This window comes from Topomyia yanbarensis, chromosome 2, assembly GCF_030247195.1.
Source record: "Topomyia yanbarensis strain Yona2022 chromosome 2, ASM3024719v1, whole genome shotgun sequence".
Classification (NCBI taxonomy): Eukaryota; Metazoa; Arthropoda; class Insecta; order Diptera; family Culicidae; genus Topomyia; species Topomyia yanbarensis.
In genome coordinates this window covers 175871611-176865721 of record NC_080671.1, presented here as the reverse complement: position 1 = coordinate 176865721, position 994111 = coordinate 175871611, and the positions used below count along the sequence as shown (strand labels likewise).

The window sequence follows — 994111 nt, the reverse complement described above, 5'->3', positions numbered from 1 at the left end:
GCAAATGGTAACTAAAATGGGTATGGTAGTATAACAGTTCAATTATAATGGTGAAATATATCAGTAGTATTCCCAATATGGTGAGTATTATATGAATAGTTTGGAAATGGTTCCGAAGATTTCGAGAATGGTATTTATTTATACGGGTGTGTTGTTAGAAACTTTGGATATGTTTGATTAGTGTCCACTGGGTGCCAAACTAGTGCAGGCCTAGCCGAATGTTTCGAACAAACGCAACTGCGGTCGTTCAACAGAAGAATGGGTTCACGAAAACGCATCTCGTTCCTCTTTCAAGCTAACCTTGGAATGACAATATCTCTGACCAATGCCCCAGAGTACTTTGAGGTAGGGATGTTGAATAATGTGTTTTCTTCACTTACTGGAAACACATGGGGTAATGAGCCTAATCTGACCATGTTTTTAGTATCACCCTACCCATTTGAAGCCATCTTTGTTCAACGCATTGAGTCAAATGGTAAGGCAACAATAGGGGTACTCGATTCGAGTTTTTATTGCGCTCAAACACGAGCATTTCGCCGTTTTCAGAGCATTTGGTTTATTATCTGGGTTCTTAACAACGAAACAAAGCTGTTGATGTCAATTTGTCGTAGGCCGAATAATTAATTAATTAGTGAAACCCTTCCTAAGAGGGAAAATAACTAACACTGACTGACTAACCATTAGGGTGGAACAAAAATTAGATTCTCTCTTCTCAAATGATACCTAAAAAGTTGCTCTGAGCAACTTTTTAGGTATCATTTGAGTCCCAGAACAACTGTGCAAATTCTTACCTCGATTGGTGAAACTATATTTTTGCGCCCACTGTTTAAAGTTTACATGGGTTTTTGCATGGAAAATTAACTTATACAAAATAATTCCTCCAGGAGTCGCCCATTACTTTCTAAAAATAAACCGTTGTGTGACTTTTATAGGAAATTTAACAAAGAAACAAAGTCTCGAAAACCACAAAACGATCTGACGCTTGAGAAAAAAGTTATTAAGCGGAAACCGATTGATGCTCTGACGATTGATAAAATATTCATTTTTTCTAGCACCACTGCTGTTGGTTGTCCAATAACACGCAATTTTATTTCAATCCTCACTTAATATGTCTAAATCCTTTATCTACACTATTTGGCCACTTCGCAAGGTTTTGAGGGATAAATTGAGGCTTCTTTTATACATAATAAGCGAACGTTAAAATTTTTGTATATAATTAGACTGTCAAAAGCAGTGATGCTATGAAAAGTGAAATTTTCATCAATCTTCAGAGCATCAATTGGTTTTTGCTTAATAACTTTTTCCACAAGCATCAGATCGTTTTACAATCTTCTAGATTTTGTTTCCTTGACAAATTTCCTATAAAAATCGGATATCTATTTATTTTTGGGAGGTAACGGGCGACTCTTAGAAGAATTAATTTGCAAAAGGCAATTTCCCCATACGAAATCCCATGTAAACTTTAAAATACGGACGCAAAAATATAGTTTCATCTATCGAGCTAAAAATTTGCAGATTTATTCTGGGAGCTAAATGGGACCCAAAAAGTTACTCGGAGCCAAATTTTATTTTTTTCATATAACCATGCCCTACTCTACAAACCATACATTATGTTAGGTCTTGTGTCCTAATGCGCACAAATTTGGTCTTGTTCAAGTATTTAATTCTTAAATAGAAATAGAATTAATATTCTAACACTCTCTGTTTCACCTTTATTACCGAATAAACTTTACCCCGCCCCCTCTTCAACATATTATTTCCCTCGAAGGCACAAATCTCCGAATAATAGGGGAACGTCCTTGTCGAGCCAATATATTATGCTAGAAAGAAAAATAAAGATCGGAAATATTTCTCGATTTAATCGATGCCCTTATTTGATCAATTGAAAATTTACGGTTAGTTAATAAAATCGCATCATTATTTCAATGATATATCGTCGCTGTTGTGCTATCTTATGACAAGCGCCATTTAGCACATTTCGAGAAAAACGATTTTTAAAGTTTGAGATTGAATATCTTGAAACTTATAAATGGTAAAAACAATTCAAAGAAGACAATTAATGCTTCAATCTCTTCTGTATTAAGCTCTCAAATATCATGAAGTTCGGTTGACTATGTTGCGAGTTTTCACTTAAATGTGAGCAAAAGTCGCACTCACACGTGTCGTAGGTGTGAATTGATGGCAAAATTTGTATGGCGTGTCATAATTGTGCATGGAAAATTTTCCATAGAAAAAAAGCATCAATTATTAACTTTTATTAATATCTTCGGCTTTATTCGGCCTAGAAACAATCGATGAGATGCATTTTGAAGGAAATTGAGCAAGCAATCTAGAAAAAAAATAGTATTTTTTAATTACAGTGTTGCCAAACATGAAATATTGCCAATTTAAAAGTAAAACTGCATATTTTTCGCAATACATGTATTTTAATTTTAAAAATTATTATGCCATTGTGTTCCTCAGACATTTTTACATATAAAAACATCTAAAACTTCTACATTACTTAAGCGAATCCCAAGATACAGTGATTTAAAGCAAAAAACTGACAATTTCTCATCACTTTTTTCGCTATAACTCAGTAACCAAGCAAAATTTCAAAATTCTGAAAACGCCATTTTGTAGAGAATTTTCAGATTAGTAATGTTGCATATCTAACTCAGTTTACCCCAAAATGGCGTTTGTCATAAGATAGCACAACAGCGACGATATATGAAAAAATGTGTTTGGAATATTAAACACATTTTAACAGGTACAGTAAGATTCTGTTTTTGGCAAACTCCATTTTTGGCAACAAAAAAGTTCCGTTTTTGGCAACATTATTTTTGTTCATAGTAAATCCTTTGAAAAATGCTCAATAATCATTTTGTTGTAACAATGGATATCGCTTTTGACTTTATTTCCAAACATAGGAGTCTTATTTACTATATTTTATGGGGGCGGGCATAGCGAATAAAGTTTAACTTGTTGATTTTTTCTATTATTTCATTCCATTTCACATATTCTTATATAATTAATGTTCTTGTAACATTTATGACGTCACAAATTGAAAATAAAAGCTTTTAAGTTAAGGTTCCATTTTTGACACAGTTCCAGTTTTGGCAACTGAAAGAAATATTGTTGCCAAAAACGGAATCCTACTGTAGTTGTTTTGTTAAGATTTGTGTGATTATTGGCTGTCGTGATTAAAATTTTTGACTGCCAATAATTGCGATCGTTGCATCGAAAATTCTAAAGTAATCATTGCGGAAATGGTTTCAGTCAGGTTCCAGAATTATGGGAAGAAATGATCAAATTATCAAATTAAAATTTGGGCACTGCCAATTTTTGTATGGAGAGGAATAATTTTGTGGTGGCGAGAAGTGTGGACAAGGATTCGTAATTCCAATGTTCGATTATCAGTAGTGACTGACCGTACCTGCGTGATGAGTAAGCATAGGATATGACCTAACAGTACTTTGGTCAATGTTTAAGCGCTATTCAATGACGTATAGTGATTATATAGTGTGTGTTTTATGAGTTTCTAAAAAAGACCTAGGAATAGGCATAAGCTGGTGAACAGTGCAGACCTAGAGACAGATCAGTTCTCAAACGAATGTGACAGCAAATCGAATTGTCAACACCTGCAGCCGAACAAACAAGACGATACAGAGCCCAAATACCAAATTTTACATTATTTAAACAATTATTGCAATTGACGCCCTTCATCAGAGTCTGTGCAGTCGTTTCCGGTACATTTTCCTCAGTTTTTCCACATTTTCCTCATTTCCTTTTGGTCCTTTGCTACTACATTGGTCTTCCGAAATTCGAGTTTAGGCATGGCCCAATAGGTTTCAACCGGACGGAGCTCAAGACAGTTTGGTGGGTTCATGCCTTTGGGCACAAACTCCTCCGAATTAGCCACGTACCACTTATGTACGATTTAAAAATAAACTTTAGGCTATCTCAAAGGCGGTTAAAGCTGTTTTTAGAAGCACCTAGTTTTATAATTTCACCATCCATGATTAATTTGGTTAAGAATGATTCACTACGTTTGCTACAACTGCATTTGGCCTGCCAAATCAGATACTTCGAAACTAATTTAGACAGCGTTTTTCATTTGAAACGGTCATCCATAGCAAACTTGAAATATTCCTGTCCCGGCGACTGCTTGAAATCTGCTATGTTGTATGTCTCGTGGTATTTCGTTAGCAGCGACGTGTAGATTTTTCGGTCGATCGTTTTGATAACATTCTGATGGTGTACGTCGCAATTCAAGAAGTACTGCACCGTTTACGTTTCCAACTTGGATCCTTGGACTAAGTTTTGCGATTCACAAAGTTTATCGGTCAAATCCCGCGTTGTTCCCGCTTTTCTCCAGCTCTTGGCTTGTGGTCCACTGTCGTCTATTACTGGAACCTCTGGGGAAACCTCTGGGGGATTGAACAATGAGAGATATCCATCAGTTTTCCTAAGGAGCGATGCAACAACTCTGGATTTTGCACATAGATGAACAAAATCCATTCGCTAACAGTTTGCTAATTTTATTCAATCTAGACCGGAATCTCACTGATAACTGCAAAACTTAGCGGTTGTAAATATTCCACTCTAAAGAGAAACTTGGTGCAATTTGGTAAATTCTGGCTAAATATGAAACAAGTTACGCAAGTTTGTAAGTGTCGCAATAATTATCGAGTCTCTTTACTACGACCTTGGCTGAATCCTTATATCGAAAATTTCGAGAAAACCATTTTCAGGCCCATAATCTGCTTGTGAATTTCACATCATGGCTTTCTAACAACAGTTATTCGTATGATTCTGATTGCGCACAAATCAAAAAATTATTTTCTCTTATTCTAATATTGAGCTAAAAAAAGCTAAGTACCAAACTATAATTAATTATGATTATTCGTTATCGCGACGCACCGCTTCAACCGGCTGGAAAGCACCAACCGACTGGAAATCAACACAGGCACGAGACAAACCGGCACACGAGTGAAACCGAGTGAGCACGAGGTACTGTTTACTATTTATGTTTACTTGCCGATCAATCGTTTCGTTTATCGTACGGCACTCTGTGGTACCAGCTTGTGTTTGGCTTTGTGACGTATAAATGCAGGTTCGAAACACCCTATTCGAACCCTTGTTGCCGACGTGTTATCGTATGATTGTTGCCTACTTTAAAGATTTGCAAGCATAAAATGAACAAAAATTCTCTCGACTGCAATGGAAAATATCAGTGTGTCAGTAATAAACTGTATGAGTTAGGTTATAGGGTAATGTGAAGAATAACAAAAAGTTAATATTACTACTATTTTATGCAACAAGTTTTTCAGCACGAGTCACTGATTTATCCAACGAAACTTGTCGGGTTGGATTATACAGTGAGTTCTGAAAACTCGAGTTTTCTAACTAGTTGCATACCAATCTTTTTGAAATAATGAAATTCATCTGAGTTTTAATGAATTTCATCGGTCTAGTCCCGGCTTTAGAATATTGAAATATTGCCTAAATCGATAGTTAATTAATCTAAGAATGTACCACAACTTTTTCAGAAAAAAATCAAATCAAAGGCTCTTCGAAAATACAGTAAGGTTCCGTTTTTAGCACATTCCGTTTTTGGCATGCTCCATTTTGGCAACAAAAAAGTTCCGTTTTTTGGCAACATTGTTTATGTTCATAGTAAATCTTTAAAAAAAATGCTCAATACACATTTTGTTGTAATAATGGATATTACATTTGACTTTATTTCCAAGCAAACGAGTAATATTTACAATATTTTATGGGGCGGGCATAGCGAATAAAATTAAATTTGCTGATTGTTTTCTAACATTTCATTCCATTTCACCTATTCTTATATAATTAATGTTCTTTTAATATTTATGATGTCACAAATTGAAAATAAAAGCTTTAAAGGTAAGGTTCCATTATTGGCTCGTTTCCAGTTTTAGCACGGTTCCAGTTTTGGCAACTGAAAAAAAATCTTTGCCAAAAGCGGAATTCTACTGTATAAAGAGGGACTCCTAAGAGTACCAAACAGGTATGCGAACACGTGGACGAACGTGGAATTGCCATTCACTAGGATATTTCGACTTTTATCTACTCTTCCGTTCTTTGACAACGAATAAAAATGACCGATCGAAAAGAAATCACGGTGAATTGCTTGCTAATCTACACGAACCTTAGTTTGAAACCGTATGTATACAGCACGAATAAGTCGAAATTGTATCCCGAAAGAAAATCTTTTGTAAAACAAAAACTCATCAAATAAAAGTATCGATCTCCAGTTTTTTATGGTTCATGTGTAAAATAAACTTATGAAAATTGGATATCTTTTTGGTTTTATTAATTTGAACAAGATTATGAGCTGCTCTTTTTCCGCCAATAAGGTACTACAGTGGCGGGGCGCTTCACTGATAAAGGGTGTACGGAATAAAATAGCATCATAAGAAAAGGTTTGCCAATCCATTCAACCGATCGTTTTTAAACTTTCAGAGAACAGAATAGAACATCCTGGCTGGCATCCAAAACGGGCTAACCCACATTTTTTTCCGAAATCGACATTTTTGCATTTTTTGATAGTTCTAAGTAATCTACGTATCAAATTTTGAAAATAACTTTTAGATTTTTTGCTATTAGCAGTCAAATTTGACGATGAAGTAACTCCAGTACTAGCTGGCTAACTCCTCATTGAGTTTTACGGAAATTCAAATTTTCTCGTTCGTTTTCCGAGGTTTTAAGAAAAAGTAGTCAATCGATTCGCAATCAGTAAATTTTGTGTTATAGCTGACATATTGGTGAACTCGATTTAATACTGTTTTTAGTTGGATTGTATTGTACGTTGACGATTTGTTGGCCTTTCCAAATAAGTTGATAGGAACTTATTTTAGGAAAAGAACAGTAGAATTAAAATTCGAGATCTCAGTGATTGAATTTTAAACATCAGATATCTCTAATCAGTATGAACATCTATGCCTATTAAAATGATAATTATATTGCCATATGTTTCTTTCACCGGTCATAAAATCAATTAATGCATAGTAAAATGCACGAAATTTGAGTGAAATTGGATTATATTAACACGCAGTCAACTGAAGTTTTGTATTGGAAGCACATTTATTCCTAATGTTTTATTTGAAAATAAATAACATTTCTAATTACTTAAAAAAATTACTACTCAGTAGATTATAGGCACAGGCGGCCCCAGAATAAAATTGTTTTAAATTCAAATATTATTAGAGATGTTTATGATTCGGTGATTGATGGTGTCGTTGTTCAATACCGTCTATAGGGGGCTCTCCCGCATTCTGACTGCGTTGGTTCGTTAAATCATTTGCCGGAAGAAGCCATTATAATAAGAAATGATAGGGTGAACTTTCAAATCGATCGGATTAGTCGTTGCAGAGAAATAGCTGTCACCGTTTTTGAGCTAATTGCGCTTAAAGTTTCACGTCAATATTGTGCAATCTTAAAATGAGTTGTATCCGACTTACATAGAGTCAGTTTAAAATCGTAGTACACCTGACGCTGACGGTATTACTTACCTTCATTTTAATACACGCAACTAGTCAAGACACATACTGAATTTCTGTTTTGACTGGTACAACTGCAATTGATATTGTTGCTGCACTACAAGTAAACTTCCCCAAGCAGTCCGGTGGCCAATTCCACAGTTCAAATATTGTTGAAGTGATTTCATAGTCTTTCGAAAACATGGTACCAATCAAAACAAATACTGCTCTGTAAGGACACGATCGATTCGGAAGTTATGTGGCAAAGTCGATATGAACAATATATGAACTAGTTTTGTTAGGACAAACCATTTGAACCAATTGGCACCCTCAAGTATAGGAAATTAACATCATACGGCTGACGCACGTTTAATGCAGGCCAGGTTGTCAATATTTACCAGGATCCATCTAATGTGCTCGGCAAAGAAAGCAGCCAGGTTAGCACCTGGATCGTTCCGATACAGTTGCACGTGAGTCCAGTTGCTAACGACAGTTTTCATCACCCAAACAGTTAGTTTCAACTGACGATCTGTAGAATGCGAAAAATTTCAACATATACTAAGTGATGAGAGATGGTGTTTGATTACGAATTTCTTACAATAATATCTTCACTTCGTCTGTCACCTGCTTCATCGTGGAAAAATAAACGGTATCAATATTGTTTTGCTCAAGTTGGTTCGACCAATGTGACAGATGAAAATAATAATAATATTCTATATGAAATCCATGATTAACCGACACCTCTCATTACTGAAGTTGCGGTCGGTCATCTTTCGAATATTACTAAGGAATACAGAAGGATTCCGTTTATGGCAACAATTTTATTTTTTTTTTTTTTTGGTTGCCAAAACCGGAATCGTGCTAAAAATGGAACCTTATTTTAAAAGATAGGATATCCGATAGAAATTGTGACAAACATGCGATCATGGTAAATGCATTGTTACTTGACTATTTTTAGAATAAATGTGAAATGAAAAACTATAAAAGGCGGTTTGGGTTTTGAGAAAATTATTAAAAATTTTACGAAGCCAATCGACACCAGGTTCGCCCAGAAATCGACCGTACGACAAAATCAATAATTTTATAATCATGCAAGTTTGCAATATAGTAAAACTAAATTACGTAGAAAGAATATTGACTACATCAACGCCGTTCGTGGATGTGTCAGAAAAGTATCACTACATCGTTGCTTTGGAAGGATTAAGAAATGTTTTATATTTGAATTATATTGATACTCCATTGCGTCTAATAAACTACAGATTGCACCGCATTGCCGTAACCACCGTAGTAGCTGTAGGGATAATATCCATAATAGCTTCGGCTGTAACCTGAACATTGAATCGGTTCGACGCATGCACCGTATGAGTTGCGGATGTATCCCGATCTACAGAAGCATCCTCTCTGGCAGGATAGACCGCACCACTGGGATCCATACCGGTAGGAATCACAGGTTGTTGGACATGCCGGTCCACACGTTTGGAAAATCTCGTTGACACCGCCGCAGTATGTGTCTGAAAGCGAAGAGAAATTATTGAAGATAGTTTCCACCACTTGTGTAATGATTTGCTTACCATATGGTATTCCTTGAACAACAACAGCACAAACTACAATGAGGATTGCAAACACTGCAAATTTCATCTTTGGATTTTTAGTTGTTCTGTTTAGTAAACTACTCAGATGGTGTGTGAATGGTGAATCTCGGGAATGCGGTTTATATCTCAAAGTGATTGCGGAAGAAAACCATGACAAGATCATGCAAATGAGAAAAGAACGTGCGTTAAATAATAAACATCCAACACCAGCCAGTTTTGATCGACAGTTTTTTGTAGTTTAATGCAAACCGTATCACAGTGTAACTCGAACGCATTCCGTAGTCATATATATCTTCGTTCGAATTAGTCCGTTATTTTCGTTCTTTTTTGCGACAAAACCAATCGTTCGTGGATGATGAAGTAAATGTCTTATAACAATGATTCTCAACCTGGGGTCCGCGGACCCCTAGGGGGCCGTGAAGTTGATGCTGGGGGTCCGCTAAGAAAAATATATTTTCCGAGTGCAGATTGAAATTTCCAGTCTTGTTTCCAAACAAACTGGAATTGCCATATTGATAGCATACAAAATCGATGTTGATCCGTGGGGGTCCGCAGCAACCCAAGGTTATTTCTAATGGGCCCGTGAAAAGAAAAAGGTTGAGAAGCGCTGTCTTATAAGGTTAGGATATGCGCCAAGTTATCAAAATGCACCATTCCTTTGGGCGATGAATAAACGAGCAACAAATTCTGATACATTTCCATAGCCAATGGATTATGTTGAACAACAACCATATGTACGTTGCAACGCGTTGTTGAGGCTGAAGTCAGTATTGTCGCACTCAACGCTGCAATAGTCTTGAATAACAAATAACAGGAGTCAAAAAAGTATTGAGAGAGATTTCAAAAAGTTATCCGTTTCATTAGTTATCTTTTATTAGTGTAGAAAACACATGTAGAACCTTCAACATATTTTCGTGCTCTATTTCTCGCAGGGTTTTCATAATATGTTTCACCATGGCTTGGCTTATGGATATATCAACTTCTTTTAATTTTCCTAACAGTTATTTCTACCAACTGAATTAGAACTACAGACACTTTGCTACACTGACTTGTGAAGATTTATTATGTGCAATCAAACCAGCTAAAGAGTTGTGCTTTAGTTTTGGTGATAGAACAAGTTATAATATATTGTTGATTATCTTTCCTGTTTTGGCAGGCATTTATTGATATGAGCCAATGATATACACATCCAAAATCACTGCGCGGACAATTGGTGCCGAATCAATGGGCCAACATTGCCTTCTACGAAACCCTCACGAATACTTTTTGTTCAGATTTCGTACAACAAGATTGCCTGGCATCCTGATGGTGTCGGGGCAATTCCGGAATCGTTAGAATTAGGCAACAACTTGAGGAAGTTAATTCATCTTGCAAACCCAAGTGCTTAGTGTGGATGGGATGCTAAGAGACTAAAAACCAACCCGTCTCTCTCATCCGATATCCAGAAGAAAAAAATTTAAGTGACATCTTAGCTAGTGAAAACGTTAGAATAGGATAGAGCAAATAAAAAAAAGGAAATTAAAAAAAGTAAAAATTTCATAAAAGATAATAAATTATTCAAAACACAACGTTTGCTTGCAAGTGATTGTCACATTAAGGGCCAGCGAAAGAGGTTGAATCCACGTGTTTCGTAAAAGAATGATGAAGCGGGAAAAGAGGGATAGAAATAAGAAGAAGCCACTTCTTCTTATATCCATCCACGTAAAATAAAAACTCGATCAAAATATTTTCAACAATGCAAGTCATTTCGGTGAAAACTCAAATAGTTTTAAAATAAATTGGCTACACAGAGAATGTTAGTCAAATCAATCAATTTCCAAACAATAATACAATTTTCCCCCATTTTCACTACAAATCTATAAAAATTAAACGAGTGATGGGGAATCTCCGACACCTGGAAAAAATCGTTGTGCATCATAACTCAAAGTCTACTAGCCTAATCGTTTTCAAATTTTATACAGTTCTGCTTCACATCATCCCTCAAGTAACTACTAGAGCTTTTTAGAAAATTATTATAATTCATACCCCCACTTCATGTCCTTACTAACTATAAAAACGCTTTTAATCCACCTAACAGTGTGATGAGACATTTCTTATAACTCTTATCACTCTCTTCGGATATTATATCGTTTGAGAACATTTAGAACTTGATGCTTCGCGATGTTTTGCCTTTCTCATATAGAAAGGTTATGCAATCACTCTGAAAAACGTCAACCTAATCCCGGCCCGGAGGGCCGAGTGTCATATCCCATTCGACTCAGTTCGTCGAGATCGGAAAAAGTCTGTATGTGTGTATGTATGTGTGTGTATGTGTGTGTGTATGTATGTGCATATGTGTCAAATAATGTCACTCATTTTTCTCAGAGATGGCTGGACCGATTTGCCCAAACTTAGTCTCAAATGAAAGGTGTAACCTTCCCATCGGCTGCTATTGAATTTTGGATCGATCGGAATTCTGGTTCCGGAATTACGGGTTTCAGAGCGCGGCCACACAGAAATTTCTCATAAAAACTATAGGAAAAATTAAAAATAGAATTTTTATTTTTGATGCTAAATGTATTCAAGGTGCATAAAACGTCGAGATTTGATGCAAACACGAAAAAAATTTGACGAAGATTCACTTTTTTGGATTTTGCACATTTTTGCCTTTCTCATATAGAAAGGTTATGCAATCCCTCTGAAAAACGTCAACCTAATCCCGGATGGTTTACGGAGAGGGGTTACACTCCCCCTCTACTGTTCACTCCCCTCCTTTAAAAATCTCCTTAAATCACCCCTCAGACCACCACCTCATACCTCTCCCTTTCAACCCCATCATCTTTAAACCACTACTATATTACAAAGCATACCAATTTAAGCTGGGGAGTCGTTCGTTCATGGGACTTTCGCCCTCCTCACATACCCATCCCCGCATGACAAAATGAGTTAGCAAGCAGATAACATTGATCTAATGCTGAGTAGGCTAATGGAGTATGATATTTTTTTGTTTCAAGTGTTTCACCGTCGACACGTAGCTCATCAAGTTCGTGGCTGGCATGCCATTGTGTATAAGTGCAAAGTGTACTAAGAATGTAATGGACATTTCCACAATTATGTTGAACATGAAAAGCCTCCGTGCCATAGTTTAGAGAAATGAGAAAGGCATAATTGCACCGCTAGGTGGATTAAAACAGGTTTTGATAACACATACTACATGGGATTGTGGCAGGACACAGAGAATCGCTCAAATCAGCATAGGACAACATCAGTGCTAGAAATCTCAAACCAAATCAATGGGAAAGCGAAAAAGTGGCCCATAAAATAGACATACAAACGAATTATTGCTAATGCTCTGTTAATAAAATATCTAAATTCCTTAATCAATGCATTGTGGTGGGAAAACTGAATTTTCCTAAAGGGGTTATGTATATTGTACTGAGCCAAAGAATCGAAATCAAATTTTCAACGCGACTGAGACCTAAATATCAACGCTTTTTCTGGAAAAAAGCGATACTAGCAGTGACACCATTCAAAGAAAATCAACAGTGAATATTTCCAGACTTGGTTTTATTTCCTATTTAAGAAATATTGTGTTTTTTACATCCTAGATTGCATGATTCAGTGATCGAAACCCAAAACTTCATGAAGTATTTGAAATTATTAAATTAAAATTTGTGTTTGCTATTGAAATTGACAAAATGATAGTATCGCCCCTTTGACGATTGTTTACTTTTTCGGCCCCACCTATCAGCATTGAAGTATCACCCTTACATTTTGTTTACAATACCAATTTTACAATTGGTGGGGGTTTGGTGAAAATCGATCTTACTGTCCAAACGGCATAATTCCGAAACCGTAATTTTTGAAGTTTTAAAATTATGCAGAAATAATTTTTCAAAAAATAGTAACAGAGTTCGTGTTTTTAGCGAATTTGTTGACTTTATTGTAGTCATGAATATTAACCTGAGAAAATTCACCATAAATACTTCTTGGACGATATACCGTCAAAATTATTTTATCAAATGATGCGCTGTTTAACGTTTGTAAAACTCATCGAAGATACTAACCCTCCGAAATTGGCGGTTTCAAAATGATGTTATCTTGACCTTAAATTACTGTTTTTGAACATTTGACCTATACATATAATTGGTCATACAACAAAAATCAAATTCTCATCAAAATCGATCAGAACCTGCTAGAGTCGAATGGAAATCGTTATTTTTCATAAATTTCTCTCTACATTCGGAAAGTGTTATCCTCGATATTAATCATATTACGTTTTCGTCTCAACTCGACGCATTCCCAAAATGAAAACCTGTTTTAATCCACCTAGTGGTGCAATTGTGCTTTTCTCATTTGTCCAGACTACGATTCCATGGCTGGTTATGTTCAATACAATGGTGGAATTAAATATTACATGTTCAGTTCGATTTGCACATACGTACAATGGATCGACAGCCACGATCTTGAGATACTGACCGCCGCTGGTTTCAAGCGATGTTTCAGTATCACATAGTAAGATCCGGGAGGTTCGGGTCCTGCCGAAAATTTTCAACTTGTTAAGAAATTTTAAACTAGTTTTAATTTTAAAGTAGCAACCACTTACTGCATACTCCCTCCGGGCCGGTATGATTGACGATTTTTAGAGTGATTGGATTACCTTTCTATATGAGAAAGGCAAAAATGTCCCAAAAAAATCAATTTTTGTCAAACATTATTTTTTTCGAGTTTACATCAAATCTCGATGTTTCATGCATTATAAAGTCATTTGGCATCAAAAATACAAATTTGATTTTGAAAATTTGTCATTTCAGTTTATATGGGAATTTGCTGTGTGATTGCACTCTTCAACTCGTAACTCCGGAACCGGAAGTCCAATCAATAAAAAAAATCAATTGCAGCCGATGGGAAGGTTGTACCTTTCATTTGAGACTAACTTTGTGCAAATCGATCCAGCCATCTCTGATTAACAGAGGTCACATTTTTTTCCACATACACACATACACACACATACATACATACACACAAAGAACATTTTCCGATCTCGACGAACTGAGTCGATTGGCATATGACACTCGGCCCTCCCGGTCGGGATCAGATTGACGAATTTTAGAGTGAATGAGAAAGGCAAAAACATTTTAGCAAATGTTGAAAGTTATGCATTTTTTTGGTGAGCTGTTCTATGTTTCATAGACATTAAATCAATTTTAACTTCGCTTCCTATTAAATAAAGACCCTTATTACAGTACATCTCTACAAAAACGAGCTCAATTTGAAAAGAAATCTGAGGATTATGATTGATTACAGAACTCTGGAATTTTCTATTGGAATGTTTTCAGGCAGGATTTTGATATTGATGCAATTAGACAACTGTGAAATCAAGACCAATAGATCAGTTACATATCAGGACCCCATTCCGACAATTTATCAAAAGTCCTCATGATGTTTACAACAACAGGATATCAATGTACGGATCAGATAATTGTTATTATAATATTGAATTGAATCAGTCTGCATCAATAAATTTTCAACTTCAATCCATTTTTTTTTTGGTGTGGTGGGTGGGGGGGGGTTGTATGGTGTTAAACCCCAAAACCTTCTCTTGGCAACGCCATTGCTTGGAGTTATTTTTTTCGCTTTTCATTTTCCGATATGTTTCAGATCGATCCGATGGTCATGAGTTAGAAAAATTGCAGTCAGAAGGTTCGCACAAATGAACATTTTTGCACTGATAAGTTATCAAGTTCCTTCCAGACAACTTGGAAGTGTTCGGTGATTATTTCTAGCGGTTGTAGATAGAAAAATGAAATACAAAATTCGTTTTATCGAAATAATGTTTGGCTTATTTCAATGGATTATTACTATATTGAACAATAAATAGGCGACAAAGAGTAATCCACAAACAACAAGCCATAACTTTTAAAGTATTCAAAATAGATATTTGAAGTCTTCAGTGAAGTTATTCGCAAAAGTAAGAGCTACAAATTTGCTGAAGGCATCATTTCGATATAATCACTTCCAAGAAAATTTGTGAAAATATCTCACTCATAGGGGGATTAATCAGCAAAAGCACAATACCAAAAGAAAGGGCATATTGCCTCCATTAAATTCTCCGAAGATACTATTGACCTAAAATAAGCCGTTTTGGCGTTAAAAATAGATTACTTGTTTTTGGTCATATTTCTGGCAATGGGAAATGATAAAAATCTTTCGTCCGCATTTAATGTTAAATATCTCTTTTGATAATAGTCCGATTTCAACAATCTATAGCTTGTTCGAAAGGTATTTGTTAAAGCTATCTAAAAACATATAAATTGTTAATCTATATTGTCAACTTCGGCAAATAATTCCAAGAAACTGCAAAAAACGCCATTTTTACACATTCAAACATTCATATCTTGGAAACTAAACATCAGAATAAAAAACAAATTAATAGCGTTCATACTGTTTTTTAGTTCTTTCATTTAAAATTGGTTTGGATAAGATCGGTTCAGCCATTGCTGAGAAACACGAATGAGAATTTGTCCGTTACATACACACACACACACAGACACACACACACACACACAGACATTGTCCCAAATCGTCGAGCTGAGTCGATTGGTATATAAGACTCGGCCCTCCGGGCCTCGGAAAAAATCTTGAAAGTTTGAGCGAATTCTATACATTTCTTTTATAAGAAATGTAAAAAATGATTAAAAGTTTACCTGTTTTGTGGACCGGTTTGGGGCTCAATGTTTCCCATCTGCATGACGAAGTCCGATTGATTACTTGGTGACACATACGTTCATAAAACGTGTAGTACCCGTCGAGAAAAAATTAAAAATTTTCTCTGAAGTTTCAGATTTGTCAGGTGGAAAAGGGGTGATGAAATTGGTGCGTCGCACATCGTTGCTGTTGTGCTATCTTATAACAAATGCTATTTTGGGGTAAACTGAGTTAAATATGTCATATCACTTGTCTGAAATATTTCTACAAAATGGTATTTTCAGAATTTTGAAACGCTGCTTGGTTACTGAGATATAGCGAGAAACGTGCATATTTGGCAACACTGTAAATACATCTCACCGATTGTTTCTAGACCGAATTAAACCAAAAATATGAATAAAAGTTAAAAATTGTTAATTCTTTTTAGAAAAATTTCCATGCACAATTATACAAATCATATCATATACGTCATACAAATTTTGTCATCAATACACACCTATGACATTTGTAAGTGTGACTTTTATTTACATTATTAGCAAAAACTCTCAACATAGTCAACGGATCTTTGTAATGTTTACTTGAATTATTTCTACCATTTATAAGTTTTCTAGATATTGAATCTCAAACTTTAAAAATCATTTTTTTTAGAAATGTGATAAATGGCGCTTGTGATAAGATATCACAACAACGACGACATAAGAGTATTTGACCGAAAAAGCTGGTCGTAATTCAAATTTTCAAAAGCCATTATCAAGGGCATTATACTTAATCATAATATTCGCTAATAACTTCTGCATTAGATGGCAACGATGTAGCATGTATTTACTAAAGTTTGGCAACAAAATTAACGGTCAAAGGTTCTACTTGGAAAAAAATAAACTCAAAATCTTAGAAGAAACTGTTCAATATTATATACCGATCAGATCGGTCAACTTAGTACAGGTAAGCCATTGATTCCAAGATTATAAAAATTGTTTCAGAGTGTCCAGGAAAGCTGTTAAAATTAATCACACTTCGAAATTTAAAACCCGTAACAGACTAATGAACATTCTCCCGGATAGAATCTTTCTATATTTAGGGAGGCGAATTTGATTAGAAGCCAATACGAGTTTATTCAAAAAAGCCAATGAACGTGTCTTTTATGGTTATTAAATCCTACAATCTGCTAAACTAAACATCTTATCTTTTGAAATGCAATAGGTAAAAAATATATTTTAAATACTAGATAAGGCAATTCCTTGAGTGGCCGGAAGCCTTCTGTTGCACTTGTAGATAAATACAAACTTACAAATTACTAATAACCATGGATTTTATATACAATATTAGTTAAACATTAATTATGCATCAAACAAATATATTAATAATTTCGGCCAGGTTTTTCAATCAAAGGGGATTAGGTAGATCCCCAATTTTTGACCAGTTGGGACTTTTTGCTTAAAGTTATTATATGGAAATTTAATGACTATACTAATACTCTCTGCATCGCCAATTTTGTTTCCATGTGTCTTTTCCATCGGATTAGCCTACGCTTCCTTATGAACATGCTTCGAGTTAGTGTGAAATGAACGAATTTTATTAAAAGGAACTGTTATCAATCATCTGTTTGAATAGAAACAAACACATTTATTTTTATGACATCATAATCGAGATATGTTTTATTCTAACGATTGAACGACATTGGAATGTATCTATTTTTATATCCATTCATTCCGCGATTAGTAGATAACAGATTGCACGGCATTGCCATAACCACCGTAGTAGCTGTAGGGATAATATCCATAGTAGCTTCGGCTGTAACCTGAGCAATTGATCGGTTCGACGCATGCACCGTATGAGTTGCGAATGTATCCCGATCTACAGAAGCATCCTCTCTGGCAGGATAAACCGCACCACTGGGATCCATAGCGGTAGGAATCGCAGGTTGTCGGACATGCCGATCCACAGGATTGGAAAACCTCATTAACACCGCCGCAGTATGTGTCTGGAAACGAACAAAAAAATTTGAATCTGGTTTCGACCACTTGGGTAATGATTTGCTTACCATATGGGATTCCATGAACTACAGTAGCACAAACTGTAGCGATTAATGCAAATACTGCCAATTTCATCTTTGGATTTTGAGTTGTTCTGTTTAGTAACCTGTTCGTACGATTGATGAATGGTGAATCTCGGGAATATAATTTATATCTTGATGATAGCGGAAGAAAACCTGTACTAATTGAGAAAAGAACGTGCGTATAACTGTAAATAATTAAAAACAGCCTGTTGAGATAAACAGTTCTGTTTGATGGTTCATAGCAAGCCGTTTCGCTGCCTAGCGCAAAGGCCGTACTCCATACTACATAGTCGATTAGGACAATTGATCGAGAAGCAGGCGATGCAATGAGAAGAACGGGGTGAAGCGGCCAATTGCTCTTCTAACTAGGTTATGGAATATGTGTTTCGACTTCGTCTAATCAGAACCCGTATAAATAAATACCATTTCAGAAATCTTCGGAACCATATCCAAACTATTCATATAATAATGGTGAATACTAATGATATATTCCATCATTACAATTCGACTATTAAACTACCATACTCATTTTAGTTACCATTACCAATATCTTTCGTGGATCCTATTTTGAAGAATTGTATATTACATTGTACTTTTGCGCCGGAGGTTACTATTGCTCTGGTGGTCTTTGTTATACATATATCTGTTTACGCTACTCCAGAAACCTGTAGCTTGACATGATCAAAAATCCTCGTCTTACAATCAGAGTTAAAAATAATCGAAGCTCTTTTTTGACGGTTGAAAATGGACCTGTTGCGACTCGCGGTGAATAGAAAAAATATTCATTCAACTATCCATCTTATTCATTTAGTTGAATATCGTACAATATATTCATTTCACTAATTATCTAGGAAAATGTCTTCAAATGCCGGTAAAACACGTGAAACAACAATCATCATCGCTTACATTGTGCCAGGGCCTACTTTGATGCGTTTGATTCGTTACTGCACGGTCGCTTCGTGTAATAATCGGAGATGAATGAAAATCTGCATGGATGAATGGGCGGTTTGTTCGTTTGACGTTTTCGGCTGCGTTACTGAATATTGAAAATGAATGCGGCTGAATATGATCAATTTTCATTCAATGAATTTGAATATTTTTAACTCTGCTTACAATATTGCGGTGGTAGCTCAATTGGATAAAGCGACAGTCCACTTAGTGTCAAAGAAGTCCTCTTCGGAAGATGGCGTGTAACAAAATAAAACTTCATCAATCGATAGAATTGAAATGTGAAAAGGAAGAGCCTTTTTCGCATCAATATTTTATACTTCACTAAATCTAAAATATGCATGCTACCATAATCGGTATAGTTCTTGAATGGTGTCCAAATGTATATGGAAAAAAATATATATTTTGGTATGGTAACTGTTCTTAACGACCCGTTGTTTGTATGGGCGAGCATGGAAAAACGACACTGATTATGTTCGATATTATACCAGGCAATGGATAATCTATTGCTGAACGAACCATATTGAAAATGGTTTTAAATCGTTTGATTCAATGTTTGGCATATGGTATTCATTTATGCGGGAATCCGACACTAGTTTGGAACCGGATTAAGCTAGGGCAGGATTTACTTTAGATCCCTAGCGGAGACACTATTTGTGCCTCCGTTTTTTGGAGATAGCGCCTAATCTGGTTCTAAGTTAGAGTCAGATTCTGATGAGACGAAGTCGAAACACGAATACGGGATTTTTTTTATTTTGATTATAGAGGTTTTAACCCTAAGGTTCATTCGTCTTTGTCGGCTTGGTCTCTTTAAAAAAATCTCTAACACATAGGGTGAAGCTGGGAATCAACCCTAGGTGAGCTTCGTACAAGACCATTGATTCACTAACTACCGCTATGTCCTCCCTTTTTCTTTAATTTCTTAAACTAACGTTCCCTACTGGCATTATGTAGCCCTCCAAATGTTTTGAGGTACCAGCTTTTTAAGTTGTTAGAATAATATTGCCTATTTCGTTCTATGGATAACTGAAATTTTTATTAGTGTTGGTGATTTTCAGAAAACATCATCAATAACTTTCGATATCCTAAAATTTCTAATACCTGCACTTCAAACCAGTGTTGGGAAAATCATTATCAATAAAAGTTCATTCCAGGTTCACTCACGAATCAATCTTTCCCAGAACATTTCCAAACAAAAATCTGTGAAACCAAACATCGCATCCGAATGTATCATTCTTGAGACAAATATTCAATGATTCTTAGCATCGAAGTTCGCACACGGACTTCTGCCTCAGTGAAATTCTTGAAAGAATGTTCGCCCAAAGCAACATCGAAAAAGAGACATTTGGAAGCGAAAAACGCTTTTGGTGATGCTTTACACATCACATTGAAAATATGATTGTATATGAAACTTTCATACTCGGTCATACAAATAACGGGTTGTTAAGAACCGGCCACCATACCAGAATTTGCTTTTCTCCATATATATATTTTGACAACATACCATTCAAGCACTATTTTAATTCTTTCCCATTTTAATTCTGTCGATTGATGAAGTTTTTTTTTCACACGATGGCTTCTGAAGAAAACTTCGTTGATACTAAAGTAGCCTCACGCTTTATCCCATCGAGCTATCGCCGTAGAACGTAGTTTTTTATATCATGTTAATCTACAGGTTTTTGGAATCTTTGGAAATCCCTCGGAAATCCCTTGTTCGAAGATCGTGCAAGATGTTTTCATAAGGCGAACTTTTTTCTACATTTTCGTTGTTATATAAGCTCCCAAGCGATCTTTTCTTCTTCCGATATTTGCTTGAACCGAATAATGTTCCCAAACATCGGCACTCTTGAAGTTCACTGACGATTTTTTCCGTAGCGATATTTTATATCAGTGAACTATTTATTAGAAAATCGGCGATGAAAAGATTCTGTTGTGAACATTGATATTTTGATATTTTCCCAACACTGCTTAAAACTATAACTTTCTAAATTATTCCGAATGATTCGATGCAAAATAATGCGATGCTTTCCGCTACACACAATATCTGGTGTTTTCGAAAAACCTCCCAAACAAAATTCTTACTATTCTCGCTTGGAAAGAACGGAAAATAGTAGATGAATAATCAAATGACGTGCATTTCGGGAGACACTTGCTCAGCTATTAACATGTTTTGATCGACATGAAGAAAGGTTTCGAATTAAAGATAGCTGGACTAGGACTGGACCGCAAACGAATAGCAAATAGCAACCTCACTCCATAGGCTGTCACGCTCCGTTCTACTCAACGCGACACCTCCTTCTCGATCACTTGCAATAATCAACTATGGAGTATGGACAGACTGCGTTATGCAGCGAAACATTTTGCTATGAACCAACATGCAGAACTGTTGATCGTAACTAGCTGATTTTAATTGTTTACAGTTATACGCACGTTCTTTTCGCAATTGACAGATCTGGTACAGGTTTTCTTCCGCTATCACCAAGATATAAATTGTATTCCCGAGATTCACCATGCACAAATCGTCTGAACAGGTTACCGCACAGAACAACTCAAAATCCAAAGATGAAATTTGCAGTATTCGCAATTCTTACTACAGTTTGTTGTGCTGTTGTAGTTCATGGAATTCCATATGGTAAGCGAATTATTACCCAAATTATCGAAACTATTATCACATATTCTTCGCTTTCAGACACATACTGCGGCGGTGTCAATGAGGTTTTCCAATCCTGTGGATCCGCATGTCCGACAACATGCGATTCCTACCGGTATGGATCCCAGTGGTGCGGTCTATCTTGCCAGAGAGGATGCTTCTGCAGATCGGGATACATCCGCAACTCATACGGTGCATGCGTCGAACCAATTCAGTGTTCAGGTTACAGCCGAAGCTATTATGGATATTATCCCTACAGCTATTACGGTGGTTACGGTAACGCGGTGCAATCTGTTATTTACTAACGGCGGAATGAAATAATGTAAATAATGGATGCATTCTAAAGTCAATTAGCTTAGAGTTGAAAATATATTTTGATTATGAAGGAACGAAAGAAAAAAAAAGTTTGTTTCCATTCAAATAGATGATTGGCATTGGAGTACATGTTCCTTTAATCCAAGAACGTTGCACTGGGGTATAAATGTACCCCACACCTTCTTTGGAGTCGTGTGAAGACGAGAATTCAATATTTACCGACCTGGGACCCTAACCATTATTCAATTTAGAGTAAGAGTAGGAGAAGGTGGTATAACCAGTTTGCTTATAACCTTCGTGGAAGCAGGTGTCAAAGTTGGCGTGGAGTACATTTGTACCCCGGTGCACGGTGCCGTTAGCATTTCGTCAGGTTTCGTGCTGTCAGTGGAAATGACAATACGAGTTCATATACTGGTTGTTTTACTACGTAAGTAACAACTAGTATTATATTGTAATGATTTATTCAATTAATTGAATTTGATTTTGAAGTAGAAAAAAAACCGTTCTATTTTTTGTTGATTTTTATTGTTTTACTGTTTATTTTTTACAGTTTTTCAAAACAATGGCTCGCAAGCACAATTCATTCAGGCACAGTAACTGCTGTAACAGTAACGTTACGTGTTAACAATGTATTAATGGTCAGAAATATGTTTTTCATTTCAATTTCCACCCCATTTGGTGGTATTTTCCAAAACCCGATTTTCAAACTTTCACTCTTCCAGATAATTACACTATTTCAAAAGAATAGAAATTTCATTTTATACCGTTTCAAGACCATTCTTTCAACTTTCAGAATCATTTAATTTTTTTTGCAAAGTTATAGTAACTTTGTGAAAAGAGTCAAATCCGCGATTTTTTCACTTTTTTGTTCAATCCAATTTATGTTTCATTGATTCAATAAATTCCGTACTTTCACTTGCACAGCCGTTTTCGCAATTAAAAACGAAGAAAATGATGTATTATACATTTCTTTTGTTTGCATTTTTATTGGGGGGGGGGGGGGGGGTACGTTTGTACCCCAGTGCAACGTTCTAGGGCGAAAAACGCAAGTTCAACATTCTAGGGTTAATTATATTCGTTAATTTGACATATGTCGAGAATGAGCTTAACAAAGCAATAAGTCTTAATTGATGATAAAATTTGAATTTGTCATATCAATTCAATAGAGTACGTTTGATAGTTATTGCAGGAGCAAGGTTTTGCTTACAAGTATACCGTGTGTTCGGAGTCATATCTCCAATTCAATTGAAAATCTTGAGGCAGTTATTTCTCGGAAAACTGAATAAAATTATTTGGTACACAAACACGAACACAATCACACACACGTTAATGTGTTAAAATGTTTCATCTAATCAACCAACTACTTATTGTAGTTGTAGTTATTATGTGTAGAATAATCATTTCGAACACAGCAAGTCGTGCCCAAATCGGACTATGTTTGAGAAGATCCGCATCCAATGCTCAACCAGAAACCGCTTCATCTCAACGATAACCTTGCTGCTACTAAGTCTGACAAATCCTTCCCACGCCCCTCCTAAATTGGGCAATATTCAACACCAAGGGAATCTTCGATAGCATCGGATCGACAGAATTTAACATTCTGAGCAGAGCTTGGAAAACGAATCAGCTGAAAAAGAACGAACACTCTTCATTCGTTCTTCGCTTCACGAATATACCACCTACTGAACCATTCACCACCCAGCTGCGGTGTTGACGGCTTTAGTTCATCACCGCGGAGGCTGGTGAACCATTACTGGTCTATGTGTAGGTATATGAGCATAGCGTAATAGTACCTGTTGCTCATTCTCTCTCCCATTCGAAGAGATATCAACCGCTGTGCACCATTCGTTCTTCATAGCAAGCTGTACATAGGCACGCAGATTATCTTTGCTTGCTGGGTGCGAATGTATCTACGAACTATGATGCCGCCCAGCTGCCCCGGAGAACAGCGCTCATAACGAGAATGTGTTTGTTGTCTTTTATTATTTTTATTAGATGTAGGTACATGTTCTGTGTGCTTTTCATATGCCCTATTTTTTAGTTTTGTCTTCAACCTATTGAATCTGTCGGGGGGAGACTTGACCAAGCGCGAAATTCAACAATTATTAATAACGTGTTCCATTTGGTTATTTTTAATTTTTTTTTTTAATATTTTTATATTTGTTTCGGTCCCATCAGCTAATTTCAAAAGTTTGGAGCGAAAAATCTTTTCCTCATAGAAAATATTCCGTAATTCATGAATTTGCGTTGACCAAGTGCCAATAAGCCGAAGAAAGATTCAAAATTTTTGATATTTACTATTCTTTGGTGTCTACTGTGAATGTCAATAACGTCACAAAAAATCCTATCTCAAATGCCAATATAAATCTTAATAGTGTAGTCAACAAAGTTATCAGTAATATGGCTGATTTTCTGACACGTTAACCTGCAATGTAATCAGTACAGTTAATTCCAAAAAAGAAATGCATTAAAAAAATCAAAGCTCATGAAATACAATCGTTTTATATTTTTAACTAGTACTAAGGAACTCAATAATATGAGAAAAATTATAACAGCATGTTTTATGCCATTGTATTTTGTTCCGATATTTCAAAATTCTCTTGGTCAAGTCTCCTCACACCTTGGTCAAGTCTCCTCGCGGTGGGGAGACTTGACCAGAAAAAAACGATCACAGAAAAACTTTTATAACTTTTGAAAAAGTAAATTATCAATTCTGAAAAAAAACAATATTACGCATAATACTTTTGCATATTACATTTCAACGAGTTTTGGAAGATTGATTACGTTTTCAGATATTTACGTAGGTTCAATTGGTCAAGTCTCTCTATGTTCCTCTATTCACATTTAAAATTTGGAGAACATTGAATAGTGAAAGGTTTTATTTGAATATGTTGGATCTCCTTAAAATTTGAGGGAGATTAATGTTTGGTAATGGTTTATGACATTAGAGGTTCATGCTTCCTGTTTATTCAATTATTAAACCAAAAACAATTTGTCTTGTGGAATACAATATATTTTAAAATATTCAGGAGCCAGTCGTTCAAGTTCAACTCAGGGGGGCTTTTTAGTATTGCATAGAACTAGAAAAAAAATCGTAAAAAATTACGTGTTCTGCTCCTGACATATACATAGATTTAATTTTAATTTCACATGACGTTGAATTTCGCAAATCATGTTTGATTTAAATGTCGATGAATGCAATTTGTTAAATTGTGTCAAGTTTCTATTAACCAGTTGACAAATTTTGAATAATATTTTTGGTTGCCAGGTTGTAAAAAAAGTCGGCTAACTTAGAATGAAGGCATTGAAGTCAACTGTCAAGATTCATTTGGAGGATATTCCGAATAAAACTTTATTCGCCGAGCTCGGAATAATTGCAGCGAACTAATCTGTCCAGATCATTAAAGCATTAAAGCGGGATACTAATTTCTTCCCAAAGATTGAAAGGCATTTGTAATTTTACTATTCCTGCTCAACTTTAGACGAAGTTCAAAGTAATTTTCTGATTATTAAATATTCCACAATATGCCGTACATTTTAAACACTCCGTTAGTAGGTATTATCCAATTTAATCAGGAGTCATAAATCTTGCTCATCAAATTTGTGTTTAATATTATATTTGTTATCATTTAACCAGTCTGCACAACATTTAGGAAAAGAATGCAGTACATCATATTTGAACCATATATTGTCCTTGTTAAATGCGTTAACTTATAACCAAGCTAATAACCACTTCGTTTTGGTTCACGACTATAAAATTCCAAATATTCGTAAGTTAGAAAGAACTGAACCTATATGGTTTGGGCTGAGTCATCTGAGGAACCAACATCCAAAAAAAATGCATATCGATGTTTGAATATTCACGAATTCCCTAAATTTATAAAGCAGCGTGAACGCAAGTTCAATTTTTTTCCCCTCAAACCTGAACAGAATCAAATTAGCGGTACCTATTGCCTAATGTCCGCTCCACAAGCCATATGTTCTTAACTGACGTAGCGAAATACGCTGAAAACCGCTAATACGGCCAGTCGAATTTTATATTCGGATTCAGCATTTCACAATGAATCTGAATGATTCAACAGCTATTATGTTCGTGAACCAATTCCGTCAAATAATCAACCAAGCAACAAGGGACCACTATTCAAGAGAGAAGAAAATACTGATATACTCTCTCTCAATGATACTCACAACTGTTCATCATTATAATGATACGTGCTTATGCAAGTATGTGTGAATATATTCGTTCCTGTTTCTGTTTCCTCGTGTTGTTACTTCGGTATCCATAGCGGCAATTCATTCGGTTGGGGTGAAGGCAAGCGTTTTACTGAACTGTATTGTGATTCGTTCGGATTGAATTTGAATGAATGGTGAATGCTCTGCTTCTGAGATTTGACTCAACGACATGGATCTATGACGGGGCTTCGTCCGATGATCTTTCGCTACATCATCAACATTGGTGACTTCATCTCGCTTTCATTCGTCCATGAAAAATTTCCCGATGTTGACGTCGAGAATCGTCGAACTGTAATCGCTTGACCAGAACATTAACTACAACTTTTATATGCTTTAACGACATTCGATTAGACTGGAAGATATGAAGCATTTTAATGTTAAGAGCCATAGTCCGGTTTATATCAGAGCATTCCGTAATAACAAATGTATTTGATTAGATGCGTTTTGAATAAATTAAGTGTGGTTTATTACTCACTTGGGCAATCTATATCTATTAAATTTTCTTTTGTTTATTACTCCAAACTACAAAATTATTGGTCAGAAAAGATCTGTGTTATTTTATTACAAGCACTTTTTTCTGTTGCGTAAAACATTATCTGCTAGTTAAACTATTTTATGTTCAACTTTTTTCTACCGTATATAGAGATCCAAAACTTTTTTCCCTTAAGACTGTTGGGTTCAAGAAACCCAAGTTTTTATAAGGATATGTGCTTTCTTCGCAGTTCTAGAAGCTACTTACGTACCTTCTGATGTCCATTGCCATTCTCCTGGGATATTTACAATAGTCTAACTGCATAGAAAAGAAAACCGACGATAGTTTAAATAGATAGGTTTTATTAGTTTTCAATAACATTGCAAGACAAGAGATATACGAAAACTTCGTATTTCATCTTTAAGGGGTTACATACCTCTTTGCGAGAAAAAATTGAAAAAAGTTTGAATTTGTGTAAGGGCATAAAACAATGAGTTTATTACATCGAAGTTATAATATCTTGATAGAACATTTTTCAGTTAAAAAAAAAAACAAATATTAGTTTAGGAAAATATATTGAAAATTGGTGGAGTTGTGGCTTTTTTCCCGAAACCTTTTTTATTTAAGAGGCTTGCGGTGATCACGATGGAAGTCCAACTGATCAACTAAAATCCCAAAACTCTAAACATTCCATTAGTATAGGAGTATACCTCGTACCTTAACGATTAGTTGAATAACTAATATTTTTTCCAGCATACAGGAACGATTTCCTCAATAAATCGACGTTTTACGCTCTTCAAATAGAAGCTATTAAAAAAAAATCTTAGCTATAAAACAAAAATTAATTTAAAGAATTCATCAAGGTACGAGATTGAATAAAAACGTTGTTGTTTTTAAATAACATGAGCATGAAGGGATTAAATATGTGAATAGCTTTTTGCGACATTTGTGTGACATAACTACGAATTTCGACTAAGTCGACAGAAGTTTGTGATTGAGCCAAACTAAGTTTCTGGGACAAATGGCAAAAACAAAAGGAATCAACAGTAAGCTACCTATTGCTTTTGTTCAATGAATAACAAAAATCCACTATCACCCTGAACACTGTCTGTACTAAGTCATACACTCGGTGCCTGCTTCTCGATACCACCATCATAATCAACAATGGATTGCCTTTGTGATGCGCTGTAAAACGGCTTGCTGTGAACCATCAAACCATTGATACAAAGGGGTTGGCGTGTGGTGTTTATTGTCATACGCACGTTCTTCTCTCAATTGTCCGATCAAATACAGGTTTTCTTCCGCAATCATCAAGATATAAATTGTATTCCCGAGATTCGCCATTCACAAGTCGATTGAGCAAGTTACCAAACAGAACAACTCAAAATCCAAAGATGAAATTTGCAGTATTTGCTATTATGCTACAGTTTGTGCTACTGTAGTTCATGGAATCCCATATGGTAGGCTACTCATTTCCCAAAATGCTCATAACTGTTCTAATCCTAAACTCGTTTTTGCTTTCAGACACATACTGCGGCGGTGTTAATGAGGTTTTCCAATCCTGTGGATCGGCATGTCCGACGACCTGCGATACCTACCGCTATGGATCCCAATGGTGCGGTCTATCCTGTCAGAGAGGATGCTTCTGTAGATCGGGATACATCCGCAACTCGTACGGTGCATGTGTCGAACCGATTCAATGCTCAGGCTACAGCCGTAGCTATTATGGATATTATCCCTATAGCTACTACGGTGGTTACGGTTACGGTAACGCCGTACAATCATTTATTTACTAACGGCGGAATGAATGAATAGAAAAGTATGTGCATTACAAAGTCGTTCTGTTTAAATAGAAACATATGCAGTTGGAAAATGCTTAACATAAATGCAAATAAATTTGTTTCTATACTGGAAAATATGATGGCCAATGGAGTATATGTGTATTTTTTCGCTCGCATAGTAGAAAGAACAAGGAGAACTCTGGGAAAAATGAATAGGTACCCAAAGCAAAACAATATTTGTTAAATTATGGACACACTTCAACGAATCCTTGGCTTTCAAGTAGGGTGCCTATTTGACCCTATTAAGGGAGTGCCTCACGATTTCATTAATCCTCCGGAGGTCACGCAAATGGCTCACTGAACGAGCAGCCGCTGGTGTTCTAAGACGCTTTCGCTAGATTTTCAGAGCGACGTGCACTCAGTTTACTAGCGTGTATGACGGGGGGTTATTACTCAGCCTACTATTGATGGAATGCGTAAAATATGGGGAAATGGTTTACCATCATGGTAATTAACCTTTTAGGGATGCTAAACACAGTAAATAGGGAGCATAATTCGGGAATCTTTTAGTTCTAAGCCAACCTTTTTGGAGTGTCACCATCACTGTTTACTCTGTTTTTAGTGGCGCCTGCTTTGTTATTCCGGCTGGTTGCCAACTTATTTACGCTGATAACCTCAAACTATTTCTCATCATTTGAACTATAACCATATAACCGTATATAAAAATGATTGTGTTGGTTGAGCTACACAAACAACCTTCAGTAATTGGTGCACTCGAAATTTATTGACTAATTCTGCCGGATCTACTAAACATCCTGAGATCCAGTCTTATGCTTGGGCATCCACCACTATACCTGGAGAGAAGCTAGGGTAAATTTTATTCCAAAAACAGGTAAACAGACTTGATACTACGCAAAGCCTTTAGACCTACCAGTTTAACATCAACTCTTTTGAAACTGATGGAAAAACTTCTGGACCACTATATTCGAACGGAGCACTTATCGAATGTTTCGCTAAATAAGTTCCAGTTTGCATATCAAAAGGGCAAATCTACGGAAACAGCCCTACATACTTTAGTGACATTAATTGAGAAAACCCTCGTATTCAAGGAAATAGATTCGAAGTAATGTCTACTCGTATTGATGAAAGTTTAGACATGGCGTTTATAAGTGAAAATGAAAAGCTGTATGACCGACGGCTTGGAGAAAATGTATTCAATGATTACTGATACTACATAGAACATTTGTGCAGCTAAGTACCAATCACTCCATTCTTTTCAATTTCGTTGCATTCCCTGTGATAGAACCTTCTTTGGCGGATATCGAATCCCGCATGATAATATTGACTAATGGGAAGGTATCTCCGACGACCGACAGAGAACGATTTGAATATTTCTCCGATTACAAAAATAATGCCGATAAGTCACCTTTTCAATACATCTTTTTCAATATCCATCTAATAAAAACAGCCCTTGGACGGTCTACTTTCGGACCATATCGCGTGATCGAACTAAATACCAGTCGGGCGTGTACGAATAAGTATTTGTATGCGTACCCGCCCGGGAAGTACAGATTGATGGTGTAGTTTCCAGGAGGGGCCTTAATTGCGAAACATGGGATTGACTCCTTCCAGAACCCTTCGCTTCAGTCAGTGAAAATTCTGGTATGCAAGTAATTACGTTAAGCAACAAAAGAGGAGTAAAAGAAAAGAAATTATTTCCAATTGGCCTCATTTCGAGCCTTTCGCCGGATCTGTTCTTCCAAACTTTGTTCTTTTGAACGGTGTTCGTCTAGCTGTTCGCCATTTTATGCATGATCTATCGACGTTGCAAGCAATATGGTTATACTCATTGTAGAAACAAGGCACGGAGCGGAAAATGCGGAGAGAATAGTGAAAAGTTTTCCTTCTGTGGAGCGACTCTGCATGAACTGGTGACATATCCCATATATAAATTGTACGGGGGAACATTGAAGAATTCTTTTGAGGTCCACTCCGAGAAGAAATGCTAAAGAAGGCTACGCCACCGGCTACGACTAATTTCTACGCTTACTAAAGAGCGAGATTCTGACAATCCTATTGAGGGAATTGTGGTGAATAAAATCTTCCATTTTTCGAAATTTTCCGCGAAACCCAAAAAAACGTCTGTTCGCGAATAAATTTAATTTTCCGAAAGAAAGAAAATATTTCCAAGGCCTACTTTTACCAGTGAGCCATTTTTCCGTTCTTCCCGTTACCTTTCCACTCTCATTTTCTCTCGCATTCTCATTTCATACGTACTCTCTCATTGAAACACTCACAACCATGGCAACATTCATAGCAAGAAAAGTACCGTTTACGAATTGGCCTCTCAGAACTCTCACATCGCTTGTCAAGGCGAAGGGTTACCAGACGACTGAACGGATGAATGCACTCACCAAATACATAAACAATCTTGCGAGAGAAAGAGACGCGAAATGTGGCAATCCTATCACGCAAATAAACAAGCTTGTTGTAAATTAGGCTATGCGGAACGTGTGATATGTAAAAGTAAAACAACTCAATTTTGCGTTAGGTTTCGGTACAACTTGTATGTATTGTCTATCCCGAGATAAACTAGCGTTTCGTCGATTTGTTACCATATGTGACACAAATGAGTGCGAACGAAACAAAAATAAACATCAAACCGTTTTTTCGCCTGCACTAATGCAAAGTGAACATGTGCGTAATTCGGCGCACGGCTTGGTGGCGCATGGCTGAGACGTCACGATGTGGATTTTAGAAAAGATTCGCAATATTGCCTCTAATAAATTCAAAAGTGTCTGTTATTCTCACGTCTTTTATTTTGCACTCACTGTTTACATCACTACAGGAATGTGTAATGTGTCTATAAATTTTTGAAACAGGAGAATCATTTCCTCTCCTGAGATTCCTCGTAAACGTCTGAAAGTGTCCCTTGATGGGTGCTGTTACAAAACTGAGGTGCGTGCGTTACTCCTATTATTTTCCTAAGTTTTACACAATGAGTTTATATTATAGAAAACCTAGTTAACTTTCGACGTAGATCTTCCACAATTTTAATATTATTCGCCAGAGCCACAAAAAGGAGTGTTTTAGGGATCAACATGTGCTATTATTTCAATCGGATTAGCCTTTGTTCAGTACCAGGTATTGAAGTTTTCGCTTGTCAAATCCGAATCAAATTATTGATATTGTATCCATACCCATCGCACCTCAGCTGGTTCTAGGTGACTTCAACTTCCCATGATAACTTCACGATGATAACCGAACTATGTGAATGTATCATATGCGCGACAATTTGAATATGACCATCTTGACTACGATGGAAATGACACGAACACCAACTCCACCTGCTCGGTCTAGCGCTCTGGATTTATCATTGTACTCGACCTCACTACATTTAGTGTGCCCATTGATTCAAATAGTTATGCGTCCACCATATCCGAAACAATCGAATCAGAACAAGAAATTCCTCCGGTGGAAGCGTACAACGTTTTGACTAGCTTTATTCAGCCGAAACGAAAAATCGTACCAGATTACCAAATACAAATATTAGTTTGAGTTCTTTCACATTGTTTCATTGCGGGTAATGAGAAGGCGGACACTTAGGTATTAGAAGGAGATATTTATGAAAGATCGCGTAGCTTCAACGAATTTTTCAGTAAATCTTGTCAGATGACGCTTGAAAATTTATCAAATTTCGTAGGGCAATGAAAATTTTGGAATTCGACTGGTATCAGCAAACCTTGGTTAAAGGGGTTGGATTAAGGTCGTGAATTCCTTTCGGTGATATATCGGGTCATGTCCAATCATAGTACGTTGAATGCGCATCTTCGGAGTGTTGGAGTCAGGGGACCGGTACTTTCGGTTATCGCAACATTAAACATGTTGTCTGGTCGTGCGCCTAGTGTTCTAGCTCCAGTTATCCGATCCTGCATGTCTCTCATACACATATTTTTAAACCCCCGATAGATATCAGAATTTAGTTATCTCTTCTCTTTTGGGTGACATGCTAACAGCTACCTAGAAATCTGATCCCAAGAGTTCCCGGCGGATCCAAGGAGGCCAGTCGGCGATCCGGTTCATGATGTCCGGACAGTTATTTTCTGTTTGTCAAAAACTGCAATTTTAATATGAAATTGTTGTACATCGAGAATTTCAGACGCATGCTTTTTGTGCGCGAGACACTACGTGGTTAATTTCAAGTTGTGGTTTGTTCCAAACTTTCGAGTGGGTAATTCCCCCCTCGGTAATTTTCGAGTGAGTAGTACTACCCATACTACCCACGTATTCCGCCGGCCCTACAAATACAAATGGTTTAGGAGTGCATCACATCTTTACAACAACTAGCAACTCGGAATTAAATAATGATATTCTGGGTACCAGGCAACCAAGAAAGCGGCCGACGAATTAGCCAGACGTGGATCATCAAAGAGGTTTGTTGAACCAGAGCCGTTTCTAGACATATCTACATGTGCCATTAAACTAGGACTTTCGGCTTGGGCAAGAGACCAACTACTAAACTACTGGCGTTCCGTAGTTCCGCTCGACAAGCTAAGAAATTCATACACCCAGATACAACGAGAGCCAAAATACTAATGGATTTAAAACGAAAGACTTACGCATAATCACAGGTTATTTTTACAAGACATTGTCCTGCTACATATCATTTGAAAAAATGACAAAGTCAAGATGACATTTGTCGATTCTGTAACTACGAACCCGATAGCTCGGAACATATTCTCTGCCATTGTGCAGTATTGTTTTTTCGAAGGAAGCGATAGTTCGGAAGGCATCTTATGACGCCTCTTCAGAGTTTCAGAGGGTTGCCTAGAGTTGAAGCCCTGAGTTTCGTAAAATCACTTACAACGACAAGCTTAAACTGCTTTCCTATGCAAAATTTGGGTTGCTTGAGAAAGGTAAACTATTTCGAAGTGTCTCGTAAAACGGTTTTGAGAGATTTTTCTTAAATTGCTTGGGTTTAAAAACATACAAAGGTCTGCTTTGTGAGAACCAAATAAGCTGTTTTTCATGTTTTAGTTCTTGTAAAATGTAATATATGTATATTTTTATCTCTAATTGCGGATTGCAACACCTGGTTGTAATTTTTTTTATGATTGGTCTTTGTTCGTATATCACAAGATTATCACGAGTATTCAAGTACCAGTCCTTTATCAAAATCAATTATTTTGTAGAACTTATAGTTAAACTTCAAATGCAGATTTTCACTACAATTTTTTTCACTTCGATATAGATTTACAGATTTTTTTTTCACGAAAAGAAAACAGATTTCATTTTAGCAACCATTCCCGTCCCTGTTACTAAGACTTTCAATAAAACCCCTTATTACTTTTTTTGATTATCATAAACCAACAATAGACCACTAATTCGACGATCATCCTGTGATGCATACTGTAATCAGTAACGTATAAATTAGGTGTATGTTTCACGATTCATAGCCATAATTGACAATTTACTGCTTCCGCGCGAAACGGTTTACTGTTGTTTATTATTTCACGCACGTTCATTTCTCATTGGAGTGATCTGTTACAGTTTCTTCTTCCGTAATTATTTATATATAAAATAAATCTACCATCCACTAATCGGCACAATAGGCTACAAAACAGAACAACTCAAAATCCAAAGATGAAATTTGCAGTATTTGCCATTCTCGCTGCAGTTTGTGCCGCAGTAGTTCACGGAATTCCGTATGGTAAGTGAATTATTCCCCAGTGGTCGAAAAATATCTTCACAAACCTTTTTTCGCTTTCAGACACATACTGCGGTGGTGTCAATGAGGTCTTCCTTTCCTGTGGCTCGGCATGTCCGGCAACCTGCGATACCTACCGCTATGGATCCCAGTGGTGCGGCGCATCCTGCCAGAGAGGATGTTTCTGTAGATCGGGATACATCCGCAACTCGTACGGTGCGTGCGTCGAACCGATTCAGTGTTCAGGCTACCAACAACGCAACTATGGGTACTACATTTACCAAGGCCTCGGGAATACCGTGCAATCCGCTATTTACTAATGGCTAAGTAATTTAAGAGAAAAAATCAGCAATAATTATTTGGAAAAGGCACTGCTGATGGGTCATGCTTTCTTTTTCGATTATTTCGGCCTAATTATAAAGCTTCCCAATAATTTTCAAGTACATATCGGAAAACAAAGTTGACAAACTCGCATATCATATAAAGAGACATCCATCTCGAGTGTTGAAGTTGTAAAAAAATCAACTGCTTATTCGAAGGTAATTGGTTTATTACAACCAGGTGTGCTACTGAGTTTGATTGAATTGACAGATAGTCACATAGAGGATTTCAAAAAAAAATCGACTTAGTTAACGCTCAAATTGGGATACAAATATGCTGGCACTAACCTCATCACCATACCTATAATCGTTATAAACATCTAATCGCTTGATATAAATATAGCATGCTGCTTCTACTGGTGGATTTCGCAGCGATGATTACACAAAAGATAGTGAGATTCCGAACTGATCTTCCATCTCTTACTTGCTGTGAGTTACGGAAGAGAAACGTTCGTCGATGCGTGCTGGAAGAAATACACCGTCCGTAAACCAAACCGATGATGGCGCATAGTTTATTGTGCTCACAAACAGTATTTCCATTTTGGACTGGCGTCAGCCATAGGCATTGTTCAAGTGCCGTGGTTCTGAAGAGATGAAATCGAAACGCAAACACCTTGATTAATCGAATATCCATCTATTAGCTTGTTTTACCTTTGCGGTCATCAGTTCTATACCTACACCAATAAATATAACATTTGAAAATTATACCAACATTCTATAGTTATTACTCCGTTCAACGTTAAATTTGGTATGAATCACAATAGAATTTTTTTGTTTCATTTCGATTATAGAGGTTTTAACCTTAAGGTGATTTGCCTCTTCGGGTTAGAAAAATCCCTTATTGAAAATTTCTAACCCGAATCGATCAACCAACTACGCTACGCACACCCCCACAATAGAAATTCAACTGAATCGAAATAATTATTGCCCTTCATTTGTTCCGTTGCACCGTACATTGTTCCACATTTATATATGTATTTTATGTCAAATGATCTTTTATCTATGAAACCAAACAATAATAATGTGGAAATCATTGATAATCTAGAAATCTTAAATTTGTGCATGGTGTTTGCTAGGCATGCTAGACATTCAATGTTTCCGTGGTCGTGACTTGTACACACCTTCTTAATTTTTTTTCTAAACAAAAGTATCAGGCTCAAGTCGTTTCATTTCATTTCGCTATGTTTTCCTGTGACAGTTAGAAAATTTTTCCATTTTTATAGTCCCTAATCAGTCAAAAAATTACGTCAATATTTAAAAAGCGTTGCATAAATTTTACAATCGGTAAATTAAAAAATCCGTCAAGGGAAAATATTGCGATATGTTTACTGAATCATTAAAAAATATTGAAATCGGACCAACACTTCTATGAAAAATCTGACTCGGCAGCATTTTCAACATCAATGTAATCAATGACGTTTTATGGTTGCCAATGTTTTATTATGACCTTAAAAATTAAAATTTACATGTTAAAAAGTGTCGCATAAAATAAAAAATGGGTAGGTAACGTCAGAGACATAACCGAAATAAAGTAGAATACACTTAGGCTGTTAATCCGAATGCTGCAATTTTTGCTATCTTCTGCATTAAAAGCCAGCTAATTCGATATTTGTTATGTTGTATTGTGCCCCGCTGTTGTGGTGCATTTTACCCCTGCACAGGTGCGTTTTGCCCTGCCCATTTTTCAAAGAGCAATTTATAATCATTTTGAAAAATTGAATATTTTTCATGTCCCTGAATATTTTGCAAAGCGATTGTGATTTCAGAGTAAAATGTTGGCTAAATGATATCATTAATCCTGGAAAATTGCAGACGTTCATTTACAATTTTTCTTGTCATTATTAATGTTTGTGGCACATATTGAATATGACACAAACATTAAAGCGGCCAGGCCAACTGTGCAGCGTACAAAATAAAGATGATTTAAAATTATACGGCAATCAAATTATTCATTCAATGAATAATTTAATCAACGGATTATTTTAAACCTTGAATAAGGAAGAAACGTGGACAACCGTACACAACCGTTTCAATTTGATGGGGGTTTGATAAATCGTTGGGAGTGACTTTGCTAAGAGGGTTAATGTCACTCCTTTGGTTCCTGGGATGGGACAGAGGTATTTAGCCCGGTCATGGCTAATGAGCCAGGTTATAGCGCCTTTACTCACTCTTGATGGTCTATAGCTATGATTATAATTTCTTAGGGGTGTATTTTACCCCTAAGAAATTATAATCAGGTACCTCTACATCAGGAATCAGTAGCGTCTGGCTCAAATGGCACGTTCCCCATGTTGATCGATACCTCTACATACGCTTGCATTATATTCATTATATAAATCACTCGCGACGCGTTTGTGCATATGGAATCTTGGTATGACCTAGAAAATTTCAAACGTGCACCCGAGACACATACGTGGCAAAATTCAAATGTTGGGTTTGTTCCGTAATTTCGAGTGGGTAATTACCAACTCGATTATTTTCAAGTTGATAGTACTACCTTTACTACTTACATTACGCACCGGCCCAGATTATTGAATATTTCATTACACATACGTATAGTGGGATCAAAATGCATTCGTCTTGCTGAATATTTTTAGAAATAGGCCACTTTAAAGTATGGCATGTACAAATAAAGTAAATTAAGGGCCAAATCGGATAAAAAATAGTTTTTGGACTTACTGTAAATTGTATACTTACTCTATAGTTAAGAGCCAGCAGAAGGGCATTTGCGTGTGAAATGTCAGCATTAGAGAGTTAAGGCGAGTGGCATATACAGAATATGTTCAAACCTTCACCAAGCAGGTTTCTTAGCGTGGAGTTTTCGCAATAACCCTGCAATTGTCACGTATGATTATAACCAACAACGAATGTAGTGCGAGGCAGCGATGCCACATGTTTTTATGAAATTTCTGTAGAAGAATAATAAAAATGTCTGTAAATGTCTCTAGATGGTTGTGTAAATCCTAGTTACACTAGAATATTAATTTAAAAATAGATTGAAATTAGAATTAAATTTACAATTTTGCTAAACTCTTTTAAAAGTCTGTAGATTTCTAACTACGTCTGTAGGAGGCTATAAAAAAAACAATCTGTAAAATTCCGACATGTCTGTAAATCTGGTATCGCTGGTGCCAGGACATTACTGGAACATTTCACTAATTGAACTGCGAAATAAGTAAAATCATTTATCTGAACATAAAATAAACCGGTCTTAATGTGGATGTACAAATCCCGTCATATATGCTGCAGTTATACAATTAAACTGTGTTTATAGCAGCATATACATTAGACTGGTTCAATTTTTGCCTTCTAGATCCATCAGGCTCTACTGATTCCTTTTATGGCCCTTAGTAATTGTGCAAATTTTGGTACCGATCGGTTGTGTCTACGAACCCTCCAAAAACTTCAAAGTTTATATAGAAGTTTGTATGGAAGCTGCATCTGCCATACGTGAGCGGTGGATGGCAAGTCTAGTTTATACTTGTATAACGATGGAGCTACACAGGGTTGCTATGATTAATAATAAAATCCACTTGTTTTGAAGTTATGCTGCTTCTTTAGTTAATAACTTTTTTCAGGCGAATTTTCATAAACTTAAAATGTCCCCGAATGTGTTCAGTAGAAGAATACCTTTAGAAATAAATAGAGTTCTGATTAATTGATTGATGAGGTGATTTTTTAAGAATTTATTTTCAATGTTAACCGATTTTCCATACAAACTTCCATATAAATTTTGAAATTTTTGGAGGATCCGTAGACACAACCGATCGGTACCAAAATTTGCACAATTACTCAGAGCCATAAAAGGAATCAGTAGAGCCTGGTGGAGCTAAAAGTCAAAAATTGAACCAGTCTAATATACATATATGATATGTAAAAAGTTGTCCCAGTTTGCCCCGAGTATCAAATCAACGGCAGAAACATATTATATCAGTGTCCAATAAGCCAACATCATCTCCTTCATACAACACCAATGCTATTAAAATCGTCATCGTCAATCGTACTACCGCTTACCAAAAGAAAATTAACCAAATGATGAATTTATCTGAGCCCGCCACGCATAATTTAAAGAGCAAGAGAGCGGGGTTTTTCGCACTCAACCACTCCTTCGCACGCGCACACTTGCAATCCGCGTATTGAACTCCGAAAAAAGAGCTTTCTGCTTTTTCTGCGATGTGTGCTGATCATTGTATGCACGCCACGCCTGTACATCATTGGATGGAATGATGCCTGGTGACAGTCATTGAATATATTCCAACCGGAGTTTGAGCTGACACAAAACGTAGCAGCTACTACAAGGTCAGAAAGCAAACTGACGAATTTTCGCTTATGTGCCGTTTTTATACCTGGCGAAGTTCATTGGATAAAAAAGAGGCAGTCCTAGCAACGCTCGCTGCTTGGTTGAATTGTACGGACCAATCAGCGCAGATAATTACCACCTTTACAAAATACACATACATTTTATGGGATCAAATACAATATACATGCACATATTTCCGATCAGATAGTGCAAAAGTATAGCGATTTCAATCAGTACAACGGAAATAATTCGCATTTGAAAACTGGAAAAATATCTCAGCAGAAATTTTTGAAAAGGGACCCCTATATTGAAACGTTGGAAGTATTCTACTTCAGAATAAAAAATAAAAAAGGACAATCTATAGACACTTTGCAATATATTTCCCAAAGTACGGCTCAACTTCAGGCCTCGAGAGAAGAGGACCCCCTTAACCCATTCATGCCCATGTTGTTTGTGAACAATAACGTTTTTAAACAGATATAACATTTGATTGCGGCAAGATTTGCTCACAAATACAAGTAAGGCTAATAAATGTGACTATTACATTTCATTTGAGCAATAACAGTTACAGGGAACAGCTTTAGAACTGAAGTTATTGCAGCTAGTCTGATAGGATTCCGATGGAGCAGTGCTGCCAGGGACAGTTTACGTTGACGACGAAAAATGATTTTTTCATATATCTTTGTTATGTTGCAATAGACTGTCCTTTCCTACGTTTTCCACGCAAGTGGACTATTGTAAATATTCTCCGAGAATTGTATTGAGCATCGGAAGGTAAAAATTGAGCAGCTTCTAGCACGACGACGGCAGCACCCATCTTTATGGAAAAAGGCTTTTCGTGTTTCTTCACCCCACCGTTTTCAAGGAAAAATAAATTTGAAACCCTACATACACTAGAAAAAAGTTGGGCATGAAAAGGTTAAATAAATTCTTGTATTTTTTTCCGAGTAGAATAATAATGGCTATACATCGAAATAATACACCCAACCAATTTTTATTGGATTCTGTATGTATTTTTATCACCTGCCTTGCTGTGGTTATAGTAATCCGAGTGAAATAAATGAAATTCACAAAAATTTATCCAATGATTGAAAGCCTAACAAAAATCAAACTAATTATAAACAAGTTATGACGCAGGACATGTATTTTTTCGAATTTCTAAGTGCCACCTGAAAAAAACGCTGTGTCATTATGTCATTTTCTCATTAAACCTAAATACTCTAATTGGTGCAAACTTTCATCGAAACGTCCGCGGCTCAATCGTTCCCATCCAATCAAATTAAATGTATGTAGCAGTTAATGTAAATGGACAGATAATAATCAGCCATTATGGCAGTGTAAAATAGTTCCGATGGAAACTATTTTTATTCTAGTTTGACCCCTCCAACACAATAAGTTAACTTTCCGGTTAATTATTATCCGATAGATGTGGCGACCGGGTACATCTTTCATGAAATAGACATTCATTTGTTCCAAAAGAAAACACTAAAGATAGATAAAAAATTATTTGACGCTGATATCCAATGCTATCGATTTATCTACAGTGTGTTCGCTCGAGTTGTTGTTAGGGGCGCCGTGCTAACAACATGCTAACAAACACTCTAAAACGTTTGGTAAATATTTTCCAGGTAGAGAAAGAAATTGTGTCACTCCTTGAGTTGTTTATCGTCGTACACTGCCTGATCACCATATCAGTTGCTTTGAAAATCACGTGATTTTGAAACGGTCGAACAAAATGTTCGGGGAGCAACAAGTTTTGATTTTTTCCTAATTTAGTAAAAATTCGAAAATGTGCGAATTAGCTATTGGAAGTACAATGATTCGTAAACTTGTTTAATCAACTAAGTTGTTGCAGAGAAAATTTATCATGAAAATGAATAGTTAGAATAAATTATATACCGGAACATTAATAATGATGAAAGCCTTACGTCGCAAGAAACAAATAAAACATAAACTGTATTAATGCTCACTCGAAAACCAGGTTACCAACCGTATTAGTGGATAAAATGTTACCTTACTCGGGTGAACAAACTATTTGTACAGGAAATTTTCAAGTTGATGTTACAAGTTTGTGGTGCGAGCAAAACTCGTGAATCTACCATAAACCCTAGCTTGAAATGGACTTGAAGACAGGTTGAAGTAATTTTGGGATTTTTCCGAATGCTAAAACAAAGGCAGTGTGCAGATCTGTATTCGGTATTCCCGAAGCAGTATTCAAATGACCAAAAATAATATAGAATAGTGAGCTTATTATGGCAGCATTATTAAGGATGTCGCATTATTTCGTTGATTACTCGGCCTACAATTGTTAGACTACATATAAATTAGTAGAGGAACCCAGGGCTTCTATAGATAGGTAAATGTGAAAGAATTTATTTGCCTCAGGTCGTAATTGTTAGTTTGAAGCCTCAGCTGAATTTTGGAGCCATGAACATTAATTTGCATCACCCTATGGCAGCGTTAGTCGACGGTTTGCAAATATCTACGTTTTGCCATCCTTTTACAATGTAGGGGTAATTCGGACCTATCTAAGGGGTAATTCAGACCATAATAATTATTTTTTTTTTTTTTTGAAATTATGTTTACCTATGAAATCTTTATCAGAGATACTGATTAGGAAGCAAAAATATAAATCTGGTTAAAAAAGATGGGTAGGTAATGTCAGAGACATAACCGAAGTGAAGTAGAATACACCTAGACTGGTAATTCGAATGCTGTAATTTTTACTATCTTTTGCATGGTTGCATTAAATTCAACTATCGAGAATTTCTGTTATTTATATACATGCATTACTTACACGTACATCACTTATGCGTTTATGTAAATGAAATTTCGGTCATACCTCGAGACTTGCAATCGTCCGCCCGGGACACATGTGTGGCAAAATTCAATTGCTACGTTTGTTCCCAAGTTTCCAGTGGGTAATTATTTTTCAAGTGGATATTACTACCTTCACTACTTACATCATTGAATATTTCATTACACATATGTATAGTGGGATCAAAAGACATTCGTCTAGCTGCTTTATTTTAGAAATAGGCCACTTTAAAGTATGGCATGCAAAAATAAAATAAATTAAAGGCCAAATCGGATAACAAATAGTATTTGTACTCACTGGAAGTTAAACTCACTCCACAGTTAACCCATTCATGCCCATGTTGTTTGTGGACAACAACGTTTTTAAACAGCTATAACTTTTGATTGAGGCGAGATTTGCTCACAAAAACAAGTAAGGCTCATTAATGTGATTATTGCTTTTAATTTGAGTATTAACAGTTACAAGGATCAGCTCTAGAACTGAAGTTATTGCAATTAGTCTGATTGGATTCCAATGGAGCAGTGCTTCCAGGGACAGTTTGCGTTGACGACGGAAAATAATTTCTTCATATATCTTCGTTATGATGCAGTATTATTGAAAACTGTTAAAACTTACCAATTTAGACTGTAGTTGGCTACGTTTTCCACGCAATTGGACTATTGTAATTATTCTAGGAGAATTATGTTGAGCATTAGAAGGTAAAAATTGGCCAGCTTCTAGCACTGCCATGGAAGCACCTATCTTTATGAAAATAGGCTTTTCATGTTTCTTGACCCCACCGTTTTCAAGGAAAAATAGTTTTGAAACCCCACATGCACTAGAAAAAAGTTGGGCATGAAAGGATTAAAAGCTAGTAGAAGGGTATTTGCGCGTGCAATGTCAACATTGAGTTTTTTTTTATTTGGATTATACTACCCATGATCGCATAGTTGTCCCGTTTTCTGTGGGATTTCCTATCTTTATGAGACTGATATACGATCATGGGACGTATAGAGGTTTTAATCTTAGGGTCATTCGCCTCTTTGTCGGGTTAGAGAAATCTCTTTAGAAAAATCTTTAACCCTATGAGCGGGGTTGGGAATTGAACCCAGATGATCTGCGTACAAGGCAATCGATTTACCAACTACACTATCTCCACCCCCATGTAACATCATAGAGTTCAGGCGAATGTCCTATAAAATAATATATGGGTCATTCCACGCGAAGTGATCAAAAAGAGATGCAAACTTGAAATCGACCTTCACGGATTTGAACAAAATTTGGAGGAATTGTTCATCTAGGGCCAATAGATAAAAACCCAAATTTTTGTGACAATTGAACCACCCTCGGGTCATGGGAGCACCCCCCCCCCCCCCCCCCCCGTTTTGGCAAATTGCCAAAACCCTTGATTTTCTTTTGATCATATCTCCGGTTCTATTTACTCTAGAATCAAACCGCAAGATGGCTTTTGAAGAAAATTGTTCAAGGAGTCTATAAAAAATATTATTTTTGCCGACAGTGTTGGCAACTATGCAATTTCTTCAGTTAAATATTAAAAGTTTATTTTTCTCTCAATACGTATATTCTAATTTTGAAAATTTTAATGCCATCGCGTTCCTCAGACATTTTTACATAAAAAACACCTATCATCCCAATATAATATGAGCGCATCCTGAGATATACCGTTTTGAAGGGAAAAACTCCGATTTTCTCATATAAAAATCCATTTTTATTGGCCAAAATTGAGAAAATCTTCAAGCTGTCATAAAAATCGACCCTGATCTGCTAGAAGCAAACTAAATACGTAGTTTTTCATCATTTCTCGTCTACTTCACGAAAAATTATGTTTGAACTCAGAATAATCAAGTTGGTTTTTTAGTGTTGCGCGCTTGCGATTTTATACGGGAAATTGCGGTTTTTTTTCTTCAAAACGGTGTATCTCAGGATGCGCTAATATTATATTGGGATGATAAGTGTTTTTTATGTAAAAATGTCTGAGGAACGCGATGGCATGAAAATTTTCAAAATTAAAATATACGTATTGAGAGAAAAATTAACTTTTAATATTTAACTGAAAAATTTGCATAGTTGGCAACACTGTCGGCAAAAAATAATATTTTTTGTAGACTCCTTAAACAATTTTCTTCAAAAGCCATCTTGTGGTTTGATTCTAGAGTAAATAGAACAGGAGATATGATCAAAAGAAAATCAAGGGTTTTGGCAATTTGCCAAAACGGGGGGTGCTCCCATGACCCGAGGGGTGGTTCAATTGTCACAAAAATTTGGGTTTTTATATATTGGCGCTAGATGAACAATTCCTCTAAATTTTGTTCAAATCCGTGGAGGTCGATTACACGTGCCTTGATCACTTCGCATGGAATGACCCATATTCAAACCTTAACCAACCAGGTTTCTTCGCAATAACTCTGCAATTGTCACGTATGATAATAACCGACAACAAATGTTGTACCAGGAAATAACTTTTAACGGAGCATTTCACTTGTAAAGCAGTGAAATTCGCAAAAAAAAAGTAAAATGAAAATCCCGTTCCACGTTTCCCAGCTTGCCCCCAGAATCAAACTATCAACAGAAATTTATGTTAGTATTCAAAAAACCAACATAATCTCCTTCAAATCGTCAATCGCAGCCACATTACCGTTTGCTAGAAGAAAACTAATAAAAGAACACACTCCTTCGCAGTGCACTCTGGAGCGCGCGCCATGGTGAATTTATTTGAGAACGCCACACATAATTGAAAGAACGAGAGAGCGGGGTCTTTCTCACCCAACTACCCCACCGCCAGCGAACACTTGAAATTCGTTTATTTAGCTCCGAAAGAAAGAGTGTTCTGTTTTTTTTTTCTATGGTCAGTGATCAGTGATCAGTATGCATAAAACTGGTGCGCCTGTACATCATAAAACTGGTGCGCCTGTACATCATTGAAATGATGCCTGGCGGCAGTCATGGAATATATTGCTTCGAGCTGACGGAACGTAGCAACTACTACGAGGTCAGAAAGCAAACTGACGATTTTTCCTTGTGTGCTTCTTTTATATGTGCGTCGCAGTTCATTGGATGCAAAGAGGCGGTCCTAGCAATGTTATCTGCTTGGTTGAATTGGTAAATAAAACTACGCAACTTTCTAGTATATTCGATTAATGTATTCTGCTCCGCCTTTGAGTTACACTGATGGGATCAAGTCTCCCCCGGGATCAAGCCTCCTCAGTCTCCCCTATAAAGAACTCGCAACCCCTGGATGAGCCAGTTCAGCATACATAGATGTGATGCGAGCATACCAAGTAAATTTTCTAAATTTTAAACGCTTTGTGTTATTTAGGATGATGCTCAATCTATTTACCGAATGATTGTATTTTTCGATAGTGCGTGAAAAAAGCTTTCAGTATCCGTATAGATATTACATCTATCCACGAACAAAATTTATTTTTCAGCTTTTTAAAAAATATGCGGTTGGGGTAAGTTGGCGGTTCTGATCGCGGGGCAAGTTGGCGGTAATATTTACAGTGCAAAAATAGTCATCAAAAATTTTTATTTCTGGAATTCACTCCAAAGTAAGAAAATCTTTTTCTTGTGTATCTCACCAATGCAGGCGACATTTACTTCGGCCAATCGGTTGAAGAATTTCGAAAATTTGCTTTTAAATATAGAGTACGCGTCAAAGTCAAAATGCTGGGGTATTGAGTCTGAAATATAATAGCAAATATCGGTTAATATACAGTTTTAATGATAAGACATTCAGGACGTTCCAAAAGGACCCCTGAAGTATTTGAATCTCCATTTGATTACATATTTTTTGGCGTATCCATACATACCGCCAACTTACCCCGGGGCCGGGGCAAGTTGGCGCGTCATATGTGACTTGTCTCTAAAAATGAAACAATGCATAAAACATTTTAATAAAATTCAGAGATATTACCAACAGTCTACCCTTTCATGCCACGTGTTCTATTTTGCAAGATCTACCTACATCAAAGCGGTAAAAAATGAAAACTGAGAACACCGCCAACTAGTCCCGGTCTCCTCTACTGTCATTTTTTGTCAGCTTAACTACGACTGTAAAAGAACCAGGATATCTCATCGACAAATTGCTTTTGTAGCCTGTCAGAAGCTCGAGATCCGATTCCTCGTCATCGTTCCGTTTTTGTTAGAGGAGTGTCATACTGGAATTATTTGGCAAATGTTATACTTTTTGGACAATCTTCAGCTACTTTTAAGAGAAATTATATTGAGCACCCTAATTAATTAATTGTTTTCAAAATCTCATATATCAAAAACATGACATGTGATTACTCCCAAAACTGATTTTGTTACGCACGTTCCACAGACAAACATTGTACAGTGGAAGAAATCCGACCAAAAAGGCAATTAATTGGAAGCCGCTGAAAAAGTATGATAATATATACACCAAAATTTGCGGATTTTTTTAGAAAGAGAAATGCAATCAAATTTGTTCACCACATGTAACTGTGGCCGGAGATATGGGACTTTGAAGATGCGGAACATTACCGGTTTTCATCAAATCTGAGGCCTAATTCGGAAGCCGCAGTAAAAGTACAATGAATTATGCCCTCAAAGTTGCGGAAAACTCCAGTAATCAAAGCGCAATCAAATTTGTTCAACGCACGCACTTGTGACCGGAGGTATGGGGCTTTGAAGATGCGGAACATTACCGGTTTTCATCAAATCTGAGGCCTAATTCGGAAGCCGCAGTAAAAGTATAAAGAATTATACCCTCAAAGTTGCGTAAAACTTCAGCAGTTACGACGCAGTCAAATTTGTTCAACGCACGCACCTGAGGCCGAAGATATGGGACTTTGAAGATCCGGACATTACCTGTTTTCATCAAATCAGAGGCCTAATTCAGAATCCGCTAAAAAACAAAAGTACAAAGAATTATATCCTAGAAGTTGGGGAAAACTCTAACGACCAAAATGCAATCGAATTTGTTCACCGCATGCTCTTGTGACCGGAGATACGGGGCTTTGAAGATCCGGAACATTACCGGTTTTTCATCAATTCAGGCTCTTGCGTTTTGATTGCAGGAGCTTTTCAAAACTTTCGGTATATAGATTTTGGCCTTTTTGCTGCGGCTTCTTATTGGGAGTCTGATTTGATGAAAATCGGTAATGTTCCGGATCTTTAAAGCCCCATACCTCCGATCACAAGTGCGTGCGGTGGAAAAATTTGATTGCATTTTGATCGCATGAGTTTTTCGCAACTTTAAGAGTGTAATTCTTTGTACTTTTCCAGCAGATTCTGGATTAGGCCCATTATTTGAGGAAAACCGGTAATATTCCGGATATTCAAAGCCCCATATCTCCGGTCACAAGTACGTGCGGTGAACAAATTGATTGCATTTTGATCGCTGGAGTTTTTCGCAATTTTGAGAGTATAATAATTCTTTGTACTTTTTCAGCGGATTCTGAATTAGGCCTCAGATTTGATGAGAACCGGTAATGTTCCGGATCTTCAAAGCGCCATATCTCCGTTCATAAAAAACAAATAGAATAAACATGCGTGCGCCACGTTGTGTTGGTACACTTTGCGTCGGTAAAATTCATAGCGTTTTAGAGTGAACTCTCGTGGATCTCTGAGAGCGGATTTTGTTAATAATACCAGGAGAAACTGGAAGTACTCCGTAGCAAACTGGAAGAAAATCGTTCATGTATTCTCTTCTTCTACTAGTAAACCGGAGCAAAAAGGAGTAACTTTTTTGCTCCTGTTTACACCGGAGCAACTGGGAGCAAGAAGCGTGTACTGGAACCAACATAATGGCTGCTAAACCTGCTCAGAAATTAAGGGGGGTAAGGGTTTCGGCGTGAAAAGCACATTTTTTCGCGTATTTTTTTAGAACTTTCGTGAATCGAATTGATAAAAACTGTTGTACATTATAATTTGTCATATCAATAACATTCTGTAATTTTTCTATGCAAAAATATTCACGAACAGTTCGGTGACGAAACTTTTTGTAGAACGTCTCTGAAAAAACACGATTTGCGGTACCTGCCATTCTAAGACTACTTGACTGATTCCTTTAAAACTTTGCATACACATTCTATATAAAAATACCTAGCCCCTACGTTCAGTTTTCGAGAAAAAAATCAATGAGGGGTTTTTTTAATAATTGGAAATAAAAATCGCTATTTTTCTCGAAATATTCCAGTTTTTTATAAGTAAAAACCCAATTCATTGAAAAATTATCTCGAAAACTCAACGTAGGGATTAGGTATTTTTTACATAAAATGTGTATGCAAAGCTTGAAAGAAATCAGTTGAGTAGTTTTTGAATGGCAGTTAACACCGTAAATCGTGTTTTTCCAGAGACGTTCTACAAAAAACTTCGTCACCTAGTCGTTTGCCGATAGTTTTGCATATTATTGAAATGATGAATTATAATGTACAAAAGTTTTGATCAAAAACCATTCCTGCAATAGCAGTTTTGTATAATTTATTACATGTGTTGAATTCAGCTATATTAACTTGCAATTCTTATTTGACAGTTCTCAGTCACCCGCGTTACGTTTCAAAACGACCAATCAGGAGCGGACCAATGGATAGTTTTGTATTGTCTCTACTTCCTGTAGATTTCTGTTTGCTTTGATTTGCTGTACGCTTTAGCCGAGTTTCACGCGTTTACTTCGACCGAGACCTAAGGCTTTAAAGCAAGTCAAAATTCATTATCCATAATGAAAAGTTGAATCAATATTTTCCGACAAATCTCCTTTGATTGGGTTTATTATAGCTTTACATGAAAAATAATTCGCAAAGAGATTTTAAATGTGAACCACTTATTGTTAAACGCTCTCTCATGAGCGTTCGTTTAAAAAATAAAATTATTCGGGCAGTTCGTGAACCTGAAGAGAAGAAATTTCTTACATGAGCACCAGGACATATGACGAGTTATAGCGATTCAGAGGTAGTCAAATTTATCACGGTTATATGCGTTATTGTGCAATATTTTTATAAACTAATAAAACTCTCGACAAACATATGATTACGGCCTAAAAGCCAACTGTCAAAATCCACTTTGAATGGAAATTCCGAACAAACCGTTACACGCCAATCACAAATGTTGGTAGTAAACGAAAGAGAAAAGTTTTCTCTTTCATAAACTGTTGTGAACTGTATTCGACTAGTAACGGTTTGTCCGGAATTTCCATTCAAAGTGGATTTTGACAGTTGGCTTTTAAGCCGTAATCATATGTTTGTCGAGAACTTATCAATTTAGGCTGTCTTTGGCTACGTTTTCCATGCAATTGGACTATTGTAAATATTCTTGTAGAATTGTATTGAGCATTGGAAGGTATAAATTGAGCAGCTTCTAGCACTGCAAGGGAAGCACCTATCTTTATGAAAAAAGACTTTTCGTGTTTCTTGATCTCATTGTTTTCAAGGAAGAATAGTTTTGAAACTCTTCATGCACTAGAAAAAAGTTGGGCATGAAAGGGTTAAATCAAACGGTAATTAGCATTGACACATGACATGACACATTGTGTCATCTATTCGTATCACGAAGTAAATTTCATTGCCACAAAAAGAGACTGGGTGTTGTGTATAGCGGTAAACAGCGTCAAGAAATGGCTGGGTTTGCTTTGTTCAAAACCCGAACCTGAAAATTCCAAATTTGAAACACCCGAACCTGAAAATTTAAAATTTCAAGAACCCGACCTGAACCCGTGAATATCGTACTTGTGAGAACAGTAACTGTTCTCACAAGTACTATATTCACGGGTTTAACTTTTTGTGGCATCCCGTTGGTTCAATTGGGATTTTCGGTTGATTGACACCGGTGTAGTGGATTGCACTGGTTTTGAACTTTCTAGCAGAAGTGTCAATGGAACATACCCAGTTTTCTGCACTTCTGCTAGATAGTGCAAAAACGGTGTACAGTTTCAGTGCACTCCACAACACCGGTGTCAATCAATCGAAAACCCCAAATGAATCCTTGTTGTTGAAGGCACGAAAAAGAGAACGAAGTTATTTTGCGTCCATAATTTTGGCTGGTTTTCCACTACCTTGATTGCGAGTAGTTGCTGGGGATCTTGGGATATGGTAAACAGTCGATGACGTAACATTTTTACTTTTAAAATGTTGTACCGTATGCTTTTGCAATTCAAGCAAAACAAGTATAAACAAAACCAAAAATACTAGCAGAGGGAGGAGAAACAGGGATACCACATACACAGTCTCATTTTTCTCTGAGCTCGTTTGTTGTTGTTGTGTTCCAAAATTTTAGTTGCCACCCGTTACATTGTTTTATATGAATGTAACGTTGGTTTTTTTATTTATACGTTATATTCAATAAAAAAATTGCCCCCTCACGCAAAACAGAATTGCTACAGCTCTGTAACTGTATATGCATCACGACTATAGTGACCTTGACTAGAAAAGAGATTATCCACCAATAAGCAGAACGAAATGTCGTACCAGACCGACGACCAATACAAATGATACAAAACAAAAACAAACAAAGCTTAAGTGCACGTTATTTAGGGTCCTAATAAATTTATTTAGCACATTCGTATTTGCTGATATGATTACTATACATACAAAATGCAGCTATTCGCCAATCAATGCCGTCTGCGTAGGAATTCCACAAGGTACGACATCTGAACATTTGAATTGCGCATTTTCTCTATTTATTCTGACACACTAGTTCAGTTCGCACGTGATAAGATAAAGCCAAGGAACGCATCTGTACGGCTTTTTACAATCGGTGGGCTGCTCTCTTTACCTCTTCCGGTAGCTCTCGGTAGTCAATATCTGGCCACTCACCGTCGTCCTCATGTGGAACCGGATTGTAATTCCACTGTGCGATAAGAGGTTTACCGTCACTGTCTATCGAGAGATATTTGAACAGCTCGTTATCTAGATAGCGGGTCCGTTGGGGAAGAGCGTTGCCCGAGATGGGAATGTCCTCCGTTAGCGTCCAGATTGAAATCTTAGAGGATTTAAAATTCTACAAAGAGATATCAAAGACAATTAGCGCTCCCCATAAACACGCAGTAAAATTAATAGAACCTCGGGTAAACAGTGATGTTGCTGGCAATAATAATTTAACGTCCCATCAGAATGACACAAAGTTCCATCGGGGAAATAAGAGTCAATGCCCAAATCGTTCAGATCAAACCTTGGTGCATAGAAGGCGGCGCTATCAGCTCGTTTGCAGTAAATAGCGCAGCTCATCCAAAGTCTATGTCCATCGTACGGACCTTGTATACCCAATCCAGCAGGGTCAAGTCTACTCAAGAGCTTACTAAACTCTCTACATCGTATGCTGGCATAAACTTCGATAGGTTGCCGCTTATTCGAACAAAGCTGCTCATCGTCGCAAACGGTAACATCGAACGAACTGCCTTCACACCCGGTATCCGTGTTGACTGGTTTGGGATTGTCACAGCGTCTCGTTCGCTGCTGGAACCCCCTCGAATGCTTCAAACAACCAGAATTACAATCTCCAATGTCCCAATCACTCCAGCCTCCCTTTATCACGTTTATAGGTTTTTTCTTCTGCTTCACACAATCGCCACCAATGCACCACTGCAAGAATGAAGTAGCTTAATATTGAAAGCAGTTGTGCATGGATTGCCTAACGAAAGGCGTATTTACCTTACTATCGCCACAGTCAGTTCCCTCGAGAGCTGGTCCGGAAAAATAGAAACCGGTGCGGTGTGGTGTGCGGCACTGTAGATTTTGACAAATGCGATCCAAACTGGGTTGGGTGAAAGCGATTGCATCTTTATCGCTGGGAAAGGTGATTAAAGTTATGCAAAAAGTAGATGATTAGGATTTCTATTAATTGTTATTTGATGTCGTAGTCAGTACAAAACGATCAAGCCTCAGGATGATAGTCGTAAGTTACATTCATATATGGGTGTTTAAAATACAGTTAAGACCCGTTTTTATCAGCCTCTTGGCGAATTTTAGTCTGATAAAACAGGGACATTGATAAAATCGGGACATATATTTTTCTATCTTTTTAATAAAACGAAGTTCTTAAAATAATCTTCTTTGGTCCTTAGACCTTGCAACCCCTTCTGATTATTTACTTTAAGTTCCCCTTAAGGGGGTCTGACAGTGCAAAATTTAAAATGAAAAGATTTCTAAGATAAGAAATATATGCCCAAGAAAAGATTTACTCGAATTCAACTTGGTTCGTCTGCTAGAGCTCATCAAACTACCAACTATCAATTGTCATATGAAACTGATAAAATCGGGTCAAAAAGCTGATAAAATTGGGGGTAGAAAAATCGGGGGCTGAAAAATCGGGTCTCTACTGTAGTATCAGTCTATTAAAGTTTGTCTGGTATTTTTGAAGATAATTACAAATATGAGACTAAAAATAGTTTTTCAAAGAGCCCATAATTGTCTTATGTTCTATTCCCCATCTACGTGGCAGATTTGTAAGGATTCGGAACATTAAATCATTATAATAGTTAATACGACTACTTACACCAACAATATCTCACACTGCTTCTTTGCAGTGAATACCTGTCCGGGATACCCTTGATATTTCCAGGCATCTAATTCCTTTTTAATTTTTACAGGTGAATCAAATAGACATTCTGCCCAACTGCAACACAAAAAAGTCACAATTAATCTGGTTCGATCAAATGATTTTATCATTACGTCAACTCCCGAATCGCCGCCGCACTGCATGACGACCAGATAGTCTCTCCCTGGGTTCCCCTCGATGGTGACATCACGTAACCATCCTTAGCACACCTATTACCCGACGAGTCATGATGCATACCTAAACTGAAAGAGGTTTACCGAATTAATTTTACCTGAAATCTGTCCTAACCCCGCCATACCTATGTCCGATTTCGTGGGCGGATACAAACACCGATGTAAAACCAGCCGAAGGATACGGTTTGCCAAATACACTGGTTGTCCCAAACTCTGCTATAACGCAGGAATATTCTCCGATGCAAATCCCTCCAACGGTGGCTAACCCCATTGTCACTCCGTTGCGTCGTCCATTTTCAATGGCATGGAAATCCAATCCGGAAACATATAACCCCAGATCCCAGTGGTTTGAATCACTGTCATCGCCTTTGTTTAGGTTCATCTGGTATAAACAGAACGAATCCAGGAGCGATTCTCTTTCACCGTTAAAGTGCGGCATCCCAGGTGGTTGCCGTTTCATAATTTCCAAATATACCACAGTGATGTCCACCGGAGTTCCCAGTGAAGGATGATGGTAAAGAGCTTGAATGGCGTTTACATAAGCGAGAATAAAATCCTTCAGTCTAAGATCATCCCCGTCAAAGTGGGGAGCAAAGATCCGATAAGCGGCCTCATCGAAGAACAGTCCCAGCTCGATTGTCAATCGGCGTAGACGAGACTCCCCACCTGTCTTTGCTGGATACAGTGGTTCCAAACCTTCGACAGTGTAGTTGTTTTGGTCCAACGTGTCGCCCAGCAGATGAATATCGGAGCCTTTGGGAGATGTGAGCAGATTTTTACGAGTGAACAGATCATCGGCGAAAATCACATCCTCGAACGAAGTTCTCTTGATCAGATGCAAATTCTGCGATTCTACTAAGAAGTGTCCATATAGTGGGATGAGATTTCGCAGTCTATCGTTTAAGGGTTGGATTTCCAGGGTCTGGTTCGGAAGGAAGACGATGCCCTGCTGGAAGATTAAGATGGAAGGTTATTGATTGAGTTTATGATGCGAGTTTATTTCATTTTTTTCAATTAATGTAATTGTTTCAAGATAGTCTAAAAATTTACCTGTATTTACAAAAACTTACAAAGCTCTCAAACGATTTTTCTCAGTATTTTTTTTTCGCCAAAAGCGTGCGAAAAATTATTCTATTGAAAAGGTAAAGCGTACTGCAATGATGTCTTCTGGAATGTTTCAAGATGATCCAAGACCTTTATTTTGACGATATAGTCATAGCGATTAATTCCCCTTGAAGTGAGATATTTGTTATAATTTTTTTCAAAATATAAAAACAAGATAAACTATTTAGAAGTGTCAAAGAACTTGTTTTGCGAACATTTTTACTCAAGATCAAAAATCTCTATGTATAGTACACTCGAAGTTATTGACCGTTGTTTGTGAACGACTCCTTAAAAACTTTTATTCAACATATCTTAAATATCGTAGATAAAGTTTCAGAATGCTCAAGAAAGTTGTTCGTCTTATCAAGATACATATCTATTCAGAATATATCAACGGTCAGTCTCTTGCGACTTAGAAGTTATTGGGTAACTTTTGGTTAAATTTGTAAAAGTTTTAAAAGCAATAACTTTTGAACGGGCAAAAACGGGCAGCCAGCTCTAATTGCAATTAGAAATGCTACATCAACACTATGAAATTAAATGGAGTTCGCTTGTCTCTCGTTGTCTCCAGTAGAGTTATAGATGATTTAAAAAACTATTGTTTTTTTCTAAAAACGTCAAATATCTTCGAAAATACTCGAGATAAGAAAAATTATGCATTAATGGAAATTGTGTATTTTGACGATTGAAATAACTTCGTAGAATATATGAAACCCATGGGAATGATAATAGAAAAGATATTTGTAAAAAAATACTTCTGGTGGTCATCCGAATATAACGAGCTACAATTTCATAAGCATTTAAAGAAGAAACTACTTGTATTCAGCAAACATATATTTAAAAGCAATCTACACAACTTTTCCAAAGACGTTAGATCATTTCCTTTACTAAAAAAATAGTTGAAAAATATAGGAGGATGAATCACATATAGGAGGATGAATCACGAAAATCATAGCAGCAAATGATAAACTTTGCTATTTTTATGAGTAGTCTGAAAACACTATTGACGTAAACTTTTCCCGTTAACAACTAATCACCATTTGAAACACTTTATTTTTCAAAAAATACCAAATTTGCTTTGAAAATACACGGGATAAGCCATTGTTGTAATATAGCAAGTTTTTTATTTTGATAATTTAAAGCTTTCTACTGAACATTTAAAACTTGTCAGAATGATATTTCAGAAGTTATATTAATGAATCATCCACAAACAACCAGCAATAATGTGGAATATATTAAAGATAAAGACTCAGTATCTTCAGCAAAGTTTTTGGCAATGGCTTGTTCTACAACTTTGCTGAAGACATAATTTTAATATATGCGCTTGCAAGAAAGTTGATAAATATATCTCAAGTTTAGGGAGATTAGTCATTAAAATAGCAACACCATATGAAATGGCTAATAGTGTCGACAAATCCCTCCGAAGACGTCATTGATCCAAGTTTAACGCTTTAGGCGTAACTAATAGATCGCACGATTTTGGCGAAAAAAAACCACTGTGCAATTCGTTGAGCGAAGATGGCAGACGTTTTTCTAGCCAAAGGCTTCAAATGGATAGTGATAATAGAAACAAGGCAAAAATAAACTCATTACCAAATATGCTGTTTTAAAAAAAATTCAAGAAGTGAGAAGAGTGTGTGTGTGTGGATACAATGTATTTCCCACTGACCGGTAGTGGTTTTTTGGAAGAATCTTGTCTGCATCTATGTAATGATATTTTTGCTTTCATCGATAGATGTACACATGTTTAGCCCTGGAAATGAAAGGTGATAGCTCTACTGTACATCCAACGACCCATTTCAAGAATGCCTGTTCCTACACGTACATTCTGAGGCCGCCTTCATATACAATAAGCCTTGCGCGAATACATCCGCGTATCAATTGGATATTTGCAATATATTCGCCATTCCAGGATCAATTTTTTTTTTGGTTCTGGCGCGTATTTACAAAAAGGAAAATAAATAAATTCATGAGGTTTCTGTGAAGAATTTTCCTCCATCCGCATCATCAACTACTGCATCAACTACTTATGTCTAGACGGCGCTGTAGGTGCTAACTGGATCGAACGGACGTATTTTTTCGCGTCTTGTTTCACATACTTCAATGACAAAATTGTGACGATAAATTTCTATGTAAAATTACACTTTTCTCGCGATATTTCAATCTACTAACACGTAACTCAACAGGAACAACTACATACTAGACGATTGACTTCATTTTCATTGAATATCCCGTATATTACTGAATAGGGTGACCATACGTCCTGGTTCCCATGACATGTCCTGATTTTGCATTGACTGTCCTGGTGTCCTGGGAAATCGAGGAAAATGCTTTATTTGTCCTGGTTTTTCTCCTATAAGCCTAAAATATTTCTATTTATTGAGTCTTCGCTTTTCACTATGCTCCAGATCGCAGTTACGTAGGGTGACCATATTAGGCGAGTAAAATCCCAGGACAGTCAAAAGAGGACCCCCCTCCCCCTTCCGTTACCTCTCTCGAACGTCCATGGCGAAATACTCCCCGGTTTTCGGCAGTCATAAAAAATCTGGGTATCTGACGGGCAGAGCTCTGCCAGAATGTCATTCGTGAGATTTCAATGGCCGAGCACTTCTTCGGAAGGCGAAGGCTTCGAACCGTTGTTGGAAATTCCTCAATTGAATGCACGAGACAAAATATTTTGAGATCTTCTGTGAAGGACCGGTGAGGTGTCCCCAGTGCTGAATAAACGTCATTGCTGTAAAGAAGAAAAATCAACGATCCCAAGTAGCTTCCCTGAGCGATTCCTGGCGTAAAAGTAAACGTGGGTGTCTGTAAATCTCCAATGACAACCATTATCGATTTAATACATTTATCTGTTTACTTCACATCCTTGCTTTCACTTGAGTACTATGGCTTTAATTTTCATAACTTTCCCTACCCAGTAATCTCTAGCTAATTGAATGTCGTTAAAAAGAAAATGTGACTAACATAGTCGAAATAAAAAAAAGGAAAAAAAGGAACTGATGGGAATCCATCGGCAGCGGTGGGTAGCCGCTGTAGACACAGCCATTGCCTTACACAATGTAGCAAACCCGCTACGACTGTAAGCACAGTGACAATAGTCTAATAAAAATCTATCCCGGCATTCGAAAGGCAAACAGAGATGAACAGCAGCAATCATCATTAAGATTGATGCTAATCGTCGACAGGTTTTCATATAACAATCGATAAAGCGTAGAAATTTTGTAACAACGGTAGGTTTTGCAGCTCTAAGATCGAGAGATAATGGTTGCCATTGGAGATTGCCAGACACAGCGCAGAGAAGCTACTTGGGATCGCTGATGTTTCCGATTTAAGTCAATGTCGTGTTATTAGTGCTAAAAACTCCTCACCGGTCCTGCACAGACCATGTCAGCATGAAACGTTTGCTGACGGTGGTGTAGCAAGAACTGCCTTTGTGTAAATCCGAAAAAGTTCTTGATGATCGAATTCTGACGAAAGACCTAATGGCAGAGCTCTTCCTCCCAGACTCTCAGAACTTTTTTACTGTCGAAGCTCTGCCTGCCTGACCCCAGAACCTTTTGACTGCCGAAAACACGCGGAGAAGGCAATGTCGATTGAAAGGTAACGGGGGGAAGCAGTACCCTTTCGACTGTCCTGGTTTTTTACTCGTCGGAAATGGTCACCTTATCACTGAAAAACTTTGAAAAATATTGGACGTAAACGACAACATGTCCGAGCGATTCGCCAGTGTTAACACTTCCTCAAATTTCAAAGAGGAATCAAGTGTCCTCAAATTAGGGTTCGAGTCTCCACTAATCAAAGCATTTTCCATTTGTTTGTTGTTTTCCTTAAAGGCTCATAGTTCTTGACCTGTGTAATATTTACATGTAATTTTTTATGATTTGGGTAAATGATATTAAGTGCGGCTATAGAGAAACTGATCAAAATTGGGACTCGAAAATTGGAGTTTTATATATTCTAATGTGAGCAAACACCAGTACATTTTTATTTTAAAAAAATAAAAATGCTACGGAAAATGTCATGAATTAGATTTTGAATAAAGTATAATTATAGTTTTTTGATATTAAATCCCACTAAAAATAATGGTAATTGAGACCACCAGTTTTAGCTATTCAGCTAGAGCAGCTATTTTTAATAGCATTTTATTATGAAGAGAATCTAAATTTGGGGCAGCATCTATAGTGTTGGGAAAACATTCTAATTTGCTTTTGGCATATTTTGGTGGCATCTACTCTCGATGTATTTCATAGAAATTTGATCAATTAAACCCTTTAAATCATTTCCGAATAAGCTTTCCATACGTTTGGTATACCAGCAATTCATTTGAAACAAGCTACAACATTTAAAGAGAAATTATAATCCTAATCAAATTTATTTTAGTTTTATTCGAGATAAGCACATTTTCACTCATGATCAATACTCTTTAGACAGTAAAACTGTTAGTCTAGTTCCAATCACAGTTTAATTTAAATTTCAATCCACAAATTGTAAAAATGTTAGTTTATCTGTCACCTAATACCTGTTTGATAAAATAATTTGGAGTCTCCATAGTGCAACGTTTCGAAGGAATCATCCGCAGGGGAAAGCAGGGTTTGAACATAAATTAGTTATAGTTTTCTCATAATACAATTATTTTAAAATTTTGTCAGGCTACAAATATTTTCATTTTAAAGTGGAAAGTAATATTAAGTTTATTTGCGCGAGTAGTTCTGTTCAAAACTAAAGTGTAGCAACTATTTATAGGGAAACAGCAGACAGAAATAGTTTCGTCTTCCTAAACCTGCACATATACATCTCAGACATAAAATAACAACCAACAAACATCAAACAACATCAACAAATATAAATATTGCAAAATCAATCCAATTTTCACTAGAATTTTTGGATTCAAACATACAGATGCTCTCACTCATGCTACGAGCATAACATGGCTATGAATTATTTTAGAAATCTATTTTATTACTACTAGGTGGATTACTTGATGATTTGTGCATTCATATAACACCCCATCTAACTCACGACTGAACCCAGTGCTTAATCCAACAGGTAAACACATCAACTCTGGACAAATTTGCACTTTGATGAAGTGAACTTACACATTGTTTTGTTTTTGAAGTGAACTTAATATTAATTTTTGAGAAATAATTAATTTATTATTGAGTTATTATTATTGATTACACTAGTTTACAGCATTTCTGAACTAAATAATATAGTGGTCATTTTCCATGTAAAATCGTGTGCTGAATCCTAAAATGAGTTCCAAAAAATGTACAGTAGAACAGTCTCGAGTTACAGTGAAAAAATGAATGTTATCTTTAAAATGAAAAGTACGTTTAGTAAAATCCAAATATCTTCGGGTATACTGCAACAATATGAAATATTATTATGTTGAATTAAAGGTAATTGAATGCACTTTCGATCGCTTTTGTCTTAGTTCGACTACTGTTTCTGACGTTATTTACGAATCTATTGAACCTTTTCTTAATTTTTCGTCATTTTTTGAAGTAAAATGAGCGTGTGGTCAATATTTTCGGCAAGATAAGCAATCCTAAAAATTATATTTTCATGGGAAATTAAAGCCTGCTAATAACCAATGAAAATAAGCACTTGTTAGTTTGAATCCGAAGAAAATTGCGAAAGTTATTAATTTTTTTTGTAAAAAGGCAATTTTTGTGCTTCTGTGGGTCAACTTATTGAACCGTCTCGATTTCAATTTTTTCTAGGGCTTGTCTGATAATAAATGAGGGACTCTCTGTCAGAATTCTGTTAAACAAGTAAATTGAACAATTTTGAAAGAATTTAATGTGGGGTAATATTAATATCAACATAATAATATTTCATATCGATGCACTACAACCGAAGATATGTGGATTTTACTAAACGTACTTTTAATTTTAAAGGTAAAATTCATTTCTTCACTGTTACTCGAAAACTGCTCTACTGTAAATTTTTTGACCTCATTTTCGGATTCAGCACGCAATTTTACATCAGAAATGGTGTTCGAATATTGAAGTTCAGATTTTTATTTTTATTTTGTAAACTATTGTTATGCATAAAATATTTTCGGAATTGAATTTATTGAATCACGTAGATGTGTTTTCATATCCCCATATTGAAAATCGGTTTGGTTTTGTCCCTAGAAAGCAATACTCTTTATGAAATGATCTCATTTTCAGTTATTTAAATTTGGTAAGCGAGGAATAAAATGTTTATTTTCGTTCGTGGACGGATTTAGCAGACAAGTTTGTGGATTTAGACCATCTAAGGCTTGTTAGAAAAGTATTTTTATAATCTGTATGCCCGACTTAATAGCTTTGTTCGAACGTGATTTGCTAAAAGCATGCCGTGTTTTGCAAAATGACCCATATCTCAGAAAGTGAACAGCGTATCCAAAAACAAAAATAATTGTGTCAAATTGTCACGTTAGGTTCATTTGCAAGTAGTTTTGTTAAGATTGGTTCAGGCGTTGCCGAGATAATTACATAGCATTAGGGCACACACATACATGCATACATACATACACATACAGACATTGTCCCGATGTGTCGAACTGAGTCGATTGGTATATGAGACTCGGCCTCCCGGGCCTTGGAAACAGTTTTCAAAGTTTAAGCGAATCCTATACATTTCGTTTGCAAGAAATATAAAAATGTTTCTCGAGCACAAGTTCAGCTACGATGAATAGCAATAAGCTGATCAAGACCATTTATAAATATTTTAATGTTATATTTCTGTGCTTAGTTTTCGAACCACTATAGCTCCAACTACTAACTAGCAAGATATTTCATTAAGCATTTAGTTGCGAAGCGACCTAGATAATGATATATTGCACATTGTGTTGGTTTCCCAAGTTAAACCAAATTAGCTGGTTATGGAAAATTGCAATTCCTTGTTTATTTTAGAACAGAAGTATACTTGGCATCAATTCAATGCCAGATTCGAATGAGATGATGTCAAAATCCAAGCATGACTTCGATGTTGTCATTTTAGTATACATGTTCAAATATCGTCTAACAAGTGAGCATATTAATATAAAATAATACCGCAAAGCAGTCTTCGCATGAACATCGACAAGTTTGCACCCGTGTACAAAAACTTCGTGCACGCGTTCAACCTCAAACATCCCAATCACTACACCATGGATGCGCATTTGCGGCGTATTGGGCTTGCGGAGAGTAGTCTGTGCGCTTGTGACGAGGACTATCACGACATCGAACACGTTGTCTGGGTATGCGCCGGGTATTGTGACGCCAGGTCTCAGTTAAAGGAATCCCTTCGGGCCCGAGGTAGACCACCCAATGTACCAGTCCGAGATATGCTGGCAACTCGTGATTTCCACTATATGTCCCTTATTTATACCTTCATAAAAACGATAAATATCCCAATTTAGCCCCTCTCTTTTATTTCTCGTTTTTAGAGTTTCCTCCTGCCTTGTGGAACCGATCAGCTCCAGAGTGCCACTATGTAACCGCCGTCGCCCTTACCACTACGCCTGCATAGAAGGAAACTGAAGCGAGAGCGACTCGAGGTCCGATGACTTTTGAAGGATTCCCCGCGGGTCCGAAGAATACCATCCGCCAATCCGGTACTCGACGACTTACTAGACTGAGGCGCAAATTTATTTCGCTGATCCCCCTCCCCCCCCCCCCTTCGAACGAAAGTTGCAAGTTTTGCTCTTCTTTCCCTGTCTCTCCCCTGTCCTTGATACAACTGCTGCTACACTGATGCGGAAATAAGCCACCCTCTGAATATCTTGACCAAGCATAAGTTTTAGTTAAAAAATTCAAATTAGTATTCTGTATTCCTAGTTTTAAGATAGCTATAATTTTTACTCTTTATTGAAACTCTTGTCCTCCATTTTGTAAATAGAATTGAATCCATAGTTTTAAAATTTCTGTGAAACTTCTCATAAATATTTGTTCCCCCTTTTGTGTACTAAACTATATTGTTAGTCTTAAGATAACCGTAAAATATTTCGTAAAATACTATTACTCCCTCTCTTGTATATCAAAGTGGATCCCTTGTTTTAAATTTTTTCATAAAAAAATCTTTTGGCCCTCTCTTGTTTATTGAATCTTATTTCTAGTCTTAAGATAGCTGTAAACTTTTTTTTTTCCTTTGTAAAAAAAATATTTCAACATTGTAACCTCCTAGTTTTAAGATATCCAAAATGTAAAAACATAAGCATTTGGCACCGCCAAGCTAACGCATTTGTGCCTATTAAATAAACGAAATGAATAAAAAAAAAACCTCAAACATGCTTTGCCTTTGTGTACAGATTTTCATCGAACACCGGACCCAAGTGAACGATGTGCAAACTTAGGTTTAAACACCGTGTACGTACACCGTGTGCGTACACAAGAAACGCATGCACAAAACAGAATGCATCAACGCTAGTGATAATGAGTGAGAGAAAGAGAAAACTAGTGTCAAGATCCTGTGTGTATGAACACCGCGTACGTACATGGGGTGCGGATGTGCAGACGAACACGTGCACGTGTTTTGGTACGCATTAGCGCGATCGAGTTTGCACACGAAATGTGGGTATAAGATGAGTACAGAACTAGAGCGAACATGGTGTTCGATGTTCATTTGGGAAGACTGCCGCAAAGTGTGATCAAAGTATTGGTGCGTACTACGAAAAATATCTCCTCGTTTTGATCTGTTTTTGCCAGCATTTATTCTTGTAATCACGGGTAATAATCTCTTTAGTCGCATTAAAAGCAGCCCTAAAAGCAATAATAAAACCAGATCGGGGCATATCTCAATTACAAACGTCGTGGCATAAACAGTGTACTGTTCCTGTATGCAACAAATTACCTACGAAGTTTGTCGGAACAGATGGACAAATTGAGCTATGCAATTGTTGTACCAAGACTTGTTTTTTTGCTTTGAGTTGTAGTAGTCTTATCTGTTATATATTTAGTATTGGAAACACTCACATAATTTCGCAGATCACAGCTTGTGATAGCAGCAGACGACTCGTGATCCACATGCAGATAGTGGCAATCATTCGTCGACCGATGGACGTACTCTTTCGTGGTGCCATTTTCACATCGCGTAACAAATTTCGTATTGGTCGTGACTAAGTTTGTTCGTGCCCTCAAATCCAACGTCACAACAGTATCCTGAAACGGAACTCTCAACACTTGATTCTCACTGGGACGCTCAGTACTAGGCGTTGGTTCACTTCGAGGTGAGAATAGCTCAAACTGTGGAAGTTGCTGACGATGTTCGCTACCAAAGTAGAAACTAAGCTCACGTTCATTCATCAAATGGGGTAGTTCTTCAAACTTCAACGGGTTTGCACTTTGCAGCAGCTGACCTAACAGCAGAACTGATACCAACAAGCACCTGAGCACAGGCATTTCTTGCCTTTTAAATCACATTTTACAATTGGAATTACCATTAAATTCTTATTTCAAGCACGTTTTGAAAGCGTAAAGATCGTAACATCGTCGTCAGAACTTAAACCGAAACTGTCACGGAATGGGGGAATAACCCACAGTTATATACTTTCACCGGACCCACAACCAGTCCTCCAATGTTTACCGTCATGCATCTCAAAATGCGGCGTGGGCTCCCTCTCAAACCCTAAAGAATCGGCCACGGAATGCGCATGCTGATATCGAGCTTTTTTTTCGAGTGAGACGCACTGCACCGAAATGAGTGTGGCAATATTTATTTTACGATTGTTTCTACAAGTGACTTTCAGGTTATCTGGGATGCGGGTCCGTGAATTTGATACCTAACCGGCCGGCAAACCAGATGAGACACGCTTTGCGGTAGGCCGTCGATGTGGCGAGACGAGAACTTTGCAGTTTACGCCCAAACGAGGTACTAATGGATCCGGCAGAATGCTAACAAGTAGCAGTCAGCGGTCCGTTTGACCCCAAATTAATTATCATTAATGATGATGCTGATTGCTAACGACGTCATGAGCTGCTGTTGCGGGTTATGGTATCGAGTTTTAAATAGTAGGTCGATCACAGGTTTCAGCAGGGCTGCAGTAAGACCATTATTAAACTAAGGGTCCCTTATAATTGAGTAGACTTAAGCTTAAACTGGCACAGAAAGCTCGAAAAGAGGCCACGAAAAAAGGTTTTTCTTTGGCGAAATCTTCATGAAAATCAATCAATAGTTTTTTAACAATGTCCCGAGTAGATCGATTGATTCTCTTGACGATTGTGTAAAAGGCAAAAAAACTGTTTTTTTTTCGTTTTAAAAGATGGCCAATTTTTGAGGCTATTTCAGTTGTACCTTGAAATTTATTCATTTGGGATCAAAACCATCGATTTTATGCCACGGATCAAACATTCATACCTTTATAGTGCTTAGTCTAGTCTAATGAAGAAGAATCTCGAAAATAGAGAAAAAAAAAAGTTAAATAAACAAATAAAACTATTCACATACAATCTTCAACAATAATATTAAACTCAGGACTCTCTAGTCACAATGGAAATGATATTTTTATCAATGAAAAATATATTTTTTTAACTTAATAACTTTTAATTGAATCTTTGGTTGAACCATCGTAGAACGTTGTTATATTCGACGCCGTGCTGCATGTTGTTCTTCACAATGAAGTTTTTGCATGAGCTAAACTGCTAATCGTTATCAGCACTCAGTTTCGGACAGGGTGTAACTGTAAGTACGTCGCTTCCTTGAAATTATGCCATATTTTTACATGCAGTAACTGTTCAACCTCGTGGACTGTCATTTTTGAGTTTTCTCAAAGTCAATCGAAATTGTATTTTTCCATAGTACGCCACCATTTCACAGCGCAGCCGACCGCGGATCCTAAACTGTTTGTGCAAAATATAAGCAACAAATCGATAGGTAGTTTTGCTTTGCTTGCTTTATTGATAGTTAGAGCTATTTTTAGCTTCTATAGATGGTTGACTGGCGCTGGTTGTTGACTTGGAGGTATTGAACATATGTTACTATGTTTTAATTGCCGCAAGGTTCTACTGTATCGATTTTGTTGGCTATTTTCGGCAAATTTGAGACTAAGAGAAACGAAAGCAATGAAATTGAAAGACGGATAGGTATTCTAGAGCGAATCAGTTATAAACTTAAAACGGAAAACTAGAACTAGGCAGGCTCATATGGGCATGATCGAAAGGAAATGTGAAGAATTCATTACCTTCTGCAGAGTAGGAGTCGGGCGTTGCACCTAAGTCTACCGCATGGTCTATGGTAGAACATAACTCATCATCATGTTTTACCGCCGACGCCGACGTGCAACGCGGGTGCAACGCCCAACTCCTACTCTGCAGAAGGCAAAGAATTCTTCACATTTCCTTTCGATCATGCCCATATGAGCCTGCCTAGTTCTAGTTTTCCGTTCTAAGTTTATAACTGATTCGCTCTAGAATACCTATCCGTCTTTCAATTTCATTGCTTTCGTTTCTCTTAGTCTCAAATTTGCCGAAAATAGCCAACAAAATCGATACAGCGGTATTGAACATAGCTAGGTATTGCATTTCAATGATTGGCGTTCAAAACGGGCTAACCCATATTTTTTCACTTTTTGCATTTTTAATAGTAATTTACGTGTTATTTGAAAAATCTGAAAAATTATTTTTAGTTTTTTGTTTACGTTGTGTCTTATGGAAACTCGAAATTGCTCGTTCTTTTACCGAGGTTTTAAAAATAGTAGGCTATCAATTCGCCACCTAGAAGCGTTTGGTTGCATCTTATAACGGGTGTTCAATAAAAAATGAGAATGATGTCAATAGTAAAGAGCGTAATTTTTTTTTCTTCTCCAAGAGAATTGCTCTCTGGACTCTCTAGAAATCGGTGAAATGTTTCTTTTCGCGCGGGTGCTATCAGTTCAATCGAAGATGGCGTCGAAACAGTAAACACTTCGCGAGCTTGCCCACTTTCGAGACCAAAACTTGCCCATGTGTACAGTTTACCGGATCCTGGCGTCCCTGAACGTGGAGTGGAAGACCGGTGGAGGCCGTCCATCAAAGATAATTGCATTGCGTTGCGTTGTGACGATGATTTTGGCCGATTGCACACTGACTTCATCATGTATGACTGCTGATTATCTAATAAGAGTTGCTTAGGAAGTGGTTAGTAGGAATTCATACCAATCCGACCCATAATTAAATCTCAACACATGATAGCCATCATTGCCGGCCGCCCCCATCTCCATCGTTCACGGGGAAGGATAAGGTAGACGGGAAGTGTTGATGCTCCACCTACTTAACGGAAGGACGACGATTCCTCAGACTCTTCCATAGGTGTCGCGGAATTGGTGGTTTGGAAGGATATAAGGTCTAGGATTCGCTCCAAGCAAGCGATGCGACCTGTAAAGAATATTTTATTATATAGTTGTTTAGTTAGTCTTCGAGTACACGATCACTTGAAAAAGAAAAGATCTTGTGTAGTTTTTTATTCTTTTTAAACTCTGTGCAGCCGGCTACCGAGAGTATCCTATGTATTCTAAACAAAAACAATTTGAACTCCACACAGCCGACCGTGGAAGTATTGCCTAGAAAAGCTAATTTTAGACAGAATTCGCTATACTTCTTCTCTACGGTATATTTATTTGGTTGAAAACTACCGAGTGATAACACGTTATATAGACAAAGAGTTATGATAGCGCAAGATGATATAAATCAAGGTATGTCTTTCCTATTTTACGTATCGGATGATTAGTAAAATACACGTATACAAGCGATAATAACGACCATCTAAAAGAAATACAAAGAATTGTTAACCTGATACACGGGCTGATTAGCAATAACGAAACTTGAAAGATTCATAAAAACAGAGGTGGCGAATTTTCAGTACGTATTGACCCGCGATCATCGATACTAGTTTTGTTGCGGCTGATTTCCGATCAGAAACTCATTTTTACGGTAGTGTTTCCTTGATTAGATCTGTTCGCACCCTCTCATTCTGCTACTATCGGCAGAAGGCTGATAGCACCCAGTCGTCGCCGGTCTAAGGACCAAATGTCATCAATAGACTTAGACTCGCGTGGAGGCATGAGATAGGAGACTTGTGAGAAGTAAAGAGATTAAAAAACAAAGAAACGACATGCGCCGTCCTGAATCCGACCTCAGCTATAAGCTTCTACAGTTGAATTGAAACTTCAAACGGAACATTGCGTCTCCATAGTCTTCACTAAAGGGATTGACCCTTTAGTGAAGACTATGTTATCTCACCGTTTGACGACTTGACGGCCGTCCGACAAAGATAATGACGAAAAAGAAGAAAGAAGTGTTGAAAAAGCTGTTCGACAACAAAGACGGAACGAGTGACGCCGGTCGAAAATATCACTGCTCACATACTTTGATTCACCGAGCCCTCAAGATAGAGGACATCATCCGTCGGAAGAAAACTCGGTCCCCTGAGTACACGGACGAGCAGATAACGATCGTGAAGAACTACCGCGGGACGCCGTTCGTGTTGGACGACGAAAGCTACTTTCCGCTCTCAAAGAGCCACATTCCATGATATGACAGCTACTATTCCAGCGACAAAACGGCCACACCCCCGAAATTATATTAATTAAAATATTGATTTAAGCATAAATTTGAAAAAATATGCTGCAAATCGCCATATCGGACATAGAGACTTCATAGTATTGGAAGTACGTCTTCTAGCCAGACAAGGCGTCTCCCATTACTCCAAGAAGACGCTAGAGTAACTTGAGCAGAAAAAGATACCGTACGTGCCGAAAGAAAGTAACCCGACCAACTTGCCCCAGTGCCGTCCCATTGAGAATTTTTTCGGCTACTTCAGTGCACTAGTGTAAATAATCGGCGGGCCAAGGATACGAAGCAGTTGGCCACCAGGATCCGAAATTGTATCCGGAAGACGGACGTCAGTGCCGTTCAGCGCTCTTCTGAGAGCATCGCGACTAAGTTGCGTCGTACGGCTGACCAGGGCCCCTTCTCCAATATTCATTGACGTTTTTATGAAGAATATACATTATGTTTTTAATAAAAAGTACTGAATTCGTTGAATTTTTTGTTTGTTTTTTAACTACATGCATGGATGCCAACGGTACCGGTAAACTACATTTTTTTCGGTATATTTACATTTGCACAAACCGTACAGCCCGCTACAGCGTCGCATCACTACAGCTCTTGTCAGAACGGTAGCCAAACCGAGTGCATTTTCCTGTACAGCAGTAGAATACATTATTGTTTTGCTGCTGTACTCTGACTGCTCGGTGAGAGTGTGGCGTAGTAAAGTTTGTTCTCTCGCTTTGTACACTTTTCTCTGCATAGTCAAAGGGAGAGGCCCGCACACGAAAGCGTTGATGCCGGTCGTGGCGTAAACGAACCGCATTCATTGTCGTCATTTATGATTAAAAATGTTGTATAGATTAAAAGTATTAAAAAGTGTAAAATAAGGAAAAAGAAGCTTGACCCGCTCGCGTCTGGTGGCTGTACTGGGGGCAGTATTTTTTTGTCATGTTACTGCTTTGCTTACAGACTTCCGTACAGCGCTGGGCGTCCTGCACTAGCGCACGACAATAGCGTCGAAAGAGAAATGAAAATGCAGGCAGAAAAATTACAGCCGCAGAAAAGGTAGGCATTTTGCATCCTTGACTACATGACTAAAAAAAATTCTCATTTTTTAATGAACGCATGTTATATTGGTCAACTCGATATAAAAACCTATTGTAGTTCGATTGCGCTGTAAGCTTACGTTTCGGCCCAAACAGTCGTTCCTGAAGGTGAATCTCTATCTAAAATAAATAGATTTTTGCGCAAATGCATACTGTTGAGCGTGCCATGTCCCTATATTGAAGTCATTTAGGCCATTACAAATCTTTTTTAAAAATTATGTCCAAGTACAAATTTTTTTCTGAAGGGGGGGGGCAAACAAAAAATAAATATTTATTTTAATAAACATAATTTTTTTTCTTTTTACATTTTCTTTCGATTGTTCTCGTGGACGTTTCCACAGGGTGATTTCGTATAGCGGGGTTGAGCTATTTGTTTTACTAGAAAAATTCAAGCAAACATTACTGAATCAATCAAAAGTTCACATGGGAAAGGGATGCTAAAGTTTTCGTTTTAAATAATTTTCCGAACAGTGCAATTTCTAAATTCCCAATAAAAGCTTGAAAGTTCTCTAAGAACTTAATGTAAACATTTAAGAGTACATTAAGGTATTAACTTTTGGTTGCTTGAATAGTTTTCGTTCCGTTGTGGCGGCACATGGACCGACTGTACACACAAGGCATGAAAATCGGTCAAAGGTGAACCTGCTTGATAACAATGTACAGAAACAGGATTGCAACATTTCACTTATGGACTTTTGGAAAACATTCTGGAATGAATCCAAAGGTCAAGTGTGCGTCAATGGAATTATTCATCTCAGATATGGTTTTCTCTGATATTTTTTTCTATTGCGTATTTCGTATACAGTAGCCTGGTGAACGTACATCCTGTGCATACTATACTTTTTCGAACTCTAGTGGAAACATCAGCTTTGGTTTATTGCTTGTGCTTGAATACTTGTAGATTTGTTTGTTTGGTGCATGATAGTAATTCGACTAGGTTCCGTGTACATCTTCGAAATCTTCGCATTTTTCTCCATCTTGTTGCGCAGTAGGTAGCCACATCAGAGAAATTCATTTGATAGTCGTACGGATTTATGAAATGTATAGCAATCATCAGTTCATTTTTTGCCTTTTTCATATAAGGAAGACTGTGCAATCACTCTGAAACTTGACTTTTTAAGCTACACCCGGAGTGTCGAGTGTCGTATACCACTAGATTCAGTTCGTCTATACTATAGTTGTTTTATAGTATGGTTAAATAGCTTCAAAACTGCATTGGCCCTAGGTGGGACTCTCTTTTGTGCCTAACCACTACTAACAGTCCTCACTTTTCTTCCTTCCTTTTGTTCCACGAGACTGCATCGAAGCGTTATATCGTGGGGAGGCTGATTCAGTCTTAAGACAAAATGATACATTAGAGCGGTTTAGCTCCGAACACATATCCGGCTAATCGCAGTGATGAACTTCCGTTAGCCATTTGGCTCCCGTTTCTGTGAACCATTTAGTTCCTGTTTTCGCGAGACATCTGAATTCCTAGTCGGACGTTCTCCCGATACCGATGCCTGTTGCGCGAGTCATTTAGCTCCCAGTTTTGTTGCAATCTACTCGCATAGTCCATAAATCCTACTCAAAGGGCCAACCAGTACTTGGCGAGGACGGTTCGGCGATACCGGATGGAGCGTAGCTTCTGGTTCGCTGCTTCTGGTTCGTTGAAAACTCGACGACCCACCGCTGATGCTTCACTCGACCTACTCGATCTTGTCCCTGACGGTGAAACTAGTCTGCTCACATGATTCGGTCCAGCGATTTCCGCTGGTTAGTGGTGCCCAGTACACTGGCGCCTCAAGCAAAGCTGTGGTTGCTCTCACAGTCTTCCCCTTAACATAATCGTCGTGACTTTAAAGGTTCAAGTCGATGATATATTTTCCGACCGCGCTGTCTTTCGGCTGCTAGTCATCACCAACTCTGTTTTATGATGGGCAATCGTCTCCGTGTCGAGTGTCTCCTCTTCTAGCGATTGTCCGATTACTTGGAACACCACATCATCCGTGAAGCCGAAAATCGTTACATCTCTGGGAAGGTTCAGCTTCAATACTCCATCGTACACTGCGTTCCACAGCGTCGAGTTGAGGAACGTCAGTTGTAGTTGTGATTCCCCCTTGTCTGTCTCGTAGATCAGTGTTCGGTACTGAAAGTAGCTCTGTAATATCCTGCATGTTACTCATGCTGTACAGCGAATGGGCGATTGCTTCCCAGCTAGTACTATTGAAGCATTCTTCACGCCTAAGGGAACCACCACGCAAAAGCGATATCCTTATCTCTGCTGTCTCCACAGCTCCCACAACCGTTTGGATGGATTTCACTGTAGACCTGCCTATAAGGAAGCCGAATTACATGAGATGCCGTTCTCACGGTCCGCGTACTTCGTTAGCTTGTTCAGGATTACTCCTTCTCTCTAACATTACCATAGGACATATTGACTTCGCTGAAAGATTTCCATGTTGTCCCAGCATCGGAAGCAACATCAGCTTTTGTCGCTTCCAATTGTCGGATCATTTTGAACATATCCGGGCTCTCATGTATCGCTTCACTTTTATGGTTTTCGCCATCGCGATAAGCTGTTTGTTGGTAAATCGATCTTCATCTTTGTGATCATCTTCCTCACTGTACGGCGAAAATAGATTCATGTTGTGGGGAAAACCTTTCAATGGTGACCTCCATCTTTTCCGGGCACCTTTCAGGTGGTACAGCTGAGCCTTTTATCTTTGTTATGCCAACTTTGTAGGTCACTCCTAAAGAAATTCACGTTGGCTTTGTGGCAAGGCTTTCTTGTTCAGCTTGACTGCTTTGTTGAGAGCGGTTCTTGCAGCTCGCTTCCCTCGAGCTTTCTGACTTCTTTTTCATTTTAAATATATTTGACACGGCTCAACTGCCCATGATCGCAAATCAGTCCCATAAAGATAGGAAATCCCTTAGAAAACGGGACAAATATGCGATCATGGGCAGTCAATGCGTTAGCACAACTGAGCCGTGGAGCGCACCTTGGGGGTCATTTGGTCCGTCGTCTCTCGCGTTTTCGTTTACGTCCATGTCATCATCGGTACTGCATTCATCTTGCTCATCGTCGGATGTTCTTATTTGTTGTTTGTGCTTACCCGATCAGAAACACATAACAGAAATATTTCAAAACTATATCTCGCATTGCTACTTGTTATAAATTTCTGTTATTTTAACTACTAACGAGACCTAATTTATAACACAATAGGTTACAACAATTGTGTTCTGTTATAATCCTGTTATTTCATTCTGATCGGGTTTGGGTCGCTATTGTCAAACCTTCTTCATCGGTATTAGATTCCTTATTGGTGGTGTTGGTTGTTGGTTTGGAAACATTTGCTGTAATTGTTGTTACTTCGATGTTGGTAATAGCAGTTGTTTTGGTGGTACTGGGGCCGATCGTTGTTGAGCTGGTGTTTGTGAATGTCCGGTCTGTAGTCGTTGGATTACCAACTGGTTGTGGTTTATCATATGATGATTGTATACCGGTTTTGGTCGTACCAGGTGGAATTTCATTAGCAGTCTCTGCGCAAGATTTCCCGTGGTGTAGCGGATGATCACAATATTGACAGGTAGGAATCTGTCCTGGGTGCGTGACTAGTGCTCGTTGAGAATATTCAACACCATGAGGTGATTTGCATGTGAAAGTCAAGTAAGAGGGAATAGGCATTCTCACCACACGAACGCCGTTGCGGAGTCTTGGGAAGAAGTTCCTCCAACTATCTTCCTTAACACTATTAACCTCTCCGTATTTTGACAGGATTTGTTTGATAGCGAAGGAACTAGTACGTGGTGCCAGGTCATGTCAACATCTATATACGTTGGGATACTGTATAAAATGTCATTACATTCGATGACGTGTTTCATGTTGTTCTGGGAAGCGAATGATTCTGCTTGACTAATATTTTTTAACATATTCAGTACCGCATGACTTAAATGGTGGAATTGCACCGCATAAAGTACCGCAAGCTACGTTGAACTTCAAGTTCACCTTCAACATTTGTTCCCCTTCATGAATTGATGGTATTACCGGATATTTCGTGTAGTCAACAGCAACACAGTTTGCCCGCATCGTGATATACTTTTGCTTGGCATTGTCACTCATTGTTTGTTCACGTATCACACACTAGGCAGAAGGAATCAATTTTTGCCAAGCGTCGCGCGGGTAAATTTGATTACTTGCCCTGCTATTGCAGCGGAGCGATTTCTAGCTTCTGAACTGAGCGAGATGAGAAACCGAAGTGATCTCCGACTTCTTCTCCAAGCTCGGAGGCAACTTATACGTAGATCGATAATCGTCGTATTGCACCCGGCGACCGTTTCTCAGTTTCCCATCCCTTGGTATGGTCGCATTACACGCCTTTGATAGTAATGCCGTGAACTCGTTCGCAGTTAGGTTGAAGAGCATACCCTCAAATTCAAGTTCTTCGACGGACACGTACCTGTGAAAAACCGCTGTTTTCCATCTTCTCTCGTTTATATATCTCCTACATATTCATATTCATGTGTAGTTCATAGTCCTGTTATCAATGCTATACCAAATCGCTTGGTGGTCGCTGTAGATATATCCTCGCACATTTTTCAGTCCATCTTTCCGGTTACTCCAAGGCTACAAAAATTGACATCGATAATGGATTCCCGGTTCTTCCTGCGGTAAGTGCCGATGATACCATTATTTGCAAGATCTATATTTAGCTTTGATAGAACATTCTTGATCGCTGATGGCCAGACAAAGTTCTTTTGATTCCAGCGTCTATCTCGAAAATTTCGCATGTTTCTGGTTCTTGGAATATTTCAGAATTAGTGTCTCTTCGGCTTCTTGGAAAACGGCTTATTCGATTTTCACAAGCTTAGCCTTAAATGGAAGGTTTGGTAGCAGATTTTGATCTGATCAAGTTCATAAGAATCGCACATATGGCTTCGGAAATACGGTATGAATACTACGATCCCATATGAAATCTTTAAATGTCAAAAACCTTTCGGTAAAGCTCATGTATATTGAATATTGAACCACATATAAATCTCCAGGAGTCTGATTTGAATTCAGATTGTTTCCTTATCGACATTATTTTCGAATGCAACGATCGATTATGTCTCTATCGACTGTTGCATTTAAAATGGAATCGATTCAGAAGTCGGTCTGTATTAGCCTTTCCATGAGATGTTTGTTTGATAATACACAGATGGGTTCTTCTTTCCGCGACCAGCAAACGTTTCATTTGATGTTGGACTGGATCGATGATCTCATTTAAACTTCACATTTACCCGAGAATGGTCAAAATAAAAATTATCATGGGATGGTAATTTCTAAAACTACCATAATTCAGTTACGAATAGCAAAACTCTATGGAAGCTATTGTGGTTCTATAAAACGTGACAATTTTTTGAATTTTGGTTATTTTAAAAAAAATTATTTGCCCCCTGATTTTTTTCAGCGATTTTGAAGGGGGGGGGTGACATAATTTTTAAAAAATATTTGTAATGGCCTTATTATCTCTTATTTTAAAGTAATAGTGTCTTCAGAAAAGGTGCTGTTTTGCATCTAGCGCTTTATTTGATTACATTAAACTAGTTCGGAATCTGTCGCTAGGGCGGTGCTGTTATCAATTTTGTAATGAAGCAAGATATGAATATAGTGTCTTTGAAAAAGTTGTAGGTCTTATAATTATAAATATATTTCCTGAAGATGTAAATTTTGCAGATCGTATATGTTTTGAGATATAGTGCTTTCTTAAAAATATTATATTTATGCCTATTTTTCCCCATATTTTAATCTAATTGTGTATCATTATTCAGTAAAGAGGAATTCCACGAAGATCCGTCCGAAAATCATTAAAATCGTGACCGACCATCTTAGATTCCGATGAAACTTTGCACGTTTCACCGTCATGGAAGACTAAATATTTTCCACAGGTAATAAGATTATTTTGACTCAAGAGCAACTTTTCAAAAGGGCGTAAACGATTCTACATGTATGATTTTCAAAAATTGTTTGTTCGATTACTATATTTTATACAGCAAAACTTTCTAAGAACGAGTTACAGGGAATGAATACTTCTGTCTGAAAAAATATACACTGAAAAAAATGTTGTGCCATTTTTCAAAAAAACAAAAATTTGTGATAAAAATTTAAATTGCGAAGAAACCCATTTTTTTAATTTTTTATATTTTGTTACCTAAAACCTAAAGAGAAAATAAACATTTTGCATGATGGAGAAAAAATCGGTAAAATTTTTTTTCTAACGATGACTTCGTACATGTTTTTAAATTTCATACCAATTGACATATAAAATTGTAATTTTATTACAGAATATAATTCTAAGCACCATATAAAATCAAAATGCATTTAGTAAAAATCTTCCAAAATGCGATAGATTTCGAGATATTTGAACTTTTGCTCCTTCAAAAACAATTAATTCGTGTAATTATGTTCTTCTTAAAAGTTATTCGCGTTACCCCATCATAAAATGTCAAAAATTGAATGTTTCTCGTTTTAAAGACGTAAAAGCAACAACCAAAATATGATTCAACTATATAGTTTAATCATCAGACCCTATGGTTGAAATATATTTTGGTTGCTTTCATGTAACTTTCAAATGGTTTACAATATCGCCTTCATGTCAAAAAGAAAGTTGCAAGAAAGTTTATGGGCCTTTTGAAAAATCTATTATTTTTGAAGGAGAAATGCGACTAACTTATGAAAAGGTCGTAATAAAACAAAATAATTGTGTTGTTAAAACAAAAGTTAAAATATCTCGAGAACTGCTACATTTTAGAAAATTTTTGTTAAGAGCATTTCAATTTAGAATGGCGTTTAGAATCATATTCAAAAAGAAAATTGTATTTTTGACTGCAAATAGTAAGAATTATAAAAATATGTCAAAAGTTGTTGTTAGGAAAACTTTTTTATTGAAAGCTTCTCCATGATCCAAATACACTAAAAAAGTTTCTTTTACGTCTTTAAAACGATTAACATTAATTTTTTTACATTTTATGATGGGGTAACGCGAATAACTTTTAAAAAGAGCATAATTACACGAATTAATTGTTTTGAAGGAGCAAAATTTCAAATATCTCGAAAACTATCGCATTTTGGAAGATTTTTGTGAAATGCATTTTGATTTTAAATGGTGCTTAAAATTATATTCTGTAATAAAATTATAATTTTGTATGTCAATTGGTATGAAATTTAAAAACATGTACGAAGTTATTGTTAGAAAAACTTTTTCACCGATTTTTTCTCCATCGTGCAATCACAATCAAAATGTTTCTTTTCTCTTTAGGTTTTGGTAACAAAATATAAAAAAATTAAAAAAATGGGTTTTTTCGCCATTTAAATTTTTATCATAAATTTTTGCTTTTTTGAAAAATAACACAACATTTTTTTCAGTGTATATTTTTGACAGTCAGAAGTATTCATTCCCTGTAACTTGTTCTCAGAGAGTTTTGCTGTATAAAATACAGTAATCGAGCAAAAAAAATTGAAATTCATACACGTAGAAACGTTTACGCCCTTTTGAAAAATTGCTCTTGTATCAAAATATTCCAATTACCAGAGAATATCATGGAGATTCATACAGTGAACACACTTGCAAAGTTTCGTTCGAATCGACGATGGTCATATTTTGCGTTCGGCCGGTTTCTCATGGAATCCCTCTAAAGTCTTCATTAAGGTTAATGGCCAGTTCGCAAGACCGTTGCCACCAGAGTTAAAAAAATCGAAGCTCTTTTTTGACGGCTGAAAATAACCCTGACGCGACTCGCGGTGAATAGAAAAAAAAAATTCAATCAAATATACATTCTTATTCATTCAGTTGAATATCGTACAATATATTCATTTCACTAATTATCTAGGAAAATGTTTTCAAATGCCGGTAAAGCATATGAAACAACAATCATCATCGCTTACAATGTGCCAGGGCCTACTTTGATGCGTTTGATTCGTTGCTGCACGGTCGCTTCGTGTAATAATCGGAGACGAATGAAAATCTGCATGGATGAATGGGCGGTTTGTTCGTTTGACGTTTTCAGCTGCGTCACTGAATATTGAAAATGAATGCGGCTGAATAAGATCAATTTTCATTCAATGAATTTGAATATTTTTAACTCTGGTTGCCACCATCCAAATATAATGGACCAATATTATAAACCTGTCACACTCAACCCCGTGTTTTAGGTTGTAATGCAAAATTAATCTTTTAGCCTGAGCCCAATTGTTAAGTTTTCGTTGTTATATTCAGTAACTGACACCAGAGCTTAAAATTCTCATACCTATTCAATGAACGACGAAATTCAGAGAATTCATTTTCGTCCTTTCCCTGCCTCTTTCGTCGCTAACTGCATGAAAAAATAAAACAATAAAGGCGATGTCCCCTCCTCTCTCGATTCTATGAAAACGAGTAGCAGCAGCAGCGACTTTCGTTTTCCTATGAGAATCCGAAGTTGCAATTTCGTTTTGATGCATGGTCAGTAATTTGCGACTCTCATTCATTAAATGAAATTAATGCAATGTGCATCTAATAATGCAACTAGAACAAAGTTAAAATGAGAAATATGCACACCGATCAGGCTTCCGTATTACAATACCATCATTAGCTCGCAAATCTACAGAATCGAGCATCGACAAATAAATATCATTGCTAGTGTATGTTCGTTTCCCCAGCAGTAAGTTCAATATCGAATGTACCAATATCATTCTGAATCTCAAAGCGAAAACGAGCGTGTGGAGCGAATAATGAAAACGCTCTGCTACATGCTTGCTTTGTCCTAGCCTGTTGTCTCATTTTCGATTTCGCAAAGTGCTAGTGGTATGGAAAGAAGCTTCGTTCTTTCGTCATTTTCGCCTGATTTTGGCAAATGAAAAAAACATTTTCCGACTCTGACTGACACCAACTTGCTGCAAGTTATACAATATAAACAAACTAACACTAAATTGACACTAGTTAGACACTAATTTCAAACAGTTCACACAACGTGCCCGAATACCTTCGAAACAACTCGCTGGTACCGAGTGATGTCTCGATTAGCCAAGTTCAGAATCCAATTTTTTCCCTTTGGCAAAAGGTTGCATACTCGCAGGCATTTGGCTCTCATGCCAAAGGACAGTTCGTTTCCCTATACTCGACTCAGACTTTCTATGATTGACTAACTCACTCGGTACCAGCCAGTTACTTTAGGCGTTCAAACGTTCTTGAGGGAACACAAATTGGTTTTGGTTTTTTTGGAGCTAGCGTCAATCCAGCGCTAGCTTAGTCCTGTCACTAAATTAGTGTCACATTCTGATCAGACGTAGTCGACGCGCATATTCCATAACTAATTTCTTTCAAACACGTTGGGTGAACTGTTTGGATTTAGTGTCTAACTGGCAGCATTAAGCGCTAATTTGAATATATAGTCTAACTGGTTGCAAGTTAGTGGCAGTTACTGACGAGCGGAACACGAAACGGTAAAATTCTCCTTTTCAGATGGGGTCAATGCATATTGATCATTGTCTAGACTTAGGAATCTTTTTTCTTCGCACTTCACAATATTCAAAATATTTAAAAAAAATTTCTTCGACTATGGAATGTAAGAAATTGAACGGTAATGACCGTTATTGTTTGAATGAGCACGAAGACACCATTCAGAGCCATCCAGGAAAAGATACTGATCCAATTAAAGCAAACTTTCATGCCACCCAACGATCATATACTCATCGTCCTGATGAGACGTGACTGATCTGTACACATCCTCACTCCAGACATGACTTTTTTTGTTGTCTTGAAGCAGCACCGGGATATACAAAGATTCTTTGTGCAGTAGCACTGAGAAACGCACCGGTAAAGCAACAAACTGTTGCCCACAAGTCGCAGCTATAATTAGCATAATAAAACAAAAGCCGATACCCATCATTCCATCAGCATTTCTGCCCACGATAAGTTACCACATTAAGTTTCAAAGTCGCCTTCAAATGCATATTGCGCCGCTAGTCTTCGCGAAAGTGAAGAACTTTTTTTATTAATTTCAACAAGATATGTGATCTTGTTTTCTCCCAGTCTTTTTCTGTTTGTTTTTGTTTGCCGGCATGCCGCATCTTGATGAGTTATGGTTTTAGCCAACGCTAACTGGTTCGCTGTTCGGTGCATCTTCAATTCGTCGGAATGACTAACATAAGCGATGCAGCGCCTGCTTTATTAACATGCGGATCTTGGCCGTTTGTCAGCGACACTTTACTTCATTCAACAAACAAATACGTTTCAGGGCATTGCATTGTGAACGAGCATAGTAGGCCTGAGAGGTAATTTATTTTAATGAGAGATGATTAAAAAAAGTTAAGTTTTGTTGAACGAATGATTTTTCGAGGATTTCGTTTATTCGGGAGACGATATGAATAACGTCAGCATGAAGGTCAAGTCTCTACTGGAATGTTGCCACAAGATGGAAGACATAAAATGCCAAATCAGTAACCATTCATTATTCCATCATTCATCCCATAAACATCCACGATTATTGAGCATTCCAAATATACAACCCATAATAAAACATACACATAAAAGCCATAAAATTGGCTACACCAGTTTAGATTCACGCCAGAAAATGCACCAAAATTTAATTTCAAATTCGATGCGGAATTCCATCGTTCCTTAGTGTCGGTTCCCCGAACCTTTGCCGCCATATCCGTAGCACCGCGTGCTCTCATCGTCCGTAAAAGAGCAAAACGAAAACCAGCGTGTCAACTCTGCATCCGCGGTTGTGAAGTAAGTCATCACAAGCGGTAGATTGGATAGAATTAAAACTAAATGGGAAAGCAAAAGCCATACGCGTGAAAGCATATCTCAAGAATGAAGCATAGTTGAAATTCATCTTATATTTATCGTCCTGGGATGCGTCTTTTTAAGATCTAAATTGATGATGTCACTATTTTGGGAATCAACATTCGTTACGATTCTTTTTGTAAAACGATGCGCTTAGGTCCAAAGTTATTCGTGTATTCAATCAACTATAGAAAAGCCACGCAATGGAAGCAATTTCAAATTTTCTTCGGAATACTATTAAATCATATCTAGATAGATATGAATCTATCATTATCGGCTTTTCTGCCGAAATTCTGACTGATTTTTTCTCACTTTGACTACGTGAACAATTTGCCAAATGTACTTATATATTTCTCTATACACATAATCGCCGAAGGTATCCGTGTATTTTTTCAATCTAGTAATCTATCAACAACTAGAAAATAATTACTAGAGACTCCGATGTAAGGAATGATCAGTTACACTGAATCAGTACAAATCTTCAGATACGGTGGCGCTTGGGGTTATAAATGTAAATTGGTATATATTATTCATTTATTTCTTTTTATTAATTGTATTCACTTCAGTGATTTCTAGCATTTTATTTATTTTCTTTATTTTATTCAATTCATACTCTTCACTCGTTTTGTTTATTTTATAATTTTTTATTCTTTTTTAAGTTTTTTTGTTTATGTTATTTCATTTTTATAGCTCATTTAATTCATTTTATTCATTCAAAGATTTTTATTATTTTATTAATTTTTCGGTTTTATTCACTACATTCTCGTAACTCATTTTGTTGATTCTATTCGTGTTATTCAATTAATTCGTTCAGTTTATTTTTTCTCATTTTTTGGAATTTACTCAGCTCATTCGTTTAATTTCATTTATTGGTTCGATTTGTTTAATTCATTCGTTTTATTGGCAATTTTATGTATGATGTTAATTTCATTATTTTTTTTTTCATTTCGATTATAGCACTTTACTTATTGTATTCATTTTATTCATGTTATTCATTTGGCTTGTTTTATTTATTTCCATAGTTGCATTTTTTATTCGTGTTATTTATTTTATGAATTTCATTTAAAATTTTCATTTTACTTATTTTACGCAACTGATTTTTTCTCTCTTTTTGCATTTTATTCCCTATATTTCCGTTATTCATTTGATTCCTTTTGTAATTTTATTTATTTTTCAATATTTCAAAATACATTGTTGTTATTGATACTTTACAATCTAATCATTTCGTTGTTTATTCGTTCAGGATGTTTATCCCATCCCTAGTTCGGTGCACACTAATCACAAATTTCACCGACTAATTAATAAGTAAACATATAATAACGCGAGCAAACATATATGAAATAACTCATGTTTCTGCTAGAAGGATTAGATCGATTTTTATCTCATAAAATCTTAAAGAGATAATTAATCTTTGATTAACCCACCTCCTTCCTTCTGAATCCATTTTTTTTTTAGAAAATATGTAACGCATATTTAATTGCAGAATCCTGTCAGGACTCTTTTACGGTACTCGAATACGTGTATTATGTTATCAATTTACTAGAGTTCATAGTATACACGTTGCTGCACGATTTGAGCATGAGTATGTGCATGAAGACCATACAATTCGTAGTTGCTACTCCGTGATTGACCAAAATAAGCCAAATTGCAATGTGCACATTTCGATGGTTCTATACTTACAATCATCGGGGAGGGAAATATTCCGTGTGTAACAAACGTTAATATGGAGACCGTGTATACCTCTGTACCTCCACGTTTGCCACGGAAAGGAGTTTTTGTTAGTGGGATGGGGTAAAGAGTTACACAAACCTGGATTCACCTTGATAAGTGATACGATCTATGCAGCTCTGAGAAGTGTTACCATGTATTTATTGCTCGGGACAGCCGGCTGCCGAGAATTTTTGATAGATTTATCGTTTGTTGAATTAATTAGGAAATTCTCGGTTTGTAAAAAAACAACTTCAACTACGCACATTCGACGGTAGTGAGTGTTGTTTATATTTAATTGAATCAAACAGTATGAACTTTATCTTGATAAAAAAACAACATTCCAAGAACAATACGATATAATGAAAAGCGATTACCTTTATTGTCTCGAAACATTTAACGAAATACATTTGCCAATACCTATGTAATAAATGCTCATACATATTTCAACAGTCATCATTCCACTCAGGCAAGGCCATGCGTATTCCCCACGCATGTTACATTCCCAGTGGATTGGTTCCTTAGTTGGTCAAATAATCACTAAACAAACAAAGAAATTAGTTTGCTCACTCTAAAGAAATGTTAGCACGATTGGAATCAGCTGGCGGATTCGTATTTCCTTACAATGCCATCTAATCAAAGAACACATAAAATTACATACAACAAAATACGTGTAATTCTGAATATAATAAAATCAATACTACTTCGTTATTTGCAATAAAATTAGGTCGGAAAACATTAGTTCCATAACCAAGGTGGTTTATTTTCAACGATAGCACTGTTGATGTCTCACCTTATAAAAATAGGTGATAAGGGACGCGGACAAAAATAGCTGACCTCTGCCTACACGTTGATACATAATTTGATTAAAACTAAGCAATTTTTGGGTAAAAATTTAACTTACAGATTGTTTTAAAAAATGCGCCTATCTCAAAATTTGAAGGATCTACAAAGTGCGTATCTTCAGAATATATATTTATAATTGCACGAACTACAGCTGCATACAACTTTGTAGAAGAATCTTCTATTTACCATCATTGAAAATTTGGCAGCAACACTACCATAGCGACTGAATTACGAATTAATTTGATACAATCATATAAAGTTCTTTGTGCTATGCAGCTACTTTGCCAAATAAATCATTACTAACACGAAGGATTAGGAAAGGACGATCGAATTGTGAGTTATCCCCGTTTGGATGCCAGGTACCCCAAGCTTACCACACCTAATTACGAATAGCTCGTTTGGCGAAAAATTGTCTATATAACGAGCTTTTTTTTCGGGACAACGTGAATCTGCTAATAAAAAAATGTGCTTGAGTCAATGAAAATTTAAATCTTGAACAGCGTTTTTCTCCGCTTGCTGTTTTCAATATGGGACTCTTATGTTTTTATGGGCAGTACACATCTGTTGTTATTATGATTAATTTACCCAATAGTGAGGTTTGCCAACTTTCTTGCAAGTTAATATACTAAAATGATGTCTTGAGCATATTTTGACCAATAACTTTGTTGAAGACGAAAAATCATACTCAACGTGCAACCTAAAAAGACTAAAATTATAGTATGATCAATAACGTAGATGGCCATGCCCATGCAGGTCAATTTTGTGATGAGAAGGAATGTTAGTTCAACACTTCCACAAGCGTCGCAGGATAGGATTGGTATTAGTAACTAGGTAGGGAAATGAATCAAAGTAACTAGGTAGGGAAAGGAATCAGGATATATCTTGGTAGATATTGTGATTTAGCTAAGTACTCACGCGCTTTGCTTTTTTCATTTTTGATCAAAATTTTCAAGAGCGCGACCTCCTGTAGAATTATTATTCCGCGGGACGGTACATAACAGGACAAAGCCGAATATAACAGAGGTAATGATATGATCTTAGCAATATGTACGGAAGTCGCTCGCGATCAATTTCCGATATATCGAAACGAGCAATTTGAACTCCGAACAGCCGGCCATTGGGCATATTGCTTCTTATTAACACTTCAATGATTATTTCCACAGTTTGCAGTACAAAGCAAGCGTACAAAAAGTATGAAAGATACACCAAATGAATATGAAAATTCACTGCGAAATGTTAATGACAAGTTGGCATCTACACTCTCCCTATCAGCCACGTCTCCATAATTGGGTTAAATGCCAAATTGCAAACGACATGACTAATAAATATAGTAAACACAACGACAAGCGCTTTTGATCTATCGGCGGTCCAGAAGAAGAATGGATAGGACCAGGAGTGCAATTTTACGAAGTTTTAGCTTCCGATAGCCCTACATTTTCTAGCAGATTCAAATTCTGGAGTGTTCAACTGTTTACCAGTTAGTTATTTTTGCTAGATCTACAATGACCGTTTATAAACCAAACCTTCGATATAACTTTTTTTAAATTACCTTCGCAAGCTTGGGAGGTTAATGTATGAAAATGAACGACTTTCTATTGGCTTGGTTTAAGCACAGTAGGGGAGACTGAGGAGACTTGATCCCCTTTTTTATTTTTCAATCCTACTCCGAGGAATGATACAAAAACTATGTATTTTTTGTAGTTTTATATTGTTTCTAGGGTTGACTGATAATCATAAAAAAATTACATGGAAATATTATAATGGACATGAGCTATGAGCATTTTTGGAAAACAACAAAAAACTGGAAAATTCTTTGATTAGTGGAGACTCGATCCCTAATTTGGGGACACTTGATTATTTTTTGAAAACGTGTTTAAAAGAGCATGTAGGGTAATAAGCCTATTTTTACCCTTTTTCTATTATCATCCTACCCATCTGAAGCCTTTGGTTAGAGCAGCGTCTGCCATCTTTGCTCAACGCATTGGCTCAAATGGTGTTGCGATAATTGGGGTACTCGATTAGAGTTTTTTCTGCGCTCAAACAGAAGATTTTCACCATTCTCAAGACAATTTTGTTATTATATTGGCTCTTAATAACAGGCGAATGACCTTAAGGCTAAAACCTCTTAAATCGAAATAAAAAAAGGTTCCTAATAATAAAGCAAAGAAGCTGAAATAATAAAATTAATAATGAAATAATGTGGTACCCTCCCTAATAGGACAAAAATAGGTACCTAACCCCATTCAATGTTATAAATGTACCATGATTAAATTGTTGTGATTACATATTACAAATCTCTGGGCAATTATTTGAAAGCTGTCGTTTTTATGGTTGAGGAACGTCAAATGTGGGATGCATGGTTGCTACGTATACTGCAGTAAACAATTACAGTTAAGTTTCTGTACGATGAAGCGTTCATTTTTGACAGTATTTTTTTGTTATTTTATGGCAACAATGACTTCAATTGTTCTGGTGTGAATTTGGTTATTTTCAGTGGTGTGTATGAAGCATGGCGAAGGGGATCAAATCTCCACGAATTTGAAGGGATCAAGTGAACCCATAGCACCTATTTCTGCAAACTTTATTACAAATATAGTTGAACAAAAAAATCAGCTCAATCATAACGTATTCATATAATTGACATTCTCCTGTAATTCTGTATGCAAAAGTATAGTATGTAGTGGGTGACTTTATCAATTGTATAAAAGTTTGAAAATTTAGAAAATAAATCTTCTTCAGTTCTTCTGAGATTTTTTTCTTTGAATCGGTAAAAATTCGGTTACACGTGTCCAATTTATTTTTTTGTGTTAAAGAAACTTATGTTTAGATAAAGCTGCGCAACTTTCTAGTATATTCGATTAATGTATTCTGATCCGCCTTTGAGTTACAATGATGGGATCAAGTCTCCCCGGGGATCAAGTCTCCTCAGTCTCCCCTAGTGTCATCCGAATACTCATCAGTAATATCCAGGTCCGTCATTTGGTGCTATCTTTTAGTGATTAATCTTACTTTAGAAGTAAAAGCTCGTTATATTTCGATGACCTTTAAAAAGTTGTTTAATTTTAAATATATTTTCAAGTATCATTCTTATTAGTTTCAAACAATAGATGAAGTTGTTCCAATCGTCAAAATACATAACTTTCATTAACACATTTTCTTAGCTTGAAAGGTAACTATACTAAGGACAATTAGGAAGAAGTGAAATTTAGAACTGGCTTCTCATTTTTGCTCGTTTACTAGTTATTGCTAATAAATCTTTCGCATCAAAAACTACACAACTTCCAAACCACAAGCGATAGACCGATAATCGATGTTGGCAAGACGAACAACTTCCTACATACTTAATCTATAATATTCAAGGAAATTAGTCAAGGTGTTTACGTTTCGATTTCGTCTCAGCACTTGACCAATACACCGGGCTAACACTAGTTCAAAATTGAAAACAATTTTTGTGATCCCACTAAACGGCTTCTATCTTACGATATCCCGTAAGTGAAAAGGTTCTGTTTTCTAATCAGACACATACACTTAGAAAAAATTAAAATTGCATTTGACGTAAACAACATAGCGATGTATTTTACTATCTAATAATGGAATTTTACATGTTTTGACATGTGAAATAAAATATTGTGTCTGTTTTTATGTAGAACTCAGTTGAATGGAGGTGGAGAATTGTGAATAAAGTACATTTTTACATTTTCTTGAATGTAAATTCAAGTGAATTGTGACACTCTTTTTATGTGCATCCAGTGGCTTAGCCAGGGGGGGGGGGTTGGTGGTTAAACCCCCCCCCCCCAAACCAAAATTAATTGGATTGAAAAAAAAATTGATGCTGACGAATTTAATTTAATATTCCACAAAATATTTTTGGAAAAATATTCTCTGATCACTACATTGAGAACTGTGTTTAAAGCGTCATGAGAACTTTTGGAAAATTATGGGAAGGGGATCTTATAACTTATCTCTTAGCCAAAATCCCATAGTTGTCAAATTACTTCAATGTAAAATAAAATAACTGTCTGAATTATTTTGAGCTCATTTTTGAAAAGATGCTTCAAAATATGGATTAGAGACAATTTTTCGAATGGGAATCTAAATTTGAATAGGTTGATTGCATATAAAACATAAGCTTGTTTAGCGAAAACTTACATACATTTCAACATTTGCTGAAAATGTATTTTTTTAGATTGTGTAGAGTTTAGACAACAATTCAATATGGTTAACAACATGAATAACATTTCAGCAACTAGTTGAAAGCTGATGTAATTTTGTCTCTAGTAGGTCAAGATCGGTTTTATGAGCATTGGATTTTTGTTGTATTATTAACTATATGAATAGCCTCTTAGCAGGATGCAATGAATGGCGTACTAAAATTTTGTGTGCTACGTACTAGTACTGCAAGTTGTGAGGTTGACTAATGAAGAAAAGTAAAATTAATGCTCGATAAATTTTTAACGGTCACGATCACATTCATTCGAAACTGCCAAATTTCGATGTTAAGTAACATTGAAGAATTTCAAAACGTAAAACTGTTCATCTGCTGATAGAATAATTTTGACGGTTAATCCTCCTAGAAGTAATTATAGACAAGAATTAGTCTTCAACCAAATTTGAGTCGAGACTTAATGTCTCCAGCAAAGTTTTCGAAAGTGCTATTTCAAACAACTTTGTCAAGGACATAAATATCCCACATATTCAGAGTATCGAAATATAGTAGTAGAAAACCTTTACAACAAGCTATTCTGAAATTACTGTATTTGATAAATCTCTTCTGCAGTAATTAAATAATAAATTCACATTGCGTTCAAGGTGCCTTTGAAGCTTACAAAAAAAATAAGGGAACTGAATATAAAACAAATAATTCCCAGATATTAAAAGGACTCAAAAACACAAAGAGTGATTCCATTTTCAGGAGCTAGCATCAATTCGGCGCAAGCTTAGTCCGCCCATCAAGTTAGTGTTGGATTCTGATGAGATGAAGTCGAAACGCAAGTTTCAGTTCCATCCATCCATAATTTAGTTATAGGTTTTGTGTTCTCAACTCGCAATGATTGTTTCAAACAATTTTATCCGTAGCGCAGAAAAAAATAGTTTTCACCTAAATTTTTCTTCACTAAGAAGAAATATAGCAGGCCCAGTCCATTTAAATCTCTATATGTTGAATTCATGTAGCCTTCATATTTTCAACAAAATTGTTTGAAATGACATTATCAAAAACTTTGCTGAAGGCACCATGTCTCTTAGTATTTTTGAAAAATTAATTCACCATAATTACCTCTATGAGAGTTAATCACTAAAATTTCTATATCAAAGCAGGCGCTGTTTTATGTTGATAACTTCCCGAAGTTGTCAAACCTTCAAAGTCAAGGATTATTATATTAGGTGATCTTGAACGTTGAAAATTTTTTAGATCATTTATCCCACTTTAAAAGATCGCAATTTTTGACTTCATTGACATATTATACAAGAAAATAATCTATAGAGGTTTGAAAACTGTTCCATGTTGATCCTTATTGTTTGTAGACTGGAATGACATCTGTTAGACTACTTATGTTTTTGAGTTTTCAATAATTTATCAAACTCATATTAAATTTTAGCATTTTTTCAAAAAAATTGCGATTTTCATCAAAACCCCCTCCAAACCAAATTTCTGGCTACGCCACTGTGTGCATCTTGCGAGATGTTAATATTTTTGCTGAAATCGAATTTATTTTTCGGCTGGGAAGCGATTAATCAGCAGAATGCTACATTACTTCCTAAGGAGAAAGTTGGTTTAAAACCAAATATTTAAGACCGAAACTTAAGAAGTTATGTTAAAGGGGTTTTTAGAGGTTAGGTCTAAAGCTTTTATTCGAAACGACATATCTCTTTGTTTACTTTCTCTTTCGATTGTTACGGTGTCAAAATAGCGCTTTTCGCTTATTTTACAGTATAGATCGAAAGACAGTGCTTTTAACTAGCATATTATGAAAAGAGTTGAGGGATAAATGTTAAAGCGACCGAATTATTAACAGAAGAGAAAGCAAACAATGAGAGTCATAATGTCTTTTTGAAAAAAAACATCAAGATTTACGAACTTATAACTTATAGCTTCGGGATTATTAAGAATGGAGAATTTTGGCCTGAAGTAAAAATGTTCGCAAAAATAAGCTAAAAAATGTTGCAATATCTCACTTATAAGGGGATTAATCACTTCAACTATATCCGCAAAACGAAGATCTTAGATCATCCTGAAACATCTTAGAAGAAACTATTGACGTTCACATTACCGTTTTCGCGTGAATAATTTTCCGCAGATTTTGGGCAAAAAATCCATAAAACGGTTGACTAAAAATAAGATTCATAGGTCAAACATTGAGGAATATACCGTAAATAGCATTTTGAATGTATAACAAATGTATTGCACGATTTTTTTTTTGTTTGGCTATCCGGAATACATTTTTTCTGAGCACTACGAACAATCGAATATGGCCCGTATAACCACGCAAACTATTACTTAAACAATAAAAAGGAGTTCACAAACTACTAAAACTTGCCCAAAGGCATAATAATGCTAAATTATTTAGTTGTAGTTAAAACTCAAAATTCCCGCTAAATTTTCATTCTCGGGGTACTGGGCCCTGGCGTCACTAAAAGCGAACTATTCTTTAATTAGAACTCTCATTATGGAAGAGCCACGGAGTCGGTTCTTACTAATAACTCAGAACCGAAACATACCGGACTTATTATTATTGTTTTTGATTTAGCGAATCGAATACAACACCAGCTAATAGCATTGAGACGAATTTCCAATAGGAAAACGAAGCCTTAGTACAACACCCCGATGAACTTCGCCGCCAATTCCTAGTGTACAATTATTGGGCCAGTACAACGATTCAACCGATTCTTCCAATAGCGAGGACGAATATACAAAGACTGGTTTATGAGACAGTGATACGCTTGAAATCCGAATTCCATCTGTTATCTCCAAGTTTACCGTTGAACGCACGTCCCGGTCTCTGTTCGACGATACGACGTAGAGATTCTTCCGCAATCGCTTCAATATATAAACGTTTTGCGAGATGTACCCTTCATCAAACGAGCAGGTCGAGCAACCAATCCAAACACCAAAACACTCCTACGAAATGAAACTGGCCGTAGCTGCAGTTCTTGTCACAATTTGTGTCGCTCTAGCCCATGGAGTCCCATACGGTAATCTAACCTAGCCTTCTAAACCTGCAACAAAATAATTGATCCCATTTTTCTCGTAGATACCTACTGCAGCGGAATAAATGAGGTCTTTAGCACTTGCGGGTCGGCTTGCCCAACAACCTGCGCTACCTACCGCTACGGATCCCAGTGGTGTGGTCTCTCCTGCCAGAGAGGCTGTTTCTGCCGATCCGGTTACATTCGCAACTCGCTGGGCGCATGTATTCAACCAATTCAATGTTCTGGATATTACGGACGATCATATTATGGATATGGATACTACCCATTCAACTATTACGGCTATAACAATGCCATACAATCCGTAATCTACTGAGAACGAGTGTTTTTTTTTGAGTAACTGAATATTGGGATTAGGTTAATCATTTACACCAAAAAAAAACAAAAATCATTCAAGCAATATGACACCAAAAAATAAATTCTGTAATCAATTGATGCCATGATATAAATATAAATTCTATTTGGGATTTTCAATTCTGACCTTAAATTAATAAAAAAAATTAAGCTGCTCTCACAAAATTGTATTCTTTCAAATTTAAACAAACACCATATTAATATACCGATGCGATGCTGATACGCATAACTTTTACTCGGGAATGCATTGCACTTTTTCGTCAGCAGCGCCTGATGTTAGCTTATAATCTGTTCGGCTCGTGATTTCAGTTTCAGTTTTAGTCGAGATGTGATCGGATGCGCTTGCAGTTTGGCGCGGTTGTGCGTATATTACCTGATTTACCTTCTTCGCTTCTGACTAATCGCAAGTTGTCTTGTTTTTTTTAAAAATAAATCCAAAGTGCTCTCGAATTGTTATTGTTTGGGTTTCCGAAGTACGACGCACCATCTGTGCCTTGTCCATCATCGGAATCCGTCTGCCAGCATCGCGACTGTGACGGTGGCGGAAGAAATTTATAGCGTCGCGACGCGACGCTCATAGCGTAGCACATGGCCAGTCTGTTTTTAGTAGGTAGTTAGTAACTGGATCTCAAGTCGCAAGCAGACATTCTGTCACTACACCCGTTTAGCACGCTCAGACTGTACGTCGTTTTGGGAAGAAAGAAACCGATACCAGTTTAGTGTAGTGGAATTTGTGCCGGACCCGAATTACTCCACGAACAATTAGCTAAGTAGTGAGTCAAGAAGTGTGAGAAGTGGCTCGCCGTAACGATTTTACAATTTGTTTTGGTTATTCTTATGGTGCGGACCATTGCCCGGGCGTGCGCGGAACAAAGCATCACGAGCCGGGTGCGAGTGCCGTGAATTTCGTAAGCGCAAATTTGAACTTTTCGGCAGATTTGCATCGCATTTGCACTTCTAGTAGGAGGGCCATCATCTCATCTGGTTAGGCGAGGAGTGCTTCTTTTTCTCCATTCACGGCTATGGCTGGAGAGGATTACGGCATCGTGGGCGAACACGTTGGAGGGCCACCGAACGGCGAGCTGTCCGATGTGTACGAGGTGCTAAGCAATGCGGTCGACCGAGTGGGAGAGGAATTCAGCCTAAATGATCAGCTGTTGGAGAGTTGGCCGGAAGGATTGGCACTGTACGTGTATATCGGTTTTGTCGTAGGCGGCGGAATTTTACTTAATTTGATACTGATCAAAGGAATTCTGCAGGCTAAATACAGTGGTAACTATATAAGACGTTTTAAAGACGTTCACTGCCCTTGATCCCATAACAGTATAATTTTATAATATACCTTATTTTATGCAAAGTTCGGAACGAATATCCTTCGCATACACTAATTCATCTTCCATGTAGCATGATACCGATTAACTCCTTGCCGTGAAAGTTCTAAATGTTGCTTTCTTTGCAGTGGCGTAGTAAGGGGGGGGTTAGGGTTTAACCCGTCACCTCTCAAATCAAAATTAATCGGATTGGAAAAAAATTATTGATGCTAATGCTAATTTAATAAAATATTTTTGGAAGAAAATTGTCTGATCACTACATTGATAACCTATTATTTTAGCATCATGAAGACTTTTGGAAAATTGAGGGAAGAGGATCTTGTAATTTATTTCTTAGCTGAGATCCCATAGTTGTCAAATTACGTCCAAATAAAATAAATGCCTGAATTAATATGAGTTCCTTTTTGAAGATATGTTCCAAAATATGGATAATGGACAATTTTTCAAATGGGAAGCTAGGTTTGAATAGGTTGATTGTCTATAAAACATAAACATGGTTACCGAAAACATGCACACATTTCAACATTGCTGAAAATACATTTTTTTTGATTGCGTAAAGTTGAGACAAAAACTCAACATGATTATTAACAAGCATAACATTTCGGAAACTAGACGGAAGATGATGAAAAATGACGTTTACAGTAGCAGGTCAGGATCGATTTTTATGAGCATTTAATTGTTGTTGTGCTATCGATTATTATTTGAGAGCTGAATTGAATGGCGTAATAAAATTGTGTGTACTTGATACTAGCATTCGTTGTCAAGTTGTGAGCTTGAATAGTGAAAAAAGTAAAATAAATAGTCGAAAACTTTTTCACGATCGTGCCACATTCATTCGAAGCTGTCAAACTGTGAAATTTTGATGTTAAATATCATTAAAGAATTTTACAACATAAAACAACAACGTCTTTTGATAAAATAATTTTGGCGAGTAATCCTCCTAGAAGTAATTATAGAGAATTGAATTTTCAAGCGACTTTAGCTCGAGACTTAGAATCTTCCGCAAAGTTTTCGAAAATGCTATTTCAAACAACTTTGTTGGAGACATCAGGAATCAGAATATATTGGCTCAAATTGGCACGTTCCCCGTACATAGTCGGGGATTTGTGCCTTGCCGTGTGTTTTCATCATTTCCTGAGTGGAAGGAAAGGACAAGGAGGTGTGGGGAAGTAGAATTGGAAGGGTGGGAAAAAACAGCACAAAACAAAAATAAACAACAGGTAAGTTAAACTCACAAGTAGTTCAACTTGCCTGCGAAAAAGCCATAAGCTCTTTACCACATTGGATAAGAAACATTAGTATATCTCTGAATTTCAGTCGTCCAAACATGGTTTCGTCTATATAAGGACGGCTGAAGACTCGAAATCGCAATTGCGCTACCGCTGGACAGTTGCATATCAGATGATATAAAGTTCCGTAGTCGGATTCACAAAGATCACATGAAAAAGACTCAGCGCGCTGAATAGTTGCCATGTGATAATTGAGTTTGCAGTGGCCGGTTAAAGCCCTGGTCAGCATGCCGCAGTGGAGCTTCGAAAAATCTAGGAGATTTTTCGAAATCACTGGGCACGGTTGTTCTAGAAACGCCTTTGTTTGGCGACATGTTTGTAGATTTCTCCAATAATTGCGGTGCTCGGACAAAGCCCATATTTTTTCCCTTATCCAACTTGTCGAAATTGGCAGCGCGGGCTCAGGACCAACGAAGTTAATCGCTGAACCTTCCCTGGCCAATTCGTCAGCCCATTCATTTCCAGTAATACCAGAATGTCCGGGCACCCAGACAAGGTAGATAGTATTGACAATGCTTAGTTCTTCGATTTGGGTTCGGCACGCGATCACTAGCTTGGACCGGGATTTATCTGAGCTAAGGGCCTTGATTGCAGCCTGACTATCGAAGCAGAAGTTTATAACTCTGCCGGACAAACTCAGTTGAAGGTACCCCGCACATAATCGCAAAGATGTCTGCTTGGAATACAGTACAGTATCTATCTAGTGAGTGAGATTGTTCCAATCTCATTTCACGACAGTAGACACCAGCACCAGCACGTCCCTCCATCAGAGAACCGTCAGTGTAACAGACCACTTGCGTTTGTTGTTGTCTTTCCATAAAGCCAGACAACCACTCCTCTGGAGAAGGAATCTTCACATGGAATGTCCTGTAAGGAAAACTACATGTGAGTGTAATATCGCTGGGAGCAAGAATATCTTCACCCCATGTAACCATTTGTGACCACAATCGTGTATGACTGGTAGTAAGATCAACATGATTACTGTTCCAAAGCCCAGTAACCTGCAGTCTGTATGCACATGATAGTGCTTCTTGTTTGAGGTGTTTGTGTAATGGTTTGATATTTAGAAGTGCCTCAAGAGCAGCAGTCGGAGTCGTGGTGAAAGCACCAATCAACGCCATGAGCGCCATTCTTTGCAGATGGTTTATCTTTGACTGGACTGTCACCACCTCTCCCCTCTGCCACCACACAAGGCATCCGTATGACAGTATTGGACGTACAATTGTCGTGTAAATCCAATAGATGTATTTAGGTTTAAGACCCCAGGTATTTCCAAAAGTTCGTCTGCAGTGCCCGAAGGCCATGCAACTGCCCACTTGACCGTTTCAGTGGAAACCAATGTGCGTGCTAACGCCCACGAGTCCGAATCACCAGAATGAGATCTGTGAACATTGTTCAACTCCGGATCGATACAACCTGGAAAGTGTGTGTTTAAGAGACAATTAAGAACATCTTTTTCGTCCGTCACATAAACACCATCTCTGGTTTTTAAGGAGTTCATCTGAAAATCATTCGATTTGGAGAAAATTTTATTTAATCTGCTAGCCTCGTTCAGACTAGAGACATTAGTGCATAGGCTTTGCCAGCCAGCCCGTTCTGCAGATCTAAGACATTGCTTATATGCACTACGAGCTGACCTGAAAGCCCTGGAGTCATCACGCTGACGCCGGTTCCAAGCTCTTCTCATAACTTTCTTCATTCTTTCAAGCTCAGCCCTCCACCAAGGGGTTCCCCTAGTCGATTTAACAGTACGAAGTGGACAAGCTTCTTCGTAGGATGCTAATATGAATGAGTTTGTCGTATCCACGACGTCATCTAAGTCGTCTAGTTGACTAATTGTTGGAAAATATCCATGAAATTTAGTCGCCAAGTTTTTTAAAAAGAGATCGCAGTTTGTAGATTTAGGATTACGATCGAAAAATATATATTTATGATCAGATAGAGACGGTTCAGTTTCATTTGGAACCTGCCAATTTCCCAGCTCATGCAAAATTCTATCAGAACAAATTGTTACGTCTAACACCTCCTCCCTCCCAGATCTCGCAAAAGTTGGTGGGTTTCCCACATTCAGAATATGGAGATTTGTACTACTTATGTACTCCATCAGTTCAGAGCCTCTCAGATTGATGTCTGAGCTGCCCCAAATGATGTGATGAGCATGCGCATCACTGCCGATAATGAGCGGAAGCCCATTTCTGCTACAATATGATACAACGCTTTTGAAATCATCAGAAGGAGATGATTCGTTATGCGGTAGGTATGCTGAACAATATATATATATATATATATATATATATATATATATATATATATATATATATATATATATATATATATATATATATATATATATATATATATATATATATATATATATATATATATATATATATATATATATATATATATATATATATATATATATATATATATATATATATATATATATATATATATATATATATATATATATATATATATATATATATATATATATATATATATATATATATATATATATATATATATATATATATATATATATATATATATATATATATATATATATTTTGTCTACGTTTCCGACAGTCAGTGTAACTGTGACAACACAGATATCGCGAGTTGTGAGCTCCGATATGAGACACGCGTCAATAGCCTTATTTGCAAGAATGCAAGCACGAAGCATTTCACGTGGGTTAGTCATGCCTGTCTTGTTGTAAGCAATGAAGGCAGTGTTAAGTAACTTTCCAAAATAGAAGTTTCCTTTATGGAAATACGGTTCTTGAACCAATGCTATGGAAGCTTTACCTTCCTGCATGAGTCGAGATAAATTCATAGTTGCTGTACGTTTATGTTGGAGATTGACTTGTGCTATTCTAACCATTGTTGATTAGAGAACTGTACATTTCACCTCCAACACAAATTGCACAACAACTAGAGGACACCAAGCGAGTTGGGATGTTCACGCATTTAGCGAGCCATATCAGGTTTAAATGGGACATGATCATTTGATTCCCATGATTTGCGAAGAAAATAATGGTCCACTGTGTCAGAGATTCGCATAACACAGTAAGGGCAAAACCCAAAATGCTCCGTGCGCGACTGGCATATTTTAGACCCTCCAGTCATTAAGTCCTCGGCACGGAACTACACCTTGACTTAGGGTCTCCTACTTTCAGTCGCCTCCTACGATATGGGAGCAGGACTCCAATGGCTCAATTCTAGGCCGGATACCACACGGCCTCTGGGCAGGTTCATCTGTACACATCGAAATTTGATAATCGAAACTCAACAAAACTTCACCGAACTACCATCAGCCGAGAGTCTCAGCAAACCCCCAGCCAACATAAATTCGGCAAAATTAAGTGGATCATCGGTGAAAAAAATCGGTGTGTAGAGTGAACGTTCCGCTGCGTAATGCAGCATACTGGGGAGTTCGCCCAACTCTTCCCAGGCTCCATTCGCCATTGAGAATATTTTAAACCCCCTCAACAATTTTACCCATAGCACGGGTCGCATGACATTATGGAATTGGGGTTCCCTGTTTGGTAGATTTTTACCACTGAAACAGGTAGTCCGTAGTGTAATTCTTAGCCGGTTGAAACAACCACTACCGACACTACACGGCTTATCTAGGCTGTTCGGTGAAAGAGGCTGACATTGAAGAACAGCTTCCATATTTAGATGGGCGAACAGCCGCAGAAGGAAGGAAGGATAACGGGAGGAGAGGGATTTGGGGCTAAGCGCTTATTTAAAGGCGGCGCTGGTTCGCCTTGTCAGGGCTGCTTTAGGGCATGTGGTATTTAGGCCTAGAACGTATAGGGCCCACTATCTCGTCCTACCACACCCGCAGTCAGCCCCCGCTGCTGGTTCGGGTCGCGAATCACAACTAGTTGCTATCGCGATTAAGCATTATCCACCACCTATGACCCGCCCGGTTGCTTGCAGCTCAGCTTCCCATATAGCGTTCCTCCTCCACCACGGGGCCCGAGATAAAATAATTTTGGCGAGTAATCCTCCTAGAAGTAATTATAGAGAATTGAATTTTCAAGCAACTTTAGCTCGAGACTTAGAATTTTCCGCAAAGTTTTCGAAAATGCTATTTCAAACAACTTTGTTGAAGACATAATAAATAATTTATATATTCAAAGTATCGCAAAAATAGTAGACTATATGTAAAAGAAAACCTTTTAAACAAGTTATTCTGTTATTACTGTAGTAGATCAGTGGCGTAGTAAGAAAATTTTTCGGGGGGGGATATGAATTTTTTTTATATATTTGAAAAAATGTTCAAAAATATTCTGAGCAGGAGAAAAAAATGTTCAAAAACCAACAACTCAGGGAACGGGTTTGGGTAGTCAAGGTAGGAAAGCTAGCTGTTGGTATAGAATAAATGCTCTTCCTCTACGAGGACAATCTGGGCGACAAACTTCAGACTGTCTAATTTACTGAGCCCTTCAGTTCCCTTGTGCCATTCAGTACCACTTCCTCGTTGAGCTTCCGACTGGTTCGCGAACTACTCGGTCTAGTTTTCGACGCTAGATCTAGCCTACTCCGACGAAAAGTTCCCCGGCGAGAGAAGTTCGAGCCAACCAGCCAGGTGCTGCGGTCAGTTCGGCGATTCCGGTAGAGTACGGCATCCGGTTTGCTGGATCCCCGGCGCGACTGGTGGTGTATCGTCGCGGTCCACGCAGTCTCGTTCCCGGCGGTGAATGTGACTGTAAGCTGACGGAGAGGTCCCAGACGAAAGAAGTTCTCCCGATACCGATTCTTATTTGGTTTCAGTACCACAACTTCTTGATCCCTTTGACTCCGTAACCGGTGCCATTTAGCACCGCAACTCCTTTAAGCCATTTAACGGAGAGTTCCCTGGCGAAAAAAGTTTTCCCAATATCGATTCTTCTTTGGTTTTCGCTATTTTTCTATCGGAACAACCGGTGGAGTGCCGTGGTCGGTCGGGCGAATCCGCATGGAGCGTGACGTCCGGTTCGCTGGCGTTTCGACGACTCATACTCGCTGCTCTGTTGCAGTCTGTTCGACTAGTCCTCGGCGGTGGATCTAGCTTATACCTGCGGAGAGTTCCCTGGCGATGATTGCTCTCCCGAAACCGTTGTTCGATGTCCATTCCGCTGTAAGACGGTGTCGATCTACATCAGCGGTTCTCAACCTTTTTCTTACCACGGACCCCTTAGATATCACACTGGGTTGCTGTGGACCCCCACAGATAAACATAAATTTTGCATGCTATCAATATGTTATTTTCAATTTGTTAGGAAACAAGATTTGAAATTCAATATGCACTCGGAAAATATATTTATCTTCGCGGACTCCCAGCAATGACTTCGCGGCCCCCTAGGGGCCCGCGGACCCCAGGTTGAGAATCACTGATCTACATCATCGCTTGTAATTCTGTAGGCTACATTATCCGGGTTGATGTCCGGTCCTCCCGTTTTAAGTAGCTCCCTGCACGTCCCTTCAAACCTCGGACATTCAAAGACTCTGCTCGGACATTCAAAGACTTCAAACCTCGGACATTCAAAGACGCTCCGGTGTCTCCTCGACGTTCTCACACTCCCGGCACAGTGTTGACGTTGCGTACCCACACCGATGAAGATACTCCTTAAGCATCTGTGGCTCGGTAGGAGCTGTTTCAGGTGGAAGGTTATCTCTCCGTGCTTTCTATTGACCCACGTCGACAGGATTGGATGAGCCGGTTGGTCCACTTTCCTTTCTCCGTATTATCCCATTCCTGCTGCTACGTCACCATCGAATCGATTCTCATCATCTTCCTCACGTTTCTGACGTTTCATCGATTGTAGCACTTGATATCCTCCGTCAGGGTAATGCAGATGGGAATCATCTCGGCGTCAAGGCATACTGCCTCCGGTACGCAATCGCAACTCGTACGACCAGCAGTCGAAGAGTCCTGTTCAGTTTTTCGCGGTTTCACTTGGTTTTCAGCGCCGCACCCCAAGCAGGAGCCCCATATCGCAGTATCGATGACGAAACACTAGATAAAGACCCGACATTTCGCATGTGTAATCAACGTGGTTGTTTAAGCTCAATCAGTCGTCGATTATCACTCCAAATTGCTGCAGTGCACGCTTCGATGCATTCACATGCTCTTCGATGGTGATCTGTATCCGCTGAACCGCTTTGCAGTAGCTGTCCAACAACAAATCCGTCTTGTAGTGAGCTATTTGCAGCCTGACCCGTTCATCCAGCTCTCGATCGCATCTATTGTCTCCGTCACCGACACCTCCATTTCTTCAAGTGTCTCACCGTTATTGACACATCGTCCACGAAACCAACGATTTTCACTTTCCTGGGCAGCCGCAGTGTTAAGACCCCACACTAATAGAATATATTCGTAAATCGCTAGGAATTAATTTCGTACAAACAACTTTCATAAAATATACGAATTTTTCGTACATATGATGAACCGTTCGTAGTTCCATCGAAACTCTTTTATTTTGTATTACGAGTTTTTCGTGAAAACTACGAAATGACTTTCGTTGGCTTATTATGAAACTGCTTCATTCAGCAAACGAGTCGTTCGCTGTTATATACGAATATCTTTATAATATTTACGAGCATCATTCATCAAACAGTCCACGTCAAAAGAGCAATATGGAGCCATTGTTGATATTCGTCAGATAATTGTTGTTGTCTGACTATTTAGTAGTCGTATCCGTGTCCGCCGGTTGCAGGAAGATTCCTTGAACCTCTTTCGCTTCCAGTTGATTCAGAATCTGGAGCAGTACAGAATCGATTGAGCCGTCGCGAACTGCTCGTTGATTTTGTATGAACAATTTTGAGTTTTTCTCTGCCGGAGCAATATCGGTGCTGTCAAACATCGATCCTAAAAGATCGAATGCGACCAACGAAATCGTTTGTAATATACATAAACGTTTATTAAAATAAACGAAACATTTCGTTTCTTTCACGAAAAATAATGTCGATAACTTTCGTGCAATGTAAACTAAATAAGTAAAATTTACGAAAACTTTCGTTCATCAAGCGGCCATTTCTTCGTACCACAATAAAATCGATTTGGCAACATCGATTTTTTTAAATAAAACAACGATTTTGTCAAACATCGATCCCAAAAGAACAATAAGAGGCTAATAAATACGAAAACTTCTAAGATAAACGAAAAAATTTCGTGCGACCAACGAAATCGTTCGTAATATACACAAACGTTTATTAAAATAAAAAAACATTTCATTTCATTCACGAAAAATAATGTCGTTATCAACGATAACATTCGTGCAGTGTACATACATTAAATGTGTAAAATTTACGAAAGCTTTCGTTCACCATACGGCCATTCTTATTCATAAAATAAACGAAACTTACTATTTACAGGGCACGAAAATACTTCGTTGCAGAAAACGACGCATGAATTCGTGCATTACATGATTCATTATATTCACGAATTTATATTATCAGTGCATCCCATTCCAAAGTGTTGGACAGAGAATGGAGCCCTGAGTAACGCCCGCTGCGACTCGCATCGCCTTCTGCCCTTTTGTTCGTCTGGTATAGCAGTGCTCTACTCTGGAAGTAGTTCTTCAGGATTCCACATTCTTTTATGCCACGCTGCGCATTGGTCTATTCGAGGCTGAATGGCCCGGTGACTTCCGCCATGGTTGGTATTCCATCCGGACCGGGGGTTTTCTTGATTTTAGTCACATCGACGTGTCTTTGAGCTCGTCGTTAGTCACTTGCCACTCGACTGTGTTACCTCCTTCTTCTTCGCCGTACGGTGTCGGTGACCAGGTATTTGTATCGTGATTCGGGAAGAGACCCTCAACGATTATCTTTAGCTTACCCGGGCATGTTTCAACTGGTGTCGACGAACCCTCGTCTTCATCATGACGACTCAGTACGCGTCCCCCAGGGATTGACGTTTATTTCTCAGCACAGATACTTATGGCAATTGGCTTGCTAAGCTTGATCTCCCGTTTTAAAGAGTCCCTACCTTCTAGATGCGCTCCGATCTTGCGCTCTGAGCCCGCCTTCTGGCTCTAAGACAAGCAGCGTGTAGCGTATTGAGTTACTCATTTAACCAGTAAGCTGCACGCCGTCTACTGCATGGCCCTAGTTTTCGTGACATTGTAACGTCACAAGCCGTCGCAATCCTTCTTGTTAGCCGTCAGCCGTATCAACGTACTTGATTCCGTTGTTCGCCGAAGTAACTCAACAAAGAGGTTTTCGTTAAAGGCGTTCGTCTTCCACTTTAGCTTGCCGCCCGTCTTTCTTCGTGCTGCAGCAGGGTTCCATTGGCCGATGCGGTAGCGAATCGCCTGGGGGTCTCTATGGGGATACTTCTCTCACACTCTCCAGTCCATGTTCGCCGTCAGTCAAGGACTACAGAATGTGGCGAAATTTCTCTCGGTACCGATATCCGTTTCGTGAACCATTAAGCTCCTAGATCCTCGCTTCGCCGCGATCTACTCGTTATAGTCCTCGGCGGTTGAGCTAGCCTCCACAACGTGCCGAAAGGAAGGTATCGAGTCTGCAGCCAATTTTCACTACAAGGAAATATTTTCACAAGATAACTTTTGCAAATGAAACTTTGAGAATTTCATTTAAAATATTAGGCATTTTTTTGTTCAACATATTCAATTTTCTCATATTTCTCCAAAAAATTTGGGGGGGGGGGGTTTCGTCCCCAAACCCCCCCCCCCCCGCTACTACGCCACTGTAGTAGATAAATCTCTTCTACGGTTTGTAAACAATAAAATTCACATTGCATTCAAAATATGAGTCTCTGAAGCAAAAGTTATATTGATGAGAACTGGCTTAAAAAATTTACTAAATCCCGTTTAATATCTCGACATGCTGCCTTCATCTAGCCTTGTTTAAAATAATATTATCAACAACTTTACTGAAGGCACCAAGTTACATACTATTTTTGAAGAGTTAATTCTCCATAATTACTTATAGAAGAGTGTGTATATCAACAGATGCGCTGTTTTATGTCTGAAAACTTATTTAAAGTTGTCAAATCTTAAAAGTTGAATATTTAAAAATTATGTAATCTTGGCTGTTGAGAAAGTTTTCGAAAATTTGTCCCACTTTAAAAGTTTACATTCTTTGACTTCATTGACATATTATACAAAAAAATAATCTATAGAGGTTTAAAAACTGTTCCTTGTTAGTTCTCCTTGTTATAAAATCGTATCTGTTAGTCTACTCATGTTTTTGAATTTTCAATAATTGATCAAACTCTTATTAAATTTTAGAATTTTCAAAAAATCAACAATTTTCAGAAGTTGTATACAATTTTACATATTCTTAGCTAACTGTTACTAATAAAAGTTGGGTATTTTCGGAATGGGGTAAACGAGTTAATGATGGAAATCGATATCTGCAGTCATTTTGAAATACAAGATGGCGACTTCCGGTTTTGAAAAATTCTTTATAACCTCAACAATATGGGCATTTTTTTAATCGCATTGACGAGTGCATGACAGGAATCGATGACTTGAGACATTTTGTAATCAACTTCCGGTTTCGAAAAATTCTCTATAACCTCAACAATATGGGTAATTTGGAAGGGAATGACGAGTGCAGGACGTAAATCGACGTCTTGGTCCATTTTGTAATCCAAGATGGCGACTTCCAGTTTCGAATAACTGGGGTGGGTATTTTTGGAATGGGGTTGACGAATGCATGACGGGAATCGATGTCTTGAGTCATTTTGTAGTCCAAGATGATGACTTCCGGTTTAGAAAATTTTTCTAAAACCTTAACATTATGGGTATTTTTGGGACGGGCTTGTTTAGTACATAACGAAAATCGATATCTGAAGCTATTTTGAAACGCAAAATAGTGAATTCCGGTTCAAATTTCCATATTGTTAGTGTTATGAGAATACTGTTCAACCAGAAGTCGCCATCTTAGATTTCAAAAGGTTCCAATTGTCCATCATCATTTACTTGTTAAGCCCGTCCCAAAAATAAATACCCATATTGTTGAGGTTATCGAGAATATTGCTCAATCAACGAATTTTAATAAGAATGTGGCAAATATTTTTTACGAACTAAATCCCAAATAACGAACACTTTTTCACGAACTAATTCAATTTACGAACCCCCGATTTGGTTCGTTAATGGAGGTTATAGTGTATTGGTATTTTCTACACCGTATATCACAGGCGACTGGCGTGATTACGCATATTAATCGATTCGAGTTATTTTGAATGTACGCTTTAAAAGCAATTTTGGACCTATTTAACTCTAAAAGCCATGCATACAGCGTGACATTTAAAAGCAACGCTTCTACAGCACTACGGAATTAAAAACTTACAAGTTCTTCAGTTTTTTTTTCAATTGCGTAAAATATCAATTAGATGATTAGGGTAGTTTTCACCGTAGTGTTTTTAGTGAACATTAGACTGAATTTTTAAAAACTTAATCGGCCCACCCATTAGTCGATTCCTATTCCCACTAGAAGTGCGTTTGAAGCAAATCGGACAAGTCTAGCTACCGGACTAACATGCCTGAAGTTTGTGTGGGTTTTTTTGACAATTTACATGGAGAAAACTAACTAGCTCGGATTTTCACCGCCAGGAAAATCGAGTTACGGATAATCGAATCTGACCTGTAGTTCAATTGAACGGACAGGGTAGTCGAAGACAGTCTAAATTTAAAAAAAATTATCAGTTTCCATAAATATTATAAGAGAACAACAATGTCAAATATTTATTTATAGCCGGTAACAAAAATTCTCCCTGACAACACTACTCTAGCGGAATCCAATCAGAATAATTGCAGTTTTTGTGAGCAAATGTTGTCTTTTCAAAACAGTTAAAGCTGTTTGAAAACGTTGTTATTTATAAACAACGTAGGCCTGAGGGGGTTAAATACAGGAATTATAAACGATTTCGAATGAAGACGTTCATAAGCAGTCGTATGAGCTCGATGATGTTTTACATGATTAAACATTGCATTTTGATTTATTTTTTATTCTACTGCAATTCAGTACAATAGTCCAGCGACTAATACCTCTTAACATTATAACATACATGCAAATAAGTGTGACTTTTTTACATTCCAGGTGCCTTATACTTCGTTCTTCAAATAGCTGTACTGGACATCTGCAGCCTTCTACTCAGCATCTGGGAACTTTTCTATATCGCCCATCAGCAGTGGATCTTCGAATCGGAACACTGCACATTTTACATCGGCTTCGAATCGTTCACGAACATTGCAATCGTGTATTTCATCATTGGACTCAATTTTCATTCGATCTCAACGTATAACCTCGCCCAGCAGATTTCGACAATCGATGAGCAGCTGGCGTGTCCTTATCAGGATAGTGAGAGCAATTCCGACTACATGACCACCGAGGAGAACAATTACGAAGTAGCAACGGAGAATATTATCCAGAAACGATCACTCACAATCGATTACCGACATCGAAAGACCAACGTTTCCGTTATGTGGCCAGTTCTGCTGATTTGGTTCATCGCTATGTCCGAATCGCTGCCACTGTTTCTATTCTCCGATGTGGTTTCAACTGATGAAGATGTCAAGTTCTGCACGGTTCTAATCAACGATCGCACCAATCACTACATTATTCAGTGGCTTGTGATCCTAATACGTATTGCAGTGCCAACGATCGCGCTAGCGGTAACCATCGCAATGACCGTGTTTAAGTTCTACCAGGGACGAAGATTTTTGCAGCCCAGTGCAATTGACGAGAATGTAGCGTTCATACTGAAGGTGGCCATCTTCCTGTCCATAACCTATGCCATTTTCTCCATGCAGAGATTGTATGGATCACTACTGTTCGAAGTGCTCTCGAAACCAATACTCAGGCATAAGTATCCAGCATTCGACAAACGCTCGGGACTGATTTTTACATTTTTACACTACTTTTTGTCGTTCTTGCGGCCACTAGTCGTAATAATATTGTGTAAGTTAAAGCATAATCATGTAGATATCAGTTTTATATACAAAGGAAAGCAGAAGATTCCAGACTTATCGTAAGATGCAATAAAAGAACATTTTCATAAACAATACTTTCATTTGAAAAATTGTGCATTATAGTGTAACGAAAGACTAAAGATGCCTGTGTTTTATTTTTAATGTAATAATTTGTAAGTCACTATCAGCCCATGACCGCATATCAGTCTCATTTGCGTTTTCTTGAAGCTAAGAAAATGAGCATTAAATTTGTATTAAATTTTCACTATTTTTTCAACATGAAGACCTTCAAGTAGAAATCTTATCGTTACAACTTCCTATTTACATTAAAAATGCCACGTTAATGTATATTTTGAGAATTAACCTTAATGGGACTGGTATGCGATCATTTGCCATCTTATTCGTAAATATAACCGCAAATGGGTCCCATCGCTTATAGCGTTCTAGTCCAAATATTATCTTGCTTCATGACAAGTGCTTTTATGTACATTTTTTGTGTTTTCGAAATGTCAGACTTGGAACTAATTGCTTCGTATGCAGGCAACCAATTTTCAGCCATGGAATAACATGATGCCGTTAATTTGCCTATATTTATACAGATAGCATGCCCGGAAGAGGCTCCACTTGATAAAGCTGGAACTTCCTGGACACTGCGCGATTGAATGTCACCTAGGAGTTTTCAAACCGAAGTTATAACCTGATTGGAGAATTGTTGATTACGGAGTATATCATTAGATTTGCATTGCCAGTCCATGTGCCGTTACGATGGTCTGTTTCTGACCTAAACATTACCCACTCCTCTTTTTGCACAAGGGTGAAACAGAGATGCCTTTAGGAACTGTTGCTGGTAAAGGTTTTACACATTATTTTTGCCATTTGCCTAGAAAATCGGCAGCGTTCAGTCATACATCAAGTGAAAATAGCTGGTTTTTGCATTACTATCCACTGATACGTCATTCGATTTCGTATATCTTTTCTCCTTATAAAAGTTCTCATTTTACGTGGGGCTAAGGGGCGTAGGTTTTCAGGCTAAATCTTGAAAACTCCGACTCCGACTTCCCATTAAAAATCATACACATTGAACTTAGTCGGACCATATCAATCGAAAGACTCCAACTGTGACAAATATCTCGAAAGCTTGCCAAGATAAGTTCGAAATTGTAATATTTTGCTAAAAATTGCAAATGGCAATGCTGGGGACAAGTATTTTAAGAACTACCAGACCTACATGCCCGCTCACAAAGTTAAGATCGACGGTGTGGTTACCGATGAGAGTTTTTCATGTGGGGATCTACTGAAGCACGGGATTGGCTGTTTTAAGGACCCCTTATTACAGTAAGCGAAGATTTTGAATGGCAGTTGCAAAGGATGGGCCAACATTGTATTTTCCGTCAAATTCGTATCGGGTGGCCTTTGCTTTCCTTTTTTTATGTGTTGTTCGACATGGTTCGTCTTTCTGTTCGGTTATCTGTACCGTGCGCCATGTATTGCACTAAATACAAGAAAATTGGCCATTGTGGCAATAAGGCCCGGTATGGCAAATGCGTAGAATCGATAGGATGACTCTTGCATTAGCACATGCTGCAAAGTGTGCCCATTGTGGAGAGAATCCACATCATTTATCATTCTGTCTCGCGTGCAAACATCCCGGAAAAATACACGCACTTACAGACATTGACCCAATTGGAGTCGATTGGTATATAAGGCTAGACTCACCGAGCCTCGGAAGAACATCTTGAAAGTTTGAGCGAAGTCTGTACCACCATACGTCAGATTGGGAATTTTTCTAACTTGAACAAAGAAACGAAAGACCCTAATGTTAAAGCCTCTATAATCAAAATGAAAATTAGCAAATGCTGCAAAGTGTGCCAACTGTGGAGAGAGTCCACATCATCTATCACTCTGTTTCGCGTACAAACAGACCGGATAAATACACGCACTTACAGACAATGACCCAATCGGAATCGATTGGTATATAAAACTAGACTCACCGAGCCTCGGAAAAAAAACATCTTGATAGTTTGAGCGAAGTCTATACATTTCTTTTATAAAAATTGTAAGAAAATCATTTAGATTTCAGATCGGAGAACACTTGACTCTATCTGGCAGATGAGTCACCCAACAATAAATATATCCATCACTAACCAATCTGGCAGTCCTGATGTTGGGCGTGATGTATCACCCCATCAGTCCGCCAGCGTTAATTAATCGATTGGGATCGAATTGACATCAGGTTTATTCAAGAGTAAAGCCATGCCAAGTAATTCTCGAAAATTTTGCAAAATAACCAATTTTCATGAAGTATAATTTTTTGTATAGTTGACGTTGCTTCTGGTATAAATATTTTTGTTCCTTTTTTTAAGACCAAAAAGTATCAAATAGTATGACAAATTACACGAAAAAGTTTCACCTTCAATATTCGAGAAACAAACGTATTTGTGCCGGTTTTTGTAACTTTAGAAAATAATTGTTCCTAAAAAGCCAAACAGTCGAACCGGGCTAAGTGACCGGGAATTAATTTCGAGAAAAACGCGATTAAAGTATGAATATCAGCATTCTTTATGTTACTATAATTCGAGTCGTATGTGGCAGAAAAATTCTTTATCCAATGCTAACATTATCTCACTTTAGATTTTGCTACCTAGTCCGCTCTAAGTGAACACCGACCATATCATACTACTTGTATTGATAATAGAAAATATAGAAGCCGTCAACCATATCATACGTGTCTTGATAATAGAAAATATATAATGTCGTCACTGATTCGCTATATCTTGCAAAATTTAGCATTTAACTGGATACGATTTATTATAACAGACTCTTTACTCAGGCATGTCAACAGAACACGTGCTTCCACTGCCACGTGTACCCAAACATTATTTCCGCGCGCACTTCTATGAGAACCACTTCTCAGTAACTCACTCCTTACAGCGATATTTCCCATAGCTACATGGCTTCGCTTCAATGTAAAGCCTACCTTGATGGTATTGCTGCGGCAAACGCACACCCACATCTACACACAATGAGCGCCGAATCAGCTGTCAAATAAACGGTGGGGAAAAGCAGTGTTTTTGCCATTCCGTCAGTGCGTATTCCGTTTCACCATGAACAATTTTTGCGAATGTTTCCTGCAACCGCTGTGTTTTAGGGAAAAGTAAGTAGTTTTCCTACGACATTGATATTTTTAGTGATGATCGTTATAGTTGGTGCTAACTACATACAACCCAGTGCGCTTGGTCGATGAGAATCTGTGAAAATGAACGAGTGTTCGGGATGAAAAAGTGTTATTTTTTTTAGTGTTCTAGTGGTGAAGTGATTTGAGTTAATACAATTCCTATAAATTAGTCTATTAGAGCTCCTGCTTAATAAAATGCTAAGATTAGTTGATGAAGTTTGGTAGAACAAATTCTAAAACAAGTGCTTGTTGCCGGTCTGGAATGGACAGAAGAGTTCCAGACGCTTTTCAAGGTTAGTCAAATTTTATTTCTGCAAAAGCCCTCCAAATGTCAAGCTTCTTCGGAATTCTACGTAAGTGATAAGATCTCGCACATGGTTTAATACTAAAAACCACTATCTACATAGCATAATTCGCATATCGTCGGCAATTAATTTTAGATGTTGCTTTCATGTAAACATTCGAAATGTGTTTATTTTCCGATGAGCTCTCACGTTTTGCTGTCAGGAACTCACAATGTTTTGTTTTGTTAAGGTTCGGTTACACCGAGAATAAAAGCCTGGCAAGTGTCATGTTTTTCATCGCTCACTACACAGTTGCTCAATATTTGCGATTGAAAGATTCGTTTATTACGACGTCATTACAACACTTTGTACTAATTTTCCAGTACATATCGAAAACCGACGGTTTTTACTACAATATTATGCAAAGAGTAGAGTAGTAAATGTTGAAATGGCCGAGTAATGAACAGAAGAGAAAGACCTCAAAGAGAATCTCTCATTGTTACTTACGTCCATTTGAAAAAGTACTCGAGAATTGATTAATATTTTCTTCAATACCCGCTGATACATTAAAATTGAAGCATATAGTAAAATCTTCATATCATATCTGAATCCTAAATGCTTCTTTTGCCAAAGTATTTGTTATTTTTTGTCGCACCAATACAATGGGCTGGGACACAATACAACTCTGGCGGTTTTATATAAGTCAAGCGGAGGTGAAGCTGGACGCATTTTAACTATACGTGTATTCATAAAGTTTTTATTCTCTACGGGGTTCGTTGAATACACTTGAGTCAGTTTGTAAGCTTAATCTAATTTAGTTTTTATTTCTCGCCAAAAAATAAAAATCAACAGTTGTTGTTTGAAATCGTTTGATGTGTATTCGTAAGGACACCCATTGTCGATGTCGCGTGAAAAAATATATCCAAATTAAAGATCACTATTATGTCTTGATTAACGGAAATTTAAAACACCTGTCATCGCTTTATCATTTTTCAAAAAAAAAGGTTTGGGAAGTGGAATTAGCAGCATGACAAAAGTATTTACTGATCTCGAAAAGAAAGATTTAACTACATTGTACATTCGGACCTTTGTTCTTTGTGTCTGAAGTGTGAAAGAAGTGATTCATTTCCTCATGATTGAAATTAAAATAGTATGTAACTGAAAATGTCAATCTATTTCACTGCTGGTTTTGCAAAGATAGCAGTGATTTTTAATCAAACTAACATTCTGAATAATAGCAGTGTATCGCTAAAGCAAAAATTAACTTTTTTTTTCAATTACGCAATCTACGATTACAATAATAGAGTTGAAACCGTTGTTTTCAAATGTTGAACGTTAATTGGGCTAATTCGATTCCCACCTACAAAGATTTTTTGAAGGCGAATGATCCCACAATTAATGCTTTCACAAATCTAAATCTATTCCTGTTTTATTGCCCAGCAAATTAATTTTCTTGTTCAACAATTTACACGAAGCCTAAGCCTAGTAAAATTAAACATTTGTATTCTGATTAAAAGTTCGACAGTCTTTAGTAAAGACAGCCATGGTACTGATAATGTCATCACTACCAAACGTTGAAGGAACAGCCAAGCAAAGATGCAATAATGAGGGGCGGTGAAGTTTTATGTAACTATAAAGTCCAGCTAACCAAAATGGTTACCGTCCCTATTCCTCTATTCAGCAGCGTTCACCTTTAATCGAGTAACCGTTCGTTGCTCAATATATTTTCAGCAGGGAACACGTTTGCCTGTACCCTTCCCGTTTGTTTTGTTTCTTTTGCTTACCAACACACTAATCGTCACTCAGTTGAATTAACTGCGCCGCATAAAGTGGGTATTAAATAATAAAGTTTCAACAATGCAACTATAATTAGTTTGTATTTCTTGTAAAATCTGAAAATTTCAAAATGTTCTACTAATGAATGAAAATCAAACAGATATTGCTATGTAATCGTAAAAAGCCGGTTCGCAAATCTTTGTTTACATCGTAGAGCACATGGCCTTATTCTGCGAGGCACTCAATTTCCCCTACGGCGGAAAACGTGTTTGCGCGGTAACTCTCACACTACAGATTATTTTGCTTTATTTGATCATCTACACACGTGCAGACTTCATCGGTGGAACTCAATTTTGAATAACCCACTCTGCATGCTGTGCGATACTTTCCTATTCGTCAAGTTTTATGATTCGACGTTGAACCTGTGAAAATCTGGACTGAATCCTAGACAAGTACTGTAATTTGTAAGTGTTTAACAGATAGATTTAATTAATTAATCATAAAACATAAATTAAATATAAAACTCATAGCAGAAAAAAATCACCATTTTCAATGCTATTGATATAAGTTTTATTGTTGTTTCTTTTCATTTTATATAAGATTACGTATAATAATATTTAGAAGCATGTTTTTTATTCAAATAGAATATTAGTAATACTACATTTACTTACACTAGACCTGCACCAAAAATGATTTTTCGGAACACCGCTCAATCGAAAGGTTATTGGGGCCATACGTCATATACCAAGTATGAGCTTAGGCGTTTGCTTCTGGTTTGCTCATAAGATTTTTTTAGTTTGTCTAAAAATATATGAAAAATCGGCAATGCAGACAAATAGTTGAGTAAAAATCCCAGAATCATATTGCGCATCCCAAAATCCATAGATATATAGTTTTCGCACATGCCATAAATAGGATATTTTCAAAAATTTTGTTGACCTGATTATTCTATTCCAATAATCAATTAAGGCTCTCTGCAGATTTTCAGCCGAAATGCTAATAATGTGACAGCAGTTTGGTCTTACCAAACCGTAATTCGGGTGGCGTCGTGAAAACTATCGACTAAAAGTTGACAATAGCTTGAAACAACATCTGATAATGTTCCGAATGTGAAATCCTTGTAACATAAAAATGAAAAATATCAGCATGACAGTTTCCGAGATGCGTATATTGTTTTGTGCCGAGAACATTTTTAATATAAATTCAAGCAATAGTACGATTCTATAAATTTGTTTTCATTGAAATGTAATATTTTGAATGTTATATTGTTGTTCTAGGTGATTTTTTTTTGTTTTCACTTGTGTATCTAAATTGAGCGCAATAAAATCCTCCGTTTTATCAGTTCAGCGTAATTTCAGAAAATCTGTTTGAGTAATTTTCAGCCTACGTTCGCTTTTTTAACCGTTCTGCAAAGAAGAAAAATAGACCTTTCAAACGGTATGCTATGTTATGCTGTTTTGTATGAAATATTGTGCGATTTTGGACAATATTATGAAAATACTCATTTTTGCGATCTTTATGATAAATATGTAAATTTCTTCCCTCTCGCAGTTTGATGGTATTGACGGTATTGTAAACATCATCAAGCCACAATAGTTTCAATAGAATTGTCCAAATATAAGGACCTTGCCTCTTTTTATTAGTTTCTATTTTCAGCAAGTTTCACTACTAGAGATTGATTAGTTCTCATGTTAATAATAAACCAATCTTTACGACTACTCAGGATATAATTTATATAAGAAGCCCGCTGTTGATTACAATTAGTGGTGTATCGAGGAGGCCGGGAGAACTAATGTGAGCGTATTTTCTGTTCTATAATTTTTATCCCAACCAGCTCCCAACGAACAATCAACCAATAAATAATTAGAAAATTAAGAAAGTGTATGCTGTGTGGTGGTTAGCTATTTAAGTATTAGTAGTGTTTGAAGTACTAATGTACATTTGTCATGTGATGATCGTAATTTTAGCTGTACCTTGTACCTATCTAATCTATTACATCTATCATTGAGTACATTTACTTACACTAGACCTGCACCAAAAATGATTTTTCGGAACACCGCTCAATCGAAAGGTTATTGGGGCCATACGTCATATACCAAGTATGAGCTTAGGCGTTTGCTTCTGGTTTGCTCATAAGATTTTTTTAGTTTGTCTAAAAATATATGAAAAATCGGCAATGCAGACAAATAGTTGAGTAAAAATCCCAGAATCATATTGCGCATCCCAAAATCCATAGATATATAGTTTTCGCACATGCCATAAATAGGATATTTTCAAAAATTTTGTTGACCTGATTATTCTATTCCAATAATCAATTAAGGCTCTCTGCAGATTTTCAGCCGAAATGCTAATAATGTGACAGCAGTTTGGTCTTACCAAACCGTAATTCGGGTGGCGTCGTGAAAACTATCGACTAAAAGTTGACAATAGCTTGAAACAACATCTGATAATGTTCCGAATGTGAAATCCTTGTAACATAAAAATGAAAAATATCAGCATGACAGTTTCCGAGATGCGTATATTGTTTTGTGCCGAGAACATTTTTAATATAAATTCAAGCAATAGTACGATTCTATAAATTTGTTTTCATTGAAATGTAATATTTTGAATGTTATATTGTTGTTCTAGGTGATTTTTTTTTGTTTTCACTTGTGTATCTAAATTGAGCGCAATAAAATCCTCCGTTTTATCAGTTCAGCGTAATTTCAGAAAATCGGTTTGAGTAATTTTCAGCCTACGTTCGCTTTTTTAACCGTTCTGCAAAGAAGAAAAATAGACCTTTCAAACGGTATGCTATGTTATGCTGTTTTGTATGAAATATTGTGCGATTTTGGACAATATTATGAAAATACTCATTTTTGCGATCTTTATGATAAATATGTAAATTTCTTCCCTCTCGCAGTTTGATGGTATTGACGGTATTGTAAACATCATCAAGCCACAATAGTTTCAATAGAATTGTCCAAATATAAGGACCTTGCCTCTTTTTATTAGTTTCTATTTTCAGCAAGTTTCACTACTAGAGATTGATTAGTTCTCATGTTAATAATAAACCAATCTTTACGACTACTCAGGATATAATTTATATAAGAAGCCCGCTGTTGATTACAATTAGTGGTGTATCGAGGAGGCCGGGAGAACTAATGTGAGCGTATTTTCTGTTCTATAATTTTTATCCCAACCAGCTCCCAACGAACAATCAACCAATAAATAATTAGAAAATTAAGAAAGTGTATGCTGTGTGGTGGTTAGCTATTTAAGTATTAGTAGTGTTTGAAGTACTAATGTACATTTGTCATGTGATGATCGTAATTTTAGCTGTACCTTGTACCTATCTAATCTATTACATCTATCATTTATTGCTTTTTATCTCTTCTTTTCGAGTCCTATATTGCCATTCTACACGCGCCTTCAGCTGGACCAGTCAAAAAATAACGCCCATATCCACCAGATAACACGTTTCATGGCGACATGACCGGGAACTCTAAGTGATACGAGGAAACTCACTCTCTCCTATCATCTGAACTGCACACTAAAAATTTAGCATCAGATTCATGACCCCCACGCAATCATTCAAGAACACACGCGAATATGTGAATCTATATACGAGAAGTCACACACGCTAGCACATACGAAAAACATTAACATACAAACGCTTGAGCTCTTCGCGACCACCCACGCCCGCTATCTCGCAAACATGACTACACCTCGGTGATAAAGTGAAAGTCTTAACACTCATACATTCTTAAACGCGGCCTGAAGCGGGAACCAACAAAAATGTCCGCGAGTACGCTATCACGAATCGGTCGCGTCCGGAAGTCCATCCTCGATCCTAGAAGCTTTAGCCCAAAACCTGCAGCTGAACCAATCAAGAAAATACGCCCATACCTATTAGACAACACATGATCATGGTGACCTGATCGGGAACCACGACGGTGATCATCCAAGCAACCTACGCTCGTGCACTCGCAAACATGATAACACTTCGGTGATATGGTTTACGTCTCAGCACTAATAAACTTACAAACGCAATGTCAAGCGTCAAGCTACAAACTCCTGCGCTCACAAAATCCTGAATCCATTGGACCAATTAAAAAAATAAGACTACACAACACATTTCATGGCGACATGACCGAGACTCCAGTGACATGGGGTAACTCACACCCTGTCAGAATGTGAACCATACACCGAAAACTAAATATCAGAACGTTGGTCCGCGTGACCATATCCAAGAACATACGCGAATATGTGAATGGTCATAGGGTTACAAAATCGAATTTATACACGCGAGCACTCGCGACAAACACGTCAACATACAAAAGCTTAAGCCCTCGCGAAAATCTACGCCCGCAATCGTGCAAACTTGATAATACTCCTGTAATAAGGTGAACGTTATAGTAGTTACGAAGTTGCAATCGTGGACTCAAACGCGAACTAGCAAACGTCCGTGTTGGTGCGATCTTGAATCGGTCACGTCAGGAAATCATTACCCTCCGTCCTAGCAACTTAGGTCCATACATTCAGTTTGACCAACCAAAAATGAAACGCTCATATCCACTAGACAACACGTTCCATGGCGACATGACTGGGAACTCTAGTGATATGGAAGAACAAACTGTTCTAGAATCTAAACCGCACACCAAAAATTAAGTATCAGATTCACGATCCGCGCGCGATCATTCCAGAACACATATGCAAAAAGCACACGGTTATAAAATAGAATTTATACATGCGTAGTTACATACACGTTAACACACGCGACATGCAAATGCGCACGCAATCGAGCATGTTAACGTACAAACGCTCGAGACCTTTGAGATAAAACACGCGATCGCGAAGTCCCAACGCCTGCACATATCCGAACCGTACAATGAATATCACATTCAGAATGACGGCCCGCTTCAATTGGCCTTAAGCAGTGTTTTAGTGGGCGACATTGCCTGTCTCGTCTGCAACTGTAGTGAGTGATTCGGTCGGGGGGGGGGGGGGGCTTCCGAGAACCTAGCTCTACAACTCCAGCAGAACAACTCTAGAATTCCCAATTTCAAGAATAATTCTGTTCTGTTATTTTTTCCGATTATTTAACACTGACACACTGAACATAAACTGTATAACTTTATTATGAACTAAGCCATGTGACTTTATTCTTTTAGCGAAGTATAATATATATAGCTAATAAAAGTATTGTTTTTCTAAGATCACTGCAGTTCAGATCTTGACAAAAGATGCAAACAACTAAGCAACGTTTTTATATAAGTCCAACCACCTGTTATTCCGAATAGAAAGGTACAATGACAAAACCATGATTTTCACTGTGACACAGTAATTTAACTATAATTTACAGTAAATTCTAGTGTAATGCTGCAATACAAAAACAAACTTTAACGTTTCTATAGTAAATTTCAATGTAAAATCGACTTTTACAGAAAAAAGAGGATGGTTATGTATCTTATCATTAAAAAAATCATTTTTTCTCCATACATTTTTTTCTCGAGAACATTAAAATTTAATGTAAATTTACTGTATCAGTTATTTGCTGAACAGTAAAATTGATTGTTACATGAAATTATATTTTTTTATTTGATTTATTTTTGTTTATTTGATAGGCACAAATGCGTTAGCTTGACGGTGCCAAATTCTTTTGTTTTTACATTTTGGATATCTTAAAACTAGGAGGTTACAATGTTGAATTTTTTTATAAAAGAACAAAATTTTACAACTATCTTAAGACTAAAAATAAGATTCTATATACAAGAGAGGTGACAAAAGATTTTTTTATGAAAAATTTTAAAGCAAGGAATTGAAGTAATAGTTTTTTACGAAATATTCTACAGTTATCTTAAAACTAACAATATAGTTTGGTACACAAAAGGGGGAACAAATATTTATGAGAAATTTCAAAGATGTTTTGAAACTAGGGATACAATTCTATTTACAAGATGGGGGACAATAGTTTTAACACAGAGTAAAAATTACAACTATCTTAAAACTAGGAAAACGGAATACAAATTTTATTTTTTATCGAAAACTTATGCTTGGTCAAAATATTCAGAGGGGGACATATTTCCAAAATCGGTTTGGAAACAGTTGTATCAAGGACAGGGTAGAGAAGACGTAGATGGTGACCGGGAGAGAAGAGTAAAACTTGCAACTTTCGGGCAAACGGGAGATCAACGAAACAAATTAGTGTCTCAGTGTAGTAGGTCGGATTGGCGGATGGTATTCTTCGGACCCGCGGGGAATCCTTCAAAAGCCATCGGGACGACGGCGGTTACACAGTGGGACTCTGGAGCTGATCGGTTAAACAAGGCAGGAAGAAACTTCTAAAAACGAGAAATAAAATAGAGGGGCTAAATATGAAATTATATTGTAAATATTCTGAGAGAACTCTGCGTCGAACAGTGTTGTTTGTAGGGTAAATGTGATTGTAAAATTCGTCTGTAGAAGAATCAGCAAGTTTTTGGAGTATTGTGAGAAACACTTTCGGGAACTTTCTTATGTATTGGTTACTTTTCTCTAAAGAATGGTTTAAGTCTGTTTTACAGAATATACTGTTTTATATTTTCTCTTGTCGTTTTCTTTATGTGCACCTTAAAATTGGTTTTGTATCATTGGGCTACGAGTACCAGGTGATCGATTGATTTTGTTATCGTTCTTATACAAGGAGACCCTAATCCAGACGCCATCACTCTCGGTGGATGGTGCCCGGTTACGTGGAATAAATTTATCCGATTGTTGAACGATATCGATACAAACAACGTTCCTGATATGATGGCACTGGATGAAGAAAATTTTCGTGAGGTCCATTCAACCAACGATAAAGCAAACACCAAGGAAGATAATAACTACCCCCAAAATGTTTCATCTCAGATAAATGGGATTTCGGCGTGCTCTCATAAAACATCGAACGCAGAACTAAACATAATGGCAAAACTTATACAATGGTGACTTAATTTTGAATCGTTTAGATTCGAATGAAATAATCGAATAACCTTGCCTTGCCTAACTTATCCTGATAACTTTAGACGTTGAATACGTTGCCAAAAATCTGTTTTTCTTTCTCCGCGGTCTCTTACTATAAGTCTTAAGAAATATTATCGAATACCAAAATTGATACTACTTTATCTCTTGCCATATCGAATTTCCAAACATTCAAGAAGAGATCTTCAGAGCGTTATTCGATCTACAGAAGTAACCAACTTTGTTGTCCAGAAGTGGAACGTAAAATTTAAAATATCTGGAAAAATACTGCAAAACTCATAAAATCTTGCAAATTGTCTGGCTTAACCGGATGTCTGTTCGGTTGGGAAAAATCTGGATGATTCTAGATAAATCTGGAACATTGGCATCGCTGCATCGGGGAGAAAAGGTTTGTCCGGAATCTCCGCTCAAAGTGAATTTCTACAGTTGGCTTCTATGAGCTAATTATATGTTTGTACAGATTTATTTTTATTTATGTTGAGAATTGGATATTTCTGATAAAAATGAGTGTTATATAGATGTTTAAGAAACGGTGAACTGATACTTTATGCTGAGAAAGGTTATAGATAATATAGCTTCAATTAAAAGTTGTTCAAAGAATAACGCCGCACTGCTCTACCTAATTAGATCGAAATAGGCTTATTACCCTACACGTAGGTAGACAAATACATGCATAATCGATTTTTTAACCCAACTGTGGTGCGTTTTAATGAAAACCATCCATAATTACTTACGAAAAACAAGATCAAGATAATTCAAATCTCTAAGTGAACATTTTTTTGCATTGCTCAGTTCTATAGATTTGTCAATTATTTTCACGACGTGCTCATACAAGATATGATCTGCGCCGGCTACAACCCTGAACCACATTAAAAATAGGAAGAAAGTGAGAGAAACAAAAACAAAACAACGAAAATGTTCTACGCGACCATCATTGCACTGGCAATATGCACCCATTTTCGCTCATTCCCACACAGGATCAGTGTAGTGTATGTGTGCAAAATACCACGCCAATATTACCGTCTGCTAGTGCATCACTGTATGCCCGTTGGAAAGAACAAAGAAGAATCATTTCATGTATCGTAGTATGCCATGCAATCGATGGGGTTTCACACGTTAGTGGCGAGCGTTCCTCTAATCGGCACTCGTGGTATTGGTGTGACACTGCAAATTTCTGCTGGATTCGCTCAAACGACGACCGCACGCGGGTGAGACCAAGAATGAAAGTGTACAACAAGCGACACGTACCCGGTACCAGTCACCATCGTCGCCAGCGCCGTTGCCTCAAACCCGGATAGCAGCGATGCGTATATCCCATCTTGCATTCGCGGATGTAGAATCAATGAAGTGTTCCGCCTGTATGTGTGTGCCCAGCGGTTGACGTCGATCGAACCGGAAACTACTACACCAATGCGTAGTGTGCAACACGTTGAGCAGACTGGCGAGCCGTGCCGCACCCGGAAATTGGAAAATTTGCCGGCTCAGGAAAACGCACCTTTGGCTTTAACATCATCAGGTTATGCCTGTAGTGTGTTTGTTCTTCTAGCAGGCGAATGAAATGATACGATATAATACTATACAAATATTCGCAATTATGTTAAAATGTTCTGGCTTTCCGAATTATTTTTATAGACCGAAATTCGACACTTCCCATAGTGTTTCGTTGCTCGCAAAATTTATGACGATTCATTTGCAATTACGTTAAATTCCTCACCTTTACGAGAGTTCAGTTAAGTATCACTTCTTTGGTAATATGTATGTACTCAATCAACCCTCCAACGACTCGCTCGAGCAGTTGCGGTTCGCGGCTGTATACCGCATCGGTACCACTACCCGGTTCTTACAGGCAGCGACAATTTATGGTCTTTGTCGTCGCACGCCAAAGTTTGCCTTAGCAGCTGTATTTGACGTAAGCAAAAAAAAAACGAAAGTACATTCTACGCCCCCGCACCCCAAACAACGACTACGGTGCGACTGAAGACTGAAAGCTAAGCGAGACATTCAAACGGGGTACATTTTACGGTAATGTCGTAATAGCAACCAGTCATACCTTTTGATACGACACAATATTCATACACACACCTCAATTTTCGCCGTGGGTACTTTCTTAATTGTGTTTTTGTTAGCTTGCTGATTCTGTGATTTATGTTTACATTTTATTCGTCATCATTTCCGTCCCTTGGGTTTATCTTTTAACGAATGTTTTAAAGTCTACGTATGTTTGGGACAATTCTGTGACAGAAGTTTATTTGTGCTCGATATTCGGCAAAATATTAGTTTAACCCTTGCATGCCCAACTTTTTTCGAATGCATGTAAGGTTTCAATACTATTTTCCTTGAAAACAGTGGGATCGCGAAAAGCTTGTTTTCAGAAAGATAAGTGCTTTTCTGGCAGTGCTAGAAGCTGCACAATTTTTACCTTCCAATGCCCAATACAATTCTTCTAGAATATTTGCAATAGTCCAATTGCGTTGAAAACGTAGCCAAACACAGTCTAAATTGATTAGCTTTATCAGTTTTCAATGATATTGCAACATAACGAAGATATATGAAAAATTCATTTCCCGTCGTCAACGTAAATTGTCCCTGGCAGCACTGCTCCATCAAAATCCAATGAGACTGATTGCAATCCCTTCAGTTGTAGAGCTGATCCTAAAATGAAAAGAAATAGTCACATTTATTAACCTTACTTTGTGTTTTTGTGACCAAATCTTGCCTCAAACGAAAGTTATAGCTGTTTAAAAACGTTGTTCTCCACAAACAATATGGGTATGAAGGGGTTAATGTTACACGCCAATTTATTTCAATGAATTGAAAGGCGTTTGATGAGGGAAGACCATGTTGAAAATAATGTCTATTAATGTTTATATTTACTTTCAATGGTTTCAAAGTAAATCAATACAATATGAAATACTTGTTAGTATCAAACATATTTGACGTTAATTAACAGATTTAGAAGATCAAATGTTCTACAGCTCTAATGGTGGTGTTGGTGGACACTAGACCTCTCCACACTTTGAAAAACTTTTGAAATATACATCGGTCTGCTCATATTTTTGTTCTAGGTGTGAACTTAAGAACTTTCACCAAAAATGGCTTAATTTGGACATGATTTAGAGGTGTCTCCAATCAAAAATCGTGTTTTTGCTATGTTTCCGTAGGAAGATCACTTACACTCTGATTTAATAGGCCCTACGTGCCCACATATCATCAAAGGTTGATCCTTAGACATATCTTAACATGTTTTAACAGGTGAACATAGCTCTAATCGCAATAGAAAATTTGTTAACTGGATTTTTATATAGAAAAGAATACCGAAACCAAGAAAAAATACTACTAATTTTCCTAGGTTTTGATATACTTTTTTATATAAAAATCCAGTTAACAAATTTTCTATTGTGATTAGAGCTATGTTCACCTGTTAAAACATGTTAAGATATGTCTAAGGATCAAACTTTGATGATATGTGGGCATGTAGGGCCTATTAAATCAGAGTGTAAGTGATCTTCCTACGGAAACATAGCAAAAACACGATTTTTGATTGGAGACGCCTCTAAATCATGTCCAAATTAAGCCATTTTTGGTGAAAGTTCTTAAATTCACACCTAGAACAAAAATTTGAACTGACCGATGTATATTTCAAAACTTTTTCAAAATGTGGAGAGGTCTAGTGGACACGACTCGCAGTGAAGGTCATTTTATCTCGATTTATCGGTCGACTTCGCCATTGTGCACAGACTAATCAATAAAAGAAATATAAAAATAGAAGCGTAGTGTTAGTGTAATAATAATTGTAGTTTTTAATGCTAGTGTACAACTGTTATGTGCTAGTCATATGTCTATCTGTGTATGTGTTTGTCTGAGTATTTTTTAGACAGCTGGGTTGGGGAATGTATGCAGAACTGGCGTATATGATGCAATTCTGGCGTATACATACAAATTCGATTCAATTTATTCGAGAAGATCGGATTGGATAAATTAAGGCACTAAAATTTACGCACACTCTAGTACACTCGATAAACACGTTAACATACAAACGCTCGATTCCTTCGCGATTATCCGCACACAGGACACCCCGGTGACTAAGTGAATGTTTTAGCACTTATAAATTTACAATCATGAATCGATTACTCCCGAAAGTCCCCACTCTCGGCCGTAGCAGCCTAGGCCCATGCCTTTAATTGGCCCAATAAAAATGACTCATATCTACAAGCCAATTCGTTCCTAAGGACACACTCGTATGAAATACGAATGGACACACGGTTATAAAATCGAATTTATGCACGCGAAGTTACATACATGCTAACACAGGCGACATACATACACCCACGCGATAGAACACGTTAACGTACAATCGCTCGAGTCCCTCGCGATGATACACACGATCGGGAAGTCCCTATGTAAGCACATATCTGAACCATACAATGCATATCACATTCAGAATTACGTCCCGCTGCAATTAGCCTTAAGCAGTGTTTTAGTGGTAACTCTGAAAAAAAACTTGGCAGGGAAATAGAACTTTTCCGGAAGGTCTAACAACGAGGATCATTGTTTCGAAAGACTCTGAAAAAAGATTTCAAAAAATAATAGTTCATGTTAGAAAATTGAAGAAAAGAATGGAAATAAAAAAACGATCTTTTCGAATCTCGGTGGGCCTGCAACGGCTTTTCGGTTCCGGGATCATTTGGTTTATACAGTTTGCTGCAACGACGATGTCAAATGAAGAAGCTACTGCTATCTATTTTAATCTTTTTTCCACAATTCGTATAATTTGTTGATGATTTTTCTGACACGTGAGCTCAATTTATAAATACCACAAACTGAACACTCACTTCGAACACGTCTCATTTAGAAATATTCTTGGATTGTACTATTGTTGTAGGAAACTTTGTTTTTTAACTGATAATTTCTTTCATAACATTCCTTGCTTTGAGTGCTATAATCGTAACTACGAGCGAGTGATGTAGTAGTACAGTGAAGACTCGATTTTATCAGCCCCGCTTTTGTCAGCATCATATGGAAATTGATAGTTAGTAGTTTGATGGGCTCTAGCAGACAAACCAAGTTGAATTCGAGTAAATCCTTTTTGAGCATATTTTTCTTATCTGAGAAATCCGAAATATGATTTTTTTTTTAATTTTGCGCTGTCAGATCCCCTTAAGTGAAATTTAAACTAAAAAATCCGAAAGGGCTATGAGGCAATATTTAGGGACTAAGGAAGAATATTATAAGAGCTTCTGTTTGTTAACTCACCGGAAGTCGCGCAAATGACCCACTGAACGAGCAGCCGCTAAGGCGCTTTTGCTAAATTTTCAGAGCAGCGTGCACTCAGTGCACTAGCGCGACTTCCAGAAGGTTAAAAAGAAAGAAAAATATATGTCCCGAATTTGTCAATGCCCCCGTTTTATCAGCCTAAAATTCACCAAGGGGCTGAGGAATTCCACGAAGATCCGTCCGAAAATCTCTAAACCATCTTAGATTCCGATAAAACTTTACAGGTTTAACCGGCACGGAAGACTAAACATTTTCCACAGTCAATAAGATTATTTTGACTCAAGCTCAATTTTTTAAAAGGGCGTAGACGTTTCTACGTGCAATAATTTCAAAAAAAATTTGTTCGATTACACTACTTTACATAGTAAAACTATCTGAGAAAGAGTTACAGGGAATGAACAGTTCAGCACGAAAAAAATATACACTGAAAAACAATTTGTGTCATTTTTCACAAAAACAAAAATTCATGATAAAATTTCAAATTGCAAAAAAAAACCATTTTTTCCAATTTTTTATATTTTGTCAACAAAAACCTAAAAAGAAAAGAAACATGTTGAATGTGATTTCATGATGGAGAAATTATCACCAAATTTTTTTTCTAACAATAGCTTTATACATGTTTTTAAATTTTATACTAATTGACATACAAAACTGTAATTTTATTACAAAATATAATACTAAATATCATTTTAAATCAAAATGCATTTAACAAATATCTTGCAAAATGCGATACTTTTCGAGATATTTGGAATTTTGCTCCAACAAGAACAATTAATTCATGTAATTAAGTTCTTTTTAAAAGTTATTCGCGTTACCCCATCATAAATTGTCAAAAGTTTAATGTTTATCGTTTTACAGACATAAAAGAAGCTTTTTCAGTGTATTTGGATGAAGGCTTTAAAAAAAATTTCCCTAACAACAACTTTTGACCAATTTTCATAATTCATACTATTTGCAGTCAAAAGAATTTTATTTTTGAATATGATTCCAAACGCTATTTTAAATCGAAATTCTTATAACGAAAATTTTCTGAAATGTAGTAGTTCTCGAGATATCTTAAATTTTTTTTAACAACCCAATTATTTTGTTATATTACGGCCTTTTCAGAAGTTATTCGCGTTTCTCCATCAACAGCAATTAGTTTTTCGTAAGGCCCATAACATTTCCTGTAACTTTCCCATTGACATCAAGGCGATATTGTAAACAATTTGAAAGCTATCGCATTTTGGAAGATATTTGTTAACTGCATTTTGATTGAAAATGATACTTAGAATTATATTCTGTAATAAAATTACAGTTTTGTGAGTCAATTAGTATGAAATTTAAAAACATGTATAAAGTTATTGTTAGAAATTTTTTTTTTTGATAATTTCTCCATCATGAAATTACATTCAAAATATTTCTTTTCTCCTTAGGTTTTTGTTGACAAAATATAAAAAAATTGGAAAAATGGTTTTTTTTGCTATTTGAATTTTTATCATAAATTTTGTTTTTGTGAAAAATAACACATTTTTTCAGTGCATATTTTTTCGCGCAGAATTCATTCCTTGTAACTCGTTCTCAGATAGTTTTACTGTATGAAATAGTGTAATCGAACAAAACAAATTGAAATTATTGCACGTAGAAACGTCTACGCCCTTTTGAAAAATTGCCCTTGCATTAGAATACTGCAATTACAGTAAGATTCCGTTTTTGGCACGTTCCGTTTTTGGCATGCTCCATTTTTGGCAACAAAAAAGTTCCATTTTTGGCAACAAATGGGTTCCATTTTTGGCAACATTGTTTTTGTTCATAGTAAATCTTTAAAAAAATTGTCAATACACATTTTGTTGTAATAATGGATATCACTTTTGGCTTTATTTCCAAACATAGCAGTCATATTTACTATACTTTATGGAGGCGGGCATAGCGAATAAAATTAAAATGGCTGTTTTTTTGTATTATTTCATTCCATTTCACATATTCTTATATAATTAATGTTCATGTAACATTTATGAAGTCACAAATTGAAAGTAAAAGCTTTCAAGGTATGGTTCCATTTTTGGCATAGTTCCAGTTTTGGCAACTGAAAAAAAATATTGTTGCCAAAAACGGAATCCTACTGTACCAGAGAAAATCATGGAGATTCATAAACCGAACACAAATGTAAAATTTCGTTCGAAACGACGATGGTCATATTTTGCGATCTGCCGGCTTCTCATGGAATCCCTCGGCTGATAAAAACGGGTTTCCACTGTACTATATATTATCTTCTCAATGAAGCCAACAAAAGCAACTTGCTTGCGTTAAAACCTGTTAAAACAAACCCAAAATACAGGTAACAAATATATACCTGAACAAAAACTATCTGCTAGTCGTACTATGTCTTTTGTCTTAGTAAGTAGCTCGACAAAGGTCGTTGAATTCAACGCTTATTTTTTTTTTAAATTCGTGTGTTTGTGTTAGATAAGTTCTACGCAATTTCTACAACACTCAATGTTGCTATTGATGACGGCAATGATTTGTCGGAAGCCAGCTGGGAGCAGCTCTCTTGATGGACTTCAGCCGTCGCATCGTGCTCGTTTGCCAAGGAGGGCCGATTTGTTGATGATAAACTATCTTCGGGACGTGCCTGTCAATAACATAGCTCAAAACGTTGGAAAGTGTTTGAACTGCCGTATCAACATCTTCGGGGTCCAGAATATTTAGCCAATCGAGAGTGCAGAAGAGGTCTGCGATACTGCGATGATCAGCTTTGCGGAAGTCGTATGAGACGGGGACCGGAGGAATATTGTAATCGTGCGCCAGGGTGCGATCGATCGTGGCGATCAATGGTGGGTGATGTGCTACTTGTTTCACTAGAGGAGAGGGAGCCATCACTACTGATGTAGCAGAAACCTGATCGTTGACAAAACAATGATCAAGGTTGCGGTTATTCTCGTTGGCAATAGGACTAATTTGTAGTAACGTGGCTGAGCTGTGGCTGTCAAGAAGCCTCACCGCCCCTGAGTGTAGAACGGAGTGATCGGAATCCGGGTAAAGAAATCCATTGCGGGAAGATCTCCCCGAAATGCTGGGAAGATTGAAATCTCCTAGTACGTTTCTCTCATCAACCGATTTAGCGTCTTCGAGGATGGTAAAAACTGAGCTGCAGTGCGCGTCAACATATTCGATGTCACGGACACACAAGTACAACTTACGGTTAAATAGTCACGATTTCGTGAACTAAGCGAAATCATAAAATATTGTTCTTGTATTCGTGAACTCAAAAAAAAGATCACGATAAGGCGAAGAGAATTTACGAATATCATGATAAACATGCTGATATCATGAACATTAGTCACATTACTGTTCTTGTCAAATTTGAAAGTAAGCTCTCAAATAATATATCACCATAACATGAACAGAACAGAAAACACGATCCTGAAATCATGAACACAAATCATACAACTCGTGACAAAAATATCTAAAATTGTGAATAAGATAATCATGAACATGAATCACTCTACTCATGACTAAAATAGCACGATAACGTGAATAGAAATTACGGAAATCGTGACTAAGATCCTGAAATCATGAACTTTAATCCCGCTAGTCTGACAGAAAAATCCGATAGTGAACTCATGAATAAAATAGTACGGTGACGTGATGAGAAATCACAAGAATCGCGAATAAGCTCTTGAAATCATGAACAACATTTGACTGTCGGATGAAGAATCACAACAAAAAATAAACATGTCCAAGGAACAACAACAGTAATGCAACCAAGTATTCTAAGGTAGTGCTATGTATATATTCGGGGCGAACTAATTTTTTAAAACATAAATAGTTTCATGAATACGAGATTTATTATTCATAATTTCAGGAACTTGGTTACGGTTTTCGTAAATCGTTCAGTTCACGAAATCGTGACCATTTTTCATGAATTTATGAACAGATTTTTTCCGTGTACATTATGCATTGGTCAAAAGCAAAAAAATCGTATTTAGCAGTAGTTTGGCTTTCACAACAGAAAATCAATTCACATAAAACGTCTCCAATCTCGGTCTGAAACTTTCAAAGAGTTAATTCCATCGGAAATGAAATTGCACAAGTGTCTGAAATTGCGCATATATGCAAAAAAGTTCACAGCCTTTTCTTTTGCTTCCACATTTCAATGCGGAATGAACACCGAAGCTTTTATCCTCGCAACATCCTAGAATCGCAGCAGTTGCAGAATAGAAATTGGTAGATTTCCACCACAGCAAGACCTTGCGTGCTCGAAGGCGCCAGATTATAAACTCTCGGAATGGGGAGTCGAAGCACGAAAACCGTAAAATAAAAACGTGCAAAAGAAGCATTCTGTTTGGCGGCATTTTTTGCTCCTTCTTTTTTGTTCCCAATGCTGCAGTCCTCCACCGTCAACCATGGCCATGCAACGGTTGTCCTTGGGTTACCATGAACCAGCTTCGGAGCGTTGTCATGTTTCGCTTAGTTGAGCGTGGGAACAACAGCGCCACCGTGTCGCGGATCAGCAATTGTTAGAATGAATTCGAACTTTAAAACTTGTACTGTCATTGTAAAAGGGATGAAAATTTTCAAAAGCGAGTAATTACACTAATTTGTCATATAGGAGTAAGACGACAAGTATTCCACTAAAATCAACAAATTTAAATCGTATGAAAGTTATAGTTGCTCATCCTATCAACTAAATATCTTCGCTCGAGCACTGATTCCTTTTTGCCTGCCCCTATCTGATTCTTTTTGCATATAACAACGCCAGCAGGCAGGGTGAACATCCATGCAAATGAAAACGCTTGGGTCCAAGGTAAGGTCTGAAAACACTTCCCGCAAGGCAAAAACCACGAACGAACTCAAACAGCTTGGACAGACAGCGGTGTGAACTCTTCCTCAGAGCCCGTCCTGTGAAGCGGTGGAGCTACTGTCTGGTCCTTGCAGAATTCATGAAAAAATGAAATTAGAAAATCCTAAATCCAACTTAAATTATGACCACTTCGAGCAACAAATTAAGAATGTCAGATCTGTCACAAAGGATACAAACTCCAATTAAGACCTGTCAGTTAGAAGCGAGGCAGAGGCTATCGGCCACCATCTAGCGCTATACAGAAATGTGAACTAACTGTTCGGGATATTTATTTGCTGATGGTACGTGGTGCATTATTTATCACAATTTTCGAGCTGAGTTTAGAGTTTTCCAAATAAATCCTTGTTATATAGAACCTGAATTAAACTTAACTTCCGATTTGTGGTACGGTAACTCCTGATAATCAATTAACTCCGGAAGTATTTGGAAAACGCACAACCCTAAAAACTCTTCCGAATTGGAAAGTCCCCTTTCCATAAACATTACCCATTCCGACCGAATGCTGACCAACTAACCATCAACAGCAATTAAACTGTCCTTTTGTTGCCCAAGAAGAGCTCAAGATAGCTAACCACGGCACGTTCCGAAACAGTAATCCGGAAATGAAAACATAGTGCCACAATTTAGCAACCCCCCACCCAATCCCCGTAGTAACAGCGCCCGCCTTTTTCCCTCCGACGGATTATACATAATAAAACAGAGCTCTCAGCTCGACAGAATTTAATACCCTTTGCAAGTGCAGCGTAATCCAACCGAACTGCCTGGGTGCACATTTGGCGGTTCAGTACACCGATTCGCCTACATCGTGATAAAATTTGCAGCAAGAAGGCAGCTAGTAAGTGAACCAACCGTTACCACTCCATCAACCATTGTCGCCGCCCGTCGTTTGGCTCGAAAAACTTTTTCCCGGAATTTCAATCTGCCTTCTTCTCGCCTGGGTCCGATTTTACGAGGTGAAGAATTGTGACCGGGTTGACTGCAGAGGGAGTGACAACCGGCAGGGCAGGCAGGCAGCATTCTTTTCGTGCCGACTTTTGCCGCAGCGGCCCTCGGAGGCATTCTGACGGGTGGTTCGTCGCAGAAGATCGAGTTGCTCCTGAGTCAGAGACTCTGGTGCGGTAAATGTGAGAGACAGAGAGAGAGAGAGAGAGAGAGAGAGAGAGTCAGAGTGCCAGATGGCTAGTGGAAGATAATTGGAAACAATCATTCTGTCCACAGGCTTTGGGGTCTGTCCGTTCTCGACTTGTTCGGTTCTCGGCTGATTCTTTAGAGTGTCTGGTCACGACAGTATTCATCCCCTGCTTACATTTCGCTGGGATGCTGGTCCGAGGCGAAAAGTCATTCAAGTTCAAACTGCATTTTTTCGCCAGTCTAACTAGAAACGAAGGATCTTGGAATTGGAAATCCGCATGACTCGAGCGATATGCACTGTGCAGTAAAAACTCAAAGTTTTTCGTGTTTTGTGCATTAATCTTTCAAACACTGGGACTTTTTGCATACATTTTGGCACGACCAATTTATTGTCAATATAAAAATTATTATATATAAGGGGAATAGATGCACTATTAAAAGCATACAAAGTGCTAGGGATACCGAAGATCAATCCGAAAAGAGGACCTGGAATATATTGGCAACCTCGTATTTTCTTGCTTTTCTCATATAAAGAAAGGCTATGCAATTACTGTAAAAATCGACTTTTTAACCGAGGCCCGGAGCGCCGAGTGTCATATACCATTCAATTCAGTTCGTCGAGATCGGAAAATGTTTGTGTGTATGTATGTGTATGGTGTGTGTGTGTGTTTTTTACTTGGTGGTAAAGCTTTTACGCCGACCCAGCACACGTTCAGTAGTTAGACCATACTATCGATTTCGTCCATCGTGTGCCACAGTGAGAAGAGTGTGAACAGAGAAGATAACTCTGAACCCTACTCCTCTAAACTCCACCAAGGAGTTCGACATTTGTCTGAACCCCTGGATTCCATTTGGAATGATTACTTCGGGGGGAAGCATGCTAATGCATATCACTTGATTCCGGGTCAAGCTGGTCGTGCTAGATTTCGCTGGTCTTATAACCGCCATCCCGAGCAAACGAAAAGCCCATAATACCCCCATGGTCATGGGGTTTGACATGGGTGTTTGAAATGGCTTCAAACCATGAAAATACCATCGTCATGGTCCGGTAGATCCCATATAAAATACCATATGTTGGTGTATTTATGGGTTATTGAGACCATTTTATGGTATCTTGATGGTTGTGAATTTTGTCACGGACCATATTTAAGGTCTTTTCAAGGAGCTATGTGATGTTTGAACCCATGAGTATTTGCTCGGGATATCAGTCCTGCACGGCATGATAGTCTACATGTCTTCCTCTCTACATTGAAAAGTTGGATTCCGTAGTCGATCCAGAGATTCTGGTTGGAGGGTGGTTTCCGGTTCACTGGTGCCCGACGACCCTATACTCGTGGTTTGTCGCGTTCGGTGCTACTCGGCGTAGTCCCCGACGGTGGAGCTAGCCTACCTCGGCGGAGAGTTCCCCGACGAATGAATGTCTCCCGCAACCGTTGACGGACACGTTTTTCTTCCTTCGATGCAATCCGCCAGAATGCCGAGGTCAGTCCAGCGATTCCGGGTGGAGGATTGCGTTCGGTTCACTGGTGCCCCAACGATTCGCTACGGACTACTCGGAATAGTCGCCGCCGGTAGACCTTTTCTACTCCGACGAAGAGTTCCCCGGCAGTGGAATATATTCCGAATCCGATGCTACCCGGGCAGATGCCGAGGTCGGTCGTGCGATTCTGTGTAGACGGTGATTTCCAGTTCACAGGCGCCCCGACGACCATTTGCCGGTGCTACTTCCCGATCTACTCGAACTAGTTACCCGACGTTGAAATTTCTCTCGAAACCGTTATCTGGATGCTGGTAGGTTAGGTGCCGAGGTCAGTCCTGCGATTCCGGGGGGAGGTTGACTTCGGTTCTCAGGTGCCCCGACGACCTACCGTCGACGATGCGTGCGCTCAGTCTAGTCCCCGGCGGTGGATCTAGCCTACTCCGGTCGCGCCCGATGGTCTACTTTATCTCTCTTCCTCAGACTGACTTGTCAAGTGCCATGGTTGGTCCGGCGATTTCCAGTTGGAGTGTAACCTGAGGCCGTGCACTGCTACGTTGCTGGTTTGTTGCTCCTCTCGCTAGCTTCGTTGCAACTCTGACATGATCTGAACGACTGTTCTGTTCACTGCGTCCCATTTTTCTTTGCCGCATACATTTATTCGACAATATTGGTCATGTTAACGTCCTCGCCGACAATGGTTCTAAGTTCGTTTCGCTCGTGCTCGAATCGCGAGCATTCGAGGACCACGTGCTCTGCGTTTCCTCTGCATCTACGCACGCGATGCAGAACGGCGAACTCGCGTGGCCGAACCTGTTCAGACACTTTTTGAGACAGCCATGACCAGACAAGAACTGCGTCATGTGGAAGATCACCTCATCGTGCACATCGACAGGCGTGGAATTAGTCGATGGGTCCATCTACCATTTGCAGCGTCATCCCACTGATGCTGCCGCTTGATTAAGGAGTCAGCTGGGGCTCGTTTGCGAATTCCTCTCGTGCCTCGATTCTTACAACACTCGCTATCTTCTTCGAGTAGAAGGTTTATGTGGAATCGTTCCAGTTTCGGTACGCGCTAGACACCCTCATGGCCATCGGTCTAAACGTACAGTTCAGCCGAGATGTGCTCCTCTTCATCTGCAGTGCCGTCACCCAAGCAGGCCTTGCGTATCTGAGAACCGATGTGGAGACACTCGCCAGTAGTTGTTTTTTACTGCTGCTGATCGACGAATTGTTGGGCATGCGTGCGTGGTCGATTTGGCTATTGAAGCTTAGCCGGTCGTATATCATCACTCCCAGTTGTCTAACTTCCAGCTTTGAGTTGATGATACACTCTCCGACCGAAATTCTTGCCTGCTACACTGCTTTTCGGTTGCTTATCAAAACCATCTCGATTTTGTGGTGAGCTAACGTCAGCTTCGTCTCGCGAATCCAGTCTTCCACAACATCTATCGCCTCCGTTGTGAGTACTTCTACTTTCTCTAGTGATTCGCCGATCACTAGGAGCACCACGTCGTCCGCAAAACCGACAAACTGCACGCCCATGGGGAGGCTCAGCTTCAGCACTCCGTCGTACACAGCATTCCAAAGAGTTGGGCCGAATATGGAACCCTGTGAAACGCCCGCTGTTACGGTTATACTTCTTTCTCTGGCGTCAGTTTCGTAGATCAGTTGCCGGTTCTGGAAGTAGCTCCTCAGAATCCTAGAGAGGTAGTCGGGAACTCTCAGTTTGTGCAGCGAATCGGCGATTGCGGCCCAACTAGCGCTGTTGATGGTGTTTTTACGTCCAGTGTAACCACTCCCCAGTAGAAGACTCTTTTGCTTCTGCGCAGCCTCCATAGTTTCCACGACCGTTCGTATGGCATCCACGGTGGATCTACCTTTCCGAAAACCTGGGCTTGCCTGGCTTCGGCAACAGCACTAGCTTTTGTCACTTCCTTATGTTGGGAAAGTCACCATCGTCGATGCACTTTTGCAACGCGGTCCTAAAAATATCCGGGTTCGATAGAATTGCTGTTTTCAGAGCCACGTTGGGGATACCATCTGGTTCCGGGATCATCTTTGTTCTCAAGGCTTTTGCCACCACCATCAGCTCCTCGTTGGTTGCCCGAGCTTCTTCTTCGTAGTAATCCTGCGTTCCGTACGGCGTGAGCGACCAGGCCATCGGTTCATGCTGTGGACATAGCGCTTCTACGATGACTCTCATCCTCTCCGGGCACCTATCCGGTGGTACTGCAGGTCCTCTTATCTTCGCCATGGCAATTTTATAGGCGTCGCCCCACGGATTTGAATTGGAGTTTTGTGGTAAAGCTCTTCTAGGCAGGCTTTCTTACTGAGCTTGATTTCCTTGTTAAGTGCGGCTCTTGCCGCCTTGTACGCTGGTCTTAGAGCATCTCTTTTCGCAACGTTTCGGGCTCTCTGCATCTTGCTCCGGGCTCGGTGGCAGCATGCACGTAGGTTGGCAATCACTGAATTCCACCTGAAACCTGGGCGGCGACTGTAGCTTGGTTTAGCTTCTCTTGGCATGGTTGCATCGCACGCTCTTGCTAATGCCGTTGTCACTTCGTCTGCACTGAAGTCAATGTGATTTCACTCCCTTGTCGAACTTCGTTGTTTTCCACCTCCGCTCGTTTGATTGGATCACACGCGCTTCCGACTGTCTATTGGTTCCTATAGTGGTTCGCTTGGTAATCGCTGTGGGTGTACCCTTCGCACACTCTCCAATTTAAACTTCCAACCAGCCTGGGGGTGCAGAAGGGAACGTCATTAACTGAATGTCGTCCTTCGCGGCGGTAGATGCTGGTTATATCATCATTTGCAACTTCTACGTTCAGCTTTGCAAAGGCCTCGAGTAGACTACTCGCCCTTGAGTTGGTGAAGCGGCTGCCACATTCTACTGCCCAAGCGTTGAAATCATCGGTTATACCGACAGGTCTCCGATCGATAAGCTGCTCTGTCAGCTTATCGAGCATTTCTGTGAATCGAACGGTCGTCCACCGCGGAGGTGCGTAGCAGCTGCAGATGAACACTCCATTGATTTTGGCGATTACGGAGCCTTTATCCGCACGATAAACCACTTCATGAAATGGATATCTCCCCGTCGTCCAAATCGCCGCTGATTTTGCGTTATCAGCCATCCAATTTCCACCGCTGGCCAGGATACGGCAAGGCTCCGAAATGCTAGCTATATCGCATTTAGACTCCGCTACAGATTGCCGCAGCAAGTGTTGTGCTGTGTCGCAGTGGTTGAGGGTGATTTGTGTTACCTCCACTGTGACTTCGTTGCAGTCGCCTGTTTGAATGCCGGACATTGTGGGCCTCCTGTAATGTGGTTGTCACCTTCTTCGGTTACGCAGATCAGACATCCGCAGTCTTTTGCCATGTGGTTTCTCGCCAGGTGGCCGAACTCTTGACACTTGAAGCACACTTGAGAGACACTCAATGGACATACCAACCAGCCAAGGGTGTGTGTATGTGTGTGTGTGTGTCATTTAAACTCACACTATTTTCTCAGCGATGGCTGAACTGATTTTCACAACCTTAGTTTCATCTGAAAGGTATGATGCTCCCAACAGCTGCTGTTGAATTATTAGTTGATCCGACTTCCGGTTCCGGAGTTGAAATCGCGGTCACACAGTAAATTCCCATATAAACTGATACAACCATGATGTCCAAATGATGTAAAACATATTAAAGTGGGTACAACATTACTCTAGTTTGCGGGTCTGGATCACTAATGATCAATCAAAGTAGCTTTTACCACATTGGCCACCTATGACGGTTCATGCTGCCTCTGGGGAACTCACCAAGTTCCTGAGCTAATATCACACCTATTTCCCAGCGAATTTTTAACCGAGTTTTACAAACTTGGTTGTTACGGCACAGCATCATTTATCAACCATCCCCTCAGCTTGTCATCATTCGCCATCATCGATCGATCTGGACAGGCATCTGTGAGCAGAATCTCACTAAGGATGGGGAGATAAACTTATGGGACGTGAGACTCGACAACGTGCATCGTCTGTGTTGCCAGTTGTGCCGAGAATAATTTTGGCTTATAGAAATAGATTTTATGTGTTGAACTAAAAATATCGAAATAGTCGTAGTCTAGCCACCGCTCTAGGCGGATGGTCTTAAACCCTTCTTGGGCTTAGTAGGAATTTACCCATCTAGGGTTTAGCTGAATGTTTTACCCGTCACTGAGCTTAATGTGAATAAATATATCGATCGTCGAAATAAGTGTTCCCTGGAGTGGTTCCCGAAATTTATTGCCAATGAAACTAGTCGGTCTCTACGCCCGATTAAAACCGTACCTGGAGAACACAACGTAGGGCAGGTACCTGACGAAACATTGGTTTCACAACAAAGATATAGTATCCCCCATCCATCCAGATTTCATTCCGTCACCAAATTACTTCCATTCGCATGGTTTAGATCCCTGATTTCCAATCAAACATTATTTGACGATTCCACATCGGTGATGACTGTAGAGCGAGTAAGGGCGCTATAACCCTGGTTCATTAGCCAGTACAGGGCTAAATACTTCTGTCCCATCCCAAGAGCCTTGGACCAAAGGAGTGACATTAACCCTCTTAGCAAAGTCACTCCCAACGATTTATCAAACGCCCATCAAATTGAAACGGTTGTGTGCGGTTGTCCACGTTTCTTCCTTATTCAAGGTTCAAAATAATCCGTTGATTAAATTATTCATTGAATGAATAATTGGTTGCCGTATTATTTTGAATCATCTTTATTTTGTACGCCGCACAATTGGCCTGGCCGCTTTAATGCTTGTGTCATATTCAATATGTGCCATAAACATTAATAATGACAAGAAAAATTGTGGACGAACGTCTACAATTTTCCAGGATCCCTACATGTATTGGCTGTGTATGTGTAGACTAGACTAGACTAGACATCGGTTCTTCGGTGATGACTGAACCGATTTACTTAAACCAAGTCTCAAATAGAAGGCAAAATATGCAGATTGGTATAGCGTCGACCCCCCCCCCCCTCTTGCCCTTACACTTCCATCCTTCATCAACTTCCCACTCCCCTTGGACCACCCTCACACCGGCATTCCCTTCAGTCATTCTCCACTCTCACTCTGCTAACTCTCCACTTCCAAACCTATTCCACAGACTTCCCATGAACATCGACAATTTTGTACCTGTGTACAAAATTTCGTGCACGCGTTCAACCTCAAACATATTTCGTCTCGATGTACAGGTTCGCCTCGAACATCGAACTCAAACGAACGGTATACAAACACTAGTTCAAACATCCGTGTACGTACACCGGGTGCGTACACGAGAACGATTTGCACAAGGCAAAAAGAGTCAACGCTAGTGATGATGATAGTGAGAAAGAGAAAACTAGTATCTCGAACCTACGTGTACGCTCACCGTGTACGTACATGGGGTTTGGTTGTGCAGGTGAACATGTGCACGTGTTTAGGTACGAAATAGCGTGTTTGAGTTCGTACACGAAGTGTGGGTTTAATATTAGCAAAGAGCCAGAGCGAACATCGTGTGCGATGTGCATATGGGAAGACTGCTATTCCACCAACATTTTAAAATATAATTACTTGAAGATAACATTGAGCTTATGCTGATTAAGCTAATTAAATATTATATTTTTTTGTTTAATGTGAGTCAACGTCTACTTTCGTTGTAGTCGTGGGATACGTGCTAAGTATAATAAAAATTTAATAGACATTTCCCCAATTTTATGAAGAAAACCGGCTAATGAATCAAAGTTTGGATTAATGAGAAAGGCACAATCGCACCACTAGGTGGATTAAAACAGGTTTTTAATTTAATTCGTTTATTTGATGAGGCACTTTTGCGTTAGCTTGAAGGTACATATTTCATCGTATTACATTTGAAATTTCTTAAAGGGAAGGAAATATTTTTTTTAAAATGAAATTAATTTTTTACAGTTTTTTAATGGATTTCGATATACAAGTGAAAGCATTATATTTTATTTTATTAAGTCTTCTAGTCAATTCGAGCTATTTCTATGAGTAGTAACATAATTTGCAATTTTTTAGCAAGAAAGAATATTGAAGCAATTCATTACAGGCCAGATTCGATTATGTATGGTGCAGAAAAATTTCACTACGGATAATCGAATCAAAACAAATGTTTTTTTTCATGAAATATATTTGTTATATGATGAAAAACAGTATCTAAGGTACAAGCATCATTGTTTGAATTATGGACTTTTTGGGTCAAACCATTTTAATAAGTGAAACGAATATCGATCACTTTATATTCTAAAAAGTGCAAGTAAGACATGATATAGTCAAGACGCACGTGCTTGACAAAGTCTACTGAGAAACCCACTCAATTATGTAAAATTCAAAAAAAGCAAGTGAACTTAAACTTTTGACCGGTAGTGTATGTTTGGTCTAATAGACGCACAAAACTAAATTCTCTGCATGAAACTTCAGTCAACGTCGATTAATTCAGATACAAATAACTACTGAATTTGAGATACAACAACAAAACTTTAGGAATCTCTAAGAGAAGCAACACGCTATATTACACTGAGAAGCCCAAAAATTTGTTTCAAAGCCATCCATCACAGGTACAATAATTGTCGCCTGCTGAACGGTCTGCTGTGCGTCGCCCTACTTTGTCCAATAAAAGACCAGATTTTAAAACAAGGGTTTCTTAGGGGGATAAATTTTGCACACGTTACAAGTAACAAAAACCTGTTTTAATCCACCTAGTGGTGCAATTGTGCCTTTCTCATTCATCCAAACTATGATTTAATACCTGGTAACGTTTAATATAATATTATGGAAATGTCTATTACATTATTCTTAAACTTGATAAGCATATATAAGTGCGCGATTGTCACGAACCTGGTAAGCAACATGTTGACACTGACACACTTGACACAAACGAAAATATAATATTTATATGGCTTAATCAGCGTGAGTTCAATGTTATCTTCATGGTGGAGAAGGCAAGGGATATAATTACTGGGAAGGGGAGCATGCGTCGGGGATCATCTAACTAGAGAGGGTGGGGGTGAAAGAGGGTGGTGAGGGTTGAGAGGTAGGAGGTGGAGGGGTAGATGGAGGGGTAGATGGAGAGGTAGATGGAGGGTTCAACACCGAACTATAATATGACCTACCATTTGAGACTAGGTTAGTGAAAATTGGTTCAGTCATCACCGAAGCGGCTTTAGATCTGGAATATGTCCGGAACCCGGGGCTTCGGAATTATCCATGGTGGACAATATATTCCAATAATCTTTGACTCGCCATCAGTGATCTAGGCCTGTGAATCGAAGTAATTTGAAATTCATTACAATAGATTTTGAAGCTATGAGGTATTACGATTGTACCGGTTTATATGAGAAATTCCTATATGACCGCAATAACCGACCTGTAACTCCGGAACCAAAATTTAGAACTGAATGAAATTCGGTGTGACATTAGCTCGGGAGCTTGGCGAGTTCCCAGGGGGCATCAAGATCCGTCATAGAAAAACAACTTTGATTGGTCACTAGTGATCTAGACCCGCCAATCCAAGTAATGTTGAACGTATTTGAATATGTATTGCATCATTCGGACATCATAGGGTTACCAGTTTATGTGGGAATATGCTGTGTGACCACACTCTTCAACCCGTAGCTCCGGAACCGGAAGTCCGATCAACTAAATATTCAATAATGTCTTATGGCTTAGTTCGTCCAGATTGAAAAATGTCTGTGTGTATATGTGTATGTGGGAAAAAATGTCACCTCTGTTTCTCAGAGATGGCTGTACCGCTTAGCACAAACTCGCAAATAAAAGGTACAACCTTCCCATCGGCTATTGATTTTTTTAATTAATTGGACTTCCGGTTGCGGAGTTACGGGTTGACGAGTGCCACCACGCAGCAAATTCCCATATAAACTGAACTGAAAAATACTCAAAGGGAAGTAAAGGAAAATTTCTAAATCGAATTTGTATTTTTGATACCAAATGTCTTTAAAATGCATGAAACGTCCCGATATAATGTAATCTCGAAAATTTTTTTTGACGAGAATTGACTTTTTTGGATAATTCAGTTTCTAAATTGAGATAAACCCCTGTATTTATGCATAGGTGCATATAACCTAACTAAAATTAAGTCATATGTTTTGTGTTTCGAATTCTCCTCGTCAGTAGCTAACAGCTGACTGGGCCGATAGCTAGACACTAGATCCAAAAAATGACACATAACTTATGCGTACAGTAAACGACTGATCGAGACTGACGTACCGGTTTGTGTAAAAGTTCTTATTTTTCAAAACATATAAATTTAACTTAACTTTATAATTTTTTTGCAAAATGTCACATTTCTCTTCAGTTTTTATTTTTTCTACAGAAGTAATTTCTAGTAACTTTTTCTCAGAGTTTTTCTGTATAAAATACGGCAAGAGAACTTTTGTTTTGAAGTTAGGAATTCCACGAAGATCCGTCCGAAAATCTTTAAAATCGTGACCGACCATCTTAGATTCCAATGAAACTTTACGCGTTTCACCGTCATGCAAGACTAAATATTTTCCACAAGTAATAAGATTATTTTGACTCAAGAGCAACTTTTCAAAAGGGCGTAAACGTTTCTACGTGCAGGAATTTCAAATTGTTTTTGTTCAATTACTGTATTTTATACAGCAAAACTATCTGAGAACGAGTTACAGGGAATGAATACTTCTGTCTAAAAAAAATATACACTGAAAAAAATGTTGTCATTTTTCAAAAAAAAAAATTATAAAAATTTAAATTGCGAAAAAACCCATTTTTTAAATTTTTTTATATTTTGTTACCAAAAACCTAAAGAGAAGAGAAACATTTTGAATGTGATTGCATGATGGAGAAAAAATCGGTAAAAAAGTTTTCCTAACAATAACTTCGTACATGTTTTTAAATTTCATACTAATAGACATACAAAATTGTAATTCTATTACAGAATATAATTCTAAGCACCATTTAAAATCAAAATGCATTTAACAAAAATCTTCCAAAATGCGATAGTTTTCGAGATATTTGAAATTTTGCTCCTTCAAAAACAATTAATTCGTGTAATTATACTCTTTTTAAAAGTTATTCGCGTTACCCCATCAAAAATGTCAAAAATTTAATGTTTATCGTTTTAAAGACGTAAAAGCAACTTTTTTAGTTTATTTGGATCCTGGAGAAGCTTTCAATAAAAAAGTTTTCCTAATAACAACTTTTGACATTTTTTTATAATGCTTACTATTTGCAGTCAAAAATACAATTTTCTTTTTGAATATGATTCTAAACGCCATTTTAAATCGAAATGCTCTTAACAAAAGTTTTCTAAAATGTAGTAGTTCTCGAGATATTTTAACTTTTGTTTTAACAACACAATTATTTTGTTTTATTATGACCTTTTCATAAGTTAGTCGCGTTTCTGCATCAACAATAATAGGTTTTTCAAAAGGCCCGTAAACTTTCCTGCAACGTTCTCTTTGACATCAAGGCGATATTGTGAAACATTTTAAAGTTACATGAAAACAACCAAAATATGATTCAGCTATATAGTTTAATCAACAGACCCTATGGTTGAAATATATTTTGGTTGCTTTCATGTAACTTTCAAATGGTTTACAATATCGCCTTGATGTCAAAGAGAAAGTTGCATGAAAGTTTACGGGGCTTTTGAAAAAACCTATTATTGTTGATGGAGAAACGCCACTAACTTATGAAAAGGTCGTAATAAAACAAAATAATTGTGTTGTTAAAACAAAAGTTAAAATATCTCAAGAACTACTACATTTTAGAAAATTTTTGCTAAGAGCATTTCGATTTAAAATGGCGTTTAGAATCATATTCAAAAAGAAAATTGTATTTTTGACTGCAAATAGTAAGAATTATAAAAAAATGTCAAAAGTTGTTTGTCCGGAAAACTTTTTTATTGAAAGCTTCTCCATGATCCAAATACACTAAAAAGGTTACTTTTACGTCTTTAAAACGATAAACATTAAATTTTTGACATTTTTTTGATGAGGTAACGCGAATAACTTTTAAAAAGAGCATAATTACACGAATTAATTGTTTTTGAAGTAGCAAAATTTCAAATATCTCGAAAACTATTGCAGAAGATTTTTGTTAAATGCATTTTGATTTTAAATGGTGCTTAGAATTATATTCTGTAATAAAATTACAATTTTGTATGTCAATTAGTATGAAATTTAAAAACATGTACGAAGTTATTGTTAGAAAAACTTTTTTACCGATTTTTTCACCATCATGCAATCACAATCAAAATGTTTCTTTTCTCTTTAGGTTTTTGGTAACAAAATATAAAAAATTTAAAAAATGGGTTTTTTCGCAATTTAAATTTTTATCATAAATTTTTGTTTTTTTGAAAAATGACACAAAAATTTTTTTCAGTGTATATTTTTTTCGGACAGAAGTATTCATTCCCTGTAACTTGTTCTCAGATAGTTTTGCTGTATAAAATACAGTAATCGAACAAAAAAAATTTGAAATTCCTGCACGTAGAAACGTTTACGCCCTTTTGAAAAATTACTCTTGTATCAAAATATTCCAATTGCCAGAGAATATCATGGAGATTTATACAGCGAACACACCTGCAAAGTTTCGTTCGAATCGACGATGGTCATATTTTGCGGTCGGCCGGTTCCTCATGGAATCCCTCAAATGCAAAAAACTTCTACTCCCTTTCGAGAATATTTACTAGTGTTAAAATATTTTGATTGTCACAGGAAATCATGGAAGTTAATAAACCGTTCATAAACTGCAAAGTTTTGTTCGATTCGGCGATGATCATATTTTATAGTCGGCCACTTTCTCATGCAATTCCTCCAAAACAGCTTATGGTCGACTACGTGACAGGAACACCTCAGTACCCCTTTCCTGGAACCGCCAGTGTATGGAAACACATCAAAGATGGATATCTTTCTCGCTTATTAAAAGATGATGCATAAAATGAATTATCGAGTATATTAGATTAATGTACACATATTGTAATAAAAACCGCCACCCATGGCGCGGTTCAGCACTCCGGGAGTGACTTGCACCTAAAAGTTGTTCAATAAACTTCATAATCTTTTTAACGATGCCATAAATTGGCGCCTTGCCGGAACAAATCCATCGCTCTTTGGCACGGCAATTGCTCGCACTGTGCAATTATCATAAATTTTTCCAGTTCTCCAAATGCCCGAAACATTCTAGTGCACAGCATCATTTTGACAGAATCATTCAGCATCAACCGCAAGCTCCCATTCCGATCCTTCCCCAACAAGCGTGCAGGAAAATTCATTTCCGCCCTATAATCCCCCGTGCTCCCTCCACGACTACACATCCATTTTCCAAACTGGCCAATTTATTCTCCTAGGCAACCGACGCTTCCCGCTTCCATCACGCAACTAAGCTACCCATTGCCCTCTCACGGTGTGCCGTGGGCGGGTGTCAAGGCGGTGGAAATCTCTCGCACAAAACAACAAATGAAAATGCTCCCCAGTTGTGTTTACCTTGCCAACGCCGTCGTCGTCGTCATCGTCGTTGTCGTTTCGGCTGATGGCTTCCAATAGAGGTACAATTTTGTTGTTGCACCCTCCAATTTCGAGTGGGTTTTTTTGCGCTTCTTCTTGCTCTGATAGGATTCTCGGTCACACATTGTTTGACCCCGCTCACTAGGATTCCCAGCGTTCTTCGTTTGCAGCGCTTGACTGGAAAATATAGCGAAATAACAGGGCTGATAAGCAGCCCGGGAGGAGAATAGCGATATGAAGGCAGGAACAAAAAGATTCGTTCGTTTTTTTCATTGCTTGGAAAATCCTACTGGATCAGCTTCTTTTTTTCTTCGGTGTGGAAATGCGAATGGAAAATTCCATCCATTATTGCAAATTCAATCTATCACCGGCGGAGGGACACGTGGTTTTCTTTCATCCTGATGCAATTACGGAGTATGGGTTCTTATTCTGGGCTTGATTTCTTCTTGTATGGGTATGGCTTTAATTCTTCGTGCTTCATTGTATTTCCAGTCGTGAAAATATAACCAAAAGGTCCAAACAGACAGTGCCTATCGAAAGCGTTTCATGATTATTGGACTGACATCCAATCGTTCTAAAAGAATGTAACTGATGGTCAGATTTTCTATTCAGGCCTGACGTTTCATTATGAGATGTGCCAGCAGTTAAAAAATTGTTACTAGATATTTCATATTTTTGGGGGCATTATTAAATCACTGAATCCTAATGTACATATTTGCAACCATTTCTCGACGACATATTTAAAAGGGGGTATGTATTATTTCATTGGAAAACTATTTCGGTATGAGACGCTAGTTTTCATTATTTTAAATTTCATCCTTTTGCACTTTTTTGTAGCTTTTACGCTTACTTTGGTCAATATCAATAACGTCTAGTAATATTGAAACACATTACAATCAAAAGATAGTTGCGTAAATATGTGAACTAAAAACATAAAAAAATATTTCTGAAATCCAACGAATTTAAAAATAAATAAAAATAAAATAAATCCCACTCTGCTTCACGATGTAGTTTACAACACTGCCAAGGTCTATTAGCTGACTTAATCTAGTTTGGGTAAATTCCTAGAGATTGAGGGTGCTTTTGACAAGATGTGCTTCCAGTGTATTGTGAAAGTGATAGGTGATTATGAAGTGCCTGCATGTTTCTCGGGTTGGATCAACGCAATGCTTAGTAACCGCATTCTTTGTTCGTTTTAAAAACAGGAAAAAATACGAAAGTGGAGTATCTTTAAGTATTAAGAGCTCTGGAACAGTGGTGTCGACAAATTATGTTATCTGTTAATCAAAAAACGACAATTGTACGTCCATGTGGATGCATTGTGTGGAGACAGATAAGGGAAGTGGTTACTATCCAGACAAAGCTCAAACATGCTATGACTGGTGCATTCACAATAACTCCGACTGCGGCTATTGAGGTGCTTGGAATTACTAAACCTCTGCTATACATCTTCAACAAGAAGCATTATAGAAGCATTTAACTACCTGTTCATTTAACCCACAATTCCTCTACATCTAGATACACTTCCTGGTTTTAAATCAGTTAATCATAACAAAAGATTTGTTTATACACTGTAATTGATTTTCAACTCTGGGCATACACATTGACTAATAGCATGTAATACTGAAAACCATTAGCCACTAGAATCTTCAAATAGTTGATAATTCAACCATAATTGATCACATTTGTAATCTTGCGCACGTGACCAGTTCGACATGGTTTCGAATTCGATGAATGCAGTGTTTCTATTGCGTTATCCTTACTATGTTATCCTTGCTTGTACAGTCGGGGGAAAAAAGGACGAAAAAGGCACGCCCGTAACAGCAATGGGATCTGAATTCGTGCGGAACAAACGCAGCTGCGGTATGCAATGACTGGCAGTCAGGCGGGCAGGCTGACGATGCGTGGAGTGTGCCCGTGGAAAAGAATATTATTTATGGTAGGTTATTAGAATGTTGCATTAAATTTTCCGCCATACTTGCTCTTGTTATGAATTTTATCATTAATGGATTTATTCGGGGTTTGCGACGGGTGCGTTTAGAAGAAGGGAAGGCGATGTCAGAAGCGATTTTTGGGGCAACATTCTTGGAGACGGTAGTCAGAGCAAAAAAAAAAACCAGAAACCCTGCGTTCTTTCGTTTTTTCTCTGATTATACCGTCCCTGGAAAAGTTTTCACTAAATTTATTTTGATTTACCTTGTGAGATAATTGAGCTTTCCACGTGAGCGAGTGTAATAAATTTGAGAAAGTTGAATTTGAAATTTGAATAACTTCACCTTCTAGTTAACTTTTCGTCGGCTGATTTTCCGATTCTGTCGTTCATTATATACAGGGTTTATACATTTGTACGTTTAATTCTCCGTCTGTGACTCCATAACGCATCACCAAAATGTAAAATTTATCATTTATATTAAAAGTTAATAGTGGCACTAAATGATGTGACTGACACACATTTTTTTTTGCACACTGTACATAACCTCAAAAGTAGGAATAAACTCTGCTTTTCTGGAAAATAACCTTAAATATTTCAAAATCCTGACGTGATGGGCAAATTCTGACCCCTGATTCGAATTCTATGCAGCAAATTAATTGACCCTTAGCTTTCCATCAAATGGCATGGTCCCTGTAATTTTGACTTGCATACTTAGAAAAAATAAAAATTACATTTTATGTAAATAACATTGCGACATATTTTGCTGTCTAATAACACGGTGCTACAAAATAAAAATAATTGAATGTACTTTTAAAGTGATGTAGCAAAGGTTGTGAGTCTGGTCAAATACAACACAAAACCACGTTTGATCAATTGAAAATACCCTCAAAGTCTTGATTTATAGCAAAAAAACGATTTTTCGGAACTGACAGCGCTAAAACAAATTGTGTGCGGTAATTTTTCAACCGATTTTAAATTTCTGAGTATTTTGAAAAGAAGAAGAAATGACTTTTACAACGATATGCTATGTTATGTTCTTTTGTTAAAAGTACTGTGCGATCTTACAATCTTAAAACTGCCATTACTTTGCTATTTTTTCATTAAAAGTATGAAAATTGCTCAACCTTTTTTCCTCTCGTAGGTTGACGGGTTTGACGGTACTGCAAACATCTTCAAGCATATTTGAGCAGACAACTGCTTTGAGATGGTTATTGCATTACGCCTCGATAGTGGTGCCCCGAGGAGACCGAGAGGGCTTATGGGCCTTTTTTATGTTTTGTGTTATTTCATACTCTGCACCAGCCCAAACCAACAGTCAGCTAAGGGCCTGTGCGCACTGGCGTGGCCGATTGGCGAGTCGCCGTGGATTGACTTTCTCTGTGAGCTGTGTTTGCAGACATTGTTCAACAGCTTAACGGCTGTCTTTTTGAACACGGCTCGCAGTGGGAGTCATTGTGTGTCGATTTATCGGTCGACCTCGACCAATGTGCACAGGCGCATTAAAAAAAATAACAGTTGAACCCTATTAGTTGTGTTGTGTTGTAATAATTGTAGTTTTTAGTACTATTGTAAAATTGTTATGTGCTAGTCGTATGTCTATCTGTGTATGTGTTCGTCTGAGTATTTGTGACATTTGGGTCAGGGAATGGATGCAGAACTGGCTTATATGATAGAATAGTGGGTAATCCTTCTTTGGATCACTTTTTATCGGTGTTCAATTCGTGCATTCGATGCGACTCATTCGGATTGGATAAATGAAGGTACGATTAATTTACCGACGCACATCAATCATCCATTCCCGGTCAGCATAGCATGAGAAACTTTTAACGGAATGCAATTGTCGTTAATAGTAAATATATATATCATTTTCTGGCATTTAGACGATTCCAAGTAGTTTTATTGCATGTTACATGTGTGTTGTTCAAATAATACTCAATAATAATACTAACTCTTCTCTTTATTTCATTTTGTTTTATTTATTTTCGGTCTCATGCATCACATTCCTATGATGACCTCTCCGAGTTCATTCATCAAAAAAGGGTAACATTGCTGCCAACAATGACTATTCGCTACCATCAGACGTCGCCAGGTTTTAGAAGAATTGAGATGTACTCTCATACTCAATTGAATCAGATAAGTAGGAACGACCAAAAACTGCAAGTAGCATATTACACATGTCTTATTTTGACACATTAAATATTATTTGTATTAACTTATTATTTACAGGTAACACACATATCTCAACACACAACACTTCCCATACACACGTAAACATTCAAATTCGCAAAGATACAATGATGACTGGGCCAAGTGCATTCACTCGTACGATCTATCATTTCGATGATCGCCTCGATTCTACCAAACCAGTGCACAATTAAGCTGATTTAAGCTAGTCTCGTCTGGTGACTGCGTGTAACGTGGAAGCCCCAGACACGACAGGACGAGACGGACAGATGACGGACAGGACTTGACGGGGCCTAGTTCAGAGTTTTAGGCATTCTTCAATGCACGGCTAGCGACATAAAAAAAAGAAAGGATCTGCTATGTGTGGTGGTTGGCTATTCAAGTATTGGTAGAGTTTGAAGTACTAATGTATGTCTTTCATGTGATGATCATAAATTCAGCTGTATCTTGTACCTATCTAATCTATTACGTCTCTCATATATTGTCCTTTATTTCTTCTTTTTGAGTCCTATACTGCCATTCTACACCCGCCTTCAGCTGGGTCAGCAAAGATGGTGATAGTGAACGTCTTAACACTCACACATTCTCAAACGCGGTCTCAAGCGGGAACCTACAAAAATGCCCTTGCGAATCAATCACGTCCGGAAGTCCATTCTTGATCCTAGAAGCCTAAGTCCATGCCTTCAGCTGGACCAATTAAGAAAATACGCCCATACCTATTAGACAACACGTCTCATGGCGACAAGACCGGGAACCCTATCGATATAAACGATCCCACTCTCTGTCAGAATTCTAACCGCGCACCGAAAATTTAATATTAGACTCACGGTTCGCGCGACCATTCAAGAACACACGTTACAAAATCACGTCAGCGCACAAACGTTAGAGCCCCTCGCGATTTTCCAAGCAACCTACGCCCACGAACTCGCAAACATGATTACACCCCTGTGATAAGATGAAAATCTCAGCACTCATAAATTTAGCAACACGATCTCAAGCGTCAACCTACAAACTCCCGCGTTCGCGCCATCATGAATCGGGATCGTCCGGAAGACTCTATCCTCGGTACCAACAATCTAGGTCCTTGTTAATTAATAAAAAATATAATAAAATTGAAAAATAACTCCCATATCCACTAGACAAAACGTTCCATGGCGACATGACCGGAAACTCTAGTGATGTGGGGTAACTCTCTCCCTGTCAGAATGTGATCCGTACACCGAAAGCTAAAGATCAGAATGACGGTCCGCGAATATATGAATGGCCGCAGGGTTTCAAAATCGAATCGCGAAGTCACATACACACGCGACAAACACGTCAACATACGAACGCTTTAGCCCTTCGCGATCATCTACGCACACCTATGCCCGCGATCGCGTAAACTTGATAACACTCCGGCAATTGTGTGAACGTTTTAGTACTTACGAAGTTACAGACGCGGTCTCAAACGGTCACGTCCGGAAATCTTTAGCCTTCATTCTAGCAATTTAGGCCCATACATTTAGTTGGACCAATCAAAAAAATAAAGCTCATATCCACTAGACCACATGTTCTACGGCGACATGACTAGGAACTCTAATGATATGGAAGAACCCACTATCTTCTGGAATCTGAACCGTACAGAAAAAATTAAGTATTAGATTCACGGTCCGCGCGCGATCATTCATACAAATGTTCGAGCCCTTCGCGATGATACACGCGATCGCGAGTCCCTACGCCCGCCCATACCTGAACCGTACAATGAATATCACATTCAGAATCACGGCCCACTACAATTGACCTAAAGTAGTGTTTTAGTGGGCGACATTGCCTGTCTCGTCTGCAAATTGTAGTATGTGATTCTGACGGGGAGCCCTTCCGAGAACAGCTCCAGTAGGACTTCTCTCGAATAAAAATAACAATGTTTACAATAATATGGTAAAAATTTTGTTAAGCGAAAATCGTATTTTTGGCTTCAAAGCGCTACCAAAAATTCAAGAATCGAGAAAAAATAAAAAGTTCCCGTCATAACCTGAAAAAATATTGTGCATAAGAACTGTGCGAGATTTCGAAACGATTGGTCTAGTAGATTTTTAATTATGATGTACACCGCAAAATAAGTTTTCGAATGGGAGCCTCCGGAGATTCACTGTAACATAATAAATTTTCACTATTTTGCAAAGAAATTCTGAGAAAATATTGTTCAATTGTGGTATTATTATATGGACATTGGATGGATATACTAACACTCTCTGTATCACCACAACTTTCCAAAAAAATGTGCCATTTTTACCGAATTAACCTTACGCCCACCTCTCTCCATAATCCTACTAAAGAGGCGGGAATAGTGCAGTTTGTAAATCGATTACCTCGTACGCAGTTCACCTGGGTTCGATTCCCAACCCCGCACATAGAATTTGAGATCTTTTTTTCTAACTCGCAAATGACCTTAAGATCAAAACCACTAAAAATTTTAAAAAAAATCTAAGGCTAGTTAGAATGATATTTTGCGGCGATTTGGAAGACGTAAAATGTCTAGTAGATGGGGTGTATGGAGAAATATGATGTTCTCGAAAACATCTAAATGAGTTCGAATCAGAAAACACAGACCCTCGAGCATCTGATTATGCAAATGAAAATTCATTTGAACAGGATTTAAAAGTTAGGTCGGAAATTAGATGCGGTCTTGATGATGGAGGAGAAGTATTGAACACATCAGTTGTAGAGAAAACTACTACAGTGAAGACCCGATTTCATCAGCCCCCGAATTTGTCTGCCGCCGATTTTATCAGCTTTTCGACCCGATTTTGTCAGCCTCATATGAACATTGATAGTTGGTAGTTTGATGAGCTCTAGCAGACGAACCAAGTTGAATTCGAGTAAATATTTTTTTGAGTATATTTTTTTCATCTTAGAGATCCGAAATATCCAAAAATAAAAATTTGAATTTTTTAAGAGAATTTTAAACTAAATAATTTGAAAGAGTTATGAGGCTATATCTAGGTACTAAAGAAGAATATTTCAAGAGCTTCGGTTTATTAAAAAGAAAGAAAAATATATATCCCGATTTTGTCAATGTCCCCGTTTTATCAGCCTAAAATTCACCAAGAAGCTGATAAAAACGGGTTTTCACTGTATGCCTGTGAAATATAGGCTTGCTCATTTTGTGTCCTAGTTTTATCTAGGCGTAGATGCTAGAAAGTTTTTGCTAAGTACCTTTCGAGATAAAGGACTGGACCTTTCGAAGAGTCGTCACGGTTATGTGAATTTGTGAATGTGAAAATTGCGACCAAGCTCCTGAAATTATGAACATCGTTTAACTGTCGGCTAAAAGATAGAATATTATTTATACAAACCCGTGTATCCCCAAATGATGAACAAGAATCATAACAAAAACAACATATTCAGTGAACAACCATAGTAACTTAACCAAACATTCGATTCGAACTAGTTTTTTTAGAAACACAAATAGTTTCATGAATCGGGTGTTTATTATTCATCATTGCAGTAACTTGGTCATGATCCCAGTAAATAGCTTAGTTCACACAATCGTGATTTTTTTATTGATCGGTTTTTTTTAGTAATTCCTCCAGCATGAGTTCAACCCGAAGGGACCAGTAAGTGCACTAGTGTACAAGACATAGAAAGCCCACGCGATAAAAATAATGCGCACACTATCGTACTAAGTTTCGAGCTTTTTACAAACCCGGTTCTCATATTTAATCATATAAACGGCCCGGTGATTATATCAACGTGGTAGTACTTACGAATTTATAAATGCGATATCATGTGCAAACAACCAAACGCCCACTTTCGCGCGAACATGAACCACACTCGTTCGGAAGCTCCCACGTACGGATATATATATATATATATATATATATATATATATATATATATATATATATATATATATATATATATATATATATATATATATATATATATATATATATATATATATATATATATATATATATATATATATATATATATATATATATATATATATATATATATATATATATATATATATATATATATATATATATATATATATATATATATATATATATTTATATATATATATATATATATATATATATATATATATATATATATATATATATATATATATATATATATACACGGTCTCAAATTCTATCACACTATCGTCCGTGAATCGGTCACATGCGGAAGCCTCTTCATTTGGTTCTAGCAGACCAGGTCCATGCCTTCCATCGTCCGAAAAATAAAACAAACTCATGCATTAGAAGTCTAAGGGGGACATGGCCGAATACTCTAGTGATATGTGGAAACTTTTAGATTTGAACCTTACACTCAAAACCCTGGTTCGTTCGATCATTCGAAAATCCACACAAATATGCAAGCGGTTATACGGTTATACAATCGCATTTATACACGCGAAGTAGCGTATAAAATAGCCCACGCGAAGTTTAGTATTAGCTTCATACAAAGGCCCACGCGCTTAAAGATAGTAACATACAAACACACGAATCCTTCGCGAAAATACATGCACACTTACGCCAGCAATCTCGTAAACATGAAAACTGCATGCTGGTTGAACGAATGTTTCAGCACTTATAAATGTATTAACACGTTTTGCACGCTCATTCTCACGGGATCATGAAGTCTTCATGCCCCCACTGCTGAATAGTACACTCAATAGCATAATCAAAATCACGACCCACTACAATTGTAGGCGACATTTCCCGTCCAGTTTGCAATTGTAATGAGTGATTCTAACCGGGAGCATAAAATTGAAACCTTAATTTAACAGCTGAATGTAATTCTTTGGTTTTTTAGAAAGGGGATACGACGCGTTTCATTTTTTTTTGTCATCCTCAAAACAAAAATCATTATAATGGTAAAATCGTAATTAAAGTAACAAATAAAAGTTAAAAATTAGTGTTTTGCAAATCTTGATGCTCCTATTTTTGGAATTATTTTTGTATTGGTGAAAATACAGATATTTTCAAGAAGCTCACCACTTTTGGGCGAAATGAGCGTACAGGGCTATTCGGACCCCCGATTCCATCAACCACCATCCAGCGGCTTGCGGCTACGCACACGATTGCACACACCAGACCAAAAAAACACGATGCGCTAAACTATAGCTGTGACTAACCAGATTATGTTTTTGTAGCGCAATTTATTTATAAGGAGTTTGGCTAATAAATATTTCATAGATAAACATAATTTCATTATAAAAAATACGGTCTGAATTGACCCGTATGGAGGTCCAAATTACCCCTACATTGTAAAAGGATGGAAGAAAGTAGAGTTTTGCAAATCGTCACCTAGCGCTGCTATGGAGTTGTGCAAATAAACTTTTATGACACCAGCTGAGGTTTCAAACTAACATTTAGGACCTTTGACCGGTAATTTTTTCCACATCTATCCACCTAAAAGGGCGATTTGCTTATGTAGGTCCGAATAGCTCCGGGTTGCTTTAAATAAAATATTTTGACATTAAAAATGTCTTACTCCACTATCTGGGGCTGGGTGTCATTCTAAAATCTAAACTATCTCCCATGTAACGAAACTATGTAAGGTTTGCACGCTTATAACTCCAATATTACTAGATGGATTTTAATCATTCATACACCAACCGATTCAGAAACACCTAACTTAAATATTGGTAATAATTTAATATCTTCCCAATAAAAGTAGACTTTTGGAAATTGGTAAAATTAAAAAGTTCACGAAAAACGGGAAAATTACCATTCGTGAGGCAGATTTCTCAGACACAGCCGTCATTACAGGGCACCTTAGTCGCTCAATCGAACACGAAAAGTCATAAATAGGAGCGACGCATGTCCGTTTAAATCAGTTGTTGCTCATATCCCATACGAGCAACATCGTCTCCGGGCGATGCAATAAGCGCTATCGATTTTCGGCAACTTTGGCATTTGCACACACTCGCACCTAAGTGACTAAACCATATACGGTTAGTTTATAAATAGAGGTGACGCGTATCCGTTTGAATCAGTTTTTGTTCTTATGTCGAACGGGTAAGATCATGGCTGCAGCGTTTGGGCACAACAATAAGCGGTAGACGCTATGCATTTTCAGCAGCGGTGGCCGTGTGCGGATTTTTCGGGTACCAGCACGGTGCACAGTGGCGGGTCTTCAAACGAAAGTCGGACAAAACCTCAAATGTTACCTAATTTTGCTGAAAATCACAATTTAAGCTTATTTTGAGGTGCTGAGCTCATTTTTGATATCAAAAGTCGTAAAATATAAAATGCATTTTTCCATACAGTGTCATTGAACCTTTCTTATAGCTATGATCCCGTTTTCACGATAGATTTTCCGTTCCTGTTCACCAATGTCAGCAATATCATAAAAAATGAAGAACACTACTTTAAATCCATTGTATAACGTGTTGGTTTGCTGTAGATTGTCTAACTATTTTACACAAAACACCATGCGCCTCCATATCAGCAACAAAGCTTCAAAATCTCCTTAAAACTTTTTGCGCACCTAGGCGCAGATCGAGACCATGATATTCGAAAAGTAGAGGTTATTTCCCATAGAATGTATACTATGTGACCGTTCCGAAATGATTCCGAAATTTGTACAGAATACATTAGCGAAAAAAGTATTTTTGATCTGACCACCTGAAACATATTTAAACTAAAAAGTCGTAGTTCCATGCAAATTTACCAAATGTATTTTATTCACTAACCAAGTTCTTTCATTTCTCTACACAATGAAACTAATTGTGCTAAAATCGGACCAAAATCAAAAGAGCAATATGCATTTAATGTTAACAGAGCAATGGTGGTTTCAGAAATGAAAATCATTAAAAAGTCCGGACTTTGTTACGTTTAAACTCATGTTAAAAATCGTGTTCTTATCCAATGATCATAAAATTTTGAATATACATCATTCATTACTTGAGAAATTTAGCAAAAATATAAAATATCAATATTTCAAAAATAAATTTTTGAGGTTTTGGCCAGCCTCCAGCCACTGTGCGGTGTCACAGAATGATTTGAAAAGTGGGTGGGCGGGGTGGTTTGGATTTAATTCAATACGGTGTGTGCTGCTTAAGAGTGTTGCGTTTGAAAAAAATATATTTATTTTTATGCATGCGTGTGCGTTGTAACTTGTTAATTCTAGTTTACGGCGCTTTGTAGCTGCGTAGGGTAAAGAGCCTATTAGTTTTCATGTTTCATATTTCGGTTATATGTTTTTTATCAGTAAGGCATCTGACAACGTGCTTCTGTAGTTATTGCACTGTTTAGCAGCGTAGTATTTTATATAGGAGAGTACACTCAGGTTTTTACACGGATTTTGAATTTAATGCGGGTTTCATTACCGCGTTTTTTTTAAATTCACGCGGTTATAATTTACACGGCCCGTATCCCCTGCGTGAAAAATCTGAGTGTAATTGCATCGGAAACGATCACATTCCCAGCAGAACTTTTTGTTTTCTAATTTCCAACACTTTTGTTTCGTACTGCACACAACGGAAAATTTTAAAACAGAACTTACCGTCCCAGCAGCAGTTTAAGCGGATGTTCTTTTTCGATTCAAATTCAAACCATGTCTTAAGCGTTACTGGACTTAAAATTGTTTTTGCAGTTTATCCAGTCAGAATATCTGTTCTACCCTATGTATTTAAAACACAGTTCTAATTGCGTTTTAAAGTATACAACAAATAGAACGGTTGAGTATACTAATTTAAATTTTAAAATAAATCTGTTTTAAATTATGAAACAAACCGCTGTACTGAAAATATAATTATGTCAGTCCTATTACCTCATAAAACACCTATATAACATAAAACGCTGCAAAATTGGTTTAATAATACAATGTTTACACTACAGAGTTATAACACGTTCTAATAATTAACAACAAGAAAAATGTCACAAAGATAGCATAAAAACCCGTTTTAACTGGTAGTGCGAACGTTGCATAACAATGTAATTTATCAAATAATTTCATTTTTTTCCACCACTAATCGATCAAGAAATACTTAAACTTAAGATTGTTTACTTATTGAAAATTATGGAAAATTTAAATGAAAAATGAAATTTCATATTTCATGGAGAATCTGTATTAGAGTGACAGGAAAAAAATGACCCATATTGGCTTACCCCTGAGTCGATTCCTAGTCCTATCAGGAGTACTTGTTCCAAATTTGAAGCGAATCGGACAAGGCTAGCTACCGGACCAACGTGCCTGAAGTTTGTATGAGCTTTTTCGACAATTTACATGGAGAAAATCCATTAAGTCGCATTTTTGCCGCTAGATGACATTGTATGCATCGTATCATCACTGTAAGTGAAAATAAGAAAGATAATTTAATTGTCTACAACTTTGTCGGAGACTGCTAGTCAATCCGGCTTTTCTAAAAGAAGTTATTAAATTTTTAACGAAGTGATGTCTGAGTCAGTTTTCTATCGGGCCTAGCAGTGCATGGTTGTGTATCAGTACTCGATTCCCACGAACTAAACATTTTTGTGAAATAATCGTTAAATTTAGCTTAATAGAATATTCAGAAGAGTTGTAGTAAATAATACGAGTCATGTTTTGGTTAGAAAAATTTAGTTCCACATTGTACCGCATAGAGGGCGCCAACACTAACTTTTCAACGGAAAGAGATAGATATTAGGTGTCTTCTACAAAGTTGTAGAGCAGGCATTTTTTTAATAATTCTTCCGAACATTTCGATATTCTATCTCTCTTTTATGAAAAGTTAGTGTTGGCGCCCTCTATGCGGTCACAGTTGGAACTAAAAATTTTCAACCAAAACATGACTCGTATTATTTACTACAATTATTGTGTACATACTAATGACGGTTATTTCACAAAAATGTATATTTCGTGGGAATTGAGTATTGATACACAACCAAGCACAACTAGGCCCCATAGAAAACTGACTCAGACATCACTTCGTTAAAAGTTAAATAACTTCTTTTAACAAAGCCGGACTGACAAGCAGTCTTCGACAAAGTTGTAGACAATTAAATTATCTTTCGTATTTTCACTTACAGTGATAATACGATGCATACAGTGCCATCTAGCGGCAAAAATGCGAATTAGTGGGTTTTCTCCATGTAAATTGTCGAAAAATCCCATACAAACTTCAGGAGCGTTGGTCCGGTAGCTAGACTTGTCCGATTTGCTCCAAATTTGGTGCAAGTACTCCTGGTGGCACTAGTAATCGAATCAGGGGTGGGCCGATTGAGTTTTCAAAAATTCATTATTTTTCTGGGCAGTCTAATCTGTATATTTCCGTTGGCGGGCGTGGGCTTCCTCATCACAGCTCTCAATATGGAACTTTTCTTTTGAATATATTTTCTGGACAGACCAGCCTATTTTTACTAGATAGATCAGCCAAATAATGCCAATCACCTAGTGAGATACTTGATTAATTAATAGATTACCGTTAAAAGACCTTCAATAAATTATGTTTTGATGGGGAGGGTATATAGCAACTTGTAACATATGAAAACAGGCGAGTGAACAAGAACGTGAGTCGATATGTGTGATAGATAAAATTCATTTGCACGCTCTTGAAAAAAGCTACATTTTTAATGTCACCGTGGTCGTGTCCTGTACACAACCCTTTAATTTTTTTTCGAGAAATACCCTATTTTTCGGTAAATTTCTTGTTCAAGGAGAAGTACAAGACATAGAATTCCAGTGTCTTAGACAATTTTTTTTAATTTGAATTTGAAAAGCATTTTTTCTGATTTTAATAAAGTTAAATTTAAATAAATATCGCACTCGTCATTTTTTGCCTTACATGTAGTCGAAAATGAATTATCTTTTGTTTGCCCCAATGAGTGATGTTGATATTCCAATGAAACTTTTTTGCGAAGAAATGCTCCTAACTTTTCAACGATTAGATATGTGGTGCCATGAAACAAATTATTAGTCTTAAAACAATCTCAAAGTTGTCTGAAGACTACTCCAGTTTTAAATCAATACCGCCAAAGTTATTTGAATAAAGCAGTTTATCTATGAAACACCAAAAACGCCCTAACCTTTGATTTTAAATTTGTTGTGAAATGTAAAGTATGACAGACAGAGCTTAAATGTCTTCAGCAAACTTTTCTAGAACTTGTCGTTCTACAACTTCATTGAAGGTCGTGTGGCTCTATCTAGAATGATTAAAAAGTTAAATTTTTGATCTTGATAAAATTAGAACCACCCTAACTGTTATTTTAACAGGAAGAAGGGGCTCACAATCTATGAAAACTTTTCCAAAGACATGATACGGCTAAGTGGTTTAGTTTTAGTAAAACTCAAAATTCCTGCTAATTTGCCTTCTGAACCACTGTGCATTAGCTATATCGAACAATTACAGTATTAGTATAACAATCCCACTGACCTGATTTACGAATATTTTATCTTGTTTTTTTTCTGTTTTTCAATGTGATTGTTAAAGCTAATTACAAAATCAATCTCTATCAAATTTTCTTCTCTGTAGGGTATTTCTCTATTGTAAACGATGATTGAATTGCCAACAGAATTGCTTCTATCCTTCTTGCTATCACCGGTTCGCTTCGCAAAATCGCTCCCAATTTATCCCGATTCTGATGAGTCAGTTCGTCGTCGTTCGGCAGAAAACAACAAACAAACAAACAAAAAAGAACTCGAGCAGCTCCCCACAGGAAATAGCGATCACGCCTAAAAATCCGAGTTCCCATGGCCATTATATTTTATTAGCATTTTTTGCGCTTCATTGTCTTTCGGCAGCCAGCCGCGGCATGTCCACCCGACTTTGTGCAGTTTGTTGTTTTTTTTCAACATTATTTTCCATTCTCTCTCCCCAACACGGCCGGCCGACCGACCGACCGACCGACTGGCTGGACCAACGTGGACGACCGCGACGACGGTTCAGTCTCTTCCTCTGTGTTCTTGTTATTGTTCCGCCGGCCAGCCGTGTCCAGTTTCATCAGATTCAGACCCAGACAACGACGACGTAAAGTTCTTCGACCGCGCCGTCAAGATTAATGGAAGCAAACGAACAGCAGCGCTTTCGAGACCCCCCATCCCTTGCTGCTTTCAGCGTTAGCGTGCAGGATAAAGGCTTTCATCATCCCGGGGATTTAGCCAGTGCAGTGCAGTCTGTTGCTCTTTTTCCTCCCGCGCGCCGAAAAAGATAAAAGAAAGAAGAACTGCACAAGCACAAACAGAAACAGATGAAGATCATTATTTTTTTGTTTTTTTTTTCTGTTCGTGTCGGCTTTCGTCGCAGGAACATCCTCGGTCGCGCCTAGCGCAGTGTGCAAAGCGCATTTCGCCGGCCGTTGATGTCGTGCACTAACCCCGAAGGTCTTCGCCAGAATACCGATCGCCTCGGCCTATGGGAGTCTGGCCATGTTGTTTGGGTCGTTCTTGTAGCGAGTTGTTTTTGCCTGCGCTTGCAGCAGACAACAGTGCAACGGCAAATGCGACTGCAACTGCGACTGCTGCAGCAAAACCGGTTTACCCGGAGCAGTTTCGTTCCATTCAAAAACATGTGCTCAGGGTGATGATCCCGCGATGGCCGTTCTGGTAAGCGGCTCTCTCGCAGGGCTCGTCGTAGCGCTGAGAAGTGAATTGCGATTCTTTATCCTTGATTGTACGATTCTTTGGGTTTTTAAAATCAAGGGCACGTACTGTTTTGGAGCGAAAAAATCCTGTAATCCCGAAATGTTGTTATAATTTTGAATCAGAAACAATATTTATCACTAAATCAATCCATATGTTAGTGATAAACTGTCCTATTTAGGGAGCATAGGAGGCATTTTTATTTTGTTTTCTGACTCATTTTTAGGAAAAAATTCAGAAGATGGTGGGTCAATTTTTGCCTCCAAAAATTCTCTTTAATCGCATAAAAATACAGGTTACAGGTCCTACAGTATTTTTCAAGTTTGAACCTAGTGTAAGTCTCATCAAATGCAACCCAAAACAATGTTTGAAAAATGTTATATATGTACCCTCATAAACTTCACTTATACCCAAAAATGAAATTTTTGATGCCTAAATCGGCTGCAAAATGTCAGGGTTATTCAATTTTTAGAAACTTTCTCGCATAAACTCCTAATGGAGTTTCCCCATCAGTGACTCTTACATACATGGCTTTTTAGGATTTTTTCGAACACGATAACAACAATGAGTTGTGTTCCACTCGTCAGTAACTGACACCAACTTGCTGCCAGTTAGTGGATATATCGTCTAACTGGCAGCAAGTTGGTGTCAGTTACTGACGAGTGGAACCCGAAACATTCAAATCCAATTTATCTAAGTTAGGTGCTGTTCCCTCATGCGCAAAATGGTTAATCCATTTTTCGGCAAAATAAATGTTACATTCCAAAAATTGATATATGGCGGATCATATACCAGCAGAAAAGTTTTTCCTCTTATGTTTACGAAACATTAAATCCCAACTTTTCTAAGTTAGGTCTTGTGCCCTTATGCGCAAATTTGTTAATCCAATTTTTCCCCTTTGGGAAAAGATAAATTACACAATATTATAGAAGAACTCATAATTAAAACTTCGAACAAATCGCGAAGTTTGTAGCAACATGGAAATGTGATAAATTTAAATAAAGACAAAAAGAACATTCAATGGAGGTTCAATTTAAAGAGAGAGAAATAAAATGGAATGAGTGGAAAAACTAGTAAGTGGAAAAACTAGTAAATAGATAAAGTGGAACAAAACAAGAAAGCTACACAATGACATTTAAAATAATGGAAAAAGATTAATAATAGGCAAATAGTCAAAAACCTACTAATATCATAAATAGAAAAAAATCCAAAACAAAGAAACAACATAAAATGGACAAACTTAAGCCAATGGAAAAAAATTATGGTACGTAAACAGTTTGAAGAAATAGTAAAATAAAACAGATTTCGTGATTGAAACAATTCAATTAGACGAAAGAAATGAAAAAGAAAATTAAACAAGCATTGAAGAAATGGAAAACTATTGCAAAAAGTGTAAAAGTAAATAAAACTTAAAATATCATGGCTATGGAAAACACTAAAAATGGCAAAAGAAAGAAAAATTAATGTAAAAAAATTACAAACAAGACTACAATTAATAAATATATAAATGAACGAAATAGATCCACTGAGATAGACGTAAAAATAACAATTATACAAAATACTTCAAATATAAAAATTAGTACCAAATTTAAAAATTGAAAACATGAAAACAAGAAAATGAGAAAATGATAAAAATGTTTCAAAATAGAAGAATTTTTTTTATTTCGTTTATTTGATAGGCACAAATGCGTTAGCTTGGCGGTGCCAAATGCTTATGTTTTTACATTTTGGATATCTTAAAACTAGGAGGTTACAATGTTGAAATATTTTTTTTACAAAGGAAAAAAAAGTTTACAGCTATCTTAAGACTAGAAATAAGATTCAATATACAAGAGAGGGCCAAAATAAATATAAAAAAAAATAAAAAATAAAAAAAAGAAGAAATGATAAAGTATAAGAATGGAATAAAGGAAAGATAAAAAAATTGACCTAACTTATAGAAATAAAAATTAAATAGGAACAATTTTTTTTATTTTGATAATAGAGGTTTTAGCCTTAGGGTAATTCACCTCTTTTCTGGTTAGAGAAATCTCTTTTGAAAAAATCTAGCCCTATGTGCGGGGTGGGGAATCGAACCCAGGTGAGCTGCGTACAAGGCAATCGATTTACCAACTACTCTATACCCGTCCCCCAAATGGGAACACTTGGACGGAATATATTGAAAAAAAATAGAAAACAGGAGAAGTGGAAGTAGCCCAAATACAGAAGTAGTTATATCATAGATAACATGTAAAATCAAAATGGTTTAAAAGGGGTAAAAAAATAAAATCCTAGAAAAAATGGATAAACAGGAATATTATCACAAAGAAAAGCAAGAGAAAATTTAAAAAATAAATTAATCTATATAAAGTAAAAGTGGAGCAAATTTTATAAGATGCAGGTGATATAACATACAATTAAAGAAAAATGGGAGAATATTAAAAAAATCTATACAAAAGAAAAGCATAAATTTCAAAACCAGATGGAGGATAGAAAATTTCACAATGCGAAAAAAATTAAAACAGGAGAATTAAAAAAAAATAAGCAGCTGAGAGAAACCCAAAATAAAAAATTTGGAAAAGTGCATCCGCCTATACAAAAATAAGTTTATTGGAAGAAGTGAAAAAATACAATGAAATAAGAGAAAATAAAATTTTGTTTAATAAATTACAAAAAATTGATGAAATAAATTCAGCAAACAAATACAAATGGAACGAATAAAACAAAAGATATAATGCAACAATGGAAAAAACATGAACGAATTAAAAAAATGGGACAAATACAACAAATGGGACAAAGAAGCAAAAATGGTGAAAATTGATATAGTAAAATATGGAGCAAAATATACAAAATAAGTAAAATAAGATTAAATGAAGAAAATAGAAAAAATAAAAAAAACCATCCATAGAAAAGAAACAAAAAAAGCAAATATGAAACAAGTGAAAAAAATTTAAAAAATCATTTAAATTGAGAAAGTTAAACGAAAACTTTGCAACAAAAACTTTCGGGTTCTCGTATTTAAATAAAGAATTTTAAGTCAATACGAAAAATCACTATGAATCGATTTCTTCTTGGATTTTCATGTTCTTTCTTGATTTGTGGAGTTGTTCAGAATACGTTTCACAAATCCTATTTTACTAGTTAAGCATTCTAAAAGAAGGTTGCTGAGTTTTCTTCTTCTTTCTAATAAATTATTCTGTGATTCATTTAGCATCCATAATGGATTGAAATAAGATGAAATGGAAGTCGCATATCGTCCTGAAAATACAAAACTCATGATGAAAAAATACGTCCCCCTTCCTTCTCGACGGCTCCGATGACCAGTGTTGCATGATACATTGTTTTGTGGACAACCTTGTACTGTACCACAAGCAAATAGTACTTGCAACAAGCAACGACTGCGATTAGTTGTATAAGCATATGTTTCTACACGTGCGCTTTTTGGTTGCTAAATCAACTCAATTCGTTGCCATACAACGAATTATGTTGCCGAGACTGCTATTCAACATCCGGTGCTTCTTGAACATCTATTTCTACTTCAGAACAAACAACGTTCGAACTGCCTCGTTCTCTATCAGTTAGCATGTGTTTTGTCTTGTCAAAGTTTATTATCAGTCCGACTCTCGCAATCTCCCCTTTAAAAAGTCCAAATTCCTCTTCGACTGCTTTGCGATCGACGCCAGTGATGTAGATGTTGTCCGCGAAGTCAAGAACCATTTTTGATTTTGTGATGATACTTTAGCTACTTTGCACAACAGATCTTTCTATCGCACGTTGCACACACTACTTTGAATAATAGTGGGGCTATTTTGACATTTAATACTGAATCGTACAGCGCCAAGCGAATCAGCTTAATCAGTTTGCCACGTTCATGCATTATCTGCCAAAGTTCTTCCGTTTAACTGAATCGTGCGCCGCCTCGAAATCCATAAACAGGATGTGAGTCCGCATGTTTGTATTGTCGGAATTTAGTCAAGCTTTGTCGTAGGAAAAACATCTGGTCCGTCGTTGATCGTACTTATCGAAACAGATGTGTAAATAGTGCATTCGAGTCAATCCAGCCTGTCCGAAGGCACTTTTTCTTCCACCCAGATCGTACCGTTTACGCAGTGAATTACCTGCTACAGCCGATCACTCCCGACTTTTATATGTTCGGGCGTAATTCTGTCCTTCCTAGCGGCCTCGTATTTGTTTCAGCTCTCGAATAGTTAGTCTTTTGCGCTTTGTTTAGCATTAGTAGCAAAAGTGGCGATATTCGCCACTTTTGACGCCGATATTCGTTTGCGAGAATTCAGCTACTGTCGCAGGAGACTGACAGCACCCAGTAGACACCCGTTTAAGCACCAAATATCATCAATAGACTCACGTGGAGACATGAAATAGGAGCCTTGTGCGCACTATGTAATCTCCCACTTTCTTTAAATTAATAAAATTCCACCATTTTTATCTTTATCATATAGAAAGCTTATTAAAATCACTCTGAAAGTCGTCAACCTAATCCTGGCCCGGATGGCCTAGTGTCATATCTCATTCGACTCAGTTTGTCGAGATAGGAAAAAGTCTGTCCTGTACTGGCACTGTGTGGGACTCACGACTCACGTTCGTGTCTAACCACTAAAAACACCCCTTATTATTACCACCCCATCCATCGTTCATACTTCCCCTCACCCAACCCAAGAAAATGCATACCTATGTCGAAAACTCGCAAAAAGACTTCACTGTATCAGTCACTCGTGTGGTTTTTTCTACTATGCTGTGCTAGAAGTGGAATAATCGTCTCTGATATCATATAGATTGTGAAATGAAATCCTTTGTTTCAACAGACCTTGCTACCGATTTTTGCTGAGAGGACAATTGCAATGCTAGTGCGACTTTCAAATACAATAAAGAGATGAATGGGCCGAGTTGGCTACCTTGTGGAGCGCTTGATGAATCAGATAAAACGGCTGAAACACCGAAGCCGTCAAAACGAAGCATTTTAACCAATGCGATAGCTGGCTCCAACTATAAATCATAGTGTCACTATAAGCACAATCATTTGCTGCAGGTCAATGCCTCCGTTACTGACAAAAATCATTCAATAATCACTTGATTACAATCGTGTACATCAATAATCACCATGTGGATTGTTCCAGGAAGCCAAAAAGTATTACACGTGTACTAAAGAATAAAAATATCTCACGCTGCTGTATCCAATGACTACCATTCAAACAACTCATTGAACTTTTTTAATTTGCTAAACCATGTTCCCTATTGACAAGCTGATAAGAGAACTCGGCACACCGATGTCGAGGTTCGCACGTCGCACTCTCTTGATGCATGCTTTTGATGTAAGGATGTCTGATATTGTCGTTCTTGTCAGCTGATGAATTATTCGATAAGTTCATCTAACTTCGCTCCCCCAACACAACGGACCCCAGCGATTATAGCTACGCATCGAAGCGTCCATATCCGATTTACGGTACCCGATAAGAACCGCGCTCGCTTTTTTACTTCTATACTAAATAATCAACTTACCAACTCACACTTTCCCCAGGCGGATGGCGTCGGTGCTTGTGCTGGCAATTGACAGCCCGACTCAGCAATGAACTGTGACAAACACGCGACATTTGAATGAAACTTGGACCTCCCACCCGAGGCGAAGCCCAACTGTTTTCTTCGTTCGCACAATGCCAGCAGTTAGGAGGAAACTCGGTCGCTCACTCGAAATTGGCAGAGAGCGGAAACTCGACTCAATCGTCATAATTTATGCAAAGTTAACAGACGCTGGAGGGGGCGTGGATCCAGTGGACAGGAAAATGTTTTTAAATTTACGTACAAAGTCCTGATTCATTTTCGTAAATTTATTGAATCGCTTGAGTCGTGTCACGGAAACAGGCTCACCGGTATGCGTTTGTTAACGAGAGAAGTTTCAAGAACGACAAATTAGGGAAATATACTGTTTGTTCTACTAAGTTATGGAAAGCTTCGATTATTTTTGCAAAACAGTATTAGTGACCAGTATTGGAACAATAGACAAATTAGAATTTCGCATAATTCGCACATTTATCGTAATCAGGACACTTTTTTTTCTAATATGTCAAATGATCCTAAGTAGCAATGTTACTCCATCTTTGTATAGTTTCTCTTTCTATTATTCTTATTTTCAATATTGTTTCAATAGAGATCGAAAGACTCTAATTAGTTAAGAGGAGTTAAGGATCAAACGTAAAAGCGACCGACCAATTAGAACCTTTTAACAAATTTGTTGTTAGTGATGAAACACATCAAGGGCCCTATTCTCACAATCACGCCACCTAGTGACTAGAGTAAATTTTGTTCTAGTCACTAGGTGACGTGACTGTGAGAATAGGGCCCCAAGTATTACACCCGTTCAAGTCATCTTGGTTCGTTGAAAGTTTATGTGTTTGTGTTGTTTCCATTCCACCTTCACAAAGTACGTTGCACTTTTCGGTGTAATAGCAACAAAAACTAAATCCTTTCTCTTTATCCATCATCCATCTAGTCAATACTACATTAAAAGCATTGTGAATCCAACGCTGCGGCAGAGAATGTATTTTCAATGTTTCATATAAATTTCGTTCTGAAGTTGAAGTTGATTTAGTCACATTCTATCCAACTTCTTTCTGCTTTGGGCAGCAGACGCAGGAAAAAAACCCCGTCTTGCAGCAAGGACCAGACGACGGATGGCGACATTTCCTAGGAGTTTTGCCTCGTCTTCGACGCTGATCAGCTTCGCTGCACCACCTCACTTAGTTCACTTCCACCTGCGCCAATCCAATCACCCAGCAGTGTGAAATATAATATCTGGGCAATCGCGCAAAAGGTTATTAATCTTTTCGCCTTGGAACTCGGCGGCATCGGTCGGCTTTTTTATTATTTCCTCCTGTCGTGTTTTGCTGTCGAGAAAATTTCCCAATCTAGACATGCCAAAACGAGGATTCAGTCAGTCCTCGTTGCGATGGCTATTACGCCGCACCGTGTTGCGTTGTTGTAAGCGAGGGAAGAAAAGGGAAACAAAAGTTTTGTTTTTCTGATTAGTCTGTTTTTGCGTGTTGGCTATGCTATGCCATCTTGCAAGACAAACTTTACCCTGCACGTACTGCGAGCGCGCAGGCTAATTCCGAATTCACCGTGGCTGCCGGTGATCGTTTTCGATTTGTTGTTTTTTCCAGTTAGTTTATTTCAAGTCCCTGTTCCTGGAAAAATTGAGCAAGTGTTTGCTAATTAGGTTTCGTGACAGGATGAAAGGAGCCGGAATATTTGAGTTAGAATGTTACGCAAATTTGAGTCGTTTTCACAGTGGTGGTTAGGTACGATGCTGGGCTCATTAGCCAATCATCAACAAGTTCGAGCCTTGTTCAGGCAAAATCCTTAGTATCAGTTGGATCGATTTGTTAACTCATTGATTGTCCTCTTTGTCCGCCAATACTCTGGTGGGAAATCTTTTGGCATGTTACCAATATTTTTTTGCTCGCGCTGAGTTTTCACGACATCTTTCAGGTTTTGGACCCACTTGAAGAGGCTACTTGGTATTTAATTATCCAAATATCATCAAAAACCAACACACTCCAAGAACGTTGATACTCGTGTTGATAGAGTTGCACTGATCTGAGGGTACAGACGTTGTTCTCACCGTTGTTAGTTGCCGTATTTCCGAGTTCCAATCACATGAGATAGAATGGTATTACTAATCGTGTGATTGTCCTGTTAGCTGAGAATACACTACTGAGTTTATTAAGGAGACCACCCTAATTATCACCTAAGAAAATAGCACCTTTTCTCGATTTTTTTATATGATGATGAGACATTTCTGAAATATTCTACATGAATTTGATTACCTTTTCGAAACATATAAAATAGCTATCGAAGGAAACGATCCCTACAAGGAGGAGCTATTTAGTAGTTCACTACTTCAAAAGTTCACTCTAGCCACGAAAGCTATTTTAATACATATAAAAGGATAGGTAATATTAAAAGTATTTAATAGCCATTCCATGATATCATCCGTATTATCTGTCCAGCCAGGTAGGAGCACTTGGGGGTTTTGATATCCCAGAGAGCGCTCCAAATTCCTACTAGTTCCTAAGATTTCCGTAACCAGAAGCTACTTCCGTTTTGTAACAGCGCTTCGTTGAGTTATCATGGGACACCGTGAAGCCTTAAGAGAGGATATGATCCTCTTTCGCAACCGTATGGGTACATTAGAAGTTGTTAGTTCCCCCTTATCACTACAGTCCCCGGTCATGTCGCCATGATCTAACTGAAGGCATGAGGCTAGGCTGCTAGGACCGAGGGTAAAGACTTCCGGACGTGACCGATTCATGATCGCGCGAGCGGAGGGTTAATGGTTGAGACTGCGTTTGTGAATTTATAAGTACTAAATCATCAACTTAATTACCGAGGTATTTTAATATTGTCGAGATCGCGGGCGTAAGTATATATGAATGAGTGCAATTGCATGTTCGCGTTTATGACTAGTTTTGTGTTGTCGTAAAGGCCTCGAGCGTTTGTACGCTTGGAATGGGAGAATACACAATTAATTGTGTTTAAATTTGCTAGTATGAATCTAATGTAAGATGTGGTAATAAACATAACATGCCGAATATAGAGTCAAAGATGCAATTAATTCCTTACTTTTCACACCCTTCTTCCTTACTGTATTGTATTGTATTGTCTTCGATTTAAAAAAGTTACATCGCACAGACTTAGACTAAACACTAACTTAATCCTATTTTTAATTTAAACGATTCTCTACTAATATTAAAATCAAACAAATGATAGACACTATTGAACAGTTGACAGCAAACATCCAAAGGATTGTTCCGGCCGTACTGCGTGCGATGTGTTGAGCGTCGGAAAAAATCAATTCTCCGGAAAGATCTTCCCGGAACGTTGAGGTCGAGTTTTGCTAGAAGCGCAGGGGAGTCTATGTTGTCCGTCAGAAGGTCGATAATGAAAAATCGTTGCAGAAAGATCCGTCTGTTTCGCAGTGTAGGGAGATTGATGAGGATACAGCGATCTTCATATGGAGGAAGCTGGAAATGGTTTTGCCAGGGTAACCGACGAAGTGCAAACCTGATAAAGTTCTTCTGTACCCGTTCGATACGATCAATGTTTATGGTGCGATATGGAGCCCAAATAGTAACGCCATATTCTAGAATACTGCGTACCAGTGTAATGTATAGTGTTTTTAGACAATACACATCATTGAAATCACGAGTGTTGCGTTTGGTGAGTCCAAGTACAGCGTAGGCTTTAGCTATAACGGAAGAGTAATGTGCGGTAAAGCGTAGCTTACAGTCGAGAATGACACCAAGGTCCTTGACGGATACAACTCGTTCTACGGGGGCAGAACACATTGAGTATTCGAACTTAATTGGAGTATGTACACGTGTAAGAGTGATTGTACTGCATTTTTAATATTCACATTCATTCCGTTTTAGTTGCTCCAGTCAATGATCCTATCGACGTCCATTTGCAATTCACAACAGTCTACCATAGTTGTTATGACACGGTAAATTTTCAGATCATCGGCATACATGACTTTAGAAGACGATAATTCACTGCAGAGGTCGTTCACAAAGAGTGCAAATAGAAGAGGTCCGAGATGATTCCCTTGAGGAACGCCCGATGAAATGTGGAAAGGATCCGAGAGTGTAGTTCCAAGTCGCTCCGAAGCGCTACGGTTCGCAAGATACGAGGAGATCCAATTAGTCAGCCAGTCCGGCAGTCCAGTCTGTCTTAGCTTTTCCACAGCAAGCTGATGAGGAACACGGTCGAAAGCTTTCGAGAAGTCGATGTACACCGCATCGATCTGCTGTCGTTTTTCCAATTTACCAATTAGCGACGATACGTAGCTCATCAGACTTGTAGTTGTCGAGCGCTTTTTTACAAAACCATGCTGGTCCAAAGTGATGATGTGTTTTAACGCGGGGTAGATAACATCTAACAACATACTCTCGAAGATTTTAGGGAGGCAGCTTAAGATTGAAATTCCTCTATAATTGTCGACATCATGTACGTTGCCTGTTTTGTGGATTGGAGTTATCAAAGCTTCCTTCCACTTCGTGGGGAAAACATTTTCAGCAAGAGAGCGATTGAATAATAGAGATGCTGGTAGCGCCAAAGATGAAGAGCAATTCTTGATGAACGATGGTTGTAGCCCGTCGGACCCCGGGCCCTTGGAACTGTCAATCCCCCGAAGATTAATATGTACCTGATGTTCGGTGAATGACGTTGCAGGCAAATTCAGAGTGAACATTGGCAAACTAGTCAAGTACGATTCAGACAAAGGTGGTGAGTTATTACTTAGCACGTTTTGAAAGAATGACGAGAATAGATTTGCTGACTCCACTGGTGACGTCGATGTCCTGTCTCGATAGTTGACGCATTCCTGAATTCCACTGGAGCACGTTTTGTTCCGCGGTAAGACCAAAACTGTTTTGGATTGTCCTTTATGTTGCATTCAATTCGGGAAACATATGAGCGAAAGTATGCTGCATTCACGAGCTTGAATTGGCGTTCTTATTCCCGCACGGACGTTTTCGAGCCTTCCTGAGACGATTTCGTAACTCAGCATTCCACCCCTTTTCGTCACGTTTCGATCGGGTAGTCCACGGTGGCGAATCTAGCCTACCGTGAGTTCCCAGGCGGTAGATTGCTCCCGATACCGATGTACCTTTCTGTGAGCCATTTAGCTCCCCGCTCCGTCTACTCGGTCTAGTCCCCGGCGGTGGACCTAGCCTACTCACCGGGCCAGCCAGTAGGTGCTGAGGTCCGTACAGCGATTCCGGGTGAAGCGTAGCTTCCGGTTCATTGGCGCCCCAACGACCCTTTGCTAGCTATTCGACACGGTCTACTCGGTCTAATCCCCGGCGGTGAACTTAGCTTACTCACGAGCTACCCGGTAGGTTGTCGAGGTCGATCCAGCGATTCTGGTGAAGGCTGACGTCCGGCTCACCGGTGCCCCGACGACCTAAGCCCGGTGCTCGGTGATGAACCTAGTGTACACCATCGGAGAGTTCCCCGGTGGCGGAATTTCTCCCGAAACTCGATTTGTGGTTTCCCGGCGACGTTCTAGCCAAAGGCGCTACTTTGTTGGTCCCTTCGCCACTTCATCTGCAGCTCGGAGAGTATACTCGTAACCACTCTGTTGACAGCGTCCCAGATAAGCTCGTCGCGGCACATCTCTTCGACGATATTGTCCACTGTCACACCAGGCATACTCCTACGAACTTCTTCGAACCTAGGGCATTCAAATAACACGTATTCCGGTGTCTCTAGCACGGCCACACACTCCGGGCAAAGTGGCGACAAAGCCCGCGACGAAGACATCCGCCAGGAGACGCCTCGTGCTGCCTCTTGCTCCTCCGTGATTCGGCGTGATCCTTGCCAATGCGTTAGTTGTCCTCGCAGCCTTCTCACATACATAGTCGACATTGCTGCTGTAATTTAACCGATCATCGACCATCACACCCAGGTGCTTCAGCGCACGCGTCGATGGGATGGATTTTCCCCCGACGCTGATCTCGACATGCTGGATTTTTTTTACAGTTGCGGACCAGCACTACCTCGGTCTTGTCTTGAGTAAGCTGCAACTTGACGTCAGCCATCCAGGTTTCCACGATGTCTATTGTCTCTGCCGTCAACATCTTCACCTCCTCAAGTGTCTCGCCGGTTATCGTCAGAACAACATCATCTGCAAAGCCGACGATCTCAACTCTCTTGGGCAGTTCCAGTTTTAACACACCGTTGTACATTATATTCTAGAGATTTCCTGAGGTACTCCCGCCATGACCTCAATCGACCTCTTCTCCATGTTCGTTTCGTAGACCAGTGCTCGGTTCTGAAAGTAACTTTTCAGAACCTTACATAGATAGTCCAGCACCCGCATTCTGTGCAGTGCTACGGCGATAGCCCCTTAGCTAGCACTGTTGAACGCGTTCTTCACGTCTATCGTTACCACGGCGCAGTAGCGATTACCCCTTCTCTTTCGCTTCAAAGCTTTCTCCGCGTTCGCGATAACTGTGCGGATGGCGTCCACCGTCGATATCCCTTTCCGGAACCCGAACTGCCTCTGCGATAGTCCAGTCTTACTTTCAGCGTAGGTCGTCAGCCTGTTGAGGAAGACTCTTTCCAGGAACTTACCAAGATTATCCAGCAAGCATATAGCCCGATACGATGCTGGATCTCCTGGTGGTTTCCCTGGTTTTGGCAACAACATTAGCTTCTGGATCTTCCTTCTATCCGGGAAATAGCCAGGATCGTAGGACTATCCTGAACATGTCCGGAAACGCCAAGATCGCAGTCTTCAATGCCACGCTGGGGATACCATCCGGTACGGGAGCTTTCTTCGCTTTCAGCCCTTTTGCCACAATAAGGAGCTCGTTGTTGGAAACTCGATTGACGCCAGCATTTCCACCATCCGCATCAACGTATGGTGTAGGCGGCCGTGCGGTTGGGTCGTTCTTCGGGAAAAGACCCTCCCCGATAATTTTCAGTTTGTCGGCGCACATTACGACTGGCGTCATTGGACCCTTGATCTTGGCCATAACGACACGGTAAGCATTGTCCCAGGGGTTGGCGTCTACTTCTCTGCACAGCTCCTTGTAGCAGATGGACCTGCTTAGCACTATCTCGCTTTTAAAAGCGGCTCTGGCCACCCGGAATGTTACCTTACACTCTTCTGTGACTGCCTCAGATCTTGCTCTCTGAACGCATCTTCTGGTTTTTAGGCAGGCAGCCGGGAGGATGCTGAGCCTCTCGCTCCATCAGTACGCCGGACGCCGCCATTTTCTTCGGCATTTTTACCTCACATACCGTCGCTACTGTTTCCGAAAGCTCATCGGCACTCGGAATTGGAATGACGCTGACAGCACGAAGTGCTTCCACAAAAAGGTCCTTATTGAAGTACTTTATTTTCCACTTTCGCTCGCCAGTCCTCACTCTCGGTGTTACTGTACAATTTCGCTGACCAATAGTGTAGTGGACCGCTTGGTGGTCACTATGTGTGTACTGCTCACTAACTCGCCAATTCAAGTTATCCATCAGCGAAGGGCTGCAGAATGTTATGTCGTTGATGGATGATGTCGTCTTTACAGAATGTGGTAGCGGAACCTTCATTGCACAGTCTCACATCCAGCTTCGCCAAGGCTTCCAACAATCTGTAACCTCTTAGGTTGGTCAGCCTGCTACCCCACTCTACGGCCCAAGCGTTGAAGTCTCCTCCTATAACAACCGGCGTTCGTCCGACTAACGAGTCGGTTAGTGCGTCCACCATCCGATTGTACTGCTCTGATGTCGATCTCTGGGGAGCATAGCAGCTACAGAAAAATACGCAGCTCTTGGACAGGGAAACCGCCCATTACTTATATTGCAGTCATCTCTGCACTATCCACCAAATAAACTCACTCACTTTTCTCAAATGAACGGTATAACGCTCCCATAAGCTGCTATTGAATTTTTAGTTGATCCGACTTCCGGTTTCGGAGTTTTTGTTTGTCTCATATAGAAAGGATATGCAATCACTCTGAAAATCATCAATCTAATCCCGGCCAATTTTTTTTTTGCGGCTGTCATAAGGTTTCTGGATATTAACAGGGGCCTAGCTAGCGGTGTGCATCCCCCTCCCCTCTCCTCCTCACTGGTCACATCCCCCTTTAAATTCCCCTTATTGGGGGTCCTCAGAGCACCACTCTATCTATCACTCATACCCCCTCTCTTAACCCCATCATCTTTATACCACTGTTATATCACAAGGCATCCCAAATTAAGCTAAGGAGTGGTTCGTTCGTTGATTTTTCACCCTCCTCACACACCCACCCTCGCATGATAAAATTAATTAGCAGGAAGACAACATTGAACTCATGCTGATTAGGCTAATAAGTATGATATTTTTTGTTTCAAGTGTTTCACTGTTTACACATAGCATATCAAGTTCGTGACTGGCGAGCCATTGTGTGTTGGTGCAAAGTGTACTAAGGGACCATCACTAAATGACGTAGCAAAAATTTTTAAAAAAAATTAAAAAAACGATGTTAGTTAGATGAAACGGATAGGATTGTCGTGACATCAGGTCAACCCCTATTCCCCTTTAAAAAAGCTGACGCCCTACCCCCCTGTCGTCTCAATTAAAACGAACATAAGCCATGAAATCATAGTTTGGAGAAATGAGAAAGGCACAATTGCACCATTAGGTGGATTAAAACAGGTGTTTTACAATGGAATCATGTTTTTGTATGAATAATTAATAAGAGAAACTCCTTAAGAAGCAAAAATATTGCGTTACAAAAGCTTTACCTGGCTAGTCAGTCGATTGACGTATAATGTATTTTCTTTGCTATGGCGTGTGCAATGGTGTGCGCAGCCACAAGCCGCTGAATGGTTGTTGATGGAATAGGGGGTCCGACGCTCATTTCGCACAAAAGTTGTGAGAGTCTTGAAAATATCTGTGTTCACCCAATGCTTGATAATTTTTTTGAAGAAGTAAAATGACTTAGACATGTGCACTATTCTGCAAAATATTCATTAAGGTTTCATCTATAAAATAAAAATTTTCGAGTGTAAGGTGTCAAAAATGGCGTCCAAACGGCATCTCCAGCAAAAGGTGTTTTGAAAATCTTGAAGATTACATTCCTTAGATGCGCGCCAACCTAATAAAAAAATGAAAAAATTCGATATATAAACAAAAGGGCGGCCACTTGAAAATAAAGTATCGTTTTTCGCAATGATTTTTTCACTTTGGCCTGAAAAATATCGTTAATGTAATGCGACCAACGAAGCCTAGAAAAAATTTCCTATTATTCTATTATATAAGCAAGGGCTGCATCCATTCCCTATCCCTACTGTCACAAATATTCTGACTAACACATACACAAATAGAAATATGACTGACACATCAAAATTGTACACTAGTACTAAAAATTACAAAAAAACACAAAACATTAATCGAATTGGTCGGCGTTATGTCAAAGCGCATTAAGTGACATTGTATTGTTTTCGAGAAAAACGAATTTAAAGTTTAAATCGCAGAATCCTTTACGTTATAATTTGAAGTGAATTTTTGCCATAGCTCTTGCTTTTTGTAACATTTCAAATCCGGTAAATGTGGAATATTACTAAAGTATAATGTCATTTTTAAGAATTTCGCGACTTAATCCGGTCTGGCATAACATCGACCAAGTGTGATTCCTTTGTGTTAACGATACCAAAAATGTAATACTTGTAATACTTGGAAACTGCTTTCAAACTATAAGATGTTTGTCTTATGTATAGTATGTTAGTAATTTATTCAGGCCCGAACTGTTTCAAAAACCCCGGTAGCCTTGTAACGAAGAAACGAATGAAAAAAAAACTTTCGGGTGCCTTCCTGGATGTCGGCTTCTCTATTCACGCGTCCGTTAGAACAAAAACTCTATGGCAAGTTTCAATTTCGATCGTATGTTTGCGTATCACTAGCGTCGGTCACAGATGCGCCTACTACAGACTGGTTGATTCCCAAAACTTCCCAAACCGTAATACCCATTAATTACACCCTTGAGCGATTTTCGATTAGCAGCACACCATAATTCATCATCCAGAAAATCATATGCCACCACAACACACAACCAACAACGGTTGCAGAAACTCCTCGTACACATGGAAATGAATCTATGGAATTTAAAAATTAAATATCCCATTTGCCATATGCTTCCGCTGGCTGTTTAAAAGTACCGTTCCGGACCAAAACGGCTAATAACTTATTGCAACGAAAGCCGAACGGTATTTTCGTTCCTTTTATTTGTACTAATATCCTGACGTGTCTACTTTCTCCCCTTCGCTATCCTGACACAACGGTGAGACCAACGGCAACTGTCGAATAACGTATGAGCCGGGGTGTATGTTTGTGTTCAAGGAGAGGAAAACCGGCCGATATACAAAATCACCAGCTGTTTTGCGTTTTTGCTGTAGATTTTGGGGAAATGGGAAAGTATGAAAAATTCCCAATATTCTCCATTTTATAGGCTTCAGTTCCTACTGTGGCGTGGAGTAAGTTGCTATTTATGCGCTCGATAGAGACCCGTTACCACAAGCTTGCAATTCGAAATCATTTGATTATTTTAGGAAAAGGGAGTATCCACAACCGCCAACTCGAAGCGTGTTACAAGCGCGGGTTGTAGGCCCTTTTCGTGTTGTATTGTTTATGTTCACTAAGGGGAGAAATTGTGTGCACCCTTCGTTCGATGGAAGTTCGTGTATACCTTCTGCTGCGCGCTGCTAGATAGTTTTCAATACAATCAATACAGGGGGAACTTCCACTGCCGAAAACCTAGCTATTACTTCCGCATCAATGCATAATGTATGTACCTACTCCGTCTACAGCACCCGGGCCAGGATTAATAATCCTCCAGGGCTTCCCCTACTGTGGGTTTCTGTGGCGACGGCGGAGGTTAGAGTTCAGGGCTAACTTAGTTGGTGTGAGTGGTTGGGAGGGACTGTCAGGTTTGGATTTCCACTAAGTAACATGGGTAATGATTTCAGCTGTAGACTTAACAGCGCTGCACTTTGAACTGGGTCGAACCGATATTAATAAAGCACAATTTAAAACCCATTCAGTCTGGCGGACGTTTGTTCCACATTACCCTCAATCAATGAAGATTTAGAGCGGTTGTAAAACCGCTACCCACAAAACGCGACTTGCACAACACGGTGACCTCGGGGAGTGGGGGGACGTAAGACGCTATGGCGTTAAACCTTTTTACTACGCTGTCTTGCTAGTCAGACAAAGTGCGGTGTAACTGATACTGATCCCAGTGAAGCGGGTGGAAAGGGTGGGTGTGCTTTGGAGCAGGTTTGTGAGGAGGGGGGGGGGCAAACATGCCAGCAGAGGCACTGAACAACATGGAACATGTGATAAATTTTATTTTCACTTATGAATCAACCCGCCAGACGGACTGTTTTCAGCGTGTGGTTGGTTAAATAATGATAGTAAACAAGCGATTAAAAGAATTGCAAATTCCAAAAATTTTAAATTGAAATGTCCGTTATTGCTTTTGATTTACGAATCAGCCAACATTGAACTTGAACGTCTTGATAAATTTCGATCGGTTGAGTCATTTCTGGAATGAAAAGTCATGCCCTACCATTTTTATAATAAAATTCTGGATAATCGATGTTTGACACAAAGCAACCTCTTGTGAAACATCCAATTGCGCCTACTACATAACAGGTAAATTGCCATTTACAATGCTACGCGTTAAAAAATTCCGTTGATTAAAAGAGAAGTTTAGCCTTTTTCCGTTCCAACAATATGGTTCTACGAAGTAATACCCACAATACGACACGTATTATGAAGGTTTTTTGTGAAACGTTCATTAAAAAATCGGGGGGTTCTAGAATATGATATTGCTACTAGATTCGATTTTCGCCACCAATACCATTTTCTGAACCCTACAACTGGGGAATATCGATTGAAAATAAAACGTTTACTTTTTGATATCCACATGTGATAAAGTGACCCGGTTTTAGCCAAACTTCTCCAAATATTTCGTAAATCGTCAAGAAAGACAGTGTTGGTGGAACGAACACCATCTTTCTTGACTTAAGATCTAGATCTTAATGAAAACCCACCAAATTTTGGCTCCAGTATTATTTTTTAAACCTACGTCCAAAACCTTTAATTTTTCGATTTTCGTGTTTTTCAGCACACCCTAATGTAGACGCTTATTCTCAGTTACTCATTGCAACGAAAATCACATTTACTCAAAAATTAGTATAATTTGATAGAGGCTCGATATGATCAAAGCGGGTTATCTTCATCCGACATTGGAACTACATAATCGCGTACGTCTACTCATTTTTGAATAGGTGCGTTTTTGTGAAAAAATAAGTGAGTCAAAATCTCCCAGGTGTGCAAACCATTTTTCGGCGGTCCAGCTATTGCTATAAAAATTGAGTTGGTTTTTTTCGGTTTCGAATTCATCAGTAACTAGCACCAACTTGAGGCGACGTTAAACTTAATATTAACGCGCACGGTTCACTAAACCGCCGTGAAGCGGATGCGTGACGATCAAAAACGCGAATAACTTTGATCTTGTCACAAATTTTCATGTTGTTCTTTTGCGTATTTATTAAATTCGATTTTTAAGTAACCGGTATTACAATTTGTTAATAAAAATTATCATTACTTTCAACTGTTTAAAAATGGGCAGGATCTACGTTTCCAATCGCGAAAATTCAAATAAAATCCAAATTCATGTAACTTAAAAGTCAAATGCCAGAACTTTGAAATTAATTAGAATTTCGAAAAACTAAGTTTAAGTTGTACTTTTTATTAATCGTTGTGTAAAATTTACAGAAAAAATCCGATCGACGAAAATTGATTGCCCACTTGGGATATTTTGACTCAGTGGATTTGGCTAACTTCTGACAAAAACAGCACTTACTCAAAAATGAGTGATAACAGGCGAGGATGTGAGAATGATAGTAATGTCGAATAAAGGTAGCCTACTTTCATCAGTCATCGTATTGAACTACACGTAAAACCGATTCATCGCATTTTCAGTCTGGTTGATACTTGAGCGAACCGACTTTTTGTAGTAATCAATAATCTAGCGCTGTTGTTATTATGCTGTTAGCCTCAGTCGATCCTTTCAGCTTCGGCACAAAACTTTATGGTGTTGCTGACGTTTCCTTCGGCGTTATCTTTCTTACTTCCTTTATCGCCTTGAAATCGTTATTGTTCTCGAAAGAAGTCTCTCAGGCTTGAATTGAATTGCATTTCGGTTGAATTTTTGCTGCTTGATAAGCGTGGCTACTCATTCCAGTTGGTCTGGGCTCAATCCCAGCCGAGGTCGTTGAGATTTTTCTGAGGTGAACAAATCTGTGGTCTCGTCTTCCTTCGGAAGGGAAGTAAAGCCGTTAGTACCCGGTTCATGAGTTGATGGATCGATATCTAGTCCCGATAGTGGAGTAACCTCTCTGGCGTCGGTAAAGAAGAAGTTGATTCCTACTTATTTACTTACTAACAAATATCCTCCTCACGTGATACTTGTGAAGTGCGCAGTAGTATATACGGCCTCTAGCAAAAGCAAGTATCGGACTGTTCCATTCTTTCCCTTTACTTCCACGTTCTACGTTCGGGCCTGGCCGGCACCGGTATTGATCAATAAAACACTTTAGAATTACCAGGAGTTACACATTGAAAGATGTTTCGCTACTCCCAAGCATAATTATCTACTGATTCCCTGGGCAACTTCAGCTAGTCCAGATCGATAACGGAGTAGCAGCCAGGAGTGGTCGCAAAAGCTCAAGCTCAGAATCCGACACTAACTTAGTGACCGGACTAAGCTAGCGCCGGGTTAACTCCTTAGCTCTGTTACTAAGTTAATGTCAGATTCTGATGAGACGAAATCGAAACGCTAATTCCATAACTAATTTAGCATGTATTTTTGACGTGAACTAGTTTCGTTGTAAAACAAATAGCTTCATAAAGTCATGATTTCAGAAGCTTGGCCACGAGTCACAAAACCGTGATTTTTTAATGCATTTTTCGTATGGTTATCTAGATAATTACTATCATCAAAAGTGCTTCAACTGCGGAAAAATACCAACAAACTCTTACCAAAGCTACAGTGGTTGAGGTGGAACTGATAAAAATGGTGCTTAAGGATCATATACTATTTCATCATGTAGATATTATGGTACCGTAAACCGGGGTGACTTTGATTACTCGAAACTTTTTTCGTAGATTGCTTATTAAACCAGAATAGTCTACCGAATCATTTCAATTAGAAATGATTTTTACTCTAAACCTATAAAATACTGATTTGTTATACTTTTTGAGTATATTTTTCGGTTTTTGGGTACAAAAACTACAAAAATCCGAAATTTGTCTTTACCTGATTTTTACGAAGCTTCGTAAAGTGTCTATTTTTTATAAAACAAATAAATCTCAGATTTGAGCAAGAGTAATAAATTATAAGCGAGTTTTTATTTTCCTTTAGATTGGGATATGCTAAATTTAGTTTCAAGAGTTTGTTTATTTTTTATACATTTTTTGTGAAACTAGTTGGCAATTATTTCAAATTATTTTAAGCTAAAATTCGCAACATTTTTTTATTGTTCAATATCCCAACGTGTTAAAATGGATGAAACTTTTTGTACATTGATAAAACACTGAAACAAAACAATTTTAGCCGTTTTAAAGGATTTCTGAATCTTTTATTCTAGTTGGACACAAATTATACGAATTTTGGTTACTCGAATTATAGAGTACTTTGAAATCTTTGTATAATACCAATTAATATCTATTTAACAATGAGTATCTTACCGGAATTAGTTTAACCAAGCATTTGAATGAAAAACATTGACATCAATAACTTAATGTGGCTGAACATGTAGGTTATCAAAGTCACCCCGGAACACGAAAACGGACGTCAAATTGAAATCATTTTTGAAAAAATAGCTGTAAGCGGACAATTTTAGGTAAAACCATCCAATCTTGTTCTCCATGCATCAGTACATGGATTAAGAATATTAAACTTGAAAAAAATGTGTTGCATCTAAAAATATGTAATCATTACTTCGAAAAGTGATCAATGTCACCCCGGTTTACGGTACTAATAACGTTCATAAGTTACTGAAAGCTTCTTTTTGAAGAACAACATAGACATTAGTGACAAGAAAAAAAGACCCCTATCGGCCCACCCCCGAGTCGATTCCTAGTTCCACCAGGAGTACTTGCTCCAAATTTGAAACAAATCGGACATATCTAGCCACCGGACCAACGTGTCTGAAGTTTGTATGGGATTTTTCGACAATTTATATGAATAAAATCCACTAGCTCGCATTTTCTCCGTTAGGTGGCACTGTATGCATCGTATTATCGCTGTAAGTGAAAATAAGAAAGAAAACTTAATTGTTTAAAACTTTCTCGAAGACTGCTAGTCCATCCTGTTTTGTTAAAAAAGTTATTAAACTTTAAACGGAGTGATGTCTGAGTCAGTTTTGCATGGGGCGTAGCAGTGCATGGTTGTGTATCAGTACTCGATTCCCATGAACAAAACATTTTTGTGAGATAATGGTGAGGTTTAGCTCAATAGCATGTTCAGAAGAATTATAGTTGAAAATACGAGTCATGATTTGGTTAAAACATTTTAGTTCCACATGTCACCGCATAGAGGGCGCCAACACTAACTTTTCAAAGGAGAGAGATATAAATTAGGTGTCTTCCACTAAGTTGTAGAATGGGCATTTTGCAATAATTCTTCCGAACATCTCGATATCCTCTCGCTCTTCTATAAAAAGTTAGCGTTTGCGCCCTCTTTCAAGCCACTAGTGTAACTAAAATTTTCTAACCAAAACATAACTCGTATTATGTACTACAATTCTTCTGAACATACTATTGAGCTAAATCTAACCATTATTTCACAAAAATCTGTAGTTCGTGAGAATCGAGTACTGATACACAACCATGCACTGCCACAGGCCCCATGCAAAACTAACTCAGACATCACTTCGTTTAAAGTTTAATAACTTCTTTTGACAAAGCCGGATTGACTAGCAGTCTTCGACAAAGTTGTAGACAATTAAATTTTCTTTCTTATTTTTACTTACAGCGATAATACGATGCATACAGTGCCACCTAGCGGTGAAAATGCGAGCTAGTAGATTTTCTCCATGTAAATTTTCGAAAAATCACTCGCAAACTTCAGGAACGTCGGTCGGGTAGCTAGACTTGTCCGATTTGCTTCGAATTTCGAGCAAGTGCTGCTGGTGGGACTAGGGATCGACTCAGAGGTGGGTCGATTGAGTTTTCAAAAATTGGCTATTTTTCTGGGCTGTCTAATGAACACACCTTCGAATGTGGGATTTTGAGTGAAAAACCTACGCCTTCTTATCTGTATGTTGAATACAAATCACCTAGGGAAGGTGTAACCTAGAATAAAAAAAAGCTGTTCACATACCTGCGATATTCATCCGATAGAAATTAGTTCTGGTTGTTTTTTTAAACTTTGGATATTGTAAAAACATAAATGAAGCACGGCAAAGTCAAGCTAACTCATTGAATCGTGACAATTAAAGTAGTCTTTTTGAAATTGTTATCTGCATTGAGGTTATCGTTTTTACTGTATCCTGGTGTTGATTGGAAGTCACATTTGACATATTGTTTTATGATGTTGTTCACCCACATTTTTCATGGGGCTCTAATTACGCAACGCACAGGCTATTTACAGTCACTGGCGGATCCTATGAGGGGCATGAGGAGGCACGTGCCCCCTTTTCAGGCAGAAGCAGTTTTGAAGAAGGGATTTGCATTTCCTTCTGACGTTTGTAGATTGGTTTGAGCAGTTAATTACTCTCTTTATCTGCAGTTTTCGCTTCATTGTTATCCAGGATTTCTCTATTAGATGGAACTAGTAAAAATTTGGCGGACTCGGCTCTTTTGGGATAAGCTAACTTAATTGTCGTTGTACCATTGTACGCCTTCCTTGCTATTATGGCAGCTAGCTAGATATGGCTAGAACGTAACTGAACGGTTATTGGACCTAATGATGGGAAACATCTGTTTATTGAGGCATTTTTTTAAATGCTTCCGAGTTTATAGTTTTATCCGGCACAAAAAGCTGGTTTTCTTGCCACAGGAATTTCTTGACAAATCATAATTTTTTCGTGAACATATTCACGAAAACAACCGAGAACGTTACCGTGAGTAGGAGCCTTATAAAATTGGAGGCCAGAGATCTACTTGAAATGTTCATCGACGATCAAGTCACATCCATCGAATTTCATAAGTACGTGGTCGTATAGCCTACGAGCCCGTGTTCTGAACGCCACTTGTTATTTGAGACTGTGTTGTTTACTTGCTCGATAACCTGTGTACAGCACAGCATTCTGCTTTTTCGTCAAATCATAATCCTAGGTACTGGGACCAGCCTTGATTTCCTGAATGACCTTCGACTGCAGTTCACAGCAAACGGTTCCACTTCGACTCTTGGATTACACTTAGCGGACAGTTGTGCGAATTTCCTCGTACTCGAACAAGCCTTTTTCCAGCTCATGAATTGACGCTGATGCCTTTTTGAGTAATTATGCATTATTTTTCTTTTCTCCTCCCGCGTGAAAAATATCTGGGAGCTATGTGACGAACTACTGTATAATAAATAGACCGAGCGGAACTGTTTACGAACAACAAACAACAAGTGTTCATGTTCGACCACTGGAAGAGCTGCTTTTCCATTTCTGAATGACTTAATTTCGAAATTATCAATTGTCCTAGATGACTTCCTTGATTGAAACCTATAGACATTTCATCTAAGATTGAGTCAACCCTATACCGTAAAATAGCGGATTTGAACCAACTGGCCTACGACTGAGAAACAAAGTATGCTGTCGTATATCAGCAGGCTGACCTTCAATGTCAACATCTACTTGGATATGTGCTAGTTTTCCTCTTAATTCTTCTTATGGTGTTTTTTTCTGAAAATACCGACTCCAATAGGAAAGCTGAGGACAAAGGTAATATAGTAGTTTTCGAAATAGTGCTGCCTCGACCCAACACCACGGTCATTGACTTCACATTTGTTTCTATACGACTGGATCTTCGTTAGTTGGAGTATTTTTTGACTGTGAAAATGGAGCTTAGGCTTATGGAAGTCAGCTATCTGCAGTATCATGGCCTACGCAATGCAGGACTGATATTCCAAAGGTTATAACAAGCCGTAAAAATAATTTTGCAGGAACCTAAAATACGCGGTAGAAACCGACAGAGTTGCAAGTAAAATTCTCGTTTATATGGAAAATGACAATATGGAGGTAAGGCTACATGACCTATCATCACGTGTTCCTCGTGAGCCAATTGAAAAATACATCCCGCAATTCTGAGAAGTAGATCCTGTTACTCCTCATACTAAGAGAAACTTCTTCCCGGGAATGCCTTTTGATGAGGATGTCGGTCAAAAAACCTATTTCCCCCATATGCTCTATACTTTATTATAGAACTCAAACCTCGCGGAACTACTATTAAACAAACTACGATAGGCACCATGAAGAGCAGCATCCTAATTATGAAGAGAGTACAGCACGACCGATTGCCCACTCATCTAAGGCACATAAATTTAAAACACAGGCTTTAATTATCTTGGCCTTGATGGCTACAGCGTCATCTCGCTAATGCTGGGCTTATCGTAGAGCTCCATTTTTGTCGGTTTTGGGTGGCTTCCTTCCAGTTCCACCAGAAGTTCATGGATATCAGGTCCTCCACTGCGTATAGCCAACGTGTTCGTGGCCTCTCACGAAGTCGGCGTCCGCTTCCTGGCTCCCTGCTAAATATTGCTTTTGCAATTATTTCTTCAGACATTCGCACGACAAGACCAGCACGTTGCAGTCTGCCGTATTTTATCTGTTTAACAATTTCCGCAGTTTTGTATTCTTGGTACGATTCATGATTCATGCGTCTGTGCCACACTCCATTTTCACCTATCCCGCCGAGCATTGTACGCAGTACTTTACGCTCGAAGACTCCGAATGCTCTCCTATCTGCCTCCATCAACGTCCAAGCTTTCTGACTATAAAGAGCGACAGTGGCTTGTATAAGGTGAATTTTGTTGACATTTGCAGGTTGCGGGACCTAAACTGGTTACGTAGACCATAAAAGGCCATGTTGGCAGCTGCAATACGCCTTTTTACCTCACGGGAATCATTGTCGCAAGTCACAAGTGTACTAAGATACACAAATTCTTCGACTACTTCAAACACGTCACCATCAAGCACTACCTCGGAACCAACACTATCCTCGCTGTCTCCCTCTTAAAAGGCACGAAGGCCTCTTCCACTGCTCTACGGTCGATTCCAATTACATCAATATCGTCCGCAAAACCAAGGAGCATATGCGACCTTGTGATGATAGTTCCGTTCCTTTGCACACCAGCTCTCCGGATAGCTCCTTCAAGAGCAATATTGAACAGCAAATTTGAAAGTGCATCGACTTGCATCAGTCCATCTAAGGTCACAAATGTGGTTGAGATCCCATCTGCAATCCGAATACTTGATTTTGAACCATCCAACGTCGCACGTATCAGTCTAATCAGTTTCGTCGGAAAACCATGTTCTGACATAATCTGCCAAAGCTCATTTCTTTTCACTGAGTCGTACGCCGCCTAAAATCAATGAACAGATGGTGGGTCTGCAAGCTGTACTCCCGGAATTTTTCAAGGATCACACGGCAGGCTGAACATCTGATTCGGCGTTGATCGGTTCTCACGAAAACCAGCCTGGTATTCGCCGACGAAGAACTCCTCAAGCGGTCTCAGTCTGCTTAAACAGGATACGCGACAGTATTTTGTACGCCGAGTTAGGGAGAGATAATCCCCTGTAATAAGCGCACTTCAGTCTGTGTCCTTTCTTGTAGATGGGGCAAATGAGTCCATCCAGCCAAATTGCAGGGAACATAGGCTTTAATAGCATTACCTAAACCACCTAAACCATTACGAATTGTGGCAAATGTTCAGTTCATAACTTTAACTGCAAATACAGCATCAAGCACCCCCATTTCAACAGCCAGCGTTTTTTTGAGTAGACGACTAAACAAGTATTTTCGTATCACAAAAGAAGTAATCGAAAGCTGCGTGCTCGAGATTCGACGGACATAATATTTATTTTTTTACTTTTACTTTTAGTTACATATTGTAAATATTGTAAACATTTGCGGCTCCTGCCATGCCAAATAAACGAATTATAAAAAAAATGATTGCATTCAAGGACGGTGCGATTTGTCTCATTATTCGCCACTGCCTAAATACATATTGTAAATAGTGTGTGACCATGTTAGGAATTGAGTTTCTAAATACGACGCTTCTAAATTTTCAAACTTTTTAAATCGTTTATAAAATATATGTTGTTCACTGTACACGTCAAATAAAAATGGTGCAGAATTGGGATGCTCTCTATCCACTGGAATAAAAGTTACAGCTAGTTGTAAATGTTACCATTATTTCGTGCTTGCCCTTTATTGAATACTAGCTAATACCCATCGCGCGTTGCTGCGATATTCAACGAAATAGAAGGAAAACACAATTTGTTCCAAATCGCCATCTGGCAAGCAGATAATCCCCAACCAATATCACACAAACACACCCCATAACAAATACCTACTGTGTATAAATTTTTACGGTAATCGGTTAAGCCGTTTGGGAGTCTATAAATCATATACATACAAACTTTGACTTTTATATATATAGATTGCTAAAGTGTACAAACGCAATCTAGTTGTACTTGGTAGAATAGCAAACTCCTGCATTAGGCACTTTAACGAAACCTATTCGCTCTACGACTTTAATAGCTCCAAAAACGTGTTTAAAAATAGATTAAGAAACTTAGAATAAAAAAATGGCTGTGTGGCGCTTCACGCCAAAGACAAATGAATAAATAAATAAATACACAGCATTTTATAATTGCTAAATTATCACGTTCTTCAGCAAACTCCGGAAACAATCTACTTTTTCTTTTCCGTTACATCCAATACCGAGCACCGAGATCCATTCCCACTGCCCCCATCATATGCCGTTGCAGAAAACCATATCCTTGACTTCTAAAAACCGATTCTCCAAGGACACCGTTAAACCGTTTCTGGTGTAATTAAATGAAAAAAACGCACCAAACCAGCAGCCTGACGCTGGGTAATAGCCGGCACGATGGTCAGGTACAGTTGAGATTCTAAAGGCAATGGCAAAATACCCACTATAATACTTCTGGTATTTGTTGCCCTAGCAACTGGAACCGGCATTCTCCCCCCGCTTACTGCCGCTTCATCGTCGTCATTCTGTGAAACCGACAAAACGACGACAACGTCGACTACGCGCAGCGCTGCGTTCTGATGAAAACAGTACACAGATATTCAAACGCACATGTTGTCTTCTGCACTTCCCCAACTCATAGCGGCGCGAATTCGGTGGTGCTGCCGGCCGCCCTCACCCGATCTCATTCCAAGTCACGGGCAGCGTTGCGTTGGCACTTGACTTGGCCAGTTACTGTAGAAATTAATGCGATTATTATTCGCCAATTTAGAGCCGCAGTCGTCGGTCGTTGTCTTGTGTTTTTCATTCATTCTGATGTGCGCAAAGAAGGCTCACACAGAAACACGATGATGATGACGACGACTACGAGGTTTGGATGCGATTTGTGGCTAGGCGATGCAATGAAGAGGTTGATGGTGGCGCCTTACCGTGTCAAAACCCAGAACGTGCGACGCAATCGTTCGATTTAATTTAATACGAGATATCTTTTTCTTAAACATTTGTTCTTCCCGGAAATTGTTCGAAATAATCGAATTTGACATTTGAACAAGTGTATTGGTGTCTGTGTTTAAATGATATCAGTCTGTAAAAATCATCTGCATCAATCTCACTATATGAGGATTTCAAAATAGTGTATAGGGGAGCCCGAGGTTAGTTGGCGTTTGGGGTATGTTCGGGAGTCCCCTTCTCTCCGTTTTCATTAGCCACATAACGCTGTATCTCGTTGTGTACCTCAAGTAATGTGAAATACATTTTCCAATGCGTTTATGTTGCACAACATTTTGTTTTGTAAAAGTTGTGGGAGATATTGTATTTTCAAGCATACTAAGTAAATTTTCCTAATTTTGATTGTGCATGAAAGGAGCTTTCGGTATTTGTATAGACAAACAAAAGTTGTTTTTAAATACTTTTTAAATAAAGTTGCAAATTTTTTTCTTTAAATTTTCATATTTTCAATGTTTGTGACATATGAAAATGAAATGGATGATTTTCGCATTCACGCAGTAAAGACCACCTTTCATTCTTAAAGGAATTTCACCAAAAAAAAATTTAAAGTCGAAATACCAGTACTTCTATATAGTAGCGCAAATATTCCAATACATTGAAATAAAAACATATTGTATATCATCAATAAGAACGACGCCATATTTAACAAAAAAAATTGCTCTGTACATTACATCTAATCAGGAGTCCGGTCTCTACCGGTACAGAACTATTGAACATTAGAAAAACTGCAAAAAATATATGATTGGTAGCACACAGCAGAAATGATTTTTAAAAATAGGGGGTTTTACGGACAAAGTATCCCAAAACTCTAACTTCCGCATTTTTCAAGACACAGATGTATTCTCATTCAAAAACTAAGATTGCTCCCTTTAAAAATGTATGAAGTGTAATTTTCTAAAGACTAGTTTGAAAGGTCTAGCATTTAATGTATTTTCAATTGAAGTGAACGGGAGTCAAACTATGTGGTATTCGGCAAAAGAAGCTTCAAAAAAGCTACAAAATAGTCTTAACTGAAAAGTATTAGGACTTAATTTGGTAGAAAATTATAGTAAATTTGAATGGGAATACGCGAAAAAAGTTATGTAGCATACTTTTTGAGAAAGAGCCCAATAAAATGGACTGCAGAAAAATTCACATTGAATTTACACAGCAATCAAAGAAGATAGAAATAAGATGTTAATGAACGAATGATAGAATAATCATCCTAATTTGGACCCCTCCTTATTTTCGACGCTTTCATACATTTAAATCCTTTACTGCCAATTACTCATAATTCGTTTGGTTTGATGAAGATAATTGTATTCTGTGGGTTGTGTTTAAGTCCCAGCATAAGCATCTCTAATTCCTTTTAATTAGTCAAAATTCACAGTTGAAAAATCGATATCGAAAACGATTCATAATTTCACGATTTCCAATAGAAATCGGGAGAAGTGATGCATTTTTAAATTGGATTTAAGAGTACAAATTTATTATTTTTAAATGATCTAATAATTTTGTCTCTTGCATTTTATGTTTGAAATGGTTAGTTTGTGAGGTTTTACTTAGAAGTATAAAATAACTAGTCCAAAATATGTCGTAAAAATAATAGCGTCAAAATATTTCGGACACAGCTAGATTTTCTTTCGTAATAGTAGTCTGTTTATCAATTTAGAATAATCAAAATTATCACATTATCATTTTTTTTGCGGTGCGGTTGCGGTAAAACCGCGCGGTAAAAGCTATTTCCCGCACCGCATCTGCGGGAAAAAGTGTCTCACCGCACCGCAGATTTTGCGGTGCGGGTGCGGTAAATACCGCACGGTCGCGGTAATTACCGCAACCGCGACGAGCCCTATTCCCAACAGAGATATTGCCCATTTAGGCCATCGCAAATCTTTTTTAAAAATTATGTCACCCCCCCCCCCCCTTCAAAATCGCTGAAAAAAATCAGGGGGCAAATAAATTTTTAAAATAACCAATATTCAAAAAAATTTCACGTTTTATAGAACAACAATAACTTCCATAGAGTTTTGCTTTTCGTAACTGAAAACTATTATGGTAATTTTAGAAATTACCATCCCATGATAATTTTTATTTTGACCATTCTCGGGTAAATGTGAAGTTTAAATGAGATCATCGATCCAGTCCAACATCAAATGAAACGTTTGCTGGTCGCGGAAGGAAGGACCCATCTGTGTATTATCAAACAAACATCTCATGGAAAGGCTAATACAGACCGACTTCTGAATCGATTCCATTTTAAACGCAACAGTCGATAGAGACATAATCGATCGTTGCATTCGAAAATAATTTCGATAAAGAAACAATCTGAATTCAAATCAGACTCCTGGAGATTTATATGTGGTTCAATATTCAATATACATGAGCTTTACCGAAAGGTTTTTGACATTTAAAGATTTCATATGGGATCGTAGTATTCATACCGTATTTCCGCAGCCATATGTGCGATTCTTATGAACTTGATCAGATCAAAATCTGCTACCAAACCTTCCATTTAAGGCTAAGCTTGTGACAATCGAATAAGCCGTTTTCCAAGAAGCCGAAGAGACATTAATTCTGAAATATTCCAAGAACCAGAAACATGCGAAATTTTCGAGATAGACGCTGGAATCAAAAGAACTTTGTCTGGCCATCAGCGATCAAGAATGCTCTAGCAAAGCTAAATATAGATCTTACAAATAGTGGTATCATCGGCACTTACCGCAGGAAGAACCGGGAATCCATTATCGATGTCAATTTTTGTAGCTTTGGAGTAACCGGAAATATGGACTGAAAAGTGTGCGAGGATATATCCACAGCGCCCACCAAGCGATTTGGTACAGCGTTGATAACAGGACTATGAACTACACATGAATATGAATATGTAGGAGATATATAAACGAGGGAAGATGGAAAACAGCGATTTTTCACAGGAACGTGTCCGTCGAAGAACTTGAATTTGAGGGTATCCTCTTCAACCTAAATGCGAACGAGTTCACGGCACTACTAACAAAGGCGTGTAATGCGACCATACCAAGGGATGGGAAACTGAGAAACGGTCGCCGAGTGCAATACGACGATTATCGATCTACGTATAAGTTGCCTCCGAGCTTGGAGAAGAAGTCGGAGATCACTTCGGTTTCTCATCTCGCTCAGTTCAGAAGCTAGAAATCGCTCCGCTGCAATAGCAGGGCAAGTAATCAAATTTACCCGCGCGACGTTTGGCAAAAATTGATTCCTTCTGCCTAGTGTGTGATACGTGAACAAATGACAATGCCAAGCAAAAGTATATCACGATGCGGGCAAACTGTGTTGCTGTTGACTACACGAAATATCCGGTAATACCATCAATTCATGAAGGGGAGCAAATGTTGAAGGTGAACTTGAAGTTCAACGTAGCTGGCGGTATTTTATGCGGTGCAATTCCACCATTTGCGTCATGCGGTATTGAATATGTTAAAAAATATTAGTCAAGCAGAATCATTCGCTTCCCAGAACAACATGAAACACGTCATCGAATGTAATGACATTTTATACAGTATCCCAACGTATATAGATGTTGACAGTATTGAAATAAAGATACCTGACCTGGCACCACGTAATAGTTCCTTCGCTATCAAACAAATCCTGTCAAAATACGGAGAGGTGAATAGTGTTAAGGAAGATAGTTGGAGGAACTTCTTCCCAAGACTCCGCAACGGAGTTCGTGTAGTGAGAATGCGTCCGACAAAACCTATTCCCTCTTACTTGACTTTCACATGCAAATCACCTCATGGTGTTGAATATTCTCAACGAACACTAGTCACGCACCCAGGACAGATTCCTACCTGTCAATATTGTGATCATTCGCTACACCACGGGAAACCTTGCGCAGAGAATGCTAAAGAAATTCCACCTGATACGACCAAAGCCGGTATACAATCCTCGTATGTTAAACCACAACCAGTTGGTAAACCAACGACTGCAGACCGGGCATTCACAAGCACCAGCTCAACAACGATCAGCCCCAGTACCACTAAACCAACTGCCATTACCAACATCGAAGTAACAACGATTACAGCAAATGTTTCCAAACCAACAACCAACACCATCAATAAGGAATTTAATACCGATGAAGAAGGATTTACAATAGCGACCCGTAAGCACAAACAACAAATAAGAACATCCGACGATGAGCAAGATGAATGCAGTACCGATGATGACATGGACGTAAACGAAAACGCGAGAGAAGACGGACCAAATGACCCCCAAGGTGCACTCCACGGCTCAGTTGTGCTAACGCATTGAGCCGTGTTAAATATATTTAAAATTAAAAAAAGAAAGCTCAAGGGAAGCGAGCTGCAAGAACCGCTCAACAAAGCAGTCAAGCTGTACAAGAAAGCCTTGCCACGAAGCCAACGCGAATTTCCTTAGGAGAGACCTACAAAGTTGGCATAACAAAGATAAAAGGCACAGCTGCACCACATGAAAGGTGCCCGGAAACGATGGAGGTCACTATCGAAAGGTTTTCCCCACAACATGAATCTATTTTCGCCGTACAGTGAGGAGGATGATCACAAAGATGAAGATCGATTTACCAACAAACAGCTTATCGAGATGGCGAAAGTCATAAAAGTGAAGTGATACATGAGAGCCCGGATATGTTCAAAACGATCCGATAATTGGAAGCGACAAAAGCTGATGTTGCTTCTGATGCCGGGACAACATGGAGATCTTTCAGCGTAGTCAATATATCCCTTGGTAATGTTAGAGAGAAGGAGTAATCCTGAACAAGCTAACGAAGTACGCGGACCGTGAGAACGGCACCTCATGTAATTCGGCTTCCTTATAGGCAGGTCTACAGTGAAATCCATTCAAACGGTTGTGTGAGCTTTGGAGACAGCAGAGATAAGGATATCGTTTTTGCGTGGTGGTTCCCTTAGATGTGAAGAATGCTTCAATAGTACTAGCTGGGAAGCAATCGCCCATTCGCTGTACAGCATGAGTAACTCTCCAGGATATTATAGAGCTACTTTCAGTACCGAACACTGATCTACGAGACAGACAATGGAGAATCACAACTACAACTGACGTTCCTCGACTCGACGCTGTGGAACGCAGTGTACGATAGAGTATTGAAGCTGAACCTTCCCAGAGATACAACGATTTTCGGCTTCATGGATGATGTGGTATTCTAAGTAATCGGACAATCGCTAGAAGAGGAGACACTCGACACGGAGACGATTGCCCATCATAAAACAGATGTGGGGATGACTAGCAGCCGAAAGACAGCGCGGTCGGAAAATGTATCATCGATTTGAACTTTTAAAGTTACGATGATTATGTTAAGGGGAAGGCTGTGAGAGCAACCACAGCTTTGCTTGAGACGCCAGTGTACTGGGCACCACGAACCAGCTGGAATCGCCGGACCGAAGCATGTGAGCAGACTAGTTTCACTGTCAGGGACAAGATCGAGTAGGTCGAGTGAAGCACCAGCGGTGGGTCGTCGAGTTTTCAACGAACCGGAAGCAGCGAACCAGAAGCTACGCTCCATCCGGTATCGCCGAACCGTCCTCGCCAAGTACTGGTTGGCCCTTTGAGTAGGATTTATGGAGGGATTCATTCCAGAATGTTTTCCAAAAGTCCATAAGTGAAATGTTGCAATCCTGTTTCTGTACATTGTTATCAAGCAGGTTCACCTTTGACCGATTTTCATGCCTTGTGTGTACAATCGGTCCATGTGCCGCCACAACGGAACGAAAACTATTCAAGCAACCAAAAGTTAATACCTTAAAGTACTCTTAAATGTTTACATTAAGTTCTTAGAGAACTTTCAAGCTTTTATTGGGAATTTAAAAATTGCACTGTTGGGAAAATTTTTTAAAACGAAAACTTTAGCATCCCTTTCCTATGTGAACTTTTGATTGATTCAGTAATGTTTGCTTGAATTTTTCTAGTAAAACAAATAGCTCAACCCCGCTATACGAAATCACCCTGCGGAAACGTCCACGAGAACAATCGAAAGAAAATGCAAAAAGAAAAAAAAATGTGTTTATTAAAATAAATATTTATTTTTTGTTTGCCCCCCCCCCCTTCAGAAAAAAATTTGTACTTGGACATAATTTTAAAAAAAGATTTGTAATGGCCTTATTTAACGCCTTTTATTTTGCACGATCTGTCTAAATCAAAGTACAAAATGAAAACTGAAAACACCTCCAACTAGCCCCAGCCTCTCCTACACAAATGGTTTCGTTGTGTAAAGCTTAACAATCTGAAAACTGCATTTGTGATAATTGAGCCGCAAAATATAGAAAATTTGACTCGGAAACATCGACCCATCGTAGTCCGCGCTGCATTCAACTGTCGCCATCCCAATGGTACTTGTACTCGTTACCTACCGCAGTAGCCCGGGGCTTATTTCGCCAATGATAGCGACGGCTTCGGGCGACCATTGCATTGGAGTGGAGTGGAACCAATTTACCAAATGGTGTACTCAAAGTGTAATGCGACAACAAGTACATACTAAATACAAGCGAAACAGTTTCACGCATACCCATCAGATACCTTCCCCTCTCCCTTCGTCCCGTCGATGGCCATTACCTCACACTAACCTCACCGAGCATCGCAGCGCAGTTCAATGTTCAGTGTCAAGCACTCGTGTTAATGGTCCCACGCAAGGGATCATGTGCTGTCCTTGGATTTTTTTTATTTATAAACATTCAAACGCTTCATCATTGGGGCCGGTACATATATGCGTGCAATTTTTATTAATGTGATCATTTTATTCAAAAGGGCGCCTTCCTTCTGTTTATGGCCGGAGGAGCGAACAGGTAAAATGATGAACAGGTTTACGATGCAAGTGGGTAAGTACTTTTAGGCGTCGGAACGGGAAATTGCATGCGGACTGTAACTCTTTGTAGTCCAACATATTCCGGAGGGAGAGAACCGATAGCTCTATGCAACTTGTACATCGCGTAAATGGAAAATGGAGGTTCGACTTTTCCAAAGCTTTGTGTTCAACGGAATTGTTTCGACTGAAATGTTGTTATCAAACTTGAGCTGGTTAATGGTTAATTCTCTACTGCCGAACTTTTGTTTTGCTTAAAAAGAGCTACTGTAGATTGTTTTTGTAATGAGAAAACCGCAAAATATATACGCTATTTATTAAAGTCACGGATTTTTGATAGATTTCACAAAAATGGCCAACACTGCCATTTGACGGGTTAATTTTTTGCCAATAATGTCAATTTCCGCATCGTTCACATCAATTTTTTTCACCATCTGGCAAAACAGAAACATTTTTTTTATTTTTTCAGAAAAATTAAAAGAGTTAGTTTTTAACTCAATCACCCTGCCAAATAGTTTTTTTGTCGCCTTACTAAAATTTTCAACTTTTTATTGTTGATAACATATAATTGTGTTTTGAATATTCTACAGCGAATGGCCAATAGGCGGGGTTGGTCTGCAGAGGGTTAAATTAAATAGTTTATTTTATAACGTTGCATATATTCATGCTTGGTGGTATGATCCTAACAGGGTTTGCTCTTATTATTTCCCCCACCATCGTATTTAAGAACTTGAATTAATGAGAAAAGAATCTGCATTATACTCATAGGTACAGTGATATTTATTCATATTCGAATAACGATATGAGGAATGATTAAAAGCACTTCAAAAATAAAAAATAAGTTTGCGAAACATTTTATATACGTAGCAAGATACTAGTAGACAGCATAAAGAAGGTACAATCATCGTCTTTCTAACACAAATGGTTACTTTTCAGATGAAGACATAATTCAATATATAGACGAATTTCGTGTCAACTCGCGTCAAATGTTGGCAGCACTCTCTCAGATTGTAATGAAACTTTCAGTACATGAGAACTTTGTCACAAAAAGCCACTTTACTTACTTGCTTTTCCAAAAATGATCTAGACTGTCTTTTGAAAAGGGTCAAACTTTTTTACCAATTTTTTTTGAAATGGCTGTACTCTAAAAATGGCAAATCCTACAAAAAATGTTGCAGGAGCTATTTTCAGAAAAAATAGTCAAATTTTTGAATAAAAATATTGAAAAAATTCTTCATCGACTCCTACACTGAACAAAATTGTTTTTAAAAATTCACAGTCAATTTACAAAAAACTCCATCTTTTATTTGGATGAAATTTTGTTCCAAGATATGTAATTACGTTCCCTACCTACCGTTAAAATTCAAGTTATGCACTTTCAAGGAAAAAAAAATTAAAAAAAACTTTTCCTTGTCCAAACTGATTTTTTTCAGTGTATTTTTATCGAAAACTAAACCAATTTGGTTTATATTCATAACAAACTTGAAAGAAAAGACAGAAAGATTGGAGGATTGGTAGACTGGAATACTGGAAGATTGGAAGACTGGAAGATTGGAAGACTGAAAGACTGAAAAGACTGAAAAGACTGGAAGACTGAAAAGACTGGAAGACTGAAAAGACTGAAAAGACTGGAAGACTGGAAGATTGGAAGACTGGAAAACTGGAAGACTGGAAAAATGGAAGACTAAAAAGACTGGAAGATTGGAAGACTGGAAAACTGGAAGACTGAAAAGACTGGAAGACTGAAAAGACTGGAAGATTGTAAGACTGGAAGAGTGGTAGACTGGAAGACAGCCAAAATAAAAATTCTGGTTTTATAGCACACTACAAGTGCATTCTATGTTTTAAGAGGGACTCCAAGAGTGTCATGAAACTTCAATTGTTACTAGGGTGGAAGACTGGAAAAACTGAAAGACTGGAGGACTTTAAAACTGGAAGACTGGCAAAAAGGAAGACTGGAACTTTTCTAAAATTTATTTTATGTCTGATGGAGCAGCAGCACAATACACAAACAAGACAAACCTCGCAAGCTTGTGTAGATTCCAGTCAAAGTATGAATTGAGCGCAGAATGGCATTTTCTGCAACATCCCATGGAAAAGGACCCTGTGATTGGTGGCACTCTCAAGCGAATGGCAAAAAGAGCCAATCGTGCTCGCGAGTATGGAAACACCATAACGATTCCCCGAGAGTTATATAGCTGGGCAGTTTCACAAACTGATAAAAATAAATAAATTTGTTTAATGGCATAAACTTTTTTCAATGGGAATCTTGATTAATAATAATATACTTAGTTGCTAAATTAGACGATACCTTCTCACAAACCGTTTTTTTTTTTGGATTTTGAGATGATTTTGACTTTCTGCTCGGGATCATCGAATATTTTTAATTAATTATAAAGTCATCTTAAGCCGTCCCTTAAGTTTCTGAAAGCAAAAAAAAAATAAGACAACGACTAGTGGTCGTTTCTCGACTTCACTTTGCTTATTTTGATCACGTGCACATTTTTAACGACACCGCAAAGGAAATCGACGGCACGAAATGCGAGGAAAAGGTTTTTCGCTTATCACGATTTGGCTGGTTATCTGTTTTCATTCACTTGCGTCGGTATAAAAACGTAAAAATGCTGCATCCTTTGCTTTTCCACTTCTCATGTACACCAAAAATAATATTGGTCAATTCATACACTTCTAATTAATCTACTTGCATCTTTTTTCTTTATTCGGCATGTTATGTTTCGTTGTATTACTGTACAGGGTGTTTGGTTCATGGTTAAGAACCTCTCGAGGGGTGATTGACTGTCATATTTGGAGAAGAAAATTGTTCTACACGTACCATCAAATCTCAACCGTTACAGAGTTATTGAACGTTTTGTGTAAAAAACTTATTTGTCTTAAAATACCTCTAACTCAATAAGTATACTTTGTATTTTAAATCTTTCAGTTCCATTTGAAAGATGAGAAATTTTCCTATTGAATGGTGTTCTCATATCTCTCAGTTAACTAGTTTTAATTACCTTTTAGTTGTAAAATAGTGAAAAGTCAATGTTTTTGAGGAGGTTTTCGTTAATTTTCTTAACATAATGAATTATGATTTTAGTAATATCTATTATCCAAAAGTTGGGTCTTATGACGATTCATAATTTGTTCTTCAGCAACATATTGCTATATCTTCTCATTTCTTTATAATTTCATTACTAAACTTTTCCTGTAATAGAATTGCAAGTTCTTAAAAGACTCTAATGTAAAAAATATGCTTTTTAACTTAATTCCCAAGGTTTCATTGAAAAGCTGAGAAAATTTTCTATTGAAGTATGTACAAATATCTCTTAGTTAAGGGTACTAAATGACTTACTAGCAAAATAGCTCACAATTAGCGTTTTTCGAGGAGCTTTGTAATTATTCTAATTAATAATCAACAAAATTTATCGCTACTATTGTTCATTTGGTGCCCCTTAACATTCTTTATAACTTGTTATTTGACACTGTTTCCATATCTCTTTTCATATTTATTAGTTAACACAGCATGACCTCACCACAAATGTAGTGGGTTCGAAATCGTTGTTTTTGCATATGAAACGATGTGATGAAAATGATTTTGCGTCGAAACAAAAAGAGATAATTAAATGGAGTCAAAGAATTTGTAGAACTTGCTGAGATACATTATTTCCATGATAATAATGGTGATATTTATTATTTACTATTTTAAGAAAATTAACGAAAATACTAATAATAACACTAACTTTTAACTAATGTACTTCTAAAAGAATGCTAAATTCACTTAACTAAAAGGTATTAATACATTTTTCTGTGTAAAATTTTCATGGTTCTCGAATGAGAAGAAATAAAAGTACAATAAGTGCCATACTTTTTAAATAGAGCTAGTATTAATGAAAATGAGATAAAAATATCCAAGTTCAATAACCCAAACACATGAAAACAAGAAAAGATAAGTGTATCGTGTCAAAGAACGAATTATGCAGCTCTTCAAGAATAACAATCTGAATTATTAAAAAGATGATGTTAACTATCAAGGTTTTCGAGAAATGAACGAAAAATCGACCAAAATTGTTAAATTTTAAATAAATTACTTTGAAAAGGTTACTTAAACTTATTAGCTGATACATGTGAGGGCATCACCCAATGGAAAATTTTCTCACCTTTCCAATGGACCTAAAAGATTTGAAATACAAAGTATACTTTTTGAGTTAGGGGTATTTTAAGACAAATAAGTTTTTAACACAAAAAGTTCAATAACTTTGTAACGGTTGAGATTTGATGGTATGTGTGGAACGATTTTTTTTTTCTCCAAATATGACAGTCAACTACCTCTTGAGAGGTTCTTAACCATGAACCAAACACCCTGTATATTAAATTGGATTCATACTAACACTCGCTAACACAATCAATTGCTTATTCTCTCATATACACTCATAATCTCTCTTATTCCAAACGTACAAACGCTCGTGGCATCTGCGATAACACAAACCTGGTCACATACGCGAATATGCAATTGCAATTATCCACACATACTTTCGCCTGCGATCTCTTCAACATCAAACACCCCGGTAATTAAGTGAACGTTTTAACCCTTTGCGACGCACTGGGACGTATACGTCCCACCTACTTATCCTAAGTTTTTATTGGATTTCTAGTTCGCGTTGACATATAAATACGAATTCTTTCTTTTAATCAAATCTTTGGGATGTAAGGAGTACAACTAGCACAAAAAATTATGTGACTTTGTTAATTACTTATTAGCTATAAAGAATAAAAACTCAAAAATCTCGTTTTTAACAAAAAATTCGGCTGTGTCTGAACTACAAGTCCTAGAGAATTAAAATGTTCTTTGCAAGTATCTCAAACATTGAACTAAATAATTGATTTTTTTTGCAGATTTTTTCGAATTTTTTTTATCAAAATATGCAAAAAAGAGTTTATATTATGTTGGTCTATAAAAGATTTTGAGAGATAGGGATAATTTCTCAACTAGCATAAAAATTGATTATGTTGTTTTGAGGTCGCTGATTACAATTCTGTTAACAGAATTTGATAATTTCAAAATGACGGCTACAAAATGGCAATTATTTTTTACAAAATTGAAAATTTTGTTGCATCAAACTCGATTCACGGGGGTTTTTGGGTCGCTCAGTCGCCATATTGGATCAGAATCAGCGGCCCCTAAAACCGCCTTGTAAAACGTTTTAGGGTTATATAAAAAACTATGAAATTTAGCCAAGCACAGTCGCCATATTGGATCCGCCATTTTGAATTTTACATTTTCGGCGTCAGAATCAGAATCAGCGACCTCGAAAAACTCCATGTAGACTTTATAGGCCAATATAGAAAATGAAATTTAGTCAAGCACAGTCGCCATATACGATCACAGTCGCCATTTTGAATTTTACATTTTCGACGTCAGAATCAGAATCAGCGACCCTGAAAATCTATAAAAGCTAAAAATAACAGTATTAATAATGAAAAAAAATCGAGTCTCAAAGGGTTAGGGGGCGTCTGGAGTAAAGTGCTCAAACCGAGAGTTATTTTTTATGATTTTGGAGGCAAGGCAACAATCGATCTTATGTGTAATGTTAAGAAAGATTTATTTATACACTCATTGTGTACGAAAAAAATAATAATTTCAGTCACGCAGAGCCACGCATGCGAGCGTTCCAAGAGTAGACGTCCAGCCTATTCCACATCGAGGAGCGACGCGGCGAACACATGAAATTCGATAAGATTTGTAAAGCTTAGACTTAAATCTACTCGATGAACCGAAAAAACCGAAAAATGTTCGAGTTTCGGAAAATGGCTTCATGAAAACTGAAAAATATTATAATTTACTAAGAAATTCGCTCACTTTTCTTCAAAATAATAGCGAGAAAAAAAATTATTCGATTTTCTGAGTTTCATCGACAGACATGCATTCTCATAAAAATCCAGTAAATTTGTTGATTAGTTTTTAAGTTATCGTGTTCGCCAATTTGTAAAACGCGGTTTCGAGAAAAACGCTATCAAAGGGTGTCCCACATAAAATTGCATCACGGAAAAAATGACCCATTGTATATTTTCTCTTGAAAATTTGGGTAGAAGTAGTTTGGAGCGTGTTATTTACACTGCATTGGTTGCCGGTAGATTGAAATCTGCGTAATTTGCAGCAAATACGCGCGAGGAATGCATGGCTGTTTAAAACAAAAGAAGTTCAGCGTGGCCATCGAGATTACGTGAGACTATTCCAGCGGTTAAATACTAACAATTAATCGGATAAAAAAGAAGTCGATTTTTTTTTGCCCACTACTAAACTTATAAACATGGTCTCAATCGCGTCCCTTCAAAAAAAATGTGTTCGCGCGATCATGCATCGATCACGTCCGGAAGACCCTTTCCTAGTAGTATAGGTCTTCAGTTTAACCAATCAAAATCTGATCCTCATATTCACTAAACAACGCGTCTCATAGCGACATGGCAGAGAACCCTAGTGATATGGAGAATCTCACTCTATTTTAGCATTCAGCACGGTAATATACAAACGCTTAAAACTCTTGCAATTATCCACGCCCGAGGTCTCGCAAAATGGAAGCATCCCGATTATTAACTGAGCAGTGAGCGTTTAGATTTAATAAACTTATAAATGCCGTCTGAAGCCGGAACCTACAAATACCACTGTTTGTGCGATAAAGGGTGTCTCACATCTAATTGCATCACGGAATAAACGCTTTATAAAGTTACCTAGTAGACCAATCCTTTTCAAACTTTTAGACAATAAAATACAACTCGTTTGTAAACTTTTCGCATATCTATTTCATTCAAACGTAACCGTCCCAAGTAGCACTTGTAACAAACCAGCTGAATAATCGTTGCCATGTACCTTTATGTAACGAATTATGTTGCTGAAACTGCTAGTCAACAACCGGTGTTGCTCAGGGTACGCTTGCACCTTACGTTTAACTCCACTTGTTAGGTCCTGTACAACATCTGGTTGCAGCTTTTTCTGTGGAAACCTACCTTTTCGTAGGGCCCTCGTGCTTCAACAGAGGAAACATACGCTTCTATAGACACTCTTTGAAGTAGATCTCCCCGTTTACAGTCCTAGTAGTCACGAACGGCGCACTTCGCTTGCCACATGAACAGATTGCTTACCAAATCATTTATTTATTGGCAAACTGTGAAAGTTTCTGCTTCCTTACTTCCTCCGGAACATCAAGCTTGCAATGGGCGTTTGAGAACAATAGCATCGGAAGCTACCGGAAGTCCGCCGGTAGTCTCATCATCATCATCATGAGACAATGAGGCTTCGTCAGCATCTGGGTGTACAGTTTTTGGACCTGTGTGACTTTCCCACCGTAGTATGCCATTCGCCACGATTTGGAACCTTCTGCGCTTTGTACGTATGCAGTCTGTCCCGTTCCTTGGCCCTCTGAACGAAAGACTTGGACAATTCAACTTTTTGGCCACATCCACTTAACCGCTTTCACTGTACACTTGTGATCCTGATCACTAGTAGAACATCAATTCTGACCGCATGTCTCCTTCCGTTCGATACTCAGAGTTTGGTAGTATCATTTAATCACACGACTCACCGTTGACTGCACGATTCTGAGTTGTTTTCCGATGTCCTGATGAGTGAGTTGAGAATTGTCCAGGTGCTTGAGAAAAATCAATTCGCGTGGCTGAATTTTCGGGTGACATATTTTTTCCAATTTTCGAAAAAACTGACAGCGATAAAATACAGTGTAAATAATACACCCTAAACTACTTCTACTTAAATTTTCAAGTGAAAATACCCAACGGATTATTTTCTACAGCGTTTTTCCGTGATGCAATTTGATGTGGGACACCCTTTAAGGCATCAGTCACGTCCGGAACTCTCTACCTTCGGTCTTGGCGGCCTAGGTTCATCCCTTCAGTTGGACCAAAAAAAAAATTACGCTCATAGTCACTAGACAACACGTACCATAACGACATGGCAGGGAACTCTAGCTATATGGGGAAACTGGCACTCTTCTAGCATCTGTACCATACACTAAAAATTAAACATCAGATTCACAATCCGTGTGCGGACATTCAAAAATACACGCGAATATGCGAATATAAAATCGAATTTATGCACGCAAAGTCACATACTTATGTCTAAAAAATCGTCCCTACACCTGCCCAAAACTACCCCTTTCATCAGGTCAAGGTCGAAAGAGGACGTTCAATGAAGCAATAATGTCAAACCATAATGATATAATTAGTAGTACTTAATTATCAGAAAGTCACTGTGATTAACAGCACCGAAAGAACATATTTTTGGGTTAATGATTGACTGCTTTTAGTGATTGTTGAGCATTCGTCCGGATTTTATTTGGATTAGCTCCACGATCGCGAAATGATTTGATTTGTGGTCTGCTTGGTAGGTTCCACAGAACGAAGTCGCGATAGTTTGATGCCACGTTCTTTTTGCGGAACCAAATGGCTGAAAAAGTAACACAAATTCCCTACCAACGCTGTTAGCACGTGCTGTGCTCTCAAGATATTCGAAAGCTAAGGATGGAAGATTGAGGTGTTAGTTTAAATAGATTCCGTTTGTGAATTTAATAAACGATTATTACAGCTTTGATGCCGCAGTAAAGCAGGACTACCAAATGGGGTCGGGCATAGCGTAGTTGGTAAATCGATTTCCTTGTACGCAGCTCACCTGGGTTCGAATCCCAACTCCGCACATAGGGCTAGAGATTTTTCTAACCCGAAGAGGCGAATGACCTTAAAGTTAAAACCTTTACAATCCTTTACATCAAATCGGTGTATCTTGTAATTAGAACGACCAAATTAATCGGGAAATAAACTTGAAACAAGCTGGATAATCGTAAGCAATTTTACTCGCTCTGCGCCCAGGGCATTACACAATTGTACTGCGCAACGACAAACTGTCCGGTTCAGTGCATACGAAGCAACCTAATTTCTACGCCCCAATATCACAAATTCGCGCAGTACACACAACACAAGGCAGACCGTGGCATAATTGTACCGTAATTGAAAAGGCACAAAGTATGCACTTTTTAATGCAGTTCGTATTTGTTATTATTTTCTCCCCCCATTTGCTTGTGGGAGCTTTCGGTGCTGTGCGCTGTTTCGTGATTGCAACGACGAACTTGGCCTGGACACCTACCTTACCTCGCGTGGACCAGCGTAACGGTTGAGCCGCCGTAGGGTGGTTACTAAGACAACCATCGTTGAATTCTAATTGAAAGTATTTCATAAAGAGCAGAAATTACCGAGCTATTTAGGAAGGTTTTCAAAAATAGTAAAACAAAAGTTAGTGTCGAATTCTGATAAGACTAAGTCGAAACGTAAATTTAATTTGATTGTAACTTATCTTTCGAATCCTTAGGCCTGAATTATTATCGGGCGACCACCCCACCAAAATGTCCGTTGTTGGTTTGGGTTTGGTTTGAAGTTTGTTTTCAATTTTTTGTTTGCATCAATCCGTCTCGGTAACACGATTCCCGCTGCTAGTGGCATTCACGTTGGGGGTTTGGGTTTGCTCGGAGTTAATATTTTGTTTATATTCTCTCTCTCTCTCTTGCTCTATTACTGCATTGGTAGTTGCAGTTGTAAATGCAATTCTTTCTTAGCATTTTTTTGCTCTTTTTTTCTGTGCCGTCAGGCAGACGTGTGTTCCTCTTTCCCATAGTGTTCTGTGCAATTTTTTCGCTGAGGCAGCTCCAGCGATGATGATTCCGACTGTTCATTCAGTTCCGAATGCACTCTGTGCCCTAATTCCACTTTCATTGCTCTGTGAAAGTTGGATTTTTTGCTGGTTCTACATGGTTGGTTCTGTTGAATCCCTTTTTGTTCATTGTGGTTAACATGCGATTTTGACGGGGAAACTCAACCTAACGCATCGACACTGAAATTGTTGACAGTCCCAAAAGTATCGTTTACACCTGCGGGTTGTTAAGAGAAAGCCTAAACCTCCTTACCACACTTAATTCAAAACTTTAGTATGTCCCTAAGTTTCAGTTAAGCTTAAGAACGCATTTAGGTTTTTGGTTTTGTTTTTTTTTGCAAAATTTGTGGATTTCGCCAATAGTTGCAGTGCTCAGATGAAGCTAATGACATTTTCCTTTTTCTTTATCCAACGCTTCGAAATTTACAAGTTATCATGAACAACGTAATGCCGTACGTAATTAAGTAATGCCGGAATGTTCAGGCAGCTAGACGACGTCGATAGTCTCTCAATCAGAGAGCTAAAAGGCGCAAATACACTGAGTGCACGCAACTCTGAAAATTAAGCGATAGTCTCTTTGAGCACCAGCGGGTGCTCGTTCAGTGAGCTATTCATGCGACTTCAGGAGAGACAAAGATTTCAACAGTGTATAATTTTTGAATTAGTGCTTGCGGACAAACGTATTTATCACCGTTTTAAAGGAATAGTTTCTTTGAGAATAATGTATGATATAATTAGTGTTTTTACCCATAATTAAGTTACATGGGCTCAAAATTCAGGGAAAAATGAATACAAAATCTGCCACAACTCTTTTCAAACAAGCCACAGTGATTTAGTCTTGTCGTTGTGTAATTTGTTACAATAGAAAATATTTCTGAGCAGTATAATCGCGAGAAATCAAAAACAAAAATGGAAGACGTAGAAATTTTATTTTAAGGAGTTCCTCATAGAAAACGTCTCATAAGTCGATAACTATAAGTGACAGAGAAAAGATATTTTCAGCAAAATTTATGACAATGCTACTGTCTACAACTTTCTCGAAGATACTCTTGCACTATCTCTTTCCGTTTAATAGTTAAATTTTGTATAGGTTACTATGATCAAATTCTCGATAAAAGAATATCGCCAAAAGATACTAGATATATATTGAGATTTTTTATTGCATTTTGATTTTTTATTCTCGATTTTTCATATATATATATTATGATAGAATCTTGAAAACTCTTGTGAGCACAGTAGTGTTGTCGAAATAGGTTCATAATTGTAACATGGTCTAGGAAACAAATTACCATTAAAATTCCCGGTGTTCTGAAAAAAGGTCAAAAATTATTTCCGGTTAAATAGGTAGTTTTGAAAGTTCATGGATACGACAAACCCACACACAGTAACAGCATACGAAGAAATTTGTTCACTTCGAGTTGTGCGTGAATCTAGAAGAATCAAACTTCATAGCTCAGAATGCAGGAAGGCTTGGAATTTCCGAAACAGCGACGAGAATGACACTTTAGTCTTTGAGAAGGGTAATCGGACCTTGAATTTCAAATGGGCTACTGTGCGCTGTCACCAGAATGTAGCGTAGGCCGCCGGTGGCCACTGGTTTTATATGACGGGAGCAGGGTGGATTTTCCTTACAGACGTAAACTATTTCGTTTTCTTTCGCACAAATATCGCACAGATTTTCGAATACTTGATATGTCTTTACTTATCCGACTGACCTAACGCGGCCGCGCGAGGGCTATCACAAACAACTGACTTCTTACGACTCACTTATCCGATACGCGCACGCCTTCTATCCGTGCGGTCACTAACTGACTTAATACGACTCGCGCACGCCTGCTATCCGTGCGGTCACTAACTGACTTTTGACGACTCACTTCAACGACTTCTTCGCCGGCGCGCCTGTTGCGCGTGCGAACCCCAATTAACTTTTCACGACTGACCTCTGCTAATCTGACGCAAAAGACTTTTATCTTTTCGTCTGTGTAGACTTCTCTCTGAGAGAGTCTCAGACCTAAACAAAACATTCTTTCCACGCTCGCGAGAGTAAAGACCCCGGTGGATGAATCAGTAGTTCACTATGACTCATACTCGGAAGCCTTTACTTTCTATAATAGCGTCACCGTCTGCTGCTGGCAGCAACAAACTGTGTTTAATTAAACAAAGTGTTTATTCTTTTCCGTAAGCGTATGGCTTGGAAAGCGCGAGTGCATCAAAATATCAGCTTAGCTTAAGGCTGTAGCTGGTGATGTAACCCAGGAAATTAGCTTCCATGGTGCACCACTTGGAGAAATTTTCCAGGGTTGATGCTGGCCGAAAACTATGGGCGCTGCAGCTACATTCAACAGTTGCTGCTTACATATCTCCTCCTTTTAAACGACTACCATACCAATGAGTCCCTAATGTTTTGTAGTACTCAAAATCCATCATCTTAAATTTCAAAGTGGCGCCAACCAATGATTTTCGTTCGGAAATCATCATCTTGGATTTTATAACGGCCTCAATCATCAATTTCCGTTATCTACTGACCAACCTCTTGCAAACGACAGTTATATTGATTGGGGTTTTCACTGTTATGCAGTAACCGGAAACCCGTTATCGCCTGTCAGGAAACGACATATTAATTTTTTTACCGCTAAAATAGGAGATTGTAATAAATATACAATTTTTCATCTAACAGGAAAGTTGCTTGTAAAATTGAAATAAAAGTGGTTAAAGGGGAATTAATGAGATGTCATCAAAAACGCCTCAACATTTTTAAATTTAAAAGTTTGGTTCTTTGTGAAAAGTTCCGTGGTATTCTAAAACTTTGCAGAAGGAACAAATTCTTCTTTCTAATTCTATCTAATAATTTTTCAAGCGAATTTTGTTAAAGCATTGCGGTTTTTGTATAATGGCCTTAAGCAGTGTTTTAGTGTGTATCAATTCCCGTCTTGTATGCAATTGTAGTGAGTGATTTTGACGGGAAGCCTCCTTAATCAGTGAAGACAAATCTCATCACATTGAACGTTCATTAACGCATTTTTAACGATCGGAGTCACCCTTTTCTAACACCTTCAAAAAATCTTCGATCATATAGGTTCCTTAGTAACCGCGATGTTGTTGAAAAATATAACAGCGAAAAAATCCTGTTCGTTGCACAGATTCGATAATTTGACACTATTCATGATGTAACTGATTCGTTTCGTCTTAAAGACTACTATGATTCACTCAATGCTGAACCCTGTAGCAGATGAAAATTGAATCAAAAAAAATCTCAGCATCATCAGTCTCGACTGAGACATTCAGACAGCAGGATGAAATCATTTCGATATTCCCAGAAAAACAAAATATTGAAGATAGTAGAAGAAGTAAGGAACGGTAAAAGTTGTAAATTCCGCTGTATTGCTGCTGACGATGAGGACCGGAACGTCCAAACGGTTTTCAACGCAGGAAACTTTAAAGGCCACGTAGTTACGCATCATGCCGAAGTCGCAAGGCAGCTTGGTTTGGAGTACAGTTCAGAGAAGAAACAAACTGAAGTAACCTCAATATTAAATAGTTAACTTGAAAATTGACTCAGCCTCTAGACGCTCTCGCTCGGTTTTCGGAGTAAACGTACAGTTCATGGATGAAGAAGATCATGTTCAAATTCGTCATCTCGGTTAGTAGTGTTGAGAATTCGGAACATGTGTTCTAGATTTCACAAGTTTATCGTAAACATATTTAAGTAATTTGAATGTAAATTCAATGTGATATATATCTTAATATTTAGCTGTGCAAGAAATGATTCAACGGCAGACCAAGGAAAATTTTAAAATTGTTATGGAAGAGATAATGTTGGTCTATGGGTTATCTTCCAATCAGTTGTTAACAATAGCTCATGATAATGGCGCAAATATGTGTGCGGCCGTGAAACTGCTAAAACTAACGATGGAGAGTAACTCAAAATATACAAGCGAACCTTTGAGCTCAATGCTACCGCAGGAATCGGATATTTTGAAGTCAGCTATCGATGGATCGCGTAAAGCGGAAAAGGAAAGTCATGATGAGCGGACGCTGAGTGATGAAGACGAAGGCTTAGATCCAAGATTTAATTTCGCTGGATCAGGCAGAATAAATGCTGCAGACAAAATCGAAGCTCGGGTTTGGTTTTCTACGTACTGTTTTAATGAAATATACTAATCTGAACGGTTTCAGAATTTTTTGTTGGCCCTAAACAAAAGACTTGATGATATTGCTGGTGTGGAAAATGAACAAATAGATAGTATTCACGAAATTGACCAGTCAAACAACTTTGTTGAAAACTATATATCTGATTTCTTCAATGAACAACACGCGACCATCGTTCAAAACCAATCGCAAGCGGACTCGTTATTGATCGACTTAATAAAGCTGGAATCTCGTGAAAAAATAGCTATCTGTGCAACAGTACCTTTTTCCAATTCTCGTGAAGCAGCGGGCCTTGAAGAAAACTCTAAATTATCGTCCTATAAACCATCATCTATCGAACCCACACTTACCAATACAGGTCATCTGAATATATCACCGTTTGATATAGTTCAATATTGGAACAAACGAAAATACACCAGTCCCCGATTGTTTCGATTAGCCAGAATTGTACTATCAGCGCCGTCAACTCAGGTAACCGTTAAACGACTTTTCAGTCAACTGAAATATGTACTCTCAGACTCCCGGATGCAGCTCAACGAAGTATCCATAAAAGATATAATGGTTTTGAAAATGAATGGAGATTTACTACCAAAAGTAGTAGATATTCTACTAACGGAATATAATGATATATAATTCAATATAATCATCTATGGAAATAAATAGTATTCAATAAACAAAAACTCACATACACTTTTGATTTTGCAGCTGTTATGTACTCAGCGGACAGCCTTTGACCTCAACCAATGAAACCAACATTCGAAATTAGTATGATAGGACCTTAATAATGTGCAATTGTCATATAATTTGATTTTATTGCTTTTACATTTATCTTATGACAAATGCGTACATATGTAACGTGATTGACAAAAGTCTAGAGTGTATCTGTAACAAACGATATATTGAGAGCGAAATTCCAAATTCGCAAATAGCTCAGGAGGCTTGAAAATTATTTAATAAGGCATTGACAACAGTCTATCTACGAACCTCGCACAAAGCGGAAGCAAAAATTCACTGCGCTTTGGGTACCAGTAAAGCAAGCAAGTTCTATATCCATTGCACAAACAGTATTATATCGTTGCCCCAGTCCGCGCAGTGAAATGAATCTGCCAAAGCAAACAAACTTATACATTAGAGTGACAGAAAAAAATGACCCCCATCGGCCCACCCCTGAGTCGATTCCTAGTCCCACCAGGAGTGTCTGCTCCAAATTTGAGCCAAATCGAACAAATCTAGCTACCGGACCAACGTGATTGAAGTTTGTATGGGATTTTTCGACAATTTACATGGAGAAAACCCACTTACGAACATTTTCACCGCTAGGGGGAACTGTATACATCAGATTATCACCAAAAGTGAAACTTAAGAAGATAATTCTATTATCTACAACTTTGTTGAAGACTCAAAGCGATCCGACTCGAACAAGAAAAGTTATTAAACTTATAACGAAGTGATGTCTGAGTCAGTTTTGCATGGGGCCTAGCAGTGCATGGTAGTGTATCAGTACTAGGTTCTAACAAACTAAACATTTTTATGGAATAATGGTTAGATGTTAGTGTTCGGAAGAATTGTAGTACATAATACGAGTTATGTTTTGGTTAGAAAACTTTAGTTCCAGCTGTGACCGCATAGATGGCGCCAACACTAACTTTTCAACGGAGAGAGATAGAAATTAGGTGTCTTCTACAAAGTTGTAGAACAAGGTTTTTTCAGTAATTTTGCCAAACATCTCGATATTCTATCTCTCTCCGTTGAAAAGTTAGTGTAGGCGCCATCTATGCGGTCACAGGTGGAACTAAAATTTTCTAACCAAAACATAACTCGTGTTATGTACTGCAATTCTTCCGAACATACTATTCAGCTAAATCTAACCATTATTCCACAAAAATGTTTAGTTTGTTAGAACCTAGTACTGATATACTACCACGTACTGCTAGGCCCCATGCAAAACTGACTCAGACATCACTTCACTAAAAGTTTAATAACTTCTTTCAACAAAGCCGGATTGACTAGCAGTCTTCGACAAAGTTGTAAACCATTAAATTATCTTTCTTATTTTCACTTACAGTGATAATACGATGCATACAGTGCCACCTAGCGGTGAATATGCGAGCTAGTGGGTTTTCTCCATATAAATCGTCGAAAAATCCCATACAAACTTCAGGTACCTTGGTCCGGTAGCTAGACTTGTCCGATTTGCTTCAAATTTGGAGCAAGTACTCCTGGTGGGACTAGGAATCGACTCAGGGGTGGGCCGAGTGACTTTTCAAAAATTCATTATTTTTCTGGGCACTCTATTATACATACTACACGATCGACTTTAATAAAACTCGTTTTAGACCCACAGTTCAGGAGGTGGGACAACTAGTTAAAGTTAAAATTGAGCTCAACCTTGCGGAAGTAATGTACATTCAGCTACACCATGTTAAAAACTGTGTTTTGGTTACGTTTAGAAGTTTAGTACAGGCAGATAACTTCATTGCAAAAAATAACGTGCAACACGAGGTCGAATTTTATAACACATATGGAAAATGACATGGTGGACGTTCGAAGCCATGATCTGGCACCCCGCACTAAGAAAGATTACATCAAACGAATTATTTCGCAATGCTGAGAAGTAGAATCTATTAGGAATGACACTTGGAGAAATTTTTACATCAGTATTCCCACTAGCGTTCGTATCGTGAGGGTGCGAGTGACTAAACCAATACCTTCTTACATGACTGTCGAAAGCAAATCAACGCAGGATGGCATAGCCCAGTGATTCTCAACCGGGGGTCCGTGGACCCCTAGGAGGCCGCGAAGACGTTGCTGGGGGTCCGCGAAGAAAAATATATTTTCTGAGCGCATTTTGAAATTTCAGGTCTTGCTTCCTAGCAAACTGAGAATAACATATTGATAGCATACAAAATCGATATTTATCAGTGGGGGTCCGCGGCAACCAGGGGTAATTTCTAAGGGGTTCGTGGTAGGAACAAGGTTGAGAACCACTGGCATAGCCTATAAGCAAAGATGATAAAGTACGGATATCTTGTACACTGTCAAATTTCACGAACAAATTTTCGACAACATCATTTTTGTGATTCCAACACCATCCTTCGAGTTCTCTTTGAACCAGCAGAAAGCACTTGTACAATATTTTTTAACGTGCAATTGCGCGAGCATGTCAGACGCTGATTCTTTTCGTACCGGAATGAGAGTGAGTAGAATGGCAAATAAAATGATACAATAAACAGGAGAACGATGAAATCCATGTATACTTGATCTGTCTCCTTGTTTTGTCTTAGGGGTAAACGGTCGAACTCGTCCAAAGTCCAAGATGATAGGTAACGGAAATTGATGGTTATAGTCATTTTAAAATCAAAGATGAGGGCAACATGGTTACCATTTAAATCCAAGATGGCGACCTTCGGTTACCAAGAAACAGTGAAAATAGCTATCAATATGGGTAACGTTTGAAAGGAGATAGTAAGAAATTGCCGGAAATTGACGATTGAAGTATTTTGTATTTTGAAATCTAAGATGGCGATTTCCGGTAACCATAGAACATTGAAAACAACTATCGATATGGGTATCATTTAAATGGAAGTAATCATGAAATACTGGAATTTGATGATTTAGGCCATTTTGAAAACTAAGATAGCGGTTTCCGGTTACCACCAAAGTGAAAACCATTATAAGTATCACTTGTGAAAGGCTGGTCAGTAGATGGCGGAAACTGATGATTGAGGATATTTTGCAATGTAAGATGGCGACTTTTTGTTACCACAAATTATTAAATTCACCATCAATAGGGGTATGATTTAAGAGATAGAAGTAAGGAGACGACGGAAATTTATGATTGCAGCATTTTTTAAAAATAAGATGACATTTTTCGCATATAACTTCGAAAGCTATATAAAACAATGGAGTTTTTTGAAAAGGGGAAGAAAGCAGATGATGAAAACCGATGTTTACAGTCATATTGAATGTCAATATGTCGACATCCACTTATCATCCGTGAATGTGAATAGATCTCGGCAACTATTTTTATGTAGCCGCTCTGATTACGTTTAAATGAGTACATACTAGACTGCCCAGAAAAATAATGATTTTTTGAAAACTCAATCGGCCCACCCCTGAGTCGATTCCTAGTCCCACCAAGAGTACTTGCTCCAAATTTGAAGCAAATCGGACAAGTCTAGCTACCGGACCAACGTGCCTGAAGTTTACATGGGATTTTTCGACAATTTATATGGAGAAAACTTACTACCTCGCATTTTTGCCACTAGGTGGCACTGTATGCATCGAATTATCACTATAAGTGAAAATAAGAAAGATAATTCAATTCTCTACAACTTTGTTGAAAACTGCTACTCAAACCGCCCTTGTTAAAAGAAGTTATTAACCTTTTAGTGAAGTGACGTCTGAGTCAGTTTTGCATAGGGCCTAGCTGGGCTTGGTTGTGTATCAGTACGCGAATTCCACGAACTATACCTTTTTGTGAAATAATCGTTAGATTTAGCTGGATAGTATGTTCAGAAGAATTGTAGTACATGATACAAGTTATGGTTTGGTTAAAAAAAATTGGTTCCACATGTGACCGCATAGAGAGCGCTAACACTAACTTTTTATAGAAGAGAGATAGAATATTGAGATGTTCGGAAGAATTACTGCAAATTTCCTGCTCTACAACTTTGTAGAAGACACCTAATTTCTATCTCTATCAGTTGAAAAGTTAGTGTTAGCGCCCTCTAGGCGGTAATAGGTGGAACTAAAATTTTCTAACCAAACCATTACTCGTATTATTTGCTATAATTCTTCTGAACATGCTATTGAGCTAAACCTACTAATTTTTTCACAAAAATGTTTAGTTCGTGGTAATCAAGTACTGATACACAACCATACACTGCTAGGCCCCATGCAAAACTGACTCAGACATCACTTCACTACAAGGCTAATAGCTTCTTTTAACAAGGGCGGATTGAGTAGCAGTCTTCGACAAAGTTGTAGAGAATCAAATTATCTTTCTTATTTTCACTTATAGTGATAATACGATGCATACTGTGCCACCTAGCGGCAAAAATGCGAGCTATTGGGTTTTTTTATATAAATTGTCGAAAAATGGTCCGGTAGCTAGACTTGTCAGATTTGCTTCAAATTTGGAGCAAGCACTGCTGGTAGGACTAGGAATCGACTCAGGGGTGGGCCGATAGGTGTTATTTTTTTCTTGTCACTCTAGTACATACATATGTAGTTGTAGATTGATAACATTCACTTCATCCAGCAGCTACACAAAATATGTGGTAATAAATAATATAACTTGCACTGAATAAATGCTTAGTAAATGATCAGGAGTCAGATGCCAGTATCTTCTGATTTATTCTCGAGAAATAATGGCAAACTATGATATTCACAAGGCATACTACCCGTATGCTGGGATGCATCTTCAGGATAGCCAAAAATTTTACTGATATATTGTCTTAAATCGCTGTACTGCTCTCTGTCGCGGTAAATTTTGGAGTATTGCTGTGAAGTTTGGAGCCCAAACTATAATAACGAAGTTGAGAGAATTGAGTCCGTGCAACGACGCTTTTTACGTTTTGCGCTGCGTAGACTGCCGTGGAGAGAGTCTGTTCGGCTACCCAGTTACGAAAGCCGGTGCCAGCTGATTCATTTGGAACCCCTGCTTGTTAGAAGGAATACGTCAAGGGCTTTATTCGTTGCAGATGCTTTGCGAGGTCATCTGGATTGCCCAGTCATTTTGGAACAGCTTAACATAAATGTCGCACCTCAGAAAAGCGCGTAACAACCTTATGCGCCGACTGCCATTTCGGCGCACTAATCATAGTATGCATGCAGCCATTACTGGCCTACATAGGATCTTCAACCGGGTCGCTTCAGTCTTCAACTATAATATATCTCGCCAAACTCTGCGTCTTCGATTTTCCAGAACCTTCAATGAACCCGCTAACTTCGACTGATTCCTCAATTATCTGTTGTTTTATTGTTTTTGCCTTTCTCATATAGAAAGGTTATGCAATCACTCTGAAAAACGTCAACCTAATCCCGGCCCGGAGGGCCGGGTGTCATATCCCATTCGACTCAGTTCGTCGAGATCGGAAAAAGTCTGTATGTGTGTGTGTATGTATGTATGTGTGTGTGTATGTGTGTGTGTATGTGTGTGTGTATGTGTGTGTGTATGTGTGTGTATGTGTGTGTGTGTATGTATGTGCGTATGTGTCAAATAATGTCACTCATTTTTCTAAGAGATGGCTGGACCGATTTGCCCAAACTTAGTCTCAAATGAAAGGTGCAACCTTCCCATCGGCTGCTATTGAATTTTGGATCGATCGGAATTCTGGTTCCGGAATTACGGGTTTCAGAGTACGGCCACACAAAAATTTCTCATATAAACTATAGGAAAAATTAAAAATAGAATTTTTATTTTTGATGCTAAATGTGTTCAAGGTGCATGAAACGTCGAGATTTGATGCAAACTCGAAAAAAAAATTTGACTACGATTCACTTTTTTGGATTTTGGCACATTTTTGCCTTTCTCATATAGAAAGGTTATGCAATCACTCTGAAAAACGTCAACCTAATCCCGGCCCGGAGGGCCGGGTGTCATATCCCATTCGACTCAGTTCGTCGAGATCGGAAAAAGTCTGTATGTGTGTGTGTATGTATGTATGTGTGTGTGTATGTGTGTGTATGTGTGTGTATGTATGTGCGTATGTGTCAAATAATGTCACTCATTTTTCTCAGAGATGGCTGGACCGATTTGCCCAAACTTAGTCTCAAATGAAAGGTGCAACCTTCCCATCGGCTGCTATTGAATTTTGGATCGATCGGAATTCTGGTTCCGGAATTACGGGTTTCAGAGTACGGCCACACAGAAATTTCTCATATAAACTATAGGAAAAATTAAAAATAGAATTTTTATTTTTGATGCTAAATGTGTTCAAGGTGCATGAAACGTCGAGATTTGATACAAACTCGAAAAAAAAATTTGACTACGATTCACTTTTTTGGATTTTGGCACATTTTTGCCTTTCTCATATAGAAAGGTTATGCAATCACTCTGAAAAACGTCAACCTAATCCCGGCCCGGAGGGCCGGGTGTCATATCCCATTCGACTCAGTTCGTCGAGATCGGAAAAAGTCTGTATGTGTGTGTGTATGTATGTATGTGTGTGTGTATGTGTGTGTATGTGTGTGTATGTATGTGCGTATGTGTCAAATAATGTCACTCATTTTTCTCAGAGATGGCTGGACCGATTTGCCCAAACTTAGTCTCAAATGAAAGGTGCAACCTTCCCATCGGCTGCTATTGAATTTTGGATCGATCGGAATTCTGGTTCCGGAATTACGGGTTTCAGAGTACGGCCACACAGAAATTTCTCATATAAACTATAGGAAAAATTAAAAATAGAATTTTTATTTTTGATGCTAAATGTGTTCAAGGTGCATGAAACGTCGAGATTTGATGCAAACTCGAAAAAAAAATTTGACTACGTTCACTTTTTTGGATTTTGGCACATTTTTGCCTTTCTCATATAGAAAGGTTATGCAATCACTCTGAAAAACGCCAACCTAATCCCGGCCAAATTTTTTTTTCGACTCGTTTAGGGTTTCTGGATTTTAACAGAGGCGTAGTTGATGGTTTACGGAGAGGGGTTACACCCCCCCCTCTACTGTTCGCGCCCCTCCTTTAAAAATCTCCTTAAATCACCCCTCAGACCACCACCCCATTCAGCCCTCATACCCCTCCCTTTCAACCCCGTCATCTTTAAACCACCACTGTATCACAAAGCATACCAATTTAAGCTGGGGAGTCGTTCGTTCATGGGACTTTCGCCCTCTTCACATACCCAGCCCCGCATGACAAAATAAGTTAGCAAGCAGATAACATTGATCTAATGATGATTAGGCTAATGGAGTATGACATTTTTTTGTTTCAAGTGTTTCACCGTCGACACGTAGCTCATCAAGTTCGTGGCTGGCATGCCATTGTGTATAAGTGCAAAGTGTACTAAAAATGTAATGAACATTTCCACAATTATGTTGAACATAAAAAGCCTCCGTGCCATAGTTTAGAGAAATGAGAAAGGCACAATTGCACCGCTAGGTGGATTAAAACAGGTTTTTTTTGAGTTCATTGCTTTTATTATTAAAAACTTTTTGTTATTCGACTGTTAGTAATAAGTTTGAAATTAAGACACCGTTGGGACTTTACCTGTTGGTGTAAATAAGACAAATATACATACAAATACTACCCTCCATATGACATTTATATTGATGATTTTTTCACAGTTTTGAGGTAACCGAAAACTGCCATCTTGGTTTTAAAAATGACGTTAATCATCAATTTCCGTCACCTACTCCATCACTTATCACTTGTCATATGACACCCATATTGGTGATAGTTTTCATCGTTTTGTAGTAACCGGAAGCCTCCATCTTGGTTTTCGAAATGACGCAAAAGCCATCTTGGTTCTCAAAATGGATTCAATCATCATTCTTCCTACTGCCTACCACCATATCCATATGATACCCATATTGATGATGGTTTTCACTGATTTATAGTTATCACAAAACGCCATCTTCATTTTCAAAATGGCGCCAATAAAAAAATTAGACCACATTATAAACCACATCAAAAATTTCCTTTACCCTATATGTATTTATTATCTTGGTTAGAGTTGTTTTCATGTCAGTGAGTGTTCATTCATATTCTTTTGAGCGTGTTTTTTATTTTGATTATAGAGATTCGCCTCTTTTCGGGTTCGAAACATATCTTAGAAAAATCTCTAACCCTATGTTCGGAGGTTGGGACCGAACCCAGGTGAGCTGCGTACAAGGCAGTGTAATGCCAACTACGCTATGCCCGTCCCCTTGAGTGTGGTTCATTGGCATGGTTCACTTCCATAAGCTGCGACCGAGCCAATGTGAGGTTGGTTCTCAATAGAAACTGAACAGGTAAAAATGTCAAATGACCAGAAGCTGTTGATCAACTGATATAGTGGTGGTATTCTTACAGTGAATGAGTCGTAGTTTCACTATCAACTTATATTTTCGTTTGAAATTCAAATTGAAAGGCAGACTGAATGACCGCCAAGCTGCGACGAATAAGGCAACTAATGCCTCACCGTCAAGGAAAAGGATCTCAACACGCAGCAGCAAGCTTCGTCAGCAAGATCCGGTAGACAGACACTCTTTTTTTCATACGTTTATTTGACACGGCATTTGCAAAAGCTTTTTACGCCAGTTTCTGTTTTTACATAGCACGTTACAAAAATTCTTAAGACTAATTTTAATTATACTAGTAATTTGTCTAAAACTAACACTGAAATCACTTTATTGTTTGCTTTTTCCTTACATTGTTGTATTTCATAATGATCTAGTATTTTCGGGTGTATTTATTTCCTTTTTTTCTGTTATTGTCTAAACTTAAAAACTGAATATTCTAGGACACTTTGATTGGTGAATGATTAGCCTTGGATGAGAGTATGAGGAGATGAATTTAATTAAATTTTGACAGACGCTGTTTTTAGAAAATGATAGATAAGTTCCATATATAGAGGATCGCGGTACGCCAGGATGTCTCTAACATCCGGTCGGTAACAGGAACATGCATTGGTCTTCCTCGGACTTGTAAAGAATCTACTAATTGTGATCTGACTTCACGATATTCAGTGCAAGACCAAACAATATGCTCAATGTCGTGGTAACCCTTTCCATAAGCACAATGATTACCCTCAGCGAGCCCAATACGACGGAGATGCGCATCTAAAGTATAATGATTAGACATGAGCCTAGACATGACACGGATGAAGTCCCGACTTTCAGGCAATCCTTTGAACCATGTCTTCGTTGATACTTTAGGGATAATTGAGTTTAGCCATCGTTCCATATCTCCATTGTCCCAAGATGTTTGCCAACTAGCAAGTGTCCTCTGTCGAGAAGCGCTATAAAATTCATTGTAAGCGATGGTTCTTTCATATATTTCACCATCTAGTGCACCAATCTTGGCTAAATTATCAGCTTTCTCATTGCCCGCAATAGAGCAATGGGCGGGGAGCCACACTAGGGTAAATTTATAACATTTTCTTGTTAGATTACTCAGAGATTCTCGTATCTTCCCCAAAAAGAATGGATCGTGATTATCAATCCTCTTTGAGCGTTGAACTGCAATTGTGCTGAGACTATCAGTGAGGATAAAGTAATGGTTCGGGGGTAAAGTATTAATTATTTGCAAACTATAGTGAACAGCTGCTAGTTCCGCTATATAAACAGAGGCGGGTTCTGCAAGTTTGAGAGAAATTGAAAAATTAGTGTTGAAAATACCGAAACCAGTGGCCTCACTGATTCGTGACCCATCAGTGTAAAACATTTTAAGGCAGTCTATGTGTTGATATTTACTTGTGAATATTTTAGGGATCTCCCGCGAGCGTAACAGACACTCTTATTTTTTTTTATTTTAGTTCTGATCCACGGCTCAGTTATGGTAACGCATCGAGCCGTGTCAAAAAAATCTAAAGAAAAAAGCATCGGCAAAAAGTATTCCCAATACTAAAACAAATAATCTTTCACAACATCAATCGTTCGTTGAATTTGTTTTATGGTGCTACATTAAGTCTCAGGCCTACACCGACAGACTACAAGCAACTGATGACCTGCGACTCCAGTTGTTCCTAAAAATTTTCCTAAATTGATAAAAATTGGGTTTTTTAAAACTCCGTAGCGGTAAATATTTATCTGAAATTGTTTTAACACAATAAAGTGTGTATCACACGCTACCCAACCAATTAAAACATAAAACGGTAAAAGCACTCTTTACCATGCTTCCTATTTGCAATTATAGCTCCAATTTATATCTCGCAACGTTGCTAGAATACAACTATCAATCATCTCGACAAAAGAAACAAACTAGCGTCAGTGTCATCCTAGCATTGCCAGTGACACATGTTCTTTCCACGTGATTTCCTAGCTGACAAGAAACTGGACCTCCAGCGCTAGCCATTTTCCGGTCGTTAAAGTCAAAAGATCGGTACTCGCCTTGTGACCATCATTAGGCTGCTCTTCGCTGCACAGAGGAGTTACAAGTGTAAATTCTTGGCCAAAACACAAAGTTGAAAAATAAAATAGTAATGGTTGTTTATTTCGATCAATGGATGTGGGATATTTGAAGGGGTTTTTGGTCTGTTTCATAAGCTATGCAGAAACATTGATTTCTAGAGATCGATACTATAAATATACTATAATAAATCTAGAGATCGATACTATAAATAATAAAATATTATTACAGAAGTAGTTTCCATGACCATTCGTCTAACCTCAGTATAAAATTAGATTCTGTGCTTCCAATTAATCTCGTCAGTAACTAGCACTAACTTGGGGTTAGATATGTGATCAATCCAAACTGGCACCAAAATTGGTACTAGATAGGCACTGAATCTCAACCGTCACGCAACTTGCATGAACACGGTAAGCGACTGGCTGATTCCGAGTGATGTCTAACAAGTACAGAAGTTGTAGTTTGTTCACGAGAAAGCGAAAGCGAATGCTTGTTTTTTTTTTTAGTTTGGCAACCAAACGCTCTGATCCATGCAATTTGCTTCCTGCACTAGTAGGTGAATAGATGCCAAACTGGCCCAAAAATTAGTTATTGTCTATTTTTGTTTCTATCACGATATAAAAATTAGATGAATTAATAATTTTGACCAAGATTCCACTTCTGTGTACGCTGTGTGGCTGGGCAGTGGATGATAACAAACTGAAACGTGAAAGGATCTCCATGACCGTTGAAATCTTCTAGCGTTTCGTATCCCGACTTCATTGTATAATACCCCCAGGAAATCGTAACTATCGGTACCAATCCTACTACCAGTATTCATTTTTCATTTCTGCTGATGCTCCAGAACGCGCTGTTTGCGAGGCGAGATACCGCGACGACGAAGACACGCGGCAAAGGTATTAATCCTTATTTATTGCTTCCGATGAATCGGAGGCGGCTTCGGTGGGCGCCCAAAATACACATCACAGCACAAAAGGATTTAGCCGGAAAACGGCCCAGAATCAATAACGACGGAGAAGCAACACATAAATTTCCCACACAAGTATTATCACTGACAGCAGCGGTGCTGTGATAGTTGTTTTGGACCTTAGTAACATGGGAAGAGGAGCGGGAGGGGTTGTTTTGGGAGTAAGCCTTTTCCATCCAAGCGATATAAGTCATGCTTGATTTGCTACCGTTTCGTCGACCTTTTCGCAATGGCTGAATAGACATGAATTTTGTTCGGGTGTTTGTATAGTAAAAGAATTTAAATCGTCTTCTTTCTGACACCATATTTCAACTAGCTTTTCTGCTTGCCGAGCATCGTGCCAACATTTCTGCAACCGCGTACAATATCAAATGCATCCAGGATTTTTTCAAGCATTATGTCCTTCCATTCGTCGATTCACAATAATTGGCCGTAGGACCTGAGGGGTCATTGATTGCCAACCAAGTTCCACGCCTATTTACCCAGCAGACACTTGGTGCCACAGTCTGAAGAGATGTAACCGAATCATGCTCGTTTTGCCGAAGTACCACTCGTGCAGATCTTCTCCGTCGTCGTTGTTGTCGTCGCATTCAGGCCAAAAGCTCACGGGGCCGAACAGCACAACCAAGAAGAACATCTCGTTGAAGCACATTTTATTATACTTATACCCTATTGTTAAATTCCTTCACTGGCACCGTTCGCTCCGCAACCAATCGGCGGCGCTGGAAACCCGCTGGTTCCAAGTTCTAGGAACTACACACAGCCAGCTGCGGTAGCCCAGGAGAGGTGGCTCAGCTATAATTCCGTCGTCGCTCCACCGTCACCGGTTGGGCCCTGCCCTCAACATGCTGGTCGAGAGGGGAGAAGCAAAGGAAGTAGCTGAATTATTGGATCGTGTTTCACCCGCGTGTAGTGCAAAGGCGAGGAAAACCTTTCAATTCAATACCCGATGCATCCCGGAGAATTGCCTCGTAATGGGATTGAGACCCGCAGCCTTAGCAACAACAGCTGATGAGAGGGCTCAAACCAAACCAGCAGCGGTTTGATGACGGTGACGATGATGAAAGCGCAGAAAAAACGAACAAACCGGTTCGTTGAGAAAGGAAGCAAGGTGGAAAGTAAAATAAGGCCTACCTCTTACATAATCGGTCTTCAATTACGCTGACCTTGGTATTGAAATGGTTAGATAATGAGATGATGGTGGTAAACAAGTCTAGGTGGAGCGAGATGCATTTGTGGGAGAAAGTTGCCTGTATGTGAAACAAACGTTTTTCACATGTTCGTTCTGTTCCATGTACCAATCGACGCAGCTCGATGAATTCTATAAAAAGGTTGGTGTTATGTCCAATGTTGTGAAATACGTGTATCTGTTATAGTGAAATTGAAAGGTGTGACAAAATTTTTTTTAACCGAATCCTTTCTGTCATCTATCATGGTTTTAGGTAGGTCCTTAATTCATCTTAGCCTCCTTATTCATTTATCCATTTGAAAACATGAGTTAAAGCAACGTCGGATATCTCTATTTGAAGCAGTAGATCGCATCGTAGAATGAGAAGACGGGAACCTAATTAGAATTGTTTTTTTTCTTTTCAACCATGAGTTGTTTTGCATTTTCCATGCAGGTTTGTTACTTCTCCTTAAAGCAGATACGACTCTTTTCGACTGTAGAAATTGCAAGAACGGGAAAAGATTTCGGCAGCGCAGTCATTTAAAAATTTTGCGTCTATTCTAACTTATCTTCGCCAACGTTTCGATCCGTTGTTGAGATCTTCTTCAGGGTCTTATTTATTGTGGGAAAAAAAACTGTTGTAGTACATGTATTACACAAATAAACATAAAAACATAACATTCGAAAAGTTCTACTCAGTCGATAATATTCAAGGATTTTTATGACCGTGTCCACTGGAAAACAGACAGAAAATGAATGACCGGAACGGTGAGGATGAAGATACGGAGAAAATTCACCTTTTTTTGGAAACACTGAGAAAATATATGTCCTCAAGCAAGAATCGAACCTGCGATCTCCAGTCTCTAATTAGGTGCGTTAACCACTCCGCCATCGAGGAACTGTGATGATGTTTCGTGATCACCGCCGCAGCCTCAAATACCTCCCAATCGACCCATCGACCCCCGATGTCTCCTACAAGCAGGTCGTCACCTCTCCCTCTCATTGATCGAGCCAAATCTCTCTCGTTACCTATTTTTAGGTCCAGTGGACTGCGCTCAAGGCTTGAGATATTTATTACCAATGAATGCCAGAATGTGTGCGTAGGCGCTGTTTAGGTTGGCGGTGTTTGTACCGCGGTTCACAGTTCGGGGAGTAGAAGTGAAATATTCAAACCGATTAAAACGCACTTCTTTGTTTGCGGGTCGAGAGGTCAATGAAATAGTTTGGCGTTCTGGTTAATTATATAAGTGATAATACACCCAAGTTTTTTCCACGCGGTTTTTTTTTGCGTGGAAAAAACTTGGGTTCTAAGTCCTTTTGAATGCAAAAGACTTAAAAGATTTTCGGAAAGGTGGAAGAGACGGTCTGGAAGATTCCTTATGGCCCGCACCCCAACAATATGGGTATTTTCGGAATGGTCTTCAAGACCATTCAAGGTTCCAGAAATTGATTTTGAAGCCATTTTGAAATCAATGATGGCGACTTCCGGTTTAGCGAAATTCGCTATAACCCAATCAATATGGGTATTTTCGGAATGGTCTTGAAGAGTAGGTACCAGAAATATATGTTTGGCGCCATTTTGAAATCCAAGGTGGCAACTTCCGGTTTAGCGAAGTTCCCAATCAATCAATATGGGTATTTTCGGAATTGTCTTGAGGAATAGTAGACAAAGATCGATTTTTGACGCCATTTTGAATTCCAAGATGGCAACTTCTTTCTTTCTCTTTCTTCTCTCTTCCATTCTCACCGCACTTTCCTGGATGAACACATAAAAATATTTTGTATTTTGCTGGTTTATGATTAGATCTTATATTTGAGGGTGATTTAGATAATTGCCCAAATTTTTCATGCGGGAATTTTGGTAAACCGGAAGTCGCCATCTAGAATTTTAAAATGACGCCAACCGTTTGTCTGCTACTCGTCAAAACCATTCCGAAAATACTCATGTTGATTGAGTTGTAGAGAATCTCGCTAAGCCGGAAGTCACCATTTGGGATTTGAAAATGGCGCCAAAACTCAATTTTCATGGAAAATCTGGCGGGGAAGGTGCAGATTTATTTATTTCTGGCACCTACTCGTCAAGACAATTCCAAAAATACCCGTATTGATTGGGTTACAGCGAATTTCGCTTAACCGGAAGTCGCCATCTTGGATTTCAAAATGGCGTCAAAAATCAATTTCTGGCATCTACTCTTCAAGACCATTCCGAAAATACCCGTATTGATTGGGTTACAGCGAATTTCGCTAAACCGGAAGTCGCCATCTTGGATTTCAAAATGGCGTCAAAAATCAATTTCTGGCATCTACTCTTCAAGACCATTTCGAAAATATCCATATTGATTGAGTTATAGCGAATTTTGCTAAATCGGAAGTCGCCATCTTTGATTTCAAAATGGCGTCAAAATTAATTTCTGGCTCCTACTCTTCAATACAATTCCGAAAATACCCATATTGTTGGGGTGTGGGCCATAAGGAGTCTTCCAGACCCGTCTCTTCCATCTTTCCGAAAATCTTATAAGTCTTTTGCATTCAAAATGACAGGATTTTTTTGCAAATACCGTGTTAATTGCGAAATCCGCGCAAAAAAAACTTCCGAAAATATTCTAAGTCTTTTGCTGAGCTTTTTTTACGCGGATTTTCGAATCAACGCGTTTTTTTACGCGGATTTTCCAATTACGCGGTTTTTTTTACGCGGATTTTCCAATTAACGCGTTTTTTACGCGGATTTTCTAATTAACGCAGGTATTTTTCACGCGGTTTTTTTACGAGGTACGTATCCCCCGCGTAAAAAAACCTGGGTGTATAGTTAACAAATTTCTGTATTTTTCTAATATCTTAACGATTTTATTTTATAAGAAAGATAGCACAATACATACCTAGAAATTCAACTTTCTTCATATATGAAACTTTCATAACGTGTTTATGGTGTATTTTTCCTGTTTGCTAGTCGTACTCTCTGACAAAGAAAAATCGCAACAACAAACGAAATTAATTTGCTTTCCTTTTTTGTATCCAGTTCTCAGGAATTTGTTATAGCAATTATCATTCAGTCTAGCTTTCCACCTTGATCCTAACAGAAGCTGAAAACTGCTTTGCCGCTAACAATTAAATCTACCCACTTATCGCCATAACTACTTTGTAGAAATAAAATATCGTTACTTCTACCTACTGTACCGACCGTGAACAGAAATGGGTGGCGGTTCGAAGAAAATTTATAAATGCCTCTTAAGACCAGCTATTCGGGAAGTGGAACAGTTAATAAAAATATAAAAAGAGCTTGAGAGATGGCAGTAGTTTACACTCTGCAATTTCACCATGTTAGACATACCGTACTAATGATTCAGATTGATGAGTCAGGACCAATACCGAAGCAGAATATACATGGATCAGATTTATAATCCAATTTTACGTCTATTCGGTTTATTTTTGCATTGCTTAGCGAAAAAAAATTGACGTATTTTATGTTTAGGCAGAATACTTTTTATGCTTTTTTGAACGTTTGCAGTTTATAAAATTGAACACTTCAATCACTGGTAACTCGGAAACTATTCGATGCATGGAAACAAATATTAAATAATAAAATTTACGTTTTTGGCAAGTTTTGGACACATTTCTATTTATTTATTCTTGTGTTTACGACTGTCGAAGTTTTACGGGTAAGGTTGTTCGGTATGCAGTCTTCAATGTAATCTGGATAGATTTGCAATTTCACTCCTACATTGTTGAGTATTTTTGACATTCAATCCCTGAGGAAGACAAAATCACATTGTCGAAACGTAGTAGAGTGAGTGCAAATCTGGCCAAATTTCTTTAAAGACTGCATACCGAACAACCTTATATCTTTTGTTATTTATCTTATGTAATCTGCAATTATTATAAACATTTTGATTTTTTATTAAGTTCGACCAAATTATTTTTTCTTCAAATTTTAAGAGAAAATGTTCCCTCCCCTAGGTTGATGGTTTTGACGGTATTGTAAATACAATCAAGCATAATTCGTGCATCAGTTCTAAACAACCTCTTATAGACAGTTTCTCGAAGATAGTTATTGCATTATGCTACGATAATGGTGTGACGAGGAGACCTTGAGGGCTGATTTTATATTTTGTGTCATTTCATACTTTGCACCAGCCCTAACTAATGATCTACATTAATATTCGGCTGAAGGTGCCTCGGGGGTGGCCGTCTCTGGGAACGAGGAACGTTTTCTTAGGTGCCATTAGCACAGTCAATGTATTCGGGACATCTTTAAAGTACTACTGATTTATTTTCATGAGAGTAATCTCAACGGTGTGGCGAAATGCTGTTTTCTCCTTCCAGTCCTGAGAAGTTGTGCTTTCTCAGTCAAACCTTAAAGCAATGTAAAAGTAGATGCCTGTTAGTGATAGTGTTTGTAGAAATAATTGTAGTTTTCCTAGTACTAATGCGTAATTGTTATGTGCTAGTCGTGTGTTTATCTGTGAATGTGAGATGCGAGTTGGTGCGGGCGGTACGTTTCATTTGGTCCGCTCCATTGCCGATACGTCTGATTATTTTGTGACAGCTGAGTTAGGGAATGGAATGTGATGGAATTCAGCATGTTATATTTCTTTTTCTCAAACACACTTACAATCTCTCTCATTCCACACATTCAAACGCTCGTGTCAATCACGATAATACAATCCTGGTCCCAAACGCCATCATGTAATTGCGATCATTAACACATACTTACGCCCGCTGATTCGTCAATATTTAAACATCCCGGTAATTACGTGAAAGTTTTAGCACTTGTAAATTTACAAATGACATCCGTGTTCGTGTAATCATGAATCGGTCCGAAAGTCACTACTCTCGGTTCTAGCAGCCTATTAGATTAATACCTTCAGTTGGATTATTCAAGAAAAAAAATGTCGCTCATATTCACTAGACAACACGTGCCACGACGACATGACCGGGAACGGTAGTGATATGGAGGGATTCACTATGTTCTAGCATCTGAATCGTGAACTAAAAATTATGTATCAGATTCACGGTTATCAAGCATGGACCTACAAAGGGCCGTGTTCGTGCGATCATTGATCGATTACGTCGGGAAGTTGCGGAACTCTATCATAGCAGCCTGGGTCCATGTATACAGTTGGACCCATAAAATCGATATTCATATCCAACCGACAACATTTCATAGCGACATGACGGGTAACCTGGTGATATGGTGGTACTAACTCTTTGCTAATATCTGAACCGTACACTGAAAATTGAGTATCAGGTTTACTGTCTGTGCGATTATTCATGAACGCGCTAGAATTTGCGAATGACCACATGGTTTTATCATCTAATTAAAAAAATATTCCCCTTGAAAAAGGTCAAAACCACTAGTCGAAACGTCGGGCAGTATACAACAGCCGTTCTTATTTCTAGAAAGCCGAAAATCCATTTCTACATTCCATAAACCATAACATTACTCAAGAGGTCCATTATGACAATGCCTTCAAAATCATAAAACAAAATAACTTTCGGTTTGAGCACTTTAGGCCAAACGCGGGGGTTAATACACGCGAAGTTATATATACACTGTTATACGCGACATTCAAACGCACACGCGATCGAACACGTTAACATACAAACACTCGAGCCTTCGCGATCATCCACGCACACTCACGTCCGCGATCACCCTACGCCCGCGATCTCACAAACATGAAAATACCCAGGAGATTGAGTGAACATTTTAGCACGTATAAATTGACAAACACGAACGCAAGCGCGAACCTCGAAATGCTCATGTGCGCGCAATCATGAGTCGGTCACGTCTTAAAGTCCCTACCCCCGATCCTAGCAGTCTAGGTCCATACCACCAATTGGACCAATAAAAATACTAAGCTCATATCCACTTGACAACATTCCATGGCGATATAACCGGGAGACCGGGAAATGATATGGAGAAACTTACTCTCTTCTAGTATCTGAACCGTACACAAAAAATTAAGTATCAGATTCACGGTCAGCGAAATTATTCAAAAACACACTCGAATATGAGAATAGCTACACGGTTAGAAAATCTAATACATACACGCTAGAACACGCTACATAATAATGCCCACGCGATCGAACTCGTTAACATACAAATGCTCGAGTCGGTTGCAATAATACACGCGATAGTAAAGTCCCGAAGTCCGCACATCTGAACCGTACACTCGATATCACAATCAGAATCACGGCCTGCTGCAATTAGCTTTAAGCAGTGTATTAGTGGGTGACATTTTCCGTCTTGTCTGCAATTGTAGTGAGTGATTCGGACAGGGAGCCTTTTCGAGAACCTACAGCTCTACAGCTCCAGTAGGACCACTCTAAGAAAACAGAAACAAAAATATTCAGAATTATGTGAGAAAGATTCTGTAAAATTTTATTAGTGGATCTCAAAATCCTTCGCGAGATATTGCAATGAATGCAATAAATCAAGGAAACTACGCTAAACGGCCTATTACAATGGAAATATTCAGTCGGCAATTTTTACGCGAGCTTTCAATTTTTTTGTCAACAAAAAATTAAAAAAAATGGTTTGGTTCAACTTTAAAAAAATATTTCTAGCGATTGCAGAATACATCAATAAATAAGCTTAATTTAAAAAAAAATATCACGAAAACCTTTCCGGTGAACACATGCGAAAAATAGCATTCATTAAAGGGTGTACTGAATCAAATAGAATCACATGAAAAGGTTCGTCAATATTCTTCCAATCAACTTTTAGGGAATAAATTAAAACATTATTAAATTTATTCCATTTTCGTTTTATTAAATTTCATTGTTATACCTAAATGCACGTACCATCCTAATATTACTGCTCATATGATCATACGGTGACAACGTTTGGACCAACTTGTTTCTGTGGGAATATCAATATTTACCTCATTCCTACCTCCGATTTTACTTTCTTGGGATACTTTCGGAGTGCTTCATGATGGCCTAGTACTTCTCAATTGGTCGCCATTCCGGTACGTTCAGAGGATTAAGACCCTTAGCCTTGTGCCGCTCTAGTACCTCGATAAAGGTAGTAATGCCACGAGGCTAAATCCGACCTTAAAAGTGGAGGCCATCCCAGATTAGAAGCTCATAACTAAAATCTATCAAGCTATATCTCCTGTTGATACTTGTTATAATTTCTGTTATTTTAACTAGTAACAAGACAAAATTTAAAACACTGAAACAAAAATTTCATTCTGTTATAGTTTTGTAATTCATTCTGATCGGGTTGTGAGACCCCAGAAATAAAAGTAGACACTCTTGAAAGCATTTTTTCAAGTACTTTTGCCCATTGATCGTTCCGGTTGTCACGAACGGGGTACTCCGCTTTCCACACGAGCAAACTGCTTGCCAAATCATGTATTTTTGACAAACTTAGATATCTTCTGGAAAAGTGAAAAAAGGAGCTCAGGAAGCTGCCGAAAATCTGCTTTCACTTAAGTTATTCATGACAAGACAATGCGGTTTAATTACCAGCTGAGTGTAGAGTTTCGGCGCGCATGATTTTCCCACTGTATTCTGCTGTTCATCGCGATTCGGAGTCTTTTAAACTTAGACGTCTATAGTCAAGCTTCTTTTGCATTTTACACAAAAACCAGTAAACAAGGAAATTCTGCTTGTTTACTGGTTTTTGTTGTGGTTTGTGAGTTCTGAAAGAGTCATTTTGTAGTTATTTCCAGATCAGCTATCATGGCATATCTAACTTAGTTAGTCCCAAACTGGCGTTTATCCTAAGATGGCACCACAGTGACAGCTTCCCGTTCTTTTTTCATTGTTTACAACTATATGCACTCGTGTTCGTTTAATGTGTAATACTGAACCAAACTTTATCTATCTTTTCAGGTTGGTGCCCACCAGTGATAAGCTTATCGACCTCATCGGCTGCTTTCTTCCAGTATTAGGGTATTTGTCCTCTCCTATTCGGTTTATATTTGATGATACCCCAATACATTTCGATTAACTGGAATTTCGGACAATTTGGGGGGTTCTTGCTGTAGTCGAAACTCGCCAAAGCTGGCAAAAACTTGACTGAGTCCCAGTCAAACGAACGTCAATGTTATTCTGATTTTCATCACAAGCAACAATATGAACGAATAGTGAATTTTACACGTTTTCCAGGTAATCGTTGATGTATAACTGACCGTTCATATTGACGGTTTTAATGAAAATCAGAGTCCTCCGAATACATCTGCAGATTTCTTGCCAGATCATCAGTTTGACGACAAAATTGTCCTCAAAAACAAATTTATGTATCTTGTGAACAACCCGCTATTCATGGCAATATAAAGCGGCTCTCCGGAAAGCAGATTAAAGTTCAATTGAAAAGTGTAGAACGTGAAAAAACTTGGTGTTTTATTACCTTGCGTTCTTTTACTTCCGTTCTCTAGCATATTGTTATGTTTTACCAATAACAAATATATTAATGAAAGAGATTGTGAAATTTGTACAGAAGTTGATCACTTTTACATTATTTGTCCCCAAAAATTGTAAACCGTAGCAGATCTGTTTATGATTGTGTTTCAATTGCAGACCCTCTACCAAAGTTGACATACACCGACTTTTTAATTGGGCGATGCACATTACAGTGACAAGAAAAAAAAATTACCAGCTCACCGCTAAGTCGATTCCTAGTTTAAAAGGAAGCCGTTATTTATTGCGACACTTTAGGTTGATTGGTAAATCAACTGGAGTGAACAAAACAAAACAAAAGGAAATTTATCTAAAATTTGCGAATTTATTAATCATTCGTAGTCCCTTTTATTTTTAATTTAGTTATGAAATTTGCGTTTCGACTTCGTCTCATCAGAATTCGACATTAACTTAGTGACAGGACCAAGCTAGCCCCAGATTAATTTTACCTATTTTATGTAGCCTGTTTGGGAAATTTTAACTCTATATCAACGACTGTATGTAAATTCTATAAACAGCATATTGCTCTAGTACAGGATACATTGAGAATCTCATTGAGAAGGGCTCAACATAATCATATACGCAATCCAATGTCTCAATGTACATAACATAAATTTTCTCAGCTACTATTCCCTTTGTTGATTATTTCTCAATGGATAATTCAATTCCACCCAATTAACCATTCTCTAGTCGAGCTTATTCTGCTCGTTTTGTTCATCAAAGCAGCATTATATCCGGCCCATTTGCAGCGCGCCGAGGATCAGCGAAGCAGGCGCTTGACACGAACATTGTTGGCAGTCATAACATACCGGAAGCGCCTTCCCACATGGTTATTGCAAACGCGACCCAGATGAGTCACGCAATGAAAGGATCTACCGGCCTTCCAACCGTTGGTCCTCCAAATGCTATTTTATTCCTGTCCCAGTCACTGACTAACCGTACAGTCCAAAAACCGATTCATTCGTCCGAACAGGTAGCAAGAAAAGCATTGAAACATTGGCCGAGTTAAGAATATCAACAACCCACTGCTGTGACGTCTAGTAATGTGACATAACTAAGGTAAGATTATTGCACAGGAAGTCGGAAATGGAACCTTAATTAGGAAGTGGAAATGAACGGTACACTGCTGATTTGGACTGAAGCAACGGCTGTCGAAAATTGACTAGTCAAATGACTTCTGATTAGGACAACCATTTTTCTGCACCGTATTGTGCAAAGGTGCGTAACCAAAAGGGCGGGAAAAAACCAAAACTCCAAACACTGATTTTCGACCAAAAACCACGTGAGATCAATAAAAAGGACTGAAATGGGAATTTCTTATTAGGCAAAGCACTCGTTTGGTGTTACATGATTAGCATATCACAAACGACTGCAGAAGATACTCTACTCCAATATCTACACGTCGCACCCCAGTCAGCTAATGGCGAACACCGGAAGGAAAACATTTCGACATTATACATATAGGCTAAAGCTACTACCACTTACCGACCGACCGCAGCAGGAAGGAGGCAAGCAACGTTCTTGAAATTTACAACATAATGATACCGAGGTGTTGTGCGATAATGGTAGGTACAAAGTGGCAGGTCGAAGCAGATCTCTCCACACGCACTTTGCCATGCTTTGGCGCTTCGCAAGGAGACAGAATATGTGTATGTAGGTACGTGAATCCTTTTGCCAGCATCCCTGTCAGCAGTACAGTCAACCGGTCGGGAGGAAAGTGCCACTTGCATGCACTACTCATCTCGGGAATGGTTGTCGCCTGCTTGCATCATTTCCACTATCTTTGAGTAGATGTCGAGCGGGCAAAAAAAACACACATTCAAATGGTTTCATGGGACATGAATGATGAAAGCGAAAAAGACGACTCTGCTTCAATCCATGACCGTATTTTTTTGTATGAATGGGTCCGGTGTTGCTGGTGAAATAGGCAAATGTACGAGAACCGACCTGGCAAAGAAGAAAAACGATGTGATAAATATTCTTGTTTATGGCGAAATATAAATTGGAAAGAAAAACCCGCATAACGGAGAGTGTCCTCGATGGGACGGATCGAGTCCTGGGAGTTTCCGGGTCGATGGCACAGTGAGAACGACCCGCAGAAGTTTGGTGAGAAAAGGAGGTTACGAGATTGTGGATGGTATCTATCTTTAAGATACCCACATGTAGCATATGTTATTTAATAAATAGTTTAAAAGCTTCAGCAAGATTAAATCGATGTCGGGTGTGAGATGAATTTCCTTTCTCGTACTCCTCTATTAGAAATAATATGATTTATAAAAGTATCTAGTCCTGTACATCAATCGAACTGCTAAAGTATCTAAGACGTTGTATATATTGAAGCAGACACTTTTGTAGTACATACTTTTAATCGAATCAGAGATTCAGATTGATTATCTCAGAAATATGAAAATTGATCATGATTATTAATATTTATTGCATATATTTTGTTTATCATGCTTCATCTTATACACATTGAAACACACATTTTGGTTTATATTTGTAGAAGATTGCTCAGCCGAAATTGAGATAGGTTGGATAATGTGGCCGCTGTTACGTCAGCTCGTCGCTGTTGTGCTATCTTATGACAAACGCCATTTTGGAGTAAATTGAGTTAGATATGCACATTACTTGTCTAAAAAATCTCTACAAAGTGGCGTTTACAGAATTTTGACATTCTGCTTGGTTACTGAGATATAGCGAGAAACGCGCTGAGAAATTTTTAATTTTTTGCTTCAAATGACTGTGTCTGAGGATTGGCTTAATTATCTTGATGTATAAGATGTTTTACATTTCTTACAAAAGAAATGTATAGGATTCGCTCAAACTTTGACAACTTTTTTCGAGGCCCGGAGGGCCGAGTCTCATATACCAATCGACTCAGCTCGACAAATTGAGACAATGTCTGTATGTGTGTGTGTGTATGTGTGTATGTATGTATGTACAAAATGTCATGTAATTATCTCAGCAATGGCTGAACCGATCTTAATGAAATTAGTTTCAAATGAAAGGCCTAACGTTGCCATTTGACACTATTATTTTTGATTTTCGATATGTTGTTTACTTTCTGAGATATGGGCGATTTTGTCAAAACACAGCATGTTTTTTGCGAATAACTTTCGAACAATACAATATTGTCCCACAAACTGCACATAAATAGAAAGCTTGTAAAAATACCTTGCTAACAAGCTATAGATTGTCTGAATCCGTGCACGAGTGGCGGAGATATTAAACATTTTGTATTTTTAGTCCTCGCTTGCCAATTTCCACTAATTAAAAATGAGATTGTTTCATACAGAGTATTGCTTTACTGGTGTTTTAGGGGCAAAACTAAACCGATTTTGAATATAGGGGTATGAAAACACATCTACGTGATTCAAGGAATTCGATGTTGAGAACATTTTGTGAATTACCTTTATAATAAATGAACTATTTCTCAAAAATCAATATATAAGTTCACTTCAAAGACAAAATAATGTGTTGGTAAAGAAACAGGGAGTTCTAGTATTTATTCCTTGGATTAGGAATTGCGTTCAATCATGAGGTAAATGTTGGATGGTATATCAATACACAGATTAACAAGTAATTCACCTAGTAGTGAGATAAAAGATTTCTAATATAATTATACTTGTGGCGTCACCGAAAGCAACTGTATGTTTGAAGCCCAAAAATTTAGCGAAAATTTGCAAGATTTAGGTAATACTGGTTATGGCGCAAAAATTACTACTTACATTATTTATGATAAGAATGTAAAAATCAATATATCATAATAATATACCTATAAAAATAATGTCACTGCATTAACCATCATTTGCCACTCCTCACACGCCCCCCCCCATCTCTCTCTCTCTCTCTCTCTCTCTCTCTCTCTCTCTCTTTCTCTTTCTCTCTCTGTGTCTCTTCTATCGCATCTATCTAGCTATTTCTGTATGCATTTCTAAGTTGTGCGATCAGATCTTCTGCCAATCTGAAATATTTATTAATTGTAATTGCGAAGGTTTGAGAAAACAAAACTATTTTTTGTCTGCTGCTACATCAACTCAACTTTAATTCAATTGTATTCAAAGCTTGTATCTACACTATAATTATGGTAATTCATGGCTATATCAGAAAAATATTGGGCTTAACTGGGTAATATGAAAGTTTGACGATGAAAATTTTCAAAAGAGACATTCCACGTGCGATATTTAAACTATTCGTATCTCTATTGAATTTTGAATGACAGATATGCTCAAAGACTGAAAGCTGAAGCCAGCAAGATTTCGAAGACAAAATACATGAGAGGAAGAGGTTCTAGAGACGACAATGTGAACCTCCCACCCGAGTTCGGATTGACGGTGACGAAATCGAGATGGTCGACGAATTCATGTATTTGGGCTCACTGGTAACCGACGACAATGATAACAGCAGAGAAATTCAGAGACGGATCATAGCGGGAAATCGTGCCTACTTTGGACTCCAGAGGACGCTCCGGTCGAACAAAATTCGCCGCCGCACGAAGTTGATTATCTTCAAGACGCTGATTAGATCGGTGGACCTCTACGGCCACGAGACCTGGACTATGCTCGTGGAGGACCAACGCGCTCTTGGAGTTTTCGAACGAAAGGTGTTGCGTACCATCTATGGTGGCGTGCAGATGGAAGACGGAACGTTGCGCAGGCGAATGAACCAGGAGTTGTATCAGCTGCACATTCGTTGTATTGGTACGAACTTTCATGAAAAATAACGGATCAAAAACCAAATATCCACAAATTAGATCCAGGAAAAGAAGTCCCCAAAGCACCCTCTCTCGATGGGGGATGCAACTACAATGTGTCTTCTAACTTATCGTCGTCCATATTTGGATATACTGAGTAGTTTGAACCATTTCTTTTTCAGAAGATGGGATTTTCGAAAACAGTTCAAAACTTTCTGATGCAATGGTTTTCAAATTCGTACAATCCGGTTTATTCATTTTCTATATTCAAAAATGTTTTTGGCTTCAAATATATGATCATTTCATTTTAATTAATTATTTCATTCCGCATCTTTTTATTCGTTTTGTTCATCTGCGTTCATTTTACTTATTTTATTCGTTTCATTCTTTGGATTCACTCTGATCAGTTTATTCTTTTTGTGCATTTTGCTCATATCATTCATTGTTTTCATTGTATGCATTTTATTAATTTTTTCCAGTTTATTCATTTTGATCAGTTTCTTCATTTTAATAATCTGACTACTTTTTCAGTTTTAATCATTTCATCCAAATAATTTATTTGATTTAATTTATTTCTTTATATTAATTTATAACCTTTTACTGTTGTTCAATTTTTCATTTTAATCAATGCATTTAATTCTGCTCATTTTCTTCTTTTTATTCATTTTATCACTCCAGCTCATTTTGTTTATTTGATTCGTTTGTTTTATTTATGCATTTCATTTATTTTTTACTTTATTCATTTTGTTCATCCATTCTTTATATTTATTTGATCCATTTCATTAATTTGATTCATTGTATTCACTGGATGAATTAAATCAATTTGATTCATTTAATTCATTTGATTCATTTAATTAATTTGATTCATGTGATTCATTTGATTCATATGATTCATTTGATTTATTTGATTCATTTGATTCATTTGATTGATTTGATTCATTTGATTGATTTGATTCATTTGATTAATTTGATTCATTTGATTAATTTAATTTATTTGATTTATTTGATTCATTTGATTCATTTGAATCATTTGAATCATTTGATTCATTTGATTCATTTGATTTATCTGATTCATTTTATTCATATATTTAATTTTATGCATTTCATTCGTTTTATTTCATTCAATTTGTTAGTATTAGTCAATTTCTTCAATTAATCTTATAACTATTTCTAAATATAATCTTAATTTTTATGTAATAACCTAATCTAATTTGATTCGTGTATATTATAATTTTAATTTCCATTAATTTTTCTACTCATTTTATGAATTTAAAAATCTATTGTTTCATTTTTAATGTAGAATACATTTAAGCTTTCAATATAGGGGTCCCGTTTCAAAATATTGGCTGCGGCGCCGCGTCAGATTTTGAACGTTAATAACTTTTATCATACTTAACAGAATGATTTGGTTTTTAGGTCAATTTGTTGAAAATATGTTCCTCTATGCTGTATTGAAATTTGAAGTATGTATAACATGCACTAATAACAAAAAATTGTGTTTTGAAAAATCTTTCGAAAGCGACTCGGAAAAGTGAAAATTTTCAGCCCATCCCGCACAGAGCCGTCAATATGGTGGACCAACCGAACAATTAAATAATGAAAAGTTTATATATAGGTCCACTACATGTTTGTTCCTATGATTATTCGTATTGGGTTGCTTGACGAGAGCAGTTGCTGGGGGAAAGACGGCATATTCCTTTGGTTAGGCCATTAGAAGCCGGACGGAAAGGAAAGGCTCAGGCACGGCAACGAGAACGAGCGAGAAAGCGATAGTAGTGCATATTAGCGCGATTATATAAATATCTGTCGGTCGGTTTTTCTCATCATTCGTATTCGTTCAAGTACTAGCAAGCAGCCAGTCCACCGAAGGAAAGCAGATGGCAATGACGACGGTCCGAAAAAGTGCCCCAGCTACTGGTGACCCATCACAACCAACTACCGATCAGGAACTGTCGCCTTGCAAGAATTTCGCCCCAACTAAAGGGCAACAGAGCAACTAATCTGTAGGCTATCGTTCCAGCGTCTGGTTCGTGAGATTGTACAGGACTGCAAAGTCGAGCTTCGCTTACAAAGCTCAGTCGTAATGATACCCCGAGAAGCCAACGATGCCTACTTAGTCGGTTTTTTCGAGGCTGCAAAATAGTACGCCAAGCGCATAACTTTCAGGCCAAATACATTAAACTGGCTCACCGTGTCCGCGGGGAGTGCGTCTGAATTATGCTCCCGCAATAAAACAATAAACGGTTCTTTACAGGACCAATTAATTGTGTTCTAATAAGAGTTAAACTGAAATTTACATTTTATGGTGTATAACAATTTTCAGAAAGCTATATAAGAAATACGATGTGTGGAAAGAAAGAAAGAGAATTTAAATTATCCTCTCTCGCTCGTTTTCGTGCACTGCTTTTCCATTCCTTTCTGCTGCTAATACCATCATAACTAAAACGAATATGCGTGTTCCCCCACCATACCATGGCCAGTATCAGCGCTAACAAATAAGACAAAAGAATTTAAATTTGTGAAAATCTTTTCCTTCCTTCTTTTCAAATCTGCAACATTATTTGAAAATATTGTTGGAATGTTGTTATTGAAAAACTGAACATGCAAGTTTGCTAGCACTGGCCACTAGATTGAAGGCGATGGAAAAACAGAATATTGAGTTCTACAAGATGACGACACGAATGAACTCATGATGAATGAAGTTCATGTTTGACAATTCTCGGTGGTTTGTTTACTTTGTCAGTTGCGTGAGTTCGAGTGCAGCGGGTGCTCATCTGTTGCATTTGCACTCACGTAACTCCCATGTACACAAACCACCGACAGTTGTCAAACGAAGTTCATCCAGCTCATTTTGTAGGGTTATGTCGGTTGGTGTAAAACCTAATTCGTTTTGGTTATGCTAGTATTGGTAGCCGAACAGAAAGGAAAGGCACAGGAATGGCACGAAAACGAGCGAGAGAGCGATAGTACTGCTTTCTCGTGTGTTCATATATGAATATTGGTCGGTCGGTTTTTCTCATCATTCGTATTCGTTCAAGCACTAGCAAGCAGCCAGTCCACCGGAGGAGAGCAGTTGGCAATGATGACGGTTCGAAAAAGTGCCCCAGCTACTGGTGGCCCATCGCAACCAACTACCGATCAGGAACTGTCGCCATGCCAGTATTTCGCCCCAACTAAAAGGCAACGGAGCAACTAATCCGCTGGCTAACATTCCAGCGTCTGGTTCGTAAGGTAACTTCAAAGTCGAGGTACGCTTACAAAACTCAGCCGTAATGAAGCCAGTGATGCCTACTTGGTCGTTTTGCTTGAGGATACAAAATAGTGCGCCAAGTACGTAACTTTCTCGCAAAAGAAATCAAACTGGCTCACAATGTCCGCTGGGAGTGGGCGTAAATTACAATAAAAGCAACGGTTCTTTTCAGGACCAATCAATTGTGTTCTAGTGAGAGTTAAACTGAAACTTTCATTATAAGATATGTAACAAATTTTCAACAAACAACATAATACGTTGTGTGGAAAGAAGTAGCTTGCACACGGAACAAAAATTTAAATTATCCTCTCGCTCGTTTCGTGCACTGCACAGCATTTTCCATTCCTTTCTGCTGCTATTATCAGTATAACCAAAACGAATGTGCGGGTTCCCTCACCATCCCTCTAGTAATCAGTGTTGCTTCAATTGCATGTGTTTAAGAGAAACGTTGAAGTCGCATGCTTCTATTCGAGCTTTTTGGCAGCCTCCGTGAACTAACTGCATTAAATGATTTTTTTTTGTGCAGCTCCGTGCTAGTAGCAAACAAAATGGCCCTACCAGCGTCTGATTCGTGAGATTGTGCAGTATTTCAAAGTCGAGCTAAGCTTATAAAGTTCAGCCGTAATGGTACCCGAAGAAGCCAGTCTTGTCGTTTTGTTCGAGGCTACAAAACAGTTCGCCAGGCACGTAACTATCATGCCAAATATATCCAACGATCCAGCGCATCACCATCAACACCAACGCCGAAACCAAAGGTTCTTCCCAGAACCGCTATTATTACCATAGAGAATTATTTGGAAATTTCCCATTCAAACGTGATTCTTTTGAATATTATTAGATTTAAATTAACGTCTCGAATTGAAGTCACGACGCTCCGGTTATGTCACAGACATTACTCACCCATCTTTTTTTATTGGGACCACGACTAATGGTTTAATATAGACACCCCATTTCAATATTTCGGAAGGAACAGAAGGTCGAGTTTGGAAAGTTTGTAATTTTCATTGTACTTAACCAAATTACACAATGTTCGCACTAATGATTCAGAAATATGACCAGGAATCTTCTATTAGATTAGTAAGTATGTATAATTTACATGAAAAAAGAAAAATTGATTTTTAGGAATCAATTATTATCTGTTCTGCCATCTCCCTCACCAAGGCCAACAACGCCAACAAAAACGGTGCTTTTCAGGACCACCATCATTTTTGTAAAGAATAATTTGAAATATTCCTCGCCCAAATCACTTTTTGTCCGAACATTCCAATGAGTATCAACATATTTGAAGAACGTGTTCCTCATGTATTCTACATCTCTCCAGTTATGTCGCAGACATTACCCAACCATCTATTTTTGCTTTACTTTTTTATTTTGGTCGTTTTGTTTATTTCTATAATTTATTCAGTTTATTCGAGATTTTATTCGTGCAAGACTAGAAACTGTTTTCATCCCACCTCTAGTTGGGTGCCTACTTCTCGTGAGTTCTGCTAACTAATCCAATAGTGAAATGTGTAAGAAATGTCTCATCTCACTGCTAGGTGGATTAAATCGGTTTTTATATGTAAAACTATCTGACAAACACAATGGCATAATCATTTTCAAAACAAAAATTCTCGAATTGTGAGAAAAATGCAATTTTATTTTTAAACTAGAAATATAGCATATTTGGCAACACTGTAACCAAAAATAACTATTTTTTCTAGATTCCCTGACTCATTTCCTTCAAAATGCATCTCACCGTTTGTTTATAGACCAAATGAAGCCAAAGATATGAATAAAAGTTAATAATTGATGATTTTTTTTCTATGGGAAATTTTTCATGCACGAATATGACACGCCATACAAATTTTGTCATCAATACACACCTATGACACGTGTGAGTGCGACTTTTGTTTACATTCATAGTAAAAACTCACAACATAGTCAACCGATCTTCGAAATATTTGAGATATTAATACAGAATAGATAAAAGCATCAATTGTCTTCTTTGAATTGTTTATTTCATTTATAACATTCAAGATATTCAATCTCAAGCTTTAAAAATCGTTTTTCTCGAAATGTGCAAAATGGCGCTTGTCATAAGATAGCACAACAGCGACGAGCTAGGTTTGTCAACGTCCCTTATCACATATTTTTATAGTGATTCATCTATAGGGGTATCTTTGAAAATGAACCCTTTTGGTTATGCACCTATTTTTCTCAGATCTTACAAATAATAAAGCAGTCTTCATTTTGTTATATTCAGAATTGCACATATGTTGTCGCATGTAATTTTAAATGTTCTTTGATTTTAACGCATTGGAAGCAAACTCGTATCCAGTTGAAGCCAATCGAGCTGACATTTCTTTGCAAACTAATTTCTTTGTTTGTTTAGTGTTCATTTGACTAACTAAGAATCTAATCCACTACGCATTTAATTCGCGCTGGAAATACGCATGGTCTTGTCTGAGTGAACGATGACCTTTGAATTATGTATGAGGGTTGAGAATTGACAGTTAGCCAGAAGAATCGAAAACCAGTTACCAATTTGCGGCTGTCATATCAGCACAAAGACATATGTTTTATTGTCATGTTCATTGGATTATTTTTAGTCCATTAAATAATCAGTCAATTATATTAATCGTTCTGATTGTATTGAGTGCTTTCATATGCTTTGGAGTAGTACATGCACTAGATTATTGTCATGTGAACCATATTTCTTCATGAGTACAAAATGTTATAGCTTGATTATTGACACAAAAGGTGACCGGTTAGTTTCTATTCGTTCTTATTGTCTCCAATCTTGTTCTAGTAATTAGCTTATAACACCCCACACATGTTATCAGTTATATATTCAACATACAAAATTACTCGTTTTAGGTATTTTCGTGGTGCTCATTTTATACCGTTTAAAATGCGCCTCAGATAGCATAACAACGCGTTCGAATAATTGGAACATAAGAATCAATCAACGGTGGAGAAAGATACCAATGCATAATTGTCATTTCATATCTTACACGGGAAAAAATCCGTTTCTAAATTCATGAACAAAATATTACAATTTCGTGACCTGAACAATTCACGAAATTCGTAACCAAGTTCCTGAAATTGTGAATAATGAACCTCGTTTTCATGAAACTATTTGTGTTCCCAAAAAACTAGTTCGCCCTGAATATATACATGGCTTTACATTCGAATGTTTAGTTGGGTTACTGTTGCTCGCTGGACATGTTTAGTTTTTGTTATTATTCTTGTTCATAATTTGGGAATACACAGCCGACAATCCATGATTTCACGAGTTTTTGCGCGGATTTTGTGATTACTCGTCACGTTACCGTGCTAAATTTTGTAATTTCTATTCACGTTATCGTCATATTTTAGTCACGAGTAGAGTGATTGATGTTCATGATCTCAGGATCTTAGTTGCGATTTTTGATATTTTTATCACGAGTAATGAGATATATGTTCATGATTTCAGGAACTTTGTCGTCATTTTCGTAATTTCTATTCACGTTATGATATTCTAGTCAGGAGTATAAATTTATATTTATTTATGTTCTTGATTTCAGGACCTTAGTCACAATTTTTGACATTTTTGTCACGAGTTGTGTGATTTATGTTTTTCGTAATTTCTGTTCGCGTTATCTTGATATTTTATTCCAGAGTTCACTTTGCAATTTGTGGAGTAATGTGACTCATGTTTATGATATCCGAAGTTTTATTCTGTGAACTATATCACGAACACGATTTTTGGTGCTCATTGCAGTTTTCGTTTTTCTGTCAAGACATCACACTGACCCTTATCAAATGAATAACGTTTTTCGAGGTTTTAATAGTTTCCCTATATCTACTGCTCGTCTCTATTACTGGTCGCTAGCTGCTGGACATTTCTTGTAAAAGTGCATAGAACAAAAATGAATCCACGAATAATACCCCAAATTTTGTGAAAAAGTTCACGTGAAAATTTCATTACCAAGATGTATAAAATTGAAAATGATTATGAATATTTTCTAAACATTACAAGCACACAAAATAGACCTTAAATAATGTGCTATGAATAATGAACTAGTTCACAAATCCATGAAAAATGTTTCATGAATTTGTGAACTACATTTTTGACGAGTACGAATGACTATGGTACTAGGAATCATGAACCAGTTCACGAGTACATGAATAATATTTTTAATATTTTATGATTTCGTGAGCTATTTCACGATTACGAATGGTATGTCGTGGCTATTATACTAGGTATCATGAACCAGTTCACGAATGCATGAATAATATTTAATGATTTTATGAACTATTTCACGAACACGGATATTGGATCGTGAATAATATATTGATAATCATGACCCAGTTCAAGAATACATAATGAAAAATATTTGATGATTTTGTGAACTATTTCGCAAGCGTGATTAGCAAGTCGTGACTAGTTCAGGTATACATGAATAATATTTTATAATTTTGGGATTTATTTCACGGGCACTCATCGTCGTGACAATTATACTAGGAATCATGATCGAGTTAACGAATATATGAATATTTCATGATTTTTTTAACTAATGCACGAAAACGGATCGTAACTACTATATTAGGAATCATGAATAAATATCCTCGCGATTATATGAATTCATGAATAAAATTCCGAGTTTTGTGAAATAGCTCACGAAAAAATATTCGGAATATTTCGATTTTGTAAGCTAAAGTTCCTAAATCTATGAATATCATCATGAGTCAACCTTTGGTTTTATGGATAATGTTCATGAAGCTGTGAACTAGTTCACGTACCGAAAATAGATTTGGTAATCGACTGAAACCGTGACTGAAGTTCCCAAAATAAAAAAAATATCTTCGCTAATAATACCTATTTTCGTAACGTAAAAACGTGATAGCTCCAGAATTCATGGCACTTTATTCACGATTTTGAGATTATGTATAATAATGCAAATATTTTTACACGATAAATAATGCTAGTATCACGAAATCTTCAATTACATAAGTATTTCGAAAAATGTCGCGAGACACTAGAAGTAATCGCTTTTCATTGTATTCTTTTTGGAATGTCACTTTTTCGTCGGAATGAAGAAGCAAGAACTAGAAAAATCGTTCACCTTCATTTTGGTTCAAATAAACATAAGCAGTACACCCGACTGTCGGCTGTCCGCAGCTGAAGTTGGTTTTTTATATACCAAGCACTTCCAAATTAATTCAACAAGTGATAAATCTATCAAATTGTCGGCAGCCGGCTGCCCAGAGCAATAAACACATGATGACACTTCTGATAGTTGCATAGATCGTATCACTTATCAAGGTGTATCCGGATGTGTGTAACTCTTGATCCCATCCTACTAACAAAACACTCCTTCCCGTGGCAAACGTGGAGATGCAGAGGTACGCACGGTCTCCATAACAACGTTTGCTATAGTTACATTCCTTTATTTCCCCGATGGCTGTAAGGACGTGGCCGATGCCGTTATTGGTTTTAAAAAGTATAGAACCCTCGAAACGTGCACATTGAGAATGGATAGGTACTCCCAGGCCCCATTCGTTGGTTATCTCTACAATTTCGCTTGTTCTGGTCAATCACGGATTAGCAGCTACGAATCATGGGAAATATAGGCACTTTTGTAAACTATTGCTGCTCAAAGTTATTGCACATTATTTATAGCCGTGAATTCGATTGATAACTGTACACCCAGTAAGTGCCCCCATTTTTACTGTATTATCCCCTGATTCGTCTTTTAATTTTTATACCTATCGTATTCCGTACCTTCCCACGTTATGCCGGACTCTGCCCCCCTGACTCTTTTGAAAAAGCCCCACATGATAGTGAAACGAATTTCAAATAAGAATAGTCATCAAATACTCCGATTCCGCGTTTGACTTCTGACGGGAGGTAATTCGACCGTGGATTCGGTTGATTTTAAATTTTGTTCAATTCGACCGAGTTTTCAAGAAGTGAAATGCCTTCTGAAGACGAAAATGCAGCTTATGCTGAAGTCGCCTATCTCCAGTATCATCATATCCGCAATACAGTATTACTATCATTCAATGCCCAAGCCGAACGTTTTGTTTTGACAAACAACAGGCGGTTGAAAGTGACAACGTAGGAATTAAGATTCCCGAGTATATAGAAAATGGCTATATAGAGGTAAGGCTATGCGATCTATCACCGCGTACACCTCCTGAGCTAATTGTAAGTGGAATGTGTTACCCCTGATACTTGAACACATTTCTTCTCGGGTATTCCAAATAGTATTTTTGTGGCGAGGATGCGGGTTCAGGGACCTATTCCCTCCTGCCTGACATAAAACTTCAAACTCGCCCAACTACTATGGGGCGCAAGTCATGCAAGTATTGTAATCAGACATCACACCATGGACAAGCTTGCGCAGAATCTGCAGAGAAGATTGCGTTTCTATCGATTGCAGAGTTTTCAATACAAATGTCTAAACCACAATCGATGGCCAAATTCGTGACAGCTGTTCCTTAATGACAACCGCCAAAGGAAGCATCCATTACTCCAAAATTTAACAACGATGACTTTGATGTGAACGACAGGAGAGAATTAAGTGACACCCCTGACGAAGTAGGTGAGCAGACAAATGTTTCCCCGCCGCGAAAGAAGGTCTCCGCGCGCAATTAAAAGGTATGTGGTCGAGATCCAACGAACAATCAATAATATTTGTTTTTACCTATAAGTTTACATGTTGTAAACATATCAATGATCCGCGGCTCCGTTAAGCTACCGTCCAAATAAACAACTTGAATAAAAAAAGTAAATGACATTGCTGGAGACAAAAGCCTTGCGAAAGCGTACCGTGTATATGTACCCGCCCACAAAGTAGAGATAAATGGCGTTACCACCTTTATGAGTTTGACATGCAAGGATCTGCTGGAGCACGGAGTGGCTGTTTCAAAGAGCCCTTGCTCTGGTCAGTAAAGGTATTGTATAACTTTCATGATAAGTCCTACCCAACATGGTTCAAAACAACCAGAAACAACACCGGCTTATCGTTTTCCTCCATGCTGTGCTCGCTGTTGGTTTCGTATAGTTTTTTCGCGATTTACTGGATTAGACTGTTTGTTGGGTTGGGTTGGGTGCGGGTTACGACCGTGCATCTGTTTTTTTTTGTTGCTTGCTTCGTGGTTAACGGTTTTGGCTGTTGATTTGGAGGTAGTAGGTGCAGCACAATGATCGGAAACACTGTGTTTAGGTTGTATTCGTCCAATATTTGTTTGTATCTAATAAGCAGTCACGATTGTTGGTGACTTAGTTGACACTAAGTTGAAGTTGACGGATCTTCGGTTGTCTGTGGTATTTGTGCAGAATTTCTCAAGGTATGTCTTCTTGTTTCAGAGCTGTTATTTCAAGGACTGCCTTTCGTAGTCACATAGCGTGATTTAAGAATTAATAACGCAATCAATTTGGTCATAATTCTTATAAAAGGGAATCTTGATAACAGTGTAATAGATCAACAAAGTGTTGAATTTGGTTATGCATAATAAAGCTTTCCAACATGTATAAACTGTTTATCGGTATCAGTACAGTATTACTTCGGTGGTTTTACTGTATGACAACGATTTCCGTAAGTTCAAAACTTTACATAAGATACATAAACAGCCACGTTCAGCCTCTTTCCGAGCTGTGAAATCAAATATAATTGAAAATTCAAGCCGAAATTTGAAAACACTTTTAAAGTAGTTGGTAGATAAACTGTTTTGCTGGAAGTTTATCCATTATCTAATAACAATTAAAATATTTCGAGGATAATTTATTATCCTCGAAAATTTTTATGAAATATTTGAGGATAATTTAAAAAATGAAAATTACTTAAGAAATCTTCCAACTTCATCTCATCAGACTTAGACAACTTAGAGCCGGACTAAGCTGGCACCGGATTGATACTGGCTTCAATAAACTGGTACAATATTTGTGCTCTTAGTCAAGCGCGATATCCCGCGTGATGTGATTATAGTCAATTTTATAATCAAGGAGAAATGTAGTATTTTTAAAAAATGTTATTGTTTATAACTTTGGTTTTTAACATATCCCTCAGCTCCAAAATTAGTAGCCCCTGAAAAAGAAACTTAATGCGAAAAACGAGTAATGTGGAACATTGTCTACGTGATACAAAACTTATCTACTATAGTTATTCCATTTAGTCGTTTTTGAAAGGCACCCGCTTACCGCAGTTATCCTTACGATCGATCTAGTTTAACATTTACCCAATCGTCGCTGGAAAATTACGTAAAAATTAACCCGCTCAAACCTGCTCCGGGCGAGGTTGAACAGCCAAAGTGTGATTCTCTTTTCAACTGCAGCACGAAACTCGTGCCGCTAGCGAAAACCCCCCATCACTGTAGCGGAGAAGGTTCCTCCTTCTAACAGTCTGCGAGCTCGTGCCGAAAAGCAAAGTCTGTGGATATCATCAGCAACGGGACACCGAGAAGTTACTTTGGAAGAAGAGAGCTTGCTGTTTTTTTGCAGTCCAAGTTCCTGACCGAAACAGCGGTGCCACGGACTAGAACGATTGCTGTGAACCTACTTATTATCAAGCTGGCAACACTGTACATTTCAAGCGAGCTTAGCTTCCTTTTACCGTGTCTGACCTGCACGTTATCATCCTCCCCAGTCGGAGGTTGTAACCTGGGCCGAAGCCAACAAGGAATATCATCTGAGAAAAAATAAATACCATCATGGTGCACTTTTGCGACACTCTTCAACACATTGCGGCGTTGAGTGTAGGTGCTGGAACATAATCGCTACACACACCCACTCGGCACTGTCTTGTTTCAAGTGTCAAATGGCAGTGAAGACTGCCGTGGCGCGCACTTGGCCAGCTACTACCCCGTTCTTGGTGGGAGTCTTGCTGGAAAGTACAACCATCTACGTGCAACTGTAAGTATACTGGCTGCTGCCCGGGGAAGCAGAACGGTTCCTACTTGGTTTTGTCAGTAAGGTAACGTTGGTCTTCAACTTCCTTTGCAGTATGCCTCTATGTATGTACTGCGAAATGTAACGCAGTTGGTTCGGACGGAGTGCCTTCTGGCTGGCATAAGAACTTACTCCAAATGACTATAGTTGTAGATAAGTTACAACTTTAAACTGAAGATGGAAATTGCGCCATTATTTTGATTATGATTTGATGATACATATTAGCTGATTCTTTGTCGGGCTCCATAAAGTGACCCTTACTTTTTACTACCGCTCCAGACAGCTCACAAGAAGTTAGGTTGCTATTTAAATCATGGATAATCGGTTTTTAAAATTAGATGGAAATTTCTACCCAGTTTAGCGACCATGTGGAATATATGATTACAATGCACTTGAATCCAACCTACTTTCAGCCGCTTGAATTGCGCGTGACATTGCGTAACAGGGCCGGTCAAAGATGCGTTTATTGTTTTCGTGTTGATTGGTCCCAAACCCAAAAAAGACGGTCTAAAGAATTTTCTGGCTTTCGATGACGTTTTCGTCCTTGGCTGTCTTCAAAAAGGTTTCAAAAACTTAGTTACAATTCTAAATAAGCTAGCACCTTAGTTCCTTTTAGGGAAGTACTTCCGTTTTCAGATTTTTTTTAAATTTCACTAAAATAATGTGTTGTCTTCTGTTGCAACCGCGTATATCAGTTAATTTGAAGCAACGTTGATGGTGATTCTATTTGTGTATATGTGTGTCTGAGCGATTTTTATTTGTGTAATGGTAGGTATACATTTAAACCAGATTTTGAATGCGATGGATTTCAATAACTAAAATAGGTTTATTTCAGGTTCCTAACTTTTCTGAGCCAAATAATGCGTTGTTATCAATTTTAGTATATAAAAGTAAAATAAATAAAACCGAATTTTGTGTTTGAACTTCGTCCCATTAATAGCCGCTAGTTTACCACTAAAACCAAAATCTCTTCACGAGGAGACATCAGCCTTTACGCAAGTCTTGTTACTTTTTGAATAAGATGCGACACAAAATCTGACTATATTGAAGTTAACCATTGTATCCTTCATGTCCAAATTAGTCACATCCAATTTTTTTGTTTCGAAATTGAGTATATAATATTTCAGTGCTGTAAAAGCTCTTTACAGAATTATTTCAAAATCGAGAAACTTTGTGAACCAACCGGTTTTCGGCATTCACACAAGACATGCGACTATATAAATTTGATGCTAGTTTGGATTTATCGCCGAACTGGCCCCAAGTTGGTGCCAGTTATTGATGAGATGAGTTCGAAGCTCGAAAAATATACTTGATCTAAGTTAGTATTATTTTATTGCAATGATCTGCATGTAATATAATTGTTTTACAATGCATCAATTCGAAAACATTGATCGTGCCAGCGATTAGCCATACGTTGTGTTTGGTTGAAGGACAAGGAAATGCGGATCAAACATACTATTCCAAATCAGTTTGCAGCAGAATGTTCTCAGAATACAACACGTAAATACATTTTACAAACTCGCCGGTTTATTCTACAAAATATGATTACGACGAACCACCCGCTCAAGGCGGAGAGTTGACTAGCACTGGGGATTTTCATTTTATACTTTAAGAAACATTTACATTTAATCCCTAATATAATAATGGTAAATTTATAGCACATACACGCATACTTTGTGTTCGCATATGATAAAGACGGTAGAACTGAAAACACAGTAATAGGTAAGGCGCGTCCGTGAACGGTGTGATACAGCAAACATTTTAACGTATATCATGCAGAAGCATATTAATTGTGTTGAAAAAAGAATAGAAATTAAAATCCCATTTTAAATACAAAATCTCAGATTATGGACCAACTACAAACACAAAAGTAAATTTTGGGCCATAGCTACAAACAATCGACATGTTTTCTATTCCGTCTATCATACACGACTGATGCAGCAATAAGATGTTAGGCGTATAGTTATGGATTATCTACTATTAAATACCGCTGTCGAAAAGAATCTGATTACATCAAAACTATATCATTTTAACTTTCATAAAAAGCAATCGAAACCTTTTGTATCTTGTTTCCCCAAAAGCAAATATTCATATTGTATCGCGAATATGATTTTCGTTCTTAATTCAAAGCGATCAGCAATGTGTGGAGAAACTACCAAAAGAAGTCGGTTTTGAATTTACACGCATTCTTTGCCGACGGATGAGGTAGTTTTCACATTCTCCGCAACTGGTAACTGATAACTACGAAAACCGATTAGCGCTTTCGGCAAACATGCTTACCACTACATAGCAAGGAATGTGTTGCACACTATCAATTGATGAAAAATATTTATTAGTTGAACAACAACAATTTTGTATAATTTATATTGCTACATAAAGAAACGTTAGGATCGAAAATGAGTGAGACTCAAGCTGGATGGTCGAATTTTACAGCTCTTGAATTCAATCGCTACTGTGATGATTCTAGAAGGAAGACGTGATCACGAATGTTTCATCGTAGTAATCCCAACTACCTCGGCTACCCAATACCCACTGGGAAGAGAAGTGGTCACGCTTACTACTGAACCAGCAGCGGCGTCGTCGAAATACGGAACAATAGATAAAGTTTCAGCTGTTACTATCAGGCTTCGCGTAGGCAAACATGGCTGAGCTCGCAAACCGAATCGTCGCACCCAAAGTTACGGTCCAAGTAGATTTTTTAAGAAAACGATTAGTTTACGTTTTCCAAAAGTGAAATTTTTCTAAAATATTCTCTGAAAATTCCAAACAAATCGGACTATTTTTTAAGGAGATGCAAACATTGAACGGTGCCGATTTTAATCTGCAAGTTATCGTATACAAAACGCATATAAACGTTTTTCTCGAAACCATGTCTTTAGTACTATGAACATCTCAAGAACCATTCGAGCTCTCCCAATCCATTTTGTTTAAAAGTTTATTAAATTATTTAGTCTTTGGCCCATCCCTTTAGCAAAATTTAAATATTAAAAATTTTTATGCATACGAGAAAACACAATTTCGATTTTCTCATATTAGACCAGCCGTCAACAAAATGGAACAGTTACTAAAAGTGAGATGAACAGTTGTTGGAGCTTGATCTCAACCATGCATACAGTTGCATCACGTCCGTGAAAGCATACTGGTTTCGTTGAGAAGTTTAGTCCGGCGTACCAAAATTCATTTTGAAGTATGGAGTACTTGTGATTGATATGTAGCGTTAGTGTGATTGATATGTAGCTGACCAAACCTATCTCTTCCTATTTGTCTTTTATAGCCAACATTAACATTAACTATAAACAAATAACACTAGACCCCTGCTCTGTTCAGATTCCTACATGTCAGTGCTAAAACCAGGCGGCACATTACGAAAAGCCGGAGCCATGATGAAAAATCAACCTAGTCCAATCAAGACCAGCAAACAGCCTTCGAAATACGCTGCTGAAACACAATCAAAAAGCCCCCGAATAACTGATGCCTTTTGTATCTCGAAACCTACTGCCAGCACCTACTGAGCAGAAACAACGATTGCACCCTGTGCCTCCAAAGCAACAACCAGCAACACCAATAAAGAACCAAACGTCGACTCGTATGAACAAGAGGCAAACCCGTTCCATTCATCTGAGAACTTCCGGTAAAACTGTTGAAGCATTAATTGCAGGTCGGGTTATAAGTTAACTAAATTCTGAAACGTTGGTTTCTGTACTGAATGTTCATATTTCGCTTCGATATTTTTTTTTTCAAATCTCTTAAAAACTTAACTCTAATTACATTGGAAAATTCTTAAACGTGTGTTTTTTTTACATTTTAACGACATTCAATTAGCTAGAGATTACTGGGTAGGGAGCCATTGCCTTACACAATGTAGCAAACCCGCTACGACTGTAAGCACAGTGACAATAGTCTAATAAAAATCTATCCCGGCATTCGAAAGGCAAACAGAGATGAACAGCAGCAATCATCATTAAGATTGGTGCTAATCGTCAACAGGTTTTTAGTGGTGATCTTGCGTGGCTTAATTTTTGTTGGTTGTCACGGTAAAGATGGACACGTCTATCATTACCAGGACACATGTTAGTGAACTCGGGTGATTCGTAGTTATACTGCCTAAGCTCGACCCTCATTAACAGAAGACAAAGATTAAGCCCGTACGATATTAAGCCTGTTCTAATGACCCTGCCACTTCTAGTTTTCCGATCTGTTTACTTCACATCCTTGCTCTCCCTTGAGTACTATGGCTCTAACTTTCATAACTAATTGCTAATTGAATGACGTTAAAATGTAAACAAAATTGAAAAACATAGTCGAAATAAAAAAGGAAAAAACTTAAACATGTGTGTAGTTTAAAACGGACAGTTTACACACTTAGTTTTAACCCTCTGGTACTCGCACCGAATTTTGTAACACGCGTATGCGTTCTATTTTGTACAACAGACAATCTTTTTTCGATTTTTCTAGAATACCTCGTGATTCTTATCATTTAGAATACCGCTCTTCTGCAAACTTGAACAGCAGATTGATGGATGAATGAATATGCCGGAATTCTGCCGCAAGGCGGTGCTAGTGAGCGTTCAATTTTGTCTACGTAACATATGACTAGTTTCAGATATTTAGCATATTGGTGTCTTCGGCAAAGTTGTTCAGAAGAGAAAAACCTTCAAAATTGCCAATAGTCTGGCTTTCTAACACTAGGCTGCGCTGATGGCATTTTTTGACCTACTATATTTCAAGTTCCTGGTTTGTTTATAGGACGGTGTCTTAGGCCATTTTTCTCATGAGATCAAAATCAAAAAGAGGTGATATAGGTACGCGATTATAGATTATGCCACTAGACGGCGTTAGCGAGCATGCCATTATTATATCTCTAAAGTTTCTGAATGTTTAAAAAGCTATGTGTCTTGCGCATGAGATTAAAACTTACGAGGTGATTTGTCGAATAGTTCGGAATAGTATCATTAGATGGCGCCACTGTCAATGCATTTTTTCGTATCTCGAAGTTCTGATTTCAAGCTGTTCGGTATCATGGGCAAAGCCTGTCAGAGGGTTTAATTCTACGAAGCGGTTTATCGAATAATTCAGGATTCTGCCACTATATGGCGCTAGTGAACATATTTTTTGTTCGACCTACTCTATATAAAGTTCCTGATTTTTTAGCAGGTCGGTGTCTTCGACAAACCTGCTTATGAGATCTAAACTTACGAAGTGGCACTCCGTATAAATTCTGCCACTAGGCAATACGAGTAACCATGTACATTTATGATTTATGAATCGGAGACTATTTAACGTTTTAAGATTCTTTTTATATTTCTTAGTAACCAAAAGCAGGGACAAGAATAACATGTAAAATTGTTTTATTCTGTTCAACAGTCATGGTTAATGTTGTTTTACACAGCTTATGCAGTCAGTGGTATAATTCATGTGTGAGCTATACGATTTTTGAATTGAAATTATATTGTAATTGATTTTTTTCTTTCAATATAACAATCGAGAGTTGAAAAGTAGATCTTCTTCACATATTCTGGGGCAAAACCAGTCAGATTGTACATTTCATTGGGACTAGCGAAAATATAAGATACATATAAAAATTTAAAAAAATAATTAAGCAATTGGACAGCTTTTGCCATTCAAGTTCAATGAAATCAATTTAGGATTTGTAGACTTAAATTTGAAATAAAGATTAGAAAAATAAAACTAAAAGATTACAAATTTTAAAAAATGATCTGAAAAATAACAAAATCGAAAATCGGAAACATTGTAATTGAAATAAAACCAAAAATTAGTAAAAAGCAATTAGCAAATTCAAACACTAAAAATAAACCGAAGCTTGGTAATTTTAAAATATCGAAGGATTCAAATCATATAAAATAATTAGATAGAAATCTGAAAAACTAAGTGCACTATATGAAAAAATTAATAAATAAAAAAAAATGGAATCAAAGTTTTTGAGTGTTTATATTGAAGATCTTACCTTTAATTGGATATCAATATCGTTTTTTACTTTTTACGACATACAATTAGCTAGATATTACTAAGTAGGGAAAGTCTTCTGCTGGCAGGAGTCGAGCTTAGGCAGCATAACTACGAATCACTCAAGTCTACCAACATGCCTCCTGATAAAGACATACTTGTCCCACTATACCGTCAGAACCGACAAAAGAGAAGTCACGTAGGATCACCATCATCGTGCACATAGTAGCATATCCGCTACCATTGCAAGAGCAATGGCAATAGCCTAATAAAAGTCTGCTCCAGCATTTGAAAGACATACAGAGATAACAGCAGCATTTTCATTAATGTTGTTAATCAGGTTTTCACGGTAAAGAGGAACAAGTCTGCCTTTATCAGGAGGCATGTTGGTAGACTTGAGTGATTCATAGTTATGCTGCCTAAGCTCGACTCCTGCCAGCAGAAGACAAAAAATTCGTCTGTATGATTTCAAACCTGTTTCTAATGACCCTGCCACTTCTAGTTTTCCGATCTGTATATTTCACATCCTTGCTCTCACTTGAGTACTATGGCTCTAACATTTTCATTACTTTCCCTACATAGTAATCTCTAGCTAATTGAATGTCGTTAAAAAGTAAAAATGGTAAAAGTGGTTCTCTTTCAATTCGGGTCATCAACTGAAAAAATATGCCGATTTTGCGCCTTCATTTCTCCCCAACACATTTTATGGGAATAAAAAAAATGTAACAGGAGTAGGAGGAACTAGGCCCATTCGGACCTAGTAAGAGTTTTTGGCAGCCGATTTACAAAAACATTATTTTTCCAGAAAAGCCTGACCGATTGCGCACATGTTTTTTCTCAGATGGCTTTTAGCTATCTCTTATCAGAGTGAGTATCAATCCTGGTACAATTCGGACTTCCCATGGTCCAATTCGGACCACACTTTTATTTCGCAATAGAAGTAATAAAAAGTCATTCCAGTATGTTTCAATATATTTCATAAACTTTTATGAAACTTTCGATTCAAGCTATACTAAAAAAATTAATCGGAGTTCGAGTCTGGTTCGAAGTAACTTATTTGTTGTCCTCGTATGCGGTTACTAAATGGCGTTGGCATGGTGATACATGAGATTCCATCTGAGCCGATTCCATTTTCCTCCCTTCTTCTGAAGTCGATCTGGCCTTTTTGGTTGATGCGTCACCGCATCTTTGTCTCTTTTTCGGCCATGGCAGTAACGAAGTCATCATTGGTCAAAATAACTGATTTCAGCAGTTTCCTACCACGACGCTTGCTACTTTTCCGCGACGGTGCTCTTGGAATCGGCCAAATGTCTGACAACGTGCCATCTAAATGCGAAGGTTCAACTTTCGGCAGTCAATGTTGTTCTGGTCTGTCTGTGACTAAAGGTAGCTGTTATTCGGCATCTTGAAATACATCAGCATCCAGTGACCAAATTCCGCACTTCGTGAATTCACTTTTAATATTTCACTCTGTAGCTCAAAGACATAATGATAATTTGAGGAAGTTCGAAAATTGCCATCGGTCGACCGGGATACATTAACATCCAATTCGAACAATGCGCGTTAACAGCACATTTGAATGGACTGAATACAGAGACATTCAATAGCTGAAATCGATGGCTGCAGTGTGAAGGGAACTACAGAACAAATTTGCCGTTAGCTTGGCGCAATTCGCGCGTGGCCAATGATCGATGCGATTCACAATTATCAAGCAATAGGAGCGCTGGCGAATCTTCTGAAGCTCGAGTAATTTTTTTTAAGTGTGTCTGTAATTGAACAAATATTTCAGGATTCATCCACTCAACAATTTCTTCACATTTCTTTCCGCTCATGCTACCTAGTTCTAGCTTTCCATTCTAAATTGATAACTAATTCGCTTTACAACATTCATCCATCTTTCAGTTTGACAAACATTGTGATTATCTAGTGAAAAAGAGGGTCCGAATTGAAGCATTACAAAAGGTCCGAATTGGGTCAATGGCATTTTTACTCTTCTCTCATCTAACACAGTTAAAGGCTCTATCAAAAACAAAATATCAGATGAATGATATTATCGAAAAGTTTCAGAAACACAATAGTTTCATGGAATCCATTTAATTTTGACGAAAATAAGATCTTAGCTACAGAGCAGATAAACGTTACGTTAGAGCGCTCCAATACAACATGTTCCTCTGGTTCACAAACTCGATTATTGGTAAACGTAAAATTTCTTGTGTTACATCAGAACTAAATGTTACCTATGAAAATGATACATACGCCATTTATAGTATTACCATAGCTGATAAACAGCTGAGGGTCCTAATTAGCTAGCGGCTCGATTTAGTCCACTTAGCGCTATTTATGATAAAGTCTTCAAAATAAAAAAGTTTAAGCACTTAGCATGAAAATTTTCGTTTAGAATTACGCGCAAAGATTCAGTATGATTATGACCGTTTATTAGATAATCATCCATTAAGGGGGCAGTCGTAAAGCTACGTCATTACATGTTTAGATGTTTGTGACAAAATGCAACGACGGGGCTGGTGAAAGTCACTTATAAAATGTTTCGTCATTTATGGATGTAGCTCTAGTAATCGCCAAATGTGTGCCGTCAGTTCATTTTCGATATATGCTCTTTGAATTTTATCAGGTTGTTATGCAATGGCTTATCTACTTGAAATTCGATCTAAAATGAAAAATATTTCGCGAATATTTTGCTTTCCGTGATTCAAATAGTGTCCCATAATAAATACTAGGTAAATTGCTATTGTAGAATTGCACCAGATGCATTCGGATATGTAAAAGGCTCAACATTATACTCTCGTATCAAAAGCTATAGACGAATTTCGTGCCAACTCGAACAAATGTTGGCAGCACCCTCTCAGATTTTAATGAAACTTTCTCTACATGAAGACTTTGTCACTGTCTATTAAAAAGGGCCAAACTTGTTTTCCCGCTTTTTTCAAATGGCTATAGTCTAAAAATGACAAATCCTACAAAAAAAAGTTGTAGGAGTGGTTTTCACAAAATATTCAAATTTTCAAATAAAAATATTGAAAAAATTCTTCATTGACTCCTACACTGAAAAAAATCGATTTTAAAAATTTAAATTCGATTTACAAAAAAAAACCATTTTTGATTTGGATGAAATTTTGTTCCAAGGTAGATAATTATGTTCCCTACCTGCCGTCAAAAATTCATGTTGATCATCTAAAAACCCAAAACTCAAAAAAAATATTAGTATATGAGTATTGCTCACACATTAACTATTAGTTGAATAAATAATAATTTTTTCCTGCATTCGAGAACGTTTTTATTAAAAAATCGCTGTTTAAGGCTCAAAAAATTGAAACAAAAATTTATAAATAAAAAAGGAATCAATTACGATCAATTGAAAAAAATTAAGAAAATTGATTGAGTAGTTTTTCGGCAATCGTGATCACGGAAAAAACGTTTTTAGTAAAACGACATTTCGAGAAAATCGAGTTTAAAATTTAAAATTACCACTGCACTTGGTAGACGAAGCGCGCTTGGAAGCGCTGTAACTTTCGATTTATCTATTGGATCTTTATAAAAATTTGGGAAACCATTCGAAAGGAGTTGTACTTTCAGATAAAGTAATTGAAAAATTCGATTTTTGGCACCGCCAAGCTAACGCATTTATGCCTATCAAATAAACGAAATGAATAAAAAAAAAAGAAAAATTCGATTTCATGAAAAATTAAAAAGTAGTTAACCCCTTAATAAAAATATGCTTTGTTGCTAAATTAGACAATATCTTCTCACAAACTGAGTTTTATTGGATTCTGAGATGATTATGACTTTCATTCAGTTTTAGATAAGAATTCACTGAAGAAAAAAAATCAGTTTGGACAAGGAAAAGTTTTTTTCAAATAACTTTTTTTCCTCAAAAGTGGCCAACGTGAATTTTTAACGGTAGGTATATGGAACATAATTATCTGTCTTGGAACAAAATTTCATCCGAATCGAAAATGGGGTTTTTTGTAAATCGACTTTAAATTTTTAAAATCGATTTTTTTCAGTGTAGGAGTTAATGAAGAATTTTTTCAATATTTTTATTCGAAAATTTGACTAATTTTTTGAAAACCACTCCTACAACATTTTTTTCTAGGATTTGTCATTTTTAGACTATAACCATTTGAAAAATATTGGGACAGGAAGTTTGGCCCTTTTCAAAAGACAGTCTAGATCATTTTTGGAAAAAAAATATGCAAAGTGGCTTTTTGTGACAAAGTATTCATTAGAATCATTAGAATCTAAGGAGGTGCTGCCAACTCTGAATACGATTTGGCGCAAAATTCGCCTATAATGTCTATAGTTTGCTATAATTACAATTATATACCTACACAGTCACAGTAAACCAATCCCTTGAAATTGTGTTATTGAAGAATAAATTTATGAGTAGAAAAAAACCAAAAAATCCGCACTAAGCACCATAACAATACTTGATGGTAATCAGGTCTTCTTGAAAATCCAAAATCGCCTTTTATGTCCCGCTGAAACTCGCAATGAATTTCAAATAGTTCATCAAAATCTTCTCGTAGAGTGACACGCCCTCAAGTAGCCTGGGCGAACGCATTCGCATCCATCAGTTTACCGAAAAAAAACTCAATCTTTCAAAGCAAGGAAAGATAACACTAAATTGATCGTGAAAGCAGCGTTTCTTTTTTTATTCTCCCAAGACTCTGGTGCCGGGTAAACCGTGTCGTTGCGGTTACACAACCGCACCGGAGAAGCAGCGGATCGGCTGCTGATGCCAAACGACAAACCGCAGATAGCCTTCCGTTTTTTACGAGTCCGGAGCGCAGAATTTTGCGATTTTACGATTTCGGAACAACGTGCCCTTGGATATCGCCCCATCATAGCCAGGCCAGGATGCTGCGGTTTACGACTCCTGGCTGTTGTGGTTTTCCCCGGCGATGCAAGGATGGATATTCGTGTGAATCTTTCGCGGGGCATGGTGGAGGGTTTGGTGGTTGTGGTGGTGGTGTCGAGGGTTCGAAGAAAGGAAATTGCGTTAAATTGGATTACCGATTTTTGACTCCACCCGAACGTTAAATCACGGGAAATGTGACTTTAAGATTGTTTCGGTGGAGTGTCAGTGCTTTCCCTTGCCTCGCAAATCAAGCTTGGGATATTGATCTGTTTTACCGTGTACAGAGCAAAGTGCACGACACAATGGAGCTAAACGATGTAATTCGTTATGGGATATACACGTATATAATGGCAGATGAGTTTTACGACTGGCGGATGAAATAAAATTTATTTACTGGAAAATCTGATAGAACAAAAGACATTACAGGAAGTGCAAAGCATAACAATGTTAAGCATTCCCACATTTTATGTGATGTACTGAAGGTGTAATGTACTGATAAACTGAGTTTATCATTAGTAATCTTAGATCATCCTAAAAAGCATCGAATGAAAGATTATTGTATTCGAATGTGTAGTTGATTTCAAAAATGAACTTTTTTTTAAATATTCTCAAAAATCGATTATTCGAAAGAAGAACGCCAAAATTAAGCAACTCATTGGCGTTCGCCTTCCATTCCGAGCAAATATATCATCACGACGTAACGATTGACAATTATCCCACCAACTATACCAAATCATGAGCAGTTTCAATCAAATTTCTTAACATTTATTGTTCTTTCTAACAACACAACATCGACTTCCACCATGAAAGCAGAAACTTTTTCTGTCGTCAGTTAGCTTTCTTGCTGATTTCTTCACTTTGCATGCTGTTGCCAAGAGCATTGCCAGGCAGATATTGTTTTCGAATTCGTATCCCAAGCGTGAAATTCGGAGGAGACAGTGAAATGGCTTCTTCGAAAATTGATCAATTTACAGAACCATAAGCCAACCAACACTCGGCATTCCGCTTTCGACCGTCCCTATCCGGTTTGCAGACGGAACGCAGTGCCGAAGAAAGCAAGTGCTTCGCTTTGACGTACACTTTTTTTTCCTACCACCGCACAAACCCCGGAGACATCCTGTCAAGAAACCTTGAAACGGACGGAAAAATTGGCCCCCTGTCTACGACATTAGCATCAGGTGCGCCTCCGTAACCATCCCGCCACAGACGCGCTCTCATCGTATCTTGGCACTGTTTTGTATTTGGCTTTTTAATCATACTCAAACACACAATTATAAAGGCAGGCGAAACCATTTTATTTCTGTGAAAAACAAGCATTTCGAGGTAACTTATTCCCTGGCCCCGGCTTCCCGACGGTATTGTACTACGGTTGCCTTTGATTTCCTACGGACCGGCCGCTCTGCCACACAATCGTAAATCATATTCTGTCTCTGGCAGAGGGGGATGGCGCTTTTCACGTCTGTGTGTTAAAAATGCTCATGCTGAACGACAACGACGACGACGAACGAGCAGCAAGCATAACGGGGCAACATAAACGAATGCCGGGGAAGCCCTGCCCGGCATCTCGACGGTAACATACATACACACATACAACATAAACCCGGACGGAGTTTGAAAACGCATATGCCGAAGGGACCGGCACCATGCATTTTATCGCAGCATAGCTCAAATGAAAGAGAGAGGAACAGATTCTACCTACAGACGGGGCAGATGTGCAGCAGCAGAGTGGCGTTCAATTTCCCTGTCTAACCGAAGTTTCCCTCGCAATTGAAGGTTACACAAAGTTCTATGCGCTACCGTGCATGAATCCGTAATAAGGGGAAAGTTTCATGTTGCCAGAGCGGAACTCGACGCTTCTCCGACCAGACTGACTACTAGTGACTGCTGTTGCAGTAGAGGACACCACACAGCACAGACGGAAGGAGCAGCGGGGCAGCCTTGGTTGGATCTAGAGTACAAGTTAGTCTGCTCGGCTCGGTTGCGGACCGGGAGACGATATGTAATTAATGTTCATTGCGGAATAAAAGAGAGTGATGGGTTCGGTTCCTATTTTTCCCCCCGGGCATCGCAAGCGAAGAGTGATAATGAAAAAATATATCAAGATTTGGGTTATTAAGAATGTAATCGGTGGCATGGAGTGGGTGTGGAGTTGGCCGTAGTTAATTGCTCGTTCGTTTGTTTGAGAAAAGTGCAGCTGAATTACACAAAGGGGCTAGTCGAACAAACTAAATCGGAACACACCGCGGAAAAATTCGATCAAAGTAACACTGATTGACAGAAAAAAAATCGTCATTGTGCTGGGCCCACTGCCGAGTGAGTGGCTATTTATGGTGCACATTGAATGCAAAGTTCGATAGCGTAATTAGATTCTTTATGCAAGGTCTCGTTTTCAAGTTATGCACTTCTGAAGTGAAAGAATGTTCGAGAACAGTTTTCTATGATCATGATCCCACAATTTCAACATCAACTTTAGAAATGTAATATTTTCTAAGAAGTTTTACAGCATAAAACAGCATATCTTCTGATAAAATTATTTAGGTTCTTAATCTTTGTATCAGTAATTATGAAGCCTAGTGAGTCATCCCGATCAGAATGAAGTAACAGGATTATAACAGAATGCGATTTTCGTAATATATTGTGTTATAAATAAGGTCTCGTTAGTAGTTTAAATAACAGAAATTTATAACAAGTAACAAAGCAAGATACAGTTTTGAAATCTTTTTGTTATGTGTTTCTGATCGGGATGGGGCATCAGCAGTAAATTTGTTAAGGATGCTATTACAAACATATTCTTTTGAGGTACGAATGCTCTATAATCTTGAGGTATGTCGAGTTATATCAAGAGATATGTCGAGTTATTTTTTTTTGTTGGAAACGAGCCATGTCGAGTTTTATCAAGGTATGCCGATTAGTGAAAAAAACCCTTTAATACAAGTTTACATTGTTGTTGTTTATGATAACAATTTAATTAATTTGGCATTCTGCCAAGTTGTATAGAGCCATGAGATTCACCCCAGTTAACCAGGTGTCGTATAACGATGACCAACAAAAATAGTATAAACATACATTTTTTATCGGAATCGTATAATGGTACACCGTATGTATACGCATTATACAAAATTTATCTTGAAAAGTGCGTTGTGATGACTCCATTACAAATCTCGTATATGAGTGCAAACTAAGTCATATAATGTATAAAAAGTATCGTTATTAGTTATTAGTTATCGTTATTGCAGTACTATGACAAAATTACGACTACACAAATGTGTGTCGGTAATAGCCAACTTAATCCATGCATTGTACGCCGAAAATTGTAAAGCAAAGGGTGGTGGAGCTAATTTCAAATGAAATGTTGGCTTGATACCGACTTCAAGTCAATCTCCAAAATAAAATACCAGTTCTGTTACGTTTTAAACAAAAAAAATCGGTGCTTTGTAAAAAAGGGGATCTCAGTTATATGTTGATATTGCCTTCAATTCGTTCCCGTACCAGCTAGGTTGCATCATACCATAAATAGGATCTTAGAACTATTGAAAAATGGACAAACTTTTGGGTAATAGTTATAAAATTATAAGTTGTTTAGAAACAGCTAAGGTGTATCCTAAATTTTAAAAACTTAATATGATTCTCTTAGTTATTTCTATGATTTTGATTTAGTTATTTGATAAATTTTGCAAACAATTTTATTATTTTATCTATTGACGAAAAATGCTAATCACAACTCGCATAGACAAACTCGTATATCAGAGTGGTTTAATAATAAGCGTTTTTCCAAGAGTCAATAAGTTTGGCCCGAACTGACCACACCTATCAAATGATCTATGGGATATGTTGCAGGCAGATAAGCTGGTGCGTCTGGGTTCGAGACCGAGTGAACCCATTTGTGTGAAGAAAATGCTAGAAACGTAATTCTCGTTCCTAAAAAAACATGCGGTCGAAAGCTGTTTCTCATTCATAACTTTTATTTTTTATTAATATTCTCCAACACCTAATATAATCGTATATAGTACTGTTCTGTGTCGTAAAAGTGCATAAAAGGAGTCTGTTTCTTGCCACATGGAATCAGACTAAGTACCGATCACAGTCGCATTTGTGCACAGTTTATATCGTATATTGCAACCCAATTTTATCTCTATGTAGATATATTGCCTCCACTTTTGTCCATATATAGCATATTTGCGCATTGTATACAATTTAGTTGTACTGAATATTTACGTGTATAATTTCGATATAACTACAAAATTGTTTGCTGGAACAATTAATCTCTAGGGTTTATCATCAAAGTGTTATTTTAAGGAAAAGGACATTGAAGAAAATATCGCAAACAATGTTTGATATCTCTAGATGCTGCATACATACAACCTTCATGTCTTCAACAATGTTCTTTGTAGTAGCATTCTCAACAACTTTGCTAAAGATGCCAATTTTCTAACTAATTTGATTTAAAGGTTAAATCTTCCATGAGATCCCCAAATAATTTAATCCGCAGATGTGCTGACTTATGTTGTACAACTTATCGAGGATACTATACCTCCAACATTGCGGATGCTGATCCAATCTATGATTCCTCGACATGTTATTTTAAATATAAATTAATTAGTGTCTTGAGTTGTTATTACACCTACCATCTGCCGCTGCATCTATGAAATTTGTAATATCCTACTACTGTTATTTTAGTCATTTTGAAATGTGTCAATATGGACAGGAGCGAATATATGATTTTAATTCAATTAAGTTAATAACTCGATTAAGGTGTTACACCACTTTAGACCTCGGAAAAATAGGCATATTTCGGGATTTTTTCTTGACGCTACACGGATTTTTTTTTACCCAATATCGTGAATAAAGTGCCATGAATTCTGCAAACAATCACATTTTTACGTTTCAAAAACAGGACCATGGACAAAAAAAATGTTTTTATGAATATGTTCAATTTCCATTTAGTAACGCCCGCATAACGCTTTTATTAGTGAAAATATTTGTTTTCATTTTGTGAACTTCAGTCACGGTTTCCGCCATGTCATTACTAATTCGATATACTGTACGTGTACTAGTTCACAATTTTATGAACATTATTCATAAAACCAAAGGTTAACTCATAATGCTGTTCGTAGATTTAGGCACATTAGTTCACAAAATCAAAACTTTCTGGATCTTTTCTCGTGGACTAGTTCACAAAACTCAATTTATTTATTTAATTACTTAATTCATGAATTCATTGAATCGTCGTGGACTAATACATGATTCCTAATATAATAGTTACGATCCAATATCCGTGCTCGTGCATTCGTTCACAAAATCATGAAATATTATTTATGTATTCGTGAACTCGTTCATGATTCTTAGTATAATAGTTACAACTGACCATGAGTGCCCGTGAAATAAATCACAAAATTATAAAATATTATTCATGTATACGTGAACTGGTTCATGAGTCCTACTATAATATTCACGGATTGCCATTCATGCTCGTGTAATAGTTCACAAAAACATCAAATATTACTGATGTATTCATGAACGGGTTATGATTCCTAATATATTATTCCCGATCCAATATCTGTGTTCGTGAAATAGTTCACAAAATCATGAAATATTTTTCATGCATTCGTGAGCTTGTTCGTGATACTTAGTATGATAGTCACGACTTACCATTCGTAATCGTGAAATAACTCACTAAATCATGAAATATTATTCATGCATTCGTGATCTGCTTCATGATTCCTAGTACAATAGTTACGTCTGACCATGTGTGCTCGTCAAATAGTTCACAAATTCATGAAATACTGTTAATGAGTTCGTGAACTAGTTCATGATTCTTAGAACATGATTTACGATCTATTTTGTGTGCTTGTAATATTTAGAATATTTAGAATATATTCCTAATCATTTTCAATTGCATGTAACATGCTAAGGTGAACTTTTTCATGAAATGTCCAGCGACTAGTAATAGGTACGAGCAGTAGATATAAGAAAACTATTAAAACCTCGAACATTGTTATTCATTTGATAAGATTCAGTGTGATGTCTTGATAGAAAACGAAAGCTGCGTTGAGCACCATAAATCGTGTTCGTGATATAGTTCACAGATTAAAACTGCTGATATCATGCATATAAATCACAATACTCCACGTGTCAAATTTGAAAGTGAGCTCAAGAATAAAGTATAACGATAACGCGAACAGAAATTACGAAAATCGTGACTAAGACCCAGAAATCATGAACATAAATCGCACAACTCTTGAAAAAATGCCAAAAATCGTGACTAAAATCTTGAAATCAAGAACTCTCTACTCGTGACTAAAATATCACGACAACGTGAATAAAAATTAGGAAAATCATCACAAAGTTCCTGAAATCATGAAAATAAATCACATTACTCGTGATAAAAATATCAAAAATCTGAGATCCTGAGATTGTGAACATGAATCACTCTACTCATGACTAAAGTATGACGATAGCGTGAATAGAAATTACGAAATTCGCGACAATGATTCTGAAATCATGAACATAAATCCCGCCATTCTGACAGAAAAATCCGATAGTAAACTCATGAATAAAATAGCACGGTAACGTGATGAGAAATCACAAAAATCCTGAAATCGTGACCATCGTTCGACTGTCGACTGTGTATTCTCAAATTATGAACAAGAATCATAACAAAACTAAACATGTCCAAGGAACAATAGTAACCCAACCAAACATTCGAATGTAACGCCATGTATATATTCGGGACGAACTAGTGTTTTGGAAATACAGAGAGTTTCACGAAAACGAGATTTAATATTCACAATTTCAGAAACTTGGTCACGATTTTCGTAAACCTTTCAGTTCATGAAATCGTGACCTTCAGTTCATGAATTTATGAAAGGTTTTTTCCGTGTATAAGGAGGTGAATTGGGATCTGGTAAAATGGGATTTATAACAAAAAAAATAATGTTCAAGCAATTTTCTCACACGATGGCGTCTGTGTTACGTGTTCCTGTAGGCGCGTTTTGCCTTTCTCGATAGAAAGGTATTGCAATTGCTCTGAAAACCGACTTTTTAACGGAGGCCCGGAGGGCCGAGTGACATATACCATTCGATTCAGTTCGTCGAGTTCGGCAAATGTCTGTGTGTATGTATGTGTGTATGTATGTATGTGTGTGTATGTGCGTATGTGTGTGTGTATGTGACCAAAAATGTCACTCATTTTTCTCAGAGATGGCTGAACCGATTTTGACAAACTTAGTCTCAGTGCAACGGTGCAAGGTGCAACGTTCCCATAGGCTGCTATTGAATGTCTAATGGATCCGACTTCCGGTTCCGGAATTACAGGGTGATGAGTACGAACACGCAGAAAATGTCGATTTTAATAAATTCTGCAATGAATGTATAAAGGTTAAAAACTTTCCAAAATATGACCACAACTGCTTCGATTTGTAGTATTAGGTCACTAACATCCATTCAAAGTCTATTTGGCCACATTGGCCACCATAATCGGTTCCGGAAGCCCCAGCGGAAGTATCTAAATTCAGAATAACAGTCACATCGGTTTCTCGGAGATGGCTAGACCGATTCGACTAAACTTGACCTCAAATGAAAGGTATTGCGTCCCCGTAAATGGCTATTTAATTTCATCCCGATCCGATTTCCGGTTCCGGAGTTACAGGCTGTGGCGTGCGATCACATAGCAAATTGTGATTCAATCCGATACTCCGATGAAAGCAAAAAAGGTAAAAATTTCGCTAAAATGTCTCTCAAACAACTTAAATTTGCTGTTCTAGGTCACCGACGGCCAACCAAACTTTCGTTGACTACATTGACCACCATAGACGGTTCCGGAAGTAGCCGGGAAAAGCGGCCATCTTTCAAAATTTACGAACTCACATCAGTTTTCCGGAAATGGTTGGGCCGATTTTCACAAACTTAGTCATAAATGATAGCTATATTATCCCCACAGATGTCTGTAAAATTTCGCACTGATCGCTTGTATGGTTCCGGAAATATAGACTAAATCGTCCGGTCACATATGAAATTCCCATATAAGCCGGAACTCATTTTTTTTTTCAAAGGACCCCATAAAATTTCAGAAATCGAATTCGTATTTTTGATGCCAAACATCTTTAAAATGCATGAAACGTCGAGATTTTATGTTATCTCGAAAATTTTTTTTTATAAAAATCGACTTTTTGGGACTTTGCCGATTTTGCACCTTTTTTCAGTTCAATATTACCGTGGCTGTTTTTTCTTTTTCAAAATTTTAGAACTCGAATAATGATTTATTTTCCTATATATAGTTGTCATGTGATGTATAATAATAAAATGTAATATATGCATTTAAAAGCTTTTAATGAATATAAACAACGCACACATTCTCGTGATTTATGATTGAGAAAGGCACAATTGCACCGCTAGGTGGATTAAAATAGGTTTTTTTGGAAAGGGTCCAGCCCGAAAATCTATCTCCCGCAATTTTTGACCTAGAGCTAAAAACTGAAATTTTTCCGATTTCTCATCACAATAGAAAACGACGTACGTAATTTTGATTTTTCGCGAAATGACACTCTTTATAGAAAAAAATTGCTGAAAATGTCATAAAAATCGACACAATTTTGTTGATTAAAAAAATTGCCTTTAAAAAATAAAATCCTTCGTGCGTCGCACAGTGGCCGGAGGCTGGCCAAAACCTCAAAAATTTATTTTTGAAATATTGATATTTTATATTTTTCCTAAATTTCTCATGTATTGAATGATGTATATTCAAAATTTTATGATCATTGGATAACAACACGATTTTTAACACGAGTTTAAACGTACCAAAGTCCGGATTTTTTAATGATTTTCATTTCCGAAACCACCATTGCTCTGTTTACTTCAAATGCATGTTGCTCTTTTGATTTTGGTCCGATTTTAGCATAACTAGTTTCATTGTGTAGAGGAACGAAAGAACTTGGTTAGTCAGTAAAATTCATTTGGTGAATTTGCTTGGAACTATGACTTTTTAGTTCAAATATGTTTAAGGTGGTCCGATCAAAAATACTTTGTTCACTAATGTATTCTGTACAAATTTCGGAATCAGTTCGGAACGGTCTCATAGTATACATTCTATGTGAAATTACCTCTACTTTTCGAATATCATGGTCTCGTTCTGCGCCTAGGTGCGCAAAAAGTTTTAAGCAGATTTTGAAGCTTTGTTGCTGATATGGAGACGCATGGTGTTTTGTGTAAAATAGTTAGACAATCTACAGTAAACCAACACGTTCAACAATGGTTTTTAAGTAGTGTTCTTCATTTTTTATGATATTGTTGACATTGGTGAACAGTAACGGAAAATCTATCATGAAAACGGGATCATAGTTATAAGAAAGGTTCAATGACACTATATGGAAAAAATCATTTAATATTTTACGACTTTTGACATCAAAAATGAGCTCAGCACCTCAAAATTAGCTTAAATTGTGATTTTCAGCCAAATTAGGTAACATTTGAGGTTTTGTCCGACTTTTGTTTGAAGAGCCGCCACTGTGCGTCGTCGGAGAAATCTATTTTAAATATGCTGTGAATATTACAAAACTATCAAAAATCATTTGTGCGAGTTATGTTTCCGGCCAACTCAAAAAAAGAATTTTTCAAGAAAAATGCGGTTAAAGTTTTCTGCACGCGTGGAGTATACGTAAGAGGCGTTGCGGCAGAAATGAAAATTAAAACATTTATCAATTAATGTCGCCTTCGACTTTGCGGTACTTCATTTTCAAGTCCCTAAAGTACACTTTTTAAAATTATTTCCTAATTTCCTTCTAGTAACTAGGGGACGTGACTTTGAGAATTGGGCCCGAATAATATTGTTGAAATCGGCCCAGTCATTTTTTAGGAAAATTACCAAGATTATTTGACACATTCACACACACACATAGAGGTACACATATTCATACAAATATTATCCTATCTCGACGAACTGGGTCGAGTAATCTATATGAGAAAGGCAAAAAAGGTTCAGAGAATTTCATGGATGATCGCGCTTATGAACTCATAACTCCGGAGCCTGAATATCGAAATCCTAATAAAACCCGACCACTGTTATTGAGGATACGATACCTTTCATTTGAGAGTAAATTTTCGAAAATCGAGTTAGCTGTCCCAGAGAAATAAATGTGTAGAATATAATAAATACATGGACTTTGTCACTTCCTCGAAGCTTCCGGTTCCATCGTAGGTGGTCAAAAAAGTTTGTGGTGCGCGTCAGTGAAGTAAAATCGTAAATCGTTATCTCTCCTGGTGGCAGTAACAAACAAGGCTGAATAGTAGCATGCGACTAAAATCACAATTCATTGTGTTCAAGATTTGCGTCTCGATGCATGAAATTAGCGAACGAACATCGGTTGGGCGTTTTAAAATCCAATTGTTCGTTATGTATGTTACTTTCCAACCATCGGAAATGAAAATAATGACCTTTGCTAGTAGTACGTAATGACACAAATGAATTGAATTGAAATCCATCAACCGTGCACAGCTCACAAATATTTTCTTCTCGATATTGTACACAGAGTTAAAAATATTCAAATTCATTGAAGGAAAATAAATTATATTTATCCGCATTAATTTTCAATATTCAATGACGCACCTGGAAACGTCAAACGAACAAACTGCCCATTCATCCATGCTGATTTTCAATCGTCTCCGATTATTACACGAAGCGACCGTGCAGCAAAGAATCAAAGTGGGCCCTGGCACGATGTAAGCGATGATTGTTGTTTCATATGCTTTACCGGCATTTGAAAACATTTTCCTAGATAATTAGTGAAAAGAATATATTGTACGATATTCAACTGAATGAATAACATGGATATTTGAATGAATATTTTTCTATTCACCGCGAGTCGCAACAGGTTCATTTTCAGCCGTCAAAAAAGAGCTTCGATCATTTTCAACTCTGATTGTACAGCCCATTGTGGAGATACTCGTTCGCTCCAAACTGCTCAATATGGACGATAATAGAAACAAATCTGTAGCGGATCTATATCGAAATTTTTTCATCATTTTAATGTTCGGTTGGTGCTCCATATTGATGCCTCTGATGGAAATTGGTTAGAAACTCACCTTTTCCGAGTAGTTTTCGAGATTTTGATCGAATCACTGTTTCTTATTTATTAATGCATGTCATACATACTCCAAAATTTAATGCAACATTGCTGAACATATTTTTGACAAAATGGCGAAGAAATTCATTACTTCAATGCAGTATAACAACAGTTATAAACGTATCAACGCTTGCTCGCCTGAAAGGTAGGGAAAGGTAAATCGTTAGTCACTACAAAAATGTTCTGATAGTATAGCGGACTCACTTACATACTCTTTAAAAAAATCAGAAAATTGGAAGCGTTCGGTAATATTCCCGGTATACAAGAAAAGAATTACCAAGGAATCACTTCACTGGGGGAGTTGAGTCTCAAGTATTCCAATCGCTGTTTTAAGGTTGTCGGTGGTATCTCGTTGGTGCTGGGGAGATAATATTTTACCCCAGCTCTCACCTATTCTACACTACAGACGCTTTATACACAGACTTGCGGAGACAAAAAAAAGTAAAACTAGCAACCATGAATATAAACTCTAGCACCACGGAAAATCCCATAAGTTTTGCATGAGCTCCCACACTTCCCCTTTCAAAACCATCATGCTCATTTGGCTGCACTTTTTGACACTTCGCTAGTCTGTGTATAAAGTGTCTGTATTCTACACCTATCCTGCACCAGACATCGCACCTAATTATTCACCACCAAGGAAGAGGATCTCAACACGCAGCAGTACGATGCGTCAACAAGACCCGACGGACAGGCTGTAACGTTATTTTTTTTCTATTTTTATATATTGTAAAAACACGAAAGATCCACGGCTCAGTTGGGCTAACGCATTGAGCCGTGTCAAATGTATTAGTGGAAAAAACATGTTACTTTAAAAATTAATTGATTTCACTTTCCCGTGAAATCTATTCGTGTTTGAAACTTTAAACAAATTTAAAGTAAAAAATGGTGACCCCCAGTACAGATTTGATGTCAATTTTAATACTTTTTGAATGCAGTTTATATTTCATGCGAAATGTTGTGACAGCTTTAGAAAATCTTTAGGGCAGTTTTCTGCAAGTGATTTACTGCAAAACACTTTTCCACTACAAAATCAAATGTAAGGGCAAACTGCATAGTTCATAGCGGAAGCTTTCAGCTTCTTCAACCCTGACCGATCGAAACAGAACACGCTTCGTTGCCAGCGCATCCTCACAACATAGCGTAACTAGATCGAATGATACGTCAACACGCAACGATCGGGCGCTGTGTGCAGTCGCTGTCTGTTTTCCCACAACTATGCTGCAGACTGCAGTTTACGGTCATGACGTTCTGATGTTGATGTTGATGTTGATGATGATGATGACGATGGTACAAAACGAAACAATTATGTAATTACGTACACTATCACCCATTCGCTTTGAGTCCGCAGCGGGTACGAACCCTGTTTGTGTTGTTGTTTTTATGTTCGTTCCCTTTCGTTTATTATTTTCTTGAAGGAAAATGAAGAAAAAAACATCAAGAGGAATTTTGATTTAAAGCGTTTCGATGCTCCCCTTTGCAACAGCTACAATGCATACATGGGCGGCAATGTCGGTTAGTAAAAACTACACCACCTCGCGAGACAGAGACCAAAAACACCGGAGAACGTTCTCGGCTTTTATTTATAAGTTTAGAGTTTGTTTGGATTACTACTGCATGATTGCTAACAGATGACTTTCGGTATTGGTTCATTCATTCATTGACCTCTTGGGGTTTGGGACTTTAGAGCATTTGCCGGGAACGGTGGGGTTGCAGTTAGGGGAGGGGAAATTACCAAGTGATTGCAGATGTCAGCAGAAACGATTTAGTGCAGTTTAGTTTCTCATAATCGAGGAATATTCCTTTGTTCTGTGTTCTTCTGTTGAAAGCACTTCCAATAATATTTTCGGGAATGTAGGATATTTTTGTTTTTGGTTAAACTGTACAGATAGTCTTATGAATCATTTAATACTGATCATCGTATTTCGAGTCATTTTGTAGGGTTTTTACATATGATATAGTTCCAACTCATTCATGTTTCCACGTGTTCCGTAAAATAAATTGAGAGTTGATAATGAAGCTGCAGCCATTGTCCCGAGACGTCAGCTTTTTATCTCATGATCACGATATCTGCACAACCCATGCATCGATTGATCTGTTTTTGGAGATCCTTCTTATGATGACTAATTCGTTTACACACATAAATCAGGGATTTATCCAAAAGGATGGCTTTTAACTTTGTAGTAAGAAATTACTCCTGAATGACTCAGATCGATCGGCCGCTATTTAAGCTATGGTCATTCGCCTCTTTTTTCAGGTAACAACAATATTATGTAAAAATCTCCAACCCTATGTGCAGGGTTGGGGATCAATCCCAGATAAACTGCGTACAAGGCAATCGATCTTTTGTGGCATTATTGCAGAATTCACCTTGACCCCTCCTTGAAGCACCAGGTCATGATGAAGTTCAAGGTTAAATGTTTCTCAAAACCCATTGCTACCAGATCATTGAGAAGATCGTTCACTACTAACGACCAGAGCAGGGATGATGACACACCTCCCTGGAGATTGCTTTAATAGCTGTTATAGTTACTTTGCTTCTTCTAGAGTGGCTGCGATCTCTCGACTTGAGAACATTTCAAAACTCGAGTCCATTGTTGGATTTTCAAAATTTCCATTCTTTTTTATTTCCACGGCCTTTTGAATTGACATGTAAGACGTATCAACCGCAGAAGATAAAAAAGCTGGAGTAGTCCATTGTGATTGACTCTAAACAGTGGCGTAGTAAGAAAATTTTTCGGGGGGGGGATATGAAATTTTTTGTATATATATGAAAAAATGTTCAAAAACATTCTGAGCAGGAAAAAAATGTTCAAAACCAACAACTCAGGGAACGGATTTGGGTAGTCAAGGTAGGAAAGCTGTTGGTATAGAATTAATGCTCTTCCCCTACGAAGACAATCTGGGCGGCAAACTTCAGACTGTCTAATTTACTGAGCCCTTCAGTTACCTTGTGCCATTCAGTACCACTTCCTCGTTGAGCTTCCGACTGGTTCGCGAACTACTCGGTCTAGTCCCCGACGATAGATCTAGCCTACTCCGACGAAAAGTTCCCCGGCGAGAGAAGTTCGAAAGCAAGCCAACGAGCCAGGTGCTGCAAGCAGTTCGGCGATTCCGGTAGAGTAGGGCATCCGGTTTGCTGGAGCCCCGGCGCGGCTGGTGGTGTATCGTCGCGATCTACGCGGTCTGGTTCCCGGCGGTGAATCTGACTACGCTGACGGAGAGGTCCCAGACGAAAGAAGTTCTCCCGATACCGATTCTTATTTGGTTTCAGTACTACAACTTCTTGAGCCCTTTGGCTCCGTGGCCGGTGCCATTTAGCACCCCAACTCCTTTAAGCCCTTTAGTTCTCTTCTTGGGCCATTTAGCACTACTTCCTTGATGATTCATTCAGCTCCTCAACTTGTTCGCGAACAACTCGGTCTATTCGATGGACGATGGACCTGACCTACTCCGACAGAGAATTCCTCGGCGCGAGAAGTTCTCCCGAGATCGAGCTAATCAGCTAGGTGCCAAGGTCAGTTCGGCGATTCTGGTGAAGCAGGGTGTCCGGTGCACTCGTGCGCCGATGACCCGTGACTAGTGGTGCCTCGTCGCTGTCTACTCAGTCTAGTCCCCAGCGGTGAATCAAGCTTACGCTACCGGAGAGTTCCCTGGCGAAAAAAGGTCTCCCAATAGCGATTCTTCTTTGGTTTTCGCTATTTTCTATCGGAACAACCGGTGGGGTGCCGTGGTCGGTCTGACGAATCCGCATGGAGCGTGACGTCCGGTTCGCTGGCGTTTCGACGACTCATACTCGCTGCTCTGTTGCAGTCTACTCGACTAGTCCTCGGAGGTTCGATGTCCATTCCGTTGTAAGACGGTCATGATCTACATCAGCGGTTCTCAACCTTTTTCGTACCAATGACTCTTTAGATATCATACTGGGTTGCTGCGGACCCCTATAGTTAAACATCAATTTTGTATGCTATCAATATGTTATTTTCAATTTGTTAGGAAACATGACTTGAAATTTGAATATGCACTCGGAAAATATATTTTTCTTCGCGGACTCCCAGCAATGACTTCGTGGCCCCCTAGGGGTCCGCGGACCCCTGGTTGAGAATCACTGATCTACATCATATCTCTGTTTACTGCGTTCCACGTCTTTACGTTGCTTGTCATTCTGTAGGCTACATTATCCGGGTTGATGATGGTGAGGACCGTTTTAAGTAGCTCCCTGCACATCACTCCAAACCTCGGACATTCAAAGACTCTCCTCGAACATTCAAAGACTTCAAACCTCGGACATTCAAAGACGCTCCGGTGTCTCCTCGACGATCTCACACTCCAAGCACAGTGTTGACGTTGCGTACCCACACCGATGAAGATACTCCTTAAGCAGCCGTGGCTCGGTAGGAGCTGTGTCAGGTGGAAGGTCATCTCTCCGTGCTTTCTATTGACCCACGCCGATAGGTTTGGATGAGCCGGTAGGTCCACTTTTCTTTCTCCGTATTGTACCATTCCCATTTGTCCCACCATCGAATGGATTCTCATCATCTTTCTCACGTTTCTGGCGTTTCATTGTTTGTAGCACTTGATATCCTCCGTCAGGGTAATGCAGATGGGGATCATCTCGGCGACAAAGCATACTGCCTCCGGTACGCAATCGCAACTCGTACGACCAGCAATCGAAGCATCCTGTTCAACTTTTCGCGGTTTCATTGTCTCCGTCACCGACACCTCCATTTCTTCAAGTGTCTCACCGTTAGTGACACATCGTCCACGAAACCAACGATTTTCACTTTCCTAGGAAGCCGCAGTGTTAAGACTCCATCGTACATCCCATTCCAAAGTGTTGGACAGAGAATGGAGCCCTGAGGAACGCCCGCTGTGACTCGCATTGCATATTGCCCGTTTGTTCGTCTGGTACAGCAGTGTTCTACTCTGGTAGTAGCTCTTCAGAATCTGGCTCATTCTTTTATGTCACGCTGCAGCATTGGTCTATTCGAGGCTGGATGGCCCGGTGACTTCCCTGACTTTAGCAGCAACATCAGTTTCTGCACCTTCCTCATTTCGGGGATTACCATCATCTAAAGACTTCAGCAATAGCATCCTGAATATGTCCGGATATGTCAGGATCGCAGCTTTCAGCGCCACGGTTGGTATTTCATCCGGACAGAGGGTTTTCTCTGATTTTAGTCACATCGACGCTTCTTTGAGCTCGTCGTTAGTCACTTACCACTCGGCTGTGTTACCTCCTTCTTCTTCGCCGTACGGTGTCGGTGACCAGGTAGTTGAATCGTGATTCGGGAAGAGACCCTCAACGATTATCTTTAGCTTACCCGGGTATATTTCAGCTGGTGTCGACGGACCCTCGTCTTCGTCATGACGACTCAGTACGCGTCCCCCAGGGATTGGCGTTTATTTCTCAGCACAGCTACTTATGGCAATTGGCTTGCTAAGCTTGATCTCCCGTTTTAAAGAGTCCCTACATTCTCGAAACGTCGCTTGCGCTATTCTCTCACTCTCCGTTCTTACGATCTGAGCCTGCCTTCTGGATCTATGACAAGAAGCGTGTACGCCGTCTACTGCATGGCCCTAGTTTTCGTGACATTGTATCGTCACAAGCCGTCACAATCCTTCTTGTTAGATCAGCCGCATCAACGTACTTGATTACGTTGTTCGCCGAAGTAACTAGGTTTTCGTTAAAGTCTTTCATCTTCCACTTTAGCTTGCGGCCCGTCCTTCTTCATGCTGCAGCAGGGTTCCATTGGCTGATGCGGTAGCGAATCGCCTGGTGGTCTCTATGGGGATACTTCTCTCACACTCTCCAGTCCATGTTCGCCGTCAGTCAAGGACTACAGAATGTGGGGAAATTTTTCTCGGTACCGATATCCGTTTCGTGAACCAATAAGCTCCCAGCTCCTCGCTTCGCCGCGATCTACTTGTTATAGTCCTCGGCGGTTGAGCTAGCCTCCACACCGTGCCGTCAGGTAGGTGTCGAGTCTGCAGCCAATTTTCACTACAAGGAAATATTTTCACAAGATAACTTTAGCAAATGAAACTTTGAGAATTTTATTTAAAATTTTAGGCATATTTTTGTTTAACATATTGAATTTTTGCAAAATTCTCCAAAATATTTCGGGGGGGGGGGGGGGGGGTTTCGTCCCCAAAACCCCCCCCGCTACTACGCCACTGACTCTAAACAAACTGACGTTAGACCTACGTTTCGTAAGGCGAGCATCATTAGGAAAAACAATATGAGTGAGCGAGCGTCATTGGGCAAAACAACATGCAAATTTTCGTCGAGCAAATCAAAAATGCCCGTTTATAGGGACGATGACACAGTCAAAGACCGACTGCACGACATGGTGCCATGTACTACCGATCACATCATTGCAAACCTCATGTCATAATATGGACAGATGCAGATACATATGGTACTTCGAGAAACTTCTCAGGTATTTGCGAAGGAGTTCTGGTGGTGAGAATGCGGCTGGTACATCTTAGTTGTTCCTATCTGACCATGTATGGAGGAGAGTAGGGAAAGAATTCCCACTATTTTTAATTGTAATTGTAGACCGGGGCTAGTTTCGGTGTTTTCAGTTTTCATATTTCACCGCTTCGGTTTAAGTAGATCTTGCAAAATAGAACACGTTGCATAAAGGACAGACTGTTGAATTTTATCAAAGTGTTTGTTGCGTTGTCTTTATTTTTATAGATAAAAATGTGTGACGGGAAAAACCCGCCAACTTACCCCGCGTGCGTCACCGCCAACTTACCCCAACCGCATATTTCATAAACAACTATTTAAAAAATAACTTTTGTTTAATATAATATCTAATGTAATATCTATACGGATACTAAAAGCTCCTTTCACAAACTATCGAAAAATATAATCATTTAGGGAATAGATTGAAAATCACCTTACACAACAAAAAGTGCTTAAAATTAAGAAAATTTACTTTGTATGCTCCAAAGCCCAATATCGCCCACAACTTTTACAAAACAAAATGTTTTGCAACAAAAACACATTGGATAATGAGTTTCACATGACTTGAGGTACACAACGAGAGGTAGCTCTATATGACTAATAGAAACGGAGAAAAATGGATTCCGCCAACTTACCCCAACCTCCAACTAGCCCCGGGCTCCCCTATGCATGGATAAAAAAACAATCAATGCTTTATTACATGTCATAATCAAAGATGAGAAGTAATGTGTCATCATGATTATTTGAATTTTAAGGGTGCGCAAGTAAGACAGTACATTTGGCATGATGTGCGTTAGGTATAATGGATGATTGGCATAATGTGCGTTAAACATAATGGACGGTGAGCATAATTTTAAAAAAAATTGAAATTAGACTCGTTTTTTGGGGCAAGACACATCTACGCTTTGTTATGCCATCCCCTCGTATAGCTTTAATGAGAGACTGCGAAAAAAAAAATACATTGAATGTTATTTAACCCTTATAAGCCTAGAATTATTTCCTTTTTTTCTATGTTATTGCAAAGAGAAAGCTAGATGCTTTATTTATCTCTATCTTCATTTAAGTGAACCGTTTTTGTTCAAACATATATCAAGCCTACATTATTGTAATACGCGGAAAATTGTATTACCGAGACAATTGCAACATACTTCTGAGAAATGATGCACAATAATAATCGAGCACTACTTTAGAAACCTATGAGAACTTGCATTGTTTGGACTAGTCTTTATCGGTAGAGGAAACGGTTGTAACGTTCGCGACCGTACCTTGTTAGTTTCACCAACTCGTCACAGTATACGAAAATGACTTGAGTACACCAGGAATAAGGAATATAATCATTGTACTGAACAATATGGGAACAAATTGTCCTAGCAAAATGAAAAACACCCAGCGAAATATTCATTTCTCACAAGTGTAGATTTTTTTTAATATTTTTTCCGTGGATGAGCTGAATGCAGTCTTAGTTTTAGTGAACAGTTTTGATTCAAGCCCATTATAAGCTTATTACCAATACCCGGACTTAATCAATACGTGCCCGGTTTGCAAAAAACTGACACACTGCGGAAAATTCTATTCTGAAACCACTAAGAAAACATGCAACAACTACAATAAAAAGCATCGTGCAGCCCTCAACATATTCTGCTAAGCCGCAAATTCCTACTCTGCCAATAATTATGACTGCATCTAGTACCTCAAAACCGACAGCCAACACTGCCAGAGAAAAAAAAACAACGACACATGCTGGTAAATACACGATCGTGACAAAACAACGGTAGCAAAAAAACAAAATATCAAACGACATAGACGTTACGACAAAAACAGAAGAGACAGACCGGCATATCACGCGCCTGTTTTCAGCAGGTCTATTGTAACGTTTTTAGTTAGTACTTACGTTAAATAGTGTTATAGTTTCAGAAATCAGCCAAAATCTTCTTCACGGTATTAATATTAAAAGTTCTGTTTTCTCTAAGGAATTATTTTAAAAACGACAATAAAGATTTGCTGTAAATGTTAAATTTTATTTGAATTCCCCTGCTTATCTATTATAATGTTTTCACCCATCAAAAAACATCAGAATATTCGAATTTATAAATAAAAGCATTATTTTGAAGAGAATGTATTGTGGATATAATTTGTTATTTGCGTTGAGTATCTACACTGACTACACTCTCTCACTCGAGAAAACGGGCAGATTATGGAACGCCATAAGTGTTGGAGAAACAGGAAAGAGAGACCGGTTCATTCATTTTGGATCGACAGTTGACACATCGGAGGCATGGTCGACAGCATCCTCGTCAAGTAGTGTTTCGATGGCAAACCTCGGGTCCTTGTCTACCATGGTAGCAGAAATCGAGAGTGAATACTATAGTGGTGGTGCACCAATCGACGAGAAGTGATTTAAAGTGTCGTAGGTAGACCTATTTGTCTACCGCAGAAGCAACACGATGCAGAAGGTCATCAGGTCGTTAAACACCTGACTTCGAGTAGAGTTCTGGCGGTGTTGGCGTTTACCACAACAGAAACAGCAGATAACAGGTAGATTTTTCATACTTTGGTGCAATAGTTTTTCTTACCAGATAACGAGATGAAAGAACATATAACTGACCCTGCCGTCAGCTTTCTTCTATAAATGTAAATCATATTAGATTTAAAAAGCACCCGCATTGTTCAACTGGACGTTGCATTGTATTTATAAAGCATTAATTGAAGGCGCTAAATATTATTAAAATTTAAAAGACAGATTTCGTCATAGTTAATGAAGATAAAATTCGCATTATCGTTGGTAGTCTTCAACAAGTCGACGCAATTGCTCTCTGCGAGCTATTTACCCGAGAATAAGTTGGGGTTGGTAAAAATACTTGATTGCAAAGAATTGCATTCATACGAAGGAGGTAAGAAAGTTTGCTGACCGTTTGATTCGTTTCGATTGACTTCGTTGGGTCTGCGTGGGCTTATGACTAGGTCATTATCGATGACATTCGTCGCCCTGTTCGTCTTTTTGCCACATTCGTCTTTTGGCACCAGTTATGAATTTACTTAATTGCAAACAGCTTGGCCACATAGCCTCTTACTGTTTCTATAATGCACGATGTGGCAAATTTGACGTACTATATGATTATAGATTCCTTGAAAAAGGTGAAATAAATCACCGAAACCGTCAGATATCGAAACAATATTACGTTTTTACTGTTTATAGACTGCTTAATCGAAACTAGTAACTAAAAAAAATTCAATTCAACTTGGTGAATTTATTTTTTTAGTTGACCTTACAAAAAGACGGTTGTTGAATTTATTCAACAAATTTCCTAAGCAGTATATTGCTCCGGATGACTGAAGACAGGTGAAAGTTATCGCCATTCAAAAATCTGGAAAACCTGCCTACGATCATAACTCGTATCGTCCGATTGAAATACTATCCTGCTTTAGAAAATTGTTGGAGAAAATTATCCTACGACGTCTCGACAATTGGTTTGAGACGAACGGCTTGCTATCAGAGGGAAAAGGGAACGAACGATTGTCTGGTAATACTTTCGTCAGAAATCCAACTCGCTTACACAAAAGAAGAACAGATGACATATGTGTTCTTAGACACAGACTCGGAAATTTTTTATTAATGTGGGTTTTCACCAATATTGAATATTTATTTGTTCTATTTTTCGACAGACATGACGATTTAGCTACATTCAATTTAAGTTACACGGGCCTTCCACAAGGCTCTTGTTGAAACCCCCTTCTCTACCTTTTTACGCAAATGATATCGATAACTGTATTGTCAGCCCAAGTACTCTAAGGCAACTTGCAGATGATATCATAATGTCTATTGCAAGACCTAAAGCTATAAACTTATGAAGACCATTGCAAGATAGCTTGGATAATTTATCAATTTGGGCTTTGAAGCTGTGCATCGATTTCTCTAATGAGAAAATAGACCAGGTTTTTTCAAGAATGCGTTATCCCAACTCAGCTTCAGCTAGAGCAGGTTGACAAAATGATGGCACAATCCTTGAATTTGGTTCGATTGCAAAGGCACATTGGGAGGCCACATTAGGTATCTGATAACGAAGTGCTAACAAAAAGTTAATTTTCTTCGAACAATTACTTAATTTGGTGGGGTGCTCGTCCAAGTGACTTGATACGATTGTATCTAACAGCGATACTTTCAGTAATGGAATATAGGTGCTTCTGTTTCCGTTTGGCTGCAAACACTCACATTATTACATTGGAACGAATACAGTACCGTTGTTTACGAATCGCCTTAGGTTGCCTGCAGTACACCCACACGATGAGTCTTGAAGTACTTGCGGGAGGTCTTCCTTAATAACACCGGTTCTGGGGTCTTTCTTCTCGTTTAATTATTCGATGGGAAGTCATGAATACACTGGAAAACTTGTCGAACTTTATTCCCAAACCAGATTCATCAAGGTGTCTTTCAATCACATGTCACAAGACTCAACGAGTCTAGTTATGGTCCCACATGCGCCGATATTCTCGATTCCACTTTATTTTTCGACTCGTGGAATCCCGGATCATGTGATGTTAAGGCTCATGTCTAATTATTATACTTTAGAAGCGTATTGAACTCGTAGAGGGTAATTATTGTGCTTGCGGAAAGGGTTTGCCAAGACATCGAACATGTTGTTTGGTCGTGCACTGCATGTCGTTAAACCAGATCCCAATTAGTAGATTCTTTGCAAGTCAGTGTACGACTAGTCCATGTTGCGTTTCGAGACATCCTTGCTTAGCGCGATCCTGTGTACATGGAATTAATCTATAATATTTAAAAACAGTGTATCAAAAATTTTGTATCTCTCATGCTCTCACCATAGGCTAATCATTAACCAATACTATTTTCCTACAATTTCAGTGTTCTATTAAATGAATAACATAACAGAATATTAATAAATATATACAAAAATAAAAGATCACTATGAAATAAAAGAACCTAAGAAAAAGTGAAGATTGAAAAGATGATAATTGTTGTAGTGTTAGTTTTAGACAAATTACTATTTTGATACTAGATTTTTTTGTAGAATACTGTGGAAAAACTGGTATAGATACAAATGTAATATATTGGTAAAATTGACCATTGAATGTTCAAATTAGATACACTGCAAAAGCTTTATCACTTCGAAAAAGTCCCTATGCAAAATTTAAGTTCCGCTAGACTTCATTAAGAGGTCCCACCCAGAGTTACAAATTTTCAAATTTATTGAATGAAAATTGATCATATTCAACCGCATTCATTTTCAATATTCAGTTACACATCTGAAAACGGCAAACGAACAAACTTTTCATGGTTTGATATGCGCAATTTTGTTCATCAAAATGAATTGCAGTTTGATAAATTAAGCTTTATAATTTTTAAAATATGTATATGCCATAACATATACAGTCTACAATTTTTTTATTTCGATTATAGAGGTTTTAACCTTAAGGTCATTCGACTCTTCGGGTTAAAAAAATCTCTAATGAAAAATTTCTAACCCTATGTGCGGGATCGGGACATAAATTTCGAACCTGTGTTCTGCGCCTGAACTTTTTTTTCCAAACCGTTTATTTGTGTCTCTACAATTCCCAGTATGCTTGCTTTTACAAAAACAAGGCAATTTACTATGATATCAGTTTACCCAGATTCCAACTACTTGAATTTATGTTCAAGACAACGAATGAAAGAAAAGATCCCTGGCTCGTGAAAGAATTTCCGTGAATTCTGATTAATTTTTACGTAACGAAAACAGGAACCTGAACAAAAACCATTTGTTTTATAATAGTGTTCAATTTTCCTTCCGAAACGCTTTAGTAAAGCTTTTACTTATGGAGATTATTGCTTTTTTGTGAACTTCATTAACAATTTCCGCTATGTCATTATCAAATCGTTTTTCTGTCCGTGATCTAGTTCATAACTTTATAATTGTTACTCATAAACAAAATATTAACTCGTGATTTTATCCATAAATATTTGAACGTTGTTTACGGTCCGATTGAACGACGATGGCGACGACGTGAAGTGATTCATGATTTATTACATCTTAATTTCGATTTGGTTTCTGTGGTTTTCAATTAGATCTTTAAACATAAATAGTCTTTGGGTTTTCTCATGAACTATCTCATGAAACTTGGAGTATTATTCATGGAATCTTTCATGCTTTGTGAACTAATTCACGATTCGTGATAATATTTAGTTCATGAAATATGTAATTTTATGCATTGACCTAATATTTTTACGTGAACATGTTCGCGAAAGTCAGACTACCCTAAAACAGGGTATCTTTGATCACCGGGGTAAGTTTGATCAAATGAGACTTTTTTCATTAACGCGAGATAAGATGACTCCCTCTAACAAAATCATCGAAACAAAATAAAAACCATATTCTAAACATGTTCAGCATCCACTGGCAATGATTATTTTGTCATTTAATGTACCTTTTATGAACATAAATTCAAATTGAAAATGATACAACTTTCACGCATTTCAATCTGTTCAAACAATTCCTTGTATATTAATGAAATCAATCAACTTCAATTGAATTAATCACTTTTTTCGACACAGTAAATATTTTTGTCCAATAATTTATTTGAAAAATCTGAGATTTTTACTGCTAATTATTTAATTTCGACTATTTTCCCGATAAAGTTCGATAAAAGTCGGCCGTATCCTTCCAGGCAATTTTGTTTTCTTACGAAACGACACTATATCGGACCATAAAATCGCCTGCAGGTTTGTCATTTACACAACATTTGGAGCGTTATTTCTTATTTCGATACGCATATTTTGCTGATCAAAGTTACCCCGAATACATCGAATGAAAATTTACAACAAATTTATTTTATTTTTATTTTAAAACGAAATAAATTACCAAACAATTTGGACGTTTTCAATCTATGGGTACCAGTACTTGTTTTAAAAATGCAAACAGTTACGTCTACCTGATTTGAAGAAAGCTGTTCGAAAAATTGTAGAAAATAATCAATGTTCCCCCGTTTTACGGTATTATTATTCCTGGATTTGTGAAACGCATTTTTGCCTACTTTTAAATAAATTCACAAATTCCTAATAATTTTCATTTTCATGCAACTCTGCACATGGTCTGGATATTTTAATTTTATATTTCACAAAATTTAAAATATAATTCATGGATATATTTTTGTTCCGTGAACTGTTTCATTCAATTTGACGTAGTTGTTTGTGTCCAGCTGCTAGCGACCAGTCATAGATATGAGAAGAATATATATGAAAATTGTCTGTACTATTAGAAACACCGTTATTCATCTAATATGGTTGAGTGAATTGTCCGGATAAAAAACCAAAACTGCACTGAGTACCATTCATTGCACCATCCCTGTTCGTAAAATAGTTCACAAAACCATAAGGTGACTAAAAAATTATGTATAAAAAGGAAATCGTTAAGGTACGAGAAAAAATAATTACGAGCTATTTAAAAAAAATGAAGAATGTCGGTTGAGTAGTTTTTCGTCAATACTTTTCACGGAAAAACAATTTTTGGAATGACAGCATTTCGAGATAATCGAGTTCAAAATTTCATGTTACCACTGCTCTTAGTGGACGCTGTATCTGACACTGATTTATTGCTCGGATCTTTATGAAAATTTTAGAAAATATTCTCACGGAGTTATACTTTAGAAAAAGGTATGTAACCCCTCAATAAAAAGAAAAAAATAAAGTATGTAAATTCTTAGGCTTATGATCTTTAAAAGAATTTCGAAAAAAATAATCAAAAGATAAGCAAACAACAAACATTTTTTTCCGGATTATGTTATTTTAATCAATCATTTGAGAACTGCTTCTCAACATAGATGCCGCATATTCCACAATTAAGAAGCTATAAAAGTCCAAACAAAAAATCACTAAGAAACCTCGAGTTGCAATCTGAGACTCAAAATAATATTTTTTATCAAACCAATTTTATAAAATCATAACCCAAATTATTTTGAAAATTGAGTTTTAAGTGACATCATTGTGCAGCAAATAATTAACAGAACTGCAGCACGTCACGCTGGATGCTCACCTATTGCATTTTCTTATGTTATGGGAATATATCAACAATACATCCAACCTAAAGATGGAATTATTAAAGCACTAAAACGTTAATATGGTATGATTTATTTGTTATTTTTAGTGGAGATTGCAAAGATCTGGATTAACAGCTCTATATTGTGTACAGTTATATACTGAAATCTGCAAAATAATGAAGATTATGTAATACATTCTGCATTCCACCACCACCCTATGTCTGTCTGCCCAAAATTGCAATTTCATTGCCTCTTAGAGTATTTTCAAGCACCTTCATACATAATACCAGAAAAAAAACGAATCCACGCAACCCACTCATTCGAACGACGCTTCATCGTCCGGCACCAGCATCCGATGTCAATGACTTCCGGGTGTCATACTCCGAATACAAAAAAACCCGACCGCTCAACGTCCAGACAGGAAGCGACCACGAAAGCTGACAACCCCGCTCGTCCCTCCCTCCCGCTTTCTGTCTGGAGGAAGCGAAAACGCGTCAGCCCGAAAACCTCCCGCAGGACCACTAACGTTTGTCCATATTTATTACAGCTGTCTTCTGAATGGAATCAGAAATTAAATCAACCAGTAACCGGCAACCAGCAGCGGCGGCTGTCTGGTCTCATCCCTTTTGTTTTTTCCAGCAGCCACCCCCAACCACCCCGGTGCAAAATTTTAATCGATTTTCCTGTGCATTTTAAAAAATCTCCTCCCGAAAATTTCCACATTTGCACAGTCCCTAACAATTACCATTCGAGCAGCCCGGTTGCAGACAGCCCCCGGTGCAAGCGCGCAAAACTTTGTCCCCCTATCTGCAGTCGTCCCATTCCTTCGCCAGTCTGGAATATGCCGGCGAACGAACAAACTGTGAACTTGTGGATGCAGCCCAGACAGACCCCGCATGGAAAATACCAACCCGACAGCAGCGGCGGAGGTAGAAGGCTCATCGTAGTAGCAGTGGCGGCCTAACCAGAACCAGGACCCGGAACTGAACGACGAACGCGCAGACAGGCGAGACAGCCGTCAGCCGTTCCGGGTGGGACCTGGCTGAATTGGGTGGTTTGCTTGCCTGCCTGCAAGTCTGGCCGGGTTAGTCGGGATGGTTTGAGTCAGCTGTCTGGGATGGATTTTTGGACCGTCAGGGCACACACAAAAACCTTGGATATTGTGCAGCGATACGATACGCCCGAGAAAGGGGAGCAAAACTATCCAAGGGACACAGCGGCGACCGAGAACCTGACTTGGATATCAAATTGACTATATTTTGAAGCAACTTAGAGCTGTCAGAGTGGGTCCCCGGGTGGGAAGTGGCATTTGGTGTGTCTGTGTGTTGGTTGTATCCGAACCGAAAATGCAATGCGGCACAGTGGGAAATAGAAACTGACAATTAGTTTTCTTTGATGATGTTTGGCCAATCAATTCGTTTTTGGGGATAGCAAATGCTTTCCAGTATGAATATACCTATATCCGTTGAACGAGTATCACTAATAGAGGATTCTAATTTAGACATTCTTCAACTAATTTAGTATCGAACTGTAAAAAAGCTATAAAAAAGAAACAAGAACTGTTTGTTGTTCGACTGTGGTGAATGCTGGGACAGGCGTCACCATCAAATGCGACATACAGACATTTTCCTTGGAAAAGGCCACCAAAAATGGCCGAAACGTGGAATAATTCAAAACCACGTCGTTTGATTTACGTACACAATACACTCAGGTTTTTTTCACGCGGTTTTTTTAGCGGTTTTTTTTAAGCAGATTTTGAAATTTACGCGGTTTTCATTTACGCAGCTTTTGAATTTTACCTGGTTTTCATTTACGCGATTTTTGAAATTTACGCGGTTTCCATTTACGCAGATTTTGAAATTTTCGCGGTTTTCATTTACGTGGTTTTTCAAAATTTACGCGGTTTTCATTTACGCGGATTTTTTTTTAATTTACGCGGTATCCATTAACGAGGTTCCCACTAACGCGGATTCTTAAATTTACACGGTCTTCATTTACGCGGATTTTGAAATATACGCGGTTTTCATTGACGCGGCCTGTATCCCCCGCGTAAAAAAACCTGAGTCTACTTAGAACTTCAACTATAAAACGGAACTAAGAATATTTGTACCAAATTTGTACTAAATGTTATTTATTTTAATTTTTAATTACTCTTTATGGTAATTATAAATGAACCACATTTTGTTATTGGTCTTATACAATACCTAGAAAGCCAAATATAGACCTAGAAATTGGTTTTATTACAAAATTAGCCTTTAGTAAAGTGCACATTATACGATAGTCGATTTGAATCGAATTATTTTCATATTACAAGAATTATATATTATATGTTCAATTAATGTAGATATCCGTTTCTTTCTTGAGAACATTTTATTTGTTGCACATGGTATGCGTTTCACGTTATGATCTTTTACACTTTCGAAATGTATTAAATTGAATATTTATCAATCATTGGAAACCTGTAAACTTTTCAATGCGTGTACAAATTATTCAAAGAATAAAAGTTGCATTTTCGTATCAGTTCACTTGATTTTTTACATTTCATGTACAATGTAATTATTGTAATTTTTTTAATCCGGAAATTTTTACTATTCTCAAAAATGATGGGTTATGCCACTATGAAAACCGACTTTATAACCGAGGTCCGGAGCTGTCTCGTGCACCATTCGATGCGTTGTGTTCGTCTATTGCGGAAAATATCTTTGTATGTGCTTTTTATAGTAAGGTTTATAAAGCCTTAAAAGTCTCACATGTAGTGTGTTGGCACTGTGTGGGACTCACTTTCGTGTCTAACTATTAAAAAACAGTCCTTGGTATTTTTCGCCCTTCTCCCCCACGGAATTACATCAAAGTATTACTTCGTGAGGGCTTGTTGTACTTTCGTCGTACCTCTTTCTTTTGTTCACAAGTTTTACGCAGCTCACTTGATCCATGAAATAACGGAACCATTTAGCTCCCGACGGATCTGTTACTTTCCGCCATTCTCTCCATCTATTACTCCATTTGCAGGCGTACTTGAGCCATTTAGGAACAAAACCACTCAGATATTCTCCAGCGGCAAAAAATCAACAACCGTTTAGCTCCGGTTTCCTGGAGCCATTTAGTCTCCGGCAGTAAATTTCCCCTGGTTCGACTGAGAGTTTGCCGGCGGGGGAATTTCTCCCAAGACCGTTACACGTTTCCTTGAGCCGTTTAGCCCCGAGATCTTCTTGGATATTTCCCGGCGTTGAAATCACACTACTCCGACTGAGAGTTTCCCGGCGACGGAATTACTCTCGATCCGTTTCGTCAGCCAGTTAGCTTCCAGCTTTGTTACGATAAACTCGGTTAGTTCCGGCCGGGAATCTACTTGACTGTGAATTCCCAGGCGGTAGATTTCTTACGGTATCAATGTTCGTTTTCGTGAGCCATACTCCCCGATCCGTCGCCATCTACTTGATCTAGTTGCCGGTGGTGGACCTAACATACTTAATAGACAAGCCGGTAAGTGCCAATATCTGTCCAACAATTCAGGCTAGAGTGCCGCTGGCTGTTCGATGCGACCTACTCGCTCTAGGCGCAGGTGATGGTTCTAGCCTACTCACGAGCCACCCGCTAGAGTGGCGAGGTCGATTTGGCGAGTTTAGGTAGAGCGTCCGGTACACCAGCGCCTCAATGACCCCCAACCGGTACATCGACGTCTCTAGTCCCCGGTAGTGCATCTAGCTTACTCCATGGCGACCGGTAAGGTGAATTTATTCGAACTGTCAGATCTGGCCATTAATTCGTTGCTCTTTTCTCTATTTTTCTATCTGCAGTTCTGCAGCTAGGATCTGCGCGATGATTCTACTCACAGTATTCCAAGTCATTCCTTCTTTAATCATCTTATGTACGACATTAATTATGCTAAGAGACGGTATCTCTCTGCACCACTTGGGGTCGGCAACTCAATTCATCGGAACCCTGCTATTACTCCAGCGCATTCGTCCTTGTCCCTTTCTCAGCGGGCAAACCGGTACAATGCCAAAATTGGTCCAGTGGTTCCGAGTGGAGCGTGGCTTCAGGTGCACTAGCGCCACGATGATCTGATATTACTACATCGTTACACGCCACGTATCTAATCCCCAGCAATGGACTTAGATTACACCGACGGAAAGTTCCTCTGCGGTGGAAATTCCCACAAAATCGATTCTTCTGCTGTTCTCCGATATCCACCACAGGCCAATCTGTAGGGTGCCAAGGTCGGTCTGACGATTCCGGTGGAACCTAAAGTCTGAATTGTTGGTGCTGCGACGATCTGTACCAAGCGCTACGTCTCGTACTATTCGACTGGTTCCCGATGGTGGACCAAGTGTACTCCGACAGAGAATTTCCCGGCGACGGAATTTCTCACGAACCCGATTTATTGTTTGACGGTGATTTTCTAGCCGGCGGCGCTACTTTGTTGATCCTCTTGCGCCCCTTCCTTTGAAGCTGGGAGAGTATACGCGTCACTACTTTTTTGACAACGTCTCAGGTATGCTCCTAATGGCACCTCTCTCCGACGATATTATCGACTGATACTGATCTTCAAACCTAGAGCATTCGAAGACCACGTCCTCCGAAGTCGATTGAACATTCACAAACTTCGGGCAAAGGGGTGAAGAAGCATGTCCACACAGATGAAGGTACTTCCGGAAGCATCCGTTCTCGGGCAAAAACTGCGTTAAATAGTAGTTCATCTCTCTATCTTCCTATGCCCCACGCCGGCACATTTGGGATGAGTTGGAGGCCCACATTCTTTTCTCCGCGTAGTCCCACTCCTTCTGCTACTGAGCAGCCTAGTCCGCTCTAACCAGTATCCTTACATTTCATGTAATCCTCCGTTGGTAGCATTCCGCGAACTCAATCAGAGGTACGCAGATGGGGATCATCCCGGCAATTTCGCATACCGCCTCCGACGATATCGTTCTGTACGCGCTCGTGACACGAACAGCCATTAGCGTGCTTGTCAGCTTCATCCGGCTCTGCTTTAAATTCAGCGCAGCTGCCCAGGCCGGAATGCCGGTATTGAGAATGAGACCCGCCAGGAGACGTCTCGTGCTACATCTTGCTCCTCCGATCCTCGGCATGGTCCTTGCAAATGTGTTAGTTGTCATAGCTGTTGTAATTTAACCGATCGTTGACTACCACACTCAGGTGCTTCAGTGCACGCATCGATGGAATTGAGTGTTCGCGGTTTACGGTTGCTGACCAGCACTACCTCCGTCTTGTGGTAAGCCAGTTGCAACTAAACATCAGCCAACCCAGGCTTCCGCGAGTCCTATCATCTCAGCCGCCAACATCTCCGAGTGGAGAAGGAAGTCCTCTAGTGTCTCGCCGGTTATCATCAGGACAACATCATCTGCAAAGCCGACGATCTCCCCTCCCGTACGCTGTTCTCGCGTTAACCGTCCGGCAGTCGCGCTAGTGCACTAAGTGCACGCTATTCTGAAAATCTAGCGAAATCGTCTTAGGCCACCGGCGCCTGCTCGTTCAGTAGGCCATTCGCGCGACTTCCGGAGGGTTAACATTCCGTTGTACATTATGTTCCTGAGCGTGGGACCGGGTATGGATCCCTAAGTACTCCCAACCTGTCTAAATTCGATGTCTGTCCTTTATTCGTCTCGTAGACCAGTAATCGGTAGTAAAATATCTTTATAGAACCTTGCACAGATGGTCCGGAATACTGTGCGGCACTACAACGTTAACCAGCCAGTTGAAGGTTCTTCACAGTTTACCACGGTGAAGTAGCGATTACCCCTACTTTTGCGATTCGATGCCCTCTCTGTGTTCGCGATGACTGTGTGGATGTTATACTTCGTAGAAATCTCTTCCCGGGATCCGAACTACCTCAGTGATAGTACGTTCTCACTTTCCGCGTAGTTCGTCAGTCTGTCGCGGATGATCTATTCCAGTAGTTTACCAAGAGCATCCAATGGACATATAGGCCGATACGATACTGGATCTCCTGGTGGCTTCCCTGGGTCTGGTAGCAGCACCAGCTTCTGGATATTTCATCTATATGGGAACTCGCCTGCTTCCAGGCATTTCTGTAGCGCAATCCTGAACATCTCCGAAAACGCCAGGATCGTGGTCTTCAGTGCCCTGTTGGGAAATACCGTCCGGACCGAGAGCTTTCTTCACTTTGAGTTCTTTTGCTCGTCGTTGAAAGCCGGATTGTCATCTACATTTCCACCGTCGCCTACTCCGGAGTACGGTGTAGGCGGTCATGCGGTTTGGTCATGCTTCGGGAATAGACCTTCCACGATAGTGTCCTCAGTTTGTCAGCGCACATTTCAGCAGGCGTCGTTGGACCCTTGATATCAGCTAACACGACACTGTAAGCATTGCACCAGGGGTTAGCGTCTACTTCTGCACAGCTGCTTGTACTAGGTGAACTATCTCACATTTAAAAGTGATCCTGGCCACCCGGAATGTTACAGTGCACTATTCTCTGACTGCCTCAGATCTTGCACTCCGAACGTGTCTTCTGACCTTCAAGCAGGCAGCACGGAGGATGCTGAGCCTTTTGTTCCACCAATACGCCGGACGCCTGTAGTTCTTCGGCATTGTTACGTCACTGTTTCCGACAGTCCATCGACATTCGGAATTGGAGCAATGCTGTTTGCATAAAGTGCTTCCACGAAAAAAGTACTTGTCGAAGTTCTTTATTTTCCACATCCGCTCGGCAGTCCTCACTCTGTACGGCTCATGCGTTGAAGTCTGCTCCTATAACAAGCGACGCTCGTCCGACTGATGAGCAGTGCGGCCTCTTTTGCAAGCAGTCAGATCCTTAAATTTGCTCCAAATTTCTCATGTCAATATGGTGCTGATTTACGATTCTTTGTATTATCATAGATTTGCTCAATATTCTTTACATGCAGAAGAACGAAGATCGATGCTATTTTATACTTGGGCTACGAGCGAAGAGAATAGTAGTTTTATCAATGCGCGGCCAACATAAGCATGAAAGCATTGCTATGTCTAACGTCGAAGTTAACTCACATTTCTGCGGGGATGGGCTGGCTTTTGGTTTGGGGGTGCTGGACGCAGTTTTTGTAGTGATGCGTTCAACTTGACCTCTTCCGCGCCAGGTGTACCGTCTGTTTATAGTGCTGGCATGTGTCCTCGATGGGTGCATAGCGCTGTTTGTGTAATTTTGGTTCGGATTGGTTTGATCCGCCAAACGTTAAAGAATTCAATGATCCGATAAGATATATCGTGTTTTCTTAGCCACGTTTGCAACTAGAAGATTATATTACCTCGAAATGGGTCACAACAGTATTCCACATTTGTGTGGGAATGTTATGTTTTCGAACAGTTTAATTGAAATAGGCGAATACCAGTCAAATCAGTATTCGGAAAAAAATATTCAATTTGAATATTATTCGGAATTCTCGTTTATTCCTACTCTAATGCATCAACCGTTTACGGTTCGATTGGTTTCGGAATCTAATCGAGCAAAGCATGCATGTAGAATTCTGAAAAAGTTAAGAAAATTTCGTAGATCCCACGAATTAGATCTGTAGATCCGTAGAAATCACAAACTCGTAGATCTACGGGATTGCCACCGTAGGGTTTGCCACCGTCAGATTCTGATGAGACGAAGTCGAAATGCAAATTCCATAACTAACTCATCAGATCCTATGCCGAACTATAATTATTTTTTGGTGCAAACACACTTGAATCTGCTAGGAAACTTGGCAGGAGAAAGATTTGCTTAAAATCGGTTTTCGCATATAATTCATCGTCGATCAAAACACATCCATTGACCTTCATCAGCACCTAGTAGTACAGCATACGTGCTCAGATTTTGACCACTGTTCATTGTTTGGTTGGATTGTTTATTTTTCTAAGTAACATATGTAGAATTTTCGGACACGGATTCGCCAACAGTTCAGCGGGTAGTATTCAGTTTAAACACCAAATGATAATCTGATTCGGAAAAACAATTTCTAAATGGCTGTAGTTTGTTCGGAAAGTGCAGTTGATGATAAATCATTCCACTCCGACGCTTCAATTGTACTTTGCGGAGAGGCAGTTTATTTCTACTTTTTAATCACTCGAATTCTCTAAAAATAAACCAATACTTTCTTCTCTTAATCACTGGAGACTGGACGGAATACTTTCATTGCTCGCAAGCAAGGGACCTTGCATGCTTTGTTTGCCTTATTCACAACAGCTTTCTTCTTTGAAGCATTCGGCTGGCACAGAAAATGAAGCAAAGCATCTTGGCATAGCGACTGAAACCGAATGGAAGCTTCAACAACAAATTAAGAAGAATCGGTTTCTTTTCTGTACCTTTTCTTCTCATGGCTCTTTTCGAATGGATCGTTGTTTGTGTCGGATTTTCATCAAACAACTCTTTTTTAATACCATTTCCCCACAGTGCAATAAAGACTTGGCTAATCATTTGTCGGACATTCGATAATCATAGGGTGTTCACTAGGAGTTTGATATCACTATCAGGGCCTAAAATTTTCATATACATTCAATGAAGCTATATTTGGACTTTTAGTTCGGAAAAAATGTAAAATAAAGGCCTATATACTTTTTATCCGACGTTTCGACGACATATATTGCACCTTTTACAAGGAATTAAATTTGTTGCCGCGTTATCCTCAATCACACCTTTGTTTTAGGTAATATCTTCATACTTGGTCGTTGCCGTTTTGCCAATGGATATCGCTGGTAGCGGGTTTTTATTGATCCGAAAACGTCCGATCACGAAATCTGTTTTGTATTTGCTGTTGGAAACGACGGATGAAAAATATAGAGAGTGTTGCTAGACACTTTCTCCAGACTGAAAGCCGAAATGTAACCTCAAAAGTCTACCAACAGTCAGAAATCTTCCAAAAGAAAGAAAAAAAATCAATAAATGATGAATCAGAAATTTGTAGTAAACACATACAAAACAAAAAAAGTCATAGTATCCTCCTCTCCTGATTCTACGTAAACGAGTAGCAGAAGTAGCGACTTTCGTTTTCCTATTACAATCCATATATGCAATCTAGTTTCAATTCACACTCAAGAATTATTGATTCTCATTTTTTCACGAAATGAAATCAAAGCAATGAGCATTATACAATACAACTAAAAGACAGTAAACACGGGAAATATGCATACCTATCATGCTTCAGCCTTCCAATCCTATCGCTAGCCCATAAATCCAGAAAAATCGAACAGCGACAAATACATATCATTAGTAGTGTATATTCGTTTCCCCGGTACAAAGTTCAATATCGTAGGTACCAATATAATCAATATTCTCAACCTCGAAGGAAATAATGAAGATACTCTCATTTGATTTTACCCACATGCTTTTTAGGCCGTTGTTTCATTTTCGGTTTCACAAAGTCCTGGTTGTATAAAAAATAGCGTCGGTCTTTAGTGATGTTCGTCTGATTTTGGCAAAATGAAAAGGACATCGATTGTGATCACTAGTACACTCAGGGTTTTTTTACGCGGGGGATACAGGCCACGTAAATGAAAACCGCGTGAATTTCAAAAACCGCATAAATGAAAACCGCATAAATGTAAAAATCCGCGTAAAGGAAGACCGCGTAAATTTGAGAATCCGCGTTGATGGAAATTTCGTTAATACCGCGTAAATTAAAAAATACGCGTAAATTCAAAAATCCGCGTGAAAAAATCCGCGTAATGGAAACCGCGTAAATTCAAAAATCCGCGTGAAAAAAGCAGCGTAAAAAACCGCGCAAAAACGGCGTAGAAACCTGAGTGTATCTTACTACAGACAAACTCTGCCTAGAGACCGTGTGATATGCGGCCAAGAATTGATCAACTGGATTTCAGCTCCTATATCGTAAGAAGCTACTAAAACTGAATCCTTTTCTTAACTTTTGTATCTTTTAGACTATCTAATTTTGTGAAATAAAGAAGTAAATTATTTTTTACATTCCTTCCTATCTATTCGTAAAAAACCTGTTTGCTTCTATTTTTAGTAGTTAGAACAATAATAAACGACACGTGCGTGAAATTGCTAGTATGTCTGGCATACAAAGTAATGTTTCACCTGTAGGTAATTTATATTTTGGGCCACTCAAAATTATTTCATATTCTTGAGAAAACTTTTAAGCTGTAGCCTCAGTTGGTTTACCATTTTTAATTTTATTTTTCGAAACTATTTACTAATAATAACATTTGAATATTGCTAGACACTCCTAAAATGTTGAATTACGCAGAAATTCCAGCACAATGTTTGATCGAATACCTATCCCTACTCTTAATCTTTCTCCTCCTGTGTCGCTTGGATAGTGCGTAATACTATCACTGAGTATTAACAATAATTCTCTTAATTATTTTTATCTGCAGTAATGTATTGGGCAAACTGGTTTCATTCAGTTGAAACCTTCACCTCCAAAAGCAGGCTGCTACCAGCATGGAAACAATACAATCTGGACACAGCTAACAATACTATCTTCCCAGTATACCAGTAATGTTGTGTAGATTTGGAGTAAAAGCTCGGTCATTCAAACGATGTTATAGACAGGTTTTAAAAGGATCTACATTTTAAAATATAAAATCAGAAAAAAATGGCATAAAAAGATTTCAGTGTAAACAGTAACATCGTTTCTGGGAGATGTTTTGAAAACCCATAGTTTACTTCAAAACTCTTGGGCCCCTCCCGATATTTTTTGCTGGCTACGTGCTTGGAGATAGCTTATTTAGTTCAAAAGTTATGAGCATTTTTGGCAAAAAAACACATTTTTCCAAATGTTGGTATCGCAAAATGGAACAAGTGAAATTGATTTCTTTTTTTGCATTCGAAGGAACACAATCTGTAGTATGTTTTAGAGAAAAACACTGATGTGGCGATTCAAGCATTTTGTTCTTTTGAATTATATTTTATTTAAAAAAATTACCTTATCTTTGAATAAGTTCTAAACAATCGACATTTGGACATAACCCTTCACCCATAGTCCAACGCATTTCAATGTTGGAAGAGGAAACGTTCCGTTTATGCTGGCTGAAATTGTTCGGTGGTTCTTCCTACATACATATAAACTGATGCAGTTGCATCGCCTTCACCGGATAAACCCATACGGAATAATCGTAGTATACACGAGAGTAGCGAGCCCCCTTCACCAGATTCATAGCTAACAAAATTTTCCAACATCCTCTTTAAGGAAGGCACAGCTGGAGTGGTCAACCTACAGTCATGACTCACGTAATTTGGTCGGGCCGTCAGCTCTGTTGTACTCCTCACTTCAGTCCGGTCCTGACTGTGTGGTACATGCGACAAGAGAGCTGGTAGCATGAAACGATACGATGAGCTCTCAATTGGAACGGGACGACACCCCCCCCCCCCCCCAACCGGCCGATTGCCGAAAAAAGGCCGAATGCGAAATATATCTGACGGCACAGGATCGAGAACGGTGCTAGGTTGCTGTCGGTCGAACTGTAATCGATTCGGGTGTGTTTGTGTTTGTGCCTGTGGATGCACGTGTGCGTACATGGGGGGAGAGAGCGAAATAGTGCAGTCGACTTCAGATAACAAAGGTGCCAATGAACTTTGGAAATTTGCTCTGGTCGCCGTTCTCCGCCCCCAATAACCGCAGAATCCATTTTGCAACTGAAGCCCCCGACACCGGAGAGTGGAGGATACTGATGAGGCGAGCATGGGAGGTCACGTGGTTCTTTACCGTTGCTGACAGAAGTGTCTCCGTCAGCAAGCAGAGTTTAGGGGACAGTTTGAGTGTTTTGCGTGCATAGACTTCCGGAGTAAGCGATTGTTGTTGGGGATAGTCAGGAAGTCCGATATTGGCAAAATGATACGGGTTATCATTATCTTTATGGACTTGTTGGACTTTTAGGAGCGCAGTTAAGTTCTCCTAAAATGAGCTTGATGGGGTTTGTAATTGAATATTCATGGGCTTGATTGTGTTCAGCTAGCAAGAAAAAGGCTCGTTAAGTTTTCCTTTGAGGCAATTATTGGACACGTATGATGTGTTAAAACGAACGATAATTTCATCCCCAGCAAAGGATGCTTCATCATCTACACTCGTATATTAAAATTACACAGACGCGTCGGGCGGCACCTTCCATTAACCTAATGTGTTGCTGCTATGCCCTGGTCCGACGGTAAGACAGCAACTTCCAAGTGAAACATTCTTCTCCTAAAACTTTCCCATCCTCCTGTGCTGTGCGACGGCACCGAAGAATAAGAGACGCAAACAATTTTCACTTGTAATTGGATTTCTCCCCATTGCTTTTCCGAAAGCACTGAAAAATTAATAAACAGCATAAAAATCTTCTGCCGCTCAACTACACCCCCGTACCGCATTCCTATTGAATTCATTTGAAGCATGGTCTGCACTTCCCCGGCCACCACTTTACGGGCGACGGCGACGGTGGGCGCCCGGATTTGTTGATGACAAGGAAAGTGAAAATTTTCATCTCTTCAACTCTTGAGCCGTCAGGTTTTCCATCAAGGAGTAGTACCTACCCTATTCATCACACTTATTGTCGGTCAGGTGCTGGCTGGTGCCAATCGCTTTTTGCGTATTGTTCTTGAATAAGAAAGATTTTTAGATATTGATATCGATTGTCAAATTTAAGATAAATACTACTCCTACGCACAAAACTATACGCGCATTTTTCTAACGACTTGGAAACTGGTTTGGCACTAGTAAGCACACATACGACACCCCCTTTCAATTCCTTCGTCACATACACACACACTCAAGGGTTACGATTACTGGGATATTCTTTCCCGTTCACTGTTGCTTCATTTTACTCCAGATAGGTCCGACGGCTGCGAGCTATTATGCTGCGGCTGCGAGAGAATATATTGTTTTATATTAGTGTTGTACAAGTAGTTTCAGTTTTAGTCGGTTCGGTAGCATCCCGCAGCTTTGCACTTGACTGCTGACAGATGAAGGGATAATTAGTTTTAGTTGTTTTGTTAGGTATGTCAGTAGCAGTTGGAAAATGGAAAATTTCAAACTATTGTTCAGCAGCATCAGTAATCGAAGCTCTAACCTAGCTGTCAGTTCGGTGCTGTATTGGCAAATGCAGTAATGGATTAGTTCCTTCACATACAGAGAGTTAATTCTTGTGTATTTGACAAATTGATCCTGGTCATTGGTTCTCTATATTGTTCATTGAAGCGGGCGTTGGTTTGGCACTGTCAAATTATAACCAACAATTTATTTGGATTTAATTAACCTGCTCAACAATTTTTGTTTTGCAAATTATATTTCAAAAACTATTATTGTCTTGGTCCCTTTAAGATTTTGTGGCGTTTTGAAATATTTTCTACCTAAGTATGTATAACTATTAGACCGGCAACAATTTTGACTTTTTTCGGAACTACTAATTCAAATGGTAATTGGATGCACAAATCATATGCAAAGTATGAGCTTTTTCTGATAACTCTAGTTCACCCACCAGAGATTAGAGGTTTCTATGATAATATATATGGAAACTAGAAAATAAAAACTTAAAATTAAATAAAAAATTCGACAGTCACTCTGTATACCTCAAAAATTTTGGCCGCATAGCTTATTTTATAACGAACAGCTTTGTTGAAGATTGCATATTGATTGGAAGATCCCCGACAAAGTTATTTAACTTCGAAGACCAACCGATTTTTTTAAATTGCCTATTCAAAGCATGTGCGAGAAAGAGAGGCAACACATAACTTTATATCTTTATCTTTTTACTGCTAAATAGGATCAATTTGCAGTCTTCGGCAATGTTGATCCTTACACCTTTATCTATATATCTGCAGATTATGGAATGCACAAGATGATACTGGCATTTTTTTAATGATTTTTTGTTTCTTTTCCTTATTTTTAAAACATTTTACCAAACAAACTTGAAAACTCGTCTATTAACTATGGATAATGTAAAGTGTTACCTATTACATCTCTCTGCTCATGCCAGCTACATCAAATGTGTACTAATGATATTTTATTGTTGATAAACCTCCTAAAGGATTGACGTTTCAGAAAAATTGGAAAAAAAGTTTTTTGTTTTACATAGATAGATGGCAGATTTTGTTAATAGAATTATGAACAATATTCATAGTCCAACTATACGACGCGAACTGATTCATAATTTATCACATATTGATCGTGATCTGGTTTTCGTGGTTGTGAATTAGTTCACAAAACTAATCTGTATATTTTCTCGTCTCTTTTTCTCGAAACTTGAAATATTATTTATAAATCATTTCAATCTTAGTGAACCCTCTCTTAATAGTGAGGACTGACCACTCGTGTCCATGAATTAGTTTATAAAATCATAAAATATTCATTAACTAGTTCATGATTTCTAGTACTTGATTCACGATTACGTGCTTGTGATATTTTGTAGATATCCCTAATCATTTTCAATTTCATCAACACGTGAACTATTTCACAAAATTTGGAATATTATTCATGGAAACATTTTTGTTCCATGCTCATTTTCATTGAATGCTATATACAACGAAGATCCGTTTTATCAGCTTCTTTGTTTATTCTAGGCTTACAAAGCAAAAATAAATTGATTTTAGGCTGTAAAATTGGTAGCATTTATTTTTCCTTCCTTTTAATGAACACAACCAAATACGAACTTTTTAGGTTCTATACATTAGGAGAAAGGGAAATGTTGGGATGGCAACCCTGTGACCCAACAACCCCAGCTCATCATCTAACGTAGCTGTCACATCGATTGATGCCACCCGGGTCAAGTGGAATCACAACTTAGATTGTCCCGCGCCAAGTCAGTCGAGAGGTTCCATCGTCTTATTTTTTACATTGTATATCATAAGAATAAAGTTTTAATCAATATTGTTGCATGTTGTACATTTTTACACGCTATTGCAAGAAAGTGGCGACGAGGATTTTGTCGATTTCACGAAAGGTAGCGTTCGTTTCGTTTTGTTCGTCGACGGCGTAAAGGTTAGATACCATGACTACACGTGGTACAGCAGATCACGCCGGAGAATCGCCCCGTTTCCAGCAAGTACTGAGCGAGATTCTCACTCAGAAACACAGACTCATCAGTCAGGTATCTCAGCAGGATCAAATATTCACTCAACAACAATTGCGCCTAGTGTCTCCAAGCCAACAACCGGCACCACCAGAAAAGAAGCTAACATAGAAGAGGACGGATGCGTTTGTCCTTGCGCTCGCATTACTTTTTGACGCTCTATTGCTTTCTTCGAAAATACTTTGAATTGGCTTCTCAACGTTTTGTAGTGTATTCCGTCGATTCAAGCAATAAAACTCGTCTTTTAACTTGTACACAATGTAGACATCTTCTTTAAGAACGTTTGTTTTAACAAATGTCAACAATCAAATAAAGTTTTCATTTTTACGCTTTCATCATATAACAATTTAATAAGGTATTACAAATTACAAATAAGGTATTACAAAGAAATTACTATTACTATTTTTTTGCTACTGGACGTGTTCGCTCATCTTCTGGGTAAAAGCGCGGGCCCCGGGCCCCAGGGCAATTGCCCTGGCTGACCCCCCCCCCCTCTCATCGGGCCTGATTGTAACAATATTTAATTAACAAGGGACTGGAAGGTGTGAAATATTATGCAGTATTAAAAGCCATAGTACTCAAGAAAGAGCAAGGAGTTGACGGAAGAAAGTTTAGGAAAGCGTCGAAAAGGGTCATAACTATAAGCAAGCTTAGAGTTTCCCAACGACTTAATCCTTTGTCTTCTACCGCAGGAGTCAGGATATTTTGGCATTTTAAATGCTAATCACCTGAGTTTGAACTGTAGAACACCAATCAATTCACAGCTAATGGCTGCTTTTACAAAATCATTTTTATCGTAATTTATGGTAATCGCATCATCTATGGAATCGATACGAATATTTCTTAGCATATCGTGCAAAAATCTGTTTAGTCCATTTAGTACAACGGCAATAATTGACGTTACAAAACATCTCGGTAACTTCAGCTGCCAAACATTTACAAACAGTAGAAATTTTTGTCGAGAAATAAATATTTAGGAGTTGTACACGGTTGGTGAATGAATCAGTTTGTGTCGTTACCTGCTATCCATTCATTTTCATTTTTGAAGGTTAGAAAATAGCATACACAACGAAGAACCGGATTTTCAAACACCCGACCGAAACCAGTTCGTGGTTTGTTACCGCTAATTTCAGCCGCATATCTTGATTTTAGTCGGTTTCTATTAGTCAACCTTGTTTAATGGCCGGACACAACAACGGGAGAGAAGGATTCACCCGGCTCCGTGGACTGACTGTAATAATTAATTTCTACATTACGCCGTGCTAGTAACGAGGACTAGTTGGAACAAAAATCTTCCACCCAAAGAACATTTTCTTTGGAAAACAAATTAGACCTAATCAGTGCTATCAAACCATCACAGAAGCACCGATTTTAAATCTTCTGACTGAAACTCATTCCTGATTGATTTCCGTGAATTGCATGCGCATGGGCCACAAATCTTGAACAGTTTTCGTTCGAAGCTCCATCTCTTTCACGATGAAAGTAAACTGATTTCATTCGTTGGCCAGCCCATTCGACTAAACAGAACCGAGTACAAGTGCGAGTGTGGCATCACTCGTGTGTTACATTCGTCTTGGCTGCACCACACATAAGCTCGCTATGTCTAGATGCGATAAAGGAGGAAAGTTGAAGAGGAAACCGAAATCTCGCTCGCTTTGTGTCGGTCTCCAGTTTCCTGTCGGCTAAATGCAGCGTCTGCTGAGAAAGGGCTACTACGTCGATAGCACCCGTCTAGTCGGTTAAAGTTTTCAATGCGGTCGGAGTATATATTGGATGCGTGGCGGCAGAATTGAAAATTTAAACATTTAGCAATGATTGTCGTCTGTGGTTGTTTGATATATCATTTTCAAGACACTAAAGCATATTTAGAAGCAATAAAACATCTAGATAACGAATTCATAGACGGCATTTTCTTAAAAGTTTGTAAAGCGATCAAGAAATCTCGAGTTTCTATAAGACACAAAGGTGGGGTTAATCCCTTTTCAAACTTAGTAAATAACGGGGTTATCTTCAAGGCCAACGTTGCATAATAGCAACAAAAAATTATTTTCTCAAATGACATTACAAATCAATTACTTTGAAAAATGAAAAATTTCAAAAATCAATTTCGTAGAAATATGCGACGCCATCCATTCATTTATTTCAATTTATGTTATTACAAAGTCGTGTTTCTCCCGCGAACTAATTCTCAATTTTAAGAAACAGTTTCCATAAATCGCTGTGTAACATGAAGCTATTCATGATTTATTACTATTTGTTCACAATGTGAACAAACAAATCCAAATTTTCGAGATTTGCCCTTAAACTTTTTCGCAACATTCGGAATATTTTTGAAGGAGCTATTACAACCTCGTGAACCTGTTTCATGTTTATGAAAAAACATGAAACCATAAATGTGTACGTTGGAAATGTGATATAGTTCATATAGTGTGCAATTTTTTGCAAGGTCCTAATATTTTAATGTGAACTATTTCACAAAACAACTTAGAATATTATTCATGTTGGCTTCGTGAACCGGTTCTCAATTTATAGTATATTATTCAGGATTCATCTTGCATACTTTTGAATAAGTTTACAAATGTGAACAATATTTCTAATGATTTTTACTAACGACCTAGTCAGGCACGAGCAGCAATTATCAGAAAGCTATTAAGTACTCGTACATCATTATTCGTTTGATGAAGTCCATTGTGATGTCCGGAAAGGAAATAAAAACTGGGTTTAGCTAAAAATACATTACTGATTCACAATGCATGTTATGGAAATAGTCCACAAAACAAGATAACGCCAATTATATGAAGTGTTAGGAATTTAAGAATAAAACTAAACAAACAAATGTGTCAATATAGATGTTAAGCTTATGAATAAAATACTACGATAGCGCACAAAATTCTAAAATAGTGATTAAGCTCTTGAAATCATGAATATGACTCACATTATTCCACATGGAAAATCTGAGAGTGAACTCGTGGATGAAATATCACAATAACGCGAAAAGAAAGTCTACGTAAATCTTTTTCATTCTTTTTTTGATTCGATTTTTAAGGTTTATCCTTAGGGCCATTTGCCTCTTTTTCAGGTTTAATATAACTTTCTCTTAAGAAAGTTGTCCACCCCTATGTGCTGGGTATCAATCGAACCCAGGTGCGCTGCGTACAAAGTAATCGATTTACCAACTACGCTATGCCTGTCCCTTACGAAAGTCTTGACAGGAACAATCTGAAATAATAAAAAAAAATCTGTTGATAATCGATTCTTTTTTTTTTATTTCGATTATAGAGGTTTTAACCTTTGGGTTAGAAAAGTCTCTTATGAAAAATGTCTTAACCCTATATGTGGAGTCGGGACTCGAATCCAGGTACGCTGCGTAAAAGGCAATCGATTTACCAACTACGCTACGCCCACCCCTATAATCGATTCTTTTATTCGATATAGTTTCTTCAACTCAATGTAACCAGTGTATGTTATAAATCAGAATTACTTAAATAAATAAATATATTTTGGGGAAAAATCACAATAACCCAACTTCCAGAGTAACGGCTTGTATTTTTGGCGTCAACTAGTTTTGTGTAAACACAAAGAGTTTCATGATTACTAGGTTTATTATTATTGTTTTCAAGAGCTTGGAGACAATTTTCGTAAACGATCCACTTTACGAGATCGTGACTTGATGTCATTTGCAAATTCACTACATTTATTCAATTTTTGAATGATAATTAGCACACATCATGCTATACTAAAGTATTCTATTGATGGACGAACGTTGTCTGTATATAGTGGTTTTATTGTATGGGAATCATGGAAAAATGGCCGAGCAATATAATCTATTAATTATTGTATTATAATGATCTACGAACGTCATTTTGGAATCCCGACTAAACTTTAATAATTTAGTAATTTTGAAATCGACGCCGAAAGTTTTATAATGTAATTACAAACAATTGAGAAAAGATTAATAAGTTTAAGATGTTCAACAACGAGCTCTGAATTTCAAATGGAATTAAAGGAACGGTAATACATATTTTCCTTTTTAAGTTATAGATATTTCAAGTCATTACAGAAAGTTAGAGAAAAATTTAAACAACTCTGTAGAGGTTGAGATTTAATGGTATGTATAAAACGATTTTTAACCCAGAACCTCTATTATCGCTCGAGAGATTCTCACTTAACCATAAACCAAATATTCTGTATATTTAATTATTTGTAGATATTTGTATTTGTCAGACCTGAAATTGCAGCACCTTAATGGCGATTAAATTTTGGACATGAACTTCCACTACTTACAATAATTTAGCTGAGATGAAAACCTTCTACAAGAAACGATTCGCACAGAACTCAAACTGTAATTTCTGTTCTCGCAGCATATCTCAACGCCAGTGCAATTACATCAAGAATGAGAACAAGAAAGGTACAAATATCGCAAGATGTATTATTAGGCGCATTTAAAACTGGACTTGTACGCGAAAAGGTATTTTGGTAATAAAAGTGCACTTTTACGTCAGATCGTCTTGACACCTGAGGCGCTCTTATTCTTTGCTCTATAGGAAATTAGTTCTCCTCAGGCACAACATCAGAATTGAACGTAAACACGTTTCATTACTTTCAATCACGCTTATTATGTGCGCTATAAAATATCTCTGCTATTATTTTTCCCTACAAAAGCCTTGATTAATGTACGCTGTTTACTCAAGCAAATGATTGATCGAAATATTTTCAACAGGCTTTGGCCAACAACATATAACTTCTGCTTTTAAGATGAAAGTATCATGACAACTTAGAAAACTTTCAGTGAGTAAGTACAAAATCAGCCGACTTATAAAACACAAAACTTATGCTAGCAACTCTTATGCCTGGATTCCCAAAATTTATGTGATAAAACTTCCTGCTCTTCTTTGGCTCTAGAACGCGTTCCCCGAACCCCATTATTTCATCCGCTCTCCCCTTTCCATTCCAATTAAGTCCATTAAAGGACTAGTTGTTTGCTGGTTCAGTCGAAAAGTCTCTGACGGGTCCTAGCCGGAATCCACCCACAAGACATATTTGCTCTTTTCAAACTACACTAAGTATCAGGCGCACCGTTTCTCGAGACAGCCGTCTGACTGGCAGCAGTAATTTCGCCAGTTATGAAACTTTTCCGCTACACCGACACCGGCTTCGCAAGTTTGTCAATTAATAAACTTTCAGTTGTAACCGTACCATAGACCAGTTCAAACAGCAAAGGTGCTGCGGCCTGCGGGAGAGTTTTCCATCATGAGTAGTAGTTTTTGAGCATGTGGATATAACAGTAGATTGGCAGAGGGTGGTGGGATGAGGCGGCGGGAGGGGGAAATATGGAAAAAAATTTAGTGCTGCGCTGAATAGGATAACTATTCCAGGGATAAAGAACAAAAAATGAAACGGAACAACATAATGCAAACAATAGCAACAGCGGCTTGAAGAGCACAGGGTTGGGCGAATGTTTGGGCCATGATGGGTAACGTTTAGTGCATTTCAAAAATTAAAATTGTATTAAGCATCGGAAAATAAAAAATTGAGCAGCGCGTCGCAGAACTTCTTTTATCTTTTCTGTGCACGAGTATTTTCGGAATTGCTTTCAGACCCGCTCATTTCGGTTTGAATAAAACGACATTTTCGAAATCATCTTACGTCTGCGCTATACGTACGATTTTGATGCGTTAAGCACAACAAATATAATTAAAGCTGCTTCCTAATTGTGTTAAAGGTTTGTTTTAACACAATTAGGAAGCAGCTTTAATTATATTTGTTAAATTAAACAGATACTACAGCTTACATAAAGTAAACTCTCTTTCAATCTTGTTGGTAATTATGGAAAAATGTCATGAGCCAATTCAAAAAATTTAAAATATAAAATGTACTCTCTCCCATGTGTCGGAAGCAAATGATGTTGAGCTGATCCATATTTTTAGTATCTATTTATTTTGGTGGGTTCATCAATGATACCTTTAACAAATTTTACGTAAATTAGAAGATATCCGAATTCAGAAGTGACTTCCTTTCAATTCGTGAACATTATCGCGGAAGTTTTCTTTAGTAAATTAAAACACTGAAATATATATTTTTCATTGTCCATAAGTCCACGAATTCCGAAATAAATATATTTGTTGTCAAATATGGTGGAAAATCTAGAAATTTAATTTGCCAAATACACTCAGGTTTTTTTACGCGGGGGATACAGGCCGCGTAAATGAAAACCGCGTAAATTTCAAAAATACCGCGCAAAAAAAACCGCGTAAAAAAACTTGAGTATATATGATTTGCTTAATTTGGGTAATATTGTCAAGTCCAAACGGTTTGCATGATTTCAAAGTACAGGGAATGTTATTAATTATTATAATTAATACCATGCCAAAAAATAGTTGTTTTTCCGTGCAGGAGGGCTTAACTTAAAAATTAGTTTTTATCGTTTCGGATTCTCATCATCAGTAACTAGCACCATCTTAGTGACAATGACATGATAAATCTAAACCCCCCGCTACAGTCGAGCCCTTGCAGCCAGCGTTCAGCAGTCGTCCCGGTCCTGTATGTGTGGGTGGAGAAGGGGTCTTCCAAGCCGCCTTTCTCGGCAAGTATTATACAAATTGTAACGATACAACGGTTGAACCGATTCACGCTTCTAGTTCGTCGTCCGACTCTCGCCGTAAGCTACACAGAAAAAAAAGATTTTGTAATTTTAAGTTTATTTTTATGCACATATTTGGAGCATGAATAAAAATGTAAAATTAAGTTCCACCAAAAATCTTCACGACTTGTCGTGCTTTCTTCAACGAATTTAATTATAATTCTACACGTGGATTGAAAATTACAGTTTCTTCAATCGGAAAACCAATGCACTTCAATGTATTTTTTACTCGCTTATTGCTGTAAAATGAATTACATGTAATATTAGACGAATGAAACTGTAAAATTTTATGCTTTTTGATGCTCCAATTGAGTGCATTGATTTTAACGTAATTTTCAATCAAAGTTTTGATTCAATCTTTGTATGTTTACATTCGTATTGATTTACATGTCGTTTAAATTTCATTATTTTTTGTGTGTACTACTGTCCCGTTCCTGCTCTCCACATCGCGTCATCGGGGTTCAACGCATACTGGGACGCACCGCAGTTGGCACTATGGAAGTCCTGTGTGTGGGATGGGTGAAAGGGTATTCCAACCCGCCACAAATGGCAAGTATACATCTGATCCGAACACTTCAAGCGCTGATGTATTCTTCGCTTCCAGTAATTTGCCTTTTGCTCTAACATCTTGTGACCAGATGTCAACCATTTCTCTCGCCGATGATGATCGTCACATTCTGGAGCACGATGCAGTTGATTCGCTCTCTGCACTCGAACCTGATCCGTCATCCAATAACATCGAGATTTACTACCAGAATGTTGGTGGCTTAAATTCATCAACGGACAGCTATTTGCTCGCGACCACGGGCTGCTGTTATGACGTCATCGCCTTAACCGAGACGTGGCTCGACAACCGTACTCTGTCTCGCCAGGTGTTTGGTTCAACATTTGATGTCTTCCGCTGTGATCGCAATGCCCTCAACAGCCACAAGACATCAGGTGGTGGTGTACTCATCGCCGTTCGCCATAGTGTAAAAGCCCGAGTGATCAGCGATGAGCGGTGGGCGAGCTCCGAGCAAGTGTGGATATCAGTGAAATTTGCCGATCGCAATCTCTTCCTGTGTGTCGTGTATTTTCCACCTGACCGAATTCGTGATTACAGCCTGATCGATGTGCATCTTTCCTCCGTTTCTTTCATCACCTCGATCACCGCCCCGTCTGATGATATTGTTATACTGGGCGACTTCAACTTACCTGGCTTGACCTGGTGCCAGGCAAGTAATGGATTTCTACGATTGGATATCGAAAAGTCTGTGCTTATCAACAATGCCAGTTCTATCTTGGACAACTGCAGTAGCGCAACCCTTCGGCAAATTAATAATATCATCAACGAGAATGGACGTACATTGGACCTCTGCTTTGTAAGTGCCCGGAACTACGCTCCGTACTGCTGCGCCGCTCCGACACTCCCCACTACATCTTGTACTCGCTGGTAACCAAGGAGTGAATTTTGAAGACGTCTCAAGCTCTATCGTCTACGCTGACTACGACAGCATCGTTAGCACGCGCTTGGATATAAACTGGGACGAAAATCTTAACAATGATGACGCGAACGAAGCAGCGATGACGTTTTCTAATATTCTTAACCACCTAATCGACCGTCATGTGCCAAAACGAACAGTCAGCACAAATCAACACCCTCCCTGGCAATCAACAGTGCTTAGACGATTAAAAACTGCCAAACGAGCCGCATTTAAAAAATTCTCGAAGTATAAGACACTTGGATTACGAAACCACTACTTTCAACTCAACCACGAATACAAACAGCAAAGCAGACGTGCCTTTTTAGATACCAGCGCAACGTCGAACATCAACTGTTAATCCAAGCCCAAGTCGTTTTGGAAATATGTGAACGAGCAGCGAAAAGAATCCGGGCTACCATCTTGTATGTCATTAAATGGAGTTTTAGGCACCGACACTAAAGAAATTTGCCAATTGTTCTCCGACAAAATTTTCAAGCGTTTTTTTCCGACGAGAGCCTTTCCCCACAACAAGTCGCTGCCGCTTCAAATCTAACTCCTTCTCTAGGACGAACCATCAACCGAATTTGTGTCGATAATGCTGCCATTCTTGCAGCAAATGCCAAGCTGAAAGCATCTAGTTCCCCGGGCCCAGATGGCGTTCCCTCGATTTTTGTCACACCTTGAACCACGTCGGCGAGTCTTTGTGCTATCACTCAATACTGGAACATTCCCTTCCTGCTGGAAAGCAGCGCACATGTTTCCACTTCATAAAAAAGGAAACAAATCGAACATTAACAATTATCGGGGAATTTCGTGTTTAAGTGCAGTATCAAAACTATTTCGAGCTGGTTGTCTTAGACCCTCTTTTCTTTCACTGCAAACACTACATTACAGTCGACCAACACGATTTTATGCCTAAACGATCGACAACGACCAACCTGCTCTCGTTCACAACATATGTACTCGATGGATTCGCTGGCGGATTGCAAACCGATGCTATTTACATGGGTTTATCTGCGGCCTTCGACAAAATTAATCATGATATCGCAATAGCGAAGCTGGACAAACTCGGCATTCATGGACAACTACTGCGCTGGTTTCGTTCCTACCTCGATGGAAGGCAACTCCAAATCAGCATTAAGGACTGTCTATCTACACTATTCTTCGCTACATCCGGCATCCCACAAGGAAGCCATCTCGGTCCAGTGATATTCCTCCTCTACTTTAATGACGTCAACATCAAATTACAAGGACCCCGCCTTTCTTTTGCCGACGACATGAAAATGTTTCGACAATTACGGGATAAAACCGATGCCGAGCTTCTTCAGAGTGAATTGGAGAGTTTTAGTACGTGGTGTGATCTGAACAGAATGGTTTTAAACCCAAGAAAATGCTCAATTGTTACGTTCACGCGGAAACGCCATCCGATTCAGTTTAACTACCATCTCTTCGACTCGAGTATTCCAATACACTCTTACGTGAAGGATCTCGGAGTCATCATGGATTCGGCACTAACGTTCAAACCACATACATCATCCATTGTGGATAAGGCATCAAGCCAGCTTGGGTTCATCTTCCGAATAGCGAAAAATTTTAAGGATGTATATTGTTTAAAATATCTCTATTGCGCGCTGGTTCGCTCAACTCTGGAATATTGTTCTGCTGTTTGGAACCCTTACTATCAGAACGGCGTCGACAGAATCGAGGCCGTCCAACGCCGGTTCATACGCTTTGCACTCCGACATCTTCCTTGGCAAAATAGATTTCAGCTGGCAAGCTACGAAAACCGTTGTCAGCTAATACAGCTCGATACTCTACGCATCCGGAGGGACTGCTCTCGAGCCCTGTTCCTCTCGGACTTACTGTCTGCCAGGGTGGATTACCCTACAATCCTCGGACGCTTCGATCTTCAAGCTCGCGTTCGAGCTCTGCGCAATAACTCTCTTCTGTGAGTCCCGTTCAGGAGACCCGACTATGGGCACCAGAGCGCTGTTACCGGACTCCAGCGTGTGTTTAACAGTGTGGCGACGGCTTTTGACTTCAACCTGAAAAGGAATTCGATAAAAACTAAAATAATATGTATTCTGAAATGTAATTAGTTTAAGTAACCACCATTAGGGCCAAGGGGTCTGTTGGTGATGGTACAACAAATAAACAAATAAACTAACACCAACATTAGCATTAGTTTGACGCTCAATCCTAAATCTAAAAAGTCATACGTCGTGCAGAAACTAAGCAACTGGCATGTTCCGAGTGCTGTCTTGGATGTCAATTCTTTCTTGCTGAGAAATGTTCTCCACGTTCAACATGGTGCATTTTACAATGATTGATTGATTGAATAATGAAGATATGTGCACGACAGAATGGTAATATTTTATATGAATGACAAAATACCCTAGAACTCCAACTTCTCGTATTATTAGATTTTTTCATATTCAGAACTATAAAAATCACTCTGTGATATTCGTAACTTCGGCAACATAAAAAAATCATAGCAAATTTATGATACGTAAAAGAATCTGAATATTTGAGCAAAGCAAAGCCTAGGTAGTACATTTCGTAACGGCGCTTGACCTTCTGTTTCGTTTTAATTGACAATTTTATAAAATTGAGTTTTCGTAATGCCACAGAACTTGTAATAGTGACAAGACGCCAAATCAAGAAAATAGGAGTAGAACCGTTTCTCCGCATCAAAAAAATCGCCTGCCGCATAAGAAGATTTGGAGCGAATTTCAACATTCTGTTCGTTTGAATACTCTCTAGATATTTTTCTACTGATCCCGATGTAGCGTCTGCTACGCATTGTAAACGTCTAGAATAGCTTACATTTTCTAGCTCCATCAGGGATTGTCATATTCGGTTAGCATCTTGAATATGAATTGTATCTGGAGTAAATTGTAACTTATAAGAACTTTTCAAAATTTGATTCAATTTCTAGTTTCAATTTTAGTTTATAAAATAATTTTTTAGAACTCTCCCGAAACAAAATCCAAGCAAGAGACCTAAATGCGTTAAATGATATATGGAACTGAGCAAGAATATAGACTCTATACTATCATATCTGCCGTGCTGACATCCCTGCAATTATTAAAAGATTTCCAAACGGCACTGCACTGCAAAGCGAGCTGAAAATAGAGAAACAACGGGCGTACCACACATACTTAAACATATAACATAACAGAAACAATAACGAACAGAAACATCAACAAACCCCGGCCGCAGAGGCGGCAGCGGCAACAACAGTGCAGTGCTAAAAAGGTACAAATAGGCAACATAGCAACATTTTCATCGACTCCTATATGTTTATCTTTGGGTCTACTGATGTACCTACTTCTTTCGGTGCAAGGTTGCGTGAGTGTTTTATTTCAGTCGAACGATGCGTTCGGGAGTGCGTTACTATGGGCACGGGTTGTTTTCTCAAGTCTCATATTCTCGCTCCTACGTTTCGGGGTCACTTCGTCTGCTGGAATCATATGGTCGGTGTTAGGTCAGACCGGACTAAGTGACAGTGCATTGATTTCGAGAAAAACGCGTTCAAAGTTTGAATCGTAGCATACTCTACATTATAATTGGAAAATAATTTTTACCATAATTCTTGTTTATTATTTCATATTTCAAATCTGGAAAAAGTGGAATGTAGATGAAGAAATTCTTTATCCAGTGCTATCAGTAACTCATTTTTTGATGTTTTGCGACTTGTTCCGGTCTGACTTAACACCGACAATCATCAACGCTGTTCCGAAAACGCATTCTGCACCGAGTTGTCCGTAGTGTCCGGATTGCAAATGTACTAATGTGTATAGCGATCTTATAAACAATTGTTGCTATTTCGAATGCATTCAACTTTCGAGATGTGATCGTTCTGTTTAAAAGTTCTCTTCTAGATTGTGTGGGACAGAGAGAGTTTATATTTTTGATTACCTCTCATAGTGTCATCTATTACGGCAGTGGACCTCTAAGGCACCTCGAGAAAACAATATTTAAAGTTGTTTTGAAAATAGTCGTGGTAATAATTACCTCCTGCAATTCCTGAGTTCTTGACTTGACAATTCGCTCGGAAGTGCAACATCGCATAAAGCATGCTATTCAAAAAAAACCTCTATTGCGATAATGACTTGTTTTCATCTAGATATCGTTCAAAGTTATTCTGACTTTTTTCAATTTATAGACAAATTTCTAAACTCAAACTTGCACTTCAAACATTGTTTCGGTCTAAACATGAACTCTGTATTTCATCGCCCCTGCGAAGAGTAAAACTTTCCACCGCCGCAACTTGCCAATGTCATCATGCATGATTTATGCTTTTCCTTCGGAAAACGAAATCGACTAGAACAACTTCTCCCGGAATGAAAGTGTAGTTTCACGCTCAGTACCCCCCCCCCCCCCGTCCCCATCGTTGATTGTCTGCGGAAAGTTTTGTATGTTTTGTTGCATTTTATTACTACCGCTTTATACCATTTTCTACCGATTCCCACTTCGTTCAGGAGCAATCAATCACTTCATCATCCGGTTGTGTGTTCCATTCGGCCCGATCCCGTCCGGTCGTTGGTCGTCCTCTAGTAGCGTCGTCGCCTTGCGGTTGTTTGTGGGGCGCATACGAAAGTATGGTATCCGGGTCCAGCAGCAGACTTACTCGAGCATTCCTTGCATGTCTCTTTCCGTGAGCACACTGCAACACAAAAACGATCCGTTCGGGTTGCCAACAAAAACATATGCCAACCATTTGGTTTGATTGCAAAGAACAGGCACCGAGTTCGGTGTATATATGTATATGTGGGTGTATGTGTGTATGCCGTTGCAACCATGATCAACAATTTAAAAGTAGTGGTAGAATATATGGCTATTAACAACAAACAGTGTCGGGGCCGGTATCCTGGATGAAAGAACAGACTAGTGTAGGACAACAACCCCTTATTTATGCTGCCGGTCGTCCCCCGATGTCGGCACAAGTGTTTTGTTTTTTGTGTCCCATGTGTTTATCCTGTTCGATCGCGTTTGGAATAATCTAGACATGTCGGTTTCAAAGCGCAGTCGAAATTAATGGGGTACCAGCGTCCCTGTTTCGTATGCGTAGTCGTGGCAAGGGTTCTTTGTTGAAAATTAAAGTTAGTTTTGGAGAACAAAGGTGATTGATTACGAAAATCTCCAATCTGTGAATGTTCCGCTAGATATTTTTCAAACTTTGTTGAATCTCTCCCTAAACAGAAAATTGACGAAACCATTTGTCCAGGAGAGGAATAGGTATTTGATTTGATAAATTGGGTTGAAAGTTTCGAATTCATCTCATCAGCTTATAGCAGTCTTAATGAAGCACAGGCCAGAGGTTCTACTGCTCTGTCTCAACTAAAGCTTGTACTATGTCCTAACTCTCTGAATTTAGTGGAACATTGTTGCAAAATGTACCACGACTAACATATTTTATTTCCTCCCAACTAGGGTTGCCACCCCTCTGGGTTTGACCCAGAGACTCCTGCTTTTGGAGACGATCTCCGGACCTTCGGGTTTTACAACAATTTCTCCGGGTATAGTAAGACGAGGAATAATTTTAACTTAATTTATTTGCTGCAAACGAGTTCTTCCGGTGTTTATGTTGGCAGCTCCTGCAGGGCTCCTTAACTCTTGACTTGACCAGGGACCTTAACTCTTTTTTTGTTGCAACCTTCCTAGTGACTTTGATGACGAATAGCCGAATTTTTCTTGACTGCGAAAAAATCCAAAAGACTCCGCAGTGTGCTCCAAGACGTTTGCGCTTTCCTGCCCGCTTCACTCTTTTTCTACTCTTAGCTGTGGCAGAGGGTAATCCTTCTGCTTATCCTCCACAGTGAGAGTGGCCGGTGCTTTTGGATTTTTTGTTGTTAACCGTGGTAATGGAATCCTACACTAATCTAAATCGACAAAACCGTTCACAAACGCGAAAAATTTACAGCTTTACGAGAGAAGCTCAGAACTTTGTTGTGCATTATGCTTTGCCAAAAACTTTAAACGGTGAATGTGAGTCAATTTTAATAATTGGAACCTCGACAAATTACAAAAAGAATGCAAGAGTTTATACTTGCCTCAATTAAACTCGCCAGGTAGGTCTGATATCATCGTATACTCGAACTTCTATAAAAGCCTAACCCAGGTCAGTAAAAATCTCCGGGTGGAAGCCTCGCAGGAGGTAGCAACCCTACCTTTACCTACCCTACCATTCTACAATCCAGAACTTGAGGTTCTACAGTCTCAACTAAGGCATGATCAATGTTAAAATTTTGTATTTTTCTAAGCCTGTTTGTTCGAGACGGCACAAGGTTCTTATATTTTTTGTAAACTTTAATGTCGATTTCCCACATTAGAATTTATGATTCTATTCTATTCTAGTCTAACTCTTACACAACCAGTATTAAAAAGCATCCTGGAAAACACTGCAGTTATTCTGTAGTGCCTTTCTTGTCAACATTAATATTTGAAACATATAATAAGTCGCAAATATTAAAACGGCCAAACCTACTGTGCAGAGTTGGGTTTGAAGATGTTTCAATATTATACGGCAGTTGAATTAATCATTTAATGAACAATTCAACCAACGAATCGTTTTGAAACTTGAATGAGGAAGAAATGAGGACAACCGTACCGACCGTTTCAGTTTATAGGGGGTTATAATAAAACGTAGGGAGTGACTTTGCTAAAAAAGTTGATGTCACTCCTTTGGTCCTTTTGGATGGGACAGAGATATTTACACCTTGCCCTGGCCCACTAAGCCTAGATTCAAGCGCCTTTACTCGCTCTTCTCCATACTAATACTGACTTCGGTTTTTGATCCGAGTCGTTATGTCGATTTCCCACATTAGAATTTATGATGCAATAAATCGAGTTTATACTCTCAATGACCACCTATAGTACCTTTGCCTACCTAAACTATAGTTCTGGAAACTTCAGTAAAATTGTTGAGAATAGATTCGAGCAGCTTAGTTGAAGGCATTCAAGCTTAAATTAGTTTAGCGGGATGCGTTACTCCTCCATAAAACTATCCTCCATAAGCACTATAGCTTATTGTCGAAGGTACCAATTATGTTCAATCTCAAAGCGAAAACGAATATGCGAGGAAAATAATGAAAATACTTTTTTAAATTTACACGCATACTTTGTCTCATCTTCGTGTTTTCAATGTTGTCTTGGTATGGAGAGTTGCATCTTTTTTCGTAATTGCGCCCGATTTTGGAAATAACATGAAAATGACATCAAAAGAATCTGACTCTTATACTGTTATTTTTATTATTGAATTTTTTGACACGACTCAATACGTTAGCACAACTGAGCCATGGGTCTTTTAAATTTTTACAATAAGTAAAAATAAAAAATACTAAGAATGTCTGTCTGCCAGATATTGTTGACGCAGTTTGCTGCTGCGTGTTGAGATCCTTTTCCTTGGTGGTGAAGCATTAGTTGCCTTATCCGTCGCAGCTCGGTCTGCCCGGGATATGTGATCAGCGTTGTTTGCTTACAAGTCCTTCGGTGATTTGCATTCGATAGTCACGTGAGACCTGATTTAGTCACTCACATCCTTACAATACGAACGCCGTTGGAAATACCGGTGAAAAAAAAATCTCCAGTGTCATTCGCACTTCTGCGTATTGCGACATAATTTGATTAATATATTTTTTCTTAGTACGGATACGACCGTTCCCCATGTCATTTTCCATATGCACGCGAATTTTCATTTTGATGTTATTAAGTTTGACCTCGTGTTGCATGTTGTTCTTTACAATGAAAGATTTCTGCCTATGCTAAACTTCTAAACGTAATCAAAACGCAATTTTTGACGTGGTGCAGCTGAATGTACGTAACTTCTGCGAGATTAAGTTCCATTTTAACTTTAACTAGTGATTCCACCTCCTTAACTGTGGGTCTAAGACGAGTTTTCTTTAAGTAGACCGAAATTGTGTTACTCCGTACCACGGGCACTTTTCTTTCCATTGTTAGACCCATTTCACTGAGTAGCCGGAGGCAACGATGTGCTGTTTGTGCACTGGATATAGAACAAAGCACTACTTTGTTGCACTGGTGCCAATAGCGTAGCGATGTTTACTACTGGTTTTAATGTCCCTGTATGTCAGCTTCATTGCACTTTAAATTCTGCAGACCTCGAATACGTTATATGCTATGTAATTGTTGTTAACAATCATCGGGGAAGATTTATAAAATTTATTTATTTCATTCTGACTTTGAATCATGAAATTAAATTGGTGGAGTTAGGCCCCATAGTTGCAAAAACAGAACAAGTTACCAAAATAATAGGAAGTGAAGAAACAGAAATAACAGAACGAGAAAAGAAAAGAACGAGAGGTATAACTAAAAACGTATAAAGAAAAACAAAAATAGCGAATTGAAGAAAACGAAGAAAAAAGCAATAGCAGACAATACTTAAATCGCTGAAACTTAAATACGAAATACAGTTAGGAAAATAGAAGTATCAAAATGATAAGAAAAGAACAAAGAACGGGAAAGAGAAGTATAAACAAACGGAAGGTAAGAACAGAAAGATTAGAAAAACAACAGAATTAACGCAAAGAACAGTATGAATACAAATAACCGAAATGACTGAAATAACAAAAGGACAGGAATAAAAGAAATATCATAGCGATCAGACCTATCGGAATGCTAAAAATGAGTAATATGAGCAACAAAAGCAGAAAACACACATAAAACAAAGAGAGAAAAACATCAGTAGGTAGAAAAACGAACAGAAAGCATGGAAAGAACAAAAATAACAGAAATTACAGGAAGAACAGACCGAGCAGAAAACGCCAAAAGAACAGAAAGATCGAGAAAAATATAAAAATGAAAATTGAACTAAGATAACTGCAATGAAAAAATTGAATGAACAGTAATCACAGAAAAATCGTAAAGGTTTTACTAAACAGAATGCATAAATAGAAACCAGTAATGGCAGGAAATACGAACCAAACTAAAAGAGAAAAAACTGCATAAATCTCAGTAGAAACAGAAATAACAGAATATAATAATAATGTACTAGGAATAGGAAAATGGAAAGAGCGACAAATATGGAAAACTGAAACAATGCAAAAGAAGAAAGAACAGAATGTATGGAAAGAGCAAAAAGAACAGGGTGAATTGGAACAGAAGAATCGAATGCACAGAAAACCAGAAGAACAAAATAAATAGAAGACACAGAAATAAGTGAAAGAACAGAAAAAATGAAGGAACAGAAAGTATATAACTAATAAAAAGACAGCAAGATTTTTTTGGCCTCGAAAAACATGCAAAACAAACAAAAACATAAAAGCAGACATATCAAAACGAACCGAAAGATCAGAAAGAATTGAAAAAAATATAGAAAAAAACAGCAATAACAGAAAGAACAGAAGATCAGAAAGAATAGAAAAAATAGAAGAACGGAAAAACAGAAGAATATAAAAACTTAAAGAAAGGACAGAGCAGCTAGAACGAAAAGTTCTGTAAGAACATACAGGACGTATGACGATTTTTTGCAGTAAGTTTTATTGAGCAATTACACGGTACTACAGTGATTTTGTACTTTTCAAATGACGTAGTAGGTAGGTTGTAGATTTCCTCAAATGTAACACAAAATAACGTACGAAAAATGTTGTATGCCCTCAAAATCTTGATTTACATGAAAAAAACTTCTATCACAAGAGGAATTCCACGGAGATCCATCCGAAAATAATTAAAATCCTGACCGACCATCTAAGACTCCTATGAAACTTTACACATTTCATCGGCATGGAAGACTAAACATTTTTCACAATCAGTAAGATTATTTTGAATCAAGAGCAATTTTTTAAAAGGGCGTAAACATTTCGACGTGCATTAATTTCAAAAATTTCTGTTCGATTACTGTATTTTATACAGCAAAACTTTCTGAGAACGAGTTTCATAGAATAAATATTTATGTGCGAAAAAAATATACACTGAAAAAAATGTGTCATTTTTCACAAAAACCAAAATTTGTGTTAAAAATTTAAATTGTAAAAACCCATTTCTTCCAATTTTTTATATTTTGTCAATAAAAACCTCAAGAGAAAAGAAACATTCTGAATGTGATTGTATGATGGAGAACTTATCGGTAAAAAAGTTTTTCTAACAATAACTTTATACATGTTTTTAAATTTCATACTAATTGACATACAAAACTGTAATTTTATTACAGAATATAATTCTAAGTCTCGTTTTAAATCAAAACGTTAAAGTCTTCCAAAATGTGATAGTTTTCGAGATATTTGGAATTTTTTTCCAATAAAAACAATTCATGTGATTATGCCCTTTTTAAAAGTTATTCGCGTTACCCAATTATAAAATGTCAAAAATCTAATGTTTATCGTTTTAAAGACGTAACTGAAACTTTTTCAGTGCATCTGGACCATGGAGAAGCATTCAATTAAAAAAAATTCCTAACAACAACTTTTGACATATTTTTATAATTCATAATATTTGCAGTCAAAAATACAATTTTCTGAAATACAGTCGTTCTCGAGTTATTTCAAATTTTGTTTTAACAACATAATTCTTATGTTTTCTTACGACCTTTTCAGAAATTATTCGCGTTTCTCCATCAACAATAATAAGTTGTTCAAAAGGCCCATAACATTTCCTGTAACTTTCTTTTCGACATCAAGGTGATATTGTAAACAATTTGAAAGCTATACGAAAACAAACAAAACACTATTCAACTATAAGGTCTTATGATTAAACTAAATAGTTCGATCATAGTTTGGTTGTTTTCGTATAGCTTTAAAATGGTTTACAATATCATCTTGATTTTTGTTAATACATTTTGATTTAAAATAAAGCTAAGAATTATATTCTGTAATAAAATTGCGGTTTTGTATGTCAATAGTATGAAACTTAAAAACATGTATAAAGTTTTTATTAGAAATACTTTTTTACCGATAAATTCTCCACCATACGATCACATTCAAAATACTCCTTTTCTCTATAGGTTTTTGTTTCTAAAATATAAAAAATTAGAAAAAAAGGGTTTTTTTGCAATTTAAATTTTTAACACAAATTTTTGTTTTTGTGAAAAATGACACAAGATTTTTTTTCAGTATATATTTTTTTCGTACATAAATTTTCATTCTCAGAAACTCGTTCTCAGAAAGTATTCTTGTACACGAAAAATTCATCCATTTTATAAGTGAAACACCTTCCTAATTGAAAATTTATCGAAAACTCGACATAGGGGTTTTGTATTTTATACACAGAATGTGTGTGCAAAGTTTGAAATAAATCAGTTAAGTAGTTTTTGAATGGCACTTAACACCGCCAGCGCTGTTTTTTCTAGAAACTTTCTACAAAAAACTTCGTCACCGAGTGGATTGTCGATATTTTTGCAAAATAATACAGAGTGTTATTGAAATGATACATTTTAACGTACAAAAGTTTTGATCAATTCTCTTCACCCAAATTTCTAAAAAAATCACAACAATTGTTTTTTTTTATTCTGAAAAATATGAATGGGAAAAATCGATTCTCCGAGATGTGATTTTTTAAATCCCCTGATAATTAAGTCTTATCTGTATTTCTTATTTTAAAAAGGTAAAATATAAAATAGGGATAAAAAATAACTGAATTAATAACAAAATAATTGTTTTCTTGTATTTCTACCAAAACACCTCCGCGTATTTTTGTTCGGATGTGGACCCAAATTGAAAATAAGTAGCTTCATCAAAATTCCACGCTGTAACACAACTTTCTAATGCTCTCCATTGCATACATTTTGAAGAGGCAACCAAACACATAAACGGTACCCTCGTTGTTATTTTGTGTTACAATTTAACTAAAAAATAAATTTCAAACAAAAAATCCCCTCGCGAACCTTTTATCTCTACTTCCAGTTGACTGGGTGCTGAACGATCGGTCCGATGCCATTGGTGACAGACCACCCATCCCGAGGACACTCGACCGTGCTTTTGATACCGGTTCGTTCGAGTTTCTATTTATTTACACAGTCTGCCGCTTTTTGTTATTTATTCGTTATTATCCCATCCAAGCCGCGCGCCGACATCAGCAACGCGTTCGGTCGGTGCTGTTCCTGTGAGTCTGCGAACGACACGACGACGACGACAGGATAACTATATGCCACCCCGAAACAAGGTTTGCGACTGGATGGTGTTGATAAGATTGGTCGCAGCACTCACCAGTCGGTCTTGTTCTGGTTTCCATGCCAAATCGGGGACAGGAATAACTCGCTTCGTATTTCCGGAGCAAAATTTTGGTAGATCATATTTATGTATAATTTTTATGACAGAAACTCTAAGGAGTCTTGAATGATTTAAATCCCATAGTTGAAGACGTCACATCAGTTGTAATTTTAATAAAAACAGAGTTCGCAGTGTGGGTCCGATTTTATTTTGTCAATTTGAGTGCAACTATTGAGAATTAGCTACTTTGGACCAGAATTTCCGAGAGACTGCTTCGAGGGAAGAATCACGTTTCTTATAATGAACGATGGGATCATCAGATATGCTTATAGTTGATAATACGTCTAAGGTCTGAACAAGTGTGCAATGAGAACTTTGTTTGAGGTTTTAACCTTTGGGACATTTGCCTCTTTTCGGATTAGGAAAATCACTCGATGATTCAGATAATATTATTTGAATTCAGATTCAGATAGTATTATTTAAATCGTTTAAATTCCTTTAATTAGGTTTTGAAGCCTAATCAATCAATTTGGCCAACCGCACCATCAATACCTTCTATTACATTACTCAACCTTATCTGGTAATCATCTTGAATTTTCATAATGACAGAATCAAAGTTTACTCTGTAGGAATTACTTGTTTGTCGGCATCTCGTAGTAATCCTTTCGAGGGAAAAACGCAATTCTGGCTACAAAAACAAAGGAACCTAAGAATATGGATAAAACGCATTTATTTCAACGCCAGCTATACCCTGACGAACCGGGGACGACCGCCGCATTTAGCCACTTTTGAGGGTGTACGTGAGTACTTCTTACCCTCTCTATTCAACAGAGAGTTGCTCATCTCTGTTCAACATCTTGTCGGTCCCAACACAGTTCGTATTTTATATAGTTTTGTGAAGCAAAAGCACTTGGCCCTATATTAAAATGAGGAGGCTCGAAATTCAGACTAAGAAGTGGAAAGGATCGTCTTTCGAATTCCGGGATGTCTGTCTTCTTTCTCATTGCATCCGAATCCATCCACTAGAAGGAGGTAGATTGCGCTTTGTGTTTCTATCTCAAGGATAATACGTAACCGGTTGAACGATTGAAGACTACCAAGCTAGACAATTGATTTCATACACGTATTTTCGCAATTTGCGACAATGTTTGGAATTTATTTGTGATACCTAAATACCAGGTGAAAATTGTCAGTTCTATTGGAATGGCTTGGCCACTATTTCTTTTTTGCCACATGCAAATCGATATCTTATCCTTTTTTAAATAAGTCTGCCTATATACTAATTAGCATGTGTACAAAGTGAACATAATTGGCCGTTTAAATTTTTGTCAGTGCAGATGGTTTCAAAGTTGGGTGGATTCAAACTTTTGTGAAGCACTGTACCGGTGCTTTCGTCCCCGTTTATTGAATCATCTTTTTTGTTGTTCAGTAACTCTGTCACACACACAAGTTTTTTTCGTCGTTTGAATCCGTCTGGCTGGCTGCTGCTTCGTTTACTATACGAAGCTATAATGTTTCATCGCGGGAAGCCATTAAAACGACGGATATCTGGGATTCCGAGAGCGACTTCAAATGGGCAATATTTTGTCGATGCGCGCAGGGGCTGATGAATGCTTTTTTAAGTAGAATACATCCAACGTTTCAATTTAGGGATTCCGTTAAAACAAATCTGCCGAAATAGTACCCGAGTTCTTAAACGCGACTAACTATCCTTGTATTTCACGTAATAACTAAATTTTTGCATCATCTGATAGGAAATATTCACCACAATTTTGTAGTTAATTCCGAGAATGTACCATAAATAACGAAAATGTGGGTGGGTGGTGCTAGAGACATACCAGGAGTGAAGTAGAACACGCTTTAGATTATAAGTTCGAAAGCAGTAATTTGGACTATTTGCTGAAAAAAGAATATTAAAATTAGCATGTACGTATGTATGTCTACGAACATTTGATTTTAATCTCTTCTTACCCATGATGTTTATAAACTACAACGTTTTTAAACAGCTGTAACAATTGCTTTACACGAGATTCGTTTACAAAAAGAAGAAAGCCTGGCAATTGAGGCTATCGCCTTTGATTTTAGCACTCGCAGCTATTAGTATTAGCAGTACAACTAAAGTTTTAGTAATTAGACTGCTTGGATTCCATTGAAGCAGTATTGCCATGGACAATTTTAGTTAAATGTGAAAATAAAGTTTTAATAAAACTTCGTTATCTTGCAATATTATTGTATACTGATAAAGCTTATCAATTTAGACCAGGAGAAACATCTTGAGCATTGGAATGTAAAATTTGAGCAATTTGTAGTACTGCGAGAGAAGCACATATGAATGGCTGGCGTTCAAAAGGCGCTAACCCACAATTCACACGTCCTTTCTTTATCTTTCGTTTTAGAGTTATGGTGTTTTTGGCACCATAACTCAAGTGTGAAGTTAAAGTTGTACTTCTCGGAAAGAGGCTGAATGCGCCTGATGAAAAGTAGTAATTCGTATGCACAAAATTCCTGGAAATCGATTGGAGATAGATAGACAGCACGAATCGTGTATACCCGTTTTGCCCCAAATCATCACGTTATGTATGTGTGAGGTTATACCTTTCTCATCATTTCAGAAACAGGCTGAAAATTACTACTTTTCAACAGCTGCATCCAGCCTCTTTTGGTACAACTAGGTTTAACTTCACACTTGAGTTATGAGTAGAACTAAGGGTAAAACGGGTACACATGGATGTAATGCACCTCAGAGCAAATAAAGAGAAGAATAAAAAACGCTCTTTACACTTTTCATTGGAACCACTGCTCCTCTCTTTCACAATAAACCTCTTCACTCCGATGTGTGTTGCACCCATACGTGCAATCTACTCCATGGCTGCACACCTCAAATAAAGAGACTCTTTAGTGTGAATGTTGGTCCCACGCGCACAGAAGCAGAGAAGGCAACCAAAAAACATTTTAAAAGCGTTCTTCCGATCAAAGTTTATCTGAATTGTAGTTTGATTCGCCTTCCTATCTGCTTGCCAGTTGAGGGAGACACACAAAAGTGGATCTTCAAAAGGACTCTTTGGACGAAACTGTGCAGCTCTTTGTGCACAGATCTTTCTCTTTTTCGTTTTCAAGTTTCTCTTTGTGCGGTCGTTCTGCACGTCGCAGTGTTTTTGTGTTGCTCTATTTTTCATCAGTGTATTTCGCTCTGTGTGGCACATTGTGTGAGCAAATAACAAACCTGGTGCGGGCATTCTAGCTACCTTCAATTGATTCCCTGATTACTTTTTATCAGCCGCTTTCAGTCTTTTTCTGAAATGTTGATAAATACGTTTCGTGAGGTCATTCCGAGTATGTTCAATCGATTCCCTGAACTGTTTTACGTAAGAAAGACTGTGAGCCACTTGCAACCTCTTGATGAGTGAGGTATAACTTCACACATACATTATGTGAAGAATTGGGGTAAAACGAATAAACTCGTTTCGAGCGGACATTCTAACTATCTTCTGTCGGTTCCCCGGAAGTTTTTAATATGAATTGCTACTTTTCATCAACCGCGTTCAGCCTCATTCGGAGAAGCACAGCTATGTTTAACTTCACGCTTGAGTAATGGGAAGGATTGGGGTAAAACGAATATATTCGTTTCGTGCGGTTATTCTAACTATATTCAATCGCTTCCCCGGAATTTTGTACATAAGAATTACTACTTTCATCAGCCGCATGCAGCCTGTTTCCGAGAAGTACAGCCAGCTTTAACTTCACTCTCTGGACTATTTAGGGTAAGGTGGGGCAAATCCGACCGTTGGGTAAACCCGTTACCGAAAATCAGAAGCACTACACGAACTAATATCAATGATGTCGTGTAGAATATCGAAAATAATCATAATGGTGGCATGACAGCATTTTATTAGTCTACATTGAGATGCCCAAACGACAAAAAGTGTGTGTTTACAACTTTTGATTTGGCTTTTGTGCTTCATTGACTACAGGATATTTCTGATTGTTAAAGTGATTGCATAAAAAATGTAAGCGGATTTAAATTCTTTGATTAAAGTCCTACAAAGTGCATAGATGAATTTAGTTCAACCTTTTTCATAATTTTTTTTAATTGCATTGTAATGTAAAATGACGCGGAGGGGGAAAACCCGACCTCTAAATATTGGGGTAAATCTGACCGCTTTTTTGTTATGAAAATTTTTATTTATCAAATTGAAATATATTTATATTGTTATTATTTATTATTTTTATGCAAAATGGTTCATAATTACAAACGAAAGACACAAAAACGTGATGATTATAGTATTCGTCGAGCAATTGCTCAGATTCAAATGGGAATATCATTACGTGCTACTGCTCGTGATTTTAGCATTCCAAGATTGACATTAAACTCCATTTTTTCATGTTACAATTCAATAACACAACATTCATTGATTTATCATTGAAATCACCATAAATTTGGGTAATATCTGCACTTAATCAACCTAAAACATATAGGGTCGGGTTTACCCCACCATTTTTTAAAACAGCAAAAATGAACATTTTCGTAAAACGCTTGTATCTCAAAATATTCCAAAGATCCGAATAAAATTCTATTTATAAAAAGTTGTCCAGGAGTCTAACCTTTAATATGGTATATAAAACGACTTTATCCGATGTAAAATGGGTATTTTACAGCTAAAACCATTTACTAGGTCGGATTTGCCCCACCTTACCCTAACATAAAAATACTTTTGATCAGCCGCTTTCAGCCTCTTTCTGAAATGTTGAGTATGGTATATCTCCACATTTGTATTATGTGAATAATTGGAGTAAAACGGATACAAACGTTTCATGCGGTCATTCTAACTACGTTAATCCGATTCTCCGGAATTACTACTTTTCATCAGCCACCTTCAGCCTCTTTTCGAGAAGCATAACCAGGTTTAACTTCCCACGTGAGATATGGGAAGAGTTGGGGTAAAACGGGTACACACTCTTCGTGCGGCCATTCTAACTATCTTTAATTAATTCTCCAGAATTTTTTCATAAGAAATACTAATTTTGATCAACCGCATTCAGCCTCTTTCTGAACTGTAGAGCTTAGTCTAACTTTATACTTGATTTATAGGAGGAATTAGGGTAAAACGGATACACATGTTTCGGCGGTCATTCTAACTATATTCAAACGATAACCTGGAATTTTATTCATAAGAATTACCATTTTTGATCAGCCGCATATAGCCTTTTACCGAAATATAAAGCAAGGATTATCTTCAAATTGTCGTTTTGCGGAGAATTGCAGTAAAATGGCTGTATACGTTTCGTGTGATTATTCTAATTATCTTCAATCGATTCTCTGAACTTTTTTACATAAGAAATACTAATATTGGTTAGCCGTATTCAACTTTCTTCCGAGTTATATATTCAGTTTTGAACATAAACTCAAACGAAAGGGGGATTTGAGCAAAACGGTCATGCTACCGTTCCGTGCGGTAGTTTTTCAGACCTTTTTACATAAGAAAAACCTTTCTCGGTAAACGTTATCGAGCCATTTTTTCCCACTGTGCAATGCATTATTTATTCGAAAAACACCCAAAATCTGCAAAGCGGAAGTAAAGAACTATTTTCAGATATTATGTATAAAACAAATTTGACCGCCATTATAAGGGCATTGCAAAAAACACTCATATTTAAAATCTCGAAGAACCGCCCCCTTTTCCAAATTTCACATCATTTGGCCAATTTTAGATTCCCGCCCTTCTCGTTTAAGTTTTTGACATCGGTACTATGGGAAAATAGGAGAAAAAAATTTAATTCTTTTGAAGTAACACTTGGAAAATTTCATTTTATACCTGTAACACTTGGAAAATTTCATTTTACACCTCTTAACATATCAATGAAAATATTTTTGTTGCTCGAAAAAGGTCATTAATACCAAATTTTATCATTTTCTCGTGCATACAGGGTGTTTGTTCACGGTTAAGAACCGCGGAGTCATAGACTATTAATTTGGAGAAAAAAATCGTTCTACAGCCGCCATCAAATCATTACCCTTACAGAGTTACCTTTTATGTAAAAAAAAACCTGTTTTAATCCACCTAGCGGTGCAATTGTGCCTTTTTTATTTCTATAAACTATGGCTCGGTGGCTGATTATGTTCAACATAATTTTGGAAATATCCATTACATTCATAGTACACTTTGCACTTATACACAATGGCTTGCCAGCCACGAACTTGGTGAGCTACGTGTCGGCGGTAAAACACTTGAAATAAAAAAATATTATACTTAATTAGCCTAATCAACATTAGTTCAATGTTATCGCTTGCTAACTCATTTTGTCATGCGGGGGTAGGTGTGTGAAGAGTGCGAAATCCCACGAATGAACGGGGTGTCGGATTTGGTATGCTTTATGATATAGTGGTGGTTTAAAGATGATAGGGTTTAGAGGGAGGCGTATGAGGGCTGGATGGGGTGGTGGTCTGAGGGGATTTTAGAGGGAGGGGAGTGAACAGTAGAGGGGGGAGTAACTCCTCTCCGTACACCCTCAACTACGCCCCTGTTAAAATCCAGAAACCTTATGCCAGTCAAAAAAAAATTGGTCCTCTGGGCCGGGATAAGGTTGCCGGTTTTCAGAGTAGGTAATTGCATAACCTTTCTATATGAGGAAGGCAAAAGCTTATTTGTTTTAAAATACCTTAAACTCAAAAATTATATTTTGTAATTTAAATCTTTCAGTTCCATTGGCAATATGAGAAAATTTCCTATCGAATAGTGTTCTCATGTCATTCAGTTAATGATATTTAGTTACCTTTTAGTTGTAATGCAGTTAAAAGTTAGTGTGTGTTAGGATGCATGAATGCGGTTTTCCTTGGAAAGCTTTTAATCCTTCATCGTTCAAATCGCCTTTTTCGTAGTTCTATTCGAGGGTTCCTTCCTGTTGTATCAAAGATAAGTTCTTTCAGACTGCATAGGTGCATATGGGCCTATTTTAAAAATTGTTGTTTTTGCTGTGCAGACTTAAAGTTAAGATATCTAATGCTAGGTCTACCAATAGGGCACATATTACGACCAGAAAAGTTGTTTGTTTGCAAATTTATAAGCAAAAAATGAGGGATCAAGTATATCCGCTCTCCCCTACCGCTATAAATCACTCAATCGATCGTTTGACAATATTTTTCCTAATTTAAAATTTATTTCATTTTCTCTTTTCAGGTAACTCTACAGTATACATCATGAAAAGAATTAAGGATGAAGGTCATGGAGAAATTATACTATGTTGAGAAGAGCCCGTATTTCATGTGGTAATTAGTGATTAGGCTAGGAATTTCTGCGTCGTGACGAGCTGTGCCAAATCAATTGTACAGAATTGTTTACCAACAAAAAAGAACAAACGAATGTTGCTTTGCAGTTGAAGGCTGTCTGCGTGCTTTCGACATTTACGGTGACCCAGGGGTTTAAACTTCCTTCGATTCCGACCAATATCCAATTTGTTTGCCACGATATCCGGCCAAGTATCTTAATAACATCATACTCCTCCAATGAGCCTACCAACAGCGCATCGAAATCGATCCTCGCCAGACATGTTTTTTACTGCTCGAATGTACGCGTCAACTAAACCGCCCACAGCGTCGCGCCCATCCCTGATGAGGCCCTTTCCTGACGTAATGTGCCATCCATTTATACAACGTGAGGACAATTCAATCCGTGTGGGCCTCAACTCCACGTCCGTCGTCGGCTTCACAGAACAATGTGAACGCAGAGCCAGGCAAAACCGAACAACCCTCATCTTGTCCTGAATGAAAATTAATACCTCGTGTCAAAGAGAAGAGAGGCCGTCCTACGCGCGGGAGCATCGGTCGGGGTCCCAGCAGCCAGGCGGTGCTCTACAGGTCATAACAACTGGCGGTCGCTGCTTATGACAGGCCCGCCAATTGGATGCCGGCTGGGTAACACTAGAAGGGGGCCACCATTATTGCGCGCCATAAACCACCACTACCAGCATAATCGCTTGGCTGGTGATGAACGCTCAACTCACCTGCCCGGGATGATCACCGCTGCGTCATCGTCGCGGCGAGAAGGTTGAACATAGTTGTACGCGGGGAGGTAGCTCGTAATTAATGTTAATAATAACTCAGTAATTGAGATGTATTGTTTTGGTTGAAATTTTATATTATACTTCACTCCGCCGGAGATGAGTTTGGCCGGCATGACGAGCGCATCGCGAGCACAATCGAGAACTTGAACTTTTTTTGAATATTTGATGCTCAGTACGCAACTTTTTCGGACTTGAAAATCTCGGTAAATCGGTGAAGCACGTCCAAAGTGGAAGGAGATAATGAAGTAATGAGAAGAGATTTATTGGTATGTTAATTTTCAACGGCGCTTCCGGTGTGTGTTTGTGTGTCTCTGTATCTCTCCCTCTGGTTAGCCGCGGGCAACGATGGAATGAGACGCTGGTCTAGCAGAAGAATACTATTCTTTTTGTAGTGACTTCTTCATGTAAACCTCTTCTGGTCGGCCGGTGTTCGGTCTGGTGATGATGAACCTCGTGAATGGTTAGAACGAGCTTTGAATTGGAAATGACGAACCGCTTTGGTTATGGCATCATCTTCTCTCCAGGAGGTGTGTGGAACCACTTCACGCATGTGTATATTCTCATAAAAAAAAGGCCAGTGTTACTGACCTATGACGATCGAGGATGTGAAGGCAGCCAAAAAAAAATAGTTAAATGTGTTCTTTTATGGTCGATTTGGAAATGGTGCGTTTTAGTGTACATATTATTTAGATATTGGATAGATAGATAGATCTGAATGGAAGCAGGTTTTGTGATGTGCGAAAGGAGCTGTATCACTCTCAGACGGATGTGGTGCTGAGAATGGAAAATTCCATAAATATTCATAGGATCATATGCAAGGTTCAGCGGTTGTGGATCGGAGCGGGGTTGTGTGGCTTTCGACACCGATTTGTGTGGAGTTTGATAGTGGGTAGACCATTCTTTCATTTCTCGCAGGATAGCAAATTTCGCAAGGTGTAAATGGGGTATGAATCTCTTCATAAGGTTTCAGGACAAAGAGAGGGTTTTTTCAATAATCGTATTTCTAGTAATACGATCTAATAATATGCTTCAATATCTGAATGTTCCAACGATTCTCATGACCATCATTACCGTGGCCGAATAATGTGAGTACTTCGAATTATATATTTTAGATTTCCAGGTTACTCGACCTTAGGTCGTTAGTCGACGTCCACTACCAGGTTCTCTGTTGAGCATAACTTTAGCTTGTCTCTCTTTCGGCGTGTATCAACCATCGAATGTCAACAACGTATTTAGAGATGACAGAACTTTTAGGAATTGCAGAAGCCGTGTGATTTATTCGTCTTAAAAATAGTCATGTTGTAGAGCTCCTAGAGCTAGCCGCATCGAGGGTAGAAGTTCTATAATATTACAGAGTATTTGGCACCCTGTCGATGCTTTAGGAAGAATCAATGTAAAAGTCGTCTAGATTCTAGTGATTAAAATTGTGGTAGAAGAAAAGGTATCGCAGCCATTGTAAGAGGATCAGTAATTTGAAAGATGGGAAAATCCAGCGCACGATATAAGCAAATAGTGCTGGGTTTTTTGGTGTCCCTGAAAATGCAGAGAACCTCTTGTTGGATCTCAATTGCCCAAAACTAAGAGCAACTAGCTTCAGCTCTTAGATTAAATTAATTTTATTTGATGTGCTTGGAGCACTCGACGAGGGGAAAATAAAGGTTGCTACGATCAAAAATTGATCAACTTCAATTTGGCACATTTTTTCATTGTGTATTAAAAAACCTACCTACCTTAAACATGTATGTGTGTAGCATACCGTTTGATTTTGTCATGTGTTCTTCAGTTGTGAAAATGGTATCCAAGCAAGAGGAGCAACGGAGTAAAATTTTGCTCGCGTATCACAACAATCCCAACTACTCGAACGCCAAGTTGGCAAAATTGTTGAATGTGGCCAAATCAACTGTCATCAACGTAATAAAAGTAGCAAACCAATGCAATTCGCACTATGCTATATTTCTCCTTAGTGGAGAAAGTTCAGGTAAAAACTATTTTTTCCCAACTGAGAAGAAAATAATTAAAAACCCTATTTGCGCGTGAAAAGCACAAACCCTATAACTGAATTAGCTATTGAATTTATGTTTCGACTTCGTCTTATCATTTTCACTACTCATCATCTATAATCGTGTATCGAGTGTCATCTATAATCGTGTATCGAGTTAAAACCCGAATCGGACTGTCGGCTTACAAGAAAGTGGTGACTACAAATCGTGACGATAAATGTTGAAGAAGTTTGATTGCGTAGTAGGCAGATTTTAAACATCTTCTTAAACATACATCGGCTGAACGAAGAAAGGTGGCAGAGATATTTGAATGTGCTTAATTCAGTCGATGTTTGCAAAGAACTATCGTGTGTGGCAAGCTATCTGCTCTTGTGGCTTGACGAGCGACATTTACATCGCAATCGGGATTATTAACCAGGAAATTAATGTGCACGAATGCCTGGAAGAACGTCTGTTGTTTTCCTCAAGTAACACAATTGTTCGGTTCTGTTTTTGCCATGACAAAAAGGCCCAAGGACATCAACCCTCGCAACACGACAGAGCTCCGCCCAATAACAAATATTGGGCAATCGTCAAGCTGTACCTCAACGCGACATACAGGTGTCAGTGAGATACATTTCAAGTCAAACTAGCATTGTGCGGCGAAGAAAAGGACCAAGAAAACTTTGCAAAACTTGATGGAAGGAGTCAAACGAAAGGACCAGCAATTCACAATTGCTGAAAAGGAAGCTTGAGTTATTTTTTTTATTCTTGCAAAAGGAAAAGTATAACCGAGTAATACACATTCTGGTTTGACCAATTTTTGAACCTAACACTCTTTAGCTAGCTTGTAGCTAGATTTGGTGATATTACAATGAAACAGATGTGAGGTATCATTGAATTGTTAGCAACATTCATCAACAAGATTGTTTTGATTATAAACGGTACGATATTAGAAATCCACAAAAGAGGACGGTTCCTTAGAGCGAGAGGATATGCAAATACATTAATCGGTGCAAGAATAACAGGGCAGTCAAAACTGCTACACAACATGTCTAACACAGACACTCTTTGCAAGAATGAGCTGCGAAACTTTAGCGTCCGTAACTCAAGCAGCATTCATGTATCGTTATAAGGCGGTAGTCGGGCAGGGTCATTCCACGACAAATTACTTCGAGCATATCGCACGAAACATCTTTGTACGCAGCCCATTCGGTATATTTATACGGTGTGCCGTGGAGTTCATACTTGCACAGCACACTCAGAAATGCTTCGGACCTATCCGTAATATGGAGATTGTACTGCGTAGAAATCGCGAATGTCGGCTGTATCTCGTATCAGGAAGTCCAGTTATGCGAACGCCTTCGTCGAAAAGCTAAGCCTTCCATCCAACAGCACTCCCAAGTCATGAAAAGAGTTCACGCTTTCGATGTCCCAGCTTTGAAGCAAGCATTCATAATGGCTTAGAGTAGCTGATCGCCTGAAACTTATCATCATACATTTATCGATATATACTTGCATTCGATTCACGGATACCAACCATTGTTCAATATTAAATACGTCATATTGAAGTGTAGCAGAATCTAATCCAGAAGCAATGGAATGAAAAATCTTTAGGCTTAGAGTAGTATTCCAGATTTGACACGAGTGCAGAGGTCATTAATGAATAAAGCGACAATAAACGGCTCTTGGTGACTTCCTTGAGAAACTTTGGTTGGCATATCATGAAAGCTAGTAAGTGTTGAACCCATTCTAACGAAACCACATTGGCTAGTCAAATAGGATTGCAACCACCCGGTTAACCACACGGAGAAAATCCCAGTCTTTCAGGCGTACAAAATTGTGAGATACTTTATCGAATACTTTTAAAAAGCAACCCAAACTTGTGAATTGAAATTATAGCCGCTTCTTTCCATGCACTTGGGAAGACATTTTCAGGGATTCGCAAAGACAGCTAGCTTGCGCATCCTTTTAAGAATATAGGAGACAAGCTATACGGGCCTGGTTCTTTCAATGGGTAGACACTGGGTCAAACTTTCAACACGTTGGCTTCACTCATATTCAAGCAAAAGAGACTGATATTGTACGAAGCTTATGTTTTCATTAACTCTTATAACGGAGGAACAGCTAGGTTGTTGAATACCCCGCGAAAACACGTTTTTTTCCTGTTAACAAACTTCCAGAGCGTCAAGGAGTTGTTCCAGGGGATACTTTGAACTAATATGCTCGCGGAATGCACTATTTCAGGCAGTTTTTGCCTTTCTCAATAGAAAGGTATTGCAATTGCTCTGAAAACCGAATATAGAGGTCGGTGACTAGACCGAATCAACCAAACTTAGTCTCAAATGAAAGATGTTGCGTCCCCATAAATGGCTATTAAATTTTATCCCGAACCGACTTCCGGTTCCGGAGTTACGGTTTGTGGCGTGCGGTCACATAGCAAATTGTGATTCAAACCGATACTCCGATGAAAGCAAAAAAGGTAAAAATTTCGCTAAAATGTCTCTCAAACAACTTAAATTTGCAGTTCTATGTCAACGAAGGCCAAACAAACTTTCGTTGACTACATTGACCACCATAGACGGTTCCGGAAGTGCCCGGGAAAAGCGGCCATCTTTCAAAACTAGCAAACTCATATCAGTTTCTCGGAAATGGTTGGGCCGATTTTCACAAACTTAATCCCAAATGATAGCTATATTATCCCCACAGATGTCTAAAAAATTTCATAGGGATCGCTTACATGGTTCCGGAAATATAGACTGGACCGTCTGGTCACATATGAAATTCCCATATAAGCCGCAACTCAAAAAAAATTCAAAAGGGGGACCCCATGAAATTTCAGAAATCGAATTCGTATTTTTGATGCCAAACATCTTTTAAATTCATGAAACGTCGAGATTTGATGTTACCACGAAAAAATTTTTTTTCATAAAAATCGACTTTTTGGGACTGCCGATTTCGCACCTTTTTTGAGTTCAATATTACCATGGCTGTTTTTTTTTCTTTTACAAAATTCAGAACTCGAATAATGATTTCTTTTCTTGTATATAGTTGTCATGTCATGTATAATAATAAAATGTAATATATGCATCTGAAAGCTTTTAATGAATATAAACAACGCAAACATTCTCGTGTTCATGATTGAGAAAGGCACAATTGCACCGCTAGGTGGATTATTTTTTTATTGATATTCGATTAGGCGAAGAGCAGTCTAGTTCTTCCTCTTGATGGAATAATAGCTTATGTTGCTTTCGTAGAATGTTGCATTAACGACAAAGCTATTAATTCAACCACGTATACTTGTTTTTTTTATTGAATCGTTTCTTAGGAACTGTTTGACGCAGTACACAGTTAAGTAGTACACCACAACTGAATGATCCAGATCGTTTCCGTTTAACAGATCACACCAGTCAACAGCAGGAAAGAACTTCATCGAAACTGTTGAAGTGATTGAAGTTAAAATTGAGGGCGAAAATTTGATTCGACAAAACAGTGCTCTATTTCAACTTGCGTATTCAACAACACCACGAAGGGTTTATGGTGAGCGTAATCCTTGAATATAGAGGTCGGAGGCCTAACAAGTTCGACTAAATCTGCGTAGTTTACGTATTCCGGATCCAGCATCCATCCATTTGCTTTAGTGAGAGAGTTGATTTAACACAGACTAGCAGCGACTATTGTTTCCGTGATAGTAATCTCCTGTTCAGATATAGCAATCCGATTGAGATAAGATATATCATTCACAATTTTTACTGAATGCAATGTAGTATATACACATGAAAAAAATCACCCCATGCTTCAGAAGGTGTTCGCCATTCAGACCCAGCTTGGTGACCACACCGTCGATTTCAACTGACTGGGCCGGCATGTAAATGCGATAGTAGTGCGTGAAATGCTTACACTGTACTATTCGAAGGTATTCACAACAGTCAACTTACCTGCTAATTAATTTACGAAGACGAAATAAAAAATAAATAAATAAATGTTAGTTAGACATAAGAGTCCAAAAATGATAAAAATGGTGTCATCATAGCATATCAATTCGTACATGATAATTGCGTAGGGGACGCGCATAAGTAGAAAATTGTATTGAAACAAGAGAATTGTATGTATTTAAATCGTTTTTTGTAAGGAGTATTTTCAACTTTAGCGTGTGACAGATTTACACTTCATCTAATCAGCATGTGGCAGTTTCACTTGGCCACCAAATAGATACTTGTCTTCACAAGTATACAACTGATCATTACAGTTCTGGTTAATCGATTTGCCCAAACTTAGTCTCAAATGAAAGGTGCAACGTTCCCATCGGCTGCTATTGAATTTTGGTAGATTTTCGAAGTATTCGATTTTAAATGGCCTTTGGGATTCGTGCGTCAGGTCACCCACCATTCGGTAATGGGAAAATATACTTTTGCATATAAAATATTTAAAATAATCCATAAAGAATTGTAAAACGATCCATAAAAAAGTTGCCCATGTTTCTTAAAACAAAACTGAAAATCCACAAAACAGTGTGAAGGATCCATAAAAAAGGGTGATTTGATCCATAGATTATGTAAAATTGAACCATACAATGGTCGCAAAAGAGCACTAAAATATTTCTAAAAGAGCCATCAAAATCAACCAATACCCCATAAAAATATTGGAAATGTTCCATAAAATGATACATTTTGCGCCATAAATTAACTGAAATTGATCCATAGAATATTAACAACGTACATTAAAACACGTCGATATGTTCCATAATATCGACAAAAATGTTCCACGGTTTTACAAAATGGAGCAATAAAATGTCAGAAAAAGTTCCATAAATTTTATGAAAATGTTTGCTAAATAATTTTTCTTGGTCCATAGAAGATGTAAAACTGAACATTAGAAATGATTCATATATCGAACGCTAAATTATGGTTCATGGATATTTACAAAACGATCCATAAGAAAAGAAAATGTAAAACGATGTGAACTTCAACAAGCCAAAACAACATGTTCAATAGAAACATAACTAAATAGTTTCAAACCGATATTATGCAATTATATCGAGGTATAGATAACACATATTGATATTGATTCGTTTTTATATACAAGCTGCAATTGTCCAATATAAAATGTTTTACTTGCTGAACAGCTCATGAAATAAAGAATAGAAAATTTATTATTTTTCATTCAACGAATATACATCATACAAATAATCCTGCATCTCCAATGATTTCCTCGTATATTGTTCGGCACAATTATTGTTTTCTTGATAGCAACAATACATATTAACGATAAATCTACAAAAACTGGTGCCGCTGACGAGAATCAAACAAATTATTGCCGTGATATAACATCCGTAGCTCAATTCTTAGACTGTCCAAAAGACTACCTGTCCCCATAGGCTCCATATATAACGGTTATTATTATGGTAATAAAAATTTCTTGCAGTGTCTCGTTAAAGTTATACGAGGAGATGACACAGCACAGCGCAACGCCCATCGTTAAAATTCCTGCAATTAAAAAAGTTGATCGAATATTTTTAAATTTGGTAAATTATGTCTAATTTCCATTAGGCCAGTCATTCATTAAGCTTAACTTAACGTAGTGTCATCGGCTCTGAAAATCGCATTTAAATTCGTATTACATGCTAGTGTACGATACCTGTAAAACTTCTCGTTCTTTCAACCAAGAGGAAATTTTTTAAATAAAACTTATGATATGGCAAGAAATTCGCAACTACGGGTGAAAACTACAGGTTAAAAATTAAATTTGAAAGTATACCTGGCTTGGAAGTTTTTGCACATTTAGCGATTAATAAAATTTGCACTTGATATATCATGGTTCTATATACACTGATAATATAAATTCGTAAATATTATGAAATTGAACCTGAAATACACGAATTCATTCGTCGTTTTCTGCAACGAAGTATTTTCGTGCATTGAAATAGTAGGTTTCGTTCATTTCATAAACAAGAATGGCCGCTTGGTGAACGAAAGTTTTCGTAAATTTTACATATTTGGTATACACTTCACGAATGTTATTGTTGATAACGACATGATTTTTCGTGAATGAAACGAAATGTTTTGTTTATTTTAATAAACGTTTGTGTATATCACGAACGATTTCGTTTGTCTCACGAATTCGTTTCGTTCGTCTTAGAAAAGTTTTCGTATTTATTAGCATATTTTTTTCATTCGATCTTTTAGGATCGATATTTGACAACACCGATTTTTTTTATTTAAAAAACCGATCTGGCAAAATCGATTTTATTGTGGTATGAAGAAATGGTCGCTTTATGAACGAAAGTTTTCGTAATATTTACTTATTTAGTGTACATTACACGATTGTTGTCGTTGATAACGACATCATTTGGGTAAATGAAACGAAATGATTCGTTTATTTTAATAAATGTTTGCGTATAATACGGACGATTTTGTTGGTTGCACGAATTCATTTCGTTTATCTTAGAAAAGTTTTCGCATTTATTACTATATTTTTTCAATCGTTCTTTTAGGATCACAACAATGATCCATGACAACAACGATTTTTTTTAACTGGCGAAATCGAATTTATTTCAACCTTCTCACCTCTATTGAGGTCTAGAAAGATTGTGGTGTGATGTAATGGCCACTTGATGTACGAAAGTTTTCGTAAATTTTACATATTTAGTGTACATTGCACGAATGTTATTGTTGAAAACGGCAATATTTTTCCGGAATGAAACGAAATGTTTCGTTTATTTTAATAAACGGTTGTGTATATTACGAACGATTTTGTTGGTCGCACGAATTCATTTCGTTCATCTTAGAAAAGTTTTCGTATTTAATGCCATATTATTTTTACATTGCTCCAGCAGAGAAAAACTCAAACTTCATCATACAAAACTAACGAGCCGTTCGGGATGGCTCAACTGGACCCGTACTGCTCCGGATTATGGATCAACTGGAAGCGAAAGAGGTTCAGGAAATCTTCCTGAAACCGGAGGACACGGATACGGTTACTAAATAGTCAGACCGAGATCGTCGTGATGATTAACAATTATTGACCCATATTCTACCTCTCTTTTGACGTTGACGGTTTGACGAATGATGCTCGTAAATATTACGAAGACTTTCGTATATAGCAATGAACAATTCGTTTGCCTAATTAAGCCATTTCGTAATAAGCCAACGAAAGTCGTTCCGTGGTTTTCACGAAAAACTCGTAAGAAAAAATAAAAGTGTTTCAATTGACCTACGAATGATTCATCATATGTACGAAAATATTCGTATATTTTATGAAAATTGTCTGTATGAATCTAATTCGTAGCGCTTTACGAATATATTCTATCAGTGTATGGTTATTCTAAAGTTGAATTAAGCGAAAAAAATCAGTCTTAACAGGACTAATTGTGACATTCCACTAAGTCGCTCAAAAAGTTTCGAATTTTGAGAGAAATTATAGGTTCTATATTATTCCTGTCAAAAATATTGAACTTCGTATATTTATCTAGTGATAATCTCACCACGAAGAAACCCTGACGCTAACACGACAAAATATGTTTGCCGGCCAAACACTGAACATATGATTACGGCCTGAAAAGCACATACATAACATAAACATAGCATAACCCTAATATAAGTCACATATGTGTGATTCCCGAATAGAGAAATGTCCAACGACAGCAACTGAGATGTTTCAGTACCCTTTTGGGGTGATTCGGGGCTCGTAAAAAAGCTACCCTTGTTGTGTTCGGTCACAAACTTGGCCCAGGAAAAGTGCAAATGTGCGTTACACAGTGAAAGCATCCGAAAATATGCTTGCTTCAGAAGAGAAAATCGATCGAAAAGATTTTTGACATAAATAAGATATTGAATCGGTCCCAGAACAAGATGAAAAAAAAAGAAAATGTTTCCCTTCTGTATCTATTTAAGGTCAACGTAATGGTTTAGAGCTCTATTCAGTTGCAGGAATGTGATTTTTTCAAACAGCTTCGCAGCGTCTATTGTCGACCCACAAGAAACCAGGAGTTAGCTGAAAAGACTAATGAAGTTTTCATCTTGTGTTAACTGGCGGAACCGTTATTTCGGCTTTACTTAGATCAACGTAGCAAATAAATTCTGTCCTGAAGCTTCAAGACTACAAATGCATTAAACTTCAAAAGTTTTTTTTCTTCTCCCAATTCCCTAGCCGTATCTTGCCATTATCGAATGGAAATGGCTTTTCCACAACAGCGGACACATCCCCTTTCGACAATATTGGCGGAAAATCCTGTCACAATTCACCGCTGCCGGCGCACACATTCCCCGAACCCGAGGGGGGAGGGGAGAGAAATTAGAAGATCGAACGACATTTCGGGTAGGAAAAGTTTCCTGACAGCAAGAAAATTGAAAAGTGCAGAAGCGTTAGGCTTCAGCATTTGGCTGCTCGGGGGTTGACGACGATGACGACGACGACGACGACGAGTACACGGAAGAGTTTGGCTGTCACTATCGCCTGGCAGCACCGGTGAATGACTGTGCGGTAGTACTTTAAGGGGGAATAAATGTTGTCTCATTTTTCAAAATTTATCCTTCCGTTCACAATCAGTGAAAAATGGGAAAAGTTTAGACGAACAGGAATGCTTCGAGAATCAATTGTATGCCTTCCGATATTAGGTATGCTAATTAATGGATGATTGCGGGGTTGAAAAGAGATGATTTTGTGGCTGTTTGTCTAGTTTGGGCACCCCTTTGTTCGAGAGATTGTATTGATATTCACCGAATTTGACGACACTTTCAGCATTTGTTTGTGCACATGGGAGTGATTTTGGCAAAATATTAGCTTCCCATTTGAATGGAAAGTGCAGTGTAACGCTTATTAATAATCGTAATTTGAAAGCTGAGTACTACAACTAGATGAAATTCAAATTCGTTTAGTAACGTATGCGGAATGAAATTTGGACAACGCTTCCAGCATTAAAATAAAAATGCAACACTGCGTAAGGCACCATACTAAATGTCATACTCTAGGCACACTTATTTTAAACATCCAGGGTTAATTACGACCAGCTAGGAGATCTTATGTGAACAAAATGGCAGCGAACGCCCAATCTGGCACATAGCTATTATGCCAAAAAAAAGTTTTGGCCCATTGGAGGATTATGGCATACCTTTGGTACAAAAGGCTCCAAATGTACCACAACTGCGTCCAAATGAGGATTTCTGGGATAATTTGAAGCAGTTAGTATATGCCAATAATTTTTTACCTAAAACTAACAAACATGATAATCAAAATTAAGAAAGAAATCAAGAACATTGCCAACATCAATTTTTTCGACTCCTTTGCCAACAGTTCCTGCAAACTGTCGTAAAGCTTCTCGAATAGGCTCAAATTTTTTCTACATTAAGTTAATAAGCTGATAAATGTTTTCATATAGAGAGAACATTTGGTAAAGGATTTTCTACAAAAAAATTGCCATTTGAAGTTTGTCCAAATTCTATTCCGCATACGTTAATCCTGAATGGGATTTCGAGATTGTTCGAAATAAGTATTTCACATGGAAAATACGAAATTTTTAAGAAACAAATTTAAACCTAATCGTTTATCATGTACCCCCAAATCGGGTTAGAGTTTGTATGGAAACTAAATCATTACAATATATAAATAATGAATTTTCGGAAGCTCAATCGGCCCACCCCTGAGTCGATTGTTAGTTCCACCAGGAGTACCTGCACCAAATTTGAAGAAAATCAGACAAGTTTAGCTACCGGACCAGCGTGCTTGATGTTTGTGTGGGATTTTTCGACAATTTACATGAAGAGAACCCACTAGCTCGTCGCATTTTAACCGCTAGTTGGCACTATATGCAAGGTATTTTGACGGTAAGTAAAAATAAGAAAGATATTTTTAATTTCTTACAGCTTTGTTGAAGACTGCTAGTCAATCCGAATTTGTTAATAGAAGTTTTTCAACTTTCAACGAAGTGATGTCTGAGTCAGTTTTGCATGAGGCCTAGTAGTGCATCTTTAGTTCAGTGTAATTTATTATTTATTGTAGCATTGAAATCGACGAGAGTCATTACTTAAAATAGTTAACATTCAAGCTCGTTTTTCTAACGAATATACATCAAAAAGATTTGTGTACATCTCATATATCAATTACTCGCGGCTCATAACAAATTGTGACATATGAAGCTCTTACACAAACTTCTTTCACCCGGATGATCCACCTTTTCACCACTGCGCCAAACCACGAACGTAAGAAATTTGTTTTCCCCCCGAAAGGCTTCACCCTTCGACGCCCAACGCCGGCATCCATCGGTTCGATGGAAATCACCTTTGTATTCGTGCTGGCAGTGTTTACTATCGTATCAACTCTCATCCATAAATATGTCAGCCCGTGACGGGGCCCTGTTGCTGCTGTTCCGTAACACTGATCCTGTTTGAAGGCTCACTCTCGACTTCCGCAGCTTCCCGACAGGCAGCATTTAGGCGATCCCGCATAAATCCACCTTCAACCCCTTTTGCGTTTCGCTGTAATCCCGGAGGCTGCGTGTATCATGGCGGGCGATGGTACACCTTGCCATCCATCCCCTACCCTGCTTTTTCGGTGAACGAAAGTTCAGCCGATTCGTTTCGTTTTATTCCTGATAGCTCAAGTGCTTCTTCCCTCAAGGCGAACGGTGCTTAGCGCACCCAAGTTCACTGAACTCTCCCCCAATACTCCAGTTTCCTCGCACAGCAACCCCATCCATCTCTCATCGGGATGGTGATTCCGATGCTGCCGCCGGCAGGCAGGCAAAAACCATCCCAAACAACACAGAAGAGGAACTTAATACACCACACACACACACCGTCGTCGTCGTCGTTGTCGTCATCTGAGAACCGGGCGAACATGCGGACAGGCAGTCAGTGCGCATTTTTGCTATCGCCCATGCCTACCCGCAAGTCCAAGTCTTCTTTGTCTGGCTTGCTGGCTGGGGTACGAAAATGGGGCTGTTGCTCCTGTTGCCTGCCTGGTTTGCAGCTTTAGCGTTTCAATTTTCCCCCCTTCCCCCTAGAACGCCAGCACGGAACGGGTCGGTCCACCATGCCATCAGCCAACAAAATCTTCCTTCCGTCGGCCGAATTGTGTTGTGTTGTTGCTTTCTGCCTACACCGTTGTAGTGGGATCTCCTACTGAATGTGGGAATGAATGGTGGGATGAGGAACCATTCGAGAGTAAAGTAGAACCGAAGGCCGGTATATCCTCCGGGGTTGTGGTTCTTTTTCTCCCTATAATCGGACAGGGCGAATCAGCACGGTAGAGAGAAGGATCGTTTTGGGCTGAGGGTAAATGCTGTGTTCTGACTCTGTCCGTCAGAACCTAGATCTGGGTTGCCAGCAAATCTAAGAGGTGCAACGTTAAACTTCTTGCGAAGGTTATAATGACGCGATTTTTTTTTATTTGTTTTCGAAATTATTTGATAACTATTTGTTTACAAAATTAAGACCTCTTCGTAATCCTCTCACACTAAATTTTTGATTACCTCTTCATCATACGACATATTACAACCAATCAATATTTGTAAGAAGTGTTGTTTATTGGAATAACTTCCTCTTTTCAATCAAAATTTCATAACTATGATCAAAGCAAAGTACTGTATCGACTGTATCGATTTTGTTGGCTATTTTCGGCAAATTTGAGACTAAGAGAAACGAAAGCAATGAAATTGAAAGACGGATAGGTATTCTAGAGCGAATCAGTTATAAACTTAGAACGGAAAACTAGAGCTAGGCAGGCTTATATGGGCATGATCGAAAGAAAATGTGAAGAATTCTTTGCCTTCTGCAGAGTAGGAGTTGGGCGTTGCACCCAAGTCTACCGCATGGTCTATGGTAGAACATAACTCATCATCATAAGTTTATAACTGATTCGCTCTAGAATACCTATCCGTCTTTCAATTTCATTGTTTTCGTTTCTCTTAGTCTCAAATTTGCCGAAAATAGCCAACAAAATCGATACAGTAGAACCTTGCGGCAATTAAAACATAGCAACATCAAAGCAAAGTGTAACATTTAAAAAGACAGGTGCCTTAGGTTTATAGGAAATTAGTTTACTAAAGTAATGAGTGATGCGCCACATTATAATATTAGGATACTCTTGAGAATACGATTACGAGAAGATGATTGGCTTCTCTGCGTACGGTTATTTTGATAATGTGCTTAGATGACAGTTTTTCCAGTTCTATTGTAATTTAGATGCAATTCAATCGCAAATCTGAATTGAACTATTATTTCAATACAGTATGAATGCTGGCGTATAGGTTAAATTATTACTTTGTAATTTAACTTTATAATATATTTCGAGAACTCGGGACCAGGGCCGTCGAGAGCCGTAGCGGGCCCCAGGGCTAGTATTACTGACAGGTCTTTCTTAACTTACTTATTTGAATCTTGATTAGAGGAATTGTATACAGCCAACTGTTCAAATCAAACTATGTTATTGTTGCTAAAATTGCTTAGGGGTTTTTCAATTTGCGGATACGCGGGTACCCACTCGGCCAGTTAGAAATGTACACATTCGTTAAAACGTTATTAAAGGTACACGGAGCTAATTCATGTATTCGTACCTCGATTGTGTCATCACCAAAGATACTGACTTCTTGTTGCCACATTCAACGATATATTTCGTTTGGCGCAACCAACGCTTATACTTGGTTAATAGTCTGAAAAAATTGTCAGTACGCTATGTCTAACATGGTGAAATTGTAGGGTGTACATTGATCATCTTTAGCTCCCTTTGTAAATTTGATATTTTTTCCACTTCTCCAACAAGTGGGACATTTCGAAAAGTAAACAGGAATACCGTTTGACAGACACTTTCTACTTTGATCGTCACTCATTTTTGTTCACGTTCAATACATTACGTTGGAGCACGATATTTTGCTTCTGCGGTTTAGACAAAGCGATACACGGGTAGATTTATCTGTTGGTATCGGTGCAGCAGTTTTTAGCTTTTGTTATACGCAAGATGAGAAGGTAGCAGATACAGCTCGTCATTTTCGTTTAAAAATATAAACTCAAAAAGATTCTGTATTTATATATTTTTGTCGAGAAAATTTTCTAATCATAGCTTTTATAGTAGTCGAGGATTTGTTTCTCTCTCGTAACCTATCTTAACACAATGTTTTTGGCGAAAAAATATTTTAACGTGCTATAAAAATACAAATATGCAATGAATATTTATTTCAATTACCGGTTAATTAAGGTCAGTCTGCCTTCTCATCTCGCTCAGAGTCGAAGTTAAAAATCGTTCCGCTATAGATACTAATACCCTGCAATTGCATCATATCAAACATCAACCAAGTACAATCATTCGTTCCGCGAAACAACACGCTAATAAATGCGGCAACGATAACTACAGCATCCCCGGATATATAGACAACGTCTCTAGACAGGTGCGCTTACATGATTTATTTCCACTGACTCCTCACAAGGTGATAAAAAATATATGTGAAGATCCGGAGATTTAACTATCAGGAACATTTTCCCGGGTGTTCTTAACTCATTTCCTGTGGTGAGAATGTTGTGAACAAACAAATTTCTGTTTGCATAACTATTTTATGAGGATGAACCGAAAATGTAACGTCTCATCAGACAACACTGGTTATGCACGCATGGCAGATTCCTATGCGCAAATTCTGCAAAAAGACAGCACCACGGAAAATATTGTACAGATGTAGCTTAGAAAAATCCGCCTACTACGATCGTAAACCGTAGATCGTTATCTTATGGTAAACCACAAAAAGCTTCAAAACCAAGATTTACGGGTCTGACAGGAACAAATATTCACTCAATGAAAATCGCGCTCAGTGTCACCAAATCAACAAGCGGTACCATCAACAAAGAAGCGAACGCAGAAGATGACGGATACGGATGCGCTTGCAATCCTGTTTGCGCTGTATTGCGCGTATTCAGTCGATTCAAACAATAAATACTCGGTTTTTTTGATTTAGTACGCAAAGTAGACAACTCCCTCGAGAACGTTTGTTTTAACAAAAGTCAAATATTAAATAAAATTCTGGTATCCACAATAGGAGTTTGAATTCTCAAGTTATTAAATTATAATGTCTTTAATTTTTTTCCGCTTTCATCATATAGTTTGCTGTGTTTTCGACTGTTTATGTTTTATTTCTTTAGGTTAGGAATCGGCGTTTCAGTCTGTTTAATAAAGAACTCCTGTATGTTCTCTTCTTCCGACGTTTCGGTCCTTATTGGACCTTTCGATTTCTTGAGAAAGGTCCAATAAGGACCGAAACGTCGGAAGAAGAGAACATACAGGAGTTCTTTATTAAACAACAGACTGAAACGCCGATTCCTAACCTAAAGAAATTTCATCATATAACTATTTAATAAAGTGAATAATTACAAAGAAATTACAATCACTATTTTTATTGCTTTTTTGTGATTACCGGACGTTTTCGCCCATCTTCCGGGTAAAACCGCGGGTCCCCAAACGCAATCCGGGCCCCGGGGCAATTGCCCGGCTGAACCCCCTCCTCTCATCGGGCCTGCTCGGGACAGGTATTCGTTTAACGTTATCTAAATTATGCAAAGAAAGCCAAAACACGTCGAAACACAAACGCAAATACTAAACTAAAATCTTAACACAATAATCACTGAAAATGTAAACAAGTAATTGATTCTCATTTTGATTCAAATACAATGAACGCATAAAGAAATTCTGATCCAAGTTTTTTTATTGTGATCAAAGATATATAAATTTGACATTTCTTTGTTGATAAAATAACTTCGACTTTAAGTCTACTGAGTAGGATTACTGTGCTTTAATTAATTTCAGCACTTGCATTCTCACCACCCATTTGAACACATTGGTAGAGCTAAGTCTGCTATCTCCGTTCGATATTTTGACTAAAATGGATACAAATTTCGTTTAGCTCGAACACATTTTTTTACATTTTCCATACTAGTTTGCTTATGACACCACATTTTAGCAACGAAGCTAAGCTAAGACTTAAACATTTACACTACATATTTCAAAGTGGTAGTTCGAAATAATCGGATATCAAATATGTAGTTAAAGTGTGTTAAGGGGTTATATCTACTAAGGATCAAAAACGCGCGATTTTTTATTTCATCATTCTTATATTTTTTGTGATACTATTTTACACATATTGTACATGGTTAAATGTATTTGTAGTAATTTTTATGCTGCAAAGACTTACAAACTGACAGTGATATAGCTGTTGCCATGGATCACCTTATTTTAAACCGCATGCGCGGTGACCATGTTAAATCCTGAACGGCTTGTCTACAATGGAAAACTAATATGTTTACGTTAGTACATGTCTAAACGTTTTTATACCGTTGCTTGAGGATACAGAGTGACTTGGCCAAAAATGAGCAATGATGGAGTAGGACAGGTTTACCACATATTCACCATTGGAACTTCGATTGCCACGCAAGAAAAAAAATGCATCGTACTTGATGTGGTTAAGGTTGTTGTCGTAATTGAAGCTCCGCCATTTATAGATTTCTTGAATATTTCAGGTAGTCAGGTCTGCATTTCTTCGCTCTAGCACTGTTGTATATCAATAGATGCCAAACTTCGTTGACAGATGTGCGAACATTGCTACGACCAAAATTTGTAAATAATTATTTGATGTCGATTGTAACCGCTGTTCATTTGAACTACCGTCATCGAGGGTTACTTTACGTCGAAATTAGAGAACAATGTTTGAGCTTGTCGTTATAATGTTACGTTGCTTTATGATGAAAGTAAAATATTGAACCAAAGAATGTTTTAATTTTGTTAAAAAAATGTTAACTACTCTCAAAGATTCTCTTAATTTGGCCCAAAGTAGCCTCGTGGCGTTTATCACCCACTCAATTTTTAATATTTTGCTATGAAAATTTAGTAAAATGTTGTTCAAATATTCCATAATTATACGGAAATTGTCAAATTCTCATATTCATTCGATTTTACTCAAAAATCATACACGCCTTTTTAGCAACGTATCTCATGTGGATATGGCTTGCGCGATAAATAAATTTATTGGTATTGAGGCACAAATTCCCGACTATGTACGGGGAACGTGCCATTTGAGCCAATATATTCTGATTCCTGATTCTGTACATGCAAAAAAATTGTTCCCAAAATCGTGAATAATGCGCCATGAATTCTGGAACAACCACGTTTTTACGTTACGAAAACAGGACCATGAACGAAAATCATGGCTTTTGTAATTATGTTCAATTTCCCTTCAGGAACGCCCACGTGACACTTTTATTAGTGGAAATGTTTGTTTTTGCTTTGTGAACTTGTCATGTCATTAACAAATCGATTTTCCGTACGTGAACTAATACACAACTTTATGAACATTATTCATAAAATCAAATCCTGAATTCATGACAATAAATACTCTGTCAGAAAAATCAGATAGCAAACTTATGAATAAAATATCACGGTAACTTGAGGAATCACAAAAATCGCGAAAAAGCTCCTGCAATCATAAACATCATTTAACTGTCGTCTGTGTATTCCCGAATTGTGAACTATGATCCCAACAGTAACCCTACCAAACATTCAAATGTAACGCTATGTATATAATCGACGCGAACTTTTTTTTTGGAACACAATTAGTTTCATGAATACGAGGTTTATTATTCATGATTTCAGGAACTTGGTCATGGTTTTCGTAAATCCTTCAGTTCACGAAATCGTGATCTTGTTTTCATGACTTTATGAACGGTTATTTTTCGTGTATCATCACATCATTCGCAGCACGACGCACAGTGGCACGACAAGTGACAAAACCCCAAAAATAAATGTCTTGTAATTCTTTTGTAAATATTTATTTCATTTTTCACTCAGTTTGAATAAAGGTATTCCAAAATTTTACTATAATCGGACGAAAAATGAATTTTTAACAAGTCGTTGAAGATTTCTGTTCAATTCAATTCATTAGAATTGTTGGTACCTTAGAATTTCAAATGGCGATATTTCAAGAACTACACAACCGATTGGAGCAATTTTAAGTTTATTGGAAAGAAGAATGAATATGCTAAACTAAAACATAAACGACGCCGTTACTAATACAGCTGATCCACGGTAACAGTCGAAATGACTGTCGTCAACGATGTTCTCTACCGTGCCCTATACCTATTGTACCCCCATACCTACTTGACCCCATTTTACTCTACTAAAATTCTGACTTTTTTTTTGAAGATTTGTTTTTAAAATCTAAAACTGATATACGATGCTGTTCTCATTTGTAACATGCTTCGAAATATGTTTCAAATTCATTTCGATTTTCCAGAACACTCAGACTCACTAAATTAATTTACTAATTTAGTGCGAAACATTAAAAAGGCTAAAATATGCGAGAAATGAAGTATGGTGAGTCCTATTTTTGTCGCTTCTTATGACACGGAAGCAGTAGAAACTAATTTACTAATATAAAACAACAATGTGTCAAAACCAGAAAATGCAGAAGATACAAGAAATTAAGACTGGTTTTGTCGCCTCGCAAAAATCAAGCTATAATAATATTATCAAAAGTATATGCAATAATATTATCAAAAGTATATCAATACAATAAAAAATACAATAAACATAATTTAATGAACTAAAAGCAAACCGAAGAACAAGACAATAAAACATTCATTCTTCGTGCCGATATGACAGAAGAAAATTGGTAACTGGATTTCGATCCTTCTCGCGAACTATTAACTCTTAACCCTCATACATGATAGAAGTCATCATTTTACTCAGACAAGACCATGCGTATTTCCCATGCACGTTAATGCCATATGGATTAGTTATCTAGTTGGTCAAATAAGCACTAAATAAACATGGAAATTAATTTGCTCAGCCCAATTAAATGACGGCTCGATTGGCATCATCCGACGGGTACATATTCTCTTACAATGCCATCAAATTAAAGAACATTTAAGATTACATACTACAAAATATGTGCAATTTTGAAAATAATAAAATGATGACTACTACTTGTTTGTGATAAAATAAAAATGGAAAAAATAGTTACGCCACCAAGATGGCTCATTTGTAAAGATAACATTGTCGATGAATCACCTAATAAAAATAGTGAGAAAGGACGCGGACGAAAATAACTGACAACCACCGTTTATTTCCACATAGCAAAATCGACAGCATAGCTTAAAACTGATATATTAGAATAGTGCTCTCTATTTACTGATTTTCATATTTTCAAGGTGAAATTAAAAATGTACTAAAACAAAATGACTACCCAATTTATAACGCAAGCATCAATGACATTGACTTTTTTCTACAGGCACAAGGTATTGATATGAAATACATGATAGACTGGCTTTAGAGATATTGCCCCAAATCCAAAATTTGAACCCGCAACCCTTGGGAATCCTGCCCAATACACAAACACTTATGCTATCCCAAGGCTATGATGACGTCCCAGGAAGAACACTTGATTATCGCATTGGCGACAGTGATCGTACCCTACTCCTAAGCGAGATCTCGCACAACCGCAGCTGGCACCCAATACATTTGGTCTATTTAGTTTCCCCGCAATTTTATGAACAATTTCACATGAAATTTTTGCGTATGAAAATGATATTTTCGATGAAACGCTGAACACATTAAATCACAAAATCCATATCTTCGCTATTCCCTGCGTGGTCCTCTAGCATTGATTCTCAACCCGGGGTCCACGGATCCCTAGGGGCCGTGAAGACGTTGATGGGGGTCCGCGAAGAAAAATATATTTTCCGAGTGCATATTGAAATTTCAAGTCTTGTATCCTAACAAACTGAAAATAACATATTGATAGCATACAATATCGATGCGTATCCGTGGGGGTCCGCAGAAACCCAGGGTGATTTCCAAGGGGTTCGTGGTACGAAAAAGGTTGAGAACCGCTGCACTAGGTTATACATGTATAAAGATACCCTTAAAATTTGCAAGCAGTCAAAGAGGCTATGTAGCGACTATACGTACGCCCGGTTTGAACCTCAAAAAACTCAACGTCATTATCAAATATTAACAGAAATATTTTTTTATTATTTAAAATTGATTAAGAAAACTTGATTGATTTGCCTATATCCCAGAACAGAATATCTCAAAACTGTCCATTTTCATAGCCCGTATGATTATATTACCCCTCAAGGCTTACCGGCAACACTGGCCGAAAGAGCCATCCCTGTGACGCTTTGATCCCGCTGATGCATTGAGACGTGGGAAATGGAAGGAAGCAGTCTGCTCTCAGAACCAAAACAACCAAATCGGGGGAGAATCCGTGACATGCGTCGTCGCGAAATTGTAAATAGCAAAATTCTAACAGATGAATCAAACAAACCGTGATCAGCTCCTCCGCCCCGCGTTACAGCCTCTTTACACTCGGCATTTAATTCACTTTACTGGGGGTTAGGTTTTCTGAACGTACGCAGAAAATTTATCGTAAACATTCGGTTGCTCAACCGAGCTTGAGCTTGAGATGTACCTGGCTGCACAGGAGAATGGCATTCGCTGAAAAAGCAGGAAACATTGCTAATGCATAAATATTTAAATTCAAATCTTATAGGCTAGCACGTTCTAGAGATGTACCAGCGTAAAGGAAAAAATCTGACTAAGTTGGAAAAGGATGCAAAGATTGGCGAAAACGTGCACCGAATTTCAATACGAGATCCAAATATTAAGAGGGAACACGGTTAAAATGCGCCATTGGGATTATGTGGCAGTAGCTTTATTAGCTGTACTGTAGGTTTCAAAGAAAGAACGAAAAGGTCAAAAAGCAACATTACCTTTTTATTTATAGCATAATTTCTTTGTCGCACTTCAAACCGTACCACGCTACTTTTATTATTAGAAAATTCGCCCTCTTTCTAAATACTGCTAATAACACCGAATGCTTCTAAGTCTGGTAAGTAATAAATTATTATTACATTTCCCTCGAGATTGAGGCTAACTTCGGAAGAAACCTCTGCAGGACACCGTTGAATATTGATTAGGGTAAAGTTTTCCATTGGTTCAGGTGACCGTATTTGGGTGTATCATGTTTGTGCTTTTGTAGGTCTTTGTGAAAAAGAACTCCACCCGAAACAAAGTCATTTGAATACTAACGAACTTATTTCCGATATTACATGCTTCTTATCGAAAGTAGGTAAAGCTCCAATCATTGGACATCAAAGGGATTGGCCATCTCAATCTGCAAGATGCTCCACTTGAGAAATGAAAAAAATATTTTTTTTAAACTGCCTATCAGTTTGACAGTGCCTTTCTAATAAGTCCGTATCAACCTCTTTATCAATCTTATCGCTAACTAGTATTGTTATGACAATAGTCTCAGAACGTTTCGAAAATAGTTATTTCAAATTGAAAGTTAATTTCAAAATCTTTGCTACGGAATTAATGCGTGCCTTTTCAAAACAATTCTATTAATAATCTTCAGTCGACAAAAGAATAAAAGCAAGGAAAGGAAGTGAACAGAGCCAAAAACCAGCAAATCAGCAAAAGGACACTTGACTTTTCCGGCTCCTTTTATCTTTATTAGTGGGTAATCATCGCTTCAGAAAGACGCTCATTGAGGAAGGAAACGTAACGCAGAGAGAAAGCACGCAAATGAGGTATAAGATCTCTGGTCGGCCAGGCAAAATGAAAAATTTACCGAACTTGAGATGAAAAATCCTTGAGGTAATAATCAAGTGAGACATTTCGGATTTTTCCTACTTCCCCCGCTGCGCTGTCCAGTTCTACTGGCGGAAATGGAATTTTTTTCTCTATCGTCTATCGTTTCGCTAACGAAACCGACACCCGATTTGTGATTTGATTACAAACGCGCCCTAATTAATAGCCGTTGCAATTATTTTTAATTTCCATGGGGCTTCATCAAATTATGATAAAGCAGCAGGCAGGCGGAACCAACGAGGTGCAGGAAAAAGTGCCTGATCCCAGGGTTTAATGTGTACATGGTGGAAAACTGCCGGGAAGGCATAAATTCAAATACTTTTATGCTGGGGGAGGCAGAAGGGATTATCCTTGCTTTGTTGCTTCAAGGAAAAAAATGAGTGGAAAGAAAAGGGAAATTATTTTTCTTTTGCTTTTCCTGATGGTGGGTTGGAGGTAAGTTTCCTTCCTATTTTCATGCTTTATTATAAATGGGTAGCAACCAGTAAGTTCAAGGAAGGGAACTGAGAAAGAAAGCGAATGCACGGGTGCAGGTGGAAAACCTAAACTTTGCTCTTCAAGGCAGCCTAAGATCTTCTGGATTATGGTAATCTTCGAAATGGAAAATATATTTACCTATTTAGGAGTTATGGAAACCGTTTCCACAGTTTCGTTCTATTCAGAAAAAAACAAGCAAAGTGATGTTATCATAAAGTCTATAAGAACCAGTTTTTCAAAAGTGTGTCACTGCTCGTATAGATGTTTTCCTATAATCCAATTTTTTGCAATGATTCAAAGTTCTGGGGGTATATTAAATTGTTCAAACGTAGTTTTGTTATGTATTTGTATTATGATGATTATTTCCTTTTTTTTTTTTTTTTATTAACGACATTTTACACCGAAAGGGTGCATTCATGTCGGGAAAAAAATTAGTTCTACATTTATTTTTTTTTGTTACATTACATCAATCATAGAAAGTAATAAATTCACTTATCTGGTTTCCTTGCTATTGTCGTTCGGTTTCCCAGTCATCTCTGCTCTTTCTATTTCTTCCTCTGCATCTTACGTCATTCTGTATACGGTTTCGATTCTCTTCACACACTTTTTGTTAATTATTTGTACTGCAACGTTTGACCTTTCTTCTTTATTTCTTCTGTATTGTTCTTTAGCTCTAGATCACTGTGTACTTCTTGTTCTTCTATTTTCTTCTTTACACGTTTGTTTAGGCCCTTTTTTCTTTCTCCGCAGCTTCGATTTCTGCTCAGCTTACTTCAGAATTGCCTTTTTCAGTATCTGCATCTTTGTGATCTTCTTTTATCAGCCTTCTACGTTTTCATTCACTTTTCACAATCTTCCATACAAATCGGCTTCTTTCAGGAACCCAATCAGTTGCTTTTCGTCATCTTCATCGTTGCATAATGCCGCACACAGGCTTGTTGGATGGATATTGTATTTGTTTCTTAGTGCCTCGAACTTTCTGCATTGAAGAATAAGATGACGAACGTCCACTACCGTTCCACAGCATTCACACACCGGCGGCGATGATTTCTCCAGTAGGAATTCGTGCGTTAGTCTCGTGTGACCGATTCGTAGTCGTGTGAGTACTCGCTGATCAGTTGGGCTCTTCTGGTCAAGCCACTTTTTAGTGTCAGGTTTAATTTCCCGTAGTTTTACCTCTCTAAGTTGCCCCCATTGATCTTCCCATTGCTGTCGAGTGACTTTGGTTATTGCTTTTATGGCATCCCTCTTTGGGATGGTGATATTGAGTGGAGGGTTGCTTCTAGCTTCACCGGCAAGCCGATCTGCTCTTTCGTTACCGTGGATGCCGGCGTGGCCTGGAATCCAGCAGAAGTAGATCGCGTGATTTCCTAACAGGCTTTCAATGTCTTGTATCCACGGGTGTTGCGATTTTCCGCTCTCTATGGCCGAGAGACAGCTTGCCGAGTCAGACAGAATAATCAATTCGTTTGAGGGTTGCGATTCAATATTGAGTGCCGATTTAATCGCGTACGCCTCTGCTGAAAAAACACTACAGTGCGACGGGAGCCCTATCGATAGCTGATGATTTTTGCTGAATACTCCTGCTCCAACAGTATTGTCACACTTAGACCCATCAGTGTAAATAACCGTGGAACGATGGAACCGATTGGCCAGTAGCTCCTGTACGATAGGTTGTACTACTGCCGGGGGGTCCCCTGCTTTGACCTGTCGTTTAACATCCCACACAACTCGTGGTTTGGGTGCATGCCATATACGATTAGCGAGACGTACCCGCACAGCGATGTTTGGGAGTTGCATTCCAGTCGCTTCCATAAGTCGAGTGGATGCTCTTTGCACAACTGGGAGATCAATATTCCTGTGGTCTTTCTCCAGAATACGAATCGCAGATCGAACTACAGCTTGGAGAGTCAAAAGGTGGAAAGGTAAAGTACCTGCTTCTGCCATAATCGCTGAAATCGGACTGGTTACGAATGCGCCTGAGGCGAATCTAACCATCCGGTTATATACAGGTGCGAGTGTTTGTAAGACCGCATCGTTTGCTCTACTAATAAGTACAATACCGTAGAGAAGACGCGATATAATGATTGCAGAACCGATGCGTAGCATCGAGGTTCGCTGTCCGCGTGGAATCTTAGCACCGATCATTTTCATGATTCGCAGTCTCGCATCACAGGTAGATTTTACCAGCTTTAAATGTTGCTTGAATGTCAGCGTACGATCAAGGGTGACACCAACGATCTTCAGCAGTCTCGTTTTCGGTATTGCTACCTGGTCAATACGGATAGTGTTACTGGGCTCCCGGCGGGCGTTGGGGCTGCCGTAGAAAATGCGGGATTTTTCTGCTGAAATTTTGAAGCCAACGCTTTTCGCCCACTTATCGACTGCTTTAACTGCGGCTTGTAAAGCACGGTATAGAGGTTGTTCTTTATCCCTTCGTACTACAAGTAGAATATCGTCCGCGTATAGAAGTACAGTTACGTTTTGCGGAATTACTTTAAAAATTGGCTGCACTGCCACAAGAAACAGCGTTACCGAAAGCACTGACCCTTGAGGGACGCCGTTTTCTAACGACTTTTCTCGAGACAGGTGTCCTCCCACATTTACTCGGAATGTTCTGTTGGCAAGGAAACTGTTCAGTATGTTGAACATCCGCTCACCGATCTTCCATTTTCGGAGGCTGCGTAAGATACCGAATCTCCATGTGGTGTCATATGCTTTCGAAAGGTCAAGTGACCCTATCAAGCAGTGTTCATCGTTGTTGGGCAACGACCGATCCAGTTCCGCCAGGTACGTATCGATGCCATGACCAGCTCTAAAAGCATGTTGCCTTCTGTCGAGTCGTCCGTTTAATTCTAGCTCGGCGATCAGTCTTCTATTCACAATACGCTCGAACACTTTCGCTATGCAGTTGGTTAGTGTGATGGGTCGGAACGCAGCAGGACCGGACTCGGAGGATTTCGGTTTCGGGACTGGAATTATAATCCCGCTTTGCCAACTGGCTGGAAAAACGCCACTGCGCCAGATTCTGTTAAACAGTTCTAGTAACGCAGTTTTAACGGATAGGGGCAGTTTTCGAAGCATGGGATATCCTACCGAGTCTGGTCCCGTGGAGACACTACGTCCTTTGTCAAGTGCCCATATCAGTTCGTTTAGGGTGAAATCGAAATTATAAGCGTCGTCAGTATCCGGTAGAGTTTTCACGCCTTTTCGTTCGGCTCTTTCCTTCGCCGTTTGAAACCGTGGAGGATAGCTAGATGTAGCTGATATCTCACTGTAGTGCTGAGCTAATTCTTCTGCTACTTCTTCCGCTTTGTCAGTGTAACCGTCGGATCGTTTAATGACAGCTGTACTGTGTTGCCGTTTACCCCGCAGAGTATTTACCGTTCGCCACATTTCTGCCGTAGTGCTGCTTGGAGAGATTTTTCCAACGAATTCTTCCCACGATCGACGTTTGGCATTCTTAATTGCCTTCTTGGCTGCTGCCTTCACTTCCTGAATTTTTTTCAGTATATCGGATGTGTTTAAGCCCGCCGCTTTACTACGCTTGAGTGCTCTAAGGAGTTTTCGCCGCTGCTTAACCACCGTTTCCACTTCTTGGCACCACCATGGTACTGATTTAAAACCGACTCGGCCGGATGTTTGGGGTATGCTGTCTTTTGCTGCTGACAAGAGTCGATCCACGAATTCATCTACATCAATTTCATCACCTGGTTTGATGCTGGCAGCAGTCAATTGTTCGTATGCTGTCCAATCTGCTTGATCGAAAAGCCACCTTCTTCGCTTAGTTGTAACCTGTGAGTATTCAGGTAACGTTACGGTGATCGGGAAATGGTCACTGTTGTGGGTGTCTGGGAGTGTTCGCCAAATTAATTTGGGTGATATCATCTCAGAACATATTGAAAGATCTATGGCTGAAGTGGTTCCGGTTGTTGGGTCGATCCGAGTGTGTGATCTGTCGTTCAAAATAATCAAGTGCTTAGTCAGTGTTTTCTCGGCTATGAAGCGACCCAGTTTATTCGATGTTGTGGAGCCCCAAGCGAGATGGTGCGCATTGAAATCACCAAGTAGCAACAGTGGCGTCGGTAAACATTCAAGCAAGTTGTCCAAATCAGCTTGGCATTGTTGGGTACTTGGTGGTATGTATAACGACACTACAGTCATTGGGGTTGGAAGATGGACCCGAACTGCAATTGCTTGTAAATTGCATTTTATATCGATACGCTCGAAGGGTACCCCTTCTCGAATTGCAAGGCCCACTCCTTGCTGCCAATAGCGACAGCTGCCGGATTTAAGAAGCATAGAGTAGTTTGTGCCAATAAAATCTGAAGGGATTACTCGATTGTCTGCTTTAGTTTCTTGCAGAGCTATCACACATGGTTCGTATTGGCTAATCAGCAATTTCAGTTCATTGATGTTGGCGCGTAAACCACGAATGTTCCATTGCAATGCAAAACACTTAGTGGTTTCATAGAGGCTTGTTGAGGATGATGATGATGATCTACTCGTTCCAGCGGAAAAATCGACCGGATTCCGGGAGGAAATAGGAGGTGCAAGACACTCTTGACTGGTCCCACTCTCATCCCCCCGGCACTCCACTCCCGTCCAGGGGAGGGGGGAGGTTACTTCATGCTCTCCCTCCCCACGCCGATTGTGGGACACTGGTCTAGTTCTGAGGCGGGTGGCGGTTACAGGTTGTTGGTTTCGTGGAGATAACGGTGAAGAAGCAATGACTGCTACTTTTTCTTGACGATTCTGTTGTTGTTGATGGGCTTGACCGGCGGAAGGCCAGGAGGAGAATTGCGAGAGCTGTATATCCGAAAGGTAGGGACCGCTCTCTTCCCCCCGGACAGACCCTTCCTGACAAGGAAGTGGGGAAGCTACTTTCATCTCTTCTTCCCCAAGCCGGTTACATGACATGTAGACGGTGTTTTGATGGTGTGTATTTGACGACGACGGTAGCTGTGCGACGATGTGGGTATTGTGATCCAATGGTTGTTGTAGGCGATACGTGTCTGGCCACGTATGTACGTTTGTAGGTAGTGTGTGTGTTGTGTTGCGATATGATTCCATGGTAGGTAGGTAGGTGGTGATTGGTAGGCTTTGTCGGCTGTAATCGACCGCAGAGGGGGATTCACTGTCAACGGGTTGGGGTATGACGTCCCGGGCAGATCCTCTCACCTGCTGCGCTCCCTCTTCTGGGAGTGGAAGGGGTACTACACTTTCCCTCCCTCCAAATCGATCGTCGTTGTAGTCCGTTTCGCTGGTTTGGTTGGTATCGTTGGTCGGTGGTCGTTTGTATATACTAAGGTCGTCGAACAGGTTGATTGGAAAGGGTTTCATCGATCTCAATATCTTCGTCGGTATTAACAACCTCCGCATCGGAGTATTCTGAATCCTCGGTGGTAGTTTTCTTCGGCGGGGGGCTTCGTCGTTCCGGCGAGACTTCAGGCTTCTTATTTCCCAAAATGATTTGCCGTTTCGTTTTTTTAGTCATTTCTCCGTGTTTTGGTTCGGTTACCGCTGGTGATCTATTCCGAAGTTGCATACTAGATCCAGTTATTTGGGCTGCGTTTCGTGATTCTCTATTCGTTTGGGGTTTTGGCTGTGACTGTTCGTTATGTGCTCTCACTTTTTGGATGAATGCTGCCATTTTTTCTATTTGTTCATCCTTTTTCTTTGCTGCGTCTAGTAGTTGGTTGATTTGCACGTCTTTTTCTTTCATCTTTTTCTCCAGTTCGGCAAGTTTCTGCCGATCGATGTTTGATTGAGCTGTTATCGTCGCATAACTACCTCTAGTTTCACCGAACCGTTTACGCGCTTCCGGGTATGTAATATTGTGATCAACCTTAATTCGTATAACCTCCATCTCTTGCTTATATACTGGACAATCACGGCTATTCGGCTGATGTGACCCTTCGCAGTTTATGCAGTAAGCGGCCTCGCTGCACTTATCGGTTTGGTGTTCGGCGGAGCATTTAACGCAGCGCTGGGGACCGGGGCAACGGGTACGAGGATGACCAAAACTAAAACAACCAAAACAGAGCAAAGGATTTGGATAATACGGACGGGTGGCAGTGCGGAGAAGGCCGATTTTGACGTGAGTAGGATACGTGCATTTGTTGAATGTTAAAATCAGGGCCGGTGTGTTGACACGGTTGTCATTCTCTTTGCGAGTAATCCGTTGGACATGAGTAACACCTTGGCTAGTTAGGCCATTCAGGATGTCTTTCTCCTCAAGGTGTATCAAATCGAAGCACGAAATAACGCAGCGGCTGATGTTCAAATTGGGATGTGGTTGTACGACGACCTCAGTAGCATCGATGAGGGCCGACATTTTCAACAATTTTTCTACTTGAGAAGGGTTGCGGACTCTGAGAGTATACCGTGTACCTTGAGCTTCCGTGGTTGCACCTTCGATTGGTCCACCGGCAACCCTTTCAACCGACGTTCCGATAATGAACGGGTTCTTGGGTAATGGCGCGTCATCCTTACCAATCAGCTGTAGGTATGTTAATTCGCCGAACTGATTCGTTGGATCCATAAATTGCGGTAGTCTTCTTCCTGGCGATCTTCCAAGATCGCCGCTGCTGGCGGCCGCCATAGCCACCCTACACTACCTCTTCTATCGCTCTAACACCACGTGGGACAGTGAATTTGAATACACAGTACAATAACAACGGTCACCCGTTGTTTACCCCAGGGTTAACAATAGATGAAAAATTCCTACCTTTTTCTCCTTGAACGCCGTATCCGAATAATTTTATAACGCTCTATAGACGATCACCACACACTAAACAACCTTCTAAAAATCGATTTGCGGAAACTTTGAAATTTTCGAAAAAAAACTTTTGGCCGGGATGAAAGTTGTATTTAGGTACTATCGAGTATCGCTTGCCACTCGGGTCCCACTAAGCGAACACACAACACTCCTAGCGTCGCCGTACTGAATGGGCCACATACAGCAGAAAGTTGTCACAGCGAAATTGCACTACGTTAATGCGGGGAAACCACTTTTTTCGGCTCTAATTCGCCGATTTTGATAGAGTTTTCACTATCACCACTTTCCAGCACTAGTCAACTAACGATCGATTAGCTTTGATAAACAAAAAGACCGCGAAAACCACCAAAATAGCTGTTGTTTTTATTCGATGCGCGCGCGACTGTCGCTGATGCTACAGTGTCCCGAACTCGAATGATGATTATTTCTTCTGCTAATATTATTATTATTATTATTATTAATAATAATTTTAATATGAATAATAATATTAATAATGGTGAGACTAATAATATCTAGGAAAAATAATTAAAGACAAGTACAAATCTCACGTCGATAATGAGGAATTCCACGAAGATCCGTCCAAAAATCTTTAAAATCGTGACCGACCATCTTAGATTCCGATGAAACTTTACACATTTCACCGGCATGGAAGACTAAACATTTTCCACAGGTAATAAGATTATTTTGACTCAAGAGCAACTTTTCAAAAGGGCGTAAACGTTTCTACGTGTGTGAATTTCAAAGTTTTTCTGTTCGATTATTGTATTTTATACAACAAAACTATCTGAGAACGAGTTACAGGGAATGAATACTTCTGTCCGAAAAAAATATACACTGCAAAAAATGTTGTCATTTTTCTACAAAATAAAAATTTATATTAAAAAATTAAATTGCGAAAAAACCCATTTTTTTAAAAATTTTATATTTTGTCTACAAAAACCTAAAGAGAAAAGAAACATTTTGAATGTGATTGCGTGATGGAGAACTTATCGGTAAAAAAGTTTTTCTAACAATAACTTCATACATGTTTTTAAATTTCATACTAATTGACATACAAAATTGTAATTTTATTACAGAATATAATTCTAAGCATCATTTAAAATAAAAATGCATTTAACAAAAATCTTCCAAAATGATATAGTTTTCAAGATATTTGGAATTTTGCTCCATCAAAATCAATTAATTCATGTAATTATGCTCTTTTTAAAAGTTATTCGCGTTACCCCATCATAAAATGTCATAAATCTAATGTTTATCGTTTTAAAGACGTAAAAGAAACTTTTTTAGTGTATTTGGAGCATGGAGAAGCTTTCAATAAAAAAGTTTTCTTAACAACTTAACAACTTAACTATTTGCAGTCAAGAATAGAATTTTCTTTTTGAATATGATTCTAAACACCTTTTTAAATTGAAATGCTCATAACAAAAATTTTCTGAAATGTAGTATTTCTCGAGATATTTTAACTTTTGTTTTAACAACACAATTATTTTGTTTTATTGCGACCTTTTCATAAGTTATTCGCGTTTCTCCATCAACAATAATAGGTTTTTCAAAAGGCCCTTAAACTTTCCTACAACTTTTCCTTTGACATCAAGACGGTATTGTAAATCATTTGAAAGTTATATGAAAGCAACCAAAATATGATTCAACTATATAGTTTAATCATCAGACCCTATGGTTGAATAATATTTTGGTTGCTTTCATGTAACTTTCAAATGGTTTACAATATCGCCTTGATGTCAAAGGAAAAGTTGCAAGAAAGTTTATAAGCCTTTTGAAAAACCTATTATTGTTGATGGAGAAACGCGAATAACTTATGGAAAGGTCGTAATAAAGCAAAATAATTGTGTTGTTAAAACCAAAGTTAAAATATCTCGAGAACAACTACATTTCAGAAAATTTTTGTTATGACCATTTCGATTTAAAATGGCGTTTAGAATCATATTCAAAAAGAAAATTGTATATTTGACTGCAAATAGTATGAATTACAAAAATATGTCAAAAGTAGTTGTTAAGAAAACTTTTTTATTGAAAGCTTATCCATGCTCCAAATATACCAGAAAAGTTGCTTTTAGGTCTTTAAAACAATAAATTTTAGATTTATGACATTTCATGATGGGGTAACGCGAATAACTTTTAAAAAGAGCATAATTACACGAATTAATTGTTTTGGATGGAGCAGAATTCCAAATATCTCGAAAACTATCACATTTTGGAAGATTTTTGTTAAATGCATTTTTATTTTAATTGATGCTTAGAATTATATTCTGTAATAAAATTACAGTTTTGTATGTCAATTAGTATAAAATTTAAAAACATGTATGAAGTTATTGTTAGAAAAACTTTTTTACCGGTAAGTTCTCCATCATACAATCACATTCAAAATGTTTCTTTTCTTTTTAGGTTTTTGTTGACAAAATATGAAAAATTTGAAAAAATGGGTTTTTTCGCAATTTAAATTTTTAACATAAATTTTTGTGTTTTTGAAAAATGACACAACATTATTTTCAGTGTATATTTTTTTCGGATAGGGATATTTATTCCCAGTAACTCGTTCTCAGATAGTTTTGCTGTATAAAATACAGTAATCGAACAAAAAATTTTGAAATTCATATCCGTAGAAACGTTTACGCCCTTTTGAAAAATTGCTCTTGTATCAAAATATTCCAATTACCAGAGAATATCATGGAGATTCATACACCGAACACACCTGCAAAGTTTCTTTCGAATCAACGATGGTCATATTTTGCGGTCGTCCGGTTTCTCATGGAATCCCTCTAATGTCTTTTAAAAATTGTGGTATATTGTTTTGCTTGAAAAATAATTTTACAATTTGTAGGAAAATTTTAATAGAGAAATTCTGTGGCAAAGCGGAGACCCTCTGAACTCAAGACTAACGGCTGAAGAAATCCATTAACGTTTACCAAAAAATCATCTTTGAAACCACTTGGGTGCATTTGAATCAAGCTTTAGAATAAATTGTTGAGATATAATAAAAGTTTATCAAAAACACCCTGGAAAAAATAATTGGTACATACCTACATACATACCTAGCGAAACGAAAAGAAACACTTTGTGTATTTTCAGCTAGTGTTTTCGTGCATATAAATGAATTTAACGAGGGTAGACAAAAACTTATTTCGCAAATTTTCGGAGCAAACCGAAACACAACGAAATTTTTTACACGGGTCCATCCAAATAGATTTTATGAAATAAAAAAATTTATCGGAAATATGACAAATTATTTTTTACTAAGGGCTGGTACGAAATCGTTGAGGGTTGCAGATTCATCGTGAGTTTTTCAGATCCGAAAAGTCTCGGTTTCGTTTATTTTTTATCAATTGCTAATAACAACAATGACTATGTTTCAATTGTTAAATTTTTAACACAAATTTTTGTTACTTTGAAAAATGACACAACATTTTTTTCAGTGGATATTTTTTTCGTACAGAAATATTCATCCCGTGTAACTCGTTCTCAGAAAGTTTTGGTGTTTAAATTATAGTAATCGAACAAAAAAAGGAAATCAATGCGCGTCAACGCCCTTTTGAAAAATTGCTCTTGTATCAAAATATAGCAAATGACAGAAAAAATCATGAAAATTCATAGACCGAACACAACTTCAAAGTTTCGTTCGAATCTACGATGGTCATATTTTATTACCCGATCAGAAACACATTATTATTACCCGATCAGAAACACATATCAAAAACATTTCAAAACTGTATCTCGTTTTGTTACTAGTTATAATTTTCTGTTATTTTAACTACTAACGAGACCAAATCTATAACACAATATGTTACGAAAATTGTATTCTGTTATAATCTTGTTATTCCATTCTGATCGAGTAGGGGGAGGGGGGTCATTTTGTGTGTTTATGTATAGTAATGCACTTTAGGATTTTTTGAAGGGATATTATTGGAACAATTAATTATTAACTAAGCGGAACATGTTACAGACATATTAAAACTAGAAATAACTAGAGGGGGTGGTTCAATTTTTTATTAAGATTAGGGGAGGGGTGGACTAATTAGGGTTATTTTTAAGTAGTGATACTGTTGGGCATTTCTTTACGAGTTTATATATTGATCAACTAAGACTAGAAGACAAGGGCACAAAATTTTTGGGAAGATATTCAAAGGGTAGGAGGGGGTGGTGGCTGAAGTCCTACATCTGTGTGTCAGAGACAGGGTAGAAAGGGTGGACAAAGCTGACAGGGGGGGATACTAACTTTCAGTTTCCGGCATCGGGGATCAACGCTAAGGATTACCGATTCGGACGGATGCATCATGTCGACGGGCGGTCTTCCTCGAGTCGGCAGGGGTTCCTCCAGACGATTTTGCAGTACGGCTCAAATGCGGATCGGCAAAACACTACGTTGCAAGTATGATGCTGTGCTGTAGGTCTCGTGTTTGTTGGGCCATTCGACAGAGATGTTTTGTATCGTTTTGGAGTCGCTTCAAACCATGGTTGGGGTGCGGTAGGTGGAAGAGGGCACTTCTGAGAGTGATAAGAAAATAATAGGGGCAGTTAAATCTGGATATGGATGGTTTTTAGGAAGGTGTATACGAGGGACATATAGAGGAGTTCGCGGCTTGTCAGTACATCTCGAACCGGGACATTGGGTGATCTTCCTCGGTCCCGAATGGAATCCAATAGTTAAGATCTGGCAGAACAGTACTTGGCGCATGCCCAGACACTCTGTTCAATATCGTGGTAACCGTTGTCACAGTCACCGCTATTTGCAAGCCCAATACGTCGTCCAGCGTGTAGTGATTGGACATGAACCGAGACATCACACGAATGAAATCCCGACCGACATCCATCCCCTTGAACCAAGGTTTCGTCCGATACCTTAGGGATTATCGAAAGTAGACACCTTCCTAGTTCCCAACCAGAACGCATGACACTATGCAAAAAAATAAATGCCAGGCGTTTTGGTTCACGAGTTAAAAAACTGTTTTGGTTTCCGCATTATCATCAGCAAACCAGAGCTTCTGTGCTTGTCTTTCCGAGACATCACTCGGAATATGCTAGTTGCTTAGTTCATGCAAGACGTATGACTTTTTGAATTAAGGATTTAGCGTTTAACTATTGCCAGTTTTGGTGCTAGTTTAGATTTCTCATCTAACTAGCCCAAAGACTGGTGCTAAACGCTAAAAACTATTTTTTTTTTGGTTTCCCTGGATTTTGGATGGCGATGACCTTCACCTGCCTCCAGTCGTGAGGGACAATATTACCCTCAAGAAACTTATTAAATAAATCCAACAAGCGTCTCTTGGCAGAGTCTGGCAGATTCTATAACAAATTAAATTTGATTCTGTTTGACCCTGGGGCATCATTTTTGCATGATAAGAGAGCAAGTGAGAACTCCACCATCGAAAACGGTGTTTCGTTCGCGTTATCGTGGGGGACACGGCGCGATAGATCGTCTGTGTCTGGGCGGAATCCGGACAATCAGGAATCAGAATCAGAAGGAATCAGAACACTCTCCTTAGTACTGTTTCGGTTTCGTAAGCGCCGAGCCATGCCCCAAAGAGTTCTCATCGATGTTTCTCTCGTTAGTCCGTCGACGAACCGGCGCCAGTAGCTACATTTTTTGGCTTTCATCAAACTCTTCATGAATAAAAATTCTTGGAATTGCCTCAGAAGACTGCATCTCACAGTTATGGAACCAGTTGGTAACTTGACCGAGAAACGGACATTCTGCAGCAGGTTGGGGATATGAGTGACTGTTTCGAGGTCAAATTGTAATATAGTCCCTTAAAGATTAGTAACAGACTTCTAGGGCAATTTCAAAAATATTAATACCTACATTGCTACGATTTTATTAAAATTTGCAAATCATATCCCAATACTGAAATAAACCTGTCGAAATCCGGGTTACCAGGAACCGGACGCATTCATCTCGTTCACTTTCACTGATTCTGAAAGTGGATGAGAATCCAAAACATTCAAAATTGTTGAAATCGGTTTAAAAATGCCGTAAAGCTTTTCAACTGACGGGTACCAAGGTACCTTCGTCGGCTTCTTTGAGGCGTTTTTTTTCTTTTGTTAGACACGTAACGGGTAAGTAGGCTAGCAATTAATTTAAAACTCTCAGTTACTAAATGTCAGCGCTGCCTTGCCGCCAGCCAAACAATCCAGCGACTGTAGCCAATAATAAATATCATTTATTTCCGTCACAGCTTTCCCCATTCTTTATCAAATTCACACAAAACCATCTCGAATGAAATTGTAAATCTAATTAATCTATCAACAGAATCTGTTCTCAAAAGTATGACAAGTAAGCGTACCTAATAAACAACTTTTTCGTACATATCTCCCATTCTCATTTCACACAACCCCACACGGCTGAACAACGAAAATGTTTCTACTCCTACCTTCGGAATATAATTTCCGCGAAAAAGGAAACCTAATCCCTTTTAGAAATTTTACAAAATTCTTTCAACAACTTTACTATAAGGCCGGAGGCAGACACACAACGACTGAGATAAATATAAATTCCTTCTGTGCCCAGTTATGAAGAGTGGAGTAACAAGTCGCAAACATTTCTAAGTAGCTAACTTCCCGGTTATTATTTTTATGTCACAAATCTGTCCTCTTCAACTTCCACCAAAAAGGAGCCTGGGAGGACGGTCGGCGGGAGGCTAGTCACGAAAAATCCTTCATCCATTCCATCGAGTCGCGCTGCGAAAAGATATGTAGTAAGCGCCATACATTTTCTGCAAAATTTTTGTTTGGATTGGCCTCAACAAAACTTGAAAACATCTGCGGAACTCGTACTCCTATCTGTAATAGCAACGCACATAAGCTGACAGCCGTATCAAGTCGGCAGAGCAAACAGACGCGGCCACGCGAGATAAAGAGAACGTGTTTTATTTCGTATTTTGAAAAGCTGCGCCCCATTTTCATACATTTATGTATTTATTTTTTTCCCTTTTTGGCTTGTGCCCAAGTATCATCCCTCTGTAGTCAAAACGGTCGGCGTAGTTGTGGCGTCTGTTCCCTTCCGTCCTCCTTCTCTCTCCCCTGGATCAGGATACAGATCATCACCATCGACGGAGGGAAACTAAGTGCTCTCCGCCGCCGCCGCTGCAGCCACCCTCCTCGTCGCCTCACTACTCTAAAACTGAACCAACTCCCTTTCAAAGCAATTACAATAAACATAATTTTCACCCTTCGCACCATTTCGTCAGCCACAACGCGTCGTGGTCCATCTGCTGCATTTTTGTCGCGCGTGAAACAGCATCATTAGGATTTCCTCCCTCTCTGGATGGTTTCGTCGTCGGTGGCTAGGGTGGTGCGAGAGTGGTTCTGATTAAATGCGCACTGGACGGGGTTGTAAAATGAAAAGAAACTCCTTGTAATAGATCGAAATTTTCAATGTGTGTCTCGCCAGTTAAGGACAGAGGTGACTTGAAACTTTAAGCTTGATTATCTCGAAATGGTGTTTTTTCAAAAGTATCATTGCTAAAAAAAACTGTCCAACCGAGCTTCTTCATTTTTTTTCGACTATTCGTAATGAAGGCTGTGAATATTCAAAGGGGTTAGTAAGGAATTTTCGATGAAAAAACCAACATAATAAACCTATCAGAGAGATGAGATATTTCTTACACATATCACTATTGGGTCATTAAATAGTTTTCAAAACTCGTGAGAAATAAGCACTCCATTTGGGGTTGGAATGTACACAATTTCGAATCCTACACGAATAAAACCTCGGATAAAATGAATAAATTATAACAAAAACAATGAAGCAAATTAAATTAAAAAAATATTGCGCATGTTTGCTGTATTAATATAAAAGTTGTTAAATTCATAAAATTTGTCCCTCATGACTGGAGGCAAGCGAGGATTATCACTACCCAAAAACCAGGAACACCAGCCTCCGACCACAACTCATACCGACCAATTGCATGCAAATGACTTTCTGTCAGATACCCAATTTGGCTTCTGCAAAGGCAACAGAAATTCAAAAGGCTTAAGCTAACAAAGAGCAGATGGCATCAGTATTATTGCATATTAAGGGGAATTTTGAGTCAGTTTCTATCAACATTCTTTATGAGAAATTGCACCAGCATCGTCGTTCACCAATTTTAAACAACTTTTTGCTAAACTTGTTGTCTGAAAAACGTATGGGTCATTCCACGCGAAGTGATCAAGGCACGTGTAATCCACCTTCACGGATTTGAACCAATATTGGAGAAATTGTTCATCTAGGGCCAATATATGAAAACCCAAATTTTTGTGTCAATTAACCCCCCCCCCCCCTCGGGTCATAGGAGCACCCCTCGTTTTGACAAATTGCCAAAACCCTTTATTTTCTTTTGATCATATCTCCGGTTCTATTTACTCTAGAATTAAACCGCACGATGGCTTTTGAAGAAAATTATTCAAGGAGTCTAGAAAAAATATTTATTTTTGGCGGCAGTGCTGCCAACTATGCGATTTTTTCAGTTAGATATTAAGTTTAATTTATCTCTCAAAACATATATTTAAATTTGGAAAATTCTAATCCCATCGTGTTCCTCAGACATTTTTACATGAAAAACACTTATAATCTCAATATAATTTGAGCGGATTCTGAGATACACATTTTTGAAGGGAAAAATCGCAATTTCCGATATAAAACCGCAAACGCACAACAATGAAAAACCAACTTTGGTATTCTGAGTTCACACATAATTTTTCGTGAAGTAGACGAAAAATGACGAAAAACTACGTATTTGGCATGCTTCTAGCAGATCAGGGTTGATTTTTAATGACCGTATGAAGATTTTCTCAAATTTAGCCAATAAAAATCGACTTTTATATGAGAAAATGCGAGTTTTTCCCTTCAAAACGGTGTATATCAGGATGCGTTCAAATTATATTGAGATTATAAGTGTTCTTTATGTAAAAATGTCTGAGGAACACGATAGCATTAGAATTTTCAAAATTAAAATATATGTATTGAGAGAAAAATTAATTTTTATTATTTAACTGAAAAAATCGCATAGTTGGCAGCACTGCCGTCAAAAATTAATATTTTTTCTAGACTCCTTGAATAATTCTCTTCAAAAGCCATCTTGCGGTTTGATTCTAAATTAAAAGAAACGAAGATATGATCAAACAAAAACAAGGGTTTTGGCAATTTGTCAAAACGGGGGGTGCTCCCATGACCCGAGGGGTGGTTCAATTGACACAAAAATTTGGGTTGGGTCGACTTCTAAGGACCACTGCAAGATGCCTTGGACAATTTGTCTGCTTGGGCTCTCCAGATGTGTATCGAGTTCTCCACGGAGAAAACTGAGTTGGTCGTAGAAAATACGACGACATTATTATAATTCACGTAGGAGCGTGAATTATAATAATGGATCAAACTATTGCTCAGGTTTCATCTTTCAAATATCTCGGGGCCTGGTTCGATTCTGAATGTACCTGAGAATGACACACTAGGTATCTGAAACAGAAGTGCTAACAGAGGATCAACTTCCTCCATACAATAACCGGAACATGGTGGGGCGCCCACCCAGGAGACCTGATCAGGCTGTATCAATCAACAATACTGTGGGTGGAGTACTGTTTCCACTCCGCTGCGAACAAACATTTTATCAAACTGCAGCGAATCCAATATTGTTGTTTGCGTATTGCTTTGGGCTGCATGAACTCGACTCATACGACCCTGCCACTTCTAGTTTTCCGATCTGTTTATTTCACATCCTTGCTCTCACTTGAGTACTATGGCTCTAATTTTCATAACTTTCCCTACCCAGTAATCTCTAGCTAATTAAATGTCGTTAAAATGTAAAAAAAAATAAAAAAATTGAAAACTAATTTTATACCATTTATGGTTTTATTCCATAAATGGCAGTATGCCAAATCCGACCAAACTGCACGGTACAGACGTCTTGATTTAGGAAAAACAGTAGGCATTAGCCAGACACTTACTCTGGTTAATTTCCCGGTTGAAGGCCACTAGTACAGATAGCCTGCGAAACCAGATGTTTCTTAGCGAAATTCGACAGTTCAATATACTTGAAAAAGCTTGCCACCTTTCCGCTTCCCCGTACCGTATAAAACACCTGCATAGAAAGTGGTTTGAAGTCTGTCTTAACTTAGGTTTTCGTCGCCCATCACCATGAAATCGAACTTCGTCTGCATCGTCATATATAGTTTGTAACCCGTTAGCACTGGGTGGAAATATACCCTTTTTTGTATACACTCCCTAGGGTATGTTTGTTTACGTAAATCCGAAATTTCGGTAGAAGCACCTTGGCCGCCCTGAAAAGAAGGGTCCGCCGGGCAAACAAGAACCCGAGTAGTGGGCAAACCCAGACTTACATGCTTCCGGGATCGTGATTGGCCGTATTGTCTGTTGTCGCGATTTAGGGACACTACTTTCTTATATCTGATAGTCCGACGCGTTTTTCATCTACATGCACGATTGTAGACAACACTCCAACCTTGTTTGAGACATTTCGTCCTGGAAGAGATGGCTGTTCCACTTGAAGTCCATGGCCAATTTTTATCGTCGGTGTGGCTTTCTATTTTCCCTCGAACCATGCTACCTGGTAGACGAATGACAGAAGCTTTTTATTGCGTCGATGATGTTCATTTAACCACTTTTTACGGTCTCACTATTTCGGCGTGTGAGTAGTTGGGATTCTCGCGATGCGCAAGCAAAATTTTGATGCATTTCTTCTCTTGTTTGGACGCAGTGTTGATGACTGAATAAATCAAAATCATAATATTGCCAACACCATTCGATCAAAAAACCAGTTTGAGTGTGCTGAGGCCGCATGTCGTTTTTCGGAAAGTAGATGGAAAATGGTGAAAAAGTAGTGTTTTCTGTTTGTGTCTAGCACACCAGGATAGGTTTCTATGCGTATTTTAATTTTTTTGTATAATTTATTATAAAAAACCAGTGCCACTCTGCGGGTTTAAAAATAAAGAAAAATAATTAAAATTAAGTTTAGGAAATGGTTATTTATTATATAAAATTAAGGTGCTGAATTAAATGGCGTAATTCGATTTTGTATACAAGGTATTGTTTTCAAGTTATGTACTTTTATAGTCAAGTAAAATTAAATAAATGTTAAAAACAGATTTTTTTGCTCGAGATGACAAAATTTCGAAACCTTGGAGGTATGTGCCTTCGAATAAACAATTTATAACATAGTACAGTGCATCGTTTGAAAAAATAACTTCAAAGATTTATCACCTTAGAAGTAAAGTTGTGAAAAATGATATTTGTTTATTTTAATGTTCTAACAAATTTGGCAGAAGGATATACAATTATCACCATTATCATAAATAGGAATGTTAGAACAACTTGTTCTAAAGGATTTTATCGTGATGATATAACCTAATATATCGTGATGATTTGAATACCACCGTCATTCATGTTAAAGTTGTTGAAATTCTCAACAAATTTATTGAAGACACCAAATCTTGGCATATATTTTTGAAAAAGTAATTTACTAAGGCAAACTGGGTGAAATACTCCTATGGAAAATTGAGCAGAAGTAAGTCGGATAAATTTAAACATAAGTCGGATAAATTTCAACCAAAGAGGGAAAGAACGGGGATTGCTTCTCTAATCTTTCGGCCATCACATCATATGATCTGGTGTTCTTAGTATGTGTAACCAACATAAAGATGTGACTCAAGTTGCTGAGAGCGCACTAAAATTCTGTCAATCCCATTTTTCATTGGATTGTCTTCTCTAAATATTATCACAAAAGGGCCGTTCATAAATGATGTCGCGTGTAGACCGTTGGAAAAGAGCGTGACGTAACACATATGACCGAGAAAAAACTAATAATCAATTGAGTCGTACTAGTAAAGGGGGATAATAAAACCAACAACTATTTGAAAAAAAAGGTTAGGGGGCAAGTGTATTTTGGAGTATTTTTTTTCTTTCATGCGATACATGGTTTATGAATGACCCCAAACAAACAATATTCCATAACGAATATCACGTAACATCGATAATGGAGCAGTGGGATTAAGGCCAAGTTCCCTCTGGGTCATGCAAAACTGAGAAGCAACATCAATTTAGGCACAGAGAACAGACGTCCATCTGAAGCATAAAAGGTCAGTACAAAAATTACGGCGCAAACAAAGGTAATTATGATGTCCCCGCAATCATGGGCGCTTAATTCGTGAGTTGGACTAAATTGGCAGTGGACCATACTGTTGATGTCCAAGTGACCGTCATAATTATATTGGGATATACCAGTTCGGTGGCCATAGTGTTCGAGCGGATATTAGTTCAAATGGCAAAACAAGTATTTTAATCTTGCTTGTACGAACATGGATGTCTGTTCTCTGCGATTTAGTTGTACCGTATTAAAATTTTGAATCGAATAAGCAGGTAGTATAGCAAAGGGGAGATGCAGCCACGACACCGTATATTGCTTCTATCAGATGTCCAATGGAACTACCTATATAAGTCCAACAGGCAGTGATATCAGACTCAGAGGAATGACAACACTGAGGGAGACACGATGTCAATTAGTTCTTTCTTTTTTCCCTTTTTTCTTTTCATTCTTCAATAAACAGGAAATATTGATACGAGTTGAATGTGACATAAGACGAAGATAGGAATTAAGGTAGAAAACTGGAAAATTGGTACGTTTTCTAATATATGTATAAACTTATAAATACAAATCAAAGTAATACAATAAATACACGTCGATTTCTTCCTATAGGGAATCTGTAATGTTACAGTCAAATTGATACAAACATTACATTAAGGCGGGGCTGGTTGATGGAACGATGACCTCGGAACATGTCTGGCGCTGTATATGAAATGAGTCATCGGAAAGTCAATTGAGTTAACATCTACCTAAATTCGTGAACCAAGTCATTTGCATGAATATTTTTAAATACATGCAATCATATGTTTGTCTGTAAATCATTACCAGCTAGCAGGAGATAGGAGATGGTTAACAGCACACACACACATGCCGTGTAAATTGCTACATCCAAGTGTGCAAATCCGTTTTAATGATGAAGCGACCAACGACAATATCAATTATATAATATGTATCCCACTTCCTACCTTTTCCCGTACTAATATAATAGGGGAGCAAGCCGCTCCTAAATACGACTTTCCCTTCAATAAACTTTAGTACTCTTTCTTGATTTGAAGGTACTTTTGCCAACGTGTGTTTCGAACCCATTTTGATAGCAGCACGAGGTCATAGAGTACCTTCATATAACACGAACTGGATAGACGCATTGCTTAGCAACCGAAATCTGTGCTCATCGTTGAGATAAGTAGAGATACGGAAAGTGAGGGTCTGCGGATGTCTTGAATGTGGTCATCACTTCTATGGAACCTATGGATGGCTTATTTAGGAAACTGAATCAGTTAGGGTTTCCGACGTATGGATTCGCCGATCATTATAATATAATGATCATCGATATTTGCATTAACACACTTTTTGATTTAATGCAACAAGCCTTATGAGCAATGGTGTTGAACTATCAGGCTTTTCACGAAACGAAAGATTACAACCGGAGCTCTTCCGTTTCCGTTGTTTGACTCTGAATTTTTATCGCAGATCAAGTTCTGTCCGTTAAGCTAATTCTTGACTCAAAACTTAATCGGACAGCTCAAATCGATTTCGATCTGCTTGCATGGCCTTCGAACAAGGTAGACGGACCTTCGGCGAATCTTGCGGTCTTAAATCCAAGTACATTCAGTGGATCTACACAACAATTGTTAGATCAATACTGGCATACGTGTTCCTTGTATTATGGCAGAAAGAAGAAGTCATGTCAGTCCAAACAAAGTTAACCCTTCTTCAGAGGATGGTCATGATGGCGATGACTGGTGTGTGCTTGATGTCTCAGTAAAGTGAAATTTGTTTGCTGATTTTCAGTGAAATATTTTCCGAGTATCAGCTAGAAATCGTCACTTTTACTGAGATTTCAGCCAAAAAAACTGTTTGCTGAGACCTCAGATGTTGAGATCTCAGATGTTGAGATCTCAGATGTTGAGATTTCGGCATATTCAAAAATTTTTCTGTAATGTCACAGATACTTATCACAATTTCTGATCACAGATTCTTTTTACAGATGGCAGATTTTTGGCATTTTGATGAAAATTTCACAGATTTTTTTCTGTTTTAGTTATCACAGATGGTAAAAAGTCAGTTTTGACAGAAACACAGATTTTAATGTGGCATCCCTAGTGAGAATCTCTCCTCACGAAGATGGATCGAAACGTGAAGAATGCGTAGTTTGTTGGGCTGACGGTTCTTTGTTGGAGGGCCGAGCCTGTGCTGGAGTCTATTGTCGTGCAATGAGATGAAACCAATCTCATTCGCTTGGTAGATACTGTACCGAATCCCAAGCAGAAATCTTCGTGATTTTGTGTGGCGTACAATAGGCACTTCTACAGGCAATTTGTGGTAGAAGAAATTATTTTTGCTCAGACTTTCAGGTTACACTGAAAGCACTTTGTTCGGTAGATTGGAGATTGAAATTAGCAATCGCATGTCTCAAATAGAAGAACTTAGTTTTTAAATGCTATCTTCTATGGGTACCTGGTCATTGCAGTATTACTGGAAATGAATGGGCGGAGGAATCGGTTACAGCAGGCGCTGCGATTGATTTCGTTGGTCCAGAACTAGTTCAACCACTATCGATAAGTTGGATAAAGCACAAAATTCGCTCTTGAGCTGCATCTCAACATGCCAACCTTTGGCGTAGCTTGCAAACTTGCGTTCAAGCAAAAAAATTTCTACTGGATGTGAGTCCGACAATGTCAAATGCTGCATTTTTCCAAGCACAATTGCAGTATTCTAGTCAGGGCACTGATTGGATATTGCTAACTCAATTATCACATGGCTACTATTGAACGTGTTGAGTGTTATTCGTGTGATCTTTGTGAATCCAATTACGGAACCTCATATCATTTGATATGTAACTGCCCTGCAGTAAATGAATATTCACGTTCAAAAAGGTATATGACTATTTAAGCACCACCCTACCACAGTTTCTACTAGTGAATGGTCCTTGTTGCCACGCAGCTACGGAGATCTATTCGATTGTTAAGTTGCCCTGCCCTAACCCTACAGCCGTTGCTGTACAACAACAATGTGGCTCGTGCTTAATTTTGTCGCTTTATATCACTCCTCTCCTCTGCATTCAGATTCTTCTTCTAGGCCCGCCCTCCGTGCCACCGAGTGTAGCATCCTGCCAGTTGTTACCCTGTACCAAATGCTGACGGCTTCCTCCCAAGCCTTTATAACTCATTTCTCCCAACTGGTTTGTGCGTCCTTGGCGTTGCCATCACCACGTGCAGTTCAGGATATTCAACTGCAATGTGATACTAAAGAGATCAGCTGCCAAACTTCAATTGCAGTATGCAAATTAGTTTGCACAATGTGCAGCTTGGTTGCTACTTCAACATTATACCAATAGACCCCTCCAAATTGCGCAAAGTACTGTAAAATCCATGTTCAAACAATGTCACTTCTAATTGCAAAATATTGGGTGATCATCCCTTATTTTGTAGTAGTGAATTCAATTCACCCATACAGAAGTGTAACGACTCCCTTTCTGAAAGGGACTTTGTTCGTTTAGTCCTCTAGCGAACGTTGGAACTCGCCATCAGCAGTTGAATCCAAACCAGTTTTCATTTCAGATTAGGCGAAAAAGGAACACGCGGTTGTCAAGTCGTAAAATCCTCCCTCGGTTCATGTTGGGTTTTTTCTATCCTTACTGCTGCTTCTTTCTCTCGACATGCTGTTACTAATATTCGAATTCGAACAGATATTTGTTGGAAGCGCAGTGAAATTCATATTAGAAACAGAACTAATCGAAGCGAGAAAAAAGTTTCTCTGCCTCAGACTATTCGCGGAAAACCGAGCGAACTGCTATGAATGAATGAATCAAGGGCTGGCTAGCTAATAGAGCTGGCAAATATCTGTATGCCAATCGAAGCTGTCGCCTTTAATTAAATGAGTGGAATTAAATTTTACGATTTTCCAATTTTTATAGATACGTTGTTGGAACGTTTCCCGCTGATGGACTTTCGTTTTTTTGCTCTTCATATTAGGGATCATTCATAAATTACCTACAACTACATCACCTCCCTTTCGATGTCAGAAATTGTCCCCTGGTTAGTATGTATTTTTTCTTCAGTCACAATCTTTTGTCATGTTTTAGTTTAACATCTCTCTCATATGTCTTCAACTTTCCCAACTATACATGGCCCTCTTCCCCTACCATAAATGCGTGACATAATTTTTGAATGTTCCCTTCTCTGCGCCTTCGGCACATGCCCAAGGTTTGGTGTGTATTTTATGGCTTAGAAGAACTCTGATGTTAGCCCCAACTCGGTATGTTGAAGGCATCACTGTTGTAAAAAGCTTAAGTGAAGATAAATAATGCGTTAGTTTAGTATGTTTGAGTCTAAAAATGAGTATAATTTAGTATCACTTCTTAAAGATGTGCCCACACTCATATCCGACCCTCCTCTTCCTCCTGCTAGTTGATATTTCACTTCCGCGGTTTGGGGGCAATAATTGATGGGAAATTCTGCAGACGGACGCTGAAAAGTTTTGCTCCTCGACAGTCGATTTGCAAATTCTCGCCGTCTATGCGGTATACTGGGATGCGATGCTATGCGGATGGAATGCTTCTGATGGAGACTAATGAAGATGAATCCGAAACTTTTATCTTGTCGCAAATCGTGGCAGCTTGAATGGGATCACATCGGGGATATAAAATTTAATTGCTTGCGAGGACAATTTTGCTCGGTAGTAACGTTTTATTGCATTGGAAGTTGCTGGAGGGCATCAACAATCTGCTGTTTGGTCAATGGTAATAGCCATATTTATTGTATTGCTTTACTACTGGTTTGAACGAATCTCGGTACGTTGAATATAGACTTGAGCGTTTAGCCAGGAGACTTGTTGATTACATTTAAGAAAGGGGAAGAATTTTAGAAGCGCCGGATTATCTGTAGAACTGTGCATGGGTATTCAATTTCTAGTACGATTGAAGAGGGATAGTCGACACAAAACGCATATATTCACCTTTAAAAGCATGTAAGGTCTACAATGAAATATAGTGAATGTTGACGTCGGTGGCTAAACATGCCGGATACACCATACACTGGGGTAGACTCCTCCCGACTCCTACCCGCAAAATGTAAAATGCTCTTCACATTTCCTTTCGATCATGGTCATATGAGCCTTTCTTGCTCTAGTTTTCTGTTCTAAGTTTATAACTCATTCGCCTTAGAATACCTCTGCGTCTTTAAATATTCGTATCTTTCTCTTAGTTTTTAACTTGGCGGAAATAGCCAACAAAAATGTACACAGTATAACTCTGCGGAAATTAAAACATAGTAACAAACATAATTAAGTTCACGCTGCAAACTACATTGGTTTTTGAAGATCAGTGACTGCCAAATTCTAAAAAACTTATGTCAAGGATTCCTATGTCCCTATTGCGAGTTATCAAGCTTTACGTTTCACACCATCTCTCAGATTTTTCTATGTTTATTTATTCTGGTTTTAACCTGACCGATCATTCACTCATCCCTCCGATTTTTTTACTGCTGATGTGTACACTTTATTTAATATCGAGCTCTAATTTGCTCCAATATCTGTATCCAATATTTTTCAATTAGGTGGAACTCTGGCGAGATTGGAAGGATTTTGTCCTTGAACACGAGTTCCACGTTTTTGGAGGAATACCATTCTTGAGCCATTGTCCCTTAATAGCATGAAGCTAGCTCTGGCGCGAAACAACTCTGTTTTTTTCAAGCAATATGCGTTTTTACAAACTTCCTTCCACATCTTCAATATCTTGTCACGAAAATTTCGCTTTTCAGCCCACATGTGCAAATCACCTGCCAATCAATTATTTTTTCGGAAATTTTGACAACTTTTTCTGCTAAAACATATCTTCAATGTTTCCTTTTTCGACAGCCGCGTAAAAAATCTTGACCTTGCTTGAAATCCGCCTTGACGGGGATCATTCACACTGTTCTATGGATTTTCAGTCTTATTTTGTGGAACATGGACAACTTTTTTATGGATCGTTTTACAATTCTTTATGGATTATTTTAAATATTTTATATGCAAAAGTATATTTTCTCCTATGCTTTATCTCTCCCTAAGGAGAACATTTGAGTGAAAATTGAACCACGTTTGCACGAAAAGGGCTGAAAACCTACAACTATAATAGTTATAAAGATGCGTTTCGAGTTCGTCTAATCAGAATCCGACACTAACTTAGTGACAGGACTAAGCTAACGTCGGATAGATGCAGGCCCTAAATACCGAGATACTTAAGAGTGATGCACCGCAAGACAAGAAATTTTTGTTAAAGGTTATGAGACCGGTAAAAACGAAACATGCTTCGGCTTGGCAAGACAATGCAATATGCACTGTGCTATATCTGCATATTGCATTGGCTTGTTGGGTTGTTTGCCGAGGAACAAAAATAGTGTCCCCGTTTTTTCAACTAGCGTCCATCCGGCATTAGCTTAGTCCTGTCACTAAATAAGTGTCGGATTTAAAAAATACACATATTGTACATTCATATTGAACAAAACACTCATAAAAGTTTTGAATCTTGCTGCCCAAGTTCAGAACAAAGCGATGAACGTGCAAATTGAGCCAATAAATTTTGATTGTCATAATTCCCTGTGCGAGCTCTAGTATGAGCCGGGGCATGAATCCTTACGAAAAGTTTCTTAGTCTTACACAAGTTTAGTAAATATTTGGGAACACGCATTTTAAGAGGTTTCTTGGGCGCGTCTCGCATTCGTCCTGAAAACATCTGGTCACTACGCTAAGACATGCAAAATTATGGCATATTTACAATCGTTGAAAGAAAACTTTGCTTGCAGAATGCTAATAAGAATGCTTTCCAAATAGAAAACTAGACTTCGGCCTATTAGCAAAGGTCTACGCAACGCTTCATATGTACGCTAAATAACACAATTTGCCGTTATCGTGTTCTATCGTCCGTCGAGGGGTTGCAACTGTCAACCGGTCACACAAGTCCCTCATCGCAACATATATTTTGCATCAAGGACTAAAATAGTGTAGAAACATACCTGCCTTGTCTGAACGAGTAGAAGAAGCTAACATAAGTTTCCATCTCTTACCTGTTTTTTTATAGGTTACTGGAGGCTGCGCTGCACGGGCTAATAAACACACCCATACAGAGCCGTGGTGGACTGGAATCTTCTGTCAAACGACCAGCCGTCTTTTGGCCATGATAAAGTGTCAGCTAGTGTACTTTAGTGGCAAATGTATTTATTTTGATGCGCGGGTTACAAGAAAAACGTGTCATTTTGAGTTTAACTGAATACAGTCGGCCTTTTCGAAAAAGTTAGTTATTAGGTGAGGTTTTGAAAAAAAAAATGTTGAATAGTGCGCGAGGAAAATCATAAAAGTGTTTGATTGGGTGCTGTGAATGTTATCTTTTATTGATGACGGGTAAGATCCTGTTATTGTTTACTTTAGTGAAGCAAGTAGTTAGAAGAACGATATCACTGGTCGATGTGTACAAATATTTATGAAACATGGCTCAAGAAATGCTGGAAAAAATCTTGATGGTCAAATTGGAGTCAACGGAGGAGTTCCCACGACGGTTTCTGACGATTTTCGAGGTTAGTGGTATTATTATTTGGTTTATATATTTTTATTATAACAGCACCATCCAAACGATAAGCTTCACGTGACAGTGGTAAATAGAAAGTATATGAAGACAACACGAAACGAACTGTCATATGCCTATCTGATATGTAGACTAGCAGACGTATTCTTTGGTTTCTACCAAAACTTAGGGAGAAATATAGCCTAGTAGTAGGAATTGTTTGTTATTAATAAAGTTTTATTAAATATATGCAATCTCCGAAAAGGTATATGACGTAAACCTGGCGTAGGGCTGATAATTAGTTGATTTTAGAAAATTTTAAGAGTTCAACAAAGCTTAAAAATCAAATTTATTTTAAGTAAGAATTAGCTCTTATTTCTAGCACACACTATTTTACGATGTATATTGGATCTGAAAGGCAAAATTTAAACATTCATTAGAAAAATAATCAATACCGACTTAAAGGAAATCGATTTTCTTCCTGTTTCCTTCAGTGTTTGGCACAATTTGCTTAAAAAGGTACTCGACTTTCATAAACTTTGTGAACTGTCAACCAATATGACAGTTCACGCACAAAACAACAAACAAACTTTTTCGACAAAAAATTATTTGAGAATGTAATTAAAAATTCAATATCTTGTGTATGAGATAACTAGAATAGCGAAAATTCTAAACTACTACATATTTGATATGAAGATTTTTTTTTCATTAGGTCCAATTTGCAAATGACAGCCATTTTTTTCGCTTCCTCTTTCGATTATTACTGCAAAATCACAAAACTTTTCGAACATTTATCAGTATGTTTCGAAAGACCAAGGTTTTTACTAGCTTATTACGCAAACAGTTGAAAGGAAATCAGAAAGGTGACTGAGTAATTCGCGGAAATGAAAGTAAACAAAGAGAGGCTCTCTTTTGTAGATTGGACCTAGTGAAAAAAGTCTTCAGATCAACTATGTTTATACCTAATCAGAAGATCAGACTCGAGCGGGCATAGTGTAATTTGTACATCGAATGCCATGTACGCAGCTCGCCTGGGTTCGAATCGCAACCCGGCACACAGGAATAGAGATTTTTATAGGAAAATTCCTAACCTGAATGAGATGCGAATGACCTTAAGGTAAAAGAATCTATAATCGAAACAAAAACATGGTCAGACTTGCAAGGGTTAAAAAATTAAATGGTTCGATTAGAAGTTATGAGGTTGTCTTCAAATTTCGCCAATATGAAATCGATGTTTTTGATTTATTGAATTTCCAACCTTCGAAAGTGCTGGATTACTATCGGTAGTAATCAGGAATCGTCCAGCACCCAGTCCTCATAAACATCATCCCCGGTTTGCAGGCCCTTATCAATAAGGAAGACCCCTATTGGTGTTGGCCAATATTATTTTAAAAGTGCCATTTGGGTTTACTTTATCCAATTGAACCTTCGCTTCAATGGATCAATGTTCCTCATAAAGATTCTCGAAAGAATCAGAAGTGTGATTTCTCGCCCCGTGTTTGTGTTCTGTGGCAGAGCAAAGCTCGCTTGGGCTTTCCTTCACAGCGAGAGTGGCTGGTGCTTTTAGATTCTTTGTGAATATACGAGGAAGCGAAGTACTACACCCAACTAAATCAACAAAACTGTTCACAAATGCGAAAAAATACAAAATAAATTTGAAAGGAACAGAAAAGTTGAGTACTTTACTAAAACATTACACTCTACGGTGACTATGAAGAAAATAAGATATTTTTTCTCCTAGTGCTACGAGCTCCATAAGAAATAAAACAGAGCATATTTATTTATTTTTAAGCTGTTATACAATAAAAAGCGCTCCAAAATTCTGTCGAGTGCTCAGTAAAATTCTTCTGGTCAAAGTACCCTACCTCAATTTAAGAGCTCAATTGATCAAATGATTCATCAGAAACTCTTGATATACTAAAAGAAATCGAAATAAATCCAAAAATTCAAACTTTAACCCTTAAATGCATACTGTTGCCAATTGGCAACATACCGAATTTTGTGATATGAAGCCTCAACGAGAGGTATATATCGTATCTAACCTGAAAAACGAGTACCAAGGAAAAATGAAATTCATGCATTTAAGGTTTAAAATACATGGTTCATTGTTACAAAATCCATGAAAAATCATATTCAGATACGAGATGATACCGAAAAGGAATCGTGCACAAATGACGTGACGTTTTCAGCGATTTTCGACCCCTCCCTTGCTCTTCGTAGCATTTTGTCACAAAATTCTAACCTCATCCTTGTAAAAAGCGTAGCAACTACCAATTCTCCCTTGCAAAGCGGCAAGGGATGAAAAAATACATTTCACAATCTTTCAAATACGGCCTTTTATCAGCATTTTCGTTATAACAGCAAATTTCGTACATAAAAAGCCCATTTCATGACGAATATAGTGTTAATAGTTTTGTTTTAAATTTGATATGTCATGGTGCATGAAGAGAAGATCTCTCAGTTCACAATTCTGCAGCTGCCAAAGATTCTAAGAAGCATTCAACTTAATTACTAAATTTTGTTTGATTGAATCAGAATTAACTCAGCTACCAAACTAAATCAACTAGTTAGCAAGATTAGCAAACTAATGTAGCAAGTTAAATCCGCTTACGAAATCTTTTCGTTTTGGAGGAGCATGAGATTTTGAACATCGCTTCCTGAACGTAACGATTTTTTTTTTATTTTTGAACTATTTACTAGAAATCAATTAATTTTCCTGTAAAATAAACCAACAGACCAACACAAATAACGAAATAATTCATGTTTTTATAGGATTATGAATGTTTTCGAAAACAGCATAGCGTAAAATCCAACCACAACCCTTATTTGAAATTTGACCCATGGTTAGTAATTTTTTCAATTTTTTTATTTCTACATGGATTTTTTTATTTTGTTAAAATTTCATTGATCTATTTTTCAAGTTGTGGATTTTATTTGTATTTCTACAACTTTAAGATGCTGCCTTTTTTATCTATTTCCATGCTTTTATTTTATCCATCTTTTCGCGTTCTTTATTTTTGCTTTTCTTTATATCTATCATAACGACTTACTTTAATTTATAGTTTTTTCTCTGCTATTTAATTGCATTCGCAATTTTTCGAGGAATTTCAACTTTCTTTATTTTATTTTTCTTATTGTTTCGTATTTTAATAACCTGCTTTTTGCCTTTCTCATATAGAAAGGTTATGCAATCACTCTGAAAAACGTCAACCTAATCCCGGACCGGAGGGCCAAATGTCATATCCCATTCGACTCAGTTCGTCGAGATCGGAAAAAGTCTGTATGTGTGTGTGTATGTATGTATGTGTGTATGTGTGTGTATGTGTGTGTATGTATGTGCGTATGTGTCAAATAATGTCACTCATTTTTCTCAGAGATGGCTGGACCGATTTGCCCAAACTTAGTCTCAAATGAAAGGTGCAACCTTCCCATCGGCTGCTATTGAATTTTGGATCGATCGGAATTCTGGTTCCGGAATTACGGGTTTCAGAGTGCGGCCACACAGAAATTTCTCATATAAACTATAGGAAAAATTAAAAATAGAATTTTTATTTTTGATGCTAAATGTGTTCAAGGTGCATGAAACGTCGTGATTTGATGCAAACTCGAAAAAAAAATTTGACTACGATTTACTTTTTTGGATTTTGGCACATTTTTGCCTTTCTCATATAGAAAGGTTATGCAATCACTCTGAAAAACGTCAACCTAATCCCGGTCAAATTTTGGATTGATGGTAGTTGATGGTTTACGGAGAGGGGTTACACCCCCCCTCTACTGTTCGCGCCCCTCCTTTAAAAATCTCCTTAAATCACCCCTCAGACCACCACCCCATCCAGCCCTCATACCCCTCCCTTTCAACCCCATCATCTTTAAACCACCACTATATCAAAAAGCATACCAATTTAAGCTGGGGAGTCGTTCGTTCATGGGACTTTCGCCCTCTTCACATACCCACCCCCGCATGACAAAATGAGTTAGCAAGCAGATAACATTGATCTAATGCTGATTAGGCTAATGGAGCATGATATTTTTTTGTTTCAAGTGTTTCACCGTCGACACGTAGCTCATCAAGTTCGTGGCTGGCATGCCATTGTGTATAAGTGCAAAGTGTACTAAGAATGTAATGGATATTTCCACGATTATGTTGAACATAAAAAGCCTCCGTGCCATAGTTTAGAGAAATGAGAAAGGCACAATTGCACCGCTAGGTGGATTAAATCAGGTTTTTATTTGTTTCTTTTGTCATTCCATCTCATTTTTAATATTTGTCTATTTACTACATTTATTCTTATCATAGCCCTTTTTTATTTCCTTTTTTTCATATTTTTGCATTTCTACAAGCAATTTTACTTATTTAAATTCATTTCGATTAGTCTTACTGTTTAATTATTTACCTTTCTCATTTTCTAGTTTTTAGCTTTCCGTTTTTCGTAGTTTTATTTTTGTTTTCATTTTTAAGCTTGTTCCTTAAGCTTTATTTCGTTATTGTCATTTCTTCATTGTTTCCATTTAACCTATCTTGAACGTAGTTTTTCTGTTGACCATTTTTCTTACGTTTACTTTGAATTTTTTAAATTTTTGTTTGATTTTTCTAAAAATCATTTGATCAATCTTTTTTGACACTATGCGCACTTTATCTTTATTTTAATTTAGTTCGTTGTTAAAATTCACTTCACATTTCATTTCTTAATTTTTTTCTATTCTTCTATTCTTTAAAATATTTTAAATTATTTTTCTTCTTGTTAATTTCTAAATTTTGTGTGATTCCATGTTGGCCTTTTGCTACTATTTTTTGTTTTCCATTTTGTCCGTTTGCTCCGTTTTTGTTCAATACTTCCAATATCCAAAATTTCTTTATTTTTTCGTTTTGCCTTTCTCATATAAAGAAAGGCTATGCAATCACTGTAAAAATCGACTTTTTAACCGAGGCCCGGAGGGCCGAGTGTCATACACCATTCGATTCAGTTCGTCGAGATCGGCAAATGTCTGTGTGTGTATGTATGTGTGTGTATGTGTGTGTATGTGTGTGTGTCATTTAAACTCACACAATTTTCTCAGAGATGACTGAACCGATTTCCGCAAACTTAGTTTCATCTGAAAGGTATAACGCTCCCATAAGCTGCTATTGAATTTTTAGTTGATCCGACTTCCGGTTCCGGAGTTATGTGTTGAAGAGTGCGGTCACACAGCAAATTCCCATATAAACTGGTACCACCATGATGTTCAAATGATGTAAAACATATTAAAATTGATGTAACATTACTCTAGTTTGCGGGTCTGGATCACTAATGATCAATCAAAGCAGCTTTGACCACATTGGCCACCAATGACGGTTCATGACGCCCCCGGGGAACCCGCCAAGTTCCTAAGCTAATATCACACCCATTCCCCAGCGAATTCTCTACCGATTTTTACAAACTTGATTTCAAATGAAAGATACAGTAATGCCATTGACTGCTGCTGAATTTCATTCTGTTCTGACTCTTGCTTCCGGAGTTACAGGGGTGTTAGTAAGGATACACTGGAATTTCCCATATAAATCGGTACAATCGTAATACCTCAGAGGCTAAAAACTATTGAAATGGTCACCAAATTACTTCTAATCGCAGATCTAGATCACTGATTGCCAATCAAACATTCTTTGAATATATTGTCCACTATCGACGATTCCGGAAGTCCGGAATTCCGGGCATATTCCACAATTAAAGTCACATCGGTTCTTCGGTGATGACTGAACCGATTTTCTCAAACCAAGTCTCAAATGGAAGGCAAAATATGCAGTTGAGTATTACGTCACCGCCCCTCCTACTCCCGCCTTGCCCTTACACCTCCCTCCTTCATCACTCCCCTCCCCTTGGACCACCCTCACGCCCGCATTTCCTTCATCCACCCCGTATACCGAAATAAGATGAAGGATTTCTGACGCATCCTCCACTCTCACTCTACTAACCCCCCATTCCCTCCACTTTCAAACCCATTCCACCAACATTTCAAAATATAATTACATGAAGATAACATTGAACTCATGCTGATTAAGGTAATTAAATACTATTCTTTTGCCTTTCTCATATAGAATTGCATAACCTGCAATTGCTCCAAAAACCGACTTTCTAACCGAGGCCCGGAGGGCCGAGTCTCATATAACATTTGACTCAGTTCGCCGAGATCGCAAAATATCTGTGTGTATGTATGTATGTATGTATGTATGTATGTATGTATGTATGTATGTATGTATGTATGTATGTATGTATGTATGTATGTATGTATGTATGTATGTATGTATGTATGTATGTATGTATGTATGTATGTATGTATGTATGTATGTATGTATGTATGTATGTATGTATGTGTGTGTATGTGCGTCTGTGTGTGTATGTGACCAAAAATGTCACTCATTTTTCTCAGAGATGGCTGAACCGATTTTGACAAACTTAGTCTCAAATGAAAGATACAACGTTCCCATAGGCTGCTATTGAATTTCTGATGGATCCGACTTCCGGTTCCGGAATTACAGGGTGGTGAGCACGATCACGCAGAAAATGTCGATTTTATTAAATTCTGCAATGAATGTATAAAGGTGAAAAATTTTCCAAAATATGACCACAACTGCTTCGATTTGTAGTATTAGGTCACTAACATCCATTCAAAGTCTTTTTGGCCCCATTGGCCACCATCATCGGTTCTGGAAGCCCCGGCGGAAGTATCCAAATTCAGAATAACAGTCACATCGGTTTCCCGGAGATGGCTAGACCGATTCAACCAAACTTAGTCTCAAATGAAAGGTGTTGCGCCTTCGTAAATGGTTATTTAATTTCATCCCGATCTGACTTCCGGTTCCGGAGTTACAGGTTGTGGCGTGCGATCACATAGCAAATTGCGATTCAAACCGATACTCCGATGAAAGCAAAAAAGGTAAAAATTTCGCTAAAATGTCTCTCAAACAACTTAAATTTGCTGTTCTAGGTCATCGACGGCCAACCAAACTTTCGTTGACTACATTGACCACCATAGACGGTTCCGGAAGTGCCCGGGAAAAGCGGCCTTTCAAAATTGACGTACTCACATCAGTTTCCCGGAAATGGTTGGGCCGATTTTCACAAACACTGTCCCAAATGATAGCTATAGTATCCCCACAGATGTCTATAAAATTTCGTACGGATCGCTTGGATGCGTCCGGAAATATAGACTAATCCATCCGGTCACATATGAAATTCCCATATAAGCCGGAACTAAATTTTTTTTCAAAGGGGGGACCCCATGAAATTTCAGAAATCAAATTCGTTTTTGATGCCAAACATCTTTAAAATGCATGAAACGTCGAGATTTTATGTTATCTCGAAAAATTTTTTTTTATGAAAATCAACTTTTTGGGACTGCCGATTTTGCACCTTTTTTCAATTTAATATTAATGTAGCTGTTTTTTCTTTTACAAAATTTTAGAACTCGAATAGTGATTTTTTCTTGTATATTTGTCATGTCATGTATAATAATAAAATGTGATATATTCATTTGAAAGCTTTTAATGAATATAAACAACGCAAACATTCACGTGTTCATGATTGAGAAAGGCACAATTGCACCGCTAGGTGGATTAAAATAGGTTTTTTCATCATTCCATTTTTCATCAATTTTCCAGTTTTTTTCAAATTTTTCCGGTTCGTCCATTTTTTTTTAAATTTCTCTTATTTTTGTTTTTTTTATATAATTTTATGCATTCTTAACGTTTTATTTACTTTTTCAATTGCTTTTAATATGTCTTGTTTTTAATGTTGAATAAATTTTGTTAATGTCGATTTATCGAGCTTTTCAGTTTTATGTATAAAAATATATTAATGTTTGTATTCTTTTTAGTAGTATTTCTCAAATATTTCCTGCTTTCCTACCGATTTTTCATTATTTTCATCATTTGTTCAATAATGCTCGACTTCTGTAATCCTTGCAATCTGTTTTTCAAGTTTTCTGTTTTATCAATTTTTTTAGGTTCTGCTTTGGTTTTTCTCGATTTTACATTTTTTGACAATTGACATTAATTTGATTATGTTTTCTTCTTCATAACCTCCTGTTTTATTGGTTTAATCGAAATAAAATGACAACCTCACTCAGACATAGAAAAAAAATGTGCCCACCTGTAAGGTCTTCGAACAAACCATTACTCGCTACGCAAATCAGCTGATAGAGAACTTATTTTGCTCTGTGCTTTCTTAAATTGGCCAATAATTCCAATAATAACAATTAGTTTATTCGGTATCCTATATCAATATCTAAATTTAATCATCATTGAACGTTTTCAATGATAAACCTGGCAACACTGTTCGGAAACCCAACATAGTAAACGCGAAGGAAAAGTAAAGAAGCAGATTGTTACGTCTTAACTCTTGCCTTAAATACATACCTGCAATCTTCAAAAAGATTTGAGGGGTGAGTGACTGAGTGATTTCGTTTGTATTGATGTATTTATGAATGAGCACCAAAAAGTTACGACGTCAGTGCAATTGTAATTCTGGCATGACGTTTTTATTTTGTTTAAGTACAGATCCAGAAATATTACAATTGAAATTGTGGAACAATCTCTGTAACCAGACCATTACTCGAGAAAATCTCAATGTCTTCTTTCGGTAATTTCTCCGATGGACAACGGCTTTAATATTTAATATTTTGAATATTTTGAATCATCACCAACCAGTTAGCTATTTCTGGTTTATATAAGACTCCTTCCTCTGGTTAGCATAAATCCTGCAAAGCCAATTTTTCCGAATTCCGATTTTTACACCCCCAATCCAGATTATATTTTCACCAGTACATCAGTCCTCTTTCTAGTATCCAGTTGAGCTCGGAAATCTAGTACCAGTTTCATCAGCCGCATATTTCCTAACAAAACAAAATTAAAGTCTCACTATAATCCATTAATCACCACTTCAATCTCTGCTTTCGAGCGAAAGTCTCGCTGTCTGTTTCGGTCAAGCCTGTAGATGAAAAGCGAAACCCAAGGAAAATAAATAATCTTACAGCATCCGATGAAAAAACAACAATCATCTTTTCGGAGCAATACAACAGAGATCTATTCAGGCCCGAGCGAAACAATTATATCCTTCTGCTTGATGTCATCGATAGGGACACGCCGATAAGCTTAATAACAGCACAAGAAACGAATTCGCCATCAGCTTTTACCAGTAACGAGCAGGGACTCGCTGAGGAATTGTGTTTTCTTCCATGAACCACAGTACCAAGAGTCTGTGCCATGGGGAGGGGCGAGAGTTGTTTCGCCTCTAGCGGCAGTGATGAACCCTTTCACGACCAAGTGAAATGCTTTAATCGAATTTTTGGCTGAAGAAACCCAATCAAAACTAACCGAAATAATTTCGTTATTACAATGAAGAGTTCTGACACGACACCGCCTGCGAAAACAAAAGGACGGAACGAAACACGACCCCTGTTGATTGTTTGGCGGGACTGCAAAAGGGTCAGGGATAACGGAAAATCGAAAAATCTTTGAGAGGGCGATGATCTCCCCATCCCCCCCCCCTCCGTATTGGATGGATAGAGCACACCAACTTATCGCCCGTTTGCGATTAGCAGTGAGTCAAAGTTAATGAACGGAAACGGCCAGCCCGAGCGAATATATTGGGTACCAAGGTTCCGGTAGATGGAGGCGCTAAACAAACGTACCGGGTTCGTATCGTTTACGCGCCAGTACGTACTGCTAACTTAGGATCGTTCCGAGCGCTGTGGAAGTTGAAGCTTTAACTCAAAGGCCGTAGCAGGCTGATGAGGGTTTTATCGGATAAGCGTTGGTAGTAGCGGGGATTTTGGGGGATATTTTCGAATGAACAGATAAGCTATTAATCAATTAATGCCTTGCTTGTAGATACTATCTAGGAGTGATTGTGATAGGGGTTAAATGTTATTAGGGAATCTGTTCGCTGTGCATTAATACTGGATTAATACTCGTTGGAAAGTTTTAAAGAGTTAAACTTTTGATAGGGTAATCCAATTTTTATTGCTGAAATACGGAACTGTACACCATAAAACCGCACTTCATACCTAGCGATGTATGCAAATTCGTCAACCTGCAAGGATTGAACCAATTTGTGCATCAGAGAACAATACCTATCAGAGATAGAGTTTGAATTTTGTATTTCAAACTTATTTCGTCAGTAACTAGCTCCTACTAGGGACTAGTTATAAGATAAATTTAAGCCACCATCATCATTGGCACTACATGCGTGACATCTTAAAGCAACTGGCAAATTTCGAGTGTTGTTTCGGGAAGAAAACACAAAAGCTCTAATTTGCTGTCAGAAAAGCAAAAACGAGCTCTTGTTTTAAGGCTTGGAAATTAGCTAGTTATTCTTTAAATGCACAATTTTGGCGCTAGTTTGATTATATCGTGTAATTATACCCAATTTGTTGCTAGTTACTGACTAGATGAACACAAAATCCAACTTTATCTAAAATCTTTTGGCAAGACAAGTGTATTAATATCGTTTGCATGGATAACTTTTGGATTATTTCGTCAACTTGCGAAATACTTTTTTTTTCAATTCCACAATGACCAATTTCATACTACGTCATATTTCCAACCAACATTTGAATTCCTTGTAAAATTTTTTCTTACATTCTTTAGCTAAAAATAATAGACACGTATTTTTTTTTTGTTTTGGCTAAATATGATATTGTTTTTGAACTTTTGGAACTTTTGATAACTCGGAAACTATTAGAATGGAAAAAACCTAATAAAAATAGCATTTTTGCATGAGCCTATCGAAAAATTGAAGTGTTAATTTTTTTAAGCTAAAGAATGCAAGAACATTTTTTGAAAGGAATTAAAATTTGGGTTGTAAATCTGTCGTGGAATGACCCATATGTAAAAATGTTCAATGCGGATTATTTTTGTGAGTGAAAAGCTCAGTACTCTTATATTTCTAAGAGTCAATTATTAGAACAAAAAAATCATTTCATTGTACATGATCATATTGTTATATAAATCGTTAATAATTTTTTATTGATCACTTTATGTAGTTTTAACTATACAAACCAGATGAAAATATTGTAGTTGGACCCTTCAACAAATACTATTTCTTCTATTTCGAAAAGGCTCCTGATTACTTTAGACACTGCGAACAATTCACTGTTTTATTTTCCATAGAGAAATGTGGAAAAATCGAAAGAATCAATTATTTAAACAAGAAAGTTCGATTACCACTTCAGCTATCGATTAACTTTATTCATTCACCAACTAAGTTTAAATCACACCCACAATATTGTTGGTCGCAACTACCTCTGGTAAAACATTACCATATCCGTAAGAACCGATCGGAACTGGTCCATAGTTGTAACCGTAGGGTTGCAGATAATTCCTAGGCCCCGTACACTGGATCGGTTCAACCCAAGCACCTATAGCATTCCGAACGTAGCCTGACCGACAGAAGCATCCCCGTTGACAGGAAACGCCACACCACCGGGATTCTTGATACCGGTAGGAATCGCAAGTGGCCGGACAAGCTGACCCACAGGTCTGGAAGATCTCATTCACGCCGCTACAGACGGTGTCTACAATGGAATGTTGTTTCAGAATATGATGTAATATGATCGGAAAGAAAATGTGCTTACCATATGGAACACCATGCACGAAAGCAGCGCACATCGCAACAATAACTGTTACTACTGTCAGTTTCATTTTGTTAAGTGGTTTCGATGGCTGTTGCTGGATCAGCTGCAATGGATAAATGTTTGATCTTAGCAATGTTTTATATAGTCGAAAGATGGAGGAAGTAACTTTGCACGAACTGACGTGTGTGGGACGAGAAACGTGCGTGAAGCGGTAAACTCGTGATAACCGAGAGAATTGTTCCTTAACTTGTGAAACTATCAACCAACTTAATTAGATCGAACGTGCATTGTTGGCTGTTTTAATAGCACATGCCAAATAAGTCAGTAGTTATATCTGCGTACTGCTGGGGTTTTTTTGAATGAATTTCCCAATTCTTTGATAATGAACAGCGTTATTTGCGAATAGCTCTACAATTGTGTTCCGTATAATTTTTAATTGTTGGAGTACCAAGTAGAACTTGTTCCGGGTTGAATATAAAAACACTGGCTAAGGTTCAATAGTAGAATTTTGCATATGTCGTTTCACAAACCCTATTAAGGACAGGTAGTTTTTTGTTAGAGACGAGCCACTGCCACTGATATTTAAATCTCTTGTGATAACAGGTAGTTGTTTTCTTTGGGAACATCCTACGCCGGGTCTACGGTTTATTAAACGTAAATTAAACTGGAGCCAAGAAACAGACGACCCCCAGCTTACTTTCTTTTATTCTTTTTTCTAGTATACGAGTAATCGAATCTTTTACCCCGGAAAATCTAAGCCCCGAATAATCGAGTTTGACCTGTACTGCAGAAGACACACCTTATTAAAAAGTTGGTCTTAAAATTATTGCACAAAAAGCTATAAACAACCAATACATACCGCTTACTCGTTACTAATATAGATAATAAATGAAAACCGACTGAAAATACAAATCACACCTTGAAATTCTGAAAAATCTACTAAGGCCAAAATAGGTGCATTTGCATTTACCTTAATTTTGCTATTATTTTTTTATTATATTTACCCTGAACATTTTATTTTCAATTCCGCGAATGAAGTTGAAATTCATAAAATAACACAAAAAAAGTTTGATTTGATTATCGGGGTCATTCGGTTACCCGGGGTGAGATTTTTTTGAAATCCCCAGATAATCCAGCCCGACCTGTAGTTCAATGTCGCTGTGGAATTTTATTGTGAACTCATTGAACATTGCTCGTAATCCGTCAAATAAATGGTGTTGGGGATTCTCAGAATCAAATGAAAAACATGTAGCTTTCTTGAAGTGGAAATGTTTTTTAGGTTTTAATGAAAAATGTAAAGAAATCATCCAAAAACGTAGCAGTATCAAAAATATAAAGCATTATCTGAGCGTAGACCATACAAAATCAGAAATATGGAACAATTGGAAATTTTTAAAATTAACATGAATGCAACTAAAACCTTCAATTGTATGCAGCTCATCTGGTTTAAACGAATTATCCTAAGGTTAAAACCTCTCTAATCGAAACAAAAAAATGTTTAAATGAAGAAACTGATTATTTTTTAACTATTTAATAAAATTATAAGAAACGTAGAAAAAAGTGAGATAGTAAAAACGTATAAAATTAGAGAAATGACTATGAAGTACAAAAAACAAAGTATGAAACATAAAAAATGATCTATTTAAAAAATTAAACTGGAATGCGAGGGGAAAATGCAAAAATAGGAGACTAAATGTGATGAAATTCTGATGCAACAAATTGCATAAAAAGATAATAAAATAGACAAATGGAATAATGGAAAAAAGTATAGTTAGAAAAAAAAGAAACAAGGAAAAGGAAAAATAGTAACAAAAATGTTAGAGGATTGAAAAATATGGGAGAAAGCTAAATGGTTAAAAACATAAACACTTATGAAATACAAAATAAAATAAGTTCATAGACGAAGAAAAAATTAACAAATTAATTTAAAAACCAAAATGGAACATTAAAATATAATGGCTAGCGTGTTTCATACATCCTTGTCCTGACGGACGAAGCTATGTTGCCTGCGTTTGAGATATACTTCCCCAAGAGTCCTGTGGTGGCGTATGCGTGTAAGGTGCGAAAATTTTTTAGCGTTCGACTTTAGGGGTGCATATCTGTCTGTTGGCGTGAATGCTCACTAATTGCGTAATAGTGTGATCGCGAAGGGCTCGAGCGTTTGTATGTTAAAGTGTTTGTCGCTTGCGCTAGCGTGTGTGTAATTTCGCGTGTACAATTTTGATATTATAATCGTGTGACCATTCACATACTCGCATGTATGCTTTAATTTTTAGTGTATGGTCCAACTGAAGGTATGAGTCTTTTTTTGCTGCTATAACTGAGGGTAGGCTTCCGAAGGTGACCGATTCATGATCGCGCGAGCGGTGGGTTTGCTTGTATGTGTGTAGATGATTGCAATTGCATGTTCGCGTTTGTGACCAGGTTTGTGTTATCGCGAAGGCAACGAGGGTTTGCACGTTTGAAATGGAAGAGATTGCGAGTGTATATGAGAGAATAAGCAATTAATTGTGTCAGTACGAATCTAATTTAGGATATTGTAATAAAATGGTGCATAACATGCCGAATAAAGAAATAAGCTGCAAAGAGATTAACTAGAAGTGTATAAATTGACCGATATTAGTTTTGGTATACATCAGTAGTGGAAAATCAAACTAATAGAACTACAGCAAAAACAGGATTTCATCATGCTATGCTGCATCTTGAAAAAAACTGAAATTAAATCAATTTTAAACATTTTTTTTACAATTTTTTTTTTGTTCATTCGGAGAAATTGGGCTGCTAAAGAAACATAACACTCCAATATTTCGTCAGTTAGTTATATGTGATATATACTCGTCCAATTTCTTGTGATTCGGAAAGTACAATCAATTCAAAAATATTCACAAAAATGGTTAAAAGTTTTGAAGAAAATTCATTATTTTTGCCTTTCTCATATAGAAAGGATATGCAATCACTCTGAAAACCGACTTTTTAAGCGAGGCCCGGAGGGCCGAGTGTCATATACTATTCGACTCAGTTCGTCGAAATTGACAAATGTCTGTATGTGTGTATGTGTGTGTGTGTTTTCAAAACTCACTCACTTTTCTCAGAGATGGCTGAACCGAATCGCTCAAACTTGATTTCAAATGAAAGGTATAACGCTCCCATAAGCTGCCATTGAATTTTTTGTCGATCGGACTTCCGGTTCCGGAGTTACGGGTTGAAGAGTGCGGTCACGCAGCAAATTCCCATATAAAATGGTAACACCATGATGTCCAAATGGTGTAATACATAATAAAAAGGGTGCAACATAACTCGGATTTGCGGGTCTAGATCACTAATGATCATTCTAAGCAGCTTTGACCACATTGGCCACCTATGACGGTTCTTGATGCCCCCGGGTACTTTCCAAGTTCGTAAGCTAATGTCACACCTTTTTGTCAGGGAATTCTTGACCGATTGTTATAAACTTGGTTGCAAATGAAAGATACAATGCTCCCATGGACTGTTATTGAGTTTCTTTCATATCTGACATTTGGTTCCGGAGTTACAAGTTGTTTATTGCGACCACATAGGAATTTCCCATATAAACCGGTACAATCGTAATACTTCAAAGGTTAAAAATCCATTTCTATTTGCAAGTCTAGATCACATCATTCCTATTTGCAAGTCTAGATCACTGATGGCAAATCATAGATTCTTTGAATATAATGTCCACTATCGACAGTTCCGGAATTTTCGGGTTGTGGACGTATTCCAGAATTAGTCACATCGATTACTCGGTGATTACTGAACCGATTTTCATAAACCATATCTCAAGTAGAGGGTATAATATACGGTTCGGTGTTGCATACTCCATCAGCCCCCTCTCAACTTCCCCTCACACCATCACTTTCTACATTACCCCCCTCCCTCCCCTTTGACCTATATTCTCTTCATTCGCCATATACATTTTTAGAGAACTTCGTCCCGTACCATATATTATAAGTAAATTTGGAGTCGCTCAGCTCAAATTTGATATCGAAATGATCGGATCAATTCAATTTAGATGATAGAATCTATCGACATTCTTACTATGACTTTCAGCTATCAACTCGGTATCGTTTGGTGGTTTTAATCGACAATTTTATTAATTATGTGTTTAGGCTAGCCTCAATTCGGTTGATTTCTTAGCTGTATTTTCGATTTTGGTATAACACTTTTTTACAATTTAACGACATTAAATTAGCTAGAGATTACCGGGTAGAGAAAGTTATTAAAATTTAGAGACCTAGTACTCAAGTGAGAGCAAGGATGTGAAGTATACAGATCGGAAAACTAGAAGTATCTTTAGAAAAAGCGCCTCTTTTATAATCTAGCCAAATATTAAAAGATGCCTTTCTACTACTTATGCGCAAATTAATAAGTATTGATACCTTGTTAGCTTAGTGTCGACTATCAGAGATAGTACTTCATCAACATTTAACTTCGCAAATTCTGTAGCATAAGCACTCAAGTTAACTAGCAGAATTTTCATAATAACTTGAATCAACTTAAGACAATTCTGATACAGTGAAGATCCGATTTTAACAGCCCTTTGGTGAATTTTAGGCTGTTAAGTTGGGGATATTGACAAAATCGGGACATATACAGTAGGGTGGAACAAAAATTAGATTCCAGCTCCGAGCAACTGTTTAGGTACCATTTGGGTCCTAAAACAACTGTGCAAATTCTTCGGATCGGTGAAACTATATTTTTGCGCACACTGTTTAACGTTTACATGGGATTTTGTATGGGAAAATTAACGTTTACAAAATAATTCCTCTAGGAGTCGCCCATTATTTCCTAAAAATAAATCGTTATGTGGCTTTTATAGGAAATTTAACAAGGAAACAAAGTCTCGAAAACCACGAAGCGATTTGATGCTTGAGAAAAGAGTTATTAAGCAGAAACCGATTGATGCTCTGACGATTGATAAAATATTCATTTTTTCTAGCACCACTGCTATTGGTTGTCCAATTATACGAAATTTTGTTTTAATCCTCTCTTAATGTGTCTTTGCAAGGTTGTGAGGGTTAAATTGAGGCTTCTTTTTGTACATAATAAGAGAAAGTTAAAATGTTGTATATAATTAGACCGTCAGAAGCAGTGATGCTACGAAAAGTGAAATTTTCATCAATCTTCAGGGCATCAATCGGTTTTTGCTTAATAACTTTTTCCACAAGCATCAGATCGTTTTGCAGTCTTCTAGTCTTTATTTCCTTGACAAATCTATATCTATCTATCTATATATATATATATAAAAGTCAATGTTTGTATGTATATGATTTATAGACTCCCAAACGGCTTAACCGATTTCCGTAAAAATTTGTACATAGTAGGCGTTTGTTATGGAACGTGTTTGTGTGCTATTGGTTGGGGATTATCTGCCCGCCAGATGGCGCTTCGGAACAAATTGTGTTTTTCTCATATTTCGTTGAAAGTCGCAGCAACGCGCGATGTGCATTAGCTAGTTTCCTATAAAAATCAGACATCTATTTATTTTTAGGAAATAACGTGCGACTCTTGGAAGAATTAATTTGCAAAAGCCGTTTTCCCCATACGAAATCCCATGTAAACTTTAAACCGTGGGCGCAAAAATATAGTTTCACCGATCGAGCTAAAAATTTTCAGAGTTTTTCTGGTAGCTAAATGGGACCCAAAAAGTTACTCGGAGCCAAATTTTATTTTTTTCATAAAACCATGTCCCACTCTATTATACAGGTCGGACTCGATTATCGGGGGATTTAAAAAAAATCTCACCCCGGATAATCGAATCAAACTTTTTTTGTGTTATTTTATGAATTTTGGCTTCATTCAAGAAGAAATTGGAAATAAAATGGTCAGGTTAAATTTTCCTGTTACGGTAAATGTAAGTGGCCCTATTTTAACCCTAGTTGATTTTGCAAAATTTCAATGTGTGATTTGTATTTCCAGTTGGATTTCATTTATTATTTATTTTGGCAACGAATTAACGGCACGTATCAGTTGTTTATAGCTATTTGTGCAAAAATTCTAAGGTAAGCTTTTTAATAAGGTGTGTGTGTGTCTTGCAATACAGGTCAAACTCGATTTTCCGGTAAAATGATTCGATATGAAGTAAGTAAGTAAGCTGGGGGTCGTCTGTTTCTTGACTCCAGTTTAATTTAAGTGTTGGTGTCACATATCACAGCTAACGTTTCTTTCATCCCTCATTCTAGTTAGAAGAGTGCGCGTTGTGCCTCCACAAAGAGATTCTTGTCGTTGTCCGTGAAGAAGATAGTAGAAGGCTGTCTGAATTAGAAAGTTTTATCAGTTTTTAATATTATTGCCAGGCTACGAAAATATTCCAAAGTTTTCACCATTAACAGAAACTATCCCTGGCAGCACTCCTTGAGCGGAACCCAATCAGATTAACTGTAATAACTTCTGTTCTACTGATAGTATTTATAACTGTTAGTGCTCAAAATTTGAAAGTTTAATGAAGGATATTAGTCCCATAAGCCTTACTTGTCGTTGTAAACAAATGTTGTGTAAACCAAAAATTATAGTTGTTTAGAAACAAGGTTGTTTATATACAGCATGGGCATGAAAGGGTTAAAGATTCCATTGGAATTCTGAGCAGGGATCAGTTGTTAAAGGGGATAATAGGAGAAGAGCAATATTGTGTCAAAGTTCACTTCAACTCAGAGCAACATATTCATCAGAATTTTACACCGGATTTTATTGAAAATAGGGACAAGATTCTATCAGCATCTTGAATAAATCATAATCTTCAACAGAATTCTATCTTGAAAAGGATTCCACCAGACCTCTGAGAAGCTTTTCTCTAATATCCTGCATCAAAATTCAGAGAAAAAAATCGTAGAAGTGCGGATAAGGATTCAATCGATTTTCTGAAATAGATCACATTGGAATTCTAAGAAAACATCGATCAGAGTCCTTGAAAGTATCCAAACTGGATCCTGAGAATCATGTGCTCATAATTCCAAGCTAGTGCCAGAAACCGACCGATCAAAGTAGGTATAATTACATATTATGTGTCAGTAAGGCCTGCAGTAACCGATATGTGTAAAACGAGGCCTGTTTGGGGAACTATCAAAGTTCGTATGATAATGTCACACCTATTTCTCAGCAAATTCTTGACTGATTTTTACAAACTTGATTTCAAATGATAAATACAATACCTACACCACTCATTGACTGCTATTGAATTTCATTCAGATCTGACTTTTGATTCCGGAGTTACTACGGTTACATAGGAATTTAAACCGAAACAAGGTACCGGGAATATTCTAGAATTAAAGTCACATCGAATTCGGTGATGACTGAATCCATTTTCCCCAACTAGGCCTCTCTCACATCCTCTTTTACAGTTATAATCCCTTTCCCCTCCCAGTGCATTCCAAAATATGTTAACACGAAGACAACATTTAATTCATGCTGATTAATCCACTTAAATATTTTATTTTTTGTTCCCAGAACGTCATCGTCAACTTGTTGCTTATCAGGTTCGAGGCAGTCGTGCCCTTGTAAATATGTGCAAAGCGTAATAAGAATGTAATAGACATTTTCACAAATATTTTGAATATAACTTGCTATTGGATAAATGAGAAAGGCACAATTACACCATTAGGTGGATTAAAACAGGTTTTTTTTGATTTCTAGTCAATTTAAGCTAATGTAACGATGTAGTATCCTGCAGTGATTCCTAACTCCTGCAATCAATTCTCAGACCTATTTACATAAAATGCATACATTCGACTTAATTTAAGTAAAGCATGAAAATTAATGGATATTATTGTTGTAAATATTTCTCTGTTGTCACTTCGAGCAAACCCGACAGCTTTCCTGTCGCAGGTACAAAAAAAATCGAAGTTTTTTTTTAATTGATGGAAATACACCCGCTGCGAGTGGTGCTGAGTGAATCCAATATTAATTCAATTGTCCGAGTGACGCATTCTACTGTAATTTAAATCATTTTCACTGAATAACTAAAAGGATGTTTTGACATGTTGATAAATACTGAGTACAGTTTTTATTATCTCCTTTATTGTGCTACATAATTTCTTTAATTCGTTTAATTCGTTGTTATACATTCGTTTGGTGCGCAAAAATCGAGAACGGATAAAAATATGCATTGAAAAGTGGCGAGATCGTTTGAATCGTTTTGAAATCGTCAGCAACCAATGATGTTTTATTGGTTGCTGACGATTTCAAATGAAAAGTGAATTTGATCGATTTGTATTGAATGACTATAAATATTTGTAGCACGATTTACTTTCAAAATTAAGTCGAAATATTCGAAGTGAAACAAAAATCTGCGTAAATTTGTTATCGGCGTTGTCCAACCATTTGACCGACAAACTTCTCCTAATCCTTCCGTGCATACGGGGCATTTCGAAAGGTCATCCCATGCGGTTCATTCTTTCATAAAACTTGGCAAGTATGGTAATCCTGGTTATACCCTTTCATAATTGTATGAATTTTTAATTCAACAACTTACTGCGCCCGGTAGGATTACCATCACAGTAGCCCCTCTAGAGCTAAAACAAATGATAGCGAATCTCGACTTAGTTGTTGTGAAACATTTATACCTTGTTTATTACTCGAACAAAGTGCGTAATAAAAAAATGCCAACGAGAAATGGAAAATCCCTGCTGACTTCCTGATCATACAATATGTAACCGAACTTTGCCAATGATCCATGCCAGGCTTCGATTGTGGTTACATCTCTACCTACGATGTCGACCAAGTTCCACCGTTAACCAGTAGTGCCCCGAAAAACCGGAAATCCCATCATACACGGAAAAGATCCACGAATTCACACTCCAATAGAAATGATGCAGCTGTGCTTCCACTGATGGCGGCCGCCTAGGCGAACGAACAGGACACCCTGCCGATTTCTGATACCGGGATGATAAAAACCGAAAAAACCAGTTTCAGGCAGTCAGTAATTGAAACACCGGTACAACGGCCGATTCCCTCCCCTTGCAGCGCAACAACAGTTACGAAGGTCGCCCGTTTTCACGACTAGCAGCACCCCTTTTTGTGCGTGCCTGTGGAAATACTATAGGGGAGAAACGCAGCATGTGTAGAATTCCAAATGCAAAAAAAACTTTCATTAATTTACAGTTTTTTTTACTGCCTGGCACTGTGGAAAAGTGTACGAGGCATATTCGGCTATCGCACAGACGCACTCGGAGGTAGTCCTATAAATTCCCGTCAATCCCAGGTTGGGGGATGGAAATTAATTAATTCCAAAAAGAATCGCTGCCAGCCCGGTCGGTACACAAACTGCTGTCCATTGTTCGTCACTAGAACTGCCAAAGTTGTTCCGTCTGGATTCATCGGCTATCGCAGTATACGCACACATCTACATCAATGCGTTCGGTTTCCGTCCTGCCCATAATGTCCTGAGGCTGTCGGTGGTGGTACCGTGTTATGGCCTAACCCAGACGAATGATGTTGACGTTACGGTACAGAATCACGCCGGCGGTGATCGATTTAGAACTGTTTGAGCAGCTCATCTCCTTTTATTCCCATCAGCTAGCAGGCGGTTGTTAGATGAGCTGGAGGCCGGTCGTGTTTGAGTGATTCGTTTGCTCCAAACAAAGCAGGGGCATCGGCTGCAATTCAGAGCTGCAACGAGATGAAGCAAAAAAAACAAAGCCTACAGGTGCTACATTCCACAGTGGAGTTTGACCTTCTATTTCGACAGCATTATTAAAAGAACGATGTGCCAATTCTTGGATTAGGATGATCACGTGATTTTTTGGAATGTCTAAAAACTGTAGAATCCTATTTAATCATCTTGGCTCGTAAGGATCACTTCTAAAGTATGAAAAGTTTTTTGAACGTATCCACTTAATTATCATAAAAATTAAGCTCTTGTATCATCCATCAGCATTTTAGAAGACAACATTGTTATAGACTTTGAAGAGCGGCACTCGCACCAAATTATTGCTTCGCTCAAACACGAGTATTTTTAATTTTCACCCTTTTTCTTTTTATATATTTTATTTTGTATTTGATTATATTGTTTAGTTTGCATTATATTTCTATTTAAATCACGTGAATAAAGGAGCTAAACAAATGTTAAAAACTAACTTATAAACTATGAAGAGAGATAATTGTTGCAATTGGTAATTGCAACGATTTATCCCTCTCGCAGGTTGATGGGATTGACGGTATTGTAAACATCATCAAGCCACAATATATTCAATAGAGTTATCTAAATATAAGGACCTTCGCTCTTTTTAGTTTTTATTTGCACCAAGTTCTACTACTAGAGGTTAATTAGTTCTCATGTTAATAATCCACCAAACATTATGACTACTGAGGATTTGATTTATATAAGAAGCCCGCTTCAAGATGTTGATTACAATACGCCCCGATAGTGGTGTGTCGAGGAGGCCGGGAGGGCTGATATGAGCCTTTTGTCTGTTCTATACCTTTCCTCTATTCACCAGCTCATAACCAACAATCAACCAGTAACAAATAGATAATTGAGAAAGGATGTGCTATGTGTGGTGATTGGCTATTCAAGTATTAGTAGTGTTTGAAGTACTAATGTATGTCTCATGTGATGATCATAACTTCAGCTGTATCTTGTACCTATCTAATCTACTACGTCTTTCATATATTGTCTTTTATTTCTTCTTTTCGAGTCCTATACTGCCATTCTACACCCGCCTTCAGCTGAATCAACAACGATGGTGATAGTGAACGTCTTAACACTCACACATTCTCAAACGCGGTCTCAGCGGGAACCTACAAAAATGCCATCGTGCACGCGATTACGAATCGGTCACGTCCGAAAGTCTATCCTTGATCCTAGAAGCCTAGGTCCATGCCTTCAGCTGGACCAATTAAGAAAATACGCTCATATCTATTAGACAACACGTCTCATGGCGACATGACCGGGAACCCTATCGATATAAACGATCCCACTTTCTGCCAGAATTCAAACCGCGCACTGAAAATTTAATATCAGACTCACGGTTCGCGCAACCATTCAAGAACACACGTTACAAAATCACGTCAGCGCACAAACGTTAGAGCCCCTCGCGATTTTCCAAGCAGCCTACGAACTCGCAAACATGATTACTCCCCGGTGATAAGGTGAAAATCTCAGCACTCATAAACTTACCAACACGATCTCAAGTGTCAACCTACAAACTCCCGCGCTCGCGCCATCATGAATCGGGATCGTCCGGAAGTATCTATCCTCGGTACAAACAATCTAGATCCTTGTTAATTATTAAAAAAATAATAAAATTGAAAAATAACTACCATATCCACTAGACAAAACGTTCCATGGCGACATGACCGGAAACTCTAGTGATATGGGGTAACTCTCTCCCTGTCAGAATGTGATCCGTACACCGAAAACTAAAGATCAGAATGACGGTCCGCGAATATATAAATCGCCGCAGGGTTTCAAAATCGAATTTATACACGCGAAGTCACATACACGCGAGCACACGGGACAAACACGTCAACATACGAACGCTTAAGCCCTTCGCGATCATCTACGCACACCTATGCCCGCGATCGCGTAAACTTGATAACACTGCGGCAATTGTGTGAACGTTTTAGTACTTACGAAGTTACAAACGCGATCTCAAACGCCAACCCGCAAATGCGCGATCATGAATCGGTCACGTCTGGAAATCTTTAACCTTTATTCTAGCAATTTAGGTCCATACATTCAGTTGGACCAATCAAAAAAAAAAATAAAGCTCATATCCACTATACCACGCGTTCAACGACGACATGATTGGGATCTCTAATGATATGGATCGCGCGCGATCATTCTAGAACACACGCGAATATGCAAAAGGCACACGGTTATGAAATAGAATTTATGCACGCGAAGTTACACGTTAGCACACGCGACATACAAACGCACACGCGATCGAGCACATTAACGTACAAATATTCGAGCCCTTCGCGATGATACTCGCGATTCCGAGTCCCTACGCCCGCACATGCCTGAACCGTACAAAGAATATCACATTCAGAATCACGGCCCGCTACAATTGGCCTATTGCAGTGTTTTATTGGGCGACATTGCCTGTCTCGTCTGCAAATTGTAGTATGTGATTCTGACGGGGAGCCCTTCCGAGAACCTAGCTCTACAGCTCCAGTAGGACAACTCTCGAAAAAAAAAAAAAAAAAAAAAAATTGGTGATTGCAACGATTTATGCTGGAAACTGCTAATGATAGTGTTTGTCACAATTTCTAATAATTCTATGTTCGAGAGTCAATGCAATTCGTTTGTGCTAAACCAGGGAGGAAGCTTAAAAATTTTGTTCTGAATCCTTTGGAGCGTTTTCTTCCTCCCTCCCCAAGGTTTAGGGGTTTGACGGTATTGCAAACATCTTGAAGCATATTGCGTACATAGATTTGCTTTGAGATGGTTATTGCATTACGCCTCGATAGTGGTGCATCGAGGAGACCGAGAGGGCTATGCGCCTTTTTTATGTTATATGTTTTTTCATACTCTGCACCTGCGCATACAAACGCTAAACCACTGGTCTATGCGCGGTGGCGTGGCCGACTGGCGGATCGACGTAGATTGACTTTTGCTGTGTATCGTGTTTGCAAATATTGTTCTATTGGTGGTATTCGTGGACAATGCTCACAGTGGGAGTCGTTGTGTGCCCATTTATCGGTCGACTTCGTCATCGTGCATATACTAATTAAATTAATTTAATAATTAAATTAATTTAATAAAGTAGAATATGTAGAAACCTATTAGTTATAGCTTTGTGATAATCGTAGTTTTTCGTTCTAGTGTACAACTGTTATGTGCTAGTCGTATGTCTATCTATGTATGTATTCGTCTGAGTATTTGTGACAGTTGGGCCAGGAAATCGATGCAGAACTGACGTATATGATAGAATAGTGGCTAATACTTCTGGTGATCAATCTGAGCATTTGGTTCTATTCATTCGGGAAAGTCGGGTTGGATAAATTAGGGTACAATGAATTTACCGACGCACGTGAGTCATCCATTCCCGGCCAGCATAGCATGATGAAAGTCTAACAGCATGCAATTGTCGTTAATGATAAATATACAACATTTGCTGCATTTGGACGAGTTGGATTGCATGTTACATGTGTTTTTCTATACTGCTTCATTAGTCTGTATCTTTTGTACATCTTGCTTGCAGTTTGCTTTTCCATCATTTATGTATACCAAAATAGTATTGTTTAATTTATACACTTCTAATCAAGCTCTTTGCATCTTTTTTTTCTTTATTCGGCATTAGAGTGTTCGATTTGGCTCAAATTTGGAGCAGACACTCCTGGTGGGACTAGCAATCGACTCAGGGGTGGGCCGATGGGGGTCATTTTTTTCTGTCACTCTATTCGGCATCTTATGATTCCTTTTATTAGTATATCTCTACTATACGCTATCGATACTCATGTAGGTACAAACGTTCGTGGCCTTCGCGATAACACAAACCTGTCCGTAAACACGACCATGCAATTGCAATAATCCACACATACTTACGCCCTCGATTTCGCCTACATGAAAAACCCGGTAATTAAGTAAACGTAGCATCTTTAAACTTCTAAACGCGGTCTCAAACATTAACCCATCATTCGCGCGATCATGAAACGGTCACGTCCGGAAGTCTTACCTCGGTCCTTGCAGTCTGGACTAACGTCTTCAGTTGAACCAATCAAAAAAGTGACGCTCATATTCACTAAACAACACGTTCCATGGTAACATGACTGGAACTCTAATGACATGGGGAAACGGACTACCATCTGTACCATACACTAAAAATTAAGCATCAGATTCACGGTCCGCGCGGTCAAACAAGAATACACGCTACATCATCATAAAATCGAAATTATACACGAGAAGTCATATACACGTGAAAAAAAGGTTAATATACAAATGCTTGAGCCCTTTCGCGACCATCCACGGCACCTACACCCGCGATCTCGTAAACATGATAACATCCCGATGATAAAGTGAATGTCTCAGCTCCTATAAATTTTCAAACGCGGTCTCAAGCATGAACCTAAAAACTCCCGCGGTCACACGATCATGAATCGGTCGCTTCCGGATGTTTCTATCCTTGATATCAGCAGACTAGGTACATGCCTTCAATTGGTTCAATTAAAAAAGAAAGCTCTCATATCCACTGGACACCACGTTACATGGCGACATGACCGAGGACTCTAGTGCTATGGCGTAACCTACTCCCTGTCAGAATGTGAATTGTACACCGAAAACTAACTATCAGAATGAAGGTCCGCGTGACCATCCAAGTACCCACGCGTATATAGGAATGGCCACAAGGTTACAAAGTCCAGTCTTGTACACGCGAAGTCACATGAACGCAAGCACACGTGACAAACGCATTAACGTTCGAACGCATAAGCCCTTCGCGATTAACAACGCACACCTACCTTCGCGATCGCGCAAACTTAATAACACCCCGGTAATAAGGAGAACGTTTTAGCACTCACGAAGTTTCAAACGCTGTCTCAAACATGAACCTACAAACGTCCGTTTTCGCGCGCTCATGAATCGGTCACGTCCGGAAACCATTACTCTCTGTGCTAATAACTTAGGTCCATACATTCAGTAGGATCAATTAAAAAAATAAAGCATCCACTAGACAACACGTTCCACGGCAACATCACTGAGCACTCTAGTGATATAGAACATCTCACACTCTTTTAGCATCTTAGCAGTACACCAAAAAATAAAGTATTAGATTCACTGTCAGCGCGCGATTATCCAAGAGCACACGTGAATAACCGAGAGGCACACGGTTATAAAATAGAATTCATACACGCGAAGTTACATACACGTTAGCACACGCACACGCGATCGAACATGTTAACGTACAAATGCTCAAGCTCTTCGCGATTATACACGCGATCGCGAGTCCCAACGCCCTCACATACCTGAACCGTACAAAGAATATCACATTCAGAATCACGGCCCGCTACAATTGGCCTAATGCAGTGTTTTAGTGGGCGACATTGCCTGTCTCGTCTGCAAATTGTAGTATGTGATTCTGACGGGGAGCCCTTCCGAGAACCTAGCTCTACAGCTCCAGTAGGACAACTCTCGAAAAAAAAGAATACTTTTGAGCGTTTTCTTCCTAGTAGCACAACAACTTGTCCAAATTAGCACTGCATATAGCATTGCCGGTCTAAATATTTGTTTATAAATTAATAGTTCAGCCTAGAATTTCTGTTTATAAAAGGGTAAAAACATTTATGTTTGTTGCATTCCACTTGGATTCCTTCAATGTGTCCCTTAAAAGTGAGCTTTTGATAGTAAATCAAACCCAAGTATTTACCTTAAATTTAATAACATGTTTATTTAATAATAAAAAGAGGTTTAAAGGTACAATAAAAAATAAAGTTTAAAAAAGAATCTCTCGGCTTATGCGGAAACACCATCAATTGTGTTTTTGCCGTATTATTGCAAATTTTCAGTAATCATTGAAAATATTCAAGCTTTGTTGCAGTGAACTGCAGATAATTTTAAGGCGTCTACCTGTGGCAGAGATGTTAGTATCTACACAGAAAAGTAACTTTCTCTGGCTGTGGGTAGATTGGGAAAATTTGAGGTAAAAATATTGTATAGGATTGGAGCGTTGCTTGACCCTTAAGGGACGCTTGCTTTAACGGGTAGCTAATTGGATTTACAATTCTGATAATATATCTGTAGGGTGCGGTTAGTAAGATAATTTTTAATTATCTTTATTATGTAAATTGGAAAACTGAAATCCCACATTTTGGCAATTAATCCTGTGTGCCAAACACTGTCGAAAGCTTTTTCGATGTCTAGAAGAGCACCTCCAGTTGAATAGCCCTCTGGGATATTTGCCTTTGGCATGTTAGTTACTCTAACAATGTCATAAGTAGTTGTATGTCCAATACGAAATCCAAACTGCTCGGGAAAAAATAATGCTCTAAATTCTCTAAATAATTTTACTAGTTCAAGAGAGTAAACTAATTGGTCAATAGCTAGATGCATTTGCTCGATTTTTATCTGGCTTCAGAATAGTAATATCCTTGGCATTTTTCCATCTTTTAGAAAATTACGCTAATTCAAATGGTTGCAAATGGTGAGTTAACATCAAAAAGGAGCATCCAATATAGCTTCCGCTTCCACTGGTCGAAAGATGACAAATGACCGCCAGCTGAAAGTTGCGTGCTTGGATGGTAGCTCAGTTTGGGCACTGTTGTCCCTCTGGCATCAGCGAAGTGAGGAGGTGCGTATCCGAGCGTCTGTTCACCAGGAGGTACGGCTCAAACAGCGTCTGACTGGCATCCAGTGGCTAAATAAGAAACGCTGCATCGTGCTAGCTACTCCTAAGGTGGCAACCCTACCAGCACGATGTAAGATAAGGTAGTCTCCCGAAATAGCCAAAATACCACGAAACGCAAGGGTAGAGCAAAAATAACGAGCTGGATTCACGCAAACGACCCAGCAACGAATAAAGGACAACGATTGGAAACTCGGATCTTGGAACGTAAGAACTTTGAATGAACCCGCACGCGCATGGCTCCTGGTTCACGAACTGCGTAATGTTGGCGTGCACTTGGCAGCAATACAGGAAGTACGATGGTCGAAAACTGAAAAACGCGAATTCAGAACAGTGGACCCATTGCGAACACTTCATTCAGGTACCACATCTATTAAAGCGGTGTTAAAAGAGTAGAAAATGATGTTGGTTTCATAGTGATCGGGAAGCAGATGAAACGAGTTATTCGGTGGAAGCCGACCGAACATGTGTGTTAAGAATTAAGGGCAAGTTCTTCAACTACGGCCTGATCAGTATTTATGCGCCAACTAACGACAAGCCCGATGATATGAAGGACGCATTCTATGAGATCTTAGATAAAGCCTACGGAGATTACCCAAGATAAGATGTTAAAATAGTAATCGGAGATGCTAACGCGCAGGTTAAAAGAGAGCAGTTCTTTCATCCAATTATTGCTATGAAGAGTCTTCATTATGCTACCAATGGTAATGGACTGCGGCTTGTTACTTTCGCTGCTGCTAGGGGGGTTGGCAATCAGTAGTACCTATTTTGCACGGAGGGATACCGGACAGCACACCTGGAGACATCCAAGTGGCAGTACTTTTACCCAAATAGACCACGTACTGGTAGATGAACGGCAGTTCTCTAACGCAATTGATGTGAGGACTCGGATCATTATCTCGTAGTAGCAAAGATTCGTGCATGATTATCCAGCGTCACTTGTCCTAGAAACAACAGAACGAGTATTGCCAGAAGCTGGATGAGCGGATAGATGAAACCAACGTAACTGGCAACGTCAACAACATGGTGGAGGCTGTCCACGAAGTTGTGACTATAAAGGCACGAGAAGTGATAGGTACAGCTCAGCGGTGCCAACGAAGCGGTTGGTTCGATGAAGAGTGACGGACGAGAAGAGTGCGGCCAGAAGCCGGATGCCGGTGGCTGGTACACGCCTCAACAGAGAGCGGTACGTGGAAGCGTGAAGTGACGATAAACGAATCCACCGCGAAAAGAAGAGGCAGCACGAAGAAAGTATGATTGCTGAAGCGCAAGAAAGCATCAATCGGAATTATGTGCAAGGAGCATTTAGAGATTTTGTTGAATGGTGGAAGTGAAAGTGTATCTAGGAACAGGTTAAGCATTGAAAATGACGGACAAGCTGTAGATCCACCAACACTAGAGGTTAAGAACGCTATACGTGAGCTGAAAACCGGTAAAGCTGCTGGGAAGGACGAGATCCCGGTTGAACTTCTAAAACACGGTAGCGAGCAACTGCACCAAATAATTCACCGCATTATTCTAAGAATACGGGCGGATGGACTCATTTGTCCCATATACAAGAAAGGGCACAGACTGGAGTGCGCAAATTACGCTCTCCTGAACTCTGCGTACAAAATACTGTTGCGCATCCTGTTTTGCAAACTGAAACCGCTTACCAGGTTGGTTTTCGTGAAAGCCAATCAACCACGGATCAGATGTTCAGCCTGCGGATGATCCTCGACAAATTGCGGGAGTACAACTTGCAGACCCAACTTCTGTTCATTGATTTTAAAGCGGCGTACGACTCAGTGAAAAGAAAAGAGCTGTGGCAGATGATGACAAAACGTAGTTTTCGACGAAACGAAACCGAACTGATACACGCGGCGTTGGATGGTTCAAAATCAAGTATTTGGATTGCAGATGAGATCTCAACCTCATTTTTAACCTTAGAATCAAGGCTGTTCAATAATGCTCTTGAATGAGCTATCGAAGAATTCGTCTATCTTGGTACACTTGTGACTTGCAACAACGATGTTTCCCGTGAGGTAAAAAGGCTTATTGCAGCTGTCGACTGGGCATTTTTCGGTCTACGTAACCAGCTTAGGTCCCACGACCTGCAAGCGTTAACAAAATTCGCTTTATACAAGACACTGATCCTCCCTGTCGCTCTTTACGGCCACGAAGCGTGGACAGATAGGAGAGCTTTCGGATTCTTCCAACGTAAAGTACTGCGGACAATACTCGACAGGATAAGCGAAAATGGAGTGTGGCGCAGACGCATGAATCATGAGTTGTACCAAGTGTGCATAACTGCGTTGTTGAACAGATAAAATACGGCAGACTGCAATGGGCTGATCATGTGGTACGAATGTCGGTAGAAAGAATTACGAAAACAATATTTCGTAGCGATCCAGGAAGAGGACTCCGATTTCGTAAGCAACCTCGAACACCTTGGCTATATGCAGTGGAAGAGGACCTATGATCCCTGAACTTGCGAGGGAACTGGAAGTACGCCCCCCAAGACCGACAAAGATGGAGCTCTACGATACGCCCGGCATTGGCGAGATGGCGCTATAGCCAACAAGGTACGAAGTAGGTACGCTAATTCAAAACATTTGTGAATATTTTGACCAAGGTGATTTCAGGAAGGTTTTTAAGAAGAATGTTAAAAAAATCATCAAATTCTGAGCTTTCATATTTATTAATTTTTTCATGATGGATTTAATACCATATTGTTTCAACAATCTCATCTAGAGATAATACTCAATTTGAAACATTTTTGTATTTTTGTAAGACTTCTTTTTCAATAGGACACATAACGTCGAGATTAAAATTATGGACACTCTCAAACTGCTGAGCAATTTTTCGAGCTTTTCACTCGTTTGTAACAAATATGTTGTCACCTTCCTTTAAAGCTAGAATTGGTTTCTGAAGTTTCTTAAGAACCTTAGAGAGTTGCCAGAAAGGTTTAGAATATGGCTTGATTTGTTCTACCTCTTTCGCGAAGTTTTCATTTTATAAAAACGTGAATCTATACTTAATGTCTTTTTGTAAGCCCTGATAAATAAATTTCATAGCAGGATCACGAGAATGTTGATATTGACGTCTTCGAACATTCTTCAAGCGAATCAGTAGTTGGAGATTGTCGTCAATAATAGAAGTAGTAAATTATATCTGTGTTGTTGGTACTGATATATTTCTAGCATTAACCATAAAATCATTTGAATTTTGTAATGCCGTCCTGAACAAATTTTCATGGGCTCAAATACCATACAACCCCTTAAAAAGATCTTAAATATGGTCCGTTATAAATTTTACAAAATACCATAAAATGATCTCAATAACCCATAGATACACCAAAATATGGTTTTTGCATGAGATCTACCGGACCATGGCGATGGTATTTTCATGTGTTGATCCCGTTACAAACACTCTCAAAATACCATACAATGGGGGTTATTTTGAACCATGGGCATGGGGGTATTATTAGCTTATCGTTTGCTCGGGGTATCAATGTCAGCTTTATTTTGCAAATCCTGATCATGATTAAAATTATTCTCGGTATAAGTTTTGTACCTCTCCCAATTCGCTTTGTGATGATTAAACACTGAGCTAATGGGATTGAAAACAGCTTCTTGAGAAAGTGAAAAGGTGATCAGAATCAAAGTCAGCATGTGTAATCAATTCGCTTCAAATGTGACTTTGATCTGTCAAAACCAAATAAATTGTTGATAGATTCCTTACAGATAAATAGCACGTACGTCCATTTGGACACAAAATTGAATAATTACTAACAGAGCAATCATTAAGAAGTAGTTTACCGTTGGAATTACTTTGAGCATTATTCCAGGATCGGTGTGTAGCGTTTAAATCACCGAACTTAAAGAACTTCGACCGATTTCCAGTAAGTTTTTGTAAGTCTCCTTTCAAGAAATCAATTTGCTCACCAGTGCATTGAAAAGGCAAATACGTTGCAGCAATAAAAATGATACCAAGATCGGTTTCAGCTTCGATACCCAAACTCTCGATCACCAACACCAAGGTGGGTGGTGTTAAGAGACGGCAAGACGCGATGTTTGATTCTGCGATTAACCGCTATTGCGATTCCTCCACCGGATCCAACAATTCGATCAAATTGATGAATAACAAAATTAGGGTTACTTTTCAATTTAATATTCGGTTTTAAAAATGTTTCGATCATAATGGCTATGTACCCTCAAGAAGTTGAAAATTTGTGCTCGCACAAATGAGGATTCCAATTTAATAAATTTAAATGATTTTTTAAAGCCATAATTTAACTTTAAATTCAATACAATTTTGTTGGAAAATTTCCACCCAGAAAATCTTCAAACATGGAGGTAGAATTTGGCATTGCAGTCATCAATTGAAACATTGATTGCTACAAGAAATTCATTTTTTCTTCCGTAATGCTACCTAGAGCGGTTGGAGCAAAAGAAGTGTTGTGTGAAAACAAATTTGGAGACGTTGTAGTCATTGTTCTTATAGCCGTATTACCTGCCACTGAAGTATAAGATGACGCACCATTGTAGGATGATGTGCCGGAGATAGAAGATCTTTGTATAGGTAGAGAAGTTGTAATTCTATTTTGAAGCAGATTAACACGTTTAAACTGGTTTTCTCGTAGTTTACCTGATGAAATAGGTATTTTTATTGTTGCTTCTATTGCTTTGAATGAGAATTTATAATTTTTTCTCGAATAGTTCATGTCCAGAAATTAGATTTATGGATTTCGCTACTATTAGCGAATTTGAAACTTTCTGTGGTTTCTTTCACCGGACAAGCGTCCTTTGTGTGCGAATTATCACTACAGATCGCAGATTTGGAATCCAAATGATATTTTTTCTGTGGTGCTCAAAGCCTGGCATCTATGACACTGGGTCAGATTTTGAAAAACGTGCCTTTTCTGGTACTTTCAAATTATTAACCTAGTTACGACTAAAATGAATTAAATAAAGCTCTTGGATAATTCTAGAGCGCTGTGGCGCATTGGAGCCGTTAGCTTTTCTTTTCATAAGAATGACTTGTGGGGAAGAAAGACGCAGTAAATTTTTCAACTCGTTGGATATTTTGTTCAAACTTGGACCTTGCGGCAATCCTTTCAAGACAGCCTTGGATAGTCTGTCTAGAAAACATAGGAATAAAATTTATATAACTTTTCCGTAAGGGACCTTTCATAAATTACGTAACGCAAAAATTGCCCAAAATTGACTCCTCCATCCCTCCATGTCACAAGTTTCTCTATCCCCCTTTCCCTATTACGCAACAAATTCTGCAAAAACAATTTTTTTCTTCAGTAAAAACATGTTACGAAACATTTTAGCTTACTTCTCAACCCCTCCCTCCCTAAAAGTGTTACGTAATTTATGAATGGATCCTAAGATACAGGAGAAGAAATTTGTAGCCAATCAAGACATCCGCTGTAACTCGAAATTCTCGACAAACATATGATAACGGCTTAAAAGCAAACTGTCAAAATTCTCTTTGAATGGATATTCCAGGCAAACAGTTACACGCCAATCACAGATGTTGGTAGTAAACAAAAGAGAAAAATTTTCTCTTTCATTAACTGCTGTGAACTTGTTCGACCAGTAACGGTTTGTCCGGAACTTCCTTTCAAAGATAATTTTGACACTTGGATTTTAAGCCGTAATCATATGTTTGTCGGGAATTGTACTCTTCGGACAAACTGAAAAGAGGCTTTCACGTCCGAAAGCTGTGAAATCGGATATCATCACTGTTAACGGCGAAGGAGACTGTCGTTTCTTCACATTGGCATTACGCACAATACGAGGAAATTTACAAATACAATTTATTGGATTTTCGGGATGGAAGTTACCCTTTTTAATTTTCTTTTTAATGTTTGGCACAAGACCTTTCTGAAAGGTCCCGGAAATATTAGAAGAATTAAATATTTCTTTAGGCTAAATTATTCTTGAAAAACGTTTTAGTCTTAATAAAGACTGATTGAGTAGAAGAAGTAGGTAGTCTCCAGAAAGACTTCTTGTCGAAAAATATAGGTAGTCTTAAGAAAGACTGTTACTGTTGAAAAACTGTAGGTAAACCAGCAGCTATCAATATTTTTGTGACCGGATCGAACGAAGGTTCAAGTCGAACTGGCACCCTTCTTCTTTCTTGGGAACATATCGAAGTTATTTATATTCATCGAAACGCATTGTATTTATTGTAGACTCAGTTATGAATAAAATCGTTTCGCACCCTGACCAATAAGTGATTGTCTACCCTGTTTGTATAATTTAACTCCCACGAGTAATTACGCAAAGAAGCCCACTCAACCGAGTAAAACAAACTACAGGTTTTTAGTTTCCAGTATGTTTTATACATGTCGTGTCGCTATCTGAAGGATATTTAAAAGGAACGCCCTTCTAACGGAGAGCTAGCAGTAACGGTAACCTTCGCGTGATAATTTTCCAACAACCTACAGACACACACACATGAACTGAAGCATTAACTAGTGAAGAAGTGCCATATTCAGTGTATAGGCCACTCGCCTGCGCCCAAGCTAAAGCCAAAATTTAGTGGCTATGGTAATTAAACAGACCAGAAAGCTTGAAAACAAATTCGAACGGTCGGTCGTTCAATATGTGCATGAAATTAATATTTCCATGTATATCACGTAGGGGAGAGAGGGTAACGGTGGATCAGCAGGAACTATGAAACAATCGCAATAAAATCATAATGCATGAACATAATCGTCTCATTCCCTCATATTTCATGGTTTCTAATTCTTTACACGTGTTACTATATTTTGGAAGATTTCTCATAACTCTATCTCTTTTAATGGATATTTGTTTGTTTTATAACAGTCAGAGTAAATTTGCCATAAAAATCATTATTTCATTTTTATGAGTTACCGTTCACCAGAAAAATGTTTATTCTACTGCTATTTGTAGCAAATTTTATGCTCAACATTTGCGGCGAACAAAGTTTTTTGGTAACTTGTCATGGTTCTGTGCAATTTGACAATCTTCATAAATAGACCCATTGGGTAGCTGTGAAACGATGATATATGGGGAACAGTGAAAATTTCTTGTCTTTGTGATCTATATTAAAATGTGAATGGGTTCAGATTTTCCACGATAAATACATGTCATTAAATGGAAAGTTTGTCAATTTGGGCAAGTTTTGTAGAAATTATCGCCTCTTTCAGGATTGCATCTTATATGCATATATGGTGGTCCGATATTACGCGATGATATAGTGATATCTTGCGGAAACAAACAATTTGCGTCTCAAAATAACTTTAATAGGAAGCGTTAGGATCTTTATTTGTCAAAACAATAGAATGAAATTCGCAAGTAGAATATTTCACTGTAGACGACGTCGTGTTTCATAGTTCCTACCCATGGGGCTCACTGGTACATTTTACCACCGACTGTTGATTACCCAAAAAAAGTTATTTCCCATGAATTTTACCAGCTGGAAAAAATATATGCATTAGTTAACAACAGAGTGAAACTATGTATCACTTTTAGCTACACAAATAACATGTATTATCATCAAAATGAAATCGTATAAAAAATGTGTTTCATTGTTACCCCCTCTCCCCTACAACAAAGTCATTAGCGAGCACGGTCGCCCCGCAGCAGCAATGTATGCTTTCAGACAAATACAGCTGGAGAGGACCGACAACGGCAACGTCGACGGAGCATTTGCAGTTCAAGTTCCACCCTCTGCAATAATATCGCACCGCCGCCGCTCGCCAAGCCACAATTAATCACCTCCGTTCCCCGCCCGAATCCCTCGTTCACCATCCATAGGTTCAAAGCACAAAACGCATGCCGCAGCGCGTTGATCGTCGTTTGATTGTGTGGCACACACACAGACGGCAAATATATCCTTGTTAAGCCGCACAGACAGCCTGAAAGCACCCTCCTTCCTCAATAGAAAATTTTCAATAATTCTCAATCGCATATGCCATTCTTTCCACCATCACCAACCAGCAACGTTTCCCAATCGGACTCAGGGGTTCGTTTCGTATTCACCCTATCATCCTATCACGCACTCTGGAACGCATTTTCATATTTTTTCCTCGGTGCGATGTTTCTTTCGTTAGTGTTACTCACTCACCCACCCTACGCCGGTTACAGTTGTTGTTGTTCTTGTTTAGTTATCAATGGAATCGCAAACGAATTCTATTTTGACGAACTGTACATGTTCTATATTATTGCCTTAATTAGATTTTTACAGAATCCATCGAGATTCAAAATTTCTGCGAAAAGCTCAAGGGGTTTTGTAATACTAACGCTCGTATTCTTTGATTATTATTTTCAACCACTTGTAACGCATTCCTCCTTTTCCAGAAAATGAACGGCTTTAGTTCGACGTCGTGATTTACGAACAACCCCTAACCACTTGAACCTCTTTCAATTCAGCACCGTGCGGGACCAACGCAACAACCGGGAGCTATGCAGGAGAGACCATTACAACTGGTTTTTGCTGTGCGCTTACAGCCGCTTCCGAAACCTCAGCAGCCATTATTCCAAGTATTCAATTCGACTTCATCCAAGTCTTGAATGTTTTCCTCTGGCCCTTCTGACCGTAGGTACTTGGCTTTCGTCGGCGGTACTATCCTCCCTGTGCCTTGGCTGATGGTTGCCTGCGTCGGTGTTTTGTTTCTCTCGCCCACACGAGGCCTTGCTTTGACTATTCGAAGAAAACATGATTAGACCTTTTTCCTGCGTTAGCTCGAAATGATTTACTGTAGTTTTATCCTTTTATAACGGTATGTTACGGCCGGTAGTCCTGTTGCTTTTTTTTACGGTTTTCGTCTTTGTTCCGTGGAGAATGTTTATACGTTAGGTGTGTTTGTGTCGTCCACTGGTTGGGGGTAAAAATCGCTCGACTGCAAAGACAGCTTAGTAAATAGCCGAAAAGTAATCTTCTGAAGAGGCATTGTTTATTTTTACGGGTATTTGGATTTTTCCAAATTGTAAAAAAGTTCTTTGATTATATTTCGGGTGCTCCTTTCAGAATGAAACAACGAAAATCGCATCATTGAAAAGTAAACAACCTAGAAACTTTACAGAATTGTATTGTGAAAAATCGCATCAAACACTGGGTAGGGTGATGAGCCTATTTCACTAGTTACTACATGACACACAATTGATGAAATGCGAATAAATTGGCGTCAATATCTTTGCGTGATGAATTTTTCACGCGAAAACGGTAACTTGTACAACAATTATGTTTCATTGGATGCGTATTTGAGAGTTTTCAGCCTATAGACGATATACTATAAAGTAGAAAACTAGAAAACTGAAAAACTAGAAAACTAGACAACTAGAAAACTAGTTAGAAAACAAGAAAACCAGAAAACTAAAAAGCTAGAAAACCAGAAAGCTAGAAAACTAGAAAACCGAGAAATTGACGAGTTGAACAAAATAAAACATAAAATCAGAAAAATGAAATAATTGAACGAACAATTGATTAAAAAATCAAGAAAACGAGATAATGAGAAAACAAGAAAGCGAGAAAATTTAACAAGAAAATGGGAAAATGAGGGAACGGAAAATTCAGAGAGCGATGAAACGAGAGAAAGGAAAAACGAAAGAACTAAGGAAGACAGTAACGAAATAAATACGAAAAGCCTGTAATGCACAGTGGTCCAGAATGCAAATTTAGCAGGAATTTTGAGATTTTATTAAAACTATACAACTTAACCTTATTAAGTCTTTGGAGACGTTTTTGTAGTTTGTGAGCCCCTTCTTTTTGTTAAAACAACAGTCAGGGTGGTTCTCATTTTATCGAGATCAAAAAAATAACTTTTTAATCATTCTAGTTAGAGTCAAACGACCTTCAGCGAAGTTGTAGAACGACAAATTTTGGAAAGGTTTGCTGAAAACATGTAAGTTCTATCTGTCATACTTTTTATTTTACAGAAAATATAAAATCGAAAATTGGGGTGTTTCATAATGATTCTTAGAAAAACTGTTTTATTCAAATAACTTTTGCGGTATTGATTTAAAACTAAAGAAGTCATCGGACAACTTTAAAATTGCTTTAAGGCGAATAATTTGTTTCATGACACCACACATCCAACTATTTTCGTTGAAAAGCTATGAGTACATTTTCACTAAAAATATTACTCATTGGGGCTAACAAAAGATAACTCTTCTTCAGCCATAAAAAAGGTCATGATTGAATTTATAATTGATCACAAAATGGGGAACAGGATGTTTTTTAAAATTTCATAAAATTGATTTAAAAAAATTTGTTTTTGATATATTAAGTGCTTATATCTTTTGAGTACCGTAAACCGGGGTGACTTTGATCACTCGAAACTTTTTTCGTAGATCGCTTATTAAACCAGAATAGTCTACCGAATCATTTTAATTTGAAATGATTTTTACTCTAAACTTATAAAATACTGATTTGTTATACTTTTTGAGTATATTGTTCGGTTTTTTAGAACATAAACAAAAAAAAAACCGAAATTTGACTTTACCTTATTTTACGAAACTTCATAAAGTGTCTATTTTTTATAAAACAAATAAATCTCAGATTTGAGCAAGAGTAATAAATTACAAGCGAGTTTTTATTTTCCTTTACATTGGCATGTGCCAAATTAAATTTTAAGAGTTTGTTTATTTTAAATACATTTTTTGTCAAACTAGTTGGCAATTATTTCAAATTATTTTAAGCTAAAATTCGCAACATTTTTTTATTGTTCAATATTCCAGCGTGTTAAAATGGATGAAACTTTTTTTGATAAAGCACTGAAATAATTTTTTATTGGCAGTTTTAAATGTTTTCAGAATCTTTTATGCTAGTTGGACACAAATTATACGAATTTTGGTTACTCGAATTTTGCAGTACATTGAAATTAGATTGGAAAAAATGAAAACCGAAAAAGTTATATTAAAAATTTGGTTTTTCATGAATTGACCCTTTGTAATATGTTTAAATTATTTTCACGGTGGACGTTATATTGTATATAAATATAGTTTCGTTTTCATGATAAAATATTGTACTTTACAATACTTTTCTATTATTTTGAATAGTGGATAGAGTTGTTCCAAATTTTTTGAAATCGAATATTAACTTTTTAATGGTTCGAGATAGAGTTTCGCTGTCTTCCAGAAAATTGAAGAAAATAAAATTTGAAAAAACTTTGTCGAAGACACTGAAGCTCTATGTCGCGTACTTTTTATTTTATAAGAAATTTATTAAAAAATTTATAGTGTTTCTTAAAAAATGGTTTTGTTTGTATAACTTTTGCAGTTTTGATTTTTCAATAATATCACTTTAGAAAAAGTTTCAGATATTTTCAAGGAGAATAATTTGTCTTAATATACCGAACCTTTAGCTTCTCTCGTTAGTAAGTTATACATACTTTTTACTAAAATTAACTTATTTGAGTAAATATTGCAAGATATAAAAGAAATACCGTATTTGGCATTTTTGGTGATTTATGCTACAAAGCATATTATTTCACTGACAGCAACGGTATTTAATTTAATCGAAAATAATGCTATTTGAAAATGTTATATTTTTTATATAAAACTTCTTATAACTTTAAAACGAAAAAAGTTTAGTAGTTGATGTTTTAAAGCAAATTATGCGCCTTAAAATAATCTTCAAGTTGTCCAAAGGGTACTTGAGTATAAAATAAAACTACAAAAGTTATAGAAATAAAACCGTTTTTTAAAGGAACACTCTAAGCATACATTTGAATTTCTCGTGCAATGGAAAGTATAAAAGCTAGAGCTTGCATGTCTACAGCAAATTTATCTAAAATGTGCTACTCTACAACTTCATCGAAGACAGTAAAGCTCTATCTCGAACCGTTTAAAAGTTCAATTTTAAATATTGCATCTGTTTAAACAAAAAGGACCTTGTAAAGTACAACAACTTTGCCAAACATATTGTAAGGCTAAGTCAATTAATTTTAGCAAAAAGTTAAAAATCCTGATAGATTGAAATTCTGGACTGTGTAATGGAAACACCCGAAAATATGGAAACCGATAAATGAGAAAAAAGAGTGCAGGAGAAAAAAGAGAACAATAAAATTGGATATCAAAAAATAGTGTAAGCAAAATAAACGAGAATATTAAAAAGCAAGCAAACAAGAAAAGATTCAAACGAAATAACGAGAAAAAAAAATACGGTAAAACGAAAAGTTGAAAATAATGAGAAAATCTAAAAAACTAATATACTAAAAAAGAAATAACGGGAACATAGGGATAATGAGTAAGCAGGGCCAGGTGGAAATAGATAAACGAGAAAGCGAGAAAATTAGAAAATGAGATCGAGAAAGTCTGACACAAAGAAAGCGAATAAAAGGGACAACAAGAAACGACAAAAGTTGAGAACAAGAAAACTGGAATCGAGAAAACAAAAAAAACAAAACAAGAAACCAAAAGAGAAAATTGAAAAACGAAAAACCGAGAAAGCGAAAAAAAAAGAAGAACAAGGAAAACAAGATAATGAGTAAACGGGGATGAATACATGGACACAAAATCGGAAAAAGCAAAAGCCAGTAAACAAAAGTTAATTGAATTAAGCGAAAATCTAATAAATTGTTAAACTAAACTATTAAAGAATTGAAATAGTTAAAGGAAAAAATAATTCAACATTGGAAAATTTTAAAAAGGACAAATCCAATATCGAAAAAATTGGAAGAAAAGAGTGAAACTTCAAAATTTAAAAACAAAACAGCTATTGCACAATTGTAAATTAATAAATCCAACAATTGGAATAACGAAAAATTTGAGCAAATTATATATTACAGAATTGAAAAATCAAGAAAATTGAGATTGAAATTTAGAACTCATTGGATTATGAAATGAAAAATTAAAATTGACATGTGATAGAAATAAAGCTTAGCATAGCCTAGTTAGGTAGCCTGCTCTAGCTGCACTTCGTGATTAACCGAATGAGTGAAAATGCACAATGAATCACAAAAACGATGCTTGGGAGGAGCTAATTATTCTCACTACGCATATTTCACTTACCCAATATTTTCAAAAAATGGTCTATAACGACACCGGCCACGTCCAATGCTGTTCTATCGGGGAAGGAAAGGAATGGTAGTTCGTCATTTGTTGTTACTAGAGAGCGAAACTAACTCTGTATCCCCACGAGCATCACGGAAAAGGGACTGTGTTAGTAGGAATGGGAAAAGATCAGAAGGTATGTCTTGGTAGGTAATATGATCCTAGTAATATGTATGAAAGTCGTTTACGATCAATTTTCGAGAATTTTAAACCCTAGTGCTATATTTCACCCTAGTGAGAAATTTTGGTTTTACCAAATTTTCCTCCTTAGGGTGAAATATAGCAATTTTAAACGAACAATGTGAACTGCGGACATCCCGTCATTGGGAGTGTTGCTTCTTATTTACACTTCAATGATCAGTTTTAGTTAAGCTTTAGCTTGAACTTTTCGTTAAATAACGAGAAAATTTATTGAAACATTCAATCGACATGTTTTTTAAATATTTTTTACAGAAGAAAAATTAGCAAAGAAAAAAATGGTCCCGAAAAAAATTATCGAGGATAGTAATCAACCGAAGCTATATATGTGAATATGAAATAATTTTGAGCGGCCCAAAATGAAAATTTAATGTACCGAAAGCTACACTCTATGTGACGGATACAGCAACAGTACCACGTGCGCGTCATTTGTCCGCCTTCCCTGTCAGCATACGACCCACAGATCTTCCTTAATGCAGCTCCCGCTCGAAGCGAAACTGAGTCAGGTTCCAATCACAACTGCTGTCAAAATGTATGAACTGACAGCGGTTAGGAGAAGAACCAGACCTAGCCCCGGGTCCAAGCAAAAACGGCCTGAGTTTGCTCGTACCCCGGTTGGCACCGCGCGGTGGTAGGGGATAGGAGTACTGTATCAGATGTGGATGACGTCATAGTTTAGCTTCATGCTACACAATAATACAGCTTTGCCAACCTGACATGGTATAGAATTCAAAAATTGAAAATATACCACAAACCACACAATTGACAAACTGAAAAATTTAAAATTGATTTATTGAATAATTGCAATATTGACAAATTTGAAAAATTGAGCAATTGAAATGTTGTAAAATAGAAAAATTGTGAAATTAAAATCGAAAAGTTGGAAATAAGAAAAATTTCTAAATTTAAAAGTTCAAGCATAGAATCGAAAAAAAAATTCAACATTGAAACTACAACCTCGAAAAATTGGAATAATAAAATAAATTGAAAAATCAAAAACAGTCAATTTAAATTTAAAAGATCATGTCTCGATTTAAAAATCGTATGACTAAAATATATAAAAATTGCAACATTATGAAAACTAAAATATTTTAGGGCGAAAAAACTGAAAAATTGGAAAGAGAAAAAATTAAAAAAGAGTGACGATAAAAATTGAAAAATCAAACGGTTGGAAAAAATAGACAAATTGAAAAATTGAGAAACTGCAATCTTTAAGAATTTGATTATTAAAAAAATATTTTATTGAAAAAACAGAAAAAAATCGAAAATTAAAAATCGATAAAAGAACTGAAATTGATATATTACAAATTTAAGATTTATGAAATTATAAATCTAAATAACTCTGAAATTTAAGAAAAATTAAATTGTCGATGTAAAGAATTGAGAAACTGAGGCATTGTATAATTGATTTAATAAACAAAATAGAAAATTAAAATACGAAAAGACGAAAAAAAGAAAATTAAAATTTCTGAAATTTAGAGATTAAAAAGTTTTAAATCATAAAAATGAAAATTTGTGAATAGAAGACAATGAGAAACTGAAATTAAACCGAATCAAATTAAAAATATGAACAGAAAAATAAAATAATTAAAAATTTAAAATAAAATATCAACAAAATTGAAAAATGAAAATATTTTAAAATTTCAAATGGAGAGATTACAAAATCGACTAAATCAACAAAAATGAAACCGAAAAATTTTAAAAATGAATTGAATATTTTAAATTGTAAAATGGAGCTACTAACGTGCACAACAGTGGTTCTGGTCAGTATGTAGTACCAACTTGGGACGACGTATTTAATATATAAAACTTGAAATTGAAAAATGAAGGAACTGTAAATGGGGAAAATTGAAAAATTAAATTGAAGGAACTGTAAACGTGCTATATTTTGGTAAAAAAAAATTTTCTCCATTAAGGAGAAAATTGTTTAAAACCAGGTTTGCAAGTGTAAAACACAAAACCTATAATTAAATTACGTATGGAATTAGCCTTTTGACTTCGTCTCATCAGAATCCGACACTAACTTAGCGATAGGACTAAGCCAGCGCAGGATTGAATAATTAAACAACTGAAAACGGAAGAATTTAAAACTCTTATATTAAAATTGATGAATTTCAAATTAAAAATTGAAAAGTTGGAGAAAACTAAAACATAAGAACTTTAAAAGTTGAAGCTAAAAATTGGAAAATCATTCAACATTGAAACTATTAACTTTCGAAATCGGAATTTCAAAAAATTTATTAAGTGAAGCGTTCAAAACTCAAAATCAGAAAATTTGACAAAAAATGGGAAAAGTTTGAATTTTGCAATATTCTCATGACTCAATTTAAAAATCGAAAATCTAAAATATATGAAAATTGAAACATAATGAAAAATCTAATTTAAATTACAAAGTTGACCAATTTAAAAAATAGAAACGATTAAAAATTTAAAAATCGAAAGATTGACGAAATAGACGGATCGAAAAAAACTGGAAAAGGTATTATAAAACTAAAAGCCTGGCAAATTTTAAAATTGGCAATGTGCAAAATTGAAAAGCTAGATTTGATTAATAAAAAAAAACAAAATGCTAGAAGAAGCAAAACAGTGAAAAATTAAAAACTTCAATATGTAGTCAAAAATAAAAAAAATGTGAAAAGGAGAAGTTGAGAAACCTAGAAATTTTCGAATGGAACAAAATAAAAACAGATAATTTAAAAAAAATTAAATTAAAAATGAACAAAATCGTAATATTAAAATAGTTGAAAATTGCAATTCGAGGAATTGGAAAACTGGCGAAATCAACAAAAAGGAAACGGCAAAATTTAAAATTTTATATGCTGTAAAATAGGCCAACTTGTGCCTAACATGCACAGCACATAACTTACATTAAGCTAGATTTTTGTGTTTCGCATTCATCTCGTCAGTATGCAGCACCAAATTGGGACATTGTATCTAATCTAATATCCTACTAGTATTGATAAATCGAAATATTCAGGGATTAAGCAATTGAGAAATTAAAGATAATAGAATTAGAAATTTGCAAAAAATAAGAATTTTAAAAATTTAAATATTGCAAAATTGAGAAAATGCAAAACTTACGAACTAAACCAAAAAGAAATTTAGAAAATTAGAAAATCGAAACTTGATTAACCATCCCATTAAAATGTAGGGATGAAAAATTAAGAATTTTAAAAATATTAAACGTAAAAAATCAAATAATATTGAAAATTGAATAATTACAGAATTGCAAAATTAATAGAAATAAGTAGTTGAAATAGAAAATTTTTAAAATCTAATTTGAAGACAAAGATTCAGATTCACAAAATCAAGAAAATTTAATAGGATTGAAAATATGAACAATTAAAAAAGATCGATTTAATAATTAAATTTACCAATAAAACATTTAAAGTTCGAGAAATTGAAGTTTCAATAGTAAAATTGGTCGGTGTTAAGTCAGACCGGACTAAGTCGCAAAACATCAAAAAATTAGATAATGGTAGCACTGGATAAAGAATATCGTCAGCTACATTCGACTTTTGCCAGATTTGAAATATGTAACAATAAACAAAAATTTCCGCAAAAATTAATTTCCAATCATAATGTAGAGGATGCTGCGGCTCAAACTTTAAACTCGTTTTTCTCGAAATCAATATTTTATCACTTAGTCCGGTCTGACCTAACACCGATCAATTGTAGTGTACCTTTCAATTCCAAAATGTTTTCTTTTTTTTTTTTTAATTTTGTCAAGATTGAAAAATTGAAGAATAAATAATCCAAATAATAACAATCTAAAAAAATAGAAAAATAAACAGCAAATAAAATATTCAAAACTAACAATTCGCAGGAGATATCGTTGTATTGAAGATTAAAAGTCAGTTAAAAGAACCTACTTTGTAAGAACCGGATATTTTTTCCAGTTTTCACACTGAAGGTTTTTTAACGACTCTTACACCGAAGAGCCTGTCTGATTTTTACACTTCAGGTTTATATCCGATTTTTACGTTCTTATATCGTCGCTGTTGTGCTATCTTAGGGACCATTCATAAATTACGTAACGCAAAAATTGCCCAGAATTGACTCTCCCCTCCCCCCATGTAACAAATTGTCACAAATTTCTTTATCCCCCCTCCCCTATTACGTAACAAATTCCTTGAAAAAATTTTTTTCTTCGGTGAAAACATGTTACGTAACGATCTAGCTTACTCCCCCTCCCCCTATGTCACAATATGTAACAACTTGTCGAACCCCCTCCCCCCCCCCCCTAAAAGCGTTACGTAATTTATGAATGGTCCCTTATGACAAGCGCCATTTAGCACATTTCGAGAAAAACGATTTTTAAAGTTTGAGATTGAATATCTTGAAACTTATAAATGGTATAAACAATCCAAAGAAGACAATTGATGCTTCTATCTATTCTGCATTAATCTCTCAAATATTACGAAGATCGGTTGACTATGTTGCGAGTTTTTACTATGAATGTAAACAAAAGTCGCACTCACACGTGTCATAGGCGTGTATTGATGGCAAAATTTGTATGACGTGTCATAATCGTGCATGGAAAATTTTCCATAGAAAAAAATCATCACTTTTTAACTTTTATTCATATCTTTGGGTTTATATGGTCTATAAACATTCGGTGAAATGCATTTTAAAGAAAATGAGTTAGGGAATCTAGAAAAAAAATGTTATTCTTGATTACAGTGTTGCCAAATATCTTTTATTTCCAGTTCAAAACTAAAACTGTGTTTTTCTAACAACTCGTATGCAAATGTTTATGCCATTGTGTTCCTCAGACATTTTCACACATAAAACCGTCTAAAACCTCAATATAACTTGAACCAATCCATAGATATAGTGATTTGAAGCAAAAAACTCGCAATTTCTCATCATGTTTCTAGCTATATCTAAGTAACCAAGTAGAATTTATAAATTCTGAAGACGCCACTTTGTAGAGATTTTTCAAACAAATAATGTGGCATATCTAACTCAGTTTACCCCAAAATGGCGTTTGTCATAAGATAGCACAACAGCGACGATATATTTAAATTGGGTTTTACAAAGCATGTTTTGTTCTGCTGACATTTATTTTGGGTTGCTCATATGAAGAATTAAAACATTTAAAAGAAATTGAACAATCGTAAAATTGAAAAGTTCGAAATATTGAATCTCTAAAAAACGAGGAATTGAAAAATCGTGGAATAGGGACATAAAAAATTTGAAGTATTGAAAAATGAAAGTATTGTAAAATTTAATTGATGATGAATAAATTGAAACGTCGATTGTTTTTTAGTATTGGAAAACAGGATAACTGGAACTATTTATTCTTTTAAAATTTAACTGAGAAAGTATCGTAAAGCAACCATATCTTTGAAAACGAAAAGTGCAGCTTTTCGCTACTCCTCACTGAATCTTCATGAACATCAATCGTCGTATTTGAAATATTGATGCATTACTACAGTATTAAGATTTTACCAGCTGCGTAAATAAACCTCTTCTTTCGTTTTCAAAGATGGTGGCTTTACGATACTTTCTCAGTTGAACCTTAATCCTTGTGTGTTGGGGAATACATCGTGCCGTTGAACTAACGGATGCACAAATTGTCATAAACTTTTGGTTGAATTTATAAGTAAAAATGCCATTTCCATTTATAGAACAAACAGAAATAAATAAATAAAATTTACGAGACCAGAAAAAGAATCAAGTAGCTGGTTAATCTATTTCATTTTACAAGCTTATTGAACGGTGGTTCAAAAAAATTGGTTCGGAAAACAATTGTAGTATAAATATTTTAAATGTATTACCTACATAGTATCGGACCTCAATATTTAAAGAATTGATTCTTCATTTGAAAGAGCAAACACACATTCCAAATACTAAAGAAAAGGCTTAATATGTTATCTAGGAATGGTCAACAATACTGCGAATGATGAAAACACAAATCTATCTTAAATTTCAATTGAAAATTCACAATACCCGACCGTGAACAATTTTCAACATGACCTGATTGAAAGCAAAGCCCTAAAAATAACAACCAACCGAAGACAAAGAGCTTTCCAAGGAAGGACCCTTCCGAGCGGCCGTTAATTCCCTTGCTGATGTATAGATCTGATCTGATCCAATCGATCAGTAAAGGTCCATTCCGACAATAACAAACGGGCAGATGAAGGAAAATGGCAAGAACAAAATTGACCATCAGAGAGAAAAAAAAAGTTACTTTGCTGTTCTGGTTGTCCGGTTCAACGTTCAGCAGCAACCAACCTGCCGCCGTGGTTTCGAGTGAGCTTTATAGAATATCCACCTATACCTATACGCGGTGGGTACTACTATGCGTATACCTGTAAAGGGGAAAAACCAGACCGGCAAATCGTCCGTCCAGCCTCGTGCTGCGGCAACCACACCAAGAGATGATGATTACACTTGAAGCGCGTTCTGGAAACGCGACTGCCCATGCCGGCTGAAACTGAAATCAACGATCTGTTGGGAATTCGCTGAGGCGCAAAAAGCAGAGGAGGTGAATGGACGTGAATCGTTTCGTCGGGGAACAAAAAAAAGGTCGAAACTATACGTAAATGGAGAGTGGTCTATTAACGAAATTTGGTTCGGTTAAATACTAAACGAAACAAACAAAAAAAATGAAATTACCGGGGCTGGTGGGGGGATCCATGGAATTACTAGGAGCAGGCTCGTGTATCGTGAGAGGGAGAGATAGAGTGAGGAGAGTACGCAGTGGACGCGAGTGCGCGAAAGGTGTTTGAACCCTATTTGCATTAAGCTCTGGAATTAATGGGTTCCAATTCTGCTGACGGTCCAGCCATGTGCCGTGTTTTTGGTGTGGTAATTGGATGTTTCTATCATAGATCCTGCTATGAAACAAAACATCGCTTCCGGTGAGATGAGTCGAATCCTCTTAATTATACTGCTAAAGTTGACCTTATCCTGGGCACTTTATCTAAAATTGGATAGCAATCCTACTGCCTGTTGTAGTTTGCGCTCCATTTTCAGCGAACCACGGCTTTTTAGTGTAAAATCTGTACATCTATGATATCTGGACTTGAACAGATGACAATTTGGTCGCTGAAAACGTATCTATACCTTTCTCGAACTAAGTCAATGATTTCCAACCACCAGTTTCGTTTGCTAAATCTTGTCTTTGCTACTTAGAGTACTGTCCGTGTGTGCTCCGTGAACTAAATTTCTAGCATGATCCTTCCACTGGTTAAATTTCATCGCGCATCATAAATTTTAATTTCTACAAAAAGCTTACTACAACATAGGGATTCTCTAGTAGTGAATTGTCTAAAATTGATCAATTATGATTAGGCCGCTCTCCGGCACTGTTAGAAGTATTTTAAACTGTACCCAAAATTCGGAATGAACCTTTCTGAGCTTTATATTGAAATTCATAAGTTCAATATTCAGTCTTAGTTCCCGGAGAGTACCAGAAACTTGTCTCAGGATCTAAGACTAATATTTAAGCAATCTGTGATTTTAAATCGAAGCTATTTTCACTAGTATCTCGAATTTAAATCAAAAGTGACTTCGTTAGATTAGATAAATCTGGAGAAAATTTAGAATGGGACGTAAGTAACAATGAGAGATTCTCTTTGTTTACTTTCTCTTTCGATTATTACGACGGTCATTCTCATTATCCACAATCGAGTTCCTGGGCTTTTTCCATAAGAAATATTCAGACTGTTCCGGAAATGAATAGGCAGGTTTAACTGCCTACTTGAGTTATGGAAACAATTGAGGTAAAGCGGATTCACATGTTTCGTGCGGTCATTCCAACTATCTGCAATCGATTCCTTGGACCTTTTTACATAACTTACATACATCCTTGATTTTTTAACTTAAGAAACACTAACTTTGGTCTACCAAATAAGTTATAGAATTTGCGTTTCGACTACGTCTCATCAAAATCCGACACTAACTTAGTGACAGGACTAAGTTTAGCGTGATGTCCCGCAAGAAAAGGAGCTCATTTTAAACTGATGAGAACTAATGTAAACGAAATGTTTGGTTTGACTTAGCTTGCGGGACATCACACTTGACTCGGGGTTTTCTCAGGAACACAAATTGCGCCTCCGTTTTTTGGAGCTAGCGTCAATCCGGTGCTAGCTTTGTCCTGTCACTAAGTTAGTGACGGATTCTGAAGAAACGAAGTCGAAACGCAAATTCCGTACCTAATTTAGTTATAGGTTTAGTGCTCTTAACACGCAAAGATTGTTTAAACAATTTTCTCCTTAAAGCACAAGAAATAGTTTGGTCTACCGCTTTCAGTTTTCTTCTAACATCTATAGCCGGTGTAGAGGATAAACACAAACAAAAAGGAGAGTTGGGGCAAAACGAACAAGATAGCGTTTCTTACGGTCATTTGGAATACTTGCAATCAATTCTTCAGGCACTTTTACATAAGGAGCATTCATTTTGGATAACCGCAAAGCTGTTGAGTTAAGTTGCGTTTTTAATATTTTTTGTCCACTGTGCAACGATTCATGGCCACCGGATTCAATTAATGTTTTAATGATCTCACACGAAACATTGGTTAACGGATCTATGCTATTGTGCTATCCGACATTTTAGACTCAACACAGGATCTTCCGCCGATGGAAAAGTACATGTTTTAGTTTGATTTGATTTTCGATACCGCGATAAAATAAATTAGCCGATTTGTGAACCAGGCACGTAGACCCAAACATATTCTCTCAACCTGTTGTGGGACAAAGAGTATTCAGACGTATTCGCGGAGAAGGCCTTTGCTTATAAGGTCATCAGGGAGGACGGAACACCCGTAAGATATGCAAGAAACGTGAATGGAGCGTTTGATAAAAGCAAAAATAGTGATTACTGACACCGGTTCGTTGACGGATTAACAAGAAAAACATCGATGTGTACTCTGAGGCATGACTAGACGAATGCGAAACCGAAACAGTACTAAAGAAAGTGTGCAATATCCAAACTGTTGTATATTTGATTTCGCAAAGAATGCTTGTCCGTAGTAAAAACCGTAGCAAGTGATTCCGAGGAAAAAATACACTGTCCTGGCTGGGGCTCAAACCTAGCATCTTCAGCGACTCCTACACTAACGGATTACTCTATGAAAAAGTACAGTTTATTATCGGCGGTATATAAACGGACGCAGCTCGGTACCACAGTGGTCGGAAACCCCAAAACGTGAGCTTGGTTCACTAGAGGCCAAACCATCGAATATATTCGCAGGGTGTCTTTGCAGGAATTGTTCGTATCAATATTCCCCACAACCTGATAAAACTTAAAATTAGACATGACTTACTATGATTGAACTAGAAATGTTAACTGACGAGATAGAAAGTTGGTGTCTTCGACAAAGTTTTAGAAATGCAAATAATGAAGAATTATTCTGAAAGACTTGAACTTCTAGGACTAAAGGTTATCGATTTATGAAGCGTTTTCTATGGCACCCACCTAAATTTAATTTTTTTTTTTAAATATAACTTTTTCCACTGTGACTTTTCGTGCAAACGATGTTCCAGACAATTATTGCGGTAGTAAAACCACATAATATTGTTGAAGATTTTAGGTGAAAATACTCATTCGTTTCAATGTTATCGAAGATTTTTAATTTTTTACGCTAACTTCATCTACGTATAAGGGAAAAAGGTGCGAACCAAAACGGACGAGTGGAAACTATTTTCAATATACAAACTGTGCATATTAAAGGTAAGATGGTTCGATGCGTGACACTTTGGAGCCCTATGGAAAAGGTAAGTCGACTTTTTCATGATTTTTTAACTTTTCCATATAAAAATCAACATAAAAAAAAATATTTCGGATTTTTTTCGTTAAATTTAGTAATTAATGGTTTTGTAAGCATTAAATTCATTATGACATATATGAGTATATATCGTTTTGGGATCTCCAATGCTATTAAGGAGGGCGAAAGTTATTTTGTTTCATGATTTTTAAAGCAATGCAACAATGGATCTTTTGTGTAATGTTAAGATCTATTTTTCCGTTCATTGTGCACGAAAAAAAATATTTTCAGTCACGCAGAGCCGCACATACGAACGTTCCAAGAATAGACGTCCAACCATTTCCACGTCGAAGAGCGCCACGGCGAACATGACAACTCTTGATAAAATTGCCTGTCACAGGAAATTCAATAAGATTTGTTAAGCTTATACTTGTTACTCGATGAACCAAAACATATAGAAAAAAGTTCGAGTTTCGGAAAATGGCTTCATGAAAACCGAAAAATCCCATATTTTACTGTAAAATGCGCTCACTTCCCATCAAAATAATAGGGAGAATTCCGAATATGTAAAAAAGTTTATTGCACTTTTTCAAGCACAATTGTAGAATTCTAGTCAGGACCTTGACTTGTTATCACATGGCTATTGTTTAGCATACTGAGCATTATGCCTGCGATTATTGTAAATCATACAATCTGATATATCAGATATACGTGTAAATAGCTACCCTTCAGCTTATTTTAGACAGTGCGAATGATTCATCGTTCAGTTCCCATAGATGAAGAAACGTAGAAAAGTCGAATGCATCTACATGGAAAAAAATGTTCCCAAAATCGTAAATAAAGTGCCATGAACTCTGGAACAATTACGTTTTTACGCTACGAAAACAGAACTAGGAACAAAAATCATGTGTATTATAATAATGTTCCATTTTCGCTCAGCAATGCCTGCACAACGCTTTTATTAGTAGTTTTGTGAACTTCAGTCACGGTTTCCGCCGTGTTATTACTAAAGCGATTCTCTGTACGTGAACTAGTTTACAACTTTGTGAACTTTATTCATTAAACCAAAGGCCGACTCGTAATTTGATTCATAATTTGATTCTCCGACTATACAACGTGATCTGATTCATGATTTATTACATCTTGCTTATGATCTGGTTTTCGTAGTTTTGAATCGGTTAACCAAATCAAAACAGGATATTTTCTCATGACCTATTTCACGAAACTCGGCATTTTATACATTAATCTTTTCAATCCTCGTGAAATATTTCGTGATTGCCAGTATATTAGTCATAATATCCGTACTCGTGAAATAGTCCACAAAATCATGAAAAATATTCATGAATACGTGAACTGTTTCATGAGTCACAACTCACCATTCGTTCTAGTTAAATAGTTTACAAAATCATAGAATATTATTCATGTGTTCATGAACTGGTTCATGATTCCTAGTATGTTCGTCACAACTCACCATTCGTGCTCGTGAAATAGTTCGCAATATCATGAACCATTATTCATAGATACTAGGGTGGCAGCTATTTTCTCAATGTTGGAATTTTGTCAAGCGCTGACCAAAAGATGAATTCTAATATATCTAGTATAAAATTAGGGCAAAATTTGAACGAATTTAAACCAAATTATCACGTGCCCTAAATCGATCGAAGTTTTATATGGGAAATACGTGTATTTTTCCATACATTTTATATGAAAATTCATATTTTTTTCAAAGTAATCGAACAATTTTGGAACTTGGTGCAGTTCGAGCACATAATGAAAAGTTCTAAAAAATTGTATGAGCATAAAAAAAAATAAAAACATTTTTTTTTCGCGGAAAAACTTGGAACCTGATCATTTATATAATATAACATTTTCAAAAACTTTCTTTATATAATCCTAAAACTATTCTTTCGAAACTTTACATTATGTGTTCGAGCTTCACGAAGTTTCAAAATTTTTCGTATGCTCTGAAATATTTCATATAAAATCTATGAAAAAATGCATATATTTCCTATATAAAACCTCAATGTGTTAATATGGTTTCGGTGAATTTTGCCCAAAACTTTTCATTCAAGAATTCATTTTTTGATCGGCGATGGACAAAATTGAAAAATAACTGACGCCCTAATGGATACGTGAACTGGTTCATGATTTACAGTACCCTGTCCATGACCGTGAAGCAGTTCACAAAATAAAAATATTCATGTATTCGCGAACTGGTTCATGATTCCTAGTACAATAGTCACGACTCACCATTTGTGCTCGTGAAAAATCATCAATTCTTATTCAGTATCTCGTCAGCGAGCCAGAGATTCTTCGTTTGGCTACCCGAACCACATTCGGGACCAGACAGTTGTTTTAAGCATTCACATAAGTTGTATGACCTGTTTGGATTTTGTGGCTAACTGGTGCAAATTTGTTGTCTGCTTGGATTTCACGTCTAACTTACAGCAAGTTGGGGTCAGAATACGAAACACATGAAAAAACTTCTGATATCAGGAACATGAGTTTCATTATTCCACCTATCAAAAGCAAGCTCAAAAATAAAATATCACGATAACGGTACCAATTACGAAAATCGTGACAAAGATCCTGAAATCATGAACATCGTTTAACCGTCGGTTCTTTTAGTTGATATAGGTTATAAAAACCACTGTATCACCAAATATTGAACAAGAATTACTACAAACACTAAACATGCCCAACGAACAATCACAGTAACCCAAAAAAAACATTCGAAAGTAACGCCATATATATTTTCAGAGCGAACTAGTTTTTTGGAAACACACCAAGAAACACACATTGTTTCATGAATACGAGATTTATTATTCATAATTTCAGAAATTTGGCCTCAGTTTTCGTAAATTGTTCAATTCACGAAAACGTCATTTTTTATGAATTTTTGGACGGATTTTTCCCATGTTTAATTTAAACAAGAAAGTTCGATTACCACTTCAGCTATCGATTAACTTTATTCATTCACCTACTAAGTTTAAATCACACCCACAACATTGTTGGTCGCAACTACCTCTGGTAAAACATTACCATATCCGTAAGAACCGAATGGGGCTGGTCCATAGTTGTAGCCGTACGGTTGCAGATAATTCCTCGGCCCCGTACACTGGATCGGTTCAACGCAAGCACCAATAGCATTCCGAACGTAGCCTGACCGACAGAAGCATCCCCGTTGACAGGAAACGCCGCACCAGCGGGATCCCTGATACCGGTAGGAATCGCAAGTGGCCGGACAAGCTGACCCACAGGTCTGGAAGATCTCGTTCACTCCGCTACAGACGGTGTCTACAATGGAATGTTGCTTTAGAATATAATGTTTATTGGGAAAGAAAATGTGCTTACCATATGGAACACCATGTACGAAAGCAGCGCACATTGCGACGACAATTGTTACTACTGTCAACTTCATTTTGTTCACTTATTTCGATGGTTGTTGCTGGATCAGCTGCAATGGATAAATGCTAGATCGTTGCAATGTTTTATATAGTCAAAAGATGGAGGAAGCAACATTGCACGAACTTACATGGGTGAGACGAGAAACGTGCATGCAGAAGTAAATTCGTGATAACCGAGAGATAATTGTTCCTCAGCTCGTGAAGCCTAACACCATCAACTTAATTGGATCGAACGTGCATTGCTGGCTGTTTTTAATAGCACACGCCAATTATGTCCGTTATATTTGCGTACTGCTAGGCTTCCGTGAACTAATTTCCCATTCTATGGGTTTTGATAATGAAAAGTGGTATCTGTAAAAGGCAGCTCAATGATGTTTGACCGTTAAAATACAAGCGAGAATTTATTCTGCATTGGAAATGAATACTGTGTCATGGGTTCTGAAATGCGTTTTTCCTTGCTTCACATAAAAACGTTTAAGACCAGGTAGTTTTTGTAAGAGACAATCTCTGGGAATTCTTCCCCTAAACCAAAATTAGTTGGATTGAAAAAAAAAATCAAATTAATTGATGCTGACTAATTTAATTAAATATTACATAATGATCATTTGGGAAGTGTATTTTCTGATCACTACATTGAGAACCTGTAGTTTTAGACATCATGGATGGGGACTTTTGCCAAATTGTGGACATTAGATCTTGTAACTGATCTCTTAGCCGAGGTTCCATAGTTGCCATGAGCTCTTTTTTGAAGAGATCTTCCGAAACATGGATTAGGGACATTATTTCGAATGGGAAGCGAAGATTGATTAAGCTGATTGCCTATAAACAAAAACTTGCTGGTCGAAAAATTGCATGTATTTCAATATTTGCTAGATTGTTTTTTTTTAGAATGCGTAGAGTTGAGACAAATCTCAATGTTATTAACAACGACAATATTTTGGAAAGCAGAAAATGAAGAAAATTGACGTTTTCCGATAGTCTCTAGCAGGTCAGGATCGGGTTTTTATGAGCATTCGATTTTTGTTGTATTATCATTTATATAATTAGCCTAGGCTAATTATATAAATGATAATGCCTAGCTCTAGGCAGGAAATTGAAAATAATAAGGATTTCAAAATATTTCAAGTTAGTGAATTAATGATGTATGTTTCAGTTATGAACTGAATGGTGTAATAACCTTTTGTATAAGAAGACTCGTTCTGGAGCTGCGAGATTTTATAGCTAAGAAAAGTAAAATGAACGCGCGAAAACATTTTTTTCGATCTTGATCACATTATTTCGAAACTGTCAACTTTGGATGTTTAGTATCTTTGAAGAATACTACAACGTAAAGCAGCACCTCTTCTAATAAAATAATTTTGGTGGGTAATCCTCCTAGAAGTAATATATAAAGTATTCATTCTTCAAACAAATTTAGTTCAAGATTTAAAGGTGAGTAAAGCCAAGTGATCCTCGAATTTTTCGCAAAATCACCGATCTTCATGAGGTATATTTTATTGAATAGAGATTATGGTGAATAGCTTTTGGTATAAATATTTCGTTAAACACCTATTATTTTTTAAGATATTAACCCTTAAACTTTATTGCATGATAAAATTGTAAATTTTATATCTCAAAAACCACTGAAAACAATTCAATGATTTTTTGCACACTTATGGAATGATATTGGCACTATATCATACAAATGTTTTTGCTGTATAATTATGTGAATAACGGTACTCTGCATCTATTTAAAAATTTCAATTATATTTTTTCTTGTGTTCTTCACGCTAAAAAATTTCAAAATGTATGTCAAATTATGCGGCAATCTTTCACCTTCAATAATCTGTATTGATCATTTTTGCTCCTATCGAGAGTTATGGAGGATTTTGTAACAATGCGCTCTCTCAACGCACGGCCCACTTTGATGCAGCCCGCGAGAACTTACATATTGGCAACGCCGCACGTTGCAACGTCTTAATGCGCATCACTTTGAAGGAGCGTATCTCATGTGAAAAATTGGCATCTATGAGATTAAAGCAAAAAGCCAAGCTTTTCTTTATGGATTATTGAAGGTGAATGTTTTATGCAGGAGTTATTTAACTTTCTGTCACTCAATACCTCGGACAAGCGCGCTTGGATATTGGCAGCCGATGAGCAAAGTTGAGCAGTGGGCATGTTTTAACCTGCGTTGACATATTTTTTTGCAAAATGACATACTTCACCACATTTGATTGTCAGTTCATTTGTCTGAGAGGTAGCATGGTTTATTGCGAATCTTTTCTTAAATCCACATTACAACTCAGCCATGCGCCATCGGGACTTGCGGTACATTACGCGCCCATTTAATTTGCATCAGTGCGAGTGAAAAAACGTTTTGACGTTTGTTTTTGTTTCGATCGCACTCGAGTGTTTCCCATATAGCAAGAACTCGACAAAATGCTAGATTATCTCAAAATAGACAAACTTTGCGCAAAAAAGCATTCGATTGTTTGATGTTATAAATATGGGTCGATCACACGAATGATTTATTCCGTTAAAAAAATCATAAATGTGTTGTGATAAATTTAAAAATTATATTGTTCAACACATGTGTGGCATATGTCTTTATGGGTGCAAAAAATACTACGAAAATAAATATGCCCATGAACAAAACACAATTTTCGTTAAATTTTCAATTTTTCATCCTATGTTTATAGTAGTGGGTTCCTCAATTACGCGTTTAGAATATAGGAAATTTTTTCATCTTATAGTGTTTGCCAAAGTAATGAAAAAGGAATATTCGTTGACTCAACAGGTTCATGCGGAAAACTGTAACGATGATTTATAAATAAAGATCGTTGATGATTAACTGAAATTCGATAAAATAAATAATATCTAACCAGAACTTGGAGAACCACAAATTAACAGAATTAACAGAAGCAATAGCGATAAAAGAAAACCTGAACATCGATGCGATTGAACAAGTAAAGATTCTAAGTACACTTTTTTCAAAAGACACATCGTTGTTTAAAAGTAATATTACTCGGTGAAAATAAAAACGTGAAATAAAATGCTGTTGTCATAAGATTTTTCATTTTCCTATATTAATGTTGTAGACTAAAAAATGAATTTGGATATAACGTAGATGTACTTTGACTAACAAAAGTGTTTTTGATGATGTTAATTGTTAGAAACGTTAAATTATATTAATAAAATATATTAAGCAACTATAATTTTTGTTGTTTACTTCGGTCAAACATTTTTAAAGCATCTCAAAATATCTGGAAAAAAGTCATCTTCGATAATCCGTATAGAAAAGATTACCCTTTTGCACTAATCAAGAGATGTGGTTTCTTTTTGTCATGCGATGCGCACTTCCAACGCGATGCGCATTCCGACGTTGCGACGTGCGACGTTGCCAATATGTACGTTCTCGCGGGCTGCATCAAAGTGGGCCGTGCGTTGAAAGAGCGCACTGTTATAAAATCCTCCATAACTCTCGATAGGAACAAAAATGAAAAATGATCAATACAGATTATTGAAGGTGAAACATTTTGAAAAATTTTAGCGTGAAGGACACAAGAAAAAATGCAATTGAAATATTTAAATAGATGCAGAGTACCGTTATTCACAAAATTATGCAGTAAAAATATTTTCATGAGATAGTGCAAATATCATTCCATAAGTGTGCAAAAATTCATTAAATTACCTTTTGTAGTTTTTGAGATATAAAATTTACAATTTTATCATGCAATAAAGTTTAAGGGTTAATATCTTAAAGAATAAAAGGTGTTTTAACGAAATATTTATACCAAAAGCTATTCACCATAATCCCTATCCAATAAAATATACCTCATGAAGATCGGTGATTTTGCGAAAAATTCGAGGATCACTTGACATGGCTTTACTCAGGTGTCAGCCATGTTTTCGAAAATGCTATTTCAAAAAACTCTATTGAATGAGGCGGGAAAAGTATATTGGTAAGTCGACAGGATCTGCGTACACCTGGGTTCGATTCCCAACCCCCGCACATAAGGTTAGAATTTTTTCTAACCTGAAAAAAGAACCGAAAGACCCTAAGAATCCTAAGGCATCTATATCAAAATGAAAAAAATAACATCCCATAACTAATTTTATTGAAGACATGAATTCTCCGTGTATTCAGAATATAGAAAGTTATTCGACTATATATGAGAGAAAACCATGTTTCTTTCATGTATAGTAAGCCCCACACTAAAACATTTACGTAACAGTTGGATATGTTCAATATATTCAAACTTCCAGGATGAAAAATAACATTGGCATGCATTTTGGTTAAGCAAAATTTTACGATAAATCATATTATGCGTCGAAAAATAACAGAAAATGATCTCACCAACATCCGGCTCTTAATCAATTAATCGATGACATTTCGGCGAACATCTTCTCTATCATCGATCAACCAAAGAGATGGTTCAGTCAGCCAAATTCAGATGCCGCTGCAGACACTAAGCCGAAAGAACGGATAAACTTTGTAGTAGCTACTTGAATCCCGCGCGTACTACTCGAAATTCTTTAGTAGGTATAAATTGCGATACAATCTCTATGCAGAATTTCACTAGTCTCGCGATAATTTCACAACCCAACACGTAATTCAACAGAACAAAAGATCTGGTGTGGTGTTAATTCTTATTTATATCACACTTTGTCACTGTAAAATTAAAAAAAAAAGATGGACGAACATGGACACGTCCAGGCGATCCAGCAGTGCTGCCATTTTTCAGGTAAACAAAGACTTTAAATTGTAGTTAAATTATGAAAAATAAATGTAGATTTCTATGGTTTTATTAAAAAGATCCTGAGTGATACACATTGAAACCAAAAAAAACGACGTTTAAGATTCAAAGACGTTAAACAAGTCCCCTATTTGAGAACAAATAAGTTTTTTGATAGAACAATTATGTCAATATTGCAGAATCATTCCACGTAAAATATGCAACACAAATTTTAACTTCTAAATTTTCTATTGCTTTATTAAGCCAAAAAAATGACACGATTTTTTTTTGGTTAAATATGATACTTTTCAAGTTATTAGTTTTTGAACTTTTGAAGTTTATAAAATTCAACATTTCTTGAGCGTTTTTTCGAAAATCTTATTAACAGAAGAGAAAGTAAACAAAGAGAGTCACTCATTGTAGATATGTCGTTTTGAATAAAAGCTCTATATTTTTCAATCACTTCAAAATAATTTATTTGTTATATAACTTATGAAATCTGCAATTATTAGAAACAAATCGCTTTTTTAAGTTGGACCAATTTTTTCACTTATTATTATTTTATATTTGAAATATCTCATAAAATACTTTGTATTCCTCTCTGAAATTAGTTAAAAAAATGAAAATTAAAGTGTTGATGTTGTTTAGAAGCCATTTAATATAATGCGTCATTTTTAAAATTATAAGACTTTAGATTTTTTCGACGTTGCACATAAGACTCTTTTCAGCAAATGCAACTCTACTATGATTGTTTCTTCAAGATTTTCAAGAAAATGAGTATCCAATTACGAATAACTTGGCGCTAAACTTCAGTTTATATGGATCAACCAAAAGCTGGACGTGGTTTGAATCATTACATAACACGTTTCCTCATAATAAATGAGATTTTCCACAAGAAATGAATTACACTATAAAAAGCGGGTTTTCGCAATATCCACGGTTTTTTGACACGATTTACATAATTAATTATTCTAAATCCTTTTGGAGGTAAAAAACTTAAGAATTCGTGAACATTTTTTTGCCTGGATTTTGCATTTAATACGGTTTTACTATTTTTCTAAGTCCGCGGAGAAGGCGAATCTTGAAAATACCTTTTACCGGCACATTTTCAGTAGCGGTATATTTGGAACGGGCTTGTCAAATAGACGCCAAAATTGATGTCTGAGTCCATTTTGAAAACCACGATGGCGACTTCCGGTTTGCTGGAATTCTCTAAAACCCAATCGATATGGGCAGTTTTGGAACGGGCTTGACAAGTAAACGCTAGATGTCGATTTCTCACGCCATGTTGAAAACAAAGATGGCGTCTTCCGGTTAAGCGGAACACTCTAAAACCCAATCAATGTGAGTATTTTTGGAATGATTTTCACGAATAGGTGCTAGAGATTAAATCCAAAATGGCGACTTGCGATTCTTAATAACTCAATCAAACTGGATGTTATTGGAATGGTCTTGACAGGTAGGTGTTAGAGATCGATGTTCGGCACCGTTTGGAAATTCAAAATGGCGACTTCCGGTTTAGTGAAATTCGAAATAACCCAATCAATATGTGTATTATTGGAATGGTCGTTGTAAGTAAGTGCCAGAGACCGATGTTTGGCGCCGTTTTGAAATTCGGCTTTTGATGTTAATATGAGAAGTCTGTTGACGTAATGCCCACAGATGTAATGTATATGAATATATTCTTATGTTCGTGTTCGTACTACAAAATTTATCCACAACTATTGGTTTCGGATTTCCATATTTGATATTTGTATAGAAAAGCAGGGTAATGTTTTAGGTTAAACGAAAAAATCCTCACAATCTTGACGAAAATCAGTCAATGTATTCGGGGCGTTGATAGAGTACTACTGAATGATTTTTTGTAGATTTTGCCAACAGTGTGGAAAGAACTACTTTTTTCGTTCTCAAAGATGATCGCTTTTCGAGGCTTTCTCAGTTGAACCTTAAAGATGTAGAAGTAGAGTATGAAAAATTGAAAATATAGCGCATTGCGCACATAATAAGTCCGACTGAAAGTGCGGAAACGCCAATAGAACTGCGCTTTTACATTGAATCGTCTTGGTGTCTATTACGCACTTATGTATTATCCAACGATGAATAAGTGCGCCTCATACATGAAAACGATTCAATGTAAAAGCGCACTTTTATAAGAAAAATCGCACTTTCATGGAGTCCAGTTTTAAATGCCACGAATAATAATGAAGTTTTTGTGGATTGGGTCTCGTTACTGACAACGAAATTGTCTACAGTGATACTGGTCATAATTTTCATCTAAAATCATAAACATTTTTTTACTCGAGAGTTTTTTTGTCGTAGATAGACCACGACCTTCGCGAAATTCTGGCAATAACTGTAATGATTTAGCATTTGGTTTAACTGTAATGATTTAGCACGTAAGCCGGGTTTGATATTGATCTCTTTTAGATATAATCATTACATATTTTTAGACGCAATACATTTTCCACATTTGTTATTTTGAAACTATGTACTAATTTACGAAGAACAAGATTGGATCGTCTTATCTGGAATTCCCCACTTACTACTAAAAACTTTCCTTCAGTTGAAAGTCCATGTCCTCATTCTGGGGTTACTTTAAAAACTTCTTCTAACACTTACATTAAGTTCTTGACATCAATGTTTGTCATTCAAATGTTTTTTAAACTAATTCTGAAATGATGCTCATTGTTAAATTAATGTCAATCTGCATTTTTCGTAGTGTTTCAATATACTGTAAAATTTGAGCCGCTAAAATTCGTAGAATTCGATTCTAATTAAAAAAATGAATCTAAAAACATTTTTAACTGTTTAATTCGTTTTATTTCAGTGATTTATCAATTAACAAAGAGTTTCATCCATTTAACACGTTGAAATTTTGTGGGATTAATTCAGACCCCCTCGATTTCTCAGAAAATCGAAAGACTTTCTGACTGTCGTACACCGTGGAAACGCTATTCTAAACCATTCACGTTAACAGCTGAATCTAATTATTTGTTTTTTTTTGTAAGGAGATACGACGTGTTTCATTTCTTTGCCATTCTCCAAACAAAAATCACAATAATGGTCAAACCGTGATTAAAGCAACAAATAAAAGTGAAAAAATGACAGATGGGTGTTTTGGTGTTTTGGAAAGCTTAGGGCTCCTATTCTATGTATATGGACTCTATCTTTTTGTTTTGGTGAAAACACAAATATTTTCGAGACGCTCACCACTTTTGTGCGAAATGAGCGTACGGGACTATTCGGGCCGCCAATTCCATCAATCACCGTTCAGTGGCTTGCGACTACGCAGGCGATTGCATACGCCACAGCAAAGAGAATATCTTGAGCGTTTTTTCAAAACGTCATATCTGCAATGAGTTACTCTCTTTGTTTACTTTCTCTTCTGTTCATAATTCGGTCACTTTAACATTTATCCCTCAACTCTTTGCATAATATGCTAGTAAAAACCACCGTCTTTCGATCTGTACTGTAAAATAAGTGAAAAGTGTTATAGTGACGCCGTAAAAATCGAAAGAGAAAGTATAAACAGAGAGTAACTCTTTGCAGATATGACGTTTTGAAAAAACGCTCAAGATATATGATACGCTAATAGATAACTGTGACTAACCAGATTAAGTTTTTGTAACGCAATTTTTTTTTTTGTTTCTTAAAGAGTTTCTCTAATAATTATTTCATAGGTTTACATAATTCCATTGTAAAAAAAACTAAAAAAAGAGGGTTTGAATTACCACATAGAGAAGTCCGAAACCCCTACATTGTAAAACGATGGATAAACGTAGAGTTTTGCAAATCGCTACCTAGCGCCGCCATGGAGTGGTATTCTATGATACCAAAATGTAGCTCAGGTTTCAAACTAACAATTAGGACCGTTAAACGATAATTTCACAATTATCCACCTAACAGGGCGATTTGCTTAGGTAGGTCCGAATAGCCCCGGGTTCCACTATATATAAGAAAAAACGATTATGAAATTAAGCTTGACATAATTCGATAATTCGAAATAGTTGCGAACTAGTCTCACAAAAAATAGTTTTTAAAATTAGTAAGCTCTTAAAAATGAATTTGGCACATCCGACGCTATAGAAAAACTCGCTTGTAATTTATTACTTTTACTAAAATATGATTTATTTGTATTATAAAAAATAGACGCGCCTTCATAAAATAAGGTAAAGCTAAATGTCGTTTGTTTTGTAGCTTTTGGCCAGAAAATCAAAAAAAAAATTAAAAAGGTATAAGAAAACAGCATTTGATTAGTTTGGAGTAAAACTCATTCCAATTATAACTGATTCGATAAGCTATTCTGGTTGAATAAGCAATCTACCAAAAAAGTTTCAAGTGATCAAAGTCATCCCGGTTTACGGTACCTAAATGCAGGGTGTTTCAATGAAAAAACGCATAAGAAAAGTAAATTTTTCGAAAGTATTTCACTCATTTGTTTTTAGAAATTAAAAGGTCTGAATGGTAAAATTTCAACCCGTGAACACTACAATTGTACGACTTTTTATAGTTGCTTGTCATTTTGATCAATATAAGGAATATGTACTGTAAGGGGTCATGCATAAATGACGTAGCATTTTAGGGGGTAGGGGGGGTACACCAAATTTGTGGCGAAGTGTGACGAGGGGGAGGGTAGGGTCAGAAGTTGTGCGACGTAGCATTAAGTTTAAATTTTTTGGCGGGCATCAAAACCCATTAATTAGAGAAAACAATTTAATGTTCCTCCATTCCTAAGTTGATTTTCACACGGTTTTTCATTTGTAAATTTTACTGTTCGCGGAATGGCAGGCTCGCAAAGAAAAGGATAGATTTAAATTTCCACATTAGTTAGCGAATATTGCTAACTAGTAGACTTATTTTGGCAGCTGAATTAAATTTTCTTTCGGATTCAATCAAAGAAAATTTAGTAATTTAGTTGAGCTTATGCTTCCTAAAATCGTTGGCAGCTGCAGGATTGCGAACTTTTCTTCATGCTTTATGACATGTAAAATTCTAAACAAAACTATCCACACTATATTTGTCATGAAATGGGCTTCTTTTGTAGGCAATTTGCTGTTATAATGAAAATGTTGATAAAAGTCGTCAAACATTTTGTAAGGACATATATTTAAAAGAATTGAAAAACATATGTAATTTTTTCATCTCCCGGTCACGTTGCGTGGGGGGGGGGGGTTAGAGATATGCTACGTCATTTACAAGGGGGAGGTTAGAATTTTGTGACCAAATGCTACGAGGGGGGAGGGAGGGGTCGAAAATCGCCAGAAAAAAGCTACGTCATTTGTGTACGGCCCCTAATCTGGTTTTCGATAGCCACGTAATAATCACATGCTGTGCCGAAAATAACTTTGTTTGTTAATCTTTGTCACTAAGGACCATTTGGATAAGCACTCTTTATTTATAATTGGTCTTCTAATAAAACAATAGACGAAAGACCACAAATAATGAAGACCGTGCCTACGAAATGTTTCTTAGTAAAACACAAAATGTGACACCCCGCCGTTGTGCACTTTTGTTTGCTTCGCACCGCAACGCAATGCACCTAGGTACAGGCTTCAGTTGAATTCGCTAACTGCAGCAGCAACAGCAGCAGTAGACCGCCGGCAGCATCGAATGCAACAACAAAAACAACAGCATCGTAGACTGTTGATCACCATCCGTGCTCGGCAAGCGCAGCCTGGACGCGGTAGTGTATAGTCAATGACGGTGATTCCGGGCGCGGTGCTGGCGAGAATGCAGAGAACCCCAACCAACCCAATCCAAGAAGAAAGGAAGTTCGGATCGGTGTAGACTATTGGTGTGGAGAGGGGGAGATGGTGTAGATTGTGGGGGACGTGGTTGAGAGGGTGGATGAGGTGAGTGTGTCTCCCTCGTGCGCTCGATACATTCTTTGTTTAGTCATGGGGAAAAAGCAAAGCAGAACGCGCGTAGTGTTTTTGAACTTTGGGGCTCCCGGTGCTGTGGTGTTTGTGTCTAGAATATTCGTACGCACTCACTCCACAGTATCAAGCTAAGACAGATTCAAACACACACACAGGCGTAGATGTGTTGCTGCGTGTTTTGGTTATGGCGCTCTCTCGTGGCTAGACGCGAGATCCCGGTTCTCCCTCTCACTAGGGGGTGCTTTTGCTTGGGTTGGGTTGCGGTGTAAACAAAAAAACGGAGGCGCGCACATGTGCACTTACTGCTGGCAATTACGAGTGTGTTTGTACTTATCTCACTGAGTGCCAATGGCACTCATATGATGATTATTACGATGACGGTCGGCTTTTATTACCCGTCTGGTAGATACTCTTGTTTACCCTCGCTTGGTTTGATGCTAGCATAACTTATACTAGCGAGCCGTCTGTGTGAATGAGAACTGTGGGTACGCGAGGGAGAGTGAGTTCAGAATTTGAGTGAATAAACAGGTACAGTACCTTACCCATACGACACCCCATGCTTCTTTCTGCTTGCTTGGGACGCGGCTGTGTGTGTTAGTGTGGATGTAGCTGGCGTGGTAAAGCAGCTTTTGTCGGTTTCCAGCACATTTTATGCTCAACGGCTGCTAGTCGTACTGCAGACTCGACGAGAGTAACAGTGAGTTTCGTGCTTGGCACCAAATATTAGCAAAATATAGTCAGTTTTTCTCCTTGTTGCAAGGCTCACTCATAGAGGAGTAGAGAGAGTCCTACCGCAAGTCAGCCAGAAAGAGAGACGTTAGTCATCGACAAACAGTTTTTTTGCAGCTTAGTGTCTAATAAAGCACTCCAATCCGTCAAACACGGTGCGAAATTAGCATTGAAAACGTGCTTTCGAAACGTGGTCTTTGTCGCGTCTTCGCGTAATCGAACCATATGTTTGGCGTGTTTTTGCAATAATCATCGTCCAGTTTGAAGGAATTATCATAAAATATGGCCTGGAGACAACCTTGAGTCTTTAGCTGGAAGCTGCGCTCTCCATCCCGGGCTCTGAGCGTTGTGTTTGGCACACGGTCGATGGAAAAATTCTACGTCCGACTGCCTGAAAGGAAAGCTGAACAGGCATAGATAGATATACAACACAAACAATTGCTCGGAAGTGTACGTGTGTGAAACGATAGCGTGTAATACGGTTCAGAAGAAACGAACGAACGAACAACGCACAATTTTTATACGTCGCTGGAACAAAGATCTACCCGATTCCTTGTCCTTGCATCGCATTCCTCACATCTCTGGTTCGTTCAAGTGATTATCATTTTTTCGTTACATCCTTTCCTTCTTCCTTGGGCCATACATATCCAGACCAATCCATCATTACCTCCCTGTGTTTCAAGTTGCATTTTTTATGGTTTTTCTTTGCGCTCACATGCACACATCCTGACGTTCTCCGGTTCCATTTCAATACGGGTTTCCCTGTTCCTGTGCGATCGGATCGTTTTTTGTCCGTTTTACATTTCGTTCCTTTAAAGTTAATCGCACACAACGGAAAACGGTGGAACCTCGGCGATTCTAGTCACTCGACAGAAGCTTTAGATCAAGAAGCCGAGACGCGCGTAGTTAATAACCGTCAAAACATTACATAAAACCAACGACGCCGCGGTTTGGTAAACTGAACAAAAAAAAAACGAACATAACGACGAAACGCAGTGCAATTGAAAGTAATAAAAATATGTTGGAAGCATAAACATACAAGTAAAAGTAAAAATAGCTACGCGCGAATGGGAATAAGAAGGGGGGAATGCTCCGGGTGTGTTTGTGTGCGCAACCGAGAACGATCACGCTAGGATGTGATGAATGAAGAAGCAGAAGCGTAGAAAGGGGGAAAACGCGCATATTTTTCAGAAGAAAAAGAAGTTGCTCGAGTCGTGTTCTCTCGGCTGGGACTCCACCGACCACGGCGAAGAAGCCCAGAAGTCCCGAGATGTTCTCGAGTTTCATTGCTACCTACTGAAGGGAAATTTTATGTGTCTGTTATTAAAGTGCGTCTTCCATGTTTTTCTCCTCTTTTAGATCAGTGAAACGAAACAAATGCTTAAGCCGTTTAAAGTTGTTGAAATTTTGTAGAGATGCTAACTAGTGAAAGCAAAAGGTGAAAATAAATCGAGCCCAAGTGTGTGGTTTGCCAAGCAATGAGAATCGGAAAAAGTAAAGTGTTGAACTAGCCAGCGATAGTAAAAAGTGTTAGAAGAAAACAAAAAAAACTGCTTATCAAAACCCCCTCGCAAAAATCGATTCATTGATGCGTGCACAGTAAAATGGCCTCATCTCCTACGCCATCGCTAGAATCGTTACCCGGTGCATCAAACTCGATTGGATCGTACGGTGAGCCTACTGACTACCTATCGGACTCGCCTCTGACCACCCTAAGCGGTTCGGCAACAGGATCATCGCCCCCGGCCAGTGATAGCGCCATCTGTGACGACTACGTAACCGCGTCCAGTCTCGAATCGGCCCAGTCCAACAGTTCTGAATCGTTGTTTCCCCGGTGCACCGGCTGCAAAAGCAAACAGTCGGATGCTGTAGCCAAGTGTATCGATTGTGTAAATTTCCTGTGTTCCAACTGTGTCACTGCTCATCAATTTATGCACTGTTTTGACGGACATTCCGTGTTTCGTTTTGGAAATTCGTCATCCAGTACCGGTTCCACGACCGGCACAACGACAACAATCGCAAACGGTGGTGTTTTAGGTGGCCTAGAGGGAAGCCTGCTGGCCAACAACATACTGAATAGTAGTAAAATAATGAACGGATTCGAGCCATCCCCACATCGATTGACCTCGCTGAATCTGACGATCAAAGACGACACCAGCAGTCTGGTGAAGTCCATCATGAACAATGTGATAACACCGCCAACGTCCAACGGAACCGGTGGTGGAATCAACCTACCCATTACCACCGTCAACCAGCTCAACAGTCAGCTATCGGCCCTGAACGTAAACGGTATCGAAATGAACGGCCCAAACAAGCCAAACTACTTCTGCAAACGCCACACCAACGAACTGCTCAAGTTCTTCTGCCGAACCTGCAGCGTTCCCGTCTGCAAGGACTGCATGCTTATGGAACATCCGAATGGGGTGCACGAATGTGAACACAACCCGGATTCGACCCCAAAACAGATTGAAAATCTTTTGCACACCGTCAGCGAGGTTCGCGCCAAGGCGACGGAACTGCGGGCACTGATCAAAAACGTTGAACACAGTAGCCAGCGCATCCAGGGGCAATACCACAAGGCACAGAACGAAATAACCGAAACCCATCAGTTCTACCGCTCGATGCTAGACGAGCGCAGGGCCGAACTGTTGAAGGAACTGGAGAGTTTCTATAACACCAAGAACATGTCCCAATCGGTGCTACTAACCAAGAGTCAGGATCAGGTCGACAAAGTACTGCAGAGTTGCGAGTTTGTCGAACGCCTTAGTAAATGTGCCGGCCTAGCGGAGACAATCATGTTGCGAAAGTTTATGGAAAACAAGCTCCTGCTCTTCCCGAGTATTACGCAAGACCTGCAATCATCCTACGAACTAGACTTTGTATCGAACTATCAGGCAATCCAAGTTGGCGTACGGAACACATTCGGCTACATCCGATCGACCTCTGATATGACCTCCACGACAAAGCAACCCCCGATCGCCCGGCCTACATCGACAAACGCGAATTGCGGCTCGAACGGAGTTATCGGATCCAATCTTATCATGACCAACGGCAACAGTCCGTCCAGCAGTACCGGCAGTTTGAATATGATCCAGCACCAGAACCAGATGATGGTAAATGGAGGCAACAATGGGCATCTAATCGATCGGCAATACTCCAACGGTAATGGCAACAGCGGAAACGGTATGAGCATGTCCACGTCACCCTCGCAAACCAACGGCGTCGGAGGAGGAGGTGGTGGTGGCGGTGGTTTATCATCGTTCGATTCCAACATAATTTCGAAGCGCTTCAATAGCGCCAACAGTTTGGGACCATTCGTTGGAGAAGTGCAACCCCTGCAACCGTTAAACCCGTACGAAAAGTGGAGCAACGGGGGGACCGATATCTTCAACAACATCAACGACCAGTACACCATTCCGCTGAATCACATCCCACAGGAGTCGATGATTGATCTCAGCTCGAAACTGATGAATACGTCAATTTTCCCACCGAAGTCGCAGATCAAGCGACAGAAAATGATCTATCACTGCAAGTTTGGCGAATTTGGTGTGATGGAGGGGCAGTTCACGGAACCCAGTGGTGTGGCCGTCAATGCACAAAACGATATCATTGTGGCCGATACCAACAATCATCGGATTCAGATCTTCGACAAGGAAGGTCGTTTCAAGTTCCAATTTGGTGAGTGTGGCAAAAGAGACGGCCAACTGTTGTACCCGAATCGCGTAGCGGTAGTGAGGACTTCCGGGGATATTATTGTCACCGAACGATCGCCCACACACCAGATTCAGATCTACAACCAGTACGGCCAGTTTGTGCGAAAGTTTGGCGCAAATATTCTGCAGCATCCCCGCGGCGTTACGGTTGATAGCAAGGGCCGTATCGTGGTGGTAGAGTGCAAGGTGATGCGAGTGATTATCTTCGACCAGTCTGGCAATGTGCTGCAAAAGTTTGGCTGCAGTAAGCACCTGGAATTCCCGAACGGTGTAGTGGTGAATGACAAGCAGGAAATTTTCATTAGCGACAACCGGGCGCACTGCGTTAAAGTGTTCAATTATGAGGGCCAGTTCCTGCGGCAGATTGGCGGCGAAGGTATCACCAACTACCCAATCGGAGTCGGAATCAATGCGAGTGGCGAGATCCTTATTGCAGACAATCACAACAATTTCAACCTGACCATTTTCACCCAGGACGGCCAGCTAGTGTCGGCCTTGGAGAGCAAGGTCAAACATGCCCAGTGCTTTGACGTGGCGCTGATGGACGATGGCAGTGTAGTGCTGGCGAGCAAGGATTACAGATTGTACATCTACCGGTACGTTCAAGTACCGCCGATTGGATTGTAAAGGGAGGAGAATCTGCGCGCCGAACAGGCGTGCGGATCGAGTGAATCCGGCGGAAGAGGCACTACTTTTTCGAGACACAGAAAAAACGCAATATGCATGAAACGAACTGATTCAACATAGACGGGTGAGGGGGAAAAGTGTGTGTGTGCTCCTCGCCAAAATTATTGAACGACTGTGAGTGAAGTTTCGTCCCGAGATAAACAAGAAGAAAAAAAAAGAACATTAAGAACCAACTCTAGTCCTCGCCATCTCCGCCGCCGTTTCCAGAGGAGGCCGTTCGTCTTCTGTTCTACAACAACTATTCTACTATTACTGTGCGTGTACATGCGTTCGTTAGTTCGTTCGTGTGTGTGTGCTCGTATGCATGCGGTTTCGGATCAGCCCGGAACGCAATTCAACAGCGAAAGGAAAATCTCCATCTGAAACACAGGTAAGTCCGCGTCCCAAACAACACTCTATAATCGACATAAAAAATAGGTTTTATCGGATCCAACCCTCTTAAAAGCTACCCCGCTGCTGGTGGTGATTCTCTTTCATCAATTTGAGTTTCTTCTTGCCGTTGGTCTTCTTTCTGTGTGTGTCGCCGGTTGCCGGGACCATCGTCGTCGTCGTCGTCGTCGTCATCATCACCATCATCATCGTCGGCCGTCTATTTTTGTACCTTTTGTAAAGTCTGCAATATTCATCTATCCATCCTGCCACAGGCAGGGGTTTGTTCGAGAGTGTTCAATATGCCCGCTGGCTGCTACTCACTCACTCATCTGCCTGGGGTACCCTTATCCCATCCGGACCGGTTCGGTGGTACTTACCTACTAGAAGTGGCAGCTGAAACGAAATGTGCGGAAAATGTCCTGATCAGCAGGCACCCGCCACTACTACGAGTATCCTTCCCGAGCGCTAGTAATTGGTTGCTTGTTGGCCACCCATTCTGTTGGTAGTGTAGGTAGGTAAGCTAGATCCTCCTCGCCCCCACCACCATCTATCTGTGGGGGGTAAAAAATATCCTCGGTGAGTGAGAGGTAAGGGTAATTGTTATACTAGTAACGACTAACGATTAAGGGCGAGAACTAATTTGAGCTGAAAGGTACAGTCGTTGGATTTGACTGCGCTTTCCGGGAAATTGATTCGATTACGGCTGGCGTTGCTGGGATACGCCGGGATAGGTTTGGTGGGACGTTATTGAATTGCGCTCGCTCTAGCCTCTAGGTGATCCAGCTCCCCTAATGGGGCTTTGAAGGGAATCCGTCAGAAACACACGAATCCTTTGAACTGCCACTCCGGTAATGGTCCACTCACTGCATCGGTCGAGAATTGGGCGACCGGTAAAATGTTAATTCTGGTGTTGGCTAAAGGGGCACACCGATTTAGGGAGGGATTGCTATTTTGTATGCTTTTAACTTGAACAGTCGAGTTAGTGCTGGAGAATTGTGGGCGAAAACGGGTGTACGGGGTTTGCTGCTTTAGACGTGTAGATCAGAAAGATAAAATGATTTTCGGAACCTTTCAAAAACGACGAACAATAATGATAAAAATAAGGATTTTACAGCCTTTGAATGATTTTTTCATTCGCTGTTCAAAGTAATTTTACTGTTTTGATGTGTTTACCTTCGATTCCAGAACAAACGATAGGGTACAGCTTGATGCGCGGGTTGGATTAGTAGTCGTAGTAGGGTAAAGCGCTATTTTTTCTCCTTAAGGGTATTTATAAATTGGTGAAATGCTCGTGTTTTAACGCATCGAAAACTCGCATCGAACAAAGATGACAGATACTGCTCTAACCAACGGCTTCAAATGGGTAGGGTGATAACCGAAATAGACCGAAAACAGGCTCATTACCCTTTTAACAATGGCACGTTGGTATCTGATTCTCATAGGTAACGTGCGTTGATTAGCTTTACGATTATTCGTTTGCAACAATTATAAATGATGGGATTGGACGGGAATAGAAATATCCAGGACTATTATACCATTTTAATTCGGTTTGTTGAGACGCGCTATGAGAGATCATGTCACCCTTGGTTGTTTGTTGTTTTCTGGACACTGAAATTTTACATTGGAGATATTTAACCTGAATTGCGAATTACTGGATAGAAACAACTCGTTTGGCTGTGAGTAGTTCTCGTACGTTTTAAAAACGCTTCCGCTACATCGCTGAATCAGCTAATACTATTGTACATCCTAGGACAGAATAAAACAATGCAGTCTTAGAAGGAAAAGGAAATACATAAAACAAGGATTTAGTTTATTCGAGGCAGGCTTAGTGTAGTTAGTTAATCGGTTGCTTTGTGCGCTGCACACCTGGGTTTGATTCCCAACTTTGCACATAGGGTTAGAGATTTTTTAACCTGAAAAAGAGACAAATGACACTAAGTTTAAACCTCTATAGTCGAAATAAAAATGAAGGTTAACGTCGAATTTTTGAATGAAGACGAATCGCTTAGCTGTGAGTAGTTTAAGTACGTACGTTTTGAAAATATGCTGTCCCTACAGCGCTGAACAAGCCAATATTGCTGTATACGACAAGATCTAGAAAGCAAATGCATAGTTTTATTTCTGACTGCTAATATTTTATTTATATGTAGTAACTTAAGAGATTCTAAATCAATCGTCTCGAACTATTCCGAAGACAAAATGCTACGACAGAGTCACAACAAAAATGCAACATCATTTGTGTACGCTTCCTATTTTTAATTGAAAGTTGGGATAATTTTCTTAGCATCATAAAATTTTGAGGTTAGTCTGTTAAAAGCAATAGCTCATTTTTATAAGAAATGCTACAGCAAGATTCTTTCGAATATCTCGAATAGAAAAAAAGACCTTCAGCTATATCTTGCATTGACGATACCGTGAACGATGATATATGGCAGCTAGAATTATGGTTTGTCGCAAACATTTTACGGTATTCTTCTGGTTATTTATAATTAAATCTTTTAGGATTTCCGGAGCTGTGCCTGATACATGTAGGTGTTGATCCTATTAACACCTATTAACACCAACCCACCATCAATTGTGGGCTAATCTGGGATATGATATTCCACAGAAACAGTTTTGTGAAATCAGTTGCTCAGAATTGATTGCTAGATCTTTTCGTAGTTTGAATTGAAATAATTCTTTGTTGATCTCTAATTGAGCCCGAATCACAATCAAATATGCACTGTTATCAGGATTTCAAAATACAGAAATTCATGAATGCTTGCATCTAGAAATCAGGGAATTAGGTAGAGACAAGTTTCACAGGATGGTGGAACCCAAAATGCCCCCCCCCCCTTGGTTTCGTGCTAACCATCCCATTGACATTAAAAATCCACTCCAGTCTGAGCTCAAAAATATGCTTACTGGCGTGGGAAACCAGAGCTTAACATCCTGTATCCCTTAGACCAGAGTTAGGGAACGAGGGATTAAAACAAATAAACTCCTGAAATAAACAACAAAAAGGTAATGAATCCGCGAATTTAGAAAAAAAGAATCGTGGTAGATAAAATGTATAATTTATGAATTTTGGGACCTAGAGAAATTGTCGATTGTCACGGTAAAGATGGACTTGTCTGCCTATACCAGGAAACATGCTAGTGAACTCGGGTGATTCGTAGTTATGCTGCCTAAGCTGCCTAAGCTCGACCTTCATTAGCAGAAGACAAAAATTAAGCCCATACGATATTAAGCCCGTTTCTAATGATCCTGTCAATTCTAGTTTTCCGATCCGTTTACTTCACAATCCTTGCTCTCACTTGAAACTATGGCTCTAATTTTCATAACATTCCCTACCCAGTAATTTCTAGCTAATTGAATGTCGTTAAAATATAAAAAGGAAAAATGTGACTAACATAGTCGAAATAAAAAAAGAAAAAAAGAAATTACATATTTGTGCACAAACTTCATCCTACATACACTAATAAATTCAGCGATCGAAGTATCAAACTTTTTAGGAAGCATGGAAAACGGATTAGGCGTGTCTAAATTGGCCAAAATTCACAGACTAAAGATCCAAAAATCCAACTCAACGTTGCAAAAATATAAGGACACAAATATTTACCTATCGAAAAATCCAAATCTTCCAAAAAGACAAAAAAAAAATGCTAGAAATAATAGATTCAAAGATTTAAATATTTAGAGATCCAAATACTAAAAGATACAAAAATTCGAACTCATTAATTAAAAATTTCGATGATCTTAATAAACCGATGATCCAAAGATTCTTTGATCCAATATATCGTACGAACCGAATGGAACAGAAAAAACAGAGTACTCAGAGTCCAGTATGCAAGAAGTATAGAAGGAAACGGGTCAAAGAGTGTAGGAATTAAATACCACAAGTTCAGTGAGCTAACCGTTTGAAGGTAGCCAGGGTTCCAGGATCTTGAATTGTGAAAATTTGGTAATTCGGGGAATCAATAATCTAAAAATCCTGGAATACATTAGTTTGAAAAATTGGAAGTTAAGTCTTTAAAATCCAGAATATCTGTGACAAAAGATATCTACAATTCATGATTCTTGGGCTGAATACTGCAATCATCTGGGTTCGTGATGCAACGATACTATTGATTCGTAAATAAAGAAATACAACAATTCAGAGACATCGTGTAGCGATTAGCTATATAAAGAGTTTTGGTACTTGGGAATTTAATACTTCCAACAGTGAATTAGCACTCGGAATCCATGTGGATTTTGAAACTCGAGAATATCAGGAAATAATCAGAAATTCCGCAGTTTAATATGCAGTAATATGGAAAGCTCGGAACAAATGGAATTACAATTCAAAGCGTCAGAAACCTAATACTTTAAATATAAAGTTTTTTTTTTTAAATTTAATAATCGTAGGACAGATTAGATCCCGAGTATCCAATATGGAATACACTTCAGAGTAAATCATGCAAAATTATAAACTATTACCCGATCCAAATAGGACGAACAATCCAAAGGAATCAAATCAAAGCTATTTAGAAATCAGAGAAAACAGAGTACTCCGAGTCCAGTATGCAAAGAGTATGGAAATTAACGGGTCAAAGATCTTGGGAATTAAATACCATAAGTTCAGTGAACTAGGCGTTTAAAGGCAGTTCCTGGATCTTGAAATGTGAATATGTTCTAATTCAGGAATTCAATAATCGACAAATTTGGAAATCCTAGAATACATGAACTCAGAAAATTGGAAAATCTTCAAAATCCAAAAATATTCGATAAAAGATATCCACAATTCCTGATTTTTGAGCTTATTGCTGCAATCACTAATAATTGGAGAAGATTCTAACAAATCCGTAAATCAAGGAATGCAATAATTCAGAGCTATCGGCTACCAGATATCAATAGATTTGGAACCGGGAAATTCAATACTCCCTTGTGTCGTGAATTTTGAATATCAGGAAATAATCAGAAATTTCGTAGTTCAGTACACAGTGATACGGACAAATGGAATTGCAAATAAACGACCTAATACTTTAAATATGTAATGTTCCATGTAAATCATCGCTCTTGTCTCCACGTATCTACTTCTCTCATATATGAATTCCAGTCAATGACAAATACATTCAAAAAATGAGAGGAAAATGAAGGATATGAGTTGAGACTCCTTTCGCGGGGAAGCTGTGAAGTAAATTTCAAAATAACAAGTCTTGAGCGTTTTTTTCAAAACGTCATATCTGCAATGAGTTACTCTCTTTGTTTACTTTCTCTTCTGTTAATAATTCGGCCACTTTAGCATTTATCCCTCAGCTCTTTGCATAATATGGTAGTTAAAACCACCGTCTTTCGATCTGTACTGTAAAATAAGTGAAAAGTGTTATAGTGACGCCGTAAAAATCGAAAGAGAAAGTAAACAAAGAGAGTAACTCATTGCAGATATGACGTTTTGAAAAAACGCTCAAGAAGTATCCTTATCTAATATGATCCAATATTTGAGATAGATTTGCTTTTGGTCCTGTTTGTCACTGAGCGATAGCAATCACAGATGCTCAAAAAGGTGACAGCTTGTATTAAATGATGGTTCTCCCCGGCGGTTTGTTTTTATAGAGGTTTTAACATGGTAATTCGCCTCCTTTTTCTATTTTGCGTTTTTTATATATTTATTATATGGGATACTTGCTGCTCTCTTTTTTGATCGGTATGTTTGACTACATATCTAACGGTTCAGAGATGGAGACGATGGTGTAAACGCCATTCAAGTTCAAGTCAGGAAAGATTTTTAGAGGTCAATAGAGGATCGGATAGAGGATAATTGACCTGTACACAAACAATCGCTGCCTAAATCTGTCGAAAGAGAAAGTAAAGTTGACGAACCAAATCTTTGCCTATTTGCTTAAATTTCAAGAAAATATCTAGCCTGCAGATAAACAAGTAATCGCGGATTGAAGAAAAGAAAAAAAAATATTGTTACAGCTACGCAAGATTTTCTGATATTTTAATTGTCTTGAAATATCTTTATCTTGAAATTCATTAATTCTGGTATTCATAACTCAAAACACAATTTATTCTGAACACATTTATGTAAACAAGCACAAGAATCAAAAGATCAATGAATTTTAGAGCTTTCAAAACCAAAAGTTTAGACACCAAGAATCTGACTTAGAGATGCTGATTCGATGAATTTCAAAGAATAACTCAGTTATTTTGAATCCAAGAATCTTTTTGCCTAGGAATATATGACTGAATAGATTGAAGAACGCAAATACGGAAGAATTCTATCAAGTTTTCAACACTTCAGGAAACACTGACTGAAAATGAGATTTTTGCTCAAATTACAAGAAAATAACAAGCCTGTAGATAATTAAGTAATCGTGGAATGCAAAGAATAAAAAAAATCTAGTGTTTCAGTTATGCAAGATTTTACAATGTTCAGTTATCTTGAGATAAGTATATATCTGGAAAGTCTTTAATTCTGATATTCATTAATCAAAACACATAATTTACTCTGAACAAATTTATGTGAGCAAACCCAAGAATCCAAATATAAATGATATCAGAACTTCAAAAACCAAAAATTCACGCACCAAGATGCTGTGTTAGGGATCTTGAATTTATTAACCTGAAAACATAACTCGGTTATTTAGAATCGTAGAATTGAGAATTTCAAGAATCTTCATATCCTGGAACAGATGAAAAGAAGAGATGAATAGATTGAAAAACACATATACAGAAGAATGCTAGGTTTCAAAATCAAAATCTCAATAATCCAGGACAGAATGACTGAAAATGAGAGAAAGAAAATGCTCATCAATGTCAGTTTTTGTATTCGTTTGCTATAATGGGCGAGAGAGAGCCGATTCCAAAATTCCCTTAAAAGCTCTGTATAACGAGAGACAAACTGTGATATAAATATCTTCTTGCCGTGTGCAGCGGAAGCAAGAATTAGATGAGTTGAGAGATATAATTGAGGGAGTGATTTGCGATCCTTGCTTAGAGAACGAATTAGAACGGAGATACAAGACAAGAGATCCGCAGCCTAGGAGTTATTACTAGGATTCGATATAAAATTCGTAGACATGAGAGCTTGAGCTTGTGCGAGCACCCCTGGCTGCTACTCCGTTATCGATCGGGACTAGCTGAAGTTGCACAGGGAATCAGTAGATAATTATGCTTGGGATTAGCGAAACATCTTTCAATGTGCAACTCCTGGTAATCCTAAAGTGTTTCTGATCAATACCGGCGCCGGCCAGGCCCGAACGTAGATCGCGGAAGGAAAGGGAAGGAATGGTTAGTCCGATACTTGTTTTTGATAGAGGCCGTATATACTACTGCGCACTCCACAAGTATCACGGGAGGAGGATATTTTTGTTAGTAGAGTATAGAAGTTGGATATACTTCTTCTTTACCGACGCCAGAGAGGTGATTCCACCTACCTGGACTAGATATCGATCCACCAATTTCATGGACCGGGGACCAACGGCTTTACTTCCCTTCCGAAGGAAGACGTGACCACAGATTTTTTCACCTCACAAAAATCTCAACGACCTCGGCTGGAATTGAACCCAGGCTAACTGGAATGAGTGCTGGTCACGCTTACCACTCAACCACCGGCGTCGTCGAAAAAAAAATCCTAGACATGAGACACATAATAAAAATTGAGAATTGATTCTTTTGACATCTGCACGTCAAATCTGAAACAAAAACGGATGTTTCACAAATCAAATCTTTTAAAATTACTATTGGGTCAATAAGCTTTAGGCTGTTCTTGGTTTTTTCCGATGCAGCTGACGTTGAAGATACGTAATCTATTTTTTTTTCATTTGTCTGTTAAATGACAAATATAAATTTTTGAAATAAATTTAATATAATCACACCTTCCATTTAAATAGCTGTAGTAAAAGAAGAACTTCTTTATCATCAGCCTCTATTGAAATTGTCGAAACGAACCAAAGGTAATTGCACTTTATGGAATAACGTTTCCTCGCGAATGTGACAACTGGTTATTTGGTTGGGTTTAGAACCGTTCTGAAATTGAACAGGTCCGAGTTGCATTCCTTGCGGGATGCCGGATGTGGCGGGAAATGCAGAGAATAAACAGTCCTTAATATTGATTTGAAACTGACTCTAATCAAACTAGAGATGAAGAATTGCTCCATGCATGACGAATCGGTTGCTTGGCTGTGGCTTTATCGTGGTTGATGGTGCTTATGTTTATAGTATGGTGCTTATGTTTATAGTATTTTTAAATTAATACTGACCCGAGAATCAATGATCCAAAGATAAAAAGTTCTAAAGTCTTCATCTACCTTAACTAAACAATTAACCATCAGAAGTTCCAAATATTCAAAGAACCAAATTTCAAAAGACTCAAAAATGAAATGATCTAGAAAATCCAACCATCGATTTGACAGAATCGAAATAAGCAAAAATCCACACTTCTCAAAATTCAAAAACCCAGTCCAACGTTACAGATATGTAAGACATGAAAGAAAACTTAAAAATTCCTAGAGATCCCAATAACTGTTGTGACGACATTTAATTAGCAAGAGGCTGGAAGGTGTGAAGTATGGGAAGAGTCATGGTGCTCAAGGAAGAGTAAGGAATTGAAGGAAGTTTAGAAAGACGTGGAATGGGGTCATATGAGCAAGCTTAGAGTTTCCTGACGACTTAACCCCTTGTCTTCTAACGCAGGAGTCAGGATATTTTGGAATCACCTGATTCTGCAGCTTGTCCGGAGAAGCGTAAAATCCCTTAGTAGCTTATGCTGCCGAAACCGACCAATGCTGTGGTATTGAAATCCAGAGATTCAAAGATTCAATCCAAATATCCAAAAATTCAATGCTATGATAACAATAATCCGTAAACACCGAAGGGGATGAAAGATTTTAAACCATTGTGATCCAAAGATCCACACATTCAAAAATCCGTTTCCAATGCATCCAAAAATCTGAAAGATTTGCGAACCCAAAAATGCAATTTTAGATCTATTGATCTGATGAAGGCATTCTAATGATTTAAATCCGAAAGATTCACAAATCTAAAGATCCCAATATGCATAATTTCGAATTTCCACTAAGCCAAAGAAACAAAAATTGTATTAAATAAAACAAAGATCTGACAGATCCAAAGATGAACAGATCTAAATTCTGATTCAAGTGAATGATCCAAAGATTCGAATGATACAAAAATTTGAAAGATGCGAATGGACCAAATAAAAAAACCAAATGATTCGAATTAGATTAAATTAAATTAAAAGGTATATGCAAGGATCCAAAATCAAAATCCGCTAGTCAGAAGATCTGAGCTACTTGAATGGACCATAAAATGCAATGATCTAAATATCCACAAACTTAAAAAGAAGATACAAAAGTTCACAAATTCAAAAATTCAAAGATCTAAAAAGATACAAAGATTCAAAAAAGCCGTCATCCAAAAGATGCGAAGATCCACAGATCTAAAATCTGCAAGAAAAAAATCAATTTCATGATTCAAAGATCATTTCCTAAACATTCCGAAATTTGAAGAGAGCATTTTGAACCCGGACCAAGTGCTTTAATATCAACCCACGAAAAAGTGCCTTTAGACCACTTGAGGTAACACCAAATTTTCTTATTTTTCTAGGAACAAAAACTTACATATTATTACAGGGGTGCGTTTCGACTTCGAAATATAGCATGGTAAAAAATTACAGCAAAACTACCACAAATTTTTAACTAGCTTGCCAGTTTAACCAGCGTAAATGCATTCTTGGATCCTGGAGAATTTATTTTCAATTTTGTCATCTTATTTCTTATTTAAGGAATCATTTAATCTGTTTGAGAGTACTCTTCCGTCCGTTAAAGTTGAAAAGTGCGCAGAAATTCAAATCTCTACAAACACAAAGAAAAAGTTAACAAAGAGAGGCTCTTATTTGCACATAGGACTTTTTAAATTAGTTTGCTAGCAAACTTGATTTCCAAAGAAGGCTTGGATATTTCTAACTTATCTTTGCCGAAGATGTTAAAATTCTGGGATGTAACCGTAATTTTGTCTGGATAGAATATATCTCTGGCAAAGTCTTTAGTGATAGTAGTTGTGCGGCTTATTTCGAGATTTGCATTTCCACAAAATTTTGTTCAAATTTAAGACAATTCAGACAATTGGCTAGAATTTTTTCTACGCTTACTTTAAATCGTTCTTAAAACACTTTCCAAACCTGACAAAAACAAAACAAATGAGTACCGGAAAAAAATCTCGTCCACCCGACAACAGTCCAGACTCAGTCCGACTTGGCCGAAGTCGGCAACCGTGTGTGTATGTGTGTGTGGCGCGCCTCAGCTGTCGACAGCTGATGGCGTATTTCAAGCTGCGGCACGTTCCGAACACTGTGATTGTGCCTGCAGCACAGCCTACTACAGCTTGTATACTGAATTCAATTCGCATCGAGTCCGGAAATTTTTTTTTCTGCTGCTTTCCGTGTCGACGCCGCCACCCCGCTGTGGCCGGCCTCAGCCTCAGATCATTGCGTTCTGTTTTCTTGGAATTCGCGCGGAAATTTGGGCACCTGCCAAATCACCAAGCAGGCGATTTTTAGCCAAATCAGGAACAATAACAGGGCCGCTGCCGGCCGTCTGCATCGACGTGCTCATCTGGTGGTTAGTTGAGAAGCACGAACTATACTTTGTTGGGCCAAGTCTGGTAGATCTAGGTGAAACTTTACTTGTTTGGAAAAAACTGTAATAGTTTAATTGCTTTTTTCATTACCGATTCGTACTAGAATCCACGGGTAATGCCTCGTGCGTGCTGAGTTTTAGACTGCCCCCCCCCTTAATAAAAAAAATTAAAAACGAACTTTAATCCATACAGTGCAACGATTCCACATATTGTTTGGATGATACCCTGATCAGGTCGTTAGGCTTTTAAATCATACGATGTTTATTAGGGCCTCCTTTTACAGTCAATTTGTTTCCTGCAAAAATGACGTAAATTATGAGCTTTATATGTTTTGTCAGCGCCTTGCGAAATTTAGATTGTGACATTTATTACTAACGACTTTTCACGCTTTCCATGAGTCCCATCAGTTTTAGTTCCAATTTCAGCAATTTTCAAGGCTATACTTGGCGCCCTAAAATTACGACGCGAATTTTAATTTTCCACGTAGCAAATTTAATTAACACTTACACAACCGGCAGTCCCCAACCCAACCCCAGCAGCCATCGCTTCCCCGGCCACAACGCAACAGACTGGTTCCGTCCGATTGACGGAATGCTGCTACTGGCGGGCGACGACGACGACGGTTGAACTTGGCTGCTATGCGCTATAAAGACTTTTCAGTTTCCAGCTTCAGCTGTAATTGCACTGGGAAGAAGGAGGAGCGAGCGAATGTTTAGCACAATGCTTCTACCGCCCGAAGCCGGATCCTAAACTTTTTGCCCGGAAAAGGGTTTCATTTATTAACTGGATAAAAGTTGGTTGTGGCCTCAGAACGCGTTGGTTTTGTGCCACCTCTGCAGGTAGAACTCTGTGAGGGTAATGAATTTTGAAAGTTATAAAAAGTGTTGTAAGGAACTTATCGAGGCTTGGTTGGCGGCTGGCTGGGAAAAGTGCGGGACGCGAGCATCGTTAAAGTGGTTTGCGGATTGGTTTGGTGGCACTGGGAAAGAGACTGCAAGTGCAAAATTGACTGTGTGATTCAAGGATTTTAATTCTTTAACTTGTGCTGAGTAGACAATTTGTTGTTTCAATTCATAGCTCAAAGTCAACTAGTTTTTAGTAAAACTTTGTGTTTTGTTCAACGTCAACTAATTTGTCGTTGCTAAATTCCGAGTGATGTTTAATAATACTTGACACAAAATCGCATTTGCATTCTCAGGCAAGCCGCTGAAGAGTTTGGCAGCCAAAATCCACGACGGCACACAAATGGTCACTGCTCAGCCAAACGATTCCATCAATCTGGCCAAACCTCACACGGAACACGTCACACACAGGAAGCGAAAGAAGATACGAGCAACGCATATATTTAGCGACGATTGCGACAGAATGTCATCAATTACGTGACCGCTTCTTTCCCATTCCCGATTTACGGTCCCCCCCCCCACCGCTCCTTCACAAGCAGCAGCCACCAACCAGGCACATTTTCAAAGCCGACACACCGACTCGTCGACAAGAAGCTCCAGATGATGATAATTCATGACCGTGCATTGCCGCCGACCCGAGCATTACTTACTCAATTTGCCAGGATGGAGCGGAGGCCCTCGGTTCTTAAAAAAAGTAGAGACCGTAATTAGAATCTGGGCTACTACTAAGTACGGAACCGTCATTGGCCCGGGCTCGGTCCAGTACCGCAGAACTGACAAAGATTGATTAATGTGGCTCGCTCTCTTTATGTAGCTACTGCTGCCGTTGTTGTTGATTCTACTTGTCCCGTTAGCTGGGCTGTTCAAATAAAAATCTAAATGTCAAATTAAATCGATTTGCCCTCCCCTTGGTCGTTTCCCGCTCGGAAGTGGTGTCCGCGAGGGACACTAATGACCGAATCTGAAATTGTTGATGAAATTTTTCCGTTGACACTAATTTCATTCACTGTGTGTAAAAGGGACAATAACCCCAGAAGGGCTAGAACACTTTCTTGTTTGGTCTAGTTGTTTTTTTGTTTCGGCAAGACCCGTGCATTGGCGTTAGGGAAAATATGACTGAAGCACGATAGCGGACAGATAAGTGCTACTTTTTTCCCTCGATTCGACTGTCGGTCGACTTGCCAGAGCAGCGGTAGTGTAAATATTGACAAAATATCTACGTTGACAGTGGTGCTTGGTTGACGCATTTTAACGCTCCAACGCCCCAGGTGTTTTTGGTGGTACCGGTCGATGGATAACGAATGGCCCCGAGGTACCAGTAACGCGATCGTCAATTGAGCTGTTAGGCCGCGGCCACCAGAGCAGGTGCACGTTGCTTTGTCCCATTAGACAGTCAGGGGGTCGATTGTACCGCTTACCGTGACGCTTCCAAGCGGTTGGTAGCTTCTAATGTGTACAACTATGACGACGTTGGGACAGATGGTTTTCAAGCTAATGGATTTTCTGGTCGAAGAGGTGACAAAGGCATCTACTTACGAGTGGCGCATTGGCTGAATGAGACGCCGTGTCGCGTCACATGTGACTGTTTTTTTTTTGCTCATACAATCATTGAACATCTGACGAGATTGTTTGTCGCTTCGTTGACTGGTGAATGTCAGCGATAATTTGCTGGCGAGTGAGGACTTCATTATCTGTTGCTTTGAGTGCTTCGATGACCTGATTGGAGGCCGTGTACAGTTGGGCTAAGCTGTAGGTCAAAAGATGTCAGTAGGCTACCTAGGTGTGGCGGTAATTGTGGTTGTGAAAATGTCGCTTGTTATTGTATTTTATTGCTACGAAATGTTAAGCTAAAATAATTTTAGCGGAAGCATTTGAAAAATCTTGATGGGATTTGAAAAAGGTCGTGGAAATGTTTTTTTTTAGTTAAGTTTATGCAAATAATAGCCCTTATGATGAAAGTTAGGCATATTTTGTCACTCCTACAAATTGCTTGCCGAATTAGATATTTTTTGCAAAATTTTAACATTTGCTATTTGCGAACTTGTTCTGGAGCTTAGAAAAGAAGAAGTTAGAGAAGAGTTAAAGCAATACTTTGTTCTTCGAAACAGACGTAAGTCCGCCTTGATGTCCATAATAACACAAAATTTTACAGAAAGCCTTTCAGTATAAGGCTCCCTTGTGCGTGTTTTAGAAACGGCATTTTACTTGTCGTTTCGATTCGGTGGCTTTTGGACTGTAGATGCAATGTAATGCAGGGCATTTTAAAATGTTCTGAATAAAACAGAAGTGATCATCATTTTTGGCACAACTTGAATCGATAAGTTCGTCAAACCTTAGTTTAAAGGTTTAACGAAGATTTAGTTCGGATTCCATTTTGTGCAATAATGATTTAAAAAAATAAAATTTTCTAAGTAGAGTACGGCGTCAAGAGTGGGGTCAAGTAGGTAAGTTTTCTTTGGCGAGCTCGCGCGATGGTATTTTTGCACTGATTTTACCAAACAAGCACTCGTTGGCAAGGTTATACATCTAGCAACGTTTTGGCAATAATGGTTTTATGCCTGGCTAAATATTTTTCCATCCAATAAGGCGAAGGTACTTTTCTTTCGATGTTTTTAAAGTCTTGGGGCGCGATAGGTCATATTCGAGGTTAAATTAAACAATGTACATGCCTACAAAATCACCGGCTCAACTTTTATATGAAGAGTATTAATACTGCAGATTATTTAAAAATTAAATTGAATTCATTCAGGTAAGAAAATGAAATCATGAAACAGCGAAAGGAAATGCTGAAAAAAATATGTTGTGTCGACAGCTGCGTCGTCGTCAGAGTGTGGAATTGAAGTTGTTCATTGCGGCTCATTCCGGCGGCGCTAATTAACAAGCTGTGAGACGATCAGCAGTGACCTATAGTGCCCTCGAACGGCTGTCATATCGTGCCCCCAAGCGTATATTACAATTTAATGTCCGTTTTTTTTGAAAAACAAAAATATCTAAAAACCAATACAAAACTCGTGTTCAGCATTATTTTCTACGTAAGAAAAAACTCACTTAACATTTTTTACATTGATTAAATGTACGGTACAGAGGACGAAAGACAACGCGTTTTCACCGAACAACACGCGAAAACATAAATAACGCCGTAACTAACAGCTGATTTACAGTAACAGTCGTCAACGATGTTCTTTGCCGTGTATCTAATTCACACAAGATGAGCGACCTCTGCAATGACATAGCAAAGATAATGCACTATACGTATTGTACCCTTATATCTATTTGATCCCAGTCTACTCTACTCTTACGATGGAAATCAAGCAATCGATAGCAGAAGCTTAACGAAAAAAGTTGTTTGTTAAGTCTCACGACCTCGTCCGATTTTTTAGAGAACAATCAAACGACATCTATCGGGGCACGCCGGAAGATTCCATGAGACGTATTTTGATGCGTAGAAATACTTCTATTTTTTTTTCGAAATTGAAGTCATACCACATAGTTTGAGATACTGACAACGTAAGGACATCAGTCGAAAACCGTGTCGAGTAGCTGGATACAACGCTTCATAGAGTGCGCCATCACATAGATCTTTAGACCATCAGCATAAACGATCTTGTATCTCAAGGCCGGTGAATTTGTCACGTCATGGAAAAATGTGACAAACAGTAGTGGGTCTAAATTGTTTCCCTGTGGCACACCGGATGGGCTAGGAAAAACGTGACAGATGCTTGCATCAATTTTAATATATATTATGGCACCAAGCTATTTGAAATTCGCAGTCGATAGTTTGCTGAGGTTACAATTTTCTTGAAAAACAGTGATCTCTTATGCCGGATTTGTTCTTTGAAAATTGGTGGCTTCCCAAGTAGCATTTGTAGTTTTATAGCCCACTACAAGTGCAATCTAAGTTTTAAGAAATGCTTCAAGGGTATCACAAAACCTTAATTGTTACTAGGGTTGGTAGTTGGGCAAACTTTCAAAATTCTGAAGTAAACGTTGGCCATGGGGAAATATATTAACAAATTCTTAGATGTCTGAAAATAGTTTTCGGCATAGAATTAATTCTGCGACGAGAGGGAACTCTATCTTAATTTTACATGTCATCTACTGTCATTGTTACGTATATTGAAAATTAAGTCCAGAATTAGGCTTAATATGCGAAATCGAATCTCAAATAAAAACATACAGATGCCTAGTTTACAAAAAAATCCTGGATTGATCCTTTGTGATCACTAGCAACATAATCCGAAAATCTCGATTTTTTCTAGTTTTAAACAATTCAAAAAATAGGTACAGAACACAAAATTTTGATTTTCGTTGGTACCTTCCTGTAAAATTATTGAGTAAAAGAAAAATTTGATTTCATTAGTAAAGTGTCATTTATCCCGGTTGTCGGCCACTTTGTTACCCGATTATGGACCGCCCTTGAAAATCGTTACATATGACGTTTATCTCACCGAATATGGTCATATTTGTTGCATTTAATCCAAAATTAACAAAAACAAGTTTATCACATGTAACGCATGTAAGCTGCCTCTGCATTTAATAAGGACTGTATCGAAAATTAGTTACAAACATATTTCTTCGATTCATAAAACAAATTTAACATTGAGAATTAGGAATATTTTTGTTATACATTTTAAATTTTATACTTTAATATGAGTAACAGTTTCAAGCAGAAAAAAAATTTAACAAATTGATCCCTTTCATGAAGTGATGCCATCGCATTTTTGGACGCAGCATTTCAATATTTTTTTTAAAGACAGCGCCGGTGGTTGAATGGTAAGCGTGACCGCCACTCATTCCAGTTGGTCTGAGTTCAATCCCAGCCAAGGTCGTTAAGATTTTTCTGAGGTGAAATAATCTGTGGTCACGTCTTCCTTCGGAAGGGAGGCAAAGCCGTTGGTCCCCGGTATATGAGTTGATGGATCGATATCTAGTTCAGATAGATGAATAATATCTCTGGCGTCGGTAAAGAAGAAGAACAATCTAACTTCTATATTTACTAACAATTATCCTCCTCCCGTCATATTTTTGGAGTGCGCAGTAGTATATACGGCCTCTAGCAAAAGCAATTATCGGACTAAAATTTCTTCCCTTTCCTTCCGCGATCTACGTTCGGGCCTAGCCGGCACCGGTATTGATCAATAAACCCTTTGGGATTACCAGGAGTTGCACATTGAAAGATGTTTCGCTACTCTCAGACATAATTATCTACTGATTCTCTGTGCAACTTCAGCTAGTCCAGATCGATGACATAGTAGCAGCCAGGGGTGGTTGCACAAGGTCAAGCAGCATTCCATTATTTTTTTTAACTCTGTCACGATCTTAGCTAATTTACCTTCCTTCTCGAAGATACGCTTCACAATAGCCCACCCAGTATCGTTCAATAGGACGAAGCTGTGGACAATTTGACGGATTGATATCTGTCTCATAAAACTATTTTTTATTCTCATGTTGCAATTTTATAGTGGTTTTTGTATAATGTGCTGATGCCAAATTAGGTCAAACAATAGTGGAATATTGTGCTTCTTTTATGGCGTTTGCCAGCAACACAAGAACTTGTTGTACTAAGTTTTCTACCTGGATCAACTTCTTGATGTCAGTAACATCCTCACCAATAACCTTCGTATAAGTTTACGGCTCTGGAATCGTCCTGAAATCCTCATTCACCTAAGTTTCACCATGCACATTTAGTATTTCAATCTTAACTGTCCACTGTATGTTGAAGGAGAACAACGTAATTTAACATAAACGTAAGCGAGCACTAAAAGATACAGCGAAGCAACTTGAACATATACCAATTTGCTGCCATACACGTCACTGTAAACACTTCGCGAATGGAAAATTCATCATTTTGAATGATGAAATGTACTATACATCATTAATTGAGTGGAAACACTGACAACATTGAACCAACACCGGACGATGTTAAAAATGCCGGCAAAATGAAATTCAAGCCGAAGATGTTGGTGTGGACAGCCATTTCTGAGAACGGTGTTTCGGCACAGATATCAGAAAATGCTTGACGAAGTCTAAGGAACTCAACGGAAAAAATCACAAATGTTATTTGTCTTTTATTTGAATCAAAGTTTGTGTAATTTCTTTTCCAATTAAGATTCAAATCATTTAATTTTTGTTCAAGAAACTATGCTTTTTGTGCAACATATGCATATATAGAAACATTTTGCCTTCGAAATTTTCATTTGAATATGTTGTTACTCTCATTCAAATCGTTTACTGAAAGAGTTTTCTTTCGCTTTTTTTCTGAAAATAGCTAGGTTATAGTGGCGTTTATTATACTTTCATGCCGAAATGTGGATTTTTGGCTTCGATTTCGCTGATAAAATCGACTTTTGCAGCTTAATAAAATTCGTAGTATCTGGAACAATCGAATTGATCTCAATTAGAAATTAAAGTAAGTATTTAAAAATTTGACTGTTTGATTTTGTGGAATCACGTAATCAGAACTCAAGATATAATCTGCTACTTAGGAACAATATCTAAACTCGTAATTTACTTGGAAATTTCAGGGCTGTTTTTTCGCTCCTGAGATATTTTTAAGAATTCATTGAGTCTGCATTTTTGAATCTAATTTCAAGTTCCGATATTGCTAACATACCCGTGCATTAGGTTATCAATACTTTGTATTTCCCTTCGATGGTCCTCACGGGTAATGAAGCCGTGTGGTTTCCTCCTGGTCCTTTCTTCAAAATCATCCAGTGCAGTACTCTGGGTCACTCTTTCGAGTTTGAACCGCTCATATGGTAGTCGGCCTTTGCCAGTATTGCTCTTCTTCCTCCCATTCTTCTTCTGGGCAGCCGATGGATCAAGAGCCCTTGTCGTTGTATTTATTATATTTATTACGCATATTAAACATGTCGTTTGCAATTCGGCATTTAACCCAATTATGGAACGTGTCTGAAAGGGAGAGTGGAGATGTCAACTTGTCATTAACATTCCGCAGCGAATTTTCATATTCATTTGGGATATCTTATATATTGTTTGTACGCTTGCTTTGTACTGCAAACTTTGGAAATAATCATTTAAGTGTTGATAAGAAGCAATACTGCCAATGGCCGGCTGTTCGGAGTTCAAATTACACGTTTCGAATTATCGAAAATTGATCAAATTGCTAAGATCATATCATTACCTCTATTATATTCCACGCGGCTTTATCCTGTTATGTAATGCCCCGCGGAATAATATTTTTTAAAATGACTTCGGCATTCATATTTCTACTATCAACTAAGCTAAGGTTGATGGTCGTCACGGGTAATGAAAACATAAATCTAGATTCCTACCAAACATACGTATTCTTATATCCAAAATTTAAATTGGTATCAACACACTGTCCAGAGTTCAAGTTAATTCTGTCGAAATTTACTCTCGATAAACAATTATCGAGAGTCTAATTATTTTACATATAACAGTATATATTTATTCGAATCAATCAGTAAACTGTTTTGACTTAAGTAAACACAAAACTTCTAGGACACAAAATTATATTCTCAGTCGCATCGTTTGCTTGATATTAATCCTGATTTAAAACTTACCCACTATCTAATCTGTGGTACGTAAGGAAGTGTCATTGAGTCGGGGCCTTCCGTTAAGTACGTACCACCTCTTTTCTAATATCCCAAGTTACGGTAAAGAAGTCCGTGGCCTGTAATGGTTGCTATCGGGCCAAGTTCTCGTTTGGACGGGGACAATTTTTATTCACAAATATTGTTCCTGAGCGTTATCAGTCTGCAATCTACGAAGTATACTGAGCTTACTCAATGCAACGCATTTCGAAACTTGTATAATTTACTTAGAAGTACGTTCATGCGAAATTGGGTGTGTTTTTCTCAAAAAATCTTTTCTTTAATATCTGCCAATGGATGTTCATTGATGGTGGGTTATGGTTTTCTCGCACCAATGTAAGCTTTACGATGTAATGTAGAGACTTGATCTTATTCTGGAAATGTTGATTTTCTTTAACGGTTTGTGAATCCTCGGCACCAGGGTACCCCTATTTTCGACCAAACCGATTTGTCTGCATGATAAAATTATTACCCTCTAAACTAATGCTCTAAATTCTTCAACTCGAATGTTCTTATGGGCCAATCAGGGAAGATCTACAAAGGTTGGAGCTCAAAGTTTACTTAGAAAAAAAAAGGATTTGAAAAGAAAGGGTTTTTTAAAAGACTAGTGTAATTTAAACTAAAATAGAAAAGATAATCCCACTTTGTATTTAATAATAAAATCTAATATTAACTTCACTTTCAAAACAAATACTAGTATTTCGACTACGAGTTGTAGTCTTCTTCAGAGTTTTCCTACTAGTCTAAAGGACATCTATCTTGAGTGTGACATTGCACTAAGACGTATCTACCTGTGCGGCATATGGCAACATAGCCTGTGACTGTGTGACCTTTTCTTTTCACTGAGCTCAGAAGTTCCGCAGGAAAGTCATCTTGAACCATTTCTATTTCTGCTTTATCTTAAAGATTCCAACTTTTCATTGAAATGCTTTAAGTGTGATTTCGTCAATATTCATTGCCTAAAAGCACTATATTGTGCCCGATTAGATTCGTCGCCAGTATTAGTTCAGAAGCGTTCCACAATTCTCTATCCTGCTAATAACAATCCCGGTGTTAGTTTATAAGCGTTAAAATTGATGAGGAGGTTTTATGCTTGCTAGAGAACGAGATCGTTTGAATCTCAGCTCTAGCTGGCTTTTTCCTGTACCGAAGGGATAAAGAAACTTGTTTGTAATTGTGCCAGCAACCAACAATACACAGAGAAATATTCTTTTCCAAATTTTGATTTTCAACTCTATGTGATCAGAATGGGGTTTCAATGGCTTCGTTCGCAATTTCTTCTATAACTCTTACGTTTATATTTTTACAAAATCTTGTATTGAAAATTAAAATATATCCATTCCTTCTCGAAGGTCTTAAAATCGGAACGTCTTGAAAAGAATCAGGGTCAGTTGTCCGTTATGGCTTCCCGGTTCACCAAGGAGATCCTATAGAAAGAAAGTGCAACTCGCAGTGCATAAGTCTTTCCGTATGTTGTTAGTCTGAGTGAGTTTGTCATATCCTCGATCTCATCCAGGTCATTGGAAGGAGCAGTTGTTAAAAAGTACCCGTAATATTATGTTTCGCCAGATACCTGCCCTACGTTGTGTTCTCTAGGTTCGGTTTTAATCGGGCGTAGAGGCCGACTAGTTTTATTGACAATAAATTTAAGGAATCACTCCTGGGAAACAAAACACTTATTTCGACGATCAATACATTTATTCACATTAAGCCCTGGTAACGGGTAAAACATTCAACTAAGCCCTAGACGGGTGACTCTCTACTAAGCCCAAGAAGGGCTGAAGACCAACCGCCTAGAGCGGTGGTTAGACTACGATATGTAACGATATGTAACGATATTTGTTGAAGCGTTCAACTGATCAAGATGTATTTGTGCAACATTTTGTCGAAGTAAAGAGTTGCTTCTATCACCTCTTCTTTCTACGATTTTATCAGTGTGATTGCCTGCGTTGAATATAGACATATTTCTTGAGCGTTTTTTCAAAACGTCATATCTGCAATGAGTTACTCTCTTTGTTTACTTTCTCTTCTGTTAATAATTCGGTCACTTTAACATTTATCCCTCAACTCTTTGCATAATATGCTAGTTAAAACCACTGTCTTTCGATCTGTACTATAAAATAAGTGAAAAGTGTTATAGTGACACCGTAAAAATCGAAAGAGAAAGTAAACAAAGAGAGTAACTCATTGCAGATATTACGTTTTGAAAAAACGTTCAAGATTTTTGCTTGTTTGATGTTTAATCAATTTCAGAATCTTCCTATCTATGTTGTTTCAAGTGATTGAATAGATATTTGCATCACTATCGATTATGGTAGAGAGCAGTAAAAGAAGTAACAAACTTGTGTCGCACTCAACTGTATTCCTACTGCACTGTTAACCTTAAATTGAGCATTTTTTTCAAACCAGAAGTCTTACAAACTGGATTTATGAAAATCTGTCGCCAACGTTGCCGTTGAGAACAGTAAAGGAAGTAAATTGCTCGATCTTTTCGAAAATTATAATACGAGAAATGCAAGAAAGTTACTGGAAAAACTATTGACGCAAACTTCTTTTTGACAAAACTAAATATTTTGTGTTGTTCTTACATCTAGTTATTCATTAACATTGAGATATATGTGTTGAAAGTCGCTATTTTGAGTCCATTGGTGCAAATCCCTTGCTATATCATTAGTTTCTTTGCGAATAAATCTATAAAAACAAATCCGTTACCAGATGAAAAAAATATTTCCAGATTTATATTCCATTTTGATGTACTCGAATAATGTTATGTCATAAAGTCGTATCTCGCAGAAAAACTGCCTTCTTCTTTGTTGATTCTCTTCGGAGAATTATTTCTCGTTTTGGGTTAATATCTGTGACAGCAAATAGTCCAGCAAATCCTTCCGGTGCTATCAAATATTAAATATTAAGTAAAAATTTTCCTTCCAGCGGATTCCATCTCTCAGAGCCACCTCACATTTAAAAAAAAATCGCCAACACCAACCGGTTCCTACCAACCTCCCCAAGTCTTGCTCGATTTAACGTCCAAATTTCAGCGGCAGATGGTGCAAAGCATTTAACTCCGGGGTCGTCCGTCGCCATGTCTGTGACTTTTAATTTATGTCCCGCTACGTACCCAATCTTCGTTCGATGCTATCAAACGGGTTTTTTCCTTTTCTTTTTCCGCCCGTTCTGGTTGTCACTCCGCCAAAATTCTAATTCCCTTTCGAAAATAGAGATGACTAAGTCGATCGAAAAAAGTGACGTGGTGAATCATGCATCCATTCAGCCGGTAGCTAGCCGCCGTGAGCAGCAAACGACAGGGGTACAGAAAGCAGGATCCGATGAAACCTAACCTAACCTCATTTCGCTAGAATTTTATTAATTCCAGAAACATCACATTTTAAATTCAATTCTAGATCTCCAGCGAAGCAAGCGAGCGGCCATCGCACACACAGGCCAGGAGAGACAAAGAAAGACCGAGAAAGAGAATGAGTGAGATGGAGAGTGGTCCAGAAATGGCCAAGAACCAAGACGATGAACCCGAGAATGTATCTACAGCGCGCGAGAGAGAGAGAGAGAGAGAGAGAGAGAGAGAGAGAGAAACCGGAAGAACGAGAAATGCGGCCGCTCTTGTCAACGACGGACGACGGTTTATTTGTTGGGCCTGCCGGCAAGCTGCAAACGGCGCGGGGTTCGACAGTGGGTTGCGCATATGTAGAATACTGTGTGTGTGACACGCTTTCGCCGCGAAGAGCAGTAAGAAAAAAAGTAGAAGCGAGAGAAAGAAAAAATGTGTGTTATCAATCTGGAAGCCAGCTGTTTACTACGGGCTGTTTTGGCGGCGGGTGATGTCAAGTTCGTTGGCGGAAGTGCATGCGGGGAGCCATCGGTAGCAGAGAAGCGAACCAGAATCAGCGTGGAGCACACATACACAGAGAGAGATAGAGAGAGAAACAGCAACCATAAGACGTCGGGCCGGCCGCCGCGCGGAATGAAGTCAAGTAAGAACTTTTTAGCACTCTCTGATAAGAGTTTGACGATGGGAAAACATTGCATTTCTCGCGTCAAACGAGAAACTAAACAAAAAACAAAACTACGAGAGATTATGACAATGTAGTAGAGGAAGGAAAAAAACACACACTGCTTTTTATACATATTAAAAACTACTTTATTCGAGGTGATGAGAAGATCGGGAAGCTTGAACAGATAGCTATTTGAATGCTGTTTGTTGGGTTCCTCCGATGCAGAGCAGCATGATTATCCCTTTTTATTAAATTAATGACTTATTATTAGCTATTGATTAATGCAAATCGATTCGACTTTCTTACGACTGAACAATTGTTATTGCAAGTGGATATAAAACATAGTACGAAAGATTGATTATTAAGTGTAGGCACTCTTTGGACAGCCCCTGAATATATCCTAGTCAGGACCGTCCGGTTGTATATGTTTATACATACTTATTTACTACGATACCGAACAAGGAAAGGAACTGCAGCGTGTTTTATTATCAGGGTATATGTTCTTTCCCAACCTAAGATACACACACACATTCATTCATTAAGGTTACAAGCGAATGGGATATATATACATACACACTCGAACGCGTTAGTTAAGTTAACGACTGTTTGATTTTTTGTGAGACTAGTGTTTTTGTTCAAATCAGTTCTCAGTGCTTCTTTTTTAAATGCGCTAACTCATAAGACTCGGGAAATGTTCACTGTCAACCGTGCCAACGAATCTCCACTGCCTTCACTAAAACACAGACACACCCACAATTTAACAATGGTTCGATGAGGTGCGTTATAAATGAAAATTACCACCACAGACGGGGGACAATTTCCATTGGTAACGAACCTCACAGATGAAAGCAAAAAAAAACTGGCAACCCTGGCAGTTGTTGCGGCACCGGTCATTCCTGGCACGATTCACAACCGACATTTTTCAACTTGAATATATTTAATAAACAGAGAAAAAAAACTTGAATCTATCTAAGTCGTCGCCGCCGATGGGCAGTGGTTTCTGCCCGCGAACGCGAAAGTAATCATGTTTCTATTACTTTACGTTGAAGTATATCTCTAGCTCGATAAGGGTAACGCGTAAGAAGCAAACGAAGAAAATGAAAAATAATCTATTACTTAATCGGTGGAAATTTCCGAAATTGGAGCAAAGATTGGTAGGTCCGCAAAAAGCAACTGAAATTAGGCATTTAATATATATATACATATATTTAAAAGAAAATATTTAGATAAATTGTTGAACTGTTTTGTAGCGTTTTACGATAACCCAAAATTTAACTGCTATGAGGATGAACAAAAAGGCAAACAGACAAGTAAACAATAGGCACACGGAGCGTACATGCGCAGGGCGACAAACGATGCGTCAAAATGTAACATAAATTAACACCCAAAAACCCCTAAGGTCCCCGTTTCGGATCCTCGAATGATTTAAAAACAACATCCCGGCCCCCATCCGTTCACATGTCATTTTTCAAGCTTCAAACACTTTTCTACTTAGGAGCTCAATGCTATGTTAGTTAGTTAGTTAGGTAGTTTTTTATTCAATTCAATTATCAGTAATTTATTCTAATCATTGCTTTTTTCGTTTCGTTTTTTTTATATGTGTGTGTGCGTTTTTCCTATGTATTTATTTCGTTTAGCTGTGTTAGCTTTCGCCTCCACGGAACAGAAAAAAAATTGGCATCGGAACAGAATTAAATACACAAAACGAACGTGAGGAAATCAGCGGTCGTTACGGCAGTTACACTCCTCAGAAGAAAACAGTTTTCCAAACTATCGCAAACTATCTTATCTGTGTTCATAAACTTAACAAACAAACAAACAAAAAAAGCAAAGAAGAGCTTGTCTGCGAGTGCCGATCCGCTGCCAGGCCGCGCAGATCTAAAAGGGACTGAGTGAAAAACGAGAACGAAAGGAGTTTGTTTTCATTAATTTTACAGTGCAGTATTACTGATTTTTTGTTTTGTTTTTTGCTCGTTTACACACGTTTACGTAAGGCCAAGGAGCGATCCTTAAATTGTATTGTAAAGCTATTATTTTTTTTTATTCAATTGGTTTTTACCCTTATATACATTGTCGTAGTTGCGTGCTCTAACTGTTTATCCGCCTAAAGGAAACAAAACACTATCTGTAGAAAGTATCTCGTTAATGTGTAAGACTCCCGGACAACTATGTCATATTTGTGTGTGTGTTTTTTTTTGCTAACTACTCACTTTTACCTTAGCGGATAGTCGTCTCTTTTTAGTTATCTCATTTTTTAATTGTATTTTTATATATAAACTATTATTATTTTTGATATATTATTATTGCATTTAGAAAACGACACATTTTTAAATTAATATTATACACCTTTGTTGGTTATGTTGATTTTTGTTTTGTTAAATTATTACACGTAAGTTTTTGAGTTTAACGAGTTTTGACAAAACCTATACTTGTAGTAGAGTAGCTCTGCGAGGACACTCGAAATGCAGAAAATGTATATTTTTTAAAGCAACGAAATTTGAGCAATCTGTACCCTGTAAGATCACTTTTTGAAAATGAGGAGGAAAATTATGTAGGCAAGCATTTAAGCAGAGTGTGTTGTAACGCGTTCGTTTTTCTCCCATTTTGTAGCAAGCAAAAACAACTTAAAGACACTGAGAAACAAACAAACAAACAAACAAATGAAAAGAGAACAGGACCAGAGAACAAAAGAAATCGTTGTGAATCGCTCGAACTTGTTTTTGCTGTAAAATCGAACTGCCAAACACAGTTGGGAAGGGATCACAAAGAGTTCTTTTTGACACACATAACAATTGTTTTAATTTTTATAGAAATAAACTAGAAAGTTACTTACTTTTTTGATTATTTTTAAATTATATGATATACGATGATTTATTAACAAAACGATTGAAAAAAACACAAAAATAAAAGAATGAGTTGTTTAGATAAATTTAAACAATCTTTTTTAATTGAACAAAAATACAAAAGCTGGTTTTATTTTAACACCAAGGCAAACATCCACAGCTTACTAACTCAAATTTCCTTACTCTAAAAAATATTTAAAAAAAACGCTACTAACACAAACTTACTAACACTCAAAAGCTCAAATCTGGAGAAAATTAAGAATGGGACGTAAGTAACAATGAGAAACTCTCTTAGGGATATTTCTCTTCTGTTCATTACTCCGTCGTCTCAACATTTACTGCTCAACTCTTTGTATAATATTCTAGTAAAAACTACAGATACTTTATATAACAGACTTGCGGAGAGAAAAACAGTAAAACTAGCAACCATGAATGTAAACTGGCATCACGGAAGCTCCCATAAGCTTTGCATGGGCTTCCTCTTGCACTTCCCCTCTCAAAATCCTAATGCTCGTTTGGCTGCACTTTTTGACACATCGCTAGTCGGTGTATAAAGTGTCTGTAGTAAAAACCGTTGGCTTTCGATATGTACTGGAAAATTAGTGCAAAGTGTTATAGTGGCGTCGTAATAATCGAAAGAGAAAGTAAACAAAGAGAGGCTCTCAATGTTACTTACGTCCTATTCTAAATTTTCACCAGAAGTGATGATTCCGGAAAAGATTGCCATCTTTCTCGGCATCATCGATCCCGTACCCCTTCTATTGTGTACATTCGCATCTCGGTACTAACCTAAAGTAAGGACAGCCGTGTCCGATAATCACTTCCCCCACTCTGTTCGATCATCGTCTTATTCCGCTTGCTGCTGCTGATGCTGTCGCTGTGTTCGTACGTTCGAATTTCGCTCAGCTGTCACAATAGTGTGCGCGATTGGCTTTACCTTTATCGGCGTGGACTGCTGTTTGTTACCGGTTGTCAGTTGGTCGACTGTGTTGAAAATCATTGAATAAACATGAAGCAGATGCTATACCAAATTTGTCGTTGTTGTTGAAGGTCACCACCGCTTGGACGGGTCCGGGTGTTGCTTCGTGTTGATTCTATTGTATTGGCTATAACTGACCATTCCTGTGATATATTATCGTCTCACGGTCACCATCGGAGGAACGTCGCCCGCGATTTCGTTAGCAGTCTGAAATTGGCTTGCCGAGTCGGCCGGAGTCAAATTTCGTATTCATTTGGTCAAGAACTGACTCAAATGACGGAGAAAAGTTGGTCACTCTCAAACTGAATCAGCTGATTTTTTTTGCCTCCGCCGCTTGAAGTGTGAACCGTCATTTAAAGTGCAAATCTTGGATGTTTTATACTTGAGTAGCCGCCGGTTGATTACGAGTTGCCGGCTGGGAACTGAAGGCGCAATTTCGACGTTTACATTCTGGTACATATGGTAAGAAGCAAAGCGAGGGGGGCGAGAAAGAGAAGAGGTAAGTGAGAAAAATCAAATTTCAATCGTTATGCAGTTTTGAAGTGAGAGTTGGGCCACACGGCAAGACACGCGCGTGGGGGAAAGAACATCGAGGCACCCCTCGTTAAGTGTTTCATTTCGCGGAAACCACGCGCACTTTTGCTGAACCAAACAACATCGGTGCTAGCAGTGTAAGCACTGCTTGACGTTTATCGTGACAGCCGAGCTAGTACGATGGTGGGTAATGTTAATCCTGCCTCGTAGCCCGTCGTTTGTACCTAGTATAGTACTGTCTAGGAATGGAATGGTATCGCAATCGCATCGTGCACTTTCGGATTTGGAGTATAGATGTGCAGTGGCCGGGCGTGTGCTACTGTCGGTACTACCGAGTGAACGTGCGATCTGCTAAGAATAATCCAAGCTCTCCAGAAAAGGGGTAGGTGGGAACCGCGAAGTTGGGATGGGGCTAAGAGGTTTCACAAATAGTGCCAAGATTTGCTCCGGATTTGAGGGAAGCGCGTGATCAAGGCGTGCTTACTGTGAGTGTGTCTGGAATGATGCGTGCTTTGCTCACAGTTTAGTGCTTCCACAGCGTACTTAGTGTTTTGCAACTGAAGGAAAGTGGCTTCGGTGACAGGGACGTAACCAGGCTACTTTTAATATCAATATGCGTTTTTAGCTCATCTAAGTACGAGATAATTTAATAATTTGTTGTGAGAAACTCCGAGAATTTGTAAGAGTTTTAAATAATTCCAAGAAACAAACTTCAAACAATTATCAACATCCTCTTCCGAGACTGTTGACTTTCAATCGAGTGAATCCCCGTTACCGCCCTTCCCCACAAGCCCGTGTACATGCAAATCACCAAACAGCACACTAAGTATTTGCGAGACAGCACTTCCTCGCGGTTCTGGGAAGTTTCAGCGACGCACAACAGCGGAAATATAAACGTCAGTTGCTTGTTTTAATTAGTTGTGAGTAGCCTGAATTAGTAGGGCGAACCGAACGCGCTCCGTTTCTGCTGCGGGATGTCTTTCGTCGTCTTGTGCTTGCTGGTTCCATGCGTTGACTTATCCGCACCCCGCACAGTGTGTGAAGTGCGATTGCGGTGCGCTGCTACGACGAACGTATCAGCGATTAAAAATGGGACGGCTGCTTCCTCGTTGCGTTTTGTTCGGTGGGGGTAAAGTCGAGCAATAATTAAAGTGAGAATTATTGCATCAACATTGCGTCGAGACGGGAGGGAATTGGTTCGATCACCTTCTAATAAAATGGTTGTGCCTGTAACCAAAATATCGGTATAAAATCAAACATTTGCCATAGAATCAGTGTTGCTAGTTTTCGTGGATCCATAAAAAATCTGCAAAAAATGATTTGAAAATTTCTTTGTTCTGTTATCTTTCCTACGTTGTTCTTAGTACAAATTTCGAAACAAAATCTAGGATGTCAGTAATGTTTGGAGCGTATTATTATTATTTAGTCGGTTTGCCACTGAGATGCACAATTCGTCAGACGTGGACAACAGGATAAGAGAAGGAATAACGTCGCTAAATGTATTACCGTGAAGACCCTATTTTATCGGGCTCCGATTTTATTAGCCTCCTATGGAAATATGTTTAATGGACTCTAGCAGACGAATCAAGTAAAAGTCGAATAAATTCATTCTTGACCATATTTTTCTAATCGTAAAAATCCAAAAAATGCAAAAATTAAAAAATGCATTTTTTTTAAATTTTACATTCTGCTGAAAAGAGATTTGTACTAAATAATCAGAAGGGTTATGGGACAATGTCTAGGGACTAAGAAAGATTGTTGAATAGTTAGGTTTGTTCTAGAAACGCCTTTGTTTGGCGACACGTTTATAGATTTCTCCAATAGTTACGGTGCTCGAACAAAGCGCAGGACCGTATTGTTCCCTTTTCCCACTTTGTTGAAATTGGCAGCACGGGCTCAGGGCCAACGAAGTCAATCGCTAAACCTGCCCTGGCCAATTCGTCAGCCTATTCATTTCCTGTAATACCGGAATCTCCGGGCACCCAGACAAGATAGATAGTGTTGACAATGCTTAGTTCTTCGATTTAGGTTCCGCACGCGGTCATTAGCTTGGACCGTGATTCGTCTGAGCTAAGGGCCTTGATTGCAGCCTGACTATCGGAACAGAAGTTTATAACTTTGCCGGACAAACTCAGTTGAAGGGCCGATTTTACCCCACACATAATAGCAAAGATTTCTGCTTGGAATACAGTACAGTATCCACCTAGTGAGTGAGATTGTTCCAATCTCATTTCACGACAGTAGAAACCAGCACTAGCACGCCCCTTCATCAGAGAACCGTCAGTGTAGCAGATCACTTGCGTTTGTTCTTGTTCTTACATATAACCAGACAACCACTCCTCTCGGGAGGGAACCTTCTCACATGGAAGGTCCTGTAAGGAAAACTACATGTGAGTGTAATATCGCTGGGAGCGATCTTCAACATGGTTACTGTTCCAAAGCCCAGTAACCTGCAGTCTGTATGCACATGATAGTGCTTCTTGTTTAAGATGTATGTGTAATGGTTTGATATTTAGAAGTGCCTAAAGAGTTGTGGTGAAAGCACCAGTCATAATCATGAACGTTATTCATCGCAGATGGTTTAGCTTTGACTGGACTGTCATCACCTCTCTCCACTGCCACCACACAAGGCATCCGTATGACAGTATTGGACGTACAATTGTCGCGTAAATCTAATAGATGTATTTAGGTTTGAGACCTCAGGTCTTTCCAAAAGTTCGTCTGCACTGCACGAAGGCTTTCTTGACTCTGAACTCAATGTAAGCAGGCCAATTCAGTTTGGAATCCAATATAACTCCAACGTATTCGACTTGATCTGCACACAGTAGCTCGGAATCAAAGAACTGCAAGGGAAGAACCCCGATTGTTATTCGCTTCTTCCTGAAAAGAATCGTTGTAGTTTTGCTTGGGTTAACTGATAATTTTACCTGTCGACACTACTGTTCGACTGCTCCTAATGCTTGTTGCATTAAGTCAAAGATTGTTACGATGCAAAATCCAGGAATTAGCATTTGGTAATCGTCAGCAAACCCGTTAGGTTGGAAATCCAAGCTCATTGAGTTTCTTCAACAAACCGTCGGCAACCAAGTTCCATAACAAAGGTGACAGAACGCCACCCTGAGGACAACCGCAAATACTTAACTTCCGTATCTCAGCCTGTCGCAGTGACGAGCAAAGAATGCGGTTACTGAGCATTGCGTTTATCCAGCCCGAGATACATGCAGATATCCCATGACCGCGCGTCGCTTCCAGAATAGACTGGAAGGACACATTGTCAAAAACACCTTCAATATCTAGGAATACACCCAAGCTAGATTGATTGAGCGAGGTAAAATCACAGCTTCATGCATTCATTGCCCAACTGATAAACACTATATTGACAGGCAGCTCGTATTTCTCGAATCCGAATTCAACAATCTTTGTACTATACTGTATATCCGTTTAAATTAGGGGTTACTTCATTTGTACGTTTAGAGATTTTAAAAATTTATTAAACAAAAAACGCCAAAACCTACCGAACAACTTTTGATGGGGTGAGCAATAATTTTTATGATAAAAATGATAAATTTTTAATATCTGGGCATAACTGGAGTGTTATGATGGTAACTAGGTCGCAGCTGATGTCTTCTGGATTGATGATAAGTCCGTCGCCTTCAAACACAACAAATATTCAGTTCTAGATGCGCGGGAGGAAATCCATTTTTTCGATGTTTTTTGGAGATCACTGATCATCAAAACTACGATCAGTAAGGAACAAATAATCAAATTCTTTCTTCGAATTGTTGTGTGATAACTCTAGTAGAAGTTAGAGGTCAGAAAAACCACGAAAAAATCTTTCGTTCGTCGCCTTCAAACATCTAGCATGAACTGATTCCGTTGACGTCTTCGGAGGAATTTGTGGACATTGCCTCTTTCATATTTTGATGCGATTATAATCATTAATCTTACTAAAAGTGAGATATATTTACCAACTTTCTAGAAAGTAAAACATCCGTGAATGATATGGCAGTACGGAAGATGAACCGCATATTTCGTGATGTCTGGCTAATAACAGATAAGGCGTGTAGCTTGAAAGTGAGCTTAGAACCTAACATCACTCCTAGATCCTGCACGAAACGTTCTCGCAGAAATTAGCAGTCCTGATTGATTAAAATCGAATTTCAAAAGATTCTCCTTTCTCGAGGAAAAGATGATACCAGAACAATTTGCGGGATATAGAATCATTCACTTATCGATACACCACTCTTGATATGGTATCTTGAGGTCATCTGCGTACGACAAGCGTGGTTCTCTGAGTCTGTAATTCACATTGTTGAAATAAAGTAGAAAAATGAGTGGTCCAAGATGGCTTCCTTGAGGGGTACCGGATGCAAGCATTTCAAACTGTTCGTTGCCTATATTCACGCTGCGTTGTCAGCCTACAAAATATGACTGAAATCAACGGATCCATTGAATCCATGTTTTGCTAATTTAGATCTTCACAAATCAGAAGGATGGCGATTTCGTGATTGATTCTGTCAAAAGCGACTGACAGATCGGTCTAGATAGTATCGATTTGCATGCCATCCTCGAGATGAAAGAAATGAATGACAAAGTCGTCATAGTCGATCGGTTAGGCATGAATCCATGTTGACTAAACCTGGTTTGAAAATCTCGGTCCTTCCGCGACACATTTTAAAAATTCTTTAAATATCGATGGTTACTTTATTTACAGTAGTCAATTCGAAATTAATATAAATTATTTTGATAGGACAGTGCAAACATTGTCTAATTCCGTTCAGCACAATTGAAGTTACTGTAAATTTTCCCTCCTATTTCTTCCGAAATCTTGAATCTGGGACCCTAAAATTTTGAAAAGGGACCCTTAAATTGAAGGATGTATCATAGTCACGACAAAAAATACTGCAACTTACACATCTTTGCTGTAAATTATGGAAAAACTGCGCTGTTCATATTTGAACGGCTCTCTCCAAGAGCACAATTTTTGGTCAAAATGCATGGGAAAACTCACAGTTTACAAAATCGCCGCTTGGGGTCGCGCGTAGGCACCAAAACACGAACCTAGAAAGGACGTTTAAGAGATATACTAAAAAAGTTTGTCGAAGATTGCAAGATAAAACGGACAGGCATTGAATAGTTGTTAACGTTAACGCCAAAATTTTCCATTCTTCATCTCATGAGCTGTTTCTCAATGCAAATATTTTGTTCATGGACGCTTGAAACATGCATGCGGATTATCCATACCTAAATGTAAATGAAATTGATTTGAAACAAGGTTGTTTAGGTTTTTTAGATATGCTTCCATTGTGACTCTACCCTTTTCAGCCTGTTGCTTGGGCTTAAATGATAGCACGAAAAATCCCCTTTTTCGTGCTATCATTTAAGCCGAAGCAACAGGCTGAAAAGGGTACAGTCTATATCAAACCCGTGGTCTGCTTCTTTTATTTAAGCAAAGCCTTCTGCAAATTTATACAGCAGAATCAATCTGTTGGTTAAGTTTGGCCAGCTTCCAGCGTAATTCTACAAGATTGAAAAAGTATAAGTATTCAGGCTCTAACCACCCGACGCTAGCATCGTCGAGAAATAGGTTTCCTTAAATACCTAACGTCGAGTATACCAATCGTCCATTAGGTCTGACAACCACTATGCCTAACGTCCATTATGCGTAATATCCTTATGCCTAACATCAATTACGCCTAACGTACGTATGTCTAATGAGGTACAACATGGACGGAAAGCGATGGTTGGAGTCATTTTTAAATCCAAGATGGCGGCTTCCGATTATTACAAAACGGTAGAAACTAATTTCAATATGGGGTTCATTTGATAGGTGTTGGTCAGTAGAAGTCGAAAATTGATGATTGGAGCCCTTTTGAATCAAATATGGTGGCTTCCGGTTAGCATGAAACACCAAAATTCACATCAATATGGGGCTTAGTGTGAAGGTGAAAGTGGATCACGTGGAAAGGACTGGATGAGTTACGTCAATACTATGTTTAACTTGATGAGTTTTAAGAATATTTTAAAAGCCGCTTTGAAGACAAGTAAATTGGTCTATTTACTAGGTTAACGCCTGATTAATCCAATTACATCCACAAATTGCTTGCCAGATAGATTTTTTTGGAAATTTCGAAAATATTGATGTGGAAAACAACAATTTTTATTGATGTCATGAGACATTCCAAACCCTAAACTGGATAAAATGGCGGAAGTGGGTCTGTATAGTAATTGCGTAGGAAGTTTGCTGGTATGAGTTTTAGTGACCCAATTTTGACTCCCGTTCTAGGACGCGCCTTTTGAAAAACAATTCAGAATGATCTGATGATTTTCAGCGAAACAAATTGATGAATTTATCTCGTCGGCAATATTTCGAATCGATAAGTTTTGTTCCGGATCTTGTAGGAAAAATAAAAGGAAAGGTTGAAATTTGTAATTCGGTTAGGGCCGTGAATAGTATTTCAAAACTTGGAATAAAGTTTACAATGTTTGAATCTATAACCATTCCGCTCACGTTGCTCAAAACTTACTCAAGACTTCCCCCTTTCTTGAGTGTCTAAAGCTGAAAATTTCATATCCTTCTTGACCAAACAGTCTTAAATTATTCGAATATCATTTGAGGACATAAAATATATTCCGGCGACTTTTCGAGGAATTATAGAGTACGTGACTAGTTCACGAAACTGAGAAAACATTTTTGTCTATTCTATTCGGATGACATGACAACGAAAGGAGCTGATTCAAAAGTTCCTTGCTTGCGTTTCACCTTTTCTTATTACATATTTCAGTCATCCATTCAAGATACACACATTTTCCTCCGCACGCATCATTTCATTCACAAAGATACACCCGGATATGATTGAACCACAGTCAGGGTACACGTAGTACTGACTACTGGTCGGAGACATTGACATTTGAGCGGAATTTTCAATTGGGTTTTTCACGCGGAAAATTGTTTCAACTTCTACTGTAACTTCTACAACAGGGACATTTCGACTTTATATGACATATGACAATATATGACAAAACTTTTCAAATAGTTCTATGTGCAGATGAGAGCCTCTCTTTGTTTATTTTCTCTTTCGATCCTATCATAAACCTTTAAAATAATGTTCCGGTACTTATCGAAAGACTATGATCGCTATTAGCATGTTAAGGGTTGAGGAACAAGCGGAAAGGTGATCGATTTATTTATGGACGAAAAAGTAAACGAAAAAGGTTTTTTTTTCATTAGGTCCAATTTGCAAATGAGAGCCCTCTTTTTCACTTTATCTTTCGATTATTACTGAAAAGCCATAAAACTTTTAAACATTTATTAGCATGTTTCGAAAGACCGAGGTTTTTGCTAGTTTATTACGCAAACAGTTAACCCATTCATGTCCATGTTTTTTGTGGATAACAACGTTTTTAAACAGCTATAATTTTTGCTTGAGGCAATATTTGTTCACAACTACAAGTAAGGTTAGTAAATGTGACTAATGCCTTTTATTCGAAAACTAACAGTTACAAGGATCGGCTGTAGAACTGTAGTTATTGCAGTTAGTCTGATTAGATTCCAATGGAGCGGTGCTGCCAGGGACAGTTTACGTTGACGTTGCAATATTATTGAAAACTGATAAAACTTATCAATTTTGAGTGTCTTTGGCTACGTTTTCGACGCAATTGGACTAGGAGAATTGTATTGAGCATTGGAAGGTAAAAATTGAGCAACTTCTAGCACTGCAAGGGAAGCACCTATCTTTATGAAAAATGGCTTTTCGTGTTTCTTGACCCCACCGTCTTCAAGGAAAAATAGTTTTGAAATCCTTCATGCACTAGAAAAAAGTTGAGCATGAAAGTGTTAAAGGGAAATCAGAAAGGTGACCGAGTAATTCGCGGAAGAGAAAATAAACAATGCCGATTGAACCTATTGAAAAAAATCCATTTTTGTTTACTTTTTCATCCATAAATAACTCGATCACCTTTCCGTTCTTTTGTTCATTGTACCATTTGAGCAAAATTAGCGAGGAATATGACAATTCAAGATAAATTCACCGTCTTCAATCAAATCTTATTGGAATGAGTTTCATATAACCTATAAGAATTAGGTCCAACGAGATTGGAGTATCCGGCAAACTCGGATTTGGAAGTTATCGAAAATTCGATCTACGACCGACAGGTATGAACTACAGCCGTCCTCACTGTTCCGCTTTATTTCGAACGTCGAATCTCTCGTCCCTATCTCTATACTCTATACCGCGCGGGATAGATAGAAAGGTACTGTCCGATTCCCAGGAATTTCAATTTGTCTTCAGCTCGTGTTCTCGGTGCTCGCTTGATTGAGCATTCCGCAGACGGGGATGCCTGCGCCGTATCAAACCCCCAGGGCCATACGTCAAATTTGACCTGTCCCGATTACGGTCTAGAAGTGTAAAAGTTTATTGTGAATGCTTGCTTTGTTATTTATCAGATGGGGGGTGGGTCATTCGGTTGGTTTGAGTGGGGAGAGTATGGGGGAAAATTCTATTATCTGCCTTCGGCAATGACTCTTTCTTACAGATGCGGAGGTGGAAAGATGTTGTCCTTTGATGCAAAGAACCTTCAGACCACTAGTATTTACATTTCTAGTTTGTTTGATGGGATGTATCAGGCTAAAGTCAGCTGAAAGAATTGGAAGGGAGGAGAAGAGTGAAAATCGTCCAATGCGGCAACACTTTTTTTGATTTCAATACTGGATTTTTGGCAACCACGTCGGCAGCTTTTTGAATCAAATAGATTAACTAATTCTAAAACCTTTTGTTATGCGGCTTTATTCTCACAGTCACGTCTCCTAATGACTAGAAGTAAATTTCCTTCTAGTCACTTAGTGACGTGACTTTGAGAATAGGGCCCATGATAAATACACCCTAAGATGTACCTTTTAACCTCAATTTCACAAAATATGAACGAAGTTTTAAGTTTCTCCACGATTGACTGTAAAATACTTCCCCTCCTTCGAATCAAGAATCAATAATGTTTATTTACTTTGCTAAATTGGCATGTAAATATTTTTAGCTTCACGTTATTCGCGACTCTTTCTTTTCTTCCTGATGATTAGAAATTTCGACTAAATTCTTGTAACTAAACGCGCCGACTATCTGGATCAAAGCTTGAGATCTCGACAGTTTCATGAGCTATTACACCTCTGTGTCATTCGAATCTGACACGAGAACTGTCAGTGTCTTTTCAATCAAGCAAAGGTCTTATCAAACATTGCTTGCTTATGGGTTAAATTTTAAAAGTGTGGGTAGATTTTGAGCCATATTAAGATGTTCATTTCCAAAATTTTATTTAAAAAAATCGGTATTCTTTGTGCAAAACTAACCTCTTACACGGAAAAATAAAATTATCTATCCTATTGATGGATTCTTTCAACTTAAATTTGGGTAATATTGAGCTGTGCTTTCCACTCAACCTCATTGCTGTTGTGATAAGCAACACGAGAGATTTGTTTCAGTCGAGATCTTTTGTTCAATAATGTGTACCCAAAATTGAGTAAATTTAACTCATATTGCAGCATACCTAACTCGAGGTTGAGTATAAAAAACCTAACAATTAGTTGTGATAGTAACCGTGGTTAAATGAAAACTAACCTCAACGCGGTTCCCCTTGTTTGATGATAGACCAAATTTGAGTCAAAAGCTATGAATATAGGTAGTTGTTCATTACCGTGTTAAGCCAGCTCTGGATCAGTGGTCCCATGTAAGATATAATAGTGCAGTCGAAACATTTTATTTAGCCGGAATAAGCTGCCGAACATTGAACATTTTATTATCTTTATTTGTGATAACAGTTGTCAAACAGTAGCTGCACGTTAATATCGCAAAGACATAAAATATGGGTAAAATTCTACCGTCCGCACCCTACAGTGGATTGCAAATTTGTCACTATCTCTCTCTCTCTCTCTCTCCATGAATATCCGGATCGAGTAAGAAAACCAGAAGGTCATTAAAATATAACAGTCGTGTCTTGCCAGTTCAGCACAAACTCCCACCAACACCACTCGCTCATCCGGAAATCCTTTCGATACGAGTCATTCGGGGGGAGAAGGAGGCGCAGGAGAGGTGGAGAGGAGATTGTCCTATTCGTCAGACAGAACCGCACAAAGGAAAGTTAACATTCGGGGCACATATTTTTAACATACCCGTCTCACAGTTTTTGTTGCGCCTTTTCTCCCGATGGTGGTTTGGGGACGCTTTGGCAGGGGCAAATAAAAGGGTTGATTCTAATGACACCCGTGTCGTTTCGGGGTACCAGTCGTCGTTGTCGTCCTCAGTCTGGTTCAAACCGGAAAGGGTGTATATTAAATTACAGCTACGGAGTCGTGCGCGTGTTCACAATTCAGGGGTAGTCTCAAACCCCACACACAACACCTAATGCGACAGATTCCGGCGTCGATAAACGAGTGTTAGTTAATCGGCTCCAACGGGACAAATGCGATAGCCGAGGGGGGAGGTGCTGGGCTAAGTAAACAAATAGTCTGGAAATTTGATGAAAACGTTGCTGGCGCTGGAACAAAGAACATTATCACCAGTCAGGGGGGACGATTTGACACCCGGCACCGCCAACTACGATTGAGCGTTTTGAGCGAGTTAGTACCGATGCTGATGCGATGTATTATGGCAACTTTCTGTCAGTTGGCAGGGCTGTCAACGGCGGCGTTAGTTAGAGCATGCTTCCTTTGTTTTCTTTTTTGGTTTACGTATTTTGTATAATTTGTTTTGGTTTTAGCCGTACCCCAAACTTTATCCGTATCATCCACAGGGTTTCCAACAGTTTGCGTGCCAAGATTTATGTTACATTTGCCCACGGAGCAGCGCGATTCGACGTCAACCAACAGAAATAGCACTCAAAACAATACACGATCGGACAAAAAAATGTTTAGCTAAATTGTTACTAGAAATTCAAAATTAGCTTCTAATTGGCAACTAAACGAAAATCATTGGAAAAACAAAGTCAAGATAGATTATTTTTCATCCGCTAGGTTGTGCACGGGAGACCAGATAACAGAAGGGTGAAAAAGGGTTTGCATTCGGCAGATCCCACGCCGTAAGTATTAGATTTATGTAGATATCGAAATATCAGCGAAATCTAAAACAAACCGGGCGTGAATGCGAGAGGAAGGTATGGAAAATAACTAACACAAGACTGTCGTCCTTTCATCTGTTTAGAGTTTTACCAAAACTATATTGATACCTATAGTAATGTAATGTGTTAAGCGTAATCAATACTCGTCTTTGAAGTTTTTCCTTAAAGTTTTCTAACGTAACCTAAGAAAATTGACGAAAAAAAATCCCTGCGGAAAAGTAGCAGTAATCTAAATCGAAAATATCTAAGTTATCGCTTAGTTCACTTCCAAAAAAACAACAACAGATAAAAACTAAATTACAAAACAAATCAACAGCGGTATTGGTTTTGCACAAAAGTGTTAAACGAAACAAAAAAAAGCAGAAAACGATAGCGGAACAAAAAAAACTCTATTTTTCTACGAACTTTATATTTCTTATGCGAACTATTTAAATCAACCAAACCGAACAACTGAAACAAAAAAAGGGAAAACGAAAATCGAAACTAGCAGAACACACAAGTAACACACAATAACGTCTTCTTTCTTGCATTTTTCTATTAAAACTGCAGATTTTTAGGCTATAAGAGTGACAACTAAGGGAACTAAACATTTTTAGAGTGTAAAACTTGTAAATACGTTTTCGGTTTTTTCGTCTCGACCGAGGCAAGGAAAATCGATGACCGGTGAGAGAGAGAGGATGGTTTTAGAAATCTCTCACCAGAGGACGCCAGAAGAAATAAATAATGAAAACGGTTTTCGATGTAGGTGTGCCGACCGAATGAAGCAAGCATATGTATTTGTGTAAGAAATAATAACGCTTTTTTGTTTCGTGTTTCAAGTACGTACACAGTAGAATGCAGCGATTTTTGTCAATTTTGGGCTAGGATACTTACATAGAAAGCGAGAACGGGGTTTGGTTAATGTTGAAAAACCCTCTCTGTGGTGAACATAGTTTAAGGTTCAAGTTACCTTTTTTAAGCATGTGTTAGAATTGAACGCTTGGTAGTGTGGGTAGGAAAATTTGTGTTCAGCTTTGCCACCGGATTATCCATTTAAACCTTTTTAAAACTCTAAAAGAAGAATATCAGTCGATTTATTAGATCATCATGATTCAATTCATGCAAAATACCTGCTGGAAAAACCATCGGCTTAGCTAAACGGTGCTTTTGAAAAAGTGGCTGTGGTTTTTTCATTGCGCAGTTGTGGTGCGTACCCCAGCTCGGTGTGGTAGTGTGATAAAAAATCACAGCCACTTTTTCAAAAGCACCATCCAGCTAAGCCGACGGTTTTTCCAGCAGATATTTTGCATGAATTGAATCGTGATGATCTAATAAATCGACTGATATTCTTCTTTTAGAGTTTTGAAAAGGTTTAAATGGATAAACTGGTGGCAAAGCTGAACACAATTTTTCTTACGCATACTACTAAGCCTTGAGGTAACTTGAGCCTTAAATCGAATCATGCTCATTCATTCATCAATCCATACAATACTAAAGCATCATAAGCCAAATTATCCCCTTTCAAGGTCACATTCATTCATTCATTAAATCATATTCAGTCACATACATTAAATTCATCTTGTTGGAATGGAAGAATAATAAAAACGAAACAAATTGTGATTCCATCTAGGGGAGAGCTCATACGTTGGACATATACGCGTATGTCAAGTGGGAGGCTGAAAGCAGATACTCACGAACAGTTGAAGATTGCCACCCATCACTCATCGTCATTATTAGCGATATCAGTTTGCAACATTTTTGTTTTGATCTGCAACTTTCGAAACTATTTGGACCGTTGATTTGTGTTTTTTTTTCGTAACCACGGCAACAACACTCCGGAAGATGTACCATGGTTACCAACTAAGATTCGTTTTTGCATCTTTTTCGTCATCTTTCTGACCGTACATCGACAACTCTATCAAACATGACAGACAAACGTAACGTAGAGGAGATGAGCAGCTTCATCATACGGTACGAGGTTAACCCCTTGAGGAATGACTCGTCGGTTTCGTGTGTAATCAACCGCACACGCACACTCACACACACAGTGCGACACAGTCCCGTTAAGACCGTTTTTGCATACCCACCATGGAAGGCGCTTGGCTTTTGGCAGACTGACCGACCTTCGCGATGGATTCATCATTGGGGCATGACTGGTCACAATCGGTTTTCTTCCTCTACGGTTGACCGAGTGTTGGTTTGAGAAAACTTTGCGAACAAGGACAATTTTTGTTTCATATTTGCAACGCGGTAATAATGGACTGGGAAACAAAGTTTGATCTAGGGTTACCAGAAGGTCTGAGTGCAAGATAAAGACGCGTTGTATCTCGTCCAATACAAGTTGAAGTTTTATAGTATTTTCAGCTATTTAACAAATTTTACTCACCTTTGAGTAAAGGAACTTTTGGTTTCAATGAGTCACTGAGAGTATGCATGAAAGTCACTTGATTGGCAAAATAAGAACTGGAAGGAAACGACCAATTAATGTGTCGCTTGAAAATGTTCCTACTCTCCGAATAAACTTGATCTGAAAGTGGTCTGAAACTAAAATGAAAGGCAATTCTAAATAAAAAAAATAAACGCTTTTCCAAATCGTCCAAATTAAGAATATTTCCTTTAGGATTAATACAGTTGGTAACCCTATTTAATTGGTTCTTAGAATCGAGGAGAGTTTTATGCTTTTTGCATACTTTAAACGCCTGTAACCAAATCGAAACCACAAAAGTGTTTAGCTGTCAAATTATACTAAACGGCTTGTCCGGAATTTCCATTCAGTGGCAGTTTTGACAGTTTGTTTTTACGCCTTACTCATATGTTTGCCTAGAAACCAGCGAGAGCATGTCATTTTGCGAAAGGGACGCCACTCGATTTGTTCGGCTTCAAATACCACCGTAACCGGATATGAATATCATTGAAAGTTTGCTTTAATGTGCGTGTATCTCGGTTGCTGTGTGGAGTGGTGTGCGTGTAATATTTGGAAAATAGCACACTTCAATGATGGCGCAGTAATACTGTAGGTGGGAATCGCTTGAAGCTTGATTTGCTTGAAATTAACGCTTCGATTTTGACTGGGTAATATTGACGTTTTGATTTTAATCCATCCGTTGAAAAAAATGCATTTACAGATACGGAACCGTTTTATCTATTTTTTCCCATGTTCGAGTCAAAAATTTTTCCCATGTTCCAGTCAAAAAGTATAAAAATTTGAATCAAAAGTCGTTAAAACACTAGCGCCGCCATACCAGCATATACGAGCTACAGGTTTGTCTGCTTCGACAGTGTCAGCTGTCAATTTATTATTGTATACACTTTTTTACAAGAGAAACTGGAAACTGTAAACCAAACAAAATCTGGTCAGCGCGCACGCCCCCTAGTGCAGAGTTTTTTTTTGTTTAGACAATATCAGAATTGAATCTCTCTGATATCTACGATTGCCCACAATATCATCAATATCGAATATATAGATGCCAGGTAGACATTTCAGCGATCGTGTGTGTCACTGATACTGACCGTAATACAAATCTAATTTGATAAACTTTAATGCGTTAGCTTCTCTGAGCCTGTGGTCTAATATAATCATGAATTATTAAGTGACGGCTTCTGGGTACGATTTTTCGTGATGTTCCGTCTGATGACAGAAGTGGAACGTAGGGATCTGGCCATGACATGTGCATAAGGTAGTCTGAGAACTGATAACGTCTCCTAGATGGAAATGTATGTTCATTTTTTTTCTAGTACAGAATTTCGTGTATGATGGAACTGGATAAAGTTGATTTCCGTAATCGGCAATCTCGCTTTGCTGTAAATACTAATTTCTACCACCTGTCAAGCTTAATCCAGATAATCATTTCAGCAGGCTTGTGTATCACGGACCTGACTGTAATCCAAACCTAATTTGACAAACTTTAATGCGTTAGTTTCATTGAGCCGGTGGTCTGATATAATCATAAATTGTTAAATGACGGCTTATGTGTACGATTGATTATCCATGGTGTTCCGTCTGATGACCAGTGTCGCCACTATTTTTCGAAGAATATCTGTCAGTTCATCTAAAAATGTCACTTGACAGCATCCTCAAAGTCATCGAAATTTGTCAAACATTTTGGTCTTCATAGAACGTGTATTAATCGAAAACGACCCAGATTTTCACAATTTGTGTGCAACAACTTCTATAATTTAAAAATCTGATAGAATAAAAGATTTGATTTTTTGCTGGGAGCTCAAAAAACTTTATTACTCCAGATAAATCTAGCATAATGGTAACCTCGGTGGGGTGTAACGTAAAATTCAAAATATCTGGAAAAATCTGGAAATCTGGCTTGAACCTGTCAGTTCAGTTGGGAAAGATCTGGAAGATTCCAGATAAATCTGGAACATTGGCAACGCTGCTGATGACAGAAGTGGCATGTAGGGATCTGGCCATGATATGTACTTAAGGTGGTCTGTGAACTGATAAAGTCTCCTATTTGGCATTGTAGGTTCATTTGAATTTCGTGTATGATGGTGCTGTATAAAGTTGCCTTTCGTAAGCATATGCTTGACTTTCGTCTTCAATAAATGTTGCAGCTTGCGACGAGGGTTGTGGTACCGGTAATACCGGTACCGAAAATCCCGGGAATACCGACCCATTTTTGGTACCGTAATACCGGTACTGAACAAAAGCCAGTACCGGTATTTTCGGTACCATACAATTTTTTTTATGAAAAATATGTGGACTCTCTAGGGAGACCTGTCTCAAAATATCGGTCGGCAAGATGACTTTCAATTATATTAATTACCTTCTAGATAAATCGTTGAGCTAACTCCTTTGTGGGGGAATGAGGTGGGGCCATCATCATAATAATTCTAAAAGTTAAACATAACTAGCTCGCGTTGTACTGAACGGTATGCTTAAATTCCTGCACTATTTTGTCGAAATTAAATTTTAACAATCTTGTACTAAATTTCAAAATACTCACATATAGCGTAAGAGACGTGAAAATTTGCTATATTTTTTTTTATTAGCGACATTCTGATTGGTTTCCATTATTCGTTAGGTGGCGCGTTATAAGACTATGGTCTAAGTCATATCTGTATTTGGTTTGTTCTTAAACCTTTATCTATAAAAGAATTAACAGCGATTTAGTAGCTAACAATTTTAGAGTTGGTGAACTGCTTAAAATTGGGTGATTTGTAATTATTGGTGATCGAAAAATTCTGCAAAACTCCATATTTTACAGGAAAGCAAGGAGCGTTGGTATGCATTAGAGAATAGTAGGCAAACGACATAAAGGTCGAAACCAATTTTCAGAAAAGCAAGAGAGTAAATGCGATTATCCTGCTCGGATTTACTGGCATTCTCGCTTTGATTTACTGTTGTTAATAGGGTTTCTTACATTTACCATCTCTTGAAGTCGACGAAAGTCGCACCGCTTAGCAGTTATTGATTTCAAAGTGGCCTAGATTTCGAAATAAAAGGTGCCGCATACAAAACATATCTTCTGCTGAAATGAGTCATGCAAGTCAATTAAAAGCAATAAACATGTTTTTTTGATCAGCACAAATCAATCATCTGAAAGTAAGGTCATCAGTTTTAGCATTCAATTTCACTTTGAAGCTTTTTCGAATTTTTAAAAAAAATATTCGAGTACCGGTACTTTACCGGTACTACCGGTACTGAGGGCTTCAGTACCGTAGTACCGGTTCTCGCCAAAAAGGGTCGGTACTGCGAACCCTACTTGCGACAATATTTTGAATCAATTGTATTAAACCGAAAAGTTATTTTCACTGTTCTGCAGAGCCTCACTAATATCATTGGAGCAACAGAAAGTACCAGTTCGTTATCTCTTTCCCTGGTCTGGCGATTCAGAGGGTAACGCATTGGTCTCATAAGTCACTTGTCTCATATGTTCGAGCCTCAACAAGAAAGGGTTCTTAGTTATCAATAAAATCCTAGCACTAGCCTTGCAAAAGTCTCGGTTGTAAAGTTTGCGGAAACAGAACGTTAAAATCCGCAAATGAATGCAGTTCCAAGGGTCTGTTTTCTTAGCTTATCGCTCATAACCGATCGAGGTGACTAACCTTTGTGAAATGCTTATAGCACTGGTATTGGTAATGATAAAAAACAGATGGGTGCGCATTGTTGTCATTACATTTCAAAAACTCGTACGAATGGATGCTGTTTTGTAGAAGTATATATTTCAAATGGCGCAATTGCGGCAGAGACTCTTTTTGCACGCACTAAATTTCTGTTTAATTTTGCTCCAATAAACCTACTAGCAAATCGTCCTTCTCTAGAAACGAAATTTTTATCACTTGTTTGTTGACTTGAATTGATTATCTCATACTTATTATCCATTCGAACATTTTCCGAATTATGATCTCTGTTTTACAGGTCAAAATAGATTTGTATAAATACTTCCACCAAAATTAATAGAGTATGTAATATATGGCATGTGAGGAAGTTTTGCGCGACGAAGCTCTTCGTTGTTTTCAGCTTGACAATTATCACGTTTCTAAATATAAATAATAAAAAAAAATTTCTAACCATTCTAATCCCTAGAAAGTCACACCGGAACGAGACCTTCGAAAGCGCTTCATGTTTACCATTTAAGAGCATGTAAACCGTCCACGTCGGTTAATAAGATAATGGCTGTCGAAATGGTGCTTACTTAATGTAATGCTACCGACTCAGCAACGCTTTCATCAGTTCAACGGGGCCAGGAATAATTCCGTAATTTTGTATTTTTTTTTTGGAAAATCACGTGATCATTATTGTTGAAATAAATTGGAAAGCTCAATGAACTCAAAGTTTATAAAGAAGGTTACGCAAAGGGTGAGCTCTAAATAAGTTTCTCTGTCTTCAGGAACATGGTCACCAAAAAAGAAAAAAAATTCTTTAGTTTTTAAGTTTTTTTTTATACTCTGGGCAGCCGGCTACTGAGAGTTCTAAACAATGGCTCCAAACAGCCGGCATTGGCAGTATTGCCCAGACAAGCTAATCTTTATTGCAACAGTATTTAGATAGCTTTCGTTGTTTCTTCTAGGCGATATATTTATTGGGTTGAAAGCCACCGTGTGAAAACACGGAATGGGTTGACTTATATCGACTTTTCGCTTTTCGTATCTCTTTCTCTCAGTTACGACACTTATACTAACACCTTTGGATAATAAACAGCACCTTTCTTGACCTTCTGCCAGTCACCATTAATCCAAAGTACTAATAATGCTACAAAATTTCTTGTGTTTCAGCTATGACAGCATTTTCAGTAAAAGAGAACCTCGACGTATGATAGAGTAAGTTCATCCCTTGTACGCAAACGCTAGACATAGACCAAAACACAACACACTTATATACCAACGACTCCTACTCTCACACCAAAGCACCGAAGGCGGAAGTTCATTGGGTTTAATATAATATTTAAACCAATAAAAAAACAGTCTTGACGAAAGTTTGTCTATGCTTCCAGCAATCACCAAACAAACAGACTAACTGTGTACTGTCGTTTTAACACTTTCTACACACACAAGTAATTGACGATCTTGTTTAACAGTTTTATCAACCGCTCATACCTAAGGCCGCATCTACACATTGCTAATGTTTTCCTACTGCAATGTTCTCACAAGCACACATGCATCACTGTTCACCGCCATCGTCACTAGTATCTCTCATGGTAATCATCAAAACCGCCGATCGTTCATTAGCTCATACATCTGATAGCAACGCTCATTCCATCGATTAAAATCCCATCAATTAAATTGTTATTGGAAAAATCTTGTTATACATTAAACCAACAAAACAATGTTAGTATTACAGAAGAAAATCAAATTACATAGAAAACACGACGAGAGTAAATATCAAATTCAAGAGCAGCTCTCATATACACTCTTTCTCGCGCTCTCCGTTGTTATTTGAGAGAGAGAGTACAATGTGCATATGTGTAATGATGGGGAACAATCGTGCGGGCGGGAACTGTTGAACGTGTGTTCGTTACGTAGCTACGTGCAGTAGAGTAGGCCATGATTGACCGCAAGGAAGAACCAGTTATTAATCAAACAACAAATACCAAATCATATAATTGTTAAGCAGTGAAAACGAAACAAAACAAAAAAGATAAAATCAATCAACAATATTATACAACAAGAACAAACAATGATTAAGGCAAAACTTCCATCCATGACGACGGTGTGTATGCGTAGTCTAGTCAAAGGCTGCGAGGTTTTTCTTGTTTACCCGTTGAAAGTGTAACCAGACGCACTCACACTTACACATCAAAGACAGATTATATATTTAAGAGAGTAAAAATTGTAGAAAACATAACAAAACGAGCAGCATTCCATGATCTCCTATGTGTAGACTGGTAGAGTCTCCGATAGATGGCCAGGTCCGGGCCAATTAGCGGTGTTATTGCGAAGATTTGTTTTTTTTTTATACTAGTTGCTTTTTTCGTCGAACCACTGAATGGGTGTGCTAAGTTGGATGGCTACATAAATATATTGGCCTATTTTTGTATGCGTGAAATCATTCGATTAGACTAGCTTTTAGCAGCACAGTATTTGCATGAGTATTAAAGTTTTACACTAACAACACACACACCCACTAATTCGAGCAAGGGGCGAACAGGGGAGAAATGTAACAAGCCAAATGTGAGAGGAAAGTCAGCTTCCCTGGGGATTCGATTTTAGACTTTTCCGATTTACTAAACCACAACTGTGAATGATAGCGCTGACAACATATTTAGGGAATTTAAGCCGTAGTTTAAAACTCAACACAAACCGAACAGAAAATCACTTATAATAACTAAAATTAACTGACACAATGGATATACTCAGAAACATATTTCGCCGAATTTTTACTAGAAACTTTTATCTCATATTTATACACACATTTAACGAAAGGATAGCCAAACACAGACATAGCAATCATACACCAAGTACTATTGGCGAACGGGTGCGGAACATGCCGCGCTGGTTGACAAGTGTTTAACTGTTTTGTATTTTTTTGTTGTTGTAATAAAAACAAAGAAAAACCAATTAACCTATAATCACGGTAGGATATTGTCCGTCAGTGTGTAAAAATGTTTCGATTCAATGTAGTTCAAGCAATTTAGTTAAGAAGAAAGCAAGCCTAGGCAGCATTTTCGCATCTTTTTCCCTGCCCTGCTATTGTTGTTCACCGGTAAGCCTGAGGAAGTGTGCACGCCAGTTCGAAACGTTGCTTGATTCTTACCTAAATATTTAGTAACACACAAACACACCTAGACACACAGCACCAAGGTAAGCACACTTCCGCACGGGCAGCTGCTCGGTTGTTTCCTCTCTTTCCAAAGCAGGCAGCTTTCTCTTTCCCTGCGACGTGCTTTTTGGGTATGTATTGTAATGAGCTTAAACAGATGTAAACCTTACTAGAAATATATGAGACCAATTTGCAGATACTACTAATTAGAGACAGTAAGTAAAATGCCGATTCTTGCATTCGAGTAGTGCGTTTCTATTATGCGAGACTAACCTTCGGTAGAATCAAGTCCACCTAATTATCGCTGCTGAACACATAAGAGCAAACGGGGATATATCGCGTGGGAAGAGTGCAGTACCAAAATGGATGGATCTTTGGAAAAAAAATAAACAAAAAAGAAATAGTCTCCAAAGAGAAAAGCCGGCTACAAGCTGGCTCACGACACTGTATCCCATATGTTGGATCGCTTCGATGATTAACTTTCAACGGCTTTTAACATATTTATAACGTAAAATTCCGCAAGAAGTAAATATTTAGAACTCGAACGCTTTCGAACGAAAAAGTGCTACAAAACCACACTTAACCACGCGCCTCCATTTCATTCGATCATCATCAGACCATCGAAAATCACGACTTTAATAGCACACATACACACTTGCATACGCACAGTTTAACCATCAACAGTCGCACAAACACGCATTCGGTTCTTGTTTTCTATTTCTGCCATCATTGGAGAAAATCTGCACTTTCTGTCTTCAATTTGGCTCATTCCGCATGAATCTCTCCCCGAGGAAGTGTAGAGCTTGCACGGTCTGAGGAGCTCGCTACAGTCATTCTCTCTGTCTCTCTCTCCCTTTCTATGGTGGCTCAATCTGTATCTACTTATTCGCAGTCGATTTGCTAGAATAAACATTTCATGTCCAGCTGAACGTAGGACCCATCGTGGCGGCGCAGTAAGAACACATCACATCACATTATCAACAGTGATGCCGATTTTTTAATTTTATTTATAAAGTTCGTTTTCAATGGTCACTTTGATAAATGTGATAATATTTGTTTCCAAGCTTTAGTCTGTTATAACAGAACAAAAAGTTAACTCTCTAGATGAAATTAAAGCTAAATAAAAAATATATAGTCGGAGGTTAGATTCTTCTGAGGCACAAAATAGTGGTTGATTAGTGTTCGCAGTGTCAAAGTTTCCCTTAACAGGGAAATATTTCTCTCTGAAACTCGCAACAGATATTGTCTGTTGTTTAATTAAGAATATCGCGGTATTGCTAATAGACTCGCAAGTTTAATCGTTGGAATAAATAGAATATTTGAATTGTTGCTCAAAAATATTGTAAATTAGGTTAATGACAGTTGCAGTTTATTAAGCCAGTGTTCCTAGTTACTACAACAAAACAACTTTCTAGTAGTTACTGAAACTTAAGTTTTATAAATGAAGACTTCGACTGTTACGGTGCCAAAATTATTTTGTAACTTTTACATTTATTTAACAATCAAAGGTTATGTGTTTCGGCTATGCAGTCTGCGGTTTACAAAAACACTATTTTGTCTTTATGGATAAAGACAAAATAGTGTTTTTGTAAACCGTAACCTTATAGTTATTGCAGTCGACCCCCATCCAAAAAAAAATTAACAATCAAAGCACGTAGGAGGCTATAAACTCAACCATTACCTCTACATTTACTCATTGCAGGATCGTTATTACATGGTTTTATCGAGGATAAATTCGGCTCCGACAGCATAAGTCATTATATTGATTTTACGCTTGTCCGGACATGCCGCAGACTCATGTGATTCGCATTTAATGCCAAAAGATCCTGACTCCTCCGTTGCAGAAGACAAAGAGTTAAGTAGCCGGGAAACTCTAAGCTTGTTCATTGACCCTGCTCCACGCTTTTCTAAACTTCCTTACTTCAAATCCTTGCTCTTCCTTGAGTACTATGGCTCTTAATATTTGAAAAATACTTCACCTTCCAGTCCCTTGCTAATTATATGTCGTTTCATTATAAAAAATAGAGATATTTGATAATAATTATTTTATTACATTTTGCCGATCGCTTTTGCTATGATGCTCTTTTACATATGTGGTCTTGGCAACACCGTTTGTAGATGGCACATTTTACTATGACGTTTTGACAGGCGGGCTTGTAGATGTGATGTGTTTCCTACACACCAAAAAATAATGAAATTTAAACGTTTACCTTCGTATTGATTTACATGTCTTTTAAATTTCATTATTTTTTGGTGTGTAGGAAACACATCATATCTACAAGCCCGCCTGTCAAAACGTCATAGTAAAATGTGCCATCTACAAACGGTGTTGCCACGACCACATATGTAAAAGAGCATCATAGCAAAAGCGATCGGCAAAATGTAATAAAATAATTATTATCAAATATCTCTATTTTTTTATAATGAAAAGACATATAATTAGCAAGGGACTGGAAGGTGAAGTATTTTTCAAATATTAAGGGCCATAGTACTCAAGGAATACAACGATAGAATCAAAAATTTGATTGAAAATTACGTTAAAATCAATTGGAGCATCAAACAGCATACAATTGTACACTTTCATTCGTGTAATATTACATGTCATTCATTTTACAGCAGTATTCGAGTAAAAATACATTGAAGTGCATAGGTTTTCCGTTTGAAGAAAAAAAATTATAATAAAATTCGTTGAAGAAAGCACGACAAGTCGTGTTTATTTGTGGTGAAACTTAATTTTAAATTTATATTCATGCTCCAAATATGTGCATGAAAATTAACTGAAAATTACAAAATATTTTTTTCTGTGTATGTTGTATTGCAATCGAGAGTGTAGATATGAGGTTTGGTATTTGAAAAAGTTGCTAACTACAGTCGACTTGGCAAAACATCACAATGCAAAACATCACATCTACAAAACGTTAGCAAAACTTTGGTACACAATATGTGACATTTTGACTTAAGATTAAATTAACACTTAAAGAGTTATTATCTTTTTATATTATTTGTAGATGATAAAGAGCCAATTCTTTGCTTGTGTTTGGCACAATAAACTCAGTTTGTTTACATTTGTTAGATATGACGTTTTGAATGAACGTTCCATTATTTATCAAAAGACTGACAAAACCGTTCAAAGAAATCTTAAGTTTTATCTAATTTAATGCCAGTCAATCTTAGCCCCGGAAACAAGTTCACTTCTAACCAACATATCTCGCAACACTGTCCACACCACAACTGCCACTCAGCCAAACTGGAGTATTTCTCCTGCATGTGATTTCGGTTTGCAAAGTGAAACACACTTTGATACATTCGCTGAGTTCTGTTTGGATAGCACCACCAGAAGAGCGCGAGGTTCGCGGGGAAGTAGTCACTGCGTGGTCAAATTCGAATCTCTTCTGCACTCATATATAGAAAAACGATAAATTATTTCTGCTCACGCATAATGAACAGTGCTGACAACAAACACCACGTCAAATCCATCACGAGCACACGCGTCCACGAGCTCGCCAACGGAGCGTCGCCGCCGCCGCCGTCGTCGTCGTCTGCTGTTGGTTTGTTGGATATGGATAGATATTTACCGCTCGTTTCACACCCCAATAACCACCGGCAAACAACCCCCCCCCTCTCTGTACAGGAGGGCAACGTTCTGTATTCTAATCGGGTGAGAGTGTGACTTCCGGTTGACGTGGGCGCATTGCGGTCTATCGGGACTGGACTGCATGGCGAACATGGAACCGATCATTACTGCACGCTGCATTGGGTTGGTATTCACCGAGCGTCGCTGCAGTTGAATGATTGGTTTGTTTGAACTACGCAACATCAAACAAACATCCGAGAGCGGCGGTGGGTTTCTGCTTCCGCGGTGAATCTTCTTTTGATTTACTACTAAAAGCCGCGCCATTTCATAACTTCCCACAGGTCAAGATCTTCCCACGCCTCTTATCAAACGACCCCAAAAAAGGGAATCCTTTCCCTTTCGACCCAGTAATGGCTACAGCCGTCGTCGCGCTGCTCGTGTGCGTCCCGTGATGCCAAGGCGCGTGTTGTTGCACACTCGGCGCGGACCGGTTTCACACCACAGCCTATGCCTGCCGTGCTGTTCAGGTCTTGAGCGCAACGGCGCGATCCAACGACATCGTTATGTAAGATTTGCACGCCGCGTCTGGTGGAGACCTGGCCGACTTCGCGGCGGAATAAGTGTGTCATGATAGCGACCGCAGCCAACACGCCGCCTGCCAGTGCCGTCTCGCAGTACTAGACCCAAACCAAAGTAACAGCCAACCCTACCCAGCCCAGCCCAGTCTGGTTAGACTACATTTCTTCGGCACGGTGTGGCTTATAAATGTAGCTTATTTTCTCTTGCTACTTTCTTCGTCAGCTTCAGTCCGCCGCCCGCGGTATAGACCTCATTTTGCGTGTCTGTTTTGAGTGCTTTCTTCGCAACAACATTAAATCCCCCCCACCTCCCTCTCCTCCCATCCAGCTCGACTGACCAGCTGCCGCGGTGTGCCGCCAAGCCACGGTTGCCGGCTATTACAACATTTTGCCTCCCAAAACAGTGAAAGTAAAATTTTCTAACATCTTTTATAATCCACGATGTTACCACGCTGCCGGAGTTCTGTTAAACGTTCTTCGCTTCATTTTGCTTCCTCTCTTCGAGTGCCCCACACCGGGCTGCTCTCACGTAACTCACAGAAACTCTCGCTCACTCTCCCAGACACTCTCTGCTGGGAGCTGTTTTTTTCTTCTTCTGCGGAGCAAAACTTTAAACAGCCGCCCGCGCAATGGCCGCCATGTGTGATGCGCTGATGCAACGGCGGCGCCCTTGTGGCAACTTCGTCTCTCCCGTGGCACTCCTCCGCAACGACGGGGACAGTCGCAAAAGGTGCAAATTAAGCAAAACAAGACATTGTATAACCGTTTCGATGAAATCCAGCCATGGTTGGAAAAAAAACATACCAACACACAAGACTGACTGGGGCGTGACGAGTGATAGAGTTCTTGCTGCAGCTGCCCGCGATTTCCGCGTCGACAGTCGCTTGTCGGTGCAGGACTTGGTCGCGGTTGTCCGTTGAGCGTAATGATATCCGGGGGTAGGAAAGTCGTCGTACGGGGGTCGGGAATGAGATAGGAGGGGTTTGAGTCATGTTTTTTTTCGGGGGAGCACTGCACAAATATTGATTTCGTCAGAGGCTTCGTGTTTTGGCTCGTGCAATGTGCAGCTGCAGCTGCGGTTGCCTGCTGCAACTGCAGCCCGCACGTAGTCTGACGAAATAGTGACTCCAGCGGGGGCCAGGGTTGTAGTTGTTGTTTCTCGAGAATTTGCATCAATAGCAAGGCATACGGACGAACCCACAACTGCAACTCTGTCTTCCAGTACCGGTACTGTTTTATTTCGCACACCCGTGGGCAGCAGGCAGAATGTGCCTTGATTTTGACTGCCACTGCTTCGCGACTGTTGCAAGAAGCTGAAAAAGCGTGCACATTTTTGCTCAATGCCCTTTCGCACCGCCAACTTGATGTCTCCTGGCTGGCTTAATTTGTCTGTCTGTCTGCCTGTCTGGCGAACGAATTTTGACGTAATGTACTCTGCATCCAACCGGCATTGCAGACGGTGTGAAGTCACGGAACTAACCTACGGGATTGTATGTCAAACTGTTAGGACTACACATTCCGCCGCACCACAGCTGAAACTTTGATCTTTATCGAATAGGTCAATTAATATGCAAATTGCACTAATTTTGAAAGTATTTCATCATACCACAAAAGAACAGCTACCAGTGTGTGGCACAAAATATCGCGACCTTCAAAAATTAAGCACAATGTCAGCTAGTCAAACAGTCAAACCGTTGCAGATATGCATTGTGTCAAATCGGTTTGAATAAATAAATTTACATAAATTTCCCTTCCCTCCTGCGGGGAGATGAGACCATCAAGCACCCACAATTTTTAACACTCTTGATTTCATCCGAAACCTTGTCAACAAGCAACAGCTGAGCCGTTGCCGGGCGGTGGACACACCATCGGCACTGTTTGTCTTAACTGTCGCGTTCGCGCACCAACATCTCCAAACGTTCGATCAACCGTTCATTAGTGGCCGGCATGTGTGACCACGCGTTCAGCAGATGGAGCCCAAATTATCTCTAGAAACATTTTTTGCCCGCTCCACAAAAGATCAATTGGTGTCCCCTTCCCTCATTTCGCTGACGGTGTCGACAAGGGGAGGTCCATCGAACTTGAAATTCCAGTTTCAGAGGTTTTTTTTATTGTTGTTTCTTGCCTTACCGCGCCCTCCCACCCGTCACGGTTTTCGCTTTTTTACTGCGTCGAAACCAGAACCTAACAATGACCGCACTGGTGCCGATGACCAAGCCGTAGGTTGACTAGACTTTTAAATTGATCACACACACACCTCGCGAAGAGCTGATGTCCGCAGTCGAGCACAAGAACCCGAGCTGCATTCTGCAGCGTCATCTCACGTTCCTTGAAATACCACAGATTATTGACCGCTTAGCTCATGCCGATCCGTGGGAACCTTACATCCCACCGTGTATGTGAACAAGAGAGCGAAGATCCTCTCCCCATTAGGGGGTACGCAGTTGATAGGTTCCTGGAAGGTCTGCTTCCCTCTGACAAGAAGCTGACCGAGGTCAATGGTATTTACACGAGGCGCTCCCCGGCCCCATCACGTACCGGTTCTGGTCACGTAGCTCCCGTCGTGCTACAGAAGATCAGCACAAAGCAGAGGAAAGAGAATTGCGCGACAGAACTTGCTCAAACGAGATCCACCACCGCGGAAGTCGCTGACCTGCATCACGTCAACGATCTCTAGCATGAATAGCTCACACACGGCTTGGAACCTGTTCTCCATCGGTGAGCAGACAAGAGCGCGCGTGAGTCGCGCGGAGACGGAAGGGCAATCCAAACCAAACACTGCATTCTACCGTCCGTGGGGTAGAACGAGATAGAACCAAGACAAAAAATCCCGCCTGTGTATAGAAAAGAAGCTAGTGAACGTGGTAAATATAAATAATTTACCTTCGCGTTCGTACGCGTCCTGATCGCCTGCCGTCCTAGACCGCAAAGATACCGACAAACCGATTCAGTGTGTTGTTGTTCCTCCAGCGCGTGATCCTCTTCCGTATCTTCCTCCAGCACGTCAATTCTACCCGACCCTCCCCATCCGCCCGTCCATCCATTTCATAGGCCAAAAATAAAAAAAAATACCATAAGTCGATCTACTCCACACTTACTAGTTCGCTCATGGGGTTGATGATGATGATGATGATGACGATGGTTGTATGCGGTCCGGTGCTGCTCTGCGCTTTATATGGGTAACGACTTTTCGCTTTTTCTTCCTGTGTGTCTCGCTACACCGCTCCATTCCGGGGAACCGTCGCACCACCAAACGCGCGACCGGCAGCCACGCCGCGAGTTCTCGACGCTCCGCGCTATTCATCACCGAGACACGATTGCGGTAAAGGTAGAAGATTTTCGCCCGAGATATACACCTATATTCTCATTCTGACCGAACTACCGTCTTCTTCTCTATGCATTATCTCTTCCCCGTTCTTCCTCTGCACGCCCCATCCCCCACCAACGTGTGGGTACGGGTTGGATGTCGCATCCCGGCTATGTGAGCGTGTGAGGTTTTGTACGTGTTGCTTCGTCGCGTTTTGCTTTCTCACTCGTGATCTGTGGGTATAGGTATAGGATATTCTGGAGAAGAACCTGACTGGTTGCTTGGATGGTTCACTGGCGCACAGTGCGTTCGAAGATGTGAAGCGAGTGGGCAAATTTGATGAGTGGAATGTACGCTATTTATTTGCTGATAAGTAGTTATGTTTTCGATTTTTTTAAAGTTAAACAAAGTTTTATAAAATGAGGGATTTAACAGGACACATTCGAAGCATAGCTGTACAATTTTTCTGTTTAAGCGTTGTCGATGCTGTTTGTAATCTCAAGCGGTATATGCAAACTATATAGTAAATGAGGCAAATTTATCTTCGTATTGGTGTCATGAGTATTTGATACACAAAAATTTATTCATGAAAAAAATATTTTGCTATATCGTACCACCATTTGTGAACGCTTCTAATTTGGTCGAGACAAAACTTGACGGCCCATTTAAAAAAAAAAAATCAGTCGTTCTCTCCCTTTACTTTTAAGTAAAGGTATAAGCGCAGCTTAAACTTTTCTTGTAACGGAAAGGATTTTTGCATTGATTTTCACTTATTTCCGCGTCTAACTTGATGATAATTCGCTCCTAATAGCACCTGATGTGTGTAGGTTACTAGAGTTGTCTGACGAAGATTCGACCGAGAGCTAAGAGTAACGATAGAAGGGATAGTTTGAGCTTTCAGAACCAGAAATATAGTTATTCCTGATAGCATTAAGAGCGGATTACTGCAAAAATTGTCCATGGATGAAGGCAGATCTGGAAACCGTATCTCATATGCGTTTTCTTGAACATAACATATAAGAGGAACACGGTTTTGTTTGAAAAGTTTTAATATTTTCTGGAAACAAACGTTTGCCGCAAACCTGAAAGTTTCTAGTGCAAATTTTCTCGTGAGATTAATCTATAGATATCTAAATTTAGTGACTGATCAGAGTTTCGAGTTATCCAAATTAATTTGTATTCTACAGATTTATTATAGATTTCTAAAACAGGATTTTTAAAGATTTAAAAAAAATCAAATAAATTTTTTTGTCGGGCCAATGTCGGCCAGAAAAGCTATCGTGTGGTCTCAAAAGTAGAGGTAGACGATTTTGGGGGCATTTTTCAAGCTCATTAACCGTTCCGGTTATTACGAACTGTGCTCTGCTTTACACACGAACAAATTGCTTGCCGAATCATGCATTTTTTAGCAAACTTAGACATCGTCTGCTTTCCAGCTTTTTCAGGGATGTCGACCTTACGACGATTTGTTTAGAAAAGAAAGCCGGAAATCTGCTTTCACAAAAGTTTCGTCATTCATGACGAGATGATACTGTTTCATCAACAGTTGAGTGTAGAGCTTCTTCGCACGTGATTACCCCATAGTATTCTGTCGTTTATCGTGATCTGGCGATTTGACCAGATCGAACGAACGATTCGAGGTACTCCCGGATTTCACTCATTTTCTGCGGAAAAATCTTCAATCCTTGTTATTCTAGCAGTATCCCTGCTCGTCATCTATAGTCTTCAGGGCTCTTTAAATTCCATGTTAATAAAAAAATAAAAAAGCACTGACACAACGATATTCGACAGTGACCGAAATATCAAAGGTTCGCTCTAATAAGCCCTTCTTAGTAACCAGTTAAAACAAAAACAAATGACATTACTGGCGATAACTCTTTTCCAAAAGGCATAGTGCGTTTACGTACCTACAAAAGAAGTTGAGAGCGAGGGCGTGGTCACCGAGAAGAGTTCGTTTTACGCGAATCTGATGAAGCACGGGGTTCCCGAACAAATACTCATGGGTTCAAATACCACATAGCCCCTTGAAAAGACCTTAAATATGGTCCGTGCCAAAATTCACAACCATCAATACACCATAAAATGGTCTCAATAACCCATAAATATACCAACATATGGTATTTTATATGGGATCTACCGGACCATAGTGATGGTGTTTTCATGGGTTGAACCCATTTCAAACACCCATGTCAAACCCCATGAGCATGGGGGTATTATGGGCTTTTCGTTTGCTCGGGTTGGCTGTATTAAGGACCCCATATTTTAGCCAGTAAAGACTGTAAACGAATATATTCAATACCATTCACAGCTTCCCTGGGTCTGTTTTACCTAACTATCTCTCCGTTGGCAATGTTCATCTCTCTGTTTGCCGTTTTGTGCCACGGGTTCTAACCGGATTACTGACAAATAAGTGGACCACACAGCCTCAGTCACTAAGTGTTGGTGCCCTGTATGCGGTGAAAGTTGGAGTGAGAATCATAGAAAATCAAGTAAAAATGTGTTAATAAAATTAAACTTTTGAACGTCCTAAATCTATTGTATTTTACAAGAATCGTTCTCTATATTTAAGGCAATCGAACGTAGAACAGCGACATTCTGAATATGCACGTGAGCAGTTGTAAGTAGATGCAAGTAGCTGTTTGCCCACTACTCGGGTTCTGATTGCCCGGCGAACCCTTCTGTTCAGGGCGGCCTAGGTGGTTCTACAGAATTTCGGATATTCGTTTCGCAACAAAAAAAAGGTAAACAAACGAAATAAATTAACAAGAAAAAGTGAACGATCATAAGGAACAATGGGGAGCATTATGTTACATAAACAATACACTCTACGGAGTTTATACGCAAAAAAGGGTATATTTCCATCCAGTGCTAAATTGTTGCCCTGACGGGTTACCCTGTATAATATTCCTTATGCGAAGAAACTGGGAAAAATGGCTTCTCAATAAACATTTCACTTCGCTAACAGAAGGCCGAAGCTGGCATCACTGAAAACCAAAGGATATTGTGTCTCTTACAAAGTAATCCATTTTCGATGATTTTTTGTCTATTCTGAGCGTTGGGCGCGCTCGATCTAGGTGCCTCTGGCCCCAGCTCAGTATGTCCATTCGTAAAGACAGTATTTCCTTGGATGGAGGAATCTTCTCCGATAGCGAGTAAGGAAGCAGCAGTGGACGATACGGTGTGCTCAGAGTTCGACATTGAACTAATGTCACCTAAAATTTAAACAGAAAATACAGTAATAGCAATTTGAAAGTGATGAAATTTGATTCCGTACACTCTTTATGTGCGCGAGATGCAAATTACAAGTTTGTTCAAATTTTCGAGTGAGTAATTACTCACTCAAATTTTTTCTGTGGGTAGTATTACCAATACTACCCACGACCCGGAATGGAAATGGGTTGACTGGTTATTATTTATTAACCGGTACACTCAGCAATGTCTGAGAATAGGAGAATATTCTTAATTTGATTTTTTAATAGTTGGACAGATTCTATAGTACAGTATAAACGCATTAAAGTGGAACAGTGGTTAACGAAAAGGCTTCTGGGCTTCCGCAATACTTTTTTCTGAGGTTTGGCTTAAATTTAAATCGATTTTCATCGTTGTTCAGTAATCTTTGAGTATATCTCAAATCTTGGTTTACCGATTTTGCCAATCGTGCGTTAAAATTGATGGTTCAAAAGTTTCCTTTATTTATCTAATAGATACACTTTTGAAGATCAATAGCGTAGGATAAGCATATCCTTATTTAAGAATTTTGGGGGGTATCCAACTGGGAAAATAGATCGAAATGGCGAGTGAAGCGAAAGCAATTATGTGAAAAAATTCCCCCAGAGGCACGATTCGAAGCTGTAACCTTTTGAGACTCCAGCCCACGATCTACACAGTTTTTAAGCCTGAGTTTGACACTGAATTCAAATTAGTGGAAATTCGCCTTGTTCAAACGATTTATTAAAAATGTTTTCGACAAGATGAAAATTATCCAATGAACGAAATGTATCCAACTACCGAGGTATCACGTCCTTATGTGCCTGCTCGAAAGGGTTAGAAATCATAATGAAACAGCTCGTCTTTGGGTATTGAACGGAATATTGATCAAATTATTCCAAATCATGCCAGCTCGTAGCACACAAAATAATTAACCTATCTGTTGATTAATTTAGAAAGAGCACAGGCACAGGGCACAAATATGCCAATATTCACGGAAAACGTGCGACTCGAGAAGTGGCTCTTAAACACTTTTTCGATCCAGACAAGAGTAATTATTTTCGTAAAAATTGAATGGTCGAATTATCGAACTAGTCCCAATACTATTCTACTATTCTTCCTACAAAATGTTATAATCTAGAATATACTCATCAATCCTTTCAATATAAGGATACCATGTCAAAACTCCCCAGTGAATATGATGCGCCTTCTAAGGCCAGTTCTAAAGCACTTAGTTAGATAAACAGCAGACGGGTGCGTAGGCATTTCGTAGATCATGGTTTTATCAATTAGTAGACTATTCGTCTACTTGAGTACTTTCTGGAGACTGGCAATGTTCTAGGATACTGGGTTTCAAGTGGGGGTGAATTCGCTTGTATGGACTTGTATTAAATTATAGCCGTTCAGGAGGTTACTAGGACTTTGAAGATTGAAAATTTTCCAAACAAATAATAAATAATAAATCATCTGACAAATAGTTAAAATCACTTTGAAGAACCCTTCCCGATTGAACAGTTCTGTGGGTTACGTACACTTCCCGTTAAATTCTACTCTGCAGCGGGATGTTGAACGGAATAAGTTTGTTTACAAAATTCTATTTAGCTCTTTTGAAAAATTAGTATTGATATATTCTTTTATACGAGCCTTTTGGCTATTTGGAGGAATCCTAAATTGAGGATTTTTAAACCCTTTAATACGTTTTTTGTTTCTATTTCGCTTGTCATGACAAATAAGGGTATTTCGATCATTTCTTCCATTTTTTCGACACAGTTTTAGTGAAGTTTTAGCGGAATTAAAAGGATTAGAAATTCTTTATCAAAATTTACGCATTTCAAACGAATTCGAAAAACTTGTTTCTGCATGAAATTTCAGGTAAAAATCTTTTTTTTTTACAAACTTTTCAATTTGTCCAATTGCACTAGAAACTATCCCGCTGTGCCAAATTCAAGCACAAGGGGGGCCGAGCAACCATAAGCAACATATTGCAAGCGCGAGCGAGGTGAACGAATTTTCATTGCCTTCTACCTTTTGCAGTACACCATATTCCGGATCCCCCGTTTCTTCTATATTAGCCATCATATTTCTCTCTTTCTCTATGGCAACAACTCAAAATTCCCTAACCACTAAAACCTAGCGAGAAATTTAAGATTAAACGAAGAAAGCAAACGGCCGGAATAACATCACCGTGGTCTGGTCTGAGCGAATATGATGACCGTTTTCGAACGTTCGGGCACCAGCATTTGCACTCGGCTTGGCTCTTGCTGACAGGAAGCAGGTTCTGAAGTACACAACCACACATACACACACACACAACACCGAAGAACGTGGAGAAAACTAATTTGTTCTAGATTTCTTCCTCTTGGCGAAGACGCGCGTTGGTGGTTAGTTCGGTTCCCCTCGCCGCTTCATGTTTTGGACCACGATGACGCAGAGAAGAATATTTATTAGCTAGCACAAGATTAAATGCAATTGGAGCGGATCAAGAAGGGGGTTAATTTGTGTGAGAACGGAAGATTAATGGTGCCTAGCACCGGACGATTCCATTGAACCCCTGGAAGGTGACTGGTTTAATTGGGTCATTCTGTGCGGCGGAACACAAACCTCAGCCCCCCCCCCCCAAACAGAACCCTCCAGACCGGAGCTGCTCAAATTTCGATAAATCATTCGTCGTGTCTGGTCGCCGGTCGCCAGTTTCTGTGGTTTATTCCGTGGAGTGATCGTCGTTGATCATCGCCGGAGGTCCCCGGAACATGTTTTTCGATGTTTGCCCTAGTCTCGAAAGCGTTTGAAAAAAAATATATGTGTCAACCTTTGTCCAATCTTTTTCTCTGTTGATTCTGGGATTTGAAGGAAGACAAAGTGAGAATCGGAAAGAACCTAAATAAACACATCTCCGGACCGGTTCGGAAAACAAGAAGTAATCACCGATGCTATGAAAGGTATTTCTTCTATGCTGGTACGACGAGCATTTGAATAATTTATTTACAAGGGATCATTTTTTGTGGAACGAATACTTTCAGAATGGTGCGAAACGAAATCCATCAAAAACAAAACATTAAAACTGGCAGTGAAAGAAGAAGTCTTGGCACTTGGCAGCTAACTAGAATGCTAAAGATAAAGAAAGTGAATAATTCCCTCAAGTGGAGTGCCGCAGTCGCAGCCATAATATGTATGTATGTATACACTTTCTCTCGTTCTGGGAGGTAGCAAGCTTAGATGGCCCGGCGCAAACTCTTCTGGTGTTTTTTTTTGTTGCGTCGAAGCAGTCTGTGAAACTTTACGACCTCCGGTAATATCTCCGGTGAGGCGAGTCGACGGCGAGAATGCGTACCTACGCCTAATACACCTACTCAGACGCTCAATTATCCAAAAAATCAACTTCTTTGTGATGAGCCTCTGCAGAACGCAACGAGCGACTGAGCGAAGTGCGATTGAAGTCGTTTTCAGCCTTTTTATTGCTTCATTTTTATAGTTTGCCTTTTTCCCAGAAAAGCTAACCTTCGCGCTCAGCTCTTGGCATTCTACCTGGGCGCTGGCTGGCTGGTTGGCCGGCTGGCATTGCGGGCATAGAACCCGCGGGAAATAGTTTCTATTGTCAGGGCTTCGTCTCTCGAGTCGGGGATGGGCTCAGATAGGAGAAGAATGTTACAGTTGGAAGCTATCGGTTGGATGGAATCTCTGTGGATTGGGATGACTGTCGTAAAACTTTCGGTGTTCTCAAAAAAAGCACCGATTCTAGCACACAATGGGAAGTTATGGTGGAGTCATAAAATTTTCACTTTTTGTCGGTGATATTGTTGATTGGTCCCGATGGTGGTGTAAGGCTTTAGCGGTCACGCAGAAAATTGTTTCTCGGATCGAATTGGGATTCGAAGTTCAGGGTGATGTTGATAGAAGAAGGAACGCTTAGGAAGAACTGTTTCGACGTGTTTTTTACTCAAAAATCCTCAAGAGATAGAGTTTAAGAACAAAAAAAAGTTGGAAAACAACAATCAGACCGGAAGCTCGACGAGGAACCTACAAGAACGCTCGGTCAAATAGGCAAGTCGTGACTTTTGTTTTGCTCGAAGCCGGGAGTGGGAAATGTCACTTGACACTATCGAATAACCATTTTTAGAACGAAATTGGAGCCTGGCTAAAGAAATGTAGCTACACCGCTTTAGTGGTGTATTCATGTAAAAATGATCATCACATCCGACCAATAAACACAACAATTTGGTATTTAGTGGAAATGGTTTTAAGTTGCTCAAAATAATTATTGATTATTTGATCCTGGAAATATTACTATAAAACGAGATTTAGTCAGTTTAAAAAAACTATTAATAACTTTTTAACTTGCGGATAATATTATATCAGAACCAGCGCGAAATCGCATATTGAACCGTACTCCATGTCCATGTAAGATGTTTAAAGAGCGTCCGAGCGGCAGGAAACGAGGCACTGGACGACTATTAATCCAATTCAATCGTCAATCAAACATTTCGATTCAAGTTTCAATTTATTTTCAATAACAATGAAACTGTTGGTACACCACGTATACAAAGTTAGCCAACCAACAAAAAAAACCTTGTTTGGAAAGCGAACTGCGGATGTAGCAAAATATTCGCATTTTCGTCTATCAACGGACAAATCCACATGGAAGCGTCCAAAAGTAACTTATTGAGGTCTTACGAAGACTCGACACTTTTTGGCCGGATTTGGCATGTTTCACCCTGCCCGGTCACTCTTAGACTAGCACAGAACCAATAATGTTGTTTTTGTACTAAACTTCGCCGTACCAAAAAAAATTAAGCCATCATGAAGATAAACGTTCGAGAAACCCCAAAAAGAAGTTTAAAAATGCTCTTATGCAAGTGTCTCGACGTATCTACGCTAGCTTTACCTCAGATTTTATTAAATAGGTAATGACAAATGTGCGTGCATTTTGAGGATATGTGAATAACCTCGGCCATTTGATAGCGTAAATATTTTTATAAATATTCGTGTATTATGGTGTGTTCTTAAAGTATGCTACGCACAAGCAGAATATTTTTGTGTTGCTGAAATAAAAAAATCAATTTTAAAATTCAGTTTTTCCCTGCTAAATTCAAAACTTTAGTTTATGGACAAATGGTGAAAGCTAAGGGATATTAAAGCGCACTCGGCTTCTCGTTTATTTCGACTGTTGTACATTACTGGCATTGAAACGAATGATACCGATCATATTGATAGATTCGAGTAATTTTTTTGGTTTGTTTGAAAATAATTTTAAACAAACTTTTCCAAACTCAGGTTTTTTACGCGTTTTTGCGCGGTTTTTTACGATGTTTTTTTACGCGGATTACGCGTAAAAACCGCGCTAATTGGAAAATCCGCGTAAAGAAACGGCGTTAATTCGAAAATCCGCGTAAATAACCTCTCAGTAAAAGAAGAATATTTTTGGAAGTTTTTTTGCACGGAGTCCTTTTGAAAGATTTTCAAAAAGATGGTAGTCTCGTGTCTGGTAACCCGGAAGTCGCCATCTAGAATTTCAAAATGACGTCAAACATCGACCTTTGTCTCTTACACGCCAAGACTATTCCGAAAATACCCATATTGATTGAGTTGTAGAGTATTTCTTTAAGCCGGAAGTCGCCATCTTGGATTTCAAAATGGCGTCGAAAATCAATTTCTTGTACCTACTCGTCAAGACTATTCCGAAAATACCCATATTTACTGGGTTATAGCAAATTTTACTTAACCGGAGGTCGCCATCTTGGATTTCAAAATAGAGTAAACAATCAATTTCTGGCACTTAGTCGTCAAGACCATTCCGAAAATACCCATATTGAATGAGTTATAGCGAATTTCTCTAAACCGAATTTCAAAATGGCGTCAAAAATCAATTTCTGACATCTGCTCGTCAAGACCATTCCGAAAACTCCCATATCGTTGAGATGCGGACCACAAGGAATCTTCCAGACCCGTCTCTTTCATCGTTCCGAAAAACTTCTAAGTCTTTTGCACTCAAAAGGACTTAGAATATTTTTGCGAAATCCGTGCAAAAAAAACTTCAAAAAAAGTCTTTTGCTGAGGGCTTTTTACGGAGATTTTCGAATTAACGCGGTTTTTTACACGAATTTTCCAATTACCGCGTTTTTTCGCGGTACGTATCCCCCGCTTAAAAAACCTGGGTATATTTCAAAATCGGCCATCTATAAGCTAAATGGAATATTGATCGAAAGAAAAAATGTCCAATTTTTTAAAATCCAAAGTCGACTATGTTTAGTTTCATCATATCAGGAGCATCCAGAATCTATCATATCAAACAGAACACTAAACGATACAATGTAAGATTGATGTCCCGGTAGCACGGTGGTAGATGTTCAAGGAAAACACGGGACAAATCGAAATCAAAGAACCTATAACAATGGTTGAAAAGTTTTCACATGTTTGCCATTGGTTCGTTGAACCCATAATTTGTTTTAGTAATGGAAAAAAAACTGGGCTCGGGGAGTTCTGCGTCTAATATTTATCCAAGAGTAAGTCAGTATTGGAGGTGGAGATGCTGCGCCAAGCACTGAGCAATTTGCGAATATATCTGAGCATCCTTTTGGTTACGCATTTTAAATTAATATTTAAATTCATCAGCCTAGGGATGCTTTAAACACTTCTCAGAGAGACTAACTTCATTGATGTAAATTAGAAATAGGAGAGTTCCAAGGTGACTTCCTTGTGGTACACCAAAGCTAAGGGTAATAGTTTCAGAGATAGTGTCTCTTTTTTGCACTAATATTTTGCAACTAATCAGATACGACAGATCGCAAACAAATCGGTATAGATTGCATCTATTGGATATCTTTTCTCCATAATTTGAATCGCAATTGACCTGCAGGTCGCCCTAATTGACACTTCCGAGAAATTTGTCCAGAGTGAAAAATCTGCCCCACTAAAGTTGTAAGAAATGGGTTCTGTAGCTTCGTGAAAGGTGAAAGGCTGACTCAGTCGATAGCTGATAACCAATGGTGGATGGTGGATACAGTTTTAGACCAGTAGACAGCAGTGAAATGGTCGCCGAGTAACTAAGTGGCTGAGGATTCGATAGTTGATTCGTCAGAATAAGGAAAATAATGGTTAGAGAAATAGCGTTACCATTTAACCCTCCGGAATTGGCACATATGGCCCACTGGCTGAGCAGCCGCTGATGCTCTTAGACGATTTCGCTAGCTTTTCAGAAAAGCGTGCACTCAGTGCACTAGCGCGACTGTCGGAAAAATTCCACCACTAAAGTTAGAGACCTCTAAAACTAACAGGTTGGCGTTTGCTTGCGTTCGAGAAACTATCAAGAACAATGAGTATGTGTTCATGTTCACTTGATACCGTGGAACATTTTGTAGGTTACGCCAAGGTACCTTTCAACGGTATGGTTCGTCAAAATTCTTAGCTATTTTTGGGATAAATCCTAATTCGTTGATTGCTTTAGAAATGATTTGAGCTCGAAAGAGATGGACTGGACAGTTTGTGAGTCAGTAACCAAACTTCGCAAACACTAACATCTTACTCGTGCCCGTTTATCGTTTCATCGTCATGACCTCGCATTTAATAATGCTTATGGTCAGCTTGTTACGTAGAAATCCACAAGTAAGCGTATTAACAAAAATTAGCTACAAACTGTCAGCGTGTCCAATTTTGCGTCCATCACTAAACACAAGCGCAACTTCGTTCAAAAATAACGAAAATATCAACGGTCCCAAATTGCTCCCTTGTTGTACTACGAACGGATTCGACACACATGAATTCAGCTTTACCGTCTGTGTAGATTTCGTCCATTTAAGTCTTAACTTCAATGGGTTTGACGTACATTGATGTGAAGCGGAGTAGATTGGTTATAACTGGTGCTATTTAATTACAAGAGATATGGTGTTTCATCCCGTCGCGCATTTTTTGTATTATCTCAAATATTATCGAAAGGTTCGTGATGCTTTGTAGTTTTTCAAATTTTGACAATCAGCAAATGTTCAAATTTGAAAATATTTCAGGATTCTTATATCTAGAGATCTATAATTTCAACAATCGACACATCTATACATTCATAAAATGGCCAAATCGAATGTTTTAAATAAAAAATAAAAAATCTGCAATTTTAAAAATTCCAAATGCGAAAAGATTTAAAGATAAAACTCCCGCAATTTAAAAAAAACTCAAGAATCCAAGGTTCCAAAAATTCACAAATTTAAAAATGAGATCCAATAACTCAAAGATCCCAAAGATCTAATTATCCGGGAGATTTAATTGTCAAAAGATCTAAAAATCCAGAGAACCAAAGATTCTAGGATTTAAAATTTAAGGAAAGACACGAGGAACCCAAAGCATCCGAGACCGAAATATTAACAGAATAAATCGATGATGTCAAGATGCTAAAATTCACACATCCAATTGTCCCAAGATCCGAACGAATAAAGAGATCCGAAAGCCGAAGGATGTAATGCCAGACAATTCATTGGTTAAATATTTAAAAACCCTTGTAGTGGAAGCTAATTACATCTGGTTAAAACCCAATTGGACCATAACGGGATTTAAAATAGGTTGAAGTCCGTTGGTTCAGCTACTGCCTTTTGTAGACTTTCAAGTTGATAGCCGTATACTTCATAAAAATGCTCTTTTGGTCACAAGAACAGATACCATGCCAAATTATAATTTTTTTCGTCAACTTATTGACAAAAACAAACTCAAATTCGGTTGTTCGGGCATTTTATTTTGTAGCCTTCCAAAGCAATAGTCACATCCGTCAGAATCACGCTAGTTCCTGGCCACGGGAACAAATCCCTTGCCAAATCATTACTTTTTCGTGAACTTATCCACGAAAACGAAATTGAATCTGCCTGGAACCGTTCCGTGAGCAGGAGCTTTGTAGAATTTGAGCCCCGGATTAGTTTAAAACCGACTTTTGCAAGACACATCCACCGAGTTTCATTGGCACCTGATTGTACTGCTTACGGACTCGTGTTCTGGCCAGCGTACGTTGTTTCAGGCTTCGGTTGAGTTGTTCACTTGTTCGGTACAGCTTCAGTGTTTTCGCCAAATCATAATTCGAGCAATGGGTTAATGCTTATAGTCTGTATTAATAAAATTATATTTTTACTGAGCCTCTTCACGGAGAACTTTATTCAGACTTTAGGTACCGTATTTTTCTATCTGTCTCCTTGTTTGCTGTCAATTTAATGGATTGAACGTATTCGATCTATCCACTAATTGAATACATATAAAATTTCAAAATCGATAACAGTCTTTCGAGCAAAAATATCAGTTTTGTTTGAGTGAAATATTTCGATAGTTGGAGATTTATTTCAAAAGCTACAGTTATTTGTACACGCTCAGATTATAGCTAAATCACACCTTAATAAGTCATCTCAGTTATCAGAAAGTGCAGATTGCCTGATTCATCATCACTGTAATTCGTTCCCTCATACAGACACACATACTCGAAATCACTCACTTGCATCTAGAAAAACGCATCAAACTTCTGTACAATTCACCGCATCCAAACAACTGAATATCTACCGAGAACCAAAAAAAAATAATACCAACATTAGAAAAAACAGAAGCAGAGATCCGACGTAACATCTGATTGTCAATTATATACTTATACATAAAATAGTGACTGTGTTAAATGGTTGCACTATGATGTTAGTAGTTTAAATAACTACCAAAACTACTGTAATGTGCAGCTTCACACTTTCAGCCAACAGAAGAAACGAAATAAACACAAGTTATAACAATACATATCTCGCATCACTGACACACTGACAGACGGACAAACATGCACAGTGTCACACTTGTTAAAGCATTTTACATTCTAGTTGTTATTAGTGAGCGGCACATCGTGTTCTCCAGGAAGAAAAAAAAATGCACTAAACGAAACAGTAAACAAACGAAAAACGAGCTGTTTGTTGATTCGGTGAAAAATTTGAGAACCATCTGAAACTATTTAGGGAAATTAACAAATAGATGAAAAAAAACACACACACACCCACACAATTGTTGCCTGCCCTGTAACCAAACTCCAAACAACTGTCAGCCTCTAGAGATTATCCGATCAGATCAAACACAAACACACATGAAAATGCCAACGAAGAGCGGTAACCAGAAGTGGAGTGTATTAATAAAAAAAAATGTTTGCATGTTTGCGAAGTGAAGCGGCACGATAACCGACTGTAGCAAACGCACTGGAACAGTCTAAACCCACCGGAAAGTTTTGTTATCGGAACGGTAAGATGGCGAGTGAGTGAGAGCAGTACTTAGTATAGTGATGATGGAAGAGATTCGAATACAATTAACTTCTGCTGACAGTAAAGTAATGTCGGTCAACCTTGAGACAAATCCCTCTCCCGGCTTAAGGTTGAACAGAGAAGGGGCAAAAATCGAAAACGAAAAAAGCAGTTTTTTTCTACACCGTGTGTTAGATCTTCATAAAAATTAATCAGCAGTACTGTAACAACATTCTACATAAGCTGATTGATTTTTATGAAGATCTAACAAACGGTGTGGAAAAGAACTGCTTTTTTCGTTTTCGATTTTTGCCCATTCTCTGTGCAACCTTAAATGGTTTGTTCCACTCGAATCGGAACCGGACTTGGAACGGGGATAACTGGGAGGGGTCAATCTTTCGATGCTTCCTGTGGAGATACTTTCCAAACAAACTTTGCTCTACTTATTCACCAGAATGTGCGTTTGTGTGTGTGCTGAGATAAGCACTCCTGATGTGGGTCCAAATCTGGGGGATTATGATTAGACCCAAGCCCTTTTGAGAGTACGTGTGCGGTAATATTTTAATGCCACATCTACTTTGCATGTTTAAAAAGGCTTTCGGAACTGTTTTCCGATAATCAAACACTCCGTCACACTTTGATCGAATGCGCCAGTTAGCTGAGAAGGACCTATTTCTCCAAATTTCAAACCAAACGAGCAACGCGAAAAAGCAAACAAACCAACAGCTTGCACCAACCAACCAGGGGCATGTTAAATTTTAATTATAATAATACATTTTAATCAAATTTTCATTCGTGGATAAACAAACTTAACAAATCCCTCCGAAAACCAAAATAGCGCCATCCAATCCGGTCCCGCACCTGCAGTTTATGCTCCATCATCAGTATCGTCACGCCACGCTCATAAAAGGCTCCATCCAATCTGACTAGCGGCGACCAGCGACGGCAGCGCCTTCGAGCTAGACTACACGCATAGTAGCGTCCGCATCCGCGCGGTTGCTTTGATTGAAATGCAAAATCTTCCTCGCAGCTGTCCCATCCTCCTCCTTTCCACTTAGTGGTGATTCAACAGAAAAGTTTGCTTTGTCCAGCACTTGTGATTTTTTTTCCTCGCGCTTCACCTAAGGAGTACGAGAGAGAAAGATGGTTTTGAACAACTTTCAGAAAGTGACAAAAAACAAATTTATACCGTAGGGCAACCACGAACTGGCATAGGCATATCGTGTCTTTTTAGCGTCTGCTGAAAACGTTTTTCTTCTTCTAATGAACGCGCCGCCTTCAGGTTAGACAATGGGACGGACGATGGGTGCAACGGAAATGAGGAATGTTTCTAAGAAACGACGCGGGTTCATCGCGTTGTTTTTGTTTTGCTTCTCATGTTTCTGTTTTTCTGAGTTGTAAATTTGGTTTTCGTTCAAGCGTCAAAAAGCGACGCTTGTTTTTCTTTTGCTCGTTGAAGCAAACGGAAGATTTAGGTAGCTTTTGATACTTAGGGAACAAGAGGATGACATGTCGTCATATTGGCGTAGTAAACATAAAAAAAGTTTCCTTGTAACAAAATTAACGAAATTTGTCTAAATACAAACGAGGAGCACTTTGGTTTGCATCAAAATAGAGAAAGTGTGCATTGTTTTCTATTTTTTACTGCTACTGCTGTTTGTTGATGACATTTAAAGCAATTTTGACGTTCGTTGTCAAACTGACCCCCATTGATCGGTGGAAAAACGATGTTGCCTATTGTCAAACTCTGTATGTAGAGATGAGGCCGCCAGTTGCCTGTTTGGCAATGATCCAGAACCGTAACGTCCCCACTTGTGGGCATCGTTTTTGGATGATCCGATCGAAGCAAGGTTCGTGTAAAAAAAACTTTTTGGGGATTCTTTGATTTTTAACCAATTTCAGAGCCACGGTGTACCGAATAAATTTTTAAAATTCTAAAAAAAATGAAAAACAAACATTCGTCGCCATAATCTTTTACTTGTAATTAACAAGGCGAATTACTGACAATCAGAAGACGGAGATTTTTAAATCTAATAAAACAGAAATAACTGCTAAATCCCGTTCTTATGGAAATGATCACAGAAAATTTTTAAAATTAGAATAGTAAAAGTTAGTCGGACGGGAAAAGTGTACTGTAGACAAAATACCCGTTTGACAATGCTGTTGATATTGCGTGTCCTCTTCCCATTCGTTAGGATCGGAGTCTGTTGTCGAAATTTAGGGGAGATGCCAGATTTTTTTGGTCGCATTTGAAAAAAACGCGAGTCTTTCCGGGTGTGCTGATGAGGGTGGTTTTGGGGTAGGGGCAATGATTTGAGGAATGCCATTCAGTATAATAGGTGTGTTTTGTTCTGCCCGAAATAAGTAGATAAAGGTGCTGTCTTTGTTGGGAAATAAATGCTAAGTGGTTATTTTTCACTTCCCTCGCCGCTGTAGAGATTCATTTCTGCGAATACGCCCTTCAATGTCTTATTAGAAAAGAAAGATCCATTAGGATGCTTCATTTGGGTAATGCTTATGGCCTGGAAGGTTTTTTTTTCGAAACAAATAGGATGGCTTCAAAAATGAGTAATCATCCAAGATTAATTGCTTTTTTAAATTTGTCTACTGTAAAGCGAGTCAAAACAAACGTTGGAACTGGAATTTAATACATCATTGCAAAGAGGTAATGTTGCTGAACATTTCAAGCAGTAAAAAATTGTCAGTTTCCCAAAACAATCTCGTTTGGCAGGCAATATGTGGTTGCGGAAGCAAGTAGCCTCATCGCTAACTAATAGAATATATATTTCCGTAAATCTGAGCTTCATTTGCATTATCAGTAACTGCTTCACATCTCGAATATTTGATGTAAAACAGAGAAACTCACTTCTTACATCTTACCTCTCATTCCAAATATTCCATTCATTTGAGTAATTCGAGGAGATGTTCTGTTCGCTTCATACAGCTCAATACGAATGCTTTTAGAAACAAACCTGTAGCGGACGCATACTTACAAGTTTTCATAATTCAAGCGTTCGGGTGGTGCATCATTTTGATGGCTCTGGCCGAGATGGACTGGAAATTTTAAATTTTTCTCTTTGCCGTTCTCGAAAGTTTTTTTTTTTCAAAACACTTACGTTATTAGTGCATGTCAAATTTAACACAACATTGCTGGACATATTTTCGACAATATGGCGAAGAAATGGATTAATTATCTTTCACTTCTCGCCTATAATTTCCAACCATTCACATTTTCTCTCATCTACCCTGTTTCATTTTTAATACTCTCTTATGACTTTTCACCTTTAATAATCCAGATCTCATTCCTAATCACTCGCGTGTTTTCTCTCATCATCAATTTACTTTGTTAAAGTTATTTGAATATATTTTAATTGTTCGTTTACGTAATACACAAAACATTATCTCACTTCTCATTTCTCATCTCAATTGTACCTTTTAACTCTTTAAAACTCACTCGTTCTTGTAATTCTCACTTCGCGTATCGTATTAATAAAAGATGAACACGGCATCATGGAAATACAGTAAATACACTATTAAATCTCAAATATTTAACGGATAAAAAAATTGTTGGATAATGTTCTACATGTAAATAGTACAGTTTACACATGTTGGATCAATTATTGAATGTTACTTGGCTCAATTTTTGACACATTCGCTTCACGCCTCTCATAAGATCAAGTACCGTCATATCTGGACCTTATTTATCTACGTTCCAAACAATCCACTTACACCCTTTACTTACTTCTTGTCCTTCTGAGTTCGCGCTTCATCCTGACCGAAAAGGTTTTGATTGGGATTCATGTCCTTGGGGCATCGATCAAGCCCCACAGCAGCACGCTCTCAGAATAATGACACGAAGCTACATGAATATCCAAAATACCAATATTTTATTTATTGGGCAGCTCCAAACATGGACAAATACGCATTTGGAACCATTCAGATTTGTAAATTCAATAATTGATAGTGCCTGTAAGGTAGGAAATTTCACAGACCTCTTTCCACAGGTACAGATTGCCTGCCAAATAAGACAATTCGATGCGATTATCGACATTGCGGCGAATGACCGGTAAGGTTGAAGCCGCTTTAAATAAGTCCAATCAATCATTCAACGGATATTGTGATGTCATGTCAACCGATGCTTCGAGATTTTGAGCACTCTTTGGGCGGTCTAATTCTGGATCTTTTTTCAAAGCACAATATTTCGCAACATGGTAGTGTCCTATAATTTTTACTTCACGCTACTCCAATGAGTTCATTTTCAAATTGACCAAATATAAAAAATCCACTTCAAAAAGAACCTGTACAAAATTTATGTTCGCTGCGAAAAAAAAGTTACAGACGGCGTTCCAATAATTTCGTGTACGCCCTTTAGTCACATTTTAGTTCTCGCCACTCACTTCTCATCTTTATCTTTTTAACCTTACCTTTTTATTACTGTGGGCTCATCAAGTGTCTCATGTGTAGCTTGTCATCGTTCACCTTTTCTTCCGTTAGTATGTTTCATTTTTCAAGCTTCGTACCTCTGACACCTCACCGATCATTTCTCAGATCTCGCCTCGCTCCTCGCACCACCCATTTTTAATACATTTCATAAGTACGGCTATTTACGACTGAAAATGCCAGCAATTCATCTATCACCCCTCACAGCATATTTCTAGTACCTCATCTTTCACATCTCATGTTTCGTCTAAATTCAAATATATAAAACATCATAACTCACTTCTTACCTCATAGACCTCACATCAATAATCGCGTCTTAGTTCCCATAATTCACTTCTCAACTTTCACGCCTCTTCCCTTCCCTTCTCCCTTTTATTATATTTTTTACTTTTCAAAAGTTATTTGAGTTCAAAGTAGTGCTGTTAGTGACTCAAAATACAAGAAAATTTAAAAATTTTCATAGATAATACAGTTTGTTATTTGTAGTTTTCTACTACTTATGCTCAAAAGAATATATATTAATATTGCCACTTTTTTCGTCAACAATTTACTTGCTCTTGCACAGTGACACCTCTCCATATAAAGTTGCGTCAAAATTTTTCAAATTGGTTTATTGGGTTGCGTTGCGTTGCGTAAGCACGGTATACTTCGTAGATTGCAGACTGATGACTCTCATTTCTAGCCAAACTACTTGAGGAGCATTGTTTGGGAATAACAATTGATCCAGTCCAAGCGAGAATTTCGCCTGAGAGCCACCATTGCGGGCCACGACCATCTTTACCGTAACTTGGGATGAGAAAGGAAGTTTTGATGTGGTACTTACTTAACGGAAGGCCCCGACTCAATGACACTCCCATAAGTACCACGGATTAGGTAGTGGCTGGGTTGTTAGTCAGGATTCGCTTCAAGCAAGCGATGCGACTGAGACTATATTTTCGTGCATGTTTGAAGAGTTTATTGACTGTAGGATACGTAAATCTTCTAGGCGTTTAAACTCTGGCTAATCGTTTATTGAGATTGTTTCATCGAAAACAACTTGAACTCCGGACAGCCGGCTGTCGGGAGTGTCGTCGACAATGTAAAATGGACCGTAAACAATGAGTTTAAAAGTGACATGGTGGAACATTCAAAAATTATGTCACGCAAAGATTACCCAATACTAACTAAATCTTTGTCATTTTACCACGTTATTTTTCCCCTTGGTCTAATATGAATCAAATTATTTTAGTTTTTCCTTTATTTTGTAGTAGCACAGCTACTAGCAAAAGTGTTCATGTTCTATGGAATTCAAAATTTTAAAAATTGGTTTATTTGACTAAAACAACTTTTTCAACTGATTTGAGGGTCTTTGAATCTATTTCGTTCTCATTTATACCGTTTAATCACATCTTAGTTCTTATCAGTCGCAGCTCATTTTTTATCGCCACTCATTATTTCCTATTATTCACTTGTCATCTCATAACTTTTCAACCTTAACTTCACATTACTTTGGAACCATCACTCACTTATCATCTGTAACTTTTCAACCCAAACATCTCATTATATTGGACTCATAACTCACTTTTCATCATTCATCTCTTCTTCTGTTTATTATATCTCATTTCTCAGTATAATCTCTCACTGTGCACCTTTCAGAGCTTAGCGCTCATTTCCCATGTCTCACCTGTCTCCTGCAACCTCTCATTTTTGTACTTTCCAAAACTATTTGAGTACAAAGTAGGGTTGTTTAAGACTCCAAATACTTGCAAATTCAAAATTGTTTACCATTACTTAGGTACAAAAGAATATATATTAATATTGCAACTTTCTTCGCCATCAATTTCCTCGCTGGACAGTGGCACCATAAAAAATTGTGAGAAATTTATAAACAATTGTTTATTTGGTTAAAAATTGAGTTTTTAACTAATTTGAGGGCTTCTGAATCAATTTCAGCTGTCAGTTTTCGGTTTGTTTTAGTTCTTTTCATTCACATCTCATTTCTCATCTCTAATTATTAGTTACGAATATTCGCTTCTCATCTGTAAATTTTCAATCTTAACTTCTCGTTACTGTGGAAGCATCACTTACTTTTCTACCCTAACTTCTCATAATATTGGACTCATCACTCACTTAAAATCATTCATGTCTTCTTCTGTTTATTATACCTTATTTTTTAAGTGTAATCTCTCACTTTGCAACTTTCATAGCTCACCGTTCATTTCTCATGTATCATCTGTATTCTCTAACCTCATTTTTTACCTTCCGAAAGTAATTTATGACATCAAATTCTAGCAATTCACCTAATATCTCACATCTTTCTTCCCGCACCTCATCTTTCATCTTGAATTTATTACTGATCATCTTTCACTTCTTATTTCTCATCTCAATTCTAATATCTAACTCAACATCACTAAAATATCTCGTAAATCTCACATCTCGCATCTGATCGCTTTTCATTCAATAGTCGAATCCTAGTTACCATCATTCACTTTTCACTCTGATCATGACTAAAAATGCTATCAAACTGTTCAATAATAATGAAGTTTGTTAGTAGCGGTTTACCACTACTTAGGTTCAAAAAATATATTAATAGACACGGGTGTGTTAGCTTGGTGGTGCCAATTTCGTTTTTTTACATTTTAAATATCTTATAACTAGTAGATTACTATTTTGTATTTCATTTTAGAATTTGACACTTTTTTCTCCGAAAATTCCTTCGTTGCTGCACAGTGGCAACAAAGGTGTGACAAAAGTATAAAATTTGTAATTTATTTGCATAAATTTTAGCAAATTTTTGGGTCTCTGAATCCATTTCAGCAATCAGTTCATTTTTTTCGGATTTTTTTTAACGTAAACCAATTTGAAAGCGGGTTAATATGCACGTCAATAATAGTAGTGAAACAAATCTGATAGCAGAAATCAATTCCAAAATTTCTAAAAATCATAAATACTTCAACAATATGTTCAGGTAACTAATTTGTCAGTAGATTTATGAGCTGCAGAGCGTCTCCATTCAAATATTTTCAAAAACATGGATATAAAATCTTTAGCTCAAAAATGCGCAACATAATGTCTATATATCATGAAACTACAGAGTCTGGTTCATAATATAATGGTCTTTGCACAAAAAGCTTGATTTTTTTTGTTGGAGACGAACCACTGCGATTAGTATTTAGATCTATTGTGGTAACCTCAAAAAAGCTTGAATATATTTTTTAACAAAATCATTCTTCTTATTAATGAATGTATTAGAAAGTTGTGTGAATTGAATTGAAAAAAAATCTTCGACGTACCTTGTTTAAATAAGACGGTGTAAATTGATTCTTCTAGATCGGGACTACAAAGACCGACTTCACCTTGCTGCTGTTACCGCTGGCTGCTACGACAGCGATCATTTCTTTAGCTAGGTAGAGGAGCTTGACTCGTTTGTTGGAACTAGCCAAGCGACGATGGTAATCAATCACTGAATCCCCGTAAAGAATCTCGGAAGACATCGGACTGAACCACTCTCTTTGGGTGTTAGCTGTGGAGAAGAGCAGGGCTAACTCGGTTTATCTTCCACAGCGAGATCGGATAGGTGCTTCGGGATCCCTTCCGGTAATCGGGGCAACCGAAAGTTCTATTAAAAGTAAGCTTCCCACAAGCGGTGATCCAACAAATCACACAAATCTTTCGGCATTGCTTTTTTTTTAAATATTCGCTCATTCTCGGAAAAAATTCTACTTCTCGACCTGTCAATGGATTCGCTTTGATACTTTTTTTTCGCCTTACGGTTAAATATATTCAATTTCCGATTTTTAGTCATGAATAGTAAATTTTTGACATCGATATTCGTAAAAAAATTGTAAATTTTTACTTAATATAGTTACCGGAAGCTCTCAGAGAACTTTAGAAATTTCTATAAGAGATTTGGAGAAAACTCAAAAGGTTAAATTTAGAGGCTCGACTGATGCAATTTATTCCACTATTCTATTTAAGATGAGTGGGTCTAAATCTAAGGAAAATGTTTTGTGTTTTCAGATAAAGAAACCTTTAACAAATGTACGGAATGTTTTAAAACGAGAAATTTCTGTACTTCAAAGATGTTGTCGACGTATTCGACTTCAATGATTATTCAAGAAACTGCTTCTTTGAAAACACTCTTGTTATCCTAAAGATTTTTCTTTGCACATCTTTAATCCTTTTGTCATGGTATTGCTTAACACAATTTACAATGCGTTTGGTTAAAATCAAAAACTTATCATGACTTTCAAAAAACCACTCAAAAGCTCCGACTGCACAAAGTACCAATCCCCTTCATATTTTCGAAAATTATGCGGGCGCTTGGTTCCTCGAAAAGTGATCAGTTCAATGTTCGAATCGTGCACCAAGCGTCTTCATCATTTCCACAGCAAAGCAGGCGCTTGGTACTTTTCGATTGTTTCTGAAACAAGGTACGGTCCATTTAGCAGCCTACTGTTGACGAATTAAACAATAGATATACCGGAATAGCTCCACTCCCGAAAAAACAGCATCTCCGTCAAAAAAAAAAAAATACGACCTTCGTCTCTCCTTCCCAGGAAAGGAAATTGAAAAACCATTCCGTGCGACCGGGGACAGGTGATGCTTATAGCGCCCGCAACAATAGGAGATCCGCCCGGAACTGTGCTCTCAACTCAACCCGAACCCCCGCTGGTCAGCGAAAGTACACTTCCGCTTCATTGTCTGTTGATTCGTTTTCCACCGGCTGCCCGCTGGGTAGGCGAAAAATGAGATTTCAGTTTGGGGTGTTTGAGTTTTCGCGTCTATTTATTCGTCGTTTGCTAGCAATTCTATAGTTGCTATCAGCAGCAGCAGCAGCAGCAGCAGCGATACAGACAAAGTGTGTGCATTCCCACTCAAATCCCTCTCATTCGTCTCCGCGGAACGTTCAGCTGTGTGCGTGTGCATTATTTATAGAGCTTTTTTTCGGAATTTGATCGCTTGGAATTAATGAGCCACGTGTATTTCGCTTCCTTCGTGATGGTAATGGCTTCCGCGAGAGAAAAAAAGGTAGGGCGTTGTCAGTTTGAGCAATTCGTTTCTGGGTAATTTGTGAAATGCTGCACGAAGCAATTTCCGGCATGGGATAAAGTTAATTTTGCTGTATTTCACGAATTGGAAATATGGTGACTTTACTTTTCGTTCGTGCAATGATTTTTTTGGTACTGCCACGAATCGGGTTTTCAATCAGACAACCAAAATGTTTGTTCTTTTTCATGAATTTGTGAGGAAATTATTTTACGGAATAAGATTGAAAACTTCTCGTACCTTTTTGATTTTAGCCTTGGCGGTTGATTTTTAAGTACAAATCTAGCTCTTTGGATTTAATCGATTTTTATTGATTTGAACAGGTAGAAGAAGTGCTGTAATTGTAATTGCATGCATCGGTGCACAGCATTCCGCAGATAACTTGTGATAATCTGGCTTTCCTAGGTACATAGCGTTGTTTGAAGATAAAAAAGAGCTAATGGGAAAAGGTGCATTGAATACATATTCATTCAATAAGGGCGAATGATCATAATACAATACGTATTCATTCATCGTAGACCAGAGCTCTTCGTAGTCCATGAGTTTTTTGGGTTGTCTATCGGTTATAGTTTGTTCTTGTGAAATGTTTTTCAAGAAAGTATCATTTGACCCGACCGAATCAAATGCTGTGTGTCAGAGAAATTGGATATGGTCAACAAGTCACTAATGGATGGGAGACATTCTCGAGCAATCATGAATAATTTTCAAAATTCTTCGTAATTTACTCGTTTCAGAGCCTCCAGATGGTTCAAAAAGCCATGCTTTTGCTTGATATGAAACTGAGTAAAAATGTATGAACTAACAGCGATTGGGGTTAGAAGCTAACTCAATTTCGAAACCTAGCATAAACGGCATCAATTTCCGTTGAAAATCAATTTATTTAAATTACCTGTTATAAATATAACCTTACATTACACCGGTTATGTCCTTGTCCCGCTCCCTTTTTTCGCTTCAAACTTTCAAGAAGTTGGCGAACTATTTTAATTTGGAAAAATTTGTTCCCTCGGCGAATAAGAGCTTGTGTAAAGCCTCTACTCATGCCAGCATCGTTCTTCCACCGATCATTTTCTAACCAAAAACAACGTAGTAAACCACCCCCGCCTTCCTACCGCCCCAACCGAGCAAACCATTTGCCGGGATATTTCGCCTAATCTCTCCATAAATATAAATCCATTAATCGGTTCTTTATTAGACGAAGCCGATGATACTTTTTTTCGTAATCTTTTTCGCTTTCTCTCTCTCCGCAAGCAGCAACGGGAAACACATTCGCGGGAAAAAGGAAAGCCCGCCATTTCCCACCACGCGCGGCGCAACAGTCGAAATTCCAATAAAAATAAATATCAATCGGCGTGTAAATATGGGTCCATTCATAAATTACGTAACGCAAAAATTGCCCAAAATTGACTCCCCCCTCCCCCCTTGTAACAAATTGTCACAAATTTCTCCACCCCCCCCCTCCTCTATTACGTAACAAATTCCCAGAAAAATTTTTTTTTTCTTCGGTGAAAACATGTTACGTAACGACCTAGCTAACTCCCCCTCCCCCCTATGTCACAACATGTCACAACTTGTTATACCCCCTCCCCCCCTAAGAACGTTACGTAATTTATGAATGGTCCCTATGACGCACGGACGGAGATATTGTTTGCCTTCGCTCACAGTTCCTTGCCGAATCTGGAACGTTCGTGTCGTTCGGAACTCTTCCTCGGAATCGGATTGTTTTGCTATCGTAAATTCGTGCTGCTCTCGCGTGCGCTCGACCTTCTTACTACCCAGCTGGGAGCTCCGTTCTACTGGCGTTCCCGGACAGGGTTGCCACATTCACATATTTGTTGTTTGTTATATCACAGATGCTTTCAACCATTTTTGGACACAGATTACACATATGATTTTCTATATTTTCAAAGGTTTTTGTTTTCATTGAAAACACCACAGGTTGTAGAAATTTTTTTAGACTGAAACACAGATTTCAAAATGGCAGCACTGGTTCCGTTGGTACAAGATGCGAGTAAATGACGGGCCCGAATAATGGTGAAGGTGGTTGTCGCGTGCGACCGATGATAAGCTATCGGTACTGTGTGTTTGTGTGTACTCGTACGTGTTTCTAAAGTCAGAAGAATATCCATTAGAGGAAATGCTTTGAAATTACTTGTTGAAAGTTATATTTATTGATGATGAAGAATAAAAGAAGCGGCATAATTCACATCTGTGAGGGAACAATTTTTTGTCGGACAAAAGGAAAATCAGAAAAAAAACTTTGTGGAAGATTTTCAACTAGTAGTACGGCTCTAATTTAATTGTGATTGCTTGTATAATATTACACTTATCGATGATCAGTGGAGAGGTTGTAGAAGGAAAGGGAAGCCGCGGTGGAACGAGAAAAATAAACAATGATGTAAGTGTTTGTTCCGAACCTAGTCTTTCTCCAACTTTATGGAAAACCGTTGTTATCAACTATTGTACTATTAATTATTATACACTAATAAAATAGCTATGTAGGTAACAATAATGACATACATACATACATGCATACTTACATACATACAACATACGGAAAAGGAGGCCATGTTTTGAACACATTCGGGGTGTAGTAGAAAAATAATGCCATACTATCTTGATAGCTGTTAAGTAACTTAGAAACTTTGTGTAAAACGGTGTTGGTTTCGAAAACAAACACCTTAGCTCCAGTGTTTCATTTCGGTTTGTTGATCACCAGTTATCCGTTGTGAATTGTTCTTGCGTGTTACGACACCATGTTACTTAAATATCGCTGATATCTCGTTCGGTGACGCTACATGGTTTTGAGCTGCAAACTAGTCCATTTCCAACCTGGAGAAAACAACAAGAACCCTTTTCTTCCAAAAAATACTTTTAAACTCTTTTTGGCGATATGTTTAAACTTATTTTACCACTATTACTACCAACCGACGTGACACAAGACAAGCAACTGGTAAACAATTGTCAATTATCAAACAGACTCACACCCACACGCAGACGAAACAAAGGACGGAACAAGTAGATTGTAAACCGATAATAAAATCCAGCTACTCGCTAATTATTAAAAAAAAAACAATTTACTCGATAATAACTAAGCAAACTTGACATGATAAGTGTAAGTGATTGAAAAGAGTCTATATATTTGTACATCGTAGTATTAGGGTTGCCATTCGAAGGAAGAAGGGAAGAAATAAGAAACAAGTGAAATCGTTTCTGAACGATTGCATCGTTTTAGGGCATTAAACTTTAAAATTTCGCTCTTGCCTAAACTAAACGAACTTTCCCGCTAGTCATATCTTCTCGTACGAAAAGCGTAAACAAAACTGGGAAGAAGCAATGGAAGGAAGCAAAATGTTGAACATTTAAAATAAAATAAACACAGCAAATCATGAAACTGTTAAATGAGAAAACAAGGACTCGATAAAGAAAATCGTAACAATCAACTTAAAAAAAAATACCTTAAACATTGTTGTAATAGAACCAAAAGCCGATAGAAGCTAGTCGTGCTATTCCTTTCTTTTCGTGGGGAAGCAATCATAGTCGCATCCTACCCTAGAGCAGCCAACACAATAGATAGCACACTCACACCACAATGATGTACGCTCGTGAGTACTGTCTGTGAGAACCTTTCCTGTAAACCAACGACAAACCGAAACAAGCAAGAAAAGGTAGTTGCGGTAAAAGTTTCACCAACAGAAAAAAAAACTTCAACTCCACGGTAAATATCAGCTAATCTTTACGTAATATTATACACACATACATATATACATATTGCGGGGGTGTATTTGTTCTGTTATGAAGTAAAGGAACGGCGATCTAGCTCACGGGGAAGCGTGTGTTTGTGATTGAATAACAGTCAGTCAGTCAGTCAGTCGCTGGATGGATAGCTTTTACCCTGGGTCTGGGTAAGGCACTAAGCTGCACAGTGGGTCGCAGATGCAATTCTGGGCGATAGAATTGATAGCTCCTAAAAATGGATGGTGTTTTCGGTGAAGTGTTTTACAGATATTCGAATCTTGTCTGGTTTTCATCACCAAAAAGTGATTTACACCAAAAGTTTGTTCGGGGTTTTGTTCCTGATAACCTGCTTTTTAACCGTGGGCTCGAGTAACTCGGATCGGCTTTCTCCAAATTTCTGATCGTCAGCTCTGGATCGAGTTTTTGAGGATCCTAAAATTCTCCGGTTTTAGCCCAGAAAAAAAGGAAATCATTCCAACATCTGCCTGATTTTTGTCACATATTGGACGTTTCATTTAACATTTTACCGATATTGATCTGACATTGTATATTACCCAATAGTCCAGCATGTAAATTTAGCAGGTACTTCAACCTAGTAATAAAAGTAAGAACATCATGTTGGCCATGGTTTAACGGTTCAATATTGAGCTTCCACAAAGCTCATCTGAAGGAATTACGTTGCCGATGCTCTGTTAAACTTTCTGTTATGTTTGAACTTAAAATACCAAAGTTAATGTGTTTCTTTAAAAGACGGTTTTATTTATATATCAATCGTCGGACAACTTTTCGATTATTTAAATACCCTTATGCCAAATCTCTTGTTTAGTTTACATATTTTGAAATCAAAGAGTGTCGAAAATAATATACACACTCAATTTTTTTGACCGAATTTCAACTTCGTTTGTATCTTTTGTCGATATCTGAACTGATCTCAGATTTCAGCAAGGATTTTTTGTCGTAGCTACAACTTACATTTTAATAAGGGGCCCCAAAATTTCGGAGAAACAGGACGGTTAGTTTTTTTTAATATTAGTAACATTCATTGTACTGAACGGATTTACACAATGTTTGCTCTAATCAGTTAGAAAAATGTTCACCAATTTTGTATTAAATTTCGAAGTATGTATCACTTCCATACACGACGCCGAAGCTAATTTTCAAACAATATTTCGGAAGTGACATGGAAAACCGAAATTTATCAGTATATCGTAGGCGGAATCGTCAATATGGAATATCTAAGAGACCATTGGATATTGGGCGGCTATATCAGGCCCGCATATATTTTTGAGCTTCATTCATCGATCGCTAGTCGAATGAGCAGCATGTTGATGCGCGGTTATATGGTGTGGTAAGAAAAAGGCACTCGGGATTTTCGTCGTCTATAAAGTTGCGCATGTTATTTTTGTGCGTCATTCGAATTTTGATAGACGAACGAGTGAGACGCACTTTAATACGCGGTCAGTCAGTAAGAAGTAGACAGTCTTGGTTTTTATTCGCCCGTAATGTGTTTTTTTTTGTTAATCAGCCTAATTCTGCTTTATAATGGATTGATTTTTCGAACGAATGTAATTTGTAATCTCAATAAGTACAGTAAAATTGATCCCTATGCAGAACAAGGCTGATTATTTGTGGGATGCGCTATATTATGATGATCAGAACCCAGTTCGGTGTTTCACGAGGAATTCGAAAATAAAAAATAAAAATAATGTTTAAATATTGCATACTTTTAGAAACTCGTGCTCATTACTGGAAATTAAAAAAAAATCTCATGTTATCCAAACGCGAAAGTGAACTCTAGGAAAAAATTGGAATGATACCAAAGAAACCAATAATCATTATAACAGTCTTATATCTGCCTTAAATATGCATATAGGGAAATCTGCTGGTGATTTGGAGTCCTACATGTTAATTTAATGCTGATATAATGTCAAAAAGGCGAAATATTGTGCTATCACAGTACAAATAGTTACAGCCCGCGTACTGCATTTATAACGGTACTAATGTAGAACTGCCAAAATTGAAAGCCTGTGATCGGTACTGCCCATGCTAATTGACAGCTTCTACTGGCCTTTATTTTTCGCAATGATTTTGTAACGTTTTTTTCATATTTCCTTTTCTGTGTGATAAACAAAACACAATAACGCTAACGAAAACAACCGAGTTATTATTATCCACACGAAATTTGGACCGATACGCTCCTTTTGACTATATTGGATATGTTCAAATCCAATTAAATGTGTCGAACATAATTCTGAAGCGGAAAAGCAGACTTCCCATGAATATGTACAATTTTGTACCTGTGTACAAAATTTCGTGCACGCGTTCAACATCAAACATGCTTCGTCTCGATGTACAAGTTTGCCTCGAACATCGAACTCAAGAGAACGATGTGCAAACTCTAGTTCAAACATCCGTGTACGTACACCGGGTGCGTACACGAGAACGACTCGCACATGGCAAAAAGAGTCAGCGCTAGTGACGATGAGAGTGAGAAAGAGAAAACTGGTGCCACGAACCGATGTGTACGCACATCGTGTACGTACATGGGGTTCAGTTGTGCAGGCGAACATGTGCACGTGTTTAGGTACGAAATAGCATGTTTGAGTTCGTACACGAAGTGTGGGTTTAATATGAGCACAGAACCAGAGCGAACATTGTGTACGATGTGCATATGGGAAGACGGCGGAAAAGTGTGACGGAAATATATCCACAGCATATTGGCTTTATATATGCTCTTTAATAGCACAAAATGCAAATTTAAAGCATACCTGCTTTAATGTGTCATTGTACGCGTAATACCGCTATATGCGCGTAGATTGCATTATAAATGCTCAAATAGGGCTTTCATGCCTTGTTAATGCTAATTTAAAACCATTAGTATGCAGGGCCTTATGGCTTGTGGTTATTTGGGTGCCGCTTTTGTTTAAATCATCCGAAACCATGCTTCTCGATTTAATGTAAAGTGATTTCTATTTTTGTTAAGTTGGTAGTCTTTGAAATTTTTTTAAAGATGGTCCTAAAAAATTGTTTAAAAAGATTTAAGGCAAAATAATTTTATTTCGGCTAAGTAATGAATTGGTGCCTAAGTTTACTTTGTGCGCCTTGTATTAGAATGAGCTTGAGCTTGAGCTTGAACTTGTGCGACCACCCCTTGCTGCTACTCCGTTATCGACTTGCACTAGCTGAATTTGTACAGGGAATCAGTAGATAATTATGCTCCTGGTAATCCTATAGTGTTTATTAATCAATACCGTCGCCGGCCAGTCCCGAACGTAGATCGCGGAGGGAAAGGGAAGGAATGTTAGTCCGATACTTGTTTTTGCTAGAGGTCCTATATACTACTGCGCACTCCACAAGTATCACTGAAGGAGGATATTTGTAAGTAAGTATAGAAGTTGGATTTTACTTCTTCTTTACCGACGCCAGAGAGGAGGTGACTCCACTATCTGAACTACATATCGATCCATCAACTCATGGACCGGGGACCAACAGCTTTACTTTCTTTCCGAAGGAAAACGTGACCACAGATTTTTTCTCCTCAGAAAAAAATGTCAACGACCTCAGCAGGAATTGAACAAAGGCCAACTGGAATGAGTGGCGGTCACGCTTACCACTCAACCACCGGCGCCGTCATTTCTGGGCCTTGTATTGGAATGACAACAAAAACAACCCCCATCGACCTACTACTGAATCGGTCCCTAGAAGTGTCTGCTAGGAATTTAGACCCATTCGGATAAGTCTAGCTACCGAATCAACGCACTAGAAGTTTCCATGGAATTTCTCGACTATTTAGAAGGAGAAAACGAAGTTGAGCTCATGTTCACCGCTAGGTGGCACTCTACAGCATGTAACCACAGTATGTGGAATCAGGAATCAGTAGTGACTGGCTTGAATGGCACGCTCCCCTTATTGATCGGAGATTCGTGCCTTGCCGTGATTTGTCTGTTCATCATTTTCCTATTGGAATGGAGTGGTGAAGTAATAAGGTTAGGTTCTTCACTTTCAAGGTAACAAAAGACAGTGCTCGATGAGCGGTTTTATCATAACCCACGGGGACATATTGAGATAACAAAACGACAACAGCCCTCATGAGGAATTGTAATTTAATCTTATGCGTAATACCGTCAGAGCTGAGAGTTACATCTAACACCTATTCTCTGTCAGATCGTGAAAATGCTGGGCAACTTCCTACATTAAGTATATACATTTTTGTGCTTAAGTATTCCATCAATTCGGAGCCTCTCTAATTGCTATCTGAGCTGCCCCAAGTTATGTGGTAAGCATTTGCGTCACTGTCTATTATGAGTGAAAATTCATTTTTGCCACAGTATGATACAACCCTTTTGAAATCATTAGAAAATAATAATAACGAATAATAGACGTATTTCCTGTGTATGTTATCAACAGTCATATTGACTGTGACAGCACAAATATCGCGAGTTGTGACGTCGGATGTAAGACGTACATCAATATTAGCTTTCACAAATATACATGCACGAGGCATTTCACGTGGATGTATCATGTCGTTTTTGTTGAAAGCTAGGAAAGACAAAAAATCCGGTTAAAAAGCGCTTTCTTCATGGGCGTGATATTTAATGAAGGATTGCTGCAATATTGTCAAGCATTGCTGATATAAACATCTGCATTGACCGCTTTAGTTTTGTTCGGACGTATCAGATGCACTGAAACACTCTTCTCATAATTGATGTATGGGAAATTCACTGATGTATGGGAAAAACTCGGATTTCGATTTTCTGATATCATCTGGTGTTTCTTCAGTGCTATTAATGTTATTGCCATCTTTTGCTTTTAATTTACGATTCATTATTCAAAATGATGAATTTTTCATTCGCAAAGTGTTTACGGTGAAGTGTACGGCAACAAATTGGTACTTTATTGTATACTATACGTTTCGTAATATACTTTGCTGCTCGCTTGCATTTATGATAAATTACGTTGTTTTATCCCTAAAAACACTAGGCAGCGGCCCATTGACATGTTAATTGTCCAACCTGGTCTTTGGTAGTCGACAGCCCATTTTCCTTTGCTCTAGTACGTAGCTTTGGTGGGCAACCGCATTTTTTTGACTGCCAGATTTTCCTTAAAAAGTTCTGGTGACCTGTATTTAACTAACAACACTCAGACTTCATCTCGCTTTTGCTTCCTGTGTAATCTACCTTACACACACGCACTACTTGGTGTTTGATTCCTTCAAGCGCTGTCACAGCCAATCCGTTTTAGAGTAAATGTGCTTATTATGGTGGTTGAGCCTATTGTGAGCCTATCTCGTATCTTTTGGTTTCGAGACAAGCTTATGACATAATAGCAATCTCAATTTAGCCAAAAATGTGTGTAATGATAAGATGAGATTCTTTTGTTGATTAGTTATGAGCAGCCGAATTGGACGAAATAAAATAAAAATAAAATTTCCACAACAGACCAACATTCTTAGAATCATTGGGCAGTGAAACTTCACTTTAGTTAACGATGTCTACGAAGAAAGTTCATTTGGGTTGTCCGTCGAAAAGTTCCATGGGTGAAGTCTCTATGAGTGAAAGTTAAGAACTTACTCATGCTGTTAAAAGTAGGTTAAGACATTTCTCAAACACTTTACCGACGACATCAACCTTCCACGACGTTAACTCAGTGAGCTATTAATTTGTATCTGTACCCCAGTATGCACTGGTACCGAAAGCCAGCCGCCACGTGTTCGTGCCTCAACCAGAACGGAAGTCTACCAAAACAGAAGGTCCATTGGTCCTTAAGGGATGTTGTTCCAGGGCTTTACACCACGTAGGAAGTTTGAGAAACTAAACTGTTTTTAAAACCATTTCTTACACATTTTTCGGTTTTTCGAATCCTTCCAAAAAAAATTCAATTTACGAGTATAATTTAAATTATTTCCGACAGCAGAGGACCAACCAGCAGAAAAGTTGGCATTCCGTTTATTTATGCTACTTTCATGCTTCACCTGCTGTAGCAATCAATCTCTCCCCCGGAATGTGACTGGAAAGAAAAGTTAAATGAGCGAACACAAAAAGCCACACATGAAAAGTATCAAATTCAACAAAAAAAAAGAAACTGCAGAAAAAATGGAATCAACTGAAACAATAAACTCAAACCACTGTTACTAAACTTTTTACACAATCATAGGCGTTTACCGTTTTTTCGTAATGAGTAGAAAAAATTAAACAAAAAAACAGAATAAAATTATTCTAAACTAGTAGGCGTATAAGCGTATGAAGTGAACTATGGGAATCAATTATTTTTTAAATGGTCAAAAAAAGGAAACCAAAATGTTAATCACTTTTTATACTGTTGACTACTTTTCCAAACTTTTTTGTAGGGAAGATTAGTAGCGAGAAGAACATTTAAACCATACTAAAGCAAACAGAGAAGAATACTCCAAGGAATCAGCACACATACACACATAAACAAGTTAGCGAGAAGATGAATAAAAAAAAAGAAACACGGGAGATTTTGTCCGATGAAATGTGTCTATTAGCATCACTGTCCAACCGAAAGATAAATAGAAATAAAAACATCAAATTTTGAGCGCTTTTTGGGTTTCAGAACGGTTATTAAGTTTTTTGTGCGAGACCGGTGCGCACGAAGCACACCCGAATGTAAATAGCGAATATATTGAAGTAAACCAAACAAATAAAAAAACAAGCAGTAAACTTAATCACACAGTAGAGCAAGGAAGTTGTATTTGCCCGCCACAACCCACAATTAACACGAATTTTAGCCTATTTCCAGCATTGGAACACTTTTATTATTATTGTAATGATAATTATTATTATTGAAATTATTCTTGTAATAAAATAATGCAGAAAATGTCAAAAAATATTCTTGTATCGCTTTTTCGATGATGTCGTATTAAGGTGAGGTATAAATATAATTGACTATACACAACTTTAGTGAATGTTAGCGATTAAACAATTGGTGAAACTAATCATTGAACGACGGCAAATCATGTGGAAAGGTCTCAAGGGGAAGGTGAAAAGGAAACAGGAAAAATTGTGACAGTTATCAACTAAAGCCAGAATAAAATTATTCGAATCTTATCAAACATATTTAAACGTAATGGATCAGAACTAGGATTTCGATCAATTGTGTGTGTTTTCAAAAAACTAATAGAAAAAGTCATAAAAAATAATAAAACTATTAAAAAAATACTTAAAAACAATGTTTACGATTATTGCTATTATTAAAACTAAACCAAAAAAAAGAAATGAAACGGAAATGAACCGTTATTATTACTGTGAGAAAAAACTATAGCAGTTTTTCCCACCATGCACAAGACAAAAGAAACGGAGTTGAATAACAGTTTCCCTCGAAAATCGCATATCGCATCCATGTTTGCAAACACTTATTGAGTTTGGTACCATGTTGAACATTGAAATAAAATTAAAATAAATCTAGCATTTATCTAGCATGCCAACCTAAACGAAAAACTAAACAATTACATTTAACATATTTTTCAAATTCCTAAATTAAATTTGTGTGATTGTTGTAGTGTTGTTTATTACCAGACTGACGTAAAAACATTCAAATTTAAATCGAACAGCGTTTGAGTTTGTTAAATTCAATAAATCGTTAGTACAGTTTTTTTTGTTTGTGCTTTCTTTTGTTTACCTCGAAAAGCGAAGGTTTCAAATTCCTCTGCAGCCGAATGTTCACTAAGTTAACAACCATTAATACCACGCTTAGCTATTAATTAATCAATTTACTAAAGCAAGAACGCAGAACAAAAAAAACATAAAACAAACCTAACAAACAAGAAAACAGGAATTGGTAGATTTGTTGACATGCGTTTTGTAATTTTTCAGTCGAAAAGTTTTCACCCACACAAAAGCCACGAAACAGACGGAAACGCAAATCACAGCCAACCACGATTGCATTCCGGTTTTCCCACTTAGTATTTGTGTGCTGTTGGTTTGCTTTCCCTGCGCAGCAATCAAAACTCACCAAACATCCACACAGGCACACATACACAACCCAGACACAGACCCACAGACGGACCTGGTCCGGCACTACTCACATTCTCTCATTCCTGTGAAACACGGATAGGCCGTGAATGTTTGTAGCAATGCTCGGGATAGTCTGAGCATTCGAGCGTGATGAAAAGTAAGGAAGAAGAAGAAAAAAACATCGTTAAACATTTTTGTATTTGTGTTAGTGTTACCGAGCATCAAACGGTGAAGCAAAATGAAAATATTAAAAAATAACTAATAACAGCAAACATGAGAGGAACATTAACATTGTGGTGAAAACAAAAGATTGATAAACTAAGCGAACATTGAAGAGTGAAACACGAGTACGGTGAAAGTAATCAAGCAAACTTGTGGACACAACGCGCCCTCCTCCGTTACGATTATTTGTTATATTTTTACGATGAAAAGAGAAGCAGAGAGAAAATATTTTAAAATATACAATAAAATTAAATGATGAAAAAAAAACAAGAATGTGACTGATGTTTAAGTATAGATGAGAAGAAGATGAAAAAAAAATACACAAAAAGGGAAATTTTACACACAACCAAGAAAGCAAGAACTGTGGTGGAAATTCAAATCGTTAACACAACTGTCTAAGAAAAAAAACAAACACGACATTCTCAATATTTTTATGAACTTTTTTACCATTACCATTTTTAAACGTCTAATTTTTTTTCTGTTTGCTCGCCATTATCTGTAACTTTGTTCGATTGTTTTTCGCTACTTTAGGGTACTATTTAAAATTATTTTTAACAAAGCAAAACAAAAACTATTTATTACCTTATCCAACTACCGCAATCGGGCGATATTTCTTCACCTTTCAAACTCGGACGCGAAGAAGGAAAACTTTCAATTCCAGCTAGTCATAGCCTAAAATCGTTTGTTGGAGAGATTTTAGGTTGGTTAATATATTAACGGTAATATTAAGTAAAAGAAAATGATGCACTTATTTAATTACATGTCACTGGAAGGGGAATGAGTAAAAAGAAGAATAAAAAAAAACAGAAAACCTATTGTTATGTTACACTAAAAATTGCCCCCGCTGAAAATTTGTTGTTTCATCCGCAACGCGGGAGTGGTAAGCATTTTAACGCAGCGAACAGGAGTCTCCCAACTGCTCTGAGTGGGCCAACAATCGAGTTTAATTTAGTTGTGCAAAGTGTTTTCGATTGGAAGTTTGGTCTTTTGTAACAGAGCCAACTGGGGATGAAACAAAACTCTGATATTCCCAAAAAACAACTTTTTTTTGTGTTTACAATTTAAAAATTATTTTACTGTATTTTTACGAAATAGAAATAAATAAAACATTGGATTCCTAAATATATGGTCTGGCGTTGTTGTTTTTCTTTTTTGTATGTCCGAAAGCCTGTTGACTTTTAAGCTGTCCTCAGGACACACGCCACAAAAATATTCACTATGGAATTGGTTTTAGCTACTCACACGCTATGTTGCTGCGTTAGAATAACTGGGAACAATAACAATTGTGAATATTGTTTGTGGCGTGTGTCCTATTGTCTCGTCTGCAGACAGCTTAAACGATATTTGCGAAGCTAACGTTTGGATGGTGCTCAATATTATCGTTTCAATTATTTTGTCTAACTGTTTTGTTTCGTCCGTTTTCCAGGTTAGTGTAAACTGTTTGATGATTTCTCTTAATAGCCAAGGTGAGTATTTTTTGCAAAAAGATTCGCTGTGAAGGGTTTCGACAAATCAACGATTTAGGTAAGTCATGGATTTGCGTTTTGGCTCTGTTCCATCAGTGTTTGGCGGACTGATTTGGACAGTCAAATTTGCCGGTAGATACGAAAAATGGAACACTACTTATGTTCAGCTGGTCGCGGACAGTCTTCTCATTGTTCTCAGTGTTCGCTCTGGTTCTGTGCTCATATTAAACCCACACTTCGTGTACGAACTCAAACAAGCTATTTCGTACCTAAACACGTGCACATGTTCGCCTGCACAACTGAACCCTATGTACGTACACGGTGTGCGTACACATCGGTTCGTGGCACCAGTTTTCTCTTTCTCACTCTTATCGTCACTAGCGCTGACTCTTTTTGCCATATGCGAATCGTTCTCGTGTACGCACCCGGTGTACGTACACGGATGTTTGAACTAGAGTTTGCACATCGTTCACTTGAGCTCGATGTTCGAGACGAACTTGTGCATCGAGACGAAGCATGTTTGAAGTTGAACGCGTGCACGAAATTTTGTACACAGGTACAAAATTGTACATGTTTATGGGAAGTCTGGTCGCGGACGATATCACTCAATGGCTGAAGTTCTTATTGCTGATAAGTACAAAGCGGAACATTTTTTTTCCTTAAGGTGTAATATAGAAAAACCAATAATTGTGCGAATGAACAACACACAGCAATCAATGAATGAACTAGACACAGGTTTGTAAATTAATTTTTAATGCACTCCAAAATTTATCCAATGCATTAGCTCATAAGCTTTGGATGTTTTTTACTCTACGCTTTTTTGCAACGCTTTTTTATATCTCCTTATCGATATGATGAACACATATTAAAATATTCTTTGGAACTTACTTCAAATGATTTGTGGTTATTATTTGAATCTTAATTGAGTTTGGTTTTTACATATTATGAATGTTTTACGAAAATTACCTTTAGTAAATCTTGAGTAGAGGTACCATGCCTCGCCATTTACGGCAAGTGTGCTCCTTTTGTTGCCTAGGCTATATTTGACACGATAATTGAATATGATTTAGAAGTTTACCTGCTTTAAGTGGTGAAAAAGAAACCGATTTTCACGATATTTTTGAAGGAAAAGATAGGACCTAGCTTTTTGAAAATTGAAGTGTATTTGTACACACATTTGAAAAGCTCAAAAAATATTCCTTGAATTTTTTTTCCAAAATAACGGAGTTATTCAATAAAGCAACTCGCTTATAGAGCTTCTATCCCGGGAATTTGTTTCCCGGAAATCTCGGGATTTTTGTATTTCCAGGAATTGCCGATTCCAGGGAATTTATGTTTCTTGTTCCCGGGATACGTGGAGGAAAAGGTGTTCGATTTTTTTTCATGAAACTTAAGACAGAAGATATTCGAATATTTTGATCGGTAAGCGTTAGGGTAAGGTAATAGTTGCAAATATTTTCTTTAAGCTCGGTTAAATGTAAATTGTTCATTTTTTTGGTCCACTAAAGTCCCAATCACCACCAAACAAAATCCACATTTTCTTGTTAAAATGGGTTCAATTTCTTTATTGTAGCATTTGCGATGCGCACGATATGCTCGCGACCTATTGATCTATTTTTTGCGAAGTTCACCTTTATTTCTACAACAAAGTCATCATCAAAGTATTTTGAAAACTACAAAAAGTTACGGAAATTGCGTTGATTTCACTAAAAAAATAGAAAAATTCAAATCTAACCTGAAATCTCTGAATAGTCTTGGTATAGTCCGGAAAACAAAGCGATCAGTGGAGTGGTATTAACAACGAGTACAGTTTCGGAGCAATGGAGCTACTGTCATTATTTGAACATTACGGGTGCTGACCCCGTGCGTTGACGGTGTCGATGGCTTCCTCCCTGGATGGCCAAATGGAGATCGAATCGACTCCTAAGGCTCTCCCCCGACCCAAACAATATCCAGAGCTCTCGACCGGTCCCTTTGTGGTCTTCTTTCGGCCCAAAACAAAATCGCTGAATCTATTACAGATTTCAAAAGACCTGACGGAACGGTTCTCGGCTGTGATCGAAATAAAAAAGGTCCGCTCAGACAGGCTGAGGGTCGTGCTGACTAACTCAAAGCAGGCAAACGATATTGCTTGCTGCGAGCACTTTACGAAGGACTATCACGTGTATATTCCAGCTGTGAAAGTACAGTCTGAAGGTGTTGTCACCGATGACAGTTTGACATGCGAGGATCTGCTGCAGTACGGGGTTGGCCGTTTCAGAGACCGCTTACTTCAGCCAGTGAAAATACTCGAGTGCAAGCGTTTGCACTCAGTAGTAGTCGCGGGGGATGGTTCAAAAACGTACCCCCAATCAAACTCTTATCGGTTGACCTTCGCTGGTACCGCTTTGCCAAATTACGTCCTCTTGCACAAGGTTCGTCTGCCTGTGCGTCTGTTTGTGCCGCGGGTCATGAATTGCACAAAGTGTAAACAATTGGGTCACACAGCCACCCATTGTAGCAATAAGGCCCGCTGTGGAAAATGCGGGGAGAATCATCTAGATGATTCGTGCAGTAAGAATGCTGAGAAGTGTCCTTACTGTGCAGAGAATCTGCATGATATCTCGGCATGTCCCGCGTACAAACTACGCGGGGATAAACTAAAACGTTCCCTTGCTGGACGATCCGAACGTTCTTTCGCAGAAATGCTAAAGAAAGCTACACCACCAACCTCAACAAACATCTATGCTCACTTGCCTCCTATCGAGGGCGAGGCTGATGACCCACAAGAGGGAACATCTACTAGGGCGCCTAGAAGTTATAGGAAGAGGAGGAACATTTCCTCTCCTAAAGTTCGTTGTAAAGGCCAGAAGGTATCCCTTGACGGGACACAGAAAGTCACATCTATTGGAAGTGTTGCAACCAAACCGAAGCAATTAGCTCCTGGTCTCGGAGGAATAAACTCAGAGAAGGAGTTCCCAGCACTTCCCGGAACATCAAAAATCCCAAGTGTTCCTCTGTTTCAGTTCGAGAATAATCGCGGCACTGGAATTATCAAACTCTCGGACATTGTGGACTGGATAATAAAAACATTCAATATAACTGATCCTATTAAAAGTCTTATGTTAGCTTTTCTCCCTACAGTAAGAACATTTTTGAAGCAGTTGACTGCTAAATGGCCCCTCCTTTCAGCGATTGTATCCTTCGATGGCTAACTCATCGAACGAGGTCACGGATTTTATCACTGTACTACAGTGGAATTGCAGAAGTATCATCCCGAAAATCGATTCCTTCAAAATTTTAATAAATAATTTGAGTTGCGATGCATTTGCATTATGTGAAACTTGGTTAACTTCCGACATAGATCTCAACTTCCACGACTTTAATATTATTCGCCTGGATCGAGACACCCCCTATGGAGGAGTGCTTTTGGGGATCAAAAAGCGCTATTCCTTCTACAGAATTAACCTTCCCTCGATAACAGGTATTGAAGTTGTCGCTTGTCAAGTAACAACCAAAGGCAAAGATCTTTGCATAGCTTCCATATATATTCCCCCCAACACCGCGATTGGGCATCGCCGGCTACATGACATCATAGAATCCCTGCCTGCACCGCGACTAGTTTTAGGCGACTTTAACTCTCACGGTACGGAATGGGGTTGCCTTTATGATGATAACCGTTCCTCTTTAATTCACAATATTTGCGACAACTTCAACATGACAATTCTAAACACGGGTGAAATGACACGGATTCCTCCCCCACCAGCGCGCCCAAGCGCATTAGATTTATCCCTTTGCTCGACCTCGCTAAAGTTAGAATGCGCGTGGCAGGTAATCCCTGATCCCCACGGTAGCGACCATCCGCCGATCGTAGTCTCAATCAATAACGGCTCAAGGCCATTGGAAACAATCAATATTTCGTATGACCTCACACGAAATATCGATTGGAAGAGCTATGCTGCCGCGATATCCGACAACATCGAATCTACTCAAGAACTTCCTCCGCAGGAAGAGTACAGCTTTTTGGCTGGCTTGATTCTCGACAGCGCGAATCAAGCTCAGACTAAGCCAGTACCCGGCGCGAACATACAAAAACGTTTTCCCAATCCCTGGTGGGATAAAGAGTGCTCAGACGTGTACGCAGAGAAGGCCGCCGCGTTTAGGACCTTCCGGAACGACGGGTTACCCGCTAGTTTTCGACAGTACGCGACGTTAGACAAGCGAATGAAGAGTTTGATGAAAGCCAAAAAACGCGGTTATTGGCGCCGGTTCGTCGACGGATTAACGAGAGAAACATCGATGAGCACTCTTTGGGGAACAGCCCGACGTATGCGAAATCGAAACAGTACTAATGAGAGCGTGGAATATTCAAACCGTTGGATATTCGATTTCGCCAAGAAGGTTTGTCCGGATTCCGCCCCGGCACAGAAGATCTACCGCGCCGCGTCCCGTCACGATAACGCGAACGAAACACCTTTTTCGATGGTGGAGTTCTCACTTGCTCTCTTGTCGTGTAACAATAAAGCTCCAGGGCCAGACAGAATCAAATTCAACTTGTTGAAGAATCTGCCAGACTCTGCCAAGAGACGCTTGTTGAACTTATTTAATAAGTTTCTTGAGGCTAACATTGTCCCACACGATTGGAGGCAAGTGAAGGTCATCGCGATCCAAAAACCAGGAAAACCAGCCTCCGACCACAATTCGTATCGACCGATCGCAATGCTATCTTGTATCCGAAAGTTGTTCGAGAAAATGATCCTATCCCGCCTCGACAATTGGGTCGAAGCAAATGGCTTACTGTCAGATACACAATTTGGCTTTCGCAAAGGCAAAGGGACGAACGATTGTCTTGCGTTGCTCTCAACCGAAATTCAAATGGCCTATGCTAGTAAAGAGCAGATGGCATCAGTGTTCCTAGATATAAAGGGGGCTTTTGATTCAGTTTCTATCAACATTCTTTCAGAGAAGCTGCACCAGCATGGTCTTTCAGCGACTTTAAACAACTTTTTACTAAACTTGTTGTCGGAAAAGCACATGCATTTTTCGCATGGTGACTTATCGACATCACGATTTAGCTACATGGGCCTTCCCCAGGGCTCATGTCTAAGCCCCCTGTTATACAATTTCTACGTCAACGACATTGATGAATGTCTTGACAATTCCTGCACGTTAAGGCAACTTGCAGACGATGGCGTGGTGTCTGTTACGGGACCCAAAGCTGTCGATCTACAAGGACCATTACAGAATACCTTGGACAATTTGTCTGCATGGGCTATTAAGCTGGGTATCGAATTCTCCACGGAGAAAACTGAGCTAGTTGTATTTTCTAGGAAGCGTGAACCAGCACAACTACAGCTTCTATTAATGGGTCAAACTATAGCTCAGGTCTTCACAGTAAAATATCTAGGGGTCTGGTTCGACTCGAAAGGTACTTGGGGATGCCATATTCGGTATCTGAAACAGAAATGCCAGCAAAGGATCAACTTTCTTTGTACAATAACCGGAACGTGGTGGGGTGCCCACCCAGGAGACCTAATTAGGTTGTATCAAACAACGATACTGTCGGTACTGGAATACGGATGCTTCTGCTTTCGATCCGCCGCGAACATACATTTCATCAAACTCGAAAGAATTCAGTATCGTTGTTTGCGTATCGCCTTAGGGTGCATGCAGTCGACCCATACGATGAGTCTCGAAGTCCTGTCGGGCGTTCTCCCGCTGAAAAATCGATTTTGGGAACTCTCATATCGATTGCTCATTCGATGCGATATCTTGAACCCGTTGGTGATTGAAAATTTCGAAAGGCTTGTTGAGCTCAATTCTCAGACCCGTTTTATGTCCCTGTACTTTGACTACATGGCGCAAAATATTAATCCTTCTTCTTACAATCCCAACCGTGTGCATTTCATAAATACTTCTGAATCTACTGTTTTCTTCGACACATCCATGAAAGATGAGATTATTGGAATTCCGGACCATATACGCCCACAAGTGGTTCCAAATATTTTTTATAATAAATTCCAAGAAGTCGACTGTTCTAAGATATTTTATACTGACGGATCAAACCTCGAAGGGTCCACTGGCTTCGGTATTTTCAATCAAAAGTTCACCGCCTCCTACAAACTCAGTGACCCTGCTTCAGTTTACGCCGCAGAACTAGCTGCTATTCAGTATACCCTTGGAGTCATTGACACATTACCCGCAGACCATTACTTCATCGTCTCGGATAGTCTGAGTTCTATTGACGCTATTCGCTCGATGAAACATGGAAAGCATTCCTCGTATTTTTTGGGGAAAATACGGGAGCTACTGAGTGCTTTATCTGACAAATCTTTCCAGATTACCTTGGTGTGGGTCCCTTCTCATTGCTCCATTCCGGGCAATGAGAAGGCGGACTCCTTAGCTAAGGTGGGTGCCATTGAAGGTGACGTTTTTGAAAGACCAATTTGCTTCCACGAATTTTTCAGTATTACTCATCAGAGAACTCTCGAAAGTTGGCAAACCTCGTGGAGCAATGGGGAGCTAGGAAGGTGGCTACATTCGATAGTCCCTAAGGTATCGACGAGACCTTGGTTCAAGGGGATGGATGTGGGTCGTGACTTCATTCGTGTGATGTCCCGACTCATGGCGAACCATTACACGCTGGATGCACATCTCCGACGTATTGGGCTCGTGGAGAGTGGTATCTGCGCTTGTGGCGACGGTTATCACGATATAGAGCACATAGTCTGGGCGTGCACCGAGTACAGTTCCGCCAGGTCTCGGCTTATGGACACCCTCCGGGCCCGAGGAAGACCACCCAACGTCCCGGTTCGAGATGTGTTGGCAAGCCGCGATGTCCTCTATATGTCCCTTATATACACCTTCATAAAAACCATCAATATCCAACTTTAACTGCCCCTTTTTCCTTATCATTCTCAGAAACGCTCTCTTCCACCTGTACCATACACCCACGATGGTTTGATGCGACTCCAAGGCGACACAAAACATCCCTGTCGAATGAGCCAACAAACACGGGACCTAAAGCACGAACATCACACGCACAATTCGAAATGTAGCCGATCAACATCTGAGCCGCACTACGAAATCGTCTGGAGAAACCCCTGCCATCTCGAGAACGACCACCCGGCGTCCCAGTACATGATTCTTCCTGATGAAGACCACCCTGATTCTGTAATCCATCCGTTGATCTCCCGAAATTTGAAACTGAAACAATGTTCTCCCCCTGCCATGTTTGTCCACCCTACTTCCCCTGACTCTTATACACAGAAGTAACACCCCTTCCCCAATCCCCCCCCCAAATATCTTCATGAAGCATTTAGCTCTTCTTGCCTTTTCTAGTTTTAACTATTATATTATATGATCTCGTTTAAAATGCCCAACTCTACTACCACGTAAAATAACTCTAATTAATGTCTCCGAATCTTTACAAAATTTAATCACGCCCTCTAATTATTTCTACTTTTAAGATAGTCGTAAAAATTTTCCCCCTTAGTTAAACATTATTTGCTCCAATAATCTCATTGCTAAAAATGTCAAACCATATTGCCATAAAAACTAAATGACCCCTCTAATCTTACGAAAATTATACTACCCCCTTGTGTATATGTATAGCTATAAATTAGCCTTAGTTTAATTTCAAAAATCAATATGTAAGCCCCTAGTTTTAAGTAATTTAAAATGTGAAACAAAACAAAATTGGCACCTTTAAGCTAACGCAAACCTGCCTTATCAAATAAACGAATTGAAAAAAAAAATCCCTTTCAGGAGAATTAACACAACAGTAGAAAAATCTGCAATACGCTGAATTAATAATTCAATTTATCTGCTAAATATGTGTAAGCTTTCGCTCAATTTTTTACAAGAACATTCGATGTTAATAGTTTCATTAGTACATGTGTTATATTCAGAGATGTATACATTTTAAGCTCGGGAGATGGAAGATGGTAGCTCTACCGTTCAATAGTATTTTTGGATGGTCTTAATCCTTTATAAGGCCCAGAGTTAATGTTGATTGAATCTTTCGTGAAATTTTGTCTACTTTCTGAATCTGTGATAAGTTTTGATATTGGCGTTCATTTGATAAAGTTATAAAACATTTGTCTAATGAAGATTCGTTAAATCGTTGTAACGCTACGAAAGAATGTGTCATGAGATGCTTATACGAAATTGACACGAAAGACATTTATAATACCTGTTGTTGTTTAGACAGTTTTGTCACTTTTATATACATTTTTCTTACGAATTTCGCTATACGTTTAGCCTGAATATGGTAGTGTGGAATTCTTACTACTGTGATTCGCAGTAACCCTACCGATTAATCCGAAATCTCTTGTTTTTCCAAATCCCAATCCTTCCGGGTCACTGTTTTTGTTTTCACTGTTACTTCAACAAGTATTATACTCATGCTCTCTATATCTTGTTAATCGTTCGTGTTTTTTTACATTACTGGTGTTTCTTGTTTGCTGCCTAACTTTCGTAGTATAACTGAACTGCTCAGGTCTGCTACAAATATCATCACCTGTCGAGACATCTCTTTACAACCACACCTGTAGGGTTCTTGGAGCTACTCGTTCCTATATAAATCTGCTAGCTGTTAATGAGAGTTTTCCGGCAACAGAATTTCTCCCGATAACGATGCCCGTTTTCGTGAACCATTTATCGCACAACCACTCCGATGGAGATGGAGGATTCGTAGTGTTCCTCCTCAGCTACTGTTGCCAACTCGCTGACGAGCTTTGCTGTACGTCTGTGGACCCCTTAGGGGTGGTGAAGTAGTTACTTTTCCGCGTGCACACTGGAACTTTAAGCAGTTTTCTTTCGCAACAGACCGTGGGGTCCAGACTGATTTGAAGCTGGTCCGTTGGACGAAAAAGGTTGAAAACCGCTGATATAAATAATTACTTGACGGGACTTGTACGTTGTAGATTCGCCCTTAGCATATACATCCTTGAACGAACAGTGAATAATCGTTGATGAAATAGTATTAGAACTGACTTCTCGGAAGAAAATTCGTTCACAAATTCACGAAAAAATTCATGATTTCGTAAATTGAACCAAATCGTGACCAAGTTCCTGGAATTATGAATGATAAACCTTGTATTCAAGGAGCTATTTGTAAACGATGTTCATAATTTGGGAAGTTTAGTCACGATTTTCGTGATTTATATTCACGTTGTCGTGATGTTTTTGTCACAAGTAAAGATTTATGTTCATGATTTCATGATCTTAGTCGTAATTTATACGCATGTTATCGTGACGATCTATTCATGAGCTTACTTTCGCATTTAAAACGTGGGATACTGTGGCTCATGTACATGACATTAGCAGTTTTATCGTGATATTCGCAATTTTTCTTAGTCCTATCGTGATTTTTTTTAATACTTTCGCATTTTTATTCGAAATAACGTGACAATTACAACTGGATCATAAAAGTGTGACTGATTCGCGGTATCTTGTTTTGCGAACTAAATCGCGAACACGATCTGTGGCATAATAACGTAGTTTTGGTGATCCAAGTCATCGTTTTTTGTTCAGACATCCCACTGAACCTTATTAAACTACTGCGCGTTCCTATTACTGATCGCAAGCAGCTGGATATAGGGTAAAGTGTCTATTTTCACCATACTAAGGAGGGTGCCTCACTGATTCATTAATTACTCGGCCTACAAACAATGGAAAGCTTCGTTGTTAAGACCCAAGATAGTAACCAAAATGCGTTGAAAACAGTGAAAACCTCGTGTTTGAGCACAACGAAAATTCGAATCCAGTACCCCATATTGTTGCGCTACTATTTGACTTAATGCGTTGAACATAGATGGCAGACGCTGTTCTAACCAATAGCTTCAAATGGGTGATAATAGAAACATGGCGATAATAGGCTCATCACCTTAACGATATGATATTTCAAGAAAAAGCGCATGGAACAAGAATGATTCCTCGAATAATATTCCAAATTTTGATGACTAGGGGGAAATGGGCCAATTTGTGGTGCGTGCATTATCAACAACTAATTAAATCAAGTTCATTATCGTGATTTTAGACCACTAATATCATTTAATATCTTGTTTTGGGCGAGACTATGAACTGTTTTTGTTTAATCTGTGTGTGAATAATAGAATATAGGATGGTCCAATGCGGACCTTTTGCCGTATTTACGATCTGATACACGATCGCGAAAACCCGTTTGAGAGGAAAGTGTGCTTTCAGGAAAACATAAGTTTTCGCTAATCGGTTGACAGATTTCAACGTTATAGCTCATAACTTATTTGTTAGGTAATTTGTCCCAGCTCTTACTTTTATTGTGTATTTACTACAAAGTTTTATATATCAAAGAGAACTTTTCATTTCACATTTCGAAATTTAGTGAAAATCAAATAAGAATAACTTAGACCAAAATAGGAATTCATTTCTATTGCAAAAAATCGATAAGAAAGGGATGATCCGAATCGGAACAGGGTTGGGGTAATTCGAACCTTTCATGTACTTTCGCGCAGAACCGTTTATACACAATACGGTAACAGATCGGAAAAAGTCTGACTTTTGGACTAGTAACTAGGAACCATGAACTAGTTCACGAAGACATACATGAATAATGTTTTATGATTTTATGAACTATTTCACGGCATGCACAGTCTGTCGTGACGATTGTACTAGAAATCATGAGCCCGTTCACATATCCATGAATAATATTTTATAATTTTTATGAACTATTTCACGAGCAATTCTGTGGTGAGTTGTGACTAATATAGTGGGAAACTTGAAACGATTCACGAATACATTAATGTTTTATGACGTTGTAAACTATTTCACGAGCACAACTGGTGAGGCGCTAGGAATCATGAATCAGTATACATGAATATTTTTTTTACATTTTAACGACATTCAATTAGCTAGAGATTACTGGGTAGGGAAAGTTATGAAAATTAGAGCCATAGTACTCAAGTGAGAGCAAGGATGTGAAGTAAACAGATCGGAAAACTAGAAGTGGCAGGGTCATTAGAACAGGCTTAATATCGTACGGGTTTAATGTTTGTCTTCTGATAATGATGGTCGAGCTTAGGCAGCATAACTACGAATCACCCGAGTTCACTAGCATGTGTCCGGGTATAGACAGACATGTCCATCTTTACATAATAATATTTTAGGTTTATGTGAACTATTTGACGAGCACGGACATTGAATCATGACTAATATATTAGGATTCATGAATTAGTTACAAAGATTGAAAGGATTCATGGATAATATTCCGAGTTTCGTGAAGTTCCGTTCACGAGAAAATATCCAAAATGTTTTGATTTTGTAAGCTAATTTACAACCACAAAACCAGGTCATGATCAAGATGCAATAAACCATGAATCAGTTCACGTACTACAATCGCACTTGGGCCGGAGTCTCAAAGGTTGCGGGTTCGAGTCTCGCCTCTGGGTGGTGAATTTTTTTCACATGATTGCTTAGCTTCACTCACCATTTCCGATCGTTTTTCCCCGTTGGATACCACCAGCCCTAAATAAGGTATTGGCACTTAAGCCAAAAGACCAAAAAAAATGAATTATTAGCACTATTTGGTTTTATGAATAATATTCAGGACGTTGTTTAGTTCACGAACAAAAAATTGATTTGGCAATAATATAGCCTGAACTATGACTGAAGTTCACAAAACAAAACAAAAATATCTCTACTAGTAAAAGTGTTATGCAGGCGTTACATAAGGGAAATTAAACAAAATTCTGCAACACATTATTTTTGTTCATTTGTTTATTTTCGTAACGTAAAAACGCGATTGTTCCAGAATTCATGATACTTTATTCACGATTTTGGGAACATTTTTTCCGTGTACTGTTCGAACACTGCAACTATGAATATAAATAAACCTACATTTAAATATCTTGGGAGATTAGCAACGGGAAACTGAATCAGATATTTTCAGGTTCCTGAACGGTAGTGAAACAAAATGTTTTGCTCATTGATACAATCAAGTAGGAAGTTACTTATTTTTCCAAAGGAATTTTGCCACAAATAGATTTTTTTTTTTGGAAAATAGTTCTAGTTTCGGCTGGACATATTTTTTTGATAAGGGAAACTTTGCCTTTGCGACCACTATTCATATTATCTTTTGTGGCTGCCCCCTGTTTGCTCTACATGTTACAAAGTGCCCGAATCCAATGTAGTTGGAAGCGAGTTGTTTGTTCGCCCACATGTGTCGTCCCAAACGGGTACACAGAACAAAATATTTTGTAATTTTAAGTTTATTTTCATGCACATATTTGGAGCATGAATATAAATGTAAAATTAAGTTCCACCAAAAATCCACACGACTTTTCGTGCTTGCTTCAACGAATTTTATTATAATTCTACACTGCCCTTGTATGCAAAAGTGACGTAAGAGCCACTTTGGTCAAATTTCATTTTTTCATATTTCTGAATTCTCCACAAAAATCCACGTCTTTCAGTGTAATTGTCTTAAAAAAATTATGCAAAATGGCCTTTTAAAACGAGAAAAACAAAGTGACGTAGACGCTATTTTTTACCAAAGTGACGTACCGGTGCAATATAGTATTGAAGGTATATTTAACAAGGCAAAACAATTTATTCTTAAGCTGTTGTATCATAAGTAATGTTGGGAGCTAGATAAGCACCATTTTGTGATGTAAATGGCTAGGGTGGTGTTATATTTATGCTAGGGTGGTAATCAAATTAGTTCTTTTAGCACGATAAATTTTTTTAACTATTTATATTTTATAAAGAAGTCCCCTGTGCAAGTTCGAATGTTTCTTTAAAGCAGCAAACTTAGTCTTTTTCAACATGTATTTTTCATACCACAATAATGTACGAATGTATCTTGGTGAAAACTTTTGTTCAAAACCTTGGCCGCTGTTGTTCTATATTGCATCATTGTAGTGCGTAATTGGTACCCAACCAATTAATTTCAAAACCAATTCCAACCAAAACACCTGCAAATAAAATGGAATTTATTCAAGTCTCATAAACCGTGAGTTGAACTGTTCACGTATCCGGCTCCAAATTTATACGAAAATTTCATGGGCGAGGCAATGTTAAGCCAGTTTCATTAATTTTTCAAAGTATAGCTTGAAAACTGGTATTAATATAACATGAACATTAATAAATTGTATATATAAAGGCTCTAAACTAATTTTGAAACCATCTAAAAGACTTTGTGGATTCAAAATGAGTAACCCAAAACCTGTGAAACGTTTGTACCTGAATACACCTGTTATTCGACACGCTTGATCCACTAAATGCAATCAACTCCAGAATAACCGTGTACTAGGAAGACTTCAAATGTGCTTGAATAGTTTATAGACAACCTATATGATGTATTTTGATGTGCCGTGTAACAGGAATATTCACTAAAAATTACCAAAGAAGCGGGAAACCGGAATTACCGGGATCAGTCGTATCCAAATGTCTTCAAATATGATTGTATTTTTCACAGATCACAGAATTTGATGTGCCGCATGACAGAAATAATTACTAGAATTGTTTGGTCCGAACTTCCATATTCCAGAATTGTTAATAAAGTGTCCCTATTTGGCATTGAATTTGCATTGTCCATAAATTATAGAGTTGATATTATTTGATATGTCGCATGACAGAAATGTTTAACAAAAACGTTTCATCCCGGATGACTTTACATGTGATAGCATTGTTCGTAGAAAACCGAGCTGGTGCACCTTGATGTGCCGCGTGACAGGAATATTCATCACTTAAAAATGTGTCCGTTGAAAAGGAATCCGGAATCACCAAATGGGTTGTAAAGTTTCTCCATGTTTCCGGATGACTTCACATGTCTGCAGATCATCGTTAATGTGCCGCATGGCAGGTATCTTCAAGTATAAATGTTTCACAAACATGGGTAGCGCCATGAGCCGCTTCCACGTTGCCTGAAAAAGGCATACATGATACCAAAATGAAGCCATAGTGTTCAAATGTAGAATAAAATGTACAATACCTTTTTTAATAATGCCCGACTTGCAGCTAAACTTTGGAAAATTAATGAAAATGTACTGAATGGCCCTCGGGCATAACCCACGGAACATCCGTATAGATCCAAAAGCGACCATCTGACTGGAAACTTGAAGGAAGTAATAATCATTTGCAGATAATTCAGTTGGAACGGTTGATAATATACGACACGTTTTACCCGGTACTTTTGGTTTGTATACGTACGTCAGAATTGCATAAAAACAATGAAATTAAATCGCTATTTTTTTTTTGCAAAAGTAACGTTAGCTAAAATTTACAAGGTTTTTGCCAAAAATTGAAAATTTAAGCAATTGGCTATTATCTACGATGGACTGTACACATTTTGTACAGAACAGATAGTTGAAACATTATTCGTGCTTTTGAAAACATCACGAAACACAAAAATTGGATTCCTGAAAAATATTTCTATTGGCGCTAACGTCAGAATTGCATAAAAGGGCAGTACACGTGTATTGAAAATTACAGTTTCTTCAAACGAAAAACCAATGCACTTCAATGTATTTTTTACACGCTTATTGCTGTAAAATGAATGACATGTAATATTACACGAATGAAAGTGTAAAATTGTATGCTTTTTGATGCTCCAATTGAGTGCATTGATTTTGACGTAATTTTCAATCAAAGTTTTGATTCAACCTTTGTATGTTTACATTCGTAATGATTTACATGTCATTTAAATTTCATTTTTTTTGTGTGTTGTACATTATTAATGTAGCTGGAGATCCGTTTGAGACAGGTATGCTATACCTCGTTTGGCGTAATAAGATACCTTTCGAAGTATCGCTCGCTTCGAAGAAACAGCACTGAACTATGGCAGAGAATATGGTCCGAGATCTCAGGCTCGTAGATACAGAATCGACGAATGTCATCTTGAATTTTGCCATTTTTTTAGAAGATACTTAGCGGGACAATGTCCCGTAAATAAACTTATGATTATAGGTAAATCTTTTCGTTTTAGATGGATTAGTTTTTTGGATCTCGAATTTCTTAGCTTGTCGAGCACCTACTACGTTACGCTAGTCGTTTAGTAGTTGGTTTCTTTCCTAAGTCGAAAGATCTAGTTTGATAGCACAGATAGATATGCCTAGAAATGGTTCTGGTTCAATAAAAATGTTTGATGAACCACGCCTGGTTATTTCGTCGGCAACTTCGTTACCACCGATTCCTTGATGGCCTGGTACCTATAATATAGTTACTTTATTCCGCGTTGCCAGTTTTTGTAAAGATGTGATGCACTCCTAAACCAGTTTGGACTCACATTTCGACGAGCTTAATGCCAACAGTGCTGCTTGGCTGTCTGAGAAGATAGCGATTTTTGCATGCTTGTAGTTTCGTTTCCTACAAACTACCGAGCAAGTGTATATTGCATATACCTCTGCCTGGAAAACTGTTGGCTACTTTCCCATTGATATCGCTTCTTTAATTCTTTATCCCTTTATCCTATCCCTTCTTTATCGTAGACTCCCGGGTCAGTCAGCTCACCCATTTTAGAACCATCCGTATAAAATGATATTGTACCTTGAGGTAATACAGGACCCCTACATCCCATATCTGACGATCCACTATGTGGACCTCATATGAAATATCGAAGATCGGCTTAGCCTTCATTTCATCTTAAACTGTAGTCAAGACAGGGTTTAGTTTGAGTTCCTTTGTTACACTCAGGTAACCATTCATTAAAAGTGGTATGATACAGAGAAGATTAGCAAGGCCCTTGCGCAAGGATGGCACGCAAAATCGTGAAGCGTTGCACATTTTTAAGATTTTAGTAGGCGGTGATCAGCTATTTTCCTCCGCCTCCCTTATCACCTTGGTTATGCAACTATTTTTTCCGATCTTATTTCAATACAAATAATTAAAATTTGTGGAACTCTTTATCCCGTCCTATTAACCAAAACTTTTGCCACGACAAGGAGTATACACGGTCTCCATAACAACATTTGTTACACTAATATTCCTTTCCCCGATGACGGCAAAGTGTAGAACTCTTGAAACGTGCACATTAAGGATGATTGTTGATCCCCTGTGCAATTTCGCTTGTTCGGATGAATCACAGAGTCGCAACTACGAATTGTACGGTCATCATGCTCATACAAATAGAATTTCTTTGGGAAAGTAACATGAGATTTGAACATCTATCATGTCCAGTAAAACTTTAGCATTCTGCCTGTTTGTTTGGTTCTCTTCTATGAGAGTCTATAATATTACTAAAAACAATTTTAAATTTTTAACATACTTTAAAGTCAAAATTTGATCCCAAAAATACGAAATTACCAGAAAACCTCGTGAAAAGTAACGATTTGACAAATTTCTTCAATTTTTTTAGATGCTATCCTTATGAAAATTGGAAATCTTTGTGGTTTGTTTATACAAGAATTATGAGCTGCACTTTTCCCGCCAAAAAGGTGTTAGAGTAGAGCTTACACTTCCCGGCCGTTTTCAGTTTTCCGGGATTCGGGAAATAAATAAGCCATTTTCCGGGATCCTGGGAATACAAAAGAAACATAAAAAATCGTTATTTTTTTGGAAAACATAAAAATTTATTGAGAAGCTTCTAAACCCAATTGATTACATGTACTGCTTTGCTGAAATGAATTGTCTGTAGATGTCGGTTTGGTTCATAACAAATCGTCGAGTCATTGAAAAACATGTAGTCAGTTTATGTCAGTTCCTTTTAGATATTTCATGGATATACAAATGCAGAACGCCGCTGCTTAAGATTTCGGGGGAGAGCATTTCGATGGCATTTAGTCAATCAAATGCCAAGAACCTTTTTTGTTCATCTTATATATTAGATACACTATTTCAGTTGCTCCAGGTTAGTATACGTTTAATTTAAATCAAGTGGAAAATGGGAAATATTAAGTCCGCATCTATCAGAGTAGTATCAGAACCTTTTCCAATTAAGATTGAGTCCAAATCCGTCGCACAGCGAGTATCCGGATTGAATGATCTTAACCCTTTATAAGGCAGTGGCAACTATATTGCCACATTTTCGTTTCGTTCAAAACGCAGGAATATGAAGTGAGAAGTGTTACAATCTTATGAAATCTACTTGTTAGGAGTCTGGCAACTCTCGGGATATCGTAGTCTGAAGAATTTGCACCACCAATGATCTCCGCCGGAGTGGTGGACAGATAAATGGCTCGCGAAAATAGGCATCGGTATCGGGAGAAATACCGCCGCCTAGGAACTCTCAGCAGCAGCTAGCAGATAAATAGGAACGTGTAGCGCCTAGAAGGATAAGAAACCTTGTGAAGGTGGTTGATAAGAGATGTAAATCATGATTGACACATCCCGATCGGTTTGTGTATATTCAGCGGTAACGGTTAGATATACCTCGAAGGTTAATAAGCAAATAAGAAAAAGCAGCAATGAAAAAAAAACATGAACGAAGTACACAAAATAAAAAGAGCAAGAGCAGAAGTCCTACTTAAGTAGTGCCTAACTATTGCCCAATATGGATGGAATTAGCAAGATACAAGAGGTTTACGTTTAGTTGGTAGGCTTAACTACTACAAATCAATCCGACAGTACCACGAGCTAGCAGGCAGCGGTGCCTATTGAAGCTTTCTTCTCGATAACAGACATTTACTCAATTTGTTGAGCTGAGTCGATCGATGCACAATATTTGGCCCTCCAATCCTCGGCAAAAATCTTCAAAGTTTGAGGGTTTCTATGCCTTTCTTTTATAAGAAACGTAAAAAAATCAAAGCCGCTCCCTTTGAGAATTTTCTGCGCTATGGCCTGATTCAACTATGTACTTGTAGCTTTTGAAAGGTTCACACTACTATCTTCTAAGTATCAGAGTGTATGATATAAAAAATTACACTTTTTTTAGAAAAGGCTTTTAACCCTCAAAAAGGCAACCGGGTCTCAGAGGCCCGGCACGTTACAATTTTTTAGTTACAAAAAAATGTGTATGCAGTATAAGCTTGGGCATGGAAATTTTGATAAGTAGCTTTGAAATCTATAACAAAAATAAAGAATTGTGAAATTTTCATCTATGGAGTGATGCGCAGCTATGTTTGAATTTTTTACATGCACAAAAAGGCAAGCCGGGCCTGGCAGGCCCGGTGTGCCTGCAATATTTACTAGGAATACCACGGGTTTTATACATTAATATTTATCTGAAAAAAACCTTTTGATGAGTTCATCTTCATATTAGCAGGAATTTTTTTCATGTTTTGATTGATTTTATCTTTTTACCTTTTCTTATAAGAAAAAAATCTTGAAAGTTTCAGCGAATTTTAAACATTTCTTTTATAAGAAATGTAAAAATAGCATACGATAATGACGTGTGTCATATTTTTTTGGGTAAATACTTTTATTTCACCCACTGTGGTCTACTTGACAATTATTTTGATACAACATAACCTAACTCTGTCGTTATTGTCTATTTTTGTTGTCTATTCTTTGTGTTATAGTTGTCGTAATTAATCAAATTGTAGGATCTAAAAGCAACAAAAATTGAAATGGCTATAAGACAATATGCCCATGTTTTCAATCGTCTCAAAGAATCTGAAATAATGGAAGAAATTTTAGCAAATTCAACAGCAGACGATTCCGAAACTGATTTACAAAGCGAGGAAGAAGATGTGAATGATATTGCTTCCGACGATGAATCTGATGCAGAAAAATATGAATATGTACTCCGGTTATGCATCAGAAGAAATTAATAGCAACCCAGAAACATTTATTGGTCGTGTTCAAACGAAATGGAGCTCAGAACCAATCGACAGTCGACGTGATCTTCCGAGTACTCACCTTTTGGAAAAAAAATTTGACCTTTTTATATTCATCACCTTATACGCTGAAATCGGGATTTGCTGCGTGTTCGTACTCATCATCCTGTAATTCCGGAACCGGAAGTCGGATCAATTAGAAATTCAGCAGCAGCCAATGGGAATGCTGTACCTTTCATTTGAAACCAAGTTCGTAAAAATCGGTAAAGAATTTACTGAGAAATAGGTATGACATTATGTTAGGAACTTGGTAGGTTCCCCCGGGGCATCATGAACCGCCATAGCTGGCCAATGTAGTCGAAGTGCCTTCGGTGGGTCATTAATGATCTAGACATGCAAAGCCAAGTAATGTTGCACATATTTTAATATATATTGCATCAGTTGGACATCATGGTGGTATCAGTTTCTATGGAAATTTGCTGTGTGATTGTACTCTTCAACACGTAAGTCCAGAACCGAAAGTCGGATCAATAAAAAAAATCAATAGCGACCGATGGGAAGGCTGCACCTTTCATTTGAGACTAAATTTGTACAAATCGGTCCAGCCACCTCAGAGAAAAATCGGTGAGATTGTTTGCCACATACATGCATCCATACATACATACACACACACATACAGACATTTTACGAATTCGACGAACTGAGTCGAATGGTATAAGAGATTTGGCCCTGAGGGTCTCGGTTAAAAAGTCGAAATTTCGACCGATTGCGTAACCTTTCTATATGAGAACGGCAAAAAGGAGCTTGAATTTAGACGGGCCTGAGAGGCCCGGCTTGCCCTTTAATGTAAGGATTTTAGCTTGCCTTCACAAGGGTTAAGTACTCTGGTCCATTTTTATGAAATTTGTCTAATTAGCAGAAAAGTAGATTACCAATGTTTATTGCTTTATTGAAAATGAAATGTTTACCATTCTAAATACTAATTGCGTACCTCCTCAAATAATATCAATTCGTTGAGTGGAACTTGCAAAGCATTCTCAAATTTGATTACAGTTTCAGAAACGAAGCTGCATTTCAGCTATGAATCAGATCTCCATCTTTCTAACCATATTGCATAAAAAACCATTGGGATCAGACCCACCACAGTTTGTGTCCTTGTAGTGCTATTACCTCACTGTTGGTTTGCTGAGAAAACCTCCACCAAAGTGTGACCTTGTCTGGGGATGCCGTCAGCAAATTAGTACCGATCGATTTAGTTTCGCATAGTCTGCGGCCTTCCGTCAGTGTGCATGTATATCAACAGACACGGCGAAAAAAAAATTCTTTTTCACGGAGGTCGTTTGTCTGTCTAGTCTGTTGGTTGCTGAGACAGATCCCATCGGCAACGGCCAAACGAAATGCAGACAGGAACAAAAAACAAATTCATTCCCATCGGACGCGACCGGCAGTCGATTGCAGCCATGGGAAGGCGCACGCGGGATCAAGTCAGATCAAAGAACCTTCTGTGGAAGCGATTATGTGCACTTCTGCGAATCGTGAAATTGGACACATGTGCTCTAAAGGTTTAGCGCTGTGCTGGATCGCGATTCGCGAGGAATATAGTCTAATGGGAGGTGTTGGCTGTGAATTGTTATTGTGGAATTTTCCACTAATTGGCAGTTGCAAGTTTGGGGGAGTTTATTATTAAATACAAAAAAAGTCGGGTTTAATCTCGTGGATTTTTTATTATGGTTCTGGACTATCAGATTTCCACTACGCTGGAATTATACCATCGGTGAATAATCTATATCTAAATTCAAAAATGAGCAATATATAATTGGCGTGTAGTTCTTTACAACCATGTGTACCGTAGCCGCACATAATGCCGCGCAGTACCATGTTCCGCCCATTTTCACATTGAAATTCAGACCAGACTTCTTTCTTTTCATTTGTGGGTAAGTATTCAACCCATTATCCTAGTTTACGATGTACATCCTACGTTGTAAAGAGAAATGAAACAGAAAAGGCGGTGCACGGAATTACGAACATTATTCCTTTGGTGCGCGAAATATGGTGCTTTCACGGTATGTAGGACCAAACTTTTGACTTGATGAAGAATGGGGGTAGTTTTTTTTTTTTGCAAAAAAGGCTTTGCAATTCAACATCCTAAGTGAACTGTTCGAGTAGAATTCGATTCGAACGAACGTTTGAAAGAACGCAAACAAAATGTCGTATCGGTCCTGAGCTACTATGTAAGATATATGCATTAGTGGTTGTGATTTATGTTGGCGCTGACAACAAAGCTTTCAGAGGATGTGTCAGAAGTTTGATAATATATTTCACTTCTCCCCCGAAATGCAGCAAACATGGAATGAAATCTGTCTGGCCCTGTCCGTTAAATATCGTTTTTTGTTGACTCAATCTTTTCGAAGGAATGTGTTTGACTCAGAATGCATCCAACTTTTCAATATAGATGCACAGTTTTAAAATATCGGCTCCGCTAGTAGTGTAGGATTTTGACGTTTGTAACAGTCCACTCAGTAGTACGAAGTGAAATGGCAATCAATAATGTAAGTATACAAATGCGAGGTATGACACAGTAAAGTGACTTTAGTGCATATAAAGTGCATAAAGATCATCTAAGTCTGCTGTTCCTTTAAAAAGAACAGCAATTTGCTTGCAGTTGATATTATTTCATTGGAGGTTTTTGTATATAGTTTTCCGCCTGTGCCATGATTCCATGGGCCTTGCGATCCGTGGGTTGAGATGGCCTAAAATAGTCTCAATGGTTAACGGAGTCTGGGAAAAGCCGGTCTTCATTGCTTACAACAAGACAGGCATGACTAACCCACGTGAAATGCCTCGTGCATGCATCCCTGCAAATAAGGCTAGTGACACGTGTCTGATCCCGGAGCTCATAACTCGAGATATCCGTGCAGTTAACAAGTTAAACTTTCTTTAAGTTAGGCGTTGTGTCCTGGTGCACAAATTACAGTTTGACAGTTTTTTTAGTACGAATACGAATTATGTTCTGCAAATTATCTTATCACACCGCAAGATGCATTGGATGCGTTTTTTGCATATAGAATAGTTTAATATTCTTCAAATCAACCGGATGAAATCCGCGAAACTTAAAACGTGGGAAGTACTGAAACATAGTAAAACACTGTTGTTTTGGTGCAAACACGAACATAAACTTTACAAGAAAATAACGATACTAAATCGCTTTCTCAAAGCGCCAGAAATAAATTTTAATCTATTTCTTTTCCGTAGCAACGTATCTTGCTAACAAAGAAATCCTTTGTCTTGTTTCGCAGAAAAAATCCCCCTCAATATATTCAATATGCGTGGCTTGCCTTCAATTCCGTCCGGTTGGCTACCTCTGAGTCCCCTTTCCGGCCAATGATTGTTGAACTTTTTTCCTTCATTGCAGCCTCGCCGCCAAATGTCATTCGGCATTGCGGTCCATCCTCAATCGAAAGCATCGAACCGAAGCGAACGGGGTAACGGTAAAAAACAAAGACGGAAAGCCATTGGGATTCTGGGAAAATCCTTTCCATCGGATGAAAAAAGCCGATAGAGAAACAAAATTAATGCTAAACCTCATTTTCGTTTCGGCCGATGAATCCAATTTGCAATTCAAAATTCCAGGAAAATTCCGTCCGTAAATCCGGACCGAGCCAGTAATTCCAAAATCCTTGACTGACACGCTTTCCCAGCGGAGGTCCGCCATATTTAGGAAGCTTTATTTCCCCATTCCGGGGCTCCGATTTCTGGGACAACGCGCAATACGATTGACGATGACGGCATACGCACATCAAGGTTAAATTGCCTACCCGGATAAACAGACAATTTTGAAACACCAAATTCGTTCCCATTCGACTACGCGTAATAGGTAACCGATGCCGTCAATGTCACGCCACCATCCAGAGCCACCACCCAACCAACGCATTCGGTGGGTGGGCATTGTGTGTCATCTAGCGCTTGTCAGCTGCGTGGGTTCGCAATTACCTTGGTTGGTGAAATTGGGTGCCTAAATGAAAGTGGATTGGAGTTATTAAAAACGCGTTCAGTTTTCCTGGGCGCCTTTTGTTTCGTTTTCACGGGATGTCTGCGGCTGGATTTCAGATTGATGGGCGGACATAACGTTGTATATTAAGGTGTTTTGGCTAGTAAGTGTAAGCAGCTCACCTAGGTTCGATCCCCTACTCCCTATAGAATATGAAAATAGAGACTAATAACCATTTCCTATCCGTCGATAGTGTCTTCGTGCTTAGAAGTCTTCAGCAAAGTTTAATGAAACAGGATTACGCATCTTAACGGATTAGCACCCTACTTTTTCTTGGGAAGTAACTTCCATTTTTGGAAATACTATTTAAACCTTTCTCTAAATTTGCAATAAATAGTTCATATAGAAATGAAGAGAGTGGGTTACCCATAGGAGCACCCTTGGTTTTTTTATAGAAGACACCCCGGAATGTGAAATAATTTTCTTCCTTGCAAGGGCGAGTAAGCTTAATATAAGATCTTACTATGCTTTTCCACATACTATTGCTATTTTGTTGAAGTAATCAATCCTCCGACTGATTAATTGAATCTTTACATCTTTACAGGGACACTTGGGAATAAGGCGGTTACGTCAAAGGAGACCACAATCTCTTCATTTTTGATTTCACATGAGTTCTGAAGTTTGAAAGTGAATTCTTGGGTATTACTGACGGACGGACAGGAATTTTTTTTTGGCATGTTTTGAAATTTCTGTACTAGCCATTTTGTGATCTTTCAGGTTGGGACATTTTATGATGAAATAATTTCTCTGATTTCGTTGCCGGGTTTATCGTTTTTTTGGAGTCCTTTTATGCGGGGCAAGACGGGGTTTGAAACTTCGAGGCGAGTTGGATTCTCCCTCAGGATAGGTTTGCATTCCTGTAAGTATTTTTTTCACCCGTTTGATCATATCTTGGGGTTCGTTCTCTGTGCCCTGCATGGGCTAGATGCAATTGCGTTGCCTAATGACCCATTCAGCCTAATGACCCATTCGGCCTAATGGCCCATTCGGCCTAATGATCTGTTCTGCCTAACGACCTATTCGGCTTAATGACCCGTTCGGCCTAATGACTCACTCAACCTAATGACCTATTCGGCCTAATGTCCAATTCGGCCAATTCGAATGAACGGTTTTCGGCACCATTCCAACATGTAGTCATTAGAAGCATTAGCCTCCTAAAGGTTGTCATCCAACATCTATCCATTCAACATTGACTATATCCTCTGACAGCTGCATCAAGTCCCGAAGCAATTGAGCGAAAGATTTTCAGATCATCATCGTAGAGCAGTTTTCCAGACTTGATGCTGGTGCAGAGATCGTTGATGAATAATATAAAAATAAGTGGCCCTAGGTGACTTCCTTGAGGAACACCGGTTGGCGTTTCAAATACGCTTGAGCATGTCGTGCCGATTCTAACAAAAGCGGATCGTTCAGAAAAGTAAGATTGTATCCATCTGGTTACCCACGGAGGAAATCCTAGTCCCTGCAGTTTCATAACCGCAATATTGTGCGGCACCTTGTCGAATGTTTTAGCGAAATCGAAATATATTGCATCAACTTGCTGGCGCTTCTCGACGGCTGGAATTAGAAAACTTGCTTACGTCATCAAGTTCGAAGCGGTCGAGCGTTTCTTTACAAATCCGTGCTGACGTTCACTAATTATGTGTGAAGATGCAGCGCACATCGCATTGTAAACAAACTTTTCCAGAACTTTGGCTGTTACCTGCGCAATGTCGAGCAACACAAACCCCTGGGAAAACGGGTCAACAACCAACATGAACTCAACCATGAGCCAAATTGACATTTGGAGGATTATGAAGGGAAGTAAAAAGAGCTTGAAAATCAGGCTTGCAACTACGTAGCGATATATAAAACTAACCTAAAATTAATGCTAAATGGAATTAACCTATCATAAAAACAATCATTACCGTGAACTAATCGAGAGCGTAAAGGTAACTAAATTGGAATCTGAATTGAAATCTTAAACCTACTTAAATTTACTTAAATGTACTTAAATCTGCTTAAATCTATGATTTTGTTAGCATCCGCAGTTTCCTGGACGAAGAATAGGTGTAGGCCAGATAACCGATAAAATTGGCAAGCAGACCGAGATTCACTAAACGTAAGTTAGCGCAGGGTCTTACTAAAGAACAATGAATTAAGATGGCCGTCCAATTTCAGGAACATTTTATTCAATAAATCTGAATACGAAGCCGGAAATATCTCGGTTTATCATTTGTTGGATCACCAACATTGGCCATACAATTCAGAAGCGAGATTTCTCTATAATTTTCAATATTATGAATATTTCCAGCCTTATGGATTGGAACTATAGCAACTTTTTTCACACACAATCCGGACCTGGCCCTTTCAACGGGTCAACGCTGGACAAAGCTGTCAAAACATCGGCATCGTTTACGTTAGGGCGAGGGAGGCTGAAGTTCTAGGTTGGCAATGTTTCAAGGTAGTCTTGCGGTGGGTAGACAGGAGGGCTGGTATATACATCTCGGAAGTGATCTGCAAAAAGATCCACCAACTCAGCTGCGGACTGTGAACCGTCTCGAACATTTTAGGGTATACCCCCGGAGCGTCATCTGATATTTTTCAACTTCCAGAATGTCGAGGGATTATTTCGCATGTTGCATTGGACTTTGTTGAAGTACTCACCGAATACAGTGTTCCGGGCTGTTTCATATTGCAGCTGAATTTGTCGAATAATAGCTTTGTTGTCTTCGGTCCTGTGACGAAAGAATCGCTTACATTGCTTCCGGAGTACGTTGCGCAACCGACCACGCTCAGCATTCCACCACGGATACTTATAAGCTGCTTTTTAGTGGTACGTGTTTTAGGAACATTGCACCAAAGAATTCCATATATGATCGGTGTTAAGTCAGACCGGACTAAGTGACAAAATATTGATCTCGAGAAAAACGAGTTTAAAGTTTGAATCGCAGCATCCTTTACATTATGATTGGAAATTAATTTTTGCCATAATTCTTGTTTATTGTTAAATATTTCAAATCTGGCCAAAGTCGAATGTAACTGACGAAATTCTTTATCCAGTTTTATCATTATCTCATTTTTTGATGTTTTGCGACTTAGTCCGGTCTGACTTAATACCGACCATATGGCCTCGTAGAACGCCGAAACTGCCTGATCTAAATCGTTTCCATCCAGCATATCACGCCAATTGACTGCTCCAAGTTGTATCAGAATCGTCGCCGTCGTTACAACACACGTCAAATCTTAAAACGAAGGGCTTATGGTGAGGGTCTACCTTAAGTGTAGATGTTGGAGGCTCGATCAGTTCGAACACGTCCGTGTCGTTGACGAAGGCTAGATCGAGTGTCCATCCGTCCACATTGCTAAGAGAGCAGATTTGATATAAACCATTAGAGATTCTGTGATGGCCGTTTCTTGCTCAGATGTAGCATTATCGGGAATGTAGCACTTAAGACCGTCATCGAAGGACCACCGGAGATGAGGAAGGTTGTCATCACCAACAATAAGTACATTGTCGGGGTGGGCTTAGCGTAGTTGGTAAATTGATTGCCTTGTACACAGCGCACCTGGGTTCGAGTTCCGACCACACACACAGGATTAACAATTTTTACTTACTTTTTCTAACCCGAAGAGGCGAATGACCTTAAGGTTAAAACCTCTATAATCGAAATAAAAAAAGTACATTGTCTTGCCTGCTGGCTTTATTAAGAATGCTCTCAACCACGGAGGGGTGATTGTTAAGTCAGGATCACTGTTCGTCCTCAGATAAATGCAGTAAATAAATAACGACCGACCTGGCAGGAAAACGCGTACGACAACCTGTTCCAAACATTCACATCTAGACATTTTTAGTTCAGTCGCAGCAACATTTTTCTTTATCGCAATAAGAACACCACCTCTGCGGCGTAACTGACTGGTACAAAAATTACGATCGCAACGATAAATAACGTAGTTCGTCGTGAGCTGGGAATTTCACATATCATCGCGTCGCCAGGTTTCGGTGTGAACAATAATGTCGTAATCGCAGGAGGGCAAGCAAGACGGTCTGAGCTTTTGTTCTCATTCCACGTACGTTTTAATAATAGACGGACAGGAAATCAGCAGAGGTCAAGATTGTGGTATGAATGGATCGATGAGAATCAGAGCTTACTTGAATGTTAGCGGCGTCTCAGCAGTGATAAGAAGTGACATTGGGGTGTGCGGGGATCTCAAAAAAATTTGACCGGCCCGTTCTGTATCCTCAAAGCTTTAGACCCACAACCACCCAATCAAAGCTTTCGACAGTAAAACAGCGGGCTTCTAGCACGTGATCTTTACGACCAGGTATTGGCGAAACTCAACGGATGTGTTTCGATCGACGCTTAAATTCTTGCGAAAGCTGATTTCAAACGCATCCCGGGGTTCAAACTCTACAAGGATTCTGCTCGCGGTAAGATGTTGCCTGCCAGACAGATTCGATTTTGTTCCCTCGAATAAGTTTGCGAAAAAATAATGATTTGGCAAGTGACCTGTTCCTGTGACAAAAAAACTAGCGTTTTTTATGACGGATAAGGCAATGAATTCGGAAAGATTCAAAATGATGTCTCGGATATAACCCTTTAATAAGTCCCATCTAGTATCCGTCAATATACGCTTGGGGTGGACGATTTACTTCAATTGCACCGGTAACGGAGAAGCTGGCGAATACGTAAACTTTCACGGTGTAGGCTGTAGCCTGCAGAATGATAATGATCTTCACAAAGCGATGAAATCTTGCTTCACGCTGGATAGCATGGGAGTCATCAAACCAAACAAGCTGCTTCGCTCTCTCAGGACGATCAACGGACTAAGTCATTGTTAGAATCCCTAACCCGTCCTCTGCTTGACCACTTTGAATCCGGTCTGAAGATACGATCACGTTCGACTTCCGGACAGTGAAGCGATGGCTTTCAACCGATGGAAATGTCTCGAAAACTATTTGAGCAAGGATCCAGTACTAGCCGAGGATTCTGAACAGAAGATTTCAGAACATGTGAAGAAGGGTTACGTGAGAAAACTGACTTCGGAAGAACTTCAAGAAAAGCTTGCGTGTATTTGGTACCTACTTATATACTTATTGGGGTGAATCCCAATAAGCCGAACAAGTTTCGGCTAGTGTGGGACACAGTTGCCACCGTCCATGGTGTTTCTTTAACCCTCCAGAAGTCGCGCAAATGGCCCACTGAACGAGCAGCCGCTGGTGCGCTAAGACGATTTCGCTAGGTTTTCAGAGCAGCGTGCAGCCAGTGCACTAGCGCGTCTTCCGGAAGGTTAAACTCAGTCCTCCTGAAAGGTCCAGATCAGCTAACATTCCTGTTGTTGACGCTGATCCGTTTCCGTAGGTTCCGAGTGGCAATATGTGGGGACATCAGGGAAATGTTTCACAAGTGCGGATGAGAGACGAAAACCAACATTGCCAGCGCTTCTGGAAAGGTACCAACGAGTCGAAGTCAAGTATTTACGTAGTTCGGGTGATGATCTTCGGTGCCTGCTATTCACTGAGCACTGCACAACACGTCAAAAACCTGAACGCAAGACGATTCGAGCAGGGCCACAAAGAGGCGGTGGATGCAATCATCAAGCAACACTATGTTGATGATGTGCTCGTTAGCACTGATACAGAGGAAAACGCAGTGAAGCTTGCACAGGAAGTCCAAAAGATTCTTGAGCAAACTGGGTTTGAAATTCGAAACCGGATATCGAACTTCGCTACGGTTATGGCAAACTTGAAACAGACAACATTTGAAGAGAAAAACCTAAACATCGATGACGAAGATACTACAGAAAAGATGCTCGGAATTTGTCGCTGACAGACCGATTCACTTTCAAAACATCCTCCTGTTACGTTTCTAAACTGCTCTCCGGTGGTCGCGGCCAACCAAACGCAAAGTTTTCCATTGATGATAGTGTACGATTAATTCGTTCTGATTACGCACCTGTTGATGTTTTTGAAGGTTCTTCTGCAAGAAATATGGAGATTCTCGGTGGGCTGGAAAAATAAAAAAAATAAATAAAATAATAAAATAACGCTCATATTCACTAGACAAAACGTTCCACGGCGACATGACCGGGAACTCTAGTGATATGGGGAAACGGACTCTCTTCTACCAGCTGTACCATAAACTAAAAATTAAGCATCAGATTTACGGTCCGCGGTCCGAGCATTCAAGAATACACGCCACACAATTATAAAATCGAAATCATATACGAGAAGTACTCGTGACAAACACGTTATCATACAAATGCTTGATCTCTTCGCGACCATCCACGGCACCTACACTCACGATCTCGCAAACATAACAACATTCGCGCTTGCAAATTTTCAAACGCGGTCTCAAGCATGAACCTAAAAACTCCCGCGCTCGCACGATCATGAAACGGTCACTTCCGGAGGTTTATATCCTTGGTATCAGCAAACTAGCTTCATGCCTTCAATTGACCAATTAAATAAAGAAAGTTCTCAGATCATTACCCTCCGTCCTAGCAACTTAGGTCCATACATTCAGTTGGACCAATTCAGAAATAAAGCTCATATCCCCAATCAAATAGACCATGTCATTGTAGACGGCCGACACTTCACACTATCCAGCGCTTCTCAGCAGAAGGTATAACGGTCAAGTACCGCCAGAAGCTTTGATGAGCGGCTAAGGGGAATCAACGTAGACGACAACCTCAACAATCTGTGGGAGTCAATCCACAGAGCGGTGAGCACAGCAGCGCGAGAAGTTATAGGTACTGCTCAGAGACGACCTAGAAACGGTTGGTCCGATGAGGAGTGCCAGAGAGTGACGGATGAGAAAAATGCTGCCAGAAGTCGGATGTTAGTGTCTGGTACCCGGCAGTACAGAAAGCGGTACAAGGAAGCCAGAGGAGCCGAAAAAAGAATTCACCGCAGAAAGGAAAAGCAGTATGAGGAGAACGTCATTCGTGAGGCGCAAAACAGTATGGAACAAAATGATATGCGGAAATTTTATGAAACTGTCAATGGCGTACGGAGAAAAACAGCCCCGTTTTCCGTCATGTGCAATGACCGTGAAGGTAACGTGCTGACAGATAAAACTATGGTAGCAGTCAGGTGGAGAGAGCACTTCGAGACATTGTTGAATGGAGAGAATGTTAGCGCGTCAACGAACAGAATAAGGATAAGTGACGATGCACAAGCTGTGGAGCCTCCGACGCTAGAAGAGGTAAAAAAGGTAATTAAAGAGCTGAAAAACTGTAAGGCTGCTGGAAAGGACGAGCTCCTGGCCGAACTTTTCAAACACGGTAGTGAGTAGCTGCACGAAATACTTCACCGTACTCTTTTGAAGGTATGGAAAGAAGAACTACCTCCTTCGTCGGCGAATACCAAGGTGGTTTTCGTGAAGGCCGATCAACAACGGATCAAATGTTTACCCTGCGTCAAATCCTAGATAAATTCCGGAAATACAACATGCAGACACACCATCTGTTTATTGTTTTCAAAGCGGCGTACGATTCAGTGAAAAGAAACGAGTTATGGCAGATAATGGTAGAACATGGTTTTCCGACGAAACTGATTAGGCTGATTCATGCAACGCTGGATGGATCGAAATCAAGTGTTCGGTTTACGGATGAGATTTCGACGTCCTTCGTAACCTTAGACGGATTGAAGCAGGGTGATGCGCTGTCAAACTTGCTGTTCAACTTTGCTCTTGAAGGTGCCATTAGGAGAGCAGGCGTGCAAATGAATGGTACCATCGTCACTCGGTCGCATATGCTCCTAGGATTTGCGGACGATATTGATATCATTGGAATCGACCACCGAGCCGTGGAAGAGGCATTCGTGCCTTTTAAAAGGGAGACAACAAGAATTGGTCTCACAATCAACACCAGCAAGACGAAGTACATGATAGCTGGAAGAATACGTGGGTCCAATAGTGATGTTGGTGGTGAAGTGGTGTTAGGTGGTGATACATTTGAAGTAGTGGAAGAAGTTGTGTACCTTGGAACTCTAGTGACGTGCGATAATGATGTTACCCGCGAGGTGAAAAGGCGTCTTGCAGCTGCAAATAGGGCTTTTTACGGACTTCGTAGCCAGCTTAAGTCCCGTAACTTGCAGACGAAGATTAAATTCGCGTTGTACAAGACATTGATAGTTCCGGTTGCCTTGTACGGCCATGAAACGTGGACGTTAAAGGAAGTTGATCGTAGAGCATTCGGTGTTTTCGAACGTTAGGTGCTGCGAACAATACTCGGCGGTAAAGAAGAAAATAGCATCTGGCGGCGTCGCATGAATCACTAGTTATACCAAGTATATAAAAGAGTGGATATTGTCAAGCTAATAAAAAACGGCAGGCTGCGGTGGGCTGGTCATGTGACACGAATGCCGGAAGAACGACAGGCGAAGATAATATTCAGTGGAGAACCGGGAAGAGGCCGACGACTCCGTGGCAGGCCGCGTACACGATGGCTGTTTGCAGTGGAAGACGACCTAAAAGCACTCAATGTCCAGAGTGACTGGAAGAGATTGGCCCAGGACCGTGTCCAGTGGAGGAGAATTCTTCACTCGGCATAAATTCAACGAAGCGAATTGTTGCCAATCAAGTATCAAATATCAAATAAGTATCCCCTAGACAACACCTTCCATGGCTACATGACCGGGGGCTCTAGTGATATGAAAGATCTCACTTTCTTCTAGCATCTGAGCCGTACACAAAAAATTAAGTATTAGATTCACGGTCCGCGCGCGATCATCCAAGAGCACACGCGAATATGTGAAAGGCACACGGTCATAAAATAGAATTTATACACGCGAGGTTACATATACGTTAGCACACGCGACATACAAACGCATAAGCAGTTTAACACGTTAACGTACAAATGCTCGAGCCCTTCGCGAGGATACACGCGCTCGAGAAGTCTTTACCCCCAGCACATATCTGAACCGTACAATGAATATCACATTCAGAATCACGGTCTACTGCAATTGGCCTCAAGCAGTGTTTTAGTGGGCGAAATTACCTGTCTCGTTTACAATTGCAGTGAGTGATTCTGACGGACGGCGAGAGCGTCCGAGAACTTAGCTCTACTGCTCCAGTAGGGCAACTCTCGAAAAAAAAGTTTCAACAATACGAAAGTGAAAATTACGACACACATTAAATCAATCAAATCTCAATAGTTACTAGTTTCTGCCTCATTTTCCCGATATTTAGTAACTGATTGTAAAACGATCAATATCCAATTGATTTCGCACCACCGCTCATTGCGGCTTGCAACTTTCTCGCATTTTTGCACAGACCCTCGACATGAGGCTAGAACCATCGTTTCAAAAAGTTTCCTACGCCTAACAGCTGCGTTCGAACAAAAAAACAATGCCAACCAACATGCGATGATCAGGAAATCTATAAACAAAATATTACTCCAAAGTGCCAATCAGCAAACCATCCGCTATTGCACCGGTTCGATTTCGATATTATAATTTTCTAGGTTACCATAACTAATTTAGTGTTTCGAAACTACTCGGAGAAAAAAAAAGAACAACCGCGTGCCTCGTGTGCGGCCAAAGTAGTAGTAGTGCTGCTCGTGCTTCCACGAAATCGCCGACCATGCACGCCTTGTTTTGGTTCGATTCGGTTCGCCCGCTAATAAAACTGCTCGCGTTTGCCATTCTCCCGGCTGCTCAGCTGTCTGATGAAGCAATTTTCAGCTCGGTTAGTAAAGCATTAGTTTATTACCGCTCTCGATTAAGTTGTAGGTGCCTCTGCCTCTGATGCCAATACTAAATACCTGCCGATCCGATGCCGGTTGGTTGCCATTTGGATGTGATGATCATTTCCACCGCGCCATGCCACGCCGCCCCGCACCGGCATGCATTGACTGGAGTTAGGATGAGAAACGCGAGGACTTGTTTACCAAATGGTCTGGCGGGGAAGGGGTGGGGGCCGGATTTGTTAGAGAGTCAGCGGTATCCATTCGCTTTTCGCGTGCTGAACTGGTGCTTGATGGTAAACTGATGAGACAGCTCACGGGCAGGTAAGCGGTGTGAAACAACCGGTAGAACTTCTAAACTTTATATTGGCTCCATTCGGGCGAGAAATGAGCGCTGATTGCGATGGTGGAAAAGTTTGCTGCAGCGGTTATCATCCGATGTCATTTGCATGTTTTCTAAGATCGAAAAGCATTATAGTTCACAGATAGGTGGGCAGAGATATTATGATACTGGGAATATTTAGGATGAAGGAAACATGAACTAACGGCGAAAAAAGCTATACGAAATAGAAGGTACCGTGTTTGCTCCGGAACTACAACTGGAATTCTTCGGAAAATAGTTGTTTGAACAATTTTTTTTGCCGGTGTTTAGAGAAATCAGGCACATTAAGGTAACTTTCGTAAACTTTACTAATGATTACCAAACTAGAACTCGACCTGGGCAGCTAAAAGTAGTATTTGGAGAAAATAGAATTGCATACACACTTAATTTTTTCTGCCGAATCTCAGCTTTTTTCGCAAATTTGCCAAAATCTCAACAGCTGAAATCTCAGCAAACAATTTGTTGGCTGAGATCTCAATAAAAGTGACGTTTCAAAGCTGATATTAGAGAAATATTTCACCGAAAATCAGCTAACAAATTTCACTTTACTGAGATATCAGTTTCTAAATTTGCTGACTACACGGCTGTTGAGTGATTGCCGAGCCGAAATGAGTGTGTAACTAGTGCGACGATCATATTGATACTGTATCTTCTTGGTCGGAACCACCATACTGAATAAACAAAACAAGAACCAAGCTGCACAAACTAAAAAAACCTATTTAATTTACCTAGAAGTGAGATGAGACATTTCTTAAATCACAACTTTGTTCTTTCACTATATTTTAAAAATTTATGCGAAAAATGTAAGGGAAAGTATTTGGTTGTCGGCACTGCTCGGTCGTCGGCACCCCGACGTAATTTTTGACAGAAATGTCATTCTGACAAATATTATTTTTGTGTTACATTAGAACGTTCCTTTTTTGTGCCAATTGCCGAAGCAAACCAACTCCTATGTTCTATTCTGCAAACAAAATATTGTTTGAAGAAGTCAAAATCTACTCAAAAGTTTTTTATCATTAGCTTAGTGTTATAAAAAGCATGCGCATTGAATATTAACGATGAGAATTCATTTGATTTTGTGATTCAACATTGAACGCTCAGGGCCGGCGGAACACTTTTTTCTCGAGTGGGTAGTAAAATTTGGAGTGATTTATATCCGTACTGACGAAAGTTCAGACATGACGTGTGTAAGTGAAAATATGAAAATTCCCTTATAATAGCTTTTGGCCATTTGGCCCTTTGTTAAGTAGTGGTGCAAAACCGAAGCAAGTATCTCCTGGCCTCAGAAATCTGAATTCAATAATTCAAAATAATTCGAAATGCGATGCAATTTCATTATTCGTAGCATGACTTACTTCAGAAATATACCGCAACTTTCACAATTTTAATATAATTCGCCTGGGTCGAGAAGACTCTTATGGGGATTTTGCAATAGGATTAACCTTCCCTCGACACCAGGTATTGAAACTGTCGCTCGCAAAAATAGAATTAAAGGAAAAGACCAAAAATTCCCTCTAGAGCCTCAGTTGGCGACCGACGGCTTTGAAATATTAAGGATCTTCTCGAAGCACCGAGACTAGTTTTAAGGAGATTGTAACTCCCGCGGTATGGCATGGGATTGTCTTCATGCCGATAATTGATCTACCTCACTCCACGAACTTTGTGACAACTTTAATATGACCATTTTGAGCAAGAATGAAATGACACGGATTCCTGCTCTGCAAGCTGGCCCGAGTGCTTTAGACTTGTCCCTCTGTTCTACAGCGTTGCGGTTTGATTGCATGTGGAAGCTATTCCCTGATCCCCACGGCAGCCACCGTCTGCCAGTGGCAATTTCTATTGCTAACTGCTCAAGGCCACCGAACACAACCGATGTTTTGTATGCCTTCATATGAAATATTGATTGGAAGAGCTACGCCTCCGGCAGAATAGAGTCCACACAAGAGCTTCCTCCGGAGGAAGAGTACGTGATCCTGGCTGGCTTGATTCTCGACACCACGATTCAAGCGTAGACTAAACATGTGTTGGACACGAACTCTCGCGGACAACCCATGGTGAGACAGAAAGTGCTCAGACGTATACGCGGAGAAGGTCGCCATATATAAGACCTTCCGAGACGACGGGTTACCTAGCTATCGACAGTACGTGAAGTTAGAAACACGAATGAAAAGTTTAATGAAAGCTAATTAACGGAGTTACTGGTTCCGGTTCGTTGACGGACTAACTTGAGAAACATCGGTTAGCACTCATTGGGGCACGGTACGGCACGGCGTATGCGAAACAGAAACAGTACTAACGGAAGCGTGGAAAATTCCAGCCGTCGCGAACGATACATCTCTCTCATTGGTGAAATTCTTACTTGCTCTCTTGTCATGTAACAATAAAGTCCCAGGGCCAGATAGCATCAATTTCAACTTGTTGAAGAATCTGCCAGGAAACACTTGTTGAATCTATTTAATAAGTTCCTTGAGTGTAACATAGTCCCTCACGACTGAAGGCAGGCGAAGGTCATCGCCAATCTAAAACCAGGAAAACCAGCCTCCGACCACAACTTGTACCGACCGATTGCAATGCTGTCCTGTATCCGAAAGTTGTTCGAGAAAATGGTCTTATCTCGCCTCGACAATTGGGTTGAAGCAAATGGCTTACTGTCAGATACAGAATTTGGTTTCCACAAAGGCAAAGGGACGAACGATTACTTTGCGTTGCTCTCAACAGAAATTCAAATGGCTTATGCTAGCAAAGAGTAGATGGTATCAGTTTTCCTAGATAAAAAGGGAGCTTTTGATTCAGTTTCTATCAAAATTCTTTCTGAGAAGCTGCACCAGCATGGTCTTTCACCGACTCTAAACAACTTTTTGCTAAACTTGTTGTTTGAAAAACATATGCCTTTTTCGCATGGTAATTTGTCGACATCACAAATTAGCTACATGGGTCTTTCCCCGGGTTCATGTCTAAGCCCCCCGCTAAGGTAGCTCGCAGATGACGGTGTCGTCTCAGTTACAGGTCCCAAAGCCGTCGATTTGCAAGTACAATTGCAAGATACGTTGGACGGTTTGTCTGCCTTGTGCCTTCCAGCTGGGTATTGAGTTCTCTACTGAGAAAACTGACCTAGTCGTATTATCAAGGAAGCGTGAACTACTGCTTCAATTAATTGGTCAAACTATTGCTCAAGTTCCAACTTGCAAATATCCCGGGGTCTGGTTCGACTCTGAAGGAACCTGGGGATGTCACATTAGGTATCTGGTCCAGAAGTGCCAACAAATGATCAACTTTTTCCGTACATGGTGTATGGCTGACGGCTCAGCGAAAATGTGTTTGTTGATTACTGATACTACATTGAACATTTGTACAGCTAAGTATCCAAATATTCCATTCTTTTAAATTTAGTTACATTAATTTTCCATTATTCCGATTGAACCTTCTTTTGCGTGGGTACTGAAGCCCGCATGATAGAGTTGCCTAATGGGAAGGTACAGGGTTGTTACGGTCGCGCGATATTCGCGGATTTCGCGATTCTCTCGGATTTGGCGCGTTTTATGTTCTCAATTTGACGCATCGCGCGGATTTGGCGCGAATTCAATTTTCGACAGTGTTTTATTTTAACAGAATCTTTAACGATTGGAGTGAATCACTGGGATCACTAAACTCTCAAAGAAACGAGTTATGGTTATAAAAATTAATACGGGACTCCGTTATGCCGCTTTGTAACTATTTAGAGTGATCCAGTTATGATTATTGAAATTAAAATTATTTTGAAAATGTTGAAACATCAATTGCAATATATTGATGCATCCAATGTTCTGCGTTTTCTTCTCATTTGGATTCTATATAAAGCTCTGCACATGTTGAATCGATCCACCGTTTTTTGACCGGCGAAGTGATCAGTTAAAAACGTTTTTAACAGCAATCCGTTCACAAAGTTTTTATCTTGAAATTCTGTGTAATTTGGTGTTTTCTCGAATTACTACGCGACGGCAAAAGGAGCGAATTGATTCTGCCCAACATGGTCGCGTACGAGAATCGCAAGGAATTAAACAAATAACATTTTTTTTTGGGCTTTGGCGTAAGTGCCATTATTTAAGATATTTTTGTTAGTATCCAACGTGGAAAACGGACCGAAATGGCGAGTTAAACGAAAGCAATTGTGTAAAAAAAAAAATTACCCCCGAAGCAGGATTCGCACCCACAACCCTAGGGACTACAGCCTAATGTATAAACCGACAAATGCACTATCCTGGGCTATGATGACGTCCCAGAAAAAAACACATGTTTATCGTATTGGCGATAGTAATCGTATCTTGCTTCTAAGGCGATATCTCACACAACCTGCTTAATTGCTTACGCTTAACTCACCATTTCGATCTGTTTTCGCAAATGATTTGAAAATATCAAAAACAACCGTCTGTGCAGCTCTGAAACAAGTAACGTATGTTTCCTAGAAGGTGTAATCAAGGTGTCGAACGTGGTGCTGTACAGTTCGAAATGTGCGCATTCGAAAGGATTTCACAACCGAATCGTATAACAGTACGGCTAAAATGCGAGCCCGAAAGCCGTATGATCAGGCGCTCACCAAATCAAAAAGATACATCTTTGTGGCCGTCGAAACGTGGCCAATTGGATTTCTAACAGCTTCCGAGACAGAAGTTTTTTGTTGCCACGGTTTGCAATGATGTTATCAAGAAATATACATTTGTTTATGCTGATAACTATGCTGGTAAGTTGATGATCTGGCAGGGAACCTGCAGCTGTGGCCAGAAAGCTTCAATTTTCATTTCTTTATTTTTTTTTTTTGGCAAATGCAACTGAAACTAATCATTCATCGTTATTTCTTGTTGTATTTTTTGTTGATAACCTTCTTCTGTCCTGGCCTAGGCCTGCTGATTCCTCCAATTCATCATCTGACCAATATCGCTAGAAATTGTGCTCTTAATCTTCAAATCCCGCTTCATTATCGCTCAAGACTTCGCTATTAGACGGAGCTGGAGGAAATTTAGTGGCTCTGCTCTTTTGGGATGAACTGGACTCTACTGTAGTGTTATTGTAGCACATCCTTGTTGTAACGACAGCTGACTAAGTCTGTCCAAAACGCAACGTTCCATTATGGGCCTTAATGAATAATAACAATCGTTTGTTGAGGGACTTCCTTTACTTCCGAATACGTAGTGTTATCCGCCACGAAAATATTAGTTTTCTTGCCACAGGAACAGTTCTCTTGCAATATCAACGATAAATATGAGCCATTGAATTTGTGGAAATCGGCTTTTGCATAAGTTTCATCATCACTCAAAACACATCCATCGAGTTCCATCAGTACCTGATCGAACGGCATACGGAGCTGAATTCAGGCCACCGTTTGTTGCTCGAGGATTTGGATGAGTTGTTCACTTGCTCAAAAAATATTTGTAACCTTCTCGAAGACTGATTCGCCGCAGAGTACAACGATTAGATTTTTTAGCCAAATTATATCCGAATGACGTTCAACTGTATTTGCTTTGCACATACTTTTAAAAAAATTCAACATTTCATTAAGATCGAAACACCAACATGAGTTAGAGCTATTCACATCCTATAAACAACTACACGGAAGTTGGTTAAGGTTGAAAACGTGGTCTAAGTGTATGGATTCCTGCGCAATTAAAGCAGCTGTAGTCAACTGCGTTCACAAAAACCATGCATTTATTAAAAAGAATGCAATAATTACTAGTAACTTTTGGGGAATCTGATCCAAGTTTTTCATATTCTTTTGTCGTGATTACGACTTACCTTTCAAAATAGTGGCCTCTTTTAAAAGTTTCGAAAGAAATAAGAGGGGAAGTTTTTGAACGTTAGTAACTTTCATTTTACTGAACGGAATTACATTTTATGTGCACTATTCAGTTCGAAAAATAGTTACTAATTCTGCTTGATTTTTTTAACAATAGAAAACGCAAAACCTTTCGAAAATGACGGGGAAACCTCGAAATTTTAAAGTCTATTTCAGGCAGAGCTGTCAATACAGTGCGTCTAAGAGATCTAATCGAATATTGGGAAGTTATGTTAGTTTCGCATGCATTTTTGTACTAAGTGCTTAGTTCATCGTTCGCCAGTCAAATGTAAAGCATATGGATACACGATCAGATGGTGCGGACAGAAGAAAACAATCAGAATTTTCAATAGCGACAGAATTTTGTCGAAAATTTTAGGTTATAATTGCTCAAAATAACTCCGCAAGCTAGGAATATTTTAAGGCACTTTTTATTTCGCTTATTAAAAAAATATACACAGTACATGAACATGAGAAAATTCGTTGAATTTTCAAATAAAAACTATTGAATGTTTTGAAAATGTATAGGTAACATTTATTTGGTTTGAGAACCGCTCTAAATCTCGCGCGGATTTGGCGCGTTTTTATTCTGTCATATTTCGTAATAACGCTGAAGGTATCTCCGACGACCGACATACTTTCAGGCTTATTGGAGATCGATTTGAATACCGATGGTAAAAATAATGCCAATAAGTCCAAACTGTTTCCTTTCAGTACAAACGGCCCGTGGATGGTCTACTTCTGGACAAAAGATAAGCCATTTAACTTCATCCATATACACAACGTTCGGGTGTGTACGAAGTATTTTGTCTACGTACCCGCCCGGAAAGTAGAAATTGATGGTGTAGTCTAGTAGAAAGGCCTTAATTGTGTAATATAGGTTTGACTCCTTCCAGAACCCTTCAGAAATTATGCGGGGAAAAACTGAAGCATTCTGTTGAGGAACGCTCCAAGAAGAAATGCTAAAGAAGGCTACGCCACAGGCCACGACCAATTTCTGGGTTCCCTTGTTCACTGAAGAACGAGCTTCCGACAATCTCATTGAGAGAACATCTTCTAATGTGCCTATACATTTTCAAAAGAAGAGAATCTTTTCCTTTCCTATGCTTCCTTGTTAATGCCTGAGAGTGTCCCTTGATGGGTGCTATTTCAAAACTGATTCGAGTGCGTCATTGTTATTATATTCCTAGCTTTAACACAATACATTTGCATTATGTAAAACATGATTGATTTCCGACGTATATCTTCCACAATTTTAACTTTATTTATTTATTTAACATAATTATATCCATCGGACTTCGTAGTCTAAGTGGACAGATAGGGTTATAAATAGTTATAAATAACAATACATGTGATAAACTAAAATAAAACATTATCACATTAAATAAAAACATCAAAGCAAAGCAGAGCGACTAATCTTATTGACGAAGCGATTGGACAACTCATTTAACTCAAGAAATTCTTCCACTGCGTTGAATATCCGAATGCATGTAGTAATCGGTTCGTTGGATCCAAACAAGGTACGACAAAATCTTTGCTGAAGCAGTGTTGTATTTTGTAATGTTCTATTTGAAATCCGAAAATTTACTTTCGAATGAAGCTCTGGAGCATCCATCTCACCGTTGATCAGTTTTGCGATTATCAGCGATTGCTGTATTTTTCGCTGGCGTTGCAACGTATCGGTTCCCAGCAGTTGACACCTATCCAGATACGGTGGCAAGTTAACTGGATCATGCCACGGTAGATTTCTTAGTGCCATGCGCACAAAACGTTTCTGCACACGTTCGATTCTAATACACAACGTTTCGAGAATAGAGCGGACGAGTGAACAGTACAGTGCTTTCAGACAATGCGGATCGTTGAAGTCTTCAGCAATCTTGGAAATAAATCCCAACTGACGTGTTGCTTTTGAAATAATCGGCGAGCGTTGCAAATCGAACGTCAGTTTCGTGTCCAATTGCTCTCCTAAATCACACACCTACTAAACTTTTGTCAGAATTGTACCGTTAATCCTATAGTCGAACTGCAGCGGGCATAAAATACGATGGGAGGTAATCACTTGACATTTTGCCACGTTGATAAAAAAAGCTTATTTCTGCCACACCAATCCACGAAAAGTTGCAGTAAACCTTGTAGGCGCCAACAATCTTCTACAGAACGAACAACAAGGTACAGCTTCAAGTCGTCAGCATAAAGTAGATTGCAGCCGACTCCCAGCAGCAATGCAATGTCGTTGAAAAATAGTACGAACAGCAGAGGTCCCAAGTTACTCCCTTGTGGAACACCAGACTTGTTGGAAAATTGTGACGATATGCCGTTATCTAATCTTACTCGTAGAATTGTTCCGGAAAGATATGAATCTAACCAAGTCACAAATTGAGAAAAAAGGTAGAGACGAGACAGTTTGCACAAAAGTAATCTATGATCAATTTTATCGAATGCTGCTCTCAGATCAGTGTAGATGGCGTCCATCTGGGCTTTTCCCAGACTTGGGCGTGAAACTCAACAAATTTGGTGTCCACTGATGGAAAACCATCTGGCCCTGGCGCAAACGAGCGTTTTAGTTTCTACGATGCCTGTTTAACCAATTAATGACGAAAGTTCCCAAATCAATCATATCGCTGGAAACATCGGAAGCAGAAATTATTCGTCAGGGCCGAGAAAACACTATGTAGGAGCGTTTGGGGATCCAAACGTGCTATTATTTCAATCGGATCAGCCTTTGTTCGGTACCAGGCATTGAAGCTGGTTCTAAGAGACTTCAACTCCTACCAGTGCGGCCAAGCGCGTTAGATTTATCATTGTACATGACCTCGCTTCAACTAGTGTACCAGTTGATTGAAAGAGCTACGCGTGTACTATTCCCGAAACAATCGAACCAAAACAATAAATTTCACCAGTGGAAACGTGCAACTTTTTGATTGGCTTGATTCTCTACACTGCAATTAAAGGTCAGACGAAATGAGTGCCCGGCGCGACCAACCGTGGAAGGTCTCTCACTCGTGGTGGGCAAAGGGTGCACAAAATTGTACGCGCAAAAGTCCTATAAGGACTTTCTGAACATCGGATCGCCCGATTTTTTCCGAATATACACGACGTTAGAAACGCAAATGAAAAACTTGATGAAAGCTGAAAAACGCGGTTATTGGCACCGATTCGTTGAAATATTTACGGGGGAAATAATATTTCGTTTCGTGGCTACGTTGTGTACTCGATTCAACCTTTGATCGGAATACACGGCAACAAGAACCCTTTTTCGGCCACAACAGTATTCCTTGTAGATCAATATTCAAAAGATAGATGTTTCGCGATGAAATAATAATGATGATAATAGTCACGGTAACGTTCGTCGGACGATAAGAGCTATGCCTAGCTTCTATGCTAATTATTATGACAGTAGCGGTGAGGGTGACCATAAAAGCTTTGCAGCACATTCTCCCCACAAAACTTATGGTTTCTATCGTTACAGTTCCAAGGAGGCTCTCCGTTTGATGGAGCATGGAAAGCACTCCTTGTTCTTCCTTTGGAAAATATGGGAGTTCCTGAGTGCCTTATCTTAAAAATCGTACCAGATTACCAGATACAAATATAAGTTTGAGTTCTTTCGCATTGCTCCATTCCGCGTAATAAGAAAGGCGAGAAATATATTAGAAGTAGTGGTAGTGAAAACGCGGACACTTAGGCATTAGAAGGTGATATTTATAAAAGATCGCGTAGCTTCAACGATTTTTCAGTATTTCTTGTCAGAGGACTTAAGCTAAGGAATCCCAAAGGTATCAAAAAACCTTGGTTTAAAAAATGGATGAAGGTCATGACTACCTTCGGGTGATATCTCCAATCATGTCCAATCATTGTACGTTGCATGCGCATCTCCGGCGTATTGAGGCCGTGTAGAGCGGTCTCTGCGCCTGTAGTGACGGTTATCGCAACATTAAACGTGTTGTCTGGTTGTGCGCCTCTTGTTATCTCCGTTAAACGAATGCCTTCGGCCTCGTTCCAGTTCGAGATTTGCTGACTAACCGCGATCTACCCTATATGCCCCACATATACATATTTTTGAATACGATAAATATCCAAGTTTAGTTATCCCCTCTCTTTTGGTTGACATGCTAACAGCTACCTGGAAGTCTGATCCCCAGAGTTCCCAGCGGATCCAAGGAAACCATTCGGCGATCCGGTTCATGATGTCTTGACCTGACCTCCCCTTTCATTGTTGTCCGTCTTCTTCTCACTTTTTCTTGTGCGGTCATCATGAAATATACGCTTGGGGGCACTATAGCTGTTTGGGGGCACGATAGGTCACTACTGATAGTCTCACAGCTAAGCAACCACGTGAGCCGGAATGAACAACATCAATTCCACACTCTGGCGACGACGAGGACACCGAAGAAGTCATTCGCAAGTACAAAGCTAGACACAGCTGCCGAAAAAACGTGTTTTTTCAAACATTTCCTTTCGCGGTTTCATGATGTTTCACCTTATTTGCCACTTCTCATTTTCTTACCTGAATTTAATTTTTAAATAATCTGAAGTATTAATATTCTTAAAAACAAAGTTGAACCGGTGATTTTCCAGGCGTGTACATTGTTTAATTTATCGTACCCCCAGATTTTAAATGTAAATTGATTCACATTACACATATTCCTTTATAAAAACAAAAAAAATACTCATCAGCGTCTGAAAAAAGAAAAACCTGTTTTAATCCACCTAGAGGTGCAATTGTGCCTTTCTCATTTCTCCAAACTATGATTTAATAGCTGGTTCGTACAATATAACTTTATGGAAATGTCTTTCATTCTTATTACACTTGGTAAGTATATATAAGAGCACCTTTTTGCATTCATCGCGGTATCGGTTTGAATCGGAGTTTTCTATGTGATCGACCTCCACAACCCGTAACTCCGGTGCTGGAAGTCGGATGGAGATGGAATTTAATATCAGTTTCTGGGGACGCAACACCTTTCATTTGAGACTAAGTTGAGCAAATCTAGCCATTTTCGAGAAACCAATATAACCGTTATTCTGACTTTGGATGCTTCCGGATCCGTCGATGGTGGCCAGTGTGGCCAAAGAGACTTTGAATGACTGTTGGGGACCTAGATCTACAAATTCAACAGTTGTGTTTACATTTTGGAAAAAAATCACCTTTTTACATTCATCGCAGAATTCGTTAGAATCGGGATTTGCTGCGTGATCGTACGTATCACCCTGTAATTCAGGAACCAGAACTCGGATCCACACAAACTTCAACAGCAGCTGATGGACCTTTCATTGAAAATTAAGTTTGTCAAAATCGGTTCAGAAAATTCCGAGAAATCAACAAATTTTGTTTTGTAACCATACTCTTCAACTCGTAATTCGGAACAAGATGTCGGTTGAAAATGAAATTCAATAGCAACCTATGGGAATATTATACCTTTCATTTGAATCTTAGTTTGTAAAAATCGGTTCAGCCATCTCCGAGTAACCGATGTGGACATTTTGTTAACAAATCCGCACATACACACACATACATACACACATACACATACACACATACATACACACATACATACACACAGATATTTTGCGATCTCGGCGAACTGAGTCGAATGTTATATTAGACTCGGCCCTCCGGGCCTCGGTTAGAAAGTCGGTTTTTGGAGCAATTGCATAACCTTTCTATATAAGAAAGGCAAAAGAATAATATTTAATTAGCTTAATAAGCATGAGTTCAATGTTATCTTCATGTGATTATAATTTGCAAAGGTTGGTGGAATGCGTTTGAACGTGTAGGGAATGGGGGTTTAGTAGAGTGGGTGTGGAGGATGCGTCAGAAATCCTTCATCTTATTTCGGTATACGGGTTGGATGAAGGAAATCTGGGCGTGAGGGTGATCCAAGAAGAGGGGAGTGATGAAGGAGGGAGGTGTAAGGGCAAGGTGGGGAGGGGGGGGGGGAAGGGGCAGCTACGAAATACTCAACTGCATATTTTGCCTTCCATTTGAGACTTGGTTTGAGAAAATCGGTTCAGTCATCACCGATGAACCGATGTGACTTTAATTGTGTAATATGCCCGGAATTCCGGACTTCCGGAATCGTCGATAGTGGACAATATATTCAAAGAATGTTTGATTGGCAATCAGTGATCTAGATCTACGATTAGAAGTAATTTGGTGACCATTTCAATAGTTTTTAGCCTCTGAGGTATTACGATTGTACCGATTTATATGGGAAATTCCAGTGTATCCTTACTAACACCCCTGTAACTCCGGAAGCAAGAGTCAGAACCGAATGAAATTCAGCAGCAGTCAATGGCATTACTGTATCTTTCATTTGAAATCAAGTTTGTAAAAATCGGTAGAGAATTCGTTGGGGAATGGGTGTGATATTAGTTTAGGAACTTGGCGGGTTCCCCGAGGGCGTCATGAACCGTCATAGGTGGCCAATGTGGTCAAAGCTGCTTTGATTGATCATTAGTGATCCAGACCCGCAAACTAGAGTAATGTTACATCAATTTTAATATGTTTTACATCATTTGAACATCATGGTGGTACCAGTTTATATGGGAATTTGCTGTGTGACCGCACTCTTCAACCCGTAACTCCGGAACCGGAAGTCGGATCAACTAAAAATTCAATAGCAGCTTATGGGAGCGTTATACCTTTCAGATGAAACTAAGTTTGCGAAAATCGGTTCAGCCATCTCTGAGAAAATTGTGTGAGTTTAAATGACACACACACATACACACACACATACACACACACATACATACACACACACACAGACATTTGCCGATCTCGACGAACTGAATCGAATGGTGTATGATACTCGGCCCTCCGGGCCTCGGTTAAAAAGTCGATTTTTACAGTGATTGCATAGCCTTTCTTTATATGAGAAAGGCAAAAACGTGCTCCTGTATAAACGACAACATAAAAACATTTGAAATTACGTCGGTACATTGCCAACCTAATACCCCACCAAAATCACTATAGATGTCGCTACTGCGTATAGCAGACTTTTCATTAAAGACACTCGGCCAATCCGCCCCTTCGGCCAACCAGCCCCGATCTCCCCTGAATATGAAATAACAAAATAAACAAAAAATAAAATTAGTGGCACTCAATTTAAAATAGAAAGCTCTATATGAGAAATTGAATGTAGAAAAAGAAGTCTACTGAATCGTATTCTGACGGTTCTTATAATCATAACCGCAATCGAACCGAACACTAAATGACGTTTCTGCCTCTCAACTCACCTAGCACCTAGCAACGAAGTACTCCTGACTTCTGAGTGGTCAAGAGCCTTACTACGTATTTTTTACGACCAACGAAGAAAAGTCATTCCATTCCATAAGTATGAGCATATTTAAGTACACCATGATTTAATGCGTTTCAGCGGCGTGATCACGGTTATAATGAACCGTGAGATTGCGCAAAGTTGGTCCTTCCCCGAATCACATTGTTCCATCAATGCTCATGCCTAAACTCGCACCAACATACTGTACCTGCAGTACGGTCCAAATGGTGACGGTGACGGGAAAGGTACTTCTCAAGTTCAGCATAAATTATGCTTCTCGGAATGGTAATAAACGAAACGCATCGGAACGGACCCAGGAATTGGTTCGGTGGGTTATAATTTAAATTCTTGCAGGATTTTACGTTATTATTTTTTTGCATTTCGTTTTTTTATTCTGTCTCTCGGTTTTTGATGCCCTACGCTCAATAGGATGCAAAATTTAAATTACACTCGAATGCAGTATTCACCCTGTGCCCAACTGTTCAAGAGTAATTTTCGCACGAGCACACATGCACACAAGTACATTATGGCGGCTTTTGTGGTCGTAGAACAATTTGTAATTTAAAATTCGATATTTAATAACCGATGGGCGAATGATGTGGTGAGTACGGAAATTATTGGATTTTGCCGTGATGGTAGCGAATTGCGCAAAAGGGAACTGAAATGGAAAAAGGGAAGAATCAAATTGCACTCAGTCGGATGAATAATATTTTCATGCTGGATCCAAGTTCAATTGTGTTTGGATTTTGTTTTAAAAATTGTGTAAAGAAAAGCTCTCTTGAAATAATGTTGCGCGCTGTTTTATTTTAATAGCACTCTTCCATACACAACACGCGATGATTTGTATAAAAATTCAGCTGTTTATTTCCGACCATAAGTTTTCTAATAATTTGGTGTTTTTATATATTTTGTAATATTGATATATTTGAAGTGTAGCTAATTTGTCTAAAACTTTTTATATAATAAGAATATTTTAAATAGTAAAAATACTCCGGCATTTTTTGGCTCCGATAGTAATAGCACAGTTCCCTTTCGCTTTAACTAAATAATATATATTGAATGGATTGCCATAAATCTCCGTTCGGGTAACCGGACCTACAAAAAGTTGATCGTGTCTTGCATAACAAATACCGCTCGGACTCGCATGCTTAATTCTATCCGAAAATCAGCCAAACTTGAACCCACCTTGAATGCATAATTCACTGAGATACTCGAACGACCCTGAAAAATATCTGCTGATCTTCGGAGCTTAAGACTCACCTGTCTCATGCAGGCATCTGCGCTTTGCGTCATAAACAGATTTATAACCTTCTTAATCGGTTTTGTTTTTTTTTTTTTACCGGCAGCATAAGGTAGGCGACCCGTTTATTTAACGCATTAGCTTGACTTTTGCGTAAGATAAAGAATTTAGCTTACGTAATTTCAACCATCAATCATTATGTGAATTATTGATGTGGGTTAGCGTTAACGTTATAGAAGTCTGCGAATCTTGCAGCTTTGTTAGGAAATGTTTTTAAAGTTTAAACGAAGTGATGTCTGAGTTAATTTTGCTTGAGGCCAATATGCAATTTTCTTATATCCAATTGTGATAATTTGTACCGTACAGCGTCATCTAACAATAAAAGTGCGATTTAGTGGTTTTGTCGAACATTAAAAAAAATCCCCTTACCACTTCAAGCACGCAATCGTACGGTCACTCTCGAAGCTATCAAATAAATAAATAAATAAATGAATAAATAAATAAATAAATAAATAAATAAATAAATAAATAAATAAATAAATAAATAAATAAATAAATAAATAAATAAATAAATAAATAAATAAATAAATAAATAAATAAATAAATAAATAAATAAATAAATGAATAAATAAATAAATAAATAAATAAATAAATAAATAAATAAATAAATAAATAAATAAATAAATAAATAAATAAATAAATAAATAAATAAATAAATAAATAAATAAATAAATAAATGTACAACGACAAAGAATAGTGCTAATCCGCGTTCAAGGTTCTCTTGCGCATTCATGGCTTCTTTTTTCTTCTTTTGCGTGTGTGTTAAACGTTAGTCGATTAGCAGAGCAGTAGCAGTGTTTTGTTTCGTAAATTGCCTAGATACCGTCACCCAAGATAAGTACCGCTATTATTTCATCCTTCCCATTCTTGGTTCCCCTACTAACTTGAACTGGGCAATGGGCCTGTGCAAAAATGCCTTTCCTTGACAATGGTTCGCCTCAAGGAGAGATGAAAGTCAAAACAGAATCGATTCTCTGGCTATCCATGCTCGGCCACTGGGCCTTACGTGATCTTCTTTCGGACCAAAGACAAAAAGTGTTCGACTTTACTGAAGATTTCTCGAGTTCTGATAAAGCGGTATTCGGCCGTGACAGAAATATCGAAAATTCGCACAGACAAGCTTCGGGTGGTGGTAAATAGTGTGAATCAGGCAAACGATATTGCTAGCTACGGGCCATTTACGAAGGAGTACAGAGTATATATACCAGCTAACAGGGTTGAAGTCTGCGAGGTAGTCTCCGATTCGAGTCTGCATTGCGAGGACTTGCTGACATGCGGGGTTGGCTGTTTTAAAGACCTCATGCTTCGGCCAGTGATCATACTGGAGTGTAAACGTTTGCATTCAGCATCAGTCGCAGCTGACGGCAAAAGGAAGTATGTCAACTCAGACTCCTATCGGGTGACCTTCGCCGGATCTGCCCTTCCTAACTAACTCCTCCTATTTAATAAGGTTCAAGCACTCTACTATCTAATCACAAACAATTGGGACACGTAGCCTCCCTTTGTAGCAATAAAATTCATTCTGAGAAGTGCGGTGGGAATCATGTGGATGATTCCTGTGGAAGGGATGTCGAGAAGTGTCTACTGTGGGGGAAATCCACATGATCTCCCGATATGTCCCGCGTACAAACAGCGCGAGGAGAATCTCAAGCGTTCCCTTCAGGGACACTCTAAGCGATCTTTTGCAGAAATAAGAAGGACCGTATGAACATCTATACTAACTTACCTACTGACGAAGGCAACTGTGATGAAAACCCAGGAGACAACATCTTCTGCAGTCTCTAGAAGCCTTTAAAAATGAGAAACATTTCCTCTCCCAAGCTTCGTTGTAAAAGTCAGAAGGTGGAAGTACTGGTGTAAAACCGAAGCAAGTCGCTCCCGGTCTCAGAAGCCTGAGTTCAGAAAAGGAGTTCCCAGCACTTCCAGTGACATCAGAAACACCAAGTGTTCCCATACCTCAGCCAGAGAAAGGAAACAGCGCTAGCTTAATAAAGTTATCTGACATTGTGGACCGTATTTTTATAGCATTGAATATTGCTGACCCTCTTAAAAACATCTTGATAAACTTTTTCCTGACAGTAAAAACTTTTTTCTGCAGTTCACTGCGCCTCCTTTCAGCGATTGTATTCTTCGATGGCTAATTCATCGAACGAGGTCACGGATCTGATCAGTGTTCTATAGTGGGATTGTGGAACCATTATCCCCAAAATCGATTCGTTAAAAATGTTAATAAATTATCTGAAAAGCGATGCATTTGCTTTGTTCTAAACATGGCTTAATTTTTTATATTATTCGCTTGGATCGAGAGGACTTTTACGGAGGACTATTTTGCATTGCTTCCACCTACATCCACTCTAGAGCTTCAGTTAGCGACCGACGGCTTTGTGAAATTGCGAAACTGCTCCCCGCACCGAGGCTAGTTTTAGGTGATTTGAACTCCCACTGTACGTCATGGGGTTGCCTTCATGACGATAATCGATCTACCTCACTACATGAGCTTTGCGACTACTTCGATGTGACCATTATGAGCGCGGCTGAAATGACTCGGAACTCTTCCTCTCCAGCGCGTCCGAGCTTCTTAGACCTGTTCCTTTTGCTTGACTAAACACGTACATGACGGGTTAACGAGAAAAACTTCGATGAGCACTCTTTGGAGCACTACCCGGCGCTTACGAAACCGAAACAGTACTAACGAGAGCGTGGAATATTGCAACCGTTGGATATTCGATTTTGCAAAGAATGTTTGTCCGGATTTTGCCCCGACACAGAAGATGTACCACGCAGCGTTCTATCACGATAACGCGAACGAAACACCGTTTTCGATGGTGGAGTTCTCACTTGCTCTCCTATCATGTAATAATAAAGAGGAATTCCACGAAGATCCGTCCGAAAATCTTTAAAATCGTGACCGACCATCTTAGATTCCAATGATACTTTACACGTTTCTCCGTCATGCAAGACTAAATTTTTTCCATAGGTAATAAGATTATTTTGACTCAAGAGCAACTTTTCAAAAGGGCGTAAATGTTTCTACGTGTATGAATTTCAAATTTTTTTTGTTCGATTACTGTATTTTATACAGCAAAACTATCTGAGAACGAGTTACAGGGAATTAATACTTCTGTCTGAAAAAATATACACTGAAAAAAATGTAACTTTCAAATGGTTTACAATATCGCCTTGATGTCAAAGAGAAAGTTGCACGAAAGTTTACGGGCCTTTCGAAAAACCTATTATTGTTGATGGAGAAACGCGACTAACTTATGAAAAGGTCGTAATAAAACAAAATCATTGTGTTGTTAAAACAAAAGTTAAAATATCTCGAGAACTACTACATTTTAGAAAAAAATTTTTAAGAGCATTTCGATTTAAAATGGCATTTAGAATCATATTCAAAAAGAAAATTGTATTTTTGACTGCAAATAGTAAGAAATATAAAAAAATGTCAAAAGTTTTTGTTAGGAAAACTTTTTTTATTGAAAGCTTCTCCATGATCCAAATACACTAAAAAGGTTGCTTTTACGTCTTTAAAACGATAAACATTAAATTTTTGACATTTTTTGATGGGGTAACGCGAATAACTTTTAAAAAGAGCATAATTATACGAATTAATTGTTTTTGAAGTAGCAAAATTTCAAATATCTCGAAAACTATCGCATTTTGGAAGATTTTTGTTAAACGCATTTTGATTTTAAATGATGCTTAGAATTATATTCTGTAATAAAATTACAATTTTGTATGTCAATTAGTATGAAATTTAAAAACATGTACGAAGTTATTGTTAGAAAAACTTTTTTACCGATTTTTTCTCCATCATGCAATCACAATCAAAATATTTCTTTTCTCTTTAGGTTTTTGGTATCAAAATATAAAAAAATTAAAAAAATGGGTTTTTTTCGCAATTTAAACTTTTATCAAAAATTTTTGTTTTTTTGAAAAATGACAACATTTTTTTCAGTGTATATTTTTTTCGGACAGAAATATTCATTCCTTGTAACTTGTTCTCAGATAGTTTTGCTGTATAAAATACTGTAATCGAACAAAAAAAAATTGAAATTCATACACGTAGAAACGTTTACGCTCTTTTGAAAAAATACTCGAATCGACGATGGTCATATTTTGCGGTCGGCCGGTTTCTCATGGAATCCCTCTAAAGCCCCAGGGCCATACAGAACCCAACTGAGCCTGTTAAAGAATCTGTCAGACTCTGTCAAGAGACGCTTGTTGAATTTATATATTAAGCTTCTTGAGGGTAACATTGTCTCTCATAACTGGAGGCAAGTGAAGGTCATCGCCATCCAAGAACCAGGAAAGCCATTCTCCGACCACAACTCGTATCGACCGATTTCAATGCTGTCCAATATCCAAAAGTCGAGAAAATGACCTTGTTTCGCCTCGAAGATTGGGTCGAAGCAAATGGCTTAGTGTCAAATACAAATTTGGTTTCCGCAAAGGTTCGTTGTTTTGCGTTGCTCTCAACAGAAATTCAAATGGCTTATACTAGCAAAGAGTAGATGACATCAGTTTTCTTGTATGTTAGGGGGTCTTTTGATTCAGTTTCCATCAAAATTCTTTCTGAGAAGCTCCACCGACTCTAAACAACTTTCTGTTACACTTGTTGTCTGAAAACGCATGCATTTTTCGCATGGTGATTTATCGACTTCAAGAATTAGCTATATGGGCCTTTCCCAGGGCCCCCGGCTCCACCACTTCTCGTCATTAACATCAACGAATGTCTTGTCAATTCCTGCATGCTAGGGCAGCTTGTAGATGACGGTGCGGTCTCTATTACAGGTTTTCGATTGGCAAGGACCATTGCAAGATAGCTTGGAGAATTTGTCTGATTGGGCGCGCCAGATGGATGTCGAATTTTGAAAGAACCGTGAACCAGCGCAACCACAGTTTCAATTAATGGATCAAACTATTGCTCGAGTTTCAACTTTCAAATATCTCGGGATCTGGTTCGACTCTAAAGGTACCTGAGGATGTTACATTAGGTATATGAAACAGAGGATCAGCTTTCTACGTACAATAACTGGAACATGATGGGGTGCCCACCCAGGAGACCTGATCAGGATGTACAAAACAACGATATTATTGATGATGTAGTACGGTAGTTTCGGTTTCCTCTTCGCTGTGAACATATATTGGATCAAACTGGAGCTAATCCAATGTTGTTGTTTGGTCCAAACTCCCGAACTCTCCTCCTGGATCCGCCGCTGATTTCAAGTGTTTCAGCGTCGACACATAGCAACTCAAGTTCGAAGCTGTCGATTCATTGTACGTATGTGTAAATCGCACTGAATATGTAATAGACATTTCCACCACTATATTAAACATACCCATACATAGCCATGGAATCGTAGTTTGGATAAATGAGAAAGGCACAATTGCACCACCAGGTGGATTAAAACGGGTTTTTGGGAAAAAAATTGGGAGCTCCTGCGTGCTTTGTGTGTAAGATCGTACAAGGTTACTTTAGTTTGGGTTCCCTCGCTTTGCTTCATTCTGGGTAATGAAGAAGCGCGGACGCTTTAGAAGGTGACATCTACGAAAGACCAATCTACTTCAATATCTCTCATCAGATGACGCTAGAAAGTTGGCAAACTGTATGGAGCAATGGTGTACTGGGGAGGTGGCTATATTCGATAATCCCTAAGGTATCGATGAAACCTTGGTTCAAGGGGATGGATGTGAGTCAGGAATTTAATTCGCTTGATGTCTCGGCTCATGTCCAATCACTACACGCTGGACGCTCATCTCCGACGTATTGGGCTCGCTGAATACTGTTTCGCCAGATCTCAACTATTGGATTTTCTTTCGGGCCGTGGAAGATAGCCTAGTGTTCCATTTGGACCTTCTTATCATTCTGCCTATACCGTACACCCATGATCGTTTGATGCGACTCCAAGGCGACACAAAACATCTCTGTCGAATGAGCCAACAAACACCACACACGTAACTCGGTGTGTTGCCGATCCGCATCTGAGCCGTACTACAAAATCGTCGGCTCGACCACAGTGCTTGATTCTTCCTTTGGTTCAAATTTATCGTTTCGTTCTTTTCTCATGTTGTTTTGTTGTTCTATTGTAGATGAAATAGGGTGCATCTAGCCAACACCATTTCCAGTTCAGCTGTTTTCGAAAATCATTTTGAGTGCCACATTTTAAATCAAACCCATTTTGCCAGGAATCCGAATGTGCTCCGGGACCTATCTATCTCGGATCAATATCGTTCTGAATGGTTTTGAACCATAAAAATGAAGACAAGCTCTATTTTTCTAGTGTTTGAAGTACAGCAGAACTTTATGAGACAGCTTGCCCCGCGAAGCAGAATGAGTGTCAAGCAAGACGGATTTGGTTTTTCATGTTCACGTTGGTAGAAGAAAAAAAACTAAATTTCAACGAATTCTCAAGTAGTCTCGTCCCGCATGAATCGTAACGAATCATCCTGAAATGAATGAGAATAAATCAAATCACTGTCGACACATTCAAGAACCGACCACTAACGCTGCAGCACAACAAAACTGATGCTCCGATCCTATCTGTTAGCTTACGCTTTGATTCCAATAGTACACACTGTCTCCCGATCGTCACTTACAACGAGTGACACACTGGAATGTGTCATACCATTCCCGTTATATCAAATTACAATTAAACTAACAATCCAAACAATGCCAACGTGTTCGTGATTACGAACATCATCCATCGTCCCTGTTCGCATCGTTTCGTTTTGTTAGGGGCTGTAAAAAATTAAACGACGAGGGTTCAGAACAATTTGCTCGACATTCCGTCCTCGGCTCAGGCAGCCCATGGGATGGTTAGGGCATCGAACCGAACTTTACGACCATTAAGTCATTCTTCTTTTGCTGTTCTGTACAGAATACCATCCGACCGCTGCCGGCAACCACCAACAGTAAGGGGGGTTCCCCCTCCCGTAAAGGGCTGATTCAGATGAGTTCACTTTTTTTCTACACTCCTGCATCACAACTCGTTCAGGTTGAAGGATGATAAGCCGGTGACTGTAGAACCGAGTGTTAGGTGCGAATAACGCTCCGTGCAGGTTAAGTGCTGCACAGATTGATGTGTTTTCGTGCTTAAACAGTATTCCTTCGAGCAATTAACATTCGTGAGCTGTTTGCTGCCTGATTGGTAATAAATACGTTGGCACTAAAATATAAATAAAATGTGGAATTTTGGAGCGAAGTATTCCGCCTTAAATTATCAACAGTACGTAAAATTCTAATATGGCGGAAATAATTCTGGCGATTAAACCGATCTTTAAGCCGTTTGAAGCATAATTTGCCACAGTTGATCGAGCATAGCATACTTTTGCCTGTTGTTCATTATGCCAAAGTTGCAGAAATTTTGAAAACTCTTTTCTAAACTGGAGTTGAAATAATTGGTTTTCCTTCTGGTGACTGACCCAACAATAAACGTTAGCATCAAACCATGCTCACATGCTAGCGTAACATTCTTCAAGTTAGTCGTAACGGTTGACATTAATAAGGATAAACTGTTGGCTTTACTTTATTTAAATTTCAACAAAGCACACAGTTCTGCCGTACGCATGAGAAACCTGCCTGCGTGTTCCGGTGGTTGATAAATGCAGGGAAGCATAACAGCAGAAGAATAAAAGCAAATTTAAAGCCGACAGCCGCCGGTCAAACCAACTGAACTGAATCCGATTGCGAACAAGAAGTAATGGTGTAAAGCATTTTGTAGTCAGTCACCAATCTATTGCTGCGGGGTAGGGATGCCTGGTTTCAAGTTTTACATTTATTTGCGACCCATGGTCTCGGCAATATTGAGTCATATCGTTTGAGCTCCAATCAGGAAACATTTTGTAGGTTTGTGTTTTGGAATTTAATTTAATATCATAAATTCACAATAATAAAAAAAAATATAAACAAACATCAAGTTTTGGAACCAATGAAAACAAAAAAGGTGGGACAAAACCTATTTGAGGCCCTAGATGTCATTTTAGAGCCAGTATTTCTTCGTAGGATATGTTCACAATATTATTCTGCAACTTTTTAAGTGGAATATTTTTTGGTTAGACTAAAGTAGAGTATCATCGCGCACGCGATCCCGAAGCGGTTACGTCCGGAAGTCTATCATCGATCCTAGAAGCCTAGGTAATGTCGCCATGAGACGTGTTGTAATTATGCCTTCAGCCGGACCAATTCAGAAAATACGTTCATACTTATTAGACAGCACGTCTCATGGCGACATTACCGGACATTACCAGTGCTGCAAAATTTCAAAATCAGTCATCTATTTCTGCTTGTATTTACCGAAACCAACATTCAGATTCACCGCCTCCCTCATTCATTAACTTTCCAACTGACTGAAATTTCATGCAGAATCGACCAACCAAAGCATTCATTTGTTATTATGTGGACGGTTTGAAGGCTTCTACATTTCTGAGCATAAGTGGACCGCGTAATCCATATCTGGTGCATTTTTGCTCAATAAACCCTCTCAGAGCTAGCATAGAAACAAAATTCTATTCTGAAACCGAAGATTTCCGAACCTGAATGCGCTGCGTGGGGAGTTTGAATGATGAAAACAAACCAAACATTTCATTCATTGCAGCGGGCATGAATTGAATTTCGTTTCCTTTCAAGTTCACGCAGGGATGTCAATTTTTTTAAGATCTGCAGGGAACACTATCCATATAAGGGAACCCACTCTCTGCTAGAATCTGAACCGTACACCGAAAATTTAATATCAGACTCACTGTTCGCGCGACCATTTGAGAACACACGCAAATATGTTACAAAATCACGCCAGCGTACAAACGTTAGAGCCCCTTGCGATTATCCAAGCAACCTACGCTCACGATCACGCAAACATGAACATAACAGAACTCATAAACTTACAAACGCGATCTCAAGCGTCAACCTACAAACTCCTGCGCTCGCGCGATGATGAATCACGCACATCCGGAAGTCTATATCATCGGTACCAACAGACTAGGTCCAGGTAATAAGAAAAGGAACACAAAAAAATAAAATTGAAAGATTAAGAAAAATTAACTCACTTATCCACTATACGACACGTTCCATGGCGACATGACCGGGAACTCTAGTGATATGGGGTAACTCACTCCCTGTCAGACTGTGATGCGTACACCAAAAACTAAATATCAGAATGACGGTCCGCATGGTCATCCAAAAGAAAACGCAAATATGTGAATGGCCACAGGATTACAAAGTCGAATTTATGCAAAGTCACATACACACGAGCATACGCGACAAACACGCAAACATACGAAGGCCTAAGCCCTTCGCGATCATCTACGCACACCTACGCTCGCGATCGCGCAAACTTTATAACACTCCGGTAACAATGTGAATATTTTAGTAGGGGAACATGGGGAGACTTGACCAGGTTTTCAGCTAAAACTGCATAAATCTCTAAAAAAGCCTTCAATCCCCCAAAAATCATTCAGATATAATGGGCAAAGTTATTGCGCGTCTTCATGATTTTTTGCAGAATTTTTAATATAATTTTTGAAAAGTTACAAAAGTTTTTCTGTGATCGTTTTTTTCTGGTCAAGTCTCCCCATTGCGGGGAGACTTGACCAAGGCGTAGGGAGACTTGACCAAGAGAATTTTGAAAAATCATAACAAAAAATAATGACATAAAACATACTGTAATTTTTTCCCTATTGTCGAGATCCTTAGGTAGCAGTAAAAAATATAAAAGAGTTGCATTTGATAAATTTTGATTTTTTTAAATGCATTTCTTTTTAAGGATTAACTGTACTGCTTGCATTGCATGTTCACACGTCACGAAATCAGTCCTACTATTGCTAACTTTGCTTACAAATTTTAAAATATAAAGACTTATGTTTGGGGTGGGATTTTTTTATGGCGTGATTAACATTAACAGTAGATACCAAAGCATAACAAATATTAGGAATTTTGTATCTTTCTTCAGCTGATCGCCACTTGGTCAAGTCTCCCCATAAAATCTTGGTCAAGTCTCCCCAACTTTAGTTATTGCGTTCAATTTCATGCGAATTCTAGTAATAACCAATTCTAATGTTCCAGTTTATGTAAAATCATTTCACTGCTTCACAAGGATTAAGATGGTATATTAGTCCTTTAATAGTAATTAGCAGTCGAGTAGATATGTCCATACAAAGTTTGATAAAAAATTACATCATTTAATGCAAATTTTTTAATCACGTAATATTTTCTGCAAGGAAAGGATTTTTTACTCCAAGCTTTCAAAATTACCTTAAGGGATCGAAACAAGTATAAAAATATTTTTGAAAAAAAATTAAGAATCGAATAGAAGACGCCATAGTCGAAAACAGAATTTTGCGCTGTGTTAAGTCTCCCCATGTTCCCCTACTTACGAAGTTACAAACACGGTCTCAAACGCGAACCCGCAAACGCGCTATCATGAATCGGTCACGTCCGGAAATCTTCACCCTTCATTCTAGCAACTTAGGTCCAAACATTCATTTATACCATTAAAACAATAAAGCTCATATCCACTAAAAACATGTTCCATGGTGACATGACTGGAAGCTCTAGTGATATGGAAGAACCCACTTTGTTCTAGAATCTGAACCATTCACGAAAAATTAAGTATCAGATTCACGGTCCGCGCGCGATAATTCTAGAACACACGCGAATATTCGAAAAATACACGGTTTTAATATAGAATTAATACACTCGAAGTTACATACACGTTAGCACACGCGACATACGCGATCGAACACGTTAACGTACAAATGCTCGAGCCCTTCGCGATGATACACGCGATGGCGAAGTCCCTACGCCCGCACATACCTGAACCGTACAAAAAATATCACATTCAGAATCACGGCCCGCAACAATTGGCCTAAAGCAATAGTGTTTTAGTGGGCGCTATTTCCTGTCTCGTCTGCAATTGTAGTATGTAATCCTGACGTCATGACGGGAAGCCTTTCCGAGAACCTAGCTCTACAGCTCCAGTAGGACAACTCTAAAAAAAAGAATTCTCCACTAAGAAGAGATATAGCATAGAATTTTTTTTAAATTTTTGATAGTAGAGCTTTTCAACTTAGGTTTATTCGCCTTCTTAGTCGGGTTAGAAAAATCTCTTTAGAAAAATCTCTAACCATAAGTGCGGGGTTGAGGATCCATCCCAAGTTTACTGCGTACAAGGCAATCGATTTACCAACTACGCTATCTCCGTTCCCATATAGCATATTACCTAATTGTAGCTTTTCGTACCTCTAACAGAAAGTTGCTTTAAAATGTTGGCTGCAGTACGCCTCGATAGTGGTGCATCGAGGAGGCAGAAAGTGCTTATTGGGCAGTTTTATGTTGCATGCTTGTTCTTACTCTCACCTGCCCAAATCAAAGTTTAGCCGCCATTAGCAATTAAGTGTTAGGAATACTAATGTTCTTTTTTCATCTGCCGCAATTTTTTGTTTTCTCACCCTTAATTTTTATTATTTTTTACCGTTCTGCTCATGATTGTTACAATGTCTAGTGTCTTCCTCCAATGTATTGTAGTAAATTAATCGTACGTTCATTTAACCTTTACTGAATAAACATCTAATTAATGTGCTGTTTCTTTCTCGGCGACGCACAGAGGAGTAACTAGAACAAATTCCTGGCCAATAACCAAAATATTCTTTTTTTGATTTTCTATTTCGTGATATTTTTTTTTACATACCTAAAAGCCTGCTGATTAACGTGTCAAAATTAGGAGTATGTCAAAAATTGTTAAAGATTTTTTGCATGGATGTAAAATGGTGATATTTTAAGGTTTTTTTAATAATTTTGATTATATATCCAGCAATATCGCTTTCTGTAATGATGACTGTATTAAGCAAGACAATATTATTGCAAACGTAATTGAACACAACCATTTGTATAACTTCAGCCTAAAACTAACTGAAAGTATTATGTGTTACTGTGCATTGCACTAACTTTAAAAAATACGTTTTTTAAACATTTTATTCCAAACTTATATGATAAAGAAGTTACAATATACTGCGAGATCCGGCAAAGTTGCTGAAGCGGTATTACAAAACCAGATTCCAGCTTTTCGAAAAACATAAGAACTCTTCCGATCTTGTCCGATCCACAAATTCCAAGCGATTTGAAAATATTGAAATTTTTAGTAATTTGAGGTACACCGAAATGCTGTAGGGCCAAATACTATGTTTTTCAAAATGTATCTCTATGAAAATATGCTCAAGCGTCCTTTTCTTCCCCCTTTTCCACTGATCAACTGTTTGTGCAACTGGAAAAACGAATGTATTCACAAAGCTCACCTGGACATTACTAGTATTCGAAAGGATTTAGAAAATTGACCTTTGCGCTGGTAGGTGGATAGATGCCAAATTATTCCAAAAACTTGTTATTGTCTATTTTTGTTTATATTAAGGCATAATAAAAGCAATAGCAACAACAAATAATTTTGGCCAGGATTTGACCTCAGTTACTCCTCTGTGCGACGCTCAAAAACACACGATAATATAGAATCAATCACACAGTTATAAAACACATTAGTACACGCGAAATCACAAATGCGCTCTCGCGTTATCATCTTGTCCAGGAGCTACCATTCGAAACTGCAGAACTTGTATACATTAGACAACAAGACTTAGGGCGCAATAGTGGTAGACCCCAGTGGGATGTGGACGCTCACTTCATTTCTTCACTTGGGCAGCGCACACAAGATTCAGTATCGGAATGACTGCCAGCGCGAACATTGAAAAGCCGACGCTAAAATGCAAACGGCTACACAGTTATATAAACAAATTCAAACGCGTGAAAATATACGCACGCTTGCGTACGTGACATAAAAATATTCACGAGGTCAAACACGTCAACATAGACACACTTGTGCCCTTCGCGATAATACAATTCTGGTTATGCATGCGCACACGCACACCTACATCCGCGATCTCGCATGCACCTACGAATATATAAACGCGTTCTCCATTATACAATATTACAATTATAATAACGCTAGTGATATGGAGAAAATCACTCCCTTTCAGATCTGAACCGCCCACTCAAAACCGCGGTTCCGCGAACATTCGAAGACCCACATGAATATGCATGCGGTTACACCATTATGCAAACGAATTTGTGCACACGAAGTTACATGTACGCAAAACACACACGCCTTAGCGATCAAACCCCTTAACATACAACCGCTTGAGCTCTACGCGATAATTCATTCCCGATTACAAAGGCGAACATGAAATTTTGATCATCCACGCAAACCTGCCAACCTACGTGATTAAGGAAACGTTTTAACACCTGCATACCTATAAAGGCGGCCTAAAATGCGATTATACAAATACGTGTTCTACGCCATCATGACCATTCTAAAAAAAAATAATGACGTCTATGTACACTGGACAATAACTTTCAAGGCGACATGACCGAGAACTCTATTGATATCTACTTTAGCATCTGAACCGCGCACTTAAAATTAAACATCACACTAGCGGTTCGCGCGTATGCGGCTTGATGACTCCTTCTGATAACTAACTAGATATCGGGTTCAATTCCTGATCAATCTAGGATGTTCTCGGAAAGGAATATCCCTTGATTGCCTTGGGTTAATGGTAGGAAGCTTTCAATAAAGTTGTCTGATATGGATGATATAACTTGGTCGGTCGCCACTAGGCTCGTCACTTCTCACCTTAGTAGGTGGTAGTACAGATGTCTTGGTCAGGCAGGAGGAGTCTTACCGAGCATTATCGCAAATGGAAGCTATTAGGTTCAATTCCCGATTCCATCAAGTACTTCGAAATTTTCTTGATGGACTCTGGTTGTTTGCAGAATATTCGAAATGCATCTGGTTACGTTCTTTTGAAGGAAAGGCTATGTCTGCAAATAAAAGCAGTCCGTTTTTTTTGTTAACTGGTCTTGTCATGAGTTAAAATATTAATTATCTTCTAGATAAATCGTTCAGCTTACACCTTTGTGGGGGTATAAGGTGGCATCATCATCATACAAACACTAAAGCGCCTACGTGAGTATGCTAATGACCACACGGGTGTACAATAGTATTTACACACGCTAAGTTTCATATAAGATAGCACACGCAATATACAAACGACCTTGCTTTCAAACACCGTAACATACAAACGCTCGAACGCTTCGTGAACATCGACGCACACCTATGCCCGCGATATTGCAAACATGAAAACGTCCCGGTGATTAGTTACTAATTTTGACATTTATGAATTTACAAATGCTGTCTCAAACGCAAACGTGTAAACGCTCGTTTCCACGCGATGATGAAATCTTCACGCCCTCACATCTGAACCATGCCCTCAATAGCACAATCATAATCACGGCTCGCTGCAATTTGTCCTAAGCAGTGTTTTGGTGGGTGACATTACCCGTCTCGTCTACAATTTGGATGTCTGTTATCTGTTGATATAAAAGACGAGGAGGTTTTATGCCTGCTGGAGAGAGAGTTAAAACAAAATTCAGCTCCAGCGGGCTTTTTCCTGCTCCCAACTAATTAAATAAATAAATAAATAAATAAATAAATAAATAAATAAATAAATAAATAAATAAATAAATAAATAAATAAATAAATAAATAAATAAATAAATAAATAAATAAATAAATAAATAAATAAATAAATAAATAAATAAATAAATAAATAAATAAATAAATAAATAAATAAATAAATAAATAAACAAATAAATAAATAAATAAATAAATTGTAGTGAGTGATTCTGTCAAGGCACCCTTCCGAGAACCAAGCTCTACAGCTCTAGTTAATCCACTCTGGAAATAAAAAAGAAAGTGGAAAATGATATTTAAAAAAAATGGTGGTATTCAACATATTGATTTCAAAGAGTAACAAATGTCTTTTTATGATTATGAATGTACCTGTTCCACAATTAACATGGTTTCACGCCTGGACGCATCCTACATAACAGGGTGAATGGAATGTCGCGCTCAAAGCGATATTATTTAAATCACCCTATCCGCCAGTTTTCATATAACAATTTATCAAATGAATAAATATGGAATCAACAGTAGGTTTGGCGGCTTTGTCGATCCTAGCTCTGAGATCGAGAGATAATGGTTGTCATTGGAGATTGCCTGGAATAGCGCAGGGAAGCTACTTGGGATAGTTGATGTTCCTGCTTTACGTCAATGACGTGTATTTAATGCTGAAAACTCTTCGCCGGTCCTGGGTTTCTAATCGCCTGATGTGGTTATTCTACGTTGACTGTTAAACTGCCATTACGTTAAATGGCTACCTGATGAGAAAAAGAGGTTTCGTCCCTATTAAAAAACTGTCCTGATTTTTATACATATTACTCATATAATAGAAGATCTCCGACTCAGTACAGTTCACGAGCCGCTTCAATAAAACATGCTATATAAAATGAAAAAAAATCATTAAAATAACGCAAGTGACGAAGATAGTTGCAGATATGATAACGTACCGATTGAACCAACTAGTACTGAAGAATCGGCAACGAGTGTTGTCCAGAAACAGAAAGTCGACAAGCGAGAAATTAATTCTTTTTTTCTTGACAAACCGAACATCCCCATTTCGTTGGGGTCCACGGCACACCACGTCCCATGTAGGAAGAGGCTCTCAGTAGAACGTAATATCCATAAAAAACGGTGATAAAAATGTGAGTATATGTTTAAATTAATTATGTTGAACAAGGCGGTAACAGAAAACAGCAGGCGAAACGACAACAGAAATAACAAAGAGCAAAGCAACAATAACAACTGAAAAAAAAATAATCGCAGCCGAATAGAAAGACACAGAAGCATAGAGAAAGAGCGAGAGGAAAAGCAACATGAAATAATAATAATAAAATTATCCAACTCTTCTCCGAAAGGAAGTCATTCGAGGTCACTGTCAGTTCAAGGTTAGTGAAGTTAGTGAATAGTAGTCTCTGTTATTGGCCCGGGCACTCGGTCCGCTCTGGATACGGAGTTGTTTTACAGGTTACCGTTGATGCGCGCGCTCGCATCGCAGCCGAGTTCCGAGTTCCGTACACAAGCACAGCGGCGAACGTCATCGATGATGCCGCTGGCGGCCAGACGAGATTTGCGCAACTTGCACGGTATGATAAGCCATCGCTGCATTGTGACTTCTTCCTCTCTACTGTCTCACTCTTTGTCTGCAGTTATTCTGTGCACCGTCCATTCAGTTAATAGTGTTGCTGCCGAATACCATTGAAATCGGCCGGTGAGTGGCAGCACCACTCACCAAATCGCTCAAACACGTTGTACCTACAACAGCAGCAGCGAGCGAATCGGTCGCTATTGCAATCCGTCATTGAAGCCGCACGGCTCTTGAGCACGACTATTCAACTTTTGTTTTGACAGGCGCGCTATCGTTTACGGTGCACTCAGGGTGATCAAAGTGCTCGATCACTACCGGTCGCAGAACGACACCAGCCGAGGAGAGCGAGACGGAGGAAGAGCGATGATCGGTCATTGAAGCTGATGTAAAGTTCAAGTTCGAGGTGGAATTTGCGCTCGATTTCGGTGTTTAACAAATCGATCGTAGGATGGATGCACTTCAAAACGATATTTCCTACGAAGGGATTATTGTTTTGTTAGTCTTTATTTAGGGTTTTAAGCCTCAAAGTTCATTCAACTACGTCCAATTTATTGTTTAGATGCTATGAAAGAGAATTTGAATTTGATCGATCGTGTGAGACAAAACCAAACCGTACTTCACGGTATTTGTCGTGATGATTCGGCATTCACTGCATTCAAAGTCATAAACCGTGCTGTCGACCCATGTACTCGCAATTCACTGATGAAGGGCCTTTTACATTTGCAGCATCAAAGTTCTCTACGTGACAGCGAAAAACGATGAAATGTGAAAAAAACATCATCAAAACAGTGTAAACGCCAGTTAGCTAGAAAACACATAAATTTTCTGATGATTTATTCCAGTTCGTAAAAGTAACGTTGTCCGCCATTGATGCCACTGAATGTTGCTACTGCAGGACTGTACTACCATAATAACTGCTAAAATTTATGTACTTAGAGTGACTGTTTATTTCTCGGCACCTTCTTTATTTTCACGAGGAAGTTTTGTGCTACTCATAGCAGGAAAAAAAGGAAGCACTCCAATGTGCGCGATTGCCTTTTTGTTTTTCCACTCCCGACGGAATTCTTCTGTCGAAGGTTGCCATCATTACAACTTTTTCAGATTCTTGTCAAATGACCTCGCGTTTCCCTCAACGCGATTCCACGTAATGGAGTCAGCATGTGTTTTGGACCGGTTGACATCAGCGACCACAGGTTTGGAATACTAGTCCCCGCTTGTGCTGAACGGGCTGGAACTTTTCCCAACTGCGGATAGATCTACGGAAGCTGAAACTGTGAGTGGCACAAACCAGCTGCAATAAAAGTGGCGCAAATGCGGATGACTCATTCCAGAAATGAACCGGCGAACGTGGCTAGATGCTTGAATGTATGTATATATCTAGCTGCTGCATAACTCTTCGGCACTTTATACTGCACATGCAATTTTGCAAACAAAAATGTGACATTGTCGGTATTTCTTTCTTGGTCGGCGGCAGTAACGAATAAACCCAAGCTAGGCGAAATCATTCACCTCAGCCAGGAAAATCCTCACGTTGGCGCATGAGATGAATACTGCCAGTCTCGCGTAAGTTTGCTAGTTAGTTTAGAATGCTGCAATGAGTTTACTGAGGGGGTCAACGGCTAGGGGAGGCTCGAAAAGTGCTATCACTTTTGAAGGCGTGATGAGGTTATTTTATCTTTTTTCACGACCGGCTTTGCAATAATGTACTTGTGTGTACAAATTATCAATTATCTAAATAAGATTTTGAGATATATAGTGGCTATTCGGACCCACCTAAGCAAATCGTCCTTTTAGGTGGATAGATGTGAAAGAATTTATCGCTCAATGGTCCTAATTGTTAGTTTGAAACCTCAGCTACATTTTGGTGTCATAAAAGTTCATTTGGACCACTTCATGGCAGCGCTAGGTGACGATTTTCAAAACCATGCGTTGTTTCATCCTTTTACAATGTTGGGGTAAATCGGACCTCTCTACGGGGCAATTCAGACCGCCAATTCCTTTTTTTAAAATGGAATTGTTTACCTATGAAATGTTGTTACCGTTTACGGGATCGCGGTTGCTCTCAGCCCCCGAGGATGGAAGATGCAGTTCCTGAAGGGAACCCGCCTAAGCCCCAACGCCTGGTATGGACGTTCCTGGGTGGGCACGAAAGACCTCTTTTTGGTCCTCGGGTCCCAGGGTCGTATATTGTTGTGGGAGGGTTTTCGGATCTGGTCGAAGGGTGTGAATTGAATTTAATTTTTTTCTAGATTTATTCACTTACTCTATTAAATTGTTCAGATTCCAAATTTGTGGCGGCGGGCGGATGGGCAGGGTAGAGCGTGGTGGTGCACTGGCGGTAATATCTGGTGATGGCGATAGGGCAGATCATCTCTGGCGTCAATCTTTCTGCTGCGGCGGGCCCTCGAGCCACGCGGTCGTCCTTGGCGTTTAGCGGGAGGAGCGAATAAGGACACAAGGTCGATGAAACCCGCGACGACGGCCTGCTATCTCTTTTACGGTTAACCTTATCAGCACTAGCACTGATCAGGGCGAGACAGGCAAACTCTTCGCTGGTCCTTGATAATTAGCCGGCGACGTCAGTCAGGCCGGCGACCAGGGCTAAACTAGCCGGTTTCATCACTTCTGGTTAACAATAATAACTTGAACTTTTTAGGTTTTGATCCACTCGCTTCCGTGGTCGAAACCCAAGAGAACGGCTTCCCGCCGTGCAGCTACTACGAACCTTCTCATTCCATTTTCCTTCTGTTCCTTCTTGTACTAACCCATCCCTATGCAGCCAACCACCCTCGTAGCTGACTCCTGCCAGATTTCCCAAATTCCGCCCACTGGAGTTGTACTCACAAGGCTGATAGGGTTTGGTTTTATTTTTTATATAATATTATTTACATCGGTATTAAACCTTCCACCAGATTAAACAAAATTGCATCTAAACTCAGAAATATTTATATTTAGACATATTTGTTATTTGTAGCCGAGCGGCATACCCCTTCGAACTTCTTCGAACCTAGGGCATTCAAATAACATGTGTTCCGGTGTCTCCTGCACGTCCACACATTCCGGGCAGAGGGGTGACGAAGCATGTCCTAACCGATGCTAGTACTTCCGGAAGCATCTGTGCCCGGACAAAAACATCGTCAAATGAAAGTTCACCTCTCCATGTTACCTATGCACCCAAGCCGACACATTTGGGATGAGTTGGTGGGTCCACCTTCCTTTCTCGGCGTTGTCCCACTCCTGGTGCCATTTAGCCAACGAGTCCACTCGGCATAGTCTCCTAGTGCATTTCTCCGCTGGTAGCATTCCATGTCCTCAACCAGAGTGATGCAGATGGAGGTCGTCTCGGCGATAACGCATACTGCCTCCGACGATATTGTTCTGTAAGCATTCGTGACTCGTACGGACATCAGCCGGAATGTCCTGTTCAGCTTTTCACGGTTCCGCTTGGTTTTCAGCGCAGCACCCCAGGCAGGAAACCCATATCGGAATATCGATGACGAAACAGTAGATAGCAGACGTCTCCTGCTGCTTCTCGGGCCGCCAACGTTTGGCATGATTGTCGCTATTGCGTTCGCTGCCTTCGCTGACTTTTCACAGGCGTAATCAGCGTGGTTGTTGCAGCTCAACCGGTTGTCGATTGTCACTCCCAATTGCTTCAGCACCCGCTTCGACGCAATCACTTGTCCTCCGACGTCGATCTGCAACATCTCCGTCTTGTGGTGAGCTATTTGCAGCTTGACATCGTTCATCCAGCTCTCAATCGCGTCTATTGTTTCCATCATCGACACCTCCACTTCTTCGAGTGTCTCACCCATCACCATCCGCGAAACCCCCGATTTTCACTTTCCTGGGAAGTTGCACCGTTAAGACCCCATCGTACATCCCGTTCCAAAGAGTTGAACCGAGAATGGAGCCCTGAGGAACGCCCGCTGTGACTCGCATTGACTTCTGCCCTTCGCTCGTCTCGTACATCTGCACTCTGCTCTGGAAGTAGCTCTTCAGAATTTGGCATAGATAGTTGGGAACCCTCATTCTGTGCAGCGCTAAAGCTATGGCTTCCCAGCTGGCACTGTTGAATGCTTTCTTCACATCTGAAGTGACCACAGCGCAGTATCGATCTCCTCTTCACTTCTGTTTAGATGCCTTCTCAGCACTCTCGAAGCACTGTCCGAATCGCATCCACTGTCAATGCTCCTTTGCGGAATTCGAAATGCATCTTGGACAGTGCACGCTCACCTTCCGTGAATTTCGTCAACCTGTTAAGGATGGTCCTTTCCAGGAGTTTTCCCAGTGTATCCAGCCCAAATATGGGCCTGTACGAGGCCGGATTGCCAGTAGGTTTCCCTGTCTTTAGCAGCAACACCAGCTTCTGGAGCTTCTACATTTCGGGGATGTTGGCTTCATTGAACATGTCCGGATATGCCAGGATCGCAGCTTTCAGCACCATGTTTGGTATTCCATCCGGACCGGGGGCTTTCTTTGACTTCAGGCGCTTCGATGCTTCTGCGAGCTCTTCGTTAGTCACTTGTCGATCGTCCGTGTTTGTTCCTTCTTCTTCACCGTACGGTGTCGGTGGTCATGTAGTTTGATCGTGTTTCGGGGAAAGACCCTCGATGATTATCTTCAGCTTGCTCGGGTACATTTCAGCTGGCGTCGTCGGACCCTTCATTTTCGCCACCACGACTCGGTATGCGTCGCCCCAGGGATTGGCGTCCACTTCTCGGCACAGATCCTTATGACAATCTGACTTGCTGAGTCTTATGTCACGCTTTAAAGCGGTCCTAGCTTCCCGAAACGCTGGCTTGCTTTCTTCTCTATCTGGTTCCAATATTGCTCTTTCAGCCTACCTTCTGGCTCTGAGACAAGCAGCGCGTAGCGTACTAAGCGTCTCGTTTCACGAGTAAGCCGGACGCCGGTTATTGCGTGGTTCCAGATTTCTCAGCATTATGGCGTCACAAGCCGCCACAATTCTTCTTGTTAGGTCAGCCGCATTCACGTTCTCGGTCCCGCCGTTCGGCCAAAGTGACTCAACAAAGAGGTCTTTGTTGAAGGCTTCCGTCTCCCACTTTCGCCCACCGGTCATCCTTCTCCGTACTGCAGAAGGGTTCCGTTGACGATACGGTAGCGAATCGCCTGGTGGACACTATGCGTATACGTTTCGCATACTCTCCAATCCATGTTCGCCGTCTGTGAAGGACTACAGAATGTGACGTCGGATCTTCCCACAGAAACCGCAGCTGGTTTCAAGTGTTTCAGCGTCAACACATCGTCGCTGTTGTTCTATCTTATGACAAGCGCCATTCAGCACATTTTGAGAAAAACGATTTTTAAAGTTTAAAGTTGAATATCTTGAAACTTATAAATGGTAGAAACAAATAAAGGAGGACAATTGATGCTTCTATCTATTCTGTATTATTCTCTCAAATATTACGAAGATCGCTTGATTATGTTGCGAGTTTTTATTATAAATGTAAACAAATGTCGCATTCACACATGTCATAGGTGTGTATTGATGAGAAAATTTGTATGACGTGTCATAATCGTGCATGGAAAACTTTCCATAGAAAAAAATCGTCAATTATTAACTTTTATTTATATCTTTGGCTTCATCTGGTCTATAAACAATCGTCGAAATGCATTTGTAGGAAAATGAGTCGGGGATTCTAGAAAAAATAGTTATTTTTGGTTGCAGTGTTGCCAAATATGCTATATTTCCAGTTTAAAACTAAAACTGTATTTTTCTCGCAATTCGTGTATTTTTATTTTGAAAATGACTATGCCATTGTGTTCCTCAGATAGTTTTACACATAAAACCACCTTATACATCAAGATAATTTGAACCAATCCTCAGACACAGTCATTTGAAGCAGAAAGATAAAATTTTCTCAGAACGTTTCTCACGATACCTGAGTAATCAAGCAGAATGTCAAAATTCTGAAAACGTCACTTTGTAGAGATTTTTTAAACAAGTGATGTGGCATATCTAACTCAGTTTACCCCAAAACGGCGTTTGTCATAAGATATCACAACAGCGACGACATGGCATCTCAAGTTCGTGGCTTTAAATCCATTGTATGTATGTGTAAATCATACTGACTATGTAGGGTAAGGTGGGGCAAATCCGACCTAGTAAATGGTTTTGGCTGTAAAATGCTCATTTTACATCGGATCAAGTCGTTTTATATACCATATTAAAGGTTTGACTCCTGGGCAACTTTCTATATATAGCATTTAATTTAGGTCTTGGGAATATCTTGTGATACAAGCGTTTTACAAAAATGTTCATTTTTGTTGTTTTCAAAAATGGTGGGGTAAACCCGATCCCCTATGTTTTTGGTTGATTTAGTGCAGATATTATCCAAATTTTATGGTTTTTCAATGATAAATCAATGAATGCTGTGTTATTGAATTGTAACATGAAGAAAATGGAGTTCAATGTCAATCTTGGAATGCTAAAATCACGAGCAGTAGCACGTAATGATATTCTCATTTGCATCGGAGCAATTGCTCGACGAATAATATAGTCATCACGTTTTTGTGTTTTTCGTTTGTAATTATGAACCATTTAGCATCAAAATAATAAATAATATCGATAAAAATATATTTTAATTTGAAAAATAAACATTTTCTTAGCAAAAAAGCGGTCGGATTTACCCCAATATTTAGTGGTCGGATTTGCCCCACCGCGTCATTTTTCATTACGATGCAATTAAAAAAAAGATGAAAAAGGTTGAACTAAATTTTTCTATGCACTTTGTAGGACTTTATTCAAATAATTTAAATCCACTTACATTTATTATGCAATCACTTTTACAATCAGAAATATCCTGTAGTCAATGATGTACAAAAGTCAAATCAAAAGTTGTAAAAACACACTTTTTGTCGTTTGAGCATCTCAATATAGACTAATGAAATGCTGTCATACCACAATTATGATTATTTTCGATGCTCTACACGACAACATTGATATTAGTTCGCGTAGTGCTTCTGATTTTCGATAACAGAGGGGGGTCGGGTTTACCCAACGGTCGGATTTGCCCCACCTTACCCTAATATACATTTCCACTACTATATTGAACATAACCAGCCATGGAATCGTAGTTTGGGCTAATGAGAAAGGCACAATTGCACCACTAGGTGGAATAAAACAGGTTTTTCCCTTTGATTAATTTATTCTGGTCCAGGTCACTTATGGATGACCGCAACCATAACTGATATACTAGAATCTCCCGAATGCACCATCCAATGCACAGTGGTTCAGAATGCAAATTTAGCAGGAATTTTTAAGATTTTACTAAAACTAAACAACTTAACTTTATTAAGTCTTTGGAGAAGTTTTCGTAGTTTATGAGTTCCATCTTTTTGTTAAAACAAAAGTTAGGGTGGTTCTAATATTACCAAGATCAAAAAATTAACTTTTTAATCATTCTAGCTAGAGCCAAACGATATTCAGCGAAATTGTAGAACGACAAATTTTGGAAAAGCTTGCTGAAACATGTAAGCTCTATCTGTCATACTTTTTGTTTTACAAAAAATTTAAAGTCGGAGCTTAGGGTGTTTCTTCGAAATACAGTTTTATCCCAATAACTTTTGCTGTATTCATTTAAAACTGAAGTAGTCTTCAGACAACTTTAAGATTGTTTCAAGGCGAATAATTTGTTTCATGGCACCATATATCTAGCTATTTCCGTTGAAAAGTTATGAGCACTTTTTCGCCAAAAATGGGGTTGTTTGAAATAACAATATCACTCATTTGGGGCAAATAAAAGATAATTCTTTTTCAACTATAAATAAGGTCATGATTAGAGTTATAATTGTGCAAAAAATGGCTAACACGATATTTTTTAAAATTTCATAAAATTGTTTTAAAAAAATCTATTTTTGAAATATTAAGTTCTTATATCTTCTGAACAATAAAAGATAGAGTTTTGATGTATTAGAAGAAAATGTTCGTCTTCAAAAACTCTGAAAAACATCTGAAGGATAGGTTGAAAAAAATGAAAACTGAAAAAGTTGTATTAAAAATGTGGTTTTTCATGAATTGACTCTTTGTAATATGTTTAAATTATTTTCACGGTGAATAATATAAAAAATGCAGTTTCGGTTTCATGATAAAATATTGCACTTTACAATACTTTTTAATTACTTTAAATAGTGGGTAGGGTGGTTCTAATTTTTTTAAAAATCAGAAAATTAACTTTTTAATAGTTCGAGATAGAGTTTCGCTGTCTTCCAGAAAACTGAAGAAAATGAAATTTTAAAAAACTTTGTCAAAGACACTGAAACTCTATGTCGTGTACTTTTCATTTTACAAGAAATTTTACCAAAAAAATTTAGGGTGTTTCTTAAAAAATGGTTTTCTTTGTATAACTTTTGCAGTTTTGATTTTTTATTAAGATCACTTTAGAAATACTTTCAGGTATTTTGAAGGAGAACAATTTGTCTTAATATATTGAATCTCAAGCTTCGCTCTTTAGAAAGTTATATATATATATATATATATATATATATATATATATATATATATATATATATATATATATATATATATATATATATATATATATATATATATATATATATATATATATATATATATATATATATATATATATATATATATATATATATATATATATATATATATATATATATATATATATATATATATATATATATATATATATATATATATATATATATATATATATATATATACTTTACACTAAAAATTAACTATTTTTTGAGTAAATATTGCAAGATATAAAAAAAATATTTGCCATTTTTTTGTGATCCATACTACAAAGCATGCTATTTCATATGAAAGCAACAGTATTTAATGTTCAATGAATCGAGGATAATTCTTTTTGAAAAAGTTATATTTTTTATATAAAAGTTCTTATAACTTTAAAACGAAAAAAATAAGTAGTTGGTGTTTTAAAGCAAATTATGCGCCCTAAAATAATCTTTAAGTTGTCCAAAAGGTACTTTAGCGTAAAATAAAACATCAAACGTTATAGAAATAAAACAGGAACACCCTAAAGCTTACATTTGAATTTCTCGTGCAATGGAAAATATAGAGCTTGAGCTAGAGCTTGCATGTCTTCTGCAAATTTGCCTAAAATATGTTGGTCTACAAATTCATCGAAGACAGTAAAGCTCTATCTCAAACCATTCAAAAGTTCTATTTTAAATATTGCTACATTTATAACCACCCTAGCATCGGTTTAAACAAAAAGAAGGGCCAACAACTTTGTCAAACATGTTGTAAGGCTAAGTCATTTGATTTTAGCAAAAAGTTAAAATTCCTGCTAAATTCGCATTCTGGACCACTGTGCAATGTCTTTTCCGTCAGTAGCGCCCTGTTGTTTGTTTGTTTGTTTGTTTGTTTATTTATTAAGGCTTTAACCTCGAGAGTTATTCGCCTTTTTGAAAATAATGTACATTTCAAAAATTACAAATTCAAAATTTCATTCAAAATAGATAACAAAATATATATAAAAAATTGAACATTATTTTTGTCGACTATCCTGGGCGCACTGCTTTCCGCCTCTTGTGTTGACTTTCTTTCTTGGTGGTATCCATATCATCATCGCTGGAATGGTTGTCGCTGTCAGATTTTTGGTGCATTTTGTGTTTTCGAGTGACTTTGATATAGCCGTCTTCTTTCTTGTTTATTTCATCCCTGCGTACGGTAAGTATTGGCTTTGGGATGCCGTGGAATATTGTTTGTTCGGCATTCATTTGTTGGCTTGCTGTCTGTTGTGTATAGGCAAATGTTGAAGACTGTTTGGTAGTGGTGGTTGTAGATGAGTTTTCTTTACTTGTTTTGGCGCATGGCTTACCGTAGTGTGCAGTCTGATTACAGAACTGGCACGTGGGCGTCTGCCCAAGGTATGTACATAGGGTTCTTTGTATGTAGTTAACACCTTGAGATGATCTGCCCTCGAAAGTCAAGGAAGACGGTATAGGTTGGTACAACCGCATTCGCACAACTCGAACACCGTTGAGAATGCCAGAGAAAAAGTTTCTCCAAGTGTCGTTAGAGACAGATTCCACTTTTCCATACTTCGACATGAATCTTTTAATATAATCCGTGCTAGTACGAGGTGCCAGAACATAGAGGCGTATTTCCGTTAGATCAAGGTCCATATTCACGGGGATCTTGGTTTTGACGTTTTCATATTCGACGTCATGTTGCATGTTGTTCTTTGCTACGAAGCTTTCTGCATCGGCTAAGGAGTTGAACGTTATTAGTACTACATTCCTGGTGTGGTGAAGCTGGACGTGTGAAATCTCTGTAACATCAAGTTCCATTTTCACCTTGACCAACTGTTCCACCTCGCGCACTGAAGGTCTAAGTCGGGTTTGCGAAAAATCAATCGCGATTGTGTTCTCCCATAATGGGCGAAATTTATTTTGTTGCTCACTCATTTCACTCGCAGTTAGGTGCAACGGAACTTTCCTGTGTCTATATGTTACGCGAACACGTTAGAGCGGTGCAGCGCGGGTAGTATTTTTGTTTGTGTGCTGTTCGCAAGCGGGTCGCTTTTTGGCTTCTGATCTGTACGAGATGAGGAAGCAGACTGGAGTAGTGCCCTGTTGTTTCTCTTTGTAACTTACTTTTTGCACGTAAATTGAAAGAAAACAGACACAACCAGGAATTTATAAGCTGCTTGGAAGAAAATCTGGCAGTCGGCAGACATCATCCAGATTCCGGCAGCTGTTAAAATTTTCAAAATGACGCTGCATGCTCCCAGCAATGCCTAAGTGATGATCGCTACCGCTTCGGCTCTGGACACTTGACAGTGACTAAACTTCTGTGTCAAACATGTTATTTACCCCAACCTACATGTCTACCGGTTTTGATAAAGTGAATTTGGAGGCAACGATCATTTTTGTAGTTATTTCGATCCTACAGGATAGATCGAGAGATGGAGATTGCTAGGCATCACCATTTGCTTCTACGTCAAGCATACTCCAAAGTAACTGGGATCGCTTATGTTACTGTTGATTTTTTTTTATTTCAACTATGGAGGTTTTAACCTTAACGTCATTCGTCTCTTCGGGTTAAAAAAATGTCTTATGAGAAATTTCTAACCCTATGTGCGGGGTCGGGACTTGAACTCAGGTGCGCTGCGTACAAGGAAATCGATTTACCAACTACGCTACGCCCGCCCTGTGTTACTGTTGTACTTCAATGAGATATATCTAGTGCCGAAGACTACACTGCCCATGATCGCATATTTGTCCCGTTTTCTATGGGATTCCCTATCTTTATGGGACTGATTTACGATCATGGGCAGTACACCACTATCAGATGCGAATGACCTCAAGATAATTCGTCTAATTCGTTCAGCCGAAGATTGTAGACTTCTTCAAAATCAGCTTCCAGTTTTTGTTGATTTGTCTAGCAAGAATCGTATGTGTGTAAATCCGAAGAAATGCTCGGTGATCTCCTTCTCATAAAAGAAATACCCGGTTTCTTTTAACTAACTGCAGAAATTGAGTGCGATTTTTTTTTCTTTGTCGAAAACCTGGAAAGAGTCTGCCAGGCACGTTCGAGCGGGAGGTACAGTCGAGTTTACATCGGCGGGGATGGGGGTTCCCTTGTGAATGTCCCGGGTTTGCACCATTCATTTTCCATCATTCAAGAATATCTGTCGTTTTCCAAAATTAAGCTACGCTAACAGTTTAGTTTGTCACTAATATGTGGATTTATTTGGTGATAAATATTATGAGATACGAAATACTGTAATTAGCAAACGTTACGTACTAAATCTATCCAAATCCAATGCATAATTTATTAAAATCATAATCAGTTTAATCAGTTGATCGGTTATTATCAAGTTTTCATTTCATTGAACTGCATGGCGCTCTTAATTAAGGCAACTACCTTTATAAATTAATGGCTTAAATCCGAAAATAGCTATCAATTGTGAGGCCCCCTTTAATTTCAAGGTTCCTGGTCCTAACATGACGTGCCCGCGCATAGTGATGGCACCATCAATACAACATCGCCAGTGTTTATTTGAATGGAACTATGTAGGGGAAACCGAGGTTATTTGAAATAGAGGACAATGCCCATTGCCAACAAAACCATACAGGTAGGGATTTTGCAACAATACTTTTGTTAAACATATAAGAAAGATGGAAAACAAAAGTATTTTGGCCAGATCTCTAATGGCTTAGTTTCACTAGCAATGGGCCTTCTTTGAACTCTCCTCTGTTTCAACTCTCTTCGGTTTCCCCTACACACACAAAAATCGACAATCCATGCAAAACACAACCAAGAACAAGGCAAAACATTCCACGGGCAAAATTTGGTGCACCGCTTAATGACCAGCGCGCCCATCCACTCGAAACCTGCACGATAACTGCTGCAGCTAGCATGAATGGATGATGGGCGTCCTTCAGCGGTAATTAGTATTATGTTTGTGTGCCTTACGAGGAATGAAACGCGATCCCAGCAGCTACAGCAAGCTTGCCCCGTCGCTCCACGCCGCTTTTCCAGCACAAGTTCGATGATTGCCGATGACGACAGAACTTGAACAGAACGGATTGGCCCGTTATGTTCAGTAAAGGCAGTCCTCGACAAAAGTTTAATTTTGGAATGCTCCGTTTACTTGTCTATGTACGGTCGGGTTTGGATTTGTTGCCGTCGAAAGGCCGCCCGACGACGAGGTGACTTTTGTGTTTGTGTCGAACAAATGTCAAGCACAGCTGATTCCGATCCGAGACGACTGTCGGTGGCAAGTGTATTGAGTTAGTGCTGGGCTATGATTCACCCGCGTGCGCTTTGGACAATTTTAGTGAGTAATGCCATGGTGAATGGGGAAAACTGAATAGAGGAAATAGATAGTAACCAGGCAGAACGCGGTGACTTGTCGGGAGAACGTGCCATTTGAAAACGATTCCTTATTCCTGGTTGGATACTTTGCGTCACTTTTCGTGTAGCTCGTGTTATTCACAACCACTCTATTAATAAATTTATAATTTACTATTAAATTTAATGGCTGTAGATGTATTAAAACCCCAGCACAATAACAGCAGGTTAAATTCGACGAAGGTCTTGACAGCAAGTCAACAACGCATTAAAGTTGGCTGGGTAGTACAACTGTTGTCTGTGAAGTGCATTCACCACCCATCTACTGCGACAACATAATTATCGCGACACTGAAACGGGTGAAATCTCCGTCCAAGTAACCAAGCCCATATGTCTAAAAAGTAACGGCATCATCATCGTCGTCGAAATGACAGACAACTCGTTAAAAATGGTTGATGTTAACTAATACTAAATAAGCGACAAAGTGGTACCATACCCTTCAAATCTATTGCTTAGAATGTGCGCCGCTCGATTTGCAATTAGAAAGTTCCCACTGCAATATAGGTAACCCGCGAGTGATGCTGAAATTTCACACTTGATCAAACAAAGGCGGTTTCCCTTGCGGACTGCCATAGTTTCGTTGCAGAATTGCTTTATTATAGGTTAGTGTGCGCACTATATTAGCACATGGTTTTAGGTCGTTTATTTGGCGTCTCGTGTCTCGATGACCAGCTGCTGCTGCTGCTGCTTTTTCGCTAACGAGTCGCCGCCGCGTGCGGTTTGACTAGCACTCGGAGAGCCAATTGGTGACCGACCACCACCGCTACCACCACCACTACCATCACCACTAATGTTGGGTTTGGTTTCGTTTGGCTGTCGAAATCTATGATTCGATTTTTTGTTGTTGTTGCGTCTACCGGTTTATTTATTCGAGCGGCTGTTGCCGGACACCAGGTGATTGCATCGGAACTCTAGGGGAGCTTGTTTTGCTAGTAGAATTCAATTTACCTGTCCATTCGAACGTTTGATTCGGTTAGAAGTCGTGTTTGTTTCCTATGTGCTTATGCTTGGTGTTCGATTGCATGTGGGTTGAGAATTGTAAATTGAATGTTAAAATAGTGCACAACGCAGTCATTTTTATATCGTGTGGATAAAGCTACAGCGCGATATTATGTGGTTAAATGACAAAGTAGCAAAGATATACCTATATAGTATTAATCTTTTCGTTTGTTTCCATTTATTTTATTTTCATTATTTTCGTAGAGCCCAATGGAGTAAAAATTATAAAAATTTCAATGAAAACAATCTTTTAAAACAGCACAACATCAACAGGCATAATTTAACCCTAATAACATTACAATGCATTTAGCACTAAATATTCAATCCATACACATTTAGAATCGCCCGTTACGCTAACAATACCGACTTCCTAATTTTTCGAATGGATTTTTTTTAATTATTCAGAATAAGTAAAAGTCAATAGGTACTTTTTTGTTTGACGTTTATAGTTGCGTCACTGAATATTGAAAATGAATGCGGTTGAATATGATCAATTCTCATCAGAGTTAAAAATATTCAAATTCATTGAATAAAAAATTGATCATATTCAGCCACATTCATTTTCAATATTCAGTGACGCAGCTGAAAACGTCAAACGAACAAATCGCCCATTCATCCATGCACATTTTCATTCGTCTCCGATTATTACACGAAGCGACCGTGCAGCAACGAATCAAACGCATCCAAGTAGGCCCTGGCACAATGTATGCGATGTTGATTGTTGTTTCATATGCTTTACCGGTATTTGAAAACATTTGCCTTGATAATTAGTGAAATGAATATATTGTACGATATTCAACTGAATGAATAACATGGATATTTGAATGAATATTTTTTCTATTCACCGTGAGTCGCATCAGGTTCATTTTCAGCCGTCAAAATAGAGCTTCGATTATTTGTAACTCTGATTCTCACTCAATTAATTTGAATATTTGAAACTCTACGTGGGAGACATAGTTTTACCTGATTACACGTTACTCACCAACCCGACTAGAAATATACACAATCATGATTTTTACAGGAATTGGTTAATAATTTTACAATATGTTACAGTACAGTCTAACGTTATGATACAAAATAAAAGCAATAAACTCTAAAATGTTAAAGTTTACTAAACTGCGGTTGGCCAAAAATGGTTTCTCTGGAATTTCTTCTTAAGGTGGAATTTGACAGTTATCTTTTATGCCTAATTGTTGAGAGTCCAATATAAGCCAAATGAATTTGCTCGAAAGCTGGATTTTAGCGGCTATTTTTGCAGGGTCTAAAAGCAGGCGTTTGAATACAGGGGATATGCGAATGGTGTATGCGATTTCGCACTGTATGGGGTGTAGAACCTTGAAAAAGGTCCCAAACGGACCGAAACGTCTGATGAAGACAAAATAGTTTGCTTTTGCTTAAAAATTAACTGCAATGCAAAGCCATACACCTAACCTGATGAAAACAAAATAGAAAATAATTCTCTTATTCATCATCCTTATTATAATTACGAGTATTGTGACCCTCCGTGTGATAGAAGTCAAACCAAGACAATCATTACAATCGCTTTCACTTGTAGGTGTCTTCAAAGATTGATGGTGCAGTACACACCAACACGATTGACTACGAAATGATAGCAACTACTCCACCGAATGAATACTTTAAGGAAACGTCTATCTAGCGATGATTTTTTTTACTCGATTAACGCAAATAATCTCTAAAAGAATCTAAAAATCAATAATCGATTTCAAGCTTTCGGTATAATCGAATAAATTCATTAGCTGATATTATTTATTCGACAACATAATTCATGAAGGGTATGTGCTAAATATGAAAATCGCAGAACAAAAATGAAAATCGCTTCAAAGTATCAAAATAGATTCAGCGACTTTTTTTTGGTTGACAAACTAAGATTTACTACCTAATCGATTATCTAGGTCGATTAAGCAAATATATTGAGCAAGCTATCGAATATTACTCGATTAACGGATAATCGATTATTTGCAAAAAGTCAGACATCCAAGCAGACATCACATCACGTCAATTATGACAGTCTTGAAGCACAATGGATTACGAGAGTGTGTGTAAAGCGAATGACAACTGTCATACACGGAACAATACCTAACAATACCTGGATTAGAGAAGTCGTTTGCTAGTTTAGAGTGACACTGACGGATACTCATTGCTCCTTATTTAAGAGCTGTCGTCACTCCTCTTACATACACACTATTCTTCAACATACTTGAAAACTGATTTGATGTTTGCGAAGGCGTCAGATATTTTTTCGGCAGGTAAAAATGCGAGAGCCTTTTTTTATGTATTAAAATTGTTTTCATTTTTGTTGAAAATTTGCAACAAACAATTTTGTTGAATATATTTCCATCAGTTCATGCTTAAATGAAAAAAACATCCATTATGCCATGAACCAGGGAACTCTACGGCAAACGCATTGATAAGAGCCTTCCCACATCTGTTAAAATCACTTCTGGATGCAGTTCAACGTCGATCTCATCAACAATTTCGATGAGCTTAGACAATACTGCTCTACAGAGAGATTCTGATTTACTTGTCATCAGAGCAAACACCAAAGGGAACGCTGCATCGTGGGAAGGCGCAGTGCTCCCCTCGATAGTAACAAGCAGACGAAATAAACTAGTCGAATGTATTGTAGACCATTCTCCCTGCACTCATAACGCATAGGCATTCTCCTTGTTTGCGCACATTCAGCAAATGCGGGGTGCTAATTGGTTATGCCAAATAACTCTTATGCCAAATGGAATTATGCCAAAAGGCATTATACTAAATGGCATTATGCCAAATGGCATTATGCCAAATGACCATTATTCCAAATGGCATTATTCCAAATGGTATTATTCCAAATGACCATTATGCTAAATAACCTTTATGCCAAATGACTATTATGCCAAATTGCCATTATGCTAAATGGTCATTATGCCAAATAGCATTATGCCAAAGGGCATTATGCCAAATGGTATTATGCCAAATGAGATAGAGCCTTTTTGAAGGTGAATAGTTTTCCGCGTAATTAGACAATTTTTAGAGTTTTTTAACCTGAAAGGGCAAAAACGTTTTAATTTTAAAAATATTCAAACGTCAAAATTAAATTTCTGAACTGTCCCCATTTGTTATTTATCTACAAAATTATGGATGAAAATGAGCTGATCTATGACAAAAACTTACACGCATACTACTCCAATTTGCATAGCGGCTACCAATGCATAAACTTGATACATTATTGAAAGAAACGGAATAATTTATTCTTTTAGTTATGAATTCATATTTTCTGTGTACAGTAAAATTCCGTTTTTGGCATGCTACCTTTTTGGCACACTCCGATTTTGGCAACAAATGAGTTCCGTTTTTGGCAACATTTTTGTTGGTCATAACAAGTCTTTTAGAAATGTGCAAAAGATATTTTTTTGTATCAATTTATATCACATTTGACTTCATTTCCAAACATGGGAGTCATATTAACCCTCAAAGGTGCAAATCAATTTTTTTTATATTGTGAAAATTGTCTCATAGCTTCAATACATTACTGTGATAATTTTGAGATGCATTTCGCAATGTTGTTTTGAAACAGTGTTATGTATTTAAGGGTTACCTATATTTTACACTATACGTGTTTTATTTAATCATTACAATAAGTGTAAAGATGCATTATTTATGTTGGGGAATGTGTTCGGTTGTCGGAACTCTTTTGTTTTTGGCTCACAACATTACTCCAATTAAACAATATATGAGAATAAGCCTACCAATAGAAAGCTAGAAGCCTTAGCTAATAACTTATTGAAGAATTTAAGTTCATTTGTCAACTTAAAAAAAGTTATTAACAATTTAGTAAAATGATAACTGTTTACCATTTTGAAAAATGTGGTCGGTTGTCGGCACCCTAAAAAAAATTACTAAAAATGGAAAAATATGAATGATGATCATCACGATTCAAAGGGAAAAGGAAATTCATTCAGTTCAATACCCATCAAAGGCATTATGGACATCATTCTTCATCAGAACCACAATATGTGTATGTGAAAAACTAGTGCGAATATTACGCACTGCTAATGCACTGACGGATCGCATTCACTACTATTGAGTTAGTTTCAGGCACTTCAGTTTTTTACTAAAGCTTCAGACAGATCAGATAGAAGTCAGTCAAAACGGGAGGGGGACTACAGGGTAACCCCGAGCCCCCCACCAAATTATCTGGTCGTGACAATCTGGTATATACGGTGCTACCCAGCGGTGAAAACACCACCAGGTGGACTTTCTTCATGTAAATGTAAAACGCTAAACCGGAAGTCGCCTTCCTGGTTTTCAGAATAATTCCAAAGATCGATCTCTGGTATCTATTTGTAAAGCCCGTTCCAAAATACTCATATTGATTAGGTTATTGAGAGCATTTGCCACAAAAAATTGGGTGCCGACAACCGACCATGTTTGGATGCCGACAACCGATTTTAGTAACCTTTTTGAAAACTGATCAAAAGAAAACTTGTGGCGAACATTTCGGAGCCATTTAACGTTGAATCACAAAATAGAATAAATTCACATCGTGAATATTCAATGCGCATACTTTTTCGATCGATTTACTTCTTTCTGTAACACTAAGCAAATCATCAAAAAAAACTTTTGAGTAGAGTTTCACTTGTTCAAAAAATATATTGGTTGTAGAAAAGAACATTCGAGTCTGCTTCAGCAATCGACACAAAAAGATCGCGCTAATATATAACACAAATAATATTTATCAGAATGTCCATATCTGGTTTCTGTCAAAAGCTACATAGGGGTGCCGACAACCGACCAGTGCCGGCAACCGACGACTTTCCCCTATAATATGGACAAGTTGCAAGTGATTTTTCCAACACAAATGGTTTTCTTCAAACCTAAATATCTTTAAGCATTGCAGTTCGATTTTCAATCTATCAATTCCATTTGAAAGATCAACAATGGGTTAGTTATGGAGAAGCAATAAATTTATTAATTTTTTAAAAGAGCTGTGTTTTTTAAACAAAATTGTTCAATAATTCTCAGAAAGAAGACATAACAGCCCCAGGAGCAAATTCACTACCATTCAGTGAATTGTTCAAGTTTTGACGTTCAGTGGGCCGAAGAAAAGCGATTCGAATTAAATGCTATTTTACATATTCGTAATGAGGGGAATTGCACTCGAGAAGTGCGCGAAGATTGTAAGAATTCTACAGGACAGCACAGTGGGCAGAATGCTACTTTCGACGCTCTAATGCTCTAGCGCCCTGGGTATGTATCCTGAAGGATTTTTGTCTTCGGAAAAGTATCTTGGATGAAAATGAGCATTTATTTTGCCAACTTACTGATAAACGTTTCTTGCAAAGAATAAGCACAGCCTTATGACAGAACTACAATTCGGAAAATTGCAGAAAGGACTAGACACAGCAGTGATTTAAATAAGATTACTTTATAAATTACTTGATAAATTTATTCTCAGTTCGAAATATTATATTTGAATTCGAAAACAAGAAAATATTTGCATATATTTTAGTTTACTCAAAAAATCTCTAGCGAAGTAGGAACTATTAAACTTGAATTATATTTTTTTCCTCATTTCATTTGTCTGCAAAAGGCCCACATTGCCCCACTTTTTTCTCTTCGTGGTTATAAAGTTAAAGGTTTTTACTAGTCACAAACAAAATTCCAGCTGCCGCTTCGTAAGTTATTACAAATTTTGTGGAACATATTTTTTTAATATTTTTTATGAAAACAACCTTGAAATGTCATGATAACATTAATCACTCTTTTAAGCATTTTTATTATTGTATATTTTCGAAGATTTAAGAATAAAACATTTATTTCTAGATGCATTTTTCATAAACAAATGTTAAAATTCATTTTCTCGAGTATTTTTTTAAATGTCATGTAGCGCCATCTACATAGGTTATAAAGTATAAATGTCTTCAGTACATGTGTTCTAAATATCAAAACAAACAACTTTGCCGAAGAAAGTTTTTTGATAGTTCTATCAAAAGATAGAACTGATCTAGATCAGCTTCTACTTATCTAGTTTAAAACCAAAGTTGTCAAAATAATGATCATTTCCATCTAAGATGCTTTGCTAAAGACATTAATCCTCCGGGATATATACCCAGAGCGGTAGAGGTTTTGAGCGTCGAAAGCTTGCCCCACTGTACGACGTCTGAATTTGATAAAATCATGAATAAAATTTAATTTGCTTATTTTTTCTTTCATCTCATTTCATTTCACATATTATTAAAAATCCTTGAAACATTTTTGAAGTCGTAAATTGAAAATCCAAACTTTAAAAATAATGTTCCATTTTTGGCACGGTTTCGGTTTTGGCAGCTGAAAAAAAAATAAAATTGTTGCCAAAAAAGGAATCCTACTGTACCTTGGAAGTTTCATCAATTACTTAGAAAGAGCGTTTGTTTTTCTCAGACCTCATACTAGTCTTATCCGTTTAAAACCATTAGTTAGTAGCACAGAGTGGAATCCTTACCAATGCGATAAATAAGGGATCGTCCATCTTGTTTCCTACTTCATACAAACGAATTCAATAATTTGTGCAATTTCACGGAAAAACACATCATAAGTGCACTCAATTTCGAGTACCTATAACTTTTTTAAATGTCTGAGGACGAGCATATTTTATGGTCAATAACCTGTGAACGTAAATCGAAATTTGGATAGCTAGGTACTAACAATAACTACGATCTAATCGAGATGTACGAACCGCCAGACCAAGTCAACGCAACACTTGACTCGAGGAAGGAAGCAATCGAATATTTGCAAAGTTCAACTCCCGCGCGACCTTTTCATACACGGTCTGGTAGGTCACTCCAATCCACAACGACGAAATAAGTCTAGCACGCAGGCCAAATTTCGATCAAGCGACAAACCCCCTCTCACGAAGCGATACTAGGCTGTGTATGTGTCACTGTAGGCATACGTTAGTGAACCGCTTATTATTTATTACTTCGCCCAGTGTTCGCGCAGCGGCCCTGACTCGGGTCAAACGTTCAACTGCCCCAAAAAGCCGACTATTTGTCGCGAAGGCCCGAGGCCAGGTGTTGTGTTTACGCCAACGTCTAAGCGGCTGTCTAAAAGTGTTAGGTATATAACGCAGTTTGCTATTTTTGTCAACTGGCCTCGGGGAGTGCTTCTAGCTTTGATAGCTTCGTATCTGCAATCGAATTGACAAATTATACAGGCAGCGTTTGTGTGTTTCCTAATTTAACACGTGTTTCTTTTCTCTCATTTGTTATCTTTTCATGAACCCCTGCGGGACCAAAGAGCGAACCGAGGCGCTGCTCCATCGAAGACTTTGCCGTTCACTTTCTTGGACTAATTAGAACGCAAACAGAAGAGTGAGTATTGAACAGAAGTGACACCCTCCTGCAGAGCATACAAACATTAAATTAAAATCTTAACGATCCCCTCGACACGCCGCTGCTCGGAACAATCGTTGACCGCTTTTACACTTCTAACAAAGAGGGACCCTCCATAAATTTACACACTTTCGCGATTAGCCTCCCCATCTGGCTGGTATTTAGCTACCAACGACTCATGAATCCGGCTAACGAACCGACTGCTGAACTCGCACCAGAACAAGACAAGCGGAAAGCGAGGATGGGCGGACATGAGGAAGAGAAAAAAAAACATAGTTCAAGGCCGCCGTAAAGCAGGTGGCGAAATGCTTTGCGCGATGTACAACTATCATACCGGCTTGCCGTGTTTTTGCTGGGTTGCTACTTTGTTGTCTCCACCAATATGTGTTACCATGTGGAGTATAGTTAGCTACCGCAATGGTCTCACGCTACACCATCACGATCACTTTTGCGCGCATACATATATGGTGATTTTTGTTTAAATGTGCTTTGGCCAATTGGTAGTATCCACAGTTAGTCTTCTCTATGCCTGCTTGCATGAAGAAGACAAGGGTAGCAATTTGCAGGGTTTGGAAGATTGCTGACGCTGTCTTGATTTTGACCGATATATGTACTGCAAATCCTTGACATTAGTTGTGAATAATGATCTTCAAAGAGAATTCATTGCAATTAAATAGATACACGAAAAAATGTTTCCAAAAAAAATAATAAATTGCAATGAATTCTGGAAAAACCGAAACTAGAATCATGAACAAAAATCAAGTGTTCAATGGGCCTGCATAACATTTTCTGCAATGTCATTACCAAATCGTTTTTCTCTCCGTGAACTTGTCGATAAAAAAAATAAAATCATTCGTAAACCAATTGTTTCCTTGTGAATTTATTAATGGATTTTGGAACATTGTATGCTATACGACTAGCCGATGTGGACTGTTTCATGCTTCATTACATTTTGATCAGGATCTGGGTGATTGTGAATTAGATCACAAAATCAATGGGATCTTGATAATTTTTAAGTATAGGTCTTCTACTAAATTCAGAATATTGTTTGTGGATCTATTCCTGCCTAGTGAATAGATTTCTGGTTCATGAAATATTTGGCAACGTTTCACCATTCATGAACGTGAAATATTTCTTATTCCATGAAATATTCCACTTTTATGCATAGTATATGCAATAGACTGGTTCAATTTTTGACTTTTAGCTCCACCGTGCTCTACTGCTTCCTTTTATAGCCCTTAGTAATTGTGAAAATTTTGGCACCGATCGGTTGTGTCTACGGACCCTCCAAAAATTTCAAAGTTTATATGGAAGTTTGTAAGGAAAATCGGTTAACATTGAAAATAAATTCTTAAAAAATCACCTCATCAATCAATTAATCAGAACACTATATATTTCTAAAGGTATTCTTCTACTGAACACATTCAGGGAACATTGCAAGTTTATGAAAATTCGTTGAGAAAAGTTATTAACTAAAGAAGCAGTATGACTTCAAAACAAGTGGATTTTATTATTAATCATAGCAACCCTGTTTGAAAAGTTGTATCTGGGTGGCAAGTCTACTTTACACTTGTATAACGATGTAGCTAACAGGGTTGCTATGGTTTCTAATAAAATCCACTTGTTTTGAAGTCATACTGCTTCTTTAGTTAATAACTTTTCTCAACGAATTTTCATAAACTTGCAATGTTCCCTGAATGTGTTCAGTAGAAGAATACCTTTAGAAATATATAGTGTTCTGATTAATTGATTGATAAGGTGATTTTTTAAGAATTTATTTTCAATGTTAACCGATTTTTCATACAAACTTCCATATAAACTTTGACATTTTTGGTGGGTCCGTAGACACAACCAATCGGTACAAAAATTTGCACAATTACTAAGGACCATAAAGGAAACAGTAGAGCCTGGTGGAGCTAAAAGTCAAAAATTGAGCCAGCCTAATATGCAATTTTGTACATAGTTCTTATTTTTTCACGTGAACAATTGCACAACAATCAGATTCAATTTTGATCAGTAAACCGGTTCTTGATTCGTAATATATTATATTCGCGCTTGTGAAATAGTTACATTGACAGGCGAAATATTTCATGGATGAATTCATGCCGTCTCAGAATAATATTCATGGATGAATTCATGCATAGATTCCACGTATATTACCAAATCAAAAATAAGTTTCCGCTTTTATAATCTAGTCAATAAAATATACAATTATATGCATGGTATCAGAATCAGAACTCAGAATATTACTCATGGATCCATGTTTGGTTCGTCGACTGGTTCTTTCTCGTGAATAAGTTTACAAATTTAGAGGATATCCTAATATTTTTCACATTCGTAGAACTCTGCCCATAATCATGATTTCTTCACGTAGATTTTTTAAAAAAATTTGGAATTTTATTTGTGGATTCATCTCTGTTCCGTGAACTGCTTTATTGTCGTAGTGCCCAACTACTGGCGCCCAGTCATAGCTTCAAGCAGCAGATATCAGATAACTAGTAGGCCTCAAACATTGTTATTCATTCGTTTAGGTTCTAAGTAATTTTCGGAATGAAAGGGGAAACTGCACTGAGCGGCACAACATGTCTTTGTAAAATAGTTCACAAAACCCTAAGATATAGCTGATCCACTTACACGATCTAGTTCATATTATTACGATAAATTACGATATTTCTTAGGCATAAATACGTCAGGCATAAGTACGTTAGGCATAATGGACGATTGACATAATGTTCGTTAAGGGGGGGGGGGGAGGGATAATTCGGACCCCCTCGATTTCTCAGAACACGGTAAGACTTTCTGACTGTCGTACATATTCGTGGAACCACTATTCTAAAACATTAATTTTGACAGCTGAATCTAATTCTTTGGTTTTTTTAAAAGAGATACAATATGTTCTACAGCGAAGACCCGTTTTATCAGCCCCCCTTGTTCATGTTAGGTTGACAAAATGGGGACAATGACAAAACTTATTTGATTATGTCTTTTTAATAAACCGAAGCTCTAAAAATATTCTTCTTCAATCCCTAGACATAGCTTCGTAATACTGGTTTGTCGATAAAATCGGGCCAAAAAACTGATAAAATCAGGGGCTGATAAAAACGGGTTTTCAATGTATTCCTTTGCCATTCTCTAAACAAAAATCATTATGATGGTAAAACCGTAATTAAACCAACAAAAGTAAAAAAAAACAGGTAAGTGTGTTGGAAAGCTTGAGATTCCTATTTTAATTAATGATTTCAGTTTGGTCGAAAACAGATATTTTCACGACGCTCACCACTTTTGTGCGAAATGAGCGTACGGGGCTATTCGGATCCCCTATTCCATCAACCACCGTTCAGCGGCTTGCGGCTAGGCACACGATTGCACAGGGCACAGCACAAAAAATACATGATGTGCCAATCGAGAGCTGTGACAAAGTTAAGTTTTTGTAACACAATTGTTTTTTACTTCTTAAGGAGTTTCTCCTATAAATATTTCATAGATAAACATAATTACATTGTAAAAAAAAACAAAAAAATGACGGTCTGAATTGCCCCGCAGGGAGGTTCGAATTACTCCTAAATTGTAAAAAGATGGAAAAATGTAGAGTTATCCAAATCGTCGACCAGTGCTACCAGGGATTGGTGCAAATGTGCTTTTATGGCACCAAAATATAGTTGAGGTTTCAAACTAACAATTAGGGACTTTTGGCAGATAAATTCTTTCACATCTATCCAACTAAAAGGGCTATTTGCTTCTGTAGGTCAGAATTTCCCCGGATTTTCTTAAAAATATTATCAACGCTTTCTTTATTGTAGGGATTTCAATCTCATGTTAGTTTTTTTTGGGTTAGAAAAAAAACTACGCTTTGCTGTATATAATTGCATACCTCGTATAACTATAGCGAGAGACTGCGAAATGAAGAACACTATGCAAAATATTTATTCCTGACAAGTGTAGACTTTTTTCTATTTTTTTCATGGATGGGTTCTTCAGTTCTGGTTCAAGCATATACCAAGCCTAGTAGATGTATTACCAATACAATTGTACCCTAATATTAAAAAATGAAGCAAAATAGTGAACAAAAATTAAGTTTTGGAACCTATGGAAACTTGCGGTGTTTTGGGAAGTATTAGCATTAGGGCACGAATGTTACGTTTGTGACGATACCTTTGTTGTTTCGGTAACTCGTCATAGTACACGAACCAACTTTCACTCTTATCATTGAACTAATCATTGAACTGAATAATATGGTAGATATAAATATAGAAGCAGAAAATGCATCATTCTTTCTTTCATGAGCTGTTGTTCAAGGTATAAATTTTCATCTCGGATAACTGCACCATGCATTATTGTAAGAACTGATCTAAGTTATATGTTTCGATAAACTGACAGAAATAAAAATACACTGTATACAATACACTCTAAACTACTTCTACCCAAATTTTCAAGAAAAGATGCCTAATGGGTAATTTTCTACAGTGTTTTTTTTCCGTGATGCAATTTGATGTGGGACGCTCTTTAATAGCATTTTTCTCGAAACTGCGTTTTTCAAAATGGTGAACACGTTAACTCAAAAACAAATCAACGAATTGACTTGATTTTTTTATGAGAATGCACAATATGTGTAGCCTGTCGATGAACCACAGAAAACTGAATAAACAAATTTTTCTCCCTATTATTTTGAAGAAAAGGGCGTGAATTTTACAGTAAAATATAAGAATTTTCGAGTTTCATGAAGTCATTTTCCGAAACTCCAACTTCTCTTCTGCTATTGTTTGTGGTTCATCGACTAACTACAAGTCTATGCTTGACAAAACTGAATTTCCCGTATCAGATAATTTGGAGCACATTACACCAGACGCCCCCCTTAATCCACATGTTACATTCGTTAAGAATAAATTATCACGATAACGCACAAAATCGAGATTAAGATCTTAAAATTTCTACGCATCAAAAATCCGAGAGTGTACTTATGAATATTCCTATTATTAATTTAATTCATACTATTCATAGTTCATTCTATTATTTTATTATTATTATACGCTTAGTTCTTTGTTGCATTTTATTGTCTCATTAATTTAATTAATTTCAATAATTTATTTTGTTTTGTTTATTTCATTCATTGCATCATATTTACTCAATGTTTGCGTAAAGTTTATTTTTTCTCTATTTTTTTCTTTTAATATTTTTTCATCATATACATAATTTGCTTTCAATTTTATTGATCTAGTTATTTTAATATTCTAATATTGCTAAATTATTTTTAATTGTCGCTTTTTACTACATCAATTTTCTTTATTTGATTTGTTTTATTTAGTTTAATAATAATAAAATTTTTTAAACTATTTTTTTTTACTTTATTATTTTATTTTTCGATGCGTATATATAATGGAGTTAAATTTCGTTTGCCACACGGTGTTGTCTACACCAGATTTTGTTTGCTTTTGGACCTGATGTTGTCTGCCCATTAAGTTCCACTAAATTTGGGGTTCATGATCGGAAAGTTCTTGAATTCATGAAAAATTCACGATTTCGCGAACGGAACGATTTTCTAAAATCGTTTCCAAGTTCCTGAAATTACCGAAGATTTGAAATAAATACATTATGAATAATTAATCTCGTATGCACGAAACGATTTGTGTTTTCAAAAAACTAGTTAGGGCCAAAAATATACATGGCGTTACATTCCAATGTTTCGTTGGGTTATTGAGGTAGTTTCCTAGGCATGTTCAGTTTTTGTTGTGATTCTTGCTCATAATTTGGGAATAAACTAATTTGTTTAAACCTTATCAACTTAAAGAACCGACAGTTACGACAGTTACAGATGGTCATGATTTCAAGAGCTTTGTTGCGATTTTCGTGATTTCTCATCTCGTTACTGTGATATTTTATTCATTTAATATTTAATAAAGAGTTTAATGTCGAATTATTCTTGTAGGCCTTAGTCACGTTTTGCGTAATTTATATTCATGTTTTTGTGATACTTTATTCTTGAGCTCAATTTCGAATTTGATGCGTTAAAGAATTTGACTCTTGTCCATGAGTCGTGAATGCTATTTTTAATCAATATTTTTCTTGGAGTAACCTGTTAATATGAATTAGATAAGAAAAATGTGACTGATTCGTTGTATTTTGTTTATTGAACTATATCACGAATACGATTTGTTGCTCTATAACGTATTTTTGGTGCCAAGCGCACTTTTCGTTTTCTACCCGGACATCATATTGAACCTTACCAAATGAATAACGTTGCTCGAGGTTCTACTAGCTTTCTTGTATTTGCTGCTCTCACCATTTACTAGTCGCTAGCAGCTGGATATAGCTATAGATATTCCCTGAAAAAATCAAACTTTGTGAATTGTTGCACGTGAAAATTACGTGACCATGTGCAGAGTTGAATGAAATTGAAAATAATTATGGATATCTTCTAAATATCACAAGCACTCAAAATGGATCTTGAATCATGTATTAGGATTCATGCAATTCACGAATCCATGAATAATATCTTATGATTTTGTGCACTATTTCACCAGCACTAATGGTCAGCCATGAATGGTGAGTTGTGACTAATTCGCTAGAAATCATGAATCAATTCACATAAACATGACTAAGATATTATACCTTTGTGAACTATTTCTCGAACACGGATATTGAAACGTGACTAATATATTAGGAATCATGAACTAGTTTACGATGATTGAAATGATTCATGAATCGTATTCCTATTTTCGTCGAATAGCTAACAAGAAAACGTTTTGATTCCACGAGTCAATTTTTAGTTTTATGAATAGTGTTCATAAAGTTACGAATTAGTTCCCGTTCAGAAAATCGATCTTGTAATGACATGGCAGAAATCGTGTCTGAAGTTCACGAAGCAAAAACAAATATCTCCACTAGTGAAAGCGTTATGTAGGCGTTACTGAAAAGAAATTGAATATTTTAATGATTTTTCAAAATTCATGACATTTTATTCTCGATTTTGGGATCAAATTTTCTCCATGTGAAGTAAGTAAGCCCGATTTATTGAAATTGACTTACTCATACACTGTTACTTTGGTTTCGCAGGTTTGTGATCAAATCAGTGGCTTCTTTCGATGAAATAGCCATCGAAGGATACAGTCGCTGCAGTCAGCTTCATCAAGAATGTTTTTACTGCGGAGAGAAAGCGTATCAGGATGCTTTTAAGAGGGTCAGAATGATTCAAAGTTGTGAAAATTCCTCCATAATATCAGAGAATTTTTTGAATCCGGCACTGGTTTCTATCTCTGGCTAAGCTCAGGTTTCTAAGACCAGAAGCTGCCTGCATCGGTTTTGCACCAGTACGTCCTCGAGCTGTTATTTTTGAAGGACTTTGAAGAGACACATTTTGGCCTTTACAACGAAGCTGTTTCTTATTTTTCTATTGCTGCTAGACGCAGCAGAAGTTGTTTCTTCCAGGGGTTCATCAAAGTCGCCTTGGTCAGTTGACAAGTTAGTATAGATTTTCGTAAAGACCGGTGGCGTAGCTATCTTGTGGATTTCCAGTAGAGTAGTAGATACACTTTTCAACATCCCTTCTACAGGAGTCATACTCATGATTACCACCGCATTTCAATAGATCCGCGCATTTCTAACTTGAATAGGAAACGACCCCATCTATTTCGACCTAGTTAGCCGATACATATACTCTGTGCTCTTCCGTAAAAGGCTCGTAGCCAGCAATATCATTTGCCTACTTTAAACTATTTACAACCACCGAAAGCTTATCAGGGCGAATTTTCGACGTTTCTGTCACGGTTGAGTATCGTTCCGTTAGAACTCGTGAAATCTTAAATAGATTTAAAAATCCTTTGTCTTTGGTCTGGAAAAAGATCACGAAGGGCCCAGTTGAGTCGGGAAATCGATGTTATTTCAACATTCGTATTACCTTGATGCGAATCATTGTCAGGGGAAGTCTTTTTTACTCGGACCTATTGGCAAGTGCAGGGTAGTAGGAGAGATAAGAAAGGGACTTGTAATATAATAGCGATACTTAAATTGTGTGATAGTATCCAGGTTTAAGAAACGAAACACTGATACGGCTCTGCTGGACGAATAAAGGTTAACGTGCATACACAGAACAAAAAAAAATGTCAATACCTCGAAGAGGTGGAGAACCCACAAGATTTCCTTGAAGTCGGGTAAGGTAGCTTTGAGCTATACTTCATAGCGTTGTACCGTACGAACTGGGAAGAACGTCTTAGCGGTCCGGGAGACACCGTTCGAATTAATGTGTGTTAATATTAAATTAACATGGTCGATAGACATTTCATCAACACTGGAACACATTCATGAGAAATTTCTCCTGAAATCCGGGTTCCTAGAATACACAAGAAAAATAAAAAAATGAAGAATACTTGTTCATTAGTTTTTCCGACCACAGCCAACATTGAATCTGTCTGTATTTCTGTCGGTAAAATATCCCCCAGAAATGTAGGCGTAAAAAGGCCAACGCTACTACATTCCAGTAAGTAATCAAATGAATTCATTTCTGTATGCTGTAGTGCCCCTTTAAAGCTGTGAATCGTGGCTATGTTTAAATTTGCATTCTATTTAAGATGTTTCTGATGTAACCAACCCTACAAGTTCGGAATGGTCATCCAAACAACGAATGAAATTTTCCGACAACAAAGTAAACCCCTCCCGGATGGAAATGGCATACCACCGGAACAAAATAACTGAAGCATTTGTCGTACAGAGCGATGTGTACTCACACCGCCGCCGCTGTACACACCAACCAGAAGTCAGACTGGCAGTAATGTTTTGAATCCCGGCCCCGTTCCCCCATCCACCTTCCATCTGCTTGGATCGGATTGGCCCCGTATATTGTGTATAGGTTTTGGTACGATACAATACATATACCTAGCTACGTACGAACCTGCCAACCGGCATTTGAACCTGGTAAAGGGCACCAATGATCAGACGAACTATCGTACCAAAAGAGGAGAACAAAGAACTTACTCTTTTATGCCCCAAAGTCAATGTCCTGTAACGTGGTCTGTGTATTCTGCTCTAGGGATGACGATTACATGTTGATCGGTTTGGATCGACAGTGGACTGTATTAAATGGCTAAAAATATTTTTTAACAAGCCAAACTAACTAGTGGAAGAGCCGGAGAAAATCATAAAATTTTATATCGTTCTTGGAAATCATGTAAACTCAGTCTTTTTCTTTTTATACTTTAGACTAATTTTAATTATGACATACGTGCTCCTGTCTAAATTATGTCTAGTAATTATTAAGCCGTTGATTCGCGTTTTATTTTAATAATCAAATCACAGCACGACAAGCTTGATCATCCTGAAAAACTGACCATCCCTAACATCGAAATAAACTCACTATAGGGATGATGTTACCGTCAGCTCGCAGGCAGACTCAATGTTTCGGTACCGATATGCGAAACTTTCGCACGGACCAACAACGCAACAACGTCTAACTGCTGGCAGCAACGACCAGTCAGTGGTTGAGTCGGAACGGATGAAGCAAGGAGAGGACTCTGGCCAAGGCAAGGTGGAAAATATACTTTCCAGCTTTTATCGCTGATGATAGTTGTTTTGTTGCTTGTTTCACTGTGTTGTATTTTCTTCTTCAGAACTTCCTTTCCTTGCGGCCTGATGATCGCGGTGCCACCGACCGACCGGCCAACCGACCAACGTTCCTCAGTAGGGAAACACGGGGTGGTGCTGGTGGGTGATACATGGCGAATCAGTGCGGTTTGTTGTTGTGAATGTGAAGAATTGCGAGCCTTGTGCGATTATTCTAGTTCAAGATCATCCGGAGCGGGTCAAAAAACTTTTAACCTTTCCACTGGTTCGCACCACGAGAGCGTTTCACGATTGATCGTGTCTTTCTACGTCGGCTATACAGATAGATAAATCGATAGACAGATCGATCGATGAATGCGTGCTTTTGCAGGTTGTAGGCTTGATTCAATTCTCTCCGGTCGAATCGGATCTGTTCGATGCGGATCTCTTTTTCCTCCCTACTTCGTAGGCTCCGTGCTGTGATGGATCTAATCAAAATAAGGTGATTAATGGATTGAAGTTGAAGACGGGCAGGTATTCGAAACGAGAATTTAATTTCTAAATTAGCTAGCAGGAAGATACAATCTTGGGAATCTATTAATAGACCAAATTGTTCTGACGTTTGAGCAGTAATCGAAATAAAGTAATGTTGTAATCATGCAGGTTTGGTTTCCTGAAAACCGTCTTAGTCAAGGGAGCGTTCTTTTTACTGAGATCCTTAAACCATCACGAATTGTTGGCATGAATTCTGGACACATTAATGGTTTGATAGTTACTACTTAAATTAATGTTCGACATTTTTTTTATTTATAAATTTACAATTTATTTGTGGTTTTCATACACAGTAAAAATTACCGTGTCGTCCTCTCCGAAGGTTTGTCGAAGACCGATGATACCGATCCGGGTATATATATATAGTGAGGACACACAACTTATCCCTGCCGGGCTACAGACAGCTGCTATCTCTTCAAGCCTCTTTTTGAATAGTTAATTACTGAACCCTCTAAATCAAAATGTATGTCTAGAACCTTCCTCGAACATAGAATTCCTTATGAGTGTTTACGGTGTTCAATTTTTCTTCCTTTATTCATTTTCTTGGCCCGGTTTAATACTTTGGCTCAACGGAAGTGCGGGTCTTCCATATACAATTTACAAGTCGCGAAAATGAAAATATAAAAAATGAATGTTAGAAGGTGCCCCGATATAATGTATACACAATTGTGCATGAAGATCTTTTTTGCGGTGGGGAAACATTTGCTTCTTCAAATGCTGTAGCTTGGGGATAATTCACTTTACCCTCGTTGTCGTTTTTGCCGTTGTTAATGCTTTCTTTTTGTTCGCGTCGTCAATAGTATTGGTTGTCGCTTTTGCGATGTTCAGTATTGTTTGAAAATGTGACGCGTAATATTTTTGTTCTTACAACATGTTCTATACATGTGTACAATGGTAGTTCCAGTGCATTCTCATCATAAAAACAGCGTCAAGGATTCCTGGAATGTAATGTATCCATTTATTTTTAGTAAACTTTCTTCGCATTGCAATATGAATTTTTTGATGCCACATCACAAGCATGACATGCTAGGTCGTGTTTTCTTACTTCGATGTTTACCATCGTCAATATACATGGGTTTCCTAATTCTAACGATTTCACCTTCAGTCACATGTTGCAGGTTCTTAGATTTAGATTGTCATTTAGATAAAGATAAACGTTTGCATTCGGTTAATTTGTTTGCTACTGCTGGATTTCAGTGACACCTGACTGTCTATCTGAAACTCTTATTCGTTACATCCCTCATCCTACAAGGAAGCCATCTCGGTTCATTTATATTCCTCCTCTACTTTAATGACATCAATATCAAATTACAAGGACGCTGCTTTTCTTTCGCCGACGACATGATTTTTTTGGACAAATACGGAATAAAACCGATACCGAGTTTCTTCAGAATAAACTGGAGAGCTATAGTACGTGAGGTGATCGAATAAATCCGAATAAATTCTCAATCGTTTCGTTCACGGGGAAAAGCCATCCAACTCAGTTTAACTACCGTTTATTCGACTCGAGCATTCCAAGACACTCTTACGTCAAATATCTAGGAGTCATCATGGATTCGACACTAACGTTCAAACCACGTGGATAAAGCATCAAGACAGCTTGGGTTCGTATTTCGAACAGTAAAAAACTTCAGGAAAGTAAACTGTCATAAATCGGTTTTTTCCGCGTTGGTCCGTTCAGCGTTAGAATACAGTCCTGTTTTTTGGAATTCGTACTACCAGTACGGGATTGACTGAATCGAGGCTGTCCATTGGACAGTGTCCAAAGCCGGTTTATAAGCTTTACCCTTCGACATCTTCCATGGCGAAACAGATTCCAACTGCCGAGCTACGAAAACCGTTGCTTCTTAAGCACATCAAGGTGAGCTGCGTACAAGATAATCAATTTACCAGTTACGCTGTGCTCGCCTTCATATGCATTAAATTTCGCAAAAGTCAAATGAAGTTCTGGCCAGAAATGGCAAGCTGTCTTATAGCCAAGAGACAGTGGTACAACGACAATAAGCAGGATTTCGTATTTTAGAATATAAATCAACCTGACTCTGCAGTATCGTTCTCAACAATTTTGCTGAAGACACTAAGTTTCAAAATAATTCTTTTTGAAGAGTAGATTTTCCACTAATTCTTTTAGGGGGAACAAGAACCATAATAATATTTCTAAAGGATGTGCTGTAGCATGGTAAAAACATTTCTAGAAGACACTGAACTTCCAAAGTTGACGGTCTTGAAATTATGTAGGCCTTACAAAACTGCCTTTAAGCATTTATTCCAGTATTCTTGACTTTAAAAGTGTATAACTTGGGAACGCGATCTTGTATACAAACTCTTATTACGCCATTCAATTCAGCACTTAAATGTACAGCAAAAATGGCAGGATTTTTTTTTTTCAAATTTTGCTTAATTTTCAATTTCACTGGACGACTATTTTTATAAGCGATAATACAAACAATCTTCAATAACATTGTTGGAAAATAGAGAAAAAAAACATCTTTAAAGTGCAAAGTGGAATTTATGTTTATTGAAACCAAAGTTGTATTAGTTCTTTCTTTAACCCTCCGGAAGTCGCGCATATGGCCCACTGAACGAACAGCCGCTGGAGCCCTAAAATGATTCCGCTAGATTTCCAGAGCAGCGTGGTTAAAACTAACGGGTTTTAGTGCTAAATTACCCCCCTTTACCCATTTATTTCAATTTGTTCAACGCGTATTGGGGTTATTAAATATTGATATGATTTTCCGTTTTTCACAATGCGGAACGGTTATCCAATCAGTGCACATTGTGGAAAGTGTCTAGTACCTCCAAATTAATAACCAGCATCACCACCACGGCGCTAGCAATAAACAAAATATCAGGTCGTGCTTCAGTGATGGTGACATGTCCATGGACATGGACGATTAGGTGGACTTTCTCTTTCTTTTGGATAAAAATAAGCCAAAGCTTCCCTCCCCTAGGCTGATTGGATTGACGGTATTGCAAACATATTTAAGCAATATTACATGTCACAGTTTGAATAACTTAGTGCATCAATTAAGAACAATGAAAAATAGTTCATTCCTTGATAGTGTCAACGACGAAAATAACTTGTCATATTCTATTGAACGCAATTGATAGTGCTGCATCAGAAGAAAGAAAGCCGTTGTCCGTGAGTGGGTCAAAAACCGTCCGGGCAGCTTGTGATTCGTTTTTTAATGAACTCAAGGCCATAGTCAAGGTAAAAGGTTGTCATATCGAGCAAAAGTGAATTATTTTTGAGTTTTTTATCATTTTCACACATTCTGCATTTTAAAGCAAAAAAATGACCTTTTCAATTGGTAACACTTCGAGTGCAGATGGGTCCTACGGAGTTACATAAACGCGACACATACGCTCACATGTTCAAACCCCCGTTAACATACAAAAGCTCGAGCCCTACGCAATAGTAAAACCTAGGTCACAAACTCGAACATGCAATTGCAATCACCTACGCCAAACTGCGCCCGCGATCTAAAAAGGCCGTTGAGATCAAGCAAACTTTTTAATACCTACAAGTTATAAACGCGGTTTCAATTATACAAACGCGCGTTTTCACGTGATCATGAATCGGTTACGTCTGAAAGTCCCTACCCTCGGTCTTAGTAGAATAGGTACAGGTGTCCAGTTGGCCCAATATTATAATAAATAACAGAATAAAACAAATGACGCTGATATACACTATACAAGTGTTTTTCAACTAAGAGTAAATTCACCCCCTGGGGTAAATTAGATTAATACAAGATGGTGAATAATATTAGGATAAAAATTTTAAATTTACCAGGCATAATTCACCATCTGCAGTAGCCTAATTCGTCCCTAGAGTAAATTTACCCCCGGTTCCATAGCGACATGACCGGGTACTCTAATTATATGGGGTAACTTAGTATCTGAACTGTTCACTGAAAATTTGGTATCAGATTCACGGTCCGTATGATCGTTCTGGAACACGCGCGAATATACGATTGTCCGCACGGTTATAAAATCCAATTTGATACTTGATACTTGATGGGCAACAATTCGCTTTGTTGAATCTACGCCGAGTGAAGAATTCTCCTCCACTGGACCCGGTCCTGGACAAATCTCTTCCAGTCACCCTGGACATTGAGCGCTTTTAGGTCCTCTTCCACTGCAAACAGCCATCGTGTACGCGGCCTGCTACAGAGCCGGTTCTCTACTGAATATTATCTTCGCTTGTCGTTCTTCCGGCATTCGTGTCACATGACCAGCCCACCGCAGCCGCCAGATACCACTTTCTTCTTTACCGCCGAGTATTGCTCACAGCAGCTTACGTTCGAAGACACCGAACGCTCTACGATCAACTTCCTTTAACGTCCACGTTTCATGGCCGTACAAGGCAACCGGAACTATCAAAATCTTGTACAACGCGATTTTTGTCTTCGTCTGCAAACTACGGAACTTCAGCTGGCTACGAAGTCCGTAAAAAGCTCTATTTGCAACTGCAAGACGCCTTTTCACCTCGCGGATAACATCCTTACCGCACGTCACTAGAGTTCCAAGGTACACAAATTCTTCCATTACTTCAAATTTATCACCACCTAACACCACTTCACCACCAACATCAGTATTGGACCCACGTATTCTTCCAGCTATCATGTACTTCGTCTTGCTGGTGTTGATTGTGAGACCATTTCTTGCTGTCTCCCTTTTAATAGGCACGAATGCCTCTTCTACGGCTCGGCGGTCGATTCCAAAGATATCAATATCGTCCTAGGATCATATGCGATCGAGTAACGATGGTACCGTTCCTTTGCACGCCTGCACTCCTGATGGCACCTTCAAGAGCAATGTTGAACAGCAAGTTTGACAGCGCATCACCCTGCTTCAATCCGTCTAAGGTTACGAAGGACGTCGAAATCTCATCCGCAACCCGAAAACTTGATTTCGATCCATCCAGCGTTGCACGAATCAGCCTAATCAGTTTTGTCGGAAAACCATGTTCTACCATTATCTGCCATAGCTCGTTTCTTTTCACTGAATCGTACGCCGCTTTGAAATCAATAAACAGATGGTGTGTCTGCAAGTTATATTCCCGGAATTTATCTAGGATCTGTCGCAGGGTAAACATTTGATCCATTGATCCACCTTGGTATTCGCCGAAGACTCCTCCAACGGCCGCAATCTGTTGAACAGAATACGTGACATAATTTTGTACGCCGAATTGAGGAGTGATATTCCTCGATAATTGGCGCACTCTAATCTGTGTCCCTTTTTGTATAAGGGACAAATGAGGCCCTCTAGCCAGACAGCAGGTAGTTCTTCTTCTTCCCATACCTTCAAAAGAGTACGGTGAAGTATTTCGTGCAGCTGCTCACTACCGTGTTTGAAAAGTTCGGCCGGGAGCTCGTCCTTTCCAGCAGCTTTACCGTTTTTCAGCTCTTTGATTGCCTTTTTCACCTCTTCTAGCGTCGGAGGCTCCACAGCTTGTCCATCGTCACTTATCCTTATTCTGTTCGTTGACGCGCTAACATTCTCTCCATTCAACAATGACTCGAAGTGCTCTCTCCACCTGGCTGCTACCATAGTTTTATCTGTGAGCAAGTTACCTTCACGGTCATTGCACACGGGTACCAGACACTAACATCCGGCTTCAGGCACCATTTTTCTCATCCGTCACTCTCTGGCACTCCTCATCGAACGAACCGTTTCTGGGTCGTCTCTGAGCAGTACCTATTCTCGCGCTGCTGTGCTCACCGCTCCGTGGATTGACTCCCACAGATTGTTGAGGTTGTCGTCTACGTTGATTCCCCTTATCCGCTCATAAAGCTTCTGGCGGTACTCGTCCGTCATACCTTCTGCTGAGAAGCGCTGTATATTGAAACGCAACGGTCGCTGAGTTCTTGAGTTCGCTACGGTTGATAACCGTACTCGAATCTTACTGACAACGAGATAGTGATCAGAGTCGATGTTTGATCCTCTGAAGGTCCTCACATCTATAACATCCGAGAAGTGTCGGCCGTCTACCAGGACATGGTCTATTTTATTGCATGTTTCGCCATGCGGGTGCATCCAGGTGTGCTTACGGATGTCTTTGCGTGCAAAGTAAGTGCTACTGATGGCCATCCCTCTAGCTGCAGCGAAGGTCACTAGTCTCAGGTCGTTATCATTGGTTACAGAGTGAAGGCTCTCCTTACTAATGATTGAACGGAAAAAGTCCCCTCTACCGACCTGAGCGTTGACGTCCCCGATAACAATTTTCACGTCATGCTTTGGGCACTTTCCGTAGGTTTTGTCGAGACACTCGTAAAACGCGTCCTTCACGTCATCGGGTTTATCGTTTGATAGATGTTGATCAAGCTGTAGTTAAAGAATTTTCCCCGCACCCTCAATACTCAGATTCGCTCGCTAACTGGTTTCCACCTTATAACACGCTTCATCTGCTTGCCGATCACTATGAAACCGACTCCATGTTCTGCCTTTTCGCCGCCGCTATAGTAGATGTTGTATTTGGAGGAATTGTTGGCGATGGAATCCACCACCCTGAATACACGTTCTCCAGTTCTATGCCACCGCACCTCCTGAATCGCTGCCACGCTCACAGCAACCGTCTGCAGTTCGCGAGCCAAAATACTCACTCGTCCGGGTTCATTCAAAGTCCTGACATTCCATGTTCCGAGTTTCCAATCATTGTCCTTATTTCGTAGCCGGGTTTTCTTCTTCACTTTTCGTGGTAAGTGGGAGGGTTCGGTAGGCTACCTTACCGGGGTCGCGCTACCTACATCGCGCTGGTGGGGCTGCCACCTTAGGTATAGCTGACGCGATACAGCATTTCATACTCAGCCGCTGGATGCCAGAACAGACGCTGTTTGAGCCGCACCTCCTTGGTGAACAGACGCTCGGGACGTACCTCCTCAATCTAGCTGAAGTCAGAAGGACAACAGTGTCCAGGCTGCACTACCAGCTAAGCACACAACTCTTAGCTGGCGGTCGTTGTAATCCTATGACCCGGGGAAGCATGAGGTAGGGACTTGTGAGAACCAGAGCTATGTTGGACGCACCTTTCACGTTGTCAACTCACCGTTTTACAGCCTCGAATCGAATTTACACGCGAAATTTCCTAAGCGCTAGCACACGCGTCATACAAACGCTCACGCGATGGAACGTTAAAATACAAACGCTTGATCTTGTCGCGATAGTGGTAATGGTGAACATGCAAACGCGATCATCCACGCACAACGACGCCAACGATTTAGTAAATACAAAAACGCCCCAATGATTTCGTGAACACTGTGTCCATGATCGCATGTTTGTCCCATTTTCTATGTGATTTTCTATTTTCATGGGACTGATTTGCGATCATAGGCAGTATATCACTTAGAACCTGATGAATGCGGTCCCAAGCGCGAACTAATAAACACTCATTCCACGCAACCGTTAGGGACTTTACACCCACATCTGAACCGTACACCCAATATCACAATCATAATCACGGCCTGTTGCAATTGGCCTTAAGTAGTGTTTTAGTGGGTGACATTTCCCGGCTCGTCTGCAATTGTACGTGATTCTGATGAGGAAACCTTCCGCCGACGGGAAGCTCCAGTTGGACCACTCTGAAAAAAATGAGAATGCACAAGAACTTCCGGTGTTTTTTGTTTAATGCAAGTATCATACAATACTTCACCAAAATCAGTATCTGGGTGAAGTTCAAAATGGCGGCTTCTTAATGGCTATTTTCGCCTGATTCTGCGTGCGAAACATTGTCCGAAAACTATGAGCCTGCAGTCTTTTATACTAAACTGACATCAACAATCATTACTTCCTTGACCTGATTCAAAGTCTGTACTAAAAGGTTATCGTACTCAATAAAATTACAAAATCACAAATTACAAATTAATAGTAATAAACTTCTGTTCTGCTTCTACTTAAAATCAATTATTTATTTATGAGTATTGTTTCGACTGAAAAATAGAATTTTTGTGAGCATTTTCGGTTTTGTCAGTCAATTTAGCTTGAGCAAACTAATTGTTTTTAAAACTGCCTGACGTTTCGGTTGTTTTGGTGGCCTTTTTCAAGAGAAATTTCATCGTGACAAAAACGACACGATTAAATGCCCCTTGAAAAGTCGCCAAAAACGACCGAAACGTTGAGAAGTTTTTAAAACAATTGGTTTGCTCAAGCTAAATTGGCTGACAATGCTGTAAAATTATTTATCGTGGTTCAAGTGAAAAAAGGTGAAAAAACTTTTTTTATTCAAATGTTTGTTATGTAATCAATTAATCGTCAAAATTTGTTCCAATAAACTATAAGCCGTACAAAATTGCATTACCTTTTAGAAATGTTAATGAGTCTTGATTTCAACACTGATAATATAAATTCGTAAATATATTGAAATCGATCATGCAATGCACGAATTCATTCGTCGTTTTCTGCAACGAAGTATTTTCGTGCATTGTAAATAGTAGGTTTCGTTCAATTCATGAACAAGAATGGCCGTATGGTGAACGAAAGCTTTCGTAAATTTTACACATTTAATATACACTGTACGAATGTTATCGTTGGTAACAACATTATTTTTCGTGAATGAAATGAAATGTTTTGTTTATTTTAATACACGTTTGTGTATATTACGAACCATTTCGTTGGTTGCACCAATTCATTTTGTTTATTTTAGAAATGTTTTCAGTCGATCTTTTGGGATCGATGTTTGACAACATCGATTTTTTTTAATTTCAAAAAATCGATGTGGCCAAATCGATTTTATTTTAGTACGAAGTAATGGCCGCTTGATGAACGAAAGTTTTTGTAAATTTTACTTATTTAGTTTGCATTGCACGAATGTTATCGTTGACAACGACATCATTTTTCGTGAATGAAACGAAATGTTTCGTTTATTTTAATAAACTTTTATGTATATTACGAGCGATTTCATTGCTCACATGAATTTATTTCGTTCACCTTTTTCGTTTTCGTATTTATTAGCATATTATTTTTTCAATCGATATTTTAAAATCGATGTTTGACAACAACGATTTTTCAACTAACTAAAAGGATCGATCTAGCAAAATCGATTTTATTTCAACCTGCTCACCTCTATTAAGGACTAGAAAGATTGTGGTGTGAAGTAATGGTCGCTTGATGAACGAAAGTTTCCGTAAATTTTACATATTTGCTATACATTGCAGGAATGTTATCGTTGATAACGACATTATTTTTCTTGAATGAAACGAAATGATTCGTTTATTTCAATATATGATGAACGATTTCGATGGTTCGCTGGCCGCACGAATTCATTTCGCTTATTTGAGAAAATTTTTCGTATTTATTAGCCTCTTATTGCTTTCAGTCGATCTTTTGGGATCGATGTTTGACAACATCAACTTTTTTTTTAATTTAAGGAAATCGATGTGGCCAAATCGATTTTATTGAGATACGAAGAAATGGCCGCTTGATGAACGAAAGTTTTAGTAAATTTTACTTATTTAGTGTACATTGCACGAATATTATCGTCGATAACAACCTTGTTTTTGGTGAATGAAATGAAACGATTCGTTTATTTTAGTAAATGTTTGAGTATATTACGAACGACTTCGATGGTCGCACGAATTCATTTCGTTTATCTAAGAAAAGTTTTCGTATTTAATAGCATATTATTTTGACATTGCGCCGGCAGAGAAAAACTCAAACTTATTCTTACAAAACCAACGAGCAGTTCGCGATGGCTCAACTGAATCCGTACTGCTCCGGTTTCTGGATCAACTGGAAGCGAAAGAGGTTCAGAAAATCTTCCTGAAACCGGCAGACACGGATACGGCTACTAAATAGTCAGACCGAGACCGTCGTGATGATCAACAATTCTTGAGCGTTTTTTCAAAACGTCATATCTGCAATGAGTTACTCTCTTTGTTTACTTTCTCTTCTGTTAATAATTCGGTCACTTTAACATTTATCCCTCAGCTCTTTGCATAATATGCTAGCTAAAACCACCTGCTTTCGATCTGTACTGTAAAATAAGTGAAAAGTGTTATAGTGACGCCGTAAAAATCGAAAGAGAAAGTATAAACAGAGAGTAACTCATTGCAGATATGACGTTTTGAAAAAACGCTCAAGAATTATCTGACGTATAGCAACAATGACTCCATATTCTACCTCTATTGAAGCTCTTTTGACCTTGGCGGTTTGAAAAATGGTGCTCGTAAATATTATAAATATATTCGTATATAGACGCGAACAATTCGTTTGCCGAACGAAGCTGTTTCGTAATAAGCCAACGAAAGTCGTTTCGTGGTTTTCACGAAAAACTCGTAATAAAAAATAAAAGTGTTTCAATAGAACTACGAACGATTCATATATATTATGAAAACTTTCTGTACGAAACTAATTCCTAGCGATTTACGAATATATTCCATCAGTGAAGTCAAGAGGCTACAGGGTCGTAGCTTTCAGCCCATGTTTCGTACGCAGTAGCCGATGGAAATCTTCATTTTGATTTTCACGAAGTCTTGGATAATAAACGAACTTAACCATCAAAACTGGAAGTTCTTATGCTACCAAAAATTAACAAACTTTAGCTTATTTTCATTCAACAAAAAGTGAACTTCTCCTTAAAAAGGAAATGGAACTAAATTAATCAAACCGCACAGTAGAAAACTGTGTACACTAGATCCAACGAGCACAATCTACTTTTTCACCTTTTTCCCCCGGTACCCCTGTCTGGAGCCGCTAGTTGATCCACTGAAAGATCTTTTGCCTGAATAGGAGAGGCACTCCCGTGCCACTCACGGAAGCATGGAGTGCACATTTCTAACAGTCGTTATGTGAAAATAGAGTAAAATTGACGGAGCTACCGCATTTTTGCCTCCTAAAGCAGGGCATCCCCTTAAGATCCTTAATAACCAGCATTATTCTCAGTATGGAACATAGGACAACGGTGGTACTACCCAATACCATAAATTTGCTTCATTTTTAGACAATCACACTGCTGTCAGTTTCTCACGCTTTGTTCGTGATTTCCTACCGATCCCGAGGATTAGCAGCCGGTGCCGAGTGCTCCCAATCGACGACGCATGGTCATTTTTGTCGGAAGCTGTTTGCGGTTTTCGATTTGGCATACTCTACAACCGGCAGCCGGATTGGCGGCGGCGGTGGCGGTGTGGAAAAAGGATTAAAACCAGTCAGCCTTTCCGCTACGTGACGGGAGAGTGACGGCAACCCTGTCTGTCGCGGTAGCATTGTACTGGGACGGGAGACGCTTTTTTGCACAATGCACTTTCGGACCCTCGCCAAATCTAGATTCATTAAAATTGTATCTACTTCGAGCAGAGAGAAAATAAGAAACAAAGAAACGGCAACAGCAGGAAACCGCAAAAGTGAACAAAATCGGGTGAAATTATTTATGTTGCTCTTTCTTTCGGCTTATTCCAGTCAGAAAATGATTTAGCCACAAAAACTTTGGTCAACTTTGAAGTCAGTTGAGATCTGACACCGGATGGTGATGGTAAAGTTTGTGTCTCAGTCTCATGCACAACGGAGAGAACGGAAGTAGCAGAAGTTCACGTTTTCGCACATGCACATGCTGACCGTATTATGCACTGCCAGGCATCCACCGCTTGTTGGATTCCGGTGTGCAATTGACATAATAGCACAGGTTGGTGTCACGTTATCGACATGTTATAACTGTTCCGACACACGGGAGGGATGGGGGTGCACTCTGTTGTGCACGTGTTCGACAGATTGCAAACAAGTTTATGCTGCACTCGGCTTGTTGATTAATTTAATGCAGCGTGAAACATGATGCAGCATGAGTGGAAAGTTTGAATGATAGAACACTATGGTTAGCCTAAAAATTCTTTTGAAATTATATTAATCCAGGTTATAATTTCATCATGAAAATGTTAAATGAACATAGAAGCAAAACTATCAATCAAACCATGTATGTGAACTTACTAAATCCTGAGGCAAAAGAAAATCAAGTATAATAGTCTTTTGTAATTTTTAATTTCTTTTTCGACCGACTTCGCAATCGACTCTTGCGCTATAGTTTTTGATTTGTCCAACACTATTCTGATTAAATATCGTTTACATTTGACAAATTTGTTTGAAATAAGTCAAAATTTCTTTCTCTCACCATACTGTAATTACTTGAAAGCCCAAACTAAAACACTGTAATAGTTCCTACTAATTGACTTTCGAACATATGATGGCTGGTTTATGTGGCCAACGCCTTATCTGAAAGGTTTAAGTTATTTCACGTTCGGCAATATTGCTATACTCTCTTCATTCTCCAATTTAACTGCAAAGGATTTCTTGTTCATCAATCAATATGGCTCCAGCATATCACAATTCGACTGACTTTTATCTTAATTGCAGAAATTCATATCCCCTACCAAAGTAGTCAACCGAATCAGCTCATGACTAATCGGATGGATTACACAATCAAGAATTTTGGTCACGTCGATAGACAGACAGCAAACAAAGAGTCCCCCTCATCGAACGAACGAAAAACCATGCGTCAACTGGCGAAGGTCATAAATTCAATTTTCCAAGCACATCCACCACGCACCCGGCAGCGGACTTCTCAAATATCTCAAAGCGCCAATCCGACATCAAACGATGGGTCCACTATTCCACCAACAAAGACACAATCAAACTGGGCACCGCCAGGCACGAAGCGAACTATAAATGACAAACTTTAATCTGCCAAATGGCGAAATCCCGTGCCGATTTCCTTTCTCCGTTCGCTTCGGTAGATTATATTTCACTTTCCTCGTCAGCCACTGACACACATTTCTCTCGTCCATCGAATCGGAGCCCGCCAGATGGAATTAGAACTAGATTTGCTGAAGTGGTTGCGGACGGAATCTAATTACCACCGTGCGTCGTCGGTACTCGATTGACCGACAAAAAGTGTGGTCTGCTCGCGGTGTACATGGGAGCACTAAATATAACAATAATTTGTAATTAGGAATTCATGGAAAGGAAATGGCACATTCAGCATGAGTTTTTGCGTTGCCAATTGCGACGAATTGTACGTCAGACAAAGTATTTCTAGACAGGTTAATTAAGAGTTTGGGGGTTAGAGTATTTATAACTACAGGAATCGATAAATTTGGCATTGTTCGTTTATATGAAAGAAATCTGTTGGTGGTGCGTGAGAGGTCGGAGACTATGTCTCTCCCGGAAAAAGAATGTTCCCGAATTCGTGAATAACTTGATAATAATTCTAGGACAGTCAGGGATGTGCGTCGCATCCCGGAACACGAATATATTTCACAATTTTCATATTATACTCGATGTGTTCGTGAATTTTTCTTCATGTAGCTTGAAGCTCTAGTCATGCTATATTTCTTTTAAAGAAACATGTTCATGTTTCTTTAATGTTAATGTCACAACACTAACCATTATTTACCATTCCCTCATTTTCCCCTTGTGCCCATGGCAACTGTCACCACTCACATCTTCCTGTTTTTTCTCTATCCATTTCTAAATTGTGTCATAAAATCTTCAACTAATCTGAAATATTTGTTAATGCCCAACCTAATTTGAGGTTTGCGATGTCATTGTGTAGGTTTAGGAAGACAAAACTAATTTTATCTGCTGTTTCCCTACGAATAGTTTTTTTTCCATTTTAGTATAGAGCAGAGTTACTCGCGTAAATGGGCTTAATATAATTTTTTTTGGGAAAGAAAATATTTGTAGTACTGGCAAAATTTGAAAATATTTGTCTTATGAGAAAACTTATATATATATATATATATATATATATATATATATATATATATATATATATATATATATATATATATTATATATATATATATATATATATATATATATATATATATATATATATATATATATATATATATATATATATATATATATATATATATATATATATATATATATATATATATATATATATATATATATATATATATATATATATATATATATATATATATATATATATATATATATATATATATATATATATATATATATATATATATATATATATATATATATATATATATATATATATATATATATATATATATATATATATATATATATATATATATATATATATATATATATATATATATATATATATATATATATATATATATATATATATATATATATATATATATATATATATATATATATATATATATATATATATATATATATATATATATATATATATATATATATATATATATATATATATATATATATATATATATATATATATATATATATATATATATGTACTATAATTCAGAAAATCCTTGGATGTCTCAAGCTGGGTAATAGGGATGTTTGAAGATGAAAATTTTGAAAACATGCATTCCACTTGCATTTTTAAAACTTTTCGCATCTCTAATAAATTTGGAATGAAACATATGTTTGAATCTATCATGAAACTAAAAATACCTGTGGTGAGATGATATTGTTGAAAAAGCATATCCATTGTTTCGGAAGAATTTTTATAACCAAAATTTACATAAATTGATTGCGAGAAAAAAGTCGCCCAAAGACCCCCTGAGCTCTCCATGGGGGAAGCTAGTATAATGCTGCTTCTAACTTATAGCGCGGGTTTCAATTAGGGTTGTTAGTACCGACCCTTTTTGGCGAGAACCGGTAATGCGGTACTGAAACGCTCAGTACCGGTGGTAGGGGATCCCGGGGCTAGTTGCCGGTTGGGGTAAATTGGCGGAATCCTCTTTTCTCCGTTAACTCTTTTTAACTGCTATAAGCAGTTTTTGTCAACTTCAAAAGATGGTAAGAAACCTTATTATCAACAGTAAATCAAAGCGAGAATAGCAGTAAATCCGAGCAGGATGCTCACATTTTCTCTCGGCATTATCGCTTTGCTGTAAATTGGTGTCGACCTTTATTCGGTATGCCTGCTATTCTCTAATGCATACCAAGGCTTCTCACTTTCCTGTAAACTATGCAGTTTTACTGACTTTTCCTAAAACTCAAAATTTCAAACTGCTGGATTCGAAACAGTAACTCTTTATTTTACAAAGGCTACAGTTTGCTCAACGCATTACCAGAATAAGGCGTGCAAGATATTTGTGAAGCAGAGACCTTTGGATTTATAAAATAGAAGGAAGGTCATACACGGAAGTGAAGTAAGATAGAAGAAATCTCTCATGAGTGAAAAATATTATCGAAAGATATCTACTCGTAAACCTTCCACACTACAAAAGATGTGTATGGGTGTGAGGTGGGCCATCCCAGGATGTCTAGGAACACTTTCGATGGCCACTTGGTTTTCGAAGAATTTGAATATTTATTCTGTTAGTTTGAACCATTCCTTTGTCATGGTATTGGTCTACATGGGACTCATAAACCCATATATCCCGAACTAGGGTTCCGAACGAAACGATTCGCAAGCCATAGAGACGACTGGAAAGAGACTGCATTCTAATCAACTGAATGCATGGCTTTTGTGTTTTCAACAATAATATATCCACCAACATATTTAGCCTACACACTTTACACTGTTGTCTATTTACTTCAACGCAAATTAATACTATTTACAGATATTACTTTACAGGAATCGCATTCTTGCCGTCGCTTTCTGTTTAAGGGACTTAAAAGCACATGTAATCTTATCTCAGTTTACTATTTTCAATTACACGTTAGAATACTGGACCTCAAAATTCTACGCTTTACAGAAATCGATCTTAAACGACGCCGTCAGGAAATGAAAATCGAAAACGAAAAGTTGAAAAAAAATCGAAACACTAGAAAGCACTGCATTGTATATTAATTAGCGATTTTCCACAAAATTGGATTTTCACAAATATTTCAGTACTTTCTGGAACAATGGTTCTCAAATTCGTACAATTCGTTTTATTCTTTCACTTACAATATTTCAATCTTTATACTAATTTCTCACTGTTCATTCATTTCATGAATTTTATTCGTATCGTTTATTTTATTCATTTCAAATATTGGACTGATTTTCAATATACCTATGATTATTTCATGTTAACCATTTTTTTCATTCATTTTGTTCATTTTAGCTCATTTTATCTTTTTTATTTCTTTCGTTATTTGGATTCAATCTGATCGGTTTATTCATTTGATATATTTTGGTCGTACCATTCATTTAACTTGTTTTATTCACTTCTTTCATGTTATGCATTTCATTCATTTTTTTCCAGTTCATAAATTTTATTTGCTTTCTTCATTTTAAGAATCTGATTATTTTTTCAATCATTTATTTTATTCATTTCATCCAGAATATTACAATTTAATTTATGCTTTTCATTTTCTAGCTTTTTAAAATCGTTTTATTTTTCATTCTATTCATTTTATTATGTTTATTTCTTTTTCTTCTTTTCATTCATTTGATTTTTTTCAATTTGTTTATTTTTTCATTCTATTTGTTTTATTGATTTTATTAACTTCTGCATGTCCATGTTATTTATAAACAACGTTTTCAAACAACTATAACTTTGGGGTTGGGCAGGATTTCTTCACAAAAACAAGTAAGGTTAATTACTGTGAATATTACATTACATTTGAACACTACACAAGAATCATCCGTAGAATTAAAGCTATTGCAAATGTTCTGATTGAATACCACTGGAGCAGTGCTGCCAGAGACATTTTCAGTTATCGGTTAAAAATTATATTTTGATATATTTTCGTTGTCTTAAGTTATTTTTGAAAACTGATAAATCTTATCAATTCAGTCTGTCTTCGACTACCTTTACCTTTGAACTATTGAAAACTTTGCAGGAGATGTGCACTGAGAATTGCAAAGTTTTGAGCAGCTTCTAGTACTGCTAGAGAAGTTTCTGTTTTGATCAAAACAGGTTTTTCGTATTTCTTAACTCGAAACACTTTTGAGGGAAAAAGTTAATTTTGACCATATTATTCATTTTGTTTATTATATAAATTTTATTATTCTAATTTATTTTTTGGTTTTATTCTTATTTCTTTTATTTTATTAATTTTGTAATGTTTCGTTATTTTTTCATAGGAGAACCCGGGGCTATTCGGACCTACCTAAGCAAATGGCTCTTTTAGGTGGATATAAATGAAAGAATTTATCGGTCAAAGGTCCTAATTGTTAGTTTCACACCTCAGTTGCATTTTGCAGCTATAAAAATTCATTTGCATCACTCCATGGCAACGCTAGACGACGACTTGCGAAATTCTACGTTTTTCGTTCTGGAATTATGTTTACCTATGAAATATTTATGAGAGAAAAAAATAAGTTGCGTCACAAAAACTTAATCTGGTTAGTCACAGCTCTCGATTGGCGCATCATGTATTTTCCTTTGCTGTGGCGTGTGGAATCGTGTGGCCTGCGCAAGCCGCTGAACGGTGGTTGATGGAATAGGGGGTCCGAATAGCACCGTACGCTCATTTCGCACAAAAGTGGTGAGTACCTTGACAATATCTGCGTTTCACCTAAACAAAAATCATTTCATAAAATAGGAGCCACAAGCTTTCCAAAACACTTACCTATTATTTTGTTCTGTTGCTTTAATCACGGTTTAACCATTATAATGATTTTTGTTTTGAGGATGGCAAAAAAAATTAAACACGTTGTATCTCCTTTCTGAAACAAACTGAAGAATTAGGTTCAGCTGTCAAAATTAATATTTAAGAATTGCGGTTCCACGAATATGTACGAAAGAAAGTTTTGCGATTTCCGGGGAAATCCGAGCCCAAATTTTTTATGGCATTAAAAATCTTTTGTAAGTGGGCTTCGTGATGAGAAAAACTAAAGTAATGTTGATAATTCTTGTAAGTAATGGATTTTTCATTAAAGCCTTAAAATAGATAGGCCGCCTAGAGGCAGTGTTTGGCACCAGAGCGAATAAAACACAAAAACTTTTTTTTCTTCTAGTTACTTCGACATAAGCGAATATAGATGGTTGCTTATATTTTGGACTCCATCAGAACGCAAATTACCTAAACTATAAGGAGTATTTCTCTAATTAAACAACTATTCTTGATTTCTAATATATCGTAGGGGAGTCCAGGGTCTGCTGGTGATGTAAATTCATTTATCATGTTTTATCTTTTTAATTTAAGAAGAGCGTGTTAACGGAGAATGCGTTGCATAAAAGAGCAGACTGTTGGCTTCATCTCAGAATTTTTAATATGTGACGCAGAAATCTCGCCAAATTACGACTATGCGCACAATGATGCCAGCTGGCCACTTTTGATGATAAAGTATGGATCACGTGAGATGTCTTTTCAATAAAACTGCAAATCAGTCGATAATTGTTTTTTAGCTTAAATGATCCGGCATTTTAAATTCGTCGCACACTTCGTATTCAAAAGCGAATTTTCGAAATTCTTTAGAAGAAATTCCGAAGTAGGGGAACATGGGGAGACTTGACCAGGTTTTCAGCTAAAACTGCATAAATCTCTAAAAAAGCCTTCAATCCCCCAAAAATCATTCAGATATAATGTGCAAAGTTATTGCGCGTCTTCATGATTTTTTGCAGAATTTTTAATTTAATTTTTGAAAAGTTACAAAAGTTTTTCTGTGATCGTTTTTTCTGGTCAAGTCTCCCCATTGCGGGGAGACTGACCAGAAAAAACCAGTCTTGACCAAGGCGTGGGGAAACTTGACCAAGAGAATTTTGAAAAATCATAACAAAAAATACTAACATAAAACATACTGTAATTATTTTTTCCCTATTGTCGAGATCCTTAGGTAGCAGTAAAAAATATAAAAGAGTTGCATTTGATAAATTTTGAAAAATAATAAAATAATCGACTTTTTTTTTAACGCCTTATTGTTAGTATTGAACCTCTATAAAGGTCTCCCGAAATCTCGGTGGCCACACTCAGGGCCGTCGAGAGCCGCGTCGGGCCCCAAGGCTTGTATTATTGCCTGGCCCTTTTAAACCTAAGCCCTCTAGTTCAGTGTGTAAGTCCGTGGTTTCTATTAGTCTCCGGTTGACTCATATTGCCACGTCCGCAGATAGCGTGCCAAACATGTGAATTTCGATAGCTTCTTATTCCGTGGTATCCAAATCGGGTAAAATTGCCATAGCTACGAGTTTTTTAATTTGTGGGTACTCAGGAATCAGTAGCATCTAGCTCAAATGGTACGTTCCCCATGTTGATCGGAGATTTGTGCCTTGCCATGAATCGTCTTTACATGATTTCCCTGATGGGAAGGATTGGGGAAGTGGTAAGGTTAGGAGTAAGAAATATAGAGCCGTGTTCTTTTAAAAAAAACTTCCCTTCTTTATCGTACAGCAAAAGATAAAATTAACTTTCAATAATGTACCCACCCTTCCTCTCTTCTTTCGTTTGATATGCCGACTGTTTAAATTGACGATTTAGTGCCTATATAAATGGGATTGGATCCGCAGTCGAAAACCTCGTCTCAATTTGGTATACGCGTTTGATCACTGATCTGTGAGAAGATTTGCATGTATACTTGGTTTAATCCAAACTCTACCTAAATGTTTGGTCTATTGTGGATTATATTTGCAGTTGCATTTTTTCGAAAAATCGAGCAGAATTTGCATTTTGATTTTAAGTTGATTGCATCATCATTTATTAAATAAAGGCATACGAGTTTAGGTAACTATTGGAACGCATACGTATATTTGAACGGCGCCGGTGGTTGAGTGGTAAGCGTGACCGTAGTTGTAGTTGGCCTGGGTTCAATCCCAGCCAAGGTCGCTGAGATTTTTTCTGAGGTGAAAAAATCTGTGGTCACGCCTTCCTTCAGAAGGGAAGTAATTCCGCTGGTCTCCGGTCCATGAGTTGATGGATCGATATCTATTCCAGATAGTGGAGTCACTTCTCTGGCGTCGATAACGAAGAAGTAGAATACAACTTTTTCACGATTGCGGGTGATTCTAGGAGATTGAAACGTCCGTTTAGCAGTTTATACTGTAGATAGCTTTTAAGCTGGAATTTATTATTAATTCATTAGTTTACATATATAGAATTCACAATTTAATTCAACTCACGTTCAGTTTTATCTCCTACCGAAACCACAATGGAACACGATCCGAAAGCTACCAGCGGTAACAAATTCTGTGGCGATGAATCACAGTGACCAGTCTTTCCATCGATCGAGGCTGTATTTAGGGATTAACTGGGATGCACTTGAAGAGAATCTAGGTATGTCTCGAAAGAAGTTCGCTTCGCTCTTTTCTCCATGTTCTACCGTTCCTTTTTTTCTTCTTCATTTGTTTTGATTTTAACGATGACAGCAGCGGCAGTCGGGGTTCAATCTGAACTGCACTACCGTTCACAGTGTTGACAGATTGGCAGTTTTCAACACAACTTCTATACTTACTAACAAATATCCTCCTCCCGTGATACTTGCGAAGTGCGCAGTAGTATATACGGTCTCTAGAAAAAGCAAGTATCGGACTAATATCCCTTCCCTTTCCTTTCGTGATCTACGTTCGGGCATGGCCGGCGCCGGTATTAATCAATAAACACATTGGAATTTCCAAGAGTTGCACATTGAAAGATGTTTCGCTACTCTCAGCCCTGTGCAACTTCAGCTAGTCCAGATCGAGAACGGAGTAGCAGCCAGGGGTGGTCGCACAAGCTCAAGCTATTGGAACGCATACGTATATTTGTTATTGTTCGATGTCTCAAAGCATTATAAACAGATTCTATATTAGCACTTAGAGCATGTTCAGAAGTGTTTTAGTTCTAGATTCATAATTTTGACAGTTCTATTATATAAAACTGAAAATTTTAAAACTAGAACATGCTGTCTTCAGCAGCAGTTATAGCGGATGTTCTATTCAATTTAAAATTCATGTCTTGCCATGCCTTCAGCATCACTGCATTCAAATTGATTTTTTCCCAGTCTATCGGGTCTAAGTGTCTATGCTGAAAAGTTTGCATGTATTTAAAACATAATTCTAAACGTGTTTTAAAATCAGCCTCAAATAGAACGGCGTCGTAAAACAGTTTTAAATTTTGAAACAAAACTTTTCGAAATTAAAATTAAAACTAAAATTAAAAATTAAATAAAAACAAAACGCTCTGCTGGGGATGTGAATGTTTCAGTTCCAGTTCTACTTTGAAACTCCTATACAAAATAAAACGCTCCTGAACATACCCTTAAAGTTTTCTATATAAGTTTCGTAGTATTTATTTCAAAAGATTTTTAGCACGATGTCTGTGTTCAGTGTGTCGAAATAGTACTAGATTTAATGCTTTACATTTTAGATGCATTGAAGCATTATAAATATTTCTATACGGCTAGTTAGCAATGGAAATGCTAACTTATAGCTTATCTAGAGCTTTGAACTAGAGCTTATGGTTACTTAGGTGACGACACAAAACAAACGGATCAACCGAAAATGGGACATTTCATCAGACAATACTGGTAATGCAACTATGGTAGATTCCTATGCGCGAATTCTACAAAAAGACACTGCACAACGGAAAACTTTGTGCAAAAGCAACTTAGAAAAGCCCAGCTACTATAACCGTAAACAGCACACCGTTACCTTATGCCAGACCACAAACGGCTACAAAATCAATATCTACGGATCTGACAGGAACAAATATTCACTCAGCAACAATCACACCCAGTGTCTCTAAGCCAACAACCGGCACCATCAGCAAAGAAGCGAACGTAGAAGAGGACGTATGCGTTTGTCCGTGCCCTCGCATTTCTGTATGACGCTTTTTTCGAAAATACTTTGAATTGGTTTCTCAATATTTTGTAGTGTATTCCGTCGATTCAAGCAATACAACTCGTTTTATAAACTTGTACACAACGTAGACAACTCCCTGGAGAACGTTTGTTTTAACAAATGTCAACTATCAAATCAAGTTTTCATTTTCTACGATTTCATCATATAACAATTTAATAAGGCGAATGATTACAAATAAATTACTATTGCTATTTTTATTGCTCTTCTATGAATATTGGACGTGTTCGCCTATCTTCCGGGTGAAAACGTGGGCCCCCAAATACGACCCGGGCCCCAAGGCAATTGCCCTGGCTGCCTCCCCCTCTCATCGGGCCTGGCCACACTGCACTCTTTTGTTTTAAACAGCCATGCATTCCTTTTCGAAAAACTGACAGCGTTAAAAATACAGTGTAAACAATACACTCCAAACTACTTCAACCCAAATTTTCAAGAGAAAATACCCAATGGATCATTTTCTACAGCGTTTTTTCTATGATGCAATTTGATAAATAGCGGTTTTCCCGAAACAGCCTTTTTAATTTTTTGAAATTGGCGAACACGATAACTTAACAACTAATCAAAGAATTGACTTGATTTTTATGAGGATGCACAATATGTGTAACCTGTCGATGAACCACAGCAAACTGAATAAAAAAATTCTCCCTATTATTTTGAATGAAAAAGAGCGAATTTTACAGTAAAATATGAGATTTTTCGGTTTTCATGAAGCCATTTTCCAAAAAAAGTCTAAGCTTTAGAAAACTTATTAAATTTCCCATATCAGACAATTTTGTCGAGAGTTATCGTGTTCGCCGCGGCGCACAGAGGAGTAACTAGAACAAATTCTTGGCCAATAACCAAAATATTTTTTTTTTTTTTTATTTTTAAATTAGTTATATTTTTTTCACATACCTAAAAGCATACTGCATAATGTGGCAAAATAAAGAGTATGTCAAAAATTGCTAAAGAATTTTTGCATGGATGCAAAATAGTGATATTTTAAGGGGTTTTTAATCATTTTTTGTTATGTATACAGCAAAATCGCTTTCATATGATGATGACTGTGTTAAATAAGACAATATTATAACAAACGTAGTTGAACATAACTATTTGTATAACCTCAGCTTAAAAATAACTGAAAAAACAGTGTTGCTGTATATTGGACCAGCTTTAAAAAAACCTTTTTTTAACATTTTATTCCAAATTTGAATGTGAAAAAAGTTACATGATACGGCACGATCCGGCAATGTTGCTGAAACAACATTACAAAACAAGATTCTGGCTATCTAAAAAACATTAAATCTCTTCCGATCTTGTCCGATCCACAAATTCCAAGCGATTTGAAAATATTGATATTTATACTAATTTGAGGTACGCCGACATACTGTAGGGCCAAATACTATGTTTGGCAAAATGTATCTCTATGAATATGTGCACAGGCATCCCTTTTCTTCTTGCTTTTCCACTGACCAACTACTCATGCAACGGGAAAAAACAAATGTATTCACAAGGATCACCTCAAAAATACTAGTATTCGGAAGGATATAGAAAATTGACCCCTGCACTGGTAGGTGGATAGATGCCAAATTCTCCCAAAAACTAGTTATTGTCTATTTTTAGTTCATATTAAGGTAAAATAACAGCAATAGCCGCAATAAATAGTTTCGGCCAGGATTCGACCCCAGTTGCTCCTCTGTGCGGCGCTCCTTGACTTGGAAATGGTTGGACGTCTATTCTTGGAACGCTCGTATGTGTGGTTCTGTGTGACTGAAAATATTTTTTTTCGTACATAATGAATGTATAAATAAATCTTAACTATACACAAAAGATCCTTTGTTGACTTGCCTTCAAAATCGTAAAACAAAATAATTTTCGGTTTGAGCACTTTACCATAACCGCCAAAATTATTTTATATGAAGATGTGCTGCTTTACGTTGTAATATCGTTCAAAGATCCAAAGTAGACAGTTTCGAAATAATGTGATCGTGACCAAAAATAAATATTTTCGCGGATTAATTTTACTTTTCTTCGCTTTCCGAAGCGAATTGTCTCGCCTTTTTTACCCGTTTTGATTTATCCACTATACTTTTCTCTCAATCTCCGGTTCGGCACTAAACGACTTTTCGGAAGCACCTTGTATTTCTTAGAATAGTGCTCAAATCTTGTATTCATATTTGTTGAAAAAGAAGGCATCGATCAAAACAACAGAAATCGATCTCCTCCTTTAACATAACATTAGTGGGCCGGTTATGTAACAGACCGTTCCCTACTCTGATCCGAGTTTACCACAGTTGATGCCAACAACTTTCAGTTATGATGCTGCTTCCTCGAAGCTATATTTACCAATCATTTACAGAACAACAAAACCAGCTGCTGGTGGTGTGTTTATTCACTCCATTCTCCAGCTGTTCCGAAACGCTCATCCAGTGGAACAGGCAAACAGGCCCAATCATCAATCCAACTGAGACGACAGCTTGGATTCGCATTGGCGGCGACACGCACGCCGAAACTCGGAACACTGTAGGAACAAATCAGATATCCTGTGTCACAAGACAAAGAAGAATCCCACGGATTGCAGACAGCCGATACCGCACTAATCCATAATCACCGACGACAAGACGAGCAAAACATTATCATTTCGGGCAATAAAAAATCGAAACCAACGCCAAACATTCAAGGATAACAAACAACCGAACGTCTAATGGAAGGTGCGTAGGCTTAACGGATCCTTCGAGAAGGCGGAAGACTATTTTTGGCAACCGTTACCACAGATTGATTGTATGTCGTTTGGAGTTCCTTTTTCGGTTCTCACCGCCTCCACATTGACACCGCGTTCCGTTCTAGGTCTTCGAATTTAGTTACGTAATCATGGACTGGCGCATGAATTCAGATCCTATACCCGGGGGCTGGCCGGTATAACGGGGGTGCTAATGGGACGGAGTTTATTTTTTTCTTATCTGTCGCTGTTTATCGCGTTGGAGAAGAGCTGTGCATAAATGGTAACTGTTTTTTATCATATCTCTTTTTTGGGTGTTCTTGCGGTTGAGATAAATTAGAACCATAAAATGGTTTTAGTGCGGCATATCGGCCCAAAGTGCGTCTGTTTCGGCAGTAAAATTAGCATAAATATGAGCTTTCGAAGCTATAAAATAACGTTTATAATGGATGACACAATTAAAGGATTTTTTTTTTCGGTTTGCATTACACTGAACAGTCAACAGAAGATTTATTCGCGTAAACTTATGCTTTATTAAGATGTTTTACATTACGAATAAAAAGTTACTGCTTTTCTTCTTAATTAACACTTTGTTATATTGAACTGCAGTCAACTGGTGTCATATTCATACTCAGCGAAGATTTTATTCTGAACACTGACATATTGGTATTGTATCGGTTAATTCCAAGAAGACGCAACTTATGACGTTGCTTATGTCAGATGTGAGCTGTTTTATTGTAGAGCTTTAGGAATTTTTATGTTGAAAACTGTATTTAGTCTACATTCGATAATTCAATTTTGGTATGTATTTCTTTGTCCTGTCCGAACAACCAACTACACCCGTTCCGCATGGTCTCAATCACCACTTATCAGAATAATGCAATAAGTATGGTACAAAGAAGACATCATATATAAGTTACGTCCTAATTGACCATAACAACACCAAAGTAGGGTTTTAATTTGGTGATAGTGTTTATCGGGTTTAATCCCGTTTCAAACTCCCACCCATGGATGAAACTTTGAAGCAGGAACATAACTAGTAAGGAGCTGTCATGGTATACCTTTGCTCGGTTATCCTACTGCGTGACATGTATTTACGAGAATTCTAACATTATAGAAGGCTCATCAACTTTTCACTACCGTCTCCGTTGGCGTTTCCTTCTCCGATTCCAACCGTTCTGTGCGGTGCTTCAAACTGGGGTAGGCAAACTCTGTCAATTTGTCGAAAGTCGGAAAAGCTTCCCACCACCGCTTATGACTCACCGTACTGTCGCATCCATCCCATCCACGTATTTAGAACGAAGAACGTAAATGTGCAGTCCTGATGTCTATCAAAATCACAACAAAGTTCCACCCAACCAACGGTCGTCAGGTTGATTGAAACTTCTGTAATGGCAAGAGGAGAATTTCCCCATCTCTATCCGCCAGAGGCCCCGAGGGGATACAAAGCAAACCGAGCCCATACATTATACCTACGTGACTCATTTGCGGAAACAGCTGAAAAGGTAAGAAGGGGAACGGCTGAGACGGAACCGCTTTGCCTCATTTATTTGTTTGTCATATTGTTGATGGTAGGTTTTTTTCCAACTTGGAGATCGCTGACTCTTGTATGCTTGTTCTATCAATAAGGGGTAGACCTCTTCCGTTGCTTGAGTTCGACTGGAAGACCAAGTTTTTTTTTGTATAAGTTCTATCAAGTTTGGCATGGGTTCTTTAATCGATTATGTCGTAGCTCGAGTGTGTAGTTTTTATTAGCTTTTTACTTGTTTTTCACGTACCTTTATCATAATTATTTATAAGGTAAAAGAATTCCTTTTTCAGCAAAAAAAATCATATAAAAATGAATCTGGTATTGTGGAGCATGAAAAATGTACAACGAGCTGTCAGGTTTGATTTGCTTTTTCACAACATCAATGATCCCGTTTCAATCATTATTTTTCAATTAGTTTTTTCCGTTGGATATTACCATAACCTTAGAGTTGTTCACAACTCCTCGTATCAACTACAGAAGGTTGAGAATCTTTTCTTTCGAAACTGTACCCGACATGAATTGGACTGAAAAAGTTAAATACTAAACAAAACCGAACAATTTAAAGTTGAAAACTCTTACCCAAAATTTTCAAATTTGTTTAACCAGAGCTTTTTAATTATCATGTATGTGCTGAGAACCAAAAATATTGACGCACTAGTGTATTACTGCAAGGAAGTTACATATTAGATGATATGAGGCTACGTAATCGGATTCACAAAGATCGCACGAGTAATACTCAGCACGTTATATAGCAGCAATAAGAAAATTTAGTTTCCAATTTCCAATCTCTGCCTGGGCTAGAATATGTACTGCAATAGTGCTGAAGAAAATGCAATAAACTCTTCGACGGATTCACATCCGTCAGAGGAATATTTCTGTTTGAGCACAAGTTTGTAAGCAACGCCGAAACTTATGTTTTATCCATATTTCCCGGAGACTTATACAGAGCAAAACATTCAAGCGCTAGGTGCTGATTCCTTGAGCCATTTAACTCATGATTCCATGAGTCATTCTGCTCCTGGCCTTATTACGATCTTCTTAGATTGTCCCCAACGGTGAACTCACCCTGCTCCGACGAATTTCCCTCGACACCGATGCCCGCTTTCTTGAGCCATTTAGCTCCCAGTTTTATCGAGATCAACTCGGATATTATTCTACTCCGACCAGTGGCGGATCCAGGGGGAGGGTCCTGGGGGTCCGGACCCCCTCCGAAATTTTTTTACTAGTTGAGAAATTTTAAATAAGTTTAAATTTTATATTAGTTTCACACCCAAAATCATTCCTAACCAAATTTGACCAATAAACCTGATATTCATTACATGAGCTTATTACGAATTACGAAATGTACAATGTTCATTTTAAAATCGAAATTTCGGACCCCTCCCGAAATATTTTTCTAGATCAGCCCCTGACTCCGACTGAGAGTTCTCCGACAACGGGATTTCTCTCGGTACCGGTGGTTGTTTCGTGAGCCAATTTTCTCCCACTTCCGCCACGCTTCTGTCGGGTAATCTACGACAGCGAATCGATCCTACCGTGAATTCCCCGGCGGTCGATTGCTCCCTATACTGATGTACGTTTCTGTGAGCCTGTGAGCTTCCCGCTTCGTCTACTCGGCCTAGTCCCCGGCGGTGGACCTAGCCTACTCAACAGGCCAACCAGTAGATGCTGAGATCCATTCAGTGATTCCGGGTGAAGCGCACTTTCGGTTCACTGGCGCCACAACGACCCACTGCTAGCTATTCGACACGGTCTACTCGGTCTAGTCCCCGGCGATGGACCTAGCCTACCCACAAGCTATCCGGTACAGTGTCGAGATCGGTCCGGCGATTCCGGTGAAGCCTGACGTCCGGTTGGCTGGCGCCCCGACGACCCAAACCCGGTGCTGCGTCGCATACTACTCCATTTATCCCCGGCGATGGATCCAGTCTACACTGTCGAAGAGTTCCTCGGCGGCAGATTTTCTCCCGAAATCTGATTTGTGGTTCCACGGTGGCGTTTTAGCCAATGATGCTATTTTGTTGATCCCTCCGCCGCCACCACTCTGTTGACAGCGTCCCAGATTTGCTCGTCGCGGCACATCTCTTCGACGATATTGTCCACTGTAATATCAGGCATACTTCTACGAACTTCTTCGAACCTAGGGCATTCAAATACCACGTGTTCCGGTGCCTCTTGCAAGTTCACGCACTCCGGACAAAGGGTCACAGGGTTTGGACGCGTGTCCAAACCGATGCAGGTACTTCCGGAAGCATCCATGCTCGGACAAAAACTGCGTCAAATGGAAGTTCACCTCTCCATGCTTCCTATGTACCCAAACAGACACAGTTGGGATGAGTCGGTGGGTCCACCTTCCTCTCTCCGCGTTGTCCCACTCTTGTTGCCACTTTGCCTAAGAGTCTGCTCGGACCAGTCTCCTTTATTACATGCATTTCTCCTCTGGTAGTATTCTACGTCCTCAGACAGAGTGATGCAGATGTGCGTCATCCCGGCTATTACGCACACCACCTCCGACGATATCATTCTGTACGCACTCGCGACACGAACAGCCATTTGGCGAAACGTGCTTGTCAACTTCGTCCGGTTCCGCTTATAATTCAGTGCAGCAGCCCAGCCCGGTACGCCATACTTCAGTATTGAGGATGAGACACACACCAGGAGACGTATCGTGCTGCACCTTGCTTCTCCGTGATTCGGCATGATCCTTGTCAATATATTAGTTGTCCTCGCAGCCTTCTCACATACATAGTCGACATGACTGTTGTAATTTAACCGATCGTCAACCATCACATCCAGGTGCTTCAGCGCACGCATCGATGGAATGGATTGTCCCCCGACGCTGATCTCGACACACTGGATTTTTTACGGTTTCTGACCAGAGCTGCCTCGGTCTTGTGGTGTGTCAGCTGCAACTTGACGTTAGCCATCCAGGTTTCCACGATGCCTGTTGTCTCTGCCGTCGACATCTCCACCTTCTCGAGGGTCTCGCCTGTTATCTTCAGGACAACATCATCTACAAAGCCGACGATCTCCACTCCCCTGGGCAGTTCCAGTGTTAACACTCAGTTGTACATTATACTCCATAGCGATGGGCCGAGTATGGAGCCCTGAGGTACTCTCGCCGTGACCCTTATCAACCTCTGTTCGTTTCGAAGACCCATGTTCGTTTCGAAGACCAGTACTCGGTTCTGGAAGTAACTTTTCAGATAGTCCTGAACCCGCATTCTGTGCAGCGCTACGGCGATCGACCCCCCCCCCCCCCACGCTAGCACTGTTGAACGCGTTCTTCACGTTTATCGTTACCACGGTGCAGTAGCGATTACGCCTTCTCTTTTGCTTCAATGTTTTCTTCGCACTCGCGATGATTGTGCGGATGGCGTCCACCGTCGATATCTCTTTTACGGAACCTGAATTGCCTCACTTTCAGCGTAGGTCGTTAGGATGCTGAGGATGACCCTTCCCAGGAGCTTACCAAGAGTATTCAGCAAGCATATAGGCCGATACGATGGTTTTGGCAGCAACACCAGCTTCTGGATCTACCATCTATCCGGGAAACAGCCATCGTCCAGGTGTTTCTGCAGGACTATCCTGAGTATAGCCGGAAACGCCAGGATCACATTTTTCAGTGCCACGTTGGGGATACAATCCGGTCCGGGAGCATTCTTCGCTTTCAGCCGTTTTACCACTATAAGGAGCTCTTCGTTGGAGACTCCATTGTCACCAGCATTTCCACCGTCTGCATCTACGTACGGTTGGGTCGTGCTTCAGGAAAAGGCTCTCCACGATAATTTTCAGTTTTTCGGCGCACATTTCGACTGGTGTCATTGGACCCTTTATTCTGGACATAACTACACGGTAAACATTGTCCCAGCGGTTAGCGCCTACTTCTCTGCACAGCTCCTTGTAGCAGATGGACTTGCTTAGCACTATCTAGCGTATAAAAGCGGCTCTGGCCTCCCGGAATGTTACCATACACTCTTCTCTGACTGTCTCAGCCCTTGCTCTCTGAACGCGTCTTCTGGCTTTTAAGCAGCCAGCCCGGAGGATGCTTAGCCTTTCGTTCCACCAGTGCGCTGTAGTTCCTAGGCTCCATTTTCCTCGGCATTGCTACATCACATGCTCTTGCTAATGTTTACGACAGCTCATCGACACTCGGAATTGGAGCACAAAGCGCTTTCAAAAAAGGTCCTTGTCGAAATTTTTTATTTTCCACTTCCGCTCGTCAGTCTTCACTCTCGGTATAAAATTTCGCCGACTAATAGTGTAGTGGATCGCTTGGTGGTCACTATGAGTATACTGCTCACTAACTCACCAATTCATGTTATCCCTCAGCGACGCGCTGCAGAATATTAAGTCGATGACGAATTCCCGGGCATCTTTACGGAATGTGCTAGCGAAACCTTCGTTGCACAGCTTTACGTCCAGCTTCGCCAGTGTTTCCAAAAGGCTGTAACCTCTTACGTTGGTCGGCCTGCTACCCTGGAATGTTGCCTTACACTCTTCTCTGACTGTCTCAGATCTTGCTCTCTGAACGCGTTTTCTGGCTTTTAGGTAGGCAGCCTGGATGATGCTTAGCCTTTCATCCCACCAGTACGCCGGGCACCGGTACTTTCTCGGCTCCATTTTTCTCGGCATTGTTACATCACACGCTCCAGCTACTGTTTCCGACAGCACCTCTGCACTCGGAATTGGAGTGACGCTGTCAGCACGAAGTGCTTCCACAAAAAGGTCCTTGTCGAAGTCCGCTCGCCAGTCCTTATTCTCGGTGTTACCGTACAATTTCGCCGACCAATGGTGTAGTGGATCGCTTGGTGGTCACTATGAGTATACTGCTCACTCACTCGCCAATTCATGTTATCCCTCAGCGACGCGCTGCAGAATGTAACGTCGATGATGGATTCCCGGCCTCTAGGGGATGTGCCAGCGGAGCCTTCGTTGCACAGCTTTACGTCCAGCTTCGCCAGTGCTTTCAATAGGCTGTAATCTCTTATGTTGGTCAGCCACTCCACGGCTCAAGCGTTAAAATCTCCTCCTATAACAATGGACGTTCGCCCGACTAACGAGACAGTTAATGCGTCCAGCATCCGGTTGTACTGCTCTGGTGTTCACCGTGGAGGAGCATAACAGCTACACACGAATACACCGTTGATCTTGGCGATCACGAAGCCACCTTTTGAACAGGGAAACCGCCTATCACTTGGATTGCCGCCATCCCAGTGGATCGTGTAACTAAGCATTAGTACCAAATTCTGAGCATCTAACTGAAGGAGAAATTCGCTCAGAATGTATGTTCTGTTAATGATCGGGATCATAAATGTCTACTGAACGCGTTTAAGCGGAATCCCAATGCTTCGGTCAGGGATATGGCCAAAATTTTAAATCTCATTCATTCAGAGAACCAACGGCCGGGAGGCACTGCATACGTACAAGGTGCAGAAGCGTCCAATTCGTGAGGTACGGTGGGAAAGTCACGAACCCGGAAACGGTACACCCAGATGCTGACGAAGCCTCATTGTCTAATCATGGATGATGAGACTTACGTCATGGCGGACTTCCGGGGCTACTGTGCTTCACCACTCAACACAAATTTGATGCGCCGCAGGAAGTAAGGAAGCAGAAACTGTCAAAGTTTGCCAATAAATATATGATTTGGCAAACGATCTGATCATGTGGCAAACGGAGTGCACCGTTCGTGACTACCGGGACTGTAAAAAGGAAGATCTATTTCAAGGGGTGTCTACAGAGGCGTATGTTTCCTCTGTAGAAGCAACACGAGGGCCCATCGATTTTCTGGCTGGATCTAGCTTCGTGCCACTATTCAAATGTTATCCAACGCGGTCACTTTCCTACCCAAGGATATGAATCCCTCCCACGCACCGGAACTAAGGCTCATCGAAAAATGCTGGCCAATTATGAAGCAGGTACTATGGAAGCATCCCAAGGACGTCAAAACTGAGGAAAACTTGTAGGGAAAGTGGGTTTTCGTACAGAAGACGCTGCAGTCAGATGTTGTACAGAACCTAGTGAGTGGAGTTAAGCGTAAGGTGCGAGCATACGGTTATGGCATGTAATAAATTTGCCGAAAGCGTACTAATGGGTTATATTTTATTGCCTAAAAGTTTGCAAAGGATCGGTCTATTTCCACAGTCATTTTCACTCAAGACCATTTATTTTTAAAGGGAGTAGAAGTTTCTGCATGCAGAATCTTCAAAAAATAGTACAGTATTTTATACAGCAAATACTAACAGAGAGAACTTTCTAAAAGTTGTTAGCGTTTCTTCATCATAAACTGTCAATGACCACATGTTTATCGTTTTAGAAACGTAAAAAAAATTAAGTGTGTTTGAATCATGGAGAAGATTTCAATAAAAAAGTTCTAACAACAAATTCTAACATATCTTCAAAATTCATACTGTTTGCTCTTAAAAATAAAATTTTCTTATTGAGTATGATTTTAAATGCCGTTTCAAATCAAAATGCCCACAACAAAAAAAAATCAAAAATGTTCTACTTTTCGAGATGTTTGGAATTTTGTTTTAACAAAACAATTTTCATAAGTTATTCGCGTTTTTCCATCAAGATCAAATGGACTTTTATTTTATATCTATATTTTTCGAAATCCTAATAAAATCATATATAGTACTCTTCGGAGTAAACAAAATATGTTTGCTTCTTGCCACATGGAATTAGACTTACTACCGACTAAAATCGCATGTATGTACAGAATGTATCGTATATTGAAATTGTATTATGTACGACTTAGTTTTACTGTATATTTACATGCATAACTCTGTTGAAATTTCGTTATTAGTACAAAATTGTTTACTGGGAAGCTCTTTTCGTAAAAAATCCCATTTCGTAGATTTAAGATTACGATATGTAACGATATCTAGGGAGACTTTAATGAAAAAATAAGTAATTTATTTCCCAGGAAGCCTGACAGCATGCACAAACAGGCGCCTTCTTTCGTGTGTGTTATTTTCAACAAACAATCAGCAATGCACGTTCCACCCAATTGAATTGGTAGTTTAGTTTCGGGTTTCGTCAGTGAGCCAAGGAACAATTCTCTCGGTTATCACGAGTTTACTGTTTCATGCACGTTTCTCGTCCCACACATATCAGTTTGTGCAAAGTTTGCTTCCTCCATCTGTCAACTATATAAAACATTGCAAAGATCTAATAGTTATCCATTGCAAGTGATCAAGCAACAACCATCGAAATCACTGAACGAAATGAAGTTGACAGTAGTAACAGTTCTCGTCGCAATGTGCGCTGCTTCCGTGCATGGTGTTCCATATGGTAAGTACATTTTCTTTCCGATCATATTACGTCATACTCTAACGCAAAATTCAATTGTAGATACCGTCTGTAGTGGCGCGAATGAGATCTTCCAGACATGCGGGTCAGCTTGTCCGGCTACTTGCGAATCTTACCGGTATCAGGAATCACGCTGGTGTGGCGTTTCCTGTCAACGGGGATGCTTCTGTCGGTCAGGCTACGTTCGGAATGCTGTAGGTGCTTGTGTTGAACCGATCCAGTGTACGGGGCCGAGGAACTATCTGCAACCCTATGCCTACAATTATGGACCAGTCCCAATCGGTTCTTATGGATATAGTAATGTTTTACCGGCAGTAGCTGCGACCAACAATATTGTGGGTGTGTATTAAATTCAGTAGGCGAATAAATATGGTTAACCGAAATGTGAATTTTTTTCTTGTTCAAACTATTGATGGATTCGCATTTTTCGCATTTATCCATTCATCTGGGATCCTGAAGCCGTGTAAGAGAAACACGATTTTTAAAGTTTGAACTTCAATATTTTGAAACAAAGAAATGGCTGAAAGAATTCAGAAAGGACAATTGATGCTTCTACTTATTCGGTATTTATCTCTCAATAATTGAGGAGATCCGTTGACATGTTGAGAGTTTATGCTAAAAAAGCAATCAAAAGTCGCTCACACGCGTATCAAAAATGTGTATTGATAAAAGATTAGGTATGGCGTATCATATTCGTGTATGGAAAATTTTCCATACAAATAATGCACTTTAAAGGAAATTAGTCAAATAGTGTCAAATAGTGATTGTTACAGTATTGCCAAATATGCAATATTTCCAACTTAAAACTAAAATTATGCTGTTCTCGCAATAGACGAACTAAATCGTGTTCAGAGTTGTACCCTCTCAGATTGTAATGAAATTTTCTGTACATGAAGACTTTGTCACAAAAAGCCACTTTGCATATTTTGTTTTTTCTAAAAATGATCTGGAGTGTCTTTTGGAAAGGGTCAATTTTTTTTACCAATTTTTTTCTAATGGATATTGTCTAACAATGACAAATCCTATAAAAAATGTTGTAGGAGTGATTTTCACAAAATTAATCAAATTTTTGAATAAAAATATTGAAAAAATTCTGCGTCGACTCCTACACTGAAAAAAATAGATTTTAAAAATTTAATGTCGATTTGCAAAAAACCTATCTTTGATTTGGAAGAAATTTTGTCCAAGATAGGTAATTATGTTCCCTACCTACCGTCAAAAATTTAAGTTGGGCACTTTCAAGGAAAAAAAAAAATTGAAAAAAATTTTTCCTTGTCCAAACTGAATTTTTTTTCAGTGAATTTTTTTCGCAAACTAAACCAATAAAAGTCGTAATCTTCTCAGAATCCAATTTCCCAACTGCTAGTTGCCTGATACATGCAAAAAGTATCAGTAACGAATTTTTCATAATAAACTTGAATGAAGGCAAAGATAAGCTATTTAATATCATGCGCGATTTAACTAAATACCATTTGATCGTGTACGAAGAAGTATCTTGTCTATGTACCCGCCCGAGAAGTAGAGATTGATGGTGTTGGTCTTGCTCATTATTAATCTAATCGTATAGCGTTGTTTAACATATTTCTTTACTTCTTGAAAAATACTGTTTGAATTTCACTAAATGGACTGAATACTGTAAATGAATTTCGGTAAGTTTCTGCAACTAAATAAGCATTGGATAGGTGCTAAGAAATCTCAAAATGTTTATTTAGAGATTTTTTATTTAAAAATTTGAATTTTCTTTTACGGTTTTTTATCTAAGTGATGCTTATATCATTGTAATTAGTATTTTAGGATCTAGTGGAGAAATGTTCTGACTAACTACACAACTATATAAAAACATGCAAGCTTTTGATAAAAAAGTATAAAGATAACTTTTTGAAAAAAGCACCATCTCGAATTGAGGTATTACAACCTACAAAGTTTGCATTTTCCGAAGATATGTTTAAAACGATAAGACCAATAACTTTCTCAAAGACATATTTTTACCTGGTTTTATTGAAAATTTGATAACAGTGCAGCCCTAGCGACTGAATTCCGAACTAGTTTGATGTAATCAACCAAAGCTCTAGGTGTTATACCGCAGCTTTTCTGAAGACACCGTAACTCTGTAATGAAAGATGCCACTTTTTTCATTTTCTTACCACTGTGTGCCATTTTTTACTTGATCCCATATTTCTCGGACAATGTAGCTACATAATCCATTCACTAGAATTTTCGGAAAAATACTAATCGCTCGATAATATACATTCGTACAAGAAAGATATTCCAGATAGAAAATATCCATAAATGACGTATTAGATGACGTTTCGGTCCGTACGACTGTGTGGACCGAAACGTCAACGAACAGCACAAACCAACTAAAATCTGTTTTATATCGAGTTTACGAACGACTTCTAGATGGGGAATTGATTGATTGATTACTTGTTCTTAAAACCTCGGAAATCGTATGATACATCCTTGTTTCCATAATACACAACGAAGAGGGGGGGGGGTCTTTCTATGGTCTACTTTTATTACTAATAGCAAAACATCTAAAAATTATTTTCAAATTTCTCAAATGACAGTACACGTGAATTACCTAGAACTATTAAAAAATGCAAAAAAAACAATTTCGAGGGTTGAAGGTTAGCCCCTTTTGGAACGCAGGCATTTAATTATTTATCGCGTACAAACTTAAAGCCAATTCTTTTAAATCCCTGCGAAAAGACTTGCAAGCGCCGATTGATAAATTTGAGAAGGATACGCGGCTGATTGGCTTTAAACCTTAAGACTCTTAAGTTTTAATATTTATAATTTGTTTATATCTTAGTGAAATTAGTATTAAAAAGATATCACAAAAAGATTGTAGATATTAATTAAGAAGCGCTAGATTGCAGTAGAGGAATTCCATGAGATACCGGCAGATCGCAAAATATGACCATCGTCGATTCGAACGAAACTTTACATTTGTGTTCGGTTTATGAATCTCCATGATTTTCTCTGGCAATTGCAGTATTCTAATACAAGGGCAATTTTTCAAAAAAGCGTAGACGTTTCTACGTGCAATAATTTCAATTTTTTTTGTTTGATTGCACTATTTTATACAGTAAAACTATCTGAGAACGAGTTACAAGGAATGAATACTTCTGCACGAAAAAAATATATACTGAAAAAAATGTGATGTCATTTTTCACAATAACAAAAATTTATGATGAAAATTCAAATTGAAAAAAACCATTTTTTCTAATTTTTTATGCTGTGTCAACACAAACCTAAGGAGAAAAGAAATATTTTGAATGTAATTTCATGATGGAGAAATTATCAGAAAAAAGTTTTTCTGACAATAACTTTATACATGTTTTTAAATTTCATACTAATTTATATACAAAACTGTAATTTTATTACAGAATATAATTCTAAGTATCATTTTAAATCAAAATGCGTTTAACAAATATCTTCCAAAATGCGATATTTTTCGAGATATTTGGAATTTCGCTCCAACAAGAACAATTAATTCATGTAATTATTTCCTTTTTAAAAGTTATTTGTGTTACCTCATCATAAATTGTCAAAAGTCTCATGTTTATCGTTTTACAGACATAAAAGAAACGTGTTCAGTGTATTTGGATCATGGAGAAGCTTCAAATAAAAAAGTTTTCCTAATAGCAACTTTTGACAAATATTCATAATTCATACTATTTGCAGTCAAAAGTAGAATTTTATTTTTGAATATGATTCTGAACGCCATTTTAAATCAAAATTCTTATATCAAAATTTTTCTGAAATGTAGTAGTTCTCGAGATATTTTAAATTTTGTTTCATCAACCCAATTATTTTGTTTTATTACCACCTTTTCAGAAGTTATTCGCGTTTCTCCATCAACAGCAATTAGTTTTTCGTGAGTCCCATAACATTTCCTATAACTTTCCCATTGACATCAAGGCGATATTGTAAACCATTTGAAAGCTACATGAAAACAACCAAAATATAATTCAACTATATAGTTTAATCATCAGATCCTATGGTTGAATAATACTTTGATTGTTTTTATATAGCTTTCAAATGGTTTACAATATCGCCTTGGTGTCAATGGGAAAGTTATAGGAAATGTTATGGGCCTTACGAAAAACTAGTTGCTTTTGATGGATAAACGCGAATAACTTCTGAAAAGGTCGTAATAAAACAAAATAGTTGGGTTGTTAAAACAAAATTTAAAATATCTCGAAAACTACTACATTTCAGAAAATTTTTGTTATAAGAATTTTGATTTAAAATGGCGTATGGAATCATATTTAAAAATAAAATTCTTCTTTTGACTGCAAATAGTATGAATCATGAAAATTTGTCAAAAGTTGCTTTTAGGAAAACTTTTTTATTTAAAGCTTCTCCATGATCCAAATACACTGAAAAAGCTTCTTTTATGTCTGTAAAACGATAAACATGAGACTTTTGACAATTTATGATGGGGTAACGCGAATAACTTTTGAAAAGGACTTAATTACAGGAATTAATTGTTCTTGCTGGAGCAAAATTTGCAAGATATTTGTTGAATGCATTTTGATTTAAAATGATATTTAGAATTATATTCTGTAATAAAATTACAGTTTTGTATGTCAATTAGTATGAAATTTAAAAACATGTATAAAGTTATTGTTAGAAAAACTTTTTTGGTGATAATTTCTCCATCATGAAATCACATTCAAAATGTTTCTTTTCTCTTTAGGTTTTGTTGACAAAATATAAAAAATTAGAAAAAATGTTTTTTTTGCGATTTGAAATTTTATCATGAATTTTTGTTTTTGTGAAAAAAGCCACAATTTTTTTTTTCAGTGTATATTTTTTTCTTGCAGAAGTATTCATTCCCTGTAACTCGTTCTCAGATAGTTTTACTGTATAAAATAGTGCAATCGAACAAAAAAAAAGTTTGAAATTTTTGCACGTAGAAACGTCTACGCCCTTTTAAAAAATTGCGCTTGAGTCAAAGTAATCCTATTGGCTGTGGAAAATGTTTAGCCTTCCATGCCGGTTAAACCTGTAAAGATTTATCGGAATCTAAGATGGTCGGTCACGATTTTAGAGATTTTCGGACGGATCTTCGTGGAATTCCTCAGTAGTTACCCGACCAGGTGGAAAAAGCTGTCCAATAACCCGAGCGTACTATTTTCTGGCATCATTTTTTGTTTGGTATTTTATCTCTTATGTAGAACTTATCAAGTTTGTAGTAAGTTGTGGTATAAAATACCTTAATTTTATATTAGGGAGCTTTTTTTCTGTTGCTTGGGTGACGACTGATATTAACAGCTCCGGCACATGATTTCAGTGTCTCAAATAAATTGATAAATGCGAAGAATTTGAATGGATCAATAATTTGAACAAGAAAACTAGAAGTACATATTCACATAAGATTTCGATTTACTTTATTCGTTCGCCTACTGATTTCAATACACACCCACGATATTGTTGCTCGCAACTACTTCGGGTAAAACATTACCATATCCGTAAGAACCGATTGGAATTGGTCCATAATTATAGGCGTAAGGTTGCAGATAGTTTCTCGGTCCCAAGCACTGGATCGGTTCAACACAAGCACCTACAGCATTCCGAACGTAGCCTGACCGACAGAAGCATCCCCGTTGACAGGAAACGCCACACCAGCGGGATTCCTGATACCGGTAGGAATCGCAAGTCGCCGGACAAGCTGACCCACAGGTCTGGAAAATCTCGTTCACGCCGCTACAAACGGTATCTGAAATTGTATGTTGCTTTAGAATATGATGTTTAATTGTAATGAGAATGTGCTTACCATATGGAACACCATGCACAAAAACAGCGCATATTGCGACGAGAACTGTTAATACTGCCAACTTCATTTCGCTCACTTGTTTCGATGGTTGTTGCTAGATCAGTTGCAATGGATAGCTGTTAGATCTTAGCTATGTTTTATATAGTTAACAAATGGAGGAAGCAAACTTTGCACGAATGTATGAGACGCGAAACGTGCGTGAAGAAGTAAACTCGTGATAAGCAATAGAATTGTTCCTTAGTATATTGACGAAATCCGAAACCACCAATTCATTTGGGTGGAACGTGCATTGTTGATTTTTTGTCGACAAACGCCACAGAAGACGGTTGTGTGTGCGTGTTGCTACTTTTCCTGGAACGAAGGTAGTTAGTAAATTCCAGATTTTTATGCTCAAATAGAAAAAAAAGGTTGGTTTTAGATACTGATGAATAACAGTGTGGGGGGAAGCATTTTTAGTGAAAAGATACCCTAGACTCTCAGAAAAATGGATTTGATCAAACAGAAAACATCCCAATTCTATTGACAAACCAAATATCTATTATTATACTACCTGGCGTATTGACAATACCCACACTGTCTTACTGTTTCAATAGTCGGTGACACAATTTCCAAGAGTTTTCTTTTCGTTCGAGTTAATAAAATGTCAACTGATTGAAAGGATGTTATGTCAACAAAGGCATCAAAGCCGTCATCTTTTGCGTGGTTGTATTCCCGGGCGCACGTGTGTTTCCAAGAGTTATTCAAATTTTTCCTCTCACCCCTTCCGTACCCGTAGGATTCAAAACCTTCCGACGACAAACAGCGCCTTGTACTGCAGCAGTGAAGAAAACACACAAAAAAAACGAATCCCGTAGCGCTTCCTGATTCCCCGATGGTGGGGTGCGTGGGGGAAGCGTAGCGAATTATTTACCTTAATGATGGAAGAACGGCATTCTATTTATTACATAATTAAGATGAAGCTAACCGTAACCGCAACATAACCACATTTTTCAGTCTAACAAATCCATTAGCAGCGCTCCTTGGTAAGTGAACACCACAATCAGGATCCTGTTTTATTTTTAAAACAATAACTGGATAATCAGGTACATCCGATGGAATATGTGTTGCAAGATGTGAGATGTTGCAAAAATCGAAATTTTGTCAATCAAGCTGTCCGTACTGTAGAATTCCTGGTACTAGATTCACGGTGCGTTTCACTACCAGAGAAATTTCTGAGTGCTTATCAAGAATGATTCAATTAGAAATAAACAGGCTGATAAATATAATTGATTCTGAAGTAATCAGTTAACCTTGTAAAATCAATAGGATATTACTTTTTATTGAGAACGTTTATTTAACGGGTGTTCAATAAAAAAAAATATGAAGTTTTTCAGTTACTTAGATAAAAAACTAAAAAAAAATCAGCGAATTCGATATTTTTAATTAAAAACATAATGGTTATTCTTCAAAAAACGTCAATGAATATTGGAGAAGGGGCGCTGGGCAGCCGTACGACGCAACTTAGTCGCGATGATATCACAAGAGCACTGGACGGCACTGACGTCCATCTTCCGGATACAATTCCGCATCTTGGTGGTCAACTGCTTCGTCTCCCAGACCCGCCAATTATTTTTGTACACTAGGGCACTCAGGTAGCCGAAAAAATCCTCAATGGGACGGCACTGGGGCAAGTTGGTCGGGTTCCTTTCTTTCGGCACGTACGGTATCTTTTTCTGCTCAAGATATTCCAGCGTCTTCTTGGCGTAATGGGAAAACGCTTATCCGACCAGAAGACGTACTTCCCATCCGCATGATGCTCCTTTAAGAACGGCAGAAGAATTTTCTCAAAACTCTCCTCCCGGTACACTTGTTGATTGATGGACAGACCTCTCGGCTTGAACCACGGCTTTTGAATTCCTCTGTCCGATTTGGTAATGCACAGCATAACGTTTTTATTCGCTTCCTTCTTCTTCGTCATTATCTTCGCCGGACGGCCACTATCGGTCTTCCGCTCCACGTTTTGAGATGTCAAGATCCAGTAAACTGCACTCACGGGCACGTTTTCGTCCCGAAAGTGGTCTACCGTAAACTTTTTTCCCACGATTACTATGCGTTTCGTAAAACCATACATCACGCCCGTGGAGTGCTTGCTATTTGGACGTCATCTTCGATTGAACTGACAGCACACGAGCGAAAAGATACATGCCACCCATTTTTAGGGAGTCAAAAGAGCTATTCTCTTGGAGAGAAAAAAATTTACGCACTTTACTTTACGCACAGAAAGATATTGAAATCATTCTCATTTTTTATTTGACACCCGTTAGTACATAATTTGAAACATTCTTTATTACGGCGGAGTTTACCATGTAACCAAATTTTCTTCAAGCTAGCACGTTATAATAATATCTGTCTTTAAAAACCTGCTTTAATCCACCTAGTGCACAGGGTTTTTGCCAAAATAGTGCGATCTATTATTTACGGCTTAATCGTTAAATTTGGGTCAATGACTATTTCGGAACCGAACCCCACCGAACAAGGCACCCCAATTCCATAGCATCATGCGACCTGTGCTATGGTTAAATTTATTGGGGGGGTTTAAAATATTGTCAATAGCGAACGGAGCTTTTACCGGCTGTGGTCCACTAGGAGGTTGATAACAGTCTATTATCATTATCCGGACAAAACCAGCCTAGAGGCCGTGTGGCATCCGGCGGGTTGAAGTATCTCAACCAAGAATTGATCCACTGGGTTCCTGTTCCCATGTCGAAAGAGGCGACTGAAAACAGGAGTGCTCAAGTCAAGGTGTTTCTCCGTGCCGAGGACTGAATGGCTGGCAGAACTAAAATATGCCAGTCGCGCACGGAGTGTCGTGGATCTTACCCTTGCTGTGTTACGCGAATCTCTGACACAGTGGATATTTGTTTCTTCGCAAATCGTGGGATTCAAATGATAGTCATGTCCCTAGTACCCATTTCGGGGTTCGCTCTAGGCGATTATAAGCCAACGTGTTTAGTATCTTCTAGTTGCTGTACAAAAACTGCTGAAGATGAAATGTGCAATGCTGTAATCAACTATGGTTAGAGTAGCACAAATTAATCTTCAGCATAAACGTACAGCAACTATGAATCTATCCCGCCTTGTGCAGGAAGGAAAAGCTTCCATAGCTTTGGTTTAAGAACCGTATTTCCATAAAGGAAACTTCTATGTTGGAAAGCTACTTTACCCCGTCTTCGTAGCTTTCATCAAAAATGGCATAACAAATCCACGTGAAATGCCTCGTACATGTATACTTGCGAATAATGCTATTGACGCATGTCTTATATCCGACCTCACAACTCGCGATATTTGTGCTGTCATGGTAAATATGACTGTTGAAAACATAAACAAGAAATACGTCTACTGTTCGGCATATTTGCCGCATAATGAACTATCACCTTCTGATGATTTCAAAAGAGTTGTATCATACTGTGGCAGAAATGAGTTTTCTCTTATAATCGGTAGTGATGCAAATACCCACCACATAATTTGTTGCATCTCAGATATCAATTTGAGAGGCACCGTATTAATAGAATACTTAAGTAGCACAAATCTGCACATACTTAATGCAGGAAACCGCCCGACAGTTGCACGAGCTAGCAGAAAAGAGGTGTTAGATGTAACTCTCTGCTCTGACGGTATTACGCATGAGTTGGCAAACTGGCTCGTACGAAACGAGTTAGAACCGTGTCGTTATCTGATCATAAGTACATCGTCTTTGATCATTTAAACGTCTCGCTACATATCGTAATCCCAGATCTACGAACTGAGACCTCTACGAGGAGGGCTTGGCGACTAGGTTTCATGGCTATCATCGGTCAGTTGAATCTCCAAGTGACTTGGATGTGGTCGTGGATAAAACAAGCTCACTCATAGTAGCAGCATACCAAGAGTCTCGTCTGCTTCGAGTTATACGTGCTTCTAGAGAAACACCTTGGTGGAATACCGGACTTGTTCGACTCAAAAAGTTATGTAGAAGAGCTTGGAATCGCAGATGCAGGGACGGGTCGGAGGCATTTAGGTTGGCTTGCAAAGCATACAGAAATGCCCTTCGATCCTCTGAGTGAAGTGGTTGGAAAAGCTTCTGCACAAATGTCTCAAGTCTCAACGTAGTTAAGTTATCTTCGAAAACGGAAGACTTTCATGTCAGTTCGATTGGTGAATACTTTTCTGACGAATATGTAGGACTAAACTGTCTTTTTAATACACATTTTCCAGACTGTACGGAGCTATCACTGACAACTGTCCCTGAGTTCGTTTCAGGTAGTTTTGATTCTTGGGCATTTGCTCGTAGAATTGTGACAACCGAATCGATCAAATGGACGATTGAAAGTTTTGCTCCGTGTAAGTGTCCGGGAAAGGATGGAATCATTCCAGTTTTACTACCAAAAGGATATGAACACTTCAAGCATATTTTGAAAAAGATTCTTACTTGTAGTCTTGCAACAGGATACATTCCATTAGCTTGGCGGGAAATAACTGTCAAATTCATTCTTCATTGCTTATGAGGAGGCAAAGAGCTTTGGGCCGATCAGTCTGACCTCCTCCTTTTCAAATCAGTGGAACGTTTAATCGACCACTACATTCGAGATGTTAGCTTGGGCGAGCAGCCGCTGCATGCAATACAACATGCATATCAGCGGGGGAAGTCTACTATCACCCTGTTACACAATGTTTTCTATGACATTGAAAAAACTTTTTCACAAAAGCAATCAAGTTTAGATATTGATATTGAAGGTGCTTTTGATAACGTGTCTTTCGAATCTATTTTGGAAGCAGCACGAGGTCATGGAGTACCTTCAGATATCACGAACTGGATACACGCAATGCTTAGCAACCGACATCTGTGCTCATCGTTAAGCCAAGTAGAGATAAGGAAACTGAGTGGTGGTGTGCTGTCACCACTTCTATGGAATCTTGTCGCCGATGGCTTGTTGAGGAAACTTAATGAGCTTGGGCTTCCGACGTATGGTTTCGCCGATGATTACCATATAATGGTCACCGGTATTTGCGTTAACACACTTTTTGGTTTGATGCAACAAGCCTTATATGTTGTTGAGCAATGGTCTCTTCATGTTGGGCTATCAGTTAATCCAAATAAAGCATCAATGGTGCTTTTCACGCAACGAAGGATTACATCCGGAGCTCGTCTATTGCAGTTCTTTGACACTAAAGTATTATCGCAGATCAAGCTAACTGCGTTTGGGTAATTCTTAACTCAAAACTTAATTGGACAGCTCACATCGATTTCAGGATCAAGAAAGCTTGCATGGCCTTCGGCCAATGTAGACAAGCTTTCGGCAAATCTTGCGGAGTCAAACCCAAGTACATTCAGTGGATCTACACAACAATTGTTAGACCAATACTGGCATACGGGTGCCTTGTTTGGTGGCAGAAGGGAAAGTCATGACAGTCCAATCAAAGTTTAACTATCTTCAAGGGATGGTCTTGATGGCGATGACTGATGCGTTCTCGACAACACCTACTGCTGCTCTAGAGGCACTCTTGAACATAATACCACTACATGTGTTTTTGAAACAAGACACATTTTCTCGTGCATGCCGTCTTAAGGTTACTGGGCTCTGGAACAGTAACCCAATAGATCGTGCAACTAGACACACAAGACTGTGGCCCCAAATGGTTACTTGGGATGAGTATACACATGCTCATAGTGACCTTACACTCACATAGTGTTGTCCTTTTAAAACATTCAATGTGAGAATTCCTCTTCGCGAGGAATGGCTGTCTGGCTGGATGGAGCGACAACTTGAATAATACGTAGTTTGTTATACTGATGGTTCTTTATTGGATGGCCGAGCGTGAGCTGGTGTCTATTGTCATGAAATGAGATTAAACCAATCTCATTCGCTTGGTAGATACTGTACCGTATTCCAAGCAGAAATCTTTGCGATTCTGTATGGCGTACAATCAGCACTTTAAAGGGAATTTGCGGTAAAAGAATCTGTTTTTGCTCTGACAGTCAGGCTGCCCTGAAAGTACTTAGTTCGGCAGATTCGAGATCGACATTAGTAATCGCATATCGAACTCAAATCGAAGAAGTGTTTCAAATGCTATCTACCTTCTATGAATACTCGAACATTCCGGTATTACTGGATATGAATGGGCGGACGAATTGGCTAGAGCTGGTGCTGCGACTGACTTTGTTTGTCCAGAACCAGTTCTACCACTGTCGATTGGATTGGATAAAGCATCCATGCCAACCATTGGCGTAGCTGGCCAACTTGCGTTCAAACAACGACTTTTTTGCCAGATGTGAGTCCGAAAATGTCAAAGAATTTGTTGCATTTTTCCAAGCACAATTGCAGTATCCTAGTCAGGGCACTGACTGGACATTGCAAACTCAATTATCACACGGCTACTATTCAGCGCGCTGAGTATTATTCATGTGATCTTTGTGAATCCGATTACTGAAATCATATCATTTGATATGCAATTGGCCTACAGTAATGCATTTACGTATCCGGATTTTTGGTTCTCCATAAATAGATGAACCTATGTACAGAAAGCTGAAACTGAAGGATATGCTATTGTTCCTAACCCAGTGTGGTAAAGAGCTATAGTTTTAGCCGTATTTGAATGACAATATCTCTTCGGGGGTGTTATCGTTCTGTTTTCTTAATATCCCCTCTAGGGTGTTGATATATCCGCTTACCGATTAAATAAAAATTCTAAATCCCTCCGGGGGTTGGAAGTTTTATTACTGCTATTGTAGCACCTGCAGATCGTTCAGCAGCCCTCTGGGGGTGCAAAATGCTCTGTTTTAATTGTTCTGTGTCGTTATTTTCCTTGCTCCTAACCTTACCACTTCCCCAATCCTTTTCATCAGGAAATGATGAAAAGACGATTCTTGGAAAGGCACAAATTTTCGATCAACATGGGGAACGTGCCATTTGAGCCAGACGCTACTGATTCCTGATTCTGAACTTTTATATATTCTAATCAAAATAATCATCATTCGTTCTCTACTAGAAAAAGATGACAAAGCTTTGTAATGGCGCCATAATATTCAAAAGAGAAAGTAAATAAAGTCTCTCATTGTTAGTTACTCGAATAATGAACAAAAAAAATCATCATTCCCAGTCAATACGAACATATTAGCCGCGTCCTTAAATCCACCAGCAACTCATCGGTATTTTGATGACTTTTTGTTGCGGGAGAGTAAAGCGACGCGCTGTGACACCAGTGCGCAACATAAACAGAGCTTGTTTATGTTGCGCGAGAGACAACGAGAGCTCATCAACTAACCGTACGGTTCGGCTTGATGCTTTGGTCAACAAACAAATCATGCTCTCTCTTCGAGCGGCAAAGAGAATTTATATTTCCTCCTACCCGGGTTGCCACATTCACAGATTTTCCTAAAATATCACAGTTTTATTTAATCCCTTTTGGACACAGATTCTTTTCCACTAATGACAGAATTTTTAACATTTTCGCAAGATTTCAATAGATTATTCTAAAAGCCCTGATATTTCAACGGATTGCATGGAGACACTGCAGATTTTTTGTTATTTGAAACTTCACTCTTTTTTCATCTGGAAAATAGATTTCAAAGTGGCATCCCTGCCCTCTACATACAGCTGTCAATCCGAACGAGAGCACTTCTCGCTCGTTCCTATGATGTTCGTATTCGTTCATAAGATATGTGACTGAAGAAAAACAAAGATTGTCGGTCCGCAATTTAGTTTTTACCCGCTGTTCCAGGAAGTATCCGGCGCATCATAAGTTGGAAAATCACAAACCTACACAAACGCAAAGGTATGTGGAGTTTCAGGAAATTCATGACTTAATTATTTTTTTTAATTTTTCAGAGCTCACGCATGTACAAGCATTTTCGATTCATCTTGCTGGCGGTCCTCGTCTCAACATGCCATGTTACCTGCACAGCAGAAAGAAGCAGGCCCTGATTAGGTTACTAGGTGTAATAGTTCGTTCAGTCGATATCACAGCCTTCATCTATTTAAATCTTGTGACGGCCACTGGATGCCTACGGTGCACGATATATTATAGGCCAGAATATTTAGCTGATGAATGCTTTCTGCCTGGAGTGGAGCGAAAATATTGGGCGGCAGGTTAAGGATCCTGAGTAGGGTCCATTATGAACGATGTGATACTACCATTAAAACAAAAGAAAAAATATGAGGTGATTCATAATAAATAATTTATAAAGCGACATTTCAAGCATGATTTTTGAAAACAGCGAAACTCGCACTTCACCCAAACAGAGAAAACGGCGATGACATTTTCGAAGTTTTATTTTAAATGTTATTTAAAAACCATACCGATTTTTACACCAATTATTCATCCAAAATGCTCACCAAAGACGCCTTTCCATTAAATGGAACGAACATTCGCGATCAAGACATTTAAAAGAGCGGATTGAAGAAAAATTAAAGTTACGATGTTATTTGTATCACGCTCACAGTTTCGTCGTTTTACTTTCGTTGGTTTGGTATCTTTGTTGCACTTACGTTATTTCAGTTTCGTTAATTGTGGTGACTAATCTTAACATTTTTTTAATCAATTCTATAACTGAACTGTTCCGCCGAGGCAGTATGCCAATGAGGACAACCAACATTTGTAGTTTGTCACTTTTGAGCAGTGTGTTGAAGACAAATAAAGGTTACGTTATTCTGAGCATCACTCTTACACTTTCGACATTTTTCAATTAGTCGATTTTAGTGTCTCATTTTTGCTCGCATTGTCACAAGTATTTAGATTTGATCTACTGTAGGATAGATTTAGATAATCAAAAATAAAAATGTGCTGAAAGTGCATTAGTGGTGCTTAGAATAACATTACTTGCATTCTTTTTCTCTAAAATATTGGCTAGAATTAAGGAACTGCGTGCTCTTGTTCCCCTTATAGAAACATTACCTATATTGACCATTTTAGTAGAAAGATTGCAGTTTATTTTAATGATTTAGTTACAAAAACCAATTAAATTAAAATAACGTAAGTGTTACAGCAGTACCAAACCTAACGTAACTAACATGACGAAACTGTATTTATGCACTGTTGACGTGTCAGTTGTTTGTTCGTCATTATTTCGATTGCGCATTTTTCAGCTGCATTACCGAATAATGAAACGAATGTTTGTCAGCATGTACATTAAGATGCGTAGAATGCGGGGGAGTGAAAATCTCAGTTTGTTTACATTTGTTAGTTACGGTGTTTTCAAAAATCATGCTTGATTTCTCTTATTTGTCCTACATCAACTTTTTCTTGACCTGATGTACAGTGTAAACGATTTTTGTATGCAATAAAATTACAAAATAATTGACAATTTTAGCGCAATAACAAAATAATAGTTTTACATGGGTTTTAGTCAAAAATTCTAATGCTTAGAGTGTGAAGCTCCCAGATTCCAATGGTCCCCGCATTTTGTTAGCCTAACGGCATTTCATTCCTGTGGTGGTGGATGACAGCGAAGGGTCTGTATAGCCAGTTGAACTATTTTCTCTGTCAATATTCAACTAGACCCAGTTTGATGCAGTATCCCATGGTTGCAAATACATCACAGTAAACAATTCATAAATATAAAACCTTCCTAGTTACTTAGAAGAACCTTCACCCACGAGAACCAGACCGACGAATAAAATGGATTAGTTCTCAAATACCAGCAATTTTAATTAGCAAGTCTAAAACACATTGAAACGAGTAGATAGGGGGCCATACGCTAATTACGTAAGGGCATATGGGGGAACGGGGAGTTTCAAAATATCTTACAAATTCTTATCTGAGGGGGAGGGAGGGTTTATCCTTTCTTACGTAATATCATAAAGCAAGTTTAAAAAAATAAATCCATGAGGAAAATATTCTTTTTAAAAGGCAAGGGAACTATTTTCATTTGTACCATATAATCCTTGTATATCAATCAATATGAGTAATTTTTTGGCTCTTGGTTGTACATTTTCTGTTCGAGAACTGGAGTCACAATATGCCCTACAAGTTAAGAAGTGTTGATACCCTTCGTGTTGTTAGACCGACTTTGTTCTTTTCAAACATTCGATTCAAATCCGCAAGGTATCTGGAAAATGTTCTAACATGCGATTGTCAAAGATCTTGAATGTAGAATATTTCCAGAGCGTGAACTGTATTTTAATTCAAGAAAATTCGAAGATGGTTAACTCGGAGCTATGCGTACGATAAGCGTCACAGCTGGAACTCAGAATAAATTCATGCCAGAAGAGGTTATAAACTCCTTTAAATTCTACATCACAAGAAAATAGACTCAAAGGAAGTGGAATATAGCAAAGCAGATCATGTGGACCAAATTGGAGTTACTGAATATCTGACAACAGTTATTCTTTCTACTGGGCGAGATTGGCATGCAATTAAAATACTGCAGATGATTACAGCTAAATTTTTTCATGAGTTTTCTTGTAATAATTCTATACATATCGTTTTCGCTATCTTATTATTTGATGAATTAACAATTCGATTTTTTAATTACGATAATCATGATAAGATCTTATGTAGGGGGAGGGGGAGTTCACCAAAATCTTACGAACTCTTATCTGGGGGAGGGGGAGGTTGAAAAGTTCTAAAAAAGCCTTACGTAATTAGTGTACGGCCCCTAAAATGTGTAAGTAGGATATTTTAGTTGTCAGATTTGATCCGAGAGTCAAGGTTGAGGGGATAATCAGTGCTACATACATCATCAAACATAATTACAGATAAGTTTTTATCATACAAATAATCATTTAATTGTAGTAGTGTTGGTTCGTATTTGTAGTAATAGAAGTAGTATTTGAAGTAAGCTAATGATTAATTGGCATATACTTATCGTAGGTTTAGCTGTAGCAAAAGTTTTTCTTATATGAAAGGTTATACAGATAGTCTCCGAAATTATGTACTTTAACCAGGCCCGCTGAGAAAGCGGAGGGGGGGGGGGGGGGGGGGGGGTTGAGTGTGGGATCGGTGGCATCCATATGGCGATGTAAAGGCTTTGACAGAAGTCAAAATATGGGGACCTATTCCCACAGTCATGCCACCTAGTCACTAGAAGAAAATGCCCTTGTCACTACTGGGTTACGTGACTGTGAGAATAGGGCTCATCATGGGGGTAACTGCTTATAGGCATATGCCGCTATGCTGTTACAATGGGTTGTTTTGTTATTTACAAAGACAGATGGTGGTTTAAAAAAATGGCCTAACAGAGGGCTGGTTTATTCAGTTTATGTTAACGCTGTTAAGTAAGTTGCACTACACTGATGGACCGAGCTCAATACCGTGTTTCCAAGTATTTATATTTATTCTAAGTGTACAAAAAGTTGAAATTAAAATTCGATTTAAACCTTCAGGTAGTTCGATTAGCTGTAGATTTTCTGATATAAAGAAAGGCTATGCAATCACTCTGGAAATCGACTTCCTAACCGAGGCCGTCAGTACTGAATCCCATATACTATTCGACTCAGTTCGTCGAGATCGGGATGTCTGTGTGGATGTATTTGTGTATAAGTGTATGTAGAGATAGCTGGGCCGATTTTAACAAATTTATGCTCAAAGGAAAAGTGTAATATAGGCTGCTGTTGAATTTTGTTTAGATCGGAATTTTAGTTCTGGTTTTAATACTCACCGAGAAAGCCATGGGCGACGCAGTGGAAGTGAGAACCTTGTGCCTGGAGACAACTATCCAACGAAAGGACCTGGATGAAGTATCCTCGGAAGAAGAGCTAAGAGAAGGCATGAAAGAACAGTGCACTATGGTCCCAAAGCTGTATTTAGGAAGACAAAACTGTTTGCGCCCAAACCGTTGATTTTAGATATATAGTGTCTTCGGAGAACTTTCTTAGAACTTTGTTGCCGATTTTTTTATATTAGTTAAATTAGGGTGGTCCTTGTGGTTTGGGTGTTCCAAGTATCAACTTTTTAGATGTGTTAAATTCAGCTACATAATGTTCTACAAAGTTATAAATTAATCAAATTGAAGCAACTTTTCTGAAGAAACTGTATGGCTATCTGTAATGGTTCATGCGTTATAATCTTTGCAATATTTAAGGTAGGGTGGCCCTTGAAAAATTGGTTTTTTAATAATAAATTTTTATGTGTTTATTTCTCGTAAATACTTTGTTCTAGAGATTTTTAGAACATTTAGAATTGCACATTTTTGCCGAAGCAATAAAGTATCTATCTCTTATGTTTGGATAGTTACAGGAGAAAAATGAAAAGCGAAATAAATAACTCCAAGTAGCGGTATAGCCAAGGAAGCTTTGCAGTTCAACCACCCCCCCCCCCCCCCCCCCTTACCCAAAAAATTAATTGGATCGAAGTTAAAAATTCATTTATGCAGACTGGTTTAATTCAATATTACAATGATAATTACCCGATCAGCACATTGATAACCTGCTGTTTTAAACATCATGAAGACCTTAGAAAAATTGTGGGAATGCGATCCTGATCTGTAATTGATCTATTGGTCTTGATCTTACAGTTGTCTAATAACATCAATATCAAATACCTGCCTAAAAACATTCCAATAGAAACTCATTCCAGAGTTCTGAAATCAATCATAATCGTCATATTTCCTATCATATTGAGTTCAGTTTTGAAGAGATGTATTGTAATATGGATTAGGGTCTTTTTAAATAGGAAGCGAAATTGGAATTGATTTAATGTCTATGAAACATAGACTGCTCAGCGAAAAATTGCAAAACTTTCAATATTAGCAAAATATTCAATATAGCAAAATCTTACAGAGAGTGGTCGCCATTGAAAGACAAGAGACATCTGTCCGACCAAAGGAAGTATCAATAACTAATATTTTTATATATTATAACTGTTCGAATGGAATAGAGGGAGAATATTCTTCTGTTTTAATTAGATGTGGCAGGTTCCAGATGGGGTTTCGCTAGAATGATTTCACCCATTTAGTCGGCTTTATTTTGACTATCCCAATAAGATTATTGGATCCGTAGTTTTAGGTTGGTGGCTGCGGTATATTCTCAGTTTTGTAAGTCGGTAGAACTCTGTAAATATTGCGCTTCCGTTTTTTAAGGCTTATTTATGCTTCAAATGAGTAATATATCTAAAATTTCTGGACTCGTGGAATTCTGAAGTTCTTTTCTAAAATCCCAAATAGGGAATTACTAGATATCTGCTTAAACCCACGGAAGCCAAATTTTGCCTGATTTCTCTAAAATATACAAATTAGCTAAATTCTGAATCATGGGATGCTTAAATTTCTAATATATTATTCTCATATTAGATTATACTTTTCGTTTCGTTTTGTAATATAACTATGAATCACGTTCAATTTAATTCTTAATTTTTTTGGTCGGCTTGAGACAATACTGATAAATAAATGCAAAAAACATAGTTTCCGTGTATTTTAATTATTAGTATGACGTAATTATAATATAATTGAACACAACAAATATACCCAGTCGTTTGTATCAAATCAAAAACGAACCCAATCATCTAAACACCGTGTCGGTCTTACCCCAACAGCGCACATTTTTGTTAAATACTCGATTTACAGTATTGAAATACTCAAAATTATCTTCAATATACATAAATAACGATATGGAGAGTAGAATAGAATGTGCGACAAAAAAACTGGTCATTTTTAAAGCTAAAAATGTATCAACTAAAAATAATATTCAAAAGCGCATCAACTTTGCTTTCGCTTGTTTTATTTATTTTGTTGACGTTTAATGAACCCATATGGCTTCAATGTGTATCGAAATGCCTAAAATAATCGTACTAATAATATCCTGTCATTATTGTATGGTTTAAAATTTGACAACTGGGAAAAGTCGTGGGGTGTCGGGCTTACCCCCAGTTCCCCTACATCAACCCTAATATGCAATAACCGTATTTAATAAAAACTAGTCTTTTCACTGTTTTAGTTTGAAATGAGTTTGAATTTTAAACTACTTTAAAATTGAAACTAATTTAAAATTACTTATCAAGTTAAAAAATTTCGGTGGAGTCAGGACCTCTAAGTTGCGCTAAAACACGAGAATTCCACTGCTTTCAGGGAATTTGTGTTATTATCTTGGTTCTTAACAACGAATCAAAGCTATTGATGCCAATTTGTACGCATTCCATTGATTGGTCGATTAATTAATGAATTAGTGAGGCACCCTCCTTAGTGAAAAATGGGTACATCACCCTAGTTTGGACAAATGGCAAACTGAACTCGTAGGGGTTTTGCAACTTTCTCACTGATTTTAACGTCGTATAATTGCCTCCAAGGCAAGGCCGTTGCAACGATGGCCTGATTCTAACCGAAATATGTTTTTATGAAAATTCTCGTACACGAATGTCCTTTGTCTTTATAATTATGAAGTTTAGAGGGAAATATGGTTCGATGCAATAAACTTATCATGAGACAAAGCGCCACAAGGGAGAATGGCAATGTTTAAAACATTAAAAAAGCGGATATATTCTTGCAAGACTAAATATTATTCAGTACGGGGACCAAATAATTAGCACACAATTTGATTTTGGAATCATATTCATTCATATAAGGAATCGCTTACGCACGAATTAAAAATTGGCTGCTCTCTTTAAATGCAAGTAATGCATGACATGAGCCGCTACCCCCTGTCGTCCCGCATCATCGCAAAATACAGAACTCCCCCTCCCCCATAAAATGCTACGTCATTTATGGATGGACCCCTATTCGAACTAATGCTAAATATAACGATCTTATTTTTTCTGTAATGATTTGTTGATACTCTATCGACCCAGCGTATGATATTTCAGACGTTAGTTTTTCTCGCAACAAAACATTTCAAACTGTGACCACTATTATTTTGTTTTTCCCACACTTATTTGGACATAATATGAGGGCTCCAAATAAATCAAGGATGTGCAATATAATCACTGCGATTACGGTACAGAAAAAAAACTAATGCAAATAAATTTTAGGTTTATTAAAACACAGCATTCGACTGACATAAAATTCTTCTGGTGACATAACTCGCAAAACCACCAATCGATCTTCCGTTTTCAACTTTTCCGATGTAGAGCTCACTAAAAGTCATACATTAGTTGCAACGCCATCTATCATGCATACTTCTTTCGGTATCTAGGAGACGGAATAACTGTTGGTCGACCGATAAAGTCCGAACTTGCCTCATCCGTTAGAGTTGTTTGGCTGGTGCTTTAGCTTGCAATATACTGCAAATTCGTCTGGCGTGCAGAATTGTTCCGGAATGAAACGAATGTCTTACCACAGGATCAATGAACAGTAACCAGTGTCTACCAAGCCAATCACACAATGGTCTGTAATTTTGAAATAATTTGGGAAGTTTGGCTACGACTACGAGTCATAATATTACTTACCTTCGACACCGTTGCAGTACTCGCTAAGCTCACGTTTCGTTTGATTATATTGTTCCTTGCAACTTTTACCATGCTTAAACCGACAGGATATCCGTAACGATCCGTTGTTGGATGTGCCAGATACCGTTGGCTTTCTGTCATCCGATATCTTGGCTGACTTACTTTTATCCTGACACAGTACATTCAGCCGGTCTGGTTTAGGATGTATAATTTATCGGAAGCAATATACAGGTGACGTGTACCTTCTAGCTGAATTTGAAGTATTGGTATTTATAGCCAGTACTAGGAGCCGAACTGGTGGAACAGTGCAGAAACAACCGACCGTTTGTTTCTTGATTCTGTTTGATGAAGTGTATTTTTCATAGTGCTGGTAATTGTTATCATATCGGGAAAGCCTGTGGAAAATAAAGATATCTTGGATTGAGAAGATTTAATCACGATTTTATTTGCTTACCCGTAGCTTTAGGAGGAATTAACGCCACGACGAAAACGCAGATCTGCAGATGTATGACAGCCCGAGCTGCCAGGTCTGTTTGCGAAACAGTTCGCAGTGGTAGTAGAAAAGATCTGAATTTATTTTTAAGTACGTTGTTTGTGCGGAATATCATACGATATATAATATTAGAGAAGTTATCTAAATTGACGTTCGCCACTATTTTATTGTACATCGGTGCGACATTGGTTATTACGATTATGTTTGCTGTATCAAAAAAATGATTGAAAACATCTGTGAAACCAGAAAAGAACCCGTGCAGGTGGCAGCCCGGGTAGGGGGAAATTTCAATTCTCTTTGCCGCTCAAAGGTGAGAGGATATGAGTGTCGCTGCTCTCCAACATGAAATGTTGCATCTGATTTTTTGTATCACAACAGAGCGAAAGTATTTTCTTACGCTCAAAAAAATAACTCGGCGGCCATGTTTAACTCAACAATTTGGTCATCGATGACCAATTGTTGAGCAATGTTGAATTTCGAAACACGCCTATTGTAAACTGTCGACTGGTGCCGTGAGACCTTCGTTCCTTGCTCACGTGAGATAATAAGAGCAAACATATTAATAATTAACATTAGCCGCGTCCTTAAATCCACCAGCAACTCATCGGTATTTTGATGACTTTTTGTTGCGGGAGAGTAAAGCGACGCCCTGTGACACCAGTGTGCAACATAAACAAAGCTTGATTATGTTGCGCGAGAGAGAGATCATCACATCAGACAGCTCAACAATCCATCGTACGGTGAGGGCCGATGATTTGGTCAACAAACGGCATCGAGAGGAAAGAGACTTTTAAAGTACACATACCAATGCACCAGTTATTTGGCATGCGCTAGTATTGAATTGCTGGTGAATAAGTTTCACTTCTGCGTGTCAGTCGAGTGAGCAGTTTAGAAACTGATTGGACTTGCGCTTGTCGTTTTTTCCTATTTTCGGCCTGGGCAACTTATGCGCATCTTATGTACATTTTAGTTAATAAATTGCTTATCCTAAGCACTAGTAGCGCACTCTGAAAATAAAACAATAAACAAAGAACAAGTTCACTATCTCGCTTTTCAATGCAATCAGAATACTCTTCCTTTATGGACTATTCTTTAAATGCATTTTTTTAGCTTCCTACAGTTAATTATATAGCTATTTGAGTGCTTTTCGTGTTGGGTCTACTAAAAAGGTCTATATGTACTCGTCTCAATGCTTCAGGCATTAATTGAGATGAAACCAAAACTGTTATTAGCATTTATAATTTAAGTTTGATTCGGTGGTAAGTAGTTTCTTCAAAATTGTTCGCGCTTTTGAAGATTCAAAATTTGAAAATCTCATCTTCAGTTCGGTGTTTTCCGCACAGCTGAACGGTCAGTTAATTTTTTCAATTGATAGTTCAGCAACGTGGCTTCAATTTACTGATTTTCAGTAATATATTTTCCGAGTTTCAGCAAAACAAACGTCACTTGTCTTGGTTAGCTCGGCTGCATAAAACTTGGTAAAAAGTTGCGGAAAAAGTAAGACTCGGTAGAACAAAATTAGTGGTGTAGCTTCCAATCTGCTTATTTCGTTGACGTTGGAAAATGCCTGTATATTTTTATGAAAATATAAGGTAATGAGCAGATTTTCTCCTTGTTTCTATTATCACCCTACCTGTTAGATCAGAAAAGCACCTAAGCCTAAACAAACAGTATATTTACTGTTGGAAAATAATTCAAACAATAATACGTTCAATGTTGCTGATGTATACCAATCACTTAAGGGACCATATATGTTTTTCTACGTTTTCTGACCCGTCTTAAAAAAATCATCGAACACGAGAATGTAAAATATATTGAGGTCTCTTGCGTAGTTAAAACACACTTTAGTGTTTAAATACAATATTTAGCGACATGCAAAAACTACTTTACTGCCCCTCTTCGGTACCTTAAATTTTTTTAGGCAAAACAGATAAAAAAGCGCAATAGTTGCAATGCTATTTTGAAAATACTTTCGAGAGTCCACAGAGTTCCAGAACAAAGAATAAGCCAGCGGTCACTGCTTGATGAATGTAAAATTCACAAATTTTACATTAAATGCGGTGTTGTTTTTGTCGAAAGGAATTTTTTAACTTTAATTGGAACTAATTGGAATTTGAATTCGAGTTTGTGTAAAATTGGTCAATTCATATTCTAGAACTTATATGGACCTTAATAACAGTCACCAGTATATATTAATATCAGTAAATCTACTAAAAATGCTTCCGAAAAAAAACTCTGAGTTTTAGTACTGGATTCATGAAGTTTCAATCTTATTTTAGTTGTGATTTTATACAAGCTTTAAAAATTATTATAAAGGTTTTGAATCAGTTTTATCGATTGACCACATTATCTTTGTACAGTATTATTGAGGCCACACATGATCAACTTCGGCACCGATTCGTGTTGGCCAACCGAATCAAAGACATTATTTACCAAACTCTGAATTTCTAACAAACAATTTGGTTTCAAAAACATTTAAATATGGCTTTAAATAATTTTGAATTATTTGTTACAAAAATGTTACACCTAACGAATGGCTAACATTTTTCTCGTTGTTTCACTTCATATAGTTTCGTAGTAGGTAGGGGAAACTGGTCGGTTGCCGTCACTGGTCGGTTGTCGACAATTGATTCGTAGGTTCTGTACTACAACCAAAATATTTGTTGAACAAGTGAAAACCTGCTTAAAAGTTTTTTGATCATTTGCTGAGTATTATAGAAAGAAGCAGATCGATCGAAAAAGTATGCCCATAGAATATTTACGAAGTGAATTAATTTTATATTGTGGTTCAAAAATTGAATGCCACTGAAACGTTCGCCACAATTGTTTTTATTTATTTTACCCCATTTTTGTGGCAAATGCTTAATTCTCTCTAACCTAATCAATATGGGTATTTTCGGAACAGGCTTTACGAGTAGATACCAGAGATCGATTTTGGACGCAATTCTGAAAACCAAGATGGCAACTTCTGGTGAACCGTTTTTGATAATTTACATGGGAAAAGCCCATGGGTCGTGTTTTCAACGCTGGGTAGCACTTTATACTCCAAATTGTCACGACCAGAGAGTCAAGAAGCCATTCATTAACCACGTAGACCAAAATTTGAGAATTTGATTGCATTGCTTGAAAATATCCCATCACGGTATTACACTTAAATGAGAGCAACAGGAGCACGTCTTACCTGTGAGGCGATCGTAAGCAAAAAGATGGCCGGTCGAGGTTGCTGCGAGCCCTTTGGCTCGTCTTTGCTAACGCTGGTGTGCGTATACGAGCAATGCATTAATGACCCAAAAAATCGTGTTGCTCAAGGCATTTAGCTAAATACAATGCGATCGTCCTGATCTGCCATGCCAAGCTTTGTAGCAGTAATATTTTATGCTGGCGGCCATTTTGTTTTAGTCTTACGATTGAGTATATGCAATTATGCGATGTTATTATGTTAGAACAAAAGTTTTGTGATTTAAATATAATGTGGTTGTCCCGAACCGTCATGCCTAGTTTTCATTGCGGCAAGGTATTTTTGCTGATATTTATGCGCGAGCTTTTTTATTCAATTGCGATGTGGCGTACTGTAAGGGGCCGTTTATTTACCACGTGGACAAAAAACCCCTCTTTTCTGACCCCCTCGTGGACAAGTGTGGACGATTCATAAACCCCTACCCCTCCCTACGGTGTCCATGTGGACTTTCAAAAAAATGGGTAGTTTCATAAAAATGGGATTTAGAAAATTTTCCCATGTGGAAGACTAATATGAAGCAAACCTTATGAAAATCGTTCAAATCTCAACGACTTATGATATTTTATATTTACATTTCAAAGATTCATCACAAATAACCTTTGAATTCTTGAATTGGTTCGTTGGTTTCAACCTCTAGCAATGAAATTCAAAATTGATGTGATTAGACCATGTTACAGATGATTGCATCAAGTGATTTAGGGTAGACGAGCCCTTATTCATCTCATTAAACAGGATATCACACCATTTCGTTGATAACTCGACTTAGAGTTAGTGGATTGCGCTTAAATAGGTATCATCATCTTTGCTTCATTCCTAAGAAGCAGTACAGTTTAAAAAAAATTCCTGGGAAATGTAAAATACTCGCGTTTGAACGAAGCGAAAAATCGAGCACAACGTACCCTTATTCATCCTACCATTTGCGCTAATGCGTTGAATAGAGATAGCAGATACTGCTCTAACTAATGTGTTCAAATGGGTGAGATGAATAGAGGTGCTAAGATGAATTAGGGAGCAGTTACCCTAGATAAAAAATTCTGATTCTTTTTCGTGCGAGTTCTTATGATTTTTTCGATGATAGTCTTCATACATGTTTTCAATTTTCACACGTGATGCACACGCATATACTATGCTGTTATAAGCACTTGGACTATTTAAAAATCTTGAAAAAATTTGAATATAACCGCTCACACCAATGACAATACAAATTTGTTTCATTTTTATATAAAAGACAAAAATATGACGACGTGAACATTACCCATACCCCCACCCCCATCCCAATGGACAAGCATGGACTTTCTCGTGACCTCTACCCTTTCCTAAATTGTCCACGTGGTATATGGATGGCCCTTAAGGCGATTTTTGCGAAATATAATATATGCATGCGGCTGCTGAGTTTTTTCTTTGCAGGCTACAAAGCAGCCATTTTTCATGACAGGCGACCAAGCAGCAATTTTGCTAGTATGAAAAGGCACGTGGTTTACACGCTTTCACAATTCTTTTTTCTTTCGAGTCGCCATATTGTTTTTAGGAAGCCTTTCAGTTTACACGCTTTCACTCTTTCCTTACTTGATTTAACCGCGTGGGGGATTCTAACTGGATTCTTTTTACAATAACCGGCAGGATCGCCAATGTAAGAATTTGATTTTGCCAATGCTCAATCTACTATTAAATTTATTCTATATCATTTTCACATCAATTTGAAAACACGCTTGTTTGGAATTATTATTTTTTTCATTTGTGATCATTTATCATTATTCCCGAAAATGTGGTGGGGGAGCGGAGTTACCCTTTAGACTCCCCCTCCTTCCCTCTGGCTACGTGCCAGCGTGGACTTAAGTCTGATTTGTCCTAATCTTTAGTTAAAATATAGGTTGCCTGAAACTCACTCAATTGCAATGAATTGCGATCCGCCAGTGCAAAAGTAGTACGTAATACTCGCACCAGTTTTTCACATAGGTACATATATTGTGCATCTAATGAAGAATGATGTTCAAAATGCCTTTGATGGTAGTTGAAATGAATAAATTTCCTTTTTTTAATGCAAAAGACTTAGATGTTTTTTTGAAAAAAAAAAATTCTGTCCTTTGAAATGCAAAGAACTTAGAAGAATTTTGGCAGTTTATTTTTTGCGTGGATTTCGAAATTAACACGGTTTTTTTTAAAAAAATATTTTGAGTCCTTTTGAATGCAAAAGACTTAGAAGATTTTCAGAATGCTGGAAGACGCGGGTCTGGAAGATTCCTTATGGCCCGCACCTCAACAATATGGATATTTTCGGAATGGTCTTGAAGTAGGTACCAGAAATTGATTTTGACGCCATTTTTAAATCTAAGATAGCGACTTCCGGTTTAGCGAAATTCGCTATAACCCAATCAGTGTGGGATGTACAAATAGCTTTAATTAAGCAGTTGAATTTACTTGCATTTTAGCAATGTGTTTAATTTGAATCAATTAAAACCCCCAACTCACATTACATACATCTCTTTCTTCTCTCATTTCCATTCTCACCGCACTCTTCAAGATGCACACACAAAAATATTTTACATTTCGCTGGTTTATGATTAGATCTTATATTCGAGGATGTTTTGGATGATCGCCCAGATTTTCCATTCAGGAATTTCGGTTAACCGGAAGTCGCCATCTAGAATTTCAAAATGACGTCAAACATCGACATTTGTCTCCTGCTCGTCGAAAACCATTCCGAAAATATTCATATTGGTTAAGTTGTAGAGAATCTCGCTAAGCCGGAAATCACCATCTTGGATTTCAAAATGGCTTCCACAATCAATTTTTCATGGACAACCTTGGGCTGAAGATGCTGATTTATTTATTTATTTATTCCTGGCACCTGCTCGTTAACACCATTCCGAAAATACCTATATTGATTGGCGATTCTACGTTGAAACCGCTCGCAGATAGCGCTGGAAGGAAAGTGTTGCTGATTTTATTCTGTTCTGTCATAATGCATATATTTTTTGTAAACATTGGTAAAAAATGACTTTTAAACGCCAAATTACCGATCAATTTGTTGATAATTGTTTATGAAAATGGAGGAAAATCATCATTTTATCAGATGATGAGTAAACATCTTGCGAAAAGAGTGTAAAACATAGTGGTTTCTAATATTATTCGCAGAGCTATATGCGCGCTGTTTCGAAATGTAATTTGTTGAGCACCGTAGCCGCCGCAACAGCATTTCCCGTTCGTCCTAAGTTAAGCTAAACCTTCATGAGATGGTGTAAATTCATGAAACTCTCCAGATCACGCGAGGAAAGAATATATCCGGCTAATAGGAAAGTGTCAGCTTTGTATCATGCACAGCCGATCCTTCTCTCCGATAGTCTTCACTGAATCTCCTACGTAGTTCAAAATATATAGGAGTTTGACATTGGTGCTGATTGGTTCTCGGTTTCGAGTTGGAACTTTATTTATGGAACGATTTTTTATAACCACAATAATACCCCGATTACATTTCGAAGAAATGTATGAGTCAAATAGTTGCAAATGGCTGTACTTTCAGAATAATTGCAAATAAAACTAAATTTCTTACTCGTTTCATTCATATTTTAGCAGTGGTTAGCTTTTTCCGAGAAGATAATGAAGATTTTGTTGTAAGCTACGACTCACTTACGGGTGAAAAAAAGCAAACTGTATCACTTTGCCAGTTCATGAGCTGAATCATAGGTGTCGCATAACTAATTTTGGTTTTGCCGCAAATCGTCAATTCTACGTTGAAACCGCTCACAGATTGGCGATTCTACGTTGAAACCGCTCACAGATAGCGCTGGAAGCAAAGTGTTGCTGATTTGATTCTGTTCTGTCATAGTGCATATATTTTCTGTAAACATTGGGAAAAAAATAACTTTTAAACACCAAATCACCGATCAATTTGTCTATAATTGTTTATGAAAATGATGGAAAACCACATTTTATAAGATGATGAGAAAACATCTTGCGAAAAGCGTGTAAAACATAGTGGTTTCTAATATTATTCGCAGAGCTATATGTGTGCTGTTCCGAAATGCAATTAGTTGAGCACAGTACCTGCCGCACATCATTTACCGTTCCTCTTAAGTTAAGATAAACCTTCATGAGATGGTGTAAATTCATGAAACTCTCCAGATCACGCGAGGAAAGAATATATCCGGCTAATAGGAAAGTGTCAGCTTTGTATCATACACAGCCGATCCTTCTCTCTGATAGACATCAATGAATCTCCTACGTAGTCCAAAATATGAAGGAGTTTGACATTGGTACTGATTGGGTGTCGGTTTCGAGATGGAACTTCATTTATGGACCGATTTTTTTTAACCACATTAATACCCCGATAACAAATCGAAGAAGTGTATGAACCAAATGGTTGCAAATGGCTGTAATTTCAGAATAATCGCAAATAAAACTAAATTTCTTACTCGTTTCATTCATATTTTGGCAGTGGTAAGCTTTTTCCGAGAAGAAAATGAAGTTTGTGTTGTAAGCTACGACTCACTTGCGGGTGAAAAAAAGCAAACTGTATCACTTTGCCAGTTCATGAGCTGAATCATAGGTGTCGCATGACTAATTTTGGTTTTGCCGCAAATCGCCAATTGGGTTACAACGAATTTCGCTAAACCGGAAGTTGCCATCTTGGATTTCAAAATAGCGTCAAATATCAATTTCTGGCACCTACTCTTCAAGACCATTCCGAAAATACACATATTGTTGAGGTGCGGGACATAAGGAGTCCAGACCCGTCTCTTCCATCTTTCCGAAAATATTCTAAGTCTGTTCCCGGATAGAATTTTACAATAGCATTTACCCTACAAACAATCATAAAATAATAAATATTATAGTTATTACTGTTTCAACATTGTTCGATACCAAGTTCTCACAGTAGATTTACAATAAAATTTCATGTAACAATAAATTTCACTGTTCAGCAAAAAACTGATACAGTGCATTCACATTAAATTTTACTGTTTTCGAGAAAAAAATGTATGGAGAAAAACTGATTTTTTTAATGTTAAGATACATAACCACCCCCCTTTTTCACTGTAAAAGTCTATTTTACATTGAAATTTACTATAAAAACGTTAAAGTTTATTGTTTTTGTATTTTAGCATAACACTAAAACTTACTGTAAATTATTGTAAAAATACTGTACTGTCACAGTGAAAATCAAGGTTTTGTTACTGTACATTTCTATTCGGGTTGCATTCAAAAGGACTAGGCATATTTTTTTGCAAAAAACGAGATAATTGCGAAATCCGCGCAAAAAAACTGCCAAAATTCTTCTAAGTTCTTTGGATTTAAAAGAACTCAGCATTTTTGTAGGAAAAAGTCTAAGTCTTTTGCATTCAAAAGGACTTATTTTTGCAAAAACCGTATTAATTGCGAAATCCGTGCAAAAAAAAACTTTTAAAAATATTCTAAGTCTAAATATATTCTAAAAATATTCTAATATTCTAAGAATTAACGCGGCTTTTTACGCGGATTTTCCAATTAACGCGGTACGTATCCCCGCGTAAAAAACCTGAGTGTAATACATTTTCATTATACATGACATGACAACTATATACAAGAAATCAATATTCGAGTTCTAAAATTTTGTAAAAGAAAAGACCGATCAAATCGATAACTTGAACCAGTAATCAGCGGTTTGAGTTTAGTCGTCTTGATCAGCTGGTAGGAGAAACAGGATAATGTTCGCATAATGTATAGGAAGGATGCCCATATGATCTAAACACCAAAAATGGTTTGGTTAAAATCTCGATGTTTCATGCATTTTAAAGATATTTGTCATCCCAAATTCAAATTCTTAGATTTTTTTAGTTCCTTCTATGGGAATTTCATGCGACCGGACGATTAACAGTTTATATTTCCGGAACCATACAACGGATCCGTACGAAATTTTGTAGCAGGAAAACATACCTTTAATTTGAGGCATTTGTGATAATCGGCTAAACCATCACCGAGAAACTGATAATAGCAAAAATAACCCGAGAATAGTGAAAAACTGTATTTGAGCGCAATGAAAACTTGAATGCCCTATTTATCATACAACTGCACGCATCAATTAGCAACCATCCTACCAGATGCGAGCCCAAGAGCATACTGACGACAAAACTTCGTTGACGGTGGTACACGCATTCTTGAAAGAAGCTTATACAACAGGTAAAAGAAGCGAAAGAGATAGCATGCTGGGTGCCGACCACATGTTGTGAGAATGGGAATTTATTTCGGCCGACTGCATGCCCCCACCATCATTTCAAGAACGAATGAGAAGCGCGATTGACAGATCTGTATGCGTACCGCGCAGTGCTACCAAAAGTACAGATGTTTCTATAAAGCTGCAGATTTTTTGAATTGTATAGGTACAGATTAAAATGATGTCTAAGGAAACTACAGCATGGTACATATTTTTGGAGATAAAATAGTAAAACAATAGTTTTATTTGACATTTCTAATACCTAGTAATATTGAGAAAGTGTATATAGGACATATAAATTTACGGAAACTGTTTTTCTTTGGTGTGTAATACAAATATATTTTGTAATTTGACTACTCCAAACAAATGATTTGCTGGCGAATGAACTTATTATTGAAACCTTAACAATAGAACAAATGATTTTTGCACTAAGAACTCAGTGTTTTTTTATTTATTATTGACGGAAAAATAAAGCGAGATTGGAAAGGTTGATGTATAAAACACCCAAATTAACCAAATATTATTCAACTAGCAAAACGTTTGCATTAACTTATTGCTGTAAATTTCGGTACAAATTTTCTGAAAAAGTAGTGCGATTTTTTTTATTCCCGGTAAATAATATAAAATGTGGCATCACTGGTACCAGCTTATTTTAGTTTCTCTTTGCCGCTCAGCAGCGAGAGGGGCATGGGTGTCGCAGCTCTCCAACGTGCAATGTTGCATCCGAAGTTTTGTATCACAACAGAGCAAAACTTTCTCTTTTGCTCACCGAAAAAAATCGCGGCGGCCATGTTTAACTCAACAATTTGGTCATCGATGACCAATTGTTGAGCAATGTTGAATTTCGAAACACGCCTATTCATTTCAACGCCATTATTGACGAAGCGCCCGAACCTCGCTCCCAAAGAATCGGCTCGGGTGGCGATGGCATTGATGACATTGATGATTACGACGATGGCATCAGAGCGGGCGCAATTAAATTAATGGCACAATTATCCTATGATGAATTCAGCTAATTGACTGGAATGCCAGATACGAATGGCAGCAACACATCTCTTACTTGGTCCTTTTGGTAGTATGGTTGCCAGATGACTTCCTCGAGGTACTGATTTGTACTTCGTTTGTCGAACTTGATTAGTTAGATATATATGGTAAAATCATCATCCATAATTAGATTATCTATTGAATTCGGTGAGCGACTTAGAACTGCTCGTTGGGCAAAACCACTGAAAGCCGTTAACCGTCCCAGCCAATATTGTCGTCCGCCCTGTGGCGATTTGATCAATCAACAAAGCAGTTTGAGATAAAAATAATGGAAGGAAAAACAAAGTATTACCATCTTTCCAGTCCCAAAGCCCCAGGACCACCGTTGTGTGTGTGTGCTCTGCTCACAATGGAATACCATTTGCCGCGGGCAAAAGAAAATAGATTCCGTCACGTGAGGCCCACCCCCAAAAGCCACGAACTCACCGAGAAGAGACAGCCGTCAGGAAAGGACAGTCTGTTATTCGAAAACACCATGACAACATCCTGCCTGTTACTCCTCGTGCACTCCAACAGTTAGACAGTTACGGCGTCACCCACCATTCGAAGCCATTTCCAATGAGAATGAAAATGCGCTCACCCGCCTCCAGGAGAGTACCATCAAACACAAATAATAATGAAGGATAAAATTTATGGCATATTATCACTTGAGCAAACGAACGGGTGGATCCTGCCGCTTCCATTGCCATCTGGGGAACCTCCCGCAATTCAAGCGAGTTATGATTCCGGGGAAAATATTCTTTGTTTCCGCGCTACTTACTGCTGATGCCACGTTCTGCTTGGACGATTAAAATTAGTGCCTATCGTGGTGGGGCTGGGCGGTATGGTGCGGTGCGTTGCGATGCGATACGAGCCTTAAGCTGCGAGACAAAGTTTGGCACAGTTGTTGCTTTTTTTCGGAACGAAAGTTGTATCCGAAAATAGCTTTCTTTGTTTTCGTTTACGTACGCATAGTTTGGAGTTTTTGGTAATTTACGGCACACGGCACCTCCACTGTTCTAGCGATATGCATCAGCTATAAATTCTCAGCAGCCCCGGTAAAAGTAGAGTGGGCTATAAAATCGTAAACAATTAGCTACAAGCTTACATCTAGTACAATTTGGTTTCTAGGTTAGAGCCTTATGTTCAAATTATATCGAGGATGAACACGGTTTAGAAAATGTTGATTAGACATACTTTGGGCAATATTTGGGACCATTCAATATTTGTAATTGCTATTTGTCTTAAACGTCGTACATTTTTTGAAATTTATTATGAAATTGGTGAATATTTTTCCAGGTGATTGGCGCAATCACTTCAAACGTTTACGACTAAAAGAGCCTCCTCAATTTGCCAATGATTTTCTTAAATTTACCAACTTTATTTTTATGTGTAATATACATACATATTTTAAAGATGAGGATAAGACTGCCCAGAGAAATAATTAATGTTGAATACTTAATCAGCCCACACCTGAGTCGAATCCTTGTTCCACCAGGAGAAGTGCTCCAAATTTGAAAAAAAAAATCAGATTATATATCCGACTATATATCTGAAACCCGACACTGTTGTATGCCTAAGCTATCAACTTCTACTAACTTAGTATCCTACACATCATTCGTCATCAGTTCATTGCAAGCAAGACTTCAAGTAGATGCCATATACACTAGGGTGTCCCAAAATGACATCATGTTAAAAAACTTATCGGGCTCACTTCTTAAATGAAAGGTTAGGGTGTTAGCATCACTTTTTTCTTCGGAGTGAATTTGCTAAAACGCTTCCTACTGGTGGCGAATTTTGATTTTTTGAAAAATGAGCTGATTTTGGATAAAATTTCAAATTTATGCTAGTTGAAGTGGTCCTGAACTGTCTTAAATTATTTTTCAGCATTTTTTTCTGGAGATGCAAATGGAGAAGTTTGGTTAGTTGGTTTGTACAAATTTTGAATTATAAGAGCGGCAGAGCCATTAAAACTTAGTATTTTGGTGTTTTTCAGTTTTTTTCTTCAAAACGGGGTATCTACAAAATTTTAAAAGTATAGAAAACACTTTATATTGTTGGGCCGAATGCAGGGGCGTAATTTTGCAGAAGAAAGTTTATAGCTACGGCTAATAGGGTATGAGATATTTAAGTTTTTGTTAGATAATCTTTAACATTTTTAGCAATTCATCAAAAATAATGCTGTTCCAAATAGTAAATCTGTTCAAATGTGTTTTGACCACACATTGTTTTTCGGAAAATAGAAGGAAAAATGACGTTTTCTGTACGTCTTTAATATGTCAGGACGAGGTTTAATGAGCAATTGATGATTTTTTTGTAACTTAAATTATAAAAATAATGATAACTTTGCTAATGACGCCAAGTCTCTAATTATTTTTTGAAGAGTTAATTCTCCATAATTACTTCTAGGAGGCATCTTCAACAAAATAATTGTGTCAGAAGATGCGCTGTATTCTGTTCTAAAACTTTTTCGAGGATATTTGCCCCAAATTTGACTATTTCGGAATTATGTGATCTAAACAGTAAATATCAGTTTTTCAACACTCACCTCACTCTTCTGCATTTTTCTTTTAAAGTTCCTAACATGGAAATAAGACCTTATTTACAAAATGTGAATACGCCAATCAATTCAGCCTTCAAAAATACGCCATAATTTGCCATTAACTCAACATATTTGTTTAATTTTAGTGATTTTCAAACCCGCTAGGTGGCTATTAGTATACAAAATAATTTAAAAAAAATCATCAAATGCTAATAAAAACCGATTCTGATGTAATAGAGACAAGCGAAAAACGCCATTTTTCATCATTTTCCTTCTATTTTCCGAAAAATATTATGCGAACTAAGCACACTTAAGTTGTTTTATTCTGTAGAACAGTGTTATTTTTGATGAATATCATAAAATGTCAAAAGGTTATTTAACAAAAACTTAAATAACTGATACCCCATTGGCCGTAGCTATATACTTTCTTCTGCAAAATTAGGCCCCTGTATTCGGCTCAACTGTATAAAGTGTTTTCTATACTCTTAAAATTTTGTAGATATCCAGTTTTGAAGAAAAACTACTGAAAAACATCAAAAATTTCACTTTTTACTTAGTTTTAATGGTTCTACCGCTTTTACAATTCAAAATTTGTACAAACTAACTATCCAAACTTCTCCATTAGGATCATCAGAAAGTAAAAAAATGCTGAAACAAAGGAGCGCTTCAAGATGCATGCATTTGAAATTTTACGCAAAATCGGCCCATTTTTCAAAAAATCAAAATTCGCCACCAGTAGGGAGCATTTTAGCAAATTCACTCCGAAGAAGAAAGTGCTCCAAATACCGTAACCTTTCATTTAAGAAGTAAGCCCGATGACTTTTTTAACATGATGTCATTTTGGGACACCCTAATATACACTGATATCTCCGCAGCTTTCGACAAAATCAATCACCAGATAACAATTTCCAAGCTGGACAGACATAACTTTGACGGCTCTTTTCTTAAATGGTTCCACTCGTACTTGTGTGGACGTGAATTGATTGTAAACATTGGTGACAACACGACCTCCCCATTTGCTGCGAGCTCTGGAGTTCCACAGGGCAGTCATCTAGGCCCATTCATATTTTTACTCTACCTGAATGACTTAAACCTTTCGATTAAGTGCATGAAACTATCGTTTGCTGATGACTTTAAACTATTCCATATCATAACAACACCCACCGATACCGAATTCTTACAGTCTCAGTTGAATATCTCGGTGCAAGGATAACAGGATGCAGTGGAATCCTTCTAAATGCTCCTTCACCCGGAAACACTCTACAATCAAGTTCGACTATAATATTTCACAGATTGTCCTTAAACTGGAATTGTCCGTCAAGGATCTGGGAGTTCTGCAGAACTCTAATCTGAATTTTTAGGAACACATAGATCACACTATTTCCAAAGCATCTAAGCTCTTAGGATGTCTTTTTCGAGTCGCTAAGAACTTTTAAACCAGCGGTCGTCAAACGGTGGGATAACAAAATTCTCACAAGTTGCCTATCTCGTGCCTCCACGCGAGTCTAAGTCTATTGATGACATTTGGTCCTTAGACCGGCGACGACTGGGTGCTATCAGCCTTCTGCCGATAGTAGCAGAATGAGAGGGTGCGAACAGATCTAGTCGAGAAAACATTGCCGTAAAAATGAATAGTTGATTGGAAATTAGCCCCAATACGAATAATCTGACTAGTATCTATGATCACGGGTCAATACGTATTGAAAACTCGCCGCGTCTGTTTTTATGAACCTAATTTCAAGCTCCGTTATTGCTAACACGCCCGTGCATCAGGTTAACAATCCTTTATATTTCCCTTCAGTGTTCGTTATTATCGGTCGTGTACTTGTATTCCACAAACAATCTGATATGGAAAATAAGAAATACTTTCCTTGATTTATAACATCTCGCGCTATTTGTGGCTGTATAATGTGTTACCACCCGGTAGTTTTCAAGCCAATAAATATATCGTAGAAAAGAATTCTGTCCAAATACTGTTGCAATAAATAGTGATCCGGCCCATTACGCAGATAAGATTAGCTTTTCTAGGCAATACTCTCGGTAGCCGGCTGCCCAGAGTTTAAAAAGAACCAAAAACTAAACAAGATCTCTTTTTCGAGTGATCGTGCACTCGAAGACTAACTAAACAACTACCTAATAAAATATGCTTTACAGGTCGCATCGCTTGCTTGGAGCGAATCCTAGACCTGATACCCTTCCAAACTACCAACTCCGCGACACCTATGGAAGAGTCTGATGAATCGTCGTCCTTCCGTTAAGTAGGTGGAGCATCAACACTTCCTGTCTACCTTATCCTTTATCCTTCCCCGTGAACGATGGAGATGGGGGCGGCCGGTAATGATGGCTATCATGCTGTTGAGGTTTTAATGTGGGTCGGATTGGTATGAATTCCTACATACCATTTCCTAAGCAACTCTTATTAGATAATCAGCAGTCAAACATGATGAAGTCAGTGTGCAATCCGCCAAAATCATCGTCACAATGCAACGCAACACAACACTAAGAACTTTTAAACCAGGTTCACCAGTACGTTTAAACCTGGCTGAAGCGCTAAGCGAGTGTGAAATCGGCCCTAAGTAGCAAAAACAACAAAAAAGCATTGTGTTACATTACAAAACACAATTTGACTAGAACATATTTCGGTATCAATTTAAATTCGAAGAGTGCTTTTCCATCAAAAGTAACGAAAACACCAATTACCATCAGAGTTAACAGGCCGTGCCGCCCGCCGTAAGACCTGAAAACAGAAGGATAATATATCCCCTCTTGACTCGCTAGTTCATAAAAGCAAATGAGTCAACAAATTCGCCAACAATTTCTTTCGGACAAGTTCATCACCGACCGCCCGCCCTAGAGAGGAAGTGTTCATCACAGCAAGTAGAAATCAAGATCATCAAACACCACCGCTGAGGCAAAGTTGGTTGGTGAGAAATTTTTTTTCTCCGCGAAAAAAGCTCTGACCTCTCAATAGTTCAGTTTGCTCATTACATCGCTCGCTGCTAGGCACTCATTTAGTTGTTGTTTTTGCTGTTGTTGTTGTTCTTGCTATTGGTGTTCTCTGCCGTTCGTCCCCTCCGATCACGTCCAACCAATTTTCCCTTATACGGTACGGGTTCTAGTTCAACCACCCCGACAAAGAACGCAAACACCCTCGGCCGCGGTCATGCTGACCAGGTTTTGCCAGCACGCTCATTGCTTACCGCCGAAGCGTAGAAGTTCTGCTAGAGTAGTTCCTAGTAGGGTCAGGCAAGCGATTTATGCCGTGCTGTACTATCGATAAATTTCATGGCCGATTGATTTTTTTTTCAGATGCATTGAATTTGGCAATGGAAGCACTATTTCTTAATCGATGTTGATGAGTTCGAGAAAACGAGGAAATTTTCCCGAGTCATCATTAGATATTTTCGCCTGCCTAGTAACAATTGGCTACCGGACCCCTGTTTCGACGCTTTTGTTCCCTTTTTCGTGCGAATGCTTGAGTGGATCAACTGTTGCCAAGAGGATGGAAACCTCCGGGCCGGAATAGATCACTGACTATTTAAATTTGCTGTTCAAATGTGTGGCGGCATTTGAAGATTGAACAAACATGTATGTACAGTGAATGTAGGCGCCATATTAAATACAGCCGCGGCCGGTCAATGGCATTTCACTGGACCTTGGTTCGCGGATAGTGTCGAATCAAAATAGTGATGCAATACACTGTGACGTTGCAAACATTGTAGTAGTTGTTGGTTCGGTTATGCAGGTTAAGTTTTGAATCAGCGTTAGTACCAGTAGTAATTCGAATAGGGGAACATGGGGAGACTTGACTAAGCGCAAAATTCTATTTTCGGCTATGGCGTCTTCTATTCGATTCTTAATTTTTTTTTTCAAAAATATTTTTATACTTGTTTCGATCCCTTAAGGTAATTTTGAAAGTTTGGAGTAAAAAATCCTTTCCTTGCAGAAAATATTACGTGATTAATAAATTTGCATTAAATGATGTCATTTTTTATCAAACTTTGTATGGACATATCTACTCGACTACTAATTACTATTAAAGGACTAATATACCATCTTAATCCTTGTGAAGCAGTGAAATGATTTTACATAAACTGGAACATTGAAATAGTTATTACTAGAATACGCATGAAATTGAACGCAATAACTAATGTTGGGGAGACTTGACCAAAATTTTATGGGGAGACGTGGCGATCAGCTGAAGAAAATTTCTAATATTTATTATGCTTTGGTACCTACTGTTAATGTCAATCAAGCCATAAAAAAATTCCACCCCAAACATAAGTCTTTATATTTTAAAATTTGTAAGCAAAGTTAGCAATAGTAGGACTGATTTCGTGACGTGTGAACATGCAATGCAAGCAGTACAGTTAATCCTGAAAAAGAAATGCATTTAAAAAAAATCAAAATTTATCAAATGCAACTCTTTTATATTTTTTACTGTTACCTAAGGATCTCGACATTAGGTAAAAAATAATTACAGTATGTTTTATGTCATTATTTTTTGTTATTATTTTTCAAAATTCTCTTGGTCAAGTCTCCCCACGCCTTGGTCAAGTCTCCCCGCAATGGGGACATGACCAGAAAAAACGATCACAGAAAAACATTTGTAACTTTTCAAAAATTAAATTAAAAATTCTGCAAAAAATCATGAAGACGCGCAATAACTTTGCGCATTATATCTGGATGATTTTTGGGGGATTGAAGGCTTTTTTAGAGATTTATGCAGTTTTAGCTGAAAACCTGATAAAGTCTCCTATTTACCTTTTAAACTATTGTTGTGAATCATGATGGGTCGTTATTACCTTCTACGAATTTTACGTTCGCTACAGTACCATGTTTTTTTAGAAACTCCTCACCGTTCCGGGCTAAATCTTATACTCATAAATTAAGTTTGTTAGACATAATAAAATTCTAGTTAGACGTAATAAAATTCCAAACAGTTCACACGACACCTGTGAAGGTCTAAGCAAACTGACTTGTCCCGAGGGATGTCCCGGGAAGTGCTAATTTGTGTACTAGTTTAGATACATACTAGACATCCAGTTGATGCTAGTTACTGACGAGATGAATTCGAAACACAAAAAAAATCAATTTTCCCACTTTTGGAAATTGATATTGCTTATACCGGTACTAGTAGTCGACTCCACTGGTATTCATTTTGAGGGCAACAAACATAATCGTTCATTCGAAATCATGGAATCAGTAAATATCACTTTCTAAATTGGAAATCTCTCGAAATTCATCTTCATTCATTCATTCAAGCCGCAGAATGTCCATTATCTTCAATATGCCGGGAGAGTGTTTGAGCAGATTATACAAGGAGTTATATTTTCTTTGTTTTATATTTTGAGAAACTATTATTTCAAGGCAGAATCACAGAGTTATTCAAATTGAATTGCTTTAAGATTTGATTTATGACAGTCACGCAAAAGTTTTTAAACAATGATCCTGGAATATTTTTGGTCTGCAGAATTAAGCTACTCAGTGAAATGTTCAGAGCCCAACTACATCTGTGTGCCAATACTATCAATAGTCCGAGCATTCATGGAATTCTCTTGAATCGTTTTCACCAGTCTTCTGATCTCTGCATTTAGTCCTCTGATTGAAACAATTTATTTTATTTTCTGCCGTCTTTGTGAAACGAATTGACTCAAATGGTGGTGCGATAATTGGGGCGTTCAATTCCGTTGCGCTCAAACGGAAGTATTTCTCCGTTCTCAGGCTTTTCTTTCAGAGTTTTTTTTTCATGATTTGACTATAAAGATATTTTTTGCGAAAAATTTATACTTGTATTACAAGAATGTTCATGCCTCAAAAGCAGTTTATATGTCCAGAGACGAATTCAATGACCAATTGCTTTTCCGAGAATTTGATGATAGTTTGAACCATTTCTTTTCCATGGTACTGGTTTTTATATTCCGAATGCCGAACAAAACAAGTCGCAAGTTATATTATAAATTCTTTACATTTTATTTATTTTTCCTGTTCAAAGTTTATATTCGATTTCTAAATTTTTAGTCATTCATTTTAATTATTTCATCCAATTTATGAATTTGACATAAATTTATTTATACTATTATTTTTAAGCCTTTTCAATATTATATAATTTTTCATTTTAATCATTTAGTTCATTTTATTCCGTTTATTTTCTTTCTTTTTATTCATTATATCAATTCTAATCATTTTGTTTGTTTTATTTGTTCTATTAATTTTGTTCATTTCAACCATTTAATTTATTTCATTAATTTTATTTTACGGATGTTCGGCTTTTTCGGTCTAGAATATAAGAACGGCTGTTTTTTACTGCCCAACGTTGCGGCCACGGTTTTGGCCTTTTTCAAGGGTAATATAGTCTATATTACCCTTGAAAAAGGCCAAAACCGTGGCCGAAACGTTGGGCAGTACAAAACAGCCGTTCTTATATTCTAGACCGAAAAAGCCGAACATCCGTAAAACCATCTTTCGGTCGCTTTTCTTACTCATTAATTTTATTTATTTTATTCGTTTCATTCGATTTAATCATCTCGTTAATTTTTTAATTTTATTTATTTTATTCAATGCATCCATTTCATTCATTTTATTCTTTATGTTCATTAAATTTATTTTATTAGCTTCATGATTTTTTTGATTTTATTAATTTTATTCATTTGATTCAGTACATTTTTTTTCCAGTCGATACATTTTATTCAATTTCTTCAACTTATCAATCTTCCAACGGGGAAAACCGATCGGAAATGGTGAGTGAAGCTAAGCAATCATGTGAAAAAAATTCCCCCCAGAGGCGAGATTCGAACTCGCATAAATAGATCAAATGTGTTGAAATGATCAGCTGCCGTTGTGTGTTGATTCTCGCTTTGCAGGTAGGGTACGATCACCGTCGCCAGTGAGATAACCATATGTTCTTTCTGGGATGTCACCATACCCAGGGATAGCATAAGGGTTAGTGCATTGGGCCGGAGTCTCAAAGGTTGCGAGTTCGAATCTCGCCTCTGGGGGGAATTTTTTTTCACATGATTGCTTAGCTTCACTCACCATTTCCGATCGGTTTTCCCCGTTGGATACCACCAGTCTTAAATAAGGTATTGGCAGTCAAAGTCAAAAAACCAAAAATTGAATTATTAGTTTAATAATCTTATTCATTCTGTTCAGGCATTAATTATTGTCTAATTTTTCATTTAATGAGTTGAAATAATTTGGTTTATTTAACCTATTAGGTTGATTTTAATTAATTATTAATTAAGAATGAGATTCAGGTATCAAAATTAATGACTAAAACTAAGCTGACTTCACTAACTTTAACAATGAGTGTGTAAGTTGTCATGAAACAGTTCCAGAAGCATTTAATGACATATCTCAATAGGTTGCAAATATTTAGTCAATGACTTCATAATCTAAGAAACCACTCTTTCCACTTGGCTCCTTTCTTTTGTTTACAATTGAAAGCCTCGTAGATTATACTATCAATGTTCTTCGAAAGTTGCGCATGTATTCCTGTCCTTATTCTAGCTATAAATAATTGCCCTAACTAATATCAGTAATAAACATGCGTCTCCAGTGGCTGTTTTTTATATTTTGATTGCTTATCGCAAGTTTAAGACTCATTTAAAAGACAAAAAAGAATGATTGAGGGAATTCGCGGGCTTCGTTGTTGTTATAGCATTAGCAGTTTAATAAAAGTTCATAACAAACAATATTCTTAACGATTTTACGATATATTTTATTCAAATAGATAATTTTGCTGAAGTAATGTATGCCATAAAACGAAAAGAAAATGATGGAGTCAAATTTATTTTATGTCAAATTAACCTAAAATCTGATATCTACACTAATACGAGAAAAGATTAGAAGTAGGGGAACATGGGGAGACTTGACCAGGTATTCAGCTAAAACTACATAAATCTCTAAAAAGGCCTTCAATCCCTCAAAAGTCATTGAGATATGATGTGCTAAGTTATTGTGCGTCTCCATGATTTTTTGCAAAATTTTTAATTTAATTTTTGAAAAGTTACAAAAGTTTTTCTGAGATCAGTTTTTTTGTCAAGTCTCCCCACTGCGGAGAACGGCGTGGGGAGACTTGACCAAGAGAATTTTGAAAAATCATCACAAAAAATAATAACATAAAACATGCTGTAATTTTTTTTCCATACTGTCGAGATCTTTAGGTAGCAGTAAAAAATATAGAAGGGTTGCATTTGATAAATTTCGATTTTTTAATGCAATTCTTTTTAAGGATTAACCGTACTGCTTGCATTGCATGTTTACACATGACGAAATCAGTCCTACTATTGCTAACTTTGTTTACTAATACTAAAATATAAAGACTTATGTTTGAGGTGGGATTTTTTTATGGCGTGATAAACATTAACAGTAGAAAGCAAAGCATAATAAATATCAGGAATTTTGTATCTTTCTTCAGCTTATTGCCACTTGGTCAAGTCTCCCCATAAAATCTTGGTCAAGTCTTCCTAACATTAGTTATTGCGTTCAATGTCATTCAAATTCTAGTAATAACTATTCCAATGTTCCAATTTATGTAAAATCATTTCACTGTTTCACAAAGAGTAAGATGGAATATTAGTACATTAATAATAATTAGTAGTCGAGTAGATATGTACATACAAAGTTTGAAAATGACATAATTTAATACAAATTTATTAATCATGTAATATTGTCTGTAATGAAAAGATTCGTCATTCCAAACTTTTAAAATTACCTTAAGGGATCGAAGCAAGTATGGAAATATTTTTGAAAAAAATTTAAGAATCGAATAGAAGACACAATAGCCAAAAATAGGATTTTGCGCTTGGCCAAGTCTCCCCATGTTCCCCTACTAAAGCAATAAGATAAAACGCATTGAATTTCATTTTCTATCCTTGTCTCCAGTACAGTTATTGAAGACTTGATAAAAAACTATTCTTTTTTAAGAAACCTGCAATATTTTTGAAAATGTAAGATAAGAAGATTTATGTTTTAATGAAAGTTGTTTATTATGGGATGGTTAGCGTATTTGATAAATCGACTGCCTTGTACGCAGCTCAGCTGGGTTCGATTCCCAACCCCGCACATAGGGTTTGAAATTTTTCCAAAGAAATGTTTCTGTCCCGAAAAAAGAGGCGAATGACCCCAAGGTTGGAACCTCAATCGAATCGAAATTAAAAAATGTTTCTGATTATTGGAAGAACTTCATAGAATGTACGAAATTTGTAGGAATCATCTTTGGAAAAATATTTAGAAGTTATATTTTTAGGGGTCATTTAAATATAACGAGCTCTAACTTCTGAAGTATTTAACGAAGATACTTGGCGTATTCAGCAATCTCCACAACTTTGCTGAACACGTCAGCTCAAATTCTCTCCCAAAAAAATTTTAATTGAAAAATCTAGAGAAAATTTTCAATAGGACGTAAGTAACAATGAGATCTTTGGGGTCTTTCTTTTCTGTTAATTACTCGGCCATTTCAACATTTACTACTCTACTCTTTGCATAATATTCTAGTAAAAACCGTCGGCTTTCGATATGTACTGGAAAATTAGTGCAAAGTGTTGTAATGACGTCGTAATAAACGAAAGAGAAAGTAAACAAAGAGAGGCTCTCAATGTTACTTACGTCCTATTGAAAATTTTCTCTAGAAATCTCACTTCTAGGTGGATTAATCACCAAAATCATAGTAGTAAAAGATACACCGTGCTATTTCCGAATAGTATTCCGAAAACGCTATTGTCGTAGTTTCACTATTTGTATATCATTATTTTTCAAAAATTGTCGAATTACTTCGAAAATACACGAGGTAAGCCCATGTTGTAATATAGAAAGCAGTCTTCCCAAATGAAGATCGTGCACAGTGTTCGCTCTGGTTCTACTAAAACACGTTCATCCGCACAACCGAACTCCATGTACGTACACGGTGTGCGTACACACAGGTTCGTGGCACCAGTTTTCTCATTCTTGCTTTCATCATCACTAGTGTTGACCCTTTTTGCCTGGTGCGAATCGTTCTCGTGTACGCACCCGGTGTACTTACACGGATCGCAGGGAAAAATATTTTGTAATTTTAAGTTTATTTTCATGCACATATTTGGAGCATGAATATAAATGTAAAATTAAGTTCCACCACAAATACACACGACTTGTCGTGCTTTCTTCAACGAATTTCATTGGAATTTTACACGCGAATTGAAAATTACACTTTCTTTAAACGGAAAACCAAGGCACTTCAATGTATTTTTACTCGAAAACTGCTGTAAAATGAATTACATGTAATATTACACGAATGAAAGTGTAAAATTGTATGCTGTTTGATGCTCCAAATGATTTTAACGTAATTTTCAATCAAATTTTTGATTCAATCGTTGAATGTTTACATTCGTATTGATTTACATGTCGTTTAAATTGCATTATTTTTTGGTGTGATGTTTGAATTAGAGTTTGAACATCGTTCGCTTGGGTTTGATGTTCGAGGAGAACCTGTACATCGAGACAAAGCATGTTTATGGTTGAACGCGGGCACGAAATTTTGTACACGGGTACAAGCTGTCGATTTTGATAATATAAAGCATTCTACGGAACATATCGCACTTGTCAGGATGATAAATAAAGTTATTTTTTTTTTCCATACGTTTATTTGACACGGCATTTGCAAAAGCTTTTTACGCCAGTTTCTTTTTTTTACATAGCACGTTACAAAAATCCTTAAGACTAATTTTAACTATACTAGTACTTTGTCTAAAACTAACACTGAAATCACTTTATTGTTTGCTTTTTTCCTTACATTGTTGTATTTCATAATGATCTAGTATTTTCGGGTGTATTTATTTACTTTTTTTTCTGTTATTGTCTAAATTTAAAAACTAAATATTCTAGGACACTTTAATTGGTGAATGATTAACCTTGGATGAGAGTATGAGGAGATGAATTTAATTAAATTTTGACAGACGCTGTTTTTAGAAAATGATAGATAAGTTCCATGTATAGAGGATCGCGATACGCCAGGATGTCTCTAACAGGAACATGGATTGGTCTTCCTCGGACTTGTAAAGAATCTACTAATTGTGATCTGGCTTCACGATATTCAGTGCAGGACCAAACAACATGCTCAATGTCGTGGTAACCTTCTCCACAAGCACAATGATTACCCTCAGCGAGCCCAATACGACGGAGATGCGCATCTAAAGTATAATGATTGGACATGAGCCTAGACATCACACGGATGAAGTCCCGACTTACATCCAATCCTTTGAACCATGCCTTCGTTGATACTTTAGGGATAATTGAGTGTAGCCATCGTCCCATATCTCCATTGTCCCAAGATGTTTGCCAACTAGCAAGTGTCCTCTGTCGAGAAGCGCTATAAAATTCATTGTAAGCGATGGGTCTTTCATATATTTCACCATCTAGTGCACCAATCTTGGCTAAATTATCAGCTTTCTCATTGCCCGCAATAGAGCAATGGGCGGGGAGCCACACTAGGGTAAATTTATAACATTTTCTTGTCAGGTTACTCAGAGATTCTCGTATCTTCCCCAAAAAGAATGGATCGTGATTATCAATCCTCTTTGAGCGTAGAGCTGCAATTGTGCTGAGACTATCAGTGAGGATAAAGTAATGGTTCGGGGGTAAAGTATTAATTATTTGAAAACTATAGTGAACTGCTGCTAGTTCCGCTATATAAACAGAGGCGGGTTCTGCAAGTTTGAGAGAAATTGAAAAATTATTGTTGAAAATACCGAAACCAGTGGCCTCACTGATTCGTGACCCATCAGTGTAAAACATTTTAAGGCAGTCTATGTGTTGATATTTACTTGTGAATATTTTAGGGATCTCCCGCGAGCGTAGATGATCCGGAATTCCACGAATCTCTGCTTGCATGGACGTGTCGAAGAATAAAGTGGATTCAGGAGTATCTAGTATATTGACGTATGTGGGAACATACCTAGCAGGCGTTATTTCTTGTGACATGTGATTGAAATACACTGTCATGAATCTGGTTTGGGGTTGAAGCTCGACAAGTCTTTCAAAATTTTCAATTACCAGTGGGTTCATAACCTCACATCGGATAAGTAAACGAGAAGAGAGATCCCAGAATCGGTCTTTTAAAGGAAGAACTCCCGCTAGTACTTCAAGACTTATCGTATGGGTCGACTGCATGCAACCTAAGGCAATTCGTAAACAGCGATACTGTATCCGTTCCAGTTTAATAATGTGAGTGTTCGCAGCTGAACGGAAACAGATGCACCCATATTCCATTACTGAAAGTATTGTTGTTTGATACAATCTTATCATGTCACTTGGATGAGAACCCCACCATGATCCAGTTATTGTTCGCAGAAAATTTATCCTTTGTTGGCATTTCGTTATTAGATACCTAATGTGGCCTCCCCATGTGCCTTTAGAATCGAACCAAATTCCAAGGTATTTAAAAGTCAGGACTTGGGCTATCGTTCTACCAACCAACTGAAGCTGAAGCTGAGCTGGATCACGCTTCCTTGAAAAAACAACCAACTCTGTTTTCTCCGTAGAGAAATCGATGCCTAACTTCAAAGCCCAACTTGATAAATTATCCAAACTATCTTGCAGTGGTTGTTGTAAATTTAAGGCTTTTGGTCCTGTAACAGAAACCACCCCATCATCTGCAAGTTGTCTTAGAGTGCATGGGCTGACAATACAATTATCAATATCATTCACGTAAAAATTGTAGAGAAGGGGGCTTAAACAAGAACCTTGTGGGAGGCCCATGTAACTTATTCTGAGTGTCGCCAAATCGCCATATGAAAAATGCATGTGCTTTTCTGACAATAAATTGTATAAATAATTATTTAATATTGGAGAAAGACCACATTGATGTAGCTTCTCCGAGAGAACATCAATGGAGACTGAGTCGAATGCTCCTTTTATGTCTAAGAACACAGACGCCATTTGTTCTTTTTTTGCGTATGCAAGTTGGATTTCTGACGAAAGTAGCGCCAGACAATCATTCGTTCCCTTTCCCCTCCGAAAACCAAACTGGGTATCTGATAGCAAGCCGTTCGCCTCAACCCAATTGTCGAGACGTCGTAGGATAATTTTTTCCAACAATTTCCTGATGCAGGATAGCATTGCAATCGGTCGATACGAGTTATGATCGGAGGCTGGTTTTCCCGGTTTTGGAATAGCGATAACTCTCACTTGTCTCCAGTCGTGCGGGACAATGTTCTGCTCAAGAAGCTTATTGAATAAATTCAACAAGCGTCTTTTTGCTAGGTCAGGCAGATTCTTCACCAAGTTGAATTTAATTCTGTCTAGTCCCGGAGCATTATTGTTGCATGAGAGGAGTGCAATTGAGAATTCCATCATTGTCAAAGGCGAATCTATGAAATCGTTACTTGTGGGAGCATCGCGAGTGATTTTCTGCGCAGGAGCAGAATCTGGACAAATTTTCTTGGCAAAATTAAATATCCAACGATTCGAAAAATCTTCGCTTTCATTAGTCACGTTTCGATTCCTCATTCTTCTGGCTGTGTTCCAAAGAGTACTCATTGATGTTTCTCTTGACAAGCCATCAACGAAGCGTCTCCAATAACTAGACTTTTTGGCACGACGTATACTGTCAAATTTGTTTTGCAAAATGAAATAATTTTCAAAGTTCTCACGTATACCCCCTTTCTGTTTCATAATTTCTTTGTAGGCAACTTGTTTAGCTTCATATGCATCAGCGCACTCTTTGTCCCACCAAGGATTAGGGGGGCGTCTATTTATTGTCATTCCAGGATTGCATTTCGTTTGGGCTTGTTCTGCTGCTTCAATAATTAAACCCGCTAAGAATTCATATTCTTCGGTAGCGGGTAGCTCTTCTGTCGAAGCAAGAGAAGTGGAAATTAATGTTTCGTATGTTTTCCAATCAATATTTCGTGTTAAGTCATAAGGAACATTGATTGAATTCGTAAGGCCTAATTCACTGTTAATTGAAACAACGATTGGCAAATGATCGCTACCGTGAGGATCAGGTACAACCTTCCACGTGCAATCTAACCGAAGTGATGTCGAGCACAGAGATAGATCTAATGCACTTGGACGTGCAGGAGGTCTGGGGATGCGGGTTGTTTCGCCAGTATTTAAAACTGTCATATTAAATTCGTCACAAACATTGTATATCAAAGAGGATCGATTATCATTGTAGAGGGAACCCCACAATACTCCGTGCGAGTTGAAGTCTCCCAGTATCAGACGCGGAGCAGCCATGGATTCCACTACCTCAAAAATTTGATGTTGTCCAATTTGAACTTTGGGAGGTATATATATAGAAGCGATAGACATGTCTTTGCCTTTAATGTTCGTTTGGACAGCTACAGCCTCAATGCCCGCAAACAAGGGGATGTTAATTCTATAGAAAGAATAGCACTTTTTAATTCCTAGAAGCACTCCTCCATACGGGGTGTCTCGGTCTAGGCGAATAATGTTGAAATCATTTAAGTTGAAATTAATGTTTGAGGTAAGCCATGTTTCACATAGAGCAAAAGCATCGCATTTTAAATTATGCAGTAAAATTTTTAAGGAATCAATTTTAGGTATGATACTTCTGCAATTCCACTGTAAAACAGTGATGGAATCTTTCATTGGAGGAGGTGAATTACCCATTGAAAGATACAATCGCTGCAAGGATGGGCCATTGAGCAATCAGCTGCTCTAAAAATGTTCTAATTGTTGGGAGGAAAGCTGAAAGTATACTTTTTAGTGGTTCAGAAATATTGAATGCTTTAAAAATCCAATCAACAATTTCAGAAAATTTCAATAATCCTACCTCCGGCTGAGGCTCAGAGGAAGTCGAAATTTTATTATTTCCAGTAATGGTGTTCTGTTTGGATTGTACGTTCCCAAAACCGGGTGGAATTGATTTCGGTTTTGATTCGGAATTGGTGGAGAAATTTTAAGGCCCTTTCTTGGCAGCTTGGGAAAAGAAGACTGTTTTCTTTTTCTGGAATTTCCGGGTAAAACAAATGATGTACCTTCGCACGCTCCGTCAGAGTCAGACTGTTCCGAAAATAGAGATGTGTAAGTGTTTTCTAAGAAAATGGGTTTAGGGGTAGCATTTTTCAACATTTCTGCATAGGAGCGCTTAGACCTCTCCTTCAAGGATCGTTTAATTTTATCCTCACGCAATTTATAAATGGGGCATGCAGGGAGCTCATGTGAGTTTTCTCCGCACATTAAACATTTTTCTGAATTTTCATTGCATGTATCCTCTTGATGAGAACCCCCACATTTACCACACCGTGCCTTATTGGAACAGTAAGTGGCTGTGTGGCCAAGCTGTTTGCAATTAAGGCAATTCATTACACGAGGAATAAAAAGGCGAACAGGGAGACGAATCTTATCGATAATGACATAGTTGGGCAGCGCAGACCCAGCGAAAGTCACTCGAAATGAGTCAGACAGTCGATAAACTTTTTTATCTCCTTCGTGTGATACTGAATGCAATTGCTTGCATTCAAGTATTTTTACGTCTTTAAGTATGGTGTCTTTGAAACGACCAACCCCATGCTTAATTATGTCATCAACAGTCAAACTCGATTCTGTGATGACCCCATCAATTTCAATTTCCTTTGAAGGAATATACGCTCTATACTCACGCGTAAAAAGCTCGCAAGAAGCAATTGCATTGGCTTGTTTGAGACTACCAACGACAATGCGTATTTTATCTTTATTGACTTTGACGATCTCTTTTACATCCGAGAATCGCGAAGTCAAATCTTTAGAAATTTGAATAATATTTAGCGCCTTTACTTTACGCCTAATAAATACAATCCATGGTCCCGTTGACGACTCTGGGTAAATTTTAATTCTAGTCGGATTTACATTTTCAGCAGAAGGCTTAGGGGGAGAGTCTGTTACTCGTTCTCCCATCTCTTCATCCATTTTACCTAGCAAGAAAAACTATCACAAAAAGGAATGAAAAATATACCTGTTATACCTGTAGAACACACCTCATGTGTTACGTTGTAAACTCGGTGCCCGTTGTTTGACAATGTGACACTTGCTGTCCTTCTTCGTCGCGTTGCTTCTTCAGTAGAGAAATAGGCCTACCTGCAACACTTCAAAACTCTCTCCGGTTAAGCTGCTCGTCGGTATCACCACCACAAGCGCGCTCTCTCCGTTTCCACCGCCGCGGTAAACAAATGTGGCTACCTGTGGCTTGCTGCGAAAATCCCACTGTCGATGCGGCACTTTTCGGTGCCACTTGTTTTCCTTATTCGTCGTACCACTTCTGCGGTAGACGAATAGAGCAAATGGGTCTACCTGTGACGCTTCCCCTCTCGTCGATTAGAATTGCCCGACGACACCAATACAATATATTTTTTCTGTGTGTACAGGCACGATCACTGTCGATTTCTGCCACCGCGGTAGGCAAATTCGTCTACCCGCGGTTTGCTGTCAAAACACCGAGGATGCCGTTGACCACGCCTCCGACGTATCAACTGTCGACTCACACTTAACAAACTGGTCTCTCTCTCTCCCACAAAAACGCATACAGCGTCTCGCACTCCGTCACTCTCTCGAGAACAAAACCTTCCACCTGGAGGCACAACCGTCTCGGCCGGTTGCAAAAACTGTTATGATAAATAAAGTTATGTTGAAGTACTGGCATTTAAGGTTCACAAACAACTGGCAATAATGCTAAAGATAAAGACTTTGTGTCTTCATCGAAGTTGTTGACAATAGCATGCTCCACAACTTTGTCGAAGACATAATCTTTATATATGGACTTGCCAGAAAGTTCATAAATATATCTCACTTTTGGGGAGATTAATCATTAAAATCACAGTAGTTGTAGTGTTCACCAATTCTTATGAAGGCGTTATTGACCTAAATTTAACGATTTAGGTGTAATTATTAGATCCCAAATTTTTGCAAAAAAAAATACACTGCTGTGGTTTTAAGCTCGGAAAAATGCGGTTTGGTAAAAGTAGATTACATTTTTTTTCTTTTTTTATTTCGAGCCATAGTACTCAAGTGAGAGCTAGGATGTGAAATATACAGATTGGAAAATTAGCTGTGGCTGGGTCATTAGAAACAGGCTTAAAATCTTATGGACTAATCTTCTTATGGCAGAAATCGAGCTTAGGCCAGTAAACATGATTATATGTCTTTCAAGGTATTTGAAAAACCTCAAGTATTTGGTGACCAATGCTGTGTGTACACGACGATTGGATCGAAGGGAACATTCCCCGTATGTGGATTTGTGGTTCACGTCAACGGAAACGTGATGTGTTTTCTATTTCGACCCTTTTACATGACTGATATTGAAATGAATTGTACCGTTCATATTAATAGGGTCGAGTAATTTCGATGATTCGTTATGAAAACGTTCTAAAATTTGTTTACGTAACATTTGAGGTATTGAACATTTGTACTTTTGAATGGTGAAAATGCTAGTTATTGTTATTATTCCAATTTATTTTCCACCGGTCTCTTGCCGCACTGAGTGCCTATCATCAACAGCAGAGAGGCAAAATATCAATTTGTTGAATATGGGGGTTATTTTTATTACTTAAAATGTACATGTTCTTACTAAATGTTATAATATATAACAAAAATCTACTTCACTAACAAAGAGATAATATTTCAAAGAACCGTTAATGTTAGTCCCGCAGCAAAAAATGCGAAAATCAAAAATGAATATAACTCAAGGCGACTTACGCAATTGGGTTCAAAATAATATCGATTGATTTCAGATGCTGCAATGTTCAATATTGCCATTTTGTAAACGAAGGGGAATTTTGATTGAAAGAAAAAAATGTGACTTTTTCCAAAGCTTCAAATAGAATCTTTCCAGTTTTATTATATCAGGAACAGCAAGAAGATGAGAACAACACTGAACGAAACAATGCAACTCTTGGTCTAAGGTCTGTAATACATACGTTTCATGTTTGGATCGTAAAGAAAACATATATTTACAACTTGAATCTTTTTGGCATACTGTGACATAGTTTTAATAAATTGTCATAGTGTAATGTCAGGTCAGTTACAGTGGTGTCGACAAATGAATCCTCGACGTTGTGTAGCGTGTATATTTCTAAAAAAGGACATTTATTAGCTTTGGACACTAAAGAAGGACACTCAAATACAAACGAAAACTGTCGAAATTATTTTTTCTAAGCTTTAACAGCTACGTGTCGATTAAAATGTTTGATATTTTAGTGATAGTCTTCGAGAATAGGCTTGTTTGCCCATCTATTAACGATGTTCGAAAGTTACTGACATAAAATAGCCTCAGGGTGTGAAGTGTTCCTGAAATTATTAGCAGCAGTGCGATTCGTTTTAAGTTACACGTTATGGAGTTTGCATTCACAAATAATGAACGTTTAACCCGCCTTACTCCACTATTCCTGCTTCTTGATGGAGGCACTCTTCATCCTCAAACAACGTATTACATCTATGATAGTCAGATCACACCATGCTTCACCACTATCGGTCAGATCGGTCAAAAGTGTTAATAATGTTTTTAGGATCTACTTAAATCATCCTTTGTTTTTCAACAGTGACATTTACACCGACAGCTATAGTGATGGAAATCTGACTTCGTTATTTTCTCCATCTATTTTAATTCCCACAGGGTGGCATTGAGTAGAAATGGTTCCGTGATGCTGGAGCTCATCCTACTCTACAGTAGTTTATACTTGTTCAGTGGTAGGGGCCCTTTAGCTCAGTAGTGCCCAGGGGCCCCGAGTGGTCTGAAGACGGGCCTAGTTTAGGCAGCATTACTACGAATCGCTCAAGTCCACCAACATGTCTCCCGGAAAAAAACAAACTTGTCGTCTTTACCAAGTGAACCGACAGATACTTGCCGGACGAGAGCAAAGATTCTTATCATCGAGCCTCCAATATATGATGACTGACGCTTAGCATCGATTTTTACCTTGATACCACATAAATACTTTATATGTGTATTTGTTTATTATTATTAATTCTAGCCACAAACTAATATCTGCTAACCTAGTTTGAAGCAATCTTTCAAAAAAACTAACAAATTCAATTTTACCTTTGCGCTCATTAATCCATTCATGATCTGTTTCATGAATCAATTGAACGTAGTGTGTTGTCATGTTTGTGAACTCGATCGAATGAAAAAATACGATAACATATTTCTTCTCCGTAGTACTGTTTTCGTTATCCTAGGATCATTATATGACACCTTTGACAGCCGGTCAGTTAGTTGACTGTGGCGCACACACCTTTAACATAAATAAATTCGAAGGAACAAAGTCAATACGATACGAGCTTACACATTAACCCTTCAATGTCCAACTTTTTTCTTGCGCCACATACATTGAGTTTTCCGGCTAGAAATACACTCAAGTTTTTTTTTTACGCGGTTTTTTTTTGCGCGGTATTTTTTTACGCGGTTTTTTTTACGCGGATTTTGAAATTTACGCGGTTTTCATTTACGCGGATTTTGAAATTTACGCGGTTTTCATTTACGCGGATTTTGAAATTTACGCGGTTTTCATTTACGCGGTTTTTGAAATTTACGCGGTTTTCATTTACGCGGATTTTGGAATTTACGCGGTATCCATCAATGATGTTCCCTTTATCGCGGATTCTTAAATTTAAGTGGTCTTCATTTACGCGGATTTTGAAATTTACGCGGTTTTCATTTACGCGGATTTTGAAATTTACGCGGTTTTCATTTACGCGGATTTTGAAATTTACGCGGTTTTCATTTACGCGGATTTTGAAATTTACGCGGTTTTCATTTACGCGGATTTTGAAATTTACGCGGTTTTCATTTACGCGGTTTTCATTTACGCGGTTTTCATTTACGCGGCTCGTATCCCCCGCGTAAAAAAAAACCTGAGTGTACATCGATTTTTTGTTACATCAACATTTTAGATTGATCGTTGAAACAGTTCTTGAGATATCGTAGTCACCAAAATATCACTTTTAATTATACAATTCCGAAACAATCTAGTTTACCGATCGATGCAGTGTTCCCAAATATCGAACGTTGGACGTGGCCGCCAAGAGCAAAAGAGCTAGCAAGCTATGATTAGTTGGTACTTACTTGCAGCGCTCCGAAAAACGAGATGATTTGAGGAAATATACTTAAATCTATGTATTTTTGGGATATGCCTTAAGTTTACTCCGAAAAATTAACCTATATAACCCCTTAAGAACAAACTGGATCAAAACAACATAATCAAGAGCCTGTTAATCCAATTCAGCTTATCTAACCTTATTCAGCAGAAACATATCTACTAAATCACTGTTCGCTGTGTACGACCCTACCGCTTGCACGCAATACAACTTGCATGCAAGCCTTGTTTTGCATTTAGTGGCTAGAGAAAATGAAACTCTCTTGTTTAAATATGGATAATTTCTGTCCACTAATTCTTTATAGAACAGGTTGGAAATTAACGGGTTAATACGAGGTCCAGCCCAGGGTATCTTAATCGGAGAATGCTTGTTCAAAAGCACAAATCGTAACATTTCCTCGTTTTGCAGTAACTCACGCGCCATTTATGACACCAAGGCTGCCGGCGAGGCATTTCGCTGGCTGGGCTAGCTGCCAGCCATCAATTAGCAATTTGCTAAACGCCCGTTCCATTTTGTTGCCACGAAAAAAGAGAACCAGATGCAAAAAGTTTGCCTTTTGCACCGACAGCTAAACGAGTAATAAAATGCAACAGTCACTGCACAACTGCTCTGGTAATTTGTATAACTCTTCCTTCTAACGGCGGTGGATGGTGGCGCGCCTGCTTTGTAATTGATAGGCGGGGTGTCGGGGTGAGCTGAGGTAGTTTGTGGACTCGAAGGAGAGCTAAGCTTAAAGCTTTTATAACGTCGCCCCGTACTATACCTTTAGATGTATATATGTAAGCGCGAGCGTATTTATGAGTAAAACTAATGCTATTTATATTTCACGGAACGAAAGTAAAAATTGAAAGGCGCTGAGACTCTAAACAGGGCTGCTGATGCAGATAGCACGGACCAACTAATCTACGAGAATCGCTCTACTGGGAACACGATGCGATTTATTTTTATCGCGCCATTAGTTTGCATTAGCAGTCAACCAAACTATTATCAGGCGGTGCTTTCGGATACTGCTCCGCGACGGTGGCTGACCTACATTTGTGGCAAAATAAAGGACTGCTCGGGTGTCTGTCCTTGAGCGAACAAACCTTTTGCTTGGCCGATCGAACGACGAACAGTAAATGATTTGTAGCATTCTGTTAAGATTGCATGATAAGAGTTGTCTTGGTATCTAACTAAACTGTCTACTATCGCAAACCAGTCATAGCCAATGTCGTAAATTATTAATAACTTGTGGCGGATCTCAACATTGTCATTATAGCCAGAATGGTTCATCTTAAAACTATTTCGGAAAGTTTCTGGGGTACTTAAATTCAACCAACCCCACCACCGAAATCAAATGATAAGCTACTTGGCTCTCCTTTAGAAAATAATGACCATTTTGGGCGCTCACACATTCGTGGCAATTCCATTCAAAGACTATTCGTAACACTGGTATTGGATAAAATTCGCTGCTTAGACCAGAGAAATGGCTTTGCACCTCTGAATCAGCTAGCGAACAAGTTCGCTTGGCTATCAAGAACACCCAAAACACGAAGGATCCAGGACAGTCTTCTCAGGCTGATTCTTTGCAGTATATTCAAGTCTCCCCAATGGCTATTGATTTTCGTTTGTTTTCAGATAACATAGCCATATTAGTAATAGCGAGAGTTCAGGAACAAAATGTCTGGATATCTTTGTCGAATATACGAACAATTGAAAAATCTACCTCGCGGCTAACATAATTATCGCATGTTGCAAGTGTTTCGAGATATATGAACCCGTCCACAATTTCGCACTGCAACCCACCTATTTCTACGACAAAACTAATATTTTTCCAACAGCCTCGTTCACTATCAGCCACCATGTACTTAGTCTTGTCAGCGTTTCCAGCCAGTCTAATCGTCGCAGTCTTCGCTTTAAAAGACACAAACGTCATTTCCACTACTCTGCGATCAACTTCAATGATGTCGATTCGACCACGAAGCCAGAAAGCACATGAGATCTCGTGAGGATAGCTCCGTTTCTGTGTCCACCTTATCTTCAGATCGTACCATCGAGCGCTACTTTAAACGAATTGGAAAGTGTCTTATTCTACTTCAATCCGTCTTCGATATGGTTGGTGTTAAGACAGACCGGACTAAGTTGCAAAACATCAAAAAATGCGATAATGATTGCACTGGATAAAGAATTTTTTCATCTACATTCGACTTTTTACAGATTTGAAATAAGTAACAATAAAAAAGCATTATGGCAAAAATTAGTTTCCAACTATAACGTAAAGGATGCTGCGATTCAAAACTCAATATATTGTCACTTAACCCTGTCTGACTTAACACCGATCATATTACATTAGCTATTAGTTAAAGATTCGTCACCCAAGTAGCAATTGCAACTTGTTGATAGTTTTAAATGTTACACAACTGCTACACAATATTTGTTATTGGTCGATATATTTGAAAAGAATTTCCACGGGTTTTTAAACTTACTTGTGTACTTGCAATTTCAATGTAATCGCGAGGGAATAATTGTTGTTTGATGCCGCTAAGAGGATCATATAGTTTTCCTCATACTAGGGCCGTTCTCGTTCATGCTATCATCCTCCTTGTTGACTGTCTTTCTATTCACTGTGCTGCTTGTTGATTAAAAAATACTAGATGCATTCGTTGCTGATTGAGTAAAGGAAAAACGTTCTCAGTGATACACTTTTTCTTTAGCAGTAGATGTTCAGATAATATGTGAAGTGGACAGTACAATTTTGCCTAAGCATCAACCCCTTCATTCCTTCGAGCTCAAATGAAAGGTCACAGTTCTTAGTCTTACTTGTTTTTGTGAGAAAATCTTGCATGAAGCAATTTAATGAAATATATAACCGAAATATTGTCACACTCTAACCCTCTACGCACTATGACATATCGGGCCCTATTCTCACAGTCACGTCACTTGGTGACTAGAAGGAAATTTTCTTCTAGTCACTAGGTGACGTGACTGTGAGAATAGGGCACATCATGTTGCCAAAAATTTACGACGCGATAATGTGTTTATTAGGATACATAAGGCTACATCCGTAAATGGCATAGAATTTTTAGAGTGATTTTCAACACCCTCTCCCCTATCGTAGCATTTCGTCTCAAACCTCTGAACACCCCCTAATAATGACGCAGCTTCAAGACAACCCCCCTAAAGGTGAGCTGTACTGTTCGAAAATTAGCAAAGGATTTTTCAGTGTCACTAGGGTTAGTTCAAAGGCTTAAAAAATAAAAATTCGAAACGACACATGAACCAATCAGTAAAGAAACAAAATAATTTACACTTTGTATTTGGGATTATTTATAAGGAAACGCTTTAGAAAATTGAAAGTTGCCTTCTGACCTGCAATTAATGCTTTGTACCGGCAGTTCTCAATACACTTCGGGTAGACCTGTCGTAACATCACGCCAATAAAAATAATAACTTCCGTAGATTTTTTGACTTTTTAAATTCCAAAATCAGTTTTTGCGTACAAAAGTGCCGGTGTCTCAACCACAGCTGCAGATATTCAGCCAGATACTATACATTTGTAGATATCTAAATTTGAGTAGTCTTCCGTAATTTGCTCCAAATCGTCATCCTGTGAATTTCTATGATCATGACATGTTTAGCATACAAATATGAAATCATTTGAACTGGAGAATCTTACAGTCAGTTGATAATGTTGCAGTTTTGCTTTTAATCGGTTTATTTGGCACAGCTCCATGAGTTAGCTTGATTCCCAAGTAGCAATTGCAACTTGTTCAAATGTTGCACAACTGATACACAATATTTTTTATTGTTGGATATATTTGAAAAGAATTTCCACGGGTTTTTAAACTGATTGCGCAACTCTGTAACTATAGAGCTGGCCAATAGTGTTAAGTATGCAAACATCAATAACAGTTGTGAAACTAATCAGAAACTTTGGTAACTTGCACAAATAGTCTAACAAGTTGCAAATGCCTCTTTGTTTGCCACTCCACCCTAAAACAGAACTATCCAACTACCCAATGCTCGACAAATGGCACAGCTATTGTTTTCATTATTTTGCTGCAATTAAGAACATGTTGCACAACATACAAACAAAGTGAGCTTTTTCCATAACATAGTTGTTACCAAGAGAGTTACAAATACTATACAGTAACAAAGCGTGCTACTTGGGCATACCGCCTTATCACGGTTGCAATGCTTTGTCGTGGGGTTCCTATCTTAGATATATCTGCTTCGCTTTTAGTTGATGGTTTTTAATTATTTACACATCAGCCGATTCAGAAATGCCTGACTCGAATATTGGTTATAATTGAATATCTTTGCAATAAACTTCTATTAACTCGCTATACTAGATACCAAATAGACTAAAATTCTCGCAGAAATATGAATTCACCACGAATGCGAACCCTAGGGGTCAGCTGGGGTAAATATTGGGTCTTAAATATGTAAAAAGAAATCTCGTTTTCGAAGTTGTTTGGGCCATTTTTTTATTATCCGATACGGAAAAGAAATGTTCCCAAAATCGTGAATAAAATGCCATGAATTCTGAAACAATCACACTTTTACGCTCCGAAAACAGAACTATGGACGAAAATCATGTGTTTTAATTACTTTCAATTTGCCTTCAGTATCGCCTGTGTAAGGTTTTTATTAGAAGAGAAATTTGTTTTTGTTTTGTGAACATCAGTCATGGTTTCCGCCATGTCATTACGAAATTGATTTTTCCTACGTGACCTAGTTCACAACCTTAAGACCATTTTTCATAAAACCCTTGCGATTTTATTTATAGATTTAGGAACATTATTCAGAGTCCAATTTCACCACGTGAGCTGATTCATGATTTATTACATCTTGAACATGATCTGATTTTTTTGATTATGAATTATTTCACAAAATCAACTCGAAATATTATTCATAAATCCTTTCAATCATCGTGAGATAGTTCATAATTCTTAATATTTGATTCACGATTGAATATCAGTTCATTTGCAATACTTCACAAAATCATAAAATATTATTCATGCATACGCTATATTAGTTACAACTCACCATTTCTACTCGTGAAATAGTTCACAAAATCGTGAAATATTTTTCATGTATTCGTGAACCAGCTCTTTTTACTAGTAAAATAGTCACCGACTGGTCGTGAATTAGTACACACAATCAGAACATATTATTCATGTACACCTGAACTGATTCATGATTCCTAGCGAATTAGTCACGACTGACCATCCGTGCTCGTGAAATAGTTCACAAAACATAAATTATTGTTTATGTATTTGTGAACTGGTTCATAATTCTTAATACATGATTCACGATCACCTAGAAAGCTACACATGATCATGAAAATTATACGTGAACTATTTTACAAAATTTGGATTCTGTTTTTTATGAAATATCATATAGTCTTGTCCAGCTGCTAGCGACTAGTGATAGGTGCGAGCAGCATATCTAAATGAAACTAGTATTCGTGATATAGTTTACAAAAGAGAATACCGCGAATCAGTCGCACTTTTACGAATCAGTTCATCTTGTCACGTTACTCCGAGTAAAAATTCCGATGGTAATTAAAAAATAGCATATCACCGTAAAGTAAAGTGGAATTACGAATACCATGACAAAACTGTTAAAATCTTGAACATGAATCACATCACTCAACGTGATAAATTCGCAAGTGAGCTTAATAATAAAATATCACGATAACGTGAATATAACTTACGAAAATCGCGACTAACATCGGAAATAATGAACCTAAACCATACCACTCGTGAATAAAATATCAAAAATTGTGACTATGATGTTGAAATTATGAACACGAATCACTCTTTGTAATCATAATATCACGATAACGTGAATAGACATTACGAAAATTTTGACTAAGACCCTGAAATCATGACCATAAATCACATTTCTCTATTAGAAACATGTGATACGAAATCAGCTGTCACGATAACGTGAATATAAAATACGAGAATCTTGAGTAAGCACCGGAAATCGTAGTCGTAATCGCGTTACTCTTTCAGAAAAATCCGATAGTAGTTCCTGAACATCTGTCGGTTCTTTTAATCGATATACTTTAGATAAACTACTCCCTAAATTATGAACAAGAATCATAACAAAACCTAAACATGTCCAGGGCACAACCATAACATAACCCAACCAAACATTGAAATGTAACGCCATCCCTATTTTTGGCGTAAACCAATTTTTTTAAATGCGTGTTTTATGATTCATAATTAAGCGATTTTCGACAATCTTGATTTTATTCCATGAATTTATTAACGGTTTTTTCTTGACAGTTAAAACGGAAAACTGTTTCGTTGAGGAACGTATGTCTGCTCTATTTTTGAAGTTTTTGAAGTAACACCCCAATACTCCAATTACTGTTGGAATAGTTCGTTCAAAAGTTGCTACTGCAATGGTTCGCATTTTGTAAACGTGACGTTCCGCGTTCGGTGGCAAAAACCAGATGGATCAGACCGTTGCTAACATAACAGCTGTGCAAACATAATCAAGTGCACACGGATTATATTGTTATATACTATGGACAATCTAAATTTCTTTTTGAAGTTCTGTGACTACAAAACTCCAAAAACATTGGATTAGGCTTGTGATACCTGCGTTGTGAATTGTCGCGGTTTACGTTTAGCATCTTCCTTCAGATTTCGTACTGCTGTTGTGTCTAATTTGCTTTGAGTTGTTTCTCATTTCTAACTATTTCCTTGGTTTTCTTGTGATCTCTCTATGACCATCGGTGATTCGAACAAAACTTTGCAGTTGTATTTGGTTTAGGACTGCCTATGATTTCCTATGGCAATTAGAACATTTCAACACAAGAGCAATTTTTCGGAAGGATGTAGAAGTTTTTGCATTAATTTCTTTCGAAAAAATATGTTTGATTACCGCATTTTCTACAGCAAAACGATCTGAGCAAGATTTATATGAATAATGAATATAAATAATTCTGCACGGAAGAATATGCACTGAATTTTTTTTTTTGATATTTTCACAAAAACAAAAGTTTATCAAATACGGCAATCAAACTTTTTTTTTTTTTTGAAAATTCTGCATGCTAAAACTACTATGCTCTTTTACAAAATTCCTTTGAGTCAAAATGCTCTCATCGACTGTGGAAAATGTTTAGTCTTCCGCACCGATGAACCCTGTAAAGTTTCATCGGAATCGAACATGGTCGGTCACGATTTCAAAGATTTTCGAACGGATCTTCGTGGAATTCCTCAATAGTGCGCAATTCCGTCGAGTTTGGAGAGCTTTCGTCACCGTAGGTACGACTTGCTATGCCGGAGCCAATTCCTCATAGTGACTGGAAAATTGATCTGGTCCAAACAGAACGGAACAGCTATGCACATACGCAAATCGCCTGCTGAACTAAGTACTTTTTTCATAACCTTGGACAACTTTGGCTGCCTAAACCTATTTTGAACCTTTCCTTTTTCAGTGGCCGCGTAAAACTCTTGGCGTTGAAGATTTTTTTCATAAAATGTACCATTTCCTGTGTGGTCGTGTATTTTCATGAGAAAAATTTCACAGAAGTCAACATATTATTCCTGGATCCATGTTTGATTCGTGAACTGGTTTTTGTTTGCACTTTGACCATCCAAGTTTACGGTATTTCGCATAAAAACTCCGATAGGAAGCTCAAGAATAACATATTACTAAAATTACTAAAATCATTATAAAGCTTTTGATATTATGAACAAGAATCACTAATATAACGATATAGCGCGTGCCAAATTCCAAAATAAACTCAAGTATGAAATATTACGATAACGCTAAAAGAAATTACGAAAGCCGTGATAGGACTTATGAAATTATGAACAATCGTCAAAACTTTTAGGGGGAACTCTTGTATAAAATATGACAATAATGCAAAGAAAAATTACGAATTTCGAGATAACGCTTCTGAAGTCACGAACATCGTTAATTTTTCGGCTTTTTAGTCGATATAGGTAATTATCTGCTGCTTCACCCCGCCTTTGTCGCTACTGTGAAAATCTCTTTATAGCATTTCCACAAATTGTACAAATACCTTACTTGCTGAAATCATTAGAAAGTTAGAAAAACAAAAAAAAACTATTTTGTGTAAGGTTGCTAAAAATAATATTCTTTTTATTTTTCGCCTAGAAAAAAATATTGGTAAGTTGCGAATCAGTTGTATTCCATCGTGCCACACTAGTTTTTTTGTGCGATAGTTACCCCTAAATTATTAAATTAGGGTCAATTACGTCTTCGGAGAAATTTGTGGACCTTAAAAACCCTTTCATTTTATTGATTATTTTCCCTAAATGTAAGATATATTTATCAACTTACTTGCAACTACATATACTAAGATTTTGTTTTCAACAAAATTGTAGAGCACTCTTTTGCCAACAACTTTGCTGAAGAAACAAAGTCTTCGTTTTTAACCAATCGATTCAGCTCGGCAAATTGAGACAATGTCTGTGTGTGTATGTATGTACAAAATGTCATGTAATTATCTCAGCAATGGCTGAACCGATCTTAACGAAACTAGTTTCAAATGAAAGACCTAACGTTACCATTTGACACTATTATTTTTATTTTTCGATATGTTGTTTACTTTCTGAGATATGGGTGATCTTGTCAAAAGATGTGTTTTAAGCGAATAACTTTCAAACAAAGCGATCACATCGCACAATTTAGATAGAAGTATGAAGCTTATGAAAATACCTTTCTAACAAGCTATAGACTGTCAAAATCCGTTCACGAACAGCGGAGATATTAAACATTTTGTATTTTTATTCCTCCCTTACTAATTTTCACTAATTAAAAAGGAGACCTTTTCATACAGAGTATTGCTTTACTGGTGTTTTAGGAGCAAAACTAAACCGATTTTGAATATCGGGGTATGAAAACACATCTACGCGATTCAAGGAATTCGATATTGGAAAAAATGTGAATTACCTCTATAATAAATAAACTATTTCTCAAAAATTAATATGTAAGTTCATTTCAACGATAAAATAATGTGTTCATAGTGAAATAATTTCTAGAGTTCATGTATTTATCCCTTGGATTAGGCGTTGCATTTCAATTGTGAGGTAAATGTTGATGGTATATTAATACACAGATCATCAAGTAATTCACCTAGTAGTGAGATAAAAGATTTCTCATATAATTATACTCTATAAGGTCACGGCACTAAACACTCACTCTCTCTCTCTCTTCCTTCCTTCGTGTTCCTGGTAACTGTCACGACTCAGATATTTCTTACTGTTTCTTAATCCATTTCTAAGTTTTGTGATAAGATCTTCTGATAACCTGAAACATTTATTAATGTCCATTCATGTGTACGAGGTAATTGTGGAGGTTTGAGAAGACAATACTATTCTGTATTATAGATTTTTACTCTGTAAATAGATTTTTGCGTTTTATTTTATGAAAAAAGCTTAATATTACATCCTACTTGGTAAGTAAATTATTTTATAGTCCTGAGAAAATTTGCAAAATGTTTGTATTATGAGAAAACTATAACTATTTTCAAATGTTCACACCCTCAAGATGAAAGGTGTATCCCTCCGAAACGTTGAACTATGGGTTGGCAGGCGACCAAAATTCGAAAACTACATCAACTCCAATTTAATTCAGTTCTATTCAGAGCTTTTATATACACTATAATTAAGGAAATTCATGGCTCTCTAGAAAAATATTTAATTTAATAAGTCTCCTAAAGACCCCATTCTCGATGCGGGATACAAGTACAATGTTTCTTCTAACTTATCGTTGTACATTTTTGCTCTATACTAAGTAAAATTCAATTCATGTTTCAATGGCAGTCACAATTAGTAGAGAGGCGTTGGATGTGCTGTGTACTGAAACGTTTGGTCTACATTTTTGTCATTCACATTACTGTGTAACAACAAATGAACACGAAGAAACGTATTTATTCGCAGAAAATTAAGACTTGTAATGTCAAGCATGCCTATCCATCTAGAGCAGTTTTATATCAAGTGACACTTTCAATGGCTCTTGCGTTTCTAACAAATTAAATACTTATCCTGAAAATTTGAACCATTTCTTTTTCGTAGTATTGGTTTGTATAGGACTCATTTATCCATATTTCCTGAACGAGAATTCCGAACAAAACAATATACACGCTATAAGGATGACTGGAAAGAGAGTATATTATTAGCTACTGAATGCACGGATTTTGTGCTATCGACATAGCCTAGAAACTTCACACTATTTACATCAATGTAAATGAAAATTTTGAAAATTCTGCCCGTCGCATTCACGAATCGCATTCTTTCTCTGTCGCTCTCTGTTTAAGGGGTTTGAAAGCATATGTGACCTTGTCTTACTTTACTATTTTCAATTGCGCATATTTACGTATTCTGTAGAAAAATCTTTTTTTTTGGGAATATGTAACCAAAATGACAACTTTGAATTCCAGAACAAATTGAACGTTCCAGGTTCCTGATAACTAATTAAGGTTCTTCAATAAAGTGGAAATACCAGATAATCGCAAACGACGCCGCCAAGAAAAGAACAACGAAAACAAAAAGGTTAAAACAAAAAAGAATGAAAACTTTAGAAAGTTGATTGCATATTAATTAGCCATTTTTCAGATGATGGGATTATCAAAAACAATTTATAACTTTCTGATACAATAGTTCTCAAATTTATACAATCCGGTTTATTCATTTACTTAATTCAAAAATGGTTTTTAATTTCATTCTAAATAGTCAATTTTTTCAGTTTCTTCATTTCATGGATTTTATTCGTCTTGATTATTCTATTCATTTTTAATATTTGACTAGCTTTAAGTATATGATTTTTGCATTTTAATTATTTATTTCATTCAGCATTCTTTTTATTCATTTTGTTCATTTGGGTTCATTTAATCTATTTTATTCATTTCATTCTTTGGATTCACTCTGATCAGTTAATTTTTTTATAAATTTTAGTCATATCATTCGCCTTATTTTTCATTTTAATCAATTCATTTTCTTCTTTTTATTTATTTAATCAATTCTATTCGTTTCGTTTATTTGATTCGTTTGTTTTATTTATTCTTTTTATTCAATTCATTTACTCTTTAATTAGTTTTATTCTTTTCATTCATTACAATCATTTTATTCATTTTGTACATCTCATTCATTGTTTTCACTGGATTCATTAAATTCGTTCTATCCATTTGATTTGTTTCATAGGATTCATTTGATTCAATTGATTCATTTGATTCATTTTGTTCATTTCTTTAATTTTAATATTTCATAATCAGTCATTCCACTTGTTTATTTTATTCAATGTGTTAGTTTGAGTCAGTTTAATTTATTCAATTAATTCTATAACTATTTTTATATAATGACTAATTTTTCAGTTAATGATCTAATCCAATTTGATTTATGTATTTTATTAATTTGATTCTTACAAATCATTGTACTCATTTTATGAATTTGAAAACATGTTGTTTTGCATTTTTTGCCTTATTTTTTTATTTGGTTCGTTTTATTAATTTTCTATATTCTATTCAGTTTATTTGAGGTTTTATTCGTTCAGGACCAGAAACTGCAAACTAATAAAAGAGTTCTGCAAATTGATGAATGATCCAACAGTGACATGCGTAAGAAATGTCTCATCTCACTGCTAGGTGGATTAAGTTGCTTTTTTTGAAAAACTTTAGTATTTAAAAATCATCTATAACTCTACTGGCGACAACGAGAGACAAATGAAATCCATTAAGTTTTAAAGGATTGGTGTAGCACTTCTAATTGCAACTAGAGCTGGCCGCCGGTTTTTTTTTTCGTTCAAAATTATTACTTTTGAAACTTGTGATAATTTTATCAAAAATTAACCAAAAACTTCAAAGTTGCAAGACCAATGATCGCTTCAGAAAGGATACGTGTCTTCACAAGACGAATAACTTTCATGAACAAGCTGAAACTTAATCTACGATATTTAAGAAGTTATGTTGAAAATGTTGTTTTAATGGGGTTATTCACAAATAACGGTATATAACTTTGAGTGTACTATGAATAGAATGTTTTGGTCTTCAGTAAAGATGTTCGCAAAACCAGGTTCTTTAACATTTCTGAAGACTTCATACTTCATTATTTTGATATTTGTTCATTTTCATACTATAAAAAATGTAACAAATATCTCGCTTCAAGAGAGATTAATCACTATAACTATACCACCAAAATGAAGGTCTTAGATCATCATAAAGCATCCTGGAAGACATCACGCTGTGTGCTTTGCCGTTTTCGCATGAATAATTTTTCGCACGTTTTTAGAGAAAAAACTACAGTCGTGCCTATGAAATGTTGTTGTTAACTTATTTGTTATTGGTCATAAAAATGTAATATGTTAAATGAAGAGGATGACCATTTAAATTTTTTAAGCAAAACAAAAATTTTGTAGCAGAGAGGTAATGCAAAGCAGTATATCCTAAAATTTTTGAACTAGTGAACTAATTTTGTGAAAACACAAACAGTTTCATGAATACGAGGTTTATTATTAGTGATTGCAGCTTGGTCACGAAGTTCATCAACCAATTCGTGATTTTTTTTCACAAAATCATGAACAAGTTTTTTGCATGTTATTTCAATTGAATCGAGTAGTTGCAGGCGGGGTAAAAATTCTGCCTTAATTTGGATACTGTATCTGTGAATGTATAGTGGTGGAAAGGGATGTCTCAACCTAACATACGCTCAACTACTCACTCTTCAATTCTTCGACCCTCTATCAAGTGTTGATGTCGACGAAATATTAACATTAAATGGATTTTCACACTGTACTATCAGGTTTTTACTAAAACCGGGTTATAAATTATAATTATCTAACTTTATAGATTTGCGAGCATCTTCACGTGTGTCAGCTTAAGTTGACACATTGTCAACAAACTCGCATTTATAATCTTAGAATTATTGGTTTAATTAACATGTCTGCGTGATATCATGCTGCCGTATCTACCGTCTCCTCCAGCATCGCTTAGTTAGAGGCATAAAGAAATTACGAGCCATTACAGAGCTTTACCTAATACCCGAGTACCGAGCGAAGCAAAAGCCTAGGCAGACGTACATGAACGCTGCGGTCGGTAGGCTAGGCTGTTGGGTGTCACCACCACACGATCAGCACTTCATTGACGCTCCGCTCCTAATGAATACTTAACCAGTAAAACCTACTGAACCGCGAGACCGAAGCAGAACGATTATCAATGTAGCAAAATGAAAGAAAAAGTACCCGATGGTTGGCAAGCAAACAAGCAGCCAATGATTAAATAATAACTGCACTGAATTATTTCCAGCCTATTATTGTTATTACGCCCTAACCGCCGCATTACCTGAACTGTTTTTCGTCGGACTTTACGCGCTCATTGGATTTTCTCACCCGCCCACCTTCGACTACGATTATCATAACTAGCAAGCCAATAAAATCAACATTAGCTTCATGGCGATGGTGGTCAACATATTTTTCATTTGTTTATGCATTACCGCACTCACGATTCGCCACCACCATCGGGGTCCATCGATAGTGATAGTGATAGCGAGGATTTGATTTCCAGCGAGCACTTTTTTTTTGCTTGCTTGATCGCAAACAAACAGCTGCTGACCGACCGACACAGCAGCGAGCGAACAGACCACCACACTACATCGACCGCAATCCCGCAGCAGCGCCGCCGCTTCTCATCGGCTAATCGTCGCTTGAAGAAAAAGAGGAAAAGTGTGAAAAAATGTTGCAGCTAATCGAAGGAATTGGGTTAGCAAGTTATAAAATGGAATGCACCGGCCGCGATGGTGTTATGCCTTAAATGCACTTTTTTCTATTTAATTGCATTCGTGTGTTGTTTCTAATTAAATAACGACACAAGGTTGTTTGGCAAATAGAGAAAGAAAGCTCCAGGCGCTGCCAGAACAAATTTTCGCCATGTAAATGTTCACCATTAGCACATGTAAAGCTTTTCTCTGACCTCGCATTTTTCGGTTGAGCTGCTTGCATGGTTGTTACGGTAATAGTTGCTGTCAGAAATTAATTCCAACTATTTGCAGAGTAACATCGCGTGTTTTGTTGGGAGAATGACTGTTAAGCAAATTGGAAAATATCCGTAGATTCTCCTGGCCGTTTTAACTAAGTAGAACTTATAATTATGTAACAGATACTCGACCAAAAAATATTTTCTAATAAAATCTGATATTTCCAAAATCATGTGCGCTATTTTCATAAACCTTTTTTTTGCTTTTATTTCAGCTTCACAAAATGTGTTCCCTCAATGTGTGATACCCCGAAGAAAGTTCTCCCGGTTGCGACCAGCAGTGGTAGGAAGCCGTCAATCACATCCACAGCCGATTCCGCCGGCACGTACAATGCTCCCGTATCGGTATCAACTTCGAACAAGACGACGGCAATCGATCGACAAACAACGGCTGCTCCATCACTACTGACGTCGTCCAGCTGGCAGAAAGAAGATACGAGTGGGATCGATGAACAACAACTGGATGCGTCCGGAAGTCGATCGCAATCGGGCCGATCGATTTCACGTGATTTGTTTGCCGGTTCAAGCACCGCGGAGGAGGATAAGGACTTTCATGTGGGGTTTCGGAAAATTGACGGCGATCAGAAATCTTGCTCTGCGATTGGGGAATCACCGGCATCGACGGCGGGGGAAGTTGCATCAAGGCGAAGGGCCGACCTATTTCCAGCGGCATCAATTGTTTCAGCCGAACGAATTGATGCCATTCACCATCACCGGCACAGTTATGAAAGGAGTGAAAATGAAAGTAAGTAGAAACGCTTTTTGCGCCAGTGGCATCTGCCGCGGCGTCGGGAAAAGGTATAACTGATTGCATTGAAACGGAGTGTGATTTACCATTCAATAGATCGGAGAAAAGCTCGGTAAATCATAGTCCGTAGCATTGGCACAATTACATAACGATTTATCGGTCAGCAGGTTGCAATAGAGTAGCCAGTTTTTGTGCTTAACAGTTTTACTGGTCAGTATTGACAATTTTCACTGTAAAGATTCAATTCAACATAAAAGTTGTTTTGATTCTAGTTTTTGTATATTATGAGCTTTTCTGAAAACCGAAAAAGATTAACAAAATAATAACTTTGATGATCCGAACTTTGGATATATTCTTGAGGAGTAGTCACGCTAGGTTGAAAGTAACACAGTGGATGGGGTCGACTAAATGGTCAGAAACACGATATAAAAAATCTACGATGACGGTAGTAGAACAGCGCAGATTTTCTAAAAATCGAAATTACATAATTGTTTACGTTTATGCTATCAAACTAAAGGGCTTATATATGAGTAGTTAAGCCAAAAAACTAGCCATAATCCAAAAGCTTAAATTTGAGTAAACCTCGAGTATCATACCATTTTTGTTTTCATTGTTACTTATGGTATCAAGTGTCACTAGATTTCGAAAATATTGGAGATGTTTACAAATACAGGCCAGATCCAATTATCCGATGTGCCCAGGAAAATTTCACTTGGGATAATCGAATCAAAAATATTTTATTTTGTGGGATACATATGGTGATTAATATACTAGGAATCATGAATCAGTTCATGAATACATGCATATTGAATCATTTCTAATATGAAACAAAAAAAATCGTTTTAAACCACTGCGATGGGATATTGTTTTGAACATAATACTCGGGGATAATCGCGTCGACTAACAATCGTGCCACTATATAAAAGTTAAAAGCTAGTACTTTAAGTATGTTATGATGTTGTTTGCTCCTTAACGAGTTATTTAAGGTGGAAATATCGTAAAATTTGAAATATATTTTTAAATTCATCAGATAAGAAGAAACTATGTTCGGCAAAAACATGTGTTTCGATACCGCAAACAACTTTGTAAAAGATTCCAAGAAGATAGGAGAATGTCTAAAAAAAGTTATCATGAAAAAACTAATTTTAAGGAGTCTTCCATATAATATGTTCCATAACATGTAAACTATTAAAGCTAGATATATGGTGTCTTCAGCAATTTCTTTTGTAGTATTATTTGCTACAACTTTGCCGAAGATACAAAGTCTCTATCTTAATTAGTTCGGAAAATAAATTTCGTATATCACTTATAGGTGAATTAATCACGGGACGGTATACTCCTGTAGATGCGCAATCATAAGAACAACAACTTCTCCAAACAAACTATACTTCTAAAGTCAACGGTTTAGACGCTATTAATTTTGAGCACGAAAACGACGTTTTAAAACACTGTGCGCTCGCACCTTTCGCTTAACTCCATTCATTAGGTCCTGTACAACATCTAGCTGCATCTTCTTCTGTATGAAAACCCACTTTTTCTTCATGTCTTCCTCAGATTTGACCTCCTCGGAACCCCGTTGGCTTCTGTAGACACTCCTTAACCCTCCGGAAGTCGCGCTTATGGCCCACTGAACGAGCAGCCGCTGGTGCACTAAGACGATTTCGCTAGGTTTTCAGAGCAGCGTGCACTCAGTGCACTAGCACGACTGTCGGAAGGTTAAGGTAGATCCTCCCGGTTACAGCCCCGGTAGTAACGAACGGTGCACTCCGTTTGCCACATACACAGATCGCTTGCTAAATCATGTACTTATTGTCAAACTTTAAAAGTTTCTGCTTCTTTACTTCCTCCGAAACATCACCGTATTTTATCGTTCGTCACGATTTGGAGCCTTGTACACTTTGTACGTACACAGTGACTCCCGGTCCTTGGTTCTCTAAACTAATGACTTGGACAGATTCAACTTTTTGGCTATATCCCTAACCAAATCATTTGGATTCCGCTTAAACGCTTTCACATCCATTCTGACCTCATTTCTCCTTTCGTTCGATGCGCACAGTTTGGTAGTAACGTTTAATCACACGGCTTACCGTTGACTGTAAGATTCCGTTGTTGTTTTTCGATGTCCCGATAAGAGCGTTGAGGATTTTCCAGGTGCTTGTGCAAGATCTAATCGCTGCGTAGCTTTTTGGGTGACGCCATTTTTTCCAATTCTCGAAAAACTGACAGCGATAAAAATACAATGTATGCAATACAATCTTAACTACTTCTACCCAAATTTTCAAGAGAAAATACCCAACGGGTTATTTTCTACAATGTTTTTTTCCGTTAGGAAATTTGATGAGGGACATCCTTAATTGTTCCACTAACAAAGAATCCAAAAAGTGCATAATAAAATATAATAACGTAGCGCTTATTTCTGAAATACATTATGCTAGACTATGGGACAGGAAAAATTGGTTGGCATAGAAAGAGGTGTGTGCGATTTCAATAATTGCGGTAGTAATATCAATCCTGTATCACTGCCATCGCTTCCAAACACTTATTACATAGCGAACGCATGCACTTCCGATTTTGATGTAGCCAGAAATTTCCTGATAGCTCGCGACGTGCATTTTTGTAAACAAGAGGAATAATAAACAACATTTCCATAGATCGTGATGGAACTGAATTTTCTGATTTCTCCGTATAACAGTCCCACTTAACATTTTTTTCGTAGAAAGCCAACGTAATTGATTTTTTTCTAATGAAAAACTGAACTGTAAAATTTCGCATATGCTTTTCGAATGCCAGACAATTTTTAACAAATTTCAAGAACCAAACCCTAATGGTATTATTTTTCCCGTTTCTTCCAGAACTTACAACGCCAATCATCACCGACGCACTTCTTAGCCCGATCCCAATCGCTCGAATCAGCACTCCGACGGTGGCAGGCAAAATTGATTCCACCAACAGTAGCACGCCCCTCAGAAGCCACGGCGCCAAACATCTCATACATCAGCTGAACACCAGCACCCCAATCATCAACTCCGGCAACCGTTCCGGCAAAGGATCACGCAACTCCTGGAATCTGGATTGCTCAACTCCGAACAATCAGTCGGCGCCAGGTAACGGTTCTCGCAATGACTCACGTCGCAGTCACGATCGGTCCTTTGGCAACTACAACCAGCATAATAACAGTGCCGCCAGTCGTCAGACCAGTTCACCTTGTCTGGGTGACTTCATTACCCACTCCTCGCTGAAATCTAAGCCGCGAAAGGGGGCAACGTCCAGCAGTGCGAATAACAGTAAAGATAGCAGCAGCAAATCAAACTCGCTCTTCATGGAGAATGAGTTCCCGGGTCTGAAAGCCTCCATGCAGCCATCGACCCCCGGAAGCGAGCAGCACCGAGGCAAAAAACGTGTAACTCCAATCACGGTAAGCAAGACACTCACCAGTAGGCTGGGTGGATCTAGTTTTGAGCTGGACAATTCGGTGAGTCCTGCCGAGGGAAAGTCTAAACAACGAGTCACGCCAACAACAATACTCAGCAGATCCACCACCTCTAACAAGCACGACTTTACCAGCTCATCGTTTAAATCGGATAATAATTTAATTAATCTGACGGAGGACAGCCTGGAATTGGATCTCTCTCAGAAGGATGAACGAGGTCTGCTACGAAATTATAAAGACATCATCAAAAGCAGCTTCGAAGCCGCTGATGAACAAAATCCTGATACGAACAGAATGCTTCAGACAGCCCTACGAAACTCAATCATCACACCACGGAAGCTGTCTGAAGGTGGGGCTACTGCTCAACCGGTTCGAATCGAGTTGGATCGGGTCACACTGCCAGCCTTAATTGACCGCATGGTGGATGTTTACACTGTGCTAATCGACCTCAACCTCACCCCAAATGTCCTGTCAGAGATTGCGTATTTAATCAACTTAATTAACACCGAATTTGATCCACTCGAAGGTTCGCCTCCGCTTGAAACTGCCGATGAAAGTGATCCCCCCAAAGCGATCGCACAAGCTGGGAGTGTGTTGAAAAATCTCAACAATTGCATCTACTTTGCTATGGGTGCGCTTAATCGTCAAAAAAATCTCCTAGCGCTTCTCGACAGCACAAGTCTTAAGGTGCTTATTGAAAACGAGCGCATCGCAGTGCACAACCAATCGCTGAATAGTTTCTTAAGAGATGTTTACACTCAGAAGCTGCAGCTCGATTGCAGTGGTCAAAAGCTCCTGGATGGATCGATGAACATAATCAACAGTGGCAGCGGGATCAATGTATTCTATCAGCAGGAAGCGGACACCAGAGAGCATTTTCCCTCTGATCGGGAGTTTGGTGCCTTCAAGAAGCAGCGGGATGCTTTCTGCACAATATATAGGTGAGTTCTGATAAGTAATCTTTGTATTGGAATAATTATCTTGAGAACTTTATTTTGACACATTAGCATAGTTTAGTCCAACCACCTGCTAGAATTCCCAATAAATTAATCATTTATGCCTATTTAGTTCGCGCTATTTTTCCACCTGATTAATCGCGCCTCGTTTCAACTCATCAGCTCCGTAGGTCTACTTAAATTCCCATGTTGTAACAGCAATTTAATATTAATCAATCAACCGGCACTAGGGCCATTCAAAAATCAACCGTCTCGAGCTTGGTGGGTGTGAATCACGACGCGAAGCACATTCGTTGGTACCAGCTGTTGCCGTCTTCCTTTACGTCGTCGCGCTAAGGCGATTTCAATATTCAACATGTTTGAAGTATGCCCATTCAACCGATTATAATCCGTTAAACAATCTATCGGGCTATCGTCCTTCGGTTTTCTTGAAGACACATATTCGGCGCTAACACGAGACCAGCAGCAGTACAGTATTGAATGGGTAGAGGAAGGTAATAAATTATTTCGAAAGCATTAATAAAGCCGTACTACTTAACAGTTTGGGTCTCTATTCTATTGAAATTGGGCTGGAGGCGTGTGATAATGGATATGCTTGAACGTGTTAAGTTAGAGCGTTATATTGTGGATTAGTAGATTCGTATTTTTGTCTTGAGGTTTCAACACCTAGTAAGTCTTGTGATGCACAAAAATAAATAGAACTGAAACAAATAGGTGATTTTTAAATTAAATAAAATAGATTTTGAAAACAATTTTTGTTATTGATCAGGCATTGTAATTCTCTCTTACTCACGCGAGAAGAAGCTTATCCGATGTCCAACTTTTCCGAGATAAGATGAGTCGCAAAATTCTCCGTCTCCACAAATAGCGTGAGAATAATTTTCCGGATAAAATTTATTTTATTTTTTTCTTCTCACCGGAGAAGGTGATAATATTTTAATTTCGTGGAAATCAATAAAAGCGTCAAAATATACACTTAATTTCAAAGAAAAGCCGCAAAGAAATACGATAGACTTGGTTTTTTTTTTTTCATGTTTTGGAGTAGCGACAGCAAGGCAGCGAGCGCAAAAAGGATACCGTGATAAACTCATTCTCCGGCGGGTTTATTTATCCGGAGAAATAACACGTTGTATTTATCCAGAGAAGTTGAGTGAGTGTTCGTGTGAGAATGTGAGTTTTTATTATCTCAGTAGCAAGTAATACCCACGCATTTACTCATATGAGCGATAAATGCAATGCCTGTTTTTGATAGATTAACGTGAAGAGCGTGTTCATGAAGCCTTTTCGAATGGTTCTCTGTATCTAGACAAGGCTCTTGGATGATTACAACACCGACGGTCTAGTCAAATTAAATAGTAATAGTAATAGTAATACTTTACATAGGTTTTTCTTCCATTTAATACCACTATGTTTGTTTATAGTTAAATGCACTTGTATTTCACCATTTAACAGATGCCAGTATTTCGATTACTACTTGTAATCTTCTTTAGTGTTTGTATCAATATATAGTAATAATCACCTGCTGGACTTCTGCTTTGCCCGCCAGAAGTTTCGAATGCATTATGTGCGGTGTCCAAGCCGTTTGAATTAATTGTTCTTGATTTCATCACCCATAATTACTCTAACTATAGGGGAGATTGAGGAGACTTGATCCCGTTTTTATTTTTCAATCCAACTCCTTGAAATGACAAAAAAACTAAGTATTTTTGTCGTCTTTTATAGTTTCTAGGGATGACTGCTAATTATAAAAAATGCATGAGAGCTATGAGCATTTCTGGAAAACAACAAAAAAATTAGATTAGTGGAGACTCGATCCCTAATTTGGGGACACTTGATTCCTCTTTTAAAACGTGTTTAAAAGAGCATGTAGGGTAATAAGCCTATTTTTGCCATGTTTCTATTATCACCCTTTGGTTAGAGCAGCGTCTGCCATATTTGCTCAAAGCATTGGCTAAAATGGTATTGTGATAATTGGGGTACTCAATTAGAGTTTTTGCTGCGCTTGAACAGAAGAATATCACCATTCTCAAGACATTTTTCTTATTATATTGGCTCTTAATAACAAAACAAAAAAGCTGAAATAATAACATTAATAAATAATTAAATAATGTGGCACCCTCCCTAATAGGGTAAAATAGGTACCTTACCCTATTCAATGTTATAAATGGATTGCGGTATTGATTAGATTGTTGTGGTTAGATATTGTTATTTTTGTTACTATATGTTACGTATCTCTCACCTGATTTTTTTACGAATTCCCCAAATCTCCGTGCAATTATTCGAAAGCTGTCTGTTGTTATGGTTGAGAAGCGTGAAATGTGGGATGCATGTTGCTACGTGTACTCTAGTAAACAATTACAGTTAAGTTTCTGGATGATTAAGCGTTCATTTTTAACAAATTTTTGTTTTCTTGTGGCAACAATGACTTCAATTCTTCTGGTTATGTTCAGCGGTGTATATGAGCAACGGTGAAGGGGATCAAATCTCCACGAATTTAAAGGGATCAAGTGAACCCATAGCATCCATTTCAGCAAACTTTAATAAAAATATAGTTGAACAAAAAAATCTGTTCAATCAAAACGTATTCATATAATTGACATTCTTCTGTAATTTTGTATGCAAAAGTAGTGTAGTGGGTGATTTTATCAATTGTATAAAAGTTTGAAAATTTAGAAAATAAATCTTCTTCAGAGATTTTTTGTGTTACATCGGTAAAAATTTGGTTACACATGTCCAATTTCTTTTTTTGGTATTAAAGAAATTTATTCTTTAATAGAACTACCGTCGTGCGAGGCTTCTTTGCGCACTTTTTATCAATTTTCCAATTTTGACGAATTATAACTCCTTCAATACTCGATGGATTTGTATCATATTAGCATAGATTTATCGTCATATGTATTATTTATGCCAAATATGAGCAGAATTGGTTCACACATAAAAAAGTTTTTGATATAGCGTTCAAAAATATTTTTTGTGGACTAGCTGGGGGCTATTTTGCACACTTCTTGAATTCGATATAAAATAAAAATTAACCAGTTTTATATACTTTCATTGAAATATCATTAATTTTTACTGATATCAGAGGCTTTTTCAACAATAAAGTATCACGCATTTTTCGCTTTTTCTAAAATAAGAGATTCATTTCAATTTAACATTTAGGGTAAGGTGGGGCAAATCCGACCTAGTAAATAGTTTTGGCTGTAAAATGCTCATTTTACATCGGATCAAGTCGTTTTATATACCAAATTAAAGGTGGATCTTCGGAATATCTTGAGATACAAGCGTTTTACAAAAATGTTCATTTTTGCTGTTTTCAAAAATGGTGGGGTAAACCCGACCCCCTATGTTTTTGGTTGATTTAGTGCAGATATTAGTCAAATTTTATGGTTTTTCAATGATAAATCAATGAATGTTGTGTTATTGAATTGTAACATGAAGAAAATGGAGTTCAAAATCAATCTTGGAATGCTAAAATCACTAGCAGTAGCACGTAATGATATTCCCATTTGCATCGGAGCAATTGCTCGACGAATACTATAATCATCACGTTTTTGTGTCTTTCGTTTGTAATTATGAACCATTTTGCATAAAAATAATAAATAATAACAATAAAAATATATTTTAATATAATAAATAAAAAATTTCTTAGGAAAAAACCGGTCGGATTTACCCCAATATTTAGAGGTCAGATTTGCCCCACCGCGTCATTTTTCATTACGATGCAATTAAAAAATATATGAAAAAGGTTGAACTAAATTCATTTATGCACTTTGTAGGACTTAAATCAAAGAATTTAAATCCACTTACATTTATTATGCAATCACTTTAACAATCAGAAATATCCTGTAGTCAATGATGCACAAAAGTCAAATCAAAAGTTGTAAAAACACACTTTTTGTCGTATGAGCATCTCAATGTAGACTAATAAAATGCTGTCATACCACCATTATGATTATTTTCGATGCTCTACACGACAACATTGATATTAGTTCGCGTAGTGCTTCTGATTTTCGGTAGCAGAGGGGGGTCGGGTTTACCCAACGGTCGGATTTGCCCCACCTTACCCTACAACGTTACTTGTCAGAAAAACTTGAATGGGTTGAGACTGCATATTGTTTTTAGTGTAGAATAAAGGAAAATTATGAAAAAGGTCAATATCAGTTTATTTCTAGTATGTCAGAATAGGTTTTTAAGAGCATTTAAAGATTTTTTGAATTATCAATTATAAAAATAGCCAGGTGGGATTGAAAATTTCGCAAAATAAAAAAGTGAAATAAGGGGCTCTTTATGACGTATATTTGAGTGCTAAATTGATGGCGTAATTAGTACACAAGGCCATTTTCTCAAGGTTTGCACTTTTTATGTCAAGAATTCTTCAAAGAAATTATACAACATAATACAGAGCATCTCTTGAAAAAACAATTTTGGTAATTAATTCTCTTGGACAGGATTACGGAGAATAAACTCAAAACATTATTTAGTAGTTTGGTATCTTCGGAAAAGTCGTTGATAATGATATTAAAACAACTTTTTTAAAGACACAAAAATCTTCATATGCTCATAAAAACCGATCCTTACATACTAGAAACAAACGGAAAACGCCATTTTTCATCTTTTTTCTTCTTTTTTTCCGAAAACAGTATGGGGACTCAGTACACTTAAGATTTTCTATTTTGTTGAGCAGTCTTATTTTACGAGCCTCCAATCACTTTTATCGACCCTTGAAGTGTTTTGTTTGTTTTGGTAAACTGTTTTAAGAAATATGACAAAAGGCATATGGAACATGTTTAAAAGACATGGCTCTACAAATGTCAAAGGTATAATAAAACTGATAAAAGCGCGTCTGTTAGTAAATATTGAAAAACTATATTGTGCAAAGATGCCCCACATATCCAAAGTAGTACCGCACGACGATACGCAACTTTCTAGTATATTCGATTAATGTATTCTGATCCGACTTTGAGTTACGATGATTGAGTCTCCCCAGGGATCAAGTCTCCTCAGTCTCCCATATATCTGAATCTCACAACGGATGTTTCCCTAATCGATCTACTTTCAAAAGCTGAGTACCATACACACATTTTTCATTATACGATCACCATAAACACGTCAGCAAGTCAATGCTATCTACATCGACGTCTTCCCAGCATTCCACGAAATTAAATTGCCAAAGTTGGTAAACTCGGATTCAACGGCTCTTTCCTGGATCGTTTTGAGAAGTTCCAGCATTTTAGAATTTTTAAAAAATAAATTTTTTTATGGGTCTGAAAAGTGATATACCAAAACACCGCAGGCGACAATTACTGCTAAATGTTCAAATTTGCAATTCTGCTGCAACGCCCGAGTATATCCCGAGTGCATTGAAAACTTTAACTGCGTTTTTCTCGAAACCACATTTTTTAACTGTCCGGAAACGAAACTCGAACAAATGATTTTTGATTGTTTTGAAATTTTTACAGTACATTCAAAATTGATTTCTACAGAGACGTATGTAGGATTTTATTTTTTATTGGTTAATTTTTTTAATGAACAATTTTTTGTCAATATTTATGACATTCACTGTTTTTTTACTAAAATGAGCGCCATTTAGCGAAAACTACATTTTGGTTTCATGTCGATAGCTAGTCGATTTATCAATAAATCTAGAGTGCCTCAATAATTATCGACTTACTCAAACTCAAGAACGCCGTATATATAGATCATGATAAAATCGAAGTGCTTCTACACGATCTAGCATCGTGCATCCATGGCGATAAACGGAGAAGCGAAGGATACTTGGGAAACTTTTTCTCCGGAATTAAAAACAGCGTTCGTGTTGTGAAAATGTAGCTAATCCGACCTATCTTTTCCTAACTGACTTTGGATAGCAAAGAAACTTAAATCTATACCTAAACTCAAACAATGATGCGCACCTACCCATCTCAGACCTCATATGCGTCAATTATGTAATCAGTCGGCAAACTAATGAAAACCATACATCGAAGACACAAAGATAAAGCAACAAAGATAAAGACACAAAGATATCAAGCTTAACGACCAACCAATAACAGCAAAGTAATAACGATTGCGTCTAGTGCCTCCAAAGCAACAGCCACCACCGCCATCAAAAGCCGAAGAGAACTGATACATCTGTCAGAACAAGAAACAAACATGAACATCCGGCCGTGAACGGCAAGATTGCATCAGTGATGACGACATGCACATTAACGATAATGCATGAGATGACAAATTAACTAAATCTCAAGTTACAATGCACGACACTGATATTATTTCATCGCCTGGTTAGAAAAAGGATTTGTTGTCTCAGGATTTTGTGATCCAGACGATCTGAATCGTCGGACTTCCGATGTTTACTGAACCGTCTGAAAATTGGATTGGGGTTTCTGGACATAGTCGGGGGTACCTTGTGAATTTTCGTTTTTCCTTTCATGGTTAAAAATGTACAAGTTTTTATGATTATGTTTTGATTTTACTATTTCATGCATTGTATATTTATAAATACGAATTCACTTGGTACACATAAAATCCAATACTTCTTTGTGCTTTATATGTTCACAATTTCGTTGGAAGCCACTACGGCAGGTAGAACGTTGCTGTATCCGTATGGACCATATCCATAGTAGTTGTTCGGAATTAGTCCATTGTTATAAGCGTACGGGTACAGGTAGTTCCTCGGCCTTGCACAATTGATCGGTTCAACACATGCACCAAGAGCATTTCGAACGTAGCCTGACCGACAGAAGCATCCCCGTTGACAGGAGACGCCACACCAACGGGATTCACGGTACCAATAGGAATTGCAAGTAGCTGGACAAGCTGATCCACAGGTTTGAAAGATCTCATTCACTCCACTGCAGACTGTATCTGTAATAGAATGATGTTTTAGTTTTCGACGTACGTAGATATATATGCTCTCACCATATGGTACTCCATACACAAAGGCAGTACACACTGTGACGAAAACCGCTACCACTAATAGCTTCATTTTGGTTTGTACTGTTGAGAGTTCAATTGATCAGCTGCAATGAATGAATGTAACATCTTTGAGATAGAATATTTATAGTCATAATCGAGGAAAAGCTCTTCTTGCAGAAAAAAAACGTGCGTGCAACAGTAAACTTGTGATAAGAGACCAACTCGCATAGTGCATTGTAACCGAATACACCGGCATAATTGGTAAGAAAAACTGTTTTCGGTTTCAATGCACTATGCAAGTTTGTCTGCTATCACAAGTTTACTGTTGCACGCACGTTTTTTTTCCTGCAAGAAGAGTTCTTCCTCGATTATATGACTATAAATATTCTATCTCGAAGATGTTACATTCATTCATTGCAGCTGATCAATTGAACTTCCAACAGTACAAACCAAAATGAAGCTATTAGTGGTAGCGGTTTTCGTCACAGTGTGTACTGCCTTTGTGTATGGAGTACCATATGGTGAGAGCATATATATCTACGTACGTCGAAAACTAAAACATCATTCTATTACAGATACAGTCTGCAGTGGAGTGAATGAGATCTTTCAAACCTGTGGATCAGCTTGTCCAGCTACTTGCAATTCCTATTGGTACCGTGAATCCCGTTGGTGTGGCGTCTCCTGTCAACGGGGATGCTTCTGTCGGTCAGGCTACATTCGAAATGCTCTTGGTGCATGTGTTGAACCGATCAATTGTGCAAGGCCGAGGAACTACCTGTACCCGTACGCTTATAACAATGGACTAATTCCGAACAACTACTATGGATATGGTCCATACAGCAACGTTCTACCTGCCGTAGTGGCTTCCAACGAAATTGTGAGCATTTAAAGAACAAAAATGAATTTGCTTCTATCTGCACAAAGTGAATGCGTTTTAGCTAGTTCTCTGTGATAAGAATGTAATGGTACGTTTGATTAAATTATTTTTACAATTGACTCAGCTGGACGAATTGGGATATCGTCTTTGTGTGTAAATGTTTTTGCATATATCGAAGAGTTTATGACATATATAATTCAAACAATAAATTGTGCGAGGTGTAGAAATATATTGCTGACAAGTTATAGATCATGAAAGACCGTACATGTACATGTAGTGGAGTATAGAAATTATTAAATTTTAATTCTTTTCATTCTCCACTTATCACTCCTCAATTGCCTCTAATCAAATTTTGTTGTTGATATTTTAATGGGAAAAATTAATCGAATTCAAATTTGTTGGTAAGAAATACATTTGTGTACTGCAAGAGATCTGTATTGAGTGTTACTTAAAGTGCTGGCAGTTTTCCAACGTTTACTGGTTGTAGTTCATAACCAGTAGACTGACTCGTGATTGTATGAAAAAAATAAAAATTACCGTAATTAGCCAGCACAGCTCTTTTTCAATTCCTTTTGTGGTCCAAAAAACTACAGTTACTCTTCAGATTCGCGCATTATGTTTAAAAAAATGCACCTTTTGCATCTCCCCTCAAACAGATCGTTATTTCATATAAATTGAAAAAAATCAATAGTCCAGAATGTGGTTAACGCAAACATTTTATAAAGAAAATTGTTATCACGATTTTCAGATAAATTTTAGATAGGGACAAATTAATTGCAGATGTTTTTTGTTTCCTTCAACACTGCATATTCACCATCAGTACCTACGTTTCAATCTTAAATATCTCAGAACATGTTCATCGTAATGTTTAGGGAAGTCAAAAAACCAATTTAATTCACCTTGCTTGAGTTCTGATTAGCAAAAAGCATCGTATTAATCTTATAATGGCCCAAAGTTTGTTTGGGATCAATCTGCGAAAGGAAAATGTTATATGAATAATAAAATAACCTTCCAAGTAATGTTTAAGAAAGAACCTAAAACACTTACAGGCTAATAACGCTCTTGCACAGCTTTAATGCTTCTAGTGACACTGAAACTTCTTTCTGATTAGGATTCGAACAAATGACGACTTATTTATGCGTATTGGATCATTGATCAATGGTAATTGATTCAGCAAATGCAAAACAAGCTTTATGATACAAGATATCAGAATGGTTCAATTTCTGAATAAAAGACTTCCCAACTACGAATCGCACTGAATTTTTTTTCGAAGACACCAAGCCTCTGTGATGAACATGTCCTGATATATTTAGAATCGAAACGTAAATGTTGGCGGTACATTTGCAGTGCTGCCAGAAAGTTTTCGGAAAAGTTGTTAACCACATTCCGGACATTCTTTTTATAGTTTGGATTTTTCAATTTGAGTGAAACAGTGATCTGAATGTGCGGAGATGCAACAGGGTAGTGTTCCCCATACTAATTTGAACGTAATGTGCAAATTCGGGAAGCAACCAATCGCCTCCAAAAACTACACAGTCATTTGAGACCACAGAAAGAACTCAAAAACTGCTGTGCTGGAGAATGACATATAATAAGGCAATATAATATGCATATTTTAATAATTGTAATGTTTTGTACCGAGAGTAGTTTTATTAGATTGGCTTAAATGGCATGTTTCCCGTATGTAGTCGGAGATTTGTGTCTTGTCGTGTCTTCTCAGCGTTTTTTAAGAGGTAGTAAAGGAGAAGGAGGAAATAGAATTTGTAATATAGGAAAAATAAGAGCACAAAATCAAACAGCAGCTACATACACAAGCAGTTCAAAACGCCTACGAGTAAGCCTAAAGCTTTTTACTTCATTGGATAAGGAACTTTAGTATGTGTCTGAGTTTCCGTCGTCAAAACACGGTGTCAAGTTCACAAAGATCGCATGAAAATGACTCAGCGCGATGAATAGTTGCCATGTGATAATTGAGTTTGCAGTGGCCGGTTAAAACCCTGGTCAGCATGCCGCAGTGGAGCTTTGAAAAATGTAGGAGATTTTTCGGAATCACTGGGCACGGTTGTTCTCGAAACGCCTGTATTTGGCGACGCGTTTGAAGATTTCCTTAATTATTGATATGCTCGAACGAAGTTATGGACCGTATTTTTTTCTCTTATTCAACCTGTCGAAATTGGCAGGGCGGGCTCAGGACCTACGAAGTCAGTTGCTGCATCTGCCATGGCCAATTCGTCAGCTCATTCATTTTCAGTAATAGTGGAATGTTCGGGCATCCAGACAAGGTTGATAGTGTTGACGATGCTTAGTTCCTCAATTTGGCGATCAGATTATTCGATTATTCCAATCTCATTTCACGACAGTAGACACCAGCACCACCACGTCCCTCCATCAGAGAACCGTCAGTGTAACAGACCACTTCATTTGTTATTGTCGCTCCATATAGCCGAACAACCACTCCTCTCGAGAGGGAAACTTTACATGGAATGTGATGTAAGGAAAACTTTATGTGAGTGTAATATCGCTGGGAGCAAGAATATCTTCATCATTTGTAACCAGTTGTGACCACAATCGTGTATGACTGGTAGCAAGCTTTTAGGGCAGCAGTCGGAGTTGTGGTGAAAGCACCAGTCTACGCCACGATCGATATTATTTGCAGATGGTTTAGATTTGACTGGATCGTTATGGAAAGCTTAATCTTTTTCAAGACATGTTTGAGAATATTAAATCCCTTTTGGAACAGCATGGGAAAGATTCTATCTTTTCCAGGGGATTTGTATGGAGCAAAGCTGTTAACTACCCATTTAACCGATTCAGGGGTAACCAATGTGCGTGCTAACGCCAAAGAGTCCGAATCATCAGAATGACATCTCGTCGCTGTTGTGCTATCTTATGACAAGCGCCATTTAGCATATTTCGAGAAAAACGTTTTTAAAAGTTTGAGATTGAATATCTTGTAACTTATAAATGGTAGAACCAATTCAGAGAAGACAATTGATGCTTCTATCTATTCTGTATTAATCTCCCAAATATTACGAAGATCGGTGAACTGCATTGCGAGCTTTTACTAAAAATGTAAACAAAAGTTGCACTCACACGTGTCATAGGTGTGTATTGATGACAAAATTTGTATGGCGTGTCATAATCGTGCATGAAAAATTTTCCATAGAGAAAAAGCATCAATTATAAACTTTTATTCATATCTTTGGTTTAATTTGGTCTATAAACAATCGGTTAGATGCATTTTGAAGGAAATGAATCAGGAAATCTAGAAAAAATAGTAACTTTTGGTTGCAGTGTTGCCAAATATGCTATATTTCCTGTTTAAAACTTAAACTGTGTTTTTCTCGCCACTCGTGTATTTTTCTTTTGAAAATTTTTATGCCATTGTGTTCCTCAGACATTTTTACGTATAAAAACATCTAAAACTTGAATATAACTTGAGCAAATCTGAAGATATAGTGATTTAAAGCAAAAAACTAATAATTTCTCATCATGTTTTTCGCTATATCTTAGAAACCAAGTAAAATTTCAAAATTCTGAAAATGCCACTTTGTAGAGATTTTTCAGACAAGTAATGGCATATCTAACTCAGTTTGCCCCAAAATGGCGTTTGTCATAAGATAGCACAACAGCGACGATCTCTGAACACTGTTAAGCTCCAGATCGATACATCCTGGAAAGTGTGCGTCGAAGAGGCAATTAATAACATCTTTTTCGTTCGTCACATAAACACCATTTCTGGTTTTTAAAGAGTTCATTGGAAAATCTTTCGATTTCGAGAGAATTTTATTTAACCTGCTAGCCTCGTTCAGAATAGATATTAATGCATAGGTTTTGCCAGCCAGCCCGCTCTGCAGATCTAAGACATTTCTTATATGCACTACAAGCTGACCTGAAAGCCCTGGAGTCATCACGCTGACGCTGGTTCCAAGCTCTTCTCCTATCCTTCTTCATATTTTCAAGCTCAGCCCTCTACCAAGGGGTTCCCCTAGTCGATTTAACAGTTCGAAGTGGACGAGCTTCTTCGTAGGATGCTGCTACGAATAAGTTTGTCGTTTCCACGACGTTATCCAAGTAGCTAGTTGACTAATTGTTCGAAAGTATCCATGAAAATTTAGTGGCCAAGTTTTCCTAAAAGAGGTTCCAGTTTGTATATTTAGGTTTATGATATGTTACCACTCAAAAATATGTATACTTATTATCGGATAGAAATGTTTCAGTTTCATTTGGAACCTGCTAATTTCCCAGCTCATACGAAATTCTTTCAGAGCAAAGCGTTATGTCTAATACCTCCTCTCCCAGACTTCTTAAAAGTTGGTCGGTTTCCCACATTCTGAATATGGTAATCTGTACTACTTGTGCATTTCATGAGTTTAGAGCCTCTCAGATTAATGTCTGGGTTACCTGGGTACTCCTAACGACATTTTTATGTAAGAATTGAGGTCTGATGACAAAAAAAAACGAAGTACCTAAGATGAATATTTTCCACAGATATTGCGGTTAATGGAATTCATAATTGCTTTTAGAGTGAGTGATCCGGTGTCAGATCATGTAGCTGTACCTCTGTTTTGTCGTTTACTATATACACGATTTTTTTTCCTATGCTGTCACTTACAACCACGTGTTTTAGGTTGATCTAAAAAACAAAACTTGGTATAGCGTGGTACAATGGTATGGTATCAGTACTGAGTAGCACAGGTGATGAAACTGGATAAAGTCGACTTACGTAAATCTAAGTTCCATATTCACCTTCAGAATGAATTACACTTCATAAAGATTCGGTCGTATAGCACATAATTTGAAATCAACGACTACGGTATTGGATCGAAGCAGCATCAACTACACCCATAACGGCAAGTATAAAGACAATGATTCCTTTGTTTGAGAAACACTAGATCGGGAGACTACTGCTTGTCGTTCGAGATAGAGGTACCTACGTACCTCTATCTCGGGCAGAATTAGAAAGTAGACTGAACGACGACAGCCGCCTTGGGCTCTGGAAGTGGATATGAAATGAAGTTGGTTTTTCCATACTAGTTTTCTATGCAAGGTTAGATAGTGATAATCAATTAATCCAAATTTTGCAGTTTTTTTTCGGTTATAGAGGTTTTAACCATGAGGCCATTCGCCTGGGTTCGAGTCCCGACCCCTTTGTGCGGGGTCGGGACTCGAACCCAGGTGCGCTGCATACAAGGCAATCGATTTACCAACTACGCTACGCCCACAGTTGTTTGGATTCCCAATCGGAACCAATATGTCCTGGCTTAATGTGGTCAAGTTTACGTTCTTCGATATATCAATAACTTGGTCAGGCAGCCCGATCGTAATGTACAAATACCCAGGTAAGGCAAAAATCTCCAAATTACATAGGAATCGTACTTTTTGAGCCTTTTTGATCTGATTCATATTTCTTGGCCCCAGGCCCGTGCGCAAGCCCCGGTTTTTGGAAATTCAACTTCCCCATGGGTGTTTGGAATTACTTTTAAACAATTCTTAACTTCTAGATCTGGAAAAAATGGTCAGTGCTAAGTCAGACCGGACTAAGTCGCAAAACATCAAAAAAATATGAGATAATGATAGCACTGGTTGAAGAATTTCGTCAACTACATTTGACTTTTGCCAGATTTGAAATATGTATCATTAAACAAGAATTATTGCAAACATTAATTTCCAATCATAATGTAAAGGATGCTGCGATTCAAATTTTAAACTCGTTTTTCTCGAAATCAATATTTTATCACTTAGTCCGGTCTGACTTAACACCGACCAAATATGCTTCGAGCCGTTTTGACACATGAAACGTCATTTCAGTTCGATCACTCTAGAAACAAGTCGTTGAAGAAACCTTGTGAGGGTGGCTGAAACGGGATGTAAGTAAAGTTGGTCGGCATCTTTGGATCAGTTCACGTTTCAATAAGTTTAGATATTAACAACTGTTGTGATTTGACCAGTTACACATCAAAAGTTGGCCAGCAAACTATCAAGGCAAGGAAGAAAAACCACGAACGAACAAAACGAAGTCGGAGAAAATCGAGATATCGTTGTTTGGAGAAATTTCACCGCCGATGATCTCTCCGCCGCCGAAGTGGTTTAAAAGCTGAATGGCTCACGAAAATGGGTATCGGTATCGGAAAGAAATACAGCCACCAAGGAACTCTCAGAACCAGTTAGCAGATGAATTGAAACGAGTAGCGCCAAGGAGAATAAGAAATCCTGCATAGGTTATTGTAAAAACATGTAAATCATTGTAAATCGTCAAAGTTTGAGAGTTTCTATACTTTTCTTTTGAAAAACACGTTAAATCACTTCATGGTTTTTAACATATCTCGGAGAGCCCAGACATATTAAAAACCGTATAACTCGTTCATTTAGGAAAACATTTTATTTGACACTTATTTAATTTCACAATTTTACTTATTTTGAGAAAGGGTACTTGAAGATAAAATCAGGTAGTCTTGAAACACAGTTATAGTTAAATGTATTCTAGGTAACCGTTTGAATCAATTGTCATGTCCAAATGGAACAGACAACTAAGTCGATATACAATTTATTTGGCGGTATTGCTGTCTATGAGGTCGTTTCTGATTTTTTATTCATCGGGTTAATTAATTTGCTAATGTCTCACTGTACTAACTCAATCCCCGACTAAGCAGCAATTTACGAAAGTATTCCGGAAGTAAATGCAATGATAAAGCGTCGTCATAAAAAGACTGTGCAGCTATCCCTGTTTTATTGTAGCTCTTTTATGTGATTCCGCAGGGTTTTATTTGGCACGTGTGTAGAATTTTGTAGCACCACGGTATTATATGTACCTAACTGATTATGTTTTTTTTTATTTCTTGGCTATCACGAATCATGACAGGACGTGGGACCTGAAGCATCTAAATCCAACGTGGAACTTTCTGGCGGAGCTCGGTACAAAGGTTCGCTCGTTACTGGCCATCATGGACCATCCAATCAATATGACGCACCTGGCGAAGCTCTTTACTGCACAGTTGGTACAGTCCTGCAACTTTGATGTGAGTATATGGTCTGCTAAGAAGCTTACAGATACACGTGGATTTTCATGCACGAGTTCCTTTCATTATCGACTTAATTCGCCTTCAAAGCGTTTGTGTAATCAGTTTTTCTCTTTTTGTGCACTTACGGTAAAGTAGCATTAATGAGTCTTGCTACGGGTGTCAATTGGCTACATTGTGGCATCTGAAAGAGAGTGGAGTTATGCTGGCAAATAATTTAATTATTACTCATTAGCCTTGAAGAAATGTTTATTCAATAGACAGAATATTTTTTCGGTCGAGACAAGTAATCTCTTCAAGCAGCACACAACACTGTGCTTGCAATCACATCCTTACTATGATTCGGATTTAGATACTTTAATATCCTCTTAGATTTACTTTGCCAGAGGCAAGCTTATTACAGCTGCAAAGATCCCTGTTATGCTCCAATAGCTTCATTAAAATATCCTATGTCTCTCTCTCTCTTTCTCTCCACCGCTAGCAGTATAACACAATCTGCACATGGCACAACCGACGAAATTGATTACACTCCCGCGGTAAATACTAATCGCCTTTTAATCATGAACCGTTTCGTCCCATCCGTTTCCTGTGTTAGCACCCAGCATCCGAACTGGCGATGGCCTTGCCGAACGTGGACCCGGCCAAGCTGGTGAAACTTCGACAGCGCCTGGTTGCCCCCAGTCAGTTCTCCACCCAGTACCTGTTTCCGGGCAGTCAGGCATTTTTCCGCGATTTCATCATCGCCAGCGAGACCAATCAAATATTCATCGAACAGCTGAAGGCCGTACTGATCCACGAGTTGCTGGAGCTGAACGGTTCCTCGTACGAGGTGCTGAACGTTTCCATCTCCGAAAATCAGCACGACAGCGAGTATGTGGTGAGTACCGATTCTGCTTGTTACTGACGTTGCATAATTTATGTGATTATCCTGACCGGAGTGAGCGGAACATCCTGGTTTTGGGGAAATTGCAACTGTTGCCCTCACCAACTATAAAATGTGAAGTTCATTTTTCCATGCAACACGAATAAATAACCGTTGAACATGGGCATTTGATTTATCCATCGCATAAACCTACTTCTATTGTGAAAAATAATATTGTTGGTCATAAAAACTCGTTTCGATGCTTTCATATATGGCCTGTTCATGTTCCCATCAGTATCCTGTTCCGACCTACACAATTGTTACCACGCCGACACGGCGAATCATTCGGGTGTTTTCATGTTTTAATACAGCAACATCCGCCCGCAGGTTGGGAGATATTTGCACATGGAAATAAATTTCGTTGTTTACGCTTCGAGCTATTTACCATTTCCGCTTCATTAGCTTCGACTTTGTTGACTGTAATCTCGCAGTTTCGGAATTGAGGCTCAATTGGCACAAAATCACATTTATTGCAATTGAAAGCTGCGTTATGAGGAGAATATTGTGATGGAGGATCAACTTTCCAAGGCTAAGAGTATAATGTACACGCAGCGATACTGGGTGGGTGCAAACAATGAATAACACGGTGCTACAGTGATTTTGTACTTTGCAGGAGACCTAGTATAGGTTGTAGATCTCATCAAATTCAACACAAAACAATGTATGAAAAATGTTGTATACCCTCAAAATCTTGATTTATAGCAAAAAAAACTATTACTCGAAACTTTCGGCACTAAACAATTTTTACGCGGTCATTTTTCAATCGATTTAAATGTTACTGAGAGAAGAAGAAATTATCTTTCCAACGAGATGCTGTTATGTTCTTTTATCAAAAGTATTCTGCGGATTTGGGACAACAATATGAAAGTCACCATTATTTTGCTATTTTTTTTATTAATAATATGAAAATTGCTCAACATTTTTATTAGGAAACAACTTTGTTTTAATAAAAATTTAAGAAGAACATTTAATTCCGCATCCAATGACTTATTTATGATAAAAATCGGTTGAAAATGGCTGAGCTATTAGTTTTTTTCCACATTAGAAACCTTCTTCTTTCCAAAACACTCAAAAAATATAAAATAGTTTGAAAAATGATAGCGAACAAAAATTTTAGTGCCGAAAGTTCCGAAAAAAACGATTTTTTTCTATAAATCACGATTTTGTGGGTATATTAAATTTATCAAACATGGTTTTGTGTTGTATTTGACAACCTTTACTATATCACTTTAAAAGTACATTCAATTATTTTTATTTTGTAGCACCGTATAATAGATAGGATTCGGGGAGTGTGCCCAGTTGTTGGCCAACAGCCATTTTTTAGGCGTTTACCTATTTTCGTGATTAATTTTTTTTCTGTCAAATCATCAAAATAGGATGAGAAAAAATGAATAGTCTATGTGTTGGATGCTTAGTGTATCGTATAAGAATAATTTAGATGTGATGTAATTGCCAAAGCATCATCATTCCCAGTTGTGGACCGCTTTTTGTACCCGGTTGTGGACCACCTTCAAAAATAATTACATGTGGTATTTGTAGCGCTGAAAATAATTAGGGTAAGGTGGGGCAACTCCGACCGTTGGGTAAACCCGACCCCCCTCTGTTATCGGAAATCGAAAGCACTGCGCGAATTAATATCATTGTTGTTGTGTAGAGCATCGAAAACAATCATAATGGTGGTATTTTATTAGTATTTTATTAGTCTACCTTGAGATGCTCAAACGACAATAAGTGTGTTTTTACAACATTTGTTTTGATTTTGATTGCAGCGTAATGAAAATGACGTGGCGGGGCAAATCCGTCCCCTAAATAGTGGGGTAAATCCGACCGCTTTTTTGCCAGGAAAATGTTTATTTATCAAATTGAAATATATTTTTATCATTATTATTTATTATTTATTTGCACAATGGTTTATAATTACAAACGAAGGACACAAAAACGTGACGACTATAGTATTCGTCGAGTAAATGCTCCGATGCAAATGGGAATATCTTTACGTGCTACTGCTTCTGCACGAATAGTACAATTATAGAATAGTTGTTGTAAACATTTATAGAAAATAATTTTTAAAAAAAATCAAAAATTATTAGAGAGAACCATTGATTATAAGTAATCAAATTAATGAAATGAGTTGAATGATTAATACACATCAAATTAATGAAATTAATAAACAAATCAGTTCAGTTCATCGAGTCAAAAATTAGATAATATAACAAGTTATAAAATTTATATAATAAATTAAATTAATTCATACTAAAATTGGATGAAATGAATAAAAAGGAATGACTGAACAGAATTATTGAAATTAATAAAACAAAGGAACCGAATAAAATGAATGAACTAGAAAAAATTAATAGAGGAAAGGGGCCCAAAGCAGACCGCTGGCCAATTCGGACCCCCAGCTGTTTCTCAGCTATGGTAATATTATGAAAAGCGTGTATGTCGTTTTCGTGGCTATCATGTAGCTCTGTTTTATCTCACAAAATTTTGCGGTTCTCAGTTTTCGTGTGCGTGCGAAACCAAGTGCATTAACGTTGTTTTTATCTGCCGGATAATACCTTTTATTTAATATCTTGTTTTGGACGAGATTATCAACTGTTTTCGTTTAATCGGTGTGTGAATAATAGAATATGGGTTGGTCCAATTTGGAGCTTTTGCGGTATATACGATCTGATACGTCGCGAAAAACCCTTTCAGAGGAAAGTGTGCTGTCGAGCTTTTAGGAAAACATAAGTTTTCGCAAATCGGTTGACAGATTTCGACGTTATAGCTCATTACCTTTTTTAGGTAATTTGGACCCAGCTCGTACTTTTTATTGTATACACCCAGGTTTTTTACGCGGTTTTTTTACGAGGTTTTTTTTACGCCGATTTTCCAATCAACGCGATTTTTTTCAAAAAAATTCTAAGTCCTTTTAAATGCAAAGAACTTAGAAGAATTTTGACAGTTTTTATTTTGCATGGATTTCGCAATTAACACGGTTTTTGCAAAAAATATTTTAAGTCCTTTTGAATGCAAAAGACTTAGAAGATTTTCGGAAATATGGAAAAGACGGGTCTGGAAGATTCCTTATGACCCGCACCTCAACAATATGGGTATTTTCAGAATGGACTTGAAGAGTAGGTGCCATAAATTGATTTTTAACGCCATTTTGAAATCAAAGATGGCGACTTCCGGTTTAGTGAAATTCGCTATAATCCAATCAATATGGGTATTTTCGGAATGATCTTGAAAAGTAGGTACCAGAAATTGATTTTTGAAATTTATGTTTGACGCCATTTTGAAATCTAAGATGGCGACATCCGGTTTAGCGGAAATTCCCTACAACCCATGCAATATGGGTATTGTCGGAATGGTCTTGAAGAGTAGGTCCCAGAAATTTATGTTTGGCGCCATTTTGAAATCCAAGGTGGCGACTTCCGGTTTAGCGAAATTCGCTATAACCCAATCAATATGGGTATTTTCGGAATGGTCTAGACGAGTAGTAGACAAAGATCGATGCTTGACGCCATTTTCAATTCCAAGATGGCAACTTCCGGGTTAGCCACATTCACTATAACCCAGTCAATATGAGTATTCATGGAATGATCTTAACGAGTAGGTTCCAAAAATTGATTTTTGACGCGATTTTTAAATCCAAGATGGCGATTTCAGATTTCGCGAAATTCGCTATAACCCAATCAATATTGGTATTTTTGGAAGATGAAGTTGTAGTACAAATAGTTTTAATTAAACAGTTGAATTTACTTAAATTTAAGCAATATGTTTAATTTGAATAAATTAAAACCCCCAACTCACACCACATCCGTCTCTTTCTTCTCTCTCTTCCATTCTCACCGCACTTTCCTGGATGAACACATAAAAATATTTTGCATTTTGCTGGTTTATGATTAGATCTGATATTTGAGGGTGATTTAGAAATTTTTCATGCGAGAATTTTGGTAAACCGGAAGTCGCCATCTAGAATTTCAAAATGACGGCAAACATCGACGTTTGTCTGCTACTCGTCAAAACCATTCCGAAAATACTCATGTTGATTGAGTTGTAGAGAATCTCGCTAAGCTGGAAGTCGCCATTTGTGATTTGAAGATGGCGTCACAAATCAATTTTCATGGAAAACCTTGCGGGGAAGGTGCAGATTTATTTATTTCTGACACCTACTCGTCAAGACCATTCCGAAAATACCCATATTGATTGGGTTACAGCGAATTTCGCTAAACCGGAAGTCGCCATCTTCGATTTCAAAATGGCGTTAAAAATCAATTTTTGGAACCTACTCTTTAAGACCATTCCAAATATACCCATATTGATTGGGTTATAGCGAATTTCGCTAAACCGGAGGTCGCCATCTTTGATTAAAAAATGACGCCAAAAATCAATTTTTGGCACCTACTCCTCAAGACCATTCCAAAAATATCCATATTGATTGAGTTATAGCGAATTTCGCTAAACCGGAAGTCGCCATCTTCGATTTCAAAATGGCGTTAAAAATCAATTTCTGGAACCTACTCTTCAAGACCATTTCAAATATACCCATATTGATTGGGTTATAGCGAATTTCGCTAAACCGGAGGTCGCCATCTTTGATTAAAAAATTATGTCAAAAATCAATTTCTGGCACCTACTCCTCAAGACCATATCCATATTGATTGAGTTGTAGCGAATTTCGCTTAAACGGAAGTCGCCATCTTTGATTTCAAAATGGCGTCAAAGATCAATTTCTGGCACCTACTCCTCAAGAACATTCCGAAAATACCCATATTGATTGGGTTATAGCGAATTTCCCTAAACCGGAAGTCGCCATCTTTGATTTCAAAATTATGTCAAAAATCAATTTCTGGCACCTACTCCTCAAGACCATTCCGAAAATACCCATAAGGGCCATAAGGCCATAAGGAGTCTTCCAGACCCGTCTCTTCCATCTTTCCGAAAATCATGTAAGTCTTTGGCATTCAAAAGGACTTAGAATATTTTTTGCAAAAACCGTGTTAATTGCGAAATCCGCGCACTCTTTTGCTGAGAATTTTTTTACGCGGATTTTCGAATTAAGACGGTTTTTTTAAGCGGATTTCCCAATTACCGCGGTTTTTTACGTGGATTTTCCAATCAACGCGGTTTTTTTAATCGGATTTTCCAATTAACGCGGTTTTTCTTTACGCGGTACGTATCCCCCACGTAAAAAAACCTGGGTGCATTTACTACAAAAGTTTATATATCAAAGCGAACTTTCATTTTCACAATTCGAAATTTAGTGAAAATCAAAAGGAATAACTTAGGCCGAAGTAGGATTTCATTTCTATTGCACTAGAAGATGCGTTGTATTCTGTCGTAAAACTTTTTCGAAAATACAAAGCTTTAAAAATTGACTATCTAAAACGTAAGGATCGGTTTTTCAACATTCACCCCACCCCTCTGAATTTTTCTTCACTCTAAGGTACCTAACATGGGAATGAGACTTTATATATAAAATCTCAAATTAATCTATTCGGCATACAAATATACGGCATAACTTGCCACTAACTCGACCTATTTGTTTAATTTTCATGATTTTCAACCCCACTAGGTGGTTATTATACTAAATAATTTTTAAAACGTCAAATGCTCGTAAAAACCGATTCTAATGTACTAGAGACAAGAAGAAAACGCCATTTTTCATCATTTTCCTCCTATTTTACGAAAAACAAAATGCGGACTAAGCACACTGAAATTGCTTTATTTTGTAGAACAGTGTTATTTTTTATGAATAGCATAAAATGTCAAAAGGTTATCTAGCAAAAACTTAAATAACTTATACCCCACTAGCCGTAACTATACATTTTTTTCATCAAAAATACGCCCCTATATTTGGCTCAACTATTTGAAGTGTTTCCTATGCTTTTAAAATTTTGTAGATACCCAGTTTTGAATAAAACTAATGAAAAACACAAAAAATTATACTTTTTACTAAGTTTTAAAGGCTCTGTCGCTCTTATAATCCATAATTTGTACAACCTAACTAATCAAACTTCTCCACCAAATCTCCAGAAAAATAAAAAAATGCTGAAAAAAAATCTAAGACAGCATTTCAACAACCATGAATTTGAAATTTTACCCAAAATCGGCCCATTTTTCGAAAATTCAAAATTCGCCACCAGTAGAGAACGTTTTAGCAAATTCACTCCGAAGAAGAAAGTGGTCCTGATAACCTAACCTTTCATTTAAGAAGTGAGCCCGATGACTTTTTTAACATGATGTCATTTTGGGACACCCTAGTGCATACCAATACAAGTAATATGCATTTTCGATAATATCATCACAAAACAGGTAATCTTAGTTTTCATATGATATATTTAAACATATTGTTCATTCCAAATCAAAAAGCGAGACGAAAAGTTTATATTACCCAGTTAAATCGAATATCCCTGAGATACCCAAGGATTTCCTTAATTATAGTATATATAAACACTCAGTCTAGAATTGAATTAAATTGGAGTTCATGTGGTTTTGAATTTTTGGTCAAGTGTCTGCCCATAGTGCAACGTTTCGATGAGATATTCCTTTATCTTCAAAGGAAGCAGGGTTTGAGCATTAATTAGTTATAGTTTTCTCATAATTCAAACATTTTGCAAATTTTCGCAGCATCACAAATATTTTCTTTTCCAAACAGGATGCAATTAAATTTGTTTCCGTGAGAAACTCTGTTGTACACTAAAATGCAAAAGTTATTTGTATGGAAACAGCGAACAAAAAATGGTTTTGTCTTCCGAATCCTTGAACATTAACTTTGTTGGTGTTGATTCTAGTATAAGTTCAAATTTCTTCTCAGCTTCGGCGCATGGTTTTCCATCTGGCTACATAACTGGCACGTAGGAATTTGTCCATAGTAGGGGCCCAGCGTTATTTGCTTATAGCTAAAAGTAATGTTGGCTTAAAAGACAGTTAGGAACAGATAGGTTTGGTCAGCCACATACCAATCACACAAACGCCGTTGTGAACGCCAGTGAAAAGGTTTCTCCAATTAGCGCTCGTAAAGGGTGACATTTCTCCATATTCCAATATGAATTTTTAATGTGGTCAGACTTGGTGTGCGGTGCTAGAAGATGTGAAGGTACAGGGAGCTAAATTTTAACGTTTCCATGTTCAACTTAGTGTTACATGTTTTTCGCAATGAAGTTTTCTACCCGGGCTAAACTTTTCAACGTTACCAGTACCAGATTACGGACGTGGTGTAGCTGTGTGTATGTTTGAGATTAAGCTCCAGTTACTATTTCACCTCGGTTGTAGTGACTGTTCCACCCCGTCGACTGTTGTTCGAACATGAGTAAATCGAAATAGTGTATTCCCGTATTCAAAGACGTGATAATTTAATAAGCTTTTAAACAACAAATTAAAAGGAAATTGAACGGTTCTTAAGATATTCGTGGTTACAAAGACATGGTTTCGATAATAATGCATGTATAGTTTGAAATCGTGAAAGGTTGAAATCGTGTACAAAACTTTACATGCATTTATCTCGAAACCATTCGTTTGAAATTTTCAAGGAAATTTTTTTTAAAATTTCACATTTAGAAAATATAGAATATTCTATTTTTTTCTAAATTTTTTCTTGGACCTTCACTCAGGGTTCGACGATTCAGCTTACGCCCCTTCCTATTGGCCGCTTTGGAGATTGATAACAACAGCTGAAACTTTGTCCATCGGTCTATTTTCGACGACGCCGGTGGTTCAGTGATAGACCCAGATGCATTCCCGAGCAGAGTCTGATATCAAATTGAGAACTAAACTTGATGTTGTGATGAAGTAGGGAATGATTGCTCAGGTTGTTATCATTTTGGTCGTTTTAACGGTTAAAAGATCAAAATCGAAAGCAGAAAAATTGCACTATGACATCAAACAGAAAACTATTTCTGCTATCAGTGAAAGCAAATTGAAATCTAATTGAGATGGTGAAATATTTCATTGATAACAAAATAAGTAATCAATTTGATGTTTGTCAAAGAAATAGAAACAAACATATTTTTTCTAAAAATGTAAGCACATCAAAATGAGATCAAAATATGATTTCATATCTGAAAAAGATTAAACTGATATCAAAATAAGATCTCAATTTGATGCTTGATTTCAAAATATGTTGTATATTTGCTGTAATTTTGATGTTGGACTTTGCTCGGGTTGCCATTCAATCCTTCGTTGATTTCCCTTTCCTTTCCTTCGGGAGGGAAGTGAAGTCGTTGGTCCCGGTCCATGCATTGGTGGACAGATATCTATGGTCCAGATGGTCACCTCTTTGGCGTCGTTGATAGGTACTCAGTGCAAACAGAGGCCTACGGAAAATAAAATAGAAAAAGATAAGTTTTGATATCGAAACCTCTACCAAAAGTTTAACAGATAATAAAGGCCTTACAAAACTGGAAGAATTTGAGCTGTTAGCACCCCCTAATAGAAGAGGCTGCGCACGCCTATGATTGCATTCATGTGTATTTAATCGCATTTCAACTACAGTTTACTCTCTCATGTCGATATTGAAAAGACCATCGAGGTAAGCAGAGATCGAACTGAAAAACTTTCTTGGTCAAAGTTTCTAAAACTAGATACTCTGGCCAGAACGTATGCTCTGACACCTTTTGTAATGATTTAGCAAATATGTCTGCTTTGTGATGATAAGGACGTATTATAAAACGATCTCTCCCTCATAAGCTTGCATCAATTTACCGCCCTACTTTAACATATATTCGAATTCGGAAGACAATCCATCACACGTATCTTATACCTGCCTTCTCGTCTGCGTCAGCTGGAGTTTCCATACTCATAAAACTTTCTCGACTGGTAAGCTCCCAGTTACTGACTCTCAGATAGACAACTTGATACTTCCGCAAACAATGATAATCTCTAATGGTAGTATGCTTACCCCGTGGATATGCGAAACCCCCGCTTGTTCGCATGGTTCGTCGGTTATACAATATCCATTCTTCTCCCCCCTTTTCGCTTCGTCGGAGAATTCTAATGGCGGTCGGACGCATATGTGTCTATCCTGCTTTATTGATCATTTGTCATATTTATGTACGTATTAAACTAATGTCCCCCCCTTTTTGCAATCGCTCCATCCACTCACCACGGATTCAATTCCATTCGACTGTGGCAAAATGGGATTAAATTTGCTCATCAAAGGTAACCCAATCTCCTTTGTCACCACCAGCAGCACCAGCGCCGGGTCCGGGTCCGGCTCCTGCTGTGGGTCAGTGGTCGGAGGCAGTACGCGAACAAGTTTCCATCAAGAAGCACACCTTTCTATTGCTGTCGGTGTCAACAAGGATCGGACGTTTATTGCTTACCACCAGGGCGATCTCACACAACCCACAGAACCGTTTGGCCAGTCCAAACCGAGCTCGTTCCACCTCACAGTCAGATGTCCTGATGACATGACAGTTCAGAGGCGGTAACAGCGACCAACAGCTAAGCTTTTCATCTTTATGACATAACCCGAGTGGAAAGAGATAACATCAGTATGATAAATTTTGGTACCAAGAATGGAACATCTCAAAGTAAATACCTAAATCAATGACACAGACGTGTACTTAGAATACGTAGTCGGTAAGTTTCAAAAGCTGTTATAACACATAAATAATTATAAATATTTTGGAATTTTTTAGCAACAAAATGTACTGTATGAGTATTTAAGAATATTAAGAGCTATTTTATTATTATTGAATACTTTTCATACAGTAAATTTTATTTTTTTGAAAAATTACAAATTTCATGCTAGAAAACATAAAATGCTATTGTAGGTATTTGGTATTTGCCCATTACAACTAAGAATCTAAGAATTGCTAAAATAATGTATCATACTTGTATTAAGCGTGTATTAGAGAAACAAGCAATTAATACTAAGTTTGGTTATTTCTTTCTGCTCGGTGACATATACCATTCTAATAGTTTGGAAGCTATCGTTATCGAAATGATTGAAAAATATTTAAAAATGGTCCACCGAAGAAATTTAGAGCGGTTAAACTTAAACTTTTTGATCATTCTAGCTAGAGCCAAACGACCTTCAGCGAATTTGTAGAACAACAAATTTTGGAAAAGATTGCTATTTTACTTTTAATTTTACAGAAAATTTAAAATCGACAGTTAGGGTGTTTCTTAGTGTTTCTTAGAAAAACTGTTTTATTCAAACAACTTTTGCGGTATTGATTTAAAACCGAAGTAGTCTTCGGTCAATTTTAGGATTGTTTTAACGCGACTAATTTGTTTCATGGTACTTATCATCTAACTATTTTCGTTGAAAAGTTATGAGCACTTTTTCGCCAAAAATGTTTTTTTTTGTATAGCAATATTACTCATTTGGGCAAACAAAAGATAACTCTTTTTCAACCATTAAAAAAGATCATTATTAGATTTATAATGAAGCAAAAAATGGCGAACACGATGTTTTTTTAATTTCATAAAATTGATTTAAAGGTCTATTTTTTATATATTAAGTGCTTATATATTTTGAATGATAGAAGCTAGAGTTTTGGTGTGTTAGCAGAAAATGTTCATCTTCAAAAACTATGAAAAACATCTGAAAGATACTATGCTATATTTCACCCTAAGGAGGGAAATTTGCTAAACACTAAAATTTCTCACCAGGGTGAAAATTTATTGGTAAAACCAGTCTTTGCACGTGAGAGCACAAATCATTATTTCTTACACAGTTGCGTTTCGGCTTCGCCTCATCAGAAACCGACACTAACTTTTTGTCGGAATAGATTAGCGCCGGCTTGACGCAAATCCCTTAAAACTAAAACACACTTTGTGTTTCAATCGAACGACTGATCAAACGTGATGTCCCGTCCGAGCAGAAGTTCTGTTTATGCCGAAAGATAGGTTGAAAAATATTGAATACTGAAAAAGTTATATTAAAAATTTAGTTTTTCATGAATTGACCCTTTGTAATTTGTTTAAATTACTTTCACGGTGAAAAATATAAAAAAAATAGTTTCGTTTTCATGTTTTATATTGCACTTCACAATACTTTTCAATTGTTTTGAATATTGGGTAGGGTGGTTCTAAATTTTTAGAAATCCGAAACTTAACTTTTTAATGGTTTGGGATAGAGTTTCGCAGACACCGAAACTCTATGTCGTGTATTTTTCATTTTTCAAAAATTTTACTAAAAAAATAGGGTGTTTCTGAAAAAATGGTTTGTTTTGTATAACTTTTGCAGTTATGATTTTCCATTAAGATCACTTTAGAAATACTTTCAGATATTTTGAAGGAGAACAATTTATCTTAATATACCGAACTTCTAGTTTCTCTCGTTAGATAGTTATATATACTTTTTACTAAAAATAAACTATTTTTTGAGTAAATATTGCAATATATAAAAAATATCGTGCTTGCCATTTTTTGGTGATTCATAATACAAAGCATGCTATTTCATATGACAGCAACGGTATTTAATGTTAAGTGCCCTAATCGAAGATAATGCTATTTGAAAAAGTTATATTTTTCATATAAAAGTTCTCATAACTTTGAAACGAAAATAGTTTAGTAGTTGGTGTTTTAAAGCTAATTATTCGCCCTAAAATAATTTTCAAGTTGTCCAAAGGGTGCTTCAATGTAAAATAAAAACTACAAAGAGTATAAAAATAAAAGAGTTTTTTAAAGGAACACCCTAAAGCATACATTTGAAGTTCATGTGCAATGGAAAGTATAAAATTTATTTATTTATTTATTCGTCAATCAAATTGTAGCCTACATTATACAAATATTAATTGCTTATATACTATCCTGTATACTATTTCTATGTACTATGATGCCGTAAAGAGTTGAAAAAACTGTTTTAAACTTGTTCAGGGGCATGGTAAGGTCAATACTTTCACAATGCTCGTTATACACAGCCATCATCTTGTTTAGTGGTCCGAATTTAGCATAGTCTGTACGGTGATAACCTATTGCGAACAAATTTCTATTGCATAATTGACGAGTAGGAGCATATAAATTTACTTTTGGCAATATGTAAGATGAGTCAATACGCTGCATGACGATATCGTTTAGAAGCGAGATCATAGCATAGTCCCGACGTTCTCTCAATGTTTGAATATCTAACAACATACAAGGTGCTTCATAAGATGGAAGAGGGAATACTGTCCATCTTAATTTGCGTAGTACATATAATAGAAACTGTTTTTGGATTGACTCAATTCTCACTTCGTGTTTTTTTTATGAATGGTGACCAAACAATACTACAATATTCTAAAATAGACCGAACATATGCTACATAAAGAGTTTTAATTGTGTAAGGATCTTGAAAGTGATATCCGAAGCGTTTTATAAAATTAAGCATATTACTAGCTCTATGAACAATTGTGTTGTAACGTTCCACAAATTTTAATTTTTTATCTAAGATAACTCCTAAATCTCTTATTTTTTCGCATTTCTGAACGATTTGATTACCTAATGTAATTGACACGGAAGCCGTGATTTGTTTTCTGCTAAAAGTCATGAGATTACATTTTTTAACATTTAATTCCAGTAAACATTTACAACACCATGTATAAAAGATTTGTGTTTCATTGTGAAAAACTTTATAGTCATTATTATTTCTAATTTCTAAAAATAGCTTCATATCATCCGCATTTATGAGAATTTTAATGTTTTTTTTAAATAAGAGAGATGTCGTTGACATATAAAATGAAAAGAAGAGGTCCTAAGTGTGAACCTTGAGGATCCCCCGAAGTAACTTTAATTATGTCAGATTTCATCTCATAGAATTTTACTATTTGCTGCCGATCTGTTACATACGACTTAATCCAATTGAGGAGTCTCATCTCGATTCCCAATTTTTCAAGTTTAAATTTTAACATGGGAATGTCCAGCTTATCGAAAGCTTTGCTGAAGTCAGTGTAAAGAGCTTCTATATGATTTCCTTTATCCATGGCATTTAACGAGTAATCAACAAATTCTAAAAGGTTTGTACTAGTTGAACGGCCTTTAAAAATCCCATGTTGTAAATTTGTTATTTTATGTTTGACTTGGTTGAAAATGGTTTTATTTATGATGGATTCGAAAAGTTTGAGAAAGCAACACAGCATGGCAATTCCACGATAATTGCGAATATCATTTTTTCCAATCTTTTGGGAAAATACCAGATTCTAGTGACTTATTGAACAGCCAGAATAAAGGTGACGTCAGCTCAGTTGCTAAATTCTTTATGAAAGCAGGTGGAATTCCGTCAGGTCCTGAGCCTTTAGTGGCATCTAGATCATTGAGACCAGACAAGATATCTTGAACATTAATGTGACTGACACCAACATCCCTTGAATAATCAGGAAAATAAGAAAAATATTCAAAGTCACGATCATTGTCTGAATAGTTAGAAGAAGTTTCTTGCAAAAATGTTGCGAAGAGATTACAAATATCTTTTGAAGTTTCACCCTCTTTCCCATCTAAAGACATTTTAGATGGGAGAAGCTAGAGCTTGCATGTCCTCTGCAAATTTGTCTAAAATGTGCTGCTCTACAACTTCATCCAAGACAGTGAAGCTCTATCTCGAACCGTTAAAAAGTTTAGTTTTAAAATTTCCAAACATTAGAACCAGCCTAGTATCTTAGTTTAAACCAAAAGAAAGGCCTTGCAAAGTACAATAACTTTGCCAAACATATTGTAAGGCTAAGTCATTTAATTTTAGCAAAAAGTTGAAATTCTTGCTAAATTCACATTCTGGACCACTGTGCATTGCTCAACAATACATTATGCTTGTTGCTTCAAATCAAAAAGTATGTTAATGCAAATACCGATGATCATTATATGATAATCATCGGCGAAACCATATGTCGGAAACCCACCCCCCTAGTTTCCTCAAAAAGCCATCGGCTACAAGGATCCATATAATTGGTGACAGCACACCACTTTGAGGTCATCCGACAATGGTGGCAGTACATGCATATTGCACATTTTAGCGTTCCAATTTAGTTCTGAGTTTGCCACGATCCGTATGTGCAGAACTATTTCAAATATTGTACCAGGCTCGTTCTGAGACAATCAGTGTCATAGAAACTGAAACAAAATATTGCAGTCCAGGTTTTAGGTGTACAAAAATGAGCCCCATTGGGTCACCTCAGAGTCGATTTCTAGCCCCACCAGGAGTGTCTGTTCCAAAAAACAACCAATGTGCTGTAAGGCACCATGCAAAACTAGCACATCCCTTCATTAAAACTTTAATAACTTCTCTCAAGGAATTTGAATTGATTTGCTGTCTTCGACAAAGTTATAGACAATAAAATTCTTTTTCTTATTTTCACTTGCAGTGATAAACTGATGCATGCAGTACCACTAAGCAGTTGTTCTATCTTACGACAAGCGCCAATTTTTAAGGAAAAGGATTTTTTCCCGATTGTGATTGAATATGGTTAAAACAAAAAAATTATCTTCTTGAAATATCTGTGAATTCGCTTCATTCACATAGTGACCCGAAGCAGGACGCACCGTTGCCTAGCAAAACTAAAAATACGAACGATAATTTCCGCCTAATATCTCGTTATTGCGCCACAAATATGTTAAAAACTGCGCTAAAGCATACCCTTATTTTAATTGGGGAATCAATATAATTAGTTTACAATAAAAGCTCTCGTTAACCTTTACAGTACCAAGCTAAAAATTTTCTTAAAATTTTGTTTAAATTTTGCTCTCATTTCGTCAATTTTTGACCGAATTGGATGGAACTGGCTTTAAAAGATCTGGAGTTTAGTCCAGTTTCTATATACCGAGTAGTGTTCAAATCCGTGGACCGGTTCCGGAACTAATCCGAATTCCCTTGGGGTATATCCGGCATTCCAGTGGGGTGACGGATGAGTTTTGAAGAAACATCCCATAAATTTAAGTAATTGTATTTTGAAATGTGCTACATATGACTATTTCCCATTGATCCTTCACAATAGACATGCATTGGACCAATCTTGGCCACCGGAGAACTGTTCCGGGAGAACCTAAGAAAATGTATATATTTTTCTATCATTCCAGCGATTTGGGTTCATAGCTTTATACGAAATGCGAAGTTCTTCCAATCATACGGTTCTACAGCTCCCTCAAGGCCATTCCGGCACCGGTTCCGTACGGATGGACATTTGACGCCATTTTTAAAACCAAGATGGCAGCTTCCGGTTACCACAAAATAGTGAAAACCACCATCAATATGGGTGTTATTTGAAAGAGAACGGCCAGCAAAAGCCGGAAATTGATAATTGACGCCATTTTGAAAAGCAAAATGGGGATTTCCGGTTACCACAAAACAGTGAAAAGCATCATCAATATGGGTGTCATTCGAATGGGAGTGGTCAATAGAAGACAGAAATTGATTTTTGACGCCATTTTCAAAACCAAGATGGCGGTTTCCGGTTATCACAGTGCAGTGCAAACCGCCACCAATAATGGCGTCATTGTAAAGCGCTAGCGATCATCAAAAGCCGGAAATTGGTTTTTGACGCCAATTCGAAAACCAAAATGGCGGGTTCATGTTCCTAAGAAACAGTGAAAACCGTCATCAATATGGGTGTCATTTGAAAGGAGTGTGTCAGCAGGAGACGGAAATTGATGACTGACGCCATTTTGAAAACCAAGATGGCGGCTGCCGGTTTCCAATAAGCAGTGAAAACTACCATCAATATATGTGTTATTTGAAAGGGATTGGTGAGAAGAAGTACGAAATTGATTGTTTATGCAGTTTTGAAAACCAAGTTTGCGGTATCCTGTTACTGCAAAACAGTGAAAACTATCATCAGTATAGGTATCAGAAAGGGGTAGTCATAAAGTGATTTTTGACGCCAGCTTCCGGTTACTACAAACAACAGTGAAAACCATAAGTATGGGTGTCATTTGAAAGGGGTGGTCAGTAGATGTAGTGGTGGCGGTGGTACTACCACCTTTGTAACAGGAACACTCTCCATAGCACTGAGCAATCTTTACACGCCAAGCATGACGTGTTCAAGCATTACTCTCTGACCATACTCAGCATGCTACTGTACGAAGGGCCAAAAAGGAATTGCGTGGTCAGAAAGTGACCTCTCTTACATGTACATGTTCCAATAACAAGACCATATAAGCCAATTACAATGCAAGCCATTGTTATAAAAAGTAGCCTCAATAGGTGGGGAGAAAATCCTGCGCAATGTTCACGAAATGTTAGCAACAAGAATCTGGCTACTCCACTCTTCCTGCTCAAATCGTTTCAATCAGGTGGCTTGATGGACCCTCTCAATTCCCATGTATTCTATGTAAGGGTCATTCCACGCGCAGTGATCAAGGCACGTGTAATCGACCTTCACGGATTTGAATCAAATTTGGAGGAATTGCTCATCTAGGGCCAATATATAAAAACCCAAATTTTTGTGTCTATTCAATCACCCCTCGGGCAATGGGAGCACCCCCCCCCCCACCCGTTTTGGCAAATTGTCAAAACCCTTGATTTCTTTTTGAACATATTTCCGGTTCTATTTACTCTAGAACCAAACCGTAAGATGGGTTTTGAAGAAAATTGTTCAAGGAGTTTAGAAAATATATTAGTTATTGGCGGCAGTGCTGCCAACTATCCGATTTTTTCAACCAAATAGCAAATCAGCGATATTTTGAAGCAAAAAAACGCTATTTCCCATATAAAATCGCAGGCGCACAACAATAAAAAAACTAACTTGAGTATTCTAAGTTCACACATAATTTATCGTGAAGTAGACGAGAAATTATGAGAAATTTATATGAGAAAATTCGAGTTCTTCCCTTCAAAACAGTGCATCTCAGGATGCGCTTAAATTATATTGAGATTATAAGTGTTTTTTATATAAAAATATCTACAGAAACCCGATGGCATTAGAATCTTCAAAATTAAAATATTTGTAATAAGAAAAAAAAATCTTTTAATATTTAACTGAAAAAAATCGCATAGTTGGCATCACTGCCGCGAAAAGTTAAGCTCCTTGAGCAATTTTCTTCTAAAACCATTTTTCGAATGGATTCTATAGTAAATAGAACCGGTGATATTTGTAGAAGACACCTAATTTCTATCTCTCTCCGTTGAAAAGTTAGTGTTGGCGCAATCTATGCGGTCACAGGTGGCACTAAAATTTTCTAACCATGACATAACTCGTATTATGTATTGCAATTCTTCCGAACATACTATTCAGCTAAATCTAACCATTATTCTACAAAAATGTTTAGTTTGTTAGAACCTAGTACCGATACACTACCACGCACTGCTAGGCCCCATGCAAAACTGACTCAGACACCACTTCGCTAAAAGTTTAATAACTTCTTTTAACAAAGCCGAATTGACTAGCAGTCTTCGACAAAGTTGTACACAATTGAATTATATTTCTTATTTTCACTTACAGTGATAATTCGATGCATACTGTGCCACCTAGCGGTGAAAATGCGGGCTAGTGGGTTTTCTTCATATAAATTGTCGAAAAATCCCATACAAACTTCAGGCACGTTGGTCCGGTAGCTAGACTTGTCCGATTTGTTTCAAATGTAGAGCAAGTACTCCTGGTGGGACTAGGAATCGACTCAGGGGTAGGCCGATAGGGGTCACGTCCTTACAATCGTCGAACGGTTTTGTGTAATCAGATAGGTGTACTAATTTTTGTTTTAAGTTTGTAACAAGAAACAAAGGGGTTGGATAGGCAACCGCTCTCCTCTTGCTGCAATAAGTGTGCTGGATATGCTACACATAGCTATGCGGCGGCACGTTTTTTTTTTTGGTGTTGGTGTTTGTTTTTTCGTGTCGTGGAGAAGGCGGCCATCGAGGTTTTTAGATAGTGACGGACCACGGCATCGAACAGACGCCCCGAGTTTTTTTGTTTTTGCGGGACAGTTTCCAGCCACAATAACCAGTACGGTGAAGTGCACGTGTGCGACGGTGACAATCCCGTTCGAAAAGTGCCGACCCGTGGTTCGGGTACTCAAGTGTTTTGGTGTCGGGTCGCCGGAAAAGGAAACTAAGCGCCAAGGAGCAACTCGCTTCCCCGGCTAAGTATAAAGGACCCAGAAGACGCCTTTCCGCTCTCGCTGTGAAGGATCAGCCGAACGAGCCTAGCTCTCCTTCACAGCTAAGCTTCAAGGAGATCGAAGCAAGGTGGCCAAAGGTGCTCCCTGGGAAGTACACTGCGGTGACTTCTGGGATCTCTCGCGGGGAGCGAGTAGATCCGGCGATAATTCGCCATCGTCGTTAGGGAGGTCCCAACAAAGGAGCCAAGCTCACCTCTCTAGCTAAAAGTCAAGGACCGCTGCCGGCGCAGCTAACGACACCAGCAGGAGAACGCGGCCGTTGTGTTCCCGGCCGGTCGGAAGAAACCGCCCGCCTTCCCGCCATCGTCAGAAGCAGCTGATCAACTTCATCGACAGAGTGCAGCAAAGAGGAGATTTGGTGGAATAAAAGTCGGTAAATCTATTAGTTTATTTACCTTTTTTGTTGTGAAACGAAAATCCGTAATTCTGTAGAAACACCTAGGCCGCCCTGAAAAGAAGGGTACGCCGGGCAAACAAGAACCCGAGTAGTGGAAAACCCTTACTTACAAAGTAAAGAAAAAAAGTAGGCAACCGCGGCATCCCAGTCGCCGTCGTTCCCCCAGCACATTATTCGGCAGCGGCTCACGAGTCAAAACTTCTTGATATCATCCACTGCTTTAATTGAGGCCAGCCATCACTCCATAAACGATGAAGTCATCGAAGAAGCCCCACACACCTGCACGTATACCACACTATGAAGCCGACACCGACACCAACCACGAACGCGTGAATCAACAAATACATCTCCAATGCAACGCACGATCACGATCCGCAGTATTGAACGAGGAAAAATACACATGTCCAAATCGAAAATTATTATTATAATAATATTGCCGATTGATAGCCCATGTGAACATCGGCAAGAATGAACTAATCTTGTTGAGATCTGCGTTCAACATATTGACAACAATATGATTTAATTCGGTTATTCTCGCATAGTAATGACTACGAAGCGGGAGCAAGTTTTAAAAGTTTCGCTGAACTATATTGAAAATTAGTCTAAATCTGTACCTTTTGAGTCACGAAGAAACTTAGTTGTCTGTCACAACAGCACATACTTATTGTTGGTGTGAAATAGTTGTTGAAATGAAAATTGCTACTTGGGTGACCGTTCATTTCTAAATAAAACCCATACCGATGATGATTTTGCCTATTTTGTGGTACCACCATCTTGCTTTCCAAAATGGCGTCAATCAATATCCGTATCTGCCGACCATTCACTCGCAAATGACTTCCATCTTGATGACAATCTTCACTGTTTTGTGGAAACCGGAAGCCGCCATCTTGGTTTTCAAAATGGCGTCAATCATCAATTCCCGTCTTCTACTGATCACCCCGTTTCAAATGCCACCCATACTGACAATGGTTTTCATTGTTTCCTTGGAACAGGAAACCACCATCTTGGATTTCAAAATGGCGTAAACAATCTATTTTCGTCTTTTGCTGACCACCCGCTTTACAATGACACCATTATTGACGGTGGTTTTCACTGCCTTGGGGAGCCGCTATCTTTGCTTAGAAAATGGCGAAAAAATCAATTTCTGTCTTCTATTGACTCCCCCCTTTTGAATGACACTCATATTGACAATACTTTTGACTGTTGTGGTAACCGGAAACCGCCATCTTGGTTTTGAAAATGGCGTCAATTATAAATTTCGTCCTTCAAATAAAACCCATATTGATGGTTGTTTTCACTGTTTTGTGGTAACCGGAAGCTACCATCTTGGTTTTCAAGTGACCATCTCTTTTCTAATGACACCCCTATTGATGACGGTTTTCACTGTTTCTTTGGAACATGAACCCGCCATTTTGGTTTTCGAATTGGCGTCAAAAATCATTTTACGGCTTTTGTTGATCGCTAGCGCTTTACAATGACGCCATTATTGGTGGCGGTTTGCACTGCACTGTGATAACCGGAAACCGCCATCTTGGTTTTGAAAATGGCGTCAAAAATCAATTTCTGTCTTCTATTGACCACTCCCTTTCGAATGACACCCATATTGATGATGCTTTTCACTGTTTTGTGGTAACCGGAAATCCCCATTTTGCTTTTCAAAATGGTGTCAATTATCAATTTCCGGCTTTTGCTGGCCGTTCTCTTTCAAATAACACCCATATTGATGGTGGTTTTCACTATTTTGTGGTAACCGGAAGCTGCCATCTTGGTTTTAAAAATGGCGTCAAATGTCCATCCGTACGGAACCGGTGCCGGAATGGCCTTGAGGGAGCTGTAGAACCGTATGATTGGAAGAACTTCGCATTTCGTATAAAGCTATGAACCCAAATCGCTGGAATGATAGAAAAATATATACATTTTCTTAGGTTCTCCCGGAACAGTTCTCCGGTGGCCAAGATTGGTCCAATGCATGTCTATTGTGAAGGATCAATGGGAAATAGTCATATGTAGCACATTTCAAAATACAATTACTTAAATTTATGGGATCTTTCTTCAAAACTCGTCCGTCACCCCACTGGGATGCCGGATATAGCCCAAGGGAATTCGGATTAGTTCCGGAACCGGTCCACGGATTTGAACACTACTCGGTATATAGAAACTGGACTAAATTCCAGATCTTTTAAAACCAGTTCCATCCAATTCGGTCAAAAATTGACGAAATGAGAGCAAAATTTAAACAAAATTTTAAGAAATTTTTTAGCTTGGTACTGTAAAGGTTAAACGATAGGATAGGCCTAGTGTTTTAATACGTGAGTCAGAAATACGACGGTTCCATCTTTTGCCAAGTTTCTTCAGATACATTACCACAGTCAAAACAATCTTTCTGTTCGCAGCACACAGGAAAGAATCAGCAGTACGGCCAAACTAAAACATAAACTTGAAAATATATTGTAATGCCATTTCAGATACAAATAAGTAATCATTTATTTCAAGTTATTCAACTGACTGTTGATTGTAGAGATTTTATCTTCATATGTATATACAATTCGGCTCCGGACAACGCAATATTTGATGTGAAACTAGTCATTAGCGGTTGTTAGCTTTCGTATGATTATTTCCCGCGGGTGCAACCCTGGCAGCTCTTCTTATAAAAGCTGATAAGGTTCTTTCAAGTGTGTGATATTTATGTTTGTTTTGATCGTTGATTTGTTTGAAAAAGTAATGATTCATTTTACAAATAATTCAACGGCTTCCATGATCTGGTTACCTAGTTAGAAATTTTTCGTCGCAATATAAGGCGTTTGCGTTTTACCCCATTTTTTAATGCGACATGCCAAGGAGGCGATAATGGGACTGTTGCAGTGAGATAGATTCACAGAATAGAACCTTTATTTTCATTTATGCCTAAAATTAAGACATTTTTGCTATATAAGTATTATATAGATATTTAGAAAACACAATACTTTATTCTGAGAATGGTACTAGATTATATAGTTTCATTAAAAGCTATTCAAAAAATAGTGCGGCTCACCACTATTTGAACCATGATTTTTTCAGGCGATTTGTTGGATATTTTGACATAACAGTGAAGCCAGACAGGTATACGTAAACAAGAAAAATATGATGTCAAATAAATAATCATGCTGCCAAATGATTTGTTTACACTGTGTTTCAAAAATCTAGATGAAGTTCAAACACTTCAATCGTCATCCGTTTTCAACAACCGTTCTGCCACGCCATATTTCCATTAATAAGACACCCCAGCGACAAATTTCACAGTCACCGGTGCCTACTAGATCAACCCAACCGAATAGTCTAGCAAAAGGGGCGAATTGGTTTCTACTTGGCACATACGCATAGTAGGCACGACTGAACAGGATGCTATAATTTATATCAATTGAAATAAATCAGCAAACGGTCTGCTGGCCCCAAAACGCACCTTCTTAGTAACAACACCACGCAGTGCATAGGCACAGTGCAACATTTTCGATGGTCACGTGTGTCGCGGACAAGGCTCGAACCCATCATTGAAGCGATGGTATTCTCGCTCCCTCTCTGTGTATCTGCTGGCATGGCGTAATGTCTCTTCCGGATGGTTTGTGAAAATGTACGTGTGCATATGTGTATGTGTGTCTGTGTGTCTATATTTCCTGTACCATTCATTCCATCGAGGAAGGTCCTTCTTGAGGGTCTCCCCTATACCGGATAGGCGGAGAGGAAGGTTACAGCCAGCACACGATCGATAAGAGTTGAGCGCACTAAAGCAATTGACACTGGTGCTGTGTGTGGCTCGGCTCGGCTCACCCTGTTATGCTTAACGTTTTGCACAAGGGGGAGAAAATGATAATCAAAAGCGACCCCTGCCACTGTTGCCTGTCTCTAGGAAATCCTTCGTATTTATGCTTGTTTTGCTCTAGTTGATGGATGGTGGCAGAGGTGGGAAGGAGTGATGGAAGAAATAAATATGCAAGTTCAATGAACTTTCGGAGGGGGAGTGTTTTTTTTTGGGGGAACTGTGAATTTGGAAAACAGCAAAGACAAATCATTTTTGAAAACATTTCTGCTAGATTCATAACACTTATATTGCTAAAGCAATATGTTGAAGCGATTGTAATGGTTACTTATCACGGAAGTGTATTCGACATTGATGGTTTGCCTTTTCCGTACTTTGAGCAACCGGTACCGGCTTTCGTTGAGGGGAAGTATTACTTTTCAGAACATGTGCATATTCGAGTTTCACTTTTTCAATTTTAAAATTGATAGTTTGTTGTTTTGATGTTGTATTTCATAGCTTAAAGAATATGCTATGGAAAAGGGCATCCATGGTAAATTACCGGTAAATTAATTTATCAGCTGACTTCTATTGCAATAGATTCTCTAATTCAAATCGTATTTTAGATAACTTATACTTATTTCATTACACGTATCAACGGTTTAAAAAAAACCCGTTTTAATCCACCTAGTGGTGCAATTGTGCCTTTCTCATTTATCCAAACTACGATTCCATGGCTGGTTATGTTTAATAGAATGGTGGAAATGTCTATTACATATTCAGTGCGATTTACACCTACGTACAATGAATCGACAGCTACGAACTTGAGTTGCTACGTGTCGACGCTGAAACACTTGAAATCAGCGGCGGATCCAGGATTTTCACTGGTTTTCAGACCCACTAGAAAAATTTATTCTTAAGGAACTAGAAAATTTTATACGGATAGGGAGGTACATGATGAGGGAAGGGCGGTTTAGGGAAAGGTGGTTAGTGATGTGGGGGAGAAGGGATGCTCCTCACCGCATCCCCCTAATTACGCCCTGTTAAAATACAGAAAACCTATACAAGTAAAAAAAATAATTTGACGATGTTTAGAGTGATTGCATACCCTTTCTATAGGAGAAAGGTAAAAATGTGAATTTGCTGTGTGTCTGCCCTCTTCAACCCGTAACTCCGGAACCGGAAGTTGGAATTTAATGAAATTCAATTGCAGCCTATAGGAACGTTGCACCTTTTATTTGAGACTAAGTTTGATGAAATCGGTTCAGCCATCTCCGAGCAACCGATGTGCATATTTTTGGTCACATACATACATACATTCATACATACGTACATACATACATACATACATACATACATACAAACATACATACATACATACATACATACATACATACATACATACATACATACATACATACATACATACATACATACATGCATACATACATACATACATACATACATACATACATATATACACACATACATACGCACACACACACATACATTTGCCGAATTCGACGAACTGAGTCGAATGGTATATGACAGACGGCCCTCCGGGCCGGGAGATGTTTAGAGTGATTGCATAACCTTTCTATAGGAGAAAGGCAAAAAGAGTGAGAATTTACAGCAAAGTTCACACAATTAAATCTAATTTTCTACCACTTATTCAAAATTGGACTACAGTAGGATTCCGTTTTTGGCAACAATTTTTTTTTCAGTTGCCAAAACAGGAACCGTGCCAAAAATGGAACCTTACTTTAAAAGCTTTTATTTTCAATTTGTTGCATCATAAATGTTACAACAACAGTAATTATATAAGAATATGTGATATGAAATGAAATGATAGAAGAAAATCAGAAAATATAATTTTATTTGCTATGCCTGCCCCCATAAAATGTAGTAAATATGACTCCCATGTCTGGAAAAAAAGGTAAAAGTGATAATTCTTACAACTAAATGTGTATGAGCATTTTGTAAAAGATTTACTATGTACAACAACAATGTTGCCAAAAACGGAATCCATTTGTTGCCAAAAACGGAACTTTTTTGTTGCCAAAAATGGAGCATGCCAAAAACGGAACGTGCCAAAAACGGAATCTTACTGTATCACACAGTAAAACCGCATAAAGTTGCCACATCTAGACTTTTGTTTGATCAAAGACGATGTACTTGTGATCATATAATGACAGTTCTAGCTCGTTGGGTACGAGCCAGTTTGCCAACTCATGCGTAATACCGTCAGAGCAAAGAGTTGCATCTAGCACTTCTTCTCTGTCGATCGTGCACATGTTGGGTTATTTCCTGCATTTTGTGCTCTTTAAATAGTTCATCAATTCGGTACCTGTCAAAGTGATATCCGAACTGCCTCAGATTATGTGGCATTCATTTCCTTCACTGCCGGTTATGAGTGGAAACCCATTTCTACCACACTATGATAAAACACTTTTGAACTCATTATGAATGATTGAGCGTTGAATATGCTAAACAATACACGTATTTTCTGTTTATGTTATCAACAGTCATATTGACTGTGACAAAACAAATATCACGAGTTGTGAGCTCGATTAGACAACTGGCGTCGATAGCACTATTCACAAGCTTACATGCACGAGGCATTTCACGTGGATCGATGTTGTAGTCTGCAGTGCTTTATCAGCCTTCTGATGTTAGTATGTTTGTATACTCTAAACAATTCTTGATTTACGCATCTGTATGAGCGTTAAGAGATTCGGTGAAGGTAGTTGCCTAACGTTTTTTAGCATTTTATGAAAAATTACTTGAAACATTTTTTGAAGGAACATTTTAGTTTATCCTAGAAGATCAAGCAGATTTTTCTCTCTCAGTAAGGTTACATTCTTACTACAAAGATCATCCACATGATTCTCGTAACACTTTTCACTAGGATTCATAGTACCGACCCTTTTTGGCAAGTACCACTTCTACGGTACTGAAGCTCTTGGTACCGGTAGTGCAGGTAAACAACCGGTACTGGAAATTTTTTGTCAAAACAAACTAAATAATACCAGAGCGAAAAAATGTTATAAAATATACTTTTATAGGCAAGGGGCATACACAAATGGCATAGCTTTTTTTTGGGATGTTACAGAACTCCCCCTCCTCCTTATAGCAATTCGACACAAATTTCAAATATCTCCCTTGGAAACGATGTATCTTCTGCCAAGACCCCCCCACCCCTATCGACAGAAAAAATTATCTACCTTTTTGTATGATTCTCTTAAATACACTTCATAAGAAATTTTTAGGTATGGTTTTCATCTACATTTATATTCGTGTTGCAAAATTATGTATTCAAACCGTTCTTTTGAGGGCCAAAACATTCTGTTAACAAATTTCTGATATTTTTTTAATTTCGTGGTATTTAAAGTTTTTTCACATTTACTGTTATTTATACTGTCTTTTCCCGGCGGAGGATACGTGTTGAAAAAATCAATTTATACTACTTTGTTGCTTAACCATTGTACACATAGTACAGTATCATTCCTCTGACTGCGCAGTGAAATCAGAAAACTGCAGAAGTGGAACGTGCCCCTACTGCGAAAATTACCATTGCGACTGATTTTAAACAAAATCGAATTAGCCCAGGATGGTAGATGGAACAGTTCCAAAAGGTGATAAGGGCGTCAGAAGTTTATCCGAGGCTGGAAGCGCGCACTAACTTGCAATTATTAGAAGCAACTTTTTCCCATGTATTTCCAGCATTCATATTATGAGAATCCTGATGACAAAACATATTTCTTCTTACATAACTTTAGATGCAAACCACATATAATCAAACAAAGCTGATTACAAGCTCAGGTCAGATCCCAATGTGCCTTATTTGGATCGAGGTTAGGTTTTAAATCGGGGTTCGTTTTTTTATACATTAATTATACCGTTACTTTTACTCTTGCGTGGTGATCTATCAAGATGACTGAGTCTCATTAACAATACGTGATTATTTGGCCTAGCGCGGTGGCTATTGACTTTCGGACCGATTCTTCGTGATGCGGAACATCTGCTGAAGGTGAAAATACAGATTCGGTTAACGGAAGTCATCTTCATCCAGCTCGAGCATGTCAGGCAGGTGGTGTTGATAACCTTCAATTTGCCCAGGCGAAAAGATTCATTTTTCGGAACAACTTAAAATACGGGCTTGTTTGTGCCAACGCTAAAATCAAGACCCTATATACAAGGATAACGGAAACATCGAAGTTAAATTACATGATCTGGCTCCACTTAATTGTAAGGTGGCAATCATTAAATTAATTTCGTATTTCGGAATAGTGGAATCTATTTCGGAGGGTACATGGAGAAACTACACCACATGTTTTTTTAAATGATGCTGTTGTGGTGAAAATGCGGGTAGACTAACCTATTCCTTCCTACCTTACCCTGTAGTACAAAACAGAACGGGATGGCACCATTACAAAGCGAACTCTTTGTACATATCAAGGACAAATTAATGCGTGCCAGTTCTGTGAACAAACGGCACATTACGGACAACCCTGCACAGAAACTTCACCTGCAGAAAGAAATGGCTCCAATATCTTTAAATTTGTGGTTGTTTCAGGGAGTAATGACAATTGCAAAAGCTGCGTTAAGCACTTCAAATTCAACAACTAATATTACCTGTGTGACGCTTCCACCAAAGATGGAGAGTTCACACTCATTACCCGCAAGAGAAAGATGCCAGAAAGAACAACTGATCACAAGTTTCAAGGCAGTAATCAAGATGACGATACGGACGTAAACGACAACGAGAAAGACATGGATGACCCCGAAGTTGGCAGGAAGACGAAGATTTTCCCGCCGCGAAAAAAGATTTTCACTCGCAATGAAAAAGTTTACGTCTTGTAAATATATAAAAGAACCATGGCGCCTCTATGCTAAGGCATTGAGCGGTGTTGAATAAAGGGAAAATTGTTAATAGTTAAAATATCTAGTTGCGTCCAACAGCTGTTATAAAAACTGTACTGTAAAAGACCACATAGGGATCGGTCAAATGTCCTGGATATTGTGTTGGCATCTCAAACGGAATGTGATGAAAGAGCTAGTACGATTGCAGTACCGCAAAATCGAATGCGACACGTAATGCCTCAAATTAGTCGACTGCAAAGAGTTTCGAATCGAGACACTCTACTTGAATAGCACCATGTCACCTCAGCCTAAACAGAGTTGAATCTTTGTGAACCCTTATAAGTGGTAAGCGTTGCTTCTGAAATTACTCCTTCTTGTATATCTTAGGAAAGCACGAGATTAGTTGGTAGTGTTTTCTATTTCCAAGAACTTCAAATCAGTATGAAATAGTACGAGTATCCACCACTCAGATGACTGCAGCGAAAACCCGATTTTTTCAGCCCCTTGGTGAATTTTAGACCAATAAAACGGTTACTTTGACAAAGTCGGGCCATTTTTTATGGTCATTAGGTTGGTAAACGACGTGCAGCTAGCGGTTGCTTTCTTCAGGCCACAGTACAAGCGGCCAGTTAATTGGATTGCTAAAATGAAACCATTGTTAACCGAACCGACAGACATCAGGTCGCCCTAAGCGGGGCTTTAACATTATCAATTATAACATTATATTTGCTAAGCCTGAAACGCGAATTTTCGTAAGCAGCAATAACGTTGACATCTTGAACCGGAATGCCCTGATTCTGACTGAAGTCAATGAAGACATCTGCGGAACATCGATCACTCACCCCCATTATTTTCAACTTAGGTTTACCGGATGTCGGTATTACAGCATTATACTGTTCGCTCAAACTGCTTAAAATTAAAATTAAGTTTGCACCTTTTCACAACAAGCTACTAGGTTCACAATCCAGAAAGCAAACAATCAGATTCCGGAGTCGCGGGCAATGCGACAATCGACAAGGACGGGATTCCAAAGAAATAAATTTCCGGTATGGAAGCTCTCCCCCATTTTAAAGATATCTTCAAAGGATTTCATTAACGTAACAAACCCATTCTGTTGATACGGTATGCAGTATGCCCCATAATCAATCCCCCAAAAGCGAGATATCTTTAAAAACTATTCGTTGAAAAGCAATTAAATACAAATCTGGATCCCTGATAGAACATTTCCAAACTTATTTCAGATGAGAAAGATGCATCTGAGCTTTTGTTTGGTTAGACGATACTATATTTTGTGATATTTTTCTACAAAGCACTGTGCATCGTTCCAACCAACAATTATAGTGTCAACGAAAAACTTGCAATTAAGCATCTTCTCCCTAGATAGTGCTATTTTCTTTCAAGATGTTTTGCCCCGACCTTGCATTTTACCTCGTCTATCCCTACTAGCCCTAAGACGAGCATCTAACTTCATTTTACGGCCTGCGTTATGATGTCCCGAAAGAAAATTATTGTGTACCATATACCACGATGATCCCTTCAACATCGACTTTGAGACAGTAAACTGGACGAAAATTTACATATTTGAAAACTAAAGTCTAAATCTGGGCTGCGTAAAGGGTTTATCACTACTGTACACATCCAACATATCCTTTTATCCGTTAATTTCTGGAGGTTATGTTAGCACAACATTGCTAGTCTAATTTCATTTGAACTATCATTGCCCTATAACAAACCCAACATAATTTAATTTAATAATATTTAACCCCAATAAAATCCAGAAGATAATTGAATACATAGGATCCAAATTCAGTCAAAAAAGCATAGAAACAATTGCGAGCAGCAACAAAAGCTTCAACCATTTATCCCACAATTTCAATGTCCTTCCAAATGGGCTGATTCAATTAGCAAAAGTTTTGAATTCAAGAAAATCTAATTCTAAAACTCAGTGAATGAAAAAGGTGCAAAAAGGGGTGCAAAGGGACGATACAGAGCAAGTATCGTTTCAGCCTGTGGTTTTCAAATATATTCGGCTGTTTATTAGCTAGCATTTTGTTTGAGCAAGAACACAATTTAAAACGACTAAGCCAGAAATGAGCACACTGATGCTGACGTTCATGAAACGGAAATGACGCAGTAAGGGTGTGTACCGCGTGTTTCCTATTCAACCGATGAAAGACGAATCTCGATCGGTTGATCTTAGGTACCTTCTCCAGAATCTAACGAAACTTTGAGGGTGTGAAGATTATGTCCCTTTGTTTTTTTTTGCGAAAATGGATCTAGATTGTTATTTGAAGACGGCTGATAATATCCCCACTTTTTTTAAATTTAATGAAAAATCCAACAGTAATGTGACTTTTAATCAAAAATGTAAAAAATAAAATAACTACTTACATCGACAATGCGAAAAAAATATTTTGCACCTAGAATTTGTTTTTATTTAATTATTTACTCTCTCTCTCCCTCAAAAAAAATCACCCATTTTTTAAACTATTTCTTTCCAGCGAATAAGCATTTCTTAACCTCTTAGCTTTTATTGCAAATCAAGTAATTTTCTGAAAATAAATTATATTTAGCCATTGCCAAATGACGTCTACTTTGGCAAAGATAAACATGCAGAATTAAGACAGTCTTCACGCCCACAAAATTTCATTGGATTCTAGGGGGAGATGTTCCAATCCAATAAACGAGTTGGCGTAAAATCCGTCGAATACAAATAGTAGGTGAGGTGCGCAAAGGGTGAACCTATTCTCGAAACTAAAACGCAGTTTTGTGGTTATCCGTGGCAACAAACTTTCAGCGGAAGCCGCAGATAATAACCGTGCTAAGGGAAATCGCAGTCTTTTGAAGTTATGAAGAGGAGTTGTGTTTGAGTTTGTCTCGCTGGGGCGGGTTTATTGAATGAATCTTGTGAGTCAAATCGAGAGTATTTCAGTAGATTCGTTGTCAAGCTAATAAACTGCTTTCGTTTACGCAATGATTTTGAGCTGATAGTAGATGTTACTAAGGGTTCAATGTTTAGTTTATAAAAATTTCCCATTTTATAGAATTATCATCTTGGTGATTAATCACACTAAAGATGAAAACCATTTTTTGATATACTCATTATGCATTATGCATTATGCACACAAAAAATACTACATTAGAGCTTCCATCCCTAGAATTTATTTCCCGGGATTCCGGAATTTTTGGATTTCCCAGGACTCCCGGTTCCCGAGAAATTGTTTTTCTCATTCCCGAGATTCGGGAATCCCGAGAAAAATATTGTTAATTTATTTCAAAAGGCTTAGGATCTGTAAAAGAAATTTTATAAGAAATATCTTGACCGGCTAACATTTAGTTCGGAATGATGCTGATTCTACTGTGACGGAAATGGATTCCCTATTTCACGTTTGCTCATTTGATCGGAAATAACTGCGCACTACCCTGAAGTAGCTCGATCATTTCATTCAAGATTTCCAAAGAAGGTGATTTGCATTATATTGATCACATTCCATTGAAATATTGCATTATATTGATCACATTCCATTGAAAATTCCAATTTTGGGCAGTAACTCTAGCAGTTGCATTTAGTATATCGTCCCAATTGTAATCATAATTACCAAAATTTAGGTTATAGGTACATATATCCGAGAAAAATTATCAAAAGGTGTTGATTAGAGTGCCCAGAAAAATTATGAATTTTTGAAAACTCAATCGGCCCACCCATGAGTCGATTTTTAGTCCCACCAGGAGTACTTGCCCCAAATTTGAAGCAAATCGGACAAGTCTAGCTACCGGACCAACGTGCCTGAAGTTTGAATGGAATTTTTCGACAATTTGCATGGAGAAAACACACTCACTCGCATTTTCGCCGCTAGGTAGCATTATATGCATCGTATTATCACTGTAAGTGAAAATAAGAAAGATAATTTAATTGCCTACAACTTTCTCGAAGACTGCTAGTCAATCTGGCTTTGATAAAAGAAGTTATTAAACTTTGAACGAAGTGATGTCTGAGTCAGTTTTGCATGGGGTCTATCAGTGCATGGTTGTGTATCGGTACTCAATTTCCACGAATTAATCATTTTTTGTGAAATAATGGTTAGGTGTAGCTGAATAGTATGTTCACAAGAATTGTAGTACATAATACGAGTTATGTTTTGGATAGAAAATTTTAGTTCCACCTGTAACCGCATAGATGGCACCTACACTAACTTTTCATAGGAGTGAGATAGAATTTTGAGATGTTCGGATGAATTATTTAAAAATGCTTGCTCTACAACTTTGTGGAAGACACCTAATCTCTTTCTCTTTTCGTTGAAAAGTTAGTGTTGGCGCCCTCTATGCGGTAACATGTGGAACTAAAATTTTCTAACCAAAACATGACTCGTACTACTTATTATAAATCTTCCGAATATACTATTGACCTTACCTCCTAACTATGATTTCACAAAAATGTTTAGTTCGTGCGAATCAAGTACTGATCCACAATCATACACTGCTAGGCCCCATGCAAAACTGACTCAGACATCACTTCGTTCAAAGTTTAATAACTTCTTTTACCAAAGCCGGATTGACTAGCAGTATTCGACAAAGTTGAAGGCTATTAAATTATCTTTTTTATTTACACTTACAGTGATAATACGATGCATATAGTGCCACCTAGCGGCGAAAATGCGAGTTAGTGGTTTTCTCCATGTAAATTGTCGAAAATTCCCATACAAACTTCAGGCACGTTGGTCCGGTAGCTAGACTTGTCCGATTTACTTCAAATTTGGAGCAAGTACTCTTGGTGGGACTAGGAATCGACTCAGGTATGCGCCGATAGGGGTATTTTTTTCCTGTCACTCTAGTGTTGATGTTGTGTAAACTAAGTGACGAGCTATCAAATGATTCAATGATGTGTAGTTCATCAAACCGACATCTCCTGATACGCATAAGAGTCCCACCTGCTATGAATTTCCTATACATATGAGACTATTATGCTTATCACGGCAGTGTACGCAATCAAACGGGTTTGAAAACTTTTCAATTTATTCTTTTGTTTCAAGAACATTATTTACTTTTTTCTTTTCCTCTGTATTTATTATTTATTTCCCGAATCCCGGGAAGCTGAAAACCGTCGGGAAATGGAAGCTCTATACTACATGCAACAAAGTTTTAGAGCCTTTAATAAGAATATGATCTATCGGTTTTTTCATAATTCGTTTATTCAGGCTCATTGTGGTAATTTAAAGGGATAGTGAGGTTCATTCGATGAAAAACACGCATTTTTTCAAAAATTTGTTTGTGTTCCATATTTTTTCAAGCTGGACTAATTTTTTGTTTTAAATATTTTAAATTATATTGAGAAGATTGTGTAAAAATTTCAAAATCAAATTTCAATTATAAAAGGCCTAATACTGGGCGTTTATTGTAATACCTCGCAAAGTATTTTGATATCTACTCAGAATTTTTACACAATCTTTTTAGCATGGTTTTTAATATTTAAAGAAAAAGTAAGCAAAAAATTGGTTCAACTTTAAAATATTTAATTTGTTTGTAACAAACAAAACTTTGTTCGAAATTTTTTCCGGTAAGGTCATGCAAAAACCCAACGGCATGTTGCGTTTGCAGTTGTTATTATCACTGGCGGCCCCAGGCAGTATGGTTCGAGATCGTGCCATCCATATTAAGCTCGAAGGTGTTTTAGTAAAACAGTTTGTATTTCATTTTAATAATGTTTTCATGATTTCTTGGTTAGTAAGTAATCTTCTTGGCATCCTAATACACTCTATATACCGTGTCATTTCTACACATTACTCATTACATCTAGTTTATTTGTAAGAAGAACTGATGACTTCTTAAGCGATTGTTTTCTCTCAGGGAGCAATTTTATCATCTAGTTATTTTTTCTATATTTTAGTTTTGTCCATCGTGTCTATCATAAAATCAATCAAGATGTAAACCAAAAATTTTCTGTGCTAAATTTGAATGAAATTCGACTACATTATCAAGTGTTCCAGTGCAATTACAGTTTTATATGAGAAATACATGCATTTTTTCGAAAGTTTAATTTCAAAATTCATATTTTTTTTCAAACTTTTTGACAAATATTGAAACTTGAATGCTCGAGTTTAAACTAAATGTTTTCATACGTATTTTTTTCGTATACGTATTTATTTCCTATAAAAAAATTTACATTTTAACCTTACGTCATATGCTTTTTTTATGTACACTCAGGTTTTTTTACGCGGGGATACAGGCCGCGCAAATGAAAACCGCGTAAATTTCAAAATCCGCGTAAATGAAGACCACTTAAATTTAAGAATCCGCTTTAAAGGGAACCTCGTTGATGGATACCACGTAAATTCCAAAATCCGCGTAAATGAAAACCGCGTAAGTTTCAAAAACCGCGTAAATGAAAACCGCGTACATTTCAAAATCCGCGTAAATGAAAACCGCGTAATTTTCAAAATCCGTGTAAATGAAAACCGCGTAAATTTCAAAATCCGCGTAAAAAACAGCGTAAAAAAATACCGCGCAAAAAACCGCGTAAAAAACTTTAGTGTATATTAAATTGTGATAAATCCACCTAAAAGTGTGAGAGAAAAATTATGTCTGTTGAATTTCGAGACAGAGTCATAATGCAATGGCAAAGTGAGTGGCTGGCATTCAAAAGGGGCTAACCCATATTTTGCATTTTTGCAGTATATAGAAAGATATCCGAATTTCCAAATTAGCATTGTTTTTATTGTAAAAATACTCGTTTTATTAGTAGTTAATTGACTCATGTTGTCTAGAAAAAATAAGATCATGTATTACATATACTACTTTTCAATTCACGAGCATTTTCGTAATTCGAGGTGTAACCCCGGGGGTACCTAGCGCCCGAAAGGGACTAACCCACATTTCACACTTCCTTTCATTATCTTTCGTTTTAGAGGGACGGTGTCTTTGGCAAAGTTGTTGTGTGACATCTCGTGCTTTATTTGAATATTTCATATTAGTTCGGAATTCAGTCACTAAGACGGCGCTATTATCAACTTTTTAATGGAACGAGATAGAAAGATGGTGTCTAAGACAAAGTTATATTTCAGGCAGTGGGGTAGCCAAGGGAGTTTTCGGGGTTAAACCCCCCCCCCCAAACCAAAATTATTTGGATTGAAAAAAAAACTTGATGCTGACTAACTTAATTTAATTGTAAAATAATAATTTTGGAAGTATATTGTCTGATCACTACATTGAGAACCTATTTTGGGCATTGTGAGGACTTTTGGAAAATTGTGGGAATTGGATCTTGTAACTGATATCTTAGTAGAGGTCCCACAGTTCTCAAATTGTCATGAGCTCTTTTTTGAAGAGACGTTTTAAAATATGGATTAGGGAAAATGCTTCGAATGGGAAGGAAAGTTCGATTAAGTTGATTGTCTATAAACATAAACACACACAACGAAAAACTGCATATATTTCAAATTTATTTTTTCGAGAATGCGTAGAGTTGAGACAAAAACTCAATGTGACTAACAACGACAATAATATTTTGAAAAGTAGAAGGAAAATGATGAAAAATGACGTTTTCCGTTTGTCTCCAGCAGGATCGGTTTTTATGAGCATTTGAGGCAATAAAATTTTGTAAACAAGAACTCGTTTTGGAGTTGTGATCTTTAATAGTGAAGAAAAGTAAAATTAATGCTCGAAAACATTTTTACGACCACATTATTTCGAAACTGTCAACTTTGAATGTTTAGTATCATTGAAGAATATTACAACAGCACCTCTTCTAATAAAATAATTTTGGCGGTTAATCCTCCTAGAAATAATTATAAAGTATTTATTCTTCAAACAAATTTAGTTCAATTTTATCTCAGCAAAGTTTTTGAAAGTTGCAATTTCAAACAACTTTGTTGGGTGGGATGGAGTAAGCGTAGTTGGTAAGTTGAATGCCATGTACGCAGCTCACCTGGGTTCCATTCCTAATCCCGCACATAAGGTTAAAAAAAATTCTAACCTGAAAAAAGAACCGAAAAATCCTGAGGTTAAAGCCTCTATAATCAAAATGAAAAGAAACTTTGTTGAAGACATGCCATAAATAATTTTGTTGGAGACATGAATACTTCGTGATTCAGAGTATCGAAATATTTTAGGCTACATGTGAAAGAAAACCTTTAAAACAAGTTATTCTGTTATTACTTTAATTGATAAATCTCTTCTGCTGTGCAAAAACAATAAAAGGTAGTCTCTGAAGCTTACAATAAAAAGTTTTATTGGAGAGAACTGGATTTAAGAAAATTTTTAAAATATCGTTTTATATCTCGAAATATTTCATTTATGAAGTCTTCATATTCCCAACAAAGTTGTTTAAAATGACATTATCAGAAACTTTGCTGAAGACAATTCTCTTGCTATTTTTAAGTTTTGAATTACTTCTCCATAATTATTTCTAGGCGATTTATTCATCAACATTATTATATCTAATCCCGTTAAGACAGATGTCTTCCGTTTAATTCCACTATAGAAATAATAATAAAAAAATTTGCTTTTCACTATAAATAAGATACTAGTATTTCAACCATCACTATATCAGACTGATATTGAACACTGGAGAAGACTATAAGTAATAGCTGAAATACTAGTATCTTATTTATAGTGAAAAGCAACAGTTTTGCATTATTATTTCTATAGTGGAATTAAACGGAAGACATCTGTCTTAACAGGATTAGTTATGACATTCCACTAAGTCGCTCAAAATGCTTTGAATTTTGTAAGAAATTATAGATTATTATAGCAAAAGATGCGATTTTTATGTTGGAAAGCTTCTTCGAGGTTATTAAACCTTCAAAGTTGATAGTTTCGAAATTACCTGTTCTTGACCGTTAGAAAAGTTTTTGAACATTTATTTCACTTTGAAAGTGCACTTTATATTTGCATTCTTTGACTTCGTTGACACATTATAAAAAAAATTATACCTGTTAGACTAATTTTGCTTCTGAACTTTCACTAATTTATCAAAATTAAATGCAAGTAAGCGAAATTTCTGGCTATGCCACTGATGTCATGTAATTATAAATATATCTTCTGAAGATTCCAACTTTGTAGGTCCTACAAGTTTTGAAATATGGTACATTTTTGAAAACATAAGTTAATGTTTTTACTAAAACCTTCTCTATCTCGAAACATACAGGACCTACAAAGTTTGCATCTTCAGAAGATATGTTTAAAATAATAGGACCTACAACTGAAAGACACCACATTTATATCTAGCTTTATTAAAACGTTTTATAACAGCGCCGCCCTAGCGACTGAATTCCGAACTACAATGATTCAACCAAATAAAGCGCTACGTACAATTCAGCAACTTTTTCGAAAACACCATAAATCTATAACGAAAGATAGTAATTGATTCCACGTTTGTAACTTTCCGACCTCAATGTACCCCTTTTCTCTTAATCCCTTATTGTTCGGCCAACTTTCAATGTAGAGACTGAAATTTTCGAAAAAATTCGCTCAATATAATACAGAGCTATAGGCTTAATCAGTGGGGTTGATTATTTCTTCGGAAGTAAAGAATTCAGATCTTGTGTTGGAATTCTACTTTTTCCTACCTTTACAATCATCTCTACTGTCCAGCAGTCCCGTAATGATAGGAAATCCGACAGAAAAGGCACCGTGTCGTAACGTCCGAAGGGTGGTGCACAAAGTTGCTTCATATCATACGAAAATTACATTGTATCTTATGCCATGTCATATTCTTACTTGGCAATAAGTTCATTAAAGTTCAAACAGAAGATATCAAGAAACGTCCTCCATTGTCACGTTCATCAAGCTATCATGACAGCATTCAGAAAAAATGAACATCGTACACTCATTTGCAAGTAAATTACAATGCCGACAATGATGTAGAACCCTAATTCGTTATGCCCAAACTTTGAATTCCTCCAACAAGGGGGGTAATATGTAAAAAAATTGTCGTACCAGCAGTCAACCAATGCTCCACGACGGTACTAAATTTGTTACTTATCAGTGGAAGGGAGGAGAATGACTTATTCCACCAAATTTCTCATAACATTCGATAACGATAACGATATGCGGAAAAACTTGATACGAGATATTTTATGTGTCACTTATTTGTCGGTCGACAAAACACACTCCTACCCGTGTTTTCCTGATTGTAACACCACCGGGGCTGGAATTGAAGTGGATGGAGATGGAAATGACACACTATCATGAACTTTGTCGATCGGTTTTGCGCACAGTTGGACAGCGTTTCTTATCTGCTGTTCTACGATTCGTGCACGAGTGGTTTGCGTGCAGCAGTGGCAGATATCTGCACTAGAAGAGCCATACCCGACCCCGTATCGATGCGGGAATGACTATGCCGACGATTGGTTGCTGCCGGGTGGCAATGGCTCCCCGCACAAACCACATGTCGACAAACTAATCACAGTGCTGATACTTGGTACAAACATTCTGGTCGTGACAGTGGATGGCTTTTTTTTTTCTTCGTTTCCTTTTTCCATCCTGCTCGGTGCTGAACTGGGCCAACTGGCAGACTGGGCTACCGAGGAAAACTGCCACATGCAACGCAACGGAAAGGGGGTCAAAGTCTTCGGCTACGGGCACAAAATGACGAAGGAGTTCCTAGCATGTGAGCGGAAATTTCCTGCGTCATCGGTGAAATGGAGCGAGGGGCTGCGTCAGATCAAAAAACGACAGCATTACGATTCGAGTGGTGGGGTGGGTCGGCAGATGACGAAGCGCACTTTTCCTATCACTAACTTGCCAACACACCGTATCGATGCCTAATCAATTTTCGATGCAATGCAGTGAGGTGACTGAGCCACTCTGCAGTTACGGTTCCTACTGACAAGCAATTTATTTCCATTGAATATTGATGTGAATCTTTGTGGGACCCTGAGGTGGAATTGCTCTATTTAATTCTGTCAGCATTTAATGGAAGAGAACTTTGCGAAATTGGGCAGCTGCATCGTTCAACAACGAGTGCCTATGACTACACAGATAAGCGAGTGAAATTGAATCGGGGGAGTTTTGTTCAATTTATTCAGAGGAAAAAACAAGGTACTATTTATATCCCGTTATGGTCCTTCTATTCCGATTTCACATTAATTCTCTATATACAGGATACTTGCAGGAACAGTACAACGATGCTACGATATTAGGTATATATTGGTTAGAATTCGAACATATAGCCAGCATGAATCGCTTCGATGGATACGCATGGCTGTTAACATCTTCAATAGTCCTTATAAACAACCATCCTTCATCGTTTCAGCAAATCGCGGACTAGTTTGAGCTACTCTTCATTTGTTTAGGACTTCTACCGTAACGAATGGTTTGCAACTGGGGTTATCCCCGCAAAGTACACACCCGCCGGTCCTCGAGGCACTGACTAGCGGATATGTTTGTTTCCCTTGTGGAATGAGCTAATCTAGTAACAATCGCAGTTGGTACATCGAAATTCGCACGGAACGAAGCGCAAACAATGCACTACTTCCTCATGTCAATTTAATTAAAATATAGCGAATCCATGTTTCGCCATTGATGATGGGTCGTAATTTTGTGTATGTGTGCGTGTTAAATGGCTTAAAGCTTGATGGTACATCGTGTAATTGGAAATTCAGATGTACCGGGACGAGTGAATATCTGCAAGGATTAATGTAATAAAGTTCGAACGTGTTAGTTTGATACGAGTTAAGGATTTCTCGTGCAAGTTTGGTTTTTCTTTTTTTATTCCTTTATGGCCAAAGATGGAGTTTTCTGCACGTACATTCCGTAACAAACGGACTAGCTATTTCGTTCAAAGGAAACCAGCAACGCGGAACCAATGAAATCATCAAAATGGTATATTTTTTGTTTGGGATGCACCTAGCTCGGAAACTTGCCAAGTATTTAGTGTGAATACTACGTCCGAGTGTACTATTGTAGCAGTTTTTAAAAATACGCATTTAGAGCAGTACTTTGCATATAAAGAGCTTTCGAGAAATTTTCTTGTTGAACGTTGGTTTTTATTGCAGAATAGAGTTAATGAATTTCTCTTACCAGTCTCCGCACAATGTATTCCAGAGTGCCAGCTTATTGGAACTGACACGTATTTTTCTGACCTGGGTAGGTAGGCAGCGTTATCTGTTTATGAATCTTACCACCAATTTTGCCTTTGATTGTCACAATAACCTTTACCAGCATCATTCTCATCACACGAAGTTTGTTGAAAATACCTGGAAAGACGTTTTTCCAAGTATTATTCGTAACAGATATTAGTTCTCCGTATTTTGATATGTTGTATGTAATGACAGGCTCGCTAGTAAAATTATTAAACGTTTACTGATGTCATTTTTTTATTCAATTCTTTTATTTGATAAGGCACGTTTGCGTTAGCCTAAAGGTGCCATTTTTTCTTTGGTTTCCATTATGAATTTCTTAAAACTAAGGTGTTACACATTTCAATATAATTTTGTTTTTATATGATGAAACTAAAGAAATTTTGCAGCAAACTTATACGTGTACAAGAGAGGATTTTTAGAAGGGATATTATTGGAACAATTAATTATTAACTAAGCGTAACATTTTACAGACATATTAAAACTATAAATAACTAGAGGGGGTGGTTCAATTTTTATTAAGAATAGGAAGGATTAATTAGGACTATTTTTAAGTAGTGGTACTGGTCTTAACGAGATTATGTATTGATCAACTAGAAGACAAGGAGCACATAAATTTTGATAAAATATTCAAGGGATAGGTGGGGGGCGAGGTCCTTCATCTGTGTATCAGAGACAGGATAGAGAGAGGGTGGACAAAACTGACAGAGGGGGAGGGGGGAGATATTAACTTTTAAATTCCGGCATCGGAATCAACGGAAAAGATAACAGATTCGGACGGATGCACCATGTATTAGGACGCCGGGAGGTCTTTCTCGAGCCGGCTGGAGTTCCTCCAGACGATTTCGTTGCGCGTGTGATGTTGTGCTGTAGATTGTTGGGTTATTGTTTTGTGTCGTCTTGAAGTCGCATCAAACCATCGTTGGGGGACGATAGGCAGAAGAGGGCACTTCTGAGAATGATAAGAAAATAATAGGAGTAGTTATATCTGAATATTGATGGTTTCAGGAAAGTGTATACGAGGGACATATAGAGAAGATTGCGGCTTGTCAGTACATCTCGAACCGGGACATTGAGTGATCTTCCACGAGCCCTAAGAGAATCCAATAGTTGTGATCTGGCAGAACATCGGCGCATGCCCGGACAATATGTTCAATATCGTGATAACCGCTGCCACAGGCGCAGATACCGCTATTTGCTAGCCCAATACGTCGGAGATGAGCGTCCAGCGTGTAGTGATTGGACATGAGCCGAGAATCACACGAATGAAATCCCGACCCACATCCATCCCCTACTGAAAAATTCGCTAAAGCAAATTAGTCTTTCTTATATGTCACCTTCTAAAGCGCCCGCCTTAGCTAAAGTGTCCGCTTCTTCATTACCTGGAATGGAGCGATGCGAGGGAACCCAAACTAAGGTAATCTTGTACGATCTTACAGACAAAGCACGCGGACGCTCCCAGATTTTCCCCAGAAAATGCGGAATGCGGTTTCTTGGTTTCATTGAACGGAGAGTTTCGACAATAGAGTAATGATCGGTGGTCAAAGTATCAATGATCCCAAGGGTGTACTGAATAGCAACAAGCTCTGCGAGGTAAACTAAAGCAGGATCATTGAGTTTGAATGAGGCGGTGAGGTTTTGATTGAATATACCGAAGCCAGTGGAGCCATTGTGGCTTGACCCGTCGGTGTAAAACATCTTGCTGCAGTCGACTTCTCGAAATTTACTATGAAAGATGCTTGGAATCACTTGCGGACGTATGTGATCCGGGATTCCACAAATCTCGTCCTTCATGGATGTGTCGAAGAATACAGTTGAGTAAGAAGCTTGAGGGAGATTGACACGGTTGGGATAATATGAAGAAGGATTGATATTTGGTACCATGCAATCGAAGTCTTGTACTATAAATATAAATCGGGTTTAAGATTTGAGCTCGACAAGCCTAGTTACTAGCGGATTGAGGATATCGCATCGGATGAGAGGAATTCCACGAAGATCCGTCCGAAAATCTTTAAAATCATGACCGACCATCTTAGATTCCAATGAAACTCCAAATACACGTTTCACCGTCATACAAGACTAAATATTTTCCACAGGTAATAAGATTATTTTGATTCAAGAGCAACTTTTCAAAAGAGCGTAAACGTTTCTACGTGCATGAAATTCAAAATTTTGTTGTTCGATTACTGTATTTTATACAGCAAAACTATCTGAGAACGAGTTACAGGGAATGAATACTTCTGTCTGAAAAAAATATACACTGAAAAAAATGTTGTGTCATTTTTCAAAAAAACAAAAATTTATGATAAAAATTTAAATTGCGAAAAAACCCATTTTTTTAAATTTTTTATATTTTGTTACCAAAAACCTAAAGAGAAAAGAAACATTTCGAATGCGATTGCATGATGGAGAAAAAATCGGTAAAAAAGTTTTCCTAACAATAACTTTGCCCATGTTTTTAAATTTCATACTAAATGACATACAAAATTGTAATTCTATTACAGAATATAATTCTAAGCACCATTTAAAATCAAAATGCATTTAACAAAAATCTTCCAAAATGCGATAGTTTTCGAGATATTTGAAATTTTGCTCCTTCAAAAACAATTAATTCGTGTAATTATGCTCTTTTTAAAAGTTATTCGCGTTACCCCATCAAAAAATGTCAAAAATTTAATGTTTATCATTTTAAAGACGTAAAAGAAACTTTTTAGTGTATTTGGATCCTGGAGAAGCTTTCAATAAAAAAGTTTTCCTAACAACAACTTTTGACATTTTTTATAATTCTTACTATTTGCAGTCAAAAATACAATTTTCTTTTTGAATATGATTCTAAACGCCATTTTAAATCGAAATGCTCTTAACAAAAAATTTCTAAAATGTAGTAGTTCTCGAGATATTTTAACTTTTGTTTTAACACAATTATTTTGTTTTATTACGACCTTTTCATAAGTTAGTCGCGTTTCTCCATCAACAATAATAGGTTTTTAAAAGGCCCGTAAACATTCCTGCAACTTTCTCTTTGACATCAAGGCGATATTGTGAAACGTTTTAAAGTTACATGAAAACAACCAACATATGATTCAGCTATATAGTTTAATCAACAGACCCTATGGTTGAAATATATTTTGGTTGCTTTCATGTAACTTTCAAATGGTTTACAATATCGCCTTGATGCCAAAAAGAAAGTTGCACGAAAGTTTACGGGCCTTTTGAAAAACCTATTATTGTTGATGGAGAAACGCGACTAACTTATGAAAAGGTCGTAATAAAACAAAATAATTGTGTTGTTAAAACAAAAGTTAAAATATCTCGAGAACTACTACATTTTAGAAAATTTTTGTTAAGAGCATTTCGATTTTAAATGGCGTTTAGAATCATATTCAAGAAAAAAATTGTATTTTTGACTGCAAATAGTAAGAATTATAAAAAATGTCAAAAGTTGTTGTGAGGAAAACTTTTTTATTGAAAGCTTCTCTATGATCCAAATACACTAAAAAGGTTGCTTTTACGTCTTTAAAACGATAAACATTAAATTTTTGACATTTTTTGATGGGGTAACGCGAATAACTTTTAAAAAGAGCATAATTACACAATTAACTGCTTTTGAAAAAAATTTCAAATTTCAAATATCTCTAAAACTATCGCATTTTGGAAGATTTTTGTTAAATGCATTTTGATTTTAAATGGTGCTTAGAATTATATTCTGTATAGAATTACAATTTTGTATGTCAATTAGTATGAAATTTAAAAACATGTACGAAGTTATTGTTAGAAAAACTTTTTTACCGATTTTTTCTCCATCATGCAATGACAATCAAAATGTTTCTTTTCTCTTTAGGTTTTTGGTAACAAAATATAAAAAATTTAAAAAAATGGTTTTTTTTGCAATTTCTATTTTTTCATCAATTTTTGTTTTTTTTGAAAAATGACAACATTTTTTACAGTGTATATTTTTTTCGGACAGAAGTATTTATTCCCTGTAACTTGTTCTCAGATAGTTTTGCTGTATAAAATACAGTAATCGAACAAAAAAAAATTGAAATTCATTCACGTAGAAACGTTTACGCCCTTTTGAAAAATTACTCTTGTATCAAAATATTCCAATTGCCAGGGAATATTATGGAGATACATACAGCGAACACACCTGCAAAGTTTCGTTCGAATCGACGATGGTCATTTTTTGCGGTCGGCCGGTTTTTCATGGAATCCCTCATGAGCAATCGATATGAGAGTTCCCAAAGTAGATTTTTCAGCGGAAGGACACCGCCAGCACTTCTAGACTCATCGTATGTGTCGAGTGAATGCAACCCAAGACTACGAAAACAACAATATTGGATTCGCTCTAGTTTGATGAAATGTATGGTCACAGCAGAGCGGAAACAGAAACTCCTGTACTTCATCACCGACAATATCATTGTTTGGTACAACCTGATCAGGTCTCCTAGGTTACCCCACCATGTTCCAGTTATTGTACGGAGAAAGTTGATCCTTTGTTGGCACTTCTGTTTCAGGTTCCTAATGTGACATCCCCAGGTTCCTTTAGAGTCGAACCAGACCTCGAGATATTTGAAAGTTGTAACCTGAGCAATAGTTTTGCCCATTAATTGAACCTGTAGTTGTAGTTGTTCACGCTTCCTTAAAAATAAGGCTAGCTCAGTTTTTTCCGTGGAGAACCGGATACCCAGCTGGAGGGCCCAAGCAGACAAATTGTCCAAGGTATCTTGCAATTGCCCTTGCAGATATACGGCTTTGGAACCTGTAATGGAGACCACACCGTCATCTGCAAGCTGCCTTAGCGTGCAGGAATTCGCCAATGTTATTCGCGTAAAAGTTGAAGAGACGGAGGCTTAGACATGAGCCCTGGGGAAGACCCATGTAGCTAATTCGTGATGTCGATAAATCGCCATGCGAAAAATGTACGTGCTTTAAAGACAGCGAGTTTAGAAAAAAGTTGTTTAGAGTCGGCGAAAGACCATGCTGGTGCAGCTTCTCAGAAATAAATTTGATAGAAACTGAATCAAAGCCCCCTTTATATCTAGGAAAACTGATGTCATCTGCTCTTTGCTCGCATACGCCATTTGAATTTCTGTTGAGAGCAACGCAAGACAATCGTTCGCCCCTTTGCCTTTTCGGAAAACAAATTGTGTATCTGATAGTAAGCCTTTGCTTCAACCCAAATGTGATGGCGGAACAAGATCATTTTCCCGAAAAACTTTCAGATACAGGATAGCATTGAAATCGGCCGATACGAGTTGTGGTTGGAGGCTGGTTTTCCTAGTTTTTGAATGGCGATGACCTTCACTTGCTCCCAGTCATGCGAGAAAATATTACCCTCAAGAAACTCATTAAATAAATTCAACAAGCGTCTCTTGGCAGAGTCTGGCAGATTCTTTAACAAGTTAAATTTGATTCTGTCTGGCCCAGGAGGATTTATTGTTACATCTCAAGAAAGCAAGTGGGAACTCCACCATCGAAAACGGTGTTTCGTTCGCGTTATCGTGAGCGGACGCGGCGCAGTAGATCTTCTGTGCCGGGGCGGAATCCGGACAAACCTTCTTGGCAAAAACGAATAACGGTTTGAATATTCCACGCTCTCGTTAGAACTGTTTCGGTTTCGTAAGCGCCGGGCCATGCCTCATCGATGTTTCTCTCGATAGCCCGTCGACGAATCGGCGCCAGTAGCTTTTCATGCGCGTTTGCGCTATCGCGTACTGTCGGCAGCTGGCTGGCAGCCGTCTGCTCGGAAGGTCTTATACGCGGCGGCCTTCTCCGTGTACACGTCTGAGCACTCTTTGTCCCACCATGGGTTGGGAGGACGCCCTCGTGAGTTCGCGTCGGGTATGCATTTTGTCTGAGCTTGAATCACGGTATCGAGAATCAAGCCAGCCAGGAACCCGTACTCTTCCTCCGGAGGAAGCTTTTGAGTGTACTCGATTTTGTCGGATATCGCGGACGCGTAGTTCTTCCAATCAATATTTCGTGTGAGGTCATACGAAACATTGATTATATTCGGTGGCTCTGAACCGTTAGCAATATTAATTACGATTGGCAGATGGTCACTGCCGTGGGGATCAGTGACTAACTTCTACATGCAATCTAACCGCAGCGATGTCGAGCAGAGGGACAGGTCTAAGGCGCTCGGACGCGCTGGAGGGGCAGGAATCCGTGTCATTTCATCCGTATTCAAAATGGTCATATTGAAGTTGTCGCAAAGCTCATGGAGTAGGGTAGATCGATACGAAGTTTGTTCATAGAAAACAGTATTGTCATAAAATGTTCCTTTCGGATTTGACACAGTTATGAAATTACTTACCTTTCTCTCAGATTTTCTTTCAAATCAAAATTTTATATAGGCTCAGATAGCCATAAAATGAATTTTAAGCTTCGAGTTATTCATACGAATGAAATCCCCCGTGGTACCATAAAACAGTCATCCTTTGTATAGTGCTAGTTAACCTTTTATAGCATTGGCCGTATGCAAACACGCTAATGGTTTTCCCCTTAACAAAAGATTCTTGATGATTTCTCGATTCCCCTCCCAGCGGATTCTGCAAACTTTGGAACCGTTTATTTTGAATAAATTCTCTATTAGCTCTCGCTCGTTTAGATTGGCGATTACGCTTAATGAAACGCACCGAGGCGAAAGCTAAACTAGGACGTACTTCGCTTCCTGATGAATTTAATTTTAATTTTATGCAAATACAGCATAGTTTCCGTGCGCTAGTGTGTCTGCCTTGCCTTGGCTTCCCCCTTTTCACCGAACATAAAATATTCATTACGATACAAAATGGTGCTGCTTGTGAAACCTATTTGGCAATGGAGCCAACCAGCCAGGGGCGACCGGAAAAAGGAAAACGCTGACGCATTAAGTATTCAGGACTTTTGTAAATTTTATGAAGCATTTTTATCAAACTTGTTTTGTTCCTGCACGGCCGAAAGAGTTTTGGTTTTTCGTTTGTTTTTCCGACAACTGAATGTTTAGTTACCACACACACAAGGTGTAAGAGAAATGTTTTGGTTGGTTTTCTTTCTCCACACAAGAGTTTCTTTGCCTCACTTCAGGGCAACAACGGTTCTCCGAGGGACGATTTTATTGTTCTCTGTTAGATCAGATCCTTGGGGTAACGCAAGCCATTCATAATTTCGTTATTCTTAGTTTGTGTTCGACGTTGCTTGTCCGGGTGGAATATAAATTGGCCTTTGCGCTATTTGAGATAGTATTTTTTTACGAATCATCCCGAAATAACGATGATCAGAGCTGCACCACGGTATAACACATTTGTGGTTCTATTCGAACACACATGTACCAATCTTTATCTTTTACGCCCACAGTACAGCGTTTCCAATGGTAATTGATGATAAAAAGAACAACCCCGCAGCTATTCTCACTTCGGTTTCTTTTATGTTTTAGTTTTCTTAGCCATTTAAGTTTGCAACCCTCCTTTGAAGTTACCCATCACTCGGTTTGAGGGACGATTTCCCGAGCCAGCAGTAGCTAAGCTCGTTTCTAGCCCGACACAGTGATGCCTTTTTGCTGCTGCAGTGATATCCTGCCATTCTATGATACATAATTAATTCCAATCGAGCCTAGTGGACTCCCCCTCCTGCGTACCCCGGTCGGCTGAGCACCCGTTTTTTAGTGCCCGCATGCACGATTTTTAATCGGATCAAAAGCGAGGGGGATTTTCGGTTGCGTGTGCAGTCAGGCTGGCAGCTTGGCAGGAGATGAAAATTTGTGCTACGTTGCCTTTCATTCCTGACCGAATGATGCTGAGCCTATGGGCTGGCCTTGTGCGATACTTTTTTTTATTATTAAATGGCAGTAGGATTGCGCCTGACGATGTGTCCGTGTTTGATTTGCGAAATGAAAATGATTGGCCTCGAGCTTTTTTTCTACTTCAAAGTGCTGATCCGGGGACCATTTTTTATGTATCTAGCAGAATAATGTAATCTGCGCTTTAATGAGTGTTTTTTGTGCAAATAATATAGGCGTTATTTATAGAGGCAAATGTTTATCTACTTCTATCAGTCTCAATGTGCACACCATCCTACCAATTTGCTGCATCATTCTTCCCACGGGCAGTTTGATTTTATATCTTGAATACTTTAGAGAACAGCTACAATATACTTTAAAGTGTAAAAACACTATACTTCAGAAAATGTGCATCCATCGTTTTTCGCTTCTTCCGAAGCACCACTGCAACAATTTTGTGGCGACGAAAACTTAGTATTGTTAGACAAAAAAATGTAATCAATCCAATTCGCTTCCTTCAAATATCGAATTCACTACATCTGCTCCGTTTACAGAGCACTCCAAAAGTAGGTATGCTAGTTTCGAAAGGTTTCCGATTCAATTCTTGAAACGTGCTCGATAGCCACCGCTTCTGATTCAGCGAAATTTGCGAAAAGCTTAGCGTTAATACCAAAGAGCAAATTAAACTCCATCCAAAATGTTCCCAGTCAAGCAGAGCGTCTCAACAACCCGTCACACGCTTCGGTGAGTCTACCATCGCATCGTCGAGCCACTCGAACTAGACCGTTAACATAATCGACTGTCAAAGCAGGAAGTGCTTCATTCGGTTATGTTTCCTTTCGATTAGGTATATTTTTAGCCAAAAAGCAAGCAACAAATGAGAAAGGGGGTGTCCTCCCTCTCTAAACACGCACACATACACACACACTGACTTATAGAAATGCCCCCACACAATCTGTCGTAGAACGATCAGAACGCAACCGAACAAAGGCATATCTACGCGTTCTGGCTCTTATTGTTGTTTACCGTCGTTTTGCGCCAGCTTTTCCACCCTTACGAAATTAAATGCAGACGGAGTCCTCTATCTTTTTCAAATCAACTGGATGTGGTTCTAGGCAAAGCCATGACGTAGACGGTGGGTTGTTTGGAAGATTTATGTGTGCAATTGTGGATAACTTACCTTTGTCCTTTTGTTTGTTTTTTCATTCGTTTTTTGCCTTTTTTCTTTTCTCCTTTTGTCCAATTTTTAGGTAGCTTTCGAGGGGTTATTTTATAGACTTCTTCCAAAATTTGGCGAACCTATTCCAATTCGTATACCAATTAATTGGTATACTTAAGGGTTTATATGTTGCAGATATCGAAAATACTGAAATTTTCAGTATTTTTCCTACACAATATTACAAAAGCTTATTAAACAATTTTTCCTAATAAGTTTGTGAAAATTATAAACTATTTGAAATTTTTTTAATATGTAGTTTAATTTTTTATTTAATCGTGATTTTTTAATAAATAGTGACCATCGCTTCACAACGTAGTCTATTTCTCATGGCTTGCGGTGAGCACGATCTCTCGAATTGCTGAACTGAAAATTATGGAATAGAAATTATTTTTTAGTATTCTTTACACATTTAACTCACTGCGCAGATAGCTCTGAATTAGACCCGCTGGTGCCCTAAGACGATTTCGCTAGATTTTCAGAGCACTGTGCACCCAGTGCATTAACGCAAGTGACGGAAGGTTATCGAAAAGATTCGTGAAAATGAAAATTCCAGTAATGATGATGATTTTCCCAAACGGTTCGTTTTCAAGAGGTTTTTATTTGTTCTTTGGCATTAGGGTTAGCGATAATAATTTAAATCAAGGATACTACTGGGAAGTCACCTTTAGAAAAAGTCGATGTCGAAGTAAAATTTGGAACTATGCACGCATGCACTTCAGAGATAGCGTGATATCAGGAGCTGCGATTTCATTTCAACGCTTTTTTGTGAAAAGGGCGAAACTTACAAATGTAAACATATGGCTTTTTTCATACATGCGAATGAGGGCTTTGAAACGCAACAAATTAACCTAAAAATTTTGATTCTACGATATTGCTTTCTTAAGCTACAGCCAAAAAGTACAACGGGCGAAACTGTATTTTTGTTTGTTTATTTAAAGTTTCGCCCTCCACACTCCATGCAAACAAACAGGGCGATACTTTTTTTGCTAGCAGTTTAGAGGCGAAACTGTTATTTTTGTATTTTTTTAGGATTATCAAGCATGTACCAGCTGTAAATAGTAACAATGATCGCTATTGAAAAAAACCCGGACGAAATCGGTGGTGTAAAACGGTAGTTATTGTAAAAAAACGTAAGGGCGATACTTCATTGCTGATAGGTGTTACCGAAAAATCGCCAAAGGGGCGATACTATCATTTTGTCAATTTCAATAGCAAAAACAAATTTTAATTTAATAATTTCAAATACTTTATGAAGTTTTGGGTTTCGATCACTGAATCATGCAATCTAGGATGTAAAAAACACAATAGTTCTTAAATAGGAAATAAAACCAAGTCTGGAAATATTCACTGTTGATTTTCTTTGAATGGTATCACTGCTAGTATCGCTTTTTTCAAGAAAAAGCGTTGATTTCTTAGTTCTCAGTCGCGTTGGAAATTTGAGTAAAGTATAAACTTCAAATCGATTCAAAAAAAAATTTCGATTTTTTTGGCTCAGTACAATATATAACCCCTTCAGGAAAATTCAGTTTTCCCACCACAATTTAGATATTTTATTGACAGAGCATTAGCAATAATTCGTTTGTATGTCTATTTTATTGGCCATTTTTTCCCATTGATTTGGTTTGAGATTTCTAGCACTGATGTTGTCCTATGCTGATTTGATCGATTCTCTGAGTCCTGCCACTATCCCATGTATTATGTGTTATCAAAAACATCGCGAAGCATCAAGTTCTAAATGTTCTCAAACGATATAACATCCGAAGAGAGTGATAAGAGTTATAAGAAATGTCTCATCACACTGTTAGGTGGATTAAAAGCGTTTTTTATAATGAAACTAAAGAAATTGTACAGCTAACTTATACATATTCAAGAGGGGATAATATAATATTCGCAAGATTAGGAGGGTGGGGGGGGGTCAATTTGTGTTTTTTGTATAGTAACGCACTTTAGGATTTTTGGAAGGTAGATTATTAGAACAATTAGGGAGTGGTTAAATTTTATTAAGATTAGGGGGATTAATTAGGGCTATTTTTAAGTAGTGGTACTGTTGGGTATTTCCTAATGAGATTATATATTGATAAACTAAAACTAGAAGACAGACGGGCACATAAGTTTTGGAAAGATATTCAAGGGGGAGGAGGGGGGGGGGTTCTGTCCTACAGCTGTGTTTCAAAGACAGGGTAGACAGGGGGAGATATTAACTTTCAGTTTCCGGCATCGGGAATTAACGGTAAGGATTACAGATTCGGACGGATGCATCAAGTATTGGGACGCCGGACAGTTTTTCTCGAGACGGCAGAGATTCCTCCAGACGATTTCGTAGTACGGCTTAGATACGGATCGCCAACACACCGCGTTGCGCGTGTGATGTTGTGCTGTAGGTCTAGTGTTTGTTGGGTCATTAGACAGAGATGTTTTGTGTCGTCTTGCAGTCGCATAAGACCATCGTTGGGGTACGGTAAGCGGGAAAGGGGACTTCTGAGAATGATAAGAAAATTAATAGTGGCAGTTAAATCTGAATGTTGATGGTTATTAGGAAGGTGTATACGAGGGACATATAGAAGATATCGCGGCTTGACAGTACATCTCGAACCGGGACATTGGGTGATCTTTTTCGGGCCCGAAGTTAATCTGGCAGAACAGTATTCGGCGCATGCCCAGACAATATGTTCAATATCGTGATAACCGTTGCCACGGGTGCAGATTAGACTGCCCTAGAAAATAATGAATTTTTGAAAACTCAATCGGCCCACCCCTGAGTCGATTCCTAGTCCCACCAGGAGCACTTGCTCAAAATTTGAAGCAAATCGAACAAGTCTAGCTACCGGACCATCGTGTCCGAAGTTTGTATGGGATTTTTCGACAATTTACATGGAGAAAACCCACTAGCGCGCCATTTTCGCCGCTGGGTGGCACTGTATGCATCGCATTATCACTGTAAGTGAAAACAAGGAAGATAATTTAATTGTCTCCAACTTTGTCGAAGACTGCTAGTAAATTCGACTTTGCTAAAAGAAGTTATTAAACTTTTAACGAAGTGATGTCTGAGTCAGTTGTGCATGGGGCCTAGCAGTGCATGGTTGTATATCGGTACTCGATTCCCTCCAACTATTAATTTTTGTGAGTTAATGGTTAGATTTAGCTGAATAGTATGTTCAGAAGAATTGTAGTACATAATACGAGTCATATTTTGGTTAAAAAAAATTAGTTCCACCTGTTACCGCCTAGAGGGCGCCAACACTAACTTGTCAACGAAGAGAGATAGAATATCGAGTCGTTCGGAAGAATTACTAAAAAATGTCTGTTCTACAACTTTGTAGAAGACATCTAATTCCTATCTCTCTCCGTTGAAAAGTTAGTGTTGGCGCCCTCTATGCAGTAACAGGTGGAACTAAAATTTTCTAACCAAAACATAACTCGTGTCACATACTACAATTCTTCTAAACATACTATTCAGCTAAATCTAACCATTAACTCACAAAAATTAATAGTTGGTGGGAATCGAGTACCGATGCACAACTATGCACTGCTAGGCCCCATGCAAAACTGACTCAGACATCACTTCGTTAAAAGTTTGATAACTTTTTTTAACAAAGCTGGATTGACTAGCACTCTTCGACAAAGTTGGAGACAATTAAATTATCTTTCTTATTTTCACTTACAGTGATAATGCGATGCATACAGTGCCACCTAGCGGCGAAAATGAGCGCTAGTTGGTTTTCTCCATGTAAATTGTCGAAAAATCCCATACAAACTTCGAGCACGTTGGTCCGGTAGCAAGACTTGTCCGATTTGCTTCAAATTTGGAGCAAGTACTACTGGTGGGACTAGGAATCGACTCAGGGGTGTGCCGATAGGGGTCATTTTTTTCTTGTCACTCTAGTGCAGATATCGCTATTTGCGAGCTCAATACGTGGGAGATGAGCGTCCAGCATGTAGTGATTGGACATGAGCCGAGACATCACACGAATGAAATCCCGACCCACATCCAGTCCCCTTGAACCAAGGTTTCGTCGGTACCTTAGGAATTATCGAATGTAGTCACCTTCCTAGTTCCCCATTGCTTCATGAAGTTTGCCAACTTTTGAGAGTTCTCTGATGAGTAATACTGAAAAATACGTTGAAGCTAATTGGACTTTCATATATGTCATCTTCTAAAGCGCCCACCTTTGCTAAAGAGTCCGCTTCTTCATTACATGGAATGGGGCAATGTGAGGGAACCCAAACTAAGGTAATCTTGTTCGATCTTACAGACAAAGCACGCAGGCGCCGCCAGATTTTTCCCAGAAAATATGGAATGTGCTTTCTAGGTTTCATTGAACGGAGAGCTTCGATTGAGCTCAGGCTATCCTGAGGATCATTGAGGTTTTGATTGAATATACCGAAGCCATTGGAACCGTTGAGAAATATTAGTTTGTCATTGATATGTATAGTAGAGTGGGGTCAAGTAGATTAGTTTTTTGGCGAACCCGTTTGATGATATTTTTACACTGATTTTAACAAACAAGCACTCGTTGGAAAGGTTATACATCTGGCAACGTTTTAACAATAATGGTTTTATGCCCGGTTAAATATTTTTCAAGCTGAACCCAATAAGGTGATGGTACTTTTTCGATGTTTTCGATAGATCTCTATGTTCGCGGTTAAATAAAACAATGTACACGCCTTCAAAATCAGCGGTTTAACTTGTATTAGAAGAGTATGAGTACTGCATATTGTTTAAAATTAATATCATTAATAATAAATACAATCCATTGACGCCATTCATGTATGAAAATTAGGAAGTGGCAAATGATGCGAAAATCTTGAAACCGGTGAAGGAAATATTGAAAAAACTTGTTTTTTTCAGCAGTTTTGTCTGGCTTTGTACTTGCGAACGACTTATTCGGTGTCTTCGTCGTCGCCAGAGTGTGGAATTGAAGTTGTGAATTTCGGCACACTCACGGCTTGGCTGTGTGGAACTCTTACTTTGGTTGGTAGTCGGTTGGTCGTGTGTGAGGTGAAATCCCCAAATTGCTGGTATTTCTGGACGTGTTTTGAGTGTTTTATCGCTGGAAAAGTGTACCAAGGGATCGTCGGATAGTCGGAGATTATGGAGTGCGCCGGAGTAAATAGATTCCTGGAGTGTGACGGTCCGAAAAAGTGCTTCTCGGAGGTTTTCCTTTCCCGCAGAAGCATCGTCAGGATCGACAACAAGCGGGGCGTACGAATACATCTCCGTGCTCACCGCTCAGTACTATTCTTCGAACGCTGCTGCTGCGAACGAGAGTGTTTGGAGAGCAAAGCTATCACGAAAGTGAGACGGACAAACCCGCTGTAAAGTGCGTAGGCACGCTACATGAAGAGCTTCATCGACGCAGACGGCATGTTTTTTCGGCCTGCCTCTCGCTATGGAATTTATGCGTTGAGTGTTTTCCGTCTGTTCACTCGTTGAGTGCTGGCTGGGAGTGTATTCTTGGGTGTGCATGGGAATCGTGGCGGAGTGCGAGGGACGGGAGTGAGTGATGAGCGAGCTCTATATGTTTTTGTTTCTCGGTGCACACTTCGAAACAGAAATATGGGGAGTTTGCATGTTTTCTATTTCCGTCTCTTTTATTCTACTGTGATTTTTATGCACTCTCGTGAGTGTACTTCTGGTGAGTATTCGGCGAGTGTATAGACCGACTATGTCCAATACGTGCAGCTTTTGGCGCGGCGGACGAGGGACGGATGGAGGGATATGCTGCCGAAGACAAGATGTAGTTCTCTGTGTGTTATTGGTAACATAGAAAAACTGGTATATTTTTCTATAAACATACTCTAATTTATATATCAATTATATTCAATTAAATACACTAAATACGTGTCGTTTTCTTACCTCATGTAACGAATCGAAAGTCTTATTGTAATGTTATAATCCATTTGATACAAACATTACATTAAGGCGGGGCTGGTTAATGGAACGATTACCTCGGAACACGGTTTGCCCTGTATACGAAATGGGTAATCGGGAAATTAATTGAGCTAGCACGTACCGAAATCCTGGAATCAAGTTATTTGCAGGTATGTACATATAAATACATGAAAATAACTTTTTTCTGTAAACCGCTGCCGGACAGTGGGATGATTAACACACACATTTTTTGCCTTAGCTGTGCGACGATTACGTTTGCCCTTCGGAGCGTTTTTTTGGATTCCTTTTCCTTCTCTTTTTCGATTATGTTTTTTATTATCTACTGCAACAACTCCTTAAAGTATTAAATTGTTAACTCACATGAAATATCATACGCGCTTTTATTGATGACGAGCACTTTCCTTTCACAAGAGCACGTAATGTTTCGAACAGAATCTTGAATTGTTTAGAGGCTAATCGAATACTGATGCCATATTGAACGTGTGCAATTGCGTTCTTTATGTCCCTTTCACTTAAGAAGAAAAAATACACTAAATACTATAATTTCTCAAGTGGCAGTAGCAAAATTTCAGTTTATAAATTTTTCAAACGAAAGAATTTTAGTATTTGAGTCTCGTTTATTGAAAAATACTTTTTCTAGACAATGTAAAAAAAAACTAATGTTTCTGAATTTTACCGACAATTAATCTATTTTTATTTACTTCTTGAGGAATTTTATGTTCAACAAGGTAAATTAATTAAAAATAGATCAAGAATTATAGTATTTAATGTTTTTCCCCTTATATTTTTCAACAGGGCCAATGTCAAAAACTTCAATCAAAATGGGTAGGGGTCAAAAATCGTCCAAATAATGCGAGATTTACCGTCTAAAATTACTTTGACATTTGACACAGTAAGAAGGGTAGAGAGAAGGAGGGAAGGCCTAAACAATTTTTTTTTGTACGCCCTAATGTACATCTACATGGTAGTCAACGAAAAAGTAAAGTCATCTGAGCAAGAGAAATGATAAAGTATTCGAGTTATATTTTTCATTTTAATATAATACGGCAATTCGCTTCTGATTGAAGAGTATATAGACGAATTTCGCGCCAACTAGAAAAAATGTTGGCAGCAACCTCTCAGATTTTAATGAAAATTTCAGTACATGAGGACTTTGTCACAAAAAGCCACTTCGCATACTTTGTTTTTCCAAAAATGATCTAGACTCTCTTTTGAAAAGGGTCAAAATTATTTTTATCAATTTTTTTTTTAAATGGCTAAAGTCTAAAAATGACAAATTTTACAAAAAAAAATGTTGTAGGAGATTCACAAAATTAGTCGAATTTTTTAATAAAAATATTGAAAAAAATCCTCATCGACTCATACACTAAAAAAAATTTAAAGTCGATTTACGAAAAAATCCCATCTTTGTTTTAGGTGAAATAAAACTCAGTTTGTGAGAAGATATAAGATATAGAAGAAGATATTCAAAAATTTCACTAATTTTGTGAAAATCACTCCTACAATATTTTGTTGTAGGATTTGTCATTTTTAGACTACAGTCATTAGAGAAAAAATGGTGAAAAAAGTTAGACCCTTTTCAAAACACAGCCTAGATTATTTTTGGAAAAATAAAGTATGTAAAGTGGCTTTTTGTGATGAAGTGTTCATGTACAGAAAGTTTCATTAACATTTGAGAGGGTGCTGTCAAATCTGAATACGATTTGGCGCAAAATTCATCTATACATGCTCTTGATTGGTGCACCTTATGTGGCTTGTGAAAATGATTGCATTTTTAATGTCACTGTGGTCCTGTCTTTCACACAAGCCCCTATTTTTCATTTTGAAATTTTTTGGTGGTAGACTACGCCCTATAGTGGGACCAATCCAAAAAAGGTGGGACAAAACCTATTTGAGGCCTTAGATGTCATTTTAATGCCAACATTTCGTCGTAGGATATGTTTACAATACTTAACATATGTTTTTCTATCATTAAATTCCACTATGTTTTCATAACATAGTGAAATTAAAAATATATAAAGTACGTACATTTCGCTAAGACCTCCGTTCGCGTATATAATCACTCAAAAAAATAATGAAATTTAATCGACATGTAAATCAATACGAATGTAAACATACATTGATTGAATACGAAATTTGATAGAAAATTACGTTAAAATCAATTGGAGCATCAAACAGCATACAATTTTACACTTTCATTCGTGTAATATTACTTGTCATTCATTTTACGACAGTATTCGAGTAAAAACACATTGAAGTGCATTGGTTTTCCGTTTAAAGAAACTGTAATTTTCAATCCACGTGTAAAATTATAATAAAATTCGTTGAAGAAAGCACGACAAGTCGTGTGTATTTGTGATGGAACTTAATTTTACATTTATATTCATGCTCCAAATACGTACATGAAAATAAACTTAAAATTACAAAATATTTTTTTCTGTGATGTTCACAATATTATTCTGCAACTTTTTAAACACAATATTTTTGGGTAGACTAAACTAGACTACTCGAGCATAAAATTTTCGTGAATTTTTTTCAAGGGTGGATGTCTTCGGCAAATTTGTAGGATATTATGTTTTAAATAACTTTGTCTCATTTTTGATGCGAAATTGTTGTTTTTTGTAAATTTGACCCAAAAATCAGTTTTTCGACTTTTCCATACCAACAACCTTAATTGATTAATTTAATATGTTCTACAAACTACAAATATTGACTTCACGTTATCAGTTTCTTCAACAAAAAGTTATATTTTTTTAATACCTGCAAGTTTGTGTAACATATTAAATTAATCAATTAGGCACGCAAAAGTCGAAAAATTGATTTTCGGGCCACATTTACAAAAAACAACAGTCTCACCTCAAAAAAGAGGTCTGATGTCTGTGGTACCTTAGGCAAAGTTATTAAAAACATAATATTCTACAACTTTGTCGGAGACATCAACCCTCTAAAAAAATTAAATAAAGCGATTTTTGCTCGGGTATTCTACTTTAGTCTAACCAAAAAGTATTCTATTTAAAAAGCTGTAGAAGCATATTGCGAACATATCCAACGAAGAAATGCTGGCTCCAAAATGGCATCTAAGGCCTCAAATAGGTTTTGTCCTACCTTTTTTGGATTGGTCCCACTGTGCCTGTCTACGTACCTGAATTCATTTGGCCGATTAGTCTCGAATTCGGAGCCTACTCTTCGGAGAAAACAGGAAATCGAAACTAGGCGACGTCGAATGAGTTTCCAAAATTTACTTTCTACTTGGCCGTCTACGGTCCAAATTGTGTTACAATACTTATATGGACTGAGACTTTTTCGGGCGGGATGTCAACTTATGAAGCTATAAAACCTACACTAGCTGAAAAATGCTTCCTGAAATGCTCGATTTGTTCCATGTTACCAATATTTCCTGAAGTTAGTCGCGTCATCCTGTCGAACACAGCAATTTGTAGCCAAACAAATGGGGGGTATAAAAACTCCTCCATTAAAATGACAAATTGACTCACCGAGTCTCACTTGTTGCGGCAGCAAGGGGCCTGGCGAGTAAACGCACACAAGCAAAGGCAATGTTGTGGCGGTGAGTGCGGCTTTTTCGCATTCGTATAAGTTGTCCTCCCGCATGCGGTGGCGGGACGGTGGCATTTCCACAACCACTCAATTTTCTCGCATCCTTCGTCAGCCATGCAGCCAGCCAGTTAGGCTGGCTGTGCTATCACCAATACTACCAGCGAGTGGGAAACACGCCATTTCTACGGTAAAAGCTGCCGATGGGTGGTGGATGGGTGGTTTATTGTGAAAGACGCCAGGTGTAAGATTTCAGTGGAAAACAACTACCCCACCCGGAAGAGAGAACGACTGCGAGTAAATTATAATCGATTTCATTTCCCAAGTCGTTCAGCTTCTGACTCCTGGAATCATCTCGAACAAAGAAGACGAGACCGAATTTTGTTTTCAATTTCATTTTATATCCTTTGGTAAGCACCGAGCGCCGAGCGGAATGGGAAGTGTTATGATTCTGCTGTTTTTCCTGGGCCATCGTTTTGCGATGTTCGGTTTCGTGTTGCATGCTGGGGCAGACCGTCGGGAGATATTTTATGGCGCCATTGCACGCAATCCTTACTCTTGAGCTCAATTCTATTTCATTTCCTTGTCCTTCGTTTTTTTTTCTTCTCTTCCCACCTTCGATACAACAGGTTCGGCCGGAATCGACGACAACAATGCGTGTCCTGGCGAAATTTATCGGCTACATCATCTCAAGGCCATTTAACTTCGATAGCTACAGGAACACGACGGTGGAGAATCGCCAAATCGAGCTTCGTAATGCGGTAAGTTACTCTTTTTATGTTTACCTGTTGGAAAATGGGACAAAGTTAATGCCATTAAACATTAAGCTAGTAACAGTAAACCTATTTCATATGATGGAAGGGGGAACTCGGAATGTTCCGCAGTGCTGACGTTTGTGCTGGCAATGGATTTTATGTACGTTCATGAAATATGACGTTGTTCTGAGCTCTCAGTTACAGTATATCAGTTACACGTAGGTGGATCAAAATTCTATTATGTTTTCAAATATAAAACATAAGTATACAACGAGTACAGTCCGACTTGATGACAATACGTGCAGATAACTTTCTCCTTGTCTCAATATGTACAGTGTACATTGTTCATCTCTCGCTTCGTGTTTATTCTCGTGTCGAGCGTTCCGTGCTTTTCGTCAAGGACATATTTTTGAATTAAATGTCTCCGCTGAATTCCTATATCAATATTTTATCAGATGTGCAGGATGATTGAAGGCGAGTTTTACTTATTCAAAGGGTTGGAGTAGAGATTATTTTTATTGGTTCCTGTTTTGATACCAATCGTTATTGAGTTGATATTGGTCTCACGCCAACTAAAAATATCAAATTGAAAGACTGTCCTCTTGACGATTGTGTTCGACAAGAAATTGGACTAATCATTCAATATAACTTTTTTAATTGCAACCGGGAAGAAGTTTTTTAAGGACCAAACTCTCAACCAACAAATATTATTTTACGAATAAATTTAATTTACAAGCTTCGTAGACTCGCAGAAATTTTTCAAGGGGAAGGTTCTGATTTTTCGTTCTTTTTAAAAGTAAGAAAATTTTGCGAGCTCTAGAAGATCGAGTCTTGTATACCAATCGACGAAGCTCAACAGATTGGGTAAATATTTGTTATCGAGAAGGAATCATCAACAGACACCGCTGTCTGCTGGCTCGTGGTAGTTTCGAATTAGTTTGTAGTAGTTAAGGTTACCGACTAAACCTAAACCTCTTATGTCTCGCTATCCTCATGCATCTGGAGCAACCGTCAGGTGTTACTTCAGCAGAGATTTTTCTCTTACTATTGTTCTGTGTTAATCGATCATGTTTTTATTCACAGCTGCTTTTCCTTGCTTGCTGTCCAACCTTTGCATAATATTGTAACAGGTCAGGTCTGCTGCAAATATCGACACCTGTTGACACAAGAACCGATCCGGAGGTGTTGACCATAAGAATTTATATCTCGAGTAGGAACGAGTAGCGCCAAGAAAGATGAGAAACACTGAGAAAGTGGTAGTCTCAGAGTTTCTCATCCTTCTTGGCGCTACTCGTTCGTAATTATCTGCCCTGGTGCTGAGAGTTTCTCGGCGGCGGTATTTCACTCTATATCTTTGTCCATTTTTGGGTATGATGCATCAGATAAAATGTAAATGTGCTATAGAAAAAATCTATGTTGTTTACGTTCGACGACTGCCAACCGTGTTTGGTTTCTTTCGGTCGAAAGGTCAAATAAATTGATTTTCCTAAGAAACTCTGTCGAGTTTATTACGCGTTTCCTTGAGCCCTCTGGAATCGTACCTGGTACATTCTAGCGTTATATCTAAGCCAACAAAAACACGCAGGACCTATCAGTTGCCCGATCGTAATTATGCCGTGACCAAGATGATTATTATCAGCCTTGTGGTATCCGGTGGTGGCTGAAATCTCTCGCAGTATTTTAGCAAAGAATGGACTCCCTGGGTTTCTGTTCTCCAACTCTTAAGAGGCAACTAACAACAGCTGTGCTGTCGAATGATGAGATAACATCGTACTCACAAATTTCCTATCTCGTGCCTTCACGAGAGTCTATCGATGACATTTGGTCGTTAGACCGGCATCGGCCATGTGCTATCAGCCTTCTGCCGTAGCATGGGAATGAGAGGGTGCCAACAGGCGGGCCTCAAAACTCGAATCGTAAAATTTATGCCCCAATCCAAAGTGTGATGCGACCTGTGCCGAGGAATGAATGGCGGGGGAGGCATAAACACTTCGAACCCCAACCTTAAGTAAAACTAGGACTGAGATCCAAATATTGACAAATACTTGGAACCTGTGGGGCACAAGGGCGCACCCGACAGTATTTTTGCCTTTACCCTGTCAAGCAGGGCTCTGACAGGGTTGACTTTCTTTCCCTAGCTATTCGTGGAACAAAACGGAAAACAACAAGAACACTGTTAACATGAATTTGGAGGAGATTGCAGCAATGGAGGTGGAAGAGGAGAAGGATTGCGTGGAAAGCAAACTTGGAGCGCTGCTGAATAGCGGTTCATTGGAGGAGGATGTGTCCTGCACTTCGTCCACTCTTAACTCAGAAAAAGACGAGGTTCGGACAGTGACCAGGCAGGACACAAACCAGTCCGGCGGAGCAACCAGTGGGTCGGAGGGCTCAGAGAAAAAAAACGAGAGTAACAGGAAGAACTGGTCACTTCAGCGGAGCGGCGAAGAAACGCTATGGGTGGCTGCTGAGAAACGGCTACAAACCCGCTGAAGCGCTGGACTTGGCAAAAATCCCAATAGGGAAGGCACCATCCAAGCGACAGCGTTCGACGGACATGGAGTCGCCGAACAATAATGGGTGCAGGAAGGAACCACAACCGAAAAAGATCAAGGGGCAGGATCCCAGACAGACACTAAAAACTGAGCAGCGCCCAAACTTCAACAAAATGGCCAAGTCGCACTCGATAGCCATAATTCCGGTGGGGTACCCTGCGAATACCCTCAGCCATGAACAGCTGAATGCTACTCGATGCGCGCTGATCAATAGCGTCATGGAGCAGAGCTCAAACAATCCGAGACCCCAGTTTAGGAAGTGCACCTACAAACAAGGGTATCGCGAAATCGCCTTTGTAGACAAAGATAGAACTAAGTGGCTGCAGTATGCAGGGCCGGCGGAAAGCGTGGGTAGTATGGGTAGTACTACCCACTCGAAAATAACCAAGTGGGTAATTACCCACTCGAAATTTTGAACCATTTCGAAAAAATTAGATGTGCAACGCATGTATCCCGCACTACACACATTTGAAAAGATCGATGTACCACAGTTCCATTTGCATAAACGAACGAGATTTAATGTGAATGTAATGTAAGCGTGTCCATTGCGCAATGGGGAAAATTCCTTACTAATGGACCCCTCACCCTATGCTTTCTACCCACTCGGGCGTAAAGTGTTTCGCCGCCCCTGGCAGTATGCCACAGCTGCGATCAAGCCATGGGAAGGCGCTTCATTGGAAGCCGATGAAGCGTCGTAGATTCCAATACAAGCGCTTTACATCGGGTATTGCACATAATGCTGGAGGGTCGTAAAGAGAACTACGGTCCTCAAATCTACCGCTCCTGTTGGCGGTAGATGAGGCTTCAGTGAAACCAACACAACCAGTTGAACTACGTATTCAGAAAGGCTAGAATGCGCCTGTTGCAGGGGGGCCCGGCCTTCGCCGAACGTGGAAGTTCTAGTAAAAGCTACTGTGGATGACCCAACATGGAGCACCTCACGAAGGACTTCTGGTCAGTGCATCGGCGGCAGCCCGTCTCACTAGCAACACACAAAAGTACCCTACCGTACTTGCGGCTCACGAACTTAAACTCAAGGAGAGGATCGAAAACCTCCTGTAGGCGAAGGTGCGCAAACGGCAAGCGCCGATGCAATCACTGGACCAGAAAAGGCCAATGGAACGTAGAACAGCACACAGCTTGTGACTAGCCGTCGGTACAAAAAAGAGAAGCATTGGCCCCAAAAATCGAAGGCAAAGAAACACCGAAAAAATGAGCAGCATTCGCTGCATTCAAGTGAACTTCCACCATGCAAAAGGTGCCATATTTAAGCGTTCTTGACCGGAGATTCACCAAAGAGCGACTAGGCATCGCTCTTCTACAGAAGCCATGGGCAATTAAGCACAAAATATTTGGCTTATATTCCTCTACTTACAAGATAGCCAATTCCAAGAGTTTTGATAAACAGAGCAGTTAAGTAAGCTCTAGCCAATTACAGGATTCATTCAACGAGACGATGTTGCAATAACAGTGGAGCCCCCGACGGCTATGGGAAAGTGTAAATTGTGATCGCAGCTGCCTACTTCCCTTGCGATGCGGATACAGCACCACCTTCTGAAATCGATGCCCTCATAAAGTATTGCAGAAGCATAAACAAGCCTTTTATCATTGGATATGATGCCAATGCACATTACACAATATGGGTAGCAAGGATATAAATACCAGAGGTGAGCACCTACTAGAATACCTGTCGTCAAATAATTTTAATGTATGTAACAAGGGAGTTGTACCTATATTTATTACCGTAGTTAGAAGCGAAGTACTGGACCTCCGTTATCGATCGGGACTAGCTGAAGTTGCACAGGGAATCAGTAGATAATTATGCTTGGGAGTAGCGAAACATCTTTCAATGTGCAACTCCTGGTAATCCTAAAGTGTTTATTGATCAATACCGGCGCCAAATGGCCTACACACTCAATTTCGTTCGGCAATTTCCCAATAGCCATGTAGTCAGCAAATTTAGAAACTGATATCTCAGTGAGATTTGTTTGCTGTTTTTTGTAAAATATTTTCCGAGTTTCAGCTATGAAATGTCACTTTTATTGATATCTCAATTGTTTACTGAGATCTCAGCTGTTGAGATTTCGGCAAAAGATGCGAAAAAAACTGAGATTCGGCAGAAAAAATTAAATGTGTAGAGCAATTGAAAAAAGGCGATGGCTCTCTCCCAATTGGCAACAGTGAAACATTGGATGTTCTAATGAACACCCACTTTCCTGGGTCGGTTGCGAAAGACGAGAATTCGACAGATCAGAATTGTGATAGACTCCGTCCCACAGTGGTCGGAAACGCCAAAAACGTGAACTTAATTCACTAGAGGCCAAACCATCGAATATATTCACAGGTTGTCTTTGGAGGAATTGTTCGTATGAATATTCCCCACAATCTGATAACAAGTGAAATTAGGCATGGCTTACTATGATCGAACTAAAAAAATAACTTTTTATCCTGACGAGGTAGAAAGTTGGTGTCAAAGTTTTAGAAAAAAATTCGTAAAATTTAGTAATTAATGGTATGACATCCTTTTGTAAGCATTAAATTCATTATGACATGTCTAACTGGGTATATATCAGTTTAGGATCTCCAATGATATTAAAAACTTCACATTTTTGCTTCCACGCTTATAAAATCTGAAATATTCAGATATATGTGAAAATAATGCTTGTAATTGAATATCAAACCAAGAATTTCAAAAATTGTGGCAAAAAAACTTAAAAAATTTTTTTTTGCTGATTTTTGTATGGAAAAGGTCAAAAAACAAGATAAAGTAAACTTACCCTATTCATAGGGTTCTAGAGTGCCACGCACCAAACCTTTTTACCTTCATTGTGCATAGTTGAGACAGTGAAAAAAGTGCCTGTTCGTGCATTTTGGTTTGCACCTTTCTTTCTTATACATAGTTGAAGTCGGTGTGAAAAAATGTAAAAGTCTTCAATAATTTTTAAACGAATGAGTATTTTTACATGCAGTTTCGGCAATATTATGTAGTTTTGATACCTACACATTTGTCTAGAACATAGTTTGCACGAAAAGTCGCAATGAAAAGAGTTATATTTAAAAAAACTAGATTTAAGGGGGTTGCCTTAGAAAACGCCTTATAAATCGATAACCTTTAGTTCTACAAGCTCAAGTTCTTCAACATAATTCTTCACTAGGAGCATTTCTAAAACTTTGTCCAAGACACCAACTTTCTACCTCGTCAGGATAAAAAGTTAATTCTTTTAGTTCGATCATAGTAAGCCATGCCTAATTTCAATTGTTATCAGATTGTGGGGAATATTCATACGAACAATTCCTCCAAAGACACCCCGTGAATATATTCGATGGTTTGGCCTCTAGTGAATTAAGTTCACGTTTTTGGCGTTTCCGACCACTGTGCGTCCTAACTAGGATTCGTAGTACCGACCCATTTTAAAGAGAACTGGTATTGCGGTACTGAAGCACTGAGTACCGGTAGTACCGATAAAATACCGGTACTGTAATATTTTTTCGAAAAGTCCGAGAAACGCGTTTAAGTGAAATTGAATACTCAAACTAATAGTGCTATTTTCAGATCATGGTGTTTTTCTGATCAAAAAAGCATGTTTATTGTTTGTAATTGCGTCGGAATGATATGTCTGATTTCAGTAGAAGATATTTTTTATACGGCGCCATCTTTTATTTCGAGAATTAGGCCCCTTTGAAATCAATAACTGCTAAGCTGTGCCATTTTGGATTTCAAAAGATAGTAAATGCAGAAAATCATATTATCAACAGAAAATCAAAGCTAGAACGACAGTAAAACCAAGCGGGTTGTTTGCATCTCCTCTCGACATTATCGCTTTGCTGTAAATTGGCTTAAACCTTAACGCAGCTCCTTATTTTCCTGTACACTTGAGTTTTGCTGACACCTTTCCATTCCGATCACCAAAAAAATATAAATCGCTCCAGTCGAAGCAGGTCACCAACTCTAACATTTTTAGTTACTAAATCGGTGTTCGTTCTTTTATAGATAAATATTTGTGCAAATATAGGTGTCACTTAGACCAGACTTATTACGCGTCACATAGTGAATAGTGGAAATCAATCAGAATATCGCTAATAAACAAAATTAATACTATTTTTACGTCACTTACGCTACAAGTGGATGCTTTAAAATTGAATAAAAGATCGTTGAAATTTTATTTCGACCGAATAGCGCAGGAATCGAAATATACCGTTCAGTGCAACAGAAGTTAGTAATGTTTAACTTCTAGAATTTTTATGATGATGGCCCCACCTTATTCCCGCACAAAGGCGTAAGCTGAATAATTTATTTGGAAGATAATCATTATAATTAAAAGCCATCTTGCAGACTGATGTTTTGTAATGGGTTCCTATAGGTTAGCACATATTTTTCATAATAATGTTTATATGGTACCGAAAATACTGATTCTGGTATTTTTCAGTACCGGTATTACGATATCAACAATGGGACGGTATTCACGGGATTTCCGGATCCGTTATTACCGGTACCACAACCCTAATCTTAACAGGAATTATGAGGCATCACAGAAACTGCCCTGTCGGATTTTCACACCATCTCTAATTAAATGGGTTATCAACACCTTCGAACCCTACAAATCCCTCTGCCCTGATAACATTCTTCCAATAATTCTACAAAAATCGGCAAATATAATTCTTCCGGATCTACTAAACATCCTGAGATCCAGTCTTAAGCTTGAGCACACACCTATGAGCTGGAGAGAAGTTAGGGTAATATTTATTCCAAAAATAGGTAAAAAATACTTGACACTATCCAAGGTCTTTAGACCTATTAATTTGACATCAACACTTCTGAAACTGATGGAAAAACTGCTGGACCACTATATTCGAACGTCGCTAGTGGTGGACGATCTTCTCAATGATCTAACTGAAATGGGTTCGAAATTATTGGATATGCAGATGACATTGTCCTAATTGTGAGGGGAAAACATAAATCTGTGCTAAGTGATCGGATTCAATTAGCCTTGAAATTCATTATGACATGGTGTTTCAAAGAGGGACTCGACGTGGACTCTGCAAAAACGGCAATTGTACCGTTTTTGAATAGAAAAAAACTAATGTTGGTTTCGCCAACTCTCAGTGAAACTACAATCAACTACGCAGAAGAAACGAAACATCTAGGTGTTAACCAAGACAAAAAACTGAATTGAAACTCGCACTTGACATGCGCCGTCAATAAAGCAACAACAGCACTGTGGGTGTGCAGTAAACTCTTCGGGAAAACTTGGGGTCTCAAACCGAGTTTGGCTTACCGATCCTACACAACCATCGCCAGATCACGATTAACATATTCCTCTATCTTATGACGCCTCACGAGATATTGCATACCTGTCCCAAAAGGTTCCTCATCAACATTAATAATGTACTACCCGGTTGGGGCTACACATGTGGGCAAACAAACAACTCGCTTCCAACTACATTGGATTCGGGCAATTTGTAACATGCAGACATGGGAAACCACAAAGGATAACCTGAATAGTGCTCCCAGTGGCAAAGTTTTCCCTAACAAAAAAACTGATAGTAAGTTGGTGTCAGTTACTGACGAGTAGAACACGAATAATTAAAATCCAACTTTTCAAAGTAATGCCTTATGCGCAAATTGGTTAATCTATTTGTTTTCCTTTAGGAAAAACAAAGCTTGCATATTTTTAGTTTTTTAGTCAATCAATACTTGCAAAAGAAAAGGAATTTCTTTTCATATTTCTAGGTTTGCATTGAAGTGCTTAAAATTACCTTTAATTTGATGTCAATATAATGAAAATCGATCAAGCAATCCGGGACGCCAACTGAAAAAAATGGCAACTTTGCGCATTAATATCCCACAAATGAACGAATATATTTTAACGATAAAAACTACAAGGGACAGCCCTATGGGGTTGCACGAATTGTAGACGTAGGACTATACTACTTAATGTAAAATATTTATTGTTTTAGTACATTTAGAGTAATAATAGCTCAAATATATTTCTTACGTATAGTTTAAGCACAACCAATCAACATCGAATGTTCAACATTGAACCAAACTTTCTTGGTATCAGGTAATTTCATTTGTAGTAGGTGGTCAAACCCGATTAAACTTATTTGGGAAGATCTAAAGAAAGAAGACAGAAAACCGTGACCGAACTAATATCTGAAACTATATATTTACAGCACAAGATCAGATTTTAAGAACTTTTCGATTGTGTGTGGTAAAAAACCCAGTGTGGTGAAGAAAAATCAAATTTTAGACAATATAATCACATTTCATGTACCTATACAAATGTAGCGAATGAGGTGGTCTTAATCATATATCGAAACTATAAATATACAAGAATCGAAATAATATCTCAGCTACACTGGGTGTGAAAACACACAGCGCATTGGTCTGCTCCTCCTTCCGCTCAACAGGCAACTGAGCTTGTCCGGCCAAATCCGTTCTTTATATAGTCGATGATGACGCCATTCATAGAAGCGTAGCGCGCTAGGTACACAAATCTATCGTGCCGGACTTGGGAAGCGCTATCTTCTGTGTTTAAATGCGCGATAAATTTGACTAGGTTGCACATTATTTAAATTTTTAATGACATGATATACAAAATCTTTGGGTTTATCTATTGGAATCTATTCTTAGAAGTATTGCTGAAAATTTATCGTGAGATGGCTGAATTATATGCGTTTAAAATTTTCGTTACATACCATTTTTGTAGAATTTTCAAAGTGCACCCACGTATCGAAAACAAAGACGTAGTCCTGCGTCTAAAACAAAATTTTACATATTTATAATAGTCTTCAAAATAAAAAAAAGTTTAACATTGAAAGTTTTTTTTGCACCACGCTCAAAGATTCAGTATGATTTTGACCGGTTATATAGTAATTCCCCCTTAACGCAAAATTAAAATACGTGACGCAGATTAAGGGTTGACATAATTTTGTTACAACCCGCTGATCGGGCACCGTTCGAGAAGTTTTACTGTGAAAGTTGTGTAAACTTTTAACCTAGTGATTTGAGAAAATCATTTTAGTCGTACCCTTCCTACTAAATTCTGGATCGTAATCCATTCTGCTGACAGGTCGTTTGGGTTTAGAATGCCATTTATTAAAAGGGAACAGCTAAACGATAATTCCAGCAGATGCCTGTTATTGACCGCAAGTCCGTACACCATAGATCTTGTAACATTTCCAGTTTAATTAACTTTCGGAAAAGTTGCAACAATTTCTCCAACACTGGCTCTTAATCCACCCCTTTTCTCTTCGTTAAATAAACCTTTATTACGTATACGAACAGACATTCCCGCTCTCCCGCACCGCATTCCTTGTGCTCAAATTGAATTCTTTGTCCTGCTGGAAGCTACCGAAATACCCCGGAAAAAAGGAAAATGGCTCAGCGACTGGTTGACCAGTTGATACAAAAAAGTACTCCGTTACATCTAGGAGCCACCGCACACCCGATTGAAGTTACGAATCCCGAAGAACTTCCAGCCAGACGAGATAGTCTGATGCAGCAGCATAGAGAAGGCTCTCCCCCTGACAACTGGCATGTACAAAACTTACCCACAGTAACGTATACAGACTTCCGTGTTTCCCGTCGATTCTCACCGTCTGTTCGCTCCTACCAACCTGGGCGGAAAACGATTTTCGGTATGAGATTGTCAGCTTGTCTGCACCGCGTCAGACGTCTACACATACACACACACGTGGAAAAAGGAAGTGTCGGGGGTAAATAATAATAATGCAATTTTCTCATCCCAGCTTCCAACCACGCAGAGTTTTGCAACTCGCACAAATCGTCGTTCGCCGCCAGCAGGAGGGAGCGGAAAATCGAGCTTACCCACACTAGGATATCCTCGTGAGTTCCAGTGTCATTCGATGATGGTTCTCATCGCGGATTTCCGGTTCGGTCAATCTTGATTTGCAATTTGATAGCATTGTTTCTAGTTAAATACAGATTGAGCTGCAGAATTTTTACGATAATTTTTCTACCCACCCATCAGGAATTTACTGATGGAGTGACCCAACCATGATGCGACAGTCCGGAAAATATAGATACCGATCATCGAAAGCGAAATTCAACGCACATGGCAACAGATTTGAAGTACGCTCACAAACACAGACAACCTGTATAGAACCGGAAGCACAAACACCAACAATAACCACGCTGATTGTGCCGGAGATCGACGAGAGATCCTGGTGAACACAAAGAGCTTTTGAGTGGAGGCGTCGCGTTTTCTCTCGCTCACCCGGGTTTTCTCCAACCTTGAAAGAGGGAAAACGCTTCCATTGTACACGCTTGTTGCGCATAATCGAAATTCAATATTGATGTGGAAACTTTCCCAACCCTGGCTCGATCCCCTCGCAACCACACTTCTTGGTCCGGCTCTTTCTCGTTGCTAGCAATTAGACAGGGAAAACAGGCAGAAATCATTGGAGCTCAGCGACGGTTCTTTGTGTTCAGATTCCGGTTTTGCCGGGCTCTGGATCGAGCTCTCGTGCTCTTTGTCGTCTGAGACGATTTCTGTTGCTTTTTTGATCTTCCGGGTACGGGTACGTAGTTTTGTGTGGCAGGAGGACTGCATGGTTTGCTTAGTGACAATGTAGTACCTCCAGGTGGGATTGTGTGAGTGCGGTCGGTACCTGAGCTCCGGGTAGAGCAAGTGAGCATTAGTATACTGTCAACATTGATTGTCTGTTTGAGACGTATCGTGATGGGGTGGTTGTTTTTTCTGGGAAAAAATGGGATTAGGAATTACCGAGCAAATATTAGATGTACTTTACAATTAGTTGCAACTTTCTTTGAAATTAGAATTAGGGGAACCTTAATGGAAGGGGATATAAAATGTAACACGTCCATAATCACATTTTTATAGCATCACAATGCTAAACCCAATATTATGCACATTAACCTTTGACTCTTCATTGCAATAATCATTTTAAATATAGTTGAATGTAGATTGTAGTTATCTGAATATAGAGGTTTACATTATAGAGGATTATAGAGGTTTCTTGGCGAAGGGAAAAAACTGACCTAACTTTAAAAAATATCTTCTCAAGATGGTATATTTATGTCTCAAACAACTGAACACTTTAAATGAAAACCAAATACAGTGTGTTTTTAAATCAAATTGATGGTATATGTTTTATTATATTCATTTCAAATGGTTGCAAACCTTTGTCCCGAGTCCGATTCAACGTCGAATCTGTGTACTTTTTCTGTGCTATTATATGATTTAGATGGAGGATAAAGTTAATTTGGTAAAAAAACACTAAAAATGTTATAACGATACAGAAAATTTTAGTATGTTCATTCAATTCCCATATAATATTGCAATAATTAAGCAATATATTTTTTAAATTTCCATTGTAAAGTACTAAACATAGAACGAAAGACAGTGAATCTCCGGACGCACCTTGAAAAAAAAAACACTTTTAATCCACCTTACAGTGTGATGAGACATTTCTTATAACTCTTATCACTCTCTTCGGATATTATAACGTTTGAGAACATTTAGAACATGATGCTTCGCGATGTTTTTGATAACACATACTAAATGGGATAGTGGCAGGACTCAGAGAATCGCTCAAATCAGCATAGGACAACATCAGTGCTAGAAATCTCGAACCAAATCAATGGGAAAGCGAAAAAATAGCCCATAAAATAGACATACCAACGCATTATTGTTAATGCTCTGTTAATAAAATATCTAAATTGTGGTGGGAACCTGAATTTTCCTAACTGATAAAATCGGGGTTTCAATGTATTATAATAGATATTCAGCATTCGAAGAAGTTTCTTGTGAACGAGTGTAGAACGACTTTGTTTCTACTTACTTGAAGTCAGCGGCGTAACCAGAAATTCAGTTTGGTGGGGGTTTGGTGAAAATCGATCATGCTGTCCAAACGGCATAATTCCGAAACCGTAATTTTTTAAGTTTTAAAATTATGCAGAATTAATTTTTCAGTAAATAGTAACAGAGTTCGTGTCTTCAGCGAATTTGTTGAGATTTTATTGTGGTCATGAATATTAACCTGAGAAAATTCACCATAAATACTTCTTGAACGATATACCGTCAAAATTATTTTATCAAATGATGCGCTGTTTAACGTTTGTAAAACTCATCGAAGATACTAAACCTCCGAAATTGGCGGTTTCAAAATGATGCTATCTTGACCTTAAATTACCTTACATACAACAAAAATCAAATGCTCATCAAAATCGATCAGAACTTGCTAAAGTCGAATGGAAATCGTCATTTTTCATAAATTTCTCTCTACATTCGGAAAGTGTTATCCTCGTTATTAATCATATTACGTTTTCGTTTCAACTCGACGCATTCCCAAAATAAAAACCTGTTTTAATCCACCTAGTGGTGCAATTGTGCTTGTCTCATTTGTCCAGACTACGATTCCATGGCTGGTTATGTTCAATACAATGGTGGAAATGAATATTACATGTTCAGTACGATTTGCACATACATACAACGGATCGACAGTCACGATCTTGAGATACTATGTGATACTGAAACATCACTTGAAACCAGCGGCGGATCATGGAGAAAGATCCGGGAGGTCCAGGTCCTGCCGAAAATTTTCAACTTGTTAAGAAATTTTAAATTAGTTTTAATTTTAAAGCAGCAACCTCTCACTGCATGCTCCCTCCGGGTCGGTATGATTGACGATTTTTAGAGTGATTGCATAACCTTTCTATATGAGAAAGGCAAAAATGTACCAAAGTCCAAAAAAGTCAATTTTTGTCAAACATCTCAATGTTTCATGCATTTTAAAGTCATTTGGCATCAAAAATACAAATTTGATTTTGAAAATTTTTCATTTCAGTTTATATGGGAATTTCCTGTATGATTGCACTCTTCAACTCGTAACTCCGGAACCGGAAGTCCAATCAATAAAAATTTCAATAGCAGCCGATGGGAAGGTTGTACCTTTCATTTGAGATTAACTTTGTGCAAATCGGTCCAGCCATCTCTGAGAAACCGTGGTCACATTTTTTCCACATACACACAGACATTTTCCGATCTCAACGAACTCAGTCGATTGGCATATGACACTCGGCCCTCCGGGTCGGGATTAGATTGACGAATTTTAGAGTGAATGAGAAAGGCAAAAACATTTTTAGCAAATGTTGAAAGTTATGCATTTTTTTTTGGTGTGCAGTTCTATGTTTCATAGAGATTAAATCAATTTTAACTTCGCTTCCTATTAAATAAAGACCCTTATTACAGTACATCTCTACAAAAACGAGCTCAATTTGAAAATAAATCTGAGGATTATGATTGATTACAAAACCCTGGAATTTTCTATTGGAATGTTTTCAGGCAGGAATTTGATATTGATGCTATTAGACATCTGTGAAATCAAGACAAATAGATCAGTTACATATCAGGACCCCATTCCGACAATTTATCAAAAGTCCTCATGATGTTTACAACAACAGGTTATCAATCTACGGATCAGATAATTGTTATTGTAATATTGAATTAAATCAGTCTGCATCAATAAATTTTCAACTTCAATCCAATATTTTTTTTGGGTGGGGGTTGTATGGTGTTAAACCCCAAATCCTTCTCTTGGCTACGCCGTTGCATGGAGTTATTTATTTCGCTTTTCATTTTCCGATATGTTTCAGATCGATCCGATGGTCATAAGTTAGAAAAATTGCAGTCAGAAGACTACACTGATAAGCTATCAAGTTCCTTCCAGACAACTTGGAAGTGTTCGGTGATTATTTCTAGCGGTTGTAGATAGAAAAATGAAATACAAAATTCGTTTTATCGAAATGATGTTTGGCTTATTTCAATGGATTATTACTATATTGAACAATTATTAGGCGACAAAGAGTAATCCACAAACAACAAGCCATAACTTTTAAAGTATTCAAAATAGATATTTGAAGTCTCCAGTAAAGTTATTCGCAAAAGTAAGAGCTACAAATTTGCTGAAGGCATCATTTCGATATAATCACTTCCACGAAAATTTGTGAAAATATCTCAATCATAGGGGGATTAACCAGCAAAAGCACAATACCAAAAGAAAGGGCATATTGCCTCCATTAAATTCTCCGAAGATACTATTGACCTAAAATAAGCCGTTCTGGCGTTAATAATAGATTACATGTTTTTGGTCATATTTTTGGCAATGGGAAATGATAAAAATCTTTTGTCCGCATTTAATTATAAATATCTCTTTTGATAAAAGTCCGACTTCGACAATCTATAGCTTGTTCGAAAGGTATTCGTTAAAGCTGTCTAAAACATATAAATTGTTAATCTATATTGTCAATTTCGGCAGATAAATAAAAAAAAACTGCAAAAAACGCCTTTTTTACGCATTCAAACATTCATATCTTGGAAACTAAACATCAGAATCAAAAACAAATTAATAGCGTTCTTACTGTTTTTTAGTTCTTTCATTTAAATTTGGTTTGGATAAGATTGGCTCAGCCATTGCTGAGAAACACGAATGAGAATTTGTCCGTTACATACACACGTACACAGACACACACACAGACATTGTTCCAAATCGTCGAGCTGAGTCGATTGGTATATAAGACTCGGCCCTCCGGGCCTCGGAAAAAGTCTTGAAAGTTTGAGCGAATTCCATACATTTCTTTTATAAGAAATATAAAACTTGTTTTAGTGTGTACATCATACATCAAAATCTACTGGACCAGTCGGTTTCAAATTTATCCACATAATTCCTCAATAGACCGGCAAAAATTTTGACCTTTTTTGGAACACCGCTAAATCAACTGGTAGCTGGCTCCACAAACCATATGCAAAATATGAGCTTATTTCGATAAATTCTCAAAATTCAATAAAATATCCCATAGTAACTACGCATACCTAAAATTTTAAGGTAACTTAGTTTATTCTTCAGCAATTGTTGAAGGTTGCTTATTGATCACTGGACAAAGCTATTCCATTTTAAAGGTCAACAGAGTTTTTGAAAATCTTCTATACTAAGCATGTGCGAGAAAGAGAGGCAACACGTAAATTTATATGAAAATATCCTTTTACTTTAAAATTGTAATTTGCAGTCTTCGGCAATGTTGATTCTTACATCCAAAACTATGTATCTGTAGAATTTGGGATGCACAGGATCATTCTGGGATTTTTTACTCAACTTTTTGTCTGTATTGCCAATTTTTCATATATTTTAACATACAAACTGCAAAATTATTGGGAGTAAACCAGAAACAAACGCTCCGACTCATATTTGGTATTCGAAATATGAACCCAATCGCGTTTCGATGGAGCGGTGTTCCAACAAAAGGTCAATTATGTTACAGGTCTACTCCCCATGTAACGATGGTAGCTTTTTCTTTTTTTCGATTTTTTAAATTTTGAAACTTGTTAATAACCAAGAATAGAACCACTGGGAACCTGCTCCAATGTCGTAAGAGGCGACTAACAATATGTTAGGAGTTCCTAGCTCAAGATATTGATCCGTACCGAAGACTTAACCTGGACGGACCTCAAAGTTTTGCATCATAACCTTTATCCATTCTATATTGAATGAATCATTGACATATAGTCACCTTTTTCTGATACGCTATTCCCGATTGTGTACAAACGTTTTAGGTTTCTTCTGGCGGTTGTACAATAGCCGTAAAGTATGACGTCTAATTCTACACTAAGTAACAGCATATATTAATTTGCCGCCACTTCCATGCCAAGGTATAACTTTCAAAGCTTTGGTTTGAAATCCGTAATTAAAAAGCAAACTTTCAAGTAGGAAATGATGATGAAGCTTTCGAATTACACAAAAAGTTTTTTGTGTATCATACGATCTGTAGATGTGTCAAAATGAGCCAGTTTTTTGTTAAATCTGGAACCGTCTACCGACAAGTCTAGATTGACGAATACCTCCAAAAGTGACTTCTTGAGGTCTCATGATGGTCTGACACTAGTTTTGTACTACTTCTGCTTTCCTAAACAGTGGTAAACACACACACTCCTGGTCCTTTCTTCAAAATCATCCAGTGCAGTTCTCCCCGTCACTTTTTCGAGTTTGAACCGCTCATATGGTAGTCGGTCTTTGCCAGTATTGCTCTTCTCCCATCCATTCTTCTTCTGGGCCGCCGATGGATCAAAAGCCCTTGTCGTTGCGCTTATTATATTTTTTACTCATAATAAACTTTTCGTTTGCAATTTGGCATTTAACCCAATTATGGAAACGTGTCTGATAGGCAGAGTGGCAGAATTTCTTCATTCATTTGGGATATCTTTTATACTTTTTGTAAACTTGCTTTGAACTGCAAATTTTGGAAATGATCATTGAAGTGTTAATAAGAAGCAATACTCCCAGCTCTTTGGAGTTCAAATTACTCGTTTCGAATTATCGGAAATTGATCACGAGCGACTTTTGTACGCATTGCTATGATCATAGATAGATACCTCTTTTATATTCCACACGGATTTATTCTTTTATGTAACGCGCCGCGGAAGAATGATTATTAAAATGCCTAATCGAACGGCATTCATATTGCAACTGGAGGTCGCACTCCTGAAAACTTTGATCTTAAATGAAAAGACAAAGCGCGTGAGTACTTAGCTAAATCACAATATCTACCAAGTTATATCCTGATTCATTTCGCTGCCTACGAAAGACCAATCCTATTCTGCGACACTTGTAGATGATGCAGAGAATTCCTCGGTCATAATATTCACAAGTGTTGGACTAACATTCCTTCCCATCCCAAAATTGACCTGCATGGGTGTGTCCATCTACGTTATTAACCATACTATAATCTTAGTCTCTTTAGGCTGCACGTTGAGTGTACTACTACCAAGTATCATACAATTTTCAATATGCAGTTTCAACAGGCTTTGATCATTCGCGGGAAACTCACGGGCGGTCAACTAAGCTAAGCTTTTCAAATTTTAAAACTTGTTGATATCAATACTAATAATAGTAATAATATTATTTTTGTAAAAAGCTACCTGGGGAATGACTCATACAGACTAACACTCTCTGTATCGCAAAAAGATTTTTTTAAACGATAATCATGGGCCACGGTGTGTATAATAGAACAATAAAAATAAACACCGCTGAATTGTTCATTATTGGATGAAACAAACTTTTACCTTTAATTTAAAACTAATTCGAAAATAATCCACCGAGGGATCCAGAACAATTTCTTTTAAGTTCAAATCTAAATATCATGAATTATGATACATACTATATTAGACTGTCCCAAAAAATGGGTGTTCGAAAAGTCATGGTGCCCAACCCTATAATGAAAAATAAGCATATTTTAAGCACTTTAGTAGAACAAATCAAGTTTCTAAAAAATTATCTAGGGATTCCGCAAATGCGATTTATGAAAAATAACCATTTTTGAGTAAAATAGTCGCATATAAGCGGTTTTGACAATTTTTTCAAAGTCCGATTACCTTTTAAATATTTTTTTATTTTTCTGTTAACCTTGGAGAATAAATCCCATTTAAAATTTTTTTACAAAAATATATCAATGATAGAACAAAGCGATGAATGATCAATGATTAAATAATATTTTTAGTCAATTTCGAGGAAAGTCCACACAAAATAAATATCAATATTTTTTTCATTGAACCAGAGGCATGTATTGTAAAGTACTATTCATTACAAAAGTTTTGTATTTATATATTATATATTTATGTTGTTAAATTCCGTCGGGGTGCTGAAATATAGCATTTTTAGTAAATGTGTTCAAACCATGAAACTTTGCCACATTTTTTTTAATTTATCAATATCTTAATCGTAACTTGACCAGTGTGGGCATTTTGGTGTAAAATAAAAAGGATTTCGCTCTATCTTACAAAATTTGTCTGTATGTGGAATTTACCTAAGGTAGTTATTGAAACATTTATGGAATTGTGCATGATCTACAACTTTTTAGAATAAGAAGTGATAAATTTTATGATGCTATAACCTGCATATCATTCACGATTGATTGAAATTATTTATTAATGTTAATGTATGATAAGTCTTGTAATACAACATTCAAATCGAAACCATTTTATATGTTGTCGAATACATATGGCATGATTGAAGCTTTAGAAAAGTTATTTTGGCCCTTTCTTTTTTGGCGATAGTTAGCCACCCTCATTGAATTGAAAAAATACTAATATGCGATGCTTATTTTTTGTAATAAGGTCATTTTATATGCACACCGTAGTACATTTTTTCCTGCTTACTCAGATATTTTTTGAATTTTTTTATGCTCTCTTAAAAAAGCACTCTAGCCCAACTGGAGTGCCAAACGGTACATCAGGGTCGACGTCAGTAACATCCTGATTATATCATACTGGCTGTGGCAAACGTCAACGGACAGTATACGAATTGGATGGCGACTTTGGGCTGACAAACGTGCTGTTATACTCCCTGAGACCGAGACACCGACTTGATATGGCGAGTAAACTAACAGCACGGCTGCCTCCGCCCAGACAAAGTCTCGGAAGGTCTGGTCGGAGATGGTGATTGTGTGCCAGGAAATTGAAATTATTGGAAATTATTGAAATCACGACGGAAGAGCTGAGAGGTGCACTGAAGCAACAGTGTAATCTGAGCGAGGTGCACATAACGATCCGGTTAATGAAGGGATAGGGAGGAACTCAGACAGCGATGATTCGTTTACCGGTAACCGCTGCGGACAAAGCCGCCCCACGAGTGATAAACGAGCGCGGAGAAATGCTTCAAGTGTTTGGCCTTTGGACATTTGGCAGGGGCTTGCAAAGGTGCGGATAGATCCGAGATATGCTGGAAATGCCAGGAGATGAGCCATCTTGCGAGAGACTGCACGCAGACACCGAAGCACATGCTTTGCACTACAGCGGAGATGGAGACGACCATCAGACGGGTGGCTTTAAACGCCCTGCCTACAAGAGGGCTACTGAAGGCCAACGGTAATGGAGATAACCCAGATAAATCTGAATCACCGCACAGCAACTGTTGTGGTAGTCTACGGCAGAAACTATGTGCTTTAATTGCAGAGCCGTATCAAATCCCCCTGATAACGGTAACTGCGTAGCGGATAGATCGGGAACGACTGTGATACAAATTATGGGCAGATTCCCCATTCAAGAGATGGTAGAACGCTCATGCGAATGCTTCGTTGTCGCCAAAATTAACGGCGTCTTTGTTTGCAGCTCTTACGCTCCTCAAATGTGTACAGTGGAGCAATTCAGCCTAATGCTGAAGCAGTTAACCGAGCAGTTGATCGGTCGAAAGCCGGTAGTCATTGGTGGTGATTTCAATGCCTGGACTGTGGAGTGGGGCAGTAGAGTAACCAACACAAGAAGGTGTATCCTGCAGGGAGCTCATCGGATGGAATACCAAACGTGATGCTGGAAGCTGTGATCCTAGCATATTTGGACATGTTCATAATGGTGCTGCAGAAGTGTTTAAATGAAGACAACTTTTCCAAAATATGGCCTATATGGTTGCTGCCGAAGCCAGGGAAGCCACCGAGCGATCCGGCTTCGTATAGGACCACATGTCTACTGAATACACTCGGAAAACTCCTGGAAAAAAATATTCTTAACAGGTTGACGAAATGCACTGATAGTGAGCGCGGACTGTCAAAGATGCAGTTCGAATTTCGCAAAGAAGTATCGACAGTGGAGGAAATTCGATCAGTGCTCGAGAGAAGACATCTAAAGCGAAGCGAAGAGGAGATCAATACTGCGCTGTAGTCACGTGCGATGTGAAGATGTGCATTTAACAGCCCAAGTAACAATTGAAGCTATACAGCACGCTACAAGTCTTATCTAAGTTTTATCAGTGGCTATAAAACTACCATAAAACCTCAATTGTTACCAGGGAGCGCCAGCTGAGAAGCCATCGCCGCAGCGTTGTGCAGAATCAGGGTTCCCGACTATTTATGCCAGATCCTGAAGAGCTACTTCCAGAGCAGACGAACTGTATTTAATTCAGCAGCATTTCCGAAGCTTCCTTCGAAAGTGGTCAAAAATGGCTAATGGGGAATTAGTTAACTGGACCTGCAAGTCCAAGCAATTTAGAACCTATTTCAACTAATTTTGCATTATTTAAATATTCTAGTAATATCGCTTCATATGGTAATATCATGTGTGACCGTATTCTTTAATCCGCAAATCCGGAACCAAAACTTCGATTCCAAAACAACCTATGACGATATTACATATTATTCGACACATGTTTATGTGACATATACACAAACACACGTGCACAGAAACTGTTATGGTCGTCGACAAGTGAATATAAGTGGTTATAATCCTACCACGAGCCAATATGTTGTGGTTTCTTTTGAAGATAATAAAACATATGCGCACACAAGCGCATATACATACACAAAACACACACACATTTTTTTAATTCGTCAAACTGAGTCGTTTGGTATTTGAGACACAGTTCCCAAGTTGTCAGAAAAAATAAAGAAAATTTAAATGGTTTCTTTAAGAAAAAGAAACTAAAAATAAAAAGTAATAAATCACAAATGAACCAGATAGTGCAAGCAAGGCGAATATCCGAACGTTATTTATAACTTGGTTTATCTCCTGTTCTGCTAGTCATCTATCAAACAGATATCAAAACGGGTAAATTTTCCGCTCGGAAGCCCCACTTAAATACTTTTCTAGCGTCTTGCCTTGCAATCCTTGAGTTGGTGCAAGCAGACAAGAACCCCCAGCCTTGAGTACACCTACACAATGCCGACGGTGGGGTCGCTTTCATCAGTGGCAATGATAAATTACGCAGTGCACAAGAGGAAACCCAACAAAGCAAGAGCATTTCCGCTCGAAAAGACCAAAAGTTGGCAACGGAATGGCCTGCAGCCTGCTGGTGCTGCTGCTGCATAGCAATTGGCGGAGATGGAAAGGGAAGCGAGAAAAAAAGCATCAACCGAGCCTGCGTGAATTCAATCAAGGAGCAAAATAGAAAAAGCAAACGACGAACGGTTCAAAGGCGGCCCACCTACATCTGTTGATTTGCTCTGTCTTTCTTTTCCGTGCCCGATAAGAAGGAAATAACAAAATTATAATGTAATATAATTTTTATAGTATATATTATAACTCAGGTCCTACTACCAAACTACCAAAAGTTTCCAGTGGTTTTAAGTCACCGCAAGTTATAAGCTGAAGTCCAAACGTTTAATCCAACTTATCAAAGTAGTGTCATTTTCGTTTTTGACAGTGCACTACACCGGTGTAGTCGGTGCTACATTCAATCAAACATCAGTGTGGCATCAGGTATAAACGAAAAATCTATAAATGAGCACCAGCACAAACGGTTTTATCCAATAGTGTCCTTACGGAGAGACATAACAAAGTATCCAACTTTCAAACTTTACTATCTACAGATGACATAGTTTTGATTGTATTTTGTTATCATCCTCTGATCGGGTATTTTCAGGACTTGACTCTGAAATTCCACCTGAACCAGATTGGCTGAAGGCAATATATTTATGTCACTCACAATCAGTAGTAGGGAAAACTTTTTTCCCCAGATGGTTTCAATTCCTGGAGGAGCACAGTGGATACATAAATAGAAATAAGAAAGGTGGTAAGCTTTTGCTAGATTTAGATAGAGTCTTAAGCAATTCCGCTCGCTCACTACGATTTTCATAGAACCTATGAACTTTGACATTTATTGGTCTTGATTCTTCATCTTGACCCAACGGATTATCTATTTGCTTGGCTTTCATTACTTATTTTGTCGAATTGATTACAGCAGTATCTGAACGTATCTGTCGCTATTTAAAGGAAAACAAATCATTTAGAGGGATCTAAAAGATCATTTACCATAACAATGGCCGGTTGTGCGTTAATGGCTCAATACCTATAACTTAGTATTCCATGGGTTGCGTTTTGATACCGTCTCATCAGTATCTGGCACTTACTTAACAACAGGTAGACACTAAATGCTACTTAGGGCCGACATACTTAAGGATCACAACTGTGAACCCTACGATCTTGGAGATAACTTTCTTACTAATGGCTGTTGATTTTAAGGTATTTGGCACAGTTGTCATTATTATTCAAAGATAATTCAAAGAGTGTTTTAATCCAGAAACCTGGAGTTACAGCCGAAGCGAGAATTGCGTAGAAATATTGAAATGGAATTTTGTAAAGAATCTTCTATAGATAAATGTACATTTTCCATATTTATTTGCATCTGTTACAACTAAAAAATAAAAAGTTTTCTAACAACAACTGTTAACATATTTTTATAATTCATACTATTTGCAGTCAAAAATACAATTTTCTTTTTGAATATGATTCTTAATGCCATTTGAAATAAAAATGCTTTTAACAAATATTTTCTGAAATGTAGTTGTTCTCGAGATATTTAAACTGGTTTCTTGTTTTTTATTAGAATTATGGGTGTACTAAACAAAACATAGAATTTGGGCACAATCTGTTCATTAGTTTTTTAGACATCGTGACAAGTGCAAAATGTATGTGTTCATTACACAAAGTATCGAACGACTTCCTCTGATTCATAGAAGTTCTGCAATACCAATTACTTTCTGTGAAATGTAAATCTTTTGTATCACACAAGCATAACCCCTTAAGTTCGTCTAATTGAGAAGAAATAGTTTCCTCAGCTCTAGGCAACCGTTACTATCTGTGCAGAAGCCTCCGATGAGTATGCCGGTGCTCACCCATTTCCATGCGTTCACACGAAGGAGAGTGGTTGTGAGTGATAAGGTTTCACAGTACAATCCTGATTGTTTTTTTTTTAGAGTTTTCTGTGCTGGTGAAAAGGTATTCGATGCCCTGCCATTCGTTGCGGAGCCTGTTGCGGTAGATACTGGCATCACGAAGAATGAAAAATGAATGATTTAACAGTAGGTGAACAATAACGCCACCCACCAGATCGGCTCGGACTCAGTACGCCACAGCGCTTGGTTAGAGAATTAGCGAACGAGCAGCCAAGCGGAAGAAGCTTCTCGCCGCACAGTTTTATATGTATACATACAGGTATATGACAGCAGACGGTACGTGATTTCATCTTCATCATCATGAACACCGTCCCATCAGGGGTATGGAAAAAAGTAATCTCCTAACGATATCCAAGCAGCAGATTTTTCCGGACCCTGTAGCAAATGCACAGTGGATCTGCCCAGGCAAAATTATGGCTATTGTTGTTCGCTGCGCTAACCGGAAATTCTGGAAGCGAAAATTGGCTCATGTCGCTAACGATTACGATGCTTTCAGCATATGTCATTCTGTTCGCTGTGTAACAACCACCTTGCTTCAATGTTACTTCTTATGCTGGTTATTTTTACTACAATGATTATATCGATTACAGTTTATTCAAATTGCTCTTAAAAACGTGGTGATTTGGGAAGACTTGGTACTAGGCGCAGTCATAACGTGTTCATATACTTGACATTCTTCTGGAATGTTGTCTGTAAAGTATAGTATGTAGTGGGTAATTTTATCAATTCTATAAAAGCTTGAAAATTGTAACAATAAACCTTATTCAGTTCTTCTGAGATTTTTTTAATCGAAGAAAATTTGGTTAGACTTTATCTGTTCCTTTTTTTCTATGAAAGAAATTTATGTTTAGATAAAACTACGAAACTTTTTAGCATGTTTAGTTTTGTGATCAACCTTTGAGTTACGATGATGCGATCAAGTCTTTCCCGGGAATCAAGTCTTTCCAGGGGATCAAATCTCCTCAGTCTCCCATTTAGATACATGATTCAGAAATACCCGGGACCCGTTCCATAATCGATAGGTTCATACACTATCCCAATAACAAATACTATGTCTGCATCCAGCACACGGAGAAGAATCTTACATAAAACTCGACTCGTGACAAAACAATGTTTAATGTGAAACTAGTCATTACTATTCATTAGCCTTCGCATGACGATTTCCTGCAACCGCAATTTTTGAAACAATACTTGCCTCGCCATCTCACCCCATGCCTCTTGCTGGAACCACCAGTAAATTCTCTCGTGTTTTACAATATAAGACGAGAATATTGCAAGTGCCAGCGAGCATTTTTTAACTAAAACATGTAAACAAATAAAATATATGTAAAAGTCGCAAAGTTTCATTTGTTTATTAATGCTTTTACAATTTTTTCTCAATGTCTCTTCGAAAAGATTATAGTTCTGGCACCCACTGGAGGAAAAACGGATTTTGTTCGATAAAGTTTGTAATTTTTTTTCTCAATTTTTCTCAAAAAATTTGCCTTGATGTCATTAGGTTTGCTTCATTTCTTTTCGAGATAATTTTTTGATCAAAATTGCCATTAAACAGTAATAGATGAATTATTTTTTACAATGCAATAAAATTTTCGAGAACCATTGAAACAAAAACCTTCTGTACTACAGAACAAATATAAACTTGCCCAATGTGCGAACCGGGCCCAAGGATGATACGACCAGACGCGCACAGCACAGTGAAAATCGCGTTGAATGGATCGTCGAGCGAGCTTGACAATTTGTTTTCCAGAGAGCGACGTTTTCTTCTAAGCCAAGCATAAGATGACGATAGTAATTTTCATACCTGACAGTCCTGTCGCAGGATAAGCTGATATTGGTTGCTTCATTGCAATCTTTCATGTGCTTCTTTTTTTTCTGAGCCGGTGTATTCGCACCTTCGCCCAACGGGATTCTGTGTCGGTAGGCTTTTACTCTGACGAAGACTGAGATTTGTCTCCATGCGGCATTACTTTGTCGGGTGATGATTCATCATTAATAGTGAAATGTGTTGAATTTATACTTACTTATGCAGTGCTTGTACTCAACGGAATGGCAGGAATTGATGGTAGCCAATTGAAAAACTGATGGAAGCATTATTGGATATGTAATGGATCTCATTATTTCTTTCGATAGAATTAAGTGCTTGGGTATTTTTAGATTCACGTATAAAAGCTTGAAATAACTTAGTAAATCCTTACTCGTTGAATAGGTTCCGATTATTAAACACTGTTACTGTATTTTTTTTCCCAGTACGTCCTCCGAAACCAAACAAATTTTACAGTTTTATTTCGTTTTACCTGAAACGAAACAATTTGTGATAAAAAGATAAAAAATTTCCTTCCTTTTATATAGCAACTCTCAGGCTTCCGCGGGGTTTGCGAGTACGGAAACGATACTACTACACTAATTTTGATTGATCTAGGCTGCTTCTAGTGAACTGCTTCCATACTTGCTATTAGGTAAATATAATATTCCGACCACCATTAGTACATTACAAATTTTGTGTATTGCATGAGCCTCTGTATGTCATTGGATTCTCTAATTTTCATACATTGTCCTACCATTTCAGCAACGCATGAGAAAATTGCAATTTAATGCAAATATCCTTTCCTCCTGGGAAAGCCTTCCGAACAGTGTACTGAAGGCTGTGTTAAGCTTTCCGTTCAATACACCGTGCTAAATTCGAGACGATGTATGCTCACTCTCCAGATCCACATCCTTATCCATTGCAAACGAAAACCCTTGCAATTCAAACAGCCTATTGCTGTAGTGCATTTAGTATCGGCTCGCTTTTTGAATTCAGCAGCAGGTTGCCGTCACTGTCGCAGACAGAAATTTGAATTTGATGTAAAATTATTGAGTACCTACTGTCACTCTGTCTGGCGAGAATGGAATGTCTGACGATGACAATTTGTTCGAGTTCGAGTTGTGGTCGAGCCTGGGAGCTGCTTAGAATTGTTGCGCCGTAAAGTAAGGGATGGTCAATTTGTGCAAATCAAAATTATTTTAGATTTTACATTTGAAAACAGAAGTAAATCGCATTGTGTTTATTAAACTATGAAATTATTTTTTACAAAAATAAGTAAGGGTTGTCGTATAGGTTGGAACGCTGTATAGGTTGGGACAGCTCGATATTTTCGTTTTAGCACATACTAGACTCGGTCGTAGCTCACTTTTTATGCCAAGTTGTAGTTATAGTTCATTCTTGTCACAGCTGCATTGAGCAGTGTCGAGCGAAAAATCATTTGTTGTGCTGATTTTTGGCCCATCTTAAATTGAATCTTTTTCATCGAAATTGCAACGTAAATAATTTTAAAGTGTTAAGAAGTAACTGAAATGTTATTACCGATCAGGGATTTGCGTTTGCTTCATTGGATTTTTTTTCTTCGAAAAATAGATTGGGACAAGCGTATCGTATAGGTTGAGACACCATGCACTTACTTGCGTACAAGATTGCGTACAAATTTTACATGTAAAAACTGTGAGTCAGATTAACTTTGTTAAATGTATTTACTTCCATTCTTTCAGTTACTTATTCTAAAATACCAATTAATAAATAAATATAAACCAAAAAATAAATATAATTTCTTCAAATTAAAATTGCCTTTAATTATTTAAATTGTTTGAAGGTCCCAACCTATACGACACAATTTTTTTTACCTTTGCCTTCATGCAGAAAATTGATCCTGAGTCTTATTTAAAATTGCAAGTAAATCTTCCATTCGCAAACATTAAGCCACATAATATATCTACAAAATGGTGCACTACAAGCTAAAAATATTGTCATGGAAACAAGATATCAGCTTCTAAACAAACCGGTCCCAACCTTGACTACATTCCCTTACTGCTAGTACTGTACTGGGAATGCTAGAAAAGATTTCTCTTCTAACTTTATACAAGTAGTGAGCACAAAAATCTTATCTAATCATTATCTAATGGCGTCCTTGTCCATGTAATAAAGGTTATTTTCTTATTATTTTTGTACACACAAACAATCGAAAACAGCAACTGTATAATGTTTAATGTAATTAATGTTTTAAAATAATTTTATTCAAAGTCAACCGCGACTACGTTTTTTGAAAAAGCCATTTCATCATTTTTGGCCATTTTTTGAGAACGACCGAAGAAATTTTGTGAATAACGCACTCAATGGTGACCTCTAGTCACTCAGTTGTTTGCTGGTTGTCGGTGTAGATGATAGACTTGACGAAACACCATTACACAATTCCAAAGACGTCAAATCGCAAAAACGAGACAGCCAACCGACAGTGTCTCGATATTTCTCGGCAGTGATGTTGACGTTGTCTTCAGTATCATTCATTAAGATAACTGAGCCTCATGCGCGTACAAACCAACACTGTAACTATTTTAGCATGCAATTTGTTAGTTTTTTACATACCCTCATTAAAAAAACGCTGAATCCCTCTGAATAAAGACTCGCCATCTATATCGTGTGTGTGCTCGATTGGAATGACACTAACAGATAACTGGAAAACAATTGATAGAGAAAGCGATTCTTTATCCAGAGCGATTCAGCATCGTCAACACTCATTTAATCAATAATGGGCCTTGTCTGAAAAGATAATGCTTTGGCAGCAACCTGCGAAAAGTTTGCGAATCATCGATCATTTTCAATTGCGATCATTTTTGATTCGAAATTTCAAAGTTTGGAAACGTTGTTCATGCGTATATTTATGTGTGGTAAAATGGCAAAGAAAACTGAGTAACTAACAAAAATAAATATAAATATAATAAAATCTAACGTCAATTCAGTTGCCAGAAAATCTCACTTGAAAAAAAAAAACGTTTAAAACACCCTTTACATGTTACGATTCCATACAATCTTGAGAACTTTCCTTTGGTATGTTTCCAAGAGGCCAAGCAACGATCCGGATCGAAAAAGTACAATGTTCAGAGCTTCCCAAATGGGGACAAACACCAACAGAGTGTTGCCAAAACGCGCGCCCGAAAACTTTAACTTTATACGACGCTGCTAACGAAATATCAGTGCTGCGTCATTGATGATCAGACCTACATCGAAGCGGATTTTGGGCAGCAATATTTCAGGGGTGAGGACAAGTTTGCTTTGGATGACCATTCAAAATAGAAGAATCTGTCAAAATTCGCTTCGAAGTACCTGATTTGACATGCCATATGCACTTGTGGCAAAAGTGAACCGTTCGTGACTAATGGTGCCTCTAATGGGTTCGTCATCAATATATAGAAACTTGAACTGAAATAACGGAAATATTGTCGAGTTGGAACGTTCAGATGAAAAGCTCACCGTAGGGATTAGGTATTTTTAACATAGAAGGGCATGCAAAGTTTGAAAGAAATCGGTTAGATAGTTTTTGAAAGGCAGGTAACACCACGAATCATGTTTTTTTTTCCAGAGACGTTGTACAAAGAGCTCCGTAACCGAGTAGTTTTATCGAAATTTTTGCGCAGAAAAATTACAGTATGTTAATGAATTGATACACTAAAACGTACAAAAGTTTTGATAAATTTGCTTCACGCAAAGTCTTAAAAAAAATCGCAAAAAAGTGTTTTTTTCGCGCTGAAACCTTTAGCATTCCTCCCCCCCCCCCCCTCAAACTGAAAGATAAGCAATGCAGCTACCATTGATCTAAATGGTAAGTAAGTAATCTCTGACATATCAACTCGACTTAATTTGATTTAGTCTCTATCTTTACTTCTATTAATATAATTCATTGCAGAGGGATACAGTATGTTTCGTTCCATCGTTACTATTATGCATAGGAAATTGTGCAAATGTTTTAAAATAATTCATCTGAACATTCTAACTCGACAATATTTCAGTTCAAATTTCTATATATTGAAGACGAACCCGCCCCCGCCTCTCACTGCGCCCTATTTCTCAACTACCTACGCCCATGAAATTGAGCTGAGGTTTTTGAATAATTCATCCAAAAGTACCAATGTGGTAACTCTAAAATATATGATGTTATATTGGTATATTAGATGAAATATCATTGGCTCACCCGCAGTGTTGGCAAAAAAAGATTTTTAGCATTTATTTCGATGTATCAAACTTTGAACAGCTATAACTTGTTATAGAGACATTCTAACATGATACATCCTTTGGCAAAGTTGTTCAACACTTCTATCTAATTGTTGGCATACTGCAGGAATAATTGCAGTCTATAGAATTGAAAATGCAAAAAATTCGGTTTTCCCATACTAATTTCCATATAAATTTCTAACGCAATGCGCTACGCCGGGTCAAAACCAATCGACCAAAAAAGTGCTGTGCTCGGTTGCTGTGGTTACGTTTTTCCATATAACAATGTCTCACCCTAATGGGCATGTAGCGCGAATATCGGAAAAGTGAAAGCCTAAAATTATGTTCAAGAAAGAATCTGGAAGAGGATGTCAATTTTTCGACCGGCATACAAGGCTGAAAATTCTCGGTCTAAGGTAGCACAATCTGCATAACTGAAATACATTCGATGATGATACAGTGCACCCAGATTTTTCGACTATAACTATAATAATGGTATGGATCTTTGGCCTTCAATACTTCAGTAATTGACGGTCCACCGGAACGGCGCGTTAGATTTTTTGATGGTTACTGACCAGCACTTACTCCGTCTTGTGGTGAACCAGCTGCAAATGTGCAGCACTACGGCGATCGCCACTCAACTTGTGCTGTTGAACTGTCTCTGCGATAGCCCGTACTCATTTTCTACGTAGTTCGCCAGTCTGTTAAGGATAACGCTTTCCAAAAATTTACCAAGGGTATTCAGCATATATACCGATAATGATATAGGCCGATACGCTGCAGTCTCCTGGTTACTTCCCTGGTTTTGGCAGCAGAGCCACCACCTGAACATGTCCGGAAACTACAGGATCGCAGTCTTCAGTGCTACGTTGAGGATACCGTCCGGACCGGGAGTTTTGTTCATCTTAAGTACTTTTTCCACTGTATGGAACCGGGGTCTTTGGAGAACTGATTGTCACCAACATTTCCACCGTCTGCATCGACGTACAGTGTAGGCGGCCATGTGGTTAGGTTGTGCTTCGGTAAGAGACACTCTACGATAGTCTTCAATTTGTCAGGGTATCTTTCTGTTGGCCTCGTTGGACTCTTGATCTTGGCCAACACGACACGGTAAGTGCTATCCCAGAAGTTGGCTTGTACTTCCCTGCAAGCTCCTTATAGCCGGTGGACTTACGGAACAGTATCTCACATTACTCACCTTATGCTCTTCTGGAACTGCCCCTGATTTTTCTATGTGAACGCGTCTTCTAGCTTTTAGGCAGGCAGCACGGAGGCTTTCGTTCTACCAATACGCCGGACGGTGGCAGTTCCTGGGTTCTAATTATATCGGCATTGTTACGTTAAATTCCCTCGCTAGTGCTTCCGACAGTTTATCGTCATTCGGAATTGGAGCGGTGCTGTCTGCACGAAGTTCTTCGGCGCTTGTCTAAGTCCTCTGCCGTACAGTACAGTTCTACCAATTAATAGTACACCGAGCAAATTCTCGAGGGTGCGGACACCATTGAAGCCCTTAGAAAACCATGAATATGGTCCAGTACCGTCTTTACGCATGGGCACACTGAGCCTGGGTCAGGGGCCCCCGGGATATTAGAGGCCCCGCGATGATAGGCGCCTAAAATCATGGTGGCTGTTGGCAGGAGGCTGCATGAAAACTTGAAAAGAGCAGCCCAATCTTTATTTGTTTCGAAAAATATTTTGATGAGTATTCTTGGATGAATATACCGATCACAAGTTGAAAGACAAATTACGGCGACAGGCACTTCAACAACGAAAGCATTGTTATTGCCTATTTGCAGCAAGAAACGCCAAGCTTTGAAAATGAATCATCCTGATTCTAAATCATCTGAAGCGGACTCTCCAAGGCAATATTAATTGATTTCAAGCCTTCTGTTAGCGAAGCGGTATGTTTATTTAAAAACAAAATGTGGCTTTTCCGAAGCCACATTATGTCCAGTTTCATCACATCAGGAACGTGGTATTGCTCTTATTCAATATGTTATGAACTTTTATAAGCTCCTTAATTTAAAAATAAGGATTTGTTTTGAAATTTATTCGTTTAAAGGCATATTTGTGTTGTGATCGTAATTTATAAGCTCCTTAATTTAAAAATAAGGATTTGTTTTGAAATTTATTCGTTTAAAGGCATATTTGTGTTGTGATCGTAATTGAGGAGGTATATTTTTAAAAATTGAATGTTATTGGTATATTGTTACTTGGTTTTCGGCGATTGTTATTGTTTAATGTCAGCCCTATTGTCGTGCTTGGTCAATTGGAACAGACAAACGAATCCTCGGCACATGCGCTTTTCTCCCAGCTTTCTTTTACTCTCATTACATTTTCAATTCCTTTTTAACTACATCTGATTTTTAGCGGCAGCTTCGTAATTACCCAGTATCTTTCTATTGACTGAAGTTCCGGGCAGTTTGACGTGTTGCAGTCTTTGAGCACAAAATTTGTCTTGATGACTTTATACAATTCTAAAATTGATTTTGCTTAACGGCACGATGTCAAATCAGGCAAAAAACAAAAACCACAGTCTTGTCTAAAAGAGATACTCGATGTTTTGGATGGTACACTTTGTGATAAGTTCCCTTCCCTGGTTCATAATCTCGATTGTGACATAAATCTAACTTCGTTTTAAATTTATCTCTGACGGTAAATATCAGGTACTCTCGAAACCGTGGCATTCTTAGAAACGATTCGGGGCAGTAATCGTTTCTAAGTTTGCAATGGGATAATTTCGAATTCTTGCGATATGCGAGCTGAATTTCCTTACGTTTGCTTAGCTATATATATTTTCTGGCTATGTTAATAGATAGACAGAAATCTCTTGAAGTAAAATACGATATACTGATTTCATCTCTATGATGTGACGCTTATCCTATTTCATCGAATGTAACTCTTAATCTGTTGACGGCTGCAACTATAGGGGCCCCTTCGCTCAATAGTGCCCAGGGGCCTTCAATGGTCTTAAGACGGCCCTGATATGGCCCGAGCCAAGTTTCACAACCATCAAAACACTATAAAATGGTCTCAATAACCCATGGATACTCCAAAATATTATTTTTTTATTGATCACATTAAAAAACTATCAAAACACGATGCCGTGGGAGTGAAATTAGATGATGACTATGGGGGTATTATGGGCTCGCGATAGTGGATCACCTGGTGGTCGTTATGTGTGTACTAATGAGCAATTCATGTTATCCATTAGTGACGAACTGCAGAATGTAATCTCTTTCTGGCCAGCCTGCAACCTCTCTCCACGGCCCAAGCTTTAAATACTCCTCCTATAACAACCAGAGTTCTTACGGCTAACGAGTCGGTTGCGTTCAGTATCCGATTGTACTTACTTGGTGTCCACCTTGGGGAGCACAACAGCTACATACGAATAAACCGTTGATCTTGGCGATCACGAACCCTCCGTGTGTGTCACCACCTCTGGGACAGATAAACCGCCCATCACTTGGATTTCCACCTTCCCTGCACTATCCGAACCTTTTCCTTTCTGTAAGCTATTTAGATCTCCACTTTGTCGCAATCTACTTGGATAGTCCCTGGAGGTGAACTCACCTTACTCTGACTGAGAGTTCCTCGGCGGCGGAAGTTCTCCCGATACCAACACCCGTTTCATTGAGTGGTGGTGGGATTTCTTTCGGTACCGCTGTCCGTTTAGTGAGCCAATTAGCCCCAGCGGTGCAATCTATAAAATATTCTTAGAAGAAAACTTCTTCCAAAAGAACTTAGAGAATTCTATTTGAAACATTAGGCACATTTTTGACGAACAAATAAAATTTTTCAATGCATAAAATATTTCGAAGGGTGTTTTGAGGACAAACTGCTCCCCTGAAACAGCTCATCAATTTTTGGGCGTAGTCCTCTCACATTCCGATACTTTTAAGATAGATTTTAAGATGTCCCTGCAAGTAGCCTCATGACGGTTGAACGGTGAATGATCGAGTGACAGTGGTGTAAGCAAACGCCAGTCATTGGGGTGAGTTTCCAACGGTGGCAGCATCTGTATGTCCTACTTCGAAAGCACCTGAGCAAACGGATACAGGAGCATCATGTTCTTCGAATTGGCCTGAATTGTTTAGAGCGTTGTTATCTGAACGGGAAAAAGGTCGCTGTCGTGCCGTCAAGTGTAGTGGTAGACAGATGGGTGTCGGTGATGGAATCGACCTAATTTCGTCTGTTGACAAACAGCAAATATAGATCTAATTCAGGGAGCGCAATATCTCGAATAACTTCGGGAGGACATATGCCCTCTTTGGAATTATCTTACCGGAAAAGGTAGCCACCATAACATCCAAGTTCCGTGGCAAGCAGATGGGCGGGATCGAGTTGATTACGTCCGTTGGTAACATCCACGGCTTCGCCGTAATGTGTCAGTTACTATGTACTGTAGTCGTGTCTGCCGAGCTTGATGCAGAGGGCACTGAAAACTCCATGAAGCATGATCGGTTTGCGTTTGATCTTCGGGAGTTCTCGCAATAAAACATATATAAAACCAATTCGCATTTGGATTTTTATTTAGGATATTTAGGATATTCATATCCCATTTCAAAATATCGACCAAGCTGGCATTATAAATAACGCTTTTTTATAACTCCCACCATAGTGAAGGGAAACTATTTGGTTGAAAATAACTACAACGATCTGATATTGAATTTCGAAGCATTTAGGGGAACATGGGGAGACTTGACCAAGCGCAAAATTCTATTTTTGGCTATGGTGTCCTCTATTCGATTCTTAAAAATTTTTCAAATTTTTTTTATAAAATTATAAAAATCCTTTCCTTACAGAAAATATTACGTGATTAATAAATTTGCATTAAATGATGTAATTTTTTATCAAACTTTGTATGGAAATATCTACTCGACTACTAATTACTGTTAATGTACTAATATACCATCTTAATCCTTATGAAGCAGTGAAATGATTTTCCATAAATTGGAACATTTGAATAGTTATTACCAGAATTTGCATGACATTAAACACAATAACTAATATTGGGGAGACTTGACCAAGTGGCAATTAGCTGAAGATAGATACACAATTCCTGATATTTGTTATGCTTTGGTATCTACTGTTAATGTTAATTACGCCATAAAAAATCCCACATCAAGCATAAGTATATATTTTAGTATAAGTAAACAAAGTTCGCAATAGTAGGACTGATTTCGTGACGTGTGAACATGCAATGCAAGCAGTTCAGTTAATCCCTAAAAAGAAATGCATTGAAAAATCGAAATTTATAAAATGCAACTCTTTTATATTTTTTAAAAATAATAACAGTATGTTTTATATCATTATTTTTTGTTATGATTTTTCAAAATTCTCTTGGTTAAGTCTCCCCACGCCTTGGTCAAGTTTCCCCGCAGTGGGGAGACTTGACCAAAAAAACGATCACAGAAAAACTTTTGTAACTTCTAGAATTAAATTAAAACTTCTACAAAAAATTATGAAGATGCGCAATAACTTTGCACATTATATCACAATGACTTTTGAGGGATTCTAAACTAGTTTGTGGCGTCACGTTTGTTTTCGATTTACTATTTAATCTTTATCTATAAAAGAACGTACACCGATTTGGTACATAAATATTTTAGATTTGGAATTTGCTGACGAGTAAAAAAGTCAGTAGCCACTGGTGTACACAAGAGAAGCGAATGATGTATTGCAAATTAATGAATCAGACAAAGCGTACTGTTGCGTGAGGCTGCTATGCAGTAGATTGCGCTGAATTGTGCTCGGGACCAATTTTGCAAACTGAGAATATCTTGTAATGTTGAAAATACTACGGATTCCAAGAAAGTAGCGCCACTAAAAGATAATTTAATCTAAAAGCGCTCCAAACCCCCGGAATTAATTAGGGTAAACGTGAGAAACTGTTTTCAAGTAAGTGATGCAATAAACATGCTTTGTTTGTCGCATTCGGAATGTTTTCTCTCTGAATGTCAGCGCAAATGTAACAACTGATGCCAAAACCGAATTTAGCCATGTTCAGAAACCGATTAAGAAAATTCGTTCAGGTCATAGTGACAACTGCAATAGCTGCATCCAGCACCTCAAAATCAACAACAAGAAACAAGGCAGCATCAGTGGTGCGAAATTTTACATTCAGTTGCCTATTTCTGATTAATTTGCTGAAACCATTCAGTTTCAACTCTTCTTTCATTAATTCACTTCCAAACTGACTGAAATTTTATGCAGAATCGAATGGTTGAGTGCAGAGGAAATATAAATTCATTCACCAACCAAAGCATTTATTTGTTATTATGTGGACAGTTTGAAGGCAGAAGTTCTTTTACATTTTCGAGCATAACTGATTTGCGTAATCTATATCTGGTGCACTTTTGCTTTATAATCCCTCTCAGAGCTAGCATAGAAACAAGATTCAGCTGGCTCCTGAATCCGAACATATGCGAACATGAATGTGTTGTACCGAAAAAGTGAAGGACGAGGGAAACAAACCAAACATTCATTTGGGATATCTTATTCATCGCGGCGGGCATGAATTGAATTTTGTTTCTCTTTCAAGCTCAAGAAGGGATGTCAATTCTTCTAAGCTCTGATTCTGGGCAGCATTAACGATGGTAGCATTAACGTGCGTCAAGGGAGCATGAACGATGGCGATATAGACTGTATGGCAACGCCGCAAAAAGGGTTTCCAATTGCAATGGCAAGTCGGACGCAAGTCATTCTAATAGCCAGCCACAAATATTCCTTTATTAATTTTAATTTTTCCATCTATTACATGTTTAAAATACTGACGGCTCTGTTAAGCTAAAGCATTGAATCGTGTCAAATAAACAATTTTCATAAAAAATAGTTTAATTGAAACGGTTGCATCCGTATAGTTTCTTTAATCGATATTGAAATAAGAAGTCATATATGCTAGGGCCCATCAGTACTTCAAACCCCGGGGCCCGGCGCGGCTCTCGACGGCCCTGCGTAGAGCAGTGAAATTCGCATACAAAATAAGTAAAATGAAAATCCCGTTTCACATTTCCCAGTTTGCCCCCAGTATCAAACCATCAACAGAAACTTATATCAGTATTCAACAAACCAACATAATCTTCGTCAAATCGTCAATCGCAGCCATACTACCGATTGCTAGAAGAAAACTAATAAAAGAGCACACTCCTTCGCAGTGCACTCTGGAACGCGCGCCGTGGTGAAGTTATTTGAGAACGCCACACATAAATATATAATTGAAAGAGCAAGAGGGCGCGGTCTCTAGCACCCTACCATCACATCGCCCATTTCTGTGTGCAAAATCTGCTTTCATTAAAAAAAACATTCGAGTGCCGGTATTTACCGGTACTAAAAATAGTGAGAGTTTCATAACCGCTATATCGGTTCTCACTAACTAGGAACCCTACTTGCACTGATAATTATCAAACATTATAATCGGATAGCGGTGAATATGCGAGCCAGTAAATTTTCTCCATGTTAGTTGTGGAAAAATCCCATACAAACTTCAAGCACGTTGGTCCGGTAGCTAGACTTGTATATATTGGTTCGAATTTGAAACAAATACTTCTTGGGTTCAAAAATTCGTTAGCATCGATCTAAACAGCTTTAATGCACATACAAAATCAGATATTTGCTGAACTCAATGAGCTGAGCCCAATGGTAAAAGAGAAAATCTAATGTCTACGAGAACAAATTGGAACCGCTACGCAACAAGTTCAGCAAATATTTTGCGATATATTTGCACAGTCTCGAAATGAACCCTAACTAGATGTTGAAACCTGACCAACTCTATAACCAGTTCAGAAATCGTAATTCTCATTCAGCTTCAAGTACCTTTCCAGTCATGGTAGGAAGCTGCTTAGGTACTTTATTTCTGCGCTCCTTGTTGCTAGTGCCTGTAACGGCGACGGTCTCGTCGCCGTCGTCGTCGTCTGGATTATAATAAATCTGTTTTTGATTCAAATTACGGAAATGGAAGGCTTTTGCTGCCGTAGCAGACGGGACCAGGCCAAATGTACGAATGCATTATAAATAGGGGTCGACTCACGGAGACAAACGACATCCTGACGCTTGTGATTTCGCTTTGTTGAACAGTTTTTGACGAAGCACTTGACGAATGGGAGCTTTCCTCCGCGTTAGAATTGAAGGAAAGGGAAAGGTGTTTTGATTTTTTTTCTTGGGTTATTTTGGATAGCTGCTGTTTTCTCGTGCAGCACTTGTGAATCGAACAGTGGAGTGTTGATGGTGTGAAAGCCGTATAAATTTTTTCCATTTCTGTTTGATCTTAAATCCTCGATTTTGTAACACATTCACTATTAAGAGAACATTCGTTACATAAAGGGGGAGTTTTGCACCCACAAGATATAAGGGGTCATCCGTAAATGACGTAGCATTTTTCGAGTGATTTTTAACACCCCCATCCCCAATCGTAGCATTTTGTCGCAAACCACTAAATACCCCCCCCCCCTCCTGGTAATTACGTAGCTTGACGGTAAGCGTAAAAAACGATGTTACCTAGATGAAACGTGCAAGGTTGTCGTGACATCAGGTCAACCCCTATTCCCTTTAAAAAAGCTACGTAGCATGACATGACCCAGGGGGTTGTCACACATAATCACAAAATACAAAAGGAGGAGGGAGGCCCATATATTGCTACGTGAGCGTTTCTCTAAAATTTCTCTAAACTCTTATTTAGAATCAAACTTTCTAACGGTTGGGAATACGCATTTGCCACTATTTCGCACAACAGAAAACTTCGCTTAAAAGTGTATTTATTTTAAACCAAGCTTTAGTGCCATACTATAACAGTTTGTTACCGCACACAAACCGAAAAAAGTGTCATCTCGTCTGCAACCAGTTTTTTTTTATTATAGCATCTGATACGTATTCTGAATAACGAGCATTGCGTGAGCCTTTACGGAAATGGTAGACACGTTCACGTACCTACACAAATTCCGCGCGGCGAAAATTCCTCACGCTAAATGGCCTGTCGCGTCATCACCGCTGTCAAGGCAGTTGGCAACCAGCCGGGGGATGTGATGAAATTTATCGATTTTGCCTGGTACGATTTTTTTTCTGTTCTGAGAGAAAGGATATTTTACAGTTCTTTATTGCTCTGTGTTTACCTTCGTCGATATATTCAGTATGTATGAGGAAACTGTGGGTGGCAGGTCGATTCGATATCACACAAAGCTTCTGTGGATCCAGCACTAGCACAGATTTCAGGGAGATATGGGATCGTTTTTCGTTCGATTGAGAATCGTTCCAATCAGAAACCTTACTCAATCGAATGAGTCACCCTGAGGCTCAAAGTTCAGGTTACAAACGGTTATGGAAAATGTCATGTCCCATTTGAAGCTGTATAGCCACGGAACAGGAATAATTTCTCAGACAACAAAGGACACTAGAAGGCATTTCTGCCGGACAAGATTTCGTTATTTGTCAAGCTACCATTATTTGCAGAAAATGGAATAGAATAATCTTTTGTTTGAGTGACATGGATCTTGAACAACTGCTTGCTATGAATAAACAACAAGTGGTTTAGTGAGGTCAAAGCTTGTGTGGAGCCAGTCTAAATTTCATGATAAATGACCGCTTGGTAAATGGCACCTAACATACGCTGCAGACATGTTAAGTTGAAACTCTCTTGCAGATAACTTCATTATCAAGGAATCTGAAGATAGGACATTTTAGGATAGTTGAACTTGTGTTATCAAAAATGTGTTTACTCAAGTATTTTGTTTTAAAACTATGCAAATTTTGAATCGGTGCGCTTCTTTTTGTCCAAGACAGTGTTCCTACCCGATCGGAATGCAATAGCAAAATTATAACAGAAATCAAATGTCGTGGTAAGTTGTGTTATTGTTTGCAAAACATTTTTTCTGCTTTTTGTCGCAGAAACCTTATCGGTGGACCAGATCGCCACGGCTATCAGTAGTATACCTCAACTTGAACGCTAAAGCTAAAATCATCGTCCTCTCCCAGCCCGGACGGTATTCCGTCCGCGCTTTTGAAAAATGTATTTCCGACCTGCCGAACCACTTCGTCGATTATTCCAGTTGTCGCTTGCCACAGCAACCTTTCCATCGTTGTGTAAATTAGCTTTTGTGTTTCCAGTTCATACGAAAGGGGACAAGAAGAAAGCAGAAAATTATTACGGAATTTCTGCACTATGCGTTGTATTGATACTTTTCTAATTAGTTGTGATGGAGCATGATGATGCATGCCTAACCGATCGAATACAACGAATTTATTGTCGTTCACTTTTTTCATCTCTAAGGGGTTTAAGGATGTCTTGCAAACCGATGTTATCCACACCGATTTGTCCGCCGCTTTTGACAGAATCAATCAAGATATCGCCGTCGCCAAATTAGCTAAACTTGGATTCAGTGGATCACTTCTCCGTTGAGTTCAGTCATATCTGGTAGGCCGTCAACTGGCATCCCACAGGGAAGCCATCTCGGACCACTCATCATTCACTATTTTACTTCAATGATGTGAATTACAGACTCAGTAGACCACGCTTCCCGTACGCCGATGACGTCATAGTATTCAACCGCATTAAGACTTTAGCAGACGCTCACATTCTGCAGAAACAATTCGATGTCTTTAGCGAGTGCTGTATCGACTGCTTATTCCGCGAGAATGTTGCGTGAAGCATCTTGGAGTGATGTTAGATTCCAAACTCTCTTTCAAGCAACACGTCTCATATGTAATTGGCCGAAATCTGGGGTTCATCTTCCAAGCTGCCAAATCATTCACGGATATATACTGCCTAAACAGTCTGTAATGTTCCCTAGTCTAGTCATTTCTCGGCTATTGTTTGACGATTTGGATCCCGCACTATATGAACGGATGTGACCGAATTGAAAGTATCGAACGCAAGTTTATACGATTCGCTCTGAGACAGCTATCCTGACGGGATCGTTTTCGACTACAAGAGCCGCTGTCAACTATTTAATTCAACTCGACACCCTCCAGCATCGCAGAGACAAAGTAAAAGCTTTAGTTGTCGCCAATCTGTTGTCGGCGCTCATCGATATTCCAGCCTTGATCCCACTATTTTTTAAAGAAAATGTGGCAGTTCAAATAAAAATGTCTGGCAAAATCTATCACTTGACAGCGACCTCAAAGTCACCGGAATTTGGCATACACTTTGGTCTTCATAGAACATTGATCGATTTTTGTTTGGGAAAATATGACCAAGATTTCCAAAATTTCTGTGCAACAACTTCTATAATTTAAAAATCTGGTAGAATGAGATGTATGTCTTTTTGACTCTAGCTGTGCCAGGTAAATCTTGCATGATGGCATTCCCTCTAGGGTGTAACGTAGAATTCAGAATATCTGTAAAAATCTGGCAAAATTTAAAAAATCTGGCAAAATGTCTGGCCAGATTCCCGATAAACCTGGAACATTGGCAACGCTGCTTGATCCAACGAGTAAACATCCAAGCTAGAACTAGGGCGTTGCGCAGCAATAATCTTTTGAGCGTACCTCCTCGGCGATTCAACCACACAGCGAATGCGTCCATCACAAGATCACAACGAACTTTTAAACATGTGACACACCTATTCGAATTAATGTGATGTGGCTTTTGAATTTTTGAATTTTTTTTTCAAGAAATTTTTAGATTAAGACATCATTATTGGGGCCAATTACAGCCTGTTAGTGATTTACGTTTATAAATAAAAAAAAAATAAATAAATAAATAAATAAATAAATAAATAAATAAATAAATAAATAAATAAATAAATAAATAAATAAATAAATAAATAAATAAATAAATAAATAAATAAATAAATAAATAAATAAATAAATAAATAAATAAATAAATAAATAAATAAATAAATAAATAAATAAATAAATAAATAAATAAATAAATAAATAAATAAATAAATAAATAAATAAATAAATAAATAAATAAACAAATAAATAAATAAATAAAATAGAATCAGATAATCCAGATAAACTCTATTCAAAATGTTTAACGAGAAACTTCTGTACAATATCCTTCTTTGTTGTTTCGATTATAATCCTTCAATTTCAAGTATGATTAGAATTTGAATCATATTAAAAAAAAATCAAAGCCACTTTAATATGAAACAAATCATTTTGAAACAGTCTAAAGTCACTGGGAATTGAAATGATACAATTCTGAATAGTTGAAATTCACTTCAGAAAGATCAGTCAAGTTTAAAAAATAAGCGTCCTGCGAAGATAGAGCTCTGAATAAAGATAATTATTAGTCTTTGGAAAAAAAATCTACAGACGTAAACTCATTGGCCACGGAGGGCTAGGGGAGGCTATAGGCCCCCCTAATATTCTGGATTTTTTTTTAAATTTTTAATAAGTATGATTACAATATTGAAGATATACGAGAAACATGAGAAACTTGCTGCAAATCTCGTTTAAGCAAGCCATGTAAACCTAGAATGCCTCGATAAAATCAACAGTTGGAATAAGTTCGTTTAAATCTGGAATCTCTATCGATAACAAGAAAAGGTTGCTGAAAGGAAGCGGAAACTGCAGCGAAATTTGGTTACCGACTTAAAAATATAAGACTGATAAATTTTATTTTTTGCGTTGACTAAAAATTATAAACTTTTTATAACAAATGATTAATGCAGTCGGTAAAGGCATATATTGCGATTTCAGGAGGTATTACATGCAAAGTGACAACCAAAGACACTTCTAAAACATAGCACAATATAATCTTAGAAAAACTTTTGGGAATATGTAGATGTTATTTGTTTGGATAACCACTTATTCCACTTTTACATTTATTCCTTTTAACATAATTCATTTAGCTAGAGATTACTAAGCAGGGAAAGTTATAAAAAAACTTAGTTATAAGAGGATTTGGAATATACAAAAAAGTTGCGCAATTTGCGCAATTCTTGGTAACTCTGCCTAAGCTCGACTCCTACCAGCAGAAGGTAAAAGATTAATACGGAAGATTTTATGCCTGTTCCTAATAACCCTATCACTTCTAGTTTTCCGATCTGTATATTTTAATCCTCGCTCTCACTTGAGTACTACGGCTCTAAATTTTCATAACTTTCCCTATTAAATAATCTCTAGCTAATTGAATGTCGCTGTGACAATTTGTTACATGGGAAAGGGGCAGTGAACTTTGGGCAATTTTTACGTTACGTAATTTATGAATTGTCCCTTTTGTTGTATTTATATTTGAGCGTGATCTACTGAGAAAGCAATAAATCATTATGATATCTGCTGCCCTAACTATTGGGTTATTTTCACCTGGCATATTAACCATATATTGAAGCTGAAAGCTTCATTTATTGGAAAAAATGGATTGTGAAAGTTTTGAAAGATTCCGATGAATACTTTAGAAAACTTATAAAAATATATTAATACACATAGATTAATAGTGAATACCAAAGGTTCATAAGGGACCATTAATAAATTACGTAACGCGAAAATTGCCAAATATTGACACCCCCTACCCCCCCCCCCCCCGTATAACAAATTGTCATAAATTTCTCTATCTCCCCCTCCCCTATTACGTAACAAATTCCTCGAAAAAAAATTTTTTGTTCAGTTACGGTACATGTTACGTAACGATCTAGCCTACTCCTACTCCCCCGTATGTCACAACTTGTCACAACTTCTCGTACCCCCTCCTCCTCCTAAACGCGTTACGTAATTTATGGATGGTCCCTAAGGCTGTCAGTTCAGCAGCACATAAGTATTGGATAACATACGAAGAACCAGTGAAACGACTGCTTCAATATGGAGTTTCAACGAGCAACAGATTAGCAAAATCAGACTAGGAGTTTATCGCTCGTAGTAGTTACATGTTGGAACAGTGTAGTGCACTGAAAGCCGCTGAAAAAGACGATCATGGTAGGCGCGAATAAGGCTTGAGAATGATGGAGTAGTATGTTACAGGCAGCGTAAAATGAATCAGGAGCTGAAAAAAGGCACGAATTTACCACGTGATCGTGATGATGGATGAAAAACTGCATTCGGAATGGTTGGACAACCTCATATGGTTTATCACAGACTTGATAATTACCGAGACATAACAACCCTAAATAGACAGAATATTTTGTCAGTGAATACCACAACATGTTGCGAGAAAACAAACGACGCACTTTGCCTTATGGCAATACTACTTGTCGGCTGGTAATCAGATTGATAGATAAATTGAAGGATGGAGATACATTGGAAAATACAATACGATACACGATACGATGCGATTGTTTGTTAATTCCTTGTCAAGTTAGCTTTTGTGCGTACAGTAGCAAAATTATTGTGTTAGTGTTAGTTGTAGAAATAAGCTGTGTAATGTATCCTTTGGATGTTTGTAATCTGTTGGTACAAAACATAAGGAGGTTTTATGCCTCCTGGAGAAAGGCTTTGAATGAAACCTAGCACGAGGGCTCCCTGCTCCAAATAATAAAACATAATCACATGCTGCTAGGCTAGAAGAAACGAAAATGGAAAATGGCCCAGAAGCATGAACAATGAGCTGTACGGATTATACACGCATGCTTACGTCGGAAGGATTTTGAGCATGTAGTGCGCGGGAGAGAGATTCCCTAGAGTGATCAGTAGATAACTGTCAAGATGTCTTTCACTTTTGGGGAAAGCGCTGCTGGTGGTATGTAATCAAAGAAAATATGTGTGTGTTGAGCGTGACTGAAAAGTGGCTTCCTGGAAATCTCTAATGCATTCGACCATGGCTCGCATCAAATTTCCAGATCATGCGCCAGTTATACGTAGTACTGGTTTACGCAAAATCCTATTTTAATCCACCTAGTGGTGCGATAGTGCCTTTCTCATTTATCCAAACTATGATTCATTAGCTGGTTTTGTTCAATATAATTGTTGAAATGTCTACTACACTCTTAATTCCCCTAGCACGGATCCCATGACTACCACGAAAGTAGACGCTGAGTTACTTTAAACAAAAAAGTACAATATTGAATTAGTTTAATCAGTATGAGTTCAATGTTATCTTCATGTGATTATATTTTGAAATGTTGCTGGAATGGGTTTGGGAGTGGAGGGGGTGGGGGGTTAGTTGAGTGGGAGTGGAGGATGCGTCAGAAATCCTTCATGCGGGTGTGATGGTGGTCCAAAATGGGGGAGAGTGATGAAGGAGAGAGATGTAAGGGCAAGCGGAGGGAGAGGTAGCGACGCAATACTCAACTGCATATTTTGTCTTCCATTTGAGACTTGGTTTGAGAAAATCGCAGTCATCACCGAACAACCGATGTGACTTTAATTGTGGAATATGCCCGGAATCCAGAACTTCCGGAATCGCCGATAGTGGACAATGTATTCAAATAATTTTTGATTGGCAATCAGTGATCTAGACGTGCAAATCGAAGTAATTTGATGACCATTTCAACAGTTTTTAGCCTCTGAGGTATTACGATTGTACCGATTTATAAAATTTCGATTGTACCGATTTATAGAAATTTCAGTGTAACCTTACTAACCAACCTGTAACTCCGGAACCAAGAATCAGAACTGAATGAGATTCAGCACCAGTCAATGGGATTACTGTATCTTTGATTTGAAATTTGTAAAAATCGGTCAAGAATTCGCTGTAAAATAGGTGTGTTATTAGCTTAGGAACTTGGCGAGTTCCCCGGGGGCATCATGAACCGCCATAGGTGGCCAATGTGGTCCAAACTGCTTTTATTGATCATAAGTGATCCAGACCCGCAAACTAGAGTAATGTTGCCCCCATTTTAATATGTATTACATCATTTGGACATCGGGTTGTACCAGTTTATATGGGAATTTGCTATGTGACCGCACTCTTCAACCCGTAACGTAGCAGCTAATGAGAGCGTTATACCTACCAGATTAAACTAAGACTGTGAAAATTGGTTTAGCCATCTCTGAGAAAATTGTGTGAGTTTAAGTGATACACACACGCATACATGCACACAGACACAGACATTTTCCGATCTCGACGAACTGAATCGAATGGTATATGACTCTCGGCCCTCCGGGCCTCTGTTAAAAAGTCGATTTTTACAGTGATTGCATAGCCTTTCTTTATGTGAGAAAGGCAAAAATTGATTTCTTTTCATAACTATGTTTACTGAATGTTGTTAAATTTTTTCCTAAAAAAGGCGATTTTTTGTTTTCTACTTGATTCTCGGCACTGCTCAAAAGTTAAAAACGGAGTTGTTCAGAAGTTTTCGTTTAACTATTTCACCAGTCGAGCACTCAAATCCAATATGGCGACTGTGCTTGGCTAAATTTCATTTTTTTATATTGGCCGAAAACGTCTTACAAGGGGGTTTTCGGGGTCGATGATTTTGATTCAAATTCTGTTATCAGAATCGTAATCAGCGACCTCGAAAATTTTGATATTTTTTTCGAAAAAACTGACTTACGAAAAATTCTGCAAAAAAATATTTAGTTCAATGTTTGAGATACTTGCAAAAAAGATTTTAGATCTCTGGGACATTTAGTCCAGCCACAGCCGATTTATTGTACAAAAAATCCCCAAGATTTGATTAAAAGAAAGAATTCGTATTTATATGTCAACGTTTACTAGAAATCCTATAAAAACTTGGGAGAAGTAGGTGGGACGTATTCGTCCGACTGCGTCGCAAAGAGTTAAAGTACTTTTTGGGTTCGTTGAAATCATGTGCAGACGAAATATTTTATATTGCTTAAGCTTTAAAATGCCGCAAAAATTTACTTTCCCAAGCATTCTGAAAACTTCCAAACGAACTCTACAAATAAACGTTATCTCTGTTACGTTACATCTTCAAAAGGGAAAACACGAACCGAACTTATCTATTTCAAAGGATCACATTGTCTAATTACAAATAAAATGAAATTCCATCCCAGCTAATGTTGAAATTTCCACTTCCCAAACCCTAGTAAAATCCCTGCCGGAGCTAGCGACTTTCCCTCATCCACTCTTATTATTGCAGTTTGAATCAATTCCCTCTTTTGTCCCTTCCCCTTCCTGGCGGACGAGTTTGCAAACAATTTTGCTGCTATCATCCGACTGCGTCTCCAAATTCACATCATCACCAACCAGACCCTCTTATATTGCAGCAACCATTCTTGCTGCTGATCCCGACACTTATTTCCCTCGTTGCTATTTGTTGATGTTTCATTTTCCACCATCTCCTAAGCAAACACCGTCCGCCGTCGCCCTTGGTCGTGTGCCATCCGTCAAAAACCTGGCCACCAGACGATTGAGGTTGATTGATGTGCCGAGCAGAAGAGGAAGGAATTTAATTTCTCAACTCTTGTCTATCTTGTCCGCTCACTGATCCCTTTTCTATTTTTTTTAATTCTATTGCAGCTTCTACCCCTATTTGACGTGAAATCGATTCTGCTAAAAGCCATAGCGGAACGGAAACTTATCATCACCGTGCCTTGGTTGGTTCAATATTTGGCCATGCTGGATGGAATCAGCCTTCGACTGAGCTACTATAAGGAACTATTCGACATTCTATATGAGCTGTACCTGAGGACGACGGCATATGAAAGTTACACCGAGAGAAGGCTGCTCGTGACGCCCACATCCAAGTTCATTTTACGAGCGTGTTTGGGGTGGTTGTTTGAACATCCGAACATCCCAGAGGAGTACTACAGCTACCGACAAAAGAGAAGATCTTTGCTTTCCATCGACGAGGGACTACACAATTACAAAAAGTTAACAATGCTTGTGGATAATGGATTCTCCGAAGAACTCGAAACCAGTAGTCCATTGGTTTTAACAAAAATAAATGAACGCTTCCAGGGGACTTTGAACTGTGAGATAAAGCCACTGAGAAAGGGAATTAGCGAAAGTATTTCACTGAAAATAGATTCGATGGTTCCCAAAAATGAGACCGTCCCCCTGAATCCTCTGCTCGAAAGCATCCTTAATGCATCCTGTCCATTCCTCGCAGACTTCCGCGTCTCGATGATGCCCTCGAAAATGGAGAAAACTGTTTCTCGTTCCGGACGGTATCGCCACATCACGACCAAATACTCCGGAGCTACCACTATCGGTAGCAATCAGAAGCCAACCAATGACCAGCACAAACTGCTGGAAGCTTTCCTGCGATCCCAAAGCCTGTCGGTTCGTCGCACCATGGAATTTGTCATCGAACGGACTTCATCCGCGGCGATTAAAGATTTTCAAATGACGCATCTTTTGCCCCGCAGAAAGCACACATCCGAGCAAATTGCCGCGCTACAGGCGGAATCATTGTCCCAAGCCACCAAGGAGATTTATAAACTATGCTCAGCCGCGTTAGCCGCAATCAATGCCAGCTGGGACACGAACATGCCCCCGATGTTGGCCCGCCGGATTCAGGTCAGCTTCTAAAGATTTACGCATTTCGCCGTGATTTGATAGGTTTTGATTTTCTCTTTCTCTTTTTGACGCTATTTTGTAGGAAGCGTTTGACGCATTGCTCCCAAGTGAGACCCTGGAGCCGGTGAAACAAACGTGCATTAATCTTGCGCTGGAACGGTGCCTTGTCAAAATCAACGAATGGCGCCAAACGCACATGTTTGAGATAGGTGAGTGTGGAGCTTTCGGGTGAAATCTTCCGAAAATATGTATAAAAATATCAAAATGTTAAACCATCTAACTAATATTAAAGATGTGTATGCGTTCAGAAAGTATTTTTTGAGCTTCTGTAAGTATGGAAATAAGGGAGAGTATAGCCATTGAGAGGAGTTGAAAAGCACTGTTTTCAAAAAGAAAATAGTCCACGAAATGCGACCTTTCATGACACACACGCAGAGAAATGTATATTGAATTCCAAAATAATCCGCTTTGAATTCAAAAATATATTTTTTTAAACCAGGGCCTAATAGCATTTTTTTTAGATTCAAAAATATTTAATTTTAACTTTAAAAAAAATGTTTGTTGTTTCTACTAGTAAACTTTTATAGGACTACGCGTAGATTTAAAAATATTTTTATTTAAATCTATAATTTTGTTTTGTTGAAACAACGATTTTATTTTGTTATTTGAAATATGCTCTTCTTTTTAAAATAATGAAAAAATCTATTTAATCCAAAAAACATTTTTCTTTTGTTTTTAAAACAGGTTTAGTTAAGCTAGAAAAGGCTGCTGTATCAGCTCCTCCACTTCCTTACGTTCTATTAATTTTAGAGTATCAACAGTGTATCCGTTTTCTGGAATATCAACAAATATTATCCGTATATTACACTATTAACAATTAGTTTACTCACCTATGAAAGCACTCACTACCACATCGCTCAAATCAAATGATTTTAATATTTTAAAAATGTCTAAGTCATCAAATAGTAGCGTCTCGAACTCGAAATCTGCACTCTCGACTTCCTCCGATGCGTCCATTTTTTCATTTGCGTGATGTAACAAAATGGCGGAGATCGAACCATACGCGGTTAGCATTTTCAAGAAACATTTTTAAATCTAAAACCAGTATTTTTGATTCAAATGGTATTATTTTAGAATCAATATTTTTTTTTTGGGTTCAACTAAATACTTGAATTTGAATCAAAGTTTCAATATATTTAATTCGAATATTCCCTTTTTCTTTGACAGATTTTAGAATCAAAATGCAGTATTTTTGTTACTAATGTCAATATTTTAGAACCAACACTGTCTGGCATTTGAAACAAAAATATATATTTTTGTTTCAAAAAAAAATTTGGATTTGATTCGAAGTCGCAAAATATTTGATTCGAATATACCTTATTTCTCTGCGTGCATGGGAGAAACAGAGAATTTTTTAATTTAACCTATCATATTTTTAATGAAAAAAATCTATTCGTGACGTACTTAGGAATGTGAGGTAAATAAATTGTGATAATTTGTGTCAAGGAAGGAGTGGAGGAGTTGAACAATTTTGGTGTGTCGGAATTTATGAACTGTTTAGATTTGCACACTGTTTAACTTTGCGCGGAAAGTCTCGTGCAATCCTGTCACAACATCTTAAATTAATGTACTATCAATTTTTTCCTGTTATTAGGAATTTAGCAACATACATAATATATTTTTTTTTATATGAGCCTTTATTTCATAATGATAATTTTGAATCTCTCAATTCAAGCTTTAATTATTCGACAGTAAACGATTCCCAGTACATAGAAATGCTAAGTTCACAAATAAATTGTTGTGCGAGAATAGAAACGGAATTCCCTTTCTACTCCCCTATTGCTTTATATGCCGGCTGCAGAGACAACTTGTTTGATGTTTGACTTATTTTGCCCTTGCCCAGTATGTGCATACATAGAGACGGCACTAAGAGCATTCACAAACGGGGAACACCTTGGCATACTTACCGAGACAGTTTGGGGATTTCTTCTCTTTCTAAACACCCCCGAAATAACAAGAGATGCTCCCTCTTGTGAGCCATCAGAATCAAACATGACAAAACAACGGGCCCTATTCTCACAGTCACGTCACTTAGTGACTAGAAGGAATTTTCCTTCTAGTCACTAAGTGACGTGACTGTGAGAATTGGGCCCAACAGCGAAAGTGATGTTTGGACAGGGTACCCGGGCAAAGTCGAACATCAAAATTACAACAAGTAGAAATCATATTTTGATAATAGCATCAAATTGAAATCTTATTTTGCTATCAGTTTTAGATTTTTTAAATATGATATCAAATTTTGATCCCCTTTTGCTATCCTTGTTTGTTAGAAGAATTTTCTATGTTTATATTTCTTTGGTGAAACATCAAATTGAATACATAGTTTGTTATCAAATTTTTTTTCAACATCTCAATGAGCTTTCAATTTACTCTCACTAATAGCAGAACTAGTTTTCTGTTTGGTGTCACAGGACAATGTTGTTGCTCTCCATTTTGATCTTTTAACCGTTAAAACGACCAAAACGACAACAACCTGAGTAATCATTTGCCGAACATCAAAACATCAAGTTTAGTTTTCAATTTGTTGTCAGACTCTGCTCGGGTAGGTGGCGAGGCCATAGTTCTTTGGAAGAGGAAGAGGAAAATTACTGAAGAAGTTACTTGTAGGTTTGATTTTTGCGTGAAATTTAGATTTGCTTGTCTTTTTAAGAAAATTTGCCTCCCCTAGATAGAGAGGTTTAAGGTTCAACTGAGAAAGCCTGGAAAAGCGGCCATCTTGGAAAACGAAAAAAGGAGTTATTTCTCACACTGTTGGAAAAATCTTCATGAAAATCAATCAGTAATACTCTATCAATGCTCCGAATACATTGACTCATTTTCATGAAGATTTTGCCAACGGTGTGAGAAAAAAACTGCTTTTTTGTTTTCCAAGATGGCTGATTGTCGAGGCGTTCTCAGTAGAACCTTAACGGTATTGCAAACATCATCAAGCATATTTCGTGCATCAGTGCTAAAGAACCCTTGACAGACAATTGCTTTAAGATGGTTATTGCATTACGCCTCGATAGTGGTACATCGAGGACACCGAGGGGGCTTATAGGGCTTTTTGCCTGTTTTGTGATTTGTCATACTTTGTACCAGCCCAAACTAACAATCAATCATTAGCCCGTGCGCGCTGGCGTGACCGACTGGCGTTTCAACGGCCAATTAATTGAAGAAATGTAAAGGTAGAAGTCTATTAGTTAGTTTTTGGTACTAGTGTACAATTGTGATGTGCTAGCCGTATGTCTGTCCTACTGGAGTGCCAATCGGCACATTAGGATCAACATCGGTAACATTCTGATACTGCACGGAAAGATAGAAATCAGCTCCAGTGCTAAATCCTATTTCTGTTTTCAAATTAGTTGAATTTAACAGCAAATTCCTAAAAATAACTAGCGATTTAGTTAAAATTTAGATTTTCTTTTCTAATTAAGTTTTTGTTTTTAACAGAAGGTTTTAGTTAAATAAAATCCTGGGCAAATCCAGCAAAACAAACACCAAAACACATACAAAACCAACAGACAACTCACCTTCGACAAAAGTCCATACAGGACTTCTATGTCCTAATAGGCAGTACAGGATCATGAAAACAGAAACCTTCCGCGTTCGTTGAGCGTTGACGGAAAACACAAATAACTGTACCGTATATTTCATAATAGGCCAAACCGATACTAAAAATCGACGGAGAAGTCATTGCTATTTCTATTTCGCTCAAAACAACAATAATGATTCCTCAAACATACAAACACGAAAGATAAAAACGATAAGAAACCATAACCAGTAACATTGGGAAAATCCTCCGGAACTTTCCAATACTGCGGCAAACGACTTGGGATTGTATACCACATTGAATATATTGAATACAGTCATAGTACTACTTACTGGTTATTTCGGTGGTACGGCATCCTACCCATAAACAACTTACAGTATGTTGCGGAATCATCCTTACATCAACTCTTGCTCATAGTAAATTATCTGGAGCACCGCGTGCAGGTCTTCATTCGCCGGCTAGTCCTCAGAAAAACCACGATATTCTTCGGTGTAGGTGAAAGGTAATTTTCGAACAACCAATTCATCTCTTTTCACGATTCTAGTAATCAATTCCTGGCCAACCGCAATTGACCTAGCAGCTGGTATTGAATTTGGCATCCATCCTTCAACTGGAATATGGTTAACAGGTGGATTTCCCGAAGGCACTGTTCCTCTGCCACCTTCACATGACGCACTGAGGCGGTGTAAACGTTGATAGGAACATGTGTGTTTCCACTTGTCAATAAATCGCGATGAGTATAGATAAAAAACTTTAAAATTTTACAATTTTCAACTTGTAATTGAAAAAATGTCAGGAACGAAAAAAAATCTGCACCCGACGCGTACGCTTACTGCGATCGGAATCGAATTGTTGTCAATAAGTAGTGCACAGATAAAATGAGAAGTTAATGTTGCATGAAATTGTCCACGAAAAGTTTAGTATTTTGGTTGAAAATGGTGGTAAGTTTTTTTTTTTATCTTATATTCTAGCCTGGTGGTGTAAAATTGTGGCAATGTATGTATTGTCAAGAAAGAAGACTTAATGTCAGTGGAACAATTATAGTATCATCGCATAATGTATTTATTTAACATGTTTGGTTTTAAGCTTTTTTAAGAAGCTTTTTTTACGGAATTGTTAAGACGAGTGGGTGTCAGCGGTTGATGTTTTTCACCATTTTATTATCCAAGATGGCGCCTTCCGGTTCGGCAAAATCAATCAAGACGAATATTTTTGGAATGGTCGTTACGGATAGGTGGTCGATGTTTAGCGCCATTTTGAAATCAAAGATGGCGACTTCCGATTTAACGAAATTCGCTGTAGCTCATTCAATATGGGTATTTTCGGAAATTTTTCGACGAGTGGGTGTCAGAGGTCGATGTTAAGCACCATTTTGAAATCCAAGATGGCGACTACCGGTTAATCAAAATTTTCTGCAACACAATCAATATATTTCTAACAAGAAAGTGTTTTAAGCCAAGGTTAGGAACCAAGGAAAATTTGTCGCAAATATTCATCCAGCCTATTCGAAAACAACTATACTGAATGAGTTTCAGAATTTTGTTTAGCCGGAAGTTGCCATCTTGGATTTACATTTTTTGCATCCATCATAGACCTCTGGACCTAAACGTCAAGACAATTTTTTTTTTCATTGTTAATGCTGTTATTTTTAGCTTTATGTCGTCGCTGTTGTGCTATCTTATGACAAGCGCCATTTAGCACATTTCGAGAAAAACGATTTTTAAAGTTTGAGATTGAATATCTTGTAACTTATAAATGGTAAAACCAATTAAGAGAAGACAATTGATGCTTCTATCTATTCTGTATTAATCCCCCAAATATTACGAGGATCGGTAAACTGCATTGCGAGTTTTTACTAAAAATGTAAACAAAAGTCGCACTCACACGTGTCATAGGTGTGTATTGATGACAAAATTTGTATGGCGTGTCATAATCGTGCATGGAAAATTTTCCATAGAGAAAAAGCACCAATTATAAACTTTTATTCATATCTTTGGTTTAATTTGGTCTATAAACAATCGGTTGGAGGCATTTTGAAGGAAATGAGTTAGGGAATCTAGAAAAAAATAGTAGCTTTTGGTTGCAGTGTTGCCAAATATGCTATATTTTCAGTTTAAAACTTAAACTGTGTTTTTCTCGCAACTCGTCTATTTTTCTTTTGAAAATTTTTATGCCATTGTGTTCCTCAGACATTTTTACGTATAAAAACATCTAAAACTTAAATATAACTTGAGCAAATCTGAAAATATAGTGATTTGAAGCAAAAAACTAATAATTTCTCATCATGTTTTTCGCTATATCTTAGTAACCAAGTAGAATTTCAAAATTCTAAAAATGCTACTTTGTAGAGATTTTTCAGATAAGTAATGTGGCATATCTAACTCAGTTTGCCCCAAAATGGCGTTTGTCATAAGATAGCACAACAGCGACGATGTAGGTTTTCAGGGTCGCTGATTCTGATTCTGACGTCAAAAATGTAAAATTCAAAATGCGTAAGTATAACGACTATGCGACCGAAAAAACCGTGAATCGAGTTTTATACTGACGGTAACGAAATTTGCCAATTTCGTAAAAATGGTTGCCATTTTGTAGGCGTCATTTAGAATTTTCGAATTCTGGCATCAGAATCGTGACCCCAAAAACTCGTAAATCGAGTTTTATGCGCATTGTAATAAAATTCGCAAATTTTGTAAAAAAATGGCTGTCATTGTGTAGCCACCATTTTGAATTTTCAAAATTTTGTTATCAGAATCGTAATCAGCGACCTAAGACCTCAAAACCACATAATCTATTTTTATACTAGTTGAGCGGTTATCCCTGTCTTTCAGAATTTTGAAGTAGAATACTTCTAACGTTTCAATATAGGGGTCCCGTTTCAAAATTTTCTGCCAGAATTTTACCAGATTTTTAAACGTGAATATCTGCCTTTGTACTGAATGAAATAAGATTATTACGCTATCTGATTGGAAATATATACAACAATTTCGTATCCAATTCGGTAGTATGTACAATTACTAAAAATAGCGGAAATGATGGATTATATGAAATTAGTAATTATCTGATCCATGATTGGTTGGTACAATTCGCTCAAAAAACAAGCGTTGCTGGAACTGCCTCTTTTTCATCGAATGAACTGCGACGCGTATAAAAAGAGAACACGAGAAAAATTCGTTAGTTTGTGTTCTGACGTTGTAAGCGTAGCAGCTGCTGCATTTCATGTCAGCTCACATTCTTCGATGGTAGGTGATAGATATTATGACTGCCGCCAGGCGCTGATCATGAAATGACGTGACAATTTTTGTATTTCAATATAACGCTATTGAAAAACAAGCAAAAATGAACAGATCTCGAAAACGTGAAAACTTCCATACATCAGTTAATCTATCCCCGGCAGAGCCGTCAATAAGGAGCAGCTGTTTGAATCAGTTGTTGCTCTTTTGCCAGACAAGTAACATCGTGCCTATAGCGTCTCGTACGACAGATTTGAGCACCCATCACACTACGCTTCTATGAATGACGTCATCCTCGACTATTTAAAGAATATCATTCCTTGTGCGACTTCATTCTCCCTTCGAACGTCGGGCCGTAAAGAACAGCAGTAGCAGTCATGCATGTTGACAATGCGCTGCGATGAGTGCTGCATTTGATCACTGCCAGTGTTGCCACAATTAAATCTGTACCGGGAGTTGAAAAATCTTTTCTATCTGTACTCTTCTATAGAAAAATCTGTACCGGATTCTGTACCCAAATAATAACAAGGTTGTTTTAAAAAAATCATTTTTCTTATACATATTTTTCATTCGGGGAAATCAAACCAGACATTCTGACTCGGTTGTTTTATTTGACCTGGAATTCCGCAAGAAACCAGTTAGAATTCCGTGTGAGTTTGACTGGGTAATATCAATATCAGCTCCAGCTCAAATTCTCGCTGACACTTTGTTTGTAACCAATGGTGGCCAACAGAGTAGCGGCAAGAAGCTGAGATGGGGCTGGTAATATCAATAGGATACGAGAAACCTGCTTGGAATTCAAATGGAGTAGGCCAGAGTAAATGTATGCACTCCGAGAAGATTCGCTAGGCTTTCACTTAGACATCATCCCTTTGATTTGCTGGAAGCAGGTTTCTCGCCTATCGCATTCTAATGTCAGCTTCAGTTCAAGCTCAATCAGTACCAGCTCCACTTCAAATTCTTACCATCACTGCTGCCTAACAGAACGTTTACCTGCTGTTTACTGGGATGCATCGCAGGGTTAATTTATTTTACCTTGCTGTCATGTAAAAAAAATCTGTACCAATCTGTACTTTTTCACAAAAATCTGTAATCTGTAACGTACAGAATCTGCACCAAAAATGCTTCAAAAATCTGTACCTTTCTAGATAAATCTGCACTTGTGGCATCACTTATGGGAAGGTTTGGTGAGAAAACCGCGCTCTCTTGTTCTTTAAATTATATGTGGCGTCAGGTGCTTGTACAAATAAATTCACCACGGCACGCGTTCCAGTGTGCACCGTGATGAATTTATCTGTGTGTTTGTTTCCTTTGGCAAGCCGTAATGCGTAATGGTTGTTTCGTTGTGTAAAGGAGATGGTGTTGGCTTATTAGATACTGATAATATGATTTTCTGTTGATGATTTGATACGAGTTACGTCGGAAAGTTTATTTACGAGTTTATAGAGCATTTTTACACTACCAGGAGAAATTTAAAATACTCGGTCCTCGAAGCAAACTGAGAAAAAGTTTTACGTATCATCATGTTATAAACTCAATTACAAAACGGTCCGTTTTTGGAACATGCTTGACAAGTAGATGTTGAAAATGGACAATTGGAACAGTTTTGAAATCCAAGATGGCGACTTCCGGTTGAGCAATATCCTCGATAATTCTAACAATATGGGTATTTTGGAACGGGCTTGACAAGTAGATGATGAAAATTGACAATTGGAACCTTTTCGAAATCCAAGATGGCAACTTCCGGTTGAGCAGTTTCTCGATAACCCTAACAATATGGGAATTTTTGGAATTGGCTTGCCAAGTAGATACTGAAAATGGATAATTGTAAGCTTTTCCAAGTCCAACATGACTGTTACGATGCCAGAATGCAGCCAATTTAGCAGTTCATTTACAAACGGAACCTTGACGACAATATCGAAGACAATCGAGGAATATGATGATCACAACAGAAAGCCGAATAATCGTTCAAGGGAGATAACGCAGTGAAGGTATCAGATGACGAAGCAGTTTTTCCCAAAATTATATATCGCCAGATTTCTAAAACATAAATAAAAATATACCCTATTTCGCTAAAAGTAATGTTTAGGACAATGTCTAAGTTTATAAATATTCTAAATTAACATTATCCTAAAATAGTAAGTAGCAACAAGATTAATTTGATCCTATATATACTAAACATGCGTGAATTTCTAACTTAGGCTAAACTAAGCTAAACTAAACGGATAAACGCTTAGAGTAAGCAGAAAGGATTTGTCACTAAAAATCCATTTGGAGAGGTAAATTATCATCGAACAGCCGAGAAATCATTACAATTTGTATGTATTACAGTAGGTACCAGTTGAGGTTAGGTTGAGCTCTACTAAGAGGGTTGTATGAGATCGATTCTCATTTCATCTAAAGCCATATCACTATAATTTGTAAGTTGAACTTACCGTGAACTTGTACATCTATACCAAAATAAATCAAATTTCAGCTACAGCTGATCATCACACTACAACAGTATTTGTGATCTGCTACGAGAAACAGTGGGCCACACGTTACTTGAAGTAACAATGACGATTGCCGGTTGAGCAATATTCTTGATAACGAACAATATGGGTTCTATTTCTATTATGCTCTCGTCAACCCCATCCCAAAAATACAGCTATTGTTGAGGTTGAGTGAATTTATCTAAACCGGAAGGTGCCATCTTGGATGCCAAAATGGCTCAATACATCGATTTCCGTCACGTACTAGTCAACCCCATTCCGAAAATACCCATATTGTTGGGGTTATAGAGAATTTATCTAAACCGGAAGTCGCCATCTTGGATTCCAAAATGGCTCAAGGCATAGATTTCCGTCATGCACTCGTCAACCCCATTTTGAAAATACCCAACTTATATTAGTAACAATTAACTAAGAATACATAAGTATATAACTTCGTGCTGTAATGTTCGAACTCAAACTTTTCAAAAAGAGTTCGTTATTTCGAAGTTAGTTCGTGAAAAAAAGTTACGTAAATCGAATATTACGTATAAAATAGTTCGTAAATGGAGGTTTCAGTGTACTATAAGCGAAAGGGAACCAGGGGAATACAAAAAATAAAGAGAGCTGACTTGATGGCCTAATTGCAGTATGATTAGGACTCTTCTCCACCTGGTAAATAGGAGGCGTGGTGAAGTAACCTTCTATCTGACGCAGTTCCTGTCTGGTCAAGGTTGTTTTAAACATTACATGGACCGGCTGCGCAGCTAGAAACGAACACTATGTTAACAACACCGACAAGTAGTTTCACATCCGTTCAAAATCCAGCGAGGGTGGCTGTGAGGGGATGCGAGTCAAGTTTCGGCACAATGCTGGGGTCGACCGGTTACGCAGCGAGGGTTAGATAGCGTACTGATTCAACGTACACAGTGAAGCCAAACGACTCCGCGTATGCAGAGGGGCCAACGGGCTCAAGGACAGCTGGGAGCCAATGACAGTAACACTAATTCGGTTGGCAACACCAGCTAGAAGCTTCATGTCGGTTAAAAAATTCCGCCGAGGGTGGCTGGGAAGGGAAGCGAGTTAGGTTTTCGGTATCTCTGAATCTGTTCACGTTTCGACGGGTTCCAACGTTGGGGACGGCTGTCGTCGGGGGACCGGTATCGTTGTACGCAGGTAGAAAACAAGAACAAAAAAGAAAAAATAAAGAAAAAAGTATAACAAAAAATAAAAGGAAAAATATATTTTAAAAAACTTAACAAAATAAATAAAACACTTACACAACGAAAAGGCGACGAAAGATAATCTATTTGCCAACAACTTTGTCGAAGACTGTTAGTCAATCCGGTTTGGTTCAATGAAGTTATTAAACTTTTAACGATTGCTGAGTCAGTTTTGCATGGGGCCTAGCTAGAAGAGAGATAGAATATTGAGATGTACGGAAGAGTTACTGGAAAATGCCTGTTCTACAACTTAGTAGAAGACACCTAATTTCCAGCTCTCTCCGTTGAAAAGTTAGTATTGGTGCCCTCTATGAGGTAAAATGTTGTGCTAAAATGTTCTAACAAAAATATGACTCGTATTATTTACTATAATTTTTGTGAACATGCTATTGAGCTAAACCTAATCATTATTTCACAAAAATGATTAATTCGCGGGAATCGAGTGACTCAGGTATCTCTTCGCTAAAAGTTTAATAACTTTTTTGAACAAAGCCAGATTGACTAGCTGTTTACGACAAAGTTGTAGACGACTAATTTTCTTACTTATTTTCAGTTACAGTAATCAGACGATGCATGCAGTGCCACCTAGCGGCGAAACTGCTAGTGGGTTTTCTCCATGTAAATTGTTGAAGAATCCGATACAAACTTCAGACACGTTGGTCCGGTAGCTAGACTTGTCCGATTTGTTTCAAATTTGAAGCAAGTATTCCTGGTGGGACTATGAATCGACTCAGGGGCTGGGCGATAGGGGTCATTTTTTGTCACTGTAGTGATCACAGAATGATTTTATAGGAAGCGAGAATTTTGGAAAAAAAAAATTCAAAAGTGATTTATCACATTGATTGCGCTTTGATTTATTTTCCTAGCATTTAGCGCCGGACAAATTAATTAAATTCCTCGTCTGCAACCTACCTTCAAATAATTAAGGCCAACATCCTATTAATTGTTTAGGCGAAATAGGGTAATAAGCCTATTTTCACAACGTCCGCCATCTTTGTTCAATTCCTTGTGTTAAATGGTAGGGCAACAATAGGGGCACTCGCATCGAGTTTTGCGCTCAAACACGATAACCCGAGCAAATTTTCATGGATTCAGACACCATACAAGCTCTTAAAAAGATCATACACATGGTCCGTGCCAAGTTTCACAACCATGAAAACACTATAAGATGGTCCCAATAACTTATAAATACACCAAAATATGGTTTTTGTGTGGGATCTACCGGACCATGGTGATGGTGTTTTCGTGGGTTGATTCCATTTAAAACACTATGAAAACACCATGCAGTGGGGTTGAAATTAGACCATGACCATGCGGGTATTATGGGCTTATCGTTTGTTCGAGAACCGTTTTCATGGCGTTTGTGTTATCTTGGTTCTTAACAACGAAGCAACGCTGTTGATGCCAATTGGTACACATTTCGCATGAATCTGTGAGGCAGGGAGAAAATAGACACTTAACCCTACATCGTATTCAACATCCTTTGTTGTGTAATTATCGAACTAACAAATTTCGTGCTTCCGTCAAATACTCGTCCACAGACCTATTTTGCAAGGACATCCCAGGAGAAGCGGCGAAAGCGACAAAGGACGCATCCGACAAACAGAATCTTCCCCTAGCGAGCCTTACGGTAAATCTGGACCAGATACAGCACACGGTGGTGTACGATCAACTTCAGACCATGATTTATACGGCGGCTTCACTTCCGGACGAGCTGAATTCTATCGAATTGGGACGTTTCATTGCGCTGACACTGCGCTATTTGGACGAGCAGGATGGGACGCCTGCGATGAACAGAACACTCGCATACATGATGCTGCAATTAGCACTGCTAATCGGTGAGTGTTCGAACAGGCGCAGCTCAAATCGAATTTAACTTTTCGTTTATTTACAGTGATCAACCGTTGTGATTTAATTGTACCTGACATAGTGCAAAGTCTGCTGGCAGTTTGGAAGCACAGGAAATTAAGCGAATTTTGCACTATTCCTAATGCGTCCGAGGACGATGGCGAAGAGGATGAAATCGAAAAGCTTATAATCAATAATACTCTGGAGGACGGTGGTAGACCAATTGTAGACGAAGATGACATCCGGCGGATCAGATTAAGAAAGCAGCAGTCGGGTTAGTATTTTGGCAAACTTTTGAACAGCATCGAAATACGATTCATTCACCTGAATCGGAAATCAGATTTGAAGCTAACAATTTAATCCTCTGCAAATTTTCGTAAACTTTCGTTGATTTAATCTCATCAGCAGTGTTCCGCAACAAATTGATTTATCTTACTTGTTTCTATTTACTTTTCGCTCCACCATTTGGGCATCTGTGTTACGTGAACTGGCTTCCGGATGCTCTTCGTTCCGGTTGCAGAAAGCAACTACATCTTCTCGACGCTGGTCAGTAACCGTTGCATCCGGATGATGGCGCACCGTGGCACAGACCAAGTGTTTGCTTGTTTTGCTAGTTTCATCAACAGTCTGGTAGAATGTAATCTGATCAGCATCCGGCGGTTGAACGAACAGTTCGTGAAGATATTTAACGAGGACTGGCAACAGGTATGTGGTTACTTTTTTCATTTGAACGAGGTATGAGCGTTTGATGATGTAGTTAGCTAGATTTAATAAAAAGCTGGGTTTTTTCACGCATCACTTATGGAGTCAAGTGGTTCATCGTTATTATTTTTGCTACCTTAAAGCACCAGGCGCCCCCACAGAACGATTCGATTTAATAATTTAATAATTGCAATCGAAATAAAAAAAATCCTAGCAGATGCAAAGCCAAAAATCGCAACTGTACGACCTCATCTTTGGTTAATAAGTAAAATTTGTTCCTAATATGAACGGGAAGCAAACAAACAATCACCGTCATTTGTGATCGACACATGTGCCGAAACTACGAAACGCATGCAATTTGATTTGATGCAACTGCAGATCCACGTTTGTATTGACCAACGAACCAATGCGCAAATCTGTTGATGCCTTTTCTAATTCCGTTGAATTATAGCTTGACTGACAGGGCAACTAGAGCGAAATTGCTTGAATGGCAGAGCTTCGAGCTTGGTTTGAGATTTAGCTTGACTGGCACTGAAAATGTACATCCGAATGTGTGTAACTGCGTGTCTGTTGTCGCGGATGTTACGACTAATTTATGCTAATTATGCTCTGCTTGCATTGAACCTATTTTCAGCACACGCTGGAGCACATCTCTCGCCTAATGGATGCCGTCCTGAAAGGGGCTGCCAGATCCGCCGGTGGTCAAACCTCGGCAGAGGGATTTGCTGGTGGGTGCGAGGATAATACGACAACCGGGCGGAAAGCCAACATAGACGAAGCACACTCACAACTTTTTCTGGAGATGCTGTCGGATTTGGCAAGAGAAATTGAGGATTTTTGATACTTAGTTATGTCAGCGGTGAAGGATGACGCATGGCTGTTGAACGATGGATTAAGGTGGCATAAGATCTTTGTAAGATGTTTTCAGATTTTTTGATATTGACTTTTTAACACTTTTTTATATAATTTTGTTTCATTTTCTTGTGAAATATCTGTGTTCTGGTAGTATACCTTAAATTTTATCATTTTGAGACGAATGTTATCTCATTTATATTTTTGACTTTGCTCTTTAATAAAATTATTACCTATTGATTGCAGTTTGAGCAATTCAATAATTAGGTTATTTTTGTAGTTGATATATAACATTGTTGCAGTAGTATTATCACTTCCATATTATTTAACTGCTCAGAATATGTAGGTCACGTTTTGGATTATTGCCAATGACGTATGTATACATACCGTTTGCGGAAAGTTTCAAATTTATAGTAATTCTTCATGGGCCTAGGTTTACTAGCATATCAACCTATTTGCACAACAGGGGGTTATTCCGAACAGTCGCTTTAGGTGAGGTGACACTTTTTCTCTCAGCAAACGAAAAGCCCATAATATCCAAATGATCATGGGGTTTGACATGGGTGTTTGAAATGGGTTCAACCCATGAAAACACCATCCCCATGGTCCGGTAGATCCCATATAAAATTCCATATGTTGGTGTATTTATGGGTTGTTGAGACCATTTTATGGTGTCTTGATGGTTGTGAATTTTGACACGGACCATGTTCAAGGTCTTTTCAAGGGGCTATGTGGTGTTTGAACCCATGAGTATTTGCTCGGGATGGAAAAAATGAACATATATATTGTCCGCTTAAATTTTGATTAACTGGTATTCGTCGTATTTGTTACTTTTCAAGTAATTGCATATTACAACTACTCGTAGGAGTGTTGCTAATTAAAAAAAAAAATAATACGGAAAAGTTGACCAATAAGTTTGTGTTTGTAAAAACTACTGGCAGCATTATCAAAAGGCGGCATGAATTTTTGAAAAGTATAAAGTTAAATAAGCTGATTGTGTATTACGACGGTTTTTTTCAAACGAATGCGTTTCGATCGAATCCAACTCGTTTCGATATATTGAGAATACACACATTCGTTCGAAAAGCGATCCGTTGTAATGCAGAATAAGCTTAATAATGATGTTATGACTAATCTACTCTACCAAGAAGTTCTTTTTCGGATGACAGGTTTCATAGGTACTGTTTCATTGGACACAGAAACTCGGAAATAGATTTTTCTGCGTTCTTACGTATATTTAAATCTTATTTCATTCCCAGTTCCATGTACACTAGGTTGATATGTAACAACTACACATTAAAATGTATCATTCAACACCGAATCTGCCATTTTTTCAATTGATGTAACTAATGTGGTCGTTAGCCTGACATCCCGGATAATTCCTTCGATGATAATTTGATCTCATCCGGCCCAAATTCTATTTGGTAGAGTGAATGAACGAGGGGGGCCATTGAATGTGTGCAATATTTTGCTGCTTGAGAAATCTATTGATTGGGGATCTGTTATTTCGTAGGGAAAACACCGTCTGGTCTGCTATGGTGAACGACAGATTTTTTTTTGGTGAGACCGAAAACCGTTTATCTAGAACCGTATACTAATGTCCTGTTTTTCATCAATTGTGAATAAAGAACCGCTCTAATCTAGGTCGTGATCTGTGATTGTGGGCGATTGCTAATTCAAAGCAATTAGTTTTGATCATACGGATTGCTATCTTATGATTCTTGAATGAGATTTGAGCCCAAATCGGCTGCGTACCAGGCAATACCATCTACGTTAACAGTTTGTATGTTTTCCTAAAATCTGATGTTCATTTTTTTCTGGTTGATATATTAGTATGCCAGAATACTATTTAAATTTAGATCAACATTTGGGGTTATTATTTTAGCCATTTATTATACGTTGGCGCATCGCTTAACTTTTCCCACTTGAAAACAGGAATTTAGTAGAAATATAGCAATTATTTTTATTAGATAAGATAAATGTTCCTAAATAATAATTTATTTCTGGGATGGCCCACCTCACACCCATACACATCTAAATGTGTAAATGTTCCTAAATCATAATTTATGCTGATAATGATGTGATACTATTATCTATTATAGTAGGTTTAGCAACCATAATCCTTATACAATGGACAGTGGTTCAGAACGTCAATTTATGGAGAAAATGTATTTTCAGCAAAAACTTTTGATTCAAATTTTTCATCTTCAGAAACAAATTTGTATACGATTCGAAATTTATTTTATAGTTCCATTTCAGCAAACACCGATAAGTTTCAATACATTTTCCATGTGTGCCTGCAAACTTAAACATTTTATATAAAATGATGGCTGCTAAGCTGTTTTCTTGGGTGAATGGAGAACAGTGAGTCTAGTCATGTAAGCTATTCAAGCTACACTCAATGGAACTATCCAAGTCAGTTTTGGATCACATACATTTGGAGCAACATCAGATGTTACTTCAAGCTGTCCTAAACCCCTTTTTGGCAGTTTTCATTCCGTTGTCTGACGCATTCTTGTTGGTCACATCATTAGCGTTTCTGCACTAGAATCGTCAGACAGCCTTTATTGATTATAATGGAAGGGAATATGTATAAAGTGATATATAATGTCTTTTTCACTCCAGTAAAGCTCCTTGAGCGTCTCATATACGAGTTCCGAAGAACTCGAGGAAGAGTTGAGGAGCGGTAAGCGAGTTTTACAAAAGGGACTGTGACACTTACTACCACTGAAGTGAAATCTGTAATTAGCGCTAATACATATAGAATTTTAGGAACTGTACGAAATGACGCTGGGCCTGTGGCGTTCGACTGGCATGGTCTAGGTCTATTCTCATTGGCTCGGAAGTCTTCTTGGCTAGTTTTGGTATATAGATGTGTGCTCCTGCTTTTGGGTAGATCAATTCACTTGGGTAGGGGGCACGAGGATCCTACTAGTTGTCAACTCTTTTGACCTTTGGAATGAAGCTAGTTCATGAAAGGACTGCAGGACTGGCAACTAAGAGATAGATTAGTATTCAGAAGTTGTTTTTATGGTTCTTTAACTCGCTCAAGTACAGCAGCTTCTTGAAATGCTGAGTTACCTTTTCGGGTCGGTGTGATCTGTTCGCACCGAACCGAACAACGAGTTATTGAGAATCCTTCTGCGTTCATTTTGTTAGTTAAATCTCGAATTAACCATATGAAATGATGTGTTTTATTGTTAAAATTTATAAAATCAAGAGCTAATAACGAACTAAGACTATCAGAACATCTATAATAAGATTGGGGAATTAATTTTTGAATAACTGAACATATAAAATATAGAGCTGTTAATTCTGCAATGAAAATTGAACATGGAGAACGCAAGCGAAAAAAATATTGATACGTGAATTATAAATTCCAAATCCCGATTTTTCATCAATCCTTGAACCATCAGTAAAATATTGACGAATTTCGCGCCAACTCGAACAAATGTTGGCAGCACCCTCTCAGATTTTAATGAAACTTTCCGTACATGAACACTTTGTCAGAAAAAGCCACTTTGCATATTTTGTTTTTCCAAAAATGATCTAGACTGTCTTTTGAAAAGGGCCAAACATTTTTTCCCAATTTTTTTCAAATGGCTGTAGTCTAAAAATGACAAATCCTACAAAAAATGTTGTAGGAGTGATTTTCTCAAAATTAATCAATTTTTTGAATAAAAATATTTAAAAATTCTTCATCGACTCCTACACTGAAAAAAATCGATTTTGAAAATTTAAAGTCGATTTACAAAAAAAAACTATTTTTGATTTGGATGAAATTTTGTTCCAAAATAGATAATTATGTTCCCTACCTACCGTCAAAATTTCAAGTTGGGCACTTTTAAAGAAAAAAAGTTATTTGAAAAAATCTTTTCTTTGTCCTAACTGATTTTTTTTTCAGTGTATTTTTATCGAAAACTAAACCAACGAAAGTCATAATCATCTCAGAATCCATTTTACTAACTGCTAGTTGCCTGATACATGCAAAAAGTATCAGTAACGAGTTTGGTATATATTCATAACAAAGTTGAATGAAGATTGGAAGACTGGAAGACTTCAGTTCATTTGTTCATTTCAAAAATGATAAATTTTATGAAACAATTGACAAACTTTTCTATGTCTGATAGAGCAGCAGCACAATGCAAAAATAAGAAAAACTTCGCAAGCTTGTGTAGATTCCAGTCAAAGTATGAATTAAGTGCAGAATGGCATTTTTTGCAACACTCCATGGAAAAGGACCCTGTGATGCTATTGGTGACACTCTCAAGCGAATGGCAAAAGGAGCCAGTCTTGCTCGCGACTGTGAAAATACCACAACAACTCCCCGAAAGTTATATAACTGGGCAATTGAACAAACTGATAAAAATATCAAAAATTAAATTTCTGCTGCATATCCACTGATCACTAGAACAAAATGTCAAATGAAGAACTCGAAAAACTGTATAATTCAGAAGATAAACCAAACATATTTTCCTTGCATAGAAATAATACAAAATAGCATGCATGAAGATTTAAGACAAATGATATATATAAATATAAATAAATGATTATGTAAAATTCAAAACATAATGTTGTGGTGGTTATTTCTTTCCCTGATCCTTCCTCAGAATTAAACAAGAAAATAATGAAGTAATAATGGAATATTTGTTGAATGACATAAACATACATACCTTTTTGGGACAAAAATGTCAAGAAAGTTTGAATTTACGTAAAAGCATAAATCAATGATTTCATTACATCACACTTATAGTATTTTGGTAGTACATTTTTCAGTGAAATAAACAAGCATAAGTAAAATATACTGATATTTGACGGAGTTATGGCTTTTTCCCCGAAACCTATTGTTATTTAAGAGGTTTGCGGTGATCACGATTGAAGACCAACAGATTATCTAAAATCCCAAAACTCAAAAAATTTCATTAGTATATGAGAATTCCTCATACCTTAACGATTAGTTGAATAAATAATAGTTTTTTCCTGCATTCGACAACGTTTTTAGTAAAAAAATCGCTGTTTTAAGCTCTAAAAATTGCACTAAAATTCTTATTCATGAAACAAAAATTTATGCATAAAAAGGAATTGTTAAGGTACGACAAAAATTAATTACGATCAATTGAAAAAAAATTAAGAAAATCGATTGAGTAGATTTTCGGTAATCGTGATCACGGAAAAACCATTTTTAGTAAAACGACATTTCGAGATAAACGAGTTTAAAATTTCGAATTACCACTGCTCTTGGTAGACGAAGCGCGCTTGGAAGCGCTGTAACTTTCGATATATTTCTCGGATCTCTATAAAAATTTGAGAAAACTTTCTTAAAGAGTTGTACTTTCAGATAAAGTAATAAAATAAATTTCGATTTCATGAAAAATGAAAAGGTATGTATCCCCTAATAAAAGTACACTTAGTTGCTAAATTAGACAATATCTTCTAACAAACTGAGTTTTATTGGATTCTGAGATGATTATGACTTTCATTGGTTTAGTGTTCGATAAAAATACACTGAAGAAAAAAAATCAGTTTGGACAAGAAAAAGTTTTTTTCAAATAACTTTTTTTCCTTAAAAGTGTACTACCCATGATCGCATAGTTGTCCCGTTTTCTATGGGATTTCCTATCTTTATGGGACTGATATGCGATCATGGGCAGTGTACAACTTGAAATTTTGACGGTAGGTAGGGAACAAAATTACCTATCTTGGAAGAAAATTTCATCCAAATCAAAAATGGTTTATTTTTTGTAAATCGACTTTAATTTTTTAAAATCGATTTTTTTCAGTGTAGGAGGCGATGAAGAATTTTTTCCATATTTTTATTCAAAAATTTGACTAATTTTGTGAAAATCTCTTCTACAACATTTTTTTGCAGGATTTGTCATTTTTAGACTACAGCCATTTGAAAAAAATTGGGAAAAAATGTTTGGCCCTTTTCAAAAGACAGTCTAGATCATTTTTGGAAAAACAAATTGCATACATTTTTGTGGCTTTTTGTGACGAAGTCTTCATGTGCAGAAAGTTTTATTAAAATCTGAGAGGGTGCTGCCAACTCCGAATACGATTTGGCGCGAAATTCGTCATTTGCCTCATTAATATTTACAACTTTCTGTTTGAAAAATGTTTGAGCAAATTGAGAATGATGAATAGAAAGAATATTGTTAAGTTGTGTTAGTAAAGCTGTGTCAATTAATGGTTTTGTGCAATGAACATTGATATCAAATGAATAATATAAATAGGAAGGTGATTCGACTATTTCTTCTGTAATATACGATATGTAAGGCATTAAAATTCTACTAGAGGGATTGATTTCAAATAATGAATCAAGAATAGAAACTAGGGGATGGTTAGTAGATAAACATTGAGTTAAAAACCTGCAATTTAGTTCATGAAATCCAAGTTTAAGAGGAAGAACAGAAGAAATAACTTCAAAAATGTCCAAAAACGTAGCTGCCATGTCTTCTTTTTTATTGAAACAAAGTTGAATTTGGGATGCTAAAAGGGCAGTACAATCCATAGTAGTTCTTCCTTTTCTAAAACCATACTGTGAGTCTGATAAAATATCATACTTAGTTTCGTTTCGGCTTTGCCTCGTCAGAAACCGACACTAACTTATTGTCGGAATAGATTAGCGCCGGCTTGACGCAAATCCCTTAAAACTAAAACACACTTTGTGTTTCAATCGAACGACTGATCAAACGTGATGTCCCGTTCGAGCAGAAGTTCTGTTTATGCCGATGAGACACAGTGAAGCCGAAACTTGTCTTGGCTTAGCAGGCCTATGCGAAAGCACTATGCTATATTTCACCCTAAGGAGGAAAATTTGGTAAAAACCAAAATTTCTCACTAGGGTGAAAATTTGTTGGTAAAACCAGTCTTTGTACAAGCCGGCGCTAATCTATTCCGACAATGAATTAGTGTCGGTTTCTGATGAGGCGAAGCCGAAACGCAACTAAGTATGAAATAAGGATTTGTGCCCTCCTGTACAAACACTGGTTTTACCAACAAATTTTCACACTAGTGAGAAATTTTGCTTTTTACCCAATTTTCCTCCTTAGGGTGAAATATAGCATAGTGATAAAATTTGTTCTCGTTCTGCCCATATTTCAAGACGATTTAGAATAATTCTTTCTACTAATTTACGTATACAAGAAACGACTTATACCCAATTGAATTGAACCCAATCAATATTTTTAGTTAAATTAAACATGATGTGTTCAACAGTGATTCAAATTAGATGTATATTGATAATTTAATATTATTGGTAAATGATCGCTACCATTCAAATCATCAATAGTTTCCCAAGAACAGTATAAATGCATGGTCCGGGAACATAAAGAAATATCTACTGAAGAATTTCTAGCTGGGGGATCAGCTATTCTGGTTGGATAACCATTATTTAAAACTGATAAATGTAATTCATCAATAATATCTAAAATAATAAGACCTCTACCATCTTCCCTGTCAGATCCCCAAGAAATACTATGAGCATTAATGACCCCTAGTATGAAATATGGTTCTGGAACATTAGAAAGTAGATTTTTGTATTCAGAAGACGAAAAGCTGTTGTTTGGAGGAATATAAATTGATAGAATAGAAAATTTGGAATTATTTATTTTAACTGTTATTCCAACGCATTCAATTGAATTAGATAAAATGAGTTCAAGAGAACAATATTCAATATTATGACGAATAGTAATCATAACACCACCAAAAGCTTAATTTTTATCTTTTCTTATAATATTAAAAGAAGGAATACGGAAAAATTTTGTATGATTTAACCAAGTTTCACAAATACAGAAAATATATACATTATTATTACAAATTAATGATCAATTTTTGGAATAATGCTTATAAAATTCCATTGAAGAAATTTCAAATAGTTATTTTGTTGTAAAACCATTACAAATTTGAAAATAATTGAACAATGAGAGGCAAAAATGAGGATAGTTTATTAAAAAGAGTAGAAATCAAAGGAACGACATAAACTAATTTTTTTTTCCAAAAATCATTACATCCCAATAATTCAATAAGCTTCATTAAAATGTTATGTAATATAGATTTTGATTCATCGGGATCTAAATGCTTATTTTCAGAATCATTTTATGAAAACCTGGAATGTCACTAGATAATGTAGGTTTAAGTGGAGGGAATTCTTTAGGATTGAAAATAGCTGAATTAGAAGGGTAGTTATTTCATTTTGGTTCTCGTCGAACATTACTTCTTCTTCGTTTAATTGGAGAACGATAACTACAGTGGGGTTGAGGATCAGAAGTATAATTATCATCATTATTAGAAAGTAAACTGAAAGAATTTTCAGTAGGAAAAATAGATAAGAAGATTTAAGTAATGCAGCGTATGAAACTTTGCTTTTGGTTAATGTTCTTTAGTATAATTTAGATTTACAATTAATATATGCAGGATATTCATTCAACTGAGTATGAACAACTTTGCATAAAATACAGTTTTCATCAGATGAATCACAAGAAGAAGTAACATGGTTATCACCACATTTTCCACATTTAATTTTATTTGAACAAAATTTCTCAGTGTGACCGAATAGTTGGCAATGATCACAGTGCATTACTTTAGGTGTGAAAATACGAACCCGAAGTATTACATTATTTACATATAAAAAATCTGGAAGAGCAGATCCGGAAAATAGTACACGGATAGCATTAGAAGTAATGAATTTAGATATATTATTTTCAATGACTTTTCTGTACAGGCGTTCACTGTGTAAAACCTGAACAGACGAAATGCTTTTATTTTTAAATACTCCTGATCCATGATTGAGTATATCATGAGAATTAATAGATTCGTCAAATATAACTCCATCAATTTCAACAAGATCAGAAGGAATATAAACTCTGTAAATATCAGAAAAGAGTTTAGAAGATACTAAAAAATTCGCCTCAATACAATCAGAAAATGTAATTCTTAATTTATTCAAAGATTTTTTTTGATTTATTTTCCCCATTCACGCCCATACACGCCTCGCACAAAAAATTTCGTACGCTTAAATAAAAACAACAAATTTTAAGCTATTTCACATATTTCTTCGGATTTTCTAATAGACAACACTTCTTTTATACCTGTGGGAACGTTTTGTCACATAATGGAATTATTAGAACGAATTCCAACAATAAAATCTAATTAAATGTGTTGCTTACTTTTCAGCCGCCATTTGCCCCTACTATACACTGTTCAAAAATGTAAATAAAATTACAAAAAATGGCAGCAGTCTTTTTTAACAATGAAATATGAAGTGTAAAGATCCCGTTAGTGCAATAATAAAGCAGTTGGATGCCAAAATTCTACAGTAAATACTCGTTAAACGATGGATAGTTCTGCGTATGAAATTTCATACGCTAGGATATAATGGGTTAAAATATACTACAAAGGTGGTAATTTTCGGTAGTATGGGGCGCTGAGTTTGCGCCATTTTGATAAAATCACATTATTTTCATTCTGCGTCTCGCGGGGTTCTTTTCGAAGTTTATTTAATTAAAAAAAAAGTTTCCTTCAAAAGTATCGAACAATGTTATAGACGACACCCTTACCTTTCTGTGGATAATATTGAAGGTACTTGAATGATTTTATTAATGGTTTTAAGAGGAATCATTTTGGTCCATTTATTTCCTTTATTGCAGAACAGGTCCATGATCCGGAATTGCAGGATCTAATTGCCAGATGGGTTCTGTCACTATTATTCTATAATATAGTACATAATCTGTACTAGAGAGCACGGTTTCCAAGTCTAGTATTGGACGATGTTTTTTCGGTGGTGAAATAGACCGGTCACAAATTTGCATTGCAGTAGAAGTCTGTCTTGCAGCCTCAAAGCGTTTAATCAGGTCGACAAGTGTTTCGAACATATGTCAGTATGATCCGCCGACGTTCCCAATAACATTGGAGTCATGAAACATCACCCACTGTCAACTTCCAGCACAATTATTATACGACCTTATTCGTCGGACTGACGAAAGAAAATTGTTTTTCAACATTTGTAAAATACCAGAGTCCCGATGTTTCGCACAGGAAACACTTAGCTCAGATGATTGTCGGTTATATGCACACAATATAAATACAAGCAAGTTTATTAAAATTAAAAAGTATAAGAGGTATAAATTTGAAATCATTGGGCACAAATCAGTGTGTTTATCATGTAGAATAGATAATCTAGTTGTTACAACAGGGATCTAGTGTTCTAAGCTCATAATTCCTAAACGAAAGTAATAGTAACAGTAATAGTACTGTCAGAATAGGAACCAAGCGTTCAAATGACGAATTACTACATTTTTCGTTTAGGAATTATGTGCTTAGAACATTAGATCCACAAACATTTAGTAAAAATCATAGCAAGCGGGGTCAAATTTACTATGAATGTACGTTGTGATGGAAATGCTGCAGCTATCAATTTAACTACTTTTATAGTAAAAAGGAATACCATACAGGGGAAAAAGTACTACACACATGGTAAAAAAATCAGAATGCGCATATGTTTTGATATGGTAAAAATGGCTATTTACAGCGTTGCAGTATTATCAGCTGAAAATTGTGGGCACATTGTAATTAATTTAACCCTCTGAAATAGTAATTTGAACCGCAACATTCTTTTGTGTGTACGCAGCACGAGTTTTTTTGTTAAAAAAGTCACTTCCTTTGCCAAGGTTACTGCAATGAATCCTCGGTAAAGTTGTTGATAATGATATTAAAAAATACACAAAAATCTTCAAATGCTCATGAAAGCCGATCCTAACGTACTAGAAACTAACGGGAAACGCCATTTTTAATCACACAAAAATTTACAAATACTCATAAAACAATTTGGACGTTTTCAATCTATGAGTACTACTATGCAAACAGTTACACCTACCCGAATTAAGGAAAGTTATTCGAAAAACTGTAAAATAATTGATCAATGTTCCCCCGTTTTACGGTAATATAGATATCTAGTTTAAGAATACCGATTTGATATATGTCGAACTTTTGGGAGTCCTGGTAAAGTGGCAATAGTCGCAAATAGTAATTAAATCTATGATCAATGCTGTAATCAGTATGAATCAACACATTTTTGTTTCAAACATTTGTCATAAATTGTATATGCGGAATTCAATATCCTCAAACGTTGAACGAACCCAATGTAGAGAACTTTTTCACGCAAACGGTACTGCTTCTACGATATGACTAAATCGGCACGTTCGAATGAATTCAAAGCTTCTGGTTTTCGGCCGCACCACAGAACTGCAGGTACCTAATCATATTCTCACTGGTGCACGTACGTTTTAATGTCGCAATTGGAAACCTCTTCCTCACTATTTCGACTCTATATATACAATTCGATAGATTTAACATTTATCCAGTGTAGCTGATCAACTGAAGCACTAACAGTACAATCCATAATGAAGCTGACTGTAGTAGCAGTTTTTCTCGCTGTGTATGCTGCATACGTGCAGGGGGTTCCATATGGTGACAACATTTCTCTTCGATTATATCATACATTGAAATCTAATGCATGTAATTTAATTACAGATACAGTCTGCAGTGGAGTGAATGAAATCTTCCAAACCTGTGGGTCGGCATGTCCAGCGACTTGCGATTCCTACCAGTACCACGAGTCCCAATGGTGTGGCCGATCGTGTCAACGGGGATGCTTCTGCCGGCCGGGCTACGTTCGAAATGCTATAGGGGCGTGCATTGAACCGATTAATTGTGCAAATTCGGTGCCTTACCTGCCTCCCTATGCCTACAACTATGGACAATTGCCGTACAGTTCTTATGGATATGGCAACATTATACCAGCCGTTGCTGCACCCAGTAATATTGTGGCTATTTAGTAAACTCATCAAATGAATTAAAAACAAAAATCTCATATGAGCTATCGTATAGTTAATTGTTAGTTCATCAGTCTTCTGTAGGTTCCATCTTCCTTAAATGATTTGCTGAGCAATTTTTGGAAACAACTATCAATATTGGCGGAGTGGATTTGTCCACGAATATCGTTGAATGTTTCGTATGGCCTTGGGTGTCACACTAAGTAACACATTTGGCCTGTGTTAAGCCAAAGAGGACCAAGCGCCATTTTGAGATATATTCTCTAAAAACGCTATTGCATCTGATGTAGTTCTAGAAACACCCACATTTATTTATTTCTGGGAACTCAAATAGCAAATGAAAGGATATAAGTGTTCATAAAATTTCTATGTTAATGGTAAGTTATTCAAAAATGAATTTTGGCATGAAAAACATCAGAAAAAATGATGGCGCTCAGTTCGGTTTGGCTTAACGCAGGCCATTTATGCCAGAATCACGTCGTACGACTTGCGGACAACTTCGTGGACATTTGTCCTTTCTTTTCTCGGCCCAAAGCTTGTCTTATGGTGCGCCGGAACACTTCTATCTCTTTGCTACATTTTCGTGCGAGACAAGTTGCGAATACACTGCCACTTTGTCATGATACAACTATATCGATTTTGTTGGCTATTTTCGGCAAATTTGAGACTAAGAGAAACGAAAGCAATGAATTCCTTTCGATCATGCCCATATGAGCCTGCCTAGTTCTAGTTTTTCGTTCTAAGTTTATAACTGATTCGCTCTAGAATACCTATCCGTCTTTCAATTTCATTGCTTTCGTTTCTCTTAGTCTCAAATTTACCGAAAATAGACAACAAAATCGATACAGTAGAACCTTGCGGCAATTAAAACATAGTAACACATGATACAACTGTCATACTAAGAAACTATGTTTTTATACACAGCTTACAATGGTATAACTAGCTTACATGCATGCAAAGAAAAACAAGGTATGACATAGTAACGTATACTTGTATGGTGGTGCAAACAATTGCACGCATTCGGTACTTGTGAACACGCTAAACGAGATCCAATTCACAATGTCCCGTAAGGCAACCTACAAGGGGCGGTGAGCAACTCAGCAGATACGGATGCTGACATTAGGATACAAGATGCGAGAAACATATTTTCAACTAATCAAATGGAGCAGAAAATCCACGCTGAACCGCTCGACTTTCCCTCTGACTCCTTTGCTTTGCGGCAAGCAGGTTTCTCGCATATCTCATCCCCAGGCATTGTAATTCACTCTAACTAACGCGAGAAGGAACGTTTCCCGCTGTCCAACTTTTCCAGAATAAGATGAGTCGAAAGAATTTTTATCATCACAAATTGCCTGAAAGTAGTTAATCCGATAAATTTTAACTGTTTTTCTGTTTTTCACCAGATAATATGATAATATTTTATTTTTGTGAAAATTAACAAATGTATCAAGATATACGCTCTATTACGAAGAAAACCGAGGCGAAATAGGATAGACTTGTTTTGTCAGATTTTTGATGAGAGCCATCACGGCAGAGAACACAAAAGGAATACGGTGTTAAATTTGTTAGCTCATTCTCATAGAGATTTATTTATTCGTAGAAGTTGTGGCAGTGCTCATAACTTTTTATGTGAAAATGTGAGTTTTTATTGTCGAAGTGGCCAAGAGTGATAAATGTAATGCCTGCTTATCCTATTTAATGTCAGTTTTAGCTCCAGCTCAGATTCTCGCCATCACATTGTTGGCAGCATAAGATAAGAAGTTCTGTTTGCTGATGAGACATATAGAAATTAAGCCTTGTTTCCAAAATGTCTTATCAGTAAACAGAACTTCTTCTTTTACGGGGCATCGCAAGTAAGAAATTGTTTGGTGTTTTAGAAGTAGTTTTTTTTTTTTTCAATTTAAGACTAGCTTGAGTCTGGTTCATTAATCAAATTCCAGATTCTTAGAAGACAAAATTGAAATGCAAAATTCTTGTGCCCTTCACGCATAATGTCAGGAATTAGAATATAGTAGCATCAAATAGAATATGATTTCGTTCTACACAGTTTCGTAACCGCTTGTTGTCACTTTAGGTTTATTATTTTAAATTTAGTTCATTAAGACTCTAAGTGTCAGCTGAACTTCACTTATTCAAATACAAATAGCAAATGTGAAAGAACGTCACCCTGAGGACAGCAGCAAATACTCAACATCCTTATCCTCAGTGACGAACAAAGAATGCATTGCGTTAATCCAATTCGAGATACATGCTGATACTCCATGACCACGCGTCGCTTCATGAACAAACTGGAACAACACATTGTCAAAAGAACCCTCAATATCTAGAAATACACCCAAACAATTTCCCATACTGATATGCATGTTGCATTTTGTGTAGTGGATATTCAACTAAGCAAACGTTCCTGATGTGATTGTCGATTATTCGTTCCAAAGCTTTAAGAAGAAAAGAACTTAAGCTGATAGGCCTAAAAGTCAGGAGTAGCTTAATCACCTTCCTTTGGGAATAAATCTAACAGTTGTTTATGACATGATACATATCGATATATTTTTGGAAGTAATGGGCGACTCTTGGAAGAACCGATTTCCCCATACGAAATCCCTCGTAAACTTTAAACCGTGGGCGCAAAACTATAGTTTCACCAATCGAGCTTAGAATTAACCCAGTTGTTTTGGGGCCCAAATGGAACTCAGAAAGTTGCTCGGAGGAATTTTTTTTTCTTCGTTTAACCGTGTCCCACTCTAGTAGTCATATGGCATTACTATGACTTTCAAGAACGGATATGGATTAGCGTCGCAACATAAAAAACACAATAGATCTAAATACTGGTCGCAGTGGTTCGTCTCCAACAAAAAAAAACATAAGAAACAAATCAAAACAAACTGCTCTAACGTAACGCAACCTTTTCGCCTACCTAAATCTCCAACAAACCCAGGACTCTCATCATGCGCAAATCAAGTCGGTACCATGTATGTTCGAAATTAGTAACGTGTGTGTCAATAGAGTCATTACTGTACGTACCTACAAATCGCCTAAAACACACCAGCCTGCCTGTCTACAAACAAGAAGAGTCGTTCAGAGAGCAAGATCTGATGCAGTCAGAGAATAGTGTAAGATGACATTCCAGGCGGCCAGGGCCGCTTTCAAACGCGAGATAGAGCTAAGCAAGTCCACTTGCTACGAGTGCAGAGCAGTAGACGCTAACCCTCGGGGCAATGCTTACCGTGTAGTTATAGCCAGGATCAAGGGTCCAATGATGCCAGTCGAAAAGTGCACCGACAAACTGAAAATTATCGCATGGCCGCATACACCGTATGTTGATGCAGACGATGGAAATGCAGGTGACAATCGAATTTCCTTCTTATAGTGGCAAAAGGGCTAAAAGCGAAGAAAGCTCCCGGATCGGATGATATCCTAAACGTGGCACTAAAGACTACGTTCCTGGCGGACATGTTCAGGATAGTCCTACAGAAATGCCTCAACGATGGCTACTTCCCGGATAGATGGAAGATCCAGAAGCTAGTATTGCTGCCAAAACCACCAGGAGATCCAGCATCGTATCGGCCTATATGCCTGCTGGATACTCTCGGTAAGCGCCTGGAAAGGATCATCCTTAACAGGCTAACGACCTACGCTGGAAGTGAGAACGGACTATCGCAGAGGCAGTTCGGGTTCCGGAAAAGGGTAACGACGGTGGGCGCCATCAGCGCAGTCATCACGAACGCGGAGAAAGCATTGAAGCAAAAGAGAAGAGGTAATCGCTACTGCGCCGTGGTAGCAATTAACTTGAATAACGCGTTCAACAGTGCTGGTTGGGGAGCGATCACCGCAGCGCAGCACAGAATTCGGGTTCCGGACTATCTGTGCAAGGTTCTGAAGTTACTTCCAGAACCGAGTACTGGCTTACGAAACGAACATGGGACAGAGGTTGATTAGGGTCACGGCAGGAGTACCTCAGAGCTCCATACTCGGTCCAACGTTCTAGAATATAATGTACAACTGAGTGTTAACACTGGAACTGCCCAGGTGAGTTGAGATCGTCGGCTTTGCCGATGATGTTGTCCTGTCTGACGATAACCGGCGAGACCCTTAAGGAGGTGGAGATGTTGACGGCAGAGACAATAGGCATCGTGAAAACCTGGATGGCTAACGTCAAGTTGCAGTAGGCTCACCACAAAACCGAGGTAGTGCTGGTCAGCAACCGTGAAAAAATCCAGCGTGTCGAGCGTCGGGGGACAATCCATCTCATCGATGCGTGCGCTCAAGCACCTGGGTGTGACAATCGGTTAAATTACAATAGCCATGTTGATTATGTATGTGAGAAGGCTGCGAGGGCAACTAACGCGTTGGCAAGGATCATGCCGAATCACGGAGGGGCAAGAAGCAGCATGAGACGTCTGCTGGCGAGTGTCTCATCCCCAATATTGAGGTACGGCGTACCGGCCTGGACTGCTGCGCTGAACTCAAAGCGGAACCGGACGAACGTTTCACCTAATGGCTGTTGATGTCGCGAGTGCATACAGAACGATATCCTCGGATGCGGTATGCGTAATTACCGGGATGATTCCCATCTGCATCACCCGGATTGAGGACGTGGAATGCTACCAGCGGAGAAATGCATGTAATGCAACGAGACTGGTCCGAGAGGGCAAGAATGGGATAACGCAGAGAAAGGAAGGTGGACCCACCGACTCATCCCAAATGTGTCTGCTTGGGTACATGGCAAGCATGGAGAGGTATACTTCCATTTGACGCAGTTTTTGTCCGGGCATGAATGCTTCCGGAAGTGCCTGCATCGGTTTGGACACGCTACGTCACCCCTTTGCCCGGAACGTATGAACGTGCAAGTGACATCGTGGTATTTGAATGTCCTAGGTTCGAAAAAGTTTGTAGGGGTATGCCTGGTGTGACAGTGGACAATATCGTCGAAGAGATGTGCCAGAGGAACTGGCTATGGAACCAACAAAGTAGCGCCATTGGCTAGAGCGCTGCCGGGAAACCACAAATCGGGCTTCGGGAGAAATTCCGCCGCCAGGGAACACTCCGATGGAGTACGCTAGGTCCATCGTCGGGGACCAATTGAGTAGTACGCGACGTAGCACCGGGTTTGTGTCGTTGGGACGCCAGCGAACCGGACGTCAGGCTGCACCGGAATCGTCGGTCCGACTTCGACACCCTACCGGGCAGCTCGTGAGTAGTCTAGATCCACCAGCGGGGATTAGACCGAGTAGACGGCGTCGAATAGCTAACAATGGGTAGTTGGAGCGCCAGTGAACCGGAAGCTATGCTTTACCCGGAATCTTTGGATGGACCTCAGCATCTACTGGCTGGCCCGTTGAGAAGGCTAGGTCCACCGCCGAGGACTAGACCGAGTAGACGGAGCGGGGAGCTAAATAGCTCACAGAAATGTACATCGCTATCGGAAGCAATCTATCGTCGAGGAACTCACGGTAGGGTAGATTCGCCGCCATGGACTACTCGACAGAAACATGTCAAAAAGGGGAGCTAATTGGCTCACGGAACAAAAATTGGTAACGAAATAAATTCTGTTGTCGGGGAACTCTCAGTTGGAGTAGGATAATATCTGTCGGAGTAGAGTGAGTTCACCTTTGGCCGGGAGCTGAATGACTCACGGAAACATGAGCTAAATGGCTCAAGGAATCAACACCTAAACGGCTCACGGGGACGAGAGCTACAGAAGAAAGAGGTGCGACGAAAGCACTACGATCCCCACGAAGTAATACCTTGACGTAGTTCCGTGGTGAAGAAATGGCGTGAAATGTAAGGATTGTTTTTAGTAGTTAGGCACGAACGTGAGTCGTGAGTCACACACAGTGCCAATGCACTACAGACAAAGCTTTTGAAGCGTTTAAAACCTTACTATAAAAAACACCGTCAACTAATGCGCACACACAAATAAATTAATTTATCCCAATTCGCAAACGCTTAAGCATTGGCATGATGTTGCTCGTTCCGAATGCAAACATCTACTGTACTTAAACAGACACGCTGAATCTCTATTTATAATCTCGCGGTATTTTATTGAGTGGCTAGGTGCTCCCTATTGACGGCTCTGGAATAAACTGACTCATGTATGAGACTTTTCACGTTTTCCGGTATCTATTCATATTTATGGGGTTTTCATTAGTAAAGAGTAGAGTAGGGTCAAGTAGGTCAGTTTTTTGGCGAGTACTGATTTTGACAAATAAGCATTCGTTGGAAAGGTTATACATCTGGTAACGTTTTGGCAATAATGATTGTCCTGGCATGCCTGGCACTTTCACATTTTTCAAGCAAAATCTAATAAAGCGAAGATACTTTTTCCGATATTTTTAAAATTTGGGGTTACTATATTCAAGGTTAAATAAAACCATGCCTAGAAAACTTCAACGGTTCAATTTTTATTTGAAGAATATGAATACTGCAGATTATTTTATATTAAATCACAAATAATACCTACAATCCATTGACGTCAATCAGGTAAGAAAATGGCAAATGATGTAAAAATCATGAAACCGCGGAAGGAAATGTTGAAAATGTTTTTTCAGTAGCTGTAACTAGTTTTGTGCTTGCGAATAACTTCTTCTGTGTCCTGGTCGTTACCAGAGTGTGGAATTGAAATTGTGCATTCGGGTTCACGTGGTTGCTTAGCTGTGCGACGATCACGTTTGCGATTCGGAGCTTTTTTGGTTTCCTTTTCCTTCGCTTTTTCGATCATGTTTTTTCGATTATCAACAACACCTTAAATTATTTCAACAACACCTTAAATTATTATATTGTTAACCCACGCAAAATATCTGAGGTGCTTTCATCGATGACGAGAACTTTCCCTTCACACGAGCATATAATGTTTTGAACGGAACCTTGAAAGTCTAAGGCTGATCGAATACTGGCGCCATCTTAAACAGATGCACTTGTATTCTTTATGCCCTCTTCACTTCGTTTTGGAGTTTTTTCGCAAGAAATGTCGCACAATTTTCTTATCAACATATTTCTAATTTACATTATAACAATGACCTACAGTGTCCTAAAACGGCTGACCTATCGTGCCCCTAAGCCTATGTTTCATGTTGATGTCCATATTTTTTTTCAATAGCAAAAATATCGAAAAACCAACTCAAAACTCGTAAGAAACAATTATAGGCATTTTAATAATTATTCTTCCGCGGGGCGTTTTATAAAAGGACAAAGTCGCGTGGAATATAATAGAGGTATCTATTCATCTACAGACAATACAATCTTAGTAATATGTACGAAAGTCGCTCACAATAAATTTCCGAGAATTCGAAACGAGCACTTTGAACTTCGAACAGGCGACCATCGGGAGTATTGCTTCTTATTGACACTTCAATGATCATTTCCAAAGTTTTTAGGACAAAGCAAACGTACAGAAAGTATAAAAGATATCCCAAATTAATGTGAAGAAATTCACTGCGAAATGCTAATGACAAGTTGGCATCTCCACTTTCCTAATCAGACACGTTTCCATAATTGAGTTAAATGCCAAATTGCAAACGACATGTTTAATATGCGCAATAAATATAATAAACACAACGACAAGGGCCTTTTTTTATTCATTTTGTTTATTTGATAGGCACAAATGCGTTAGCTTGGCGGTGCTAAATTCTTTTGTTTTTACATTTTGGATATCTTAAAACTAGGAGGTTACAATGTTGAAATATTTTTTTTACAAAAGAAAACGGTTTTAATCCACCTAACAGTGTGATGAGACATTTCTTATAACTTTTATCACTCTCTTCGGATATTATATCGTTTGAGAACATTAAGAACATGATGCTTCGCGATGTTTTTGATAACACATACTACATGGGATAGTGGCAGGACTCAGAGAATCGCTCAAATCAGCATAGGACAACATCAGTGCTAGAAATCTCAAACCAAATCAATGGGAAAGCGAAAAAATGGCCCATAAAATAGACATACCAACGAATTATTGTTAATGCTCTGTTAATAAAATATCTAAATTGTGGTGGGAAAACTGAATTTTCCTAAAGGGGTTATAAATTGTACTGAGCCAAAAAATTCGAATTTTTTTTTTGAATCGATTTGAAGTTTATACTTTACTCAAATTTCCAACGCGACTGAGCACTAAGAAAATTGAAATCGCAGCTCCTGATATTTTTCTAAAGGTGACTTCCCAGTAGTATCCTTGATTTGAATTATTATCGCTAATTCTAATGCCAAAGAACAAATAAAAACCTCTCGAAAACGAACCGTTTGGGAAAATCATCATCATTACTGGAATTTTCATTTTCACGAATCTTTTCGATAACCTTCCGTCACTTGCCTTAATACACTGGGTGCACAGTGCTCTGAAAATCTAGCGAAATCATCTTAGGGCACCAGAGCACCAATTCAGAGCCATCTGCGCGGCGAGTTAAATCTGTAAAGAATTCTAAAAATTAATTGCTATTCCATAATTTTCAGTTCAGCAATTAGAGAGATCGTGATATTGTGTAGGAAAAAAGCTGAAAATTTCAGTATTTTCTCTATCTGCAACATATAAACCCTTAAGTATACCAATTAATTGGTATACGAATTGGAATAGATTCGCCAATTTTTGGAAGAAGTCTACAAAATAACCCCTTGAAAGCTACCTAAAAATAATTGCATCGAAGCAATAAAAAAATCCCCGAAAATGAAATGTACCTATTAATGTGAAACACAGTGAATAATAATACAATAAAGACCCATTTTTATCAATCTCATGGTGTATTTTAGGCTGACAAAATGGGGACATTGACTAAATCGGGCAATTTTTTTTCTTTATAATAAACTGAAGCTGTTAAAATATTCTTCCCGTCCCTTGATGTAGTCTGATAACTATTAGACAACTGTGAAATCAAGACCAATAGATCAGTTACATATCAGGACCCCATTCCGACAATTTATCAAAAGTCCTCATGATGTTTACAACAACAGGCTATCCATCTACGGATCAGATAATTGTTATTGTAATATTGAATTAAATCAGTCTGCATCAATAAATTTTCAACTCCAATATTTTTTTTGAGTGTGGTGCGGGGGGGGGGGGTTGTATGGTGTTAAACCCCAAAACCTTCTCTTGGCTAAGCCGTTGCTTGGAGCTATTTATTTCGCTTTTCATTTTCCGATATGTTTCAGATCGATCCGATGGTCATAAGTAAGAAAAATTGTAGTCAGAAGGTTCGCACAAATGAACATTTTTGCACTGATAAGTTATCAAGTTCTTTCCAGACAACTTGGAAGTGTTCGGTGATTATTTCTAGCGGTTGTAGATAGAAAAATGATATACAAAATTCGTTTTATCGTAATAATGTTTGGCTTATTTCAATGGATTATGACTATATTGAATAGGGTATTGCAAAAAAAAGTTTTTTTTTGAATTCTCAAAGACCCTCCTCTCATATTGTGACAAATGTCAAAGTAAGCTCAGATGCCAAATTTCACATCATTTGGACAATTCTAGACCCCCGCCCACTTCGCTTGAAATATTTTAAATGGATACTATGGGAAAAATGGAGGAAAAATATATTAAATGCTATAACTTTTGAAATGGCACTCAGAAAATTACAAATCATACCTTTTTTAAAGGGAATAATCTTATTATTAGAATGGAGATATTTTTGTTTCTCGAAAAATACGGGAAAATGGGGTACTCGGCCATTTTATCCGCAAAATCCACTATTTTCAATAATTTTTCTGCTCCGTGATGCAACTCATACATATTTTGCAGTTTTTCTAATGTGATAAAATCTCAGAAATCGAACAGTACCTTTTTGACATTTGTCCGAATACGAGAAGTTGGGGTTATAGGGCCTTTTGTCATTCATATTAAATTTTATCATTTTCTGTTGTATATATCTCTATTATTCTTCACTCAATTTTAATGAACTGTACCTTGTTGAACGTGGAAACATCTTAGGAAAAAAATAAAAATAGATTCGTTACCGGTAAAATTCATAAACATCAAATTTTCTGACATTTAGTCTCGATTTCACATTTTCATCATTATATCGCTCATATCAACTCCATTTAGCAATAAATTATTATTTAATTTACTACTTTTAGTGTGAAATATTCTTAGGAATCACATGAAAATAGTTTCATTTCTGGGAAAATAGGGAAAGTTGAGGTATTAGGACAAAAAATGAAAAAATGTGATTTGTAGAGTTAATGTCAAAATTTTTTGTGTTTCTGAATTTTATCGGTAGCGAATCTATTTTTTATTCATTTCTAAGATTTTTTTACATTCAACAAGATACATTTTATGAAAATTGATAGAAGAATGCTAGAGATATATGAACGAGAAAATGATCAAATTTAATATGAATGACAAAAGGCCCTATAACTCCGACTTCTCGTATTCGAACAAAGGTCAAAAAGGCTCCGTTCGATCCCTAAGATTTTTTCACATTAGAAAAACTGCAAAATATGTATGAGTTGCATCACGGAGCAGAAAAATTATTGAAAATAGTGGATTTTGCGGATAAAATGGCCGAGTACCCCACTTTCCCGTATTTTCGAGAAACAAAAATATCTCCATTCTAATAATAAGGTTATTTCCTTTAAAAAAAGGTATGATTTGTATTTTTCTGAGTGATATTTCAAAAGTTATAGCATTTTATATATTTTTCCTCCATTTTTTCCCATAGTATCAATTTCAAAAATTTCAAGCGAGGTGGGCGGGGGTCTAGAATTGTGCGAATGATGTGAAAATTGGCATCTGAGCTTACTTTGACATTTGTCACAATGAGAGGGGGGGGGGGCCTTTGAGAATTCCAAAAAAGATGGGTGGGTAATGTCTGCGACATAACCGGAGAGATGTAGAATACATAAGGAACACGTTCTTCAAATATGTTGATACTCATTAGGATTTTCGGACAAAAGCTGATTTGGGCGAGGAATATTTCAAATTATTCTTTACAAAAATGATGGTGGTCCTGAAAAGGACCGGTTTTGTTGGCGTTGTTGGCCTTGGTGAGGGAGATGGCTAACGATGAAATTAATTGTTAGCATGAGGAAGTCGCGTAGTACTGGCCAATGGAAGAACAGATAATAATTGATTCCTGAAAATCAATTTTTCTTTATTCATGTAAATTATACATACTTACAAATCTAATAGAAGATTCCTGATCATATTTCTGAATCATTAGTGCGAACATTGTGTAATTTGGTTAAGTACAATGAAAGTTACAAACTTTCCAAACTCGACCTTCTGTTCATTCAGAAATATTGAAAAGGGGTGTCGTGGTCACAATAAAAAAAGATGGGTGGGTAATGTCTGTCACATAACCGGAGCGTCGTGATTTCAATTCGAGACGTTAATTTAAATCTAATAATATTCAACAGAATCACGTTAGAATGGGAAATTTTCAAATAATTCTCTATGGTAATAATGGTGGTTCTGAAAAGAACCTTTGGTATCGGCGTTGGTGTTGATGGTGATGCGCTGGATCGTTGGATATTTTTGGCATGATAGTTACGTGCCTGGCGAACTGTTTTGTAGCCTCGAACAAAACGACAAGACTGGCTTCTTCGGGTACCATTACGGCTGAACTTTATAAGCTTAGCTCGACTTTGAAATCCTGCACAATCTCACGAATCAGACACTGGTAGGGCCATTTTGTTTGCTACTAGCACGGAGCTGCACAAAAAATCATTTAATGCAGTTAGTTCACGGGGGCTGCCAAAAAGCTTGAATAGAAGCATGCGACTTCAACGTTTCTCTTAAACACATGCAACAACACATTCGTTTTGGTAATACGGATAATAACAGTAGAAAGGAATGGAAAAGCAGTGCACGAAACGAGCGAGAGGATAATTTAAATTTTTGTTCCTTGTGCAAGCTACTTCTTTCCACCCAACGTATTATGTTGCTTGTTGAAAATTTGCTACACACCTTAAAATAAAAGTTTCAGTTTAATTCTCACTAGAACACAATTGATTGGTCCTGAAAAGAACCGTTGCTTTTATTGTAATTTACGCCCACTCCCACAAACCGACCAAGTAGGCATCACTGGCTTCATTACGGCTGAGTTTTGTAAGCGTAGCTCGACTTTGAAGTAATACACAACCTTACGAACCAGACGCTGGAATGTTAGCCAGCGGATTAGTTGCTCCGTTGCCCTTTAGTTGGGGCGAAATACTAGCATGGCGACAGTTCCTGATCGGTAGTTGGTTGCGATGGGCCACCAGTAGCTGGGGCACTTTTGCGGACCGTCATCATCGCCAACTGCTTTCCTCCGGTGGACTGGCTGCTTGCTAGTGCTTGAACGAATACGAATGATGAGAAAAACCGACCGACCAATATTCATATATGAAAACACGAGAAAGCACTACTATCGCTCTCCCGCTCGTTTTCGTGCCATTCCTGTGCCTTTCCTTTCCGTTCGGCTACCAATACTAGCATAACCAAAACGAATATTCTGTCGTTCCATCGCCTTCAATCTAGTGGCCAGTGCTAGCAAACTTGCATGTTCAGTTTTTCAATAACAACATTCCAACAATATTTTCAAAGAATGTTGCAGATTTGAAAAGAAGGAAGGAGAAGATTTTCACAAATTTAAATTCTTTTGTTTTATTTGTTAGCGCTGATAAAGGCTATTTAGTTTGCTACTAGCAAGGAGCTGCACAAACAAATCGATTTATGCAGTTAATCAACGGAGGCTGCCAAAAAGTTCGAATAAAAGCATGCGACTAGTGTACTTTGCATGTTCTATATTTTATCAATACTAGAGAGGATCAATAAAATAATTCAAATTGTTATAGCGATATGCAATTGTGGCAACACTGGCCATGAGATGGTGGGGGAACACGCACATTCGTTTTAGTTATGATGGTAGTAGCAGCAGAAAGGAATGGAAAAGCAGTGCACGAAAATGAGCGAGAGAAGATAATTTAAATTCTCTTTCTTTCTTTCCACACATCGTATTTCTTATATTGCTTTCTGAAAATTATTTGTTATACACCATAAAATGTAAATTTCAGTTTAACTCTTATTAGAACACAATTAATTGGTCCTGTAAAGAACCGTTTATTGTTTTATTGCGGGAGCATAATTCAGACGCACTCCCCGCGGACACGGTGAGCTAGAAAGCACTATTTTGCATTCTCGAACAAACCGACCAAGTAGGCATCGTTGGCTTCTCGGGGCATCATTACGACTGAGCTTTGTAAGCGTAGCTCGACTTTGCAGTCCTGCACAATCTCACGACCCAGACGCTGGAACGATAGCCTATTCTGTTGCCCTTTAGTTGGGGCGAAATTCTTGCAGGGCGACAGTTCCGATGAGTCACCAGTAGCTGGGGCACTTTTTCCGTCCGTCGCTATTGTCAACTGCTTTCCTTCGGTGGACTGGCTGCTTGCTAGTGCTTGAACGAATACGAATGATGAGAAAAACCGAACGACCAATATTCATATACGAGAAAGCACTACTATCGCTCTCTCGCTCGTTTTCGTGCCATTCCTGCGCCTTTCCTTTCCGTTCGGCTACCAATACTAGCATAACCAAAACGAATATTCTGTCTTTCCATCGCCTTCAATCTAGTGGCCAGTGCTAGCAAACTTGCATGTTCAGTTTTTCAATAACAACATTCAAACAATATTTTCAAAGAATGTTGCAGATTTGAAAAGAAGGAAGGAAAAGATTTTCATAAATTTAAATTCTTTTGTTTTATTTGTTAGCGCTGATAAAGGCTATTTAGTTTGCTACTAGCAAGGAGCTGCACAAACAAATCGATTTATGCAGTTAATCAACGGAGGCTGCCAAAAAGTTCGAATAAAAGCATGCGACTAGTGTACTTTGCACGTTCTATATTTTATCAATACTAGAGAGGATCAATAAAATAATTCAAATTGTAATAGCGACATGCAATTGTGGCAACACTGGTCATGAGATGGTGGGGGAACACGCACATTCGTTTTAGTTATGATGGTAGTAGCAGCAGAAAGGAATGGAAAAGCAGTGCACGAAAACGAGCGAGAGGATAATTTAAATTCTCTTTCTTTCTTTCCACACATCGTATTTCTTATATTGCTTTCTGAAAATTACTTGTTATACACCATAAAATGTAAATTTCAGTTTAACTCTTATTAGAACACAATTAATTGGTCCTGTAAAGAACCGTTTATTGTTTTATTGCGGGAGCATAATTCAGACGCACTCCCCGCGGACACGGTGAGCTAGAAAGCACTATTTTGCATTCTCGAACAAACCGACCAAGTAGGCATCGTTGGCTTCTCGGGGCATCATTACGACTGAGCTTTGTAAGCGTAGCTCGACTTTGCAGTCCTGCACAATCTCACGACCCAGACGCTGGAACGATAGCCTACTCTGTTGCCCTTTAGTTGGGGCGAAATTCTTGCAGGGCGACAGTTCCTGATCGGGTTGCGATGAGTCACCAGTAGCTGGGGCACTTTTTCCGCCGTCGTCATCGCCGACTGCTTTTCTTCGGTGGACTGGCTGCTTGCTAGTGCTTGAACGAATACGAATGATGAGAAAAACCGACCGAAAGATATTTATATAATCGCGCTAATATGCACTACTATCGCTTTCTCGCTCGTTCTCGTGCCGTGCATGAGCCTTTCCTTTCCGTCCGGCTTCTAATGGCCTAACCAAAGGAATATGCCGTCTTTCCCCCACCAAGTGCTCTCGTCAAGCAACCCAATGCGAATAACCATACGAACAAACATGTAATGGACCTATATATATAAACTTTTCATTATTTTATTGTTCGGTTGGTCTACCATAACGACGGCTCTGTGCGGGATGGGCTGAAAATTTTCACTTTTCCGAGTCGTTTTCGAAAGATTTTTCAAAACGCATTTTTTTTGTTATTAGTACATGTTATACATACTTCAAATTTTAATACAGCATAGAGGAACATATTTGCAACAAATTGGCCTAAAAATCAAATCATTCTGTTAAGTATGATAAAAGTTATTAACGTTCAAAATCTGACGCGGCGCCGCAGCCGATATTTTGAAACGGGACCCCTATATTGAAACCTTAAATGTATTCTACATTAAAAAAAAAAACTTTTTTTTGCAATGCCCTAATATTGAACAATAAGTAGGCGACAAAGAGTAATCCACAAACAACAAGCCATAACTTTTAAAGTATTCAAAATAGATATTTGAAGTCTTCAGTAAAGTTATTCGCAAAAGTAAGAGCTACAAATTTGCTGAAGGCATCATTTCGATATAATCACTTCCAAGAAAATTTGTCAGCAAAAGCACAATACCAAAAGAAAGGGCATATTTCCTCCATTAAATTCTCCGAAGATACTATTGACCTAAAATAAGCCGTTTTGGCGTTAATAATAGATTACATGTTTTTGGTCATATTTTTGGCAATGGGAAATGATAAAAATCTTTTGTCCGCATTTAATTGTAAATATCTCTTTTGATAAAAGTCCGACTTCGACAATCTATAGCTTGTTCGAAAGGTATTCGTTAAAGCTGTCTAAAAACATATAAATTGTTAATCTATATTGTCAATTCCGGCAGATAGTTAAAAAAACTGCAAAAAACGCCATTTTTACGCATTCAAGCATTCATATCTTGGAAACTAAACATCAGAATCAAAAACAAATTAATAGCGTTCATACTGTTTTTTAGTTCTTTCATTTAAAATTGGTTTGGATAAGATCGGTTCAGCCATTGCTGAGAAACACGAATGAGAATTTGTCCGTTACATACACACACACAGACACACACACACACACACACACACACACACACACACACACACACACAGAGACATTGTCCCAAATCGTCGAGCTGAGTCGATTGGTATATAAGACTCGGCCCTCCGGGCCTCGGAAAAAATCTTGAAAGTTTGAGCGAATTCTATACATTTCTTTTATAAGAAATGTAAAAAAAAAGTTTACAGCTATCTTAAGACTAGAAATAAGATTCTATATACAAGAGAGGGCCAAAAGATTTTTTTTGTGAAAAAATTAAAACAAGGGATTAAGTTTGATATACAAGAGGGGTAGTAATAGTATTCTTCGAAATATTTTACAGTTATCTTAAAACTAACAATATAGTTTAGTACACAAAAGGGGGAACAAATATTTATGAGAAATTTCTCAGACTAGGGATACAATTCTATTTACAAGATGGAGGACAAGAGTTTCAATAAAGAGTAAAAATTACAGCTATCTTAAAACTAGGAATACAGAATACAAATTTGATTTTTTTAACGAATACTTGTACTTGGTCAAGATATTCAGAGGGGGCTTATTTCCACATCAGTGAAGCAGCAGTTGTATCAAGGGCAGGGAGAGAAGGCGTATATGGTGACAGGGAAAGAAGAGTAAAACTTGCAACTTTCGCGCAAATGGGAGATCAGCGAAACAAATTAGCGCCTTAATCTAGTAAATCGTCGAGTACCAGATTGGCGGATGGTATGCTTCGGACCCGCGGGGAATCCTCAAAAGTTATCGAACCTCGAGTCGCTCTCTCTCTCTTCAATTTCCTTCTATGCAGGCGTAGTGGTAAGGGTGACGGCGGTTACATAGTGGCACTCTGGAGCTGATCGGTTCCACAAAGCAAGAGGAAATTTCTAAAAACAAGAAATAAAAGAGAGGGGCTAAATTGGGATATTTATCGTTTTTATGAAAGTATAAATAAGGGACATATAGGGAAGATCGCGATTTGCCAGCATATCTCGAACTGGAGCATTGGGTGTTCTACCTCGGGCCCGAAGGGAATCCTTTAACTGAGACCTGACGTCCAAATACCCGGCGCATACCCAGACAACGTGCTCGAATAGCCCTCGTCACAAGCGCACAGACACTCTCCGCAAGCCCAATACGCCGCAAATGCGCATCCAATGTGTAGTGGTTGGACATAAGTCGGGACATTACACGTACGAAATCTCGACCCACATCCATCCCCCTGAACCAAGGCTTCGTTGATACCTTTGGGATAATCGAATGTAGCCATCGTCCAAGTTCCCCTACTCCACGAGGTTTGCCAACTATTGAGCGTCCTCTGACGACAAATACTAAAAAATTCGTTGAAGCAGATTGGTATTTCGTATATGTCACTATTTAATGCGCCCACCTTTGCTAATGAGTCTGCCTTTTCATTGCCTGGGATAGAGCAATGAGAGGGGACCCAAACAAAGGTAATCAGATAAGATTTTTCAGATAATGTACACAAGGACTCCCGTATCTTCCCCAGGAAATATGGGAATTGCTTTTTGGGCTTCATCGCACGAAGAGCTGAGGCTGTCCGAAATGATGAAGTTGTGATCTGTGGGCAATGTGTCGATGATCCCTAGGGTATACTGAATAGCAGCTAATTCTGCGACGTAAACTGAAGCAGGATCATTGAGTTTGAATGAAGCGGTGATAGTATTATTGAAGATACCGAAGCCAGTGGACCCATCGAGATTTGATCCGTCAGTGTAAAACATTTTGTCGCAGTCGACTTCTCGGAATTTATTATAAAATGTATTGGGGATCACTTGCGGGCGTATATGATCCGGGATTCACGAATCTCTTCCTTCATGGATGTGTCGAAGAATGCAGTAGAATCAGAAGTATCTAGGAAACGAACACGGTTGGGAGTATACGAAGAAGGATTAATGTTCTGTGCCATGTAGTCGAAGTACAAGGCCATAAATCGGGTTTGAGAATTAAGCTCGACGAGCCTCTCGAAGTTTTCAATCACCAACGGGTTCAGAATGTCGCATCGGATGAGCAATCGATATGAGAGTTCCCAAAATCGATTTTTTAGCGGAAGAACGCCCGCCAGCACTTCGAGACTCATCGTATGGGTCGAGTGCATGCAACCCAAGGCAATGCGCAAGCAACGATACTGGATTCTCTCAAGTTTGATGAAGTGTATGTTCGCAGCGGAGCGGAAACAGAAACACCCGTACTCCATCACCGACAATGTCGTTGTTTGGTATAACCTGATCAGGTTTCTTGGGTGGGCACCCCATCATGTTCCAGTTATTGTCCGGAGAAAATTGATCCTTTGTTGGCATTTCTGTTTCAGATATCTAATGTGACTTTCCCAGGTACCTTTAGAGTCAAACCAGACCCCGAGATATTTAAATGTGAAGACCTGATTGATCGTTACAGCCATTAATAGAAGCTGGAGTTGCGCCGGATCACACTTCCTAGAAAAAACAACCAACTCAGTTTTCTCCGTGGAGAACTCGATACCCAACTGAAGAGCCCAAGCAGACAAATTGTCCAAAGTATTTTGTAATGGTCCTTGCAAGTCGGCAGCTTTGGGCCCTGTAACAGAGACCACCCCGTCGTCTGCAAGTTGCCTTAGCGTGCATGAATTGGCAAGACAATCGTCAATGTCATTCACGTAAAAATTGTAGAGTAGGGGACTTAGACATGAGCCCTGGGGAAGACCCATGTAGCTAAATTGTGATGTTGTTAAATCGACATGCGAAAAGTGCATGTGCTTTTCAGACAACAGGTTTAGCAAAAAGTTATTTAAAATTGGTGAAAGACCATGCTGGTGCAGCTTCTCTGACAGAATATTGATAGAAACTGAATCAAAAGCCCCCTTAATATCCAAGAAGACTGATGCCATCTGCTCTTTGTTAGCATAGGCCATTTGGATTTCTGTAGAAAGCAACGCAAGGCAATCGTTCGTCCCTTTGCCTTTGCGGAAGCCAAATTGTGTATCTGACAGTAAGCCATTTGCTTCAACCCAATTTTCGAGGCGAAACAAAATCATTTTCTCGAACAACTTCCGAATACAGGACAGCATTGCAATCGGCCGATACGAGTTGTGGTCGGAGGCTGGTTTTCCTGGTTTTTGGATGGCGATGACCTTCACTTGCCTCCATTCATAAGGGACAATGTTACCCTCAAGAAACTTGTTAAATAAATTCAACAAGCGCCTTTTTGCAGTGTCAGGCAGATTCTTCAGCAAGTTGAATTTGATTCTGTCTAACCCTGGGGCGTTATTGTTGCACGATAAGAGAGCAAGTGAGAACTCCACCATCGAAAACGGTGTTTCGTTCGCGGTATCGTGAGGAGACGCGGCGCGGCACGTTTTCTGTACCGGGACAGAGTCCGGACAGATCTTTTTGGCGAAAGCGAATATCCAACGGTTTGAATAATCCACGTTCTCGTTGGTACTGTTTCCGTTACGCATACGTCGAGCCGTACCCCAAAGAGTGCTCATCGCTGTTTCTCTCGTTAACCCGTCGACGAACCGGCGCCAATAACTGCGTTTTTTGGCTTGCATTAGACTCTTCAATCGCCTTTCTAACGACGCGTATTGTTGATAGCTAGCGGGTAACCTGCCTTCCCGGAAGGCCTTATATGCAGTAGACTTCCCCGCGCACAGCTCTGAGTACTCTTTGTCCCACCACGGGCTGGGAGACCGTCCATGGGTATTCGCGCTGGGTACTGGTTTAGTCTGAGCTTGATTCGCACTGTCGAGAATCAAGCCAGCCAAAAACCTGTACTCTTCCTCCGGAGGAAGCTCATGAGTAGATTCGATTTTAACGGATATCGCGGTCGCGTAACTCTTCCAATCAATGTTCCGTGTGAGGTCATACGAGACATTGATTGTTTCCGATGGTCTTGAACCGTTAGCAATTGAAATTACGATAGGCAAATGATCGCTACCGTGGGGATCAAAGATCACCTTCCACCTGCAATCTAACTGTAGCGATGTCGAGCAAATCGATAAATCCAACGCGCTTGCGCGTGCTGGTGGTGTAGGAATCCGCGTCATTTCTCCCGTGTTTAAGATGGTCATGTTGAAATTATCGCAAAGATCTTGGATTAATGTTGATCTATTATCATCATGAAGACAGCCCCATACCGTACCGTGCGAGTTAAAGTCTCCCAGAACTAGCCGCGGTGCCGGTAAGGATTCCGTGATATTACAAAGCGTTCGGTGCCCTACCGAGGCTCTAGGAGGAATGTAGATGGAACCAATGCAAAGGTCTTTACCTTTGATTTGAACTTGACAAGCGACAATTTCAATGCCTGGTGTCGAAGGGAGGTTAATTCGGTTGAAAGAATAGCACTTTTTGATCCCCTAAGGGTTTTCTCGATCCAGACGGATTATATTAAAGTCGTGGAAGTTGAGATTTATATCGAAAGTTAACCAAGTTTCACATAATGCGAAAGCATCACATTTGAAACTGTTTAGTAAAAATTTGAAGGAATCGATTTTCGGGAGGATACTTCTGCAATTCCACTATAGGACAGTGATCGAATCAGTGACCTCGTTCGATGACTTAGCCATCGAAGGATACGATCGCTGCAAGGAGGGACCATTTAGAAGTCAACTGTTTCAAAAATGTTTGCACCATATGGAGAAAATGTATCAGAATGCTTTTAAGAGGATCAGTAACATTGAAAGCTGTGAAAATTAAGTCCACTATGTCAGAAAATTTCATTAGTCCGCTACTGGACTGAGCATCTGTTTGAAAAAAGTGGACACTTGGGGCTTTTGGTGTCCCTGGAAGTGGTGGATACTCCTTGTTAGAATTAAAATTTCCAAGTCCTGGAGCAAATTGCTTCGACGACGACGTGCATCACTTCCGTTGGGTTTATTGATTGTAGTTGGCGCACTCTGAGTGGTCGACACCTTGGCACCCTTACGAGGCAATCTAGGGAATTTAGTATGACATCCAGCCTCAGAAATGTCTTACACATATTCAATGTCAAAAACTATAGCTTCAATATAATAAAATTATTGCAACATGCCATGCAACATTTCCAAACTTTCCTGAATATCTCGACACACAAAGGTATGTAACCGCTCAAAGAACCGAGTCTGCGAAAGCACTTGTCATTTCTAAATGTGCAGTAAGACCCAATATTTTGGTCGGCCGTTTTTATGTCGTCTATGAGAAAGACAATATATAGTTCAATAATAACAATCTTGATAAAAACGACGAGATGATATAACTTATGTAAGTTGAAATTACCGCTGTTCAGTTGTGTTATTTTTGGAATATCAGCTCTCCCGCAGAAACAGGATGATATCGCCTGAGAAGAGTCTACCTCCCTGTACCATCAATCCAAAACAAACATAAATTAGAATATTACTTGCATCTTGCTTATCAAATTGAAAATAAAAATCCCCAATTGATGTCCTCACAATGAGCCGGGATCGCCAATCGATAAGGACCGGGGCATCACGAAACTGATTAGTATGTCATGACACTTATTCAAAGCGAGAAAATTAGAAAACAGAAAAATTTCTAATAAACAAATGCATCAAAACATCAACTTGTAACGTATCTGTAGCTCATTCGGACTCCACATTAATCTGAAATGAGATGACACAGAACAGAATCAATTACCATACCCCACATGATTGCAATTCGCGGGCTATCAGTTCGACAGACGCACAATACCTACCCAAGCTGATAGCGTCACGCCACATAACAGCAAGATGATGATGCTCTGTGGAGATAATTGACCCTCCAGAACGTAGCATATATTCCTTGTTCCCTCCGGTTTTGTAGCAACATAGCTATATAGTGATGAGATGAAGTACAGTGAAGGCCGAAAGAGCATCGATCGTGGCCTCTATCCCAGGCAATCGCGCCGTGCAATCAAACATATCGGTTCAGTTTGATTCGACGCTTACTTCGATGCGCATTGTTCTTAGTGTACGGGAGGAACGACCGGTCGATAAGAGAAGACGAGAGGTGCGTCTTCGAAGCGGGCAGTCAGTGAATTACCACTGCTGACCGGAACGCGGTATTCGGGGGCGGTGAAGGTGTGCCGCTGGTCAACTTTGTTATTTATTGGCTCGCTTACGGTGCGAGTCGTTTCATACCTTCCCATCTGGCCAAGCTGATAATAGGTCAAAGAACAATTAAAAACAGTACTAGCGAAAAAGCTTTGGTGTACAGTATCCAGCGACCTTCGCGACAAGTGTGGTGTTTCAGGTGCATTCGGTTGCCGTCTGGTAGTGCAATATGAATTTTGTTTGGTGTCTAGTCAGCATTTGGTTGCTCGCCAGCCCTAAGGTCTGGTCGTATATAGTAGAACCCGGTCCAGTTGTGAAGGCTACGAAAGGTAGGTAATTATTTTTTGCAGCCATTTAAAAATAATTAACTCGCCGGGAATAAATATATGTTCATAAAAGTGCGTTAAACTGCATTTGTCTTCTACTATGGAATAGGTGGTTCAAAAACCACATAATTCAAATCTAATCGTGTTTAAAATCTAAATAATTTAGTAAACCTCCAGAATCAATTCGTCTCAAAACCTAATCGCACTTTTCGTCAACAGAGCTTGTCACGCTAAGAAACAAAATAGAAGTAGCCGACGGGTTTACCTAATGTAAAGTATTTCAATTTACCTCCATTTCCGCAATCGCGTAGCATGTGTAATCCAGTTTGTAATAAACCTGACGACTTTTTACCCAAATGTTAATGCTCTGAAAATATGATCATTATCGTTATTTCAATCGTGTTTGATAGTTTACAAACACAAACATACGTAATGTAGTATTTGAAGTAGAATACCGGTTCTAGCAAACGTATCGTATCAAAACGTATGATCTGACAGCAGTTTGGGTGGAAATCTGACTCAGTTACGTAGCTACTTGAAAACCCTCAAACGAAGTTTCGAGCTACTTTAGAGCATGAAATGGGCTCAAATTACTTGTGTACTTACAATTTCAATGTTATCGCGAGGAAATAATTGTTGCTTGATGCCGCTAAGAGAATAGTTTTCATATAGTTTTCCTCATATTAGGACCGTTCTCGTTCATGCTATCATCCTCCTTGTTGACTGTCTTTCTATTCACCGTGCTGCTTGTTGATTAAAAAATAGACGCATTCGTTGCTGATTGAGTAAGGGAAAAACGTTCTCAGTGATACACTTTTTCTTTAGCAGTAGATGTTCAGATAATATGTGAAGTGGACAGTACAATTTTGCCTAAGCATCAACCCCTTCATTCCCCACTTTTTTCTAGCACATAAAGGATTTTAATACTATTTTTCATGAAACTATTGGAGCCAACAAACACGGAAAACTTATTTTGATCAGGTTTGGCGATTATATTGCAGTGCTAGAAGTTGCTCAACTTTTACCTTCCTGTGCTCGATGCAATTCTCCTAGTTATCTTATAATAGTACAATCGCTTGGAAAAGGTAGTCCAATTGATAAATTTAAACAATTTTGAATAATAGTTTAGGATAACGAAAACATATCAAAGTTTCATTTTTCATCGATAACTTATACTGCTACTGGCAGCACTGCTTTATAGGAATCCAATCACACTAATTGCAATACCTTCAGTTCTACAATTTATAACTGTTCGAGCTCAAATGAAAGGTCACAGTTCTTAGTCTTACTTGTTTTTGTGAGAAAATCTTGCATGAGGCAATTTAATGAAATATATAACCGAAATATTGTCACACTCTAACCCTCTACGCACTATGACATATCATGTTGCCAAAAATTTACGACGCGATAATGTGTTTATTAGGATACATAAGGCTACATCCGTAAATGGCATAGAATTTTTAGAGTGATTTTCAACACCCCCTTCCCTATCGTAGCATTTCGTCTCAAACCTCTGAACACCCCCTAATAATGACGCAGCTTCAAGACAACCCCCCTAAAGCTGAGCTGTACTGTTCGAAAATTAGCAAAGGATTTTTCAGTGTCCCTAGGGTTAGTTCAAAGGCTTAAAAAATAAAAAATCGAAACGACACATGAACCAATCAGTAAAGAAACAAAATAATTTACACTTTGTATTTGGGATTATTTATAAGGAAACGCTTTAGAAAATTGAAAGTTGCCTTCTGACCTGCAATTAATGCTTTACCAGTTGTACCGGCAGTTCTCAGTACACTTCGGGTAGACCTGTCGTAACATCACGCCAATAAACTTTCGTAGATTTTTTGACTTTTTTTTAATTCGTTTATTTGACACGGCTCATAGCGGTAGCTTAACGGAGCCGTGAATCTTTTATACGTTTACAATACATGTAAAAATAAAAATACAAACAAGAATTAATTAATTGGATCTCGTGCGTGCAACTTTTTATTGCGAGTGGAGACCTTCTTTCGCGAGGTCTGTTGGCAAACAACGTCAGGGGGGTCATTTAATTCTCTCTTGTTTTTCACGTCCCGGTCGAAGCTGGCTTGGTGTCCGGGATCAGATGTTCTCCCTTGCTTCTTGCACTTATTGTTGATCAGTGTAAATCCGTCGTCATTGTTACTGCATTCGTTGCCGATGTTGCTTACAGTTGCTTTTGGGGTGCTGGATGATTCATTTGCGGTTGCCATTATGGTCTGAACAGCTGCCACAAATTTGGCCACCGTTTGTGGCAGCTTATACGACATTCCTAGTGCCGACTTTGAAGACATGGTACCAAGAAAAACGCGTGTAAAGTTTTGTGTGCGATTTGCTTGCAGATAAAACCCGGTTCCATTTAAAGTTGTTTGTCTTTATAAACAATAACCCGATTTGCCTGAAATTTTCGGAGAATATTTTCAGAATATGCTACTTTTAGAAAATGAAGAATAATCGATGTTTTTGCCTATAGAATGGTTATGCAATCACTCTGAACATCGTTCGGAGGGCCGTCTGTCATATACCATTCGACTCAGTTCGTCGAATTCGGCAAATGTCTGTGTGTGTGCATATGTATGTGTGTGTATGTTTGTATGTATGTATGTATGTGACCAAAAATATGCACATCGGTTACTCGGAGATGGCAGAACCGATTTCATCAAACTTAGTCTCAAATGAAAGGTACAACATTCCCATAGGCTGCTATTGAATTTCATTGAATTCCGAGTTCCGGCTCCAGAGTTACGGGTTTAAGAGTACAGGCACACACCAAATTCACATTTTTGCCTTTCTCCTATAGAAAGGTTATGCAATCACTCTGAGCATCGTTAACTTAATCCCGGCTTACTAATTTTTTTTTTTGGCTTACATATGTTTTCTGTATTTTAACAGGGTCGTAGCAATTACAAATTAAATACGCCAAGGTGCAATACAAATGCATCTTCAGTTTTTGGCTCACCAAGTAGGCTAATTTTACCACCCAATGCATCCGTTTCCTCTTGACAGTGCACAATTGTTAAAAATAATTAAAACTGGCAACGATATCTAATCCAAGCAAATTGTTTGTTTTCATTTTTATTTTTGACGTAGCATTAGAATTTTACAGAAAAAATGTATTTTTCATGATTTGTGCAGTGAATTTAAAAATTAAACTTAATTTCTCAAGCTTGAATAATCCCGCCATGTAGTCAAGACATAATAGACTACCCAGCAAGGACAGGAACTGTCCATTTTTACCAAACCTTTAACCTGGCTGGTATACAAATAAAGATTTTGACATCACTCATTTTCAATCTGGATTTCTTCGTGAACCGGTAAAATACATGGCATTTTGGAAACTGTAATATTGGTAATTGTTCCGAATCGCAGCATTTTCGAAAACGGTTGTTTTTCATTGTTTTAAATTACTTATTTTAAGAAACACCAATGACGACAAACAAGGGGTAGCTCCACACCAAGGGGAACTAAAAAAAAAAAGATGTTCCATCTAACTTATGCTGTATTATGCCCCAGAAAGTGCTTTTTGTGTGCTATCTAAACCTAACCCCTATAAGCTCCGTACTGGTGATGGTACCCAAAATATTAATTCTTGGTCCGAAGATTTGGACGAAATCAAAACACAATCGAAATTAAATGTCAAAAACTTTCAAACATAACAGCAAAGCAAAATCTGTGTAGCTAGTTTGCCACTATTTCCTCAAAGTATGCTGTCACTTTTACAGTGTACCTTTATCGCTGTACCTGGGTTATAAAATGTGTCCTCGAAAAATTATCAGAGCATTCCGTATTAACATATTTGTATTTGGTCGTAGTTAGGGGGATACGGTGAGGTCCCCCACATCACTTACCACCCTTCCCTGAACCGCCCTTCCCTCATCAAGTACCCCTCTACGCGAATAAAATCTTCTAATTCCTCTGGAATAAATTTTCCTAGTGGGTCTGAAAAACCAGGGCAAAATTTGGTTTGAAATGATTTTGAGTTGAGAAACTAATTTAAAATTTCTTAAAAAGTAGAAATTTTTTGGCGGGGTCCAAATCCCCGAACCCTCCTACTGGATTCGCCGCTGGTGTTTCAAGTGTTTCAGCGTCGACATATAGCGACTCAAGTTCGTAGCTGTCGATTCATTGTACGTATGTGTAAATCGCATTGAATATTTAACAGACATTTCCACCATTATATTAAACATAACCAGCTATGGAATCGTAGTTTGGATAAATGCGAAAGGCACAATTGCACCACTAGGTGGATTAAAATGGGTTTTTTTATTTTGACTTGGTCCTATACTTTGGGTTTGACGATTCTACTTTGCGGTTTTGAATAAGTAGAGGAGAGTGGGGTCAAGAAGGTCAGTTTTCTTTGGCGAGCTTGTGCGGTGGTATTATTGCACTGATTTTGACAAACAAGCACTCGTTGGAAAGGTTATATATCTGGCAACGTTTTAGCAATAATTGTTTTATGCCTGGGTAAATATTATCCAAGCTAAACCCATTAAGGCGAATAAAATAATTAAGGTTTTTGTAATCTGGGGGTACGACAGGTCAGTATATTTGAGGTCAAATTAAACAATGTACGCCTCTAGAAAATCACTGGTTCAACTTTTATTAGAAGAGTATTAATACTGTAGATTATTTTAAAATTAAATTGCTGTAACTCAGCTACGAAAATGAGAAGTGGCAAATGATGCGAAAAATCGTGAAAGGAATTATTGAAAAAGCAAGAAGCAGCTGCCGCTAGCTTTGTACTTGCGAATGACTTCTTCGGTGTTCTTGTCGTCGCCAGAGTGTGGAATTGAAGTTGTTCATTCCGGCTCACGTAGTTGCTTAGCTATGAGACGATCAGTAGTGACCTATAGTGCCCCCAAGCGTACGTTTCATATTGATGTCCGCATTATCGAAAAACCAACGAAAGAAAAAACCCACTTGTCATTTTTGTAAATTGATTATATGTACTGCACTGAGGACAAAAGACAATGCGTTTTCGCAACAACACGCGAAAACATAAACGACGCCGTAACTAATAAAGCTGCTCCAGGGTAACAGTCGAAACGACAGTCGTCAACGATGTTCTCTACCGTGTATCTAATACACACAAGATGAGCGACTTCTGCGATAACATAGCAAAGATCATGCCCTATACCTATTGTACCCCCATACATATTTGGTCAGATTCTGCTCTATTATTAAAATGTTATTATTACAGATTATACAACGAGAGAGAAAATGATTTTTTCAATACATAATTAAAATTCCTTAACACCCCAAAAAAAAGCTACGTAGCATAACATGGTCCTCTACCTCCCCTGTCGTCTCAAATCGTTACAAAATACCAAACTCCCCCTCCCCATACAATGCTACGTCATTTATGGATGGACCCTAATAAACGCGTGGTCATACATTAATCCAGTGGCGTAGCCAGAAATTTGGTTTGGAGGGGGTTTTTGATAATGGCATTTCAAACAATTTTGTTGAAAATATGAAGGCTACATGAATTCAACATATTGGGATTTAAATGGACTGGGCCTGCTATATTTCTTCTTAGTGAAGATACTCTGAATATGTGGGATATTTATGTCTTTGGCAAAGTTGTTTAAAATAGCACTTTCGAAAACTTTGCTGGAGACATTAAGTCTCGACCCAAATTTGGTTGAAGAGTAATTCTTGTCTATAATTACTTCTAGGAGGATTAACCGTCAAAATTATTCTATCAGCAGGTGAACAGTTTTACGTTTTGAAATTCTTCAATGTTACTTAACATCGAAATTTGGCTGTTTCGAATGAATGTGATCGTGACCGTTAAAAATTTATCGAGCATTAATTTTACTTTTCTTCATCAGTCAACCTCACAACTTGCAGTACTAGTACGTAGCACACAAAATTTTAGTACGCTATTTATTGCATCCTGCTAAGATGCTATTCATATAGTTGATAATACAACAAAAATCCAATGCTCATAAAACCGATCCTGACCTGCTAGAGACAAAATTACATCAGCTTTCAACAAGTTTCTGAAATGTTATTCTCGTTGTTAACCATATTGAATTGTCTAAACTCTACACAATCTAAAAAATTCATTTTCAGCAAATGTTGAAATGTATGTAAGTTTTCGGTAAACAAGCTTATGTTTTATATGCAATCAACCTATTCAAATTTAGATTCCCATTCGAAAAATTGTCTCTAATCCATATTTTGAAGCATCTTTCCAAAAAATGAGCTCATAATAATTCAGACAGTTATTTTATTTTACATTGAAGTAATTTGACAACTATGGGATTTTGGCTAAGAGATAAGTTACAAGATCCCCTTCCCACAATTTTCCAAAAGTTCTGATGACGCTTTAAACACAGTTCTCAATGTAGTGATCAGAGAATATTTTTCCAAAAATATTTTGTGGAATATTAAATTAAATTCGTCAGCATCAATTTTTTTTTTCAATCCAATTAATTTTGGTTTGGGGGGGTTTTTTTAAGTCTGCCCGTTCAGACTACTTTACGGCGCGGGTTAGTTGGTGATTTTGATGGATGAGAAGATTGAGTTATGTTAGAGCAGTTCCAGTTTTGATTTGCTTACAAAAAGTTGTGAAGCTAATCCGAAGCGGTAGTCAAAAAAAGTAATGTCATCAGAAAAAAAAAAAATTTATATAGGAGTTTCAAAGTGCAAATGTTTCAGTATCATTACACTGCTATTTTCTTTATTGCCTCATTTTAAACACGGTCAGAACTTTGTTTTGAATAGAGTATTCAACACATACACTCAGGTTCGCTCGACTGGAGAAAATAATTTCGAGTCATGTAACGACCTAAGAACATGTTCAAGAGTGGTTCAGTTACATTAAAAAATGAGTTATATCGCGAAATCGCGCTCGGAAGAACATAACTTGCTATTTGTTGTTTGTAAACAATTTCTATTACATTTTGAGCATATCAGTGTGTGAGGTGGTCCAATTTTTGAAGACGAGCTCAAGCATTTCAAGTCGTATCTATCTAATTACTCGAATAATGTTGGCTTCCAATAGTTGCAGGCCTATCCACATAGGCTTTGACTTCACATAGCCCCATAGAAAAAAGTCTATAGGTGTGATATCGCTCGATCTAGGCGGCCAACTGACAGGTCCATGGGGAGAAATTAAACGTTTCTCCCGCAATCATTTCAATGTTTCATTACTTATGTGGCACGTAGCGCTGTCTTATTCGAACCAAATCAAGACTACTGGCTTCCTACCCAGTAAGCAGACGCTACTGATATGAAAAGAACATTTCGTAGTATGTGTAGGAAAAAATATGTTCGGTTTTGTCACTGGTTTACTTTTTTTAGAGTTGTGGAGCTGTAGAGCTATCTCGGAAGGGGTCCCAATCAGAAGAACTGACTACAATTGCTTACGAGACAGGAAATATCCCCCTCTCAACACTAACACATTGGTTGAAAATTAGTAAGTGCTGAACGGTCTAATTTATCACCGGAAGGTTATCCTGTTTGGAAGATCGCAAGCGTAGGTATACGGGCATGATCGCGAAGGGCCTCCAAAGATCATCTGGTATTTTGTTAATCCTGGCACTCCGAGTTTAAAAGAGTTCCGAACCAGGGCTCATCGCCAAGTCCAGGGTACCTCAAGAGAGAACTTGGCCCTAAAGCCACTTTGTACACGAAACGCTATCTATTCATATTATATCATGTCGTCAAATGTCCGATTCTCAATCAGAAAGGATCCGTAGTGTTAATAAGATCGTAACGCCAGATATGTAACATACTGTATACTAGGAATCGTTACGTACTGACTACTCTCTTTCAAATGATACCCATAGTCTCACTGTTTTGTGGTAACCGGAAGTCCCTATCTTGGAAAATGGCGGTAATCATGAACTTTCTGATGTCTACCCGATCAGAATGAAATAACAAGATTATAACAGAACACAATTTTTGTAACACATTGTGTTATAAATTAGGTCTCGTTAGTAGTTAAAATTACAGAAATTTATAACAAGTAACAATGCGAGATATAGTTCTGAAATATTTTTGTTATGTGTTTCTGATCGGGTAATGACCACCCCCTTTCAAATGACTTCGACATTGTTGTGGATTCTCAATATTTTATGGTAACCGGAAGTTGCTATGTTAGATTTCCAAATAGCGCCAATCATCAACTTCCGATATCTATTGACAACCCTCTTTCAAATGACATGATGATGGTTCTCACTATTTTGTGGTAACCGGAAGTCGCCATCTTGAACTCATCATTTCCCTATGTCTCTGTCCACCCGCTTTCAAATGACATCTACACGGTGTTCCTAAAACCGTTATTAACAAAAAAAATGACCATAAATTTGCCATACGGTATTCGAAAGATACGGTATCCAAGCATCTTCTCAGTGAATTTCAAAATGATCCATCGAGGGATTCAAGAGAAATTGCAATTTGAAGTTTTATGATACGTTTCATAAGGCTACCAGCAAACACCCACGGGTTTGGTCCTATCTCTACAAGCAAAAATTTTTTTGTCTGCTTATTTGGTACATGGCATTCGAAATATATAGTAATCAAGTATATCCCCGGCAAGTTTGAAAATATTTCATTGACGGAATCGAAATTTATAACGGTTTGGATGTGGTATGCGGTCATAGATGGGTTTTTTACCAGACTTCAAGCGTGAATCCATGTTTGTCCATTGACTATTTAGATCGTTTATACGTGTCGCGGTTTTTAAAGGAAAACCTTACCATTTAATTACATAAATATAATGTACAAAAGGTGTTATTTATATGGTGCACTGAAAAAATATGAAAATAGCGTTGTCTACCAAACGTTAAATATAATGCGAAAACTAAAAAAATGAATAAAAGTTGGAATGTTTACTTCAAATGGCCTTATCTCAATGGTTTGTTGACCGATTCTAATTATTTTTTTTTATTATTGAACAGGTAAACGTTTCATTGTTAATTTACATTAAGAAGAATATAAAACAGAGTCATCTACATCAATAAATAGGCGATATAGTTGATCTCAACTATATGTATTATCACTATTTAGTGAATATTTTTGTTTTAAAATAGCGGCCTATCCATTTTTATATACTAGTTGATTGAAATTGCTGTATAAACATCTGAATGTCAAATACTCGTGATAAGTTCAATTTGACAATAAAACTGACAATAGTTAGGGATATGAGCAGATGAACTTGTACTAATAACATCGCCTTTGATTAGTTTTAACATCTGTCAACCCAACCAGCGATTGTACCAAATTTCCAACAAAAACCGTATCATAACATAAATTTATCTGAATCAGCAAATACCTTCGTATTTTTTAAATTTATGGTTTTATTTTTCCATCATTTGTAGTTTGCGTTCGTTGCATTCAACTAATGTATAGGTCATCGTTTTGAATACAAAGATATTCACTAAATAGTGATAATACATATAATTGAGGATAATTATGTTGTCTATTGTTTGAAGCAGGCAACTCTATTTTATATTCTTCTTAATGAAAATTAACGATGAAACGTCTACTTGTTCAATAATGAAAAAATAATTAGAATCGGTCAACAAACCATTGAAATATGGCCTTTTGAAGTAAACATTCCGACTTTTATCCATTTTTTTTAATTTACACATTATATTTAACGTTTGGTAGACAACCCTATTTTCATATTTTTTCAGTGTGCCATATAAATAACACCTTTTGTACATTATATTTATGTAATTAAATGGTCAGGTTTTCCTTTAAAAACCTCGGCACGTATAAACGATCTAAATAGTCAATGGACAAACATGGATTCACGCTTGAAGTCTGGTAAAAAACCCATCTATGACCGCATACCACATCCAAACCGTTATAAATTTCGATTCCGTCAATGAAATATTTTCAAACTTGCAGGAGATATACTTGATTACTATATCTTTCGAATGCCATGTACCAAATAAGCAGGCAAAAAAAAAATTGTTTGTGGAGATAGGACCAAACCCGTGGGTGTTTGCTGGTAGCCTTATGAAACGTATCATAAAACTTCAAATTGCAATTTCTCTCGAATCCCTCAATGGATCATTTTGAAATTCACTGAGAAGATGCTTGGATACTGTATCTTTCGAATGCAGTATGACAAATTTATGGTCATTTTTTTGTTAATAACGGCTTTAGGAACATCCACTCTTGCTCTCAGCCTCCCAAGTATAACCAATATCTTTCAATTGACCACAAGACCATAAGTCAGCTCTAGAACTGAAGTTATAACAATTAGTCTGATTGAATTCCGATGGAGCAGTGCTGCCAGGGACAGTTTACGTTGTCGACGAAAAATGAAATTTTCATATATCTTCGATATTTCGAAATATTATTAAAAACCGGTAAAACCTATTAAATTGGACTGTCTTCGACAACGTTTTCCACGCAATTGGCCTATTGTAAATTGAGCTGCTTCTAAAACTGCGAGGGAAACACTTATCTTTATGATAAAAAGTTTTTCGTGTTACGTGACCTCACCATTTTCTACAAAAAATGGTTTTGGAACCCTATATGCACTAGAAAAAAAGTTGATCATGATAGGGTTAAGTATGGTGTCTTTGCAATAACCATCCCCATACTTACTTAAGTCTTGAACAATTAAACTCGATTCTGTGATAACCCTATCAATTGTAATGCCCCTCGAAGGTATGTACGCTCTATATTCACGCGAAAAAGCTCGCAGAAAACAATTGCATCGGGTCGGGTTGTCATTAACTTACACGATGTCTTTTACTTCTGAGAATCGCGAAGTCCAAGGTTTGGAAAATTGAATAATATTTAGCGCCTTCAATTTACGTCTACAATCCTGTATAAGTATCGGATTACATTTAAATCTTAGGTTTTAAATTTATAGTAGAAGGCTGGGGGGAGGGTACGATGGACGTTCCTCTATCTCGTTATACATCTAACAAAAAAATCTATTCCACTACTTATAATGTATGTACCTGTTATCTGTTATCTCTTTTGTGATGAACGCCAACATCGCCACCTCGTGTGTGTTTTTGAGAACTGTGTATCCGTTGTTCAATAATATGACAATTTTCGGTGTCACCTGCTTCCTCATTGCGTTGCTTCTACGATAGAAAAATAGGTGTACCTGCAGTACTTGCAATTTCTTCTCTTCGTTTAGTGCTGCCTATAGGCGCTTTAGTATGGTGGTATAAGCTCTCAGTTTCCGCCACCGCGGTAGACAAATGTGTCTACCCGCGATTTACCGTCGAAACACCATTTGTGTAGGATGCTGTCGGCCACGCCTCCGACATCGAAACTGTTGAGTCATAAAGAAGGAGACAGTTTATTTTCTGCCAGAAAGCGTATAATGTCGGGTATTCGATTTGAAAGCTTACGCATAAAATTTCTAGAAAAAAAATATAACAAATACACATTAAATGTAAAATTTCAAAAAAATATTTTGAACTTTTTGCATTGACAACTATTATGTTCCAACTGAGCTCATGCTGATTTTTTTTTAAACTTATTATGTTTCTTGTTCCTCCAATCCTACATGAAAACAAAAATGCTGTAAAGTTCGATTATGTCGTATTCAACTATGTTATCCATTAGTTTTCTTGTAAGACTATCCAGTTATGCTTAATAACAACTTCCTATCCTCTCTTTCAACACAGGTGAAATTTGGCCTAAGCCCAAAACTCAGGAAACATTCCAACGGTATTATGCAATCAAACGCCCTACGTTCCATTTCCAGGTTTGAAGCTTTTTTCTCTTTCGAGCGGATACATTCTCACTTAATATCTATTACAGACTGCCAACTTAACCTGTGATATCCTAGATAAAGCCATTGAGCGCTACCAAACATTGATCTTCGATGTAGGTAAGGATGTCCGGAGAACAGCTTTCAGTGCATCGTCGATTAACAAAAGGTCCCCAAAAAAATCCTTCCGCTCGGATAGGAACTTCAGTGTAAGTAGAACGCAGTTCACTGTTACTTAAACTTTTCTAATGAATCACCTTTCTGGGATTGGCCAACAGGGTTATCTGGAAGAAGTGAAAATTGATTTAAAGGCACCATGTGAAACGTTGCCACATCTGCGCATGGATGAATCATGTGAGTATACATCTAAAGTCTATTGATCGCACTGTAACTGGCGTTGCATTTTAGATGAAATCTTAATCAACGTTGCCCAAGCCAGTATTGAATCGTACTCCATCTGGGGTATTCTGAGGGGTCTTGAGTCATTCTCGCAGATGGTTGTGCTGTCAGATGATGGAAGCGTGGTAAGTGGACATAAGTAGACCCTGAGTGTCAAGACCTTTCATACTTCAAAGACTTGTATGTATTTTCCAGCTTCGCATCAATGCTACCACCATAACGGACCGTCCACGTTTTCCACATCGCGGTCTTCTGGTCGACACATCGCGACATTTTATTTCGGTGTGTACCCTGGTGAAAATCCTGGACGGCATGGCATACAACAAACTAAACGTATTCCACTGGCATATTGTTGATGATCACAGTTTCCCTTATCAAAGCCGAGTCTATCCGGAACTGAGCGCCAAAGGTGCCTACCATCCATCTATGGTTTACACTCCAGAGGACGTGCAGAAGGTTATCGAAGAAGCACGCTTGCGTGGAATTCGTGTTATGACCGAGTATGATACACCAGGACATACCCGTTCGTGGGGTGTTTCTCATCCTGAACTACTCACCAAGTGCCACGACCAGTACGAGGGAAAATTAGGCCCGATGGATCCTACGAAAGAGTCAACTTATACATTTTTGTTCAATCTGTTCCAAGAGGTGATCAGCGTGTTTCCTGATCAGTATGTTCATCTCGGAGGCGATGAGGTAGGGTTTGAGTGTTGGGCTAGTAATCCGGATATCATAGAGTACATGAAACAGAACAGATTGTATTCGTTTGAAATGCTGGAGGAGAAGTTTATTCAAAGAGTGGTGGATCAGATTGACGCTCTGAATAGAAGTTCGCTTGTGTGGCAAGAGGTATACGTCAACGGAGTGCGGCTTCCCGATGGAACTGTAGTGCATGTATGGACCGGTAACCGACAAGATCTCCTCCATAGAGTAATATAATATTGGTTTCATTTAGGTTTGCAAGTAATTAGATTTTATTTGCAGATAACTCTCGAAGGACTGCCAGCGTTATTATCATCATGCTGGTATTTGGATCATTTGTCCACTGGGGGAGACTGGCGAAAGTTCTACAACTGCGATCCGCATGATTTTGTCGGAACTCAGACACAAAAGGATCTTGTTTTGGGTGGAGAAGCTTGCATGTGGGCAGAAGTTGTCAACGATCATAACATTTTGCAGCGCATATTCCCTCGGGTGTCCGCGACTGCAGAAAAACTGTGGTCACAGGAGGACGTCAATGATGCCGATGAGGCTGCTCGTCGGTTGGAGGAGCATGCATGTCGTTTGAATCAGCGAAACATTCCGGCTCAGCCCCCGAACGGACCTGGTGTTTGCTTGTGATGCGCTTGAGGCTACTATAAAAAATACAACTACAATTAGTTAAAATTTACGCATTTTTTCATGAAATTCTTAGAAATGCAACGCATTTTATAATATCACAAAGAAAAGTTAGAAGAATTTATAATTTGATCCTTGAAGTAAAGTGACCAGACGTCCCGGACTAGTCGGAGTCCCAGATTTCAAGTGGTGGCGTCGCACGCGTGTTCTAGGACAGCTACCAGCGCATCCCCGCTTAGACTGTCGGTGTTGGCCTCCAGTCCCACGGTAAATCCTTCGCTGTCGAAGTGATTGGACTTCCACCCGCGTACCTGGCAGAGATCACCCGCCCTCGAATGCTGCACACCATAGTTGATCCTAAAGCGAATTGCTAGGTGGTCACTATGGGTGTAGTCCTCGCCTACCCTCCAGTCCATGTCTGGAATTGCTATTTCTACAGCGGCTACCTCATTCCACTGCCCAAATGTTGAAATCTCCCGCTATGACGAACGGCTTTCGACCCACTAGGTCGGACGAGAGTCGGTCGATCATCTGGTTGAACTGTTCTATAGGCCACCTTGGTGGGGCATAGCAGCTACAATAGAACACACCATTGATCTTGGAAATCGCGATACCCTCTGCAGAGGAGTGTACTACCTCTTGGACCGGGAATCGTCGCGTTGTGCAAATTGCTGCCATCATAGACCCGTCCGCCACCCAATTGCCGTTATCGGCAGGGGCGTTGTACGGGTCGGATAGGAGGGCGACATCTGTCCTCGACTTCGAGACCGACTGCCACAGCAGCTGCTGGGCAGATGCACAGTGGTTAAGATTCAGCTGTGTTACTTGCACGGCTTTTTCTTACTGGCCTCACTGAAGGGACACGAAGGTCATGGTTACGGTCTTGCTTCTTACTGGCGCAGATAAGGCATTTTGGTACCCAATCGCATTTCTGCGCCTTATGTCCCTCCTCACCACACCGACGACACAACTTACTTCTGTCTGGACCCTTGCAGTCGTAGGACTTTTGGCCGGAAATTTAGTTTTTGTGATTTGTTTCTCGCATCAATAAAAATATTGTATATGCAATTTCATATCAATTTTAGTGGTTTTGAAATAGGTTATATAAGAAAAAAGCGAAAAAATGCTAATTTTCAATAAAATTGCCTTTGGTTCACTTCAAACTATTCTCGGGTCCATTAATATTTCTTGGATCGGCTTCAAATTTTTAAGGTGTTTCAGTTAGGTTGAAAGGAAACTTTTTCATCCCGCCGCTCATTTAGAAAATTGTGATGTTGCAAAAATGGCCACTCTATCACTTATTCGTAGTCGCAAAACAGAGATTTTGCTGCAAAAAAACTATTTTAATAATCTTCATTGCTGTATCGATTTCAAAGTATTGACTACAAAAAAAACAGTTGATGCTGTGCACTTTAAAAAGCTCTTAACATACCTCGATGTTTTTTTATTTGCGATCAGGTTTTTACTTCATTCACCCCTCGTGCGACGTTTGGTGTAGTTGCGTTCGTACACATGGCTTAAGGATCGCAAAAAACTGAAATTTAATTCCATCTAAAAATTGGTGATAAAGTATTGACCTACATCGTACTTCACGTTATGCACAGTCGAAGTCTAGCCTGGTTTGCGAAATGAAGTGCACAATTTCAATGCTTTGTCTCCTATTTTGTGGAATTTATGGTATGTAACGAAGTATAATACAAGACATACAATTCTATAAATAAGTTTATGTGATTGTTTGTTATTGTTAATTGGATTTCAATAGGTCAATCAACGAAGCAGAAAATAAAAGACATGATTTTTCAGAACTACAACTCATCGGTGCCCCCTGAATCGGCCCAACAGCATCCAGTTAAGCTGGCATTGGAATTTCTTATAAAAAGTTTCGTAGTGGTAAATATTTAATGGAACACGTAATTGTAAATTTACATTTGTGAACACCAAAGAAATCTCGGATCTAGTCTGTGAAATCATAGCAAAATTTGGTTACTTGGAAGGAAACTATCGCACATGAATATGTTCAAGCGTGGGAAGTAGTTGCATAGCTTCTAAACTTGGTCCTCACTCAAAGTAACCCTGGAAATACTGAGTAACTGCACATAAGGCAATATTTTTGGTCAGTTCTAGACACACTTCGCCGTCTCGTAGTATCATTATCATTTCTTCTATTTCATTATTTTATTTAACATTTGTTTGGACATTTCATTTGATGGAGATTTTCATAAATTAAAGAAATACCTGCGAATACTAAGAAGTACACTTCTAACTGCTAAAACGCAATGTTTTTACAGGAGGACGGATACTACGCATCTAATTACGAGACGTTAAAAACGAAAGGATTATTTCAAATGGTGAGTATGGTGCTGTTGCGTTGATAAATATCAATTACAAAGCTGTGTCTAATAATTAGACGTGGACTGACGAGCGTCTGAAATGGAATCCTTCAGAATTTTCATCAGAGCGCAGTGTGATACTTGACAAGAGTGAACTTTGGCATCCATCGTTTGGCTTGGACACCACGTGAGTTGAAGCTGAAATGAAATAATCATAATTCATATTTACATAATTTTTTACACCTGGTCAGTGAACGTTAACTGGTTACTCTAATTGATTTGACAGTTTTGACATTAAAAATGTCTTACTCCACTATCTGGGGCTAGGTGTCATTCTAAAATCTAAACTACCTCCCATGTAACGAAACTATGTAAGGTTTGCACGCTTATAACTCCGATATTACTAGATGGATTTTAATCATTCATACACCAACCGATTCAGAAACACCTAACTTAAATATTGGTAGTAATTTAATATCTCCCCAATAAAAGTAGACTTTTGGAAATTGGTAAAATTAAAAAGTTCACGAAAAACGGGAAAATTACCATTCGTGAGGCAGATTTCTCAAACACAGCCGTCAAGAGAGGGTAGCTTAGTTGCTCAATGAAACACGAAAAGTCATAAATAGAAGCAACGCATGTCCGTTTAAATCAGTTGTTGCTCTTATCCCATATGAGCAACATCGTCTCCGGGCGATGCAATAAGCGCTATCGATTTTCGGTAACGTTGGCATTTGCACACACTCGCACCTAAGTGACTAAACCATATACGGTTAGTTTATAAATAGAGGTGACGCGTACCCAGCGTTGCCAATGTTCCAGATTTATCTGGAATCTTCCAGATTTTTCCCAACTGAACAGACATTTTACCAGATTTTTTAAATTTTGCCAGATATTTCCAGATATTCTGAATTCTACGTTACAACCCAGCGGGGATACCATTATGCCAGATTTTTTTAAAGCTTCTAGCACAAAGTCAAATCTCTTATTCTATCAGATTTTTTAAACTATAGAAGTAGTATCACACAAATTTTGGAAATCTGGGTCTTTTTCGATAAATTCACTTCTATGGAGATCAAAATGTATACCAAATTTCGATGACTTTGAGGTCACTGTCAAGTGACAGATTTTGCCAGACATTTTTAGTTGAACTGCCAGATTTTCTTCGAAAAACAGTGGCAACCCTGCGCGTACCCGTTTGAATCAGTTTTTGTTCTTATGTCGAATGGGTAAGATCATGACTGCAGCGTCTAGGCACTACACTAAGCGGTAGACGCTATGCATTTTCGGCAGCGGTGGCCGTGTGCGGATTTTTCGGGTACCAGCACGGTGTCACAGAATGATTTGCAAAGTGGGTGGGTGGGGTGGTTTGGATTTAATTTAATACGGTGTGTGCTGCGTAAGAGTGTTGCGTTTGGAAAAAATATATTTATTTTTATGCATGCGTGTGCGTTGTAACTTGTTAATCCATGTTTACGGCGCTTTGTAGCTGCGTAGGGTAAAGAGCCTATTGGTTTTCATGTTTCATATTTCGGTTATATGTTTTTTATCAGTAAGGCATCTGACAACGTGCTTCTGTAGTTATTGCACTGTTCAGCAGCGTAGTATTTTATATAGGAGAGTACACTCAGGTTTTTTACGCGGATTTTGAAATTTACGCGGTTTTCATTAACGCGTTTTTTTTTTAAATTTACGCGGTTTTCATTTACACGGCCTGTATCCCCTGCGTGAAAAATCTGAGTGTAATTGCTTCGGAAACAATCACATTCCCAGCAGAACTTTTTGTTTTCTAATTTCAAACACTTGTTTCGTACTGCACACAACGGAAAATTTTAAAACAGAACTTACCGTCCCAGCAGCAGTTGAAGCGGGTGTTCTTTTTCAATTCAAATTCAAGCCATGTCTTAAGCGTTACTGGACTTAAAATTGTTTTCCCAGTTTATCCATTCAGAATATCTGTCCTACCCTATGTATTTAAAACACAGTTCCAATTGCGTTTTAAAGTATACAACAAATAGAACGGTTGGATATACTAATTTAAATTTTAAAATAAATCTGTTTTAAATTACGAAACAAACCGCTGTACTGAAGATATAATTATGCATGATGCAGAATTGGTTTAATAATACAATGTTTACACTACAGAGTTATAACACGTTTTAATAATTAGCAACAAGAAAAATGTCACCAAGATAGCATAAAAACCCGTTTTAACTGGTAGTGCGAACGTTGCATAACAATGTAATTTATCAAATAATTTCATTTTTTCCACCACTAATCGATCAAGAAATACTTAAACTTAAGATTGTTTACATAAGTTCATTAGTACATTATTGAAAATTTAATAGGAAAATGAAATTTCATATTTCATGGAGAATCTGTATATTTCCGTTGGCGGGCGTGGGCTTCCTCATCACAGCTCTCAATATGGAACTTTTCTTTTGAATATATTTTCTGGACAGACCAGCCTATGTTAACTAGATGGATTAGCCAAATAATGCCAATCACCTAGTGAGATACTTGATTAATTAATAGATTACCGTTAAAAGACCTTCAATAAATTATGTTTTGATGGGGAGTGTATATAGCAAATTGTAACATATGAAAACAGGCGAGTGAACAAGAACGTGAGTCGATATGTGTGATAGATAAAATTCATTTGCACGCTCTTGAAAAAAGCTACATTTTTAATGTCATCGTGGTCGTGTCCTGTACACAACCCTTTAATTTTTTTTTTCATCCAAAATACTAAAATACCAACAAAATAATTCAAAAAAACGTGTATAAGACACGAACAAGGCGACATTAAAGGAGGGGTAAGGCTTTCAGCGTGAAAAAATTAAAGGGTTGTGTACAGGACACGACCACGGTGACATTAAAAATATAGCTTTTTTATCTATCACACATATCGACACACGTTCTTGTTTACTCGCCTGTTTTCATATGTCACAATTTGCTATATACCCTCCCCATTAAAACATAATTTATTGAAGGTCTTTTAACGGTAATCTATTAATTAATCAAGTATCTCACTAGGTGATTGGCATTATTTGGCTGATCCATCTAGTAAAAATAGGCTGGTCTGTCCAGAAAATATATTCAAAAGAAAAGTTCCATATTGAGAGCTGTGATGAGGAAACCCACGCCCGCCAACGGAAATATACAGATTCTCCATAAAATATGAAATTTCATCTTCCATTTAAATTTTCAATAATGTACTAATGAACTTAAGTAAACAATCTTAAGTGTAAGTATTTCTTGATCGATTAGTGGTGGAAAAATGAAATTATTTGATAAATTACATTGTTATGCAACGTTCGCACTACCAGTTAAAACGGGTTTTTATGCTATCTTGGTGACATTTTTCTTGTTGCTAATTATTAAAACGTGTTATAACTCTGTAGTGTAACCATTGTATTATTAAACCAATTCTGCAGCGTTTTATGTTATATAGGTGTTTTATGTGGTAATAGGACTGACATAATTATATCTTCAGTACAGCGGTTTGTTTCATAATTTAAAACAGATTTATTTTAAAATTTAAATTAGTATACCCAACCGTATTTGTTGTATACCTTAAAACGCATTAGAACTGTGTTTTAAATACATAGGGTAGGACAGATATTCTGACTGGGAAAACAATTTAAGTCCAGTAACGCTTAAGACATGGCTTGAATTTGAATCGAAAAAGAACACCCGCTTCAACTGCTGCTGGGACGGTAAGTTCTGTTTTAAAATTTTCCGTTGTGTGCAGTACGAAACAAAAGTGTTTGAAATTAGAAAACAAAAAGTTCTGCTGGGAATGTGATTGTTTCCGAAGCAATTACACTCAGATTTTTCACGCAGGGGATACAGGCCGTGTAAATGAAAACCGCGTAAATTTAAAAAACGCGTTAATGAAAACCGCGTAAATTTCAAAATCCGCGTAAAAAACCTGAGTGTACTCTCCTATATAAAATACTACGCTGCTGAACAGTGCAATAACTACAGAAGCACGTTGTCAGATGCCTTACTGATAAAAAACATATAACCGAAATATGAAACATGAAAACCAATTGGCTCTTTACCCTACGCAGCTACAAAGCGCCGTAAACATGGATTAACAAGTTACAACGCACACGCATGCATAAAAATAAATATATTTTTTTCAATCGCAACACTCTTAAGCAGCACACACCGTATTGAATTAAATCCAAACCACCCCGCCCACCCACTTTGCAAATCATTCTGTAACACCATGCTGGTACCCGACAAATCCGCACACGGCCACCGCTGCCGAAAATGCATAGCGTCTACCGCTTATTGTAGTGCCCAGACGCTGCAGCCATGATCTTACCCGTTCGACATAAGAACAAAAACTGATTCAAACGGGTACGCGTCACCTCTATTTATAAACTAACCGTATATGGTTTAGTCACTTAGGTGCGAGTGTGTGCAAATGCCAACGTTACCGAAAACCGATAGCGCTTATTGCATCGCCCGGAGACGACGTTGCTCGTGTGGGATAAGAGCAACAACTGATTTAAACGGACATGCGTTGCTTCTATTTATGACTTTTCGTGTTTCATTGAGCAACAAAGTTCCCCCTTTTTTTGACGGCTGTGTCTGAGAAATCTGCCTCGCGAATGGTATTTTTCCCGTTTTTTGTGAACTTTTTAATTTTACCAATTTCCAAAAGTCTACTTTTATTGGGGAGATATTAAATTATTACCAATATTTAAGTTAGGTGTTTCTGAATCGGTTGGTGTATGAATGATTAAAATCCATCTAGTAATATCGGAGTTATAAGCGTGCAAACCTTACATAGTTTCGTTACATGGGAGATAGTTTAGATTTTAGAATGACACCTAGCCCCAGATAGTGGAGTAAGACATTTTTAATGTAAAAAAAAACGCTTTTGTTGCGAATTTTTTTGAACTTTGCATGAAGCGAATTGACAAAACTTTTGTACATTATAGTGTATCATTTCAATAACATGCTATAATTTTTCTATGCAAAAATATCGACAAACGACTCGGTGACGAAGCTCGTTTCTGGAAAAACATGATTTGCGGTGTTATCTGCCAGTCGTTTGTCGATATTTTCTGAATCTAAAATTTTATTCTGAATCCTTTGAAGCATTTTCTTCCTAGTAGCACAACAACTTGCCCAGATTGGAACTGCATATAGCAGTGCCGGTCTAAATATTTCTAGAATTTCTATTTATAAGAGGGTATAAACATTTTATATATTTGTTGCATTTTGTTTGGATTCCTTCAATGTGATCCTTAAAAGTGAGTTTTTTATCGTAAATCAAACCCAAGTATTTAACTTGATCTGTCCATGTTAAATTCAAACCATTAAATTTAATAATATGGTTATTATTTGGTTTAAGAGAAGAAGCTCTTGGCTTATGCGGAAACACAATCAATTGTGTTTTGGCCGCATTAGTGAAAATTTTCCATTTTTTCAGGTAGTCATTGAAAATATTCAAGCTTCGTTGCAGTCGACTGCAGATAATACGAAGACTTCTCCCAGTGGCTGAGATGCTAGTATCGTCACAGAAAGGTGACTTTTTACAACCTGTAGGTAGCAGGGTTACCAAAAATATAGAATAATCTGTATTTATACAGATGTTTCAGCCATTTTCAGACCAAGAATCTGTATGCACAGATATACAGATTTTTGCGTGTATGTACAGATATACAGATTTTTGAAAAATGATGTTACAAAAACTATTTTTAGAAATATTTTTTTTTCAGTTTCACTAATAATTCCTCTCTGTCTCTCTCAGCTTAGCCCTCTATATTATTTTTTTTTCCTTTTTTATTAACGACTTATAGTGAGTCAATCTTTTTCCTTTTTGTTATATTGTAACGACATATAATTTGTCGGCTCCGACAGCATAAGTCATTAAATTGACTTTACGCTTGTCCGGACATGCCGCAGACTCAGGTGATTCGCATTTAATGCCAAAAGATCCTGACTCCTGCGTTGCAGAAGACAAAGAGTTAAATAGCCGGGAAACTCTAAGCTTGTTCATTGACCCTACTCCACGCTTTTCTAAACTTTCTTACCATAAACCGGGGTGACTTTGATCATCGGGGTAACTTTGATCACTCGAAACTTTTTTCGTAGATCGCTTATTAAACTAGAATAGTCTTCCGAATCATTTTAGTTTGAAATGATTTTCACTCTAAAATTATGAAATACTGGTTTGTTATACTTTTTGAGTATTTTGTTCGGTTTTTGGGTACAAAAACTACAAAAAACCGAAATTTGACTTTACCTTATTTTTACGAAGCTTCATAAAGTGTCTATTTTTTATAAAGCAAATAAATCTCAGATTTGAGCAAGAGTAATAAATTACAAGCGAGATTTTATTTTCCTTTAAAGTGGGATGTATCAAGTGAATCTTTTAAGAGTTTGTTTATTTTAAATACAATTTTTTTGTGAAACTAGTTGGCAATTATTTCAATTTTTTTTAAGCTTAAACTCGCAACATTTTTTTATTGTTCAATATTCAAACGTGTTAAAATGGATGAAACATTTTGTACATTGATAAAGCAATGAAATAAAACAATTTTAGCAGTTTTAAAGGTCTTCCGAATCTTTTATTCTAGTTGGACACAAATTATACGAATTTTGGTTACTCGAATTTTACAGTACATTGAATACTTTGTATAATACCAATTAACATGTATTTAACAATGAGTATCTTCCCAGAATTAGTTTAAACAAACATTTGAATGAAAAACATTGACATCAATAACTTAATGTGGGTGAACATGCAGGTTATCAAAGTCACCCCGGAATACAAAAACGGACATCAACTTGAAATCATTTTTGGAAAAATAGCTGTAAGCGTACAATTTTATGTAAAACCATCCAATCTTGTTCTCCTTACATCAGTACATGGTTTGAAAATATTAAACTTGAAAAAAATGTGTTGCATCTAAAAATATGCAATGATTTCTTCGAAAAGTGATCAATGTCACCCCGGTTTACGGTACTTCAAATCCTCGCTCTCCCTTGAGTACTATGGCTCTTAATATTTGAAAAATACTTCACCTTCCAATCCCTTGCTAATTATATGTCGTTACAATATAACCTCTATATTAAATAATTCATTTTTGAGAGTGGTCACTCACTCTGAAAGGTAAAGGTTTGTAATACACTCAGGTTAGCACCCAGAAAACGGTTGGCTGAAGTTTGCTTCCAAAAACATTAATTGTATTGCTCTGTGACTTTGTTATATCACATTTTTTTGTCCGCAAATCATTAAGTGAAGAAAATTATTTTTCCATTGTGCAAATTCGATAAAGTTAAAGTTTCTGGATGTAAAATATCAGAACGATTTGTAGTGTTTCTTTATGAAAATGTAAACAGGTCCTTGCTTGACTGATTTAAACCACAGGAATTAATATTTTCGATAGATAATCCAGCAAAAGATTAAACTACTCAACTGATTCGATACAGATATAAACACAGATTTTTCGAGGAGCAAATACAGATGAAAAGATTTTTTAGGACAAAAATACAGATTTAATTTTGGCAACCCTGGTAGGTAGATTTGGAAGATCAGAGGTAAAAATATTGTATAGTATTGGTGCGACGCTTGATCCTTGAGGGACGCCTGCTTTAACGGGTAGCTTGTTAGATTTACAATTCTGATAAGAAACCTGTAGGGTACGGTTAGTAAGATAATTTTTAATTATCTTTATTATGTAAATTGGAAAATTGAAATCCCACATTTTGGCAATTAAACCTTTGTGCCAAACACTGTCGAAAGCTTTTTCGATGTCTAGAAGAGCAACTCCAGAGGAATAGACCTCTGAGATATTTGCCTTTATCATGTTAGTTACTCTCACAAGTTGATGAGTAGTTGAATGTCCAATACGAAATCCAAACTGCTCAGGAACAAAAATAGAATTCTCATTGATATGTGACACCATTCTAGTTAGGATGATTTTTTCAAATAATTTACTAATAGAAGAGAGTAGATTAATTGGTCGATAGCTAGATGCTTCTGCTGAGTTTTTATCTGGCTTCAAAATAGGAATAACCTTGGCATTTTTCTATCTTTCACGTAAGTATGCTAATTCAAAACATTTGTTGAATATTTTGACCAAGTATCTCATGGTGATTTCGGGAAGGTTTTTAAGAAGAATGTTGAAAATTCCATCATAACCTGGAGCTTTCATATTTTTTCACTTTTTCATGATGGATTTGATTTCATCATAGTTTGTTTCAACAATATCGTCTAGAGACAATACTTGATTTGAAACGTTTTCATATTTTTGTAAGACTTCGGTTTCAATAGGACTCACAACGTTGAGATTAAAATTATGGACGCTTTCAAACTACTGAGCAAGTTTTCAGCTTTTTCTTCGTTTGTAAGAAGTATGTGGTCACCTTCCTTTAAAGCTGGAATTGGTTTCTGAGGTTTCTTAAGAACCTTGGAAAGTTTCCAGAAAGGTTTATTTATTTATTTATTTATTTATTTATTTCAAGTCGTCAATCAGATGTAGACCGGTTTCTTACAATAATTATTAAACTAACTTAACACTAGTTAAAATTTTGGTTTACTTTAAACTGCTGCTTAAGTTTTGTTTTCGACATAGTGAAGTCAATGCTTTCGCAATGTTTGTTGTAAATATTCATCATTTGGTTTAAAGGGCCAAACTTGGCATAATTAGTGCGATGGCGAATTGTACAAAAGATGCTGCGGTTACGTAGTTGTCGAGAAGGAGCATAAAAATTTAGTTTCGATAAAAGTTCGATTGAATCAATACGATGTGATACAATGTCGTTTACAAATGATACCATAGAAAATTCACGACGATCTTTCAAGGTTTGAATGTCAATTAGCATGCACCGTGCTTCATAAGATGGCAAATGTAGTCCAGTCCAACCTAGTTTACGAAGAGCGAACATCAAAAACTGCTTTTGTACTGATTCTATCCGGTTTGCATGCGTTGCTGAAAAAGGCGACCAAACTATACTACAATATTCTAGTGTTGAACGCACATAGGCTACATATAATGTTTTTATTGTGTAGGGATCTTGGAAATTATAGCTGAAGCGTTTAATAAAACCTAGTGTGCTGTTTGCTTTGTTAATTATTGTGTTATAATGATCTATGAATGTTATTTTGGAATCTATAATAACTCCTAGGTCTCTTATTCTGTCACACTTTTCTACTTGTTGATTTCCCAATAAGATTCTATTGTTCTGTATATTATTCTTTCTACTCAATGTTATGGAATTACATTTTTTTACATTCAGTTTCAGCAGGCTTTTATTACACCATGTATAAAATATATTTACTTCGTTTTGAAATGTCTGAAAGTCTTCACCATTTCTTATTTCTAGAAATAGTTTCATATCATCAGCATATATAAGAACTTTTACATTTTTTAGAATGAAGGAAATGTCGTTAACAAATAAAATAAAGAATAGCGGGCCCAAATGAGACCCTTGAGGGACTCCTGATGTAACTTGAATTGGGATTGATTTTATCCCTTTAAATCTAACAGCTTGTTCACGATTTGTAAGATATGATTGTACCCATGTAAGAAGTCCTGGCTCAAACCCCATTTTTTCTAATTTAAAAAGTAGCATGGGTATGTCGATGCGATCAAATGCTTTGCTAAAATCTGTATAAAGAGCTTCAACGTAGTTTCCGTTATCCATTGCTGTTAATGTGTAGTTAATGAATTCGAGTAGATTTGTACTTGTAGAACGCCCTTTGAAAAAACCATGTTGCACATGGGTAATTCTGTTCTTGATTTGGTGGAATAAATTTTCATTAACAATCGCCTCGAAAATCTTGGGAATGCACGAGATGATAGCTATTCCACGATAGTTACGCACATCGGATTTTTTACCATTTTTAAAAATTGGAACTAGGAAAGAGCTTTTCCATGTTTTAGGAAAACAACCTGATTCTAGAGACATGTTAAAAAGCCAAAATAAAGGAGCGGTTAGTTCTATTGACAAAGTTTTTAAAAACACCGGTGGAACGCCATCAGGTCCAGGGCTTTTAGAGCTATCCAAGTTTTTTAAGGCATCCATGATTGTATGTACTTTTATCTGTTTAATGTTAATATCTCTTGAAAGTTCTGGGAGGAATGAAAAGTATTCACGCTCTCGATCCTTCTCTGAAAATGTAGTGTAAACTTCCTGGAAGAATGTTGCAAAAAGATTGCAGATTTCCTCTGAGTTATCGCCTACCTTTCCATCAAGATGCATTTCTGTTGGGAAATAATCCGATTTTATTTTAGTTTTTACGTAATTAAAGAAGTTTTTTGGGCAAGTTTTTATATTGCGTTCTGTTCTTGCATTGTACTCTTCAAACGCGATATCAATGGCAAGGTTCAATTGATCGCATAGATTTAAATAGTTTGTTAAGTTATCTTCGCTGTTGTATTTTTTGTAGATTTTGTGTGCTTTCTGCTTACGATTTTTTAAATTTTTGATTTCTCTATTAAACCAGATGGGATGTTTTGAGTTATAGTGACGCCTTCTTCTTTTCAATGGTATATCTTCGTGAATGACTTCAAATAATATTTTGTAGAATATGTCTACGGCAGCTTCAACATTTTCTTCATTTCTTAAAATCATTTGCCAGTTTATTGCATTAATTTTTTGCCTCAAGCTTTCATAGTTAGCGGACTCGTAATCAAATACCTCCTCAAATTCACTATCACCAGGTCTGTCGTTAACATGCAAGAATATAGAAAACTCAATGGCTGTATGATAAGCTTCATTCTTCCATAAGGGAGTAAGTGATTCCGTTACACAGAAGTCTTCGTCTATATTCGTCATTAATAAATCTAAATAGCAATGTCGCTGATTTCTTATGTGATTTATTTGATTAAGTCCTAAACTGGCAGATTTATCGCAAATGAACTGCAAAGTTTCATTTTCCCCTACAACAGGAAGTAGGATGCTCTCATTATCAGCATCTGGTATGAAATCAATACCGCGTTGATTGAAATCGCCATATATGTGAACTTTTACGTGCGGGGAAAGACTATTAATAATGCATTCAGCAGCATGATAAAACTTTTCGTAAGTCGTTTTTCGAGCAAAATTTGGAGGAAAATACACCGAAGCGAAAACGTGAGTTTCGTCTTTAACATGTACTTTCACCCACACATGCTCGAATTCTTTTGATTTTATAGTTTTGATAACTTCTGCATTTAGTTTTGCTGAAATCGCAATCAAAGCGCCCCCTCCTGACTTCTTACCAGATACATGACAATCACGGTCATCCCTAAATACATTGTAATTGCTCCCGAAAACTTCTTCACTTCTCACTGTTTCGTCCCAACTAGTCTCAGTTGCTAAAATTACGGAATAATGACAACCTAATATTTTGTTTTGAATCACATTCATCTTAGCTGCACTTTTCATGCGGTTAAAGTTTTGGCAATAGACCAAGATTTCTGTTCTTGACTGAGATTCTCTTGGAGAAGTGTTAGTTGAATGGGAATTAATTAGACCTAGCTCTACCTCTTCTAAATCTTGAATCGCAATATGATTTGTGAATTCATTATTATCTTGCTCTAATGAGCGCGTCGATAGCGGCAAAAACACTGACAGGCGCCAATTCCGGAGGGGTACATAGGTGTGGCAGCAGCTGTTCGATGTGAGGTGCTAGGTTGGTCGGTAGGGCACGGGTTTAAAACATCGCCTCTCTGGAATGCAATGGTAGGTCTGAACGAAGTTGAAGGTGGCCTCGAAAAACGTTTCTTTGCCTCAGCCAGTAGCTCTCTATCCAACGGAAGATTGTCGATGTCGCGGCGTTTGTTATCGTGGTACGCAAATCTGCTGTGGTTGTAATTACATCCGTTATTTTTGTCGAAAATTGTGTGGTGTTTGTAACCGTGATTCTTGCGACGCTTAGTATTATTATTACTGTTACGGGTGGTGTCAAGTGCATTAGCGGGCCTCTGTTTATTCCGTTTCTTCTTTATTCTTGCTTTCTCCGCCGCTTTTTGTTGATTGAGACGACGCAATTTACGTGCGTCGTATTCGGACCAATCAGCCTTCCATACCTTAGAGTTGCCAAGGAAACGCCAGCCTGAGTTACTGGCTGCCTCGACGGACATCTCAGCCTCTAAACTAGGGGAGGAATCTGTTGCGGGTGAAGCAGCAGTCTTTTGTTCCAGTGAGTTTACTGCACTAGAAATTTGCTTTAACTCATCGATAATATCATCCGTGAATATTGGGTTTACATAACTCATATTCTGAGCCGAACAGTTGTTAGCCATGTCAGTTATCACGCTGCTGACCTTTTCAATTTCTGAACAAATTTGTTTCAACTCGCGTGTCATATCGGTGGTCAGTTCATTGACATAGGCTGCGATGTTGTTTTTCGTAGCTTTCATCGATATGTCGAATAATGATGTTAAGTGATTTTTTGTGGCAACGACATCAGTTTTGCCAGTTTTGTTGGAAGCAGCCAGCTCATTCCACAACTCCGAGGTTTTGGCTATGTGTGCAACCGCGTTATTATGATTAGCTGCAGTTGTTTTAATTTCGCCTTTCAACTCGTTTAAGAGCATTTCGATACATTCAAATCCATCACGGACATTGAAGTTGCTAAACGTGGATGTGAGTTTGTGATTCGACTCCATAACTAGCTTGTTGAGGTTGATGGCTTCTTGTTGTTGTCTGTACAGTTTATCGAAATTTAACTCCATCACGAGACGCTTCTGGCACTCGTAGCATATTGGCAGCATGTATGTTAGTATTCTTTGCTCATGATTCCTCTGAGCACCAACGCATGCAGCGTGGAATTTTTTCCCGCATGATCCATTGCAGTACCACACATGTTTGTCGTCACTCACTGTACAATTATTAATCGCGCACGGCATGTTTTACTTACGCAGCAATGATAAATGAAAACAATACAAATTAAAACACGCACGGTTAAACTTTAAACGGCGCAAATGGAAACGCGACCGAACTGTAACGACGACTTGAATGTTTAGAATTTGGCTTGATTTGTTCAACCTCTTTCGCGAAATTTTCATTTCTTAAGAGTGTGAATCTATGCTTAATTTCTTTTTGTAGATCCTGATAGATACATTTCATAGCAGGATCACGAGAACGTTGATATTGACGTCTTCGAACATTCTTCAAGCGAATCAGAAGTTGAAGATCGTCGTCAATAATAAGAGTATTAATTTTTTTCTTTGTTGTTGGTACTGATAAATTTCAAGCATCAACTATAAAATTACTTAAATTTTGTAATGCCGTATCAATGTCAGCTTTATTTTGTAAATCAAGGTCGTGATTAAAATTATTCTCAATATAAGTTTTGTACCTTTCCCAATTCGCTTTGTGATAATTGAACACTGAGCTAATGGGATTGGAAACAGCTTCTTGAGAAAGTGAAAAAGTTACTGGAAGATGATCAGAATCAAAGTCAGCATGTGTAATCAATTCGCTACAAATGTGACTTTGATCTGTCAAAACCAAATCAATTGTTGATGGATTCCTTACAGACGAATAGCACCATTCGGGAACAAAATTGAATAATAATCAGCAGATCAATCATTAAAAAGTAGTTTTCCGTTGGAATTGCTTTGAGCATTATTCCAGGCTCGGTGTTTGGCGTTAAAATGGCCGATTATTAAGAATTTCGACCGATTTCTTGTAAGTTTTTGTAAGTCTCCTTTCAAGAAATTAATTTGTTCGCCAGTGCACTGAAAAGGCAAATAGGCTGCAGCAATAAAAATGATACCAAGATCAGTTTCAACTTCGATATCCACACTCTCGATCACCTTTGTGTCAAGAGACGGCGTAACGGAATGTTTGATCCTGCGATTAACCGCTATTGCGATTCCTCCGCACATTCCAACAATTCGATCAAATCGATGAATAACAAAATTAGAGTTACTCTTCAATTTAATATTTGGTTTTAAAAAAGTTTCGGTCACAACGGCTATATGCACATTATGTATCCTCAAGAAGTTGAAAAATTCATCTTCGCACGTTTTAATGAACGAACATTCCAACTTAATAAATTTAAATGATTATTTAAAGTCATTGTTATACTTTAATTTCATTACAATTTTGTTAGCAAATTCCCACCCCGCTTGAAAAGCTTCAAACATGGAGGTATAATTTAACATGGTAATCATAATAGGTAGCATTGACTCTTGCAGGTATTTTAATTTTTCTTCTGTTACGCTACCTAGATCCATTGGACTAAAGGAAGCGTTGGGTGCGAACGAGTTTGTGGGCGTGGCATTTGTGGCCGTTATTTTGGCATTGTTACCTGCCACTGAAGCATAAGATGACAAACCATTGTAGGATGGTGTGACGGAGGTGTCTAGAACGAGAATTTATAATTTTTTCTCGAACAGGACAACCCCAGAAATTCAATTTATGATTTTCGCTACAACAACTTTTTGTGGTTTTTTTCACCGGACACTAAAGTATCTTTAGTGTGCGATTTAACACCACAGATCATACATTTGAAATCCAAATGACAATTTTTATATATCTGCAGATTTTGGGATGCACAAGACGACACTGGCATTTTGTACTGAATTTATTGTTTCTATTGTCTATTTTTCATGTATTTTCACATACAAATATCAAAAATCTTGTGGGTAAACTAGAGTTGTAGGAATAAGCTCAAATTTGATAAATGATATGTGAAGCCGTTTGATCTGGCAGTGTTTCGAAAAAAAAATCAAAATTGTTGCTGTTCTACTGGTCATGTATGCGAACTTAAAGGGTTGTTCGGAAGATTGTTCGGACGTCTAGAAGTTCTTTGAAGCAGTATCACTTCAGTGCAGCAGCTCAAGGCTGAAATAATTTCATTTTATTAACCCTCCGGAAGTCGCGCATAGAGCCCACTGAACGAGCAGCAGCTGATGCTCTAAGACGATTTCGCTAGTTTTACAGAGCAGCGTGCACTCAGTGCACTAGCGCGACTGCCGGAAGGTTAATCATATGGTTCAGTTAGAAACAATTATGGACTCACATTATGTCTTCTCCTATCGAATTATCCGAACCAATCAACTTATGGCAGAACAGGATGTATCGGTAAGTATTTCACGTTAGGTTAAGTTATACAGGTAAGTATTCGTTTGACGGTTTTACAGGTAAGTATGCGTTTAGGTAAGTACTTGATTTCATAGGTGTATTAATATTGTCCTACCTTCTGTCTACGAGCAAAATTCACTTGCGAATATGTTCGCATCAATTCAATTTGAAGCGATGACCGAGTTCTTGACGGTCAGATGTGCGCTCTCTGGTTTGCCGTCGCAGGCACCGTTCATGTGAACCTGAATCGGGAATATTTAAGTACCGTATAATTTTAAATCCTGACCTAGCTTAGTTGAGTTAAAATTCTCACCAGCTCTATCAATCCTGTGGACGTAGTTCCCACAAAAAACTATTAAATTTCGTAGTCTTAGCGAGCGATCGGCGTTTTCATCTGACGTTTATTGATAGTCTGCTCCAGGGGGGTACCCACCTGTCCCATTTATGGTGATTGCTGCAGTGGTGCCAGAACAGGGTTATATAGAAAGTTGATGGGAAAAAGTGAGCTAAGTACGTAATTTATATTGCGCCTCAGAGCAAATAAAGAGAAGAAAAAAACGCTCATTGCATTTTTCATGCGAACCACCACTCTTCTCTTTTACAATAGACCTCTTCACTCCGTTTGTGTTGCTCCCATGTGTGCATTCTACTCGCTGGCTCCACGCACGCATGGAAGCAGTAAAGGCAACCAAAGCATATTAAAAATTAAATTAGTTAGCGCCGTAGTTCGTTAACTAAGTTAGTATCGGATTCTGATGAAACGAAGTCGAAACGCAAATTCCATGATTAATTTAGTTATAGGTTTTGTGCTCTTCACGCGCAAAGATGGTTTTAAACAATTTTCTCCTTAATGGAGAAAAATAGTTTTTACCAAATTGTTCTTACTAAGGACAAATATAGCATAGTATATTAAAAACCTGTTTTAATCCACCTAGTAGTGCAATTGTGCCTTTCTCATTTGTCCAAACTACGATTCCATGGCTCATAATGTTCAATACAATGGTGGAAATTTATATTATATATTCAGAACAATTTGCACATAGTACATACAATGGATCTACAGCCACGATTTTGAGATACTATGTGTCGACACTGAAACCAGCGGCGAATCAAGGAGGAAGATCCGTTAAGAAATTTTAAACTAGTTATATATGTGGTCGCACTCTTAAACCCGTAACTCCTGAAGTCCAATCAACAAAAATTCAGCCGATGGGAAGGTTATACCTTTCATTAGAGACTAAGTTTGTGCAAATCGGTCTACCCATCTCTGAGAAACAGAGGTGATATTTTTTCCCCATACACACAGACATTTTCCGATCTCGACGAACTGAGTCGAATGGTATATGACATTCGGCCCTCCGGGCCGGGATTAGCTTGACGATTTTTAGAGCGATTGCATAACCTTTCTATATGAGAAAGGAAAAACGTTATTCTGTTCAAACTTCATCTGAATTATAGTTTTATTCGTCTTCTTTCCTGTTTGCCAATGAGAGGAGGCATAACGAAAGGGCTCTTTGTGCGGAATTGTGCATCTCTTGGTGCACAGATCTTTCTCTCAGACCCATCCAACGAGGGTTTAGAATAATTACCTTTAAAAATTTCGTAACAGGAAACAACCCTGCGAGACGTTTGAAACATAAAATGTCATTTGAATTCAGACACTCTAGAAGCCGTTGAAGAAATCAAGGAAGAAATATTGCGAGGAAAGGAAAGTAAGTCAAATTGGTCGGCATCTTCGGATCGGTTCCTGTTTCGTCAAGTTTCGATATGAGCAATAGTTGTGAGTAGACTAATTTAGTTACACAACAAAGGCTGGTCAGCGAGCTAGCCACAAGAGATAAGGAAAAACACGAACGAACAACACGAAGTCGAAGAAAATCGGGATGTCGTTGCCAGGAGAAATTTCACTACCGATGATACCTCCGTCGGAGTGATTGACAGCTAATTGGCTCACGAAAACGGGCATCGACATCGAAAGAAATCCCTATAGATTTCATCGTCGATGAAAACACATCCATCGAGTCCTCATCGTACAGCTTTTTTGCCAAATCTTAATCCAAGGTATTGGGATCCAGTTTGATTTTCCGAATGACCTTCAAGCGAAGTTGGCGAGAATGGCTGGTAATAGTGAGAGTTTCTTTGTACTTGTTAATAACTCAAGACACAGCGAATTGAGTAAGTATTACTGTGCTTTGAAAAGCAACTCCCGTTCACTCATTCTATTTGAAGAATCAGTTCTCCTGAGCCTTTCGCGAGCGCATTGCCCATCTCTACGATAATGATTAGAGCAAAGTAAATTAAACTCAAGATGAAGAAGGCGACCAGACAAGTGTTTCAACGCCGCGAAAGAAGCTATAGAAAGTAGTGTGTACGACATCCGACGAATACTCAATAACATTTGGTTTTATTTTTAGTTACATTTTGTAAATATTTAAAAGACCATTGGCTCCGTTAGAACAGCGCAATGTGCCGTATCGAAAAAACGAATTATGTAAAATAGTGATTTCATTCAAGGATGGTGTTTGATACACGATTTGCCAATCCCTAAATATGAACCGTGTTAAGAAATGAGTTTCCAAAATTCGACGCTTCTAAATGTTATATTCAATATTATATTTTCAAAATCGTCTATTTGAAATATTTTGTCCTTTGCCAGCTTGCTGGAGCCGCCTATGCCCACTATGTGGTATGCAAAGCTTTTTCATAGGTTATTTATTTTGGCCTTTATCCAGATTCGATGACCTTAGTGTTACATGCACCGGTACTAGTTGCATTGTACGCAGCGATGGAATGGTGTCTTGTATTCCCCACTGCACTTTCCCAGCTACTTGCATTGACAATGCGCAGCGATGGCCGTACGGAATATTGACCTGTACATTGCTCCTGGGAAGGTGGAACCACATCGATACGGACGTGTCGATAGCTAGCTTCGACACTGCGGTAATCACGGATCTCGAAAAGTTCAACAAATACTGGCGGATGCTTTCCATCTCCAGCGAGTTGACCGAGATAAGGAGCCAACTACACGGTAAAAAATTTCCTCTAATTCGGGTGTCGTTTTTAGTGGAGAGAATTTCTTCATTTTACGCAATTGCAATCGTAGTGCCAGCTATATGTGAGTTTTTGCATCAATCTGTTTCTATGTATGTAGTATTTGTTACATTTAAAATTAATACTTTCAGCAATGCTGACGTGTAATTTGCTACCGTTGTGGCTACCGATCAATAGTAGCATGCGCTATATGATTCTTCTGGTCATTCTCCACGCGCACTTTTCTTTTATACAGCAGTTGTCTTGGCGGTTACCGAAAAATGGTGAACAAACTCCTTTGCTGTGTAAGTTAGATTTTTTTTAAAGAAACAACTAAAATTAAGAAACAAAAAACATTTTTATTAACAATCTCATTCTTCACAGTGAATTACTTCCGCGATTCTATAATTATGACAACCTTCCTGATAGTCTTTATAACCATAACTAAACGGTTATCAATGAAGCAGTGCCCTGTTCCTCGGTGGATCGATTTAGTTGTAAACACTATTGGCTCACAACCTCTACTGGCAGCAATTCTCCCTTCACCACTTGATGCGTCAACTTGTATGTCAATGAAGGTAAGTATTATAATGAACTAGCTAATACCCATCGCGCGTTGCTGAGACTTTCAACGAAATAGGAGGATAGCAGATAATCCCCAACCAATAGCACATAAACACGCTCAATACAGTGATGCCACAAGTACAGATTTATCTAGAAAGGTACAGATTTTCGAAGTATTTTTGCTACAGATTCTATACGGTACAGATTACAGATTTTTGTAAAAAAGTACAGATTGGTACAGATTTTTTTACATGACTTTAGAATGCGAGAGGCGAGAAACCTGGTTCCATCAAATCAAAGGGTTGATGTCTAAGTGAAAGCCGAGCGAATCTTTTCGGAGTGCATACATTTACTCTGAGATGCTTCAATTGAATTCCTGCAAGCAGATTTATCGCATCCTATTGATATTACCAGCCCCATCTCAACTTCTCGCTGCCACTGATTTCCCCGAATAAAAAATATCTTTAAGAAAAAAAAATTCAAGCAACCTTGTCATTGTTTGGGTACAGAATCCGGTACAGATTTTTCTATAGAAGAGTACAGATAGAAATGATTTTTCAACTCCCGGTACAGATTTAATTGTGGCAACACTGGCTCCATAACAAATGGCTACTATGTATAAATTTTTACGGCAATCGGTTAGGCCGTTTGGGAGTCCATAAATCATATTAATGCAAACATTGACTTTTATATATATAGAAGATAGAAGATAGATGTTTCTGCGTTACCCAAAATACAATAAATTAAAAAACATTCTTGCTACTCAAAAAAATACATATCATATTACATAACTATTTAAATTTTCACAAGCCATATGCAGAAACCGTCGCAGATGATGCCAACTTGGTTCACAGTGACAGACCGGATGCAATGGTTATTGCGTCCATTTACCAATGGCAACGGATTGCTTTGATACTGGAACGTATCTGCTTTATCACAACCACTGTCGTCTACGCGGTAATGCTGTTTTGTTTCATCCCACTTGGAAATGAAAGACCGGAACACGTCGTCGCACCTGTTCAACAAATTTGGAAGCAGTAATTTTATAATATTTATACCATATATTTGTATAAATTGTTTATGCATTAATACCAATACATTATAATTATTCGAAACGGAAATAAATGAAACGAAAGGGTGATGTACCATTTTAGTTCTAATTAGTTAAACATATTTTGATATAGATTTAAAAAAGGGAAATGTTATCTTCTCTGGCGCCTATCAAAGTAATATCATATTTCGGAGGAGGTTACCACAGTTAGTAGGTCGAGCATATTCGAATATTGTCTGCCTCAGATCGTTTCAACACCAGTACTGTTTTGTATTTGGTGAAGGAAGTACCATCCTGCAATCCACTACAGCAAATATGAAAGCAGTTTTAATAGTTGTGCTGCTTTATCAGATAAATCGCATAGGTAAGTAGTTGTATTCTTGCCGAACCGAAATTTTTTGTAAAAAAAAGTTCATTAAAGTGTCGATGAACTGTGATGTGGAACCAAAGAATACTGAAGCTGTGCTAAGGAAAAAACTTCTCTGTAATAAATATGACAAATCGGAACGCCCGGTGAAAAGTCACACCGATGCTGTCATCGTTAACCTGCATATGGTTTTGCAAAATTTCAACTTTGTAAGTAAATAAATATTAGCAGAAAGCCGTTATTACACATTCCCGTCCTCCGATCACAGGTCGATAGTCTTCAAAAATTGTATATAAATGTTTGGCTGTTGCTCACATGGAAGGATGAATTTCTGAATTGGAATCCAATGGAGTACGCCGAAATAAAGGAACTTGTGATTGATTCCGAGGATATTTGGTTACCTGATATGATGCCATATTCGGCGTAAGATCAAATTTGATAATAATCTGACCAACTTACATTTCTCCGTTTTCTTGAGTAGGTATTACAGTAATAATTTGGATGCATCCTGTACCACCCCAAAGTGTCTTCTAGCCAGCAGTGGACTGGTGAAATGCGTTCCAGCCTGCGAATACCACAGCCTGTGCCGTTCGGATTATTCCAATTGGCCGTTCGATCGACAGAACTGTACGCTACGATTCGGAATGTGGGCGGAACATTCGAACGAGGTGGATTTCATAGCGAATGGAACGTCTCTTGGCTCGGAAGACACCAACAGTCACAACGAATGGAATATCGTATCCACTGCAGTACAGAAACATGAATCACCACTGGCGGATAGCAGCAACACTTATCCATCGGTGATTTTCAACTACATCTTGGAGCGGCATTCCGGATCGCACTGTGCGATCATACTGACACCAGCGTTCAGTGAGTAGTACTTTGTTGGTTTTATTGTAGTTTTGGTGGTACACTTTTAAATTCGTTCGAAATCTTTGAAACGTAATGGCTACAATAATATAACAGCTACATGAGAAACTTAAGTTTGTATCTAGTGCTTACAATAATTCCTAGAAGTTTTTTTTTCACAAATGCTGATTTGCTGTGTTACACAACAGATAAGGCTTTTCTTGAAAGATTTTACCAAAAAATTAAATATTTCTCACAGATATTGACGTAGGGTATTTTGAGGAGAGATGCCGCACATTTCTAAAAATCGATCCTGCATCAAATTAAACGATTCAATAATTGATTAAATCACTTTTATCAATTGCAACAAGTTTCTAAAATACTGTGAAATGGTTTTTGTCATGAAAAAAAAAATCAAATTTCCACGAACATTTCACAAAAAAGGTCATTGCGGGAGAGATGCCGCATGTGCGGGTGAGACGCCGCACCATGGTCATAAACTGAAAAATGGTGAACAAAAGTATTTTAGCTCTTGTTGATGTTTTTGTGATTAAGTATCTTAAGCTGAGTTTCATGAACTTTGATTACACCTATAAACCGGCTAGCACCTTCACGTTCCTTAAGGGGGTACTACCATTTCTAGGAACATACTTTTATTCAACATTTTAAAAATATTTTGCTTTCGTAACCGTGTCTAACGGTTGTAGAAACTTAATTAAGAGAACTATTTATCTATATGTATATATCTATGTGTTATTAACGGTTCCATAAAAGCAGTGTTTGGCTGTTTCTCCCAACAATGAATTTTTATCACTTAGGTTTGTTCTTGAAAGATTCATTTTGAAAAAGCATCTATTCTTTGAAATTTTCGTTTTTATCCCAATATTGAAATCACTACAAATCAATGCGTTCACGAAAATTAGTGCCTGAAACTTTGAAGAATAAACCGAAGTAACTAATACTTAGCATAGCATAGCAAAAACGACCGCAATCGTCATGGTGGCTGATACAGTGAAATCTTTTTATACGACAGTATAGTTTACTGCACACCTGGCCATGTCCTTACGATCGCAAAAGGGAAGGAAATGTTAGTTGAATACCTACTTAAGAAGATACGGGGAACCCACGCAAACTCCATAGGTATTACGGTTGTTCGATTTTGTTAGTAGGGAAGGAAAATGGGATGTAGGTTTGGAGTGATTTTATATATTCAACAAAATGGATAATTATAATTATTATAAATCGGATTGATCTCACCAGATTTATTTGAGTGATGGCACCACCGACAGACTACTTTCTCCAAACATGCCTCTTAGCTGGGTCACCACAGCACTTCGTCGCTGTTGTGCTATCTTATGACAAGCGCCATTTAGCTCATTTCGAGAAAAACGATTTTTAAAGTTTGAGATTGAATATCTTGAAAATTATAAATGGTATAAACAATTCAATGAAGACAATTGATGCTTCTATCTATTCCTTATAAATCTCTCAAATATTATGAGGATCGATTGACTATGTTGCGAGTTTTGACTATAAATGTAAACAAAAGTCGCACTCACACGTGTCATAGGTGTGTATAGATGACAAAATTTGTATGGCGTGTCATAACCGTGCATGGAAAATTTTCCATAGAAAAAAATCATCAATTATTAACTTTTATTCATATGTTTGATTTAGTTTGGCCTATAAACAATCGGTGAGATGCAGTTTAAAGGAAATGAGTCAGAGAATCTAGCAAAAATAGTTATTTTTGGGTACAGTGTTGCCAAATATGCTATATTTCCAGTTTAAAACTAAAACTGCATTTTTCTCACATTTCGTGTAATTTTGTTTTGAAAATTATTATGCCATTGTGTTCTTTAGAGAGTTTTACACATAAAAACATCTTATATATCAAGACACCTTGAGGTAATCCTTAGACACAGTCATTTGAAGCAAAAAATTCAAAATTTCTCATCATGTTTTTTGCTATATCTCAGTAACCAAGCAGAATATCAAAATTCTGAAAACGCCACATTGTAGAGATTTTTTAGACACGTGATGTGGCATATCTAACTCAGTTTACCCCAAAATGGCGTTTGTCATAAGATAGCACAACATCGACGACTTGAGATGTAGTTGACGAAGAAGGCATCGGTGAGGAGCCGGGTGACGATTCTGACAGCACATCAGCAACAAACCGATACCGATGCTGACGTTTTCACTAAACTGACTGATTTTCACTATTTTGCACACACGCACAAGAAAGCTTCACAGTTTTGAAGAACTTATTTCTTTAGTACAAAAAGTCTAAACTTGCAGTATCATGAACTGTTTGTCAATTGGTGAAAAAACGCGACACATTAGGAATTTGCATCTAACTTTGCTCAAAGCGTACTTCGATCCCCGAAGTAACTAATACTTCGATACATATTGCGCGTTTAAGTATATCGATAAATAGACTCATAATCCTATAAGTTACTGTGTTAGGCCCGTTAGTTTGTGGATATACCTTATTAAGAAGCTATACATGAGGCAAATCTCGACAAACATATGATTACGGCCTAAAAACCAACTGTCAAAATCCACTTTGAATGGAAATTCCGGACAAACCGTTACACGCCAATCACAGATGTTGGTAATAAATGAAAGAGAAAAGTTTTCTGTTTCATAAACTGTTGTGAACTGTGTTCGACTAGTAACGGTTTGTCTGGAATTTTCATTCAAAGTGGATTTTGACAGTTGGCTTTTAGGCCGTAATCATATGTTTGTCGAGAAATGATCATTTAATGACATTCCGAGGTGAAAAAAATACATTTTAGATACGCATCCTCCTCCATCGAGTGCGGCATCTCACTCGCAATTTTGATGCGGCATCTCTCCCAATTGTAGGGAAGAGATGCCGCACGACGACATGTTCCTCTGAAATTATGGATGACCGTGCTCATGATCAGAATGCCTTCTAAAAGGTCCCAGCTATTCAATCGATACATGATTTACCAAAAAAGTCTAACAATTAAAAAAACGAAATTTTATTGTGGTGCTGAAAATTTGTTGGCACTCTGTGATGCAACTGGACGCACATAACCATCAATAAAAATTTTGTGAGTTGAAAAAAAGATTACACCTCCAGTGTTGTAATTCTTCGAAAGACAAACTCACAATATCATGTTACCGTATAAAAGTAACCCTATATACGAGATATAGAGAGTGCGGCATTTCTCCCGAAATTGCCCTATGTTTGTTCTATCTAAAAAATATCATCAAACGGGGTAACTTGCAACACTTCAACATGTTTCTGAACAACGCTAATAACAATGTTTACAATTTAGCACTATGGCTGTCAAATATTAGCATATCGTCGCCGTTGTGCCAACGTTTGTGCTATCTTATGACAAGCGCCAATTCGAGAAAAACGATTTTTAAAGTTTGAGATTGAATATCTAGAAACTAATAAATGGTAGAAACAATTCATAAAAGACAATTGATGTTTCTATCTCTTCTATATGAATCTCTCAAATGTTAGGAAGATCGGTTGACTATGTTGCGAGTTTTTACTATAAATGCAAACAAAAGTCGCATTCACACGTGTCATAGATTATTATTATTATTATTATGTATTGAAGACAAAATTTGTATGGCGTGTCATAATCGTGCATGGAAAATTTTCCATACAAAAAAAATCATCAATTATTATCTTTTATTCATATCTTTGGCTTTATTTGGTCTATAAACAATCGGTGAGATGCATTTTGAAGGAAATGGGTCAGGGAATCTAGAAAAAAAATTTAATTTTTGGTTCCAGTGTTGCCAAATATGCTATATTTCTAGTTTAATACTTAAACTGCATTTTTCTCACCATTCGTGTATTTTTGTTTGGAAAATCATTATGCCATTGTGTTTCTAAGATAGTTTTACACATAAAAACATTTTATTTATCAAGATAACTTAGGCCAATCCCCAGATACAGTCATTTGAAGCAAAAAAATTAAAAATTTCTCAGCACGTTTCTCACTATTTCTCAGTAACCAAGCAAAATGTCAAAATTCTGGAAACGTCACTTTGTGGACACTTTTTAGACAAGTCATGTAGCATATCTAACTCAGTTTACACCAAAATGACGTTTGTCATAAGATATCACAACAGCGACGATATGTAATAAGATAATCATGCACTACCAATCACTATTTTCGGTTTCTTTAGCGCGACAGAGATATCTTCTTTATTTCGAAATTTTTCAATAGAAAAAAAGGCTGAAATGTCGTGCTTTGCTCCACTTCAACGTTAAGAGCATATCATTTGTATCTCTTATGTATAAAATAGCAAACGTTAGGGGAAACTGAGGAGACTTGATCCCTTTTTTGCCTTTCTCCTATAGAAAGGTTATGCAATCACTCTGAACATCGTCAACCTAATCCTGGCCCGGAGGGCCGTCTGTTATATACCATTCCACTCAGTTCGTCGAATTCGGCAAAAGTATGTGTGTGCGTATGTTTTTTTTTACAATGGAGAAGACCTTTACGTCCTAGCCCAGTACACGTGCTATTGGTAGGGTCCAATCTACCACACGGGGTGCACTGGGGGCGTGTCGGGCTCGAATGGTGACGCTGCCATTAATACCGACTAAACTCCATTAGGCTCCGCCATCGTTCCTCCCAGGAACTACCTCTCGGTATTACTTCTGGGGGGATGGCTGTACATAATACGTCTGTTCCAGTACCAGGAGAAACTGGAAGTACTCCGGAGAAAATCGTTCCTGTACTCTCTTCTTCTCTTTTTTCTTCTTCTGGTAGCAAACCGGAGTAAAAAGGAGCAAAGATTTTTTGCTCCTGTTTACTCCGGAGTGACTTCCGTGTACTGGAACAAACCTAATGTACTCATTCACTCTCACTCACGCTTTCATACGTCCTGTATGAGGCTTACTTGGGTGCTCTCTCTATCGCACTTTGATTCACTCTCAAACACTCCCACATGAGGCTGACTTTTGTGCTCACCTTTTTCGTTCCTTGCGAGGCTGACTTTTGTGCTCGCCCCACCCATACCATGTGAGGCTGACTTGGGTGCTCACCTTTCTCATTCCTTGCTAGGCTTACTTTTGTGCTAGCCTCTACCATACCATGTGAGGCTGACTTTTGTGCTCACCCTTAACATGCCGTGTGAGACTGACTTGGATGCTCACCCTTTCACTCCTCTGCCACGCCATGAGGCATCGATAGCTAAGTCCCAACATACTACGCTACGACCCTCCCGTCTTGGCATGAGGCAGTCCACTTATACGCCTATACACTCACTCTTCTGTCTTGCTTCGGGGTGGCTGGGTTCACCCCTTACGCGGTTGCCAGTCGCTGCGCCAAACCTGCCTCGGCATGAACAGACCATTCACTCCCTTTTTTGCGCTTGGCCTTTTTCGCTCCAGCTAACCAATCACTAGTTAGCCGTTCCCGTCGTCTGTTGCTCGGTTCGCCAGATTACCTGTAGCCTACTGGCAATCTGGATGGTAGCAACCGAGACTGCGTTCCACTTCTCCACCGATTGACACATCCGCTGAATAAGGGTATCAGGGGTTGTGTCCCAGCCACAGACGTCAAGCATTGCTCTTCTTTCGACGTCGAACCGATGACATACGAACAGTATGTGTTCGGCAGTTTCGTCTACACCTGGGCAGTCCGGGCAGACTGAGACCTCCGCGTGCCCGAACCTGTGGAGGTACTGTCGGAAACAGCCATGGCCTGACAGGAATTGTGTCAGGTGGAAGTGAACTTTCCCATGGGGTCTTCTCACCCAGCTCGATATGCTAGGTATCAGCCGGTGGGTCCACCTACCTTTCGAGGAGTTGTCCCACTCACGCTGCCATCTGGCGACCGAGATCACCCTGGTGCGCTCGCTGGCTCCCCTATTTCCACGTAGCTCGAAGCACTCCTCATCTTCCCGAATGACCAGCCCGACTGGCATCATGCTCGCTATCACGCAGGATGCATCGTGTGATACCGTGCGGTAGACAGATATTACTCTGAGGCACATCACTTCAGACTTCGCTGTGAAGTGATCGCGACTTCTCCCACATGGATAACTGCATGTTGTGCCGACTTGCGGTTGTTGACGATAACTACCTCCGTCTTATGATGAGCGAGCTCCAGGCCTCTCGCGCTCATCCATTCCTCCACCGTGCTGATCGCGTGTTCTGCGGTTAGTTCTACCTCAGGAATTGACTCCCCGTAGACCTCCAAGGCTACGTCGTCAGCAAAGCCGACGATCTTGACCCCAGGAGGGAACTTCAGTCTCAGAACCCCGTCATACATGAGGTTCCATAACACCGGGCCTAGGATCGAGCCCTGCGGGACTGCGGCGGTAATCGGAACCCTTTTCTGACCGGCATCGGTCTCGTATAGCAGTACGCGGTTTTGGAAGTAACTTTCCAGGATCCGGTACAGACCCACCGGTAGGCTAAGCCGGTGTAACGAGAGCGCGGTGGCATCCCAGCTTGCGCTGTTGAATGCGTTCTTCACGTCAAGTGTCACTAACGCACAGTATCGAATACCTCGCCTTTTCCATTGGATCGCTAACTCGGCAGTATTTATCACTGAGTTGAGAGCGTCCACTGTGGACTTACCCTTCCGAAAGCCAAACTGGTTACTTCACAGACCGTCCGTACCTTCCGCATACGGGATTAGCCTGTTGAGGATGATCCTCTCAAGCAGTTTGCCAGTCGTGTCGATCAGACAGATTGGTTTGTACGCCGATGGGTCGCCTGGCGGCTTCCCGGGCTTCGGCAACAGCACCAATTTCTGCCTTTTCCATCTATCAGGGAAACGGCACTCGTCAAGGCATCTCTGCATAGCTAACCTGAACATGTTCGGGTTCGCTATGATCGCTGCCTTGAGAGTGTTGTTTGGAACTCCATCCGGCCCTGGAGCTTTGTTCATTGCTAGGGATTTAGTCACTGCGAGTAGTTCTTCATTCGTCACTAGAGCCACCATTTCGGGCCAAGGGCCAATTTCGCAGCTTGAAACACTTCACGGCGGTTCTCTCTTGCATCCTCGGTTCGAGCTCTTTGCATGTGTGTGCGTATGTATGTGTGTGTATGTATGTATGTATGTATGTGACCAAAAATATGCACATCGGTTACGCGGAGATGGCTGAACCAATTTCATCAAACTTAGTCTCAAATGAAAGGTACAACGTTCCCATAGGCTGCTATTGAATTTCATTAGATTCCGAGTTCCGGTTCCGGATTTACGGATTTAAGAGTGCGAACACACAGCAAATTCACATTTTTGCCTTTCTCTTATAGAAAGGTTATGCAATCACTCTGAACATCGTCGACTTAATCCCGGCCATTTTTGTTTTTGAGTTTCATAGGTTTTCTGTATTTTAACAGGGTCGTAGTTAGGAGGATATCCCTATCCTTCCCTAAACCGCCCTACCCTCATCAAGTACCCCTATACGCGAATTTTTTTTTCTAATTTCTGTAGAATAAATTTTCTTAGTGGGTCTGAAAAACCAGTAAAAAATTTGGTTTGAAATGATTTTGAGTTGAGAAATTAATTTAAAATTTCTTAACAAGTTGAAAATTTTTGGAGAAGTCCAAACCCCCGAACCCTCCTTCTGGATCCGCCGCTGGTTTCAAGTGTTTCAGCGTCGACACATAGCAATTCAAGTTCGTAGCTGTCGATTCATTGTACGTATGTGTAAATCGCACTGGATATCTAATAGACATTTCCACCATTATATTAAACATAACCAGCCATGGAATCGTAGTTTGGATAAATGAGAAATGCACAATTGTACCAAAAGGTGGATTAAAACGGGGTTTTCAGAATCGAAATGCTGGTACGGCCCCACACAGATACAAGGTAGTTAAACAATGAGTGGATGTGCGCATAATAAAATTTTAGAAGTACATGTTGGGGAACAAAAGAGCATACTTTACGCATAGCCCAACATAACGATGCAACTTTTCTCTATAGATTTTATATGCTCAATCCAGGAAACTGTGGGGTCTAAATGAAGTCCTAAATATTTGAAGCAGTTAGTTTCCTGAATTACAGACTGTCCCATTCTTGGTTCTGGATACATGCCTATAGCTCTTCTAGATGAACGAAACAACATATATTTTGTTTTTGATAGGTTCAAGGAAAAAAGGTTTTCGTTGAAATACGTCGTTGGTGTTTTTAAATCCGATTCAATGTCGCGCACAATATCCAGGCAGTTATTGTTCTGCGGGTAGAACAACTCTGTGTCATCAGCGAAAAGACGAGGAGTTCCTTTAAACCCGAGTCTACCTAGGTCATTGATATATAATAAAAATAACAGTGGCTCAATATTACTGCCTTTAGGCACTCCTATTTCAATCAAGAAATTTCGTTCATGTGCTCGACAACTAGTTCATGATTGTATAATTTTCACGAGTGACCATTCGTGCTCGTGAAATAGTTCAGAAATTCATAAAATAATATTCATGGATTTGTGAACTGGTTCATGACTCGTAGTACATGATACACGATCTATCTTGAGTGTTTGTGATATTGAGAAGACATCCGTAATCATTTTCTATTTCATGCAACTCTGCATATGGTCTTGAAATTTTCACGTGAACTATTTCACAAAATTTGGGATTTGTCGTAAATTGTCATATATTTTTGAACAGCCTATAGCGACTAGTAAGAGGTGCGAGCAGCAGATATAAGGAAACTATTAGGACCTTGAACATCATGATTCCTTCGATAAAGTTCAAAGTGATGTCTCAGCAGAAAACGAAAACTGCGCTGAGCATCCAAAATATATTATAGAGCCACAAATCTTGTTCGAAATAAGATTTACGGTTTTATAAAACAAATCATATTGTCACGTTACTCCGAGTAAAAAAACCGATAATAATTAAACATGAACAGTAGTTACATTACTGCTCGCAACAAATTAGAACGTGAGCTCAATAATAAAATATCACGATAACGTGCATATAAATTACGAAAAACGTGACTAAGATCCTGAAATCATGCACATAAATTACACTACTCGTAATGTGTGACTAAAATATCACGATAACGTGAAAAGAACTTACGGAAATCTTGACTGATATCTTAAAATCATGAACATAAGTCACAATACTCTGCCAGAAAAATTCACCACGCAATTACAAATATTGTGACTAAAACCCTGAAATCATGAACATAAATCGTGCTACTCTGCCTGAAAATCCGATATTAAGCTCATGAATAAAATATCACAGTAACGTGATGAGAAATAATAAAAATCTTGACTAAGCTCCTGAAATCATGACCATCGTTTTAGTTGATATACTACAGTCGCCCCGGTGTGCATTCCAGACGACGGAATCAAGGAGTGCCGGTCAGCCTTCCGTGTCTAAAATCGTCACCCATCCACTTATACTATCAAAATGTGGGTGGCATGAATTCCTGTGCAAATACCTATCGCCTAGCTACCTCGGACTGCTGTTACGACATTATCGCATTGACAGAAACATGGCTAAATGAGCAGACCCTTTCCAGCCAGGTGATTTGCTCTGACTACGAGGTTCTCAGATGTGACCGGAATCCTCTCAACAGCCACAAATCCTCCGGAGGCGGTGTTTTGCTCGCTGTGCGTCGTGGATTAAAAGTTCAACATATAACAAATGATGCTTGGAGCAGCATCGAACAAGTATGGGCAGCGATAAAATTGGGAAATCGAACATTATATATATGTGTGGTTTATTTCCCTCCCGATAAAATTCGCGACTCTGCACTAGTTGATTCTCATTCTGAATCATTGACTTCTGTTGTTGCGATGGCGCAACCCACTGACGAAATCATGATCCTCGGCGATTTCAACCTTTCTACAATAAAGTGGCGTTCCATTCATAACGGATTTCTACAACCCGACCCAGACGAATCAGTTTTTCATCCTGGCAGCATTACTCTTCTGGATGGCTATAGCACGGCTACACTTCTGCAGATTAACAGCACAACGAACGAGAACGACCGGATTTTAGATCTATGCTTCGTTAATGCCAGAGATCAATCGCCGCATATTTCCACCGCCCTCGCCCCGCTAGTAAAGTATGTTCGCCACCATCCGCCTCTTCATCTTACACTCCAGGACGTACCGCCTATGAAGTTTTCGAGCCACGCGCCCACCGTGTGTTACAATTATAAGCGGGCCGACTATAGCAGCATTTTGAATATTTTACAAAGTATTAACTGGGATTCTGTGCTAAGTAAGGATGATGTGAACTCCGCCGCTGAAACGTTCTGCCATATAATGAGCTACCTTATCGATCGTCATGTCCCAAAGTGTAATCAACGAAGTGATCAATCCCCCTGGCAGACAGCCGAGCTACGTCAGCTAAAAACTGCGAAAAGAGCAGCATTACGAAAGTTTACCAAACGCCGTACCTTGTCACTGAGAGCTTATTATGTAAGGCTCAATAACGATTTTAAAAAACTGAACAGTTTTTGTTTTTCAAACTATCAACGAAAAATGCAACGTAAGCTTAAGTCGGATCCTAAATCGTTTTGGAGATACGTCAATGACCAGCGGAAAGAAACCGGCTTGCCTTCTGCAATGTTTTTGAATGGCGAAGCTGGTCATGATTCACAAGCCATATGCAAATTGTTCGCCTCTAAATTTGCGAGTGTGTTCGTCAGTGAGACATTGTCCTCGCAGCAGATTGACGTTGCAGCTAGCGGCGTGGCCCAACTCGAACGGTCAGTGAATGAGATTCGTGTAGAGCACTCGGATATTGTATCAGCAGCATCCAAGCTTAAAGCATCGTCATCTCCCGGGCCAGATGGTGTCCCTGCTGTATTTTTGAAAAAGTGTATATCTGGTTTGGTGGAACCACTCTGTCAACTATTCAAAATGTCACTGACAACCGCGATTTTTCCTCAATTGTGGAAAGCAGCTTTCATCTTTCCTGTCCACAAAAAAGGTGATAAGAGGAACATTGACAATTATAGAGGAATTTCTGCGCTCTGTGCCATTTCCAAGCTCTTTGAGTTAGTCGTGGTGGAGTCAGTGTTTTTTCACTGTAAGGAATATATTTCTAAAGACCAACATGGATTCATGCCGAATCGATCGACGTCGACGAATCTACTATCTCTAACCTCTTTTGTGTCCGAAGGGTTCGATGCGAGTCAACAAACTGATGTTATATATACTGACTTATCTGCAGCTTTTGACAAAATCAATCACGATATCGCAATCGCTAAATTGGAAAAACTTGGCTTCAGTGGATCACTCCTGCGATGGTTCCAATCCTATCTCGTTGGCCGTCAACTCAGTGTGAACATAGGTGATGCATACTCCAAACTATTCTCCGCAACGTCTGGAATTCCGCAAGGAAGTCATCTCGGACCTTTGATATTCACTCTCTATTTCAACGATGTAAACTATCAGCTGAAAGGGCCACGGTTGTCGTATGCAGATGACCTGAGAATTAAGAGCCGAACGGACGCACTTTATTTGCAGCAGCAATTTGACACTTTCAGCAGATGGTGTGAAAACAACCGAATGAATCTGAATCCGGCGAAATGTTCTGTGATATCGTTCTCCAGAAAAAAGGATCCCATTGAGTTTGAATATAACTTGTCTGGAGCTCTTGTTTCCCGGGTGAGCTGCGTTAAGGATCTCGGAGTGCTGTTAGATTCGAAACTTACATTTAAGAATCACATTTCGTATGTTGTTGGTAAAGCATCGCGAAGCCTGGGCTTCATCTTCCGTACGGCTAAATCCTTCACAGACATTTATTGTCTCAAAAGCCTCTACTGCTCTTTAGTGCGCTCCACGCTGGAGTATTGTTCGTCAGTCTGGAACCCGAATTACATGAACAGCAGCGATCGAATTGAAGGCGTTCAACGAAAATTTATACGGTATGCTCTTCGACGCCTGCCTTGGCGCGATCCTTTTCGTCTACCAAGCTACGAGAGTCGGTGTCAACTCATCCAGCTCGATACCCTTCAGCGCCGTAGAGAAACTGCAAGAGCCTTATTCATCTCTGATCTTCTGTCAGGACGCATCGATTCTCCAGATTTATTAGAGCGAGTCAACATCCAAGCAAGGTCCAGAACGTTACGCGGAAACGTTCTTCTGAGAGTGCCGTTTCGACGAACTATTCAAACAGCTAATGCCGCTATCACGGGACTACAACGCCTCTTCAATCGTGTGTCGCACCTGTTCGACTTTCATTTGTCTCGGATAACTTTAAGAAAGCGATTCCTGCAGTTTTTTAAATGTAATTAATTTAAGTTTCCATCATTGGGGCCGAGTGCGGCCTGTTGATGCGTGCGATAAATAAATAAATAAATAAATCCTAGCGCTACAAATCAGTGTATCTCCAAAGTATGAACAACAACAATCATAACAAAAAATAAACATGGCCAGGGAACATCCAAAGTAAAGCGATAAAAAATTGCAATGTAACGCCATGTACATTTTCGTGCGATCTATTTTGTTTTAAACACACATAGTTTCATGAATACGAGGATTATTATCCATAATTTCAGGAACTTGGTCACGATTTTCATAAATCGCTCAGTTCACGAAATCGTGATATTTTGTTCATGAATTTATGATCGGATTTTTCCGTGTATGGAAGCTTCCCATAGTGCAGTGGTCGGACGATTGAATTGTGTAAAATTGTGCATTGCAGTCTATTGCTCATGAACACAGTTCTCGCACGACTAACAAAAAAAATCTTCGCCTTTTCGTCGTTAGACATATTTGATAATGAGCAGTTCAATGAATCTTAATCCACTGAAATATATTTTATCGCTATTTACAGTAATGGTGGCAATCAACATAATATCCTTGTGGCTAAACTGCTGCTCCCTGGAAAGATTGGTTATGCTTGGATCCAACGTCATCATTCACTTTCTATTCATCGAAAACCTGTACTGGCAGGTTCCGTTCAACGGATCAACTACCCCATCGTTTCGTAAGTGTACTTTTTTCATCTTTCCAGCATCTGGGTACAACAAAGTCACCTGATTGTTTACTGGACACAGCTTATCTAGTTCGCTGTTCCTGAGTCAACATCATCTTATTACTTACCCATCTGAATATCTTCCTACAGTGACCTTCTTCCGGGATTCATTGGTGATCACTGCTTCTCTCCTAGTATTGACAGTATTTATCAAACACATTTACCTGAGTGATTCGGAAGCACCGGTAGCTGTGAGTGGAATCATTAACACCCTAACAGGGAACCAACTGGGACAGAAACTGTTTGGAACAAATCTCGATCAAGATAACGCAAGAATTGGAGCATTTAACGAGAGTACAGCAGGAGAAAACTCTGCCGATACTGTTATTCTAGTTGGCGAAAACCTTCCGGAACCGAAAAAGACCGCCGGCAAAAGCGGAACCTACAAATCACTTGCTCTTATGATAGATAGGATTCTTTACATTGGTATTACTGTAACATATGTTCTATTTTTAGTATCTCTGATTCCGAAAAGATCGTAGAATATTTTAATTAAAAATTCATAAATCATAATATTTTACAATAAAATTTTTCACAAAGCTTGAACTCGTTGAGTGCTTAAACCCATTGGCGTATTATAAGGGTCGTTCGTGTCATCTTGTGTAATTGTCAAATATTCATCATCTCCCTAATTTTAACAATATATTATAGCTAAATGAACATCAAGTAAAACATTAATATGGCAATAAAACAAATTCTTCTTCCAAATTGGAATGCACTATACTAAATTTAGCACCGAACACATTAATATCCGAACGGAAACGACTAGTTTCATCCCCCTACCCCATCTATAGCCACTTATGAATGAGAGTTCCGTATGTGATGCAATAATCTTCCCATACCCAACCAGCAGAAAATGGGAATTTTCTTACTTTATTGGTTTTATTATCTCACTCAATTGAGCTGTGGCTCATACCCTTTCTCCCTTCCTGTACGAGACGTTTTCAGGCTAGAAATAACATCACGAGCATAAACACGTAGGCAGTTGCAATTCCGCAAAACGCGACACGATCAAATGGTTGCACAAACACGCTCCACTTAACGTTTGCCAGATCGACTTCCTCGTCGGAGTCGACTTGTTCAAGGGTATCATTCGACGTCGCCGCCACCGTCGTCGTCGTCGTTGGCAGTGGTTCCACCTCGGTTACGTGGTTGTTAAGGTGTGTTTCTACGTTCTCAGTGGTTGGTTTTATCGTAGGATTGCCCAAACTAATGTAGTCCAATTGTAGAAATGGATGGAGGGTTGCGTTCCGGGACAGCGCCCGGTATATAGTTTGTAGTAAGTGGGGAGCATCATTGCTCTCGCGTTTCGACATTTTCTCCGAATAGACTAGCAAGGCCACTAATAATACAGTTATGAGAGATGTTCCTACCAGTATGTTGGCCAATTTAAGGGCCGACTCCATTTTAGTACTTGAGTACCAGAACAAAATTGAGGTATATATCAGGTGTAGGGCTAGTGAGGCGAACGTCAACACGGCTCGACAAGAAGAATCAATTCTTAACCAAGTGATTATCAGGTTCAAAGCCATTAACACTGTAAATTATTTTAAATTAGTAACATTCACGTGTTTTGAAAAAAATTAATTTACCTATAATCAGCATAAGAAAAATTACCAAATGTGATCCAACCATTCGCTCGACAACTATGTCCATCCTGAACTCCGGTTTCACCGTATTATTCACAACGGCCATCTGAAAGGACGTTATCTTATAGGGATGCACACCGAACACAGAATAAGATAACCGCCGCTGAAAATGGAACAGCGAAAGCTGATTGATATCAAATTCCGGAGTGTAAATCCTTAGTGGGCAGCTCTTGGTTTCGAAAGCCCAATTGTGTGAGTTGTCCAGACAATCAACCTCGAAGGTACACTGCATAGTGCAGATCACTTCCCCGTTAAAGCTCAGGTGGCATTTGACTTGGAAACAATGGTTACTGTTCTGAACTTGCGATCTGTAAATAGCGCATAATCTATTAATTACTTGATACAAAATATCAGGTTCTTACTTAAGCAAAGACTTCGCTGCTACTGTTGGCGTCCAAACATCTTGTTCCGATATTGGTATTGTATTGATATTACCATGTTCTTTTTTATACCAGTGAAGATAGAAATCGAACCATTGCTGTTCAGTTGGAAAATAATTGTTTGCAAGCAATAACATGTATTATCATAATATATTTCAAACTAACCATAGATAGCTCCACAGTTAACTCAAGCTTCACATTCGAATTGTGTACCTGAAACGAGGTATTAGTATTAGTTATATGAGTAAGCACTCAGTAGTTTATGTTATTAAAAGCGAAAATGCAACAAGCGATGAAACTAGAGGTGGATAATGTCAGAAATATAATTGCAAAAGTGATTGAAATTAGTTTCATTTTCACTTTCAAAAGATCACTTCACTAAATCTCGAGTACTTTTTCAAATGGACGTAAGTAACAATGAGAGATTCTCTTTGAGGTCTTTCTCTTCTGTTCATTACTCGGCCATTTCAACATTTACTACTCTACTCTTTGCATAATATTGTAGTAAAAACCGTCGGCTTTCGATATGTACTGGAAAATTAGTACAAAGTGTTGTAATGACGTCGTAATAAACGAAAGAGAAAGTAAACAAAGAGAGGCTCTCAATGTTACTTACGTCCATTTGAAAAAGTACTCGAGAAATCTCGGTCGTATTGAACGTCCGCGGCGTTGGGGCGGAGCAGTGCTTTTTCGTCAACTTCACTGGTGATGGCAAAAATAATTCAATGTTTCCTTTGTTCTTGAGAAAATGCACACTAGATCCAGAGGCTGTTCGTTGTCGTTCACTTGGATCAATTGAGGGTCTGATTCCGGCAGAAGTAGAAAGTAGAATGGTTTCGTTAAATTTGGTTTGTAATAACCAGCACAATGGTACCGTAAAACGGGAGAACATTGATCAATTTTCCTACATTTTTTTCGAATAACGTTCTTGAAATCAGCTAGATGTAACTGTTAACATTTTAAAACAAGTACTGATACTCATAGATTGAAAACGTCCGAATTGTTTGGTAATTTATTTCGTTTGATTATAAAAATAAAATAAATTTGTTGTACATTTTCATTCGTTGTTTTCGGGGTAACTTTGATCGGCAAAATATGTGTATCGAAATAAGAAATAACGTTCCAAATGTTGTGTAAATTGCATATATGCAGGCGATTTTATGGCCCGATATTGTGTCGTCTCGTAAGAAAACAAAATTGCCTGGAAGGATACGGCCGACTTTTACTGCACTTTTTCAGGAAAACAGTCGAAATAAAATAGTTAGCATTAAAAATCATTTAAATAAATTATTGGACAAAAATATTTACTGTTTCTAAAAAAGTGATCAGTTCAGTTGAAGTTGGTTGATTTCATTAATATACAAGGAATTGTTTGAACAAATTGAAACTATGCATGAAAGTTGTATCATTTTCAATTTGAAATTGTGTTCATAAAAGGTACATTAAATGACAAAATAATCGTTGCCGGTAGATGCTGAACATGTTTAGAATATGGTTTGTATTTTGTTTCGATGATTTTGTTAGAGGGAATCATCTTATCGTACGTTATTGAAAAAAGTCTCATTTGATCAAACTTACCCCGGTGATCAAAGATACCCCGTTTTGCGGTAATGAAGTTCCAAAAATGGATAGGGGAACCCGGGACTTACGCAAATCGCCCTTTTAGGTGGATAGATGTGAAAAATGTACCAGACAAAGATTCTAATTGTTAGTTTGAAACATCAGCTACATTTTGGTGCCATAAAAGGTTCATTTGCAGCACTCAATGGTAGCGCTAGGCGACGAATTGCAAACCTCCACGTTTTTACATCCTACGGGGCAATTCAGACCGTCATTTTTCTTTAATTTTTTTACAATGGAATTATGTTTACGTATAAAATATTTATAAAAGACACTCCTTAAAAAGCAAAAAGAAAATAAATTGCTTTACAAAAACTTAATCTGGCAAGCCACAGCTGTCTATTGGCGGCCCATGTATTTTCTTTTCTGTGGCGTGTGCAATGGTGTGCACAGCCGCAAGCCGCCGAACAGTGGTTGACGGAAGGGGGGTATGCTTATTTGGCACAAAAGTGGTGAGCATCTCTAAAATATCTGTGTTTTCACCCAAACAAAAATCATTCCATAAAATAGGAGCCGCAAGCTTTTCAAAACACTTACCTTTTATTTTTTTCACTTTAATTTGTATCACAATTTTTCCATTATAATAATTTTTATTTTGAGAATGGCACAAAAACGAAACACGTTGTAGGGGAATTGTGGGAAAAACCGACACTGTGGGTAAAACCGACACCCCACAACTTTTCCTAGAAATCAAATTTTTATTCATTTCATAATGATACAATATTATTAGTACGTTTATTTAGAGCATTTGAAGAAAAATTGGATTTACGTTAGTGCGCCGAATGTCATAAAAATTAACAAAACATTCGACAGCAGCGTTCATACTCGTCTGGATGTAATATTTCGTTGGTAGATTTTAAGGTTTTAACCGAACGAAAGCTTTTCAAATCACCCCATTCTTCAGTACCTATTATTATCGGCCTGTCCTATGATCAACTAGGTGCATTGAAGACGAGTTTGAAAAATTCAATATTTTTAATTGCTTTTATAAAAAAATGTGCGCTGTTGGGGTAAAACCGACACCCTATGGTTAGGGTAAAACCGACACCCTGTTAAGATGGTTGTGTATAGTTGCGATTCATTTCAAAATACTGGGGATCTTTGTGACACTTCAATTAGCCTATTAGAACACTATAGTATTAGCAGAAACACACAGAAATACTTTTATTGTGTTTATTTCTTGTAAGTCTCTTTAAAAATAAAAAATTGGAATTTTTGCTTATCTGATTCTAACGAAACTTTTGCTATTTCTGCAAAAAGCTCATCAAACCGAATTTCTAGTGTTCTCTTGGTTTGTCATAGACGAATTTTATCACAATGAGACAATGATATTATGTATACTCCAATAGATCGTTGATGATCAGAGTCCGAAAAATCAAATCTGAAAAAGATAGTTTTACTAAGAAGTGTGTGTGTCACTTATAAGTGAATGAATCCAATTAGCAGAACGTAGAACGCTTGAAAATCTTCTCTTATGAAATAAAATGACACTGGAGGTTGCAATGATGTGCGCAAGGATTATTTGGAAATACTCATATCAATAAATAATCCTATAGCATAAAATACTCTTATTTATAGTACTACGCTTTCGAACTTTCTTCCCCTCACTACATGATGAAGCAATAAAAAGCACATATTTGCATCATACATACTTACACTTTATTAATCAAGCATATATCTCATGTTTAATAAAGATAAAGATTTTAATAAAGTGGAGAGAAAATAAATTAAAGGGGGTGTCGATCTTACCCCTATGGGGTGTCGGTTTTACCCGCAGTGCTTACAAAAAGTCACTTTGTTTTCCAAGTTTTACAACCAATATTTTTTAATGAAATTAATTTTTTGAAGCGCTGAAAAAATTAAGTCTTGTTAAGAATTTTCTGAAGAAGAATTCTGCATAAAAATTATAATTTTATTGGTTTTGTGGCAACTTAGAAAAAGTGTTAAGCTTAAGGTGTCGGTTTTAACCATAATTCCCCTATCTTCTTTCTAAAAAGAACAAAGAATCAAATTCAGCTCTCAAAATTAATGTTTCAGAATAGCAGTTCCACGATTATGTACGATAATCAGATAGTCTGTATTTTCTGAGAAATCGAGGGGGTCTGAATTACCCCCACTGTCTTAATAACCCCGGGTCTCCCTATTTGTTTGCTATTTTTCTATTTTAATCAAAACAAGCTTTTTCTGGTCTTAAAGTACCTACTATTTCCCTAAAAATCATAAACTTCATGTTGATATACATCGACATGCATCACAATTGTTTATATTTTAATGATAGATTCTTTATTTACCCAAAAAATAGTCATCTCAGTAAGCTTTTGCAACTTTTAATTCTCACTATTAATAGTTTATAAACATAATTTAGTGACGAACATGACATTACACAATTTAAAACCAAAAACCCGATTTAATCCACCTAGCGGTAAGATGCAACATTGCTTACACATATCACTATTGAATCATTAATTGTAGAACTCATGCGAAGTAGGTGCCCAACTAGAGGTGGGATGTGCACAGTTTCGAGTCCTGAACGAATAAAACCTCGAATAAGCAGAAGAAATTATAAAAAAAATATAATATTTTAAATTAAAGTATAATACATCAAATAAAATGAGTAGAATGAGTAACACAAATAAGATAATAAAATATGTGAATAATTAGTTCAGGTCATTAAATGAAAAATTATTAATGTTAAAAAAGTTGCAAAATTAATAAAATAAATTAAACTGATTTAAACCAATAAAAGCGACGAATTGAATTAAAGGAATGACAGAACAGAAGTAATGAAATAATAAAATGAAGAATCTGAATAAAATGAATACAATAAAAAAATGAATGAAGTGAACAAGATAAATAAATGAAATAAGTAAAACAAATATAACTAATAAATGATTTGATAAAATAAACAAATAAATAGAATTGATAAAATGAATAAAGTGAGTAAAATGAATTAAATGATTAAAATGAAAAATTAAACGAGATGAAAACTAATAGAATAAATTAAATTGTGTCAAATTAACAACTTATTTGAAATTAATGAAATGAACGACTGCAAAAAATTGACCATTGTTAAAATGAAGAAACTAAATAAAATTCATGAACTGAAAAAAATAAAATGCATGACATGAATAAACCGATCTGAATGAATCCATATAATGAAACGATTAAAATAGCTGAAATGAGCTTAAATGAACAAAATGAATAAAATGAATGCTAATTGAAATAAACAATTAAAATGGAATGACTACACATATAAAATTAGTCAAATATTCAATATGAATAAAATAAACATAACGAATAAAATCCACGAAATGAATAAACTGAAAAAATGAGTATATAGACTAAAATAAAAAAAATATTTCAATAAAATAAATGAATGCAACGATTTATACGAATTTGAGAACCATTGTTTCAGAAAGTTCTGAAATGCATGTGAATTTTTGTTTTCAACTTTTCGTTTTCGTTCATCTTTTCTTGTCGTCGTCGTTTAAGATTCCACTTTATTGGTGGAGCTTAATTAGTTACAAAGAAATTGGAACGCTAAATTTGTTTTGGGATTCAAAAACGATTTTCATTTTGCGTCGAATGGCCAACGTACTATAGGAAGGTTTTATACAAACAGGTGACCAAAAAATTTTGACCATAATACTGACTTGTTTAGCCAGCTTATTTAAAAAATAGTAATGCGAGCGACCCAATTGACCGATTTAAACAAGCTAACCAGTAATGAAATTGACGTAAGATAATGCTTGTTCGTGATTTTTGCCAACCTGAAAAGTTATTTGCATATGTTTTAAACTATTGCTTATAACAAAATGAAATTAAAGGTGTTCTGGACCACTTTTTGGTCGAAAAAACCACGTATACTTTTTTTAGCACCCAACAACATGCCGCCGAAAAAAAACCTACCATTTGGAACAAAGTTGTTCCACGGTGAATGTCGCCTCGTACGGATTTCTAACAACAGGTTAAAGGAGTTAACGGCTTGTGTACTCGCAACCCTGCACGGACCTGACGTCCATTATGCCGAACATATTTATGCTAATGGGGTACATCCCTAAGTCGTCGCTATTGTGCTATCTTATGACAAACGCCATTTACTGAGTATTTAGATCTCTACAATGTGTCGTTTTCAGAATTTTTAATTTCTACTGTGTTACTAAAATATAGCGGAACACGATTATGGCAAGTGCCAATTTCTCGAGTGATCAAGTTGCGCTATATTGTGACCAATAAGCTTATAGTAAGCCAACAGATGTCTCTGATGACACACGTAATTCCTATGCAGATCTACCATCATTAGCTAGATTCTTGTCTTGGGAGTGAAACTTTTCCTACCATAGTTTTTTTCTGCGAAATGTCAGTTTATGTTTTCAAGAATATTGAACAAATTTTCTTTTCATATTTCCACTAGTTTTGGAAAGTATGCTGAAATTTGATGATGAATTATGCAAGAAGAATATTTTTTTCGTCTAGTCACCTGTCAACGATAACATTTTTTGATATATATTGTCTCTAAATTGTTAATGAAACCAACTTTTATTTATTGTTTTTCCCGAAAAAAGGAGGAAAATTGTGCAAACTTTGTGTTCCAATACCATCATATTGTAACCTGATATTGATGCTACCGCATGGAAAAGTATAATATTTGACATAGTGATTTATAACGCATAATATTACGAATCACTTTTGATTCTTTTAATAAGAAATCCTCTGTGCACATTTGTGACACGTCACACATATTTTATCATGAATACACACTTATGACACGTATGCGAGCGACTTTGGTTTAATTTTAAGCAAAAACTGTCAATATAGTCAACCGATCCTCGCATAAATCGAGAGAGTACTACAGAAAAGATAGAAGCATCCTGCGAACAGCTTCTAACATTTATAAATTTAAAGAAAAATCGTTTTTCTCGAAAAGTGCTAAATGGCGCTTGTCATAAGATAACACAACAGCGACGATATATCATCAAATATTTTGCACGCAACAAATATTTACCGCGCTTCCATTCATTATCGTTTGATAATGCGACAAAATCTGTAACAGATCTGTTGGTTCATGCGAGGTCGTGGGTACGCAAGTTGTTTCAGCCTTCAATCCGTTGTTCAAAATCCGTGCGTGGCGATGTTCATTATGAAATAACTTAATTACAAATGGGCAAAAATCGAAAACGAAAAAAGCAGTTTTTTTCCACACCGTTTGTTAGATCTTCATAAAAATCAATCAGCTTATGTAGAATGTTGTTACTGCACTGCTGATTGATTTTTATGAAGATCTAACACACGGTGTGGAAAAAACTGCTTTTTTCGTTTACGATTTTTGCCCCTTCTCTGTTCAACCTTAATGAAGTTACGGTTGAGATATTGATCATAATAGTTGTAGGCCGCCCGACCGAATTTTCACAATATTTTTTCATGAAAATTGTTGTAATAAACAGTACTTTAAAATAAATATCTTTAGTCTTGCCGAACCTGATGATTTTTTAGAAAATTATTCTGTTCTACAAAAGTGCTTCATATATGCATATCTTTCATTCTAGGGTTGAGCACCGATTTTTTTTGACAACCTAATGCACACGGCTCCTGACTAATACAACAAAACAACAGAAGTTGAATAACATTAAACTGACACAAATTAGATGCGCAGAACTTTCACTTTGATGGGACAAAGTTCATTCATGGATGAGGAGGACCTGTAAAAACATTGTTACTATGCAGCTAACTAGATAATCACATAAGAAGTTTTGCCGACTTGATAAGGCAGTTTTGACTAACAACCATTTAGGAAGACGATCCTTTCAGATCCCCAGATTAATTATTTCTTCATCGAATATACACAGAGTGCGAAATACATCGATGAAAAATTGAGCAAATTAATGTCCGAGCGATTTTAATTTCCATTTAATTTCGAAGTATGTATGATATTTATAATTAAAATGCGAAAACTAATTCTCAGATGATCTCGCACACAGAAAACCGAAATTTCCCACCTTATTTTGAACAAAATCATCAATATAGAGCACTAACAGACATTTTAATTAGAAGTTGACTATGTCTATATATGTATGTGAAATTTGTCATATATAGGTGATTTAATACGAACGGCGCATTTTCTCGAAACACTTTGTCAAATCAGTTGATGCTAGGTCTTTGAAGGCAACGGACGGAGCATTTTTCCGGATGACTGAACAGGCAGATCGGTTAACCGAGTAAACGATTTATTAGGGAATTCAACCCATCCAGTAATTCCGATTGTTGAAAACCCCGACAACACGTTTCGTGTAAATTCCTGTCACCAATTTTGAGCTGTAAATTCATAAAATCACTTAATGCCAGGTGTTTGAATGCATCGGACAGATCATATATGTGTACAGTAGATTTCATATCAAGACCAATATGCCGAGGAAACAATTTTTAGGAGCTGTGACCTGGTTGGTGGATTCTTGTTATTAGAGTTGAAGCATCAGTCCAAATACCGTCACATACAATCTTTTTGCACAAGCGAGTATATCAAAGATGCTTTTATGATCTGCTGTTGTTAAAAGTGTTAAAAGTTTTTACACATTCGTTTTGCTATTTGTTATCGGTTTTGCCGTTTGGTATCGGTAGCATCCAACCATACCTTATGAAAAGACAGATGACCACATTTTTAATGTACTATCGCCTCGTTCATCTTCCAATTTCTTATATCGCCCGTAATTTCTGTCGCCCCAACTGTTCACTTTGTGTCGAGCTCTAGGACCGTGCATAAATGAATTCACCTGAAGAGACCCATTCCAAAGAACTGACACATAAATATTCAGCGCGATATCCCGAAAGTAAGTCCAGATAACCTCAGCGTTATAATATCCGATCTAAAGCAAGCAAATGACATTACTGACAATACTAGCTCGATTTTTTAATTTCGATCTTTTTTACGACTTTTCCGGTGTTAACCTCAGGGCCGGATTAAGTACGTCCGCCCCGTGTCATTCTTTATGATTTTACTATACATTGTAGTTGATTATTAAATACCGATTATCAACACAGAGACCTACAATATAACGCGAAGGGTCTTTTGCACATAAATGTACAACTGTGTCCATTCTGCTGTTACCCACGCCAACTAAACGTTCGCATCATTTTAGATTCACTCCCACTACATAGGTAGTTCTACGAAAATTAGTTCTACTGGAAAACCCCACTTACCATTTCAACACTCATAACATCCGCCCCAATATACATTGCAACCCGATCCTGCTGGTTTTTCACCGGCCGTTGCTTAGCGTTATATCCGGTTCCACAAAGTAACGCATTCTTTAGAACCAACTCCGTGTTATTTCCGTTGTATCCATCTTCACACACGAACTGTTTCGTCGTACCTTTGAAGAATTCACTTTCGTTATCATAATTCTATATACTCACTAGATATTAATATATTTTTCTTTACCACCGACACCACTAACAATGACTGGATAACAGATCAACAGCAGAATGACCGCGCAAACAGCAGAGACTAACAACCGCCCACCGTTCGACATCTTCGTCGACAGGATCAACAACTAGCTGAGCCCCTTCGTTCGCTAGCCAAGACGGGAGCGGACTGATTACGGTATGATTTAAATGCACCACCGTTTGTTATCAGATGCGAATGGACCTAAATTGATTTGCAGTCCGCCTACATCGTATTCAGTACCTACATACTGCAGTCGAGTTGCATCAATGAACCGTGTTTAGTGGTGTTTGTGTGTGTGAAATTATCTATTTCACGAAGAGTTGCAAAATTTGTACCGCATCTCAAATGTGTCGTCATGAAACTTGCATTCTCGTGATGGTCGTAGACTCCACCGTACATACCAAACAGCAGCTTCAATCGTACAAATGTGAAATTTGCTACGAACTACTGAATGAGATAATCAATTGAATAGATCAACCAAGCCGGCGAGATTATTACTGTGAGGGTGTACTTTTACTATCTCACCACAATCATGGTCACTGTTGTTTATGCGGGAACCTGCTATTTTCCTACGATATGCTGTTCAACACGTGTAAACGAATTAAGTCAGTTTAAGCTCGTTCGCTTGAAGCTATTCGGACTAATGTATGCTCCGACGGCGACGACGTGTAGAATTTATGGAAAAGTCAACTGCTGTTTGTAATAGTTACTTTCGAGCATCAAAACCGGAAGCGTTGCAAGAAAGAATTGGATCTTTCAGTAAACTTCGAAAATGGTGACCGATTAGTATAAATTTAATAGTTGCTGCTGTGTTTCGATAATTAATCGTTTAAAAACTATCTTGCAATTGAAGTTCGACTAGATTTTAAAACGTCATCGTCGTACGTTCGAATCCTATCCACGGAAGATACTCAATGTCAATAGTACAATAATTGTCTGTACGCTATGGATCGGCTGTGAAGTTCGTTCAAAACTAAAGGCGAAAATTGTGGTTTAACGGCTTGGCTTGCTAAATTTGAAAACATTGGAATTAATTATATTCCATATTAGCGCACAGCAAATCATCGCGTGTCACAGTCAAATCAAGAATAAAACATGAGAGTACATCATCAATCTTCGCAACATAAACTCTGAAGTCAGTGTCAAATGAGAGCTGCCATCTTTTGTTTACCAATGTACGCACGTTTTCTTCTCAGCTAGACGATGTACTGCAAGATGTCTTCCGCAAATTTTTCAATATGCTAGTCTGGCTCACGCAGTTCCATATGGTAATTCGATCCTCACAGGCTGTCTAGAAATCACTTGAAATAATTACCTGAATTTGCTTGTAGTCACTCATTGCAGCGGCGTGAATGAGGTCTTCCTTACTTGTGGATCAGCTTGTCCGACTACCTGTAATTCCTATCGGTACGGATCTTCTCAATGGTGTGGTCTTTCTTGCCAGAGAGGATGTTTCTGCCGTTCGGGATACATTCGTAATTCGCTAGGAGCTTGCGTCGAACCGATTCATTGTGCGGGATACTACGGGCGCTCGTATGGATACTATCCCTTCAGTTATTATGGATATAACAACGCTCTGCGTTCGGTGATTTACTAAGCATAATTTGTTGCTAGTGTCAGGTACTTAAAATCAATGGTGCTAGTTTCAAATACAAAACAATTGATCAGATTATGATGAGAGAAAAACGCAATTCATGCATAATAAAAGAAATGTAGAAAATCGTATCTTATGAGTTTTCTTTCAATTCCAACTATTCTACCTTACCTACAGAACAATGATAGAGCGTTGCGTTGCATTTTTACGGTGGTCGTCACTCGAAAAAGAAAAGATCATGTCTAGTTTTTGAGCTATTTAAACTCTGTGTAGCCTGCTACCGAGAGTATTTAGACAGATTTCGTTATTTCAACTCTACGATGTAGGGTAACAGTGGCCTAATTCATCTTAGCACCTGTATTCATCCTACCCATTTGAACACAGTAGGTATTCATCTCATTGGTCAGGACTTCACACTATTTTGATTTTAACTCGGCTTACAGTGATTTGATTGCGCTAAAATAGGTATCGACTTTTTGTTCCGCTCAAACGCAAGTATTTTACATTTTTCAGAACCGATACTTGTGCATCTTATAATATGTAAAGTTGCAAGATTGTGTAGATCAAAAAACCATTTCCTATGTTCCATGTCGAAATTTTTGTTAGGAGACGCGTATATGAGAAATAACAGCAAGGTTTAATTTGGTCAGCGCTTCAAACATTTAAATTCATTTAAAAATATTGGTTGCAAAACTTGGACTACAAAGTGACTATTTCCAGGCACCCCAAAGGGGTAAGATCGATTATTATACATGTGACAAGGTGTCTCCGGTAGAACAATATGTATACTATTTATACACTAATTGAAGGCTTAGATACTCCTCTTTCATCTGAGACTAAATTTAAAATGTTCTATCGGGGGATCTAGACCAATTTTTTTAACATTTTGATGATTATGTTTAAAGATTGCCTTTTGATGAATAGCTCTTAGATTATATCTCACTTTTATAGGGATGAATCTTTAGACATTCAGTATCAGAAGGAGGGATTTGTTACAATAATAAATACCTCCGAAGAACCAAAGACGACATTTAGCTAATTTCGATTAATTCACATTTTAAATTTGAATAATATTTTTACTCGGTATATTTTTTGTCTCTGGTAGAACAATATTACCACAAACAAATCAATATCACTGATGTGCTCACTATCCGGAAACTTGCTTCTCTTTTAAACAAGACAAGTTTTAAATTGTTCTTCCAGAGGGTCTAGAACTTTATTTTAGAAAAATAAATATCTATGTTTATATAATATGGATACTATTACTCATTTGTACGTCGATCTGGGAACTAACTTTTTTTAAAGATTCATGAATAATTGGAATCAGAAAACAAAATTTAGTGTATGAGGTATTTGAATTGTATTCGATGAAATCAATTACATAGTTATGCATGCATGTATGTGTGTAATTTAGAGAACTTTCTTCATAAACAAGCATCCCTTTAATCAAGCAGCCATTTTTATGTATATTGACTTCAATGATTACAGTGTTTGTTAGTACAAATGTTATAAGAACATTGGTACAAGATCTGCTTCCTGCTTTTTAATATCTGCTTCCTACTTCAATGGTAAGTGAGATAAAACTATCTTTGTGAATAACCTTCCGAAATTGGTTGAAATTTTGAATTTGAATACTTTCTCTTTGAATTTGCGATCAACACTAAAATTTTATTATATTTTACCTTGAAAATACTACTATACAAAAACTACAATTTTTCGCATCTATTGAGTTGTAAAAAGACTTAAACAGATGAGTTTTTCGGTCAACATAGGGTTATAAACCTGTTGTAATAACTTTGTAGAAATTCTTCAAATCCGCCAAACAAATTTTTTTTGTTTATATTTTATGTTATTAGAGTTTTTTGCTCGGGATTCTTTACCAACCCTTTTCTTATTTTAATTTCCATCATTTTCGGATTTCTCAGACCATGTTACAATTAATTGATGTGTTTAAATCCTTTGTTTCGTCGATTAATCAAATCGAAATACTTGATAAAGTATACTTTAAAATTTCAACTTTCTCATATTTCCTATACTAGAATTTCTACTTTGAACAAATACGCAATCCCTAAAAACAGATAAAACCTTGCTGCTTTCAAACATTTTCTCGCTGACTACAAAACAATGATGAATTGTTTGCGGAAAATATAATTTTCTACTAAAATCTAGACCATTGACCTTATGTGTTTCTAAAGGGAGAGTCTTTCGATCGTGTTTAAACTCGTAACCTTCAACAGAAACTAAAAATGAAAACAAATCTAATTAAGATAAAATTATGCTAGATCTATAAAACAATGAATGAGTTTTAGATGTAACATCAGTTACATAGGAACGCCGAGCAAAATATATTTCGAAGAAAAAAAATTAAAGGGTTGTGTACAATACACGACCGCAGTTACATTGAAAATGCAGCATTATTAACCCTTAAAGGCGCAAAAAAAAACTATCGGGTTGGTAGATTATTTTGTAGAATATCTGTATATATTAGATTCACTGGTAAAGGTACAGAATTACCAAGCTCAAACTTAATACAAGTTAATAAAAGGAATTATCTAATTGAATTCATTTTCCATCATGTATTCGTCCTAATAAAGACGGTTTGCTAATAACTATATTTTGGGATACGAAACGAGAATCCCATGGAACGATTTGAGCCTTGCCTACACAGCTGATACGCACGGCATAAACCAGAAATTCGCCATCTCGTTTCTTTTACGCCATCGTCGTTTGAAGCTGCGAACAAAATCCTTCCAGCGCACAGACAAACGTTCCCCTTCCGTAGCTCGCGATCAAATGAAAGATCTAACAGCTATCCTACAACCAACAATAGCGATAATCCAACTAGTTCTGCCAGCAGAGCAGGCATTGCAATGAAGGAATGCGGTGCAAAATCATTACTTTTATATCAAGCGATGAATTGTGTAGGACGGTTATGAATGTCGAGATGAGGTCCGTGTTAGGGAAAGTCTTGCGCAAATTTGTGAAATTTGATTTAATAACAATTTTTTACTGGCAATTTTCTAAATCGATTGGTGTTCGAATCATGAAAATCCATAAATAATTACCAAAACGTAAGCGAAAACTCTTTCTGTTTTCTTACATTTTCTCAATGTTTTTTGCAATAATACGGATTTTTCAATAGTGTACAGTTGAAATACAAGTTCATAGTTGCAACCAATTTTTAAGTTGGACTTCTCTGAATCTATTAGTATTTAAATGACGCAAATCCACCAACAATTAACAGCGCTACAGATGTTTAAAATTATGCCAAATTTTCGCGACGCAGTTCGAAATCAGATTTTAGTTTTACACCTAGACCCAGCCCCATATAGTAGAGTAAAGCATTTTCAATGCAAATACATTGAAGGTTTGTTTTGTGAATTTCAAGATACCTAATTACCAACACGAAACTGGCTAAATGGTATCTTCGAAGGTTTTGCATTAACATTACAAGCACGCTCCTCTGTCAGTGTGTGTTCAAGCTTCCTAAAAGGAAGATAACTGTTTTGAGCCATAAATTGAAAAATCATCTAAAAACCTTCCAAATCCCACTGGTCGGCAGTGGTACTATGAAAAAAAAACAGTTTTCTGCATTTGGTCTGGTTTCCCCATGTAATTAACTTGATTTCGGAATGTACAAGGTGTTAGCTCTGCCGCTTCTCCATTAATTCATTGCAGAATGACAGAAGAATCAGGAATCAGAATATATTGGCTTAAGTGGCACGTTTACATTTGCACAAGCCGTACAGCCCGCTACAGCGACGATTCACTGCTGCTCCTGCCAGAACGGTAGCCGAACTGAGTACACTTTCCGTACAGCAGTAAAATACATTTTTGTTTTGCTTCTGTACTCCGACTGCTCAGTGAGAGTGTGGCGCAGTAAAGTTTGCTCACTCGCTTTGCTCATTCAAAGAGAGAGGACCGCACAGGAAAGTGTTGATACCGGTAATGGCGTAAATGAACCGCATTCATTGTCGTTGTTCGTGGTTAAAAATATCAAATAGATCAAAAATATTAAAAAGTGTAAAATAAGGAAAGAGAAGCTGTACCACTCGCCTCTGGTGGCTGTGCTAGAGGCAGGATTTGTTTATCATGTTACTGCTTTGCACATAGGCTACTGTATAGCGATGGGCGTCCTGCAGTAGCGAACGGCAGCAGCGTCGTAGAAAAAGGTCGTAGAATGTAGGCAAAAATATTACAGCCGTAGAAAAGGTAGGCATTTTGCATCCTTGCGCTCCACTATAATACGAGTATCAAATTTATGCAAGTATTATTGTTAAACTTTCGAATCCTTGCCACGAATAAATGCGCATAGAATTGACGCGTATTTAGTGTATCATGAAATTTTAATTAATTGCTTTCAAGATTTACCTTTTTACCCTCATACCTTATAATGGTAGTCATTTACCTTTGAGTGGATTATATATAAGGAAAAGAAACGACCTTACCGAATTTCAGTAGCTGCGATGGACATTCATCTAAACTATGAGTAGCGTAATTTACATTTGACATTTATTCTTTTGAAATTTGGTCTACCTTTTTAAGAATCCGTCGATCTTGAATTTACTACTACGCCGAAACCTGCCAAGTTCCTCTTGATAAGAACGAGATCGAAGCAAACTCACAGCCTTTTTCCGGACAAGCACCAGTTAACCACTCGCAATAATCAACGGAATACGTCCGGGTGCTTAGGCACCAGCGTCAAACACTATTCTTTGGCCAATCACATCATCGCATTCACTTCCGTGCGCGATCCTTTCATACACGAGGTAATATTAGGAAAAAAAATTTCGAAATCAGCGCAACCGGTTTGCAAAATTTGGATGGGAGCTGAAAATTTTCACATCTCACGCGTAGGACTCTTCAAAACATTGACCACAAACTGCCTCCAAATTCTATCCACTCAATTACTTGGTATTCCTCGGCTTTTGAATTGGTTTCCTTCAATTTTCCAAAATGTTAGCAGTTAGCAAGAACTGAATTTTGCAGGTAAAAAAACGCGACATGATGAGATAACGTGTCCAGTTTCATCCAAGCTTCGAGAAAATATGATAAACAAAAATTCCAATTTTCATTTCAAAAGGGACTGCTATTGCCATAGTGTGATAAGAGAGAAATTAAAGCTTTTTGTAATGAATCGGAATTATACACAACTATCTAAGCAGCGTGTCGGTCTTACCCCAACCAAAGGGTATCGGTTTTACCCCAAAAGCGCCATATTTTCAAAAAAAAAAAACAACAACAAATATTGAATAACTCGTTTTCAATGCACCCAGGAAAGGTCGATAATAGTGAGAGGCTAAAAATAATTAGTCAAACAAAAGCAAATAGTAAATAATTTCAAGACGAAATGGCGGGTAGCCAGTTATGAGAAGGAAAAAATTTCTGGAAGTTAATCTATCTTTCAAGCAATACGAAAAGTACCATGGATGGATGTATCGATTCGTGTAGATTTCATTGCAGAACTATCCATATAATTAAGATGATCATATATTGTATCTTAAAATATAAATGCAACAACGAGAAAAGCAAAATATTACTCTAGGGGGGATTGATTCGAACAAGTTTTGAATATGAGAATCATGATTTCTTATGGGAAGCTTAGTCACGATTTTCGAAACGGTTCATTTTGCGAAATCGTAATTTTTATTAGAGTTTATCAACAGATGTTTCTCCGTGTGCAATCAATATTTTGTTGGGCCGAATGATCTTAATTTTCGCGATGTTTGGGCACTGATGTGGCGCCACAGAGGATAAGTCTCCGGTTTTATAAGTTATTCGTCGTGTGGTTGAGCCCCCAGGAAAAATTGCAAAGCGCTCATTCTGCCCTAACAAGACACTTCTTAAAAATTAAGGGATTATCACAATTTTACTTTCTACTATTTAAATGCATTCTGGATGAGGTAAGTGTTAAGGCTAAGATATGCTGATCTGATTGTGACGGTTTGTGACGCGAATAATCTATTAGACACACAAATCCACACTGCGATGAATCCTGCGAAGAACAGTAGTATAATATTAAAATAGAAGACTGACAATTGTCAATTAATTGAACATATTTAAAATACAATACATTAAAGTAAAGGGTTAAATAAAAACACTTTCATTTACTCCACAGTACAGCTATGGAGGCGTGAATTTATTGCTAACTTTAATAATAACTAATATCTGGTCCACATCAAATCAACTAAATGTACGATCAAAACAAACAGCGGCTGTCGTGTGTTTACTTCTGAACGCACGTGCTATTCTTAGTAAGGAGAAATACATACGACAGGAGTTCTTCCGCCATCTCTTGACTATTTAAACCATCCATAAGATGTCCCATGCATCATTCGAGTGGTGAAGCAGCCAAACAGACTAACTCTAATATCAAAAATGAAACTAGCAGTAGTTGCAGCTGTTATCACCGTTTTTGCTGGTCTGGCTAACGGAATTCCGTATGGTAAGACGATCCTTAAAAGTTGTTTAAAAGTACTAGAAATAATAAACTGAGTTTGGTTCTAGCCACGCAGTGCAGCGGCGTGAATGAGGTATTCCTCACTTGTGGATCGGCTTGCCCAACAACCTGCAATTCCTATCGGTACGGCTCTCAATGGTGTGGTCTTTCTTGTCAGCGAGGATGTTTCTGTCGTTCGGGATACATCCGTAACTCGATAGGAGTGTGCGTTCAACCGATTCAGTGTTCGGGATACTACGGGCGTCCATATGGATATGGTCCCTTCAGCTACTACGGATATGACAACGTCCTGCGATCGGCATATTTCTGAGTAAGACAGCTAGCTCATTTTTAAACATTCTGTATGTAGCTTATGAATAAGCTCCAAGTATATAGAAGGAAATATCTTTAACAATCAAAGGTGTTTTAAAAAAGCAATAAAAAAGAATGTTATTCGGATAAAGTAACTGCGTTCTTAGTTTTGTATAAATAAATATGAAAAACTCTAGTTTCCACCAGAATTGTTTTCGTAGTGAGGGGCGATACACTAATTACGTAAGTACATGGGGAGCACATGGGGAGAGGGGGAGTTTCAAAATATCTTACAAATTCTTATCTGAGGGGAAGGAAGCGTTGGTCCTTTCTTACGTAATATCATAAAATAAGTATGAAAAATGAAATCAATAAGCAAAATATTCTCATCATAATAAAAGGGAACTGTTTCCTATTTGTGTCATGAACATTTTCTATATCAAACGAAATTAGCGCATATTGTATATCATGATCAAGGAAGGGCGAACCTCGAATTGAAGTGTTTTGCAGCGGCAGGATATGATTGTTAACCCGCTACTGCCCAAATTTTTGTTTCACTCCAAAAAACTTAAGTAGTGTGTTTTTATGATGAGAAAACCGGAAAACATATTGCCAAAAGGCGGGTTTGGGCAGCTGAGCGAAAAATATTAAAAACATATTTTTCTTGATAAAAGTTCAATATGGATTTTTCCTGAGATGAATATCGAGGAAACATGCCTAGTTTGTGTGCATACTCACACCTATGGCTGTCCGATACCTCAGTATCCGATTTCCAGTATACTTTCCAGGTAATCCTATTGGATCGAGGTAGACATAGTCAGGGGCGGCGAAACATTTTACGCCCGAGTGGGTAGAAAGCATAGAATGAGGGGTCCTTTAGTAATGATTTTTCCCTTTTCGCAATGCATACTCTTACATTGTGGGTAATTACCCACTCGGTTATTTTCTAGTGGGTAATACTACCCATACTACCCACGCTTTCCGCCGGCCCTGGACATAGTGTTTGAAACGACAGATATTCTCACGTCGAAATGGAAAGATAATGATCAGTCAAAAATATTAATCAACAATTGTTGGTTCGATTAACCAGATTCTAGAATTCCCGCTATCAGTCTTAGTGTGTCCTCATAAAAACGTAAATAACTGCAAATGTACCTGCATTGTCTATTGATCATCGCGCTGATTTAGTTCGCAATTGCGCTACTGCTGGGTAGTTGCATATCAGATGATATGAGGTTCCTTAGTCGGACTCACAAAGATCACATGAAAAAGACTCAGCGCGCTGAATAGTTGCCATGTGATAAATGAGTTGCAGTGGCCGGTTAAAACCCTAGTCAGCGTACCGCAGCGCAGCTTTGAAAACTGTAGGAGATTTTTCGAAATCACTGGGCATGGTTGTTCTAGAAACGCCTTTGTTTGGCGACACGTTTGTAAATTTCTCCAATAATTGCGGTGCTCGGACGAAGCCCAGGACCGTATTTTTTCCCTTATCAAACTTGTCCAAATTGGCAGGGCGGGCTCAGGACCAACGAAGTCAATCGCTGAACCTGCCCTGGCCAATTCGTCAGCCCATTTATTTCCAGTAATACCGGAATGTCCGGACACCCAGACAAGATAGATAGTGTTGACAATGCATAGTTCTTCGTTTTGGGTTCGTCACGCGATCACTAGCTTGGACCGTGATTTGTCGGAGCTAAGGGCCTTGATTGCAGCCTGACTATCGGAACAGAAGCTTATAACTTTGCCGAACAAACTCAGTTATACCCCACACATAATCGCAAAGATTTCTACTTGGAATACAGTACAGTATCTACTTAGTAAGTGAGATTCTTCCAATTTCATTTCACGACGGTACACACCAGCACCAGCACGTTCCTCCATCAGAGAACCGTCAATGTAACAGACCACTTGCATTTGTTGTTGTCTTTCCATATAGCCAGACAACCACTCCTCTCGAGAGAGAATATTTACATGGAATGACCTGTAAGGAAAACTACATGTGAGTGAAATATCGCTGGGTATAAGAATTTCTTCATCCCATGTAACCATTTGTGACCACAACTGTATATGACGGGTAGCAAGATCAGCATGGTTACTGTTCCAAAGCCCAGTAATCCGCAGTCTGTATGAACATGATAGTGCTTCTTGCTTGAGATGTGTATGTGTAATGGTTTGATATTTAGTAGTGACTCAAGAGCAGCAGTCGGAGTTGTGGTGAAAACATAGTAAAGGCCCCGAACGCCATTCTTTGCAAATGGTTTAGCTTTGACTGGACCGTCATCACCTCTTCCCTCTGCCACTACACAAGGCATCCGCATGACAGTATTGGACGTACAATTGTCGTGTAGATCCAAAATATGTAATTAGGTTTGAGACCCCAGTTTTAACCAAAAGTTCGTCTGCACTGTCCGAAGGCCATACGCGCTTTCTTGACTCTAAACTTAATATGAGCAGAGGGCAGAGCAGATTCAGTTTGGAATCCAAGATAACTCCAACGTATTTGACTTGATCTGCACACAGTAGGTCACAATCAAAGAACTGAAAGGGACGAATCCCGGCCGTTATTCGTTTCTTCATGAAAAGAACCATTGATGTTTTGTTTGGATTAACTGATAATTTAACTTGACGAAACGACTGTTCGACAGCTCTTAGTGCTTGTTGCATTAAGCCAAAGATTGTTCCGATGCAAAGTCCAGTAAAAAGGACTTGGTAATCGTTTGCAAACCTATAGGTTAGAAATCCAAATTCGGTTACTTAGCATTGCGTTTATCCAACCCGAGATACATGCAGATACCCATGACCGTGCGTCGCTTCCGGAATAGACTGGAAGGACACATTGTCAAAAGCACCCTCAATATATAAGCACACACCCTAGCTAGATTGCTTGAGAGAAGGCCTTTTCAATGTTATAAAGCATTTGAAGCGGGGTGATCGTGGATTTCCCACGCTGACAGGTACGTTAAATTTTGTGCATCGGATATTCAAACTAAACTAACGTTCCTGATGTGATTATCGGTAATCCATTCCAACGCTTATAGAAGAAAAGAACAAAACAGAACCTAAAACTCTTGGATTTTGGGAATAAATTTAACAGTTTTTTCTAGCCATGATTTCGGAATATATCTGGTAGCAACACTGGAAAGCATGGTCTTATTCAAGACATGTTTGAGAATATCATATTCTTTTTGCAGCAGCGCGGGAAAGATTCCATCTTTTCTAGGCGATTTGTATGGAGCAAAGCTGTCAACTGCCCACTTGACCGATTCAGTGGTAACCAATGTGCGTGCTAACGCCCACGAGTCAGAACCACTAGAATCAGATCTGTGAACATTGTTCAGCTCAGGATCGATGCAGCCTGTGAGTCGTAGAGACAATTAAGAACATCTTTTTCGTCCATCACATAGTCACCATCTCTGGTTTTAAAGGAGTTCATCTTAAAATCTTTCGATCTTGACAGAATGTTATTTATTTTTTTCCACAGCAGGCCTTATTGCTACAATGGGTGGCTGTGTGACCCAATTGTTTACACTTCGTGTAATTCATGACCCGCGGTACAAATAGACGGACAGACAGACGAATCTTGTGCAAGAGGATGTAGTTCGGCAAAGCGGTACCAGCGAAGGGCACCCGATAAAATTTTGATTGGGGGTACGTTTTTGAACCATCCACAGCAACTACTACTGAGTGCAAACGCTTGCACTCAAGTATTTTCACTGGCTGAAGTAAGCGGTCTCTAAAACGGCCAACCCCGTACTGCAGCAGATCCTCGCACGTCAAACTCTCATCGGTGACGACGACTCCTTCAGACTGTACCTTTACAGTTGGAATATGCACGTTATAATCCCACGTAAAGTGCTCACAGTAAGCAATATCGTTTGCCTGCTTTGAATTGGCTAGCAACACCCTTATCTTGCCCGAGCGGACCTTAGATATTTTGGTCACAGCCGAGAACCGTTCTGTCAGGTCTTTAGAAATCTGAAGAAGATTAAGCGATTTAGTCTTGGGCCGAAAGAAAACCACAAATGGACCAGTTGCGAGTTCTGTGTAGCATTTGGGACGGGGGGAGTCGTAGGAGTTGAACCCGATTCAACCTCCATTTGACCTTCCGGAGAGGGAACCATCGGAAACGTCAACGAACGGAGTCGGCGCCCGCGCAGACGGAAGAAAGCAATAAATGTGTTACGAAAGATAAAAACCACTTACCTTTAAACTGGTGTCCAGAGACGAACCGATCCATCTTATACAGCTGACTATTGTTTAATCCTCACACGCCAACAAAAGACTGAGGACCGAACCGAACTGGCAAGATAACCTTGAACGCGGATTAGCACTATTCTTTGTCGCTATACACTGGACGGACTGAAAAAAAGCACTTGTGTCTCGACGGAGAGCTCGAAAACGAATGATGTTTTAATATTTCTCGGAATGCTGTGAAGATTACGCATAGTTGGCCTTTGTCGTTCGTAACGGAGAGCACACTGTCCGGTACAATCACCGGTTTATCACATTGCCTGCGAACCTATCTGGGCGTTCATGTCGCCGTAAATCAGCTGAACATCCCACCTTTAGCAGCAGTTATAAAAATATCCTAGCTCCGCTTAAATGCATCTTTCTCGTGCGCTGGTCTCGCTTTGTGTGGGCAGTGAACGCTGATGATACGGTAGTTGAAGAAATGGGCTATTGCTTCTCACTACACGCATTCTCTTGTTGTTAATTGATCAAGCGTGGGCAAATCTTGTTAAGCACCATAAAGTTCAGCTTGTTCGTTGTGCCGCCGATCTGGTAGAATGTGGCTGCTCGAAGCCCACTTTTTCACACCTTCCGTCCCACCAAGCAAAGTTCCTGCAAAACTACAACCCCGAAGAGTTGCGAGTTCTTCGTGCGGATTTCGGTCGATCCGCTGGAAGAGACTTACTGTTCCAAATTTCCAATAGCACTTTTTTTCGTCGCATAACTTGATTGTTCCGTTCCGCAAGCAAAGCAACGGCTTGGTAGACCTGCACAAACTTCCTATCTGGTCGGAGGCTTCTCGCTACAGAATACGACGATAGCCCACAGATTAATCGTAACGCGTCCAATAAAAAAAACAGGCCGACAGGGTACCCGTGTACCCGCAAATTTAAAAGTCCATAACTATGGTAACTTTTAACCGATTTAGAACACTTTTGGAAGTCTAAAATCTGCGAAATTGAACCTGACGGATGCATCTGGTTCATGCTAATCCAAATTTCCGGAGGCATATTCTTGTACTGCAACAATTTATGAATTCTAATTAAATTCTATAGGTATCAAAATTCTTAGAATTGTCTCAGCAGGTTATTTTTTATCGTTATTGGATCACGATGACGACTTGACTTCGAAACGGCCACTCGCAGCCTTGCGGGTACCTGCTCCGGAAAGAGCGTAGCTGGGCCAAACGAGTAAATGTTACCATGACCTTGAGACGCAGTTGTCAGAGTTAATATCAAGAATTTTGACACCCATATTGTCAAGATTCCATTTAAATTCACAAATAATGTCCCAGTATTGGAACATACCTCCCGAAATATGTGTTAACGTGAACCAGAAGCATATCTATAGATTCTGAGAGTGGTTGAGTTCCTGAACAAGGATGCAAAATTTGATTGTGTAGAGAAGAGTGTACAAAAGCGAGAGAAGAAACTTTACTGCACCACACTCTCACGGAGCAGCCGAAATACAGCAGCAAAACAAAAGTGTACTCGGTTTGGCTACCGTTGAGGCAGGAGCAGTAGTGATGCGTCGCTGTAGCGGGCTGTACGGCTTGTGCAAATGTAAATGTACCGGAAAATTTATAGTTTACCGGTACCGTTCGCATCCCTGTTCCTGAATTCAAAACAGCCTAATGTGTCCAGATCTAATAAAAAATGTCATAGTTATGAGTATTTCTGTTTTGGGGTTGCCCGGGTACCCTTCCTCAAGCTCCCGATTACTGTATCAGTTACACTCCCCCAAAAGCTATGCTTGATGATATTCTAAGACGTCACTAAGTAGCAATTTACAGTTTGTTAAAGAGTGTTGGATTTTCATAGAATAAAATCTGCCAAGGAGCACCCTGTCGGACACATAACGGTAAAGTGCGATCGTGTGAAAAGAGTTGTAGCCTCACTTTGCGCACCGTGATGCGCAACTCTGGTGCAAGGCTACTTGGTCAAGTTTGAATGCGTTTCATTCTGTTTATTCCAAAATGATAAAAAAGACAGAAGAAATTTCTTCCTTTTAATTTCATCCGTGCTTTTATCCCATATATTCATTTTTTATTTCGATTATAGAGGTTTTGACCTTAGGTTCATATGTTCATTTCATTATCAAAAATTAAAAAAAAAAAAAACAAATAAATCAATTTTAGGAGCAATTTCTGTTTTATTGAGAAAATGGCTGAAAAACATTTCATTCGGCATGATTATAAATTGTTTATGAAAAATCTGCCAAAAAATGAAACCGGTAATCAGGTAATGTTTCGAGCAAATCTAGTTTTTTTTTAAAGTAGTTTTCATAATAAGAATGGAGTGAAAAAATTAGATAAATTTCAGAGTAATCCTTCTTGTTGTTAACTATTTTGTAACGGTTTTCATACACGAAAAAATGCATAGATGAGATAGTTTGGTTAGTCAAACACATAGGAGAGCGGCAAATTTAACTTTTTGCCCCGAGCGGCAAAAAGCCTAGCGCCGCCGCTGCACCCGATTGCGCCCTTCTTATTAATCCAAACAATGATTCATTAGCTGGTTATGTTCAATATAATTGTGGAATGTGGTCAAAGTTACTTTGATTGATCATTAGTGATATAGACCCGCATATCCAAGTAAAGTTGCACCCATTTTAATATGTATTACATCATTCGGACATCATGAAAGCGCCAGTTAATATGGAAATTTGCTGTGTTACCGGATCTTCAATCAGTAACTCCGGCACCGGAAATCGGATAAACTAAAAATTTAATAGCTGCTTATAGTAGCGTTATAGCTTTCATTTCAAATTAAGTTTGTGTAAGTCGGTTTAGCGATCTTTGGAAAACTTGTGTGAGTTTAAATATATACACTAGACTGCCCAGAAAAATAATGATTTTTTGAAAACTCAATCGGCCAACTCATGAGTCGATTCGTAGTCCCACCAGGAGTACTTGCTACAAATTTGAAGCAAATCGGACAAGTCTAGCTACCGGACCGACGTGCCTGAAGTTTGTATGGGATTTTTCGACAATTTACATGGCGAAAATACACTAGCTCGCATTTTCGTCGCATTCACCTGTGACCGCATAGAGGGCGCTAACACTAACGTTTTATGGAAGAGAGATAGAATATTGAGATGTACGGAAGAATTAGTGCTAATTGCTTTTTCTACAACTTTGTAGAAGACACCTAATTTCTATCTCTACCCGTTGAAAAGTTAGTGTTAGCGCCCTCTATACGGTAACAGGTCGAACTAAAATTTTCTAACCAAAACATTACTCGTATTATTTGCTATAATTCTTCTGAACATGCAATTGAGCTAAACCTAACCACTATTTCACAAAAATGTTTAGTTCGTGATAATCGAGTATTGATACACAACCATACACTTCTAGGCCCTATGCAAAACTGACTTAGACATCACATCACTAAAAGGTCAATAACTTCTTTTATCAAGGACAGATTGAGTAGCAGTCTTCGACAAAGTTGTAGAGAATAAAATTATCTTTATTTTCACTTATAGTGATAATACGATGTATACAGTGCCACCTAGCGGCAAAAATGCAAGCTAGTGGGTTTTCTCCATATAAATAGTCGAAAAATCCCATACAAACTTCAGACACGTTGGTCCGGTAGCTAGAATTGTCCGATTTACTTCAAATTTGAAGCAAGTACTCCTGGTGCGACTAGGAATCGACTCAGTGGTGGGCCGATAGGGGTCATTTTTTCTTGTCACTCTAAAATACACACAAAGCTATTGACGAATTTCAAGTTGGGCACTTTCAAGGAAAAAAGTTATTTGAAAAAAACTTCTCCTTGTCCAAACTGATTTTTTTCAGTGTATTTTTATCAAAAACTAAACCAATGAAAGTCATAATCATCTCAGAATCCAATTAAAACTCAGTTTGTGAGAAGACATTGTCTAATTTAGCAACTAAATATATTTTTATTAATCAAGAATCCCATTGAAAATAGTTTATGTCATTAAACAAATATTCCATTATTACTTCTTTATTTTCTTGGTTAGTTCTGACGGAGGATCAGGGAAAGAAATAACCACCACAACATTATAAATTGAATTTTACATATTTTTTAAATTTATTTTTATATATTACATTTGTCTTAAAACTAAAACTATCTTCATGCTGTTTTGTATTATGTCTACACAAAGAAAATATTTTTGGTTCATCTTTTGAATTAGAATACCTTTTCGCCTCTACTGTGCCACCAGGAATAGGCACAAAGCGGTGGAATTTCTTAGTACCAGATATTGTTTTGGCGTTAGTATACAGTTCTTGGAGTTCTTCGAACATTTTGTTGTACTGTTCAGTGGATACGTAGCAGAAATTTGTGATATTTTTTATCAGTTTGTTCAGTTTGCCCAGTTATATAACTCTCGGAGAGTTGTTATGGGATTTCCGTAGTCGCGAGCAAGACTGGCTCTTTTTGCCATTCGCTTGAGAGTACCACTAATAGCATCATAGGGTCCTTTTCAATGGAATGTTGTAAAAAATGCCATTCTGCGCTTATTTCATACTTTGACTGGAATCTACACTAGCTTGCGAAGTTTTTCTTATTTTTGTATTGTGCTGCTGCTCTATCAGACATAAAATAAATTTTAGAAAAGTTTGTCAATTGTTTCATAAAATTTATCATTTTTGAGATGAACAACTAAACTGCAGTCTTCCAGTCTTTGCATGTAACAGGCAAATAGCAGTTGGGAAATTGGATTCTGAGATGATTATGACTTTCATTGGTTTTCGATAAAAATATTTAGTTTAGAGAAAGAAAAGTTTTTTTCAAATGACGTTTTTCATTGAAAGTGCCCAACTTGAATTTTTAACGGTAGGTAGAGAACATAATCTTTTAACGGTAGGTAGAGGACATGACCAATCTTGGAAGAAAATTTCATCCAAATCAAAGATGATTTTTTTTGTAAATCTACTTCAATTTTTTTAAATCGATATTTTTCAGTGTAGGAGTCGATGAAGAATTTTTTCAATATTTTTATTAAAAATTTGACTAATTTTGTGAAAATCACTCCTACAACATTTTTTGTAAGATTTGTCATTTTTAGACTATAGCCATTTGACAAAAATGGTAAACAAAGTTTAACTCTTTTCAAAATACAGTCTGGATCATTTTTGGAAAAACAAAGTATGCAAAGTGGCTTTTTGTGACAAAGTTCTCATGTACAGAAAATTTCATTAAAATCTGAGAGAATGCTGCCAATATTTGAGTTGGCGTGAAATTCGTCATTCCGATCTCAACAAACTGAAACTAATAGTATGTGAATCTCGGCTCTCCGGGCCACGTATATCGATTTTGAGTGATTGCATAGCCTTTCAAAGTGAATCATGCTACGGACCGCCACACCGCGAAAGCAAATAAATATTTAAACCATAAACAATAGTTTTGTTTCATACTCATTACAAAAATACGTTAAAAATTTAACTTAGATTTGGTGAGAATTCGCTTTGTTACATGTTTATACCGGGCTGAGAATTCCATTATTTTATTCAATAAAAATTCTGAATAATTTCATTTTCAATATGCTTGACAGGTACACAAGATTTTTTACCTAATTTCAGTAAATTATCCATAAGCCACTATATTCATGAGTCTATCGTAGTTTTCCTCAGTAATATGCCGATCCCAGAACATTGCCATAACCGTAGTAGCTGGAGGAATAGTAGCCGGAAGAATAGTAACCGTAGGGATTTCCATAGTATCCCGAACACCGAATCGGTTCAACACATACTCCTATCGAATTACGGATGTATCCCGAACGGCAGAAACATCCTCGCTGGCAAGAAAGACCACACCATTGAGATCCGTACCGATAGGAATTGCAGGTTGTTGGGCAAGCCGATCCACAAGTGAGGAATACCTCATTCACACCGCTGCACTGCGTGGCTAGAAGCAAACTCAGTTTATTATTTCTAGTACTTTTAAACAACTTTTGAGGATCGTCTTACCATATGGAATTCCGTTAGCCAGACCAGCAAAAACGGCGATAACAGCTGCAATTACTGCCAGTTTCATTTTTGATATTAGAGTTAGTCTGTTTGGCTGCTTCACCACTCGATAGATGCATGGTACATCTTATGGCCGGTTTATATATTGAAGAGATTGCGGAAGAACTCCTACGGTCTGGCTGCTGACTGAGAAGAACACGTGCGTATAGAAGTAAACACGAGGTTGCCGTTGTTTGGTGTGATAGAGCATTTTGTTGATTTGGTATACGCAGATACAGTGACCGTTCAATATAATTAAATATACGATCCTTGTAAATATTGATTGCTGCATCCTGACAGTAAATCAAGAGTGCGGGGTAGGTTCTGTCAGGACTTCTGAATAAATTCTGTTTCTATTGGGATTCCCTTTTGCCGATGCACAGCCCCTTTGTTCTGCCTCGGGAATTTGGCGGGATTTACGCGTCCCATGTTTATATCTGTGAAACTAATTGAATTCTTCAGACTTTTGGAAATATGAGCCTTTTTATGTAACGTGTTTAATTTTGGACGATCTTCCGCAAACGGATATAAACTAGTAATAGATTCCAACACAATCCATTGAACCAAACCGTTGCTGATACCAGATAACTTATCGTTCCACAAAACAAGCCAGACGCCCCCTACAGAGTGCAAGCTGGGTCAAATAGTATCAGTTTGTGGAATGCAAAACAGTTGAAATCGAGCAGTGAACAGTGACTCGTTCTGTATTGTGTTTTTAAAAATGCATAAATTCTGTGTAGCAGTGATCTTTGTAATTGTAGTAAATCTGGGAGGTATTAATGAAATTCTACAGCCTTTTTATTATTGACAAACAACTAATTCGTAACTATTTAGAATGTATAAACTGTGATAGAGACTCGACCCACGAGGAAATTCGATTGAAGAAACAATTGTTGTGCGGATCCTACAACTCAGATCTGCGCCCAGTAAAGGATTTTAAATTCTCAATCAACGTTTCGATCACTCCGGTTTTGATGAGCTATGATTTCGTGAGTCGGATTGTTACAGGCATACTGGATTGATGATTTATTTGTACACGTTTTCTTCCATGTATTTAGAACGATAGTGAAGATACACTCGACACCAATACGTTGTTGATCATGGTAAGTATGTTGGAAAATTTCATAATGAGTAGTTGTTTTTTAAATGAAAGAGGGAATCTTTGACTTCAAAGCGTCCTGCAAATTCAATTTTTTAAATATTTTCATCTTGGGTATTCGTGAAAAAGATTCTCATGCGTTTGACTGTATTCCATAAATACAAACAATGAATGCACTTTTTACACAGTGATAATAATCGCAAACCAAACGTTTGCATCACAACGAATTGCGTTTCTATTAAAAAAAATTAAAATAACTTTCATTTATGCAAAATTTGGCAGAATATGGGGAAAAATAGATCAAACCAATATGTGCATATTGGAAGAACGCTTAACTTAGATAACGTTTGTGTTTCGAATTCATCTCATAAGTAACTAGCACCAATTTACGGTCCATTACATCATACTAAGTATTAGTTACTGATGAGATTAATTCAAAACGCAAAATTCTAATTTTCTCTAAGTTTGATGTTGCACCCTTTTTCCACGAACTAATTTAATCATTTTTTTCCTTACGGGAGTAAATTTTACTTAATGGCAAGGGTTTGATTCTCAAGCCAAAAACAAAAGATCGTTTCAGCTTTCTCATCAGAGCATTTGTGTTTGCTTTCCGAAACATCACACAGGACCAGCGAAATTGTGTGACTGTTTCGACCTAGTATCTAAATGGTCCCAATTTGATGCCAGTTTGGGTTTATCGTCAAATTAGTTCCAAATTTATGCTAATTACTGATGATCTGAATTCTAAAAACGGACCTTAATTTTATCAGTCATTTACGGTTAGATAAAATATATATTAGAATGTAAAAATCCGTTAGAGCCGGTTAGAAAAACCTACAGTAAAAAAACCGGAAAAATATAGCAGGTTCTTACAGAATAGTTTTTTTTATCTTGAATGTAACAACATACGATTTTTTTTCTTTTTGAGAGGTTTTATCCTGTAAAGATTCACCCTCGCCAACTTTTTCTGTGTAGAACTTTTTTCTTATTCTGAAGCACCTCCCTATGGTTTTTACACTCGAAGTTCATTTCCGCTTTTTACAATCGGGCTCTACGCACCATGTTCTGTTCTTTCGGCTTTTACTTACTGTCGCTCAATTATAAATATTCTGGTTGCAATGGATAACTGGAAAATCCAACCAGAGACCATCGTATTTTCTCTGGCTCTAAACAATGGAAACACTTCGGAAGTAGTGCGTTGTATTCGTACAATGATGCGCCATACAGCCAGTACCGTCTTTACGCATGGGCACACTGGGCCCAGGCCAGGGGCCCCGGGATTTTGGGAGTCGCGCGATGAGGACAGGCGCATAAAATCATACTGACTATCTGCACTACTGGCGCCATGAAAATATCAAAAGAAGAGAGAGCCGCACAATATTTATTCGTTTCAACAAATATATTGATGAGTATTCTTGGATTAATAAACCGATCACAAGTAGAATATTGCTAACAATTTCGGTTAAACCAGAATGATATCAAACGCTTTATTCCTTATCCTTATCCAGCAAGAAACGCGAGGCTTGAAAAAGAATCATCCTGATTCTAAATCTTTTGAAATGGATTCACCGACACAGTGTTGATTGGTTCGCGTAAAGAAATGTTTATTGTAAAACAAAATATGGCTTTCCTCAGGCCACTTTATATCCAGTTTCATCATATCAGGAACGTAACTCTGGTCCAATATATTAAGAATAACTCTTTTGAAAGCCTTGTAGTTTTAAAATTGTGATTGATAAATTCGTTTAAAGACATCTTCCTGTTGAAATTGTAACCAACGCTTAATGTTAACAGTTGAGTTTTATTGGCATATTGTTACTTGATTTTAGTAGATTGTCATAATGTTATATCAGCCCTGTTATAATGTATGGTCAATCGAAACAGACAAACGAATCCTCGGTACATGCACTTATGATTTCAGTTAGCTTAGTAAAGCGCGTTAAATTAGTGGTATTGGTGTAGTTTATATCGTGTGTACTAGATATTAGATATTTTTTTGGTTTTACACGAAATTATTGCACTACGTAGAAACCGTAGCCCAAAATTAATTCATTAACCAAATTAGGAAAAAGATTCAGTTTGTGATTGTAAGCGTCGGAAGTCTCTTCCTTGAAGATTATTTAGACTACCGCGTGTTTTAAATTGTCGTATAAGTTTTTAAAATATAAAGCAGGAAATGTTCGTGTTTGTTTGATGTGTTTACTGTGAACCGACCTTCCACCAGACTCACAGTTGATAGACTTTTGGAAACCATACTACCATCAGCATGCAGCCACTATAACTTGTTAAACCCACCACCAGATGTCATAGACGGAAAGGGGGTAGCGGTAGGCGGGTGGCGATCAACCTGATTGGGTAGCTCGCTGCGCGTTATGTACCATCGACGGGAGCAATGAACTTGGCCAAAGTAGAATTTGCATCAACTAATCGGGCATTTCCTTGCTACCCGCGAAACTCCAAGATAAGCGTGCCGACCCTGAGGTCTTTGTTTCAGGGAGTCTCAGCAGTGCTCACGGCTGGGGCTGGCCAACACTTGCATGATATTTAAAAAAAATGTAATATTTAAAAACATTTTTGAATGGTACTCATAAACATTTACACAGTAGCATTTGTAACTTCTTTCACAACTGTGTTCTACTTTCATTAAATATTCATTTCATTTTTAACGAAATTGGATTTTTCGCTGCTGCTTCGTATTTGATCAGTATCTTTCGACAGTTTGGCGTATTGTAGTCTTTGGGCATAAAATTTATTTGGATGCCCTAGCTCATAATTCCGGTTGTGACATAAATCTGACCTCGTTTTCCGCAACTGCAGATTGCTTGCCAGCCAAAAAAAAAATCCTGACCTATTTCGAATTGCTCTTTGTTTGTATTTTTCAACGATATTAAATCTATTTCTGACGGTAAATATCAGGCACCCTTAGAACTGTGGCATTCACTGCCTCGAGTTGTTTGTTGCGGTTGCGATTAGTTAGAATTCATACGATGTGTGAGCTGAATTTTCTAAAGTTTGCTTGGCTAAATTTCCTGGTTGTGTTAATTTACAGAAAGAAAACTCACCAAATTTCTCAAATTTACAAAGATGTGAGAAATACTTGTGGTGCAATGTTTTCCAGGATAGTATTAAGAGTAGGAAATTCTAAAAATCTGAAGATAGTATGAACCAACGAAGATCAAAATCGATAAATATGAATTGTTCCCGTGTTTTGTTCATATTTAATGTAACAAAAAGTCTTATACTTCAGAGATAGATTTTTAAATTAGTAATGTTCGCCCATCTATCAATGAAGATTGGCATCTATTGACATATATAACAATATATAATAGATGTTTGCAATATTCACGCAGTTTGGTATAGCCGATCGCATTGTGTTGAAAACTAGCCTTAAAATAGCCGCATCAAGGATGCAAAATGCCTACCTATTCCACGGCTGTAATTTTTCTGCCTACATTCTCATTTCTCTCTCGATGCTGCTGTCATTCGCTAGTGCAGGACGCCCAGCGCTGTACGGCTGCCTGTGTGTAAAGCAGTAACATGACAGAAAACTACTGTCCCCAGTACAGCCACCAGACGCGAGCGGTACAGCTTCTCTTTCCTTATTTTACATTTTTTAATATTTTCAATCTTTTTAATATTTTTATTCAAAAATGACTACAATGAATGCGGCTCATTTACGCCACGGCCGGCATCAACGCTTTCGTGTGCGGGACTCTCCCTTTGACTATGCAGAGAAAAATGTACAAAGCGAGAGAACAAACTTTACTACGCCACACTCTCACCGAGCAGTCGGAGTACAGCAGCAAAACAAAAATGTATTCTACTGCTGTGCGGGAAAATGTACTCGATTTGGCTACTGTTCTGGCAAGAGCTGTAGTGATGCGTCGCTGTAGCGGGCTGTACGGCTTGTGCAAATGTAAATATATCGAAAAAAATGTAGTTTATCGGTACCGTTGGCATCCCTGAGCCGCATCATGAAGAACGAAGTATTCTGTTCAACCATAGCTGCCTCTTCGTTCAGCAGTGCCCAGGAGTCCCGAGTGGTCTTAAGACGGCCATGTATACAGCGCATTACTTCCGACGTCATGGATTAGCACTAAACAAGAGAAAAAACGATTGTCGCTGGTTGTATTTTCCAGGTTTTAACTGTATGACAATATAGCCAAGGAAAGGAAAACAAATCAAAATTAAAAATAAGTCACGCTCGTTGCTATTTATGGTATGATGTACCAAATAGGGTTTTAAAAAATTTTGGAAAAAAATCATCATTTTTCCCGGTCTTTTCGCAAGTTTTCTATATTTCAGTAATTGAACATATTTGTTGATATTTTACCATTCTTTCTTAATTTTTAAAAACAGTTGTACGGCATATCTTCATGTGTTGTCAAGAAATGCGCGGATGCATTAATTTTACCGTTGACAACTCTATTCAACAATTCCTTTAGGCAGTGTTGTTCTCCTTCTAGCTCGAAAAGGTCACTTATTTTTCCTGCAAACAAAAAAGGAAATGTTGAGAATTACATCGTTGTGTGCCTGCCCCCAAAGTTTTTGAGATCATAATAAACGATGTGCTCTCTGCATCCTGCCAAAGCTACATTTCTCCTTCAGGATCAGGATTAACATAGATTCATCCTAAAAAGATCAACCTCCACGAATCTCGCTCAGTTCGTTTCATTCTGCTTGTGTAACATGGCCGCTGGTGCTCAGATAGACACTGTCACGGTGTCTTTTTTTAACAACTTTATGCAAAAAAATTCAGCATCTCTGAAACTTCAGGATATGAAAGAATGCTCTTTCCCCTTTCATTTGAAACCAAAATCAAAATAATCCGTCGGGGGGCCTAGTGCAACTTTTTTTTTGAAGTTTTTTTCGTGAAAACGTAGATTTTACAATGGAACTAGTTCATATTTCTGCCCATAGATGGTGCTGTAGACATTCGAACAACACTAAATATGAGAATCTGATAGATTATTTAATTGTCTACAACTTTGTTACCAACTAAAAACCGATTTGAAATTTTTCGGAAAAGTTGTGAAAGACCTAGTGGTTTGTCAATTCACAAGTACTTTTTTTATTTGCCAAATAGTTGTGCTTGGAAAGTCTCATCGTTCAGCTGAAAGCTATATTTTCCAGATACAGGGCACCATTAATATTTTTGAGATGAAAAGTATTAGATAAGTGTTGACAAAACTAGCATGATATTAATATTCTTGTTCATGATGGTAAGTGATTCCTCCCGCAGAAACAGGTTTTGCTATGATGTATGCCTTCTTTTTCATTTTTTCGATTGTTCTCAGGGATGACTGATAACTATTTTTACATGAATCTCCTACTCTGTTGGCATCTTCGCATAAAATTCACTTGTCCTGAACTTCAACCTTTATATTCGAACAAACTCAATGAAACTTTTAACGTAACATTGCAATATTTCGCGGATTTCATTGCAACGCATGGTTAAAAACGCTGATTATCCGTTTTCAAAATTAACTCAATGTGACAAACAGTGAACAAAAAACTTTGAGTCTTTAGATCAAGATAATTTTTTTTATATATTCGAGGACTCTATGTATATAAGGTTTTTGTTGTACTCATATCATATTTTGTTTTCAAAAGTAATACATTTCGCATAATCTAGGATCAATTTAGTAACTATATCTCGCTTAATTGATAGGAAATGGCCGTAAAATCCAACTGCCACAATATGCTATGCGGAGAAAATTTGAATAAATCGTTTCACGCTAACCACTAATTTGGACAATTACTGCTGTGGTTTGCGTTAATTTAGAAACGGTGTGTCCCAACATTTCGTCTTGATCGGAATTATAATAGCTGACTTAAGCGATCATAACCTAAATTATACGACGTATGGTCCTTTCTAAAACATAAATGTAAGCAAACCCTTGTAACCAATCAATACCTTCCGATGAATGGTAGTTCCTTCGAAACTATCGGGAAAGATTACAAACCAAAAGCACAAATAGTTTTCTGACTCTATCAAACATCCTAATTTTCAGAAGGCCAATTCGAATTGTCAACGTAATGAATCCCGTCTAATATTTTTATGCCACTAAGCTCAATTCTTTTATGGTAATGTAATAAGTGCGAGAAAACATATTTCCAAACCACTAGGCCTCGTGTGAAACTATCTTAGATATAACTTTGTTAAAATCTTAAGCAACTTTTCCGGATAATTTCAGATCAATTTTTAGTGGTCAACAAACTTGTAGACAATTAGGTTTTCTGTCAAATTCTTACTTTTAGTGTTGTTCGAATGTATAAAGTACCATCTAGGGACAGAAATATGAACTAGCTCCAGTAGTAAAACCTATATTGTTACGAAAAAACTTCAAAAAAAAAAGTTGCTCTAGACCCCCCGACGGATTATTTTGATCTTAGTTTCAAATGAAAGGGGAAAGCCCATTCTGTCATATTCCGAAGTTTCAGAGATGCTGAATTTTTTTGCATAAAATTGTTCTAATAAATACACCGTGCTGTATATACCGACTTGAAATCAGCATTTGACAGAGTTTTTTTTTCGATTATAGAGGTTTTAACCTTAAGGTCATTCGCCTCTTCGGGCTAGAAAAATCTCTTATGAAAAATTTCTAACCCTATGTGCGGGGTCGGGAATCGTACTTGCGCTGCGTACAAGGCAATCGATTTACTAACTACGCTACGCCCACCCCCGGTTTGACAGAGTTGTTCACGGTTGGAACGGCTGAAATTAATAAGAGTGTCTTATGATCTGATTCAATGGCTCGAATCATAGATGTAAGATCGTACGCTTGTAGTAAAAATTAGATGTGTGTTATCTGCCCAATTTTCAAACCACTCGGGTGTTCCTCAAGAAAGTAATTTGGGCCCACTCTTATTCACACTCTTTATCAATGATCTAGCTACAGTATTATCACCGCGATGTCGTATATTCTACGCTGATGACGTTAAATTGTACATGATCGTCAAGTACATTGGGGATTGCTTAGCTTTACAACAGCTCTTGGACACTTTCAGTGACGGGTGCTCCTTAAACTCGCTTACAATTAGTATTCACAAGTGCAGTGTAATATTGTATCATCGCAAGCAAAAGCCTATCCCACACGACTACTGTTTTCGAGATCAGAATCGTGTACTACAAGTATGTGACATTGAGTCATTTTGGATTCAGCACTCACTTACCGACCTCATTTCGACTATATTATTAACTAGGAAAACCGCCAGATGTGTTTAAAATTTCTAATGAATTTAATGACCCTCTCTGCCTCCGCTCATTGTACTGTGCATTGGTACGGTCGATATTGGAATCTAACTCCGTAGTATGGTGTCCGTATCAGGCAACATAGATAGCAAGAATTCAAAGAAAATTCGATGGTTATTCACAAAGACGCCTTCCGTGGCAGGACCCCATTAATCTTCCGACATACGAAGACCGCTGTAGATTATTAGGTTTACACACGCTTGAAACGAGAAGAAGAGTTTCGCAAGCTGTTTTTGTCGCTAAGATTCTTCTGGGAGAGTTGGATAGGCCGGAATTGTTGGGTCAACTCCACATCTATGCACCGGAACGTGTGCTCCGTAAACGAAGCTTTTTGCTGTTGGAACAGCAACTCCCTGTATGGTGGTCATGATCCGATTCGCTTCATGTCTGCCCCATTCAACGAAGTGTTTGTGGATTTCGATTTCACCGTGTCATCTATCCTTCAAGAACCGACTATTAAGCAGTTTCTGACTTGCCATCCCAAATCCCCAGATATATAGTTTTGGGCGCAAGAATCAACATTGCCAAAGACTGTAAATTAATCGGATCTTGTAGTGAAAAGGTATTCTCATATAATGTTATGTGTTGCATTCAATGTCTAAATTTTAAAACTGGGAGCTATTTTAACACGAAGTGTAAAGCGGAAAAATGCGCAGTATTCTGATAGGTCGATAGCAATTTTTTTTACATGATTCGAATCATGAATATCATAAGAATTCTATTTTGTCTAGCAATGGACTGACGAGTTCCTCAAATGGGACCCAAAGACCTTCAGCAACATTACCAGTATCGTGATCAGCACCGACGAGCTATGGACACCTGATCTGCAACTTTTTTCATCGTAAGTTTGCATACAATTGTGCGGAAGGATTTATTTTTCACTTGTGTTAACCATCCTACAGCTACTATAAACCGGACGCGAAGACCAGCTGTACTAACCCACGCTGCCTTGTGAAATCCGACGGGCTGGTTATCTGTGTTCCGTCATGTGATTTCAATGCCCGTTGCAATTCTGACTACTCAAATTGGCCCCTGGATTCGCAGCGATGTCACATGTACTACGGCGCCTGGATGGAATCATCGTCGGAAGTGGACTTCCACTCTAGCGTTAGCTGGCTCGGTTCGTCCCAAACCAACGCTCACATCCAGTGGCGGGTAGTATCTGCGAAAGTTTCCAGAGAGCCGTTAAAGTCAAAAGATAACCAAACCTATCCGGTGCTGATATACGACTACGTTATCGAGCGGCACTCTAGCTTCCATCTGGCTGCGTTATTGACGCCCATTCTTCGTGAGTATCATGTTTCGATTGGTATCGGAATCGACGGGTTATATTTGTTTTTCATTTCAGTGTTGATAGCTCTGAACCTCTTCCTAACATGGCTCAGTACAGACTCTGTTGAAAGAAAACTGCTGCTGGCTGTGTCTATTTTCTGTCATTTCAAGTTCATGACGCTACTTCAGTGGGCCGTTCCGTTCAATGGGGAGACTGTTCCAGGAATATGTATTACTTAAACCATATGTCTAGAGTAAGAATATGTTTTTAATTATGTCATTTTGTAGTGATTTTCTTCCGCAACTCTATGATTATTACCTGCCTTCTGATCATTCATACAATGGTGGGAGCAGCCATGAAGCGGATGGATCGAGAACCGCCTAACTTAGTGGTACTTCTGACGGGAACCGTCGTAAAAAATAAGTTCGGTGAATTGATCCTGGCTGGGAACTACATGAATGTTGAATACAAGGTAAAACCAAAATTAACAAGAAGGAACTCCTAAAAAAATTCGCATTGGCTGTTACAGCAATCTGAATCGAACCAAGCTGTTGCTTCGGAAACGTCGGAAAACTCAACTGTTTGGTTATCGTTCAGCAAAACATTGGATCGCTTGTTATTTATTGCCTTCTTCACAACGTATGCGGTGTTCTTTTTCATTTACGTGCCGCTGAAATATGCACGTTTAGGTAAATACGAACTGAATATCATGGATTATGAAGATATTAATCAAATCGACTAAGTTTGCTGGTGGATTATTCATCATTGATCGAAGATATTGAGTACAGTGTTCTTTTTTAAATCCGAAATCCAATGACGAACTATGTGGATGCCAGTATGTAGCGACAAGTTTTTACGCACGTACTACCGTTACACGAGGTAGTGCTAATCTTCCGCGTGCTTTCAGTAGCTAATATGTGTTTTAAAATGCATCCCGTGATAACTGAAGTATATGCATTTTAAGAGCAACAAATGATTATCAACATAAATAGCAGGGTGTCCAAAAATTGAAATATAAATGGTGTTACCAAATACAAATATGTACAATAGTCTGGCCGCGATTTGTTAGAAAGAATTTCAAGATAGCCCATACCAACGAGCGCCGGGCTGAAAAAGTTTCCTTTTAACCTAATAAAAAACAGAAAAATTAATGGACCCGAAAATGAATTGAAGTGAACCAAAGGCGATTTCATTTAAATTTTGCATTTTTTCGCCTTTTTTCCTTACAAAAATTATTTTAAAACCATCAAAATTAATATGAAATTGCATATATGAATTTTTTTTTTCATTAGGTCCAATCTGC

General features: G+C 38.0%; 12 protein-coding genes and 1 non-coding gene across 22 annotated transcripts; 9 read left to right on the top strand and 4 right to left on the bottom strand.

Annotated features, from left to right (window-relative positions):
* Nucleotides 1-49975: 49975 nt before the first annotated feature.
* Nucleotides 49976-62645, bottom strand: LOC131678564 (A disintegrin and metalloproteinase with thrombospondin motifs adt-1-like). The gene is made up of 7 exons (XM_058958777.1): nt 62161-62645; nt 52237-53060; nt 52052-52180; nt 51876-51995; nt 51032-51167; nt 50444-50962; nt 49976-50381 (listed from the first exon to the last, which is right to left on the bottom strand). Exons 1-7 carry the CDS (start codon nt 62584-62586, stop codon nt 50130-50132), a joined length of 2406 nt encoding a protein of 801 aa, XP_058814760.1. The 5' UTR covers nt 62587-62645; the 3' UTR covers nt 49976-50129.
* Nucleotides 62646-87926: 25281 nt separating this feature from the next.
* LOC131678563 (cysteine-rich venom protein 6-like) lies at nt 87927-88838 on the top strand. The gene is made up of 2 exons (XM_058958776.1): nt 87927-88348; nt 88408-88838. The coding sequence occupies exons 1-2, from the start codon at nt 88219-88221 to the stop codon at nt 88677-88679; spliced, it is 402 nt and encodes a 133-aa protein (XP_058814759.1). The 5' UTR covers nt 87927-88218; the 3' UTR covers nt 88680-88838.
* Nucleotides 88839-89049: 211 nt separating this feature from the next.
* LOC131682210 (uncharacterized) lies at nt 89050-103404 on the top strand. 3 transcript variants are annotated; one of them, XM_058963538.1, is made up of 3 exons: nt 89056-89077; nt 89158-89989; nt 102405-103404. In XM_058963538.1, exons 2-3 carry the CDS (start codon nt 89740-89742, stop codon nt 103337-103339), a joined length of 1185 nt encoding a protein of 394 aa, XP_058819521.1. In that variant the 5' UTR covers nt 89056-89077; nt 89158-89739; the 3' UTR covers nt 103340-103404. The 3 variants fall into 3 exon arrangements, with proteins under 3 accessions (XP_058819522.1, XP_058819519.1, XP_058819521.1); XM_058963539.1 differs by having other exon boundaries at nt 89050-89903; XM_058963536.1 differs by having other exon boundaries at nt 89050-89989.
* A 2918-nt stretch (nt 103405-106322) lies between these two features.
* Nucleotides 106323-870197, top strand: LOC131682206 (protein disks lost). Of its 2 annotated transcripts, XM_058963526.1 has the most exons (14): nt 106323-106744; nt 370584-371076; nt 617318-617391; nt 729580-730109; nt 732965-734483; nt 749153-749309; nt 749905-750186; nt 808408-808539; nt 855099-856100; nt 856183-856309; nt 868155-868451; nt 868508-868735; nt 868982-869166; nt 869798-870197. In XM_058963526.1, the coding sequence occupies exons 2-14, from the start codon at nt 370990-370992 to the stop codon at nt 870002-870004; spliced, it is 4827 nt and encodes a 1608-aa protein (XP_058819509.1). In that variant the 5' UTR covers nt 106323-106744; nt 370584-370989; the 3' UTR covers nt 870005-870197. The 2 variants fall into 2 exon arrangements, with proteins under 2 accessions (XP_058819509.1, XP_058819510.1); XM_058963527.1 differs by lacking the exon at nt 808408-808539.
* Nucleotides 382260-382825, bottom strand: LOC131682209 (cysteine-rich venom protein 6-like). Its single transcript, XM_058963535.1, has 2 exons — nt 382674-382825; nt 382260-382613 (listed from the first exon to the last, which is right to left on the bottom strand). Exons 1-2 carry the CDS (start codon nt 382738-382740, stop codon nt 382306-382308), a joined length of 375 nt encoding a protein of 124 aa, XP_058819518.1. The 5' UTR covers nt 382741-382825; the 3' UTR covers nt 382260-382305.
* On the top strand, nt 436522-467162 carry LOC131682207 (brain tumor protein). 7 transcript variants are annotated; one of them, XM_058963530.1, is made up of 4 exons: nt 436522-436595; nt 437987-441397; nt 463900-464484; nt 466143-467162. In XM_058963530.1, the coding sequence occupies exon 2, from the start codon at nt 438232-438234 to the stop codon at nt 440965-440967; it is 2736 nt and encodes a 911-aa protein (XP_058819513.1). In that variant the 5' UTR covers nt 436522-436595; nt 437987-438231; the 3' UTR covers nt 440968-441397; nt 463900-464484; nt 466143-467162. The 7 variants fall into 7 exon arrangements, with proteins under 7 accessions (XP_058819513.1, XP_058819511.1, XP_058819512.1 ...); XM_058963528.1 differs by having other exon boundaries at nt 436562-436714; XM_058963529.1 differs by having other exon boundaries at nt 436563-436782.
* Nucleotides 548554-548658, top strand: LOC131686475 (U6 spliceosomal RNA). Its single transcript, XR_009305131.1, has one exon. It is a non-coding gene; the product is annotated as a U6 spliceosomal RNA (small nuclear RNA).
* Nucleotides 870198-903416: 33219 nt separating the features above from the next.
* On the top strand, nt 903417-917388 carry LOC131682202 (beta-hexosaminidase subunit beta-like). Its single transcript, XM_058963521.1, has 7 exons — nt 903417-903883; nt 915514-915593; nt 915650-915808; nt 915878-915953; nt 916008-916123; nt 916194-916928; nt 916983-917388. The coding sequence occupies exons 1-7, from the start codon at nt 903784-903786 to the stop codon at nt 917337-917339; spliced, it is 1623 nt and encodes a 540-aa protein (XP_058819504.1). The 5' UTR covers nt 903417-903783; the 3' UTR covers nt 917340-917388.
* Nucleotides 917389-918977: 1589 nt separating this feature from the next.
* On the top strand, nt 918978-939363 carry LOC131682205 (5-hydroxytryptamine receptor 3A-like). The gene is made up of 8 exons (XM_058963525.1): nt 918978-919013; nt 919099-919226; nt 919625-919684; nt 919744-919853; nt 937450-937832; nt 937900-938052; nt 938132-938325; nt 939122-939363. Exons 1-8 carry the CDS (start codon nt 918983-918985, stop codon nt 939350-939352), a joined length of 1290 nt encoding a protein of 429 aa, XP_058819508.1. The 5' UTR covers nt 918978-918982; the 3' UTR covers nt 939353-939363.
* Nucleotides 939364-939612: 249 nt separating this feature from the next.
* On the top strand, nt 939613-954028 carry LOC131682204 (neuronal acetylcholine receptor subunit beta-3-like). The gene is made up of 6 exons (XM_058963524.1): nt 939613-939726; nt 939784-939938; nt 939998-940152; nt 940211-940599; nt 953339-953491; nt 953630-954028. The coding sequence occupies exons 1-6, from the start codon at nt 939678-939680 to the stop codon at nt 954019-954021; spliced, it is 1293 nt and encodes a 430-aa protein (XP_058819507.1). The 5' UTR covers nt 939613-939677; the 3' UTR covers nt 954022-954028.
* Nucleotides 954029-954164: 136 nt separating this feature from the next.
* On the bottom strand, nt 954165-964810 carry LOC131682203 (neuronal acetylcholine receptor subunit alpha-2-like). Its single transcript, XM_058963522.1, has 6 exons — nt 964624-964810; nt 964383-964555; nt 955734-955781; nt 955551-955666; nt 955132-955496; nt 954165-955076 (listed from the first exon to the last, which is right to left on the bottom strand). Exons 1-6 carry the CDS (start codon nt 964712-964714, stop codon nt 954484-954486), a joined length of 1386 nt encoding a protein of 461 aa, XP_058819505.1. The 5' UTR covers nt 964715-964810; the 3' UTR covers nt 954165-954483.
* A 17992-nt stretch (nt 964811-982802) lies between these two features.
* On the bottom strand, nt 982803-983235 carry LOC131679906 (venom peptide SjAPI-2-like). Its single transcript, XM_058960656.1, has 2 exons — nt 983143-983235; nt 982803-983080 (listed from the first exon to the last, which is right to left on the bottom strand). Exons 1-2 carry the CDS (start codon nt 983207-983209, stop codon nt 982803-982805), a joined length of 345 nt encoding a protein of 114 aa, XP_058816639.1. The 5' UTR covers nt 983210-983235.
* A 633-nt stretch (nt 983236-983868) lies between these two features.
* On the top strand, nt 983869-993550 carry LOC131679905 (neuronal acetylcholine receptor subunit alpha-5-like). The gene is made up of 8 exons (XM_058960655.1): nt 983869-983954; nt 984016-984170; nt 984240-984284; nt 992267-992376; nt 992438-992823; nt 992884-993036; nt 993096-993280; nt 993338-993550. The coding sequence occupies exons 1-8, from the start codon at nt 983903-983905 to the stop codon at nt 993548-993550; spliced, it is 1299 nt and encodes a 432-aa protein (XP_058816638.1). The 5' UTR covers nt 983869-983902.
* The last annotated feature ends 561 nt before the right edge of the window (nt 993551-994111 follow it).

What these genes read in the sequence shown, in the direction of transcription:
- LOC131682205 (XM_058963525.1), top strand. Translation starts at nt 918,983, where the DNA reads ATGCTTTGTCTCCTATTTTGTGGAATTTATG. An exon ending in TTATAAAAAGTTTCGTAGTG is followed by an intron (nt 919,227 to 919,624) that starts GTAAATATTTAA and finishes ATGTTTTTACAG; the next exon opens with GAGGACGGATACTACGCATC. An exon ending in AATCGTAGTGCCAGCTATAT is followed by an intron (nt 937,833 to 937,899) that starts GTGAGTTTTTGC and finishes TAATACTTTCAG; the next exon opens with CAATGCTGACGTGTAATTTG.
- LOC131682206 (XM_058963526.1), top strand. Translation starts at nt 370,990, where the DNA reads ATGGCTCAAGAAATGCTGGAAAAAATCTTGATGGTCAAATTGGAGTCA. An exon ending in TGAAAGGAGTGAAAATGAAA is followed by an intron (nt 730,110 to 732,964) that starts GTAAGTAGAAAC and finishes CGTTTCTTCCAG; the next exon opens with AACTTACAACGCCAATCATC. An exon ending in TTAACGAGGACTGGCAACAG is followed by an intron (nt 869,167 to 869,797) that starts GTATGTGGTTAC and finishes ACCTATTTTCAG; the next exon opens with CACACGCTGGAGCACATCTC.
- LOC131679905 (XM_058960655.1), top strand. Translation starts at nt 983,903, where the DNA reads ATGCATAAATTCTGTGTAGCAGTGATCTTTGTAATTGTAGTAAATCTG. An exon ending in GATCTGCAACTTTTTTCATC is followed by an intron (nt 992,377 to 992,437) that starts GTAAGTTTGCAT and finishes ACCATCCTACAG; the next exon opens with CTACTATAAACCGGACGCGA. An exon ending in ACATGAATGTTGAATACAAG is followed by an intron (nt 993,281 to 993,337) that starts GTAAAACCAAAA and finishes TGGCTGTTACAG; the next exon opens with CAATCTGAATCGAACCAAGC.
- LOC131682209 (XM_058963535.1), bottom strand. Translation starts at nt 382,740, where the DNA reads ATGAAACTGACAGTAGTAACAGTTATTGTTGCGATGTGCGCTGCTTTC. An exon ending in CGTGCATGGTGTTCCATATG is followed by an intron (nt 382,614 to 382,673) that starts GTAAGCACATTT and finishes ATTCCATTGTAG; the next exon opens with ACACCGTCTGTAGCGGCGTG.
- LOC131682204 (XM_058963524.1), top strand. Translation starts at nt 939,678, where the DNA reads ATGAAAGCAGTTTTAATAGTTGTGCTGCTTTATCAGATAAATCGCATA. An exon ending in TTATCAGATAAATCGCATAG is followed by an intron (nt 939,727 to 939,783) that starts GTAAGTAGTTGT and finishes AGTTCATTAAAG; the next exon opens with TGTCGATGAACTGTGATGTG. An exon ending in GATATGATGCCATATTCGGC is followed by an intron (nt 940,153 to 940,210) that starts GTAAGATCAAAT and finishes TTTCTTGAGTAG; the next exon opens with GTATTACAGTAATAATTTGG.
- LOC131682203 (XM_058963522.1), bottom strand. Translation starts at nt 964,714, where the DNA reads ATGTCGAACGGTGGGCGGTTGTTAGTCTCTGCTGTTTGCGCGGTCATT. An exon ending in TAACTGTGGAGCTATCTATG is followed by an intron (nt 955,667 to 955,733) that starts GTTAGTTTGAAA and finishes CCAACTGAACAG; the next exon opens with CAATGGTTCGATTTCTATCT. An exon ending in TTTTCTTATGCTGATTATAG is followed by an intron (nt 955,077 to 955,131) that starts GTAAATTAATTT and finishes AATAATTTACAG; the next exon opens with TGTTAATGGCTTTGAACCTG.
- LOC131679906 (XM_058960656.1), bottom strand. Translation starts at nt 983,209, where the DNA reads ATGAAACTGGCAGTAATTGCAGCTGTTATCGCCGTTTTTGCTGGTCTG. An exon ending in GGCTAACGGAATTCCATATG is followed by an intron (nt 983,081 to 983,142) that starts GTAAGACGATCC and finishes GTTTGCTTCTAG; the next exon opens with CCACGCAGTGCAGCGGTGTG.
- LOC131678563 (XM_058958776.1), top strand. Translation starts at nt 88,219, where the DNA reads ATGTACCCTTCATCAAACGAGCAGGTCGAGCAACCAATCCAAACACCA. An exon ending in AGCCCATGGAGTCCCATACG is followed by an intron (nt 88,349 to 88,407) that starts GTAATCTAACCT and finishes TTTTTCTCGTAG; the next exon opens with ATACCTACTGCAGCGGAATA.
- LOC131682202 (XM_058963521.1), top strand. Translation starts at nt 903,784, where the DNA reads ATGAATTTTGTTTGGTGTCTAGTCAGCATTTGGTTGCTCGCCAGCCCT. An exon ending in AGTTGTGAAGGCTACGAAAG is followed by an intron (nt 903,884 to 915,513) that starts GTAGGTAATTAT and finishes CTTTCAACACAG; the next exon opens with GTGAAATTTGGCCTAAGCCC. An exon ending in GCCCTACGTTCCATTTCCAG is followed by an intron (nt 915,594 to 915,649) that starts GTTTGAAGCTTT and finishes TATCTATTACAG; the next exon opens with ACTGCCAACTTAACCTGTGA.
- LOC131682207 (XM_058963530.1), top strand. Translation starts at nt 438,232, where the DNA reads ATGGCCTCATCTCCTACGCCATCGCTAGAATCGTTACCCGGTGCATCA.
- LOC131682210 (XM_058963536.1), top strand. Translation starts at nt 89,740, where the DNA reads ATGGCTGGAGAGGATTACGGCATCGTGGGCGAACACGTTGGAGGGCCA. An exon ending in TCTGCAGGCTAAATACAGTG is followed by an intron (nt 89,990 to 102,404) that starts GTAACTATATAA and finishes TTTACATTCCAG; the next exon opens with GTGCCTTATACTTCGTTCTT.
- LOC131678564 (XM_058958777.1), bottom strand. Translation starts at nt 62,586, where the DNA reads ATGCCTGTGCTCAGGTGCTTGTTGGTATCAGTTCTGCTGTTAGGTCAG. An exon ending in GCCCACGAAATCGGACATAG is followed by an intron (nt 52,181 to 52,236) that starts GTATGGCGGGGT and finishes AACCTCTTTCAG; the next exon opens with TTTAGGTATGCATCATGACT. An exon ending in GCGGCGATTCGGGAGTTGAC is followed by an intron (nt 51,996 to 52,051) that starts GTAATGATAAAA and finishes TTTGTGTTGCAG; the next exon opens with TTGGGCAGAATGTCTATTTG.